Below are 1,153,433 nucleotides of genomic sequence, written 5' to 3'. Positions count from 1 at the left end.
ACCAAGGCTGATGCGAAGACATCACGGACCAGTGGTCGATGCAACGACATCAGAGACATGACGCTGAAATTCAGACATATAACGAGGAACTTGGAATCCAGACGAGACGAGAAGTAGGGAAGGTGGACATTGGCACTGTCGCTCAGGGCGCCCTACTCAGGCCACCCGCGGGACTGAGTCGCGGACCACTCTGTCCCACTGCGTGCCCTACACAGCCCTTGCAGGCTGGTCACGGACCACGAGGAGAACGGAACAGTGCAGGAAAGATCCAGGACATGACGGCTCAAGAGCGCAGGACACCAGTCCACCTGCAGGCCACTCCAACATAAGAACATAAGAAAATGCCATACTGGGTCAGACCAAGGGTCCATCAAGCCCAGCATCCTGTTTCCAACAGTGGCCAATCCAGGTCATAAGAACCTGGCAAATACCCAAAAACTAAGTCTATTCCATGTAACCATTGCTAATGGCAGTGGCTATTCTCTAAGTGAACTTAATAACAGGTAATGGACTTCTCCTCCAAGAACTTATCCAATCCTTTTTTAAACACAGCTATACTAACTGCACGAATCACATTCTCTGGCAACAAATTCCAGAGTTTAATTGTGCGTTGAGTAAAAAAGAACTTTCTCCAATTAGTTTTAAATGTGCCCCATGCTAACTTCATGGAGTGTCCCCTAGTCTTTCTACTATCCGAAAGAGTAAATAACCGATTCACATCTACCCGTTCTAGACCTCTCATGATTTTAAACACCTCTATCATATCCCCCCTCAGTCGTCTCTTCTCCAAGCTGAAAAGTCCTAACCTCTTTAGTCTTTCCTCAAAGGGGACTTGTTCCATTCCCCTTATCATTTTGGTAGCCCTTCTCTGTACCTTCTCCATCGCAATTATATCTTTTTTGAGATGCGGCAACCAGAATTGTACACAGTATTCAAGGTGCGGTCTCGTCATGGAGCGATACAGAGGCATTATGACATTTTCCGTTTTATTCATCATTCCTTTTCCAATAATTCCCAACATTCTGTTTGCTTTTTTGACTGCCGCAGCACACTGAACCGACGATTTCAATGTGTTATCCACTATGACACCTAGATCTCTTTCTTGGGTTGTAGCACCTAATGTGGAACCCAACATTGTGTAATTATAGCATGGGTTATTTTTCCCTATATGCATCACCTTGCACTTATCCACATTAAATTTCATCTGCCATTTGGATGCCCAATTTTCCAGTCTCACAAGGTCTTCCTGCAATTTATCACAATCTGCTTGTGATTTAACTACTCTGAACAATTTTGTGTCATCTGCAAATTTGATTATTTCACTCGTCGTATTTCTTTCCAGATCATTTATAAATATATTGAACAGTAAGGGTCCCAATACAGATCCCTGAGGCACTCCACTGTCCACTCCCTTCCATTGAGAAAATTGCCCATTCAGTCCTACTCTCTGTTTCCTGTCTTTTAGCCAGATTGCAATCCACGAAAGGACATCACCACCTATCCCATGACTTTTTACTTTTCCTAGAAGCCTCTCATGAGGAACTTTGTCAAACGCCTTCTGAAAATCCAAGTATACTATATCTACCGGTTCACCTTTATCCACATGTTTATTAACTCCTTCAAAAAAGTGAAGCAGATTTGTGAGGCAAGACTTGCCCTGGGTAAAGCCATGCTGACTTTGTTCCATTAAACCATGTCTTTCTATATGTTCTGTGATTTTGATGTTTAGAACACTTTCCACTATTTTTCCTGGCACTGAAGTCAGGCTAACCGGTCTGTAGTTTCCCGGATCGCCCCTGGAGCCCTTTTTAAATATTGTGGTTATATTTGCTATCCTCCAGTCTTCAGGTACAATGGATGATTTTAATGATAAGTTACAAATTTTTACTAATAGGTCTGAAATTTCATTTTTTAGTTCCTTCAGAACTCTGGGGTGTATACCATCCGGTCCAGGTGATTTACTACAACCCGGGAAAGACGTCGTCCGAGGGAGTCCAGCCCACAGGACCAGAAGGCTCAGGAGCACCAGACGAAGACACAGGAACGAACATTCAGGAAGGCAAGAACACCAGGACGTAGAAGATCATCACAAGACACCAGGACACCTGGACGAGGACCTCAGGCACGAAGACTTGACATGATACAACTGGACGAAACGAGGAGCTCCACGAAGACTAGAAGACCTTACAAAGGCTCTGGCAGGCAGGAGCCTCCAGAGCAAAGTCACCTCGATGCAAGGCCAAGAACAAACTGACAGAGCAGCCCTTTATAGGGCTGAAGCAGGAAACAGTCACAAAGGTGGGGCCAGGACATTTCCTGTGTCTGGCCCTTTAAATTCTGAAGAGAGGCACGCGCCAGCGCCTAAGGAGAGAGCAGGAACTGTGCAGGACCGCGGACAGCGGCCTGCACCGACGTCATTACGTGCAGACACCGGCAGAGCCTGAGGAGCAGGCCCTGCCATCGGCAGCTGCTCCAGCCTCTGCGGGGAGCCCCGGGGGCGGCTCCAGCCGCCGGGCCAGCCCGGGGATGTGGCCTTAGTGCCGCGAAGATGGGAGGCAGCGTCGGGGGCGGTCCCAGCCCCGAAGAAGGCCGCGGCTCTGACCGCGGAGAACAGGGGAAACACGGGCGGCCTCCGGGCCGCATGAGGATCTTCAAGCCATGGCTCCAGCTGCGTGGGAGGGCCGACGGCGGCGTCCTGCCGCGTCGGCGAAGAGATACATGCTTGGGGTGAGTGATCCTGCTCATGGGGGAACCCGCGGGCAGAGGCGATCATAACAGTTTCTTTCTTAAGATGCTTCATGAGAGACATTTGCGTTTGAAGGGACCTATGTGGTCTCAAAACCTGATGTACCATATTTTTGGATACTTTTTGTTCCAGAATCTACCAAGAATCCCATGATTGCAGTGTGATTTGCAGTATTAAATTATTGTATATTCTATGCACAGTTTAATATTTATTATAAGGATAGATGAAGAAACTTGTAATACATCACTGATTGAGTAGACATCAACACTTAGCACTGCTCTAGTTTTGTATTAACAACATAAATTCACAAAATATTTGGGGGGGGGGGGGGGGGTGTTAGGTTTTTTTTTTTGCTGGGATGGAAGTGTTAATATTCTTTTATTGTCTGTTGAGTAGTAAGGGGAAACATTCCAGTTCTGTTCTGCCCCCATTCTTAGGATAGTTTCTTAGGACTGTTGCAGATCCGGAAGTGCAGGGTTTCTGTTGAGGGGTTCTGTCCAGTTCTGTATAGTTTTGGGTTAATCATGGGGCTGCAGGCTTCACTACAATAGGCTCAAGTCCTGGGGCTTAGGACTTGTTCAGTCATGTGGGGAGATCTTGATGTAGATGCTACATCCTGCATTCCTCCAGCATGTGGTGGGAAACTGAATGATTAGACTGAAGGCACATTAGAAGAAAATGTAATTTGGATTAAGAATAAACTGTTCATCAGTAATTAATTGTCAGTGCTGTCAATCCCTTTTTGGCCAAATAGGAAGGTTGCTAGAAATTCAATCTAGTGACTCGACCGTTGTCTGCCTCAGAAACCTCAGACTCCCAGCCTGGAGATTTTTCCACCTCAGAAGATTCTCAGACCACTTTCTGCATAGGGCCAGGGCTGATGAGGAGGCCTGCGGATCTGGTTGTCAGTGAGGTGTTAGTTGTGTGTTGAGCAGCATTTGGGGCTCTGGGCCCCCGAGAAGAACTTGTGGTCTCAACGTGGCTGCTACTGCCTGCACTATTGGAGAAACTGCTGAGTTTTAAGGAAAAAAATTAGAAAACTTCCACAAAAAAAAAATGGGCATGGAATTTTTGTGATTACTTGGAAGCTGCGGATTCAACTAAATAAAGCTAAACTGAAGAAAGACTTCAAGGTACAGTAAGCAGTTAGCCTCGGTTGTATCTAAAGAACCATCAGTGACCCAATTAGATGTGTGATTTTCTAATGACGGATAATCTAACGCTTAGATGCAAGATAGAAAATTCAGAATATCTCCTGAAAAATTTTCATCTGATTATTTTCCAAGGGCTTACAATCTAAGTTTTGTATCTGAGGCAATGGAGGGTAAAGTAACTTATTCAAGGTCACAAGGAGCAACAGAAGGATTCAAACCCTTGTCTCCTGGTTCATAGCCCACTGCTCTAACCACTAGGCTATGCCCACCAGCCCTGAAAAAAAGCCTCCAGATACCCATGTAAAACCCACCACATGCACATCCTAGAAATTTTCAAAAAAGGGGTGGTATGGAGGTGGCTTGGGTGGAGCATGGGCATTTCAGGGCCTAACCAAGAGTTGTGTGCATAAATTCTTATGCATCTGAGTGCGTTCCAAAGTCCCTCACCATGTAACTTTACTTCTGCAATGGAGGATGTGTAAGTAATAAAATAAAACGATCGAGCCATTTCTGAGGGGTTTAAAGTGACTGCGGTAATTGGGTGGAGTGTAGGCTATCAAACTAGGGGGCTTGGAGAACCTAGCTGTTAACTGGGCGAACTGGTGGTTGAACTAGTTAAACTGGCAATGGGATGAATGCGCACCCCTTTTAAAAGTTCCTGACTTTAGTGGTAGAAGGATTTATGTGTCTGTGCACGTCAAATTAAAATTTGGCGCGTGGGCAGGCTATTTTATTATGTGTGCATATGTTATAAAATGATCACGTATCTTGGCATGCACCAGCATATGCATACATATATGCACCTGTGCTAGGGTGACCAACTGCCTGGTTTTCGACCAAACAGCCTGGTTTTGCATCCTGTTGTACAGCGTCCGGTAAAACCTGATCAGGCAAGGCCAGGGGCTTATCAGTGGTGGCAGCCTGGCAGTGCTCCAATCAGCTACCTGTTTTCAGGGTTTGGTTGATTCTCCTCCTCCTCTGCCTCTCCCACAGCTGTGCAGCACTTGTTTCTACTTCATGTTGTCCTCCTGGGAGACCCAGAGGAAGAGGAAAGTCGAACTGAGCCCCAAGGACAGGCGGGAAGAATCGACCCAGGAACAAATTGATGCTCGATTTAAAAGGAGAAAAGGTGGGGGGGGCAGGGTTTAGCTGTGGCCGGCCACCCCCCTATCCAAGTGTCCGGTCCTGTTCCATAGAAAAGTTGGCAGTCCTAGCCTGTGCGCCAGTTTGAAAGTTAACATCCATGGGTCCAAATTTTAATGACATATGTCAAGCTTAAGTACAAGCTCTGGCATGTACTAAGCCCCGGCAAGGCATTTCGGGCAAGAATGGTCCCCAGCGGCCGAATGCACAGACAGGAGGGAGGGACACAAACAGGGAAGGGCATGTGCTCACGGTTCTCTTTCGGGGCACCGCTGCGTTTCCTGGCTGGGAAGGACGTGAGATCTTTTGTAAATATTTCTAGCGCATGTTCTGTCGGCAACATCCCTTTGATTTACTGCAGACCGGGGAAACAATGAAACCACGAATTAAAGACCCGATGGACTGCTCATTAAATAGAGAGGCTGGGCTGGCAGTTTGCATCTTTTGACATGCACAGGGGGTGACGGGTTTGGACTGCAGCAGGACAGTGCTTTGTGAGTAGTGAACCCTACTATTGAGGGATCAACGCTGGATGTATCGTTCGCGCGCTGTTTTACCGCGTAGATTAAGCAATAAAATCGGGGGGGGGGGGGGGGCTCTTCTCTCTTAAGGTCACCTGAGTAATATTACTTCTTTGGCTTTGTAACTCCGGGCTCGGGTCCGCTCCCGCTTTTTTTTTTTTTTTTTTTGCGGCAGTCTAGTTTGATTTTCCCGCGCAGACGATGCAGACTGCATCCCCGCCTTGATTTGTCCTCGCGCGACCTTTCTCCGCGCGCTGATTGGCTCCTTTACAAATGTCGCCCCGTGGACTGACAGCCGCGCGCCCTGCGGCTGTATCCTCCCAGCTGCCTGGCGTGAACGCTGGGCTGCTGCTGGCCACTTTGGTGTCAGCTTCCATCTATTCCGCTTCAAGCCCGTCATTTTGTCGTTTTTAATTGCCAGATTGGTCCGTTTGTGTTCTGTGTTCTCACCAGCACCGATTACCAGGAAGACGCTCTCAGATCTTCCATAAAAGTGTGAGATCTGCGCTGCGAAAGGCCGGGCTCCGGCGTTCTTACTTGTCACCAGCTCACTTCGCACCAGGTCACTCACTGCATTGTTGGAAGTTCAAACTAGCGGGCTGATTTACTTGGGCTTTTCTCCCATTCTGTGGCTATGGGGAAAATGAAGCCCTAAGTTTACTTTTCATTTCTTGCATATAACGTTCTCAGCTGTACACGAGGTGTAAGATTATACCCAGTGCCATAGCGCTGGGCTATATAACGCTTTTGAGCACTTTTAAGTGATACTTTCACATTAATTGATCCGTTTACGTGAATGCACAGTTTTAAGCCTTTATGTTGTGAATATTGCTATTGGCGTGCGAGTTTAGTTCCGCTTTTTTTTTTTTTTTGCCCTGGCAGACATTACTAAAGCGTGACATCTAGTGGCCGGATTCAGGGCCCGTGTCCCCCCCCCCCCCACCCGCCACGGGAAAAAAATCCTCGGGGAGCTGGAAATGAAGGCTTATGGTGCCACATCCTGGCTCCGACTGAGCAGGAAGCCGAAAAACAGCAGGAGGAGCCTGCTAGGTCAAAGAAAAAGGCTGGGGTGCAGGCTTTAGATCTAATGTAACCACAGTCTGCGTGCAAGTTTTATATCTAACCACAAAGCATTTGTGACCTTGAAAGAATGGTACAGATAGGAAGGTGCTCCCTAACCTATTTTGCAGCAATACGATGACAACCCTGCATTTTTACCTCTCAGGGACAGACACCAGCATGTCTCCTTATAGCTATTAATATCCAGACAACGCTAGATTTACAAAGATTTACATTTCCCTTTGGTGCTTTACCAGCTGAGGAGAATGTTGGGACAAAATTAATTGCAAAGTATTACGCCGAGTATGAGAGGCTGTACATAATATATTCTTTCCCTTTTTAAAACGAAACAGAAAAAAAAAGGAACAAGTCAAGCAATCAAGACTGACTACCTGCAGGGCGCTAGAAAGCTAAACCCAAGATCTGGCCGACGGGTGAAACCCCATCACAGGCAGGGAGAACATATGCTCCCATTTGCTACTTAGACCATTTCTGTGCTTTATTCAGATCAATGTCTTTTTCTTAGATGCATGATGAAAGCAAAAGCGCTTTCTAATCTGCGAAAAGAAAAAGGCTGAACAAAACCGCAGCTGCTTAAAAACTTATCTGTTTTGATCCTGGCTGATTTATTAATAACTGAGCGAAGCCAATGATCTGGCAGCAGGGCATGAACCTGTCTCGAGGACCGAGCCTCAAGTGCAACAATCCCGGGTAAGTGGCTGCTTTGGCTCAGAGAGGAAGCTCCAACAAGATTATTATTCATCATATCAAAGACACATACCAGCCGTCAGCAGCAGAAACAGCCGACCTAAAACTGAGCTTTCAAATATCGGGACAATTCTCTGCCAGAAGACACACCAAAAAAAAAAAAATCAGCAGTGAGAAATGGAAGCCAGTTTTTATTTACCAACTGCAGGGAGTAGGAGAAGAGCCGCATTCTTGGAAAGCAAGATTTCACGTGTTCTTAGGCGGCGAGCGCGCAGCCAGCAGTGCCAGGTCTGCTTCGCCCGCCCCCCCTGCTCCCGGTCACAGTCCGGAGCCTGCACGGCCGAGGAGCCTTTTTTTTTTCTTATTCCGCAGCAGGTGCCGTTCCTGCCCGTCTTCGCAGTCACCGATGCAAGTCCCAAGACAGCTCGCCACCAACCTACCCACCGCTCAACTGGCTTGAAATGAAAGAAGTCGGGTTTTTCTTTTTAACAGCATTCGTCTTTAAGATTCCTGCGGGGCGGGTGAATTAAAAAAAAAAAAAAAAGCGCACTTCAGGTTGCCAGAAGTACAGAAAAACTCATTTGAGCAATCAAGGCATGCATGACAAGAGTGCCAGGCGATGTCAGCCGGCGGTTTGGGATATTAAAGCTACTTAGGAGGGTTCTAAGTCGGGACCGCAAAATGAAGTCTAATCGTTTCCTTCCTGAGAGGGCAGGAGTCTGCAGGGAAACCATGGTAACTGGGAGAAGGCATAGGCTGGTACCTGGCTCTCCAGTCATAAAAAAAAAAAAAGGCACAGAGAGGAGGGTAAGCGCCTAGCAACGGAGGCTTTGCCCACTGCATCTCTCTGTCGCCTGCTGCTGCCCCCTTCTTATCCCCTATACCATATATATGAGCACCTGACACCCTACATCTTCATTCCAGCTTTTGTTAAGCAGCACAAAACAGAGCCCAGTATTTCCCAGGGACAATGCTTTGAAGTGCAAAGCTCAAGTCCCCCTGCCTGTAGAGCCCTTGCCTGCAAGATGACTCATCTCTATGCAAACAGGGATATTCACTTTATTCAGGTGTATATCAGGGGCCGGGGGCAAATAACTGCCTGCCGCTCACCGGGGAGCCAAACGAAACCCTTCTTCAGTGAGTCAACTTAGGAGAATGTCAGGACAAATATTATGTGGAGTCTGAAGCATGAAGCATGTGGATACTTGGAAAGCGCAACTGGAGACCTCGGAAGAAGTCGAGGGGCTTCAGTAACACATACCTTCCCAATTACAGGATAAATCCTGCACGTGCTATTGAGGATTTCCAGCCATTACTTGTGTTTGACCCTCAGCAACCAATGGAAACAGCCAGTGGTGACTTTCTGCCAGGTTGCCAACCCTGACCCTGTTTTAGCTTGTTTCCATTTTCCCCCATTTCAGCTGGGGGAAGAAGGCGGAGACCACCGGCCCTGACCCTGTACCCTTGTGTTTTATCTAAGCAAAATATCACTGAGAGTAGCCTCATCCTTGCATGGAGAGCTGAACCTGATAAAACAGTTGCTGAACAAGCTGGAGCGGTCCAGTCCCAGAAGGGAGTGCACGGAGAGGCGCCGGCGTTCTTTCCTTGCCAAGACTTTCGGATGCTACCATACCAGAGCCAAGCAGCACAACTGGCCTACCTGGTACACCAATCTTAGCTCACAGCGCCTCCTATGCAGCAGCCGATAGATCTGCGCAGGATCATGAGCAGAGAATCAGGACCTGAACATAAGGTGCTTTTTTTTTTTTTAATACTTTCAAGTAAAGAATGCTTAAAAACGTGTAGCAGATTGTTTTGCATCGTAATGTTCCAGCCTTTCACTCTATGCATCTCACTGAGTGCAATTTAAGCAGATAAGACTAGCTAGATATTCATCCTATGAAATGTGAGAAATGCAGATCTTTTATCAATATCCGGCAAAAAAAAACAAAAAACCCTAAACATCTCAAGAAAGATCTCAAACTCATGTATGGCATCCTTGGATAACTTATGTTGATATGAACCATAAAAAGATAGCTCGTTCTTGCAAAGGAGCCAGCTTTTTCCTGGATCGATACATCTAGCAATAGAGGCAGACAAAATATTTTGTGTTCCCGTATACAGAACGCAGGTCCGCCCCAAAGTACACCTGTATCTGAGAAAAAAAGCAGAAGTACCAACTCAACAGGATAGCACCGCAGCACTACACACACTCAATAGGATGCTCGCTCCAGACTTGTAAATCTCGCTATTGCAAGCTTTAAGAAGCCCATATAGACCAATTCGGCCATCCTCTTCCTTCTGGCCCACCCGGGATGAGTATCTGTGGGGTGACCTTTAACTGGGTGGCAAAGGAAGTGCAATCCATTTTGTGTGTGGTGGGGGGGGGGGGGGTGGAGAGGTATTCGCCAGCCCTTATCCCACCCCTACCCCTACCCACGGGACATTGCCTGGATGGTGAATTGCCTGAAAGCTGGTCGGGGTTGGGAAGTTCTGGACAGGAGGAGAAGAAGCTGAAAGAGGTGGGGGGTAATGATGGCAAAGATTTTATTTTACTTTGAGTTACTAACGGATTTTAATTTCCAGCAACACCAGTTCAGAGCTGATAAAGACAAGGATTGGATTGATTCTGTTTGAGTAGCTTGGGGGGTGGGGGAGAAAAAAAATCACACTCTCTCTCTCTCTGCAGGATTTCATTTGGTGAGCAGTATTTCCTCTAGCTGTTGGGGTAGGGGTAGGGATTACCATTTTTCAAAAGCTGATGCAATTCAGACCTAGCTTTGGGGAAGGAATATAGATCACATAAGGGGATCCCAAGCCTCCAAGTGAACATCTGGGAGCCAGCAATGGGAAGAGGATGTTTTAGGTACGAATTACCCTGCCTGAAAACTGCTCTCCTCAAATGCCTCCAGAGCATGTGAACTTCCAGCCGCATTAAAAAAACAGGGATGTTTCTATGGGCAGCTTTAGCTGAAGGGAGGAAAACAGCATGTACACCTTTCATTTTTTTTTTTTTTTTTTTTTTTTTTTTTTTTATTATTTATTTATTCAATTTTACAACTTATACACAAAAGCCCTTTGCATTCAAACAGGAGGATGAATCATAAGAAAAAAATATTACACCACATTAATTGTAATATACAATTATTTTTAAACGAAAATATTTATCCCCTTTTTTCTAAGTAACATGGGAAAGGAACAGAAAAAAGAAAAGGAGTAAATAAGAAAAAATTTAAACTAGCACTCTGCTAACATCCCATTCATTTATAAATTAGAACCAGATCTTTTTAGGTTATAGGGGGTTCCTTTCTGGCATCTATGAAGCCCCTTAACTGTTCTGGGTTAAAGAAAACATAAGTGTTCCCAGAGTACTTTACTACGCATCTTGCAGGGTACCGTAGAAGAAAATTTGCACCAAGAGCTATAACTTCAGGGCGCATAGTTATAAATAATTTTCTGCGTAGTTGTGTAACCCTGGAAAGGTCAGGGAAAATACGGATTAATCCACCCAAATAGGTTGTATTAATTGCTTTAAAGTAGTGTTTCATTATCATGGCTCTATCATACTCTGAAAACAGAGAAACAAAAAGTACAGTTCTTTCAGATATTTCAAGTCCAGAACTTTCCAAATACTGAGATAAGTTGTTAAAGTTCCCTGTATCCCCAACTGGGGATATCTGTATTTGGCTCTGTCCTTGTCTTAAAAATAAAATCTTTTTTACAGATGGTATCTGTTCTTCTGGGATCTGTAGGATTTCCTTCAGATATCTCTTAAAAGTTAGTAATGGGATTTCCCCCACCACTTTCGGGAAATTCAAAACCCTTAAGTTTAATTGTCTGAGATAATTTTCTACTGATTCTAGTCGTCTTGTTAGAACCCCCTGGTCTTTCACGCATATAGCATTTATGTCAGACATTTGTTTTAACTCTGATTTTACTTGCTGTAATTCTTGTAATTGTTCTGTTCCCCTCAGATGTAACTGTTTATCAATAGAGTCCATTTTGAGTGAGATTTCCTCCGTTTTTTGGGCTTGCTCATTAAATGCCGTGGTTAACCCCGCAACCAGGTCCCATAGGGACTCTATTGTGATTTCCGTCGGTCTTTTCACCTCTATGGGACCTCTTACTAGACCACCCGTTCCCTCTCGTCCACCCACAGCTGTTTTAAATCTCTGCAGCATATCCTCATTTCGGTACTCACTCCTTGCTGCAGCTTCAAGGGGGCTCGAGGCATCGGGTGATCCCTCCACTTTCGCGGGACTTCCTGGCAGTCCACCCAATGAAGTCGCTCCTGTGATAGTTTGCACTGGCGACACAACTTGCCCAGTTGTCCACGCTGAGGTAGCATTCGGCGGTAATCGTGGTTCTGGTGGGGACAGCGATATATCCCCAAGCGGGGAAGGGACTCCTCTTCCCTCACCGCTAGCGGGGCTCGCTGTCCCTAGTGGAATGGGTGACGCAAAGTCAGTAATTACCCGCTGTCCTGTGGTTGGTGGGGGGTCGGGTGGATAAACCCTCACCTTCCCCTTTCTTTTATGTGGCATTGTTAAGAAATTCTATTTAGAATAAAGGAAGACAGGAGGGCTGAAATTGCGTCACAGCAGGATTTCCAATCTGTGGCGACTCGCGCCGGTCCGGCGACACGCGCCGAGGGAGACCAGCTTTTGTACTGCCAGTCCCAAGCTGATGACGTCGGCGTCGTCGATTCGTGGGCGGGGCCCCAGGGGCCGGGGAAAAGCGTCTCCTCTACCCCAGCAAAAAGGTAATCCGGCTCGGCTAGTCAGAAAGTTCTTTCTAAGGAAATCTCCTCTGCTCCGTCCCCACCTTTCATTTTTAAATGCACGCGTGTTGCTTTGCCCCAACCCCCAGCCTCTGCCCCACCCATAAATAGCAGGCAAAAAGCGTGCAAATGCTTTGAATACATGCACTCTGCACCTAGCAATTCTCAAGGAGAGGAGAAGTGGCGTGGTTTGTTTTCTTAGAAACCGCTATATGGGCCAGTGGTGTACCTTAAGTATTTGGCACCCAGGGTGGATACTTCCCTCTCCCCTAGTGATCTCTGGTTTACTCTCCCTCTCACAGGCTCCCTCTCTCTCTTGCACATACTCAGACACACCCTTGCACACAGGTTCCCTCCATTTCTTTCTCCCTCACACATACATACCCCTTCACACAGTTTCCTTCTCTCACACACACACCCTCACTTCCATACACACACACACACACTCCCAGTCTCTTACTTATGTAAGCCAGAAGCTTAAGATATTGTTCTTTCTCTGACTAGCAAAGGTGAATTAAATTGAAAAGGGGAGAACTCTTGTTCACTCTCTGTTTGAAGTAAAAAAAATACTAGAGAAGAATAGTAAAGGCAAATGGTGACATGTAAATTACTTGGCAGTACCTTTGTTGGCTGAGACAGAAAGGGGCCATTGCAATTTCTTTAATTTGAAGCCTACAGAAGTCCTTCTCACCTATGCAAATGTTAAATTACCCTCTGGCTCCACCACAAGGGGGAGGGGCTTCCATGGCTGGAAGCCAGTAGTATTATCCCCTGAACTGCAGTGATACCAAGTGAAACTGATATTTCACCAGAAGGAAAATTTTGAGTTTAATGAACCTATGTCAGTTCTTGGAATCAACCTGGGGTGTAATCCCGGACCAGAGCCAATGAGGAACAGGGTATCAATTGCTGTTACATAACGGGTGTTATAGTGTGCCCTTGGGCCTCGACCCGACCCCAGACGGATCCAGGACCGAACCGAGGGTTGGTGACGTGTCCCAGGATGGCAGAGACATGGTCTTACCCTCTGCCGGGCCTGCAAGCTCCCAGCGCCAACAACATGATGATGTTGGTAGGAGAACGGTCCTCTGACCGTTCCGAGCCCTTTCGGACCTGCCGCTTGGATCGGCATGGAGCAGCAGGCCGGCCTGAGGATGAGGGCAGACATAAGCCTTGACACGAAGACATGACACCAAGGTTGATGCGACGGCATCAGAAACGAGACGAGGAACTTGACAACGTCCAGACGAGACGAGAAGCTGGGCAGGTAGACATTGGCACTGTCTTTCAGGGCGCCCTACTCAGCCCACCTTCACGGGTGGACCCAACGGGCTGGTCGTGGACCACCCTGTCCCACTGCGCGCCCTACACAGCCCAAAGAGGCTGGTCACGGACCACGCGGAGAGCGGGACAAGAGCAGGGAAGAATCCAGCCGAGGCAGAACTTCGACGACGGAGCCAGATGTCATCCGGAGCTCCACAAGGGCTGGCAGGACAAGACGGCTCAGGAGCACAGGACACCAGTCTACTGCCACCATCTCCCATGACGGCCACCCCTCACCTGGAGATCCACGGCCAGCAGAACAGAAGGCACCGGAGCAAGCACGAACACCAAGGAGGACTAGAACACCAGGAAGCGAGACATCAGGAGATGAGACACCAGGACACCTGGACGAGGACCTCAGGCAATGAATACATGGCATGACGAGACGAGGAGCTCCACGAAGAAGACAGAAGACCTGATGGAGCTCTGGCAGCAGGAGCCTCCAGGACTGAAGACACTCCGATGCAAGGCAACGAGGAAATGCAGCAACAGCCCTTTAACAGGGCTAGGACAGGAAACAGTCACAAAGGTGGGGCCCAGGCCATATCCAGCCATGAGCCCTTTAAATGTAGAAGAGAGGCGTGGCCACGCGCCTAGAAGGCAAGAAACAGGAACTGTGCAGGACCGTGGACAGCGGTCCTGCAACAACGTCTGCATGTAGCAGCAGGGCTGGGCCTGGAGACAGGCCCCGATGATGGGAGCGGTTCCAGCCGCTGCAGGAGGCCCCGGGGGCGGCTCCAGCCGCCAATCCAGGCCGGGGCTTGCGGCTTCCAGCCGCAAAGAGGACGGCAACGTCGGCGGCAGCTCCATGCCACGAAGATGATGCTGAAAGTCCGCGGCTCTGGCCGCAGTGAAGACAGAACAGGATGGGCGGCCTCTGGGCTGCGAAGGAAATTGAGTCCGCGGCTCCTGCCGCACAGGAAGGCCCGACTTCGGCAGCGTACAGCCGCGTCGGGCACGGCAGCATGGGGGGAAGGTGAGTGGTTGCTCGCAGGGATTACCTCCGCGGGCAGTGTTCCTAACAATTGCTAATAAACTTTTTCAATTAGGTATAAAAGAGAGCTTGTCTTTTGTGTTCAGTCAGACAGGCAGAGCGAGGAAAAGACAGAAGGACATAGCAATGAGGTGAGGTTCTTATCCCAGCCACATGGCTGCTACCACAAAGGAAAGAGCAGTTTCAGATAGATGGAAGCATTCCTCATAGTCAAGCCTGTAGAATAGTAATTATACAGCAGTGCTGAGAAATTAGTGGTTTGTTATTTTGTAGTGAGGGAAAAGTGTGAGTTTCAAGTATTTTCTGGCCTTTTGTTTCATTTATAACTAGAAGGACAGTATTAGAATAGTATCTGCATATATTCAGTATCAGGTTGACTTAGTTGCAGGGAAATTCGGAAGATTTGTCATGATTTTATATAGAGTAGAGAGTGACTTTATATTTTATTTTTTGTGAGAACTGGAACTTCCAATCTCCTGCAGCTGAACTGAGCACAGGATCTCAAGCATCTGCATTGGCTTCATCAAGCATACAGTGGAGCAGCTTGTCTAAAGAAAAGGAAAACAGAACTCACAAGAAATTTATGTTATTATTCTGGCCAGAATTTAGGTGGGAGTTTGAAGTATTTTGTAAGGGAACTGAACTGAGATACAGAGTAGGGCTAGTGATTTTTCTTTTATATCATACAACCTGATTTTCCTCACTTTTCAATGTTAATAAAATCTTCTTTCTTTTTTTTACTTTAATGCCAATTGTCTGTGTTTGCTATAAAGTTTAAGAATCATAATATGCTGTGTAATTGTGCATGCACTGATTTTATATGCAATACTTACTTTAGCTACATAAGGTGGGTTTTATGTTATCATATATTGTTCTATTCTCTGCTCCAGCCTCTCCTCCCCATCCCTGGGAGACCCTTTAGTTGTGTGGGTGCATTACATGTGTCTGTCCCTAAACACACAGCTGAGAGGTAGAGTTATTTTTGTGGCCCCTCCCACAATAGGGGAAAGGTTTACAATTGGCGTCACAAGAACAGAATCAATTCTTATCCAATCAGATCCATTCCTGTACTCAAAACCTGTCATAGATTAGTCAGTGGATATTTCTGTACCTGTTACAAAATATTTTTTTAGTATGCATCTTTACTTTGGAGGGGTGTCATCTGAGAATAGCTTGTTTACCCCACCATAGTTCAGTCTTACTTCCCAGATATGAAAGAATTGAAGGCCCAGTTCAAATCACTGATAAAGAAATTGGATGACCAGGAGGCCAGGTTTGAGGAACAAGCTGAAGCTCTACGACTGGCAAGGGAGGAGCAGAAAGAAGCACTGTCCTTGGCCAAGAATGTAATGGAAACTGATAGAGTCACAAAAAGTACCCTTTCATTATAGTTTCCTGATACAAGAAGATACCAGATTTCAGTGGAGTGCCTGTGGGGCCTGAGGACCTAACTGTAGAAGAATGGATCACTCAGACCAAAGAGACCCTGAAGATTCTGCACATTCCAGAAGGAGATCAATTGGTGATGGTCAAGGACCATTTGAAAGGCCAAGCTAAGAACACTGCACCTGCCTCAGAATAGAAATCTGTAGAAGATATTTTCTCACTATTGCTCTGAGTATATGGAGACAAGGCACCAATTAGTGAGAAGCTGAAGGAATTCTATGCCCAGAAACAACTGCCTGGGGAAAGTATTAGAGATTATGCCTACAACCTACAGGAAAAGGCTACAAAGGTGATCACTAGAGATGCTACCTGCATGGGAGACCATGAGGCCAGGGTCAAAGAGAAATTTGTCTCCAGATTAAAGAAAGACAACCTGCAAAGGGGGTTGAAACAGAGGTGCCTAGAGAATTCCAATATGACATTCCCTGAGCTATTACAGGCCACTGTGGGATGGGCTGAAGAAGATGAAGTGATCCAACAGACTGAAAACAGGAGCACCACTCAGATCCTGACAAGGCCCAGAACTAAAGTGGCAATGAGGGCAACCTTAGCTCCAACTGATCCCACAGCAATAGCTATAGCTTCCTTGAAGCAGATTAAGCTCATCCTGCAGCAAGAGAAGTTTTTCTCCCAACAGGGAGAATCAACTTGAACTTCACCCGAACACTTCAGAAAGACCAAGAGGAGTACACCAGGTCTGAGGTCTACTCTGATAAGGACCCAGCTTGGTGAGCTGATATGCTACCGTTGTCAGGAGCCTGAAACTGTTTGAGTGAAAGGAAGATGACAGACTGTAGACAAGAGTTGCGGCCTAGTGCTGGTGGAGAAGACATGAAAAGGCAGAGGGACATGGCATCTATATCAGAGGAAGCTGGATCCGAGTATACCACTCCTGCAGTACGACCCCAATCAGTTGGTATGACGGAGGGATACTGGGAGGATAAGAAGAGAAAAGTCTTTGGAAAATCACCCATACTAGATGTGGTCATCGGAAGTATTAACACCCGCTGTTACATAGACACAGGATCAGATGTAACTACGATCACTGAGAGTCATTTTCAACAGAACTTGCAAGCATCTGGTAAATTTGAAAATGCCAGTTTGGTGACCTTGAAGACAGCCAATGGCATGGAGTTGCCAGTAGTTGGCTGTCTGGAAGCAAAGATCGCAGAGATTACATGTATGGGACAGACATTATCCCCTAGGTGTGTGTTCATCATCCGAGGTAATGACACCCCAGATGACGTACCTAAGATACTCGGGATGAATGTTCTCCAAGGATACCACTTTGACCAAAGGACAGCAGAGAAGAGGCAGGGTGGCCAAGATTTGGGCTGACATCAAACAGTTTCATAACTATGAGAAGGCACCAGAAAAGTTGGATTTTGTCATACTAATGGGGACAAAGGGGTAACTATTCCCCCTCTCACTGAGAATTAATAGTGGGGAAAGTGTTTCAACTTGCACTCGATTCCAGCTTGTCCAGTGCTGGTCACGCCAACCAAAACTGCAACATTTCCTGATGCTTTCATGGTGGCTCAAGTATTGGCCCAGTCAAACAAGGGTTGAGTTCCAGTACGTTTTCTGAATGCAGGAGAATGAAGTATTAGGTTACCCCTTCAAGTGAGCGTGGCTGAACTGATAAAGCCCGAAAAAATTAAATCTCGTGTGGACTTAAGGTTAGACAGTGAAAGAGGGCAAGTAAGAATAATATAAGCTGGAGAAAAGACCACTGCACCAGAAGTAGGGGATAGCCATGAAAACCATATCCCAGTGACAATAGATTGGAATCAGCTCTCAGACAGTCAAAGAGTTGAATTACAAAATCTACTGCAGAAGCACAAGCCTGTATTTTCAATCAATGATTTTAACATTGGATACACTGATATCATCCAGCACACCATTCCTACAGCAAATGTTAGTCCAATTAAACAAGCCTACCGGAGAGTCTCACCCCATGTCTTCAATGAATTCAAGCAGCATGTGCAAGGCCTGGTGAACCAGGGCATTCTGAGGAAAAGTAATGGCCCCTGGGCCTCACCGGCTGTAGTTATCCACAAGAAAGATGGGAGTGTGAGATTTTGTTGTGACTACTGAAACCTAAACAGTGTGACAGTTAAAGATGCTTATGCACTACCAAGAATTGAGGAGTCCCTTGATGCACAAGGCCAAGCCTCATTTTTTACATCTCTTGATTTGACATCAGGTTCTTTTCAAATGGCCATGCAAGGAGATGACATTCTGAAAACAGCTGTGCAGTGCTCCAGCTAGTTTTCAAAGACTCATGGAGTCTGGGCTGAGTACATCTATGACATCCTGCTCCAGTATCTTGATGATATCTTGTTTTTTTCAAAAGACTTTGAAAGTCACATACAACTTACTGTATGTGACTTTCATACAAGTAACTTCAAGCCGCTATCAGTAAGTCCAGCAACTTACTGATAGCGGCTTGAAGTTAAAGCCTTCCAAGTGTCACTTGCTGTGCAAAGAGGTAGACTTGTTAGGTCATGTGATTTCAAATGACGGAGTGTCAGTAGACCCTGGCAAAATCTCTGCTGTGAAAGACTAGCAAGTAGCCTCATCAGTGACAGAGACAAGACAGTTCCTGGGCTTTGCCAGCTATTATCGCCATTTTGTGGCTGGGTTTTCAAGAATAGCTGCCCCTCTTCATGCTGTCACAGGGAGGCCCAAGAAATATAAAAAGCTAGAGCCATTCATCTGGAGTGCAGAGTGTCAAGCCACCTTTGATACCTTGAAAACCAAGCTTAGTACTGCTCCAGGATTGGCATTCTCCATCTTTGAACTGCCTTTCACATTAACAACTGATGCAAGCTTTCATGGATTGGGGGCAGTTCTCAGCCAGGTGCAGGATGGACAGCGTAGCTTATGCCATCAGGGGTCTATGAAAGTCTGAGAGTAATGATAAAAACTACAGTGCATTTAAGCTGAAGCTTTTGGCACTGAAGTAGGTAAATACTGAAAAGTTCCGTGAATACTTGATCTACAAGAAATTTACTGTAAGGACTGATCATAACCCCTTGCAGTAATTAATAAATGCTAATATACAGGCTGTGGAACAATGCTGGCTAGCTCAACTAGAAGAGCTGCAGTTTGAAATCTGTTACAAGCCCGGCAAAACCAATGTCAATGCGGAGATGCTTTTGAGACTTCCAAAAAGAGAAGAGCCAGAAGTTGAAGATAATGGGAAAGATTTCCTCTCAATTCAAACAGGAAGTTTGAGAATGGTTATTGCCAAGTAAAAAGTTTGGAGCAAAGTACATGCATTAAGATGTAGGACTAAGGCAAACAGTATGAAGTACTCTAATGAATTTCTAAAGGAGGCTCAACGAGATGATGATGAACTGAATATTACCATCACAACATTAGAGAAAGTGCACAATCTAGAAATTGCTAATTGGAGTCCTACCTGCCAGAAATTGTGGAAACAGAGAAACAGACTGTTTCTTAAGAGAGGGCTGTTATACCGAAAAATAAGTGACCCCCTTGACTCCTCCGATGTGTTTCAGTTCATGGTCCCACAGACTCTTCAAAGGGAAGTGTTCGCAGATAAGCCTGATCGAGGTGGACATTTTGAAGCAGAAACCACCTTGAAGGACCTAAAAAAGTTGTACTATTGGGTCACAATGTCTATTGATATACCTGAGTGTTTGGGTATTTGCTAGGTACTTGTGACTTGGATTGGCCACCATTGGAAACAGGATGCTGGGCTTGATGGATCCTTGATCTGACCTAGTATGCAATTCTTATATTCTTATGAATGGGTTAAGACCTGCAAAAGATGTGTTCTTGCGAAGGATATATTCCCCAAAGTACGCACATTCCTCCAGTGTATCAATGTCTTGTATCTACTTGAAGTACTAGCAATCGATTATACCATGCTAGATTCCACTGGAATGGAAAATGTTCTTGAGCTGACAGACATGTTTACTCGAAATCAGACAGCAAAACCCACAGCAAAGATGATAGTGCAACAGTGGAAAGTCCATTATGGCTGCCCTTCTCACCTACACTCTGATCAAGGGAGGAACTTTGAATCTGCTACTATACAAGAACTTTGTAAGTTGTATAGTATGGAGAAGTGCAGAACAACTCCCTATCATCCTGAAGGGAATGGCAGGTGTGAGCAGTTCAATCGGCCAATACATGACATGCTCAAGACACTGACCATTGAGAAGAAGAGAAAGTGGACATAGCATCTTCCAAAGTTAGTGATGGCTTATAATGGGAATGTGCACAGTTCAATCGGGTACTCCCCACATTACCTACTGTATGGTCATGACTCACAATAACCATGGGATGAAATCTCTGCACCATTCACTGAAGAAGAAGAGTATGAGATGCTAGATGACTGGGTATTGTCTCACTGAAATAGGCTAAATACAGCCTGTGCAATAGCAGAGGAGACATTAAGGTGAAGTGGAGAGATTCAGAAGAGACAATATGACCCAAGGTCCAGAGGTGCACTGATAGGTGTGGTTGATAAGGTTCTCCTCAGACGACATAACTTCCAGGATAGGCATAAGATGCAAGATGTCTGGGAATCTGCTCCTTATGAAGTGATAAAATTGTTTGAACTCAATGAGAATACATTCAGATTATTTTCAAATTTCTAGGGAGGCGAAAGTTGTACACTGAAACCAAATTAAACTGTATACTCTGGAGGATGAACACAATATAATGGTTAGGAATACTATAAACGCACCTGAGGATGCAATTTAGCAAATGCAAAATTCTGAGATGTTAGGGGAAGATGACTCAGATTCTGAACAAATCTGGTTAGTAGTAAAAGACTCAGGAGCTCCAGATGACAAGCCAGGAACTGTACTTGATAGTGCTGATGACTTAGAACCTGAAGGTAATCAGGGAAACAGGATGTCAGTATTTCTATAACAAACAGTTTTTTATGTGATGGAAATTATCTCAAATAAATATTGACTTGTTTCCACATCAGCAAGCAAGACAGTGTGCCCTGCATTGCACAGGCCACTTGGGCAGCTCATTCATACGTGGAAAACAGTGGCAAAATTTTTGCTCAACATAATTTTTTAAAATTTTTATATGGATTGGAATTTAAAAATTGAATCTGATTCTTAAAGGACAATAGTCCTGCAGCATTAAATATCCAAGCCCAACAATGGCTAGTGTTTCACAATGAGCTTCATCAGTAGATATGCATGACTTAATGTGAATCCTCACTTCATTAGAGTGGACTAATGTCTATAAAAACACAAACATTACTTAATCAGTATTAATTCAAAAATATACAGATTGTTAATACTCATCTTATGGTATATTGGTTCATTCACTTGGATGAGCATGTCTCTCAGCAGAATCACAGAAGGAAACCGCAGGGAAAAATGCTGGGTATAAAATGTCGACAAGTCAATCAGCATGCTGACGTCAAAAACAACGTGAGAAATCAGAGCAGAAAGCTTCAAACAATGTGGTAACGTTGGCCTAAGCATCATCCCACTGATGTAGGTAATGACGTAATCCAGAGAATTAAATAGATTCAAATAGCATACAACATGGTAATTCTATCATCTCCAGAAAAAATAATGGAAGATTGGTCTGTGGTGCCATATCGGATGCCTAATTGTCTTAAAAGTCTACTTTTTAACATAAGATCTATCCCATAGGCTCCAAATCATCACTAAAGAAAATAATTATAAATTGAATATCTATTTTACCAAAAAAACACTGAAATCAACTTTGAGATTTAAACCAAATAGTGTCATGGTATTCAATCTATAAATCCATTTTTGTTCTAAACATAACAACTTTTGATAAAAATCACCTCCTCGTCAACTTGTGGTAGGTTGTTGTAAAACACAGAAACGAAGATCATTGAATGTATGTGCAAACTCGAGACAATGAGGAACTAAAGGTGCATTCAAACATTGAGTAGAGAGACTAGAACGATGTTCAATAATGTGTGTTTTTATTTTATGCTTTGTTTTGCCGATGTAAAATTTGTCACATGGACTCCTTATGGCATAGATAACTCCCAAAGACAGACAAGACGTTTACTGATGGAGTGAAACCATGATATTCGCAAGGCCACATATAAAATGGTGATATTCATGGACACTTCACAAACCTCACAAGAGTGTCCTATGTTTCTTTTTGGTCCCTCGAGGAAGGTAATACTGTAACAGTTCACGTAAGAACATTGACAAACACAGGCAGAGGTTCTACCCATTATGCATGTTAAGTAAAGTTCACACTGAAAATTATCCCACCAAATTTCTCTGCACATAATTACAACCGCTATTGATGGTGTGGAAAGCTTTTAGGAAAATGTACACATATTTCTTTTCAAATACAAAAATAAGTAAGGAAGTGCAAACCCCTCCCTGACACCCCCCCCCCCCCCCCCCGGGAACGCCTCTGCTCAGTTTGAGTAATGAAGACGCACATATGTAAGTGTATCTGCGTATCGGATGGGCCATTGTATAACAAGCCATTCCATGAGTAAAGCGCTGTTTTATCCCCTGGAAAACCACTTAGGTGGGTAAATGACCCAGGTTAAAGGACTTTTTGAAAACCACCTTTCTTCTCTTCCCCGGGTAAAGTAACACACACACATTTACCTACATTGAGTGGAGGTATTCCTGGGAGGAGTGCAGGCAGTCCCAGGGAAGGGAACACAACAATGCATGAGGTTTGCATTTTCAAAACTCTTTTTGGAAAGGGGAAAAAAGTCCCCTGCAAAAAAAATTGGAGGCACAAATCCCCATGGGTACATTTTCCACAGGGCAGGATTTCAAAGAGAAAAGTACATGTGGAGACCCCCTGCGGTCTCCACTAGCTGACCCTAGTCCCAGCCCTTGGGTAGTCAGCTGCAGAGGGACAAACAATTCATTACAGCATCTCCCTATGACTACTACTACCACTACTACTACGTAAAATTTCTGTAGTGCTACATGACCGCAGTGCTGTACAAACATACAAAAAGACAGTCCCTGCTCAATAGAGCTTACAATCTAATAAGACAAACATACAGAACAAGAGACTTGGGGTATTTCATAAAGCATGACAATGATTAAAAAGAAAAGAAAGTTAGTTAAGACTAAAATCAGACAATCGGGCATAAGATTTAAAAGCAGATCAAAAGGGTGGGTCTTTAGATGGCATTTAAACATGGCATGAGAGGGAGCATGACACACCAGTTCAGGAAGACTATTCGAAGCTCACGGCGCAGACAGGTGGAAAGCACGGAGTCGGGAATTGGCAGTAGTGGAGAAGGGCACGGATACGAGTGACTTATCCGACGAGTGGAGTGCACGAAGAGGGGTGTAGAGAGAGATAAGAGAGGAGAGGCAGTGAGGTGCTACAGAGTGAAGGTGAGAAAGAGGAGCTTGAACTGAATGTGGGAGCAGATAGGGAGCCTTTGCAGTGACTTCAGAAGAGGGGCTATGTGAGTGCAGCGACTCTGGTGAAAGATAAGTTGTGCAGCTGAATTTAGGACAGATTGCAATGGAGAGAGATGGTTTGCCATGAGATCTGTGAGAAGCAGGTTGCAATAGTCTAAGTGGGAGGAGATGAGAGAGTAGATAAGGATTCTGGTAGTGTGCTCAGAAAGGAAGGGGCGGATTTTGGCAAGTTTATAAAGAAACAGCACATTTTAGCAGAGTTTTGGAAATGCGTCGAGAAGGACAGAGAGGAGTCGAAGAGGAATCCAAAGTTATGGACTGATGGGACTGGGATGATGACCGTGTTACCCACAGAAACAGAGAAAGGAGGAAGAGAGGAAGTGGGCTTTGGAGGAAAGATAAGGAGCTCCGTCTTGACTATGTTGAGTTTAAGGTGGCAGTGGAACATCCAGGCAGCAATGTCCAGAATTTGTCTGAAATTGACGACACTTAGGCACAAGGGGGGGGGGGGGGGGGGGCTAGTTTAGGTAAGATTAGGGCAGATGTAGTATGCTTTCAGAAGAGAAAGATGTGTATCCTTACAGGCAGGGACAGTGCCATTCAACGCTGTCCTGGGGATGCGCACGTTGGCAGCCGGCTGGCACGTGGAATCTACTGCTGTGCCAGAGGAGCAAGAAGGTAAGAAATAAAAAGAAAATTAAGAGTTAGGTAGGGGGTAGGAGTCGGGCAGGAGAGAGGAAGGGTAGGGCTAGGCATAGGAAAGTTCCCTCCCAGTCTGCTCCTTAATTGGCGTGGACTGGGAGGGAACTGGGGGAGGTCCAATTGCATCGACTCATGTGGATTTTTAAAATTCCCCCCCCCCACACACACACACACACACATGCGGAGGAGGCCATCCGCCCACACATGCGCACGTGGATGTTAAAATCTGCCACGCATATGCATGCAGATATTGTATTTTATAACACGCATGCGTGTTATAAAATAGCCGCATCCATGTGCGCGCCGGGAACCACATGCACATAGTCGGTTTCTCGCTTCTTTGAAAATCAACCCCATTGTTTTGCATCTGTTGATTTTTTAAAGAGGAATTACAGTAAACTTTAATTTGAACAGTGAGTCCTACCCGGTTTATAAGTGTACCTGTCCAGAAGAGCTATGGTAACACACACACACACACACACATGGGAGAACACTACTGCCTGGGCCAAGAAGGTTAGCCTTCACCCCCACAGAAAGAACCCACATCTTGGGAACTCAGGAAAGGAGAATGAGACGTGTGAGGATGTCCCCAGTTATAAATTCTTTTGTGTGTTCTTATGTTCTTCCCTTTGTCGACTGGTGCAAAGTCTGTGACTTTGCAACCAGCCGCATGCTTTTGAATATTGCTCCCCTTAAAGATTACAACCCAAAGATTCCAGGTTTCCTGAAAGGAATGAACCATCTCGTCGTTCTGGGGCGTGCTGCCATACTCGAGCTGAGTAATTATCCCCTTCGCTGGCACAGCTCCATGCTTAGTAAAACTTCAGTGTTGTTGGGTAACATAAGTACGAAACTGAATTTGAAATGCATTCTTTTCTGAGAGGAAAACCAGTTCAAATAATAAAAGTACCATGAAATAAGAACAAGTCAGAGAGGGAAGGCATAGGAAAGTTCCCACCCACAGTACAGTCAATTTATGCCAAGTAGCCTCCTTGAGAAATTCTTCTGAATAATCCGTATCGAATAGCAGTGTTTCTTTAGGATGTTCAAAGCATTTTGCATAATTCTAATTTTTTTTTTCTTGTTCCCTTCACAGCGACACTTAATTATATGCATATAGCCCTGAATGCGTGGGCTCAGATGTCTTAAAACCATCTCCGTTCCTGTTTTACTGTTCCTGTCCCTTTGGTGATTATAAATTTGCTCAAATGGCTTAGGCAATTAAACCTTTGAAGGCATTTTGTGATAGGTGTAGCAGGCGGTTCTTTGTCATGTCAGATGCTTTTGAACTATAATGTTCTGCAGGCTGGATACACTGAATAAAGCCAGCAAAATGCTGATGATTCAACTGATTATTTTTGTGGTTTTGCATGAAGTTGTATAGCATTTTTAATCCAAATATATAACTGTTGACTGCTGTTGGCCTTTAATCAAAATCTGTCATTGTTACACTGCTGTTGGCCTTTAATATTTAATGTGGATTTGTATTTTTATCTTTTACTTAGTTTTATTTGTATCTTGTTATTTTATTTTTCTTTTTTCTTTGTCTAAATGTTTAGCTATGAAGCTGGCTGATACAGAAAAACGCGTGGGAGAGTTGGCGAGCGCCCGTTCTCCCGGCACGCACACAGGCCACTCTCCTGGGCGTGCAATTCAGGAGGGTGGAATTCCTTAGGAGGGAGGTCCGAAGGTTCTCCCGTCGGGTGGCGAGGCGGAGAAGATGTGACCAGCTGACCCTTGGCACTGGAGACTGTGGCGACGGTGGAAGCGGAGGAAGAGTCGAGAAGAGGAGCTGTGTCTTCACCCCTGGAAGTCTGCAGTTCCCCCAGGAGGAGCCCATAGGAACACAGACCGCTGGGACTTAGGTGAACCTTGGAGAGGTCAGTGCAAGGGCTAACTGGAGCTTCACCCTGGAAGCCCGCGGTCCCCCTGGGAGGAGCCCGTAGGGACCCGGGCCGCTGGGACTTAGGTGGCCCTTGGAGATGATGGTCAAGAGGAGATCCAAGGTTGAGTGCCAGAGGGTTGTCGCTTACCAGTCCAAAGTCACACACCGAGGGATCACCACTTGCAGGCCAAAGTCACACACCAGAGAATCACCGCTATTCCGTCAACTACTTTTTAGACTCATGATAAACTAAGTTGCGATGGTTCAAAAAGCACATATTTAGCTTAGTTTAATTTCAATATATCTTTACAAAGATAACAGAGAACATAAGAAATTGCCATGCTGGGTCAGACCAAGGGTCCATCAAGCCCAGGATCCTGTTTCCAACAGAGGTCAAACTAGGCCACAAGAACCTGGCAATTACCCAAACACTAAGAAGATCCCATGCTACTGATGCAATTAATAGCAGTGGCTATTCCCTAAGAAAACTTGATTAATAGCCATTAATGGACTTCTCCTCCAATAACTTATCCAAACCTTTTTTGAACCCAGCTACACTAATTGCACTAACCACATCCTCTGGCAACAAATTCCAGAGCTTTATTTGCGTTGAGTGAAAAAGAATTTTCTCCGATTAGTCTTAAATGTGCTACTTGCTAACTTCATGCAGCCCCCTAGTCATTCAATTATTTGAGAGTGTAAATAACCGATTCACATCTACTCATTCAAGACCTCTCATGATCTTAAAGACCTGTATCATATCCCCATTCAGCCGTCTCTTCTCCAAGCTGAACAGCCCTAACCTCTTCAGCCTTTCCTCGTAGGGGAGCTGTTCCATCCCCTTTTTCATTTTTGTTGCCCTTCTCTGTACCTTCTCCATTGCAACTATATCTTTTTTGAGATACGGCGACCAGAATTGTACACAGTATTCAAGGTGTGGTCTCACCATGGAGCGATATAGAGGCATTATGACATTTTACGTTTTACGTTTTATTAACCATTCCCTTCCTAATAATCCCTAACATTCTGTTTGCTCTTTTGACTGCTGCAGCACACTGAGCCGACAATTTTAAAGTATTATCCACTATGATGCCTAGATCTTTTTCCTGGGTGGTAGCTCCTAATATGGAACCTAACATCGTGTAACTACAGCAAGGGTTATTTTTCTCTATATGCAACACCTTGCACTTGTCCACATTAAATTTCATCTGCCATTTCGATGCCCAATCTGCCAGTCTTGCAAGGTCCACCTGTAAAGTATCAGAATCCGCTTGTGATTTAACTACTCTGAATAATTTTGTATCATCCGCAAATTTGATAACCTCACTCGCCATTTATATATATATATTGAAAAGCACCGGTCCAAGTACAGATCCCTGAGGCACTCCACTGTTTACCCTTTTCCACTGAGAAAATTGACCATTTAATCCTACTCTCTGTTTCCTGTCTTTTAACCAGTTTGTAATCCACGAAAGGACATCGCCTCCTATCCCATGACTTTTTAGTTTTCCTAGAAGCCTCTCATGAGGGACTCTGTCAAACGCCTTCTGAAAATCCAAATACACTACATCTACCGGTTCACCTTTATCCACATGTTTATTAACCCCTTCAAAAAAATGAAGCAGATTTGTTAGGCAACACTTACCTTGGGTAAATCTATGTTGATTTTGTTCCATTAACCCATATCTTTCTATATGCTCTACGATTTTGATCTTGAGAATAGTTTCCACTATTTTTCCCAGCACTGAAGTCAGGCTCACTGGTCTATAGTTACCCGGATTGCCCCTGGAGCCTTTTTTAAATATTGGGGTTACATTGGCCACTCTCCAGTCTTCAGGTACAATGGATGATTTTAATGATAGGTTACACATTTTAACTAATAGATCAGAAATTTCATTTTAGAGTTCCTTCAGTACCCTAGGATGCATACCATCCGGTCCAGGTGATTTGCTACTCTTTAGTTTGTCAATCTGGCCTACTACATCTTCCAGGTTCACAGTGATTTTGTTCAGTTTGTCTGAATCATCACCCCTGAAAACCATCTCCGGAACTGGTATCTCCCCAACATCCTCATTAGTAAACACGGAAGCAAAGAATTCATTTAGACTTTCTGCAATGGTCTTATCTTCCTAAGAGCCCCTTTACCCTTTCGGTCATCTAATGGTCCAACTGACTCCCTCACAGGTTTCCTGCTTCGGATATATTTTAAAAAGTTTTTATTATGAGTTTTTGCCTCTGTGGCCAACATCATTTCAAATTCTCTCTTCGCCTGTCTTATCAATGTTTTACACTTAACTTGACAATGCTTATGTTTTATCCTATGGGGTAGATTTTCAGAGCCCTGCTCGCCTAAATCCGCCCAAAACCGGGCGGATTTAGGCGAGCAGGGCCCTGCGCGCCGGGAAGCCTATTTTACATAGGCCTCCCGGCGCGCGCAGAGCCCCGGGACTCGCGTACGTCCGGGGGTTTTCGGAGGGGGGCGTGTCGGGGGCGTGTCGGGGGGGCGGGCCCGGTCGACGCGGCGTTTCGGGGGCGTGTCGGCCGCGTTTTGGGGGCGGGGACGGGGCGTGGCTACGGCCCGGGGGCGTGGCCGCGCCCTCCGTACCCGCCCCCAGGTCGCGGCCCGGCGCGCAGCAGGCCCGCTGGCGCGCGGGGATTTACGTCTCCCTCCGGGAGGCGTAAATCCCCCGACAACGGTAAGGGGGGGGTGTAGACAGGGCCGGGTGGGTGGGTTAGGTAGGGGAAGGGAGGGTAAGGTGAGGGGAGGGCAAAGGAAAGTTCCCTCCGAGGCCGCTCCGATTTCGGAGCGGCCTTGGAGGGAACGGGGGGAGGCAGCGCGGCTCGGCGCGCGCAGGCTATACAAAATCGATAGCCTTGCGCGCGCCGATCCCGGATTTTAGTGGATACGCGCGGCTCCGCGCGTATCTACTAAAATCCAGCGTACTTTTGCTTGAGTCTGATGCGCAAGCAAAAGTAGGCTGTTCGCGCGCCTCTTAAAATCTACCCCTATATCTTCAGATGGATCCTTCTTCCAATTTTTGAAGGATGTTTTTTTGGTTAAAATAGCCTCTTTCACCTCACCTTTTAACCATGACGGTAATCGTTTTTCCTTCCTTCCACCTTTCTTAATGTGTGGAATACATATTGTGATGCAGTACGACCTGGCCAGGGGCAGAAACAGCCGGGACACAGAAAAGCAGAAGCTGGCAGTACCAAATCTAGCCACCGGAGGGCGCTGAGGAAGGTAGCAAAGACTACACTTCCCAGGTTCCCTGAACCGACACCTGACCCCTGGCTGGAGAGTGAGCAGGAACAGGTGGAGGAAATTGGGACTGATCCCTATGACTCAGCAGAGTCTATGGAAGCTGAGGAAGAGGGTGTGCCGCTGTGCTGGAGCTGGCCACAAAAGCCCGGCTCCTCAGAGTCTCTAGAGGAGGAGATGGAGGTAAGCTGGGGAGAGGAAAGCTCCAGCTGTTCCTCTATGGAGGTGGAATAACCAGGAGGTTGGGGGATGGTAAATCCTGGGTTTATACAAGGATGTTGAAGAGAGGTTAGAAGGAAATTATGGTTTGAATGCGGTTTAACTCTGAGCTTGCTAAAGAGAACCTAAGCAGTTAGGCTCGGGGTTTGTAAGGTCAACCAGGCATTGTTGCAGCTGCAGCCGGTGAGGCTACAGGACTACATTAAACCCTTTTTGTGATAAAGGCCTTTTTCTCTGTGTACTGTTTGGGAGTGCCAGGACTAGGCCTGGCACTCTGACTAGAGGCCGGGAGGAGTCCATAGCAGCGCTGTGCATGAGCTGTGCAAGTGGACGGGACGTGGTATATGAGCGAAGCCGGAGGCCTTTTCACAGCACTTCAAAGTGGATTACATTCAGGTACTGTAGGTATTTTCCTATCCCTAGAGGGCTTACAATCTAAATTTATACCTGAGCAATTGAGGGTAAAGTGACTTGCCCAAGGTCACAAGGAGTGACAATAGGACTTGACCCCTGGTCACCTGGTTCATAGCCCACTGCTCTAACCACTAGGCTACTCCTCCCCTAATTGTAATTACTTATTACTGAATATGAATTCTGTAAAAAGAAGTTTCAAGGGTCCTGTTACTGGTTAGACTCTTGATTTTGCTGCTGCTCAATGCCCAGTCTTGAAAAATGCAGATCCATAAGTCAGCTGAAATCTAACGTTTTTAATGCCAGAGCTAGGAAGGGAAGAAAGAAGAAAAATAATACATATTTCAACCTTGCTTCCTTGGGAAGGATTAAAAATCAATAAATATGATATTTTACTGGGACCTGAGGTGCTGTACATGCAGCTTTTGTTTTTTTCAAATGACTAATCTTGCAATCTTTTATTGATGGCTTTCCAGGAGATACTTGAAGGGCTCTGCTGACATCTGCCACAAAAGAAAAGCTATAGTGGTTTTCTGAAATGTCATCAGAAGCCCGCAACACAATTATTTCCGGGGAGGGGAGGAGGAGAGGATGGAGGTCTATCCAAAGAAATCATTTTATAATACTGTTTAACTCATAGAATTATGTAAAAGGAATCAATGTCTGTGTGCAGGCACAATAACTCTCCAAAAAAGGAAAGGAAATTCATCGTTTGCCAGGAAGTAAGAAAGTGTGAATATTTTTGTTGAGCTTGAAAACCAGAAACATCAGATCAGTCTGTTCTAAGAACCTGTTAGCAAGATACAGGTATTCTGCAACCTGTGGAGACAGCCCACTTTACACCCTTCTCTGGTTTCTCTTTGTCTCTTTATCTCCCTTATATGTGATACGAATAGCCCAGGAAAGGACACCTGTTTGTCTGAGAATCAGATGGATTTATTTTCAGGCATTTCAGATTTATCACTTAGAACAAAATAACATCTTATGTTAGGCAAGAAACTTATAATAAATCACTAGCATAGAATATGCTTCTGATAATTAGCTTAGCCGATATGAATAAATAAGAAGAAATATAATACATCACCTTGGCTGCAACTTGCTCATACTTTAAAACACTCCTAACTTGCTAGCCCATAGACAATAAGCCAGGAATTAACCCCCTTCTTACCACTTGGAAGATCCCTGGTCTCAGAGCCATGAGGCGAGTGACAGTACTGGCCGTCGCTTCTGTCTCTGAGGCAATCGAAGGAGAGCAGAGGACTTGCTTAGTTCTTTGGGAAGACCCCGGCAAGTGTGACTCTGGATACAATAGCAGGGCTGGAGAGCTCTTCCATACAGCACTTCAGGACCTTGGAGCTGGTCAGTTAGTGATATCTTCTCACTGGTGAATGATTATAAGAATAAAAGAACATGCCATACTGGGTCAGACCAAGGGTCCATCAAGCCCAGCATCCTATTTCTAACAGTGGCCAATCCAGGCCATAAGAACCTGGCAAGTACCCAAAAACTAAGTCTATTCCGTTACTGTTGCTAGTAATAGCAGTGGCTATTTTCTAAGTCAACTTAATTAATAGCAGGTAATGGACTTCTCCTCCAAGAACTTATCCAATCCTTTTTTAAACACAGCTATACTAACTGCACTAACCACATCCTCTGGCAACAAATTCCAGAGTTTAATTGTGGTTGAGTGAAAAAGAACTTTCTCCGATTAGTTGTAAATGTGCCACTTGCTAACTTCATGGAGTGCCCCCTAGTCTTTCTATTATCTGAAAGAGTAAATAACCAATTCACATCTACCCGTTCTAGACCTCTCATGATTATAATCCCAGGGATTTTAAAAGCCAGTGTATGCATATTCAGAAGCTTAATGCATACTAATTTAGTAACATGAATCCGATTCTGATTGGATTCTTCTTCACGTATATTTCTTGGGAAACTCCCCCCCCCAGCTAAACCATCAAGCAAGCAAATGTGACAGAGAGCTGACCAGGTCTTGAGACAGGGCTGACCTGACTGACAAAGCTCCTCTGTGATTGGAGGGTCCTGTCTCCAGGCAAGAGTGATAGACCCAAAAAACAGCAAGGAAGATGGTCTATCAAAGCTGTGAGGAAAGTAACAAAAAGAGATACATCCGGAAGTCCTTAAAGCCTTTTACTGAATGTTGATAAAGATGCTATAAAATTGCTCGACTCTGGCCTCAGTCTGCTTTTGCTGCGTGAGACGCTATGTTGATATAAGTGTAGAAATCCAACACAGGAAAAGGAGATACTCTGCTCTCCAAACATTAGCCACACATGAAGGTAGAGAGCAGGAAATATTAGACAGTCCAAACACTTTTGAATTGATGCAAAAGTTCTTTGTTTAATTATAACTCTTTCCAAGCGGCAACTCCAAAAGCTCTAATACAATACCTACATTTTCACTTCAATTTTCAGGAAACCAACAGACCGTAATACTCTTCTTAAATTTGATAGTCACCACCCCACACATCTCAGAAGGAACATACCCACTGGACAATTATTATGCCTTCGGCTCTGCTCTATGTGAACAGAGTTCATCAAACAAGCTAAGCAGATGATCTCACCATTCCAAGAGAGAGGGTACCCTCGTAAGATTTTACGAAAAGCTTTTAAGCGTGCGCTCTATGTTAACTGTGATTTATTATTTTTACCACAATCCCGGTCGTCGGATGGTTACATTAACTGCGTTTTACCCTTTTCTACCCACACTCAGGACATTACAAATATCATTAAACATCATTGGCACATACTGTCTTTACATGGCTGCTTTAATTTTCCTTTAAGGTTTTCTTTTCGACAAGGCCGTAACCTGAGGGATATGTTGGTACACTCGCAATTTACTAGCTTGGTACCTTGTAATTCTCCTAATACTGGTTTCAACCCATGTGGACATTGTTCAGTTTGTCCCCACACTATTGCTGGTAATACCTTTGTTCATCCTGTCACTCATCAGCTATATGATCTTAAGCTGTCAGTTACATGCGCTTCGCGGGGGGTTGTCTATGTGGTGATGTGCCCTTGCCCTAAGTTATATGTTAGCAAAACCATAAGACCCATTCGTACCAGGATCATTGAACACCGATACAATATACACACCAATCGAGAAATGGCTCCTTTGGTTTCTCACTGGTCCTCTCATGGGCATTCTGAATCAGATCTAAAATTTTTCATTATTGATATTATTTCTCCCCCCTCACGAGGAGGGAATTTTGCTGAGATTCTGACACGTAGGGAACAGAAGTGGATCTTTCGATTGAACTGCTTAGCCCGATGGGACTGAACAATGAAATCGAATGGTTTCACTTTCTCTGACTGTAGGGATACTCCTTTGACTGGTTGACGTCATTGGCGCTGACGTCATCGGTGTTGCTGTTCACCGATTGGCTTCCTGGTTCGCGCCATTTTACAGCTCTTTAAATGAACGGTTCTGTAAGGTGTGCTCGCGCTCCGTTTAACCTATTATTGGACCTGAGTTAAGGTATGTGTCCCGGTTTATAGAGTTAACTTTGCCCTTGTACAGACCTCAGTTTGCTAATGTATAAATTTTATCTTTTTGTAGTGGTTGAAACTATACACTGTACTCAGTCCCTCCCGACGCAGCTCTTAGCGAAACACGGTCCGTGTCGGGGGACCTGGTTGAAAACTACTGTATCGTATTAGAGCTTTTGGAGTTGCGGCTTGGAAAGCGTTATAATTAAACAAAGAACTTTTGCAACAATTCAAAAGTGTTTGGACTGTCTAATATTTCCTGCTCTCTACCTTCATGTGTGGATATAAGAGTGTAGACTTTGCATTCCCATAAAGTTGTAAGTGCTGTGATAATAAAAGATTTACAGTAAAGAGTCATGGAATGTGCCTGTCTTCAAAGTTAGTTAGTTTCCCAGGACTCTTTGGAATGTCAGATGTAAGCAAATGTTTCTTTTCACCTTGTGACCTTAAATCAAAGAAGTGTTGTTTTAATTACTAGGGCAAAACTGTATTTAAGACTAGCCAATCAAATATCCAACCAAGTCAGTTTCTCCAACTTGGGAGCTGACTTCCTTATGCGCATAAGTAATAAAGGCTATTGTTCATGAGAAATGCACTGTCTCTGTTTTTCCTGTTGTCCTTTAGTAAACTTTTTTTTAACAATGCCGCATTACCAGGTATTGATTTAATCAATGTTAAATCACCTGATATCTCAGATATGCATTAACGAATTTCGTGCAGGCATTTAGAAGCAAGAATATTTACATTCATTCCCACAAAGCTATAAGTGCCTATACCGATGTATTACCGGATATTTATGTAACTTATCCCCTGAAGCAGCCCTATGTATGAGGGCGAAACTCAGGCCAGAGTCGGGCAATTTTATAGCATCTTTATCAACATTCAATAAAAGGTTTTAAGGACTTCTGGATCTATCTCTTTTTGTTACTTTCCTCCAGGCAAAAGTGAGCCATGCTGACAGATTTGGATCTGTTTATACTCATACACATAGGGCCGGTGCAAGGGGATTAGGCACCCTAGGCACCTTCTGCCTTGTGCTGCCCCCCCCCCCCCCCCACCTCCGGTCATGCCGACACTCACCTCGCCCTGCCCCACCCCCAGTCACAGTCCCAACTTCTACCTCCAGGGGTGGCTCAAGGCAATGTGCCACCTAAGGCGGGGACCACATGCCACTGCTCTCCCACCTTCTGCGCCATCCCCCCCAAATTTAAATAAAATAACCTTCCCATTCTCCAGACCTCCCCTAAGACTCATGAAAACCTCTTTTGGTCCAGTGAGGGACCCGGGAGCGATCTGCCACTCCTGGGCTGTCAGCTGCCACTAACCAAAATGGCAACGGTGGCCTTTAGCCCCTACCATGTGACAGGGGCTGGCCAATGGCACTGGCAGCCCCTGTCACATAGTAAGAGCTAAAGGACACTGGCGCCATTTTGGTTAGTGACAGCTGATGGCCCGGAAATGGCAGATCGCTCCCAGGCCCCCCGCTGGACCACCAAGGGTTTTCGTGAGTCTTGGGGGGGTCAGGAGGGTGGCGCAATGGGGGGAAATGCATGGTGAGGCAGGGGCTGGGCATAATTTTGAAGGGGCACTTTTTGCCACTTCAAAATCCTGCTGCCTGTAGCAGCTGCCTCACCCTGCCTCATTGGCTCGCAAGCGGTGTCTGTGGCACCCCCTAATGGTCGCGCCCTAGGCCCAGGCCCAGCTCACCTAGTGCTACTGCCGGCCCTGTATACAAACCTGGCCTGTAGTGTCTTTCTGATCCCCTTTTTGAAGGACTCAGCAAGTAGGCACAGACTTGCTTGTGCTCTCTGCTGTGATTGCTAAGACATGACTCCTGTTGTTATCAGCAGCCTATGTAAACAGTTCCTGCTTGGCAATCAGATAATTCAAACACTTCAACTAGTTAAAAATTCAGCATTTCTGTGCCTCTCTGAAATACAGTTCACCTCTCCATGAAGTCAGAGAATCCATTTTGCTGCATGTAAGTAGTAAAGTTGGGGTTTTTATTCTAACATTTCCCCTCCCTTATTAAAGAGTGATGTGTGGCAAGGGGCGCATCACTACCTAAACCTAACTACTAGACTACTGTGCAAGTCTTTGCCAAAATGACATGTATGATCAATTATGATATCATTATGAAGGAATAATAATAATAATAATAATGCAACAATAATAGAGTAATAATACTGATAAAGAATCAAAGCTTTCCAGAAAGAGAAGGGAGAATAGAAGCCAGGGATGGGCAAAGCACGAACAATTAAACAACCATACACATTGCAGAAATTCACTAAGTGTGTAGTTTTTAAGATATAGCGCACCATTACTAATAGATAAGTTACATTTGTAAAATTAGTTCTGTACTTAAAACTGAGAAGGAAAGACATGGACATGATTAATCACATTTAACAACGAACATTGATAACAAACTATGTTACCGAACCTTATGGCACCTATGTAAATGGACAAATTGTAGTATCATTACTTTTATGTGCCTTAATGTAAACTGTTGTGACGGTCCCCACCAAACGACGGTATAGAAAAAAACGTAAAATAAATAAATAAATAATAATAATAATAATAATAAATGGAATAATAATTAATATAATAATAATAGTAATAATGGAAAGTAATTGAATAATAATTGATAATTGAAATGATAATTGTAAATGCAGAAATATAAAAGTATAAGATAATAAAGAAATATTGTAGTTCTCACACAGTGTGCATACTATAGGCATATGAGGTAGTGACATCAGTCTTAGATTTGAGGTAGAATATGTTTATGCAAATCTACTTCTAATTTAAATGTGAAAAAGTATAATCACTAAGATTAATTCTATAACTCATATCCCTAATTAATTACTTTCATAGTAATATGTAAGGATGCTAAGCCAAGCTACAGTTCTAGAGTCTCGGGCAGTGGGAAGTCAAGCAGGCACATGGCCTTACGGTGAGATTTTCTGTGTATATCTGATGAGGGCCATTATTCTTCTAAAAAGGAGGATAGAATATATCAGGTGAACAACTGATATTGTGGCTAGGACATGTAAAGGATAAGTCAGTACAGAGTCAGTTTGCAAAATATTTTCATCTCTGAAACCATAATTGTAGTCAGTAATTTCTGCTGTGTCATGGTTCACAGACAGTTCAACAGTGTGAGCATCTTTATAGTCTAAAATATATATCAGGTTTTCATCAAAGTTGATTTCATTGCCCCGAAACACATCCAGGATCTCTACCTCTTTGGGAACATGTTCTGGTTCTAGGTAATATAAGGACACCTCCTCTACAATGAAAATAGAGTTCTTAGGTGCTGTGACTAAAGAAACATTACTGGGTAAGGGAACTTTTCTGATGACATCATGCTTGTTAGAGATAGTGATCTCTTTGAATGGGTTGATAATTAACCAAACATAATTTACAACAGCAATCCTGATTTCAGAGAATTCATTATATTTTGTCATGGTAATCTTAATTTCTCTCGGACATCATCAGAGGACAAACCATACAGAGTAGAATCCTTCAGGAAGAGTAGAATCCTTCAGAAAAGTCTTACTGGGACACAACCAATGAATGTATGTATGTCCTTTGTTTGTTAGCATAGACCTAAATTGGGGAACTGAATATTGCTGTGGGTTGTCACTTTGATATGCCAGAATGGCAGGTGTATCTACACACAGGTATAAATTGTCTTCCAAGTACCTACATTAATTGCTTTTTTCAATTGGTAAACGTTCTCAGATAAAATAAAAGGCAAATTTAAAACATAAGCAATTTCCATATTCTCAACATCCACATACAGAGGTATAGCATTATCCATATGATAAGTAATCTGGATCTGGATAGACTAAGTACTACTTCAGGTAGCTTTAGCAAAAGCATTTGTAATGATATTTGGGGAAACCAAATTGTTGAAATCAGTCCTTTCATTAAGTTACTAATACTGTTATCCAACTCTCTAAACAAGTCTTTAGTGAGCACCTGAATGGGCTAGCTAAAGGTACGGTCCTCACTCAGCACTGTTTAGATGGTGGTGATGTCCTCTCGGTTATGCTCAATCGCTTGAGAATGTAGATTAACCAAGGTGACAGTGTTACTTAGAGTTTTACCCTGAGAAGGTAACTGTTCTTGCTGATGTCGTATCTGTTTAGAGATACTTTTCATATCATCCTGCAACTCGTTATCAGTGTTCCACAAGACTTTTGCCAAAACTGCATTTGCAATGGACATGGATGCACCAAAGAGGGAACTCAGGGCAGAAAAGATAGTGGATCCAGGAATAAGTCCAATAAACCTCTTGGGTCGGTCTAAGTCTTTTCTAATGGACTGCATCATAATTTTGTCCAATTGGCTCAGAATGTTCTGAACGTTCTGGGTAACATACTTCAGGAGATCATCCATGCATAACTTTGTTCGAGTATATTCAGCGGGAGACATGTGCACCTATGTTCTGCTGAATATCCATGAAATATTACACATAACTTTCCCCAGATAAACTTGCCACTTAGCGGCTCACTGAATATTGATCTCTTAGAGTTTGGCAGAGTGCAAGGCTGCATGTCTGTGGCCTGGAGTAGTAATGAAAATGTGAGGTGGTTTCCCTCCAGTGCAAATCTGGGTTCTGAATATAACATTCAGTAAATGCAACACCCTCCTCATGCTCTGCTAGCAAAGTTCATGAAGGATTATATTGCAGCTAGTGAAAGGGCCCATCAAAAAGGATAGGGGGGGGGGGGGGGAAGGCATTGACACAACTTGAGTCACTCCACCCTACCTCCTTCTGCCATCGGATACTCCCCTTTTCTTCGCTACAGATAGAAAGTGGGCACGCTATTTGGAATGGGTAAAAGTATGAGCACTATTACACTGCATGTGTGCTTTTACCCACAAAGAGGCCAGACAACGTTCTGAAATGCATATTCCATGCATATGCATGTATGCATTGGAGGGGAAGTGTAGAAAATTGCCATCTTTACACGTCCCATGAGAAACATGATTTTGTTGTATAGTGTGTTTACTGAAGGTTGTTAAGGGACAATGTTTGGTGGGATAGAAAGAGTGGATCCTAAGGAAAATCCATCACTAAATCTCCCAAACATGCAGCACAAAGTTGGGTTTTGGAGTGTGACGCGGAGAATGACCCGCGAACAAACATAGCAAATTATATAAAGAGACATTGGTGTGTTTCCCCCAGTGTTTGCAATCAGAATAAAACTCAGCCTCATGGGTGTGCACATTTGTGCAGCTTGCTTGAGCCAGAGCTTTTCTCTTTTGAGACCTTACATGTTAAATAGAAATAAAAAAAAATATCTACTACATGATCAACTGCTGCGTTTTTCCATATAAAATTTCCTGTCTAATTTCTGGTCAGATCAGCCACTACAGTCATCCCTTGCCAGGTGAAAGACATTCGCTTCTGCAGTTTTATTTACATAGATAGAAACTCATTTTCCCATGGACTCCTGTTATAAATCCGAAGATGCATTCCTATAGCTAAAAAGACAGATGAGCGTTAATGAAAACAAAGTTTTATTTTTGTTTTCTTTATTTTAGAAATGTATCAAATCCTAATCTGTGTTCATCTTCTTCTCTCTCATCTTCACTATTATCTGCCTGTTTTTTGGATCATAATCATCCTTCTGTGGATCAGGGGTCCCCTAACTTTCAAGAGAAGGGCCACATAGAGGTTGAACATCACCACTTTCTGTAATTTTTTTTTTATATATTTTATTCAATTTCATCTAAAATTTTTAAATAGAAATAACTGAAAGTAGTACAGAAATCCAATATATATACCAAACATCATATTATCCATATAATCATATCTCTGCAGTACATAACCCATAATTAAGGGGGAGAAACCATCATAATTATACATATAAATTTTCATCGGATTTGTGGAGAGAATTTATTTTTCTTCTTGATCATCAATCTTTCCCTCTTCTAAACTTTTATCCTGTAAGACGGTCTCCAAATGCAAAGGGTCTGAGAAACTATATTTATTCCCATGATAGGTTATGTAACACAGACAAGGATATTTTAGGAAAAAACTAGCTCCAATTGCTAGTAACTTAACCTTCAGGGATAAGAAATGTCTCCTTTTGGCTTGTGTAGCACGGGAGACATCTGGAAACATTTGAATTCTCTGACCACAAAAACTTAGCTCTTTATTTCTAAAGAATTCTCTAAATAATTTATTTCTATCAGCTTCTAATTGTAATGAGAAAAAGAGTGTGGATCTTTTATGAATTATATCAATGGATTCTTGTAAAAATATGGAAACTCCAATAGTTTCCCCTTCCTGATTGTCATCTTTCTTATCCATCTTTCTAAGAAAATAAAAGATTTTAGAGACCTTTGGCATATCTTTATCTTCGTACTGCATTATTTCCCTAAGATATTTTTTAAACATTTCCAAAGGGGACACTTTCTGTAAATTTAAATCTAACTTGGATCATTGATTTGCCCAAGTTCATGACATAGCAGACCTTGAGAAACTGCTCTGCCCTGAAGAGCCAGCATTCTAAAAGGAACAAGTTTGGGGTTGTTACTGCTACTTAACACTTCTTTAGCACTGCTTGACATGTGCAGCAGCACTATACAAAAAAAACCAAAACATATAAGAGACAGTCCCTGCTCAGTTGACTTTACAATCTAATCAAGATAAACATAGGGGGTCATTTATCAAAGTGCTATATGGCGTTTTTGCATGCAGAAAATGCTTTATAAGAAAAAGGGGTGTGAAAGAGAGAGAGAGAGAACCTAGCTGTAACACCCTCAGGCTAGATAGGTATTTATATCTTTATGGGAGGCCCACCTAGTAACTCGAGGTGAGGTTTAGGTATTAGTGTAGAGGGTTAGGGGCCACTTTGACATTCAAAGTGAGACATACGAAAAGAACAGTGCTGTCTTGTGAAGATTTGATGACCTTCGGAGTGAGGAAACTCACCCAAAGATGAGATTTGTGCAATATTCTCTCAACTTAGCTTGATGGACTCTTTGGGTGAGTTTCCTCACTCCAAAGGTCATCAAATCTTCATAAGAGAGCACTGTTCTGTTCATACATCTCACTTTGAATGTCAAAGTGGCCCCTACACTGATACCTAAACCTCACCTCGAGTTACTAGGTGGGCCTCCCATGGAGATATAAATACCTATCTAGCGTGAGGGCATTATGGCTAGGTTCTCTCTCTCTCTTTCTTTCTCTCTCTCTCCTTCCCCCCAGTGGTTGTATGTAGGAAATACTTATTAGTACAATAAACTGCCTATTACCATAAAACACACCCCTTTTCCTATCACATACAATATTTATTGCATTTTGATAAATCCAGGCCATAGAGAGTAAAAGAGACTTGGGGAATTTAATTTATTAAGACATCTTTTGTAACATTCTTAATGCAATGGTCTTAAAAAAACAACTTTCATTCATGCATTTTATGTATGGGTTGGTAAAAAGGTTTAGGGAATGCCCGTTTTGGATGTTTTAAGGGCTGCAGTAGGGCAAGGGGAGTTTGAAGGAGGATGGGTAGGGTAGGAGGATTGAGGAAAAAGCTTTTTTTTTTTAAGTAGTCAGAAAGCAACTTTGGAACTGGACGCCAAAAACGAAACCTAGGAAGAATCATATTCAGGCCCAGATTTAGGCAAAGGCAATTACCTCCAGCACCAAATTTTATGGGCTAGCTTGAACTATCTGCATTTGTTCTATGCTCCCTCCTGTGCTGGATAAATTGTATTGTTGAGAAAGTGTTGTGATATCATATGTTGCATATGCCTAAAAATGTATTAAAGAGTTAGAAAAAGCGAAGGGCCATATAGGACATTTCAAATCCCGAGAGGGCTGGGTGGGGAGCGAGGAATGGAGAGAGACTCTCAAAGTTATTTGCTGAGAAGGGTTTTGAAAGAAGGGAACCATGTCTGGCCTTTTCGGTGATTTGAAACGTTGGAGAAGGGGGGGGGGGGGGGGGGGGGGCAGGATTTCCAAGGGTGTAGGGGTGAGGTGGATAGAGCGTCAGTAATATTTCTAGATTTCACCTAACTTGGCAGGTCCCCCAGTGACCTTAGCCCTCTGTCTTTCCCCTTCCCCAGTATCCCACCCACCCCTAGGGAAGTAGGGGGTAGGGAGGGTGAAGGGTGGATGGTGGGTTGGGCTGTTTGTGTGTGTGTGAGTCTATAAAGCTCTGTCTCTCACTCCCAGCCCCCCATGGACTTTTGCTTTCTCTCTACTTCCTTCCCATTTCTCATCTTTTCCCCACCCCTTTTCCTCTCCTCTCACTTTCTTGCAACATGCCAGATTCATGGTATGAGCAAGACAACGACCTCTGGAGACCCTAATCCAGGGAGAGACACTTAGACCTGTAATAATGAGGATTTCTGCACCCTGTGCCTCCAAAGCCTCCATCCATAGGGTATGATGACCATGCCCCCTCCACACAGCTCTAAAGAGATGGCAGCACAGTTGGGAGCTCCAGAAACCACTCTGCTCACCTGGCTTTCCCTGGCAGCCCCACAGAAAACATGGCTCAGTACCGCCAGTGCCCATCTCCCTGTGGCCTGCACTGCCTGCCAGAGAAGCTAAAAACTCTTTATGGCTGTGCTGTAGCCTCTCTCCCTGTCTTTGTCCCAAGAGACTTCACCTAAACTTGGAACACTAATGCTAGCAATGCATAATCCAGTCAATCAGTGGTGGCCTTGCACTGTTCTGACATGCTGTCATTTACAATTCCGACTTCAAGTATCTGAGCTGGCAGTAATGTCAGAATGTGTTCCTACCACCACCAGTGCAGGCCATATCAAGCTCTTTCTGTTGACGCTGCTGCGGGTAGGATCAAGTTACTTCTGCTTTTGCTTCCGGGGGCCAGATGAAATTCAGCCAAGGGCCACATCCGACCCTCAGGCCTCTTGATCATCTTTCTCATGCTGTAGATCTTGTACTGGAGCTTTCGTTACAAAAAATTGCATTCAAACACAGCTGCGTTGAATATTTCTTCTTCTCCATGTGCAGCACCCTATAGCAACTGAACATATTGTTTACTTCTTTGGAAACGTTAAGACTGTGTTCACAATTGAGATCATTGTCTGTCAGGATCTGCAGGTTGGCCGAAAAGTGCGTAAAGACTTCAGACATTTGCTTTGTGTTCAAGTGCCATGGGATGACCAGAGCTTCTACATTCACCTCCTCCTCTGCTTGCACTTGGTTCTAGCTGTATCAAATCCTCACTGAACAAATCTGCTCCACAATCACAACCACTTCTGACTCTATGAAGTCTTCCGATATGACATTATTAGCGAAGGTCACTATGATTTGTTGAATTTGTGGAATGGTTTCCATGTCTGATGAACCCTGGACAGCATATGATTACAAACTCTGGCCATATCTTCTTCCACACTCCATTGAAAGTAAATGGTTTGAATTCCTCCCAGGACTCAGCATTGCTGTCAATGACATTCATGATGTTGTAGTTTCACCAGAACTTACTGTTAGCTTATCCTTCCTATGTTATGCTTGGTCGGCTGCGGGGTAGGCTCACAACTGGTCACACTCTCCAACTCACCCCAGCAACCTCTTGGTGTGGCAGGAATGATGCCGCATACCAAAAGGTCCCAGCTCCCAACGTAGTTCCAATGCCGCCAGAACGCCACCATGCTCCTGCCTCTTTCCGGGGTCTCTATAGTTGTGTATGTGCAACATGCATTGTCTCTTAAAGAGCCCATGGTGCCATTTGATGATATCAGTTAGACCTAACTATATAAGGGTTCCTTGGACTGTCTAACACTGTCTCAGCAATGGGTCTCCTGCTTAGAGCAGTGCATGATGCTCCTGCGTTCCTGTAGTTCTGTGTTCCAGTCTTTCCTTTTCAAGCCCGTCTTATCCAGCCTTGCCTTGTCTTGTCTGTCTTATTCAGCCTTGCCTTGTTCAGCCTGTCTCAACCAGCCTTGCCTTGCCCAGCTCATCTCATCCAGTGTTTTCTCTCCTGTCCTCAACCATCCTTTGGCCTGATCTCCTGGTACTGACTTCTTGCCTTGAACCTGACCACGCTTGCCTGCCATCCCGACCTGACCATTGCCTTGGACCCGACTACACTTGCTTGCCACCTGGGCCTGACCATTGCCTTGGATCTGATTATGCTTGCTTTCTTCCTGCCCCGACCATTGGCCTGTTCCTTGTATCTCCAGTCTTCTGTCTGCCCTGACCCCTGCATGTTCCTGGACTCTTACCCATCCCACCTCCCTAGAGATCCACCTAAGTCCTGCTGGCCTCCAGAACCCAAGGGTTCAACCTGCAGAGGAAGCAACTGGTATACGTGAAGCTCAAGTCTATCCCACTTCAGGGTGTGTTCGCCAGCTGTCAGCATAGGCTTATCTACACAGCACTAAAGGCTCACTCCCATACCACCTATCACACCCCTTCAGTTCATTTTATCAATTGCTGAAAGGTTTGCCTTGGATCAGAAGCCTTGAATATGGTTGTTGCTCCTTGATTCCCAGGATCAAAGCTATTGTGTTCATGGGGAGGTTCTTGACCCTGGTATTGTCAGACAGATCCCCTAGATTAACTAGATGGCTTGGGGTATTGTTTATGAAGATATGGAGCCATTGTGAGGACACTCTGAGGAGCTGGAGTTCCCATTGTCTTGAAAACCTCAACCAGCGATCACATGACAAAGCCTCCCAAAATCGAGGGCTTTTACCCTTGCTTGATCAGCTGCCTCACATTTAGTAAAGTCATCTGACTACCAAAGATCTCTTAAAACAGTATATGAAAGAAAAGCACAGGTACAGTGCGCATAACTTATGTGGCTAACTCCGCTCCTCCCTGGAATGTGTCCAACTTATGCGGCTAAATTCTAGCTGTATATGGCTTTTAATATCGCTAATTATCCTTTTAGACAGATAACTTTTCAGTTATCTGTCTAAAAGGCTTTCAAATATCGACCTCGAGAGTTTTAGCTCTCAAAAGCTAGACAAGAAATGTCCAATTAAAAAGGTATACATGAAAAATTTTTTTTAAATTTTTGTTAATTTATTTCTGTTTAAAATTTTGGGTCCATTTTTCAACAGACTCACAGTGTCTAATTTTACATCCGAGGTAAAGCTTTTTCTGTCTCTTTTGGTACTTCTGCCTTGCCCTCCAGACAATGGATGCCACACAGACATTTCCACTTCCTTTTACTTCCCACAGGCTGAGGGAAGATCTGAAGGGAGGCTATGGGTTTGTGGCAGGAGTTTTTGTCCCAGGCTCTCCTCTCCTAAAATGCATCTGCAGCTTTATGTTTCAGATTTTCTTTTCCTGAAACTTAGGCCTGGATTTTCCATTCTCGCAGAGAATGGTGAATACCGGCGGTAGCAGGGGGTCGGGGGGCAGGCCTGCGAAAGCCGGCAGCAATCGCACCACAGCAGTGTTATCGCTGCCGGCTTTCGCACCTAATAGCGCCACCGTGAAAGGTGGTGCTATTGGGTGCACTACTGGCGGCGATAACGTGGCTTACCTTTTTTTTTTTTTAAGTTGTAAAAGGTTTTATTGTTTTAAAGAAGCAGTACACCAAAAATGGGTCAATAGAGGTGTTACTCTGAACCTGCATTGGCCCTCCATTAAGACATAATTCAAATCATCCAGAAATCAACACACCCCTCCCTCCCTTCCCCCCTTCCCCCCCCCCCCCCCTATTTTTTCCCAAACCAAACATAAGAATAACCAACAAGGTCATGCTGTGAGTTAGAACTTAGAGGGTACTCCCATCCGGAGTTCCAAAGTCACGTATTTCAAAGGTAAGTAACAAGTCAATCATTAAGAATTAAATTCCTGGACCGGTGTGGCAAAGCCTGAAGGTAAGTGTCCAACGTGGCTTACCTTATCACCGCTAGCGAAGATACTGCCATGTCCGCCTCCTCGCCGCCCCGACTCCTCCCCTCTCCACCCCGACTCCACCCCCCGCTTGCTATCACACGCGAAAGGGACTTTTCGCATGTGATACGGATAGAAAATAACCCCCTTAGGGCGCTTTTTAGAATGACTCCATATAAGGAGGAATTGCTGTGTGTGCTAGGAGATATAAAGTAAAAGCCTTTCCTTCTGCAGGGTTTGGCGTATGCTCATGGGTCTTACTTGGGGGAGTAGGATAACTCCTACCCTTCCCCTTCTGCAGAAGAAAAGATTTGCACTACCCTTTGCTACCAGCTGAGTACTGATAGCAGTTCTGCTCTGAAACACGTTGTTGTGGGAAGTCTGAGGCTGCAAATCTGAGCTCTCTAGTGCCCTGCTCCCAAGCTACAGCCCTAGCCTTCCTGAACCAACTGCTTCACGGCAGTGTATGATCAGCCAGCAGGGAAACATACAGAGTAAATATTTCACCATCTGATTTACTAAACCTTTTTCCCATAGACCACAGAATGGGTGAAAATGATTCTTAGTGTGACAGGGTAGGGGTAGGGTTAAAACATAAGAACATAAGATAAGCCATACTGGGTCAGACCAAAGGTCCATCAAACCCAACATCCTGTTTCCAACAGTGGCCAATCCAAGTCACAAGTACCTGGCAAGTATCCAAACATTACATAAGATATCAAGCTACTGTTCCTTCTTGATTAATAGCAGTTTATGGATTTTTCCTCTAGGAACTTATCCAAACCTTTTTTAAACACAGTTACACTAAATGCCATAACTACATCCTCTGACAATGAATTCCATGCTAACTAAAAAAGAATTTACTTCAATTTGTTTTAAATGAGCTACTTGCTAACTTTATGGAGTGCTCCCTAGTCCTTATATTATCTGAGAGAGTAAATAACCAATTTACATTTACCTATTCAAATCCTTTCATGATTTTGTAGACTTCTTTCATATCCTCCCCTCAGCTGTCTCTTCTCCAGACTGAAAAGCCCTAACTTCTTTAGCCTTTCCTCATAGAGCAGCCGTTCCATGCCCCCTTATCATTTTGGTCACCCTTCTCTGCACTTTTTCCAGGGCAACTATATCTTTTCTGAGATGCGGCAACCAGAATTGCACACGGTATTCAAGGTGCGGTCTCACTTTGGAGCGATACAGAGGCATTATGACATTGTTGTGCTTGGTGGTTTGCGGGCTATCCCTGCGGAACGCCGCTCTCACCTCATCCCCGGTTCGACTGGCTCTGCGACATTCCGGAGCAGTGGGATCTGCTGTGTATGCTGCGCTGCTATCCCTGGCACAAGCGCCGCCTCCCAGCTTGGTCCCAGGCTGCCAGATCTCATGGCGGGGATGTCACTGATTGGGACCTCAAGCGGTGCGTCCTTTCTAGGCACGCGTCTCTGCTGGTGAGTTAAAGGAACCGCGGCGAGAAAAGCCCCGCAGCTCCTTCTGATGACATCACTGCCGTGGGCCTTAAAAGGCCACGTCCCTCATTGCTCTTCACCTCAACAATAGGTATTTTTCCCTTGAAGAGTGCTTGCCACAACATTCCAGTCTTCTGTGTTCCTGTGCCCAGTCTTTGGTCACCTGGTATCTTTTGTTCCTCGGTCCTGTTTCTAGTCTCCTTGCTGTACTCCATCTTCCTCCATGTTTTCGTGGATTCCTGGTTTAAGCCCCAGCTCCAGATCTGACGCTGCTGACTTCCATCTGCTTCTACCACTGCCTGTACCATGACATCGCTTGACCTCCTCCTGCCCTGACCGCTGCCCGACCTGACTTTGTCCTCTTGTGCTGGTCTGCCAAGTCTTTCTAGCAACGGATCACCAGAGGAAGGTCTTGTCAGACAAATCTGATTTTTTTGATTGGGCAACTAGAGAATTGGATCAAGGAAAAGAACTCAATGTCATCTACTTGGATTTCAGCAAAGCTTTTAATACCATCCCACATAGGAGGCTTGTGAATAAAATGAGAAGCTTCGGAGTGAGCACCAAGGTGGTGGAGTGGATTACAAACTGGTTGACTGATAGGAGACAGCATGTAAAGGTAAATGGAACCTACTCTGAAGAGAGAGCTGTGTTAAGTGGAGTGCCACAGAGATTGGTATTGGGACTAGTTCTGTTCAATATCTTTGTGAGCGACATTGTGGAAGGGATAGAAGGTAAAGTTTGTCTATTTGCAGATGATACCAAGATCTGCAACAGAGTGGATATGCCTGAAGGAGTAGAGAGAATGAAAAGTGATTTACAAAACTTGAAGAGTGGTTGAAGACTTAGCAGCTGGGATTCAATGCAAAGAAGTGTAGATTCATGCATCTGGGATGTGGGGGGAAGGGAAAGGCTGATGCCACAGACCAGAAGCAGGATCTTGGGGATGATATGGTTTAATATCACTAAAAGAATATGGAAAAGAAGCACAAAGACCCGAGTTTTACAGTTCAAAAACACGGACTTTGAAGAAATGGGGAAATACCTAGAGGAAGAACTAAAAGGCTGGGAGAACAAGAGCGATGTGGATCAGCAGTGGACCAATCTAAAAGGAGCAATTACCAAGGCAACTACTCTATATGTTAGAAGTGTAAAGAAAAGAAAAATGAAACCTATCTGGTTCTCAAAGGAGGTGGCTGACAAAATTAAGGCTAAAAGAACAGCATTCAAGAAATATAAAAGATCCCAAAGGGAGGAGCACAAAGAACAATATTTGATTCAACTGAGGGAGACAAAGAAATTAATCAAGTCGGAAAAAAGTCAAGCGGAAGAGAGGATTGCCAAGGAGATAAAGAATGGTAGCAAAACATTTTTCAGATACATCAGTGAAAAGAGAAAAGTTCAAAACGGTATAGTGAAATTGAAAGGTGGAAATGATCAATGCGTGGAGAGAGACGAAGAAATGGCAGATATATTAAACGAATACTTCAGTTCTGTGTTCACTAAAGAAGACCCTGGAGAAGGACCATCTCTACACAACGAGAAACTGGAAGGAAGTGGAATAGACGAAAACCCTTTTACAGTAGAAAATGTATGGGAAGAGCTAAAGAATCTGAAAGTGGACAAAGCCATGGGACCTGATGGGATTCATCCAAGGATACTGAGGGAGCTCAGAGATGTGCTGGCGGGTCCGCTGTGTGACCTGTTCAATAGATCCCTAGAAACGGGAGTGGTGCCGAGTGATTGTAGAAGAGCGGTGGTGGTTCCGCTTCACAAGAGTGGGAACAGAGAGGAGGCTGGTAACTACAGACTGGTTAGCCTCACTTCGGTGGTGGGAAAAGTAATGGAGCCACTGTTGAAAGAGAGAATAGTGAACTATCTACAGTCCGGAGAATTACTGGACCTGAGGCAGCATGGATTCACCAGGGGAAGATCCTGTCAGACAAATCTGATTGACTTTTTTGACTGGGTAACCAAGGAATTGGATCGAGGAAGAGCGCTCGATGTCATCTACTTAGATTTCAGCAAAGCTTTTGATACGGTTCCGCATAGGAGACTGGTGAATAAAACGAGAAGCTTAGGAGTGAGTGCCGAGGTGGTGGCCTGGATTGCAAACTGGTTGACGGACAGAAGACAATGTGTGATGGTAAATGGAACTTTCTCTGAAGAGAGAGCGGTTTTAAGTGGTGTACCGCAAGGATCGGTGTTGGGACCGGTCCTGTTCAATATCTATGTGAGTGACATTGCGGACGGGATAGAAGGTAAGATTTGTCTTTTTGCGGATGACACTAAGATCTGCAACAGAGTGGACACGCCGGAAGGAGTAGAGAGAATGAGACGGGATTTAAGGAAACTGGAAGAGTGGTCGAAGATATGGCAGCTGAGATTCAATGCCAAGAAGTGCAAAGTCATGCATATGGGGAGTGGAAATCCTAATGAACTGTATTCGATGGTGGGGGGGGGGGGGGGGGGGAAAGCTGATGTGCACTGAGCAGGAGAGAGACCTTGGGGTTATAGTGTCTAATGATATGAAGTCTGTGAAACAATGCGACAAGGCGATAGCAAAAGCCAGAAGAATGCTAGGCTGCATAGAGAGAGGAATATTGCGTAAGAAAAGGGAAGTGATTATCCCCTTGTACAGGTCCTTGGTGAGGCCTCACCTGGAGTACTGTGTTCAGTTCTGGAGACCGTATCTACAAAGAGACAGAGACAAGATTGAAGCGGTGCAGAGAAGGGCGACCAGAAAGGTGGAGGGTCTTCATCGGATGTCATACGAGGAGAGATTGAAGAATCTAAATATGTACACCCTGGAGGAAAGGAGGAGCAGGGGTGATATGATTCAGACTTTCAGATACTTGAAAAACTTTAACGATCCAAAGACAATGACAAACCTTTTCCGTCAGAAAAAAATCAGCAGAACCAGAGGTCACGAGCTGAGGCTCCAAGGAGGAAGACTAAGAACCAATGTCAGGAAGTATTTCTTCACGGAGAGAGTGGTGGATGTCTGGAATGCCCTTCCAGAGGAAGTGGTGAAGTCCAAAACTGCGAAGGACTTCAAAGGGGCGTGGGATAAACACTGTGGATCCATCAGGTCTAGAGGAAGCGTATAAAGAGGAGGCAGCAAAACACTGTACGGAGCGGCAGTAGCCACAGAGGCATTCACGGAGCGGGATGCCAGTGGCCAGTGGTTGGTGTTCCACCTTCATGGAGCAGAAGGATGGAGGGCTGCCATCTCCAAATTAAAAAAAGAAAAAAAAACCAACAAAAAAAACAGGGATGGGTTCATGGGCTATAGGTATTACCAATTATTAGGCTTATTCAATTACCAATTATTAGGCATTTCAATATTAGATGATAGTTAATGTGACTTTCAAGGCATACTTCACTTTCAATGCATATCCAGCATAGCTCTCTGCTACAACGACAGGGGAGAAGAAAAACTAATACTTCACGCATATCCAGCATTGCTCTCTGCTTCAACGGCAGAGAGCTATGCTGCCGCTTAACCAACTAATCAAACTTAATATTTCACTTGGAAGCAGCTCCATCACTGCTCTCTACATTATTGGTGGGGGTGAAAGGGAAATAGAACCTAAGGTTAATAAGAGCCAAGAGAAACAGATAAGTATGAGAGAAAAGAAGTGTGAAGCTTGCTGGGCAGACTGGATGGACCGATTGGTCTTCTTCTGCCGTCATTTTCTATGTTTCTATGATAGTCTCTGGTGATCTGAAGATGGCGAAGCAATGTGACAAGGCAATATCTAAAACTAGAAGAATGCTGGGCTGCATAGAGAGGAATAACTATTAAGAAAATGGAGGTGGTAATGCCTTTGAACAAGTCCTTGATGAGGCCTCACCTGGAGTACTGTGCTCAGTTCTAGAATCCTTATCTCAAAAGGGATAGTGACAGGATAGAGGCAGTCCAGAGAAGGGCAATTAAAATGGTGTGGGGTCAGTATCAGAAAACCTTTGAGGAGGACTGAAGAATATGAATATGTATACCCTAGAAGAGAGGAGGCGCAGGAGTGATATGATACAAACTTTCAGATACCTGAAAGTTTTTAATGATGTACAAACATCAAATTTTTTCCATTGGAAAGAAATCAGTAGAACTAGGAGTCACAAAATGAAACTCCAGGGAGGATATCTCAGAACCAACATCTGAAAATATTTCCTCACGGAGAGGGTGGTGGGTGCTTGGAATGCCCTGCCGGAGGAGGTGGTGGTGAAAACCAAAACAGTTAAAGAATTCAAAAGGGCATGGGATAAATACTGTGGATCCCTAAAGGCTAAAGAATAGAAATGAAGAAAAGATTGCTGGTGCAGCAGTTACTACCCTTAACCAATAAGCCTTGATACTATTGATGCAACTCCATCATTGCTCTCTGCTTCAATGGCAGGGGGGAAAAGGATAACTGGATTCGAACAGCAACCAACGAGGGTCCTAACTTTTACGGTCTGGGGAATCAAGTACGGGGGTAACTTGCTGATGTGGCAGTTAACTACCCTTAACCAATAAGATTGATACTTATTTTATTTATTTATTTATTTAAGGTTTTTTTTATACCGGCATTCAAGAACTCGTTCTCATCATGTCGGTTTACAGAAAACGGGGGTGCGGATAATACAACCAAAAAACATAGATAAACATGGAGAAGAGAAGCAGTTACAATTAACAAGGGTTCATGAACTGGGACTATAAGAAATAAAAGAGATAGATGAGGATAATTATATACAAGTGTACAATGTAAATAAGGAGTCCTCTATAAATACAAGAGAACAAAATAAATATGGATGTAACTCCAACATTGCTCTCTGCTTCAACAGCAAGGCATAACGGGGAATTGGATTCAAACAGCAACCAACGAGGGCCCTGACTTTTACAATGTGGAAAAATGATAAGCATGGGGTAACCTACATGGCGCAACAGATATTACCATAACCTTACTGTGCAGACTGCATGGACCATTGGTCATAAGAACATCAGAAATTGCCACACTGGGTCAGACCAAGGGTCCACCAAGCCCAGCATCCTGTTTCCAACAGTGGCCAATCCAGGCTACAAGTACCTGGCAAGTACCCAAAAACTAAGTCTATCCCATGCTACTGATGCCAGTAATAGCAGTGGCTATTTTCTAAGTCAATTTAATTAATAGCAGGTAATGGACTTTTCCTCCAAGAACTTATCAAAACCTTTTCTGCTGTCATTTCTATGTTTCTATGATATGTAAAGTGACGTGACAAAATAATTTTCAGATATATTGGAGAAAAGAAGAGAGGCCAGAAGTGGTATAGTGAAATTGAAGGGTGACAAGGAACAATGTGTGGAGAGAAATGAAGAAATGGCAGAAATATTAAACAAATATTTCAGTTTGGTGTTCACTAAAGAAGCCCCTGTTGAAGGACAGTTGCAGGTTAAGAAGACCTGTGTAAGGATACTTTTAGGCAAGCTAGTTAGCTCTCCGGAAGACTTGCGAATAGCCAGCTATGGATCAGAACAGACTCCAACGATTGATATGTATGAATCAATATAGTGCATATAATTTAAGTACAAAGATTGCATAAAGCCATGACACTATCACCATTTGTTCCCTCATTCCTGAGACTTCCTGGCACCAATATGCTAATAAAGAGCTGGGATGGCCCCAAGGAACATTAGGTGTCCCTGGGAAAATCAAATACTAAAGATTAATACAGATACCAATGAGCTGATAATGAGTTAAACAACTGATGTTTTTTATGAAATGGGAGATCAAAGGACTGGTACTGAAATGTCTTTGAAACATCTAACTTGCAGAGGGATATATAAAACATAGCATTTGCTTATTTTAGTTGGATGAGCTGAAAAGACCAGAGCGTGTATCTTTTTTCAGGATCCCTGAGCTTGTAAAGTCCTCCAGATTTCTATGAACACTGGCTTATATAGATGAGGGCATATAAGAGAGGTGTTCTTTTTATTCTTTATTGTTCTTTGATTAATGTTCTATCTTTATTTCTACAAGATTACAAAAAATGGCAAATATATAAAGAATATATCACACACTCTAGTACAACATATCATATATAGTGACATATAAATTCATTAGAAAATTTTATTGTTGTATACAAAACATTTTATCAAAAATCTTCAAAAACATTTAATTACTATTCATCGTTGGATACATAGAGTAAACTACAAATATTCACCATAAAAGCACATTCATACATTCAAGCATACTATTAAAAAAAAAATTCTTTTTAGAAAATCTATATAATGCAGTTGTTCCACTCCCTCTTTACACCATTGTATTGTATTTCTTCCGTAGTTCAAATTCACAAATTCATACTCCCAACATGTTTCGCCGGGCAATCGGCTTCTTCAGGGGAGCATAATGCACAGATCTTCAAAAGTTTCCTCCACGGAATCACCCAAATGTATCCACACTCAATTTTCACAGTATCTTACTCTTGCCACATACAGACAAACCAAATTTATTGGCCCCACAGTTTCACCTTTATCTCTTTTATAACAGTAAAGGTATTTTGAAGATGTGGACTCTCTGAAAAATGGGAGTGTCGGGATGTGCGCTTTGACGATTATAAAAGAGATAAAGGTGAAACTATGGGGCCAATAAATTTGGTTTGTCTGTATGCGGCAAGAGTAAGATACTGTGAAAATTGAGTGTGGATACATTTGGGTGATTCCATGGAGGAAACTTTTGAAGATCTGTGTATTATGCTCCCCTGAAGAAGCCGATTGCACGGCAAAACATGTTGGGAGTATGAATTTGTGAATTTGAACTACGGAAGAAATACAATACAATGGTGTAAAGAGAGAGTATAGCTGTGTTTAAAAAAGGATTGGATAAGTTCTTGGAGGAGAAGTCCATTACCTGCTATTAGGTTCACTTAGAGAATAGCCACTGCCATTAGCAATGGTTACATGGAATAGACTTAGTTTTTGGGTACTTGCCAGGTTCTTATGGCCTGGATTGGCCACTGTTGGAAACAGGATGCTGGGCTTGATGGACCCTTGGTCTGACCCAGTATGGCATTTTCTTATGTTCTTATGTTCTTATGTTCTAATACAATGGTGTAAAGAGGGAGTGGAACAACTGCATTATATAGATTTTCTAAAAAGAATTTTTTTTTAATAGTATGCTTGAGTGTATGAATGTGCTTTTATGGTGAATATTTGTTATTTACTCTCTGTATCCAACGATGAATAGTAATTAAATGTTTTTGAAGATTTTTGATATAATGTTTTGTATACAACAATAAAATTTTTTCTAATTAATTTATATGTTACTATATATGATATGCTATCTTTATTTCTGTTTGTCTCCTATTTACCTGTATTGATTTATGTATAGCTTACAGTGATACTGTATTCAATGTTGATATTACTTTGCTGATTATTATCCATATATTTACAACATTTAGTAAACTACTTTTTTTTTTTTGCAATATTTGTTTCTGCGTATTCTATGACATAATATACCTCTCACAACTACCATGCACAAGACCAGACCGTAGATGGGAATGGGGTAGACAGAATTCTGTTTATGGAACAGATTGTATGGGAAGAGCTAGGCAAACTGATAGTGGACAATGTCATGGACACAGATGAAATACATCCCAGGATACTGAGGGAGCTCAGAGATGTGCTGGTGGGTCCACTGAAGGACTTATTCAATAGATCTCTGGAAATAGGAGTGGTGCTGTGGGATTGGAGAAGAGCATAGTGGTCCTGCTTCACATGAGTGGTAGCAGAGAGGAAGCTGGAAACTACAGGCTGTTTGGCCTCTCCTCAGTGGTTGGAAAATTAATGGAGACTCTGCTGAAGGAAAGAATAGTGAACTATCTACAATTTGGTGGATTGCTGGACCCGAGGCAGCATGGATTCACCAGGTGAAGGTCTTGTCAGACAAATTTGATTGATATTTTGATGTCCCGGATAGGAGATGTATGAGTAAAATGAGAGGTTTGGAAGTATGCACCAAGGTGGTGATGTGGACTGCAAACTGTATGACTAATAGGAGACAATGTGCAATGGTAAATGGAGCTTACTTTGAAGAGAGAACCATGTTAAGTGGAGTGCCACAGGAATCAGTGTTTGGATCGGTTCTTTTCAATATCTTTGTGAGTGACATTGCAGAAGGGTTAGAAGGTAAAGTTTGACTATTTGCAGATGATACTAAGATCTGCAACAGAGTGGACAACCTGAGACAACCTGAAGGAGTTGCAAGAAAGAAAAGTGGTTTAAGAAAGCTTGATGAGTGGTTGAAGACTTAGCAGCTGGGATTCAATGCCAAGAAGTGCAGAGTCATGCATCTGGGATGCGGTAATCCAAAAGAACTGTATATGATGGGGGGTGAAAAATGGATATGCATGGGCCTAGAGAGGGATCTTGGATGTAATAGTGTCTGGTGATCTGAAGATAGTGAAGCAATGTGACAAGGCGATAGCTCAAGCCAGAAGAATGCTGGGCTGCATAGGGAGAGGAATAACCAATAAGAAAAATGAGATGATAATTCCCTTGTACAGGTCCTTGGTGAGGCCTCACTTGGAGTACTGTGTTCAGCTCTGGAGACCATTTCTCAAAAAGGATAGAGACAGGGTGGAGATGGCCCAGAGAAGTGCAACCAAAATGGTGTGAGGTCAGTATTGGAAGACTTATGGGGAGAGGCTAAAGGAACTAAATATGTATATGCTGGAAGAAAGGAGGTATAGGGGATATATGATATAGACCTTGAGATACCTGAAAGGTTTTAATAATATATGAACTTCAAACTTTTTATGCTGAAAAGAAATCAGTAGAACTAGTGGTCATGAAATGAAATTCCGGGGGGATGACTCAGAACCAACATCAGGAAATATTTCTTCATGGAGAAGGTGGTGGATTGCTGGAATGCCCTTCTGGAGGAGATGAAGATGAAAACAGTTAAAAAATTCAAGGGAGCAAGGGATAAACATTGTGGATCCCTAAAGGCTAAAGGATGGAAATGAAGAAAAGGGTGTTTGGGGGTAAGTTGCTGGTATGGTGGTTTCTACCCTTAACCAAAGTACGGGGATTACTACCCTTAACAAATAGGTCTTGATGCTTTGATGGAACTGCAACATTGCTCTCTGCTTCTATGGCAAGGGAAAAAGGGAATTGGATTCAGACAACAACCAATGAGGGCTCTGACTTTTACGGTCTGTGGAACTGATAAGTATGGAGGTAACCTACATGGAGCTGCAGTTACTACCTTAACAAAAGGCATGGGATTACTACCTTTAAGTAATAAGCCTTGATGTCTTTGACGCAACTGCAACATCGCTCACCACCTTGATGGTGGAGGGGGCGGGGAGAGGTATTGGATTCAGACGACAGCGAACATGGACCCTGACTTTTATAGTCTGGGGTACTGATACACAGACATAAGGGAAAAAGCACAGGACTGTTTCTACAGCCAAGTCCGTAAGCAAAGCATGTCAAGCAGCATTGTCTGAATTTCCAAAAAGGATCATCATCCAGTTAAAGAGAAACATTGGGGTAACCTGCTTAGTGTTGCAGATACTACTTTAAGATGCTTGCTGAGCAGACTGAATGGACCATTTGGTCCTCTTCTGCTGTCATTATTATGTTACTTGTTACTTTAGGTAACTATGGTAGAATCTGTATGTACACAGCAGAGTGGTCTTTATATTAGACAGGGACCGACAATGTGAAAAATCTCAGTGTTATGGGGCCAGGACCAGTTAGGCCCCCAAAGAATTGAACCACTGACTGAGCTGTATAAATTGTGAATATATACATTCAAGATTTGTTAAGCCTTTTGGCTTCTCTTTTCTGTTAAACTCACTGTCTTCTCTGGAAAACCGAACCACTGTATTTTGTGTGCTAGTGATGAGTCTCTGAGGCCCTCAGGAAACCTATAGGTCTCATTCTACCTACCTTTTTGAGCCAACACCTGGTGTTGTGATCATTTTTCCTCTCTTTTTCCCCACAGTGTTTTCGTTTAAGAGAGAGGACAAACAAATAAAAAAATGTATTTCAGGTAGGAATGAAAGCGATTATCTGGTTCCCGATAGCTAATTGCCTTGCGAAAACAAATGTATTGGCAGAGTCCTGGAATAAAGAATTAGACAAAAGAAAAATAGTTTGCCCCTTCCGCTTGCAATTACAGACTGTTTATCATGTTTAAAACCTGTACATTCTGTGCGAGCTTGCTGGTTGCCTCTTTTGGTTTGTGAAAGGCCTTGTAATGAAGAGGATGAGGCATTAAAGTACTCTGCCTTCCCGGAGAAAGAGAATGCTGAATTGTTAGCTATTTTGCAAGATAAGAATGTTTTGGATGGCATAGCAATTGAGCAATAGAATATAGCCCAAAGCCAATGCAGGACAGCTAGGGAAAAACGTGCTTGTGAGCCGCTCCAAAGCATTGTGTGTCTGGCTCGGGCAGGAACCAAAGCAATAGCTACCCTAGCTGGCTCAGTTATTACTCGCATTAAGGGAGCAGGCTCTAAATCTTTTCAGGAATTGCTAGAGTTCCTTACCACCCGGGTTGATTTACAGGGAGACACTGGTGAGCCTCCTACTAGGGTGAAAGCAGTGCAGAGGTGTTGCCCCCACCTCCACCTTATGCAGAAGAGGATCAGATTAAAAATAAGGGAATAGAAAAGAAGAGGGGAACAGATGGGCACAAAAGGGCACCTTTAGCGTGCTTCACTTACAAAAGGGGTACGGGTAGAGGAGACTGAGGTATAAAGCCCGGGGTTTCTGGAGCAAAACTCCTTGAAGTGCAGATGGGAGGGGCCCCTGTAACCCCTTCAACTCCACCTGACTCCGGGATTGGGCAGTTGGGGAATAGTTGAATCTCCCTACCACCAACAGAGAGAACAGCTTAACCCCACGTTGACTCACAATGCGGGTACTGCCCATGGACAATGGGGTGCAGACCAAGCCCCCATGTCCCTTCTTCCCCTTCAGACAGATTTAAGATCCTAAGACTGTGCTCGTTACAATCTGGTGGAAGGGGAGAAATAAACAACAATCAGGCCGATACAGTAAAGGGTGGAGCGCACTGTTAGCCCGCGTTTGGCCGCGCGTTTTCGACGCTCTATTTTTACCCCTTATACATTAAGGGGTAATAGCGCGTCGAAAACATGCAGCCAACCCCCCCCTGAAACTAATAGCGCCCGCAACATGCAAATGCATGTTGATGGCCCTATTAGTCATTCCTGCGCAATACAGAAAGCAAAATGTGCAGCGAAGCCACACATTTTACTTTCAGAAATTAACGCCTGCCCAAAGGCAAGCGTTAATTTTGGCCAGCACCAGGAAAGTGTACAGAAAAGCAGAAAAAACTGCTTTTCTGTACATCCTCCGACTTAATATCATAGCGATATTAAGTCAGAGGCCCCAAAAGTAAAAAAAAATTAAAAATTAAAATTAAAAAAATTTTTAAATCTGCCCGCGGCCTGCAGGTTGGAAGATGGACGCTCAATTTAGCCAGCGTCCGTTTTCCAAATACGTGGCTGTCAGCGGGTTCAAGAACTGACGTCGGTAAAATTGAGCGTCGGCTGTCAAACCCGCTGACAGCCGCCGCTTCTGTCAAAAAGGAGGCGCCAGGGACGCGCTAGTGTCTCTAGTGCCTCCTTTTACCGCGGGCCCTCATTTACATATTTTTCCTTATTGAATCGAGCGCCCAGGAGAGTGGCCTGGGCGCGCGTCAGGAGAGCGGGTGCTCACCATCTCTCCCGCGGGTTTTTCTGTATTGGCCTGAATGTATGTCAGAGGTCACAATTTTGCGGGGCAATCCACCTTGATTCAAGGGGCGCATGCTGTCCCTCCAAGGATATGGAGGTCAAGTTACCCCTGTGGTGGAAACAGAAGTCACTTTGCAAATAGGAGAGGGAACTGGAGCTCGGTTCTGCCACAAAGATTTTATTTTGGGTATTTGTGTGTTATGTCTTAATCGGTTTTAATCTCTCTCTCTCTGTCTTGTGTTTAGCGCAGCTGCTAATAAGGTATTTTCTCTTTATATACATTAATGTACAAGTCTGTAGAAAAGCCTTGAACGGAGACTGAATCTACAAAGTTTGTTTTTTCTCATTTTGTTCTGTTGCTCATGTGCTGTGTCCTTATTTAGAAAAAGAAATAATATTAATGCACTGCTCTACTTTCCCTCAGTGCCTCTGAAACAAATCTCGTGCTCTCCCTCTTGTTTGTTTTGGTCTCCGTGAGCAAACACGTTTTTTTTCCTCTCTCTCTCTTTGCTAAGCTGAGCTTTGATTGAATGAGTTAGAAGGAGGAGCTTTCTATATTTGCCTTACCTGCCTCTTGCTCAATATCAGACTAACTTAACTAACAGAAAACGGTCCGACCCTGACTTCATTTGAAATTGAATTAACCTCTCTTTCTCCATTGTGAAGTATCCGTGTTTACAGGAAATAAAGATGGCATTCCTTCTAGAGCAGCAGGAATAAAGAGACCCCCTTTGTACCTTTTTCTTTGGGTTTTTTTTGCTCTTCTGAACAGAAGTTTTTCCTTTGACCCTGTCATTTTTTTTGTTTTTTCCAAATAATTTTGCATGTTTTGGACCTTTTGAATTTTTGTCCCCTTATTTAAGACCTGGATTTAAGTCTTATTTAAGACCTGGATATTTATTAATCAAAACACGACACAAGTTGAGGTAAAGGCAATACATTTGTTGTTTTGGTTTAATGATGTGCCTTATGTATATGGTTTTTAATGTAAGTTTATTACATTCCGCATTTTATATGTTACATCACATTTATTTATGTTACCATTTTATTTGTATGTTTCAGTCATGTTTTTATGATTTTTATTATTTAAGAGTATGTGTTATTTATTGTATGTTTTAGCCCCTGATGTAGCCCCATTGAAAGAGGGCGAAACTCGGCCAGAGTCGGGCTTGTTTACATATTCGTGTTACTGCTCAATAAAGAAATCCAGTTTGGACATCTGGCTGCTAATCCTGTTTTGCTTCCTTCATGGTGGGCCACCAGTAGTACTTCTGAAGTTTTGCCAGAGTTCTGCATTGACCTGGGTGCCCATCCAGTTTAGAGTCATGAGTCCATGCTAATAACTTTTTTCTTAGGTTCTTGGGTACAATGGTCTTACCCGCAGGTACTGGGTGAGTAGTTGACAAGATAACTCTTTTCGGGTCGATGATATGTTGAGGTTCATCAGGTACATCCTCGGAGAGGAATGAGCAAGATAGGGCATCTGCTCTGATGTTCTTATCTCCAGGGTGATATTTCAGCACAAAGTCAAATCTGTTGAAGAACAGGGACCCTATTGCCTGCCTATGGTTTAGGCGCTGTGTGTGGTGGAGGTACTCCAGATTTTTATGATCTGTAAAGACTGTGATCTGATGTTGTGCACCTTCAAGCCAGGGGTGCCACTCCTCGAATGCCATCTTGATTGCCAGGAGTTATTTATCTCCTATTCCGTAGTTCTTCTCCACTGGCGAGAAGCAACGGGAGAAAAATGAGCATGGGTGTAAGGTCTTAGAGTCACCAGCCTGGCTTAGCACGGCCCATACGCCTACGTCTGAGGCATCGACCTCTACGATGAAGGGCATGGTTGGATCCGGATGTCAGAGGCATGGCTTGCTTGAGAAGGCGTTTTTCAGTTTTTGGAATGCTGATACAGCCTCCTTAGACCAATTGGCGACGTTGGCACCTTGCTTAGTCATAGCTGTAAGCGGAACAGTGAGTGAGGAGTAGTTCTTGATGAATGTTCTGTAATAGTTGATAAATCCCAGAAATCGTCTAAGAGCCTTTAGACCTTTGGGTTGTGTCCATTTCTTAATGCTCTCCAGCTTCTGTGGGTCCATCTGGAAACCTTGATTGGAAACAATGTACCCTAAGAAAGGCACTGATTCTTTATGGAACTCGCACTTAGACAACTTGGTGTATAGATGATTCTCACGGAGTCTTTGCAGCACTCTTTTGACATCCTCCAGATGAGTGTTCATGTCTTGGGAGAATATCAAGATGTCATCTAGATACACAATAACACATTTGTAGAGTAGATCACGCAGAATGTCATTCATCATGTTTTGGAAGACAGCCGGGGCGTTGCACAGGCCAAAGGCATCACTAGATATTCAAAGTACCCATCCCGGGTGTTGAAGGCTGTGTTCCATTCATCGCCAGAGAGGATGCGAACTAGGTTATAGGCTCCCTTGAGATCAAGCTTGGAGAATATCTTGGTTCCCTGTAGTCTGTCAAATAGCTCTGAGATGAGTGGTAAGGGATAGTGGTCTTTCACAATGATGTCATTTAGACCTCGATAGTCAATACATGGACGCAATGTCCCATCCTTCTTCCCCACAAAGAAAAAGCCTGTGCCAGCAGGAGACTTGGAGGGTCTTATGAAGCCTTTCTGAAGGTTCTCCTGTATGTATTCAGACATGGCTTTATTTTCTACCACGGAGAGAGGGTAAACCCTTCCTTTGGTGGTTCAGTGTTAGGCTTCAAATTGATGGCACAGTCATAGGATCTGTGTGGAGGGAGTACCTCTGCAGCTTCCTTGGAAAATACATCTTGAAAAGATACATACTGAGGCGGCAACCCAGGCAGCAATGGGGTAGTAGGCATGCAGGGTAAAGGAGCGACCTCCATCAGACATTTACCATGGCAATCTGGACCCCAACATGAAAGTTCCAGAGTGGCCCAATTGAATTGAGGCATATGCTGTTGCAGCCACGGTAACCCCAATACTATAGGGTGCATGGCCTTCTCTAGGACAAAGAAGGAGATAGTCTCTGAATGGAGAGCACCAGTCCGTAAACTCACAGGTTCAGTGAGCTGAGTTACTTCTTCCGGTAAAGGTTCTCCATGAATTGAAGACAGGAGTAGTGGAGACGTCATGGTGGTGGTGGGGATCCGCAAGTGCTCCACTAATCTTTTCAAAATAAAATTGCCTCCTGCCCCTGAGTCCACTAGGGCAAGAGTCTGGTATTCTATAGGTCCACAGATCAAGGATACAGTAAGAGAGAGTGGAGGAGAGGGTGCAGTTAGACCTAAGAAGAGCCCTCCCGCAGAATTTAGGTCTGCCAGTTTCCCAGACATATAGGGCAGTTTGTATGGCATGGCCAGCTTGTCCACAATACATACAGAGGCCCAACCTCGTCTGCGTTCTTCTCTCTTTTGATGTCAGGTGGCTGCGGCTAGTTGCATAGGGTCTTCTTCGCCAGCAACTGGACCCGAGGGGGTGTAGTCTTAACTCGAGTTTCACCCAGAAGGGGTCTTCTGGGAGTCTTGGTCTCTCGAACCTTGTCACGAAGTCGGCGATCAATCCTTGTTGCCAACTTCACCAGTTCCGCCAAGGTCTCAGGCATCTCACGAGCTGCCAGCTCGTCTTTTAAACGAGAATTCAACCCCTCAAAGAAGAGGGTTCTCAGGCATTTAGGATCCCAATGTAATTCAGACGCCAGTGTCTTGAATTCTATGGCGAAGTCTGATAAAGGTTTACTACCTTGCTTCAGATGAATCAACGAAGATCCTGCATTAGTATACCGGGCAGGGTCATCAAAAACTGACCTGAACAGTTCAAGGAACCCAGCAAGGTCATCTAGAATAGAGTCATCGCGTTCCCACAGCGAAGAGGCCCAAGCCAGTGCTCTTCCGTCCAGATAAGAGAAGATGTAGGTGGTCTTGGCATATGCTGTAGGAAAATGATTAGGTTACAGGGAAAAGTGCATGCAACATTGGTTGATGAATCCTCTACATTTCCACATTTCCCCTGAGAAGCATGTTGGAGCAGATAGAGGTACAATTGTCTTGACCGTCACTACTGGCAGTATAACTTCTTTACCTGTGGTGGTTGGTATGTTCATCTGTGTGTGCAGCTGGTTAAATGCAGCAGTCAAATTCTCCAGAGTGTTCTGCTGTTCGGAGATTTGCTGGGCCAGGCCTGGAATGGCCTGCAATGCGGTGAGCTGAGCCAAATCCATGGAGTTAGCAATCTGTTATGGTTTAGCGGTGTTTGGGTGGATTCCTGGGTACTGTGGCAGATGATCATGCCCACAGGGAGGAACCCCATGGGGAGCCACAGTACTGGGCTAGACTCGGGACGCACAAACACAGAGTTAGATTTTTATTATACAGCTTGTAGTATACCACCAGATGTGGCAGTAGTGAGGTGATCCAGAGGTAGCAGGGGACCCGTCTCACCAAGCTGGTATAGGGAGATTCCGGTGTAGGTTTCCCAGCACGGCAAAGCTGAGGGTGAGATAGGCTGAGAATGAGATTACTCACCAGATGGTAGCTGTAAGGTTGGCGATTCCACCAGGTTGAAGTAGTTGGTAACAGGCACCGATGCAAGGAGAGCAGGCCCTCTAGGAGCGAGTACCTGATCCCAGTAAGGCACCTGAAAGGAAAACAGAGGGCCCCCGAGGAGTGGGTACCCAGGTTAGAGAATACCCCGAAGGGTAATGTAGAGCTTCCAGCGGCAGCAGGAAGCGGCAGAGTAGCGTAGACCGGACGCATCCAATCCTTGCTAACTCAACAAGCTAGCAAAGAAGAGAAAGCTAAATACCCGGATGGTGGTGACATCACTCGAGGGCGATGCCCCCGAGGTTCACGCCATAGCTGGAATAAAGACATGGGTAGCACGCGCGCGCACCCTAGGAGGCACTTGTGAGGAACATGGCGGGAGGCAATGCCATAGCCGTTCCGGGGACACCGGAGAGAATGGCTTGCAGATGCGGTGGTAGCCATCTTCCCAAGGCTAGCGGGGAGAGCAGAGAAAAAGGTGAGGCACAAGGGTCGAAGCCGTCTGAGACCGACGGACACAACAGCAAAACTGGACAAGTGTTTATTTGAGAGGTCAAATTTACCAATCCTTGGCTACATAATCTCTCCACAAGGCTTTTCCATGGACCCAGATAAATTGAGGGCAATCCGGGATTGGCCACAACCAGTGGGACTTAAAGCACTCCAGTGCTTCTTGGGATTCCTTAATTATTATCACCACTTTATCCCGCGTTATTCCACACTGGCTGCTCCTCTGATGGCCCTGACCCGGAAGGGCCAAAATACACGGAATTGGCCGCCCGAGGTCGTTACCGCTTTTCATCGTTTGAAAGAAGCCTTCGAAAAGGGATCCTGCTTATGTCACCCTGACCCAACTTGTCCATTTTTAGTCGAGGTGGATGCTTCCACCATTGGGGCTGGAGCTGTTCTAAGTCAGTGCACTGCTTCTGGTACCACAGCTCCATGCTCATTCTTTTCTCGAAAATTTTCATCGGCAGAGGAGAACTACAGTATTGGCGACCGCGAACTGCTCGCCATTAAATTTGCTCTTGAAGAGTGGCGCCTGTGGCTCGAGGGCGCACAACATAAATTCACGGTGTTCACTGATCACAAAAACTTAGAACATCTAAGTCACGCTCAGTGCCTCAATGCCCATCAAGCTCGATGGGCCTTATTTTTCTCAAGGTTCAATTTCGAGCTCCGCTACCGCCCTGCGGATAAGAATCTCCGGGCAGATGCTTTATCCTTGTCTGCTACCCATCCAGTTCCTACCAGGAAAACCGTGGTGCCCCGACAACTCTGGGAAAGAGTTCTTCGCTGAGCACACGATTCCAAATTTGCCAGCCATCCAGGACGTGTGCGAACCGTGGCACTGCTCCAGAGGTTTTTCTGGTGGCCTACTTTGGTCTCTGACGCTAAGGCATACATCGAATCCTGTAATGTGTGTGCACAACAAAAACCCCCGGTTGGGCGACCTTGGGGATTTTTATAACCACTTCCAGCACCCGAGGAACCGTGGACTCACTTATCTACGGATTTCGTCGTGGATCTGCTCCTTTCTAAGGCTAATACCGTGATATGGGTCACCATAGACCATTTTTCAAAAATGGCCCATTTTGTACCTCTTCTGGGCCTACCATCTGCACCAGAGCTAGCATGTCCTTTTTTCATCATATTTTCAGACTGCGTGGCCTACCAGTGAATATTGTTTCCGATCGAGATCCTCAATTCGTCGCCAGATGTTGACGCTCCCTTTGCTGAAAGTTCGGTATTAACATCAGCCTCACAACCGCCCATCACCCCCAAGCCAATGGGCAAGCTGAACGGATGAACCGCTCCCTGAAGGCATTCCTGTGGGCCTATATCAATGACTAACAAGACAACTGGTCGAACCTCTTATCCTGGGCAGAGTTTTCCCACAACTCTCACATCGCCACAGCTACTGAAACATCACCATTCTCTATAGTCTATGGGAAACAACCTTGACCACCACTACTCATACCTCTCTCCGTGCCTCTCCTGTGGCACAGGCTACTGCGGATACCCTTAAAATATTGTGGGAACAGACGAATCTTCGCCTGCGCCAGACCGCTTCCTGGGCCAAGAAAACTGCTGACAGTCATCGCCACGCAGCTCCTGAATTCCTTCCTGGCCAGAAAGTCTGGTTGAGTACCAAGTATATTAGACTCCGAATTCCTTCGCAGAGATTTGCTCCAAGCTTCATTGGACCGTTCCTGATTACCCGATGCATCGGATCTGTGGCTTACCAGCTCCAATTGCCTCCTTCCTTGGGTATACATATTTCACGTTTCATTGCTTAAGCAGGTAGTGTTGTTCTGGCCTACCTGGAAGGTCCCTGAGCCATTTGCTTTGGTGGCAGAGACTGATACCACGTATAAGGTCCATAAAGTGCTGGACATCTGCTGTAGGGGTCGCCGATGGGAGTACCTCCTTTCTTGGGAGGGTTATGGACCCAAGGAAAATTCGTGGGAGCCTGCTCGCAACATCTTGGACAAGACCCTCCTCTCGAGTTTCTATCATGCCCATCTGGGCAAACCCCGACCTCCAGGAGGGAGGTGTAAAGGGGGGGGGGGGTACTGTTACACTTGCCGCCCATGGTAGCCCCACAGTGCGGCCCTCTCACTTCTCTACACAAGCTTCAGGCTCCAACTCCTCGTCGCTGGCGGTGGAGGGTTGCCAGTCTCGATCTCAGACTTCCACCAGCTCCTCCGGTCCTGCTCCGTGGGGTTTGTGGAGAGACGCCGCTGGCAGTGCCATGCCCCTCCCTAGGCGCGCGCGCACACCAGTGAAACCTTTAAAGGGCCCGCGGTGGGAACCTGCCGCAGACCCGGATGTTGACATCAGTTCCCTCAACATATAAAAGCTCAGGCAGTGCTCCTCAGCGTTGCCTTTGCAACAGGTCGCCTTAGACTCCTGTTCCAGTTTCCGAGTTCTAGTTGCCTTGCTCTTGTCTTGTTCCTTTGATTCCTGATTCCTGTTCCTTGTGTTCGTCTCATCTGTCTACTGGATCGACTACCTGGTTCTGACCTCTGCTACGCCTGACCTCGCCTGCCTTCTTCAAGCCTGACCTCTGCTACGCCTGATCTCGCCTGCCTTCTTCAAGCCTGACCACTGCTACGCCTGACCTCGCCTGCCTTCTTCAAGCCTGACCTCTGCTACGCCTGATCTCGCCTGCCTTCTCCAAGCCTGACCACTGCTATGCCTGACCTCGCCTGCCTTCTCCAAGCCTGACCTCTGCTACGCCTGACCTCACCTGCCTTCTCTAAGCCTGACCTCTGCTACACCTGAGCTCGCCTGCCTTCTCCAAGCCTGACCTTTGCTACATCTGACCACACCTGCCTTCTCCATGCCTTCTCCATGCCTTGACCATTGCTATGTCTGACTATGCTTGCCTTCTCTGTGACTCGACCATTACTCCGTCTGACCATGCCTGCCTTCTCCGTGCCTTGACCATTGCTACGTCTGACCACACCTGCCTTCTCTGTACCTTGACCATTGCTACGAATTAATTTGCCTCAGACTTTCTTGAGTCCAGAGTTCCACGTTGCTTGCTACACCTTCCACGTGCCGCCAGCTTCCATTCAACCTTGACAGTGACGCCTCTGTCCCTATCCTCTGGACGCGGACTATTAAGGCTTCGGCCTTCCTTTGCTCAGGCACCTTTAGTTCCTTCTTGTCCCTTAGTGCTTGAGTTCCTGTTCCACATCCCGTCCTGGATAGGACCACGCCCCCTGCTGGCTACTATTTCTGGGCTGAACCATCTCCTACCTATACTCAACCTTGAGGCTCGCCTAAGTCCTGCTGGCCCCAGCACCCGAAGGCTCAACCCAAGGGGAACGTAGGCTGGTATAGGTAAAGCTCCAGTGGCCTCCAACTTCAGCCCACTCTGCCTGCTGATATTGGGGACCTGTAGACCCTCGCCTACGGGTTGCGTCAACCCCACCTCAGCCCAAGGATCCACCTCCTACGCAACACTATGTTTATATACCTCTCTTTCTTCCTCAGCTCCTCCAGGTCTGCCACTCTAGCCTCCAGAGATTTTACTCTTCTCAGAGAGATTGGAGCTCTTTGCATCAGATGCACATGTACAATTTCTAACGCTTAATGCAAAAAACTGGGAGGCCCCCTCTTGCTGCTGGACTGCTGCCTTCAACTTAAATTTGTTCAGTTCCTAGTTAAGTTTTAGGTTGCTATGGGAGTAGGACTGCATACAATTAGGGTCCTTTAAATGTATTAGTGTATAGAGATGTGAATCGTGTCCTCGATCGTCTTAACGATCGATTTCGGCTGGGAGGGGGAGGGAATCGTATTGTTGCCGTTTGGGTTTTAAAAATATTGTGAAAAATCGTTAAAATCGTGAGCCAACCCCCTAAAACCCACCCCCGACCCTTTAAATTAAATCCCCCACCCTCCCGAACCCCCCCCAAATGCTTTAAATTACCTGGGGATCCAGCGGTGGTCCAGAACGGCGGCAGTCCGGAACGGCCCCCTCAATTGAATCCTTTTGTCTTCAGCCGGCGCCATTTTGCAAAATGGCCGCCGCAAAATGGCGGCGGCCATAGACAAAAACGATTCGACGCAGGAGGTCGTTCCGGACCCCCGCTGGACTTTTGGCAAGTCTTGTGGGGGTCAGGAGGCCCCCCCAAGCTGGCCAAAAGTTTCTGGGAGTCCAGCGGGGTTCAGGAAGCGATTTCTTGCCGCGAATCATTTTCCGTACGGAAAATGGCGCCGGCAGGAGATCGACTGCAGGAGGTCGTTCAGCGGGGGTTCCGGACCGCCGCTTAACGACCTCCTGCAGTCGATCTCCTGCCGGCGCCATTTTCCGTACGGAAAACGATTCGCGGCAAGAAATCGCTTCCTGAACCCCGCTGGACTCCCAGAAACTTTTGGCCAGCTTGGGAGGGCCTCCTGACCCCCACAAGACTTGCCAAAAGTCCAGCGGGGGTCCGGAACGACCTCCTGCATCGAATCGTTTTTGTCTATGGCCACCGCCATTTTGCGGCGGCCATTTTGCAAAATGGCGCCGGCTGAAGACAAAAGGATTCAATTGAGGGGGCCGTTCCGGACCGCCGCCGTTCTGGACCACCGCTGGATCCCCAGGTAATTTAAAGCATTTGGGGGGGGGTTCGGGAGGGTGGGGGATTTAATTTAAAGGGTCGGGGGTGGGTTTTAGGGGGTTTTAGTGTGCCGTTTTCCTGCCCTCCCCCTTCCCCCGATTTACGATTTTTTAACGATAAATCGAGGGAATTGGTATTGTATCGTGGCCCTAACGATTTTTGACGATTTAAAATATATCGGACGATATTTTAAATCGTCAAAAAACGATTCACATCCCTATTAGTGTATTCACTATATATCTGGTAGTGACCTACAAGGGAATGATTAAACTATTGATAAGGTGTGAGGAATTTCTGAATTTAAGTTAAAAGGCTGATACATTTTTTTATTTTTATTTTTTTTAGTGTGAAAGTGTCACATGTCTATAAATTAAAGGATGAGCTAAGGGTGGATGGGAGAGGGGCGGGAAGGTTGGGAAATACAAACACACAAACTTCTGTTTTTGCCTGCCTTTCTGACTACCTATTTAATACAGTCACATAAACACACTAAATAATATACCCCAATAGTTTACTTCTCCCCAGTACTTTAAAGTTTTGAAAATTTCCCCAAGCAGTACTTTCTAATTCTTTTCAGCCACTAGCAAGGCGATCCTCTCCTCTCAGTGCTCCCACTACATTTGGGGGTTTTTTTGGAAGAGGGCAATAGAAAACATATTATCATACTCTCTTGCCCTACAGAGATAGTCATGGTTAAGAAATAGATTTTACTTGATGAGATAACAATTTAAAAACATCTATGCAGATATTTGCATATACTTACTACACAATTTAGAAACATTTTTATTTTGCTCAGCAATTGGTTTTGCATTTCTGACCTATTTTATAATGAAATTGAAAATTGTGTTTCTTTTCTTGTACATCATTGCCTTCCTTGTGCTACTGGTTAGATCAAAGGGATCTTGACATGTTAAACTGCCTTACATTCTTTTTTTTGGTAATTAAGTGAAATTGATATTATTCTATGTTAACCTTGGATCTCCACAACTAGTATATAAGTAATATTATAGGCAGTATGATTGACTAGTATTGTTTGGTATTAAGAATATTATTTCTATTAGTAAAAGTAAATATGTATTCAAAAAGTATATATTGTTTATTATGTTGATATACATTCTGCCTATATTGTTAGGCACTTGAATTGAGGTCTGTGAATTTTGAAAAATTTGTAAAATAAAAAATTTAAAAAAAAAAAAGAGATCTTGATATCTGAATGTTATTACCTTTAACACATAGCATCAGGATGTCGAGAGGGTAAATTTAGGGGGAGGTAGATAGATGGTACACCTGAGTTTAATTGTTTCAGATACATACAAAATATAATAAAGCAGAATGTGCATCCCGTGGTGTTGTGCGCCCCGTCCGTGCTTGGCCCACGCACGGACCTGCTCACCTCACCAACTCCTCTGCAGGTCTCAGGTCGGCCTCTCCAGCAACAGCCACAAGCTCCTCCAGGCCTCGGTGTCCTGCAGCGGCAGTCACCAGGCATTCCTCAGCACACCAAGCCTCACGGCGGGGCTCAGCGTCCTCCGAGGTGTCAGCCTCCCAGACCCTTATAGGGCCAGGGGCGGGTCCAAGCTCCACGGCATGCCCTGATTGAACTCTGTAGCAAAGGAAGTGCCTGCCTGCACTTTCTTGCCTTGGCAATCAGGTCGACACCGTGTGTGTACTAGTTTGCCTCCATGTCTCATCGCCTGTTCCAGTCTCATTCCAGTCTTGTTCCAGTCCTGTTCCAGCGTCCTCCTGTTCCAGTGTCTTCCTGTTCCTGCGATCCCCCAGGTAGTATCTCTTGGACTGACTCTCTGGTACTAACTGCTGCCTGTTCTTGACTATGCTGATCGCTGCCTGGATACTGACCACTGCCTGTTCTTAACTACACTGATCGCTGCCCGGATACTGACCTCTGCCTGCCTGCTCGACCATGTCTGACCCCTGGAAACTCACCCCTGCTTTGGCTGACTACTCTCAGACTGACCTTTGGAACTTGACCTCTGCTATCACTGACCACGTCTCCTTGATTCTGGCCTTGCTCCTAGCCTTGTCATCACAGACACTCTTCTGGCCTTCTCTGATCTGTCAGGCCTCTAGCCTAGACATCAACCGTGCACCCTTGATCCTGGTGGGCACACCTTTGAACTTCCTTTCTCGGAGACCCTGCAAGGCCCACCTAAGTTCAAGCGGCCTGGGTCCCCAAGGGCTCCACCCGGGGGGGACCGCAGGCTTCCAGTGGTGAAGCTCCAGCTAGCCTCTGTCTCCTCCTGTGCTCCACCTCCTGGTGGCAGATGCTTCCTGTGCCCAACCAGGGAGCCGTCCTATACTGCTCCAGGACAAGGGTCCACCTCCAAGTGCAATACGTGGGAGCAGCTGGCCCGAGACCAGAATTCAGCACAGCATGGGGAGACACTGCAATGTATAATGCAGGAGAGAATTGTGAATTTTGCTAAACAGACCATGATGAGCAAAGTGATCCTGATGATGAACAGCTAATGAGAATCTGACTATGAACTGAATAGATTTGCACCAGAATTGAGATTGTAATGAATGACAGGAGATGCTGAGAACTGCCACAGAAACATCTGGCTGTGTGGAGGCAAACCTTGCTAAAGATTTTAATTCAGCAAGACTTCTGGGGCAGCTAAACTTTAGGTGAAAAGCTTAGATGGGGGCTAGATACTCCTGTTTGAGAGTTTAACTGACCAGTTACATTCGGTAAGCAATGAACTCATGAAATTGTCCTTTTTGGCAACCATGATAGTTGCTCTGGTCTTAGAGGAGACTTTTCAACCACCAGGTGTCAATGTGTGTTCTCTGAGTCCAGGGGGTGACTTTAACCTGAGTTTGATTATTAATGAGCTCAGAGCCACACACAGACAAAATATACTTGTTACGCCCGTCGGTCGCAGATGGCTGTGATTACTGTTGCTCACCTCCTTTTTTGCAGCTTTGACTCAGTTGGAAAGACTTGTGGCCTCCGCCAGCTATCACCGGCCTGCCTACCGTTTCCGAGCCTCCCTGGATGCTGCGGATGCTGCCGACCGACATCTTGCCCTCGGAATCCCCTAGGCGTGCCCGCCAGTCTTAAGCATGTCATGGCAGGAACCTCGGGATGTCCCCTCCAGATGACATCATCCTTCCAGGACATTTAAGCCAGCTGGCCCTGCCTACCTGTGACTTGGCAACGAGTTCCCTCATTGCTGAATCCGCTTCGTTCACTATGGACTTCCCGTTCCAGTTCCTGCTACTTTGGCATGAGACGCTCTGGGTACCCACTCCTCGGGGGCCCTTCCTCATCCCTGGCTATCCGCTCCTTGGAGGGCCTTCACCTTGGACTACTGCTTGCCCCATTCCCCAGGGCTTCTCCTGGAACCTTCACTACTGTGAGTACCTCCGCTCTATGGACCACTACCATACCATCTCTAGTGAGGAACCCTCATCGGTGTACCCTGCACTGCGGACCACTACCGTATCATCTCTACTGAGGAGCCTCATTGATGTACCCTGCTCCGTGGACCATTGCTATAACTTCACTACAGAGGTATTCCCCTCAGGTATACCCTATCACAAAGACTCTGTGTCTTTCTCCTGCACTCCCCACTTCACGGGCAGTGCCTCTCTATCTCTCTTATAAAGACTCTATTCCACAGCTGTGTCTGACATCCACTGAGACCTCACAGGGATCCTCCCTGTGGGGGGGGGGGGGGGGGGGGGTACCATCTCTCACCTCGGCCCAGGGCTCACATACCTACAAATCCTAACAATACTGAAGCATGTAGATACATGACCGTAATGATATTTGACAGATAAAAAGGATGCAGACTCTGTCCCTGCAGACATAAGAACTCTTTGCTAAATTTTACAATAACATGAAAGTTATAGTATATTAATGTCTGCCATTCTTTTGACTTGTCTTGTTTTAATATGCTTCCTTATAATGTTCTCTAATTTTTATTGAAATCCTTAAGTGATGATAATTGTACTTCATCCTTGTCCCTTAGCTTTAAACATAGTCTAGGAATACCTAAACCTTTCAACACCACGTTGTGGTTCAATTCTCTGACATGGAGGGAAATGGAATGTATTAGACAGTGACTGACAGTGTGAAAAAGCTCAGTATTAAGGGCACAGGGCCAGTTAGGCCCCTGAAGAATTGAACAACTGACTGAGCTGTATAAATTGTGAATATATACATTTATGATTTTTTAAGCCTTTTGGCTTCTCTATTCTGTTAAACTCTTTGTCTTCTCTGGAAAACTAAACCACTGAATTTTGTGTGCTAGTGATGAGTCTCTAAGGCCTTCAGGAAACTTATAGGTCACACATTCCACTGAAATGTTTGAGCCATCACCTGGCAGGGCTCCTCTGCCCTAGGGCCAGAATGCATGGGAAAGGAAAGGGTACACAGTATGATTTATGGCTGGATATTGGCAGGAAAAAATCAGATAAAGAACAAGATATTCTATATAAACCGCCTTACAAGATCAACGTCTTAGTATTGGTGGTAACGCAAGATGTTCAATGACATGCCATATTCCAGTGCACTGAGTCCTAAGGGTTAAGGACTGCTCTATTGCTGAGATTCATGGGATGACCTCAGGGAAGTGAGCAGATTTGGTTTTACATTATAAATATATATATATATATATATATATATATATATATATATATATATATATATTTATCAAAAAAAACCCAACGTGATACCATTGGAGACAACTAGCACTTTTTACATATACTCAACCAACTTATAAAACCCCACAATATTTTTTAAAAAAATTATTAATTTTTTATTAGTGTATTAACACTCACTTTACATATATATTAATACAAAATTACAAAATTATATCAAATACATGATTATTACACACATTAAAAAATCCTATGAGTCCAACAATTATTAACCCTCAATTTTCTCCTAACTACTAAACTCAATCTCACCCTCAGTGGACTTACATATACTCTATGATGTTGTACTTGGTCTTCTGTAACAAATCAACCACTAAACTATTGAACATTTTATCTGCATAGCTCAATTGCTATGCCCATCAATCTTAACACAATTTAGTGGTATGTTCTATTTTGAAGATTCCATCTTCCATCCCGACAAGGGCCTTGTTTCGCCAATGCTGGCTTCTTCAGGGGACTACTTGTATAGAGACCAAACATCAACAAAACCAATGTCTTCTATTTCATATATCTGAAAATCACACAACTATGTTAAAACAAATCTATTACCCACAATAATCCTCCCACCCCTCCATAATCATATAATTACCCAATCCTCAACAATATTCAAACATCTTCTTTACCCCTATTTTATCAACAATATTCAAAAATACTTCGTGATGTTTCATTAATAATTACAATAGAAACCATGATATTTGAAAATTCTAACCTGATACCCACTCCTGCCTAAACTGAAAGGAGTGGATTCAGACCAACACATCCAATTCACTCCGGCTGAATAGCTCCAGATTTTAATTATGAAACTCCCGAATATGAATGTGATCCTACAAAGCATTTTCAAAGGAATATTCTTTTATTCAATTAGATCCTCATCTTTAAAACCATCTTCAAAAATAAATAGTTTCTAAAAATTATCTCGATGTTTCTTTTAATCTGGCATCGTCTTCTGATGTTCCCCCAAAAAGACTAATAGAACCTTACCTTTATCTCTTCACCAACTCGTCTCTACCGGCGTCTACCAAGGATACAAACTTTCAAAGAGTGTTAACTGGTTCTCATCACCTATGGACATTACAAAGTACAATTTTCTATTAATGTAACACCTGTGAGACAAGACCAGTAACGCTCCCTCACATTATTCTTATGTCTATTTAAATTGTAAAAATTACCTTTTCCTCCACAGTGAAACTACTATTCACAATAATGTTGCAGTTTCAAACTCTTCTCTCAATTTTCGAAATATTTCCGAAACAACTACACGCCACCGCTGTTCAAGCTCTTCTCTCAATTTTCAAAATATTTCCAAAGCAACTGCACGCTACCGCTGTTCAGTTCATTCTCATTTGACTTCAAAGTTATTCCCGGTAATTCTCAACCACCTTCAATTTCTATAAATTTAAAATCAAGACAATAACAACCCCAAACCGTTCTTAGTCAACTTCCTCCTTTACAATGATTCATCATACTCACCTTCCTCAGCATGTAGCCGTGCATCAGCTGCAAAGATTTTTCCACAATGAGGATCCTCCTTTCAAAACCACCCTTATATACTTCTCCACGTTTTCTATAACAATATTTCGAAAATTGAGAGAAGAGTTTGAAACTGCAACATTATTGTGAATAGTAGTTTCACTGTGGAGGAAAAGGTAATTTTTACAATTTAAATAGACATAAGAATAATGTGAGGGAGCGTTACTGGTCTTGTCTCACAGGTGTTACATTAATAGAAAATTGTACTTTGTAATGTCCATAGGTGATGAGAACCAGTTAACACTCTTTGAAAGTTTGTATCCTTGGTAGACGCCGGTAGAGACGAGTTGGTGAAGAGATAAAGGTAAGGTTCTATTAGTCTTTTTGGGGGAACATCAGAAGACGATGCCAGATTAAAAGAAACATCGAGATAATTTTTAGAAACTATTTATTTTTGAAGATGGTTTTAAAGATGAGGATCTAATTGAATAAAAGAATATTCCTTTGAAAATACTTTGTAGGATCACATTCATATTCGGGAGTTTCATAATTAAAATCTGGAGCTATTCAGCCGGAGTGAATTGGATGTGTTGGTCTGAATCCACTCCTTTCAGTTTAGGCAGGAGTGGGTATCAGGTTAGAATTTTCAAATATCATGGTTTCTATTGTAATTATTAATGAAACATCACGAAGTATTTTTGAATATTGTTGATAAAATAGGGGTAAAGAAGATGTTTGAATATTGTTGAGGATTGGGTAATTATATGATTATGGAGGGGTGGGAGGATTATTGTGGGTAATAGATTTGTTTTAACATAGTTGTGTGATTTTCAGATATATGAAATAGAAGACATTGGTTTTGTTGATGTTTGGTCTCTATACAAGTAGTCCCCTGAAGAAGCCAGCACTGGCGAAACAAGGCCCTTGTCGGGATGGAAGATGGAATCTTCAAAATAGAACATACCACTAAATTGTGTTAAGACTGATGGGCATAGCAATTGAGCTATGCAGATAAAATGTTCAATAGTTTAGTGGTTGATTTGTTACAGAAGACCAAGTACAACATCATAGAGTATATGTAAGTCCACTGAGGGTGAGATTGAGTTTAGTAGTTAGGAGAAAATTGAGGGTTAATAATTGTTGGACTCATAGGATTTTTTAATGTGTGTAATAATCATGTATTTGATATAATTTTGTAATTTTGTATTAATATATATGTAAAGTGAGTGTTAATACACTAATAAAAAATTAATAATTTTTTTAAAAAATATTGTGGGGTTTTATAAGTTGGTTGAGTATATGTAAAAAGTGCTAGTTGTCTCCAATGGTATCACGTTGGGGTTTTTTTGATAAATAGATAAGCAGATAGCACTGGAGGAGACGATAGTGCCAAAAAAATTTTTGTTTGCTATATATATATATATATATTCTAGTTTTGATTTACTTATTCTATGCATATATTTTCTTGTATCTTATCTTCTATTACATTTGTATTTATCTATTTATTTAGGATCGTTTATATACCGAGGTATAGCAAGCTGCCTTCACTCCAGTTTACAGTTTAACAACTTTTTACAGATGAACAAATTTAACCGAGAACTTCTTGAACTTACTAAGTTAAGAGGAATATCGAGTAAGAAAAGGGAAGTGATTATCCCCTTGTACAGGTCCTTTGTGAGGCCTCACCTAGAGTACTGTGTTCAGTTCTGGAGACCGTATCTCCGAAGGGACAGAGACAGGATGGAGGTGGTCCAGAAAAGGACGACCAAAAAGGTGGAGGGTCTTCATCAAATGACTTATGAGGAGAGATTGAAGAATCTAAATATGTACAACCTGGAGGAAAGGAGGAGTAGGGGTGATATGATACAGACTTTCAGATACTTGAAAGATTTTAATGATCCAAAAACAACGACAAATCTTTTCCGTTGCAAAAAAATCAGCAGAACCAGGGGTCACAATTTAAAACTCCAGGAAGGAAGACTCAGAACCAATGTCAGGAAGTATTTCTTCACGGAGAGCGTGGTGGATACCTGGAACGCCCTTCCGGAGGAAGTGGTGAAGACCAAAATGAAGGATTTCAAAGGGGCGTGGGATAAATACTGTGGATCCATAAAATCTAGAGGATGTGAATGAAGAGAAGAGTCATGGGGGTGGCTTGAGGGAATGATGGCTACTCCTGGTGATGAATATCCTTATTCAATAATGCGACTCCAACATTGCTCTATGCTTCAATGGCAAGAGGAAATGTGGAAAAAAGGATTTGCAACCACATAAAAGCAGAGGAGTAGCTTGCTTGTTATGGCGGTTACTACCCCAAACCAAAAAAAATACCTGATACTTCACTTTCAACGCAAATCCAGCATAACTCTCTGCTTCAACGGCAGGGAAGGAAGTTTGACACGTCACATATATCCAGCATAGCTCTCTGCTTCAACGGCAGGGGAGGAAGTTTGACACTTCACACATATCCAGCATAGCTCTCTGCTTCAATGGCAGGGGAGGAAGTTTGACACTTTACGCATACACAGCATAGCCCTCTGCTTCAACGGTAGGGGAGCAAGACTGATACTTCACTTTCAATGCATAGCCAGCATGGCTCTCTGCTTCAACGGCAGGGGGGAATGAAGAAAGGTGGATCTATATTCAGGCAACAATCAACAAGGACTGAATTACATAGTCTAAATAAACAGATAAGCATGGGTGTAGCTTGCTTATTGCGGTGGTTAATACCCCTAACTAAATTAAGCTATTTCACTTAGGTGCAGTTCCAACACTGCTCTCTACATTAATGGCGGGGGTGGAAGGGAAATAGAATAAAAAAAGGTTACTAAGAGCCAAGAGAAACAGATAAGTATGTGAGAGAAAAAAAAATTTGCAAAAGCTTGCTGGGCAGACTGGATGGGCCGTTTGGTCTTCTTCTGCCGTCATTTCTATGTTTCTATGTTTCTATACCTTATTCTTATGTGCATTGCAATTATTATTAGTCTTAGATTAATATATATACTCAATTTACTCAATAAATGTGAAAATCAGCTAAGTACAGTGTGAAGATGTTTTCTGTTTGTCAGTGGGAATTAAGAAAGAGCCACCTAGCGATCTTAATCACTTCCTTGCCATTATAGTTTTGCAGGCACATCAGATATAATATTTACAGAGAGCACATCAAGGTGTGCTTGAAATTTCTTTTTTAATCAGGCTAGTGGTGCCCAAGACAATTGGGACTTACATAGTAACATAGTAAATTATCACTGATAAAGACTGAAATGGTCCACCTAGTCTTCCCAGCAAATGTTTAGAGTTGTAATTGTCACGCCATGTAGGGGTTTTTTTTGGTTTTTTTTTATTTTACCTTTCATAACTGGTCTGCCACTTCAAAGCAGATTACATTCAGGGACTGGAGGTATTTACAAGTCCCCAAGGTTTACAATCTCAGGGCCTGACTTACTAAGCACTTTTTCCATAGACATAGAATGGGAGAAATCCTTTAGTAAATGAACCCCTAAATTTATACCTGAGGCAATGAAGGTTAAAGGAATTTGCCCAAATTCACAAGGAGTCTCAGCAGGATTTGAATTGTAGTTTCTCTGATTTACAACCTGCTGCTTTAACCATTAGATTACTAATCTGCACAGGTTCTGTTTGGGGTTGTAAATGTTGCTTTTTGCAGGTTGCCCTACCTCCCTATGCAAAAATGTTGCATCAAAAGTTACTACAGATTCTTGGTTTTTCATTTCCATCTTCTAGCCATTAGGTTTATCCCACACTCTTAAGAAGAGCATTGATTAGAAGTAAGTTTGAGAAATTGCAATTTTACTTAACATCCACCTTGGCTTGAATGAAATCACATTTCTGCAGTTGTTAAATCTTCTTTCTTTAAGCTCTGCTTGTTAAAGCAATTGAAGCTTTTGTCAGAACCACCAGATTTCCATTCAGTGTTGCAATTGTTAGTCCTGAATCATCTCAATTATTGTAACTCTTTATATCTTGGTCTCCCCGCAAATGCCATCCGTCCATTACAAATTGTGCAAAATACTGCAGTGAGGATTTTAACTGGAGCTAGACTTAGACGGTTTTTGTTTTTATCAAACCTGAAAGTGTTTTATTTATGTTGTTCACTTTGTAAACCACCTCATGCTTATAGTAAAGTTCAGGTTATAAATATTTTAAAATAAATGAATACATAATAAATAAACAAAACACAAAACAAGCCTATTTGTAGACATTTCTCCACACAAAGGGGTCTTTTATTAAAGCACATAAGAAATACAAATTCATGCAGCACGATCAAGATGGTATTCACTATCTTTAATGGATACCACATTAAAAGCCATGTTACCACAGCCTGCTGATAACATGCTTATGTTACTAGTGGTGGTAATGCCAATGCCCTCCCCCACCCCCAACTATGCCTATAGGGCATCTGCAGCTCAATATCTCCCCATAAAGAACCTATTGCTGGCTGAATGGTTGCCCCCCCCATCCCGAGAGCTCTGTATTCACCCTTCTGTCTCCCCCCAGCATGATATAAGGTTCTCTATGCCCCAAGAACCCTCCTTCCACTCCCACCCCTGAAACCATCTACTGCCATAGAAAGGGTATTTGGGGCAGGAGTGAGCCCCACCTTCTCCTCCCCCATTGGCTCTGAAGATGATAACAGTACTGGTTGACTTAATGCTCTCCCTTGCTCTGCATGTATTCCCTACTTCATAGTGAGGAGAAGGGGTGGGAGAGGGTCTGTTATATCTGTGGACCCTTAGGCTGAGGCAGGATTGGCTCTACCTGCAGGGCTCCCCCCTGCAGGTTCCCACCATCAGATGATGGATCCAAGCAAAGCAGAAACCCATTAGGACCTTCATGTATACTTGCCTACGTTCCCCTCAGGTTGAGCCTTTAAGTGCTGGGGCTAGCAGGACTTAAGTGGGGGTCTCTGCTGATGGTAGAATAGAAAGTCTATAGTAGTTAGGGTGATAAGCAGGTGGCAGTCAAGCATATCCGAGGTCCAGGCAATGGCTAGAAGCAGGCACTGGTCAGGTATATCCAAGGTCCAGGCAGTAGTTAGGGGAAGGCAGTGGTCAAGTATATCTGAGGTCCAAGTTGAGATCAAAACCAGATATCCATCCGAGGGAGATGAAGAGGGATGGATAGGCAGAGTGAAGAGGCTAGGACAAGAACAAGTAAGCAGTATGGTATAGATTGGAACGAAGATAGAGGACAACCGAAGACAGCAGGATGAAGTCTAAGGCAAGCTGGATGAGGACTGAAGGCAAGGCTGGAACAAAGGTAGAATGCTGGGAAGCAACACAATCTCTTAAGAAGTAGCTGGACCTGTTGCTGAGGTGAGTTGTGCTGGGAAATTCCTTTTTATAGGGCTGCACTGGTGATGTCATCTCTAGGGGCCCCAGGAGCTTTCCTGTTGCAGTCTCTTTAAAAACTGCAGAGTGACATTCGTGCTCCTGCTCAAGATTAGCCCCACATTTACTTTCTGTTGCTTCCTGCTGCTTTTTGCAATGCAGCCTTTGTGCGAGCATACTCTTTCTGCTTTCTAGTCCCCGCACTGCCTCACGGTGAAAAGGGGAATGGAACGAGGGTGGCAACCCTTTGCATTTCCATGATGACAGAATTTACTGGGGGCATTTTCAGGCTTAAGCAGACTTCCACCCTTCGGTTGTGCAGGAAAGCAGAGGCTGATCATGAATTTGTGGGGAGGGAGGCACGAGAGAAAGAGAGAGAAAGCCAGTAATTGAAACTGAATTTCTACTGTGGTACATGGCTTCTCCTGCTGCTTGTGTAGAGGAGGAGGGCAGGCAGGGCTGTTGTTCCTCCACTACTGCACATGGCACTAACCTGATTCTGGTTTGAGATGCCACCCCCATAGAGTTGCCACCCCATGCAAATGCACAGTTTGTACACCCTGTAGCACCGGTCCTGGGTCCCACTTCACAAGAGTGGTAGCAGAGAGGAGGCTGGAAACTACAGGCTGATTAGCCTCACCTCAGTGGTGAGAAAATAAGTGGAGACTCTGATGAAGGAAAGGATAGTGAACTATCTACAATTCGGTGGGTTGCTCGCCCGAGGCAGCATGAATTCACCAGGGAAAGGTTCTGTCAGATAAATCTGATTGATTTTTTTGAGTGGGTGACTAGAGAATTGGATTAGGGAAGAGTGTTCGATGTGATTTACTTGGATTTTAGTAAAGCTTTTGATACGGTCCCACACAGTAGACTGGTGAACAAAATGAGAGACTTGGGAGTGGGTGCCAAGGTAGTAGCATGGATTGCAAACTGGCTGACTGACAGGACACAGCATATAATAGTAAATGGAACCTACTCTGAAGAAAGAATGGTTTTAAGTGGAGTGCCACAGGGATTGGTTTTGGGACAAGTTCTTTTCAATATCTTTGTAAACGAACTGGGGGAAGGGATAGAAGGTAAAGTTTGACTGTTGATGGATGATACTAAGATCTGCAACAGCGGGGACATGCCTGAAGGAGTAGAAAGAATGAAAAGTGATTTCAAAATGCTTGAAGAGTGATTGAAGATTTGGCAGCAGGGATTCAATGCCAAGAAGTGCAGAGACATGCATCAGGGGTGCAGTAATCAAAAAAAAAAATTTTGTGATGGGCGGTGACAGATTAATGCACATGGGCTGGGAGAAAGACCTTGGTGTAATAGTGTCTGATGATCTGAAGATGGCGAAACAATGTGACAAGGCGATAGCTAAAGCAAAGATAGAGGAATAATCAGTAAGTAAAAAAAAGAGGTGATGATGCCCTTGTACAGGTCTTGGTGAGGCCTCACCTGGAGTACTGTGTTCTGTATTCGTATCCATATCTCAAAAAGGATAAAGACAGAATAGAGGCAGTCCAAAGAAGAGCGACCAAAATGGTGAGGGATCAGCACTGGAAGACATGAGGTGAGGCTGATAGATCTGAATATGTATACCCTGGAAGAGAGGAGGTGCAGGGGAGATATGATACAGACCTTTAGATACCTTTCCCGGACTCAGAGGTGTTATGGTCCAATCATCATTTCATTTGTTTTTCTTTTGAGGTCCTTGGAGTCTGTCAGGAGTCAGCGGGTTGATGGCAAAAAAATATCCCAATGTAAAATTGCTGTGGATATGTTTTATTCAGAATGGAGCAAGGAAAACGTATTATTGAAGAACAAAAAGGTGGAGGACTTGGTGGTACAATGGAATTCTTCCATTGTGAAAGTTTTAGACAGGAAGTGAGGTTACATAAAAAGTTGGCCTCTATGCCTTGGTTTTCTCCAGAGTCAAATAAGAAAAGACAAGAAGCATGGAAACTGGAAAAGATTTGGATAAAATCCCATTGATGGGATGATAAGCTGAACTTGCGTAAATTTGCAAATAGATATATATTTGAAGTTAGACATGCGAAAACAATGTTTTTGAAAGATAAGATAGAGAAAGCAGATAATAATGCACAAGAAATTTTTAGGATTACTTGGTCTTTGTTGGGGAGAAATTGTCTTCCTCTGTCCGAGATCCCAGATATGATAAATGGGGATAGTTTTGTTAGTTATTGGTGTAAAAAATTCAGGAGAGTCGAGGACAGACTTTATGATCTATGATTGTAATTCAAGATATTTTATTTTTTTTTTATTTTTTTTTTTTTATTTTTTTTTCTTTTTTATTTTTTTTTTAATCCTTTATTTATCATTTTCAATATATACAAACAAATGTTTGCAATGGGAAATACATGATCTGATTGCGGTACATAAATAATAAAGAAAATCTATAATGGTAATTTCAATGGGCTCTTATCTCCATTGTAAAGCACTACTAACATTTTACCACAGCCAGTTTCATTCAGTATTAATCACATTTGAGGGGACATTGCACTACATACAGAAATCATTGGGAGTATTTTTACTTCAATATATAAACAAAAGGGCCCATAATACCTGCCTGTTTTATATTCCTTTATTCCTTAATTCATTATTGGGGATGAGGCTGGAATTTTCCTCTGTTCTAAGAAATCTTTAAGTTGGTCAGGGGAGAAAAAAATAAATACATCATTTTGTTTTCTCAGGACACACTTACACGGAAATCTTAAGGTGAAAATAAATCCCATATCAGTTACCTCCTGGCGTAAAGCCAGGAAGGCTTTCCTACGTAATTGTGTTGAGAAAGCAAGATCAGGGAATATCTTTATCTGTTTTCCCATATAGTTGACCGGATATTTTTGGAAATAATTTTTCATTATCAAGCTTATATCCTCTAATATGGAGAAATTGGCCAAAAGAGTCCCCCAATCAATTACCTGGTTACTAGACTCAAGAAAATTTGTTAGATCACCCTGAAAGGGTTGTTCTAATCTATCTTCTGGAATTCTTTTTTTTGGTATAAAATACTAATTAAGTACAATTATTTTATCTCCAGCAACAGAGCCAAGTATTTCCTTAAGCAAATTTTTTAAAGTAATATGGGGTATTTCCCCAATTACTCTGGGAAAATTCATGATTCTCAAATTATATTTCTTGGCTGTGTTTTCTAGAGATTCAAGCCTTCTAGAAATTATTTCTCTGTCTTTGACAACAGCTACTTGGAATTCTATATTTTTCTTTTGGGAATTCTCCAACTCTTTGGTCCTGTCAACCAACTCTTTAATTTGTTTCTGTGTTTGTAGCGTGTCCTGTTGAGTTCCTGTTATTAAACTATCCACTTTCTTTTCTAACCCTTTAATATTCAAAAGCATTCCTTCCATCATCCTCCAAAGTGAATCTAGGGTTACCACTGCTGGGCGAGTAGGGAGGTCAATAATACTGATATCTCGGAGCTTTTGATCTAAATTCCCTCCCTCAGGGTTTTCCAACCTCAGGTCTCCTATTCCACTTCCTGAAGTTGAGTCCAAGATAGCAGCCGCCCCCTCTACGATGTTCTCTACAATACCCTCCTGGGTACTGTCCGCCAGTCTTTGTGCAGGGGGCATGCCGATGTTAGGGCTTAATGAAGCCTCGTTTGTAGGCCCACTCAGCCCTCCCTGACTGAGAGGCACATCAAAGTCTTTGGACTTCATCTCATTCAGCGCAGGTGAAAGGAGAAATCTGCTTATCTCCTGCTGAATTGGAGACGGCAAGGGAAGTGGTGGAAACACTCGCACCTTGCCCTTCCTTTTTGGAGGCATTTTGCTTTAGTAATAGCAGATTCACACAGTTTATGACGCCAAACTTTGTGTGCAATTGTTGGTAAGCAGAGAAGATACTATTTTAACAAGCAAAACAAACGAAAAACAGTACCTGGTTACACCCAACAGATGTTTGCCGTCGTCCGGCGATTCCGGGCGAAGCCGGGCAAAGCTGTCTCGCTGTGCGCCCCTTTAGCGCGCGCGGCTTCAGCAGCGCGCCGGCTCTGCTGTGCGCCGCTGCTAAGCTCCCCTAAAAGGGTAACTTCCGGGATCCGCCTCAGGGTCCGCCCCTCACGTCGCGGCGTCGGCGGGTCAGCTGGAGCTCACGGCCGGCAAGGGGATTCCCTGCCCCGTTCTCAACAGCCTCAGGTGGCTGGTCTATTCTTTTCTCTGCGCCCTCCTCAAGATATTTTAATTGGATAGAAGTCATATGCTAAGGGAATGCAGTCCAGCATCTTAACCTATGGTAGCCATGTGATACATTAGTATATTTGTTTTGCTAAGTAGGAGGGTGGAATCTTTTTTGTTCAGTTCAAAAATAAATCATCACCACTCCTCATAAAACATCAAATAAAATCAAGAAATATAAAACATAATTAGTTGGGTGGATGGGCAGGCTTAATAGGCCATATTGTCTTTTTCTGCTGTCATGTCTCTATGTCTCTAATAGTAAAACCATACATATTTCAAAACAGCCAACAAATAGAACATCCAATAATGAAAAACTCACAGAAATTTGTTTTACTATTTCCCCAAACTCCAATAAATTATTTCAAAACAGCAGACACATCAAATAACACCCTAACAACAAAACTAATAAGGATTAAAAAATCTCCTGCTGTCCTGGGATCTTTTGATTTTTTGAGCCACTCTGAGATTGTTGTGGATTGGGGGCAGGGGGGCCACACAGACGTTTTACACATAAACAAGCGCTCTCTTCCTCATTCACACACATGCTCACAGACTCTCCCTCGCTCTTCCGCACACACACACACACATGCAGGTTCTCTCCCTCTCATACACACACTCACACACAAACACAAAGGCACTCTCACACTCACTCAAGCACACACCTTCTCAGGGACTGGTCTTTGGCCACCACTCAATGGGCTCTGTGGAGGCCCCCCCGTCTTCAGCCGTTGCTAGATTTCCTCTGCGGCGGCCTGTCAGGATTCTTCTTTAGCTGCCATGGGATGGGATCTGCAGTGGCCCCGCCAGATGTCATCTTCAGCCGCCATCGGACAGGCTTCATGGTAGCCTGGGCTTCTTCCTCAGCCAATGCAGGATGGGCTCTGTGGCAATCCCACAGACCTCATCTTCAGCCAGCATGGGATAGGGTCCGCTGGCAGCTGTCACTTGGGAAAGAAGCGGTTGTGAAGGCAGGCAGATCCTGCACACTGCAATCTTTCCCCTTCTCAGTAGCCAATTCACAAGCAAAAGTTTTAAATTTATGGCTTCCACCCACAAGCTGGCTGCAGAGAAGGGAGAGGATTACAGTAGGCAGAGGAGATGGTCGGCAGAAGGCAGATTTCTCTCATGAACTGCAGTTGGTGCTCCAAAAAGCCACCTAATTTGCCATAATTTCTTCTAAGTGCATGACAATCAAATTTTGTTTAACTTTTGGACAGTTGTTCTGTCAAGGCTCCTGCACCTTCTATCATCTCATGCAATCTTTAATTTAAAATTGGGTTCTTCCATCTAGTCCTCAATGCTCACTTTCACCACACCTCTCCTCCACAGCTCCCACTGCTCATTTTCACTTTCTCTACCCCCAGCCTACACTCTCTTGCTCACAACCGTCTCCCCCTTCCCATCTCCATCACTCCCTGTCACCGGCGTTCCTGCTCTATGCCTCGCAGTCACTTTGAACCGTGTGGCGCCCGTAATCTCGGGCTCCTCAGCTCTCATCCCGAGAACAGCGCTGAGAGTGCAGGTATCGTGCACCGATCAAGACGTTTGAGCCACATGGTACCCGTACTTTCAGCACTGTCCTTGCCATGAGGCAGAGAAGCCCGAGCATGCAGGCGCCACGTAGCACAGAATCGCAGGGAATGGGGCTGCAACCCAGTTCCTGGGCTGCGACTTCAAGTTTGACAAATGGAGGATGAAATTTAATGTGGATAAGTGCAAGGTGATGCATATAGGGAAAAATAACCCACGCTGTAGTTACACAATGTTAGGTTCCATATTAGGTGCTACAACCCAAGAAAGAGATCTAGGCGTCATAGTGGATAACACATTGAAATCGTCGGTACAGTGTGCTGCGGCAGTCAAAAAAGCAAACAGAATGTTGGGAATTATTAGAAAGGGAATGGTGAATAAAATGGAAAATGTCATAAAGCCTCTGTATCGCTCCATGGTGAGACCGCACCTTGAATACTGTGTACAATTCTGGTCGCCGCATCTCAAAAAAGATATAGTTGTGATGGAGAAGGTACAGAGAAGGGCAACCAAAATGATAAAGAGGATGGAACAGTTCCCCTATGAGGAAAGAGTAAAGAGGTTAGGACTTTTCAGCTTGGAGAAGAGACGACTGAGGGGGATATGATAGAGGTCTTTAAAATCATGAGAGATCTAGAATGAGTAAATGTGAATTGTTATTTACTCTTTTGGATAATAGAAGGACTAGGGGGCACTCCATGAAGTTAGCATGTGGCACATTTAAAACTAATCGGAGAAAGTTCTTTTTTACTCAACACACAATTAAACTCTGGAATTTGTTGCCAGAGGATGTGGTTAGTGCAGTTAGTATAGCTGGGTTTAAAAAAGGATTGGATAAGTTCTTGGAGGAGAAGTCAATTACCTGCTATTAATTAAGTTGACTTAGAAAATAGCCACTGCTATTAATAGCAACGGTAACATGGAATAGACTTAGTTTTTGGGTACTTGCCAGGTTCTTATGGCCTGGATTGGCCACTGTTGGAAACAGGATGCTGGGCTTGATGGACCCTTGGTCTGACCCAGTATGGCATGTTCTTATGTTCTTATGGTGAATCAATCCATTCATACTTTTAGACATGAATCCAAGGATGGCAGGCTGGAGCTGCAGCACTGATGATGTAACTGTTCCTCACTGTTTGCAATGGGTGGCAGAATTACCAGATGGCCAGCAAACCACTTAGCAGCTTGCTCTTCCTCTAGCTTTTATATATTTGTAGGGAAAAAAACCCATGCCTTTCTTTCACAGGTAACGGCTTTCAAACAGCTTCTTTGCCATTTGTGAGTTTACCTTGGGGTTCTTTACACTCACTATATTTTTTAGGTCATTAAGCTAGAATTAAGCAGCATCATAAATACAATCCATACCTCCTGTATTGACTATAAATCTCACTTTTTGGAGAGCAATCAAATAAGCAGACAACACAAAATTATTAAAAGCTGTTAAAATAGGAGCAGATTGCAAGGAACTGCAGAAGATTGGGGGACTGGGCATCTGAATGGCAGATGAAATTTAATATGAAAAAGTGCAAAGTGACGCACATAGGGAAAAATAACCCCAACTACAGGTACAGGTATTGTTGTGTTCTGTATTGGGAATCCAGGAAGTAATGGTCAGTATATACTGAGCGTTTGCGCTGAAAGTTTTGTGCTGTGGGGAAGGAACCGGTAATGGTCAGTAAAACGAGTAAGTACCGTTGTGTTGAGCATCTCATGTCTAATAATGTTTGAAAGGAATTTTATTGAAATGGAAACAGTAAAGTTGTTGAAGAAAAGGGGGAGGTTTAAAAATAAGGAAGTGGTGGTGAATGTATATTCACCACCACTTCCTGCGCTGTAAGTTTTGCGCTAAAAAAAAAAAACTGGCAATGGATAGTAAAGAGATGTGCGTTCTATGTTTAATAGTACAATGTTTGCAAAAAATATCAGTAAATGTGAATAGTGTACTAATGAAAATGGTATTTCATATCCTCTTATTAGGAGGAATCCCCTGAAGCAAGCGAGCTGTGCCGCCGAAACATTGCAATGTCGGGAGGGTAGAATTTTAGCAGTCACACACACACATATTGGTTGATAGCACTGCCTGTCAGGCAGTTGATTTGGATATTTACGGGACAAGTTCACACAACGGTGCGGAGAGGTTGTCATGAATTTGGCAAGATAAGTAAAAAAATTTTAAAACGATTAAAAAGTTAAAAATTGGCATATATAATAAAAAGAGTACATTAGTGAAATTGGTAAATGAAGTTACTATCCTAGTACCATTGCCATCATAAAAGAGCCTAAGCGATTGAGCACGCAGTCTGATACCAATTTCTGAAGGTGAAAAACAAACGGATGAAATGTTAAGACATAATTAATCCTCACATATTGTGTATGTTTGACTGTATTGGGAATCACCATGCAGGAATAGGACTTTCGGGTCCTTGTGGATAGTACATTGAAATCCTCAGTTCAGCGTGCAGCAACAGTCAAAAAAAGGAAATAGAACATTAAAAATGATCCAAAAAGAAATGGAGAATAAAACAGAAAACAGTATATTTATTGCCTCCGTACTGATCCATGGTGCGGCAACGCCTTGAGTATTGTGTGCAGTTTAGGTCGCCCCAACTCAAAAAAGACATAGCGGATCTAGAAAAGGTGCAGAGGAAGGAGACAAATGTTAAAGGGGATGGAACAATAGAAGGGATAAATATTCCCAGTGGACTTACAATACCCTATGATGAGAGGCTCCGCAGGCCAGGGCTCTTCAGCTTGGAAAAGAGATGGCTGAGAGGGGATGTGAGAGAAGTTTTATAAAATCATGAGTGGGGTGAAATGGGTACATAAAGGAGGGGTATTTGTCCTTTCAAATAATACTAAAATAAGGGCACTGTTACAGAAGGGGGAGCGCTGGGGGGGGGGGCAATCCCATCTTCAAATGCTCTTTAGTGTACATATTTATTCAATCATATATACATATTTTGTCAAGATCTCAAGGTAGTGAAACGGTGTGATCAGGTAGTGGCCAGAGCCAGGAGGATGCTTAGATGCCTAGGGAGAGGCACAATCGGTAGAAACAGAGAGTTAATAATGCCTTTTTGCAGGTCACGGGTGAGGCCTGGAGTACTGTGTTCAGTTCTGGAGGCCGTAAGTTAGAAAAGATATAGAGAGAGACAGCGCAGAAAAAGGCAACCAGAATGCAGCACTGTTTGTACCAAAAGCCCTATGAATTGAGACTGAAGGAATTCAATATGTGTGCCCTAGAAGAGAGGTGAGATGGGGAATATGATGCAGTCATTTAAATAATGAAAAGTATTAATGCACAGGGAGCCGATCTTTTTGCAGTGGGCAGGAATCTATAGAACTAGGGGGGTTCATAATATGAAGCTCCAAGAGGAGTAGATTCAGGATCAATGTCAGGACATATTTTTTTCACAGAGAGGGTAGTGGATGCTAAGAATGCTCTGCCGGAGGTGGTGGTGATGGTGGCCAGGACAAGGACATACTTCAAGAAAAGTTGGAATGAACCCAGAGGATCCCTAGTGGCAAGAGAATGGCAAGAGAAGTACTGACTGAGTAACCTTCAGTGAGTGACAGTTGCAGCCCAGGACAGCAGTGAATTGGCTGCGGGGTGCTTCCTGGAAGGCATGGGGTAACCTACACAGAGCAGCAGTTGCAGCCATAACGTGGACACAGTGGGATTGGGGATAGGGAAAAATCAACAGCACCTGAATGTAATCCGCTTTGAAGTGCTGAAAAAAAGAGTGAAAAGCGGAATATACAAATCTAAATAAATACAATTTGATCTCTATAAAATCACTGCAGGGCAGACTAAATGGGCCTTTTTGTTCTGTATCTGCTGTCATTTACCTTGTTAATATATTAGAGTTCTGGATAGTAAATATTAACCATTTGCTTGCTGTCTCTGGGAAACATCGGCAGGACAATGATGCTGATACCCCCCATCCCTGGTCAGTAGGCTCATTCCAACTCACTGCCTGACCTGAGGACTCTCATTCCTTCCCCCCAGCCTGACCCAAGCACTCGTTCCCTCTCTCCAGCTCCAGAGCTGTTCTGCCTCCACCGGGCCTATCGGCCTCAGTATCTCTCTGGTTCCACCCCCTCCCTCCTGCGGCCTTGCAAACTATTGAACACATCACCCCTTCACGGCCAGAGTTGTACCAGCATGGTGCCTGACAGACAGAAACCATATTCAGTGAGCCAAGTATATCATAGATATAGATCATTTAAAGGGTGTGGACAACTGGATCCCAATTCACTTTATGTTTCACTATTTCATTAATCAAATCATAATAAAAGGAAACTCCAACAACCAACAGATTATTGATAGTCCTATTAAACAAACAATTAAATTTCGGACAGTATGAGCTTATTAAATGATATGACACGCATCAGCAAGCCTGACGGCGTGCCCTTACACATACGGGCCGCCCGGACCGCTACATCATTTGCGTTATGTGAAGAAATTCATTTTATAGTCTTTTTTTTTCTTTGGAATTAAAAATTCATCAGTTATATATCTGAGTTATATTGATAATGATCCTGGCTCAACACAGGCCGATGTTTCGCATTAAACATCTTTTGTAAATACGGTATTGGCTCTGTATCCTGCCCCCAGCCCGCTGCCAACTGCCACCCAGCTATTTTCTTTGACAAAATGCAAACTACTGTAGCTTGATGGTTGACGTTGCACCCTGCCGTCAAGGCACTTTGCAGCCCCAGTTGTGCAACAGGGCCAGACAGGGTTAGCACTGGGGTTGAGAGTGGGGTGACCCCTTGGTAATATCAAATAATGTCACCGAGTCTGAGTTTCAGGGAATTTGAAAATGGCTGGGTTCATTCTTTAATTTGTACTCTGGGCCCCAGGGCCAGATGCGATAAGCATTCCCTGTTAGCGACACAATACGACATAAGAATATACTGGGTCAGACCAAGGGTCCATGAAGCCCAGCATCCTGTTTCCAACAGTGGCCAATCAGGTCACAAGTACATGGCAGGATTGCAAGCTGCTTATGCCAAGAATAAGCAGTGGATATCTATATCTCCTCCTTAATAATGGTTTATGGACTTTTCTTCCAGGAACTTGTCCAAACCTTTTTTAATCAAAGCTACACTAATAGCTTTCACCACATCCTCTGGCAATGAATTCTAGAGCTTAATTATGCAAAATACTCAGAAGGATAGAGGTCCACCCAGGAAGAGTGATTCTGGTGACTCTTATTAGTTTTAAATGTATTACCCAGTAACTTTATTGTGTGTCCTCTGGTCCTTGTAATTTTTGAAAGATTAAACAACTGATTAAAGTTTACTCATTCCATTCCACTCATTATTTTATAAACCTCTATCATATCTCTCCTCAGCCATCTCCACCACAAGCTGAAGTGTCCTAACCTTTTTAGCCTTTCTTCATAGGAGAATCATTTCATCCTCATTATCATTTTGATCGCCCTTCTCTGTACCTTTTCTAATTCTGCTGTATCTTTCTTGAGATATGGTGACCAGAACTGAACACAATACTCAAGATGCGGTTGCACCATGGAGTAATACAGAGGACTTATGATATTCTCTGTTTTATTCTCCATTCATGTTCTAATAGGGATGGGCATTCAGGAGACATGAAATAGGGAATGAAACAATATTTTCTATTTCGTTTCATTTCAGTCTGAAAGTGAAACAATTGAAAATATGATGAAATTTTGTTGGTTTTCACGTTTTGTTTTGAAATAAAACAAATTGATCCATAAGGCCTAGGCCCAGGGCTGAAGCCAGGGCCTCATTTAGAGAACAGGCTGGCCTACACTCGAGCGCTCTGCAAGTGCAGTTAGTGTAGTTGGGTTTAAAAAAGGTTTGGATAAGTTCTTGGAGAAGTCCATTAACTGCTACTATTAATCAAGTTGACTTAGGGAATGGCCTCTGCTACTACTGGCATCAGTAGCATGGGATCTTCCTGGTGTTTGGGTACTTGCCAGGTTCTTGTAGCTTGTATTGGTCTCTGCTTGAAACAGGATGCTGGGCTTGATGGACCCCTGGTATGACCCAGCATGGCAATTTCTTATGTTCTTATATAAGAATTTAGGATGATGGCATGCCTAAAGGGGTTTAAAAGTGCCTTAAAAACATTATTATTCAAGCAAGCATTTTGTTAATGAAGATCTAAAGGTGCTGTGCAAGTTGACCACTGTTGTTTTTTTTTTAATTAGTTGTTTTTAATTCTGTCGTATTTTTCATCTGCAGTTTTATAACATATATTTAACGTTTTCTATTCTTCGTTTTATTATGTATGTTTTTACTGTAAGCTGCTTCAGGCTTTTGCATTAACGGCATATAAATACCAATAAATAAATTAAAAGTGGCTCTTTGCGCAGCTGCCAAGCCTAGCTCACTTAATAAGTACAATACAGTACCAGCAGAAACGACTGCGTAATGCAGCTTAAATACTTAGAAATCTATTAGCACTGCCTTATTCTGCTCACGAGCAGGATGTGTTCATAAAGTTCAACCTCTTTCTATTGAGAATGCATCATCTTTTCCTTATAATCTGGAGGATATTCATGGAAGTGCTGCTTTGTAAAGCAGTCAGGAAAAAGAAATTTAGCCAGATGGAGCAGGATAAAAGCTGCAGAGCTTGAGAGAGGAGGTGAATAAGTGTATGAACGTTCTGGCTCACAGATACGGCATTTCAGTTAAATACACTTGGATACTTATTAAACCTTGTGCATAGTATGACAGATTAGCATTGATGCTATGTCGCAGAAATTTAAATGGTTCCTCTATAAAACCAAACCATCAGGGAGACAATGAATTTGCTTCCTATAACGGTCTTCTCCTAAGGGAACTGCATGCCATAGCATTTAACATTCCACACAAAACATTTTTAAATTCTGCAGATGTTTGCATAGTTTGTTTGTCATAATAACACACTATGGTCTAGCTTTGAGCAATGGCTAATTTAAAATACAATATGGAAGTTTTAGTTTGGTGCAAAATTCCCCGAGAACAGAACTGCCAGCAGGGAACATAAGAACATAAGAACTTGCCATGCTGGGTCAGAACAAGGGTCCATCAAGCCCAGCATCCTGTTTCCAACAGAGGCCAAACCAGGCCACAAGAACCGACAACTATCCAAACACCAAGAAGATCCCATGCTACTGATGCCAGTAATAGCAGTGGCTATTCCCTAAGTAAACTTAATTAATAGCAGTTAATGGACTTCTCCTCCAAGAACTTATCTAAACCTTTTTTGAACCCAGCTACACTAACTGCACTAACTACATCCTCTGGCAACAAATGCCAGACCTTTATTGTGCGTTGAGTGAAAAAGAATTTTCTCCGATTAGTCTTAAATGTGCTACTTGCTAACTTCATGGAATACCCCCTAGTCCTTCTATTATTCGAAAGTGTAAATAACAGATTCACATCTACTCGTTCAAGACCTCTCATGATCTTAAAGACTTTATCATATCCCCCTCAGCCGTCTCTTCTCCAAGCTGAACAGCCCTAACCTCTCAGCCTTTCCTCATAGGGGAGGCTGTTCCATCCCCTTTATCATTTTGGTTGCCCATTCTCTGTACCTTCTCCATCACACACTATATCTTTTTTGAGATGTGGCGACCAGAATTGTACACAGTATTCCAGGTGCGGTCTCACCATGGAGCATTATAGAGGGCATTATGACATTTCCGTTGTATTAACCATTCCCTTCCTAATAATTCCTAACATTCTATTGCTTTTTTGACTGCTGCAGCACACTGAGCTGACGATTTTAAAGTATAATCCACTATGATGCCTAGATCTCTTTCCTGGGTGGTAGCTCCTTAATATGGAACCTACCATCGTATAACTACAGCAAGGGGTTCTTTTTCCCTATATGCAAAACCTTACACTGTCCCATTAAATTTCATCTGTCATTTGGATGCCCAATCTTCCAGTCTTGCAAGGTCTTCCTGTAATGTATCACAGTCCGCTTGTGATTTAACTATTCTGAATAATTTTGTATCATCCGCAAATTTGATAACCTCACTTGTCGTATTCCTTTCCAGATCATTTATATATATATTGAAAAGTACCGGTCCAAGTACAGATCCCTGAGGCACTCCACTGTTTACCCTTTCCACTGAGAAAATTGACCATTTAATGCTATTCTCTGTTTCCCTGTCTTTTAACCAGTTTGTAATCCACGAAAGGACATCGCCTCCTATCCCATGATTTTTTAGTGTTCTTAGAAGGCTCTCATGAGGGACTTTGTCAAACGCCTTCTGAAAATCCAAATACACTACATCTACCAGTTCACCTTTATCCACATGTTTATTAACCCCTTCAAAAAATGAAACAGATTTGTTAGGCAAGACTTCCCTTGGGTAAATCCATGTTGACTGTGTTCCATTAAACCATGTCTTTCTATATGCTCTATGATTTTTATCTTGAGAATAGTTTCCACCATTTTTCCCGGCACTGAAGTCAGGCTCACTGTATAGTTAACCCGGACCGCCCCTGGAGCCTTTTTTAAATATTGGGGTTACATTGGCCACCCTCCAGTCTTCAGGTAAAATGGATGATTTTAATGATAGGTACACATTTTAACTAATAGATCAGAAATTCATTTTTGAGTTCCTTCAGTACCCTAGGATGCATACCATCCGGTCCAGGTGAGTTGCTACATCTTCCAGGTTCACAGTGATTTCGTTCAGTTCGTCTGACTCATCACCCCAGAAAACCATCTCCGGAACTGTTATCTCCCCAGCATCCTCATTAGTAAACACGGAAGCAAAGAATTCATTTAGTCTTTCCTGCAATGGCCTTATCTTCCCTAAGAGCCCCTTTAACCCCTCTGTCATCTAATGGTCCAACCAACTCCCTCACAGGTTTCTTGCTTCGGATATATTTTAAAAAGTTTTTATGATGATTTTTTGCCTCTATGGCCAACTTCATTGTCAAATTCTCTCTTCGCCTGTCTTATCAATGTTTTACACTTAACTTGACAATGCTTATGCTTTATCCGATTTTCTTCAGATGGATCCTTCTTCCAATTTTTGAAGGATGTTTTTTTGGCTAAAATAGCCTCTTTCACCTCACCTTTTAACCATGACGGTAATCGTTTTGCCTTCCTTCCACCTTTCTTAATGTGTGGAAAACATATGGACTGCACCTCTAGGATTGTATTTTTAAACAATGTCCATGCCTGTTGAAAACTTTTAACCTTTGCAGCTGCACCTTTCAGTTTTTTTCTATTTTCCTCATTTTATCAGTTTCCCTTTTGAAAGTTTAGAGCTGCAGATTTACTTATTGTCCCCCTTCCAGTTATTAGTTTAAATTTGATCATGTTATGATCACTGTTGCCAAGTGGCCCCACCACCGTTACCTCTCTCACCAACTCCTGCGTTCCACTAAGAATTAAATCTAAAATAGCTCCCTCTCTTGTTGGTTCCTGAACCAATTGCTCCCTGAAGCAGTCATTTATTACATCCAGGAACTTTATGTCTCTAGCAAGTCCTCATGTTACATTTACTCAGTCAATATTGGGGTAATTGAAATCTCCCATTATTATTGCACTGCCAAATTGGTTAGCTTCCCTGATTTCTCTTAGCATTTCATCATCTGTCTGACCATTTTGTCCAGGTGGACGGTAGTATACTCCTATCACTATACTCTTCCCCAACACACATGGGATTTCTACCCATATAGATTCTACTGAGCATTTAGTCTCTTGTATGATCTTTATCCTGTTGGACTCTATACCCTCCAGGACATAAAGTGCCACATCCCCACCAAGTTGATGCTCCCTATCATTGCAATAAAATTTTTTCCCTGATATAGCACTGTCCCATTGGTTATCCTCCTTCCACCAGGTCTCTGTGATGCCAATTATGCCAATCTCATCATTTGCTGCTATACACTCTAACTCTCCCATCTTACTTCTTAGACTTAGACTTAGTCCTTCTTAGACATCTACTCGTTCAAGACCTCTCATGATTTTAAACACCTCTATCATATCACCCTCAGTCATCTCTTCTCCAAGCTGAACAGCCCTAACCTCTTCAGCCTTTCCTCATAGGAGAGCTGTTCCATCCCATCATTTTGGTTGCCCTTTTCTGGAGGAGAGGTGGGGGGAAGTGCAGGAGGGGCTCAAAGGGCCCCGCTCTCCTCCATTTATTTTACAATAGGAGTGAGTGGGGGAGGAGATTTGGCAGGAGGGCAGAGAGGGGGGGGGGTGAGTGAATGAACTGAGGATCCTGGAGGAGGGGAGGGAAGGGAGAAGTGAATGGAATGGGGATCACTGGGGGGATGGAGGGAGGCAATGAGCCAGGGATCGTCATGGGTGAGAGAATGAACCTGGGTTCGTGGGGTGGAGGGAGAAGAGCATGGTGAATGAGGGGTGGGCTGGGGGGAGAGGGAGCGAGCCAAGGTTGGTGAAGGGTATGGGAGGGAACCAGGATTTTGTAGGACTATGGGAATGGGAGAAAGTGAATGAGGGAGAGTGAGGGGATTGGTGGGAAGGAAATAGAAAAGGGAGAGTGAGGGGATCAAAAGGGTTTTTGAAGGGGAGTAAAGAAAGAGGGAATGGGGTGTGATGGGGAGCCTGTGGTTTCCTTCCTTCTTCACCCCTCTCAATCTTTTCTCCTTCTCCTCCACCCATCCCATCTTCCCTCCTTTTTCCTCTTCATCTGTCTTCCCTCTTCTCTTCCACCCCATCCCCAATACTCCTTTCTTCCTCCCCTCCCCCTCACTCCCTCCTCTGCCTTCATTCTCTTTCCTTATCCTCCCTGAATCCACCATCCCCTCCTCCCTCTATGCCTTTGTCCTCCTCCATCCTTTATCCTTCAGCCCCTACTGCCTAAGACTCCTTCTTCATTTCCCACTTTTGTGATCTCCCCTCCTTCCATTCCCAGGTCCCCTCCACCTCTTCCTCCCCAGACCCAATGAATAAGATTCCTTTTCTTTCTAATAAAGAACCAAATAAATTAACTGGGCACAGAAATGTCAGAAAAGGACTTTATTTTTAAAAAGTAAAAAAAAACCAACAAACTTTATTTTACATTGCAAATATATGCAAAATTATGAAAATTTGACACATAATTGCTGCAGAATTTTGAAATTTATGCCTCAGAATTTGCCAACTCTTGCCACAGAATCTTGAAAAATCTGCCGCAGGAAACCAGGGGCTCTGATCATAAGGTCATTGATGCAGTGTCCTGGGTCCGAAAAGTGATCCCCACCCACGGAGGCGTCGGCCTGATCTTCCCTGATCTTGAGTCTAGGTGAAGTGTGGCCTGCCTTTAACGTCTTGCCTGTCTCGGCATTGCAGCATGCGTCTTCACATTTCCAGGACTATATTAGAGGAGGAGAATGAGTAGCATCCCATTCCTTTGAGTGTCTTTCCCCATGAGTGAAGGTGGGGGTCCTGTGATGGCATAGATAGCAGAGTGTGGTGCATTGCAGGATGTGTGCCATATGCTTGTTTCTGTTGGAAGCTTGCTTTTTTTTTACTCATTTCTGCTTCATATTAAGTGGCTGCCTGCAGGCTGACTGGCAGATGCAATTACCCTTCTCTGTTGCAGTTTCCACCCTTGACAGGTGGCACTCCTCTGATGTTAGCCACTAGATGCGGCTAGCATCCCATTAGTCAGCTAGAAAGTATATTGCAGGTCAGCACCTCCTCTGGAAGCTGCTTGAGTGAGTGGACCTTGCCTATAGGGGCTAAGACAGAAAGAGGCGTGGCATTTGAGTTCAGCTTTTGAGGAGGGAGGAGCTCTAGTAGATTCGTTTCAGAATGAGGCCTATCCCCTCACAGAGTACATGTAGTATTTTTGGAGGTTATTTCCTCTCTGAGCTTTTCCTCTTGCCGACTTTTGCTGTTTTTCAAGAGAAGATCACTGAGGTGGGAGCCTGGTCATTTTGGTGATGGATGCCAGGACACTGAAGGCCCAACAGAACCCTGTCTAGAGAGAGAGAGATCGAGATCTGCAGGGCAGTGATTCCCCGTCAGAGAAGATGTGTGGCTGTAAGAGATTTATACTATTTTGGTTTGGCAGGAGTTTTTTTCTTGTCCCCACCCCCGCTTGCCTGGAGCTGGGCTGGAAGGTGCAGCTCTGAACTTTACCATCTGACCCCTCCTTCTGAGAGGTCCATGAACTATAAGGAAGGTGGTGACGAAATCTGGAGACCCTCAACGGCATCTTCAGCCCCAGGGACACAGGCACATGCGGAGTGAAAGGATGAAACATCTGTGTGCTCGGGTAAAAGTTTTTTTCTGTGTTTTACGGGGACCCCTGCACAGAGCAGGATGTTTCCCACTTTCTGGACTGTTATACACTCCGAGCAGGAGTAGTAGGATTGTCTTAAGGAACCTGAGCCAGGGACACTTACACAGCAGAAAGACAGTCAGCTGCAATTTCATTTATTCAGAATTGGACACATTGATTTAACTTTTGGAAGAATCAATGAACTATTATTTGAACACCCAGTTCTGGATCCAGTGCATTTGTCCCTGCAGCACTCCAGCACCATGGACTACAGAGGGAATTACACACAAGATTCTTAGAAAAGGCAAGCCACCACCCGGGCGTGAGCATCGGCTTCCCCCAACAGAAGGGATCCACACCTTGGGATAAAGGAGGGGAGTGAAGAAAATCAGTATAGACAGTCCCAGAACTATAAATTACTTTGTGTGCCCTTGAAGAAACGTGCCACTTCCAAGAAAAGGGTTAGATACGTGTGTGTATATATATAAAAATAAATAAATAAATAAATAAATGTCCATTATACGCAGACATAGTAATAATTTAGTAACACAGTATTGATGGAAGAAAAGGAGCAAATGGCCCATCCAGCTTGCCCAGCAAGTTTCTTATGGTAAAACCTGCCGCTCCATGTAGGTTACCCCTATTTTTCCCTTACAGGCAGTAACTGCTGTTCCATGCCACTCCAAGCCTTATGATTAGGGTAGTAATATTTACAATAAAAAAAAAAAATCAACTGTCAAATCCCTAAAAAATTACTGCTAGCAACAGTTTTACTGGGTGAGGAGCCTCTTGAAAATTCAGACAGTGCTGCCTGATGTGCTTAGCATTTGGACTTGGCCGTGGAAGCAGTCCTGTGCTTTTTTTTCCTTATGTCTGCGTATCAGTACCCCAGAATATAAAAATCGAGGTACACGTTGGTTGTCATCTGAATCCAGCGTCCCTTTCTCCCCCTGCCCCCTCACCGCCATCAAAGCAGAGAGCAATGTTGCAGTTGTGTCAAAAGCATCAAGGCTAATTGGTTAAGGGTAGTAATCCCCACACCTTCTATTAAGGGTAGTAACTGCCACACTGTGCAAGTTACTCCCATGCACCTTTTTCTTCATTTGCATCCTCTAGCCCATGCCCCTTTGAATTCTTTGACTCTTTTTGTCTTCACCACCTCCTCCGGAAGGGCATTCCAGGCATCCACCACCCTCGCTGTGCAGAAATATTTCCTGATGTTAGTTTTGAGTTGTCCCCTCTGGAGTTTCATTTCATGAGCCCCAGTTGTATTGTTTCCTTTCTGATGGAAAAGGTTTGAAGTTTGTGCATCATTAAAACGTTTCAGCTATCTGAAGGTCTGTATCATATGTCCCCTGCATCTCCTCTCTTCCTGGGTGTACATATTCAGATCCTTCAGCCTCTCCTCATAGGTCTTCTGATGGCGAGCCCACACCATTTTGATTACCCTTCTATGGACTGCCTCTCTTCTTTTTTGGATCACAGCCGCATATGCTGTGATCCAAAAGACAGGGATGAACGGAAGCCCACTTCTGGGATTTAAAACCTCAAGGTCCCGAATGAATCCTTCAAAGAAAAAAAGACTGCACCCCTAATATCATCTCCAGGAAGGTTACTCTTCACTTACAACATCCAGAACAAATCTACTGCAATACAAAGAAAGAAACACAGAGAGTACTCCATGTGGTTACATACAACCTAGAGCTGAAAAAAACTAATAAAAATCATTAAAAAAAACCTACAGCCACTCCTCCTGGAGGATGAGTAAATATTATTTCTCAACTGGTAATTGCCTTCAGAGAGCCACCTAATTTGAAGCAGAAATTAGTAAATACAAGCTTCTAACAGAAATCCAGAAAGAAGAAAATGGTACATAATCCTGCAATGCACCACTCTGCTAACTATGCCAGCGTATATCACAGGACCCCACAATCTCCCACATGGGAAACAAATTCAGTCCTGCTGCTCCTCTAATGTAGTATATGTTATTCAGTGCGTAAAATGTGAAGAAGCACACTACATGTTGTTGAGACGGATCAGGCATTAACGGCCAGAGACAATTCCCACAGACACAGGAGCAAGCACCACAGGGAAGACGAAGGAGGCACCTCCATGGGGGAGCACTTTTTAGAACAATCAATGACCTTATGATCAGGATAATCAAAGGAAAATTTAAAGCAATCCAGCACAAGACTTTTGAAGTTAAAATAATTAGATGCCTTGGAACTGACAAAAAAAAAAAAGACTTGGCAAAGACCTAGGTTTATTAACAAATTAACCCCTAGATTAATCAAAATGCTATAATAACATATGCGCTAAAAAAAAGGGCATGTTTATAGAAATTTTAGAATTACCACACCACATCAGTAGTATTGCAGTAAATAAGAGAGAGTGAGAGACTGACTAGCTATAAGGCCTTCATAGTAGACAAGTATTTATATACCTTCAGGAGGGTCATTTAATAGCTTGAGGTGAGGTGTTGGTGGTGGTTTAGGGGCCAGTTTATCATGCAGAGTGAGATGTATGAACAGCACAGTACACCTCAGTGAAGATTAGACTTCATTTGGAGTGAGGAAAGTCTCACAAAGATGCCATTTCTACTATGTTCGCTCACCCTAGCTTGATGGTACACCGTTATAGAGTCCATCAAGCTAGGGTGAGAGAACAGTTGGACCAAAACAGTACGTTTGACGCGCTAGCGTTACCCCTTATTCAGTAAGGGGGTCGAAAACGCGCGTCCAACCCCCCACCCCCAATAGCACCCGCATGCAAATGCATGCTGATGGCCCTGTTAGGTATTCCTGCGCGATTCAGAAAGGAAAATGTGCAGCCAAGCCGCACATTTTACTTTCAGAAATTAGCGCCTACCCAAAGGTAGAAAGACATGGTTTAATGGAACACAGTCAACATGGATTTACCCAAGGGAAGTCTTGCCTAACAAATCTGCTTCATTGTTTTGAAGGGGTTAATAAACATGTGGATAAAGGTGAACTGGTAGATGTAGTGTATTTGGATTTTCAGAAGGCGTTTGACAAAGTCCTTCATGAGAGGCTTCTACAAAAACTAAAAAGTCACGGGATAGGAGGCGATGTCTTTTCATGGATTTCAAACTGGTTAAAAGACAGGAAACAGAGAGTAGGATTAAATGGTCAATTTTCTCAGTGGAAAAGGGTAAACAGTGGAGTGCCTCAGGGATCTGTACTTGGACAGGTGCTTTCCAATATATTTATAAATGATCTGGAAAGGAATACGACGAGTGAGGTTATCAAATTTGCAGATGATACAAAATTATTCAGAGTAGTTAAATCACAAGCGGACTGTGATACATTACAGGAAGACCTTGCAAGACTGGAAGATTGGGCATCCAAATGACAGATGAAATTTAATGTGGACAAGTGTAAGGTTTTGCATATAGGGAAAAAGAACCCTTGCTGTAGTTACATGATGTTAGGTTCCATATTAGAAGCTACCACACAGGAAAAAGATCTCTGCATCATAATGGACAATACTTTGAAATCGTCGGCTCAGTGTGCTGCAGCAGTCAAAAAAGCAAACAGAAGGTTAGGAATTATTAGGAAAGGAATGGTTAAAAGAATGGAAAATGTCACAATGCCTCTATCACTCCCTGGTGAGACCGCACCTTGAATACTGTGTACAATTCTGGTCGCCACATCTCAAAAAAAATATAGTTGCAATGGAGAAGGTACAGAAAAGGGCAACCAAAATGATAAAGGGGATGGAACAGCTCCCCTATGAGGAAAGGCTGAAGAGATTAGGGCTGTTCAGCTTGGAGAAGAGACGGCTGAGGGGGATATGATAGAGGTCTTTAAAATCATGAGAGGTCTTGAACGAGTAGATGTGAATTGGTTATTTACGCTTTTGGATAATAGAAGGACTAGGAGGCACTCCATGAAGTTTGCAAGTAGCACATTTAAGACTAATCAAAGAAAATTTTTTTTCACAACTCACAATTAAGCTCTGGAATTTGTTGCCAGAGGATGTGGTTAGTGCAGTTAGTGTAGCTGGGTTCAAAAAAGGTTTGGATAACTTCTTGGAGGAGAAGTCCATTAACTGCTATTAATCAAGTTGACTTAGGGAATGGTCTCTGCTATTACTGGCATCAGTAGCATGGGATCTTCTTGGTGTTTGGGTACTTGCCAGGTTCGGCCTCTGTTGGAAACAGGATGCTGGGCTTCATGGACCCTTGGAATGACCCAGCATGGCAATTTCTTATGTTCTTAAGATAGCCAACTATGGCTGCATTTTTTAATATGCCTCCCAAGTTAGCAGGGTAAATTTACTTGGCTAACTTTACTTTCCAGACTGTCAGACTATAGTGCTCCAGAACACTTAGGACTTTACATATAAATAAATCAGATAAGCACCAATCTTGCTTAAAGCTACTATTGTTTTAACTTTACCTGCTTTACTGTAATGTAACAAACAAGAGATACAAACAGTCAACTATCTCTCAGCAACATGTGAACACTCTTACTTCAGATACTTCTATTCAGGCAAGTAGATATGGATCTTGATCTGCTTTGTCTATACTCTGTGTGCTCCTCTTTATTTCATTATCTGTCCCTTTTTTTTTCCTTCTTTACTTGCTTTTTTACTTTCTGTATGTTCAGGCCTGTTACTGTTGTTGGTGTACATATCTCATGGCTTGAGTTCAAATCTAGAGTGTGCGCCGGCTGGAGATCTTGAACATGAGGATCTATACTCTCTCTTCTACCTTGTCTCTACAAAATCAACAAGAGATGCTGTCATCCTTTCACTGAGAAATCTTCTGGTTGGCAAACTGTTTCCTAAAGCATCTTTCACATCCATGAACCAATAAAACAATGGTGCAGGCAAACAAAAATATTTGTTCAAAAGCAAGAATCAATGAAAGATAAACTTCAATTAAAAAAAGGGCACATCCTCACTGCTTTCAACACCTCTGCTAGTACAAGGTACTGCAACTTATAGCGACTGCTTTTCACACTCATCTATCTGCACAGTACCCACTGCAGGGAAACAGAAATGTAAAGAGAGAGAGTGGCTGCCAGTGGAGAAAAATCTGATAAAAGGTTCTCTCTTCCCCATCCCATTAAGCCTCACATTTTTTGAACCCTAATGATTCAGCATCTTTGGAAGGAGGACATAATAGAGCACACCCCAGCGGTATTTTATGAATACTCAGGATATTCATCTTTAGTGGGGGCAAAACCTACTTCTTCTCTACAATAAGCAGCATGGAAACCAATGAATTTGTTTTGTTAGACTTTCTATGCCCATTGCCCTTAAAAGTTAACCTCCCCTTAACACACACACACACACATTGTCTCCTTAGAAAGGGAGAATGAATATGAAACAAAGTACTCCAAAATTAAATACACACAAATGGAGACTGAGCTTGTGTTTTAATTGCTTGCTTTTAAAGACCTTAAAATGTAATATGAGACCTCTAGTGGTGAAACCGGAATAGGTATCTTATAATTATCAATAACTGATGTGGTTTTTTTCTTCTTCCAAAATAATGTTTTGCATATATACTGCAACTTTCCACAGATCCAAGGATTATGTTTATATTCTCCTTGTTTTCAGTCGGCTCGTGTCAGATGCGTCCTGGATCGCCTCAACATGCCAACTGCAGAGTGTGATTGCCAGCTTCAGAATTACACCAAACAAAATGCTATTTTTACAAAAAAGGCCCGTGGCAATTCATAAATACAAAAACACAAGAGGAAAATAAAAAAAACGCCAGCACAATGTCACTCAGGTGGTGGGGCTTGCCTCTCCTCATGTGGATTTTATCTGCTTTGTGTCTTCTGGGGGAATGATTTTCACTTCAAATGGGATGAAGAATTCTAACAGAGACCTAGTGTCCTTCAGGTCCAGGCTGTATTCCTCCGCTATTTTCTCTGCGGTCCATTCTGTCGGCGAGCGCTTGTGGTTGCTCAGAGCAGTCAGTGCCTCGATGACCGAAAGTTTGCCCTTGGGGATGCTGGGAGGATCCAAAGCTTGCAAGGAGGCAAGCTTGAAGGTCACTTTTGGGAGCCTGGACTCCATTTGCTTATCCAAGATGCTTTGGTTCTTCACCTAGGAGGAGGAGAAAACAATATCATTTACTGTTCAAAACGGCATCAAATCCTTTTCAGTGCATTTATTTTATTGGATTTATATCCCGCCCTATTGAAAATCGCTCAAAGTGAGTTACAGCAAAGAAGTATAATCTATATAGCATCTACAAATGAACAAAGACAAATTCAAATTAAATAATAAAACGATACAAAACTTCAAAAATACAAAATGGCATGAGTCATAAAATCATAAAGAACATTTAAAAGTCATAAGAACTGAAAGACAAAGGCTATCCTAAAATAGAAACAAAATTCAAGGGGGCTGATGCAATAAAGTGCGCCCAAACAAATGCGTAGCCGATAGCGCTCATCACATGTACATTCCATGTAGATGAGGTTATTAGATATTACCCCTCGATGCAAAAAATAAATAAATAAATACATCACTGGGCACCCAACGCACACTTTTTAATGCGGCAAATTTAACTCCAGCCCTGGAACTGCCATTGTCAATCCACGAGTCAAGGGCACATGAGAAATGAATACTGCCCTCTGTGGTTCCTCCAACTTAGTATTGTTGCGACGTTTAAATCTACTAGCTGTAATGTTTAAAGATAAAGGTATAATGGAATGGCTTGATGTAATAAAAAAAAAGTGTTGCATGCAAAATATACACGCAGAGTAACAAGGGGCAAAAATCGGCCTGAAGCAGGATAAGCGGATGCACACCCGATGCATTTGCATGCTAGGGACGCACAATTCTTCCCTAGCGCATCTTTTTTTTTTTTTTACACACAGTCCCTTATTTACATATTGCATCGAGTGCCCAAGGGATGCGGCTGTGCGCACGCAAGGAAAATGGAAGCTCGCTACGAGTGCCCATTTTAACACGCATCTTATTGCATCGGCCTGTCTGCGATCACAATTAGAGAACTGGTGAGCAAGCAAGTTATCTGAGTGAAAGTTATGCACACATAACTTTATCTGAACAAATCTGCCGCTGAATATACCCGGGTAAAATTATGCACAGTATTTTACCCGGATAACATGAGGAATTCTATTTTTCCAACCATAACTGTGGCCGGAGCGTGCTAAATCTGTGCATGCACCGGCTAAAGTTTAGCCCCACCTCCAAAATGGCTCCGATGCCTTTTTAAATCTGCATACAGTTTGTGCACACAAAATGTATGCAGTCTTGGTTTTTGTGCGAGCAACTTCATAAGCTTACCTGCACAAAAAGTCTTTGAATATCATGAAGAAAGGCATCAGCCAATTATTTCTTAATTTTTCTATACCGATGTTGGTAAATACCTTCACACCGGTTTACAATATTTCTTTAAAATAAAATAACACATAAAAACTCACCTACAGATCAACATACACTAATGAAACAGAAGTTTAAAAAAAATAAAAATAAAAAGCTTGTGGCCAGACTACAAAATTGCTGAACTGGTTATCCTTCCATCTATACTTACATTTACTCTAAACATGATGCATATTTTTCCTGCCCAAAACATTTGCTCTTTATATTATCTATTAGCAGGCCCCATATTATGGAACACAATGCCTCCTGAGATCAGACTACAAAGCGATCTCAAAACCTTTAAGAAAAACTTTAAAACATGGCTCTTTAAACAAGCCTTTTCTAAAAGAGACCGGAGAATAGAGAACATACAAGAACATGCAAAAAAGCACAAGCACACAGCAAGTCTCATAACATACATGACATTACTTTATTAAAGCTCATAAACAAATATTACTGATGTACAGTACCGATGGTACACCTAGACAAAACTTACTCTACCCAACTATTATGCCCCTTTTATGATATATTGTAACCGCACCTTTTGGCACCTGTTAGAATGTACTATAGAACACATTCACTTACCTTTTTTATGTGCCTATATGTAAACCGTTGCGATGGTATATATCTCAGCGACGGTATAGAAAAGATTTTAAATAAATAAATAAATAAATAAATATTATTTATAATCCCCACCCACACCCACCTCGGTTCATCACAATCCTCCTGTCTCATACTTCTACCATGCACAAAATGATCCCTATTTTCTGAAACCACTTTTGAAATAGTTACCAAAACATGGCCATTTTTTTTTTTTTTTAAACAAGAAGCATTTTGTCTTTTCCAGTTGCTAGTAGCATAAGCTCCGTGACGCACCAAACAAGACTGAAATGGAATGAGCTCTTAAATTTGCAGGATCTTAATGAGCTCCTGCAACAAATACAATTGCTGATTTTTTTCCCATGGGTTTTCAAATCACAGCAATGATGCGCAAGTGTAAGTGCTTGATTTTGGATTTCAAAAGGTGTCCATCAAGTTTGGCTCTTCTTGCTATCCAGCTGGCGAAACAGTTCCTCTGCCCCCTTATTTCAGAGGCTGCATATAACAAAAGATGCACGCTGGCGGGGGGGACGGACACGATCTCAGTGGCAAACTGCCATGCACAGGACGTGGGTTCAATTCCCTGAACTGTCTTCTGCCCTCTGGTTTAGCCAGGGCTGGGGATGCTGTGGAAGTCCCAGTCATCATGCAACAGCAACATCTAGTGGCCAGTGAGGATCCATAATTAGAGGCTTCCAGAGAAAGCCCTTGTGTGGCCCAGCGATTGGGGGGGGGGGGGGGGGGGGGGGCGCGGAGAGAGAGGATACAGATAAGGGGAAAATCCCTTAAGTTGCAAAAGAAGGTTCATGGAGTTGTAGCCCAGCAGAGGCTATTTCAGATTCTACAGAAAGCAAGAGGAGACTGCCACCCCAAAAGAAATTAACAAGCTCTCACTGGGGCGCCTTTCCTTGCTGCTGTCTGGCCCTTGAAATGCTGTGAGACTCTCATGAGAAAAAGCCAAGGAAATAAATCCTTAGCCAGGGAGAATTAAAAAAACAAACAAAAAAAAACAAACCAGCAGGGCTTGGCCACCTGGATCCTCAGGGACACCTTCAGATCTGGTATAATGAGAAAGTGATAATCATCTCCACTTCTGTCTCAACAGTATGTGCCGGTCGGGGGTGGGCATGAAGATTTCTAGAGAACAGGGCTTTACCTCTAGATTGGCGAGGAGCTGCCTGGGGTGCTAAAATTATGGAAAGCTGGTCTCAGCAGAGAGAGACTGAACAAATCAATTCCAATATAGTTTGCTTCAGGTTTAAACAGGTGGCATCTTGCCTGCAAAGTTGGCAGCGGTAAGCAACTCTTATTCCAAAATCTTATTCCAGGGATCCTTGGGATACCTTCCACTTGAATGTAAAGAAATTGCATTAACCTGCTGTTATACTGATCTGGGAACGAAGTGCCAATCTAAGACTGCCACCTGGACAGTCTGCTGTTTCACCTACTGAACTGACCTCTTGTGTCGGGAAAGCTTGGGGAAAAGTTTTAGTTCTTGCCACAAAAAGACTGCTTTACCTCGATGCCCTCCAGGGATTACTGTTGGATGGACTGTCAGGAAAAATGTGCATTTTGTGAAGTCTGATCAGGCTTTGGATTTGCAAGTAAAATACAAAGTCCTTGGGAATAACCGTGCTTTTTGGTGTCTTGATCTGACATGCTCCCCACCAGCAGCGCTATTGTTCTCCACCCCCGTATGAGAAAAGGGACCTTACAAAGCCAGTCCATGGTTATGGAAACTACACTATTACATTTTATACACAAACGTTAGTGAAACCTTCTATATATTACTTCTGAAAATGTATGCACGCATTACATAACATAAGAAAATAAGATATGCCATTCTGGGTCAGACCAAGTATCCATCAAGCACAGCATCCTGTTTCCTACAGTGGCCAATCCAAGTCACAAGTACATGGCAAGTACCCAAACATTAAATAAATCTCAACCTACTATTGCTTATTAATTATCATCATAGTTTATGGATTTATCCTCTAGGAACTTATCCAAACCTTTTTCAAACCCAGTTACACTAATTGCTGTAACCACATCCTCTGGCAATGAATTCCAGAGCTTAACTATGCGCTGAGTGAAAACTTTTCTTCGATTTGTTTTAAATGAGCTACATGCTAACTTCATGGAGTGCCCCCCTGGTCCTTCTATTATCTGAGAGAGTAAATAACCGATTTACATTAATCTGTTCAAGTCCTTACATGATTTTAAAGACCTCTATCATATCCTGCCTCAGTCATCTCTTCTCCAAACTGAACAGCCCTAACTTCCTTACCTTAACTCAAAGGACAGCCGTTCCATACCCCTTACCATTATGACATCCATCACTTTATTTGCCATTCCCTTCCTAATAATTCATAACATTCTGTTTGTTTTTTGATCGCCACAGCAAACTGAGCCGATTTCAATGTCTTATCTACTATGACGTCTAGATCTCTTTCCTGGGTGGTAACTCCTAAGACAGAGCCTAACATTGTGTAACTACAGCAAAGGTTATTTTTCCCTATATGCATCACTTTGCACTTGTCCACATTAAATTTCATCTGCCATTTGGAAGCCCAATCTTCCAGTCTCACAAGGTTTTAAACTACTCTGCATAATTTTGTGTCATCCACAAATTTGATGACCTCACTCGTCATACCCTTTCCAGATCATTTATAAATATATTAAAAAGCACTGGTCCAAGTATAGAGCCCTGCGGCACTCCACTGTGAAAACTGACCATTTAATCCTACTCTCTGTTTCCTCTCTTTTAACCAGCTTGTAATCCACAAAAGGACATTGCCTCCTATCCTAAAACTTTTTAGCTTTCTTAGAAGTCTCTCATGCAGGACTTTGGTCGAACACCATCTACCAGTTCACCTTTGTCCACGTTTATTCACCCCTTCAAAAAAAAAAAAAAAATGTAGATTTGTGAGGCAAGACTTCCCTTGGGTAAATCCATGCTGTGTCCCATTAAACCATGTCTATCTAAATGTTTTGTAATTTTATTTAGTTTCCATGATTTTTCCCAGCACTGAAGTCAGGCTCACCAGTCTATAGTTTCCCAGATCACCCCTGGATCCCTTTTTAAATAAAGGGTTACACTGGCCATCTTCCAGTCTTCAGGTACAATGGGTGATTTTAATGATAGGTTACAAATTAATTGAAATAGGTCTGAAATTAAATTTCAGAACTCTGGCGTGTATACCATCCGGTCCAGGTGTTTTACTACTCTTCAGTTTGTCAATCTGGCCTACCACATCTTCCATGTTCACCATGGTTTGGTTCATCTGAATCATCATCCTTGAACGGAACGGGTATCTCCCCAACATCCTCATAAGAACATAAGAAATTGCCATGCTGGGTCAGACCAAGGGTCCCATCAAGCCCAGCATCCTGTTTCCAACAGAGGCCAAAACCAGGCCACAAGAACCTGGCAATTACCCAAACACTAAGAAGATCCCATGCTACTGATGCAATTAATAGCAGTGGCTATTCCCTAAGTAAAATTGATTAATAGCCATTAATGGACTTCTCTTCCAAGAACTTATCCAAACCTTTTTTGAACCCAGCTACACTAACTGCACTAACCACATCCTCTGGCAACAAATTCCAGAGCTTTATTGTGCGTTGAGTGAAAAAGAATTTTCTCCGATTAGTCTTAAATGTGCTACTTGCTAACTTCATGGAATGCCCCCTAGTCCTTCTATTATTCGAAAGTGAAAATAACCGAGTCACATCTACTCGTTCAAGACCTCTCATGATCTTAAAGACTTCTATCATATCCCCCCTCAGCCGTCTCTTCTCCAAGCTGAACAGCCCTAACCTCTTCAGCCTTTCGTCATAGGGAAGCTGTTCCATCCCCTTTATCATTTTGGTTGCCCTTCTCTGTACCTTCTCCATCGCAACTATATCTTTTTTGAGATGCGGCGACCAGAATTGTACACAGTATTCAAGGTATGGTCTCACCATGGAGCGATATAGAGGCATTATGACATTTTCCGTTCTATTAACCATTCCCTTCTTAATAATTCCTAACATTCTATTCGCTTTTTTGACTGCTGCAGCACACTGAGCTGACGATTTTAAAGTATTATCCACTATGATGCCTAGATCTTTTTCCTGGGTGGTAGCTCCTAATATGGAACCTAACATCGTGTAACTACAGCAAGGGTTATTTTTCTCTATATGCAAAACCTTGCACTTGTCCACATTAAATTTCATCTGCCATTTGGATGCCCAATCTTCAAGTCTTGCAAGGTCCTCCTACAATGTATCACAGTCTGCTTGTGATTTAACTATTCTGAATAATTTTGTATCATCTGCAAATTTGATAACCTCACTCGTGGTATTCCTTTCCAGATCATTTATATATATATTGAAAAGCACCGGTCCAAGTACAGATCCCTGAGGCACTCCACTGTTTACCCATTTCCACTGAGAAAATTGACCATTTAATCCTACTCTCTGTTTCCTGTCTTTTAACCAGTTTGTAATCCACGAAAGGACATCGCCTCCTATCCTATGACTTTTTAGTTTTCGTAGAAGCCTCTCATGAGGGACTTTGTCAAACGCCTTCTGAAAATCCAAATAAACTACATCTACCGGTTCACCTTTATCCACATGTTATTAACCCCTTCAAAAAAATGAAGCAGATTTGTTAGGCAAGACTTCCCTTGGGTAAATCCATGTTGACTATGTTCCATTAAATCATATATCTTTCTCTATGCTTTACAATTTTGTTCTTGAGAATAGTTTCCACTATTTTTCCCGGCACTGAAGTCAGGCTCACTGGTCTATAGGGATCGCCCCTGGAGCCTTTTTTAAATATTGGGGTTACATTGGCCACCCTCCAGTCTTCAGGTACAATGGATGATTTTAATGATAGGTTACAAATTTTAACTAATAGATCAGAAATTTCATTTTTGAATTCCTTCAGAACCCTAGGATGCATACCATCCGGTCCAGGTGATTTGCTACTCTTTAGTTTGTCAATCTGGCCTACTACATCTTCCAGGTTCACAGTGATTTCGTTCAGTTCGTCTGACTCATCACCCCTGAATACCATCTCCAGAACTGGTATCTCCCCAATATCTTCATTAGTAAACACGGAGGCAAAGAATTCATTTAGTCTTTCTGCAATGGCCTTATCTTCTCTAAGAGCCCCTTTAACCCCTCTGTCATCTAATGGTCCAACCGACTCCATCACAGGTTTCTTGCTTTGGATATATTTAAAAAAGTTTTTATGAGTTTTTGCCTCTATGGCCATTTCAAATTCTCTCTTCGCCTGTCTTATCAATGTTTTACACTTAGCTTGACAATGCTTATGTTTTATCCTATTTTCTTCAGATGGATCCTTCTTCCAATTTTTGAAGGATGTTTTTTTTGGCTAAAATAGCCTCTTTCACCTCACCTTTTAACCATGATGGTAATCGTTTTGCCTTCCTTCCACCTTTCTTAATGCGCGGAATACATATGGACTGCGCCTCTAGGATTGTATTTTTAAACAATGTCCATGCCTGTTGAACACTTAACCTTTGCAGCTGCACCTTTCAGTTTTTTTCTAACTATTTTTCTCATTCCCTTTTTAAAATTTAGTGTTAGAGCTGCAGATTTACTTATTGTCCCCCTTCCAGTTATTATTTATGATCACTGTGCCAAGTGGCCCCACCACCGTTACTTCTTAGCATTTCATCATCTGTCTGACCATTTTGTCCAGGTGGACGGTAGTATACTCCTATCATTATACTCTTACCCAACACACATGGGATTTCTACCCATATAGATTGTACTGAGCATTTAGTCTCTTGTATGATCTTTATCCTGTTTCAGAAAATATTTACAACTGAAACCTGCCCGACATCATGAAAGAAAGCATTTATCTTAAACTTGTTGCAGTTTTTTCTTTTTTTCAACAAGTCTGTGCCGCATGTCACCGCCAAAAGCGGCTCAGCCCGAACATTCAAAGGCCGAGAGAGGAACAACCCGCCCTGAGGAAGCATTAGGCGAAACGTTAACGTTGGCGGTGACATGCGGCACAGACTTTACTATTAAGGGTGCACAAAATACAAATCAGACCAAGAATATCTGTGCCATTGGTTATGACCACTTGCCATCGCAGCAGAGTCTGTCAGACTCTACAAAAGGGTCATCTACTGCAGTTAATACTTCGGCTTTAATGGATAAACTGTCTAGGCTATACCCAGATTTGACATCAAAGAAGGTGAAACCTAAGGCAGGGAGAATATATCTCAAGGGACAAACTGAGGCAGATTTAGTCTGTGTTGCAGCTGATTTAAAAGATAAGTTGCAGACTAATCAGTGATGATGAGGAGGATTCCTCTCGGGAAGGGTCATATAAAGATGAATCCCTTATTTCCTCTATGAAAAACGAAAGAGCTATACCAGATAAGGAATTTTTGGACCAGTCCCTGCACGATATTGAAGTGCATTTAAATCAAGTGCAGCATGCTTTAGAGAAGCAGCATTCTGACAGAGTGGATAAGAGTGTGACACAATCGCAGACACGTTTACAGGAAGACAGCAGGCATACAATTCGAGGAGGGCTCTCCCCTATTATGTCTAGACAGCCCCCAAGGGAGATAGTGGCAGAAGGAGAGGGGTCTCATGACTATGTGTATTTGTGGATTGATAACTTAGCTGGATGGACGGAAGGGATACCACAGATTATTCCATACCCCCGGGAGGGTTCTTTCGAGCATGTACACACGAACGCAGCCTGCCAGTGTATTACTGGTAAAGCTGGAGATCCAAGATGGAATTATAAAATATATAAAAGAAGGGTTACGAGTCTGGGAAAAGTATAAGCATCAGGGATAGGAAGAACATCTATTTCCTTTAACTCAAACAGGCTATGCACACAAGTATATGCCCTGGATTTTTGCAGATATGCATTCTATTTTAGAAAAATTACCCCCCATTCACAAGGGTGGCAACCTGTGAGTTTGTGAATTTGAAAAGTTGACACAGGGTTGGGGAACATTAAAGCAATTTTTGGGGAAGTTACCCGGAGTAGACTTAGATAAAGTGTTTGCTAAAGCAGGCTTTCATGCTGTTACTAGTGTAAATTCAGCTTACGATGGAAATGAGTTCAATCCATTCATTTGGGAAGCCCTTAGGAGTATGTTTCCCACCCAGAAATACTTTGCTGCTCTCACAGCCAGTCGATGGGACCCTGTTAAGAAGAAGATAAGAGGATTTCTTAACCAAATTCCAGGATGCTTGTTTGCGGGAAACAGATACTAAATTTAATTAAGATAGTCAACTACCATTATTTTATCAGATATTAAAGTCAACTTTCCCTGCCATAGTACAGAAAGGGTTGGAAGGAATTGTGAGTTTAGAAGTTGAGCCATGGCCAAAAATGATGATGCATATTTTGCATTTCTGCCAGAAATATGAACAAGATCAGATGAAACCTGAAACTGATCTCAGGAAATTGAAGTCTAAATTTTATGCCATGCAAGTAAATGATCCTAAAATTGAGAATCAAAAGAAGGGAACAGGAGGTGTTGGTGAAGGGAGGAGTGCAGATGCAGGTGGTTTTGGTGATTGTGAATGTCGAGACAGAGACATGTGGTGTCCTCCCTCTTATTTACAGTGCAATTTAAACATGTGCTGAGGCACTAAAAAATTCTATTCTCATGCACCGGATGTTAAGGCATTGTTCCAAAATCCTCAGCTTACCTTTACCAATGCTCTTATAGGGAAGTACGCAGCCCTGTTGCTGAGATCAGGTGTCACAGTTGTAGTTTTGCAGAATAAAGATCCTCACATAACGATGCTCCAGGCAGCATTAGGTCAGTCCACAGATTGAGTACCCCATGTATGTGTAATAACAGTTTTGCCCTTGCCCAAAGATATCCAAATTTTTACTTCTGAGATACAAGATTCACACACGTGGTTTATGGATGGGTCTTGTAAAAATGGTATTACAGCCTTTGCTGCTGTTCTATTCTCAGATGAAGAGGAAGTAGCATTTGTTTGCTCAACAGGAACGTCTGCTCAATATGCAAAACTCGCAGCTGTTCTAGTCATGTTTGCAGCAAACATATAAGTCACAATTTAACAGTATTTACTGATTCTGATTACGTCCTCTCATCTATACATCATCACCTCAGGAAATGGAACAAGAGGGGTTTTATAATCACACCACAACTTGTGGCAGTGCCCCCTAGAGGCCTTACAGGAGAGACCAAGAGAGGAGCTTTATGAAGGCACATTAGAATGACAGGTTAGCCCAGGAGAGGGTTGAAAATACTGTTCAATCATCTAAATTGCAAGCACAACAGGGTATTTATTTTACACAGACTAGAGCCACAAATGTTAATAACTAGTAGACAGCACTGATATCCACGTTTGTCCTTGAAACTATTAATCCTTCATTGATGCTGGTATTCCCGAGCCATAGTCCAGTCCGGCGTTTGCAGATGTTCCAAAGAGAGGGGAGAAGGTGAAATACACCTCCACCTCTCCCCACAGGAAAGATGTCGGATGCAAAGTTTATTCTCTTTCCCATTCAGTTCAATGAAACTGAAATCTTTGGAGTGTGAGTCTAGAAATATACATAGCTGAGAGGGTTCAAAAAACATATTTGACATTCTGAAATTTAAGTAAACACTTGCCCGGGTATCTGAAACTAAAACTTGCACCTCGAGAAACAACTTCTGGTTTCATTGATGGGAATTTCTTCCTTCGTTCCTGAGTGCTCCTCGTAATGTCAGGAAAGATCCAAACTTTCGGACTGTGGAAAAGCTGTGACTGATTTTGAAAATGGAACCTCAGTGCGGAGTCCCTTTCTGATATAAATGCAAAGGTAACAAATAATGTTCCTCTTGTCAGGATGTCTGTATCCTGAGAAAGTTCCAAAATATCAGATATATGCAAAGAAGTATCTTGTGCTTGATTTCCTGAATTTCCATCTTTAGATGGGAGGAGATGATATATCTTCATTATAACAGGAATTGCTTCATTAGGGAGTTTGAGAATACGCATAAGGTAGTTCCTGAATAAATCCTTAGGGGAAATCAATTTTAAATAGGGGAAATTCAAAACCTGTAGATTCAGCTTTCTTAGCGAGTTTTCCAAATTCTCTAATTTCCTTGAATAAACACAGTCCGATCGAACCAAGTTACTCTGAACATCTTCGGAATGAGATAATCTTGTATCAAAGTCCCACAAATGGGAATCAATAGATGCAATTTGAGATCCCATGGTTAAGGACTTAGAACTAGCTTCTTTCAAAACTTCAGTTAATGAACAAATGGCTTTTTCCATCGATGTCAGAGCATTCCAGATAGAATCTATGATAATGACCGGAAGTCTAGCTAATGGAAGTTGTAAAGTCAATCGTACCTTCTTCTGTGGGGTTTCCATTGTCAATCTCTACTGGGGACATTTGTAACACTCCCGGAGGGCCCTTGGAGTCTAAAAAACAGACTCTCCAAAGGTGAAGTCAAAATGGCATCCCTTCTCGGGGCATCAGATTTTGGTATTTAATCAGATGGCATAGAAGGTGGCAATGGGGTCGACGGCACACCGGGACTTAAAGATGTTTCTTCGGCCAAGGAGATTGGTGTTTTTTTCACCGCCGAACTCCCCAGCAGCTCTTCTATCCGGTGATATCGGCAGAGGCGACGCAAAGAGCGCATTTATCCGTTGCTGGCGTGTATCAAGTATCGGAGAAGAAGTCGCGACTTCTCTTACTCTTGCTTTTCTTTTAGTATGCGGCATTTGTAATGAATAAAGTAGGAAAAACTTGAATCCATGGAGAGAGCGTCTATACGTGCTCACTAGACGGCGGCCATCTTGGTCTCCTTCTTTCATTTTTAACAGATGTTTTAATTCTGACTTTTTCTTTGAATCCAAATTCTTTTTTAAGCCTATCCCTTTTTTTTAGCTTAAATGTTTGCTACTTGTTTAATGTTCTGTGTTTGTTAGTATTTATTTTTGTGTCACTTGTGAATTTGTGTGTCCATCAGTCCACTGACATACATGTTATATGTTGTGTTGCTTTTTTGAATGTTGTGTGATACCTTATAGAAAAAAGTGACCTCATAGCTTGAAATCATCTCACCCTTTGTCACAGAAGCTATCTAGAATCTTTAGTCCATGGACTATTACTGGTACCTAGTTAAATACTGACATGCGGATGTTACTATTTTGATTCTCACTTTAATGCTACTTACACAGTTTGCAAACTGAACAATGATAATTCCCCATATATAGACAGAGTATCTAAGGGAGTGCCAGGATTTTTCTTAGCCCTTTTTGTATATGGGCCCCATTTTGTTAATTTCTCTGCCAATGTTATATTTGTTAATAATTTTACCCAATTACATTACTGGTTGTGCCAAGGTCAGGTATTCAAATTCTTACCTAAAAGTTATTATTTCTGTATTTTAGTTACTTTTAATTATTTTTCCAAGATTGTGCCCTTATAGACAGCATCCCATCACCAAAGTTGCATGCCTAGGAGTGTTCCTGCAGCTATACCTGAGGATGAAGTGATTGAGAGGTCCCTTGAATATATAAATCCTACATAACCCCTGACTAAAGTTTCATTGGACTCACTATCATGGACTTCTTGGATTCCAATATTTCAAGCTCCTGCAGTGACAGCTGAACTTGGCATGGCCATACAGCGATTGCAATCTTTGCTACACGTAATGATTCGTGAACTGAATAAAGCAGTACAGGCCCTGCAACTGTAAATTGGTCATAGTTTCCAAATACAATAGACAAGGACTTGAATACATTTTTGCTAAAGAAGGAGGATTATGTACATTATGTAGTGAATGCTGTACTGTTGTAATTATTCATTCAGAAACTGTGAGAAATGCTATGAAATAAATTGTTTCTTTGGCTAAGTTACATGTAATTTTTTTTAAAGGAGGAATTGATACTTCCTCTTGGAGTTAGTGGTACACTTTTACTGATTGGTTCAGAAATTTAGGAGGACTTCAAGGCATTTTAGGATTTTTGACTACTTTTTTCCTTTTATTGTTAGGAATTTGTCTTCCTTGCATTTGTTCTCTAAGACAATGAATGTGTACTAAAGTCACCTCTTTTCAAGCAAATTTCACCCAAGCATCAGAATGATGTGCTGATTTGCTTCAGCAAGAAGCAGCTGACTATTCTGAGCTTTCTGGCTCCCAGGAAGAGACGGGTAACAGGTTGGAGATAGGGACTACGGCACTGATCCTATCTGCCCGGCCGAACCCAAGACAGGGGCTTCTCGCCTGGGATATGTATAGTGACAAGAGTTCATGATGAAACCTCTTGACAGCGTTACACGCGAGGTTTCAAAGAGGGGAATGTGAGCATGGTGGAAAACTCTAGAAGGCCATACTCTTGCCCATGTGTCAGGTGGCGTGCAAGAACCCAGCACTGGGGCAGGCATGCGCTCAAGACTGTATAATGTCAGCATGCATAGAGAGCTACGATTACCATAAAATGCATTCAGGATGTAATGGGTGGATAGCAAAGAAAGATATAAAATAGTAGTAAAAGAGGAAATAAAACGACTGGCATCTTTTCTCTGCTACTTTACAGGCAGCTGGTAGAGATCTGATTCCAGTACCTCAGAAAAATGATTGTGCACTGTTTTAAATGTACTTTTCTGAGTTTCTTTTCCTTTACTCCTCTCGATAATAACGTTCTTTAATTGTGAGAAGACTGCCTAAATTGTTCTTTAAGAAAAAACGGATTAACAGCAGCCAGATAACGGGAACAAGCAAAGAAAATGAAAAACTTCATACAATACAGGAGTGGCTTCCAGAAGCAAGCACTAAACTTTTATAAAATCAATAAGAACATGCCATACTGGGTCAGACCAAGGGTCCATCAGGCCCAGCATCCTGTTTCCAACAGTGGCCAATCCAGGCTACAAGTACCTGGCAAGTACCCAAACATTAAATAGATCTCATGCTACTGATGCCAGTAATAGCAGTGGCTATTCTCTAAGTCAACTTGATTAATAGCAGTGATGTCAGATCTGCTGACATTGTGAAGCTGAACAGCAGCTGTGCTCGTTCACCTGCTCTTCATGGTGCACTAAGGCAGCAAGTGCTTACCTCCACGGGCAGATCCATCGAATCAACATAAACCTCTTTCAGTAATGAGAGAAGGTGGTCGTCTTTTTTATAAATCTTCTCCAGTACTTCTGGATGTTCTGGAAGCAAAAGAAACATCTGAAAAATAAGAACCATGTCATACAAACGAAGAGAGCAAAACACCTATGCTATATCATTTGGAGGGATATATATATACTAGATTAGCACGCAAAACATAAACCTCACCTAATAATTGCAATAAATTTTAAAGAAAGGAGGAAAAGACCTCGGAAAAAACAGGTGCTATGGCTGTCAAAAGCTCAAAAAAGCATCACCTTTTTCAAATCAGTCATATAAACATCCAACTTCTATATTTTTTTAACTTCTCTTATTTATATTTTATTTTTATACCATTTAATTTTTCTTATTTTTGTATATATGTAAAATGTAAGAGACCAATTACATGACTGCAATCACTTGAGCAGACAAAGTTTTGTCCAACATTTCACTGCTTCAATACAATTGAAAAAACTAATCTGCTGTTGAATGCAGTGGCGCTTCTCATATCCGCTTGAGCAACATCAGCATTAGTGGTTAAATTGCCAAAGCAATGGTGGAAAATTCCCAAGTGACCAGGTCAGTACAGAAGAGAGCCACCTTCACTGCCTGGGTGGAGCGATGGCGCCTGGGGCAGCTCCCTGCTTGCCAAGAAGAGAAGTTAGAAGGTAGAAAAGGAATTAACACACCACAATCAAAAAAATCCCCTCAAATAAGAAAAGCCCTGCGCCTTGTTGTGGGAGGGGGGGGAGAGAGGACTGGCAATCCCCGATGCCAGAGCATAGGAGAACCATCCACTTCAAATGGTACCTGTCATTTCACATGACATTTGAAATGACAGGTACCAGCGCACCCAGGATACTGTATAGGCGCTGTATAGCGCTCTATACAGTAAAATGGATTGCGCTTCATGGACGCGGCTTGCATTTGCGTCTAATTTAAATACTGTATCGAGCGGTATATGATCTGAACTGTGCACGCGGCAAACGAGCAGGCGCCTGGCACTGCCGCACTTTTTCTTACGCGCCCTTACTGTATCGGCCTGTTAATAAGTTAAAACTTGCAATTGGTTTTCCCTCTCCTCTATATGTTTTGGATTACTTAAAGACTGTCATGTAAATTGTGTTATTTTGACCAATATAAACTTTGCAGAATTTTAAGTTTTTGTACGCAGAATTTTAAAATGTTTTGCACAGAACTCCCCCAGGAGTAAAAAAAACCCCAATGCAGCAGTACAGCATAGGGGATGTAATAATTATTTGCCCAAAATAAGAATTAAATCTGAGGATGATCATATCTGATGATCTCATGATGGCAAAGACTGGAAGATAAGGAAATGGCAAAAGCCAAAAAGATGCTTGGGTGCATAGAGAGTGGAATGGTCTGCAGGAAAAAAAAAAAAAAAAAAAAGGAGGTGATATTGCCCTGGTGAGTTCTCATTTGAAATACTGTGTACAGTTCTAGAGGCAGCATCTTCCAAACCATATAATCCAGATGGAGTCAGTCCAGAGCAGTGGTTCTCAACCAGTGTGTTGCCAAGAACATGCAGGTGTGTCGCCACACTTTCCGGTCCTCCGCTGACCCAGCTGCTCCCCAGTCCTCCTCCGCCCGGGCTTAAAATGCTGTCAACCCGGGCGGAAAGCGGCAGGACAGCTGGAGTCAGCGGCACCGGCATGGTCTCTTCTTCGCCCCCTCCCCCACGGCCCGGAAGAGGAAGTGGTGAGCATCGGGTGCGTGCGCGGGAAGAAGAGACCATGCTAGTGTGGTCAGAATCGGCCCGAAGAACAGAAGAGAGGCGCGGTCTGAAGAATATGCAGCGCGGCTCGGAGGAAAATGAAGAAGAACGTCAATCCTGCGGCCAATGGGACTCCTTTCTCTGCGCGAGGGCTGAAAATGAAGGTTAGGGTTGGGAGGAGGCTGCTGCTGCCGCTAGTTCTGGAGAGGGAGGGAAGGAAGGAGAGAGAGTGAATGAGCAAGCAAGCATGTGTGTTTGAGATCCTGAGTGTGTGAGTGAGAGCCTGTATATGTGAAAGAGAGTATGTCTGTGATTGAAAGCCTGCCTGTGAGAGAGAGAGCATGAATGTAAGTTTACGATTGGGAACCTGTATGTGTAAGTTTGTGATTGAAAACCTGTTTGTGTGAAAGAGTATGTGTGTATGATTGAGATCCTTTGCGTGTGAGAGAGATCATGTGTATGCATGATTAAGAGCCTGTGTGTATAAGTAAGAGAGAGAGCATGTGTGTCTGTGTGTGATTGAGAGATGGTTTAGGTGAGGGAGCATGTGAGTATGTGATTGAGAGCCTGTGTGTAAACGAGAGAGCATGTTTGTAAGCATGTGAATGAGAGACTGTGTGTGAGAGAAAAAGACAGCATGTATGTGTGTGATTGAAAGCCTGTGTGTGTAAGCGTGAAAAGATAGACAGCATGTGTGTAAATGCGTAATTAAGAGCCTATATAAGTGAGAGAAAAAGCACGTGTATATGTGAGTGACTGAGCATGTGTGTATAGGTATGTAATTGAGAGCCAGTGTGAGAGAGCGCTGGTATGTGACTGAGAGGAGAAAGTTCCAAGCAAACCACCCCTCCTCCTGCTAATTCAAAACAATCTCAGGACACCTGGATATCAAACGTTTCCAGGTATGCAGAGCAAAAACATTTTTGTATCCTTATTTTTCATTACTGGGTCTTTGTGTCTGCTATTTTGAAATATTTTATTGGTATCTAGAAATTTTTTATGAGTTTTTAATTATTGGATATTCACTCATCAGCTATTTCAAAATAATCTGTTCTTTTTGTTAGTATGGTTTTACTGCTACTGATTTTATATTTCTTGATTTGTTTTATAAGGATGGGTGATGTTTCTTTTTTCCTTTATTACACTGCATACAGAGACTCTGGTTTGTTGCAGTTTCCGATTCAGTTTTTTCTGCATGCTTCTAGTTATGCGTTTTGGTCTCTTTATTCTTTGTTAGGTGAGGGTCAGCACATGTGATTCAGGTGAGGTTTTCTGCTGGCGTGTAGTTTCTGTGTAGGGCTCTATAGCAGCCTGACTTAGTCCGTTTTCCTAATAGGAGATGTATTGGTGTCTTAAGGCCTGGTGTAATATTTTCAGTGTTGCCTTTTCTTAGGTAAGCTGGTTACAGTTTAAGTACTGGAAATTGGTGCTGTTTTGGTGTGGGATGTTTACTATTTATGCAATTTCTGTTCAGACAGAATATGTATCTTTTCCTCGTGTCATTTTAAACAATAAAAATAATTACCGGACCTTTACTTTTTATTTCCACCGTAAATTGTAATGAGCAGTGTGTCACACATGTGAGCATGGCCTGTCAGGTGTGTCACGATGGGAAAAAGGTTGAGAACCACTGGTCCAGAGGGTGGCTACTAAAATGGTCAGTGATCTTCATTATAAAGTACATGGGGACAGAATTAAATATATATACCTTAGAGGATTTGGGAAAACGAGATAGGGGAGATATGATAGAGACATTTAGATACCTCCAAAATATCATGGCACAAGCGGCAGGTCATTTCAATGGAAAGGGGACTTTCAGAACGGGTCATGGGATCAGGGTGAAAGGGGGTAGACTCAGGAGCAATATAAACAAATATTTCTTTTCAGAGAGGGTGGCAGATGCATGGAACAGCTTCTCAATGGAAGTGGTGGACAAAAGGACAGTATCTGCATTCAAGAAAGCATTGGATCTCTGAGAGTGGTGCAGTTTGTAGAGCTTTCCAGTTGGTGTGGATCGGCAGACAAGCTAGGCCATACGGTCTATTTCTGCCGTCAGATTTTTATGGTATGTTCCAGAGCAACTAAAGGGCCCAGTTTCTATAGGGAAACAAGTCCCGCTTTTTTGGCCTTATAGCCTACAGCGTGCCCCCGGATTTGAAATCAGCACTACATGTAGCACAATGCAGCAAGGGAAAGTGATATGGAAAGTAGCAGGCCTGCTCTTAACACCACCTTCCATCGACTGGGTGCAAGCAGGACCTCTTATTACGTAAGACAATCTATGCCCTCTGAGGCGCGGGACCTAGAGCTCTTCAAGGACGGGCAAATCACGCCCTGACCTCCCTGCGCCGCTACTGCAATATCAGAAGGGGAAGACAGGTGCATACTCACTCAGCGGGACACTGGAAGGGTGGCGCGGAGCTAATGCCGGTTTCTGCAGCCCGACCTCCCGGTGCGCCCGGTTCTCCAAGTTAAAGTTCCGCAGCGCGCGGCTCACTCGGGCGCCCATTCCCAGCGCACGCACGTACAGTATGCCGGCAGCCGCACGGAGCATGCGCAGAACCTCCGAAAAGCCGCGGCCGAGCGTACGCCAGGTCCTGGGAGTGGCGCGCGGTGTGCAGAATGCCGGCGTTTGATTGGTTAGGTTCTCCAGGGGGCGAGGGCAGAGTGCTGAACGTCGCGATCCGATAGGTCGGCGCCTGGCGCGTGACGAGGGAGCCCGTATCGCCTTCGGGAGCTTGAACGGTGGCGGGAGTGATAACTTCGCTTGGTGTTGTCTCCTAGCCGGCCTGTAGGTGGCCGGGTCTCTCGATTTTGGTTCGAGGGAAGCCCGGGACTGAGAACCAGCAGGCTGCTTCTCTTCCCCAATCTGTGAGCGCCCCACGAGGAAGGGGATAGAGCGCTTCCCTCATGAAGAAAGGCTGAAGAGGTTAGGTCTGTTTAGTTTGGAGAAGAGGAGACAGAGGGGATACGAGAGAGCTTTATAAAATCATGGGTGATGTGGAAAAAGTTGATAGTGAAGTGTTAAATAAACAGTTGGAGACATCACATAAAAGTAAGGGTAGCAGGTTTCAGACAATGCCTTAAACGTGTTTAAACTGTTACCAGATAATGTAGCCAAGTCTTCTAGCATAGCTAGGTTTAAAAAAAAAAAAAAGGTTTGGACAAGTTTCTGGTGAGCAGGTCCATTAATAATTATTGACCACTGAAGTGTGAGGATTGGAATAAGGAATGGATCTTCTGTGTGTTTCCAGTTATTTATTTATTTATTTAGACATTTTATATACTATCGTTCCATGTAAAGATCACAACGGTTTACAGAGTCAGCAATTAAAGGTGGCTTATTGGGTCGTATTCATAAGCAGGCATTAAACTAAATGTTCATTCTACATTAACTAAGTATCTAGAACATAGGTGTGAAGTACATACATCAATTAATATTACAGAGTATGTTATGCAGAGTTCTTGTGTATTTATTAGATATATTCTTCATTCTTGCATTCATATCTTTTGTCATTCTTATTACTATGGTTCTTTACTTTCTGTTGTTTTTAAGTTAGGTTATTTGTGTTTTTGAATAGCCATATTTTTAGCTTCCTTTTACATCTCTTTCTATCTGGTATCAAATGTAACATCTCTGGTAGTGAATTCCAGAGTTTTGGGCTTGCTATGGAGAACCTGTGATTGCTTATTTGCAACATATTTGTGCTCTGTATTGTGGGTACAGGCAGTAGTCCTTTATTTTGGGATCTTAGTGTTTGCTGAGGCTATATGGTTGTAGTGTCACTCCTATCATACAGGTGTTATTGGAATGAATGATTTTGAATATTAGTGTTAATATCTTAAAATAGATTTGAGTTTGTACTGATAGCTAGTGTTTAATTTGTAGATAAAAAGGGAATGGAACTGGAGAAGGGAGGAACTTTTTCATTGTATCTCATTTGTACACTGTCTTTGGAGAGAAGGACTGAGAGGAAGATTGAAGGGGCCCCTCTTTCTACTCTGGTGGTCCTCTGTCTTCAGCTGTCTCCTTATCCCCTCCCTCTTGATTCCCCCAATGGTCTTTTGACCCCTCAAGTCTCACTCCTTCCCATCCCAGGGGCGGTGAAAGTACTAGGTGGATGTCTAGATAGTACCAAAGGTTTGGGGCATCACCAAGTGTTTTCACCAGCAATGCTCAGATCTAGAAATGGAACATTCCAGAATGAATTCTTCTTGGTGGCAAGATTGTGGTGATTGGGCCTCCTCCTTCAGTGGGCAGAAAGAAAAGTGTGTTGTGGACTTGCTCAGGTGGAAAGGAAGCCCAATTGCACCAGAAGGAGAAGAAGACATAGGCCCCAGGAGGCCTGAAGAAAGCAGTAGGCCTTTGAGGCCTCATTAGAACAGCAAAGGCTAAGGCCCAAGAAAGGAGCTGGTACAGCAACCATGCCTCTGCCTTCAAAGGGGAGCAGCGGCTGGGTCCTTTTCACAAAAGGCAAAGAGAGCATATGGGGGTGAAAGAACATTTGTGCGGCACCATCCCTTTCCCCCTCCCCACCTCACTAATCTACGACAGTCTCAGAGTGACTGAAAATTAAAATCTCCCCAGTATGGAGAGTTGTGGATTTAAACAAAATAGGTGTTTGTCTGCTGTTTTGAAATATTGTATTGGTGTTTGGGAAATTTGTACAAATTTATATTAGTTTTTAATTATTGGATGTTATTCTATTTGTCACCTTTTTAAAAATATTTATTATTTTTAGTAGTATGGTTCTACCATTATGATTGTTTTAATTTCTTGATTTTATTGCTTGATGTTTTATGAGGAGTGGTAATGTTTGTTTTTCCATGATTGTATACATAGTTTTGTTTGCAGTTTTCAGTTCAGTTTTTGTCTGTGTTTATACTTTTGTCTTCTATTTATGCTTTATGGTCTGTTTATTCTGTATTTGGTGACTGTCTGTCTATATTCTGAATTTGTGACCAAGGTGACTTATTCCAGTTGTGTGGAGTTTTTGTGTGTAGGGATCTATAGCAGCTTGGCTTGTTTTTCCTAATAGGTGTATTGCTGTTTTAGGTCTCTGAAATATTTGCAGTGTGCTTTTCATAGGTAGGGTTGTTATTGTTTTATGTGCTGACAGTACTGTTTTGGTATGGGAGGTTTTCTATATTGTAATTTCAAGCATCTAGCCAGATGGATTCAGGACCAATAGGTTATGCTCCCCTGCCAGCAGATGAAGACTTAGTCAGGCTGCAAAGCTGACATCATAGTACATGTGCCCCTGCAGTGACCTCAGCTCTCCAGTATTCACTGTCTCCAGCAGATGATGGATGTACCTCTCCCTATGAGGATTGCCTTACTTTTTTGGAAGGAGAAATTCTACAATTTAAATTGGAGAAAATTGAGCCCTGCTCTCCTGCAGTGATACCTAAAGATCCCTCCCCCATTGAGAAATCCAAGGTGATTTCTGAGATCCCTCGGGAGGTCCCTTGGTCCAGTAGCCGGTTCCCGGTGTGGACTTTGCAGCTTAGGCAGCTGAAAGGCAGCGGGTACAGGAAGCCGAGCATGGTGATGATGGCCAAAGCCCTTTCCCCCCCGCAGCCGGAGACTGTCTGTACTCAGTCGGTAAGTGCTGAGCCCAGGTAAATTAAAAATTAAAAAACAACCTTCAATTCAGAGACAGAGGGATTTTTGATGGGATTCTCCCTGGTGTCCATGCTCGGTGTTCAATGCTGCTCCTCCAAGGGGAGGAGCTAGCAATTTATAATACTCTGTAGGCGGAGCTAATGGCCTGTAGTGGGTTGGCTCCCACAGAGTGGCGATCTGAAGGATACTACTCGTAGTGGAATTGGTGAATCCCTGAGCCGAGGGCAGATGACAGCGCCCCCAGGAGGAGATCCTGAGAAGGACCACCGGCTAGGCTGGAATATAGACAACACACAGATAGATCTTTATTAGTCTGGCAGTTGAACCACCAGAGGTGGCAGTAGTGAGACGATGTGTCAGTCCTTCTGATACTAGAATGTAATCTCTGGGTCGCTGAGCTGTAAAGAGAGACTAGAAGTAGTGAGTAGACAGGGTATACTGGATACAAGATGGTACACTCTCACAATAGTAGATGTCTGCAGTGGTCTCTATGCCACAGAGAGTCTTCAGTATATTCAGGAACAGGAGCCGTAGGCGAGCACTGGTTCCTATAAACAGTCTGTAATAAGAACTCACAATAGCTGTATATGAAATGGCTTCTAGAATAGAAGAGAGTCTGTAAAGGATTCTAGGAACTTGGGCCCTCGTGGAGCAAGTACCAGTTCCTATCTGCAATCTTGCCAATATAACTCTCGATCTCCGTACCTGCGATAACGTCTTGGACAGAAGGGAGTCTTCAGAGATATAGGAATGTAGGCCCTCGTGGAGTGAGTACCGATTCCTATCTACAATAGAACTCACTGTGTTCACATCTGCGATTGCTTCCAGGCAATGAGGAGTCTTCTGAGTATTCAGGGATGTAGGCCCTCGAGGAGCGAGTATCGGAATCCGTCTTGGCAATCTGAAATCAAGAAGAGAGAGTGGAGCCCCCATGGAGTGGGTACTCCTGGTAAGTAGAAAAGCAGAGCAGCTTGGTGAATCGTAACCAAGAAGTAAGATTCGAGTCCTTGCTAACTTGTTAGAGGTTAGCAAACAAAGACCTTTTAAAGTGAAAATGGATGACATCATTACGGGGGACGCCCCCGAGGTTCGCGCCCTTGAATATACAAGTCTGGAGCGCGTGCACCCTTACGTCATCAGGAACATGGCAGATTGGTAGCGTCAAGCCAGCCCGGGGATGCCAGAGAAACGCAGCAGGGAGCTGCTGTAGCCGCAAGCTGTCATTCAGGCCCAGAGGGAGTCGCCACAGAGGTAGAGAGGGTGGAGCGAGGGCGTAGAGTAGGCACGAATGCAACACTCAGCATGCCGTACCAATGTTTTCTCGCTCCCATTGGGGTAAGGGGAATTGGACTTCCAAGCGGGTTGAGCAGCCCCCAGTGGGCTAGGCCCCACTATAGGCTTGGTCGGCACATTGAGTGGAAGGCCACGGTGGCGCCATCTTGCGTGCATTTCTTGTGAGTGCCGTATTGCCCTTCATAGGAAGTCAGTGTGCACGGTGCATCTGCTCTGTGCACATACTGTGCACTTAACATCGGGCGCGTCCCTGCACATACAACTTCGAAAGCAAGCCACACAGGAAGGCTGAGCACAGACTGTTCGTGCGCCTCGCTGTGCTTAGATACTCAAATTGTGCGCATTAATCTTTAAGCACGAGTCGATTGAACGCTCGGCCACCACCCGCCAATAGCGCCAGCAACTGAGAAACCTAAGCGCCTTGCTCTCTGCATTGCTTGTCATATTAGGGCTTCACAGCCTGACCTGGACTCCAACTTATGTCAGCACTATGAGGAAGCCCAAGGTGAGTTGGCATCCTTGGACTTTACTAAACCAGGCTCTTCCCATTCAGATGATGGGTTGGTCATAGTCTTAACTGGCAGTATGCCGGGCCTGAGTACATCCTTGATTGGGTCATCTGTGGGAGAGGGAAATTCAGCTGAGCCTACCCCAGTACTTCCTGGACTAGGCATGAATCCAGCTGTCATCTCTTGGGTGGAGTTTTTCCAGGGGCTACAAGCCTTCGTACAGGTGAAGTCTGCTGCCTCTCTGGCCCCTGTCCAGACAGCACCTCAGCCAGTGACCCCCTCCTTCTCCATTCCTATCAGCAGACCCCGAGACATGCATTGCCTTACCAAGGGTATCCCTGGTAGGGCCCCAATGGCACAGACAAAGAAGACCCAGATTTCTTGGAAGATGGGGAAATTCCCCTTGGGTTGGAACCTTATCTGACCATGTTTTGGCTCTTTCACAGAGATGAATTGTCGGTCCTGGTTTCCCAAACCCTGAAGATGCTGGGAGTTCCTGGGGCAGATTCTATGACTGAACCAAAGAAGAATCCCATTCTGATCTCCCTGCAGAAAGCTTCTAGCTACTTTCCAGTGATGGATGCCATCCAGGAGTTGATTGATCTGGTACGGGATGCCTCAAAAGCAAGTTTTAAAAGGGGCTGAGCGTTGGAAGCTCTGGACCTGGTGGTGAGAGAACGTTTGCAATTCCCTAAAGTAGACACCCTGGTCTGTGCTGTCTCTAAGCAAACAACTATCCCAGTAGAGGAAGGAACGGCCTTAAATGATGCACATGGTAGACAGATTGAGTCTATCCTTAAGCCTTTGTTGCAGTAGCAATGACCTTATAGATTGCTTCTTGATGCACTCTGGTGGCTTGTTTATGTCTACTTCTCTCTCAGGAGGTAGATGACTCATGGGTGAATTCTAGAGCGGTTATGGAACCCGCTGCCGCCTTTTTTAGCAGACGCTGTCTCTGATTTAATCCATATTTTGGCCAGAGGAGTGGCCTCGGTGGTGGCAGCCAGACGACAGCTATGGCTGCAGAATTGGTCAGCTGACAACCTCCAAAGCTAATCTTAGAAAGATGCCCTTTAAAGGATCACTCCTATTTGGGAGCGAGTTGGAAAAGCTGGCCAGTAAATGGGATGAATCTCCAGTTCCCCGGCTACAGGAAGATGAGGAAGCAGTTACAGTGCCCCTTGCCAGTGAGGGGTCGTTCCAGGGGTTCTCAGCGTTTTCACCCCTACCAAATATTGACATTTCAGAGGTCTCTACCCCTTGGGAGGTCTCAGTCCTTTCATATTTGGCTGCTCAAGAGGGGCAGGTTCGGGTTAGGTTTGTCCTGAACCCCCCAATGAAATTTAATGACCCACCTTCGGGACAAGGAGATAGGGGGTCGTCTGTCTCTCTTTTACCAACGGTGGATCGAGATCACTTCGGACAAATGGGTACTGGAAGTCCTGTAAGAAGGATATGCTGATCCAGGCCAAGTCCGTGGAAGAGAGCCTCCTGGCAATCAACAAGGTGACCTCCTTAGTACGGGAACTTGGTTGGGTAGTAAACCTGGCCAAGAGCAGCCTCAAACCTTCCCAGTCCTTGGAATATCTGGGAGTCCGATTTTGACACCAGGTGGGGCAAGGATTTTCTTCCAACCACACAGATACAGAAGTTGATGTACCAGGTGCGTCAGTTGGTGAACCTGGTATGCACAATGGTGTGGAGCTATCTCCAAGTCCTCAGTTTGATGGCTGCAACCCCGGAAATAGTGTCTGGGTGAGGGCACACTTGCATCCATTTCAACACTCTCTGCTATCAAGATTATGTGGTTTGTCTCCGCTTACCAATGGAAATCTGTTCTTGCCTCCAGTGGTAGTTGCAGGAAGTTCATATAAGCAGGGGCATGTTCCTGTCCTCACTGAATTGGCTGGTTCTCACAACTGATATGAGTCTTCGGGGCTGGGGAGCTCACTATCAGGAGCCCAGGGACGTTGGACGGAAGAACAGGCCCTCTGGAACATAAATCGCTTAGAAGCCCAAGCAGTCAGATTGTGGCTGAACTGTAAACATGCCAGACTTCAGGGTCAAGCAGTCCATGTGATGTAGGACAACGTAACGACGGTAGCCTACATCAACCGCTAGGGAGAAACCAAGAGCCAGTATGTGTCACAAGAGACAGACCTCCTTTTGGAGTGGGAAAAAGGACATCTACAGGTGATCCAAGCCTCTCACATCGCAGGAAAAGACAACATCGGAGCAGACTTTATAAGCAGGGAGAGTCTGGACCCAGGAGAGTGGGGGTTGTTGACCAAGACACTTCAACTGATAGTAGATTGCTGGGGCCTCCCATCAGTCGACCTGATAACCGTATCTCACAGTCCAAAGGTCCTTTGATTTCTTCAGTCTCAGAAGAGATCCAGGATCCTTGGGAATCGATGCTCTCACCAAGATCTGGCTGGAAGACGAGTTGCTATACGCCTTCCCTCCATGGCCCCTACTGGGCAGGGTCATCGACAGAATTGAACACCATAGGGGACTAATACTACTAGTAGCTCCAGACTGGCCCAGGCATCTGTGGTATGCAGACATTCCTGGTAGAGAACCCTCTGTGCCTCCCACCACACAGTGACCTGTTGCAGTAGAGACTGGTCCTTCACGAGGATCAGACTCTATTCTGTCTTATGGTCTGGCTCTTGAGAGGTCTTGTCTGACGAAGTGGGGATATTCTGCAGCGGTAATTATCAACTTACTTCACGCTCAAATTCTCCATATCCCTAATGTATGTACGGGTCTGGAGAGTATTTGAGGCCTGGCGCGAAGAATGCGGTGACCTCCCACAGACGGTCAAAATCCCTCTTATTCTGGAGTTTTTGCAGGATGGCTTGAATAAAGGTTTGGCCCTTAATTCCTTGAAGGTACAGGTAGTGGCTCTCTCTTGTTTCAGGGGTGAGGTAAATGGGGCCTCCCTGTCGGCTTATCCTAACGTAACCTGTTTTCTGAAGGGAGTGAAGCACCTTCGACCTCCCTTATGGTTGCCGGTTCCCTTGTGGAATCTTAATTTAGTACTGAATTTTTTGGCAGGTTCTTCCTTTCGACCGCTGCGCAGTCTTTCCTTGTGATTATTGACTCTGAAAACGGTGTACAGGCCCGAGAGGACACAGCCTTTGCTCGGGCGGTGTTGACCGGATTGCAGGCAGCCTCTCACCCCGATCGGGAGTAGCTTTTGTACATCCTGAGTCCATCTGGCTACATGCTAGGAAATGGGGTTTGGTATGAGCGCTACATTTCATTCTGTGTTGCCTTGTTTCCTTCCATTTCCCTCTCTTCTGACTGGACCTCCTTGGAAGAGGAATAAAAAAAAGAAAGACAGGAAAGAAACCTGGGTTAGTTTCGGATTCTCTCTCTGCCTTGTTCATTTTCATCAAGTTAAAGAAAGCAAGATGTCTGCATAGGTCAGTATTTCCTTTTGGGAGGCTCAGTGTTGTTCAACAGTGCTTCAGATACAATTGCAGTGAGATAAAAAAAAAAAAAAAGCAAGCCTCTCTTTTACACATACTGTGACTTTGCTTTGTTTTATGGGGTAAAAGAGGTATATCCTCTCCTAGTGCAGCATGGAAGAAAGCCTCTGTATTCAGTAAGCTTCTCAGCAGCAGATGATGGGAGGTGTGTCTGAGTCATGGCTGTGCAGAGAGAGGATTTCAGGGAGCAGAAGGAGAAATCTGCTTTGGAGGGGACCATATGGTTGGGCTGGTACTGTAGTTGGTTCCCGCTGGCGGTTGGTCTGCCGTGGCTGGTCCAGCAGCCATTTTGTATGTGCAGCAAGAGGTTTGAACTAGGCCTTGATCCTGGGTGCAGGACTCTTATGGCCTGTTCCTTCAGGACTGCATTAACTGCTGTTTTCTATATTGGCAGTTTGTTTCCTGATGTACACTCTGAAAAAGTCCTCTAAGTCAGCGACTCTCCTTAGCCTCAAGTGGTTTGAAGAAGAGTGCCGGTGGGGGAGAGTTGGAGGATGCAGAGTGTTCCTCTGAAGGGGAAGAGAGCTCTGCTCTGGTCAGACTGCTTTAGGAAGAAGAGCAGTTCTTAATTTCCTATTCCTTATGAGTGTAAAACATTTCTAAGGGAACAATGGAGGAAGGTTCTGAGATCTCAGAAGATTCCATTTTCACTAATATTCGGACACCAGTGAGGGTTTTCTGTTGCTTGGGTCAGTTAAGGATTTTTTGGTTGTTTTGGAATGGCATTCGCTTGAAACCAGTTTTAAAGGGATTTTCTCACTTATGAAAACATAAAGGCGAGATCGTCTTCCCTTTTCTTCCACAAAAGTGGGAAACACGTTTTCCTGAGGTGGATGCATTGGCTTGTGTGGTGATGAGAATCACAGGGTGGTGTGGCCCTCTAAGATGCACAGGATGGAATAAAATAGAGGCAGTTCTCAAGCAGACCTTTGAGATGACTATTATGGCTCTTCAGGTGGCAGCAGGTGGTTGTGTTTGATTAAGCTTGTTTGTGCTTGTCTCGTTGTATGCAGGTGACTTTGCAGGAAAGGCAGCATAACTGGATCTGGGGAGCAGTCTTTGGACAGGTGCATATTTGATTAGCTCATTCGTTGGCTAGAAGCATGGCTTTTATTATAGCAGCCAGGCATTTGTGTGGCTGTGGAATTGGTCTGAGGGTTTGACTTCTATGAGTCAGCTGACTAAGCTTTCCTTCAGGGGCAGGCTTCTATTACGCTGCATTAAACCGCCATGCTGCTGACTATGGCCAGAGTTTAACAATACTGCTGCTTCAAGGTGTTTTTCCATGACTTCAGGACTGTCCTCCAAGCCACACTCTTTGCCAAGATTGACTACTGCAACACACTTCTTCTGGGGCTTCCACTCTCATCCACAAAACCATTGCAGATGCTCCAGAATGCAGCAGCTAGAGTCTTGTCCAATACAAACCGCAGAGATCACATCTCCCCCATCTTAAAGAACCTACATTGGCTGCCAATAAACTATCGTATCTTACACAAATCCCTTACCATAATCCACAAAACGATCCACAAACAACACCCGTTGGACCTCCAATTCCCCCTCAAACTTCATTCCTCATCCAGACCCATCAGAGAATCATACAAAGGATCTCTCCATGTACCTCCTAACAAAACTTCACGCCACACCGCAACCAAAGAAAGCATTCTCGATAGCAGGTCCCACTATTTGGAACAATTTACCTCCAGACCTCAGACAGGAACCCTGCCTACAAACATTTCGAAAAAAAACTTAAAACCTGGCTATTTAGCCAAGCTTTCCCTTAATCTATTCACTTTCGGAACTCCACATCTCAAGCCTACTGGACAACTTATATAGTGATACCCTTTTATCACAATGGTTATCCCTCTGTCCTTCTCTTTCTTCTATTCCCAAGTTCGATCTCCTTGTTATATGTAACTTTTTTACCTCCTCTGATTATTTTACTGTTAAATGATTGATAAGAATGTTTTTACCCCTTGTTCCATGTAAACCGATTTGATATGACACCTGTCATGAAGGTCGGTATATAAAAGAATTAAATAAATAAAATAAAAATAAATATACTATAAGGCAGATTTATATAAGAATTTCAGCATTAGTCTTTTTCAAAGCCATACACTCTCTTGTAGTAATGTTTTATTGAAAACTTTCAAAATAATTTTTGCAGTTATAAAATATAGGTTGGTTTTGGAGGATGTTTGGGTTTGTTTTTTTTTTAGACCCATGATTAAAATGTCCGTAGCAAATTACAAGAACAAAAAATGTTTCTTGTCGGGTTCTGAGGTCTTTTCCTCCTTTAAAAAAAACTTTTTCAGCAAGACATGTATAAGTTTACCTTAAGAGACTTGTAAGGGGAGTTTCTTTGGACTTTGTGTAATTCACATATCTGTCCTTTTGCCTATTTAGTATGGAGCTTTTATGGTTTCTCCTTGTCTTTCCTCTCTTCGGGTTGTGCTCAATCTGCTAGACATTGGAGGAGTAGTTTTCATGCCTCTAGCAAAATAAGGTCAATGTCAGTATTCCTTATATTAACTGGTTTAAAAAAAAAAAAAAAGAATTTTTCAACCTGTTTTGGATTTGATGCAAGCCAACAAAGTTTGAGGGTTCCTCACTTCAGAATGGGGGCCCTCTAGATCTATTATAGTAGAGCCGCTGGGTGGTTCGGAGACAAAACTCCTGCCTCTTTCCCTAGCATGCCACTGGATCAAGACCAGTTCAAGCACTTTTTAATGGTGAGATGGGACACATTTTTTAGTGTCTATAGGTTTGATGAAAGTACCTTGGCATATTCCCTTTTGAGAGGGCCTTCAGAAGTTTCTCCATTCTTCAGTGCTGGGGGATTCGTTTTCAGGTCCTCCTCTTTACTTGTCCACTGCCCCTGGAACTTTCTTATATCATAAAGGTCTCATGGTTCATCCTTATGTGGACGATTAATTAATCCAGGTCAAAGTCAGCCCAAGAGAACTAGTTAGCTAGCAGTAAGGTTTAGTTGATCTTGGGGCTCATTTTGACATTAATTGGGACTGAGTGTTGACAGTACAGAGGATTTGTAGGCCACAAGCACAGTTGCATTCCTTGAGGTGCATTAGGAGATCCTCTGTATGGAGTTATTTTCAGGTGTTGAAGACCACGGAGCTGGTTCAGTGCGCAAGAGCTGTTATGAGGCCCTTGCAGAGGATATTGAGGCAATGAAGACACATCAGGCAGGATTCATGGCAGGCAGAAAAAGGACTGACCACTCCCGTGGGTCCCCTTTTTATTGTACATACATCCAATAGCATACAATGTGTCATCACATCATTGGCTCCTCTCCCCATAGCATACAGACGTGTCACTACACCATTGGCTTGGCTCAGGGGGTGTGTACGGATCATTTCATTGGCTGCTGAATCCTATACCATTATGTGTCTGTCTTTATCCTGCATCTGACTACATGGCAACTAGCTATCCTTTCAGGCAATCAGGGTTAATTATAAGCTAGAGAAATACGTGACAGTCAGGTATCCTCTCCTTAGGCAGAGAGGTTTAAGCACTAGTGTTGCTTCATTCAGTGCAAAGGTCAGGGAGAAGGGAAGTTAGTGTTAAACCCTGACATGGCCTGCCGGCAAAGCTCATAATTCCCCACAGAGAAGCCTTGCTTCCAAGTCCTTGGTCACAAAATTGTGTGATTGGGTTCTCTCCCAGATCAGGTAGGAGCAGATTTCAATTGGTGACTTGATCCTGTGAGTTGGAGAAATGAGTAGATCTGAAGCCCCCTTAAGTGGTAGTGATAACAGATATCGAGCTCTTTGGTTGGGGAGTGTTTTGTCCAGATCTTTATTGTTTGCAGAAAACTTAGTAGTAGAGGCCAGGTAGCTAATCTGGTTGGTTATTTATTTATTTATTTATTTAGAATTTTTATATACCGACATTCTTGAAAAAAAATCAAATCATATCGGTTTCCATAATAACAGAACAATCGTGGCTATGGCGTTACATTAAACAGTTGGATGTAGTGTTCATTGGATAAAGATCTAGCTCTGGTTAGTAACCAGAGCTAGATCTTTATCCAATCTCCTTGCAAAAAACTGTCTAATGGAAGGTATCAAATTCCTTCTAGAAAAAAAAACCTGCTTAGCAGCACACTAGTCTTCACAAATCCACCAAACCCTGATATATACCAGGGATGTAGATCTTTCCTGGGAAGGCATAAAGGTATCCGCTGTCCTTGTATATACAGAGTATTCTATTGTGGAATTAAGATCATGAATGGTTTTAGGGGATTGCATCATCTCTTGGTTCTCCATGATGGGTCATTTAAGAGGGATGTGGCTATGAAAGCTTCATTGATTGGTGTGCTGATTTAAGAAATTTAAGAAAACGATCTATGTAGTTGGTGAACTGCCATTCCCAAACAGGATGAAAGCAGTTTCTTGTGTCAAGCTTTGGCTGTTTCTCCACTGAAAAGTTACAAAACAGCAACCTGGTATAAGATCCGTGGACCTTTGCTTATGTGGTGAGATTGGCTCAGCCTATGGGGTAGGCCCCTTAGGCCTTCTCCAACAACTGGCAGAGTTACGCTAGGAAGAGACTGACTAAGAGTTTCCACCTATACCAACCCCTTTCCCCTTGGGTTGGGCTCTTTGGGCCGGCAGGTCTTAGGCGATAGTCTTTTTTTGACAGTAGCATAGGTGATCCAGGGACAGGCTAGGGTCGGAGGCAAATGAGTGGTCAATGTCCAGGCGAGGGTCAGCCCGAAGGAAGATAAGATTGGGTTGGAGAGACTAGGCAGGATTGCAGACAGGAATAGCAACACACACTACATGCTTCCGATATAGAAGACCAGTTGCTGAGGCGAAGAGGAAGCGTCCAAGGAGTCCTTTTACAGGGCAGCTGTAAGTGATGTCATCCAAGGGCGTTGCAGCCTTTTCCCTCCACAGGCCCTTTAAATGTTGCAGGGTTGGGTGCATGTACCTAAGGAAGCTGATGGTGGTTTCAAGCGGCATCCTGCCACATGCAGCAGCTGTCGCAAGAGAGGGGCCTGAGCACAGTCATCCTGTGAGTATGGCGGCTTGCAGGAACGCCCTGCAACCCATCAAACGTAACACTGACTTCCTTGTGTACTTTTGCAATACTTTAGCATTTCAACTTTCGAACCAGAGAGGAAGCATCCTTTGATTCAAATGTCTTGAGTGAGTTTGACAATGTTCTGCCCATGTGTTTGGACTGGTCTGGTTGGATGAAGAGAAGATAAATTAGTTCTTACTGATGACTTTCTTTCCTTGAGTCTAGCCAAACCAGTCCAGATCTCTCCCTTAAATGTGTGGTATTTTATAGCTATTTCTTTTCAAAAAGGGTTGGTATAATTTTAATCAAACCTTCAGTGGATAAGGTAAGGGGATATTAATCTATTTGGTTTATTCTAATTGTAGTGTTTTATTGATATGTTTGTTATTCTTCCTTGGAAATCCCTATTTGGGGGGAGGTGAAATGTTTGTGATTAGTATGTTCTTAGCTTGTTATAGGATATTGGCAGGCTGAAGGCTGCATGGGAGCCTATGTAAGGTGACATCAGCAAGCCTGATGGCTGGTGGATATAACTCGTGTGTTTGGACGCAAGAAAAGGAAATTATCATATAAGAACTAATGTCTTCTTTTAATAGGTATGCAATTTTGTACCACCTAGAACTGAAGATAGAGCAGGTTAGAAATGAATAAGACTGAGTTTTAGTGTAAGAGTAGGGGTTGTGGAGTCCAAGGGAGCAGAACCTTGGGCTCTGGCTATATCCCTTGGGGCCTGCTGATTCTTCTAGTCCCAACAGCACTTCTCCTTTTTCATGGATGTTACAAAGATCTGATTTTTAAGGCATGGTTTGACTAGCCTCTTAACTAGAGCCCTAGGAGGATTTATGGGCATAGATATCTAAAGAACAATTTCCTGATAGCAAGAATCCAATGTAAATGGACTCAGGGCTATTGGTGAGTACTACCTGGTTATATCATGGGGGTCAAAGCTGAAACCTTGTTGTTATTGTTAATATCCTGGAACCAAGGCAAGCCCTAATTGTGTTTGGCTGCTGTCAAGGTTTAGAATCTGTATATACAAGTCCTGTCTATTAAGATTTCTGTAGTTTGGATCTTGTGACGCATTCCCATCTTTTTTTATTTATTATCATACTGCCTTTCTAATTAAAATCAATGCAGTTTACAGTCAAGTTCTGGTCGCTGCATCTCAAAAAAGATATAGTTGCAATGGAGAAGGTACAGAGAAGGGTGACTAAAATGATAAAGGGAATGGAACACCTCCCCTATGAGGAAAGACTAAAGAGGTTAGGACTTTTCAGCTTGGAGAAGAGACGGCTGAGGAGGGATATGATAGAGGTGTTTAAAATCATGAGAGGTCTAGAATGTGAATCGGTTATTTACTCTTTCGGAAAATAGAAAGACTAAGGGGCATTCCATGAAGTTAGCATGTAGCACATTTAAAACTAATGGGAGAAAGTTCTTTTTCACTCAACGCACAATTAAACTCTGGAATTTGTTGCAGGAGGATGTGGTTAGTGCAATTAGTGTAGCTGTGTTTACAAGGGGATTGGATGAGTTCTTGGAGGAGAAGTCCATTACCTGCTATTAATTAAGTTGACATAGAAAATAGCCACTGCTATTACTAGCATTAGTAGCATGGGATAGACTTAGTTTTTGGGTACTTGCCAGGTTCTTATGGCCTGGATTGGCCACTGTTGGAAACAGGATGCTGGGCTTGATGGACCCTTGGTCTGACCCAGTGTGGCTTGTTCTTAAGTTTTGCTTTTTTTTTTTTTTTAAACTTCTGGCATCCCAGAAGAGTAATTAAGTTTGAACCATAAATCCATTACCTGATATTTTGTTGCATCCCAGGATGAGGGTTTAATAAGGAAGTCCATTGAAGGCCTGTCTGAGAAGAGGGCAAAAGTTCCACTTTGAGGGAGCAGTTAGATTGTTACAGAGGGGGAAAAGTGTTTTGTTTTTGTGTTTTTGTTTTTTTTTTGTTTGTTTTCTTTTCCCTGTCCTGCAGAGTTAATACTCCTTTGCCCTGCCCAATCCAACATCTTACACAATCATTTTTGTGAATCCAGGACAGAAAACCCTCAGTATCAGTACTCTTTGTTTTGTATGTCCCTGTCAGGGATTACAAATGGATGAAAGGATTGTATATTCATTGACCAGTGAATTTTTAAAGGAGTTGTGCATGTAAATTAAATATTCTATATCGTAGCAATTTTCAAAAGCCACTTGTGCGAACAATCCTATGGAGAATTCAATGGCATATATTGTAGCAGTTTTCAAAAGTGCATTTACAGGTGTAAAAGCTTTTAAAATCAGGCCCTTAGTTTTCATCTGTAGGTGTTAACCCCTTCTAAGCCCAGTTTCTGGCAACCAGCTGTCAGGCCAATACAGTAAAGGTCGCGGGAGAGCGGGCGAGCCCCTGCTCTCCCGACGCGTGCACAGGCCACTCTCCTGTGCGTGTGATTCGGGGGGACAAATATGCAAATTAGGGCCCACGGTAAAAAGAAGCGCTAGGGTCACTAGCGCGTCCGTAGCGTCTTTTTTTGATGGAAGTGGTGGCTGTCAGCTCAATTTTGCCGGCGGCGGTTCTCAAGCTGACAGCCACGGGTTCGGAAACCGGATGCTTGCAAAATTGAGAGTCCGGTTTTCGAGCCGCGGGCCAATTTTAAACTTTTTTTTTTTTTTAATTATTTTAAACTTTTAGGACCTCCGACTTAATATCACCATTTGCACAGAAAAGCAGTTTTTATTGCTTTTCTGTGCACTTCCCCGGCACCGGCAAAAATTAACACCTACCTTTGGGTAGGTACTAATTTCTGAAAGCAAAATGTGCGGCTTGGCTGCACATTTTACTTAGTGAATCGCGCGGGAATAACTAATAGGGCCATCAGCATGCATTTGCATGTTGTGGGCGCTATTAGTTTCGGGGGGGGGGGGGGGTTGGACGCACGTTTTCGACGCGCTATATAAGGGGGTAGAGCTAGCACGTCGTACACACATCCAAACGTGGGGTAACAGTGCGCTCCACCAGAGCGCACTGTACTGTATCAGCCCATGTGTAGGGAAGATTGTGTTCTGCTGCTTCCCATATTTATTTAGGGCTGCAAAAGGACTAGTAATAGGAACATTTTGCCAACCTTGACTGTCCCTTAAAAATGTAACAATGGAAAGTAGCCCTACTTTAGTGACCAATTCTGTATGGCATATTGTAGTAACAATTCAGAGTCATAGATTTTATGCATTTCAAATGGTCAAATTAAGTTCTATATGGCATAAATAGTCTTTTTCATTGAAAGCTATTCAAGGTTTTAGCTAAGAATGAAGAAGAATTGCTGAAATTGAAAGCCTTTTCTTGTTTTGTTTCCTTATCTTGATCTTTTTCATCTGTCTGCCTTGGTCTGAACTTCAGTCTCACAATGTTAGTGGTATTCCAATGATGTCATAAAAAGAAATGAGCTTTTATCTAAAGCAGTTTTCTTGTAGGAGCTGGGCAAACACAGGAAGGAATGAAATAAAAGCAGCAAATACCATTATGTAACAGGTAGGGGTTGCTTCTTAGAAGTCAGGACCTCATATGGGCTTCTACTTGTGCTTAGACGCTTACATTAAATCATTTTCAATAGAGCCAGCCCAATGGCTCAGCAGCACTGCTATGCACTGCTAGACAGAGGACCCTGATTCAAATCCTCAGACAAATACTCTCTGGACTATCAGAGGCAGGATGATTTGCAGCCCCAGAGGATGGAAAGCCTTGGCCATCGCACAATAGTGACACATAGTAGCTCGATGGGGACACCACATATGTACATACCAAAGTGAGCATGATTGTGAGGACTGTTCTGGACTTTGGTTAATCTAAAGAGAGACCTATAAAATTTGGGGTAAAATACTCCAGGTAGTCGCAGATGATAACTTATAGCATCTGATCCCAAACTTGATTCTGATTGAACTGGAAGTATAAAGGAGTAGGAAAAAAACTGAGTAAAAAAAAACAAATTATTCAGATATTTTCCTGTCGATAGCAGGGCTGAATTAGCCATGCTGTCATGGGAACTGTCCATCAGGCTCGGGAGGCGGAGCTTCAAAGTGATGTCAGAGCTTTGCTCTGAGGCTGCGCGTGAGTTCCCGCACTGGAATCAACTCTCCTCAGTCTGTTTTTCCGCGCGCGGGATCGCACACGGAGCTTCAGACCTTCTCAGCATCCCCTTCTTCTGAAGGGAAAAAAGTTCAAAAACAGAATAAAAACGACAAAAATTGAAAGAATACGGTAGGAAAGAAGGGGCCAGACCTTCTGAGTTCAAACCGTGCCTCTGTGGAAAGGTCATGTCCATTACGGATGGATATGACCGTTATCGGTGTCTGGGCCCAGACCATCCGATGGAGACCTGCCCGCCGTATGGAAAAATGTCCCCAAGAGCGCGCCGACAGAGGGGGAAAAAAATGCTAGCGTTAAAAGGAGCGCGGAAGGACTCCTATGCCCCTTCTTCCCCGGGGCCTTCCACCCCCGTGCCACCGCTGAAGCATTGGGCGTCCTTGGTGGAACCTGCTACCTTCTGGCCGGGAGGTGAACGCTGAAGAAAAACTAGGCCGGAGATCCCCCGTGGTCGGGACCCCAACCGCGCAGAACGGCAGGAGTAGGGAACCCTCCTTCACCCGCTCCACTCCTCCTTACATCTGACAGCTTGGTGATTGAACGGATCCTTTTATCAGAACAAGGGTTTTCCATCACAGTCCAGGATATAATGTTAGAATCCAGAAAACCATCCACTTGAAGAAACTATCAGTTCAAGTGGAAAAAGTATGCAGCATGGTGCGGGTCCCAGGGCATTGACCCACTCACATGTGCACCAGACAGGTTGCTAGATTATTTATACACCTTATATGTTGCAGGTTTGGCCACAGCTTCGGTCCGGGTTCACCTCAGTGCAATAGCTGCTTTCCATAGACTGCACAATGGTCAACAGATTTCAATCCATCCATTGGTTTCTCGTTGTATCCGGGGACTAACACATCTTCGACCCCCGATCTCCAAGCCTCCAGTCCCATGGAATTTTAATCTAGTTCTGGAACAACTCATGTTATCACTGTTTGAACCGATGGACTCAGCACACATTAAATTGCTTACCTGGAAAGTAGTGTTCCTGACAGCAATTACTTCGGCTCAACAGGTGAGCGAATTACAGGCGTTGGTACACTATAGCTCGTATCTCCAATTTTATCACCATAAGATGCTCCTACGTACTCACCCAACCTTTTTATTGAAGGTAATCTCCCAATTCCACCTCAACCAGTCAATTGAACTTCCCACGTTTTGTCCAAAGCCACATCAAAACTACCAGGAGAAGCTTTTGCATACCTTAGACTGCAAGCACCGAACTCAATCGCCTACCAGAGCGTCACAGCTCTTTGTATTTTTTAACCCGAATGCTTCCAGTAACTAAACATACAATCTCTAGCTGGATCACTCAATGTATTCAATACTGCTACGAAAAACGTCAGTCCAAACTGCCTTCTCAACCCAATGCGCATCAAACGCGAGCAGTGGCAACCTCACTGACTCATCTTAATCAAGTTCCATCATTGGAAATCTGCAAAGCGGCCACGTGGGAATCTCTTCATACCTTCACTTCCCATTACTGCTTAGATCAGCAAACTACAGAAGACACAAAATTGGGGAGAACACTTTTACAATCCTTATCCACTGATTCAACAAGGTCGACTGTCACTTAACATTCATCACGCTTCAGTCATACAAGAGACAGATACTGACCTTTGCGTGATGTGGAGCTTAGGACTCCCATGACAGCATGGCTAATTCAGCCCTGCTATCGACGGGGAAAAAGCAAGTTTGCTTACCTTAAACAGTGTTTCCGCAGATAGCAGGATGAATTAGCCATGTGGACCCACCCACCTCCCTGAACAGTCTATTTCACCTTCACGACCATGCTTGCTTTATCACAGACTGAGGAGAGTCGATTCCAGCATGGGAACTCATGCGCAGCCTCAGAGCAAAGCTCTGACATCACTTTGAAGCACCTCCCGGGCCTGATGGACAGTTCTCATGACAGCATGGCTAATTCATCCTGCTATCTACAGAAACACAGTTTACTGTAAGCAAACTTGCTTTTCTAGTTGTTTGAATCATACCTGGTAGCATTTTGATACTTTGATGTTCTATAATAGTATAAGAAATGCCAGACTGGGCCAGACCAATTGCTCTCACTGATCTCAGTATCTTGTCTCTGATAGTGACCAATCTGGTTGCTTGGAAGAAGAACTCAACAGATTCTAATGGGTAGATGCATTTTCTATTGTTCACGCCCAGTTCCCAACGGTTTTATCTTAGATATGATAACACTTCTACTAGCTTTATTCTCTCATGCTGCTTAGAAATGAAAACAGATGAAATTAGAAGCATGCAGTGTTTTTTGTCCACTATTTGTCTGTTTTTGGAAGACTGCCAAGTGATATTGCTTTTTCTGCTTTGGCTTCTACAGCTTCAAATGTAGAGCATGTGGTGTTTTATGCTGTCAAAGTAAAATTGAATTTCATTCCACACAGCTATAATTGCTTTATGGTGTTAAAGCATTTTAGCTGACATTGATACAAAGCAGAAGTTAGAGAACAATAGCAGACTGGCTTGGCACTGTTAGCCTCCCCACATGTGCAGCCCTAAAATAGAAATGCATTCTTGATCCTGTATGGCAATATGAGAGAGGGACACCTTTTAGAAAAAATCTGAACCCTTCCAGTCTGAGAGTGATTGAGTTTTTACAGTCTGAAAACAATTCAGAAGGGGTGAATGGCCCTAGTTTTGATCCAGAGTAGAAGTGTGTAGGCTGAAAACTTTAATTTTGTTTCTGATGGAGTGGGGGTTCCCAGATGGTGGGAGGGAAGGTACTTTTTCATTTTTCTTTTTCAGTTCTTTGTTTTGGAAAGTTGTGTGTACCAGTGCCCGAAACACAAGAAACAAAAAAATCATCTGAATTTTGGCATATTTTTTTTTTAATTTGCAAATGAAATGCAATGAGAGTGTTTTTTGTTTCATTTTGTTTGCAAATGTACATATCTAGTCCAGGGATTAGATTATTTCTAGTTTATGGAGAAATACTATTAAAAGGAGTTAGTTTTTACTATGTTTTGGCCTCCACAGACTCTGAACATGCTCTATCTGTTTTTCACCACCAGAGTTGCAATCAGGAGAGGAAAGTGCACTCTGAGAAAGGTAGGCAGGTAGAGAGGTGTTGGGTAACGTCCAAAGAACCCATGGATGAGAATCTTCATTTTTTTTTTTTTTTTTAATCCTGTATCCCTTCAGTATCCTTCCTCCTAGTTCCCCCGTCTCCTCCTCCCCAAACTAGCATATATCCAACAAATATTGAACCTCAAACCACATATGTCATACAAGAGATCTGTATCTATGCAATATATAAGGAAACAATATTTTTATATCACACACTGGGTCCCACAGGTCCTTCACCTGTTCATATATACCTCTAACTCTTCCTGTCAAGATTTCTAATTCCATCATGGTTCCCAAGGCTTTATACCAGTCTTGTATCAAAGGTGCTTGGCTACTCCTCCATTTAGTCAAAATAACCTTCTGCCTACCAAGTGAAGTTTCATAATAAGAATACAAGTCCTATCCCCTTCAATTGCATCGAATGAATAAAAACAAGTATACAAGTAGTTGGGGATCCTCTGGAATTTGAATTGAGGTAATTGTTCTTATTACTTGCTTGGATCTCTGACCAACAGGAAGTGAGTACATGACATGTGTATAGAACACAAATGAGATGCCCAGTTGTCCCATAGTCTTTCCAACAGAGTTCAGAAACTGTCTTATTGATTGCATGCATTCTAATTGAAGTTAAGTATACCCTCTGAAGGATTTGATATTGTTGTTCTATTATATTAGCTGAGAGAGAACATTTCTATACGCCCACTGTCACCTCCACTCAAGCATCCTCACAAGAGGTAACTTGCAGCTCCCTCTCCCACGCTTTGAGAACAGGTATAATGGCTTCATACCCTCCGATTTCCCCCTAATAGCCTGATAAATTTGACTAACTCTACCTCTAGGGGACCTCACCCAACAGGCTGAGTATATTGAAAACTGAGAGGCAGTTTTCAATATATTCAGCCTGTTTTCCCTATCTAATACAAAGGCTCTAAGTTGAAAGAACTCATATATAGGAAAGCCGAACAAGCTAAACTTCTCCCTGAAGTCAGCCCATGAACTAAAAGCCATATTCACAAAGACCTGTCCTAATGTCCGCAGAGAGGACTGCACTATCATATTTCACCTTTTGGGGCAAAAGGTTAGTTAATTTAGAACAGGACAAGATGGGAGTATATCCTGACAAACGTTCATATCCCCATCTAGAATGGTATGCCTACCGTTTCTTGGCCACTATGGATAATCCATAAGGTAATCATTCATCTCCTAGTATCAAGGAGCGGTCATGTGCTGGGTCCCACCAGGTCCCAGCTCAAACTCCAACCAATGCGTGGGGCGTGGGTGATAGCTTTGCCCCAAGTAACTAAATAACAGCTAAATAGTAATCCCAAAAATTAGGTAAACCCGCCCCACCATCCAATTTTGACAACTGTAGCATTCTAAACTTAATTCGACCATGTTTATGACAAAAATCCTTAACAATTCTGTCTGAAGTATGAAAAACATCTGGAGGTAGGGATATAGGAACCATTGCAAACAAATGCAGAAGTCGAGGTAGCCAAATCATACGCACTGCATGCTTCTAGCCTAACCAAAAAACATAAAGGCCTCTCCATCTTTTATCTTTCTCTTCAATTTAGATAAAAGAACCATATAGTTCTTTATCATATAATTCTACTTTAGGGGCTAGATAAATCCCTAAATACTTAATCCCCTTTTTTGAGCATTGTAACGGGCACTCTACCCTAGCCCGCAATGCCCCAGGAGTCTTCTCTCAGGACCATAATTCCGGACTTGAATAACATTCACCTTGTAACCTGAGAGTACACTGAACTTGCTCAAGATGTTCAATATATGTGATAATGAGTTTGCTTGTTTGTTTTTTTAGCTCTGTGACATAATTCACATACAAGGCTATTTTCTGTTCCGTTCCCCCTACACTAATGCCCTTAATCCCTACCGACCTCAGTATATGAACTGCTAATGACTCAGTGATTTAAATGAACAAGAGAGAAGATAGAGGGCATACTTGTCGAGTTGCCCGCTACAGTTGGAAGGGCCGAGACGCAACTCCATTAACCCACACAACAGCCCTGGGGCTCTGATACATAGCACTAAAACATAGTCTCATATTCACCCCAACACCTACTCTCTATAAGACTGCATGCAAAAAAACTCCATTCTACCCTGTCAAATGCCTTTTCAGTATCTAAGGCAATAAGGGCACCATCTTGCTTCTCTCTCTCTCCATCACATAAATTACCCCCAGCATTTGCAACAGATTATTCTAGAGTGTCTCCTGGAGATAAATCCTACTTGGCCCTATGTATAAATTTAGGAAGAACAGGATACAGCTTTTTTAATAAGATTTTCTCCAAAATTTTAAAGTCAGCTTCAGCAAGGAGATAGGGCACAATCCATGCTGATTTTACCCTCTTAAGATTACCACAATAGATGCATCATACATAGTGTTTGGAAGATCTTGATGATCTAGCACCCCCTGAAAGACTCTAGCCAAAACAGGGGCTAGGTGTCCGTGCAAATAGTTTATAAAAACCAATGCCAAAGCCATCCAGCCCATAAGCGTTACCAACCTTTAACTCCTTAATCACCTGTCTCACTTTCATACTACAAATAGCTGCATCGAAGTGTTCCTTATCCCCACTCCTCTAGGTGGGGCATCTTGGCTGTATCCAGAATGCTGTAACCTGTGCTACATCTGCCTATTCCTGAGATGTCTAGAGACCCTCATAAAATCTGAAAGCTCTCTGCTATCTCAGAAGGAGTAACAGCTTTTTGGCCTCTATTACGTATTTCTTTGATAGTGGCATTTTACCCTCCCTCTTAATTGCCTCAGGCCAGCAGACCCTCAGGCCTGTTTCCTTTCTCAAAGTAGACTTGCATAGTCATTTTCATAAATCTTTCTATCCTATCCTGCAATAAGGTATTCAACTGACTTTTAGCCTTGCACAAATCTGTAAAACACTGTGCATTGCCAGTACACACATGCTCCCTTTCTAACTTTTGTATTTCTGTCTCCAAATCACCTATCCTAGCCTCTTTGCCTCTGCTTATAGGAGGCTACCAAGGTAAGATGGCCTCTTAAAGTAGCCTTTGCAGCCTCCCAGAGTGTTGCTGATTGAACTTCTGACTTATTAAATTGTGGATACTCCTCCTACTTCTTGACGAGTCCCTTCCACACTATTGAATCCTTCAGAAGCGATTCATTCACCTTTGTGTCCCATGTGTATCTGCTGCAACCACGGCCTATGGATCCTGATGCAGGCACGGCCGCTAGCTCATGGAAGAGCGTGAGCCCCTGAACCACGGCACAACTCGAGGAGGAGCCCCAAGGCCCACTGTGGGAGGTGAGAGCATGCAAGCACGGGCTGAGCAAGAACAAGCAGGACTGAAACTGAGGCAAGGAACAGGAACCAGGCAGGATCAGCCCTCCGCTGGACCTACACGCACCAATGAGACCCAGCAACGCAATGCTGGTCTCAGGAGTAACCCTCCGGCCACTCAAAAAAACCCCTTCCGGACCCGCCACTTGGGAACGACGAGTGCGTGAGGCCCAGACAAAGGCTGAGGGCAGGAACAAGACGAGGACTTGGAACTTGGAAGGTATAGCACTGTCCCTCAGGGTGCCCTACACAGCCCATCATGGGCTGGTCACGGACCACCCTGTCCACTTGCGCACCCTACACAATCTAGGAAGGCTTGTCGTGGACCATGTGGAAGCAAGACAATCGCCAGAAAGGGATCCAACCAAACAAGGCTTCAATGACCGGAAACAGGAACCGGATCTATACAGATTTACCCTCGGGGTGGCCATCTGGAGGACTTTAAGAGCTGGAAGACTCGGAACACAGGATCATTAGGACTTCAGAATGACAGGACATATGGAACATCAGGGCTAGGCAACGAAGGAGCTCAGATGAGGAACGAGACCAGGAATATCAAAACACAGAATGAAGAACCATCTCGGACACATGAAGACCACGGAGGACCTGGACCGGCAAGGAAGAACATGGACAACCATGAAGTCCACTCCAAAGGCCTCGAGGAACTGAATGTGAGCCCTTAAATAGGGCTGAGGCAGGAAATGAAGCGAAGAGGACTTCCGGTGGGGCCATGGGCTTTTCTCGCCGCTGGCCCTTTAAATGCAGTGAAGAGGCGCGGCCACGCGCCTAGAGGAGGACCCAGGGAGTGAAGCAGGACCACGGACAGCGGCGGCCTCCAGGCCACGAAGGTGAAAAGCAGGCAGTGGGCATTAGTGCTAGGCGGTGGGCCTGGCTCAAGGCCTCAGAGTTATGCCCGGAGGTGCAGGACAAACTTGCAGATTTCCCCTGTACAGGAGAAAACCTATTTGAGGATAAGATCCAAGATGCAGTGGCCCAGTTAAGACCATCATGAGACCTTGCGTCAACTTTCAACTGTCATCTTAGAGGCACCCTCCATAGCCCGCAGGGCTCTGTGCAGGGACACCAGGAAACAATTTTATAGACCATGTAGGTATTATCGTCCCGTGCTTGACCAGCTCGAGCCCCTCAGAGGACAGCACGTCAAGCGAGGACACCTAGAGCGCAGCTAGCTCCACAAGCTGGTCCTGCGACTGGATTTTGACTTCTTTCCAGAGAGCAACAGCCATCTCCCCTTGATCCCAGTGGGAGGCCGCCTTTGCCGCTTTGGCACCCAATTACCACAGATCAGTGGGTACTGTCCATCATAACCCACGGCTACCATCTAAATTTTTCAACTATACCCCCGGATGCCCCACCCACTGCAGCGTGGAGCCGGGACGATCACACACTTCTCGAGTCAGAACTCTCAACCCTTCAGTATGCAAGAGCCGTACAACCGGTTCCCTTGACCCAGCAGGGGAAAGGATTCTACTCCAGGAATTTCCTAATTCCAAAAAAGAACGGCAGCCTCCGGCCTATTCTGGACCTCCATGCCTTAAATAAGTTTCTTTGCAAGCAACGGTTCAGGATGGTGTCCCTGGGCACCATGCTACATCAAACCGATTGGCTCTGTTCTCTGGACCTTCAGGACGCACATGACCATATTGCAATCTTCCCTCCTCACTGCAAGTACCTGCGATTCGTGGTGGGTCACAGGCATTATCAATACAGAGTACTGCCATTCGGCCTCCCCTCGGCACCCCGAGTGTTTACGAAGTGTCTGGCAGTAGTGGCTGCACATTTATGCTGCAAAGGCGTACACATCTTTCCATATCTGGACAACTGGCTCATAAAAAATAAGTCCAGACAAGGGGCCCTCGACTCCCTTGATCTCACTATATGGCTCCTGCACTCATTGGGATTTCTGATCAACTACCTGAAATCCTACTTGACACCGTCTCACCATCTCTCCTTTATAGGAGCAGACCTATACACCACAGTATCCAAAGGGTTCTTACCCGATGACCGTGCAACCATGCTGTCCAACCTCGCCAGCCCTACTCACACTCGAAAAACAGCCTCGGCTCGCAAACTTCTCAAGTTGCTTGGCCACATGGCATTAACAGTCCATGTCACCCCAATGGCACGCTTAGCCATGAGACTGACACAATGGACTTTAAAGTATCAGTGGCATCAAGCCATTCAGCAACTTACGTCCCTTGTCTACATAGCAATTCAACTTCATTTGTCCCTTACTTGGTGGACGCACAAGGCCAACTTACAACAGGCCTACCCTTCCAGCAACCAGCTCCTCAGGTGACCTTAACCATGGACGCCTCCAACCTAGATTGGGGAGCCCATGTCGAAGGCCTTCAAACCCAAGGGACTTGGACAAACACCGAAGCGATTTGTCAGATCAGCTACCTGGAGCTTCAGGTGATGTGGTACACCCTTTATGTATTCAGAGACTGCCTATCCAACAAGATAGTCTTGATTCAAACAGACAATCAAGTAGCAATGTGGTACCTGAACAAACAGGGGGGCACGGGATCTTATCTGCTCTGCCAAGAGGTGACGACAGATTTGGGCCTGGGCCCTGTTGCATTCAATACAACTGCGAGCCACTTATCTGGCAGGCACACAGAATGCAGTAGCGGACCGCCTCAGCCAGTTTCCAGCCCCATGAGTGGTCTCTGGGTCCCTCTGTTGAGAGCAGAATCTTCCACTGATATGGTCAACCGACCATCTACCTCTTTGCGTCTGAACAGAACCGCAAAGTGGAATGCTACTTCTCCCTACACAGGGACCGAAGAGCACCAACCATGGATGCCTTCACCCGCCCCTGGAACACAGGCCTGCTGTATGCGTGCCCTCCAATTACGCTAATCAGCAAGACTCTCATGAAGCTACAACAGGACCAAGGCTTAATGATACTCATAGCCCCGTATTGGCCATGCCTAGTCTGGTTTCCCAAACATCTTGACCTCTCTGTCCAGGAACCCATTCGCCTAGGCACAGCACCCAACGTCATAACACAGAATCACGGTAAGTTACGCCATCCAAACGTCCAGACCCTATCTTTGACAGCCTGGATGTTGAAAGGCTGATACTACAACCCCTCAACCTTTCTACAAGCATATCTCGAGTCCTTGTAGCTTCATGTAAGCCTTCCACATGGAAATTTTACCACTCTAAATGGAAAAAGTTTACAGGGTGGTGCACACAAAAGGACATTAACCCCTTTTCTTGCCCCACACCAGCAGTCTTGGATTATCTCTGGCACCTCTCGGAATCTGGACTACAGACTTCCTTCATACCTCAGTGCCATCTCTGCTTACCATCAAGGAGTAGGGGATGCGCCCATAACTGCTCAACCCCTGGTGAGTAGATTTATGAGAGGCTTAATACAGCTTAAGCCACTTCTACGACCACCGGTTGTGGAATGGGACCTCAACGTGGTACTTGCACAGCTCATGCATTCTCCTTTTGAGCCACTGCACTCCTGCGAACTCAGATATCTTACATGGAAAGTAATTTTCCTAGTAGCAATCACATCTGCTCGCAGGGTAAGTGAGTTACAGGCCCTTATGACCTACTCACCTTACACAAGTCTCCTCCATGACCGGATGGTTCTCCAAACTCACCCTAAATTCCTTCCTAAGGTGGTAACAGATTTTCACTTAAATCAGTCGATAGGCTTGCCCACTTTCTTTCCAAGGCCTCACGCTCATCCAAGTGAGCGAGCTCTACACACCTTGGACTGCAAGCGTGCGCTAGCATTTTATTTAGACCGCACTACTACCCACAGGAAGTTCACCCAACTCTTTGTTTCTTTTGATAAAAACAAACTTGGAGTTACGGTGGGCAAGCAAACTCTCTCCGACTGGTTGGCAGATTGTATTGAATTCTGCTACCAACAAGCAGGCCTTCCACTTCAGGGACGAGTGACAGCGCACTCGGGGCAATGGCAACGTTCAGTACCGATTGCCAACATCTGCAGGGCTGCGACATGGAGCTCTCTCCACACTTTCGCAGCTCACTATTGTCTAGACAAGGCTGAACGACAAGACTGTCTTTGGCAGTCTGTCCTAAGGAATTTATTCCCAGTGTAGAAACCCAACTTGTCCTACCTCGACCTGCTGTGTATTTCAGTCTGCCTCATCCTTGCCAACAGCACCCCAGTTGTTGTGCCTGTTGCACATGTTGTGTGCTGCTTGGCCTCATTTGTATGACTCAGCCTGTAGCTTGCTATTCACCCATATGTGAGGACTACCATCCTGCTTGTCCTGGGAGAAAGCAGAGGTGCTTACCTGTAACAGGTGTTCTCCCAGGATAGCAGGATGTTAGTCCTCACGAAACCCACCCCGCCACCCTGCGGAGTTGGTTTCGATAATGTTTTCTTATTTTATTTTTTGCTTGTACTTTTGTTACAAATGAGACTGAAGGGGGACCCCCTAGTGGCTACAGCGTTAGTGGCATGCTCAGTATGCCAGTCAAAGTTCTAGAAACTTTGACAAAAATATTCCGTGACGGGGCTCCATCTGATGATGCCACCCATATGTGAGGACTAACATCCTGCTGTCCTGGGAGAACACCTGTTGCAGGTAAGCAACTCTGTTTCTCCCATCTTTCTCCTTTCTCACATCACCATAGTCCACTTACCCCAATTTTCTGACAGGGAGGAGGATTCAACCTCGGAGTGGGGGGCCCAATACACAGTCTTTCAGTCTCACTCTGGTTGCTCTCTCAGGTGTGCCCACTATTCCAGTGTCCTTGCTTTAGGGCTCCTTTGACTCTCAGTGAAGATGATGGACACACTAATGGAGTGTTCAACAAAATTTTACTGCAACCACTTGAAGTCCAATTCATAACAAAACTTCTCCAATTTTATCTCCTTACAAAAACAGTCTAAGGGTGCCTCTTATCTCAGTTCTATTAGCTGAGTCAGTGTCCCCTTAGATGGCAGGCACTAGGGAAAGACCCATCACTCCTGAGTAATAACATTCTCTTTCATGTTATCAGCTGGACCACTCGTGGAAGAAAGCCCCAAAAGTGTTCAAAATCCCAAATCTCTTCTCAATGGGCAGGAACTGGTGGCAAAATAATTCCTCCCGAAAACTTAAGGAGAAAACTACGCACATACATTTTTTTTCCTGTCCCTCCTTAGCTGGGCAGCAGGGAATAATAGTACTTTATCCTGACTTCCCACAAGCAGGGCTGGCAATCCTCCTGGGGAGGACCAGGCTCCCTAAAAAGCAAAAATCTCAGGAAAACAGCGCTCTCAAAAACTCCTCTTCCGTGTTTCCAATCTCTTCCAAATCTTGGAAGTTCCTGGCCAGGGCAGAGTCTCTTCCCCCTGGATCAGGCTGTGGGGCCTAAAATGGGGACCACTACTGCTAGCTTCCTCTTCCAAATCACTTCTCCTTATACAAACCCTGCTTTTATAGAGCACAGAGGTGCCTGCAAGGATGGTCAGCAGACTACAAAAGCCTAGCTTGGGGTGAATGTTTAAATACCCTACGTGTTCCAAAGCTGAGAGAGATGCACAGAAATCAGGCTGCCCGCTTAGGTGAGCATCTCGCAGTACGTGCACAAATAAGTTGAAAAAGTGGGCATGGGCAGGACATGGGTGTTCCAGGACTTGAACATGAAATGTTCATGTGGAGGGGTTCCCGGCCCTGTAAGTGATAAAATAAAAAAAAAAAATAGGCTAGTCAGCGGGGTTTTAAGGATTGGTGCTAACAGGGTAAAAAGGAGGTTATTTAACTAGGGGGGGGTTAGGAAGTCCTATCCATTACCTGGGCGAACTGGGAAAACTGATAATTGCATCGGCTTGCATCCCTTATAAAATTCCCCCCACTTACGCAGTAGAGGCTGCATTTGCATGCAGATGCGTGTGTCAATATGAAATTGTGTGTACGTGTACACATGCTCTACCTATTTTATTATACCAAAAAATAATTTTGAGGGAAACTGTACAATACAGTAATAATTATGCTCTTAAAATCCCAGGAATCGGTATCAGAATGCTCAGTGCTTCAGTCTCATGGGCTCTTGTCCACAAAGGGCTGCAACCCCTCTCCTTTGTTTGCACTTTTTTTCACGTCATCTACTTTTTTCCGTTCAATATTTTTTCTTTTTTTTATAGTGAATGAAATTACTTCAAAAATTACCCGTTTCAAACACCCTTTTAAAGTATCCTACAGTGATTCTCTTAATCGTCTCGGACAATTTTATCTCTCTTCACCATGTTAAGGCTATTTGTTGCATTTTAACTCTTATAATTCTCAAATAATTTTATAACTTATCTTTTCTGCTGTCGCCACCTTCTTAGCTGTTCCTTATTACCATGCATGTTTATATATTGTCTGTCTTAGATAAATGAGCCATATTTTATTTTTATACAGAAGATTCCTTTTGAAAGTGTCCTTTTATAAAAGGCATATTTTGTATGCTTTCTATATAAGCTGGCATTGAGCAGATAGGAATTCCAGAATCACAAGAACAAATTGAACCCCATTATAGGGCCTACTGCAGGTCCATAGTTTGTGATTATCTGTCCCTGCTCAAAACCATATAGATGTCAAAACACAGGAGCTGCCATTAGAATGGATGGGTAGTAGCTTTGCAGAGGATTCTGTGACTTTCAGGACTCCCTTGCAGAGGATTCTCCTTGAGTTAAATTTCATCACGTTTTTGATGACACATGATTGTTTATTGATTGCATTAACCAGGGGTGGAAAGGTGGAGACCAAGTCAAGAGTGTGAGATTAAAACAAAAATGGATTTTCAAATGGAACACTTTAAAGCCCCTGTGCTTTAAATACTGAAGATTTATCTCTATTTCTTTGATTTGTGGCCAGCATATGATTTCCAGGGTGCCTCTGTTTAAGAGGAACAGACTGGATTTATCATCTTTTCACTCGTTTTTTCCCATCTTGGTGTATGATCATAATCATGACAGCCTAGTACAGTTGGAAACAGTTGATTGTCAGTGCAGACCCACAGCATGTACCAATTGGATCATGTTATTGGTCTTCCAGCAATCTTTTGTTTTGTTGTTTGTTTTTTTAAGCGCAGTGTCTTACCATGCAACATGAACACTGTTGAAACATTGGAACGAGATGGATGTGGACATTTTTTAATGTAGTTGTGGAATTTTTGATCTGTGTTTTCCCTGAGGCAGGCAAAAGTCAAAACATCATCCGATGCTGGGATTTCCCGATCGCATCATGCCCGTTGGGCTCTGTGGGATTCAATGACCTGTTGTGCAGCAAGCACCTGGAGACTGCATGGACATAGCTGCAAACTCTCTGGATTTCACCAAGAGACTCCAGGAATTTGTATCAATTTCTGTGACTCTTGGCCTCTGTCTATTGCTCCAGCCGCTCCTCTTCAAGAACCTTGCAGGGAAAAGGAAGGGAAAGGGTTGGAGAAAGGAGCAGAGCAATTGTTTTCTGCTTTGCAGTGCTTGCTCCTCTCCCCTTCCTCAGAAAGCCTGCAGGGATCTGGAGGAGAAGGCTGAACCTGGAACAGAAACAGCAGGCAGTAGGGGAGGGCTGGAACAACACTCAGCCTGCAGTTGTGTTTCCAGGATTTGAGATTGATCTGAAGGTAGAGTGATGGAGCACAAGTCAGAAAGGTGAGGGAAGGAAAGTGCTGGGGTCATTCCTGGAGGGACTAACAGGGTGGGAGATAGAGAGCTTGAGTAAAAGAGAAGAAACTGATATGCATTCCCTTCCTTCCTCCCCCCCCCCCCCCCCCCCCTGCTAATCAACAGCAATCTGAAGGTGATCACAAAACAAAAGTTCTCAGGTATTTTAATCCTGGGGGAATTCTGTGCTACTGTGGAGTGCAGAATATGCACAGAATTTCCCTCTTGTGCAGAATTGCCAAATTCTGTGCAGAAAATAGCAGAGGAGATCCGGCATGCTGCAGAGTAAGCACCTTTCGCGACAAAGAGGAAGGTCCCGGTGCACCATTCGCGGTGAAGAGGAAGGCCCTGCTGCTCTATGAACAGAGAGCGTGCATCGTTTGCGGTGAAGAGGAAGGCCGCCACAGGATGTGCTCCATTTGCAAAGAAGAGGAAGACCCCGGTGAGAGTGAATGTGTGTAGAGAGGGGGTGAGAGAGCAGGGGGGATGAGAAGGAGTGTTTGAGGGGGAGGGGTGAGAGAGCAGAGGGGGCGTGAGAGAAACCAGGGAGGGTAAGCAGGGAGGGTACTTGAATGTGGGTGCCAGAGAGAGGGAGCCTTTATGAGCAGATTGTGAAGGAGTGTGTATGTGTGTGAGAGATTGGGAGCTTGTGTGGGTGTTTATGCAAGAGAGAGGGCCCTGTATGAGGGGATGGGTGTGTGAGGGAACCTGTATGAGGATGTTTGTATGTACACTAGAGAGAGGGAGCATGTGTGTGAGAGAGGGAGGGAGGGACAAAGGGGAGCCTGTGTGAGGGGCAGTACTGAGAATGGGGTCAAACTCTGGAAGTGGAAGGGGTTGAACCTAGAGGTGGAGGGGGAAGAGATACTGACAGGTGGAGGAGTTGGGCCCTGAGAGGGCAAAGTGGCCAGGGGAGTAGGAGAGCAACTGGATGGGACACTCTTACAGTGAATTTCTAGGGAAATTCTGCTCAAAATATTTAAAATTCTGCATCTTTAAATAATTTTTCTGTATTAATTTAAAGTGTAATTACTTACAAACTGTCATGTAAATTGTGTTATTTTGGCCAATATAAAGTTTGCAGAATTTTAAGTTTTTGTGCGCAGAATTCCCCCAGGAGTAGTATTTGCATGGCATGAATGTACCGTGGCAGTAAGGGAGGCATTACTTGTGAATATCAGCAGCAATGTACTTTGCGTATGATGTTTTAGATTGGGACACAAGGCTTTAGCACAAAAATTTAGAGATGTGTTGGACCCACATGTTTGACAGTTTATAAAAGTAGACTGTACTAAGTGATAATTATAGAAGCATGTGGCTCCAGCAAAGAGCCCTTCATCAGTGTGCAGTCACCTCACTGCCAGCCCTGTTCATGTATTTGGATATTTGTTGATGCATGTAATCAATAAACAGATTTAAACATAATAAATTAAAAATTCACTTGAAACATTTTGTTTCATATTGAGTTGTTTTTTTTTTGGGGGGGGGGGGGGGGTTTAGATGCAGTTAAGTACATATATTTATAGATTGTCTAACTAAATGATATTGCAGTCTACAAGCATTCTAGATAGATGGCTCTGAGGAGAAGAAATTCATAGTAATTCAGTCATAAATATGGATATGTTAACTTGGTGAACTCTGGGATTCTGGAGTAGGAGTGATGGCATTTATTCTGGGGTTGGGTTGTTTGGGATCTGTGTTTTATTTGCATTATATCGATTATTCTATAATATATATGTTTGTAATTGTATTTGGAACCCATCCTATGTGTTTGGCTAATGTGGACTTTGTAACTTGGCATGAGCTATACTTTGTGGGTTTGGCATGTAATGAAATTGAAATAAATATCTTTTAATGTATTCCCTGGCATGAATTACAACATATCTGATGCATGTATCTAATTTGAGATGATATTATCCTTGAATTAATATACATTAATCTAAATAAGAACATTACATATCAGAGCCATTGTAAATATATTTCAATGGAGCAAATAGCTGTGCATGAAATATTTTGTTGCGACTGGGTGTGGAGGAGCAGGGAGGTGGCTGTGCAATTAATAGTAATTAATCACACAGAGTGGGAGCTCTGGAGGGGGAATTTATAACCCTAGAAGTCTACTACTACTAATTATTTCTAAAGCACTACCAGACACAGACAGTGTAGTATAGATAATCATGAGAGACAGCCTGTGTTCCATGGAGCTTACAGTCTAGAGAAACATACCTGACAGGAATCTACAGAAAATATATTTATTATATTGAAATGTGTTAAGATTTAAAGCACCCTCAATAATCTCTTGTAACCAGGTAAGGCATAAGAACTGTAATAAAAAAAAAATGTGTTTTAAAAGTATATGAACTCACTTTGTAAGAGTCTTTTTCATTAAGCCACTGCAAAAGATGAGATTAAGGAGCATCGAGCACACACAAGTGAAAGAAAGTTTAGCTTTCTTTTGATTGACAGAAAGGAGCCTGCTCTGTTTGAAATTCCACAATAGATACTTTGAGGTCCCCATAATCAGCTGCTGTGTGGCTTGGTTACTGAATATATCCGGCTATCTTAAAGTTAGTCAGATACTTTTATCTGGCTAACTTTAGGTCAGGTATATGGGCCAACCTGAGTTAGCCAGATAAGTTATCCAGCGAGCTCAGCTCCTCTATAATGCCCCTAAGTTATCTGGCCAAATTTTAGTCAAAACGTTATCCAGCTAGAATTTAGTCAGATAAGTGCCCGCATTTTCATTTAGCCAGATAACCTCTGAGTTATCTGGCGAAATGCTTCAGAGTATGGACTTTGAAGTCAGGTGAACCAGTGATTTGGAGGAGTCTCTCTGATAACTTTCATATCATATTCATATTCAGAACTTTCATATTCATATTTTCATACTACTTATGTAAATAATTATTACTAATCATGCTCACAGGTATATTCTATTGTATATAGTAATTTATGTTTGTTCTCCCCCTCTTTTTTTCATTCTCCCAGTTAGGGCACCCCTGTTATAATGTAACTTTTCGCTCCTTTAAATTGTCACTTGTTGATTGTTTGGTTATAATCTATGCTTAGTTCAATGTAAACCGAGTTGATTTGATTTGTATCAAGAAAGTCGGTATATAAAAGCCTTAAATAAATAAAGTACTGTGATTCAAAGATGCTGGGAAGTCTGAGGTGCTCAGCAGCATAAATGGCTGAGTGGCAGAATCCCATGTGAGCCAGCAACATTCAAGGCCTTGTCAAATAGATTCAGGACCTGGGCCCATGCCTAGCAATGCCCCTGGGACTGGGGAACTTAGAGGAGCACAGGGAGCAAGTTCCTGCTTACGTATGTGGCACCCTTAGTCTGGTTTACAACAGAGATTGTGGTGTCTGGGTCTTGGGGATCCAGGCCACCCTGTTGAGGCCAGCTAATAGAAATAACTGTATTTTAGATCTTAGTAACTGGGAAGTTTCTGAACTTTAATCCTACCTAAAAGTAAATTACTGGTGATTGATGTCTTTGTCACCCTTCAGTTCAGCAACTTACAGTGGTCACTACTTCTAATAAGAGCTTGGGTGTTTACGATACTGCGACTCTCTCCCATGAAGTGTTTCCTAGGAGCGCGTCCGTGCAGAGTCCTTTGTGTTAAAGAATATTATCATTATTCATAATGAGTCTTCATCTCTGAAATCTTCTTTTATTTGTTTAATAATTTTTTTATATACTGTCATTTGAGGACCATCACAACGGTTTACATAAATTTTGTAAAACAAGGAGAATAAAAAACATTACAATTAAAATAAAAAATACTAACAGAAACAAACTGTATCATTTTTGTAAATGTTAAAACAATATTCTATCAAATAAAACTGTAAAACGAGGATGATTATATAAATAAAAGAACAGAAGGCATGCGGAGTTCAAAGGAAAATCAAGGCAGACTGGAGAGTAAGAGGAGAGCGTTATAAAATTATGTTGCATCCTGATAGGCATTCATAAATAACCAGTGGAATTGCTTTAGAGGCAAAAGACTGTTTGCTTCTGCATTTAGCAACAGTAGTTCAGGCAGAACCCTAAGGAGCTAAGCAAGGCTAGTCTGCGGGCTTGAGTGCAGAATCCTGTCTCCACCACTGAATTCCCATTGTTGCACTACCTTAGTCTTGAGAGTGTCTGCAAGGAACTTTAGATTATTTCAATAACAGACCAGAGAAAGAAACTGCTACCTAGATTCTAAGAAAACCATTTCACTGAAATTTCTGCATGTGATTGAATTCAGAGTTTGCCTACTCTGGTTAGGTAGTCCGATGGCTTTTGACTTCCCTAAGGGTTGTGGTCTCAGAGCCTTTTTCTCCTGTGCATCATCTGAAAGCCCAGGGAAAATTACAGACTCCAGGACTGAGCTATTTGGATTCTGTGTTCAAGCCTCATAATCAGGCCGATACAGTACAGTGTGCTCCGGTGGAGCGCACTATTAACCCACAATTGGACGCACGTTTTCGACGCGCTAGCTTTACCCCTTATTCAGTAAGGGGTAATAGAGCGTCGAAAACACGCGTCCAAACCCCCCCCCCCCCCCAAACCAAATAGCGCCTGCAATGTGCAAATGCATGTTGATGGCCCTATTAGGTATTCCCGCGCGATACAGTAAGTAAAATGTGCAGCCAAGCCGCACATTTTACTTTAAATTAGCACCTACCCAAAGGTAGGCGTTAATTTCTGCCGGCGCCGGGGAAGTGCACAGAAAAGCAGTAAAAACTGCTTTTCTGTGCACCCTCTGACTTAATATCATGGCGATATTAAGTCGGAGGCCCCAAAAGTTAAAAAAAAAAAAAAAAAGTAAAAAAATAAAAAAAAAATTTTAAATGGGCCCGCGGGTTTAAAACCAGATGCTCAGTTTTGCCGGCGTCCAGTTTCCAAACCCGTGGCTGTCGGTGGGCTTGAGAACCGAGGCCAGCAAAATTGAGCATCGGCTGTCAAACTCGCTGACAGCTGCTGCTCCTGTCCAAAAAGAGGCGCTAGGGACGCGCTAGTGTCCCTAGCGCCTCTTTTTGCCACGGACCCTAATTTAAATTAATTTACTGTATAGCGCGCACAGGAGAGTGTCCTGTGCACGCACCGGGAGAGTGGGCGCTTGCCCGCTCTCCCACGATATTTACTGTATCGGCCCGAATGTTGGTTAACTGAACTGCTGGGTGTAGAACCTGAAACAGCCAAGAGAAACACTTGGGAATTGAGCCAGAAGAGCCTCCTGCAGGGAAAGACCTATGTGTTTTCCCCTCTTCTTCCCTAAATTTAGGTTTGATGAAAGTAGGCGTCAGTGATCCCTAGTGGTGAAAAAGGATTGTGCATGTTGCAGTGTTTTAATCTGTGAAGTATCACCTGATTCTGTTTCTCTGTGCCTCGTTGTTAAAGCGTATATTTACATTACTATTGGTTTTTAAGAGTAGTTTTCTCTCTAGGGTAGGTAACCATTTATCCTTGCACTGAGGTCAATGTGATTTATATTCTGTGAGTTTCCTCCTGAGCTACCCCCTCCACACACACATTACTTTTGCTGGGAAGCAGCAAGGAAGTGGGAGAAATGGTTGGTGCTATAAAGAATATTAACTGAAGAAACCGATGTCATTATCAGAAGCAACAAGGACCCACACCAAACTAAAGACCTGTGGCACTACCTGAGAGGAGTGATGAGGCTAACTTTGATAGGGGACAGGAGGGCTACAGCATTCCTTGTATATAAAGATAAATGCTGAATAGCATGCAACGAGCAATTAAGAGTGAAATAGATAAGGTAATGTTGGCCTTTGCATGTCTGCTATATCCTGAAGATGCTGAAGCAGTTTCTTGGCAATAGAACACATTTATAACTGGCATGTCATGGCTTAACTTAACCTCCATAAAGAAATTACCGGTACTGTGTTATTTTCCACACTGCTTTGCTTCATTTATAATTTTTTTTTTTAACAAATGCTCAGGCTATATAGATGTGCTATAAACAGAGTTATTTGCAGTACCGAAACAGAAGACGCTGCAAATGGCATCAGCCTTGCTTGCAGTCTGTTACTCAATGGACAACTGTGTGACCTGAAGAACAAAAGCAGCAGGTGTGTAAATGAACAAAAAGATGTACCACTTTTATTATTTTTGCTGAGAAGTCAGTCAGGTTCTCATAAGAACATAATTTATTTTTGTAAAAACGTTTAATCCACAATTTCTACGACACAAATCAGTCCAGTGCAGACTGATTGCCATACAGGGTCAGCCTGAGGGAATATCAAGTCTAGCATCCTATTTCCAACAGTGGCTAATCCAGGTCACAGGTACTGTCAAGATTTCAGACAGTAAATACATCCCATACTGCTATCGCAGTATAAGTAAAAGCTATAAGTAGTGGCTAATCCTTAAGTCTGCGTGGTTAATAATTTATGGACTTCTCCTCCAGGAACTTAGCTAAAAAGGTTTTGTCAACAGCCTTAACCACATCCTCTGGCAATGAATTCTAGAGCTTAATTGTGCATTGAGTGAAAAACAATTTTCTCCTTTTTGATTTGAATGTACTAATTATTAACTTCATGGAGTTTCCCCTACTCTTTTTGTATTTTTTTTTTATTTTTGAAAAAATAAATAACGGATTTACATTTAGCCATTCTGTTCCACTCAAGTTGTTATAGACCTCTATCATATTCCCCTCAGCTGTCTCTTCTCCAAGCTGAAAAGCTCTAACCTCTTTAGTCTTTCCTCATAGGGGAGCCATTTTATCCCTTTTATCATTTTGGTAACCCTTCTCTGTACCTTTTCAATGCAAATATTTTTTTTTTTTTTAGATGCAGTGACCAGAACTGCACACAATCCTCCAGGTGCGGCTTCTCCATGAAGCAATATAGAGGCATTATGGCATTTTCCATTTTATTCTCCATTCATTTCCTAATAATTTCTAACATTCTGTTTGCTTTTATGACCACCTCCTCACACTGAGCCGAGAATTTCAAAATATTGTCCACTATGACACACAGATGCTTTTCCTGGGTGCTGATTCCTAATATAGACTCTAATACCATGTAACTACAGTGTGGGTTACTTTTCCCCGTGTGCATCTCTTTGCATGTGTCCATATTACGGTACATTTCATCTGCCATTTGGCTGCCCAGTTTTCTAGTCTTGCAAGGTCCTTCTACAATTTTTCACAATCTGCTTGTGATTTAACAACTCAAAATAATTTTGTGTTGTCTATAAACTTGATCACCTCACTGGTTCCTATTTCCAGATCATGTATAAATATATGAAAGAGCACTGGTCCCAGTACAGATCCCTAAGGCACTCCACAGTTTAGTCTTCTCCACTAAGAAAACTGACCATTTAGTCCTACTGTTGTGCGCCCCGTCCGGCCCACGCACGGGCCTGCTCACCTCTCTGGCGCCTCTGCAGGTCCCGGGTTGGCCTCCCCAGTGGCAACCGCAAGCACCTCCAGGCCTCGGCGTCCCGTGGCGGCGGTCACCGGGCCTTCCACTGCGCATCAGGCCTCACGCCGGAGTTCAGTGTCCCCCGTGGCGTTGGCCACGCCCCTATGCGCACATGCACGCAGACTCCGCAGCGCGCCCTGATTGAAGGAACTACTTAAGGAAGTCCCTGCCTGCACTTCCTTGCCTTGGCAATGGGGTCGGCATTGTATTCTGTGCTAGATTGTCACTGCGTCCTAAGTCTTGTTCCAGGATCCTACTGTTCCAGCCTTGTTCCTGCATCCTCCTGTTCCAGCATCCTTCTGTTCCTGCGTCTGTCCGTTCGTCTCCCCAGGTAGTACCCTCGGACTTGTCTCTTGGTACTGAGCTCGGCCTGTTCCTTGACGTTCCTGTCTGCTGCCTGCATCCTGACCTCTGCCTGCCTTGTGACCTCATCTGACCTCCGGAACCTGACCTCTGCCTTGCCTGACTACTCCTTGGACTGACCCCTGCCAATTGACACTACGTCTCCTGATTCTGACTCTGTCCCTTGCCTTGTCATCGCTTACGCTGTTCTGGTCTTCCTTGCTCCATCTGAACCTGTCTCGAGTCCTACCGTGCTCCCTTGCTGTCCGTGGGCATGTCTGTGTACTACCTCTCCAGGAGACCCTGCGAGGCCCACCTAAGTCCAAGCGGCCCGGGTCCCTACGGGCTCCACTCGGGGGGACCGCAGGCTTCCAGTGGTGAAGCTTATCTTAGCCTCTGTCTCCTCCAGTGCTCTGCCCCCTGGGGGCAGGTGCTTCCTGGTCCCTACTAGGTAGCTGTTCATTGCTCCAGGACAAGGGTCCACCCCCGAGCGCAACACCTACTCTCTGATGCCTATCTTTTAACTAGTTTGCAATCCACAATAGGACATTACTTCCATGAGTTTTTAATTTTCATAGCTATCTCGCATGGGGCATTTTGTCAAACACCTTCTGAAAATTCAAATACATTATTATCCAGATGTCTATTAAACCCTTCAAAAAATGTAGCAGATTGGTGAGGCAAGATTTTCATTTGTCTAAATCCATGCTGGTTGTCTCCCATTATACCATGTTTTTCTATACATTCTGTAATTTTGTTCTTTAGAATAGTTTCCATGATTTTTCTGGCACTGAAGTCAGACTCTCTAGTCTGTGGTTTCTTGGATCACCCCTGGAACTCTGTTTAAAGATTGGGGTTACATTGGCCATACTCCATTCTTCAGGTACAATTGACTATTTTAATGACAGGTTACAAATTACTAGGAATAGATCGGCAACTTCATTTTTTATTTATTTCAGAACTCTGGAGGTGTATACATACTGGCCTGGGCTATTTGCTACTCTTTAGTTCGTCAATCTGCCTTATTACATCTTCCAGCTTCACCATAATGATCACCACTGAATACAGTTTCCAGCACGGGTATTTCCCTAACATCCTCTTCAGTAATTAATTTAGTCTATTTACAAAGGCCATATCTTACCTAAGTGCATTTTAACCCCTTGATCATTTGATGGTCCAATCAACTCCCTCAAGGCTTCTGGCGTCAGATATAGTTAAAAAAAGAATTTTTGCTTCTTGGGTCAGTTTCCTTTCAAATTATTTTAGCTTGCCTTATCAATGTTTAACATCTAACTTATTTTCTTCAGTTGGATCCTTTTTCCAATTCTAAAAAGTTCTTTTGGCTAAAATATCCTCTTTCATCTGACCTTTTAACCATGTCAGCAGTCGTTTGGCCTTCCTTCCACTTTTTTTTTTTTTTTTTTTTTAAATATGTGGAATACATCTGAACTGGGCTTCCAAGACTGTATTTTTAAAAAATGACAACACTTGATGTAAACTCTGAGAGGTAGATTTTAAAAGCCTTGTGTAAGTGGACCACATGGGTGCCACACAAATTTTAAAAAGCTGGGAAGGGCGCACGTACATTAATGGGCAGATTTTCAAAGGCTATGCGCGTAACATACACACGTAACCTGAGGAAATCTGCCCTGCGTGCGCTGAGCCTATTTTGCATAGGCTCAGTGGCGCGCGCAAGCCCCGAGACGCGCATACGTCCCGGGGCTTGCAAAAAGGGACGGCAAAAAGGGCTTGCAAAAAGGGACGGTTTGGGGGCGTGTCGAGGGGGACATGGTGTCGGCTCGGGGCGTGTTTGGGGGCATGGCGGTGGTCCGGGGCGGTCCGGGGGCGTGGCCGAGTGCCCCGACACAGCGGCCTGTGTCGGGGCCTGCCGCACCAGCAGACATTCGGCGCGCACAAGTTAAGACTGCCCGGAGGCAGGGGTAACTTCCTGGATAAAGGTTAGGATGGGGATTTAGGTAGGACTGGGGGGTGGGTTAGATAGGGGAAGGGAGGGGAAGATGGGGGGAGGTGGAGGGAACAGGCAGCGCGCGCCCCAACCTGACTCAGGATTTTAAAAGATTTGCGCGGCTACGAGCATATCTATTGAAATCCGGCATACTTTTGTTTGCGCCTGGTGCGCGAACAAAAGTACACGTTCGCACTTTTTAAAAAAATGTACCCCTAAATGTATGCACGCCCAGAAAAAGTAGGTGGGAAAGGGGCAGGGCATGGGCATTCCAGAGACGGGGCCAGCACTGACGTGTATAACCCCTAATTTTCCTCAGCCAGCATGCATATGTTAACCACGTAAATTTGCTATAGCTCCTCAGGCGTAGGAGTCTGGTGAACACTGTTGGGGGGGGGGGGGGGGGGGAGAGAGAGACTCTTTATAAGGCTCAGCCTGACACTTAATATATGAATTATTGTAAGGGGGCACTGTGATTCGGGGTGAGTTTTCAAGAGGTGGGTTGGGGTTAGGATGGGTGGTGTTACAGACACATTCAGAGGTATTCAGTGTAAAATAGGCATCATTAAAGAATTTGAGACCTTATAAGCGATAAATTCTAACAAGAGGAGTTGGTTTGTACACTGCAGTCTCTTCTAGCTACATTGTACAAATCAACTCCTTTTCATCACTTGTAAGGTCTAAAATTCTTTAATGATGTCCATTTTGCACTGAATACCTCTGAATGTGTCACTCACCCCAAATCAAAGTGCCCCTTACAATAGTCCATATATTGAGTGGTAATTTTGAATCTTTTAACTCAGGTTCTTTATTTATACTCAGGTTTATACTCAGGTTTATTTATAGTCAGGTTTATACTCAGGTTCTTTATTTATAGTCACATGGGTTACTTTTGCTTTTATTAGAACCTTTCTATCAGGATGCCCAAACTCCTCTGTTTGTTTAGTAACCCATGAAGATACATCCTCCTGAGCTAGGAGCTCCCAACCCAGTCCTCGGGACACACCTTGTCAGTTAGGTTTTCAGGCTATCCACAATGACTGTGTATAAGATGGATTTGCATACAATGAAGTTAGTGCATTCAAATCGACCTCATGCATAGTCATTGTGGATAGCCTGAAAACCCAACTAGCTAGGTGTATCCTGAGGACTGGCTTGAGAACCACTGCACTGAACCATGTGCTGCTGAGCGACTCTTGGCTTTATCGCATGTTCTAGTTTTAAAAGCTGCTCTCTCTTTTTTTTTTTTTCTTTTTTTTTTTTGAAGGTTGACACCAGCAGCTTGGTTCCATCTTGGTTAAGGTGGAGCCCATCCTTTCGGAATAAGCTCCCCCTTTCCAAAAATATTGCCCAGTTTCTAATAAAATTAAGCCCCTCTTTCCTGCACCATTGTCTCATCCATGCATTAAGACTCTGCAGCTCTGCTGGCCTCTGGGATCCTGCATGTGGAATAGGGAGTATTTCAGAGAATGCTAAGCTTCTTAATTTCAACTTTCTGCATGAGCCTAAATTTGGTTTTCTGCACCTCCCTCCCACATTTTCCTATGTCGTTGGTGCCCACATATACCACTAGTTATTGATTTGTTCAGCACTGGCTTTAATGAGTGCCTTCTATTTGTTTTTACTCCATTCAGACCACAACTGAGCTGTCACAATCTAGCCATGTGTAGAGGCAGATGTTTCTTGATTGTTGTCCCTTCTGCTATTTATGTTTACTGCAGATGTCTTAAGTCTTTTCTGAAGACTCACCTCTTTTCTCATACTGCAGCCAGGCTTGGACAAATCTTGGTGCTTTGTTGCTATCCCACTTAGAAATTTCACTGTGGTCCTTGGGATTTGTCACTGCTCAGCTGTGTCCATGTCTTTCCTAATGCAGCTTTATTCTGGCCCAATACTTCCATTCACCATCGATCTCCATCTCTTCCCTGCCCTTTCCTTCCCCTCACAATGCACCAACTCCCCCCCAATGTGCTACTTATCCTTTCTTTCATGTACAACCAAGAGAGAGCCGAACAACATACCCACCTCCTGGTAGCTGCCACTTCTACTGGTGCTGTTTAAAGCTTCATGATTTTTTTTTGTGATTTGAAATTTTAAGATTTACAAAAGCAGTAGAAAATTTGGAGTAGGGGAGTATACTGAGAGGGAAAAGGGATGTATGGCTAGCCAACCTGGTGCTTAGATGTTGGAGATGGCTTCTTGATCTCTGCCAAATTTGTCCAGGCCTGCCTACAAATGTAAACCATAGCCTGCTCTTAAACAGATATTTTATCTTTTCTGGGTATTGTAAATGATTGTGATGGTGTTGAGGGAGTGTTACACTTTATGCAAGTTGCTATATAGAATAAAATTGCACTGCATTTTATGATTTTCTGGCTTTCTGAATGTATAAACTTAACATTTACTGTATGTGTATTTGTGTTTGTCAAATAATTTGTTGGGTGTACTTTGCTGTCCAGTGATCTTAAATGCAAATTTTACTACCCTAACTCTGGTATAAACCAAAAAGATGCAGGCTGAACCAACTAATGAAAAGCATTTGTGATACAGCCAGGTGTGAAGACAAATGAGGAAAACCCTTTTAGTTTTTTTTCTTTATCTTGGGGGAATATTTCCCATCTTTTTTTTCTGAATTCTGTATCGATGGACCATGAGTCACCAGCAGATGTCACTGTTGTGTATTATATAATCAAAAAAATCCCAAAAAGCTGCTAAAAATATATAACTTATTTACTAGAACCAGCACCTTAAACATTTTAACTCACTTTATAAAAAAAAATCACTGACAACTTATCAGAGAAAAACTATCCATTGTGTAATCATAGCTCTAAGTTTCTCAAGTGTATTTTAAGTGTTCCAACGGTGAAGCTTTTTATAAATTTTTAATTAAACAAACACTTTCCTGTACTCTGAGATTGCATCTGACATACTGTTTCAAGCATCTGCTTCAGAAGTTTAGTCTTCCTATGATGGACTTTACAACCTCTATGGAACATCCCTCTTGTAAGTTTTCAAACAAGTGGAAATATGCCAGAGTTAAATATTAACTCATCTCTCTGACTTAGCCAATCATTATTCACCTCAACATGTACCGGTCCACTTGTTTGTTCGGCCCTAAGGCCGAAAAAGAACTTTTTTGGTTTCGTAAATGATTAAAGACCTGGTTACTGACCTGTAGAAATTAAATAAGAGGTAGAAGGGGATAGAAAGTGGTGATAATCTACTCAGTTTGATGGCAATATGGTGTTTTAGTTTTAGGGGTTGTATTAACCTGCTATAATTTTTATGGATTGCTTTAATGTATCAAACAAACACCACAAAGTGCTGAAATACCCATATATATGTGAACCAAAATCAAAAAGTAGGCATAAGACTATAGATGAGCTAACATGCCAAATCCAAAATTAATGTATCATTGAAAGCATCAAGCGTGGAGCTTCACCATCATGTTCTTGAGTGAAGATCTCCACCCCCATGATCATTATATGCCATCTAAAAACTTCTAAAAATCCTTTTTAGAAATATTTTTTAGGATTTTTATATGTGATGCCAAATGTATCAATCATTAATTCTCACACACATTTTTTAAATTTGTTGTGAAGCCAAAAACGTCAGCCATATATCATATTTCATTTAAAACCCTAGGTACTTATTGCCAAAAACTTCTTTGATTTATCACCAAAAGGAATTGTAATGTAAGTAGAGCCTATGTTTTGTAGATCCTTCTTCAGGAGACCTGTGACAAAACTGACCCCAGGTCTATTTTTTATTGTTTTGTTTTAATGTATTACATAACTGTTGATATCTGTACATCATTATGGGTGATTTTATTTGAGAAGTGGTTTATAAACATTATAAATTTATATAGAACAGTGGATCTTTATTTAATGTACTCAGCATATCTCCTCCTTGGCATTTGGATTGTACCTGTTCAATTACTGGTCATTGCAGTTTATTTATTTATTTGCTTTTTTATATCGACATTCGTTGGGGTACATCACATCGGTTTACATAATAACGGGTTAAAAGCATGACGGGGTCAGGCTGTTATTACATTGTAACATTAGGAACATAGTAACATTAGAACATTAGGGGATGGTAACTATAATACATGCGTATAATGCGGATAATACAAAGTAACATTAGAACAAGTATAATACATAGTAGGGGATCAAAAATGATCAAAAATGCGATAATTTTGTACACAATGATTCATTTACCATGCCTCCAATTTTTTATTTTTACTCAACTACGATGTTCTGTTAGATGCACTTTGAATTGTCTTTGTGTGCCCAAAATATCCAAGCCAACAAGGACATATGATATATCACATTCATTGAAACACAGTTTGTATAATATCTTAATCGTTCTTGGCCAGGGATTCCTTCCTATAGGAGGCCAAGATCCCAGCCCCTGCTGACCCAGAATGCAGGAATTGGGTCCATCAACTGCACCCAGATTTTATGCATATAACAGTGCCATGGATTTGTTGTAACAGTTTGCCTTCCCACCTTTACATGCATTTTACACTTTGTATAGATTCTGACAGAGTAAATTGACACTCTGGCTTTCTTCCACATGATTGCATCTCTCATATGAGAGTACAGTCTTGCAGTCACAAGAAAAGCCACAGAATAATCCACTTTGTGGTCTCTATAGAAACAGAACAAGAATGCAAAAAGTCATATTAAATCAAATCATTTATGTGACTTGACAGACATATGCTAGTGTGTATTAGTTTGTAATTTTGTCCTTTATGAGAGAGAAATAGTCATATTTATGATTTGTTTATTATGATTGCATGTCATTTTGTGTTACTGAGAAACCATTCCTGCTTCATGCTGTGCAGTCACCATCCCTTCTCCCCTGGAATATCTTACACACAATTCCCCTGCTAGTCCTCCATTCACAGTAGTCCACAGTTCGTCCCCTTCTTCGCCCACAGCCATTGCCCCCCCCTACCCCCTTTGCAGCTTCCTCCTCCCTTCATAGCTCACAGTTCCCCAGCTTCTTTGCCCATAGCCAATGGAACCCCCTTCACAGGCTCCCCCAGTAGCCTTCCCGTTCTCTAACTTGAAGTCTGCAAACTTCAATGTCATGAAGCAGATAGATACTGAGCACTTAATTAAAAGCATAAGACCAATCCTTACTTAAAGCCAGCTAATATATTGAGTTTAATCTTGACCTTGACTGGCTGTATCAGTCAAGCATAGCATAAGCCTGAAGAAAGCTGAAGCTGAAAAACACCTGGCCTATACCTAGATTAATTTCAGTAAAACTTAAGTATAGTATAGAATTGCATACAGTATTTATAGGTCCTTTTGTAGTGATTTAATAATTTTTCTATCAGAATTATATAATTGCTTTCATTTATACTAATGCAGATATTATGTTTGATTATAGATTAAGTTTAAAGAATATTTTAAGTAGTAGTTGCACAACTTTTTTGAGAAATAGAGAATATGAACAAATTGTAAGAAATTTACCATTTTAGAATGGCCCAGAATACATACGCAGTAAGTTTTATCCCAGGACAAGCAGGATGCTAGTCCTCACATATGGGTGACATCACTGATGGAGCCCTATTGCGGGAAAACTTTCTGTCAAAGTTTCTAGAAACTTTTGACTGGCCCTGTGAGGCCACTGAGCATGCCAGCATGCCATGATATTCTCTGCCACAGGGGTCTCTCTCTAGTCTTCGTTTTTCCACGCTGCTGTAAGCATCACGGATCTAGGAGCCTTGTGAGTTCTCCTCACACTACTTCTGACTGAAAAGTCAACGATTTTCTCCCATAGGAGATTTCTCTCTCTCAGTTTTCCACTGGCCGGTGAGTAAACTCAGTCTCGTTTTTACTTTTAGTAAAATCTTTTTCTCATTTTCATTCCCATTTTTTCATCGACGGCTGTCCGTTTATATAGATGCCATAAGGTTCAGTAACATAGTTTGTGATGAATGTTAAATGTTTAATGTCATGAATCATGTCCATGTCTCTCTATCTTGGTTTTGAGTACAGAACTAACTTTATAATTGTGATTTATACTTTAGTGATGATGCGCTATCTATTAAAAACTACACACTTAGTGAATACAGCAGTGTGTGTGGGTGTTTTAATTGTTCGTACTTTGCCTATCCCTGGCTTCTATTCTCCCTTCTCTTTTTGAAAAGCTTGTTTAAAGAGCCAAGTTTTTAAACTTTTTCTAAAGGTTTTGCTATCTCTTTGTAATCTTAAATCCAAGGGCATGGAGTTCCATAGTATGGGTCCTGCCAAAGATAGCACCCTCTCTCTTACTTGTGTTAGTCATGCTGTTTTGACTGATGGAATAGTTAGGAGTATTTTGTTTGCTGACCTTAGGTTTCTGTTAGGGACGTGTACTCAGAGGGCTGTGTTTAACCATTCTGCGTTTTCGTTATGTATTATTGAAAAAACGTCATCTGGAGGGATCGGGAGATCATCCATCGCCGTCGACGTCATCGATAAGGTTGGTAATCTAACATCGTCCAAAACATCGCCACCGACATCGACTCCAGCGACGCCCCTCTCCACGGAGGAATCGACCGCTAAACGGTGAAAACCACAGGAAACTCCGCTACCTTCGGTGCCAGGGCCTATACCTGCATCGATTGAACCTCCACAGGGATCTGCAGACGGGATATCGATGCCTACACCGCCACCACATAAATCTGCTCTGCCTGTACCAGCTGTATCGCAGGAATTGTTGAATTTTATTAGACAAGCAGTGTTTCAGGCCCTGAAGGAACAAACACCTACTCCGGTGCCCTCACCGATGCCGGTGCCCTCACCGATGCTGGTTATTGAACCGATACCGGTGTCGATACCGATGCCGACGATTCCGTCGATGCCGGTACCCACACCGATTCCAGTCAAGGTGACGCCGGCATGACCACCGAAGATACCGACGCCATCATCTATTCCAGCACCATCACCGTCGATGCCACTCTCTCCCGGGGACCCGGGGCACCCAGAACTGGCACTCTACCATCTTCTAATGAAGAAATTTGATGAGGTGGTCGGTGCTCTTCCTCCCAAACCTGGGAAAGAACACCTAGAAGAGTCACCCTTGGAAGATCCACAACCAGGTCCTTCAGGGATACCTAGACCACCTAGAACTTCCACAATTTCTCCACCTGAACAGGATCCATATGACACTTGGAGTGAAACACACTCAGATACCTCATCTGAAGCCTTCATGTCAGATCCTTCACCACCGGATCCAAGGAATAAATTTCCACCGGAGGAATTCACATTCACAACCTTTGTCCAGGAAATGGCTGATACCATCCCATTCACTTTGGTCACAGAGCAGGACGTCAGGCAACAAACATTGGAAGTTCTTCAGTTTGTGGACCCCCCCAAAACAAGTGGTAGCTGTACCAGTCCATGATGATGTTTTGCAATTACAACATCGGATTTGGGAACATACCTGCTCAGTGTCAGCTGTTAACAAGAGAATGGACACTATATATTTGGTGCAGTCTGCTCCTGGTTACCAAAAATCACAGCTGCTCCACCAGTCAGTAGTGGTGGATCCTGAGGGATCGCTGATAGCTGTCTTAGGGTTCCACCTACGCAGCCAATTCGTAGGCCTCAAAGGAAGGATTCTAGAAGACCTTTCTATAGACAGAGGAGGTATTACCCCCCTACATCTAGGAGCAGGTCTTCTAGGCCACAACAAAGGGTTCAGACCAGACAACCTAGACCATCCAGGCCTCAACCTCCACCACAGACTGGTCCGGCTGCTGGCTTTTGAGGCCATTTCCAGGGAACACAGCCATCTCTACAATCCTCATCCAGAGCTTCCGGTAGGAGGTTGAGTATCCTCCTTTTACAACCATTGGGTTCGAATAACAGCCGACCAATGGGTTCTGGCAATAATATCTCGAGGTTACTAACTCAATTTCCTCTCAATTCCAACAGATTCTCCTCTGAGACCTCTTTCTCTCAGTGAAAGTCACATGATTCAATTACAAGTAGAATTATCCACCCTTCTGAAAGCCAGGGCTGTGGAGCCAGTCCCTGGACTCAGCAGGGCAGAGGATTCTATTCCCGCTATTTCCTCATTCCAAAGAAAACCGGAGGCCTACGTCCCATCCTGGACCTCAGAAATCTCAACAAATTTCTAAAAGAAAAATTCAGGATGGTGTCTCTAGGCACCATGCTTCCACTTCTTCAAACAGGAGATTGGCTTTGTTCTCTGGATCTTCAAGACGCTTATGCTCACATTTCAATATTCCCTCCTCATTGCAAATATCTTCGCTTCATGGTGGGTCATCAACATTTCCAATACCTAGTACTGCCATTCGGGCTTGCCTCTGCTCCCAGAGTATTCACCAAATGTCTGGCAGTAATAGCAGCACACTTACACAAAGAAAGTGTCCATGTCTTTCCCTACTTAGACGACTGACTCATCAGACATCAATCTCAACAAGGAGCTCTGGCTTCTCTCAGTCGAACAATTACTATTCTTCACTCCATGGGCTTTCTCATCAATTATCAAAAGTCCCATCTTACTCCATCTCACCTGCTTCAATTCATTGGAGCAGAATTGAACACCATACTCTCAAAGGCTTTTCTACCCGACGATCGAGCAGAAACACTTTCCCTACTGGCAAACTCGATCCACTCAAAGAAACAAGCAAAAGCTCATCAGTTTCTAACCTTACTAGGCCACATGGCTTCCACAGTTCATGTTACTCTTATGGCAAGGCTAGCCATGAGGATAAATCAATGGACTTTAAGATCACAATGGATCCAAGCCATTCAACCACTATACTCTCCAATTCAAGTAACCCACAGACTACGTTCCTCTCTACTTTGGTGGGCAAACAGGGACAATTTGCACAAGGGCCTTCCTTTCCAGCAACCAGTCCCACAGATAACTTTAACTATAGATGCATCCACCTTGGGTTGGGGAGCTCACATAAACAATCTCCAAACCCAGGGTACTTGGACAAAACTCGAAGCAACATTTCAAATCAATTTCCTGGAACTTCGAGCTATACATAAGAACATAAGAAAATGCCATACTGGGTCAGACCAAGGGTCCATCAAGCCCAGCATCCTGTTTCCAACAGTGGCCAATCCAGGCCATAAGAACCTGGCAAGTACCCAAAAACTAAGTCTATTCCATGTTACCATTGCTAATGGCAGTGGCTATTCTCTAAGTGAACTTAATAGCAGGTAATGGACTTCTCCTCCAAGAATTTATCCAATCCTTTTTTAAACACAGCTATACTAACTGCACTAACCACATCCTCTGGCAACAAATTCCAGAGTTTAATTGTGCGTTGAGTAAAAAAGAACTTTCTCCGATTAGTTTTAAATGTGCCCCATGCTAACTTCATGGAGTGCCCCCTAGTCTTTCTACTATCCGAAAGGATAAATAACCGATTCACATCTACCCGTTCTAGACATCTCATGATTTTAAACATCTCTATCATATCCCACCTCAGCTGTCCCTCCTCCATGCTGAAAAGTCCTAACCTCTTTAGTCTTTCCTCATAGGGAAGCTGTTCCATCTCCTTATCATTTTGGTCGCCCTTCTCTGTACCTTTTCCATCGCAATTATATCTTTTTTGAGATGTGGCGACCAGAATTGTACACAGTATTCAAGGTGCAGTCTCACCATGGAGCGATACAGGGACATTTTGACATTTCTGTTTTATTCACCATTCCCTTTCTAATAATTTCCAACATTCTGTTTGCTTTTTTGACTGCCGCAGCACACTGAACCGACAATTTCAATGTGTTATCCATTATGACGCCTAGATCTCTTTCTTGGGTTGTAGCACCTAAAATGGAACCCAACATTGTGTAATTATAGCATGGGTTATTTTTCCCTATATGCATCACCTTGCACTTATCCACATTAAATTTCATCTGCCATTTGGATGTCCAATTTTCCAGTCTCACAAGGTCTTCCTGCAATTTATCTCAATCTGCTTGTGATTTAACTACTCTGAACAATTTTGTGTCATCTGCAAATTTGATTATCTCAATCGTCGTATTTCTTTCCAGATCATTTATAAATATATTGAAAAGTAAGGGTCCCAATACAGATCCCTGAGGCACTCCACTGTCCACTCCCTTCCACTGAGAAAATTGTCCATTTAATCCTACTCTCTGTTTCCTGTCTTTTAGCCAGTTTGCAATCCACGAAAGGACATCGCCACCTATCCCATGACTTTTTACTTTTCCTAGAAGCCTCTCATGAGGAACTTTGTCAAACGCCTTCTGAAAATCCAAGTATACTACACCTACCGGTTCACCTTTATCCACATGTTTATTAACTCCTTCAAAAAAGTGAAGCAGATTTGTGAGGCAAGACTTGCCCTGGGTAAAGCCATGCTGACTTTGTTTCATTAAACCATGTCTTTCTATATGTTCTGTGATTTTGATGTTTAGAACACTTTCCACTATTTTTCCTGGCACTGAAGTCAGGCTAACCAGTCTGTAGTTTCCCGGATCGCCCCTGGAGCCTTTTTTAAAAATTGGTGTTACATTTGCTATCCTCCAGTCTTCAGGTACAATGGATGATTTTAATGAAATTTTAAAATTTTTTACTAATAGGTCTGAAATTTCATGTTTTAGTTCCTTCAGAACTCTGGGGTGTATACCATCTGGTCCAGGTGATTTACTACTCTTCAGTTTGTCAATCAGGCCTACCACATCTTCTAGGTTCACCGTGATTTGATTCAGTCCATCTGAATCATTACCCATGAAAACCTTCTCCATTACGGGTACCTCCCCAACATCCTCTTCAGTAAACACCGAAGCAAAGAAATCATTTAATCTTTCTGTGATGGCCTTATCTTCTCTAAGTGCCCCTTTAACCCCTTGATCATCTAACTGTCCAACTGACTCCTTCACAGGCTTTCTGCTTCAGATACATTTTAAAAAGTTTTTACTGGGTGTAGAGGCAAAAACTCACAACTTCTTTTCAAATTCTCTCTTAGCCTGTCTTATCAATGTCTTACATTTAACTTGCCAACGTTTATGCTTTATCCTATTTTCTTCTGTTGGATCCTTTTTCCAATTTTTGATTGAAGATCTTTTGGCTAAAATAGCTTCTGTCACCTCCCCTTTTAACCATGCCGGTAATCGTTTTGCCTTCTTTCCACCTTTCTTAATGTGTGGAATACATCTAGACCAGGGGTGGGCACTTCCGGTCCTCGAGGGCCACAAACCAGTCTGGTTTTCAGGATATCCCTAATGAATATGCATGAGAGAGGTTTGCATGCACTCTGCCTCAGTTGTATGCAAATCTATGTCATGCATACTCATTAGGGATATCCTGAAAACCAGACTGGTTTGTGGCCCTCGAGGACTGGAATTGCCAACCCCTGATCTAGACTGTGCTTCTAGAATGGTATTTTTTAACAATGACCACGTCTCTTGGACATTTTTTACTTTTGTAGCTGCTCCTTTCAGTTTTTTTCTAACAATTTTTCTCATTGTATCAAAGTTTCCCTTTTGAAAGTTTAGCACGAGAGCCTTGGATTTGCACACTGTTCCTCTTCCAGTCATTAAATCAAATTTGATCATATTATGATCACTACTGCCAAGCAGCCCCACCACTGTTACCTCTCTCACCAAGTCCTGTGCTCCATTGAGAATTAGATCTAAAATTGCTCCCTCTCTCGTTGGTTCCTGAACCAATTGTTCCATAAAGCTATCATTTATTCCATCCAGGAACGTTATCTCTCTGGCATGTCCTGATGATACATTTACCCAGTCAATATTGGGGTAATTGAAGTCTAGAAATCAGCAGAAGCGACCTTGCACATAAGCAAGCACTCACATAAACATAGTGCAAGAACAAAGATACAGTTCCATCCAAACTTCACAATTATTTTTATTGTAAGTTCAGGTATTTATAGTTCATTTAAGTAAGGCAACTCCAATCGAGTGAACATAAAGAATATTTATAAAGTCCCCCGACGCGGTCCGCGTTTCGGGTGAGCTGCATCAGGAGGGACCACAGCGAAATTTTTAGTCTACAATAAAATAACATCAATCAAGAACGGAACAAAACAGGCTGCAAGTGAGAGATATAACATAGGGAATTCATACCTTTAGAGTTGACATCAGGAGCGCAAATGCCCCATACCAGTGACAGCCATTTAAATGAAAAAAGGCGCGAAAGAAAAGAGTTTCTCTCGCGAGATGCTGCAAGCGGTAAGTACACGGAACCACACATGCCAGATTAATGACCAATCAATAAAATAGATGCCATTCTATTTCCTTGTTTAGACCATTGGGTGAAACTGTGTCCAGAATAAAAATCCAACGCTGCTCCCTCCTACCTAATATCCCGGCGTAGTCTCCCCCCCGGTGAGGGTGTGGGACCACCTCCAGAACAAGGAAGGAGAGAGGTGGTCCCACACCCTCACCGGGGGGGAGACTACGCCGGGATATTAGGTAGGAGGGAGCAGCGTTGGATTTTTATTCTGGACACAGTTTCACCCAATGGTCTAAACAAGGAAATAGAATGGCATCTATTTTATTGATTGGTCATTAATCTGGCATGTGTGGTTCCGTGTACTTACCGCTTGCAGCATCTCGCGAGAGAAACTCTTTTCTTTCGCGCCTTTTTTCATTTAAATGGCTGTCACTGGTATGGGGCATTTGCGCTCCTGATGTCAACTCTAAAGGTATGAATTCCCTATGTTATATCTCTCACTTGCAGCCTGTTTTGTTCCGTTCTTGATTGATGTTATTTTATTGTAGACTAAAAATTTCGCTGTGGTCCCTCCTGATGCAGCTCACCCGAAACGCGGACCGCGTCGGGGGACTTTATAAATATTCTTTATGTTCACTCGATTGGAGTTGCCTTACTTAAATGAACTATAAATACCTGAACTTACAATAAAAATAATTGTGAAGTTTGGATGGAACTGTATCTTTGTTCTTGCACTATGTTTATGTGGGTAATTGAAGTCTCCCATTATTACTGCACTACCAATTTGGTTAGCTTCCCTATTTTCTCTGAGCATTTCACTGTCCGTCTCACCATCTTGACCAGGTGGACGGTAGTATACCCCTATCACTATAGTCTTCCCCAACACACAAGGGATTTCTACCCATAAAGATTCAATTTTATATTTAGTCTCATGCAGGATGTTTATCCTGTTGGACTCTATGCCATCCCGGACATAAAGCGCCACACCTCCTCCCGGGTGCTCCTGTCTGTCATTGTGATATAATTTGTACCCCAGTATAGCACTGTCCCATTGGTTATCCTCTTTCCACCATGTCTCTGAGATGCCAATTCACTCTGTCATCATTCACTGCTATACATTCTAATTCTCCCATCTTACTTCTTAGACTTCTGGCATTAGCATACAAACATTTCAAAGTTTGTTTTTTGTTTGTATTTTCATTCTGCTTTTTAATTGATAGGGATAAGTTAGAATTTTTTAGCTCAGGTGAGTTTTTAGTTACAGGCACTTGGACTATTTTTCTAATTATTGGAACCTCACTGTTGGGATGCCCTAATTCTAATGCATCATTAGTATCCTTTGAAGATACATCTTTCCGAATCATGTGCTGCTGAGCGACTGTCGGCTCCCACAAGACTGCCTTTCCCACAAGACTGTTCTGATCCAAACGGACAACACAGTAGCCATGTGGTACATCAACAAACAGGGAGGTATGGGCTCGTATCTCCTTTGTCAAGAAGCTGCACAAATTTGGGGCTGGGCCCTGTCACACTCAATGTTTCTCCAGGCCACTTATCTGGCAGGCATTCACAACGTAGTGGCGGAGCGACTCGGTCGCCAGTTCCAACCACACGAATGGTCCCTGGATCCCTTAGTAGCGACCAGGATATTTCAACGTTGGGGACAACAGACAATAGACCTCTTTGCGTCACATCTGAATCACAAAGTGGACAGATTCTGTTCTCTACACAAACAGAAAAACCAGCCAGCCAAGGACGCCTTTGCTCGCCCTTGGAATTCAGGCCTTCTCTATGTCTATCCTCCGATTCCGCTCGTAACCAAAACTCTAGTGAAGTTACAACAGGACAAGGGGTCCATGATAACTCATAGCCACGTATTGGCCTCAACAAGTATGGGTTCCCCACACTTCTAGACCTCTCAATCAGGGATCCCATTTGCCTGGGAGTAGCTCCCACTCTCATAACTCAGGATCAGGGTCGGTTGCACCATCCCAACCTTCAATCCCTACTCTGACAGCATGGATGTTGAAAGCTTGATTCTACAACCACTCAATCTTTCAACACATGTATCTCAAGTGCTTATAGCTTTACGTAAACCTTCAACAAGAAAGAACTATTCTTCAAAATGGAAAAAGTTTACTTTGTGGTGCATACAAAAGAGTATTGACCCTTTCTCCTGCCCCACAACTTCTCTAGTAGACCACTTATGCCATTTTTCAGACTCTGGTCTCCAGACTTCATCTGTAAGAGTACATTTAAGTGCAATCTCAGCTTACTATAACAATATGGGAGATGTACCAATATCCATACAGCCTCTTGTCAGCAGGTTTATGAGAGGTTTAACTCAACTTAAACCACCAATTCGGCCACCAGTCACAGAATGGGACCTGAATCTGGTCTTAACAAGACTCATGCGTTCTCCTTTTGAACCCATGAATTCCTGTGATCTTAAATTTCTCACATGGAAGACTATCTTCCTTATAGCCATTACATTGGCTAGAAGGGTTAGTGAGTTACAAGCACTTGTCACATACCCACCCTATACAAAATTCCTACATGACAGAGTGGTTCTCCGTACACATCCAAAATTCCTCCCCAAGGTAGTTACGGAATTCCACTTGAACCAATCCATAGTTTTACCCACATTCTTTCCAAGGCCTCATTCCCACCAAGGAGAATGGGCCTTACATACCTTGGACTGTAAGCATGCACTAGCATTTTACTTAGACCGAACTGCAGTCCACAGGAAATCCACTCAACTTTTTGTATCTTATGATCCAAACAAACCAGGTAAAGCAGTGGGAAAACATACTCTATCCAACTGGTTAGCAGATTGCATACAGTTTTGCTATGAAAAAGCAGGCCTTCCTCTCCAAGGGCGAGTAAAGGCGCATTCAGTAAAAGCAACGTCAACCTCAGTAGCACACTATTGTTCAGTGCCAATTCTTGAAAGCAGGATGTAGTCCTCACGAAATCCACCCGCCACCCCGCGGAGTTGGGTCCAATACATTTTATTATTTTATTTTTGCTAACGCATACGAGACTAGAGAGAGACCCCTGTGGCAGAGAATATCATGGCATGCTGGGCATGCTCAGTGGCCTCACAGGGCCAGTCAAAAGTTTCTAGAAACTTTGACAGAGAGTTTTCCCACAATAGGGCTCCGTCAGTGATGTCACCCATATGTGAGGACTACATCCTGCTGTCCTAGGACAACACCTATTACAAGGTAAGCAATTTTGCTTTTTCTTATTAGTAGCTTGGCAATATTTAAGGAAAGTTAAAACAAAGAAATGCCTTCTGAACATGTGTAGTCCAAAAGGTATATAACTTCAGTACACCATACAATCTATGAATTCCTGCTAGGAGCTACACAGAATAGCACGACAGGCTTGGCAGAGACTTACTAATTCCTGCACAGTCCAGCCTTCCATAAGATAACTGCTTGATTACCAACGCTGAGAAGTTTTGGAAGGCACTTTTCAGGAAGGTGGTAACTTTTGCTAGGCCTTTGTATATAATTATACTTTATTAGTTTGGGAAATTATACTTGCTTATTGTGCTGATATATTGTATATATTCTGTTTTATTTTTTTCTCAGGTGTTCTCATAAGCACCTGTTTTGCACATATGCTATACAGGAAAAAAACCCTTTTCATTATTTCACATATCATACATTGAGTGTTATTTTCTTGGTTTGTCTGTGTGTTTTAGACCACAAGGCAAATACTCCATACCAGCAGAACCTACTTCACAGTGACCATCAGTTTAAAAGTTTAGAAACTGAACTAAGTGCTCAGTGCACATTGGGAGCAATAATTTATAGGCATGCTGCATGGTTTCATTTATCTCAATTCATTTTGTTGCTCTAGTACTTTTACTATTACAGATAGGACAATTAAGAACATAAGAAATTGCCATGCTGGGTCAGACCAAGGGTCCATTAAGCCCAGCATCCTGTTTCCAACAGAGGCCAAACCAGGCCACAAGAACCTGGCAATTACCCAAACACTAAGAAGATCCCATGCTACTAATGCAATTAATAGCAGTGGCTATTCCCTAAGTAAATTTGATTAATAGCCGTTAATGGACTTCTCCTCCAAAAACTTATCCAAACCTTTTTTGAACCCAGCACTAACCACATCCTCTCGCAACAAATTCCAGAGCTTTATTATGCATTGAGTGAAAAATAATTTTCTCCAATTAGTCTTAAATGTGCTACTTGCTAACTTCATGGAATGCCCCCTAGTCATATATCTATAATAAAAATTTTCTTATTTAAGTCTCTGATCTAATCGGATCTTTGGTAAAAAGGCATAGTGGGTGAAAAAAATTTAGGACGCATTCCCTACATAAGTAGAGGTTCCACCGAGATTCAGATTTATTAGGACACAAACTGTCCTCAGAAATGGGCAATGATAGCCAGGAGAATTTGTCAGAAGATAAGGCCTACTCAAATATATGTTCAAATAGAGGATGTACACTAACATTAGGATTATTCAGAACAATTTAAAGAAAACATTTTCATCTAATGACAACAGACAGTTTCTATGTAACTACCCTGGTACCTAGAAACTAGTTACAATACCTAAGCTGGTTTTAGAAACTCTTGCAGAATATGATACAGTATTACAGATGTGAGATGTCTTATGAGACACCAACAATTTTATTCACATCCAATGAAGTGTTACAGAATGAAGCTAACCGTTTTAAAACTGAAATCCAGGGAGTCATTGAAGCTTCCTCTAATCAAGAGAGACAGAAAGCAATTATTGAAGAGGCCAATAGCCTGGTGATTAAAATAATTTCATTAGAGGAATAATTGGCTAAGAAAGGAATGCAAATTGCTGAATAGGGGAGAGAGAGCATTCACACAAACAGACTTTAAAGATAAATTACAAGAGTATCTGGAGAGAATTAATGAATTAGAGGAGCAGCACAATATTCATTTAGAAATAAATGTCCAACGTGTTGCTATGAAATCTCTGGAATCCAAATCTGACTCAGAAATTAAATATAAATGAAGCTAGTAAAACTGAAACCCAATCTTTGAAGGCACAGTTGAGCCAGCTACAGATTAAGGCTGCCTCTGTAAATAGTATATAGGCAGAAAACCATGCCTTAAGGCAAGAGTGCAGGGAAATAAAAAAGCTCTTAATTAAAGAGCAGGAACACAGACATTAGAACCTAGCCCCCTGCCCAGCAGGCTGATGAAGTTAGAAAAACAGTGCTAGCCTCTAGCTGCCCTTAATAACAATCAAAAAGTGCTGAATAAACATTGTGAGAGTTTAAAATAGAATAGCAGTGACCTGTTGTCTTTAAAGAAATCTTTCTCCAACTGAAGGCGAGAAATGGCTGATTTGTGTGATCAGCCAATAGAATCCAAAGAATAGACAGACACAGAAGCAACTAAAATCAAGGCCATATTTAGTCAGTTCAAAGAAAGTTGCAGAATGTTTCCAGCTTCATGAAGAAATTGAGAGCCAAGGTAAGTTTAATTTGCTAAGAGCACAGCTCGAAAGTAGCACATCTGAACTTGCTGCATTAATGTTAAACTTGACTGAATCTGAAAATTCCAGCACAAGTGGCTTTAGGGGTGGTGAAACCATAGAGAAATTGTAGATCAGAGATTCCCCATCCCCCTGCTCCAAGCCGAGAGCGGACAGGTGTCCATTCCCAGGCAAAGGGGGAGGACAAAATAAAGCTATTCAGCCTGTGCTGTGACATGCCAGAGTTGAGAGAAGGATTCACAGCTTTGAGGGAGAAATTGCACAGCAGGCAGGCAGCCCAAGATGCGAACAAACTACAGAAGGATCAGGCTATGAGAACCAAGGAGCCAGGAGGTCCCAAAGTAGAACCTAGTGCTTTCATCCAGAGCGCATGGGGTCTTTAAAATGGCTGTAATTTCTCTCCCGAAGGGGAGCCCTCCCTGCCCCCTCTATGGACGTGGGGTGAGGAGAGATGCAGGCCCTGCCCCTCCCTTCTGCTAAGTGGATAGGGAAAGCCTGCCCACAAAGCGGGGACAGCGTGGAGGAAAAATCCGAGGCCCCAGTCAAGGTTGCAATACCACCAACTATTGCTAGAGGGAGCTGAGATACAAAGAAATTCCTATGTCTCTCCTTTGCAGAAATTTGGCCAAACTTAAACCCTGAGGACGCTTATTCAGTCTTTTCAAAAGACTCTACACTCACAATATTCTAGCATTTATCTAAATACCATGATACCTTTGATAATTTAACATTAGTTCTGAAAAAGACAAAATATTGCTTCTGCTGTGGAGTTTTAATGATGAATCTCAGATCTTTCAAGCATGCCAGAAGAAATTAAGGGAATTTAATAACTTTTGAGGCTGCACTCCATACGCATTTTGGTGCTTATTCAATGCTTTTGTATCCAGAAGGGCAGCATATGCCATGCACTGTGGCAAAGATGAGAGCTCTAGGGCAATCAGCCACAAGATCAAACAGACCTTTTTCCATGCAGAGCCATGCCCAAACGAAGCAGCTCTTGAAACGTTGCAAAATGTTTTTTTATGAGGCCCTTCCTGATCATTATAGAGCTTTATTTGTCCACAAGAAAGTAGCCATGTGTTTTCTGATAGTTAATTAGAGAAACTCTATGAGATATATTATAAAAACAAAACCACCACCTGGGATCAATGCACAGACAAGAGGAAAGACAGGAACCAGGTATTTATTATAACTCAGAGTCCGAACTTAAACCTTGAACCTAATTCTGTCTTTTCTTGCCCACAATCTGACAGGCCTAAGACACCTCCTTCCAAGGAGCAGGCAGCTGTTTCAGCTGAGACCCTGGAGACCACCTCAGGTGATCTGCAGTTTAAAAAAGAAACCACAACTGGAGGTGTGGGCAAAATTCTGACGGTGCAGTCCTTAGAGAGTCAGCTGGCAGAAATGAAAGGCACACGCCGGAGCCTTAGTGACAAGCAGGACAGAACACTGGTGACATCTGAAAAAGTGCCCCAGAAAAATCAGCAAACGTCTAGGGGCCCTAAAAGCAGCACCACCAAGAAAGAGACAGGTTCCCCTAGGCCCTCTATTAGTGCACAAAGACTAACTGATTATGTTTCCATTCCCAGGCATCCACCCTCCATGCAAAAGACTCTCCTACCTGAACCAGCTGATGCCACTAGGGTTACCAACTGGCTCCAGAGTAGCAGGACATGTTGATCCAGTCCTAGTTTAACTTTCCCGCATGCACTTTCTGATTAGTCTTGCTTAACTTAGGGAATACAATAGGGAAATCAGAATAAATCCCAGCATGCAATGGGTTAAAACCAGGCCTGTATCATCCTGTCCTGAAAATCTGGAGCCAGTTGGCAACCCTAGATGCCACTACCTCTACAACTCTAGGTGACACTCTGCTGCATGAGAGTATTGCCCCCACTCTTAATGTAGACGCCATTAAGAAGTATTTTAGGGAAATAGAAACCTCAGGGATTCCGGTACATGATCTCTGTCAAAATACAGGATGTATTCAGTAGTGAGTGTCTTGATATCATTTCCAAGGTCACTCTAATCATTTTGGGCTTGTTCTACAAGTTCTTGGCTTCTAACCAGAGGGTAGATGAGACCATAGGCGCCTGTGGAGGAATGTCTGTGGAGATAGGGAGTAAGGTGTGGCTCACCATTCAGTTAGGAAAGATGAAAGCGAAGCACCCAGTTCTAATCACTAAAGCCCAGGAGATAAATTCCTGATAAGGAATGAACTAATGAAGCTGTCTCTCATTCTTGACTATGTAAATGAAGTCTCATAGACTCAGGTCAGGAACCCTCTTCCATATGGAAGGGTTTCCCAAGGGGGGGAGGGGGGGGGGGGGGGGCTGGTAATCAGATATGGCCACATTAAGTATTTTAAAATGATTACAGGCCAAAACACAAATATCTGGATGTGACAAACCCTTTGTGATAAAGTTGAAATGATAACCTTCAAAATTCCTTCCTATGTTTTTCTCAGTACTTGTATTATTACAAAAAAGACCCCTTATAAAAGAAAAGAGCTCTACAGAAGTATCTGTGGCCTGCATTCTGGGCAATGTTAGACTTGGGGCCCAAGTTGCTAAGCTTTTTTCCTGTAGGCATGCAGAGTGCAATTTTCAAAGCCATTTTCCAGCTTAAATCGTGAATTGTCTGGGTAAAATTGCCTGCCTTAAAATTGTCCTCCTCTGCCCACCTGAAAGTACTTGTGGGATTCCATAATTCACAAACTTTTAGCCAGGTTATAAAGAGGTGTTCCCATTGGTCGGAGAAGTAACAGTGCATGTACATTTGATTTTCAAATGTGTCCTATTTTGCTACCGCTCAACCACTTGCACAAATAGCAAGGGCAAAGTATGCATGTGTTTTTTGCCTGCGCACTTTGATGCCACTAGGGAAAAAAGGTGAGTGTTTTCTTTTTGAAAAGTGATGGCAATATGCAAACATGCATTTCAAACAGTGCAGTCTATTCAAAATTGCCCTCAAAATGAGAAAAAGTCTTAGTAATCAGGCCCTTAGTCTATATAGTGAAAGCATAGTTTACAACCAGTGAGTAGTGTAGAGGGTACTGGAAATGACTCTGCAAGCCAACATCTGCCTCTATAAGAATAATCTGAAGAAGGGATCTATGTGATCTCTAGCCTCAAAATAATGAATGACATCACGGAGGGGAAGGTGTAAATTTTAGAGGCTGCAGGCAGCTTGCAGGCTTGCGGATGTTTTGTATATCCATGGGCCGTCAAGCCAGTCTATGAAGGGAAACTTGCCATTGTATTTCCCTTTGAAAATCTGCAGCAGCCAGTGCCCACAGGGAGTCTTTAAGCTATGTACTTTGCAAGTGCCAATATAAAAGCAGGTGTGAGGATTTCAAAATGAAATCCTTAGGCTGGCTTTTATGGGCCCACCCTGATCAGCCACCTCTCCCCAGAGTTGCCTTTATATTCCCCATGGGAAAATGTATGCATGCTGTCAGCAGTGTGCATACTTTCTTCACAGAGGGCCCTGGGCAATTTTCAAAGGGGCTTTCTCCATAGGCAAACCCCTGTTTACTTGTGGAAACCCCTTTGAAAATTTCCCCTACAAAGATCTGATGGTCCATCTAATTTGCCCAGTTGTTTCTGTCTACACTGCTCCAGCAAAGGATATATCCCATCTGCGAGCCATACAAGCTTGGATATTGCTTCTTATCCAAGTCAGTTTTGCCATTTTCTATCTTTGGTCTTCTACCATTCTGGGTAGATGAGGATATAGGTTTCCATACACAATAACATAGTAGGTAATGGCAGAAAAATTCCATCTGGCTTCATCCAGTGTCTGCACTGTTAAAAAATCATCCAGCTATGAGCCACAGAGTGTGACCACCTGCTAAATTTCTTATCCACAAAAGTATTTTTTGGCTTCCTCCTTTGTACTCCAGCATTTTGGGTAGAAGAGCACACAAGATCCCAACTTAGTTCCCTCCAGCACCCACTTTTCCCATGCCTAACACCCAAGGCTCTGAAATAATCTAAATAGCAAGCAATACTACTGAACATCTGTTCTCCTTGGTTCCCCTGTGTAGCCTGCCAGACACGGCTGCCTGAGCTGCTGTGTTTCCACTAGGAATTCTAGTTATGTATATTTAACCAACACCAGGACTCTTTCTACCTTCTCATTTCTTTTACCTATTCTCTCAACCCTGGTTTTATTAGTGCCCTATATTTTTGTTGTTTGTTTTAGTATGCACGAATGTGTTGTGTGCAATTAGTAGCTGTGTTGGATGTAAAGCTACATGTATGTAGTGTGCAGCAGTGTTGTGTAATGATGACATTGAAAACTAGTGTCGTGGGTTCGTGCCACAGGCCACTCTCCCAGTTGCAATTCTCTGGCTATGTAAGAAATTGAACCACTGGATAAGCCTCTGGGAGTGCTTTTCCATGGTTCCGCTGCCCGACTCCTCCTTGCCGCTTCCCTGGTTCCACCCTTGGAGTTGCCCAAGGCTAGGTACTCCAGTCTCTGTCTCTGTTGCCTATACTTTATCCCTTTCCTTCCAGGGTACAGGTTCAAATCCTCCCAGTTCAGTTGGTGAGCTGGGCTTAAGCACGCCTAGTCCCAGGTTATCCCAGTAGTTTATAGTCTCTATAGCTTTACTTTATCAAACCACATCAGTCTCAAACTCATACAATAAGAAAGCAGCTCTTGCTTAATCCTGCACTTTGCTCACAGTTCCTTCCTGCACAGCCTAAGCTTAGCTGCGCTCCATGGACCTGATTGTTAGGGAAGCAGGCCCTACTGCCACCTCCCATCATAGTCTCCGGTTGGGGTTTGTGCTTCCCCTTTCACTATGGCTGCAACTATATTTTATTTATTTATTATTATTTATTTTATTTAAAGTTTTTTTTTATCTACCGACATTCGTGAGAACATCATGCCGGTTTACATTGAACAAAGTTAACAAAAGAGATGAAGTTACATAAAACTAGGTCGGGGAAGCAGGGGAGGAAAAGAAAGACAGGCATATCAAACATGTGTCAGTAAGTAGAAAATACAATAAGTAGTATTTGTAGAGTTTTCAACCAGTAAATACAACAAACAATAAGTAGAAGATACAATAACGAAAAATTCAATAAATAGGGTGCATGAAGGAAGTACCCACAGCAGTGTTCACTTAAAGCTCCTGACCTGTAGTCTTCATGAGTGTGTCCTCTTCTGGAGTGGTCTCTACCACTTGTCTCCCAAGTACATTAGCTCTGGCTCATCCTCAAGGCTCCTCAACACCTCCACCTCCATCGCCTCAGTCTCTTCATCTGGTTCTAGTAGAGCTCTTTCCAGTTCCTGCCCTGCCCCTCCTTCAGACAAGCTCTTGCCCTTCTCCCACCATGCCCAAGCTCTCTTGTCCTCTTGATAGGGCAAAGCCTGGAAAGTTCCTCCCCTCAGAATCCCTGTACCTCCTGGGAGTTGGAGTCCACCTCCTATTCTGATTTCTTTTATATACTGTATCACCTGCTTAGGTTTTCCTTACAGCCTGTCTTCTTATATTCACCAGGGGAATATAATGCCTATCACATAGGTTATGTAGTTGTATTTTTGATGTTCGCTGTCATAAAGAACACTTAAGACATTTCAGCCAGAATACAGTGCATTAAGATAAATTACTTTAATAAAGCACAGTAGTGATTTCCAGGAACTGCAGAATGGTTAGCATACAGTATGAGGGCAATACATCCAGTTAACATGAATCAACATGATGTGTTTACAGAATCCTCAGTGGCACTTCACAGGGTTGTATAAGTTCTTGTGGGTTACTTCCATATATCAGCACTCATCAGGGAAAGCACTTAAGAAACTCAACATGTTTACATGAAAAATATCACAAGCAATGACTGGAAAAAAGAGAAAATCTGAGAGGGTGAAGAGATCTAGAGCAGTGTTTCCCATCCTTTTCAAGGCTAAGGCATGCATACATTAACAAAAGTGTTGTGTGGCACACCAGTATCCATGGAATAGGCAGTGTGGATATGGCATTGTCTCATATGGCCAGGAGACGAGTTAGGAAAGCACTGAAAGCCCTGCCAGTCTGTCTTCCAAATTTTAAGACAAAGGGAGAGTGGAGGCAGAGACACATATGAACCTCTTATGATAGACTAGCTCCCTCTATACACAAATGCAAGATAAAAGAGAAGTTGGTGTGGTGCAGAAAGCCAGCTAAATTAGTTACCTTGGCTGCCATATGTAGCTGCCAGAACTCCTTCACTGCTGCTACTCGCAATATTCAGTAAGTCACATCCAATGCTCAGTGCATGATCGAGCCATCTCACTCACCCTGGGAATAGGACAGAAGCTGGCTACATGAATATTTGGGTACATATCTGGCTAAATCCTAGCCAGCTAATAAATTAGGTAGCTAGACTGTAGCCGGATAAGTTAGGGTGGGGGGGTTCCAGGAGTGTAACTGGGAGGAGTTGAATTAACCGGCTAATTCTAGTCAGGCCAAAATGCTGTCCTAAAGTTAGCTGGCTGTAGTTAGTGCGGCTGCACTATCGAATATGCCTTCAAAGTTAGCCGGATACGTTTATGTGGCTAACTTTGCTATCAGGACTGTATCTGAATATGGACCTCTGTATACATAAGTTTGCATATACGCACATAAGTGAGTGTGCAAAAAATTGGGATGGTAACTTTCAAAGCGGTGCACGAGCGTGTATATGCACACATTCATTAGCCCGCGCCAAGGGATGCGAGTATGTTATAAACTTGGCCACACGCACACATGCACTCAATTTTAAGTGGGTGCACGATGCCACTTGTACCACATAAGTGGGGGAAATTTTAAAAGGCATGCGCACCAACACTATTGTCAGTTTTCACAATTCATTCCCAATTCACCCAGTTAAGGGATAGAACTTCCAAACCCCTCTAGTTTAATACCCTTTCTTCTCCGCTCTTGGCCCTGACCTTTAAACCCCACTCATCTGCCTGTTTTTTTTCTTTTTTCTGTTATAACTTTCAAGTCATCCATAGCAGAAATAAAGTTATGTGGCAGGGGACACCAGTGTACATTGGATCGCGTAAGTATTTAAGCGCTAATTGCAGGTTAAAATGCTGGAATGCTCCACCCAGACCATGTCTCACTCCTTTATGGAAACTTTTCAATTGTGCGCATTTATGCACGTATCCAGGAAGCTTTTAAAATCCACTCAGTGCGCACTAGTCACTCATCCCCTGATTGCATGTTGAGGGAGTGAAAGCCCTTGTGGTTTCTCTTAATAGCCTCATTCCTAGCAGGATTAGGTTGCTATCAGGCCTATCCAGTACCGAGCGGTAGGAAGAGCTGCGTTAGTGCCTACGGCACCCGCGGTTACCGCCCGCACAGTGCAGCTCACCTACCGCTCGATCCTGAAGCCTAATTATATGTAAATGTAAGCCGCGTCCGAAAAGCCTTAGGCCCGCGCAACCCAGGATACTGGATAGAGCGCCTATACAGGATCCTGGGTGCGCGGGCCTAAGGCTTCACGCCACGCTGGTATCTGTCATTTCAAATGTCATTTGAAATGACAGATACCAGGAAGCAACGGCGGCGACAGCGCAGAAACAACGGCGAAACGACTTGTCAGTGTCCCCCCTCCTCTCGGAGCAGGGCGCGAAAAGCCGCCTTGCTCCGGGAGGAGGAGGGACACTGACAGCGGCGAAGCAACGGCGAAGACAGCAGCGAAACGACTTTTCAGTGTCCCCCCTCCTCTCGGAGCAGAGCGGAAAAGCCGCCTTGCTCCGGGAGGAGGGGGGACACTAGCAACGGTGAAGCTTTCCCCCAGCCCGGACGCCGGCAAAAAACTTACTTTTTTGCAGCCAGCCATGAGCAGGAACACGATCTGGCCTGCCTTAGCTCCTCCCGACAAGATGGCCGCCTGCACGGGGAAAGCGTGCAATTGGCCGCTCAAGACGTGATGTCGTGACGTCACGTCTTCAGCGGCCAATTGCACGCTTTCCCCGTGCAGGCGGCCATCTTGTCGGGAGGAGCTAAGGCAGGCCAGATCGTGTTCCTGCTCATGGCTGGCTGCAAAAAAGTAAGTTTTTTGCCGGCGTCCGGGCTGGGGGAAAGCTTCGCCGCTGTCATCTCTCTCCCCCCCTCCCGGAGCAAGGCTGCTTTTCGCGCCCTGCTCCGGGAGGGGGGGAGAAGAGATGACAGTGGCGAAGCAACTTACTTTTAGCTTTTAAGTTTTTTTCGCTTATTTTTTGGATTCGCCGCTGTCATCTCTTCCCCCCCCCCCCCTCCCGGAGCAAGGCAGCTTTTCGCGCCCTGCTCCGGGAGGGGGGAGAAGAGACAAGCGGCAAAACAACTTACTTGCACGGGGGAAAGCGGTCTCCGTGGCAGCCCCAGTCCTCTCCCCTCCTCCTGAAGCCAAAAAAAAAAAAAAAAGCTTTTTTTTTTTTTTTTTGGCTTCGGGAGGAGGGGAGAGGACTGGGGCTGCCACGGAGACCGGCACCCATGATCGCGGCCGGGGCAGGTGAGCGAGGGCTGGGGGAAAGCTTGCCACCTACCCTTACCCATGCCTCTACCGCCTGGGTCAGGGTAGGCGGTAAGTTTGCAGGTTAAACGCGCGACAAAACGGCAGGGAAAGGTAGCGTTAGTCGGGGCGCGGGTTACGGGATGCTAGGGGAATAGCTAATTGGCTCGTTTGCATGCAATATCGAGCTAATTCGCTCGTTTGCATGCAATATACATGCCGCGGGCGGAAGGGGTTACCCGGGGAATTTAGGACGCGGTAGGAGTAGGTTAAAGGGGATTCGGGATCGCAGGAAGGGCTAACGCGGCCGGAACGTGAGTTAAAAGCGGCTTAGGAGCAGGGTAAACGCGGCCGCACTTTACAGGATAGGCCTGTATGTGTGTGCAAACAATTGCCACCAAAACTGATGAAATATTCACCTTTATATGTGTATTTGATAGAGAAAGTAATTTTCAAAAGGATTTATGCACAGTTTATGCATGCAAATTGACTTTTTAAAATTACCTTGGGTGGGAGGATTTAGGTTATTTGTTAATTGCTGCTTTAAGAAAACTGCCCCATGTTGACTAATAACTGCAATAAAAAGGTCATGGTCAGCCCAGAGACAGAAAAACAGAGGTTGTGCAATAGTGTGGAAAATGAGACTGCAAAACAAATGTGAGATAAGAAGGTGCCTGGGAAACTACAAGAACAAAAGAACTACTGAATAAGCATGATATGTAACATCTGAGGGGCACATGAAGGAAAATTACCAGCAAATGTAAGGGATGAGAAAGAGGGGATGTACAAACCATGTTTAGCAGTGCATAAAAGACAAATTTAAAATGATGAGTAGACTGGCACTGCCCAGTGAGCAGTTAATTCTGTGATACCTTGCTCCATTTACTCCCTTAAGGAAACATAATCTTGTTTCCTTCGGTTTCTGCTATCAAGTTTTGTATGTATAAAAAACCTGCCGGCGATTATAGATCTCTATGCTACTTAAATGTTATGTTTTGAAACTGAAAGACTGTTTCATTACTGGCTTTGTGCCCTCTCTGGGGAGGAAACCAGGCAGGGTAAGTTTCAAAGTTAGTTTTAAGAGTGGGAAGCTTTTACAGGGAAAAGTACTTTTCCCTGCGCGTGCTATAGGAATTCCAGGAGGTGGAGCTGAGGCAAGTAAATCATTTACACATTCCAATTTTCTAAAGTATGCACGTAAAGGTACATGCACAGGGTCAGGAGGGTCCCCCAAGACTTGCCAAAAGCCCCTGGTGGTCCAGCGGGGGTCTGGGAGCGATCTCCTGCACTCGGGTCATTGGCTGCCAGTAATCAAAATGGCGCCGATAGCCTTTGCCCTTACTATGTCACAGGGGCTACCGGTGCCATTGGTCAGCCCCTGTCACATGGTAGGAGCATAAGATGGCGCGGGCCATCCAGTGCTCCTACCATGTGACAGGGTCCAGCCAATGGCACGGATACCCTGTCACATGGTAAGAGCAAAGGGCCATCGGTGCCATTTTGATTAGTGGCAGCCGACAGCCCGGGAGCGGGAGATCACTCCAGGGACCCCCACTAGACCACCAGGTACCTGTAAAAGGTTTTTTGGGGGGGTTGGGAGGGTGGGGGGAAGCTAAGGTATTAGCTTTAAAGGATCGGGGTGGGTTTTTTGTTTATCGGCTTGGGCGCAGCCAATAAACAAAACCGTGATCGGGCCCATTAAAAAAAAAAACACATGTGAATCGGAACCGGAATCCGAACCGATTCCGGTTCCAATTCACATCTCTAATGTAAAGAATCTGTGCAATTTTGCACCATTGGTGCACCCAATTTAACAGTTCTTAAATGTGATCGATGTTATATGAGTCTGATTGTACTGTACACTTGGTACGGCCAATATAAAGTTTGGGGCAAGGAAAGATGCAAATGGTCATCACTCTCCTCTCTATCACATATCCAGTTACAGAATCTTCCTGCTCTGATCCTACTATTGTATTATGACAAATACTGCAGTTATTTCATTGCTGATGGAAACCTGCCCCACATTTTGCTGCAAGATCTGTAAGATGGGAATGGACTACATGGTCGCTTATACTGATATCTTGTACCATGGCAATCAATGGAGGGTCTTTAAAGGCATCATGTAGTGCAAATACATGCCAGTGGGTGTTGTAGAGTCTCCAACAAGGCCCTGTTTAACCTAGAATGGCTTCCTCAGGGGGAACTCAGAAATTTGATCACAGTCAAGGGGATTCTCACCAGACCCAGGGTATCTTACAAGGTCTTTTCCACTGTATTATCTGCAGGCATTATGAGTAAGATGAATGTATGTAAATTTGCATAATATGTGTGTGATTATGCAAATGAATCATTTTATGAATTTACCATGTCTATTTAGAGGATGGAGTGGTAGTGGAGTTTCTGTTATAACAAACTGTTCATCAGCTAAAAACTTTATTTATCAATTACTTGTTGTAATAGAGTGCAGAGATACGTTGCTCGCCAGACTCATTGTTGAAATTTTGCATTGTAATACATCAGATACAATTGATCTTCATATACCACTTGTTTAATGTTATAGTTATTATGCCAGAAAAGGTTTCACATGCAAAACTCATTTTGTTTCAGAGTTGTAATGTTTTACATATGCTCATTTATTTTGATTGGAACGTGTTAATAACGTAATTTTTTAATTTTGAAATGTTCCCAGTGTATTCTGTACATTATTGCTTTTCTTCCTTTACTGGGAGTTTTTTGGTGTACTCATTGAGCACTTTACATTTGTATATACATTGCCTAAATTCTATTAGTTACTATATATATATATATTTATATCTCGCATAGGAAATTCATTGTCATTAAATATTTGCACACTTTGAAAGCATCTCTGTATCAATTAGGGATGTTTTAAATTACCTGGGGTCCAGTGGGGGGGTCCCGGTGCGATCTCCCGCTCTCTGGCCACGGCTGCGTTAAGAGAAATGGCGCCGGTGGCCCTTTGCCCTTATCATGTGACAGGACAAAGGTAGCACCGGCGCCATTTTGAATATTGGCAATACGGCCCGCGTGCAGGAGGTCGCTCCCGGACCCCGCTGGACTTTTGGCAAGTCTTGTGGGGGTCAGGAGGCCCTCCCAAACTGGCAAATGTCCCTGGGGGTCCAGCGGGGGTCCGGGAGCGATCTCCTGCACACGTGACGTCGGGAGCCAGGAACCAAAATGGCACCGGCGCTACTTTTGCCCTGTCACATGATAAGGGCAAAGGGCCACGGCTCCATTTCTCTTAACGCAGCCGTGGCCAGAGAGAGGGAGATCGCGCCGGGACCCCCCCACTGGACCCCAGGTAATTTAAAACATTTTGGGGGGGGGGGGTTTGGGAGGGTGAGGGATTTGTTTTAAAGTTTCGGGGTGGGTTTTAGGGTTGTTTTGGTGTGCCGGTTTTCCCGCCCTCCCCCGATTTACGATTTTTAACGATTTAAAAAAAAACAAAAAAAACCACGACAATCAGATTTCCCTCCCCCCCCCCCAGCCAAAATCGATCGTTAAGACGATCGATCACACGATTCACACCCCTAGTATCAATGCATTCTTTAAGTTGACCGCCTGGTCGTAGGCATGACATTCTTCATGTTCAAATATCCCTTCTATTTCTGCCTTTTCTGTTAGTGGGCTGTGCACCTTCATCCTCAAGAGGAGGTGAGACATGGGTCTTGGCTAGAATATAGAGCATTCGGCAGGTTAATAAAATGCCATAGGCCTTATTGGGACAGTATAGCAGACCACCTTCCGCTTTGTCCAGGAACCTCTAAAGTGGGTTTTGAGTTAGCCAAATGTTTTCTCTTTCATAGCCCTGATCCGCAGCTGGGGCACACTTGGGAGATTGTGAGCCAAATTTTGAGGGAATAGCCTCCTATATCCTGTGTGGGAGAGGGAGAAGAAAAGTATTAGAGAAGCAAAAAATGAAATGCTCTGTTGCTGGGTCTTGTTGAGGCTGGAATGGGCCTCCTAGTGAAGAGCTGCAAGACCTGCTAGAAGCAGAAAGATAAAAATTGAGCAATTGTTAGTTGTAAATTAGTAGTTGTGTGAGCAGCATACCTACCTAGAAGCCATCCCCAGTGATGCTGCCACACTCCAAGCTGTCATGAATGCTTGACTATGCCAGAATATAGACATTGTGTCAAGAACCAGGAAACTCAATACAACTTCAGTTATGACCTGTGGCATTGCAGATCACCTGCATGTTGAGGGAGTGAAAGCCCTTGTGGTTTCTCTTAATAGTGTTATTCCTAGCAGGTAGTCTGGTTGCTATGTGTGTGCAAACAATTGCCACCAAAACTGCTGGAAAATGAGCAATCATAAAATTGTGTCATGGTTTTCTATTGGCTATGTCAGCAGGAAAAAAAATTATAGATTTATTCTCTTCAGAAGTACTAAAAAAATTGTGAAATACAGAATGAGGTGACCGATTGGCTTATTCCTACTGTGATCCTAAGCGGGGTCTAGATGCTGCTGGTGGTGAAAAAAGCCAGGGCTGCAGTAACTCTGAGGTGAACTGGCAAAGCCAGTGGAAGGCATCAGACCCCCCCCCCCCCTTCCAACTGCTGGCAGAGACATACAATGGTTTCCTTATTAAACTTGAACTTGCAGATCACTTGCTTCTCAGACAGGCTCATAAAGTGAGTCCTGGGTTTATATATTAAATCTATGGAGCACCACCTCCTCCTGTGTTGTCTCTCCCAGTATTCACACATTCTGAATACTCATTGCAGCACTTAAAACTACCACTACCACCACCACCACCCTCACCCATCACACCAACAGCTGTCACACACTTTTGAGGTATAGACACACCCAAAGAGAGCACACAGACAGACCCTCAGACATATTGATAGAAAAGAGAAACTCTCACCAGACAAGAAATCACAGAAAGAGCACCAAAACTGCACACAAACAGATAATAACTAAAAGGCACAATTATTCAAACAAAAGCAACTGCAGACGCTCACAACGCACTCCTACCAATCTCCAGTCGTCAGCACTAGCCTCCACTCCAAGCACCAGGTCCCAAAAGACAAGCGCTGTTTAAATTCCATTGCATAAATAGCTGATGCAAAAGCGTGTACAGACACACGTTTGATGGTGTATGCATGTACTCCGCTTATAAAATACATAAATGCCCGCATACTTCCAAACACCACCACGGAATGTCTAAACCTCCCTGTTCCTTTATGTATGGAACTGTGAAAATCTGCCTTTGTGCATGCGGGAAGCAAATTTTCAAAGTCTACGTATGTATGTACATGCTGATTTTACATACAAATTTTTGAAAACTATCCCCTAAGAAGGTAGGTGGTGCAGGAAGCAAGTCTGATACCATCTAAGTCCAATAATAAGTTCGGAATTTCTTCTACTCACATTGGCTATACTGGTGCGAACATGGGTCCCAGAAAATTGGACCTGCAGCCAGTTGGAAGAGCATACTTCATAGTGAGACTCTCGTTTTTGCTCTGTGAAATAGCTCAGCCATGTAACTCTGGCAGTACCTGGTTGCTGTGGCAGTGCCATCCGATTTCTCTTGCTACTGCGAGAACAATGCAGGTACTGCAGTCGTCCTATGACTCAGACTTAACAAAAGACAGCTGCAGTGGAAGGAGAGGAGAATTGCCAGTCGCAGCATAAATCAGCACAGGAAAAAAAAGTATTAATTATTTTCTGAAAGAGATTATGATGTGGCTCCTTTAGGTCAGCAGCAGCAGCCCTGATACGGAGCCAGAGTTACAGGTTGCAATTCTTGCCTGGAAAAATAGGCTGCAGCAAGAGGAAAAGACAAACAAGAAAAGAATGCAGAGCAAATCCTAGCAATCCTTTTTCTAAATTTTGGTTTTAAGCTTTTATGTATATTTATTTGTCCTGAAATTTCAGTTGCATGGTTTGAGAGATGCATAGATAGATAAAGCAATCATGTGATTTTTTTTTTTTTAAACTCTAAAAATAAATATTTCACCTAGTCTGGTGGCTCAGTGAAAATGCTTTGCACTACCATACAGTGGGACTTGAATTTGATACTCTGCTCACATCAGTGACTTCCCGGGTCATCTGGGGCTGGGTTGCCGCAGCTGCAGCATTCTCAGCCCCCGGGGGGAGAGCTATAGTCCTTGCACGACAGCAACACCTAGTAGCCAGAGTTAGGGCTTAAATGTTTTAACGTGAGAAAATTCTTTTTCACTGAGGGATTTCCCGCAGAGATTATAGAAGCTAGAACTGTGGCAGAATTCAAGCCTGCAAAGGATAAGACACAAACGGGGCCGCTACAGTAAAATGCGCGGGAGGGCCGGCACTCCAAGGCGAGCACCTGTTCTCCCGATGCGTGCCCAGGCCACTCTCCTGGGCGCGCGATTCTGTATGCAAATGAGGGCCCACGGTAAAAAGGAGGTGCTGGGGACACTGGCGCGTCCCTAGCGCCTCCTTATTGGCAGAAGCGGCGGCTGTCAGCGGGTTTGACAGCTGACGCTTAGTTTTACCGGCATCGGTTGTCGAACCCGCTGACAGCCACGGGTTCAGAAAATGGGCACTGGCAAAATCATGCCGTGGGCTGATTTTTTTTTTTTTTTTTTTACGATTTTTTTAAATTATTTTATTTTTGGGGCCTCCAACTTAATATCGCTATGATATTAAGTCGGAGGGTGTACAGAAAAGCAGTTTTTCTGTACACCCAGTCCCGGCTGAAATGAACGCCTTTGGGCAGGCGTTAATTTCTGAGAGTAAAATGTGCGGCTTGGATGCACATTTTACTTTCTGTATGGCACGGGAATAAATAATAGACTAAGAACATAAGAACATAAGAAAATGCCATACTGGGTCAGACCAAGGGTCCATCAAGCCCTGCATCCTGTTTCCAACAGTGGCCAATCCAGGTCATAGGAACCTGGCAAGTACCACAAAACTAAGTCTATTCCATGTAACCATTGCTAATGGCAGTGGCTATTCTCTAAGTGAACTTAATAGCAGGTAATGGACTTCTCCTTCAAGAACTTATCCAATCCTTTTTTAAACACAGCTATACTAACTGCACTGACCACATCCCCTGGTAACAAATTCCAGAGTTTAATTGTGCTTTGAGTAAAAAAGAACTTTCTCCGATTAGTTTTAAATGTGCCCCATGCTAACTTCATGGAGTGCCCCCTAGGCTTTCTACTATCTGAAAGAGTAAATAACCGATTCACATCTACCCGTTCTAGACCTCTCATGATTTTAAACACCTCTATCATATCCCCCCTCAGTCGTCTCTTCTCTAAGCTGAAAAGTCCTAACCTCTTTAGTCTTTCCTCCTAGGGAAGCTGTTCCATTCCCCTTATCATTTTGGTAGCCCTTCTCTGTACCTTCTCCATCGCAATTATATCTTTTTTGAGATGCGGCGACCAGAATTGTACACAGTATTCAAGGTGCGGTCTCACCATGGAGCGATTCAGAGGCATTATGACATTTTCCGTCTTATTCACCATTCCCTTTCTAAATTTCATCTGCCATTTGGATGCCCAATTTTCCAGCCTCACAAGGTCTTCCTGCAATTTATCACAATCTGCTTGTGATTTAACTACTCTGAACAATTTTGTGTCATCTGCAAATTTGATTATCTCACTCGTCGTATTTCTTTCCAGATCATTTATAAATATATTGAAAAGTAAGGGTCCCAATACAGATCCCTGAGGCATTCCACTGTCCACTCCCTTCCACTGAGAAAATTGTCCATTTAATCCTACTCTCTGTTTCCTGTCTTTTAGCCAGTTTGCAATCCACGAAAGGACATCGCCACCTACCCCATGACTTTTTACTTTTCCTAGAAGCCTCTCATGAGGAACTTTGTCAAACGCCTTCTGAAAATCCAAGTATACTATATCTACCGGTTCACCTTTATCCACATGTTTATTAACTCCTTCATGTTGCAGGTGCTATTAAGTTTTTGGGGGGTTGGACACGTGTTTTCCTCGTGCATCGAAAATGCGCCCAGACGGGGGCTAACGGTACGCTTGGCCTGAAAGAAAGAAGACCACAGTCAGGTGAGACCTGCGACAGCACAGTATGCAGATATGCATGGTCCATCCGGTCTGCCCAGAGTCCTTTTCTGCTATATTCTTCTCTGTTTCTAGTGTGACCATGGACCCTAGGAAGCTGTGGTAACATGGGTGGGAGAGGGATTATTACCCCCAACTTGAGGACCAAGTGTGGGGAGGCCAACAGCACACCAAGGGCCCTGCGAGGGGATTTTGGAAAGGAGACTGTTCGCACAGGGCTTGGGATAATTTGCCAACCTCTAAGGCCAGCCCAGAATGTGATAAACTTTCAGATGTTATTTTATGGGACATTTTATAACAAGATCAGAGAGAGGAATTTTTCTTAAATCAGATGCTACCCATCAAAATGCCCAAAAGCCTCTATTCACTGCGTTCCTCCTCGATCCAATCTCAGCACTCACTTTCACCCTGTCCAGCTCACTTCATCACACTCTGACCCTCCTCAACTCAACTCCAGCACACACTGAACCCCCTCACCAGCCTGACCCCAGCACTCACTTTTCCCCTCATTGACCCAGCCCCCAGCACTTCTTCCTTGTGCATTCTCTCCCAGCACACTTTGACCCACCTTTCCCCAGCCAAACTAATCTCCTCCCGGCTTGATTCCAGCATTCCCATTCCCCCTCATCAGCCCAGCTCCAGCATACTCTGAACCCCCTCCCCAACACACCAACTTCCACTCATAGTCCAATCCCAGCATTCTTCTCCCTGTCCAGCTCAGCCCCAGCACAAACCCAGATCTTCTATCCCCCGTCCTCAGCCCAGACAGATCATACTCTGACTCTCTAGCACAACCCCATCTCTTTAGTCCCTCCTCCCAAGCCTGACTCCAGCACATTTCCTTCTCTCTTCCCCAGCCGACCCCAACACACTCAGCTTAGCTGGATAATGGATAATGTAGTGAAAAAAACAAATCTTTTTTACAAACACAACATTGCAGATAGGTGAAAAGGCTCTTTCCTGCCTGGGATCCACATGGTGGGCCCACTCTACCAGGGGTAGCCCAAGTTTTTCAGGAAGCTGCAACACAGTCAGCCATTGTTCCAAGAACTCACCCAATTCTGTGTCTAATAAAGTTTCAGGGAGGTCACTGAACCGCAAGTTATTCCAGCAGTTATTCCAGCTTCGTGTTCGCTGCTCTCTCGGCCCCCTCCTCTGAACAGGCACCATCTTTCATGTTTGATATGCGCTGTTCTCACGTGCTGATCCTTTGGGTAAAAGATTCCACGATTCCTGCTAGCTCATCATATTTTTCAAAAATAGCCTCAAAATTTGCATCCAACTTTACAGCCATAGCTTTTTCAACAGCCGACATCACAGTCTTGAGAAGCACGCCAGTAGCAACCACATTGGATGCCACTCCTGACTTACTGCAATCCGCCATCTTAGAGTCACCTGATTTTGGCTTCTCCTTGTCTTCCTTCACCAATCTATTGGACACGTTCCATTTTCAAAATAAGCAAATTGAAATGTGCTGACCTACCAAGAGTATATCTACTCAATGCAGAAATATTACTGCACAGATGGCCCGAAACAAGAGTGGATGGCAAGGAGGCCCCGGGAACAGAGTGGAAACGCATCTGTCTCCGTTCACAGCATAACGTGACTTCCTATAGTTCAAGCTTTTATACATTTCATGCCAACTGCTCAATTCTCTGTCTTGTGTGTTTATATCCATGTGCTGTGTCATGGTTTGGGTACAGTGCACTATTGCATGCAAAAAATGTATTTGCTCTTTATGTGCATAGAGCGAGTCCCCCATTTCAATACGTTATCCTCAATCAGGGAGGCTACGGGTCTGGATTCAAGTCTGGTTGGGGAGGAAGACTTATCTTCCGGGACCCCTGACCATTTTACACGCTAGGCTAAATATCTCCAAGAGTTGCTAAATGGTGAAAAATAAGAGCAGGGAAGCCAAATTTAATACAGCTGGGAGAAACCAAGAGTCACACAAGGGTCCATCCATCCTCTTTCACATCCAGAACTTGAGCAGTGATTCAAAGAAAAACTGCAGGGAGTCCAAAGAAGGTTTTCAAATAAAAGGTGGTCATTACAAGTTACGCAAATGCGGGAGCGAAAAACTGCACTTCAAGCATTCAATGACAGCAGAAAGGGAAATGCAGTTGACTTCAATGAGTCCCAATGAATTGAAATAAGTTTCAAAATGCACTTTTTATTGGTGGCAACTCCATTGCTTACACAAGCACATTTTAGACAGGGTCCCCCGACACGGACCCGTGTTTCGCCAAACGCGGCTGCATCGGGAGGGATTTTAAGCGGGGTTCATAAACTATAACATAGAAGAAAATTGACACAATGAAGGGACTCGCTAACAAGAAGGATCCAATAACAATCATCATATACACAACGGTTTTTCTACATAAAAAACAGCACACAATTCATTTTAATGCTGTGCTTGTTATCCTTAATTTAGAAAGAGAGAGAGGGCAGTACTAGCAAAACGCTCTGCATTTAATGAAATTTGATGTGAAATTAACCAATCGCAATACACTAAGCTGCCAAATAACTAGTGGTGATGCAAATCTCAAATGTACAGTAGGGGTAATGAAGTGAAAGGGAACATGTACTGAACCATTTACATGTGGTAAATGCAGGGCAGACCCGCCGTTGCTACTTTAAATTGACGTGTGAAGAAATTGTCTATTTCATGCCAATTGAACCGTGAAAATAAAAATGTGGAAAAATAAAATGAAGAGAAAGTGAAAGAAAAGTCTGGGACATATAAGCCAAATACATTTTCATATATATCTCAACACTGACTATGCGTCTATTAGTGAGACTTAAAGTGAACTAAATCTCATATATAAATAAATCTTGTATATAAAAAACATATCGAGTGTCCAAATGAACAAAAATTACTTACAGAGAAAAGTAATACATGCACAATAAGGTATCAAAAACGGATAAATGAGAATTTATAAATTACCATTTAGACTCGAAAGACTATCCATGTGGGAAAGGGCTCTTATAATATTTCAAAGATTATACATCAAGAAAAAATGGCCCACATACCTTATTCACGCTGTGCTTACATTTTAGAGTTGCAAGGAGAGCAGATGGAGCCGATCGGACTCAGCGTTTAAAGAGCTCAAAAATGGTGCCAAAACATTCAGCCAATCAGAAAACATCAAAATACCATGTAGCCAATGAGAATTCAGAGTTAGGAAATACAAGTAAATAATAAGGGAGTAGCATGTTTGATAGCGCTTATACTAATGCAATTTTTTTATTTTTTTATTTTTTTTTTTAAATTCTTTATTTATGAATTTTTCAAAATAATTACAAGGAATATACCTTGGCTGAAATTACAGAAAATGTTAAAAAAAGAAACATGTACATTTTCCATAATATATATACTAATGCAATTTAACATGGTAAATACAGAAGGGTACCAAACAATGGGGTAGATTTTAAAAAGCATTTACTCGAGCAAAACTGGTTTTTGCTCGAGTAAATACACTTTACTCAAGTAAGTGGGCTTTTCAAAATTGCTACAATATATGCCATTGAATTGTCCATAGGATTTACTCAAGTAAGTGCACTTTACTCGAGTAAATAGCTTTTGAAAATTGCTACGATAGTATGTCACATTTACATGCGTAACTCCTTTGAAAATGACCCCCTTTTTGTTTCACAAGAATCATATAAAGAGAAAACATTGTAATATTTATCCAATGAACTCCAGTGTATACCTTAAATACATACCGAAGGAAGATATTGTATATAGAGAAGTCAGTAAATTCAGGAAAAATATTTTATAATGAAAAATATTGTATTGAAACCCAAAAAAGGGGGGATGTGCTGAAAAAGAAAACGTATCAGAAAAAACTCATAGGAAAAAATGCCACTCAATCTCATAATTCAGTCCAAAAGGAGCCAAGCTATTTAATCTAAAAATTGACTTTTGTTCACGTCGAGTCAAGATCTCAGAGACGTTACCTCCCCAGGGTGGTGGGGCCACAATGTCAATAACAAAAAACCTTATATCACTTTCAGAGTGACCTAACATACTCCAGTGAGATACCAAGGGGGCCATCTCCCGATTGTTTCTGACATTTGAACGATGTTCTATTTTACAAGTCCTAAATGCACGGGAGGCTTTCCCTACATATAATTTCGAACAGGGACATGAAATAACATAGATGACTCCCTGGGTTTGACATGTTGATGTGAATTTTAATTCATATTTAGCATGAGAGCTAGGGTGTTAAAAAATGGACACGGAGAGTGAGAGAGGGCAAACTGAGCAATGGAGGTTCATTCAATGTTCCAATCCTTTTTTCTTTTTGTAGGGGTCGAAACTTGAAAGATCTCCTAGTTCATTCATATCTCGGGGACCATATGCAGGGTACTCCTGAACAACTCTTGGGCCATGCACCCTGTGGACATTGATCAGTTTGCCCTCTCCACGATAAACCCAAGTGGACAAAATATTCCCAAGACCAAGAAAAATATCCTAACAAGTTCCAAAATGGAAGAAACTTCAAACATATATATAGAAACATAGAAATGACGGCAGAAGAAGACCAAACGGTCCATCCAGTCTGCCCAGCAAGCTTTCACTTTTTTTTCCCCCATACTTGTCTGTTACTCTTGTCCCTTGTAAGTGACTTTTTTGTTCTATTTCCCTTCCACCCCCACTATCGATGTAGTTAGCAGTGCTGGAGCTGCATCTAAGTGAAGTATCTAGCTAATTGTTTAGGGGTAGTAACCGCCGTCATAGCAAGCTACTCCCACGCATGTTTATCCAGCCTGTGCAACTCAGTCCTTGTTGGTTGTTGTCCGAATATAAATAATCTTTTCATCATTCCCCCTGCCGTTGAAGCAGAGAGCTATGCTGGATATCATTGAAAGTGAAGTATCAGGCTTATTTGGTTTGGTAACCGCCGCATCAAGCAAGCTATTCCCCTGCTTTTTTGAGGATGCAAATCCTTTTTTTCACATTTCCTCTTGCCGTTGAAGCATAGAGCAATGTTGGAGTCGCATTAACCGTGTGTATGTTTATTGATTTAGGAAATTAATCTCTAGGTAGTAGCCGTCATTCCCGCAAACTGTCCCCATGCCTCTTCACTTCATTCATATCCTCTAGACTTTATGGATCCACAGTGTTTATCCCACGCCTCTTTGAACTCCTTCACAGTTTTGGTCTTCACCACTTTCTCTGGAAGGGCGTTCCAGCCATCCATCACCCGAAGAAATACTTCCTGACATTGGTTCTGAATCTTCTTACCTGGAGTTTTAAATCGTGACCCCGGTTCTGCTGATTTTTTTGCAACGGAAATGGTTTGTCATTGTCTTTGGATCATTAAAACCTTTCAAGTATCTGAAAGTCTGTATCATATCACCTCTGCTCTTCCAGGGCGTACATATTTAGATTCTTCAGTCTCCCCTCATAAGTCATTTGATGAAGACCATCCACCTTTTTGGTCGCCCTTCTCTGTACCGCCTCCATCCTGTCTCTGTCCAGTTATCCAAAGTTGTGGCTCTGGATTGTTCTCCAAAGTCCCAAAACTCCTCTCCACCTTTGCTTGATTGGATATTTGGGGTTGGGTGGGGGAGAGGTATCAAATCACAAACTTTAGAGAAACAGGAGGGCAATTCTTCCCTTCAGACCAGAAAATTACAAAAATCTCCAATAGCCCAAAATCTTCTCCTTAGTACAGATTTTGGATGAATCTCCAATACCTTCTTCTCTCTCCTGCTCCTTCTACTTCATTCCTTCACCAAACTTCACCCACACACTCACTCACTGGGCATGCTCCCAGGGTTTATAAACCCCAAAATCTGCCTGTCCCCCAAAAAGGTGGTGTTAAAGCAATGGGAAGAATTTCAGCACTCTAATTCCTCCTAATACCCCTAATATTAGGAAAATTACTTTGGGGAAAACATTGTAAGGGAAGAAAAGGACAAAATGGTCCATCCAGTCTGCCCAGCAAGCTTCTTATGATAGTATCTGCCACACTATGTAGGTTACCCCCATGTTTCTCTTTTACTGGGTGATGAGCCTTCTTGAAAATTCAGACAGTGCAATGCTTATAGACTTGGCCATTGAAGCAGTCTTGTGCTTTTTCCGTTATATCTGCGTATCAGTTCCCCAGACCTAAAGGTCAGGGCCTGTTTTGGTTGTCATCTGAATCCAATTCCTCTTCCCTCTGCCCCCACCATCAAAGCTGGAGCATCAAAGGTATCAAGGCATATTAGATAAGGGAAGCAATTCCATGCCTTCTATTAAGAGTAATAACTGCTGCTCCATGCAGATTACCTCCATGCTTATCAGTTCTCCAGAAAATAAAACTCTGGATCCTCATTGGTTGTTGTCTGAATCCAATTCCCCCTTTCCCCCTGCTGTTTGAAACAGAGAGCAATGTTGCAGTTGCATCAAAACATTAAAGCTTATTATTAAAGGGTAGTAATCCCCATGCCTTCAGTTAAGGGTAGTAACTAGTAACTGCCGTACCAGCAAGTTACCCCCTTGTACCCTTTTCCACATTTCCATCCTCTAGCCTTTAGGGATCCACAGTTTACCCCATGCCCCTTTGAATTCTATGACTGTTTTTGTCTTTGTCACCTCTTCCAGAAGGGCATTCTAGACATCCATCACCCTCTCCATGAAGAAATATTTCCTGACGTTGGTTCTGAGTCATCCCCCCTGGAGTTTCATTTCATGACCCTTAGCTCTAATGATTTCCTTCCAACAGAAAAGGTTTGAAGTTCTTGCATCATTAAAACCTTTCAGGTATCTGAAGGTCTGTATTATATCGCCTCTCCTCCAGGGTATACATATTTAGATCTTTCAGCCTTTCTTCATAAGTCTTCTGATGGAGACCCCACACCATTTTGGTCACCCTTCTCTGGACCACCTCCATCATGTCTCTATCTGTTTTGAGATATGGGCTCCAGAACTGAACAAAGTACTCTAGGTGAGGCCTCACCAAGGACCAGTACAAGGGCATTATCACCTTTTTCCTAATGGATATTCCTCTCTCTATGCAGCCCAACAATTTTCTGACTTTAGCTATCATCTTGTCACATTGCTTAACCATCTTCAGATTGCCAGACACTATTACCCCAAGATCCCTCTCTTGGTCCATGCACATCAGTTTTTCACTCCTCTCCCCCCATTATATACAGCTCTTTTGGATTACCGCACCCTAGATGCATGATTCTGCACTTTTTGGCATTGATTCCCAGCTGTCAAAACTTCGACCACTCTTCAAGATTTCTTAAATCACTTTTCATTCTCTTTATTCCTTCAGGCATGTCCACTCTATTGCAGATTTTAGTATTATTGCAAATAGACAAACTACGTTATATCCAGTGTTGCCATCCTTGCTTATTTCCCACGAGTTTGAGCCTTTCTTCCTAGTGATTCACTTTTTTTTTTTCAATTCGTGGGTTGCTTCTTATTGGGCGTTTTTTTCTGCCAGTCGCATTTTTTTGGGCTTGGTGGGCAGAACTTGTGCCCTACTGTTGTGATTGGCTGCTGCTGCCGATAAGGCCTGTCCATAGCAGGCCCACCCAAAATTATTGCAGCAGTATATCCAGCCAGAGCTGCAAAGCTCACAGGAGCGTGGGCAGCCCCCACATGGCAAGCAACAGCATCGGGTGACCAAGGAAGCTTTTATGCAGCACAGCAGACCTGAATGCTGAAGGGAGAGTAGCACTCAGCTGGCTACAGCCAAAGAGAAGAGGTATCAGGAGGGGAGGAATGAGTGTGCTGCGAGGGGAGAATGAGGGGACTGTAGACCTGCTTGGAGGGGATGGGGAGGGGGAAATGAGTGTGTGGGGCCAGAGATGTGCATGAAGGGGATGGTGAGGGGGGAATGAGGGTGAGGGGGCCATGGATGTACTTGGAGGGAGTGGGGAGGTGGGAATGAGAGTGAGGGGGGCTGGTGTGTTTTATTTGTTCTACACCATTTTTTATTTCATCTAAGTATTTTATTTTTTTTATTTCTTCTCCTTGCAGAAGATCACCTTTATAAGAAAACCTGTCCATACCTTTTATTTGTCATCAGCTGTTACTCTACTAAATGGTTTTGATCTACTATGGCTAAGGTAAGGAACTGGGCTAAGTACGGTAAAAGGTACTGCAAAGCATGGGAAGAGGAATGTGAACTAAAAGTGTGAATTCAGCCTGTTGTCGGCAATAAGATTAAGGCTATGTACAAATTTTGTAAATACAAAATTTGTGCACATTGTGCAGACCTTCTGCAACATGCTAAAACGGAGAAACTCGCAAAAGATTTGGCTCCTTTGTTGTCTATGTGACTCACAGACATTGGTGTTACTGCAGTAAAACAAAACATTACTGTGCAACTGAAGTATGCTTGTTTTATAGCCTGTCACTTTGAAGTATCTACTGTTGATCACCTATGCGAGTTGACAGCTGTGATGCATAACAAATATATTAGGCTTCATAGAACTAAGTGTAGAGCCTTAATTTGCAATGTGATTGCACCTTGTTTACTAGAAGAACTAGTAGATGACATCAACAAGGTGTCATACTCATTGATTATTGATGAAAGCACAGACATAAGTTCAACGAAACAACTGTGTGTCATTGTGAAATACTTTAAACAGAATTTTCTATATTCCTTGGTTTAATTGATTTGCAGAGCAAAACAACAAGATATAACCTCGTCTGAGCTGGGGTTTCTAAAAAACTGAACATTGATTTCAGCAAGTGTATTGGAATAAGTACTGATGGATGCAATGATGACTGGCACACACAACTCGGTGTACACCAACCTAAAACAAGTAAATACAGATTTACAGCTGGTTAAGTGCATCTGTCACTCACTTCAGCTGTGTGTGAGCAAAGCTGTAGAACAACTGCCTCGGCATTTAGAGTTTTTAGTTGGGCGGTCTTATTCTTGGTTTTCTCACAGTGCCCAGTGACAGAGAAATTACAAAACTTGTTCAGAACAATAAATGATGGACAAGACCTTCTTAGACTTGTTCAGCTGCCAAACACCAGATAGTTGTCCATGTATAATTGCTGCGAACGTGTTCTGTCTTAGTGGGATGAATTAAAACTTCATTTTAACGTGTGCAAATTCTAGGAGAGATGTTACGATGCTGAAATTTTGTCAAGCATGTATAACATGCTTGACAAAATTTATACTTCCATTTTTTGACCCCAGTACTGCAGCAGTTTAACAGAATTAACAATCTGGTTCAACTAGAATCTGGTAATTGCTTTGTGGTGCAAGACAACCTACTGTCATTTTTTTGCTCAATATTGTTGCGATTCGTGATCCCTGCATTTGTACCACCATCTGATGAGGATCTTATTGCTTTGAATCTTTCTGATGCATCTATCTTCCTGCCCATATCAGCAGTTAATTTTGGAGCAGTTTTCCATCTCTCACTTCAAGAGATGAAACTTGATCAAATCAAAGTGATGGACGTAAAGAATCATTGTATCTGGTTCCTGATTGAGGCCACAAAGCAAATAAAGAACAAATTCCTAGAGAACATAAAGCTGTGGCAATTGTTGACATCTTTCAGCCCTTCTGCAATACTATCTCAAGTGAAACAGCCACTTTATGCTCTGGAACTTATCAAGTTATTCAAAGGTGACATAGGGATGCTAGACATTCGGTATAAATCACTCAGTTTGGTGCACTAGAGATTGCTGATTACACAAACCTGGAAACTCTTTGGATTGAAGTTTACAACTACAGAGATGCTAGTTGTGAACATGCGTATGGGAATTTAGCATTATTTGCTCTTTCGCTTTTAGCACTGCCTCTGAGTAATGCAGATGTTGAGAGTCTTCTCTCAAGTAAATGTAATTAAGTCCAAAACAAGAAACCGTATGGCCAATGCTATTCTTTTGGCAATATTGCAAGTGCGTAATGGAATGAGACGCTGGGGTATTTGCTGTACCAATTTTCTTTGAATGCTGAAGCGATTCAAAGAAAATATGTATTGTGACAATGCTGACAACACAAAGGAAGAAGAAGTACTGGCTGTTGTCATTGATTGTCGGACCTTTTTTTTAGTTAACTATGAGAGCTGCAACATTTGATTACAATAAAGGGCCTCATTTTCCAATATCGCACGCGATACCAAAAAGGGGTGTTACTATGCCAATAAGCATGTGTATTGCGATAACAGCTATGCAACACGCTCTTAGCGCAAGTTGCGCTATTAACCCAATTTGGGCTTCATTGCCAGTATATATCGTGGTTCACGATGTTTCCGGACAGCCTGTTTGAGAGCGAGAGAGAGAGAGAGAGAGAGAGAGAGAGAGAGAGAGAGAGAGAGAGAGAGAGAGAGAGAGAGAGAGAGAGAGAGAGAGAGAGAGAGAGAGAGAGAGAGAGAGAGAGAGAGAGAGAGACTTGCTATAGTGCCTCTTCCCTAGACAGGTATTTGTATCCCTATAGGAGGCCCACCTAGTAACTCGAGGTGGGGATTAGGTATGAGTGTAGGGGGTTGGGGGCCACTTTCACATTCAACATGAGACGTACGAACAGAACAGTGGTCTCTTGTGAAGATTTGCTGGCCTTCGGAGTGAGGAAACTCACTCCAAGATGAGATTTGGGCAATGTTCTCTCCACCTAGCTTGATGGACACTCTACCTGGGCAACAACAAGCTAGGTGGAGAGAACATTGTCCAAATCTCATCTTGGACTTCCTCACTCCGAAGGCCAGCAAATCTTCACAAGAGACCACTGTTCTGTTCGTACGTCTCATGTTGAATGTGTAAGTGGCCCCCAACCCCCTACACTCATACCTAATCCCCACCTCGAGTTACTAGGTGGGCCTCCTATAGGGATACAAATACCTGTCTAGGGAAGAGGCACTATAGCAAGTCTCTCTCTCTCCTGCTGAAACAGGCTGTCTGGAAACATCGTGAACCGCGATAAACCTTTACCAGCCTCTAGCGCACAACGTACCGCAAATGAAAGAGGTGTGGCTATTGGCCACGTTGGGAGCCGCGCTAACACTGTGGCTGTTTCGCGGCACACGATAACTCTTTCCTACTTTACATATGCTCCGCCCCCTGAATACAAAATTAAAAATTTGCATTCACAAATCGCATTAACAGCTGTTAGTGCGATTTGTGGAATTATCTCCCGCGGTAACTCCTTGGAAAATGACCCCCAAAGTCAGCTGTTTTGTGTGGATTACAAAAGTATTTTAAGTGTTTTTTATGTATAAATACATTCTAATAAAAGTTTCAATATCATTTATCTTGGGCTTGTTTTTTCATAAAATAGTGCTTCTTCTTTCTTGATAACCTGGCAATCCTGGTTATATCACTTCCGCAATGTCACTCACAAAGATATTGAACAGAACTGGTCCCAATACCAATCCTTGTAGCACTCCATTTAACACAGTTCTCACTTCAGAGTAGGATCCATTTACTATTACATGTTGTCTTCTATCAATCAATCAATTTATAATCCATGTCACCTCCTTGGCGTGCACTCCAAAGCTTTTTATATAGTCTCCTATGCGGGGCATATCAAAAGCTTTGCTGAAATCCAAGTAGATCACATCAAGCGCTCTTCCTCGATTTAATTCTCTAGTCACCTAATCAAAAAAATCAATCAGATTTGTCTGACAGGACCTTCCCTGTGAATCCATGCTGCCTTGGGTCCAGCAACCTTATCATATGCAGAATAAGCATCCTTCATGATGTGGCTACAACCCATACACTTTACAACACTGCCTTTCTTTTCTCTTCTGTGGCTTCTAGCTTTTTTGTTTTAGAGTAGGGTCATAAGTGTAAGTTTCCACATTTTTCATTGTGTTTTCCTCTTATTATATAATGCTTAGGGTTTAAATTGTAGACACAAAGGAAGTGGAACTGTAGAACATGGAGTTGGGAGTGAGGGTTGTGAGCAGGCCCAGGTGTGTGATCTCTCTCACCCACACACACACACACACACACATTCTCATGGATGTATATGTGAACACACTCATCCTGTTTCTCCTTATTCCAGCAATCCTCTATCCCCAGTCCCTGCAGTGCTCAAACCCCAGTTGTCCTTTTCCCATCAGTGCTCATTAAATGGGGGTTGAGCACTGGTAGGGGCTGGGAATGGAGTATCTTCCTCCTCCTCCCTGCAGAGCCTAATTTTCCATTCCCAGCAACCCTACCGCCCCCATGAATCCCCTAGTGGTCTTTGTTCTATGGCTCCCAAGTCTCACCCCTCATCTCTGGTAGTTCTCGAGCCGGCCCCTGGAAAATGACCCTTTCAGGCAATTCTCCTCCTCTCCCTCCTTAGCCAATAAGACCCAGTACTCTTCTCTGAGCCAGAATCTGCGGCTTTCCTCTGCCTTGGGGGTGACGGTAGACTAGCATGTACATTCAGCCTCCTTGGGCTGGAGGGGGGGGGGAGGGAGGGGGCTATAATTTATTTATTGATTTAACAATTTGTATTCCATGCCATTGAAAACTGAGTGAAACCTGCTTTTTGCCTTCTCGGGACAGAGAGGCAGGAAAGGTGCATCACCACATGCTCTCCTCACTCACCTCCTTCTATCCCCTCCTCTTATTCACTCTTCCCTGACCCTCCAAACCTCACTCACAGACTGCCTCTCACTCATACCTCAGTCTCTCCTATCCCCTCACTCATTGTCTTTCTATATCCTCCAAACAACCCACAGCCCCTCCGATCTGCTCATTCTTTTGCCCTCCCACATCCATTACTCACTTGCCCTCTCTTCCTTCTGATCACCTCACTCTCCTTTCTCTCCCTTTGATCACTAACTCTCCTGCCCCAATCCCCTCACTCTTTCCCCCTCCCCCAGGGTTTTCACTAGGTGCAGAGATGTTGGAGCCCAAGAAGCGAGCACGGTAAGCAGCAGTGGGGCCAGTAAACCAACATAACAGTAGTGGCAGAAGCAGTGGGGCTGACAGGCATTCTCCCTCACAGTCTCCTTGGTTGTGCTGGGAAATTTCACAAAAGTCAATGCTATGTGGCTGTCCCATCTTATGGTAAGCAGCCCCAATACTTTCTGATCTGTTTTGCTTCCTCCAGGGGCTTAGGGGGCAGAAATGATCCATGCTGCTACTGGTTCTGCTCGGTTTCTGCGGGGAAACCAAAACTAATTTATACAGCAAGTTCTGCTCTGCTTCCTTGGGTCCCAAGAAAAAGGTAGCGGAATGCTGTTCTGGGTTGTTCCACCAGAAACAAACCCTGGATAATGGACACAAAAGGAGATTAAATTAAGTCAGCATAAGTTTGAAACTTGTGAGCAGTAGTACCATTCATCATGAAGCCTTGTCAATTAGCACGTCTGATCACAAGTTTCAAATACTAATTCAATCTCTTTTTGTGTCTTTTCTTTGCTCTGCAGTAACTGCTTCAGGATCCCCCTTCTTTCTGTTCCCTACAGAATAGGAGGGGGGGGGGGGGGGCTAGATTAGGGAGCAGAGTGGCTGTTCCTTTCTCTGTCTGCTCCAGGCTCATCCCCTGCCCTCTTCTTCCCTGCCAGCTGCCAGGATGGGAGGGGTTGGAATAGAATAACCCTTGTTAAATCTGAAAAGAAGTGGTGGAACTCTGTTTCCCCCACAGATTATGTACCGGTATGTCTTTTGTAGAGGATGCAGAGATCATGTAACTTCCCCCTCTAAAGAACCCAACTCCTCTATCTTCATATGCACTGTGGTTGACCCTGACGTGGGAGAGGCAATACAGAGAAAACAAAGGGCAGATAAAGGAAGCACAACCTAGTGATACCACAGACAACAGGTTAGCCTAGTTGGAACCAGCAGGCTATAGCTCCCTAGAAACTAAACAGGTCAATGCTAGTGAGTTGGTGATCACTGTGTATTGTCCAACCAAGTGACAAGAAGATGACGAGGGGGGGCGGGCAGATAAAAGTGTGATCTCATGATGCAGCAGGCCATGAAGTAACCAGGTTGGTACCAACAAGTTAAAATTCCTTAGAAACCAACCAGGTTGATGCTTTCAGGTTGGTGTTTGCCAGGTATCATCCAACAAGGTCATAGGATCTAGGCAGCCAGCTATTTGGGCAACAGTTCCTCTAGTTTTGGTAGCTGTTAAGAAAATTGCAAAGCTTGGTAATAATTCATGAGGGGAAGGGACTGCTGGATGTTGGATTTACTATGGAAACTTGTATGCTCACCTACCCTGGATAGTATAGAACCAAATAGGAAGGCAGCAAAATCTGACCTGAATAAGGAGTGATAGCCTACAAGCAGTGAAGCTGCTATGGCTGGCAGCTGGGATATATCCTAAGCAGTATAGACTAGAATAACTGGGCACGCAGGATGGATGAATTGGGTCTTCATCCATCATCGACTATTACTAAATTACCGCTCAGACAAAATAAGAAAATGTAATACCGTGAATAATTTTAGGTTATTTCAGGCAAAAGTACACAAAACAATAGTTGCATAAATGGAAACTTATTAATCCCCTTAAACTGTTCATGATGGAGAAATGAATAATTCAGACATCTAAAACCTGTCTTGCTGCTGGTCATCCCAAACATTTGTTTACTGATATTAAATGCAAGCAGTGGAAAGATTCCTTTAGTTGAGGTCACATCCATTTGAAAAATCATGTTTAAAAACGTTCTTTCAGTCCAAGCAGCTGCAGATTTGGCATGCTGCTTTGAATTATTTTTTAATATGATTTTTCTAATGGATGTCAACTCAATTATAAGGGCACTTGCATTCTGTGTACTTAGCAACAGGAAACATAGGTTTGGGCATTGGTTGCTCTTTTTTTTAAGTCAATGATGCTCTTTAAAAAAAAAAAAGAAATCAGAATTCTCCCTTATAGCTTATTTCTTTCCTAAAGCTAAAAAAGTTGGAAATCTGCTCTGAACTGTAAAATGAGTGTTTTCTGTTTGCATTTGTTCCTGTTTTTGCCAGGGTTTCTCAGACAGAATGATACTCCCAAATCCAGGATACTTTTGCCAATAAATAATAATTGTACTCTTACCAAGCATGAGCATCTTTGAAGACAGCCAGGAAAAATCCTAATTTTATATTTCAAAAGTCGCTTTCTTTTTCCTTTGGGAAGGTGGCAAGGCTTAGTGGTTAGAGCAATAGACTAAAAGCCAAGGAAGCCAGCATTGAAATCCCACTGGCACTTCTTGTGACCCTGCATAGATCTGAAGCTCTTTAAGGCAAGCACTTATTGTACCTGAATGATGAATAATGCACTAAGATGTCCTGTTTGGAAAGGCAGGCTAAAAATTGTTATTTGAAGACATCATTTTTTAAAATCCTGAATCTGTCAGATTCTAAAACAAAGGTTACCATAAAAGTAGCTTTCACCAGCTTTCAATACATGGTACTTGCTCAGCACCAATATGCTGGCACCAACCCATTTGCAGTCTGCCAATACCAAAATGAAAAAAACCACACAACTCTGGAAACTTTTTTTTGAAGATAGTATATAAACAAGTGGGAAAGACCTCATATACAAACAATAGGTGTTATTTTTTATGCAGTCTCTTAACCAAAACCAGAATTCACTTATTTAAGGTGAAATCATACGTTCATATGTCACCAAAGTGATTATGCACCCTATAAATATAATCATTGGGCTCCACACTTTTTTTTACTTAATGTGTGTGGTTTTTTTCGTTTTGTAATTGTTGTGTCCGTCTGTGCCAGACACCCTTTCCTCCACCCTCCTCACCTCGTTGGCGCCTCCCTCTTCATCTGCAGGAAGATTGGCTGTTGTGGTGTCCTCTTGCCGAGGTTCTCCGGCGTCCCCGGATCGGCTCCATGCTGCTAACCGCCATGTTCCTGAGAGGCCTAGGGGCGTGCGCGCAGCCCTGACAGAAGTACTGGCAAATGGCGCGAACCTCGGGGGCGTCCCCCAAAGATGACATCACCCACGATGGATATTTAAGGTCTCAGTATTTGCTAACACATCGAGTTAGCAAGGATAAGGATTCATTCTATCTGAGCTACTCTGCCTCCTTGGACTTACCAGGGGTACCCGCTCCTCGGGTGCCTCGCTCTCTTCTTGTTTTTCAAGTCAGTCTGGAACCGGTACTCGCTCCTCGAGGACCTATGTTCCCGGACTTGTTGCCGAATTCCCTTCTGCCTGGATGTCTTCACTGCCAAACTACTTCAGTGAGTTCAGAGCTTTCCCTGGAACAGGTGCTCGCTTCTCGAGGGCCTATACCTTCCAGCTCCTGGGCTTCTGTGAGTCAGTGTGTGAGTGTTACCATCTGGTTCGGTATATGAACTTTGCATACCCTGCCTACTCACTATATTTCAGTTTCTCTCCAGCTCAGCCTCCAGGGATCGCTATTCCAGTATCTGAGGGATTGCAGCCCAGCCGGGCATTCCAACTCACTACTGCCATCTCTGGTGGTTCAGTATACTGCTTAATAAAAAAACTAGTGTGTGTCTGCCTCCATACTCTAAGCCTGACCGGTGGTTCCTCTCGGGATCTTCCCTCGAGGGTGTGGTTGTCTGCCACTGGTCCAAGGATCCACCCACAAATACCTACAGACTGCTGTCTCCCAAGCAGTTTGTTCACACCGAAGATAACAGATTGCTAACTCCTGCACTCCATAGACAACAGATTGCTAACTCCCAGCTCTAACACAGAGCTTTCCTAACAGTAATGTCTGCCGATACAAGCCTGGCTATCCCATGACCTGAAGTGCTGTTTGTTTATGCTCTCTTTATCTGCCCCTTATTTTCTTCTTATCACCTTACTGGATTGTAACTGGGCACCATGAGCCTACTAACACCAACCCAGTTGGTTCTATGGTGATGCTTAATTCAAAATTCAGGCTGTCTTCCACTTCTTACCAGCAAGTTTTGCAACATATATATACAGTCACCAAAACTAGTGAGGCTATTGTCAAAAAATATCCAACTTCCCTTGCTCGTTGACAAAATTTATATTTAGCTCATGCATTTTCACTCATTGCTCAAGGTGAGTTACATTCTGGTACTGAGATATCTCCTTGTCCCCCCCAAGGGTCTATAATCTAAGGCCCTCATTTACTCAGCATTTTTTCCCATAGACACAAATGGGAGAAAGCCTTAGTAAATTAAGGTCCTAAGTTTGTATCTGAAGCAATGGAGGGTGAAGGGACTTGCCCAAGATCACAAGGAGTGTTATGATTTGAACGCTGGCTTCCCTGGTTCAGAGCCTGCTGCTCCTCCACTCCGCATCCTGCCACCTACCATCAAGTGTCACACAAACATATTTGAAATATCCCAAACTCCATGGTAACAGTAGAGAAACAGCAATATTATTTATTTATTTATTTATTGTTTTTATATACCGGAGTTCCTGTATACAATACATATCACTCCGGTTCACAGTTAACAGTAATAACTACTGCCGGGTGGCAGTTTACATGGAACAAATCTTGGAACAAAAAACAGAAAATGTGGTCTAAGTAAATAAGAAAAACAAACTAACTAGGTTCAACTATAAACATATAAATAAGGCAATTTATAATCTTGGATAAATAAGGCATAAGGATAAATACATTAGAACAAAAGGACAGGGTTTGTTTTTTCTTCTAGATCTTAGCTCTCTGGGAATGCTTGCAGGAAGAGCCAAGTCTTTAGTTTAGCCAAGTCTTTAGTTTTTTAATATCAGCTCAGACCCTCATTCCTTCACACTCTACTGTCCCCAGGGGACTTTGTGTCTTGTCTATCTCAACCACCCACTCCCACCATGATCTTAACAGTCTTATCTCAGTCTCTTTCAACCCCCAACAGCTCTATGTCTCACCCTGACCCTAGTAGTCTCATCTCAATGTCTTAGCACAATAAAAAACCCCCACCACCACCACCTCAGCTGGTCTGTTCCCAGCAGTCTCCTTTCAGGCTTTCTGAACCCCTGCAATCACACCATGTCCTCAGCAGTCTCTGTTAAACCCACCTTCCTTTCCCATGGCAGCATCTCTCTTAACTGGACCAAGAGCAGACTGGGCTGTCTCAAATACTAAGTCAAGGCCGAGTTGTCTCGAGCAGGTGTGGTGAAGCTTTAGCTACAGATTCACCCGTGGGCAGAGAGTCCATTAAAGCTTCAACTGGAGCGTCTTCTGTAGTGTCAGATATGATGTCCTGAATAGAGGCATTTGGGACTACACACCCAAACAGAAAAGCAATTCTTACAGGCACGAGATCACCAGCCAGCTTTTCTTGAAGCATGATTCATCTGTATGTAATCCACTTTGAAGTGGCTAAAAGGTGGAATATAAATCAATAAATACATACAAATACATCTTTATCAAAGTCACAGTCACTCATTTGTTTAAATACAAGCTGCAGACTGATGTCTTTGGTAACTGCAGGCTCCATAGGACGAGCTACAACAGGGACAAAGGTACCAGTCCTGTCCAGAAGTGTCTGGACGTTCTGTATCTTCTATTTCACTTGTACAATAATCCCAGCTAGGTCAGAAGTGTCCCATTCTGACTCATGGTTAGAGATGGGCTTCAAAATATCAGGAGCAGGGTCCAGCTTGTTCTCCAGCAAGGAGCATTGTGGAGTGCCTCCTATAGGTGCAAAGCTACTGGCAACAGCTGGTTTCATCTCTTCCACGGCTGAATTCCAGGCAGGCTGTCTTGGCTGAATGACTAACTGGAAATGGGGGGTTCAAACTCAGGTATGGTCACTTGACTTGGTTTCCTCTAAATTTCTCAACCAGCTTTGGTGAACCTTTAAAGTTCAGCAAGGCTGGGCAGTCTTTTAGTGGCCACCACCAGTCTAGGCTCTACCTCTAAGCGGTAGTTTGTGGACTTTGTCTTGTCCACCTCATTTCGTAAGTAGGGTGGACTATTCTAAATCCAGGTACGGCTTTGGTTAATGTATTCTTGGAGTTATTATCTGGTGCCATCAAAGAGCTCTGTACATAGTGAGATCCATATTCAGATACAGTACGGATAGCAAAGTTAGCCGGATAAACTTATCTGGCTAACTTTGGAGGTATATAGCCAGTTATCTTAAAGTTAGCCAGCTAACTATAGCTGGTTAACTTTAAGGTAGCTTTTTGGCCCAACCAGACTTAGCTGGCTAAGTCAATTCCTCCCAGTTACGCCCCCAGAATGCCCCTAACTTATCCTGTTAAATTCTACCCACCTAACTTATTAGCTGGCTAACTTCTGAGTTAGCTGTCCTAAAGCTTTTGAATATGAGCCTCTACGATTCTATGCCAGGCTTGGTAAAAGCAGTAGTGCTTTCTGCAGGTGGCACCTTCACAGCTGTAGGCAACAGTATGTGCTGGTTTCCTGCAGGCAAAAAGGCAGAGAGAAAGTTAGTAGTAGTGTATGAAGCACCTCTAACAGGCAGTGGTTCCTTTGTAGAAACTGGAGCAGAAGCTGGTTCTGTGAGGTTTCGGGTTCCCCAAATTTCTGCTTAAGGGTATCCATGAAAGCCTTAGGGTCTCTAGATGGCATAGTGCAGAGTCACTCGTAAGTCCAGTCTTGCATCCTTCTGCCAAGCAACCTACTAATGAAGCACCAGTGGTCTGATCAGTTTGACAACAGGCATAGGCAGTCTCAACAAAGTAGTAATGGCACCCATCAATAAATGCCTGCAGTCCCTTTGAGTTGCCCTAAAACTATTGGGCATGGGAGTTCAGTCTGTATGAAAATTTCACAAGAAAAACACAATCTTCTTTCTTCTTTTGCAAGTGTAAAACAAGGAGTGGATTACAAATTATTTTCAAAGCTTTAGGACAACAATTTTGCAGGGTGTGGCTCTCTGCTTATGCAGAGGACTACTGCCAAGCTGTTAATTACGGAGTGAATTTATACTTCACATTTCAAGCAATAAACTCAGAAAATACAAGCTTGAGTCTCAGCAATAATTAAACTCTATTTCCCCCCCCCCCCCCATCTTACTAACTATGAAGGAAAGCTACATTTTTTTTTTACCTCCAAAGCAAGAAAAATATACAAGAAAATTGCAGGTCAAACTTTTCTTTCCTGGTTGATCTAGGAGTATGACCCAAGCAGCTTTACTCTGGGAAGAATTAAACTCTGGAAGGCAGAATATACAGTTCCTGGAATATTACACAAGTCCCATGCTGGATCTGACCAAGATCCATCAAGCTCTGTCTCCCACAGTGACCAATCCAAGTTGAAAGAACCTGGCAGATCCCATAAAGTAGATCTCATTCCTGATATTCATGCCCTGGGATAGCAATTCTTTCTTTAGTCCATCTAATAATGTGTCATGGACTTTTCCTCCAGGAACTTCTTCAAACCTCTCTACGCTTGTTATCTTTATCGTGTCCTCTGGTAACAGATTCTTTAGGATTATCTCATGTTGATAACTACAATTGATTAAAAGAATTTAATCTGATAACCATATGATGCGAATTCATTAGTTTTAAGGGAGCAGTTCCATACTCTTTTTTTGTGAAGTAATCAGTTTTTTTGTAGCAGCATTAAGTATAAAAGGTTTAATATGGTACATATATTTCTTATTGGTTTTAGTTTGTTACAGTTTCACAGCACAAACCACTGTAGTGAAAGCCCAACTTTGCACTTAAATAATTACACAGTTGCCAAAACTAATTAACTCAGCTGAAAAGTAATTAAGCCAGTTTTCTCACCCTTAACCAGTTGGGTCAAACTCCTACAGAAGTCAGGATCTGTTTCAACACCACGGGATGAATCCAGCAAGCCGTGTGGCAGATGACATTTAGAACCCACAGACATCTCTGTGATATATATATGACAGAAGAAACAGGGTAAAGGAGCTTGCCAAAGGATAAGTTGGCAAAGCTTCTGCTTCACAGTTACAGAGCAGGTTGCTGAGTATGAAACTCAATCTTATTTGCAGGTTCACTGCAGCAGTCAAATATCCCTAAACAGATGATCTTTGGGATAATCCTCTGGGGTAATCCCTTCTGGAAAATGTTCTGGGATAATCCACAGTCTATATAATTCAGAGTCCTTTTCTCTGTTCGGAATCTCATTGCATATTCAGTTCCACAGGATCCAGTGTTGATCTTGATTGGATGTAAACACCTTCTATAGACAGGATTGGTGGAATACCAATGAAGTATGAGTGCAGAAGCATATGAATAAATATTCTCATAAAGTTCATCAGCAGACATGTGCTGAACAATATCCATCTGTTCATAGCTGGTCTTACGGCTGGATACAAAGTTTTTCACAAAGGACATATGCACAGTTCTTGTCCAAGGTTCTTCTCTCACATTGAGAAGGTGTTGACAAATGGCCAATATGGAAATAGAATCGCAGTTTCCTCTCTTCTTTGTGAATCATAGTCTCATATGAAATTGCCAAGATCATCACGTGGCTGAAGATGCCATCTTTGTGCTGCTTGGGCATGCACTTTGGTTCAGTCTGTGTGCATAGCAGCAGGCCTCAAGTTCAATGATGCACATCCTTGTTTAGGCTCAGTAGCGTTTACCCTACAATTGCACAGCTTGATAGTGCACTGAGTAAAAAAGTACTTTTCTATAATTTGTTTTGAATCTTCTGGTTGTTATCGAGTGTCCCCTTGTTTTAGTACAACTATCCTTTATTTATCCATTCCACCCCACTCATGATTTTGTAAACTTCTATCCTGTCCCCTCTCAGTCTTCTCTTTTCCAAGCTGAAGAGGCCCAGCCTACATAGCCTCTCATCATAGGAGAGATGCTGCATCCCCTTTATCATTTCTGTTGCCCTGCAGTACACACACACTGAGCATGGTTTCTAAATACTGGTTTATTATTTGATCAGGTAATAACACTTATGATGCACTGTGGTACAAAGAAACAGGTATCTTCAATCAAGTTTCAATAGCACTCATTGTTAGGGGCACAGCTTAAATCCATGTCAGTTTCCATAGTAATTCTTCTTCATGGACAAACACAGTCAAGATTTGAGGCACAACTTCTGCTTACAGACTTAACAGAGAGTTTCAATACTTTCACCTCACATTAATATACACAGGATTCCGAATTCACAGGTCTTTCAATAAGATCCCACACCATCACTTGGTCTCCAAACCACTTAAATGCTGGGAACACCTTCTAGGTGTCCCACTGTACCTTTTGAATCCGTTAGGGATCAGTCTGGATCCTCAGGGGTAGGGCCATGCACCAGGCTAGCAGTAGTCTCAGCTAGATTTCTCAGAGCTGTTCTGTGGCTTTGCACACCAGCCCTAAACTGAGCTCACTCTGGTTCAAGACTAGGTACAATGCCTTTTGCTCTAAGAGCTTGTCCCAAGAATATTTAAATTATATTATGGCTTTTGTTGCTACTACCCAATCTGTATTATCAGGTATGCATATACCTTTATGTTTTCAAAAGGTATATGCACAACTTGCATGCTAAATCAGAACTGGCCTACTGGCTAGAGCAATGGGTTGGGAACCAGGGTTCAAATACCATTTCTTCCACTGATATTCCTCGGGCAAATATAGGGCCTGATTGATTATGGTTTTTTCACCATTCTGTATCTATGGGGAAAAGCCTTATACACAGGCCCATAGTAAAATAGGAAGTGATAGCAGAAAAAGACCAAATTGGCCTATCCAGTCTGCCCAGAATCTGTTAAAATACTGATCTCTAGCAACCTCACTGGTAGGCAATTTCAGGCCTTGTCATCATCCGATATGATTCTTACAGAACCCATCACTGTTTTATTACCAAGTTTTCTAATAATTCACACAGATACCAAAAACTACTGAAAACATTGTACAAAACACCTTGCTTCCATAAGCTCATTGAAGTTTGGATTTTAATTGTAGCCACACAATACACATTACCCCAGTGTCTTCTCAGAAGCCCAATGCAGTCTTGCCGCTAGTGTTAGGAAAATAACCATTGTCCTGTGTAGGTTACCCCAATAACTTCTTGGAAGCATAATAAGTTAGGGTTGTATTCAACTCTCCTCCAACCCTGTGCAAGTTATTCTTTTGCTAACCACTATGTCCTGTGGTGCCACTAGCTCATGCTTCTGTTGTCCACATTTTACAAGTAAGGATGAGCTGAGTTTATCACATAGCTGTTAAAGTTTGTTACCATTTTAGCTTCCACTACACATTCTGAGAGGGCATTTCAGGCATCAACTACTCTTTCCTTGAAAAAAAAAAAAATTCCTGTTGTTCTTGAGTCTAACCCATGGAGCTTCATATCATGGTCTCTAGTTCTACAACCACCTTTCAATGAAAAAGGTTACTTCTTCTGCATTATTAATACCTTTCAGCAGTCAGCATGCTGAACCCTCCTAAGATATATTCAGTACCTACTTCATCCTGCAGGAATAGCAGGGCATTTGCAGAGCACACAAAACTAGGATGCTACTTCATATCACCCCAGCCTGATGCAAAAAATCCCTTCCCCACTCCTAATCCCCTGTGGCTGCTTCTGCAGGTACGATGCAGCAAATTCTGCAGGGAGAGGACACACAATATATTCTCCCTATCATGTATCCACCTCAGTTTCTCCTTCCCTAAGGTCATCAATAAAGTACAACTTAGTGCAGTGTACAATGTACAGGGAAAGTACCTTCGGTATACCCTCCACACCCTGTGCAGTGTGCCCAGTCCCTTTGCTGCCTCCCATCCTTGATGCTGCTCCTGCAGGTGATGCACATTTGTAGTGTATCCACCCCTCCCATCTGTTGCTCCTGCAGATACAGGTGGCACAGGGATATGTGCACCTGCTATGTATCCTCTCTTCCTGTTGCCGCCCTCGCTGTACTAGTTTAGCACTAAGGAGAGACACCTGTAATGTGTCCTCCCCCCACTCTTGCTTCTGGAGGTACAGTTTAACACTAGCGAGGACTTGCACAGTTTATCCTTCTCTCTCTCTGCTGCTGCTACTCTTGCAGCTGCAGTTTAACACTAGGGAGATAAACATAGTTTGTCCTCCCCTCTCTGCTGTCGCTCCTGCTGGAAAAGCATAGCTATAGGGAGGGTGTTTGCAGTGTATCTCGCTCCTCCTTACTGCTACACCTCAAACATAGCACTTGGGAAGGGCATCTGCAGTGCGCCCTCCCCTCTCTCCTCCTGCAGGTACGGTGACACCTGCAGTGCGCCCTTCCCTCTCTCCTCCTGCAGCCACGGTGACACCTGCAGAGCACCCTCCCTTCTCCGGGTACAATTCAGCACTTGGAAGACGCATCTGCAGTATGCCCTTCCCTCCTTGCCGCCGCTCTTGGAGGCACAGTGAGGAACTGGGGAGGCGCACCTGTGGCTTGCCGCCTTGCTCCTGCGGGTACAGTGCTGCATCCGCAATTTCTCCTCTTCCCTCCCTGCCGCGGCAGGTGCGGCCTGGAGCCATGCACCTGCGCCGCCCTCCCTGCAGGTCCCGTGTGCGCGCGCCTCCTCGGGGCTTCGGCGGCGGCTCCAGCTGCTGAGGCACGTGACGGAGCGGCGGGAGAGGCGCCGGCGGAGCGGGCGAGAGGGAGAGAGACGCTTCTGCACAGCGCGCGGCCCTTCCCGGCTCACCTCCCCCTATCCCGCCCGGGGAGAAAGAAAAAAAAAAAAACAACCCCTCGGAGGTGGAAGAGCAGGCTGAGGCGGCGGGTGCAGCCTCCCCTCTCTGCGCGTCTGCACGTGCCCCGGAGGTGAGCTTCTCGTCCTGCTGCTCATTCTGGGCTGGGGGGAGGGCAGCGGGGCAGGGTCGGCTCATTCTTTCCCCCAGCCCGGTTCGAATTAGCGTTTCGGATCCGGGAGGGAGGGGATGCGCTCTACTGGCGCGGTTGCCAAGGAGATTTCATTCAACAGCGGCCGAGTTCCGAGAAATCGATTCAGCGTTGCTCGTGCGGGTTTTTTTTTTTTTTTTTTTACCCCCCGCGCGCGCAGGGTTTCAGGAGCAGCGTCCAAGCCTTAAGTCCTTGCAGGGTGAGGCTCGCGGTGATCAGTCCAGCGGTTTCTCTGCATGAAAGGCACCCGCGGCTGGCTTTTTTTTTTTCCCCCCCCAGAGCCGTTTGCTTCTCGTTCAGCGATGAATGTGTTGACGAATTTTTATTTAAAAAGATAATCTATGCTGTGGCTTATTAAGCATTAATATACCAATATACTAACAAAACCTCAGAGTGGGAAACACCGAGTTGAAAAGCCGCTTCACAGTCCTGATGCAGAGGAGACTGGAGCAGTGTCGGGTTGTATGGATTTTGAATTTGTCTTGTGAATTTTACTCCACCAGGTTAAGTACCTTTCGATTTTTTTTTCACTTGCTGTCACTAAAAAAGAAGAGTTACATGACCGATGATTATATTTTGAGATGCTATTCATCTGCAAATATATATGTACAGTGGATTCTGGTACATAAAGATTATGAAATCCTGCGTCTGTTATATGATGGTCACTTTTTGGTTCAGTTCCAGATATAAGAATTGCCATACTAGGTTAGACCCAGGGTCCATCAAGCCCAGTATTCTGTTTCCAAGAATGGCCAATCCAGGTCACAAGTACCTGGCTAGATCCCAAACAGTAGATAGATCCCATGCTGCTAAAGCCACAGGAGAAGCGGTGGCTTTCTCCAAGTCTACCTGGCTAATAACGATTTATGGACTTCTCAAGGAACTTTTCCAACCCTTTTTTAAACCCAGCTACACTAACTGCCCTTAACATAACCTCTGGTAATGAATTCCAGAGCTTAATTGTTTGTTGAGAGAAAAATAATTTTCAATTTGTTTTAACTGTACTGTTTACTAACTTCATTAAGTCCATAATATAGCATTTCCTAGCGTGTAGCGGACTCAGGAGCCCATCAAATTTTGAATTGGAAACAAAAAAATATTAAGATTTACCAAGTTTAAACAACAAAGCTTGAGTTGTAAAATAACCAACACACACACTCACCTCAAAGGCAAATGAACTGATAGTAACAGAGCGCATGTCAAGATGAAAGTATATTTAAAAATTAGAGAATTAAAGTGAATCACAATGAGGTTGGCACACTTTTTTTGTTTTTCAAAACACATTAGTACATATAGTACTAGTGCAACTGATTGGTATCATAGTGTGCCAGAAATAAAGGAACTGACATATGACTGAGCACCAAGTTGAACATGTCACAGTCAGAAGTAAAATATATGTCAATCTGTGCTAGATCTTCCTAATGCCTATTTCTTCTGTGGTGCTTTTTTTCCTCCTGATGTAAAAGAATTAACCCACAGCCCAGACTACATGGTTTGCTTTGGTCTTCATTACAGAGGATGTTGTGCAAATACTCACACTAGAATCATCTTTTTAGAGATGATCCAGATAAACTGAAGCAAATTATTTTGAAACTGGAAAATTTATTAGAACAAACTGACAAACTAAACAATAGGAAATCACCAAGACCAGATGGTAGTCTCTCTAGAGTTCTGAAGGAACTCAAATATGAAATTGCAGATCTGCTACTGGTAAGCTGCACTTTATCATTATAATCTTCCTCAGTACCTGTGGAATGAATATGCCAATTTTTAAAAATGACTCCAAGGCAATCCAGGAAACAGACCAGAGAGTCTGACTTCAATGCCAGGTGAAATGGTGGAAGCTATTGTTAAGAACAGAATTACTAGGCATGTGGATAAACATAGCTAATGGGGAAGAGCCAGTATGGATACAACAAAGGGATGCCATTCCTGACTAACCTATTAGAATTCCTTGAAGGTGTGCATAAGGATGAGCCAGTTGATTTTCAGAAGGCATTTGATAAAGTCCCTCATGAGAAACTCCTCAGGAGCTTAAAAAAATTATGGGAAAGAAGGTAATGTTTTACTGTAGATTGGTAACAGGTTAAAAGATAGGAAACACAATCAGTTTTCCCAGTGGAGAGATGTGAAGATCGGAGTGTCCCAGGGATTTGCACTAGTATCAGTGTTAAACATTCATTCACTATCTGGAAAATGGAGTATGAGAGAGGTGATAAAATGTGCAGAATACACAAAATTATTCAAATTTTATTTGATAAATTTATATACCACGTAATTAGCGACAGCTCCAGAAATGGATTACAATCAAACATATATATATATAAAGTAATTAAAACTCAACCTGACTGTGAAGAATTGTAGAAGGGACCTGGCTAGATTTGAGAACTGGACATTTAAACAGTAGATGAAGTTTTAATGTGGATGTGTATAAAGTGGTGCATATAGGGACTAAAATAATTCTAACTGCATGTCCACATTTGGAATTACAGCACAGAGAAAGAGCTCCTTGGAGTCCTTATGAGTGATACATCGAAATCCTGAGCTCAAGGTGCAGCAGCGATCAAAAGAGCGAATTGAATTTTAGTGATTATTCTGCTAATAATTATTCAGAAGGGATAGAAAACAAAACTTCAGATTTCATAATGCTTCCCTGTGGAGCCATGTTGTGGCCACACCTTAAAAATTGCCTACTTTTCTGATCATCCCATCTCAAAAAAGACATAAGCAAAGCTGTACTCTTGTTTTTATTGCTATCTTTTGTTGTCTATCATGTACAATTGATTGTTGTATGATGTTCCAGAGCATAATACCAATTTAATGAAATAAAAAGACACAGCAGAACTAGAAGAGGTGCAGGGAATGGCAATAGAAATGATAAAGGTTAGGGTTTTTCATCGCGGGAAAGAAAGAGACAATTGAGAGGGGACATGATATAAAATCATGAGTGGTGGTGTTGAATGAGTGGATGGGGAACGGTTATTTACCCTTTTGAGTAATTGTAGCACAGGGAGGCAGTGCATGAAACAGACCAGCAACAGTTTGAAAGCAAATAAAAATAAAAAAAAAAAAAAGCGTTTCTTCAGTTAGTGCACAGTCAGTACGTGGCATTCACTGTCGTCAGAAATGGTGTAGGCTAGTCGGGTTTATTAAAGGCTTGTAGAAAATTCTGAAGGACAGTAGGGATGTTCAGGGAAAATATTTCATTTTGTTGTTTGGTTTTGTGTGTTAGCACACGCTAAAGTGAAAAAAACTAAAATAGAAAAGTAAACCACTTAGGCATGGAAACCGGATGACTTGGGGTGTGTCCTATGGTCCTTATGAGGGCAATTTTCCAAATGTATTTAACTGGGTAAACCAACTGGTCGAAGATCGCTCAGCTCTTCCCTGGCGCAAAAGGGAGCAACAGCACGCATACTTTTAGCTGAGTTAAAGGTAGGCAAGTCCTGGGGAAGGAAAAAAAGGCACCTCTGTTACATTTTCAAACGTAGGCATGTTATTTTCCAGGGAGAAAGTGGTCATAGGAAAAAGCAGGCGCAAAATCTCTGCGGAGTACCTTTCCCCTCAAGGCAGTTCTCAAAGAGAAGGTATATGTGTGTGTTTTCTTTTTGAAAATTGCAGGGGCTTTCCACCAAGGCAGGCGTTTTCTGAAGATTGCTCGATATATAACTGTGTCTACTGCATTGCCTTTCTGGCATCAGTAGCAGTAATGGTAGCAGTCACAATCACTGGGCTTGACGGAGTGCTTTTCATCAGGACAGGATCCAACTGTGCTTTATAGCGGGGGGGGGGGGAGGGGGACGGCACCTTGTGCAGTCACCTGAGTGGATAGCACATCTGTGACACTGAGCATGCAAGGTTGGCAGGTTGTGGTACTGGGCTCCATTGAACCAGCACGAGAAATCTTCAAAGGCATCGGTCTCGAAAGCCCTAACATGGTGGCATTTTTACATGGGTGCAGTAAGCATCCAGTCTTCTGTGGGACCAAAACGGCGACTAGCACTTTACAACCCTCGTGCATGGAATCTTCCGAGGGGGAAGGGGGAGACAGAGCTGAGTCATGTTACAAATTTGCAGATGGCAAAACTGGGGCACAGGAAAGTAAAATGACTCCTCCCCAAGTTGCAGTGCCCGTAGATGTACTGCTGTTTACAGCAGAAACGTCTGAAAAGCTTTCGCTTGAGGTTTGAACGTTACAAGCAGCTAAGGCTCTGCTTTACTAAGGCTTTCTTTCCCTCCCTTGGGAAAATAATCAAGCCCTAAAACATATCTTGCTGTTTTCTCCTCACTTCTTCCTCACTCCTCAGCATTTGTCTTCATCCTTTTTTTTGTTTATTTCTTTGTTCCCATCTTTCATTGTCTGTCTCCTTTTATGTTAGTTCCCTGCTTTTTCCATTCTGTTATCTTCATTCTGCTATTTTCTCTCTTACAGGTAGATTTTAAAAAACGTTGCTCGTGCAAAAACAGCCCCATGTGGGCCACGTACAAATTTTTAAGAAACCACGAAGTACATCCCCATGTCAAGGACAAGGGGGTGGGGCATTCCCAAGAGTCATGCGCAGAACTCCGAATTTTAGACAAGCTGGCCATGGCACGCATCGGTGTGTTATCCACATAACTTTACTGCTAGTCCTAATGAGGAGCAAGTCTAAGGGATTTGCAAGACTGCTGAACTACCATAAATATATTTAGAGAGAGTGAGAGAATATGACACTATCTATCTACCACTGTAAGAGGGGGCACGTTCATCTTAGGGTGGGTTTGAATCATAAAAACCTTATCCAAACCTTTTTTTTTAAATGCAGTTTACACTAGCTGCCGTAATCACATCCTCTGGCAATGAATTCCGGAGCTTAATTATGCATTGAATGAAAAATACATTTTTCCAATTTGTTTTAAATGAGCTACTTGCTAACTTCATGTGGCACATTTAAAACTAATCGGAGAAAGTTCTTTTTCACTCAATGCACAATTAAACTCTGGAATTTGTTGCCAGAGGTTGTGGTTAGTGCATTTAGTGTAGCTGTGTTTAAAAAAGGATTGGATAAGTTCTTGGAGGAGAAGTCCATTACCTGCTATTAAGTTCACTTAGAGAATAGCCACTGCCATTAGTAATGGTTACATGGAATAGACTTAGTTTTTGGGAACTTGCCAGGTTCTTATGGCCTGGATTGGCCACTGTTGGAAACAGGATGCTGGGCTTGATGGACCCTTGGTCTGACCCAGTAAGGCATGTTCTTATGTTCTAGTGCCCTGGTCCTCCTATTGTCTGAGAGAGTAAATTAACTGATTTATATTTACCTGTTCAAGTTCTTCATGCCCTCCCCCATGGCCAGGGTGCAAGGGTCTGTAGCGCACCAATGTAACACCGTGCCCCTCTTACAGTGGGGAGAGATATAGAATGTCACATTCTCTCCTCCAGTGTTCCCCCTCTCCCTCTCTCCAAGAAAAAACTGGTTTTCCCTTTGTGTGAGTATATGCGCACTAAAGTCCTGGTGCTAATACGCATGGGACGTTTACTCAAAAGCCACCTCTAAAGATTATGCACTGCTTGCATGCTGATACTCATGTTTATGGGTGCATGCGCATTTTTGAAAAAAATTAGCCAGTTAGGTTACTTCTCTCCCAGTCGTTTTGTATGGTCTCTCTTTTGTCTGTCTCTTTCCTTTGCCTCATATTTTATTTTTGTCTTTTTCCTTATGTGTTTCTTTTTTCCCCCATCTGTTTTATCTCCTTTTATTTCCCTGTTCTCTTTTTTTCTCCTTTACCATCTCCCATCCCCCCTCTTCCAGTCTTTGTGCCCAGTCTCTTGTCTTCTCCGACTCTCTTCCCCCGTTGCCTCCGCTCTTTCTTCTTGTGCTCTGATTTCTGTCCTTTCCCTTGTGTTCCTTCCCTCCTCTTTTTCCTACACAATCCAATCAACAGAACTGGTTGTTTTGATCCAAAGAATCTTCCCCATGCCATCATTTTCATTAATTTGTGCATGATAGATATAACATAGTAACATAGATGTCAATTTTAGAAAAATCCGGATAATAGATAACTCATCCGGCTAACTTTGGCCAGATAAATTATCGGGAATATTCAGTAGAAATGTCCCGCTGAAGTTATCTGGATAATTTAGTTAGTTGCTATCAATACTGACATAACAGTCGCTCGAACATCTTGCCTGCTTGATTACCCTGTAAAGGTGGTCTTAATTCTTTGCATTAATGGTCACGTTAATGTATGCAATTCGTTAATAGAAAATATATTGAGTTATCTGGATAAATGCCTGTTTTTAAATATCCCTAGCATTTATCTGTCTAAATTTTAGCTGAATAAGCCATTATATCTAGCTAAAAATTTAGACGTATAATGTAGGAGCATTCTGGGGGTGTTCCAGGGGAGAATTGAGATCTCCAAATAAGTTGTTTGGCTAGGTCCAGTTTAAAGTTATTCGGGAACACGTTACTTAACCCGCACTGCTGAATAACCCAGCTAAGTTAGGTGGATGAGTTTTATTTATTTTGAAGTCCATATTCAAAAGCCATTTAGACAGATAACGTAAATGGGAGTGTTCAATGGGCGGGCAGGAGTGAAGTTAGCCAGTTAAGTTAACTGGCTAACTCCGATATTTGGCTAACTTTAAGATAACAGGGTATCTTCAGTGCTGCGACTGTGCCACTGAATACGCCCTGCTAGTTAGCCTGATATGTTTATCTGGCTAACTAGCTGAGCCACACAGCGGCTGAAAATAGAATGGACCTCCTTTATTTAAAAATATCTATATCTCACACCCTCCACAGTTCAGGGTGGGTTCCAATAATAATAATAATAAAAGATTGAAAATGGACTCCTAATTGTTTGTTTGAGAAGGGCTTGTAAACTTTGTCAGTCAGTGAAATTACCCAAAGCAGAAATGGAATAATTCAATCTGTGGTGGAATGTCTCCAGAGCTGCCCCATGGTAGCCTGGAAATTGGGAGATCGTTACATTTCTGCTGCTATTGGAATCCCATTTTTGTGGAAGGAAGCACTAGTGCGAGAGCTTAATGGAGAGCTAATGCCAGCAGTTACAGTCAGAGTTTGCTCAGTTTGTTTGTAATTTGAAGGTAGTCTAAAGTCAGATACCCACGAGCCTCATTGGAAGCGGAGGCATTAATATTTTGGGTGTGCTGACGAAGCGTTGGGACGACACTGTTGTTTGGACCCTGCTATGAATTACCATAAATAGAAACAGCCACATTTAGAATTCATTACTAGTATGGCTCATATGTTTTGAAAGTAATAACAAGAGCAGGAGGCAATTGTTTCCCTGAGGACAGTGTAACTTAAGCCTTTGCCACTTGTGGTCCACTAAGTCAGCTGTTAGGACCAGCTCAAATTGAACATGCACAGCTGTACTCACACTCTCTGGGGAACAAAACTGCATAATGCTTTCTGAAGTAATAGCTGTTTTATAGAATTTTTACATTTTCTAAACATCTATTTAAAATGAGATGCTATTTTGGAGTATATGATTAGGAACCATGCTTGCAGCCAGTTTTTTGTGTCGTACCTTTGATGCTTTTGTATGACCAGCCTCACTGGTTTTTGAACCTGTTTTAAATTAATGCAAAGCTTGGTGATAAGACACTGGGGTGAGGGCTTGGTGTTGCGATTTAACTTTGGGAATTTGCATGCTCCTTTCTCCATCAACAAGCAGGGCTGAATTAGCCATGACATGTGGGTGATGTCATCCGATGGTGCCGAATGGACCCTTCCAGTTCGTAGAGCTTTTGCATGGGAGTTCATGCCTCAGTCTTTTTTCGTCTGGGCTATAGCACGGATGTGTACCCTTCTCTGTTTTTCTTTATTCCTTTCTTAACTATTTTTGGAATTCTTTTAAATGTTTCTATACTTTTGTGTTGCCTCACTGCTGTGGCAGCCCACAGAACAGCATTTTTCAGTGCTATTTGTATTTAAAATACAAAAGGAAAATATCCGGCTCCAAGAAGGCCACTCTCAGCAGATTTAAGGAATGCTTGTGTGACGGACCCTAAAGTTTCATCACCATTAAGACCTGAATGAGCCTTTAGTTCAGCTTATAGAGTGCAGGTTAGTGTGAGGGGGAGGTTACTATTTGAATATAGCCCCTCTTTTGAGGGGTCTGGAATGGCCGTCCCCCTGAGAGTCTATATAGCAGCTTCCATTAGGTTTGCACAGAGTTTGGATGTAAAGAGATGTTTTGCTTGAATTGATTTTTCAGGCCCAGACAGGGGAGCCAGGCAAACCCTTCTTGGTGGTCGGGCCGAGAAGGGTTTCTTTATCTAGTCCACTCACTGGCTGCTTAGGATTTTCCCTCTGGGCCTATTTTTCAGGTTTAAGATTTTAAGTGGTAGGAGCCTTGTGAGAGCCTGTTTACCACCTGGGACTCGGGGAACAGGGAACCCTGTGTCTGGGGCTGTGCAGGTTAGGGAAGACCTGCCCTCCAAACCCTTTTAAGAGGAAAGGGGGTGTCAGTGACCTGCTGCAAGGAGGAACTCCGGTGTTAAATTCTGTTGGGAAAGCAGACTTTGATTTCAAGATCCAGGAGGAAGTTTTGGCTGCCCGTCCTTCCTTCCTGTTTGAAGCAAAGAGAGCTGATTGCTTCAAGGGGATCCCTAACCATGAGTAAGGGAAACCCAAAGTCTCTGTGGATGCGCATCCGGTGTCTCACCACCCTGGGGAGAGAAAGGGAAGATTTACTTTGTGCCATAGACTCTTTAACATTTTTATCAGATTGGAAGGGTTTTGTTTTTTTTTGACCAGACTAAAGAGATCCTGCCCACCTGGGAGCTCCATTTAACCAAGCTCTGGAGAATGCATGTTTCCCTGGCCCTGACATGCGAATTCTTCACGGATAGCGGGAAAGAGACTGTAAGAAAACAAAAGAATTCTGTGGTGCTGCAGTTTGCTTTATTATGCCATTCATCATCACTGAACAGTGAGATTAATTTTGGACATGAACATAGTGACTCCAGAGTGTTTTATTTTGTACTCCACTGCACCTACTTTAAGGACAAGACCCCTCTCCCAAGGGGACACATAAGAAAAGGGAATGTGTAAGGAGGATACCCCTGTCACATTGGGTCCTGGAAGTAAATCTTCCCTCCCCCACTACCTACAAAGGATCTGGCCTTGGAAGTAAGAGAGATTGTGAGAGAGCTAGCCGATGAGAGGTTCCAGCCCCTAATAGAATTGACATCTTTTATGGCCCCACTCGTGCAGGGTAGGCACATTGGTAAAAAGATGTCCTTCGCCAAAGGCCACGATATCTGTTGTGGGCCTGACCATGATGTGCCTGTTACCACTGTGGCTTGTCACCTTGGATCCAGGGATCCAGAGCCGGGAAGATGGAGAAGTTTCACAGGTTTTCGCAGCCAGTCCTCTTTTCAGAGTGGAGCTTCTTTTAGCACCCTGGTTGCCAAGTTGAGCAGGAACTCCTTGAGCAGAGCTCCTCCCATTTCCACGTAGGAGTCACTCCGTGAGCCCCACCCCCATGTGCTCCTCTTCACTCCGCTTTTGGGGGTGGATACCAGAATGATATTGTTGGGTTTCTTCCCCCTATGGGGAAGGGGTAGGCCTGTATGGGCCCCTCTCATTTTGGCTTATGCTCGGTATTCCCTTCTTGGGGAAGCCTCTAGGGTATAGTCCCTTGCAGATTCATTGCTCGGGCTGGACCCTCGATTCTCATGAATCAGTACAACTCCTTGCAGGGCTTCCTAGGGGAGCTGGGATCTTGCAGAGGGAAAGGAAATGGGTGTCGACTGGACCGTTTCGCTGGCGTCCCTATACTTGGTTGCTGTGGTGGCCTTACTGTCCAACTAGGTGGCCACCAGCGACTGGTTATGTCACTGAAAAAAACCTCATAGGTTGGTGACTGTGCCCCACTCCTGTCTGGATAGTAGGGAGATTTCTGGGATCGGGATGACCTAGTTCATGTTGCACTGTCCCTTCCCTTTGAGGAAGGGTGATTATGACTATTGATTCCCTCTTGGGGAATGTTGTAATGTCAAGGGAAAAGCTGTGGTGTGAATTGAAATATCTTATTGTATTCCTTCAAAGAAAGGTATATCATCCTTTCCCTGTTTTTTGGCCAAATTCTGGCAAGTACTTCCTTTGGCTTTTTGTGCTTTGCTTGGTTGTTCAAGGGCCTGGGCTTATCCTGCTGGGTAGGAGGATATGCCTGCCAATAGAAGTGCCGTGACTGGGTGAGCTTCAGTTGCAGCTCACCATCTGTGCTTGGGGTCTCGGAGTGGCGATTCCCATTGGAGGTGCAGCCCTTCCATTCCTTCCACGCCATCTGACCTGGGGGGGTGGGGGGTTCAGATCTTTTCTTGTAGTCATTCAGCAGGTGGGGTTTGCTGCAGATCCTGTTGCTGTTTGTCGCGTCTTCTTCCAATCATCAGGTACAATTATGCAAATGCATTCTGTTCTTCCCCTTCAGATGCTAGTGAACCGTAATTTTCTTTCTGGAGGGCTCTCTAGCCCCAGATTGGTTTTCGGTTGTCTTGTGGCATCGAAGGGAAACTGTGTGGTCTCTGTCCAAGAGCCTTTTCTTTTGGTTGGTAATTAGTGCCAACTGGTGCTTGCAGGGTTAGCTGTCAGCAGATCCGACTGCATTACTTTTTGTGAGGTGAAGTGCGCTCCTCGTTCTGAGTTCACATCACACCCCTGCCTTAGGTGCTTCTGCTGCACATCACAGTTTTGTCTCTAAGTCTGTCCTATGGCTCTTTTTGGGCTCTTTTCCCTGCTAGAGCCCATTATGGGTTGCTGCCTCTCAACCAAAAGGGGGAAAGGAGGTGCCTTGAACAATGTGGACTTTCCCCTCTTTGTCCTGTTTTGGGCAGCCTGTAGCTTGGGAATCACCCATGTGTGAGGACTGCCATCCTGCTTGTTCTCAGTGAAAGCAGAGCTGCTTACCTGTAACAAGTGTTCTCCGAGGACAAGCAGGATGTCAGTCCTCATGATTTCCCTCCCACCTCTCCTGGGAGTTGGTATTAGCTATATTAACCTCTGTACTTGCGCTAGATGTTCAAGGTTTTTGCAATCTGTATAGATAGTTACTGGGTGCTTGGCCCCTTCCAACAGGTGTCACCATTCTTCCAAACCTAACTTGACCGCTAGCAGCTTGCGGTTTCCTACAGTATAATTCTTATCAGCTAGGGAGAACATTTTTTGAAAAGAAGGAGCAAGTCACAAATGCATCATTATGATTGTGCTGAAGGAAGACAGTGCCCACCCTGAGAGTTGACGCATCTACCTCCAGGATGAATAGCTTTGATGGATCTGAGTGGTATAAGCATGGATCAAGAATGAAATCCTCTTTGAGATGCTTGAAGGCTTTAATAGTATTAGCTATATCATGAGAGCTGTGCCTAGGAGGCAGGGAGATGACTACAGTTGCACATGCTCCATAGAGCATGCTGAATCTCTATAATCTCTGAGGTCTGTGACGGGCTTCATTGGATGATGTCACCCATATCTGTGGACTGACATCTTGTTGTCCTTAGAGAACACCTGTTACAGTTAGCAGAAGTATAGCAGATCTGTGTATTTCTTCATCTTTCTCCACATCTTTCTTCTTGACTTCTTTCAGTTTCACAGTGCCACCTCTGGCTTTCCTCCTTTCTTTCAATAGTCTGAAAAATGCTTTGTCACCACACTTTCTCTTTGACAATCTTTTTTTTTTTTTTCCACTCAAGCTTTTGCCACCCCGATTTCTTTTCTCATTTCCTTCAGCTTCATCAGATATTTGTACCTGTGATCCTGTTTTTGAATTCTTTTATACTTTTTTAATGCTAACCTTCTTGCTTTTCTCAGCCACCACCATATCTGTTTTCTTTCTTTTTTTTAACTTTTATTTACTATTTTTAAATAAAGGTTTGCCACCTTTGTTATAGTTCCTTTTAATTTGACTCACTGTTGTTCTACTTCACTCATCTCCTCCAAGTCTTCTAGCTCCTCGAGGTATGCTGCCATTTTACCAAAGTCTGCATTTTTGAAATCCAGGACTTTGATCTTCATGCGACTTCTCTCTTTCATTGCTGTTATATCAAACCATACCATCTGTTGATCACTGATGCCCAGGTGAGCATCTGTCCAGACATTACAGATACTATCTCCAGTTGTGAGAATCAGATCCAGTATCGCTCCTCCCTTTGTGGGTTCCAACACCATTTGTCTGAGAAGAGCTCCTTGAAGGGCATTCACAATCTCTCTCTACTTCTTGCAAATTCTGCAGCAGGGTTACTTCAATCCACATCAGACAGATTAAAATCTCCAATGAATAATACTTCTCTCTTCCTTACCACCTTTTGATTGTCTTCAACCAGATCTCTATCCAGTTCTTCAGTCTGATTTGGAGGCCTATAGACCACACCAGTGTAAATGGAAGTGTCATCATCATCTCTTTTTTTTTTTTTTTTGACAGCCCGCAATGCTTATTCCTTTCCCCATACCCCCTTCATTTCAGTTGTTCAGTTATTGTTTGTGACATAAAGAGATACTCCTCTCCTTTCTGAACAAATTGTAGCCCTGTATGGCTGTATCCCATTCATGAGAGTTTCTGCACCATATCTCCTGTAATAGCAACAATATCCAAATCTACCTCCACTTTTGGGGCCTGGAAATATGGAATTTTATTGCCCAGACTATGAGCATTTGTCCTTATAACTTGCTAGCTTTTTTTCACTTGATCTGCTGCTCTTCCTGGTCACCTTTTCTGCCCTTTTGTTTGAAAGGGGACTGTTGAGCTTGTTTTTGTTAATTTCTCCACCTACTTTCCTTATTTGTCAAGGGTGACATTCCAACTTCCTTCTGCCACCCTTATTCTCTAGTTTAAATACATTATGATGTGATCTGAGTTTGCAGATGTTTTCAGCAAACAGCGAGCAGCGGTTCTACCGCCTCATCGCTTGTACAATTGTGCCATAGACTTGGACTTTGGCAATATTCCATTCAGAATACCCATTCTTGGCTGTTGAGACTAAGGCTATGTTTAAATATATTTTTAAGAATTTGGACAGATGCTTCATTTGCCGCCCTTCATCACTGGCCGGGGCTGGATCCTTCTTCATAGGGAAGAAGGATGGGTTCTTATGTCCCTGCATTGACTACTGCGGTCTTAACTCTGTTACCAAGAGGAACTGCTATCCTCTTCCCTTGATCTCTGATCTCTTTGATCATCTTCGGAGTGCACAAATATTTACCAAGTTGGACCTCTGTCGGGGGCCTACAACCTAATCAGAATCCAAGAAGGTGATGATTGGAAGACCACCTTTAATACCTGTGATGGACACTATGAATATCTCATCATGTCCTTCAGGTTGTTCAGTGCCCTCGCAGTCTTCCAATTTATGGTCAGTGAGATATTTCGGGACCTTCTCTACTCGCATGTAGTAGTATACTTGGATGATATCCTAGTCTTCTCTAAATCTTTAGAGGAGCATCAGCGACATGTGAAACAGGTCCTTCAGAGACTCCGTGAGCACTATTTCTATGCCAAGGTACAGAAGTTTACCTTTGGACAGGAAGAACTTCCCTTCTTGAGATATATCATGTCCTGCCAAGGCCTTCGGATGAACCCAGATAAACTAAAGGATATATTGGAGTGGCCCCTGGGTTATGGGCCTCAAGGACCTGGACCAAGAATGCTATTCAAGCCTTCAAGCATCTCAAAGAGGATTTCACTCTTGATCCATGCTTATACCCAACAGATCCATTCAAGCTATTCATCCTGGAGGTAGATGCGTCAATTCTCAGGGTGGGCACTGTTCTCCTTCAGCACAATCATAATGATGCATTTGTGACTTGCTCCTTCTTTTCAAAAAAAGTTCTCCCTAGCTGATAAGAATTATAATGTAGGAGACCGCAAGGTGCTAGCGGTCAAGCTAGGTTTGGAAGAATGGTGACACCTGTTGGAAGGGGCCAAGCACCCAGTAACTATCTATACAGATTGCAAAAACCTTGAACATCTAGCGCAAGTACAGAGGTTAAATTCCAGGCAAGCCCGCTGATTGTTTTTCAATCAATTTGTCTTCAAGTTGTGGTACTATCCCACTGAGAAGAACCGCCAAGCTGATGCTCTCTCAAGTTTCTTCAATACTGAGGGTACTCTGAAAGCTCCACAGCATATCTTTGACCCTGTTAAGACTGTAATTGCAGCCACATTCATAGTTTTCCATGGGAAGTCCGTGCTGCCCTGGTCTCTAACAAAAACGCCTTCAATGAGCCTATGACTCCCGCCTAGCTGGTCATCCTGGTATCACTCGGACCTTGGAATTAATTGTGCGACACCAGTGGTGGCTCCAGATGAAGACAGACGTGAAGCATTACGTAGAGACCTGTTCCATGTGTGCCATGAATAGAAATGTGCGAGCTCAACCATAGGGGTTGTTACAGCCGCTGCGAGCCCCCTTGGAATCCTGGGCCCAGTTGGCCACTGACTTCATCACTGACCTTCCCCTCTCTGGTGGCAATACCACCATATGGGTGATAGTGGATAGGTTTTCTAAGATGGCTCATTTCATGCCCCTTCTGGGTCTCTCATCTGCATCTGAACTGGCTAAATTATTTGTCCAACTTATCTTCCACGTACAAAGAGGTTCACCTTCCTTTATAATTGGGGAGTTTAGTTCATGGCCTGGTACTGGAAGGGCTCGTGCAAGAAATTTGGAATCACTCTGGACTTTCACCTCAGTTTATCATCCCCAGAGCAATGGCCAGATAGGTCTTGAGGCTCTGATTTAGTCTTTCTTCGAGCCTGTGTGATCCAAAGACAGGATAACAGGGGTTTTCTCCTTCCGTGGGCTGAATTTTCTGATGATAAGTATGTAAATAGTTCCACAGGATATCACCCTTCTGTGTTGTGTTTGGGTGACACCCTTGTATTCGAAGACCTGTCCCAATCTATGACTCTGCCCAGCAGCAAACCTGATGGTACAGGAACTTCAAGAGCTGTGGCAGAAGACACATCAGGTTCTAGAGCAAGCAGTGAAGTATTTAAAAAAAAACAACAGCCAAAAAATGTTGCCTAATGCCTCATCTTCACCCTGGGAGCTTAGATCCAGAAATTTACATTTTAAAATGCAATCTATAAAATTTGCTCCTGGGTCCATTCCCTATTGAATGTCAGCTGGGCCCTGTGACTTATAAACTTAAATTGCCAACATCTCTGCGAATCCATCATGCACTCCACATTTCATTGTTGAAACCAGCCATTCTCTCTTGGCTAGGCAGCCCACATCTCCAGATCCCTGAAATTTCTGCAGAAGACGACATGCAATTTGAGGTCCAAGAGATTCTAGATTCCCAAAGAGTCTGAAACTAGTTGCAATACTTCATAGCCTGGAAAATTTTGGGCTGGAGGAAAATTCTTGGGAGCCAGTCTCCAATCTGCAAGCTCTACAACTACTAAAGGATCTCCATAGGAGATTCTTCAATAAGCCCAGAAGTCTGGGGAGGAGCTTTGGAGGGAGGTGGTACTGTTAAGATATGCGGCTTGCAGGTCGCCCCGCGAATTGCTCTCTTACCCTCGAAGCTGCAGTAACTTGGTCGAACCTGTCCTGCTGATGACTCTTCGTGGCTCATCTGACGCTGACTGCCGCTGTAGTGGCGAGGAACACTGCCATTCTGCCCTAACCATGGCTTCCTCTAGGCATGCACATGCGCACAGTGTACTTGCTTGAAAAGCCCCATGATGCCCTATGATAACATCAGCATACCCTTTCCATATAAGGACTCCTCAGATGCCTTGCCAGTGCCTCAGCAATGGGTCGCCTGCTTTGTGGTGCATGTTGCCAGTGTTCCCGAGTTCCTGCATCTCCAGCCTTGTCTTCTCCTGTCTCGTCCAGCCTTGCCTTGCCTTGCCTGCCTCATCCAGTCTTGACTTCTCCAGCCTTGACTGCCTCGTCTAGCCTTCCTTGTCCATCTCATCCAGTGTTTTCAGTGTGTCTCTGTCCACCCATGGCCTGACTTCTGGATTCTGACCTCTTGCCTGGACCTGACTGCTCTTGTCTGCAACCTGCCATGACCTTGACCTATCTCCAATTCCGTCTGCCTGCTACTAGCCTTGACCTCAGCCTACCTTGGACTCTCTTGCTAGGCACCGCCTAGGGACCTGCCTATGACCTGCCAGCCACCAGAACCCATAGGCTCAATTTGCAGGGAAGGTGGCTGGTAAAGGTGAAGCTCCAGTTTGTCCCGCTGCAGGGCGTGTTCATCAACTGCTGGCATAGGTCTCATAGGTTTGCCTATGAGGCTGCGTTAACTATGCCGCAGCAAAAAGGACTCACACCCATGCTACCCTTCACACAGAGATCACTGTGTAGTGCTGCAGCATCTCTTTGTTGGCACTCAAGACCCAGCCTCCTCCTCCAAGAGGTATCCAAAGAGGTGAAGTGGCCTACTTCCTCTTGAGGAGGTGCTATCCTCCACACCCTTAGTCCTGTACACAGCAGATCCCTCATGCCTCTCTTGGGGAACAGACGGTGTCTAAGTCCCAGACTGCAACTCAGTCAACACTTGGGATGAGGTTTTGACTGGATCTCAGAGAGCATAGCTAGAATCCTGGGACAGAGTGGCTGTATATGGGGCAAACCCTGATCAGGGCTGAAAGTTAACAAGTGAAAGTGACTTATGAGGGGAACAATAGGATATTTTTTTATATTATGTGAGGAATAAGGCTTTTGAATCTGTGATGGATTTAGGGTTTTGCCACCCCTAGGCACTGTTAGTGCTGTGGTGCGTGCCCCCCCCGGGGCCCATCATAAAGTCAGACTACAGGGAGCAGAAGGTCTAAGGCACAGCCCCGCGGTTTCCTGCGGCAGCTCATAGGTGGATTATGTGGCAAAAAAATAAGAAAATTCTGAAGCACATGGAAATGTTTTTCAATCTTTATATTATAAAATTGAAGTAGTTTTCCAACCTTGTTTGGGTCTGTATAGTTTTTTTTTTTTAATTAAGTGAGGAATAGAGATCTCAAGCATCAGTAGAGAGATGAGATCTCTGGGATGGAGAGAGGAGGCGGCGAGGAGGAATATCAGGAATAGGGAGAAGAGACGGTAAGAGTTACTGGGGATAGAGGGAGGAGTGTGAGAAGGAAAAAGGACCAGGGAGGAGACCAAGAGAAGACCGGGAATGAAGAGGATGGGAAATGGAGAAAACTGAGGAAAAAGGGGGCAGGAGAAATCAGGAATCTGAGATAGAGGGAGGGAGGTTCTGGGATTGAGTAAGCAGCGAAAGGAGTAAGGGATGAGAGTGGGTTCCCAGATCTGGAGAGGAAGATCTGGGGAATAGAATCAGAGGTCAAGGAAGAGAGGATGTGAATTGCATTGATAGGGGGGAAAGGGGAGCTGTCCCTGCCATGCTTCAGTCTTGATCCACCTTGTATCCCCTTTCTAATCTCCCATCCAGTTTGGCATACACACATAACTGGAGCCAATCCCTTCTCTCTGACACTGCCCCCTTCCCTTGTTCCTTTCTCTCTCACACATAGACATGTTCCCCAGCTGATCCTCTCTCCTCACCCCTCGGTGATCCACACTCAGCCACTCCTAAACTCTCCAAAAAGATCCCCTTTTACTCTATCTGCTCCAGATTTACCTCCCCTGTATCGTGTTCCCTGCAGGCTATCTGGGAGGGGATCATCTGGATCAGGAAGTGAAATGAATGAAATTCAGCACAGCTGAGAGGGAACAAATCTTCAGCTGCCTGCTCCTCCCATGTTTTTTGCTGCTCTAGGCAGAGGCCTAGTTTGCTTATTGGCAAATCCAGGCCTGTTTTGAATACAAGTTATTCACTTTGATTTGGCTGGTTCATATTTATTTATTTTTATTTAATACTTTTCTATACCGACCTTCATGGTTGAGGACCATATCAGATTGGTTTACATTGAACTGGGGAACTGTAATAATAACAATATTTAAACAGGAAGAATAAAAAATAAAAAGTTACATAAAACAAGGATAATAAAACTTGGAAGCATAGAATGCTGGAGAAACAAAAGGCCTAGGAACGCAGTAAACAAGGAGTATAACCAAAAGTATAATCAGGGGTGGGTCTTGTTAAGGACTAGACGGTAGTGCGGAGTATTACTGAGCTCCATTGTTCAGGAGGGATGCTCGGTCGTCTCGAGAAGGATGCTCAGTTGTCTCAGTCGTCTAATGTGTATCTGAGGGATCTGAGAAGGCTTGGCTGAAAAGCCAGGTCTTAAGTTTTTTCCTAAACGTTAAAAGACAGGGTTCCAGTCTAAGGACAGATGGGATGTTGTTCCAGATAGCTGGGCCTGCTGTCGAGAAGGATCAATCTTTGGTCGAGGTGAGGCGTGTGGCTTTTGTAGGTGGGGCCTGTAGGGTTCCTTTATAAACTTGTCTAGTCGGTCTGTTGGAGATATGGAGATTGAGAGGGAATTCAAGATCCAGATGCAGGTGGTTGTAGATGGATTTGTGAATTAAAGTGAGTGATTTGTGAAGGATTCTGTAGCTCACCGGGAGCCAATGTAAATTACGGAGGATGGGGGATATGTGTTCTCCACGGTTGGTGTTGGTCAGGATTCTAGCTGCAGCGTTCTGTATCAGCTGTAGAGGCTTTGTGGTAGAGCTGGGGAGACCCAGAAGTAGAGCGCTGCAGTAGTCTATTTTAGCAAATAGCAAGGCTTGTAGAACTGTCCTGAAGTCGTGGAAGAATAGAAGAGGTTTAAGTCTCTTTAGGACCTGCAGTCTATAGAAACAGTCTTTGGTTGTGGTGTTGATCATTTTCTTTAGGTTTAGGCGATTGTTGATTAGAACCCCGAGGTCTCTTACATGGGTATGCATGAGCTGGGTGTTGAAGATGGTCAGTGGGAGTGGGTTGTCTTGGTTGGAGGAGATGAGGAGGAGTTCGGTCTTAGATGCGTTAAGAACCAAATTAAGACTGTTGAGAAGGCTGGTGATCGATTTTAGGCAGTTGTTCCAGTGCGTGAGTGATTTTGCGATGGATTCTGTTATCGGAATCAGAATCTGCACGTCATCTGCATATAGGTAATGTATTAGGTTAAGGTCTGTTAGAAGCTGGCAGAGGGGGAGGAGGTAGATGTTGAAGAGCGTGGGTGATAAGGAGGATCCTTGAGGTACACCAAGAGAGGACCTTGTCAAAGGAGATTCTTTATTATTGATTTTGACTTAGACATATGGTGCATAAACCTAGTGTCAATGAAAGGGCCCGGACTAAAGGTCTGTGATTCGAATTTAAAACAAGACGGCGGGGCAGACTTGATGGGCCATATGGTCTTTTTCTGCCGTCAGTTTCTGTGTTTCTGTATAAACACAATAGGTGATGCTCATTTCCATGAAGTTCTGTGTAACATCTACAGTATGTTCTGACTTCCTTTTGCTATAAGATACTTTAAACTGGCTTTCATTGCAGTACCATATTACATGTTACTTTAACTCAAAACATCAATCAAGTTGAATAGTATAAGTAAAACATTTTCATTAAGAAGTCTCACGGTAGAATAACCTTGTAAGCAGTGCATGATTTATGACCTTTGGGTCTCTCAGAGCTAGATTCTTTTAGCCTTTGTGCTAGCTTTACTATTGAATTTATTTTCAGTGTGATGCTAAAAATGGTTAGAACAATGTGCCAGCCATCTACAAGGAAACAGATAATGAAATCAATTCTGGCCAATGCTATTATTATTATTATTTTTTTTTTAATTAGGAACCCGAGCAAAAACTTTATCTACAGACTTTCTTGTACTAGCTTGCATGAATCAAGACTGCCACTCGTGTACTACCTAATTATCTTATTCCATCAGCACTGGGCATCTTCATTCAGAGTGCATCCAAAAGCAGGGGTATATACCATTTATTATGGGGATTTATACACAGGGTAGAGGTTATAGTGCTCCTGTTAGAAAGAGGAGGAAAGACTAGAAATATAGTTTAGGGCTCAGAGCTGCAAAACATGGAGATCCAGCTCTGAATCTTGCCTCTAGTCTACCTTTGTGTGTTCTCCAGCTAATCCCTGAGCTTCCCATGGTCAGTATTTAAAATGCAAGCTCCTCAGGATGGAGCTCAGAACTGAGCATGGAAGCCAAATAGTGGCTTTACTGATGTTGAATAGTATGTCATGCATGTAATAATCCTTCGGTTTACATTACAACAGATATAATGACAGTATAAAGTGATTAGTAGCTCTGTTACCAGAACATCGGTATATAAAACTGTTAAATAAATAATAATCCTAATATATCCTGCTATGGTGATACTTTCTTTAGGACGACATTAAACTGATGATTTTTGTTCAGTTTATAGTCTACCATAAATCCCCTCCCCTTCCTCCCCCACCAAAACGTCTGCTGTGTTACCATTTAGCCCAGACCTTCCCAAACCTGTTCTGGGGACCCCACAGTCAGTCGGGTTTTTCAGGATATTCACAGTGAATTTGGATGAGATAAATTTGCATATACTGAGTCTCCATGATATGCAGATTTTATCTCCTGCATATTCATTGTGGATATCCTGAAAACCTGACTGGCTGTGGGGTCCCCAGGACAGGTTTGGGAAGCCTTAATTTAGCCAGTCATGACCCACTTTACATTAAGCATTTCTGTTTTTCCTTCCTATGTGTAGTACCTTGAATTTATCCTCTTTGAGGTCAATATTCAAAGTGCGTTCACCATTATTTAGCCAGGTAAGTGGGACTTACGTGGCTAACTAGCGGCTGCTGAATATGCACCCACGTGCAGCGCCTGCTGCTTAGCCATATAAGTCCCTTATATGGTTAAAAAGTTAGCCGCATAAGTTGTGGGCCGGCAGTGGGCGGATTGGGGCGGAGTGAGTTAGCAGTACAACTTGTGCTGCTAACTGCCGATATTCGGTCTCATAAGTTGTATGGCTAAATTAGATGTGCCATAGAGCAGATCTAACCTTAGTCGCTTAGACTTATCCGGCTAAGTGCTCAGTTATATGCATATGTTCAGCAGCATAGCTGTGCTGATGAATATACATCGAAACTTAGCCGGATAAGTTATTACTTAACCAGCCAGTTTTGAATATTAACCCCTTTGTGTCTTTCTGTTTGCTGCTGATCATTTTTTGAAAATGTCAAGATGTTTTCTTCAATTTTTATTTTTCCTTTGGGTCAACCACTACACTGATTTGGCTAATTTTAGCCAGTTTTCTGAAAGCGATGAGCTGGCTCCTATTTGATGACCTATTTATGTGAAAAATCTTTTGCTTTTGCTGGGTTCATTTTAATTTGTTGGGTCACTCCACAGCCTTTTGAATGCTTGATTGATTGACCAAATTGATGCAGCCTATTAACTATATACCTTCCACCAGTTCTGGCAGTATCATGGATATGAGCCCATTGGCAATGGTGTGGTTGAAGCAGCCTAGCAGGTGTACTTGTTAGGCTCATGCTGACAGCTAGTGGACTTGCTCTTGCTAGGACTGGAGCTGGGGCTTCATCTATAACAGCCTCGTTCCCCGCAGGTTAAGCCTTTGGGTTCCAGAGGCTGGCAGGGCTTTGGTGAGAGTCCAAAAAGAAGTGGTGAGATGAAGTTGCGACATGGGCAGAGGTCATGGCAGGAAGCGAGCAATCAGTATCTGGGTCCAGGCCAAGGTCAGGGTGGGCAGAAGTCCAAAGGAAAAGTTGGTGTCCATAGCAGGGTTCAGAACCAGAGGTCAGGCAGAGACAGATGTACACGACATGACAAGGCACAGGGGACCGAGCAAGGCGGGAGCTAGCAGAGCTAGACAAGGCAAGGAAGACGAAGAGCAAGGCAGGCACAGAAACAAGGAGATAAAGCACAGGGAAAGCAACATGCATTGCAGGGCTGAAGGAAGCTCTGTTGCTGAGGCACAGAGCAAAGCGCGGCTGGGCTTCAAATACCAACCCGTTTGACATCATCAGGATACGCTGCAGCAGGGCTTTCCCCACCACGGGGCCTTCATAGGTTGGTACTGTGGTATGCATGCATGTTCCTAGAGGTAGCACTGGTGGGAGGAGGGGAAGGCAGTGACTGGTGGCGTCCTTGCCACATGAGAGGAAACATGGCATTGGAATGGGCTGGGGTGTCCTGGGGTGAGTGTGGCCGGTCTCAGAACTTCCCCGTGACTGGCCAAAGTTTACAGGGTGATAATCATTATGCTGATGATTGGCATTCATATGTTACTAGTACCTGTTCAGGAACCATATTGTATTTGCTGTCCATGACCAGAAGATATGTAAAAGCCAAACAAAATCCAGGAGAAATTCCATGTCCATATAAGGATTTGTGGCACTCGCCTGCTCTCACACGGCAGGAATGCCCCTGGATCCAGTCATCAAGCTGCAGCGCCTGGCCTCCCTGTATGTGGGCATGTGCGCACATAAAATGCACACAGTGGTGGGAAGAACCTGAATGGTGCCTCCTGATGTCACCCGCCTGCACTACTTTAAACACAGGCTCCCCAGTAGTTACTTGCCTTAGCAATAGAGCCCCTGGTGTGCCTTTGTGTCCCAGTGCGTGTTGCTAGTTACTATTTATTTATTTATTTATTTATTTATTTATTTATTTATTTCGTAGTTTTTTATATACCGCGGCACGTTAATAACATCACCTCGGTTCACAATAAACAGTAAATCAGCAACAAGCTTTACAGTCAATATGATAACAAAATCAGGTGTACATAATAAATCAATTATAGAAACATAGAAACATAGAAATGACGGCAGAAGAAGACCAAATGGCCCATCTAGTCTGCCCAGCAAGCTTCACACATATTTTCTCTCATACTTATCTGTTTCTCTTAGCTCTTGGTTCTATTTCCCTTCCACCCCCACCTTTAATGTAGAGAGCAGTGATGGAGCTGCATCCAAGTGAAATATCTAGCTTGATTCGTTAGGGGTAGTAGCCGCCGCAATAAGCAAGCTGCACCCATGCTTATTTGTTTTACCCAGACTATGTTATTAGCCCTTATTGGTTGTTTTTCTTCTCCCCTGCCGTTGAAGCAGGGAGCTATGCTGGATATGTGTGACGTATAAGTCTTCTCCCATGCCGTTGAAGCAGAGAGCCATGCTGGATGCGCATCGAAAGTGAAGTATCAGGCACATTTGGTTTGGGGTAGTAACCGCCGTAACAAGCCAGCTACTCCCCGCTTTGTGAGTGCGAACCCTCTTTTCTTCAATTCAATTAATAACAATTTAAGAACAAAATTAAGAACTAATAATTAAATTAATGATAATCAAAATCAATCAATCAGAGATACAAGAACAAGTACTTGGCATTTCAGAAAAATGGAAAAGATCATTGAGAGTAGGCTTGTTCAAACAGCCAAGTTTTGAGGTTCTGCTTGAATTTCTTATGGCAAGGTTCTAGACGCAGGTCTGTGGGCATTTTGTTCTAGATGTTGGTTCCCGCAATAGTGAATGAGCGGTCTCTTGTAGCAACGTGTTTGATGTGTTTAAGTGAAGAAGACGCGAGTTTGGCTTGGTGTATTTTTCTTATTGGTCTCTTTGAAGTGCGGAAGATGAATTGATCGGAGAACCATTGCATATCTTGGTTATAAATCGATTTATGAACAAGGGTGAGAACTTTGAATAGAATCCTAGATGCTACAGGAAGCCAGTGAAGGTACATGAGCACTGGAGTAATGTGATCATGGCGGTGGGTATTAGTGAGTAAGCGAGCAGCAGCGTTTTGAATCATCTGTAATGGTTGTAAGGTGTTTTTAGGGAGACCTAGTAGTATGGCATTGCAGTAATCCAGTTTTGACAATATTGTTGCTTGTAATACTGTTCGGAAGTCATACTATATCTTGTTCCTTGTCTGTGTCTTGTTCCTTGCCTTGCCCCTGTCTTGTCCCTTCCTCCTCTGCTTCACTTCCTAGATTCTGACCCTGGCTTGGACCCTGACCTTCCTTGATTGCTGCTTGGACCTGATCCCTTGCTTTGGATATGACCTTGCCTTGTCTACTGCCTGCTCTGACCTTCGGTCTGGTATCTGAGTCTCCTGCCTGCCCCAACCTTCACCTGGACTTGGATTCTCACTCCTGAATAGTCCTAGGGACCCACCTAAGACTTACCAGCTGCCAAAACCCATGGGTTCAACCTGCTGGGGAGGCGGCTGGTATAAGCAAAGCTCCAGTCAGTCCTGCCCAAGGGCTTCTCCACCAGATGTCAGCGTGGGCCTAGTGGGCTTGCTCACTAGGCGCGCCAATCACATCACAGCACTAAGGGTCCACTATTCCCATGAGTTTTACAGTCCGTTATTTCTTATTGATCCCAAAGAAGCTTATTAAGATTGTTTATATGTCCAATATCCCTCTAAGCCTTAACGATTTTTTGGGCAGTTTTCCTCTTTATTATAAATTACATTTCTTTGGTGACTGGCTTAATTATATTGTCGGGAATTAATGATGAAGCACATTAATCTATTATTACCAGAATCTGATTTGTCTCTGCATAATTAATAAATAAAGCAATGAAGTCATTAGATGAGAGAGATGATTGTGAGCAGCAGTGAGACAGTTAAGAAATAGGAATGGTAACTTTCAAACTAGTGTGTGGGCGCACATGTGCGTCAGCCCACTACCAGGGCCATGGCTACTTTATAACTTGTGCTTGTATATGCGCGCATGTTATAAAATAGCCTGGCCGAGTGCACGTGTTTCTCGTTTTAAGTGGGTGTGCGCAATTGCACGCAAATGTTGCTTCTACCACATAAATCAGGTGATTTTAAAAAGAGTGCAATCCAACACCATTTCCAGTTTTATCAGTTCTTCCCCAGTTCACCCAGTTAAGATAGGTCCTCCAACCCCCATGGTTTGATAGCCTTCACTCCCCCCCCCCCCCCAGTTATCCTTGACCCTTAAAACCCTGCCTATTTATCTTTATTTTTTTTAACTTACACGTCATCCATATCAGAAGTAAAGTTATGTGGCAGGGGGCCTCTGCGAATGCCGGATGACTTAAGTATTTACGTGCACATCTCAGCTTCACGCCCTGAAATGCCCATGTCTCACCTCTTTTTGACAACTTCTGAGATGTGCATGCTGCGGCATTTACACGCGTGTCTGGGCGGCTTTTAAAATCCGCTCGGCGTGTGCGTGCCCGACATATTCGCACAACCCCTAATTAATGTGCATGTCAGGCTTTTAAAAATCATCTTTAAATATTTTAGCATTTGTTTCAATCAGTATGGTTTAGAAGAAGAAAAGGTAGTTGCTGTTGGACTTTTGTCCTCCAGCTTAATTTAAGATTCTGGCAAATGCCCCACAGTGCTTTTTACATAAACATCTGCTTGCATAGTTTTTCTTGTCTATAAATTTTTTTCCCCTTTTGTAAGCTGTAGAAAATTAAAACTTAGAGCAAATGATGCACTAGTTTATTTATATTTAACTTATGCCTTTTTCATTGGAGCTCTACTAAGTATATGTGGGAATACCTGCTTAGGTGTTGCCTCATTATCCTTCTCAGTCATTTTTTGTCCAAGCTAAAACACAGACATGTACTCTGTCTCTCCTTGTGTGTTTTCTCTATATCCAACATTCTTACTTTTTTCTCTGTTTTCTTCATTTCTTGCTGCCTTGTTGCCTCAGCAGCCCCACAAAAACAATTTTCAGTGTAAATCAAAGAAAAAAAATTACTGTTCATGGTTTTTTCTTCAAGAGGCCTTGCCTTCGTGAGATATTACAGAAGAAAGAGCCAACCCTCAGCAGTGTCAGGTGATGCATTTGTGGTAAGATAATGCCTATTACAGATGGCCATGAGCTTTGCTACATCTGCCTGGACCCGGAGCATGACTGGTAGAATTGTGATGCTCATGGATGGATGTCTCTGCACTCACAATGCTCTAGGGCATATTGTATTGAGGAGATATGTAAATCTCTAATGAGTTGCAGCAGATCCTCCTCCTGCAGTAAAGCTTCATCTGCCTCATTGGGGAAAGGCTGGAGCTGCAGCTCGTCTAAGTCTTCTCAGCCAGCGTAGGCTGAAGCCATGAAATCGAGTTCTAGCAGTCATCCTGCATTGAAGAGAAAGCACCACCAGTCCCTGGAGCCGCTAGAGCCTGCATTGAAGAAGCATATGCATTCAAAGTGCAGCACTGTGGTGCAGCAGCCATTGACACATCCAGCATTGGTGCCATCAGCGCAAGCTGCATCAAATTATATGGCACAATCTGTCTTGAAGCGTTTGATGCAAGATTCATCGATGCACTCAATGCTTTGTCCTTCAAAGCAGTTGAAACCCAGCACCTTGCCTCACTCAACACATGTGCCAACAGATCCGATGTATGATGCATTGAAGCACTCAAAGCATGAAGCATTGATGCGTTTGCCGATGGACCACTTGACGCAGACAGCTTCAACACAGTTCGGCTCAGTGCACATGTCAGGAAGCGCCGTACTGCCTCAACAAATTCCATAGCTTTAGCTTTTCAGTTGCTTGATGCATCTGGATCAATGCATTCAGGCCCCAATACAGATGCACATGGTGCAGTAGTGAGGCAGCTAGCACTTCCATTGGTGCAGCATCAATGCATTACTCCAGAATCTTTGACAAGGTCAGACTACTTGTCATCTAAGCATGACAAGTTTAAGTCTTCAGAGTCCTTGAAGAATTCTGCTCCATCCAAGTTGCTGATCCTAGCAGCTGCTCTTCCAATGTAGTTATATACAGTGCATTCCAGATCTGCAGGAAAGGGTGTAAAATTACCCTTTTCTCTTCCAATCACCAGAGTGCTAACCCCATCTCAGCTATTGGTGGAAGGGTACCATCTGTGCTTCCACTCACATTGGATCATTCACAGAACCAATCTGAAGAAGCAGTTCCTCTGAATATCTGAGTAAAGTTACTTGGATAACTTTATCCAGATAACTTTCATGCTCCTCTGTTTAGTTTTTTTTTTGGGAATCAGTGGGTGACATCTTGTAGAGCTGTAAAATTTCCTGTGAGAGACCATAGATTGCCAGGCAATTTTTTTTTCCTATGAGAATTTGAGGACTTTTAGCAACCTGCACTTCATCTCCCAGTGTGGACAAAACTAACTTCTGGCTGAAAATAAGGCCTTCTCATTTAGGCTGTATAAAAACAAAAAGCACCGTTTTACAAAACAGTGCTTAAGGGTCTTATTGCTAAGACTTTTGTTTCCCATTTTGTGTCTGGGGAGGGGGGTAGAGAGCTTAGTCTTTTGCCAGAACCAATTAGAGATTTCCCCTGCTATGAGCAGTGTATTTACAGATATACTTCAAAGGAGAACTACAGTGAACACTGGCTGTGAATGTGTGGGCAGCAGAAGGCAGGAGCAACATAAGGACATAATGAAAGCATTTTCCATTTTGAGGATTTTTATGTAACACTTTCATATGCGGTTCCATTAGCACTGAGGTCTTTGGCTTCACATTGATGACATGTAGTGTAAGACTGCTGGAAGCAGTATTGGTCTGGAAGGAAACTGGAATCTTTGCAGGTTGCAATACCTTTCACTGGATCAGCATAAGTATTATGCAAAGACTACACTGTAAGTGAGCTTTTGAGACTGTGGATGTCGCAGCTGAAAAAAAAGGGCCTATGTGGCCTTGACAGCTGATGCAGAACAACTTCTTTGGATAATCTCTTATGTCAGGGAAATTGTATCGCAACTTGCAAAAAATGCACTAATGATGTGTTGTTCAATGACGTATCATCAAGGCACAAATAGTAAAGGGAACTGAAAAGTCTCTAGGTTTTTTTTCTGTATGGAATAATAATTATCCTTATTGTGCTGGAATGTCTGACTTTCTTTCAGGCCATAGTGCCCTGGACAGAGGCTGATCTGGGTCACTTGGGGTTGGGTCATAGACAACTGTATTTGTTTTTGTGTCAACCTTAATTTTATGATGTAAGTACACAGTTGTTCCTTTCTTCTAAGTCACTTCCGCAGCAATCTCTTAAAACAGCAAGGTTTTAACCTATCTTTGTACTGTGGTGGCATGTGATGACATATTCAGGGCTTAATTTGAGGACAAAAAGGAAGCATAATTGTAGAAGGTTGTGGGGCAAAGTGGAGCCAGGATAGGGTATGACCTGTGTGTAACCCCCTGGGTGGGATGCATCCTTTAAACTGTATTCAGGGGCATATAGAAAGAGAGTGGACTCTATCTGCTGTCAGTTTCTCCGTAGATAGTTTTACAGATCTGAGTTCCAGTGTTCCCTGTGGGAGGAAGCAAAGCTTCAAGGCCCTTTAGCATTCACACCAGCACCTTGTCTCCAGGGCCGGTGGAACCACTAGGCGAGCTAGGTCTGTGCCTAGGGCGCCGAGACTTAGGGGGCGCCGCGGCAGGCAGCAGAATTTTGAAAGGGCAAAAAGTGCCCTTTCAAAATTCTGCCAGCCTTCGACTCGCCTAGATGGAGACCAAGCACCAAGACTTAGGGGGTGCCGCGGCAGGCAGCCAGCTCCCGACACCCCCCTAGTGGTCCAGCGGAGGGCCCGGGAGCGATCTGCCGCTCCCGGGACCGCGGCTGCCACTAAGTAAAATGGCGCCGTGGCCTTCAGCCCCTACCATGTGACAGGGGCTACCGGTGCCATTGGTTGACCCCTGTCACATGGTAGGGGCTGAAGGCCACCAGCGCCATTTTGCTTAGTGGCAGCCGAGGTCCTGGGAGCGGCAGATTGCTCCCGGGACCTCCGCTGGACCAGTAGCGGGGTGTCGGGAGGGTGGTACTGGCAAGAAGGCAGGGCGAGTTGGGAGCTGGCTGCCTGCCTGCCGTGGCACCCCCTAAGTCTTGGCGCCGATCTTCTTTCTGTGAGTGTGTGTGTATGTGAGAGAGGAATCTGACAGTTTAAAAAAAATGAAATATGATAATACATATACCTGAACTTTTGAAAAGTTTGGATGAAAGATAAAATTACTGAATTTTAAGCATCCCTCTTCTGGAAAATAAAATTTAACTTAAAGTGGGTAGAGACCAATACTAAAGCAAAAAAATGAAAGTATTTAAAATGGGCACCAATAAAATATCACAAATTTAAGATACTGATGCCAGGTGGGTTTTTTTTTTTTTTGAAGCATAATTTAAGCATGAAGACTAGAATCTGAAATGGTTTTGCTTTTTTTTTTTTTAAGCCTTTAGAAAATGTATTTTTTTAAATGACTAAGACTGGAATCTTCCCATTTAAAAGGGAAGCTGGCTAAGGATGTCTTTCTGTTCCATATCTCCCACATGAATAATCATACGACTGATAGTTTGAAGAAAGACACTTGCTTTATTGCTTGGAAGCGTAAAACAAGAGAAGCTGTACTGTGTGGGTGGCTGTCCCTTGGGAGGACAGAACCTGAAGGAAGGGTGTCATTTCGCCTTTTGATAGGAATGTGGTTTTCTTATTTAATGGTTGGAAGCATCACTTTCACTTTTAGTAAATGTGAAAAATGCTGCAAGTCTGAAAGCAAGGTGCTTCTGTGAGAGTGTAATATGTATGTGAGACAGGGTGCTTTGTGTATGTGAGACAAGGAGGGTGCTTCTCTATGTGTGTGGTGTATATGTGAGTCATGGAGGGTGCTTCTGTATGTGTGTGGTGTATATGTGAGTCAGGGAGGGTGTTTCTGTGGGTCAATGTGTGTGCACGAGAGAGATGGAGCATGTTTTTGGCTGGCTTGTGGCTGTGAGAGAGGGCATGTGTGTGATTGAGCCTGTTTGTAAGTGACATAGAACATGTGTGTGATTGAAAGCCTGTGTGTAAGTAAGAGAGAGCGAGAGCATGTGTGATTGAGAGAGACTGGCCAGAGAGGTGACGTGTGTGTGTGTGTGTGTGTGTGTGTGTGAGAGAGAGAGAGACTGGTTGGGGAGATGATTGGTGTGTGAGAGACAGAAACTGGTCATGAGGGTGTGACTGGTGTGTGTGTGAGAGAGAAGAGACTGGTTGTGGTCCCTAAGGAAGAGGTCTGTGAGGACAGCTTCAGCAGCTACTGCTGCTTCTGGTATGGCCTGCAAGGGAAAAGAGTAGGAGAACTGCTGGAGAGGGTAAGTAAAGGTTCATTTTTCTTGATTGACTATCATTTTAATTATTGGGTAGTATGTGATGTGTCTGCTGTTTGAAATATTTTATTGGTGTTTGATAAAGCTTTCAAAATTTGCATGTCTTTAATTATTGGATATTCTATTCATCAGCTGCTTTGAAATTATTTTATTTGTATGATTTTATAATTATGATTAATGATTTATATATCATTATTTTATTGATTTGTTTCACGAGGAATGGTGAAATTTTTGTTTTTCTATTGTTGCACTGTATAGAGTCTGGCGTGATGCATTTTACAGTTCAGTTTTTGTCTGCACATTTCTATTTATACTTTATGTGGCTTTATTCTGTATTTGGTGAGGGTCTGTGTTCCGCATGCAAAGACTGAGATGAAGCATTCTTTTAGCATGTGGTTTCTCTGTAGGGATCTGTAGTAGCTTGGCCTGTTCTGTTTTCCTGATAGGAGGTGTATTGATATTTTAGATTCTGGTGTAATATTTTTGGTATTCTTTTTCATAGGTAGGGTTGTTATTCTTTGAGTGTTGGCAGATAGTATTGTGTTGATACGGGAGGACCATGCCGAAATATATCACAATAGGTATGATGCCATATGAATTCCAAGATGCAAAGTTTTCTTGTTGGCATCACAACAGTGCATGAAATTATCACAACTTGTATATTAATTTTACCTCAGAATGTCATTTTTCATGTAAAATGTTATAAATGCATAATTTAAAATTGTGTATGGGGAGGGGGCGCCAGAATGTAAGGTTTGCCTAGGGTGCCTAATACCCTTGCACCGGCCCTGCCAGTCTCTGTAATCAGCACTAAGAATGTCCCCAGTGTAGCAGCACAAATGACACCAAGCAGCAATGTGGTTTCCAACTTCTTTACTGATAGTTGATAATATGGATTAAATTTTCTTTACAGCACTCAGATTCTTAAATAAAGACGATGAACAATAAAGTAGGAGAAAGATTAATACATTTGTGACCTCACTCTTATAGCAAAGTTGCTGAATTTAGTTTGGAAGCCAATTCTTTAACATTTAATTTCCTTCGTCTTTCAATTTCTTAAATCAGAAGAAAGTTCAGTCTTTCTTCCCACTCCCACAGTTATCCAGATTTCTCCCCCCTGTAGAATGGTTAGAATAGGGTTCCAGTTATTTATCAGAACATAAGTCCCATTTCTCATACTTTTCCAGAACCCTTCTTAAGTATTTTAGATGTCCTTCTGGAAGTACCTGTGGGTACTCTCCTCCCAAGTGCAACACACTTGAGTCAACAGCAACCACGTTATTAAACAATACCTTCAGCTCATTCCCTCCTTTGCAAATGGTAGAGATCTAGTGCTTATAGATAACGTCTCCAAACTTCAGGTTCCTTCAGTGTGAAAGATGCTTATCTCCCCAATATTAGAAACTGATTCCCTGATACCTAGGGTACTCAGTTCCAGGTGGAACAAAAATAGATCTTGACTCAAAAAGAGGAAAAACAAAACAGAGACAGGAAGGGTGGACAAACTTCCTGCCTTCCAAATGGGTGTTATAGTCACTAAAAACAGAATACTCAAAGCTGAAACTCCTGTACATTAGGTCACGGACAGGTCTATCCCTTGGAAGAGTGATAGAACACTACCAGAATCTTCCCTACCTCTTGATCTAACCTTACACAAGGATGCCCCAATCCTCCGTGAAGAGATACCAAGGCTCTCAAAGGGAATGTATCTAAAACTTGGCTTAAAAAGTAAAAATAATTTGAAGTAGGCCAATCTGAAAGGCTGAACAAAGAGGGCAAAAACAGACAAACTACTCTGCAATACGTTAGAAAAATAAACAACAGGAGATAGAAAGCTTCTGTCTTCTGAAAAGTTAACTGAAAATCCACACTCCTAAGATGGTGCCTGGTCCCCCTGTGTCTCCAACATGGAACAAAATCTACTCATGAAATCTCTATGAATCTCCTCAGCTAGTTAGTATACTTCTACTGGTAAGGAAACCAGGAGTTTTTTACATCTGTAAGGGGGAAAGACCAGGACTGGTTGTGAACTCTGTCCTAAACACACACACACACATATGTGAAAACAATTTTTCCTTCTCAACCCAGTAATTCTACATTCACAGACCCCAATAGTACTTATCTCCCAGCTATTCTTCACCCATCAGTGCTCAGTAAGCACTGGTGGGAGAAAAACAACCGTAGGTTGAACACTGTTGTGGGCTGCAGATGGAGGGTCACTAAGGCAAGGAGGAGGAGGGTAGAGAAAATGGAGTCCTTTCACTCTACCTCCTAACTGCCCTGGTGATCTTGATTCTCTTATCTCAAGATGCCCCACCACAACCCTATGATTCCTCCAGTGGTCCTAGAGCTTCCAAGTCTCACCTCCAGCCATGCTGGTTACATGACATACATAAGAAATGCCATACTGGATCAGACCAAGGGTCCATCAAGCCCAGTATCCTGTTTCCAACAGTGGCCAGTCCAAGTCACAAGTACTTGGCAAGTACCAAAACATTAGATCGCAAGCTACTATTGCTTATTAATTCTCGTAATAGCAGTTTATGGATTTTTCCTCAAGGAACTTATCCAAACCTTTTTAAACCCAGTAACACTAACTGCTGAAACCACATCCTCTGGCAATGAATTCCAGAGTGTAACTATGTGCTGAGTGAAAGAATTTTCTTCGATTTGTTTTAAATGAGCTACTAACTTCATGGCATGCCCTCTGGTCCTTCTATTATCTGAGAGAGTAAATAACTGATTTACATTAACTTGTTCAAATTCTTTCATGATTTTGTAGGCTTATATCATATCCCCACTCAATCGTTTCTTCTCCAAACTGAACAGCCCTAACTTCTTTAGCCTTTCCTCATAGGGCAGCCATTCCATGCCCCATATCATTTTTGTTGCCCTATTCTGCACTTTCTTCAGCGCAGCTATATCCTTTTTGAGATGCGGTGACCAGAACCGCACACAGTATTCAAAGTGCAGTCTCACCATGGAGCAATACAGAGGCATTATGACATCCTCCATTTTATTTTCTATTCCCTTCCTAATAATTCCTAACATTCTGTTTTGCTTTTTTGATTGCCACAGCACACTGGGCTGACAATTTCAATGTATTATCCACTGTCGCCTAGATCTCTTTCCTGGGTGGTAACGTCTAAGATAGAACCTAACATTGTGTAACTACAACAAGGGTTATTTTTTCCTATATGCATCACTTTGCACTTGTCCATGTTAAATTTCATCTGCATTTGGAAACCCAATCTTCTAGTCTCACAAGGTCTCCTGCAATTCATCACAATCCGCTTGAGATTTAACTACTCTGCATAGTTTTGCATCATCCGCAAATTGATCACCTCACTTACCCCTTTCCAGATCATTTATAAATATATTAAAAAGCACAGGTCCAAGAACAGATCTCTGAGGCACTCTACTGTTTACATTTTTTCCACTGTGAAAACTGACCATTTACTCCTGCTCTTGTTTCCTGTCTTTTAACCAACTTTCAATCCACAAAAGGATATTGCCTCTTTTCCAATGACTTTTCAGTTTTCTTGAAAACCTCTCATGTGGGACTTTGCTGAATGCCTTCTGGAAATCCAGATATACCACATCTACCGGTTCACCTTTGTCCACATGTTTATTCAACCCTTCAAAACAATGTAGATTTGTGAGGCAAGTCTTCCCTTGGGTAAATCCATATTGGCAGTGTTCCATCAAACCATGTCTATCTAAATGTTTTGTGATTTTATTCTTTATAACAGTTTCCACAATTTTTCCCAGCACTGAAGTCGGGCTCAACGGTCTATAGTTTCCTGGATCACCCCTGGATCCCTTTTTAAATATAGAGGTTACATTGGCCATTTTCCAATCTTCAGGTACAAGGGATGATTTTAATGATAGGTTACATTAATTGAAATAGGTCTGAAATTTCATTTTTCAGTTCTTTCAGAATCCTGGGGTGTATACCATCCGGTCCAGGTGACTTACTATTCTTCAGTTTGTCAATCAGGCCTACCATATCTTCCAGGTTCACTGTGATTTGGTTTAGTTGATCTGATGGGCATCTCTCCAACATCCTCCTCAGTAAACACCGAAGCAAAGAAATCGTTCAATCTTTCCACGATGGCCTTAACTTCTCTAAGTGCCCCTTTAACCCCTTGATCATCCAACTGTCCAACCGACTCCCTTGCAGGCTTTCTGCTTCGGATATATTTAGAATTTTTATTGTGAGTTTTTGCCTGTATGGCCAACTTGTTTTCAAATTTTCTCTTGCCTGTCTTATCAATGTCTTACATTTAACTTGCCAATGCTTATGCTTTATCTTATTTTCTTCTGAAAGATCCTTCTTCCAATTTTTGAATGAAGATCTTTTGGCTACAATAGCCTCTTTCACCTCACCTTTTAACCATGCTGGTAATCATTTTGCCTTTCTTCCACCTTTCTTAATGCATGGAATACATCTGGTCTGTTTTCTAGGATGTATTTTTTTTTAACAATGTCCACGCCTGTTGCACACTTAACTTTTGTAGCTGCAGCTTTCAATTTTTTTCAATTTTTCTCATTTTCCCTTTTGAAAATTTAGTGCTAGAGCCATGGATTTACATACTGCTCCCTTCCAGTCATTAATTAAAATGTGATCATATTATGATCACTATTGCCAAGCGGCCCCACCACTGTTGCCTCTCTCACCAAATTCTATGCTCCACTGAGAATTCTCGAGCCTCCCTTCCCCTGATGGTCACTAATTTCCCCTTCCTGGAAAATTATTCTCAGCAACTCTCCTTCTCTCCCTCCTTGGTCAGTAAGGTACAAGCCTCCTTTGAGCCAAAATCAGCTGGCTAAATGCTGCCTTAGAAGTGAACCAAACACAGCAATCTCCACACAGGGAATTGTCCTATATCACCCTAAAAAATTAAGCAACCCCCATGAACTACATAAACAGGTTTATGTAGTTTAGGGAGTGTTGCCTTAAAAGTGAAGGCAGATTTGCATGCACCACTTGCTCTCAGCCTCTTCAGACAGGGTGAGAGAGGGTCTGGAATTCAAATGTGCATCCTAATCTTTGCCTTCTCAGGTAAGGAAGTACGGGAACAGTACTATGTGCTCTCCTCACTCATTCTCCTCCTCCTTCCACCATACACAGCCTCTTAACCCATTTCCTCCCCCCATTCATTCCTTCCCTGCTCCCTCCAATCATTTCACTTGCAGATTGCCCCCCACTCTTATCTCATTCATACCTCACAATCCCTCTGCTTCCCTCACTCACATCCTTCAACTTTGGTTCCCTTAATCACTCTCACCCACAGATCAACCAATGCCCTCACTTTTTAGCCTCCCCACATCCCCTCATTCACTTACCTTCCCCTCCCTCTGACCTTTTCACTCACTCTTGTTCTCCCACATCTTCTCACTCACTCTCTTGCCCTTCCCCTACCCTCACTCTGCTTTCCCTTCTTTCTCTCACCAGTGCTTCACTTAGGAGCCAATGCAATACAGTGCGTGCTCACGAGCGCACTGTTTAACCTGCTGAGCTATAAATGTGCGTCTGAGACGCACATTTATAGCTCAGATATTAATGCCTGCCTGGAGCAGGTATTAATAGCTGAGCGCATGTAAAAGAAGTACAGAAAAGCAGAAAAAAACTGCTTTTCTGTACTTCAGTAAAAAAAAAAAAAAAAACCCAACCTCGGCAGACTGCTGAGTTTACCGGCGTCGGTCTTCATAACCGGCAGCCGCCGTGGGGTCGCGTTAGAAAGGAGGTGTTAAGGTCGCGCAAGCAACCCTAGCGCTAGCGTGACCCCCTAATTTGCCTATTGCATGGCACCCCCCTTGCGGTGTTAAGAAAGCGGGTGCTGAAAAGTCAGCGCCCGCTTTCCGCAAAAATTATTGCATCGGCCCCTTACTCTCTTGTCCCTTCCCCCTCCCCCCAATAAGTTCACCAGCAGGGTCTGGGAAGCCAGCATAGTAAGCAGCAACCCGACCAGAAAGACGAAAACAGCCAGCAGCGGCAGAAGGAGTAGGACTGACAGACATTCACCTCATGTCTCTTTTGAGCTTGACCATTATCCCTCAAGGCCTCCTCAACTGTGCCTGGTAATTGCACAAAAATCAAGGCTGTATGGCTGCCTCATCTTAGGGTAAACAGCTCCAACACACTCTGCTTTGTTTCCTTTGGGGTCTGGGAGTCCAGAAATGTTACATGCCCACCACAGGCTCTGCTCTGTTTCTGCAGGTGAATTGGAACTGATTTACACCGCTGGCTCTACTCCGCTTCCTTGGGTGCCAGAACAAAGGTGGCAGAATACCATTCTGAGTTGTTCCACCAAAAATTTAAACCCTGAGTAACAGACACTGAAAGAGATTGAATTAGCTCAAGTTTAAAACCCAGGGGAAGAAGCTTTGACAACTGGCTCTGCTGCTCATAAGTTTCAAGCTTATGCTAATTCAACCCCCCTTTTTGTGTCTCTTCTTTGCTCTTCAGTTTGTGCTTTAGTAACACCTTTTTCCCCACAGATAAGCAGGCTGAATAAGCTATCTGGGACATCTTCCTGGCAGCCTGATGTAGACTTTCTCAAAGTATACAGAGCTGTGCTCTGTGCCCCTGCACAGCCATTCCCACACATTTCCCCTCTTGTCAGTTTTTGTTTCTCCTGCACAACTCACAGTCGCGGCTACCTTTCTCTCGTGCCTTTCTCACTAATTTTCTTCTGTTTTTTTACTTTTTCCACACAATTTGTGTGCCCCAAATAGCACTTTTAAGTGCTAAAATGGCTCCGAAAGCACCAGGATTCAAGTTCTGCCTATGTGACAAGATTATATCCGTCACATACAAACACAGTTATTGCTACATTTGCCTTAGATCAGGCCTCCTGTCGTGACTGGGCAGGATGTCCCCCTGAGTCCAAAGATAAAGGGCTGAAAGAATGGCATGACTGAGGAGTGACCCATCAGGTCGCATCGTTCCTCAGAGTCCTTACCTGCTCAGAAAACCAAATATTGGTGCCAGGTAAGAGATCTTCGTTGGAGCCCCAACCAAAATGCAAGTGGCTTGAGGGGTACTATTTATTTATTTATTTATTTATTGTACTTGTATACTGTCATTCTGTGACCAATCACAACGGTCTACAACAAAAATAAGAGAAATAAAAAAAATATAAAAACAAAATCATAAAATTACATTAAAATAAGAAATAACATAAACATTTGGGAACAGACAAAAATCTAAATATGTATATCCTAGAAGAAAGGCAAGATGTTAAACATCCGAATGGAAAGGGTTTAGGAGATTAAATCCTCCCCCCCCCCCCCCCCCAAACACCTTAATGTGTCGCAAAAACCCACAGCGGAGTAAAAATAAATAAATTAAATAACTAACTAAATAAAATCCAAGCACGGTGCAGACCAAAGCTAAGTTCATGGATCAGAGGATCAACCAACGCATGAAGCGAGCCTGTGGACAACTTCTCTACAAGGTAACTACCATTTTACCCACCAGAAAATGAAAGGACAGAGGAAACCACCGCACACGATGTTAGTCCGGCGGACTCGAAAGGAAAACTGAATGTCCCTGCCTCTCCACCAACATCTCCTGGATCGTCTACAGGCATACCTTCAGTTCCAACAGAAGGACCGCCCAAACCGACTTCACCTCCCAAAGACTAAGATATTTGAAATTCATAGAAAAGGTAGGCTCCTTCCTAAAAATTGAAACAAAAAGCTACCGGATCCGAGAACGGAAGTACATGGAATATTAATGATCTTCAATATTTCATCAGAGCCAACGGCATGCCCTCCCCATGCAGTGTTAAAGGACATATTGGATAAATCCTGGACTTCACCTTTTTTGAGTCCTACTGTTTCCAGGAAAACATTTAAAATTTAGGATATGTAAGTCCTCCCAATATGGAGTGGTATAACTGCCCCATGCCTTGGTTGTCATTAAATCAGCAATGAAGAAAACGAAAAAGTCAAGACTGTACTTTAACACATCACCGGGTAGAGACAGTATATATCTACATGATTTTGGGGAAAAAATGTTTCAAGGGGCTATGCTGAATTCCAGGATTCAGCAATACCAGTTCTATATTATTCAGTATTTATATGAATGTTTACAAGGCTTAAAACCAGGAAGTCCCTCTAGTGCAGATGGCCAAACACAAACTCAAATAAAATCAGACAAAGAAGGCTTACGCCATCTGCTCAGAACAGTTTATGAGGCCTTTGACACTTCCACAAGAATGTCAGCAGCTGCCATAGCAGTCCATAGAATTGCTTGGCTCAGAACAAGTGCCATAAAGGATGATGTCCATGAGAAGCTTGCTGACCTTCCTTGTAAAGGGGATAATCTGTTTGGAGACAGATTGCGTGAGACAGTGTCGTATTTAAGGAACAAAGTATGGCAGTATCATCAATCACATTCCCAACAGAACAATACCTTTCTAAGTGTAGTTATCAGAACTATAAACAGCCATTCTACCAGCGGCATCAATACAGGCCATTTACTCCTTATCGCACGGCGTGCGTCATGTGCTTTCACTGCCTTGAGCGCCCAAGGCGTGTGTTCATCCACCTTCACCGGCGGGGGCTGCTGGAAGCCGCTTTCGCCGCCGGCTGCCCCCGGGAGGCAGGGGAGTCGCGGTGCGCGCCTTGGGAGGAGGGGAGAGAGGGCTGTTTGTCATTCACATTCAGCAAGTTTACTTTTGTTGCACTTTATTCACATTTGCTTTAATAACATGTCGAGTCGATTTTCGCCGTGCGCCTTGCTTCAGGAGGGGGGGAGAGAGGACTGGCAATCCCCGATGCCTGAGTGTAGGAGAACCATCCACTTCCTGGTACCTGTCATTTCAAATGACATTTGAAATGATAGGTACCAGCGCACCCAGGATACTGTATAGCGCTCTATACAGTAAAATGGATGGCTCAGGCCTTCCGCTTCATGGACGCGCTTTGGACGCGGCTTGCATTTGGGTCTAATTTAAATACTGTATCGAGCGGTATGTGATCCGAACTGTGCGTGCGGCAAACGAGGGTGCGCCCGGCACTGCCACACTCTTTCTAACGCGTCCTTACTGTATCGGCCTGAGAGATTGTAAGCCCTCTGGGGATAGGGAAATACCTACAGTCACTAAATGTAAAGAAGTGCAGAATATAAATAAAAATAAATAAAATTTGGGGCTAGCATGGGAGTTACACTTTTTAACTAAAAGGAAAGGATTGTATTTTAGAATACAAGAGAACTTTAAAGAAAGAGTGAATCATTTGCTTTCTATGCCCTATCACTAATGTCCCAGTAATACATTTCTGAAGAGAAAATAGAAAACAGATGGCCACGTTAGGCCCACTTATATGTTGGCAGAGAGAAGAGGTTCAGTGGATTAGTGCTCCATTACTGCTGTTATGTATTGTGGTAAACAAATTATCCATGGAAAAAATTTTCCTCCCTTTGAAACAAGAGGAGAACTAAAAATTTGAGTTGAAGTCTGAGGTATATAGCCCGAGTGTTGGCTGAATAGATAGCAAAGTTTCTTTTTCACCCATATGACCCACTCTTACTGGCCTCAGTCAGGATGCCCAGCCTGTATTTTATTTCTTTATGCACCCTTTAAATACCACACTGTTACAAAAAACCCATTTTGATATCTTTTTTTTTTTCTGTTTGGTCATGCTGAATTCTGATCTGGGTGGCAAGTTTTACTCTGAATCCTATGCACCAATTAAGACAGGCAGATTGCCTGACTTGTGGTGGACGATAGTCAACCAATGGAATAACATCCTTCCTGCTGTCAGAAGCAATCCATGACATCCAGCTCTACACCAAACAAGCTTAGATTTAAAGAGGCTAATTTTCAAACAGCCCACATAAGGCTAAAGCATGTGGGTAATTTTTACCCTAATTGACAACGCGGACTTGTGTGTAAATCCACTGAAAAATTATGGATGTCCCCAATATATGCCCCAACATACACAGGCTCCCAAGCAAGCATGACTTTGTGTTTGTAGATTTATGCGATGGAGAAGGTACAGAGAAGGGCAACCAAAATGATAAAGGGGATGGAACAGCTTCCCTATGAGGAAAGGCTGAAGAGGTTAGGGCTGTTCAGCTTGGAGAAGAGACGGCTGAGGGGGGGATATGATAGAGGTCTTTAAAATCATGAGAGGTGATGAATGAGTAGATGTGACTCAGTTATTTACACTTTCGAATAATAGAAGGACTAGGGGGCACTCCATGAAGTTAGCAAGTAGCACATTTAAGACTAATTGGAGAAAATTCTTTTTCACTCAACGCACAATAAAGCTCTGGAATTTGTTGCCAGAGGATGTGGTTAGTGCAGTTAGTGTAGCTGGGTTCAAAAAAGGTTTGGATAAGTTCTTGGAGGAGAAGACCATTAATGGCTATTAATCAATTATACTTGGGGAATAGCCACTGCTATTAATTGCAACAGTAGCATGGGTTCTTCTTAGTGTTTGGGTAGTTGCCAGGTTTTTGTGGCCTGGTTTTGGCCTCTGTTGGAAACAGGATGCTGGGCTTCATGGACCCTTGGTCTGACCCAGCATGGCAATTTCTTATGTTCTTATCTTCTTGTGTAAATCAAAAGTATGCATGTAAATCCTTTCCCTATCCCAACTCTGTCCACTGCAAAGTCTCTTGCGAGTATGCATAAAAATATACATGCAGTCAAATTACACGCATGCTTTTACATAATGCTGGCCTTTAGCTGATTTTGAAAAGGCAATTTATGTGCATAAACCAGGCTTTATGTTCCTATACCCTTTTAAACATTAACCCTATAAGCTGTAGCTGTTACTTCCTGTGTTACGTACATTCTTTGGAGTGCTGCTGGAGTGGCTTCTCCAAAACACAGTCTGGGTATCTGATTTTGGAAGCCTCAACTTTCCTATGCTGCAGAGTACCCCTCTCTTCCTCCCTTGTGAGAACCAATGGAAAATGATAGAGCTAGATATCTGCAGGTGTTTCCAGAATGAGGGAGGACATCCATTCTTCCACCTACTGGAATGCCACATCCTGGCTGATTGCCAACCACTGCTAAAGAGCTCAGTCTATCCTGCTATCATATAGGCCCAGGGTGAGCAAGCTTTTTGAGCCATAACCTTTGCTTCCATTCATGCAGTTGGTTGGGGCCCCAGTGGTTGGCAATCAACCAGGGTATGTATGTAGGCTGCATTATATATGGTTCTAAGAGGCTTCAGTCAAATTTTCATAGTTAAGAACAAACAAAACATAACAACCAGACAGTACTCAAGTGGTGCCCCTGGGAGACATTTTTATCAGTTCTGAAGATGTTTTCTTCTGACCCCTCAGCCCCTAAGACTTAGGCATCATCGTGGACAATATTTTGAAATCCTCAGTTCAATGTGCGGCAGTGGTCAAAAAAGCAAACACCCAGGGATAGGATAGACCTGCCCATCTGTGGTAGTAGTGACTCATTGTAAGGGGCAACTCCAGTGGTATTTCATTTTTGGGACCAGCAGAAATTGTTTTGTGAAGATCTTGGAGGAAGGGTGTTTTTTTTTTTTTACTGCCCCTCTTCCTACCCATCTAAGGACATCAGGAGCTGCTTGTTCCAGCTTTGGGATCTTAACCTACTACAAAGTAAAGAACCACTTGTGAGTAAAGAGCTTTCAAAGAACTCTGAGGAGCCCTATCAGGAGTCTTCACCTCGGGAAGAGAGAATTGAGCTCTCTGTGCAGAGACAGAACAGTTACATTTTTACTAGTTTGGAAGGGGCATCCCACCCAGCCAAGGGATTCCTTTCCTACCTGGGAACTCTATTTTTTTCTACATCTTGGAAGGTAGAAGTTACCTTTCAGGGTTTAAGATATTCCTGCACAGATAGACGAAAGAGATTGTGTAAAGGATTACATTTGAGAAATCCGTGCTGTTTTAAGTTAATTGTGTCGTAATTCAAAGGTGATTTCAACAATAAAGATTTTATTTTTGGACACTTAACTCAGTGATTCCAGATTATTTCTTTGGCACCTACTGCGCTCACCATAAAAACAAGTCCTCTCTCCTAATGGAACACCAAGGAAAAAAAGCTATGTATAAAGGACATCCCTGCTACTCTGGGCCATGAAAACTTTGCCCCCAGCAGCAAAGGATCCCAACTCTGGGGGGAAAGGGAAATACATCAGAGCTAGCCAGGAGCTAGCTTTGAATCAACAAAACACTTTCATGGCCCCACTGGGGTGAAGCAAGCTCCCTGGGGCAGGGTTACATTGAGAAAATAGTTTTTCATTGAATTCACAGTTAAGTTCTGGAATACAATGCTGGAGATTGTGGTAAAATTAATGTAGTGGGATTTTAAAAAAGATTTAAGGGTACATGTGGGGAATGAGCAGGAATTGCACATGAGTTTATCTTGCTCCCTTCATTGTCCCTCCTTCCTCTGTTATTAAACCAGATTCTCTTGTCTAAATTTGAGGAATTTTTGGTGTCTACTCTAATACCTGGACATTTGTTAGTTAAGTGGAGAGTATAAGTTGGAACAAAAGCACCGAAAAAAGATAGACAAGTGTAGCGGAAGTGGATCCTTGAGCTGAGGTGGGCTTGGTGCTACCTGCAAGGAGGAGCCCTGCAGGTCCCCACCGCCGGCAGGCAGAGTTGGCTGACACAGGGCCCAACTGGAGCTTCATCAATATCAGCTCTTGTTCCCCTTAGTATGAGCCATTGGGTGCTGGACTGGCTGGACTTAGGCGCAGGTCTCTGTGGAGATGAAGATCCGAAGAAGAAAGGACATGGCAGGCCAGCGACAAAGGCCAGGTCAGACAGGCAACAGAATCAGGAATGGGCGTAGGTCAGAGGCAGGTGGAATCCGGTCGGTATCAAGGTTGAGGCAGAATGTCAGGGCAGGCAGAGTTCAGTCGGAATCTGAGTACAGGGCAGGCAGAATTAAAGCAGCTTCAAGGTCTAATCTGAGGTCAAGCTAGAAGTCCAATCCAGGGAGGAGAGCAGGTAGAGAACCTCCAGAGGCAAGATGAGATGCTGATACAGGCACGGGAGAACTGACCATGAAGATGAGGCCTCGGAACAACCAGACTGCTAGGAACATGACATGGAGATACAGGAGCAACCTACAACAGGAGCTGCAGACAGGAACGAAGAACAGGAAGCAGGAAGCAGGAACATGGTGGCAAAGCACTTCTCAGATGAGACAACCTATTGCTGAGGTGCTGAAGGAGCAAAGGCCTTAGCTCTTTTCAGAGCAGAGCTGTTGACATCATCTGGAAGCACTATTGAGTACTTCCTGCCACTGGCCCAATAAAGGCAGGGCTGTCAGCGCAGACACACCATAAGGGGGACTGGGCTACGCAGCTTCATTGGGGTTCCGCTATATAGGAAGAGGGCGGCTTGCTGGAGTGGGGCAATGCAACCGCATGCAGGAGAGACAGCCCTGTGCCAGAGACATGCGATGGGGGCATGGAGATAGATGCTGCAACTGATTGCCTGCACAGGGAGGCCAATCACAATGCCGGGAGTGCCCTTGGTTGGGCCTGGGCTGGTGGTAAGAGCGACAGGCCACGAGATAGGTCTGTGGTCTACCAATCGCTACAGTACCTTCTTCCCTGAGGGCTTGAGTTTACTGGCGTGTATGGCGTGAAACTCTCTTAGAAGGCTTTTTGTCCAGTATATTGGAAGCCGGCTCCCATGTGATTTCTTCTGGACTGTATCCTTCCCAAGAGTTCAGGTACTCCCACCCCTTTCCACGTCGTTGGACATTCAGAACTTCCTTTACTGATAAATGACATCTTCCTCAGAGGAGACTTCCTGAGATTCCAGTGGTTTTCTGGAGGACTATGAGAGAACCAAGGACTTCAAAAGGGAGACATGGAACACATTGTGGACTGCAAAGGAGGTAGGCAATCATAACTGGTAGGTTACTGGCCCCAGCTGGCATAGGATCAGGAATGGCCCAGTGTAGTGGGGGGCAAGTCGCATGGAGAGCATCTGAAGTTGAATCTGATGGGTGCTGAGCCAGACCTTATCTCCAGGATGGAATTGCGGTTTGGGTCTGTGATGTGTGTCCATGGTTTTTTGACCTTTTTAGCTGCTCTTTGGAGTGTTTGGAGCTCCTGAGCGGTCAGCTGGGCTGCTGGAGAAGGGATGGACAATGGAATGGGCAACAGAGGAGCAGGTTGCCTACCATAAATGATCTGAAAAGGAGAGGACCCTGTAGCAGAGCAGATGTGCAAGTTATGTGAAAATTCGACCTGTGGTAAAAGGAATGCCCATTTGCTTGACTGTCATTCAAGTAGGCTCAGAGAAAGCACATCGAGGTGCAGTTGGTCCGCTCAGACTGTCCATTAGCTTGGGGATGGTATGCTGTTGTGTAGTCCAAAAAGATATTGAATTTTTTACACAAAGAGTGCCAGTATTTGGTCATAAATTGTCTCGGCTCGAGGAACTCAGTGTGCTTGGGCAAGCTGTGTAAGTGGAAGATGTGGAGTATGAACAACCAAACCAACTCCGGGGCTGTGAGAAGTCCAGGGAGTGGAATGAAATGAGCCATTTTAGAGAAACGATAGACTATGGCCCAAATAGTTGTACAGCTGTTAGAGAAAGGGAGGTCCATCACAAAGTCTGTAGACAAATGAGTCCAGGGTTCTTTGGGTGCTGGCAATGGCTGTATCAGCCCCCAGGGTCATCCCACTGGCAGTTTCTGCTGCTTGCAGGTAGGACGAATCCAAGTAGGTCCGGACATCACTTCATATCTGGAGCCACTAGTAGTACTGCTGGAGCTTTGCGAGGGTACAGGCCCATCCAGGATAGCCTTCAGCTTGGGAATCATGGGAACATTTTAGCACCTTTTCTAAGAATTTGCATGGAACAACCATTTTTTTTCTGATGGAATGGTAGTGGAGGTGGCCAAGAGAGTTCTCACTGGGTGTATGATATGTTTGGGCAGTTCTGGTTCATCCTCTGCTATGAAAGACTGGGATAGAATGTTCACTTGGATGCTCTTAATGGTTGGTCGGTATCTTACCTGACGGGCATTCAACCACTGGGCGTGATGATGGTGTTCCAATTTCTTGTGATCGGTGTATATACTAGTGCAATGCTGGGCACCCTTGAGCCAGTGATGCCATTCTTCAAGCATGAGTTTAACAGCCAGGAGTTCCCTGTTGCCAATTCCATAGTTGCTCTCTATTGGATAGAATTTTTGTGAAAAGGAGGAACATGGATGGAGGATTCCCTTGTCTGAATGCTGACTCAAGACTACCCCTACTCCCAGGGAGGACTTATCCACTTCAAGTATGAAGGGAAGAGTGGGCTTTGGGTGGTGGAGACAGGGTTTTCGAAGGAGGCATCTTTTAGGTTCTGAAAGACGGTGATGGCCTCTGACGGCTAGGCCTTAGAGTTAGCTCCTTTATGGGTGAGTGCTGTAAGCAGAGCCGCAATCGTAGAGTAGTTAGGGATGAAACAGATGTCACAATTCCAAATCATTAAATATTTGAACATGCTACACCAATACCTCTTAATCCAGATGTAACCTTAGTTTTTGAAGTCTTCACTCCTATAGAAATAACCGCCAGTTCTTATTTACTTAACCCTATTCTGTAGACGTAAACTTTTCATGAAGACTGTAATCTGTAAACACCTGTATTTATTATAAGAACTTGTATTTACTATTTATATTTATTATTTAGCTATTAACATTGTTCTATTACCACTTGGTACTATTTCTCTCCTTCACCTCTAACTCTAAGTTCCTACTAAGTTAGCCATGTTATTTATACCCAATTGTTGGATGTAATTGTATATTTGTTTAATTGTTCAATCTGTTTGATGTAATTTTCTGTTCCTTGTTCCGTGTAAACCGAAGTGGTATGCACTAGTGCATGAACTCCGGTATATAAAAGCCTTTAAATAAATAAATAAATGAAATGCCGGTAATAGTTTGTTGAAGGCTAGGAACCTTTGCAGGGCTCGTAGACTGGAGGGCTGTGGTCAATCTTGGATGTACTTGACCTTGTCTGCATCTATGTGGAAGCCCTCAGACACAATGTATCTGAGGAAGGGAAGGCTTTGTCTTTCAAAGAGACACTTCAAGGAAAGGATGTGTGTGGCTGTGGCTGTGGCGTGTGGCTGTGGCCAACATACTTGAGTTTCAAATAAAGCTTACACAATGTGAAGAGAAATTAACGATCTTGAAAATAGATCACATAGAAATAATTTGAGATTTCTTGGCATTCCTAAAAGCATAGTGGAACCTGAATTAAAAGGATTTCTGGAAACGTGATTATTAAAATAATTACATCTCAAACAATTGATTGTCTGTTTAAAGATCTTGCACACAGGCTGGATCTGAAGTGGGTCAATGCCACTAGGCCTTGAATTGCGATTGCATGATTCTTGAGTTTTGTCCACAGAACAGCAATTCTTCAGGCAGACCTGCAAGGCTCATCAGTAGACTGAGAGTTGGCTAAGCTTGCATTATTGAGGAAAGCATTTTGGCCATTCTGTTCACAATTATTTGAAAAAAGGATCTGCTTCACACTCTAGTATCCAGCCCACTTGCGTGTGTTTCATGGTAGAGAAGTTATTATACTCAGTCCCCCAGCAGAAGTTCTCAATTTACTATCAGGTCGATACAGTAAAGTGTGCTCCGTCGGAGCGCACTGTCAGCCTGCTCTGGACGCGTGTTTTCCCTTACCCCTTATTCAGTAAGGGGAGGAAAACACGCGGCCCACCCGCGGCACCTAATAGCGCCCTCAACATGCAAATGCATGTTGATGGCCCTATTAGGTATGCGCGCGCGATTCAGTAAGTAAAATGTGCAGCCAAGCCGCACATTTTACTCTAAGAAATTAGCGCCGACCCAAAGGTCGGCGCTAATTTCTTCCGGCGCCAGGAAAGTGCACAGAAAAGCAGTAAAAACTGCTTTTCTGTGCACCCTCCGACTTAATATCATGGCGATATTAAGTCGGAGGTCCCCAAAAGTAAAAAAAAGTTAAAAAAAAAAATAAATAAATTTGAATTCGGCCCCGCGGCTGTCGGGCCGAAAACCGGACGCTCAATTTTGCCGGCGTCCGGTTTCCGAGCCCGTGGCTGTCAGCGGGCTCGAGAACCGACGCCGGCAAAATTGAGCGTCGGCTGTCAAACCCGCTGACAGCCGCCACTCCTGACAAAAAGGAGGCGCTAGGGACGCGCTAGTGTCCCTAGCGCCTCCTTTTCCCCGTTTTTCCCGCGTCACCTCATTTAAATACTGAATCGCCCGCACCGGCGAGGGGCCGGTGCGCGCGCCGGGAGAGCAGGCGTTCGTCCGCTCTCCCGCGGTCTTACAGTATCGACCTGATGTAAGTTAAATAATGAACAGGGAGAAGCGAAGTAGATGTACAATTATCTTTCTTTGTCCCACTTTATAGCATTATTCTTTGTATCTCTATTCACTTATTGTATCTTTTTGCACCTTTTTTCCACCCCCCCTCTTTACTTAGTTTATTCATTAATTGTAATGCACTGGTGCTAACCTCCTGTTATTTAGTACTGCTGCAACTTTTTGTTGAATGTGAACCGATGTGAGGTTACTAAACAAATGTCGGTATATAAAAACTGCAAATAAATAATAAATAAATAAATAAATGTACTGATATTCAGTGTTTTTCCTATTTGTGCTTCATGCAACTCAACTCGACTGCTTTTCAAGCTGTTTTATGGGTTGGAGTAAACTTGTATCTTGGGAGAAGCATCAAATGAGTTTCGGAGACTTCCACTTGTTGCAGCTTTTCCTTTTTCTCTTTGTGGTCAAATCTTGAGCAAGGATCTGGAGCCAGAAGATACTTTTGATCCACATTCGTTACTTGACACTCTTGTCAATTTTGCTGAAGAATTGATTAGAATTATCAAATTTGTTTTGCTGCTATACATGGACAGGTGACAGTTTTTTGTTTTGTTTTGTAATTTTTTATTTTTTTTTTTATATAGAGGGAGCAGCTCCATTTGTACTCATTTTCATGATTGTTGGACAAATACTTCTGATCAGTACAGCAACAATCCATATTTTGAGGTTGTTTTGGTTTGTTATGGACATACAAGACTCTATGGTATGAGGGCCTCAGGTTATCTTTAAAGATGTCCATCTTAGCAGATGAAGCTTGTCTGAAATCTTTAGGAAAATATTTAAGAAGCGTCTATTACATTCTAAGTATAAACTTGTGCAGCTTTTAATTCTCTGACTATTCATAAGTTTTATGGTTTACAGATTTAGAAGTGGTTGAGTTTTATAATGACAGTGGTTTCCTGAAAGGCAGAGGGGTGGGGTGGTGTCCCACGATGTCTCAAATTTCTGGGAGTTAGTTTTGGGTATGGTGGAATCAGGGAGGGTGGGGGAGTATGGGAAGTGGGGTGGGGGATGGTGTGAGTTTGGGCTGGCAAGAGGGATATGCTGGGATAAAATGTTTTATTTGTGAGGATTAGTTGGTTTACATCAGTTTTAGGGAACAAGTATTGAAAGACTGAGGGGACAGCACTGAGGTTTAGAGTTTTAGGTTTCTTTGTTTTATTTTAAAGATGTTTTCACTTTTTTACGAGTAAAGGAAATTTAAGGTGTAAATCTTGGAATGTATCTGTGCTGAATCCTCCAGTAAGGAGGCACAAGATACTCAGAGCATTGTTTGGGCATAGACAGGGTTGTGATTTTGTTTAATAAAACATTGGGATTTACTCTGGAAAAGTGGTCGGTAATTCAGGGGGGTGTTATGTCCTGCTTCTTCAAGGAAAGTTGTTTGGGGAACGAATTATTCTGGGGAATGTTTATACTTACCCAGTAAGAAAAGGCAATATATTGGCTAAAGCAAAATTACTTGCCCCAGAGAAGTAATATGCCCAAATTATAGGGATAAGTATATAATTAATTTCAAATAGGCCTTAACACATATTATTAAAACAATTTTATTTAAACATATGTCCCAATTTTAATATAAATGTGATTTTTACATATATTTTATAGAAACACTTGAATACAAATCAACCTATATCAATCCCATACACACATTTGTATAGTACATATTCAAATGCTCAAAGACTTCTACAAAAAATATCATACAAAAAAAAAAATATATATCCACACATAACATGCATACCAGAGGACTCACCCACTTGCACTCACAATCACCTATAAAAACACTTACTACAAAAAATAAAATTGGGAACCTCAAGCACAATCACACAAAAAATCTCTGAAATAGTACTATTTCCAATTTTGCTTGCCCTTTGAAGTCTAGTAGTCATACATGAGGAAGCTGCTCTTGGAAAATGGCATTAGTTTAGTTTTTTTTGTCAAAATTCCGAAGTTAGTTAAATGTATTGCTCTGAGAGAAATGCAATTTAGATTTTTAAGGGAACATTTATAATCTCAATTCTAGGCATTTAAAGCTAAAATTGCACAGTCAGATCTTTGTTTGAAATGCGGTACATCTAGGGGTACATTGGGCCATCTCTTTTGGTCATGTCTGCATATTCTTATTGGGGAAGAGTTATCACATTTTTTGAATCGGTGTTAGGTTGCACAGTTCCACTCTGATCAGAGGGTGGTCTTTTTGATGATTCTGGGGCACTGGGAGTGAGGGGAAGTAATGTTAGATTATTTATGAGACAGGCTTTTTTGGTAGCAGAAAAGGGGATCCTGCTGGTATAGAGGGAGCATTGTCGTCGTCCTTAATGGCAGTGGAGGAATGCATTTCACAATTTAATGCAGATAGAAAAACTAGCAGCTAAAGAATCTGTGGTGGATAAAAATAAATTTCTGGTGCTGTGGGAAGATTATATTTGGACACTTTCTCATGGAGCGAGAAGTGAGATATTTAACTGTAAGTAAAGTTTTATATGAAACCCCCTCCTCGTTTGAGACTGAATAAAGACCTACTATTTTCCCAGGGTTTGTAATTCTAATATCCCAAATTTCTCACTTATCTTTTCTATTTTCATAATATTAACCAAACAAGCCTCTGGGAGGTCAGGGTTCTGCTGGCAAGGAGGAGGTATTTCATTTCATTTTCATTTTATAAAAATTTATTAATCGCTTATGTATAACCTCCAGGGCCCTCATTGCAGTAAGGGAATAGTCCAACAAAATCTCTCTCCTCATGGCCCTTACAAATAATTCATTGAATACCCCCTATGTAGAATGGTGGGCAACATTAATGAGGCCAAGAAAAGTACTGCCAGAGTCTTTTGATGGTGATAAACTTAAAACAAGTTTATTGCAGCTTGAAAAATAAAGACCAGGTCAAGATGACAAAAGTAGTGAAAAATATTATAAGAATTACAACTAAAAGAGCAGCAGTATCTTTATCCATAATAGCCTTTCTTTTTTGAGCTGAATCTGTGACTTTTTACCCTCCCTGTGAAGGGTGGGAAGCTCTGGATCTGTTTGGATCATGAGCCACCAAAAACTGAATTTTACAATTTGTCTGGTCTCTACTGTTAATTGAGCATAGAGGATCAAACAAGCTGGAATGCAGCCCCTCCTAGAAGGGGGTGATGTACCCTTCAAATAGAGATCACTCGGGCTAAAATAAAACTCCAAAGGTTCTCTCAGTGTTCAAAATTACTTCCTTAATTGGTGGACCTTGAGGCCCACCAAATACAGCAAGCTCAGGCCCTGATTGTCAGTTTGACTCCAGCTCCTCCAAAATCTGATCCCTCTGCAAAAAAATATATTGCCAACCCCTTTTTATAAGAAGACTAAAAGCTATCCCCATTAAGGATGGACCCAAGCCAGGGGGAGGCCCAAAAAATTCAAAACCTCCCATAACCCGGAGATCTGAAATGGTAAAGAGGAACAAAGAGCAGTATATAATACAAGAGAGGTTATATTTGGACAGGGTAATTGCTTGCCATTTGGGGAGAAAAGGAGCCTTTGCTAGCCAACTCTAGATGAGGAGGGATGGGTGGTGGGCTGAAGGAACCTTTTTATTTATTTTATTAATCTATTCCAAAGGTTTGTTTTTGATGGATGGAGAGGAGATGAGAGTCTGAAAATTGTGTTTATGCTTTTTGCTTGGTGAATATAAGGTGGTAACATGCATCAAGCTTTTGTTTATATTGTTTTCTTTGTATTTTAATAAAAAGTTTGAACATTAAAAAAGGTTTTGACAAGCTCTTAGAGGAAAAGTCCATAAACTGTTATTAACCAGGTAGACTTGGGGAAACCCACTGCTTATCCCTGGGCATAAGCACCATGGAATCAGTCTACTATTTGGGATCCTGCTAGATATTTGTGATCTGGATTGGCCATTGTTAGAAACAAGATACTGGGCTTGATGGACCCTTGGTCTGACCCAGTATGGCTGTATTTATGTTCATATGTTCTGTCAGCAACAGGATTCTTGTGCTTGCCCAAAACAGTAGGGGGCCCCAAAACCACAGCTAGAAACCTAAATAAACATGGGACAGGGTTCTGACTGGACTGGGGTGAGCATAGCTGGGATTCTGCTATCTGTGCCAGAGGACCTTTCTGCCAGGGGCGGGGAGTGGAGGGTAAGGCTAAGGTTTTACCGTATCAGTTGGCCCAGAATAACTTCAGCAAAATTCAAAGAGAATACAGATTAACCTGTTGGATATCCCTCTAAATTGTCCACTAAAACTTGCTTTGTTGGGATCTCAGCATCAGGAATTGCTGTAAAAGGAATTCTCCTCCCTCTTAGAGGCCAGTGCAATCTAGCCCATTCCACCAAGGGAAAGAGGGCAGGGATTTTACTTCAAGTACTTCCTGATCCCAAGGAAACAGGGTCACTACATTCCATTCCTAGACTTGAAGGCTTTGAACAAGTGAGAGTGAAGTTCAAGATGGTTAACCTAGGCATCACTTTCTCAAAAAAGGGTATTGGTTATGCTATCTAGATCTGAAGGATGCTTACACCCAGATATAGATATTTACATGTCATAGAAAATATCTGATTCATAGCAGGGAGCCACCACCTCAAATATTGCTTGTTGCCCTTTGGTCTGGCATCAGTGCCATGTGTAATCACAAAATGTTTTGCACTGGTGGTGACACATCTACACTAATTGGGGATGCAGTAATTTCCCTGCCTGGACAATTAGCTGTTAAAGAGCACATCTCAAGACTGTGCTACAGAATCAATGAGCAAAACCATCCAGGTGTTGGAGTTGCTAGGGTTCATCATAAACTACCCCAACTCCCACTTGAGCAAGTGATCTCAATTGGAATTTATAGGAGTGCTGCTAGATACTTGGGCAAGAGTTTTCCTCCCACAAGGGAGGATTATCACATTGATATCTGCAGTGGAGAGGATAAGATTCTGTCAACAGATGTCGGCATGGAGCATGTTGAGATTGTTGGGCATCATGGTATCATAAGACGAGCCCAATGGACCCTCAAATCACAGTGAAATCATAGAAACATAGAACAATGGCAGAAAAAAAAAATCATACATCTAGTTTGCACATCCACAGCAACTATTCATCTTTATAATCCCTATCACTCCCTCAGAGATCCTCTGTTTATCCCATGCTTTTTTGAATTCAGATACTGTCCTTGTCTCCATCACCTCTGCTGAGAGGCTTTACAATGCTGGGTTGCATAGAGAGAAGCATAACCAGCAGGAAAAAGGAGCTGATAATACCCCTATACAGATCCTTGGTGAGGCCTCACCTCGAGTACTGTGTTTGGTTCTAGAGACCGTATTTCATACAGGATGGAAGCGGACCAGAGAAAGCCGACCAAAATGGTATGGGGTCTGCACCAATAGACTTATGACATGAGACTGAAGGACCTACATATGTATATACTCTGGAGGAGAGGGACAGGGAGATATGATATGTACTTTTAAATACCTAAAGGGTATTAATAATGTACAAGAATTGAACCTTATCCAATGGAAAGAAAACTGTAAACCTAGTGACATTGTAAGAAGCTTTAGGAGGGTTGGACCAACATTAGGAAACATTTCTTCACAGAAAAGGTGGTAGATTTCATGGAATGACATCCCAGAAAAGGTAGTGAAGATGAGCACCGTAATGAAATTCAAAAGACTGAGGGGTAAATACAGAGGACTCCTAATGACTAAAGGATGGATATGAAGAAAAAGGGTAACCTATGTTAATCAGGTTAACCTGCACAGAGTGGCGGTTACTACTCTAGGCAACTTGCTGGGCAGATTGGATGGACCACGGGTCTTTTTTTTTGTCTTACTACATTACTACATGTGTAGTGGGTCTCCCGTTTCAGTGCTTTATCCTTAACTAGGGGTGCTATGGGTTCAGGTTTAAGTCCAGATTGGGGAGGGGGGCAGATTTCTCTTCCGGGGCCCCTGGTGCTATTGATCACAATCTCCATGACCATTTCTCACACTAGATCAAATATTTCCAGAAAGTGCCAAATAGTGAGAAATAAAAGCAGGGAAATCAAAATCAACAGTGAGAAACCAGGAATCACAAAAAGGTCCATTCATCCCTTAGTCCACACTGGGGTACACTCAAAGAAAACTCTGGAATCCGTAGTTGGTGTTAAAATAAAGTATAGTTCTTTACTGTAACTTAAAAAAACAGGATCCAGGTCAAAATTACAAAAATAAGAATCAACATACATCCAATGATCAATAAAAAGCAAATGGTTTTTCTGTTCATTCTTCTTCTGTTCATTTCCCTTCCTGCTGTTGCATCTTCATCCTGATTGAAAATATCCTCACCAGTAAGAGTGGGATAACTAGAGTGTAGTTCCAGTTCTGGCATGAAAGAAGAAAAAAAAAATCACCAAGCAAAAATACCAATTTGGGTTCCAAAATGTCAAACACTTCAACTGTAATCTAAGCTCTCAAAAATTACAAGTCTCCTGAGTTATTGTCTGAAAAGACTACATCCCTCTTTTTACCCCATATGTTAACTGGTCGAATGGACAAAAAGATCTCTGATCCAGTCCTTTGGGATACCAGGGGTATGCCCTTCCTTCAGACACTGGTCAATGAAAATCCAAAAAGTCTTTAAAAATACCCCCTCTTCCTCAAAACCTCTTCACCGAATGCTTGAATTGCCTTCTGTGATATCCTTTGGGAATCTCCAGCTCTCCAACCACCCTGCTTTGAGATCCTGGGGAAATCTCTAACTTTATAATCACCTCTTCATGAAACCCAGGAATAGTTTCAAGCTCCTCACTCTTCCTCTATCTCCTTACCACTCATCCACTGAAGCACTGGGCATGCTCCAAGGTACTTTATACCCCCAAAAAGCCTATCCCCTGAAAAGGTGGGGTTATAGCAATGGGAGGAATCAAACATTATCAAAACCCCTCCTCCTGCCCCTAGATAGCAAAAATCATATAGGGATAAAGTTAGTGGCTGGCATAGCCCCTTCACATATGTTGTTATCCTCTACCCTCTTTCTAAAGAAATATGTCCTTAGATTATTCCTGAGTCTTCTCCTTCTACACTTATCCCATGATCCCTTATTCTAGACCACCTTTATATTGAAAGAGGCTTGCCTTCTGTGCATGGAAACGTGGAGGTATTTAAATGTCTCTATCATATCTTCTCTCTCGCCTTTCCTCTAGTGTATCCATGTATAGATCTTTAAGTGTGTCTCAATATGTTTTAGAATGAAGACCCCACACCATTTTGGTCACCTCTGTCTGGACTGCTTCCATCCTATCTTTATCCTTTTTGAGATATGATCTCCAGAAAGGAACACAGTACTCCAGGTGAGGCTTCACTAAAAACCTATACAGGAACCATTGTCACCTCATTTTTCATGCTTGTTATGCCTCTCCCTATGCAGCCTACCATCCTTCTGGCTTAGCCACCATCTTATCTGAACAAACATTTGGAAAAATAGGAAAAACCAGGAAAAATTACAGTTCTCATCCCACATTTCATTCCAGTTCCCTCAACTCCAATATCTTCTTCAGTAGTCCAAGAAAAAACATTTTTCCCCAATCACAGCCTCTTCCAGTATTCACAATGTTCAGACAGCTTCAGAAATTATCACTCTAGCTGTAGGCCGAAGCCTCCTGATGTCTGCAAGCAGGCACAGATTTCCTCCTGGTCCTGGCAGTCCCCAGCTGCAGTTGTATTTCCCCACTTCTTGCACTTAACAGTTATCCAACCTAGCTCTAGGAAGACCCATTCCTTTTCTCTTGAGCAGTGAAGTCCTCCAAGCCCTGTGGAAAGCTCCAACTAGGCACAGTATGTCTCCTGTTCCACCACAGTTACAAATCATTCTCCAACTACTTTTTTTTTTTTTTTTCCAATTCACCAGATTACTTGGTCTCTTATCAGGTCTCTTGGGATGCTTTGGCAGTATCCCACCTGAACTCCCACTTCTCCCCCAACTATATTCCCGGGAGGGGGCAACAGCTACATCTTCCTTCTCCCCAGTCCCACATGTAACCAGGGGTTTTATAATCTTCTATTAACCATGCCCAAAGGGGCTGCACCAAGCTGTCAGTTACAGGGTTCCTGTCATTCCCTTTGTCCTCAGCATGAACCTTTTTCCTAGAACCTTCTCACACCCACATTAATGCAACCTTTACAGAAAGGATTTCCCTTGGTAGGAAAATTTAAAACTTTAGCATAAAATTTCCCTTTTTGTTTACTCCTCAAATACCTCTTATGGCACATAGGTGTCACATGATAATGTCCCCGATAAGTGAGGGTTGACATCCTACTCTTAAAAGTAAGCAACTGTGCCATACATATACAATGATATAATACATACATCATTATAGCAATAATAATATCCCTAATTCAAGCAAATACATCACCTTCTCTCGCTAGGGGAGTGAAAGGTCCTATCACTTACCTAAAAAATCATACTCACGTCTCTGTTCTGATGCCAACTATGTAACCCCTGGACTGGGACCTTCTTTAGGAGTCCACAGTACACATAATTGAATTCCGGGATCTAAATATTTTCAAACACTTCACCCTATTTTCTTTAATCCTGGTACAGGATTCTTCCATTGGGGTGAAGATAACCTCCTGGACCCTGGTCATGATGTTCAACTTTACTATAGCCAATGGAATGATGTTTCAATACAAGTTTATTGAAAAGCTTTTTAAAAAATGAAACATGATAGGCCCAGTATTGAAAGTTGGCCATTTAAGTAACTTTGCCAGATATAACTTAGCCAACTAAATTACACAGTATATTCAGCAGCTACATTGCTTAATATATGCGTATACATTCGCGTTTAGCTGCATAAGTTATAACCTGCTAAGTTAGACCTGCTCTATGGCAGGTCTAACATAGCCAGTTAATTTTTGCGGCTAAGTTGCTCCACCCTGACCTGCCCACTGCCCGTCCACAACTTATGCAGTTAATCTTTTAACTGTATAAGGGACTTATACAGCTACGCGGTGGCCGCTGAAGGTAGGCTCATATTCAGCAGCTGGTAGGTAGCCGCATAAGTGCCACTTATACGGCTAAATAGTGCTGAATGCACTTCGAATATTGGGCCCAATATTTTTTTACAATTCTTTTTCCTTTTTCCTCAAGGGGGTACTATGGAATGAATGGTATGCATCCCTACTCCAACTAGCTTCAACGTAACCACTAGGGCAAACTCTTTTAATAGGGATAACAATGAGGCCCTATACAAATATCTAAAATAAACAATTATAATAAAAATAAAGTTTGTAATTCGTGCTAATGTCTTTGTATGGTGTTTTATTGTTTTTTTGTTTTTTAAATGGGTGCAATTTCTGGTTTCTTCTCAGAGACTTATCTGTGGTACAACACTAGTACCATGTGGCTATGTATCTGGTGATTTCCTGTAGGCTTGGATAAGCCATGGTTTCATGTGGCTTTCTTAATGATGTTTACATTGCATTATGTTTAATTAACTTGATGCTTTGTTGTCTGTCTTTTTCTCCTTCTACCCAAAATTCATTCTGTGACCTTGCCCTATGAAGAACATCTCTGCTGTCATGGAATCATCCTCATCTTGATTCAAATGCTGACCTTCAATGGCTGTTACCAGAGAGGAGCTTCATCCAGAGTAGAGCATCATTTCCTATGCCAGGGGTAAGGACAAGTATGCTATCCCTAGAATTCTCTGCTGCTGTTGCTTATTTAAAACCAGAAATTTGCTGGTTTATAATTGCCATTCAGTGCTCACTGTTGACAAGTGCAGCAGGTATGTTGTTATGGTCCAGTGAACAAAAGAGGGGGTTCTCTTGTCTAGATGGCTATCTCATGTATCATATAACATGGTAAACACCATTGTGTTGGCTTGTTAGCCACTGAGAGTGATAATATGTAGACAGTCTCTTCCTATTATTTAAACACAGGATTCGTGCTTCTTATTATTTTTCAAAAAGATCACTTATGTTTCTCTCATTAATCGGTCTTCCGTACTGTGTTTTGCTTCTTGCCGTTGTTTCACTCCTGCTGTCTAATACGCCTGACACTGCCAGTGTTTCGACAACTGATGTCTGCTTCAAGGGCTGGGGAGTAGGTGTTGGCATTTTTCTTACTTAATGTGCCTCCATTTTGTTGTGTTGGGCAGCTTAGACAGCAGGAGTGAAATAACAGCAAGAAGCGATCACAGTAGAGAAGACCCATTAATATGGGAGAAAGAAAAGTGACCTTTTTGAAAAATATGAGAAGCATGAACCCCGCATTTAAATAATAGGGAGAGACTGTTTTTAAATGATTTAAAGTGCAAAGAAAAATATAAAAAAAAGTCTACATAATACCACTCTCAGCAAAGGTATATGATTATATTCAAGTGGTTAACAAGCTGATACAGTGGTGATTACCACGTTATATAATACCTGAGGCAGCCATCTAGGCAAGTGAGCCCCCTCTTGTTCACTGGCTTGTGTTTTTTGCTTTGTTTTGTGCTTTTTTTTTTTTTTTTTTTTAAACTATTTATAGATTTTCCAACATATACAAATAAAGCAAGAACAGAATCAAGTAGAATACACACATCAGAACATGTCTCACTGCTTAGTCAAAAATACAGCCAAAATGCTGTGACTTGGTGAGCTGAGCAGTAGTGCTGCAGCGCAGACCTAGAAACATAGATGAGGAAAAAGCATTTAATCTGCAGAACTCACTAGATATGAATGATATGGACCCTAAATTGCGTTATATTTGAACTGTTCATGTCGAACATCTTTTAAAGGCCACTCTTTAACCACTGTAACATTTATATCATTTACATACAACCATTCCCCTTCAGAGAGCCTCTGTTTCACTCTATTTGAGCTTCCTCAGGGAGTTATTACTCAAAGTTCCTCTTCCAAAATATAGCAATAGTGAAATGGGCTGCTACATGCAGATGGCCCATCAATCGTCTAAACTTCCTAGGAACTAAAGAACCATCTCACCTCTCAAGGAAACCTGTAATGGGCGCGAGATAAATGGAAACATTAATTATTTCAGCAATGACATCAGCCTCTTCGTGCCAAAATTTCCTAATACCCACACAGTGCCACCACATATGTATATAAGTGCCTCATTCGTCACAACTCTACCAACAGTACGGACTATAATCAGAAAACATGTTAGAGTAACTGACAGGCATTCTGTAGGTTTTGTGCAACAGCTGGATCATTAACTCTGCTTGGCGTTGACAGAGAGAACTGCGATGTGCATTGACCCAAATACTTTTCCACATGGGACAGTGAGAGAGGTACCCAAGTCCTTGTTCCGTTGGTGAATCAAACTTCCAGGGGTGTCTGTGCCAAATTTCCCTTGTAGAATTCCCCAGTAAATGAATGTTGTACCTTTTTGCAAATGCTTCAGGGGCAGAGAAATACCACTGCATCCCATTCAGCTCCAGGATAGGAGCAGCTAGGTCAAGTAGCCTAGAGAGTGCTGCCCATAGTTGTAGATAGTTAGCATGCATGTGTGTGTGGGGAGGTCTAAATCTGAGCTCAAGGATTCAAAAGTGGAAAACTGCCCAACTTCCCAAAGCTGTGCAAGACTAAGCCACACACACTTTCCATTCTTTTAGCCCAGGAGCAAAAGTGAGGCCCAATATTGTGGTATTACCATATACGGGGCCCATTAAGGACACTATATTCCTAGTCAAACCCAAGAATCCCACAACCTGTCCCCAAACTTTCAATGTGTGGGCTAACAAGGGGCTAATCCTAGTCACTCTCCTACAGATCAGGGAAGCAGGGGGGAACAAAGGGTAGCACAGTGAGACCCATCTCATCAGATTGGGACTGTCCTAATGACCTCCAGACTGCACCTTTATGCCTGAAGCATACCTTTAGCGGTTTTAATCAGGCTGCCAATAGTACACTAAAATTAGGAAGCATCATCCTCTTGTTTTTTAGGAAGCCACAATTGACTGAATTTGATACGTGGCCATTTATAACCCCAAATAAAATTTGAAACTAGACTACGTAGGTTGTCCAAAGACCCTGTCATATCACAGGGGACATGCTGGAAACAGTAAAGAAATTTAGGCAATATGCTCATTTTAAATAAATTTATACACCCTGCCCAAGAAATCTGTAAGTTTGCCCACTTCTGCAAATCATTGCGTACCTTGGTTCAGTAGACCTTCATAGTTATGCACAGAGGTTTCTGAGATCTCATGGAACATAAATGCCTAAATATTTGAATCCCTCATTCACTATTCAAAAGTCAGCCATACAAGTGGGGACAATGTTACGAGGATCAATAGGAAAAATTTCAGACTTGTCATAATTGACTTTATACCCAGTAAGAGCCCCAAATCGCTGAAGTACACCAAACAAAGTGGGGCCGGACCCCCGTGGGGTGGAAAGAAAAATCAAAACATCAACCACATAGAGATATATAATGTGCTCATGCCTACCAAACCAGAAGCCTGTAATTTCCTGCTGTGCCTGATCGAGGCATCCAGGGGTTCTATGGCCAGGTCAAAAAACAGCAGGGATAGGGGGCATCCTGCCGTGTACCACATTTTATAGAAAACAATGGGGATAATACCCCATTAATTAAGAGTCGTGCTCTAGGAGCCTCATACATGGCACTCACCCACTGCATAAATTTCAGGACTGAAAACAGGAATGACCGTAGATATGATCAAACATCTTTTTTGTGTCCAAAGATACGATTCCCATTTTCTCCAATTTTTTTAGAAAGACTGACAATATTAAATAAATGTCTAGTGTTAGCTGAGGAGACACATCCTTTGACAAAACCCTGTCTGATTGTATTGAACTAAGAAAGGGAGAGTACCCTTTCCAAACGAAGTTGCAAGAGTTTAGCAAGTATTGTAAGTCTGAATTTAGCAATGATTTTGGATGGTAAGATCCACAGTCGGTTGGGTCTCTACAAGATTTATAAAGGAGAGAGAGTCACATCATCCAGTCCCCCCCCAAAAGAGGAATCCACCAATCCGGCACCATTAAGCACAGACAGAAAAAAGGGGGTAATGTCCTCCAGACATTTCTTATAAAAAATCAATGTGATAACCGTCAGAACCCGGACACTTCCCCAGCCGGGAGAGCCTGGATTGCCGTCCGGATCTCCAAGAGAGTAATGGGCTCAGCTAACATCTCTTTGTGGGCCTCACCCAACTCAGGGTGGTTTATACTATTCAAAAAGGCCTGGATTGTCCCAGCATCCTGCTGAGCAGAATCGAGTATAAGACATTAGTCGCTCTAGCTTACATGGGTTCGAAGTCGTCCTACCCTCTTGGGTACGTAAGATTGTAATATGTGATTTCCCCTGACTCTCCTTCACTGCCTTAGCTTGCAGAGTCCCAGTCCTATATCCATGTTTATAATAATTAACCCTGATAAATTTAAGAGCACGCTCAATTTTGGCCATTTTCATAGAGTGAAACTCTTGTCAGGTGCGTTTTAATTTTTGTTATGTAACGTTTTTGCAGACCCTTTTATGCTGGGCTTCCAGCTTTGAAATATCATCCAGCAACAAAGCAACTCTTCTCTCTTATTTATTAAGAAAACTGGCATAGCTGGCTATTTGTCCTCTAAGATAAGCTTTGAAATTTTCCCATCGAAGAATGGGCGAATAATCGCCTTCAGGGTTGTGTTCATTAAATTCGCATACTGCCTTTTTAACCAATTCTAGGAGCTCCAGTTTGCCCAGCAAGGAAGTATCTAGCCTCCACATGGGAGTTCGAAGTCTAGTATCCAAGGGACTAAGCAAACGTTCCGCAGAACTATGATCTGAAATAGTGCAAGTGAGGATTGTGCAATATCGTGTCTTAGTGAGGACGTTAGACTTGATTATTTTTTATGTATACCTACTATAAGACTGATGTGGAGGTGAATAGAATGTGTTTATCCCTGTCCGTGACATGATAATGTCTAATAAAGGGTAAGTAAGAAACCAACTCACTGCGATCAAACCCCATGCATAATTTATCATATCCAAAAGCAACTACAATTTCCAGTAATCTTATAGAAGGCATCCTGATTGTGATTGGGGCCGAATACATTCACTAGAACAAATTTATCATCATAAAGAGAACAGTCAAGAATAATATATCTTCCTTCTGGGTCATGTATCGATTTATGCACCTGCAGTGGCAGATTTTGCTGATCAACACACAGGCTCCCCAACTTCGAGAGTTATAGGATGAGTAGTAAACACTATCCACCCAACCACTTTTCAACTTCTCATATTCTACATTGGACAAGTGAGTCTCCTGCAAAAGCAGGATATGAGCCTTATTACGACTCGCCCATTGCAATATGTGCTTCCTTTTTATGGGAGATATGTCCCTAACATTTAAGGACACAATCTTAAAAGCAGACATTAGCTTATAGTAAAAAGAACAGGCTCTGCAGGAGGCTCATTCTTAAAAACATGAGAGAAGAACACCAACAAACAAAGCTCCGCACCATACAACCACACCCATTTGAAAACATGATGGCCGAACCAGGAAGGAAGCAACTCCGACCAAGAAGCTTCAAGAAATAAACAATAGTTTAAGTGCGTAAGAGACTGAACAGTGGGATTTGTAGGGTTAGAAAACCCCCAAACCCAAAGATAAGGCAGTAAGAACACCCTAACCACTACAAGCAGTCCTGTAATCAATGTTAACCCCCCCCCACCCACCCCCAACTATCAACCAAATGATTCCAAACTACCCCACCCATAAGGGTAACCCAACTAACCCAGAAGGCACAGAGCTGGAGCCCACCCTAGTGGGAAACTAATCGGGACCAGGGGCCCAGCCTTAGTGTATCCACCCCTAACCCCAACCTCCAAAGCCAATCCCCCACAAGCCACCTAACCCTTATCAAGGAACCCGTAGCATATCCACCCGGTAGCAATAGCAAAACATCGAAAATTACAATAGACTGTTCCGATTCAAATCAGTTCAAGAGACGACAAAGTCCAAATGGGAACCTCAACACGTCTAAGGAAAACAAACAAGGCTCGAGCCAGGTTCCCAACACACTGGAAGGAGAGAAAACAACAACTTTGACACAGTTCAAAAGGTGATATGACTTCAGCAAGGACTACTAGCAAGCTGGAAAAAAGTTGTAAAAACATAAAAGAAGCATAACAAGGGTCCATTGCAGAGGGACCTGTTCTTGCAAGATGCATGTTAAAAATAAGACAAAAAGAGAGAGGGCCCAGTCTAACAACTGGTGTTAATCTTTGTGCCAAAAGCGCAAGCGAAGATCGTAAATGAGTCAGACAGTATCGTGGGGTCGCCGGGTGACCATGCCAAGTATATTTCAAAAATTATATAAAACCAATAAAGAGAGAACTCTGGTTATCAACAGTTCAGTTCAACTGAGCCTGCCAGCCTCCCATGGGGCGCAGCAGAATGGTGACCAAAAAAACCAAACCAAAACAAAAAACCCAAATCCACTGCGCTATCATGATGTATCCAGGGGGTTAGTATAGCGTTTCACTTCAGAGAGCAACTGTTCAGCCTTTTGCAAGGTAGAGAACACGACTGCCTTATTAATACTAACCTTGAGCTTGACTGGTTAGAGCATCGCATATGGGACCTCCAAATTTCCAGACTCCTGTTTTACTGCCCCAAAGGCCTGGCACTGTTTCTGTAGCTATGGTGAGAAGACAGCGAAAATCATAATCTTCACCCCTGTGTGAGCCAAGGATCCGGCTTCCCTTGCAGTTGTAAGGATGCGTTGCTTGTCTTGAAATTTATTAAGGTCCGCCACATTCCTCTTTGGGTCGGCATCGGCATGGTTATGCAGTGTGCCTGATCAATTTTAATGGCGCCATTTTTGCACTGGATGTCAAGCAGCTGGGGACGCCATTGCACTATAAAAGCGACAGCATCACTTCCCTCAGTTTTCTCCGGGAGGCCTATAATCCGAATACTATTATGCCCGATTGGTTTTGTAGATTATCAGTTTTATAAACGATGGAGGTCTGCTAATGCTCCTTTTTCTCTACCTTGGCACTCAGCGATTGTCAGCGTGTCTTCCAGATCTGAAATGTGGGTCTCTGCTTCCTCCAGCTACCCCGAGTGATGCCATACAGTGTTCATGAGCTGGGAAATGTTGTCCACCATGACACCTAGCTGGGTATCGAGGTGCGAGGTTATTTTAGTCATAAACGCCTCCATAAGGCCCTCAACTTTATCCGGGCCGTTAATGGTAGCCACAGGGGTCTCGTCCGGTTCCTCATCAAATATGGATGCCGCCAACTCTCTATCCCACTCTGGCAATTTGCCCCACGTCAGTTTTTTAGGGGGCTTCGATCTTCGCTCAGCCCAAAACGCAAGTAAAGAACCTTGGGAAGAATCCTTACTCATTGCCATAATCACTAGATTAGTAAAAGGTGAAACGATTTGAGCAAGTAAGTATGAGCAACACATCTCCGCTTCACTCAGAGCATAACCAGAAGTCCAGATTATTGTGTCTTAATAGGGGTGAACTAGTAAGGCATGTCCGTGTTTTTCTAGTTTGTACTACCATTATTATGGTAGCAGGTAAAAAGACCCTGACTTGACCTAAACAACATTGCATTACATTTGATGTAGCTGAATATTTCTGGGAGAAGGAGAAATTAGTTTAAATGTGTCAAGGGTTGTTGGTGGTATGGGGTTGGACATATATCAAATTCATATGACTTCCCGTTACTTGTACAGGTTTTTTAAAACCAGTTCTTATGCATTTGTCATGCCAATGCATACATCTTGCGTTCTTCTCTGCTACCTCAGTTAAGAAAAAGAAATGATAAAGAGAGGTTAGAAGATCTCCAGAGAAAGGAGGGGTCTGCACCAAAAACCATATGAGATGAGAATGATGGACCTAATGTATATTCTAAAAGAGAGGAGAGATGGGGGAAGGAACATGATAGAGACATTTAAATATCTGAAAGTTGATAATGCAGAAGAAGCAAACCTTTTTTTAATGGAAAAGATGTTATAGAACTCTGCGTCATGATATGAAGCACCAAATGTATAAACTCATGAACTATGTCAGAAAATGCGCTTTCATGGAAAAGGTGGGGATGCCTGGAACATACTCCCAGAAGAAGATGAAGAGAGAAAAAAAAAATGGTACCAGAGTTTAAAAAAAAAAAAAAAAGCATGGGATGTGCTCATAGAAAACAAGGAGCAGATGTGAAAGCAAGAGTTGAGCAATCTACTGACTGCCACCAGCACTGGCAATAAATATTCACACAATGATGTTATTTGTTTACTTTTCAATAACTTATTTTAACAATTTTTGTGGATGCGATAAGGGGGTCACATGTTTAATTTCAGTATGCCCATAGGCTGTTATGCCATGCCTAAGTAAAGACATATGGTGACCCTTTTAAGATCTTTTTTGATAGAATTGATCCAAGAAGATACCTTCTATCAGGGCTTGTTTTTCTTTCTTTCTTTCTTTAGTGCTTTTCAGTCTGGTCTGAAAGTGCTATAGCAGTGATTCAGTCCGTTCATCTGTCTGTCTCCCTGGTGGCAATGTAACTTCTGTAAAAGATGACCGATTGACTTTAAGTCTTGAGTGAAGGTCAACAATGGTTCTGCAATTTATGCTATTGCAGATGGGCACTATCGGACAAGTGGTACCAACATAAAATAAAAAGTGGAAAAGTGTAAAAAAAATTCCTATATATGCATGATTTGCTTTGTATATTTTGTTTTTTTCCTTGATCATATTGGACCTTTTTTTTTTTTTTTGTAATGTGAAAATAATCATTTAAACTGAACACCCCGAAAAGACCAACACACAGGCACTAACACTAAATCTCAAGTGCATTCTCTAAACATCTAACATGTTTGTTGCATCATACAGCTAAATTAAGTAAATTAATTAGGGTGCGATTTCATAGTAAACAATAAAATTACCTTGCAGGTGTGCGTTTTATTTATTCTGCAGCTGGGAATCATTAACATACTGCTGACATGGTTCACAAAGCTTTCATTACACTTGTGCTGTTTTTACTGTGACGCATGTACACCGGACTCGGAACTTGCAACAGCAGTATAAAGAATAGACACATGAGAGTGAGTTGATAATAGCAAAAATAGATAAGTAAGTTGTACTGCTGTGCAGGGGACTCAGGCCCAATTCCTGAGTTTGATTTTGTTCCTTGGCAGGCTGGAGAGGCAGCAGTTGTAGCCATGAAGGGGGGAAGGTTGCTTCTGTCATTACGCATCAGCATCACTAACTGGCTGGCTTCAGGGTGCTCTTGTGTCGGATTCAGACGGGAGCTGTAGACCTTACCTCATAGCCAGAGGGCTGTCACTGATATGGATGGATTAGATGAGATGGGGTTAAAAATGGGGAGAAAATTTCAGGGAGCCAAAAATAAAGCTTCATGATGTCTTAACTCCAGGAGGGTCTAGTTCCAACTGAGGTGGAATCTCAAATTAACAAGAGGAAGCTGTTGGACTCAAAAAAAATATAAGCTATTTGTAGACTTGCTATAGTAGAGCTGACAGTGCAGGTCTTTTGCTTGTCACCTACTCAGTGCTGTGAATATTTCAATTAACTATAATTCTTTATTTACCAGCTCATTTATTTTTATCCTGCATCTTTCATGACATGCTTCATTTTCATCATCCAGCTTTTCAAGGTATCTTTTTTTTTTATCTTTCTTATCACGAGAATAGTAGGTATATTACTTATTCTTATTGAGCCAAGGACTACAGATATTTATTCAACCACAGAGAGTCACTGCATGAGTAATGGCTGTTTCTGCCAGAGTAGTACATTCCCTATACATGCTAGAAATAGCTACAGTCAGAAGTGTACCTCAATATTCAGCATGATAATGTAGATTCCTGGTCTCCCAGTGCTCAGTTCACCAAATTATATTTGTCTTCTGGACAAAGTAGTGTGGTTGTGGGGCAACTTCTGGATTTCAAATAGCAGCAACTGCTAAATATCAGCTCTTATGACAGGGATTATTTGTTTGATATTCTGTAGAAAAAACAATATATGTTTGCCAGCACCTGAAAAATTTGGAACCTGCAGGAAATTTTAGAGTCATCTGGGCATTCCACTAGTACTCTCCACTCTAGCCATGGGCCTGCTGAGAGAGGCTGATTCATCCAAATATATACTGTAAATGGCATTTCTTTACTTCTGGGTGTTTTCATATTCACATAGATCTACTCCAGCTACAGGCAGAAATAATTCTGACTTAAAGCCACTATAAAGCTCCTGTTCATTTATATAGGCATTTTTCACACTTGTAAAAGCTTTCCCTGTTTTGGGAAAATCATCCCATTTTCATGTACCTTCATACTTAAAGCTGTCCAAAAATTGTTACCATGAAAAATTTCACAGGCTTTCCCCCTTCTAACGAGTCCTAATCTTTCACATGGAGAAGCTGCTTTTAAAGGTTTAGGGGAAGATTTTCAAAGGCCACGCGCGTAACTTGAGAAAATATGCCCTTGCGCGCGCAAGCCCCGGGACGCACGTAAGTCCCGGGGCTTTCAAAAGTGGGCGGTCCAGGGGCATGATGGCGGTCTGGGGGCGGGTCCCGAGCCCTCCTCCGTTCTGGCCGTGCCGGGGGTTCGTGTGCTGGCAGCCTGCCGGTGCGTGCAAGATATGCCTGCCTCTGGCCAGGCGTAAGAAATAAGGTGGGGGGGATTTAGGTAGGGCTGGGGGGTGGTTGGGGAAGGGAGAGGAAGGTGGGGGGGGGGGGGGCCGGAAAAAATGTTCCCTCCAAGGCCGCTCCGCTCTGACCCAGTATGGCATTTTCTTATGTTCATATGGGCCCGCGGCTGGCGGGTCGAAAACCGGACGCTCAATTTTGCCGGCGTCCAGTTTCTGAGCCCGTGGCTGTCAGCGGGCTCGAGAACAGACGCCGGTAAAATTGAGCATCGGCTGTCAAACCTCCTGACAGCCGCCTCTTCCGTCAAAAAAGAGGCGCTAGGGACACACTAGTGTCCCTAGCGCCTCTTTTTATCGCCGGCTCTAATTAAAATTAATTAAAATACTGAATCACGCGCACATGAGTGGCCTGTGCGCGCGCCGGGAGAGCAGGCACTCGCCCGCTCTCCTGCGATTTTACTGTATCAGCCCGTATGTTTGGCTTCCCCCTCTCATACATATACAGTTCTGTTCTTCTTTTCACACCGCTCAGACAAATGTCATGTAAAGTATCTAAACACCATGAAGATGGATAGCAGAACCAGGACAGGAGCAGAGAGGGTAAAAACAGAATACAAGAGTGTCAATATTCAAAGCTATTTAGCTAGATAACTCACAAGTTATCCATCTCAATGGCGAGTTTTTAATATCCCCCTTACTTATCCTGCTTAATGTTAGCCGGATAAGGCATTATCCAATTAAAAATTAGCTGAATAAAAGCAGTACATATTGGAGGTATTCCAGGGTGGGGACGAGTTTGCTGAGTAACTTATCCCGCTAACTGATATGTGGACTTAAGTGAGTAAGTTATTTGATTATTTCTAGACATGCCTAAGAGCAGTTCTAAAGTTACATGGCCTTGTGTGGTCAAATAACGAAAGGTTAACCAGTTATATTAAAAAAAAAAAAAAAAAAATGTAGCTGGTTAAGTGGAGCAGCAATTTAAAAAAAAAAAAAAAAAAGTTAATGACCTAGTGGACCTATCACTGCTACCCAGCCTACCATGATCCAGGCCTGGAGCTTCTAGAGTTGCTCCCCTATTAATGCTAGAAATGCTAGGCCTGGGTCATGATAGGCTGCTACCATGATCTGGGCTGAAAATCCTTCATTTAAAGGTACCAGGAGGGTTAGAGGGGTACGGATGGGGCCCGGGATTAAACATTTTGCTCTACTATTGATGGGAACAGGGAGCAGGCAGGGTGAGGGGAAAGGAGATCTGCACTAGCCTTTTAAAATTAGCCTTATAAAAAAGAGTTGGTATGATTGGGAGTTGTTTCAGGCCTGGCAAGCCGGGCCCTGTATTTTGAGCTTGGGTGAGCAGGGCAGCCACTAGGCTTGTAACTTTTTTATTTTTATTTTTTTTAATGCTGCCCTGCTTAACCTTTTGTTTTTGAGAAAATAAGATAAAGATATGCATGCAGTTGTATTTTAAAACATGTCTTCCAAAATGTGAAGGCAGCAGAAATCTGGTGATGTTAGAATTTTTTGATTGAGGCACAGTTTGCTCTCTTACGTGCCAAACTCTGCTTTCAGTTGTAGCTGGAATGCTTGCTTGCTGCTTCCCAAGATCCCAGAAGCCAATACCCAGAAGAGTTGACTTGGACGATGCCATCTGAGATGTGCCTCAGGTAACATGATTTTGAGCAATATCATCCATGTTTAGCCTTCAGCTCACTGAATTACTGGGTAGCTTAGTTAAGCAGGTATAAAAAGTCCATAAACTGCTATTAATGAAATTGACTTAGAGAATAGCCACTGCTTATTACCGGCCTCAGTTTGGATGTTTGGATATGTGTCAGTTGCTTGTATTCTGGATTTGCACTGTTGGAAATAGGATGCTGGGCTTGATGGACCCTCAGTCTGACCCACTATGGCAACTTCTTATGTTCCTATAAATCGAAAGCATCTTTTTCAATGCTTCTTTAAGGATTAACACTAAAGGACTTATACCTACTCTTGCCACTGTTCCTTAATATGTGCTGTACCCTTTAGCTATTTTGGCTTATCGACTAATAGGATTGCATAGTTTTTATCATTCTGTACATTAAAAAAAATGTCTTGGGAAGGAAATGGTTAGCTAGTAAGATGATTATATTCTTGATCACATTTAATTTATAAAAGGTTTAAAGTGAGAAGATGGCTTGTCTATGTGGGTGTTTTCCCTGCAAAGTTTAAAAACTAATTTAGGAGAATTTCTACATTTATTATAGGTCAAACTTTTATATGGCAGGCAGCAATGCCCTATATATATATATTGTATAGTCACACAAGGGTCAAAAGACAAACTACCTCTTTGTTACAGTAATGCAAAATGTACACAAGAAGAGGACATATTCAACAAATAAATTCGTTTATTCATGTATACCAATTACCTATCTAACATTAAAATCTCTCTAACACACTCATCCATCACACATAGGATTAACATCAGTATTTAAAAAATATTTAAAAAATTAATTATATACATTGTATAATTATAAAATTATATTTAAAAATTATATACATTGTATACAGAATACTTCATGTTCATTGCATATTGATTTTAGATGTGGGTGTATGTGTGATGGATGAGTGTGTTAGAGAGATTTTAATGTTAGATAGATAATTGGTATACATGAATAAACGAATTTATTTGTTGAATATGTCCTTCTTGTGTACATTTTGCATTACTATATATATATTGAGCAACAATGAAAATACGCACATAAGTTACACTGATTTTCAGAGGAAAAGTACACATCTATGTATATACGTGCGTGTCTGCTTTCCCTTTTGAAAATTATTTCACCAAAACTACTCATGCACAGCTACACCTGCTAAATTGCGCACAGAAAGATTTTGGGAAATCTTCTCTGCATAATTTTGAAAAAGTAAAAATATACTCTTAAGGGGAAACCCCTCCCCAGCCAGCCCCCAGGAATGCCTCTGCTCAGTTCGGGTAAACTTATGTGCAACAGGATATATGGCTATAAGTTTACTCACATATGGGCAGGCAATTTTGCAAAAGAACATTTTTGCCTGTAAAACACTGTTTTACCCTCAGAAGTCCCTTTAAAAATTACCTTCCAATCTGTGAAAATGTATTAAATAATTGTATATGTTCAATATATCAGATAACACATTTGTAAATGCTTTAATTAGGTGTGTATACAATATTTACTATGTAATTGTTTATGATTTATTTTTTAATATGGTCCTTGCACCCTTTTACCTCTTGAGACCAAGCTGAAAGCACGGGTCGAGTCCAACTGTCCTTAGGGCCGATGCAAAATGTGTGGATTAAAAGTTTGTGCTGAGAATATTTTTAACTCCTGATGCAGTAAGCTAATGGTATGCTAATGTGTTGGGATTTGCAGAAAACATGCTTTGTGTGCGCAAAGCATAGTTTCTGTGCATAAACCCCGAGAACAGGTCCTGGTATTGGAATTTCAGCTTCTTCCCATAGACTGACAGAAGAGCTGGAAACTTTACTCCACCTCTGAATAGGGGTAAGAAAACCAGAAAGTCAGTGTACCTGTCTGCATTGGAGAGTAATTGCCTTCATTTTCATGGGCTTTCCATGAGAGGGCATTAAGCAGGACGTACAGTTTACATGCATATTTTTTGTGTGCAAAACTCCTTGCTGTATATAAAAGATGTGCATACAATTGAGGATAAAATTATGTACCTTATTACATTGACTCCCTTATTTGACACAATTAAATCTTTCCTATCCTATACAAGCTTGAAAAACATACAAATTCTTCACACATGCTGTCATGCCTAGCATAAGGTTACCAACTCTGTTATCTGACAAGTTATTCCAGTCATTTATTTCATCTTCCATTACTTCATTGGACTTGCATTTCTAATTTATCTAAGCAATACTGCAAGTCTGTAGAGCAGGACTTCCCATACCTGCCCCAGTGACCCCCCATAGCCAGATGAGTTTTCAGGAAATCCACAATAAATATGCATGAAATAATCTTGCATGTACTGGGTCTCCAATGCATGCAGATTTATCTAATGTATATTCATTGTGGATATCATGAAAAACATGACTTGCTGAGTGGGGACACCAGGATTGGCTTGGGAAGCCCTGCTGTAGATGCATGGAGGGTAAAACCAGGACCAGGTCAGTTTTTCCAGATGGTTTACTCTAGCCTAATGCCTCTCTTTATGAGAAATGCCAAGAAGCAGTTGAGTTTAATCCATGAACACATCAAGATGAACCTCACTTTCACTGATGGAATCCTTTTGTTCCCTTCATGCTTGCAGTATTCAAGAAATGTTAACAGGTCAGAGGCCTTGCCAGTCAAAATCTCATAAAGATGCTGTCCTGGCAGCGCTGAACCAGCAGAGGAATGATGGGATACTCTGTGACGTCACCCTCGTCGCAGAGGAACAGAAATTCCATGCCCACAAGGCTGTCCTAGCAGCATGTAGTGACTATTTTCGGGTAAGCTGAACGTATTTTTTTCCTCTTGGTTATATTGCAAAAGCAATAATGTCATGTAATGAAAAATATTACAGTTTTGGTTACCGGCACACCTGAATTTCTTTTAAGGAGGTTGTCCATGGTCATGCATACAGTTTGTAAACTCTTATTAAAATGCAGTAGTGTAGAGGACTTGCATTCATAAATTCCATGAGTTGGACCCAATTTAGTAAGTGCTCTTCTTTCTATTTTACCAGACAGAAATCCTAAATACTACTACTATTTATCATTTATAAAGTACTACCAGCCATACTCAGTACTATACAGATACAAATAAGACACTGTCCCTGCTCCATGGAGTTTACAGTGTAATCAAGACAAACATACATGGCACACAAGAGTCTATAAGAAGTGTATTTATTGTACAGAAGTGTGTTAGATTTAAAGGCAGCTTAAAAAAAGGTGAGTTTTAAATTGGATTTGAATTCGGCCAGAGAAGGGTGCATGATGCACTGATTCAGGACTTCTATTCCAGGTACATAGTGCAGCAAGGTGCAAAGTGTGGAACTGGGAATTGGCAGTGGAGAGGGACACAGATAACAGCAACTTGTCTGAACTGAGTACATGAGGTGGGGTATAGGGAGAGAGAAAAGAAGATAGGTAATGAAGAACTGCAGAGTGAACATATTTATAAGTGAGTAAGAGAATTGTATGTGGAAGCAGACAGGAAGCCAATGTAGCAACTTGAAGAGGGAATACATGGGTCATAGTGACATTGTAGGAAGATAAGTCATGCAGCTGAATTTTGAATAGATTGCAGTGAAGAAAGATGGTTCATTGGAGGTCTGTGAAGAGCAAATTGTAGTAATCTAAGCAGGAGAATGGATGATTGTTTTGGCAGCATGCTCAGAAAGGAAGGAGCAGATTTTAATGATGTTTTAGAGGAAGAAATGACATGCTTTAGAAGTTTTTTTTGGTTTTGTGTAGAGGAGAGGGAGCCAACAAACATGTGGATCCATAAAGGCTAGAGGATGGGAATGAAGAGAAGAGCCATGGGGGTGGCTTGCTGGAATAGTGGCTGCTGCCTGGTGATTACTGCCCTTACTCAATAAGCCTTCACACGGTTAATGCAACTCCAACATTGCTCTCTGCTTCAACGGCAAGGGGAAATGTGGAAGAGAGGATTTGCATTCAGACAACAACCAACAAGAACTGAACTAAACAGTCTGGGTAAACAAATAAGCGTGGGGTAGCTTCCTTATTGCGGCGGTTACTACCCTAAACCAATTAAGCCTGATACTTCACTTTGAATGCATATCCAGTGTTGCTCTCTGCTTCAACGGCAGGGGGAAATGTGGAAAAGAGGATTTACATTCAGACAACATCCAACAAGGCATTGATCTGTGCAGTCTGGGTAAACAAGCATCGGGGTAATTTGCTTGATGCGGTGGTTACTACCCTTCACCATTAAGCCTTATGCTTCACTTTTGATGCAACTCCAACATTACTCTCTGCATCAATGGCAGGAGGTGGCAGGAAATTCAAATCAAACAGTTACCAACAAGGGCCCTGAACTTGGTGGTCGATGAAACAGATAAGTATGGGAAAATAAGTGTGGGAGCTTGCTGGGCAGACTGGATGGGCCGTTTGATCTTTTTCTGCCATCATTTCTATGTTTCTATATTTCTATATGTTTCTATGTCCCCAAGGTTATGGGCCAAGGGAATTGGGAGGATGAGAATAGCATCCACAGAGAGACAATCGAAGAGGGAAAGAGGATTTGGGATGAAAACAAAAAATTCTGTTTTGGCCATGTTAAGTTTTAAGGTGGTAGTGGGATATCCAGGTGGTGGTGATAGACAAAGCAGGCTGAAATATGGGACTGGTTTTGTGGTGAAAATTTTGTTGTATAGAATTAGATCTGGGAGTTATCGGCATAAAAGGGGTACAGAAAGCCATGGGACAAGTTCATAGCAGTGAGGGAAGAAGTGTAGAGAAAAGAGAATAGGGCCCAGGATAGAGTGTTAAGGCACAGTGAAGGAAAAATTATCAGAAGATACAGTGGGAGAAGGAAGAGGCAAACAAAGACAAAGCAGAGTCCAGAAAACCAAATGAGTTGTCAGTCAGTGGCTCGTGGGACAACCCCTCGAGCCTCCTCATTAATTCCTGAAATAGCAACAGTTTCTCCATGGCCTCATGTGACCAAGGCCGCTTCACGTGGTTCACGCATCAATGCTGCAGCTGAACACTGCCATCTTTCAGCTCCTCCGGGCCCTCCCATTAGGCAGGCGTGGTAATGCCTATATTTAAAGGGCCTGTGGCAGGAAAGGCACCACGGTGTCCAGTGATATCAGCAGGACCTCCTTATTTAAGCATGGCCTATGCTCCCTGTCATTGTCTCAACAATGGATCTCCTGCTTCAGTAGTGCATGTTACTTCTGTGTTCCATCCTGTTTCTGTGTTTGTTTGTCATGTTTGTCTAGACTTGCCTCATCCACACTGTCCCGTCCAGCCCTGTCTCATCCAGGCCTTGCTTTGTCTAGCTCTGTCTTGTTTCCTCATTCCAGTCTGGTCCAGTGTCTCTCATGTGTCATTGTTCACCCTCAGCCTGATCTCCTGGTTCTGACCTCTTGCTTTGGACCTGCCCACGCATGCCTGCCATCTGGACCTGACCTCTTGCCTTGGACCTTACCACAGTTGTCTGCTGCCTGGTCCTGATCTCTTGCCTTGGACCTAACCACACTTGTCTGCTGCCTGTCACAACCTTGGCCCATGTCTGGATTCTTTAATTGACTGCCTGTCCTAACCCGTGCCTTTGGACTCTTACACTCCTGATTACTCTAAGAACCCATCTAAGCCCTGTTGGCCACCAGAACCCAAGGTGAAGCTCCAGCCTTTCCCACTACATGACGCATTTACGAGCTGTTGGCATAGACCTCATAGGGTTCTCCTAGGAGGTAGCATCAACTACGATATAGTACCAAGGGCTCACTTCCATGCCACTCATCACAGTTTGCTGAGGCCATGAGCTTGATGGACTCATCCCAGGTTTCTGCCATAGCTGGGCTAGCACACCAATTTCAACAGCAGCAGGATCAATTGAACACAGTGGCCACTTATTTCCAGTGTATGGCTGCTTGGTCTTGTCCGGCTTCTGCTCTGGCACCCATAATATGGCCTACGTCTCCCATGCGTCACCTGCCTCCAACCCCAAGGTACGATGGTGATCCATCTAAATGTAGGAGCTTGTTGAACCAATGCTGGATATAATTTGAACTTCAGGAACCTTTCTTTCAATAGGATCGAATCAAAGTCACTTATATTCTTTCCTTATTGGGTGGTTCTGCCCTGGCCTGGGCTTCACCCCTTTGGGAGAGATGATTTAAGGCAGGAAGATCTGAATCATTCTATGAGAATTCCGTCTGATTTTTGATGAGCTAGGCCATGTGGCTTCCATGGTGTCTGAACTTCTGCAGATGAAACAAGACTTCCAGGCCATGGGTGAGTATGTGATGCATTTCTGTACCCTGGCTTCTGAATTTCAGTGGGGGATTTGATAGCCTTAATCATAATCTTTAGGCAAGGGCTCATGGAATGCATCAAGGATGAGCTGGCTGCCAGTGATCTGAAATGTTGGAAGGGATAATCAGCCTAGCCATATGCTTGGATTTCAGGTTCCAAGAACAAAGTTGTGACCCTATTCGTCTCGCCTCTAGCTTCCAGTGACCCATGGCTCCCAGGTCACCTCCTGAGCTGGGACCAGCTCTAGGGGAAGCTTTGCAAATTGACCTCCTCAAGTTGTCCACAGAAGAGAAGCAGAGGTGCTGAAGCCTCAATATGTGTCTCTATTGTGCTGCCTCTGGGCACCTTGCAAGTCGCTGCCCAGCCAAGCCAGGAAACTTCAGGACCTAGGTCTGGTGGGAGAGGCCACCCTAGGTCGACCCTATACCTTTTCTCAAATACTAGTACCAGTACGTCTCTCAGGGACATCCTTGTTGTTACTCTTGCTTTTCTTGATACTGGTGCTGGAGGTAGTTTCATTCATGAGTCTTTGGTCCATCACTATAGGATCCTGATGGTTCCCTTGGACACAGCACTCACAATCTTGTCCGTGCACAGTGAACCCTTACTTGGATGGGTCACGAGTGCTACCGCCCTGCTCACTATGCAGACAGGCATCCTGCATGGAGAGCAAATCAGCCTGTACATGCTTCCCAAAACAGTCAACGCTGTCATATGAGGCCTTCCTTAGGGTTCTCTTCAGATCGCCAAATGGAGCTCTCATTGCCATGAGTATTACCTTGCCGAAGTCTTGTCAGTTGTGCACCTTGCCAGGACAGTTACCCCAGAGCTACCGGGTCTGCCACCACAGTACACTAAATATGCAGATGTATTCAGTAAACAACAGTCGGAGGATCTGCCACCTCATCATCCCTTCGACTGTGCCATAGACTTGGTCCTAGAGAAGTTACCACCCAGGGGGAAAGTATACCCACTTTCCACTCCAGAGACAGAAGCCATGTCCAAATACAATATATCAAGGACAATTTTGACGATGCTTTATCTGCCTCTCTTCATGGCTTGTCAGGAGCAAATTTCTTTATCGTGGGGAAAAAGGATGGCTCACTACGTTCCTGCATAGACTATTGGGGTCTCAGTGCTAATACCAAGAAGAATTGTCACCCCTGACTCTTGATCAACAAGCTTTTCAACCACTTCCATGGGATACAAGTATTTACCAAGTTGGACCTATGAGGAGCATACAACCTGATTAGGATCTGCAAGGGGGGGATGAGTGGTAGACTGCTTTCAGTATCAGAGATGGACATTGAGAACCTGATAATCTCCTTCAGGTTATGCAGTGCCTCTGCATTATTTCAGTTTACGGTCATCAAGATCTTCCAGGACCTGCTCTACTCCCACGTGGTGGTATATCTGGACAATATTCTAGACTTTTCCCTACAGGAGCACCGAAGCCATGTGAAGCAAGTCCTCCAGAGACTCCATGAGCACCATCTGTTTGCAAAACTAGAGAGATGTACCTTTGAATAGGAGGAACTCCCATTCTTGGGGTATATCATCTCCCACCAAGGCCTATGTATGGACCCAGAGAAGTTGAAAGCCATCCTGGATTGGCTCCATCCCATGGACTTCAAGGCTCTGCAGCGCTTCCTGGGCTTTGCGGACTACTATAGGCAATTTATCTGTGCTTATTCTGCTTTGGCTGCTCTGACAGCCCTCACCAAGAAAGGCTCAGATACCAAGAACTGGACTATCGACGCTAATCAGACTTTTTAGCGCCTCAAGAAGGAATTCACTCATGGCTGCACCAACTGAACCCCTCCAAGCCATTCATACTGGAGGTAGATGCTTCGACCCTAGGCGTAGGCACTGTTCTCCTGCAGTACAACCACACCCTCGAGACCTGCTCCTACATCTCTTAAAAAAAAATCTCTTCTGCAGAGAAGAACTATACCATTTGATATTGTGAACTGCTAGCAGTTAAGCTAGCCTTAGAAGAATGGCGACACCTGTTGGAAGGGGCCAGACACCCAGTAACTATCTACATAGATCATAAAAATCTGGAACATCTGGTGCAAGGACAGAGGCTGAATCCCCAGCAAGCCTGTTGGTCATTGTTTTTCAGTTGACTTTGAGTTGCGGTATTGCCTCTCAGAGAAGAACCGATGAACCGATGTTCTCTCCCGCTCCTTTGATACTGAAGGCCCCCTAGAGGCCCCATGACATATCATCAGCCCTGCGAGGATTATAGTTGCTATCACATTCACAGTCCCTGTGGGGAAGACTGTTGTTTCTCAGTACTGTGTCAGAAAGTTCTTCAGTGGGCCCATGATTCTCAGATGGTGGGCCACCCGGGTATCACCCAAACCTTGGAGTTAATCTTCCAGAATTACTGGTGGTCCCAGATGAAAGTTGACATGATGCAATATGTGGAGTCCTGCCCCACGTGTGCCATGATTAAGAGTGTTCAGGCTCAACATTGGGGGTTGTTACAGGTGCTGCCAGCCCCCAAGGAACCCTGGACCCACTTGGCCATTGACTTTGTCACTGACCTTCCCCTCTCAATTGGCAACATCACAATATGAGTGGTGGTAGATTGATTTTCAAAGATGGCACATTTCACGCCCCTATTGGGCTTCCTTTGGCGCCTGAGCTGGCTAAACCCTTTGTCTAACACATCTTCTGCCTGCATGGGCTTCCCCTTCACATCTTCTTGGACCAAGGAGCGGAAAGATTCTGGAAAAGCTTGTACAAGAACTTGGGAATCACTTTAGATTTTACTTCAGCTTACCATCCACAGAGGAATGGGCAAATGGAGCAGATAAATCAGAACCTCAAGGCCTTTCAATAGCTTATGTGATCCAGTGGCAAGATAACTGGGCATCCCTACCTACTCCCATGGGCCGAGTTCTACCATAATAATCACATGATAATCAATGTTTGGGTACTTGCCAAGTACTTGTAACCTGGATTGGCCACTGTTGGAAACAGGATATTGGGCTTGATAGACCCTTGGTCTGACCCAGTATGGCATTTCTTCTGTTCTAATGAGCAGCTCCGTGGGGTCATCGCCATTCTAAGATGTGTTTGGATGTAATCCTCGCACATCTAAGCCTGTTTCATCATCCTTTTCCTATCCTGCAGAAAAATTGATGAGACATGAGCTTCAGGTTCTGAGGCAGAAAATGCACTGCATCCTGGAACAAGCGTCAGCATGTTTCAAGAAACAGGCAGACAGGAAATATTGCCCAGCACCCCTTTTCTGCCCTGGAGACTTGATGTGGCTCAGTATAACATACCTCTGCTTAAGGATGCTTTCACGAAAATTTGCACCAAGTTTTGTGGGTCCATTCCTCGTTACGAGACAGGACCAGTGGTTTATAAATTGAAGCTACCCCCATCTTTACGGGTCCATGATGTATTCAATGTATCCCTCCTGAAGCCAACAATAATATCGCGGCCTTCCAGGCTGCTTTTCAGCCTACCTAAGTGCCTATTGTAGAATATGCTCAGTATGAGGTCCAGGAGATCTTGGATTCCCCAGGGTATTTAATCTCCTGGAAAACCTTTTGGCCTGAGGAAAATTCTTGGGAGCCAGCCTCCAATTTGCAAGCCCTACGATTTTACTAAAAGACTTCCACATGAAATTCCCCCTTAAACCCAAGCCTAGAAGATGGGGGAGGGGGCTTTGGAGAGGAGTTACTGTCACAGTCAGCAGCTCACAGGATGGCCCTATGAGCCACCTTACTCACCCCTGACTTAGCTACAGCTCTTCTGTGACCAGGACACCACCTTGTGTAACTGAGATCGCTTCATGCGGCTCAGTTATCAATGCTGCAGCTGAATGCCACCACCTTCCAGCTCTTCCAGGCTCTCCCCTTAGGCAGACACATGGTATGCGCCTATATTTAAAGGACCTTTTGGTGGAAAAGGCACCACGGCTCTCAGTAATGACATCACTAGGATTTCCCTATTTAAGGGCAGCCTGCGCTCCCTGTCATTGCCTTAAAAAAGGCCTCCTGCTTCAGCAGTGTGTGTGTTGCTCTTGAATTCCAGTCTGTTCCTGAATTCCAGCTTGTCCCTATGTTCCTATCTAGCCTTACCTTGCCTTCCCAGCCCTGACTCATCCAGCCTTGCCTAGTCCTGTCTTGCCTGGTCTGTCTTACCTTGTTTCCTTGTTCCAGTCTAGTCCGGTATCTCTCGTGTGTCTTTGTCCACTCTCTGCCTAACCACGCTTGCTTGCCCACCTGGTCCTGACCTCTTGCCTTGGACCTGACCATACTTGCCTGCCGCTTGGCCCTAAGCTCCTTGCTTTGGACCTAACCATGCTTGTCTGCTGCCTGCTCAGACCATGCCCCTTGAGTATAGTGTGTCCAGTAGTAGATGGCTATTAACTGTATCAAAAGGAAGTGGATAAGACAAGGAGAATGAGGATCGAGTAAAAGCCCTTGACCATGGCCACAAAGAGGTCACTGGAGACTTTGGCAAGAGCAGTTTCTGTGGATTGTAGAGGGTGAAAACTGACTGGAGGAGATCAAGTACAGCTAGAGGCAAAAGAAAGTCAAGACAGTGGAGATGAACAGTACATTCAAGCAGTTTAGATGCAAAAGGGGAGGAAAGTGGCAGGTAAGATCCAACAAATGTTTTTTGATGAGCTGTGTGATGATAATATGTTTGAAGGAAGAGGGGGGACAGTTGTTGTTTCTAGTGATCTGCTGAGGATATGACAGATGGAGGGACAGTTGCAGGGGAGAAGAATTGAAAAATCAGCTGGGAATGAGGTCTGATGAACAAGTAGTAAGTTTGGAGAAGGAAAGAAGACAGGCAGTTTCCTCCTCTGTGATTTCAGAAAAGAAACGATGTATAGCAGGGGCTAAAGGAAAGGTCGGTAAATGAAGCGGAGGACAGAGGAGGCGGTCGGGTGGAGAATTCTTGATTTAATCCTGTTAGTCTTTTTTTCAGAAAGTATTCAGCCATAGTCTGGGCAGAGGATGAACGGGGAGGGGGGGATGGGATGTGATGTGGACTCAGTTTGAGGAGGGAGGAGAGGGTGTGGTGGAGTTGGCAGGAGCTGGAAGAAAGAATGTTTGTCAGATAAGCATAATAATAATTAGATACGAGACCACTATAATATATAAATCTAATTGAAAACAGTATCTAGAGAGCAAGAGTTCTGATGTAATGTGATATGCCTCATTGTAAATTCTACTACTACTTAACATTTCCGATTCAATGTTATGCCTCCTTGCAAATTCCTACAGCTGTGAAGGCAGAATGTGTTTCCTAGTCAGCATGTAAATCTGGTCATGAAACACTGTATTTGGAATATAAGATGCAAGCTACCTAGTTTGTTTGAACATTTCTGACCATAATTTCAGAAGGGTTTCTCCATTTTTTTTTTTAAATCTCAGATGGAAGAAAAATATTGTTGTTATTTTAAATTCATAGCTGTGGTCTCGTCTCGCCTCTCTTTAGGCATTCGTAGTTGGGTAGCCATCCCAACTTCACTCACTTTGTCGGTTGCCACTTGACCTTCTAACTGCTTTCTGTATAGAAGAAGGGTGTCCTAGCTGGCATTGTGAAAGGGATGAATAGAAAATCATAGCTCATTTCCTTTCATGGACTAATGAAAGAATTTTGTCTCTGTTCACTTCTTTTTCCCATTTCTCTTTGGAATTTCCAGTTCTGCTTTGAAAGTCAGCCAGCAGGGGCTACCAGATGGCTCAAAAAGCAGAAGCCGAAACTGGGACACAAACCTGGGCCTCTTGCAAGGCAGCATGCTGTGCTGCCATCGGCATGTTCCCTTCATTTTTCTGAATTAGTAATTCAAGACAGCAGACTTGGAGAGAGTCAAAACAGAAGTTGCTATTAAGCTGCAAAATTTGGTGTTATGCTTTGTGTTAAGAATACATTATAATGCAATTGTGCTTTGAACGTCTGATTGTGGCAGAAACTATGGACTGCTCACGGGACTGCACAAGTGTGCAATCTTTAAAAAAAAAAAAAAAAAAAAAAAAGGCAGCAAATTGGACTGGTTAGTTCTGTATTTACACTCTTATAGTAGGGATATTATTATAATAATTTATTTATTACTTTTATATTCTGCCATGTCAAATTGGTGCTCTGTTGATTACAACATATTTAAATCGATACTAGTGTTCTTTGTATACAAATGATATATATACATTAAAACAAGGCATAGATAACGGTACAACATACATAAATGAATGCAGATGTCCTTTATGCATTTTGCAGCTTATAATGATTTAGCACACATAAATTAAAGCAAGGTACATAGATCAATGAAAGCATGTAGTTTAAATCAATAAAGTGAGCAATAGGCAGTAGAGATCGATGCTAGATAGATGGGGGAGTTGATGTATGTGGCTGGTGTGCCATCCAGTGTGAGCTAGAGGTTAGTGTGAACAAAGAAGGGAGTCACTGCTTTTCAGAACAATGCTTGGAAGGCGGATTTGACTAAGTAGGGCTTTGCAATGTTTCTTGAAACCTAGTTAGTACTTAATAGATCTTAATTTCTTTTACGATGGTGTGGGGCCTAGGCAGGAGAAGGCCTTGTTATTACTGTCACTTTTGCTTCGACTATAGGTGGTATGCACATTGGATCTCTTGAGATGAGCAGAGTGTTTTTTTCTTGTGGCATATAGGGTCAGTCTGTGTCTTTTAGTTAAGTGTCTTGTAGACCAGGGAAAGAATTTTGAATTCAGCCTTGCTAGGCTACAGGTAGCCTGTGTAGGCTGTGCAGGCTGGGGGGTAATGTGACTGGACTGTTTCAAGCCTAGTGGTATTTGTGCTTCTATGTTTGACTAGCTGGGGTTGGCAGACATGATTTTTGTAGATCTGCCTATAGTGGGTAACTGTAATTCAGTCTTAAGGTGATCCAGTCATGTATCATTGTTGCCATATCTCTCGATGGGTATGATCTCAGATTTCTGATGTTGCATAGCTGTAGGAAGCATGCATTAACCATAGAGCAGATTTGTGTACATGTGATCAGATGGGAGTCAGAGATCACTCATAGGATTTTAGTTTCTTTGCAGACAGATAAGACATAGCTTGCCAGTGGGGCATGGAGGTGCCCAGATAAGAACATAAGAATTGCCATACTGGGTCAGACCAAGGGTTCATCAAGCCCAGTATCCTATTTCTAACAGTGGCCAATCCAAGTGAAAAGGACCTTACAAGTACCCAAACTTTAAATAAATCTCAAGCTACAATTGCTTATTGATTATTAGCAATTTATGGATTTTTCCTGTAGGAACTTATCCAAACCTTTTTTAAACCCATTTACACTAACTGCTGTAACCACATCCTCTGACAATTAATTCCAGAGCTTAACTATGTGCTGATTGAAAAAGAATTTTCTTCTTTTTATTTTAAATGAGCTATTTTCTAACTTCATTGAGTGCCTCCTAGTCCTTCTATTATCTGAGAGAGTAAATAACTGATTTACATTAACTCTTTCAAGTCCTTTCACGATTTTGTAGACCTTTATCATATACCCCCTCAGTCGTCTCTTCTCCCAGCTGAACAGGCCTAACTTCCTTAGTCTTTCTTCATTCCATGCCCCTTATCATTTTGGTCCCTTTCTATGCACTTTCTCCAGTGCAACTATATCATTTTTGAGATGCGGCAACCAGAATTGCACACAGAATTAAAAATGTGGTCTCGACATGAAGCGATACAGAGGCATTATGACATCCATTGTTTTATTTGCCATTCCCTTCTTAATAATTCCTAACATTCTGTTTGCTTTTTCGATTGCCACAGCATACTGAGCCGGCAATTTCAGTGTATTATACACTATGATGCCTAGATCTTTTTCCTGGGTGGTAACTCCTAAGATAGAACCTAACATTGTTTAATTACAGCATGGATTATTTTTCCCTTTAGGCATCACTTTGCATTTGTCCACATTAAATTTCATCTGGCATTTGGAAGCCCAATCTTCCAATCTTGCAAGGTCCTCCTGGAGATTTAACTACTCTGCATAATTTTGTGTCATCTGCAAATTTGATCACCTCACTTGTCGTACCCCTTTCCAGATTATTTATAAATATGTTATAAAAGCACCAATCAAAGTACATGTCCCTGAGGCACTCCACTGTTTTCCTTTTTCGACTGTGAAAACAGACCATTTAATCCTACTCTCTGTTTCCTCTCTTTTAACCAGCTTGGAATCCACAAAAGGACATTACCTCCTATCCCAAGACTTATTAGTGTTCTGAGAAGTCTCTCATACAGGACTTTGTCGAATGCCTTCTGAAAATCCAGATATACCACATCTACCGGTTCACCTTTGTCTACAGGTTTATTCACCCCTTCAAAAAATGTAGGAGATTTGTGAGGCAAGACTTCCCTTCGGTAAATCCATGTTGGCTGTGTCCCATTAAACCATGTCTATTTAAATGTTTTGTGATTTCATTCTTTGACAGTTTCCATGATTTTTCCTGGCACTGAAGTCAGGCTCACCGGTCTATAATTCCCCAGATCACCCCTGGAGCCCTTTTTAAATATTGGAGTTATATTGGCCATCTTCCAGTCTTCAGGTATAACAGATGAATATAATTATAGGTTACAAATTTATTGAAATAGGTCTGAAATTTCAATTTTTAGTTCTTTCAGAACCCTGGGGTGTTTACCATTCCGTCCATGTGATTTACTACTCTTCAGTTTATCAATCTGGCCTACCACTTCTTCCAGGTTCACCGTGATTTGGTTCAGTTTATCTGAATCATTACCCTTGAAAACCGTCTCCGGAACGGGTATCTTCCCAACATCCTCTTCAGTAAACACCGAAGCAAAGAAATCGTTTAATCTTTCTGCGATGGCCTTATCTTCCCTAAGTGCCCCTTTAACCTCTCTGTCATCTAATTGTCCAACCGACTCCCTTGCAGGCTTTCTGCTTTTGATATATTTTTTAAAGTTTTTATTGTGAGTTTTTGCCTTTACTTCCAATTTCTTTTCAAATTCTCTCTTAGCCTGTCTTATCAATATCTTACATTTAACTTACCAATGCTTATGCTTAATCCTATTTTCTTCTGATGGATCCTTTCAATTTTTGAATGAAGATCTTTTGGCTAAAATAGCCTCTTTCACATCACTTTTTAGCCATGCTGGCAATCATTTGACCTTCCTTCCACCTTTCTTAATGTGAGGAATACATATGGACTGTGCTTCTAGGATGGTTCTTTTTAACAGTGTCCATGCCTGTTGCACACTTTTTATCTTTGTAGCAGCACCTTTCAGTTTTTTTTGAAAGTTTAGTGCTACGGCTGTGGATTTACTTACTGTCCCCCTTCCAGTCATTAAATCAAATTTGATCATATTATGATCACTATTGCCAAGTGGCCCTACCACCATTACCTCTCTCACCAAATCCTGTGCTCCACTGAGAATTAGATCTAAAATTGCTCCCTCTCTTGTCAGTTCCTGAACCAATTGCTCTTAAAATTGTCATTTATTCCATCCAGGAATGTTATCTCTCTAGCATGTCCTGATGTTTCACTTACCCAGGCAATATTGGGGTAATTGAAACCTCCCATTATTACTGCAGTACCAATTTGGTTAGATTCTCTAATTTCTCTTAGCATTTCCCTGTCCATCTCACCATCTTGGCCAGATGGACGGTAGTATACTTCTGTCACTATACTCTTCTCCAACACGCAAGGGATTTTTACCCGTAAATATTCAATTGTGCATTTAGTCTCATGCAGGATCTTTATCCTGTTAGATTCTATGCCATCCCAGACCTAAAGAGCCACCTCGCCTCCAAAATGCTCCTCTCTGTCATTGCGATATAATTTGTACCTTGGTATAGCTCTATCCCATTGGTTATCCTCTTTCCACCATGTCTCTGAGATGCCAATTAAGTCTATGTCATCATTCACTGCTATACACTCTAATTCTCCCATCTTACTTGTTAGACTTTTGGGATTAGCATACAAACATTTCAAAGTGTGTTTTTTGTTTGTATTACATTCTGCTTTTCTATTGACGGAAAAATTGGAATCTTCTAGCTCAGGTTGAGTTTTTAATTATAGGCACTTGGACTACTTTTCCTATTATTGGAACCTCTCTGTTGGGATGTCCTAACTCTAATACTTCATTAGTATCCTTCGAAGATACCTTCCTCCGAACCATGTGCTGCTGAGTTGACTGTCTGCTTTCCCCTTTGATTTAGTTTAAAAGCTGCTCTAACTCTTTAAAGGTTAGCCCCAGCAGTCTGGTTCCACCCTGGTTAAGGTGGAGTCCATCCCTTCAGAAAAGACTCCCCTTTCCCTAAAAGGTTCCCCATTTCTTTACAAAACTGAATCCCTCTTCCTTGCACTAACCTTTAAAAAGGAGATAGAGCAGCTTTTAAAATATATCAAAAGGAAGGTCAACAGTCTCTTTTAGCAGTGTATGATTTGGAGGGAGGTATCTTCAAAGTATTTTAATGAAACAGAAGAGTTAGGGCAACCCAACAAAAGGGTTCCAATAAAAGCAAAAGTAATTCATGTGCCTATAAGTAAAGAATTACCTGAGCTGAAAGATTCCAAATTATCCCTGTCAGCTGAAAAGCAGGTTATTAATACAAATAAAAACACACTTTGAAATTTCGCTGTGCCAATACAAGAAGTCTTAGAATATATAGCAGTGAATGATGACATGGACATAATTGACATCTCAGAGACCTAGTGGAATGAGGAAAATCAGTGGAACAGTCTAATACCAGGGTACAAATTATATTGCAATGATAGGTTCAAATTGGGGGGGGGGGGGGGTGGCACTTAAGAACATAAGAAATTGCCATGCTGGGTCAGACCAAGGGTCCATCAAGCCCAGCATCCTGTTTCCAACAGAGGCCAAAACCAGGCCACAAGAACCTGGCAATTACCCAAACACTAAGAAGATCCCATGCTACTGATGCAATTAATAGCAGTGGCTATTCCCTAAGTAAATTTGATTAATAGTTGTTAATGGATTTCTCCTCCAAGAACTTATCCAAACCTTTTTTGAACCCAGCTACACTAACTGCACTAACCACAACCTCTGGCAACAAATTCCAGAGCTTTATTGTGCGTTGAGTGAAAAATAATTTTCTCCAATTAGTCTTAAATGTGCTACTTGCTAACTTCATGGAATGCCCCCTAGTCCTTCTATTATTCAAAAGTGTAAATAACCGATTCACATCTAATCGTTCAAGACCTCTCATGATCTTAAAGACCTCTATCATAACCCCCATCAGCCATCTCTTCTCCAGGCTGAACAGCCCTAACATCTTCAGCCTTTCCTCATAGGGGAGTTGTTCCATCCCCTTTATCATTTTGGTTGCCCTTCTCTGTACCTTCTCCATCGTAACTATATCTTGTTTGAGATGCAGTGACCAGAATTATACACAGAATTCAAGGTGCTGTCTCACCATGGAGCGATATAGAGGCATTATGACATTTTCCATTTTATTAACCATTCCCTTCCTAATAATTCCTAACATTCTGTTTGCTTTTTTTGACTGCTGCAGCACACTTAGCCGACAATTTTAAAGTATTATCCACTATGATGCCTAGATCTTTTTCCTGGGTGGTAGCTCCTAATATGGAACCTAACATCGCATAACTACAGCAAGGGTTATTTTTCCCTATATGCAACACCTTGCACTTGTCCACATTAAATTTCATCTGCCGTTTGTATGCCCAATCTTCCAGTCTTGCAAGGTCCTCTTGTAATGTATCACAATCCGCTTGTGATTTAACTACTCTGAATAATTTTGTATCATCCACAAATTTGATAACCTCACTCATTGTATTCCTTTCCAGATCATTTATATATATATTGAAAAGCACCGGTCTAAGTACAGATCCCTGAGGCACTCCACTGTTTACCCTTTTCCACTGAGAAAATTGACCATTTAATCCTACTCTCTGTTTCCTGTCTTTTAACCAGTTTGTAATCCACGAAAGGATATTGCCTCCTATCCCATGACTTTTTAGTTTTCTTAGACGCCTCTCATGAGGGACTTTGAACAACGCCTTCTGAAAATCCAAATACACTACATCTACCGGTTCACCTTTATCCACATGTTTATTACAAATTATACAATATGCAAAAAATCAGGAAACAATTTGCAATCTACACAACAATAATACATCAAATAAATCCAAAAGTAATTACTTCTAAGATGCAAATCGAATAGTCCCCTAAATCGGAGGACCTAAATAGGAAATACTTAAATAGCAAATGTTATATGATACAATAGCATTTGCTGGGCCATCATTTTAAATGCAGTTATTTAACAACTCAAACCTTTTCCTTATCTGCCAAAAATACTTCCAGATGTGTAGGATCATGAAAAATAAATTTATTTTTTTGATAAATTACCAGGCATTTACAGGGGAATTTAAGAAAATATGTTGCCCCTAGGGACAATACTCGAGGTTTCAAGGAAAGAAATTGCTTCCTCCTGTATTGTGTTGATCGTGACACATCTGGGAATACTTGGACTTTATAACCACAAAATAGAATTTCCCTATTTTTAAAGTATTTCTGCAATATATTAACCTTATCGTTCTCTTTACAAAAAGTTACTAGAAGAGTAGCTCTTTGTGGGATGTCGTCAATAGATGACTCCAGGAAGGAGGTTAAATTGGGGGACTCTTGCTGTATACTGTCCATCCCACCCTCTCCTTCCTGTCTCTTAAGCTTAGAAGTCATTACATAATAAATTTTGGATATGGATTTATCATCTACATCAAATATAGCTAAATTCTCTTTAAGATTTTTTTTAGTAACTCTATAGCAGAGAGAAGTCTCGTCATGGGAAAATTTAAGAACCTTAGGTTCTTAGCCCTGTTCTCATTTTCCAAATTTTCTATCTGTCTTTGAGTACTCAAACTATCCTTAATAAAGGAATTATTTGCTATCTGTAACTTTGTTATTTGATCTGTAGTGATCTTCCCTGTATCCTCCAGTTGTTTTAAACGGCTATCACATTTATGTAAATCATTTTTCATTTCGACATTCCCTTTATTAGTTTGTAACATAAAACCTGTCATAATCTTCTGAAGGTCATTAATAACTTTGACTGATGTGTGGAAGGCTATGTTCTGCGGGTCCATGGGTACAGAACTAAATATCTGTAGTCCTGCTTCTCCATTTAAAACCGCCTCATTTGTGCTATCTTCCCCCGAGGGGGGAGGATCGGCAATAGTTTCTATCACCTCTGAACTTGATGAATTGGGTAACTCCACTTCTATATGGGCTTGAGTTTGAGTTTGAAACTGCTGGCTGGGGCTTTCAGAGGCTCCTGAGGAAAATGATATCTCAGGTATAGTACTACGGGCTGCTTGACTTACCCGGCGTACTACATGCTGATCCATTGGTCCCCTACTTTCCATGGCAGCTGGTGAAGATGTCCACACTTTTGATTTTCGTTTCCTACCCATAAATATAGGAGAAACTACCAAGAAAAAATTTTCATCCAGGGGCGCGCCCCTTTGGCCCGCGGCTTTGGCGCGCGCCGACGGCTGCGTGCCGCAGGTGGCCCAAATTTATCGCAGTGTCCCGACCCCTTCTGATGACGTCACTCCGGGGGCGTGGTTTCGGGGCAGCGATGGAACGGCTTGAGATGTAAAAAAAGCCTCAAGAACTGCCCTCCTCTGCCGGCCTCTCGGTTGAGAGGCTTCCCAGCTGTTAGTCCTCCGAGCACACACCACAGGTGGCCCAAATTTATCGCAGCGTCCCGACCCCTTCTGATGACGTCACTCCGGGGGCGTGGTTTTGGGGCAGCGATCGAACGGCTTGAGATGTAAAAAAGCCTCAAGAACTGCCCTCCTCTGCCGGCCTCTCGGTTGAGAGGCTTCCCAGCTGTAAGTCCTCCCATCCACATGTTTATTAACCCCTTCAAACAAATGAAGCAGATTTGTTAGGCAACACTTCCCTTGGGTAAATCCTTGTTGACTGTGTTCCATTAAACCATGTCTTTCTATATGTTCTACGATTTTGATCTTGAGAATAGTTTCCACTATTTTTCCCGGCACTGAAGTCAGGCTTACTGGTCTATAGTTACCCGGATCGCCCCTGGAGCTTTTTTTTAAATATTGGGGTTACATTGGCCACCCTGCAGTCTTCAGGTACAATGGATGATTTTAATGATAGGTTACAAATTTTAACTAATAGATCAGAAATTTCATTTTTGAGTTCAGTACCCTAGGATGCATACCATCCGGTCCAGGTGATTTGCTACTCTTTAGTTTGTCAATCTGGCCTACTACATCTTCCAGATTCACAGTGATTTCGTTCAGTTCGTCTGACTCATCACCCCTGAAAACCATCTCCGGAGCTGGTATCTCCCCAACATCCTCATTAGTAAAGACGGAAGCAAAGAATTAATTTAGTCTTTCTGCAATGGTTTTATCTTCCCTTTAACCCCTCTGTCATCTAATGGTCCAACAGACTCCCTCACAGGTTTCTTGCTTTATGTCCAGGTTGGCAGCCCAACAGGATAAAGATCCAGCAAGAGACTAAATGCACAGTAGAATGTTTATGGGTAGAAATCCCATGTGTTTTGGGGAAGTGCATAACAATAGGAGTATATTACCGTCCACCTAGCCAAAATAAGATACATAATGAAATTCTAAGAGAAATTAGGGAAGCTAACCAATTTGGCAGTGCAGCAAAAATGGGAGATTTTAATTATAACTATATTGACTTGGGTAAATATAACATCAGGTCATACTAGAGAGAGAAAGTTCCTGGATGGAATAAATGACTGCTTCATGGAACAATTGGTTCAGGAAGCAATGAGAGAGGGAACTATTTTAGTTTAGCTTTGACTCGTAAGCGAGCATTCTCTGTAGCCGGTCCAATACTGTGGAACTCACTCCCAGAACATATCCGACTGACAGCTAACCGTACAGAATTTAAGAAACTATTAAAAACCCACCTTTTTACCTGTGCATACAATTTATATTAAGGTTTATCATATTACATTATGATTGTCAATATAATTGTCTATCTTAAAAGTTTTAATTTGTTTGTATTTATGTATTTGCTTAATTATGTATGTGTAATTATGTAAACCGCCTAGACTGATAGTTCCCTACCCATTGTGCGGTATATAAAACTTTTAAATAAATAAATAAATAAATCTAATTCTTAGTGGAATGCAGGATTTAGTGAGAGAGGTGGGGCCACTTGGCAATAGTGATCATAACATGATCAAATTTGAATTAATGATTGGAAGGGGGAAATATGTAAATCTACAGGTCTAGCACTAAGCTTTCAAAAGGGAAACTGGTAAAATGAGGAAAATAGAAAAAAATTGAAAGGTGCAGCTACAAAGGTTAAGAGTGTATAACAAGTATGGATATTTGAAAATATAATACAACAAAACTTTTGCATATATTAATTTGCTTCATAATGCCATCATAATAGACACTACCGGTACTACGACCGTCCTTGTCTTAAATGGCAAAGAATATAATTTTTTTCAAAACAGTTTTTTAGTACATTTATAAACTTATCTGTGCTCAGAAGTTACATGTCCCATCCCATCCTGACATGGTCCGCATTTCGAAACAAACGTTTCTGCATCGGTGGGGTGGGGGTGTGTGTCTGTTATAATCAATATTATGCTTTTTTACATTACTTAGTTGGTTCCTTTTCATGTGAACGCTGTCATTCAGTGAGTAATGTAAAAAACATAATATTGTTTATATCGCCTCCTGATGCAGAAAGTTTTGTTTTGAAATGTGGACTGCGTCGGGATGGGATTTGTATCTTTTGAGCACAGATAAGTTTTTATAAATGCACTAAAAACTGTTTTGAAAAATATTATATTCTTTGCCATGTGATTATATATAGATATTCAAAAAACTGCTTCAACCATGTGTATCACTTATTCAAAATCACACATAACACTGGTAATATGCTGGAAGGATCCAGCAAATGAATTAATGTGTAGCTTTCAACCAGACCTCATACACTTTAACCAGAGCTTTAAAACAAAATACTCTGGGTGGATACCACATATCTTGAAGGGCTTATGTGCGTTGTGGTTTTAATCATTGGTCATTGGTTGTGAAGCTCAATTGCATTGCATTCTTCATTTTTCATTTTGTTCTTTTACCTTTTTTTAATATATTTTTTATCATACTGTGGGCAGTATCTTGTTTTAAAGCTCTGGTTAAAGTGTATGAGGTCTGGTTGAAAGCTACACATTAATTCATTTGCCGGATCCTTCCAGCATATTACCAGTGTTATGTGTGATTTTGAATATGTGATTATATATGACAATGAAGGTTGAAGTACCGTTAAATGTCTATTATGATGGCATTATGAAGCAAATTAATATATGGGAAAGTTTTGTTGAAATATATTTTATAGTTTTTCCCTTTGGGCTCCATTCTATTTTCTAGCCATTGTTTAAAAATACCATCTTAGAAGTGCAGTTCAGATGTATTCCATGCATTAAGAAAGGTGGAAGGAAGACCAAACAATTGCAGGCATGGTTAAAAGTTGAGGTGAAAGAGGCTATTTTAGCCAAAAATTTCCTTTAAAAATTGGAAGAAGGATCCATCTGAAGATAGGAAAAAGCATTAGCATTGGCAAGATAAATGTAAAACCTTGATAAGACAGGCTAAGAGAGAATTTGGAAAGAAGTTGGCTGTAGAAGCAAAAACTCATAATAAAAAGTTTTTAAAATAAACATGAAGCAGGAAGCCTGCAAAGGAGTCGGTTGGAGCGTTAGATGATCGAGGGGTTAAAGGGGCACTTAGGAAAGATAAGGCCATCACAGAAAGAGGAAAGGAATTATTTGTGTTTACTAATGAGGATGTTGGGAGGATACCCATTCTGGAGACAGTTTTCAGGGATGATAATTTGAATGATCGGAACCAAGTCACGGTGAACCTGGAAGATGTCAGTCTGAAGAGTAGCAAATCACCTGGACCAGATGGTATACATCCAAGGGTTGTGAAAAAAATGAAATTTCAGACTTATTACTAGTAATTTGTAATCTATCATTAATATCATCAGTTGTACCTGAGGACTGGAGGGTGGCCAATGTAACTCAGATATTTAAAAAGGGCTCCAGAGGTGATGCAGGAAACTATAGACTGGTGAGCCTGATTTCAGTGCTGGGAAAAATTGTGGAAATTATTCTGAAGATCCAAATCACAGGGCATATAGATAGACATAGTTTAATGGGACACAGCCAGCATGGATTTATCCAAGGGAATTCTTGCCTCACAAATCTGCTACAGTTTTTTGAAGGGGTTAATAAAGTGAACCGGTAGATATAGTGTATTTGGATTTTGAGAAGGTGTTTGACAAAGTCCCTTATGAGAGGCTTCTAAGAGAACTAAAATTACATGGGATAGGAGGCGATGTCCTTCTGTGGAATGCAAACTGGATAAAAGACAGGAAAAGAGAGAAAGATTAAATGGTCAGTTTTCTCAGTGGAAAAAGGTAAACAGTGGCATGCCTAGGGATATGTACTTGGACTAGTGCTTTTTAATATATTTATAAATGATCTGGAAAGGGGTGCAGTAAGTGCGGTGATCAAATTTGCAGATGACACAAAATTATTCAGAGAAGTTAAATCACAAGTGGATTGTGATAAATTGCAGGAAGACCTCGTAAGATTGGAAGATTGGGCATCTAAATGGCATATATGCAAGGTGATGCATATATGGAAAAAAAATCCATGCTGTAGTTGCACGATTTTAGGTTTGATATTATCAGTTACCACCCAGGAAGATCTAGGCTTCATACATTGAAATCATTGGCTTTGTGTGCCATGGCAGTCAAAAAAGCAAACCGAACGTTAGGAATTAATAGGAAAGGAATGGTGATTGAAATGGAGACTGTCATAATGCTTCTGTATCGCTCCATGGTGAGATCGCATTTTGAATACTGTATGCATTTCTGGTCGTCGCATCCCAATATAGATATAGTTGCACTGGAGAAGGTACAGAGAAGGGCCACCAAATTGATAAAGAACATGGAACAGCTTTCCTATGAAGAAAGGCTAAAGAGGTTAGGGATGTTCATCTTGGAGAAGTGAAGGCTGAGGAGGGTTATGATAAAGGTTTATAAAATCGTGAAAGGACTTGAATGGGTAAATGTGAATCGGTTATTTACTCTTTCAGATAATACAAGGACTACGGGGCACTCCATGAAGTTGGCAAATAGCACATTTAAAACAAATTAGAGAAAATTCTTTTTCACGCCATGTACAATTAAACTCTGGATTTCATTGGCAGAGGATGTGGTTAAGGCTGTCAGTGTAGCTGGGTTTTAAAAAAAGGTTTGGATAAGTTCAAGGGGAAGAAATCCATTAACTGCTATTAATCATGTTGACTTAGGAAATAGGTACTGCTTATTACCAGCATCAGTAGCATGGGATATGTTTAATGTTTGGGTACTTGTCAGATATTTGTAACCTGGATTGGCCACTGTTGGAAACAGTAGCCGATGGACTTGATGGACTTGATGGACCCTCAGACTGACCCAGTAAGGCAACCTTGCATGTTCCCATGTAGTAGTTAGACAGACTAAGAGAAACTTTGAGAAAAAGCTTGCCAGTGATATAAAACGAATAATAAAAATTTTTCAAGTACATTTAAAGCAAAAAGCCTGTGAGGGAGTCAGTTGGGCCACTAAATGACCAAGGGGCAAAAGGGATAGTCTGGGAAGGCAAGAAATAGCTGAAAAACAGAATTTATTCTGTGCCTCGGATGTTATGGAGAAGGATTCCCACACTGGAAACATTTTTTAATGATGGAGAATCTGAACAATTAAAATACATTTCTGTGAGGAATGTGTAGGATTAAATAGATCAGTTTGATAAACTAAAGAGTAAAAAAATTACCAGAACCGAATGGCATCTGCCCCAAAGTTCTAAAAGAACTAAAATATGAAATCTCTAACCTTTTACTAGTAATCTGTAACCTATCATTTAAAACAGCCAAGGTTCCTGAAGACTGGAAGATGGCCCATGTGATACCGATTTTTAAAAAGGGCTCCAGTGGTGATTCAGGGAATTATAGACCGGTGAGCCTGACGTTGGTGCCAGGAAAAATGCTAGATGTCGTTCTTAAAAACAAAATCACTGGTTATATAACAGTTGACAAGAGTCAACAAGAGTCAACCTGGTTTTAGCAAGGGGAAATCTTGTCTTACCAATGTTTTATATTTTTTGAAGGTATAAATAAACATGTAGATAAAAGTGAGTTGGTTGATATTGTGTGTTTGTATTTTCATAAGGCATTTGTTAAAGTCCCCCATCAAGGACTCATTAGGAACTTACAAAGTCATGGGATGGGAGGCAGTGTTCTGTTGAGGATTAGTAACTGGTTAAAAGGCCAGAAACAGAGGATAGGACTTAATGGTCAGTTTTCCGAATGGAAAAAGGTCGTTAGTGGAGTATCACAGGGATATGGAAAAGGGAACAATGAGTGAAGTGATAAAATTTGCAGAAAACAGCAGATTGTGAGGAACAGCATATGGACCTTGTAAGACTAGGAGTCTGGGCAACTGAATGACAGGTGAGATTTAATGTGGAAAGTGCAAAGTGATGCACATACGTAAAAATAATTCCAGCTATGCGTATATGATGCTGGGTTCTGTTTTGGGAATCACTACCAAGGAAAAGGACCTTGGAGTCCTTGTGGGCAATATGATGAATTTCTCTGCTCAGTGTACTGCGGCTGTCAAAATAGCAAATAGAATGTTAGGAATGATCTGAAAAGGAATGGAGAATAAAACAAAATATCATATTGCTTCTGTATCGAGCCATGGTGTGTCTGAAACCTTGAGTATTGTATGCAGTTCTGTTTGTCCCATCTTAAGAAAGACATAGCAGAATAATAAAAGGTGCAGTGGAGGGTGACCTAACAAAGGGGGTTGGAACATCTCTCCTATGATGAGAATTTTATGCAAGCTAGGAGTCTTCAGCTTGGAAAAGAGTTGGCTGAGAATTGACATGATAGAAGTTTATAAAATCATGAGTGGGCAGGAACAAGTAAATAAAGGATGGTTATTTACCCTTTCAAATAATACTAAAACAAGGGACATGCCATGAAATTAACAATCAAGAAAAGAGGGGGAGGACACCTACAGCATTATATGACTGCTGCTTCTATCTAGCAGGTTTGCTGCCACGGAGCGCACTTACATCTGCGAGTGATTCAACTCTTTCTGCTAGCTCTGATGAACCCCCCATTCTGCACTGGGAAGAGTGGTGGCCCCATCCACTTTGTATTTTCAGCTCTGGGTGCCAGCAGGAAAAGAGGGGAAGGACGCCTACGGTGTCGTACACCTTGTCACATGCCGAAGAAGTGCGTACAAGGAGCATGCCTCTTTGTGAGCCATTTTTAATCTTTTTAAAGTAAATTTTTTATATTTGTTGTTGTTCTTTTACGATGTCTGGTAACATTCCAACTATTCTGGGGATGGGCCACTATGCCGGTCTCAGGTCCTTTGTAAAACCTAAAAATCAGAGAATTTTGGTGGCTATTGAGAAAGAAGTGTCTCATACTTATGATTTAAATATTTTGTCGATATTCCTTGTTAATGCGCAAGCTTTAAAAAAGAAAATCCTTATTGTTGATTTTCTCACCTCATTTAAACCTGATGATATTTACATTGCCGAGTCTTGCTTCAAAGATACTGGTAAGGTATTATTAAAGCAACTGGAGGTATGTTATTACCACATTTTTTCATTCTCTAGGCCTGTTAAAAGGGGAGGAGGATTATTGATAATCAAAAAATCTTTAAATATGCATTTGGTGAAAATAGATTCTGAATCCCAATTGGAAACTCTTGTTATCAAAAATGCGACTTGGGGCATCTGCTTAATATTAGCTTCATCCATGCTATTAAATACTAATCCTTTTAGTGACAAATTTCATCCAAACTTTGAATTTGGATTATAAAGAGTTTATGATTATGGGTGACTTTTAATTTGTATGCAGATGTCCAGACGCGGAGTGACTATATTTTGAATTCTATGAATGCAATCGGTTGGACACAATTAATAGCTAAACCTACCAATTGTGGTGGTCACACATTAGACCTTCTGTTTTTAAAAACTTCTTCAAATATTAGCAATTATCAAGTGGAGATCATTGATGTACCTTGGTTTGACCATTTTTTGATTAAATTATATGCTACTATGAACTTGATTGGTAAAACAAAAAACTGAGGAAAATAAACCTCCTTTAGCTTTTAAGAGTCTTCCAATTGAAATAGAAGCCTTTAAAAAAAAAAGTGGCTTCCTATGTTACGTGATATTGAAGTTTCCAATGTTGATGAAGTAGTTAACATTTGGAAAAATTCCTTACAAACCGTACTTGAACAAATTGCTCTCTTACAACAATTAAAAACCCCTAGCAACTCCACCAGAAATCTCCGCTCAACCAACACAGGCCTTCTCGCCACTCCCTCTATTAAGGAAGTGCCTCGAGTCACCACAAGAGAATGCGCCGCATCTATAGCCGGCCCGCACCTCTGGAACAACCTTCCACCTTCTCTCAGAACGGACCCCTCTATGCCATCCTTCCAAAAGAACCTCAAAACCTGGCTCTTCCAGAAAGCTTTCCCTCCAGATAAATAACTGATTCCTTATACCACCCATCCCCCAGATAAAATTCTCCCCCTCCCCCAGGCCCTGCCATCCCCTCCTCCCTGCCACTGTACATAAGTCAAATCAAAACATATTCTGTTAAAAAAGTTTTCTCAGTATATTTTACTATTAAGTTAATTCGTTAAACAAGTATAAGGTACCGAGTTAATTAATCTATTCTGTTACAATGTACTATGTTTTTATAAGGCCTGCCTTTTGACATCATGTTATATGTAAACCGATGTGATATGCCAAATCGAATGTTGGTATAGAACAGCAAATAAATAAATAAATTAATAAATAATCTTGCGGGAATTGGATCATGACTGTATCTTGAGACTTTTCTTTAAGCATAAGCAGGAATTATTCTTGAATTGTAAGGTTAGGATATTTCCTGATTATGGCTAAAACTACCCAAAAGCATAGGAGACAATTTTTTGTTACTTCATCCTAAAGTTTTGCAAATAGATATATTGTTTTTTCTCACATTTCCATGGAAATGTATTGTAAAATTTCAGAATATTTGACCCTGCTCAATTGATTCTCTCAGTGATAAGCAAGTTCCTAGTTCTGTTATGGCCTCTACCATCTGGAGTTGAGTCAGAAGATTGGGGGGCTAATTGCCCCCCCCCCCCCCTTTTGCTTACCCTCCTGCAGTTGCACTGGCAATGTGGTAGCGCAGGCTGTGTTTCATGTGGTTTCTTGCCACTTGATGATGTATCATGTGAATTCATTGTTCTTTTGAATGCTGTGTGCCGCAGAGTTGAGGACTTTTGTGTGAAGACAGAAAAGAAAAAAGTGAAAAAAGAAAGAAGACTCAGTGCAGCCGAACCTTCGCAGTAAGTCGGCCACGCCCCCTGAGAGGCAGCAGGCCAATCAGAGTCTGGCGTGAAGGGCTTTAAATTTGTACCCCTCCCTGCGGCGTCGCGCGCCCTAAGGGGCCTGCCCCTTAGCGCTCCCCTTGGAGAGCCCCAGGACCTCTCCCTTTCGTACTCTGCTTCTCCTCCAACAACCCAAACATTGCATTCTTTCAATCCTGCAAACATCCATTCAGCTTCCACCAGAAACCATCCAATATTCTCATACCTCGTCCTGCACTCATACCAACATCCTCAAACTTCCATCAATGCTTATCCGGATCTCAGCAACCATACCCCAGCACACATTAGGATCTCATCAAATAGTGCTCCGTCGCCTGCTCCACCCAGCTTCTAATAATCAACGTGGTAACATACCCAATCCAGCACACTACCAAACTGCAGCTAGCACTCCCCATACAGATTACAGCACTAACACTATCTCTCTTTCAGTAGTTGTTCAACGCATCTGCAAACCTCATCCAGTTACAACACTCCTCCTAACTGCATCCAGCAATCATCCAGTTTGCTTTAAACACTCTCCCGAGTTCCATCCAGCTCAATTCCGGACTTCTTCCAGCACTCATCTAAATCTATCTGGACTTCTTCCAGCACTCATCTAAATCTCTCCTATTACTCACCCAATTTTCATCCAGCTTTCATCTGTATTTCAACCAACAACATCTCTGATCATCTATACCACTCATACAGTTCTCATCCAGCAACCACCCAGCACGAATCTAGCTTCAACCAGCACCCACACTCTTTCGGATCTGATACTGTTCAACATCCTGCAAGACCCTCCTACATGACCCTTCCAGCGTCCCACAACACCCCCTCAGCCTCCTTTCTCTGATAATCATCTTCTTCAATCCAACCACTATCCACCAACGTCACCAAGACCTGGGAGACAATCGAGCACTCCTAGAAAGAACTATCAACACAGTAATGGATCCACTCCCCACCGCGACTCATCTGATGAGAAACAGATACCTGATTAAAATCCCACTTATGAACCACATCAAAAACCTATTTTATCTCACCTTCTTTTTGGTAAACGCCCAATCTCTAACCAAAAAATTCATGCTAATTTCAGACATAATCCAAGAAAAGAACCTAGACTTCTTCGCCATAACCGAAACATGGTTTAAAAATACCAATCAAGTTCTAACGAATTATCTAACCAACATTGCTTATGACATATTTTCAATCCCACGCAAGTCCCGCAGAGGAGGAGGACTACTCCTCCTTATAAAAAAAAACATTTCTCTATGAAGTTCATCCCTCACAACCTCCCGAAGAAATATGAAATTGCGCTATTGGACTCAGAATCCCTACAACTATGTCTAGTTTATTGCCCTCCCAAACTTCTAGACAACGAGATCTCCCCACTATTATTATTTATTATTTATTTTTATTTATTATTTTTATATACCGACATTCATCTCAATTGAGATATCACACCGGTTTACATTCAGGTACTGTAGGTATTTCTCTATCCCCAGAGGGCTTACAATCTAAGTTTTTTGTACCTGAGGCAATGGAGGGTAAAGTGACTTGCCCAAGGTCACAAGGAGTGACAGCGGGACTTGAACCTTGGTCTCCTGGTTCATAGTCCAGTGCTCTAACCACTAGGCTATTCCTCCTCCCTCTTAATAACAAACATTAGCATGAAAAAACCTTCTATAATACTCGGCGACTTCAACCTTCATACTGACGCCAACCCCAGATCACAAAATTGCCAAACCATGCTTGATATGCTTTCAAGCCTAAACCTGAACCAACTAGTGAACAAATCCCACTCACAAAGCAGGTCACACTCTGGACCTGATCTTTACCAACCACTACTTCTCCGACACAACAATATCTCACAAACCAATCCCTTGGTCTGATCACTACCTCTTACAATGCAGCTCGCAAATAAAAACCAACAACATGACAAGAACAAATGAACAACGATCATTCAAATACAGACATCCCTTCCAACCCAACATACTACAACAAGAACCAGGGAAACAACTAGCGAATCTAGACCTATCCAATATAAACAACGCTACTCAATCCTGGTTCCACCTTACAGAACAAACGGCAAATAACATAAACCCCGAGAAATTGAAACTGATAAAAAAAAACAAAAATCCAGAGGAAAAAACAACCCTTGGTTCAACTCTAACCTCAGAACTATGAAATCCAACCTCAGGAAGATGGAAAAAGAATGGCGTAAAGCCAAATGCCCAGCAACCCTACAAAGATATACCACACGCAACTTGCCGACTATAAGAAAATGATTCTGAACTCCAAACGTGACTACTATAGTCAAAAGATAAAAAACTCCACAAATAAATCCAACTCCCTCTTCAACATTGTGAGAAACCTCATACGAGAATAACAACAACACCCCCACAGCCGAAACACATAGTCTAAGCCAAGACCTTGCCATGTTCTTTACGAACAAAATAAGCAAAATAACTAGCACCATCAACAAACCCTCAATCACTGAAGCGCAATTTGACACAGCAACTATAACACCTTGGTCGAACTTCGACCCAATCTCAAATACCGAAACGGAAAAGATGCTAAGAAAAATAAACCCAGCCCGGCACAATCTTGATATAATCCCAACCCACGAGTTAAAGGAAATGGCACACATTATTGCTCCAACCATAGCAGCTACAGTTACAATACCAATCAGATTATAGTGAATATCTATACATCTGTATTAGGTTTGTTAGGGTCAAAATGGAATAATAATTGGAATAAAACCAAATAATTCTTGGAGATCTGGAAGACAATTTATTATAATGAATTGCTACAGTTACAGTACCATTCAAATTGTAGTGACTATATTTACAGAAAATCAGATATTTGAATTCGCTTGGGATCTCAGAGAAATATGTAACATAGTATGGCTCTACTAAATTATCCTGAAGTAATACAGCAGAATTTACTCTGCAGGAGTTGGCAGCTGTCAGGATGCGTTCTGTAGATTAGATAAGGTGGGAGTTCTCTGAATCTTGCAGGATTCTCAGAAATTCCTTAATCTGTCTCACCTTTATACCTTTTTTGCCACTTATCCCTGCCTTAAGCCACAGGTCATATATGTACACCCTGGACAGTCTGCAGATTCCCTCTTAGAACTGTTTTGGCTTTTCCAGGAAGACGTTTTTGGGAGAGTGGCCCTGTATGACAGTTACACGGTAAACAGATTATCTTTTGCTGAAGTCAGTGTGCCGGTCTTTGGCCTATATGTGTACATGGAACCATGTCTTTTATTTATCAGGGGCAGTACATAATGTAAGACCACAAAACTCACTGCTACAGGTTAATTTCATAAAAAGGTATTGCCTGCTAATTGCCTGATGATCTTCATTTCTAAAATTAAGTTTGATGAGTTTATTGTTATGACTGTTTTAAGTTGTTTGTTTATTAAAACTTTTATACTGTCTTTCCCACATCAAAGGCACACCTGAGACATTTTACAGAGCTGTAATAAATGATCCAAAGAATTCCATTTAGAGCAATTAAATAATTTTTATAAATCAGCTAACAGCGAAAAGTTTTTGAATTTGTTCCTTTGTAAGCTGCTTTATAAAAAAAAATAAAAAAAATAAATATATATATAATTGCTTTGAATAGAATTATTGGATCATTTACTTCACTCTCCCCCAATTATTTGCTGGCTTACAAAGTTGTACCAAAGCGCGCCATAAGTTAAAATACAATAAACATAGAAATGACGGCAGAAGAAGACCAAATGGCCCATCCAGTCTGCCTAGCAGGCTTTCACGCTTTTTTTTCCCCCTCATGCTTATCTGTTACTCTTGGCCCTTAGTAACCTTTTGGTTCTATTTCCCTTCCACCCCCGCCATTAATGTAGAGAGCAGTGCTGGAACTGCATCTAAGTGAAGTATCTAGCTTAATTGGTTAGGGGTAGTAACCGCTGCAATAAGCAAGCTACTCCCACGCTTGTTTGTTTACCCAGCCTGTGCAATTCAGTCTTTGTTTGTTGTTGTCTGAATATAAATCTACTTTTCTTCATTCCCCCCCTGCACCAAACTAAACTGTACCAAAGCACCACAAATGGAAATAAAAAATAATGAGCAGAACTTGTAACCCCAAATCTGATTGTCCCACACAGGATTCCAAGGACCACCTTTATATTTCAGGGGTTCTGCTGCTCACATTCCAAGCTGTGATATCAAGCTCCTTTGAGTCCAGAATTTCCTCTTGGGGAGGGTGGCAGGGGGAGATTATTCTACAAGGCTGTGAGTATCACTCAACAAATCTTTAACAAGTAGTGTAATAATTACGCTGGAAACTGTTGGTAGTTCCAACTTTACTAATAATTAAATTAAGTTTATAAAAGTGGTCATTTACAATTCCTTGACCACTACAGTCCATTTACACTGTTGGAATTTGTTTGTTTTTGTATTGTAGATCCCTTCCAGTTGTAACATAGTAATGAAGACAAGCCCTTTTATTGCCAGAGGAAGATTTATCCTCCTGCCTCTCGTGCCCGTCCTTAACGTGTTAGCTCTAGGGGCCGCCCCAGATCTCAGCCAGTGCCTCAGCCAAGCCCTGCTATGGGGTTTTGATTGCTTGCAGGGGAGCATAAAACAATTTGCCATACCCTCGACGCCAGGCCCTTCAGTAGGGGGCCGGCTGTGGTCTTCATGGACCGCTGGCCCAGTATCACCTTGGACCGGTGGGTTCTGTCCAATGTTTTTTTTTTTTAATTCTTTATTTATGAATTTAAGTTTACATTTCAAACTATTCATATTCGTATTCAATATACATTGAATTTTTAAGGGTCAGAAAATAAAGCCTATTTCATCATTTTTAACCATAACACTTTGGGTTCTGTCCAATGTTTGTTGAGGGTATTGGTTGAACTTCCTGGGTTTCCCCTTGGATTCTCCTCCGTATCCCTTGTGGGGGTCTCTCCTCACATCAGGAAATACTCTTGACAGAGCTCTCCAGCCTTGTAACAACCAGAGCCGTCAAACCCATTCCACTGCAGCAGCAAAGGCGGGGGTTCTACTCTCGCTATTTCCTGTTTTGGACTTGAGGGCCTTGAACAAGTTTCGCAAAAAAGAAAAGTTCAAGATGGTCTCTCTGGGCACCCTGATTCCCCTCCTGCAAAGAGGGGTCTGGCTTTACTCCCTCGATCTGAAAGAGACTTATGCCCACTTTGAGATCTTCCCCAATCACAGAAAGTATCTTCGGTTTGTCATGGGCGAGAGGCATTTCCAGTGCAGGGTGTTTCTGTTTGGCCTTGCCTCGGCCCCTTGGTCTTCAGCAAGTGTCTGGCAGTAGTGGGAGCTCACCTCCACCAACTGGGGGTGCAGGTGTTTCCCTACTTGGACGATTGGTTGGTCAAGAGTACCACCCAGGAAGGGAGTGCTTCGGTCTCTGCACTTGACCATTGGGGTGTAGGAGTCCCTGGGGTTTGTCATCCACTACCCAAAGTCCATTCTTACCTCATCGCAGCAATTGGTCTTTATCGGCCCCTAGCTGGACACGGCTCAGGCCAGAGCCTATCTTCCTTGCAAGCGGTCGCTCATGCTAGCGTCCCTTGCTGGACTGGTTCACTGGAGCCGGCAGGTCTTGGCATGCCACATAACTCTGACTTCTGGATCACATGGCTGCCACCGTCCATGTCACGCCCTTGGCTCGCTTACATATGCTCAGAGACTGTGAGTGTGAGTGTATGTGAGAATGTGTGCGCCATGTGTTGATTATTTCAGCCCTTTTTTAAATCATAGCTAATCCTCAATGTAGAACATCACGCGGTAGTTCCCATTTATGCTTTCACGCAATGTACCTTGTGCATGATGCAAAAAATGCAGTGTTGTGTGTGCATAATAAAAATGTACACCACCTAGTTTTTAAACATTTTTGTTATGTGAAAATTGCTTCTTACATATTTGCAATGTGAATATTTATATGCATATAAAGTGTGATTTTGATGAGTATATACAAGAACTATATGACAATACAAAACCATACTTTTGGCAGATTTTGGAAGCAGGAATCACTGTTTTTTAGATTGAGAATTCCCAAATAAATAAGGCCTCAGGACAAGCACATTCTAGCCATGAGGATTTTGGAGAAACATTTTCAGGGCTGAGAATTGAAAAAGTACAACAAAAGGAAACAAAAGGTGAGGCAAGGCTTTTTGTTACATCTGAGTCAAAAGTAAACAATAATCAAAAGCCGCAATCTGGAACAAAACTTTCCTGTGAGGATACTTTGGAGATTACCAGTCATACCATTTTATGGAGATCAACTCAGAGAAATCTCTGCATGAGAGAAGGGGTATCCTAATCCTTCAGAGTGGTGTGCAAGAACTAGTTGGATAACTTGAAAGCTTTGGAGCAAGATGTCTGATATGTGTGACAAAGCAGAAGAGAGAATGACATTGCAGAGAATCTTAAAAAAAAAAAGAAAAAAAAAAATTCTACATAGCAATAAGTTTTTCCATGGGATAGAGTGGAACAGTCACCCCTGAGTTCACCCAAATATATTTTTCATAGCATGAGAAAAGAAATCTAGGGCCAGATATTTGGTCATTTAGGTAGCTCCAGAATTTTTCAGAATTAAGGTCTAGTTATATAATGGAAAGTATAACAACCCCTCTTCAAAAGTGGAATTAGTGACCATCAGATCAATAGGCTAAATTCTAGTTTTAGGCACTTATCAAGAGTGAGAACAAATTTAAAACCTATATCAGGGTGGAGGGAGTGGAATCAAATCCTGAGAACTGGTAGAATCTTTTATCACACTGCAGTTGTATTAAAGAATTTGTGGTATACAATGTAATAATGCAGTATTTCAGCTTAATTGGAAAGAAACTATTATCCCCTTACTGGGACATCAATCTGGTAGGTGTTTTTTTTGTTGTTGGTTTTTTTTTTTTTAAAGCAGAGAACAAAGGAAATAAAAGACTATCCCAGTTCTTTTTATGCTCAGTGATTTTGTAATTTGTTTTAACTTCTGTATATTTAAAACATTAAAACAAAATACAGAGCAACACTATATGCAGTCCCATTAATCTAATTTAATATGAGTGGTGTACTTTGTTCTATGCAAAATAAAAGACCTGTCTTTGGTGCATGGAAGTTACAAGCATGTTTTGTATTCTAGGGTAATGTCTTTCTGTTCTTTGTCTGATTGCTAACCTAAGGATAACACAATCTGCTTTGAAATGCCGAAAAGCAAAATATAAAAATCTAAAATAAAAAAAATAAATAAGCAGGATAATGCTGAAAACTAGGTATAGTCAATGTAAGGAAAGCAGTTATAATAAAATCATTTTACCTATGTAGAACTGTTGTCCAACATATTTTATATACAAAACATACACCTGTTATTACCCAGTTTTAATTGATACTTATTTTATCTAGTCAATCATAGATGCCTTTGATAGCTGAGTCATTTTTCTGGCCTACAAAACAGATCAGCTCAGTACTATAGTACATTGCTATAATCAATGTCTTTCGATCCATGGAAGTTTGCACTTGTGAGAAAACCCTGAGTAAGCATTTCAAGGTAGTTCATTAATAGTGTTTATGTACTGTATTTGGCAAGAGCCATTGCTGAAATGAGGATGGACTGGAGAGGGGAGATGAAGTGGGTTTCAGTTTCTGTGGCTCACATTAAGAAATACTGGACCAACTCCGAACTCATTTCAAAGTGTACTAGGTCTTTGAGTTGCATTTCATAACGATTGGTTCTGTAGGTAGTTTCTCAGCTCTCTTGTACATTCATATTTATAGTTCTAGGGGCTACTTATTCTGTAGTGTCATGTCTTCATTTGTCCGTAATTACTCGTATTAATCTCCGCCCCGATGAGACCAGAAAATCTACTCTCTTGTGCCCAAAAATTAATCTCACCCTATTATGTGTTTTATAGAACAACAATTTATTAAAGAATGATTTTTTGTAAAAATAATTTGTTGCGGAATGGGGTTAGTTTCATATATCTTGACGCATGCCTCCACTGCCTTGCTTCAATTGTTGTATTATAACCATCAACTTACCACCCTCCCACTCGCTTTTTTTTAAACTTTTTTGAAATTTTAAAAATGTGATTATGTGTAAATCAATGTGTCCTCTTATCCATATCCCCAAATTCACCAAAAAAGATGTCTCCAAAAATGTTTAGAAATTTAACTCGGTTAGTCCTTACTTTTTTGTAAAAGTCAAGCTAAGGTATTCTTCGCTCTTATTCCACTTGTCTGTTGATGTTTTTCACTGTTTTCTGGTGATCTTTTTTTTTTTTTCTTTATCTATGGTTACTTTGTTTAACCCAAATACTTCTTTATTCTTTGGATACAATTAGATATTCTCTTAATCTAAAAGCTTGAATCTTATATGATTCTCAAATAAACTTTTACTGTGGCTTGAAGGGTTAGGTATATGTGAGGATCTAATATCACATAAACTTGACAGAATAAATATTCTCCTCAAACGCCAGTTGAATATTGCAAATCGCTCCCAAATGCCAGATATATAAGATATAAGTTTTAGCGGCCTGGCTGCTGCCTTCTGTGCCAGCTGTATTTTTATGAATACAGCTCCCATTCATAAAAATGCACCTTACCTTCACCACATTGTTTCTCCAAAATTATTTTATATGCAAAATGTGGCAGTTACCATCACTCCCTTCCATATCTGGATTTAAAACCTCGCGGAGAGACGGAGCCATTATGTAGATCCAGCGTTTCTCTGCCTGAGCCACAGTCGCTGCTCATGATTACCACACATCTTATATCTGATGAAATTTATTTACTTACTTATGTAACAAAGTATCAAAGGCTTCAAAGCGGTTTACAGAAAAAGAAAACACAAATACAATTAAAACATGTACAGTCATAAAAACAAATACAATCCAGTTACATCAGCCAAAGCTTCAGTATATTTTGTTTCTATCTTTTTGTTGTTTATGCATCAGAAATAGAAAGATCAGATGAGCCTTTGCAGTCTTTATCTGCTATCATTTCCTTTTTTATTTTTTGCTTGTCTGTTTTTTCCTGATCTTTTGTGCTTCCAGCTCAAGTGGAACTGGCCTTTATTGGATACAGTATTATGAGTCTTTATTCATGGCTACCAGAGGGGGAGGGGGTTTCCTTTATAACTTTCTCCTAACTCAGACCTGTCCTCAGAGTGACAGTCCTCAGCCAGGCCCCTGCCCCCTCCCCCCCTTCCCCCAAATGTGGCTTTGGGACTTAGTTATGGCCATTATGGTCACCCTTGGAGCTGATGCTTCCTCTCCTCAAGGGCTGTGAATGCTGACTCTGCAGCATCCCTGGCCAGCCTGACCCAAAAGTTCAACCCAGGTCCTCCTCCTGGCAATGCACAGCATTTGCCATTGAGCCATCGGGCCAACCCTTCACTATAATTTTCATGCAGAATATTTGGCAGATGAATTATACCTGATACTAAACCTCTGATTTATTTTGGGTTTTGTCGTGTGCAGGATGTTAGAGTTGTGACATTGATTAGTTTTTATGGATGAAACAATCCTCTTTGCAAGGCAGCGCTGCATGGCAGAAGTACAAGACAGCTCATGCTAAAATACTTCTGTTATATTTTATTTTCACCATTGAGAAATAAGCATGATAAACTGACAATGTGGTCTCTTTCATGCACTGATATGTGTTTAAAGACTTACTCATTGCACACGTTTACTGAGTTAGGGCTTATAAAAAGAAGTGCTTCATTAAGCAAGGTTTACATTTGCCTGCCACTTGCTTCTGGTGTCCCACATAACACATATTTCAGGTTATTATCATCTGTGACAGCTAATTTATTCCCTTATGTCCTTAAAAATGCTTCTGTTATTTCAGAGGCTTTGTATACAGCTAGACTAGCCACCTGCTTCTTTGTCTAGATAAAGATAATTAAATCTTATTTATTGCAGCATTTTAATCATTTTCTACACCTGGGGAGATTTTAAGATTTTGGGGGGTCATTTTCAAAATCATTTATGTGCGGCCCATGTTTGTATCTGACTCCCTTGTGCGCTTTCCTTGCAGCACATGCTTTAACAGCTTCCAAAAGTATGCCAAGCTGACCCTTTAGACGTACATTATGTGACCTGGAACCTGGCAAAATTGAGCCAAAAAATCTCCAAAATAAAATTTTACATTTTTCCAAAATAATTAAGAAGTAGAGCAGTCCCCCTTCTATCTATGCAATTGGTTCAGCCTCTACAAGTTTGGTTACATCATGTATTCTGGATTCAGGCCTGGCGCGACCAGGTGTGCAAACAGTGCAATTGCACGGGGTGGCACACCTGGTAGGGCGGCAGCTGAGATGGAAGGGTGCCCAGGAAAGAGATCAGTGAAAGGCCTGAGTAGCCACTGGTGGACCCCCATCCCACCGGCAGCGGAAGAATACAGAGCCCGTGCAGTCACCGGAGGCAGCAGCAGAAGAAAACAGGGAGCTCGTTTTGTGATTCCTCCTCTTGTGCTGGCCGGCCCAGCGGTACTCAAAAATTGTGGTGCTACTACTTCCTGTATCATCATCTCGCGATGCACGAGATGAACATACAGGAAGTGCTAGCACTGCCAGTATTGAGTACCACGGACCAGCCTGCACACATGGAAGAGCAACAGGAAGAATGCTTACAGCTCTGATACAATGAATCCTTCTCTCTTCCAAGGCATGAGGCATTGGGTGGCAGCAGTGGCAAGAAAGACCTGTGGACCCTGCCTGCATAGAGAATAGAGACTGTGTGAAAATGAAGTCTGCTTGGTGGGGGGATAGGGGTGTGTGTGTGAGAATGGGAACCTGCCTGGAGGTATGGGTTTGTGTGTATGTAAATGGGAACCTAACTGAGGGGATGGGTGGATATGTGTGTGTGTGAATGGGAACCTGCCTGGGGGGGGGTTTCTATGTGTGTATGAATGGGAACCTGCCTGGGGGAATGGGGGGGGATGTGTGTGTGTGAATGGGAACCTGCCTGGGAGGGATGGGTTTGTGTGTGTGTGAGCGAGTAGGAACCTGCCTGAGGGGGATGGAGGGATGTGTGTATATGTGAATGAAAGCCTGCCTGGAATGAGTGCTTGTGAATTGGAGCCTACATGGGAGGGGGGGAGAAGCTGGTCATGAATGGGAGCCTGTCTGGGATGGGTGGATGTGAATGAGAGTCTGCCTGGGGGGCATGGGTGTGTTTGTGTGTGAATGGGAGCCTGCCTTGGGGAGGGGTGAAACATTTTTGCCACCCCCACTAATCCATAACAAGCTCAAGGTGAGTGAAAATCAAAAGTTATCAGGTATGGGAAGCTAAGTATTTTTCCCTTCTTGTTTTAATTATTAGGTGTTTGATGTGTCTGGTATTTTGAAATATTTTATTGCATTTTGGAAATTTTAAAAACATTTTATATGGGTTCTTAATTTTTGGATGCTATTCTGTTTGTCATCTTTTTGGCAATATTCATTTTATTAATATGGCTTATTATGATTGATTTATATTTCTTGATTTTATTGTTTGATTTATAACAATTGGTGATGTTTTTGTTTTTCCATTGCTTCATAATATACAGAGTCTAGTGTGTTTGAATTTCTAGTTCAGTTTCCGTCTAAACACTTGTGTTTATATTTATGGTCTCTTTCTGTCTGTATTCTGCATGGGTAAGCGAGGTGAGATATTTTGCTAGAATGTATAGTTTCTATGTAGGAATTTAGAGCAGACTGGTTTGTTTTGCTTTCATAATAGGAGGTGTTAGGGCCTGGTGTAATATTTGCATTTTCATAGATAGGGTTGTTCCTGTTTGAGTGCTTGCAGTTAGTACTGTTTTTGTATGGGAGTTTTACTATATTGTTGGCTGTCCAAGGGCCAAACCCACACCTCTGACGCATTCCAATAGGCCCAGAATTATATGGGTTTCAAGTATCTTTTTTTGCAGTGTTTTCTGGTTGGCACCACAGCAGTGCATGTTTTTCTGTACAACAAACTAGTGCTGGCTACAGGGCCCAGCCAGCATCAGTTTTATGTGCCGGTAGGTGGGGATCATTCCTTCACAATTTAGAAATTATGGACCTGTGGATAAGGTACATAAGAAATTGCCGTACTAGGTCAGACCAAGAGTCCATCAAGCCCAGCATCCTGTTTCCAACAGTGGCCAATCCAGGCTACAAGTATCTGGCAAGTACCCAAACACTAAGTAGATCCCATGCTGCTGATGCCAGTAATAGCAGTGGCTATTCTCTAAGACAACTGATTAATAGCATTAAAGGATTTCTCCATGTACTTATCCAAACCTTTTTTTAAACCCAGCTACACTAACTGTACTAACCACATCTTCTGGCAACAAATTCCAGAGCTTAATTGTGCATTGAGTGAAAAAGAATTTTATCTGATTAGTTTTAAATGTGCTATTTGCTAACTTCATGGAGTGCCCCCTAGTCCTTCTATTATCTGAAAGAGTAAATAACCAATTCACATTTACCTGTTCTAGACTCTGTCATATCCCTCTTCAGCCATCTCTTCTCCAAGCTAAACAGCCTAACCTCTTCAGCCTTTCCTTATAGGGGAGCTGTTCCATCCCCTTTATCATTTTGGTCACCCTTCTCTGTACCTTCTCCATCGTAACTAAATCTTTTTGATATGCGGCGACCAGAATTATACACAATACTCATGGTGCGGTCTCACCATGGAGCAATACAGAGGCATTATGACATTTTCCGTTTTATTCACTATTCCCTTCCTAACATTCTGTTTACTTTTTTGACTGCTGCAGCACACTGAGTCGATAGTTTCAATGATCTAGGCATCTATTATGATGCCTAGATCATTTTCCTGGGTGGTAGCTCCTAATATGGAACCTAAAATTGTGTAACTACAGCATTGATTATTTTTCCCTATGTGCATGGATTATTTTTCACCTTGCACTTGTCCACACAAAATTTCTTCTGCCATTTGGATGCCCAGTCTTCCAGTCTTGCAAGGTCCTCCTGCAATTTCTCACAATCAGGTAAGTGTGTTAATTTTTTTTTTATTCTTTATAATTTTCAAAATAAATTACAAAGATTCAATTTTGTACAGAAATATGATTGAAATTAGTAATAAAATTACTATACATCTAATAAAATACTAGAAAAATATAACCAATCGTATATTGACCACAATAATAAAGATAACAGAGGGACAGAAAATTTAAGGAGATATACCTAAAGAAATAGGGTTAAATTAAATTGAAAAAAGTAATAGCGTGAATAATCTGTGATCCATTCTTGAAGTCATTCAAATTACAGACGGAACAATGTTACTAGAAGCCATATTTTTCCTAGAGCTCACAAACGTTTGTAATTGCTCAGGGGCCAAAAATATGTAACTTCCCCACCCAATTTAATAAAGCATTCACAAGGAAATCTAAATACAAAAGTAGCCCCCTAATGATTGAACTTCCTGGCAGAAAGCTAAGAAAGCCCTTCTTTCCTGAGTAATATGCGATAAATCTGGAAAAATCCATACGACCGACTCCATAAAGGAATCCCCTATGTATTTGAAGAAACTTTTCATAATGAAGCTAACATCGGACTCTGAGATAGAGTTACTCTTATTGTTACCTTTATCAATAATCTTCAAATTAGAAGATTCCAGGAAAGCTGTTAAGTCCAAGGCCTCAACCTGTGCTGAACTGTGGGAAGACAGACGAAAATAAACTTTATTAAGAGCGGGAATTGTCTCTTCAGAGATCTTCAAGGTTTCAAGAAAATATCGACGTAATTTCACTCTAGGGGCTCTCCGACCACCCTTTGAAAATTGATAAACCTTAAATTAAGATGACATGATTTGTTTTCCAACATTTTTCAATCTTTGAAAACTATTCCGTACCTTAATAAATGTGTCTAAGGATTCTTAACCACAGTAACCTCCTGCTCCAGAAGCAATATTCTCTCTTGAGATTGATTTTGAACAGTATTGCAAGCAGATATGAGTATCAAGATGAGAGGAAACATTTTCAGCCTTAGCCATATAGTTAGCATAGGTTTGGCCAATGGAGGCGACTAGGTCTCACAAAGCATCCATAGTCATTACCACCGGTTTCAGGGGACCAAAATAGAGGAAATTATATTTGAAACCCAATCTGACTCACCATCAGGCTCCACTGGAATCTCAGATGAAACAGCAAGTCTACCTGATAAGGATCTTGCACAACAGCAGCGAACACTTCCGGCCCCAGAATCACCCCTCGAAGCAGCGATAGATGTGACACAAACATTCAGCGATATTGCTACATCCAGGGTCATCTTGTGCTGTGCTAGTGAGAGGTGAATGTTGAGAGGGCTGTGGGAAACCTCATCCTCAGCTGAACCCGGCTCTCCCAGACCAGGTCCGGCAATGGGAAAGCCCACCTCAATAGCCGCAGAGTCCATGAAATCCGTGATTGTACATTGCCCAACAGGTAAGACTAGTTCCGAGGGGAAAGCTCTGGTCTTGCATTTGCGTTTAGAAGGCATTCCAACAAGGTAATGCAGGAAACGAGGAAAAAAACAGTCTGGCCGGCAATCTGGATGCTTCACACTCATGTTAATTTTCATAGTTTTGTTTGCCAGATGGAGCAGGGCTTTTTTTTGGCAGCAGAAGGGGGAATGGGACAGAGGTGACAGTTTCTCTTGTGTGCTAAAATGACAGAAGTCGGATGGCACCTTATAGAATAATCAATTTATTAAAGCATGAGCTTTCAAGGATAGTTCATTTCATCAAATGCATTGTATGTTGGTTACTGGGGAAAATAACAAAAATTGTGTTAAAAAAAACCAAAACAGCGGGAGAGAGGGCAGCTCAGCAATTTTTCGCACAGGGCAGCAAAAATGCTAACACCAGCCCTTTTTGATTCTTGGTCTGGTGTTAAAATCTCTTGCCAACCAATCAGCTCTTGAATTAGCTGCCAAGTAACGAGACAGCTACTACTCCGGGGGGAATTCTGTGCTACTGCGGAATGCAGAATTTCTGCAGATTTCCCCCTTTGCACAGATTTTAATTTACCTTGCAGAATTTGATGCATCCAGGCCTCACCATTGCTCTGATCTCAAACTGTTGTGCTGGTGGACCCTTGGACTGAGGGGGAGTTGATATTACCTGTGGGGAGGAGCCCCACAGGGCCCCACCATCGGTAGTTGAGGCTAGTGGAAGCAGAGGCCCAGCTGGAGCTTCACCACTACCAGCTCACGTTCCCCTTAGGTTGAGCTCTTGGGTGCTGCAATGAAGGAAATCTGGGTGAAGAGATGCAGCTGGTTCACAGGTCGGAGATGGGAGGAGACGGTAGCACAGGAGTGTAGGACAGGCAGCGGTCGAGGCAGGTGGCGAAGCTCGTGGTCAATTACCAAGCAGGGGTTGTGGCAGACGGTGTAACCTGTCGATTACCAGAACGAGGTCAAAACCACAATCGGGACGAGGAATGCAGGAAGCAGGAAGACAGGAGTGCTGGAACAAGAACTCAGGGACTCGGGAACACAGGAATCCAGACACAGGAATGGAAAACTACTACTCTTAGCGAGGAGACCTATTGCTAAGGCAAGGAGCATAGTCAGGGACTTGCTTTAAATAATTACAGGGCAGTGAGGTCATCAATAGGGGCTGCTGGTACTTTCCTTCCACAGGCTCTTTAAATGTAGAGGAGGGCGCGCATGCACATGCCTAGGGAGGAGAAGGAAGAAGTAGTGTTGGGACAACTGTGGCAGGGCCGTGGGTCGATGGTGGCAGCTCCTTGCCACAACCAGAAGGCCCGGAGCTGACCCGAAGCTGTGTCGAATGAGTGAGGCTGGTCGCGGGTTCCCACAACTGGCAAGCATAACAGTATCCCTTCCTCTAAGCCCCCTTCCTGCGGGTTTGGGCTTCCGGGGACGAGAGGCATGGAACTGTTTGATCAAGCCCTTATCCAATATGTTAGAGGCCGGTTCCCAGATGTTTTCCTCCAGGCAATAACCTCCCACGAGAGGAGGTAGTCCCGCTTTCGGCCACATCTTGTCACGTCTAGGACCTCCTGTGCTCGATACTTGGATTCGGTCTCTAAAGCAATCTCCTGCTCCTGGGGTGTCTTCCGAGAGGGCCATGAAAGTATCAGTAGCTTGAGGAGGTAGACGTGGAAGACGTTATGAATTCCTAAAGAGCTAAGTAAGCGTAGCTGGTAGGTTATGGGCCCCACCTGTTTGATAAGGGGAAAAGGTCCAATGTATCTGAGTGCTAGGTGCATGGATGGTAGCCTAAGGCAGATGTGGCGTGTACTGAGCCAAACTTTGTGTCCAGGTCTAAATTGGGTGCCGTTCTCCAATGGGCATCCACTGATCTCTTGAACTGATTAGCCGCCTCTCATAACAACTCAGAATTGCGAATCCATAGTTTCTGAAGTTCCATAGTCATTAATTGAGCCACTGTAAATGGAACGTTGAGAGGAATTTGTAGTGGAGGTAGGGACTTCTTCTCGTGTACAATTTGAAACTGTAAAGATCCAGTAGTGGTGCAGTAATGGAAGCTATGTGAGAACTCTGCCCAGGGTAAAAGGTTGACCTAGTTATCCTGCTGGTCATTGGTGTAAGCCCTGAGGAAAGTCTTTAATGAGCGGTTGGTTCGTTCGGCTTCACCGTTGGCCTGCAGATGATATGCAGTTGTAAAGTCTAGAGTTATATTGAACTTTTAACACAAAGATCGCCAAAAGCGGACCATGAACTGAGAGCCTCTGTCAGAGATCAAATGCTGGGGCAACCCATGAAGACGGAACATTTGCTAAAAGAAGAGTCGGGAGCTGTAGGGAGGATTGGTAATAGGACAAAATAGGCCATTTTAGAGAAGCAGTCGATCACGACTAAAATAAGAGTTGCCATTAGAGAGAGGGAGGTCCACCACAAAATCGGGTTCCCTGGGGATTGGCAATGGCTGTAACAGCCCCCAGGGTCATCCTGCCAACAGTTTCTGCTGTGCACAGGTGGGACGAATCCACATAGGCTTGGACATTGTGTTGCATTTGGGGCCATCAATAGTAGCGTTGAAGAAGAGTGAATGTCCGAGCCCGACCAGGGTGACCTGCCACATGGGAGTCATGGGACCATTCCAAAACCTTTTTGACGGAGCCTGCGGGGCATGACTGTTTTTCCCTGGGGGAGCAGTCAAGGAAACTGGCAAGAGGATTCGTGTGGGACCTATGATGTGCTGTGATTGTTCAGGAAGATCTTCTGGCAGAAAAGAGCATGATAGTGCATCAACCCAAGCATTCTTGATGGCTGGCCAGTACCTCAGGTCGAAATTGAAGTGGGTGAAGAAGAGGGACCAGCGGGCCTGCTGGGTATTCAGGTGTTGAGCGTATTGAAGGTGTTCGAGGCTCTTGTGACCAGGATATATCGCGAGCTGATGTTGCGTGCCCTCCAGCCATTGGTGCCATTCCTCGAGGGCTAGCTTGATAGTGAGGAATTCCCTGTTGCCTATCCCGTAATTGCGTTCAGCAGAAGAGAACATCCGGGAAAAGAAGGAACATGGATGTAGAGTGCCTTTAGGAAAGTACTGGCTTAAGGCGGCCCCAACCCCCACCTAGGATGCCTCCACCTCTAGGATGAAGGGGCGAGTAGGGTCTGGATGATGCAAGCAGGGTTCAATCAAGGCGAGAAAGAATAAAGGTAACCTTGGTGGTGGTGTCCAGAAATAGAGCCGGCTGGAGAGAGAAGTGCATAGAGCATTGATTTATAAACCCCCGACACTGTTTAGGATCTCCACTATACTGCGGGGGCACCAGCAAAGGTATCGAAGAATGCAGATCAGCGGAATTGCCGCCGGCAGTGACAGTGAGGTGAGGTTTGCCATAGTATCTAGCCGGGCGTTGAGGCATTCAATGAAAGTTGCCAGAGCCTCTAGGAACCACTGCTGTTCCTATATCTTATGAGCGAGACCTGGAATGGCCTGAAGTGCAGAAGCCTCTGCCGAGTCCATGGCCTTGGCAATCTGTTGTGCTGATGGACCCTTGGACTGAGGGGGAGTTGACACTACCTGTGGGGAGGAGCCCCACAGGGCCCCCACCATTGGTAGGTGAGGTTAGCGGAAGCAGAGGCCCAGCTGGAGCTTCACCACTTCCGGTCCACGCTCCCCTTAGGTTGAGCCCTTGGGTGCCAGGGCCGGCTGGACTTAGGTGGGGCCTCTGTAATAAAGGAAGTCCAGGTGAAGAGATGCAGCCGGTGCACAGGTTGAGACGGGAGCAGGCAGTAGCGCAAGAATGTAGGACCGGCAGCATTCGAGGCAGGCGGCGAAGCTCGTGGTCAATTACCAGGCAGGGGTCGTGGCAGGTGGTGTAGCTCATGGTCAGTTTACTGGGCGAAGATTGTGGTAGGTGGCGTAGCTCGTGTCTATTACCAGTCAGAGGTTAAAACCATAATCTGTCTGAGGGATGAAGAAGCAGGAAGTCAGGAATGCTGGAACAGGAATGCAGAGACATGGGAACACAGGAATCCAGAGACACAGGAATGGCAACTACTCTTAGCGAGGAGACCTGTTATCAAGGCAAGGAGTGTAGGCAGGGACTTTGCTTTAAATAGTCCCAGGGCCGTGAGGTCATCGGAAGGGGCTGCTGGTACTTTCTCGCCCATGGGCTCTTTAAATGTAGAGGAGGGGCGCACGCGCTCGCCTAGGGAGGATAAGGAAGAAGCAGTGTTGGTGGCAGCGGCGGCAGCTCCAGAGGAGGAAGCAGCATCGGGTCGATGGCGATAGGTGCCCGCTGCAACCAGGAGGCCCGGAGCTGACCCGAAGCCACATCAGCTGAATGAGGCTGGTTGCAGGTTCCTGCAACCGGAGTGGAGCAGTAGCCTAGTGGTCAGAGCATTGGGCCCTAAACCAGGAAAGCCAGGGTTCAATTCCCACTTAGGGGATTACTAAAGGCAATTTGCCTCTCCCACTGGCAAAAATAAATGTGGTGATTAACCTTTTTTGAATGCATATCCAGCGCAGCTCACTGCTTCAACGGCAGGGGGTGGGAAATGAAGAAATAGGATTTACATCCAGACAGCGTCTAACAAGGCATTGATCTGAGCAGTATGAGTATACAAACATCGGGGTAACTTGCTTGATACGACGGTTACTACCCTCAAACATTAAGCCTTATACTTCACTTTGATGCAGCTCCAACACTCCTCTCCGCATCGATGGTGGGGGTGGAAGGAAATTAGAATCAAAAAGTTACCAATAAGGGCCCTGAACTCAGGGGTCGAAGTAACAGATAAGTATGAGAAAATAAGTGTGAAAGCTTGCTGGGCAGTCTGGATGGGCCTATTGGTCTTTTTCTGCCGTCATTTCTATGTTTCTAAGTGTAACAGAAACGCAGGCAGGATCGTGGCAATAATGGATCCACAAACCTGCTGAAAGAGGAGGGGTTTTAACTGCAGGACTGCACAGTTCCCAGAAGTATAGGCCAGGCTTGCGGCTGCAAGCCTGTCTGAAGAGTTGGATCAGGTATTTGGCGAATGTGGCACCATCAGGTAGCTTGAAGATTGGGGAACAAACGGTGGAGTACAATCAGTGCATATTATTTTTCCACTGTGAGCAAGAGGTAAATAAATGGCTGTAAATGTATGTGATGGGAGAAGGCAAATGATGAGGGAGGAGGAAAGAGGGAGGATAGGAGGAGGGGGATTAAGGAAGAGGGAGGGAGGGGAGAAGGGGGTAGGAGCTGGCAGCAGGAATCGCATTCAAATGTTATCTCTGCTGCTGCGGGGCCAGTCTTGCAGCTCTTATCACAAGACTGGCCTCATGGCAGCAGGAGATGAGGTTTGGTTAAACTTGACTCCTGTTGCTGATCGCACGCCATGATCTGAGAGCCCACCACAGCGAAGGAGAGAGAGGACCAGGGACCGCCAGCGAACCTCATCCTGCTGTGGTGGCTAAAGAAGAGGCCCAGGCCCTGAGAAAGAGTTTATGCATGAGCCCATGTGTTGTGAACCTTTGTGGGTGGGTGGGTAGGTAGGTATCTGCCTGGAAACCTGTGTGTGTATGATTGCATATTGTGGGAGAAAGAGTGAGTGTGTGTATATGAGATTGCATGTGAGACAGAGAGAGATTGATTCTCAAATGAAGGTATACATTTTCTGTACAATTTGATACTTTCTGCCAGAAGGAAATCATTCAAGTGAGAAAAATGTGAAGGCTCTTTGATTTCTGTACTATTATGCATCTGGTTGATTTCCTGCTGTATTTTCTCCATTTTTTAAATTATTTTTATCATGTTTCCATTTTAGTTCTCTTCCTTATCCTGCCTCTTTTCTCTTACTTAATATTACTGTATCCCCTTTTCCTTTCTGCTCTTTCCTTCTCTTCTGCCGTATCTCCTGCATTATGCTGGAATGTTATGCTGTAAGACTCGCAGACTAAGGTAGCACACAAAAGGAACCCGGAAAATAAAACCTTGAGAATTGAAAACTGCTCAGGAGGTGCTCGATAGAAAGCTTCTGAGACCAGTAAAAGTTTGGGAGCACGGTTAAAACTAGGGGTCAAAGAGTGAAAAAATAATCTACTGTGGTATCAGAGCCTCAGTTATTTCTGCCTCAGCATTGGGAAGCTCATAAATAAAGAAGTCCAACAGCCAGAAGGCCCAAGAGCTATATGAACTCTATCCTATTAAATTCAGCTCTACTAGACATTTATCCCAGCAGCCTATGTTTGGCAGCTGTAGTCTGAATTCTGCTGAATCTTAGAATAAGCAAGTTGTAATGTGTAGGTCTAATGTGGCATGATGGCACGTTTCCCCTTCCTCTGGCAGCTCCCAACAACACCTCCTGCACCGTTGCATGCCTGGAACAGGAATGTATGTTGTAAGCCTCATGCACCTTTACAGTCCCACACTACTGCTGCCATCGGGCCTTGGATCATCCACTTCTTTAGTAAGCTTATGTCTGTGCTGCAGGGAAAAGTGGCAGACGGGGGTCTTTTGAGGATCACTGTCACTGCTTGACTTTTCCTTTAGGCGGCAGGACCTAGGCTCATCACCACCCCTTCAGCTCCCGTCTCCTGCCTGCCTGCTCTCTGTGTCTGTCTGGCTGAGCATGCCAAACAAACATGCATGCAGACACGGATAGATAGAGCCTCAACAATAGGTTCTCTTGCTTTTCTGTGAAACACATCTAAAAAAAGAGACTTCTAAAGATCTACTTCACTGTATAATACCAGAGTGAAAACTGGGAATGAGCCTTCTAGGATAGGGTTGCCACATTAGCCAGGCCTATCCGAATAGGCTGATACAGTCCTGGTTTTGCCCATTGCATGCGATTTCCCAAAGAAAATTAGGACTACATTTCCATGCATACGATGAGGCATACCTGGGACTGGATCAGCTTTTTCAGGTTGAGCTGTGAGAAGTAACACTCCTATTCAAGGATTCCACAGTCCTGCAGCGGTTATTTAGTAGTTACTCGGTGTAGTATGGTCGTCAGGTCCAGAAGCCTCAGAAATACAGTGGTGTGCTAACAGCTTAGGTTAATTTCTTCCAGAACCATGCCAGCTGCTCAGGTTTTCCCCCATGCAAGAAAACTCTACAGCTACAAGAATGTAGACTTAACAAAAAAAAAAAGGTACTTTCCTAGTGAAATATGAAAACAGACCTGTTTATTCTCTGAGTGGAATGTTTTCACGGACTGGATAGGCACAAAATACAGGATTTAAAATACATTGCTAAGTAGCTCTGAAAGACTTGGACAAAGACCATATATTTCTCGAATGATATTATTGTATAGTATGAGTAGACCTATTGGTCCTTGAGAGAGCTGTGATCGTTGTAGACTGTGACATTTTAAAGAGACAATAAAAAAGATATAATCCTTGAGCTTTCAAGACCTTGCAGGCATCCAACTTCACAGTTCCGATATTTGAAGATGAGAGGTTGCCGCACGACACTTCATTTTTTTCAGTTTTATTCATTTGATTATCATGTGTAGAGGGGTGGGGTGGGCAGAGGTCTCACAAGATCCCCCTGGGGGGACTTTCATATTTTAGTGGGGGCTATTGCAGGCATCATGGCCCTATTAGCACCAGCCTGGGAGCATTGTATTATTTTATTAGCATAAAATGACCTAATAATCAGCTGCTTAGCATGTATTTGCAGAACTTATGCAGTTCATTACCATTACCATTATTTTGGGTTAAATAATGCACAGTATTTAAAATAGCCCGCATTATTGCTGCATGATAAACGCCTAATGCAGCTTAGTAAATAAACCCCCAAGTTTTTATCTGAGTCAATGGAGGGTGAACTGCCTTGCCCAAGATCACAAGGAGTATCAACGGGATTTGAACTCTGGCTTCCCTGGTTAACAACTCTAATCAATAAGCTAGTCTTCTACGCCTATAATGCCCAACTAGGGTTTCAGAAAATTGATGGAACTGAACCTTTGTTAGTGTCAGTGCTTGATTTTTTTGTATGGGGAAATGGATAAGTAATTCAATATTGTTAGTACAGTTGGATATATCTGCTGCATAGGATTCAGTGAATTATGAGCTGCTATTAGAGCAATTGCAAGGGTTAGGAATCTCTGCTATGGTATTGAGATGGTTTACTTCTTTCTTGACTAATAGAACTCGGAGTACAAAGATTAGGGATAAGGTTTCCTTGCGACGATTGATAAAATGAGGGCTACCACAAGGGTCTGCCTTGTCCTCCTTTCTTTTTAACATTTATTTGAACATGACTGGTAAACCTTTTCAGAAATTGGAAGTTAGATATTTTATTAATGTGAATGATTTACAGTTTTGTTTATCTTACGATCCAAATGAAGTATTACCAGAGAAGAAATTTAAGTAATGTTTGGAAGAGGTACAATTGTGGTTAAATAATCAGATGTTAGTTTTAAAAGTAAGTAGATATGGTAGTGAAGATGTAAGGCAAGAAATATGTGTTGGGGGAGTGACTATTCCAATAGTACAAGAGGCTCGTAATTTAGAGAGAGTCCTCGGCTCTAGGAGCCCAATATTCACTGCTTCTTGTATAAGTAACTTTAGCCAATATACCTTATCTGGCTAAGATACAAGGGATATTCAGTGGCATGTCTATGCTGCTGAATATTTGCGTATATCTTCTTACTTAGCCAGATAGGTTACATCCAGCTAAGTTAGACAAGCTCTATGGCTGGTGGTCTCTTAGGAGGCAATTTTCAAAACTGCAAACAGGTGCAGAGTCCGCTGTTACCTTAACTACGGGTTTGCAGCGGTTCTGAAAGAGAAAGTATGCGCATCCTTTTCCTTTGAAAAGTGCCCATGGAAAAAGGTACCTGCAGAGATTTACACAAACTTTTATTGCGGATATGTTTTCCGTCCAAAACAACGCGCGTACCCAGGATGGTAAGTCTAGGTTAGAGGCCTTTCTTTCCCCTTAAGTTTGGAATGGTTATCGACGGTCAGGAAGAAGTTGATATCCTTGGGAAGGCTTAAGTAAACAAATAACTGCTTAGGTCACTGTGGAGTTGATACTCAAAAGATTTACCTGGCTAAAATCGAGTTTTAGCTGAGTGTGTGTGTGTGTATATATATATATATATATATATATATACACACACACACACAATTAATAAGATAAATTTGTAAGGTTAAAACATTTCAAGCTGTATGAATTTAGATAGGTACAAAGGGGCCAGGCCAGAGGTGTTCCTGGGGTGGCCTTTCAAATTTAGGGCCTCACTTACTAAGCATGTTCCCATTAGTGAGCTGGACGATATTCACTGCTAATGAGCTAAGTTTAGTCCGATAAACCCAGCAGTGCCTGCTCAAATTCCAAGCAGGTAGATTTAGTTAGATATTCAGCCGCACAATAGCCGGGTAGGTGTGCCTGAATATCCATGTAAAGATAACTGGATAAATTAACCATATTGTTTTACCCACTCAACTGAGTTTTGGAGCCAGTTCTCAGCTGCAGCCGAAAGTACCCACGATCACTGGCTAAAACTTAGCTGGCGATCTCAAGCACATTGTCAGCCACAAGAATTAGCGGCAGAAAATTCACCTTCTGTAAATCTAGCTGCCCTAAATTGGACTGGCTAGCTATGAGCCTGCTGCTGGTGTTGGCTGCATAAATATAGCGGGCTAAATGAAAATCAGTGCTAAGTCAGCTAAGTCGTGAGCCTGCTCCTGTAATGTCTCTGGAGCCACCCTTTTTTTTTTAAGTGGCTAATTTTGTTTTCCAATGAATTTGTAGGTGGCTAAATTTAGTCACTGAGCAGATGAAAATTTTCATCCCTTGGGATCTAGCCACTTATCTCTATAGTTAGGCAGCTAGATCCCTTTGGAAATCCATCTCCATGTAATATTCTAACATAAAAAAATGTTTTTTTTTTTCTGTTTTCACAGGCAATGTTCAGTCTGTGTATGGTTGAAAGTGGAGCAGATGAGGTCAACCTGCATGGTGTTACCAGCCTTGGCTTGAAACAGGCCCTGGACTTTGCCTACACTGGGCAGGTACAGTATAATTTGTCATTTCCAAGGGCGATCAGGAAGTGCTGACCAAGGGTGAATTAACAAAGGCAAAAAACCACTCCAGAATAAAGATTTTTCTTAGATGTGAGTCATTTAGTAATTTTTATACATGAGAAATCTGTTTGCCAGTCTATAAGCGAAATTTCTAAGTGTTTCCTGACTATTACTCTGCAGCCACTACACCAAATATCATAAAATGAGATAACATTTGAAAACCTGCAGTGCCTACATTCCAGTCTATAGGTGAGGTCATGAGAAAAGGGTGAAATTGTTGCAGCATCACATCTGCCTTTGCAGTTGCTATGGAACTTTTTAAAGCTGAATCCATGCACTGTGTGAATATTGCAGAATTTCATGTTTGGGCTGGATTTGGGGAAGTGTGCTCAAATGTGGAGCTTACTGTTCTTGCATTCCAAAGTTCAGGGTATATTTCCATCTTCTGTACTTTTAGCCACATTTGTTGGAGGTATTCTTGGAGTGTGTTTTGAGTGGTATCAGAAAATAATACTCGTAGATTGTATTTTCACATGTCTATTCTTTATTTACCATAAATATTCTACCCACACAAAAAGTTGCAAAAGTCTATATTGGTATTTTCGACTGGGAGCAAATTTCAAAGGTAAATTTGGTGCAAAATTAATGGATTTCATTCTTTCTCCCAGGACAAGCAGAATGGTAGTCCTCACATATGGGTGACATCATCAGGATGGAGCCCAATCACGGAACACTTTTGTCAAAGTTTCTAGAATTTGACTGGCACGCTGAGCATGCCCAGCATGCCACTAACCCTGCATCCAGCAGGGGTCCCCTTTCAGTCTCTTTTTTTTTCCACGCAGCAATAGTCTCGCGGTTCTCAGGAGCTCTGTGAGAATTCCTCACGGAACTTTCTTTAAACTTCCAAACCTTTTTCCCCATCCCGGGGTCCACCATCAATCTCTGCCGATGCCGGTAAGTTTTTACATCATTCTTTGCGGTCGGTTCCCGGCGGTACTTTCATTGGTGCCTGTCTGCCACCAATTATGCGCCGCCCTTCTTTTTTGAAAAATGGCAACCAGTTTTCGAAAGTGCCCTGAGTGTACGAGGACTATGTCCATTACGGACTCTCATGAAGTTTGTGTCTTGTGCTTGGGGCCTACCCACGACATCCAACGGTGCACTAGCTGTGCCCAGATGACTCCAAAAGGCCGCCGGGCCCGCTTAGATAAGATGGAACACCTATTCAAGCGTGTGTCTCTGCCTAATCCAGCCAAGAGTACATCAGGTCGAAAGCCTTCATCTTCATCGACTCAGTCGCCATCGACGTTTCAGCTCCATCGAAACACTGGTGACCGCCCGTCACCAGCATCCATGTCTATCCATATCTAGAAGATTGGCTGCTCAGAGGTCCATCCAAGGAAGTAGTACTTCATTCCCTCCATTTTACCATCAGCCTACTACAATCCTTGGGGTTTCTCATAAACTATCCCAAGTCACATCTGACTCATCACACACCCTCTCGTTCATCGGAGCAGATCTAAACACCATCCAAGCCAAAGAGTTCCTCCCACAGGACCGAGCACGCACATTATCAACCTTGGCCAAAGCAGTACAGACTCGCCGAACCACCACAGCTTGTCACCTGCTAACTTTGCTAGATCACATGGCGTCCATGGTTCATGTTACCCCAATGGTTCGACTAGCCATGAGAGTAACACAATGGACTTTAAAGTCCCAGTGGTCCCAATCACATCAATATATGTCCCACATTGTCCACGTCACCAGCCAGCTTTGTCTCTCAATAGCTTGATGGACACAGGAGTCCAATCTTCAGATAGGACTACCCTTCCAACCTCCGGAACCTCAAATTACACTAACAGATGCCTCCAACCTGGGTTGGGGAGCCCATGTCAACAACCTCCAAACCCAGGAAACCTGGACCATGGCGGAAGCAAAGCACCAGATAAATTTTCTGGAGCTCAGGGCAATTCGTTATGCCCTCTTCGCTTTTCAGGATTGCCTGTCCAACAAGGTAATCCTAATACAAACAGATAACCAGGTAGCGATGTGGTACCTCAACAAGCAAGGGGGCACAGGCTCTTACCTGCTATGCCAGGAGGCAGCGCAGATCTGGGCCTGGGCTCTGTCCCATTCCATGCTACTGAGAGCAACTTACTTGGCGGGCGTGGACAATGTGATGGTGAACAATCTCAGCTGGAACTTTCATCCCCACGAATGGTCCCTAGATCCCACTGTAGTGAACCGAATTTTCCACCAGTGGGGCCGTCCGCACATAATCCTCTTTGCATCAATTTACAACCACAAAGTGGACAATTTGTACTCTATACCACAGCCACAAGATACCAAGGGATGCCTTCGCCCACTAGTGGACAATGGGTCTTCTATATATCTACTCTCCACTTCCACTCATCAGCAAGACTCTCGTGAAGTTGTGGCAGGACCGGGGCACAATGATCCGCATAGCCCCTCACTGACCGTGGCAGGTTTGGTTTCTCATCCTGCGTGACCTCTCAGTACAGCAACCAATTCGCTTGTGCACAGATCCAACTCTAATAATGCAGAACAACGGACTGTTGTGTTAGCCGAACTTCTACTCCCTGTCTCTGACAGCATTTATGTTGAAAGGTTGATACTACAATCCCTTAACCTTTCTGACAATGTGTCCCAGGTCCTCGTAACTTCAAGAAAGCCTTCTTCTAGGAAATCTTATCACTTCAAATGGAAAAGATTCTCCTTGTGGTGCACAGCAAAGGAAATAGATCCCTTTTCCTGCCCCACAACAAGGTTCCTGGACTACCTCTGGTAACCTCTCGGAGCTGGCATACAAACTTCCTCCATCCAACTGCATGTCAGTGCCATAGCCGCTTACCACAAAGATATAGGAGATGCCCCGATCTTGGCGCAACCACTTGTAGGGAGCTTTATGAGAGGCTTGCTACAACTGAAGGCCTCTACTGCATCCTCCGGTTCCGGCATGGGACCTCAATGTTGTGCTAGCACGGCTCATGCGACCTCCATTCGAGCCCCTGCACTCCTGCGAGCTACGTCATCTCACTTGGAAAGTGATCCTTCTAGTTGCTATAACATCAGCTCGCAGAGTCAGTGAGCTACAGGCACTGGTAACATACCCACCTTATACCAAATTTCTTCACGATCATGTGGTACTCCGCACTCACCCTAAATTCATGCCAAAGGTAGTTTCTGATTTCCACTTAAATCAGTCCATAATACTTCCTACCATTTTTCCAAGACCTCACTCACACCCAGGCCTCACTCACACCCAGGGCTGGTTCAAGGGTATTAGGCGCCCTAGGCGAAACGTCAGCTATGCCGCCCCCCCCCCGCCTCCACACACAATTAACTTACATTGTGCATTAATGAAAATAACGAAGTCTGTATTTATAACAGAACACTTATTTGACATTTTTATGCCATGTAAACCATTGAGATGATTTGTCTTATCGACGGTATAGAAACTCTTTTATAAATAAATAAATAAAAATAAATAAAATAAACATAAACCAAAGCTATACTTGTTGCTCAAACAAAAAAAGCAGACACATCACATAATATTAAATAATTAAAATGGCAGTCAATCAAGAAAAATAAACTTAAAAAGCCATCTTTACTTACCCCCTCCAGCAGCTCTCTTACTCCTCTTCCATGCAGGCTGTAGTACACACCAGAAGGAGCAGTAGTGGCTAAGCTCTATACTCATGGTCCTCTTCCTTAGGGCCCATGTCTCTCACACACACACACTATCAGTCATGCCCCCATGACCAGTTTCTGTCTCTCACACACCAATCACCTCCCAAACAGTCTTTGACAAACACACCAGTCACCTTCCTGAACAGTTTCTCTCATGCCATACACACACAGGCTTCCCACGCCCGTGTTCCACTTACATATATGGGCTTCTCACTCTCATAATCACTTTCTCTTTCTCACACACACTCACCAGTCTCTCACTCCCATGCTTGTTCTCTCCACATGCACAGGCTTCTCATTCCCATAATCACTTTCTCTTTCTCACACACATACCCAGAGTTCTCACTTCCATGCTTTTTCTCTCTTTCACACTCACACACACACACACACACACACACACACACACACACCAGTCATCTCTCTGAGCAGTCACTTTCATTGTCTCTCACATATACACATACATCAGCTCTCTGACCAGTTTCTCTCAATCACACCCACATGCTCTCGATCAAATACATTCTCTCACTTACACACAGGCTCTCAATCACACACAGGCTAGCTGGCTGCTTCTCTCTCTTTCTCTCACTCACTCCCCCCCCCCCCCCCCCCCCCCCGAGAACAAATGGTAGCTGCCGCAGCCTCCTCCAGCCCCCACAGGCCAAGAAGGAAGAATCCCATCGGCCGCAGGAGGCTCGTGCTGCTGACTCCTTTCCCGATTACCAGCTGCTTCAATTGCTCAGGGGCCGATGCTGCTGTCGCCGCTGTTTTTTTCATGCGGCATGGCTCTTTCTCCTTCCCGCCAGTGGCGTAGCCAGAATTGATTTTTTGGGTGGGCACAAGGTTAACATGGGTGGGCTGTAGGCATGCAGGTCTACTAGTTGTTTTTTTACTGATAAATAATGCCAAATTATGCAGCATAGCATTCACATCTTCGCCTAAGTATGAGGTTTACTTAATGATACAAACATAATTCACGGTGATTTGTGGTACTTTAGCCTTCTTATTATTACGATTTTATACACGGCTCCTACCTGTCCATAAATTTTGAGAGAGCGGTTGTATTGCTTATATTTAAATTGCTAACATCTCAAAATATAGATATATATTTTTACCTTTGTTGTCTGATCTTTGTATTTTTCTAATCAGTTGGTCCTGGTCTCTTTTTCCCATTTTTTCCCTTATAGCTCATTTCCTAATTCCTTTTCAGTGTCTTTCTTCTATTACTGTCTTCTTCCCTTTCACACACACACACACACACACACACACACACACACACACACACACACACACACACACACATACACACTTTCTCTCACAGACTCCCTCTCACACACTCAAGCTGTCACTCTCATATGCTCTCCCCCCCCCCCCCCCCCACAAGCTCACATTCAAGTTCTCACTTTCTCACCCCTCCCCAGGCTTATATTCTTATGCACACACAGACGCACATCCAGGCACCCATTCTCACCCACACACATAAACCCAGACTCCCATTCTCACCCACAAACCCATGCTCCCATTCTCACCCACACATATTCAAGCTCCCATTCTCATCCATACATATACACATTTAAGGTACTATTCTCATCCACACATACACACATACACATTCAAGCACGTGCACAGCTTCCGCTTTCTCCCCCAGAGCAGGAAGATCAGCTGCCTCTCCTGCTGCCACCGGCCTCCTGCTATCTTCGGGCGTCGGGCCATACTGCCCGCCGAACTTCCTGTCGGGGGGGGGGGGGAGCGGAAGCGCAGCGCACAACGTCCGCTTCCTCCCTCCCCCCCCCCCCAAGCAGGAAGATCGGCGGGCAGTACAGCCCGACGCCCGAAGATAGCAGGAGGCCGGTGGCAGCAGGAGAGGCAGCTGATCTTCCTGCATTGGGGGAGGAAGCGGAAGCTGCGCGCGGCGCTTCCGCTCCCCCCCCCCCCCCCCCGAACAGGAAGACCAGTTGGCCATACGGCCGCAGCAGCGCTTCCCCATGTGTGCCGTGATGGCGCGTGAGGCGTGGGTTCTCTTGTTCGCTGTCGCGGGGATGGGATCCCGCGACAGCCTTGCAGTTCCAGTGCCAGTTGGGTGGGCCTGGGTCTAAGTTGGGTGGGCACCTGCCCACCCAGGCCCACCTGTGGCTATGCCATTGCTTCCCGCGCATCACTTCCTATTCCGGGTCAGGGGGGGGCGGGAAGAAGAAAAGGGCAGCCGCGGATGCAACAGCTTTTTTTTTTTTTTTTTTTTGCACCGCGGGGCAGGGGCGGGCTGCCGGCAGCGGCTCTTATTTTATTAGGGGGGGGGCGGCGGCTTAATGCAGCTCTTTTATTTTTACCGGGGCAGGCTACGGCTCTCTTAATTTTACCGGGGCAGTGCCGCCCCCGGGAAGCTGGCGCCCTAGGCGACCGCCTAGTTCGCCTAGTGCTTCCGCCGGCCCTGCTCACACCTCACTCACACCCAGGCCTCACTCACACCCAGGTGTGAGTGAGGCCCTGCATTCCCTTGACTATAAACGTGTGCTAGCCTTTTATTTGGACCGCACTGCAGCCCAGAGGAAGTCCACCCAACTGTTTGTCTCCTTCGATTAAAACCAAACAGGGAGTTCTGGTGGGCAAGCAGACCCTGTCCACCTGGCTGGCGGACTGTATTTCCTGCTGCTACCAACAAGCAGGCCTTCCGCTACAAGGATGCGTGAAAGCGCATTCAGTAAGAGCCATGGCAACGTCAGTAGCGCACCTCTGTTCTGTACCTATTACTGACATCTGCAAAGCTGCCACATGGAGCTCTCACCACACCTTTGCAGCTCATTATTGTCTCGACAAGGCTGGCAGGCAGGATTCCATCTTTGGCCAGTCTGTCCTTCGTAATTTCCAGTTTAATAACCCAACTTCCTTCCTGCGACCCACTGGAAAACTCTGCTCTACCCAAAGCCACCTCGTTGTTGTGCCTGTTGCACGTCATTGGGTGCTTTTGGTTCACGCTAGTCGGGCATTCTGTAGCTCGCTATTCACCCATATGTGAGTACTACCATCCTGCTTGTCCTGGGAGAAAGCAGAATTGCTTACCTGTAACAGGTGTTCTCCCAGGACAGCAGGTTGTTAGTCCTCATGAAACCCGCCCGCCAACCCGCGGAGTTGGGTTTGCTTACGTATTATTATTTTATTTTTCGCTCGTACTTCTGCTACAAACGAGACTGAAGGGGGACCCCTGCTGGATGCAGTGTTGGTACCATGCTGGGCATGCTCAGTGTGCCAGTCAAAGTTCTAGAAACTTTGACAAAAGTGTTCCGTGATTGGGCTCCATCCTGATGATGTAACCCATATGTGAGGACTAACATCGTGCTGTCCTGGGAGAACACCTGTTACAGGTAAGCAACTCTGCTTTCTCTTAGACATTTTAAAGGGTAAATCATGTAATATTGCTTTTCAGACTTTGGGCCTCTGCAAACTTTCCATGTATGCATGTGAATAAACTTTAACATGAATGTCAGTAATGCTTGATATGAGCAGACAGAAAGAAGTTCTCCTGTCTGCTTGCTTTGCATTTGAGTGAGAGTTGGACAGTGGATGGGGTTATTTTTGAGTTGGGAGGTCAGCAATTGATTTTTTTGTCATTTCAGTGGGAAGGGAGAGGGGGGCGGCTTAATTTTAATTGGGAATAGGAGGGAGGGGTCTTCTTCATGTGAATTGGTCCCAGGGAGAGAAGTAGGTGATTGGGGGTCTTAAAAAAATGTTGTTTACTTGCTTAGGAAGGGTCAGCCCTCTGTAGTTAGACCTGCTATTGCAACACCTAGATTTGGCTAGCCAACAGGCCGATACAGTAAAGCGCGACCGCGGTTACCCTGCTTCTAACCCGCTTCTAACTCACAATTTGGCCGCGTAAGTCCAACCCGTGATTCACTACCCCTTTAAACTCATCCTTACCGCTTCTTTAAATCAACCGGTAACCCTCTCCGCCCGCAGCATGTAAATGAGATGTAAACGCTTCGATTAGCTATTCCCTCCCATACAGCAATGTGCGCCCCGATTATCTCCTTTTTAACCTGTAGTTTTGCCGCGCGTTTAACCTGCTAACTTACCACCTACCCTTACCCCTGCGTTAGTGTGGAGCGTCGGGTCAGAGAGATGAAATTTCATGGGCTAACGACCCCCTCACCCCCCGGGACCCTTACCCTGGCGTTAGTGTGGTGTGACAGCAATAGGCAGGCTCCGGTCAAAATCCCCCCCCCCCCCCCCCCTCGAAGCAAGGTGCAGGGCGAAAATCGACATGTCATTAAAACAAAAGTAAACAAAGTATAATAAAAGTAAACTTACTGCATGTGAATTTTCCTTGAACAGTCCTCTCTCTCTCTTCTCCTCCCGAGGCGCGTACTGCGGCTCCCCTGCCTCCCGGGGGCAGCCGGCGGCGAAAGCGGTGGGCGGGCGAAAGCGAATGAATGCACGCCCGTACGCGGCGGGAGCCGGCGGGCGTGCATTCATCCAGCGGAGGGAGCCGGCGGCGAAAGCTGCTTCCAGCAGCCCCCGCCGGCAAAGGTGAATGAATGCGCACCTGTGTGTGCAATTTGGTCGTTCAAGGCATGACGTCACGACGTTTGGCATCACGGCGTGTGACGTCGGCGTTCGCTAATGCACTGCCTTGAGCGCCCAAATTGCATTCATTCACCTTCGCCGGTGGGGGCTGCTGGAAGCCGCTTTCGCCGCTGGCTCCCTCCGCTGGATGGATGCATGCACGCCCGCAGGCGAAGGTGAATGAATGCACGCCTGTGTGTGCAATTTGGGCGCTCAAGGCAGTGCATTAGCGAACGCTGACGTCACACGCCGTGACATCACGCCTTGAGCTCCCAAATTGCACGCACAGGCGTGCATTCATTCACCGCCAGCGGGGGCTGCTGGAAGCTGCTTTCGCCGCCGGCTCCCTCCGCTGGATGAATGCACGCCTGCCGGCGAAGGTGAGTGAATGAATGCACGCCCGCCGGCTCCCGCTGCGTACGGGCGTGCATTCATTCACTTTCGCCCTTACGCTTTCGCCCGCCCGGGAGGAGGAGAGAGAGGACTGTTCAAAGAAAATTCACATGCAGTAAGTTTACTTTTATTACTCTTATTACACTTTATTCACTTTTGTTTTAATTTTCGCGCTGCCTTGCTTCGGGAGGGGAGGGAGAGGACTCGCAATCCCCCCTGGTACCTGTCATTTCAAACGTCATTTGAAATGACGTTTGAAATGACAGGTACCAACACACCCAGGATACTGTATAGGCGCTGTATAGCGCTCTATACAGTAAAATGGATTTCGCGGGCCTAACGCTTCACGGACGTTTCTTGGACGCGGCTTGCATTTGCATGCTATTTAAATACAGTATCGAGCGGTAGGTGATCTGAACTGTGCGTGCGGCAAATGCGGGTGCGCCCGGCCATAACGCACCTCTTCCTACCGCATCGGCCTGCAAGTTAGGTGGCTAGTACTACAAATCTGCATGAGCTGCCTATCTTTCTCTCCTTCCCTTGACCTTACCTCACCCCTGGACCTGCCTTAAATTTGACCAGCTTAAGTTAGCCGCCTAGTGAAACCAGGGAAGGATTTGATCTAACCGACTAAGTGCTTATTTAGCTGGCTATATCCCTTAGAAATTGACCTCTGTGTTACTGTGCGACCATGATAAATCTTTTTGCATGACTCATTAAGTGGCCTTTTCATGAGCTTGTTAAATGTTTTTTGCAAGCCCTTGCTAAAATTGGTTTTATTGCAAAAGCCTCTTTACTGGATTATACAGGGAAGTTTGCAGGCCTTCTCCTATGTTAGTTTCTAGAAGATGTGAATCTTGTGCCCTCCAATGGAGATGTTAAGAATTGCTTGTAATACCTGCATTAGCAGTGCTTTTGCATCAGAACAGCTTCAGTACAGGTTTCAGCATCTCATATTGCAATGGATGCTGAAACCATTGCAATATGAGAGTACATGTAGGGCAATTCAGAAAAAGGTCAGAGGCAGAATTTAACAGTAAAGCATTTTTATTACATCAGATGCATATATGGTTAAACAAAGGTATTTGCAAGTTATTTTTGGTATATGAAAAGTATTCACACCTCTGTGTGCATCCAAATAAAATAAGGGTTGGGTGACAATAGTAAAAAAAAAAAAAATAAGAAGAGGGCAATTTTTAAAGGGATTCTGCCTGGATAAAGGAGAAAGAACCCTTTGAAAATTGCCCTACCCTATTTGTAGGGAAGAGGAGTAGAACTGAGAAGGGGACCCCGATGTGGTGCTTAACCTGCATATTTTGCACTTGTGAAGTATGTGGTTTAAAGGGTTCCCTGCAGCACTGCAGCCCATGGGATTTTTAAAGGCAGTCTCTGCAGGGAGTTTCCCTTTAGAAAAAGCTGGCAAGTCCCTGAGGAGGAGAATTGTAAAAGCTTTTTCCTCAGGTTAAACAAATCTTCATTCATTCATTCATTCATTCATTCATTTATTTATTTAGCGGCTTTTCTATACCGACATTAGTGGGAACATTATGTCGGTTTACATCAAACTATAGGTAGAAAATACAATGAACAGGGGAGGGAAATGGGATTACAGAGAACAATAACTAGAATAATGGGTTACATAGTAGAGGAGTGAAAGACAAGTGCAAGAAACAGGTTAACAATAACGTAACAGTTTAAACTAGAAGGCATGGGAATGGGCTTTTTGAAATTTGCATGCTCTATATGCAGATTAAATATGTGTGTAGGGCTTTGCACACATAAATGGACTTTTGAAAATTGCTATTTTTACATGCATAATTCCTTTGAAAATTCACTCCATAGGGCTGAATTTTCAAAAGGTTTTACATGTGTAAATGGGCTTTTCAAAATTGCTACATTATAATTAAATATGCTACTTTTACACTGTAACTCCTTAGGTTGTATGTGAAGTAATGGAGTGTAAAATGACTTGCCCAAGCTCAGAAAGAGTATCAGCAAGATTTGAATCCAGGTTTCACTGGTTCTTTGCCTATTGCTCTAAGCACTAGGCTCCTTCTTCACTTAATAAAGTGGTGCCGCCTACAGCTTGTTTTCTGACCTTTATTTCTATGCATTCAGATGGACTAAAAGCAAGCACACTATTTTATTCTGTCCAGAAGCTATGATTTGATGTAACTGAAAAAAATCCTGAAAAGATCATTAAACCACAGCACAATTTAAGTTAGAATTGGAGATTATTGAAAGATTATTGCCAAACCCCAAAACCCTTTCATTAGTTGCTTCAGTTTGTCCAGTAACAGATTCAGTAACAGCGAACATCCAGAATTCCAGTTCCAGTCTGGCTCAGATAGCAAACATCCAGAATGCCAGTTCCAGTCCAGCTCTGAAGCCTGCAGTTGTTATCTAGGAGCATAGGAAATTGCCATACGGGGTCAGCCTGAGGTCCATGAAGATCAGCATCCTGCCTCCAACAGTAGCCAATCCAGGTTATGAGTACCCAAACATTAAATAGATCCCCATGCTACTAATGCCAGTAATAACAGTGGCTATTCCCTAAACCTGATTAATAGCAGTTTATGGACTTCTCATCCAGGAACTTATCCAAACTTTTTTAAAACCCAGCTACACTAACTACTTTAATCACATCCTCTGGCAATGAATTCCAGAGCATAATTATGCGTTGAGTGAAGTAATTTTCTCTGATTTGTTTTAAATGTGCTGCTTGCTAAATTCATGGAGTGCCCCCTAGTCCTATTATCTGAGAGAGTAAATAACGTTTCATATTTGCCCGTTTTAGTCCTGTCATGATTTTATAGACCTCTGTCATACCCCCCCCCCCCCCCCCAAAAGCCGTCTCTTCTCCAAGTCCTAATTTCTTTAGCCTTTCCTCATAGGGGAGCAGTTCCATCCCCTTTATCAAATTGGTCACCCTTTTCTGTGCCTTCTCCAGTGCAACTATATCGTTTTTGAGATCCAGCTACCAGAATTGCACATAGTACTCAAGGTGCGGTTTCACCATGGAGCGACACAGAGGCATTATGATATTCTCCATTTTATTCCCCATTCCCTTTCTAATAAATCCTAACATTCTGTTTACTTTTTTGACTGCCGCAGCATACTGAGCTGTCAATTTCAATATATTCACTATGACGCCTAGATCTTTTTCCTGGGTGGTAATTCCTAAAATGGTACCTAACATCATGTAACTACAGCATGTGTTATTTTTCCTAATATGCATTACCTTGCACTTGCTCACATTACATTTCATCTGCCATTTGGATGCCCAGTCTTTCAGTCTTGCAAGGTGGTCCTGCAATTTATCACAACCCACATGTGATTTAACTATGAATAATTTTGTGTTGTCTGCAAATTTGTTCACCTCACTTGTCATATCCCTTTCCAGATCATTTATAAATATATTGAAAAGCACCGGTCCAAGTACAGATCCCTGAGGCACTCCACTGTTTACCCTTTTCCACTGAGAAAATTGTCCATTTAATCCTACTCTCTGTTTCCTGTCTTTTAACCAGTTTGTAATTCACAAAAGGACATTGCCTCCTATCCCATGACTTTTTAGTTTTCTTAGAAGCCTCTCATGAGGGACTTTGTCAAATGCCTTCTGAAAATCCAAATAAACTACATCTACCGGTTCACCTTTATCTACATGTCTATTAACCCCTTCAAAAAATGTAGTAGATTTGAGAGGCAAGAGTTCCCTTGGGTAAATCCATGCTGTCTGTGTGCCTTTAAACCATGTCTTTCTATATGTTCTGTGATTTTATTCTTTAGAATAGTTTCCACTCTTTTTCCCAGTACTGGTCAGGCTCACTGGTCTATAGTTTCCCGGATCAACACTCGAGCTCTTTTTAAATATCAGGATTACATTGGCCACCTTCCAGTCTTCAGGTATAATGAACGATTTTAATGATAGGTTACACATTTTTACTAATAGATCTGAAATTTCATTTTTGAAAGAATAACTACTCTATGACTCTCTTGTTAATTTCTTCCAAACCTTCCTGCATACAGGAAGAGATTCATCAGCCAGGCTTTGTGCAATTATGAAAAATTTATTTTATACAGCTTGTGGCACAACACATGAGCAATCAAAGCTTTTCTCCAGTGCTTTATTTACAGTGTAGCAAATACTAATAGTCTGTTTACTTTAGTAACACCCTTCAAATGACAACATTTCCACATTCACAGTCTTCCCTTCTTACTCATGGTTAGGACAGAAATGTTACAGAAGCTGCCTTCTCTTGGCATCCCTGGGGTCTGACTTGCTCCTGAGCCTGGGCTATATTTCTGCTCGGGGGAGCCACCCTGCACCCAGAATGACTTGTCTTAAGGTGGAACGGGACCAGATGGTTGGGATTGATCCTTTACACTGTTGTTTCTCAGATATGCTCCTTCACACAGCTACATGTAACTCCATGTCCGGGTGATGACTAACTACCCATGGGGGCCATAAAATAATTTATATATCTTGGAGCTGGCTCCATTTCCACTGTCTCTCTCATAGGTCTCTTGTCCCATGGCCGGGTTCTTTTACTGGCAGGGGGAAGGAATTTCTCCTTCAAGGCCCTGGGTGGCAAGAGTGCTGCTTTTTCTTGTACCTCTAAACAGGATTTGGAATCTCTGGAAGTGACATCACTAGGATTAAATTTTCATTTCTGTGGTGTTTATGAAGGTAAGTCTTCTTTCTGATTGAAACATTTAGAAGCCTATTCACTGAACAGGATTAATAAATTAATGCAGGGGCAGAGATTGGAGGGGGGAGGGGGTAACCAAGCTCCACCCTAGCTCTATTACCCTATTCTGTCACAAGCTCCACTCGCGTTCCCACTGCCTATTTTTTACATTACTTTTACAGTTAATGTCTTTGTATCTTACCTATAGTTTTCACATTAATCATGGGAGTGTTATTGTTTCCCAGACCAATTAAATGCTTGATGCTAGAAAACTATACATAGTGTTAAGAGGCAACAACAACGTTAGTAATAGAAATGTAAGTATTAAGTGACTATTTGTGATCAAAGTCCACACCCAACACACAGAGCCCTCTATCAATGGGGGCAGAGCAGGATATTTTCCCCTACACTTCACCACAGAAAAAAGTTCTGGTTTCATCTAAGTAATAGAAACACAAATTTCCTCCAATACCTGGTACATTGTGAAAATACAAAATCCTGGTAAAAAAAAAAAACAAACCAAAAACCACTCGGCATATATGTAGCAAACCTGCCATAATACAGTAGCACTAACTCACAAGACTCCAAAAGTAACAACTCTACCTATGATTTGGCAACATTGCAAATATTACACTGGGCCCAAGAACACCAATACACTTCCTGTTGGAAAAACACAGTGAGCAAGACCACTATGGATCCCTACACAGAAATGACATGCTAGCAGAATACTTCACCTTAGTCACATGCAAAATGACCCTCAACAGAAATACCATCAGGTACAAATATACGTGCAATACCTCTGTCTGTTATATAACACTATAAATATGCCAGAGGACAATAGGCTAATTCTCAAGCCCACCAACTCCTTAATTTATTGTGTATACAAAAACATTTATAAATTATACAATATAGTCAAGTGTGAGGCATCTATACATTTAGAATGGATTCTAAAATATGATCAATACAATTTATTGATCCCCAATCATACTCCATAGATACCATTCATTCATAAAAACCAAAATGCATATATATCATCCATAATACTACATTGCACATCTAAACAAACCTGTGTAACATATATACAGTTATACTGAGACCCATTAACAACTATTCAACTGTTCCTACGAGATTTCTCGTTTCGCCTGCGTATCCAGGCTTCTTCAGGGAACCTCTAGATTTTATAAATACGGGTCAAATATCATTTACAAAAATGAATTTACAACAAATTCTTCAATTAAACATGTATAGTATGTATTAAATTTACAACAAATCTTTTAGTTAAACAGGTAGTATGTTCTCAAATTTTCACTCCATCTAGTAGTCTTCTCATGACGATATTATGTATCTCTCCCCACTCCAATTGTTGTCCTCACACAGCTATTGACTGGAATATATCAAAAATAAATAAATCAACTCACTTAAATATCACACAACAACCTTAAATCTAAAAAGTGCCCTAATATACTCTTACCCACATTCACGAACGTATAATTATTAAACGACCAGACTCTGCTGCCCTCCTTTATCTTCCGGGTAAAACTGTTGTATCATTTACAAACTCAGAAAATAACGCCGGCTGCCTTCAACAGGCAGTATGTCTTTGAAAACCTATAACATATATAATAAATTACAACCATTCTACTATTACTGCTATCAAATAAAGTCACTTCCTTAACACTTACTACTGCATCGTTTCTTTGCACTTACCAAAATTTAAACCTCCATAAACTCTCAATCTCAAGATCTTGAACTCGCCACCTTCATTTGGCATAAAGTGCTTTCAAACATTGTTACTAACCCGGCCGGTTACTTAGTTGCTCCCTTCTTTCCAAATGCTGTTACCTAACTGTGCGGAGCGCCATCCTTTTAAATTACATGTATCCTATCCGATACAACGTTACTGGCGTCCCAGACTACGTCATGACGTCTGCAACGTAGTTTTCTCGGATTTCATAATAATTAATTAAATATTTCATCCGCGCAAATACAAAATAAATTGATGCCCATATACTATTATTACCAAGTCCAATGTGCGTTACTTCCATACATAAATACCTAACTTTAATCCACACCATCCTTTCAATGCATGCATATGTGCATGCATATGTGCATGCATATGTGACCACATGCATATGTGACCACATCTCAACGTACCTGGGGTCACTATGAATTTACCCGATCTCTCATTATCAACTCCGTGTATCAAAATTCAACAGAAATATGCAGACAAAAACTAGAATGGTAACCTCATGAGATGCCAATTGGCTACCACTGTGCTAGCAGAATACCTCAAACTTGCAGAACACAGAGCCTCACCAAATGGAGAACAAAAAAAGAGACCACAAAGTAGAAATAGAAATGTGCAGACAAAAGTTAAACTGGAAACCGCAACAAGGCCGACTCTATTATGCAGTGGAACAATGGAAAAATCACCATCACCATGCCTCATAAAACATCAAATAAAATCTAGAAAAATAAAACATTCAAATTAGTAAAACCATACTAATAAAAGTTCAATGTTAAATGTTACAAAGCTCAATGTAAAATGTTACAAAGTTCAACCTAAAATGTTACAATGTTTCAATGTAAAACAAGAAGTCTACATTAATAGGCTCCTCCGTTACGCTGTAAACCAGTGTGATATGTCCGATGAACATCGGTATAGAAAGAAAAATAAATAAAAATAAATAAATATTTCAGAATAGTCAACGAATAGAGCCTCCAATAATTTACAAACTCACATAACTGTTTAATATTTCCTCAAAAACAAAATATTTAAAAACAGCAGACACATCAAATAACACTCCAAAATTAAAACTAGTAAAGATTTAAAAATCTCCCATTCTCTATAGCTGGGATCTTTTGATGGCCAGTCACCCTGAGAATGTTATGGATTGAGGGAGAGGGTGGCCACACAAATTTTATCCTTTCTGACTCTCACACTCACACTTACATATTTATTTATTTATTTATTTATTTAGAGATTTTTATATACCGCAGTACGTAAAGATATACATCACCGCGGTTTACATTTAACAATAACTTAGCAATAGGCTTTACAATTGACATTATTAATAAGTATTAATTAGAATTAATTACAAATAACAGGATTGACGGAAAACAGGCTGTATAGACCGTGGACCATCCATTAGTGTTTAACATACAAATGAAATTGAAGTAACTAAAAAATATTTACGAACCAACACTAAAACCATAGGGGCGGATTTTCAGAGCCCTGCTCGCGTAAATCCGCCCAAAACCGGGCGGATTTACGCGAGCAGGGCCCTGCGCGCCGGGAAGCCTATTTTACATAGGCCTCCCGGCGCGCGCAGAGCCCCGGGACTCGCGTACGTCCCGGGGTTCTCGGAGGGGGGCGTGTCGGGGGGCGGGGCCGGAGCGCGCGGCGTTGCGGGGGCGTGTCGGCAGCGTTTTGGGGGCGGGTACGGGGCGTGGCTACGGCCCGGGGGCGTGGCCGCGCCCTCCGTACCCGCCCCCAGGTCGCGGCCCGGCGCGCAGCAGGCCCGCTGGCGCGCGGGGATTTACGTCTCCCTCCGGGAGGCGTAAATCCCCCGACAAAGGTAAGGGGGGGGTGTAGACAGGGCCGGGTGGGTGGGTTAGGTAGGGGAAGGGAGGGTAAGGTGAGGGGAGGGCAAAGGAAAGTTCCCTCCGAGGCCGCTCCGATTTCGGAGCGGCCTTGGAGGGAACGGGGGGAGGCAGCGCGGCTCGGCGCGCGCAGGCTATACAAAATCGATAGCCTTGCGCGCGCCGATCCAGGATTTTAGTGGATACGCGCGGCTCCGCGCGTATCTACTAAAATCCAGCGTACTTTTGCTTGAGTCTGATGCGCAAGCAAAAGTAGGCTGATCGCGCTTCTTTTAAAATCTACCCCATAGAGCATATAATACAATAACGGTGCTGAGAGGGAATACAAGTTCTATATTGAACAGAGGATAGTTCTATTATATAAAACCAATTAAAATATCATAATCGGGGATAGTGCGGGCAAAAGGGAGAGGAAGAATTTTGAGGGGGGATAGTGGGTAGGAGGGACAAGGAGCAGGGGGATAAAAGGGGGGTAGCAAATTGAATGGCATTTCAGTTTAATTGGATATCATTGTGTGAAAGCTAGTTCAAATAACCACGTTTTGAGGCCTTGTTTGAATTTCTTATGGCAAGGTTCCAGATGCAGGTCAGTGGGCATCTTGTTCCATAGGTTGATTCCCGCTATGGGAATCAACACACTCAGCAGACACTTACCCACACACAAGTGTGCACACATTTCCACGCATGCAGGCACTCTCTTACACACAAGTAGGCAGGAAGGCACTCTCACACGCAGGCAGACAGGAAGGAAGGCACTCTTTCACACACAGGCAGGCACTCTCACACACCCATACACACATGCAGGCAGGCACTTTCTCACTCACACATATGCAGGCAGGCAGTCCAGGGCTTCATTTTTAGCCACTGTAGGATGGGCTCTGCGGTGGCCTGGGCTGCTTTATTTATTTATTTATTTATTTATTTAATTTCTTTTACTATACCGATGCTCAAGACTAGGTCTTATCGTACCGGTTTACAATGTAACTGAGGGGAAACCAATTAACATCAAGGTAGAAAGTGAAGTTACATTAAACAGGGAGCGTAAAACCTGGGCAATGGAAGACAGTACAGAATTTAAACTAAGAAACAATTAGAGAGAGATAAATATATAATCAACAAAAACTATGATACATAAACATAGATTTATCCTAGGCAGTTATTAGCATGGTATGTCCAGTGGGAGAAGGAAAGGGTGAGGTTGGGTGGGGGGGAAGGGGAGAGGGAGAGGGGGGGTAGGGATTAGGAAGGGGAGAGGGAGAGGGGGGGTAGGGATTAGGGAGGGGTGGGAGAATGAGAGTCAGTGATGGTTGAGGAGATCCTTCAGTGGTAGGCTTCTGCGAACAGCCAGGTTTTCAATTTCTTTCTGAATGTTGAATGGCATTGTTCTTGGCGTAAGTCTTGGGGAAGTAAATTCCAATGTAGTGGACCTGCTGTTGAAAGAGCTCGCTTGTGAATAGAGTTGTGGACCGATGATTTGTTGGGGGGGGGCCTTGAGCGAACCTTTGTAGGCAGTTCTGATCGGTCTTGCGGAAGTATGTAATTCGAGTGGGAAGGTGAGTTGGAGAGTGGATTGCTGGTAGACGGATTTGTGGATGATGGTGAGAGCTTTGGCTGCCATAGGATGGTGCAGCAGCCTAGGTTGCTTCTTTGGCTGCCTCAGGTCTCAGGCTCTTAGATGGCCCCGCCAGATCTTTTTTTGGAGGATCGAGGCCTTGCTATGCGAGCCACTTCTTCCTCCTTGGCTGTCAGTGCCTGATGATGTCATTCAGGCACCAGCAGTTGAGAAGGAGGAAGCAGCCCAAATCACTACAAGGCCATGATCCTCCAATTTGTTAGGACCAGGAAGGGTGAGTGAGAGGATCACGGCAACACCAGGGGGAGGGGGCTGGTGAAAAGGACGTGTTGTCCCACCTGCCACCTATAGGGCTTCTTCCATTGCTGGTGGAAACTTTGGGGGAGGGGCATGGCCTCTGCAGTCTCCCGTTCTGATGCCTATGCATTAATGCATCTTAAATGCTTATGTTAGTGATAAAATTTAAAATTTAAGCTAATTGGCTCATTGTTATCAATGCAAATGTCATTACTGCATAAATCCACATTTGTCACCATTGACCCAGAACTTTAACTACAGAATTATTTCAGTGCTTTAATGTGCTATTCACGTAAGGTTGTGAAAGTTGAAATGTAAGAGCTACCTCAAACCGACTGACAAAACAAAATAGGATGGTTGACCTTGGACATGGAAGAAGAGGTAGGGTTTCTTTTGGAGGAAAAAACAACTGCTTCAACTTCCTTATAAATATGAACACATCAGTGCGTGTTACAAAGGCATCATGAATGACGAGAAGGATGAAAGAGAATTCCTTATATAAAACCAATGCAGCATCCTCCTTAAAAACTTTGATTGACAAGGTCATAATAGGGCATGTGTCTTAGTTGAGACCTCATCCTTTGGAGGTGGGAGCTTCAGAAATCTTATTTGTTTCCCCCGACCCCTCAGATTGCCTCTCATATCTGATTCTATATGGGTTTAAATCTAAAAATTTCAGATGATCACTTTACAGCCACACTTCTATGTTATCTCCTGATGTCTTTTTCACCTGCAAATGCATTTGTAACCTGCACTCCCTTTATCTTCATTAGGGCCAGATGTATCTTGCAGCAGATCTCGGGTATTCTCCCTCTCCATGTCAACTGTATGCTTCACATAAATCTATGCAATTCAATAACTCACATAGGACACCCCATTTGAATCCAAACCATCTTGTTTATTGTTTATGGCCCGGCGCCATCTCCTCTTCAGCTTAGCCACGATCGGGGAAGGCCTGCGCAACCGGCGCCGAGCCCCGCCGGGGGAAGGTCTGGGCTTCTCTCTCCCCACCCGGGGGATCTCGACGTCGATAGCGCGGCGAAAAAGCTAAGTTAAGCCGTCTCTTGGGAAAACAAAAAACTTTAACAAAAACCGCGCCGACAACGGGAGCCCCGCCCCCGATCCAGCTCCACCAATAGGAGCCAGCCCTGAGGGGCTTTAAATCAGGACTCGGACCGGCGCCGCGCGCCAAGCGCCTCGCTCCTTCGTACAGCCCCGAGGAAGCCCCGAGCCATACCCGCGTAAGGATTTACTGTTACATATATCATTTCGGCGGCCTTCTTCCCGGCACCCACCCGCACCCAACCACCTACTCCTCCTCTCTGCTGAGGCGTGCGTGATCAGCGCGGCCCATCTGGGGCAAAAACCTGCTCAACAGACACTCCAGATGAGCCGTGCAGGAGCCGTGCAGGAGAGACGGTAGGCAAAAGACAAAAATACCCAAAACAAAACTTATACTTATTAACCACTCCAGAGCTGAGAACCAGGCCCGCAGGACACAATGTGGTGAGTGAGCCGCGCCCCTAAGCAGGCTTCAGGCCTATCAGAGGGCGGCCAGATCAGAGACTCATCCAGCACACATCCAGTCTCCAGCAGCACTCATCCAGTCTCCAGCAGCTCATCTAGCAGCACTCATCCAGTCTCCAGCAGCTCATCTAGCAGCACTCATCCAGTCTCCAGCAGCACACATCCAGTCTCCAGCAGCACACATCCAGTCTCCAGCAGCTCATCTAGCAGCACTCATCCAGTCTCCAGCAGCTCATCCAGCAGCACTCATCCAGTCTCCAGCAGCACACATCCAGTCTCCAGCAGCACTCATCCAGCAGCACTCATCCAGTCTCCAGCAGCACACATCCAGTCTCCAGCAGCTCATCTAGCAGCACACATCCAGTCTCCAGCAGCACACATCCAGTCTCCAGCAGCTCATCTAGCAACACTCATCCAGTCTCCAGCAGCACCCATTCAGTCTCCAGCAGCACTCATCCAGTCTCCAGCAGCACTCATCCAGACTCCAGCAGCACTCATCCAGACTCCAGTAGCTCATCTAGCAGCACATCCAGCGTCTAACAACACTCTTCCAGCACCGATCCAACCTTATCCAATTATGCATTACCGCCCACGCACCTACAAATCACTCATCCCAATCATGATCTCCCCCACTACACAGTTCCTAGGTCTCACTCTATTCACCATCATCCTTTTCAACGCTCAATCGCTCACCAACAAAACCCTTATACTAAACGACATACTGCAGGACTCAACCCCAGACTTTTGTGCCATAACAGAAACATGGCTCAAATCCACAGATATAACCCTCATTAACCAACTACCAACACAGACGTACGATTTCTTCTCCATCCCAAGACAAAAAAAAAGAGGAGGGGGTATCTTCTTAGCTGCTAAAAAATCCTTAAGGTTCACACACCACCACATCAGCACAGCTACCAAACTAGAAGTAGGACTGTTCAAATCAGAACATCTCCAAATCCTTCTAGTCTATGCCCCTCCAGGATTACTAGAGTCAGACGCCTCACCTATTATTGAAACCATAACTTTACATCTCAATCTGGACTCTCCTGCTATAATCCTGGGCGACTTCAACTTACATGTTGACAAAGTCCCTCTTTCAACAAACTGTGAAGCTTTCCTCACCGCAATGTCAGCAATGGGTTTCAAACAACAAATCAACAAACCCACTCACAAAGCAGGCCATACACTCGATCTCTTCTTTATAAACTCCGGTATTTCTCTTGCAAATCAACCAAATTGCAAAAAAGTCCCATGGTCTGACCATTCGCTAATCTCCACCAGCTTCTCTTTACCAAGATCAGACTACAATCTAAACTCAAGACCCTCTTTCTTATACAGAAAACCTTGTTCCTCGGAACACCTCAGCAACCTTCTTACCTCAGATCTACCACTCATTGATGTCTCTACGCCCAATTCGGCCCTCCAATCCTGGTCCAAAATAACTAAATCTATAGCAAACACTCTCTGCCCACTGACAACCAAAACAAGGTCTTCTAGTGTATCCAAAAGACAACCCTGGTTTAATGATGAACTGCGAAAGCTCAAACAACTACTTCGGCAGAAAGAAAGAAAATGGCGTAAAGCCCCCTCACCGGCCTCACTATCTGAATACAAACGCTCACTCCATTTATACAAAAGTACCACGCTGAAAACAAAAAGAGACTATTACGCCCGGAAAGTTCATCATCTAATCTTTGATTCAAAAGCCCTATTCACCTTTGTCTCCAGCCTCACTAAACCCATCATTCCAGTAATCCCACCAGAGTTAGCCCAGACTAAAGCAGATGAATTGGCTCTTCATTTCAATAAAAAAATATCGGATCTCCTCAATCAGCTGATTACAAACACTACTGTTCCAGATACCACATATCTCCCCCAAGACAAAAACATCCAGCTTAACGCTTTCGAACCCATCACAATCACAGAGATACATTCGGTGTTAAAGAGAATGAAACCGTCATCACACCCATTTGATCAAATCCCTTCCAAATTGCTTCTTCTCATCCCTGATACTATAGCAAAAACACTGGCAGAAATCATAAATTGCTCCCTATCACATGGGATCTACCCAGATGACCTAAAAACAGCCTCAATCAAGCCACTGCTAAAAAAACCAAATCTAAATGCTTGTGATCCCAACAACTTCCGCCCGATTTCCAACCTCCCATTCATAGCTAAAATCATGGAAAAATTGGTAAACACCCAACTATCCAACTACTTAGAGGACCACAGTATTCTGTCCCCAAACCAATATGGTTTCCGTAAAGCTGCAAGCACTGAAACCCTACTACTCTCTCTCATGGACTTCCTCATTTCTGGAATTGATAAAGGCCAAACATTTTTACTAATCCTCCTTGACTTCTCGGCGGCCTTCGACACCGTCAATCACACCCTACTCCTAAAACAACTGGCAAATATTGGATTGACAGGTTCTACACTAAACTGGTTCAAAACATTCCTAGAAAACAGAGGATATAGAGTCAAAATCCACAATAAAGAATCCCAATACCACCCTTCTAACAGAGGAGTGCCGCAAGGTTCATCACTTTCACCCACGCTCTTTAATGTCTACCTGTTACCACTATGTCAACTTCTTACAAAATTAAACCTGAAACACTTCCTTTTCGCAGACGACGTACAGATCGTGATTCCCATAAAAGAAACAATCTCAAAAACAATGGAACACTGGGACAGTTGCTTATTAGAAATTAAACCCCTCCTCACCAGCCTAAACCTCGTACTTAACGCTTCAAAAACGGAATTTCTGCTCATATCACCGGAAAACAATAACACACTTCCAAAACCAACCGCACTCCTTCAATCTACCCATGTAAGAGATCTAGGAGCTATCTTAGACAATCGTCTCAACCTTAAAACATTCATTAACCAAACCATCAAAGATTGCTTCTACAAATTACACATTCTGAAAAGAATCAAACCACTTTTCCACACTATGGACTTTAGAACAATCTTGCAAGCAATAATTTTTTCAAAACTAGATTATTGCAACTCTTTACTATTAGGCCTCCCAGCTTCTTACATCAAACCCCTACAAATGGTTCAGAACTCCGCAGCCAGAGTCCTTTCAAATTCCAGGAAAATGGACCACATCTCCCCTATCCTCCAAAAACTTCATTGGCTACCAATCCACTATAGAATCATGTATAAATCCATCAACATCATATACAAGACCATCAACCAACTCACGCAACTAGATCTTCAAATACCATTTAAAAAATACACTTCTGCCAGACCTATTAGGGAATACTACAAAGAGTCACTCCAAATTCCAAATGCCAAAACCTATCAACATAAATCTTTGAGTCTCAGAGCCTTCTCTACAGCAGGTCCAGTTCTGTGGAACTCTATACCACCTGATCTAAGACAAGAGCCATGCGCTCTAACATTTAGGAAAAGACTAAAAACTTGGCTTTTCAAAAAAGCATTTCCAAGCCTTGAATAAAATACACTCATCAACACAAACTGCCATGTAACCTCTGGATCCAAATAAGAATCCACCTATCATAATCTTATCACTATTACGTTTTGAGTTTTATCATATCATCACCATACTCTACTGTGTCATATTGATTCTCTTGTTTATATTACCGCTCATATTTATGTACCGTCACATTCATGCAAATAGGCTTATTTACTTACTCTGCTGCACTATCACTTTAATTGTGTTAAATGTAAATATTGCATTGTTTAACCTCTCCCCTCTTCCAGTTCCAAGTTAATTTTCCCTGTTATATTGTAACTTTCTCACACCTTTTAATTGATTCTCTGTATTTAAAGTTCAAATTTGTATTGGAAATATTTATTACGTTACGCTATACTTTGCACACATTGTTATTTGTAAACCGGGTTGATGTGATCCCTATCATGAAACTCGGTATAACAAAAATAATAAATAAATAAATAAATAAATAAATTGTCTAGCATCTAAATGTAACATCACACAATGAAAGCATGGAAAATTGATGATTTTCATTAAGTTAACAAATTCTGTACAGGCGATGCACTAATTAGATGGTACTTAGTACCTGGGCTTAAATTCTACTTGACTCAGACATTCTGCTCCCATATGTGCAGATTTACCATTAAATGTTGCATTATACAGTCATGTTACTTATTGCAGTTGTTTTGAGTGAAATTCCCAAATGGAAGGTGAAAAATTCCATTCATATTTATTCATAAAATCTCTCTGGCGTTTACTTATGCTTTGAATGGTGTTAGCTCCATTGAGGCTGCATATTGTTAACTGTCAGGATCATCAGGGAATTTCCTGACTTGGCAGTGATGAGGCACTGGAGATTGGGACCCCATCTTGGCTTATTGTTGGTTAGGTGCCTGCTATCAGTAAGCAGGACACAGTTCAAGGTTTTATTGCAGTGTTGATTTAATAGGAAGAGTATCTCTTTACAAATCCACAAGGCAGAAACAAAATCTAGGATCAAGCTGAAGTCAGAAACCAAGAAATCAGGTCAGACAAGGCACAGGCAAGGAAACCAGGACACAAAAATACTAGAGGCTGGAAGAAGGCGGTGAAAATTTCTGGTGCGGGAACAGGAAACAGCAAGACCGTAATTGTCATTAGCAATGAATCAATGAGGAGAACAGCTAGAGGCAGGACATTAATATCCCAGCCAATCTGACCAGCCCTCACTGGGCCAGTCAGAGCACAGGTGCACCTGATCATGTATAGAGAACACAGCCAGCAGTAACTATGTGAATAGTTCCTCATGGAGGAGCAGTACCCTAGAAACTCCAGGACACCAGTTCAAGAGCTGCCCATGCTCAGTCCACGCATCCTCCACTTCTTGCTACAACTAGAGAAAAATCCATTGGCAGGGACATGCTCAAACCACATGGGCTTGAGCCATTGTTGATTTCAGCATAAGGATTTATGCCCCCACCAAGCCATCTTGTGTGGATGCATAACTATTGTATGTAACTATGGATACACATTCACTGCGCAGCTATGCATTACTTATGTTCTCTCTCCCACACCCTGAACTCAGTTCATCAGGTACGTTGCTCTTATCTGTGCTCTTCTACTCTTTTGTGAACTCCCGACTCTGCACTTCCTACCTTGCTGATTTGTGCATCACACTCCCTCTCTGGTCATATTCAACTACAGTCTAAAATCTCACATTCAGAGCCTGCTTTTAATTCATAACCACTATTAACCATGGGCTCTTGTTTATCATGTGTATTTGTTTTGACTTGATTGCAAGTTCCATGGAGCAGGGACTGTCTGTTATGTGTATCTGTGCAGAGGTGCCTACATCTAGTAGTGCTATAGAAATAGTAGTAGTAATAGTAGTAACCTCGGATGTAGCATGTCTGGCCCTGGCGATTTATTTGGGCTGATTTACTGCAGAATTTCTCTGGTAGTCTCTTCCCAAGTACTTTATCATCCATTGCATTCCCAGATTGCTCTCCAGCCGAATTGATATAGGAACTCTTATCTTCTGTATCATCCTTTGTGAAGACTATACAGACATACTCAACCTGGGATCTATTCTGCAAGATTCCTAAGACATAGAATTGACAGAGTACTTGAAGATATTCCACTCGTGGCATTCTTTCTTATGTAGCAAAATTATGTTTGGTTTGGAGAAGGTAGCAATGCCCTTCTTAAGAATTTTTTTGTTTTGCTTGCTCTCACCCCCCATATTATTCTTAAGGAAGTCAATATTTAGTCCCACTTAGTCAGATATGTAAGGACTTATCTGGCTAAGTGGCAGTAGCTGAATATCTGGTCAGTTTATTGGCTGCCACTTAGCCAGCTAAGTACTTAGCTGGCTAAGTGGTGAGCGGGAAATGGGTGATTCAGGGAGGAACTACTTAACCGGTTAACTTAGCGAAGTAGTGATATTTAAACTTAACTAAACAGATAAGTTAGACTTGTTCAATAATGGGTCTAAAATTAACCGGAAACTAGTGATTTTTACAGGGATATTCCGCAGCATAGCCCTGCTGCGGAATATCCCTTGTATGTTTTCCGGATAAGTAGTACCTGCTAACTTAAACATTTATCTTTCAATATCTATCTCAAGATGTATTTCTCAGCATTTGTAGGATCATTTATCAAAATGCGTTATGGCGTTAACGCACACAATAATGCGTTAATGACATAACACATGCGAAAAGTATAGTAGCGCATGGCGCGAATGCTAATTTTTGAGGGATCAGGGGAGGAGTTTGGGCAGGTTTTAGTAAAATTAGGGGCCATATCACGCTGTGCGATAGCCTGGATTTGTGGCCTGGTATTATAGAAACATAGAAACATAGAAATGACGGCAGAAGAAGACCAAATGGCCCATCCAGTCTGCCCAGCAAGCTTCCCTCATTTCTTCTCCCATACTTATCTGTTTCTCTTAGCTCTTGGTTCTAATTCCCTTCCACCCCCGCCATTAATGTAGAGAGCGGTGATGGAGCTGCATCCAAGTGAAATATCTAGCTTGATTAGTTAGAGGTAGTAGGGGTAGTAACCGCCGCAATAAGCAAGCTACACCCATGCTTATTTGTTTTTACCCAGATTATGTTATACAGCCCTTATTGGTTGTTTATCTTCTCCCCTGCCGTTGAAGCAGGGAGCTATGCTGGATATGCGTGAGGTATCAGTTTTTTTCTTCTCCCCTGCCATTGAAGCAGAGAGCTATGCTGGATATGCATCGAAAGTGAAGTATCAGGCACATTTGGTTTGGGGTAGTAACCGCCGTAACAAGCCAGCTACTCCCCGCTTTGTGAGTGTGAATCCTTTTTTCTTCTCCCCTGCCGTTGAAGTTATGCTGGATATGCGTGAAGTATCAGTTTTTCTTTTCCCCTGCCGTTGAAGCAGAGAGCTATGCTGGAAATTCGTGATGTATCAGTCTTTCTCCCATGCCGTTGAAGCAGAGAGCCATGCTGGATATGCGTCGAGAGTGAAGTATCAGGTACATTTGGTTTGGGGTAGTAACCGCCGTAACAAGCCAGCTACTCCCCGCTTTGTGAGTGCGAACCCTTTTTTCTTCTCCCCTGCCGTTTAAGCAGAGAGCTCTGCTGGATGTGTGAAGTAACAGTTTTTCTTTTCCCCTGCTGTTGAAGCAGAGAACTATGCTGGATATGCCAAGTATTGCCAACCAACCTTCTCTTGATCCAGTTGCCAAGCAATGAGGCAACTCCACTGCAACCAGTGGCTCAGACCCACACATACTTTTTCTCTCACAGACATGTGTATATATATATATATATATATATATATATATATATATATATATATATATATATATATATATATATATATATATATATATATATATATATATATATAGACCTGGTATTGAAGAGGACTCACACACACTCACACACACTTACACACACACACTCTGCCTACCTACTTTAGGGGAGGGAGGACCAGAACCATTCCATGCTGCTGGCTTCTTCTAGAGTTGAAAAAAGAAAATTTGGCCATAGCTGAGACTGCATACATCACTGCTGCAACTAAAATTGGGGACATCCACTGACCCAAAGCAGCACAGTTTGAGATGGAATCCTGCTTTCTTACATGAAGCCAATGTAGCCAGGGACAATGCATGAATATAAGGCACCCTAGGTGAACCTTGCAGCCTTGCACCCTCCCCAAACACAATTATAGATTGTTTAGCAGATTCTACAGGAAAAAGACATTCAAAGAACAGTCTTCTGAAGTAAAAATATCATTTACAGCAACATGTATTTAAAATATTTACAAGACACTTGGAGCCCATATGGTATTAGGCCTATTGTTACGCATGTTGGGTGTGGGCTTGGCCCTTGGAAAGTCTTGAGTAAACTGAATTACAATTGCAATATAGTATACCTCCCATATCAAAATAGCACTAACTGCCAGCACTCAAACAGTAACAACCCTACCTATGAAAAGTCAACATTGCAAATATTACATCAGGTCCTAAAACACCAATATATTTCCTATTAGGAAAACAGAAGATAGGGATCTATAGCAATCTACACAGAAACTATGTGCTAGCAGAATACCTCATATCAGTCACATGTGCGGAACACAGACAGACCCTAACCAAACACAGAATAAAGAGACTATAAAGTATAAATAGACATGTACAGACCAAAACTGAACTGGAAACCGCAACAAGCCATACTCTGTATACAGTGCAACAGTGGAAAAACAGATTAGCCACCATTCCTCTTAAAACATCAAACAAAATTAAGAAATATCAATCAAAACTGTAAATCCCTACTAATAAAAAGAATACTTATTTCAGTACAGTTGAATAAAATATCAAACTCAAACTTTTTTTTTTAATTTCCCAAACCAGAATAAAATATTTCAAAACAGCAGACACATCAAACACCCAATAATTAAAACTAATAAGGATAAACAAATCCCCTGCTCTCCCCTGGGAACTTTGGATTCCAAACTCCTTGAGATTGTTGGGGGTTGCATAGATTCTCCTTTTGCTTTCATATACATGCATTCTCTAACCCACATGCTCACTGACATACAGAGTTACACATACACTCACAAATTGACACACATAGGATCACATATATACGCTGACAATGACACACTCATTCACACATTCACGCTGTCACAATCAGTCACACATATATTCTCACATGCTCATACACACATGATCATATATTCTTATATGCTCACTGACATAGAATCAGTCAAATGCTCTCACACACCCACACACACGAACATGATCAGTCACACATACAAAACTTACATTGACTGCTCACACAAATGCCCAGTCATTCATGCACTCTCTCTTCTCTCTCTCCTTCAGAGTTTAAAGTTGCAGGAGCTCCTGGTTAGGGGGTCCATGCAAAGCCCTGGGATAAAGGTGTCTCTATGGGCTGCTTGTTGCTGCGGGTGATTGTGCCTCTTGCCATGGGAAACGTGGGCTGCAAGACCTTAGTACTCTACTTTTTATTCTTTTTTCTATTTCCTGGGCCTGCAGCAGAGTTGGCAGAGATATGAGGCGCAGTTCCCTATCCTCTCATGGGTGTCTTGGATCCTATCCCCCACCTTCAGCCATCTCTCCTCCCCGGCTCTGCCTCCTGGCCACCTTCTGCTGAAAGGCAGATCCGGGGAGGAGAGGCAACTGAAGGTGGGGAAGAGGATCCAAGAGAGCCGCGAGAATAGGGAACTGAGCGAAAAATACGCAGACAGTGGAGGGGAATAAGTGCTGCTGTAATCACGCTTCTGACCATCAGGTTTCTTGCCAGCTCTGGGATGCCACAGCACCCACTGCAATGCAGCGGATTGGATCATAATCACCAGCCAGATCCGAGCTCTCAATGCTAACCACGTGATGACTTTCTGCAAAAAGTCACGCGTGCCTGTAGTATAAGAAAGTGAAAGACTTTTCTGATAGCCTAAATTTCCCTGTACGTACAGGATCAGTCCAGACGGTGGGTTATGTCCCCCGTCCAGCAGATGGAGTCAGAGTAAACTTTCGAGGGTGCTGGTATATAAGCTGGTGCACCCTCTTAGATCCTCAGTATCTCTCTGACTCCAGCAGATGTGAGGAGGGGATCTCGGTGTTTCCCCTAATTAGTGGTTATTACACTATATATATTTTATTCTTCTGTCTTTCTTTGATGGATCAAGTTATGTAAAAAAAAAAAAAAAAAAAGAATTTTGTTCCTGTCAGAAGGGAGCGGGGTTTTTTCTTGACTCCCCTGATCATCCTGCCATCAGGACTGCCTCTTACCTCTTTTATGTTGCCTCACTCTCCTTGTGCTCTGCAGGGGTAAGCTTGGGGTAGTTTTATTTGCTTGTGTTTCTTCTCTTTCAGCGCAGGTTTGGCGCTTTCAGAGGTGGATGCTGGTGGGGCCAGCCTCTCCCCTCCTTCCCTTTGCGGCGTCTCACCTCCCCCGCGGCCCTGCGACGCTTCATTCCCCGGGGCCGCAGGCGGCACGGAGGTCCCATTCCCCTGCCGCCCCTGGGGTTGAGGGTGTTTGGGCGGGTGTTTGAGGGCACGGCGAGCCTGCTCTTCCCGCGCCGCAATCTCCGGCTTCGAGACTCTCGGCGTGCTGCGCCCGATTTCGGCCTCTCGCGATGCAACGCGCGCGCTGTCCGTCCTGCGGCGGCCCGGGCCAGGGCACCTCGAGGGACGGTCCATGCGGCCGTTGTCTCCCCAGGGGGGAGACGAGCGCCGCCCCGCCGACAATCTCGCCGCCGCGCTCGGAGCGCCGCGGGCCTCGAGGGGTAGCCCCGCCCCCGTCTTTGGCGGGAGCGGCGGCCATCTTAGAACTGGAATGCAGCATGGGTTCGGACACGGAGGAGCCGACTGAAGATTTCTTGCCGTCCACACCCCCGATCTCGGATTCGGAGCCTCTGCCTTCCACGTCCGGGCTCCCCAGAGACCCCCTGCCCCCCCCCTCGGCGGGTCCGCTCAGTTTTTCAGCGGACTTCGTGGTGCTTATGCACCAGGCTTATTTGCAGAGCCTGAGTCCTCAGGGGGGGGGCAGTTCTTTCTCCTCCCCCCGCCAAGGCCCCCAGGCCCTCGGGCGCTACGACTGCGGTACCGGGGACCATAGGGGGCGGCGCCAGGTTGCCCCTGAGTATACCTCTCTCCCTAGGGGGCCCGTCACCCTCGCCGAACCTGGGGGGCGACCCAGTGTCACAGGTGGATGACGATTTGGGCTTAACAGCGCACCTGGAATGCGATGATCCGCGGGTCCTTCGCATCTTTCGCAAAGAAGAATTGGCGGATCTCATTCCCCACGTTCTTAAGGAATTGGACCTCGACCCTCCCATTGAACCCCTGGGACCCCCGGCTCCTTCCGTAGCCTCTGCTACCTCCAAGGGTGACCCTGTCTTGGCAGGCCTGCGCCCCATAGCGAAGACTTTTCCCATTCACGATTCATTTCTCCATCTTCTGGTGAGAGAGTGGGATAACCCGGAGGCGTCCCTTCGGGTCGGCAGGGCGATGGACAAGCTCTATCCTCTACCGGGGGACTTCCTGGACCTTCTGAAGGTCCCCAAGGTTGATTCAGCGGTGTCCGCCGTCACGAAGAGAACTACCATCCCGGTCACAGGGGGCACCGCGCTGCGAGATATACAGGATAGAAAGCTGGAGGTCGCCCTCAAGAAAATCTTCGAAGTCTCGGCGCTGGGTGTCCGGGCGGCTATCTGCGGTTCTCTGACCCAGAGAGCCGGGCTTCGATGGGTTCAACAGCTCCTCACCTCTCAACAGTTACCGCCCGAGGAGGCAGCCCAGGCAGACCGTCTGGAGGCGGTCATCGCTTATGGGGCAGATACTCTGCACGACCTGCTGCGGGTCCTGGCAAGGACCATGGCCTTGGCTGTTTCTGCCAGGCGACTTCTGTGGCTCAGGAACTGGGCGGCGGACGCCTCCTCTAAGGCGAGTCTGGGAGCTCTGCCCTTCAAGGGCAGGTTTCTCTTTGGAGAAGACCTCGATCAGATCATCAAGACCCTGGGGGAAAATTCGGTCTACAGGTTGCCTGAGGACCGGCAGCGTGGTTTTCGTTCGTTCTCTGGAACTTCCAGGAATCGCTACCGCGCCCAGAGGCGTTACCGAGGCTCCAGGACGCAGGGCCCTAGGACACCTTCCACCAGGTCGCAAACGTGGACGCGGCCCTTTCGGGGTCGCAGACCTGCCAGGGACTCCTCGGCACAGGGAGCCTCAGGCAAGCCTTCACAATGATGCCAGGTCAGTCCACTCCTCGCTGCCCCGGATTGGAGGTCGCATCGCTTTGTTTCGCGAGGAATGGACCAACATCACCACGGACCAATGGGTCCTAGATATCCTAAGAGACGGTTACGCGTTGGAATTTGTTCGGCCTCCCAGGGACCGGTTCATCTTCTCTCCCTGCGGGTCAAGTCTCAAGCGCCTGGGGGTGCAACACACGCTGGACAGGCTGCTGACCCTGGGAGCCATCTCGCCCGTCCCCTTAGGAGAGGTGGGCTCGGGGCATTATTCGATTTACTTCGTGGTTCCCAAAAAGGACGGATCCTTTCGTCCCATACTGGACCTCAAGGAAATCAACAAGGTGCTCCGGGTCTCCAAGTTTCGCATGGAAACACTCCGCTCTGTCATTGCGGCGGTGCATCAAGGGGAGTTCTTAGCTTCCCTCGACCTCACGGAAGCTTATCTGCATATTCCGATCCATCCGGCCCATCACAGATTCCTTCGTTTCAAAATCTTGGGCCAACATTTTCAGTTCCAGGCGCTGCCCTTCGGCCTGGCGACCGCGCCCAGAACCTTCACCAAGATTATGGTGGTGGTAGTGGCCGCGCTCCGGAAGGAAGGTATTCTGGTTCACCCTTACTTGGACGACTGGCTTATTCGTGCGAAGTCTCTGTCGCAGGGACGGACGGCGGTCGACAGGGTGGTGTCCTTCCTGCAGTCCCTTGGCTGGGTGGTGAACTTCAGCAAGAGCAGCCTGCGGCCAGCCCAACAGTTGGATTTCCTGGGAGCGCGGTTCGACACGGCTCTGGGCAAGGTCTTCCTGCGTCCGGACAAGGCTCAATCTCTGCGGGATCAAATCATCCGGTTTGCTTCTCTTCAGACACACACGGCGTGGGATTATCTCCAAGTCCTGGGTTCCATGGCGTTCGCGATCAGCTTGGTGCCCTGGGCCTTTGCACACCTGCGGCCTCTGCAAATGTCCTTGCTCTCGAGGTGGAAACCAGTCTCTCAGGACTACCAGGCGATTCTCCCGCTTCCCCCGGCCGCCAGGTCCAGCTTGAGGTGGTGGCTGGATCCTAGAAACCTAGCTCAAGGCTGCTCCCTGGAAACGCCGGACTGGGTAGTGGTCACTACCGATGCCAGTCTGTCCGGTTGGGGAGCAGTGTGTCTCAGGAGCTCGGCTCAGGGCCGCTGGACCAGGGATCAGTCTACCTGGTCAATCAACCGCCTGGAGACCAGGGCGGTTCGTCTGGCTCTCGTGCAGTTTCTGCCTCTGATCAGGGGGCGAGCGGTTCGAGTCCTCTCAGACAATGCGACGACGGTGGCGTACATCAACCGACAATGGGGCACCAGGAGCCGCCTTGTCGCGTGGGAGGCCGCGCGCCTGATGGCGTGGGCGGAGCGTTTCCTGGATCAACTGGCGGCATCCCACATTGCCGGGGTGGACAACATTCAAGCAGACTTTCTGAGTCGTCAGGTGTTGGATCCGGGGGAGTGGCCTCTCTCTGACGAGGCGATGTTGCTCATCTACCGCCGGTGGGGGACGCCGGCGATGGATCTCATGGCGTCCGCCGCCAACGCAAAAGCTCCTCGCTTCTTCAGCCGCAGACGGGAGCGCGGCGCGGAAGGCGTCGATGCTCTGGCTCTCCCCTGGCCCACTCAGATTCTACTTTATTTCTTTCCCCCCTGGCCACTGGTGGGAAAGGTGATACGGAGGGTGGAGCGGCACCACGGTCAGGTCATCTTAGTGGCTCCGGAATGGCCGCGGCGTCCATGGTTCGCGGATCTGTTCGGCGTGTCGGTGGACGGTCCACTTCGACTCGCGCATCTTCCACGTCTTCTTCATCAGGGCCCAATATTTTTGGAGCAGGCGGAACCCTTCTGTCTTGCGGCGTGGCTTTTGAGAGGAGGTTGTCTCCTGAACAAAGGCTACGCTATTCCCGTGGTGGACATACTCCTCAAGGCGCGTAAGACTTCAACATCGGTCGCCTATGTGAGGGTCTGGAAGGTCTTTGAAGTTTGGTGCTCGGCGCGGGGTGCCCTCGCGACCGCAGCTTCCCGCCATCACATCCTGGCGTTTTTGCAGGACGGGCTGGAAAAGGGTCTTTTCTACAATTCGCTCCGAGTGCAGATGTCAGCTCTCGCGTCCTTGGCTCGCGCCTCAGGCAGGCCGGACCCGTCATCTCATCCGGACATATCCCGGTTCCTCAGGGGGGTTAAGCACTTGCGGCCGCCGGTGCGTCCCCTCTGCTCCTCCTGGAATCTCAACCTGGTGCTGCGTGCCCTGGGAGGGCTCCCCTTCGAGCCTTTGCGTCACGCTTCCATCAAGGACGTCACCTTAAAGACGATTTTCCTGGTTGCAATAGCCTCGGCAAGGCGTATCTCAGAGCTACAGGCGCTGTCGTGCAGGGAGCCCTTCCTGCGGTTCACGGACTCCGGGGTTTCTCTGCGGACGGTTCCCTCGTTTTTGCCTAAGGTGGTCTCCTCGTTTCACATGAACCAGGTGGTGGAACTTCCAGCCTGCCCAGGGGACGCCCCTGCGGCGCTTCGGTGCCTGGATGTTAAACGGGCGCTTCTTCGCTATTTGGAGGTGACGAATGAATTTCGAATATCCGATCATCTCTTTGTCCTCTGGTCTGGTGCTAGAAAGGGCCAACAGGCGTCCAAGACTACCATCGCGCGCTGGCTCAAGGAGGCGGTGGCTGCTGCTTACATTGGTTCCGGGAAGGATCCTCCGGCGGGCATCAAGGCGCATTCTTTGCGAGCCCAGGCCACTTCCCATGCAGAGTCTCAGCTCGTCTCCATACAAGAAATCTGCCGGGCAGCGACTTGGAAGTCTCTCCACACTTTTTCCAGACACTACAGACTCCATGTACCGGTAGCGGAGTCTGGTTCTTTTGGGGACAGGGTACTTCGAGCAGGGTTCTCAGGGACCCACCCGGTTTAGGGAAGCTTTGGTACATCCCACCGTCTGGACTGATCCTGTACGTACAGGGAAAAGAAAATTACTTCTTACCTGCTAATTTTCGTTCCTGTAGTACTAGGATCAGTCCAGATGCCCACCCGGTGTGAACCTGCTCGACTATTCTCTACTGTCCTTCTGTCCTCTGCTCTTCCCCTTCGGGGGTAGTTGTCTGTTTTTGTGTATTGTTCTGTTCGACAGTTCTCATTGCACGTTGCATAAATTTGTTCGCAGTTTAAACCTTTTGGTTGCTCTTATGCTTGATCCATCATCCTTGCTCTGTCCAGTACTCTGGCTTGGCTTTGATATTCTCGATACTGAGGATCTAAGAGGGTGCATCAGCTTATATACCAGCACCCTCGAAAGTTTACTCTGACTCCATCTGCTGGACGGGGGACATAACCCACCGTCTGGACTGATCCTAGTACTACAGGAACGAAAATTAGCAGGTAAGAAGTAATTTTCTTATAAATATATAGTGAACAAGAGGCTCTTACTGTGCAAGAAATGCTGGGGACCTGGTATTGATAGCAGCAGCTCTGCAGGCATGGGGCCGCTGTGACCAACACCAACCACGTGATTGGGTGGACCGGCCCACCGGGGCATGCCCAAAGCCCCAATAGGCCATTCTGCCCCTGAACAGAGGCATGCATTCACCACCTTCTGCTTAAAGAAAAAATTCCTTATAATACTCCTAAAAGTACTCCCTTTTATGCTCATCCTATGACTCCCCATTCCAGAGTTTCCTTTCTATTCAAAGAGGCCTGCCCCCTATGAATTTATTTCTTGGAGAAATTTAAATGCCTCTATCATATCACCCCTTTCCTGCCTTTCCTCTAGGTTATATATGTTTAGATCGGTAAGTTTTTTATAATGAAGAGCACTGACCATTATAGTAGTCACACTCTGGACACTCCATCCAGTTTATATCCATTTGAAGGAGCAGACTTCAGCACTGAAGACAGTATTCCAAATGAGGTCTCACCAAGGGGCAATATATCTTCCGTTATTCTGCTGACAGTTCCTCTCCCTATGCATCCAAGATATTATTGTTGCCTTACTTAGATGTTTGGCCACTTTAAGATCATGATATACTATCACCCTCTGATCCCACACTTGTTGTATGAAAATTGTCATCCCGTATTCTGGGCTACTCCCTTGGATTTTGCAGCCCAAGTGCATGACTATGCATTTTTTTTAGCATAAATCTTAGCTACCAGACTCTACACTTTTACTCAAGTTTTATTAGATCCTTCCTCATGCTGTCCAAACTGTACTGGATGGTTACACTGTTGCAGATTTTCATATCATCTGCAAAAAAAAACAAACCTTCCCGTATAAATGCTTATGAAAATGTGAAAAGGAACCGGTCCATGATTGATTCCTGTGGCACACCACTAGTAATTTCCCTCTTTCCTCAGAGCAAATTCCATTTATTGCTACCCTTTGTCGCCTCCCAAACAGTTTCTAACCCAGTCAGTAGCATTAGGGGCCCATACCAAGCGCTTTAGTTTATAAATTACCTGCAGAACCATGTCAAAGGCCTTACTTAAATCTATAAGTATAAACCTATTGCTTTCCCCTTAGCCAACTGGGGGCTGTACTGCAGTCAACATCCCATACATCAAGGGTTTGAGTACTGTTGCGGGTGTGGACCCTTAGCCAACTGGGGTTTGAGTACTGTTGCGGGTGTGGACCCTTGGACCGAGGTGGAGTTGGCGCAATCTGCAGGGCTCCACACTGCAGGTCCCTACTATCGGCTGGCAGAATTGAATGAGGCAGAGGCCCAGCTGGAGCTTCACCTATACTAGCCAGTGTTCTCCTTGGGTTGAGCCTTTGGGTACCGGGGCCAGAAGACCTGACAAAGAGTCTGAGACGTTCAGTCGAAGTCAGAGGCAGGCTGGGGTCAATGGCAGGTGGCGTTTAGGGATGTCCAGAAGGCAAGCACAGGTCAGAGGCTGGCAGCGTTCAAGGATGTTTAGGAGCCAAGCATAGGTGGTGCTCAAGTAACTCCAGTGGTCAGTGGCAGACAGCGTTCAGGGAAATCCAGAAGTCAGTCCAAATCAATACTGGTTATCCGTCTGAGGGAAAGCCGGGACGGAGATGCAGGGTAGAAAGACGAGGAGCAACACAGGACGCAAGGCACACTGAAGAACTGATGTCTGACCACGGGAACTGACGAACGAGACAAGGACCATATGAACTGAAGAATGAAGATGCTGGAACTGAAGATAGGAAAGAAGACTAGGAACAGAAGATAGAAACACAGGAACTAGAGAACGCAGGCAGGGAATGCTGAGGCAACTCCTACTACAAAGGACTGTAGGAGCCCTACTGCCAAGGCAAGGAAGGGGTGCTCCAGAGGGCCTTTTATAGGCCTTTCAAAGTCATCAAAGGGCACCACTGGCCTTATCCCCCTGAGGGCCCTTTAAAAGCGAGGACATCAGATGCGCTCATGCCTTAGGGAAATCCCAGGGAGCATCAATGGCATCCTTGCTGCGAGGAGCATCGGCCTCATCCTGCCACACTGAGGCATGGTGTCCCTATGCACCGGGAAGAGGAGCAGCTTGACAGTGTCAGATCACAGCGGCTGGAACCTGGCCCGGTACATAAGAGCAGCAGTTCGTGTGAGGAGCCCGCGGACCACCAAATGCAACAAGTACAGCATGGACCCAGCAGCCTGATCATCTGATGTAACCCTGAAGTTCTCCCTCACCAACTCAGTAGTTTTATAGGCCTAGCGCCTAGGATTTCCTATGGGCATGCCCTGATGATGATATCACTACTCTCCTATAAAAAAAGAATCTAAGTTCTCTTAGCCAATGCCTGAGCAACAAGATTTGGGTCTGTATGTTCCTGTGCGTTGCTGTTCTTTTTACTGCCTTTCATCTGTGTCCCAGCCTGATCCCTGATTCTGCTTTGTCTGCTTGCCTCTTGACGTCGCATGGTACTCTGCTTGCCTCGACCCTGCCTGTCTGACCTCACTTTTGTCTCCTGATTCGGTTCTGGTGTTTTGATCCTGACTGTTAGTTGCTGTGAGTCAGCTTTCTAGTCTGTGATAATCAGATTTGTCTGACAAGACCTACCGGTGGTAAAACTATGTTGCCTCAGATCTTGAAATTCATTGGATTCTAAAAATTGCTGTATCTTCTTTTTTTTTTTTTTTTTTATAGCTGTGATTACATTAATTTACTTAGCACCAAGGTCATACTAACTGGCCTGTAGTTCCCATTCTCCTCCTTACTTTAAAATTACTCCCAGCTCTAATGGAGCATTGAAAAAATCAGCCAGTGGAGTTGCCAGAACTTCTGTAAATTCCCTTAATAACACTAGCAGTCTCCTGTTCGGCCCAATCAATTTATCTACTTTTAGTTTAGCTTGTCCTCACAAACACAGAGTTCTGAAAATTGAGGTTTACCTCACTTCCAATCCTATTTGTGAGGGTTTTCTATGCTCCTACTCCTGGCCCTTTCTTAGTAAATGCCAAACAGAAATATTTGTCAAGAAATTTCATGTTTTCCTTATCAGCCTCTACATATTCCTCCACTACATCTGAGTCTTGCTATGTCACTTTTGCACATCCTCCTATCACTAACATATCTAAGAAAAAAAATAGTTCTCCTGTTTTTCCATAGTAGCTATTTTTTCAATTTGCATCTTCACTCTCCTGACTACTTTCCTAGCTTCTCTTAGTTTTTCCAGCTATTGTCACCTGTCTTCCTCTTTCTGCAGGCTCTTATATTTTATGAAACGCTAACCTTTTTTCCTTACCTTTTCAGCTACTACTTTAGAAAACAATATGGGACTCTTTTTTTTTTTTTTTTCCTCTTTCCTTTATTTACTTTCCTAACAAAAAGGTAAGTTGTCCTTGTAATATATTTTTTAGTTTTGCCCTTCTACTCCCTCTAGATTTTCTACTCCCTCTTCTACTCCCTCTAGATTTTCCCATCCAGCTAATGACTCCTTGAGGTGTTCCACCATTTTAACAAAGTTAGTTATCCTGAAGTCTAGGACCCTCGCCTTTGAACGAACCATCACTCCCTGAGCTCTGATACTGAACCACACCATCTGGTGATCATTGGATCCAAGATGATCGACCACTACGACATCAGAAACATTCTTCCCATTGGTAAGCACCAGGTCCAGAATTGCCCCCTTCCTTGTTCCATTTCTAGTTGATGGAACAGTTCTCCCTACAAGGGAATCCAGGAATTTCCTGCTTCTAGAAGACATCACAGTTGGGATTTCTGATCAACATCTGGCAGATTGAAATCAGTTAGCAATAGCACCTCCCTTTTTATTCAATTTTGTGAATATCCTCCATTAGATCTTTATCCATTTCTTCTGCCTACGATGGAGGTCTGCATAAGATACCAGTTTAAATAGATATTTCATTCTCTTTATATATTTATTTTAATAAATTGAACTTCAATGAGGAGTTTTTTTTTTGTTTTGTTTTTTTAAATAAAAGCTTGGCTAGCTCTCTAGTACACCCCACCCTCCCATCCTTACATCTTAGGTGGATGTTTACCTCTGTCTTTGTACCAAACATGAATTCCAGTTTTGACTTCTGAAATACAGCAGGCCATAGGTAAGAAAAGCGTTGTCAATTTATGTGGCTTATTTTGCAGAGTTTAATGGGATTGTATAGAAGAGAATGAGAAGATTGTGTTTGCAGGCAGTAGGTATGCAAAAGAGCCAATCAAAAGCTTATGCATGAGAGACTTATTGGGACTTCCAGATAGAGGCTTAACAGTAGGAAATACTAAACTGGCTACCTGAGCTGTCAAAGTATGATAACTTTTGACTCAGTGTTAAACTTTGCAACAGTAGTATTTTGTTGTGATTAACAATTTTTTAGCAGTTTTGTAATGCAGTCTGTACTGGTATATACTTACAGCAGCCATTTATAAATGTTAACAACAGATTTGCTTTTCTGGTTCTGCGTAGATTCTTTTGGAGCCAGGTGTGATCCAGGATGTGTTAGCAGCAGGGAGTCATTTACAGCTGCTGGAGCTCCTCAGTTTATGTTCTCACTATCTCATCCAGGTAAGTTTTAAACTTTCTAGTGTGTAATGAGCCCCCTCTAGTGGTAAGAGGGGAGACTTGCAGTTACGGAAAACCTTTTATGTAGGAGGAAGACCCTCATTTGGCTAATTGTTAGAGATATTGTCATTAGATAAACAGGACACAATAGCAGCTAACTGTGTCTTGTTATATGTTGACCTTCAGATGACCATATAGCCAGTCGTAAAGTTTAGAAAAAGACTACATGTGTCAACATGGTTATGTCCATATTTGTACATTTAGGAATATGTTTACTTTCAAGTATGTTTTCAAACTAAAGATTTCAAGTTGACTTTAAAACTGGGAGACTTAAAAAAAATATTGGAAGATGATCTGAGATGGCACTGGAGATATGAGGCACTTCACCTCAGCTCTATACTCTGTGATTTTTGTTTACTTATATAAATTACTGTTTATTTTTGATGGTGAAGAGGGAAGGGAAGATGATGGGGTCATCCCCCTGAGACCCTACCTCCTTCCCAGATGACTATACTGTAGTTCATGAGTTTGATGAGTAAGCATACAAACTCAAGGATTCCCTTTGCCGCCAGAGTTGGAATGGGAACTTCATCCATCCCTGAGAGCCATGTACCTCCACTGACTCCAGGTCCTGGAGATCTGAAGGCAGCTGCGGGAACATCAGTGATATTGTATGGTGATCCTTCTGGAAATCCCACAATGGAGTCAGGAGGGGAAGTACTGACTATGCTCAGGGAAATAAAAAGTGGCTGCAGTGGGAGGTGCTGGCTCTGGGAGTGGAGAGTGGGAAACTGAACTAAGGCATTCTGCCCCATTGATGACATATCTGTAGAGACTTACAGCTAAAAACCTAGAGACCATCTGACAGGCCATTGTGACCCTTGAAAGAACTGTGAGTACCAAGATGAGTAGCATGGAAGCCTCTCTTGATGCTGTTAATGAACAAATGGCTAGATTAGAGGGGTTGATGGTGGATGATGCTAGGAAAATTGAGGTCCTGCAACTTCATTGCTCTTCAGTGCAAAGTTTCACAGGAACATGCATTGTTACATCACATGTTGGGACAGTTGGAAAACAGAGAATTTGAACATAAGAGCTATTAACTTTACTCAAATTTCTGCTATTAGCCAGAGAGAAATGTTTAGAAATTACCTGACATTTAGGCAGATGCAATATAGTGCGCTGAGCCGAGCATATGGCTTTATATGTGCTTGACCACGCGTTTTCGATGCACATCCAAAACCCCTTATGTAATAAAGGGATTAGTGCATCAAAATGTGTGTCCAAACCAGTGTGTAGCTAATAGTGCTATCACATGTAAATTCATGTTGATGAAGCTATTACCCACCTATGCAAAAAAAATAAAATGTGCGAGTCAGGTGATATTAAGTCGGAGGAACCGAAAAAATGAGTAAAGGGGGAAAAAAATGATTTTTAAAAAAAAATCAACAGAGGTCGGGTTAGGAAAACGGATGCTCGTTAATTGAGTGTCCATTTTCCCAACATGCACTGATAGCCACCTCTCCTGGGCACCTGATGCCGAGAAGGTGCTAGGAGCATACAGTTTCCCCTAGCGCCTCCTTTTTACTGCAGCAGCCCATTTAAATATCAGATCAGGCACCTGGGAGAGGTGGATCTGCGCGTGTTAGGAGAGCTTTTAAATAATAGAGGCTGCTTCTCTCCTGCCCTGCTGACAGGTTCGGGTCCCGTAAGTTACACTCTTTAGTTCTCTTTTGTTTAAAAGAATTTTGCCGGTTTGACCGCTTTCTGTTTGAACAGTTTTTATTATGTTGCATAGTTTCCTGCATCAGGTTGGAGGAGACGCAACATGGGCAATCCATCGCAAAAGCTTTAAATTTGAAATCGCTAGCAAAAACTTCATTTGTAATGAATAAGTTCCATTACAACATTCGGGTGATCCCTGTATACATTAGTGGATTCCCAAGCACAGTGTTTCAATTAAGCAGAGCTTTGTGCAAGATTTGGATGTAAGGTCTGCAACATATGCAACCTATAATAAATGCTCTATAAACTTGAAATTGCTAGCGTAAAACTCATTTATAATTAATGAATTCTTCTATAATATTTGGGTGATACCAATTCACATCAGTGGATTTTCATGTGCAATGTTCCATTTAAGCAGAGCCACAGGCTTGTGTCTTTTATCAAGTGACGTCAACTTTCATGCGGTCTGATTCGAGATTAACTGGGCTGCTATTATCATTAATATTATCTTTCTTTCAATGGGTTTAATAATGATTTCTGAACAGTGTGGTGTATAGTGATAGCACTTGGGTCTGTTTTTTGTTTATTTATGATGTTTAGAAATCCCCCTGAAGAAGCTATTCTTTTATAGCGAAACAGGGATCTCTGTAGGGGTTTCTTTAAGGATAACTGGTTTTATGGTGTGTTTGGTTGGATGTGAGTAAGACTGTATAGTTTGTATGCATGGATAAGGGTTTAGGTATGGCTGAAATGAAGTGGATTTAATCATTTTTAAATAATTATTAATGTGTGTGGTGACCCTGGGCTAATAATTCTTATTATAGAACTTTGTATAAATATTGTACAAACAAGTAATACTTACAAATTTATTATTAATAAAATTATAAAAATATATTTTGTTCCCTCTTTTCCATTGTATCTATGTGCATTTAGTTTGGAGGGTCTGTATTGTACATATACCTTCTCTTCATTACCTATATTTAGGCAGTACCATATGTTTTTGTTTAGAATTGCAAAGCTCATATGACTACCTAGCCTATAATACCTTTTGAACTGGAGTAAATATGCATAACTACAGCACTTTTCAGTAATAATGATCCCATGCTATTAATGCAACTGCTTTTTGCTGGCATTAGTAGCATGGGAGATCTGTTTAATGTTTTGGGTACTTGTGACTTGGATTGGCCACTATTGGAAACAGCTTGATGGACCCTTGGTCTGACCCAGTATGGCAAGTTCTTATGTGTAACCCCTCCTCAATCAGGGAACAGAAAACGATAAGAAGCACGGACCTTGGGTGAAAGAGGTCAGACTCCCAAATTCATTTAGTGGTTCAAAATGATGTATCCTGCAGATGTTGAAGTGGACCCATAATAGAGAGAGTGGGGGTAGTTCACATTCTCTTAACTGATCAGGGAGAATACCAACATCCTTCCCTTTAGTGGTGGCATCAAAACAGAGTCATCTCATATTGATAAATCCAAACCATCAGCTTTATTTCTGGTTTTAGCAGCCAGTCACTATCTATAGGAAGAGAATCGGAGAGACATTTAAAAACTGAAACTTCAGAATGCATGAGTTACCATAGTCAGAGGAATGACACAGTATTCCAAAGGTTGAGAATCTTTTTTTCTTCACTTGAACATCAATTAGATCTCCCAGTTCTCCACAGCAACAATTTACTGGAATATATGTCTTATATCCCATGCAGTTACAGAACTTAAATTCTCCCTCCATTAAGAACACATCCTTTCACATCCTGACTCAACCCTAACAGGACAGGCACACTACTCCCAGATTCCTCTTCCCTTTAAACACCAGACTCAAGTCCCTGTGGGAAATGAGGATCACTCCCTTAGGATTTACTCGCAAGTCTCTCATCTCTCGACATTCTATTCAGATCTCTTCAGTTCTCCCCTTCTGCAAAATGCAGGTGTCCCCAGTATCCTCCATGCTCTGGGTCTCTCATGGGGCAATCCCCCTATCAGAAACTCTGTACTCCTTCCTCTTGGCCATTTCCTTGAGGGGAGGAAGCACTTCTTCTCCATACTCCGTCTCGGGCCTTTTTCCTTGAGGGAAAGCCCCTGCAGGACTCCACTCTATACTAGGGTAGTCCTCGGGCCCACCAGTCTTCAGACTGGCCACTCCAGATCCACTACATCCTGGAGGTCCCCTTCTTCTCTCATGACACCATACTGGCAGAAAGGGGAACTCCTGCCACAATGACCCGAGATTTGATTCTCCCTGGGATACCTTCCAACCAATCAAAACCTTATTAAATTTAATGGGATACCAAACCACCATCACTCTGTTATCTTTCGCACTACCTGTACCCAAACTACACCAGTAGCCATTTTGAAGAATGCAGAGTCAACATCCAAACATTTTGCAGAACATTTCAAGCAATAACACCCAAATCATCTGTTACTACTAGACTTAAAAAAAAAAAAAAAAGGCACAAATGTGTGTGTGGGGGTCTCCCTACAGATGCTTCAGTTCCAGAGGAATTATAAGCAAACTTTTCAGGAGAGAAACTTGTCATCCTTCTGTGAAACTTGGTTTTGGCTGCTTTCAGGAAATATACCCTGTAACAGGAATGCTTTTTTCTTCAGATATGGTGTTCATAGGAGTCCTAGATGGCTGATCATGCAGCCTACGTCTTACCCTCTAGTTTCTGTGAATGCAGAGTGATAAACTAACACAATTTGTATTTTTCTGGAACAGCATAAAATGTGTCTCAAATATATTTTTTACTCACAGACCTATGCTCTTCAATTGGTATGAATATTTGGCATGATAGTTCTTTTCAGTAATATTACTAAGGTCCATATTCAGTAGCATTTAGACGAATAACTCAGACGTTATTCAGATAAATGATTATTTGGGCACTTAGCCAGCTAAGTTTGGGCATTCCGGGGGCATAACTGGGAGGAGGTGCGTTAGCTGGCTAAGTTATCTGGCTAACTCCGGTTAATGTTAGCTGTCTATATTCAATAGTTTATCCGGCTAACTTTACTATCCAGACAGTGACTGAATATGGACCTCACTGCAGTTTTTGAGGCATTGTGTATATCACAAAACTTGACAGATGAAAGAGCTGTTGTCAGTTCCTGAAAATGCTTCTTTGGCTTAGTTTTGTCTTGTGTCAGAATATGATATGGTTCAGAAAAAGTATGGAGGGCATTTCAGCTCTTTGAGTAGCCTGTCTGAGAGGCTTCCCCATTTTCCCTCTAAAATTCATATTTGAAAAGGAAAATATGTTGACCCAAGTTATATTTGCTCACAGGGATTATTTAATAACAACAAATTTGTATAGCGATTGCTGCTACACAAAAATAATTTTGCATAGCAATAAATGAAAATTGTATAGCAAATTTTAACATTTTGTAGTATAGCTTTCTGTGTGATGATTTTCTCCTCTCTTTGGGGGTCCTCCTTGTCTGTTTTGTTTATTTATTCTTGTGTAACCCTTAGCAGGGTGTTTAATCCCAAGGGCACACAAACTTATTTATTTATCTTCAGGTGCTGCTCCGGCTAGCCTAGTGCTCCTCTCTTGGCTTGCATGCTCTATCGCAGAGGTAGATCCTTTTTAAGTGGGGAAGCTCTCGCTTAAGGCCCAGGCAGTAGAGTGTGTGGATAGCTACAGCATCCCAAGGTAGGAGATGCTGGGACAAACCAGGCAGGACAGTGCACTGGGTATTAAATTATAAGTTTACTGATTTGATAAACGCTCAAATTAAAGTCCATTTTTTTATCTGAATGTAGTACGGATAGGGGTGTCTCTCCTGCGTAGGTGTCCTTTACTTCAGCAATCTGGGCAGAGCTTCCCATGGTGATGTTTAAGTGCATGAAAGCTCTCCCCATGGCCTGTCAGAAATCCTAATGGAGTGGTGCCTTTGAACACAGAAAAACAGTCCTACCTGAGTCTTCAGCTCATTCGTCAACATCCAGCCCTATGTCCTGGTCCCATATAGGTGGGGATCCGGATGGGAGTCTCTACGTCTTACTTTGTCTCCTTAGTCATTTTAAATGGTGACTCCTTGTGCTGAAAAGTCTTAGGATCAGGAACCTGCTGTATCAGCTTGGCTCCCAGTGAGAAGGGGTGGTTAAAAAAAAACCTCCTCGCAACAAAGGAGAAAAATACTTCCTTAATTCAAAATCTTTCTTGACTGGTGTTTTACTGTCGCAGGTGCTTGCCACATTCAAGGAATGAACGGGTTCACTAATCTTCAGCTCCTGCCCTCTGTGCCCGGCCAGCGAGGGTGACCTTCTCCAAAGGAGCAACGTTTAAACACCGTCCCTTATTCAAAAATAGATATTTTCAGGCCATTCAGCATCTCATGCTACCAAGTCTGTCACAGGTGCTTGCCATATTCAGGGAGTGAATGGGGCTCACTGATCTTCAGACCTGGGACAGGAGTCCCAAAAGGATTCCAGCAAACAGTCTCTCTTACTGCAACTAACAGCAAAGGGACCCTCTGGCAGGGAGTGCCCAGTGTAGGCCCTTTTCAAAAAGCAGATGCTTGATGAGGCAGGGAATCCTCAGTAGGAGGGAGAAACCAGGCATCTTTCTAGCCACACCCCTGAAAAAAAATGGCAAGGTTAAATAGGGTTGAGGCATCCAACCAAAGCCCTCCAGGTGGGGAGGGACTGATGGGGGTGGGGGGGGGGGGGGTGTAGATGGCTCATTGATAGTATTGAAATATCTAGACTGGAACATAGGGACATTTAGTGGCGGACTGGAGGGTCCAGCCACGCTTGTTTCTCTTAAATCCTCTAGCTTTGTTCTTGTTTAACTATCTCCTGTTAAATCAATCCATTTTTCCTCTTGTATTTCCATAGAGTTTTCTCTTCACTTGTCTTCTTTAACATTCGCTTTCTAGCCCCCTCTGCCTGCAACCTTTTTGCCTTTCATTCCATTCTCCACAGTCTCTCTTCTATGCTACCATTGTATCTCCCCTGCAATCTCTTATCTCTTCCCTGCAGTGGCTTCAACCTTATATCTCTGCCTTACTTCCTCTCCACCCCAAAGCTGACACTCATTCCCTTCTCCCCGAGTCCCCACCTCTAGCCTCACCCCACTCTTTCACCATCAAACCCCTACGGTAAAGCTCTGACCCGGCAGAATCGATCCTGATGCTGCTGTAGAGAGCTTTGTCTCTCCCGCCCCCCCCCAGCCAGGTCTTCTCCACACCCCGGCCTAGCCTGCCCCACTGCACTTCCCACCGTGCAACAGCCTGCTTCACTGCTTCCCACTCCACTATGGCCCTCCCACTCGGCTCCGCTCTGACCTACCCTGCTTCCCAGTCTCCCCCTTTACTGCTACTGTTACTTATTACTTTTGTAGCGATACCTGATGTATGCAGCATTGTACAACAACACATGAGACACAGTCCCTGCTCAATAAAGCTTACAATCTAATCAAGACAAACATACAGGGCAAAAGAGGTTCTGGGGATTTTATTTTATTAAGAAAATGGTTAAAATCAATAAGGTTGTGTATGGGGTAATCGGGGATTAAGATTTAAAAGCAGCCTGAAAAAGGTGGCTTTTTTTTTTTTTTTTTTAATAACCCCTCTTTCCTTTCCTGGCTGTCTTCATCCCTCCACCATTCCCTTCCCAGTTGTCCTGTTCTCACTTAGATCTCTTTAACCCTCCCTTCAGCTACCCTCATCAGCTGTCCTTGCCCACTGTGGCGTTCCTTACCTGTTACCTTGATTCATCTCTTCCCGGCTCCTCTCAGCTCTGTTCTCTTGCCTGGCCAAAGGCTGGAAGGGATTGTCCTTCAAGGCTGACCTCTTTGGTGTCTCCTCTTTTTAGCATAGGTCATTTGTTTATCTGCAAAATGTATATGCTGCCTTAATCCACAGCTGAAAGTGGCTCGCAGAAATAAAACATGTATAAATTCAAATAGAACACACAACATGCTACAGCCACATCATGATTACAAAATGACATAGTTCATTCAGCCTCCCAGATGCTTCATCCTAACTAAATGCCTGCTGAAATAAAAATGTCTCTAATGTTTTCTGGAAAGATTTTATATAAGACATAAAGTGCAACTCTTCTAGCCACAGAAAAGGCCCTTACATGAGTCTCAACCAGTTTAGCGTATCAAACTGAAGAGACATCACGTAGCCTTTTCTGCGAGGATCTTAGCGTATGTGTCGGATTGTAAATGCGTAACACTGAGTTAATCCATGGAAATGCAGTCTTACTCAACATCTTCTGTACAGTTTTGGGAAGTTTAATGATGGAAGGGGTTGGGCATCTATCCTATGTGTGATCAATGTATAAATCACTGGTCAAGCCCATTTGGAGAACAGGATGGCAAACTATGTATGCATACCAATGGTAGTATACATTCACTCTGACATTTTGCACGCTCTGGCACAAATTCAGTTTCTAGGATAATATATATAAAGTCATTTATTGCTGATTTGTATAGGTAAATATGTCTATTTTCAAGATCAATTTCCCATACCATATGATATGCAGATATGCTAACCAGTGTCTTCTATATGCCCAGTTTCCTCCCTCTCTTATTTACGAAGTAAGGTGTCCTGTAACATGGCCAGGGATTCTGGACTTCCCTGGATGCCTCTCCAAGCTGGAGGTCCACCTTTGCACGGTCTGGTCTGGTCTCCTTCTAGTTACATCTGCATTAGGGGCTGGTTGTGTTTCCAAGTTCTGGTCACATCTGCATTGGGGCTGGTTGGTTGGCGGTCTCAGCCAGAGTTTTTTTTTTTTTTTAATAGAGAATTTCATATGTAACATTGCATGTTTCTCAATTTATTGGTTGGATCTGTTTGATTTTATCCACCCCTTAGAGTGTCAGGGCATTCAGGTCAGAATGTCCTGGTCACAGTGGTTCTAACATCACATGCTGTATAGCTCTTCTCATGTTGTAGAGGAGGGGGGAAAAGGGCTCTGGATATGAGGCTGTTCCTGATTCAATGCTTCCATACATAGGTTGAACACACAGGATGCTTTCAACTTCTGTAAAAGCATAATTCATGCAATTTCAACAGATCAACGTTGGGCAGTGCTGAAACTCCAGGATCATTTCAAGTCATGTTCTCAGTCTGTGGCAGTAATTCCTAAATTCCATAAAGCATGCAAGATCCACTCTGCAGGCGAAACTGTCTTTAATGTATCGCAAAATATTATTTTAGCGGAAAATACCAAATTCTGGAACAGTCACTGGGCCTTTACCTGTGTTAGCTTAATTCAGCATACTCTGGTTTTATGATTTGATTTATGTTTATTTAAATGTCTATCATCCTTTAATACAAGAGGCTTATGGTAAACAAATAGGACATACTTCAGGAGTTTTTCCTAATCTTCCTATACACTATGTATAATTTTCCCACCCCCACCCCAGCAATAATCACAACAGTACTAGCATGGCAGTCTTGTATTTGAAAGTGCTATCGGAACTTGATAAATACTATATGAGATCACAGAGCAGCATTGTTACAAAATCCAGAAACTAATATCAGAGCCCCGAATCTGTGATTTTGTGGCACACTGTTAGGCTATCACTACAGAACTGCCACAGGAGACCAGGTGCTAGTTCATGCAGTAGTAGCAGTCGTGGCATCAGCACATTCTTCTCTCCCCCCTCTCCACTGGCTGCCAATCTGGGTTTGGTAATCTGAGGATAGCAGTGCTGGCACCTCTGGCAATTTTCTCTGCCCCTGCTGCGTGGGACAGTATGTCCCACGCAGCAGGGGCATGCTTTTAAGCATGCAGTACAAAACATGATAATCCAAAACATGATAATCTGACTCCAGGCAACAGGAGAACAGTCTGCTTACCTGAGGCACTGCTGCCTTACATCACCAAGTCTGAGTCAGCAGAGGAGCAAAGGAATGAGAGAGAGCACTGGCAGTGGTGTTAGGAGGGGATTGGTGGAGAGGAGGTATTTAAAGTGTATGAGTGAGGGAGTCGGAGGAAATGTTGGGTATGCGAGTATCTGAAGGGATTGGAAGGGCTGTGGGGTAGTAAGTGAGGGATCAGAAGAAGGGTGGAGTGTGAATGTATGAGTGAGAAGGAAGTGGGAACAGGGGTGTGAAACAGTGGATCCTTCCTCTTTCTCCTTTTCCCTCCTGCTCCTGGATCCATCTTTCTCTGCCCTGTCTGTCCCCCTTTCCTCATCCCTCTTCCCTCTTCTCTCTATCTCTGCTCCTTCCCCAGCCTCACCATTCTCCCTCCATCTCCTGTCCCTCTGTCATTTTCCCCCAGATCCCTTCTTCATCTCCCTCCTCTATCTCCCTCCTCTGAGCTCCCCTCTTTTTCTCCCCATCCCACAGATCCCCTCTACTATACCTATTCTCTATCCCCCCTTTCTCAGTACCGATCACTAAGATCCCTTTCCACCTAAAAAAAAGAACAAAATTAATTTCCTAGTGTTGTAGACAGATGGATTCAGGACCAGTGGGTTATGTTCCCCTGCTAGCAGATGGAGACTGAGCAAGCTTACATCACAGTATATATACTCCTGCGGTGACCCCAGCCTACTAGTATTCTCTGTCTCCAGCAGATGGTGGACGTGCATCTCCCTATGGGGATTGCTGAGAATTTTGAAAGAATTTTATATAGAGAAAACAAAAGCCCCACTCTCCTGTGGTGATGCCTAATGGTCCCTCCCCTAGTTGAGAATTCCGGAAGTGATTTCCGTGGTCCCTCAGAGGTGAGCCTTGATCCGGTAGCTGGTTCCCAATGTGGACTTCAGCTGTTTGTAAAGCTGAAAGGCAGCAGGTGCAGAAGGCTGAGCATGGAGGTGATGGCAGATGCCTTCTCCCCCCACAGCTGGAGAAGGTTTCTGTGCTCGGCCAGTAAGAGACAGTTAGGAATTTTTAGCCCTTCCTTCGGTCTCCATGCTTGGCACACTGTCCTGATGTCGTTTCTGCTCCCGATGTTGGGGTTAGGGTAACTGGGCAGCCTGGCAGGTTGAGCAGCCCAGGTGGGATAGGCCCCATGGTAAGCTTTTCTTGGCATGTTGCATGATAGGCCGCGGTGGCATTTTCATGCACCTGTGTGTGCTTTCTGCCCTCTTCAGGATGTCTGTGTGCAGCGCACCAGATCTGCGTACAAATTGTGAACACCACGCTAGGCACGACATTTGTTCTTAACATTTTTGAGAGTGGTAATACGCTCTAACAGGGCACACTAGTAGTGTATGTGCCATGCCGCGCTTACTATAATATGTGCGTGTAACTTTTTTGAGGGCGAACCGTTTATCGGCACCATGAGCAGTTACCGCCACTCATGGTGCGGATAAACAAGAAGCTTAAGCGCCTTTCTGTTTGTGTTGCCTTTCAAAAGGCAAAGGGAAAATAGAAAAAAACTGAAAGGTGCAGCTGCACACTCCATGCCTACACACATGTCCATGCCTGTTGAACACTCAGTTAAAAGTGTTCAACAGGCATGGACATTGTTTAAAAATACAATCCTAGAGGCACAGTCCATATGTATTCCACACATTAAGAAAGGTGGAAGGAAGGCAAAACGATTACCATCATGGTTAAAAGGTGAGGTGAAAGAGGCTATTTTAGCCAAAAAAAAATCCTTCAAAAATTGGAAGAAGGATCCATCTGAAGAAAATAGGATAAAACATAAGCATTGTCAAGTTAAGTGTAAAACATTGATAAGACTGGCGAAGAGAGAATTTGAAATAAAGTTGGCCATAGAGGCAAAAACTCATAATAAAACCTTTTTTAAATATATCCAAAGCAAGAAACCTGTGAGGGAGTCGGCTGGACCATTAGATGACAGAGGGGTTAAAGGGAATCTTAGGGAAGATAAGGCCATTGCAGAAAGAATAAATGAATTCTTTGCTTCCGTGTTTACTAAAGAGCATGTTGGGGAGATACCAGTTCTAGAGATGGTTTTCAGGGGTGATGAGTCAGACGAACTGAACCAAATCACTGTGAACCTGGAAGATGTAGTAGGCCAGATTGACAAACTAAAGAGTATCAAATCACTTGGACCGGATGGTATGCATCCTAGGGTACTGAAGGAACTAAAAAATAAAATTTCTGTTCCCTGTACGTACAGGATCAGTCCAGACGGTGGGTTATGTCCCCCGTCCAGCAGATGGAGTCAGAGTAAAACTTCGAGGGTGCTGGTATATAAACTGGTGCACCCTCCTAGATCCCCAGTATCTCTCTGACTCCAGCAGATGTGAGGAGGGGATCTCGTTGTTTCCCCAAATTTAGGGTTTATTACTCTATATATATATTATTCTTTCTTTTGTTGATGGATCAAGTTCTTTGAAAAAAAAAAAAAAAAAAGTATTTTGTTTCGGTCAGCAGGGAGCCGGGGTTTCTGGGCTCCCCTGATCAGCCTGCCATCAGGACTGCCTCTTACCTCGTTTATTCTTCTCTTCTTGGGATCTGCAGGGGTAAGCTTGGGGGTAGTTTTTATTGTCTTGTGTTCCTTTTTCTTTCAGCGCAGGTTTGGGCGCGTTTTGAGGTGGATGCTGGTAGGGCCAGCCTCTCCCCTCCTTACCGTTGCGGCGTCTCACCTCCCCCGCGGCCCTGCGACGCTTCATTCCCCAGGGCCGCAGACGGCACGGAGGTCCCATTCCCTTGCCGTCCCCGGGGTTGAGGGTGTTTGGGCGGGTGTGGGCAGGCACAGCGAGCCCGCTCTTCCCGCGCCGCGATCTCAGGCTTTCCCGGGGGGGGGGGCTTCTCCCGGCGTGCGGCACTCGGAGGCGTCCCTTCGGCGCGATGCAACGCGCGCGCTGTCCGTCCTGCGGCGGCCCGGGTCAGGGCGCCTCGAGGGACGGGCCATGCGGTCGTTGTCTCCCCGGGGGGGAGACGAGCGGCGCCCCGCCGACAGTTTCGCCGCCGCGCCAGGAGCGCCGCGGGCCTCGAGGGCTAGCCCCGCCCCCGTCTTTGGCGGGAGCGGCGGCCATCTTGGACCTAGAATGCAGCGCGGACTCGGACACGGAGGAGCCCGCTGAAGATTTTTTGCCGTCCGCCCCCCCGACCTCGGATTCGGGGCCTCTGCCTTCCACATCTGGACTCCCCAGGGACCCGCTGCCCTCTCCCTCGACGGGCCCGCTCAGTTTTTCAGCGGACTTTGTGGTGCTTATGCACCAGGCGTATTTGCAGAGCCTGAGCCCTCAGGGGGGGACAGCTTTCTCTCCTCCTCCCGCCAAGGTCCCCAGGCCCTCGGGTGTTGCGGCTGCGCTACCGGGGACCGGAGGGGGCGGCACCAGGTTGCCCCTGAGTATACCACTCTCCCTGGGGGGCCCGTCACCCGCCCCGAACCTGGGGGGCGATCCAGTGGCACAAGTGGATGACGATTTGGCCCTAGCAGCGCACCTGGAATGCGATGATCCGCGGGTCCTTCGCATCTTTCGCAAGGAAGAATTGGCGGAGCTCATTCCCCACGTTCTCAAGGAGTTGGACCTCGACCCTCCCGTGGAACCCCCGGGACCCCCGGCTCCCTCCGTAGCCTCAGCTACCTCCAAGGGTGACCCTGTCTTAGCAGGTCTGCGTCCCGTAGCGAAGACCTTTCCCATTCATGATTCCTTTCTCCATCTTCTGGTGCGGGAGTGGGATAACCCGGAGGCGTCCCTTCGGGTTGGCAGGGCGATGGACAAGCTCTACCCTCTTCCGGGGGACTTTCTGGACCTACTCAGGGTCCCCAAGGTTGATTCAGCGGTGTCCGCCGTCACCAAGAGAACTACCATCCCGGTCACAGGGGGCACCGCGCTGCGAGATATTTCGGATAGAAAGCTGGAGGTCGCCCTCAAGAAGATCTTCGAAGTCTCGGCGCTGGGGGTCCGGGCGGCTATCTGCGGTTCGCTGACTCAGAGAGCCGGGCTTAGATGGGTTCAACAGCTCCTCACCTCTCAACAGTTACCGCCCGAGGAGGCAGCCCAGGCTGACCGCCTGGAGGCGGTCATTGCTTACGGGGCGGATTCTCTGCACGACCTGCTGAGGGTCCTGGCAAGGACCATGGCATCAGCCGTCTCTGCCAGAAGACTCCTGTGGCTCAGGAATTGGGCGGCGGACGCCTCCTCTAAGGCGAGTCTGGGAGCTCTGCCCTTCAAGGGCAGGTTTCTCTTTGGTGAAGACCTTGATCAGATCATCAAGACCCTGGGGGAAAATTCGGTCCACAGGTTGCCTGAGGACCGGCAGCGTGGTTTTCGTTTGTACACTGGAACTTCCAGGAACCGCTACCGCCCCCAGAGGCGTTACCGAGGCTCCAGAACACAGAGCCCTAGGACACCTTCCACCAGGTCGCAAATGTGGACGCGGCCCTTTCGAGGTCGCAGACCGGCCAGGGACTCCTCGGCTCAGGGAGCCTCAGGCAAGCCTTCCCAATGATGTCAGGCCAGTCCACTCCTCGCTGCCCCGGATTGGAGGTCGCATCGCTTTGTTTCGCGAGGAATGGACCAACATCACCACGGACCAATGGGTCCTGGATATTGTAAGAGAAGGTTACGCGTTGGAATTTGTGTGGGCCCCCAGGGATCGGTTCGTCTTCTCCCCCTGCGGGTCAAGTATCAAGAGACAGGGAGTGCAGCACACTCTGGACAGGCTGCTGACCCTGGGAGCCATCTCGCCCGTCCCCTTCGGAGAGGTGGGCTCGGGGCATTATTCGATTTACTTCGTGGTCCCCAAGAAGGACGGAGCCTTTCATCCCATTCTGGACCTCAAGGAAATCAACAAGGTGCTCCGTGTCTCCAAGTTTCACATGGAAACACTCCGCTCGGTCATTGCGGCGGTTCATCAAGGGGAGTTCTTAGCTTCCCTCGACCTCACGGAAGCATATCTACATATCCCTATTCATCCGGCCCATCACAGATTCCTTCGTTTCAAAATCTTGGGTCAACATTTTCAGTTTCAGGCGCTGCCTTTCGGCCTGGCGACCACACCCAGAACCTTCACGAAGATTATGGTGGTGGTAGCGGCCGCGCTCCGGAAAGAAGGCGTCCTGGTTCACCCGTACTTGGACGACTGGCTCATTCATGCGAAGTCTCTGTCGCAGGGACGGGCGGCGGTCGACAGGGTGGTGTCTTTCCTTCAGTCCCTTGGCTGGGTGGTGAACTTCAGCAAGAGCAGCCTGAAGCCAGCCCAACAGTTGGATTTTCTGGGAGCGCGGTTCGACACGGCTCTGGGCAAGGTATTCCTGCGTCCGGACAAGGCTCAAGCGCTGCGGGATCTAATCGTCCGGTTTGCGTCTCTTCAGACACACACGGCGTGGGACTATCTCCAAGTTCTGGGTTCCATGGCGTTTGCGATCAGCTTGGTGCCCTGGGCCTTTGCACACCTGCGGCCTCTGCAAATGTCCTTGCTATCGAGATGGAAACCAGTTTCCCAGGACTACCAGGCGATTCTCCCTCTTCCCCCGGCCGCCCGGTCCAGTCTGAGGTGGTGGCTGGACCCCAGGAACCTAGCTCAAGGATGTTCCCTGGAAACGCCGGACTGGGTAGTGGTCACTACCGATGCAAGCTTGTCCGGTTGGGGGGCAGTGTGTCTCCGGAGCTCGGCTCAGGGCAGGTGGACGGTGGAGCAGTCTACCTGGTCAATCAACCGCCTGGAGACAAGGGCGGTTCGGCTAGCCCTGGTACAGTTCCTGCCTCTGATCAGGGGACGAGCGGTTCGGGTCCTCTCGGACAATGCGACGACGGTGGCATACATCAACCGGCAGGGGGGCACCAGGAGTCGTCTTGTCGCAGGGGAGGCCGCGCGCCTGATGGCGTGGGCGGAACGTTTCCTGGACCAGCTGGCGGCATCCCACATTGCTGGGGTGGACAACATTCAAGCAGACTTTCTGAGTCGTCAAGCGTTGGATCCGGGGGAGTGGTCTCTCTCCGACGAGGCGATGTTGCTGATCTCCCGCAGGTGGGGGACGCTGGCGATGGATCTCATGGCGTCCGCCGCCAACGCAAAAGCTCCTCGGTTCTTCAGCCGAAGACGAGAGCGAGGCGCGGAAGGCGTCGATGCTCTGGCTCTCCCCTGGCCCACTCAGATTCTACTGTATGTTTTTCCCCCCTGGCCACTGGTGGGAAAGGTGATTCGGAGGGTGGAACGGCACCACGGCCAGGTCATCATAGTGGCTCCGGAATGGCCGCGGCGTCCGTGGTTTGCGGATCTGCTCGGCGTGTCGGTGGACGGGCCCCTCCGACTCGTGCACCTTCCACGGCTCCTGCATCAGGGCCCAGTATTTTTGGAACAGGCGGAACCCTTCTGTCTTGCGGCGTGGCTTTTGAGAGGAGGGCGCTTCTGAACAGGGGCTATGCTGTTTCTGTGGTGGACACCCTCCTCAAGGCGCGTAAGGCTTCAACGTCGATCGCCTACGTAAGGGTCTGGAAGGTCTTTGAGGTCTGGTGCTCGGCGCGGGGGGCCCTCGCGACCGCAGCTTCCCGCCATCACATCTTGGCGTTTTTGCAGGATGGGCTGGAAAAGGGTCTTTCCTACAATTCGCTCCGAGTACAGATGTCGGCCCTCGCGTCCTTGGCTCGCGCCTCCGGTAGACCGGACCCATCGTCTCATCCGGATATATCCCGGTTCCTTAGGGGAGTTAAGCACTTGCGGCCGCCGGTGCGTCCTCTTTGTTCCTCCTGGAATCTCAACTTGGTGCTGAGAGCCCTGGGGGGGCTCCCCTTCGAGCCCTTGCGTCACGCTTCCATCAAAGACGTCACCCTAAAGACGATTTTCCTGGTTGCAATAGCTTCGGCAAGGCGTATCTCGGAACTACAGGCGCTGTCGTGCAGGGAGCCCTTCCTGCGGTTCACGGACTCCGGGGTTTCCCTGCGGACGGTTCCTTCGTTCTTGCCTAAGGTGGTCTCATCGTTTCACATGAACCAGGTGGTGGAACTTCCAGCCTTCCCAGGGGACGCCCTGGCGGCGCTTCGGTGCCTGGACGTCAAACGAGCGCTTCTTCGCTATTTGGAGGTGACGAATGACTTTCGACTCTCCGACCATCTCTTTGTACTCTGGTCGGGTGCTAGAAAGGGCCGGCAGGCGTCCAAGACTACCATCGCACGCTGGCTTAAAGAGGCGGTGGCTGCTGCTTACATTGGTTCCGGGAAGGATCCTCCGGTGGGTATCAAGGCGCATTCGTTGCGAGCTCAGGCAACTTCCCATGCAGAGTCTCAGCTCGTCTCCATACAAGAAATCTGCCGGGCGGCGACTTGGAAGTCTCTCCACACTTTTGCCAGACACTACCGTCTCCACGTACCGATGACGGAGTCTGGTTCATTTGGGGACAGGGTACTTCGAGCAGGGTTCTCAGGGACCCACCCGGTGTAGGGAAGCTTTGGTACATCCCACCGTCTGGACTGATCCTGTACGTACAGGGAAAAGAAAATTACTTCTTACCTGCTAATTTTCGTTCCTGTAGTACTAGGATCAGTCCAGACGCCCACCCGGTATGAACCTGCTCGACTATTCTCTACTGTCCTTCTGCTCGCTGCTCCTTCCCTCTCGGGGGTAGTGGTCTTCTGTGTGTTGTTATGTTTAACAGTTCTTATTGCATGTTGCATAAATTTGTTCACAGTTTCAATCTTTGGTTGAGTTTATGCTTGATCCATCATCCTTGGTCTGTCCAGTTTTCTGGCTTGGCTTTGATATTCTCGATACTGAGGATCTAGGAGGGTGCACCAGTTTATATACCAGCACCCTCGAAGTTTTACTCTGACTCCATCTGCTGGACGGGGGACATAACCCACCGTCTGGACTGATCCTAGTACTACAGGAACGAAAATTAGCAGGTAAGAAGTAATTTTCTTATCTATTAGTTAAAATTTGTGACCTATCATTAAAATCATCCATTGTACCTGAAGACTGGAGGGTGGCCAATGTAACCCCAATATTTAAAAAAAGCTCCAGAGGCGATCCGGGTAACTATAGACCAGTGAGCCTGACTTCAGTGCCGGGAAAAATAGTGGAAACTATTCTCAAGATCAAAATCGTAGAGCATATAGAAAGACATGGTTTAATGGAACACAGTCAACATGGATTTACCCAAGGGAAGTCTTGCCTAACAAATCTGCTTCTTTTTTTTGAAGGGGTTAATAAACATGTGGATAAAGGTGACCGGTAGATGTAGTGTATTTGGATTTTCAGAAGGCGTTTGACAAAGTCCCTCATGAGAGGTTTCTAAGAAAACTAAAAAGTCATGGGATAGGAAGCGATGTCCTTTCGTGGATTACAAACTGGTTAAAAGACAGGAAACAGAGAGTAGGATTAAATGGTCAATTTTCTCAATGGAAAAGGGTAAATAGCAGAGGGCCTCAGGGATCTGTACTTGGACCGGTGCTTTTCAATATATATATAAATGATCTGGAAAAGAATACGAGTGAGGTTATCAAATTTGCGGATGATACAAAATTATTCAGATTAGTTAAATCACAAGCAGATTGTGATAAATTACAGGAGGACCTTGCAAGACTGGAAGATTGGGCATCCAAATGGCAGATGAAATTTAATGTGGACAAGTGCAAGATGTTGCATATAGGGAAAAATATCCCTTGCTATAGTTACACGATGTTAGGTTCCATTTTAGGAGCTAAGACCCAGGAAAAAGATCTAGGCATCATAGTGGATAATACTTTAAAATCGTCGGCTCAGTGTGCTGCAGCATTCAAAAAAACAAACAGAATGTTAGGAATTATTAGGAAGGGAATGGTTAATAAAACAAAAAATGTCATAATGCCTCTATATCGCTCCATGGTGAAGACCACACCTGGAATACTGTTACGATTCTGGTCACCGCATCTCAAAAAAGATATAGTTGCGATGGAGAAGGTACAGAGAAGGGCAACCAAAATGATAAAGGGGATGGAACAGCTCCCCTATGAGGAAAGGCTGAAGAGGTTAGGGCTGTTCAGCTTGGAGAAGAGACGACTGAGGGGGGGATATGATAGAGGTCTTTAAGATCATGAGAGGTCTTGAATGAGTAGATGTGAATCAGTTATTTACACTTTTGAATAATGGAAGGACTAGGGGGCATTCCTTGAAGTTAGCAAGTAGCACATTTAAGACTAATTGTAGAAAATTCTTTTTCACTCAACGCACAATAAAGCTCTGGAATTTGTTGCCAGAGGATGTGGCTAGTGCAGTTAGTATAGCTAGGTTCAAAAAAGGTTTGGATAAGTTCTTGGAGGAGAAGTCCATTAATGGCTATTAATTAAATGTACTTAGGGAATAGCCACTGCTATTAATTGCATCAGTGGCATGGGTTCTTCTTAGTGTTTGTGGTAATTGCCGGGTTCTTGTGGCCTGGTTTGGCCTCTGTTGGAAGCAGGATGCTGGGCTTGATGGACCCTTGGTCTGACCCAGAATGGCAATTTCTTATGTTCTTCATACGTGGTATACATCTGGACTGTGCCTCTAGGATTGTATTTTTAAACAATGTCCATGCCTGTTGAACACTTTTAACCTTTGCAGCTGCACCTTTCAGTTTTTTTCTAACTATTTTTCTCATTTTATCAAAGTTTCCCTTTTGAAAGTTTAGTGTTAGAGCTGTAGATTTACTTATTGTACCCCTTCCCATTATTAGTTTATACTGGTAATTCTAATAACCCCTTGCACATTTTATAATCGCTACCATGACCCACCAGATCCCGGGATCTTTTGTGTTCTGTACCCCTGCACCTCTTTTGTATAATTTATACTCTTGTACTTTGTATAATCATGTGTTACCGTTCCTCTTGCTTCTCTCCTCCTCTTTAATTGTTGGGGTCCCCCTCTTTCGACCCCTGGTTTCTTAGTTCTCCCTGTCCCCTCCCCCTGTTATTTGTATTTTCCACCTTTTATTATTATGTAAACAGATATGATGTGTACTTTAATGTCGGTATAGAAAAGCTGTTAAATATAAATAAATAAAATTAGTTTAAATTTGATCATGTTATGATCACTATTGCCATGTGGCCCCACCACCATTACCTCTCTCACCAATCCTGCATTCCACTAAGAATTAAATGTAAAATAGCTCCCTCTCTTGTTGGTTCCAGAACGAATTGCTCCATGAAGCAATCATTTATTACATCCAGGAACTTTATGTCTCTAGCAAGTCCTGATGTTACATTTACCTAGTCAATATTGGGGTAATTGAAATCTCCCATTATTATTGTACTGCCAAATTGGTTAGCTTCCCTGATTTCTCTTAGCATTTCATCATCTGTCTGACCATTTTGTCCAGGTGGACGGTAGTATACTCCTATCACTACAGATTACTTCTTGTTGCGCTCTTGTGGCTCGTTCATGTCTGCTTCTCTCTCAAGAGTTAGATGATTCAGGGGTGAATTCCAGAGCTGTTATGGAACCCACTGCCGCCTTTTTGGCAGTCACGGGCTGTGATTTGGTCTGTACCTCGTCCAGAGGAGTGACTTCGGTAGTGGCAGCCAGATGTCAGTCATGGTTGTGGAATTGGTCAGCTGACGCAGCCTCCAAGGCTAATCTTATAAAAATACCCTCTAAAGGTTCACTCTTGTTTGGGAGTGATTGGAAAAGCTGGCCTTTAAGTGGGGCGAATCTCCAGTTCCCCGGTTACTGGAGGACAAGAAGCAATTACAGTGTCTCCTTTCTATGAGGGGTCTTCTCAGGGGTTCCAAGCATTTTTGACCCTATAGAAACCCGACCTTTCAGAGGACTTAGCCTTTTAGTAGGTCTTAGTCCTTTCGGCCCTGATAGTCCAAGAGAGGAGCAGGCTCAGGTGGTGGCCCGTCCTGAGCTTCCCAATGAAGGTTTGCTGACCCATCTTTGGAAGGAGGAGATGGGGGGATGCCTATCTCTTTTATCAGAGGTGGGTCAAGATCACATCGGATCAGTGGGTCCTGGAAATGATACGGGAAGGAATTTCACAGCATTCTCGGGACGTATTCATGGTGTTTCCTTGCCAGAGGAGCTTTTGAGGCTCCTCTGGTTGAGGGCTGTGGTTCCCATGCCTATGTCTCAGGAAATTATGGGGCGCTATTCCATTTATTTTGTTGTACCCAAGAAGGAAGGTTCCTTTCGTCTCATCCTGGACTTCAAGACTGTCAACCATCATCTGTGGGTGACTCATTTTTGCATGGCAACCTTATGATCTGTGATAATGGTCGTACAATCAAGGGAGTTTCTGACCTCCCTGGATCTGACCAAGGCTTACCTTGATATTCCCATCTGTTTGGAGTACCAACGCTTTCTATGCTTTGCGGTGCTGGATTACCATGATCAGTTTTGAGCGCTGCCTTTTGGTCTGGCCACCTCCCCTGGATCTTCTTCCAAGATTATGGTGGTCATAGCAGCGGGGTTGAGAAAAGATGGGATCCTGGCACACCCATACTTGAACGACTGCCTGATTCGGGCCAGGTCTTTGGCAGAGAGCAGTTTGGTGCCCAACAAGGAAATTTCCCTGCTGCTGGAGCTCAGTTGGTTGTTGAACCCGGCCAAGAGCATTCTTCAGCCTTCTCAGTCGTTGGAGTATCTGGGAGTTCACTTCAACATGAGGCTGGGCAAAGTTTTCCTGCCAGACGTTCGCATTCAGAAATTGATACAGGTGCTTGGATTTATGGCAGCAACACCGGAAGAGGTGCCGTGGGTGAGGGGTGCTTATGCGTCCTCTTCAGCACTTACTGCTGTCTCATTGGAACTTGCAGTCTCAGGACTAATTGGTTTGGGTCTGCTTGCCAATGGAAAACTGCTCTCGAATCTAGTGGTAGTTGCAGGAGGCTTGTCTGAGGGAATTTCCTTATCCTCCCAGAACTGGTTGGTGCTCACAACAGATGCGAGTCTCCAAGGTTGGGGAGTTCATTGTCAGGAACTGATGGCCCAGGGATGTTGGACGGCCAAAGAGGCTCTCTGAAACATCAATCGTCTGGAAACCCGGTCGGTCAGGTTGGGGTGCTTGCAGATCAGCCTTAGTCTACTGGGTTGAGCGGTCTGTGTGATGTTGGACAACGCAACGACTGTAGCCTCTTTGTATGTCTCTTCTTTTGAAGAATTAACTGTGTATAAGTCCCCTTTCAAAGAACAAATTGCCTATTGGGCTTGATTCATTGATGACATTTTTTTTTCTGTAGAGTGGTTCTCCCTCATCCCTAGACCAATTTTTTGAGTGGATAAATACACAAGACCCTCATTTGCAGTTTACTTTTAACCATCATGCTCATCGGATTTCATTTTTGAATCTTTGGATTTTTAAACAACACATTGAGCACCTCTATTTTTACGAAACCCACGGACAGAAATACTCTCCTTCATTACCAGAGTTTTCATCCTCAGAATTTAAGATCAAACATTTTTGTCAGTCAGTTCTTAAGCTTAAGACGCCTGTGTATAACTATTGATGATTGCAAGGATCAATCCCAGCATATGTATCAGAATTTTTTTGATAGAGGTTATCCACGAAAGACCATGCGTAGGGCATATAAACGGGCCCTGTATGTTGATAGGTCTTTACTGTTACATAAGCAGCCACGGCTGTCACAAGACCGTCTGATTTTGGTATTACCTTATACACATCTTTCTAATCAAATACAAAATATAGTACAGTCTCATTGGCATATTTTACAAATGAGACCCGATTTTTGCTTTTCACCATTATCATTCTAAAGCTTCTATCTCAGCTCCAATTGTTTCCTTTAGACTATTGAGCTTCCAGACAGAACTTATCACAGCTGTGACAGTCTCTCCTTTCTTTCTGGCTACTCTTGATGCCTTCTCATTCCTTGACTGTTGAACTGTTCACCATTCAAATAAATATTGTTTGGTATTCAAGACTGAGTTTTTTCTAGTATTTGAAGCTGGTTTAACTGACTGTCTAGGTACTGAAGCTAACAGATAGAGAGCTGAGCACAGTACATCTAGACCTAGACTATAAAACCAAAGTATGACAAAAAATATAAAAATTGTACAGGCTAGACAAAAATCTCTTCCAAGTGCTCTGAAATGGACAGGGTTTCTATGATATGTAACCCCTACCTGGGCTGTCCTTAAGGTGAGGTGCTCACACTCAATACCAAGGCTTAGTCTTGACTTCTTCCTACCAACCCTGGTACAGACTCTCTTATTGAGGAATGGAGTCACCTTCAGTGCCCAAAGTGCTAACTGTGTCTTTATCTGTGGCATTCCCCAAAATATTCGGACTCCTTGTTGGTATTCCAGCATTTTAATTTATTGATTAAATTCTTCAACAGAAATAATCTCGCACATTATACATTTCTTTCTGATTGAATCCATAATGTGTACCTGAATCGTTAAATACAGCTGTATGTTCCTTTGATTCTCTAACTTTGGGTTCTGGACTTCATGACCATCCCTATGGTAGCTGGCAGGGATCTTCACTTGTACAGAGATTGCCTGGGATCCACTGCTTGATTTTGAAACTTTATGCCTCTCCCTTTTTTATATATATTGTGGGCCTCTCCTCTCTGTCTTCATTGGGTGAGAACTGAATTGATAACTTGATGGTTCTCCTCTCTTCCCAATGTGGTACTAGATTGGCACTCACTCCTTCAAACAATTTCTGCCATATAGGCATTGAGTTTGTCAGACTGACACAAGGATGAACTGAAAGTTTTCTTAAAATGCAAGGCAGCTTCCAGCCTCTAATAACAAAATTCCTTGCTTGCTTCTTGTGACTTCATTGCCTCAGATACAAATTTAGGGAGAGTTTATTAAGCCGCGAAAAGGCTATAATGTGTGTAAAACAGCATTTATTGTAGCATAAACGCTGTTTGTTGTGCGAAATAGCATATCACAGCGATATTGCACAATATTTGGTATATCACGCAGGTTTTTTTTTTTTTTAATTTCCACCTCTTATTAAAATTAGCTGCATGCATAAAAGTAATGTATGCAAATCATCTAATACATAGTTAATCTTATGGAAATAAAATAACGCTGCTGACTTAGAAAAAAATAAGCCCCATTTTAGTGTGTTTGAAGGAGCTGTAGGTATTTTTTTCTGTGGACTTCGGGATTGAATGTGCATTACAATGTCCCTATGAGACCTCTTAAAGTGACAGGCCCCCCCGGCTGCGATAAAATCTCCCGGGGGGCCCTTGCAAGATCCCTGCCCACCTCACCCACTTGCCTAACAAGGCAGTGGTGACCCAAAAAGTGTAAAAAATAAAATAAATGTCACGCGGTGATGCCCTGCCCCATCCCACCACTTTTCCATACCCCTCCCCTTTGTAGCAAATTTCCCCCTGCCCCTACCAACCCCCCCCCAATCAAAACCCCCAAGTATCATATCCCCCAATGGATCCCCAAAATACAAGATCATCCCTGAGGTCTAGTAGGCCTACCCACCACCACCACTCCTTACATCAAAAATAGACCCTGGTAGTCTGAGGGCCCTTGGAGTTCCCCCACCCTATGGCCCTCCTACCTAAAGCTGCATCATTAGTGGTGGCTCAGAACACCCCCCCCCCCTTTAGCTCTGGCCCCAGTAAACATCATCTTTCAAAATGGCACTTACAGGCCATTGCCCCATCACGTGATAGTGGGCAATTGCCAATTGGTGCCATTTTGGCAAATGGCGTCAACTGGGCCCAGAGCTAGATAAGGGGGAGGGTGTCCTAGGGCCTACCATAGACTACCAGAGCCTTTTTTTTTTTAAATGTAGAGGGGGTGGTGGAGGTGATGGGGAACCCCAGGGATGATCTTGTATTTTGGAGAAAGGGGACCAAGGGGTTGTCTGATAGGGGAGGTTGGAAGAGGTGGTGGTGGGTGGGGGGGACATTTTCTATAAAGGAAAGCGTAAGAGAAGGGGGTTGAAGCATCACCATGTTTCAATTTTTTATAATTTTTGGGTTGGCACCATCTTGATAGGTGGCGGGTGGGGGTCTTGGGAGACCCTGGAAGGATTTTTACACTTTGGGGGGACTAATTTTGGTTCTTAGGGCCCTTTAAAACTATGGTGGCCACTTGGGAAGTGGGCTGCCATTGTGCATTTTTTTGGGCCCTGCCTTGCTATTTTTTCTCACAAGAATCTCACAAGAATTTTTCCACAATAAAAAATAACCCAGTGATACCACCATGATATTTTCCCAGAGAGAGGCAAATTGTTGCAGGAATCCCCCATCCCCCTTCCCCATAGTACTTAAATGTAAATCCATTCTGAAGTGCCAAAAAGCAGAATATAAATCAAATCAAATAAAGTACAAAAAATACTTCCAGACCCTGTCCTGTAAGGGACAAGATCCTCAGAAAACCAGAGGTTTTTTTCTAGGACTTTGGCAACTTCTTTCTTCTAAAAAGGGAAGAATGGATGAAAACCTCCTTCAAAATCAAAAATTACAAAATGAAAAAAACAGTTCACAAGCCACTGGATGTGCATTAGCAGCAAATCTTTCAGGCACCACCTAGGCTTTAGGCCTACAAATGAAATATGGAAGAGCAGGAGGTAAAAACTTCCTCCTCTCTCAAAAGTTCCCAATGTGCCCTTATATATGTATAAATGTGCCCAGTTGGGGGCACATAAAATAGAGTCCTGATGCTGGTTTTTTGAGATGCTGGCACTAGCGCTGTGAATTCACAAAACAATGGATAGGTAAAATAGTGGAATGAATGTAGCTCGGAGGCTTAAGGTAATAAAAATCTCTTGCTGGATAGGGAAACTTCAAATCTTCCTTTTACTAGGGATATGCATTAATTTTAAATAATTGAGCAAAACGCAATAATTGAGCAAAACACGATGATTGAGGCCATTTTTGGTTCGTATGAATGATACAAACTGAAAATTAGCCTTAAATGAAAATACCTGAAAATTATTGGGTATTTTCACAGTCATGCATTTAAAAAAAAAAAAAAAAGGTTCTCTGGTGGGACCAGGCTTTGGCCTAGTCCCATCTGTGGGACCAGCTCAAGGCAGAGACCAATCATCGAGGCCCAGGCTTAGGCCCAGATCCGACACCAGATCCAATACCTGGTCCCATTGCTGAGACCTGGGCTTGACACTAGGTTCTGTCACCACGGCCTAGGCCTGGGTCTGAAGGCTAGGTCTGGTCAAATTTGGATCCCATCGCTGAGGCCAGGGCCTAGGCTTAAGCCTGATTTGCAAGGCCTGGCCTAAGGCCAGGATCTGTTGCTTAGGCCCTGGCTTAGGCCTAAGTCAGAGCCCAGACCTGAGGCCTAGACCCAGAGCCTTCCACAGGTTTTCTTTCTTCTTCTGTTAATGAAAAATTATGCTGTCCAGTGGAAGGACATGCCTTGATGGCATCATTGGCGTACCTTCCTCCTGAGCAGAGACCACCATATTGATACAGATCTTCCATTTGTAGTTAGTGTCCAAGCCTCCTCCCAGGTGCCACTGTGCTAATGTTTACAAGTATTTATTTGGCCCCTAATCTACAATGTAATAAAAAGAAATTTGCAGAACTCCACATCTAACTCCCCACAAAACTCTCCAAGGATCTCCTCAGAATCACCTACTCCCACTCGGAGCTCAAATTTATAAACATAGTGCATACATTTCTTAGAAGTTATTTCTCCATATACTTAGAGGAATATGCAAGCAATGCCACCGTAGTCCACAAAACAATCACCCCAGTGTAAGAAAAGTGGAATATAAATTAAATAAGAAAAGGTAGAGGATAAGAGAGAATTTTGGAGTGGAAGGAGTAGCCTAGTGGTTAGAGCAGCGGGCTATGAACTGGGGAGACCAGCGTTAAAGTCCCTCTGTTGCTCCTTGTGACGTTGGGCAAGTCACTTTCCCCTCCATTGCCTCAGGTAAAAGCTTATAGGGTCATTTTCCAACTTGCATTAAGGCATTTTCGCATGCGAAAAGCACCATTCTCACAGGACAAGCAGGATGGTAGTCCTTACATATGGGTGACATCATCAGGATGGAGCCCAATCACGGAACACTTTTGTCAAAGTTTCTATAACTTTGACTGGCACCTACTGGGCATGCCTAGCATGGCACTAACCCTGCATCCAGCAGGGGTCCCCCTTCAGTCTCTTTTTTTCCACGCAGCAGTAGCCACACGAGTTAAGGAGCTCTCTAGAGCTTCCTGACAGGAATTTTCCTCACGGAACTTCTTTAAAAATTTTCAAAAAATTCTACCCCATAGGGGTCCCCCTATCAATATCTGTACTCCGCGGTCGAAAGGTAAGGCTTTACCCTTATTTGCGGTTGATTCCCGTCGAGTTTTCCTTTCGGGGCCTACTGGCCATCGACCACACCGTGGCTAAATTTTTGTCGAAGCCATGGCGTCGGGTTTTCGGCGGTGCCCTGATTGTCCTCGGACAATGTCCATCACAGACCCACATAGAGTTTGTGTATTGTGCTTGGGGTCCGACCATGATACCCTAACTTGCACCAAATGAGCCCAAATGACGCTGAAGGGCCATAAGGCCCGCTTAGAGAAGATGGAGTTTCTTTTTCATTCAAAACCCCCGACTCCATCGACCGCTTCGACTTCGTCTGAGCCGGTGCCATCGACCTCTCGCCAGCAGCGGGACACTGGTGCTGCCTGACCGGCATTGATTAAAGGTGTCGACTTCTTCCTCATCACCTCAGGAGAAGGACCGAGGAGAACATCGTGAAAAGCGTCGACACTGGCATTGGAAGGCTCAGTCCGCTGATCCAGGCAAGCCCTCTGCATCAGCGTCGACAGAACCACCGACAAAGAAATCCCGTCCAGAGAAGGCCCCATCCTCCTCTGTGACCGGATCACCGAGGCGTTCCCCACCTTCATCGGTGCAGGGAGCTGCGACTCCACTTTTACTGGTGGACCCCTCCGGCTATGCCTATATTGCCTCCTACTCCGGAGCTGGGGTTACATGCACAGGCTTCTGCAAGGAATTGGAATGGATGATCCAAGAGGCCATCGCTAAGGCACTTCAGGGCTTCCAACCTCCATTGGTACCGATGCCAGCCCCAGTCATCAACTCGATGCCCACGGTGCTTGCACCGCTTCTTGGCAGACTGGATGTGCTGATCAGTGCTCTTCCACTGGTGGAACTGAGAGTACCGGTATGTCCACCGCCTTCTACGCCGATACCTTTGTCATCGGAAGATGAGGAAATATGGATACCCATACCGCCGTCTGGAAACTTGCCACCGACACATCTGTCTATGTCGCCGGTTCCATCTGTGCCTTTACTGCCATCGATACCGCATCGTCCTCCATCGGTGCCGCCGTCGGTGCCTCCTCCGTTACCATCTATGCCTAGGCCTGATCCTTCAGGATTAACACCATTTCTTCCCTCTGGTGATCCTATGGGATCTGGGGATCAACCTTACGATCCTTGGACCGATGACTCTTCCCAGGATTCTAATGATTTGCCTTCAGAGCCCTGTCCCCGTGAGAAAAGATGACGCTCTCCTCCTGAGGATCTCTTCTTTATTAATTTCATAAAGGAAATGACTGAACCGATTCCATTTCAGCTTCAGACAGAAGAGGACTCGAGGCACAAGATGCTGGAAGTACTCCAGTTTCTTGATTCCCCAAAAGAAATCGTCTATCCCTATTCATGAAATCCTAATTGACCTGCTGAAAAGGAATTGGGAGCACCCAGGCTCGGTGTCAACCGAAAGACAGATGCCACCTACTTTGTCCAGACAGCCCCTGGCTTTCAAAGAACACAGCTGGATCACCATTCTGTGGTTGTGGACTCGGCCCAGAAGAAGGCACGACGTTCTAAACCTTATTCCTCCATACCTCTAGGGAAAGATCAGAAGTCCCTGGATGCTTTTGGTAGGCATGTCTTCCATGGCTCAATGATCATTTCTCGCATTGCTTCCTACCAGTTATACATGACCCAGTATAACAGGGACCTGTTCAAGAAGATCCAAGATTTCTCTGAATCTTTACTAGAACAATTCCAGGATCCACTCAATGCTCTGGCTCAAAAAGGTCTAGATTCTGGCAAGCACGAGGTCCACGCTGCCTATGATATTTTTGACACTGCCTCCAGAGTGTCTGCAGCAGGGATTAGTGCAAGAAGGTGGGCCTGGCTGAAGTCCTCAGACCTACGAACAGAAGTGCAGGACCGGTTAGCAGACCTACCCTGTGCTGGAGATAACCTCTTCAGGGACAAAATTCAGGAAACAGTGGCACAGCTAAAGGACCACCATGAAACACTGTGTCAGCTTTCCTCAGTACCCTCTGATTTCACGTCCACTTCTAAGAGGACTTTCCGAAGGGACTCTAAGCGACAGTCTTTCAAGCCACAGAGATGTTATCCTCCTGCCGCTCGAGGTCGTCCTTCCAGGTCTTACCAGTAGGGTCAACCCAGGCAAACCCAACCTCAGAAGACCCAGCAAGCCCCTCAACTGGGCCCAGCTGCTGGATTTTAACTCCTCGCTGGAGAGCATAAGCCAGCCTCCTCTACCGTCCATACCAGTCGGCGGTCGACTGTGCCATTTCACCAACATATGGCATCACTTCAGACCAGTGGGTACTTGCTGTACTGACCCACGGCTACCTCCTCAACTTCCTATCGGTACCAGCAGACTCCCCACCTCGGCTGATGTGGGGTTCAGCCGACCACTCCTCTCTTCTGTAAGAGGAGGTGTCAACCCTCCTGAAATCCCGGGCAATAGAACCAGTGCCCCTCTTGCAGCAAGGGCAGGGGTTTTATCCAGGTATTTCCTCATCCCAAAAAAGTCAGGCGGTATTCGTCCAATACTGGACCTGCGTGCCTTAAACAAATATCTACAGAGGGAAAAGTTCAGGAAGGTGACCTTGGGTTCTCTACTGCCTCTTCTACAAAGAGGAGAATGGCTTTGCTCTCTAGATCTTCAGGATGCGTATACACACATCTCAATCACTCCATCCCTCTGCAAATTCCTTCATTTCCTGGTCGGCCCCTGGCATTTTCAGTACCGGGTACTACCGTTCGGCCTATCATCCGCTCCTTGAGTCTTCACCAAGTGCCTCGTAGTCGTGGTGGCCTACCTGAGATGTCAGGGCGTCCATGTCTACCCTTATCTTGATGATTAGCTGATAAGGGCTCAGATTCAGATGCATGCATTAGCCTCCTTACGTCTCACTATCCATACATTGCTGTCTCTCGGGTTCCTGATCAACTACCCCAAGTCCAGCCTAGTTTCATCTCAAACCCTATCCTACATAGGAGCCGACCTGGACACCATGCAGGCAAGCGCATTCCTCCCTCAGGACCAAGCTCGTACTCTGATATCCCTCGCACAATGCCTTCAGAATTGGCATTATTCGACAGCTTGTTATTTTCTCATTTTGCTGGGTCACATGGCATCTGCTGTACATGTCACTCCAATGACACACATCACCATGAGTGTCATGCAGTGGACTCTAAAGTCCCAGTGGACTCAGGCTTACCAGCCAATGTCCAGCATTGTCCATGTTACCAAGCATCTCCGCCTGTCGCTGGCCTGGTGGATGCAGCTCTCCAACCTCCGTCAAGGCCTTCCCTTTCAGGTTCCAGAGCCTCAAGTTATCCTAACGACAGACACCTCCAATCTAGGTTGGGGTGCTCATGTCAGCGACCTACAGACTCAGGGTCCCTGGTCTCCAGAGGAAGCCAAACATCAGATACATTTCCTGGAACTTTGCACAATCAGATATGCCCTCAGAGTCTTTCAGGATTGCCTCTCAAACAAGACCATTCTGATTCAAACCGACAACCAGGTAGCGATGTGGTACATCAACAAGCAAGGGGGAACGGGCTCCTATCTTCTGTGTCAGGAAGCTGCACAGATATGGGCATGGGCTCTTTCCCACTCGATGTACCTCAGAGCGACCTACTTGGCAGGCGTGGACAATGTTCTGGCAGACAGGTTGAGTCAGGCCTTCCATCCGCACGAATGGTCTCTCAACCCTGCGGTGGCGGACACAATCTTCCAACATTGGGGGTATCCACATATAAACCTCTTTGTGTCCATCCACAACCGCAAAGTAGAGAACTTCTGCTCCCTCACTCGCAGCCGCCACTCACAACCGAGAGACGCTTTCGCCCTCTCGTGGTCCAGCGGTCTCCTCTATGAGTACCCGCCACTTTCACTCATATCAAAGACTCTCGTGCAGTTACGAAGGGACAAGGGCTTAATGATTCTGATAGCCCCTCACTGGCCATGCCAAGTCTGGTTCCCAATTCTCGAGGATCTATCAGTTCTCCAGCGCATCCCTCTAGGGAAAGATCTGCTTCTGATAACGCAGAGCAACGGGCGCCTGCGCCACCCCAATCTCCAGGCCTTGTCACAGATGACCTGGATGTTGAAAGGTTAATACTTCAACCCCTTAACCTTTTGGAGTCAGTATCCCGAGTCCTGGTAGCTTCACGAAAGCCTTCCATGAGATGCTCTTATCCTTCCAAGTGGAAAAGGTTTACCGTCTGGTGCACATCCATGTCCATAGGCCCCTTCACTTGTTCCACTCCGAAGTTTCTGGACTATCTCTGGCATCTGACAGAATCAGGTCTGAAAACTTCCTCTATAAGAGTGCATGTCAGTGCGGTAGCCGCCTTCCACAATGGAATAGGAGATGTTTCTATTTCAACACAGCCCTTAGTCACACGCTTCATGAGAGGTTTGCTCCACCTGAAATCTCCATTGCGCCCTCCGGCTCCCGCTTGGGACCTTAACGTGGTCGTAGGGCAGCTCATGAAACCTCAATTTGAGCCTCTCCACTCCTATGAGCTCCACTTTCTCACCTGGAGAATAATTTTTCTTCTCGCTATAACAGCCACTCGTAGAGTTAGTGAGTTACAGGCATTAGTCACCTACCCGCCTTACACTAAAATTCTACATGACAGAGTATCTGTGTGCATGTATATGAGAGTTCACGTCTGGATGTGCATGTATGTGAGAGAAAGCATGTGTGTACATATGAGAGGATAAAGTTTATAAGTAAAAACTCCTCTCCTCTCCCCCTGCTAATCCACAACAATCTCTGCGCATCTGGAATTCAAAAGATCCCAGGTATGGACTGCAGGGGATTTTTTAAATCTTATTAATTTTAGTTATTAAGTGCTGTCTGATATGTCTGTTTTTAAATAGTTTATTGGTATTTGGAAAATTTGTATAACTTTTAACTACTGGATGATGTTCAGCTGTTATGAAATATTTATTCTTCTTGTTAGTATGGTTTACTCTATTGATAATTTATATTTCTTGATTTTGTTTGTTTAATGAAGAATTTTTTTGTTTTTCCATTGTTGCGCTGCAAAGAGTCTGGCTTCTTGTGGTTTCCAGTTCAGCTTTTGTCTACAAGTTTCTGTTTATAGTGTCTTTATTCTGTATTTGGTGACGATCTGTCTGTCTTCTGCATGTATGACTAAAGTGAAGTACTCTGCTAGCTTGTAGTTTCTGTATAGGGATCTATAGAAACCTGGCTTGTTCTATTTTCCTAATTGGAGGTGTATTGATATTTAGGGTCTTGTGTAATATTTAAGGTGTTGCTTTTTCATAGGTAGAGTTATTACTGTTTGGGTACTGGTAATTAGTACTGTTTTGGTATGGGAGGTTCACAATAATCATAATCCAGTTTCTTCTAGGACAAGCAGGATAGTAGTCCTCACATGTGGGTGACATCATCCGATGAGCAATCCCAGCATGCCACTATCCACACATCCACGCAGGTCTCTCTTCAATCCTTTTCTTTTCCATGAAGCTACTGCTTGTGGCAGTGGAGCTCATGCTCTCTTTCTCAGGAAACTTTTAAAAAAGTGAGTTTTTTCACTTTTTTCTTCCTGCGCTGGGTCTCTCCCCACCTCCCCGCAGAGTTGGGTTCTCCTGGTTTGTTTTATTTTTTCGCGATCTACTTAAGAGACTGAAGAGAGATGTGTGGATAGTGGCATGCTGGGCATGCTCAATGTGCCAGTCAAAGTTTCTAGAAACTTAGACTGGCACACTTTGACATAAGTTTTCTGTGCTGGGCTCCATTGGATGATGTCACCCACATGTGAGAATTAACATCTTGCTGTCTTAGGAGAGCACCTGTTACAGCTAAGCAACTTTGCTTTTATTCATGACTTTATGAGGGCCAAGCCCACACCGAACAAACATTACAATAGGCCTAATATCAATTCCAAGTGTCCTTTTTACATTTTTTCTGCAGGTTTTTCAGGTTGGAACCACAGCAATGCATGTAAATATAACATATATGTTATAAGTGATATTTTTACTTGGAAGACTGTACTTTGAATGCCTTTTTATATTATTTATTTATTTAGAAACTTTTATATACCGGTATTAGTGGGGACATCATATCGGTTCACATATTAACAGAAGGCTTGGAAAATACATTGCAACAGGGAAGGCGAACTGGGCAGGGGGTTAACATAAGGCAGTATGCAAGATAGATTAAGCAACAATAAATCAACAAGAGGTCATAACAAGAAAATAACAATATACAATGTAATTAATTCCTTAATATAAGGAAAAGGGCGGTCACCTAGGGGGAAGGGAGGAGCTATTCTGGGTAGACGGTTGAATTATTATAAATCACACAAGGAGGGCGGAGTAAACAGCACACACATGTAGAGAACATACAACGAAAAGTAATGTGTGGCAAACAATATACTGATCAATATCTCTTAACAATATGGAAATTTTAATTGTTCATACAATCACCAATGTGGTACATATTTCTAAATACACAGTCACAGATAACATAAAACACACAAGGGCCCCATGCATACTTGTGTGTCGGGGGGGGGGGGGGGGGGAGGTCAGCAGGCTGTAAGTTTCGCCTAGGGTGCCTAATAATCTTGCACAGGTCCTGCCACTAGCCATGAGTTGTTCGTGTCCCAGGTTTTAGTGCCACATGCAATTCTTTCTGGTGTGTGTTATCTTCAACCTCACAGTCCCTTTCCTCATTGCCTGCATGATCACCAGGGGTGTCTTCAAGGTCGCATAATGTTCCCAGCTCTGGGCTAGATATGATTTTAACACCAGACCACGCTATGGTTCTAGCACAAGGGCCAGCAGATGTTATCTACACATTCGGCTGGAACACCTAAATTATCCAGCGAACTTTTATCCGTCTAAACATTGACGGGCCGATACAGTAAAAACCGCGGGAGAGCAGGCAAGCGACCACTCTCCCGGCACGCGCACAGGACACTCTCCTGTGCGTGTGATACAGTAAATTAATTTATTTAAATTAGGGTCCGCGGCAAAAAGAGGCACTAGGGACACTAGCGCGTCCCTAGCGCCTCTTTTTGGATAGGAGTGGCGGCTGTCAGCGAGTTTGACAGCCGACGCTCAATTTTGCCGGCGTCTGTTCTCGAGCCCGCTGACAGCCACGTGTTTAGAAACCGGATGCCGGCAAAATTGAGCGTCCAGTTTTTAACCAGTGAGCTGCGGGCCCATTTTACTTTTTTTAACTTTTGGGGCCTCTGACTTAATATCGCCATGATATTAAGTTGGATGGTGCACAGAAAAGCAGCCTGTTAGATAAGTCTGAGACAGAGTGGTAGGAAATTTAAAACCTATGATTTGTTCCTAATTTAGGGTGACAAACCATCTGAATATTACTCCCCCCCCCCCCCCGCCCCCCAATTTTTAGCCTCCTACATAGAAGTGCCTAGTGACACACACCGCACCATTGAATAGTGTCTTCCTTGTGTAACATATGCATGATTCATAAAAATAAGCCCTTCCCATATATCACAAAGAAGTCACTTAGTGCAAGCCATTCTGCACTTATAATCTCCTTTTGGATTTCTGTTCTTGCAGTCACTTCCCATAATTAAGACAGCTTCTTTGAGAAATGTTTATAGTTTTTTATATTCATATTGCTTCATCCGAAAAGAAGAAGCCTTCCTGCTGGAGGGGGATGGAACGTCTCATGGCATGAGGAGAGGAATCTGTTTAGGAACCAGTACATCAGAGGGAAGGAATGATTTGCTGGAGCCTGGGTATCACATGACAGGCGAGTGGGAAATATACACCCCCCCCTCACACACACACACACACATTCTTGTTTCTCCTGGTAATTAGAAGGCTTTTTGTGGACATCCCTGCCTCTCAGCAGCCTTGCTAAAGCCTGGTCTGTCTTTCTCTCACCTGTTAATTAGCCAACTCTCTCTGAAACATCATCATCTTTGTAGAGAAGAAAGTGGATTTCAGAAGAATGAATGCTAATGTCTGGCTTCCCACAGCCGGGTATGCAAATTAGATTAAAAGCTAGGGATTTGTCCCATTTTAAATCAGTTGGAGGCTGTGATTTGGGGGGGGGGGGGGGGGGAGAGAGGAGAGTCAGTCAGGTAACTGCAAGGTGAGGAGAGACGGGTGGATCTCAAGTTAACACATGTGGGATGATAGACAAAATGCATTCTGCAGTTCTTCATTACTGGGTTGTCCCTTCCTAAATTACTACTTCTGTATTTTAGAAATCTCTTATATATAGTTTCCCAATAAGTTCTGCAAGATGTTTTAATTTTGTTGTTTTCACTGATTATCTTTTTCAGCAATGTTTTATTTTTTTATAGCAAATAATTAAATCCAAGTTTAATTAAAAAAGATCTGGTCTAGGGATCAATAATTCATTTACTGTCACACTGCGATTGGTGTTGTGCTTTGCTCAGGTCTCATGGGCCATGCCTCTTCTTTCTTTTTAAGGTGTTCCATGTTGTCACTGCATGTTTTTTTTTTTTTTCTTTTAACATACACAAGCCAATGCAGAAAGGTGTGTTCAATCAAATGCACCTTTCTGCCTGCACTTGAACATGTATTTTCTGTGCGCAAAACTTCTGCATGCAGAAAATATGCTACTTAAGCAACTTTGTATGGAAGCCCCATGCAACTGAGAGCATTAAGTAATACACCCCCATTGCAGATAGTCTGTGTTTGGCCAGCAAACCATTATTTTTAACTGCTGGGTCAGAGATGGAGTTAAGTTTCCAATGCTACTAAAAAAAATTGGACGAATTTAGGTTAAGAAAAGAAGAAAAAATCAGAAATACTCCAGGTAAGTGCTGGCAGCTACCACTACTTAACCAGATAAGTACTGTCTTATCCATGCAAGTGGTGGTGGCTGCCACTTAGCTGGATATATACTAATTTATCCGGTTATATGGCAGTGGATCACAGCTACTTAGGCAAATAAGTACTTTATCTGGCAAAGCGATGGCAATGGCTGCCATGAATTATCTGGATAATGCCTTGTCAGTGATTCCGCACCCCCCCCCCCCTTTCCCAAGTTAAAATATGCATTTGACCTATGCAGAATGCTCATTTTAAAGTTTGTGTGTTTTTTAATTCCGGATGCATTTGCATAGCAGTAGCTTACTGCATCGAGTGTTAAAAAATATTTTAAGCTGAGTGTTAAAACCATTCGCTGAAATCAAGTGCAGAATGTTCTAATGCTCAGCTACCTGCATCAGCCTGACAATTTGCAGACTGATATAATACAGTAATACAGTGCGCTCAGACACGCGTTGTGGATGCGTGTCCACAGCTCCTTATGCGATAAGGGGATTAGCGCGTCCACAGTGTGCGTCCAACGCGCAGCGAAACTAATAGCCCTCATCACATGCAAATGCATGTTGATGAGGCTATTAGCTATGCTCCCCAGATGCAAAAAATGAATGTATGCTGGACCCGCACATTTTTAAGCTCAGAAATTAACGCTGCTGAGAGCAGGCGTTAATTTCTGAGCAATACAAAAAGTTGTACAGAAAAGCAGAAAATACTGCTTTTCTGTATATCCTCTGACTTAATATTGTGAAGATATTAAGTCAGAGGAACGAAAAGTTTAAAAGATTTAAACCAAAAAAAATAAAATAAATAAAAGTGCTGGCGGTCAGGTTAGGGAAATGGACGCTCAATGAGTGTCCATTTTCCCAACCCGTGGCTGTGTGTCGGTTAGGAAAACGGACAGTGATAAATTCAGCGTCCGTTTTCTCAACCTGCTGACAGCCGACCTCTCCTGGGCGCTCGCTACCAAGGAGATGCTAGGGGAGCACAATTGACCCTAGCGCCTCCTTGACACAGCGCAAACCCTAATTTAAATATTGCATGGTGCCCACAGGAGAGGTGCCTGGGTGTGCGTTGGGAAAGCGGGCTCTGAACACTGCTCACTTTTGGCGCATTTTTATTGCATTGGCCCCTTGGTGTTTAAAACTTATTTTACAGTGTCTATATAGAGAAATCTTGGTTGTGATGCTCCACATTCTCGGGCTGATTCAGTATGGTGTGCTCGGCCAAGCGCACCTTTAGCTCTGGTTTGGCCTTGCGTTTTCGACGCGCTATTTTTACTCCTTATACAGTAAGGGGTAATAGCGCGTCGAAAACACGCGGCCAAGCCTCCGGAAACTAATAGCACCCGCAACATGCAAATGCCTCTGACTTAATATCATAGCGATATTAAGTCGGAGGCTCCAAAATTAAAAAAAAAATTTTAAATCTGCCCGTGGGTTGGAAGACGGACCCTCAATTTAGCCGGCGTCCGTTTTCCAAACCCATGGCTGTCAGCGGGTTCGAGAACCGATGCTGGTAAAATTGAGCGTCGGCTGTCAAACCCGCTGACAGCCGCCACTTCTGTCAAAAAGGAGGCGCTAGGGACGCGCTAGTGTCCCTAGCGCCTCCTTTTACCGCGGGCCCTCATGTAAATACTCGATCGCGTGCCCAGGAGAGTGGCCCCTCGCCTCGGAGTGCTGGCTCTCCCGCAGTTTTTACTGTATCGGCCCGTCAGTTCTGTGGAACAACATCACTTTGGGCAGCTGGAGGCTGGTCACTAGAAGAAAAGGTCAGATTTCTGAAGCAGGCGGGGTTAGGGGTTAGACCTTGTGCTGCAAATTTACACTAGGGGAAATCTGGCATTAAGAGGCTGCAGCTTTGCTAATCCATACTACATGTTTTTTGGAGAGAATAGGGCTGACCCCCTCCCCTCCCACCCCAACACACTCATAGTCACACGTGAGTGACATTGAAGATTTGATTCCGCTGGCCAACAGGATGTGTCATTAGTAAAGAGGCCCCATTGTAAATAATGGGAGCCACAGCAAATAATGTGCATCTGCATTGCACCTTGAGAAAAAGACCCCATTTGTTATATGTAGTACAAATATGTTTTAAAGTGGCTTTGCCTCACAGTGACTTAAAAAAATATAGCTGGTGTGAGGGATGCTTGCCGTACAGAAAGTAAAGGAAATGTTAATAACATTCTGACTGTAACTCTCGGTTCAGGTCCCTAATGCAGGGGGCTACAGCAGAGTCCTAGGGCTGTCTTTGTTTTCCCGGACCTCTGTCACTCTCAAACACAAACTTCAGCCCTGGGGGGGGGGCAAGATTCTCCACGGGGAGGAGGCCTGAGCCTCCGGGGTCCTAGGAGCTGTGGTGGGATAACCGCACAGTCACTCTCACTATTAGCTCGATATTCACAGAGGGGTGTTTGGTCATTCCAAAAGGACACACTTGAAGGAAAAATTCAGAGTCCAAGGTTGGTGTTGAAATCATAAAAGGGTTTACTTAAGCTTGAAAAATAATATCCAGGCCATAGTCCCAAAAATCATAAACCAGATGAGGAAAATACAACTAAAAAAGAAATAGGCACTATGGACAAAGAAACCTTTCTTGATGAGCCTCCTTCTATTAGCTGTGTCCAAGTGCAAAATACTCTCTTCAATAAGGTTAGGTAAGTCCCCCTCCAATTCTAACATACACATGGGATGATAACAAAAATACCCTAGTGTCAAGAATAGATGGATACTCCAAAATACTTTTCAAACTTCTCCAGATAAAATCCAATCTGTCTTCCATCTTGTTTACTGAGAACAAGGTGTAGAAGAGGGATCCTGCCCTTCCTTCCATAGGATTCCCCTTTTCCATCAGGAGCTGATCCAAAATCACTTTTCCAATCTTTAAAAAAAAAAACAAAACAAAAAAACCCCAAATCTGAATTACAAAAAAAAACTCAGAAGACTAGGCCTTGAGGTCTTATTCATACTCTCCTCTTCACAAAACTCCTCTGCACACTGAGATCCTGGATTGACCTCTTCTCTTCACCACTACCCTACTCCACTAAATCTCTGTGATTTATAGCCCTGAGACCCATCCCTAAAAATAGATGGCCCAAATGCTGGGAAGATGCAGAATATGCAAAAAGACACATCAGAAATCCCAAGGTGTACCATGGGAAAACATTTGTGCGGGTTCCAATTCCCGCTTTATGACTCAGGCTGGTCCAGTGATCAGAGTGTTTTGCATTTGTTTCAGTTAACACAGAGCCCAAGTCATTTCTCAGCTGGATCAAATTCAGCTATAAATGACTCTGTGCATCCCCAGCCTTGGTATTGATTTAGAACTGGATTCTTAGGGGCGGATTTTCAAAGGCCGGCGCGCGTAAAGCCCCAGGACGCGCGTAAGTCCTGGGGCTTCCTGTCGGGGGCGTGTCGAGATGACGCGCCGTTTAGGGGGCTGGGTGTGGCGTTTCGGGGGCGGTGACATGGGCGTGGTTTCAGCCCGGGGGCGTTCTGGGGGCGTGGCCGCGGCCTCCGGAACAGCCCCCGGGACTGGACCACGGAGCGGGGCACCCGGCCGACGCGCGCAAAGTTACGCCTGCTTTCAGCAGGCGTAACTTTGCCGACAAAGGTAAGGGGGAGGGTTTAGATAGGGCCGGGGGGGTGGGTTAGGTAGGGGAAGGGAGGGGAATGTGCGGGGAGGGCGAAGGAAAGTTCCCTCCGAGGCCGCTCCGAAATCGGAGCGGCCTCGGAGGGAACGGAGGCAGGCTGCGTGGCTCGGCGCGCGCAGGCTGCCAATTTTGCACAGCCTTGCGCGCGCCGACCCCAGATTTTATAAGATACGCGCGGCTATGCGCGTATCTTATAAAATCAGGCGTACTTTTGTTCGCGCTCGCGCAACTTTTTAAAATCTGCCCCTTAATGAATTTCCACACTGCATTTTGGTTAATGATTTTGGTGGCTTAGAATAGTGTTTTCTCAAGCTAGTCCTGGAGTATCCGTCTAGCTAGTTGTGGTTTTTAGGATATTCACTTTGAATATGCATGAGATAGATTTGCATACAATGGGTGTCCTTAAAACCATACTGGCTCGGGGGTACTCAGTATTGGCTTGAGAAATGTATCCAGTGAGCTGACAGTCGAGTACTGAAAATCTAATCTTAGCCAAAGCTGGGGTGGATTTTTGTTCAAAAATTTTTATTTATTATTTTTTTAAATGATTGTCCCCTTTAGTAAAGGACTTGAGCATTGCTCATTGTCTTTAATCTCAGAGACCCTTGCTGTTAGCTCAGGAGATTGTGTATATGAACTGTTAACAAGTAGCTCCTCCTGTTTAAAGGGACCATTGTTTAAATGATACATAGTTGGCAGCAGTAGTTTTACTTAGTTATGGTTTGTAGGTCAGGTTGGATCAGAATTTCAATGTATGAATATTTTAATACTAAACAGTAGAAGATTATACAGTGTGTTAGAAAGGCACACACAGAAGGAAGCAAAACCATTTCTAATTACGAATTAAAGTACAATTAATCCCAGATGTTTTTGTATATTTTTTGTCCACAGGTTTCCAGCACATGCTATAGTTCATATTAAAATGTTATGATTGCTGGCAAGACTATCTTCCTAGCTTGTAGAATTAGCAAATATTTCAATCCACTCTTAATCTTGAACATCTAGCCTTCCATATGGGGTCTGTTTGTGTTATGACCTGCACCATTTAATGTCCTTTGCGCTTCCGTGCAAGTTTTATATCATGTAGGCCTGGTTTTCCCTGGTGTTGGTATTCATGGGAGCTAGTGGAAGGTGAGTATCTAGATCTTATCACAGGAGTAACTTCTCCCATCGGCTGAAGATGGGTGCCATGCACGAGTGCTAGTATCTGCAACATTACAGCGTTGAACAGGGGAGTGGAAGTGAACACTAATGCCTGCTCATTTCTACTTCTCTAATAAAGATGGGTTTTCCAACAGTCTGCACTGATTCTCAAAGTGAAGAGTAGGTGTATGCTTGTGCTTGGAAACTTGCCACAGGTGCAGGGTACACACAGTCATGTAGTGAAATATGGCAGATAGCATTTGTATAGCTCGTGACATGGGAGGGCCTTCAGTGGTCAGGCAGCGCCTGCTCAGTGTTGTTTATGATTCGACTTAGGTATTTTATCACCAGACTGTAGGAGGCAGGCAGTGCCTACTATCTCTAAGGATGCTATGAGATTGAACCTGAGCCGGGCCATGCTAGGCAGAATTACTTATACACTTGCTTACCATATACTATTAAAGTGCGAGGTCCACGTAGCCTCTTTGGATTTCATCCAGGATTTGGATTCATGGCTGCTGCCTGGGTCTGGGATTCGGTGGGGTCCCCAACAAAAGTCTGGAAGGGGCATGAGCACTGTTATTGAGCTTCTCTCTGATCTGTTAAGCTTTGGTCCACCACTGCTGCCTAATACATCACAGGTGTTTCTTAAGTTACACTTTAGGTCCATCACATATGACTATTGCTAATAGGTCACATGTGATTCTTATTTAGTGACAAGCTTGTTGTTATCTCACTGTCTGTATAATTGTTACTGTCTTTCATTATTTATTTAGTAAAGCTGTCTCATATATTCCTCACTGCTGTGCTGTCTTTTCATTTCTCTCTTTGTTACTTGGCAAAGTCTGCCTTAGACACTTCGGCACATGGCAGGCCACATGGCATCTGCTTTTTCTGCAGGTAAATGTCATCAGAAGATCAAGCATACTAAGCTTAAAATGCCATCCGTGCACGTGCTTTTCCTCCCCACATCTAAACGCGCTGCCAGGAAAGCCTCCTCTCATTTCAGCTAAAAGGGAACCGTGCGCAAACTTTTAGTCATTTTGACAGAAGGCAATTTTCAGACAGTGGGTTAAAGCTGGGAAAATGATTTTTACACACACAGATTGCTTTGAAAATTGTCCTCACCGAAATATTGAAGACAACTGGAGTTCAATTTTTCACTGGTGGATTTACTCTGTCATGTAGCCTACCTCACTGTTGCCCTGCTACAGCCCAGAAATCATTTCTGTGGCTCTTTCTGTGTCACAAGATATGCAAAACTGCACAAGCAATGTGCAACCCGTATTCACATCTTGATATGTGGGTCTACAAAAGTCACAAACATCATTTTTTTAGATCCTTCTTGGATTGGTTTGATATTGCAATGCCAAGAAGAATTTTTTTTTCATGGAGAGAGGAGGTTGATGGTCTGGAAATGCCCTTTCAGAGCAGGTGGTGGAAGCAAAAACAGTAACACAATTCAGAAAAACAGTGGTATAAACACAGAATATCCCTGGAGGCAGAGGATGGAACAGGAGCACTGGGTGACCTGCACTGAGCAATGCTTCAACCCATAACAGCATGGTGTGACTGCTTTGTGCTCCTAGGAGTACACTGGGATAATGCACACGGTTACAACCCTACACAGCCCTGGGCAGAATGGATGGACCATCTTGATCTTTTTCTGCCATAATTTACCACGTTACAATGGCATAACAATCTGCAAAGAATCCAAGATACTACACTGAAAGTTAGCTTACTGTGGGTGTACTTCTATCCCAGGAACCAAGAATGGGGCCGATGCAAAACAGTTCACTCAGCTGAGCGCACCGTTTAACCCATGGTTGGACGCACATTTTGGACGCACGTCCACAGCCCCTTATGCTATAAGGGGATTAGAGCTTCCAAAATGCACGACCAACCCCCAGAGAAACTAATAGCGCTCATCACATGCAAAGTCATGTTGATGAGGCTATTAGTTATTCTCCCAAGATCTGAAAAAAAAAAATGCACCCATCCCGCACATTTTTACCCTCAGAAATTAATGCCTGACAAGAGCAGGCGTTAATTTCTGAGCAGCCCAAAAAGGTGTACAGAATTTTCTGCTTTTTCCTTACATCCTCCAACTTAATATCATGGCAATATTAAGTTGGAGGAAGCAAAAGGTTTAAAAAAAAAAAAAAAAAAGTGCCGGCGGTCAAGTTAGGGAATCAGGCTCAATTAACAAACATCCATTTTCCTAACCTGCTGACAGCCACCTCTCCTGAGCGTGCGCTGCCAAGGAAGCGCTAGGGGCGCACATTTGTCCTTATCCACCTCTTTGGCAGCGCGACCCCTCATTTGAATATTGAATCGCGCACCCAGGAGAGCTGCTTAGGGAAAGCAGGCGCTCAACACCGAGTGTCCGTTTTCCGTGCTTATTTATTGCATCAGCCACATTGTGTGATGAATCTTTATTACCATAACTCAAAACTCCCTTTTCCCAGGGATTAATCAAACGGATGATTGAAAGAGTGAGGGCATTTCAGGTACCTGAATGAGCGAGTGGGGGTGACCTCCGCTCCGTCGCCAGGGTTGTTGTACGGGCTTGAGCCAAACCAGCTGAGGGAAAACAGGCTTCTCCTCACCACGCACACACACACAGCTTGTCTGCTGCTTTAATGCAAGGAAAAAAGTGAGATGCCGAAGAACAAACTGCCAAATTAGAACTCGAAACACCACTGTCCACCAGTAGCCAGCAGATGGCAGTGTGCATCCACGAGCATTGAAACTGACCGATTTGAAAACAAAACTACAGAAGGGGAGAAAAAATGGAAAGAGAAATTATTTATTTTGTTCATTATTAGTCTTCTAACCTAATCAGTAGAAAATAGTCATTACTTGCAAGTTGGGCAGTGTGCATTGTAATTTTTTGCAGATACGCAGAAGCAGGGAATGTTTTCACAGAAAAATACAAGTGGCTTTGTGCTGCAGTGGTCATTTATCACCGCACTTTGAGAAATCACTCATTTGTTCTAATTTGAATGTAAATGACTCCAAGGTTTTACAAATAAGGTGACAGGCTCACATAAATGTAATTGCAGGGTTCATCTCCCTCTTTTTATATATCACTCATTAGGTTATGAATTAAATACATTGTATTGAGCTAGGGGCATGTCCAAAGATGATATTGTAATGGCAAATTACCCTGCGCTATTAGAGGTATATTTTTTATTCATGGACATTAATTTGTCATTAAGTGGCATTAGTTTAGCACTTTTATGTGAAAGACGTGACCTGAAAGAGGAGACTTGCTGCTGTAATGTGCAGGGAAAGGAGAACAAGCGAGAACACCATAAGGGATTTTTTTTTTTTAAAACCATTTTGTTTTCCCTTAAAATAAATGAGGAACTTTTCAGGAACCAAGTGATAAAGTCATGGTATATCTATCAAGTGATTCATAGAACATTCAGGCCAAAGGCAGCAAATATAGCTAGGTCAAAAGTGATTACACCTGTTCTATCAATAAAGGGCCTATCACTTATGATAGTGGTTCGGTAGCTACACCATGGTTAAGAACATAAGAAATTGCCATACTCTGTCAGACTAAGGGTCCATCAAGCACAGCGTTTGTTTCCAACATTGGCCAATCCAGGTATAAGTACCTGTCAAGTATCCAAACACTAAGTAGATCCTATGCTACTGATGCCAGTAATAGCAGTGGCTAATCCCTAAGGCAACTTGATTAATAGTAGTTAATGGACTTCTCCTCCAAGAACTTATCCAAACCTTTTTTAAACCCCGCAACACGGACTGCACTAACCACATCCTCTGGCAACAAATTCTAGAGCTTAATTGTGCGTTGAGTGAAAATGAATTTTATCAGATTAGTTTTAAATGTGCTACTTGCTAACTTTATGGAGTGCCCCCTAGTCCTTCTGTTATCCGAAAGAGTAAATAACCAATTCACATTTACCCGTTCTAGACCTCTCATGTTTTTAAAGACCTCTATCATATCTCCCCTCAGCCATCTCTTCTCCAAGCTGAACAGCCCTAATCTCTTCAGCCTTTCCTCATAGGGGTGCTGTTCCATCCCCTTTATCATTTTGGTTGCCCTTCTCTGAACCTTCTCCAGTACAACTATATCTTTTTTGAGATGTGATGACCAGAATTGTACAAGGTACTCAAGGTGCGGTCTTAGCATGGAGTGATACAGAGGCATTATGACATTTTATTCACCATTCCCTTCCTAATAATTCCTAACATTTTGTTTGCTTTTTTGACTGCCATAGCACACTGAATTCAATATTTCAATGTATTATCCACTATTTATTTATTTAACATTTTTTTATACCGGGATTCATGTAAATTTTACATATCGTCTCGTTTACATTGTAACTGAAAAACAGGCATGTGAAATGCAATTACAAAGAACAAGGCATAAAACTTGGCTCAGGTTACATGGGGAGAAACTTGGCACATAATTAAAAGGGGGGAGAACAAACGCATATTAAAATTACAAGGCACTTAATATAATATAAGAGGAATAAAGCTATGTGTTAGGCTGAAGAAGAGTAAGGTTATTAAATTGTAAGGGTGCCTAGATCTTTTTCCTGGTTGATAGCTCCTAATATGGAGCCTAACATCATGTAACTACAGCATTTTATTTTTCCCTATATGCACTTTCACTAAATCACTAATTTTTACTTACAACTTTGCTAAGAAAATTCATTTTTTCGCCTCTGAGGATTGGCATGCTCATCTTTCCCAAGCTCAAGTCTGTGTACCGGATTTTTGGTAGTCCTGAATTCCAATAGCTGTATTAGTCCTGGAAAAGACTGGATTTTTAGCCCGTTTTGATAACTATTATTGGACCAGTGAAATAATTGTCCAAAAATGAGCTTTCAGGATGCCACAGGTCCTTTTTCCACTTCAACTGGAAGAAGAAACTTGTGTGGTTGGAAGGTCAGGCAGACACCAAGAGACCTTAGTGGCATGGGAAAGGATGGATGAAATCACAGATGAAATAAAACATGTGTCAGCACGATAGGCAGGCACAAATGGACACATTTGATGGCCTTTATCTTTTGGCTTCTTCAATATTTCTGTTTTTCAATAGAGAATTTGCATATCATTCAGTAAAATGCATTGCCACTTGCAAAGAATTCAGACATCCAGAACTTAAATTTGTTTTCTTAGCATTTAGACAGGTGGATCCAGAACCAAGTGGGTTATGCACATCTACCAGCAGATGGAAATGGAGCAAAGCTGACATCCCAGTATATTTACCCCTGCAGTGACATCCATCTCCAGCAAATGGTGGATGTGCATCTCACTATTGGAGATTACTTAAAGTTTTCAGGAGAAAAAAAAAAAGAAAATGAATTTGCCTTGCTCTCCTATGGTGATACCATATAGTCCCTCCCTCAGTTGAGAATTCATGAGGTGATTATAAGACAGCTTGAAAGGCAAGCGGGTGCAGGAAGCAGAGTGCAGCGGTGACTGTATTTGCCCTCTCCCCCCGCAGCCAGAGCCCAACTCTGTACTCAGCCTGGATGGGCTGAGCTCAGGTAAAGCAAAAAAAAAAAAAAAGAATAGAGAATGAGGGATTTTTGTAGAGATTCCTCCTTCCCCCGGTCTCTGTGCTTGACACACCATTCCAACGTTCATTCCCAATTCTGAGGAAGTTCAGGGACCGTGGGCAGCCTGACGGGTTGAGCAGCCTTTTTGGGCTAGGGCCCGTTCGTAGGCTTTTTACTGTGCATCGCGTAGTGGACTATGGCGGTGTTTTCTTGCACATTGGGCTGCCCTCTTCAAGACAGTCGGTTCGTGTGAGTGCGTCTGGCTGTGTGTCCAGTTGTACGCCCAGTTTTTGAACACTTAGTTGGTCGTTTGCTTGGGCATCCAGTCAGTAGCAGCGTCTAATTGAGGCGCACGCTTACCTATATGCACAATCTGAGCAACATAGAGGGCGCTCAGTTTTTGGGCACTCATAGAGGCACAGAGTTGTATGCTTAAATTTTGGACTTCTAAATTTTGGATGCCTATTTTTTGCAGTGCAGATACAGCTGGTCGTACCCCTTTCAGTCTCTTGTTAAGCATACTGACAGACTGATGGCACCTATAGCTAAGAAATCTAAGCACCTTACCTTACCTTCTGTGCTGCTTGTCATATTTGACCGTCTCAGCCTAGCATTCTCTCTAACTTGTGCCAGCGCTGCTTGAAAGCTCAGGGAGAATTGCCTTTATCTGATTTTACTAAGCCTGGTTCTTCCCAGCCTAATGCGGGCCTGGGTAAAGATATTTCAGAAGGGGAGCCTGACTTTGGAACTCCCTTAGCAGGTTCATTATCTGGTTCGTTTGTTCAGTGGGCACAGGACAGGTGCCTCCTGGTTTTGGCATGGATTTGTCTGCCTTTTCTTGGGTGGAATTTTTTCAAGGATTGTAGTTCTTTCTTCAGGTGCCAACCAATCTTGCCAGGTAAGGGTCTCAGGTGGTGACCTCCCACACGCCTGGTGCTGCGGATAAGCATCGAAGTACACCTAGATCAGTAGCTGGTCCTCCCAATAGGGACCCAGATGGCACGGATGATGAAGCTGATCCTTACTTTCTGGAGGATGGGGAAATTCCTTTGGGGTTGTAACCATATAGAACTGTGTTGCAGTTCTTTCATAGAGATAAGTTACCAGCTCTGATTTCCCAGACTGGGGCTGAATCCATGTCTGAGCCAAAGAAAGATCCCATTTTGATTTCTTTGCTTAAAGCCTCTTGTTTTTTTCCCTGTTATGGAGGCCATTCAAAAATTGATTGGTCTTGAGTGGGGAGCCCCCGGAAGATAATTTCAAAGGGGGATGAGTCTTGGAAGGACTGGATCCAGCGGCAAGAAAGCAGTTACGTTTTACGAAAGTGGTTGCACTTGTGTGTGCCATCACTAAGTGGACGACTATCCCTGTAGAGGGAGGAGTGGCCTTGAAGGATGTGCACGATAGGCGGATTAAGGCCATCCTTAAGCAAGCATTTGAAGCAGTGGCAATGACTGCAGATAGTTTCGTGTTCCCTGGTAGCTCGCTCCTGTTTACTTCTCTCTCAGGAGGTCGATGATTCTGATGTGAATTCCAGGGCAGTGATGGAACCAGCAGCTGCCATTTTGGGTGGCTTTGATAATAGTGGCCAGGTGTCAGTTATGGCTTAGAAACTGGTCGGCTGATGCGACCTCCAAGTCTAACCTTACGAAGTTGCCTTTTAAAGGCTAGCTCTTGTTTGGAGGCAAGTTGGAGAAATTGGCCAATAAGTGGGGCGCGACCCTGGTTCCTCAGTTATTGGAGGATAAGAAGCAGATGTCGTGCTCCTTTTGCATGAGAGGTCATGCTAGGGGATCCAAGCACTTTTGACCCTACAGAAGAGTAGCCTTTCAGTAGGTCTCAGTCCTTTCGTCCCAGATTGGGGTGCAGTCTTGGGTAATAGAATCCCCCAAGTCTCCCAATGAAGGTGTGTCGACCCACCCCCAGGAACAAGAGATAGGGGTCGTCTCTCTCTTTTATCAGAAGTGGGTCGAAATCATGTCCGACCAGTGGGTCCTGGAGGTGATACAAAATGGATATGTGCTGGTGTTTCACAGTGTTACTTGGGACATGTTCATGGTATCTCCCTGCCACTCCCCTCAGAAGAGGCAGACAGTGGAGTGTACAATGTCACAGCTCCTCGGTCTGAGGGCTGTGGTTTTAATGCCCATGTTTCAAGAAAATATGGGCCGATACTCCATTTATTTTGTTGTGCCCAAGAAGAAGGGCTTTTTTCGTCCCATCCTGGATCTCAAAGGATCATTTGCGGGTACTTATTTTCATATGGAAACCTTGCGGTCAGTGATAATGGCTGTGTAATCAGGGGAGTTTCTGACATCCTTGGATCTGTCTGAGGTGTACCTGCATATTCCCATCTGGCTATAGCACCAACGTTTTTTGTGATTCATGATTTTAGGATGTCATTATCATTGTTGAGCGCTGCCTTTTGGTCTGGCCACCGCGCCCAGAACTTTTTCCATGGTTATGATGGTGATGGTGGCAGAGTTGAGAAGTATGGAATTCTGGTACACTCATACTTGAATGACTGGCTGATTCGGGCTAAGACTCTGGAAGAGAACCTCCTGGTTTCACGCAAGGTGATCTTGCTGCAAGCGCTCTGTTGGGTGGTGAACCTGGCCAAGAGCAGTCTTCCGACATCTCAGTCACTAGAGTATCTTGGTGTTCATTTCGACACGAAGTAGGGCAGGATTTTCCTTCCGGAGGGTCATATTCAGAAGTTGATGGCGCAGGTGCGTCTGATAAACACAATTCTCCCAATAGTGTGATCCTAAGTACAGGTGCTTGGATTGATGTGGTAACCCTGGAAGTGGTGCCGTGGGTGAGGGCGCATATGCAACCTTTTCAGCGCTCCCTGCTGTTTCTTTGGAGCCCACAGTCTCAAGACTATTTAATTCAGTTTCACCTGCTGATGGAGGTCTACACTCACCTGCAGTGGTGGTTAAAGAAGGATCATCTGAGAAAGGAGGTTTCCCTAACCTCACTATCCTGGCTGGTACTCATGACAGATGTGAGCCTCCATAGTTGGGGGGAGCTGACAGCGCAAGGACACTGGAGTCCAGAAGAGTCTCTTTGGAGTATCAATTGGCTGGAGGCCCATGCGGTCCAGTTGGCATGCTTACGGTTTGGCAACAGATTGCAGGGTTGAGTGGTCCGAATTCTGTTGGACAATGCAAAGATAGTGGCTTACATCAACCAGCAGGGAGGAACCAAGAGCCAGCAAATATCGTAGGAAATAGTACAGCTTATAGAATGGGTGGAAGGACTTCTACAGATGATCTCGGCCTCTCACATAGCAGGAAAAGACAATGTAAGAGCAGATTTTCTCACAGGACAGCAGGATGATAGTCCTCACATGTGGGTGACATCATCAGGATGGAGCCCAATCACAGAATACTTTTGTCAAAGTTTCTAAAACGTTGACTGGCACCACTGAGCATGCCCAGCATGATACCAATCCTGCATCCAGCAGGGGTCCCCCTTCAGTCTCTTTTTTTTCCACGCAGCAGTAGCCCCGCCGATCTTGGAGCTCTGTGAGTTTACCTCACAAACCTTCCTCATGGAAATTAAACTTAATTTTGTATTTTCCCCTATCCCAGGGGTCCCCCATCGACCGCTGACCATTGTCGACGCCGGTAAGTTTCTTCCCATCATTTTTTGGTCGGATCCAGGACATTTTTCTCTCACGGTGTTTGGTCATCAACCGTGCGACCGTTTATTTTTCAAAAAATCATGGCCACCGGGTTCCGTAAGTGTCCTGAGTGCCCAAGAACTATATCTATCACAGACCTGCACGACGTGTGCGTACTCAGTCTTGGACCTGTTTATAACGTGCAACAGTGTACAAGCTGTTCACAAATGACTCCAAAAGGCCGGAGGGCCCGTTTGGAGAAGATGGAACTCCTTTTTAAGGTCTCTCCATCGACTTCTACTAAACCAGCATCGAGTCAAAACCCTCTATCCTCGAAGACTCCGTCGCCACTGAAGCCTAAACGGCAAAAATCCACCGGTGATGTCCCCTCACCTTCTTCTTCCTGGTCCAAAGCATCGATGTCTTCGTCATCGATGCCAGACAAACAGTGGGCCGATCATCGAGAGAAGCATCGACACCGTCATCGACGAAGTGTTTCCTCTGATGTAGGAATCGGATAGCCATCGACATCAGTGACGGAGCCACCGACCAAAAAGCCCCAAGGAGACGAGGCCCCATCCCCGTCTGGACTCGGGGCACCGAGGCGTTCCCCTCCGGTATTGGTGCCGGAATCCGGAACTTCACCGCCATCAGTGGAGCCTCCGGCTACGCCTTCTGAGCCTCCACCCCCAGTAGCCATGCCCCCCATGCCGGCTTCTCGGGTCCTGTCCTCTTGGACAGGATTGTCCAAGAGGCGATGCTTCAGGCTTTACGATCATTTCAGTCTCCACCGGAGGGCCGATGCCCGAGCCAACACCAGGAACATCGGCCGTCGTACCATCGCACTGGCTTTCAAAAACACTGATGCCATCGATGCTCTTACCATCTTCGGTGCATCCATTGATGCCACCTCGACTTCCATTGGTGCCCCCTTGAATTCCATGGGAGCCACCTCTAGATCCGGCTGGATTTCTACCTCCGCACCAGCCTCAAGCTCCTGGAGGTGCTGGTGACCATCCTGATAATCCATGGGGAGTTGATTCTTCTGACACTGATGGTTCAGATGATCTTCCTTCACAACCTTCACCTCCAGGTGAATGTCGATGTTCTCCACCTGAAGACTTGACTTTTGCAAATTTTATTAAGGAAATGTTCGAGACAATTCCCTTTGATTTGCAAACAGAAGAGGATGCAAGGCATAAAATGCTTGAAGTACTACAATTCGTTGATGCATCCAAGGAAGTCATGGGAGTTCCTGTTCATGAAGTACTACTGGACCTTTTAAACCGTAACTGGGAGCATCCTGGCTCAGTTCTTCCTGTGAATAGGAAAGCTGATATCATCTATTTAGTGCAATCAGCCCCAGGTTTCCAAAAATCTCAACTACCTCACCAGTCAGTAGTTGTGGAGTCTGCCCAAAAGAAATCTGAAAAGGCCAGACCTCCTTCATCAGCACCTCCAGGTAAGGAACAAATCCTTAGACGCCTTTGGAAGAAGGGTCTTCCATAGCTCAATGCTTATTGCTCGCATTGCAGCATACCAGCTATATATGACTCAGTACTCCAAGAATCTCTGGAAGAGAGTACAAGAGTATTCTGAATCTTTAGCTGATGAATACCAGGAAGGACTTAACAACATTCTCCTCAAGGGTTTAGATGCTGATAAGCATGAGATAAGAGCAGTCAACAATATCTTTGACACCGCCTCCAGGGTTTCTGCAGCAGGCATCAGTGCACGACGTTGGGCATGGCTTAAGTCCTCTGACTTGTGACAAGAGGTTCAGGATCGTCTTGCAGACCTGCCATGTACTGGTGACAACTTATTTGGTACCAACATCCAAGAAAACAGTTGCACAGTTAAAAGACCACTACGACACCCTTCGTCAACTATCTGCTCTTCCTCCAGATTATCCTTCCACTACAAAGTGATCTTTCAGACGAGATCCTCGACGGTTTCAATATAAAACCAGAAGGTATTATCCACCACAATCTCGTCCTCGACAGTCTAAACCTCTTTAGCAGGTCCAAAACTATGGAATTCCACACCAGTAGAATTGAGAGCTGAGGCAAATCCATTGACTTTTAAAAAGAAACTAAATACCTGGCTATTTCAGCAAGCTTTTCCTGATTGAATAATGCCTTTCTTTTCTTTTTAATATTTTACTGAGTTATGATTATTGTTTTCATATTTCTAATATATTAACTATGTTGTATCTCCTTTTTTAGTTTTTTAATTGATGTATTTTATTTCACTGGTTATTTTTTACTTTTTAATTTTGTAAACTGATATGTATTCTCGAATACTGGTATATAAAAACAAATAAATAAAAATAAATCCATTAAAAATGTTGCTAGCAGAAATTTTTTATGAGTTATCATAAGGCTTTGGGATAACTGCACGGAACAGCAGTTACTATCCTTAAGAGAAACATGGAGGTAACCTGCATGGCACGGATGATACTACTACCATAAGAAGCTTGCTGGGCAGACTAGATAGACCAATTGGTCCTTTTCTGCCATCATTAATATGTTACTACGTAATTTTTCCTGACTTTTCCATGTTTATTTTAGAGCCATAGTTAAGCCTACCATATGTTTTGTTAATGAATTTAAATTTAAGTTGTAAATGTAGAAAAGTGACAGGAAGAATGGCACATTAAAAGAAACAAAATAAAATGCAGGAAAAATAACACCTTGAATTTGTAAATCTTTGTCTGGTACGTGTCTTATAAAAAAAAAACTGAGAGGTCAATTTAAAAAAAAAACCAAAACACAAAAAACACGCGTGTGACCATACGTGTGTGTTGGCACACGAACAAGGATAGGCTACAATTTTTAATCATGCACACACTTACGGGGCTTATGTTTTAAAATGCCTCCACTGCACATAAGTATGATTCTAATTTTAAGAGGTTACTTGAGCACAGCTAGCTAGCATGCATGTGTCTTCACTGGCACCATGTTGGCTTTATGTACTTACGTCAGCAAAATTTAAAACATGCTCGTGCAAGAGATGACCCATTTTTTCCAATTAGTCCACCAGTTTAGCCAGTTAATATCAAGGTCTTTCAGACCCCTCTGATTCTTCATCCTGCATGCTCCCCAGTTTACCCAGACCCCTCACCCTATCCTATAAGCCCTAAAACTAAAGATCTACACACTTGGTCCTCATATAGAGCAGCAGTAAAGTTACGCAGATAAGCCGAAACGCAGCATGGTCTCTGGTTTTAAAATTTCTCATGTAACTCTTTTGCATTGTTTGCAAGAATTAGGTAAGAACATAAGAACATGCCATACTGGGTCAGACCAAGGGTCCATCAAACCAGCATCCTGTTTCCAACAGTGGCCAATCTAGGCCATAAGTACCTGGCAAGTATCCAAAAACTAAGTCTATTTCATCTAACCGTTGCTAGTAATAGCAGTGGCTATTTTCTAAGTCAACTTAATTAATAGCAGGTAATGGACTTCTCCTCCAAAAACTTATCCAATCCTTTTTTAAACACAGCTATACTAACTGCACTAACCACATCCTCTGGCAACAAATTCCAGAGTTTAATTGTGCATTGAGTAAAAAATAACTTTCTCCGATTAGTTTTAAATGTGCCACATGCTAACTTCATGGAGTGCCCCCTAGTCTTTCTATTATCCGAAAGAGTAAATAACAACATAAGAATATGCCATACTGGGTCAGACCAAGGGTCCATCAAGCCCAGCATCCTGTTTCCAACAGTGGCCAATCCAGGCCATAAGAACCTGGCAAGTACCCGATTCACATCTACCCGTTCTAGCCGTCTCTTCTCCAAGCTGAAAAGTCCTAACCTCTTTAGTCTTTCCTCATAGGGGAGCTGTTCCATTCGCCTTATCATTTTGGTAGCCCTTCTCTGTACCTTCTCCATCGCAGTTATATCTTTTTTGAGATGCGGCGACCAGAATTGTACACAGTATTCAAGGTGCAGTCTCACCATGGAGCGATACAGAGGCATTATGACATTTTCCGTTTTATTCACCATTCCCTTTCTAATAATTCCCAACATTCTGTTAGCTTTTTTGACTGCCACAGCACACTGAACCAACGATTTCAATGTGTTATCCACTATGACGCCTAGATCTCTTTCATGGGTTGTAGCACCTAATATGGAACCTAACATTGTGTAACTATAGCATGGGTTATTTTTCCCTATATGCATCACCTTGCACTTATCCACATTAAATTTAATTTGCCATTTTGATGCCCAATTTTCCAGTCTCACAAGGTCTTCCTGCAATTTATCACAATCTGCTTGTGATTTAACTACTCTGAACAATTTTGTATTTTTTGCAAATTTGATTATCTCACTCATCATAATTCTTTCCAGATCATTTATAAATATACTAGCTGGTTAAGTTGAAAACAACAGAACAGAGCAGTAAAGGTTAAAGTTTGTGTGTTGTTTTTTTTTTTACCCCACATGATCAGCACCCGCAAAGAATAGTTTAAATATGCAAGCACACCTTCCTGGCCCCCCCCCAACCCGGCGAAATAGAGGAACCCACGCTACAGCCCCCCTCTCGGGAGATGAGGAGAATGAGTGGCCCCCCCCTGTGAAAAACGTGCGGCGGAAAATAAGAACGGTCCCCCACCGTGCTCCTCCCCGGCTACCTGTGTAAACTGCCAGCCGGTGGCGAGGGTGTGTGCTAGGGTTTGTTCCGCCGGCTGCCATGTCGCAAAACTTCACCGGTTAAAGTGGTGCGTCAGGATTCCTGACCTAGTAAGGGCAAATGTCCGCTGAGGATATGGCGCCGACGGGCTCTTGCCCTTACTATGTCACATGGTGTACCGACGTCATTGTTGTCTCCGTATAGCATAGTAAGGGCAAGGTCCGCCTGCGCCATTTTGGTTGCTGGCATCCGACGGCCCTAATGAATGCGATGTGTCCCCGGACCGTTCCTGTGGTGCCGGCGGAGAAGTACAGACATGTTTCAGCTGTAGTGTGTGATCGGAGTGCAGTGCGTGGGTGGGTGGAAGAGGGTACTTTAAATTAAAATCGGAGGGTGTGTTAAATGCGTGGCTTCCCAATGTAGCAGCCAGGAATTCGTGTTTTGGTGTGTTTTGGGAGGGTGGGTGAAGTAAGTGACATTGGCAGGCGTGGGGGTGTGTGGTGTGATGAGTGTGGATTTCTGTGTGTTATGAGGGAGTGTGAATGAAAGACAATAGCCCTGTGTGGGGGTGTGGTGTGTGAGTGTGTGTGAAAGGTGTAAGAGGTTGCGCTTGCGCTGATGGCCACCAGATGTCGCTGTTTTGTGTAAGCAATTTTTAAACTTGTATTACCTGTCACAGGTGTGACCTATATGTAATGTAAGTGTATAAGATCCTTCCCGTATGGGAAGTGAATGTTGTGTGCAAATTTGAACGCATTCGGTTAAGCGGTTGGCGAGATTAGCGACGACGTACAAACTATTTAACATTTTTATTTAGATTGAAAAATAAGGGTCCCAATACAGATCCCTGAGGCACTCCACTGACCACTCCCTTCCACTGAGAAAATTGTCCATTTAATCCTACTCTTTGTTTCCTGTCTTTTAGCCAGTTTGCAATCCACAAAAGGACATCGCCACCTATCCCATGACTTTTTACTTTCCCTAGAAGCCTTTCATGGGGAACTTTGCCAAACACCTTCTGAAAATTCAAGTATACTACATCTACCGGTTCACCTTTATCCACATGTTTATTAACGCCTTCAAAAAAGTGAAGCAGATTTGTGAGGCAAGACTTGCCTTGGGTAAAGCCATGCTGACTTTGTTCCATTAAACCATGCCTTTCTATATGTTCTGTGATTTTGATGTTTCGCACCCTTTCCACTATTTTTCCTGGCACTGAAGTCAGGCTAACCGGTCTGTAGTTTCCTGGATCACCCCTGGAGCCCTTTTTAAATATTGGGGTTACATTAGCTATCCTCCAGTCTTCAGGTACAATGGATGATTTTAATGATAGGTTACAAATTTTTACTAATAGGTCTGAAATTTCATTTTTTAGTTCCTTCAGAACTCTGGGGTGTATACCATCTGGTCCAGGTGATTTACTACTCTTCAGTTTGTCAATCAGGTCTACCACATCTTCTAGGTTCACCGTGATTTGGTTCAGTCCATCTGAATCATTACCCATGAAAACCTTCTCCAGTACGGGTACCTCCCCAACATCCTCTTCAGTAAACACCGAAGCAAAGAAATCATTTAATCTTTCCGCGATGGCCTTATCTTCTCTATGTGCCCCTTTAACCCCTCGATCATCAAACGGTCCAACTGACTCCCTCACAGGCTTTCTACTTCGGATATATTTTAAAAAAGTTTTTACTGTGAGTGTTTGCCTCTACGGACAACTTCTTTTCAAATTCTCTCTTAGCCTGTCTTATCAATGTCTTACATTTAACTTGCCAACGTTTATGCATTATCCTATTTTCTTCTGTTGGATCCTTCTTCCAATTTTTGAATGAAGATCTTTTGGCTGCTACTTTCACCTCCCCTTTTAACCATGCCGGTAATCGTTTTGCCTTCTTTCCACCTTTCTTAATGTGTGGAATACATTTGGACTGTGCTTCTAGAATGGTATTTTTTAACAATGACCACACCTCTTGCACACTTTTTACTTTTGTAGCTGCTCCTTTCAGTTTTTTTCTCACAATTTTTCTCATTTTATCAAAGTTTCCCTTTTGAAAGTTTAGCACAAGAGCCATGGCTTTGCATACTTATTCCTCTTCCGGTCATTAATTCAAATTTGATCATATTATGATCACTATTGCCAAGCGGTCCCACCACCGTTACCTCTCTCACCAAATCCTGTTCTCCACTGAGAATTAGATCTAAAATTGCTCCCTCTCTCATCGGTTCCTGAACCAATTGCTCCATAAAGCTATCATTTATTCCATCCAGGAACGTTATCTCTCTAGTGTGTCCCGATGATACATTTAACCAGTCAATATTGGGTAATTGAAGTCTCCTATTATTACCGCACTATCAATTTGGTTAGCTTCCCTAATTTCTCTTAGCATTTCACTGTCCGTCTTACCATCTTGACCAGGTGGACGGTAGTATACTCCTATCACTATAGTCTTCCCCGACACACAAGGGATTTCTACCCATAAAGATTCAATTTTGTATTTAGTCTCATGCAGGATGTTTATCCTGTTGGACTCTATGCCATCCCGGATATAAAGCGCCACACTGCCTCCCGAGTGCTCCTCTCTGTCATTGCGATATAATTTGTACCCCGTATAGCACTGTCCCATTGGTTGTCCTCCTTCCACCATGTCTCTGAGGTGCCAATTAAGTCTATGTCATCATTCACTGCTATACATTATAATTCTCCCATTTTACTTCTTAGACTTCTGGCATTAGCTTACAAACATTTCAAAGTTTGTTTTTTGTTTGTATTTTCATTCTGCTTTTTAATTGATAGGGATAAGTTAGAATTTTTTTAGCTCAGGTGAGTTTTTAGTTACAGGCACTTGCACTACTTTTCTTATTATTGGAACCTCACTGTCAGGATGCCCTAATTCTAATGCATCATTAGTATCCTTTGAAGATACCTCTCTCCGAACTATGCACTGCTGAGCGACTATCTGCTTTCCCCTTTGTTCTAGTTTAAAAGCTGCTCTATCTCCTTTTTAAAGGTTAGCGCTAGCAGTCTGGTTCCATCCTGGTTAAGGTGGAGCCCATCCCATCGGAAGAGACTCCCCCCTTCCCTAAAAGGTTCCCCAGTTCCTAACAAAACTGAATCCCTCTTCCTTGCACCATCGTCTCATCCATGCATTGAGACTCTGGAGCTCTGCCTACCTCTGGTGACCTGCACGTGGAACAGGGGGCATTTCAGAGAATGCTACCCTGGAGGTTCTGGATTTAAGCTTTTTACCTAAGATCCTAAATTTGGCTTCCAGAACCTCCCTCTCACATTTTCTTATGTCGTTGGTGCCCACATGTACCACGACAGCCGGCTCCTCCCCAGCATTGTCTAAAATCTTATCTAGGTGACGCATGAGGTCCGCCACCTTCGCACCAGGTAGGCATGTTACCAGGCAATCCTCACGCCCACCAGCCACCCAGCTATCTACATTCCTAATAATCGAATCACCAACTATGACGGCCGACCTAACACTTCCCTCCTGGGCAGTAGGCCTTGGGGAGATATCCTCTGTGCGAAAGGACAATGCATCACCTGGAGATCAGTTCCTTGCTACAGGATCCTTTCCTGCTGCACCCGGTTGATGCTCTGCAATCATGAGACCTTCTTCCTCCAAGGCAGCACCGGGGCTGCCAGTCTGAAGTTGGGACTTGGCTACTATGTCCCTGAAGGTCTCATCCATATACCTCTCTGTCTGCCTCAGCTCCCCCAGGTCTGCCACTCTAGCCTCCAGAGATTAGACTCGTTCTCTGAGAGCCAGGAGCTCTTTGCATCGCATGCACATGTACAACTTCTCACCGGCGGGTAAAAAATCATACATGTGACAATCGATGCAAAAGACTGGGAAGCCCCCCTCTTGCTGCTGGGCTGCTGCCTTCATCTCAATTTTGTTCAGTTCCTAGTTAAATTTTAGGTTGCGATGGGAGTAGGAATGTGTCTAACTAACGTCCTTTAAATGTATTAGTGAATTCACTATATGTCTGGTAGTGGCCTACAAGAGACTGTTCAAACTCTCAAAGTTTTTGTTGTTTTTGTGTTTTGTTTTGTTTTTTTTAAAGTGGCACCTGCCTATAAATTAAATAATGAGCTGGGGTGGGTGGGTGAGGGGTGAGAGGGTTAGGAAATCCAAACAGTCTAAACAGTTAGTCAGCCAGAGTGACTCACTGCTCTCTTGATTATCAAAGGTTGGTACCTAATGAAACCAAATCACACTGTCTCAACACCTTTCCAAGGTGAGTAACTGAACTGAACTTTTCAATCTTTTTACTTAGGTATACACTGCTCCTAGCTTATTTCTAGCTTCTGGATAATTTTTTTTAATTTTTTTAAATACAAACACTCAGTTCTGTTTACAAGTTGCCTTACAGACTTTTAAAAATAAACACACTAACTACTGCTTACTAGCTGCCTTACTGACTGACCATTTAAAAATACAGTCTTAACTTGTTTGTTCGCTGCCTTACTGACTATTAAAAGCACAAACACACTAACACACTAAATAATTTTCCCAAATAGTTAACTTTTCCCCAATACGTTTGAAAAAGACAATGTCCCAAGCAAAAACTTACTGATTTCCTTTCAGCCACCAGCAAGGTGATCCTCTCCTTTCAGTGCTCCCAAGATAAAGTGTTATCCTGGTTTTCAGCGAGTTTGCATTAATGGCTCTATGTCCAAATGTTTTGTAATACCTTCTGGGCTTTCCTAAGGCTCGATTTTATCCACTGCACTTTTTAATATGTACATGCATCCACTGTGTTTTTTATTGGAATCCCTTGGTGTTCAATTCAGAATGTTTGCTGACGATATACAGATATTTTTCCCATTACCGAAAATGTTACCCCTACATTTGCATTTGCTGAAGAGATCCTTACTAAGATTAATTTCTGGATGTTTAGTAACCAGTTAAAATTGAACCCTAATAAGACTAAAGTCCTTTGTTTTTCCCATTCTAGGACATATTTTATTGATCATAACCTTTCCACATTTTCAGTCCTTGGAACTCTCATCCCATTTAAAGAATCCATCTGAAATATAGGAATATTCTTTGATGGCACTTTATCATTTAAAGCTCAGTTATAACAGTTTCTTAGAGGGGGTATTATAAACTGAGATTATTAAGGCATGTTACATTTACTCTTGATCCAGAAGATTTTTGCACTGTTTTTCAGGCTTATATTTTAACATGCATTGATTATAGTAGTTTGTTATATTATGGATTACCTAATTCAAGTATAAAAGTGTTGCAGATTTTACAGACTTCCACAACCTGTCTTATCACTAATAGGTGGCGGAATGAACACATTACCCCTGTTTTGAAGCACCTTCACTGGTTGCTGGTCTTGTGAAAAATTACATTTAAGGTCTTAGCTATATTTTTTAAAGTTTTCAAACACAACAAGCCCCCATATTGACTCTTTAACGCCTTGTTGGTTACTACATTCCAGTGAGAAAAAGCTTTTGTCGGTCCTTTCCACCATAGCTAGTCATTTGGTTAGCACACATCGTTGGGCTTTTTATGTGTTTGCACCTATTTGCTGGAATGCTTTGTCTGATGAGATGAGAGAGATTGAAGATATAGTAAAGTTTAGAAAGCAGCTCAAATCTTTACTCTTTCAGGAAGCTTTTAATTAATGTTTTCATTTTAATATTTTATGTTTTTGTTTTGATTGTATTACATATTTTGTCACAATGGTAATGTTGAGCCTGGGATCATTAGACAAGGGGGGGGAGGGTGGGAGGAGATAAGTAGAAGTTCGGTTTTGTTGGTGTTAAGTGCAAGGTGGAGGTTGGTGAGCAGTGAGTTGATAGCTGATAGGCAGTTCTCCCAAATGCAAAGCACTGATAAGAAGGCAAATAGAAAAATTGAAAAGAAGCTTGCTATAGAATCAAAAATTCATAAAAACGTTTTCAGGTACATTTGAGGTACAAAGCCTGTGAGGGAGACAGCTGGACCATTAGATGATCAAGGGGTAAAAGGAGCACTTAGGGATGACAAAGCCATAACAGAGAGACTAAATGAATTCTTTGCTTCGGTATTCACTGAGGAAGATCTGAGACATACCATTGCAAGAAATGATACTCAAAAGGTGATGATTCAGAAGAGCTGAAACAAATCGCAATGAACCTGGAAGATGTACTAGGGCAAACTGACAAACTAAAGAGTAGCAAATCACCTGGACCAAATGGTATACATCCCAGAGTGCTGAAGGAACTGAGAAATGAAATTGCGGACCTGCTATTGGAAAATTGCAAATTATCAGTAACATCATCTATGGTCCCTGAAAACTGAAGGGTTGCTAATGTAACACCAGCTACTGAGCTTCATTAAGACCTTATGTGAGTTTTGTCATCCAGTTCTGGCTATGTACACCGCATACCCTGTCTACTCACTATCTATAGTTTCTCTACAGCTCAGCAACCCTGGGATCGCTGTTCTAGTACCTAAGGGACTTCAGCCCTGCCGGGCTTATCAGCTCACTACTGCCACCTCTGGTGGTTCTACTAACCTGTCTAATAAATCTGTCTGTCTCCATATCCAAGCCTAGCCGGTGGTCTCTCTCAGGATATCCTCCTGGGGGCGCAGTCATCTGCCATCGGCCCAAGGACCCACCTATCTACTTTCCTCTACAGCTGAGCGTCCTCTCCAAGCACTCCACTGATAACAGATTGCTACTCCTTTCTCATCAGGAGTCTTCAGCTACAGATTCATATCAGATTGCTACCTCCGCTTAACAAATTGTTTACTACTCCCTCTACAGGAGCTGAGCATCTCAGATGGCTAACTCCTCCTTCCACAGGAACCAGTTCATAACAGATTACTAACTCCTCCTTCTACAGGAGCAAACGTAACAGATTGCTAGCTCATCCCTTCTTTAGGAGCTTTCCTAACAGATTGCTAACTTCCTAGCAGATCCGTAACAGATTGCTACTCCATATCTGATTGCTCCGCCCATCTGGCATCAGATTTATAACAATGAGATAGAAGAGTATCCCTTTCTAGGTCTCCCTGCCCTTCTTGTGATAGATTTCTCTGCACAGTCAGTTCTGAGCTTTCAAGTCATTCTGCCCTGGGAAGTATAGAGTAGAGACTGAAACTTCTGAGTAGTAAAAAGCAGGCATGTATCTGTAAAGAGATTGTTCTTGCTTAATATCCAGTACCTATGATGAAGCAGTGAGTATACAAAGTAAATGAGGCATTTAATTTTCTTTTGATAGGATTTCTGTATATATTTAGGTCTTCCCTAATTCCTGTATAGCATTTGCTTTATCTTTCTTGCAACTATAACAGTTCTTTTCCACCAAGAATAAAATATTTCTGATTTTATATATTTTTTTCCTTTTTACAGTTAATTCCTATGGAGCTGAAATGTGTAATTGTATGTGGGATTTTTTTTGTTTTTTTTTAGCACATTTAAATGAGATGCTGTGGTAACTTAAGTATGCACCAGAGTTTTTGGCTTCTTGTCCTCTTGTTTGGGATGACATCACAGTCATGCTTAGTGGACTTCTTCCACACAATGCCAAATTTTGTTGACTTGAGAGTGCCTCTGCATGTTTCTAATAAATTACCGGAGTTAGTCTATAAGGTGCACCTGACTCTGTCATATTTGTAACATAGTAGATGATGGCAGAAAATGCCCAATTGTCAACCAGTCTGCCCAGTTAGTCCAGTGGGAAAGAAGCAGGAATAAGATGTAAATCTCAGAGCTAGGACAGTAAATGGAATCTAATTGAACCCAGGGATCTGGTTACATAATTATGTCAATCAGTAGGAAACAAGCTATATAAGAAATGCAGAGCTAAGGGGGTGTGAGGATGGGAGAGATGTCAGGGAGGCAATATGATGGGACAGTTAAGGTTAAGTGAGGTTGTGAGTGGGGAGTAGCCTAGTGGTTAGAGCAGCAGGTTGTGAACCAGGGAAACCAGTGTTCAAATCCCATTGCTGCTTCCTGTGTCTTTCGCAAGTCACTTCACTTTCCATTGCCTCAGGTACAGACATGGATTGTAAGTCCTCTGGGGACAGCAAAATACCTACAGTACTTGAATGTAATCTGCTTAAGTGCCAAAAAGCAGAATATAAATAAAATACTGTAAATATGCATCTGATAATGTTCTGCATGATTCTCAAGTCAATGGCAGTGTAAAAAAAACCTGCATTAAGCTGGCTTATTTGCTTTTTATGAGATATGCAGAGGCCTCCGATCTGTGCTTTTTTTTTTTCTTTTTCTAGTTAGGTTGTAATATTTTTAGTCACTGAATTCATTAAAATTCTTTCTGCCAGAAATTTTCTGAGTCATCAATTTGGGTGAATCAAGGCCTTAGCACTAACTTCACCACATTTGGCCAGCATTTACTTGAGGCATAGCTGTTTATTGCTATAAGAGTTTTTTCTTTATGATTTTTCTTTATTATGCTGCCCCATTCCAGACATCTGCCAATGGAGCCACATCCAGAAGGCAGTCTTCAATGTTCCATACGGAGATGGGCAGGTCTGTCAGTACTTTGAGCCTGTCGGCCTGCAAGCACATTTTTCCCTTTGAAAATATGGGAGGTGGCCAGCAGGGAACACAGGTGTTTGTGCACCTCCGTGCTTTGCATGTGCAAAGATGTTCTTTACTTCCCCCATTCCCTTCCCTGCCTGCCCTCCTGCGCCTGGTCCCACCTCTTTTTGGCTTGGCTAAAAGAATGCACCCTGCCATACAGCACATGGACATTTAGTCACATGTACAGGGAGTAGTTTTCAAAAGGAGTTTTTATACTGATAAACCTGTGTAACAACATAAAAGATTTGGAAACTTGTCCTCTCCTAATTCTACCGTATCCAGCTACTACTACTTCCAAGTTCTTATGTAGTCATTTTTCCCTTCTGATTCCCCATTAGGTAGGACTGTATACAGTTGTGCTCAAAAGTTGAAATACCCCTATCAGAATTTGTAAGATGTGTAGCATTTTAAGAAAACATGAGTGATCAGACAAAACACATCTTTTATTTTGAATGTGCATAATGGCAGCATGTAAATGTTGAATAGGGTAGTCTATAGTGCTGATCCCTGGGGGACACCTGAATCGATTAGGAAAGGGTCTGATATGTGATTGCTTAGTTTTACTCTGTTTGTTATGAAGGATGAGAACTATTTGATAACAGTTCCGTCTATTCCAATTTCTCTCAGCTTGTGGCATAGCAGGGTGTGGTCTATGGTGTCAAAGGCTGCTGTTAAGTCAATTAGTACCAGGATATAGGATTCATCATTATCAAACCCTTGAAGAATAGGGTCAGTTAGTGAAATGAGAAGGATTTCTGAAGAGAGATCTTTTCTGAAGCCGAATTAGTTTGGGTATAGAATATTGTTGTCTTCTAGGTAGCTATCTAGTTGTGATAACACTGCTTTTTCTAGGATTTTAGCTATGAAAGGCAGGTTGGAAATTGGTCGATAGTTGTCCCTGTCATCACTTCTGCCAGATTTATTTTTAAAGATGGATTTAATCACACCTTGTTTTGCTTTATCGGGGACCCATACTTCTGTTAGCGTGTAGTTGATCATGGTTGTGATTGTTGGCATAATTACGCTGAGTATTATTTTCAGTGAACTTGCAAGGATTGGGTCTAGTGGGTGTATAGCAGGCTTGATTTTTGTGATGATTTGGTTGATTTTGAGTTTCAATACCATGTAGAATGAATTCCATTTTGCTTTACCATGTTTTTCTTCATGTTCATTTGTAGGTAGGCAGGCGGAGAATTGTGTTTTTAACCTATTGATTTTATTTATCAAAAAAGTGACTTGTTCATTGCATGAACTCTTTGAAAAGTTGTAGTTGTTCGAGATTGAGGACGATGAGTCCGTAAGTTTTTGACATTTTTGAAGAGTAGTTTGGAGTTAAATATTATACCATAAATTTGTTTAGCATAGTAGTCTTTTTTTTTTTTTTTTTTGCGTTATTGATTTGTTCCCAGTATTTTGTTAAATGGGATTTGTATATTTATTTATTTATTTATTTATTTATTTATTTATTTATTTTTAGTTTTTATATACCGATGTTCCTGTATAATATACATATCACACCGGTTTACATGGAAATAAAACTGATGCCTCGGAGAGGCAGTTTACATCGAAACATTTTAACAGAATAACCAAAGGGGCAGGGGAAATGGAGGAGGTTACAGTGGTTAAAACATTCATTCTCATTGGTATTTCAAATCTTTGGATATATATATTTTTTTAACATATTTATTTCTTAAATTTTCAAGTATGAACAAGAATAACAAAAACGTGACATGTATGAACATACAAATATTTCTAGTAATTTCGTAGATTGACATTTCCGCCATTGCTTTTCAGATTTTCTCAGGGTTTGTTTAGTGAGTCTTAGCTCTTCACAGTACCAGGGTTTCTTTTTTTTTTTTTTTGGTAGATGTGTTGGGTTCATTCAGGTATGCTTTTTCCTGGATTGGGCATAGGTTATCAGCTATATCATAGATTATTTTTTTTCCCAGGAGTCAAATGCTGAGGAGGCATTATCAAATTTAAAATCAGAAATTTTGTTTTTAATGGTCTCTTCAAGTATTCCTTCTCTTGCAGCCACTGAAGGGTCAACATGGCCCTATGTTTTGGATCATTGTCATGTTGGAAAGTCCAGGTGCACCCCATGTGCAGCTTTCCTGTTGATGAATGCAAATTATCCTCCAGCATTTTCTGATAAAATGCTGCATTCATCCTGCCATCAGTTTTGACTAAATTTCTTCTGCCATTGTAACTCACACACCCTCAAAACAGTGGAGATCCACCTTCATGTTTCATAGCAGGTATGGTATGCTTCTCTTCATAGGCCTTGTTGACAACGCTCCAAACAGCATTTATGGTTGTGACCATAAAGTTCAATTTTGGTCTCATCACTCCAAATTATTTTGTTCCAGAAGTTTTTGAGGCTTCTCTAGGTGCTGTTTGGTGTATTGTAAGCGAGCTGTTTTACGGTGTTGGCGCAACATTGGGTTTTTTTTGGCAGCTCTACCATGCAGACCATTTTTGTTCAAGTATCTCCTTATTGTGCATGCTGAAACACCCATACCACTTTGTTTTAGAGAAGCCTGTCTTTCAGTAGAAGTTGTGGGTTTGTCTTTGCATCCCGACAAATTTTCCTAGCAGTAGTGTCTGAAAACTGTCTTGGTCTGCCTGACCGTGGTTTGGTATTTACAAAACGCATAATTTTCCATTTCTTGATCAGAGTTTAAACATTGCTGATTGGTATTTCAAATCTTTGGATATATATATATTTTTTAACATATTTATTTCTTAAATTTTCAAGTATGAACAAGAATAACAAAAACGTGACATATGTATGAACATACAAATATACCCCCATGAGGATAAGGATGGGTAGCACTGGTGATAGTGGACTAAGATGCCAGAAATCAGCCCAACATAAAGACAAAAAGACAAAACTGAGGTACATAGAAACTTACAGATGCTTTCTTCCGCCCTCTCCCCTTCCCCCCCTCCCCAATCCCAATTTCACAGTCCACAGGTTAGGGGTTAGAGTTTATAGTGGTCACTAATAGTTCAAGTATCCTGTTCGTGGCTCATGGAGTATAAAGGTGTACTCTTATCCTGTGCAGGTGTATTAGGCACTAGTCCGTTGGAGCCATGAGATCCATAGGGTTGCAATATGACTGATGAGGGATCTGTAACATTGAGGGCCATAAATACCACTGTGCCCAATGATAAGGAGGAATGACGAAAGAGGAGTGAACCCCCAGCTATTGCACGGCTCATAGCCTAGACTTAATATCATGCTCAAGTCCTGGAGGTTGAGTAGGGCCTGGGATCATGTTAAGTCTAGAATTTTGCTTCTGGCCCGAGGATTGAGGGATAATAGGTATGGGTTCCAAGTGTCCAGGAACAGATCTTATCTTTTTACAGAATGTGAAGTCCTCGCCGATAGATGTTCATATACAGCCAATCTGTGTAGTTTCAGTCTCCATTGTAGTAATGTCGGCGGTTCTCGAACCAGCCACTGCGCTAGGATTGTTTGTTTGGCTAACAAGAGAGCCTTCCAAAGAAAGCTGCGGTGTGCCTGACGGCAAAGTCCCAGAACCACTTCTCGATTTAAGTGTAGGAGACATAAGCTCGGATCTCTCGGTAAGTCCAATACGAGAAGTCGACTGAGTCTAAAATCTTGACCCAAAATCGTTGAATGGCATCGCAGTTCCAGAAGTTATGACACAGGGTTGCAATATCAGCTTTACATTTCAGACAGGACGCTGAACCTGTTAGTTTCCATTTATAGGCTACTGCTGGGGCGATGTAAGTTCTGTGTAGTAACTTATATTGGGTTTCTTGTAGTTGAACATTGTCCACGTTTTTAGCTATGTCCTTGAAGCATCCCGTCAGGATGGCTGCAGTGATGGGTCTAGCCACATCCTGGGTCCATTGGCAGGCTAGTGTCTCTAATCTGTCAGATTTTTTCAGTGGCAAGAGTGTTTTTACCATAACAGCGCAAGATATCCGCTGCTTGCTAGGCGTGAAGAATTTCCCCAGGGTGTTTTGATTGGTTACTGTCATTGGGTGACCTTCCCACGCTTGTAGAAAATGTCTTATTTGTAGATATGCAAAAAAACTTCTGCGCGAAATCCCAAAGGTGACCTGCAAGTTGGTGAAAGAACAAAGCTGAGTTCCCGAGGCATCCAGTAGCTGAGAGACGTGGGTTAGGCCTGCTTCCTTCCAGTGGATGAATGCCGGATTTTCCCAGCTGGGGGAGAAAGTCAGAAGTCCCACAATAGGTACAAAGGTCAGGGTCCACCATGATATATGCAATTGGGAACAGAGGCACTTCCACGCAGTACGACAGGCTATAAAATATGGAAAGTCCCGAATGTGGACTGGTAGTAAAGACCTCAGGGCCACTAAAAGATTGTCCAAGTCCAATGGGGTGCACCAGTCTCATAGTAGATTTTTCTGAATTAAAACATCCGTAGTGCCCAGCCAGTCTCTGATGTGGCATAACAGGTGGGCTACATTATACTGATGAACGTTGGGACACGTTAATCCTCCGTCAGGGAGCGGGCACATCAATGTTGCAATTCTGGCTTTTTTACTGCGCCATAAAAATCTGCGAAGGGCCTTGTGCAGTTCTGTGATATGTGGACCGGCTATCCAGACCGGTAGCATATGCATAATGTACAACCATTTCGGCAGTTCAATCATTTTAAAAAGTTGTATTCTCCCCAATAAGGATAGCGGTAAAGTTGCCCAGTCTTGCAATTTCTTTTTGTTTTAGTAAGTAGCGGGAGAATGTTAACAGCATAAAGATTACCAATATCAATAAGAATGTGGATACCCAAGTACTTCATCGTGGAGGTAACCTAGCGTAGGGGAAATACGCCAGGCCAGTTCTGGCACACATGACCCATAACGTCTATAGCCTCTGAGTTATCTTTATTAATTTTCAAACCAGAAAAGACACCAAATTGTGCTTGTAGTTCCAAGACTCCAGGCAATGAGGTAATCGGGTCTACCACAAATACAAGCACATCATCAGCAAAGGCTGCAATGTTAAACTGTGTTGGGCCCACCTGTAAGCCTGTTATGTATTTACTCGCATCAATGGCTCGCAAAAGGGGATCTAAGGATAAAATATATAAAAGGAGAGACAGTGGGCACCCTTGTCTTAACACCTCTACGAATCTCAAAAGGGGCCGACATTAATCCATTAGCTACAGTTATCGACTGCGGGTATTGGTATAGTTTCATGATGTTCTGTAGTATAGGTCCCTGGAACCCAAATTTTTGTAAGACAGAAAATAAGTATTCCCAAGCCACCCTGTCGAAGGCTTTTTCCGCATCAAATCCGACCGCCATAGCCGGAATGTTGCGCAGTTGGTAGTGTATCATAGCCACCCAAAGACTGAGAAGATGTCTGCTAGCCTTCCTACCTTGTACAAAGCCGACCTGGTGGTCGGATATGAGGGAAGGTAGAATCCCACTCATTCTCGTGGTAGAATTCTCGCAAACAGTTTACATCATAATTTAACAATGATATGGGTCGGTAAGAGGCCAGATTCAAAGGGTCTTTACCACTTTTCGGGAGGACGGTAATACATGCTGTAGTGGTTGCTTTTGTAAACCCTTCCTGCAACACTTTGAAAAGTATAACTGTAAGGTCTCCCCTATGTCATCCCGTAAAAGTTTATAATAATCTGCGTTTAATCCATCAGGGCCTGGCGCTTTGTGGGACTGACTTGATCCTATACTCTCCCAAATTTCCTTGGTGGTAATTGGGGCATTCAATATATTTAACTGCTCTGCATTAAGTGTGGGTAAAGAGAGATTGCTAAAGAAATGGTTTTCGGATTGTACAGCTTGAGTCTGAGGTTCTGCAGCGTACAGGTGTGCATAAAATTGCCTGAACAGCTCACAAATTTGTGGGCCTGAGGTGTGTCGCGTTCCCTGATTGTCCTTGAGTGCGGCTATGAACCAAATCTGGTTCGCCAGAAGTTTACCCATTTTGTTTCCATATCTGTATAGTTTATCGGAATAGTATAATATGTCTTGTTGTGTTCGCCTATGAATATAACAATTCAAGGTATACAGTAAATCACGATATGTTTGCTTGTTTTGGTGAGTGGGTTGGGCGATTAGCCTTCTCTTGGCTTTTTGAACCTCAAGTCCCATATCTGAGTTGTTTGCTTGCCATTTTCTTCTGCCGAATGACATATGCTATGATGTCCCCTAGTATTGTGGCCTTTCTAGCCTCCCAGAAGAGGGTCGGGTTATCTTTGTGTTCCGAATTATGGAAAATGTACTCTTTCCATTTGTCCTGAAGATAGGCCCGAAAACCTTTGTCTTCAGAAAGATGTGCTGGGAATCGCCATCGAGGCTGAGTCTGTCTGGGGCCCCCCAGGCTGGCTTCCACCCAAATCATAGCATGGTCCGAACACTCCTCTGGCCCTATTGCTGCTGTCCCATGGATATCTTTTTATATTCTTTTCCTGGTTTATAAAGTTGAACTACTTTTTCTTGCAGATCCTTTGACAGTTCTTTTGCTTCCTCATGTTTCAGTAACCACCAAAGTCAGTGCACCCCTGTTTGAAATGCACAAGTGTTTCTCAAGAGCTAGGAAACTCATTGTCTATTTATACACAGACACTAATTACAATGCACAGGCGTGGATACCTATCCTTCATAGCCATCTCAACCTGTGTGTATTAGCCCAAACATTCAAGGGTATGAAAACTTTAGAACAGGACCATTTTATTACTTTCTTTATTGCTATGGTTTGTTTAATGATTGCACTATTCTGTCATGCATAAGAGTTTAATTTGAAACACATTAAAAATAACAGACACATGTTTTGTCTAATCACTTATGTTTTCTTAAAATGCTACACATCTTATAAATTCTGCCAAGGGTGTGTAAACTTACGATCACAACTGTATATAACTGATATTAACATATTAGTAAAGAGCAAATGAGTTATTAATGTCAAACATTTTAGGGCATATGCAAGAAAAATATGCAGTAAAATAAAAAATACGTGCGAGTAAGGGTGAGGGGACCCATTATGGCTCAATCATTCCATGCTCATGCCCTGCTAGGGTCAGCTTTGGAAGAAAGCAGGCATAAATAGTAGAAGTTGCATAGGAGTTGTAGCCCTAGAGATTCTTTTCATTAAAAGATCTGACTTCTCAGCTTGGATTCTGTTCTGTCTTTAAAGTATCAGCACTAATACATTCGGGGAATCCCTGTAGAAAATTACTCCCAAAATATTTGCTTTTAAAACAATTGCTCCATTTGCATGGGCTGCAGGAAAGCTTTGCTACTTGGGGGTCTGGATCCCAAGGGATCTTGGTTTATTTTATGATAAATATTTCTGAAATAATTACCAAAGTACAGATGCAGCTAATTGCATGGAGCTCTCTCCCACTTTCTCTCTTTGGCAGGCGTGCTCTCTTGAAAATGCTACTCGTCCCTAAACTTCTTTGTGTCATGCACATGATTCCTTGCTGGTTAACAGTCAGACCTACAACATCTGCACTCCTGCTTCTCAAAGTTTCTGTGGAGGGGCAAGAATGCGCATATAAAATATACTACTCTTGAGCACCCTAGGGATATGGGGGGCTATGGATTGCCAGATTTTAGGCTATACAATGTTGCCTGCCAATTGAGATTTGTGGGAGAGTGGCTTACTGATACCTATTATTGTTGTGAGGTGGGGTTGCTGAGTAGAATGACTGCCCCATGGTCACCCCTCCATCTTCTTCAATTACGACCCTTGCTGTTGCATACTATGGACTTTCCAAGACAGTTGCTGTATCCTTGTATACGTGCTTGGAGGTGGCTGAGGAAGCTCCGTGGCTTGACAGGCATGTCATCCTTGCTGCTACCGCTTCTGGACAATTCAAACTTCTTACCAGGTTGTGATTACAGTGGCATTTTTCAAAGCTGGGCTAGAAGTGGGGTAGTGTTTCTTCCACCTGTACGTTCTGGAGTCCCATGTCATCCTGGACTTTAAACGCTGTCTAGGCCTTACCGTTTGTCACCCTACCACTTCTTTGCCTATCTACAAGTCCATTACCTGCAGTATCTCCAGTGGACACCGGATGAATTGGCAGCGGAAACTGTTTTTGCGACAAAAGTCTTGGATACGGCATGCCTCACCAATTCCATAGCTGGCTGGAAACAGTTGGGCCAGACGTTTAAAGCCCAGGATTACTTGAAGTCACTGGCACAATAGTGGTCTACTATTTTGGATGTGGAAGTTACTACGGATCACATGCTGAAATATTTTAAGGCAAAACATGTTCATAATCCATGTGGGGCCCCGAGAATTGCAATTTTGAATTCTTCATCTGACTTATTATGATGAAGTTCGCCGCTTTCGAATGGGCGTTACAGATTCCCCGTTATGTATCAAGTGTGGCGTGGAGGAGGGTACTTTCATACACTGCCTCCTACAATGTCAGACCCTCAAATTGTTTTGGACTACTGTGTTGGGAACTCATTGTACAGGTATTGCCACACAAGACATCAGGAAGCATTTTAATGACATACCCCCTCACTAGTACAACACCATGTAATCTTTCTAAGGCAAAATTTGGGTGACTGGCCACTTTGTTGGCGTGCCGCACCATTTTGTCGGTTTGGGTGGAACCTGCGACCTCACCTTCTGTTGTTGCATGGTTTCACAGGATGGCATTGCTTATGCAAATGGAGCAGCTGGATTGTCTTTCCGGAAGCCGAAAGAGAGATAAACCAAACGAGGAATACTGGCGTGCCTGTTTTGCGTTGTTGCCCTTGGATGTACAGGCTGGAATGTTAAGTGTTGGTTATAACAAAGTTTGGGAGTGAATTCCCTGGACTCGGGGGAGTGGGGGGGGGGGGTGGGGGGGGAGCTCTGCATGAGGATCTGTGATTGGGTAGATATGGAAATGACGAATGGTTGAGTGTGGAAGAGCTGTGAGGCTATAAGAGTGGGAGTGAATGTTGCAGATGTATACCTGGGATAAGTGGAAGATTGTGTGCGAGGGGAAAGAAAAGAGAAAAGGAGGGGATGGCAAAATCTCAAGACTCTGTTGATAATCGTTGTACTTTTGTTAATGTTTGGTACATCATGTTAACAGACGTTGGACTTTGTCGGGTCTAACTGTACTTCACTGGTATGTTTGATGCGAAGGTTTGGTCATCCCACTGTTAATAAAAATTATTTTTGAAAAAAAAAAAAGTGCTGGACAGGTGTGCCTTTCTCCTTCTCCAGTCATATTCAACTCCTACTTAAAGGCTCACTTCTCTGCGATAGCTTTTAAATCCCCAAACCCCAACTTTCCCTGATCTTAGCATTTTCATCTTAGAGATGTTTTTTGTTATGATTTTGTCTGCTGTGCAGCCTCATCGTACCTTTTTTCTGACTACTATGACACCTCCCCACCTGCAGAGGCCTCTAGTGAGCTCTCTTCAGAGCCATCTAAGCCATCTCCTCAATGGCCTCCTGACTCAGCCTGTCTTGCAGCCTCCGCTCCACCAGGAGCCTTAGCAAGCTTGACCTCCAGCCTTGCCAAGCTCCTTCTCACTACTTGCATCACACTCAAGCTCCTGCCTTATATAACCCAGCCCTAGCATTGTATCCTTGCCTCTTCATGAAGTCATGTTTGGCTCTTTGGCCTGGCTGTTGTTCTCTGTTTTATGCCTTGTGGCCTTCGGGCGTTATTGCTCTTAGCCTTGCCTTGTGGCCTCTGGCCCTTTTAGCTCCTTGCCTTGTTTTGCAGCCTCTGGACCTTCTTGCTTCTTGTCTTGTGGCTTATCCAGGCCTTGCCTTGCATTTTGGTCTCTGGGCTCTCTTGCTCCTTGCCTTGTGGTCCTCAGACCTTCTTCTATCTTGCACCCTGTCCTGGGGCCTTTGGGCCTGTTCTCACTTCTTACCTTGCCCTGTGACCTACTCTAGGCTTTTCCTTGCCCTATGGCCATCGGACCTGACCTTGTATCTTGCTCTGTGGCTATTTAGGCCTCTACTTGCTTACTGACTTCTGGGTATTATGCCTAGCAGCCTACGGGCCTTTTATATCTCTGCATTCATGCCTTTATGTTCTTTGTTCTGTGTTGTCTTGCCAAGTCCTTTCTTGTCTACTTCTTGTCTGGTCCTGTACTTGTCTGCCCTGTTTAGTCTTGTCCTGCCCAGTTTTAGTCTTAATATCCTTTCCCTGTTGTGCCTATGTATTGTCTGGTCTCAGTCTGTTCCTAGTTCTAGACCCTGCCCAGTTTCTACTTGTCTATATCTCTGTTCAGTCCCAGCTCTGTGTCCGGTACCTCCTACCCATTTTTAAGGCTCAGCCTTGCTCCAGATTACCTAGCCTATTCAGGCCTTGCTACCATCCTGTCTAGCCTTGTTCCAGTCTCACCAGCCTTGCTCCCGCCTACATAGACTCACCATAATGTACTGCTGCAGTAAAGACCTACTGGCCCCCAGAACGTAAGGACTCAGCCTGTGGGGGAGGGGTATGGATAGGCAAAAGACCAGCTTTAGTCCTGCCCAGCATTCAGCCTTACCACTCCAGGGGTGATGTACCAAGTCCAGAAATGCTGACTGAATGAAGAGGCCAGCCAGTTCACACTGATGTGCATCAGGACCCACAGTCCAGTCAGTAAGAGATTGACTTTGGCAATGTAAATGTGACCAACACTGTCTCTAGATGGCCCTAGGTCCCTTACCATCTGGAATAGTAATATCATGGGATGTCCATTCTCTTTGTCTCTCCACTGAGCTGACTGTGATTGGCTATCCCAGCGGCATAAGGAGGAATTAGAGAAGTATAGAGTATGCTGAGTTAGAGGTTGAGGAGTAAGGAGCGTTTTTTGTTTTTGCCCTGCTGTGTTGGGCCCACAAACCCAGCTTGTGGGCCCAACACAGCAGGGAGAGGGTCTGCCTTCCTTTTGCAGAGAGTGAAAGTTTTTGGTAGGTTTTGATAAGTTTTTTTCTTATTCTGGGAAGCATCCTGTACCTTGGGAAAGGCGCAGCCCCCTCTAATCCTGAGAGCAGGGACTGGAGACCTGTGAGCGACCCCCTCTACTCCCTAGAGGAAGCAAGACCCAGTGACAGCACTTCCCAGCATGAGACTTTTAGATAGAGACCTTTGGATTTCTCCCCTTTTTGTTCACGTGGAGGGTTTTTCCCCCCACCCCTCTGCACAACCTGGTGAAGGCGGCAGAGATCTGTGAGCTGAGCTGGAACGTCTGGCCTCTCTCCCAGAGAGGTTCATCAAGGTTGAACCATCAAGCCTTGGGAGACTCCCAATCAGATCGCCATCCCCAAAGGGATCAGGACACAGGCTGTGGGCGTGAGACCGAACTTTGGACTCAGGGAGGATCTTTTTGTGGTGTGAGGCCCCCCAGTAGGATTCTCCCTCTACTGGGCTGTTGCACAGATGAGTAGGCAGTGTCAAGCTGCCTCCCAGGAGCTGGAGAGATGGACATCAGCATCCCAGCAGAGACCCCCCCAGTAAATAGTTCAATTGTACAGCTTGATTTGCTAAATGTTTATGGGACAGTGACTGACCTTTTGGAAATAATCAGCAAATAGGATTTGAACACCCAGTCCGAGTCTAGCCCGAAAGATACACACATCATAGAAGGGACTCTCCCTCACCAGGGCCACAGAGGTTTTCCTCTTCCCCCACAGAAAGAGCTCACTCCCTGGGAAGGAGGGGAAGGATGGCAAGAGCAGCCCTGACTTATAAATACTTTTATGGCCCTAGGGGAACCAGCACAACTGCATCAAAGGGTTGCATAAACGTTCACAGTGATATTTTTGCCTCTTCACTACAAGGTATGAAAGATAATGTATTTTTTTGTTTTTTTTTATCAATGTCCTGTTTTCCAAAAATGAAGCTACTCTAGATTCCCCAAATGGTCCTGCTTTGGGGGAGAGCTTGGCTAGCCTACCCTACTGAAACCAGACACTGCTAAGGGAACAAGTAAGAAATTGCAGGGGGAAACTTATCCTAAAACCAGGAAAATCTCTAGTATTTTCAGACCCCACAGCTACATCAAGTACCTCTTGTCAGCTTGCAGCCACAGCTAAGGTGAAAAATTACAACTGCCTTGCAGAAACCTGCCTTCCTTGTGTGGCTCCCAAGACAGCTGCTAAGCAATCATTGTCCATTCCTGATGATATGATTCCGGGATCTGTGAAACAATCCTCAGACATAGACTATAAAGAAGCTGCCAAGAAGGTGTGTACCCTTCTTGGAAAACAGCATCACTAATTGTCACACTGCTGGTCCTGCAAAAAATGCTTTCCCAGCCACAATCTCCAGTGTCTACCAACAAACTACTTATTTATGTATTTATTTATTTTTAATTTTTATATACCGATGTTCCTGTATACAATACATATTGCACCGGTTTACATGGAACTGAACTGTCGCCTCTGGGGCGGAATACATTGGAACAAGGTGAATAGAACTTACAGGGAAAAAAATGGACTACAATCAAAAACACGATTAGCTGAGATAAAGTACAAACTCAAAACATATGTACAAGTAGGATAGATGGATCGGAGTCTATACCGTCTATCTAATCGTCGGGTCTTAGCTCTTAGGGAAGGCTTGGGTGAATAGCCAAGTCTTTACCTTCTTTTTGAATGTCAAAAGGCAAGGTTCTTGGCGGAGGTCCGGAGGGAGCGAGTTCCAAAGAGGGGGACCAACAGTGGAGAGGGCACGTTTCCTCAGTGAGGTTTTGGCCGGCTGGGTGAGTAGCATGTTCTTGTACGCACTTCTGATCAGTCTCTTAGAAATGTGCTGCTGCAGTTGAAAAGCTAGGTTGAGGGGGGAGATGTTGTGTAGGGCCTTGTGTATCATCATGAGGGCTTTAAAGTGTATCCTGAATTTAATAGGGAGCTAGTGAAGGTTGTGGAGGATGGGGGTGATCTGTTCCCTTTTGTTGGTGTTAGGATTCTAGCTGTCGCGTTCTGAACCATCTGAAGTGGTTTGATGGTGCTAACGGGAAGGCCCAGAAGGAGTGAGTTGCAGTAATCCAGTTTCGGGAGGATGATAGATTGTAGTACCAGGCGGAAGTCTCGGAAGTTGCTGAAATTGAGTTGGTTGTCTAGTAGCACACCAAGGTCTCTTACTTGCGATGTGTGTTCGATTGATGTGAGGGTGAGTTGGGAAGAAATTGGAGGGTTGAGCGGGATGAAGTTGTCTGAGACTATTAGGAGGATTTCGGTTTTGTTGGTGTTTAGTACGAGGTTGAGGCTGGTGAGCAGGTTGTTGATTGCTGTGAGGCAGCTGTTCCAATAAGACCAGGTTTTGTGGAGAGATTCAGCTATAGGGATGAGGATCTGTATGTCATCCGCGTATAGGAAGTGTGTTAGCTTGAGGTTGGTTAGAAGATGGCAAAGTGGGAGGAGGTAAATATTGAATAGTGTGGGTGAAAGGGATGATCCTTGGGGTACCCCCAGCTTTGAACTGATAGGGTGTGACTCTTTGTTGTTAATCTTAACCTTGTAGAACCTGTTTTCAAGGAAGGATTTGAACCAGTTGAACGCCGCTTCTGTGATGCCGATGTCTGCTAGACGCTGAAGGAGGCACGAGTGGTTCACGGTGTCAAACGCTGAGGAGAGATCCAGTAGTGGGAGTAGGAAAGGTTGACCTTTTTCCAGATTAAGGAGGATGGTGTCAGAGAGTGAGGCTAATAATGATTCGGTGTTCAAAGCCTTTCGGAATTCGAATTGGTTTGAGGTGAGGATGTCGTTTTCTTCTAAGAATTCAGATAGTTGTCTGTTTACAACCTTCTCCATGATTTTAGTGATCATAACCTTCTCCATGATTTTGGTGATCATTGGAAGGTTAGCTACGGGTCTGAAGTTGGCTGGGTCTGTGGGAGGTAGGTTGGGTTTTTTGAGGAGAGGCTTGAGCATAGCAAGCTTGAATTGGTTGGGGACTAGGCCTTGTGACAGTGAGCAGTTTGATGTCTGCTACAGGTTTGGCGATGATTTTAGGAATGGAGAGCAGCAGATTGGATGGGATGTGGTCTAAAGTATGGGATGAAGGTTTCATCTTCTTGATGTTTTCTATTTCTAAAGCAGATGTCAGCTCGAGGGTGGCAAGAGAAGCTGGGGTTGGATTTTGTTGCTGGGGGCTTGAGTGCGAGAGTTGGGAACCGGTGGTGGATGAATAATTAGGTTGAGGAGAGGGCCCCTTGAGGGTGGCGATTTTTCTCTCGAAGTAGACCGCCAGTTCATTGGCTTTGTTAGTAGCTTGAGGGGCTAGCTGGTTCTGTGAGGGCTGATACGTAGGAGAATAGAGCTCTTGAGTCAAAGATAAAGTGGTGGATCTTTTTAGAGAAGAATTCTTTCTTGGTTCTGTTGATGACATTTCTGTATGAGTTTAGGTAGGATTTATAGGCCAAGAGGGTTGTTGTGGAAGGGTTTTTACGCCACCTGTGTTCCTTACATCTGAGCTCCTGTTTGAGTGACTTCAGCTCAGGGGTGAACCAGGGTTTCCTGTTGTCCTTGTCCGGATGGAGTGTTTTGGTGGTCATGGGGTACACTTGACCTCCAACCTTGTAGGTAATGTTAATTCACGATGTCATGGCAGTGTTGACGTCTGAAAGGTCAAGGTGAACTAGTTCCTTGGATAGATGCGAGCTGAGGAGTTCTCTAGTGCAAGGTTTCCTGACGGATACTGAGGTTAAATGTGTTGCTTGAGGAGGGTGTTCCTTGATCTCTAGAGCCGTGGAGATGATTCGGTGGTCCATCCATGGGACTGGTAGGCATGTTGGGTTGGTATGAGGTGATATTCCTTCATTTATGAAAATAAGGTCTAACATGTGACCTGCTTTGTGGGTGGGACCGTTGACAATTTTTCTGAAACCCATGTGGCTGAGTGAGGAGAGTAGGGTTTCGCAGTTGGTGGAGCGAGGTTGAACGTCCACGTGAAGGTTAAAGTCTCCCATAAGGATGGCTGGTTTTCCGGAATTAAGGTGTTTTGCGACGAGTTTGATGATGGGGGATGGGTCTGCCTCGAGTGTTCCTGGGGGGGGGGCGTAAATTAATCCGATTAGGAGGTATTTTGATTTGAAGAGGGCGAATTCCAGGTTGGCTGAGGTATTCGTGGCCTGTAGGGTCAGGCCTAGCCCTTTTTTGGCTGCTAGGAGCAGCCCTCCTCCTCTTTGTTAAAGAAAAACACCACCCAAAGCTTCAGAAACCCACAGCATCTAATGACTTTTAAAAAAACTACTTGTCAAAGTAAACCAAGCTTTGTTTTACCTGTAGGCATTAACTTTGCCTCCATTTGCAGCAATTCTTACGAGTTTCTTTTACAGCACCAGTTAACAGAAGCTTGCAAATCAAAGGAAGTAATTAAGCTTGCTCCTGGTCATACTCTCTGCACACTAAAGATTTGCTACCAAAGAAACTGGGTGACCCTGCCCTTCTATTGCCATCATCTGCAAACATCAAGCAATTAATGAGCTCAACCCTGTCTCCTAGGAGATAAGCCCACAACTTTCTCAGCCTCCTTGCTTCTACATCTCTCTTAAGTAAACACATTTTAAAGATCTGCTTCACTCCTGCAGTGTCCCAACTTCTTGGCTCCATCCTAGCTACAGTCCTATCACCTGGGAAGTCCCTGGAGGAGTTCATCTCATCTACTCCACTCCAGGAGAGAAATAAACCAGCAGAACTTTTATTGGGAACCTCCAATCCAGCTGATCCATGTCTGGCGATGTATACCAGCTGCTTCAGGAAGAACCCACAGCCACTGCCTTACTCCTGAGGGAGTTTGCCTGACCAGCCACACTTTTGAGGGATTTCAGTCCTCTGGACCAGCACCAATGAGAGAGGCACTATCCATCACTCCCAGCAACCAGACGGGAGGCACTGTTCATTATTCCCAGCACCCAGAGGGAGAATCAGTCCATAACTCGCACCTCCCTCCGAGTGGTGCTGTCTACCTCTTCCAACACACAAAGGGAGGCACTGTCCATGACTTCCAGTGCCCAGAGGGAGGCACCATCCACGACTACCTATGTCCAGAAGGAAGCACTGTCCATGACTACCAGCATCCTGGGGGTGGGGGGGGGGGTGCTGTCCACAACACTTCATGCCAGGAAGGAGGCATTGCTCTAGCTGTCAAGTACCATAGACGAGATGCTGTTCTTGACACCCAGCCTCAAGTGAACCATGTGCTGGTGGTCCAGCTTTCAAAAGATCCTGAGCCAGTGGTTTCACTAACATGCTTTGAACCAGGGGCCCAGCCATCCAGCTGCCCTGAACCAGGGCCCAATGATTCAGATGCCTTGAACCAGGGTTTCAGTTACCCAATGATGCAGTACGCCCAGAAGAGAGCACCTTTCAGAATGCAGTGTGCCCAGAAGAGCCTTTCCAGACATCCAGCTTTTCAGCCAAGTCTCACTTTGTTCCTTCAGTCAAGTCTCATCTTGTCTACCCAGCTATAGGCCCCATGGAAAATGTGACCCAGAAGGAGGGGGTCTTAAAGGGGGGGGGGGAAGCGTTACAATTGTGCAGCCTCATTGTACCCTGATTCTGACTACTATGACATCTCCCCACCTGCAGAGGCCTCTCGAGTAAGATCTGTTCAGAGCTATCTGAACCATTTCCTCCTCATTCAGCCTGTCATACAGCCTCCACTCCACCAGGAGCCCTCAGCGAGCTTGGCCTCCAGCCTTGCCAAGCTCATTCACTGCTCGCACCACACCCAAGCTCCTGCCCTATCTTACCCAGCCCTGCCATTATATCCTTGCCTCTTCATGGAGACACCCTTGGCTCTTTGACCTGGCCGCTGTTCCTTCTTTTATGCTTTGTGGCCACCTTGCTCTTTGTCTTGCCTTGTGACCTCTGGGCCTTCTTGCTCATTTCTCCTTGCCTTGTGGTTCTTGGACCTTCTGCTATCTTGCACCCTGTTCTGTGGCCTCCGTGCCTGCTCTCACTTTTTGTTTGCCTTGCTCTGTGACCTACTCTAGGCTTGCCATGGTGAGACCACACCTTGAATACTGTGTGCAGTTCTGGTCACCACATCTCAAAATAGATATAGTTGCACTGGAGAAAGTATAGAGAAGGGCAATCAAAATGATAAAGGGAATGGAGCAGCTCCCTTATGAGGAAAGGCTAAAGAGGCTAGAGCTGTTCAGCCTGGAAAAGAGATGCTTGAGGGGGAGTATGATAGAGGTCTACAAAATCATGAAAGGACTTGAACGGGTAAATGTGAATTGGTTATTTACTCTTTTGGATAATACAAGGACTAGGGTGCACTCCGTGAAGTTAGCAAGTAGCTCATTTAAAACAAATTGGAGAAAATTCTTTTTTCTCAACATATAATTAAGCTCTGGAATTCATTGCCAGAGGATATGGTTACAGCAGTTAATGTAACGGAGTTTAAAAAAGGTTTGGATAAGTTCCTAGAGCAGAAGTCCATAAACTGCTATTAATTAATAAGGATTGGTAGCTTGGCATCAATTCATTTAATGTTTGGGTACTTGTGAATTGGTTGACCACTCTTGGACACAGGATAATGTGCTTGATGGACCCTTGGTTTAACCCAGTATGGCATATCTTATGTTCTTATATTGCCTTGCCTTAGAGACTCATCTTGCTTCTTGCTCCTTGGCCTCTATAGGCCTCTCCTTGCTTTCTCGCCTACGGGCCTTATGCCTAGCTTCCTATGGGTCTTCTATATTGCTGCCTTCGGGCTTTTGTGCTCTTTGTTCTGTGAGGTCTTGTCTAGTCCTTGTCCAGTCCTGTTCTTGTCTGCCTTGACTAGTTCTATCTTGCCCATTCCTAGTCTTAGTATCCTTTCCCTATCTTGCCTCTAAACTGTCTGGTCTCTAGTCTGTACCTAGTTCTAGTCCCAGCACAATTCCTGCTTGTCTGTGTTGCTGTTCAGCCCCAGTCCCAGCTCTGGGTCTGGCCCCTTACCCATTACTCAGGCTTAGTCCTGTGCCAGACTATCCAGCCTGTCCAAGCCTTGCTCCAGACTACCAGCCTGTGCAGCATTGTTCCATTCTGACCAGCCTTGCTCCCGCCTGCATAGACTCATCTTGATGTACTGCCGCAGCAAGACATACTGGCCCCCAGAGCCCAAGGGCTCAACCTGCAGGAGATGAGGCTGGTTAGGTGGAAGATTGGCCCTAGCCCTGCCCAGCATCCAGCCTTGGGTCCAGAAATCCTGATATTTTTCTATACTAGTTAAGTGATTAATAGAAAGCAATTTGTCTTTTTGTGTGGAAGCTTCATGGAGCAGGGACACTCTTTTTTGCATCTGTATAGTGTTGTATATGCCTAGTACCGTAGCACTATAGAAATATTTATTAATAGTAGTAGAGGTGGTAGAATGAGAAAAGGGCCACTCTAAACGTTTTCATGCTGTAGTGGGGTGAATGACCCTTACTACATGTGATCTTGGAGGGAAGAAGTGAAAGCTATTACCACATACTGCTTATGATTTCTATAGCACTGCATATGCACAGCAGTCTGTACTTGCTGCCAGAGGTACAACTATATTGTGCAATGAAGGTGTAAAAACATACCTCTGAAACTTCCTTTTCCCCTGCCCCTTGCTTTTTTTGTGGCATTTCGTCCAAGTTTTGTCTTTTCATCTTTGTGTTTCCAAATGTCAGCAATGCCTCAAAATAAAAACACTTTTGTCACTTGATGCATTCTGGAGCAGAATGGAAGAGGGTGTGTGTGTGTGTGTGTGTGTGTGTGAGAGAGAGACAGCAGTAACTCTAACGTGCATGCAAATAGCATGCATTCATGCATTTACTTAGATTTTTCCCTCAGCCCTAATTCTATGGGGAAAAAAAATCAGGTGCTAAGTGTAATGGAGATTAACTAGTGGCACATTAATGCATGTTTAATGCGGATGTTAATGCTAACATGTATTTGTGCATAACGCATAATCTAAGTAAATAGGAAGTTCTCGCATTTTCTGTGCTAGAGATTTTGCTAGCAACTCATCAGGAAAACAGTACATGATTGTTGCTGAAATGTGTATATATATCACTGGTATGCAATTGCTTAGAATTTAAGATCTCATTCATACTGTTTGGCACTGATGGGTATTGGTTTTGACAGTGTTCATAGGAAGCAGCAGACTTGGCCTCTGGTATGTATTTCTAGACATTTCTTCACTCTCTAATACTGCTACGTTTTTGTCTTCTATCTGTGATTGCCATGTGCTGGGGAGAAAAATACCAAGGTGGCATGCTTTTCAGTGGCACAGTTGCATGTAGGCATATAATTCACTGATTTATAATAACTACCGGTTAGTTTTAAGCCAAAGAAAAAACAGCTGGAGTATGACGCTTGGATATTGATGGCTTAGCTCAGCAGTGGAATTTCTAAAGTCATCCACACTTATTTCCTGCCTTAATTATGCATTCATTAAATGCTTTTATACCCAACAGAATAAAGTAAATATTTTCTTGATCTCTGTAGTGTTCTCCCAGACTGTAGATTTGCACAGCAGGGTCTTGATAATCTGAATAAATTGTATTTCCCCAAGGATTTTATCTTTCAAATAAGGTAATAAAGAAATTCAGTTTCTTTCATTGGCGTGGTTTCCCTTGTGTTTCTCTGCTCTTTGTAATACAGAGTGTTGAGATTCAGACGAGCACTGGAAAGTAAACTTGGTTATGAACAAGTCCAGTTTATCAATTTGTTTCTTTTCTGTGGTTTGTACAATATGATAAATATATTCAAAAGCATAGATAAAATCAGGAAATCTATAAAAGAAATCTGAGTGAATACAGTATGCAAACCTGACTATAGTTATTTCATGGTATGCTGAGGAGATGTTTACTATTTTGCCTTAGATTATTTTTTGCTTTTACTAATTCCAATGCGCTTTATAATTGGAATCCCCTTGTCTGCAAGGAGGTAACATGCACAGAGCGGCAGGGATAATCTGCATGAACCAGGAAGTTACTACTCTTAAAAGAATGCATGGGGTAACTTGCATGGAGCGGCAGTTACTGCCCTTAACAGAGCGCATGGAGTAACCTGCATAGAAAAGCAGTTACTATCCTTAACAGAGTGCATGGGGATATTTATTTTATTTATTTAAAAGGTTTTTCTATACCACTATGCAATACATCACAGCGGTTTACAAGAAAACCATACAAAATAAAAGTACAAAACAGTTAAAACAAAAGATACAAATGAACAATGTGAATGATACCTGCACAGAGTGGCAGTTACTACCCTTAAGAAATCGCATGGGGTAACCTGCATGGAGTGGCAGTTACTACCCTTAGGAGAAGGCAAGGGGGGTAACCTCTACGGAAAGGCAGTTACTACTCATAATAGAATGCATAGAGGTAATCTGCACAGAGCAGCAGTTACTACCTTTAATAGATGGCATGAGGTAGCCTGCACGAAGCAGCAGCAACTACCCTTAACAGAAGGCATGGGGGTGACCTGCATGGAGTGGCAGTTACTACCATAAGCAAATTGCTGGGCAGACTGGATGGACAATTTGGTTTTTATCTGCTGTCATTACTATGTTACTATGTATGTTTCTATGTATTTCTTTAGCATTATAAAAAGAAATTGCTTTTAAAAAATGAGGGCTGGCCTGCGGCCATGCAGGAAAATCCCAGGTTCAGTTCCTGGACCTGGGTCCTGCTCCTGTTCCTTGGGACAGCAGGGACTGGACCTGAGGTAGAGTAACCTTTCAGAGACCTAAGAGAGAGGGAGCCCTAGCTATCATTCACGGACTTGAGGCAACATGTGCTGGGATTTGGGGGATACTGTGATCCATGTCTCAGTCAAAAGACATTCTGCCAGGTACTTGTGACCTGGATTGGCCACTGTTGGAAACAGGATGCTGGGCTTGATGGACCCTTGGTCTGACCCAGTATGGCATTTTCTTATGTTCTTAGGGGCCAATGCAATACAGTGCGCTCAGCCGAGCACACTGTTTAAACCACTGTCGGACACGGGTTAAATAGCCACTAATCCACCCCCTAATGCAATAGGGGGATTAGCGCCTATTTAACGTGCGTCCGACGCGGAGTGAATGAGTTAGCGCTCATCACATGCAAATGCCTCTGGTCTGGAAACCTCCAAACTGGACTTTTGTCAGTAGTTACTTTTGGTGCTTTGCTTCTTTAAGGGAGAGACTTCATGCAACACAGGAATTCCATGCAAATGCATGTGAATGAGGCTCATTCACTCCAAATGCAAAAAAATAAATGTGCGTCTCAGATGCACGTTTATCGCTCAGCTATTAACGCCTGCCTGGAGCAGATGTTAATAGCTGAGCGCACTGAAAAAAAGTACAGAAAAGCAGAAAAAACTGCTTTTCTGTACTTTTTTAAAAGTAAAAAGAAAAAAAATCTCTGCTGGCCGCTTTGAAGACCGACGCCGATATGCTTGGCGTCTGTGTTCATAACCGGCAGACTGCCGGTAACTGCACGACCCCCTAATTTGTGTATTGCACGGCGGCCCCCTTGCGGGAGCCATGCGTGCGTTAAGAAAGCGGGCGCTGAAAAGTCAGTGCCTGCTTTCTGTGAATAATATTGCATCGGCCCCTTAGTGTTTGCTGGTTGGTTCAGAGCAAGCCATAGTCATCCATTGGAATGATTTCTAGGTAGCTGCCTCTGGTCTGGAAATCTCCAAACTGGACTCTTGTCAGTAGTTACTTTTGGTTTGGTTCTTTAAGGGAGAGACTTCATGCAACACAGGAATTCCAACTCTTAGTTTCAGAATCTTTGATCAGGCTGTCTTTAACTGTACCACTAGTCAGCTACATTTATGCAGCCACATGTTAAAGAGGTTTTCTATTTCTTACAAACACAAACATTCTATTCTCCTCTTCCAATGCTTCTAATTTATCTGTGCTGAATGTATTTAGGAATTTGCCAACTAAGCATTTTAAACAAACAATTTCGATCAGGTTCAAGTTAACTGCTTATGGGGAATGAACTCAACTTGTTACTTCATAGCCATATAGGTGTTGTGTTAGTTTCCTGGCCATCTTCAGACAAACACTGGAAGGTGGAAGCTTGTCTTCTTTATTGGTCAAGATGTGCTCCCTCTCTCAGATCTGGAGCATTGTTACCTCACTGGCTATAGTGGGGGAGGGGAGGGAAGATAGAAATGCTGACCTGAAATCCTCCTTCCTTCTCTGAGCTTGCCCAGCTACCTCAAAAGTCACATTCCCTTTTATTTATTTACAATATCTTTATTAAAAAAAAACAAGCAACACTGCATTTGTCAGTACAGTAACACCAACAAGAAATAACACAATAGAATAATTATGTAACATAGTTGTTGGAATAATCCTTATGAGATGCAGCTCATCGCCCATATTGTGCAATCACAAAGTTTTTTTCCCATTAAATTCCCTCCCTTCTTCCCTGTGCATCCTGTCTTTCATTAGTCCTTTATATTGTTGGGTGGCGAGAGTGGGCGCAATGTTCTTGTGCCCTCAATCTCTCCCCAAAATACTAAAACGGGGGCGCAGTGGGGAAGACTTACCCTGATAACCCTAATGTGTGGCTAGAGTCTGGTGTGATAACTATTTTCTCCTATAAAGTATTTAGGATGGAGCTTCATATTCTACTGGAGAGGCTTTGTATATACGGATCCCAAATTTCCAGGAACCTGTTCTTGGCATTGGGGGAAGAGCGAGCTGCCATTGACTCCATAAACATCATACTATGTATACCATTGCCAGTAATAAGGGGGCACTGTGTCTTTCCGTACCAACAAAATGGAGCATTTCCCCTGAGCTAGTAATTTCCTTACTAATAATTTTCCCCCAATCTTCCTCACCTATATAGGTAGATCCACTTCAAACAACAAAGGGAATATTTACCCCTGTTGATGATTGCCAATGTACTGGACCAAAAGCACAAAACTATGGGGCAACTCCAAAATAAATGAGTTAATGAACCAATGTCCAGGTTACATTTCACACACTGGGCAGTGAAAGCTATATGGGCCTTAAATGCCACTTGCTGAGATATAAATGCCCTATGTAGAAATTTGAACTGCACCTCCTTAAAACATTTGGAAAGGTTGTTACTCTGCAGAGCGAAATTGCTCTCCTCGACCCATCACTCATGTAATCTTGGGATACATGCACTCTGGGACAATTTCTGTAGTTCCTTGTGGAGAAGAGAAAAGCGATGCTTTCCTACATTCTGCGTGGAAAAAAGTATCTACCTTATCTGTCACCTGCCCCATTAGATCCGTAGCATTTAAGGAATGAATATAGTGTCTCAATTGTAGATAGGGGAACAAATCTGTCTCTTATAATTCAAAGCATATTTTGAGTTCTTGAAAAGATAGAATGACACAGTCTCTTGTCAACACATGATGGCGCTGTGTCACACCCTTCTCTTTCCAGATCTGAAAGGGACTGGAGGAGATACCCGGCTGGAAACCCAAATTACTTCGAATAGGAAGAAATGGGGAGTAGCTAGCTGAAAGTTGCAACTGTTTCATTAGTGATTCCCAGGCCCAACACATAGGAAATATTAAAAGATGTGATGCCAGATCTAGAGGTAGACTGACCTTTGGAGCTTGCACTATATATCTCACATCTAGATTGCCTAGAATTGTTTCGTCCACCTCTGGGGAGGTAAAGGTGGACCCATCATATAGCCAATCCCGAACAGTCCGCAGTAGGCTGGCCAGATTATATGTCTCCAGATCTGGCAATCCCAGCCCACCCTGCCCCCAGCTATTTTTCAACCGAGCCAATGCTATTTGGGGTTTTCTCCCTGCCCAAAGAAAGCGAAGAAGCATTTTATCTAAAGTCCGGAGATCTCGGTGTAGAAGCCGGATGGGTAAGACTTGTAATACATATAGCCATTTGGGAAATATTACCATTTTAAAAAGATTAGCTCCCCCCCCTAAAGATAAAGATAAATACTTAAAAGATCCTTCTGCCCACTTTAATGGAAAAGTTCCATCCCAATCCGTTTTAAGGGTCTTTGGATATATCAATGCTTCCGACTTGTCTTGGTTAAGTTTATATCCGGAGAATCTCCCATGCTCTTGGATCAACTTTAGTACCTGCATTAACAAGGCTAGGGGATCAAGATGGAAGACTAATAAATCTTCGGCAAAGGCCGCATATTTAAAGTAAGGGTTCCCACAGGACACCATGTATTGGGGGAGATTGGTGTAATGCTCTCAAGGAGGGGCTCCAAGGATAGCAAAAACAACAATGGGGACAATGGGCAGCCTTGCCTCGTTCCCCTGAGAATTGAAAAAGCTTTAGAAAATTCCCCATTGATTGTTACTTCAGCAACTGGATTACTGTATAGCAGACCTAGTCCTTGTAAAAATAATCCTTGCAATCCCATGTGGTGGAAGAGTGTGAATAGGAACTGCCAATCCACTCGGTTGAATGCCTTTTTGGCATTGAAGCTAACCACCATGAATGGTACAGCCTTCTGGGAACAAGAAGACATGGCAGTCAGTAAGCGTTGAACGTTGGCCATTGTCTATCGGCCTCATACAAACCCAACTTGATTCGTCCCCACATAATCAGGCAATATATGGGCCATGATTTTTGCTAGTAATTTTTGATCCAAATTCAATAAGAATATAGGTCTGTAGGATGTGACCAGAGTGGGATTTTTCCCCGGCTTGGGGAACACAGTGATAATGGCTTTATCATCTGATGGGTAATGGCCTAGCTCTAAGAGTGCAGCAAATGTCTTTTGAAGCAAGGGGGAAATTTGATCAGCAAGTATCTTGTAAAACTCTGCACTGAATCTGTCCAGCCCAGGTGACTTTAACAATTTAGTGGCATGAATACTCAAAAGAAACTCCCCCATAGTAATAGGTTTGTTCAATATCTGTAGATGTTTGTCAGAAATATGAGGGGAGGTTAAATCTGTTCAGAAATTCCTGACATTGGTTGGGGTCAAACCCTTTGGAGGAGTATAATTGGGAATAGTAATCAGCAAAAGCTTGAAGGATGTCCCCAGTGGAGGAGATCACTTTCCCTCCTGCCCCCCGCAAATGAGATACGAGCTTAGCCCCTAGGTCCGCTTTTATAAGGCGGGTTAAGAGTCTCCCTGTTTTTGTTGGCCTGATGGTACAGCTTAAATTTATAGTATAGGATAATCTTTTTGGCTCACTGATGTAAAAGTGTATTCAATGCAACTTGAGCTGCCATACACGCTTCTCTATGACTTACTGTATTAGAGTGCAGTAGATTGGTCTTACGTTTAGTTAGTTGATTATTTAAAACTAAATTTGATAGAGTTAGCCAGATTGGGGCTTGATATGATATTGTGATATGCCCAATGCCTGAGGCTTCACCCATGGCAAGCCTGATTCTGAGAGTAGAAAATAATCTAATCTAGAATAAGTTGCGTGCCCTCTGGACAGGTGAGTAAAGTCCTTCTCTAAGGGGTGTAAGATATGCCAGGAATCTATAAAGTTTAGTTCTGAAAGAAAAAAGGCCATGCCTTTCCCAGTCCAGAGTTTTAAGGTTTTTGGGGTATGAGATTTGTCCAATTCTGGGTCGCAGATAAGATTAAAATCTCCCCCCACTAAGAGCAATCCTTCCAGATTAGACATTAACTGTTGAATTGCCTAAGAAAGGCATGGTCATATTTGTTGGGAGCCTAGAGATTGCAGAGAGTCACCTGTTTCCCTCCTAAATCCCCAGTTGGATAATATAGCGCCCTTGTGGATCCTTCAGTTCCCGCATCACCTGCAGTGATTTAATTTTGTGGATTAAAATAGCCACTCCTGCGGATTTTGTCATTCCAGAGGCATGGTGTATCTGTCCAACCCAGTCTCTCTTAAATTTTAAGTGTTCAGAAGCTGTTAAATGGGTCTCCTAAATGAGCGCTGTATCCGCCCCCAGTTCCTTTAAGGCAGTCAAAATCTTCTTCCTTTTTATTGGTGTATTCCACGAAATAAACTTCACTGAGGTTTTACCTATGGTTGAAACTAAGTCCGATATACCATATGATAAACATTTGCTGATTGAGGTTTGTAACCCCCTCAGCTAGGGTGCTCCTCCCACATTAACTTTCCCCACTGCATCCTTCTCCAGAAACAGCTATGCCACCAGACCAGATACGTAATCCTAATAAGTCTTGTATTCCCAAATCCCTCCCAGCCTCCCCATCCCTTCTTCCCTAGTCCCCCCTCCGTTCTATTCACCAAACTACAAAAGGTGTAAGGTCACTCTCCTTGCACCTCCCATCACCTCCGCCTTCCTCTGACCCCATGAACCTCCCTTCCCCCCCCCCCCCCCAAGCCTCTATGTATACAAAACTGATAATAACCTTTTTGAAAAGTTTCAAAGTTGTCCATATACTGTCAAAATGGTAAGGAAAAAAAAGGCCCTGTGTTCCTGGTACAAGGCCTTGAACCTCCTGATGGGCTATCACACTCCCTTTTAAGCCAAAAGGCTAGGGCAGGGAGAGGAATGGTTGGAGTTCTGGCCTTCTCACTTCACAGAACACCAACCCAGGGACACTTCTTGCTTTTGAGATGAGCTTTTCCAGCTGCTTGATGGTTTTCCTTGGCTCTAAATCAGAGCAGTTACCACGAGTTTGACAGCCTTTTGTGGCCTGCTTTCCATTTTCTTCTGCAGGATGTACACCTGTCATACCTAGATAACTGCAGTAGAAGGCAGATTGCACCCCAGCCTGGAAGCCAAAAAGAGCAAGGGCATAAATACAACATGAAAATGCAATGTTTTTGTATGAAGTTTGGGTATCATTTCTTGGCTTCATCCCATTTTTCTCATTTGGTATCAGAGTCTATGCATGCTCAAGATGGACCATCTACCTTTATTGCATGATGTCATTCAAGAATAAGATATATTGGAAAAGGGGAGCTGGTGGGCAGAACAATGTAAATGAGGCTGATAGTGTATTTTGCTGGGTTATACATGGAACTTCCAAGATACAAACCCAATATAACCAGCAATTTATTTTTAAACATACAAAGGTGAATATTCTGCTCCATTTAGCCAGTTAAGTTCTGACTTAGCCAGCTAAGTGGTACTGTTTCAATATTCAGCTGCAGTCAGTGGCTGCCACTTAGCCAGATAACTTTTTTTATTTGTCTTACTAGTTATCTGGATAAGTGAGGGTTGGACAGGGGGGCATTCTGGGACAGAGCTACTTATCAGGCTAACTTATAGGGTTATTTTTCAAGTTGCGAGAGAGTATAATGCATGTTAAACAAAGTGTTTTGCACGATAAACACTGTATATCGTGTGACATAGCCCTATTTTGGCGATATCCTGTACTATTCAAGATATCGTGTGATGTTTGGGCCTGAAATACACCCCTATCAGGCCCGGTGCAAGTATTAGGTGGGACTAGGTGATTACCTAGGGTGCTGGAAGTGGGCAGGGTGAACTAGGTGGATGCAAAGGTGCCATTTTTCAATGCATGCAGGAGGAATGAGAGTCGCAAAGGCACGCCAATGAAGGTCGAGCGGGAGAGAAGAAGATATCAGGCGGCAGAGATGGAAGTGTGCAATTTGGTGGTTCGAGGTGGGGTAGAGGAGAGAGAGAGAGAGACAGAGAGAACCACATGATATGGTGATGTCACCGCCTAGGGAGGCAGCAGCCCCTCACACCAGCACTGACCCTTATTACAAAGAGCTGCTTTGCATGGTATTTGCATGCATGAATTTGCTAATTCATACCTAATCCTATGTAAATAAAGTAATGCAGTTAATTTAGACATTTTTAAGCCATATTATTTTATCTACACATTTGCCTAACACGTTGTTCTACTGTGGGAGCATCAAAATCATAATGCAGGTTCCAGTGCTTTCATGGTAGAATTAAAGGGACATGCAGCACAACACAATCCCCTGCCCTCAAAGTAGACCAAAAGCCATTAGGGGGTCTAATTAGACCCCCTACCCTCCCCAAGGCCACCACAAAAATTTTAAAAATAGAAGATATCCACCCTTTGGTGATGACCCGAACCCCTCCCCATTCAAGCAAACCCTCTCAGTCCAATAGTTTATGTCTCCTCCCTTAGGCATAACTCCACCCCCCCCCCTGGCCCTCCCTTTCAATAAATGTTAAGGCTGGAAGGAAGAGGGATTCAGTGTTTTAAGGAACTGGGGAACCTTTTGGGGAAGGGGGAGCCTTTTCTGAAGGGATGGGCTCCACCTTAACCAGGGTGAAGTTAGGCTGCTGGTGCTAACTTTAAAAAGGAGATAGAGCAGCTTTTAAACTAGAACAAAGGGGAAAGCCGACAGTCGCTCAGCAGTGCATGGTTCAGAGAGAGGTATCTTCGAAGGATACTAATGAAGCATTAGAGTTAGGGCATCCCGACAGTGAGGTTCCAATAATATGAAAAGTATTCCATGTGGCTATAAGTAAAGAATCACCTGAGCTAAAAGATGCCGTGCCAGGAGCAGGTATAACTCTATGCGGAGAAGTCTGCATACTTTCTGAGAATTTTCAAGATAAAATTACATGTGTGCTTTGATATGTAGATTGCAGCTAAAAAAAACCCCCGCAAATGTTCTTAATATGTTTGCATTTTTAAATGTTTATCCTGCAGTATTTTTGTACGCAGAAGTAGGTTTATGCTTCTGGACTTTCTTACAGTAATTCAGATCATGATTTAAAATGCCAATAAACATAATGCTTTATCATTGTCAGTGAAATAGGAGGATTATATATAATATTGCCTTCCATTCTACAGGATAACCAATGTTCTTTAGAATAATGTGTCTTAGAATGTTGAACGATTCTGGGATGGGGAGGTGACAGTGGCTTTTCAGTACAAGGACACTGCATTATAACTTCTGAGCTAAAGAAAGAAAATGTTATTTCACTATATCGTGTAGTACAGCATGTATATCGACCTGCCCAAGGTCACACAGTCAAAGGGAGATTCAGGAGTTCCTGATCCCTCATCCTGCTAGACCCAAGCCTTTTGTTCTCCCTGAGAAAACTAAAGGCACAAGCTCTTAGAGCAAAAATGGCAGGCAGTTATGATGACTCTGTGAAATTCCATTTTAACATCAAGTACAGGTGTCTACCCAATATTTTTGAAATGAGATTAGTTAGGGCTTACTGCTTCATTTATAAAAAGGGTTAGTCATCCCTAATTACTAATAGGATAGTAATATTTTATATCAAAGGATATTTGTCATTAAAACACTCTTTTACTATTTTATCTGCATTGTTTCTGGAATTTTTTTCTCACCCGTCCAGGAATTAAATAGCTTTAATTACTTGGACCTGTACAAACTCGCTGACCTCTTTAACCTCACGTTGCTGGAGACGGCCGTAGTGGAGTTTTTAGTAAAGCACCTGTCAGAATTGCTGAAGGTTCACCCAGAGGAAGTCCTGGCACTCCCGTATCGGCTTCTTCGAGAAGTCCTGAAGAGTGATCAGCTGACTTCGTTGAGTGAGGAGCAAATTTGGCAGGTAAGGAATTCAATTAAGCAGTGTAGAGTGCAATAATCACTTTATACTTCAGCCTCACTACTACTGCTACTAGTGCTACTAATAACTACTAATATTGTTATTAATATTTTAATTTGGCATAATTGCCTATGTGCATATATTTACATACATCACCACAGGAATTCACTGAAAATTAAGATAAGTCATATGGATAAATAAGTAAATCTGCCTTCCACAACAAGCTATTTCTGTAAGAAGAAAGAACTGACTGATTGATTGAAGAGATGATGGGATTTCTGTAGAAAGCTTGGGTATACTGTATCCTTTTTTTTTTTTCCCCCAGTGTTGGCCTCATCAGACTTGAATTTTCCATAGTAGAAAATTCAATTGGAGGATATGTGTTTGAGAGGAACATCTTGTTCTTTTCTTTTTAATAGTTGGTTAACAGGGGTACCTCAGGCCTTAGAGCAGTTAAAATCTACCCTGTCATATCTGAACCAAATGATTCTCCTTTTTCTCACCATCATTCTTGTTCACTTGCTGATGCTGTTACTTAAACAATTTAGTTTGAGGTCAATATTCAAAGGTGTTTTTCTGGGTAACTTCGAGAGTTGTCCAGACAACATTTAAAACCCTGATAAGAAGGGGCAGGGTTGGAGGTGCTCCTTGGGCACGGCAAAACCTTTTAGCCGGAAAGCACTGATATTCAGCACTACTTGGCTAAAGTTAGCCAGATAAGTCTGGTTGGAAAAATACTTGACCTAAAGTTACCCAGATAACTTTATCTGGCTAACTTGTAGCCAGATATATTCAGCAACAGACTTATCTATCTAAAGTTATAGGCTGCCTATACACATCTATAGGAGGCTTACAACAATTTACATCCCTAAATTTAAACAAAACAAAGATTACATCAAACACATCCAAGGCCCTGGGAAACTTACCAGTCCACTGAAGTGAATATCTACCCCTCACTGCCCAGGAAGAGACAGAGATAGTTATCCCAGGACAAGCAGGATGCTAGTCCTCACATATGAGTGACATCAGTAATGGAGCCCTATAGGGAAAAACTTCTGTCAAAGTTTCTAGAAACGTTTGACTGGCACAGTGTGCCTACTGAGCATGCTCAGCATGCCATGATATTCCTGGCCACAGGGGTCTCCCTTCAGTCTTCTTTTTTCAGCGGAGCCATTAGCCTCGCGGGTATTAGGAGTCCTCTGAGGTAAAATTTACCTCATAAAAAAGATTGTAAAAACTTAGGAAAACATTAGAACCGCAGGGGTCTCCCGTGTTAACATTGCGCTAAGTTTTTCTATCCATTTTTTGCCGGTTCTGTACCGTCTTTTTGGCCTTCAAGTCATCGACAGCTGTCCGACTTAACTATGGCCTTGGGTTTCAAAAAATGCCTGATCTGCCATAATATGTCCATCACAGACTCGCACTTAGAATGTGTGTTGTGTCTTGGAGAAAAGCACGACATCTTAACTTGTGTAAAGTGTGCCAAAATGACGCCAAAAGGGAGAAAACTCCGGATGGAGAAAATGGAGCACTTGTTCCGTTTACAATTGCTGCCTTCGACGTCAACATCCACTCAATTGTCTCCGGCTGGATCGATTCGCAAGGTCGTGGTAAAAAAGCGAGTACCTGATGAGGCAGGTGATAGGGCATCGCCAACCCCATCTACATCGTCGTTCAGGTAGGTATCGATCATCGAAAAGACCGCCGAAAGTAAGCAGAAGCATCGGCATTGGAGGATGCACTATCCGGACATCGACCAGGTGATCCATCAAGGGTTCCTGGGTCGCAATCTAAGAAACCTCGCAAAGACGAAACGTCACAGAGGCCTTCTAAGCCAAGGCGATCCCCACCGATATTGGTGCCGGGAACCGTACTTCCTCAGGGCCCTGGGGAAGTACCGGAATCGCCCTCACTGCCTCCCCCCATAGCTGCTCTGGTCTCACCAGCTATGCGGGCGGAACTGGATGACTATATTCGCCAGGCAGTAAAGGATGCGCTCCTAGCTACAATGCCACCTCAGCCATCGCCATCGCTGACACCACCGATGCCATCGACTCCGGTTCCCATGAACCTGACGATACCGTCGACGATTCCATTGATGCCAGTGCCCATAACCTTGCCGATACCATCGCCGATACCACTGGCGCCATCGCCCTCAATGCCGTCGATGCCAATGCCTGATTTGTCGGTTTTTGCACCGATTCTGGCAAAACTAGACACTATTATCGGTGCCATTCCAATATTATCTCCAGAACCAACAGTACCACCACCCACTGGAGAGGATATTCCAAAGGAACTTACACCTTCAGAGCCAATCCCCGGTCCATCAGGGCTTCCACGTCCTCATCCACCAATATCACTATTACTTCCATCTAAACTGCTGGAACGTCCAACCAGGCCAAGGGAGCATACACCTTCTACTCCACTTCATCCTCGTACACCGAACACTTGGCAAGATACAGATACGGACACATTCTCAGAGGACGTCCTCTCTGAGCCATCACCTCCAGAAGAGAGAAGATGTTCTCCTCCGGAGGATCTCTCATTTTCCAATTTTGTCAAGGAGATGGCAGATGCCATCCCTTCTCAATTACACACTGAGGATGATTCCAGACAAAAGACACTAGAAATTCTACAATTTGTGGACCCACCCAAGAAAGGTTTGGCAGTTCCAGTCCACGAAGTCCTGGTAGAGTTATTGCACAGGTTATGGGAACATCCCTGCTCCATACCCCCCCCCAGTCAACAAAAGAGTGGATGCTTTGTACTTAGTCCAACACATCCCGGGGTTTCAAAAGACTCAATTACCTCACCAATCAGTGGTGGTTGAGTCAGCACAGAAAAAGTCAAAAAGAGTAAAAACTCACTCTTCAACCCCACCAGGCAAAGATAACAGGTTCCTAGACAACCTTGGTAGGAAAATGTTTCAAGGTTCTATGTTGGTATCCAGGATTGCTGCCTACCAATTATATATGACTCAGTACCAGCGAAACCTATGGAAACAGATACAGGAACTCTCTGAGGATCTCCCTCGGCAACTTCAAGAATCCTTTTCAACCATTATTCATAAAGGCCTAGAAGCAGGCAAACAATGAGGTTCGTGCAGCGTACAACTCATTTGAAACTGCATCCAGAATGTCGGCCACTGGTATCAATGCTCGACGATGGGCCTGGCTTAAGGCATCTGACCTAAGGCTCGAAATACAAGACAGACTAGCAGATCTCCCTTGTGTAGGAGAGAACTTATTTGGCGATAAAGTTAAGGAAGCAGTTTCTCTATTGAAAGAACATTCCGAAACTCTAAAACAATTGTCATCTATGCCTCAAGAGTCTCAATCATCAAAGAGACTTCCAAGGAAGGAGCCTAAGCGTCCTTATTACAGGCTGCGAAGATATTATCCTCCTCCTACACGTGGGCGTACATCTAGACCACCTCAACGGTCACAACCTAGGCAGTCAAGAACGACCAGACTTCAACCCCCTCCACAGACAGCATCCACGTCGGGGTTTTGAAGTGATTCCAGGGAACAGCAGCCGCTCTACCAATCCGGCACCACACATACCAGTGGGTGGTCAGATCACATTCTTCCATCACAATTGGGCATTCATAACCACAGACCAGTGGGTATTTTCCATCACATCTCAGGGGGGGATACTTGGATTTTCTCACTATACCAAACGACGCTCCTCCCACTTCGTTTTGGACAATAAAAGACCAATCCACAATTCTGCAAACAGAATTATCCATCCTTCTGAGAGCCAGGGCCGTGGAACCAGTTCCCCGACCTCAGCAGGGCAGAGGATTCTACTCCCTTTATTTCCTCATTCCAAAGAAAACCGGAGGCTTGCGTCCAATCCTAGACCTCAGAAATCTCAACAAATACCTGAGAAAAGAAAAATTCAGGATGGTTTCTCTAGGCACCATGTTACCACTACTTCAAAAGGGAGATTGGCTCTGTTCTCTGGATCTTCAAGACGCTTACGCTCACATTCCCATATTCCCCCCTCATCGCAAGTATCTACGATTCCTCGTGGGTACTCATTTCCAATACAAGGTAATACCCTTCGGCCTTGACTCAGCACCTCAAGTGTTCACAAAGTGTCTAGCAGTGGCGGCGGCTCACTTGCACTAGCAGGGCGTGCACGTCTTTCCCTATCTAGACGATTGGCTCATCAGGAGTCCAGCACAACAAGGAGCTCTCAATTCTCTCCAGCTCACAGTAAATCTACTCCATTCCTTGGGATTCCTCATCAACTACCAGAAATCCCACTTTACACCGTCTCACAGGTTGCAGTTCATCGGAGCAGACTTAAACACTATAACAGCAAAAGCCTTCCTACCAAAGGACCATGCACAGACACTAGCCTCGTTAACCGACTGTCTTCGAGCACGCACACAAATAACAGCACATCAATGTCTCACCCTCTTGGGTCACATGGCCTCCACAGTCCACATCACTCCTATGGCCAAATTGGCTATGAGACTCACTCAATGGATGCTCAAGAGTCAATGGATACAGGCCATTCAACCACTGTCTTCCCCTATCCGAGTAACTCACGAACTACACTCCTCGCTCCTCTGGTGGACAAACACGGACAACTTGCTCAAAGGCCTACCTTTCCAACAACCAATTGTGCAAGTAACATTGACTACAGATGCATCCACCTCAGGCTGGGGAGCACACATTGGCCATCTACAGACTCAAGGTACTTGGATGAAACTCGAAGCAACTTTTCAGATAAATTTCCTAGAGCTTCGAGCTATATGTTATGCGCTATATGCGTTCAAGGACTGCCTTTCACACAAGACTGTTCTCATACAGACAACACAGTTGCCATGTGGTACATCAACAAACAGGAAGGTACGGGCTCGTATCTCCTTTGTCAAGAAACTGCACAGATTTGGGACTGGGTCCTAACACACTCAATGTTTCTCCGGGCCACTTATCTGGCAGGCATTCAAAATGTGATAGCGGATCGACTCAGCCGTCAATTCCAGCCACACGAATGGTCCCTGGATCCCTCAGAAGCGACCAGGATTTTTCAGCGTTGGGGTCAACCAACAATAGACCTCTTTGCGTCACATCTGAATCACAAAGTGGACAGATTCTGTTCCCTACACAAACAGAAAAACCAGCCAGCCAAGGACGCCTTTGCTCGCCCTTGGACCTCAGGCCTATACGCGTATCCTCCGATACCGCTCATAACCAAAACCCTAGTGAAGCTGCAACAGGACAAGGGGTCCATGATACTCATAGCCCCATATTGGCCTCAACAGGTATGGTTTCCCACACTTCTAGACCTCTCGATCAGGGATCCCATTCGCCTGGGAATAGCTCCTACTCTCATAACTCAGGATCAGGGTCAGTTGCGCCATCCCAACCTTCAATCCCTATCCCTGACAGCATGGATGTTGAAAGCTTGATCTTACAACCACTCAATCTTTCAACCAATGTATCTCAAGTGCTTTTAGCTTCACGTAAACCTTCAACACGTAAGAACTATTCTTCCAAATGGAAAAGGTTTACCTTCTGGTACAGGTGGAAAAGTATTGATCCTTTCTCCTGCTCCATAACTTCGCTACTAGAATACTTATACCATCTTTCAGACTCTGGTCTCCAAACTTCGTCTGTAAGGGTACACTTAAGTACAATCTCAGCTTACCATAACAAGATAGGAGATGCACCAATTTCCACGCATCCTCTCGTCAACAGATTTATGAGAGGTTTAACGCACCTAAAACTACCAATTCGGCCACCAGTCACAGAATGGGACCTGAATCTGGTTTTAACAAGGCTCATGTGTTCTCCTTTTGAACCCATAGATTCATGTGAACTCAAATATCTCACCTGGAAAACTTTCTTTTTTATAGCCATTACATCGGCTAGAAGGGTTAGTGAGTTACAAGCACTTGTCACGTATTCACCCTACACGAAATTCCTACATAACAGAGTGGTTCTCCGTACACATCCAAAATTCCTTCCCAAGGTAGTTACGGAATTCCACTTAAACCAGTCCATAGTTTTACCCACATTCTTTCCAAGGCCTCATTCTCACCAAGGAGAAACAGCCTTACATACCTTGGACTGTAAGCGTGCATTAGCATTTTACATAAACCGCACTACAGTCCACAGGAAATCCACTCAACTCTTTGTATCTTACAATCCAAACAAACCAGGTAAAGCAGTGGATAAACAAACTTTATCCAATTGGTTAGCAGATTGCATACAGTTTTGCTATGAAAAAGCAGGCCTTCCTCTCCAAGGGTGAGTAAAGGCCCATTCAGTAAGGGCAATGTCAACCTCAGTAGCACACTATCGTTCAGTGCCAATCCTTGACATATGTAAAGCGACAACATAGAGTTCTCTTCACACCTTTGCGGCCCACTACTGTCTCGACAAGGAAGGACCACAAGATTCAGCCTATGGACAATCTGTCTTAAAGGACTTGTTTCCAGCATAATCCAACTCCTTCCACATCCAACCTTTCGTGATTTCAGGCTGCCTCATTTTTCCCAACAGTACGCCAGTTGTTGTGCCTGTTGCACAAGTTGTACACTGTTGGTCCAATACAAGGATGACTCAGCCTGTAGCTTGCTAATCACCCATATGTGAGGACTAGCATCCTGCTTGTCCTGGGATAAAGCAAAATTGCTTACCTTGTAATAGGTGTTATCCCAGGACAGCAGAATGTAGTCCTCATGAAACCCACCCGCCACCCTGCGGAGTTGGGTCCGATATGTTTTATTTTATTTTTGGCTAATGCTCATTGCTACAAACGAGACTGAAGGGAGACCCCTGTGGCCAGGAATATCATGGCATTCTGAGCATGCTCAGTGGGCACACTGTGCCAGTCAAAAGTTTCTAGAAACTTTGACAGAAGTTTTTCCATATAGGGCTCCATTACTGATGTCACCCATATGTGAGGACTACATCCTGCTGTCCTGGGATATAACACCTATTACAAGGTAAGCAATTTTGCTTAGCTTTAAAACACGCTTGCAGGCACCCATACAAGCACCTGTGGACGCATGAGCAGACATTCGCTGAATTTTAAATCATGATTGCAGTTGCTCGCGTATGAATTAAAAATGCCTTCCACACTTATGTGTGCATCTAATTTTAAGACGATGCTTGAGTAAACATACTTTGTGTATCTTCCTTAGGGTTTTGTCTGCTTTAACAAATGCAGGTAAGCAGATTTTAAAACATTTTCGCGTGATGGACATTCCCAGTTTTAACAAGTAGTCCACCAGTGTACCTAGTCTCACTTGAGGTCATCCAGACCCCTCTGGCTCTTACTCTTCACCCTGTGTTAGGGCCTAAAAAGCAGTTCCTGCAGACTTACATCTCATCAAGAGCAGCAATAAATATATGCGGCTAAGAAGCTGCCGGGTGCTGTGTCCGTCGATTTTAGAATTCAGGTTTCCACACAGAACTGTTGGCCCCATGCCAGAACACCCATGCCCACCCTCCTTTTTATTTTACTCTAGCATGCGCATATTCGCATCTAATTAGCGGCTTTTAAATATGCATTGCTCATGGGTGGCCCGGATACTTGCTCCTATGGGCCTTTTAATGTGAGCAACGCTTTTAAAATTCACCCCATATAACAGTTTCCTCCAGTGTTACATTTAATTCCCCTCTCCAATAATTAAAATTTTGTAATTATTTTTCCAGTGCACTCAGTTCTTTCTCATGTCAACAAACTTCTCCATACTACAATATATTTTTTTTATTTTTCTATACCGCCTATCGTCAATCTAGGCGGTTTACAAATTTTACATACATTTTAAAATAAAATACAACAATGCAAAATAATATAAAACCATGCAACTTGAATAAGCGACTCTTGACCTTCCCCTCTATGTCCTCTTGCTGCTTAACTTTTCAGGCCTGTATTTTTTCCTTTAGATATGATAAGCCTCCTTAAAAAGCCAGGTTTTTAGCATTTCCCTAATTTGCTTATGTTTTCTCATTAGCCGTAACTCCTCTGGCAGTGAATTCCAGAGTACCAGTCTTGCCACTATAATCGCTCATTCACGTACCATGTTCAAGCAAGCTTCATTCACTGAGGCGGTCACTAGAAGACCTTTATTCACAGAATGTAATTCCCTTTGCAGCAAATACCACTTTAACCTGGATGTCGGCCATCAATTTTCCAGTTTATAGAGTAGCTTATGTATTATTACTAACACTTTAAATAAAATCCTAAAAGATACTGGCAAGACAAGAATTCCAGAAGCCTGGGAAATGGGTGTGGCAAAGCCTTTCTGGAAACCGGGTCTGCACATGTCACCCAGTCAGGCTTGGTATTATTTTCTCAGTGCCATTTATAATGCTGTACTTCTGGAGTTCTAATTCGTTGAACTTCTAACCTTGTCTTGTTATTTGGCATAGACAGGCACAAAGGGTTTTTGTCCACTCAAGGGGATAATACAGTTTAAGACCCTTTTTGGTGGAAACACACACACACAGTCTTTGAACTCCAGGTGCTATATAAAAGAATAAGATGTGGCACATAGGATTGTTGTTCTCCAAAGAAGATCCTTTGAATTGAAAGTATAAAATAGTATTTATAATAGGACATATATAGTTTCTCTGTTCCTCTAAGTTAAAGCATTAATAACTTGTGCAATTATGTACATAATTCTTCTCCCTTTTCTGTCCCTCTTAATAAGGTGCAGACTCTTTCACAGCTGTTGCTTTTGCAAGCCTCTCAGCTATGAGTTACTATTTTGGGGTTAGAGCAAAGTCCACACAGGGACTGAAACAGTCAGAAGATTCCAGATATGTGTTGCTGTCAGGCAACTCATCCATTTCCCTAACACTCTTATTACTTTTCCAGCTGAGATTCAATGCCAAGAAGTGCAGAATCATGCACATTGGGTGTGGAAATCCGAAAAAAACTGTATTTGATGGGGGGTGAAGGGCTGATGTGCATGGAGCAGGAGAGAGACCTTGAGGTGAAAGTGTCTAACGATCTAAAGTCAGTAAAACAGTGTGATAAAGCTATAGCTAAAGCCAGAAGAATGCTTGGGCTGCATAGAGAGAAGAATATCTAGTAAGAGAAAGGAAGTGATGATCCCCTTGTACAGGGCCTTGGTGAGGCCTCACCTGGAGTACTGTGTTTAGTTCTGGAGACCGTATGTCCAAAGGGACAGACAGGATGGAGGCAGTCCAGAGAAGGGTGACCAAAAAGGTGGTTGGTCTTCATAAAATGACTTATGAGGAGAGATTGAAGAACCTAAATATGTATACCCTGGAGGAGAGGAGAAGCAGGGGTGATATGATACAGACTTTCACATACTTGAAAGGTTTTAATGATCCATGGTCAACAATAAACCTTTTACATTGGAAAAAAATCAGTAGAACTATGGGTCATGATTTGAAACTCCAGGGAGGAAGACTCAGAACCAATGTCAGGAAGTATTTCTTCAAGGAGAAGGTGGTGGATGCCTGGAATGCCCTTCCTGAGGAAGTGGTGAAGACAAACTGTGAAGGATTTCAAAGGGGCATGGGATAAACACTGTGGATCCATAAAGGCTAGAGGATGGGAATGAAGAGAAGTGTTACGAGCGCGGCCTTCGGCTACTGTTACGAACCAAGGGCTTGGAAGCTTTTGGCTACTGTTATGAGCGGGGAGGCATGGTCATTTCTGGAACAGGAGATGTGAGCCCTTGGACCACAGCATGACTCAGGGAGGAGAGCCCCAAGACAACACCGCAGGAGGTGAGCTGGTGCGAGCACGTGTAGCAAGGAGCAAGACAAGGCTGGAGCGAAGACAAGGAAATGAAAAGGTCTGACCCTCTACCGGACCTGCATGCCCCAGGATGACCAACAAGGCAATGTTGATCAATGAACAGTCCTGTGACTGTTCCAAGCCCTTTCGGACCTGCCGCTGGGTAACGGCAAAAGGTGGCAGGCCGGACAGAGGACGAGGGCAGACGGAGTCCTTAGAACACAGAAGACTTTGGACGAAGACTCAAGCGAGGACACTGTAGATGATGACTCAGGCGAGGACACTGTAGACGTAGGATCAAGGGTCAAAGTGCTGGGTCGAGACTGTGACGCAGTGCACCCTACTCAGTCCACCTGCGGGACTGGTCACGGACCACGCTGGGCTCGAAGCAGACTCTAGGAGAGATAATGGAAGCCGATACTGGAACATGACGAAGATACTGAAGAGGCCTGCACCGGGGCGCGGGTCTGGTCGTGGACCACACTGGAGCGGAGCAGGTTCAAACAGAGTCTTTGGCATGGACAGATGCAAATGCAAGGAACTCCGAAGACCGGGACACGATTCAAGTACAGGATACAAGATTCTCAAGGATTCAAAGACAACTCAGGATTCAAGACTAAGGTTCAAGCAGAAGTCTTCTGGAGGCTTGCACTGCGCAGGAGAAGATGGCCTTGTACCTGAGGCGCCCTACACAGCCCACCATGGGCTGGTCGCAGACCACAACAACGGCACGCCAGGAAGGTGGACATCAAGGAACCAAGGCATGGAGGCAGAGGCGAAGACAAAAGCATCAGGAAGTACATCGGACATCAGGAGGTACGAAGGAAGAACATCAGAAACATGCAGACGAAGCCGACAAAGCAGGAGAAGACCACAGAGGACCTGGACCGGAGAGAAGACACAGACATCTGTGGAACCCAATCCGAAGGCCAGGAGTTACTGAAGATGAGGACCTTAAATAGGGCTGAAGCAGGAAACGAGGACCAGCTTGGATTCCGGTGGGGCCAGGAGCACTTCCTGCTACTGGCCCTTTAAATACATTAGAGGCGCGCGCCGGCGCCTAAGGAAGGCCTGGAGAAGAAGTAGCACCGCGGATAGCGGCAACCAGCTGCACAGGAAGAAAAAGAGCAGGGAGGAGCAGGCAGGCTTCAGGACAGCCTCCTGCCGTCCGACGAGGACCCCAGCAATGGCGTTGCGGCTCCATGCCGCAGAGAGGAGCCGGCTGGTGCGGCCTCCCACGGGACTCGGCGGCAGATGAGGGCCGCAACAAAGATGGTGCTGGCGGCGGCCCTGCCGGCGGGTCCCGGTATGGGCGTCAGCAGAAGCGGCACTAGGCCGCGCAAAAGGAAATCCCAGCGGGGCTCTCCCCTCCGCAAGGGCGGCATCAGCAGTGGCGGCTCCTGCTGCTAAGCAGGGAGTCAGCTGCGACGGCTGCAGTCCAGGCACTGGTGGTGAGTAGGTGGAGAGGCCTGCTTGTGGAGAGTAGCTCCGTGGGCAGGAATCGTAACAAGATGAGCCATGGGGGGTGGCTTACTGGAATGGAGGCTACTGCCTGCTGATTTCTACCCTTACTCAATAAGCCTTCGCATGGTTAATGCAACTCCAACATTGCTCTCTGCTTCAACGGCAAGGGGAAATGTGGAAAAGAGGATTTGCATTCAGATAACAACCAACAAGGACTGAACTTCACAATCTGGGTAAACAAATAAGCGTGGGGGTAGCTTGCTTATTACGGCGGTTACTACCCTAAACCAGTTAAGCCTGATACATCATTTTGAATGCATATACAGCGTTGCTCTGTACTTAAACGGCAGGGATAAATGTGGAAAAGAGGATTTACATTCAGACAACATCCAACAAGGCATTGATCTGTGCAGTCTGGATAAACAAGCATTGGGGTAACTTGCTTGATGTGGCGGTTACTACCCTTAACTATTAAGCCTTATGCTCACCTTTGATGCAACTCCAACATTACTCTCTGCATCAATGGCAGGGGATGGCAGGAAATTTGAATCAAACAGTTACCAACAAGGGCCCTGAACCTGGTGGTTGGTGAAACAGATAAGTAAGGGAAAATAAATGTGGATGCTTGCTGGGCAGACTGGATGGGCCGATTCGTCTTTTTCTGCCGTCAATTCTATGTTTCTGTTTTCCCAGTTTAAGCACTATGTTAGGAGTTTCATTAGGGCAAAGCAGAAACATTTTTCTTGTAAACCCTGGGCCGGGTAGTCCTGGATAGGGGCCCAGGGGCCACATCTCGAGTTCAGATATTCACTGCTCAGTTCTCAAAAAAAGTTGGTCAGATTACTCTGAGTGTCCAGAACTCCCTGAGCAGGGGATGATTATCTTCTCCCAGGACAAGCAGGATGGTAGTCCTCACATATGGGTGACATCATCAGGATGGAGCCCAAACACGGAACACTGATCATGCCCAGCATGCCACTGACCCTGAATCCAGCAGGGGTCCCCATTCACTCTCTTTTTTTCCGCGCAGCAGTTGCCTCACGGTTCTCAGGAGTTCTGTGAGAATTCCTCACAAACTTTCCTCACAGAACTTTTCTTAACATTTCAAAACTTTTTCCCCGTCCTGGGGACTGCCGACGCCGGTATGTTTTTACCTCGTTCTTTACGGTTGGTTCCTGATGGTGCTTCCATCGATGCCCGACGACCACCGACCTCGCGCCACCCTTCTTTTTTGAAAAATGGCGAACGGTTTTCGAAAGTGCCCTGAATGTCCGAGGACTATGTCCATTATGGACCCTCATGACATTTGTGTCTTATGCTTGGGGCCTGCCCACAATGTCCAACGGTGCACTAGCTGTGCCCAGATGACTCCAAAAGGCCGACGGGCCCGCTTAGATAAGATGGAACACCTATTCAAATCTAAACGCGTGTCTCCATCCACTCCGGCCAAAAGTACAACCGGGGCGAAAACCTTCATCTTCATCGACTCCGTCACCATCAATGTCTCAATGACATCGAGACACCGGTGACCGGCCGTCAGACATCTTCACGATCGAAGGCATTGACATCTTTGTCTTCGGTGCCGGAGAAGGACCGGACCGAGCATCGGGAAAAGCACAGTCATCAACATCGATGTGAGCCTTCTTCCGATGCCTCCACCAAAAAACCTTCGACATCGACTGAGCTACCAGCCAAGAAGTCCCGGGGAGAGGAGACACCATCCTCCTCTGGACCCGGGACACCGAGGCGTTCCCCACTTGCACCGGTGCCGGGAGCCGAGACTCAACAGATTCATGTAGACCCTCCGGCAATGCCTACAGAGCCTCCAACCCCGGCTGCTGTGTTACCAACACCAGCCTTCCAGGAGGAATTGGACCGGATGGCCCAAGATGCAGTACTTCAGGCACTTTGAGAATTCCAGTCACCATCGGCGCCGACTCCCATTTGGTGCCTACCATGCTGGCTCCACTCCTTGAGCGATTGGATACCCTGATCGGTGCACTTCCATCTGTGCCTGTTCCTTCGAAGCCATTGGTGCCTCCGAAGCCACTGACACCGATCCCGATTCCCTTGTCCTTGGATGAGGAACAATTTTTACCGATGTCGGAGCCGGTTCCAGGACCATTGGGTCTACTACCACCCCAACGTCCATCGAAAACGCCGGTGCCATCGCCATCCTCTATGCCGGTTCCTCCTGTTTCAGTGCCTCCATCCTTCCCATCGGTGCCACCTCCAGATCCGGCTGGATTTGGACCTCTCCCTCCATCTGAATACTCGCAGGGTGGAGGAGACCCACCATATGATCCCTGGGGTGATGATTCCTCTGACAGTCAAGACTCCAAGGAACTACTGTCAGAGCCTTCACCCCCAGGAGAATGCCGCCGCTCCCCTCCTGAAGACCTCACATTTGCCAACTTCATTAAAGAGATGTCTGAAACCATCCCTTTTAAATTATAAACGGAGGAGGATGCCAGGCATAAAATGTTAGAGGTACTGCAGTTTGTTGATGCCCCCAAGGAAGTGATGGCAGTTCCAGTGCACGAAGTGCTCCTCGACTTGTTACATCGTACATGGGAACACCCTGGTACAGTTCCACCAGTGCACAAGAAGACTGACGCCACGTATCTAGTTCAGTCAGCAACAGGGTTTCAGAAAAGCCAGCTGCCCCACCACTCTGTAGTTGTTGAGTCCACCCAGAAGAAAGCCAAGAGATCCCGGCCTCATTCTTCTGCCCCTCCAGGTAAAAAGCAGAAGTCCTTGGATGCCTTCGGCCGAAGAGTATTCCAGGGATCTATGCTTATGGCACATATAGCAGCCTACCAGCTATACATGACTCAATACTTGAGAAATCTTTGGAAGCAAGTCCAAGACTTCTCCGAGACCCTATCGGAGGAATTTCAAGAGGGACTCACTGCGATCCTCCAAAAAGGACTTGATGCTGGAAAGCATGAAGTCAGGGCAGCATATGACATCTTTGAAACTGTCTCCAGAGTCTCAGCGGCGGGCATAAGCACCAGACGCTGGGCATGGCTCAAATCCTCTGACCTATGTCAGCAAGTCCAGGAAAGGTTGGCAGAACTTCCATGCACAGGGGACAATTTGTTTGGCGACAAAATTCAAGAAACAGTGGCGCAACTCAAAGACCACCATGAGACCTTGCGCCAGCTGTCCACTGTTCCCTCGGACTTCTCGTCTACCACCAAGAGGTCATTTAGATGGGAACCTAGGAGGCTATCCTATAAACCACGTAGGTATTACCCTCCTCCATCCCGTGCTCGACAGCCTAGACCCTCTCAAAGAGGTCAGCCTCGACAACACAGGGCCCCAAAAGCCCAACCAGCTCCGCAGACTGGTCCGGCATCGGGGTTTTGACTCCCTTCTAGAGAGCAGCAGTCAACCCCAGCCTTCAACACCCATTCCTGTGGGAGACCGCCTGTGCCATTTTACCAGCAAATGGCACACAATCACCACCGATCAATGGGTTCTTTCTGTGATTGCCCACGGTTACATTTCTAAACTTCATTACAATACCACCGGACTCTCCACCAAGTCTGGCGTGGAGTCTAACCGACCGTACTCCTCTTCTCGAAGCAGAACTCTCGATCCTCCTGTGCTCCAACACCGTGGAACCTGTTTTCCCGACTGCAGCGAGGAAAAGGGTTCTACTCTCGATATTTTCTGATTCCAAAAAAGTCAGGCGGCAAACGTCCTATCCTGGACCTCCGCAAGGAAAAGTTCAGAATGGTAAACTTGGGCACCATGCCCCCTCTCCTACAAAAGGGTGATTGGCTCTGCTCTCTAGATCTTCAGGAGGCTTATGCCCACATAGCCATATGCCCTCCTCATCGGAAATACCTCAGGTTCATAGTAGGCAGCAATCATTTCCAATAACGAGTGCTGCCATTCGGCCTAGCCTCAGCACCCCGTGTATTTACGAAATGCCTAGCAGTAGTAGCAGCTTACTTGCTACAACACAGTATCCACGTCTGTCCGTATCTAGACGATTGGCTACTCAGAGGTCCATCCAAGGAGGTAGTACTTCACTCCCTCCATTTTACCATCAGCCTACTACAATCCCTGGAATTTCTCATAAACTATCCCAAGTCACATCTGACTCCGACACAAACCCTCTCGTTCATCGGAGCAGATCTAAACACCTTTCACACCAAAGCATTCCTTCTGAAGGACCAAGCATGTACATTATCAACCTTAGCCAAAGCGGTGCAGACTCGCCGAATCACCACAGCTCGTCACCTGTTAACCTTGCTAGGTCACATGGCATCCACAGTTCACGTTACCCCAATGGCTCGACTAGCTATGAGAGTGACACAGTGGACTTTAAAGTCCCAGTGGTCTCAATCACATCAAGATCTATCCCACATTATCCATGTCACCAACCAGCTTCAACTCTCACTAGCTTGGTGGATACAGGAGTCCAATCTTCAGATAGGACTACCTTTTCAACCTCCAGAACCTGGGTTGGGGAGCCCATGTCAACAACCTGCAAACCCAGGCAATCTGGACCACAGCAGAAGCACAGCACCAGATACATTTTCTGGAGCTCAGGGCAATACGATACGCCCTCTTCACTTTTCAGGATTGCATATCCAACAAAGTAATCCTAGTCCAAACAGACAACCAGGTATTGATGTGGTACCTCAACAAACAAGGAGGCACAGACTTTTACCTGCTATGCCAGGAGGCAGCGCAGATATGGGCCTGGGCTCTCTCCCATTCCATGCTACGGAGAGCAACCTACCTGGCAGGCGTGGACAATGTGATGGCGGACTATCTCAGCCGGATTTTGTCATCCCCACGAATGGTCCCTAAATACCACTGTAGCAAACCAAATTTTCCACCAGTGGGGTCACCCGCACATAGACCTCTTTGCGTCGATTCACAACCGCAAAGTAGACAACTTTTATTCTCTACATCGCAGCCACAACGCACCACCGAGGGATGCTTTTGCTCACTCATGGACAACAGATCTTCCTTATGCCTATTCTCCACTTCCACTCATCAGCAAAACTCTTGTGAAGTTGTGACAGGACCGGGGCATAATGATCCTCATAGCTCCTCCCTGGCCACGACAGGTTTGGTTTCCCATCCTACGCGACCTCTCAGTCCTACAACCAATTCGCCTGGGTACAGATCCAACTCTAATAACGCAGAACAACGGACTGTTGCGTCATCCAAACCTCCACTCCTTGTCTCTGACAGCATGGATGTTGAAAGGTTGATACTACAATCCCTTAACCTTTCTGACAATGTATCCCAGGTACTCGTAGTTTCACAAAAGCCTTCTACTAGGAAATCTTATCGTTCCAAATGGAAAAGATTCTCCTTGTGGTGCACGGCAAAGGAAATAGATCCCTTTTCCTGCCCTACAACAAGATTCCTGGACTAGCTCTGCTACCTCTCGGAGTCTGGCCTACAAACCTCCTCCATCTGAGTGCATGTCAGTGCCATTGCCACTTACCACAGAGGTGTAGGAAATGCCTCGATCTCGGCGCAACCCCTTGTAAGGCGCTTTATGAGAGGCTTGCTACAACTGAAGCCTCCACTGCGTTCTCTGGTTCCAGCATGGGACCTCAATGTGGTACTAGCATGGCTCATGTGACCTCCATTGGAGCCTCTGCATTCCTGCGAGCTACGTCATATCACTTGGAAAGTGCTTTTTCTACTTGCTTTAACATTGGCTCACAGAGTCAGTGAGCTACAGGCGCTGGTAACATACCCACCTTACACAAAATTTCTCCACGATCGTGTGGTACTCCGTACTCGCCCTAAATTTTTACCAAAGGTAGTGTCTGATTTCCATTTAAATCAATCCATAGTACTACCCACATTTTTTCTGAAACCTCACTCACACTCAGGTGAGCAGGCCCTGCATTCCTTGGACTGTAAACGTGCGCTTTCCTGTCGTGTAGCCAGATGGACTCAGAACAAATGGGTATAGTATGCTCGTGCTAGCAGTTAGAGACGGATCTGACGTCAGCATGGGTGTATATATACCCCCACAGGAAGCGTAGCAACTTAGTAATTTCCGTCTCCAGAGCAGTTTGGAGAGCCTGCACGCTCGCTGAGCGTGTTTCCAAATCTACTTTCTACTTTCTTTTTACTAAAACTTCTACAGCACCATCGAGCCCCGCACTCCTGCAGTGATACCCTAAGGTCCCTCCCCTAGTTGAGTTTCCCGGGGTGATTTCCGTGATCCCCCGGAGGTTTAAGTCCTCGGTCCGGTGGCCGAATCGCGGCAGGGACGTAGCCCCCGGGCGAGGTTCGGGTGAGGGCATACGAGGCGCCTTGGTCCCGGCGTGGACGAGGCAGCGGGTGCATTTCCTCAAAGCGCGGCGGTGAAGGTACTTGCCCTCTCCCCCCGTAGCCGGAGACCGCCCGGGTTCCAGCCGGGAAGCGCCGAGGATCAGGTAAGGCGTACATCTCTTACTCTTTGGTCTCCGAGGAACGAGGATCGGCGGCGTGGCCTGTGGGCGGCACGCCGTGGAAGGGCGCCATTTTGTTGGCCTTACTCAGGTATTTGGGCGCCCATGATAGGCGCAGGTCTATGACTAAGCCGCATATTGCTGGGAGCATATTGCATATCATTGAGCGTATATTGCTAGGCCGCATATTGCTGAGAGCACATTGCATATTGTTCAGCGTACATTGCTAAGTCGCATATTGCTGAGAGCACATTATTGAGCGTATATTGCTAGCTGCATATTGCTGAGAGCATATTGCATATCATTGAGTGTATATTGCTAGCCGCTTATTGCTGAGAGCATATTGGATATCATTGAGCATATATTACTGCCGCATATTATTAAGCGCCTGTTGTATTAAGTGTCTGTTGCTGCCGCATATTATTGAGCGCCTGTTGTATTGAGCGCCTGTTTTATTAAGCGTATATTGCTGCCGCTTATTATTAAGCGCATATTTTTCAATGGAACAGAATGCCTCAGCGGCTTCAGCAGGGGCACCTCTTGCCTCCGGCATTAAAGCCCTCGGCCTCTGCTCTGCATGCCAGCTTAGAGCCACGCACAGTGAAGAGCCAGATTCCCTATGTGCCCAATGTGAGGAGGCTGTGGGAGCCTCGGGTCAGGACCAGTCTCAGCCACGATTCACTGCCAGTTCCCCAGGGGCTACCCCGGATTTAGCGGGCTGTCTCGATCAACCTGGAATCCCGGGGGATCTCGTACCCCGGCGATTAGAGACCGCCTCCATTTCCTGGGTGGATATCTTTAAGGGGATTCATGCCTTTGTACAGATGCAAACAGCTTCCCGTCCAGGCCCTGCTGTTCCGGCTGTTTCTGCTGGTCCGGCTGCGGCTGCTGCTGCGGTTACGGCTCCAGCGGATCCTGTTCCGGGACCTTCACGCCCTTATCGTGTGCCGGACCTCCCGCCTCCAGACAGTCCAGATCAGTCGGACCCGGATGTTTCACCGGATGAGTCCGAACTCCCGGATGAAGGGGAACTTCCCTCAGGGATTGAGCCATATAGAACCATGAGGCGGTTCTTCCCTAAAGAGGATCTCTCCGACCTGGTGTCTCAATGCCTGGCGGAGTTGGATATTACGGGTCCCAGTGCTTCGGTACCCTCAGCGCAGAACCCCCTGCTTGGAAGGTCTTCGTCCTACAGCCCGCCATTTTCCATTCTTGCAAGCGGCACAACAACTGATAGATTTAGAATGGGCTGCACCAGCGGCCTCATTCAAAGGGGGTTGGGCCCTGACAGCATGTACCCATTGGCACCGGCTATCCAGGAGCTGCTGGCGTGCCCTCAGGTGGACGCCTTGATTAGCGCTGTGGTCAAGCGCACTACCATTCCAGTTGAAGGGGGGGGCGGCCCTCAAGGAGCCTCATGACCGGCGATTGGACGCCATTCTGAAACAGACTTTTGAGGTGGCAGCTCTATCTTTGCGGATTGCAACCTGCTGCACAGTGGTGACGCGTTCCTGTTTGTCACAGGTCAGGAACAATGCGCCAGCAGCAGATATGGAGTCAGCTCTTTCGTTCCTTACGGATGCTGTATCAGACCTAGTCCGGACAACAGCCAAGGGGATTTCATCCTCTGTAGCCGCCAGGAGGCAGCTATGGATCCGGAAATGGTCGGCCGATGCTCCTTCAAAGACACGCCTCACCAGATTGCCCTTTAAGGGCTCTTTCCTGTTTGGTAGCGACCTTGATAGACTGGCCAGCACATGGGGCGCCTCGCCAGTACCTCGACTGCCGGAAGATCGGTTCAGAAGGAACCAGCGCGCCTTTCCAAGGCCCTCCAGGGGCAGAAGCTCACAGCGCTTCACTCCCTACAGGAGTCGCTACCAGGCGCCGCGTCCTCAGGCCCGGAATCACTCCTTTCGGACCAAGCAGCGCAAGAGGGGAGCAGGCCCGGGCTCAGGTCCCGGCCGTGCCTCACAATGAGAATCCGCCGATTCATCTGGGGGACGGAGCCATAGGGGGCAGGTTAACCCTCTTCTACCCCAGATGGGTCGAGATTACGTCGGACCAGTGGGTCCTCGCCATTATCCGAGAGGGATATTATCTGGACTTTCATCATCTCCCTCCGGACAAGTTTGTGGAATCTTCATGTCCCATACACAAGAAGGCAGCATTGGAAGCTACCCTGGCGAGGCTCCTGTCCTTGAAGGCCATCATCCCAGTACCTGCCTGGGAAGTGAATTCTGGACACTATTCCATTTATTTCATGGAACCCAAGAAAGGGGGCACCTTTCGGCCCGTACTGGACCTCAAGTCAGTCAATCGATACTTAAGGGTCCCGAGGTTTCGCATGGAAACTCTGCGCTCCGTCAAGACCGCAGTACAGCCAGGAGAATTCCTCATGGCCTTAGACTTGTCAGAAGCCTACCTGCATATCCCGATCCATCCGCCCCTTGTAGTCTATTGTAAACAGCACTGATGATATCATAAAGTAGACAGCAGCAATAATTACACTTGAAGCAGGTATGGTTTCCAACTCAGTTTTACTGATAATTAATGGAAATGGCTGATAAAAAAGTTCTTTACAGCTCTTGATGTTTACAGTCCAGTTGATTTACATGTTAAATCCTAAATAAATTTGTGGCCTCAACCTTCAGCAAATCTCTTCCAATGACAAAGCTAGCCTTTCTAGTGTGTAGACAGATGGACTCAGGACCAGTGGGTTTATGCTCCCCTGTCAGCAGATGGAGACTGAGCAAGCTGATGTCACTAGTATATATAACCCTACAGTGACCCCAGCCTGCCATTATTCTCCATCTTCAGCAGAAGGTGGACATGCATCTCCTTATGGGGATTGCTTTGAGCTTCTTGAAAGAGAAATTTGAAATTCTAAATTCAGGAAAAGAAAGCCCCACTCTCCTGTGGTGATTCATAAAGGTCCCTCTCCCAGTTGAGAATTCCTGAGACAATTTCCGTGGTCCCTCAGAGGTGTGCCTTGGTCCTGTAGCTGGGTATCCCGCTGTGGACTTAGCTGCTAGTTCTGCTGAAAGGCAGCGGGTGCAGGAGGCCGAGTGTGGCAGTGATGGAAGATGCCTTCTCCCCCTGCAGCTGAAGACTATCTCTATACTCAGCCAGTAAGCACTGATATTTAATCTCCGTTCACAATTCTCAATAAGAGTTAGCAAGGAATCCTTCATGCTGATCTCTCTTCGCTACCAGACGCTTCTGCTCTGGGTACTCTCGCTCCAGGACGACAGGTACCTGCTCCTCGGGGGCCTTGCCTTGCTCCTATACACCCTCTGGGATTATCTGCTACCAACCAGGATGCTTAAGGTATCTGCTCCTTGAGGGCCTTGCCTCGCTCCTTTCGCCCTCTGGGGTTGTCTATCTCCTACAAAGACGCCTAAGGTACCCGCTCCTCTGGGCCCTTGCCTTGCTCCTGTCTACCCTCCGGGGTTGTCCATCTCCTACAAGGACGCCTAAGGTACCCGCTCCTTGGGGGCCTTATTTCGTCCCGGACCTCTGCTCCTCAGGGGTTCTCTCCTACTACTGCTACCAGCATCAGAGTGAGTACTACTGCTTCAGTTCTGTCTCTGTATTGTCTCATCACTCTCTCCATAGATCCTCGGCCTACCCCGCACCGCGGACCACTACCGGATCTACTCTCACTGGCCTTTCCATCTGGGCCTGGGTTCTCAGCCTACCCCGCTTCGCGGACCATTACCGGACCCATCTCCCTTTTGGGACCTGGTGTGCTGCCTTTCCACTCTACAGTCTTCAGATGGGACATTACCAATCTATGTTGCAGTATAATAAAGACTCACTTTCTCTGTGTCCATCTCTGTTTAAGAGCTAGCCTATTGCTGCAAGTCCTCGCAGGGCTCTGCCCTGTGGGAGGTGCATCTCTTGCAGCGACCAAGAGCCCACGCCTCAATGTCCAAAACAAAGAGCAACAAAGCTGCTTCTTCTCTGTCCACTTGCTAACCCCTCCAGTATGAGCCAGAGAAACAAACCTTTTACAATTATAGTATTGTGGAATTTATTTGTTAGAATAAACAAACAAAAAAACACACAAAAAAAACCAATGACTAAATAAATTCTTATCACTTCCTGTTTTAAAGCTTACAACCTACTGATTCTATCTAAATATCTTAAACTAGTATCATACAAAGTGATAAATCACCATAAACTCTGGCTATGTTTCACCAGCTCTAATCATATGCCAGTGTATAAGGATACTTATACAGTCCTTTATTTATATACAGTCTAAGAAGATAGCCTACATTTTTAAATATTGTTTTGCTTATTACAAAACTTTCAAAAATCCATTTCTTTGAAGGTCATATAACAATGTCTCTGCTCACTGACTTAACTTCAAACATCTGTGCTCTAATAACCATTCGATTAGATAATTGCAATACGCTACTTAATAGTATCTCCAAGACCAACATATGATGTTTATAACTTGTGCAAAACATCGCAGCCAAACTTTTGGTAGGCACCAAAACCTCAGACTATATAAGAACCATCCTATATGATCTACACTGGCTCCCCATGGAAGCCAGGATAAAATTCAAAGTTCTCTGCCTCACCTTCATATGTGTGAACAGACTCGCCCTAGAATACCTCTCACAGCTTCTTGCACTTAACATCACTTCCAGAGAACTCTGTTCTTCACAAATGACCCTTCTTGTCTCCACATCCTTGACTGCTGCACACCTATCCTGCACGAGACATAGAGCTTTTAGCTGCTATGTTCCCAGACTCTGGGATGAGATTCCACAGCCTATTCGCCTTGAATCACACTACCTTACCTTCTGGAAGATAGCTAAGGCTTGGTCAGACCAACCCGCAGTCTGATCTGCTATAAAATCATTCTATCTGCTTGAACCCTTGAAATGCCCAGTTCTTCTTCACTCCAATTATAGATTGACATCAATCTTCTAATTATGACTCCATTGTTTAAAATTAGTCTTTTCTCTCTCCACTACCAGTAATCTCATTCACTGAGAAGACATCCAGCCACCTCAACTACACTACATCCTTCTTGCGGCGGCCTGACACAGGGGATGACAAGCCAATATCATCTGAAAATATAAATAAAAGGCTCCAGAACTTAGGTGGCTGCCTACTTGGTCATAGTCACCATCATCTGGTCGTTACTTCAAGACCACTTTAATTGTATAATGTGTTTCTCACAGGACAAGCAGGATGGTTGTCCTCACAAATGGGTGACATCGAGGATGGAGCCCACCACGGAAAACTTCTGTCAAAGTTTAAACAGAACTTTGACTGGCCCCTAGTGGGCATGCCCAGCAAGGCACTGACCCTGCAGCCAGCAGGGGTCTCCCTTCAGTCTTCTTTTTTCCGCGCAGCAGTTGCCACGCGGTGAAAGGAGCTCTCTAACCACGTTCCTGACAGGAATTTGGAAGTTAATTTCCTAAGAAAATTTGCCCCTCAGGGGTCTCCCTTCGACAAATTTTTAGTCATCTTACGGAACCCGGTAAGTTTTTTGCCTTTTTCCATCGACTACCGTCGAATTTGGCCCTTGAGGCCTGTTGGCACTTACCGATCCCCAGCCTAAATTTTGGCTTCAGGCCATGGCAACGGGGTTCCGCCGTTGTCCGGATTGTACCCGGACTATGTCCATCACAGACCCCCACAGGGTTTGTGTGATGTGTTTGGGTAGTGAGCATGATGTCCTGACTTGCACCAAATGTGCCTTAATGACACCCAAGGGTCGCAAAGCCAGGATGGAGAAGATGGGGCTCCTCTTCCATGCACCCACCCCAACGCCATCGATAGCATCGACGTCATCGGAACCGGCACCGTCGAAGTTGTACCATCATCGTCAACCCTCCGGTGACCGTCCGCCATCGATCACTTCTCGGCCGCCGACTCCCGTCCCTTCCCCGGATGGGCGAGGGGATCGGAAGGAAAAGCACCGCTATCGACGGCACAAATCTCGGCCTGTCGAGGATCCACAGCCATCAACCTCTGCTCAAGCCGAGCCACCGACAAAGAAGCCGCGAACAGACCGGACACCCTCCACATCTCGTTCGCAGGCATCGAGGAAACCCTCACCCTCCCGGGGTGCGGGGGCCGTGATCCCACCGGTTACGGTGGTCCCTCCGGCCCTGCCTCAGCCTCCCTCTCCCGTCGAGCCGGGTATGGTTACCCCTGGTCTCCGGGCAGAACTGGACCGGCTGGTCCAGGAGGCCATCGAGAAAGCGATGAAGAAATTGCAACCTCCATCGGCACCGTCTCTGGCACCGGTTCCAGTGCCGCCCCCGGCACCGACACCGGCACCGGCTTCGCCACCGAGGAGGGAACCGACCACCGAGCCGTTGATACAAGCGCTAGCACCGCTACTGAGCCGCATGGAGGCGCTCATGACGGCCCTTCCATCGGTGATTCCAGTGCCATCGACAACACCACCGTCTCCGACTGGATTTTCATCGGCAGGAGAAACACCGTTCCGGATTTCCCCTTCCGGGGTGGTTCCATCGGTGCCTTCTGGTATATCTCCACCGATATATCCTTCGGTTCCATCCATTCCACGCCAGGCACCGATTCCATCGACAGCACCGAAGCCATCGATGCCATTTCTGGTTCCACCTACGGCACCGATTCCACCTCGGTTTCCATCGATGCCTTTAGAGCCTCAGCCAGGTCCATCAGGGTTACAAACCCCACTTGATCCCTACGATACCTGGGGTGATGATGATGATACATCTTCTGACACGGATTTGCCTTCGCCTCCATCTCCTACAGAGAGTAGAAAAAGATCTCCTCCTGAGGATCTATCTTTCATTAACTTTGTGAAAGAGATGTCAGAAGTTGTACCTTTTCAACTACAATCTGAAGCTGATGACAGACACCAGATGATGGAACTCCTTCAATTTCTGGATGCTCCAAAATCATCGCTTCCATCCCTATACACCAGGTGTTTTTGGATCTGCTCAAGAAAAACTGGGAATCTCCTTCATCAGTGTCCCCAGTTAACAAAAAAGCTGACTCCACCTACCTTGTCCAGTCAGCACCAGGTTTCCAAAAACCTCAACTGGATCATCGCTCTGTTGTGGTTGAGTCCGCGCAGAAGAAGGCCAAGCGTCTTAAGCCACACTCTTCTACCCCACCTACCAGGGACAACAAGTTCCTAGATAGTGTTGGACGGAAAGTCTATCATGGAGCTATGTTGATTTCACGCATAGCTTCATATCAACTTTATATGACTCAGTACAACAGAGCCATCCTTAAGCAGATGCAAGACTATGCTGACACGTTACCAGACCAATACCAACCGCAGCTTCAAGCCCTTCTTCACAAGGGATTTGAGGCAGGGAAGCACGAGATTAGGACTGCCTACGACATATTCGATGCTTCCACAAAAGTTTCAGCCACAGCCATCTCAGCCAGACGTTGGGCTTGGTTAAAATCATCCAACCTTCGCCCAGAGGTTCAGGATCGTCTTGCTGATTTACCCTGCTTAGGCGATAATTTGTTTGGAGAGCAAATTCAGCAGATTGTGGCGGAGTTGAAAGACCACCATGAGACGTTGAAACAACTCTCATCTCTCCCACCTGAGCTGACCTCCAAGCAACCGCAAAAGAAAGACTCTAAGAAGTCATTCTTTCGACCACGCCGTTATTACCCTCCATCGGCCAGGCCTCGTCCAGCTCGATCCTCTACTAGGCCTCAGCCGCGTCAGCCTAGGAAACAAAGGCCTACTGTAGCCCCTCCTCCTGGGCCTGCGGCTGGCCTTTGACTCCCGTGTAGGAAACACATGCCAAACCCCTCTTCCGGACATCCCTGTAGGAGGTCGACTGTACCATTTTCTACAACCTTGGTTGCAGATCACCTCAGATCAGTGGGTGCTAACAATTATCGCACAGGGTTACCACCTCAACTTCATAACTCTTCCGGCAGACTCCCCGCCTCTTCAAGCGTGGAGTCTATCCACCCATTTGGCTCAATTACAACAGGAAGTATCCCTTCTTCTGCAATCAAATGCTATAGAACCTGTTCCTCCCTCTCAACGAGGCAAGGGATTCTATTCCAGATACTTCCTCATACCAAAGAAATCGGGGGGACTACGTCCCATTTTGGACCTTCGAGCCCTCAACAAATACCTTCAAAAAGAGAAGTTCAAAATGGTAACCCTAGGCGCGCTGCTCCCTCTGCTACAAAGAGGGGATTGGCTGTGCTCTCTCGACCTCAAGGACGCTTATACCCACATTGCGATCACCCAATCCCATCGCAAATATCTGCGGTTTCTAGTTGGCCACGACCATTATCAATACCGTGTCCTCCCTTTCGGTCTAGCTTCTGCCCCACGAGTCTTTACCAAATGTCTCGTAGTGGTAGCAGCATTCCTCAGGAAGGAAGGTGTCCACGTCTACCCATACCTGGACGATTGGCTAATCAGGGCCTCCACCCAACAGATAGCTCAATCCTCCCTAAAATTGACAATTCAAACACTTCTTTCCTTAGGGTTTCTCGTCAATTATGAGAAATCTTGCTTAGTCCCGTCTCAAACCTTATCCTTCATTGGGGCAGACTTGGACACCTTACAGGCAAAGGCTTACCTTCCTCTTCAGAGGGTCCACACGCTAATGTCCCTGGCTCGCCAGCTCCAGTCTCAAAACACTGCCACGGCTCGCCAGTTCCTCATTCTCCTAGGACACATGGCATCCTCGGTTCAAGTCACTCCCATGACCCGACTAGCCATGAGAGTAACACAATGGACTCTACGACACCAATGGATTCAAGCTTTTCAGCCTCTGTCCTCCATAGTCACAGTCACAAAAGCGCTGCGCCTATCCTTAACCTGGTGGACGACTCAGGTCAACCTCCTTCAGGGCTTACCCTTTCTTCCACCGGATCCGCAAGTAATCCTAACCACCGACGCTTCTCACATCGGTTGGGGAGCCCATGTGGACGACTTTCAAACCCAAGGGTTATGGTCCAAAGAGGAAGCCGAACACCAGATCAATTTCCTGGAACTTCGAGCAATCCGCTATGCGCTCCGCACTTTCAAAGATCATCTCTTTCATCAGATAATCTTAATCCAGACGGACAACCAAGTGGCCATGTGGTACATAAACAAGCAGGGAGGCACAGGCTCCTTCCTTCTGTGTCAGGAAGCTGCGCAGATCTGGGCGGAAGCCCTCTCCCACTCCATGTACCTCAGGGCCACTTACCTGCCGGGAGTAGACAATGTATTGGCAGACCAGCTGAGCCGTGTCTTCCAACCGCACGAGTGGTCACTCGATCCTCTGGTAGCGACCTCTCTGTTTCACAAGTGGGGTTCTCCCCGCATAGACCTCTTTGCGTCCCCTCAGAACCACAAAGTGGACGATTACTGCTCTCTCATTCGGAGCCGGCACTCTCGGCCGAGGGATGCATTCTTCCTCAAGTGGACAACCGGTCTGCTCTATGCATTCCCTCCACTTCCTCTTGTGTCAAAGACTCTCGTGAAGCTACGCCAGGACGGGGGAACCATGATCCTGATAGCACCTTACTGGCCACGCCAAGTATGGTTTCCAATACTCCAGGATCTCTCCATCCGCAGGCACATTCCTCTGGGAAAGGACCCGCATCTGCTCACTCAAAACGACGGATGCCTCCTCCATCCCAACCTCCAAGCCTTGTCCCTGACGGCATGGATGTTGAAAGGTTAGTCCTTCAGCCTTTCAACCTTTCAGATTCCGTTTCTCGGGTCCTGATAGCTTCACGAAAGCCTTCCACAAGAAAGTCTTACTCATACAAATGGAAAAGGTACACATCATGGTGCACTTCTCAGTCCCTTGATCCCCTTTCCTGTCCAATCTCCAAATTCTTGGACTATTTATGGCATCTCTCTGAATCAGGTCTTAAAACCTCTTCTATCAGAATGCATGTCAGTGCGGTAGCCGCCTTCCATAAGGGTATTGGGGGTAATCCTATTTCAGTACAACCCCTAGTAACACGCTTTCTTAAGGGCTTGCTCCATCTAAAGCCGCCCTTGCGTCCTCCAGCCCCATCCTGGGACCTTAACCTGGTTCTTGGTCGTCTTATGAAACCTCCTTTCGAACCTCTGCACTCTTGTGACTTTAAATATCTCACTTGGAAAGTGTTATTCCTTTTGGCTATTACTTCAGCTCGCAGGGTTAGTGAATTACAGGCCCTAGTTACCTATCCGCCTTACCCTAAGCTCCTGCAGGACCGGGCGGTACTCCGCACTCACCCTAAATTTTTACCTAAGGTAGTTTCTGAGTTTCATATCAATCAATCCATCATACTACCTATCTTTTTTCCCAGGCCCCACTCCAACTCTGGAGAGCAGACCCTGCATACCCTGGACTGTAAACGAGCTCTAGCTTTTTACCTAGACCGTACAGTTTCCCATAGGAAGAGCACTCAATTATTCGTCTCTTTCCATCCTAATAAGTTGGGACAACCTGTGGGTAAGCAGGCTCTTTCTTCCTGGTTGGCGGACTGCATTTCTTTTTGCTATGAGCAAGCTGGCATTCCTTTTCAAGACCGTGTTAAAGCACACTCTGTGAGGGCCATGGCGACGTCAGTGGCACACCTTCGATCGGTGCCGCTTCCTGACATCTGCAAAGCTGCAACCTGGAGTTCTCTCCATACCTTTGCAGCCCATTATTGTTTGGACAAGGCTGGAAGACAGGACTCCATCTTCGGCCAGTCTGTCTTGCGTAACCTTTTTCCAACCTGATGTACCAACACCCTTCCACCTACCCGGTTGGGTGCGGATGCCCTTTCCCAAATTTCTCCTCACTTATTGTGCCTGCTGCACACCGTTGGGTACATTTGGTGCAAGTCGGGACATCCTCAGCTCGGTACTCACCCATTTGTGAGGACAACCATCCTGCTTGTCCTGTGAGAAAGCAAATGTTGCTTACCTGATGTAACAGGTGTTCTCACAGGACAGCAGGATGTTAGTCCTCACGAAACCCGCCCGCCTCCCCGCGGTGTTGGGTTCGTTTTATTTTTACTTTCTAGGCACTGCCTGTAGCTTTGAAAATCAGACTGAAGGGAGACCCCTGCTGGCTGCAGGGTCAGTGCCTTGCTGGGCATGCCCAGTAGGGGCCAGTCAAAGTTCTGTTTAAACTTTGACAGAAGTTTTCCGTGGTGGGCTCCATCCTCGATGTCACCCATTTGTGAGGACTAACATCCTGCTGTCCTGTGAGAACACCTGTTACATCAGGTAAGCAACATTTGCTATGTTCCTGGTTCTATCTCTTGTTTTTTGATTCTTTGAGTAGTTCCGATTCATTGTTTGATGTCCAGTTCTGTTTATGGTACATCGCTTTGAGAGATTTGCGTTAATCTGTAAGGTAATCCATAAGTGTCCCTAAATAAATAAATGTTAGACTTGTTCTATGGTACATCTAACTTAGCGCATAATTTATGCGGCTAAGACTAAATATCAGTTGTTAACTGCTTAACTGATATGGCTAATTCTGCCCTGATCCACCCACTTTGTGCCCACAAGTTATGTGGCTAACTTTTTAGGAGGAGATAATTGAATATTCATCATTTTTGTGTGTTTTATTTCTCTATTTATTGAACAGGTGATAGGCTTCAAGTTTGTTAAGAGTAGTTTAAAAAACAAACAAATAAAAAAACTCGGGTCTCTAAATTCAGTGATACACATCAGACAGAATCATTTGTGCACAGAATAAAAACGAAAGCTTCTCTTGTGATTATTTATTAGGATTCCCAAAAACTTCTCAACATCCCTTTCATTCTCAAAGTCCTTGTCTTGATACTTCTGTTGACATCTTGACAATCTGATTCTTGGAGTAATCCTCCTTCTCCTTGAATCACTACTGATTCTACTGTGTCTACTTTTCTGGTTTGTGAATGTGCTGCATCTCCAAGTTCTCAGCCAGAATGAATTGAGGCCCCACATAATGAATTTGTAATACAGCATTCATATTTCTTACACACACACACTCACACATTCACACACATTTTCCGTCACAGCAGCACTCACTTCCCCTTGATTGAGACTACCATTGACTGCATATGAACAGACCAAATTCTGCCTTCAAACAAAATTAATACTCCAACAATAATCTGGAATGATAGTAGTTAATTGAGTTCTCTGAGATTTTAGTCAATCCACAGGCCTGCAGCTGACCTAGCACCTACTCTCAGGTCTGCTAGCTCTCTCTTCAGGGTCCCAGCAGGACTGAAAGCTAATCCCACCCTTCAGTGGACTATGAGCAGTCTCCATAAGCAATATGTCTGTTCTCTGGATGTGTAGTGTGGGTATCCATGTGAAAAATTCTAATTTTCCATTGTTGGAAGATAGGATATTTGTGATTGCAAATGGACATGAGTGGGAAAAGAATGATTTATGAAATACAACATTGATTTAATGAAAGTTTAGTGATATTGTGGCTAGATATCATAGATATACATGTTATGGGATTTTATATGGGTATATGGGAAGGCTCATTCGTGTGAATGAACCAGTTTGAGTGTGATATGTTTGAGGGAGTTATGTGTCTGTTATAGGGTAACTTTTGTAACTAGAGTTTGAATGGAAATATATAAAACATTTGTATAACTAAAACAGTGTTATGGAAAGTGCAGTAGATGATTCTTGTTTAAAAATTGCTTGTACATGTTTTTCTTTTTGTATTTGAGGAAGCAATAGATGTTTTCTGTAATAAGATGTTAAATACAGTTGTAATATATACTATGATATACACTCTTACAGTGATGCCACTATGTTCTGGCAGCTCCCTCCATCCTTAACTTGCAGCACTGACACTCAAAAGCATAGTCATTTCTTCTCTCCTGATTGGGCAGCCAGTGTGCCTCCTTTCAGGTTGTTCATGCCCCCAGTTTTCTCACTTCTTCTCTAAAGAGTACATCTTTAGCTCCTTAAATCTCTCTGAGGCCAATACTGAAACACTACTTAGCTGGATAAGTAGAATTTATCCAGCTAAGTGGCAGCTGCTGAATATCCAGCTATGTTCATGGGCCACCATTTAGCCGGTTAATTCACTTATCCGGCTAAGTAGATAACTGGATAGTAAATGGGCGGGGAACTGGCGGATCGAGACAGTGCTAGTTATCCAGTTAACTTAACTGGATAAGTATCAATATTCAGCCTTAACCAGTTAAGTTAATCAGATAAGTTAGACCTGTCATAGAGCTGGTCTAATATAGCTGGATTTAACTTATCCAACCAAATAGAGACTTCTGCTCAGATTCAGTGGCATAGCCATGCTGCTGAATATTCCATTTAAATGAATCAGATAACTCTTATCCGGTTAAATTAAATGTTTAGTTTTGAATATTGGGTCCTCTCTGTATTGCTTTTAGGGTGGGCCATGCACCATTTTAATGATCTTCCTTTGTGTTGTCTTCACCTTGTCAATGTCCTTTTGTAGATGTGGGCTGTAGAAATGGACACTGTACTTAAGGTGAGGGTCTCACCAGAGACATAGTGCAGAAATTGCAATATACAGCAGTGGCACAGTGCTGCTTTTTGAGTGACTGATATTTCTATACTGTCTACTTAAGTGTTATCATAATTGCCTCTCTTAAGGTTACTAATACTGTTATGAAGTTTTCTGCTTCAGGCTATATAGTTTTTTCGTGCCTGGACTTTGAGAATGAATTAAAAGCATACATAAATATTTACCAATTTAGGCATTCAGCAGGCAATAAGAAACTGTTTGGCCTTATCTTAGTAAATAAGTTATTCCCCTCATAGTCAACTCAGTAGAGCCAAATCAAATAAGATTTGCTGTATTGCCTCAAGTGTAGTTAAGTTCATCATTTTTAGTAAGGCTATACTGGTAATGCAATATACTATGGAAAAATCTAATATTCAGCCAAGGGTGAAGATTGAGTAGGCCAGAGGATTAGTGTCAGAGTTCTTTATAGAAGCAAAACTTGATGGACAGGCTGGAGACAGATCAAGGGAATCTCATTAAATTGCTGAATTGTTCATTACTGAGCACTCTCACTGTAATAAAGTGCTCATTGACTTTGACAAATCCCTATCCCAGTGCCTTAAGGAAGAACAGCAAAAAACAAGAAGTGTCAGGAAGCAAAGGGAAATTGGCACAAAGAGGCAGAGGTAATAGAAGCACAAATGAGAGATGCAACAGCTCCATTAATACTGTACACACTACCAGATACCCTTGTGGCCTTGCAGTACTGAGGTATCCATGCACTCACACGTGCACAGTCAACTTGGTACTTAGGAAGATCTATAAACGTGACTACATGGCTTGAAATAATAATTTCCAGTTTCTTTCAAGCAGCCCCTCCTCTAGCAGGCTAGCGTGACTTGCTTGTGCTTACATACAGTACATATATCCTGAAACATGGATCTCCTGTTTGCTTTTAACGAGAGAGCTCATTAATATGATCTTCCAGTCCTAGTCAGGGGATGTTCCCACTTCCTTCAAACAAGCATTTGGGGATGACCAAGCTGAGGAAAGAGGTGCTGAAATTTGTGTCTTGTAAATTAAGATTCATTATTGTGGGTGCTTTATGAAATAATAGCTTAGGAAGATTACATTGTACTGTTATGAGATGACAATTTGCTTAGTAAAGCAATGGTTAATTGTACCCTGCATCAGTAAGCATGCTTAAATGTTTGGAGACAGAATTGCTAGAGTTTATTTTTCTCTCTCTTCAAATGTGAGATAAACAACTAAATAGTTTCCCTTCATTTAACACAAAGGTATTAATTAGATTTCTCAGAATGTATGCATTTTTTACTTTACCTCATCCTCTTAGGGTTATATTTTTACCTCTCTTTTAATATTTTATGTTAATATATTTTATCAGCTCTGTTTTTTTTGTTTGTTTTTTTAAATAAAGCAATGTATGTCCCTATTTTTAAAAAAGTCTTCCTAGAGTCCAGCCTTCACATGGTTGAACTATGCCTCTATTCTGTGATGAATATGAGGTTCTGATATGGACTGGCACAAAAGCATTCAAATTTACATGGATTTATAACAATGAGAGGAGCTTTCAATTTCTTTGTCTTGGGAATGATTCAAAGTCAGAATGAAAAGTGGGAATATTAATGACTGACAACTGAGTTATCTAAATAGTCTTTTTTTTTTTTTTGTTTGTTTGAAAGGAATGCTGCTGTAAAGTGTGAGGCCTTTTCTGAAGTGTACAGGGTACATCAGGCTAATTTTGGCATCTGCCACTCTTTAAAATTCTGCACTTCTGCATGCATATAGGAAATTCTCCTGTGATAACCCCAAGAGAGCCAATTGTTCTAACTGATGGAGAGAGTCCAACAGGAAACATGCTTGTTCTTTCTTTCAAATGTACTTTCATTTAGGAAAAGATAGTCTAAAAAAACCACTAGGACATCTGCCAATTTATATGAGACAATTTTGCATGACTATTTGCTGTATTACTCAATGAACTATAATGTGCTCCCTAGCAACCTCAAAACTGCGAGTATCATACAATTCTAGCTGCTGCTTCAAAAAAGCTGTTCATTTAATGGGCCTACAGTATGCATAAGTTGCAAGTTCACTTTTGATTCCTTATCCATGGCTTTCTTTTTTGCAGTTCTTTTTTCTTGATTTGCCAAATGATATCATCCTTAAGGTCCAGGATGTTATTTTCCATACCCTGTTGCCATCCTGGATCACAGTGCCATCCATTACACTATTAGAGTGGATGTTTATCTATTGGAAAGCATTTAGAAGGATGTAGTATTGATGATGTCATTCTGAGTTAAATAGTAGCCCAAATGATACCAGCAATCTTTTTTTTTTTCCTACTGTTGTGTAAATTCTTGAACTTTTCTTGCTTTTTTTATCTCTTAGGATAATACCATTATACTGTGAATAGACACGAGAAGCCCCATTCCCTGAAAATTAGTGGTGTACTATTTCTAGCTCTTTTAACCAGTGCATGCGAGTTAACATGCACTGAAATACATGAATGTGAATTTTTTTTTTTTTTTAAGTATCCTCTTATTGAGTTTGGAAGTTTACAACAGAACAGGACAGAAGCCGAGAAAATGGCAGAACTGCAAGGCCCATCTGGTCTGACTAATACTGAAGCACTAATCACAGAGCCTAAGCCTTTTCAGACTTCATTCTCCCATTCTAGGAATCCTCTATGCTTCACTTAGATGCATTTGGGTAGATTTCCAGCCAAATTTAGGGTCCTAATTTTTTTTGGCTGAAATATTTCCTGAATTTAGACACCTAAAAAATAAATGTAATACTATAGTTCATCTACCTAGATTTAGGAGCTGTAGGGATCCTATTTACTCATCCACAATAACAGAGCAGGTTTCCGTTCTGCTTTACCATGAGAAAATTCTCATGCAGTAACTGGGTACCACAGTTAACAAATTTTGTGGGAATTTTATTTGCTCTACTGTGGCCAGGAAAATTGCCCAGTCCTTGGGGCTGCCATCTTAAAGGGGCCATAAGTCCCTGTTGATCCCCCCCCCCCCATACCCCTACCCTTCCATGACCAAATCGGTTTTGGTAGCACAGGGAGCCATATTCCCCTTTTCCCTTTTACCCAATATCAACTTGGCCAACAAATGAATATGCATTAGCTGGAGCCCCAGCAATTAACCCCACCCACCGCACCCCCCAGATTTCCCTCTGACTAACCTTCCTTCCAAAACGTAAATATGGTGCTGCTGGGTCCACAAGGGAAGAAGTAATCCCTACACACTCCTGCTTCTCTGGTGCCAAAATTTTAAAATAGCACCTGCTGACACGAGGCTGCCCTTTGCTGTTAATGGCCGGGGCTCTCGCTAAGGCATATTCATGTACTAGCCGCAAAATTATGCATGTAAGTTTAGATGCCCCATAGGGTAGGTCTAAACTTAGCTGGCTACGTACGTATATGTACGCGTTATATTCAGCGTCTTTGCCGTGCAGCTGAATATACATCATAACTAAGCTGGATAAGTTCTAATCGGCTAAATTACTTACATGGCCAGTTTTGAATATCCACCCCTGCATGTATAGTGCTATCTAAGTGGGACACAATGATTAGAAACCACTCTCCATTTTGAAATTATGTTTTAATCCAGGGAGCCTTTCATATGTTAGAGCCACTAGAAAAGTGATTCCATATCACACATTATTTTTGGGTTTTCAGTGGTACTATGTTGTATTGAGCACTTATTGAAAGTGATTATTTATGTTTGTTCACTTGAGTGGTACGTTTTTTTCAACTTGGAAGCATCGCCAGGCACCTTAGCCTGCTGCTACCCTTAGAGGAAAGTTAGCTACACTTCAAGAGGGTATAAATTAACTTAAACCTCTTGAAATATAGCAAACTGTCCCGGATTAGTGCACTGTTAACTTTTCTTCCCAAGTTGCACTACATGTGATCTTAGTAATTAGCTCCTTTGTGTGCATTTACATGTAATGCATCTCATTACCTTTTAGCTTGTTATTACACCTGATTTTCTTTTTTTTCCCCTAAGTTTTGAAGTCCTCAGATAGCACATATTAGTAGTCCATAACATGCCTTAATTGGGAAATAGCATGCATTATTGGCTGATAATGCGCATTACTGTGATTTTGCAGTTTAGTAAATAGATTTCTAAGTTTGGTGCCTAACTTTTTTATTCTGCACCAGAAGCCTGCCCCCAAATTATCAGGCACCTAAATTTAGGTGCCTACTTGAAAATAGGTCCCGAAATTTAGGGATGTTACCCTAATCAGTTTTGAAAAGGCTGATTTAGTCACTTAACTCCCATTGCATGAATTTGTGCAAAGGCAAATAAAATCCACAAAGTTCGTTTCAGGATCATGGCACTGAACGGACATCAAGAATGCTTCCTGGCATAGCTTGGGAGTACAATAGTGCCTTCTGCTCCAAAGTACTTCAATGGGCCAAACAGCGTCAGTAAAGCATTTTAATAGATATTGGGTAGCTGAAGGGGATCAGCCTTCTCTCTAGTTTTAAAAGACATTGTGGTGGAAAGAGTTGGAGTGAGAGGAGATTGGGAAGGACCCACAAAATAGTACGGTAAGCGGTCTAGAAAAGCCACGGATGTGAAAAAACAAATCAAGACTGGAGCCTTGGAAAGAAGATGTATTAATTGATTATAAAAGACATTGTGGCGGAAAGAGATGGAGTGAGAGGAGATTGGCCTCTAGCTTTATTGTTATAGTTATTCAGCTATCTTTAGGACAATGATTTTTCTGACCAGAATTATCTGGATAACTTTATTTGGCTAGCATTGAATATCATTGGTAACTGGATAAATTTTAGCCACAAATTATCCAGCCAAAGGTTAAATATTGAGCTCAAAGTGAACATTGGTTTTACAATCTCTTTAAATGATTAAAATGTACTGTCACCCAGTATTTATAAAAACTGACAACTGAAATGTGTAGTTACAGTAGGCTTTATGTATGGTATGTGCTGATGAATGTGATTTACTGTGGGATACTGGGTCATTAGAACAGGAACAATAGAATGTATTAATCATGGATAAGGGTTTAATTATGACCGTAAATTTTAAGCTAAAGTTCAGTGTAACTGTAATATCCATTGTTAAAGGATTTGTAGAGTTTTTAGTTTTGCTCTTTCTAATTTTGTTAAATGTGATAAAATGTAATCACTATAGTAGTCCTTAATTTTCAGCTAATGCAAAATCTACAATTAAATTTATATCTTGCTACTAAATACAAAAGTACTATATACATCAAAGGATAATCATACATTAAATCTTGGGATGGAAATAGGAGAGAAATAAAACCAATGTCTAGTGCATTGTTTAGGAATATGATTATACAAGGCTCTGTTTCACCTACTCTATTAAAACAGAAGATCGGCTCTAGTCTGCCACTTTTTGAGACAAAAAAGACGACCAATTCAAAGGAATAGGAAGTGATTAATAAAGAACCCCCAGAGTATTGTCACAGCATCTTGCGTTTTCCATTCATGATTTATCATGCCCCTCTTCTCCTTCTCTGAGCTTTCACCCTCCCTTCTGAGGTGTGTGTAATCTTTCTTGACTGTGTAGCACATGGAATACTAGCAGTTTGGGAAGACATCCAAGGGAGCAGTACAGATTGAGGGTGAGATCCTGATTGTAGCACACAGGAAAAAGATCTTAGAGTGATCATATCTGATGATTTCAAGGCAGCAAAACAGTGCAACAAAGTTGTGGCTAGAACCAGCGGACTACTAGAGTGCATAGGGAGAAGTTTAACAAGTGGAAAAGTGATAATGCCACTGTGCATGTTGTCAGTGAGATCTCACCTGCAGGACTGTATCCAGTTCTCAGAAAGAACATAGATATAGAGGAGGAGTTGCAAAAAAAAGGCCTACCAAATAGTGAAAGATCTACATGAAAAGTCCTATAAGATGAGACTTAAGGACTTAATTATGTAACAGAGACCGTTGTTCTAAAGCAATTGACAGAGCTTCTGCCACTTGATATTTCAGCAGCGTTTTTCCTCTGTAAACCATCAGATTTTATTAGAATATCTAAAATCCATAGGGATAGCACATAAGGGGCTCTGCTGGTACCAGCAAATACAAGCTGGCCCTTGGTACTCCTGATACTCTATGAATACTGGTATCCCACAGGGGATACTATTATTTGCTACCCTTTTTAATATCAATTTGGCACCAGTTTTCAGGGTCCTAGGAGTGATGGAAGTCGAATATAAAATCTATGCTGATGACATCCAATTTTTCACCCCAGGATCATTAATATGGTTGAAAATGGTACTATTGCAGCAGAAATGTTTGAAGGTGATGAAACTCTGGTTATTTAACAACAAGCTTACAGTTAATGAGGTCCATATTCAGCCACTGTCTGGATAGCAAAGATAGCCGTATAAATTTATCTGGCTAATTTTGGAGGTATATTTAATTGTGCAGCCGCACTGTTGAATATAGCAGCTAGCTTATTAACCTGCTAACTTTAGGACAGCTTTTTGGCCTGACTAGATATAGTTTGAATATTGGAGTTAGCTAACTCCGCTCTTCCCAGTTATGCATGCGCCTCTAACTTATTGGGTGATGCATCAAGCCGCATTAGTGCTCTAAAGTGCGTTATCGCTGAATCACTAGGAAAATATAAATCTTTCCTCTCAAAATACTGAACCCTAACCAATAAAGTAAAAAAAGAATACTATGCTAAACAAATTCACAGAGTTATATTTAATTCAAAACTGCTCTTTGAGACTGTAAAAAATCAGATTCCGAAAGACTACCTTGAGAGGGAGAAGAAACAATGAGAACTGAAGAAACAATTTGATCTTTTTGCAAATGCTCCAGAAGGGGCAATTTCCGAGGTGGTCTAGTGTTTGTTTTTTTTTTGTTTTATCTGTTCCAGGCTAGAGGTTGGCAGTTAAGTTTTTGGGTTCCAACCCTCTTCGCCTTTTTAAATAAAGTTTGGTTGTTTAGGCTTGGGTACAGGTCAATATTGAGGGGGCTGCAGGTGTCACTCTCGTTAAGTAGCAGTGCCCAAAGTTCTGTATTCCCTGACTCCATCTGTATTCCCTGACCATCCCTGACTCCATCCAGCTTCCCAAGTTTTTTACTCCTTGTTAAATGTAACTTTGCCTTATTCACTTCTCTTGTTAATTACTTTTATTTATTGCTTCAGTTATACCCTTGTTTTATGTAAACCGATCCGATATGATTATTACTATGAAGGTCGGTATAAAAAAGTGTTAAATAAATAATAAATAAATAAATAAATAAAATCTGCTGGTAGGAATGCACAACCCCCACTGGTCTGGACTGATCTGTGGTATTACAGGAATGAAAATTAGCAGGTAAGAACCAGTTTTCCTGGAAGGCTGACCTTACAGGTATCCACCAGATCCCAAGGGCAGCCCACTATAGGCATGGCAGGCATCCTGTGCTGTGCACCTGTGCAGATTCTGTAGCATACAGTAGTCATTCACTCCTCCACCCTATTTGTCACACAGCAGCTGACACAGTGTTGCAAGAAACACCAACTACAGTGGGACAGAATGTTAGATAATATTACAAGTGAAGCTCCTACAGTGTTTATGAAATGGTGGCACCCCTCCCTTTGTAGGCACCACATTGAGCTTTGCACAGAAAAGGTATTGTTGTTAATATGATAGAAAGACGGTAGGCGTACCATTCCTGCGTCAACACAGCACAGAGGGAATGATAACAAAGGGGTGCTGGTGTGGCAAGCAGTATGTCAACTGTGCATGATGTGAAATAATGAGAGGTTCTAACAAATGACTGTGCCACAAAAATGGGACTCTGTAATAGGATGTTCCCAATGCCTGTGTGACATGTCAAGGCAAACGCCAGCTACCACACACCCCCACACACAGAAACCCATGCACCTGGTCTCTCTGTACATGGAGCGTGTAAAGCTGCATGATGGTAAGCTCTCATCTGCATCCTCTCTATAAGCATACCATTACATATTCCTTTACAGTGCCTGTTCCATGCATCACATCATTCCCACATTCACTGGGCAGTTTCTTAAGCAGCACAACCTCCCTCCATGACTTCCAAAGGGTCGGTGCCAGGCCTAGTTGTGGGTAGCCAGCACAACTCATAAAAACTGCATTATTCGGCCTACTCCAATTAGTTGCTGGTAAAACCTCGGTGTGGTGGGGAGTCCATGGTGAGAAACACAGCCAAATGTTCAGTATAACAATCAAGTTGTACAGCATATTGGACGTGTCACCAAGGCCACCTGCATACCTCTGCCCCTCAGTAAACACTACATATAAACTGTGAATGTAGTTGGTGAAAATGAGCAGTTAAAAGTGTAAGACCATTCCTACCGCTGTCCATATGCTGCCCTGTCAGAGGCACACCTTCTCCAGAGGGCAACCACTCCATCAAAGCTATGCAAAAGGTGTGTGTGCCAAATTTAGGACCACACTGCCTGTTAGGCAGTATTGGAATGCAGGCCCAAGGGAGCAACCTCCGAAAGCAATACCACCCTCACACACCGAATGAGCAAGTCACGCACAAGCACGTCAGTCACGAGTCTCACAATCACTTATGTTAGCATGGAAACCTCTCTTCAAGTCCATCAAGTCTGCCTGTCCCGAGGAAATTTAATGTATTGATTAATTCGGTCAGTGACTGCTTCAGTGATCTGGTCCAGACAGCGAGAGAATGTGGTTTGGGACATTCCCCCCCACGACCCCTACTGTGGTTTGGAAGGAACCGCTTCCCGTGAAATGGAGGGGCAGCCAAGAGTTTGGTGAGGCCGAGAACAGCTTAGGACCTTGCGGTGACTGGATACAGATCCCCTCGGATGTCTTCATATAATTCCAGGAAAGCTGAGGCAATACCTGCTAACCACAAAGTCATCAGGCATGCCCAGCAAGGATGTTTGTGGAAGAAAGATACGCTCCCTGTATCTCCCGTGCTGTGGCTGCCCACGTACCGGCTGCTGGGCAGGGGCTTCAGGCAGTGGAGCCTTTGTCTGTGCTGCTGATACTTCTCTTGGACAACTTTGGAGTGGCATCGGCTGTGGTTCTGGTGGTTGTTCTTCCATGTGTTGTCTGCGGTGAGCCTGGTGAGGCATTAAGTATGCATGTACAAGTACACTTGACACTCATAAAATGCTTTTAGGAAGGTTGACCTGATAAAGACAGTATTTTTTATTGGTCCAGGAATGCTTGGTAGGTGTGTCGGTAATGTTTGGATTTTTTATTGCGTGCGATACGCACTGCGATAATAGCACGGTCCATGATACTGCACACAAAAAACACTTTTTGGACCGTACCGCCCAAAAAAAAAAGGTGTAGCTATTACCCGCGTTGCTGACCTGCGATAACATGCGATACCTATTGCACATGGCGCTACCATCTTCTACTTTACATTTATCCCGCCTCAATTCCTCCCACTTTAATATAAATTTTAGAATTTGCATATGCAATTTGCGATAGGCTGTTATCACGCTCGTTATGGTGTTACCGTGTGCGATACCGGCATATCGCAATTTGATGAATGACCCACATAACTTCTGAGTTATCCATCGGTTTAAATACATAATATACAATACATGGATAAAATATTTAACATGCTGACATCTGCACAATTACAACAACTGGAGGTTGGTATACTTGGAGAGAGATTGGGTCTGAGGAAACCTACAGCCAGTTTGGGATAAAATATTCTATGTTAGACTTGACATCTCCTTCAGTGTACGTAAAAGAGGAGAGTCAAAAGCAGAACTACAGATGCATACATCAAAGACAAATCCCATTTTAGTCAGGTAAAGTGAGAAAAAAAGTCAGATTACATATTCTGTCCTTCTTATATACTGTAGTGTGACCAAGTGTTATAGGTGGATGACACCCTTGACCCTAAAACTATGCAGACAAGCAGAAAAGAAAACCAAAGAGATCTAACCTGTACATCACTCTGGAGAGCCAGGTAATTCACACATTTTATTCCAGGATTTCTTCAGTGTGTCTGGACAGCTGTCTGCTGCAGTCCTTCTGACTTTTTTTTCTCTTTCTTTCAACCCCTAGGGTACTTGTAAGAACAGCTTCCTTTTTTTGCTGCCACCTGATATTGGGTGCCATGGATTCCTGCTCAGGGGCAGTTCTTTCAGGAGGCAAGTTGAGGCAGCTACCTCAGGCAGCAAAATTTTGGGAATGGCAAATGCGCCCCCCAAAACACTCCTGTGGCAGCATGTTAGGTAAATATTGTTATAATTATTTTTTTTTGCTGATTAAGCTTGCTGTGATGTTTTCATTATATTAGTGTCTTAGGGATGTAATTATGAAAGGTTTTCTCCTATTCTGTGTTTATGGAAAAAAATGCTTAGAAAATGACCCTCTTAATTTAACATGGGGGAAGGGGATTTGTAAGAAATTTATAAATTGTTTTAGATTTTTTCTTTTTCTTTTTGCTGATTTAGCTGTTGTGATGTTTTTTATTATATGGTCTTGACTGAAATGTCTATTTTTTGTTTTTATTGAATAATATTTTTGCTTATATTTTGTTGGTCACCACACTGTAGCCTATTTGGGAGGAGCAATCTACAAATATGAATAATAAATCATGAATAAATAAGTTGCATGTTTATTAACTTACGTATTTCTGCATTTTTGTTTTATAGCAAGAGGAGGGTGCAGCAGACATCCTGTTCTTTATACAGGAAAATTACCAGAAGGAGGATCATCCTGACCCAAGGGTGCTCAGTATCTGAATGGGTACCTCACCTCGAAGGACCAATTTTGGCGCTTGCTCTTCACTTGGGCAGCATAGAAACTGATATGCATCTGCCCTATATGACTGAAAGAACCTAGCATGATCGCCTAACTACAGTGTTTGTTTTATGTATATAAACTGTCAACGGTTTTTTATGATTAATTTGGCCACAAGGCTGTTAGATTTTGGTCCTTGTGAGAGCAATTTTAAAGCCGTTTACCTGGGTAAACAGAGTAGGAGTAACCTAGTGGTTAGAACAGTGGACTATGAATGAGCAAAACCAGAATTCAGATGCTACTGCCATGTTTTGTGACCTTGTGCAAGTCACATCACGCTCCATTGTCTCAGGTACAAACTTAGATTTTGAACCCACTAGGGATAGGGAAGTACCTGAATGTAATCCGCTTTGAAGTGCCTGAAAAGCAGAATATAAATAAAAATTTTAAAAATTTACTTGGATAAAGCAGCTCAGATGAAAATTGTTTTCCTCTGCCTTGCTACAAGCATGCATGGACTCTCTAACTTGCAGCACATATAGCCACATTAAAAAAAGGCATTCCTGTGAGCATGTTTGGGTTGGCAGAGTAGAACCCCCAAACCCTTGCCATTTTCAAAAGTGTTCTATTTGCCCCATCCACCTGCACAAATAGGTGCAATGTATTTGAGCTAAAAGTGCCCTCATACATTTAAAAACAATATGGGAGTAACACCTTAGGATACATAAAATGATGGCAGGGTTTTCCCTGTTAAAGGCAGGACCATCTCCCAAATTTATTTAGTGGGTTTCAAATTATGGGTCATACAGATGGTGACGTGGACTGGGTAAGAAGTCAGCAGGAGTAGCTGAACACTTGACTGATCAGGGAGAGTCACTTCCTTCCTCTCCTCCCTGATTTAATGTGGGTAGCACTATCTCCTAGTGCTACCCACATTAAAGCATTAAGCAGAGTCACATTTTTAGATAAATACAACTCTTAACTTTATTTCCGGGTAAAAAACAGCTACTGTTTATAGGAATAGAATGGGATAGAAATATAAATACTGAATACTCAGAATTCATGGAATGCAAACAGAGCGAATCTTCCCCAAGATATGCCATATGGTACTCCAGAGGAATTAGTCCCTTAACTTTTACTTGAACATCAACTAGATCTCCCAACTCCACCTTCCAAACATTTTTAGGAAAGTAAAGATTACATTCCCTTCATACAATTCCCGCATTTCCACCATTAAATACTTTTGCTTCTCAATATTTCCACTGAACCCCAACCACAATGGAGAGGAACCATACTCCCAGATTCTTCTTCAAGTTTAACCCCAATAAAGCCCTCTGTAGAAGGCAAGGTTCACCCCTTATAATTTACTTATGACTCCTTCTTTAATTGACCCTTCACTTTCTCTATTTCTCCATTCCAGCTCTGTGTGGGTCTCTCCTGTATTCCTGCATGCCCTGGTCTTCAAGAGACACTCCTTCTCATATAACATTCCTTTTTCTTCTTCCTATAGGCTTTTTTTTTTCTCAAGGGGAGGAAGTGCCTTTTCTTCATCATCATTCCTAAGCAATTCCTTATGGGGAGAAAACTCTTCTTCCAGTCTATGTCCTTGGGCCTCTTCCCTTAAGGGGAAGAGCCCCTGCAAGGCTCTACTGCATATTGGGGTAGTCCCTGGTCCCAACAGACCACAGGCTTCTATTCAAGGCCACTGTGTCCTAGAGGTCTTTTTCGCAGCAATTCCAAACTGCCGCTAAACACTCCCATTTTTATATCTCCCGCTAAACTATCTTCCACCAATCACATAAATGCACAATGTTAAGGGGAATAACAATCCACCCTTAATCCAACAGCATTTATACATTCCCTTACTCAGCTCTCATAAAATGCCATCTAGTGGTCATTCAACATTATTACAAGCGCAACAGATACTATGACCACGGATATCCCCATCCATGTGCTACTAGACTAGATCATAATACACAATAAGGGGATTCCCTCTACATTCTCCCCCACCTAAACATGGTCCTTTTCTTTCAGACCACCTGGTTCAGGATCATGTATTTAACATTCATGATCAACCACTATCTTCAAATATACATAGTATTTTGACTATAGATGTCTGGTTTGGAATGCACAAACCAGAACACTCATGAGATCATGTATACTCCTAGGTTAAGCTAGCAAGAATTCTTATTGTGTCTCTTCTTTTTTTCAGGAGCCTGGAAAAGGCCATTCACGTACACACTTCTTATACATAGCAATTACCATAATCATACAGTTACATTTCCACATTAAGAAGGTGGAAGGATACCCTAAATTCCTATGAAGATGCTAGTTTCTGAATACTGCAGAGGCAAGATATTGTTCCAGAGGCTAGGCTAGGCTACAAGCTCAGTTCAAACCCATCCTGCATCTTTACAAACATGAAAAGAAAACACAAGCCATAGTTTTTACAGGCGGTAGCCCAACTGAAGAAGCTAGCATCATTCAGATTTATTCTATCAGGACCCACTAAGCATGTATTCCTAAGGGTCTCCATCCAGAGCAAAGCACTAAACCACATACATACCTCACAGGAAGGTAACCAAACTTGAACAAACCTTGCTCAGTCTTGTAGGCTCAGTCAGTCATAATGATCTGTGTTAGCATCACCTGATGCTGAATGTCTGCAGGTCACCCATAAACCTCTTCTCAGATGGAGGTACAAACACCAAATTAAGGTCTGCTTCTGCTTTATGGAGTTTCAGCATCATTACTGATTGTATAGGGGCAGTTGCAATGAGTTCTGCTATCTTCCTTACATCTACTAGTCCACACATTTGATATGAACATCTACTGGACTGTGTCACCCCTCCAACTCTTGTAGCACCAAGCTAGAAAACAATAATAGTGTAAATACCTCCAATTCCCTTGGGTCATGGGACACCTGTAGGATGTAAATAGATAAACACATGAAATTTAAACACAGAGAACTGAATGAACACAAAAAACAAATGGCACCTTCCTTGTCCATCACTAACGCTGCTTTCTTCTTTTTTTCTGAGACAAAAGAGAACTATCAGGATAGAAAAGAATGGATGTAATCCCAAGATGTTAAACTCAAAAGAATTGAGTTCACATGAGTCCATCTCTGGGAACCAATTAGAACGCAAAGGGCTATAACTCGGCCAAAAGGGACCGTCAGTGAAAAATAAAGGTAGAAGAAGAAGCCCTAATTGATACACAATATCTGATATGCAATATTTGATATACAATATTTACCCACTGTACATTGCACATGTGCAATATGATCAATAAGACAATGATAAAATATAAAAAAGATACTCACAGGTTGGTTATGTTGGTTTGGTTAAATACTTACATATAGATCTGTCTTTCACTTAAAACTGTGGTGCGAGTGCATCTTCAAGTCTTTCTTTTTCGTCGTCTGTCTCCGGATATAACTTCTCAATAGATAGATATCCAGAACACTTTATCTGGATGACTTCCTTCGGACAAGAAGCCAATTGATGTCCGAGTACCAGTGTTAGGTATGAGCCTGTCCAGCAGATTCAGACACAAGACTGTGCAATGCAAAATGGACTCAGCTGCCACTGTGTCCTGTCACGGTTGCCAAATGTTAAGCACCAATCACACTTAAAAGGCACTTCTCCATGGACACAAGGATACCACAGCAAAATTTTGTAGAAACAAATCTCAATTTCCTAGCGTGTAGCAGATGGACAGAACAAATGGGTATAGTGTGCTCGTGCTAGCAGTTGGAGACGGATCTGACGTCAGCACGGGGTACATATACCCCCGCAGGAAGTGCAGCAACTCAGTAATTTCCGTCTCCAAAGCAGTTTGGAGCTACCTCACGCTCGCTGAGTGTTTTTCCAAATTCTAACGACTAAATTCATAGAAGAATCCTACCTGAAGACGAGCCCCGCACTCCTGCGGTGATACCCTCGGGTCCCTCCCCCAGTTGAGTTTCCCGAGGTGATTTCCGTGGTCCCTCGGAGGTAAGAGCCTCGGTCCGGTGGCCGACTCGCGGCAGGGACCTAACCCCCGAGTGAGAAGGGCTCTGGCGCGGCATAGAGGCAGCCTCGGTCCCGGTGAGGACTTGGCCCCTGAGCGAGACGAGTTCGGGGCGCGGCCTAGAGGCAGCGGGTGCACTTCCTCAAGCGCGGCGGTGATGGTAATCACCTTCTCCCCCCGCAGCCGGAGACCGCCTGGGTCACAGACTCACAGCACCAATCCACATACCGCTAAAATCCCCATCATTTTGGATTTCCTGCAAGATGGACTTCAGAAGGGTCTGTCCCTCAATTCAATCAAGGTTCAGGTGGCAGCGCTATCCTGCTACGGTCCCAGGAGTGACGGCAACAGCATTGCCACACACCCAGACGTTTCCCGTTTCCTGAAAGGAGTCAAACACATTCGCCCGCCACTGAAGTGGCCAGTACCCCTGTGGAACCTCAACCTAGTTTTGGATTTCCTAGCGGGACCCGCCTTCAGACCCCTCCGAGGCCTGTCCCTCCGTTTGTTAACCTTGAAGATGGTGTTCTTGCTGGCCGCATGCTCAGCGCACCGCATCTCAGAGCTACAAGCGCTGTCCTGCCGCGATCCGTTTCTCAGAATCACTCCAGGGGCTTTCCATCTTCGCACGGTTCCTTCCTTCTTACCCAAAGTAGTCTCACACTTCCACCTCAACCAAACCATATCCTTGCCAACCACGGAAGGTTTGAAGAAGTCGGAAGACGGTCGAATACTGCGCCATCTCGACATCAGCAGACTGCTGTCCAGATACCTGGAAATGTCAGAAGCAGTACGAAAGACGGACCATCTGTTCGTCCTTCACAGCGGGAAGAAGCAAGGGGAAGCGGCCTCACGGGCAACGATCGCCCGCTGGATCAAAGAAGTTATCAAGGCGGCCTACGTAGAAGCGGGAAAACCACCACCTCTACGGGTCAAGGCTCACTCTACCAGAGCGCAGGCGGCCTCCTGGGCAGAAGCTAGGATGCTGTCGCCGGCAGAGATATGTAGAGCGGCAACGTGGTCCTCCCTCCATACCTTCTCCAGATTCTACCGTCTGGACGTCCAGGCCAGGGAGGACACAGCATTTGCAAGGGCAATCCTAAACGGACCTCGGGCAGCCTCCCACCCAGTCCGGGAGTAGCTTTTGTACATCCCATTTGTTCTGAGTCCATCTGCTACACGCTAGGAAATGGAGAGATTACTTACCTGATAATCTCGTTTTCCTTAGTGTATGCAGATGGACTCAGCATCCCGCCTGGCTGCCAGTCTACATGGGGATTCACCGACTCACGGTAAGCCATGTTTCCTTATATAGGGCATCCACCCTGCCGGGTGTCGACGCCTTCCGGTTGAGAACACTGGCGGTCTCCAGCTACTATCAATCGGTCAGGTTAATCATGTTCATTTAATCGATCGGTCAGTCACACATATATCCATAAAGCTTTTGCAAGGAAGATTACTGAGTTGCTGCACTTCCTGCGGGGGTATATGTACCCCGTGCTGACGTCAGATCCATCTCCAACTGCTAGCACGAGCACACTATACCCATTTGTTCTGAGTCTATCTACATACACTAAGGAAAACGAGTTTATCAGGTAAGTAATCTCTCCATTTGTTTATTGTACATCAGTAAGCATTATAGGTATCTCTGGGAGATACACCTCTAACCACTGGCTAGGGCTTCCACCAGCTTGATGTCTAGTATATTTAATGCGAAGGTGACTCCCAGCAGCCCCTTTTATCAGTGGGGGATCCTAAGGCTCGCAGATCTGGTGTAGGGTATTCAGTTACTGTCACCAGCATTTTTCCTTGCATCTCCTTTTCTTGTACATCATCATCTCGGGTATCCACATCTCAGCCACTTTAACTCTATGAAGCCCAGTCAACTGACACCACCACGACTCCAACAGATGCTCATGCCATCTTCAGTCCAGCCATCTGAATCTCTGTCATCAACAGCTCCTGAAATGCAGTTCATTCCATCATCTAGTAGGTACCACAATTGTTCTGCCTCTGCGGCATATTTAAATGTATATGTATACATGTTTCTTTATTACATTAGCTTCCTGAATCAATTGTCATTGCTTAGCCTTGGTTCTCTTCATTTTATAGAGCTAACCTTCCTTATTGGTTATTATTTAAATGTTGCTGTTTGGTCCTCCTCTGTCTATGTTCTCTTGCTTCTTCCTATTGGTCTTTTGCCCTTAGAATCCCTGGGAGACCCTAATTCCTGCTGAGAGTTCAGTTTGGAATTGACTTTCGATGAGATTGCAGCTCTTCTAGAGGATCCTCTGCATGTTCCTAGAAGCATCACTCTTTTCCCGCCTGCTGCTGGTTTCTGCTATCTGCTGATAGTCAAAACTTCTATGACTGCAGTCATCTGCCTTTGACTGAGTTCTCAGAACATAAGAACATAAGATATGCCATACTGGGTCAGACCAAGGGTCCATCAAACCCATTATCCTGTTTCCAACAGTGGCCAATCAGTCACAAGTACCTGGCAAGTACCCAAACATTAAGAAGTTCCCAAGGTACTAATGCTGGTATCAAGCCGTGGCTATTTCTTATTGATTAACAGCAGTTTATAAATTTCTCCTCGAGGAACTTATCCAAACCTTTTCTAAACCCAGCTGTACCAACTGCCTTAATCATGACCTCTGGCAATGAATTCCTGAGCTTAATTGTGTGTTAAGTGAAAAAGAATTTTCTCTTATTTGTTTTAAATATGCTATTTGCTAACTTCATAGAGTGCTCCCTAGTCTTTTTATTACCTGAAAGAGTAAATAACTGATTCACATTTACCCGTTCAAGTCCTTTCATGGTTTTGTAGACCTCAGCCATCTCTTCTCCAAGCTTAACAGCCTAACCTCTTTTTAGCCTTTCCTCATAAGGGAGCTATTCCATGCACTTTATCATTTTGGTCGCCCTTCTCCTCATCAAAACTGTATCAGTTCTGCTGTCTATGCGGTTATCTTCAATACCATAGAAACAGAGAAATGTGGCAGAAAAGGACCAAACAGTCCATCCAGTCTGCCTAGCCAAGCTTATGGTAGTATCTGCCGCACTAAACAAGTCGCTCCCATACTTATCAGTTTCCCAGACCATCAAAGTCATGGCTCTTGTTGGTTGCTGTTTGTGTCTAATTCCCTGTCACCTCTTGCCGTTGAAGCAGAGAACAATGTTGGAGTTGCAACAAAAGTTTTCAGGCTTATTGGTTATACAATTCACGGTGAGTGTCAAACAGTTTATCATTCAACAAATGTTTTGGTATTAGGATCTGAGTTTACCCTGACTTTAGAAGCTAAAAAAAGAAGAGGTTTAACTTTCTGTATAGGCTCCCAAGGTACAACTTTCGGAGCTAAGGACAAAACATCAGTAGTCGGGCAGAACCATGTCATAACATAAAACAATGATTAAAATGATGCCTATAGTCCATGGCAGTGCATCGATCTGCTCAACTTCAGGGGGTCCATCTTCCCTCACTTCTTCAGTCCCTGCTCCCACCATAGGAGACAGTAGTCACCCTGAGATCCAATGGATCTATAATGGGTTCCCTAGAATCACAGACATCTGTAATATTTAAACTGGTCCCACCAATTTGTCCTCTATATCCTTGGCCAACTCTCCTGCTCCAGCAACACCCAAATCCCCTTCTGCACCCTTGGCCATCTCTTCCAAGGTGATCACTGGAAATGCCCCTGCTCTAGGCAGCTTCTCCAACTTGCTCTGATGGCACCTGCTCCATATGTCAGCCCCAGTTATTCTGCCTCTGGGTACACACCAGGTCTGATGTAGGACTCACCTGCTGTAACCCTGTGGGAGGGAGCACTAGGGAACGCTCCCGATTCTGGGGAGATGTGTGTCCTAGGACCATGACGCAACTGCAGAGACGAGCTCCCTTGGAAGCGCCATGGCAGGCAAGTACGTGTCCCAAGCATGGGAGGAAACAGGCTGGCCACGGAGCCCTAACCTCTTCTGGCCGAACCTGCACGCACTGGTAGAGACCCAACAACGCAATGCTGGTCTCTGGGGTAGCCCTCCGGCCACTCGATAGCCCTTTCAGACCTGCAACTGGGGAGCGGCAGATGCAGCAGGACGGACAGAGGTCGAGGACAGGCGATGGTACTGGAACTTGGAACAAGACGGGACCTCGGTCTTGGACTAGGCTTGAGGACTTGAACAAGATGAGGGAAGCTCGGAGGGCTCAGATGAAAACGAAGACGTGGAGCTTGGGACTCAGACGAGACAAGGACACTTAAAGACTTGGACGAGACGAGGACATGAGGAAACTTGGAACTTAGAACTCAGATGAGACGAGAACATAAGGTAACTTGGAACTCAGACGAGAAAAGGACATGAGGTGGCTTGGAACTCAGACATGACACTCAGACGTGGATGAAGATCAAAGGTGGATTCTAGAGAGTCAGGTGAGGATCTGGATACTCTGATGAGGACTTGGAACTTGGGAAGACTCAGGCAAGGATAAAGACTCAGGATACTGGGAGACGTAGGCAGGTACTATCCCTCAGGGCGCCCTGAGGGATAGTACCTGCCTACTTACCAGCTGACGTGGGATGGTCACGGACCACCCTGTCCCATGGCGCGCCCTACACAACCTGAGAGGCTGGTCGCGGATCACGCGGAGAGCAGAATAAGCACAGGACTGAGGCTCAGGACAAAGAAGGAATCCGGGCAGTGCTTGAAGACAGATCCAACTGGAAGAGGGCTCCAGCCACCAAACTCAGACACCAGATAGATACGGATTTACTCCCAGGAAGGTCAGCTGAAGTCGAGGACCGGGGCGAGGCAAAGCTGAACCCGGAGCTTGAGGACTGACGGTACTTCAGAATTAGGACTCTAACATCAGGGCTGGAACGTAGAACATCGGATACGAAAGGACACCGGTACCAGTCAGGACATCTAAGGCATCTGGACATCAGGAACCTCTAGAGAGGAGGATTTCAGGAACATCTGGAACATGACGGATGAAGTCATCAGAAGACTAAGACTTCTGGACATCCGAAGACAAGGGGACATCAGGACATCTGGAGATAGGGAGACGTCTGAACATGGAGACAAAGAGACATCAGGACGGGATCCGTCGAGAGATCAGAACATGGAATGAAGACCAAGACGAAGGTTCAAGAACCAAGGATGAAGACAAGGAGGACCAACGAGGAACAGAGTGCCTTGAAGAAGTGAAGAGGGATCACGGAGGACTCCTGGAAGGAAGAGCTGGAACTGAAGATCCAGGAGAGGTCCGACTCCATGACCAACTCCTTGCGAAGGCGAAGAAGAACTGAAGGCTGAACCCTATTATAGGGCTAAAGAGGAAATGCCTATGATGACATCATTAGGAGGAGCCATGAGGACTGGCCCTTTAAATAGGCTGAAGAGGCGCAGCCCTGCGCTTAAGGAGGCAGGAACTTGAAGTGCGATGTCTTGCAGTGAAGAAGAAGCAAGGCCTTGACGATGGCGGCTCTCTGCCGTGAAGAAAGAAGAGTGATGGCAGCTCCCTGGAGGGACGGCCTCCTGACCGTGCTACAGGAAAGGTAAGAGGCTGCTTATGAGCTAGTCTCACAAGCAGAATCGCAACATCACCTCCACTGATGCTAAGTGGTCCTCCAGTTTCAATTCCTCATAGGTCATGCATGCTTCCTCATAAGGCAGGGGCCTCTCTGCTGCTCCAGTGCATCTCCAGCTGCTCTCAACCAATGTACCTTCAGTGTTTTGCGAATCCTGTTGTTCAGCCTCTTGGACATGCGGTTCATTGCATTGTTTGCAAGTGAACCTAAGGCTGGGAGGGGCACTGCAGTGCAAGCCCCTCCTTCATCGCTACCTGCCCTTTTTCATCACTGAGCACCAGCTTACTCCACAGCTCCAGTTCCATGTTCCACTCTTTCTAAACTCATCTACAGCTGATTTAGGAATCTGGGCCTCAAACTCATCTTGCCTAACTCTCCGATCTTCATGGAAGCAGATATTCACAGTGGAAAACCTGCGACTTTCAACTTCTTTTTTCTAACTCCAGAGGCAACTCTCCAAAAAAGAGCTTTCTTTGGAAACCTCCATACTGCGCACAATGGGAACCTTCCTGCCCCAGTCACCAATACCCCTCATTGCACACACACCAATACCCAGCTCAACGTGAACAAATTGGCATTCCCCTCCTTTTAGGATGGTTTTCATTCCTCATTCTGCTGACCAGTTGGATTGGATACCAACAGCCACATCTCCCTGGTGATGTCTTCAGCAAGGTTGACAAAGAAGCTCCTCCTTTACTTCCTTCCACCATGCCGCCGATCCATGTAAACTCAGTTCTTTGACTCTTCTTCTGGCACGAAAGTCTTCAACATCCAACATACCAGCCACCACTTTGCTTCACTTTTCCTCAGTGGGAGCTCACACTTCCATGGTGCAAAAAATAACACTTACGCGCCAAACTTCTGAACACCTCAAATCACTTCCATTTAAGTACCCCTCTAGCCATACCATCTCCATTTCCCCACGTTGGGCATCAATTTTATGTAACCCTTCTCCACTCCCTCCTTAGAGCAGTGCTTCTCAACCTTTTTTTGTTCAGGACAGATGATTCTCGCATGCGTGACACACTGAACACATGACTATCATGGGGCTAAATGTAAACATCCACAGGAACCCCCTCGACATCCCAACAATGGGTGTAGAGCAGAACTAGGCTATTCACTGTACAGTTCACCATAGAAATAGATATTCTGGTTTTGGTATCATCTTAGTAACAGCGAAATAATCTCCATCTAATTCCAGGTGCAATAGTCTTCCTTATGAAAAGACAGAAATTTACCACCAATGCATGTCCTATTGAGAAAGTGCAACAAATAAGATTAATACAAATTCCTACATGCTAATAAAATACTTCACCTCTGTTATATACAAAACCGACCTTCACCAATTACAAAAAGACCACAAATTAAAAATATGGAGACAGAAACTGGAATGGAAACCCAAAAAGCCATTCCGCATGCAATGCAAAACTGGTGAAATGGAAAGAGAAATATAGCACCTAACACACAAAGTTACATCTGCATTATGGAACACACTTAGACAGTAACAACCATATCTATCCCACACATACACACCATTCACCTACCAGACCAGTCTCTATCTCCCTCACTCACACACCAGTCACCTCTCTGACCAGTCTCTGTAACCCTCACACACCCCAGTCACCTCTCTGACCACTCTCTGTCTCCCTCACACACACCAGTCACCTTTCTGATTAGTCTCTGTCTCCCTCATACACATACCAGTCACCTCTTTGACCAGTCTGTCTCCCTCACACAACTAGCCACCTCCTTGACAGCCTCTGTCTCCTCACAGTACACCAGTCACCTCCTTGACCAGTCTGTCTTTTTCTCACACAAAACACGATCCTCCCCGACTTGACTCTCTCTTTCACACACATGCGCTCTCTCTCTTGCTTACACACATGCGGTCATCAGTCACACATATCTATAAATCACTTAGACACATACTATCAATCACACTTGCACAACATGCTCTCTCTTACATACAGTCACACATGCTCTCTCTCCCCCTCTGGCTCAGTATCACTCACTACCTCCCCCCCCACCCCCAGCACAAATGGCAGCTGCAGTAGCCTCCTTCTCTAGCCCCTGTGGCCCGAGAAGGAAGAATCCTATCGGTTGCATGGGCTATCTCCTCTTCCTCCCATTGCTGATTGCCAGCTGTGCTTCATTTTGGTCTGGGCCTGTGCTTCTGCTGCTACTTTATGCAGCATGGTCTTCTCTTCTTCCCACACGCCCCACTGTACATCACTTCGTGTTCCTGGCCATAGGGAAGGAAAGGGCCATGTGGCTGATGTTACCCAGCTTCACTAACACTCCTGCCATTCCTTCCTGGATGAACAGCAGCATTGTTAGTGGAAGAATGTGTGCGTCTCACTGCAATGAAGGAGAGAGAGGGAAGCGCAACCAAGGCAGCGAGTTACTGGGGAAGCTGTGACCCACCTGCAGGTGCCTTGGCGACACACTGATTGAGAATTGCTGCCTTAGAGCATATAAAATGATAGAATTTTTACCTGTTAAGGACAGATGCATCTCCCAAATTTATTTAGTGGGTTCCAAATTATGGGGTCATACATATGGTGATGTGGACTGAGTAAGAAGTCAGCAGGAGTAGTTGACCTCTTGACTGATCAGGGAGAGTCACTCTTCCTTCCTCCCTCCCTTCCATGAACTCTTGCTTCCAAAAGTACCCCCTATTGCAGGCATTCACCAGTCACACCACTTTAGATAAACCCAACTTTTTATTTATGGATAAAAACCAGCCACTATGTACAGGAGTAGAATAGGGTAGAATTATAAATATTGAATACTTAGAATTCTGGGATAACAACAGTCAGAGTGATCTTCCCCAAGTTATGCCAAATAGTACTCCATAGGAATTAAGGTACCACTCCCACAGCTTTCACTTGAACATCACTAGATCTCCGCAACTCCACTTTCCAAACATTTTCAGGCATAAAGGATTACATTCCCACCATAACAGTTCCCACATTCCAGCATTGAATACTTTTCCTTCTCAGTATCTCCACCCAGGGCCATTGTAAGTGTAGTAGAGGCCCTAGGTGACTTTTGCCTTGCGCCTGCCCCGCCCCCCCCCCCCCCCCCCCCCCCCCCCCCCCGCTGGTCTCAGGCCCGACTCCTACCTCGTTTGTGCCCACTGTATGCTTCTCAGGGCCGCGAACAGTGCGTGCTACTCGCAGCCCGACAAATCTCTGCTCCTCTTTGCCACAAGTGGCTCTGCTCACGGTACCACCTGGCTGCTCTTCGACATCCCCTAAGGGTCGGTGCCATAGGTGGCCACCTAAGTTCGCCTCATGGACACGCCGGTCCTGTCGCCACCAAACCCCAATCACAATAGACAGGTACCATACTCCCAGATTTTTCTTCAGGTTTAACTTCAGTCTAAAAAAGCTCTATAGGGCACAAGGTTCACCCCCTTAGAATTTACTCACAACTCCTACTTCACTCGACCCTTCACTCCAATTTCTATACTCCTGCATTCCAGCCACATGCAGATCTTCATGGTATTCCCGCATGCCCTGGTCCTTCAAGGGACACTCTTTATCATATAGCACTCCTTTTTCTCCTATCCATTAAGCTTTTTTCCTCAATGGGAGAAAGCGCCTCTTCTCCACCATCACTCCTAGACATTTCCTTATGGGGAGGAGACCCTTCTTCCAGTTCATGTCCTCAGGTCTCTATCTTTGAGGGGAAGAGCCCCATGCAGGGCCTACTCCGTACTGGGCTGATTCCCAGACTCATCAGCTCACATGCTAGCTACTCCAGGTCACTGCATCCTGGAGGACCCTTTCACACCAACTTCAATCTGCTGTATTATTATATGTTCTGTACCTCTCGCCTTATGTCCTACGTCGTTAGTTAATATATAGAACAATTCAGTTGATGCCTGTTTATGAATACTACCTCTGTAACTCGTCTCTATGGTATATAAAATATCTAAATAAATAAATAATAAACCTGGGAAAAGGACAAACTGCTGCCAAATCCTTCCATTTTTATACCTCCCACTAAACCATCTTCCACCAATCACATAAACCCATAATCTAAAGGAACTAACACACCACCCCTCAACCCAACAGTATTTACCCATACCTTATTCAGCTCTCACAAAATGCCATCCAGTGGCCATTCAACATTATTACAAGGGCAACATCTAATATGTTATATAAGAACAATAATCTCCTTGGATTTCCCCCCACTCAAACAGTCATGTGCAGCTAGATTAGATCATAGTACACTTTAAAAGTGTTCCACCCTCACAGGCTATTCCAAATTGTCTCCTATATGTATATTTTTCATGTATTATTCTGAGGGGAGGTGGGGTTGTTATTTATGCTAGTCAGTGTTGTACACCTTCTTGTTGTTTGCATAGTAAAATCTGCTTTTTTTTGCTCTGTTTTTACACTGTCAGATGTATAGCCATCTCTTGGTTAGTCTTTTGATGTGGCTCTGTGTATTCCTTTTATAGCAGGTCAGACAGATACTACAGTGGAGCTCAGGTGGCAGAAAATTACAACTGACAGCTTCCTCAAGGAGAAGCTCTATATCAGAGTTGCCCTACTCATCCAGGAAGGCAAGTCATGCTGCAGTGTTGCTCCAGACTTTGGCTGGTTTTATTTACACTTTTCTTAAAAGGATTACTTTGTATAGTACTTATCAGACTACCTCCAACTGGTAACCCTTGAAACTGTTTGACAGTGTTCTCAAAAGAATCCTCCTTCAGTGCTTTCTTTCAGAAGAAATATCTTCCTCACTGGCAACTGACTTTAAGGATACTGCTTCCACTGTTACACCCTAAAACTCTGGGTCTCTCTCACTGACTTCCCCTGGACCCAACACATGGATTATCTCTGCAGGGGTGTTCCCAGGACACACCATTGTTTAACCACAGTGTTACAGACGTGATTGGTTACGATCTTGTCATATTTTCTGATTTCTCTCTCTCTCTCTTTGTTTTGTCTTGTTGCTTTAGCTCAGCCATTTCCTTTTTCTGTAAGTGTGGTTTAGATGTCCTTATTACATTTATCTCATAGAGTTTATCAGACATCTTATGTTGCTTCTCTTCTTTTATAGCCCCACCACCATATGCTGCTCCTTTGGCTGGCAGAACAGTGGTGGAGGAGGAACAGGGGCCTCCTAACCTTAGAGGAAGCAGTGGCTACGTTATCTTCCACAATACCAGACACAACATCACCCAGGAGGAGGAACCAGCTGTAAAGCAGCCATATGTTATGTTATTTTTTTATGCTCTATAAATAAACCTTTTCTATTATGTATATTTCTCATGCCTGTTGTTACTTCCTCTGTCAAAAACAAAAAGTGACCATATTATTATTAGCTATGTAATATTTCTAATAAGGGGCCCTCATAAAATTATAGCCTGGTGTCAATCCATATGTCTGTAATCTTCATCCTCAAATTTTAAAGTTTATTTCAGAAAATGTAAACAGTTTTATAACCATACACGAGTTAAACAAATTATGATCAATACTGGTGATGCTGCACCTCCCTCTCCTGAATGCAACCTCCAGGCTGCTGCATTTCGGTGACCAGTCTGCCTCCAAGGGAAATTCTTCAGCTGAAAGTTTTACATAAACTGGGCGATTATAGCTGTTTTGCAAGAAATAGCTTCTTTGACATGCTTTAAATAGTCTCAAAGTCCACTTCACTGAGAAAAAAGCGATAATCCAGTGAGTCTGAGTCATTTCTGCTTTTACTACAGAACTGGTTACAGATAAGTTTATTTTCGCCTTCCTCTAGGTTACCATGTCAAGGGGGCCGGTGATCTAAAAAAAACATGTTACAGTTAATGCGCATGCTAACTGCTCTAAAAGGTGAATTTTAAAAACCCGGTGCACGCAACAGGGGATTCGCGAACAAGTTGGGCTTACACACACTGACCCTATTTTAAAATGTGCCTAGATACGTGCGTAAAAGCCTCTGCACGCACATTGCAAAGTTTCCAAAAAAGGGGTAGGGTATTTCGGGGCCTGGCCAAGAGATGTGCATGTAAATACTTATGCTCTGCGGTACGTGCCGAGGTCCCCTGCCGTGTAACTTTCTTTCTGCTATAGAGGACGTCTAAATAATAAACTAAAACAATTGAGCCATTTCTGAGGGGTTTTTTTTGTAATTTATATTTATTGAGTTTTTCCAGCATACAATGAATGAATTAAAGAATGGACTACTATGTCCGCATAGAACCATATACAATAAATATGCCCAACTTTGACATAACAACTGAAGATTCCTACTCATACAAGGTCAATCCATTCTTACATTGAGAAAGTTACAACACTTTAGTTTCCCTAACCCCTCCCACTCCTCTTCCCGCCCCTCTTTCCCCTTTTTTTCACCCCCAAACATCTGTTATGACAAGTTTGTGTGCTTGCTTTGTGAAAGTGAAGGTGAAAGATGGGAAGTTTTGTGGAACTATGCAATCCTGAGGTCGAATGGAACTGTTTATCCTTGAGGTCCTGCCGGACCCTGAAGCAAGATGTATGCCAGCATGCCTACTCATATGGGATGATTTGCTGTGTGTCTGGGATTACCTAAGAGAAGGGTAGTAGCCAAACATACCTAATAATGAGTCAGCGTAGCTCACCCCCTGCTTGTCCAAGGTTCCTTGTGACCAGAGTTATTTATACATTAATGGTAGGCGAGAGAAAACTGTTGAATTTATCTCAGATAGAATGTTTAGCTTGGGAGCGTTTCACAGAGGAGAGCTTGACTGTCAGAAACTCAAAAGTGTACATTTTAACCATAAGGCGAAACCAGTGGTCTAGATGCGGTATCGAGGCACCTACCCAGTTTACTAAAATAACTTTTTTCCCCACCAAACTTGCTTTTTGAATGAATTTCAGTGTTTGTGGATCCAGGACCATTGAAGCAGACGTTAAGATCCCAAACAACCAGAGATTGGGATCGGCAGGGAGAGACATATCGAGAATCTGACTATAACTATCTCATACTCCTTCCCAAAATGTTTTAATCTTTGAGCAGACCCAGAAGCTATGGAACTAGGAGGCACAGGGATGTAAACACTTAGGGCAGCTAGGCAAGGGGGCTATTTTTGCTAGGAAAGCTTTAGCAGGGGATAAGTAGAATTGTCTCAAAAATTTGAGTTGCAGTTCTTGGTAGATATCCTCAAAACAGTCGACAAAGTCTTGAAAAGATTGAGGGTTGTCTCTCTCCGCCATATCCCAAACATCTTTTGTAAATCACCCCATTCTGGTGAAGCACGCAGAGCCTTGGCAAAACGGGCAATCGATGGTTTCTGTTTCCCCATCTCCTAATACCGTATTTTGTAAGGCCAATGTTTGAGGGCTAGGTTTTAGGGACAGCACATGAGGTGTGAGGAAGTGTCTTAGTTGCATATATGTGTACGCATCAGAGGCCGGTAGGGAGAACTGTGTTTACAGCTCTCCAAAGCTGTACAATTCTCCTGTTTTCTGGGAGATGAATTGATAGACATATCGTAGTCCTTGTTCCCGCCATCTGTGAAAAGGGGAGTAGCCCTGGGCCGGAGGGAATAGCTTGTTATCACATACATTCAGTAGAGGTGTAAAATGTGGAGAGAGATTAAAAGCATGACACAGATATGACCAGGCCTTCCTTCCCGAAGAGACCAGTATTTGGAAGCTGCAATTGGGAGGGAGTTTTGCGTGAGCCGCATGTAGTAAGTAGTTGAGCAAGGGAGCTTCTAGCCAGGCTCCCATCTGCCGATATGGGGTGAAATAGGAAGTACTATTTAACCAGTCATATAGAAACCTCAGCATAGAGGCGAGATTATATTGCCTTAGATTGGGACAGCTTGGCCTCCCCCCCTTGGTTAAATGGCTTCATTATTTATTTATTTATTTTATTTATTTAACATGTTTTGTATACCGGCATTCGTTTTCGCCATCATAACGGTTTACATAATCATAATAGGTAGACAAAGTAACATTAGTATTTTCAAGGAGATCCTTGCCTTCCTTCCATTCCAGAAAATGCTTTGGAGCATTTTGGGAATATCCATGCCCATAGGGTTTTTGTTTGTCCTCCAACGTCCAAGGCCTCAGATTTATCCTGATTTATCCTTAACCCTGCAAAGTGGCCATATTCCTGCTGCATCCGGAGAAGAGGATCTAGGGACTTTATTGGATCTGTTAAAAAGATAAGGATGTCATCCGCAAAGGTGGCCACTATGAATGAGCAGTTGTTCTTTTGGAAGCCCTGAATAGTAGAATCAGATTTGATTCTCCTTATTAGGGGGTCTGTGGCTAATATATAAAGCAGCGGAGATAGTGGGCATCCCTGCCGGACCCCCCCGACGAATGTTTACATCCGCAGATCTGCAACCATTTACTATAATTTGTGAGATTGGGCTAGAATAGAGAAACCTTATATAGGATAAAATGTTGCCTTGGAACACAAATCTCTGAAGGGCTGAAAAGAGATACGGCCACGATACTCTATCAAAAGCTTTTTCTGAGTCGAATCCGACCGCCAGCTATTACTGCTCTGTGCCTTGGGTCTCGCTCCTTCTGCGGGCTCAGCCGGTGCGCCCTTTCAATCTGGAGGACCAGCTGAGGGGTTGGTAAATATGGCGCTTCTGGTAGCCATGATTCCAAAAAAGTCCTGAGATTTTGGTCAGCTATTTCTTCTGGGATGCCCGTAAAGCATAAGTTTGACCGACACGCTCAATTCTCCAGATCATCCAATTTAGAGGCCTGCGCCTCCACTGTCTTTTCGAGCGCCACGGGTTTAACAGTGGCTGCTAATTGGTCATCCTCCAGTACTGCTACACGGCCCTCAATTTGCTCGAATCTCGAGTTTATGTCTGCCAGAGCTATTTGTACCTCTGAAATCTGCGAAGAGATGACCGCCAGCTTAGTGTCCAGGGCCTCCAGCACCGTTGCTTTAAGATCCTCTGCAATAGAGTGGCTCGTGTTCTGGCTGCCTAGGGTTTCCAGCAGGGCCGCCATTTTATGGTCTGTCTGCTTCGGTTTTTCTTTATCCTTCTTACCGGTCCATATAGGCATACCGGAGGGAGACTTGTGCATATATGAAGCGATCGACATATACACTGCGTGGGCCTTAGATTTTGCACTGTAAGGTGGATTGGAACAGCGAAGAAATGGTATTTCGGAAGGCGTGGCACCCAGAGCTCCCCAACACACGTCCGTCTCTGCTCACCGCATCACGTGACCCCCATTTCTGACTGTTTTAAAGGGTCGAGGGTAACTGGGGGAGGGGGGCGTAGGCCATCAAACCAGGAGAGTTTAGAGGACCTAGCTGTTAATTGGGTGAACCAGTGGACAAACTGGTGAAACTGGCAATGACATAAACACACACCCCTTTTAAAATTCTCTGACTTACATGGTAGAAGCGGTATTTGTGTGCCCATGCGCATGTCCGCTTAAAATTTGGCGCACGTCTGTGTGCTGCCAGGCTGTTTTATAACAGCGCACAAATACGCAAGTTATAAAATGGCCATGTCCCTGGGTGTGCACCAACGCGTAAGTGTGCCCCCAGATGCTGATTTGAAAGTTAGCGACTTAGGAGTAGATTTTAAAAGGTGCATGCGGGCGTACATGTGCACACTATACCCAGCGCGCACACATGTACGCCCGATTTTATAACATGTGCGCGCAGGCACGCACATGTTATAATATCCGGGGTCAGTGCACAATTGTGCACCTTGCATGTGCCGAGCCCGCTCCGATCCGCGCTGCCTTCCCCCGTTCCCTACCTCCCCTGCCCTTTCCCCCTAACTTTTTTGTCTTCTTTTTTTGTTTCAAAACTTACTTCAGCCCTGGGGCTGAAGTAAGTTGCACGCGATTCCTGGCACAGCACCCGCCCCGCCCTTTTAGTAAAGCCCCGGGACTTACACGCATCCCCGGGGCTTTAGGGGCGTCACCGGGCCTTTTGAAAATAGACCCCGCGTAACCCTTTGAAAATCCGGCCCTTAGTGTGCAAGTTAATTTACTTGCTATATACTAAGCCCATTAATGCAGGGTAAAGTGTCCACTATTTAGCACAGATGCAGGTGCTTTAAATTTTAATGCAGCTGCATATGCTAAACATACAGGAGGCATTGTTCAATAGTTTGCCAAACTATGTATCCACTTGTTTTCTAAAGAAGCTAGCCAGGCAATTTCTCTTTGAAAATTAGCAAGCATGTAAAGGACACATGTATTAAAGGTGTGAGTATTTTGCATTTGCTATTCATGCAGATGGCCAAGCAAAAAATGGAATATATCTGTGCTGGTCCCCCCCCGCACCTACCTCCGTCCTAAGAAACACTCCTGGAAACGCCTTTTTTAAGATCAGCTAAAAAGAAATACATGCTGCAGAAGCCCACTTTTACTTTTAACCAGGCAGAGGAGGATGATATTCAGACAGGCCAATTTACCTGGGGAAATCACCTATTTATGCGAGTAAATAGCTTTGAAAATTGCCCTCTTAAATTGCATGCTAATGGCTTCATTAGTCATTGGCATGCTTACAGTGCCAATGATATTTTTGCAAAAAGAGGAAGCATGACAAAATATTAAAAGAAACAGTTATATTTCAGCATAGTGGACCCCATGCAGTCTTTTGGCTATGTAACAAAAATCAGAGCCAGAACTGTATATAAGTGACGTCATTGATAAGAAGTTTTGCTATCCCACAAGGAAAGTTCTTAGTTCTGAGGCACTAAGTAAACTAGTCAGTGCACTTTAGTGCTTTTCTTTTGTACAACTAAAAAATAAAAAGAAAAGGAAAGTAATAGCAATTAGAGTTAGGAAACACATGCCAAAAGATTATTGCCTGCTGTTTTGGGCGCTGAGTCTAAGCAGAACTTAAAGAACATGAACATTAAAAAAAAAAACCCCCAAAAAAACCTGACTTCTGATGTAGTTGCAGGTACAGAAAGTGAAACCGGCTGAAAGCACATATCGTTAGTGTGTTAACTTGCCTGTCCTCATCAGTATTAACTCCTGTGGTGCTTGTGCTTACAGTGCCAATCCACCAGGAGCTTACAATGTCATCCAAATGGACTTTAGCAATCAGAGGCCAGTAATCAAGGCACTGAAGAGAAGCTGAAAATAAGAGGGACATCATGGATGAAATCTTTGCTGTGTCCAGGATCAAAATCCTACATAGCTAACCCAGCAATTTTTATTCCCTAAAAATGCAGACAAAATAAAAAGTATCATTCATGGTTTATGATAGCACCATGAATTATATTATGAAGCATGTTTCCTCTTGGTCTATGGTCATCTTTGCCTCATTGCTGAAAGAGGATCTCAAATAGAATAAGATTGAAGTACTATGCAGATGGTTATTAGTTTTATTGAAATAGGTGACCTGGAATTTTTAACAGGGAGGGCAATTTTTAAAGGCATTTATGTGGTTAAAAAACCTATATGGACAGAATGGCAGTTTTGAAAATTGCACCACTCCTCCATTCCAAATGCAGCCAGAAATATGCATGCCATTTCATAATGTGTGTACTTTTAGCTGCATTTAGAGGAGCATTACTTGGGGAGGGGTTGGGCAGTATTGGAAGATAAAATGCATAGACTGAATTTTCAGATCAATGGGAGTAATTTTCAAAAGGATTTATGTGCATAATAGCACATTTCTAAAGCCCATTTATGCAGTTACAGCTGAATTTTAAAAGGCGTTATAAGTATAAATATAACACACTATTGTAGCAGTTTTATAAATCTGTGCACGTAAAGTGCACTTACACATGTATAACCTATGGACAATTCAATGGCATATATTGTAGCAATTTTCAAAAGCCCACTCACATGGTTAAAAGTGCATTTACATATGTAAAACCCATTTTCAAACATGTAAAAGCTTTTTAAAATCAGGAACCTTAAAGGATAACTTTCAAAACTGCTTGCATCCACCCATTTATGCATGTTCATGAATACATGTAAAGTTGCTATTGTATTTTATAACCAGTGTCGAAAGGTTATAAAATACAGAGTACATATGTGCGCAGAAATACATATATAAAAACCATGAGCTATGCAAGTTCAGACTCATCCAGATAAATGCTTATTTAACTGGCTAAGTAGCGGCCCGTTGTTGGATAAGTAACACTTTTCAGTCTTATCCAGTTACATAGACCTGCTGCTACTTAACTGGATAATTTGGAATATAGCGGATGAGTGCTACTGCATATCCAAATAAGTTCACATTTGTCTGTCAAAGTAGCAGGAAAGGTGGAGAAGTGTGCACAAGTCATATACCCACGTATTTGTACTTCCAGTTTTACAAGGATATGCGTGTAGATTTTTATTGTGTTAATTTGACACTTTTACCCCCCCCCCCCACAAGTTGGGGTAAATTAGAGTACTTGATAACGTGTGTAGCAATGAAATAACCAGTTTTGACATTGTCTACCTCTTCTCCCAGTCCATCTGCAGCTCATGAAGACCCCCCTGGATCTTCAGCCTGACATCCCCACATTGTACCAAGACCCTCCCCCAGTCTTTTTTTTTTTTTCACTTTAACGATGTTTACGATCACTTACATCAGATATTGAGCAGAAAGAAAAATATGCAAGTAAAAGACATACGTGCATCACTTTGGCAGGTTTTAAAATAACATTTGCATAAATGTTGACCCCACCCTGAAATGTCCCTGGCACACCCCTTTTTTTTACACGTGCTAAGTTACTTGCAGACCCCAATTTGAATGTATGTTCAAGTTTTGAAAATAGCATGTATTCATGTATGTGCTGTTTTATGTGTGCACGTGCTAATATACTGAAAGGAGCAATAATCAAACCAATAGTAAAGAAAAAACCCATGGACCCCCTGACACTAACTAACTACAGACCAGTTTCCAACCTACCATTAATTGCAAAATTAATAGAAAAGATAGTTCAAAAACAACTATCAGAGCATTTAGAAAATAACAACATCCTGTATCCATCACAACATGGATTCTGGAAACATTACAGCACCGAAACACTTTTACTTGCACTGACAGACAATATACTAAGAGGATTTGACAGCGGAAAACATTACATTCTTGTATTACTTGATCTATCTTCAGCATTCGACACAGTAAATCACGAAATGCTAATCAAAAGACTAGAAGAAATAGGACTACACAATTACATGGTTTAGATCATATCTTAATAACCGAATGTTTCAAGTACAAATCAATAACACCTTATCCAAAAATAAAAAACCCACTAAAAACAGGAGTACCACAAGGATCCGCACTATCAGCAACACTCTAACATTTATCTACTACCACTATGCCATCTCCTAGCAGGTCTAGGAATCATACACTATGTTTACGCTGATGACATTCAATTAATCCTACCAATTGAAGACACCATTGAAAAAACACTAAGCTTAGCCAATATGTATCTTGACATAATCAAACAGCTTTTAAACCAAATGGAATTGGTAATTAACATTGGCAAAACTGAATTCTTACACTTAGAATATAAACATAATACAAACTCCAATAATGCTCAAAAACAATAAAAAAAATTGTTCTAGCCGAGAAGGTGTGCAACTTAGGTGTCATAGTAGACATTGAGCTGAACCTCAAACAGCACATATCACTAAAAGTTAAAGAAGGGTATGCTAAACTAATGGTACTAAGGAAATTAAAGCCATTACTGACATTATCAAACTTTCGCACAGTGCTCCAAGCACTAATATTTGCGAGCATGGATTACTGTAACGCACTACTGTTAAGATTACCTTATACATCAATAAGACCACTGCAATTTTACAAAACTCAGCGGCTAGAATTCTCACAGGCAAAAGAAAAAGAGATCACATTACAGATACACTAGCAAAATTACATTGGCTACCTATCGAACAAAGAGTTCAATTCAAAGCACTTTGCACAATACATAAACTGATCCATGATGAAAAAGCAGAATGGCTGAACACAGCACTTCGAGTACATGTACCACATAGAAATTTAAGATCAGCTAACAAAGCTCTCTTAACCATTCCATCAGTAAAAACAGCTAGACTAACCCAGGCCAGAGAGTGTGCATATCACTGGCTAGTCCCATATTATGGAACTCTATGCCCCTAGAACTAAGACTACAGAGAAATTTCAAAATGTTTAAAACAAATCTCAGAGCATGGCTTTTCAAACAGGCTTTTTACAAAGAGAACGGTGAAAGTATGTAAGGATAAGACTGCACAGAGCACCCAGCACATAATCTCCAAGTGACTACCTGGAAATTATCTTTATCCCAATGAATACGTAAATAACAATTAAATGCTGAGAATAAACCGCATGTAATCACCCAAGAGACATGTATAAAAGAACAATTTAAGTCAGAAATCAAATAGTCTATAATGAATTATTTGTTACCGGTTATTAATGGCACCTTTGTAAAGTTTAAGCTATTTATTACTATATGTGCCTTTTTGTAAACTGTTATGATGGTAAATAACTTAATGACGGTATAGAAAAACTTTTAAATAAAAAATAAAATAATAATTTTTACATGCACATTTGAAAATTCACCCCTTAAAGTGCAATAATGTGTAAAACTATTTAAAATTCAATAGCATATGTAGTAGCAATTTTCAAAACCCACTTATGCAGGTAAATTGTATTTACATGCGTAAAAGACAGTTTTAATCATATAAATCCTTTTGAAAAATATCCCTAAGCATTTCATTTTCCAGGGAAATTTTGCCCGTACATGCCTTCCTTTTGAAAATTAGGTATAAGGTTTAATGGTACACAGTAATTCTGGACTTTAAAGTACGTCTAGGTGGGCTATTTGAAAATTGCTCCCAGGGATGGGTAAAAAGCATTTTAACTGTGTAAATTGGATGTCTGAAAATTGACCATCCTGTGTACAGGTAATATTATATATTATTAATTACGTTTGGCGGGTGATGGAAAGCTTCTGTGAGCCGCCGCCGCACTCTATCCTGTGCTTTGTCGCAGGTTGGACACCACCTGCCATTGACTGCCACGGAGAGAGAAGCCTGGAATGCCGTCGCCCTGTGCTATCTGCTGCTCTTCCTAGGTGCACGTGCGCACCCGAGTTACCAACATTTAAAGGACCAGCGGCAGAAAAAGCCTGTGGCACTTTGAGATAACGTCAGCAAGTTTGCCGTACCTAAGGGCTTTCTGGACTTCCCTACCTTGCCATAGCCACAGGCCCTCCTACCTCGGTAGTGAGTGTTGCTTCTGTTCCTGCTTGTCTTGTCTAGCCATGTAGTTCCTGTCTGCCCCGTCTCTCCAGCCTGCCCAGCGTCGTCTTTCCATCCATCCTTGCCTTGTTGTATCCAGCTTTTCCTGCCTCCCAGCCCATCTTGCCGTGTCAGTCCCTCCTGCCTCATCCTTGTCTTCTCTACAGACTGATTCCTGGATGTCTTTTGCCTGTTTGCCGCCTGCCACTGACCCTTTGCCTGGACTCGCACTTTTCTTGTTTATCACCTGCCACTGACCCTTTGCCTGGATTCGCACTTTTCTTGTTTATCACCTGCCACTGACGCCTTGCCTGGACATTGAACTTTCTTGCTTGCCACCTACCTCAGACCCTTGCCTGGCCCTGGATCACCACCTATGCCATTCTCAGAGATTCGCCTAAGTCCTGCTGGCCCCTGGAAACCAAGGGCTCAATCTGCGGGGAAGGGGCTGGCATAAGTGAAGCCCTAGACCAGTTTCTCACCAGCGAACCTTCGCCAGCTGTCCGTAAGGGCCTACGGGATTCACCCCACAGGCTACTTCAACCTCATCACAGTAGCAAGGGTCCACACCCATTGCACTGTTGTCCAGGAAAGCTCATGCTTCCATAAATCAGTGTCACCAACCTCTTTCTTGTTTTATCCAAAGACCTAGTTGCCTGAAGAGAACCAATAGGACTTTTTATATCAAGACCTTTAAGTCTTGAAAATGAAAACTGTTCCCTCTTCTTAAATGTGAATTATCGGAATGATTTTCTGCTTTTACAGCCTGGTAGCTGTTCTTTAACTCTGGCCTATATTTTCCTTACGCTAGTCAGATGGACACTGGGCATGCTCTTTTCAGGCATTAAGTGGGGAATTTCATACTGCATGCATTACTGCAAAGTCTGTAGGTACATCTAACCTGCGCGGTCTTTGTACCAGTTCAATCAGAGAAAGTATGCACGAAAACTGCAGAAGGAAAAAGGACCCCATAGAGAGATTTGTAATTGCTTTTTCCTGTGGATGCTTTTCCTGACCAAAACCCAGACAAGCAGTTTTGAAAATCCCAAACTATGTGTGTTGTTTTCTCTCCTGACCTAATCCCACTCCAGGAAGGCCTCCAATGCAATGTGGGTAAAAGTAGTGTCTGGTCGTGGAACACTGCATAACAATTTTCAGACAGTTGATTTTTGCAAGTAAAACACTCTTTGAATCTTGGAAATTGCTATGAAAATTGCCCTGTAAGGGGGTAATTGTGCAGTGGCCTACACTGGTGTAAAATCTGCAGGCAGTTGCATGATGTGTGGATGAAACGGACTTCTGACGAAGGTGGTAGAGGTAAGGATGGTAACAGAATTCAAGAAAGCCCGAGAAAAGCACAGAGGATCCTTAGTATTGAAAGAGTAAATTGAAAACCAGAGATCAACTGAGGTTTATGGCATTGTATCAAGAAGTACATAGAATAGACTAGATGGGTCTTACATTCCTTACCTGCCATTATATTCTATTTTTCTGTGTTTAGGAAAGTAAAATGTAATGATTTTCAAAACGAAAATTACCCACCAAAATATACCCACACACATTTTCCCATGTACATTCTCTTTTAAAATTATCCCACCAAAGCTGCCCATGTACTTTCCCTTTGAAGATTATTCCACCAGACAGGCACACATTCACCCCTGCTAAGGTGTGTGCATAGCCTTTTCAGGGGAAAATATGTGCATATGTTTGAAAATGTGAAAGTATGCACACAATTCCAAACCCCAACCCAACCCTGTCCACAAAAACATTTTACAAACCTTGGGAAAACGTACATGCCTATAGGACACTGTGTGCAAAAGTTTACCTACATATCTGGCAGACAGTTCTGTAAAGGCACTATGTTACCCTGAGAAATGTCTTTGAAAATTACCTTCCCTGTATCTTTAAACATAAAGAGATAATTTTCAAAAAGGATTTGCACGCTTAAAACTGAATTTTATGGGGCAGATTTTCAAAGGGGTACGCGCGTAAGATACGCGTGTACCCCCCGAAAACCTGCCCCAAGCTCCCCCTGCGCGCGCTGAGCCTATGTTGCATAGGCTGCCAGCGCACGCAAAGCCCCGGGACGCGCGTAAGTCCTGGGGATTTCCTGGGGGGGACGTGTCGGCGTGTCGCGGCCAGCGCGTCATCGGGGGTGTTGTGGGGGCGGGGCCATGGGCGTGGTTCCAGCCCGAGGGCATGGCCGCGGCCTCCGGACCAGCCTCTGGACCGGAACATGGTGCGCCGGCAGCCGGCCCGGCATGCACAAGTTACGCCTGCCTCAGGCAGGCGTAACTTTTGTAATAAAGGTAGGGGGGGGTGAATTAGTTAGGGCCGGGGGGTGGGTTAGGTAGGGGAAGGGAGGGGAATGTCGGGGGAGGCTGAAGGAAAGTTCCCTCCAAGGCCGAAATCGGAGCGGCCTCGGAGGGAATGGAGGCAGGCTGCACGGATCGGCGTGCGCAGGCTGCCGATTTTGCGCAGCCATGCGCACGCCGACCCCGGATTTTAAAAGAATTGTGCAGCTACGTGCGTATCTATTAAAATCCGGCGTACTTTTGTTTGCGCCGGTCGCACGAACAAAAGTACGCGTGGGCGTACTTTTTAAAAATCTGCTCCTACATGTGTAAATGCACTTTACGCATGTAGGTGGGCTTTTGATAATTGCTACGGTATATGCCATTGAATTGTCAATAGGTTTTAAGCATGTAAATGGGCTTGTAGTAGTATGCTACATTTATGCACGGAACTCCTTTGAAAATCACCTCCAAATGCTTAAACTAATCTTTGATGCAACCTGATATGGAGCACAGCTTCTGGGGTGGAGAACTTTCAAACCTGTTTGAGGCAGAACATTTATGCACCTACATGGACGTGCAGAGATTTGCCCTAGTATTTCATAAATTCTGTGGCAGCAGCTGCATAGCTTTATAAAATACTGCTTAGTTCTGCTTTTGAAAGTACATATGTATGTTTCAGTACATGCAAATATTTGCAATGCAATGAAAGCACTGAAACAAGTATATTTTACACATAAAACCCTGATTTACACGCAGGTATATTTTAAAATATGCGCATGTACTTGAAATCACCCAGTTTGCCCATACCTCCTCCAGTTCACACAGAGTCTCTTGAGCTTTTCATCCTGAACTCCCTCCAGTTCATCTAGACGTCCCTCCCCCCAAATATCAGAGAACACGTGTCCAGTTTCACTTAGCCTATATCAATTAGCCCGAATCACTTGGCTAATGTATTCCCATAAAGGTCTTATAAAATTGCAAGTACCTCTTGAATCCACCCTAAACTGCCCCATTTTTTTGCACCAGTAAATGTGTGCACAAAACTGAAAATACTCGCATACTCTCATGGTTTATAAAATAGCATATACGCAGATACAGGCTACTTATGCTCTGTATATGCTAATTTTCTGCATGTAACCCCATTGAAAATGTATATATTAGAGAGTCGATTCATAGTTTTGTTGGAGAACATTTTGCAGGTATTCACCTATCTACCTGCACGGAAAGGCAGCAACACATAAAAGGCAATTATCAAGGCTTGAAAGATACTTTGGTACCACTTTTGAAACAGTAAGCAATCATTATAGATTTATTGGGCAGGTCGCAGTAATCACTTTGATAATAAAGATTATGTTTGCTATTAATATGCATGTGAACTCTAATTACATGGAAAGTGTATTACAATTCAGCTTTAATTAATGGGCAGTTACATTAAAGTCATTAGCAGCTGGTGACATTAGTGAGCCTGGAAATGGTAGCACAAATGTATCTGCCTCCCCTGTTGTGTTCTAAGTAGATAGATATAGAAATATGCAATTGTTTTTCAAAGGGAGAGAACGTTCAGTCAAAGATTCTAGAGAAAGCGTGCAGGATATGAGGCTCAAAGGGGGTAGATTCAGGATGGATGATGTGCAGATGGAACGACCTCCCAGAAAAAGTGGTGGAGGCAAGAATGGTAACAGAATTCAGAAAAGCCTGGGATAAGCATAGAGAGGATCCTTAGAATAGGAGTGAGTGAAAACCAGATATCAACTGGGGTCTATTAGGAACTAAATTGAACAAACTAGATGGGCCTTGAATTCCTTATCTGCCATGATACTCTATCTTTCTGTGTTTAAGAAGGTAAAATGTTACCTGATGCTTCACTTTTCATTCATAACATCTTCTAGGTGAGTGATTCTCAGCTTTTACCATATCCAATCCCCACTATCAACTTCACTTAGGCTCCAAGCACTTCTTCCCTGCCCCCTTCCCCCAAAATTAATTTTTATATAATACAATGTAATTATTTCAACCTGCTTAATTAGCTAATCATACCCAACAAAAGCTGGATAAATTGTGACTTATCCAGCTAAGTGGGGGCTGCTGAATATCTGGCTACGAGCAGCAGTCACCACTTAGGGCTATGTAGTTAGCCGGATAACTATTGGGCAGGCAATTGGCAGATCAGGAGGTGCTACATATCTGGCTTATTTAGCTGGATAAGTAGCGATATTTGTACTTATCCGTTTGAGTTAATAGGATAAGTTAGACCTGCTGTATGAAAAACAAAACCATATTTGTCATGGGAAGTGAGCATATCTGACTGTAGCGGGAGTGATGCAGCCTCACAAGTGAACTTTCTACGCCCATGCTTTCAGCAAGCGGACACACTCAGATAGGGACAGAATTGAGTTTCAACTATACCAACCCCATTACCCATGGATTGAGCCTTTGGGTTCAGGGGACAATAGGACTTAGGTGTTGGTCCTGTAAAGAGTGGTCAGACGAAGTCAGGAAGTACGCCAAGGGCAGGCAGAATCTAAGCGGCGTCAAGTTCTGGACAATGGTCAGAGCATAGGAAAGCAATCCGAGGAGGAAGCCGAGTAAGAGCTGGCAGAAGAAGGCAAGGCAGGCTGGATGAAGTAGGGCAGGACTAGCAATACACTGCAAGGCAGGAGGACATGTTGCTGAGGCACCGGGCTGCAGTTTCACTGCTGCTTAAATAGGGCCAGTGTGTGACCTCATCACAGGGTACCACGCAGCTTTTCCCACCACAGGCTCATTAAGCTTCAGCACATGCCATGCACATGCAGCTAAAGAGGCCCAGGAGGAAGAGAAGACATGGTGGTGTCCCTGCCGTGAGGAGTCAGCATCGGGGTGAGTGAGGCCGGCTGGCCAAATGTAGAATATTATAAAATATTTAAAAAAAATAAACATATGCAATTATGTGTTGAGACTTTTCTTTGCATCTTAGGCCTGCTTGGAGGTATACAGGTTGCCATAGGTGGCTGTATTTTGCTGACAGTCACTCAGAGGTCATTTCAAACATTTAGTTAGGTTCATTCTTGGGGTTTATGATAATACATTTAAGGGAACCATTCTTTGATATTATTGTGAATGCCAGCAGCCCTTCACTCTGATTCCTTTCTCTTGTGGTGATGGTGAGACAGGTGGCTTTCCTTCTTTGTGGCCTCAGTCTTATTTTTGGCAGGTAACCCCTTTCCTCTCTAGCTTCTCTCTCATTTGGTGGTGGTGGGACAGCTGGCTTTTTTTTCCTTTTGCTTCTTTCTCTTTAAGTGGTGGTCAGATGACTCCTCTCCTCTCTGGCAAGTGTTGAGGAAGATGACTTCCCTCCTTTCTCTTACAATAGGCAGAGGGGAAAATAACAAGAGTCAGGTGGCACCTTATAGACTAACCAGTTTATTGAAGCATATATCTATAAGATGCCACCTGACTCCTGTCATTTTTTCTACACTGGACTAATATGGCTATCTTTCTGAAGATTTTTCACCAATAGGCAAGGAAATCAGATGGCCTTGATCATCCCCAGCACCTCTATCCTTAGGTGAGTGGGTGGAAAAAAACACCCTAGCCTTTCTCTCCAGTAGCTGGACATAAACTAGAGGTACTTGTCCATACTCATTTCCTGTTCCTCTCTCCTGCAGTCCATGGGTGGGGTGGAGGAAGATGGCAGCAATTTTTTGTTCTCGGGTGATGGGGTAGAGGAAGTGGAAGCATCCTGTTTCAGCCATAGGTCGTTCTGTGGCTGACAGATTCCCTAGCCACACTGGTACTCACGGGTAGGACTTCTGGCTTAAGGCAGAGGGAAGAATTCTGGTGTGCTGATGCTGGAAACCAGAGCTAGAACGAAGAAGAAACTAGAGCCTGGCTGGAACATGGAGCTAGGACTTGGAGCTGAACCCAGAGCTCAGAACAGGAGCTGAAGGCTGAAACTTGAATGTGAAACTGGGATTCGAGCCTGGAGTGGTGCCTGGAACTAACGCTTCAAGCAGAGGCTGGAACTGGAGGCTTGGAGGAGTGGCTGGAATTGAAGCTCCCAGGAGAGACTCAAACTGGAAGCTTGGAGCAGTGATTGAGGGACTTGGCACTGAGAACCAGAGTTGGATTCACCTGAGCTGGAACTCAGCATGGAGAACAGAACTTCGGCTTGATACAAAGGCTGGAGCTGCAGTTTGGCATTTGGCAGATTGGAAAAAGGCAGGAACTGGAACTTCAAGCAAATAGCAGAGCTTCGCTGTGGAAGGAAGGAGTTTACCTTACTAGAAAACTTGGCTAGCCTTCTTGTTTCTGTGAACAACTTCTTGTTCCCAGCAACCCTCTTTTAGCTTGGATTTGGCCAATCCAGACCCCTACAGGGAGTGGCCATCTTCTCCATTCTTGGTCTCTGATGACTTCTGTCTCTGCTTACTTCCAATTCTCTGGTTGGCTTTATTGCTAAGGATCTGACCCTTCACCTGCCAGTTGCTATTGGTTTGAATCTTGCTGGCACCTTTCCCAGACAGCAACCCGAATGTTTGGCGGGATAAAAATCCCTCTGAATATCCTCGAATAAAGTTATTCAGGAGAGCCTACCTGGATAACATTGCAACCTAATCGACCAGATTTTAATATCGCTGGTTAAGTTCTCAGATAACTTAAACTTAACCAGTGATATTTAAAGAGTATCACCAGTTAAGCTCTTGAAAAAAAAGCTGGTATGAGGACCTTACGGCCTGATCAGCTGATTTCCACCCCCCTCCAAAGATCCCCTAGTATCCCTCAAAAGTAAAACTATTGCGAGACTCTAGACCCAATCAGCCTTCTGACCTGCTTCCCCCCAAAATATTGACCCCAAAATTTATAAATGAAAAGTATTGTTTGCCACAGCTTTTCAAATCCCTCCTCCTCTCCCACCCCCATTAGGGGTGTCTATTCCTGTTTCCCCCCCCCCCCCCCCAAAAAAAAAGTCTTCAAATCAATCCGGAAACTTGGATAACTTAAACCTCCTGCTTCTGACATCTGGACACATCCGAATAACTAATTTGGATAATTCCAAATACTGGAGTTAGTCAAATAAGAGTCAACTGTGCTCCTCCCCAGATCACCCCTAAAATTTAGATGGATAATTGCGTATGATATTCAAAAGTCAGCATTTATCCAGATAACTCTAAAATTGAATAATCGAGCTCTCAGTGCCTGATATTAAAAGCGTGTTTAATGCTGTATAGCCAGATAAGCAGATATCTGGCGGTCATCTGAAAATCAGCGGCTGCTAGATAGCTAGTTAAGTCACTTAACCGGCTATCTTTTATCTGGCCAATTTGTGGGAAGGTAGTGGGTGGATCTCAGTGGCGCTACATATCCGGTTAAATTAACTGGATAAGTAGCCATATTCATTCTTATCCAGTTTATTTATTTAGCATTTTTTAAATACCGATATCCGTTTGCACATCATATCGGTTTACATGAAACTTAGAGAGCATCACCATAATAGTAGGTGATGCTTTTACAAGGAACATGGAACAACAAGGTGCTTATATGGAACAACAATGTGATTATATAGAACAACAAATTGATTATAAAAGAATGACGTTATTTTACAGTCTACGTTGATTAGGCATAGATGAAAAGAGTGAAATTTTGAGGTGGAAGTATGGTTAATGTTGTAGTAATAATTTTTGAGTGGAAAGAAAGAAGTAACAAATTGATTAACAGGCTAAATATAAGGGACAGAAACTGAACAAATAGGGAGGAAATTACACGAAACACGAACATAAGTGGTATCGAGGTAGGTACAGTTCTGCGTATTTACAATTCTTGGCATTAACGATTTGGAAATTAAGTTTCACAGTATTATGATAACCAGCATCATGATTCTTAACGTTGTTAAAATTAGTGGGGGGAAATTGCGGGATAGGTCTGTAAAAAACAGCCAAGTTTTTAGTTTGTTTTTTTTTAATATAGGGGTAGATGTTTCGGTTCGTAATTCAGGAGGCATGGATTTCCATAGCGTGGGGCCTGCGAGAGAGAATGCTCTTTTTGTTGTGGAGGTGAGTCTGGTAGCTTTGATTGATGGGGGGGCGAAGCGATCCTTGATGGGTGGACCGAATTGGTCTTGCGGACATATGAGATATAAATGGTGGGTTGATCCAGTGGAGGTTATCGTTTATAATGCTTTTATGAATGATGGATAAGGTTTTGTATAGAATTCTTGATTTAATTGGTAGCCACTGTAAATCTATAAGCGCTGGTGTAATATGATCTCTCTTTTTAGAATTAGTAAGGATACGTGCTGAGGCATTTTGTAAAAGTTGCAAAGGTTTGATGTGGGAGGATGGGAGGCCAAGGAAAAGAGAGTTACAATAATCAATTTTAGAAAAAATAATAGCCTGTAGAACAGTATAGAAATCAGTGAAGTAGAGCAGAGGTCTGAGTTTTTTGATTGTTTGCAGCTTGAAGTAGCAGTCACTTAGGATAGATTTAATAAATGGTTTAAGGTTGAGTTGGTTGTCAATCATGATGCCCAGGCTACGAGTGTGGTTGGGGAAGGTAGAGGAGGAGTAGGATAGGGGGATGGAGGGTGAAGGATGTTTGTTGGAAATGATGAGTAGCTCAGTTTTTTGAGGGTTGAGAGCCAGGTACATGTTAGTGAGAAGTTGGTTGATCGAGGTGAGGCTTGAATCCCACTTTAGAAGGGCAGATTGTAGGGTGTCTGTAAAAGGGAGAAGAATTTGCACATCATCTGTGTAAATGAAGCGCTTGATGCTAAGATTGGAAAGGAGATTGGTTAGAGGGAGCATGTATATGTTAAATAACGTTGAGGAAAGGGAGGAGCCTTGGGGACACCTCGATCCAGGCTAATTGGATCAGATTCATTGTTATCCATGCTTACTGTGTAGTGCCGATAAGTTCGATCAGCCATAGAGCTGCTGATCTAACTTAGCTGAATTTAACTTATCCGGCTAAGTAGCACCTTGACCATGGATATTAAGCGGCATAGACTATGCCGCTTAATATCCCTTGTAACTAAGCCGGATAAGTTATGTCTGGCTAAGTTTCTTTCCCATCCAGTGCTGAATATCGGGCCCTCAATGTTTTGGACATGGTTCAGAGAAAAGGCTGCTGTCTTCCAATCAAGGACTTGATCCTTTGCGTTTTCTTTTGACCTTTAGCAGCCAAATTGCGGGAATATTTGGGTTTTGCTATGTAGCAACTGTCATAAAATAGGATATTCATGAAACTTATGGAATAAAAATAATTAGGATTGGCCTGAAAAAAAATATTTTGAGCACGCAGGAGGAGGAGAAATTCCCTTGACTGCATTACTGCTTTCCCCTTGCCTATAAATTTCAATTGTTGGTTATAACTTTTAAACTTCTTCGGGAAGATACCCCATGTGGTGGTCGGAAAAAGTTAGAATGGTATTATCCAGCTCGGTCCCTTTGTTTGGAGACCCAGTCACTACTGCGAATACCATATACTAAGGATTACAATTGACAACAATGGAGAAATTGAGCATTTGCCTATGTAGTGCCCACTGAACTTAAAGCAAGAGGGGGATGTTAAAAAGTTTAGGAAAGGCATTAAGACCATGCTTTTCCAGAAGGCACTTGGATGTTGCAGTTGGATGTTAGCCCCCTTAAATGTTATCTCACAAACTCATGTTAATTGTGTATAATATATTGTTTTATTTTATTGCTTTAGATGATATGTACTATATTGTGATGTTTTACGAATGTCGTCCATGTAAACCGCACTGAATATAGTTTTTAAGGAAGTTTGTGGAATACCAAGATTTTTAAATAAATAAATATTCTTCTCTGGACATGAGAAAATAAACATTTTCTCATGTCCAGGCTGATTTAAGCCTGGTTGGGAGCATTGCCTTAATCCTGCAGTTATCTTGACTTCCTATGAGATCAGTTTTTGATAAATTAAAAAAATATATATTATGCTTGGGAAAAAAATAGGAAAATTAGCAGCTACAAACCTGTTTCTTTTACTGTAACATATAACAGAGCCTCTAAAATGTAAACACCCTTCAAAAAACCTTTAGAATACATAAAGCTTCACTTGCCAAAAAGTATTTTTAAAGGGACCGTACCTCTTTTCTTACCAAATATGGTGACCCTAATGTTTATAAAAATTGCTTTGGCCTACCCTAATGACTAGGTCAGAACTTCATATTAGCCATATTTTGTCATAATCTAAACCTAGTTTTCTAACATCTTTATTGTATTCTCTCTCACACTCATTCACTCATACTTCACACATTCACACAGGTTCTCTTCTCATATTAATGAAATTAATTTTCAAAGCCATTAAGTACGTAAAGCATGGGTTTATGCATGCAAATGGCTTACTCTAAAATTACATGGGGGAGGGGGATTTACATGCATAAATGTATATGTGTAACCTGATCGTGGGTATATTGTTAGACACACAAAAAATTAGGTGTTCCAGAGGCAGAGTCGGGTGGAGTGTGGATTTACACACATACTTTGCTTTGAAATTTGACTTAATTTATGCACTTTGTCAACACATAAGTTATATGGGATGTTATTAAATTACCACTCTTTATGTGGGTTAAGCCAATATAAAGCAATTACTCATATGCTGATAAATAGTGGAGAATCTGATATATGTACTCAGTAACTTAGGTAACACAAACACTACAATCTACACTTAGGGTCTGATTTTAAAAAGCATATACATGCTTAAAACTGGGTTTTACACGTGTAAATACACTTTACCCATGTAAGTGGGCTTTTGAAATTGCCAATAGATTTTACGCACGTTAAATGCACTTAGCGCAGTTAAATGACTTTTGAAAATTGCTACAATAGTATATTACATTTACACGCGTAATTCCTGTGAAAATTCACCCGTATGGGGATGCGTTTGCGATATCTCACATAGGAAAGTCAGCAACGATGTGCATAAGTCCACTTTGAAAATTATCCCACCAAATCTGTCTGCTCAAGTTACACCTGATAAATTATATGTTACGATTCCTCCTGTAGCTGTGCCACAGGAGGCCTCTCACCTTTTCTCTGGAGGCCACTCCAAAGCTGGGGCCTTGCCTGGATAGTTTATCCCGGTTTTGCTCCATGACCTGGGAGGCCTTCGTTGCCATCTGGGCCTGCCTGAGGCCTGCTCTGCTTCCTCCTGGACTCTCTGGTTTGGGCCTCACCCTTCTTCCTAAGGGGCCGGCCTGAAGCTCTTCTCTCTAGTTATAGGGCCAGCCAGGTGTGGCCCATCTAAACTCCTCCCAGGGAGTTGCCTCCTTCCTGCACTATAAAAGGACTTCTCTTTCAGTTCTGCTTTGCCTTGCATTGGAGTTATATGCTCCTGGTTGTCTCACCTTCCAGCACGCCGTCAGGCCTTTGTTCTTCGTTGGAGCTCCATGTCTCGTCTTGATGTCCGTCGCCTGTTCCTGATGTCTGTGATCTAGTCCTGATGTTCCTCGCCTGTTCCTGATGTCCTGTACCCCAGGTTCCTCGTCGCCTCCTTTCCTGGCGTGCCATGTTGTGGTCCGCGACCAGCCCATGGGTAGTGGCTGTGTGGGCGCTCATTGTACAAGGCCATCTTCACCTGCACAAGCCTCCGGAAGACTTCTGCTTCCATCCTGGTCTTTGGAGTTCCTTGCACTACGTCCGTCCATGCCTAAGACTCTGACTGAACCTGTGCCATTCCAGCGTGGTCCGCGACCAACCTAGGATGGGCTGTGTAGGGCGCGCCTTGGTACAGGCTTCTACCGAATCTTTGCCATGTTCCAGCTTCAGCTATTCCACACCTCGTCTAGAGCCTGCTTCGCATGCAAGCATGGTCCACGACCAGCCCATGGGTAGTGGCTGTGTCGGGCGCGCTGCGTCGCAGTCTCAACCCAGTCCTTGATCCTGCTTCTGAATACCTTACCTGCAATACCTCGTTCCTGAGTCTTCGTCTGTACCTCCAAGTTCCTCATCTACATCTAGAGTCTCTATGTTCCAGAGCCTTCATCTGCCCTCGTCCGTAGTCCGGCCTGCTGCTTCTTGTCATTCCTTGTGGCAGGTCCGAAAGGGCTGGGAACAGTCGGAGGACTGTTCAATAACCAACACCATTGTGTTGGCTCCAGAAGCATGCAGGTCCAGCAGAGGGTCAGACCGTCCATCTCCACCCATGCTGGGACACACCTCACCAACCCTCGGTGCTGCCTTGGAGTTCTCTGGGGTCATAACGAGGCCCAAGGGCACACAATTCCCTGAAGATGGGATCGCTCTCCTAGCGCTCCCCCTTCTGTAACATTATATGCACAATTTTTTAAAATTTATCTGTATACTTTTTAAAATCCCAAAAGATACATGCAAGTCTGAACCCCTTCCCAATTCTGCCCCTAGGAATGCCTTCACTCAGTTCTGATAAACATATGCATAAATATGATACACAAGTGGAAATTAACTCACATATTGTGTGGGTAATTTTGTCAAAGACTATTACTGTGCATAAAATAGTGCTTTACCCACAGAAGTCCTTTGGAAAATTACTCTCTAAATGTTTAGTGTGTGCTAAAATGAAATGACACAAAACAAAATGAAACATCTCAAATGAATGTTTTTCATCTGTGCACCTCTCAAGATTTCCTTCACAAGTAATATAAAAAAAGCTGCTTAGTTCTGTGGTTGGAATTAGCCTGCGAGGGTCATATTCCTCGTTGCAGTGCTGACCTGAAAGGATGAGCTGCAAGAAGTGGGGATTAGCTTGTAGTGCAGGTGCTGCAAACTTCACCATAGTCAACCAAGCAGTGTGAAAAACCATGCGATGGGTGTGTTTTATAGCCCTGTAACTGACCACAAGGGTGATACAAATGAGCCATTGGCTGTGGCCTTGAAGACTACACACCAGTTCACATAACTGTTTGGTCATCAGGGTCATACTGACTGGAAGGAAGAATGTCAGTATAAGAAGTACTGTATTGGACTATCGTCTGCATCCTCATTGACTTAATTTGGCGAAATTAAATGTTCATAAACACATATGTGGTCCTGTTTCCCTGTTCCCTTACACTTCCAGTGCTAGATTGCTCAGTATTGTAGCTGTGTAGACTTATCAGTGCATATTACCCTGAGATAGATTTAATGGACAATAATGTTGAGATTTGTTCTTTGTGTTAGAATTGAACTTCTTTGATGTACAATACTGCCCATAAGTGAGGCCAAGGCAGAGTATACAGAATAAAGAATTTGAGATAGCTATTTTTCACTTTTTACATATATGTGAGCCTTTCTTAATTCCTAATCATTGTTTCTTCTGTTCTCATTCATTCCATTGTAGTGTGGGGACTGAAGTTTGGTAGGGGTCTGCTTGGGGAAGGGGGAAGAAAAAAAGGATTCAGTCTATAGCCAATGCTGAGCCCCAATTTTTACAGTCCGGGGGGAATGATACGCTGATATTAGGGATAAAGCAAAGTCCAAAAGCAAAGCACATTCAAGCAGTAGCATTATCTGAATTATCAGGAAGGCTGCTCACCACATAAAAATGTTGCTAGCAGTATTTTGTTATGGGTTTGACATTTGCTTGGTTTTGATTGTAAACATTAGTTCCCTTAACATAAGATTTAGGGGTAACCTGCACGGAGCGGCAGTTACTACCCTTAACAGAAACATGAGGATAATCTGCACGGAGCGGCAGTTACTACCCTTAACAGAAACATGAGGATAATCTGCACGGAGCGGCAGTTACTATGCTTAACAGAAACATGGTGGTAACCTGCACGGAGCGGCAGTTACTACCCTTAACAGAAACATGAGGATAACCTGCACGGTGCGTCAGTTACTATTCTTAACAGAAACATGGTGGTAACCTGCACGGAGCGGCAGTTACTACCCTTAACAGAAACATGAGGATAATCTGCACGGAGCGGCAGTTACTATCCTTAACAGAAACATGGTGGTAACCTGCACGGAGTGGCAGTTACTACCCTTAACAGAAACATGAGGATAATCTGCACGGAGCGGCAGTTACTATCCTTAACAGAAACATGAGGATAACCTGCACGGTGCGTCAGTTACTATCCTTAACAGAAACATGGTGGTAACCTGCACAGAGCAGCAGTTACTACCCTTAACAGAAACATGAGGATAATCTGCACGGTGCATCAGTTACTATCCTTAACAAAAACATGAGGATAACCTGCACGGTGCAGCAGTTATTACCCTTAACAGAAACATGAGGATAACCTGCACGGAGCAGCAGTTACTACCCTTAACAGAAACATGAGGATAACCTGCACGGAGCAGCAGTTACTACCCTTAACAGAAACATGAGGATAACCTGCACGGAGCAGCAGTTACTACCCTTAACAGAAACATGAGGATAACCTGCACGGAGCGGCAGTTATTACCCTTAACAGAAACATGAGGATAACCTGCACGGTGCGGCAGTTACTACCCTTAACAGAAACATGGGGGTGGGGGGTGTCCTGCACAGAGGGGCAGTTACTACCATAAGAAACTTGCCAGGCAAACTGGATGGACCATTTGGTCCTTTTTTCCATCATTACTATGTTACTATGTATGTTAGTGGTCTTTTGCTTCTTTCCCATTCATTCAAGCAGACATTGCAGTCATTGCACTTCCAGATGTTGTGTGATATCAGGAGAGCAGCTCTTTATCAGGAAAAGGATAATGTATAGTATAATCAGAAAGTATTTCTTCACAGGAAGGTTGGTGGATAATGGAATGGACTTGTAAGGGAGGTGGTAGAGATGGAAACAGTAACTGAGTTCAGTAAAGCCTGGGATAAGCATAGAGGATCCCTAAATGCAAAGAAGTGACGGGAAAGCCAGAGATCAACTGGATGGGCTTTACAGTTCTTATCTGCTGTCATTTTTTGCTGTATGTTTCACACATTTCCAAAGGGCTGCCAACCTAAAATGCTAAATAAGGGGATTTAGGCAGTTTCCCCAAGATACGCAGGGCTTCTGAGCTGCATTTAAGGCTGAGATTATTTTTATTCTCCAAAGATGCAGAATATCTTTTGGTCATACTTTTGAGTAAATCAAACCTATAGTGGATTTTTCATGAAGAACGTGAATCCACTTCAGGAGAGTTCCACTATACTTTCTTTTAAACACAGGCTTTTTGTAGGCATGAAATGATAAGAATTTACTAATGTTTATTTTTTTAAATTTATATTCCATCGTTCATGACACTTTAAAGTGGATTACGCTTACTGTGATGGGTTGGTTAGACCCCCAAACATTTCAAAGGCCAGAAATGTTGGCTCTGGAGTTTGCAACCTGGTGAACCTGAGAAGGAAACTATTTATTTATTTGTATGTGATGCTTTTCGGCTGTGTGTGGGTATGGCTGTTCCTGCCAGGCTGTTTTCAAAGCTGAGTTTTCTTTAGTCAGGGGCTAGGAAACAGAGGATCAGAAACTGGAAAGTGAGAGCCAAGCTGGGGCATCAAGGCTTCAGACCTGGAAAACAAAGGGATTATGCGATATCCCTGTTTATAATGTTTATTTTATTTTATTTTTTTTAAATTTATTCTTTATTCAATTTTCATTCAAAAACAATTTTCAAACAAAAATATACCATAAGTAATAGTGATACAATAAAATTAACTTATAATAAAATTATACATTTACATAAACAAAGTTTTGTATCTCAAATTACACCCAATAATTGGGGGAAAAAAACAAATATTTAATCCATATCATAATCAAAATCAAGAGAAGAGAGAGCAATTCACTTACTTATGGACCATCTAAATTTCCACCTTCTGTATTTTTATCTTGTAAGAACGTCTCCAAATGTAATGGGTGAGTAAAACTAAATCTATTTCCCTGAAATGTAACATAACATATACTAGGATATTTTAGGAAAAAACTAGCACCAATTGCTAGCAATTTACTTTTCAGGGAGAGGAAATGTCTCCTTTTAGCCTGAGTGGCTCTAGAGACATCAGGAAATATATATATTTTCTGACCACAAAAACTAAGATCTTTATGTTTAAGAAAATCCTTAAACAACCTGTCTTTGTCAGACTCCAACTGCAAGGACACAAATAGGGTTGCTCTTTTCTGAATAAGATCTATAGATTCCTCTAAAAACGTTGAGACTCCTATAGTTGAAGTCTCCGTTTTCTCCCCTCTCTGTTCCCCTACTTTATCCAGAAAATAAAAGATCTTAAAAACTAAAGGAAGATCTTTATCTTCATATTGTAGTATATCTCTCATATACTTTTTAAACATTTCCATTGGGGATAGTAATCTAGTCTGAGGGAAATTGTTTATCCGTAAATTTTTAAATCTCATCATATTTTCCAATTTTTCCATCTCCCTATGTACAGATAGACTATCTTTTATATGCGCTGTTTCTGTATCCTCCAATAACCTAATTTTAGAGGTTACCTTAACTAAATCTTCCTTTAAACAGGATATACCCTGTTTTTGTTCACTTATTTGCATTTTATTAGAATTCACAATGGGTGACAGAGACATATTCATTTGGGTAACATTTTCATTCATTTTTGCCATCATTTTCCATATATCCTTTAATGTAACATCTTCAGGTGGATCGGTGGGCCATTGATATGGCTCTTTTGCCCCTCCTTCCGAATTGTATAAAGTTTCAACATCACAAGAAACTGCACAGTCCGTCCTTTTAGGTAGACTAGCTGAATCTAAGTGTAAAAACCCTTCTGGTAATGGTGGCAAAGGTTGAAGGGGGGATGATGGTCCCCTGGCGATTTTAAGGCCGACACTCGTCAGTGACGTCACTAGCTCCGCCCCTCCAAAGCGGGGCTCAGCTGTTTCCTCGGCGCAGCAGATGGAAAAAAAGACCGATTCACAGTCCTGAAATACTGGGGACCTCTCCCTCTCTCCTCTACAGAGGTTCCACAGTTGAAACGCCGCAGTCCTGGCGATTTTAAGGCTGACACTCGTCAGTGACGTCACTAGCTCCGCCCCTCCAAAACGGGGCTCAGCTGTTTCCTCGGCGCAGCAGATGGAAAAAAGACCGATTCACAGTGCTGAAACACTGGGGACCTCTCCCTCTCTCCTCTACAGAGGTTCCCCTATAATGTTTATAATCTTTTACTTTGGGTTGTCGTTGCACTAAGAGGTTTCTTTTACCGTGTTTGAATTCTTGTTAAATGTGTGAGAGAGAGAGAGAAAGAGTTAAGAGGCATTCTTGGGCATCTCGAGACTTGCTTTGTCTGCTAGACCTCCATTCATTGTGCCCAGTTTGCTGCTCATCTTCCCAGCCCTGTGAAGGTGAGTGATATTTTGGAGAGTCATGTACTGCTACACTGGCTGTTTCCCCAAGGTGCTTTATTTTTGCTCCTGATGGCCGCCTGGCTAACATGTCATACTTATACCGAATGCACATGTGTGCATTCTAAGGCTGTGGGATTGTGGACTTCTGGAGGATGCATTTTGCCACGATAGTCAGTAAACCCATTTACACTAATATATACCAATTTGCCGGGTAAAATGCCTTCCAGAAAATTCTTCTCCCTTAATCCAGCTAAAGGATAGCACAGGGTCCCACAGCACTCCAGGATATGAGAGAATAGAAGACATACTTGCATTTTCAAATGTGTGTGTACTATTTCTCAGGTAAATTTAGCCTGCACAAAAAGCAGGGGACAACTATACCTATGGGCAGTATTAAAAAGGGAAAGTATGCCCAAACTTTCCCTTTGAGAATGTGTACGAAGTCCAGTGCATAGTGTTTACAGACTTTGCAGCTGGGTGGGCTGATTTGAAAATTTCACCCCTTAAAAGCTGCCAGGGAATTCCATTTCTCCCAGTATATAAAGACTCTGGAATCCCCTGTATTTCTCAATACGATTGCTTCCTGTCCACATGCCCGAGTAATACCTACTCTGCTGCTGCTATCATTGTAGAAGGGGGGAAAACCACGTTTTTGCATGACCATGACATTCTTAATATTGTGAAGGGCGATCAGCAGTGGAGAAGACATGGAGCGTTGCTTTGAAGAAAGAATTTGAGGGGCTTTGTTATCCACTGATTTTACTGAATCTTATCATGCAGCCTGCAGACAGTGATTAGATGCTCTGCTAATCAGACTGTGCTGCAAAGGTTAGGTCACTGAAAACCTTAAGTCCTGTGCTTTTCCAAGGTGTGAGTTAGTTAAAATTCTGCCAAATTACTATTTAAGAGCTTCAGCTGACAGCGTTACATGTGTTTTAATAGCTCTGTGGTGCCGAAACTCACAAGTCAAACATTCTTTCACTGGTACTCAGAAGATGGAAGAAATGGCCCCCGCCCCATATAAATTTAAGAGTAATTTCAGATTGTAAATGAAAAAGAAAGGCAGGACTGTTCATTTGCACCAATCATGCCTTCCTTTCATCTGCTCTGATTAGGCCTGGTGTGGTTTCATCACACTACTCCATCACCGAGCTGTCACTCCAGCCGTCTGTTGATTGAAAACAATCAGTGCTCTGATGGCACAATTATTCTGACCCTTTAACTGGAGGCTGCTGTGATAATGGAAGGTTGATTATGATAGTTTGTGCCTCTTTCAGTTTGCCAAGAAGGTTAATTTGGGCATCAGGCGGATGTTTAATGGGCGCTAGCTGGCTACACTGAAGTAAATGAGAACGTGCCGTCTTCAATATTGCATGGATATAGTTTGGCTGTCAATCATGGTCATTTGGAGTTTGTGCCTCACACTCTGGAAATCGCTTTTTTTTTTTCCTTGAGATTTAATTTATTCTCTGCCCTGAGGAAGTTCTTTCACTCTGTGACCTTCACTGTAGCTCTTTTTCTTTCTTTCTTTTTTTTTTTTTATCAAAAAAGCAGAAAAGAACACATCTAAAGGAACAATTTTTCTTTAATTTTTTTTTTGCTAAAAAGAGGGAACCTTAAAATCCTGTTTATCCCATGTCTCTCATTAAATGGCCATCTTAGTTGATTATTAAAGGCATCCAGTAAATGAGGGAAGCTTTTTCGCCTACTTCCTCAGTGGCGTGCAGCCTTCTGGGTAAATGCATTTGTAAAACTGACAAGCAAGTAATTTAAAAATGAGTAGCAGAGCATGTGGGCAAGGGAGAGGGGATTAATTTTTCCTTCCAGCTCAATAGGCTAAAAAGTGTTTGAAAACAGTCCTGTTTAGGCTTTACACCCTGGACTGGGGAGAGTTTAGTTCCCTGGTGGAATGATGGGCGAGGGTGTTGTCAACGTGGGAGACTGATAGGCTCAGCCATACCAGTGAACGGCTTAAAAATGCATTATTTGTTTTAGCAGCTACCAACAAAAGCAACAGTGTGGGATAAAAGTGAGGGAGAGAGGATGGTGGAGGAGGGGATCAGAGGGGGAGGTGGAGAGTATGTATGATGAGAGTGAGAAGGGTGTGAGGTGAAAGAGAAAAGGATCATCGAGAGGACGGATGTGAGCAAGGAACATTCCTCCCTTCCTCTCCCTCTCTTGATCCAGGACCATCCTCTTTCTCCTTCCCTTGTATGATCCCTGCTTCCTTTCCTCCCCTCAAGTCCCCCTTCCCTCTGCTCCTGATTTCCCCCTCAATTACCTATCCTTCTACCTCTTCCCTTGAGATCTCTGCGTCATCTCCCTCCAAGATGCCCTCCTCTAGCCTTATTTTCTATCCCCACTCCTCCCTTCCCAGCACTGATTACTAAATAAACTACCTTTCCCCAAAAAAGAGAAGAAAATAAATTATCTGGACCCAAAACACGTCAGAAAACAACTTTATTTTTTATAAATTATAATTCAGGTTTATATGATTTAATATGCAAACCTATGCAGATGTGCCCCATAATTGCCATAGAATTTACCCTTTAGCTGCTGCAGAAAATTGGGGTCACTGCCTATATTCCATTCATGGTTTTGTATTTCTGTTTACACTTAATATCTCTCCCTTTCATAGAAACATAGAAATGACGGCAGAAGAAGACCAAACGGCCCATCCAGTCTGCCCAGCAAGTTCTGCTTTTTTTTTTTTTCTCATACTTATCTGTTACTCTTGGCTCTTAGTAACCTTTTGATTCTATTTCCCTTCTACCCCCACCATTAATGTAGAGAGCAGTGAAATATCTAGCTTAATTAGTTAGGGGTAGTAACCGCCGCAATAAGCAAGCTATACCCATGTTTATTTGTTTACCAAGACTAAATAATTCAGACCTTGTTGGTTGTTTTCTGTATATAGATCTACTTTTCTTCATTCCTCCTGCCGTTGAAGCAGAGAGTTATGCTGAATATGCATTAAAAGTGAAGTATCTGACTTTCTCCCCTGCAGTGAAAACATTTTAAAATACAATATATAAACAATAAGAAGCAAAAATGCATATACATAAATGCAATATTAACATGTAACATATAGTAATGAATGCAATATAATAATCATGTTAACAATTATCCCTAATGTTCCAAATTTCCTCAACCGACACCCTTCTCACTAAGACCCTGGGTAAGAGAAATATCCCTCTCTCCCAACAACCCATTTAAATACATTAATTAATGAACTGAGCAACCTGACCTGTGTGGCACATCTCTGTGACTGCCACTATATCCAAGTCAGCCTCTTCCATGACTGCCCCTAGATCTGGAACTTTATTTCCCATACCAGGAACATTAATATAATTAGCTTTCCAGATGTTGCCCCTTTTTTCCCCCCATTTCTGTGTTTAAAGATTTACTTTACATATCTTAGAGCTTTGCCCACATATTCCTGATAAGTAAGCATGCCTATTTCTTCTTTATCAGGCCAGCCTGGAGCCTTTAAGAGTAAAGAGCCTTAGGAGTGCCTCATTTTCTGATCTTAGCATGTGAGAGGGTTTGTAAGGAGGCAGGCAGTCCTTCAGATAACTTGGGCCCTGGTTGATCAGCGACTTGAAGGCAATGCACAGGGCTTTAAACTGAGCCCTGTAGAGGACCGGTAGTCAATCCAGAGGATTGGGCTAGTGTGGTCTTTGTAGCTGGAGTCAAATAATGATCATGCTGTAGCATTCTGCATTAGCTGTAGATTTTTTAGGAGGTTTTGAGGGAGGCCTACATAACAATGCATTGCAGTAATCTAGTCAGGGCAGGACAAATGCATATATCAGGGTGGCTAGGTTGTCTCTGTACACTTATGGCTTTATTTGCTTTAGTCGCTGAAGGTAAAAGAAAGTGTTCTTTGCAACTGAAGTGATTTGAAATGTTCCCGATAAATACCAATCTTTAGGGCATTGCTAGCTATGGACTCAAGGGGCCCATGTCCCAAGTCTCTGTTGTCCCTGGAATATAAAGGGTTTTTTTGTATCTTCTCCTTGCTTTTTTTCATCCCCTCACCTCCCTCCTTCATCCCCTGATGTGCTTGTAAGGGAGTTGCTTCTTCTTCCTGCTGGCGCGATTCAATGACAAGTTATTTGAACCGCGGGGGCTCCCATATATACAGAGCCCTTTTGTTCAAACAATTTGTCGTTGAACCATACTGGCACTAGCAGCAGTAGCAGGGAGCAGTAGAAGTGGCTCTAATAGAAGTGCCTGTCAGGGAATAAAAGAGGGAGGTGAGAGGAAGCAAAAAAAACCACAGGAGAGGCCACAAAAAACATCTTAAAGTTCCGGGAAGGTGGAAGTCCCCCAGCACAGAGTTTTAAAAAGAGCTCCAGACTCAGCTTGTGCTTCATCAGAGGCATTGAGCAGCCTCCTGCTGCTTTCTGGCTCTGCCTGCTCCGGGACCCAGGGCTGAAATTTAACATTTTAAAGACAAGCTGCCTTGCTGCTTTAGCATGACAGAATTAACAGAAGAGAAGGAGCGTAGGCTTGAACCTGCTGCTTATGAAAGACTAGTCCATAAAAACTATAAGGGGGAGCATTGTTCTCCCCCCCCCCTCCCAAATGCAGCTCACCTACTGACACTGCCATAGAAGAGACCTGACAGAGCTGCTATGGACCTCATTCCATGGAAGCTGAAGAAGAGGGACCAGTAGGGTCACCACATACTCCATCCTGTGGTTGCTGAAGAAGAGGCCTGGCGAGGCCACTATAGACCCCATCCTGGGGTGGCAGAAGAAAGGAGCCAGCAGTTGCCAAAGAAAAGGCCCAGAGGAAAGGGAGAAGCCCTGAGAGAGAGACAAAGTGTGTATATGTGAGAGAGCCTTTGAGTGTGTGAGGGAGAGAGCATGTCAGTGAGTGTGAGAGAGTGTGTATTTGAGGAGAGAGAGCCAGAGAGTGTAAGAGAAGCCTGTGTGTGTGTGTGAGGGAGAGAGAGCCACTGAGTTTGTATGTGAAGGAGAGAGGGCCAGTAAGTGTGAGAGAGCATGTGTGGTGTATGTGGGCATGTTGCGTCCGTTGGTCTAAGACGGCTTCGACCCTTGTGCCTCACCTTTTTCTCTGCTCTCGCCGCTAGCCTTGGGAAGATGGCTACCGCCGCGTCTGTAAGCTGCGCTCTCCGGCGTCCCCAGAATGGCTATGGCAAAGCCTCATGCCATGTTTCTCCTAAGGGCCTCCTAGGGTGCACGCAAGCCACCCACGTCTTTATCCACGTCATGGTGGGAACCTCGGGGCGTCCCCCTCGAGTGACGTCACACCATCCGGGTATTTAGCCTACGCTTGTTTGCTAGCTCATCGAGATAGCAAGGATTGGACTCGTCCAGTCTAAGCTACTCTGCCGCTTTCGTGCTGCCGCTGGAAGCTTTCTCTGCCCTTCGGGGTATTCTCTAACCTGGGTACCCGCTCCTCGGGGGCCCTCTGCTTTCTTTCAGGTGCCTTTCTGGGATCAGGTACTCGCTCTTCGAGGGCCTGCTCTCCCTGCCTCAGTGCCTGTAACCATCTACTTCAGCCTGGTGGAATCGTCAACCTTACAGCTACCATCTAGTGGGTAATCTAATTCTCAGTCTGTCTCATCTACAGCTTTGCCGTTCTGGGAAACCTACACCTGGATCTCCCTATACCAACTTGGTGAGATGGGTTCCCTCTGCCGAGGGGCCCTGGACTGCTACCTCTGGATCATCTCACTACTGCCACCTCTGGTTGTATACATCAGCTGTACAATAAAAGACATAACTCTGTGTTTGTGTGTCCTGAGTCTAGCCCAGTACTGTGGCTCCCCATGGGGCTCCTCCCCGTGGGCGTGGTCATCTGCCACAGTACCCAAGAATCCACCCAAACACTGCTAAACCATAACACATATGTGTGAGAGAGGAAGAATAGATGAGTGAACATGTGGGAGTGTGTGTCTGTGAGAGACAATGAATATGTGTGTGGTAGAGAGTGTGTATGTATATGAAAGAGAGGATGAAGTTTGAGCACCCTATTCCTCCCCCAACTAATCCATGATAATCTCACAGTTACTGGAAATAAAAAGTTCCCAGGTATGGAGAGCTAGGAATTTCTATTCGTCAGCTGTTTTGAAAACATTTGTTTTTTATTAGTATGTATTTACCATTATGATTGAAGTTTTGTTAACTAACTTTCTTTTCTTTTTAAACATTGTCTTGCTTTATACCCCAAGTCTCTTGTCCTGTTTGTTTGTCTTATTAGACTGTAAACTCTATTGAGCCAGGGACTGGCTTTTTGTATGCTTGTATAGCGTTGCGTATGTTGTGTAGCGCTATAGTAATGTTAGGTAGTAGTAGTATTGTTTTATATTTCTTGACTTTATTTGATGTTTTATGAAGAATGCTGATATGTAATGCCTACAGGAATAGTGGACCCTTGGTGCTATGGTGTTATTGACGTTATCTAGCAAACAAGCCCACTAGGCCCACACTACCAGCTGGTGGTTAAGCCCTGTGACGGGACTGGCTAGAGCTTTGCCTATACCAGCCACCTTCCCCACCGGGTTCTGGTGGCTGGAAGATCTTAGGTGTGTCCCTAGGGCGATCCAAGAACGAAAGTCCAAAGCCAGGTGATGGTTGGGGCAGGCAGCAGACAAGCAGGGTCATGCCCAAAGCAGAAGGTCAGGTCCAAGCAGCAATCAGGGAAGGTCCAAGCCAGGAGCACAATTCAGGTAATCAAGCCAAGGTCGATGGGACAAGGCAGGGACCAAGAACAAGACAACGGACAGCACAAGACACTGACAAGGCAAGGGTAAGACACAGAAAAGGCAGAAGCACAATGAAGACTGGAATGTCGGAGAATAGCAACACATACTGAGGCATAAGGCACACTGGAGACCTGATGCTGAGGCGTCGGAGGAGCATCCAGGCCAGCCTTAATTAGGGGGTGGATTGTTGATGTCGTCAAAAGGTGCCAAGGGGACTTTCATGCCACAGCCCCTTTCAGAACCTGAACGTCAGGCACACATGCACCTTAGAGGGAGCCTGGATGGTGGCTATGCTGCGCTTGGCGGTGTTCCTGCCGTGAGGATGTCAGGGCCAGTTATCTGTGCCAGGGTGAGTACAGTGGCTCATGGGAACATCCCACAAGCCACCAAGTGTAACAGTACCCCCCTTCCAAAGCCCCCTCTCCAGTCTTCCTTGGGAAGCTCTGGTGAAATTCATGCACTAGTTGGGGGCCTGGAGGTTGGAGGTGGCTTCCAGGAGTTTTCTTTGGGGCCATAATTTTTCCATGCGATAATGTACTTTAGTTTCCCTCTGACCCTTCTGGAGTCCAGTACTACTTCTACCTCATACTATGTGTCATCCTTGAGATTTATGCCAGTGGGCTCGATATCTCCATGGCCAAGACTGAATGGCGGGTTTCAAAAGCGAAACATGTAACATCGTGAATTTTCAATAAGGCTGGCAATTTGACCTTGTATGCCACTGAGCCAAGTTATTGCTCGATGGGAAAAGGCCTCACAAATCAAGGTGCAAACTTCATGGATGGCATCCCAAGCTGGCGGTTCCTGGTACTGAGCCAGAAAATGGTTCCTGTGTATAATGATGATACTGGGCGATGATTTTTATCTGCTTGGTTTTTTTTTAACATCTCGCTGCTTGTTCCAAGAGCAGGTGGTCCTTTGCCATAATTCTTGGAGTTCTCATTCCTTCAGATTACTGCTGGGCAAGTATCTGGGTCAGGAATAAGTCTGGGTATGCAGGGATGGCATCCAAAGACTATGTAGAAGGGTGATGACCCATGGATCTGTTCAAGTGATTATTGTGGGTGAATTTGGCCCCTGGAAGCAAGGAGGCCCAATAATCCTGTCTTTGATTTACATAGGCACATAGACCATGGAAGCAAGGAGGCCCAAAAATCCTGGTCTTTGATTTACATAGGCACATAGAAAGGTATTGAGGCTTTGATTCACTTGCTCAATTTGACCATTGCTTTGGGGGTGATTAGCAGAGGTGAGATCTAAAGTTATTCCAAATCTTCGACACAGACCCTTCCAATAACGGGCGGTAAACTGAATACCTCAGTTTGAGAGGATACGGTGTGGTAGCCCATGCAGACAAAAGATGTGATGTATGAAGAGCTTGGCTAATTCAGGCACATATGAGAGGCTCAGGAGAGGAATGAACTCGGCCATTTTTGAGAATCTATCCACAACTACCCATATGGTGGTGTTGCTGCCAGAGAGAGTAAGGTTACAGACAAAATTTGTGGCCACATGAGTCCATGGTCCAGCTGGCAGCAGCTGTAACAACCCCCACAGTTGTGCTCTGCTACTTTTATACATGGCACGTGTAGGGCAGGATTCCACTTAATGTTGAACTTTGGTCTTCATCTGAGGCCACTAGTAATGTCCTATGATTAATTCCAATGTCCAGATGATGCCAGGATGACCAGATATATGGGAATCATGTCCCCATTCAAGAACCTTTTTGTCATAGGTGCTCAGGTACCACCATCTTCCCAGGAGGGACTGTGAAGTAGGCTGCCACCCCAATTTGTAATGTGCTGTGGAGGCTTCAGGGTCCCTTCCATTTTGAAGGGCTGGGAGAGAATGTCAGCTCGATGATTCTTGTCAGTGGATCAATACCGCAACTCGAAGTCAAAATGATTAAAAAATAAGGATCAACGACTTGCTTGGGGTTTAATCTCTAAGCTTGTGCCAGATGCTTGAGGTTTTTTGGTCCGTATAGATGGTCACTGGGTACTTGGCTTCTTCCAGCAGATGTCGCCACTCTTCCAAGCCAACTTGACTGCTAGCAGCTCAAGGTCTCCTGTGGTGTAGTTTTTCTCTGCTGGGAGGAACTTCCTTGAAAAGTAGGGATATGTTATGAGTACCATTGTGATTATGCTGCAGGACAGTGCCTACCCCATGGGTCGATGCATCTACCTCAAGGATGAAGGGCGTGGAGGGGTCTGGGTGGTGTAAGCATGGATCCCAGGTGAATTCCTCTCTTGAGTCCATTGAAGACTTGAATGGTATCTGTAGTCCAGTTTTTGCTATCCGATCCTTTCTTAGTCAGGACTGTAAGTGGAGTTGACAAGGAGGAGTAGTAATGGCTAAATTGCCTACAGTAATTAACAAACCCCAGGAAATATTGCAGGGCCTTGATACCCATGGGTCTGCGCCAATCCACGATGGCTTTTAACTTGTCAGGATCCATAGAGAGGCCTTGGAGAGAGAATATGCATCCCAAAAATGGAAGTTCTGCCTGTTCAAAGGAACACTTTTCTAAAGTAGTGTAGAGATGGTATTTGTGGAGACTCTGGAGGATCTGTTTCATGTGATCCCAGTGTTCTGTCAGTGACTTGGAGACGTCTAGGATGTCATCCAGATAGACTACTACATGGAAGTAGATAAGGTCCTGGAAGATCTTATTGACCATGAATTGAAATACCGTGAGAGCTTTACACAACCTGAAGGACATCACAAGATATTCATAGCATCCATCACGGGTGTTGAAGGCGGTTTTCTATTCCTCACCTTCTCAAATTCTAATTAGATTGTATGCCCCTTGAGGATCCAACTTAGTAAATACCTGTGTGCCCCGTAGGAAGTCAAAGAGCTCGGAAATCAAGAGGAGTGGATTACTGTTAGTAACATTTTTACTGGGTGAGGAGCCTTCTTGATAATTCAGACAATGCTGCTTGATGTTTTTTGCTTTGGGACTTGGCCATAGAAGCCTTTCTGTGCTTTTTCCCTTATATCTGGGTGTCAGTACCACATACCATAAAAGTCAGGACCCATTTTGGTTGTTGTCTGTATCCAGTTCCCTTTAATTCCCCCTACCCCACACTCCACCCATGATGGCATAAAAAGACTGTATGGTCCATCTAGTGTGCTTATCCATTCAATTAATTTAGTTTTATAATTCCCATCACTTCCTTGGAGATCCCCTGTATTTGTCCCATGCTTTCTTGAATTCAGATACTGTTTTTGTTTCTACCACCTCCACTGGGAGGCCAATTCTTGCATCCACCACCTTCTCTGTAAAGAAATATTTCTTAAGATTATTCCTGAGTCTACCCCTTTCACCTCATCCCATGACTCCTCGTTCTAGAGCCTCCTTTCTGTTAAATTAGGCATGCCCCCTGAACATGGAAACGTTTGAGATATTTAAATATCTCTATCATGTCTCCCCTATTTCTCCTTTCCTCTAGGGTGTACATGTTTATATCTTAAGTCTGTTCCCACATACTTTAGAACAAAGATGACTGAACATTTTAGTATGAACTTCAAATTTACCAAAGTAGGGATATAGAAGTTTTGGTCCAAACTGTATCGGAGATCATATGCCCCACAAAATGCCAATACAAATCCGTGAATTATCCTCAAAATTTCAGACGCTATAGCCAATACATAAACAATGTCTTTATGTCATGACCATCATAATAGGCTTCATCGTGAAGCTAATTTTTCTCTCTCCCCAGGGTAGTGGAAACACCAAATGGGTGTCGCTGTGATCTTAAAGTTCTCTTTACGCACAGTTAGTTGGTCTTCTGGATCTCTTTAGTTATGACACAGTCTTTTTTTTTGTTCTGATGGGGGCAGGGGAGGGGAATTCCCTTGAAGCAACCAGCTCTCTTGCCTTAAACAGGAAGAAAGGGAATCCAAAACTTCATCCTGGATCTTGAAATCAAAGTCTTTCCTTTCAACTAAAGTTAGCACAGGATTTCCTCCTTACTGTAGGTCATTGACACCTACTTCTTCATGAAGGATTTGGATGGCAGGTCTTCCCTAACCCGTACAGCCCCAGATACAGGCTTCCCTGTTCCCCGAGCCCCAGGTGGTGTACAGGCTCTCAAAAGGCTCCTACCACTTAAAATCTTGAAACCTGAAAAATAGACCCAGAAGGAAAATCCTAACCAGTCAGTGAGTGCACTGGATAAGGAAACCCCTCTTGACCCTGGTCAGGACCACCAGGCAGAGTTTGCCTGGCTCCTCTGACTAGGCCTGAAAAACATCTTAAGCAAAACTCCTTTCTACCTCCTAACTTCTAGCAAACCTAAAGGGACTGCCTCCTGAGCTTTCTGTAGGGAGTTGCTATAAAACCTTCCAAGGGGAGCAGCCATTCCGGACCCCTCAGAGGGAGGGGCTCATTTAATAAGTATTTTCCCTTGCAACTATCCTGCACTGAACTAGCTGACACAGGAGAACCCAGGACTTACTGGTAGCATGACTGTAGGATCTGCTACATTAGTATGGACTTTTTGAGTGTAGTGGATAGTAGGATAGTTCCATTAAAGAAGGAGGTACTTGACTTGGGTGTTATTAGTGGATGAACATTTGTTGATGTGAATAAAATTCTGTTCAGTGGGAAGAGCCTGTTTTGGTCAGCTTAGGCCTATCAGTGATTTAGACCTTATTTAGAATGGAGTGATGTGATTAAGTTAGTCCATGCTTTGCTGTCATCAAGGCTAGACTATTGCAGTGCTCTGTTAGAAGGACTGCCAAAACATTCTGTACATCCTTTGCATTTAGTGAAAAATTATGCTGCTTGTGTTGATGCTCGGATGACGCCAGCTTTGAAACCAGTAGATTGCTGGATTCAATTTTAGACTGTGTATCTTGTGTTTAAATCTTATTGAGATAAGTGTGTGACCTATAGTTTACAGAAATTAGAATGGTGTGCTCCTTGTCACAGTTTGCATTCATCTCGGGGGGCTTTGTTAACAGAACCCACAAGGAAGGAGGTTTCTTGGTAGCCACCCAGCAAAGAACTTTTAGATGCACTATGCACAGTTGTGGAACAGGCTTCCAAAGCTGATGTCCTATGATTCAGTCTGCCTGTATAATGTGCCCTTTAGTATGACTCTCAGTTGCACACTTAGACAGTAACTTTAAAACCAGGACACAGGTGCACTTTGACGTGTGTGCTTTGCCTCGCGCCCAGATACATGGACATTTTATATAGCCTGGTTATGCGGAAATGTGCGCCCTATTTTAAGTGGGCATGCAGATTCCGGTTCTACAGCATAATTCAGGGTATTTTATAATGATCGTGCATCCAGTCCATTTTCATTTTCACCAGTTTGTCCACCAGTTCACCCAGTTAAGAGCTTGGTCCTCCAAACCCCTCTGGTTTGATAACCTGCACTCCCCCCAGTTACCTCTAAACCTTGCAGAAAAGGATAATTTCTTTTATTTTTTAAGTTACATCTCCTCCATAGCAGAACTAAAGTTATGCAGCAGTGAACCTGGGCATTCACTGGGGCACGTAAATATTTACATGCACATCTCTTGGCCATGCCTGAAATGCCCATGCCCCACTCAGACTACACCCCTTTTTGAGATCAAGTGAGAAATGTGCATAACGGGAGATACATGTGAATCTGGTCGGCTTTTAAAATTTGGTGGTCATGCACAAGCTTGACTTGTGCATGCATCTCCCAATTTTGGTGTGCACTGGACTTTTAAAATTCACCTTTAAGATGGTAATTTTCAAAGAGGCGCCCGGGCGCATATTGATGCATGTAGCGTCGGTGCACATCCAGGGACAAGATGATTTTATAACACACCCGCACATAGCCTTGACACACGAATGTGTGCTCCTAGGTTTGCAAGTCAGCATGCCCAACCATGTAAACCAGGTTTCAGCTGCATAAGTCAGGGAATTTTATAACTGGAGCCTGTCCATGCCAAGACCAGTTTCACAAGGTCATCCACCAGTTCACCCAGTTTAGAGCTAGGTCCTCTAAACCCCCTCTGGTTTAATACCCTGCACTGCCCCATTATCCCAGAACCTTTAAACCCCTCAGAAATGGCTTTTTTTTTTGTTTTTTTAAACTTATATCTCCTCTTTATAGCAGAACTAAAATTATGTGGCACTAGACCTGGGCGTAGATATTTCCGTGCACATCCCTTGGCTCCGCCTTGGAACACCCATGCCCTGCTCACACTAAGCACAAACCGTTTCCCTTTTTGAATCTGAGTGAGTTGTACGAGCAGCAGGAGATACATCCGCATGTAGGCGGCTTTTAAAATACCCTGGGCACGCGTAAGCAGGCGTGCACCGGGCTTTTAAAATTCACCTTTAAGGGCATGCCCTTCTGTTGCATGCCGCCTCTGACACTGCTCCTTCTGTGTAGGCAGCACTGGCCGCTGTAGATAAGATCAGTGATGTGGGAGGACACTGGCGAGGGGGACCCAGGAAGACCAAGCTGACGGTATTGCTGCCCTCCTGTCTCTTCAGACATCTCTGGGGCAGCCGCTGAACATGATGCCAGCACAGGGGGTGGTGTGGGTAGTTCCTGGGACAAACCACCTGCATGCCAGCAAAGGGGGATCCCTGAAAACCAGGCTGATGGTATTGCTGTCCCCTGCCTTTCATCCACTTCGGGCGTGACTCTTTCTGCTCCAGCGGCTCTGGTTCTTGTTGGAAAAAGAAATTACTGGTGTTAATTACAATTAATGTATAGAAGAGTATGTGCTTGTTTCACATACTAGCATCCTGGCTCTGGCTGCCAAAAGTAATCTAATTGTTTAAGCTGGGGAAATGAACGTCATGTATCCCTCCACTGTTTAGCACTTTAAGAAAATTGGACCATGAGAAAAACACATTATACTGTGCCACATATCCTCTGATATTATTGATAGTTTTTTATAAACTTGTTTTCGTGCACATGTCTTTAATGAATAAATTGCTGCAAATGAATCTATAAATGCTAAAATGAACAGTATTTCGTTGAGTCCTGGTGAAATCCATTTTATTCTCATCCTTTATATATTACTTTTGAAGGTCTATATCTTTATAGGTACAATGAAATTAACTGCCTGCAGACTGCACTAAAAATACAAAGGCTGTCTCTTCCTACCACTTATATTTTGTACTTATTATCAGGTCTCTTTTGCAAGTTGAGGCATTTAGCTAGTTGCTTAAATCAACTATTTCAATTTAGTTTTATTAGGCACCAGATATAAAAGTTGCCCAAAATGTTTGGACTGTTGTGTTTTGCATCTTTTAACATGTTCAGTTGATATGGGTGATTTATTTTTCACCTACAGTAGGCTGTATCGAAATTAAATATGTTAAATGATTTGCAAATATATTTACATAATTTTTGCACAGGTTTAAAAGCATTTTAATTTTAAATAATTTTTTTTTGTACAAGTCTTACATTTGGTAAAAGTTCCAAAAAGAATATATATGCAAAATACTCATTATTTTGCAAGCGATTTGCCATTTTCTTCCACCAGTCTTCCATTTTCTTCCACCAGTCTATAAATCTGGTCCTATACACAAAATCTGTCTCAGGTAGCAAAAAAACATCTCAGCCAGGTTTCCCAGCTTTGCTATGGACGAGCAATCAGCATTGTACACTAAAAGGTGAATTTTAAAAGCTCGGCTGTTATGTTTGCCAGCTCACAGGACATCCCCGCGAGCTGGTGCACTCGCCCCTGAGCACCACAACAGCAGGCCTTACTCATGTGTCACAGATTCTCACACTGGCCCCGCTCTCCTTAGGAGCACATGTGCACTGACTGCCCAGACTTAAAGGGCCCACAGCAGGAAACAGGCCACAGTGCCCTTGGATGACATCATAGGTTTCAGCTCTTAAAAGGGCCTTTCGGACATCCAGACCTCACCTCAGCAATGGATCTCCTGCAATCCCTGCAGCGCATGTTGCCAGTGTTCCTGTTCCTTATTCTTTCCAGCCTTGCCTCGTCTTCCAGCCTTGCCTTGCCTAGTCCAGCCTTGATTTGTCTTCCAGCCCAGCTTTGTCTTGTCACCCTGTCCAGCCTCATCCGGTCTGTCTTCCTTGTTCCCATCTTCAGGGTCTCCCATATGTCCATGTCTCCCTCAGCTTGCTGCTCCAGACTTGACCTCTTGCCTGGACCTGACCATGTTTGCTTGCCGCCTGGACTTGACCGCTAGCCTGGACTCAACTATTCTTGCTCGCTGCTTGCCCCGACCTTGACTCTCCTATGACTTCCATAAGCCTTTTGTCTACCTTGTCTCTGGTGTGTCTCTGGACTCTAGCCACCACTGCTGCCCTAGGGACCCACCTAAGTCCTGCCGGCTGACAGAATCAAAGAGCCCAACCTGCGGAGGCGGCGGTTGGTAATTGTGACGGCCCTTACTATGCAGCTACAGAGCACGTTCTCCAGCTGCCAGCGGGCGCTGCAGCACTAGGGACTCACATAATCCATATCCATTACACTGGCGCATGCATCAATTGGGGGATGTGCACACAAGTCGGGCTGGCGTGCCCTGACCCTATTTTAAAAAGCACCTAGATACATGTGTAAAACCAACTGCGTGCACATCATAAGAACATAAGAACATGCCATACTGGGTCAGACCAAGGGTCCATCAAGCCCAGCATCCTGTTTCCAACAGTGGCCAATCCAGGCCATAAGAACCTGGCAAGTACCCCAAAAACTAAGTCTATTCCATGTTACATTTGCTAGTAATAGCGGTGGTTATTATCGAAGTCAACTTATCCAATCCTTTTTTAAACACAGCTATACTAACTGCACTAACCACATCTTCTGGCAACAAATTCCAGTTTAATTGTGCGTTGAGTGAAAAAGAACTTTCCTCGATTAGTTTTAAATGTGCCACATGCTAACTTCATGGAGTGCCCCCTAGTCTTTCTATTATCCGAAAGAGTAAAAAACCGATTCACATCTACCCGTTCTAGACCTCTCCTGATTTTAAGCACCTCTATCATATCCCCCCTCAGCCGTCTCTTCTCCAAGCTAAAAAGTCCTAACCTCTTTAGTCTTTCCTCATAGGGGAACTGTTCCATTCCCCTTATCATTTTGGTAGCCCTTCTCTGTACCTTCTCCATCGCAATTATATCTTTTTTGAGATGTGGCGACCAGAATTGTACACAGTATTCAAGGTGTGGTCTCACCATGGAGCGATACAGAGGCATTATGACATTTTCCGTTTTATTCACCATTCCCTTTCTAATAATTCCCAACATTCTGTTTGCTTTTTTGACTGCTGCAGCACACTGAACCGACGATTTCAATGTGTTATCCTCTATGACGCCTAGATCTCTTTCTTGGGTAGTAGCACCTAATATGGAACCTAACATTGTGTAACTATAGCATGGGTTATTTTTCCCTATTTGCATCACCTTGCATTTAGAAGTATACAAAAAGGCAGGGCATGGTCTGGGCTGGGCATTGTTGTTTTGGGGCCTGGCCTAGAGATGTGTACATAAATACACGATTGGGCACATGCCCAAGTCCAGTGGCTCGTAAGTTTATTTCTGTTAGGGAAGAAATGTAAGTTAAAAAATAAAACAATCAAGCCATTTCTGAGAGGTTTAAAAGGTCTGGGGTAACTGGGGGGTGTAGGGCTATCAAACCAGGGAATATTGTTGGACCTAGCAAAAATGGCCAGATATGCGAAAGTGGGCCACATGGGAGCTAATCTCTAATTTTCCTTAGTCGGCAGGAGTCTGGTAGAGAGAGAGAGAGAGAAAACCTCTTTATGGGGCTCAGCCTGATACTCTATATATGGACCATTGTAAGGGGGCACTTTGATTTGGGGTGAATTTTCGTGAGGTGGGTTCGGGTTAGGGGGTGTTGTTACAGACACATTCTGAGGTATCCATTGTAAAATTGACCTCATTAAAGAATTTGTGATCTTATAATTGGGTTTTCGATCTTATAAGTGAGTTTTCGGGAGATGAGTTGGGGTTGGGGGTTGTTGTTACAGACACATTCAGAGGTATCCATTGTAAGTGATGAAAAACTGGACCATTGTAAGGGGGCACTTTGATTCAGAAAGCAAGACTGCAAGAAAGATATAGGTTTGTTTAAACAATTACCCTCAGCTTCAAAAGCAATTAGCACAACAATCCGTGTCATCTGACTAATATATTAATCTACTGTCTACACCCTAGAACATGGAAAGCTATTCAGAATATTCAGAAGAGGTGAGAAGGAGGATAGGAAACTTGCAGTAGTCCTAGCATGGGATGTAAGAGAAAGAAGCCGGGACCAACAGCAGGACCCACTCTTATCTTCCCACTGGCCTCTTCACCTACCATTCCATGCTAACCGCTGAGACCATGGCTCTGTGATTGGGTGTTAATCCCAGCCAGTTGCATAGGTGTTAGTACAGGTAGCGCAGTGCCACCCATTTAGCTGCATGCAAGCTACTAGTTAGGTTGTCACTGTTGGTTTTACTAACTATCAAACTAGCATCCCAGGAGTTAGACATCTGCAAAAAATAGACAATAGTTGCAATACAATAAAGTATAAACAAAATGATAAACCTTTGGTTATTGTGAAACTTAATCTCTCTAGGGGGGAAATTTCAGAGCTAGTGGTCAAACTAAAGCAAGTCTGTGCCATCATGCCACCTCCCCATCTGTAGTAAGGTGTTGCACAGGATAACAATCAAACTCTCTCCTACTATTCTTACCCATGATAGTGAAGTACAATGATTAATTCTTGTATATGGTGAGTGGATACCATACAGGATCTTTAATGTTCCCCATAAACCTTTGCTGATATATATATTGTGAGGTGTGTGCAGTGAGGTACGGGCAAAGTAGACCAACTGCTGGACACAGAAGCTACCTTCTTTGAAATGGCCATCATTTTTACAGCACATAGATGGCAAAACTTAATCACAGACTCATCCAGGTTAAGTTGTTGGTCAAAATTGACTCTCAGGGGCCAATGTGTTAGCCAAAGTGTGCTAACACTATCACAAGAGTTAATGAGCATTTAAAACTCTGTGTTAACAACGTTAAACACATTAATTAGCTTGTGACAGATTTAACATGAATTGTATTCTGAGGTAATGAGAGATAAAACTATGTAAAATAACTCATTACCTGTTAACACAGCAAACACATACATGCACAAACTGCTTCATAGACACAACAGAATAAAACTTAGCTGCACCCTGAGGAGGTATCCTTAAAGGTGAATTTAAAAGAGATGTTCACGCCAAAAAACGCAGTTGTGCGTGCATCTAGCACGTGCACATGCCTGACCTATTTTATAAATCTTGCACATACGCGCGCAAGTATCGATGTGTGAAGATCTCGCGTCGAGTAAAAAAGGGGTGGAATTGGGGGTGAGTCATGAGTATTCTAGGGTGGGGCCAAGAGATATGCACGTATGTAGCAAAGCAAATCGGTTCACATCTGGTTCATTTCTGTGCAAACTTACTTCTGCTATAGATCAGGACTATGTCAGGAGAAAACTAATTTTAGCCACATATGAAGTGCTTGAGGGGTCTGGATAAACTGAGGGGGAGTACAGGATAAAGAACCAGTGCCGTCTTGATGACCTAGATAGAGACTGGGCAAACTGGTGGACGAACTGGTTAAACTGGCTAATTCCTTCACGCGCACATAGTTTCCTCACTTGTGCATGTAAATGCCGACAATTCCCAGCTTTTTCTTGTAAATGCTTAAAATTAGGATCACACATACACGTGCAAAGCCTATTTTATAACATGTGCACGTACTTTCACGCAGGATATAAGATTTCAACATATATATATGGGCTTTGTGCGCACTCATTTTAAAGTTACTGTCCTTAATTTTTTAGATACTGTCCATAGGTAGATATATGTGTAACCCCGCTGTACTCCTGGGGTCACCTTCCCAGCCTCGGGGAGCATTAGGGTCACTATCCCGAGGTGGGTAATCTAGTCTCCGGTGCTGTGAGCTAGGGGAAGGATAACCTGCATGGCCAGTACCAGGCTGAGAACACGCCATACAAACAAACTGCTTTGCAGACTCAACTTGTGCTGCAAAAAATAAATAGTTTACTGTAGAATTTTATTTCGGCTTGATGTCCAGTAGAAGTTGTATGCAATTATAATTCTCACTTGCAAAAGAAAGTGTTTTATCCTTTATTTTTTAGAGTGTGTATATTAATTCAGTAAGGGTTATAGGGCAATTGCAATTGATGTAATATGCAAGCCTTGTTCCAGTTATGTCATATACACGGTTTAAAATCTGATGGATACGGCAGGCGATATTACTAATAATGCTTCCCAGTAATACTTGATGTAATGTATTTGCTCTCACACATACACATTCTCACAGGGATATAAAAATTAATTATAAGCAGTAGATAAATCTCACTTAGGAATGATTTATGATTTAAAAAATATACTTCCTATATACAGGCCTTTTGGGAATTTGGAGACTGATCCTCTAAAACTATCATCACTTCCTGGATTTAGCATCTCATGAAGTTAAATGGATAAATATATATTTCTGCATATAAAGCCTGATTTTCAGAGTCATTTATAAGCATAAAGTGTGGTTGTATGGGAGTAAACAGGGCTTAGTGCATGTAAAATAATGCTCATAACCTGATTTCATGCATATAGGGAAAAATAACCCATGCTATAGTTACACAATGTTAGATTCCATATTAGGTGCTACTACCCAAGAAAGAGATCTAGGCGTCATAGTGGATAACACATTGAAATTGTCGGTTCAGTGTGCTGCAGCAGTCAAAAAAGCAAACAGAATGTTAGGAATTATTAGAAAGGGAATGGTGAATAAAACGGAAAATGTCATAATGCCTCTGTATCGCTCCATGGTGAGACCGCACCTTGAATACTGTGTACAATTCTGGTCGCCGCATCTCAAAAAAGATATAGTTGTGATGGAGAAGGTACAGAGAAGGGCAACCAAAATGATGAAGGGGATGGAACAGCTCCACAATGAGGAAAGACTAAAGAGGTTAGGGCTGGTCAGCTTGGAGAAGAGACGGCTGAGGGGGGATATGATAGAGGTGTTTAAAATCATGAGAGGTCTAGAATGGGTAGATGTGAATTGGTTATTTACTCTTTCGGATAATAGAAAGACTAGGGGGCACTCCATGAAGTTAGCATGGGGCACATTTAAAACTAATCGGAGAAAGTTCTTTTTCACTCAACCCACAATTAAACTCTGGAATTTGTTGCCAGAGGATGTGGTTAGTGCAGTTAGTGTAGCTGTGTTTAAAAAAGGATTGGATAAGTTCTTGGAGGAGAAGTCCATTACCTGCTATTAATTAAGTTGACTTAGATAATAACCACCGCTATTACTAGCAACGGTAACATGGAATAGACTTAGTTTTTGGGTACTTGCCAGGTACTTGTAGCTTGGATTGGCCACTGTTGGAAACAGGATGCTGGGCTTGATGGACCCTTGGTCTGACCCAGTATGGCATGTTCTTATGTTCTTATCTTTTAATGTGCAATGGCGATAGATAGAGGGGCGGAGTTGGGATTGATGCATATAGTTTTTGATTTTCAAAGGTGTGCATGGAAGTTTACCTGCACAAGCTATGCCCTCCAAAGAGCAAGCAGTGAAGGACACTTACTTGAGCATTTTCAAAGTTTGCGCATGTTTGTTTTGAAAATGTGGGGTAAATCCTGCGTCAAAAGTTACCCACAGACTTTACTCCTACTCGCCAAGTTAAAAATTTACCTGCATAATGAGTACATTTTACTTTTTGCCTTTGGCTGGATTCCCCCGCGCCCCCCCCCCCCCCCCCATAGATTGAAAAGTAGGGGGGTGTTGGGTCAGAGCGCCACAGTGGCGCCAGTGCACAGCCCTAAACGAGTGGGAGCAGGCTCCGCTTCGGCCTGGCTGTTTGGCACCCTAGGCAATTGCCTATGTTCTGTGCCTAAACCCAGTCCTAACTTTTTCCTGTGAGAAAAATAAAAATATGAAATGGGCATTCACGATTTACTTTGGGTTTAAGGTTCTGGCTTCCCAATTCCATTTGGATCCCGGAATCCCATTCTTCCCCTGCTCCCCTCGTTCCATGCCTTGAATTGAGATCTGTTGCACAAGAAAAGTTATGTTCTGTTTATTGAACATCATCACCGGCTCAGAGTTGAGGCATATGGTTAGTGAAGAGGATTGCCTAGATGGTGACAAGTTGGTTTATGCTGCCTTCCCACTCCTTAAAACTCCAGGAATGTTATCTTGGACAGGTTGCACATGCCATTTGACCACTTTGCACATGTGATTGTCATCAGTACAGTGGTCCTTAAATTCAAAGAAGTCAAATTGTGTCTACACTGTGACAACCCCACCATAAGGGCAGGAAATTTGTCAGGGGTTAGAAAGCGAAAAATTACCCTGCTCGTGTTTCCTGTGTGAGTATCTTTTTGGCTCATAACAACACGTAATTTTGTATAATCAAGATTGTGCATTTTGTTCACTTGCCCACCCCTGGGACCACCGCTGCCAGTCTGTTGGTAAAAGTACATGCCTTGTTAAACAACACACATGCTTTTACTCACAGTTAGATCAGGCAATCTTTAAAGCCCCGATTTCCATGGATAAAAATGCTGTTGTACCCATGGAAAGGGCTTTGTATGTTGCCTTTGAAATATCACGAGTAGAAATAATTCAGAGCAAAAAAGAAACCTGACCTTATGAGAGAGCAGCACAGACAAAATCATAGTTCTTTCTACAGAAAATAGCAAAAAGGCATGCACATAAACTACCCACCACACCGCTCTTTCACAAGATCAAACAGAGCATGAAAATAAAGAAGCATCTGCACACCGAGCCCTGCTAAAAATCAACAAAGAATATAAGGAAGGTATTTGCAAAGGAGCCAAGTCAGGAAAGTTCGTTACCACTTAGTTGACCATAACTAGTGGGCTAGTGACACAACAGTTTATGGCACACAAAACTCCATGTTAAATTTGGCATATGTGAGCTAAAAATTAGCATGCACACACATGCAAAAGCTTCAAATAGGGCTGTTATTAATTATTATCATGCTGTTTAGTACAGCTTACTAAATTTACAAAGGCTGCTAAGCCCTGGTAACTTTAGCATCTGCTGAAAGTTGGGGTTAATTGTTAATGTGTTACAAAATATTTACCAGGATATAAATATGTGCACATAAAGAGATTAATTTTCAAAGTGACTTCTGTGGGTGAAGCAGTGTTTTATGTGCAGAAATGGCCTTTTAAAAAAATTGCCCAGCCAGTTTGCGGGTAATCCTTTGTGAGTATGTCATGTTCGGGCATAAGTTTACTCAGACGGAGCAGAGGCATTCCTAGAGGTGAAGTTGGAATGAAGTTTGGACTTATGCATACACATTATAAAATTCGGCCGTATGCTTGTAAAATTTCAGAAACATTTTGTGCACATCAAATAGCAGGTGTAACTTGTGCAGGATAGATTTGGTGGAATAATTATGAGCATAAATCTGATATGAAGATTGGTGTAACTTATGTGTGCATTTGCAGCATGAATTTGTGCGGGATGTTTGAAAATTACCCTTAAAGGTAGCAGAAAGATGCTTCTTGCAGGTGTGTCAGAGAGCCCATTTTGTGTCACAGTACTGGGCCAAAATGTATTTATTTATTTATTTAAAAGGTTTTATATACCGACATTCATCAATGATATCACATCGGTTCACAGCGTAACATAAAACTAGTGCCTGTAGCGGCGCTTTATATCGAACAAGTTTAACATAATACAATTAAAACATATTGAAACATAATAACTAGAGAGTAAAGGAAAGGTGGGGGAAATAAAGATTTAAACTAAAATGGTAGAAGTGTGGAAGGACTTTGTGGTACAGGTGCTGTAGCCTCTTGCATGATCAATTAAGCAATGCAGAGAACCGCATGATGACTGTGCCTTAGAGCCCAGTAGCAGGTTATGTGTAACATTTGTATTTACAGTAGCAAATGTCTTGTAACGAGACTGAAATGTTGACCCCCAGTGACTTGTGTTTCCAAATAAATATCTGTATCTAATATATTGCAATGCCTGATCCTTCTTTACATAGTCTGAAGAGTATTTTTGTTTTTCGATGAGTACACTACTACTACTATTATTACTACTTATTTTTAAAATGCTACTAGACATACACAGCGCTATGCAGATACATATAAAAGACAATTCCTGCTCCATAGAGCTTACAGTCTAGTCAAAACAAACACACGTCACATTCTTGTGTGTTGAAGAGGGGTACTTTCCTACTGAGCCCTCCATTCTCTTTCATGCCTCTTTCTACCACCCTGGCAGTCATAGTAACATAGTAATGACAGCAGAAAAAGACCAAATGGTCTAACCAGTCTGCCCGGCAAGTTTCTTTTGGTAGTATCTGCTGTACCATGCCATGTTTCTCTGTTAAAGGTAGTAACTGCCACTTCATGCCGGTTACCCCCAAGCTTTATGTTAAGGGTAAAAATATTTACATTCAAAAGCAAGCAAAGGCCAAACTCCTAACAAAATTACTGCTAGCAAAGTTTTTATGGGGTGAACAGCCTTCTTGATAATTCAGAGAATTCTGCTCCAATGTGCTTTGCTTTTGAAATTGGCCATAGAAGCAGTCCTGTACTTTTTCCCTGATGTCTATGTATTAGTACCCCAGACCATACAAGTCAGGGCCCAACACTGGTTGTCTCTGAATCCTTTTTCCTCCCTCCCCCCCACCCCATCATCATAATGGAGAGCAATGTTACCTTCTGTTAAGGGAAGTAGCAGCAACTGCTGCTCCATGCAGGACACCCCTGACCTATATGTAAACTATATGGGGTAGATTTTCAAAAGTAGCACGCGCGCGCTACCCGGTGTGCGCATATGGATGCCTGATTTTATAACATGCGGGCACTAGTGCGCGCATGTTATAAAATCGAGGGTCGTCGCGCACAAGGAGGTGCACAATTGTTCAACTTGTGTGCGCCGATGCCCGCAGCCTTCCCCTGTTCCCTCCCAGGCCGCTCCAATTTTGGAGCGGCCTGGGAGGGAACTTCCCAACCCCCTAACCTAACCTCCCTTCCCCTTCTTCTAACCCTTCCTTGCCCTTCTTCTAACCCTTCCTTCCCCTAGCCCTAATCTAGTCCCCCTGCCGGACCTTTGTCCTACCTGTTGTGCCTGCCGGCACCCGCTCGGCACACAATCCTCTGACACAGCGGCAAATGGCGTCCTGGAGCTTTATGCATGTTGCCGAGCCTTTGTAAAATAGGCCCGTAGCATGTAGGGCTTTTCAAATCTACCCCTATGTATAGCAGAAAAGTCACCTTGATTCTTCATTTCTATTCTCAAGCCACACCCTTTGAATTCCATTACTATTCTTCACCGCCTCTTCTGGAAGGGCATTGCATGCATCCACCACCCTTTCCATAAAGAAATATTTCTGACATTGCTCCTGAGTCTTCTCCCTTGCAATTTCATATCATGACCTCTAGGTTTACAGCTTCCTTTCCATTGGAAGAGTTTTGTTTTTTGCGCATCATTAATTCCTTTCAGATATTTGAAGATCTGTATCATATCTCCCCTGTCTCTCCTCTCTTCCAGGGAATACATATTAAAATCCTTCAGTCTCATCTCAAATCCCTTTCCATGCAGACCCCACACCATTTTGGTCACCTTTCTCTGTACAGCTTCCATTCAGTCCTTATCATTTTTGAGATGAGGTCTGCAGAACTGAACTTAGTGCTCCAGGTGAGGCCTCACCAAAGATCTATACAGAAGCATTATCACCTCCTTTTTCCTGCTGGTTATGCCTCTTTCTATGCAGCTCAGCATCACTCTGGCCTTAGCCATCACCTTATCATATTGCTTTGTTGTCATTCCAAGGTCTCTTTCCTAGTGCATGCGCATCAGTCTTTCACCACCCAAATTACCATGCCCCAAATGCATGACTCTGTAGTTTTGGGTTTGAATCCCAACTGCCAAATCTTTGTCCATTTCTTGAGTTCTCCAAAGTCACTTCTCATTCTCTCTACTCCTTCAAGTGTGTCCACTCTGTTGCAGATCTTAGTGTTATCCAAAAAAGTCAAATTTTACCTTCTAATCCCACTCACAAACAGAACCAGTCCTAGAACTGATGGTTGAGGAGCTCCACTTATCACTCTTCTTTCTTCAGAGTAGGTTCCATTTACCACTACTCACTGGCATCTGTCAGCCAATTTATAATCCATTCCACCACCTTGGGACCTACTCCCAGGCTTCTCATTTTACTTACGAGCCTCCTATGTGTTACTATATCAAAAGCCTTGCTGAAATCCAAGTAAACCACATTAAGCACTCTTCCTTGATCCAATTCTGTAGTCCACCCAATTAAAAACATCAATTAGATTTGTTTGACAGGAACTTCCGATGGTAAAACCATGTTATCTCGGATCCTGTAACCCACTGGATTGCAGATAGCTCACTATTCTTTCCTTAAGCAGGCTCTCCATTAATTTTCTCACCACTGGGCTAAGGCTAACAGGCCTGTAGTTTCCAGCCTCCTCTCAATGTTGCCACCTAAGTAGCCAAATAAGTAGCTCCTCCCATTTATGCCCCCAGGATGCTTCCTTTTTATCCAACTAAATTTTCAGGGGATAAGAAGCTGAATATTCCAAAACTTGCCTTTTGGATGGATAACGTTAAACTATCTGTCTAAATGGCTTTTGAATATTTTGCCTCTGAGTGTATTTTTCAAAATAATTTTTCTTTTTTTAAATCAAATGCTGTTTAGTTAGATTTTTTTGTCTGCATTTATGCAACAAATCTATATTTCTATATACTATTTCAAGGCAGTAAATGAAATTTCAGACGTGCCCATACAAAAACAGTGAGGTGAGTTACAAAGATACTTCTAGATTCTATAGAAAATAATGTCCACTTTGATATGTAGAAAATATAGGTCAATAACAGTGGCGTGCAGTGACTTTTATAGCAGGGGATTCAGTCTCGCTCCCTCAGTCCCCTTTCCCCTCCCACATGAGCTGCCCATCTGCCCTGTTACCCAGTTAGAGAGTCCATCAAGCTAGGTTGAGAGAACATTGCACAAATCTCATCTTTGAGTGAGTTTCCTCACTCCGAAGGTCATCAAATCTTCACAAGAGAGCACTGTTCTGTTCTTACATCTCACTTTGAATGTCAAATTGGCCCCTAACCCCCTACACTAATACCTAAACCTTACCTCGAGTTACTAGGTGGGCCTCCCATAGAGATATAAATACCTATCTAGTGTGAGGCCATTATGGCTAGTCTCTCTCTCTCTTGTTGTGGATTGGGAGATGGAGAGCTGTACAGACTTTTACACACACACTCACATTCACACACACACACTCACATTCACACTCACACACACACACACACACACACACTAACACATCCACCCTCACACACACACACACACACACACACACACATCCACCCTCACACACACACACACGCATGTTCTCACCCCCTCTACACACAGGCTGTTGCCCACTCACCCCTCCCCCCTACACACAGGCTCTCAACCTCCCACACATATACACACACAGACTCTCACTGACAAACATGCACCCAGGCTCTCACCCACCCATCCAGGTAGTCATCCATACACACAAACACAGCCTCTCACCCACCCATTCAAAAGTAGTCACCCACAGAAGCAGTCACCCACCCACCCCTACACACACACAACCACACAGCCTCTCACCCACACATACACAGATCTCATCCACCCAAAAACACACACCCAGGCTGTCACGCACTCACCCAGGTAGTCATTCACACACACACACACATTCACCCAGCCACATTCACCCATCCACCCACTGGCATCCACCCACACAGGATGTCACCCCTCCACACACTCACAGAAGCAGTCTCCCAGCCACACCACATAACACACTCACACACATAGGACCTAGGCCTCTTCTTCAGGGGCCAGCAGGATAGGGTCCATTGGCGGCCATTATTCCTCCTTCTCTCTTTGGCTGTCAGCGGGATGAGGTCTACTGTTGACTACTGCGTCGTTCTTCTCTCTTCAGCTGCCAGTGGGATGGGGTCCGCTGGCAGCCACTGCGTGCATTCTCTCTCTTTAGCTGACAGAGGGATGGGATCTGCTGGTGGCCACTGCGTCTTACTCCTCTCTTTGGCTGCCAGTGGGATAAGGTCCACTGGTGGCCATGGCGTCCTATCTCTCTCTTCAGCCATCACAGGAAAGGCTCTGTGGTGGCCTGCTGAGAAGTGGTGTGGGCAGCCGGAATCACGTTTACTGAATTGTCATCTCCTGCTTCTGTGGGGCTGGTCTCACAGTAAGAGCTGCGAGATTGGCCCCGCGGTAGCAGGAGATGACTTTTGGATAAACGCGACTCCTGCTGTCCATTTGGGGGGCGGGGGGGAGGTATAGCTAAAAATGATGCTATTGATCAGATCAAATGGGGTTTTGGTTTATCCCTGCCGATCTGATGTATAAATTTGGGGTGGCACTTACCACACTGTAGTGACGCCTATGGGCTGGGGATTCACTGAATCCCTCGAAAGCCTTGGCTGCACACCACTAGTCAATAAACAAGTTATAAGTGGTACCTTTATACTGGGCTAACAGTACATTTTTGACTAGCTTTCAAGAACACTAATTCCTTTATCAGGTTAGTGCAGAATGAGCTAAGAATGATCTTGCCTGAATATACAAGTAAATTACAGGTTGCACGAACTATTTGGGGGTAAATTTTCACTATGTCACTCAGCGGTGAGTCAGATGGCTATATTGTAGCCAGCTTTTAGGTGAATTTTCAACTACAGTTAGCCAACTAGGTCATCACCAAAATTTATCTTAACTAAGGGCTTGATTCACTAAAGCTTTTCTCCCATTCTGTATCTATGGGAAAAGACTTAGATGAATTAGGCCCTAAGCTGGGTAATAGTAAACCACATATGGGCTACAGATGATCTACATGATTAAGTTCCACCCTAGCAGCCCAATCTTAAAAATAAATTCTTACCCTCAGCCCAGAGCTAATGAACACCCCCCTTCCCACCCTGGCATCCTAGACATTAAAAGAAACCCCCCATTCCAAAGCCAGCAATCTCCCCTCTCCCACCTCAGCAACCAGATCTTAATAAGAAACTCTCCCCACACCCCAGAGCAATGATCAACTGCATCCTAGCTGCCACTGAGGTATTGTTAGCTTTCTTGCCTTAAGTGGCCACATTAATAGTTTTATAGATATAAATACGGAATAATAGACCACAGTTAGTACCTAAAGAGACCATTAACATTTTTTTCCTGATATGCATTCATGTTAGCATTACTGTCGGAGAACTGGAGGTATTACTAACGTGTGCAAATAGTGAGTGTTAATGCGCATACTACATTGGTGTTAGCTAATGCCCACATTAATACTAATATGTATTAGTATACAGGGCCAAAAGAGTTTAATAGGGACATTGGTTTCCTCACTGATTGCCAGATACAATCCTCTTATAGCTGTGAATGCTACTGTTTGTCTTCACAGTTTCCTCACTCCTCTACAAACACATCACCTCTGCCCCATCATTTTAAAATTCTTTGTGCTCAGTGAATTGTATCACTGCACAAAAATACAATATTGTTGAAACATGCCTATGCATTCTAAATATTTATGCTTCCTTCCCTCAGCTGGCGGTGAGATGGTTGGAACACAACTGCCGCTACCAATACATCGATGAACTTCTCCAGTATGTCCGCTTTGGCCTCATGGATGTGGATGCACTTAATACAGTTGCCTTGTCTAATCCCCTAATCCAAGCTAGCGAAACGGCCACAGCGCTGATTAATGAGGCCTTAGCATATCACCAGAGCATCTATGCACAGCCAGTGTGGCAGACCATAAGGACAAAACCCCGCTTCCAGTCCAACACTCTGTACATTATTGGTGGCAAGAAACGGGAGATCTGCAAAGTACGGGAACTCCGCTACTTCAATCCTGTGGATCAGGAAAATGTGCACATAGCAGGAATGGCAAATTGGAGTGATCTGGCCCCCATGCCCGTGGGGAGGAGTCATCACTGTGCAGCTGTCATGGGCGATTTTTTATTTGTAGTTGGCGGTGAAGCTGAGCATGCCACAGGCCGCATCTGTGCGGTAAGGACCGCCTGTCGATATGACCCACGCAGTAACGCTTGGGTAGAGATTGCTTCCATGAAAAACTGCCGGGAGCACTTTGTTCTAGGAGCTGTGGATGAATATCTCTATGCAGTTGGGGGCCGGAATGAACTGCGGCAGGTCCTACCTACAGTGGAGCAGTATTGCCCCAAGAAGAACAAATGGACCTTTGTTCAGTCATTTGACACATCCCTCTCCTGCCATGCTGGATGTATAGCAGATGGCCTACTTTGGATATCAGGTAGAAAACATTTCACAAAATTTAAGGTATTTGAAAAAAAATATTTTCACGATAACAATGGGGTCAGTATTAGATGGTCTGTCCAGCTAAATTAAAGACTTAGCTGGATACACTGTAGGTTTCAAATTTCCCACCGGGTGATTTGCTCTGATAATTCTGGCTAGCTGTTTTTAGCAAGATACAAGTTAGCCGGCTACATAGTAGGAATTCCAGGGGCATTCTGGGATGGAGATAGGTTAGAGCAGGGGTGGGCAGTTCCGGTCCTCGAGGGCCACAAACCAGTCTGGTTTTCAGGATATCCCTAATGAATATGCATGGCATAGATTTGCATACAACTGAGGTAGAGTGCATGCAAATCTCTCTCATGCATATTCATTAGGGATATCCTGAAAACCAGACTGGTTTGTGGCCCTCGAGGACCGGAACTGCCCACCCCTGGGTTAGAGGGATAATTTTGCCAACTAATTCTGGTATTTAGACTGAGCTGGATAATTTATCCAGCTACTTCTTTTTGTGCCAGAAAGTAGTCCTAAACTTAGCCAGCTAAGCTAGGATTTTACCCAGCTATATTCAGTGGAGTCCCTAACTAGCAATGTTCCACTGTTTAGTCATTACAATTTAGCCTGTTAACTGTAGCCACCTAAATTGTCTGGACGTTGCGCTGCTGTCTATTGACCTGAATGTGACAACTCTGGCATATGCTTCATTGAAATGTGTCCTTATAGGGTTGTAAATATGCAGTGTGCTATTTCCAAGAATATTACAATATATATGTATACACATTTTAAGTTGTTTTTATTTGAGAGGTTGTAATGATGTGTGATACATGGATACCTTTATAAAGTGTAGTTCGGTAGACTGCAGAGTACCCATTCAATAAGCCATGGACTGCAGCATTAGTCTGAAGATTCATTTTGAAATACAGGTTTTGCTCTGATCCTTGCCCTGTGGAAAATGCTTTTACAAAATTGCGCCTTTTTTTGCATGAGTATTTTATTAAGGCCGTCGTATGTGGGTAATTTGGATTATTCAAAACTATCTGTGTAAGCGCTTCCCTGATCAAATCCCAGCTTGGGAATGCTTCCTAAAGTTCATGGGTACTGAAGGGTACTTTTACCTGTGTCTAGAGAGGGCAATAATGAAAAAAACATTTATACGGATAAAACAGTGTTTCAGCCTCTTTAGTAAAAGGTCCCTATATCTGTTAGTTATAGTCAGTGCACACATGTGTAAATGCCATTGGTCTAATTTCTTTTTATTATTGCTTACTTCTTGTCTTAAAATAAAATTTGCTGAGTAAAGGTGGATCCTTTGACTTGCTGGTGTGAGCTTGCTCTGTGACTTCCCACTTGGGTCCTACTTAACTTACTGATAACAATAAATAAATAGTGGTTGCGGCAGGGAGAAAATGGAATATAGAATTCAGGATGTGCTGCTTCTGTAGCTCATTTCCTTATGTGCTTGGATTGGGAAATGTTATTGTCTTTTGATGAGAAGCAAAACTGTTTGATGACATCAGCTACAGAAAACATATATCCTGGACCCTGTGATCTATTTTTTAAGGGATTTATCAATTATAAAGGGAGGAGATATGGGGTTGAAAGCCCAGAGCAGCCACACTTAATCAAGCACCAGGGGGGAGGGGATTGGGGGCCAAAGCTGGTAGAATAGCACCAGGTTATAATTCTCTGTGACACTCGTCGCAACTTCAGCTGTTGACTATCCAGAGATGTAGCGTTATAGTGACTTGCTGCAACCAGAAGGACTGCCATGAATCCATCGGGGATGAACTTTCTGAAAAGCACAAAATGCAGGTTGGTGGTTGTCATGGTCTCATTACACTTGGCATTTTCTTGCAGTTTTATAAAATACTTTAGGTTGCAATGTATTGGAAAGATGTGGTACGACACTTTTCATTTCTTTCTGTCCAGCAGGTTTTCTTTCCAACAGGGCCGGGTGACTTCGGATGAACTTGCCTATCATGGTTGTCTTTTGTTTTTCCTCAAAATAATATTTCATGTTATCTAACCAACAGATGTTTGTAAAATCCTATCATATGTTCAGAAATAATAAAAATGTATTATTGTATTATTGTAGCCTGGTCTCTCGAGGAGGAAGGTAGCCAGAGCTGCAGCACTGTGAGAACTCAGATGCAAAATTTCTGGATGCTGGAAAGAATGACCACTTTCTTTGGCCATCTACCTGTGCTTTGTATTCCTGCGTAGTGGAGTTCCTGTTTCTCCCCCCCCCCCCCACCACATATCAGCTTGGGGGAGGGGAGTGTGTGTCCCGGGACTGGGTGCAGAAATATACAGTGGTGAGATTCACCATTCCTTGTGGTGTTGTGGCAGGCCTATCACAATGGTGTACAGCTGTGAGCCCAATAATGATGTCCAGCCATACACCATAGTAAGAAACAGTGCCATCCCTAGCCATGGTGCTGCCAGGAACGTTATAAAATTGTTATGCACGTTTTCGTCTGCCAGAGAAAAAAATGGAAGTATGGTAATGAATTATTATTATACATTTGTATAGAACTTTTATTGAAAACTCTGTAGGTTTTGATAAAAGACAGATCAAAAATGGGACATTGATTTTTTGAGTTTACTTTTAATTCAAGGGAGAGATTTTTTTTGTAGCCCCATTATACAGGGTGGCCCATGGAAACGTAGCCCACCTCCAATACCAGTGCATTGGAGTCAGGCTACTTTTCCATCGGCTACCCTGTATAATGAGTAGGAATTTGTCCTGGATGCTAGGATCTACAGCTGAAATCTTGCAAAAGTGTGGCGATATCTGTATTATTAGTTACACTAAACCTCAGGCTTAATGTCTGGTCTGAAAGAGGACATATTGCAGCACAATGTCCTTTAATATCACACTGTAGCAATTGCACTGAAATGGAAGAGGAAAGCAACATTACTTCCCATGGGACCTAGTGTCCTTGTGTGCCTCCCTCCCAAATACTGATATGAAGCTGAGTGGTCATGGTATGAGGATAACAGAAGGTTGACTCAGGCGTAATGTCAGGAAATATTTCTTCATGGAAAGAGTGGTGGATGCATGCAACAACCTTCTGTAGAAGTGCTGGAGGCAAAAAATATGCATGCCAAAATCATTGCTTTGACTAGGTTATTGGTACAATTTATGCTAAATTGCTCTTAGTGAGATTGATTCCAGTGGTATTATTGTGCACAACACTATTTTTTAGGAACAGAAAAAGCTATTATGTTTCTTAATTCATTTTTAAATCAGGGTAGTTAATCATTGGAGAAATATGATGTTCATCTAATTCCTCCCTGCTTGTTTTCGAGCTGTTAAAGTTTGTCAGTGTTTCTTTAAAAGCTGAAGAGATGGGCAAGGAGTCAGTAAAGCAAACTCCATGGATAACTCCAGGAGCAAAGAATTTGCTATTTTGTGAGAGGTGGAATTTGCATGCCTCCAGGTAAATTTAACACCATAACTTAATGTACAAGCTAGTGTAAGATACCAATACCCAAAGTCTAAGAAATTGCTCTGAAAAAAGTCATGCAGAGTCTCATAAAAGTATAAGTAAGTAAAAAGTTGGAACTTTTAACCTTTGTTAAAACTGTCATACATAGCACTGGTGCCTATTAAAAGGGATAGAACCACATCCATCAATGTAAGCAGAAAAACAATTAAAACAGGCACACGTTTCTATATTATCCTATATCATTTAAACAGATAGAAAGTGAAAGCAATCAGCTCTGTGGATTAATCTGGAAAGAGGAATGGAACATCTGTTTATATTGATGTAATAGACAGATAGACCAGGACAAAGAAGGAAAGGTGGAAAACCAGACCAGCACAGTCACAATTAAATGACTGTCCAAAATAAATTGTAATAATCCACAAGGAAGTGACAAACCAGATTTAATGGTGTGGATTATAAAGCACTATGGTTTGTCACTTCTTTGTAGAATATAAAAATTTATTTTGGAAAGTTTAAATTATTTTTGTTGGATAATGGCATACCCACGATTTAAATTTCCAAAATAAATTGGATACCATTCCTCTTTGACATTTAATTGTAATATATAGACCTCCATCACAGACAGAAGAAATGGATAGAGATTTAATGGAGAATATTCACAAAATTGCAATGAAAGGGGAGATGTTATTGCTAGGGAATTTCAATTTGCCAGATGTTGATTGGGACATCCCAGCTGCAGTGTATTCTAGAAGCAGGGAGATCTTGGATTTTCTGCAGGGAGAACTGTTCTGTCAGCTGGTAACTGAACCCAGATGGGAGGGGGCAATACTAGGCATGGTGCTTACCAATGGGGACAATATGTCCGATGTTGTAGTGGATGATCATCTGGAATCCAGTGATCACTGGAATGTCTGATTCAGTAGTAGGGCGCGGGAGATGATTCATTCAAAGGCGAGGGTTCTAGACTTCAGGAAAACTAATTTTCTCAAAATGGGGGAGTACATCAAGGAATCATTAGCTGGGTGGGAACATCTAGGGGAAGTAGAAGAGCAGTGGGCAAAACTAAAAGGAGATATAAGGGCAACTAATATTTTTATTAGAATTGTAAATAAACGGAAGAGGAAAAAGAGACTGCTACTGTTTTCTAAAGAAGCAGCTGAAAAGGTAAGAGAGAAAAGGTTAGCATTCACAAACTACAAGAGATCGCAGAAAGATGAAGACAGGCAACAATATCTGGAAAAGGTAAGAGAAGCTGGGAAAGTAGCCAGAAGTTCAAACATTCAAATGGAAGAAAAAATAGCAAAAACAGTAAAATGGGGTGGGAACAAGACTTTTTTAAAAATTTGTTAGTGATAGAAGGAGGTGCAAAAGTGTCATTGTGAGACTCAGAGGTGAAGGGGATTTACAGAGGCTGAAGAGGAAAAAGCAAAAGGGCCTAGAGCAGGGCCACATAAAATAAACATAAATAAGATTGTAAGTGAGGAAAACCTCAATCAATTTTTGGAACAGTGTATTCATGAGGAGCTAACTAAAAAAGACGGTAACTTTTAAACAGGTGCGTTCATCAGCCCGTGCCGAGGGATGTGACCATTTTCTAACACATGCGTATATGCGCGCATGCTATAAAATAGCCTGACCGCATGCACAATTGTAAGTGGACACGTGCCTATGTGCACAAATGCTGCTTCTACAGTGTAAGTAGGGGGATTTTAAAAGACACTTGCACTAATGCCATTACCAGTTCGTTCCCAGTTCATCCAGGTAAGGTATAGGACTTCCAAACCCCCTAGTTTAATAGCCTCCCTTCTCCCCTATTAGCCCCAACCCTTAAAATCCCACCGATCTATTTGTCTTTATTTTATAACTTGTACATCATCCATAGCAGAAGTTATGTGGCAGGGGATCCCGGTGCAGACCTGTGCATGTGAGTATTTATGCGCAGATTTCAATGTGAAATCATGGAATGCCCATGCCCTGCCCCTTTTTTAGAACTTTTCATTTGGGCGCTTAGTGGCAAGTATGTGCATACTCGGGCAGCTTTTAAAATCTGCTTGACATGCACTGGCCTGATTTGTGCGCATATCGCCCCGTTTTGGCGCATGCCAGGCTTTTAAAATTCACGATAATGTGAATAAAGTGATGGGATTGGATGGGATACATCCGAGGCTACTAACGGAACTTAGAGATGTCCTGGCAGCTCTGCTGGCTCACCTTTTCAATGCTTCTTTAGAGCCGGGAGTAGTTCTGGCGGCAGGTGGATGTGGTTTATATTCATAAAAGTGGAAATAAGGAGGATACTGGGAACTATGGATTGGTTAGTCAGACTTCTGTGGTGAGCAAATTAATGGAATTGCTGCTAAAACAGAGGATAGTGTAGTTTTTGGAATCCAATGGAGGCAGTATGGTTTTACCAGAGATAAATCTTGTCAGACGAACCTGATCAATTTCTTTGACTGGGTGACCAGAGAGTTGGATCAAGGGAGAGCGCTAGATGTAGTGTACTTTGATTTCAGTAAGGCCTTTGACACAGTTCCACATAGGAAACTACTTTTAAATAAATTGAACGCCCTTGGTATGAGACCTAGAGTGACTGACTGGATTAGAAACTGTAGGAGGCAACAAAGGATAGTGGTAAATGGAGTTTTCTTTGTGGAGGGGGATGTTACCAGCAGTATGCCTCAGGGTTTGGTTCTTGGACCAGTTCTTTTTAACATTTTTCTGAGCAATATAGCAGAAGGATTGTCAGGAAAGGTTTGTCTTTTTGCCAGTGATACCAAAATCTACAGGGTGGACAGCCAGGAAGGTGTGGAAAATATGAAGAAGGATCTAGTGAAGTTCAAGGAATGATCTAGGGTCTAACAGCTAAGATTTACTGCTAAAAAATGGATCATAATACATTTAGGATGCAAAAATCCAAGGGAGAGCTACAGTATTGAATGTGAAATTCTTCTAAGCATGAAGGAAGAGCGGGATCTGGGGGTCATTGTATCTGCTGATATTCCTCACCCTATGGCTGCATAGGATGAGGAATATCAGCAACAAAAGGGAAGTGATGTTGGTCCTCGTATTGGTCTCTGGTGAGACTTCACTTGGAATACTGTGTACAGTATATCAAAAGGATATAAGCAGGATGGAGTCAGTTCAGAGAGCAGCTACTAAAATTGTCAGTGGTTTTCATTCTAAAGCATATGGGGATAGACTTAAAGATCTAAACATTTATACCCTAGAGGAAAGGCAAGATAGGAGAGATATGATAGAGACATTTGTAACCTTTTTTCTTTGGAGGGGATTTCTCCAGTCCAAGGGCACAAAAAAATCAATTTATATAGCTGGAGCTGTCTTCCTCGCCACTTATCCCCTCCTGTTGGTTAAACCCCAGGGGTGAGTCCTTTCTATGGGGGTGGAAAAGCTGTTGTTTTTTGGCCAGGTGGGTGGTGTGCTTCCTTTATCAGTGTGTATCGGTGGTTTGCTTCCTTTATCAGTGTGTATCGGTTTAACTGAAGACTGGAGGAAGGCTAATGTAACCCCAATATTTAAAAAGGGTTCCATGGGCAATCCGGGAAAATACAAACCAGTTAGCCTGATTTCAGTGCCAGGAAAAATAGTGGAAAGTGTTCTAAAGATCAAAATCACAGAACATATAGAAAAACATGGTTTAATGGAACAAAGTCAGCATGGCTTTACCCAAGGCAAGTCTTGCCTCACAAATCTGCTTCACTTTTTTGAAGGAGTTAATAAACATGTCGATAAAGGTGAACCGGTAGATGTAATGTATTTGGATTTTCAGAAGGCGTTTGACAAAGTTCCTCATGAGAGGCTTCTAAGAAAAGTAAAAAGTCATGGGATAGGTGGTGATGTCCTTTTGTGGATTACAAACTGATTAAAAGACAAAAAAGAGAGAGTAGGATTAAATAGACAATTTTCTCAGTGGAGGGGGTGGGCAGTGGAGTGCCTCAGGGATCTGTACTGGGACCCATGCTTAAAAGTTATAAATGATCTGGAAAGAAATACGACGAGTGAGGTAATCAATTTGCAGATGATAGAAAATTATTCAGAGGAGTTAAATCACAGATTGTGATAAATTGCAGGAGGACCTTGTTAGACTGGAAAATTGGGCATCCAAATGGCAGATGAAATTTAATGTGGATAAGAACAAGGTGATGCATATAGGGAAAAATAACCTATGCTGTAGTTACACGATGTTAGGTTCCATATTAGGAGCTACCACCCAGGAAAGAGATCTAGGCTTCATAGTGGATAATACATTGAAATTGTCAGCTCAGTGTGCTGCAGCAGTCAATAAAGCAAACAGAATGTTAGGAATTATTAGGAAGGGAATGGTGAATAAAACGGAAAATGTCATAATGCCTCTGTATCGCTCCATGGTGACACCGCACCTTGAATACTGTGTACAATTCTGGTCGCGGCATCTCAAAAAAGATATAGTTGCGATGGAAAAGGTTCAGAGAAGGGTGACCAAAATAATCAAGGGGATGGAACAGCTCCCCTACGAGGAAAGACTAAAGAGGTTAGGGCTGTTCAGCTTGGAGAAGAGACAGCTGAGAGGGGATGTGATAGAGGTGTTTAAAATCATGAGAGGTCTAGAAGGGGTAAATGTGAATCAGTTATTTTGGATAATAGAAGGACTAGGGGGCACTCCATGAAGTTAGCATGTAGCACATGTAAAACTAATCGGAGAAAATTATTTTTCACTCAACACACAATTAAAGTCTGGAATTTGTTGCCAGAGGATATGGTTAGTGCAGTTAGTATAGCTGTGTTTAAAAAAGGTTTAGATACATTCTTGGAGAAGTCCATTACTTGCTATTAATCAAGTTGACTTAGAAAATAGCCACTGTTATTACTGGCATCAGTAGCATGGGATCTGCTTAGTGTTTGTGTACTTGCCTGGTTCTTGTGGCCTGGTTTGGCCTCTGTTGGAAACAGGATGCTGGGCTTGATGGACCCTTGGTCTGACCCAGCATGCAATTTCTTATGTTCTTGAAATGGTGCTGTGATAATGATTTTCTGAAACAAATGAAACAGGTTACAGGACTGTTTGTTCAAATAAAAACTTTTACTGATTGATTCAAAAGTTAATCAGTGACCACAGTGTAATAAATGAAAATACAGATGAAGGTCCTTTCATTCTGTGTACGTGCAGCTGACTCAGTTTCCTTGATGGGTTCCTAAGTCATCTTCACTGACTGTCTAGGAAACCCAAACTCTGGAAAGTCCTATTCTGAACATGTCCCCTTAGAGCACAAAATAGTCCTACTTGAGTCCTCGTTTGATCTGAAGTGTTTGCCCAGCCTGCCCCTGAGTCCCAGGAGATGAAGATTCTGTGTAGGGTCTTCCAATGTTTTCATTCACTTCTTTGTGACCATCCAGGGAGAAGGTCTGTCGATGCTAGGGATCAGGCACTTCTGCCCAGTCTGCAAGTGAGAGGAGGGTGACAAAACCTCTTAAAAAAAAAAGAGAAAAATATTTTACTCAACTGTCCTGAAAACTCTTCTGGCAGTGCTGCTGTCACTGCAGCCTTCTGTGGCCTAGCAGGAAGCTGACATCTTCAGTGTTTTGGCCTTCAGATATGGGGAATGGACATCTCCAAAAGAAACCAGGCTGCACTCCAAGAAAACAATTCTCTGCATAAAAGATCTTCTTAATTAAAGACTCTGTCGTCTTGAGGTAGTCTCTTAATAAGCACCACTGGGTGTTCAAACCGTGCAATTGCACAGGGTGGCACACCTGGGGGGGGTGGGGGGATGGGTAGCGTCGAGATCAGGGAGAGGCATGTTCTGCCACCGGTAGACCCAATTCCACGGAAGTGGAAGAAGCAGGAAGCTTGTATGGCCACCAGTAGACACCATTGCACTGGCGGCAGAAGAAGCAGGAGATTAGGGCAAAAGATGAAGGGTATCCTGCAGCTCCTCCTTATGTCTGGCCCCGCGATATTCAACACTCGTGGTGCTAGCACTTTCTGAATCCTCATCTTGCGATGTACGAGGATGTGCTAGCACCGTGAGTGTTGAATTATAGCAGGGCCAGCATGCAGGAAGAGCCGCAGAATGGCTGCTCTCCCCAAAGAAGAAGGTACAGGTTGGTAGCAGTAGCAGCGGAGGAGGAATGATCCATGAACCATGACTGCCTGGATTGCATGTGTGTGTGAGTGAATGGGAGGCTGCCTGTGATGGATATCTGTGTGAATGGGAGCCTGTCTGAGATGAGTGGGTGTGTAGATGAGACCCTGCCTAGGATGGATAGAGGTATGAATGGGAGCCTGCCTGGGTTGCATATATGTGTGTGTGTGTGTGTGTGTGTGTATGTATGTGTGAATGGGAACCTGTCTGGGATGGATGCATGTGTGTGATTGGGAGCCTGCCTGGGATGGGTGTATGTATGACTGGGAGCCTGCCTGAGATAGGTATGTGTTTCTTTTTATGTGAATGGGAGCCTGCCTGATATGGGTGTGTGTGTGTGTGTTTCTTTTTATGTGAATTGGGAGACTGCCTGGGATGGATCGGTGGGTGGGTGTGAATGAGAGCCTGCCTGAGATGGGTGGGGTATGCAGGTGTGCTTGTGGGCCCATACTTGCATGGGAGCCTTCATGGAATGGGCAGGGTGTGTGAATGTGTGTGAGAATGGGAGCCTGCCTGGGGTGTGTGAGAGAGATAGAGAGCTTTCCTGGGTTATGTGTGTGTGAGAGAGAGACAGAAACAGAGAGAATGAGAGCCACCTGAGTTGTATGTGTGTATTTGAGAGAGAAAAAATAGGGCTTGCAGGTGGAGCCCAACCTGACAGCAGGTGAAATGAAGAGGATGGCCCAGGGCTGCAGGCAGATCCCAACCAAAGAAGAGCTGGAGATGCCTGGGGGTTTGTCCGAAAGGGAGTGTATGTGTGACTGAGCGTGTGTGTATGTATATATTTAAGAGAGGAGAAAATTTGTGCATCCCACTTCCACTAATTGACAACAATCTCAGAGTGATTGGAAATCAAAAGTTTACAGGTATGGAGAGTGTGAATTTTTAAAATCCTTTTTAGTTTTATTTTTCAGGTGTTGTTTGATGTGTCTGCTGTTTTGAAATATTTTATTGGTGTTTAGGACATTTAAAAACACTTGTATATGAGTTTTAATTATTTGATCTTTTATTCATTAGCTGTTTTTAAAATGATATTAATAAATTTATACTATTATGATTATGTATTTATTTTATTTCTTTATTTTATTGTTTGATGTTTGAGGAATGGTGATGGTTCTACATTTTCATTGTTACACTGCATAGACTGTCTGGCTTCTTGCAGTTTCCAGTTCAGTTTTTGTCTGCACATTTATATTTCTATTTTATGGTTGCTCCGTTCTGTATTTGGTGAGGGTCTGTTTGTTCCGCATGTGTGACTAAAATTAGGTATACTCCTAATAGGACTTCTATTAGTGTATTTGGGCTTTTGGAGGAATCCCACACCCAACACACATCACAATAGGCCAAATACCATATGGGTTCCGTGTCTTTTTTGCACGGATTTCTGGTTGGCATCACAGCAGTGAATGTACATATAATGTAAGTGATATTTTTTACCTCAGAATACTGTACTTTGTTATTTTTCATGTAAAATGATATTATAAATGCATAACTCTTTAACTGTGTGTATTAAAGGGGGGGGGGGTCAATGTGCAAGGCTATAAGGTTCACCTAGGACACCTAATACCCTTGCACAAGCCATAGGTTCTGAGGGGGGAGGAGAGTGGTAGTGTAAGTTTTTAAAGTTTGTCTCACTGGAGGGAGCTGGGCTTTTTTTTTTTTTTTTTGTGAGCCCGGGAAAGAGAATGAATGAAGGGGGGGGCAGCAAAACAGCTAGCACCACCCTGAGTATTACTCAAAAGGATTTCCCTCCAAAAATGTACCATGTGAGGGAGTAGGCCTCACTCTAAAAGAACAAACTCTGAGAGATCCTCTCAACAAAATTCTAATGCAAATGCCACACCTCTCCCAACTCCTACTTATAGGACTCAGGCCACCATTAATGGAGCTGAAATGTGGTATTCCTGCAAGCTGGTTCATGGGCCATTAGGGACATCTAATGGCTAACGCAGAAAGGTGCCACACATTTAAATATCTCAAAGGTTTCCATGCACAGGAGGCGAGTCTCTTTCAATGGAAAGAATGCTCTTGAACCAGGGGTCATGGGATGAGGGTGAAAGGGTGTAGACTCAAGAATAATCTTAGGAAGTATTTCATTACAGAGAGGGTGTTAGATGTATGGAACAGCCTCCCGGTGGAGGTGGATGAGGCATAAAAAAGTATCTGAATTTAAGAAAGAATGGGATAAATTCAAGGGATTGATGGGAATTATAAAGCTAAATTAACTAGGTGGATGGGCAGACTAGATGGGCCATACAGTCGTTTTCTGCCATCATGTTTCTATGTGCACAGCAATTTTTAGAACTGAAATAGTGTGTTTGTTGGGGGGTGGGGGCAGTGTTCACTATGTAGTTATTAAAATGCTACAAGACAATACAACATAGAGGCTCCTAGTTTGCTGGGTTTTCCATAAATGTACAAATGCCTGGCATTTCACATTGAAGTGATCACTTTCCATGATGCATTCAGATTTGTTTTGTACCTCTAACGGAAGTGGACCCTTGAGCTGATATGGAGTTAGCGCTACCTGCAGCAAGGAGTCCTGCAGGTTCCTACTGTCGGCAGGCGGAGCTGGCTGATACAGGGGCCCAATCAGAGCTTCACCAATACTAGCCCTCATTCCCCTTAGGTTGAGCCCTCTGGTGCCGGGGCCAGCTAGGCTTAGGTGCAGGCTCCTGTAGAGGTGAAGATCTGAAGAAGTGAGGACGTGACAAGCCAACAATGAAAAGCGAGACAGGTCAGACCAGCAGCAAGCAACAGTGTCAGAGACAGGCAAGGGTTGGAAGCAGGGGGAATCCAGTCAGACTCAAGATCCAGGCAGAAAGTCAAGGCAGACAGAGTTCAATCAAGTCGATATCCAAGCAGTGGTCAGTGGCAGGTGGAGTTCAAGAGCAGTGACCGTGTCCAGGCTGAGGTAAAAACCAGAAATCTGTCTGCAGGGCAATAAAGGGCAGAGAGGATGATGGAGGGTGAGGAGGAGCGCAAACAGGAACAAAGAGATTAAAGACAAGGACCGAAGGTTACGCAGAGAACAGGACCTCAAGGAGATGAACCACAGGAACCAGGAAGAACTCAGGAATACCAGACAGAAGCAAAACCAGGAACCAGACCATGTAAAGGGAAAGCACTACTTCGAAGAAGCTGACCTATTGCCGAGGCCCGGAGCAACTGCAGAAGTGGCCTAATATTGGCCTATGCTGTGAGATCATTAAAAAGGGCTGTGGGGCCCCTCCCGCTGCGATCCCTTTAACTTCAGTGCAGAGACATGCACGTGCTAAGGAGGCCATGTCTTGAAAGCTGTGATGTTCAGCTGCAAGATAGTTGCTGGGGAGATCCTGCCACAAGCAGCAGCATGGCGCTTCAGAGAGGCCTCATCGCACCAGAACGTGGTGCTTTTAATGAGACTGGGGCAGAGGTAAGAGCAGCGGTCCTCGAGATTAGCCTGTGGACTGCCGAGTGTAACAGTATCATCCTCTTAAGCCCCCCTCCTGAGGCCTTGAGTCTCTGGGGTACCAGCCATGAAGAGTCATTCAGACCCTTATGGGTCCCTTGGTTCGAGAGAAAGGTTCCACAACCAAATGATTGGTTTTATCCCCTAGTTCATGCAATTCCAGGGACTGAACCTTTGCCCCAGGTGAAGGCATGGTCACCCCTGGGTTCCTTTGACAGAGAATAGACCCCACTATTGGGGTGAGGATAACTTTTCCCTTCACAGGATCCAGACAGGCAGGATCAAATAGAAGTGAAAATTTCCTTTCCCTCTCCTATTGCAGAAGGGCTTACAGGGTTTGTATTACTTAATCTTTCTTGGTAACTAATGATGTAAATCTTTTCATAGCCTGGTTGTGTTCCTTTTCCAGGTTTTTGTGTTCCAATCTGTCTTGAGCCAATTGGTCTTTCAGTTGTTCAAAAACTATCTTAAGAGTATTCTCCCGGAGGGAGCATGGGATGGTTGAGTTTCTCGAGACTCCCTACCAGGGGTGAGAAGGTTCAGAAGTGCGGCAGCCATGATCAGTGAGCTGTGGGGCTCCTCAGACCTCAAATAAGATCCTATACACCCTCGTCTCCAATAGGTGAGCTCCATCGTGGACCAGTCAAATTTTGGTTAGTGTTTCCACAGCCATGGTAGACCCAGGATGACTGGATTCACGGCTCTTGGAAGAACATGGAAGGCGATGAGTTTCGTATGTGCAGGTCCTACTCTTAGCATGAGCGGTAGAGTGGTATGAGTCACCAAACCAGGAAGGGGTTCTCCATGGAAGGAGGAAAGCGGCAAAGGTGGTGTCAAGGGAATTGTGGGAATTCAGTACCAATCAACAAGCTCCCGTTGCACAAAATTCCCCATGCGCCAGAATCCATCAAGGCCTGGGTGATGAAGCATATAGCGGGTTGTTCCAGGGAGGCAGACAACAGGAACTGGGGATATGGCGTAGCCAGGCTGAGGGTCACTTGCACTGGTTCCTCATGGCGTAGGACAGTTCCCTTTCTCTCTGGGCACTGGGCCAATAGGTGTTCAGAAGTTCCACAATAAAGGGAGAGGCCTAGTTGACAGTGTTGAGTCTTCTCTTCATTTGAGAGATGGGAATAGCCCAGTTACATGGGCTCCTCTGGTGAAACCCCCCACCCCCCCAATGGCTTGATGGTGTCAACTGTATAAGGAAGCGAGACTCTGGAGGAACTCTTTGGAGATGAGCGGATCTCTCAAGCTCGCTTCTGGAGCCATCTGTCCCAAGAGAGAAGGTACTCCCATTTTTCCCCTCATTTTCGCACATCGAGGACATCTCGCACTTGGTACACTACATCTGCTTCGGAAGACAGTGGTTGTGGTTCGGGCGACTTCTTGGAAAATCTGGATAATACCGAGGGCTGTAATAAAGATCATGAAAGATGTTGTGGATCTTGAGAGAAGGTGAAAGCCGGAGCTTGTAAGTGACTGAGCCCACCCGGTGGAGCATCGGAAAAGGGCCGATGTATCTGGGTGCGAAACGTGAAGATGGGAGTTTAAGGCAGATAAATCGGGTGCTCAATCACACCTTGTCTCCGGGTTTGAACTGAGGGCCTACACGATGATGGGCGTCAAAGATCTTTTTGGCCCTTTGGGTGGCTCTTTGAAGCATTTGTCGAGTGCTATTCCAGAGTTGGTGTAATTCTTGGGCGGAAGCCTGAGCCGCAGGAGAAGGGTCGGATAATGGTAATGAAAGTGGTAGAAGAGGTTGTCATCCATAAACTACCTGGAAAGGTGATGAACCAGTGGATGGAGGGATGAGAATTCAATGCAAACTCCGCCCAGGGAAGGAGGTCTGCCCAATCATTTTGCCGGAGGTTGACATAGGCCCGAAGGAACTGTTTGAGCATTCTATTGGTTCTCTTTGCCTGTCCATTGACCTGAGGGTGATATATGGATGTGAAGTCCAGAGAGACATTGAATTTCTTACAAAGGGACCTCCGGAAACGGGCTGTTACTGAACTCCACGGTCAGACATGATGTGTTTAGGAAGACCATGGAGCCGGAACACATGGCGGATGAATAGCTGAGCAAGTTGAGGGGCCGATGGAAGGCCAGGCTGAGCAACAAAGTGGGCCATTTTAGAAAAACAGTCCACAATGACCCAAATGGTGGTGTTGCCACAGAGAGTGGAAGTGGTTTTGGTAATGACATCAGGGAAGTAAGCTGGTTGCAAGCAGAAATGCATATTACATTGATTTAGAAATCCCCTGCACAACAGGGGGTTCCCAGAGAATCGAGGCGGTGCCGGTAAAGGAACCTTCGGCCGTGTAACTGGCATGGAGGCCGAGGTGTTGGTTCTGGGAGACAGCGTGGTCACGGCTGCTGTGGCGTCCAATTGATTACTTAAATTCTCTACTGCAGCCGCTAAGGTCTCCAGGATCTTTTGCTGTTCAATGATCTTTTGTGCCAGGCCAGGAATGACCTGAATTGCCAAGGCCTCCGCCGGGTCCATGGACTTGGCAAACTGTTAGGAATTGTGGACCCTTGGCCCGAGGTGGGGTTGTTGATATCTGAGGAGTTGAGCCCCACAGTCCTCACCGTCGGGAAGTGAGGCTGGCCGGGAACAGAGGCACATAGGAACTTCACCTGTGCCAACCCTTGCTCCCCGCAGGTTGAACCCTTGAATGCCGGGGCTGGCAGGACTTAGGAGTGCCCCTGTGTGGCTGGTATCAGTGAGGGTAGGCGAGTGAGTGCAGAGGGTGTCAGAGAGATAAAGCACAGTTTGAGATAGGAGCATTCTGGGAGGAATGAGGAGAACGTAACTTAGTGAGTGTGCAAGACCACTGCAGCTCTGAAGGGAATGGAGCCAAACCAGGTGGGAGTGGCCCTCAAGGAGAGGAGATGCTGATGTGGAGACACGAACCGTAGCCCGTAGGATAAGGGCGAGAGCGGGGATTCCGCTGTAGCAGGTGCCTGGAAAGTAGCAGTGCAGGGGTACTGCCTGGGACGGCAAGCTGGTGCCTAGGGCCTTCTGTCGTAGTGGTGCAGATGGGTGCCTCGAGGAGTGAGGCGCTGAGACAGTCTGGTGAAGTGCTACGTTGAGCCAGCTCCTGAAGAGGAAGGCACTGTAGCAAGGTTCTCAATGAGAAACGCCATGGAGGTTCCAAGCATCAGCGGGCACTCTGGTTGGGACTCAAAAGTAGAGTAGCACTGAGTCTGACCCCAAGGAGCGGGGGCTGCTGAGAGAAAGTCCAGGTAGCATTGAGCTGGGCCTGGCCCTGAGGAGCGGGAAGCGCTGGGAGAGAGTCCCCGATGGAGTAGCGCTGAGCCAGGGCCCGCAGAGAAGGAAGCACTGAAGCCTCTTTTTGAGGGAAGGGTAGAAAAATTGCCATCTATCCTTGTTGCGGGTACAGCCTTTTCTTTTCCCAGGCCTGTTGATAATTGTAAGAGCAAGGCCAGCTAAGAGTATATGGGGATAAAAAAAAACAAAACTCTAGAGGGAGCATTCAGAGAGAGAAGGAGGAAAAAACTCCACAACCTCTTCCCAGAGTCAAGCAACAAACGCACCTCATTCACATGTCTACAGCACTGCTGTAAATTAACCCTCCTTCAGCAAGAACCAAAACAAAAGGAAAAGAGACACAGACTTTGCACATTTATTTGACTTATTGAAACAGCAGAGTCTTTCAAACATCCAGAGCACTACTGCTAATTAACCCCTTCCTGATGGATCCAAAGCAAAGAAGAACAGGGCAGTCTTTTCACACTTGTCCGACTTGTTGAAACAGCAGTCCAGAACGCTGCTGCAAATTAACCTCTTTTTAACAAGGTCTAACCACCCCCCCCCCCCCCCCCAAAATGTATTTTAACAGAGCCAAACAGAGATTCCCCACACTTCTCACTGAACCCAGCTGAGATGCACACAAAAAGCGAAAATTCTCTGACAGCTTTGATATTTCCAAAGCTTAGGCTTCAGGTCTCAGACCTTAGGGCTCATCTTCCTTCCTATTCAGTCTGCAATATCCATAAGTTCAATATTTTCCTCTGTTTCTGTGGCTTGCTCCACTTCATCAGCTATGCTTATTCCCTGTGCTCTCCTCCTCCTGCCTCCTGCAACTGAGCCCCACCCCAATTAATGTCACCTAGGTTACTACTGGGAATCCTAGACTCAGCCCCCTCCTGGCTGGTTGCTTTCAGTTTAGGATCCCAGATCCCCTAAGTGAGCTAGGCCACCTGAGAAATGTAGTCTTAGGAGGGGTTAGGCATTTTCTGGAACTCCTAGCTTTTCCTCATGCCCTGCTGTACACTCCGGGGGTTTAATGTGGGTGTTAAATGTCACCTGAGTTGCTACCTCCTGTCTGTCCTGAACCTATTCATTACATATCCCCCCTTTAAAGACTTTAGGAGTCCTTCGTATCTTAGCTACCTTGACTTCTTGTCTAGAAGGGGTATCTGCAATCAGGTGTTCTTTTCCAGCCCTTTGTACTACATTGAAATCATATGCAGATACCATTGGGTGAGGCGGTTATTGGTATTCTTCATTTGTTGGAGCCATTTTAATGGGACTTGGTCTGTCACTAACCAGAAGCGACATCCTAGCAAATAGTAGTGGAGAGCTTCAAGGGCCCACTTAACCGCTAAGCACTCTGTCTCTTTTGTAGCATCATTACATTCATGGTCCAACAACTTTCAGCTTAGATACATAACTGGATTCTCTTTATTATCATGTTCTGGAGACAACATTGTGCCCAGCCCCATCCCAATGCATCTGTTGTAGAATCAATTCTCTCTGGAAATCTTATCCTTTATAGCACCAGATCCTGGCACAAGGCCTGTTTTAAATCTAGGAATGCCTTTTCTTTTTCTGTTCCCCACTGAACCCTGTTTGGCCTATCCTTTTTAAGTAGGTTTGTAAGCGTGCTAGCGTGGTCAGAGAAGTGGGGCTTAGAACAATAGTAATAACTGATAAGCCCTAGAAAGTCTGTTCATTTTGTTATTGACAGGGTGGGGATAATCCTTGATCCTAGCTATTTTATCTTGGACTGTCTTAATGACCCCGATCCACCATGTGCCCTAACTGCACCTCCCTTTCAGCTAAGGTACATTTTTTGGGGTTGGTCGTGAGTCCAGCCTTCATAGAGACTAATATAGCTTCCACTCTGGGAAGATGTGTCACCCAATTTGAGTGGATGATGACATCATTTAGGTAAGCCACCGCATAGAACAATGGCATAGAACAATGTCAGTTATCCTTTGGAAGATAGCAGCAGCTCCACGTAATCCAAATGGTATACATGTACACTGATATAATCCTTGGGTTGTGGCAAAGGCAGTCTTCTCTTTTGGTTCTGGTTCCAGAGGGATATGCCAGTAGCCTTATGTAAGGTCAAGGGTGGGAATGTATTGGGCCCAACCTAATCATTCTACCAGTTCCTCTATTCGGAGCATGAAATAGGCATCAAATTGTAAGATGGCATTGACGTGTCAGAAGTCAGTGTAGAACCTTACGGTTCTGTTAGCTTTTGGGACCAATACAATAGGACTAGACAAGAGCTAGAGGATTCCTCGATCACTCCCAAATGTAGCATTTCTGCTACCTATTGCTGGACTTCCTTCTGTTTTGCCACTGGTAGTCTACAGGGGCTTTGCTGGACCACTTTCCCAGGGAGGGTAATAATATCATGGGAAATTAGATGTGTATGTCCTGGATTTGGGGAGAAGGCATCCCTATTTCAGGAGACTATATTTTGGGTCAAGTGTCATTGTTCCCTAGAGAGTCCCACTGTTTTCCATTCTAACCTCACTCCCTTGGTGCATGTCCATGATTTGGAGGCCCATATCCACCTCCTCATCCTGGCTGGTGGTGACTGGAGTCTCTCTTTCCAGCCATGGCTTGAGCATATTTATATGATATGTTTGGGTGTGTACCTGGGTCTCAGTCTCACCCGGTAGTCCATGGGGCCCAGTTGTTTCATTACTGGTCTCCTCCATTTGGCCAATAATTTATTGGGAGAGGTGGATAGTAGAACCAGAAACTTGTTCTCTTCCTTAAAGTGCCATCCATGAGCCATACGGTCATAGTAGACACATTTTTCTTGGGGCCTCCTCAGGTAGTCTGCTGCCAACCTGCGCACTTGTTCTCTCCTGTTCTGAAGTTCGGTCAAGTAATATAAAGTGTCTGTTGACTCTGGAGGTTCCCCTTCTCAGTTCTCCCGTATTACATCTAAAGGCCCTTAGGGTTACCTCCCAAACATAAGCCCAAAGGGAGCAAAGCCCCTGGAGGTTCATGGAACTTCACATGATGCAAATAGCAGGAAGGGTATTAACAAGTCCCAGTCTTAAGGGATTCATGTAAGACATTACATATCATCTCGGTTTACATTATAACGGAAGAACAACGCATGTAAGAATGCGATTATATAGAACAGGGCATAGAACTTGGATAAGATAAAATGGGGGGCAACGAAAAAAATAACGAATTGAATAAAATGATTGAGCCAAGTCTAGTCTGGCTGAGGATCAAGGTACGTATTGGAATTAATTTAAGGTCCGGGTACACTGAGTAAGCTTGGCAAGATCGACTATAGAGTTGGGTTGCTAAATTATGGATAGTCTGAGTAGATAGTTTGGAAAGATTAGCTTGTTGACTGGTAACGGAGATGATGGAGATACGTCATTAATATAAATGGAATGCTTGTTCGAATAGCCAAGTTTTTAGTCTTTTTTTAAAAGTGATCGGGCATTGTTCCAACCGTAGTTCTGGAGGAAGAGAGTTCCATTGTGCAGGACCTGCTGTGGACATAGCTCGTTTACTTAGAGAGGTTTTGGAGTGTGGGACAAGAAGAGTGTCTCTATGTGCTGCTCTTATCAGTCTGGTGGGTAAATGTGGTCATAGTGGGATGTTTAGTTCCAGAGGAATGAGATTGTGGATGGTTTTGTGAATGATCGTTAGTGCTTTGTATATGATTCTGAACTTGATTGGGAGCCAATGTAGGTTCCTCAAGATAGGGGTAATATGGTCTCTTTTGTTGGTCTTAGTTAGAATCCTGGCTCAGGCGTTTTGTAGCATTTGAAGGGGTTTAATGGTGTTAGCTGGGAGTCCGAGTAAAAGAGAATTGCAGTAATCTGCATAGTTTGCAGTAATCTGCATAGATTTTAAGATCTTGTTGACATGTTTAATGAGACCGCCTGTTTGTGGGTGGTATGCAGATGTGTGTACATGCTTGATTCCAAAGGCATTCCAAAACTGGTGTAAAATGTGGCACATGAAGTTAATCCCCTGGTTGGTGAGGACTTCTTTTGGGAATCCGACCGCATTGAAGATCTTTATTAGCTCCCATGCAATTGTCTGGACAGTGGCCCTACAGAGGTGTATGGCCCACTGGTATCAAGTCGTATAATCTAGAATGACTAGAATATACTGGTAGCCATGTCTGCTCTTGTCTAAATTCTCCATTATATCTATGGCTATATGTGCCATAGGTTCCTCCACTATTGGTAAGAGAACCAGGGCGCTCAGGAAAGAACTTGGGGGGAGACCTGCTGACACTCAGGACATGACAAACAGAAGGCTCTTACGTCCCTGTAGATGCCTGGCCAGTAAAAATGCTGTTTTATGCGGACCAGTGTATTATGTATTCTCTGATAGCTAGCCAGGAGAGAATCATGCACTTCTCTCTTGATTTATTCCTGAAAGCTAAGCAGGACTAACATTTGTCTTCGGGGTTGTTGGATCTGGAAATCCCTATCCACTGTGTACAATAAACCAGGCATATGCATGAAATAAAGGCAACTCATCTTTCCTGGTTCATTGATAGTCCTCCCTTCATTTATTACAACTTGTTCCATAACAAACTTCAGCATGTCATCCTGCCCCTGTGCTTGACGGAACCGAGGATCCTCTTCCACTTGTAGGGCATTACCCCCCCCCCCATCCTGTTCTACTCCTTGTGTCAGTAGAGGGGGGGGGCACCCCCTCTTCTTATCCTCTCTTCTTTTAGCCCAGGGCTGTCTACCTCTGCCTGGACCAGTAAGCAGGTCATCATCTTCAAAGGGCAAGATTTCCAGGGTTGAGGGGTTCTCCCTTAGGCATGTGGTAGTTTGAGTGCTCGTGAGAACCAAGTATTCAGGACCCCTTAAGAGCTGTGACATACCTGGCCATAGCACAATCTCAAACGGAAGCCCCTTCACCACTACTATCCATAATATCTTCTTTCCCTGTGGAGTCTCTACCACTACTTCATGGGTAGGGTAGTGTAGGGGGTGTCCATGTATGCAGCGTACCCATACTCTCTGACTGAAACTTATTCTCCTGTATACCAGGTCTGAGGCAGTGGCTGAATTTCTCCAACATCAGGGGTTGATTAGTGCCGGTATCTATCAGGGCTCGAGTCAGCTGGCTCTCTACCCATATGTTCTGCATAAAGGGGCCAGTCACCTGGTCCCTGGCATTCTCCATAATCCATTGAGAAAGAGCAAGTGGGACTTGGACAATTCCTTCTTAGGTGCCCCACGTTGCCATATCCATAACACTTAACTGGGGCTTTATCGTGGCCTCCCCTTTTCTCTCCTTGAAAATTCAGACTGGGTGCTTCACCTCCCAAGGGGTATCCCCTTTGGTGTTTCTCTAATGGAGGTGGTAGGCTATGACTCTTGCTGTCTTCCCCTTCTGATGGTCTCTCAAGGTGACAAGAGCACCCTAGTGGCCTGGGTGTAGAGTCTACTCACAGGGTGGCTTCAGCCTCTTAAAATAGTTTGGATAAGGAGATGGCTGTCTGTAGCGTGAGGGCCCCTTGTTTAATAACCCAATCTTTCATCCTTGGTGGGAGGGCAAACATGTACTGCTCTAATACCACTATCGCTACTATCGCCACAGGGTTTTTTTTTCTCTCCAGTTCAATCCACCGATGAGCCAGATCCCTAAGCTGCTGGGCAAACGCTCACAGCATGTCTTTGGGTCCCATGTGTGCGGCATGGAAGCACTGCCTGTAAATCTCCTTAACAAGCCTAGACTATCTTTAATAGTGGCTTTCACCATTTCATAATTGAAGGCCTGATCCACACTTAATGCCTTGTATGCTGACAGGGCGTTCCCTGTTAAATACGGAGCAAGGCGGGTGGCTCATTATGTCTGTTGCCACTCTTCTAGTACCCTATTCTTTCAAAGGTAGTAAGAAATATTTCAGGGTCATCTCCTTCCACCATACGGGCTAACCCCAGTCCTTTGTATGGTGCAATGTCCCCAGTCTTTTGAGTTTTTGACTTTTGAGACTAACATACCTCCGGCCAGTTCAGCATGGTGGGCTAACAGTTCTCCTGTAGTCTGCAGTTGTTCTTCCAGTAGCTGGCAGTATGAGCTGCTGTTGCTGTTGCTGCTCTGTAATGGTTGTTGGGGGACGCGCTGCATGTTCTCCTGTTGCTGCATCATCTGTTCTGTTAACCACTTCAGGATGTCCTCTGATGCCATCTTGAACCTGTATAGGAGGGAACTGTGGATCACAGTGCCCTCATCCGTCCACCCTCCTCTTGTCTCCTATTCTTCTCCCCCTTTTGGTTAGGATGCTTACCAGAGGATCACCCTTTAACAACTGGCATAAGTTGCGCGCACCGGCAGCCCGATCCCCCGGCAAATGGCTGCTGTACCGGCGGCCTCCAGCTCTACCCCTCCCCGCCCCCGGGACCGTCCCTTGTTAGAGGCCTGGCTCTTGTGCACGTAATGGGGGTTATGCGTGCGGCTGGGCCTCTTCTAAAATGCGTGCAGCGCACGCGAGGCCCGGCCACGTGCGTAACTCCCATTTTCCCCACGCAGAGGGGATTTAAAATTTAGCTGTAAGTGTATATGGGGATAAAAAAAACCAACTCTGGAGGGAGCATTCAGAGAGAGAGAGAGAGAGGGAAAAAACCCACAACCTCTCCCCAGAGTCAACAACAAACACTCCTTTTCCCCATACTTGTTTGGCTTATTAAAACAGCAGGATCATTCATACGATTACAGCACTGTTGCAAATTAATCCTCCTTCAGCAAGAACCAAAGCAAAAGAAAAAAAGACACAGACTTATTTAGCTTATGGAAACAGCAGGGTCCTTCAAGGCTGCAACAAATTAATCCTTCTTCAGCAAGATCCATGAAAAAAAATGGCAGTCTTTGCCCCCTTATCTGGCTTATGGAAACCTCAGGGTCTTTCAAACATCCAGAGCACTGCTGCTAATTAACCCTTTCCTCATGGTTCCAAAGCAAAGAAAAACAGGGCCGTCTTTTCACACTTGTCTGGCTTGTTGAAACTGCAGGATCATTCAAACATCCCGAACACTGCTGCAAGTTAACCTCTTTTTAACAAGGTCCAGAACCAAATAAATAAATAAATAATATAGTCTTTTAACAGAGCCAAACTGAGATCCCTGTTGGGTTCAACCTCCCAACACTTCCCACTAAACTCAAATGAGAATGATACAAAAAAAAAATTTCTCAGAGGTTTTTGAGGTTTCCAAAACCTTAGGGCTCATCTGCCTTCCTGATCAGTCTGAGGTATCCATGAGTTCAATATTTTCCTCTGTTTCTGTGGCTTGCTCTACTTCCATCAGCTCTGCTTATTACCAGGGCTCTCCTCCTCCTCCTGCCTCCAGCAACTGAGCCCCACCCCAATTAATGTTACCTATGTTACTTCTGGGAATCCCAGGCTCAGCCCCCTCCTGGCTGGTTGCTTCCTGTTTCGGATCCCAGATCCCATGGGTGGAGCTAGGCCACCTGGGAAATATAGTCTCAGGAGGGTGTAGGGGTTTTCTGGCCGTCCAGAAAAACATGTTTTCTTCCCTCTGATATTTATTGCTCTACTGCTCAGCCTTTTGATCTAGAGGAAAGAGAATTCATAATAAATACTTTTGATTATTCCATTGTTGGCATGTGTCATCTTGGGAGGCTTGGGGTGGGGTTATGTTGTTTTTTTTGTATTGCATTAAAAATACCACCAACCAAGTGAAAAACTGCTATACACAAATTCGAAAACAACTCAATATGTGAGCTCTTCACTCCAAAAGAGAAAACAATATTGAGGAAAGGGGAATATACTTGTTCTTGACTGCTGTTAAATTTCCTATGGTGCCATTATCTCATCATTGTACCATTCCTCCCTCATTCACCTAAAAATGTCACTTTTTATATATTTTTTAATGCAAATAAAATTCTTTTATATGTTGTCAACTTATCTGAAATGGCAGCATAATTTCCAAATTCTGAAATAAACAACCACCTGACATGGGCGCATTTCAAAGTTATATCTTCATCAGGGATATACTGTGCTTGCAAACAATGCTATCAGCAAATCCTTCTGGTCACCTAATGGCACATAAAATCTTGAAACTTAGATCTAACTTCAAAAACATCTAATCATTGACTGCAAACAGAAACGGAAAACAGAAGCAATCAGGATACACATCCCATTATAACAATAATACACAGAACCAGCCTAATGCAGAATACATTTATATCCATCAGCGTTATATCCAAATCAAACCAATGTATGCCATTCCAGAGCCTTATTTAATCCACTTGGTGCCACAGTTTTCAGGGTGAAAATCCAGTACTGTTCCGGACAACGTATATAAGAATTTTATTTACATCAAAAATATATATTAAAAGTGACATTTTTAGATGAATGAGGGAGGAGAGGTACGATGATAAGATTATGGCACCATAAGAAATGAAATGGTGGCCACATATGAATATAATCACCTCTCCTAAATATTTTTTGCTTTATGGAGTGAAGTGGTCACATATTGAGTGATTTTTGAATTTGTGTGGAGCAGGGCTTTTTTGTATTTTCATGGAATTTTATTGCTGACCTTTTAAGGTTATATACCAACTTGTTTGTCCTTTTGAGTTTGGAAAGGTGGTCTAAGTGATTAAATTACATTGAATTACTACTACTCATCAGTTCCATAGTACAAATACACATAAGAGACAGTACCATCTCTGTAGAGCTTATGATCTAATGAAGACAACCATACAGGATGAAAGAGACTTTGGGAATTTCATTTATGAAGAAAATGGTTAAAACTAATAGGACTGAGTGGGACTATCAGGGATGAAGATTTAAAAGCTGGATTTGAATACAGCCAGAGGGGGAGCATTATGCACCAGCTCAGGAAGCTGTTCCAAGTTCAGAACCTACCTGCCAAAGGGATGCGCTACCTGGCGAATGACACTGAAAGGCAACTCATTTAGGAGGAAATACTAGGTGATTAATGTAATGTTTAAGTAAGGATTCCTACAAATATAATCTATTATTGTCTTTCTCTAAAGTCAACGTTAACTATCTAGTTTCTCCTCCTATTCTAATTAACTGAATTGCCTTTCTCTCTGCTTTCCCCCTCTGTTAGTGAAGACTAAAAGAAAGGTGTATCATGATCCAGGTATAGTATACCTGGGGCATCTTACAGCTGTAGATTAACAGCATATGGCCAAGTATAGTTAATACCTTACCTTCTGCAGCTAGACTTTAATTCATGGTTTGTAGTAGGTTATCAACAGGGGATCCCTTTTTCTTTCTGACCATCATTAATTTCCTCATCATAGAGCTAACACACACAACATGTTTGTTCCCATTGCCATAACTCATCATCTCTCATTTGTCTGTATTAAATTTATTTATTTTATTTATTTATTTAACAGCTTTTAATATACCGGTGTTCGTGCGGGCACATCACACCGGTTTACAGTAAAACTTGCGAAAGGAGGAAAGTTACAAAAAACAGGGCGCGGGTGTGGGAGCAGGCTAGAAAAAAGGGGGCGGGAGTGGAGGGGTGAAGAAAGAGGAGGAAAGGATAGCAGCCGGGAATGTAGAGGAACGTAGCCATCGAAATGGTGGAGGTATTTCCAGGAGGATGTATTTACAGCAGAAGGACTGCAGAGGTGTGATGACTTAGATAGGGTTATACATTATAACTTATTTACATTATACATTCTATACATAGTAACTTATTTACAGCAGTGTGCGAATACAATTAACTTACGTCAGAACAATTTCAGGCGGCATGATAAAGATAAATCCAAGGGGGCGTGCAGGGATTGCGGTGGGAGGGGGGAGTTGACTTCAGGGGGAAATGTCTACGGGGGGTTGGTTTCAGGGTAGGCCTGTCTGAAAAGCCAGGTCTTGATGCCTTTTTTGAAATTGGACAGGGAGGGTTCAAGACTGAGGTGTGTCGGGAGGGAGTTCCAGAGGGCAGGGCCTGCGATGGTGAAGGCTCTTTCCCTGGTGGTGGAGAGATGTGCTGTCTTTAGGGGGGGGGGGTGTGTGTAGGGTGCCTGTATGGGAGGATCTTGTGGGGCGACGGGAACTGTGAAAGTGGGGCATTTTCTTGAGCCAGGCGGAGTTGCTTTTGTAGAGAGTGTTGTGAAGTATGGTTAGGGTTTTATATTGAGAGCGGAATTGGATGGGCAGCCAATGTAGGTCTACAAGAATGGGTGTAATATGCTCTCTTTTGCGTGTGTTAGTTAGGATTCTTGCCATGGCGTTCTGTAACGTTTGTAGTGGTTTGATGGTGGAGTACGGGAGGCCTAGCAATAGGGCGTTGCAATAGTCCACTTTGGAAAATATGGTGGACTGTAGGACTAGACGGAAGTCTTGTGTATGGAGTAGTGGTCTGAGTTTTTTTAGGATCTGGAGTTTGTAGAAACCTGCTTTAAGCAGGGACTTGATGTGTGGCTTGAAGTTAAATGTATCATTCAAACACATTTTGAGGTGTATAATAATTTAACTTTTGATCCCTTCTGAAAGGGGAGAAAAATGCCAATATTAAAGTGGGTGTGCTAAAATGTAAGGATTGCTGTGATATTACATCACACGAAGAAAGGTGCATTGTTACAGAAAGGGAGTTAGACGTATGAATACCCTTGGCTCAACTGTTTTAAGCAATACGATTTCCTTTTCGTTTTCACTTAGGAACAGGGTACCACTACCCCTATGACTTGAATCCTGTTATCTGTCTCTCAGGGAAAAAGCCAAGGCATGGCTCTTCAGCCAGGCCTTCCTTGCAGAGACCCTGTGCACCCTGTTCTAACTCCTCGTTCCGATTAAGGACTACAAATTATATACCCTGTACTCCCAATGCTTTTCCAACTGTAAGTTTATCTCGATTGCAATTCATCTGTTCCTAAATTTGATTGTAATGTGCCTGAAGGCTATTCTTGGTAAAAGGCAGAATATAACATTTCTATAAATAAATAATGTTTAGTTTAGTTTTTTTTGTTGGACTTGTGATATATGATAAAGTAGCTTATTATAGCTGAATAGGCCTATACTTTCTGTGTGTACACGTTTAATGAATTATAGTATGTAAATTAGTGGCATCACACTTAATAAAGGTGCAAAATTACCTCTGTAGGAACGCTCCAGGGGAAATGTTAGGGTATCACATCAATGTGCCTGATCTCATCTTTTATAACAAATTTCTGTTTGGTATAGATTTTTCCTTGCATTTTGGCTAATCATATTGGCTAGTGGGATGCGTTTTTTTTTCTTACAAATACAAGGCTAAGGAACTGGATCTATTTATAGAGCTTGACAGTGAGAGTGCAGCCTTCCTCATATACTTTCTTTTCTTGTTTCGTATGTTTTAAAGATTCCAGTTGCTCCCCATTTTCTTTAAAAAAAAATTTTTTTTTTTTAAAGATTTCAGCAGATGTAATTTTTAAACAAGCATCCAACCTGAACAAACACAATAAGCTACTTAATTCAGTATTTCGGTAGAAAATTGTTAGAAACTTCTGTTATCGCACTTCAAAGCTAAATGGAGGAAGTTGTAGGATTTTTTTTTTTTTCAAAACTGATGGCGATATAAGATGGCATATTTAATGACAGATGTATCTATAGAAAAGCTCTTAAGATGCAGATTATCTCCCTGGGGAGGGAGATCAAACCTGCCAATCTATAAAATACACTTGTTAGGGGAAGGCATAGAATCGGAGCGAGAGCGCTTTGATTGCAGGGGACAGTCTAGCAGCATGTGGTATCACAACCATAAGAGCAGAGAAATCAGCTTGATGACTTTCAAAGCTGAGAATACCGCTACAGGCAAGGGTACTCCACTCTGGGAGAAATTAAAACATATAGAGTGTTATTAATTCCATATCTATTTTTGTGTAGTCAAATCTGTATGCAAATCCTCTGCATCTCATTTCGGTTCAGCAGATTAATCTGAAAATGAAGAGAGGGGTATGTGAAGTGAATGCAATTATAAAGCACCACATGTGAGCAACAGTGCAGAGGAGGAAAAGAGCTGTCTGCTGCGGAACTTGCGATCTGTTGCCAATCAAGTTATCTACTACCAGTATATTTCTTTGTTATTTTACTCATTCCCCTAACAAATAATTATAATAGCCAAGATATTCTTGTAGAATGATGTCAGAGGACGAGTAAAGAGGACCAAGGTTTCTATAACTCCATGTTGGTGAAAGAAAATAAAATAGCAGAAGGAAACTTGCTAATTATTATTTTGGTCTTTTTAAAGTTATTAATAAAATCATTATAATCGGGTCTGGTTAATCTGTTCTTGGTTTGTCCAGATTTCTGGGCATACCTAAATCACAGTTTAATATGTGTATAACATTATTTGTTTCATAGTCCAGTTAAAAAGAAATTATTACAATATGTACCATTAACAAGGCCTGACTTCATTGTAATTAATACCATCATCAGTAAGATTAGGCATTTCTTTAATTTATTTTAGACAAGGATACTGTATGAAAACAGTAATTGAACTATTGATATTTAAAAAAAACAAAAACATAGTAACTAATAAAATGAGAGCTCTCCTTTACAAAATATTGATGTGAAATCTAATATCTGTAACACTGAATGAATGGAAAGAAGCATCTTTCCTGAAAGCAAGAAAGACAAAATAATAATAAAAAAAAAAAGAATGGAAGTCCAAAATAGCTAAAAGAAGAATTGAATCTCAGCAGAGAGAAACACTGATATGGTTTCAAATATAAAGAGCTGAGTTGGTTTTATTCTGCCAACATTATCATCCATAGGACTGCAAATCAAATTAAATTGAATTTAAATAGGTATTTCTATCCCACTTTTTACAAGGATTTTCCATGTTCCAGGCGAATCACAGGCATCAGCAAACATATTACTTACAAAAACATGCTTTGTCCAAAATTATTTACAAACATTGTTAAAATGCATCATTTACAAAAACGTTTCCTCATCAGACAAGCTACAGACCTCATTAAAATACATCAGGTACACCCCAGAAATATATGATGCTAAACAAAATGACCTGGGGGCCAAAAACAGAACCCAAACAAAACTGGATGAGTGAATGCAAAAGTTAAAATTATGACCAGGCCAGTAACACTTTAGGAGACTCTTTCACCTATATACCAGGACTGTTGAACTCCAGTCCTCAAGGTCCACAAACTGGCCTTGTTTTCAGGACATCCCTAATGAATATGCACGAGCTAGATTTGCATACAGTTGAAGCAGCACACATGCAAATTTATCTTGTGCATATTCATTAGGACTATCCTGAAAACCAGATTAGTACATGGCCCTCAAAGACTGGAGTTGGACAGCCATGCTAAAACAGTTTAATATAGCCTCAAGAACCAATATATCTTTAGCTGCATTAACAACAAAGTCATGTTATAGAACCAAAAAAGTTATTTAAAGGGGCAAGAGTAACAGAAAAGTATGAAAAAAAAAGTGTGAAGACTTGCTGGGCAGACTGGATGGACCATTTGGTCGTCTTCTGCCGTCATTTCTGTGTTTCTATGTTCTGTAATTCTCAGGATTTAGCTTTAAAACTGAACTGCATAATAATGGGACAATTTTTAATCAGATAAAAAACAAAATTAGCACTTAATCGGGAAAGACTTTTGAATATCTTTGAATCTCAATTAAGACCTAGATTCATAATTTTGCAATAAATATCATTAGAATAGTGCCTGCGATAAAAAAAAAAAAAAAAAAAGGGGCGTGGGCATTTTGGGGCTGCTGGTGAGAGAGAGAGATCGCCTCTGGGGAGGCACACATATTAGTCAGGAAAATAGGTGTAGTTAAATCCCACAATAGCATGCCTTATGCTATCGCACGCAACGTTAAATACCCCTCATTTTCATAAACTCCTCCCTTGTGGATGAATTTTGAAAATTTGCATACGCATCTCATGATGCATTATTTATCGCATGAGTTATGGCATTATCGTGGGCATTAGGGCGCAAAAGATTTGTTAAATAACCAAGTTTTCAATTTTTTGCAAAAAGATAAGTAGCTTGACTCAAGTCTCAATTTGAGTGGTAGCAAGTTCCACAACTGTGGAGCCCTGACAGTGAATGGTCTTTCCTGTGAACTGGAGAGTCTCAAGTTTTAAACAAATGGTATAGAAAGGGCCACAAAATCTGTCCCTTCCTGCAGAATGTGCCAGTTCCCCCCAGAACTGCTGCTGGAAACCAGGGGGCCCAGCTGGGTTGTGGTGGCTGAGACCCAGTAAACACTCTTGCCCCCTCTCCAGCTGATTCCCTACCTCGCACACTGATATGGAGCAGGAAGAGGAGTGGGGAGCAGCAGCACGGTGGGCCACATCCTTCTTTTCTGCTGCCAAGACCTGACTGCTGATTTGAACCAAGCGGTTCGGGAGTAGGAGAGTTGCCCAACGTGCTGCCACTCTTTTACTCCTCTTCCTGCTGCTCAATCAGCTGGGGAGGAAATTGTATAAAAGGCTGGAGCTGAATGAGACTCTTTATCTCAATGGGTGATATGAAAATGGTTTGTGAAGAAGATCCTTGCTGGAAGAAGTTATGAGCTGAAGGATCCTGGAAGATACTGAATGAGGGAGAGAGAGAGTATGACAGAGAAACATTATCTGTGGAAATAGGAGAGATTTAGGCAGAGTCCAATGACAGACAATTCATTGTTCTTTCCTTAAATGTAATTATTCCTAATTCATCTAGTCACCAACATGTTCAGTTTCCAATAAAAAATTAAATGTAAAAGAATGAAGAATGGGTGGGATGAGGTTGTGATTGAAGGATTGGGGAATATGAAAGAGAGAGAGAAGGGTGGATATTATGAAAAAAGTTAGGAGGAGAGTAGAGGGGTGTTCCAACTTTTAGCCATTTCAAAACAGATTGGATCAGATTTTAGAAGCTATGAGAGGGCGTAGATTTGTGCACGCAACCCAGCATGCACAAATCTACGCCCGATTTTATAACATGCGCGTGCAGGTTATGAAATCCGGGGTTGGCACACACAAGAGGGTGCACACTTACGCACCTTGCACGCGCCGAGCTCTAGGGGAGCCCCGATGGCTTTCCCCGTTCCCTCCGAGGCCGCTCCGAAATTGGAGCGGCCTCGGAGGGAACTTTCCTTTCACCCCCCACCTTCCCCTCCCTTCTCCTACCTAACCTGCCCCCCAGCCCTATCTAACCCCCCCCCCCCCCCCGACCTTTGTTGAATAAGTTGTGCCTGCCTCTGGGCAGGCATAGGTTGCACGCGCCGTCCGAGTGCCGGCGCACGATCCCCTGGTATGGCCGCTGTGTCGGAGGTCTTGGTCCCGCCCTGCCCACTCCCCACCCCTTTTTTCAAGCTATGGGACATACGCGCGTCCCGGGGCTTGCGCGCGTCGCCAGGCCTATGCAAAATAGGTTCGGCGCGCGAAGGAGCAGGTTTTCACGGTTATGCCCGTAACCCTTTTAAAATCTGCCCCATTATATTCAGGTACTTCCTGCTCTACTTTTGCCCTATTCCAATCTTCCTTCCTACTCCCCTTCTCTCTCTTCCCTCTCATTCCTGTTTCTTGTTCCTGGTCTCTCGTTGGTTCTTTGTCCAAGTCTTCAGAGTCTCCAGCTCGTCCAAGTCTTCTGTGTCTTCACTTGTTTCTGGTGTTCCTTCTTCTGAATCTGCAATCAAGTTCCTGATGTTCCTGTCTTTGTCCCAAGGTCTATCTTCCAGATCCTCTCTCATCCCTCCTCCAGGCATGCTAGCGATGTGGTCCGTGACCAGCCCGTGGCAGGTTGTGTGGGGCGCTCCTGGCACAAGGCCTGTTTCCAAGTCTGTCTTTGCTATTTCAAGTCCTCGAAGTCCTTCCTTTTTTTGAAGTTCCAAGTTAGATGTTTCAAGTTAAGAACATAAGAAATGCCATAATGGGTCAGACCAAGGGTCCATCAAGTCCAGTATCCTGTTTCCAACAGTGGCCAATCCAAGTCATAAGTACCTGGTAAGTACCCAAAGATTAGACAGATCACAAGCTACTATTGCATATTGATTACCATAATAGCAGTTTATGGATTTCCGAGTTCAAAGTTCTTAGTCATGTTCCTTGTTCTGGTCTCATGGAGCTTGTTCAGCCAATGGATCTCCTTACTCCTCGTTCCAAGCAATGCTCCTCATTCCAAGCCGTGTTCCTCGTTCCAAGCCATGTTTCTTATCTCAGGTCATGTTCCAAGTGATGTCTGGCTTTCGTCCATGTCAGAGTCCCAGTCTAGAACCTTCCTCACCCACAGCATGGTGCGCATCCAGCCAGTGGCAGTTGGGTAGGGCGCGCAATGGGACGGCATGGTCCATGACCAACCCTTGGGCTGTGTAGAATGTGCTGCGGCACAGATTTCGATTGAGCCTGACCCCGAACCCAAACCTGAACCTAAGTCTTCGTCCAAGTTCCAAGTCTTTGTCCAAGTTCCACATCATGCCATGTCTTGTCATCAGCCTTCATTTGACCTGTCGCACTTGCTGTTCCAAGTGGCAGGTCCGAAAGGGTATCGAGTGGCCAAAGGGCTACCTCTGAGATCAGTATTGCATTTCTGGGTCTCATTGCTGTGCGTGCAGGTTCAGCGGAGACTTGAGTGCCTCACTTCTCCAAGTGTCCAAGAGTCTCTATGTTTTGGTCCAGCCCATGCCCAGACGCGTTCGCCTCCCATGGTACATACCTTGGAGCTTTGCCCTGGGAATGTACAGTGGTCCAAGGGCTCACTCGCTTAACAAGCGACCGCACTCACCTGTGCTTGCAACACCACTTAACTACGAACCTTTTGATATGAAGAAACCCTAACATTACCCAACTATTGGCAGCAGGCAACCCTGACTTACCCATCCACAGCAATTTAATTTTGTCTGGACTAAGTTTTAGCCTACTTGTTTGAATGCTGCTGCTGCTAATTATCAAGAAGGATTCATTCAAATCTTGATATGTCCTTTATAAAGAAATACTCAAGGCCCTGATATTGAAAACATGGTTACTGCTAGATTGCTAGATAAGTAGGACTTATCCAGATAAGTGGTGGCCACTGAATATCCAGCTATGCTCAGTGGCCACTACTTAACCGGCTAAGTTGATAACCGGATAGTCAATGGGCAGGAAATGGGAGATCAGGGCAGTGCTAATTATCCGGTTATCTTAACCGGATAAGTGCTTATATTCAGCCTCATCTGGTTAAAATAACAAAATAAGGCCTGGATTTATCAAAATGCGAAAAATATCGCATGCAATAGGAAAAGGGGCGTGTTTTATGGTAATAGGCAGTTTATCACAAAGTGCACTTATACCTATGTGAAACGCTAACCTTTTCACACTTTGCAATACATTTTAGAATTGTTGTATTTCCTGCATACAACCACTGGGTGGACCATTTTTAGTAGTTTTGAAGCTCCCGGAGAGAGAGAGAGAGACCACACCTCTTGCACACTTTTAACTTTTGTAGCTGTTCCTTTCAGTTTTTTTCTAACAATTTTTCTCATTTTATCAAAGTTTCCCTTTTGAAAGTTTAGCACAAGAGCCATGGATTTGCTTACTGTCCCCCTTCCAGTCATTAATTCAAATTTGATCATATTATGATCACTATTGCCAAGCGGCCCCACCACCGTTACCTCTCTCACCAAATCCTGTGCTTCACTGAGAATTAGATCTAAAATTGCTCCCTCTCTTGTCTGTTCCTGAACCAATTGCTCCATACAGTTGTCATTTTTTCCATCTAGGAACTTTATCCCTCTAGCATGTCCCGATGATACATTTACCCAGTCAATATTGGGGTAATTGAAATCTCAAAATCCCAGCGTGCAAGAAACAGGTAACTAAGTCCATCAACAAGCTTATAGTCAATTTTTTATTGAGATAATACTTTTAACAATCATTCCTGGCAACTCCATAAATCTTCAAACATGCAAGTAAACAGTCCCCTGACACGGTCCGTGTTTCGCGGTAGCTGCATCGGGAGGGACCCACGGTTAATGTTATCTATGGTATAAAGAACAATAAATGATGGACCTTATAGAAAGGGCTATTAAACTTATACAGGTTTTCAAAAAAACAAAAACATACCTTATATATTCATCGTGGAGCGCACCGGCTCGTACAACAAGTGAACAATTTAAAGAGGCAGTTTTGGCGCCAAAGACAGAAAATACCGCGAGAGACTCGCAACTAAACTCCTCCCCCACAGAAGTGTCAACTAAACAAGATTACAACTCAGGCTATGTGTACAAATGGATGTCCAAAAAGCCGCAAAAGAAAGTCACTTTTGCCGAGGGCTCTTCAACATCATCCTCGGAAGAATCTGGAAGCGAGCATATACCTCGGGGTCGCGGGCAAGGACGCAAGACCCGCGGGACCCCTGCTTTTTCCAATGCTCCTGGTCCCATGCAAGGACCTTTGGACAGTACACAACCCTATACTTCTGCCTCTTCACGATACTCTTCAATAGCGGCTTCTTTTTTAGATTCCGGTCAGCCCCCCAGGGAAACGCGCGTCACACGGTCCCGCACAGGTACAAACCAGGCGGGACAGAAAACGACTCGAACACCTCGCCCTCCATCACGTCTTCCGGATGCCTGGCAGTAAGTTCTGAGACTGTATTCAATCTATCCACCCGTCAGTTGTCTGATGTGGACAAGAGAACTTTACAGAAGGGTTTGTCTTTTGTACCTACGACTCGGTGCGACCCATTCGATTTACAAGTTCACCTTTACAGATTCTTCCGGATTCTGAAATTGAAACTTTTCTTTACTGATTCCCCGTCCACTATAGACAACTCAGTGATCTCAAAGAAGTCCAGATGGACCCCTCCGGGCCCTATAAACCCTCTATTAGGGGCCTTTGAGCGTCTAGTAAGTCAGGATGCTCAGGCACTTGCCACTAGAAAACAGTTTGTACATTATAATTTGTCCCAAAAGGAGGCCACAGCAATAAGGGATTTGTCTAGAGATTCATCCATTGTAATTAAACCGGCTGACAAGGGTGGAGGGATAGTGGTGTGGGGCAAAGCAGACTACGAAATGGAGGTGTTGCGCCAACTTAGCGACATTTCTTTTTATAGACTGCTCTCAGAGGACCCCACACCAGACTTGTTAAACATTATCAAAGACTTAGTTCAGGAGGCCCTTGATTGTAGAATGCTCACGACTAGGGAGGCGAAATTTCTGGTGAATTCCGCCCCGGTCATGCCTCTATTTTACGTTTTGCCTAAAATTCATAAAACCTTGGTGGCCCCGCCAGGCCGCCCTATTGTATCAGGTATTAACTCCTTGCTGGAGCCATTATCGCAGTTTATTGATATTTTTCTAAAACCATTTGTGTCCCAGATTCAGTCGTATGTTAAAGACACTGCACATTTGATCATGAAACTGTCTAACTCTACTGTTCCTGCGGGGGGTTTCTTCTTTGTAACTCTCGATGTCATCTCACTATATTCAAACATTCCTCAGCCAGAAGCACTACAACTGATTGAAAATATTTTGAATCAACGACCGGCCCCACAGCGGCTGCCTACTTCATTTCTGTTACAATTGGCCACTTTAGCTTTGACCAAAAATTTTTTTATGTTCGACCATAAGTACTATCAACAGATTAAAGGGACAGCCATGGGGGCCACTATGGCCCCCTCATTGGCTTGTCTCTACATGGATGACTATGAAACTTCTCTGGTTTACCCCTCTGATTGGTTCTCTCATGTGGCCCTTTGGCTACGGTACATTGATGACATTCTGCTCATCTGGACAGGGACTGACATCCAATTCTTTGTTTTCTTTGACTGGTTAAATTCCCTCAACCCACACATACAATTTAACTTCTGCATTCACGCTTCACAAATCGCGTTTCTGGATGTTACTATCTCTGTAGAACAGGACCGATATATTACCACACTGTTTAGGAAGGAAACTGACAGGAACACTCTTTTGGCATACTCCAGCTGTCATCCGAAACCTCTGAGAGACAACATTCCTACGGGACAATTTTTAAGATTAAAACGTCTGTGCTCTTCTAGGAGTGATTTTTTGAATCAATCCCAGGTGTTGTCTCAGCGGTTTTTGGACAGGGGGTATCCCATACGGGTGGTCAAAAAAGCTTTTAAGAGGGCGTTATACTCTGACCGTGACTGGCTGTTCCTCCCCTCATCAGACAATGCAGGCCAATGCTTTAATTGTATTTTGCCTTTTTCTATTGCCAGTAAAGCGATTGCAGCTATGATCCGGAGACATTGGGAGAATTTATCCCTTTCATCGCTTTTTCAGGGACCATTGCGGTTCACATTTCGGAGAGGTAGTAATCTCCGGGACCAGCTAGTCCACGCAAATTTTAATAGGCAACCGAGGGAGAGTGGAGCTGGCCAGCATGGTCCCTGTGGGCATTGCACAGTATGTAGTCATACCACCCTGTCAAATTCCTTCACTCATCCTGACACTGGACTTTTTTACCAACTCCGATATAGGTCGGATTGCACCACGAGGGGCGTGGTTTATGTCATCCAATGCCCGTGCCCTCTACTGTACGTGGGTAAGACATCTAGGATGGTTAAGACTCGAATCATAGAACACTGCTCGAACATCCGTCTACTCAGGATGGACGAACCCCTAGTCACACATTGGGTTCAACATCATCACACCATTGCTGATTTACAATTTTCAATTTTAGAGGTGGTGGTACCCCCGTTTCGGGGAGGGGACTATTCTGAAATCCTGGGTAGACGTGAACAAAAGTGGATCTTTAAATTATCTACTGTCCATCCAAAAGGTCTTAACAAAGACATTGAATGGTTCTTGTTTAGTTGACACTTCTGTGGGGGAGGAGTTTAGTTGCGAGTCTCTCGCGGTATTTTCTGTCTTTGGCGCCAAAACTGCCTCTTTAAATTGTTCACTTGTTGTACGAGCCGGTGCGCTCCACGATGAATATATAAGGTATGTTTTTGTTTTTTTGAAAACCTGTATAAGTTTAATAGCCCTTTCTATAAGGTCCATCATTTATTGTTCTTTATACCATAGATAACATTAACCGTGGGTCCCTCCCGATGCAGCTACCGCGAAACACGGACCGTGTCGGGGGACTGTTTACTTGCATGTTTGAAGATTTATGGAGTTGCCAGGAATGATTGTTAAAAGTATTATCTCAATAAAAAATTGACTATAAGCTTGTTGATGGACTTGGTTACCTGTTTCTTGCACGCTGGGATTTTGTGATTTGATTGATGTGCAAGACGCCTCTGCTTCATATTTCTGCTTGGTAATTGAAATCTCCCATTATTACCGCACTACCAATTTGGATAGCTTCCCTAATTTCTCTAAGCATTTCACTGTCCGTCTCACCATCTTGACCAGGTGGATGGTAGTATACTCCTATCACTATAGTCTTCCCCAACACACAAGGGATTTCTACCCATAAAGACTTGATTGTGCATTTAGTCTCATGCAGGATGTTTATCCTGTTGGACTCTATGCCATCCCGGATGTTCCTGTCTGTCATTGCAATATAATTTGTACCCCGGTATAGCTGTGTCCCATTGGTTATCCTCCTTCCACCATGTCTATGGAATTTGTTGCCAGAGGATGTGGTTAGTGCAGTTAGTGTAGCTGAGTTTAGAAAAGGATTGGATAAGTTCTTGGAGGAGAAGTCCATTACCTGCTATTAATTAAGTTGACTTTGAAAATAGCCACTGCTATTACTAGCAACAGTAGCATGGAATAGACTTAGTTTTTGGGTACTTGCCAGGTTCTTATAGCCTGGATTGGCCACTGTGGTAACAGGATGCTGGGCTTGATGGACCCTTGGTCTGACCCAGTATGGCATGTTCTTATGTTCTTCTTATGCCAATTAAGTCTATGTCATCATTCACTGCTATACATTCTAATTCTCCCATCTTACTTCTTAGACCTCTGGCATTATCATACAAATATTTCAAAGTTTGTTTTTTGTTTGTATTTTCATTCTGCTTTTTAATTGATAGGGATGTTAGAATTTTTTAGCTCAGGTGAGTTTTTAGTTACAGGCATTTGCACTACTTTTCTTATTATTGGAACCTCATTGTCAGGATGCCATAATTCTAATGCATAATTAGTATCCTTTGAAGATACCTCCCTCCGAACCATGCACTGCTGAGCGACTGTCGGCTTTCCCCTTTGTTCTAGTTTAAAAGCTGCTCTATCTCATTTTTAAAGGTTAGCGCCAGCAGTCTGGTTCTGCCCTGGTTAAGGTGGAACCCATCCCTTTGGAAGAGACTCCCCATTCCCCAAAAGGTTCACCAATTCCTTACAAAACTGAATCCCTCTTCCTTGCACCATCGTCTCATCCATGCATTGAGACTCCGGAGCTCTGCCTGCCTCTGGGGACCTGCGCGTGGAACATGGAGCATTTCAGAGAATGCTACCCTGGAGGTTCTGGATTTAAGCTTTCTACCTAAGAGCCTAAATTTGGCTTCCAGAACCTCCCTCCCACATTTTCCTTTGTCAGTGCCCACATGTACCACGACAGCCGGCTTCTCCTCAGCACTGTTTAAAATCCTAGCTAGGTGACGCGTGAGGTCCGCCACCTTCGCACCAGGTAGGCATGTTACCAGGCAATCCTCACGCCCACCAGCCACCCAACTGTCTACATTCCTAATAATCAAATCACCAACTATGACGGCTGACCTAACCCTTCCCTCTTGGTTAGTAGGCTTTGGAGACACATCTTCAGTGCGAAAGGACAATGCACCACCTGGAGAGCAGGTCCTTGCTACAGGATCCTTTCTTGCTGCACCAGGTTGATGCTCTCTGATCATGAGACCTTCTTCCTCCAAGGCAGCACCAGGGCTGCCAGTCTGAAGTTGGGACTTGACTACTATGTCCCTGAAGGTCTCATCTATATACCTCTCTGTCTGCCTCAGCTCCTCCAGGTCTGCCACTCTAGCCTTCAGAGATCGGACTCATTCTCTGAGAGACAGGAGCTCTTTGCATCGCATGCACATATACAATTTCTCACAGTGGGTAAAAAATCATACATGAGACACTCGATGCAAAAGACTGGGAAGCTCCCCTCTTGCTGCTGGATTGCTGCCTTCATCTCAAATTTGTTCAGTTCCTAGTTAAGTTTTAGGTTGCTATGGGAGTAGGAATGTGTCTAATTAACGTCCTTTAAATGTATTATTGAATTCACTATATGTCTGGTAGTGGCCTACAGGGGAATGATCAAACTCTCAATAAGGTTGGTTTTTTTTTTTTTTTTTTTTTTGTGAAAGTGGCACCTGCCTTTAAAGTAAAGGATGAGCTAGGGGTGGGTGGGTGAGCATTGGGTGGGTTGGGAAATTCAAACAGTCTAACTTCAGTTAGTCAGCCAGAGTGACTCACTGCTCTCTTGATTAACAAATGTTGGTACCTAATCAAACAAAATCACACTACCTCAACACCTTTCCAAGGTGAGTAACTGAACTGAACTTTTCAACCTTTTTACTTAGGTATACACTGCTCCTAGCTTATTTCTAGCTTTTGGCTACTTTTTTTTTGTTTTGTTTTTAATATACAAACACTCTAACTTCTGCTTATTAGCTGCCTTACAGATTATTAAAATATACACACTACCTACCGCTTATTTGCTGCCTTACTGACTATTAAAAGCACAGACACACACAAACACACTAAATAATTATCCCAAATAGTTAACTTCGTCCCAATACTTTTAAAAAAGAAAATTTCCCAAGCAAAACTTACTGATTCCTTTCAGCCACCAGCAAGGTGACCCTCTCCTCTCAGTGCTTCCACTGAGAGCAGAATTTGTGCAGAATTCCCCCCCCCCAGTGCAGAATTGCCAAATTCTGTGCAGAAAATGTCAGAGGACACCCCGGCATGTTGCGGAGAATGCCATTCGCAGCAAAGATGAAGGCCCCCGGTGTGCCATTCGCGCCAAAGATGAAGGACCCTGGCGCGCCATTCACAGCAAAGATGAAGGCCCCCATGTGCCTTGGGACCTACTTCACTGGCGGCAATAATGAAGGGCCGGGTGAGAGTGATTTTGTGTAGAGAGGTGTGTTTGTGTGTGTGTGAGGAGGGGGGGAGTGAGAGAGGGAAAGGGAGGATGAGAGAGAGGGAGGGGAGGACAGGGGAAGAGAGAGGGGTAGGGAAGTTCCCTCCTAGTCTGCTCTTTAATTGACCTTTATGCACGTGGCCGGGCCTCTTGGAGGATTCACCCGGAGCGTAAGGCCCGGCCACGCACATAAAGGCCAGGATTTACGTGCTCAGGGCTTTAAAAATCTCCCCTATAACTGGGCCATTTTTAAATACAAGTTGCTCACAGTTGGCAACTCTTTTAAAATTCACTCTTAAGTAGGTAATTTTCATAAGGATGTATGTGCATAAAACACACAGTTTTATGCACATAAATGGGTTTTGAAAATTGCAACTTTTGGGGTAGATTTTCAAACCGCGCGATTTGGCGTACTTTTGCTGGCGCATCAGGCGCAAGCAAAAGTATGCGGGATTTTAGTAGATACGCGCGTAGCCGCGGAAATCCTGGATCGGCGCGCACAAGGCTATCAATTCCGTATAGCCGGCGCGCGCTGAGCTGCGCAGCCTACCCCCGTTCCCTCCGAGGCCGCTCCGAAATCAGAGCGGCCTCGGAGGGAACTTTCTTTTGCCCTCCCCTCACCTTCCCCTCCCTTCCCCTACCTAACCCACCCGCCAGCCCTGTCTAAACCCCCCCCTTACCTTTGTCGGGGGGATTTACCGCCTCCCGGAGGGAGACATAAATCCCCGCACGCCAGCGGGCCGCTAGCGCGCCGGGACGCGACCTGGGGGCGGGTCCGGAGGGCGCGGCCACGCCCTTGGACCACCCCGGGCCGTAGCCACGCCCCCGGGCCCGCCCCCGGAATGCTCCCGACACGCCCCGAAAACGCCGCACGGTTCGGGCCCGCCCCCCGACACGCCCCCCTCAGAAAACCCCAGGACTTACGCGAGTCCCGGGGCTCTGCGCTCGCCGGTAGGCCTATGTAAAATAGGCTCACCGGCGCACAGGGCCCTGCTCGAGTAAATCCGCCCGGATTTGGGCGGATTTAGGCGAGCAGGGCTCTTAAAATCCGCCCCTTTATGTGCATAATTCCTTTGAAAAATTTACTCTATCCACTTAGCCAAAAAACATCCTTCAAAAAATTGGAAGAAGGATCCATTTGAAGAAAATAGGATAAAACATAAGCATTGTCAAGTTAAGTGTAAAACATTGATAAGACAGGCGAAGAGAGAATTTGAAATGAAGTTGGCCATAGAGGCAAAAACTCATAATAAAAACTTTTTAAAATATATCCAAAGCAAGAAACCTGTGAGGGAGTCGGTTGGACCATTAGATGACCGAGGGGTTAAAGGGGCTCTTAGGGAAGATAAGGCCATTGCAGAAAAAGTAAATGAATTATTTGCTTCCGTGTTTACTAATGAGGATGTTGGGGAGATACCAGTTCCGGTGATGAGTCAGATGAACTGAACGAAATCACTGTGAACTTGGAAGATGTAGTAGGCCAGATTGACAAACTAAAGAGTAGCAAATCACCTGGACCGGATGGTATGCATCCTAGGGTACTGAAGGAACTAAAAAATGAAATTTCTGATCTATTAGTTAAAATTTGTAACCTATCATTAAAATCATCCATTGTAGCTGAAGACTGGAGGGTGGCCAATGTAACCCCAATATTTAAAAAGGGCTCCAGGGGCGATCCGGGTAACTATAGACCAGTGAGCCTAACTTCAGTGCCAGGAAAAATAGTGGAAACTATTCTCAAGATCAAAATCATAGAGCATATAGAAAGACATGATTTAATGGGACACAGTCAACATGGATTTACCCAAGGGAAGTCTTGCCTAACAAATCTGCTTCATTTTTTTGAAGGGGTTAATAAACATGTGGATAAAGGTGAACCGGTAGATATAGTGTATTTGGATTTTCAGAAGGCGTTTGACAATGTCCCTCATGAGAGGCTTCTACGAAAACTAAAAAGTCATGGGATAGGAGGCGATGTCCTTTCGTGGATTACAAACTGGTTAAAAGATAGGAAACAGGGAGTAGGATTAAATGGTCAATTTTCTCAGTGGAAAAGGGTAAACAGTGGGAGTGCCTCAGGGATCTGTACTTGGACAGTGCTTTTCAATATATGTATAAATGATCTGGAAAGGAATATGACGAGTGAGGTTGTCAAATTTGTGGATGATACAAAATTATTCAGAGTAGTTAAATCACAAGCAGACTGTGATACATTACAGGAGGACCTTGCAAAACTGGAAGATTGGGCATCCAAATGGCAGATGAAATTTAATGTGGACAAGTGCAAGGTGTTGCATATAGGGAAAAATATCCCTTGCTGTAGTTATACGATGTTAGGTTTTATATTAGGAGCTACCACCCAGGAAAAAGATCTAGGCATCATAGTGGATAATACTTTAAAATCGTCGGCTCAGTGTGCTGCAGCAGTCAAAAAAGCAAACAGATGTTTAGGAATTATTAGGAAGGGAATGGTTAATAAAACGGAAAATTTCATAATGCCTCTATATCGCTCCATGGTGAGACCATACCTTGAATACTGTGTACAATTCTGGTCGCATCTCAAAAAAGATATAGTTGCGATGGAGAAGGTACAGAGAAGGGAAACCAAAATGATAAAGGGGATGGAACAGCACCCCTACAAGGAAAGGCTGAAGAGGTTAGGGCTGTTCAGCTTGGAGAAAAGAAGGCTGAGGGTGGATTTGATAGAGGTCTTTAAGATCATGAGAGGTCTTGAACGAGTAGATGTGACTCAGTTATTTACAGTTTCGAATAATAGAAGGACTAGGGGGCATTCCATGAAATTAGCAAGTAGCACATTTAAGACTAATCAGAGAAAATTCTTTTTCACTCAACGCACAATAAAGCTCTGGAATTTGTTGCCAGAGGATGTGGTTAGTGCAGTTAGTGTAGCTGGGTTCAAAAAAGGTTTGGATAAGTTCTTGAAGGAGAAGTCCATTAACGCCTATTAATCAAGTTTACTTAGGGAATAGCCACTGCTATTAATTGCATCAGTAGCATGGGATCTTCTTAGCGGTTGGATAATTGCCAGGTTCTTGTGGCCTGGTTTGGCCTCTGTTGGAAACAGGATGCTGGGCTTGATGGACCCTTGGTCTGACCCAGCATGGCAATTTCTTATGTTCTTATGTTCTTAAGCAAGTCTACCTTGAGAAGAAATTTTAGCAGAGGTTTGGCAAAAATAATTTAGGGGTGAATTTCCAAAGTGACTTATGCTCATAAGTGGCGCTTTGAAAATCAAATTGTTCGAGGGGAGAGGGGGTTATACAATTTTGCACTTGGGGCAGGTGTCCCAGGGAAAAGGGAAGGGAGGGCAGAATTGTGGTGTGGAAAGGATTTGCCCACATATTTCAATATTCTGAGTAAACACGTAAGACTATGTACAGAAATATACACCTGCTGCAAGCAGGGTAATACTTTCTGTGTGTTGGGAATGGCAACAGGAGTGAGAATCCATGTCCTGCAACCGTACCCAGAGTCTCCTACGGCAACGACAGATTTACGGCATCAATCATAGCATTGTCACTTGAAGATCTGGCTTCCAAAACACTGCATCTTATAAGACTGTATAAGCTAGCCTCACCTTTGCCTCAGCCTTAAAGGCCAATTTGCCTAGCCTAAGTGCATGTCACATTGTTCTTGGCCAGTATATGTGCAGGATAGCAGTGGCCAAAAGCAGCTCTGCTCTTCTGGCCAATAAATCGAATCTGGGGATTCCAACAATTGCATGCCATTACAATCCAGCTAAGACTACTGGTGTGTAGCAGTCAACCCACCTTGAAGCGATACCTAAGAGCAGCCATACCTATCGAGGCTGAATAAATGGTACTTCATGGTATGATTGCGAAAGTCTCTGCCTGCTCTGTAGTATGTCCTTCAAAGAAACCCATTTGTGAGCCTGGACACAGGGACGATGTCAGGCCCCCAACATGCACAGAACACTGCTGGTTCAGCTGTGTGAGGGTCAAGAAAAACTGTGGCTGACATTCTGGATGACGCATCACTAACAGGCCACACATGATTGTGCACTACCAGTAGTGTGGACACTTCAAGCTTGTGAATAACCAGTGAGATTTAAATTGCACCCAATGGGGCAATAGGAACAGGGCAATTTTGAAATTGAACACATTGAAAGTGTATAGTGCCTGCTCGCACACCAAGCTTTAGGGCAACTGCATTGTTTGCCCTCACAAGATTAGCAGGCCTCTGCAGCATGAGGAGAAAAAGGCAGACCCTGGGGCAATGACTTGCAGATATAAGTGTGAAAACCACTTGTCATGGCAGCGATGCTGTTACAACCCCCACAACCACCCCCCATGTCCGTGCCGTTTGCCACAAGCACACATTATCCAGAGACGGAACAGAGAAAGAGGTGTTTGTCTAACATTTGAGCCAATCATCACTGTACAGGCCATCCTCAGAATTTTTACACAGGCCCGATTGCCTGTATAAAGAAATCATGCGCAGCTCCCAGCTACCTGGCCACACATCGAGGATAAGAACATAAGAAATTGCCATGCTGGGTCAGACCAAGGGTCCATCCAGCCCAGCATCTTGTTTCCAACAGAGGGCAAACTAGGCCACAAGAACCTGGCAATTACCCAAAAACCAAGAAGATCCCATGCTACTGATGCAATTAATAGCAGTGGCTATTTCCTAAGTAAACTTGATTAATAGCAGTTAATGGACTTCTCCTCCAAAAAAGAAAACGACACAATCTTAAAGTAGGCAGGCAAACAAACAATTTAAATGTAACTCAACCCTCCACCAGCGATAAGTCCACCCCACTAGCCAATTATCTTCTATAATTCGAGTGTCACAGACCACTTGCACATTGATGGAGTAGAAGAGCTTTCTGTTGCAGTATATCTCCTCCCTGTCATGGAGTGGAATGATGGCTATGTGAGTCTATAGCTCCCAGAACATTGGGAAAGTTTGTGAAGGCATAAAATCCATCAAGTCCTGCCTGTCCCAAGAAAATGCTATGTAACGATTATTGCAGTCAGAGACAGTTGTTATGACCTGGTCCAGACAGTGGGAAAAAGTGGTTTGGGACATTCCACCCATGACTCCTGCTGTCATTTGGAAGGAGCTGGTTGCCATAAAATGCAGGATGGCCAACAGTTTGAGGCCAGGCATAGCGTGGGACATTTCGGTGACTGGATCCAGATCCCCTCGGATTTCTTCATATAATTCCAGGTTAGCGCGAGAGCTGAGGTGATACCTGCAAACCACATAGTCCTCTGGCATGCCCAGCAAGGATGTTCATGGAGGAAAGATGCGCTCCCTGAATCTCCTCCGCTGTGGCCACCTGTGTGCCAGGTGCTGAGCTGGGCTTCAACCCTGTGGGGGCCCGTGGCTCAGCCTCCAGTGCAGGGACTTCCCTAGGAGGGCTTGGAACAGGCCTTGCCTGTTCTTGAGGTGGTTGTTATTCCGTTTGTTGTCATCTGCGGCGAGCCTCTCGAAGTATCCAGTATCCCCCAACAATTAAACTCGCCACAAACATTATGGCTTTAGGAACCTGGGCCAGGTAAGAACAGATGTTTTTATTGGTCCACGAAGGCCTGGTAGGTGTGACTGTTATAATTCCTCTTTTTATTGTATGCAATAATTGCTATGGTAATACCTGTGATCCGCGATATCGACCGTAGGAGTGTAATAAATAGTTTTTTTACCGTACCACACAAAAAAAGGTGTAGTTATTTCTGGCGTTAAATCCCACAATAGTGTGCTTTACTTTATCGCATTCCATGCTACCAGACCCTCATTTCCATTTACTCCGCCCTAACTCCTCCCACTTGAATACTCAATGATTAATTTGCAAACACATTTTGCATTGCGTTATTTATCGCGTGCATTACAGTGTTATCGCGCGCAATAAGGCTCTAACGAAATGATAAATGACCCTGTTAGATCCCAATTTTACGTGAATAATGACATTGCAGAATAATGTTAGAATAAGATGAGGCAACAATGCAAGCTCAGGATTCATGTGCTTCTCAATTGCAGAATGGTTTCTAATTTCTCCCTCTGCAAGCATTATTTCTATCATAGTATCCCAGATTGTAGCCAGTGTGAATTCTGTCAAATTTTGGTAGATGCAAGATCATTAGAAAAATCTCCAAAGAATAAAAGAGACACACCTTGTCCCATCTCCATATTTTGTGCCAATGTTAAAAAGAGGAATGGAAGGGGGAAAAATTAAAGCCATAAAGGAAAAGTTTGATAAATGTTTTCTGCCTTTATTTAGCATTGCAAATTAACCTGGGTAAGCCCTTTCAGAAAACTTCATTTACATTATCAAAATGTATGCTGAAGTGTAAATATTGCTAATGTATGGTCAGTTTATTAATAATCAATTGCACATCATCTGTTTTGTTAAAAGCTTGTGTGAAACGAAATCCACATTGAGCATACATTGAATTCCAAACCTAGGGGGTTCCAAAACTTGTCCTGTTGAGCCCTCAGCCAGTTTGGTATTATGGATGCCCACAATGAATACGCATTAAATAAATTTACCTGGCGAGAATAATTTTCAAAACTTTTTTTATGTGGGTAAACAGATATTTACCCACTGAAAAAGGGTCTTGTAAAAAGTGGGAGTTTCTCTTAGAAAATTAGCTTGAAGATCCATGGGTACAATATACCTCTGCATGCCCTGCAGCCAGTCTCAGAATATTCCCCATAATTGACAAATATTTTTCATGCATATTTAATGTGGGTATCCTGAAAATGTGATTGGTTTTTGGGGTCAATAGGGCGGGTTTGGGAACTGCTGGTTCAGTCTATAAGTATGCCATAAAATATGCACAACTAAATAAAACAAGTTTATGACATCACTACATGCACAGCCATAAGTTTCATAAAGCATAGAAATGCAGAATAGGCCAGCTAGTTAGCTCAATGTGCGGCAGGACCTTAGTTTGATTCCTGACTCACGTCTTCTGCTTCTTGTGTTGCCTGGAGCTGGGATTGCTGCAAAAGCAGTATTCACAGCCCATGGGGGTGGGGGATGGCAGTCATAGTATTTGCACTATAGTGACTACTAGTTGCAAAAATTTAGAGCCTATGATTGCAGGGCTCTGGCTGAGGGCTGTTGCCACAATGACTAGACTAAATTAAGCTGAAAGGAATATAAAAGAGAGGAAAAATCCCCAAGAAGCTATGCTGCTGAATATCCCTCTCAAAATCGCTACTTTGTCAGATAAGTTAACTGGATAAATACGAATATTGCTATTTATCCAGCTAAGTTAACTGGATAAGTAATGCCACCCTGATCTGCCCAATGCTAGCTCATGATTGACTGTTAGAATGAAAGTATATAAAAGTTTTTAAATAAATAAAATAAAATTAACTTCTTAGCCGAATAAGTGACTTATCTAGCTAAGTGGTGACCGCTGAACATAGCCGCATATTCAGCGGCTGTTGCTGCTAGGCAGGTGGATCCCTTGCCCGAGGTAGAGTTGATGCAACCTGTGGAGGAAACCTCCCCAGGTCCCACCGTCGGAAGGCGAGGCCGGGCTGGATCAGAGACCCCGCTGGAGCTTCACCACTACCACCCCTCGTTCCCCTCAGGTTGAGCCCTTGGGTACCGGGGTCAGCTGGACTTTCATGGGGTCTCTGAAGGCTGAGGAGACGAAGCTGGAAGGAATTCAGGAAAGAGTCCAGGGGTTGGACAGGCCGCAGCACTTGAGGAAGAAGGCCAGGTGTAGGATAGGTCAGGAGGTGGATCTCGGAGTCGGGTTTCCAGGCGTAAGTCAGGGCAGGTGACAGATCTCATAGACGGATTTCTAGGCGTAAGTCAGGGCAGGTGACAGATCTCATAGACAGATTTCCAGGCATAAGTCAGGGCAGGCGGCAGATCTCATAGACGGATTTCCAGGCGTAGGTCAGGACAGGCGGCAAATCTCGTAGTCGGGTTTCCAAGTGAAAGTCAGGAGAGGCGGCAGGTCTCGTAGTCAGGTTTCCAAGTGAAAGTCAGGACAGGCGGCAGGACTCGTAGTCAGGTTTCCAATGAAAGTCAGGACAGGCGGCAGGTCTCGTAGTCGGGTTTCCAAGTGAAAGTCAGGAGAGGCGGCAGGTCTCGTAGTCAGGTTTCCAGGCGAAGGTCGAAATCCGGAAGGTCGAAGAGCAGGAACAAGGCTAAGGTGCAATCCTCCGCAGAGGAACAGGAAACAGGACCTGAGCAGAAGCCAAGGCAAGGTCTGAGAGCCAGACCTTGCCTTAAGTAGCAAAAGACTGGGCAGGGCAAAGGGGAGGAACCACGGCAATTTCCTGCCACGGTCCCTTTAAGTCAAGAGCAGGAATGCGCGCGCGGGCCTAGGAAGGCCCAGAGGAGGCGGGGCCCACGCCAGGGATGGCAGCACGTTGGGAAGGCCTGGGCGTATGGGCCTGCCGGCGCAGGGGACGAGAGAGGTAGCGCCCCGAGAGTGGCTGGCCGCTGCAGCAGGCGACCCAGAGCTGGAGGATGCCGCTCCGGTAAAGAAGGGTGACCGGGGTCGGGAAGCTGCGGCCAGTGACCCTAACAGCGACCTCCAGTTACCCAGATAAGTTGCTACTTATCCAGCTAAGTAACACTGAATATCGGGCTCCAAGTAATTGTAAATGAAGGCAAATGACAGCAGATCCCAACCCTGGCTCCAACTGACTTGCAAGCCCAAAGGAGAAGAAGAAAACTGCCTGGAGAAAAATACAAAACAAGCACCAAACTAGAAATTAGGCATGTGTACTTAGCTATTCTCTTGTCTGGCAGGGATCATGAATGAATTGCCCTCTCTAACCGTTTGCATATCTAATGCTTCATCTCAGTTTTGCCTATATCCTAACTCACTTTCCTTTTAATGTTAAACTTAGCTGCTGAAAATGTGTCTTTTCATGATGATTGCATCTTTGGGATGGGTTTCATGCCTGAAGAAAGCATGGCATTTTTAAATCTGGAATTTGGCAGAATTTTCTTTGTAACCAATATTAGCAAAACCAAAATGAATCAACTAGTTTTCACTTGTAGTCTGCCTTATGCATGCATATGGGGTAACAGCATCGCCAAGGTGAATGGAATAGTTGAATTCGATGCAATGTTTCCGTCTTTCTAGATTCCCCCCTCTTTTACTGTCTGTCTTTTAGCTGATGGCCCTGTGCTGTTTCTCTTGCACAGAGGAACCCAGGATTGCTGTAAGGATTCTGTTCTTTCTTTTTTTCTGATTGCTCTTTGCACCAGTGTGATCCCAGTAGCGACAGAGAATTATTGCGACATGAGTCACTGCCTGCAAAGTCCGTCTCCTCATTGCCCCTGTCATTGTGCTCTGAGATGTGAAACCTTGTAAGCTTCCTAACAAAAGTACAAATCTAATGCTAATGTTACATCTGGTTTCCCAAATGTCTGTTTTTATTCTTCATTTGCGACAGATCAGTTTCTGCAACGTTCACGGAAACTTGAACTCATTTCTCTTGCAGGTGGCGTGACTAATACTGCCCAGTATCAGAACAGGCTTATGGTGTACGATCCTAAGCAGGTACGTTTACAGAGGAGGAGGAGTTGTCATTTGTATTCATTGTGATGGTAATGGCAATGATAATTACTAGTTTTTGGAAGATTTGGTCATCAAATGTTGTGATTCTGGAAACAGAAGGGCTAGAAAGCATTGACAAGCAATTGAAAATAAAATGTGTATGTGTATACAGCTAGTGCATCAAACTAGGTCAAGAGTACAATGTACAAATCTCATCTTTGTGTACCTTTCCTCACTCCAAATCACATCAAATCTTCACTGATGTGTACTACGCTGTTCCTACATCTGACTATGCTTGTAAAACTGCCTCCAAAAACCTAGGCCACCACCCAAGCCTCACCTCCAGTTACTAGTTGCCCCTCCTACAGTGGTATAAATAGTTGGCTAATATGTGTGTCTCCCCAGAGGTGCTCTCTCTCCCTCCCCCCCCTTCTCTCCCTCCTCCACTCCACTCTCCCTGAAATGGGATTTGCAATTTTTAGCATGAATACTTTACAGATAAAAATTTTTCAGCATCCAGTTTTATTATTACTTATAGATCGAGAGGGCACTTTGACTGTAAATCTGCCCAAGCTGTGTATGTGATTATATGCCCCTGTCAGAAAATATATATAGGATACAGGACACATGAAGTTGCTTATTAAGACAAGGATCATCCAACATAAGAGCTGCATTAGGACAGGTAAAATGGACTCCCCGTTGGTCATACACTAGTTAGAAATTAAACACACAGTGGAAGACTTAAAATTTTTTATAATTCAACAACTAGATAATGCAAGAGGGGAGGATATCACATCACAACTCCGACGGAGGGAACAATCCTTTATTTATACATGGCACACCAAGGCCTCGGAGGCTTTAAATCTTAACATAGAATGGGAGGCATTTCTATAATAACTTGTTTCTACAGGCAAAGTTTTTAGAGCTATTAAATACCTATGCCTGGACAAGTTCTTGTTTACAGCTGGCCACTGACGTTAGTGGAGATAATGAATTACATTTACTATAGTTTCATTGCAGCAGCTAAATTACAGGTGGTGCTGGGTGTCATAAGTGGGTGAGAGAGAGGTCTCATTGTGACAGTGAGTTGCATGGAGTGCTGAATGGCAGTGTCTAGGGTAAGGGAGTCTCTTTTTGGCAGTAAGCCGCAGGAAGTGCTAGATAGCAGTATATTAGGGTAGTTGGCATCATCATGGCAGTGAGTCGTGTGGAGTGCTGAATGGCAGTGGCTAGGGTTAGGAAGTCTTATTTTGTCAGTAAGCCGCAAGAAGTGCTGGGTAGCAGTATATTGGGGTAGTCTGCACTGAATGACAGTGTCTAGGTTAAAGGGAGTCTCATTTTGGCAGTAAGCTGCAGGGTGTGCTGGATAACAGTGTGTAGGATAAGGAGCTGTCATCGTGGCAGTAAGTTTCAGGGAGTACTGGATGGCAGTGTGTAGGGCTAGGTGGTCTCTTAGTTACATAGTAAATTATGGCAGAAAAAAAGATAAAATTGGCCTGTCCATTCTGCCTAGTTTCAATTGTTCCACTTTCGATAAATGGGCATATAAATTCCCAAACTCATTTGAACACCAGCAATTTATCCCCCATGTCTTTTTTCCTGCGCTTCCTACCACTATCCTCCATATTAGTCCCACTCATACCCAGAATCTGTTAAAGTACCGGCCACTACCATCTCCACTAGTAGGCCTTTTCAGGCCTTGTTATCTTCCTATATAATTCTTAACAAGACCAATGTTAAAGGCAACACCCAGGTCTCCTTCAGTGCCTTACTACCAATTTTTCTATCACACAGCTACCAAAACTAGGAAAGCCATTGTTCAAAATATCTGATCTTCCCATGCTCATTAAATATAGAAACATAGAAAATGATGGCTCATCCACATCTCCCATTCAGCTTTGTAGTCCCTTCCTCTTCCTCAGAGATCCTCTATGCTTGTCCCATGTTTTCTTGAATTCTGATATGGTCCTCGTCTCCACTACCTCCAGAGGAAAGTAGTTCCTTGAGTCTACTAGCCTGTCTATAAAGAATTATTTCCTTAATTACTCTTAAGCTGACCCCCTTTCACTGTCATCCCATGACCCCTTGTTCCAGAACCTCCTTTCCTTTCAAAGAGGCCTTCCTCCTGTGCATTTTTCCTAAAGCATCTAAATGTCTCTATCATATCTCCCCTTTCCCGCCTTTCCTCTAGGATTTACATATCTAGATGTTTAAGTTTATTTCTCCTAATGCTTTATGACAAAGACCGTTAACCATTTTAGTAGCTGCCCTCTAGACCAACTCTGGTTGATATCCTTTTGAAGGTGCAGTCTCCAGAATATAGTATACAGTACTCCAAATGAGGTCTCACCAGTTATATATACATATACACAGGCATTATCACCTTCTTTTTTTCCTGCTGGCTCTTCTCCTCCCGGTTTATCAAAGTATCCTCCCTGTTTTTGCCATTTTATTTATTTTATTTTCTGCTATCACCTTATCTATCTGCCAGCATAAGATCATTAGATACTTTGAATCTGTTGGTGAGGTAAAGCTCCTCGTTCTGTGTTTTTTTTTTTTTGGCTTTAGCTCTACAATGTCTACACAGGGTGAGGAAACTGTTACTATCATTTGATGAACTGTATTACACTTGTACTTGTTATGACTTGTTACTTGTTATGACACCCTATTACCATATATATGGGCCATAAGAACCTCCAGTATTTTCAGCAGGCACAGCAGCTAAACCTGCAACAGGCCAGGTGGTCCTTGTTCTTTAATTGCTTTGACTTCAATCTCAAGTATCAGCATGCAGAGAAGAACCACACGCAAATGCTCTCCCCCAGTCTTTTGAAGCCTCTGATACTCAGGAACCACCCTATCATATTATTGACCCTGCAAGGATACTGACTGCAGCCATGATTATAGCTCCTCCAGGGAAAATGGAGGTTCCTAGATGACTCAGAGAGAGGGTTCTCCATTGGGCATATGATTCCTGCCTAGCTGATCATCCAGCTATCAAGAATACTTTGGAACTACTCTCTTATTATTGGTGGCCCCAAGTGACACAAGATGTCCTTCACTATGTTGAATCCTGCCCTAATTGCGTGGTCAACAAGCCAACTCACACCCGGCACTGAGGTCTGTTACAACTGTTGCCAGTCCCCAAGAAACCATGGTCTCACTTAGCCATGGATTTCATCATGGATCTCCCTCCCTCCAATGGCTGTACTGTAATATGGGTGGTAGTGGACCACCTCTTGAAAATGGCTCAATTTGTGCCTATTGCTGGTTTGCCATCTACTCCAGAGCTGACTTAACTCCTTTCACAATTAATTCCATTTCTATAGCCTACCTGAACACGTGCTTTCAGATTGTGCTTTCAGTTTATTGCTTAATTCAGTCTCCTTAGATTTTTCATTCACTTACCATCTGCAGACCAATGGCTAGACAAAGCAGAGTAACCAGATTCTTAAGGCTTTCCTAAGAGCACACGTGAATGACCCACAAGATGATTGGGCTTCTCTACTGCCGTGAGAAGAATTTTGCCACAACAACCATGCTGGCGAATATGCAGGCACCTCGAGTCCCACTTTCGGTCCCTCTGACTGTCCCATGCCCCATAGCAAATACCTTAACCCAGGATCTTGGAAAGCTTTGGCAGAAGACCCAACAGCACCTTGTCTCGACCATTAAAAAGATACAAGAGACAGGCTGATAAGAGATGACACCTGGCGTGACTATTCAAACTGGGGGACAGAGTATGGCTTAACACTTGAAATCTCCGCCTGAAAACAAAATCTGCCTCGTGTTTCATCAGTCCCTTTCCCATCACTCGCCATTTGGGTCCTGTCACCTATCAAGTTCACCTGCCTCCCACTCTAAGAATTCACAATACCTTCCATATTTCCTTACTGAATCCTCTGCTATTGTCTTGGCAATCTCGCTCCATACCTAAACCTACTAATGGCGATATCTGAAGTGGATACCGAATATGAAGTGCAGGCCCTTGAGGAGCGAGTACCGGTTCCAGACTGCGACCTGAAAAATAAGAGAGAGAGCGAGGCCCCCGAGGAGCGGGTACCCCTGGTAAGGTCCGAGGAGGCAGAGTAGCAAGGTATGCAGAGAGCGAATCCCATCCGCAGTGATACCTGGAGGAAGCTAAGAAAACCTTTGCTAACACGAATAGCTAGCAAAAACAAAGACCTTAAGTATCCGATGAGGATGATGTCATCTCAGAGGGACGCCCATGAGGTTCGCGCCACAGGTGGTACTTGAGTCGGGGCCGCGCCGCATGCCCTTATGCCCCAGGAGAACATGGTGGAAGGCAGCGTCTAGCCGGTCCGGGGACACCGGAGGAGGTCGGCAAGATGACACCGCGGTAGCCAAACTTACATCAACCAAAGAGGGAGTCGCCAAAGAGGTAAGGAGGGCAGAGTGGAGATGTTGAGCAGTGATGGTCGCAACATCAGGAGAGATTCAGAGAACCAGGGGCTTTCTAAACCAGTGCTACATGCATTTTGCATTACAGCCGTCTCACTTCCCCACAGCTTTTGCCAAGACTACTTACATTCCATCTTATCTTGATGGAAGGGCCTTGTCTTGGGCCTCTACACTGTGGGAATGCAAGGATCCTATTTTGCAGGATATTGACGGATTTCTGGACTTATTTAAATCCGTTTTTGGCAATCCTGCCTGAGTGACCGTTGCCGGTTCTGGTCTGGTGGACCTGAAGCAAGGCAACCGACCACTGGCTGATTTTGCGATAGAGTTCAAGACTCTTGCTACAGAACTCTACTGGACGCCAAATGCCTGAAAACTCTCTTCTTCAGAGGCCTGGATACTCGCTTGAAAGACGAACTGGCCGCTTGTGAAACACCTGACTCGCTGGATGAACTAGTGGCTTTGGCTACTGGGATCGACCATCGGCTTCGTGATAAGGTGAAAGAACTCCGGCCTAATAGAGGACCAGGTCAGAAGGAGGCTAGTGCTAAACCTGCACCTCGGATGGTTCCAGTAATTCCTGTTGCCAGTAGAGATGAACCGATGCAACTTGGTCGCAGTCATTTGACTTCTAAAGAGAGAAGACTTCGGAAGAGGCATGGTCAGTGTATGTATTGTGGACAGGCTGGTCACAATGTCCCAACATGCCCAATTCATCCAGGAAACGGACGGGCCTAAGTCCTGTAGGAGGACTGTTCTTAGGCCTTACTACACCCTCTCCTCCGCTCTCTCTCCCAGTGTCCTTGATCTGCGGACCATCTGAGTTTCAAACTCTTGCCCTTGTGGATTCAGGGGCAGGAGGCAACTTCATTCTTTGACGCCTAGTGGAACATTTGAGGATTCCCCTCGTCACTTTGAAGGTTCCTCTACTCCTATCTTCCAACCATGGGGAGCCCTTACCAGATGACGTGACTTGCCAAACGGAACTGGTAACCCTTTGCACCGGAGCTCTCCATACAGAGTCAATTCCCTTCTTTGTGTTAGAGAAGGCCATGCACCCTATCGTCCTGGGGTTACCCTGGTTGTAGTCGCACCAACCCAAATTCGACTGGGCTTCCTTGGAACTCTCCCGCTGGGGCCCAGGTTGTCATGGAAAGTGCCTTAAGGAGATTGCTCCTGTCATCTGCATGCCTACAACTCCAGCGATGCCTGAACTGCCGCCTCAATATGCATCTTTTAGTAATGTGTTTTCCAAAGAAGCTGCTGACATTCTTCCTCCACATAGGTCCTATGACTGTGCCATAAGACTGAAACCCAATACTGAACTTCCTAAAGGATGTGTCTATCCACTCTCAGTGATTGAGAACAAGGCTATGTCTGAATACATGAAGGAGAATTTACAGAAGGGGTTTATTAGACCATTGAAGTCTCCAGCCGGCGCAGTCTTCTTCTTTGTGGGGAAGAAGGACGGTACCTTACGTCCTTGTATCGATTACCGAGGTCTGAACGAGATCATGATTAAAGACCGCTACCCCCTGCCTTTAATCTCGGAGCTGTTTGACTGGCTTCAGGGGGCCAAAATATTCTCTAAACTTGACCTGAAGGGGGCCTACAACTTAGTTCACATTTGCAGTGGCAACGAATGGAAAACAGCCTTCAACACTCGAGACGGCCATTTTGAGTACTTAGTAATGCCCTTTGGCCTGTGCAATGCACCCGCTGTATTTCAGAACATGATGAACGACATCTTGCGGGACCTGTTGTACAAGAGTGTCGTGGTATACCTGGACGATATCCTGATATTTTCTCAGGATTTGCCCACTCATCTAGAGGATATCAAGCAAGTACTACACCGACTCCATGAACACCGGCTCTACGACAAACTATCCAAGTGCGAATTTCATAAAGACTCTGTGTCTTTTCTTGGCTATATAGTGTCTAAAGATGGCTTCCAGATGGACCCTCTAAAACTAGAGAGTATTAAAAATTGGTACCAACCTACCAACCTGAAGGCCCTGAGACGATTTTTGGGGTTTACCAACTATTATAGAAGCTTTATAAAGAACTACTCTTCTTTAACTGTGCCCTTGACCGCAATGACCCGCAAGGGTGCCAACGCTTCAAAATGGTCTGCGGAGGCCATTTCCGCTTTTGAGAAATTAAAGACTGCCTTTTCCATGGAACCATGCTTGCATCATCCTGACCCCAACAAACCATTCATCGTAGAAGTTGATGCTTAGGATGTTGGTGTGGGGGCTGTATTGAGCCAAACTGGAGACTCCAAATCCTTATGTCCCTGCTCTTTCTTCTCATGACGTTTCTCCCCGCAGAGAAGAACAATGGGATCGGAGATAAAGAGCTCTTGGCTATTAAGCTAGCATTCGAGGAATGGCGGCCTTGGCTTGAAGGGGCTCAACATCAAATAACCGTATTCACGGACCATAAAAATCTAGAGTATCTCCGCCATGCACAATGTCTAAACCACAGACAAGCTAGATGGTCCTTATTCTTCAATCGCTTTGACTTTGTGCATAAATATCGCCCCAGAGACAGAAATACCAGAGCCGATGCTTTGTCATGCTCCTTTCTCAGCATATAATTGACCCGAAGAAAGAGATCTAGGTGTCATAGTGGATAACACATTGAAATCGTCGGTTCAGTGTGCTGCGGCAGTCAAAAAAGCAAACAGAATGTTGGGAATTATTAGAAAGGGAATGGTGAATAAAACAGAAAATGTCATAATGCCTCTGTATCGCTCCATGGTGAGACCGCACCTTGAATACTGTGTACAATTCTGGTCGCCGCATCTCAAAAAAGATATAATTGCGATGGAGAAGGTACAGAGAAGGGCTACAAAAATGATAAGGGGAATGGAACAGCTCCCCTATGAGGAAAGACTAAAGAGGTTAGGACTTTTCAGCTTGGAGAAGAGATGACTGAGGAGGGATATGATAGATGTGTTTAAAATCATGAGAGGTCTAGAACGGGTAGATGTGAATTGGTTATTTACTCTTTCGGATAGTAGAAAGACTAGGGGGCACTCCATGAAGTTAGCATGGGGCACATTTAAAACTAATCAGAGAAAGTTCTTTTTTACTCAATGCACAATTTAAACTCTGGAATTTGTTGCCAGAGGATGTGGTTAGTGCAGTTAGTATAGCTGTGTTTTAAAAAAGGATTGGATAAGTTCTTGGAGGAGAAGTCCATTACCTGCTATTAAGTTCACCTAGAGAATAGCCACTGCCATTAGCAATGGTAACATGGAATAGACTTAGTTTTTGGGTACTTGCCAGGTTCTTGTGGCCTGGATTGGCCACTGTTGGAAGCAGGATGCTGGGCTTGATGGACCCTTGGTCTGACCCAGTATGGCATTTTCTTATGTTCTTATGTTCTGTACCCGCTGGTAAAACCATCGTGCCTAAACACCTCAGGAAGAAAGTGCTCTTTTGGGCACACGATTCCAAGCTGGTTGGCCATCCTGGTCAACGCCACACCCTGCTCAAGATCCAGAAGTTCTATTGGTGGCCTACTATCAAAAAAGATACACTATCCTACGTGGCATCTTGTACCAACTGTGCCAAAAATAAACCTGCTTCTGGCCAACCGTTGGGATTGCTGCAACCGCTGCCAGCTCTGGAACAGCCCTGGTCACACATAGCTACTGACTTTACAGTCGATTTACCCCTTTCTGGAGGAATGAATACCATCTGGGTAACAGTTGATCACTTCAGCAAGATCGCCCATTTCGTGGCGCTGCCTGACTTACCTTCAGTCTTGGAGCTTGCGAAGCTCTTCATATCGCACATTTTTCGCCTTCACGGCCTATCAAAACACATAGTCTCAGACCGAGGATCCCAATTCACGGCTAGCTATTCGATATCTCTCTAGACTACACTTCAGCCTATCATCCGCAATCAAATGGCCAAACAGAACGGATGAATAGAACCTTAAAACAGTTCATTTGAGCCTACGTGAGTTGCCGTCAGAATAACTGGGCTGAACTATTACCTTGGGCTGAATTCACCATCAATTCTCATCCAGCAACATCAACTGGATCAACACCTTTTGAAGTGGTATATGGACGTTCACCAACACCGCCACTTCCACTGAAGCTCTCAGTGATGTCCCCAGCAGCTCAATTTACTGCTGATGAAATCCATAATCTGTGGACTCAGACGAAAGACATGCTAGTTAAAGTGAGTGACTGTGCTAAGAAGTTTTATGATGCTCACCATTCTCAAGCGGCTGTCTTCAAACCTGGTGACAAAGTCTAGTTATCCACCAAAAATCTCAGACTGAAGTTACCCTCCACTCGATTTGCTCCTCGCTACGTTGGACCATTTCCAATCTTCCGACGTCTTGGCAACATCACTTACAGTCTGAAGCTACCACTTGGACTAAACATCCACATTGCTTTTCACGTTTCATTCTTGAAACCTCTCATACTCAGTGAATTGTCTTCCAAGACTCAGGAACCACCTGCTATCAATGCAGAAGATGACCTAGAATATAAGGTCGAAGCTATTCTTGATGTCTGAAGACGAGGCAAAACATTTGAATACCTTCTTTCTTGGGAAGGTTTCGGCCCCGAAGAAAACTCTTGGGAGCATCAGGCTAACATCCTTGATAAAGAGATGCTCCATCAATTTCATCTCGCGTATCCTTTGAAGCCAAAACCTGGTACCCGCAGAGGAGACCACCCTTTGAAGGGGGGTACTGTTACGATTGTCACGGCCCGACGTCTCCACTCCGCCCACCTTACCTTTTTCGCGACTCCTCCCATGGTTGATGGACGTCTGGCTGCCCCGGCGTCTGCCTGCCGTCCTCTCCGGCGTCCCTGGTCCGGCTTGAGCGCTACATCCCACCATGTTGTCTGGGTTCCATAAGGCACACGCGCCGAGTGGCCCTGCTTCTTATTCTCTCTTTGGCGCGAACCTCAGGGGCGTCCCCCTGTGATGACATCACGCATCCCGGATACAAAAGCCTACTCTTTTTGCTAGCTAATCGAGTTAGCAAGGAAACTCCTTACAGATCGGATTCGCTCTCGGTACCTAGCTACTCTGCCTCTCCAACTTTTGGACTTTATCCTATCGGGGTACCGGCTCCTCGGGGGCCTCTCTCATTTCTTTCAAGTCGCTATCAGAAACCGGTACTCGCTCCTCGAGGGCCCATGTTCCCTGATTTGCTGCCTGAACCTTTCGCTTCTGCTTAGAAGAAACCACTGCCTACATCATCAGTGAGTTACCAACTTTATTTCCTCAGAGCTGTTCCCTGGAACCAGGTACTCGCTCCTCGAGGGCCTGCCTCTATTCCAGCTTCTGTGTTACCTTCCAGGCGAAACCGCTGTGTGAGTAACTTTACCAGTGAGGCTCTATACCAGAACTCTGTGTATGCTTCACTGTACTCACTATCTCAGTTTTCTCCACTACAGCACAGACATAGAGGGAATCGCTGTTCCAGTATCCTGACAAACAATAACACTTAACAGTAACCTTACAAACAATAACACTTAACTCTCCTTCTTTTTATAATTTAAACTTTATTAGAAACTTCAGGTGTGCATACATTTATGTGCCAATATTCAACCTCAGCAATTATATAACCCAAATGCTATTAACAAAATGCCAACTGTTGGACTCAATTCCCGTTCCACCATACATGGAGTGATACAGGTGTCTAAATTGTTCTATCCAACCTGAAAATATGTCTGCTTATTTGAAGACTATATCTTTGTATAAGAATCAACCATACAATTGTTAATTACAATATTTCACAATAAAACATAACACTGATTAGTCTCTCATTTTATTATTAATCCCTTCTTACCCTCCCCACAACCTCCCCCCTCCCCCCTAACATTCCTTATAATAAAAAAAAGAAAGGAACCATGACACTTGTTTAGGCTTATGATTAATAAGCACCGCCTATCCTAGAGGAAGACCCCAAAAGACATATTACGATTGTGCTGATCTCCAAGTCAAATAAGGGGACCAAATCTTTTTAAATGTTCCTACCCGTTTATGCTTGTATGCTGTTATCTTATTTAATCGGTAAAGTTCTTCTGTTCGTAGCTGTACAGAAGCATGGGAAGGGACAATCCGGTCCCTCCATACTCGGGCCAGTTCACATCTAGCAGCAGTGGCAATTAGTTTAATTAGTTTTTGCTGATAATGGTTTACCAGGGCAATGGGGTCATTTAGTAAGGCAGATTTTGGAGTTAGAACAATTTCCTTATGAAGAATCGTATCCAACCATTCAGAGGTTGTGAGCCAGTACTTTGTAATCAAAGTGCAAGTCCACCAGAGGTGAAAAAAGGTACCACATTCACCGCTGCGTTCCATCATTTATCAGAGATACGAGGATAGAGCTTGTGGAGCTTATATGGCATGTAATACCACCGGTATAAGAGTTTGTATCCATTTTCAGTTAACAAAGCTGATGTTAAATCTTTACCAGATGACTGATAGATTTTATCCCAGAAATCTTCCCCTTGTTCTCCTTCCAAATCAGTCTCCCAGGCCTGGACATATGCAGGCTTCCTTTTACTTTCCTGGTTTAGTAGTTTATATATTTTGGACATTGGTTTCTGTGTTTTATCTGCCACTTTACAAAAGTTTTCAAATAGGGAGACCTTTTTTGTAAGTTCCTGTTTCACTTTAGTGGATTGCAAAAAATGATGTAATTGCATATAATGAAGGTATTCTGATGATGGTAAATTGTATCTTGACTGAATACTGTTGAGGTTTAGCATTCCTTGTGATTCTCAAATCTGGTCACATTTGTATATACCTTTCTTAATCTAGCTCGAAAATGTTTGATATGCCACTCCGCCTAAAAAATCTTTATGGTAAAAAAGGCAAGTATTGATCGAGAGCGATTTAAGACCATTGAGAATAGATTTCCAACTCTCCCATGTTTGTAGTGTGTGTTGGAAAAGGCTGGTTGAGTGGCCAAGTCTTTTTAGGTTGCCATGGCAGCGCCTGAATAGGCACATGGCCAATAATCGCTTGTTCCATTAGGGCCCAAGGTTTACATGGATCTATCTTATGCCAATCAATGATTGCTTTTAATTGTGCTGCCGCATGGTAGCACAGAAGATTTGGCACTGCCAGTCCACCTTGAGATTTCGTTTGAAACAGTATCTTCTGGGCTATTCTAGGGTTTTTCCCTTTCCAAATAAATTTCATTATTCTATGTTGCCATTTTTTAAGTGTAGCTGATGGAATATCATAGGGTATAGTTTGAACGAGGTAACTAAGCCTGAGTCATGATATGTGATAATGGTCCCATTTTTCGAGTTTTCAATAGATATGTGCAAGTAAGGGCGGGTAATTAAGTTGAAATATATCTTTATTGGCTCCAATATAGATTCCCAGGTATTTGATTTTTTTCCCTGGCCCACCAGAATGGGAAGCTTTGTTTAAGCTTCTTTTCCTGATCGGCTGCAAGCATAATATTCAATATCTCTGATTTATCCCAGGTTATAGCGAAGCCTGAAACCGAGCTAAATTGGGCGATAACCTTAACTAACTCTGGTAGTGAGGTCATTGGGTCTGTTACCGTAAGTAGGACATCGTCTGCAAACATTGATAATTTTGATAAGTAGTCCCCTACTTGGATTCCCGAGATTATAGAATTTTGGCTTATCTTTTGAGCCAGGGTTTCTATAAATAGGACAAAAGGTATTGGTGATAGTGGGCAGCCCTGATATGTCCCACAATCCACTGGAAAGGATTTGTAATATCCCCTGTTCACCATGATACAGGCCCTGGGAGAGTCATAGAGCTTTAAGAGCCACTCACGGAAGAGGGGGCCAAATCTCATTTTCCGGAAAATTTGAGATAGGGCAATGTACCAGATCAAATGCCTTTTTTGGCATCCATGGCCACTAACAAGAATGGAGTCTGTTTTTGCCTTGCCCACCATATGGAGTCCAAAATTTTGTGGACGTTATCTGAGGCCATACATCCTGGGATGAACCCAGCTTGATCCGAGTGTAAAATATGAGCAATGAAGCTGTTAAGTCTGTTAGCTAGAATTTTAGCAAGCAATTTTAAGTCTATATTGAGAAGAGAGATAGGGCGGTACAAGCCGCAAATCGTAGTGCCTCTTCCAGGTTTAGCAATAACTGAAATCCCACCAGATTTGAATTCTGCCCCCAGAGAACTCCCACATCGTAGCTTATTATACATTATAGTCAGAGGGGCATTTAGTTCATGCTTAAAGCACTGATAAAACATGCCGTGAAGCCATCCAAGCCTGGCAATTTGTTTGGCTTTAGCTGTTTAATTGCCATCTCTACTTCCTGGGGGGAGATGTCCTTTTCCAAAAATAGACATTGAGCTTCAGTCAAAACCGGGAGGTTAATGTCTTCTTAGAACTGATCTATAGCATCCAGTTTAATGTTCGAATTAGCTTTATATAGTTCTGAGTAGAAGCGAAGGAAGCGTTGCCGTATATCATTATTAACTGTCAGGATTGCTCCTGTTTCATCTTTAATTTTAGTTATTATATTTTGTGAGCGCTTCACTTTTAATTTATTGGCTGGGAGGCAAGGAGATTATTACCTTTATATGAGGCGTGCAGCCCTATTCCTTCAACCTGCTTGAACTGCCTTTGCCTTAATCTTGAGTATTTACTAAAAACAACTTCCGGGGGTAGGCAGGAGCCTGCCCTGACGGCGTTTACTGGCAACCAATCGGAGTGGACCTTGTCATCGGGGAGGGGCCGGAGGAGATCTTAAATCGGCCCTCCTACGACGCGCAGTTGTCGAGGTGCGTGACTCTGACTGGCTCCAACTGGGTCCAATTGGGTCTTTAGTGATTATTGGATATTTAAATTATATACTGGATTATTTTCTCTGCTTTTTCTGCTCAGGTAGGCAATAACAGTTATATGGTTTTTATTGCTTGGAATTCTCCTTAACCCTCCATTAGGGAAGTATTGTAGATATTAGTAGAGACAATTCAGTCACCTCTGTTCATAGCTCTTTTTTTCTTATAGCATTAATGCCTCATACTAAGCGGAAGGCAAAATTAAGGCCTTCCGCAAGTACCCCGACATTGGAGCAAGGACAGAGAAAAGTGGCGGATTGGTTGAGTTCCCCACAAATAACTCCTGTAGAGGAGGCCGCTATAGGGACAGATATGGAGCTAAATCTGTCCCTATTGGCCGATAATATCTCTTTGAGTCCAGGAGCTCCAGATATCCCACTACCTCCTGGTAAGGAAGGGGTTTTACCCCTTAACTCACCAGAAAGTCCCCAGGATGTATTAGATAAATGAGAAGAAATCAGTGAAGATATACAAGGAAAGAAAAACGTTTTTGATGAAAAATCTCTTCCTCCAATTACTATTATACAAGAAGCTGAAGGGAGATCGGTTGCATCTTTAAGTTTACCTAAGGGAAATCAGAAACAGATAGAAGGGAAAAGCATTCAAGAAATAATAGTAAAACCCACATCTATAACATTGGATATTGACAAAATTAGACCTTTCTATTAAAAATTTAACCATAGCAGTAAATGAAACAAATAAAACTGTAAAAAGTAATTCAGAGGTTTTGATAAATTTGCAAAAACAAACTAATACTTTAGATCAACGCCTGTCCCAGGTGGAGAAGATACAAGTCCAACAAATTAAGGCAGAAGCTGAAATACAAAGGAAGATTGAGAATATGCTAAATAAATAAATAAATAAATCTAGAAGGCTGTCGTTTAGTCTCTAGAAGTGGTGGCCCATATCATATTTCGGAAAGGACAATTCTAACCACACAGGAGCATGGTCTGACCAGGTTATTGGCTCTATAGTCTCTATAGTCACCTTTTTTAGCCAGCATGCTATTTCTCTATCCACAAGTAGTAGGTCTATCCTAGAGTAGGTATTATGTGGTTTAGAATAGAAAGTGTAGTCTTTTTATTTGGGGATAGAAGAACTGCCAGGCATCTATCACATTGCTTTGGGAAAAAAATTTCTTAAATTGGGTCCATTTTTTCTTAGAAACTGAACCACAGCCTGTGGAATTGTCCATCGATGGGTTTAATGTTATATTACAGTCTCCAGCTATAATAATATGGCCTTCTGCTTGGTGCGTGAGAAGATCCCCTAGGGCAGAGAAGAAAACCCTTTGTTGTATATTAGGTGCATACAAATTAAGCAAAGTATACTTTTCCCCCGCAATGGTAATAACCACTAAAATGAACCTTTCTTCAGAGTCTCAACAACAGGATACCAAATCGAATGTAAAATCTGTTTTAAAGAGGATCCCAACCCCTGTATATTTAGCTACCTTTGAGCTTGCAGACCACATTTGTATAGGGTACTAGTCTGAACGCATTACATGTTCGTATCTTCTTTTCAGGTGGGTCTCCTGTATCATCGCTATTGCAGTGTTTAATCTGTGGAGATCAGAAAATAGAAGCTTCCGTTTTCTGGGGGAGTTTAGCCCTTTTACGTTTAATGATAATATTTTAAAAGAAGCCATGATCAACTAAACAAAATAGTATACTAAGTACAAATTGGTGACTTTTGCTTTTGTATAATATATACCCATTATTAAATCTTCTCCTTGAGCAAACCCGCATGCCTTTCGGTCTTCCCTCTCAACCTCGAGCATCCTTTGGTTAATCCTTTCATAACACATAATAATATATCCATGCCCCTTAGATACCCAGCCCCCTTCCCCCCTTGTGGAACCTAGAATAGAGTAAGGTCCCAATGTGGTCATCTGGGAGGAGATGGTCATCGGAGGATCCCAGGTCGTCCTCCCACCGAGCTGTCCATCAGCTTATGCATATGTTATCTAATTTGTTCAAGACATTTCCAACAATATCTCTTAATCTCTAAAGACAAGATGAATGAAAGCTTTGAGGTATTTCTGAGGCTCACATGATGTAGTTCTGTGAGTGATTAAGCAGCAATGATTGTGTCCTTATGATTAAATTTTATCAGTGTCTGAAGCTTGATTCTCTGAATTTCTGTGAAGCCTTCTGCTCCTCTTCCCCACCCTTTGCCACCAGGGTGCGTCTTCTTTCTACAGTGACGAGGTAGGTGAACCTCTTGAACAGTAAAAGTGGCCTCTTTTAGGATCTTGGAGGCCTCCCTCAGTGACTGTGCACGATGTGACTCTCCTTTAATTGAAAACCAGATCCCAAAGGGATATAGTCAGCGATAGCGAATGTTCTCAGCATGTAGGACTGTTGTTATAGGCCTCATTTTCACTCGTTTCTTAAGGGTGATGGGTGATATGTCCTCAAAAATTTGTATGTCGTGATTCTCCATTTGTAGCACAGAACCTTTCCTCGCCATGTTGAAGATGCGTTCTTTCACTACGAACTCATGAAAACATGCAATAATGTCGCGGGGCCTGTTGACTGGTTTAGGTCCTAAAGCCTAATGAGCCCTTTCAATTTTAATCCGTATCTCAGGGCTGGGAGCAGTCGTATCATCTCTGTTTTCCTGGCTTATGATTTCCTTGCAAATCCGGGTTACCACCATCATGCAGTCAAAGTACTCTGGGGTTTCCGGAATACCTCGGAAACGTAGATTGACTCTACGATTTCTATTTTCCATGTCCTCCATTTTCCAATTAAGCTGGTTCATTTCTGCTAACATGGTTTTATTCTCATTTTGTAGAATGTTCAGCTTTTTGGTCTGCGCTTCTATCATTGTTTCGTATTCAAAGAGGCGTCTGCCCATTTCACTCACCTTCTCCTTGATTTCTCCCACCAGGTCCATGATTTCATTCTTATATTTTTTTTATATCTTGTTGCAAGTCTCAGAACCAGATTCTAAATTCACTCCGAGTCGGAACTTTGCATCGGAGACAAGGGGTGCTTTGTCCATGGTCTCTTTGGAGTCGGCCCCAGTTTCCTCCACCATCTTGTCCTGATCGGCTGTCGGGCCTATATCTGATTTTTTATATAAAATCTTGCGAAAATCAACAGTTTTTCACCGAACTGACATCTGTAAGGAGTCTGCTTTCAGGTAGTTTGAGTTGGAAAATGTCAGTGGATGCTTATGATATCTGCTCGTTTATTTCGGCAGTGTGCAGAGCCCAGGGATTACGCATCCCATTGCTCCGATGATGTCATTTCCTCTCCACTTAACTCTCCTTCTAATGTGACCCCTATCTCAGACCTGCCCAGAATTTTGGCTGGTTAATGTTATCTGCCTAGTGATACTTAGGTAGCTAAGTTTAGTTGCTCAGCCCAGGAAATTTTCAAAAGCTTTATCTAACCTGTCAAGTTCTTAGTTAGCTAGCCAAATCCTTCTGAAAATTGACCTCTTAGCATTTACAATTTTTTTTGGTTAGAGACATCAGAACTACAACTCCATGCCTGTATTGCGGGGGGGGGGGGGTGGTAAGACCAGGACTGAATCACTCTTAACATTGATGGAGTACTCATCCCATCAATAGAGTACTCATTTCATACTTATAAGAGACTACCTGTTGTGATCCGTGGCTGCAGACAGCCGCAGTCGCGGCCCCCTACCTGAACTCTGACAGCAGGCCGCCACGACAGCGTTGGTGGAAGCTGCAGGAGTCTAGTGACCGTCGTTCCCGTGGGCCTCTGCGGTGGCCGCTGGGCTGGGAGCCGTCCCTGCTCCTCCCTTGCAGCGTCGGGCAGCCTTCCTCCGCAGCCGGGAATCCAAGATGACCACCGCCATCTTAGGCACGAGGCCGCGCCTCCTTGTTGAATTTAAAGGGACCTTGTCCCTTTAATTGCCTGCACCTGTTTCCAATGCACCAGACCAGGGGAAGTATTTAAGGAGACTTCCTCTGCTCATTCCTTGACTTGGCAATAACCTTGCTCAAGTCTGCTTGCTTCAGTGAGTCTTCTTGGGCTTTGGATCCTTGCTTCCTGGTTCCTGACTTCGGATTGGCAAGTGGTGATTCCTGGCGTGTGACTTCGGATTGGCAAGGGGTGATTCCTGGCGTATGACTTCGGATTGGCAAGCGGTGATTCTTGGTGTGTGGCTTCGGACTGGCTAGCGGCGATCCCTCGCTGTGTGACCTCGGACTGGTAAGTGACGACCCTCTGGCACTCGACCTTGGACTTCTTCTGGACCATCGTCTCCAAGGGCCCACCTAAGTCCCAGCGGTCTGGGTCCCTACAGGCTCCTCCTGAGGGGACCGCGGGCTTCCAGTGGCGAAGAACCAGTTGGCTTCTCCGACATCTTGACTCTTCGCCTTCTCCACAGTCACCTCAGTCTTCAGTGCCGAGGGTCAGCCGGTCACATCTTCTGTTCCGCCTCGCCTCCCGATGGGGAAACCTCAGGACCTACCTCCTAAGGTATACCATCCTCCCGTCGGTCCAAGGGTTCACAAGCCTGATCATAACAGATTGCCAAGTCCATGAACCCGGCGGAGGCATCTGCCCACCAGGCCATTCCGGGAATGGCCCAGCGTTAGATGGACCAGCAAAAGATCCTGGATGCCCTTGTCTCTGCAGTGGAGGGCCTGAACCAAAGCTTCGAGGCGTTAGGGCCCATGAACCCCACTCTGCCATCCCCGCCTGTGGCTTCCGAGGGCCGCTCAGTAATCCGCCTGCCTACACCGCCACATTTCTCTGGGGAACCCCGGACCTGCAGGGGTTTCATTAACCAGTGCAATATGCACTTCCGCCTGCAGTCGGCCCTTTTTCCCGACGACGCTACCAAGACCACTTTCATTCTCTCTCTCCTCGAAGGGAAGGCCCTAGAGTGGGCTTCCCCCCTGTGGGAACGGGATGACCCCGTTCTGAGTAAATTGAGATAGTTCTGGGAGCTCTTCCGGATGAGCTTCGGTGATCCCACTCAGGAGGTTTCCGCCGGGCCCAAACTGCTTCAACTACGCCATGGTTCAAGGACGATGGCCGAATACGCTTTCTTCGGAGCTCGGCTGGGGCCCCGACTGCCTATGAACCATCTTCCTTCAGAGGCTTAGCCCCAGAATCAAGGACGAGCTCGCGGGCCAGGAACTACCTAGGTCCTTGAACGCCCTTATCGACCTGGCAGGGCGTATTGATAGGTGCCATCTAGAATGCCACCAAGAGGCCCAAACAACCAATAAAGCCTCAACTCCTTCAAGATGCCCTCGATGCTCGCCTTCTCCCAAAGGGGAATTGGGACCCTCCCGAACATCGGTTGAAGAGCCCATGCAATTGGGCCATGGGAAACTTTCCACACAAGAGCACCGGCAGCGAATTAGAGAAGGACTCTGCTTCTACTGCGGCGCGGTGAGCCATCAAGTAGCCACATGCTCGGTGCGGCCAGGAAACTCCCGGGCCTAGGACCTGAAGGAAGTCTCTTCCTGGGCCTAACCTGCACCTCCATTAACTCTACCAGTTGCACTAACATCCGCAGACGGTGAGTTCCACACGTTAGCTCTGGTAGACTCCGGGGCCGGTGGCAATTTTATTATGAAGAGTCTGGTGGAACACTTGAAGATTCCAAAGGTCCGTGTTCCAGCTCCATTGGTCATCTCATCGATTCAAGGCAAGCCCCTCCCGGGACGAGTGACGCACATCATGGAACCCGTCCGGTTGAGGGTTGGGCTCCTTCATCGTGAGCGGATGCCCTTCCACATCCTGGAGCATTCCATACATCCTGTCGTCCTGGGACTTCCTTGGCTTCAAGAACACTGTCCCCAGTTTGACTGGAGAACTTTACAATTAGCCCAATGGGGGCCAAATTGCCATGACAACTGCCTTCAACCGGTAGTCCCAGTTCAATGCTCCACCGCTCTCGCCAGTCCTCAAGGCCTGCCAGCCTCCTATGCCAAGTAAGCGGACGTCTTTTCCAAGCAAAAGGCCGAGATACTTCCGCCTCACTGACCATTCGACTGTGCCATCAACCTCCTCCCTGGCATGGAACTTCCTTGGGGGCGCACCTATGCCCTTTCACCTGTGGAGATGCAATCCATGACCCAATACATCAAAGAGAATCTGGAGAGGGGCTTTATCCGCAAATGAACATCCCCAGCGGGGGCTGGGTTCTTCTTTGTTGCGAAGAAGGACGGAACTCTTCGCCCTTGCATCGACTACCGGGCCTGAACGCCATAACGGTCAAGGACTGGTACCCCTTGCCCCTCATCTCTGAGCTCTTCGATCATCTGCAAGGTGCGAAAATTTTTACCAAGTTGGATCTCCGAGGGGCCTATAATCTCATCCACATTAAGGAGGGAGATGAATGGAAAACGGCCTTCAATACCCAAGACGGCCATTACGAGTATCTCGTGATGCCATTTGGGCTCTGTAATACCCCAGCGGTGTTTCAGAACACCATGAACGAAATACTTCGTGACCTCTTGCATCGGTGTGTGGTTGTGTACCTTGACGACATTTTGATTTTCTCTGATTTCCTCGCCAATCACCATCAGCACGTCGTTCAGGTACTTTAACGTTTGAGAGAAAACAGACTTTACGCCAAACTAGAAAAGTGACTCTTCGAGCGGGAGTCCCTTCCCTTCTTGGGGTATATTGTCTCCAGTAAGGGATTCCGCATGGACCCCCAGAAACTAAAAGCCATTTGGGAATGGCTGCAACCATCCGGACTGAAGGCACTCCAATGGTTTTTGGGTTTTGCCAACTACTATCGCTCCTTTATTCCCCATTATGTGTCCATTGTTGCTCCAATGACGGCCTTGACTCGAAAAGGCGTAGACCCCAAGAACTGGCCTCCGGGAGCAGAGGCCGCCTTCCTCCGACTCAAAGAGTCATTCCTTCAACAGCCGTGCCTTCACCATCCTGATCCGCAACGGCTGTTCGTCATAGAAGTGGACACATCCTCAGAAGGCGTGGGGGCCATCCTGAGCCAGACTTTGAACCACCACAAGCTACACCCTTGTGTCTTCCTCTCTCACCAGTTCTCCCCTGCAGAGCGGAACTACACCATTGGTGATAAAGAACTCCTAGCCATTAAAGTGGCCTTAGAAGAATGGCATCCTTGGTTGGAGGGGGCACAACATCAGGTTACGGTCTACACGGACCATAAAAATCTTGAGTAGCTGCATCGGGCACAGCCACTCAATCCTCGACAGGCACGATGGGTGTTATTCTTCACCCGCTTCAATTTCGTCTTACGCTATAGACCGGCCGGGAAGAATCTTAAGGACGACGCCTTGTCTTTGAGATACAGAAACTTCAGACGAACCCCAGTTTATCATCGAGTCATCACGTGTCCTGCTGTCTGCCACCACGACCATCCCTCCCGGGAAAACTCTTGTTCCACCGCACCTGCAGAAACAAGTTCTGGCATGGGCTCATGACTCCCGTTGCTCCGGTCATCCGGGACAGCATCAGACTTTACAGACCCTTCACTGTTACTATTGGTGGCCCAAGGTCAACAAGGATGTCCGATCCTATGCGGAATCCTGCCAGTCATGTGCCTGCCATAAGAGGATTCCAGGTTCGACCTCAGACTTGCTTCAGCCATTACCAGCACCCACGGAACCCTGGACTCATATCGCAAAGGACTTCATGGTCGATCTACCTTGATCCAGTGGGAACACTGTCATATGGGTGGTCATCGATCGATTTAGCAAAATGGCACACTTAGTGCCCCTCCCAGGGTTGCCGTCCACACCATAGTTAGCCCAGCTGTTCGTCCGGCACATTTTTAGACTGCATGGTCTGCCCAGAAGCATCCTCTCAGACCGAGGCCCCCAATTTACCGCCAGATTCTGGAGGGCCCTCTGCCAGACGTTCGACGTCACTTTGTTCTATACTTCTGCTTACCATCCACAAATCAACGGTCTAGCAGAGAGGATGAATCAAACCCTTAAGCAGTTCCTTCGCATCTATGTGAATGAGAAGCAGGACGACTGGGCAAGTTTACTTCCATGGGCGGAATTCGCACTCAGTTCACACCTTTCTACGGCCACCGGATCCTCGCTGTTTCAGATAGTCTATGGGAAGCAGCCATGCCCGCCACTGTCGGTTCCCATTTCCATCATGTCCCCGGTGGCCCAACTCTCAGCTGATGAGCTGCACCGTCTTTGGGTCTCCATACGGCATGCACTGCTTAAAGCCAGTCAGGTGGCAAAAAGGTTTGCAGATCAGCGACGGAGACCTTACCCGCCTCTGAGACCTGGTCAAAAGGTATGGCTGAGCACTCAGTTTATCTGATTGAAATTGCCTTCAGCACGACTGGCTCCTCGATTCATTGGACCATTTCCCATTCTCCGTCGCATTGGTGCAGTGTCGTATCAGCTTCGACTACCGCCATCTCTCAAGATTCATAACACACTGCATGCCTCCCTTTTAAAGCCTCTGGTGCTATCTTGGCCTTCTAGTATGCCTCCGACTCCCCAGCCTATCGCCTCTGAAGACGACCTCACCTATCAGATCCGAGAGGTGTTGGACGTGCGAAAGCATAGAAAGAAATGGGAGTATCTGCTAGCCTGGGAGGGGTTCGGTCCTGAAGAAAACACCTGGGAACCGTTGGCCAACATCCTAGACCGAGACTTGCTTGATCAGTTCCATAGAGACCATCCATCTAAACCCAAGCCTCCGGGGAGGCGCCCTAAAGAGGGGGGTACTGTTGTGTTCCGCGGACGGCCACGGTCACGGCTCCCTACCTGAACTCAGACGGTGGGCTGCCATGGCAGCTTCAGGGGAAGCTGCATGAGTCTGGTGCCCTTCGTTCCCGCGTGCCGGCGCGGGCCTCCGGGGTGGCCACCAGGCTGGGAGCTGTCCCTGCTCCTCCCTTGCAGCATCGGGCAGCCTTCCTCCATGGCCGGGAATCCAAGATGGCCACCGCCATCTTAGGCGTGAGGCCGCGCCACCTTGCTGAATTTAAAGGGACCTCGTCCCTTTAATTGTCTGCACCTGTTTCCAATGCACCAGACCAGGGGAATTATTTAAGGAGACTTCCTCTGCTCATTCCTTGACTTGGCAGTAACCTTGCTCAAGTCTGCTTGCTTCGGTGAGTCTTCTTGTGCTTTGGATCCTTGCTTCCTGGTTCCTGACTTCAGATTGGCAAGCGGTGATTCCTGGCGTGTGACTTCGGATTGGAAAGCGGTGATTCCTGGCGTGTGACTTCGGATTGGAAAGCGGTGATTCCTGGCGTGTGACTTCGGATTGGCAAGCGGTGATTCTTGGTGTGTGACTTCAGACTGGCTAGCAGCGATCCCTCGGTGTGTGACCTTGGACTAGTAAGCGACGACCCTCTGGCACTCGACCTTGGACTTCTTCTGGATCATCGTCTCCAAGGGTCCACCTAAGTCCCAGCGGTCCGGGTCCCTACGGGCTCCTCCCGGGGGGACCGCAGGCTTCCAGTGGCGAAGCTCCAGTTAGTCCTTGCACCGACCTCACAATTCCTTGACCTCTCAAAGGTCCATCTAAGTCCCAGCGGCTCGGGTCCCTACGGGCTCCTCCCTGGGGGACCAAGGGCTTCCAGTGGCGAAGAACCAGTTGGCTTCTCCGACGTCTCGACTCTTCACCTTCTCCACAGTCGCCTCAGTCTTCAGTGCCGAGGGTCAGCCGGTCACATCTTCTGTTCTGCCTCACCTCCCGACGGGGAAATCTCGGGACCCATCTCCTAAGGTATACTATCCTCCCGTCGGTTCAAGGGTTCACAAGCCTGATCATAACACTACCATCTCTGCATAATCTATAAAATCTCAGGAAAAAGGGCTGCTAAACAAATAAAGATGAAAATCAGCCATAGCTTATTCCTTGATTTACAGGACATGTTGATAGCATATCAAGAAAAAGACCTGAAGTATAAAATTGTTTTAGACAGTGCCTTTACTTCTTCTGGGACATCTGATAAAATAGCAATATTATAATCAATCTTTCCTATGCTATAAATTAGTTTTTTTCTAGTTTTCCTAATGCCCCCTGATTTCTTAAACTTTCAGTCCAATTGGAACCTGTCCCAACCTATGCACTGACTTTGTGAAAGGGATCATCTGAGGTTGAGATGCTATGAGCCTTTGTTCAAGACTGCCAAGGATGAATTTTGTTTCTTGACTGGCCTCAGCCATCTCACTCTTTAGCTGCTAAACATGGATGCCTTTAGAATATGATTCAAGTGCATCACAGGGAAGGCCAGTAGGTGTTTGTTGAGTGTTTTTGCTGCCTCCTCAATGACACCAATCACAGCTGGCATGAGCAAGAATCAGATCTTAGAACTGAATTCATATTTCAAGTGTGTGTGCTACTACTTGGTCGATGGGCATCCATTTTTTGTTTCAGTTCTGTCAGGCAGCAAATAAGTAGTAGTAGTAGTACTGTATCTCTGTTTGTTTATCTGCACTTCTAGTATTGGATTCTTCTGCACGTAGGGATATGCACCTCTTGAGCTGACCTGGGCAGCATTTGTTTCTGTGCTGTAACAAGTCCAGTGCCAACAGAGGTCTACCATAATATCATGATGGGTTAGTATCACCTATAACCTAACTTAAAATCATCTGAACACAGAGCATACACCCTCAAGGACAAAGTCATTAAGAACTTATCTTCTGAACTAAATACCTTATCCCAAGTATGTGTCAATTAAAAAACAAATAAAATACAAAAAAAAACATAGAACCCCCTGGTACACCTCAGAAGTTAAAATAATGAAACATTCCCTTAGGAACGCAGAAAAAAATGGCGGAATAATCCTACCCCAACATCGCTGAGTAACTATAGGATCCTGCTCACCAAATTTAAATCTAGCACTAAGAAGTCTAAGCGAGATTATTACTCAAACAAAATTCATGACTACCAATATAATCCGAGAACATTATTTTCCTATGTAGCGGACTTAATTAATCCTTGCCCAAACACAATACCCCATGAAAATACTGAAAGTAAGTGCAATGAGATTGAAAATTTCTTTAGAGATAAAACATTAAATTTTTTAAAAAATATTCACATACATGACACCTCCAAGATAACACTACCAACAAATTTAGAGATTGCATGGTCCACTTTTGATAATATTTCCTCAACTGAAATCGAGAACCTTATAAAAAAAATGAACCCGCCAGTCACCCCGTAGATGCCATACCCATCAAATCGCTAACGTTGATACCTAATTTAATTGCGAAACCCTTAGCTGACATTATTAATCTCTCCCTAAACCAAGCTAGCGTTCCTGATATTTTAAAATGTGCTATAGTTAAACTAATTGTAAAAAAACCTCAGGCAAACTCATTGGACCCATCTAATTTTAGGCCCATTTCCAACTTGCCATTTCTTTCCAAAATTTTGGAAAAAGTTGTCAACAAACAGCTTACAGAGCATTTAGAAACTCTCAGTGTTCTCCATCCTTCTCAATTTGGATTTCGAAAATTCTTTAACACAGAAACTCTACTGGTCTCCCTCTTGGACACTGTCCTGAGAGGCTTAGACATTGGTCGAACGTACCTATTAGTAATGCTTGATATATCTGCAGCGTTCGACACAGTTTATCATAACACCTTGCTTGACAGATTAAGGGAAAAAGGCTTAATAGATATCACAATTCGGTGGTTTGAATCATATTTGGCAAACAGATCATACAAGGTCAAAATAAATGACAAAGAATCAGAACAAATCAATTTAGTGCATGGTGTCCCCCAAGGATCTTCATTATTGTTACTTTCTGTGTCTCTTGAACTAGTAGTGGGCCCTTGGGTCATGGCGCGTGTAGACTCCGCCCACAGGGAGGAGCCCTTTGGGCCCTTACCACAACAGGCAAGGTCTCAGCAGTGATGGACAACAGAGGAAACAACTTTATTATTCAGCCAATGGTAATCCAAGGAGCGGATTGCTAGAGTCAGTCCCGAGAGGTGACCTGCAGCTGGTCAGTCTGAGTAGTAATCCTCAGCATGGAGTACTCCGGTGAATACCTTTTCTAGACGTAGCTTGTGCTGGCAACTCTGGTAGTGGTCCGCAGTGCAGGGTAGGCCGGAAGCCAATGGGAAGTTGCATAAGACTGGAGGGATTTGGTAGTGGCCCGCAAGCGGGGTAACCCGAGGATCCATGCCACAAAGGTAGAAGAGCAGGTTCTGTACTCACGCCTGTACTGTGGAAGTAGATGGAGGATCAGGCACCGAGGAGGTCCAAACAAGTACAGCCAGGGTCGTCTGAGGATGATGCAGGAACTCACTGGAACAGAGAAGCAGAAAGTAATGGCTCTCCAAGGAGCGGATAGCCCTTAGTGTGGCAAGGCCCCCGAGGAGTGGGTACCTAGGTCACCCAGTAGGATAGCGAGACGGAATCCCAGTGCGGCGGAAATAGCAGGACAGAAATCCTTGCTAACTCGTCTAGCAAGAAGTCAGCTGAGTTTAAGTATGGTGAGCGGATGACGTCATGTGGTGGGGACGCCCCCGAGGTTCCTGCCATGACGTGTTTAAGAAGGAGGCAGGCACGCGCGTGCCTTAGATAACACTGGATGTAAGATGGCTGCCAGGAGCGCCCACGCCATCCCGGGCACACCATGAGGGTCAGTATGTGGAAGCGGAGGCTGCCATTCTCCCCAAACTCGGAGCTGCATAGAGAAAGGAGGTGAGTAGCAAAGGTCGCAGTCGCCTGCGACCGATGGGCACAACAATTATCCTCAACCCTTTTTAATATTTATATGCTTCCATTATGCAAGCTTTTAGCAGGTCTTGGACTAACTCATTTTATCTATGCAGATGATGTACAGATTTTAATTCTGATTACAAAGTGTATCGAATCCACTTTAAAACTCTGAGAAATTAATATTTCCGCAATAAACCAATTATTAGCACAAATGAGCCTATCTCTTAATTCAAAAAAACAGAACTTCTCATAATCTGCCACAAAATGAACAAACAAATTGAGGTAGAAGTATTGATATCCCATCTCATACGAAGTCAAAGATCTTGGAATCCTGCTTGATAGTGAAATGAACTTAAAAAGGTGGCTAAACAATATAATCAAAGATGGCTATTTTGAACTAAATGTTTTAAAAAGATTAAAACCCCTCCTACATAAACAAGATTTCAGAACAGTGCTGCAAGCTCTCATCTTCTCAAAAACTGACTACTGCAATGCCTTATTATTAGGCCTATCTGCTTCTTCCATCAGACCACTCCAACTTCTACAGACCTCAGCAGCCAGAATTCTAACCAACACTAGGAAAACTGAACATATAACTGATTTTAAAAGAATTACACTGGCTACCAATCATTTATCATATTCAGTTTAAAACATTATCATTAATCCATAAGACACTTTATAATGACAAAGTTGAATGGCTTACCGTCACTTTACATTTCCATACCCCTCAAAGAGCCACTAGATCAGCGAATAATGGGACATTACCAATTCCATCCCCTAAATCAGCACACTTAAGCACAGTTAGAGAAAGAGCATTATCCATTGCTGGGCCATAATTATGGAACTCCCTACTGTAAAACGTAAGACTTGAAACAAACACTAGAACCTTCAAGAAAGGAATCAAAACTTGGCTATTTCTACAAGCTTTCCCTTAACTATATAGTTCAAGTTCCTGTTTTAACATCTTAATTTTCTTATTAATTTTAGATGGTTTTTTAAAGAATTTTATATGCTTTTGTTCAGTTTAAATGTTTATCCAGAATTGTATATATTTTATGACTATGATTTATGTTTGGAAATTCAAATGTTTTTAATTGTGCATTTGATAACGAGTTGTTAACCGATGTGATGTTTCCTACGAACATCGGTATAAAAAAAGCAAAAAACCAAAAAATAAATAATATGTATGTTGTTTGACCTCATTAAATCAATTTAATTGTTGATGTATATTATGTACATCATGTAAACCGTTGCGATCTTTATTTGGAACGACGGTATATAAAATGGCTAAATAAATAAATATAGTTGATGTCTGTCAAAAACAAGCTTACACATTAAATATCTTTGTGATAGCAGTATATGGGCTGCATGATTTCATTCTTTGGAAACTTAACTCAGAATTTTTAGAGGAGCCGGTGTTTTACTTTTACCATGCATAGCACAAGGTAGAGGTCCATCTAAGTAGACCCATGTTCCCAAATGATCACTTTTGATGTTGCTGTACTTTGTGTTTGATTGAGATTCATACTAGGAACATTTCGTAATCTCCTGAAGATGGTACAGATAAACAATCACTCCTCCCCTCTCAGAGACTTACCACTTCCTTACCTAGGGACAATTTAGATCTGTGTGGGAGACATGAACTTGGCAGAGAAAGAGTTAAACAGCAAGGCATTGCCACTATTTGTCCGATAAGGTTTGCTTCATGTTTGTACACATACACACATTCATTTTTTTTAAATTCTGCTGGCATAGTGTTTACGGTGGGTAGTGGCAAACTTCACATCTGCTTGCATCTCGCATGGAATCTCAATAACTCCATCAGTGGGTGCTTGGCACTCAACTCTGTGTTAGAGCTTTGTAGAGAGTCAATAATGTCTGCCATCTGCCACAGAGCACATAGCTACCTGCTAACAGGCAGGCTAGGGTGACCTCTGCTTCCCCATCACTGATTAGTATTCACACACTGGCTTATTAGGACTGACCCATCAGGCCCCTCTGGTTCTTTCCCTGTGCACTAGCTGGCGGCTCACCTAGCAGTAGCTGCAGCAGAGACAAAAAAAAAAAAAGGATGTGGTTGGGGATGTAGCCAGGCTTTGCAAACCAGATGGTGTCTGCAGGCCCAAGTCAGAGGACTTGACTGCTGATGCAAACATTAATTCCTAATACTCAGCTCCTGCACAAGGCAGTGTTCTAAACCATAAATTATTAAGGAGCCTGAAAAACCACGATTGGAAGCTATCGATTTATGCTGTCATAGCCAAAGTGAGGAACTTGTTTCTGCAAACACTTTTAAGACATAGGTTTTCTGTTATATCACTGATGACGTTAGTGTTCAGATGCTTTCTATTTTCTTGGTAAAATGACGATTGGAATACGTTGGGGGTTTTTTGATCTGGTAGTTATTTCTTTTGCAGTTAATTGGGGATTTTCCCCTTATTTTTAATAAACTCTCCTTCCCACTGTTCCTAGTCTGGTTATTGCAACAATGGTCCTGAGGCTGGGAACTATATACCGGGACTCCATTCAGAACCTTGTATCATGGGATCTGAATTTGGCCACTGAGTGTTACCCTTATTGGGCATGACCGTGTTGCTCTGGGGGCTATGAATGCTGCCTCTGCTGATCTAAAAGCACAGTATCTTGATGCATGAATCAAACCAGGGACTCCTTGCATGGCAACACACAGTTTTGCCATTGAGTCATTAGATCCATCCTGTACTATGTTTATGCAGAGGAAAACGTGACAAACATGATAATGAAAGTAATTTTTTTTTTCAGTTTCCCATTTTAACTTGGGCTGAGCTGAAGACAGCAGCTTGAAAGAGTATATCATTTTGTTCACCAGAAATGTCCCGATTTCTTTTTTCATATATGTATTATATAATATACTGTGGGGTAGATATTCGAAGCTGGCCATGTAAGTTACTTAGCCAGTCAGAACTAATCCAGCTAAGTTACAATGTATATTCAGCGGCATGGCAAAGCCACTGAATATATGCATGTATATACTGAATATCGGTAGTTAGCCGTATGTTATACAGCTAACTCGCTCCACCCCATTCCACCCAGTACACACCTACGTTTTGTGTGTGTAACTTTTAGCCATATAAGAGACTTATACTGCTAAGTGGTGGCCACTGAACTTAGGAGCATATTTAGTGGCCGCTACTTAGCCGCATAAGTACCGCTTATCTGGCTAAATAGCGCTGAATGCGCTTTTAATATTTTTCCCTATGTGTAGTCTGCTTAAACTGATTTAGATTATTACTCAAGGGGTTATCTTTTTATTCTGTCATTTCAGTACAATTATTATGGGAGTCAACACACAAATACTACTACGCAACCACTTGTTTCAATAACTTAAAAATAAGCAAGCTGTCTGCCCAGCAAAATATCTAATAAGGAAAAAGTCCTTTTTTATTTTTAGAACGAAAGATGAAAATGCTGAGTGTTACCCATCACTCTCACCTGCACTCTGGAAAAGATAATAATGAAATACTTGCTTACATTATCAGAATGCAAGGAAGTTACAATGTAGCACTGACTGGTCGTAGCTGATACCTGATCAGACCCTGTAGAAGCTCTAGTCATGCACCTTTCCTGTGTTTACAGAAAGCTGGAAGACCCAGTCCGGTGCCTTTTCTGATATCCTTCTAGACCTCTGGCAGCTGTAGTTTTGGATATTTACTGGCATGTCTTTGTCCTCCAAGCAGCCTTGGTCATACATATTTCTTGGTGTGCTTTTGTATTTTGGGCAGTACTAATCATGTCCATGTCCTGGTTTGTCTTTGTAATCTACCTTGGGCAGTACTTGTCATGTCTGTTTCCAGGTATGTCTCAGTGTACCATCACAGGCAGCAGAAATTGTGTCCTTTTTCTGGAATATCTTTGTACAATCAGTGTTACTCGTATCCTTTTCCTAGTATATCTCTCTACTTCAAGTAGTCCTAAACATGCCAATTTCCAGCGCAGTGCTTGTACTTTACACAGTTTAATCTATACCCTTAGAGCCAGATTTTCTAACTTGCGCGCATGCGTAGATTTGTGAGCGCAACCCAGCGCGCACAAATCTATGCCCGAATTTATAACATAAATGCACAGCCGCGTGCATGTTATAAAATCCTGGGTTGGCGGGTGCAAAGGGGTGCACACTTGTGCACCTTGCGCACCTTGCTCGCGCCGAGCCCTAGGGGATCCCCGATGGCTTTTCCCGTTCCCTCCAACCCCCACTTCCCCTCCCTTTCCCTACCTAACCTGCCCCCCAGCCCTATCTAAAAACCCCCCTTACCTTTGTAAAATAAGTTGCACCTGCCTCCGGCCAGGTGTAGGTTGCGCGCACCGGCCTAGAGGGCCTTCGGAGCACTCTGGCCACGCCCCGCCCCGCTCTGGGTCGCCCACGCCCTGCCCCTTTTCCCGAGCCCTGGGACATACGCGCGACCTGGGGCTTGCGCGCGTCCCCGAGCCTATGCAAAATAGGCTCGGCGCGCGCAGGTGCGGGTTTTCGGGGTTGCGTGCGTAATATACGCACGTAACCCTTTGAAAATCCGCCCCTTAAGGTTTGTCAAACGTTTTTGTAGTCAGTATAGACCTGATTTTAAAAAGCTTTTTTTTTTTTTTAAAAACGCACTTTACCTGTGTAAGTGAGTTTTTGAAAATTGCTACACAATATGCCATTGAATTGTCCATAGGATTTACTCGTGTAAGTGCACTTTACTCAAGTTAATGACTTTTGAAAATTGCTATGATAGTTACATTTACCCCCATGTGTGCATTTGGATTTGCTTGTAATAACCTGCAAATATGTCCAGATTTAGGGACCAGTGTACTGAACTGAGTTAGCATTGGCCCTTAATGTGTGCTTTACAATCATACTAATGTCTGAGGTTAATGAGAAGCATTACTCCATGGTGAGACCGCACCTTGAATACTGTGTACAATTCTGGTCGCCGATCTCAAAAAAGATATAATTGTGATGGAGAAGGTACAGAGAAGGGCTACCAAAATGATAAGGGGAATGGAACAGTTCCCCTATGAGGAAAGACTAAAGAGGTTAGGACTTTTCAGCATGGAGAAGAGACGGCTGAGGGGGGGATATGATAGAGGTGTTTAAAATCATGAGAGGTCTAGAACAGGTAGATGTGAATTGGTTATTTACTCTTTCGGATAGTAGAAAGACTAGGGGGCACTCCATGAAGTTAGCATGGGGCACATTTAAAACTAATCGGAGAAAGTTCTTTTTTACTCAATGCACAATTAAACTCTGGAATTTGTTGCCAGAGGATGTGGTTAGTGCAGTTAGTATAGCTGTGTTTAAAAAAGGATTGGATAAGTTCTTGGAGGAGAAGTCCATTACCTGCTATTAAGTTCACTTAGAGAATAGCCACTGCCATTAGCAATGGTAACATGGAATAGACTTAGTTTTTGGGTACTTGCCAGGTTCTTATGGCCTGGATTGGCCACTGTTGGAAACAGGATGCTGGGCTTGATGGACCCTTGGTCTGACCCAGTATGGCATTTTCTTATGTTCTTATATAAAGTACACATGTAAATGTGGACAGTGTGTGATTTTGCATCTGTGTTACATTTTGTATATTTTAATGCATGTAATTTTGTGATATACTAGTAGGTAATGAGCTATTTTGCATAGTTTTGAATTTCATTAGTATAGATTTTGCATTACATTAATGTAAGCTAACACATGTTAACCGAGCGATAGATAAAGCAGCACTACAGTACCAATGATATGCTTTAGTACATAGATACCTAATGTCCCCATTTACTTGTAAGTTGAGGCATGCATGTTTTATAGTACGTGAGGGTTGATCCATTTGCCTGTAGGTATCAGTGAAAGGGTTAAACATGAATGCCAATGAACTACTCACCTTTCCTTTGTTAATCTTCATGCATTTTATATTTTTATATTTCTTCATTTTATATTTTTCTTTTATTTAAACTTTATTCCAATTCTTTACCTTTTCTTTTCGCTTGTTAATAATTTTAATTAGAAATGTTCTTTGTATTAGACTATGGAAATTTATTTCCTGCTATTCTGTTTAATGTAAACCGGTATGATTTACATCGGATGTAAGAATGTTGGTATATAAAAATTAAAAATAAATAAATAAATGATAGTGATACTTATGAGGATGCATGCATTATGGCCATATATCCGAATATACAAATAACATTTTCTGGAGTAAGGCTATGATTATTCTACCATTCTTTCATTTTCTTTTTTTGAAAGCAAACTAAAATACAAGAACTATGTACAGGCTAATAGTTCTGTGCTCTACTTTTTTCTGTCTCTTGGGTGCAGTGGTGAACCTGGAGTCACCTAATCCCCAATGCAGTTCTTAAGGCAAACAAAGAAACCTGAATTCTGTGTATTATTCTCATTGAGAAAATTGGCAAGTGGTGATTGTGAATTTAGTTGGTGCTCTTTACCTTAAAGTATTGCTGATTTCTCCCTGATTCTTCCTTTTGTGTGCCCTAGAATAAATGGATAAGTCGCAGCCCTATGCTGCAGCGGAGAGTGTACCATGCCATGGCGGCTGTCCAAAGAAAGCTTTATGTTTTAGGTGGGAATGACCTGGACTACAATAATGATCGGATTCTGGTACGGCACATAGACTCTTACGATATCGACATGGATCAGTGGACGCGGTGCACTTTCAACCTGCTGACAGGCAAGTCTCTGGCTCTCTGTAAAACGTACACTGAAAGTAAAGCTGCTGCATGGAGAAGCAGATGAATTAAATAAAACATGCTTTAGCTATGCTAGGAAGACAGTTGTGGGTCAGTTCCACTGCTGGAGATGCACTGACCTGATACTGTATCTCACTGTGATGCCCATTTAAAGAATTTTCACATTTGGAAGATGACAAAGTTGAGAACTTAACTTCTTTATCTTCCTTCCAATCTGAAGATATCTTCCTGTGGAAACTACTGCTTTTCTTGTAACTGCTCATAATATGTGAGGTTTGATATGCTCCAGCATAGTTTACTGGTATAGTCCTGTGCTGTAGTAGAATTTGATTTAAATCAGAGTTGGGTTCTTTAGTATGGGCCCCGTATGCTAAATTTTACGGTATCAGATATTGACATGACTCAAGGGGATCATCTTTAATGCTGTCATTTCTGAGCATTCTGGAAAATGTTTTTGTTTCATTGTAAGCAAAGTATTGTGGTTTCCATGTTAGTCCACTTGAATATGTAGAAATAAGGATCAACAAAGAAGCTGTAGGTGAGACCTTTTTATTGGATTAACTGTGACAAGTTTTCGAGAGCTATGCTTCCTTCCTCAGGTAAGTGATGAAACAGCACAGTGACGCTGGCTTTAAATAACGCAAAGCCAGCTAGGCAAGAGGTGGTCTACAAAAGCCATTCTTCAGAAAACTGTGTCTAAAGGTGCATGTCTACAACCGTGCCTAGCTGCCTTTGTACTGTTTAAACTAGGGCTTCCCAAACCTGTTCTGGGGACCCCACAGCCAGTCACGGTTTCAGGATATCCACAGATTCTCAGTCTATGCAAATGTAACATGTACATATTCATTGATTCAATGATATCCTGAGCAGCCGGCTGGCTGTGGGGTTCCTGGAACAGGATTGGGAAGGCCTGATTTAAACAATGCTGACCGGATGATGAGAGCAGAGCTCTCGACATCAAGTCATGGGAGTACTGAGTTAGTGAAAACAAAAATGTACAAAATTCTTTAAAACACTGTACAACGAATCATGTGAACCACAGAAAAGACGTTGTAGCAAACGTTTGACTAATTAGGTATCAATACTTAGACTGTAATATTCACTTTGGTGTAACAAATTTATAGATTAGGGACCTTCATAACATCCACGGTGCTGCAAGTTAATACTTGTCTTTTGCACCTTTGTGGTTCATATTTAATCATTGGTCCATTAGTCCATTGAAGAGACACAAAGTTATATGCATTTTGAGACTTTCGTCTTATATTTTTCAATTTTTAGTTAATGTAAAATTGGCGGGAGTACTTCCCTGTTTTGCACTCAGTTCTTGCCGGAGTCAGGGGTCCGACGCGCGAGTTTCGCGTTCCGCTGCTTCAGGGATGGTTCTGGCTGACTTGTGTTGCCTGGCGCACTATGCCACAGTGCTGCTGCGGGTACAAGCTGCACTTTAAAGATTCACAGGGGTCCCGTTATTTATGTTCAATTTTTCTGATAGCTCATCAGGCAGTGATGATGAGCATCAGTCGGGGGACTACACATGCTCAGCACAATACAGAGGAGAAAACACGAGAGGCAGAAGGAGAGGCAACAGGAACTATCAGAATACAGAGTGGAGCCGTCCCAGGATAAGATCCCAATATGCGACCAACAATTACTCCACTCAAGGAGGACAGAAGGATTGGACATAGAGTCTGCAGTTATCAACATATCGGGCAGTCCTTTAACAGAATTAGAACACAGAATTCTGAACAAAGGACTTAATTATGTCCCATCACAAAAGAATGACCCATTTCAATTTAGATGTGACTTCACTAAATTCATTAGACAGTTACAATGTAAAATATATCTTTCCCAAAGCCCTTTTGAGTCTCCAACTAATACATCACTGGTCAAATTAAAATCCAAGTGGAACCCTCCTCCACCAGGTGACCCTGCCATTAATACTTTTCAGAAACTAGTCCTGCGTGATGTTGAACAACTAGAGACTACCAAAAGGCACATGTAATTATAATTTGACTAAAGAAGTATCGCAGGCTTTACATCAATTACTGCATAGAGATGACATCATTATTAAGCCTGCTGATAAAGGTGGAGCAGTTGTGGTCATGAGTAAGACTTTATATGTACATGAAGTTTACCGTCAATTGGTTAATGACACCTTCTATCAACTACTGAGTGAAGATCCCACCAAGGAGATTGCAAGAGAAGTAAAAGAAGTGGTAGAAAGAGGTTTTGATTTGGGATATTTGACAAGCTCCGAACAAAAATTTTTGATTCAATCAAATCCACAGATACCCGTGTTGTATATTCTACCTAAGATACATAAGGCATTAACTAACCCTCCGGGGAGACCCATTGTATCGGCTAACGAATCCATTTTAGAACCTATTTCCATATTTTTGGATAAGATTCTACAGCCACATATTCCCACAGCGGCATCTTACATTAAGGACAGTACAAGTATTCTGAAGTTTTTGGATACCGTACAATTAAATGAAGATTGCCTTCTGGTCACCTTAGCTATTGAATCTCTGTATACAGTCATCCCGAAAGACCAGGCCTTGTTGGCTGTCACCAAAACCTTGGAAACTTGTTTGCATCTGAAAAGGATTCCGATCAGTTACATCATTGAATTATTGGAATTGGCATTAAGCAAGAATTATTTCATGTTCGAAGATAAATTTTATCTCCAAGTTCGAGGTACAGCGATGGGCGCAGCGATGGCCCCAGATGTGGCAAACATTTTTGTAGCCGGCTTTGAGACACAATGGGGCGGATTTTCAGAGCCCTGCTCGCGTAAATCCGCCCAAAACCGGGCGGATTTACGCGAGCAGGGCCCTGCGCGCCGGGAAGCCTATTTTACATAGGCCTCCCGGCGCACACAGAGCCCCGGGACTCGCGTAAGTCCCGGGGTTCTCCGAGGGGGGCGTGTCGGGGGGCGGGCCCAGTCGTCGCGGCGTTTCGGGGGCGTGTCGGCAGCGTTTTGGGGGCGGGTACGGGGCGTGGCTATGGCCCGGGGCGGTCCGGGGGCGTGGCCGCGCCCTCCGTACCCGCCCCCAGGTCGCGGCCCGGCGCGCAGGAGGCCCGCTGGCGCGCGGGGATTTACGCCTCCCAGAGGGAGGCGTAAATCCCCCGACAAAGGTAAGGGGGGGTTTAGACAGGGCCGGGCGGGTGGGTTAGGTAGGGGAAGGGAGGGGAAGGTGAGGGGAGGGCAAAGGAAAGTTCCCTCCGAGGCCGCTCCGATTTCGGAGCGGCCTTGGAGGGAACGGGGGTAGGCTGCGCGGCTCGGCGCGCGCTGGCTATACGTAATTGATAGCCTTGCGCGCGCCGATCCAGGATTTTAGCAGATACGCGCGGCTCCGCGCGTATCTACTAAAATCCAGCGTACTTTTGTTTGCGCCTGGAGCGCAAACAAAAGTAGGCTATTCGCGCGCCTTTTAAAATCCGCCCCAATATATTCATGGATGTCAGTGGTCTACATACTTGAAATGTTGGAAAAGATATATTGATGATATCTTTGTCATCTGGGAAGGCTCTATAGCAAGTTTACAATAATTTCACACTTGGCTAAACTCTTTGGATTCCTGTTTGAAATTTACAATGAATTTTCATTCACATCAAATTTCATACCTGGACATTTTGATTTCTAAAAATGGTTCAGTTATTAACACAAGCATCTTTCAGAAACCTCATGATTGTAATAACCTGTTACACTTTGACAGTTTTCATCCTGTCACTTTCAAAACCAACTTACCTGTGGGCCAATTTCTACGCTTAAGGAGACTATACTCTGACCGCAATGAGTTTAAAGTTCAAGCTAAACACATGGCCACTCGTTTTTTGCAGCGAGGATATCCATTACAATGTGTAAAATCAGCATATCGAAGAGCCCTGTATTCCAACAGAGATTATTTTTATCAAAAACAACACCTGCACAGGATTCGAACCCGCAGACTGTGGGTTTTGAGACACACATCGATGTCAGCTCCAATTAGTAGAGCCATGAGGAGTATTGGGCAATCCTCCAATGAATTCACCCTCTATTCAATCAATCGCTAAGAATCGCATATTCATGAGGTAAGAACATTAGAGATCACATAGTCCGCGCCAGCTGCTATAACCCTGTTGATAAGCCTGAATTGATGAAACCATGCACTAAATGCATGTACTGCCCTCTAAAAGCCACACAGAATACCATCACTACAGCCTCAGGCAAAGTGTTTACATTACCAAATTTTACTTGTCATTCTACTTTTGTGATATATGCGATTTTTTGCCCATGTCCGCTTACATATGCGGGCATGACCAAACGACAAATTAAAACTCACTTAACTGAGAACAAGTGTTGTTTAAACACAGATAGACTCGAAGGAACCCTTAATTGCCCACTTCAAGGAATATAATCATGAGTTCAAAGATATCAAGTGGACAATCCTGGAAATAGTCAAATCACATTGGAGGGGCGGTGACAGAATTTTACAGCTTCGGCAGTGTGAACAAAAGTGAATTTTTCTATTACAGTGACCCCAGGTGGACTAAATAAGGAAATCGAGTGGCATCACTTTATGTGATTTCATGGTAAAATCATGGTCAATTCATTAAATCAGGTGAGATCAGGAAATCTATCTATAAAGTAAGCTATTTCAGCTGTATCTCTCGCTGATATGCCGAAACCGAATGAGAAGGCAAGTCCGGTAAGTTCTGGCGTTTTTTTTCCCACTGAGAGCGATGTGTCCATTCATAAAAAAATTTGATGTTTGAGTTCAGTGTTTAAGTTTTTTAAGATGTTTTACCTTCAAAGTGTTTCATTTTCGAAAAATAATTAACGGGACCCCTGTGAATCTTTTTTTTTTTTTATTATTATTTATTTATTCATTTTCAAATCATTACAAACATCCAAAATAGTTGTAACATGAAATTATTACATCTCAGTACAAACCATTCTTCTGCTATATTCTTTTAAGAAGCAACAAGGACCCATAGAATTTCTTCAGAGCAAATAAATCAGGTAATTTCTAAATTTAACAAGGAATTTTTCAATTTCTCTTTATATTATACCTCAATCTAATTGGATGTTACCTACCTCAATCTTACATTTATCTAAAAAAGCTCTTAAGTGTGTAGGTTCAAAATAGACATAATTATTGTCCTTATACTTAAATGTACACTTACATGGATATTTGATAACTATCTGGATTCCCAAAGCCTTAGCTTCTGGTAACATCTCTACAAATTTTTTCCTTCTAGTTTGAGTATCCTTTGTGAGATCGGGATAGATCCATATCTTTTGACCGAAGAATGTTTTATCACGGTTTTGTAAAAAAGTTTTAAAAATCATGTCTCTATCCCTTTCATTCACAAAGGACACTAATAATGTGCCTCTAAATTCGATTTGCTCCTCAGAGGGTGTTTCCAAAAAAGCAGTCAAATCTGTTTCCAAATTTACTTCTAATAATCTAGGTTCATTTCTAATTCCTATATTAGGTAGAAAATAGATTTTTGAGATATCTAGCATTTTGTCCTGTGTTATTAATAAGACATTCATCAAATATTTTTTGAATTGTTCTTTAGGCGAAATTAATTTCGCATTTGGGAAGTTTAATATCCTCAAGTTTAGATACCTCATCTTATTTTCAATCTTTTCATAATTTCTTTTCATTTGATCATCTGATTTGATCAAATTGATTTGAACATCTTTCATAGACGTTAATTGTGCAGAAATCTCATTGATCTTAATTTCATGTGTATTTACCACAGGTTCAATTACATTCATTTTACATTGAGACACATTTATAGATTTAGTTAACGATGTTATTGAATTTTCTAGAGTCATTAAAGCTTTCCAAATCGAATCCAGGGTGATCACTTCTGGCTGTACTATTTTCTGAATATTGAGGTTTAGTAACATCTCTCCTTCCTGGGATACCTCTGAAATCTTTGAGATTTCCGTAACCAGGTTTTCATCACCTTGCTCAGATGTTAGATTTACCCCTGCCAGTCCACCTTCCATTTCCTCCTCTGAGATAATGGGTTTACAGACTAATAGCTGATTCCCATAATCTAATTTTGAAAGGGGTCCCGGGGTTGGACGCAAGGGAACTTGAGGTGCTCCGGGGCTTAAAGAAGTCTGAATGTCCAGGAGGGTTAGGTTTTGCTCTAAACCTTTACCCTCATCGGACTTAGCTCCCGGTGTTGAAATTGCAACCGGTGTGAAGAAACCTTCTATTGCTTGCTGCGTAAGGCTAGGTTGCACAGGTACAGAGGAGTCCGTGCGCAAACGCCCCTTACGTTTTGTATGTGGCATTATAGGGTAGACAATATATAAAATGTTCCTACCACACCAAATTCCTTCCGACAGTTTCCTTGGTCCTCTGGGAGGCCCGGAGAGTCCAGCACCAAACAGAATTGAAGTATTATTTATATTCCGTCTCCAGCCGTCGAACGTAAGTCGGAAATAAGTCGCGCGCCCCTTTGACGTCGCGCCGGCGGACGCTGCGCGCCGCAGCAGCGTCAATTTTATAGCGGTAAAGGTGCAGGTAAATGACGTCAGCTGGATGGAGGAGGGTAACGCAGGGCCGGGAACCTCACCCCGCTTCAGCAGGTCTTTGCTCCTCTCCTTCCTCCTGCTCCTCTCCTTCCTCCTGTGAATCTTTAAAGTGCAGCTTGTACCTGCGCAGCACTGTGGCATAGTGCGCCGGGCAACACAAGTCAGCCAGAACCATCCCTGAAGCAGCGGACCGCGAAACACGCGCGTCGGACCCCTGACTCCGGCAAGAACTGAGTGCAAAACAGGGAAGTACTCCTGCCAATTTTACATTAACTAAAAATTGAAAAATATAAGACGAAAGTCTCAAAACGCATATAACTTTGTGTCTCTTCAATGGACTAATGGACCAATAATTAAATATGATCCACAAAGGTGCAAAAGACAAGTATTAACTTGCAGCACCGTGGATGTTATGAAGGTCCCTAATCTATAAATTTGTTACACCAAAGTGAATATTACAGTCTAAGTACTGAGTTAGTCCAATAAAAAGATCTCACCTGAACCTTGTTTGCTGACCTTTATTTTTGTATGTTCCATGTGCTAGCCCTGACCCCTTAGCTTCCAGTGCCAGAATCTGCGAGCTTGTGCTGGCAGCAGAAAAATATTTTGCTGTGAAGGAGTGTTACTCTCTGCGCTTTTTACATTTTTTAATTTGTTCACAGCTGGTTCAACTTGAAGTGTTGTTCCTTACAAAGCAGACCAAGAAACTGTTTAAAAAGTGTTCTTGCTGGTTTTTCTTTTATTTTTAGCTAGCAAGAAAAAAACCAATCACCAGTATGTTTGTCTGTGTAATCTAATGTCTACATTGCCATTTGCTGAAATATAGCAGGTACCCACAAGAAAGCAAAGGCATCCATAGTGGCACTATTAATTGCCATCATGGCTACCTACATAAGTACTTCCACATGTTTTGTCTGCTTGTCCTGCTGTTTTTGTTAACACTGAAAGGGAATATTGCTATTCAGCTGACACAAAATATATCTAGTAATGAAAAGTACTATCCTCAATCCCCTCTTACTTAGAAAAAAATTCATTATAGTTTAGCTTTTCTGAAAGGCTGATATGAAGAAAGGGGGGCAACCAAACCATTAAAATGTATTTCCTGGGAAGCAGCTACAGTAGTGTTTAAAATAGGTCACAGATCAAAGACAAGAAATAGGTTAGGCCGAGTTCTCTCCTAACCCAATATTAAACGTGGACATATGGGGGCAGATTTTCAAAGGGGTACGTGTGTAAGATATGCGTGTACCCCCCACCCACCGAAAACCTGCCCCAAGCTCCCCCTGCGTGCGCCGAGCCTATGTTGAATAGGGTCGGCAGCACGCGCAAGTCCCGGGGCTTTGCCAAGGGGGCGTGTCGGGGGCGGCGCGACGTTCTGAGTTCGGGGGGGGCGTGTCGGGGGCGTGGTGCCGGCCCGGGGCGTTCCGGGGGCATGGCCGAGGCCTCCGGACCAGCCCCCAGGTCGGGTGATGGTGCGCCAGCAGCCCACCGGCGCGCAAGTTACACCTGCCTCGGGCAGGCGTAACTTTTCAAACAAAGGTGGGGGGGTTAGATAGGGCTGGGGGGTAGGTTAGGTAGGGGAAGGGAGGGGAAGATACGGGGAGGGTGGAAGGAAAGAACCCTCTGAGGCCGTTTCGATTTCGGAGCGGCCTCGGAGGGAACGGAGGCAGGCTGCATGGCTCGGTGCGCGCAGGCTGCTGATTTTGTACAGCCTTGCACGTGCCAACCCCAGAATTTAAAAGATATGCGCGGCTACACGAATATCTATAAAATCCGGTGTACTCTTGTTTGCGCCGGTCGCGCGAACAAAAGTACGCGTGAGCGTACTTTTTTAAAATCTTCCCCTCGGTGAGGAGTGGAATTCTTTTCTCCGGAGGCAAGTGATAATACTGGATCCTCTCTCATGCCCTGGACATTTGCTCAGGTGCTTTCACCTTTTCAGTGTTACACAAGAAAAAACAAATAGCAAACATTTGGCATGTATCGTATTGTGTTCGTTCAGCCTTTCACCTATAAAATTTTTGGTTTTCCAACATGGGGTTAATTAACATTTGGGGTATCTTAACACGGCAAGTGAGCACAGTTATACTTAAGGAAAGCCAAGCTTGTTGCTGGCTAAGTCTAAACCCCTGCTAGACCATATTCAGAGCTGGGTAGGAGATATGTCGAAAGTGAACGAAAGATCTGATCCTGTCTCATGAAGAGCAAGAGGATAAAACAACAAGAGTGAAAAGCAGTATAATCTCCAAGCACAAAAGAAACTTCTGCTCAGGGAAGGAGATGAAAACTTAGGGGTCGATTTTTAAAGAAGTGCGCTCAGGGTATATTTGTGCGCGCTACCCGTCGCGCACAAATGTACACCCGATTTTATAACATGCGCGTGCTACCGCTCACATGTTATAAAATCCAGGGTCAGCGCGCGCAAAGGGGTGCATACTTGTGCACCTTGTGCGTGCCGAGCCCTAAGGGAGCCCCGATGGCTTTCCTCGTTCCCTCCAAGGCCGCTCCGAAATCAAAGCAGCCTCGGAGGGAACTTTTCTTTTGCTCCCCCCACCTTCCCCTCCCTTCCCCTATCTAACCCGCCCCCCAGCCTTACCTAAATCCCCCCCCCCCCCCCGCTACCTTATTTCAAGTTTTTATGCCTGCCTCTGGCAGGCATATCTTGCGCGCGCCAGCCAGCTGCTGGTGCTCCATCCCCCAGCACAGCCACTGTGCTGGAGACCTCGGTTCCGCCCCCAGACCTGCACCACGCCCCCGCCCCTTTTTCAAAGCCCCGGGACATATGCGCGTCCCGGGGCTTGTGCGCGCTGCCGAGCCTAGGCAAAATAGGCTCAGCGCACGCAGGAGGGTTTTTAAAGGGTAACGCGCGTATATTACGCACGTAACCCTTTGAAATCTACCCCTTAATCCCTAACCCAAAAATATAAAATTAAACCTATTTTCCTCTGATTCAGGACAGATTTAAGACTTGGCCAAAAATTGTAAATCCACCTCCAGCATCTAAATGAAAATAACTGTAGCTACAATGAGGTCAATAATCAGTGGATTTGTCCAAGTAAGATTTGCAACTTCCCAGACAGACCCCCAAGATATGAATTTCCTGCCCTTGTCACAGCAACATTTTACCCAGGTAAGTCATTCCCTGGCTAAAATGTAGCTGAATGCAAAGAGGCAGGGTAAGGTCGTTCCAGGGAAATTACTAAACTTTATCCAGCTACTATTGCTATTCAACACAAACTCAGCTGGGTAAGACTGGCTGGAAAATCACTAGAGTAACATTACTCTGGTAACACTTACCTAGGTATGCTCTGCTGAATACTCAGGAAAAGTTATTAGTTAACTGGGTCATTTTTCCACTCCGCTGGCTTACTTTATAAGGATCTCAATTTTAAATATAATACCAAATTTTTAGGTATGTGGAAATAAACGTTTTTCCTTATGACAATTCTTAGAGACAGTTTTCCATATGTCTCAAGCATATTATCTGGAATTTTTATTATTTTTGTGACATTTTCACCTCTAAAATGTGGAAATAAAAGTGACTTCACCACTTTTTAGTGTAAACCTGTAAATCAATTAAAACACAATTGCCCTAATTTAGATCCATGGGGGGAGGGGGTTATTAGTATTTACATGTTTAGTCATATAACACCTCCCAAAATATTTTGGGCCTATTTTGAAACACTGTCTAAGCCATCCCTAAGATACTTTTAGATGGCCAGTGTTGCTTTTTTCATTAGGAATTCTGACTCACCTTTTTAAATTAACTTTTATCTGCTCTATCCCCTTCATTAGCCTATGCAACAATCATATCTTTTTTATTTAAATAAATTTTTTTCTTTCACTAACAACTTTTCATCTGCTTTCATAGTCATTCTATCACATTTTACTTACATCCACATGCACGCTATACACTTTCTATCGATGCATCCAAACCTGTTCTAGTACATACAGCTCTTATTTTATCTAACACACAACATTCATCCATCCTAACAGTTTGTCTGTGGCCATGAAAGTTCAGATCACTCTGCTTTATTTGTCTCCTTTCAGAGGGTGATGGGAGACATATCTGGTATCAGTCAGTCCCTTGTCTTCACATGCGTCAACTCCTTTATGGATCCCATGATTGTGTATGTGCAATTGTGCATGACTACATCCAGTACCAACTTACTAAACAGGAGACGGGAGAGGTACAAAGAAGTTTCTATGAGATTGTTTTCTTCTCCAGTCTGATTAGGCTTGATTTCTCCATATACTGGGAATCCATATACCAGAATTGAATGCATCATCATAGCCTGAACTTGCAGATATGCTATGACTGGTGGTGGATATGGTGGCCAAGATTCCTGGTTTTGCTATGATGCACATATATTAAAGCAAAGTCCTTTACATTTATTTATTTATTAACAAATTTTTTATGTGCCTCCTTCCTTGAAAACTGTCCAAAGCATTTTACAATCTAGCCAACAACTAGCATTAAAACATCATAAAAATATAGAACAAAACAGATCAGCAAACCACACATTATAAATAAACACTCAAATACAGCCAAGCAACATCGAGACCAATTACTTTCCATTCCCACAGATACACATACTTAGGAAGCTTCAGTTTCACTTTTTATTTTATTTTTCTTGGGAATTAATCAATGTTAATGACAAAAAGAACAAAACAGGAGAAATCAGTGGAAAAAGATGACTTGTTTCCAGATAAATATCATTTTTGTTCTTGTTGTAATAAACACTTATAAATTCCAGGGAAAATTAAAATATAAACTGAAAATAAAGGTGTCTACCTGTACTCAATTTCCCCATATCACAATTTCAATAAATTTTATCAGAAATGAAACAAACATTCAAAAATAGCAGCCAAACACATTAAAAGCCTACGTTTTTCTGCACCCTCAGAGGCACTATACTCAGTTGCCTTATATAGTAATATCAACAGATAGTATCACAATCCACTCTGAAGTTCCAAAAAGTAGAATATCAATAAAACATATAAATAAATAAATAAATAAAAACCTAATCTCCTAAATAAATAAGCCTCCATTAACACTCCAGAAACACAGTATAATAATCTGAATCATTCCTAACTTTCTATATGTTTTATTGACTACTTTTTCACACTGAGCTGAAGATTTCTACATATTGTCCAGAATGACTCCAAGGTCATTTTCCTGGGTGGTAACTCCTAATATGGAACTTAGCATTGTGTACATATACGGGCAGATTTTAAAAGCCTTGCTCGCGTAAATCCGCCTGGATTTACGCAAACAGGGCCTTGCGCACCGGCGCGCCTATTTTCCATAGGCCGCCGGCGCGCACAGAGCCCCGGGACGCGCGTAGGTCCCGGGGTTTTCGGAAGGGGGCATGCCGGGGGTGTGTTGGGGGCGGGGCCGAATGACGTGGCGTTTTGGGGGCGGGACACGGTGTTTCGGGGGCGGGCCTGGGGGCGTGGTTTAGGCCCAGGGCGTTCCGGGGGCGTGGCCGTGCCCTCCGGAACCGCCCCCGGGTTGGGTCTCGGCTCGCGTGGATTTACGTCTCCCTCCGGGAGGCGTAAATCCATGGATAAAGGTAGGGGGGGGGGGGTTTAGATAGGGCCGGGAGGGTGGGTTAGGTAGAGGAAGGGAGGGGAAGGTGAGGGGAGGGCGAAAGAGAGTTCCCTCCGAGGCCGCTCCGATTTCGGAGCGGCCTCGGAGGGAATGGAGGCAGGCTGCGCGGCTCGGCGCGCGCCGGCTGCCCAAAATCGACAGCCTTGCACGCGCCGATCCAGGATTTTAGAGGATACGCGCGGCTATGCGCGTATCTTATAAAATCCAGCGTACTTTTGTTTGCACCTGCTGCGCAAACAAAAGTACGCAATCACACAGTTTTTAAAAATCTACCCCATAGTTAGGATTACTATTTCCCATCTGCATTACTTTGTACTTGTCCACATTAAATTTCATCTGTCATTTAGATGCCCAGTTCCATAGTCTGACAATGTCCTCCTACAATTTCTCATAGTCTGTGTTTTAACTGCATTGAATAATTTAGTTTCATCTTCAAATTTGATTACCTCACTTTTCACTCATTGCTCCCTTATCCAGTTCATTAATAAATAGGTTTTGATCCCATTTCTATTGGGAAAACATATTCTGTTTCGTTTTTTCGAAACAGTTACCAGTCCAAAATAGGACATTGCTTCCTATCCCCTATCTTTTTAATTTCCTCAGGTGTATCTCATTAGGGACTTTATCAAATATATTCTCAAAATCCAGATACACTACATCAACTGGCTCACCCTTATCTTTTTGCCAGAAATATTTCAAAGTCCATAATTTGGGTGAAAATTCATGTTCTTCATGTTTGTAACTTGTTATAGTGTTTCTGTGTTAAATAGTACATATAAAGGGCAATAACCAAAGATGTGCCCGCATGTAAAAAAGTGTTTTAACTGCAGAAAAGAGCTCTTTGAATATTGCCCGCCTGGTATATTTGTAAAAGTGTTGTTCAACAACATGAGTACTTTTGCCCACATACCATATTGCAGAGGCATTCTTGGGGGCAAGGAGTGGACAGGCTACACAACAGCACTTGTAACGTTGTGTAATTTAAAATTATATGTGTTGTATCCAATGGAAAAATTATCCATAGAGAAAGCAGGTTCAGACCTCTGGGAAATATTTCCAGGGGCATTGATCAAAGCAGCGTAGTTATACTTTGATAGTTGGTGTAAAACTTGAAGGTAAAAAAAGTACCTGAGAAGTTTGCACCAATGCAGGTAGTTTGATTATTGCCTCCATTATGCTTAAATTCCTAAAGCCCTTCAAATATGATAGCCTGAAGTTGTTGCTTTGGAGGTGGACCCTTGGGCTGAGGTGGGGTTGACGCAACCTGTAGGCAGGGTCCTACGGGTCCCCACTGTCAGCAGGTGGAGTGGCCTGAAGCTAGAGGCCGCTGGAGCTTCACCTATACCAGCCCTCATTCCCCTTGGGTTCAGCCTTTGGGTGCCAGGGCCAGCAGGATAGCAAAATTGCTTACCTTGTAATAGGTGTTATCCCAGGACAGCAGGATTTAGTCCTCACATATGGGTGACATCAGTAATGGAGCCCTATCACGGAAAACTTTCTGTCAAAGTTTCTTAAAAGCTTTGACTGACACTGGCACACTGAGTGCACTGAGCATGCCCAGCATGCTATGATCCCTGCGTCCACAGGAGTCTCCCTTCAGTCTTGTTTGTAGCATTATGCGTAAGCGAAAATATAAAAGAAAATAATAAAACGTATCGGACCCAACTCCGCGGGGTGGCGGGTGGGTTCTGTGAGGACTACATCCTGCTGTCCTGAGATAACACCTATTACAAGGTAAGCAATTTTGCTTTATCCCAGGACAAGCAGGATGCTAGTCCTCACATATGGGTGATTAGCAAGCTATAGGCTGAGTCATTTTGTAATAAATCAACATTGCAGTATTGTTGGTAAACATGAGGCAGCCAAAATCACAGCAGGTTGGATGTAGAAGGAGTTGGGAATATATTGGAAATAAGTTCTGCAAGACAGATTGTCTAAAGGCTGAATCTTGTCGTTCTTCTTTGCCCAAGCAATAATGAGCTGCAAAGGTGTGAAGGGAACTCCACGTTGCAGCTTTACATATGGTAATAATGGGCACTGAACGATAGTGTACTACTGATGTAGACATAGACGTTACTACGTGTGCTTTTACTCGCCCTTGGAGAGGAACTTTTGCTTTTTCATAACAGATTTCGATACAGTCTGTTAGGCAGTTGGAGAGAGTCCGTTTTACTACCACGACTCTTGGTTTATTTTTTGTGAAAAGAAACAAAGAGTTGGTAGGATGTCCTATGGAACGCCGTGCGGTTCAGGTAAAAAGCTAGTGCACGTTTTCAGTCTAATGTGTATAAGACTCTCTCTCCTTGGCTAGAGAGAGGTCTTGAAAAGAAAGTAGGCAAGACTATTGACTGATTAAGTGAAAATCTGTAGGAATTTGGGGTGAGTGCAAAGGACTACTCTTCATGCAGGAACCTTATGTAGGGTGAGTATGTGACGAGAGGTTGCGACTCACTGACCCTCCTAGCTGATGTAATGGCTACTAAGAAAATTATTTTCCATGTAAGAAATTTCTTGCCACAGGAATGTAGTATACTTAGGTTCCATTTAATGACCAGTGGTCGAATGGGAGGCTTAAGGTGAAGTAAGATTCTCATAACCCGACTTACTAGGGGTTACGCTGTTATTGGCATATCCCCTATTTGCTTGTGGTATGCCGCTATGGCATTTAGGTGTACCCTTACAGAGGATGTCTGGAGACCAGAATCTGAAAGGTGATATAGGTAATCTAGTACAGAAGGAGTGGGGCAAGAAAAAAGGTGAAAAACCTGTTTGTATGCACCACTTGGTAAATCTAGTCCACTAAAAGTGGTAAGGTTTACGTGCAGAAAGCTTTCAAGAAGCTACGAGAACTTTAGAGACTTGTGTTGAAAGATTAAGTGGTTGCAGAATTTCAACATTCAAGCTGTCAGGGCAAGAGTTGTTAGGTTGGGATTACGCAACTTATACTGATTCCGAGTTACGAGAGTGGGCGCTGTGCCCAGGCGAATTGGTCTCTGATCTAGAGGTCAAAGAATATGGGAAAACATACTTGTCAAGGCAGTATAGGGCTAAGAGGACTATTGTTGCTCTGTCCTGTTGTGAGTTCACGAGAGTTTTGGGTATGAAGTATGGAAAGCATACTGGTCTCGGGCAGGACGTGGGCCTGAGGAACAGTGAACTCCGTCCTGGTTCAGCATTATAAGAGTGCTGGCTATGAGAGGTAGTGGAAGATACACATTTAGGAGGCCCTTGATGGAAGAAAGGCGTCTATGGGAACGCAGTGAAACCATGTGTAGGTAGTAGAATCTGTGCACCGTATGGTTCGATTCAGAAGCAGAGGGCAAGTTTGGTTGACCTCCGCGCTAGAAGATTTCTCTCGCTACACATGTCCAAGACCATTCGAAAGGATGGACCTAACTGGAGACGGTCTGCTAGTGCATTCAGTAAGTGTCTGAGATCAGTGGCCCGAGGATGCATAGAATGAGCAAGGGCTAAGGATAAACCTGTGCAGCTTCATTGCAGAGCAGCTAAGATGTTGTGCATGCATGTATGTTGGAAAGCACATTGTCCCTGTGCTGCCTGTCTGTATGCACAAAGAATTGTTGCAGAGGCAGTATTGGAAGGCATAAGGGTATAACGCATGGTACAAGATCCAGGAAGTTTATGTGGAACTGCTTGGAGCGGAATAGACGCATATTGGGTTGAGAAGATTTGTGGTCAAGCTTACAACCTGAAGTAAATGCAAACATGAGCAGGATCAGACTAGGATTTTAGTTCTAAATCCGTGATATAGAGAGGGACGAAAGCGGTTGAATAGCTTAGACCCACTGATAATGGAATTTCACTGAATCTAACTCATAGCAGTTTTGGTCTATGAGGAAAGTGCATAGTGAAAAAACCTCAGAGCCCAATAATATACAATTTTTGGGGGCTAAGATTAAGGAATATGCGTGCAGGGACATGTAGGAATGTATTAGAATATCTGCGCAGATGCTGGACAGGAAGGTCATTGTGACTGTGGTGTCCAGAAGTGTCTAAGGGAATTATAGCAGTGACAGTAATCTCAGATAGTGGACTGCCTGTGGTTATGTAGCTGTCCAAGCAAGGAAAGCGTGAATGATGTTGGACTCCGTAGAGAAACAGCAGTCACCGATATTGATTCAATGAAATACCCCAGTTGCCGAAGGTGGTGCCACCGGCAGAGCTTGGAATTGTAATATTGTTGACTCATCATGAGGCACATAGAAAGAATAAAGGTAATGTACTTACTGCGTTTTGGAAGCATGGTAACGAGAGATACCATTTTACCTGTGCCTTCTGAAGAAAGTTGGTATTTCTGAGGTCCAGGATGGGCGGAGAGTAACTACTTTCTGTTGAAAGAAAGAATAATGTAATTAAACTCCCCAACCCCCCTCTTCCCCCCTCTGCGTTTTGAAGCGTGTAGGGGAGTGTACCGGCAACTTTGGTACAAGGTGGGGGTGGCTCCTCTGATATCCGGCCAGTTGGAAAACCGGGAGGTGTCCAACTGGAGGGGTTGATGTAATCTGGATATCATGTAAGCTCCCACAGGAGTGAGAGCGGTAAAGTCTTACCCGCATTTCTGAGTGCTGTACAAAGAGACATCGAGACCTGTCAGGCTTCGAGGTGGACTTGTAGTTGAGGCAGCATGTGCTGGATCTCGTGTTTAGCAGAACAGTGAATGCACCTGGAACTTTGGTACCGAAACAGGAACCAAAAGCTAGAACATTAATCAGTACAGAGCCACATTGCTGAAAAAGGGAGGAAGCCCTGATGCAATCCCAAAGAAAAGAAAGAGAGGTTCTCCTGGTATTATAGCTGGCATAGCGATATGTGACACTAATACAGTTCTTGGAAAGTACATGACCTAGAACGTTTCGAACCATGTGGCCCGAATTAGAGAACACATCTCAATGGGAATGCCGCAGAAGTGGGTACTTACCATCCAACGTGAACCGCCGAAGGACGAGCTGGTGAAGATTGCTGGCTCTGTGGATTTCCGGAGTCCTCGAGGGGTAGTCTGTGGACGTCAACGTCCATCTCAACTCTGATACCTGGTATGGTGGCGCAGGTATAGAGGAGACAAGGCTGGGCGTGACTGACGCTTAGACCATAATGAGCGGATGGCCAGAATCCTGCACCGATGTCAGTGGGGCACGCCTGGGAACAGGGGAGCCGATTAACGAACTCATGAACCCAACCATTGTCGCAGCAGCTTGATGTCTTTTGATGCCAGTGCAGAATTCTGCGGACCTCGATCCAGTTTTTCTGGAGCAGGAAGGACTGCCAAAACTGTGTGGAACAGTGCCGATGGCAGTGGTGATGTTGCTCGGCCCGAGCATTGTCCAGCATCGAGAAGGTTAGCAGCAATGTGTTGGATGGTGTCGGTGGCGGACGGTCATCGTGTCGGTGACGATGAATGCCACGGTGCTCGACCTGGTCATTCTCCAGCGCCGAGATGGAAGCCCTCGCTGTCCTGGATGGCAATCGATGACGGACTGTCAGCATGCCTGCTCTGCTCCTGATACGGGGCTTTAATAAGGACCCAAAGCATGGAGCACTGTGTTCAGGCGAGGGCATTATGTGGCGGTGTTATGTCGGCATTGACGGTGTCGATGGCGGCCAAAATGGCCTCGAGAGTAACGTAAAAATATATATGAAAAACGTTGATGACTCGTTCAACAATGTTGACAGTGACGGAGCACTGACGATATCGGCGTAGGTATCTATGGGAACGATGTGGCATCGAATAATCGAAAAACATCGCTGGTTTCAGAAAAAATGATACCGGCATTGACGGAGTCAATGACCGCATCCATAAAAACGTTGAAGATGCCGATGGGAATGACGTGGGTGTCGAGATCATCGATGTATGGAGGCAGGCGCTGATAATATCTGTGGTATGGCCACGGGCATCAACGGTAATGATTGGATCGACTTGGGCAATAATTACGTCCATGGCATTTATGCCACAGACATGGGCATTGATGGCACTGACATGGGCACCAATGGAATCGATGTTGGCATGGATTTCATTGATGGAATGGACATTGGTATAAGTGGAATCCACTTTGGCATCAATGTTATCTATGGAGTTGGCATTGGCATCGATGCCATGCATGTAAATGGCATTGGCATGGATGCCCATCGATGGAAAACAGCCTGGGCATCAATTTCCATCAATGGAAAACAGCCTGGGCATCGATGGCCATCGATGGAAAACAGCCTGGCATCGATGGCCATTGATGGAATCCATCTGGGCAATGATAGCACTGTAAAAGCTAAGGAAATAAATCAGTGCCATGGATGAAACATAGATGGCACTGATAGAAACGATGTAGGGAAGATGGTATCAGGGTACCGCAGGGGGAAGGGGTACCTGTACTCACCGAACGTCGAATTAAACCAATGCGGAAGGAGACCCGTGCAGGGAAAAGTGTTTGTGAAGTAAAAATGTAAATCTTTCCGTGAGGAAAAAAGTGTTAGAATTTCTCACAGAGCTCCTAATCGCTATGCTTACTGCAGAGCGGAAAAAAGAAGACTGAAGGGAGACCCCTGTGGACGCAGGGATCATAGCTTGCTGGGCATGCTCAGTGCACTCAATGTGCCAGCGTCAGTCAAAACCTTTTAGAAACTTTGACAGAAAGTTTTCCGTGATAGGGCTCCATTACTGATGTCACCCATATGTGAGGACTAGCATCCTGCTTGTCCTGGGATAATTAGGTGGGCCTCAGAGTTAGCTAGAGATGGAAGGTGGTTCAGCCCAGAGACAGCAGCCGGTAGATGGCGTAGTCCTATCCTGGACAGGATTTGGTACTGGAACTCGGGCGCCAAAGAAACAGTAAGTAGCTGGAGGCGCCCAAGCAAGGAAGACCTAAGCCTTATAAGTCCACATCCAGAGAGCAGGCAAGGAGAGGCGTCACTGACAAGCGAGGATCGGAGCTGGCACCAAGTAGAAGTTGTGGCAAGCAGTATAGAACTCTGGACACAGAGGAGTCTGTAGCGTAGTCATTCAAAGTAAGGGTCAGGGCATGGAGATGGCAGGCATAGTCAATCAAAGCAATGGTCAGGGCACAGGAAAGGCAAGTGTGGTCAGGCGAAGGTCTGGGGCTGAAGAGAAGCTGAAGAGTAGTCAGTTGTAGTAATGGTCAAATCCAAGAGTCAGTCCAACACATAGACTAACAGGAACAAGGAGAACAGGAACCGGGAACCATAGGGAACAGGAACACCACGAAGACACAATTCTGGAATCAGCAACGAGTACTCGGAATACGAGGAGACCTGGTGCAAAGACAACGCTATGGAGCGAGGACTGAGCTTTTATACACTGAAGAGTCTGATGTCAGCATCCAGGTCCAAGGCCAGGTTCCCTCTGCGGGCCCTTTAAAAGAGCTAGTGATGCGCGCGTGCCTAGGAAGGGGCGCGGCACTGATGGTAGCGTATCCGCGGGCCACATGGAGAGGCCCGACGAGCAGAGACATCTTTGCTGGCAACACTGGGTAGCAAGGCAGGACCAGAGGCACTGGAGGGAACCCGAAGTTGGAGCTGGTGGCCCACCGCCACCAGAGAAGAGGAGCCAGGCCCTGGAATCTGTCTGAGAAAGAAGAGAGGGCCGCGCCGCAGGGCTGCCATGGGCAGCACGCATAACAGAAGTAAAATATTGTAATTTGCTGTTGAAATGTTATTTGGCTTTAAAAAAACAAACAAAAGCTTTTTTATTTTTTGAATGCCAAAAATATAAGAATTCTTCCAAACGTGAATGCAAGGGAGTTTATTTGACTTTCAAAAATTACACTTCACCTAAACATTAGCTTTATTGCCAAATAATGTCCTTAAGTTTATATGCATTTCCTAGACATAGAAGGGGTAATTTTCAAAAGGATTTATGCACTTAAAACTGGGTTTTATGTTCATAAATGCATTTAAGGACAGTACCTTGCAAACTGATGTGCGGGCTGACATATACATATGTGTGCATTTTATAAAATAGCCTTGGTGCACGTATATGTGCACCTAATTTTAGCATAAGTCAGCTTATGGATGCGCAAGTGAAAGCATTTTATAATAGATGCATGTCCAGCCGATGACCAGTTTCATCAGTTCATCCACCAGTTTGCACAGTGGTCAGCTAGGTCCTCCACACCCTCCTGGTTCTTTAGCCTGAATTCTCCTCAGTTACCCAGACCCCTCAAACACTTCACAGATGCTTGTAAATTTAATTTTTCAGACTTAACACCTCATCCATAGCAGAAGTAAAGTTACACGGCACTGGATTTGAACATGCGTCCAGGTGTATAGCTACTTGAGTACAATTCTCCTGACCTTGCCCTGAAATGCCCATTCCTTTTTTAGCTGATGCATGATATTCACACATCGGCACTTGTGCGCACATCTAGCCGCCTTATAAAATCGAGTGGACACATGCAAGTACTAGATGCGTGCCCAACTCCCGATTTAGGAATGCATCCAGTCTTTAAAATTCACCATTTAGCATATAAATGGCCTTTTGAAAATTGCTACGATATATGCTACATATATGCTACTTTTATGGCCTTTTGAAAATTACCCCTTAAGAGCGTCACTATTATTTGGGACTGTAAGAACTGACTATTAATGGATGTTGTTGGTTCAGGCTGGATGAACAATCATTGTTGTTGGAATCTTATAAATTACTTTCATTGTGGTAGAAAGTTAATCTGAAAACCTTCAGTCTGATACCTCTCGCCACCCACTGTCTTGTGAAGTCTGTCAAGTTGATATAGCTGCTGCTATGAAAAAAATGTTTTTTTTCCATAATGTGCCAGAAATTCTAACTAATACCAGTTAAATTGAATTTTGCAAGAGCTCTTGATGTTTTTTCTTTTCATATAAATACTCAAGAGGTCTTCTTTTAAAACCCTTTTAGCTCGTTAACTCATTGCTGGGGGAAATATAGTGCCATACAACATTTCTAGAGAAAAACTGCAGAAGTATTGGGGGATTTTCTCTTGAAAGCAAATTGCTTTAACTTCCCTCACTATTATGGGTTAACAGAGAAAAAATACCTTCATGAATAAATTTCATAGACAATTTTTGGATGAATCTTGCTTAATTGCTTGATGATGCATTTTAACCAAATGACTTGACAAGAAAATTCCAGAAACATATATGTAGCACCTCTTCTAGCTTGTGCTATGATGGCAGGGGTCACATTCAGCCCCAAGGCTAAGTCCTCACACAGCCCCAGAGATGGATTCTCCAGTAGGGGAGAAGATTAGATTGCCAGAGTCCAAGGCACAGGATGAAAATATTTTCATTGGCCGTACACCCAGTTTCTTAAATGTTACACTGTCTCAGTGCCAACTAATCAAGCAGGACACTCAAGTAGGATATTCCAAAATAAATGTTTTCTGTAATAGGTTTTCAATGATTATAAGCTGGCACCAAGTACACCTCTTTAGTTACATAAGTGATTAATCCAAAATCTCAATTCTGCTTTGTCTATATAAATATACCTGAGTGTTGCAGGCTCTGCGATATCCTTCCTTCCAGATATTAGGAAGAAGGTTTCTAGTATGGAATGAGGTCCCTTAACTACAATTTGGATCTCCATTCAGGAAGCAGAAAAAATACCTGAGGTTACAGATGTTCTCTGACTCCACTTCTAGTCCTTTCTGTTCCAGGTTAAACATTCTGATGGGGGGTCTCCAGCTGAAATCCTTTGCACTCCCAACTCCCACATTCCAACCACTGGATGTAAGATGGACAAACTGGGTTTCTTTCTTTTAGCCTTTCCAGAGCAAGGGGTTTATTCTTCAATGGTTGGAACTAGGGGATCCTTGGAAAAATCTCAAGAATAAAGTTCAGAAAACCTTAAAATAATCTAAAACATTGAGACTCACTTATTAGCTAGGTTGTGGACTGGAAAGGTGCTGTCTCATTTTTGTTCTGTATATCCAGGGGTGTAGGGCCTAGCCAAACTGGAACAAGGAAACAAGAAAAATAGATACATCTCTTTCAAAAGCCAAATTAAAAGGCCACCCTGCTCTTGAGCAGGCATGAACCTGCCATTGCAGCAACCTCACAAGGGGTGCAATAGCAAGTCATATGCTCCTCTAACACACAAAAAGCTTTATATATATATATATAGAGAGAGAGAGAGAGAGAGAAATTACTACTTACCTGATATTTTCCTTTTCTCTAGTAAGAGCAGGTCAATCCCAATGAGTGGGTTATGCACCTCTGCCAGCAGATGGAAATAGAGCAAAAGCTCACATCATGGCCATATAGTTCCACCTCAACCACAGCCTGTCAGTATTCTCTGGAAAAGCCAAACTGTGGCCAAAACTGATTTTACTTGAACATTATTATCAACAATCAACCTCTCATGCTTCCAAACCAACAGGAGCATTGAACTCAGCCAAAAGAAAGAACATATCTAGTAAACTAAGAGCTAGAGAAGCCAGTTACCAGTATTCCATGAAGTGCAGGAATTATAGTCTGCAAAGCTCCCCGAAGAAGGATAACCGCAAATTTAAACATTGGCAACCAAAGAAGGGATTGACCTGCCCTTACTAGAGGAAAGGAAATTATCAGGTAAGTAATAATTTCTCCTTCTTCAGCACTCGGGTAGGTCAATCCCAATGAGTGGGATGTACCAAAACTAATCTGGAAAAAGAGTGGGAGGTTGCCAGTGGTCCAGTCAACACTGCCCGTGCAAATGCGGCATGCTCCCTAGCCCTAACATCCAAGTGGTAATGCTTGGAGAAGGTGCACAAAGATGACCATTCGGCAAATTTCAGCCCGTGATAACAAATGAAGCTCTGCACACGATACCACCTGAGCCCTCGTGGAGTACGGTCTAATTTATTTTGGCAAGGCAACCACATAGGCTGCCGAAATGACTTCTTAACCCAATGGTCTATCATTGCCCTCATCGCCCATGCTCCGTTTATCTCCACCATGGAGCACAAACAGGTGATCAGACTTCCGAACAGCTTTAGTCATCTCCAGGTACCGCAGTAAATGATGCTTGATGTCCAAGTAATGCAAAAGATGGTACTCAGCTTCATCTCTGTCCCTCCCCAAGATGGGCAGAGAAATGGACTGATTCATAGTCTGAAGTTGAAACACACCCAAAGTCATACAGAGAAAAGGCCTATGGCAGGAAAGAGCCTATAGCTCAGAGACCCAACGTGCTGAACAGTTTGCTACCAGAAAAGCTGTCTTCAAGGTAAGCAGCCTCAAGGAAAGACAAGTTGGACCTGCCAAAAACTTGAGGACCAATTAAGGTCTCACAGAGGCACCCTGCAACGGAGGGCAAAGATGCTTTTTACTCCCTACAAGAAATGGGACACGTCCGGATGGGAAAACAAAGGCTCTCCATTGACTTTTCCCCCTATAACAAGCCAGAGCTGCAACTTGAACCTTCAAATTGTTAAGGGCCAAACCCTTAAACAAGCTATCCTGTAAAAATTCCTAAAACAAAGGAATATCCACATTGAGCGGTTGAGTACCTTGCTCAGAACAACAGGCCTCAAAGACCCTCCAAACTAACAAAGCTTAGAGAAGTATTTTATATATTTATCTATTTATTTATTTAAAATAATTTATGTATCACTTAACAAAACAAATATCTTCCTAAGTGATTTACAACATATAATTATACAATTTATTCCAACAAATATAAAAAAGAAAATTATAATAAAATAAAAACAAAGTCAAAAATATGAAGAAGTCAAAAATCAAAACTATTAAGTAAATTCTTTCATAAACAGGTTTTTAAAGCTTTTCTAAATTTAAGTACATCCGTCTCTTCTCTCACAAATGGTGGTAACTCATTCCAAAATTTTGGGATCATTCCTGAAAAAGATTTTACTTTGAGAGTGTCTAAACATTTTGATATCCTGAACGTTCAGAAAATGGCCTGACATTGATCTCAAAGATCGATTGTGCTTAAAACAAGTTAGACGATTATGTAACTGTGGGGAACCTACTCTGGGCCTGAAGAAGAGTGGAAATAAGAGCAGGTGAAAACCCCCACTTCAACAACCAAGCCCTTTCAATAGCCAAACAGTACGACAGATTCGACCCGGATCCTCATGCAGAATGGACCCCTGACCATTCTGACTGAGATGGAAGCTGAGGGGACTGCCCACCAGAAGTCTCTGGAGATCAGTATACCACAGCCTTTGAGCCCAGTCCAGAGCCACTAAAATGAAAGCATTGATCTGACTTGCAATCTTCTGGACCAGCTGCCTACCAGAGGCCAGGGTGGAAACACATACAGAAGGGTGCTGCATGGCCACTCCTGAACAAGAGCATTGATGCCCATTGCTTTTGGGTCCTGCCTGCGACTGAATAAATGTAGAACTTCTGCATTGTTGAAAGTCGCCGCCAACAGATCTAAATCCGGTAGGCCCCAGCATTTCACCAGGAGCTGAAGGGCCTCGTCTGCCAGCTCCCATTCTTCTGGATCCAAGTTTCTCCTGCTGAGGAAATCGGCTCTGATATTGTCCTTTCTGGCATTGTGCAAGGCAGATATGCTAAGGAGATGCTGCTCTAGCTGCTTGGCGAACTGCAGGCATGCCAACCGAATTACTCATGCCTCTAGTTTGTTGATGTTCCACTGCCACTTTGCTGCGTTCCAGTGCTCTTGTACCACTAACTGCTGACAGTGAGCACCTCAGTCCCAGAGGTTCTCATCTGACATGAGTACCAACCAATCTGGGGTCATCAGGGAAATTACCTTCCTGAGATGATCTGCCTGTAACCACCAGTCCAACTGGGATCTCACCTCTAATGGGAGGAGCAGCCTCACCACATAGTTCTGCGACTATGGACTCCATCAGGAGAGCAATGTGCTCTGAAAAGGGTGCATATGTGCCCTCACCCAGGGAACCATTTCTAATGTGGCAGCCATGAACCCCAGGACCTGCAGATAAGATAACATCAGTTGGACAAACAGAGTTCTGTAGGGATCAAACTCGCAGCATCAATATGTGGATCTGAGACTCTGGCAGAAATACTCTGCCCTGTCTTATATCGAATTGAACTGCAGGATACTTCAGGGTCTGAGACAGCTGCAAATTGCTCTTGGCCAGTTTCACCACCCAGCCTAGTTCCAGTAACAAGGAAACCACCAACGATCTTGGCTCAAATCAACCAGTCGTCCAGATAGGGGTGAACTAGAATGCAGTCCTTGCGGAGAGCCGTCGCTACCACCACCATGACCTTGGAAAAAGTCCCTGGGCACCATAGCTAGCCTGATAGGCAAGGCTTGAAACTAGTAATGACGATCCAGAATAGCATATCAGAGGAACCATTGATGTTCCTGACAGATGGGAATATGCAGATATGCCTCTATCAGATCCAGACACATGAGGTACTCCCCTGCTTGAACTTGAACTGCCATTATGACAGTGCACAGTTTCCACCTGGAAAGCATGACTCGTAAATGTCAGTTGATGCCCTTGAGATCCAATATAAGCCGCAGTGACCCTTCCTTCTTGGGCATGACAAAATAAATGGAATAATGGCACATATTTCTCTGCAATTAGGGAACAGGAATCACCATTCAGGTTCAACAGCTGTTGTAATGGCGCTTCCACTTCTACGCTTTTCTGAGGGGAGTTGCATGGAGAGACGGTAAAGACATCCAGAGAAATGTGAAGAAATTCTAGAGCCTACCAGTCCCGAATCACTTCGAGAACCCATTGATCTGCAGTAATCTGGACCCACCTGTGATAAAAACAGGATAGGCAACCACCTGTCTCCTGCAAAAATAGGGGAGCTTGCAAACCTTCATTGGGAAGACTGAGGAGCTCCACCTCTGGAGCCTGCATCCTTTTGAGGTCCTCTGGGGCAAAATGACTGAGACCTGTGGGAGGGACTGGACCTCCGGGAAGAACCTTCCCTTAAAAAGCCAAAAACGCAAGTAGTCTTGTGAGCGGCCACTCACCTGAAAAGACCAGGCAATTGGATTTTTTGTCCTCTGGCAATTGAGGGACCTGGGTCTCTCCCCATTTACTTGCCATTTTTTCACAATTCACTGCCAAAGGTGAGCCCTTGAAGGGCAGCTTGGTAAGATTGGATTTTGAAATAGTATCCGCCGACCAGTTGCACAGCTACAGCTGCTGCTTGGTTGCAATAACTGAAGCCGCTCGTTTGGTGGCTGTGCAAACCAAGTCACAGCCCAATCAGCTAAGAAGGCAGCTCCCAGTTCTACCATAGGTCCAAGTTTAGACCTGGTGTCACCAGATTCTTGACAAGACTCAAGGTAGTCCAAGCTACCAAGGCTCAGTAAGAAGTAATTTGCAAGTTCATTGTCACTGCCTCAACGGATTGCTTTAGGATAGCCTCAATCCTCCTATTTTGAACATCCTTCAGTGCTGCACCTACCTCTATCGGGATGGTGGTACGTTGTGTGTCAGAACACACCAAGGCATCCACCCTAGGGAAATGCAACTGCTCTCTGGCCTGCGGATCCAAGGAGTATAAACCTGCCAAGACGTGTCCTTCTTTAAAAGATGCCTCTAGCACACTCCATTCCAGATCAATCAACTCCTGGATTTCATCCAGGAGGGGATAGAAGCAAGAAGCCTTGCATTTGGGGACCAAAATAGGATCCTTTTTCTGCATCCTCAAAGAGTCAAGCACAACCACTCCAAGGGTCTTCAAGGTCTGAAAAGTCAAACTCAGCAACTCATCTCTATGAAGGAAACAGAGAAGAGTTAGATATGGCTCCAAATCTGGGGGAATGTCCGCTTCCTATCAAGAGAGTCACCATCATCAGTACCATCCTCATCCACCTGTATTCGAGCTTAGGCCACAATGTGCCAAGGCACTTGAACATGGAGACAGATGGAAGAGCACTTGGAACACACAGACCTACATTAGTAGGCACTGCCAATTCAGAAGACCAGCCCTGTAGAAACGTCTGCAATCTCTGGAAACAGTTTACCCAGGAAAAGGAGGGTGGGTCCGTTCCAGGCCCCATAGGCCTGAACCTGATATCCTGAGAGCTAGTTGCTCATGACAACTTGGTCCGTGGATCAGTCAAGGGAGGAGACACCCCCTTCGTGTCTCCCTTGGTCTCATTCCCCTCAGACTGAGGAGATGGACCATCGACAGCAAAATCAGAAAGGGGTAAATCTCCCCGAGCAGCCAGGCAGTGCTGACATAGGCTTACGGAAAGCTCCAGCTGAATGGCCCTGATGTGGCATGCAGCACAAATAAATAAGCACTTAGGCTTCTTCACTCTGGGTGCCATAGTTGTAAGCGTGTAGAACAGTAAAAGCTTGTGCCTAGATTATGCTTGCATAAAACCTGCATCCAAAATGGATGTGCACAAAAAATGTGTGGCAAGTATACATGCCTAGGCCGCACATCCAACTAGGCACCCAAACTGGGCGCCCAGTACCAACACCAATAAAGATGCCTAAGTAGGATGCACAAGACATTTATTTATTTAATAATTTTTATTATACCGACTTCATGCAAGCATATCAAATCGGTTTACAGTAGTTAGCAAATATTCATTTAAAAATATTTGCCTTTCCAAAGAAGAAAGGAAGTAAATATATTGTTTCATAATATAAAAAATTAACATAGCAAACTAAATAGTAGGCTAAATAATCAAAATTTAAACACTTAGAGAGGTAGTATAGTAAGAGTAGAGATAGTATAATAAAAATAAAAATATACATTACCTTGGTGCATCCAGAAGGAAGAACGTCCAAATTGGATGCACAGGCGAGAATGGATGCACAAATGGGCGTGCAGGCACACATTGACGGCCCACAGCACAAAACGAGCAAAAAAAGGAGAAGCCTGCGAGTGGGGCCTAGCCAAACGGCTGCTGAACCCACCATGCCTGCACTACCTCCTCACCTCACAGAACGTCCTAGAGATGTGAGGGGGACAGCCAAAACATAGAAACATAGACATGATGGCAGAAAATGACCAATTGTTCATCTAGTCTGCCCAGCAAACTTCCCATGGTAGTATTTGCCACATCATGCAGGTTACACCCATGTATCCCTCAGTTTTGCTTGACGTGCTTTGCTTGTGTACTTGGCCATAGAAACAGTCCTGTCTTTTTTCCTTAATGTCTGAGCATCAGTACCCCAGACTGAAAAAAGCAATGGCTCATGTTGGTTGTCCCTGAATCTAAATTTCTCTTTCCTTTCAGCCCCCATCCCCTCCTTCAAAACAGAGAGTGATGTTGTAGTTGCATCAAAAGCATCAAGGCTTATTGGTTAAGGGTAATAATCCCATGCCTTCTCTTAAGAATAGTAACTGCTGTTCTGTGCTGGTTATCCCTATGCTCAACAGTTCTGCAGACTGTAAAAGTTGGGGTCCTCACTGGTTGCTGTGTAAATCCAATTCCCCTTTTCCCCTGCCATTGAAGCAGAGAGCAATGTTGGAGTTGCATCAAAGAATCAAGATTTATTGGTTAAGGGTAGTAACCACCACACCAGCAACTTACCCCCATGCATGCTTTCTTCATTTCCTTTAGGACTTGGCCATAGAAGCAATTCTTTGATTTTTCCCTTATGTCCACGTAACAGTATCCCAGATCATGGACGTCTGGGCCCTCGGTTGTCGACTGAATCCAGTTCCTTTTATCCCCCTGCCATCTAAGCAGGGAGCAATATTGCAGTTGCATTAAAAGCATCAAAGCATATTGGTTAAAGTTAGTAATCTCCATGCCTTCTGCTAAGATAGTAACTGCTGTATGAGCAAGTTACCCCCCCCCCCCCCCGCACACATCTCATTTCTGTCCTCTAGTCTTTAGAGATCCACAGCCTCTTTGAATTCTTTGACTGTTTTCTTTTTTGCCACCTCCTCCGGAAGGGCATTCCAGACCTTCAACACCCTTTCCATGAAGAAAGTTTTCCTGACGTTGGTTCTGAGTTCCCCCCTGGAGTTTCATTTTGTGACCCCCTAGTTCTATTGTTTTCTTTCCAACAGAAAATGTTTGAAGTTGATACATCATCGAAACCTTTTAGTATCTGAAGATCTGTATCATATCTTCCCTGCACTTCCTCTCTTCCAGGGTATACATTTTCAGATCCTTCAGCCTATCCTCATAGGTCTTCCAATACAGACCTCACACCATTTTTGTTGCCCTTCTCTGGACCGCCTCTATTCTGTCTCTGTTTGAGATATGGGCTCCAGAACTGAACACAATACTCCAAGTAAAGCCTCAACAATGACCTGTACAAGGGTATCATCACCTCCTTTTTCTTACTGGTTATTCCTCTCTCTCTCTCTGTGCAGCCTATCATTCTTCTGGCGTTACCTATTGCCTTGTCACATTGCTTCACCATCTTCAGATCTCCTGACACTGTCACCCCAAGATCCCTCTTTCATCGCCCATCACATACAGTTCTTTTGGATTACTGCATCCCAGATGCATTGCTCTGCAATTACTGGCATTGAATCCCAGCTTCCAAATCTTCAACCACTCTTCCAGCTTTCTTAAATCACTTTTCATTCTCTCTGCTCATTCAGGTGTGTCCACTCTGTTTCAGAGTTTAGTATCATCTGCAGACACACTTTACCTTCTATCGCTTCCGCAATGTTGCTCACAAAGATATTTAACAGAACCAGTCCCAAAACCGATCCCTGTGGCACTCCGCTTAACACGGCTTTCTGTTCAGAGTAGATTCCATTTACCATTACATGCTGTCTCCTATCGGTCAACCAGTTTGTAATCTATGCCAGCACCTTTGCGCTCGCTCTCAAGCTTCTCATTTTATTCACAAGCCTCCTATGCAGGACCGTATCAAAAGCTTTCCTGAAATCCAAGTAGATCACATTGAGCACTTCCTCAATCCAATTGCCTAGTCAACCAATCAAAAAAATCAATTAGATTTGTCTGGCAGGACCTTTCCCTGGTGAAGCCATGCTGCCTCAGATCCAGCAACCCACCAGATTGTAGATAGTTCATTGTTCATTATCCTTTCCTTCAGCAGCATCTCTATTATTTTTCCCACCACTGATGTGAGGCTAACTGGTCAGACCCTTTCTCCTGCTTACTTTCTTCTCTGCTCTGTTTTTCTTTTCTCTTTTTTTTTTTTGAAGTAAGAAAAAAGTTTACCTGAGCTCACCCCTTTCAGTCTCTTTCCCTCTATCTGTGCAAAGATGTCCTTTACCAGGCCGGAGATAATCTCTACCCTCTGAGTCTTGCATAAGTGGAGTCCCCAGGTGAGTAGGGTATCCTTGGATGGGCATGAAAACCCCTTCCATACCAGCAAAAATATAACTCACTATCTCTTCACAAGAGCCTACATCTCTCTCTCCCCAGGGTGAAGACTCCTGATGGAGGTCCTCACTGATCTTATGTTTCTCTTTACAGTTAGTAGATACTTTTCCCTCTCTCTTTTTTCTCATTCTCTTTCGAACCCCTGATGGGGATGGATCCAAACTGGAACAGCAGCTCCAAATGTCATTAGTATGGGTAGGAAGAGGGGCAGCCAAAGCTTCCTCCCAGATTTTCCAAAACAATTTCTTATCTTTAAAACGAGGCAAAACACTGGAAAGTCCTGGACTTGGGTCACCACCTTCCTCCGTCCTCATTGAGGGGCAGGTCTTCCCTAACCTACATAGTCCCCAAAACAGGGTTCCCCATTCCCCGTGTCCAGGTTGTACGCAGGGTTTCATCAGGCATCCTACCACTTAAAATCTTTAAAAATCCCCCAAAATTCCCGAGACTCTGACCCTACCCTCCAGGGAGTGGAATAAGCAGGGCAGGATCCTGACCTATCTCACAGGCTCCCAGCAGGGTTTGCTGGAGTCCCAAAGAAGGCCCAAAAATCAATAGGAAAAGGCTCCAAACTTCTCCACTAACTTGAAAAATCAATCCATACTTCTCCAGAGCTCTCAGTGGAGAGCTGCTATATAAACTCTCAAAGGGGATGGCTATTCCAGCACCCTCAAAGGGAGGGGCCATGTATGAATGGTGCCTCCCCCTCATTACTAATCTGTTCTGCACTATCTAACCTATGAATTACCCAGGGCTTAGTGGTAACGTGACTATAGTATCCATTACACAAATATATATCCATGTGTGTGTGTGTGTAAAGCAAAATTATTTGAATGTGTGCACATGGTGCTCAATATTTAGCAGTACAGAGTGTGGAGAAGTTATTTGGCTAAAGTTAGTCATATAACTTGTCCAGGATATTCAGTGGAGCACTACCAATTAAGCACTCTGCTGAATATACCTGGATAAAGCCCTAGTTAGCCAGATAAACATATCCAGATAACTTTAGGATTTCTCTCCTAAAGTTCAGATATGTTATCTGGCTAACTTAACTCCACAGATGAATAGTTATCCTGGTGCTTATATAAATTATTAAAAAAAAATTTATATATATATATATATATATATATATATATATATATATATATATATATATATATATATATATATATATATATATTTATTTATTTATTTAACAGTTTTATATACCGAAGTTCTGGTAACAAAGTTACTAATCACTTCGGTTTACATTACAACAATAGATTGACAGTATAAAGAATAATGTCTTACAATGAACAGGGTAAATAGAACTTGGAAAAAATAAATAATAATAACTTAATGGGAGTAATTATATATATGTATATATAATTATATATATATATAATTATATATATATAATTATATATATATATATATATATATATGTAGAACCATTCTTTTAAACAGCCTAAATAATATATATCTTAGGCTATAAACATCTCAATGTGCATATTAATATACTTTTTTGTGTGATTTTTGTCTATTCATGTAAAATAAATGACCAGCAAATTTGTAAACAGTCATAAATAATGTAAAATTTATCTCTAAATTATATCCCCATTACCAAAAGATCCCAGGAGGTATTTTCACTGTTCCATGTCTCTTAACTCCACCCCAGAATGCTAACTACTTAGCTGAATAACTTGGAGACCACAGAAACATAGGGAAAGCCATATTAGTCTGGTGTAGTCAAAAAGATAGGAATCGAGTGCCACCTTATAGACAAACTAATTTAATAAAGCATGAGCTTTCAAGGACAGAGTCTACGTTGTTAGATGCACTTCTGTCCTCGAAAGCTCATGCTTTAATACATTCATTTATAAATTCACCCTTGACTCCTGCCTTTTTTTGCAACATAGACTACACGGCTATTCCTCTAAATATTTTTCACCACATGGAAAGCACCCTGCATCTGACAAAGTGGATTCTGTCCTCAAAAGCTGCACTTCTCTGACTTTCGCACGGTACTTCAATCTATCATCTTTTCCAAAATCGATTACTGTAATGCTCTCCTCCTCGGCCTCCCCTCCAACCACACCAAACCTTTACAACTCCTACAGAACGCTGCTGCACGTATCCTTACTAACACTAGAAAAAGAGATCACATCACTCCTACCCTCATTGAACTCCACTGCCTACCAATCCAATCACGTATCCTGTTCAAAACTCTGTCCCTCATTCACAAAAGTATCACCAATGAAAACTTCAATTGGCTCTGCCCCCCCCCCCCCCTTCCTCGCTCCTCCACTAGATCCACACGTCCTGCCCTCCAAGGAACACTCCGTTCCCCTTCTATCAAACCCTACAAGCTAATCTATACAATGAATAGAGCATTCTCCCTCGTCGCCCCCACCCTTTGGAACTCCCTCCCTCCAGATCTCCGCACAGAAACATCCACCCCAAAATTCAAAAAGAAACTAAAAACATTGCTCTTTCAACAAGCCTACCCTCCCTCTACTCCCTCCACATGATGTATGAAAACCATTTGTCCATATGACTGTTGACTCTCTTGTAAATATATTGTACATTAGTTCACAATTATTATTAATTTGTTTACTTTGTCTCTTGTAATACCTGTTAACTTTAATTTTATAGTTACTGTTCCATGTAAAGGCTCCGCCTATTAGTTCTGAGTTAAATGTACACCGATACGATGTGCAAACGGTTGTCGGTATATAAAAAAATGTTAAATAAATAAATAAATAAAATATTTTAATAAATGAGTTAGTTTATAAGGTGCCACTCGCCTCCTGTCTTTTTTTTCATAGAAACTTAGAAACATGATGGCAGAAAAAGAATGTAGGGCCCATCTAGTCTGTCCATCCACCCAATTAATTTAGCTTTATAATTCCTATCACTTCCTTAGAGATCCCCTATATTTATCCTATGCTTTCTTGAATTCAGATAATGTTTTTGTCTCTACCACTTGGGAGCCTGTTCCATGCATCCACCACTCTCTCTGTGAAGAAATATTTCCTAAGATTACTCCTGAGTCTATCCTCTTTCACTCTCATCACATGATCCTTCGTTTTAGAGCCTTCTTTCCATTGAAAGAGGTTTTCCTCCTGTGCATGGAAATCTTTGAGATATTTAAATATCTCTATAATATCTCCCCTACCTTGCCTTTCCTCTTGGGTGTATATGTTTAGATCTTTAAGTCTATCCCCATATGCTTTAGAACGAAGACCATTTCAGTAGCTACCATCTGGATCAACTCCATCCTGTTTATATCCTTCTGAAGGTGCGATCTCCAGAATTGTACACAAAATTCCAAGTGATGTCTCACGAGGGACCTATATAGGAGCAGTATTACTACTCTTTTTTTGCTGACTTTTCTTTTTCCTGGGCAGCCAAGCATCTTTCTGGCTTTTATCATTGCTTTATCCACATGTCTGGCTATATTAAGATCATCAGATAAAATCACCCTCAGATCCTGCTCTTCCAGTATGCTTAAAAGAATTTCACCTCCATTACAGTACTTCTCCCTCAGGTTTTTGCATCCTAAATGCATTACTCTGCGTTTTTTAGCATTAAATAATAGCGCCAGACAGTATACCATTCCTTGAGTTTGCTGGATCCCTTCTCATGTTTTCCACACCTTCCTGGTTGTCCAACCTGTTACAGATTTTGGTATCATGGCCAAAAAGACAAACCTTTCCTGACAATCTTTCCATTATGCCACTCATGAAAATGTTGAAAAGAATTGGTCCAAGGACTGATCCTTGAGGCACACCACTAGTAACACCCCTCTTGTCAGAGAAATCTCCATTTACCACTACCCTTTGTCACCTCCCATCACCCAGTTTTTAACTCAGTCATTCACTCTAGGTCCCATACCAAATGAATTCAATTTATTTGTGTCTCCTGTGTGGAACCATGTGAAAGGTCTTACTGAAATCCAAGTACACTACATCTAGCGCTCTCCCTTGATCCATCTCTTTGGTCAGCCAAACAAGTTCATCAAATTCCTCTGAGAAAATTTACCTCTGGTAAAACTATGCGTGTAAAACATTGGATTCCAAAAACTGCACTATCCTCTATTTTAGCAGCAATTCTATTTATTTGCTCACCACAGAGGTCAGACTAACTGGTCTGTTCCCAGCCTCCTTACTTCAACTTTTCTGAATAGGAACCCCATCTTCTTGTCTCCAGTCCTCTAGAACTACCCCTGACTCTAAAGAAGCATTGAAAATGTCAGCTCGCAGAGCTACCAGCACACCTCTAAGTTCATTAGTATTTTTGGAATGTATCCCATCCAGCCCCATCGCTTGATCTACTTTAAGTTTAGTTAGCTCCTCATGAACACACTGTTCTGAAAATTGCTGCTCAGCAATCCTTGAAATATCATCAGAGCACAGGAACTATAAAAATCTCTAGTTTGTCTGGCTGAGTGCTGAATTTATCTGGACAAATCATTTGAATATTGGCCCCATGGAGTGTAGATCAGTTAAATTGAAGGTTTTTGAAACTTATCTTGTTTTCTTCCTGATATGGAGGCCATATATTTCTACGTTATCTGAAGATTTACAGAAAATGTTTGTAATCTAACTTCTGTTTTGATGAATTTTTTTTTTTGGCCATGTAATGAATCATAACAGTTTCTAATCTAAGGCTTTGTCTAAATGTATAATCTGTGTTAAGATCCAGCCATTCCTAATGATCCTATCTCCTCTGTTTTAACTTTTTGCTGTATGTGATGGGGGAGGGGAGGGAGGAGGATTTATGTAAGTATTCTGTTTTGCTGTATTATAGTCATATTTGTCAACTTCAGTAAAATGATTAATCTTTTCTTGGTAGGTCAAAATGAATCTGGGGTTGGTGTCCACAACGGAAGGATATATTTAGTTGGAGGCTATTCAATTTGGACAAATGAACCATTAGCATGCATACAGGTGAGTAGTTGATCTCCATTCAAAAATATCTCGGTGCCTTTTGAGCACTAGCATGCAGCAAGAAAAATCTATGTGTTGCCAGTAGAAGAACTGGGATCGTTTTTTTCTATATTTGAATGGAGGAGACACAACCCTTTAGACCACATTCAGGAACATCTTTATTACTATAACTCCTTCTGTGGCCTCACCTTTCGATAAGGGGTTCACGCTCAGTAATAGGTTTGAGTCCCTGACTCAATCACTTCCAACCCTGGTGAGCATTCTCCCTTGGTGGGGGGGGGGGGGGCGGCAGTGTTGTGGGGGTTAGAGGGGGTGAGGTTTACCTCCAAGGCTCAAGGTGTTAAGTGTGCTTTTATCTTCTAAGTACAAAATAACTAGTCAGGACTCCTTGCTGGTATTGGTATAAACCGGTATAGAAAAATAAATAAATAAATAAAAATTTACTGACTAAAATGGCACTTTATATAATTCTAATAGCATGCATTATGCAAACTCAAAACTGCAAATTAGTGAATCTGTGTTCCCTTGATCTTGGATCAAGGGAACACAGATCACTGCTTGATCTTGAATTCAACTATACTTTTCTTCTCTACTTGTTATGCCTGGTGGGCACCTATTCTGTTTTCTCTGAAGGGTGAGCACCAGATGGGTATTCCTTCTCCTTTTCTTTCTTCCCAATTTTGGCACCAAATGGGTATCCACTTAAGGGCAGATTTTAATTCCCCGGCATGCGTAAATCCCGGTCTTTATGAGCGTGGACGGGCCTTACTCACGCAGGGTGAATCTTCCAAGAGGCTCGGCCATGTGTGTAAAGACCGGGACATGCTCAAGTGCCAGGCTTCTTGGAAGGGGCGGGCCAGAGGGCGTGTTTTGGGTGGGGAGGAGCAGAGTGGGGCGGGCCGGGACAGTGCCATTGTTCACTGTCCTGGAGCCTCATATGCCAGCTGACTGCCGGTGCGCGCAAGTTACTTCAGGTCGGGCCCTGAAGTAACTTGAAAAATAAAAGGTAAAAAATTTCAAAATGGTTTTTAGAAGGTGGGGAGGAGAGGGGAAGGGGAAGGGAAGTTAGGGTAGAGGGTAGGAAAGTTCCCTCCCATTCCGCTTTTAAATTGGAGCAGACTGGGAGGGAACTGGGGAAGGCCCCGATGTGTCGCCGCGCAAATATTGACCAAATCGACCCCCCTTGTGTGCACCGCCACCGATTTTATAACATGAGCGCACTGGTGTACAGGTGTACAGGCCTCTGCAGAAGAGTGTCTTCAGACATCTGGGGTCCCAGTGAAGTTCCACTGCAAGAGTTTTAAATTCAATGGCAAATTCCGCCAGAGGTCTGTTGCCTTGCTAAAGGTCCACCAAAGCAAATCCAGCAACAGTCATACGAACAGAGTCATCAAAAACAGATTTAAACAAGTCCATAGATCCTTCTATGTCCTGCAAGATAGGGTCCTTGCGTTCCCACAAGGTAGATGCCCATGATAAGGCTCTCCCATCCAAATAAGACAGAATGTAGCTGGTCTTAGAGAGGCCTGTGGGAAACAATGAAGGTTGTAAAGTGAAATGTAAGCTGCACTGGTTCAAGAAGCCGCAAGTCTTTTGGAGTTCTCCAGAGAATCGAATAGGCGCAGCCAGTGGAACAGCTGATTTCAAAGTTACCTCTGGTAACAGTCCTTCTTGTACAGAAGCTGTGCCTTGAGCCTTCTGTGTGTGAAGTTGGTGGAAAGCTGCAGTAAGTTTCTCCAAGGTTTCTTGCTGTTCTGAGAGACGTTGAGCCAGGCCTGGAATAGCCTGCAAGGCAGAAAGGTGAGCCGGGTCCATGGGCTACAGACATCAAATACCTTTAGCTGAATCCCCAGGAGTACTGCTTCTCCAAATAATTTTCTTGAAAGCTGAATTCACTGTAGTTAGTGTTCTCCAATTCTTTAGCCAGATTCAGTGGAGTTACTGTTTCTCCAATTCTTCTTCAGTACTTTTAGCTGGATTCATGGAGTTAGCAATCTGATGTAGATTTGCTCCTCCAGAGGGGAGGAGTTGGCAATCTGTTATAATTCTGCTGCTCGGAGTTAGCAATCTGTTATTGAGCTCCTCTTGTAGGGGGAGGAGTAGTAGTCTGTTATGGATCTCCTCCTGGAGAGGGAGGAGTTAACAATCTGTTATCAATCCCTGCTGCTAGGAGTGGCAATCTACTATAAGTCCGCCAGAGGGTTAGCAATCTGTTATGGATCACCCTGCCAAGGGGAAGAGCTAACAATTGTAATACTCCGTAAGCGAAGTTAATGATCTGTGCTGGATTGGCTTCCCACAGAGTGGCAGTTGTATAATACCGCTCTAGTAGTGTAAGGGATGACACTTGAGGTAAATTGGTGAATCCCTAGGCCGATGGCAGATGACAGCGCCCTCAGGAGGATATCCTGAGAGGGACCACCGGCTAGGCTGGAGTATGGAGACAAACACAGATAGTTCTTTATTAGACAGGAAGTAGAACCACCAGCGGTGGCAGTAGTGAGCTGATGTGCCCGGCAGGGCTGAAGTCCCTTCGATACTGGAATTGTGGTCTCTGGGTTGCTGAGCTGTAGAGAGAGACTATAAGTAATGAGTAGACAGGGTATGCTGGATACATAACCAGTAGTAGATGATACACTCACACTTGTAGATACCTATAATGGCTTCTATGCACCAGAGTCTTCAGTATATTCAGGAACAGGAGCCGCAGGCGAGTGCTGGTTCCTATATGCAGTCTGCAATGAGAACTCACAATATCTGTGTATGAGATGACTTATAGAATAGAAGAGAGTCTTTGGAGAGTTTTAGGAACATAGGCCCTCGTGGAGCGAGTACCGGTTCCTATCTGCAATCTATACCAGTAATGCACCACATAAAGGTTTATAATAGCTTCTAATATAGAAGAGAGTTGAGAAGGGATTTAGGAACATGGGCCCTCGTGGAGCGAGTACCGGTTCCTATCTGCAATCTACAATAATGACTCACGATCTCCGTACCTGCGATAATGTCTTAGACAGAAGGGAGTCTTCGGAGATTAGGAACATAGGCCCTCGTGGAGCGAGTACCGGTTCCTATCTGGAATAGAACTCACTGTGTTCACGTCTGCGATCGCTTCCAGGTAGTAAGGAGTCTTCTGAGCATTCGGGGACGTAGGCTCTCGTGGAGCGAGTACCGGATCCCGTCTTAGCAATCTGAAATCAAGAAGAGAGAGAGGGGCCCCCGAGGAGCGGATACCCCTGGGTAAGGTGGTGGAGGCAGAGCAGTGGAGAAAGTATTCCCCTTGCTAACTCGATTCGAAGTAGCAAGCAAAGATCTTTTAAGGTGGACGTGGATGACGTCACTACGGGGGGACGCCCCCGAGATTTGCGCCCTTGTCGGTACAAACTCTGGAGCGCGTGCGCCCTTACGTCATCAGGAACATGGCGGATCCGCAGCATCAGGCCAGCCCGAGGATTCCAGGAAGTACGGCGAGGAGAAACTGTGGCAGCATCTGTCCATCAGACCCGAAGGGAGTCGCCACTAAGGTAGAGAGGGTGGAGCGAGGGCGAGAACAGGCACGAACGCAACAGGGCACTACCATTTTTCCAGAAGGAACTGGATGGGTGGCAGACAAAGAGATAGAAGCTGAGTTGATTTAATGGGTTGGCTCTTCCGGAATGTCTTCAGGCTCATCGAGCTAGGCGGGCATTGAGACGTTGTGCTTTTCTCAAATGTTCCAGATTCTTATGATCAGTGAACACTGTAAATTTATGTTGTGTGCCCTCTAGCCACGGGCGCCATTCTTCAAGAGCCAACTTTATGGCGAGCAATTCACGGTCCCCAATGCTGTCATTTTGCTCTGCCGATGAGAATTTATGGGAGTAAAAGGAACAAGGAACTACAGTACCAGAGGTGGTGCGTTGACTTAGGACGGCCCCAGCCCCTATGGCGGAGTCGTCAACTTCAACTAGAAATGAGCGAGTGGGATCTGGGTGGTGCAGACAGGACCTCTTCTGGAAGGCTTCTTTCAAATGATGGAAGGCGGAAATGGCCTCAGGCGGCCAGTTTCGTGTGTTTTTGCCTTTTCTGGTCCTGGTTGTCAGAGGAGCAGCCAGTGTCGAATAATGTGGGATAAAGTGATAGTAGTTGAGAAATCCCAAAAAGCGCTGGAGCGCTTTGAGTCCCACTGGCTGCGGCCAATCCCGGATTCCTTTTAATTTAGCTGGGTTCATGGAGAAGCCTTGCTGGGAGATTATATAGCCAAGGAAAGGCAAACTGGACTTTTCAAACAGGCATTTGTCAATTTCGCAAACAGATGGTTTTCACGAAGACGCTGGAGGACAGTTCGTACGTCAGCACGATGAGTGTCGAGATCTCTGGAAAAGATGAGGATATCATCCAGATAAGCCATGACTTTGGTGTACAATACATCTAAAAAAATTTCATTCATCATTCATTGGAATACTGCAGGTGCATTACAGAGGCCAAAAGGCATCACCAAGTATTCGTAGTGACCATCCCTGGTGTTAAAAGCAGTTTTCCAAATGTCATTGGGGCGGATTCTCACCAGGTTATACGCCCCACGTAAATCCAGCATCATGAAGATGGAGGCACCTTGAAGGCGGTCGAACAATTCAGAAATCAGTGGTAAGGGATATTTATCCTTACGAGTGATAGCGTGTATGCCGCGGTAATCAATGCACGGTCTAAGTGACCCATCTTTTTTGGTCACAAAAAAGAATCCCGCCCCAGCGGGTGATGTAGATGGGCGAGAAATCCTTTTGCAAGATTCTCCTGAATATATGCAGTCATTTCCTTTGTCTCAGGTAATGACAAAGGATAGGTGTGTCCACAAGGAGGCGTGGTTCCAGGAAGGAGATTGATTGGACAATCAAACCTTCGGAGAGGCGGAAGGAGGTCGGCCTTCTATTTAGAGAACATGTCCTCATAGGCAGCATACGGAGCAGGTACGCCAGAGGACATAGTAGCCAGGGGAACCACAGGGGATGGTATCACTTTCTGGAGACAGGACTGATGGCAGGCAGAGCCCTACTCTACCAATTGCAATGAGGCCCAGTTGAATTGGGGGGAATGCTTCTGTAGCCAGGGGAGCCCAAGTACTATATTTATTTATTTATTTATTTTAAGTTTTTCTATACCGGCATTCGCAATAGATATCGCATCATGTCGGTTTACAATTAACAAGTGGATAGGTAACAAACAAGGTAAAAAACTAACATTTATCTTAATAATAATAATAATAATAGTTGTAGTAATAATAATGATAAAAAAAAAACTATAGGATGGATAGACTTATCCAATACTAGTAATTCAAGTTCCTTGATATGTAAGGCTCCAGTACGTAACTGGACAGGTTCCGTAGTCAAGGAGATTCGGCCGGGTAGCAGCTCTCCGTAGGTAGAAGCAATGCATAATGACGTATCGCGCGAACGGGTTTTTATACCCAAAAGCTGCACAAGGAATTTAAGGATAAAATTACCTCCTACTCCGGAATCTACCAGAGTAAGAACCAGGAAGGCCCGAGAGTCCCAGATTAGAGTAACTGGTACTGATAATTGAGGGGCCGGAGAGGTTGCACCCAAGTTCAGGACCCCTACTGAACTCGGGCCAAGGAGTTTCCCGGATGGATTGGGCAAGTCTGTAGATGGTGGCAGGTGCTCCACAATACAGACACAGGCCAGTTTGTCTTCGCTGGAGGTGCTCTTCCGGTGTCAGCCGCCCGTGACCCAACTGCATAGGTGGTTCTGCCTTGACCACTCTAGTGTCGCTGCAAGATGCAGGGTTGGTAACTGGTGGTGAACGGGAGCGAACCCACGAAGGCTTCATGGGCATCCGACTCTCCCGGTGACGCTCTTGAAGACAATGGTTGATTCAGCCTGCCGAATCTATAAGGTCCTCCAGAGAGGAAGGGAGCTCCCGTGCAGTGAACTCACCTTTTAGCTGCAGAGAGAGTCCGTCCAGATAGGTAGCTCAGAGGCAGTCTTCCTGCCAAGCGAGCTTGGTAGCCAAAGTCCAAAACTCAATGGTACAATCAAAAAGACTTCTTTGTCCTTGACAGAGGTGTAGTAAACTGGTGCTTGCCATGGCATGTCACCCAGGATCATCAAAGGTCCATCTGAAAACAGCCACAAACTGAGCCAGTTCCTTCGGGGTTGGAGAGAAGCTGAAGAATAGTCAAGTGTAGTGGAGGTCTGGGGCTGTAGAGAAGCTGAAGGGTATTCAGGCGTAGCGGTGGTCAAATCCAAAGAGTCAGTCCAACACATAGACAAAACAGGAACAAGGAGAACAGGAACCAGAACCACAGGAAACAGGAACACAACAAAGAGACGATTCTCGGATCAGCAACAAGTACTCAGAGTACGAGAAGACCTGTTGCAAATGCAACGCTATGGAGCTAGGCCTGAGCTTATATATGCTGAAGAGTCTGACATCAGCATCCAGGTCCATACCAGGTTCCCGCCGCAGGCCCTTTAAAAGAACTAATGATGTGCGCATGCCTAGGAAGGAGCATGGCGCTGATGGCAGCGTCTCTCCATGGGCCACGCGGAGAGGCCCGACGAACAGGGACATCTTGGATGGCAACACTGGGTAGTGTGGCAGGGCTGGAGGCACTGGAAGGAACCCGAGGTTGGAGCTGGTGGGCCACCACCGCCAGTGAAGAGGAGCCAGGAGCTGGAGTATGTCTGAAAAGGTGAGAGGGCTGATCTACGGGGCTGCCGCAGGCGGCACACGTAACAACATCCTTACAGGTGAATTTTCAAAAGCTGTGCGCACAAAGAATAACACACTAGTTTAAAAACTGAAACATACGCACATATATTGGGGACCATGAGTCAAATTGTGCATATAAAAAAGAGGTGGGACCTGGATAATATTCCGGGGAAGGGGCCAACAGTTATGCACATAAGTTGCAACCTGCCAAAGTGACACATGTATATTTACTCCTGCTCAATATCTGGTGTAAGTGATCGTAAACATTTCAAAAGTGAAAAAATGGGTGGAGGGTCTGGCTGAAATGGGGGGACTTTAGGCTGAACAACCAGGAGGGTCTTCATGAGCTGCAGATGGACTGGGTGAACTAGTAGACTAATTGGTAAAACAGGTAATTTCATTGCCACCCACATGTTGTAAAATCCCTTGACTTGTGTGTAAAAGCCGACTTACAGGGAGTAAATGCATCTAAGTGCACCTTTGCCGCTACTTAGATGGACAACTTTGAACTTATTCCGATAAATCACACTTTTGTTTTAGACTTATCCGGCTTTCTTACATAACTAGATACGGTAAGTTGAAAAAGTACTAATTAGATGACGAAGTAGCACTTTTCAGACTTATCCAGCTAAGTGCTGCTACATAGCCACATAAATCAGAACATATCTGGATAAGTGCTGCTACTTTTCCAGATAAAGTCTGAACTTGCCCGGCTCACAGGTTTTACATATGTATGTGTGCATGCATATGTATTTGTATTTTATAATCCGTGCATATCATTTGTGCACAGGTTGTAATATCCAATAGTAAATTCACGTGCACCCATATACATGCATATATGTATGTATACTGGGTCAGACCAAAGGTCTATCAAGCCCACTATCCTGTTTCCAAAAGTGGCCAATCCAGGTCACAAGTACCTTGCATGGATAAGCAGTGAATTTCCCTTAATAATGGTTTTTGGACTTTTCTTCCAAAAACTTGTGCAAACCTTTTTTAAACCTGGCTACATCAACAGCTTTTACCACAGCCTCTGGCTTCAAATTCTAGAGTCCAATTATGTGTTGAGTAAAAAAATAATTTCTCCTATGTGTCTTAAATGTATTACCTGGTAACTTCATTGTGTGTACCCTAGTTTTTGTACTTTTTGTAAGAGAAAACAAATGAATTGCATGTATCCATTCGACTCCACTCTTTATTTTATAGTCCTCTATCATATCCCCCTCGACCATCTTTCTCCAAGCTGTTAGTGAAAGGAACTCCACCATTTCAAAAACTCTCGACACACTTGCTCCTCTCAAATGTGCTTCAGTTTGCCATAAACCTTCTGCACCTTGGTTTTCCTCTGCCTTAAAAACTTTAAAATGCAAGGTACACCAGCAAGAACGACGCTGGCACAAAAATCCGATTTCAGATTAGAAAAATGCTTTTTATGCATGCATACGTGTTGCACTGGAGGTGGACCCTTGGCCTGGCACAGGATTGGTACGGCCCTCTGAGGGATCCCAAAGGGCACCTGCCGCCAGAAGACGAAGCACACGAGGAGACTGGGGCTGACAGGAACTTCACCAATAACGGTCCAGGGGCTCCGCGATTTGAGCCCTTGGATTCCCGGACTGCCTGGGCTTAGGTGGGCCTCTGGGGGTCTCCCAGAGAGATGATGCAGAAGTGTGCCCACCAAGAGAAGGGGTGCGTGGCTTTCGGTGAACAGGCAAGCTAGACTGGAATCGAGAATACCGGAGACCACGGGAGAAAGGCAGGAACTGAAGGTCCTCCGGGAAGGATAGGCAGCGTGTAGTGGTTCAGCTCGAAGAAGGCCGTGGGCGGTGTTGAAGCAGGTGGTCCTGGTGGTCGCAGGAGGAGCAAAGAGAGTGTCCGAGTGGAGCGCAAGGGGCAAAGCCAGGGTATCCGTCCGAGGGTGGTCAGCCAAAGCAGGGGTCGGTTCTAAGTATCAGTCCAAGCGTAGTCAAAGGCAAGCAGAGGTCAATTCCAGGTATCAGTCCAAGCGTAGTCAAAGGCAAGCAGAGGTCAGGTCCCAGGTATCAGTATGAGCGTGGTCAAGATGAGGAAAGGTCAATTCCAGGTATCAATCCGAGCGTTGTCAAGGGCAGGCCAAGGTCAGTACCTGGTATCAGTCCGAGAAGGTACTATCGGCGTAGCAAGATGAGGAACAGGTCTCAGGAACGAAGGAACTCTGGAACAGACACAGGAACACTGGAACAAGCACAGGAACAAGGAACGGCAACTAGTTACACACGAGGGTGTCGACCTGATTGCCAAGGCGAGGGACTGAGGAGCAGGCCTTCGCTTAAATACTGAGTCAAGTAACGTCATCAGTACGTGCCACGGAGGAGTTTCCCGCCCTTGGCCCTTTAAAGGGCTGGGCAATCCGTATATGCGTGCCTAGGGGCAGAGTCAAGACAGCGGAGGACACTGAGCCCCTACTTGGGGCGAGGAGTGAGGCCTGGGACGCCGAAGCACTGGAGGCAGCCGTGGATGCTGCTGTCCTGAGCCGGGGGATGCAGCCGACTAGCTGCGGCAGTGAGGGAGGAAGGGCCGGGACCTGCGGAGCTTGGGACAAGGTGAGCAGGCCTGGGTGCGGTGCCAGCGCGACCAGGACGCACAACAATATGCTCTTACAGAAAACAAATTTCCCTTGCCAAAAAATCATTCTTCTCCAGAAAAATCCAAGCTGCTAACGTCAATTGCTCCGTTCTGTTCAGTATTGTTAAATATATCACCAAAATCAAAACTACAGTTTGTGACTCCTTTGACAATAATTTTTGCACCAAAATTGCTCAACATTTCCAGACAAAAGACATAAACATTTCCAATGAATTTTCCCATTTATCCATTCTGAACGCAAACTTGTCATTTACCTCCTGCTCCTGGTCCACATTTGACAATATAGATCCTACAACTATCACAAAAATGTTATCTAAATTAAAGCTTTTACACAGTCCCTTCAAGCCATGTTTAGGCTTCCTTCTGCAAGCCTCTCGCGACTATCTTTCTACATACCTAGGCTATTTGGTTAATCTTTCACTCAAATCTGGATCTTTTCCTGATGCACTAAAAAGCCAATTCCTAAGAAAATCAACTCTGATATATCTGATTTAAACAATTATCGTCCTATCGCTTCCCTAACTTCTCTTGCAAAAATTATCCTTCATCAGCTATCAGACTATATTTCAGATAAGTAAGTTCTCCACCCTATCCAACATGGATTCTGAAAGGGTCATAGTACCTGTTCTCCAAGTGATGTATTGTTCTTTCGCACTGAGGACAAGTCTCCCAGGGCTGCTGCCCAGGAGGGAAGGGTTAGGCCGGCCATCATAGTTGGTGATTCAATTATCAGAAATGTAGATAGCAGGGTGGCTGGTGGATGTGAGGACTGCCTGGTAACTTGCCTGCCTGGAGCGAAGGTGGCAGACCTCACGCGTCACCTAGATAGGATTATAGACAGTGCTGGGGAGGAACCAGCTGTTGTGTTACATGTGGGCACCAACGACATAGGAAAATGTGGGAGAGAAATTCTGGAAGCCAAATTTAGGATTTTACGTAGAAAGCTGAAATCCAGAACCTCCAGGGTGGCATTCTCTGAAATGCATCCTGTTCCACATGCAGGTCCCCAGAGGCCGGCAGAGCTCTGGAGTTTCAATGCGTGGATGAGATGATGGTGCAGGGAAGAGGATTCAATTTTATAAGGAACTAGGGAAACGTTTGGGGAAGGGGAAGACTTTTCCAAAAGGATGGGCTCTACCTTAACCAGAGTGGAACCAAGCTGCTGGCACTAACTTTTAAAAAAGAGAGAGAGCAGCTTTTAAACTAGAACAAGAGGGAAAGCCAACAATCACTCAGCAGGGCATGGTTCAGAGGAATGTATCCTTGAAGGATACTAATGAAACAGGAGAGTTAGGGCATCCCAACAGAGAGGTTCCAATAAAAGCAAACTTGGTCCATGTGCCTATGTGTAAAAAATCACCTGAGCTAAAGATTTCCAAATTATCTCTATCAGCTGAAAAGCAGGTTGTTAATACAAACAAAAACACACAGAGACCTGGTGAAAGGAAGATAACCAATGGGAAAGTGCTATATCAGGGTACAAATTATATCACAATGATAGGGAGGATCAAATTGGTGGGGGTGTGGCACTTTATGTCTGGGAGGGTATAGAGTCCAACAGGATAAAGATCATACAAGAGACTAAATGCTCAGTAGAATCTATATGGGTAGAAATCCCATGTGTGTTGGGTAAGAGTATAGTGAAAGGAGTATACTTCGTCCACCTGGACAAATTGGTCATACAGATGATGAAATGTTAAGAGAAATCAGGGAAGCTAACCAATTTGGCAGTGCAGTAATAATGGGAGATTTCAATTATCCCAATATTGAAAGGGTAAATGTAACATCAGGACATGCTAGAGACATAAAGTTCCTGGATGTAATAAACGATTGCTTCTTGGAGCAATTGGTTCAGGAGCCAATAAGAGAGGGAGCTATTTTAGATTTAATTCTTAGTGGAACGCAGGATTTGGTGAGAGAGGTAATGGTGGTAGGGCCAGTTGGCAATAGTGATCATAACATGATCAAATTTATACTAATAACTGGAAGGGGACAATAAGTAAATCTACAGCTCTAACATTACATTTTCAGAAAGGAAACTTTGATAAAATGAGGAAAATAGTTAAAAAAAAAACCTGAAAGGTGCAGCTGCAAAGGTTAAAAGTGTTCAACAGGCATGGACATGGTTTAAAAATACAATCCGAGATGCGCAGTCCAGATGTATTTCATGCATTAAGAAAGGTGGAAAGAAGGCAAAACGATTACCAGCATGGTTAAAAGGTAAGGTGAAAGAGGCTATTTTAGCCAAAAAAAAAATCCTTCAAAAATTGGAAGAAGGATCCATTTGAAGAAAATAGGAAAAAGTATAAGTTGTCAAGTTAAGTGTAAAACATTGATAAGACAGGCAAAGAGACAATTTGAAATGAAGTTGGCAGTAGAGGTAAAAACTCAGAATAAAATCTTTTTAAAATATAACCAAAGCAAGAAACCGGTGAGGGAGTCGTTTGGTCCTTTAGATGGCTGAGGGGTTAAAGGGGCTGTTAGAGAAGATAAGACCATTGCAAAAAGAATAAATTAATTCTTTGTTTCTGTGTTTACTAATGAGGATGTTGGGGAGATGCCAGTTCCAGAGATGGTTTTCAAGGGTGATGAGTTAGATGAACTGAACCAAATCACTGTGAACCTGGAAGATGTAGTAGGCAAGATTAACAAACTAAAGAGTAGCAAATCACCTGGACTGGATGGTATGCATCCTAGGGTTCTGAAGGAACACAAAAATGAAATTTCAGATCTATTAGTTAAAATTTGTAACCTACAATTAAAATCATCCATTGTACCTGAAGACTGCAGGGTGGCCAATATAACACCAATATTTAAAAAGGGCTCCAGGGGCAATCCGGGAAACTATAGACCCAGTGAGCCTGACTTCAGTGCCGGGAAAAATAATGAAAACTATTCTAAAGATCAAAATCATAGAGCATATAGAAAGACATGGTTTAATGGAACCAGTAAACATGGATTTACCCAAGGGAAGTCTTGCCTCACAAATCTGCTTCATTTTTTTGAAGGGGTTAATAAACATGTGGATAAAGGTGAACCGGTAGATGTAGTGTATTTGGATTTTCAGAAGGCGTTTGACAAAGTCCCTCATGAGAGGCTTCTAAGAAAACTAAAAAGTCATGGGATAGGAGGCAATGGCCTTTCATGGATTACAAACTGGTTAAAAGACAGGAAACAGAGAGTAGGATTAAATGGTCAATTTTCTCAGTGGAAAAGGGTAAACAGTGGAGTGCATCAGGGATCTGTACTTGGAGTGGTACTTTTCAATATATTTATACATGATCTGGAAAGGAATACGATGAGTGAGGTTTTCAAATTTGCAGATGATACAAAATTATTCAGAGTATTTAAATCACAAGCAGATTGTGATAACTTGCAGGAGGACCTTGTGAGACTGGAAGACTGGGCATCAAAATGGCAGATGAAATTTAATGTGGACAAGTGCAAGGAGTTGCATATAGGGAAAAATAACTCTTGCTGTAGTTACACGATGTTAGGTTCCATATTAGGAGCTACCACCCAGGAAAAAGATCTAGGCATCACAGTGTAGGACTTTTCCAGTCATAGTTCTGTAATTTAGGATTTTGCTATCCTTTGATTTAGTGATATTTCACTGTAAGTTACCAACAGTAGTCTAGGCTGTGATATGAAAATCCCCTACCTGAGTCTCTGACTCATCTATTCAATGGTCATTTAAGCACCTTCACAGTAAGCAGTCTGGCAACCTCATTCTGGGTTTCCTGGGCTGACAGCTCATGTTACATAACTGCATTGTCCTCTTTTTTTCTCTGCTGCATTTCACTTAAATGGTAGCATGCTCTTTAACCTCCATCTCCCTTGGGAGGTAGGTTCCATATATAATAAAAACAGCTTATAAAAATAAAAGATCACAAAAATCAACTTAAAAACTCATACAAACAAAAACAACAGAATTAGTAAGAGAACTGAAGAAAGCATGGGATATTTATTTAGATATTTTATATACTGTCGTTACATAAAAAGATCACAATGGTTTACAAAAGTTACATTCATACTATGTAAATCAATGAATAATGACTGTTTTCAAAGGTCGTATACTTAAACAGTATTTAATATAAATCTAATGAGATGTTTTAATACATATTAACTGAAGATCTAGGACATCAGGCGATTAGTACAGGAATTCTAATATAACAATTTTCACATAATAGTACGTTGTCTTGGGGCTGAAAGAGAGAGTGAAAGAGGTAGGAGGACGTTTTCACCTCTTATCCGGGAGCGAAAAATCCTGCTTCAACAGGCCCAGCCGCAGACAGTCTGAAGCCAGCGAGTGACATCATCTTTGGGGCCTCAGAGGACGCTTAAAAAGTGGCCCTTAGCGGAATAAGATCAGGCTGAAAGCGAGAGTGAAAGAGGTAGGAGGACGTTTTCACCTCTTATCCGGGAGCGAAAAATCCTGCTTCAACGGGCCCAGCCGCAGACAGCCTGAAGCCAGCAAGTGACGTCATCTGTCGGGGCTCCAGAGGACGCTTAAAAAGCGGCCCTTAGTGGCACGCAGCCGCCGCCGGCGCGTCGCCAAAGCCACGTGCGCCAAAGGGGCGCGTGGCTTTGTTCTGTCTTAAACTGGATTAAGAACTTACAGTTTTTTAAACATCTTTCGGCTGGAATTAAAGGGGTTTGAATCCCCCCTGCAACTCTTGCGATCTTATTGGAAGGAAGGAAACTCTTCATCGTACTCCTGTGACTGTTTGACCCGGGTAAGCTTTTACAATATTTCCTTTTTAAAGTTTACCTCTGGATATGCCCTCCAAACAAAAAGGGAAAGTCAGAGTATTTCCCTCTACATCTGACAACCCTCCGGGTCAACGTACCATCCCACAGTACACAGGTTCCTACTCAAATACTGAGGTGGCAAAAGTCCCCGCTGGTGAGATAGGAGAAGGAGCCTCCTTCTCACCTGGGGAGGTCTCTCTTAGGCCCCCAAACCCGAGGATAGCCTCGTTGACGCCTTCACAGTCTTCCGAAAGCAAGGTGGTTGTTATTACTGAGCCAAAGAGCACATTAATAACTACAGAGGGTACACCTATGGAACCTGTGAATTTAATAACAGCAACGAGTGAGGAGAATAAAGCCTCTACAGCTACAGGAGTTATTCCTCAAAATACTATGGATATTCAATTGAAACCGTCTGTAGTCACTTTAGACTCATCGTGGGAGTTAATGGCTCAGCTTAGGTCTGAAGTTCAGAAGTGTTCCCAACAAATAGAAGCAAGTGCAACAAAATTGGATACTTTTTCAGCAGAAAGTAATACTCAGTTTGAAGATTATAAACTTCGGATACAGACGCTGTGAGACAAAAAAAAAGGCTGGAAATGCAGTCTATTATTATCCAGGATCAATCATCTTTGAATAGAAAGCTGGAGTATATGGAAAATCGATTGAGGCGTTTAAACCTTAGACTTGAATTTTCCTAAAATAATAGGCGAACAGCCCAGAGTCACACTTAGGAGATATCTGACTGAGGTATTGAAAATTATGCCAGAGAGTCATCCATCATTTAATAGGGTGTATTTTCTCCCATTTAGAAGTTCAGGGGGAAGGAGTGAACAACAGTTGCCCCAATTAAATTTGGGGAACTTAACAGAATTTCTTGAATCCTCCGCAGTAGAAATAATAGAAAGAGCTACCCTATTAATATCCTGTGTATATGAGCAAGATATCTCTTTAATTATGCGTAGTTACTTTCAAAATTTAAGGGTAAATTTTCATGGGTATTTTATACAAGTTTTTCCAGACCTAGCAAAGCTCACTCAGGAGAGGAGGAAAGGGTTTCTTGCCTTACGGCAAGAAGCCCCATCAATGGGAGCATCTTTCCAATTGAAGTTTCCTTGCAAGTGTATACTGAAATTAAATAATGAAGTATATGTATATTTTTTGCCTGAGCATTTAAAGGTGTTTCTTGAATCCTGGAAATGAGCTCTTCAAACCTCCTCTCCGTTATTAAGTCCCATAACATAGGTATATATAATAGAGGGTAGGATGCATGAAAAAAATTTCAGAAAATGTTATTTCCTCTTTTTTTGTTTTAGCTCCTAATTTCCTGATTCTTCCATATCCAAATTTCAGCCTCTTAGTGGTCTAAGTTAAAAAGAATGATTGTTAATGGATATGTATAGTTAATTGTTAAAAACAAAATTCTTTATTTCTGTACAAAGTTTATTGCTTTGTAATTCATTGGAAAGTGAATAAAAAATAAATTAAAAAAAAAAAGTACATTGTCTTAAGATTCTTACATTCTCTAGTCAATTTATTCCTCATGCTTCAGTTAATATCTCTTGCCTTCTAGTTATTGTAGTTCTCTGCATTCTGATGTTTTTAAGTTAGGTTATATGGATTTTTGAATAGCCATGTTTTTAGCTCACATTTAAATTTCTTTCTATCTGGTATCAAACATAACATTTCAGGTATAGAATTCCAAAGCTTTGGACCCACTATGGAAGGCACACAGTAGATGCGAATAAGCAAGGGGAAAGGCAGAACTGGGATCTAGGGCAGTAGTTCTCATCCCAGTCCTTGGGACACACCCTGTCAGGTTGCTTTTTAGGAAATTCACAGTGAATATACATAAGATTGATTTGCATACAATGGAGGAAGTATATGCAAATCTATCTCATGCCTATACATTGTGAATATCCTGAAATCCTAACTGGTTAAGTGTTTCCCAAGGGCTGGATTGAGAACCTCCTTCTAAGGCATTGCACCAAAATTGGGCAAATTGGATCGGCCTGTCATCATCTGTCCTATTCTGTTTATATGCAATGTGGAAAAACCAGGACTGGATCAGCCACTTTGAGCTGACTTGTGTGAGGTGGCAAGCCTATAAATCTTCAGTGAGCCTCATATGGTGCCACTGACAACTGTGTAGGTTTAGCTGTGCAGCATTTAGATACTTTAGCAGTGAGTGCTCCTTAAGGGGCTGATTCAAACTATTTGTGTGAATTGTTATAAGGCCTTACATCTTGGCTGTTCACTTGAAGCTCCTCAAACAACTAATCAGATTAGTCAATTCAGTCTTACTTGTTGAACACTACAGGATGTTTTGCCATTTTTAGAAAGCAAAGATAGTTTCATTTCTCTTGCTCAACAAATTAAGAATTGTCATGAATCATTGCACAATGAAATTAACAGAAACTGAGGTTACATAGTTACGTGGCTAGTTAGATTGAAAGTACAGCAGGGGTCCATTGAGTCCAACCTTCTTCTAATTGTCTAATAGCTCTCTCTTCATGGTGTTTGTCTGATCTTATAGGTGCTTGATGTTAGCAGAGAAGGGAACGAAGAAGTGTTCTATGGACCCACACTTCCTTTTGCATCCAATGGAATAGCTGCATGCTTCCTGCCTGCCCCTTACTTCACAAGCCCCAACCTCCAGACCCTGCAGGTGCCTCACCACAGAATGGGCACTCTTTGACTGAAGAATTGCACTTGTGTCATGCCATCTGGAATGAAAGACAAAACACATAGCTGGATTTTGGCCTTAATAAATATACTGGAAAAATCAGCACTGAAAGCTATCATGCTTCTCATCTGTCTTAAATTCATAAAATGTTAAGAAAAAAGAGGAACAAATTATATACTATCAATCTGATCCACTGAACTTTCTTCAACTTGAAATCCATTTAAGAGAGGTTATTTTTCATCACTGTTTTAGTAATGTATGTGAAAACTCATTTCTTGCCTGTACAGTAAATCTTTAAATGTCTTTAAAGTACATTGTAGGAGTATGCATACTGATTTCAAGGAGCATTTCTCTTATGGGTTTGTGCATGAACTAGCTCACCAGTGCTAATCTCCAAGGGCAACATAACACAATGCTATGTTATTGAAATATTTGTTATTAAACTTCTTCATACCTGTGCTCAAATGATAGAAAGAAATGTATTTGCCTTGTACCTCACATTAAAACGCCTGCTAAAATTATAGTGCACCACACCCTGAGATACTTTGAAATGTCATGTCACATGGTAAAATACGTACTTGCTTTGAGATTTCTAAATACTCTATCAATTTTCTGTCACCTAAAAAGCAAAGAAGCTAATTAAAATGGAAGAAATACATAGTAAATTAATGTTGCTGGCTGGGCTGAAGCGCAAATGTATTTGGCGTTTAATTATGTTATAAAAATGAATCATTCTTGATTTAAAAAGAATGGCAGCAATACGAACTGAGGCTATCATGTTAATTGTGAGTAGTCAACTGCTTTGCTTACAGTATTACAGATTATTTCAGACCTTCATGCTACCTTTGGTCCATTGGTGTACTCAGTTTTCTGGATAATGAACATAGGGATACTGCTGGGTGTAATCAGATACCGTTTTATCTCCAAATGCATAACAATTCACAAACAGGTAGACGCAATGAATGGAATAATTCATAAGCTTAGTCCTCTTGAAAGGGATACTTTTGTACGATAAATGAAAGTGAGGAAGATATTGAAAGCTAAATGGCTATAAGTTAGCCGGATAAGACTTATCCGTCTAATTTACAAGAGATATTCAGCAGCACAGCTGTGCTGCTGAATATCTTTAAAAAAAATGCTAGTTATCTGGATAAGTCTTATCCAGCTAACTTAAATAGAGCAGGTCTAACTTATCTGCCTAACATAGCCAAATAAATTTAAATATCGCTGCTTATCCAGTTATGATAGCCAGATAAGTAGCTTCTCCTTGAAACGACTGCCCACCACTTAGCCAGATAAGTACTTATACAGCTAAGTATTTATCCAGATAAATGACGGCCACTAAATATAGCTAGATAGCTACCATCACTTAGCCAGATAAGTCCTTACTTAGCCAGCTAAGTGGTATTGAATAACGACCTCTTTGTGCTAGTCAGCCAAATTTGGTTTGTATTTATTTTGTCCAAAAGAATAAGATTTCATAGAACTCTTCCAAACAAAACCTCTTTCTGTCTAACATCGTCAAATTCCATTCATCTATCAAGTCTTCCGTAAAAACTCCAGTAAGAGACTTGGAAATGTATTGCTCCTTCCCGAAGACATAGCATGACCTAACACTTGGAGGGGTTGAGGGATTAAATGATAATGAGTGTGTGATGCTAAGTGGTCTGGACTAGCCAGAGAACAGACTCCAGGCTGGACTCTGGCAAAAAACTTAATATGCACCTTTATTGATGAACAATAATAAACAAACAACTTAGCTGATTTGTGCAGTTCAACAAATCAATTGTAACTTACAGTTTGTTATCTTGAGGCTTCCATCTCTCTCTGGAGCCCTCCTTATCCCTTGGGACCTGGCCTTCTATCTTGGCTTGCAGTGATCCACCCTAGCCCAGAATCCCTTGCTGGGTTAGGAGGTAAAGAGGACCGATACAGATAGTGTAGCCGGTCCTTTAAGGTGTTCTTGTTGAGTGCGTGGACCCTTGGCCCGAGGTGGTGTTGGTGCCACCTATGGGGGAAACCCCCACAGGTCCCCACCTTTGGGTGGCAAGGCCGGATGAGAAGCAGAGGCCAGAAGGAGCTTCACCACTACCAGCCTACGTTCCCCGCAGGTTGAGCCCTTGGGTACCGTGGCTGGCTGGTCTTAAGTGGGCCTCTGTGTGGATGATCTCAGGGAGTTGGTGAGGGAGCACTGTGGCAACCAGGAGAGAGAGAGGCCCAAGGCCAAAGCCAAGAGTGTTATCAGATCCAGTCCAGTGGGCCAGCCGAGAGGCGGAGAGCGTGGCCAGGCCTGGTCCAGGAAGTCAGAGGCACGAGGTGTAGTCAGGTCCGGTCCAGATGTCAGAGGCAGGCAGCAGATTGCGTGGTAACGTCCGGTCCAGAGGTCAGAGGCAGGCAGCAGAATACGTGGTCAAGTCCGGTCCAGAGGTCAGAGGTGGGTACAGGAACAGAAGCGCAGGAACTGGAACAGCAACTCAGGAACTCAAGCAAACGAGAGCGAGGAGACCCATTGCCAAGACAAAGCTCTGACTGTCAGAGCTTGCCTTATATACTCGGACTGGCAACGTCATCACTAGGGGCCGCGGGAACTTTTCCCGCCGCGGCCCCTTTAAATTCTGACTGGCAGCGCATGCACCTAAGAGCAGGGACCGAGCAAGGTGGCTGCATCGGCAAGGGCAGCATAGCGTCATTCTTTGGAGGTCGAGGTGGCGGCACCCCTCCGCTGCAGAGGGGGAGGTGAGCAGTCTTGAGCCGGGAAGCAGCAGGATTGCGGCGGCGGAGATAGGAACAGGCTTCTTGAGACTGGGAATTGTAACAGTTCTGAGGGAGTTACTTATATGCTCTATCACAGACTGAAAGAACTAAAGTTTCTAAACAAGAGACTAAATTTGTTTCTTCTAGTCTCAACATCAGTTTCAGAATAAAACTATGCCTATCCATCACAACCTTCAGGGTCCTACTTTAAATGCCACAGACAAGCCACTTGCTACTGCCCGCTGGACAATTTGTACTTTAAGAATAGCATGCTTGATCATTGCTGATATGATTGTTACTAGACTTGCAAAGTTAATAGAAAGAAATGGGAAACTGGCCAATCACCAAGTCTGTGTATAATGGAATTTTGGATTGCGAAGTGACAGTTCCAGCAGTTCAGGAGAGGTTTTGGACAGGTAGCTAAATCCACGACTTTCTTGGAAGTGCTACTTGCATAAAACAGGGCGAAAGACAGAATCGCCCTAACAAAGAACTTCAGAATATAACTGCTTAAGTCTAAAGTTATTTGACCACACAAGGCTGGATAACTTTAAACCTACCCGGCCATATTCAAAGATAGCCAGTTATGTTTAACGTTATCCAGCTATAGTTAGTGGGGATATTCAGTGAGAATTTATCCCATTGAATATCCAGGGCAAGTTATCCAGCTAACTATACATATAGTATAAGGACAAAGCTAATTTTCATAGGTTGCTTATCCTGAAAACAAGACTTGTTTGAAACCAGAAGTCTAGTCATTATTGTATAGTGTGTTTCAATAGTAGAGGCAGACCTGAATAGAACAATACTTGGAAAATGTTCTGGATTTAAGGAGGCCTGTCTTCAAAATCATATGTGAGAGTGTTAAGGAAGTCAGAAATTTAGTATCTGAAGGGCACAGAGAAGGGGGCATTTATTAGTGTAGCTCCATTTTAAAAAGGTTTGGACTAGATCCTGGAGGAAAAATCCATAAAACATTATTAAGGTGAAATTGCAAAAATCCACTTCTTAACCCTGGGATAAGCAGCTTGGAATCTATCTTCCACTTGGGATCCTTCCAGGTAATTGTGACCTGGATTGGCCACTGTTGGAAACAGAATTCCGGACTTGGTGGATTTTGGTCTGACCCAGTATGGAAAATCTTATGTATTTATTTACTTAAAAGATACCAACATGGTTTTTAAGAAGTTCACAGAAATGGTAATCAAACAGACTGACATTCAGAAATTACAAAGGACACATGAGAATGAAAACAAGCAATTGACCTCATTAAAGAAGTTTTGACCTTGTAAGTGATGAAAAGGAGTTGATTTGTACAATGCGTCTAGCGGTAAAAAATTCTTTAATTAGGTCCATTTTACAATGGATATCTCTGAATGTATCTGTAATAACACCCACTAACTCCAAACTACCTCCCGAAAACTCACCCTGAATCAATAGTTCCCCCTGACAATGGTCCATATATATAGAGTATCAGGCTCTCTCTCTCTCTCAGGTTCTCCTGCGCCTATCAGAGAGCAGTAGCAAAGTGGTGCATGCATGTATGTATGTATGTGCATACAACTCCAGACATGCACTTGTGGAGAGTATTTTATAACTTATGCGAGGACACTATAAAAAAGCATGCATTTTTGTGCACGATGAGATACGCACGTTTATGGGTATGCACGCGGCCCTTTTAAAATCTACTTTTTTAGGGGTAGAGTAAAGATATAATGGGGAAAATAAGTTAAGAGTGGAGGTGGACCAGCAGAAGGCAGAAATCTTTAAAATAATATTTTTCTCACTACATAAAAAAGAAGTGGAGGGCCATGTACCGTACCCAGGACCCAATATATGGGCATAAATGGTTATGAAATAATTGCAAACCCATTTAGAGAGGAGGAAGTACTAGACGTACACAAGTGAGAGTAGATAAGGCAATAAAACTTGATGGAGTACACCCAAGAATATTGATAAGGCTCAGTATTGGCTTTATCCCTCACTGCTCTGCTCACTTTGTCTTTGAGAGAAGATCTGACGGACTGGAGGAAAGCAGGAATAGCCCCACTTACACAATAATGGGAACAAGTAAAACACAGTTAACTACAAATCTGTCAGTCAAACTTTAGTAGTGAACAAAACTATAAGAGCACTGTTAAAGAAAAGGATAGTGTAGTACCTTGAAACAAGTAGATTATAGGACTCTAAACAACATGAGTCCACAAAAAGGAATATATTGAGGTTCATATTCAAAGAGCCAGTGAGCAGGTAAGCTATCTGAATAGATATCTGGACAGCTTTATCCCAATATTGAGTGGAACTTATCTGGATAAGTCTGCTGCTGAATACAGCTGGATAACTTTAGGACAGCTCTTTTCCCTGACCAGACTTCCCCTTACAGCTTTAGCTGGATAGCACTGAAAATCAAACACATTTAAGGCATTCTTTACATCACATTGCCTTTACACTGTAAGATGAACCCTTTGTAGCACAGGGTGCCATAAGATAACCGATTTCCACCTTTAAACTAAGGAAGACTGAACAATGTATCTAAGGTGTATGGAAAGTCTGGGATCAGTCATGGATCAGCTAGATATGCTGGCAGGCTGACTGTTTAATTACATGTCTTGTTATTACATAGCCTGCTTAATGTGTACAAGGGGGAAAAGAACAGTAAGAAGATTAATTAATTTCTTCCAAACTCAAAGGTTGCCATTGCTATGTTATACATTTGTTAATTTAGCTCAAGACCTGGATTTGAAATAATCAGTCTTCTTCCCAAAGAGATAGATGGTGGAATGTTCTTCCTGTGCAGACGTCTTATGATAGTGTCACTTAAGCTCATGCTTCTACACTTGCTGTGTGTGGCCCATTTAGAGAATCAAAAGTGTAATAATCTTTCCTAGACCCCCTGCTGCTCTGCTACCAGCTAAGAATTCAGGAGAAAGATTTCTAAAAATGCGCAAATGCACTTTGCTGGGCTCTAATACTAGGAAAGATTTGTCAAATACAGAACAAAGAAGAACTTGTGGGTAACCAAATTGTAATCAAGTTATGAACTGCACACCTACAATAATAAAGACAACATTCATTTGAAGCTGCTGTGTCTTCTGTGAGTATATCCTCATGCTTACATAATTTTTTTAAATCTCGGAGCTGTTCAGCCTCAATACATTCACTCCTGCCTGGGACTTTATCTCTAGAAAGGCCCTTGCCACTGCTACAAAGCTCCTATTCTAGTCCATGGGAGTGATTTTTGTCACTTTTAGGGGTAGAGAGAGTGCTGACTACAGAACTTTCATCTACTGGTGGTAAGTTGGACTTGCTGGGAAAGAACACCTAAAATCTACAAAAACAAAATTTCTTAGCATTCAGACAGGTTAATCCACACCAGTGGGTAATGCATCTCTACCAGCAGATGGAGACGGAGCAAAGCTGACGTCACAGTATATATACCCCTGCAGTGACATCAGCCCACCAGTATTCTCCATCTCCAGCAGATGATGGACATCCATCTCCCTACTGGGGATCACTTAAAAAAATTGTAGAAGAAAAGGAGGAAATTAATTTGCCCTGCTCTCATCTGGTGATACTTTATGGTCTCTCCCTCAATCGAGTTTTCCTGAGGTGATATCTGTGGATCCCTCCCAGAGAAGAGTGCCTCAGTCCGGTAGCTGTTCTTCCGGTGTGGACTTAGCTCTCAAGAGACAAACAGCTGAGAGGCTAGCGGGTGCAGGAAGCTGTGTGCAGCAGTAAAGGCCTTTGTACTCTCCCCTCGCAGCCAGAGACCGACTCTGTACTTGGCAGGGATGGGCTGAGCTCAGGTAAAGAGTATATAAAAAAAAAGAGAAGAGTTAATTTTAGGGATTTCATCCCCCTTCTGGTCTCCAAGCTCGGCACACCGATCCGACATCCTGTTAGGTTTCGTGGACCCTTGGCCCGAGGTGGAGGTTGATGCTAGCTGAGGGGTAGGACCCCACAGGTTCCCACCGTCGGGAGGCAAGGTCAGCTGCAGCAGGGACACGACTGTAGTTCAATAGACATCCTGCATCACTGATGTGTGTTAGAAATCTGATGTCGGATGGGCAGAGCAATCAAATAGGAGTTAGAAATGTTAGGTTAAACTCCTGTAGAGGGGAGGAGTTAGCAATCTGTATAAGCTGGCTCCTGTGGAAGGAGTAGATAACAATCTGTAAAGGTATAGACTGCGGAGGTAGCAATCTAATATGAATCTGTAGCTGAAGACTCCTGATGGAAAGGAGTAGCAATCTGTTATCAGCGGAGTGCTTGGAGAGGACACTCAGCTGTAGAGGAATGTAGATAGGTGGGTCCTTGGGCCGATGGCAGATGGCAGATGACAGCACCCCAGGAGGATATCCTGAGAGGGACCACTGGCTAGGCTTGGGTATGGAGACAGGCACAGATAATTCTTTTATTAGACAGGTTAGTAGAACCACCAGAGGTGGCAGTAGTGAGATGATATGCCCGGCAGGGCTGAAGTCCCTCAGGTACTGGAACAATGATCCCAGGGTTGCTGAGCTGTAGAGAAACTATAGATAGTGAGTAGACAGGGTATGCAGTGTGCATAGCCAGAACTAGATGACAACTCACATAAGGTCTTAATGAAGCTCAGTAACTGGAAAGGGTTAGGCCCTCGAGGAGCGAGTACTTGGTTCCAGAGAAAGCTCCGAGAGCACGATGGTAATTCACAATTGTCTGTATCTGCGATAGTTTCCAGGCAGTAGAGATTCTTCAGTGTATTCAGGAACATAGGCCCTCGAGGAGCGAGTACCGGTTCCTATCTGCAATCTGAAATAAAGAAAAGAGAGCGAGGCCCCCGAGGAGCGGGTACCCCTGGTAAGTCTGAGGAGGCAGAGTAGCTTGGACGAATCCTTGCGAGTCCGTTCCTTGCTAACTTGATATGTTAGCGAATACTGCAACCTTTTATGTTGGAAGCAAATGACGTCATCTCGGGGAACGCCCCCGAGGTTCTCGCCCTTGCTGGTACATCAATGGGAGCATGCGCGTGCCCTACGTCATCAGGAACATGGTGGATCCACAGCGTTGTGCCGGTCCGGGGACTCCGGAAGAAGGCGCCCTGGCAGCTAGCCATCCATCAGGCCCGGAGGGAGTTGCCACAGAGGTAAGGAGGGCGGAGTGAGGGCGTCGAGCAGCGACGGATGCAACAATGTGATCGCAGGTGCCTGCACTGAGATATACTGCGAGGCGCCCTGAGGAGCGGGACAGAGAGGCACAGTTCAGAGGAGTCGCAGTACTTGGCAGGCTTGGAGATATGATGTAGCAGAGAAGGAACCTCCAATACAGAGGTACACTAGGCAGGCCCCAGGGAGCCCAGAGAGAGTAACTCTGAAAGAGTAATATAGAGACTGTTGCGACCGTTGCTGCTCGACGTCTTCACTCTGCCCTCTTTACCTCTGTGGTGACTCCCTCCAGGTCTGATGGACGGCTGGCTGCTGCGGCGTATCCATGCCGTCTCCTTCCGGCATCCCTGGACCGGCTCGACACTGCAACTCCGCCATTTTGTCCTGATGCCTAGGACGCGCGTGCGCGTCCCAACTCTTGTACGAGCAAGGGCACGAACCTCAGGGGCGTCCCCCTGAGATGACATCATCTGCTTCCAATATTTAAAGGTCTTTGAAATCGCTAACAAACTGAGTTAGCAAGGAAGGGATAAGGTTACGGACAAGGTTTCCCTATCCAAGCTACTCTGCCTCCTCGGACTTACCAGAGGTACCCGCTCCTCGGGGGCCTCGCTCTTTTCTTTATTTTCAGATTACAGATAGGAACCGGTTCTCGCTCCTCAAGGGCCCATGTCCCTGAACACTCTGAAGATTCTCTACTGCCTGGAAGCTATCACTGCTACAAACAAATGTTAGTTACCATCGCTCTCTCAGAGCTTTCCCTGGAACCAGGTACTCGCTCCTCGAGGGCCTAATCCTTTCCAGCTCCTGAGCTTACTTGAGACCATACGTGAGTTTTGTCATCTAGTTCTGTTCATGAACTCTGCCTACTCACTTTCTACAGTTTCTCAACAGCTCAGCCATCCTGGGATCGTTGTTCCAGTACCTGAGGGACTACAGCCCTGCCAGGCATATCAACTCACTACTGCCACCTCTGGTGGTTTCTAATAACCTGTTTAATAAAAGAACTATGTGTGTCTGTCTCCATACTCAAGCCTAGCCAGTGGTCCCTCTCGGGGTATCCTCCCGGGGGCGAAGTCATCTGCCATCGGCCCAGGGATCCACCCACTACTATATCAGATTCATTACAGATTGCTACTCCTTAGCAAGACGATATCTGAGGCACTACAAGATTGCTGACTCCTCCCTCTCCAGGAGCCCACTACACAGAGCCTTCTCTACAGATTGCTCCTCCTATCTGACTGCTCCTCCCATCAAGCATCAGATTGCTAACTCCGCAGTCTAACTAACATCAGAGATATAACAGATTGCTAACTCGAGCAGCAGATCCACAACAGATTGCTAAATCCCTGGCAAATTCCTAACACTGTCCCAAGGGGTGGGACAGCATAGCAACAGAGTCTCTGGTGAGGTGACGAAGGGGCAGCCCTGAGGAGCGGGGAAGTGCAGTCAAGTCTCTGATGTGACATAGACTGCCCCGAGGAGCGGGGAAGTGTAAAGTCACTGGTGTAGTGACATAGACTGCCCCGAGGAGTGGGGAAGTGTAGAGTAAAGTCACTGGTGTTGTGACATAGGCTGCCCTGAGGACTGGGGAAGTGTAGAGTAAAACCACTGATGTAGTGACGTAGAAACTGCTCCGAGGAGCGGGAAAGCGTAGAGTTAAAAGTCTCCAATGAACTGATGTAGAGGCTGCCCTGAGGAGCAGGGAAGCGTAGAGTCAAAGTCTCTGGTGAAATGATGTAGATGCTGCCCCGAGGAGCAGGGAAGCATAGATACAAAGTCTCCGGTGTGGTAAGGTAGAGGCTGCCCCGAGGAGCGGGGTGGCGTAGAGATGGGATCTCTGATAGGCAGTGCTGAGGCTACCTCGAGGAGTGGGGAAGTGAGCCGACAGGATCTCTGGTGAGGAGTGTAAGGGCTAGCCCAAGGAGCAGGGAAGCCTGGAGACCAGGATTCATGAAAGGAAGCGCAAGCAGGCCCCCGAGAAGCGGGTACCCGAGCCAGAGTCCAGATCAGAGTGTGGAGATCCAACGGGTCTAGAGAGAAAGGAACAAGCACCAGAGAGGTAACGGAACTCGTTGCCAAGTCAGTTTGCATAGGCCAAAGGAGGTGCTTAAATATCTCAAGGTAATGATGTTATCAGTAGGGGATGGCCCAGGAGTTCCCGCCATTGGCCCTTTAAATAGAGAACAGATGGCGCGTGTGCCTAGGAAAGCCCGGAGTTGGAGCATGGACCGGCGGCGTCCCAGCCGCCATGTGGAGCAGGGAGGACCAGGACCAGCGTGGCGACAGTGGCTGGCCAGAACTGTGAGTTCACCTGGAGTGGAAGGCCAGGCAAGGCAGGATGTGAGTTGGGCTGGCTGTGGCCACCTGCTGCCGACAGTCATAACACATCCATCCCCATCTCTGGGGGAGCCTGGGGAGTTGTGGCAGCTTGGCGGGTTGAGCAGTCTTTTTGGCTAGGCCGCACTTTCAGGCTTTGCTTCGATGTCATGTGGTAGGCCATGGTGGTGGTTTCATGCTTTTCTGTGCACAAGGTTGCCGCAGTTCAGTGCTTGATGTCGGTTCACGCTTGCATGCCTAGGAGAGCGCTTAAAGGGGTTGCTCAGATGGGTGCTCAGATGGGCACCTACCTGAACCGCGTATTGGGAGCCTACAGTTTGGGCATCCATAGTGTACGCTTATTGGGCAGAGCTTGTTTTTGAGCACCCTGTCCAGGCGGCCGCACAGCTAGGGGCACAATTATCAGGCACTTTTGGGAGCATACTAATAACAGGTGTTTATCCATGGTGCCAGTAGCAAAGAAGCCTAAGTGCTTTACCCTTTGTGCTGCTTGCCATATTTGGGCATCACAGCCTGGCATCCCCTCTAACTTAAGTCAGCACTGCTTGGAGGATCAGGGACAGTTGTCTTCCACTGATTTTGCTTAGCCAGGTCCTTCCCAGCATGATGCGGGAATGGAACAGGAAGGGGAACTGCCAGAGGTTTCACCTGGTTTTGGGGCTCCCCTAACTGGTCCGTCAGCAGGGGTTGGTAGCTCAGTGGACGCAGGACCAATGCCCCCTGGTTTTAATATGGATCCTTCTGCCTTTCCTTTGGTGGAATTTTTTCAAGGGCTGCAGTCTTTTCTTCAGGTGCAGTCGGTGGCACCGGCCAAACCTTACAGTTCAGCATCGCAAGCTGCAGATTCCCACATGCCTGGTGCCGCAGTAAGTGTCGTAGCACACCTAGACCTGCTGCGGATCACACTGATAGGGACCCAGATGGCACAGATGGAAGAAAGGGAAATCCCTCTGGGATTGGAGCTGTATAGAACAATGTTGCATTTCTTTCGTAGAGATGAGTTGCTGGCTCTGATCTCCCAGACATTGAAGATGCTGGGGATGCTGGGTGCTGATTCCATGTCTGAGCCAAAGAAAATCCCATTTTAATTTCTTTGCATAAAGCATCATGTTTCTTCCCCATTATGGATGCTATTCAAGAATATATTGATCTTGAATGGGCGCCCCAGAAGCTATTTTTAAAGGGGGACAAGCTTTGGAAGCACTGTAACCCCCTGGATCTGGCTGTGAGAGAGCAGTTGCGCTTTCCGAAAGTGGATGCGCTGGTGTGTGCTATCACCAATTGAACAACTATCCCTGTAGAAGAGGGAGCGGCATTGAAGGATGTGCAAGATAGAACTAAGGTTATCCTTAAGCAGGCCTTTGAAGCGATGGCAATGAATTTTCAGATAGATTCAATCCAGATTCATTCTAGATTGAATTCCAGGGCAGTGATGGAACCAGCAGCTGCCTTTTTTGGCAGCTGCAGGCTGCAATCTGGTCCGCACTTCTGCCAGAGGGGTGGCTTTGGTGATAGCGGCCAGGCATTAGCTATGGCTGAGGAATTGGTCGGCTGATACAATTTCAAAGTCAAATCTTATGAAATTGCCCTTTAAAGGATCACTCTTCTTTGGGGAGTGAGTTGGAAAAAATGGCCAATAAGTGGGGGAGTCCCAAGTTCCTCAGTTACCAGAGGATAAGATGCAAACGCTATGCTCCTTCGGCATAAGAAGTTGTGCTAGGGGTTTCAAATGTTTTCAACCCTACAGAGGAGCGGCTTCTCAGAAGGCTCAACCTTTGGGTAGTTCTCAGTCCTTTCATCCCAGGCAGCCCAGATGGGGTGCAGACTCGAATGGCAGTACCCTCCCAAACCTCTCAATGAAAGTATGCTGACCCATCCCCGGGAACAGGAGATAGGGGGTCGCCTCTCTCTCTTTTTTATTGGAGGTGGGTCAAGATTATGTCATACCAGAGGGTTCTGGAGGTGATAAGAGATGGCTATGCTCTGGAGTTTCTCAGCATTCCTTGGGATGTTTTCATGGTATCTCCCTGCAGCTCTCTGCAGAAGATGTAGGCAGTGGAGTATACGTTGTCAAGACTCCTCAGCCTGTGGACTGTAGTCCCAGTGCTTATGTCACAAGAAGATATGGGCTGATATTCCATTTATTTCATTGTGCCCAAGGAGGGTCCTTTTGCCCCATCCTGGATCTCAAGGAAGTCAACCGACATTTGCGGGTGCCTCATTTCTGCATGGAAACTTTACACTTAGTGATAATGGCAGTACAGTCAGGGGAGTTTCTTACATCTCTGGATTTGTCAGAGGCATACCTACATATTCCCATCTGGCTGGAGCATCAACGGTTTCTGTATTTCACTGTTATGAGATGGTATTTTCAGTTTCAAGTGCTATCCTTTGGCTTGGCTATCATGCCTAGAACCTCCTCCAAGGTTATGGTAGTGATAGTGGTGGAGTTGAGAAAGGAACATAAAAAATTGCCATACTGAGTCAGACCAAGGGTCCATCAAGCCCAGCATCCTGTTTCCAATAGTGGCCAATCCAGGCTACAAGTACCTGGCAAATACCCCAAAACTAAGAAAATCCCATGCTACTGATGCCAGTAATAGCAGTGGCTATTCCTAAGTTTACTTGATTAATAACATTCTGGTCCACCTGTTCTTAGATGATTGGCTAATTTGGGCCAAGAGTATGAAAGAGAGTCTTCAGGTTTCACACAAGGTGATCTCGTTGCTTCAGGAACTAGGTTGAGTGGTGAACTTGACCAAGAGCAATCTGCAGCCATCCAAATCACTGGAGTATCTCGGTGTTTGTTTCAACACAAAGCAAGGCAGGGTGTTCTTGCTGGAGATCCGCATTCAGAAAAAGGTGGAGTTGCATCAACAGTATGTAGGCTTATTGGTTATGGGTAGTAACCACCACACCAGCAAGTTACCCCAATGCACTCTTTTCTTTAACCATCCTCTAGCATTTTGGGATCCACAGTGTTATCCCATGCCCCTTTGAAATCTTTCACTGTTTTTGTCTTCAAAACCTCTTCTGGAAGGGCATTCAAGGCATCGACCACCCTCTCCATGAAGAAATATTTCCTGATGTTGGTTCTGAGTCATCCTCTCTGGAGTTTCATTACATGATCCCTAGTTCTACTGATTTCTTTCCAACGGAAAAGGTTTGTCAATTGTGCATCATTAAAACCTTTCAGATATCTGAAGGTCTGTATCATATCTCTCCCACACCTCCTCTCCTCCAGGGTATACATATTTAGGTCCTTCAACCTCTCCTCATAAGTCATTTGATGGAAACACCCACCACCACCACCATTTTTTTCGCCTTTTTCTGGACTGCTTTGATCCTGTCTCTGTCCCTTTTGAGAACTGAACACAGTACTCCAGGTGAGGCCTCACCAAGGACCTGTACAAGGGAATTATCACCTCTTTTTTTTTTTTTGACTGGTTATTCCTCTCTCTATGCAGCCCAGCATTCTTCTGGCTTTAGCTATTGCCTTGTCACATTGCTTTGCCGTCTTCAGATTGCTAGACACTATCACCCCAAGATCCCTCTCTTGCTCCATGCACAACAACCCTTCACCCCCCCCCCCCCCCTCATCACATACAACTCTTTTGGGTTACCGCATCTCAGATGCATGACTCTGCACTTCTTGGCACTGAATCCCAGCTGCCATATCTTTGACCACTGCTCAAGCTTCTTTAAATCATGTCTCATTCTCTCTTCTCCTTCCAGCGTGTCCACTCTTTTGCAGATCTTAGTATCATCCACAAATAGACAAACTTTATCTTCTATCCCTTCCGCAATGTCGCTCACAAAGACATTGAACAGAACCAGTCCAAGCACTGATCCTTGTGGCACTCCACTTAACACTGTTCACTCTTCTCTCTTTTATCTGTCAACCAGTATGTAATCCACGCCACCACCTTGGTGTTCACTCCCAAGCTTCTTATTTTATTCACAAGCCTCCTATGCGGGACCGTATAAAAAGCTTTGCTGAAATCCATGTAGATCACATCGAGCATTCTTCCTCGATCCAATTCTTTCGTCACCCAATCAAAAAAATCTATCAGATTTATGACAGGACCTTCCCTTGGTGAATCCATGCTGCCTTGGGTCCAGCAATCCTCCTGACTGTAGATATTAATTCTATCCTTTCCATCAGCAGAGACTCCATTAATTTTCCTACCACCGAGGTAAGACTTTCCAGCCTGTAGTTTCCAGCCTCCTCGCAGCTCCCACTCTTGTGAAGCGGGACCACTACCTCTCTTCTCCAATCAATTGGCACCACTTCCATTTCCAGGGATCTAAGTCATGCAGTGGATCTGCAAGCACATCTCTGAGTTCCCACAGTATCCTGGAATGAAACTCATCACTTGTTCACTTTCAGTTTTTCTAGCTCTTCCCATACATTCTCTTCTGTAAACAGAGTTTCATCTATCCCATCTCCATCTACGGTCTTGTCAACCAGCAACGGTCCTTCTCCAGGGTCATCTTTAGTGAACACTGAACTGAAATATTTGTTTAATATTTCTGCCATTTCTTCATCGCTCTCTACACAGTGCTCTTTGTCACCTTTCAATTTCACTATACCAGTTAGGGCCTGCCTTCTTTCTCTGATATATGTGAAAAATGTTTTGTCTCCTCTCTTTACCTCTTTGGCAAATGTTTCTTCCACTTGACTTTTTGCTTTCCTGATTTATTTCTTTGTCTCCCTCATTTTTAACAGATATTCTTCCTTGTGTTCCTTTTTTGAGATCCTTTATAGACCAATTTAATGTGAATATCTTGGGTTTATTATATGGATGTAAAATTTTTCCTTATATGGCCCCCATTTTGTGGTCTATGGCTTCCAATGTTTCCTTATAGTTTTTTTCTTCTCTTTTCCTTAATTTTCAAGAATTTGAAAGTCAATTTGTTTGATTGTTTAAAACAAAATGTGGAAGTAAGGACAGACAACTCCTAGCATTGTTAAAAGGTGATGTGAAAGAGGCTAATCTAGTCAAAAGAACATCTTTCAAAAAAAATGGAAAAGGGGTTCCAAATAAAAACAGCAAACAGCATAAGCTCTGGCAAGTTAGATGCAAAGCATTGATAAGGAAGGCAAAGACAGAATTTGAAAAGAAGCTTGCTGTGGAAACAAAAACTCATAATAAAAACATTTCTGGTACATTCCAAGCAGAAGCCTGCGAGGGAGTCAGCTGGACCATTAGATGGTCGAGGTGTAAAAGGGGCACCAAGAGAGGAGAAGGCCATAGCAGAGAGATTAAATAAATTCTTTACTTCGGTATTTACGGAGGAAGGTGTAAGGGAGATGCCCATGCCAGAAATGATATTTAAAGGTGATGATACAGAGGAACTGAAATAAATCTCAGTGAACCTGGAAGATGTATGAGGGGAAAATTGACAAACTAAAGAGTAGCAAATCACCTGCCTGCACCAGAATGCTGAAAGAGCTGAAAAATGAAATTGCAAACCTAATGTTAGTAATCTGAAAACTGTAATTAAAATCAGTTACGGTACCTGAAGACTGAAGAATGGCTAATGTAACAATGGTTTTTAAAAAGGGTTCCAGGGGTGATCCAGGAAACTACAGACTGGTAAGCCTGATGTCAGTGCCAGGAAAAATGGTTGAAACCATTCTAAAGAACAAAATTACTGAACATATAGATAGACATGGTTTAATGGGTCAAAGTCAACATGGATTTAGCCAAGAGAAGTTTTGCCTCACCAATTTGCTATATTTTGTTATAACTCATACCCGCGGCCGGCCACGGCTAGCCCCTCCTACCTCTCCTGCCTGCTCCCGGGCTGCCGTCGGCGTCGGCGTGCGGGTAAGGGGAGCCCCCCTGGCCTCCTCTGCGGTGCCGACCACCGGTCCTGGGCCACGCCCTGACGGTGTTCCCAGCAGGGGGGACATTCCCCGGCCTCTTCGCAGCATGGCAGCGCTGCTGCGCTTCCAGCGGCATCCTTGGCCTGCCCTCTCCTAGGCGTGCGGCCCCACCTCCTGCCTGCTCTTAAAGGGCCATGATGACCAATTGCCTGCAGCTGCCTAAATTGAGGTGGAGAACCTGGGAGTATATAGGGAGACTTCCTCTTCCTTTCCTTTGACTTGGCAACGAGTCTGCTCACTTCGATGAGTTCCCTGGTGCCTTGCATTCCTGGTTCCTTCATCTTCTTGAATGATTCTTCGGTGTGTGACTTCGGACTGGCAAGCGGTGATTCTTTGGTGTGTGACTTCGATCTGGCAAGCGGCAACTCTCTGGTACTTGACCTTGCACTTCTTCGGACCATCCACCTTCAAAGGCCCACCAAAGTCCCAGCGGCCCGGGTCCCTATGGTCTCCTGGGGGGGCTGCAGGCTTCCAGTGGCGAAGACCCAACTGGCCCTTGCACTGACTCCACGCCTCTTCGAACTCTCAAAGGTCCACCTAAGTCCCAGCGGCCCGGGTCCCTACGGGCTCCTCCCGGGGGGACCGCAGGCTTCCAGCGGCGAAGAACCGGCCAGCTCCTACTTCGATTCCGTCTTGCCACCCGACGGGGGAACCTGAGGAGCCATCTCCTCAGGTGGTACCAACTCCCCCTCGGTCCAAGGGTTCACATCTCTCCAGGTCATAACAGATTGCCAAGTCCATGAACCCAGCAGAGGCTTCTGCCCGCCAGGTCATCCCCGGGATGGCCCAACGTATGATGGACCAGCAAAAAACCCTGGATGCTCTTGTCTCCGCATTGGAGAACCTGAACCAACGCTTTGAGGCCTTAGGACCCATGAACCCTACCTTGCCATCTCATCTATGGCTCCCGAGGCCCGCTCGGTGATTCGTTTGCTAACACCGCCACGCTTTTCTGGGGAACCCCGGTCTTGTAGGGGTTTCATCAACCAGTGCAATATGCACTTCCGTCTGCAGCCAACCCTCTTTCCCGATGACACTATGAAAACAACATTCATTCTCTCTCTCCTCAAAGGGAAGGCCCTAGAATGGGCGTCCCCCTTGTGGGAACGGCATGACCCTGTGCTAGGTAATTTGAGAGAGATCTGGGAGCTCTTCCGAGTGAGTTTCAGCGATCCCACTCGGGAGGTATCTACTGGGCCAAACTCCTCCAACTACACCAGGGCTCGAGCACGCTTGCTGAGTATGCCATTGAGTTCCGGACCCTGTCTTCAGAGCTTGGTTGGGACCCTGACTGCTTAAGAACCATCTTCTTACAGAGACTCAGTCCAAGGATTAAAGATGAACTCGCGGGCTGAGAGCTACCTAGGTCCTTGAATTCCCTCATTGACCTGGTGGGGTGCATCGATAGACGCCACCAAGAATGCTCCCAAGAGGTTCAGATGGCCAAGAAAACGTCACCTTTAGACGCCCTCGACGCTCACCTTCTCCCAAAAGCGAACCAGGAACTTCTCGCGCGCCGGCTGAAGAACCAATACAGCTGAGCTGAGGAAAACTCTCTACTCAGGAGCATCAAAGACGAATGAGGGATGGTCTCTGTCTCTACTGCGGCACTGCGGGTCACTGACTAGCCACAGGAAGACTCTTCCTGGGCCTAACATCACTTGCACCTCCACTAACTCTACCAGTCGCACTGACATCAGGGGACGCGAATTCCATACTTTAGCCCTGGTGGACTCGGGAGCCGGGGGAAACTTTATCATGAGGAGTTTAGTGGACCATTTAAAAATTCCACACCTTCGCGCCCAGGCTCCATTGGTCCTTTCGTCCATCCAGGGTGAGCCCCTCCCGTGGCGGGTGACACACCTCACAGAAGCCGTCCACGTTCGTACTGGACTTCTTCACATCGAACGGATTTCCTTTCACATTCTGGAATGTTCTATACACCCCTTCGTCCTGGGGCTCCCCTGGCTTCAAAAACATTGTCCCCAGTTTGACTGGAAAACCTTACAACTGGCCCAATGGGGGCCGACTTGTCAAGGCATTTGTCTCCGACCAGTAGTTCCAGTGCAATGCTCGACCACAATCGCTAGTCTCCAGGGCTTGCCGACACCCTATGCAACTTATGCGGATGTCTTTTCCAAGCGAAGGGCAGAGATGCTCCCGCCTCATTGGCCCTTTGACTGTGCCATTAAACTCCTTCCCGGCGCAGAACCCCCTCGGGGATGCACCTATGCCCTCTCACCCTCAGAGACTCAAGCCATGTCTTGCTATATCAAGGAAAATCTGAATAGGGGATTCATCCACAAATCAACATCCCCAGCGGGGGCTGGCTTCTTCTTCATAGTGAAGAAGGACGGAAACCTCCGTCCTTGCATTGACTACCAGGGCCTGAATGCCATAACGGTTAAGGACCGGTATCCACTTCCCCTAATCTCCAAGCTTTTTGACCGCCTTCAAGTTGCTAGCATCTTTACCAAATTGGACCTCAGGGGAGCCTACAACCTAATCCGTATCAAGGAGGGGGACGAATGGAAGACGGCCTTCAATACCAGAGATGGCCACTACGAGTACCTTGTGATGCCATTTGGGGTTTGCAATGCCCCAGCAGTGTTTCAAAATACCATGAACGAGATTCTCTGAGACTTGCTATACCACTGTGTAGTCATGTACTTCGACGATATCTTAATATTCTCTAAATCCCTCTCTGCTCACCGTCAACACGTCACCCAGGTACTACAACGATTAAGAGAAAACCAACTCTATGCCAAGCTCGAGAAGTGCCTCTTCGAGCGGGAGGATCTCCCATTCTTGGGATACATCGTCTCCAGCAAGGGATTCAGCATGGTCCCCCAGAAATTGAGGGCTATTCGAGAATGGCCCCAACCATCTGGCTTAAAACCACTTCAGCGATTTTTGGGTTTCACTAATTATTACCGTTCATTCATCTCCAACTATACCTCTGTTGTCGCACCCCTAACAGCCTTAACCCGGAAAGGCGCTGACTCCAAGCACTGGCCACCCGGAGCTGTAGCCACCTTCCTCCATCTTAAAGAGGCGTTCCTTCGCCAGCCTTTCCTTCATCAACCTGACCCTCAACGTCCGTTCATTATTGAGGTGGATGCATCCTCCGAAGGCATAGGAGCCATCCTTAGTCAGAACTCAGCCTGTCACACGTTACACCCTTGCTCCTTCCTCTCTCGCCAATTCTCCCCTGCAGAACGAAATTACGCCATCGGTGATAAGAAACTCCTGGCCATCAAAATGGCCTTCGAAGAATGCCGCCCTTGGTTGGAGGGAGCCCAACATCTGATCATGGTCTATACAGACCATAAAAATCTAGAAGATCTGCATCGGGCACAACGCCTCAACCCCCAACAGGCTCGATGGGCACTATTCTTTACTAGATTCAATTTTGTCCTGCGTTATCAGTCGGCCACCAAGAACCTAAAGGCCGATGCACTGTCTCGAGTCTTCGAGACCACGGATACTCCTGACTCCTCCCAATTCATAATCGAACCATCACGAGTCCTGCTATCCGCTACCATGACCATTCCTCCTGGAAAAACCTTTGTGCTACCTCATCTGCGGAAGCAGGTTCTGGCATGGGCCCATGACTCCCACTGATCGTGTCATCCAGGACAACATCGGACTTTGCACACCCTTCGCCGATACTATTGGTGGACCAAAGTCAATAACGATGTTCGATCATATGTGGAATCATGTCACATGTGTGCCCATCACAAGAGAGCCCCAGGGTCATCACCAGGCTTGCTCCAGCCCCTGCCGGTGCCTACCGAACCCTGGACTCACATCTCGACGGATTTCGTGGTCGACCTACCCTCGCCCTGTGGCAACACCGTCATCTGGGTAATCGTCAACTGATTCAGCAAAATGGCACATTTTCTACTACTCCCAGGGTTGCCTTCTGCACCCCAGCTAGCCCAGTTATTTGTCCGGCATATTTTCAAACTCCATGGATTACCCAAAGGCATCCTGTCCGACTGAGGACCCCAATTTACTGCGAGGTTCTGGAGAGCACTCTGCCAGAAATTTGATGTTACCTTGGATTACACATCCGCATACCACCCGCAAACCAATGGTCTGGCGGAGAGTACAAATCAAACGCTCAAGCAGTTCCTTCACATCTATGTTAATAATAAACAAGATGACTGAGCAAACCTGCTCCCGTGGGCTGTTTGCCCTCAACTCGCATCCTTCCACTGCCACTGGTTCATCCCCATTCCAGTTGGTCTTTGGGAAGCAATCTCGATCGCCACTGCCTATTCCTATTACCGTGACATCTCCGGTGGCCCAACTCTCCGCGGGTGAACTACATCAACTCTGGATCTCCACCCAACACGCCCTGCTCAAAGCCAATCAAATGGCGAAGAAATATTCTGACTGTTGACGAAGACCTTGTCCTCCTCTGCGACCCGGTCAGAAGGTATGGCTGAGTACACAATTCATCCGGCTAAAATTACCATCGGCGTGACTTGCCCCTCGGTTCATTGGCCATTTCCCATCTTCCGTCGGATTGGGGCGTCGCTCAAAATCCATAACACCTTCCATGCCTCCCTCTTGAAGCCCTTGGTGCTGTCCTGGCCTTCTAGCACGCCTCCAACACCCCAACCCATCGCTTCAGAAGACGACACCACCTACCAGGGCCGAGAGGTGCTGGATGTTTGGAAACATAGGAAGAGATGGGAATATTTGCTAGCCTGGGAGGGGTTCGGCCCTGAAGAAAATACGTGGGAACCTCTGGCCAAAATACTAGATCATAACCTTCTTGCTCAATTCCACACCGACCATCTGTCCAAACCCTGACCCCCCGGGAGGCGCTATTTTGCCTCTCCTTCATACTATTACCTTCAACCCTTAAAACTATGCTAACTAGCATATTTTTTTTGTTCCATGACTTATACGCCATCCATAGCAGAAGTAAAGCTACGTGGTAGGGGACCCTGGCATGCACTTGTGCGTGTAAATACTTATGCGCTGAATTCATGCTACAAATGCAGCCGCCCATGCCATGCCCAAACCATGCCCACGCCCCGTTCTTTTTTGACAAAAAGATTTTTTGTGCACATAACGGGAGATACACATGCTCCTGGTTTTGGCATGTATAGGGCTTTTAAAATCGACCAGCAAGTTCATAAACTTCATGTGTACTTAGAGGGTAATTTTCAATAGTGGGCATAACTGAGCTCATACATGCATACGTTGATGTGCCTAAAGTTACTTCTGTATTTTATAAACTGTGCAGTGGGAGCTGCACAGTTTATAAAATATCATGTATCACCACCTCCAAAGCATATGTATATGTTTCAGTACATGTACAGCTTTTTAATGCTGGGATCCACATAGTGTATATACCTATTTTATAAAAGTCAATGCATATATTTAATTTGTTAAGGGATTAATTTTCTAAATTATTTATGTGCATAAAATGTGTCATCTTGTGATAAAGACTGGAGGGTTGAGAGTAAGAGTGAGGTTTTCTGACATTTTTGTTAAGTTCTGAGAGATTTTTTTTTATCTGGGAGACCTATGCTTTCTGGGAGGCAGAAATCCCCTCTCCAGAAGTGCAGGAGGGATCTCTACACCCCTTTGTCCCATCAAGAGGAGGTTGCAGAGACCAACAAGTTAAGACCTAGTACTGTGCTTTCCAGTTTTATATTTTTCCATCTTAGTGGGAAAAAAGTAATTTTTCTGCCCCCTTCTTTACTCAGAGCCAGAAGCTTTGAGAATTGTTTCCAGTGAAGAACGTTTTCTCTTGGAAGGTCCTCAACTTGTGTGTGAAGAGGACTGAAGAGCATCTAGAGACCCACAACAAAGGGCAACAGGGTAAATAACAACTAGAAGAAAGCCCTGAAATTATCCAAAAAAAAAAACCCATAGACAAATGCAGATAAGGATCATAAGGCCCATCTAATCCACCCATTCCTGATACGACTCTGCAGAGCCTACCTGATCTCAGACCTTATGGTCACATCTTCACATCTAAGGATCCTCTGTGATTATCTCATACATCTTGAATTATGTTACTGTTCTGCAGAAAGTACTGGTGTATTTACAAGTTACTGTCTCCTTCTGAAACCGTGAAGCATTATATTTTACAGCTACTGCATTCAACTGCACTTCAATATAGCCAACTTTTTGAGTCTGCTAAGTTGAAATCTCTATTTAGGCAGAGAGATTACTGCACATGATTGAAGAGTTTGTACTCCTATTGTTTTATCAGTTTTCAGAACATCCAAACCTTTAGCTCAGGAAGCAGTAATATAATGGTCAGAAATTTATTATTTATTTATGTATTTATTTATTTGAAGACATTTATAACCTGCCCTTCCTACGTTCAGAGCGGAAAACAATAAGAGCATACATAAACAGAAATAAAAGGGGGAACAGACCTTACATATATCATCCAGGAATAGCATCAGTCATTACAATAATACATGATCATCGGGAAGGATAGATCTAAAACATCTGGAGGGAAGTTCATACATTTGAGGAAGCTGAGTTCTGCCCTTGCTTCTGGCCCTGGGTGACCTCCCCTAAGGGGTAACATGTTGGGAATAGACTCTTACATTTTAAGCTTGAGAAAGCTTTTTTGAAAATCAAGGATTTGAGGGCTTTTTTAAAGAAAGTTCTGATTTGGAGGCATCTTAGTTCTTTGGGTAGGGTGTTCCAAAGGAGAGGTCCTGAGGAGAAGAAGGCGCATTCTCTGGTTCTCTTGAGGTGTGTGAGCCTAGGGGATGGGACATCTAAAAGTATGAGCTTGGACGATCTGAGGTGCCCGGAGGGGGTGTGTGGATTTTTATTAAAGAGGAAATCCAGGGTGAGTGCAAGCTATGAATCGAGGAGTGTATAATCATGGCAAGCTTGTACTGTACCTGGAAAGGGATTGGGAGCCATCGTAGGGATTTGAGAACAGGAGAGATATGAGCGTGTATTAGAGTGTTCATAAGGAGCCTTGCTGCCGAATTTTGAATGATCTGTAGCGTATGGGTCGCATATAAAGGTAGACCTGTCAGGGAGTTGCAATAGTCTATGCTAGAGGATATTAGGGATTGAAGGACAGTCCTAAAGTCGGAGAGTTCAAGAAGGGGTTTAAGGTGACGGAGTAGGTGTAAATTGTGGAAGGAGGAGTTGGTAATAGTTCTTATATGCTGGTGCACAGAAAGCGATGAGTCAATGGTGTTTCCCAGGTTTCTTAAATTTTGTGAGATGACAATTGATTGGGAGAAAGAACATGCCTCACATTTCTAAGGCAGCATTCCCTATCAATCTCAACTACTGAGTCAGAAATCAAAAGATATATTCTATATATGTATATGTTTTAAAACCTTTTCCCTGCACAAGTCCCTTGAGACAGATAAAACTCCTCCCAGGTGCTGAAGCTAATGAGTTACAGCAGCAAGTTCAGTAAGTCACTTTCAAAATGAAAAGAATTTCTGTGTTCTGCACTATTAAGTAGCATAAAGAGGTTTTTAGTTACAGCATTTTACCTGAAGTAATGATAGCTGATGGAGGGAAGAGATAAGCTGTTATTAGTTGATAAGAGTTGTAAAGTGACAGATGCAGCATTGAGCAGGCTATGTTTAAAATGGAAATGTAGTTCAATAACAGTGCTTGATGCTGCTATGTGGGAAACTGGGGTCCAGATATCAGAGCAGAATTCTGCTTCTCAGGTCAGCTGGAGATGCTGTAGAGGTAACTCTCACAGTTCTTGGTGGGGAGAGGGGTCTTAGCCATCACACAGTGATCATGGCTATTGGTCAGACCCAGGGGGTACACATATTCAGGCCGATGCAATAAAGTGAGCATAAAAAACGTGCATCCAAACTGGGGGCACGTTTTCTAATGTGAACACATCCACCTCTCCTGGGCACCCAATGCAATATGTAAATGAGCTGCCACACTAAAACAGACGCTCTAGGGATAAATTATGCATCCCTAGCGCGTCCATGGTATCTGGCGCCCAGGAGACGTGGCTGTGTGCAGGTTAGGAAAACGGACGCTCAATTTATGAGCATCCGTTTTTTTTCCCAAGGCAGCTATTTTACCAGCACAATATGCATGCACAAAATACACAGCCCAGAGCGTGTATATTGTGTGTCCTGAAATGTTTTTTTAGGTCAATAATCTTTTTAGCATGGTGCTGCTTTCTGTGGTTCTTCCTACTTAGTATCGCATGATACCAAGTAGAAGGAACCAAAGAAAAGCAGTTTGTTTTTGTTTTTAAGTTGAGCTCTTGACATGCAGGAAGACTTTACACCTGCTCCAGAGCAGGCATAAAATTTTACAGTTTAAAACGTGCCTTCAGCGCACAGGGATTTTTTGCATTGCAGGATAATAGCTAATAGGGATGTGAATCGTTTTAGGACGATTAAAATTATCGTCCGATAATTTTAATATCGTCTTAAACCGTTATGGAACACAATACAATACAGATTCTAACGATTTATCGTTATAAATCGTTAGAATCGTGAGCCGGCACACTAAAACCCCCTAAAACCCACCCCCGACCCTTTAAATTAAATCCCCCACCCTCCCGAACCCCCCCCCAAATAACTTAAATAACCTGCGGGTCCAGCGGCGGTCCGGAACGGCAGCGGTCCGGAACGGGCTCCTGCTCCTGCATCTTGTCGTCTTCGGCCGGCGCCATTTTCCAAAATGGCGCCGAAAAATGGCGGCGGCCATAGACGAAAAAGATTGGACGGCAGGAGGTCCTTCCGGACCCCCGCTGGACTTTTGGCAAGTCTCGTGGGGGTCAGGAGGCCCCCCACAAGCTGGCCAAAAGTTCCTGGAGGTCCAGCGGGGGTCAGGGAGCGATTTCCCGCCGCGAATCGTTTTCGTACGGAAAATGGCGCCGGCAGGAGATCGACTGCAGGAGGTCGTTCAGCGAGGGTTCCGGCGCCTCGCTGAACGACCTCCTGCAGTCGATCTCCTGCCGGCGCCATTTTCCGTACGAAAACGATTCGCGGCGGGAAATCGCTCCCTGACCCCCGCTGGACCTCCAGGAACTTTTGGCCAGCTTGTGGGGGGCCTCCTGACCCCCACGAGACTTGCCAAAAGTCCAGCGGGGGTCCGGAAGGACCTCCTGCCGTCCAATCTTTTTCGTCTATGGCCGCCGCCATTTTTCGGCGCCATTTTGGAAAATGGCGCCGGCCGAAGACGACAAGATGCAGGAGCAGGAGCCCGTTCCGGACCGCTGCCGTTCCGGACCGCCGCTGGACCCGCAGGTTATTTAAGTTATTTGGGGGTGGGGGATTTAATTTAAAGGGTTGGGGGTGGGTTTTAGGGGGTTTTAATGTGCCGGTTTTTCGATTTTTCGATTTTTTCGATTTTTTAACGATTTTTTCACGATATTTTACCCCCCCAAACGGCAACAATACGATTCCCTCCCCCTCCCAGCCGAAATCGATCGTTAAGACGATCGAGGACACGATTCACATCCCTAATAGCTAATAGCCTCACCTTAGTGGCACTTACACATGATGAGCTGTATTAGCTACGCCTTTGGACACAATATTTTGGAAGCACTGATCCCCTTATTGCATCGGGGGTTATGGATGTGCGTCCAAAATGCATGTCCAACCGCTCGATAAGCTGGACGCCAGACTGGGCGCACTTTATTGCTTCGGCCCCAAAGTGTTCCAGAGGGAGCCATGATTTGTAGCCAATGTCGCTACAATAATTGGGCTAGAGAGGAAGAAGAATTAAAATCAGGCACACCTTCCCCATGCCCCTCCCCCACCGATGGGTAGTTGTGGGGGAGGGTGCAGAGGGCACCAGTAGCAGCTCATTCTGAGTGAGCTGAAAACCCAAATGAGAAAGTACAAATTGCTAGGGCAGATATAACAGTATACATATGTCTACAAGAAGAATACATCATAATCAACAACACATCAAAGCATGTAAAGCGATGCATGCAATAAACATTACATTAATAAAAAAAAAAAAATTGCTAGTGCACACCCCCCCCCCCCCCCTCCCCATAAGGGCTGTGCCCATGTCTCCAAACTTCAAGGCTAAAGTCTAAACAGCTTCAAAAGCAGATCCCTGTGGTCCTCTCTAATGCCGTACAGATCCAGACTTCTCTTGGGAATGAGACATAGCATTCTAGAACTTACATATAGTTCATTAACTTCAGACAAAAACAACCAGGCACTGGATTCCATTTCTTTTTCCAACCAGAAAATTCTTCTAATGCCATCACATGCCATAAGAGTGCTACTGGACATGATAGAATTTTGCATTACCTATTTATTAAAGTTTGTTAAAAATAGGCATTAATACCTGATTTTAACAATTATGTTCTTTCTGGTTTTAACATCCTAGATTTACTAAAGGCTTTAATAGATCTTGCATTAAAACTGGAAATGAAGTGGAAACCTCATCTCTGCAAGTAACAGCAAGGGCTCCCCCACTGGCCTGATTTCCCCAAACCCCATGGATGGGAGAAGTGAGAGGAGAGGCACTGGGAGGGGGGCAGGAAGTAAGGCTTGAATCTCAGGGGGATGGGAACTCAGGGATGGGGGAGAGAGCAAGAAATTTGTGACTGGGTGGGAGACCACGAACTCAAGGATTGGGTCAGATTAGTTAGGGAGGGAGAGTAGGGATGCAAAATTTGGGTGAGAATTGGAAGGAAAGCAGGGAAAGAGATTGAGAGGAAAAGCATGATCTCAGGGAAGGGGGAGAGCGCACACTTAGTGAGTGGGTTGAGATTAAATGGAGGGACAGAGGGGGTTGGAAGGAGAATAAGGACAGAGCTTGGGTTGGAGAGACTCAGAGATTGAAAGAGAGTGGGGACGAAGAGATGGAGCATAGACTCTGTAATTGAGTAATGGTATGAATAGGAGGTGTTAGGCTGGTGGTGTTAGATGGAGTACAGATGGAAAAGGAAGGGCTGGGGAGAGGTAGAGGAAAGGTACCAGTCTGTGAGGGAGATGAGAAAAGGTAGATAAAGGGGGAGCTGAGGAGGAAATAAAAGAGGGGGGAATGGGAGGCTGAGTAAAGGTTAAGAGATAGAGGAAAGGGGCTGGAGTCCGGGAAGAGGATGAGTGACTGGGAGGAACCAGGGGGTTGTGAGGGAAGGAGAGTCAGAGGAACGAATATGAGGACTGGGGAGGGAGGTGGGTATAGAGGAAGGAAATGGGAGATGGGAGAGAGAGAAAAACAGGCTAGGGAAGGTGTCAGGGGAAAGGGAGGAGTAGAGAAGGATGCGCAATTGAGAGATGTGAAGCTAGTCAGGAGATGAGAAGTGAAAAGAGGAATACTGAGGACTGAAGGTGAGAGAAGTGGAGAAGGTTTGACAAAATATAATTATGTGTAGATAGAGAGGCAGAGAAGAGAGAAAGAACAAGGAAAATGAGATGAAAGGGAATGATCAATGTTAGAGACAGATGTAGGGAGAAAGTGAAGAACTCAGAAGAAGAGAAAATATTTTTTTGGTGGGGTGAGTTCAGTTCTCTGGCAGTTATAGTTTTAGTGCCTCTAAGCACTAATTCTTTTACATGAATCTGGGACTTGGTTGGCCATGAGAAGTTTGTCTTTGGGAATTTCCTGTGTCTGGATGGCTGAAATTTGCTATACTCTTATCTCTCATGATGCAGATAAGCCTGAAATATCAGCTAGTGCTGGGAGCTACTCCCAGCTATTCTCTGCTGGTTGGACCTAGGGTCTCTAGATTTGATGCCATACAGGGCCGGTGTTTCCATTAGACAAACTAGGCAATCGCCTAAAGCACCAAAATTTTGGGAGCAGCAAAATCCCACCAGCACAAGGCCCAGAGACATGCTATGCCAGAGCCAATACTGCCAAAGAAGGGAGCACGGTGCTGGAGACACTGCTGCCAGTCAGAGGGAGGGTTATGCTAGAACTCCTACTAATTGGTAAGGTGTGGGAGGGAGATGCATTACCGAAGGTTTTCCCTAGGGCATGAAATACTCTTGCACCAGTCCTGACTCCAAGGATGTTTGAGAGAAGATCATGCAAGGTTTTTCTGGAAATGTTTAGATGAAAAATTTATGATGTGGATTAAAGAGAAGTACAAATTATCCTTTTATGGCATTTTCCCTTTGATTTTCCCTTTTTGATATTTTACATGCATTTGAAAAACTCTATAAAAACATTTTTGGGCATAAATGATTATAAATGTAAGCTTTTCCCTTTATGGGGAGATTATTTGATAATACTCTTATTGACATTTCAGTTTTTCTTTTTTTTTTCTTTTTTCTTGACCTACTTTTAATAGACATCAGATAGGGATTTGATTTTGAAACTTTTTTCAGAAATAGTCATTTCCTCTTTCACGGTCACAAAAAAAGTGGTGGCTAAGGCTAGATGGATGCTGAACTGTAATGAAAGAGGCATAATAAGTAGAAAAAGGAGGTGATAATGTCACTGTAAAGATCCTTGGTGAGGCCTCACCTGAAATATTGTGTTAAGTTCTGGAGAACTCGTCTCAAAAAGGATAAACACAGGATGGAAATGGTCCAAAGGAAGGTCACCAAAATAATGTGGGCTCTATATAGAAAGCCATATGTGATGAAACTGAAGGACTTATATATGCAAACCCTGGAAGAGAGAAGAGGCAGGGGAGATATGTTACAGACCTTCAAATACTTGAAAGGAATGAATGATGCACAAAAATCAAATTTTTTCCAATGGAAATGAAGCTGCAAAACTAGGGGTCATGATATGAAATTCCAAGGGGGAAGACTCAAGAACAATGTCAGGGAATATTTCTTCATGGAAAGTTATTGGTGGCATTAAAAGTGGAACCAATCATTGAAATATTTATTTCTTAAATATTGATTATCTGCCATAAAATGTTGAGTTCCATATTCAGCCACTGGTTAGCTAGAAAAGTTAGCAAGATAAACTGATTCATCTAACTTAGCCGGCATATTCAGTATCATGGATACACCACTGAATTTACCAGATATCTTAAAGTTAGCTAGATAAAATTGTCTGGCTTACTTTAGGACTGCTCTTCAGCTGTCCTAAAATTATCCAGCTACCTCAGCCAGATAAGATTAAAAATCGGGGTTATCCAGCTAACTTAGGGCCGGATTTTCTAAACTACCGTGGTTTCCTGAATCCCGGCGCTAACGGGGGGGGGGGGGGGGGGGAGGCGGGCCTACCGAAGGCCGGCAGCGATCGCACCTCTGCGGTGCGATCGCTGCCGGCTTTCGCACCCAATAGCGCCACCGTGAAAGGTGGTGCTATTGGGCGCGCTACTGGCGGCGATAAGGGTTCTTACCTTTTCACCTTCAGTGAAGTTTCCGCAGCGTCCGCCCTGATGCCGTCCCTACTCCTCCTCTTCCGGTGCCGACGCCGCCCTGACTCTGCCCCGATTTAGCTATCGCAGGCGAAATGTCCCTTTTCGCGTGCGATATCAATAGAAAATGACCCCTTTAGCTGGACCACTGTGCTCTCTGCCTCTGAACACGATTGGACTGCCACTGATACAGCTAGATACCAAGTTACAGGTGTGAATCACAGGAACACCAGCATTAGATTAGGATAGAAGAGATGGAATTAATTTTGTCTAGAATATTTTAAGTCAGGGAAGTGAAAAATACTTTTTAAAAAGCAAAAACCATGATGCTGCACAGAAAAAGCTATGCTAACCATTTAAAACTATTTTTTTCATGGGAAAGTTTCTGAAAGGTGGAAAAATAGGAGCAGTATTTTCAAAATAAATAAATAAATAAATAATGGGGTAGATTTTCAAAGGGTTGTGTGTATAACGCGCGCAACACCCGAAAACCTCCCCCTGCCTCCCTCTGCACGCGCTGAGCCTATCTTGCATAGGCTCAGCGGCGCGCGCAAACCCCTGGATGAGCGTATGTCCCGGGGCTTGCAAAAAGGGGCGGGGCCTAACCTGAGCCTCCAGGCACAGCGGCCATTTGCCACTGTGCCTGGGATCGTGGGCCGGCCATCGGCCGGCGTGCGTAACTTCTTCAACAAAGGTAAGGGGAGGGTTCTAGGTAGGGCTGGGGGGTGGGTTAGGTAGGGGAAGGGAGGGGAAGGTGTGGGGGGCGGATGGAACGGAGGCAGCTGAGCCGCACAGGCTCGGCATGCGCAAGTTGCACATTTGTGCACCCCCTTACACGCGCCGACCCTCGATTTTATAATATGGGAACGGCTGCGCACGCATGTTATAAAATCAGGCGTAGATTTGTTCGCACCGGGTTGCGCGAACAAATCTGCGCCTGCGCGCAGGTTTTAAAATCTGCCCCAATATGATTTTTTGGGTTAGAGTGAAAGATGATTTTTCTCCAAGCTAGGAAAGTTTTTAATGTTAGGTAGCTGACAGCTGTAGGAAACCTCTGACACAAACGTACTTCTGCTTTGGGTATGAATAACTATATCAAGTCTGACAATTCCCAAAAGTATGAATTTTGATGAATGTTTATTTGTAAAAATCTCTGGAAGCAGCTGAGGTGCTAGGAATTCTTCCTGTGCACCCAAATCTTATTTAGTCATAACATTGCAAGATAAATCTGTTTTTATGCTGATTGCTAATCAATCTATTTTCCTTTTCAACCATCCAGAAACTACATTTCTTTTGGATGAAGTGAGATCTAAATGATTGATGCTATAGGCTCATTGCACAGAAATTACCTAATTGAAAATCAATGAATCTCAGCTTTCCAATAATGTTATAAAATTCTAAAAAAATTGCATATTTTATGAATATTTACTTATGAAACAATTCTTGCAAGGTAATGATTTTAAGTTCTTGCTACATTGTATGAAAATATACTAATAGATGAATTTTAAAAGCCCAGCGCATGCCAAAACCAGGATATATGCGAGTATCTCCAGTCGGTGCATGTGAGCAAACTTTAAAAGGCACCCATTGGGATCACATGATACTGTGAGAGAGGGCAGACACATCTCTGACTTCTCCAAGGGTCCTCTCCCCTATGACCAGCTTTTGTGGCAACATTGCTCTCCTGCTCTGCCCATCTTTTGTTAGTACTACTTAAAAAAGACCCAATATAAATAGCAGGAAATCAAAAATCAATAAGAAAACAAACGTGCTATGTAAGAGAATTTCTAAGTATGATCAAGAATGTACCTTCATACGTAGCTGTGTAATTATAGCTATCGTGTCTATAAGCCAGGGAGTGCAAGGCTTTAAAAATCATTAGGTACCTTGATCATTGTAATTATTGATCATTTTAGTTGATCTTTGTCGCACAAATAGCGGTTATTGAACTTGTTGAATTTGCACTTGCTTACATTTCATATGTCACAAACTCATATGTCACAATCATGCCACTTATCTTATGATGAAATAGATGTGTTTAGACTCTGGTGAAAATTATATAGCCGACATCCAGATGTTTCGGAGCAACAAGCTCCTTCTTCACGGGCTTGTAACTGCCAGGGTATCCGGCAGCCAATGCTGCTCTATAGCGTGACCAAAGTGACTGTAAATCTGTGCAACAAAATCAAGTGGTGAAAAAATTCCCTTAGTTATTGAAAATCACTTAACAATTGGTAACATTGAGTGGAAATGGATACATACTTGCTACTTGACACGGCAGCGAGAAGCTGCTCTTCAAAATGATGCGTGGGAGACTGCACTGCGGTGCGCTTGAAGAAAACCCCCGTTATTCTTTATTGAGGGAGTTTAAAGCGGTGGTAACATTGCCACTCATAGAGGCTGTAAAAGATTTGTGTACAACAATATATGAGGAAAATAAGTGACTTAAAAAAGAATTGCCAAACCTGTTCATCCTTGTTTTGTGAATCCGGAGATACTCACTGTGTATATACGGGACAGCACTCGACGGTAACAAAGTTGTGATACCTTTAACGGGCGCTGGGAACGCTGACAGTGGCACCATATTTAAAGGGAATTCCTCTGTGTCAAAAATGGTGACATCTGCGTGACGTCAGAAATCTGAATATCGCTGAAGAATAACTGAAAAATAATACACCTTAAATCAGGGAGAACCATTCGATTTTATCATTTAAACCAAAGGGTTCCAGGGTGTTGAAACGGTGTATCCAGGCATTTTCTTTGTAATTTAATAGACTGACTCTATCTCCTCCTCGCCATGATGTTTGTATGTGTTCAATGATTGCCCATTTAAAATCACTGAATGTGTGTCCATGATCTATACAATGTTTGACTGTTGGAGCCTTGAGATCTTGATTATTGATCCTACATTTGTGTTCAGTAAGGCGTATCCTAATCTTGCGTTTGGTCCTCCCGATGTACACCTTCGGGCAGGGACAATGGAGGGCGTAAATAACGAAGTCAGTATTGCAGTTGACATTGCATGTAAGCTTGACTTGAAACCCCGTGGAGGGATCATTCCAAATGGTGCCTTGATGTGCTTGTGCACAAAATGAACATTTCCCACATGGAGTTTGGCCAGAAGTGACGGGTGGTCTTAATTCTGGGTTTGACGCTCGGATAACTCGTTGTCTGATGTTCTGGATTCTAATATCACCTCCTGGGCTGCAACTGAGATTCCTTGTTCCGATAAAAGGAGCCGTTCAACCTCCACACTGTTAAATGAAGGGATGAATGAAGAGGGTGGTGGAGCGTTCCCTCCTGCTGTACGAGCAGATCCGGTCGTTTCGGCAAGGTTATCGGGTCTTTGATCAAGAGTTGCAACAGGTAGCTGTACCATGGATGTCTGGACCATGCTGTAGCGATTAGTATGAGTTGAGCTGAGTCTGCAATATTTTGTTTTATCATCCTTGTTATGAGAGGAATGGGTGGAAAAGCATACATCAAGTCCTCTGTCCAATTTATCAAAAAAGCGTCCTATGCTATTCTTTTTTGACTGGGCCACACTGAGCAGAAGCATGGAACTTGCGTGTTTGCTTCCATGACAAATAGATCCATGGTTGGAATTCCACATTTGCTGAATATGCCCTGAGCTACTTGTTGATTGAGTGACCACTTGTGAGGATTGAATATTCGGCTCAGTCTGTCCACTCTGGTGTTCATCACCCCGGGAAGGTAAGTTGCCTGCAGTTGAATTGAATGTTGATGTGCATGTTGAAAAATCTGAAGAGTTTCCTTGCAGAGGGACCATGAACCGGACCCTCCTTGTTTGTTTATGTAATACGTGGCCACTTGATTGTCCGTGTAGATCATTAGCCGTCGGCCCCGTAGGTGACTTTGGAATGTTCTCAGAGCAAGTCAGATCGCTCTGAGTTCTAGTAAGTTTATTTGTAAGTTCTGTTCTTGTGGAGACCACAGTCCTTGTGTTTCTAAGAAGTCCAGATGCATCCCCCTAACTCTTGCGAGAGGCATCTGAGGTGAGGACCACATTGTGTGAGGGAAGACTGAACAACATTCCTCTGGTTAGAATGGAGTCATTGAGCCACCAATTGACATCTTTTGTCATATCAGAGGTGAGCAAAAGGCATGTTGTTAATGGTTGCAAATGTTGCTTCCATTGCCGATTTAGTCCCCATTGCAGTCGTCGCATGTGTAGTCTGGTATTGGGGACGGTAAAGATGGCCGCCACCACATGACCCAATATTCTGAGTATGTGTCGTGCTGTTGGCCTGTGTATAGTTTTCAGCTCTCGAAGGAGCTTTTGCATTTCTTGTTTTCTTTCTTCCTGAAGGAACGCTCTGCAGCAAATAGTGTCCAATCGCGCTCCTATGAATTGTAGAATCTGTGTCGGATTTAACATTGACTTTTGAAAATGTATTACTAGGCCCAATTTGTTCAAGCTGATGAAGGTGATCTATTAGTGTAGCGGGGATTGAGGCTACTATGAGCCAGTTGTCCAGGTATGGAAAGATACGTATGCCCTTCTTTCTGAGATATGCCACCACCACCACCATGCATTTGGTGAAAACTCTCGGGGCTGCCGATAGGCCGAAAGGAAGAACCTTGTATTGATATCCCTGTTTCTTGTACTGGAAACACAGGTATCGCCACAAAGATGGATGGATAGGAATGTGTGTGTAGGCATCCTTCAAATCTATTGAGCACATCCAATTGTTCCATTGTAGGAGTGGCAGGATTGATTTGAGGGATACCATTTTGAACTTTTCTTTGCTGAGACATTTGTTGAGCTTGCAAAGATCTAGGATCGGACGAAGGCCACCGGATTTCTTTGGAATGAGGAAATATGGAGAGTAGAAGCCCCTGTTGCTGGCTCTTTGTGAAATATGACGGATCTCTCCCTGTTGTTTGAGTGAGAGGATCTCTTTTTCGAGTTGGGGTGAGACATTTTTATTGTCTGTTCCGGTGGGTGAGGCAGTGAGGGGGTAGTTATGAACTGAAATTGATACTCTCTTTTTACAATGTCCAGGACCCAGCAATCTGATGTTATCTCTGTCCATGCCTGAAAACAAGCTGTGATTCATCCTGGGGGGGGGGGGGGGGGGGGGGGGGGCTTGAAGTGGAGGTGGTGGCAAAAAACTTAAAAAGACTGCAAAGTTTTTGCTGTTGTTGTTGACTGTTGAGATTGTGGAAATTGAGCCCGTGGTTTTCCCTGTCTGTTCAACTGTTGCTGTTGCTGTTGAGGGCATTGGTACGGTTGGTAATTAGTGGTTCTGTATGATTGATAAGATCGGTATGGTTGGCATGGGTATTAGAGTCGACGCGAGGGCCCGAAATTGCACCTTGAGGCTAAGTATTGAGATGGGCCCGTAAGAGATTGAACAGCAACTGCTTGATCTTTTAGTTTTGTTACTGTGTCTTGGAAACGTTTGCCAAAAAGCTGCTATCCGTGCATGGCAGATTGGCAAGTTTCTCGTGAAGATTTTCTCGTATGGCACTGGCTCTGAGCCATGCCATACGTCTGGCTGCAATTGCCGTAGCTGAGGCCATCTATGCTGTTTCGAATCCTTCATAAATGGAACGAAGCAGATGTCTGGTACATTCCTCCATGTCCTCAAGAGGGCATGGAATGGAGACTGCCGCGGACACCAGCATACCTTTGATTGCTTGGATGCACTCATAGAAGTATTGTACCATGTAAAACTGGTGGTGTTGTACTCGACAATTGAGCATGGCGTTCTGATAAACCTTTTTCGCAAAGTCATCTAAGCACCGATTGTCTCGACCAGGTGGCGCAGATGCATGTAGTTTGGACTTTTAGCTCGTTGCATTGCCGATTCTACCACGATAGATGTGTGAGGTAATTGTGGTATAGAATAACAAGATGTTTTCTGCATTTTGTATTTGATATCTGTCTTCCTGGCCACTGCTGGTATGGAAAAGGGGGTTTCCCATGATTTCTCCAGCACTTTGTCAAGTACTGCTTGCGGAGGGAGTGATGTTGGTTTGGTTGGAGCATCAAAACTTTTTAGGAGACCCAAAGTCTCCGCTCTTGGATCAGGGATTTTTTGGGTCTCTAAATGTAGAATCACTCCCATTTTATCCAAAAACTTGGGGTATGACAGATCTTCAGGTGGTGGGTACAGCTCCTGAGGTTGATCCAGTGGATCAGAGGGAAACCCCGTAGAGGAAGACGGTGATGAAGATGGCGAGTCTGTTTTCTGTGGTGAATCGGGTTTGTCGACAGGTATAGGAGAGTGATGTGAACTAGGAGACCTTGAGGGGGTCAGAGATGGTTCTTTGGTAGGCTGCGGGGATTCTGGAGAAGTGAAAGGCGATTCAGGTGGTAATGTGAAAGTTGTCTGTAGGGTTTCGAAAAAACCCGATAGCGCTTGAGATAGTTGAAAAAAGGCTTCCCGTGTCAGAGGTGGCATAGCCGGATGACTAGGAGGAAGAATTGGTTCCTGTGAAGGTATGTCTTTCTATAGGTGAGATGGACTTTTGTTTCTTTTTGCTACTTTATCTCATTTTTCTAGAGAGACTGGTTGCTGGTCTTGAGCAAACCGTGAGTGAGATCTTAAGGAACTGCTGGATGAAGGAGAAGTTGGCAATTGGATCACGTCCCCCTCTGAAGACGAGCTGGATGTGTCAGTTTGTCTTGTTCCCGAGTAAGGAGGACGAGCCTGTACATCAACTATAGACTCCTTTGCTCTGTGTCCATGGGAAATGTGAGCCTTTATACTCTTTGGACACGGTTCTGATACTAATAATGTACTTTGTAGAGCAGTAGAACCTATGTGCGTCAAAGATAAAGTAGTTTACCTAGGCTGTGGAGGTGATGACCCCTGATGCGTCATGTGTTTTCTTTTATGAGTCAAGTGTTTTGACTGCAGCGTCAAAAGGGTCGACAAAGATGCCTGGTGAGCTTCTTCTGACATACATTGCGTTGGCTTCGACGTGGAATGCACCAGTCTCGACGCAAGATGCGTCGGTCTCAAGGTCGAATGCATCGATCTCGACTCTTTATGCATCAGTCTCGGCTCCCACGTCGATCTCGACTCCTTCTGCATCGGTCTTGGCACATGCATCGACCTCGACTCCTTCTGCGTTGAATGCATCGTTATCGACGCTTCATGTGTCCGTTTCGAAGCACCATGCATCGTCTTCGATTTGTGCGTCGGAGTTGAGTATCTTGATTTCGGCACAGAATGCTTCCAATCCCCTTGAGTTTGCTTCGTCTTCAGAGGTAGTGTCAATACATCCGATGCTGCTTCAACAGCCTTTGAATCTGAAGGCCCCAGCGCAGGTATGGGGATTGATTTGTCTCTGTGTCGAGGGGTTCGGATGTATGTCTTGCGCTCATTGTAAACGGGTTTCTTGTAATTGCCTCACCTTTTCTCCAGGCCTGGAGAGGCTGGGTTCTACTGAGCCCACTCTTTTCGCCGATGGGGCCTGCTTTTTCGATGGTCCTGGCGAAGATTGTGTATCTGATGGGGGGGGGGGGGGGGGGGGGGGGGGGGGGGTGCGTAAGTGCCCTTGTTCCCTGACTTCAATTCTTGAATCTTTTGGGCCCACTGCTGCTGGGCCCTCGGCGACATCCGTCCACAATGTGGGTAGTCGCTTTGAATATGATTGGGTCCTAGGCATCTGAAGCACAAATCACGTCCATCTGTAATGGACAAGATTTTGCCACATACACAGGGTTTAAATCCCGGCTGCCTACTCTGCTTTTTAGACATTGTTCCGTTTTGAAGAAAACTTTTCTGAGGAGAAAAGATGCTCCGCGTGCGATCCCGTGCGCGGAAAAAATAGACTGAAGAGAATCTGTTACTTTCCTGTGCAGGAACCCCCGCGCAGCTGCAGAGGACAAAACTCTGGCCTCTGCTTGGGGAAGCTCTGCCTCCCGGGACCTGAAGACAGCTCCCATGACAGCATGGCTAATTCAGCCTGCTATCGACGGGAAAAAAATGTTTCCTTTGTTCAAACCATATTATACTCCAAATATGCTGTGGATGAATATCTAATAGCTAAACATAGGTGAAAATCCTTTCATTGGCTGTTCATGTAATATATTGTCAACAGCTAATTAAAAGACTAAATAGTCCATCTAGTCTACCCCAGCAAGCTTAAGGTAGTAATTGCCACTCTGTGCAGGTTACTCCCATGTTTCTCTTAAGGGTAGCAACTGCCGCTCCATGCAGTTATCCCCAAGCCTTATGATAACCCATAAAAATTGCAGCTAGTAACATTTTTTACTGGGTGATGAGCTTTCTTGAAAATTCAGACATTCTTTGCTTATGGATTTGGTCGAAGAAGCAGTCCTGTGCTTTTTCCCTTATGTCTGTGTATCAGCACCCAGTCTAGAGAAGGCAGGAACCTCTTGGTTGTTGTCTGAATCCAATTCCTCCTTTTTCCCTGCCGTCGAAGCGGGGAGCAGCGTTGCAGTTGCATTAAAAGCATCAAGGCTTATTGGTTAAGGGTAGAAACTGCCACACTAGCAAGTTACCCCCATGCACGCTTTCTTCATTTCCTTTAGGACTAGGCCATAGAAGCAGTCCTGTGCTTTTTTCCCTTATGTCTGCGCATCAGTATCAGACCAAAGAAGTCAGGGTCCTTGGTTGTTGTTTGAATCTAGTTTCTCTTTTTCCCCCTGCTGTCTAAGCGGGGAGTAATGTTGCAGCTTGCTGGGCAGACTAGATGGACCATTTGGTCCTTTTCTGCTATTATTACTATGTTACAGGTACCTTGCTGCCCACAACCCTTTTACCCTGGGACCCTGGAAAAATAAAACTAAGCTTTTGCCTTCATATTTATTTATTTGAAAACATTTATAATCCGCAAACTACTGCTCAATTCAACACAGCTTACAAAAATGCATACATAATTAAAAACACAGACAATATAATCAAAACATAATTAAAAGCTTAGACAATATAACACAAAAAAATACCTAAGGTGTTGGCCTGTATAATTTATGATAAAGGCCAGGTAAAAAAAAAAATTCAAGACTCAAATGCCTTTTTCTAAAAGTCTTAGGAGGCAAATTGCAACAGTGGACTCTAGGAGTTTGTATTGAATGCCAGTCAACTTATTTAAAAATAAATTATTTATGTATGACCACATGACAATCTCGTTCTCTCTAGTGTTTATATTTTACATAGATGCATACTTACACTATTACTTACACACATTCTATGATTTAGCTGCTGGGCTACATATACAGTAGGAGAAAACCATTTTAAACAGTGATCCTCCTCAGCAGCTCTACAAAGACATCATCCTTTTAAATAATTTTTATGCCACTGCCTGCTGAATGCGTTGGGCCCCAATTTATTACTGCTTACTTAGGATTTAGAGTAATCGATGATGGCTTACATGTAAGCTGGTCTGAATTGGCCGCTGCACATAAATGCATCAGAGAGCACTCTCGCTGTGAAGAAAAAAAACAGGACACGTCGAACGTGAGAAAAGAGAAAGAGAGATAGATAGAGAGAGAGAGAGAGAGAATCAGTCAGTATAGACCTGCAGCTGTGTCTGCAAGCTAAGGGCTAGGAATTTGAAACTCATTCCGGAGATGGAAAGAATCTCTCCAGAGAAGTAGTAACAGCTAGGTGGCAACCTTTAGCCAAAAAACATAGCCATTGTGTGCAGAGCTATTTTCTCTAGCTTCAAGGCTTGTGCATCTCACAAACAGAAACCAAAATATTGCTCACACTCAGTAAATGGAAACAGAGATCAGTTGAATATAAGTTTATGATTGTAAAAAAAAAATTATTTTTATTTTAATTATAAAAGGTCATTTTTGTATAATTACATAGTAACATAGTAGATGATGGTAGATAAGGACCATCTAGTCTGCCTAGTTCCAAAACCTTTGTGCCCCAGCACTATACATATACTGCTTGCTTGATGGATGAATGATGGCATATATAAAGCATCTAAAGTTAATGCTAATTATTGATATTATAAACAATCTCACTAAATTCCAGTGGTAAATTTTTAAAGAATAATATTGGAAACCACTGTGCCAAATTTTTACATTACACATTCCTATTTTTTCTCTTTTGGTTAATATTTAATATGTAAGTTTTAAATGTTACTCCATCAATACATACAACTAACCATCATCAAAATTCTTCCTTGAAGCCATACCTCCTTATGTTTTCTTCTCAATGATTCTAAAAATACAGAGGGAATCACAGTGAATTATATATATATTAATACCTAATTTATCAAAAGGCTTCAAAAAACTAAAAACGTTTTTTAAAAAATGGGGAATAAAATCTCAGACAGCACCAAAAAAAGTCCAAGACTTCTCAGGTTTTATTCAGCATTTAGCTTCCATCATGGGGAAACAAAATCCCATTGCAAAGCCAAATCTTATTGGCAACATCTTTAATTTTTTCAAGCATTTATTCATAAAATCCAGACCATCTGCTCTTTGCGTTCACTTTGCTACTTCTCTTCAGATGAATTTCCAATCACCATGCTTAGTTAACTTTATAAATCTCTATTGTACAACTGTCTGATTCAGAGTTCTTGAAAATAGGTACTTAGTTTCAAGAAATTCGCCGACATGGCCATGTTTTGCTTGAAACACTGCTTCAGGGCTAAAGCTAATTCTGCTCTCTCTTTAGCTGCTCATGTCGGCAGTAGTTTTTGCCATTACTGATATTAACCATTACTTATTTGCTTTTTAATATGTAATATCTAAATGAAAACTATGCTGATTGCCACTAATACATCTCATATTTGCTAGCACAATAAACAGACATGCTTGCAAATATTACTCTGGAATGGATATAGATTTTTAATTTTAATTTGGAAGCAAGAAGATCAGCACATGGTGGGGGAGAGCATTCACAAAAGAAATTGCATTATTTTTCAAATGTTAGTAATTATTTGGAAAGGAACAGAGATTAAAATTGAGAATATCATGTTGCCTTGTGCAAATCTATAGAATGACTGCATTGTGTGCTGTTCTGGTCATTGCATCTCATAAAAGATATAGCAGAACTAAAAAAAAGGTGCAGAGAAGGGTGAGCAAATTGATAGAGGGAATGGAATGGCTCCCCTATGAGGAACTTCTTAACTGGGTGGTGGTCTTCAGCTTGGAGAAGAGATGACAGAGAGGATATGATAGAGGGTTATCAAATTATGAGTAGAGTGGAACAAGAGAATAGAAAATTACTATTTGCCCTTTACATAGAAACATAGAAATGACGGCAGAAGAAGACCAAACGGCCTATCCAGTCTGCTCAGCAAGCTTTGAATTTATTTTTCCCATACTTCTGTTAGTCTTGGCTCTTAGGGCCTTATTTTCCAGACGGATCGCACGTGATAAGGGACGTTTCGCACGCAAAAAGTCCCTTATCGCATGCGATACCAAGATGGGGGCAGAGTCGGCCCCGGAAGAGGAGGAGTCGGGGCGTCACCGGGGCCGACTCCGCGAAGACGCCGCGGATGACAAAAAGGTAAGGCCCTTTTTGCGTCCTAGTTCGCACCCAATAGCTACACCTTCTATGGTGGCGCTATTGGGTGCGAAACCGACAGCGATCTCACCATGGCGGTGCAATCGCTGCCGGCTAGCGCAGGACCGCCCCCCGTTTTGGCCCCCCACCCCTCATTACCTAAAGTATCGCAGGCTTGCGATACTTTAGAAAATGAGGCCCTTAGTAACCTTTTGGTTCTATTTCCCTTCCACCCCCACCATTAATGCAGAGAGCAGTGTTGGAACTGCATCTAAGTGAATATCTAGCTTAATTAGTCAGGGGTAGTAACCGCCGCAATAAGCAAGCTACACCCATGCCTATCCGCTTACCCAGGGAATACTCCATGAAACTGAGAGCAGATTTAAAACAAATTTAGGGAAATATCTGTTCAGTCTTCACAATTAAGTTGTGGAGTTTGTTGTTGGAGGATGTAATCAAGATTAATAGTACAATTGTTATTAAAAAAAAGGTTTGGACAAGTTTTAGGAAGATAGTCCATTAATAATTATTGGCTAGGTAAATGTGAGGATTGCCATCTCTTTTTCTAAATATTTATTTATTAATTTTCATCACATAAATTGTGTAATCAGACAGAGGCAATGAAGGGAATTACATGTATACATAGGCAAAAATTGCATACATTCTAATATCACATGTCCATATCTAAAAATGGGGCAAAAAATGGGGAGTACAAAGAAATGAACATAGAAGAAATATAACACAGCCAATAATATTTAGATGTACAAGTGGTACCATGTAAACCCTAGCACATTAACTGACCTGCTCCTTATCCTCTAGGAAAGGCCCTAAGTGAAAGGGGTCGACAAAAATAAATTTGTTCTTACTATAAGAACATAAGAACATGCCATACTGGGTCAGACCAAGGGTCCATCAAGCCCAGCATCCTGTTTCCAACAGTGGCCAATCCAGGCCATAAGAACCTGGCAAGTACCCAAAAACTAAGTCTATTCCATGTTACTGTTGCTAGTAATAGCAGTGGCCATTTTCTAAGTCAACTTAATTAATAGCAGGTAATGGACTTCTCCTCCAAGAACTTATCCAATCCTTTTTTAAACACAGCTACACTAACTGCACTAACCACATCCTCTGGCAACAAATTCTAGAGTTTAATTGTGCGTTGAGTGAAAAAGAACTTTCTCCGATTAGTTTTAAATGTGCCCCATGCTAACTTCAAGGAGTGCCCCCTAGTCTTTCTATTATCCAAAAGAGTAAATAACCGATTCACATTTACCCATTCTAGACCTCTCATGATTTTAAACACCTCTATCATATCCCCCCTCTATCATATCCCCCCTCAGCCAAGCTGAAAAGTCCTAACCTCTTTAGTCTTTTCTCATAGGGGAGCTGTTCTATTCCCTTTATCATTTTGGTTGCCTTTCTCTGTACCTTCTCCATCGCAACTATATCTTTTTTGAGATGCGGTGACCAGAATTGTACACCGTATTCAAGGTGCGGTCTCACCATGGAGCGATATAGATTACCTCACACTTACAGGGAAATCTCAGGAAGAAGGTAGCCCCAATCTTTAAAACATTGGCTTAAGTTGGAAAATAAACTTCCTTCTCTCCTGTGTTTCCCTATAGATGTCTGGAAAATTTTGAATCTTCTGTCCACAAAAACAAATGAAGCAAACTTATGACCTACTGGCACGCACACATGGACACACAGATTTTATAACAAGTATGCTTATATGTGCGTATATTCATGCATGTTATAAAATTGGCTATTTGCGCGTACATGCACACACGATTTTATATTGATGTACACATGTGCACGCGAATGCCGTCTCGTGTGCATAAGTGGGAGAAAAATTTGAGGAGAATGTAAAAAACGGGGATCACTGGAAATTCTACTGACAAAAAATTAGCCTCATGTGTCATTATGTATTTACGTGTCACAGCATCTTGAACAAGTGAAGATATTTTAGATTTTAAAACTACTGTGGGAACAGAATTTATAGGAAGGTAAAAAGTTATATCATTCAGGTGACGTAATACCTCCACCATATAATCATTTTGATTCATAATGACAATCTCTCCACCCTTATCTGCTGATTTTATTACTATGTTAGGATCATTTACCAAAGACTTGACAGATGCATTCTCATTCTTAGTCAAATTATAGTGAATATAGTTTCTCCCAGACAGTAGTATATTGATATCAGCCCATACCAATTTTTCAAATACTGTTAAAGAAGGGACCCACCTAGATTTTGCATATACCAAAGATCCATCTTGTACTGTTGGACAGTCAGAGAAAAACAACTTCAATTTTAAAGACCTGAAAAATCGATACAAATGAATTTGTAAATCAAACTCATTACATCTCACCATCAGCACAAATGATAAGCCTTTTTCAAGAATGTTCAACTCATCCATTGATAAAGTTCGAGAGGATAGGTTAAATATAACATTAGACCTTATTGCCATGGATCTAACTGCTGGTGAGTGGCTCGCGTTGATCGTTGGGTCTGAGACGAATAAGGGCGACCCAGAGACCGGGTGCCACAACTGTTGCGCTGTGGCTGTCCCGAGTCTAAAAAAGGTGTAGCAATAGACGAATAAGATGCAGAAAGTGGAGCAACATTTGAAACATTTGAAACGCCGGGAGAGCGGGCGTTTGTCCGCTCTCCCGCATTTTTACTGAATCGGCCCGATAGTAATAAAATCGGCAGATAAGGGTGGAGGGATTGTCATTATGAATTGAAATGATTACGTGGAGGTATTACGTCAACTGAATGATGTAACTTTTTACCTTCCCTTAAATTCTGATCCCACAGTAGTTTTAAAATCTAAAATATCTTCACTTGTTCAAGATGCTGTGACACGTAAATACATAAAGACACGTGAGGCTAATTTTTTGTCAGTAGAATTTCCAATGATCCCCGTTTTTTACATTCTCCCAAAAATTCATAAGACTTTAATAAATCCTCCCGGCCGACTGATAGTTTCAGGAATTGGCTCAATTTTGGAACCCCCATCTCAATTCGTAGATATTTTCTTGAAACCCTTTGTCTCTCTAATCAAATCTTAAATACGTGATTCTTCACATCTGATTACCATATTGAATGATTTGAGCTTGCCACTGGCCCCATGTTATCTGATCACACTAGATATAGTTTCCCTATATTCTAATATTCCTCAGGGGGAAGCTTTACAAGTTATTGAGGAGATATTGAACTCACGCCTGGGACCTGAGCGAGAGTACCTACTTCATTTTTGATGGAGCTAACTAAATTGGCCTTGACACAAAATTATTTTTGATTTGAGACAACTTACTATCAACAAGTAAAAGGCACTGCCATGGGTGCCACCATGGCCCCTAGTCTAGCATGCCTTTATGTGGCAAAATTTGAGGAGACATAGATTTACCCTTCTGAATGGTATAATTTCTTGCAGTTATGGCTTAGATTCATTGTACTTTGTTAGATTCATTGATGACATTTTTTTAATTTGGCTTGGAACAGATGTGCAATTCTACATGTTTTTTGACTGGCTAAATCAGTGCAACACTAATTTACAGTTTAGCTTCAATATTCATCCCTTTCAAATAGCTTTTTTGGATATCCTAATATTAATTGACAATTCCAAATTTTCAACTACCATCTTTAGAAAAGATACTGATCGCAACACTTTACTTAGATTTGACAGCTGTCATCCAAGAGCCCTTAAGAGGAATATACCCACAGGTCAATTTCTGCAATTACGCCGGCTTTGCTCTTCAAAGCCTGATTTCATTTTTAAAGCTAAGGAGATGATGTCTCAGTTTCAAGCGAGGGAGTACCCGAGTAAAGTGTTAAAGCAAGCTTTTAAACGAGCCTTATATGTCAACAGGGACCTATTGTTTTGGCCACAAAATCAGAGTACAGACATTACAATGAATTGTATATTACCTTTTTCTCCTTTGAGTAGTTCTGTAACTCATATCATATACAAACATTGGCAATCGTTATCTCTTCAGGACATATTTCAGGGTGCATTACGTTTCACATACCAGAGAGGCACTAACTTGCGGGACATGGTGACACACTCTGATTTGAGTTCAACATGTACATGCCATCAGGTTATTGGAGAACATAAACCCTGTGGACAGTGTTCTGTATGTTTGTACACAAACGTGTCATATCATTTTTTGAACATCCAATATCTGGTAAAAAATATACATTAAGGTATGTTTTTGGTTTGTAATTCAGAAGGGGTCATTTATATAATTCAATGCCTGTGTTGAAAACTGTAAGTGGGGGAAAACTGTAAGAAAAATAAAAACCAGGATCATTAAACATAGATCTAACATTAAGCATTTACGTGAAAATGCACCACTGGTTTGCCATTGGGTCCAGTTCTCACATACTGTATCTGATTTGTATTTTTTTGTTTTAGAAGTAGTTACTTGCCCAAATCGAGGGGGTAATTTCTCAGAACATTTGATTCGTAAAGAACAGAAATGGATATACATGTTGAACACTGTCATACCTCACGGACTCAATAAGGAACTAGAATGGACTTATTTTACCTGATTTTGATTGGTTACACTTTGTTTGAATTCTGATTGGATGTTCCCCTGTATAAGCTGATTGGTCTGTTGTTTTTGGCGCCTTTTTTTGACACTGTTTAAAACCCCTTTGCACCACTTATATATGCGCTCCCTGTCAAACATAATCAAGAGACATCACGGTATGTAAAATGTTTAAAACTTTTGAAGCTAAAAAGCATGTTGGTATGTAGTCCATTTATTAACATAGTCCGTTTTATGTTTTATTTTTAGACCTGTTGATAAAAATTATCTGTCCCTCCCGAAGCAGCCTCGGCGAAACATGGGTCTGTGTTGGGGGACCCCTTGGAAAACATTAATGATAACAGTGGAGTTGCCATATGTATATTTATTTATTATTATTTATTTATTTATTTATTTATTTATTTATTTAAGGGTTTTTTATATACCGAGGCACGTTTGCAAAACATCACCTCGGTTCACAATGTAACATAACTTAGCAACAAGCTTTACAATAATAACATTAACAGGGAGAGGGTTAACAAAGGCAGGGGATGATAATACGAGAATTATATACATATGTACATGTTGGTTTTAACAAGTGAGTTAAAAGATTAATTTGAATATCTAAATGGACTATGTAACATTTTTCTGCACTTATTGTGTTTGAACTATCATTTTTGAGTGCAGCTTTTGCTCTAGTGCTCTTTTAAATGTGTGAATTTAGCCAGAATTGTAAGTATGTTAATAAAAAAGCCATGGTCATACACATTTGGAGCATAGATACTGCAAATTACCAGAAATTGATTATAAAGTGTGCCCTCTACAACCCAAATTTCCCTGTGGATCTTCTGATACCTGAGAAGTCCGGAAAGGGACAGACTTGCCAATCAATATGGCCATGCCCACCTTCCATGTACTAGATTGTAATGAAACAACTTCTCACTCCCATTGCCATTTCAATTTCTGATGTTCACTCTTATCTAATCAAGTTTCCTATAATAATCCAATTTGAGTCTTATGCTTCTGCATAGCTTGGAAATTTTGTAACATTTAAATACAGATCCAATTCCTGATATCTTTGCAGGATTTACCGTCTTTTAACATAAACATAGCTAACAATAAAGAATATTTTATTCTATTTCTGAAAAGCCAAGCTTCCCAGCCTAGGCCCAGGTTCTCTTTCAGCATGTGTCCCATCTTTCATGCAAAGATTATACAGTACTCTCATATGTTCCCATTGATTTTTCTTGTCCTCCTTAATCCCACCTCATCTACCAAAACACCCCTTCCTCAATCCCAACCACTCCTCCTTCCCATCACTCAAACATTCCCCATCATAGTATTCAGTCTAACATACATCACTACTCCTGAAGTATAAGGATCATTAACAGGCATGAGCTCCATATCCCTGTCTGCCAAATGTTAACGGTTTGTGATTAAAAAAAAAAAATCCTCAGAAGTAACTCTCTCTCCATAGAATTGAAATATAGTAAAAAAAATCATCCAATTTAAAAAAGATTACTTCCTTCTCTACTTCCAACCATCCGTGGAATGCTGGTAATTATCATCTGTTGGTTGTCTTTGCATATACCACATGCAGCAATGGCTTCCAGTATTCTCAAAATGTAAATATTTGGGCCATTAACAATGTAGACACAAGTACAAACAGCTATCCACCAAATAACTGTTCTGACCGAGCAAACCTTTCAATTTCTTTTTCAGTTACTTACTGCGCCACTGACAAAAGCCAAAGACCCCATCTCATCATGCTGAGGAGCTCTATTCACTGGCTGAGGCACCTGAATTTGCTTTAAAAAATTCTTGCACTTTCCAACAGTATCAAAAAACATGTACTTTCTTCGCATATGTGAGACAAAGTTTCACGGGAAATATCTGTACTGCTGGTTATCGTATATACCTGTTATCTGTAAAGCCTGTTGCTAATTTTTGTTAATTGTAAACCACGGTGATGTATCTTTTTATGTACTGCAGTATATAAAAACCTCTAAATAAATAAATAAATAAATAAATAAATAAAATAAATAAATAAATAACAATACAAAAGGGATGTGCATCTCCACCAACTGTGAGCACACTGGCGAAAAAATCTTCCTCTGGGCAGCCACCATAGCAGAGAAATCTTGAAACAGGAGCACTGCATTACCCTCAAATTGTATTCCTCATTGTTTATGATACAGTTGTAAAACCTCTTCTTTTTGAGCAAATCTGGCAATGACTGGTCTAGGACAGCCTCTTGCTGTTGTTTAATTCCCAAACGATGTGCTCATTCAAATATAATGGCGCCTTACTTGGATTGCAAATTAAAGGCACATGGCAGCCATTGAGCCAACTTTTCAGTTAGTTCTTTATCTGGCACACTCTCTGAAATTCCCATGAATCGGAGGTTCTTTCTCTGAGATTAATTCTCTAAATCCTCCAATTTCAAAGATTGCTGATCTCGGGCAGTTCCAGAGATGCCATGTGGTCTTTCACTCTTGATAAAAGCCAGTGGCATAGCCATGGGTGGGCTACTTTGGACTCAGGCCCACTCAATCAGGGCTATATGACACCAAACAAGACCCAGCCACCACTGACTCCATCATTGCAGTGGCTGAAGAAGAAGAAGGCCCCGTTGAAGCAAAGCCACCACAGGAGCTCATTCCTGTGACGGCAAAGAGGAAGTCTGGCCCTACAGAAACAAGGCCACCACATGAACTCATCTTCGTGGCAGCAAAGAGGAAGTCCGGCCCCGCAGAAGTAAGGCCTCCATAGGAGCCCATCCTTGTGTTGGTGAAGAAGGCTCACTGGAGTAAAGCCACGACGGGAGCTCATCCCTGTGGCGGCAGAAGAAGAGGTTTGGAGGTGAGACCTGGTGCATGCATGTGAGATTGGGAGCCTGAGTGTGGGTGTCTGTGTGAAAGAATGTTTGTGTGTGAAAGAATGGGAGCCTGAGTGTGGGTGTTTGTGTGTTAAAGAATGGGAGCCTGAGTGCGGGTATTTGTGTATGAAAGAATGGGAGCCTGAGTGCGTCAGTGAGAGCTTGTGTGTGTGGTAGAAGATGTGAGAGAGCTTGTGTATGTAAGGGAGTCTGTGAGAGAAAGCATGAGCCATGTGTGTGTGAGAGAGAGAGGGAGGAAGTGAAGAAGATAGAGAAGAAATGGAAAGAGAAGAGTGACTCTGGAGAAAGAATTAGGAAAAGTGGTACAAGGGGAAAGTGGAAAAAAGAGACCAGAATCAACTGATTAGAAAAATAAAAAGATCAGACAACAAACGAAAAATATATATATATATATATATTTTTTTTTTTTTTTTGAGATTTTAGCAATTGGAATATGTCATCTTTGAGTATATGCATTTCTTATAATTTTGCATTTTGCTCTTTAGCGTTCCTCTGTTCAGAGCCTGGTTTCTCAGGCTTTCTATTTCGGTTTTGTTTGCATGTTTCAGTTTCTAAATTGTAGTCCCTTATTTCTGAATTAAGTAAGGGTCAGTCTGTGTTCTGCCTGTGTGACTGAGGCGCAATATCAATGGTAGTGTGTAGTTTCTCTGTAGGAATTTGTAGCAGTCTGGCTTATTCTGTTATCCCAGAAGATGGTGTATTAATGTTCTAGGGCCTGGTGTAGTATTTGCAAAGCTTCTTTTTCATAAAGTTGCTGTTATTTGAGTCCTAAGAGTCAGTGCTGTTATGATATGGTAAGGGAAGGTTCTAAGTGCTTTTTTTTTTTGCAGGGGTTTGTGCTACTTCACAAAATTTTTAGCAGTGGAGGGAATCTTTTTCTGGCTTAGGTGACTCCAGACTTTGTATATAGTTTTTATTCATGTTGGGTTGTTATGTGAACTGTCTTAGTTTTGCTCTGCGATCAATCTCATGAGTAATGCTATTTTATTGTAGTTATGATGATCTCTGTTTTTCTGGAAAGAGGATTCATGAAAGAGTGCATTGATATTTGTTTTATGACATGATTGATTGGATCTGAAGTTTGTGCTCTTTACTTTTTACCTGAAATTCTTGTGTGTTTATACATTGCAATACATAAAAAATAAAATAATATAGATTAATAAGGAATTTTTAATGTTGGTAAGTGCTTGAAATGAGTTAAAATATTCTAAAAAGATTCACTCATGATGCATAAGGGCTGTTGTAGACTTCCTAGGGACCTATTGGAGTACAACTAGTAGGGTTAGGACTGTATGCCTACAGACCACCCTTGTTAACCTTGGGTCCACCCAAAAAATCAGTTCTGGCTATGCCACTGATGTACGTGTCTCCAGCTCTCGCAGCTGTTTTGTAATGATAATAAGTTAATCATGCATTTTATCACATTTATTATAGAGCTTTTAAAATTTGTTTTCCAATATTTATTTATTTATTTGTATATACCGACATTCGATTTGGCATATCACATCGGTTTACAGACAACGTAGATGGTACTGGAAACTTGAATGTTTTCCTATTGTTTTATACATTAAAACTTAGAATTAACTAAGTTGATCAAAGGTAAAACTTTATCTGAACAAAACAAGTTAACAGGAAATTAAAAGGTGATAGTGGGACCTTAAAATGAAATTAACATAGGCTAAGGAACTTTTGTCATTATAGGATTAATCATAAGATATCAGAAGGGAGACATCATCGCTTTTTTACAGGAAAGGACTATATTCATTTTCAGTGTTTGTGACTGTTGGGCGGTTTTGATTGGCGTCAACTTATTGATGCAAAGGCTTTTTGGAACAGCCATGTTTGTCATTGACCCTGCCCGCGTGTCCCCCCGCAAGCAGGCCCTGCTCACCTTTGCCTTTTTCTTTGCGGCACGATGCCGCCGATGTTGGCCCCCCCCCCCCCCCGCGTGGAGCCGGAGCCGCAGACTGGACATCCCCTGCGGCCCGGAGGCCGCCCATCGAGGCTTCTCTTCACCACGGCTGGAGCCGCGGACTTTGCCGCCGTCTATCGTGGCCGGAAGCCGCCGACATCACCGTCTTCCCCTGGGGCTGCAGGCCGCATCCCTGGGCTTGATTGGCGGCAGGAGCCGCCCCCGGTGCTTCCTGCAGTGGCTGGAGCCGCTGCTGTCTTCGGGCCTGCCTCCAGGCCCAGCCCTGCGTCTCTGGCGTCTGACTTCGGTGCAGACCGCTGTCCGTGGTCCTGCACAGCTTCTTCCTGCTTCCTTAGGCGCCGTCGCGCACCTCTCTGCTGGATTTAAAGGGCCAGACACAGGAAGTGTGCTGGCCCCACCTAGGGAGTGGACTTTCTGCTCCAGCCCTATAAAGGGCTGCTCTGTCACTTCAGTCTTCGCCTTGCATCGGAGTTACTTCACTCTGGAGGCTCCTGCCTGCCAGAGCTCCGTCAGGTTTTCTATCTTCTCCATGGAGTTCCTCGTCTCGTCTGTTCCTCGTCATGCCATGTCTTCATGCCTGAGGTTCTCGTCCAGGTGTCCTGGTGTTCGTCTCCTGGTGTTTCGCCTCTTGGTGTCCTGCCCTCTTTGGTGTTCATGTTAACGCTCCTGAGCCTTCTGGTCCTGTTGGTCCTGCTCCCTCGGACGACGTCTTTCCCGGGTTGGATAGGCCTGCAGGTGGACTGGTGTCCTGAGCTCCTGAGCAGTCTCGTTCTGCCAGCCGTGTTGGTGCTTCGGATGACATCGGCTTCGTCGTCAGAGTCCCACCTCGACTGGATCCTTCCCTGCGCTTGTCCCGTTCTCAGCGTGGTCCGTGACCAGCCTCCTCGGGCTGTGTAGGGCGCGCAGTGGGACAGGGTGGTCCGCGACCAGTCCCGCGGGTGGACTGAGTAGGGCGCCCTGAGAGACAGTGCCAATGTCCTCCTGCCTTGCGTCTTGTCTTGTTTGGATTTCAAGTTCCTCGTCATGTCTGCACTTCAGAGTCTTGTCCCTGATGCCGTTGCATCGACCACCCGGTCCATGATGTCTTCGCATCAGCCCTGATATTATGTCTTCCATAGTGTTGGTGTCATGTCTTCAAGAGCCCTGGTGTCACGTCTTCACTTTCATCATAGTGTCACATCTTCATGTCAAGGCCCGTCTGCCCTCATCCTCAGGCCAGCCTGCTGCTCCATGCCGATTCATGCAGCAGGTCTGAAAGGGCTCGGAACAGTTGGAGGACCGTTCTCCTTCCAACATCATCCTGTTGTTGGCCTTGGGAGCTTGCAGGCCTGGTGGAGGGTAAGACCGTCTGCCATGGTGGAACACGCCGTCAACCCTTGGTGCGGTCCTGGATCCATCTGGGGTCGGGCTGAGGCCCAAGGGCACACTAAAACACCCCCGCATCTAACAGAATGCAAGGCCTTTCGAGGCCCGTTACCTAACAGAATGCAAGGCCTTTTGAGGCCCATTATGTGACACATGTCTTTAGCTTTTTCTTGAAAGTTTGGGACATTGGTTGTTGCCATCACAGCAGTCTCTTCTACAGCTAGATCCCACTTCTCTGGAGAGGGGGACCCACTTTTTTCCCATCTAAGGCTTTGTTTTTTTCCTTCTCTTTACATTGTGGTTTTGATGACAACAGTCACTCGAACACTCACCAAATTGGCTTAACTGCAGCAGTACTGTTTGCCACATTGCAAGAAATTATTCAAACTATTGGCTAAACCACGGGGCCCCAAATGAAAACAAAACAGGAGAATGGGTTCCAGTGCATAACAGAACAAGTCCTACTCCTCACATCCCATCAGGTAATCTCTTTCAAAACTTTTTTAAACCCAGCTAATGTATCTGCCTTACCCACATCCTCTGGCAATGAATTCTAGAGCTTAATTGTGCATTGAGTGAAAAAGAATTTTCTCCAATTTTTTTTAATGTGCTACTTGCTAACTTCATGAAGTTGTCCCTAGTCCTTCTATTATATGAAAGAGTAAACAATTGATTCACATTTACCCATTCTAGTCCTCTCATGATTTTGCAGACCTCCATCATATTCTCCCATGGCCATCTCTTCTCCAAGACGAAGAGCCCTCACTTCTTTACTCTTTCCTACTAGGGAAGCCATTCCATGCCCTTTAACATTTTGGATGTACCTTCTCCACTGCATCTATATCGTTTTTGAGATGTGGTGACCAAAACTGAATACAGTACGCATGGTGCAGTCTCACCATGGAGCGATACAAAGACATAAGATTCTCCGTTTTATTCACCATCCCCTTCCTAATAATTCCTAACATTCTGTTTGCTTTTTCGACTGCCACAGTACACTGAGCCGACGATTTAAATGTACTATTCACTATGATGTCTAGATCTTTTTCCAGGGTGTTAACTCCTAACATGAAACATAACATTGCACAAATAGAGAATGGGTTATTTTTCCCTATATGCATCACCTTGCAGTTGTCTACATTAAATTTCATTTGCCAAATGGATGCCCAATTTTCCAGTCTTGCAAGATCCTCTTGCAATTTATCACTATCCACCAGTGAATAATTTTGTGTCATCTGCAAATGTGATCACCTCACTCATCGTCCCCTTTCCAGAATATTTATAAATATACTAAAAAGCACCAGTCCAAGTATAGATCCCTGAGGCACACCACTGTTTAGCTCTTCCACTGAGAAAACTGATCATTTAATCTTACTTTCTGTTTCCTGTCTTTTAACCAGTTTGCAATCCACAAAAGGATATTATATCCTGTCCCATGACTTTTTAATTTTCTTAGAAGCCTCTCATGCGGGACTTTGTCAAACATATTCTGACAATGCAAATACATTATATCTACCAGCTCATCTTTATCCATATGTTTATTAACCCCTTCAAAAAAAATGTAGCAGATTTGTGAGGCAAAACCTCTCTTGGGTAAATCAATGCTGCTGTGTCCCATTAAATCATGCCTATCTATATGTTCTGTGATTTTGTTCTTTAGGATATTTTTCACTATTTTTCCCAGCACTGAAGTCAGGCTCACTGGTCTATAGTTTTTTGGATCATCCCGGATCCCTTTTTAAATATCGGGCTTACATTGGCCACCTTCCAGTCTTCAGTCACAGTGGACGATTTTAATGATAGGGTACAAATGACTAGTAATAGATCTGAAATTTCATTTTGAAGTTCTTTCAAAACCCTGGGTGTATACCATCTGGTCCAAGTAATCTGCTACTCTTCAGTTTGTCAATCTGGCTGACTAACATTTCAGATTCACTGTGATTTGGTTCAGTTTATCTGAATCATCGTCCTTGAAAACCATTGCTTGATCTGGTATTTCCCCAACATCTTAATTTGTAAACACCGAAGCAAATAATTCATTTAGTCTTTTCATAATGGCCTTATCTTTCATGAGTGCCCCTTTAACCCCTTGATCATCCAACAGTCCAACTGATTCCCTCGCAGGCTTCCTGCTTCAAATATGTTTTTAATAGTTTTTATTATGAGTTTTTGCATCTGTGGCCAGCTTCTGTTAGCCTGTCTTATCAATGTTTTACATTTAACTTGCCAATGCTTATGCTTTTTCCTATTTTCTTCAGATGGATCCTTCTTCCAATATTTGAAGGAAGTTGTTTTTGGCTAAAATAGCTTCTTTCATCTCACTTTTTAATCAGTGACAGTGGTTTGCATTCCTTCCACCTTAATGCATGGAATACATCTGGACTGAGTTGCTAAGATGGTATTTTTAAATAATGTCCAAGCCTGTTGTACACTCTTAACCTTTGTAGTTGCACCTTTCAGTTTTTTTCTATCTTCCTCATTTTATCACAGTCTCCCTTTGGAAAGTTTAGTTTTAGAGCTGTAGATTTACTTATTTTCCCCTTACCATTCATTAATTCTAATTTGATCGTTATGATCACTATTGCCAAGTGGCCCCCACCACCGTTACCTCTCTCACTAAATCCTGCATATATTGCAGTGAGGTCTCCGAAGAAGCTTTTTGCTGCATTCAGCAAGGCCTCATTCTCTTACATCTAAAATAGCTACCTCTCTGAATATAAAACACCACCCCGCCCCCAAGTTGATCCACCCCATCATTGCAGTATAATTTGTACCCTGGTATAGCACTGTCCTATTGGTTATTCTCCTTCCATCAGGACTCTGAGATGCCAATTATGTCTACCTCTTCATTTTGTGCTATACAAACTTATTCTCCCATCTTACTTCTGTCATTGGCATACAGTTATTTCAAAGTATGTTGTTAATTTGTATTAACAACCTGATTTTTAGTAGACAGGGATAATTTGGAATATTTTAACTCTGGTAGTTCTTTACTTATAGGTACATGAACTTCCTTTACTTTTATTGGAACCTCTCTGTTGGGGTGCCCTAACTCTCCTGTTTGTCCTTCAAAGATCTCTCCCTTCAAACCATGTACTGCTGAGCGAGTGTCGGCTTTCCCCCTTGTTCTAGTTTAAAAGCAGCTCTATCACTTTTTTAAAGGTTAATGCTAGCAGTCTGGTTCTACCCTTGTTAAAGTGGAGCCTGTACTTTCAGAAAAAACTCCCCCATCCCCAAAAGGTTAGCCAGTTTCATACAAAACTGAAATCCCTCTTCCCTGCACCATCATCTCATCCATGCATTGAGAGTCCAGAGCCTCTGGGTGTGAGGAACAGGGAGCATCTCTGAGAATGCTATCCTGGAGGTTCTGGATTTTAATTTTCTACCTAAAAACCTAAATTAGACTTTCAGAACCTCACTCCCATACCTTCCTAGTCATTAGTGCTCACATAGGGGTAGATTTTTTTTTAAATTCTTTATTTATCCATTTTCAAACTAAATAAACAAAATAACATTTGCTTATACAGAAATACTGTGGGAGCTTAATTCTTATACTCCTTTCCAACAATCATCATTTATGTAACTTATAGGAAAATATTTAACAAATAATGGAAACATATCTTAGTTGGAATTGCTTAATATCCATAAACTCAAAGATTTTAAACAATTTTGATACCCCAAACCTAGCAGAATACAGTGAGGAGGAGATTTAAATTCTTAGGGACCTATAAAGGAAAATAATTATCTACAAACTAAAGCACATTACGGCACAATCCCATTCGTTACTGGGTTAGAATGTTTAACTTTCTAGCGTCTATAAACTCTTTCAATTGATCAGAGGTAAAGAAAACATAACGATCAACTCCTTTAGTTATATAACACTTACAAGGAAACAAAATTTTAAAGGTATAACCCAGACCAACTACCTCTTGTCTTAGGTTTAAAAACCATGACGCCTGGCTTGTGTGGCTGGGGCAAGATCAGGAAATATTTTTACAAAAGCCTCATGAAAATTAATAGGATATTTCCTAAAACAGGATTTCATAACCATGTTGATGCCCTTAGTAGTTATAAACGAAACCAGAAGTGTTCCTCTATTAATCACTTCTAAGGTAGAGTTCTCTAAGAAATGTGTCAGATTTCCTTGAAAGGAAACATCACTGGTATTCACTGATCTTCTTGATGGGGGAGGAAGAAACATGAGTTAATTGATGGAAAATTTTCTTCATTTAATTCCAGCTTTTTGAGAAAATTTTTTTTTAATGTAGTATAGGGTATATACTGTATATAAATTAGTATAGGGTATATACGGCGAGAATTTTGACGAATACCAATCGGAGAGCGCATATCTCTCCCATTCTAAAAGATCTTCACTGACTCCCAGTACACTTCAGGATTCTTCATAAATCACTTACAATTATCCACAAATATATTCACCATCAGACCCCCCTTGATCTGCTACACCCCCTCAAACTGCACTCGATGGCCAGACCTTTAAGGGATGCCTAAAAGGGATCCTTACATGTACCTCTTATTAAAGCTGTACAACACTCAAACATCAGAGACTGGACATTCTCCATCACAGGTCCCTCCATCTGGAACGCCATGCCTCCGGACCTCAGGCAGGAATCTTGTCTACTAACTTTTAAAAAGAAACTAAAGACATGGCTGTTCTGCCGAGCCTTCCCCGCCACTAGTCCGACTTAGAATTGTCCCAGCAATCATATAAATAAACAAGCGCTAAATCATGTATATAAGTTATCATAAGGACGCTTACAAGTTATCATGAGGATGGCTCCTTGCCTCCCTCATATACTCCCTTGTATATTATACTCAATCTTCGTTCCCCTTCTTATTTCCTACTCCAAGTTAACGCATCCTTGTTACAATGTAACTTTATACTCTTTCAAATTGTCTCTTGTTATTGGTTGGTTATAGTTACTGCTTGTTCAATGTAAACCGAGTTGATTTGATTTGTATCAAGAAAGTCGGTATATAAAAGCCCTTTAATAAAATAAAATAAATAAATATATCCCCAGCTATCCTAGGAAAATTTATAAAGCGCAGGTTTAAATGTCTCAATTTATTTTCCAAAAATTCCATGCGTCTTGATAAGACCTCATGGTCTTTAATTATGGCTATCTTGAAATGCTGGAAATCTTTCCCCTTCTCCTCCAATCCAGTAACTTTTTTTTTTAAGGAGTCAACTTGGTTTTGTAAATTAGTTGTTTTTTGTAAACATTGTGTACTGGAGTGATCCATTTTCTCATTTAAAGAGTTTATAGCCGTAGCCATCCCAGCCATAAAGTCCCATAGCGTATCAAGCGTCACTTGCTTGGGGCAAGTTGGAATTGTAATTATCTCTCTGCTGCGAGCCCTTTCGGCATTCATACTTCCTTCCAGCTGCTCGATAATGTCTGGTGTCCCCGCAGACAATTATCCTTCCACCGGACTCGATGTAGATGGTCCTGGCTCTATACCAGCAGGAGTCCATGGAGATTCTTCTGAATTCAGACCGGCTTGAAACACTACCGGTTCAACACTCAGCGTCTCCACGTCTGCCCTCTGAGCCGGCGGTTGCCTCTGCTCGGGGCTTAGAGACACCTTCCCTGCAGGTGAAATCGGCTCTCCCATGCCAACCCACGCATCAGTTTCTTCGGTTCTCTGCATCTGTGCTGATTGCTTCATGAAGTTGGTAATCTCGGGCTGAAAACTTGTTGAGGGGATCATCATGGATGGGTAAGTCTGAACTTTTCCCTTCCTCTTAGCTGGCATTTCACAGGAAAAACAAAATTCTTCAGAGAGCTACCGACTCATGGATCACTCCATGTGGCCATCTTGACTCCTCCAGGGGTAGATTTTAAAAGAAGCAAGAGCGGCGTACATGTGCGCGTGTTATCCGGCGCGCACGCACATGTACGCCTGATTTTATAACTTGTGCACGCAAGTTATAAAATCAGGGGTCGGCGCATGCAAAGGGGTGCACAATTGTGCACCTTGTGCGCACCAAGCTGCGCTGCCTTCCCCCGTTCCCTCCCAGGCCGCTCCGAAATTGGAGTGGCCTGGAAGGGAACTTCCTTTCCCCCTAACCTGACCTTACCACCTTTTCCCCTAACCTTCCCCCCCTAGCCATACTCTAACCCCCACCAAAATTTGTATCTTACCTATTGCACCTGCTTCCAGGTAGGCGCAAGTGGCGCGCGCCGGCAGCCTGCCGGCATGCGATCCTCTGACAAAGCAGCAATGGCCGCTCTGTCAGAGGCCTCTGGCCCTGCCCCCACCCCACCCCATTCCCGCCCTGCCCCTTTAGTAAAGCCCCGAGACTTACATGCGCCCCGGGGCTTTATGCACGTCACCTGGCCTTTTTAAAATAGGCCCGGCGTGCGTAACCTTTTTAAAGTCCGTCCCATATACCATGACAGCCAGTTCCTCCCCTGCACTGTCTAAAATCCTATATAGATGATGCATGAAGTCTGCCACCTTCATACTAGGCAGGAATGTTACCAGGGGATACTGATATCCTCCAGTCACCCAGCTATCTACCTTCCTAATAATTGAATCACCAACTATGACAGCTGACCTAACCTGTCTCTTCTGGGCAGTAGTCCTGGAAGACTTGAACTCGATGCGAAAGGAGAATGCATCAACTGTAGAGCAGGTCCTTGCTTCAGAATCACTTCCTGCTACACCGGTGTGATGATCTTCAACCAAGTGACCTTCCTCTGGCTCTTCCAAGGCAGCACAAGGGCTGCCAGACTGGAGTTGGAACTTGGCTATTGTCCCTGAAGGGCTTCTCTATATATCCCTCTGTCTGCCTTCAGGTCTGCTACTCTAGCCTTCAGAGATTGGATTTGTTCCCTGAGAGCTAGGAGCTCTTTGTTCTGGGTGCACACATACAACTTTTCACTAATGGTTACAAAGTCATACATGTGGCAATCAATGCCAAAGGCAGGAAGGCCCCCTCTTGCTGCTGGACTGTTTCCTTCAATGGACCATTAATCTGACCCAGCATGGCACTTCTTATGCTCTTCTTTTATTATTATTCTATGCATTTCTGCGATGGGATATATTAAGAGGCTGAAGAGGCACAGAGTCTTCTAATGTAAAGAAGTATTTCTGCCCAGGAATGTTGGAAGATATATACAACAGTTTCCACTGAAGATGGTGGGGAAATAACTGGTGATGAAATTCAAGAACGGATGGGCTAAACACAGAGGGGTAGATTTTCAAAAACAGCGCGTTGGCGTACTTTTGTTGGCGCTCCAGGCGCAAACAAAAGTACGCGGGATTTTAGTAGATACGCGTGTAGCCGCTCGTATCCACGCGTATCCGCTAAAATCCTGGATCGGCGCGCGCAAGGCTGCCAATTTCGTATAGCCGGCGCGTGCCGAGCCGCGCAGCCTACCTCCGTTCCCTCCGAGGCCGCTCCGAAATCGGAGCGGCCTCGGAGGGAATTCCCTTTAGCCCTCCCCTCACCTTCCCCTCCCTTCCTCTATCTAACCCACCCCCCCGGCCCTATCTAGACCCCCCCCTACCTTTGTTGGGGGATTTACGCCTCCCGGAGGGAAAAGTAAATCCCTGCACGCCAGCGGGCCGCTAGCGCGCCGGGACGCGACCTGGGGGCGGTTCCAGAGGGTGCGGCCACGCCCCCGAGCCGAAACCATGCCCCCGGGCCCGCCCCCGACACGCCACATCCCGCCCCCAAAACGTTGCGCCGATCGGCCCCGCCCCGACACGCCCCCGACACGCCCCCTCGAAAAACCCTGGGACTTACGCGAGTCCCGGGGCTCTGTGCGCGCCGGTAGGCCTATTGAACATAGGCGCACCGGCGCACAGGGCCCTGCTCGAGTAAATCCGGGCGGATTTACTCGAGCAGGGCTCTTAAAATCCGCCCCAGAGGGTCCTTAGTGGTATGGAAGCAAGATAAAGTTGGACATCAGTTAGGGTCTGCAGTAATGTAATAGGCAATTAAGTAGAAAATTTTAGAATATTTTTAGAAATTTCTAAAAAAATAGAAATGTGTAATTTCTAGTAAGCAATAAAGTATGGAATTTCATAAAAAAAAGAGTATAATGGCAGTTAAAAATTCATCCAGTCTACTCAATGCTTCCTTTTGCAATTCCTTAAACCACAGTCAATCTCTGCTTTCACTTCATTTCTTCACAACTAAGGACCCTCTGTGCTTACCTCAGATGATCTTCATGAATTCTGTTACTGCTTTTGCCTGTACCACCTCTAATGGGGGGCTGTTCCATGCACCCATACCCTTTCTATGAATAAATATTTTCTAATGTTACTGCTGAATACTTCCTTTCATCCCCATATCAAGACCTCCTGCTCTAGAACATACTTTGCACCGAAAAACATTTGTTTCTTGTGCATTATAAACCTGTCTCTATCATACCTCTATTCTTCCTCCTCTTCTCTAGGGTATACATATTTAAATCCTTAATCTCATTTCCTCGGTCTTCCTGTGAAGAGATTACATCATTTGGTAGCTCTTCTCTGGAGTAAATCTTTTCTATTTTCTTTAACAGATATAACTTCTAGACTTAAACACAATGCTCCAGATGGGGGTCTCACAATGACTTGTTCAGAGGCATTAATACCTATTTTGTACTGATAATGCCTCTTCCTTTGTCTCCAGCCACTACCTTGCTGCTCTGGAGGTCTTTATCTACAGTCTTTGTCTCTGTTTCTGGATGACTTTGTATGAAACCTTGATAAGTACAAACTAAAGATGCATGGTTTTCTTTAATGCACTGTAGGCAATTTGATTTGACAGCTGTGCCTGTACCTTTTTATTAGGACAGTGAGGACAGGAGTTGCCAGTGCACCATAGCTCTCTCTTCTTGAGACAATGTGGCATGGATTCAATAACACACTCAATTTTCTTTTGATTCCCCTAGTACTGTTCTTGCTACTTAATCTAATTTGGAAGTTGTGAGTTTCTAGGGGTTTAATAGAGATATGTCTGCAGGGAATCAATGTTCCCAGAGAAAGGAAAGGAAAAAAAAAAGGCATTAACAAATTTGTCTAGCAGAGTGGGAGAGAAGGCATTGCTGCAGCAGGCTGATCAACTAAATAACATGCTTATTAAAAACAATCTGTAAGAACGCACCATCGTTCCTCTTTTCATTTATCTTCTGGTCAACTCAATTGAGATTGTGCATTAAAGCGCAGGCAGCCTTATTACATTTGCTTTATTAAATTCTATAAACAGCACTGTAAAGTCACAGTGTAGATGTTTATCAGATAAGCAGTCAGCTAATACAGTGACCTGCCTGCACACAGAAGTCCGGAAACTGCTGCACAGCATTCGGAAAAAAAAAGAAAACACCGGTCACAGCAGAAAGTGTCACAGATCCTTGTTTGAGCTGCAACCACCCTATTTGATTGTGATTTTCTTCTGCTGGGGGAGGGTTAGGGAGAGTCCTTAAAGTAGTGGAATGCATTAGTTCCAGTAGTAGAGAGTTTGTGCATTTCTCAGAATTCAGGGGACATGTAATTTCCCAGAGTCCTGAGGGGCGGATTTTAAAAGCCCTGCGCACGTAAATCCTTCTGGATTTACGCGCGCAGGGCCCTCGCACGCCGGCGTGCCTATTTTGCATAGGCCGCCGGCGCACGTAAAGCCCCGGGACGCGCGTAAGTCCCGGGGCTTTCGAAAAGGGGCGGGAGGGGGCGTGTCCGGGGGCGTTCCCAAAACGACGCGGCGTTTTGGGGGTGTGCCGCGGCGTTTCGAGGGTGGGCCCGGGGGCGAGGTGCCGGCCCGGGGGCGTGGTCGAGGCCTCCGGACCAGCCCCCGGGACCGGAGGACGGAGCGGGGCTGCCGGCCGACGCGCGCAAAGTTAGGAGGGGGGTTAGATAGGGCCAGGGGGGTGGGTTAGGTAGGGGAAGGTGGGGGGAGGGCGAAGGAAAGTTCTCTCCGAGGCCCCCACGAAATCGGAGCGGCCTCGGAGGGAACAGGCAGTTCGCACTGGGCTCGGCGCGTGCAGGTTGCACAAATGTGCACCCCCTTGCGCGCGCCGACCCCGGATTTTATAAGATATGCGCGTATCTTATAAAATCCGGATCGTGTACTTTTGTTCGCGCCTGGTGCGCGAACAAAAGTACAAGATCGCGTATTTTTTAAAGATCTACCCCTATATTTGTTGGGTTTTGATGTGCTAGGAGATTTGGCCTTCTTAGTGCTATTAGCAGTCCTACAGCACCAGCTTGGGCACTTGTAATCTACTGCATCAGGACACTTTAAGCTCTAATAATTGTTCTGTATAAATATTCCACCTGGTTACAAGGTCAGTTCCATCATGAAAAAGAGCTCCAGCAGATACTGGCTAACATGCTGGTCAAATAACATAGCTCAGAGACACTTTTTCTAATGGGCATCAGAGTCTGAAACCCAAGCTTCTCTGCATGCTTTAGAACAGTGGTATTCACACCCAGCCATCCAGGGTCACAAATAGGGCAGGTTTTCAGGCTATCTCTAATGAACATGCATGAGATAGATTTGCATGCACACTGCCTCCATTGTGTGCAAACGTATCTCGCGCATATTCATTAGGGTTATCCTGAAAACCCAACCTGTTTATGGCCCTTGAGGGCTAGGAGTGAATACCACGACTTTAGAGCTAGGGATATAATATGCAGCACAAACTGAGAGCACGCAGGAGTAACCCAAGGAAATATTATATTAATTCACAGAAAGGGTGCTGAATGCATTGAACTGCCTCCCATGAGAGATAGTTAAAACAAAATTAGTAAGCCTGGGTAAGAACATAGAGTGAGGGTCCCAGGTACAAGGATGTGAGAGTAAGTCCGGAAATCGGCTAGGCTCTGCGGTATTGCATCAGAAATGGGCAGAGTAGATGGGCCTTGTGAAACTTACCTGCTTTCATTTCCTCTGTTTCTATGTACTGTTTTGGCAAGATCTGTAAATATGTACAAAAAATGAAACTGCTGTGGCAAAGAGCACCCCCCCCCCCCCAGAAAAGCAGGTATTGGAGAGTATGAGAGATGTCCCTGGCCTTTTCCCTCCTGGTCCACCTTCAAGGCCAGGCCCCACTAGCAGCACCCAGCATCCAGAGAGGAAGAGGAGATCCCACAAGACATTTGAGCTGTCAAGACAACTTAGAGTTTGAGAGAGCCGGCTTTTTACAGAATTCATTCACTGATGTAATGCCAGCCATGGAGGAAAGATACTGGGTCATATTACAAACTGTGACATCCAACATCACTTAAAAAAAATAACACCCATTAGTGTTGGTTTCAGGTAAGGCTGCCAGTACTGGGATCACATCTACCACTCAAAGCAGTAGCAGCGGGAAAGTCAGAGAAAAAGGGAGATCTGTCTCCCAAGCTGATCACTCTGCCTCTTCCTCCAGTGAGGTAACAAGTAAGCAGCTCCCAACCCCACACCAGCTGCACGCCATCATTAAGCAGATGGGGTGTTTTATCACATCTCATGGTAAGAGGTAAGCAACAGCAAAGGTGGTAACACGGCGCATCAGGAAATGATTGACCTGGATGACCAGCCCCTGGAGATTATGGAGAACATGGGATTTAAATGGTTGCTGCACCTCTTAGCTCCCAATTACAAAGTGCTCTCCTAGAGCTCTCCTTGTCTGCTCTGTATACTCAGTGCTATGCTTGCATGAAGGCACAGCTGACCAAGGTGGAGAGGATTAGCATCCATTTCACTAGTGATATCTGGACCAGCCAGAAAGCTGCAGATGCCTACCTTTCCCTGACATCACATGGGTGGCAGGAAGATGAGGCAGAGGCAGGGGCAGGTAGCAGCTTTAATGGGTCGGATCAGCAGGGTATAGGTTGGCTGTGCCGCATACCCAGGTGATGGATATTAGCCATACCTCAGTCACAAGCTTTGTAACAATAAGGAAAACGATGGACGGCTGGCAGTGTGACTGAGAAACAGGACTGTTCCTGGGTTTTGTTTTTTGTTTTTGGTTCAGCACTGGTGCTAATATGAAAAAGGCAGTGGAAAATGAAAGCTATGAGGGCATCTGTTGCTTTGCACTCTTGCTGCATCTGGGAGTAAAAGATAACCTGGGGGCCGAGGAGGAAGACATCTGTTTAGTCCTGAAGGAACTGATAGAGAGTTGTAGGAAAATAGGGAATTTTCACTGGAGCTTGAAAAGTAGGCAGCAACTTCATGAGAAATAGAAAGCAGTAGTGGTGCTTCTGCATTGGCTCTTTCAGGTTGTAAGCGCAGGTGGAATTTCCCCTATCTAATAGTACAGAGGTTAGTGGAGTGATGGACAGACCTTAATGACTTGTCTCTGGAAAGTGTGATGTGTGTGGATCACCCTATGGGCCATCAGAATTGGTTAAACATGATGCAGGTGATATGAGTCCCGAAGCTCTTCAAGAATGCCATGGATGATCTCAGTTTCACAAGAGTCACCCTGGGTGAGCTCATCCCCACAGTCCACATCTGGAGGAGAAGTTAGAGGGTTTCTAGAAGGAACAGGGATGGGCAAAAGAGGTGTTGCTCTGCATGGGCTCCTTGCTGCAACAGCTGCAAGACAGGATGAAACCCCTAATCGGCAAGGATACTTGCACGTTACCATTCTGTGTGACCCACAGGTGAAAACTCATGGGAATTAATTGAGCGGGAATGTGAACATCTTTTGCAATCTTAGTGTGTTTGTTTATCTTGTTAATGCACTGTTTTTAATTTGCTGTGTATCTTATTTTGTACCCCGCCCCAAACTTAGAAGAGTATGGATAAGAAATATTTTAAATAAATAAATAAAGACATGCAGCATCATCCATTCCAGTTCACTGGAAGGAGATGCTGGTTACACACATGGGAGTGTCAGAAGCAGAGTTATGATGGGGATGCAGCACAGGAAAGAGTGGGTTACTCCTTCCTCACCCATCTTTTTCCAGCCCCCCCACCCAGGCCACTGCAGAACAACCTCCCCTGACACAGGCCATAGCTACAGTACTTGGCTTTAGAGATTATCTTCCGCCCAGCACAAATTTCAGTCACCTGCTACCTCACAGAGCCTACAGGTTACAGATCTATTGGTATATTGGGGAGCACAAGCCTGTGGCATGACCAGAACTTTTCAAGGTGGCCCATCAGCCAGCATGCCCGGTGAGCGGGTATTCTCAATGTCAGAGGTCATTCTGAGCCCACATCATTCATGCCTGCACCAGAGTTGGTGGCACATTTCATCTTCCTAAAAATAAAACTCCCTCTCTTGGGTTTCCTAGAATTTTCATTGAGTGGCAGGAGAACCGGGTATTTAGTTACAGTGAACCAAGGCCCCCAGTTTTCTCCCTCAGCACCTTGCGGTGTTATTGCAACTCCTTTTGCAGCTGTCTAGCTTACTCTGCACGCCCTGCCTCTCTCCTGATTCAGCTCCTTGCTGTGTTGTTCTGCCTCTGTTACTGCCCACCCTGCCCTTGGACCTTTCACTGGAGGTGCTGCTTTGCTCCTTTTTTTTTGGTGCTTTTGGGTCTTCAGGTCATTGTTGTTGGTGGTCTTTGCCCCTCTTTTGGAGCTTTGGGGGTGTTCTTGCCACTCTTGGTGCTGCTTTGCTCCTCTTACAGTGCCTGGGGATATTGACATCTCGTTTTGGGCTTCTTTTCCCTGACACAGTGCCTTAGGCTATTCGTGCCACTCTTGGTGTCGCTTTGCCCCACTTTTGGTGTCTTGGAGTGCTCGTCACTCTGCTGCTGATGCCTGACTGAAAACTTCACTAAACTTGAAAAAAACCCTAAAACTTGAGCCTTTGGGGTGAATTTTCGTAGAGTAACGTGTAAAAATGAGCATATTCACATGTTAAGAAGCCTGAACTTGCATAATCGGTATTTTATAAAAGTTGAAAATATGTGAGCGCTTTACATTTTGCGCACACACATTTGCACATAAAAAGAAGGGGCAGTCTAGGGGGCATTCCGGGATGGAGTCAACAATTACACACGTATGTTGCTATTGACACTTAAAGTGCATGCGTACATTTGGCAACTTACTAACGTAATTTTATATCTGCTAATTATCTGGCATAATCGACATTAGACTTATTTATTGTGTGTGTTTGGCTGGGAGGGAGGTCTGAGTGAACTGGGGCTGAAGAAACCAGGAGGGCCTCGATGATCTGGAGAAGGACCAGGCTCACTGGTGTAGCACTTAGTAAATAGGTCAATTCCAAATACAGTGCATGTTTTAAAATATGCTGACTTGCGCCCGGAAATTGGGTTTTACACAAGGAAGTCCTATTTTATTTACATGTATAAAACATGCGCGCGTATATTTTTAAGGTAGGTAGGAAAAGTCTGTGTGTTCAATATACACTGAAATACTCCCTTTCAATACACTGCACACATTCGTGTGTAAGCATACATATGCAAGTATGTTCCGGGGTAAAGATATGTGCATTTTATAACATGCACGATTATAAAATACTATTGTTGATCTACATACGGCCATCTATGTCTGTATATGCTGCCAAGTGTAGTTGTTTGAAAGTTTCCCTCCCTGTTTTTAATGAGAAATGAATGACATGAGAAAAACAAATACTTTTTTTGGCTCTGATCCAAATGGAACAAATCACTGAGCCAACAAACCAAATGAATGAACTGAACAGAATATGTTCTCTGTGTACATCCCTCCTAGGTGCCTAGATAAATCATAATGATAATGGGGTTGATATAATTATATTATAAACCAGGATGACACATTCACATTTCATTTCCTTTATTTTTAAAGAATATATTTTTTGTAGTCAGCAACCTTCCTACATTAATTGGCACTCATCCCACTGCATAAGTGAAACGGTAGGTCTGATTTTCCCAAGAAAAGTACAACTACAGTTCCTAAAGGCAATGAGACAAAACCAGGACTGATTCATCCCCTGTCCCTGATTGCTTGGAGTCACTGGCTATCTATAAATAACGCCCTTCAATCCATTGCAACAAACTAAACCACCCTGCAATGTACATAAAGCAGTTTAAGGTCAATATTCAAAAGTTTTATGTGGGTAAATGCATGCTTATCTGTGTGGAAACATGGTTTAAATATGGCCCTCCCTTATGTGGTTAGTGCAGTTAGTATAGCTGTGTTTAAAAAAGGATTGGATAAGTTCTTGGAGGAGAAGTCCATTACCTGCTATTAAGTTCACTTAGAGAATAGCCACTGCCATTAGCAATGGTTACATGGAATAGACTTAGTTTTTGGGTACTTGCCAGGTTCTTATGGCCTGGATTGGTCACTGTTGGAAACAGGATGCTGGGCTTGATGGACCCTTGTTCTGACCCAGTATGGCATTTTCTTATGTTCTTATAAGTTTGACCTGGCCTTACCTGTCACCAAGATTCTCTTACGGGTAGGGGTTTTGCATTTTTGAGCACTTCATTTAACCCCACCTTTTTGTGGCCCGGAGGTATAAGTGCCCTGGGATTATTCTCAGACGCCAGAGGGCAGGCGGTATTGGAAGACATAAGGAGCTACTGTGCTGGACTGAGCAGGAGGAGAAGAGGTTTTCTCTGCTTTACAGAGGTGATCAAGAGGAGAAGATTTCTGAAGGAATTTGATCTTTTTGGATTTTTTAATCTGAGTCAATTTCTGACGAAAGGGAGCCCCCCCGGATGTCTGGAAGGGCTGGGCTTTGAAGTTTTTTTGCCTCTGCTAAGAGACTGAAGGAAAGCTTTGAGATTATGAGACATTCCAGCCAGAGCCATTGCAGTGAGTTCACTCTGAAGACTAGTTTTGGCTATACAAAGGGATGGTAACTTTCAAACCAGCGCACTTGTGCCCCTGTGCGTGCGTTCATTGGCCAGCGCCCAGGGACAAGGCTATTTTATAACTTGCACATGTATCTATATGCATGTTATAAAATAGCCTGGCCATGCTCACGTGAGCCAAATTTTAAATGGGTGCACGCAAGTGGGCACAAATGCTGCTTCTACTGCTTAAATCGGGGGATTTTAAAAGGGGTGCTTGCTGACACCATCTCCACTTTTACCAGTTCGTCCCCAGTTTGACCAGTTTAAAGATAAGTCTTCCAAACCTGGTTTAATAGCCTTCACGCCCCCCAGCTATTCCCAACCCTTAAAACTCTGTCAATCTGCCTATTTATCTTTATTTTATGACTTACATTGTCATCCATAGCAGAAGTAAAGTTATGCAGCAAGGTGCCTCAACACGTGCCAGAGCATGTAAACATTTATGCGCACATCTCAGGTTCACATCCTGAAATGCCCACACCCAGCCTCTTTTTGAAAACCTCCGAGATCTGCACGCTGTAGCACTTACGTGCATATCTAGGTGGCTTTTAAAATCTGCTCGGCGCACGCAAGCCCAACATATTCATGCATCCCCTAATTAATACACACACCGGGCTTTTAAAATTCATCTTTTAGAGTTTTGGACATTGGATTTTGAAGGTTAATCTTTGAACAGGGGAATTTTTGTCACTTTTCCCCAGCAGTTTGTTTGCTGGAACTAGAACAGGAATATCAATCCCTTCAGGAGGAAGGACTTTTGGACATGGATGCTGGTGCAGGGGAGAAAAGAAAAGTAAGGAGAAGAGGCACAGATAAGGAGACTATGGTTTTACTAACACTGATTTTTTTGATGCTATTTTTTATTTTTTCAATATTTGCCTGGATTTTGATTTTTAAACTGAAGTAAATATTTTCTTTTGAACTCCATCTTGGACTCAGAGTCTCCTTATTTCAGTTGGATTATAACCCAGTGAGTGAGTGAGCAGTGCTCTGGGCTTTCTGTTAGCTTGCCTTGTGTTCCCTTTGACCCTCCTGCAGAACCCCAGGCATAGCAGTTGGGACCAGTGGATTGAGAGGCGACTTTGATGACCACAGGCATGTGTTTGCCAAGGGCCCAGGAAGTTGATCTCCAACCCCCACCCTCCCACTGGATGAACCCCGGCATTGTAGCACCCCGGATACAGTTCACCACCCAAAAGGGGATACTGCTGCACAAGTATGGTATGTGTGATAGATGGCTTTATGTAGCTCAGCCAGCAGCACTTTACATATGCAGGCCAGTCTTCAGTAGAAGTCAGCAGGATTTTATTAGTTCATCATCTGGTCAGAAATCAGAAGAAACTTCTTAATAACTGACATCCAGTGGTGATTTTCTGCCAGGTCATGCCAGGTCTCCAACCCAGAACCTTTTTGAACTTATTTCCTTTTTTCCACTCTGGAAAAAGTGGGAGGAAGAAGTGATGGTGGACCTGACCCAGTACTTTCTTTTTTTTTGTTTTTGTTTTTGTTTAAGAAAATTACCATTGCTGACTTCAAATTATACAGGAAAAGACAGCAAGTGATCATGTAGTGGATTTTTTTTAAACCTTTGGAGTCAATATTCAGATCGTTTGCTTCAGCTAAGATCAGGACTTAGTTGAACAAATCGCAGGTTTTTAATTTCCCGTTGCTCTGACTGCCTTCCATTTATCCTGCTAACTTTAGCTGGACAGAGGCATTCCGGGAGCAGTCCAGGTCAGTGTTAACTCAGCCGGATAAGTTATCTGGTAACTCCAATATTCAGTTAGCTAGATAAGTTGTCTGGCCAAAACTGGTTGTGCTAAAGGCCAGGGCACTCCTATAATTATCTGGATAAGTTTATTTGGCTAACTGGGACTTTATTTGGCAATATTCAGCAAAGTGCCTAAGCAGCAGCACTCTGCTGGATGATTTATCTGGCTAACTTTAGCCAGATAAATTGTCTGGTTGCTGTTCTGCTGAATATGACCCCATAAAGTAAATCTAAATAATATATCAATAAACAAAAGGGAGACAAAATGCAATACATTTCCCCTGCTAATCAAGCCACAGAAATGCAGCCTGCTAAAATACTGTGCTCCCTGACTTACTTCCCCATCCAGACAGAATTTAATGTCAGCAGACTTAGGAAGGAAGGGAAAAAACTCCATTTCTCATGTTCAGTGGTGTGTGATGACATTTATAGTTGGGGATTCAGTCTTGCTTCCTCAGTTCCCCTCTTCACTCCCACACCTGAAGTCCCCAGCAGTCTCACTCTCTCAGCCCTCTCTCCTCTCCCATATCCTCCCCCAGGTGTCCAGCAGACTTGCTCCCTCAGCCCCCTCTCCCTACTCACATATCACCCCCCCCCCCCCCATGTCTCCAGCAGTCTTGGCCCCTTAACTCCCTCTCCCCAAGAAATAACGACAATTGGAACACGTATGGCATTAGGCCTGTTATCAGGTGCACACACTGGGTGAAATAGAACCACTTTCTCTACCTATATTGTAATCACACCAATTTATAAGAGAAAAGCACAACATTTTATTATCTCAAATTTTTGAATAATTTAGGAAATGTGTCCTAAAATACAAACACTCACACACATTCATACTCTAAAAACATTGCACCAAATACAAGGGATAGTAAGCCACATGACCCAAAGGCCCATACAACAATGTTTTTCATTATCCTAATACAATGTCATACACATGGATCCCTGTGGTTTTAACCACTTACAATCTATACCTGGCTTTTGCCCATTTTCACCATGTTAAGACATAATCCTATAATAATATACACCACATTTATATAACCTCAATTTGTCTTCATCCAGCTAACTTCCTTGTATTGGTCTCTTCCCTTCTGGGCAACCCTCCTTCATAATGTTGATTGCATGTTATCAATGTGGTCTGACCCCAACAAGCGGCCCCTGTTTCACATCTGTCTGCTTCCTCAGGGGGACGACAACCACTGAGAAAACAAACCTAAATTAGTTTTCATCTAGAACTAGCGACTAAGACACATTTACCTTAAAAAGTTTATAATAAACTTTACCACAAAGCATCTGTAATTCAACTTTTTCCCAGGCTGTCCATATACGTCAAATCTGCCACCAAATTTATCCCACTTCTTCCGAAGCCAATATACCTCAGGATGCAGAAAATTGTCTTCACTATTGATATTCATAAACCTAAAAAACACCAAACGCACAAACTAAGCACGTATATGGACAGCCTGGGAAAAAGTTGAATTACAGATGCTTTGTGGTAAAGTTTATTATACATTTTTTAAGGTAAATCTGTCTTAGTCGCTAGTTCTAGATGAAAACTAATTTAGGTTTGTTTTCTCAATGGTTGTCGTCCCCCTGAGGAAGCAGACAGATGTGAAACAGGGGCCGCTTGTTGGGGTCAGACCACATTGATAACAAGCAATCAGCATTATGAAGGAGGGTTGGCCAGAAGGGAAGAGACCAATACAAGGAAGTTAGCTGGATGAAGACAAATTGAGGATATATAAAAGTGGTGTATATTATTATAGGATTATGTCTTAACATGATGAAAATGGGCGAAAGCCAGGTATAGATTGTAAGTGGTTAAAACCACATGGAATCTATGTGTATGACATTGTATTAGGATAATGAAAAACATTGTTGTATGGGCCTTTGGGTCATGTGGCTTACTATCCCTTGTATTTGGTGCAATGTTTTTAGAGTATGAATGAGTGTGTGTGAGTGTTTGTATTTTAGGACACATTTCCTAAATTATTCAAAAATTTGCGACAATAAAATTGTGTGCTTTTCTCTTATAAATTGGTGTGATTAGGCCTGTTATAACATGTAAGGGATGTGGGCTTGGCCCTCAGAAAGCCATGAATAAGCAATTAAATATAGTAAATCTACCATACCAAAACAGCACCAAACGTCTGCCAAAATTCAAACAGTAGCAAACCTACCTATGAAAAGGTAACTGCAAATATTACATTAGGCCTTAAACCACAAATACACCTCCTTTTAGGAAACAGATCAAGCTGGGTTGCCTGCAATTAATTATCAGTACAATAAAAAATGCTTGAAGCTAAAAATACTGTAAAAAAGCTTTTAAAACTACATGGATGCCTTCTTCAGATGTCAGATCAGAGACATTCACAACTGAAGATGGATCCTATATTTTCTCAATAGCTTACATACAATATTTCTGTATAATACATAGATACAATAATAGCTATCACAACCTGCCAAGAACACAGTTTATCCCAATTTGTCTCATATCCCAAGAGACAAATCTGTTGTATCAAAACAACACTGACTGCCAGGCCTCAAAAAGCAATAACCCCACTCAGAAAAGAGCAGCACTGCAAATATTACAGCAGGCCCTCGAAGATAATTACAACTCCTATTGAAAACAGAACAAGACAGATTGCTAGAGAGCCCTACACAGAAACTATACACTAGCAGAATCCCTCACCTCAGTCACACATACAGAACACAGACAGATTCCTACTAAATACATAATAAGAGATCAGAATAGAACTATGCAAACAAAATCTAAACTGGAAATCCTAAGGTCAGACTGTAGTGCAGCACTGAAATTCAGTGCTGCACTACAGTCTGAAATTCAGTGCTGCACTGCCAATTCAGAGTGAATGTTTTGGCAGCAGAAGAAGGCAACACACTCTCCTTTGGACAGGCCACTCGGCCCATGCCATGGACATGATGACAGTTGGAGGTGGCCATTTTTCAGGCCGGGCCTGCCACGGGCATAATGGCAGTTGGAGGCAGCTCTTCTCAGATTGGCAGATCAGATGGCAGAGGACTTGAAGGGCCCTGACCTCAGCGGTCAGAGTAACAGATAAGTATGAGAAAAATAACTGTGAAAGCTTGCTGGGCAGACTGGATGGGCCGTTTGGTCTTCTTCTGCCATCATGTCTATGTCTCTATGTTTTAGGCTGTGCCACCAAATGGAGGGAGGAGGCAGAGATGGAAACAGAGATAGTAGCGTCAGTGGCTCCTTGAAGATTAAACTGCTGCTGCAGGCACCTCTCTCCTGCCTTCATTCTGTGTCAGTGCAGCGAGAGTTGGCTTAGGAGCCATATGGGCCAGTTGGAGGCAGCAGTGTTCATTTGTTTCCAATGCTTGTCCAGAACTACAGTGTCTGGTTATAACAGTAACCAGACTCTGTGCAAAAAAGAGGAAAAAATGGACAGTTGGCAACCTACTGGCAATCAGGGGCACCCGAGCACAGGCTGCTACTTCCATTAGCCCTGTAGGGCACATTTACTGAGAAGCAACTGAATCTGAAAAAAAATCACAACAAAAGGAAATCACTTGAAGGCCCTGATCACATACTACTGCTAGTGTTCTTAAGGAAACATACTTTCCCCAGTCAGAAGTCAGAAGGAACCCATTTAATGGTATCTGACCCAGGCAGCTTGAGAAGGAGGAGAGAAAAAAGGAGGGGAGCACAGGGAGGAAGGATTTTCCCCAACAATTTACTCATGTCCAAAACGGACTTTCAACACATCACCAAATAATTATGGTGCCTCTATTATTACAACCTTCATATTAAGAATCAGAAATGTACAAAGAAATAAGGACCTCTGGTTGTTCATGGAAATAAAATAGTAACAGCAGCAGAACTCCGCTGAACTTTAAACATTGGAAGGGTCCAGCAGTCCTCACTGATCGTGAAAATATGAAAAACAGAACAAAAGCAACCCAAAGAAAATGTACTCCAAATTAGAAATCAGGAAAAATTGCAGTATACAGTTAATAAGAAAATGTTTTCATATTATTTTTACATCTGCTACATATGCAAACTGTTTCACAGTGCAAATGCTTTTACCCGAGTTAGAAAGTGAGCAAGATTGCAGGGGGAAGAAAAGCATGCTTGGTAATTTCATTTTTTAATTTTTTTTTGTTCTTTTGGGCATGTACTTTGCATTTGCTTCAGTGCAAATGCAAAGTCCGCAACTACTGTGGACCTGTGTTGTGTATGTTGTGTTCGATTTTTAAAGCGAAATTTCACTGCACCTGGGCTCACTTTGGAAAAAGCATTAGACGTGGCAGACACCTTCCACCAGGCCCAATTAATGTCTGATATGTGAGGTACTTGACGTGAGCCGACTCTAGTGGTTCAAACGGTGAATTCATTAGTTGCTCCAAAACCAAGTTTAGATTCCAAGGAACCGGAAGTTTAGAAATTGGAGGACGAAGATGTGAAAGGCCCCGGAGGAAACGGAAAACCATCGGGTGTAAGGAAATAGGCTGTCCGTCCTGAAGCCTGTGGAAGGCAGCAATCGCACTCGGGTGGACACGAACTGAAGCCGTGGCCAGCCCTGCCTGGTATAAGGTATGAAGATAATCAAGGAGACGTGTCGGAGGACACAACAATGGGTCAAGCCGTTCGGATGCACACCAGGTCGCGTAACATTTCCATTTGAATTGATAGTTATGGCATGTAGATGGTTTCCGTGATGCAAGGATCACTTCCTGAACTGTGAGGGAGAGTCCCTGCTCTGAGAGAAGGAGCCGTTTAACCTACAAGCTGTTAGATGTAGGGAGGAGTGAAGTGGATGAAGTAGGGTGCCGTGATCTTGTGAGAGAAGATCTGCACGAGGTGGCAATCGAAACGTGGTTCTGTGGACAACTGGAGGATATATGTGTACCACAGTTGACGGGGCCATGCTGGTGCTATCAATACGAGCTGCATTGCGTCTAACATGCAAATTTGCAATGTGCTTGTGATCAGTGGAATGGGAGGGAAGGCATACATTAACGGTTCCGTCCATGGTATGAGGAATGCATCCTGGGCTTGGCGCAGTGGGCTGGGCCACATTGAACAAAAACGAGTCACCTTCCTGTTACATTCGGTGGCAAACAAGTCGATTGTCAGTCGCCCCCATTTGCAGAATATAGTTTCTGCCACTTCTAGCTGAAGAGCCCACTCGTGTGGGTGAAACACGCGACTCAACCTGTCTGCTCGAGTGTTGGCAATCCCTGGGATGTATGTGGCTTGCAAGTGAATGGAGTGGCTGCATGCCCACATCCAGATTAGGGCTTCTCGGCATAGGGCCCAGGATCCTGAGCCCTCTTGTTTGTTGATGTAAAACATGGCCACTTGGTTGTCAGTGTAGACCATTACCCTGAGACCTAGAAGATGGGATAGAAAGGTGTGTAGCACGTAACGTATCGCCCGTAACTCTAGAAGATTGATTTGGAAGCATTGTTCCTGCTGAGTCCATAGACCTTGGGTCTGAAAGTGATCGAGGTGAGCCCCCCCCATCCTTTGCAGGAGGCGTCCGTGGTGAGGACTGCATTGTGCGGTAGGAGCGTGAAAGGTGCCCCTTTTGTCAAAGTCAAGTTCTGAGGCCATGGCTTTTGTTAGCGAGACCTTCCAGGTGAGTGGTTGCGTATGTTGTTTCCACTGGTGTTTCAGGTTCCACTGCAGGGTTCGCATGTGTAGGCACGTGTGTGAGACTGCATGGATGGAGGCCGCCATGTGACCCAGAGCAATCAAGACTTGGCGGGCGGAGGGAGTACGGGTCGTCTGTAAGTGGCAGAAGACTTGGCGCATGGTTTGTCTTCTGTCCTGTGGAAGGAAGACTCTGTGTTTTGTAGTGTCCAGTAAGGCTCCAATGAATTGAATTACTTGTGTGGGTTGCAGTTGGGATTTTTGGTAGTTGACTATCAGACCCAAACGATTGAGACAATGGATTGTGTCGTGGAGATGTTGTCGAAGGGTAATGGGATTGGACGCTACCAGTAGCCAATCATCCAGGTAGGGAAATAGGATGATCCCTGCTGCCGGAGGAATGCCACCACCATTGCCATGCACTTGATGAACACTCTGGGTGCTGTCGAGAGCCCAAAGGGAAGTACTTTGTATTGAAAGTGCTGGCCGTTGACTTGAAAATAGAGGTATTGCCAGGAGGAAGGATGCATTGGAAGAGACTTCAGGAAGAGACTTCAGGAAGAGACTTCAGGAAGAGACTTAAGACCTGGCTGTTTAAAAAAGCTTTCCCGGACACCGATTAATTCTATTCAGCCAGATTCTACCACTTCCACATGTAAAAATGTTATTACTAATGTAAATACCTATACCTAATGTTATTCTCTCCCTTTTCTTCTCTCCTCCCAGTTCTTTTACCTTGTTATTTGTAACTGCTTCCTTCTACACAAATAGGTTATTGAATTGTTCACTGTACACCCCTGTTATATGTAAACCGGCATGATGTGTTTGCAACATGAATGCCGGTATATAAAAATTTTAAATAAATAAATAAATAAATAAATATGAGTGTATGCATCCTTGAGATCTATGGAGCACATCCATGCTTTCTGTTGGATTAGGGGCAAGATGGATTTGAGGAATACCATCTTGAACTTTTCCTTGATTATAAATTTGTTGAGGTCCCGGAGGTCCAGGATTGAGTGGAGGTCCCCGGATTTCTTGGGAATTAGGAAATATGGGGAATAAAAGCCCGTGTTCTGTGAGGACGATGGAAGGTGGCGGATCGCTTTCTGTTGTAATAAGGCGGTCACTTCCTCTTCCAGTCGGGCAAGGTTGGATCGGGTTCCCCTGATTGGTAAGTGAGGGAGGGGTGGGGGGCTTTGGAATGGAATTCAGTACCCCCGGCGTACCACTTCCAGGACCTATTGGTCTGATGTGATGGATTCCCATTGTTGGAGGTGGGATGTGATTCCCCCTGCAAATACCTTTGGTGATGGTGGCATAGGTAGCTCTAAAAAGACTGACTGTTTGTTAGAGGATTGTTGTTGTTGGTTTTGAGGATGCTGTGGGCATGGTCAGCCACGCCGGTTCTGGTTTTGCGTTCGTTGTTGGCATGGTGGAGGCTGGTATGGTGGTGGACGGTAGGACGCATAAGGACGGAATGACCTCCGTTGGAAAAGTTGTCGCTTATACGGTGCATAGAACCTACGAGAAGAAGCATAAGAATGTGGTGTGGTGAGTGACTGCACCACCACCGATTGCTCCTTGAGCTGAGCCACCGTTTCCTGTAACTTGGAGCCGAACAAATTGTCTCCCCGGCAGGGCAGGTTGGCCAATTTATCATGGACATCATCCCTTATGGAACTGGCTCTGAGCCATGCCAGTCTGCGTGCCGCAATTGCACTTGCTGAGACTCTGGAAGAAGTTTCAAATCCTTCGTAGATGGTATGTAGTAAATGTCTGATGGCCTCTTCGATGTCTTGTAGTGGATGGGAGTTGTGGATCGTCCTTGAGGAGTTGCACGCACTTGAACAGGTATTGTACCAAATAGAATTGGTGGTGGTTAATCCGGGCGCCAAGCATGGACGCCTGATAGGCTCGCTTAGCAAACTCGTCCAGAGCGCGAAGGTCTTTCCCCGGGGGCGAAGCGGAATACAGTTTAGTTTTCTTCACTTTCCCCATTGCGGACTCTACAACCAAGGACGCATGTGGCAGTTGAGGGTTTGTGTAGTATGGAGATTTTTGCATTTTATATTTTAAATCAATCTTCCGGGACACTGCTGGGAGCGTGAATGGGGTATTCCAAGATTTTTCGAGGACCAAATCCAAAACAGCGTGCGGTGGAAGAGCTGTGGGTTCGGCCGGGAGGTCGAAGATTTTTAGTAAATCCAGAGTGTCAGATCTGGGGTCTGGAACTTTTTGAATGGGAAGGTTGAGGACTTTCCCTATCCTCCAAAAATTTTGGATATGTGAGGTCCTCTGGCGGGGAATAAGGCTCTGCTGGGCCCTCCGCCGGGTCAGATGGATACCCCGTGGAGGATTCTGGGGAGGTATCGTGAAACTCCTGAGGAACTATCCGAGGTGGGTCATCCTTTGGCTGTAACACCGGGGTAGGATCTGGTGGCAGAGCAGGAGGTGAAGGAGATCGGGGTCGTATCGGTGATGATTGTACCGATGACTGAGGGGACGCCGCCCCACTGGGAGGGTTGGAGCCGGCAATTGGAAGGATGCCTGCATGACCTCAAAAAATCCGGACAGCACCAGGGAAAGGTTAACAAATGCATCCTTCGTCTGCAGAGGCATAGCGGGCTTTTGACCTGTGGGTGGAGATTTTACAGGAACCGCCACTAAGAGGATATCCGCATCTGGTCTCCTACCGGGAGAATGAGGAGTATGGGTTTCGTCTGGCAACCATCATTTTTTGGATAGTGGTTCCTGCAAGGGACTGGCTTCTGAGCGTCGATGAGAGGCCAAGATAAATCTGAATAGACTGACTGAAGAGGAAGAGGATGATGGAGAGTGAGATGAGAGTGTCGGAGCCCCTTCTCCTTCAGAAGCTGAGAAAGCCAATGTAAACAGTGGCCCTAGCGTTCCCGATGTGTGTCTCCGTTTCTGTAGGCGGGACTATTCTTTCAGCAGTTCGTTGCTCCTGTGGCTGAGGAGGCCGTGAGTGCGGCAATAGTAGGCCCGAGGTCGGCTCCAGTGTTGATCGATGGGCTATATGCGTCAGAGATTTGTGGGAGGAAGGACCTTTATGTGGCCAGTCGACTCCCTTTTTTAGCTGCGTCGAGTGCACTGTTGATGCTTGTGTCGTCTTCGACGCATGCATCAAGTGGTGTTTTCTGATCGGCTCGCCTGGCACCTTCTTCTTCTTCGGTGCCGAATCTTGCGTTAAACGTGAGTGCGTCGGGACCAGTGCTGTCCGCGTCGAGTCGCTCCGTGGCGCCACGTCGCCTCGATCGAGTAGAGCGCCGGGTGCCCTGGCGACGTTGCCCTCCACTCCGCTCGACGCTTCCGGGTGCGGATGGGATCGGGACACCAACGCTTCCGACGCATCGTGGGCTCGATGCTTGGAACGGACCGGATCGCGGCCTCGAAGCAAGTCGGCCTTACTTCTCTTCTTCTTCTCGAGGCCCAACCTCGCAGTAGTGGGTTTGACCGACGACGCCCGACGCTTCGGTGGGGGTGTCGGAGCGGGCCTTGGAGGGGGGTGTGTACGAACCTCCTCGGGCTGCCTTGTACGCTTCCATCTTCTCAGCGCATTGCCTCCGGGCTCTCGGGGACATCCGTCCGCATAGGTGGCAGGATTGCATTGGGTGGTCTGGGCCCAGACACCGATAGCAGCATTCGTGCCCGTCGGTGATCGACATCACCTTACCGCACTTGTAGGGCTTGAAGCCCAATGGTCGGGGACCCTCCTTCCTGCCGCGGTCCGACATTTGGAGTGAAATCTCTATTTTTTCTCTGTGCTAACTGAGGAGGTCTGAAGCTCCATGTGCGATCCCGCATGAGGAAAAACAGACCTAGGAGAGTCATTTTCCAGTGCGGGAAACCACGCGCAGCCTCCGAGCAAAGCTCTAACATCACTAGTGAAGCTCCCCCTCCCGGGCCTGGTGGACAGTTCCCATGGCAGCATGGCTAATTCAGCCCTGCTATTGATGGGAAAAGGTCAGTTTTCCAAATGGAGAAAGGTCAATAGTGGAGTGCCTTAGCATTGCTGTCACAGTAACACTGGAAGTCATGGGGATTGTGATACACTTGCTGGGATCCCAGCGGCGCACAGGGTTTTGAAGAGTGCTGGGTGGAGTGGGATGGTTAGGTTTGGGGTGGCAGTGGAGAGGGAGAGCGTATAAGAGGAGTGGGCTGAAGTAAGGATTTTCTTATTGCTAAATTGGGGTGGATGGGGGAGGGGCAGTAATCTGCCACTTTCTACATTGACTTCTAAATTCTTTGCAAGGCCTTGTGGAAAGGGAAGATCGGGCTGGCAGGCCCAACATTTAGCTTACTTAGGTGGGGGGCTGGGAGATTAGGTAGCACCGGCGCCATTTTGAAGATTGGCAATACGGCCCGCGTGCAGGAGGTCACTCCCGGACCCCCGCTGGACTTTTGGCAAGTCTTGTGGGGGTCAGGAGGCCCCCCCAAGCTGGCCAAAAGTCCCTGGGGGTCCGGGAGCGATCTCCTGCACGCGTGACGTCGGGAGCCAGGAACCAAAATGGCGCCGGCGCTACCTTTGCCCTGACACATGATAAGGGCAAAGGGCCATTGGCGCCATTTCTCAAGGCAGCCGTGGCCAGAGAGCTGGAGATCGCGTCGGGACCCCCCCACTGGACCCCAGGTAATTTAAAACATTTTGGGGGGGTTCGGGAGGGTGGGGGATTTGTTTTAAAGGTTCGGGTGGGTTTTAGGGTTTTTTTGGTGTGCCGGTTTTCCCGCGCCCTATTTAACGATACAATACAAATGCCCCTGACAATAAATCGGGGGCATTTGTATTGTATCGTGCACTCTAACGATTTTGGACGATTTTAAAATTATCTGACGATAATTTTAATCGTTCAAAAACGATTCACATCCCTAGCTATTATACTTTTTTTTAATGAGCATATACTGATTGTTTAGTCTCTTGGTAAGAGAGGGGGGTTGACCAGGTCTTTTGGTGGTTGGAAAACTGGCAATGTATTGCTTTTATACTTTGCATTTATTAAGTAGTATGTTTTTAAATATATTTGATTATGTATTAGATTATGTACTATATATTTAGGATGTATATGATTATGTATTTGATTTTTATGCATTAAATTATGTATAATGTATCATATACCTGATTATTTTATTTATTTTTTGGTTATAAACTATACTGGGTGGTTCTTTGCTGGACCCGAAAGGTTGCATATAAACTCTAGATTAATTAGATTAGATGATGGTGATTGAGCCCATGTAGTGTTCTCTTACAACAAGCATACAGGGGTCCTAAAATCGGTTTATAAAAGTTTGCTAATACTTAATATTTATTTATCAAGAATATACTGTATTTACAGGATACAATGCTATTTTTGATCCATGGTAAATCATTAGCTGCACACACACATATAGAAACATAGAATCATAGAACATAATAGCAGATAAAGCCCATAGAGCCCATACAATCTGCCCACTACATTTCTTGCTCAGCTTTATAGTCTCTTCTCTCCCTCAGAGATCCTCTATGCTTGTTCCATGTTTTCTTGAATTCTGACATGGTCCTTGTCTCCACTCCCTTCACAGAAAGGCTATTTCATGCATCCACTGCCCTTTCTGTAAAGAAATATTTTCTCAGATTACTCCTGAGTCTACCCACTTTCACTCTGATCCCAGGACCCCGTCGTTACAGAGCCTCTATTCTACTGAAAGTGGTGATTCCTCGGAGATATTTAAATGTCTGTATTATATATCTTCCTTTCCCTCCTTTCCTCCAAGGTGTGCATGTTTAGATCATTATATAAGTGAATAATGAAAGGAAAACCACTCCCAAAAATTATAGGGTAGAGTCAGTTACCACCATGAATAGGGTTGGTGCAGAGGTTTAATTTCCAGCCTAAAAAACTGAAACATTGCACATCATGCTTACGTAAATAGCACAATGAGGGAGCATTGCTAGTACGACTCTCCATATTTCCAGGGAGTGAGTCCTTATGAGGCATTGTTACCCTGTTTAGGATTTCTCCTAGGCATTTGTGATTTATGTGGTTTCTTGCTATCAGTCGGGAAGAATTGCAGTTGGTGGAACTTTTTTCATTGTTGCCTTTGATGCACAGTAAGGATCACTGTTAGACCCAATAGTGTTATTTGATAGGAGTTACCATCAACCATGTCAGCGCTGCTTGGTCACGATAACCGGAAAATGTTTTATGAGTTCTACTGCTGGGCATCAATTTCACTTCCAGCACCAGCTACGCTGTAAGCTCATAAAACGAAATTCATTTGGTGACCTGCATGTGTGGGGAAGTAATATGTAGACAGAATGTCTCACAGTCTAATAAAATGCTTTGATCTGTACCATCCGGATGATTGTACAAAAGAGTTTAAACAATTGTTGCCAATAACCTTTGTCACAATGCACTTAGAAATTGTATTTCTGTATCAGCAACCTACTACTCAGAAGCCTGGTTTGATGGACTGAAATTGATTGGGTAAATATTACATTTTCAGCTTATACACAGATATTCTGTTGGTCAAACTCAATGTTTAAGATGAAAATCAATTTTAGCTGATTCCATAGTCTCCCCATTTAGACTGCCTCCATGTGTAACCATAGTAACAGATTTTAAATTATATGTAGCTGAGTTTACATAGTCATTCTCAATGGCATGAGGTTGAAAGAAACAGTAGATGAACGAAAATAAAAGCCTCTCAAACTAGTATTGCACTCTTGGAGAAGATTGTAATGGTTTGGAATGTTGAATATAGTATTTAGTTCTATCATGCAGATGGTTAATATTTGGCATGTAGGTGTCCACCTCTGGCAGACACAAAGAAAACACCTAAACCTATAAGACACTGTCAGATGTGCAACAGGGTTGGGTTGAGCTTGTGATATAAATGATAATATCAGAAATCTTTAGCAGTCTTACCCACAGATTTCAAGAAGAAGGGGTTTGAAATAAAGTGTAGTGTAGGGTTCATTTTTATAATTGCAGGTCTAAACGTAAAACTGCTAGCTGTTGCTTATTAAAACTTGTCATAAACACATATAAGGATAGATTTTAAAAGGAGCGCGCGCGGTGTACACAGGGCCGGTGCAAGGGGATTAGGCGCCCTAGGCGAACCTTCTCACCATCCCCCAGCCTTGGCCCCGATTCCTACTCATTCACGCCCACTGACTGTGTGGTTTTCTGGGTCGCAAGCAGGTTGGGCACTGCTTGCGGCCTGCCAAATCTCCACTCCTCTTTGCCCTCGCTTGCGGCCCCATATGGCTCGCACCCAGTGGTGCACCAAGGATCTCCGGTGCCCGGGGGCCAATGCATTTGTGTGCCTCTCCAGCATCCCCCCGTAATCCTTCTTGTACTAATGCTTAAGGTCACAGAAAATCTGTGATGTCTCTAGACAGAAGAATTTTGTTTTGGGGGGGGGGGGGGGGAGCCAAAATGACATTTCCTCATCACACCCACCTCTGTAGCATGGATCCTGCTTTAAAACTGGTTATAAAAAAAAGTGTTAATAAAAAAGTCCAAAGGGTCTTCTGCGTAATTTTAAAAAGCTGGCCAGTTTCACACTTCTAGTATACTATAAAATTATTTTGATAGCCTCATTCAACTAATTCTATATGGCTATGAAAATGAAGTCTGGAATATATAGGAAGGGACAGAATGTCAATACAAATCCTGCACCTCCAGTTCTGTAACTCTGTGCATCAACTGAAATTCCCCCAAACAATGGAGCTTGGATGTTTCCCTTACAGCTCATCATACTAAAAGATATTTTCAAATTCTGGTGTCACCTCACAGTAACAGCAGCACAAACACCTTCCACTGCCAGACACATTGTGAACTAACACAAAACCCCGGAAAAAGACACTCAAAATCTATACTGCAATCCCATCGTAACATAACAGTAATAACACCAAGGACTCAAACAACAACAACCCTACCTGTGAATAAGCAAGGGTAAATATTACACTGGGACTTAGAATACCAATACACCACCTACTGAGGAAACAAAACAAACCCGATTGCTATAGATCCCTATACAGACACTACATGCTAGCAGAATCTCTCATCATGGTCACATACACAGAGCAGAGACAGACCTCTCATCAAATACAGAATACAAAATAAAGGAGCACAAATTAGAAAAAACTGAAATGGAAACCCCAAGAAGCCAGACTCTGTGTATTAATAATGGAAAAACAGAACCACCATTCCTCATCAAACAATAAAATCAAGAAACATAAAGCATCAGTTATAATAGTAAAACCATACTAATAAAAGAATATTTTAAAACTACTGATAAATAGAATTTCTATTAATTAAAATCATATACATTTTTTACAATTTCCCAAACACCAATAAAATATTTCAAAACAGCACATATATCAAATAACACCCAATAATTAAAACTATTAAGGATTTTAAAAAGCCCCTGCTGTCCATGCATGGGAGCTCTTGATTTCCAGTCACCCTGATGTTGTCGAGGATTAGGAGGTTATCCTCTCTCTCACACATATTCACATGTCCATTCTCTCTCACACATACACTGTCACATACATATATATTCATGCTCTTATACCCACCATAACATCTCGCTCTCACAGACACTGACACACTCTCAGGGTGTAAGACACTCTCTCCCCAACACCCCCCCCCCCCACACACACACTCTTACTCCCCTGGATTTTCTCATACACACTCATGCTCTCACTCTCACTGGCTCCCTCACATACACACACAAACACACACTCCCAGGCAAGCTCCCAATCATTCTCACACAAACACAAACACATAGGCAAGCTCCCAGTCATTCTCACACTGACCCTCAGGCAGGCTCCCATTCATTTTCACACCACACCCTCCCCATCCCCCAGGCATGCACACATTCATTCTCACACACACTGGCCCTGGCTGACCCCATCAAACCCAGGGGCAGCAAATATTGTTGTGACAGAGGATTCCAACGGGACAACAAGGCTCTCTGCAGAGGCCTCAAATGAGCAAACGTCCAGGACACCAGTTCCAATGTGGACGCCATCGAGCCCAGGACCTGTAAGTAATACCAGACCTTCGGCACCTGTGCTATCTGCCCCTGAATTTTGTTTACCCTGTCGTCTATAAGAAACACTCTGTTCCGCTGGGTGTCGAAACGGGCTCTCAAGTATTCGAGGGAATGGGAAGGGACCAGATGGCTCTTCTGCACATTGATAACCCAGCCTAGAAATTCCAGGAGTGACCAAACTTGGTCCAAGTACGGGTGCACCAGCAATCCCTCCTGTCGCAGCACCGCCGCCACTACCACCATCACCTTTGTAAAGGTCCACGGGGTGGTGGCCAGCCTGAAAGGCAGTGCTTGAAACTGATAGTGCTGTCCCAGAACCATGAATCTGAGAAACTTCTGGTGTTCCTGATGGTTGGGGATATGCAGATAAGCCTCGGTGAGATCCAGAGATGCCAAAAACTCTCCTCCCCGTACCGCCGCAATTACGGTGCACAATGTCTCCATCAGAAAACGTGGTACCTTCAAACTCTGGTTGAATTTCTTCAAGTCTAGGATAGGTCGGAACGTGCCTTCCTTCTTGGGCACCACGAAATAGATGGAATATCTGCCTTGTCCCTGTTCGGACACTGGCACCGGTACAACCGCCTCCAGACTTAACAACCGCTGAAGCATTTCCTGGACCACTGCCCACTTGCTTCGGGAAAGACAACGCGACTCCAGAAAGACCGATCGCAGTGGGTGAGAAAATTCTAAGGCATAGCCGTTTCTCACCATGCTCAACACCCACCGGTCGGAAGTGATCTTGGTCCACTCCCCATAGAATCGGGCCAGCCTGCTCCCGATTACCAGAGACTAGGAGTGGACCTGCCGGATCTCATTGTGAGGACTTATTGCCACCGGCACCCTGGGTGGATCCGCCTCTAGATGACCTTCCAGCCCCTCGAAAGGACTGTTGCCTATGAGAGGACTGTCTTGGGGCTGAGGCCGCCGAGGACCTCGTCTGACGAAAACGTCTGGACTCCCGAAAGCAAGGCCGAGAAGAGAAAGGTTTTCGGCCAGACTTTCGATCCTCTGGCAGCCTATTGCCCTTTGTCTTTCCCAGCAACTTCATCAGATGATCGAGGTCCTCACCAAACAGCAGTTTCCCCTGAAAGGGCAGATTACAGAGCTGTGCTTTTGATGACAGACCCGCTGACCAGTTGCGTAGCCACAAGTGTCGCCTGGACGCCACTACCAACACCATAGCTCAGGCCGTGATTCTCACCAGGTCATACAAGGCATCCGTGCCATAGGCAACCCCTGCCTCCAGGCGGGCCGCCTGGACTGGGGAAAGAGCCCCGGAGGCAGACTGTTCCTGCGGCTTCCGGATCCAACATAAATAGGCCTGCTGCATCAGACTTGCACATACTGCCGGCCGCAGGCCGAGCCCCAGGACCTCAAAAGCTCGCTTGAGATGCACTTTCAACTTCCGATCCTGAACATCCTTCAGAGCGGAAGCTCCAGCCACTGGAATAGTGGTCTTCTTAGTGACTGCCGAAATTGCTGCTTCCACCTTCGGGACCTTGAGAACGTCCAGATGGTCCTGCAGAAGCGGATAAAGCTTGGACATCTCTCTGCCAACTCGCAGACCCGAGTCGGGGGAATCCCACTCTCGATTGATCGATTTCTGGATTTTCTTCGAGATTGGAAAAATGCTGGGGGGTCTCCGTAGGCCATCCAGAACCGGATTAACCCCTTCAGCATCTGAATCCTCCAGGGTGAGCTTAATTCCCAGATCCTCCAACACCTGAGGTATAAGCAGGCAAAGCTCCTCTCTCCTGAAAAGCCGGATCACCCACGGATCATTGCCTTAGCCTCCGGACCCTCCAAAGTCTCCTATTCAGTTTTAGAGTCCCCTGGGTCCAGAGGGGGACCCCCAATCGGGTCCCCATCCTGACTGGCCTCCGAGGAGACCTCATCCTCCTGCTTAGACTCGTCCGAATCTTCCGAGTCCGATTCCAATTGCGCTAGCCATCCCTCGGGAGGCAGAGTTCACGGAGGGACCTTCTCCTGCTTTGCCGAACCCGTCGGGCCTTCTGTGACACCGCACATACTTGCCTGCCTAGCCAGGAAGGCCTCGTGCAGAAAAAGTACGAATTTGGGCAAAAGCCCCCAAGGAGCCCCCAAAGGGCACTTGGGGCTGCTAGGGCCCGAGAATCCGGATCTTTTTCCCCAGGTAGAACCATGGGAGATAGGAGCGGCGGGGACCCCCGGACCCCTGGGAAGAAGCTCCCCTATCCAGCTCCGTTTCTGCGGCCATAGCCACTCCCTCCTGTGATCCCAGCACTACCGCCACGGTCCGCGAATGCCTCTGCGGCTTTGCTTGCCTTTCAGACCCTCCCTCCCCCCTCCAGCACACTCGGTGGAGAGGAGGAGGTCATTCAGGTCAACTGACGGGCTACCACAGGCCCTGTAGGTCTCTCTAAGCTGCTTGTCTGTCATAAAAAGCACCAAGAAATAAAGCAAGGCAAAATAAAAATCCAAACAGGCAATCCTTTGCTTGCCGCGCTTTCCCGCGGTCTGGATCGCGAGGGGGAGGGGCGCACCACAAGGCAGCTGTCAAACCCTGAAGAGGGCACACTGCCCCAAGAATGTCCCGCGGCACGGTGAACTGGCTGCTGCCGCGAATGAAAACCGTGCAGCTCGTTCAGGAGTACAGCCAGCCCCCACTGGAGTGAATCTGTCCTGACCGGGACCACCCTCCTCCGAATGATCCCCCAATCAGCCCACTTACTGACTGGCCTGCACCTGACGATCTCGCCGAGGATTTCAGCCTGCTAGGCCGCACAGCCTGCCACATGCTTCTGCTGTTGCATTCAGCCTGCTAGGCCGCACAGCCTGCCACATGTTTCTGCTGGTGACTTTTTTTTTTTTTTTTTTACAACGATTTAAAGGCCCAGACACACAGGAAAGCACAAAAATAAAAGTAAGGGTACTTACCTGTCCTGGGCAGGCGGAGGGGCTTCGGGCCCACCGAGGGAACCAGACCACTGGCTGTCAGGGGTCCCGGAGTCGCGGACTGAAGCTGGCCAGGGGCATCCAACCCCCCTGTTCGCCCGGCTCAACCCGAGGGATGACCCCTTCTGCAGGAGCCTGTCACCTCTGGGCGCAATTTTCCTTAAAATATCCAGTCAGTCAGTACTGCAGGGTTAGCACCTCTACCATCTGCTGGAGGTAGAGAAATCCTGAGGGACTGCAGGTGGCACTCTCGTATATGTGGCAGTGCCCAAAGTTTTGTTCTCTACCTCCATCTGCTGGTAGGGATGAATAAATCCTGCTTGTCTGGATTGATCTGGGTATGTTCAGGAACTTACCTTTTGCACCTATCTCTGGCAGGCACAAGTTGCGCAAGCTAGCAGCCTGCCGGCACGCGATCCTTCAACACAGCGGCAATGGCCGATGTGTCAGAGGCCTCTGGCCCTGCCCGCTCCCCGCACATGGACTGCCCCACCCCGCCCCCTAGACCACCCCTTTAGTAAAGCCCCATGACTTACACACATGCCGGAGCTTTATGCGCGTCACCGGGCTTTTTTAAAATAGGCCCAGCGCACGTAGGGCTTTTAAAATCCGGCCCTTAAGGTTTATAAGTGCCATTCATCGTGTCATTGTGGAAAGACTCACCAGTGCAAGGCATCGCTCTTAACTTTTATCTGCATCTTCAACTTCATCCAATAGGAAAAGTATTCATTCCACTGCAGTGTCTTGGAATGTCCGTGGCTGAATTCACCTGTAAAATGTATAAGAATTTTTAATAAGTTATCCATAATCAGAACTAACATGGCCTCCTTTGTTTATTTATAGGACTCACAAGTGCTTAATTGTGAGTTACATAAACTTAAAAGGCTCTAGGTGGGACTGATTGACTTCTTCTCTCCAGACTCCTATCCTAGAGGGGTAGTAGTCCCACTGAATAAGTGAATGGATTTTTGGTTAAATCATCTTTATAAGAATCAGAGAGTTGGGATAGTTATTTTACATAGGTATTTGAGTGTCAATAGATTACTTTTGTGGATATGTATGAGCCGGATGAGGAGAATGCTGTATTAAAATGGAGCGAAGGAGTGGCCTAGTTGCTAGACAGTCAGCTGAGAACCAAGGAAAGTAAGTCTTGCTTCTCCCACTGATGCCCCTTGTGACCACAGGCAAGCAACTTTGCCCTTCATTGCCCCAAGTACCAACTTAGAGCCTCATTTATTAAGCATTTTTCCCATAGACAGAGAATAGGAGCAAAGTCTTAGTAAATCAGGCCCTTAGATTGTAAATCTTCTTTGGGGCAGGGAACTATTTACTGTACCTGAATTGCAACTTTGTTGAGCACACATACAGAAAGAATAATTAAATCCAAATCCAAGTGCATTAACCACATGTTTAATGATAGAAGAGGCTGCGTTTTATATACAATTAGAAGTTTGGGTCCTTGGAATCGTTTTAGATTCTGATATTCCCTTTAAGAACCATAATGCAAATGTTGGGCATTCCTATCTTAGGCAACTCCATACGATCCCTAACCTGAGCCCCTATCTTCCAAAAATTTATTTAATGACTATGATTCATACACTGGTTAATAATCACCTGGATAATTGAAATTCATTGTATGTGGGGCTTAAATCTTCACTACTAGGTAAAATGAAGGTTATTCAGAATACAGCTGCCAGAGTACTTTGCAATTTAAAACTGCATGATCACATTTCATCAACTTTTCTTCATATTTATTTCACACATCCACAATCAAGGAAAATGTATAATTTATCTTCATCTACCACATGTGAATCTCGACAAGTAATATATGTGATGGCCCACATTTGTCTGTAGCAGGAAGGAGGATGCTAAATGAGAAAGTCAGATTATATATTATCAGATATTTAAACTAAATTATGGATGTGGCAGGAAATGACCAATGAAATTGACATGTCACCCCCAAGCAATACAGGAAATGGGAGGAGAAAATAACAAAATCAATCAGCTCAAAAAAACAGAAAAGGTGTCTAGGAAGTGGAACAAATCAAGAGAGAAAAATTGGAAAGCAATGACTACAAATGATCACAGTTTTGGCAATAAAATCCCAGACTTGCAGGCCCTAATGGTGGAAGCGGACTTGGACATTGTTGCAGTCACAGAGACATTGTTCACAGATTCTCATGTTTGGGATATGGCCATACTGGGCTATAACTTGTTAAGGAAGAACAGAGAGGTCAGAAAAAACAATAGGGATGTGAATCGTGTCCTCGATCGTCTTAACGATCGATTTCGGCTGGGAGGGGGAGGGAATCGTATTGTTGCCGTTTGGGGGGGTAAAATATCGTGAAAAATCGTGAAAAATCATGAAAAATCGAAAAATCGAAAAAGCGCAAAACCGGCACATTAAAACCCCCTAAAACCCACCCCCGACCCTTTAAATTAAATCCCCCACCCTCCCGAACCCCCCCCAAATGACTTAAATAACCTGCGGGTCCAGCGGCGGTCCGGAACGGCAGCAGTCCGGAACGGGCTCCTGCTCCTGAATCTTGTTGTCTTCAGCCGGCGCCATTTTCCAAAATGGCGCCGAAAAATGGCGGCGGCCATAGACGAACACGATTGGACGGCAGGAGGTCCTTCCGGACCCCCGCTGGACTTTTGGCAAGTCTCGTGGGGGTCAGGAGGCCCCCCACAAGCTGGCCAAAAGTTCCTGGAGGTCCAGCGGGGGTCAGGGAGCGATTTCGCGCCGCGAATCGTTTTCGTACGGAAAATGGCGCCATTTTCCGTACGGAAAATGGCGCCGGCAGGAGATCGACTGCAGGAGGTTGTTCAGCGAGGCGCCGGAACCCTCGCTGAACGACCTCCTGCAGTCGATCTCCTGCCGGCGCCATTTTCCGTACGAAAACGATTCGCGGCGGGAAATCGCTCCCTGACCCCCGCTGGACCTCCAGGAACTTTTGGCCAGCTTGTGGGGGGCCTCCTGACCCCCACGAGACTTGCCAAAAGTCCAGCGGGGGTCCGGAAGGACCTCCTGCCGTCCAATCGTGTTCGTCTATGGCCGCCGCCATTTTTCGGCGCCATTTTGGAAAATGGCGCCGGCTGAAGACAACAAGATTCAGGAGCAGGAGCCCGTTCCGGACCGCTGCCGTTCCGGACCGCCGCTGGACCCGCAGGTTATTTAAGTCATTTGGGGGGGGTTCGGGAGGGTGGGGGATTTAATTTAAAGGGTCGGGGGTGGGTTTTAGGGGGTTTTAGTGTGCCGGCTCACGATTCTAACGATTTATAACGATAAATCGTTAGAATCTCTATTGTATTGTGTTCCATAACGGTTTAAGACGATATTAAAATTATCGGACGATAATTTTAATCGTCCTAAAACGATTCACATCCCTAAAAAACAATATCTAAGCAACTAAACTGCAAGGAATGTGGGGGAGAGAAGAAGCACTATGGGCCATCCTAAAAAAAGATGATGGTACATCCATTTTTACTGGAGTCATTTACAGGTCTCTGAATCAAACAGAAGAACTAGTCAGAAATCTGGTAGAAGACATCCAGAAGGTGGGAAAGAAGTGAGAAGTGTTGATTGTTGGAGATTTTAATCTTCTGGATGCAGACTGGAGAATCCCTTCTGCGGAATCTACCAGAAGTAGAGAGATAGTGGATGCCCTGCAAGGGGCTCAGTTCAGACAAATGGTAATGGAACCCATGAGGTAAGATGCGATACTTGACTTAGCGCTCACTAATGTGGATAATGTCTCTAATGTCCGGGTGGGTGCCCACCTCAGCACTAGTGATCATCAAATGATATGGTTTGATATCACTAATAGAATGCAGAAAAGTCACATGAAGACCCAAGTTCTGAATTTAAAAAATATGGACTTTATCGAAATGGGGGCGGATCTGGAGGTAGAACTAGAAGACTGGGAGAAAATGGGAGAGATGGAGCCAACAGTGGGCCAGACTAAAAGGAGCAATTACAAAGGCAACAAATCTATATGTTAGAAAAGTAAACAAAAGTAAGAGAAATAAGAAACCGATTTGGTTCTCAAAGGAGGTGGCTGATAAAATATAAGCAAAAAAAAAAAAAAAGGATCCCAAAATGAGGAACACAGGAAAGAATATCTGGTGAAACTGAGGAAGATGAAGGACTCAAACAACAAGGCAAAAGGTAATGGGGAATTTGGACTCAAACAGCAACCAACAAGGGCCCTGATTTTGATGGCCTGGGAAACTGATAAGTTATGGGGGGTGACTTGTAAGGCGTGGCAGAAACTACCATAAGCTTGCTGAGCAGACTGGAAGGACCGTTGGTCCTTTTCTGCCATTATTTCTATGGAACATATTTATGTGGAAAAAACTATTCACGCTGTAAAAATCAAAATATCAGAGCATCACAGTGCATTACGACATAATCGCATAGAAGCCCCACTCACCACACATTGGTTAGACAGTGGACATTCCACTGATGATATGCATTTCTTTGTTTTACAACAAATTAAATCCACATATGAAGGCAATATTGATAGAGTTCTTTTATGTAGGGAACAGAAGTGGATCTTTGAACTATGCTTGCTAAGTCCATTTGGTCTTAATAAAAGAATAGAATGGGGAGTGTTCTTATGAGATTGGAAAACTGAGATATTTTCCTTTAAGGTTTTTGAGTATCCAATTGAGGGTAGTATATTTCTTTGATTATTTATCTGCCTACATTTGTGAATTGGATCCCTTTTTTCCTAAACTGATTGGCTGGTTTGAATCTGCGTATATGTCTTATTAAGAACGTTGACAATACTGCTGTGATTCTTTGCATATGTTTGAAGTACACCAAGAATGCATTTTATCTATGCCATTGTGTTCACGCTACCCTAGATGTTGTAATGGTAAAGTTGATTCCTTTGTAATAAATAGATTGTTTTCTATGTTATTGGTAAGGTTATATTTGCTTTTTGTTGTAACTTTATTGGGGGTAAGGATTTGGGGTTTTAGATGCATAATTAAGTGCCATAATTTTTCTTTTACCTTTAGTAATAGTAATAACTTTAAAATGTTGATAATACTGCAGGAGGCTCTTGATATACTATGCCCCTGAAGAAGCTGAAATAATGAAATATGTTGGGCTACATTTGTTATGTTCATGGACCCTTGGGCCAGCTGAGACTGCAGGTGTCATGCTGTGGATACCCACAGTGGGCACCGCAGCTGGAAGGCGGCGCTGAGGAGAGACTTCGAAGACGGCTTCACCACTGGAAGCCCGAGGTCCCCCCAGGAGGAGCCCGTATGGACCCGGGCCTCTTGATCTTAGGTGGATCCTAGGCGACCAAGAGGTCAGGAGAGACTTCACCCTTGGAAGCCCGCGGTCCCCCCGGGAGGAGCCCCTGAGGACCCGAGCCACTGGGGCTTAGGAGAACCCTCTGGGCGGGGATGAACAAGTACCTGCGGCAGTGGGAAGAGACGAAACCGAAGTCCAGGAACAAGCCAAGATCGGGAGCCAAAAGTCAGATATCGGATGCCAAAACCAGAGACAGAAGCAGGAGCTGGAGTCGAAGAACGAAGCAAGGTCAAGAGCCAGGAATCAGACGTCGGATGCCAAAACCAGGGACAGAAGCAGAAGCCGGAGTCAAAGAACAAAGCAAGGTCAGGAGCCATGAATCAGACATCAGGAACAAGCAGGAACCGGGAAGCAGCAAGCACAACTAGCTACTAGGGATGTGCAGAGCAAAGGTTTATGTTCATAAGTCCATAAGTCGAAAGGGGGTCCCATTTGCGGTCAATATGGACATATGGAGAATTCCATAAGTTGAGTCTATGTCCATACGTGCAAATAAAAATTTAAACCCCTCACCCTCCTTAATCCCCCCCCAAGACTTACCAAAACTCCCTGGTGGTACAGCAGGGAGTCAGGACGCCATTTCTGAACTCCTTTGTGAGGTCAGGAGGCCCCCCCAAGCTGGCCAAAAGTTCCTTTTGGGTGCAACGAGGGTCCCGGAGCGATCGTGCGGGGAATCACATGACGCCGCATCACTCCGACGTGACGCCGACGTCACGTGCTCCTCGCAAAGGAGTTCAGAAATGGCATCCTGACTCCCTGCTGTACCACCAGGGAGTTTTGGTAAGTCCTTGGGGGGGGGGATTAAGGAGGGTGAGGGGTTTAAATTTTTATTTAGGATCAACAATCGTGATTTCCAACTTATTCAACATAGCTATGTTGAATAAGTTGGAAATCCGATCGTTTTCGCCTCATCACTTTTTTAAGTTAAAAAAAAAAAAAAAAGTTGCGTTTTACATTTAAGTTCAAAACGAATGCACACCCCTACTAGCTACTCCGAAGAGTCAACCTCGTTGCAAGGCACTGGCTAGCTGTGGCTGCCGGGTTTAAATAACCCGGCAGTGTCTGACGTCAGCAGGGAGGCGTCCTCTGTTTTCCCGCACTGGCCCCTTTAAATAGAGAGCCCCTGGCCTAGGGGGTGGGGCCAGCAGTGGATCGCCAGCGGAGCCTCCTTCACAGGGGGGACGCCACAGTAGGCCACGTCTCAGGCCTGGGCAGCCGCGTCTTGGGTTCAGCGGGCCGGAGGGGGCTCCCGCGGACAGAGCGGACCGGGTGGTGAGTGGAGATCCTGGGGCACGACTCAGGATCGCAACAACATTCCTTAACATATATTGTTGCTTCTTTGATAACTTCTGTCAACTTTGTGTATTCTGGACTAAAACACTGCTCCACTTCTATTGAATAGGACACTAGATGTTATTGGTCTTGTTTGGACAAGGTGTTTTAGGACTTTCTCTATTGGAACATTTTCATCAAAGATCTGAAGCCCCAGTTGAGGACAACATCTGCCATGAGCCACTGCTGTAATGTGCACAATATAAATTTTAAATAAATGAAATGAAATGGAAACATTAGTGGGAGCACTGAGAGAAGAGGCAGGCAGAGATCCGGAGTTTCAATGCATGGATGAGTCAATGGTGCAAGGAAGAGGGATTCAGTTTTGTAAAGGAACTGGGGAACCTTTTGGGGAAGGGGGAGTCTTTTCCAAAGGAATGGACTCTACCTTAACCAGGTTGGAGCCAGGTTGCTGGCGCTAACTTTTAAAAAGGAGATAGAGCAGCTTTTAAACTAAATCAAAGGGGAAAGCCGATAGTCACTCAGCAGCGATGGTTCAGAGGGATGTATCTTATTTATTTATTTAAGGTTTTTATATATCGATAACCGTTTGCACATCGTATCGGTTTACATGGAACAGGTAACGTTTACAATTAACATTGAAATATAACGTAAATAAACATAAATAAAAGATGTAGGACAATCCATAAAAGGACTCAATTCTACAAGATTTCTGATCTGAAAACTGGGAAAGCCTCAAATTAAGTGAAATCCAGGAGGTATGTGAAAGATGACACATATGCATAAAATCTCCAGAGTGTAAAGCTAAATACACCCATCTCCATCCCCAACCTCTCAAACTACAATGGATTAATATTATGTGACTACATATCGGCCTTTCCTATAGTGTAAGTCGTGTGATATTTTTAATATTCTACAAATATCACTGGTGTGATAACTTTCAAATTCTGCTCAACTTCAGTCTCAATCAATGGCCAAAGTGCCACCAGAATACAAATGAGGAGAACAAAAACGTAATAATTTGTTTAAATTTTTATTCGGCTTTAAAGCAGGGAGTTTCTATAAAAGGTTCCTTTACGGTGCTGAGAGCCATCATAACAGCAAGCATAGGTTAGTACCGAAGGAGATTATTGCTCTTTGTGGAGCCAACGTTATCTGCAGGAGGGTTTGACTGCTACATGTTTCAGGCAGAGGAAGTATCTTCTGGCTGACACTCCTGCTTTAGCAGCTTGTAAATTTGTTCCCAAGGAATAATAAGCATTTAAAAGTTGCAAGTGAGAATCTTAGCCAGTTCTGGTGCTTCATGAAATGCACAGTTTTCCAGGTCATTCGTTGGATTATCACACATAGTCCGAGCAATCTTAGCCTGGAGATAGTATTCAATTCCAGCCACAATCTGGCTCTGGGCCCCAAACGCCTCGACCACGTTACTGGCATACTTGTTGTTATTGCCTTGGTTGTATTTCCTTATGGCGAAGCTCAGTGCCTTCTGCACGCCTTCTTACTTTACGCTAGCCTCCCTTAAGCCTCCTGGCATGGAGACTTGGCTTCTATCGAGGACCAACGCCCCGGTGACTACCAGGAGCAGGACGAGCAAAGGATACTAATAAAGCATTAGAGTTAGGGCATCCCAACAGAGAGGTTCCAATAATAAGAAAAGTAGGTCCAAGTGCCTATAATTAAAAACTCACCTGAGTTAAAAGATTCCAATTTATCACTGTCAAATGAAAAGCAGAATGTTAATACAAACAAAAACACACTTTGAAATGTTTGTATGCTAATGCCAGAAGTCTAAGAAGTAAGATGTGAGAATCAGAGTGTATAGCAGCTGGAATCTTAGAGACATGGTGGAAAGAGCATAACCAATGGGATAGTGCAATACCAGGGTACAAATTATATCAAAATGTCAGAGGAGCATCTTGGTGGCAATGTAGCGCTTTATATTTGGGATGGCATAGAGTCTAACAGGATAGAGATCCTGCATGAGACTAAGGGGCGGATTTTAAGAGCCCTGCTCGCCTAAATCCGCCCAAATCCGGGCGGATTTAGGCGAGCAGGGCCCTGCGTGCCGGTGAGCCTATTTTACATAGGCTCACCGGCGCGCGCAGACCCTGGGACTCGCGTAAGTCCCGGGGTTCTCCGAGGGGGGCGTGTCGGGGGCGGGCCCGGTCGTTGCGGCGTTTAGGGGGCGTGTCGGCAGCGTTTTGGGGGCGGGTCCGGGGGCGTGGCCGCGCCCTCCGTACCCGCCCCCAGGTCGCGTCCCGGCGCGCTAGCGGCCCGCTGGTGTGCGGGGATTTACGCCTCCCGGAGGGAGGCGTAAATCCCCCGACAAAGGTAAGGATGGGGTTTAGACAGGGCCGGGCGGGTGGGTTAGGTAGGGGAAGGGAGGGGAAGGTGAGGGGAGGGCAAAAGAAAGTTCCCTCCGAGGCCGCTCTGATTTTGGAGCGGCCTCGGAGGGAACGGAGGTAGGCTGCGCGGCTCGGCGCGCGCCGGCTATACAGAATCCATAGCCTTGCGCGCGCCGATCCCGGATTTTAGCGGATACGCGCGGCTCCGCGCGTATCTACTAAAATCCAGCGTACTTTTGCTTGCGCCTGATGCACCAGCAAAAGCAGGCCAAATCGCACGGTTTGAAAATCTACCCCTAAATGCACAATCAAATCTTTATGGGTAGAAATCCCTTGTGTGTTGGGGAAGAGTATAGGGATAGGAGTATACTACCATCCACTTGGCCAAGATGGTGAGACAGACAGTGAAATGCTAAGAGAAATTAGAGAAGCTGACCAAATTGGTAGTGCAGTAATAATGGGAGATTTCAATAACCCCGATATTAACTGGGTAAGTGAAACATCAGGATATGCTAGAGAGATAAAGTTCCTGGATGGACTAAATGACAGTTTTATGGAGCAACTGGTTCAGGAACCGATGAGAGAGGGAGAAATTTTAGATCTAATTCTCAGTGGAGCGCAGGATTTGGTGAGAGAGGTAATGGTGGCGGTGCCACTTGGCAATAGTTATCATAATATGATCAAATTTGAATTAATAACTAGAAGGAGGACAGTAAGTAAATCCACGGCTATGGCACTAAACTTTCAAAAGGGAAACTTTGATAAAATGAGAAAAATAGGTAAAAAATACATTGAAAGGTGCAGCTACAAAGGTAAAAAGTGTGCAACAGATGTGGACATTGTTAAAAAAAATACTATCCTAGAAACACAGTCCATATGTATTCATCGCATTAAGAATGGTGGAAGGAAAGCAAAATGATTGCCAGCATAGCTAAAAAGTGAGGTGAAAGAGGAATTTTTAGCCAAAAGATCTTCATTCAAAAATTGGAAGAAGGATCCATCAGAAGAAAACAGAATTAAGCATAAGCATTGGCAAGTTAAATGTAAGACATTGATAAAAGAGGCTAAGAGAGAATTTGAAAAGAAATTGTCTGTAGAAGCAAAAACTCACAATAAAAACTTTTAAAAATATATCTGAAGCATAAAGCCTGAGAGGGAGTCTGTTCGACTGTTAGATGATTGAAGGTTTAAAGGGGCACTTAGGGAAGATAAGGCCATCATGGGAAGATTAAACGACTTCTTTGCTTCGGTGTTTTCTGAAGAGGACTTTGGGGAGATGCCTGCTCCGGAGATGGTTTTCAAGGGTGATGATTCAGATGAACTGAACCAAATAACGGTGAACCTGGAAGATATGGTAGGCCAGGTTGACAAACTGAAGAGTAGTAAATCACCTGGACTAGATGGCATACACCCCAGGGTTCTGAAAGAACTAAACAATGAAATTTCAGACCTATTTCAATTAATTTGTAACTTGTTATTAAAATTACACATTGTACCAAAAGATTGGAAAATGGCCAATGTAACCCTGATATTTAAAAATGGCTCCAGTGGTGATCCAGGAAACTATAGAACAACGAGCCTGACTTCAGTGCTGGGAAAATCATGGAAACTGTTATAAAGAATAAAATCACAAAACATTTAGATAAACATGATTTAATGGGACACAGCCAGCATGGATTTACCCAAGGGAAGTCTTGCCTCACAAATCTCCTACATTAATTGAATAAACATGTGGACAAAAGTGAACCAGTAGATATGGTGTATTTGAATTTTCAGAAGGCATTCGATAAAGTCACGCATGAGAAGCTTCTAAGAAAACTAAAAAGTTATGGGATAGGAGATGATGTCCTTTTGTGGATTGCAAGCTGGTTAAAAGTCAGGAAACAGACTACGATTAAATGGTCTGTTTTCACAGTGGAAAAAGGTAAACAGTGGAGTGCCTCGGGGATCTGTACTGGGACCAGTGCTTTTTAATATATTTATAAATGATCTGGAAAGGGTACGATGAGTGAGGTGATCAAATTTGCCGATGTCACAAAATTATGCAGAGTAGTTAAATCTCAAGCGGATTGTGATAAATTGCAGAAAGACCTTGCCAGACTGGAAAATCGGGCTTCCAAATGACAGATGAAATTTATCTTAGGAGTTAAAATGCAGGGAAGAGATCTAGGCATCATAGTGGATAATACATTGAAATTATTGGCTCAGTGTACTGTGGCAATCAAAAAAGCAAACAGGTTAGGAATTATTAAGCAGGGAATGTCAAAGAAAATGATGGATGTCCTAAATCCTCTGTATCGGTCTATGGTGAGACTGCTTCTTGAATACTGTGTGCAACTGTGGTTGCCGCATCTCAAAAGTGATATAGTTGCACTGGAGAAAGTGCAGAGAAGGGTGACCAAAATGATAAGTGGCATGGAACAGCTGCCCTATGAGGTAAGGGTAAGGAAGTTAGGGCTGTACAGATTGGAGAAGAGACGACTGAGGGGGGGATACGATAGAGGTCTACAAAATCATGAAAGGACTTCAAAAATTTAATGTAAATCAGTTATTTAATCTCTCAGGTAATAGAAGGACCAGGTGGAACTCCATGAAGTTAGCATGTAGCACATTTAAAACAAATTGAAGAAAATTCTTTTTCACACAGCACATAGTTAAGCTCTGGAATTCATTGCCAGAGGATGTGGTTACAGCAGTTAGCGCAACTGGGTTTTAAAAAGGTTTGGATAAGTTCTTAGAGGAAAAATCCATAAACTGTTATTAATTAATAAGCAATAGTAGCTTGAGATTTATTTAATGTCTGGGTATTTGCCAGGTACTTGTGACTTGGATTTGTCACTGTTGGAAACAGGACCCTGGGCTTTATGGACCCTTGGTCTGACCCAGTATGGAAATTCTTGTGTTCTTATGTGCCAGCATTTATTGTATGAAGATAATTCTGGAAATATTGAGGTTGATATTCATCAAAGTGCCTAGTTAAGCTAGCCGAAATGTAGCTGCAAATATTTACGGCAGGTTGGTACAAGTGTAGGGCAGCAGGAGGACTAGGTGCACTAGGCAATCACCTAGGGCGCTGGAAATGGGAGAGGTGTCGGGGAGGTACGAAGGGTGGCATTTTTAAATGTGGTTGAGTGATTTTGCGAGGTGGCCTGCAGAACGGGGATTTGTGGTTGTCTCTGGTCACAGAATGTTTGCACAGTTGGTGTTTGGGTCGTTGGCCGTAGCGTTTGTTGAGGAGAGAGAGAGAGGGATAAGCACGTGATGCTCTGACATTATAGGCTAGGGTGACAGCAGATCCTAGCACCAACCCTGGGTGGGAGGAAGCATTTCTAGGAGGAGTGGAGTTAGCCACTTAACTTATGCGGCTAACTCTGGTCACGCCCTAGGGCTGTCCTAAAGCCAGATACATCTATCCAGCTAACTTAACCAGGATATTCTGTGCCACTGAATATAGCCAGCTATCTTAAAGTATATCTGACTAACTTTAGGACAGTCCTATGGTGCGACCAGAGTTAGCCGCATAAAGTTAAGCACCTAAGTCCACTCCTCCTGGAAATATTTCTTGCCCACATCCGGCCCACTTCCGACTGATGCGGCTATATTCTAGAATGCGCACATGGATGTCCGATTTTATAACATGCGTGATTTGGTATGCGCATGTTATAAAATCGGGGGTCGGCGCATGCAAGGGGGTGCACATTAGTGTAACTTACACGTGCCAACACCCGCGGCCTTCCCCCATTCTGTCCCAGGCCACTCTGATTTAGGAGCAGCCTGGAAGGGAACTTCCCAACCCCCTAATCTAACCTTCCTACCCCCCCCCCCCCCGACCTTTATCTTACCTTCTGCGCCTGCCACGGGGCAGGCACAGGTTGTGTGTGCCAACAGCTTGCCGGCATGCAATGCCCCGGCACAGCAGCAAATGGCAGCTGTGCCGGGAGCCTCTGACCCCGCCCCACCCCCTGACTGCCCAGCCCTGCCCCTGCCCCGCCCGCCCCTTTTTCGAAGCCCCAGGACATACGCGTGTCCTGGGGCTTTATGCGCATGACCAGGCCTTTTTAAAATACGCACAAGGGGCTTTTGAAATCCGGGCCATAACTTTTAAGATATCCGTTTAAGTGGCTTTTGAATATTGACCTCATTATATAGCACTGAATTCTAATAGATGTGTGTTTCTTTATATTAGGTGGCCAAAAAATGCAATTTTTTGACATAATTGATAAAAAGTTTGTAGAGATTCATTGAGAAAGAATGTATTGCACTTTAGATAAGAAGTTTGGTATAAGAAAATTGAAAACATATTTCATATTGCTAATTGGTAGATCATTTGTTATATATCGTTTTTGATGGTTTCTTTTTTTTTTTTTTACAATTGCTGATGAGGTTCATTGTTAATTGATCCAGTCTGAGATAGCACCACTAATTGTTAGGTTAGAAAAAGCTTCAAAAGCTTTGAATGTACAGTATACATTTATTTGTATATATATGTTTCTTATGGGAGTTTTATGATTTGCCCAAGTTGCATATTGTTTCATGTTCCCAGTGGAGTTGGAACAGCAGGGCGTTTAATCCTTTCCCTTTGCCCCATCCCCCACATTGTACAGGATCTCAATCTCAGTTACAAAGACCGAATATGTGAGCATCCTTAGCTCATGGCTCAGACCTTATGTGGCACCTGGGTCAGGTTTCAGTTGGCCGATGTTCTTACAGGGTTCGCTCTCAGGCACACAAAATAATTTTAGATTTTGTCCCAACAGTCAGCCAGTGTCCCAAGAGAACTTTCCGCATGCTCAGTGCAGTTTTAAATCAGCCTAAGGTCACGGTGTTTGCAAGACAGGCGAATTCTTTCAATGCAACTCAGAGGCGCGCGCATTTCCCCACTTACAATTTAAGTTTCCCGCGTGTCTGCTCGGTTTGTGGGCTTGATTTTCAATGTGGCTTTTGCGATTGAAATCCTGTTTTCTGGGAGTAAGTAATGGCTTTGAAAATCTATTAGGGGGTTGTGAATGTAAATGTAGGTGCAAAACTCCACTTTGCATGTACCTTTACCTGCACTAGGTAGAGGCATTCCTGGGTAGGGGGAGGGAGCAGGTGGCGAAGTCCAGACTGAGAAGGCATTTGCATGCATATATTTTTAAAAAATGTAATTCTCTTGCCCTTTCCAGAAAGGTCTATTTTATCTTTCACATTTCCAATCTGTTTTTATCTTTAAATGTATTCTCCGAGGGAAAAACTCATCCGCACGTTTGGTCTTTTACTTAAAACTGTGATTCAGGACCGGGGACAGCTTCCTGCCCATGTCCGCCTCTTCGTTACACAGCTGCTAATAAAGTTCAGATAGTTTCTATTAAAAAAAAAAAAAAAAAAAAACCCAAAACAAAAAAAACCCCCTTCATATTAACTGACACGAGCGGCAGCTAAACTTCGCTGCCACTGTGCCCCTCACAGTCTGCTCCTCAACGGCTTCCCGCAAGCGTCCACACCAACCGGCCCTCGCGGGGCTCGAGCCGCCTCGAGCTTCCCGAGGCGCCGCGCGTGCTGATGGGCCCCTTTTTAATCCTTCCCCTTGGCCGCGGAACCTTCGGCGCGGGCCTCCGTCCCCTGCTCGGGGCACTGAAATGTTCCCTTTTCCCCGCAGCGGCCGACTGCTGCGAGTGAATGAAACTCCTCTCTCCCACCCTGCCGCACTTTGCAGCAACAGCAACGGGGGGAGCGTGATGCTCTTCAATGCTTCTTCATCCCCCGGAGCTGTACTGCAGCGGCAGGCTTCAGCGGCACTGCAACCTCGACCCCCTCCCTACTTCTTGCTAAAGTGGGCGGAGGTTGGGGGAGCGCGCTCAGCAGCTGAAGCTTATGCACCTGGAATGCAACGGACTGCCTGAGCAGTGGGAGCCGATAGGAGAGGCAATGCTGCTGCTGCGTTCTGCCTCCAGCCCGATTCTGCAGGCTGATTGGGCTCCCACAGAGATTTAAAAAAAACAAAACAAAACTCCGGGGCAAGTTTCCATCCCTTTACCTCAGCAGGTAACAAAGCCATGGCAATGCACCCGAGACTCCCACCCAGTGCTCTGGACCACCAAGGGGCATGATCTGTCACTCCTAACACCACGCATCACCAAGGGATACCATCTCTCTAACTTTCAGGTAGACAAAAAAAAAAACTTTGTTCCCTGTACTTGTCACACTAAAGGAGGAGAGGTCAAATCTTCTGGGTGATGCCTAATCCTAATGCACTTGGTGGTGGGGGGAATGCCTATCTGAAGGTGCAGTGGAAGTTTGTAATGCCTGTTGGATGCTTATTAGGAGGGGGAGTGGCGGTGTCTGGTGGTGCGCTTGATGCCTTTGGAGGCCTTAAAAGGGAATTTTCAAAGGCTTGCTTGCAATCTGATTTTTAAAAAGGGGTCACATATCTGTGTATATGTGCATGCACCAGTAAAAGTATACACACAGGAATGGTTCGTGTCAGGGCACTTGCTTGCTAACCCTGCCCTAAAGTACTGTATTTTAAAAGCAATGTAGGTGCGAATGTCAGCACAAATACGCATATGCATTTGCTATTGCTTATTATTTATGCACAAAAGTCCTAACTTTCATTTTGATTTTGTACTTGGCGATTTGCATTGGTTTATTGTTTCTGGGAGATTGGATACAGAAACAGACTCAGAGGTGGGAAGGAAGGTACCTGGGACAGACTGGGACCTACTGGATGGTAATTAGGATATACCAGTTTATACTAGGGGTTACTTGAACAGATTGGGGAGAGAACAGGGAAATGCAGGGCATTAAAGGAGGGTGGGAGGGTGTGTTGCAGATACATACTGGGGTGTATAAATCAGTGATGAAGAGTTCCATTTCAGTATGACTCTAATTTCCTATGTATATTCAGGTCACTATGGCTGAGGAGGGAGAGAGAACAGAGCAGGAGGAGGAAGAGGAAGAGATGGTATCCATTACACAGAGTACACAGGATTAGGAAATGGTTTTTGAATTTGTCCGAGGAGCAAGTCAAGTGCAGGTTCAGTTTTGACAGGAATCCGTACTGTACCTATGCCAACAGTTAGAGCAGGATTTGCAACCTACCACCCAAAGGGGCCATGTCTAGCCAATGCACATCAAGGTCACTACTGCCTTGGCATTTTTTGCCACGGGCACCTTCCAGTCAGTTGTAGGAGTCACACCTGGAATCAACAGTCTGCCATCTCTATGTGTATATCAGGTCCTGACTGCATTGTTCAGGAAAACGCAACACTATATGTCATTCCCTTGAAGAAGATAGCAACAACATCAAATAATGACTGGTCTCTATCAAATAGCATGTTTCCCCTCTGTCTTGGGTGGTATCGATTGCACTCACATTCCTATAAGGGCATCATTAGGAGACAAGGCCACCTACTGCAATCGCAAGGGCTTCTACTCCTTTATATGCAGGTGGTCTGCGATGCCAAGGGTATCATCCAGGATATCATGCCCAGGTTTCCAAGATCCACTCATGATGCCTACATCCTCTCACAGTCAGGAATTCATGACTGCTTCCAGAAAGGCCGCATCACCAAGGGGATGGCTTCCAGGTAGAAATGCACTTATCACTACAGCCATACACGAACCAACCTCTTCTTATTGTCTCCATCATGTCTAGGTGGACTGACAGCTTGGCCCCAGAAGGACTGCTCTAATGTTGTCCTGTGAACTGCCCACTGGCCTACCCTGTGGCATATATATAACTCTGCTCTTCTCTGCCTTCTCCCCTACAGGTGACAGAGGATGTCCATGCAAAACCTGGCTCATGATCCCAGTGGCAACCCCACAGAGTGCTGTGGAGGTTCAATACAGCAGGGCCCACAGGCAGACCAGGGCAGTCATCGAGAGAACGTTTTGCCTACTCAAAACACATTTCCGCTGTCTGGACAGATCTTGGGGATGCCTTTTCTACAACCACCTAAAGTCTATATGCTACATAACTTGGTCAAAACCTGACACATGCCTGGATGAAGAGCCTCAATCTGAGGGGCTGGTGTTGATTGCAGCAGCTCCGTTCCTGTGGAGCCAGTGCGACCAACACCATACCCCCCACGACAGCTTCCCTGCTTGATTTTACTTAGTCTCTCTCTGCTGTAGCAGGAGCTCCCTGGGCTTGCTGCCTTAGCACCCCTCCCCCCCCACATACCTGGGAACTCTCCAGGTTTGGCCTGGAGACTTCAGAATTCTGCAGAGTTTGCCAGGTCTCCTGGCCAACATCCGAAAACTCTGGGTGCGCCTTCCTGTAGAGGCAGGACCTGGAAAATGATTGCAGGAGCCACGGGGGCAGGAATTACGAAGCATGTCCCTGTACTGAGAAAGTTGGACAGCATCTCTGAGGCCATGGGATAGGCTGTGGTTCACCCATTTAGCCCTCTAAGGTGTCCAAAGAAACGGCCCTGTAGCAGGGCTGCCACAGATCCCATCCCTTGGCAGTCCAGAAGAGGAGGCCCAAACTGGAATTGGGACTTGGCTACTATGTCCCTGAAGGTCTCATCAATGTACCTCTTTGTCTGCAGATGAGTCTTCTGGTCCTCTTCTACTGCAAAGGATGTAGGGCCCCTGGAAACTGGGACTGTGGAGTTCGAAGCCTGGTTCACTCACTGTGACCTCTGGAGTCCTCTCCAGGGGGATGCTGTGGACAGTATGCAGATGAGTAATCCGGTCCTTTTCTACTGGAAAGAGTGCAGGGACTCTGGAAGCTGGGACTGTGGAGTTCAAAACCTGGATTGCTCGCTGTGACCTCTGGTGTCCATTCCCGGGGGATGCTAGGAACTGTATGCAGATGAGCCTTCTGGTGGTCTTCTACTGCAAAGGGTGCAGGGCCTCTGGAAGATGGGGCTGTGGAGTTTGAAGCCTGCATTGCTTGCTGTGACCTCTGGAATCCTCTCCTGGGGGATGCTGGGAAAAAGAAACACTGTTTTTAAGGTCAGTAACCTCAAAGAAAGGTTATACATTGATTGAATTGATCCTGTAGTAAGGACCTGCTCTCCAGGTGTTGCATTGTCCTCTCATATTGAGGAGAAGTCTCCCAAGGCTACTGCCCAGGAGGGAACGATTAGGTCGACCATCATAGTTGGTGATTGTAATTATTAGAATTGTGGCTAGAGTGGCTGGTGGACGTGAGGACTGCGTGGTAAATTGCCTGCCTGGTGCGAAGGTGGCGGACCTCGTGCGTCACCTAGATAGGATTATAGACAGTGCTGGGAAGGAATTGGCTGTCGTGGTACATGTTGGCACCAACAACATAGTAAAATGTGGGAGGGAAATTCTGGAAGCAAAATTTAGGATTTTAGGTAGAAAGCTGAAATCCAGAACCTACAAGGTAGCATTCTCTGAAATGATTGTATCTTTGAAGGATAGTAATGAAACAAGAAAGTTAGGGCATCCCAACAGAGAGGTTCCAATCAAAGCAAAAGTAGCTCATTTACTTATAAAGAATCACCTGAGCTAAAGAATTCCAAATTATTCCTATCAACTGAAAAGCAGGCTGTTAATACAAACCAAACACACTTTTAAAAATCTGTATGCCAATGCCAGAAGTCTAAGAAGCAAGATGGGAGAGTTAGAGTGTATAACATTGATGATGAGAGTGACATAATTGGGATCTCAAAGACCTGGTGCAAGGAGGATAACCAATGGGACAGTGCTATATCAGGGTACAAATTATATCACAATGATAGGGAGGATCAACTTGGTGGGGGAGTGGCACTTTATATCCGGGAGGGTATATGTATGGGAGAGTATAGAGTTCAAGCAACAACAAGGACAAGCAGTCCAACCAAAAATAATCAGTTATAAAGGACATTAATAATTTTGTTGTCCTTCCTTATTGGATTCTTCATAGGGTATCGAGTTCAACAGAATAAAGATCATACAAGAGACTAAATGGTCAGTAGAATCTATATGGTTAGAAATCCTATGTGTGTTAGGTAAGAGTATAGTGATAGGTATATACTACCATCTACCTGGCAAAAATGATCAGAGATGATGAAATGCTAAGAGAAAAATCAGGGAAGCTAATCAATTTGGCAGAGCAGTAATAATGGGAGATTTCAGTTATCCCAATATTGACTGTAAAATGTAACATCAGGACATGCTAGAGACATAAAGTTCCTGGATGGAATAAACCACTTCTTCATGGAGCAATTGCTTCAGGAACCAAAGAGAGAGGGAGCTAGTTTCAATTTAATTCATAGTGAATTTGCCTCTAGTAAGACACAGAATTTGGTGAGAGAGGTAACAGTAGTGGTGCCACATGGCAATAGTGATCATAGCATGATCAAATTTGAAATAATAACTGGAAGGGGGACGATATGCAAATCTACAACTCTACTAAATTTTCAAAAAGAAACTTTGATAAAATGAGAATAATAGAAAAAAACTGAAAGGTGCAGCTGCAAAGGTTAAAAGTGTACAACAGGCGTGGACATTGTTTAAAAATAAAATCTTAGAAGCACAGACTAGATGTATTCTATGCATTAAGAAAAGTGGAAGGAAGGCAAAACCATTACAGGCATATAAATTATTAGACAAGTACTGACACAACTAAAACTAATTTTAAACCTAGATAAAACTGTTTTTATTATTTTAGACCGGAAAAGGATATATGATGAACCAAAGTTAAGTTTGACCACAGATAATAAAAATATGAAGATAGAAAATGTAACAAGAAATCTAGGCTTCCATATTGATACTGAATTTAATTGTCAAGCACATATTTCTAAGAAAGTTAAGGAAGGCTATAGTAAGCTAATGATGTTGAGACGTCTCAAACCATTGTTATCCCAAGAAAATTTTAGAATGGTATTGCAAACAATGATATTTACAGGATTGGACTATTGTAATGTAATGTTTCTTGGCCTACCAAAAGTCGCACTCAGACCCATGCAGATTTTACAGAATACCGCGGCACGTATACTGACAGATATTAGAAGGAGAGATCACATAACTCCAGTCTTGAAAGATTTGCACTGGCTGCCAATTGAACAGAGGATAATTTTTAAGGTTTTATGCATCATCCACAAAATCTTACATGGGGATATGACTGATTGGTTAAATACTGCAATAAGATTGCACGTACCGCAACGCGACCTGAGATCGTCAAATAAAGGATTTCTCACAATTCCGAACATCAAATCAGCCCACTTGTGCGAAGTAAGAGAGCGAGCTATATCAATTGCGGGTCCTAAACATTGGAATTAAATGCCACTAGATTTGAGAGTACAACAAGATAAGAAACAATTTCAGAAAGAACTAAAAACCTGGCTGTTTCGGCAAGCATATGCAGACGAGTAAAAGGAATATAGGAGTCTCTAGGCATGTTTTTTTTAGCAGGTTTTAAATTTTTTAACCTTTTTACTTATTTTGCTTTTGCTTTTTAGCTTTTGGTAATTTTATAGTTTTAAATCTAGTTTTTTAGAGATATTTATAATATAATAATTGTATTTTTTCTATTTTCTTTTCTTTTTATTGTGACAAATTTGTGAACCGTTGAGATGGATTCGTCCACACAACGGTATATAAAACTGTTTAAATAAAATAAATAAATAGTTAAAAGGTGAGGTGAGAGTCTATTTTAGCTAAAAAAATCGCCTTTCAAAAATTGGAAGAAGGATCCATCTGAAGAAAATAGAAAAAGGATAAGCATTGTCAAGTTAAGTGTAAAACATTGATAAAGCAGGCTAAGAGAGAATTTGAAATGAAGTTGGCGGTAGAGGCAAATCTATATAAATAAAAATATAAATATTCGTTTGTTCAAAATCTTATATCTCCGAAAGTTCTTCACCGATTGCTTTCAAGTTTTCACACAATGTTGCATTCGATTTCGTGCATGTTTTTATATACCTATATTATATAGATGTCACACCTGGGACAGGTAAAAACATGCTTTTCGGGAAAAACAGCACCATCTGTTGGACGTAAAAGCGACACATGCTATCTCTGACCGATGGACCGCAAATGCGCAGCAGAGAGCAGCTCTACCATGCATGTGCGGACCATAGAGCTCTGCGCTACGTGCTGGGTGTCACGGAGGGGAGAAGAAAAGGGCAGACGAGTCGCCGCTCCGAGAAACGGCTCAGCTCGTTCCTCTGCCGCTGGGGAAGGGGGGAGGGAGTAGGGACTGCCGGACAGTTACACACAGGAGGAGGAAAGGATAAAAGAGTCGCCAAGCCAGTCCGTCCACCACCGGGGAAGGGGGGGAGGGAGTTGGGACGGCCGGAGCAGAGCTAATGCGCATTATGAAATTAAACCAGACTGAGCCACGGAAACGCGTGGCCGGGTACAGTTAGTACTCATATTAAAAACTTTAAAAAATATATCTGAAGCAAGAAACCTATGAGGGAGTTGGTTGGACCGTTAGATGACCGAGGGGTTAAAGGGGCTCTTAGGGAAAATAAGGCCATTGCAGAAAGACTAAATGAATTCTTTGCTTCTGTGTTTACTAATGAGAATGTTGGGGAGATACCGGTTCCGGAGATGGTTTTCAAGGGTGATAAGCCAGATGAACTGAAATCAAATCACTGTGGACCTGGAAGATGTAGTAGACCAGATTGCCAAACTAAAGAGTAGCATATCACATGGACAGGATGGTATGCACCCCAGAGTTCTGAAGGAACTAAAAAATTAAATTTCAGATCTATTATTTAAAATTTGTAACCTATCATTAAAATCATCCATTGTACCTGGAGACTGGAGGATGGTCAATGTAACCCCAATATTTAAAAAGGGCTCCAGGGGTGATCTGGGAAACTATAGACCCATGAGCCTGACTTCAGTGGCTGGAAAAATATTGGAAACTATTCTAAAGATCAAAATCACAGAGCATATAGAAGGACATGGTTTAATGGAACACAGTCAACATGGATTTACCCAAAGGAAGTTGGGCCTCACAAATATGCTTAATTTTTTGAAGGAGTTAATAAAAATGTGGATAAAGGTAAACTGGTAGATGTAGTGTATTTGGATTTTCAGAAGTTATCTGACAAAATCCCTCATGAGAGGCTTCTAAGAAAACTAAAATGTCATGGGATAGGAGGCGATATCCTTTTGTCAATTTCAAACTGGTTAAAAGACAGGAAACAGAGAGTAGAATTAAATGGTCATTTTTCTCAGTGGAAAAGGGTAAACAGTGGAGTGCCTCAGGGATCTCTACTTGGACCGGTGCTTTTAAATATATTTATAAATAATCTGGAAAGGAATAAAACGAGTGAGGTAATCAAATTTGCGGATGGCACAAAATTATGCAGAGTAGCTAAATCTCGTGGATTGTTATAAATTGCAGGAGGACCTTGCGAGACTGGAAGATTGGGCATTCAAAGGCAGATGAAATTTAATGTGGACAAATGCAAGGTGATGCATATAGGGAAAAATAACCCATGTTGTAGTTACATGATGTTGGGTTCCATTAGGAGCTACCACCCAGGAAAAAGATCTAGGCATCATAGTGTATAATACATTAAAATATTTAGCTCAATGTGCTGCGGCAGTCAAAAAAGCAAAGGAATTATTAGGAAGGGAATGGTGAATAAAATGTCGAATTGCCTCTGTATCGCTCCATGGTGAAACTGCAACTTGAGTATTTTGTACGATTCTGGTCGCCACATCTCAAAAAAAGATATAGTTGCACTGGAGAAGGTACAGAGAAGGGTGAGCAAAATGATAAAGGTGATGGAACAGCTCCCCTATGAGGAAAGGCTAAAGAGGTTAGGGCTGTTCAGCTGGGAGAAGAGATGACTGCGGTGGGATATGATAGAGGTCTTTAAAATCATGAGAAGTCTAGAATGGCTAAATATGAATCGGTTATTTACCCTTTCAGATAATAGAAGGACTAGGGGGCACTCTATGAAGTTAGAAAGGAGCACACTTAAAACTAATCAGAGAAAATTCTTTTTCATTCAATGCACAATTAAGCTCTGAAATTTGTTGCCAGAGGATGTGGTTCATGCCGTTAGTGTAGCTTGGCTTAAAAAAGGTTTGAATAAGTTCTTGGAGGGAGATATCCATTAACTGCTATTAATCAAGTTGACTTAAGGAATAGCCACTGCTATTACTGGCATCAGTAGCATGGGATCTATTTAATATTTGGGTACTTGCCAGGTACTTGTATCCTGGATTGGCCACTGTTGGAAACAGGATGCTGGGCTTGATGGACCTTTGGTCTGACACAGTATGGCAATTTCTTATGCTCTTAATTTGTTCTGCTCATCAAGTATTTGAGCTACAGGCATTGTCTTGCCGGGAGCCATTTCTCTGAGTCACTCCAGCTGCAATACAGCTGCATACCATTCCTTCTTTTTTTCCTGAAAGTGGTCTAGGATTTTCACTTGAATCAGTCTATTTCCCTGCCGTCTCTGGACAGATGCGGAGGAATATCACCTGTTACAGCTCTTGGATGTCAAGAGGCATATCTTGAGGTTATTTAGACTTTTCTGAACCTTTCAGGAAGACGAACCGGTTGTTGATACTCCTTGATGGGAGTAAGTAGGGTGAGCTGGCATCGCGGGCTATAGTAGCCCCCTGGATTAAGGAGGTAGTTACGGCTTCATGTGTGGATGCTGAGCAGCCGATGAATTGTCATGTTAAGGCTCATTCCACTAGGGCTCTGGCAGTGTCATGGGCAGAGGTTAAATTGTTGTCTTCTGTTGACATTTGCCAAGCTGTAACGTTGTCCTCTTTACACACCTTTTCCAGGCATTATTGCCTGGATGTGCAGGCCTGGGGGGATGCAGCCTTCACAAATGTGGTTTTGACTAGACCACGGGCAGCTTCCTGTCCTATTCGGGAGTAGCTTTGGTACATCCCACTGATTTTGGATTCATCTGTCTGTTCGCTAAGAAAGGAGAACTTATTACTTACCTGATAATTACTTGCCTGAAGAAAGAAAAAGAATGGCGAAAAAATAAAGGTACACTAACTCTGGAAAGATATTGCACACACCTAGCAACTTATAAAATGCTGATAAACAAAACGAAACAAGATTACTATGGCAAAAAATTCCAAAACTCCACAAATAACACAAAATCACTATTCAATATAGTAGACAACCTAATATCAGACAATAACAACAATCCATCACCCCAAACCAAAAACCTAAGCCAAGAACTCGCCATTTTCTTCAAAAACAAAATCAGCAAAATAACAGAATATAAACAAAACCCCTTACCAAAATGCGCAGCTAAATATCAAAGATATAACACCATGGACCACATTCGACCCCATATCGACTACTGAAATGGAGACACTATTAAAAACCCTAAATCCGGCCTGCCACGAACTTTACATAATCCCGATACAAGCCTTAAAGGAAATATCTCAAACCATCACTCCAACCATCACGGCAATTATAAATAAATCGCTAGAAGAAGGTGAATTACCAGACAAACTAAAAATTGCCACAATTAAACCCATAATAAAAAAAAAAAGAACCTCAATCCAGATGAACTTAACAACTACCACCCAATCTCAAACTTACCTCTCCTCACCAAACTGATGGAAAAGGCAGCACTTAAACAACTCAATGATCATCTCGAAACAAACAATATCTTGCACCCCACCCAACACGGATTCAGAAAATTCATAGCACAGAAACCTTACTCCTCAATCTATCAAACACAATCATAAGAGGCTTCGACAATGGACAAAGATACATCCTCATCCTACTCAACCTCTCCGCTGCCTTCGACACAGTCGAACATAAAATCTAATTTCCAGACTAGCTGAAATCGGGCTATCAGGTAAAACTTTAGACTGGTTTACCTCTTTCCTTATAAACAGACAAGCCGTAAAGCCCGTTAAAACGGGCTACATCCCTCTGTCTCTCACCTCCCCCTCATTCTCTCTCCCCTCACTCTTCACCACCCCCCTCCCCCACCCACTCCTCTCCACCCTCCCTCTCCTCTCACTCAGTCCCCCCTCTCCCTCACTCCCTCCCACTCACTCAGTCCCCCTCTCCCTCCCTCCCTCCCACTCACTCAGTCCCCCTCTCCCTCCCTCCCTCCCACTCACTCAGTCCCCCTCTCCCTCCCTCCCTCCCTTCACCCACCTCCACTTTCCTCCGGCGCCGTAAGCGCGACTTCCCGCAACCCTCACCCGGCTCCAATTAACTCCTCCCGCTCCTGCCGGCAGATCTCGGGGGGGGGTCACTCCCGCGCGCGCGGCAGTGACCCCCCCGAGATCTGCCGGCAGATCTGGGGAGGAGAAGTAGCGGCACCGCGCGAGCGCGGTGCCGCTACTTCTCCTCCCGCTCCTGCCGGCAGATCTCGGTGGGGGGGGCGCGGGAGTGACACCCCCCCCCCGAGATCTGCCGGCAGATCTCGGTGGGGGGGGGCGCGGGAGTGACACCCCCCCCCCCCGAGATCTGCCGGCAGATCTGGGGAGGAGAAGCAGCGGCACCGCGCGCAGCGCGGTGCCGCTGCTTCTCCTCCCGCTCCTGCGGCCCCCACCGCCATTTTTTTTTCTGATCGACATCCTTGCCCGCACATGCGCAGTAGAGCTGCGCTCTACTGCGCATTTGCGGGCCGTCGGTCACAGGCCATTTATAAGGTAGATCTTTCAAGGTAAACATCAACAACCACTCCTCAGATGCCATACCACTAGAAACTGGAGTCCCCCAAGGATCTGCACTTTCAGCCACTCTGTTTAATATATACCTCCTGCCTTTATGCCAGTTACTCTCGAGTCTCGGCGTCACATATTTCATGTATGCCGACGATATCCAGCTAATCATACCTGTAACAAACACCCTGAAAAACGCAATGAAACTCTCAGCCACATACCTTATTACTATAAAAAACATGCTAAACCAAATGAAACTCTGCCTTAATATGGAAAAAATGAATGTATTCTGCTTGAAAGAAAAAACTCCAGAGATTACCAGAAATATGCTATCCAAATTGACAACACGCTCATCAAATTAAAAGAAAACGTGAAAGATCTAGGAATATGGATTGACCCAGAGCTGAATTACAAAAAACACATTGCAATGAAAATCAAAGAAGGCTTCCACAAATTACAAATTCTCAAACACCTAAGACCACTCCTGAACCAACCTGAATTCAGAACCATTCTCCAATCACTAATTTTTATAAGCTTTGATTATTGCAACCCACTCCTGATAGGCCTACCCAAATCAACCATCCAACCACTCCAAATACCACAGAATGCCACAGCCAGAATCCTCACCGGCCGCAAAAAAAACGGACCACATCACTCCTGTGCTAAAAGTATTACACTGGCTACCTGTAGAAAAAAGAATCAAATACAAAACTCTAACCATTTTCCACAATGCAATACACAACAGTGAAAGCACATGCCTAAACACCATTATACAACGACTCAATTCTCAACGCAACACTACCGTAAGAAAAAGAGCTATATCAATAGCAGGACCTCGCCTCTGGAATTCCCTACCAGAAAACCTAAGACTACAGAGCAACACAAAAATATTTAGAAAACTGCTCAAAACCTGCTTTTCAGACAAGCCTGCAAAGAAGGGATAGGCTAATTGATTACTCTGCCACACACAAGAATCTCATTTCCCCGTTAAGCACTTTACTAACCACAAACACCACCCAGCTTGTAAACCGGCATCATACCCATACGTCCAACTGATGTTCCTCTATTGTAAATTATAAAAATCACGAGATATCACCATGCGATGCAACCACTAACGCTAGATGACATAAATACCATAACAATACCCGGCTGCATTAACATACACAGTTTGTTGATTCATCTGTCTCTGGTTTTAATACCTCCCACAGTTACTTTCTAATCCGCATGTCTGTTCTTATAAACCTATGTTCTCTTAATTGTTCTTCGAAGTGATCTTTTTTGTAAACTGATGTTATACCTGTTGTTGTTATACCTGTAAATTGTTGTTATACTGTAAACCGGAGTGAAGGCCTTTCGCTAAACTGGTATATAAAAGCATACAAATAAATAAATATATAAAAGCATACAAATAATTTCTTCTTCCATAGTACAGACAGGTGAATCCAACTTCCCACCCTTGGCTGCCTAAAGGTTGTGCTATGTTCTCTTGCATGGCTGTGGGTTCCAGGGAGTACTGGTAAGTGTCAATTCAGTCCCTAGATTAGTGTTATTACACTCTTTGTTTGAGTTCAGTGTTTTCCTGTTGATTGAATGCTGGAATGGTTATCAGTTAATAATCAAGTTTTATTAGTTTGTCCACAGTTGGCTTTTGCAGAGAATACTGGTGGGATGATGTCACTGCAGGGGTATACATAAGAACATAAGAAAATGCCATACTGGGTCAGACCAAGGGTCCATCAAGCCCAGCATCCTGTTTCCAACAGTGGCCAATCCAGGCCAAAAGAACCTGGCAAGTACCCAAAAACTAAGTCTATTCCATGTTACCATTGCTAATGGCAATGGCTATTCTCTAAGTGAACTTAATAGCAGGTAATGGACTTCTCCTCCAAGAACTTATCCAATCCTTTTTTAAACACAGCTATACTAACTTCACTAACCACATCCTCTGGCAACAAATTCCGAGTTTAATTGTGCGTTGAGTAAAAAAGAACTTTCTCCGATTAGTTTTAAATGTGCCCCATGCTAACTTCATGGAGTGCCCCCTAGTCTTTCTACTATCCAAAAGAGTAAATAACCGAGTCACATCTACCCATTCTAGACCTCTCATGATTTTAAACACCTCTATCATATCCCTCCTCAGTTGTCTCTTCTCCAAGCTGAAAAGTCCTAACCTCTTTAGTCTTTCCTCATAGGGGAGTTGTTCCATTCCCCTTATCATTTTGGTAGCCCTTCTCTGTACCTTCTCCATCGCAATTATATCTTTTTTGAGATGCGGCGACCAGAATTGTACACAGTATTCAAGGTGCGGTCTCATATACTGTGATGTCAGCTTTGTTCCATCTCCATCTGCTGGTAGAGGTGCATAACCCACTGGTTTTGGATTCACCTGTCTGTACTAAGGAAAAGGAAATTATCAGGTAAGTAGTAATTCCTCCATATGTTGACAAAATTGGTGACCAATCTCTGCACAGAGTAGGAAAATTTGTGAAAGCAGCAAGACCAGCTGATTTGCCAGATGTAACACAGGAGATGCTGTGTCAGAGGGAATGAGGTTGCAGAGACTTAGTTCCAGTAAGACGTTGAATTATGGTTCACTACTCTATGGAGCAAAGACTAGTGTTAACCGAGAGAAGGCAAGTCTCATTAAGAAACTAACAGGACAGTATATATGTTATGTCAGGAGCCGGGGCACATCACCAGACACTGTAGGTCCAAGAGACCTCCTCAGCCAATTAGAGACCAAGATCTCAACAAGCTGCACAGGCAAAAGTACAGAGGTACCAAGCACCAGAACAGCACAGTTGCAACAAACTGTACAGCAGCAACTACAAGAGTGTTAAGGCCAGCAAAGTACAATCCTAGAAGAGCCAGTTATCAATTGCATAAAAGAAGGCGGCTTTCGGTAAAAGTCTGATATTAGAAGTGTTAATCAAGGATACTAATTTGAGATGTTGCATTTAGGCAGAGGATTGGACATTTCCACCATAACTGAATCCTTCAAGAACATTTTGAGAGTGCTGATCTAGTTGACTCAAGCTCGGTGAGGTTGATTGATTGTATTTAATGGTGTATGGAGGCTGATGTTACCTGCCTGGGCCAGATAGTCAAGCAAAAGTGTATTTTAGTATCTGATCACAACTGGATGCATTATGAAACTGAAAAAAGAATACCAGGGATAGTTGGAATGAATATCATTCAAGATCTAGGAGTCATTTTTAAGAAGCTTTCTCAACTGACAGGAGAAGACTACAAGTAAAGCAGAATATATAAGATTTGGGCAAAAATACAACATTCAGAACCAGACAGAGATGAATAAGTCAAGCTGATTGGGAATAACTAGGAGTTCTCTCCAAACCTTAACTGAGACATTGATAGAAGGAAGATGTTTTAAAATCCAAGCAATGGCATCAACTCCTTTAATTATCTCTGCAACAGATTTGGTGACATTACTAGTGGAAGTTCTGATGGCTAACATTTTAGTGAATCCCATTGAGAGAAAAGTCCGAATCAGATTACTGAACGCTGGTCAATGTGAAATTCATATAACTCCTAGAGCGAGAATAGCCAAACTTTTATGCCCTGCAGCATTGCATGTTCCGGCACATTTTAGCATTATACAGAAATGATTGCTGGTGTCTGAATATCCAACATCTAATGATCCCAGGTTAAAGAAGAAATACAAGCTATCAGAGAAAAGCTACTCATTAAAATACATTGGGATAATCTTATGCCAGAGCAGACTGAAGCTTTGGAACATTTCTTGTGGTGGCACAAACAATCTCCACCATTGATTCAGATATAGGCTATACAGAGCTGGTGAAGCACATCATATACATCAGAGATCATGTTCTAGTTAAGCAGAGGTATAGAAGAGTTTCCCCTCACATTTAAGAAGAGTTTAAAAAGCACATACAAGATCTAGTGGCACAAGAGATATTACAGAAGAGTTACAGTCCATGGGCATCACCACAGTTATAGTCAGAAAGATGGAATCATCCGTTTTTTCTGTAACTGCAGGAAAATAAATCAAATTACTGTAAATGATGCATACCCTCTTTCCCAATTTGATGAATCACTTGATGCATTGAGCCAAGCCTCTTGGTTCTCTTCACTTGTCTTTATGTCAGGGTATTTTCAAGTGGCTCTAGAAGAGAAGGATAAGCTAAAGGCAGCACTGGCAACACCATTCAGATTGAATGGACAAGAATGCCATTTGGACTTAGTAATGCTACAGCTATGTTTTAAAGATTGATGGAACTTACCCTTAGCAACTATGACGGTAACCTTTTTATTTTTTAAGTTTTGAAGCATACAAAGAAAACAAACATTCTGCAGGAAACATCATATTTATGGCTCCAAGCAAAACAAAAAGAACGAGGCATATATAGTCCTTCAGCTCAAAAGCTGGACAAAGGCTACACAAATATACTTGACAGCATAAATGATGGTAACTTTTAAACAGGCGTGCAGGTGCACATGTGCGTGCAGGTGCACATGTGCGTGCATTTTTGGCCGATGCCCAGTTATGTGGTCATTTTATAACATATGCATGTATATGCATGCATGTTATAAAATAGCCTGAACGTGCGCACATGTGCATATAATTTTAAGGGGACTTACACTCATGCACATAATGCCGCTTTCACTGCATAAGTGGGGGGATTTTAAAAGGCATGTGCCCCAATTCAATTACCAGTTTGTTCCCAGTTTGCCCAGGTAAGGAATAGTACTTCCAAACCCCCTTATAAACTCTTATCTCTCCTATTAGCCCTGACCCTTAAAACCTTGTCAATCTGGCTTATTTATCTTTATTTTATAACTTGCACATCATCCATAGCAGATGTAAAGTTACGTGTCAGGGGACCCCGACCCGCACCTATGCATGTAAGTGTTTATGCGCTAATTTCAGTGTGAAATCCAGGAATGTCAATGCCCTATCCAGACCACGCCCACGCTTCGCCCTTTTTTTTGGAGCTTTTCATTTGTGTATGTAGCGGCAAGCATGCTTGTACTCGGGCAGCTTTAAAAATCTGCTCATTGCACATCGGCCCGACTTGTACGCGTATCTCCTGGTTTTAGTGCGAGCCAGACTTTTAAAATTCACCTTTATATATTTAGTATATTACTATATTTAGATGATTTTCTAATTTTTACAAAAGATTTTGACACACATTTGCTATGGTTAGAACAAGTCAAGTGTAAATTACTAGGTAGAGAGGTTAACTATCTGGGACACATAGTAACAGAAAAAGGAGTATCGGTAGACACCTCCAAAATACACTCAAAAGTGGACCATTCCTACCTGCCTGAAAGACATTTGTAGATTTATAGTTTTTGCGAGCTATTTCCGGAGATTCATCCCAGCCTTTCCATAAATTGCCACTCCACTATACAAACTAATGGGTAAAAGTAAGAAAAACCACACCTCAGAAATCTTCACATGGACACCAGGCTGCCAAGAGTCTTTTACGCAGCTTATTGAAAAGTTAACTTCAGCTCCAGTACTAGCCTTTCCAGTTTTTGACTTGCCATTTATTCTTACAATGGATGCAAGTTTTAGAGGATTAGGAGCTATGCTGTGTCAAGTTCAGCAAGGTAAAGAAAGCATAATTGCGTATGTAAGTCGGTGATTAAGATAGTTTGAGCGAAATATACAGCAATTACAGTGCATTTAAATGAGAACGTCTTGCATTAAAATGGACGGCAATGGAGAAATATAAAAATGATTTAATATACAAAAAGTTTATAGTGAGATCAGATCACAACCTGCTTAGATATTTGGACACATCCAATGTGCAAGAGGTGGAACAATAATGGCTAGCGCAACTAGCTGAGCTTTCATTTGAAATAAATTACAAACCTGTCAGACAAAACACCATAGCAAGTGCTTTATCGTGAATATCTGAGAAGGAAGAACCAGAGAGGATGAAGAAAAAGATTTTGTAAAAATAGAACCTGAAGATGTTAAAAACTTTCTATGGGGCAAGGAAAAGCAAACCAAAGCAATGGTATTTATTATAAAAACTGCTGTAAAGGCATTGCTGGATTATACGAAAAATATGTTAAAGTTGTTACCAACTTACAGATATGGATTTAAACTTATTTATACATGCAAAGGCTGAAGAAGAAATTCTGGACTGTTCAAAATGGACCTCCTCACAAAAGAAATTATGGACTCAAAGAAACAAGCTGCTGTTCAAAGAAGGATTATGGTATAGAAAAATAAAAGACCCAAGAGATCAGGTGGAATGTTTACAATTTATAGTCCCATCGAGTCTGACAGAAAAATGTGTTCAAAGTCAAATATACAAATGCCGGACATTTTGCGGAAGATGCTACCTTGAAAACTGTAAGGAGAGAATATTATTGGCCGAGTATGAACAATGATATCCACAAATGGATAAATATGAAAGAAGCATAATGGCAAAGGAAATGGTACCCCAAGAAAAAGCAGAATTAGATCATTGTAGAGCTATTTACATCATTTTAGAACTAATTCCCCATCAGAAATTATAGCTGTCAACTACAGAGTACTAGAATCTAGCTCCAGTACTCACAGATATTTTCACACATATTTCACTCTAGCAGTTCCCACCAGAGATCCGACTGCTCTAACCACAGCCAAAGCCATTGTGTATCAATGGATAGTTCACTATAGCTGTCTGTCTAGCATACATGTAGACCAAGGTCTTAACTAAAGAACTTTATAGATTGCATGGCATTACAAAAAACCATACCACTCCATATCACCCAGAGGGCAGTGTATTCTGTGAAAGGTTCAATTGCACCATGCATGGTATGCTGAAAACGTTAGAGAAAGAGAAAAGGAGAAAATGGACAGAATACTTACCAGAGTTAGTACTTGCCTCTAATAATAACCAAAATAGTTTGAAAGATATACACTATACTATTTATTGCTTGGAAGAGACACTAAACTTTTGCACGATTTCCAGTTGAGCCTGGGATAAAATAATTTAAATTTGAATGGATCAAGTAACTGGCCTTAGCCATCACCTTATCAATTTGCTTCACTACCTTCAGATTACAGACCACCACCATACTTGGCACTGAATCCCAGCTGCCAAATCTTCATCCACTCCTTGAGCTTTCTTAGATCACTTTACATTTTCTCTACTCCTTCAAGAGTGTCCACTCTGTTGCAGATCTTAGTGACATCTGCAAAAAGACAAACTTTACCTTCTAGTCCCCCTGCAATATTGCTCACAATATTGCTCCCAGAACTTATCCCTAAGGCACTCCACTAATCACTCTTTTCTCCTCAGAGGGAATTCTATTTACCACTACTGTTTGACATTTGTAATCCATTGCACTATTTTGAACCCACTCCCAGGCTTCTCATTTTCTTCATGAGCCTCCATACCAACCAGTATATTTTGTTAGGAAATTATTTAACTAGTCTACAATATTTAACTAAAGAAACACAGCTTTAAAACATGTTTTTCCCTGTCTGTTCTGATTTTCAAAATTCAAAAAGCAGAAATTCCCACTTGAGTGGAGTGGAATGGGTTAACTGTAGCTCTTGTAAGATTTTAGGTCAGATTTACCTCTTGTTCACAATAGGAATGGTTTATTGGTTTTGTTCTGTCTTTAACTCAAGTAGAAATCAATATGGGACAAGACAGGGCTCTCAGGGACCCGGCTACACGATTCTGTTTTTTGGCTCATGCACAGTCCTCCAGCATTGCACAGCCTGGGCAGGATTAGACTGCATTTGTGGAGTAAACCCATGATACTTCATAAACAATCTCTGTTGCAAACCCCTTAGGATGTGCAAAGCCACACTGGTTGACATTAAACCAGATAAACTGTGGAACCAGCTGTAATCTCATTTGCACCTGAACTGATTCACCCTCCCTCCCTCCCACCCCCTACTTTGTCCTTTCATTTCCACAGGATCAAAGCAAGCCACCACAGGGGCAGCAACATTAGGGCAAAAGTACTTGCTGGCCATAGCTAGCATTTCATAAATTCCTCTTCTTGAAACAATCTGGCCAGAGCTGGGATGCTCAATGGTGTTCTGAATTCATTAACCTCATAATTATGTCAGTATAACATGTTCCTTTTATATTGTAATGTCCAGGGTAGCCACTGCCATCCAACATTACAAACAGCTCCAAAAGCTAACCATTTGTATCTTTTATGCTTTTGCATTTCTGCTGTGCAAGAGAATGAAAACTTTGCTTTAAATTACTTCAGCATTGGTATTTTTAAAGCCTGGGAATAAAACCAATTCACATATATCTAACTAGAGAGCACTAACCTATACATAATTCTTGCTGGGATAATTACTTGCTACCAGCTCTGTGCTACCATGCATCACCACACTGGCTTGACGTTTTCCAGGCTCAGTGTGAAGGGAGCTACTGAGGCTATATATAAATATATATACATTTTTAGAAACTAGAATGATCATTCCAGTAGCAGTACAAAGAAATGATTAAAATGAGGGATATGAAGAGCAACTGGGCTGGATCCAACATGAAATAAATATTTTGATAGCTACCCACTCCTCTGCAACAGGGAAATGTGTGATGAATACATTAGTAACAACATTTTTTTTCATAGTGCCATCACTGCAAGAGAGAGCCTGTGGATACATGAAAACATAGTAACCCAATACATGGCATTAGAAAAAGACCAGTTGGCCCATCCATTCTGCCCTGTTGTTCCCAGTACAGTTCTCTGTATAACTAACATGTTCAGGTTTTAAATAGCTTTCACCCACTAAGAACAGGCAAAGTAAGTTCACATGCCATTAACTATTATTATCGCAGACCCACCAGAACTCCTAGTCCAGCAATGGAATGGTGAATTCATGACAGACAGTGAGGCTCTAGCCTCTTTCAAACCCAACCTTACCAGATCTCCCCAAAACTCCATGGATTCCACATAGGTCTTCTCCTCAAACAGTCCCATTAAATTGAATGGGCATGAAAAACACAAAATGGATACGAACCTGCTTTTCTGCAAGGAACATTACAAAAATATAAAGCATCTATTCAACAAGCAAAAAAAGATTACATCTCCAAACAACTGGATCTCTCTATGAATCATCTAGGTAAACTCTTTGAACTTGTACAGAAACGTTCCAGGCCTGAATCCAAAGCACCTTCTATCGCCACTGATGACCACACAATAAAAGACTTTGCTTAATTCTTCATGGAAAAAAATCCAAACTATTCTTTCCATTTTTGATGGAAAACTCTGCCTCGTTCACCTCAGGCCCAAGCTGCCCCACTAATATGATTTTTTTTTTTAAATTTATCATTTTCATTTGAAATATTTTACAATATGGGGCACATTTTCAAAGGGTTATGCGCGTAACCCCCGAAAAGCTGCCCCTGCACGTGCCGAGCTATCTTGCATAGGCTCGGCAGCGCGCCAAGCCCCGGGACGCGCATAAGTCCCATGGCTTTGAAAAAGGGGCGTTCCAGGGGCAGGGCCGTGGGCGGGATGCCGGCCTGGGGGTGTTCTAGGGGCTGGACCGAGGCCTCCGGAACAGCCACCGTGCCAGGGGATGGCGCGCCGGCAGCCAGCCGGCGCATGTATCTTTCCCGATAAAGGTAAGGAGGGGGTTTTAGATAGGGCTGGGGGGGCAGGTTAGATAGGGGAAGGGAGGGGAAGGTGCAGCGGGGTGGAAGGAAAGTTCCCTCTGAGGCCGCTCCGATTTCAGAGCGGCCTCGGAGGGAACGGAGGAAGGCTGCACGGTTCGGCGCGCGCAAGTTGCACAATGGTCCACCCCCTTGCGGGCGCCGACCCTGGATTTTATAACATGCATGCTGCAGCGTGCGCATGTTATAAAATTGGGCATAGATTTGTTTGCGCCGGGTTGCGCGAACAAATCTATGCCCACACACAGGTTTAAAGATCTGCTCCTATCCTTTTCCACAATGGATTATCATAATACATAATTTTCTATATAACATAGGGTTATATCATTTCATCTAAACTATATACATAATCCATCTATTCTCATTTCCAGAATTCAATCATATAATAAGGACATATCCAAAATATCCTTTAAAGAAAATAGAAAGAGGGAGACAAGTACATTAACCAGGAGATTTAAGGATACTTATTAGGCATGAGCTATGCATAGAATTTGAGCGGTATTATTTTTTTATATACCTCCTTCTTCTTGAGTATTGGGAGATGACGTTACAGGTTTATGAGCATCTATAAACTGACGTAACTGTTCAATTTGAAAAAACACAAATATCTCTTCCCCCCCCTTTTTAAAATACATTTACAGGGATAGCTTAGTGATAAAGAAAACCCAAGAGCAGTAACAGTTTGCATATATGAAAAAAATTCCTTTCTCCTAAGCTGCGTTACTGGAGCCATGTCAGGATATATTCTGACTTCCTGATCATAAAAAAATACTGGAAATTTTTTAAAATAGTTACGCATTACACTATTAACATCTTGGGTTGCAATAAAGGAAGCTAATAACACATTTCTTTTTATCACGTCCATATTGGAATTTTCAAGGAAACTAGTCAGGTTTACTGGTATATTAACATCAGCATTTACATTTCTATCAGTTGCTCTACTAGACAGAAATCTACATGAATTTATTGAGGGAATGTTCTCTTCAGAAAAACCAAGTGCTCCTGTTAAAAATCTTTTTAGAGTAGTGTATGGGATTTCTCCCATAATTTTGGGGAAATTTAGGATTCTTACATTAAGCTGGCTCAAACCATTTTCTAGCATTTCTAATCGTCTTGAAGAAGACAGTTCTTTTATAACTGCAGCATTGACTATTGAAATAGTTTTGACCTTTTTTTCAATAGCAATTACCCTGTTTACCATTGCAGTCTCTTGCTACATATTTCCCAATATTTTTCCTTGGAGATTATAGTTATGAGAATCCATTTTCTTCTCAAGCCATTTTAAAGAGAGCCCATAACCTGCTATTAGGTCCCAATGGACTCAAGAGTCACTGCCTCCAGCCTTGTTGGCATCAACGCCATCTCACCTGAAGCATCCATCAATTCCAAATCCTCTCCGGCCCTGGAAACCCCATCCTCCACATTCGCCAAAGGTTCCTCCAATGTACCGGGCACCTCTCTCCAAATGCCAGGTTCCGAATTTGCTGGTCTCATCCTTTCCTCTCCTCATGCTCCTCCAGACTGTGCCCCCTTCACCTCAGATGCACCAGACACATCATCAGATTGCGACTGAGATGTTCCCCTGCTGTGATTGTGATGCGCTGGGGCGGACGGAGGTCAGGACTGAGGGACGCCTCCTCTAGCGATGCACTCTGCTCTCCTGTAGCAGTGCTCGCAGCGGATTCCTTGGTTCCCTCCAAAGCCGCCACTTGAGACAGGAATCACTCTGGAGGGAAAATCCTCACATTTCCCTTCCTCTTCGAAGGCATGTTAATTGAGAAAGCTTAGAGACAGCTGGTGATCCACAGCCTCACTATTCCGCCATCTTGTCTCTCTCTAATATAATTTATTCTTTCTTAAACATTGGCCAAATCAACTGAACTCCCAACCATATCCCATTATCTGACTTTGGGACAATTTCCCCACAAGAAGTGGAGAAGATCCTCCAAAGAATCAGTTGATCCATGAGCCCTTTAAACCCTTTCCCCCAAAGATTAATCTGTAACCTAAAATATGATCTAGTTCCCTGGTTAACCATCATATTTAATGGCATTCTTACCTCCCTTACTGAAAAGGAGGCTATCAAGCCCATCTTGAAGAAAACAAGCTCTGATCCAAAAAAACCCCTGACAACTATCAACTAGTCTCCAGTCTTCCCTTCCTGTCCAAACTAGTGGAAAAAGTGGTTTATTTCCATCTTTTTTATTTCCTAGAAGAGGACAACATCCTGCATCATCTCCAGTTCAGCTTCAGTAAAGGCCATGGAACAGAATCCATCCTAATGACCATGAGTAACAATATCCTCCTGTATGCAGACCAAAGTGGCAACTCCCTCCTTGTCTTTCTAGATCTTTCTGCTGTCTTTGACGCTGTCGACTCTTGATTCAACGTGTAAAAGACATTGACATTGAAGGCACTGCCCTCAAATGGTTGAAATCATTCCTATCTAACTGAATACAATCTGTTACATGGGCCAACAAACCATCTAATCTCAGAAGTCTCACCAGTGGAGTGCCCAACATGTACATTCAACATGTACATTCGCTCAATCTGCAGTATTATTCAGTCCTTCAACTTGAATGTGATTTATTTGCCAGTAACATCCAACTCTGCATAAAAATTGGAATAGATCAAACCTCAATCATTGCTAATCTCAGTGATTGTCTTAGGGCAGTAGCACAATAACTTAGCAACCACAGACTCAAATTAAACCCTATCAAATACAAACTCATCTGGCTTTCATAGAGAAAATGGAAGCAACCAGGATTGCACTTGAGAACTGTGATCCTGGCAGAGGGGCTGTCATAAGGCACTGGGTGGGAGAGAGGGGCTGGGGTTTGGTACACATTAGGGGATGGTGAATGAGAGTAATAAGAGTGTCCAAAACAGAGGAGAATACCATGTTATAAGAAGATACTGCCTCATCATAAAAATAAGAGTGCTGAAACAGTAGTGAAGAGTATGCAAGGGTTAATAGCCTGGTAGAGCATAGCTGCAAGTCAAATGAGGAGATTAAAGCAAGGAGCTTTCTGACAGAGTCAGAGGGGTCATCAGTATGGAGGTTGAAGTCTTCAAGAATGAGGGAAGAGGATGGTTTAAGGAGGAAGGAAAGCCAATAGTCGAAGTTGATGAGAAAGGAGGATGGGAGACTTATCAGAAGATCAATAAATGATAGGTATCTGGAGAGGTAATGAAGTTAATAGACAGTTGGAGTGAACCTCAAAGGAAGAAAAGGAGTGGAATTGATGTGGAAGAAGAGATTGAAATGTACAAGAGAGGGATAGTAGCAGTCTAATACTGCCACCAAAGCCAAATGAGCGAGTTGTGTGAGTGAAAATGTAACTTCATTGACAGAGAGTAGCAACTGAGGCAGATTCCTTAGGGAAAAGCAAAGTCTCAATCAAAGTAAGATGGAGAGTGAGAGATAAATAAGTTATGAATGTAGACAAATTTGTTGCAGATAGAGCAGACATTCCACAGGGAGCATAAGAAAGAGAGAGAATAGGGAAGAAGGAGGGGTATAGGGATAAGATTGGAAGGTTAAACATTTGATGTGCACAGATGAGGTGAGAGCTGCTGTGGAAGGCTAGGATTGAGGTTGATATCCCCAGCTTAGAGGAAGAGAAGGAACAGGAGAACTGAGATGTGATGACAGTCACGAGGATGAGATGCTCTTAGGGGAAATGAAGATGACTGGATGAGAAGAAAAAAATATTGAAGCTGAAGAGCGGTGGACAGTGGCGAAGATAGAATGGCTGTTGAGGTGAAGATTGTAGAGAATGGGGACAGTGGACTTGATGCTGGTAGCTGATTGTGATAAATAAGAATGGGGAGCATCAGAAAGAGAAGGTATAGTGGAGCCATAGGAAACAGAGAAAGAAAAATCTACTGACCTGAGATGATGGTTTGGTATGGCATGCACCTTCTGGCAAGAGGCTGGAAGGAGTATAGGATGACAGAAGCTCAAGGCCAGGTGGGTTGTGGTGGACCTGGGAGTCCATCAACGAAACATTTGTGAGAAGTATGCAAATTGGCCCACCATTACTCTTAACTCTGTAACACTGGTCTCTGTTCTCTCCATACGGGAAGCAGCAGTGGAACAATGCCAAAGTTCTGTGACTGCTCCTTCCCCCTCTTGTCGACATCATCACCTGGCCTTTAATGATGTCATCAGTAGGATGAAATTGCAGAAATACAGAATCATTATTTCCCCCACTGCTACTTGTAACCCAACGTGCCCCAAGATTGCTGCCACAACCTTTTGCTTTGAATTGGAATGCTCTGAGACTTCCCCTGACTCATGGTGCAGGCAAAAGTCTCTAATGTGGCCTTATATATAAAAAAAAAAAAGTTCGCCCACCTCCGATTTAGACACTGCAGGTATGGGAAATGTCACTAAAAGGGAGACGACTTTTTTTTGCCTTGTAACATTGTACAAGAGCAAACAGATAACATGAATCTTTGGAATCGAGTGCCTACCGGGGTGAGAAGCCTCATTTTCAGATTTCACATTGATCTATTTTGAAATCGGGCAGCTAACCCCAGCATGCACGGAGCAGTATTTTCATATTGTGATCATATATGTGAACAGTGCACAAAAAATTGTATAAGTTTGTAAATATATTTGCCATAGACTTAAATGGAACAATTTCTGCATCAAAATGGAAGTTAGCAAAGAGCCAGCAGTGCTTCTGCCTGAGATTTAGAGCTAATTTCACCTTTTGTATCTGTTTAATTAAAACGTAGTATATACATGTATATATAGGGCTTTTTTTTTTCAGGAGGTATGTGCTGGTACTGAATCTTTTCCTCCACTTACTTGAATTGCCCTGTGTTTCCTTCCTCCTCCCCCCATAAAAAAGTGGTGCTTCATTTGCTTTCCCTCCCTGCACAGAGAAAGGATGTGGGGAAGAGAGACTGCTGCCTGAGAAAGGAAGCAGGGGAGAGAAGAGAACTGATGCTTGACCCCTGGGGAAAGAGAGGGGATTCAGTCAGCCTGCTGGGAGGAGGGAGGTGAGAAACAGAGAGAACTCCAAATGGGGCGAGGAAGAGGGCAAAGTAGAACGAGGAAGGTAAGAAGTGTTATATTAGGGCCTCTGAGCCTCATCATTGTTCGTGTGTGTGTATGTCACCATCATTGTCCATCTGTATATGTGGGAGTCTTATGTTGGAGCTGCTGAGCCCCCGTTATTCTTGTGTGTGTGTGTATGTTGGGGGGGGGGGGGGGGGCGGGAGTTAGGGTCCAAAATGTCTAAAAACCAAAGGTAGAAAAAAAGTTTTTTCTTTGATTTAGTGATTCAGATATGTCAGCTTTGGGAATGTGAATGTGCAGCATCTCTAATAGCTCTGGGGCAGATCTTAAAACCTGCGCGCGGGTGTAGATTTGTTTGCGCAATCTGATGCAAACAAATCTATGCCCGATTTTATAACATGTGTGCGCAGCCGCGCGCATGTTATAAAATCCAGGTTCGGCGCGTGCAAGGGGGTGCACAATTGTGCAACTTGCGTGCGCCAAGCCGCGCAGCCTTCCTCCAAGGCCACTCCAAAATTGGAGCGGCCTCTAAGGGAACTTTCCTTCCGCCTCCCCCCACTTTCCCCTCCCTTCCCCTATCTAACCCTCCCCCCTGCTCTACCTAAATCTCCCCCCCACCTTTTGTTGTCAAAGTTACGCCTGCTGGTTGACTGTCGGCGCGCGAACCTCCGGCACAGCGGCTGTGCCGGAGGACTCGGGAACGCCCCCAGCCCGCCTCGGACCGGCACCCTGCCCCCGGCCCGCCCATTTAGAAAAATGATATTCGAATTACAATCTTTTGGGGTAAAATATCTTGTAACATGTAAATTGCATTTACATGCACTGCTGGCATGTCAACTTGAAATCCCTGAAAAAAAAGCAAAAATGAAACATCCATGTAGTATACGGCCTGTTGTAATGCATGCTAGGAATGGGCTTGGTCCTCAGAAAGCCATTAACAAACTGAATTACATCTACAATACAATAAACCTCCCATACTAAAATAACACTAACTGCCAGCACTCAGACAGTAACAACCCTACAAATATGCACCAGTTCCTAAAACACCAATACACCTTTTAGGAAAAAAAAACAAGCCAAACTGCTACAAAGCCCTACACTGACACTACATGCTAGCACAGTACTTTACCTCTTTCATACATGCAGAATATAGACAGACACTCACCAAATATAGAACAGAGGCTTGGATTTATCAAAATGCGGTAAGTACCGCATGCGATAGCAAAAGGGGCGTGTTTTATGCTAATATAGCATTTATCGCAATTTGCGCTAATTACCTGTGCGAAGAGCTAAGTTAGTGCAAATTGCGATACCCTTTTCAGATTCTGTGATAAGTGCCAACCTGTTGTATTTCCTGCATTCAACCACTGTTCTTAATGGTCCCAGACACGGGGGGGGGGGAGAGAGAGGGAGGGAGAGAGAGAGCCTGGCCATAATGTCATGGCCCATAGGTAGGTATTTGTATCCCTATGGTAGGCCCACCTAGTAACTCGAGGTGGGGATTAGGGAAGAGTAGCTTGATGTTACCCAGGTAGAGAGTCCATCAAGCTAGGTTGAGAGAACATTGCCCAAATCTCATCATGGAGTGAGTTTCCTCACTCCAAAGGTCATCAAATCTTCATGAGACCACTGTTCTGTTCGTAGGTGTCATGTACAATGTCAAAGTGGCCCCTAACCCCCTACACTCTTACCTAATCCCCACCTCGAGTTACTAGGTGGGCCTATCATAGGGATACAAATACCTACCTATGGGAATGACATTATGGCCAGTCTCTCTCTCTCTCTCTCTCTCTCTCTCTCTCTCTCTCTCTCGCACTGGACCCATCAATTCACCTGAAATAGGCCTTACAGGAGACATCGCAAAGGGCGATGAAACCTTACTGCACGGTCATGGCAGCTAACGCAATACAAAGAGGTGTAGTTAAAATCAGCATTACAGCTGTGTGATAGCTCTTCGCAGACAGGCTAACCCAGCCCACTCTCTGCCCCTAACTCCTCCTATTTTCTGAATTTGCATCGCACCATACAATATGGTGCGATCGCATGCGTTAAACACATTTTCGCATGCGATAAGCCCTTAACGCATGCGAAAACGCCCTTTCTCATAAAACATGAAACAATAAAATCAATATAAAGCATTAATCATAAATGTAAAACCATAGCAATAACAAGAATAGGGATCTGCAGAGAGTAAATTGTCATTTAATTTCCCGTTTAGTTTATTTAGCATTGTGGTGTGTTTTTCTTTTTTTTCAATTTTTTTTTTTGGTTCAGAAAATCATGTGTGTATTTGTAAATAGTGCACACTATTAAAAAATAGAGATTACAACTTGTAAATAGTGTGTGCTATTCTCCTAAAGCTAAAACAAACAAACAAAAAAAGGTAAAAAAAACAGCCTCGGACTCTGGGGTCTCTGGAAAGCCTCTGTCTCACCCCCTGCTGCACCTGGAGGCAATCCTTTCCCCAGAAAATGTAATATTTATTTTTAAAAATCCCCCACAACTCTTGGTCACAGGTCCTGACCTCAACCCTTCCCCTTTATTAAAAGATAGCCACTCCCTGAGAGCCCCCCCCCCCCCCCCACCACCCTAGTCCACCCTTCCAATTCCCCTGGACTCACAAAATCCTCCCTGGTGGTCTAGAAGGGGGCCCATAGTAACCCGTAGGGTGCCATTTTATAAAATGGCACTGACTGACCCTTTGCCCCTGTCATGTGACGGGCTACTAATGCCCGGCTGGGTTTGGGAGCAGAGAGATTCCTCCAGGCTACTATTAAACCATCAGAGAAGATTCCAGGAGTCCGGGAAGGGGGTAGAGGGGGTTGGGAGGATGATTAAGGTGGATGTTGGGGAGGCCAGAGCTAAAATGGTCAATGATGTTCATTCTAAAGCATATAGTCATAGACTTAAAGATCTAAACATGTATACCCTAGAGGAAAGGTGGGATGGGGAGATGTGATAGAGACATTTAAATGCTTCTAAGGTAAGAATTCACAAGAGATAGGCCTCTTTCAGCAGAAAGGAGGCTCTGGAATGAACAGTCATGGGACGAGAATGAAAGGGGGTAGACTCAGGAGTAATCTTAGCAAATATCTTTTTACAGAAAGGGTGGTGGATGCATGGAATAGCCTCCCAGTGGAGGTGGTGGAAAATAGGACAATATGTGAATTCAGTGAAGCATGGGATAAGTACAGGGGATCTTTGAGGGAAAGGTGTGGATTGTAAAGATTATTAGTTGTTGTGGATGGCCAGACAAGATAGGCCATATGCTTTTTTTTCTGCTGTCACATTTCTGATTCTATGTATTTTTCTATTCTGTTTCTATAGAAAAAAATATTAGTAAACAGGCCCTTATATTCTTTTGCGATTATGGGTTTGATTTGGTTTTATACTATTTATTTATTAAACTTTCATTTAATAAATTCAAGAATACTGCTTGCATGGAAAATATCAAGAAATAAAATATAAAAAGAGAAGGAAAAAAATAAAAGTAATACAGTATATTGATACAACAACCAGTCCACGACTGGGAACATTTCCAACCCAGATCCCATGATCATCACAAAAGTTCATTTTTATAGTATTGCACCAGTATTAACATGCACAATTCAAAGTAGGAAGTATCAGCAAGCCAATGAGGCGTATGGTATTCTTGAGCCACTATTGGTCTAATCAGTCATTTACCTCCCAGAAAATGTCTTTTTAAAAAATGTTTTTCACATAGCACATAGAAACTGTTGTGAACACTTTGCTACTACTGATAACCCACGCCCAAAATCCAAATCACTATGGAGTGAATTTTCAAAGAATTACGTGCTTAAAAATTAGCATATACATGTATAAGTAGCATCTACTGACATGCATGCTATGTTATAAACATCAAACATACACCCATAATTTTGCTTTTGCATGCACATATACGTGTGGAAAAAGGGGGCAATCTAGGGCAATTCCCTGCAGGGCCAACATTTATGTGCGTAATTTGCTATTTTAAAAGACGCATCTGTAGAGTTGCCAACTTATTTGTGTAACTTTATACCTTCTAATTATCTTGCGGAAATGATAGTAAACGTGTTTATTATGTATTATTGCCTGGGTGGGAAGTCTGGGTCAACTGAGGAAAGTTCAGACCGAAGAGCCTTGATTATCCCAGGACAAGCAGGATGGTAGTCCTCACATATGGGTGACATCAGTGGATGGAGCCCTATCGCAGAAAACTTTCTGTCAAAGTTTCTAGAAACTTTTGACTGGCACACTGAGCCTATTGAGCATGCCCAGCATGCCATGATCCCTGCAGCCACAGGGGTCTCCCTTCAGTCTCTTTTTTCCATGTTGCTGTTAGCCTTGCATTTCAGGAGCAAAGGCTGAATAGACTGAGAAGATGTGAGGACAGGTCTCGGGTGCAGGCGCCTCCTGCTGGTCAGAACATGCCAAGACCTGAGGTGATGTAATGGTACACTTCGAAGACAGGTACACCCTGAAGCATGAAGATTCCTGCTCGCGGAGACTAGCTCCGCAGGCAGGAATCGTAGCAACGTGGTACTTACAAGACTCATGCGGTCCCTGTTTGAGCCTTTGCATTCCCGTGATGTAAAATTTCTTACATGGAAAGTCCTTTTCCTAGTAGCCATTACTTCTGCTAGGAGGATCAGTGAGTTACAAGCCCTTGTCACATACTCACCCTACATAACAGATTTCCACCTTAACCAATCCAGGGTCTTGCCCACTTTTTTCCCCAAGGTCTCATTCTCACCAGGGAGAAAGAGTTTTACACACTTTGGACTGTAAACGTGCACTTGCGTTTTACCTAGAACGCACTGCAGTCCATAGAAAGTCCACCCAACTCTTCGTTTCTTTTGACAAAAACAAGCCAGGAGTTGCAGTGGGCAAACAAACTCTCTCCAACTGGTGAGCAAACTGTATCAAATTCTGCTATGAAAAACAGGCCTTCCTCTCCAGGGGCGAGTAAGAGCACACTCAGTAAGGGCTATGTCAACATCCAGAGCACACTACCGTTCAGTACCTATTGCTGACATCTGCAAAGCTGCGACTTGGAGTTCTCTGCATACATTTGCAGCTCATTACTGCCTGGACAAGGAAGGACATCAAGACTCTGCCTTTGGTCGATCTGTCTCGAGAAACCTATTTCCAGTATGATACCCAACTCCTTCCACAACCACCTGCTGAGATTCAGGCTGCCTCATCTTAGTTAATGACACCCCTGTTTTGTGCCTGTTGCACTTGTTGGGTGCCACTGACCTATTAAAGCATGAGTGAGCCTGTAGCTTGCTAACCACCCATATGTGAGGATTACCATCTTGCTTGTCCTGGGATAAAGCAGAGTTGCTTACCTGTAAGAGGTGTTATCCCAGGACAGCAGGATGTAGTCCTCACAGAACCCACCCGCCACCCCGCGGAGTTGGGTCCGTTGCCGTTTTTATTGTTTTATTTTTTCGCTTGCATTTATTGCTACAAACAAGACTGAAGGGAGACCCCTGTGGCTGCAGGGATCATGGCATGCTGGGCATGCTCAGTAGGCTCAGTGTGCCAGTCAAAAGTTTCTAGAAACTTTGACAGAAAGTTTTCCGTGATAGGGCTCCATCCAGTGATGTTACCCATATGTGATGACTACATCCTGCTGTCCTGGGATAACACCTGTTACAGGTAAGCAACTCTGCTGTGTCTTGATGACCTGGAGAAGGACTGGGCAAACTAGTGGTGGAGTAGTTGGTAAAATTGGTAATTTCAATTATGTGCACATGTTTAAAAATATACCAACTTACATGCATAAATCGGGATTTATGCAAGTCCTGCTTTTAGTGCTTAAAATATGTGCATAGGGCCTGATTTTAAAAAGCATTTACACGAGTAAAATTGTATGTTACATGTGTAAATGCATGTTACCCACTTAAATGAGCTTTTGAAAATTGCTGCAATATATGCCATTGAATTGTCCATAGGATTTACTCATGTAAGTGCACTTTATGCATGTAAATGGCTTTTGAAAATTCCTACAATAGTAGTTACATTTACACATAAGAACAATAGATATGCCATACTGGGTCAGACCAAGGGTCCATCAAGCTCAGTATCCTGTCTCCAGCAGTGATCAGTCCAAGTCACAAGTACCTGGCAATTACCCAAACATTAACCAGATCCCATGCTACTAATGCTGGCAACAAGCAGTGGCTATTCCTTATTGATTATCAGCAGTCTATGGATTTCTCCTCCAGGAGCTTATTCAAACCTTTTTTAGATCCAGCTACACTAGCTGCCTTAACCATATCCTCTAGCAATGAATTCCAAAGCTTATTTGTGCATTGGGTGAAAAATAATTTTCTCAGATATTTTAAAATGTGCTAGTTGCTAACTTCATGGAGTCGTCGTCCCCCCCCCACACACACACACATACACACAGCCTTATATTATCCGAAAGAGTAAATAACGATTTCACATTTACCTGTTCAAGTCCTTTCATGATTTTGACCTCTATTATATCCCCCCCTCAGCCATCTCTTCTCCAAGTTGTACAGCCCTAACCTCTTTAGCCTTTCATCATAGGGGATTTACATGTGTAAATCCTTTTGAAAATTACCCCCATATATTTTTAAAATAAGTGGGAAAAGAACACACCTTCAGTGCATTCAAAATACTTGCTTTCAGGGGGAGAGTTGCAAAGACAAGAAGAGAGAGGGAGTGTTGTACTACCTGCCCGGAGACTTTGAGAGCTGTGGCCTGCTGGTGTGGATATCGTACCTCTCCGGGGCCCCTCCCACCTCACATCGTGACATCATTAGCTGGAGCTGGCTCAACATATAAGTGTGGCTGATCAGTTACAGCCCTACTTATCCAGGCTGTCCATTCCCTCAATGCCTCTTCATTAAGTCATCTCAGCTCCTTGACCTGGCTATCTTTGCCTTGTTATTCTGCCTTGACTTGGGGCTTTCCTAGGCCTTCTGTCTTGCCTTGTGGCCTACCCAGATCTTTTACTTTGCCTTGTTCCCTACCCTAGCCACCTACCTTGCCTTTCCGTCTACCTTAGCCTCCTGCCTTTCTCTGTGCCTTTCCAGGCCTTCTGGCCTTCCTCTGCAGCCTTTCAGGCATACCTCTCTTGTTCAGTGCCCTCTTGGGCTTTCCTACCTTATGGCCTTCATGCCTAGCCTACCTTATGGCCTTCATGCCTAGCCTACCTTATGGCCTTCGTGCCTAGCCAGCCTTATGGCCTTCATGCCTTTGTGCCTAGCCTACTTTATGGCCTTCGTGCCTAGCCAGCCTTATGCCCTATTGAGCTTTCCTGTTTATTGTTGCCTGTTCTGTCTAGTCCTTGTCTAGCCCTGGCCATGTCCACTTCTTCTGTGGTCCTATTTGTCTGGTTCTTGTCTGGTCCTATCCTTTTTTGCCCTGTCCAGTCTAAGCCCTTGTATGTCTTCCCAGGCCTTGCCTTTGTCTCTGGTCCTAGCCTGGACCGTGTTCTAACTCCCAGCCTGTTCCATGTTCCAACCCAGACTATATCCAGTTTCTGTCTGCCCTCAGTACTAGCCCAGTCTCCAGTATTGCCTGTATCCAACTCCTGCCTATCATTAGTACCATCCTTGCCTCCAATCTTGCTTGTATACCACTCTCTGCCTGTGTCTGGATCCTGCCCCAAACTTGATATTCTCGAGAAGGCAAGTCCTACCAGCTCCCAGAACCCAGGAGCTCAACCTGTGGAGAAGGGGGCGTGCTAGGCAGAAGACCACCTTCAGTCTTGCCCTCAACCCTGTGCTGCTTCTGCAGGGGTGATCCTTGACTTCAGTCCACTGAACCATGAAGGAACAATCTGCATCTCCGACTCACCACCACTCCTTCAACCGCAGCTCTTTCAAGGACACAGTTCCAAAACCTAATGGGAAAGGGGATTTTGCTGCATGTGCATCCATTGGGTCTGGCAGATTCCCCACTTCAGGGTCCTCAAGGAAGATCCAAGATTTACTCTTCTGCTTGACCGTCGGTCCAGCACAGCAGCAGTCCCAGTGACACACAAAGAACTCAGAGCCTCATGTCTGCCATTTTGGACATGCCCCCAATCCTTTAGCATTGCTGAGTAACTCCTATTTCTTCAGTATCCCTCCTGAAATAACTTTGGTTTTAATTGTTTTATGCATTACCTTGAATTCAATACATTATTTTAAGATCTTATAAGAGATAATATTATTTATATATGTGATTCTTGATTATTTTATATGTATTTTGTTCTATGCCTTGAGCACTTTTGTGGTAAGTTTTGTGATAATACATTATTATTATCTATAATATTTTTGTGGTCCAATTACGTACACTTGGCAGTGAGCCTGTAAGCACAGGTATAGCTCCTCTCTGCCTCAAATGCAAATCTGAGGAATGATCCTCCATTTCTGTGCTTAATCACTCCCAAGCCATCGTCTGACATACCTAATGATTCACCTCTTTCAGAATTCATTCTGGAAACCTAAAAAGGGTTCCATTTAACATAATCACTTAATAGCAGCAAAAGTGATGGGTATCAGATCCCTAATTCTTCTAATATTTGCAAAATCCAGCTTTTTGTCATCATAACAACACCAGGAGAGAAAAACTGCAAAACTGGGGTAATTATACTTTAATTGTATTGTGAAGCATGCATTAATCACAAAGTTTAAGCAGCAAGGATGGAATTATAATAATTCTGTAAAACAAATTTAAACTGGCTAAGTAGGTCGGCCCCACGAACAAGCAACAGGAGACCCTTGGGAATTTATCAGTTAATGGCTATTTATGTGCAAATGAGTGCCCTCCAACCTTCCAAAATCCTGTATGGCTGAAGGGTATTTCTGTTAACCAGGAGCGCTGCTTAACTGCTTAGGCATAAATTAAACCATTTTCTCAGAATACATTTTAAAGTCTGTCTGTCTCTTGCTCCCCCCCCCCCCCCCCAAACACCTTATTTCCTTTGCAAGCCACACAATTTGCAGTGTTAAATCACATATGGGGGAAGGGACTGGGGGACAGTTTTCCTGCCCAGATTGTATGCAGCAATGTTTGGCGACGGTCATTAATTCCTGGGGTGACCGTGTAATTCCATGTCAAAAGGGTTTTTGTCGACTGCACGCGCGAGTGTACCGTGCTGCTTGTTTTTTGGGGACATTAAAACTACAAGAGCTTTTTCCCCTGCAGCCCCCTCTCTATAGAATGCTTTCCCCCTCCAAATTAAGTCTTGAAAAGGACTTGAAGTCCTTTCACAAAAAGTTGAAGAGTTTTTATTTTAAAGAAGCATTTAAGTATTTTGTTTTGGTTTCATGTTGTGTGTTAGGTGTATGAAAATTGTGTTTATTATGCTTGTTTTACTGTAAACTGTGGTGAACCACCTTTTGGAAATGTAGCAAATAAAACAAACAAGTCCATGCATGCAATGGGGGTGAAGGCAGGATTTATTTGTTTTGCTAAAATGCAACCAACAGATCACCCTAGCCAGTTGACAACCCTAAATGAAAGCATAACACTAGTCCGTAATAATCACCGTGAGAAGAATTATCTTTATTTTCGCATTTTGCAGTTAAAGGAATGTGAGTTATTTTTATTCTCCAGCAAAGCAATTTATAGGCAGACTGGACCAGAGTCATAAGAACATAACATTTGACATTCTGGATCAGACTAAAGGTCCTTCGATCACAGCATCCTGTTTCCAACAGAGACCAATCCAGGTCACAAGTACCTGGCAGGATCCTTAAAGATCAACAGATTCCATGCTGCTTATCCCAGGTATAAGCAGTGGATTTCCCCAAGTTCACCTTAATGATGATTTATAGACTTTTCCTCCAAGAACTTGTCTAAACATTTTTTAAATGCAGCTACACTAACAGCTTTCATCACATCCTCTGGCAATGAATTCCAGAGCTTAATTATGCTTTGAGTAAAAAAACATTTTTTCCCTTCATTGTGTCCCCCTTAGTCTTTGTATTTTTTGACCTCTATAGTCTATAAAATAATGAGGCTGCAGCAGGGGTTGCTTGCACTGCTGCAGCTCCGGGAACAGTCAGGGTCTTCCAGGGTTCCCCAGCAGGGACCAATTCAGTCTCTGGGGGGCCCAAGGGAAGATTTATTATATCTCAAAGAAGGTCAAGATCCACACCAGGTCTTGGTTCCAAAAGAGGAAAAGTATTTAAAGGTCAAAGTTGAAATAATTCTTCTTCACAGGAGAAATCTTCAGTTGAATCACAGGGTGCAGTCCAAAAAATCTCAAACAGGATCAGCAGAAACCTTCTTCTTCAAATACCTTTCTTTGAGGACCAAATCACCCAAATTCCCACTTAGCCACAAGGTCTCCTGGGCAGCAGGGGCCAATTTCTTTCCTGGAGCTTCCCCAGCAAAGATAGAACCCCTTCGACTTCAGGAAGTCGAAGGGGTTCCTACAGCCATCCAGAAGGGTCCTCCTTCTGGATGGCTGTAGGAATCTTTACAAGAGCTTCCCAAAACAGTAATGATGCCTTCTGTCTCAGGAGCCCTTACACTCCCAAGTCCAACTCCATTTCTCCCCTAAGAGGCCTGGAAACCCATCTTAAATAACCTTCCATCAAATACCCATCCCCCCCCTTAGAGGGCATGCACCTCCTCTTAGTTATACCTTATCTCAAAAGCCATTACCTCATCCCTCTGCAAACACCATCTCCTGAATCCCCCTTCCCCCTACTTAATAGGAAGGACCCTTACAAAGTGCACAAACCTGCAACCTTCAGGAGCTCTGCAGTACCAGAACTCTCTGGCCTCTAGATAATCCTTTAGAGAGCAGGAACCATCTGAGCACATTCCTTAATGAGCCTGAACAAAATGCTGGAGCCCTCCGGAAATTTCTACCACAGTGCTTAGTGACCCTAGTCAGGGTTACAGAAATATCACTAAACCTCTGATTTTCTCCCTCGTTCTGCTCTACCTATCTATATAATTCTTCCCCTCTCTTTCCTTTTTCAGTTGTGTACTGCGTCTTTGTGTAATGTGCACAGGGACGGTAACTTTCAAACCGGCGCAGGGGCACACATTTATGCATTTGCATCGGCTTGTGCCCAGGGATGCAGCTATTTTATAAAATAGGCTGGCCGTGTGCCAAATTTTTAAGTGGGCACGCAAATCCCATTTCTTCTACTTAAGTCAGGAGATTTTAAAAGGGATATGTGCCCATGCCATTCCCAGTTTAGCAGTTCATCTACAGGTTCGTCTAGTTAACGGCTAGGTCCTCTACCCCCCCGGTTTGATATCATACTTACCCACGCCATCTATAGCAGAAGTAAAGTTATGCGGCAGGGGACCTCAGTGCGCCCTGGGGCACATACGTATTTATGCATGCATCTCTTGGATGGGCACCGATATGCCCACACCCTGACCCTTTTTGGGAAATGTTTTAGATGTACGCCCAGTGGGTTTTACATGCGTATCTGGATGCTTTTTAAAATACAGTTGGCACGTGCGAGCCCGACTTATTTGCACCTTCCCGGATTGATGCGCATGCCGGGCTTTTAAAATTCACCTTTAAGAGTTCAGTTCAGGGTCTGGATTGTTTTCATTTTCTCTTTTGTAATCCCAAGCTTTCTCTGGGAAAAGCCAGAGGGAGGGGAGAAACGGTTATTTTGTTTTAGCCAAAGATATACAGTAACTTTATGTAACTTACCTTGAAAATTAGCTTCTTCATCAATCATGAAAATAACAATAAATCAAGTATTCATTAAAAAAAAAATGCAATTATATCTTTCTGACTTTTGTAACAGGAAAAAGAAACACAATTTCCCAATTTTCCAGTCCTTTTCCTCGGTGCTCATACTTTTTCTTACTTGCAATTTTCCTCCTCCTTCTTCTTCAGGCGTATTCTTCTGGCTCGACTTCTAGTCAGAGTCCTTCTGACTGGAAAGTTTCCAAAACTCGAGTCCTGCTACTCCTCCAGATTTTAACTGGCCTCTGGCCTACAGCTATCCTGTTGATTGTACAGATTTGCTGTCTCCTCTGGGGTCTGTGCAGGACTAAGAAAAGCCCGTTATAAAGTTTTAGCAAAATGTTTACAGTCTGTTAACTTTCATCGTCACAATATTACAATCCAAATCACCTCACATATACTATACTATATTACCTTTGCAGTAGTATAACATTATCCGCAAGTAAAATAGTTACCATCAGTTGTGCTTCTCAATAAAATACTTTATCATTAACCTGAAAGGAAAGTTTCCATAGCTTGAGTCTTTCTACCCATTCAGATTTTCACTGGCCTCCCTCCTACAGCTGGTAATACAGATTTGCCATCTCCTCCAGGGTCGGTTCAGGACCGAAATGAATCTCGCCCTTCTGCTGGCAGAGTACAGTTGATAAATTTAGGGCACATCTGTTGACCCCGGTCTCCTCGGGGAGCTGGAGCAAAGCTATTCACATTATAAAGATTAAAGCTTCATGTCTCCAGGCATGAATAAGGTTAGCATCCAGTTAAGCAAGAGCACCACCTCGGCTGTACTGCAGTTCCAAAAGAGGAAGAAAACAACCCATAACAGTAAAACAAGAGCGGTGACAGATATGGTTATAGACACACACAAAAAAAGGGAAGGTTGAAGAAGGCGGAAGGCCGGACATCGCTGTTTTTCTACTGCTGAGAAAAAAAATAAAAGGGTCCACCAGTTAAAAAGAACACTTCTTAAAATGGTTTACCCATGGACAACATTTATGTGTAATAATTCTTGCACCTTTCTTTTAAATGTCGCATTTACTTCATTTTCTAATGAACGTAGTGGCTGTGGGAGGCGCTGGGCTGGCAGCATTGGCTAGCCAAGGCTTCAGTTTACACACCGAGCGGGTGTAGCGCAGCGAGCGGCGGTCTGAGCTTCACCCACGCCGCCGAGCCAACCTGCTCTGGAGGGACCACCACTAGGGGTAAGAGGGTAATGCAGTGCAAGCTTGCTGACACCTTATTTTGATATTTATTATATGTCAACTGACCCGCTTCTTTTTGAATACACATTCTGGTTCCTTTTACCTTTGCAGTCATTTATTGCGGGTTACCTATCGGCTCTTTTTGTTTCTAATTTGGGTTTGATTAGTGACCGGACTGTGTCCCCCTAGTCCTTCCCCATATGCAACCAGCTGATCACTGGCAATCCAACCCAAATTTGAATGATTGACCTGGGGTTCAAAGGCTCTGTAATCTCAAACTAAGTCGCTGAGCCATCCAGTCTCTCTCTCTCTCTCCCAATCCCTGCCACGACTGCAAGTTTTAAGTGCATAAAACCTGTCCTGTAAAATGAGACAGATTTACTATGTTGATAGACATAGATGCTCTCATAAAATGTTGCTGACATGTTATATACCTTGCTCAGAATTTACAGAATAAATTATTACTGCTGTAGGCTGAGGACCATGCTGAAAAGGTCAGTGTTTTCTGAGGGTCTCAGTGCCTACTTACCAAGGAGCTTGGTTTTGCTGAAACTTAACCATGATGAGCATGTTGCAAAGTTTGCTCAAGCCGCTGCTGGAGCTGTACTCCAAGCAGGAATTATATTCCTTATAACTCCCATAATTTCCCTGGAGAGGGAAGAGCTGCTTCTGCTCGGACTTTCTGTGGATTTACTTCACCAAGGAGAATAACTTTCAAAGATCTGCACTTACCAAAGCTGTGAATTACAGAGCGAAATCCATAATGATTTCTGTAATGCCAGAACATGTGTTCCACCTACGTCTCACTTCTCCAGAGGGGAAATGAATTGTGTGTGTGTGTGGGGGGGGGGGGGGGTGGGGGTGGAAAAAGCAGATACCGAGCCACCATAATTCTCCTTATCAAAATGCAGACAGACAATTATTGAAAAAAATATTATTATTATTATTCCTGCACAACTTTCCCCTGTACCAAACTTAAATCTCTTTCTTATTTGACTCATTCCAAGGTGTCACTCCTTCCGTCTGAATGCTGAATCAATCAAGAGCTCTGTAAATCTGAGCAGACACCGCAGGCAGGGCACGATTCAAGGACAGTACTAATGAGTTCTCTTCAAATTTCAGAGCTGCCCCTTGCCACTCGACACTCTCCCCCCCCCCCCCCCACCCCTCACACTTCTCTGTCGTGTTGCATGCACACCCTGTTCCATACCTTGCCCCCCCTTCCGTGCAGTCAGAGCCCCTATCCCTATCCATCACATCCTTTTTTGTTGTTGTTGTTTTCTCTGATCCATCACGTTTTTCAGGATTGTAAAGATTTCCATCAGGAGGAGTTTAGAGACTTTTGGTTCCTAGCTTTCCGAGAGCCTTCACTTAATAATAATAATAATAATAATAATAATAATAATAATACATATCATTTTTTATAGTGTTACTGGATTTATGCAGCACTGTACAATGGTGAAACGTATTCAGATATGATGTCCATGCACCAAAGAGCTCACCTTCCAGATGCATACCAGAAGAAACAGGAGATAAAGAAAGCAATAATAAAGCCAATCATTCCATTGGTAAAATACTGTTTACCCCTCCCCCCATAAATAGGCTTTCTGATTATAGCCCTCCCTGTAAGCAGGTAAAAGTACTCACATGCGGCATCAACACAGGAGGCATTCCAGGGCCAGGATTTGGCCAGAGGGGGGCACTTATGCAGGTAGTTTTGAATAATCAAAACTATTCATGTAAGCTGGCCTTCAAAAAGTACCTGTACAAAAAGCCGATTCAGCTTGGTGCAAGTATTTTTTTCTGTAAGCAACAATCAAAGCCAAAGCTCCCACATCATTTTACTTAGATTATTCCAGTAAGCTCCCATGTGTACAAACTACTAGGGGTGTGCATTCGTTTTGAACGCATATGTAAAACGCAACTTATATTTTTAAAAGAGAAAAAAAAGGTTTGAGGAGAAACGCATCGCGAGTTCCAACGTATTCAACATAGCTATGTTGAGTACGTTGAACCTAAATAAACACTTAAATCCCCCACCCTCCTGACCCCCCCAAGACTTACCAAAACTCCCTGGTGGTCCAGCGGGGAGTCAGGAAGCGAGGAGCACGTGACGTCGGCGTCACGTCGAGTGATGCCGACGTCACGTGCTCCTCCGCGCCTCCGCTCCCGGACCCCCGTTGGACCCAACCGGAACTTTTGGCCAGCTTGTCACGTGGTAGGAGCACAAGATGGCACCGGTGACCATGTGACAGGGGCTGAGCAATGGCACGGCAGCCCCTGTGACACAGGCTATCGGCGCCATGAGGAAATCGCAGACGAGTGCAGGGATGGCTTCCTAACTCCCCGCTGGACCACCAGGGAGTTTTGGTAAGTCTTGGGGGGGATTAAGGAGGGTGAGGGGTTTAAATTTTTATTTAGGGAACTGGTGAACATATGGACAGACCCTCAACTTATGGAATTCTCCATATGTCCATATTGAACGAAATCGACACCCCACGAAAACTTATCAACGAGTCAACGAAAACATTTTGCCTGCACATCCCTACAAACTACCTAGGGGATTTGCCAAAATGATGGAAGTATATCTATTCCAAAGTGACTTGCACATGGCAGTGGGAGAAGCAGGATTTGAACCCTTGTTCCCTAGTTTACAGCACAGGGCTAACCACTAAGCCACTTATATTCCTCCTGCTAGATGCACGTTGGGGGGGGGGGGGGGGGGGGGGTTGTGTTACGTTCCAGGAGTCACAAACTAATTTATTACATTTCAAGGCTGCTCCAGCTTGCCAATTCCAACCTATACTTGCCTCGATCTCTGGAGGGTGGGAGGGGGTGTCTGTTTATGAGGAGAGACTTATCTATGGCCCAGAAAGTGGTGTGATAATTTCTGTGTGTGTTGATAGCTGTGGCAACTGGCAACCCCTGGAGGGAGTTGCTGTAACAAAACAGGCAGGACCAGGCACTGAGTGTTAAATAATATACTGATTGGTTAAAGTCAAATTAAAGTCCATCTTTAAATAAGTGTGCAGTTACAGTTGATTTTATTAGTCAGGGTATAGGTGTCCTTTTCCTTCAGCAAACTGGTTGAACTTCCCATGGTGGAATAGAATGTACTCTAAACCTCTCCCAGCAGCTTACTCGAGATTCCTTTGACAGGGAAAAACCATCCTACCTCAAGCTCCAGTTCAAATCTGATCACCCAGCCCTGGGTCCTGGTCCATGTAGGTGGAGATCCAGATGGCGGGCTCCAGATATTGCTTTCTATAGTCAAAAATCTTCCTAGACTGGTGTTCTGCTGTCACAGGTGCTTGCCACATTCATGGAATGAATGGGCTCACTGGTCTTCAGCCCCTGTCCAGCCAGCGAGGATGACCTTCTTCAAAAGAGCAGAGTTAAACACAGTCCCTTCCAAAAATAGGTACTTTCTGGCCTACAAACACCTCATGCTGCCAAACAGGTGCTTGCCTCATTCAGGGAGTGAATGAGCTCACTGGTCTTCAGACCTGGAACGAGAGCCCTGCAGGGTTTCCAGCACAAAGAGGTCCTTACTGTAACTAAACCCCAAGGGACCCGCTGGCAGGGTGTGCACAGAGGAGACTCCCCTCAAAAAACCTATGAGGCAGGGAGGCCTCACCAGGGAAGGAAAAACATGTATCTTTACTCTTTAGTGTCTAACTTGATCTGATTCTAGTCACACCTTATCTTACAAAATGGCCAGGTTATAAAGCAAGGAGCAACCAATCCCAGCTCTCCTAGGTTGGAAGAGAGCAAAGGGGATTGAAAGCTCAACAGGTGTTAAATATCTAGAATGGAACTGGGTGGTCTGTCACATGTACAAGCTCAGTTACTCACCCTGTTTGCTCTGCGCTGTGGCCTTCCTGATATTTTTTCCATCCACAAATTATAATTGTCTGTTTGGCCTAGCCTTTCCCCTAGATTCCAAGGCAGAGACTCTTCCTTTACTACCTGATTGCCAGAACCTCCTGATCATGAGCCTGGACTACTCCCTCCTTAATTTATTCTTACTTCCTTGGAACAAAGTGCTTGCCTTTTTACAGTCAATATGCATCTTTATTCTTGTACCCAGCTTTATTTTCTTGCTATCCATTTCACCCACTGAATCCTTTGTTGTCTACTGCGAGGTCAATATTCAAAAGCCATTTCATCGGGTAACTCAAAAGTTATCCGTCTAAATGGAACAATAGGCATATCCAGTCACTTATCTGGCTAAATTAAAGCCGGATAAGTAGTTATCCGGCTATAATTTATCAGAATAAAAAGGAAGCATGCTAGGGGCATTCCGGGGAGGGGTTGAGCTATGCAGCCAACTTAGCTGAATATCACATATATGCAGCTAACTTAGCCAGATAACTTTAGCCCTGCTGCAGAGCAGGTCTAAAGTTGTGTGGCTGGATAACTTTACACGTAACCAGCTATATTCAAAAGAACATAGCCAGTTAAGTTAGGTTCCTTTAAAAAAAAAAGAAAAAAAAATTATATATATATATATATATCTTGGGCCTACAGGCTAACCAAGGCTTCTGTTTACACACCGAACGAGTGTAGCGCAGCAAGTGGCGGTCTGAGCTTCACCCACGCGGCCGAGCCAACCTGCTCTAGAGGGACCACCACTAGGGGTAAGAGGGTAATGGAGTGCAAGCTTGCTGACACTGCTAAAAAAAAGTTCTTTGGCCACGGAGTCCCCCACCCACCTCACCACCTGGTCTCACGACCTCTTTTATTTTATGCGCTATAGTAGCTGTTCTGGATTGCAGTAGCCCCCTACTGCAATCCAGCCCCCTACTGCAATTTAGGCCTGGTATTTCCATCGTAGTAGTAGTAGTAGTAGTAGTATGCTTCTGCCGTTGCTAGGCTACTATGATGGAAGCATACTGTAGTAGCCTAGCAACAGCAGAAACGTACTACTCTGGTGGGAGAGAAGCAGGGGGCACGTTTGGGCCTGTAGGCCTGCGATACATATATATATATTTTTTACAAGGAACCTAACTTAACTAGCTATGTTCTTTTCAATATATCTGGTTCAGACTAACCATAGCCGAATAACTTTATACATAATCGGTGACATTCAAAAGAATAAGAACAAAAGAAATTGCCATGCTGGGTCAGACCAAGGGTCCATCAAGCCCAGCATCCTGTTTCCAACAGAGGCCAAAACCAGGCCACAAGAATCTGGCAATTACCCAAACACCAAGAAGATCCCATGCTACTGATGCAATTAATAGCAGTGGCTGTTCCCCTAGTAAACTTGATTAATAGCAGTTAATGGACTTCTCCGCCAAGAACTTATCCAAACCTTTTTTGAACCCAGCTGTACTAACTGCACTAACCACATCCTCTGGCAACAAATTCCAGAGCTTTATTGTGCTTTGAGTGAAAAAGAATTTTCTCTGATTAGTCTTAAATGTGATACTTGCTAACTTCATGGAATGCCCCCTAGTCCTTCTATTATTCGAAAGTGTAAATAACCGATTCACATCTACTTGTTCAAGACCTCTCATGATCTTAAAGACCTCTATCATATCCCCCCTCAGTCGTCTCTTCTCCAAGCTGAACAGCCCTAACCTCTTCAGCCTTTCCTCATAGGGGAGCTGCTCCATCCCCTTTATCATTTTGTTTGCCCTTCTCTGTATCTTCTCCATCGCAATTATATCTTTTTTGAGATGCGGTGACCAGAATTGTACATAGTATTCAAGGTGCGGTCTCACCATGTCTCGATACAGAGGCATTATGACATTTTCCGTTTTATTAACCATTCCCTTCCTAATAATTCCTAACATTCTGTTATGTTATGTTTAAAGTTATATGGGTATGATTAATTGGATAACTTTAATCGGGGTATTCGGTGGGACGTTTATCCCATTGAATATCCAGGACTAGTTACCTAGCTAATTTTAGCCGGATAACTTATCCATTAAACGGCCAACTGAATATTGGCCTCCAAATGTTCTGTTTCAACCTAGATGACGTCTTACAGTCTACCTCATGTCTTTAGCCATACTTGCATAATGCTCTGAGCACATGTTTAGTGTCTTCGATTTCATTGATTGCAATTTGGAATGCAATTTTAATTACAATCCACTTAGAGGTTGATATTTTTCTGGCTAAATAATCAGCTAAGTTGTGGCAGGAGGGGGGACTTACAGGGTGGAGTTACTTATCCAGCTAATTTAGGCCTAGATTCTTCAAATTGGTATATTTATTGCAGGAATATGGTGCATTAGTGGGCGTGTTAAAAAGGGGCATGGTTATGCTAATGTTTGACATTCCATAATGCGTAGGTAAAAATCTTAACTCATGATCATTTTTTGTGTTGCGGGACACAGTATCGTGGTGTGCAGTGCATTAGCGCATCATGTACCCAAACTGGCATATAGTTGCACAAGTCGGCTGACTTGTGCAACTATATGCCAGTTCATGCAGAACGAGTTTTAAAGCTGCCTGAGTTCTCACATATCTCCCACTGTGTACACACGTGAGAAGTAGCAAAAAAAAGGGGTGGGGAACTGCCGTGTGGGGAGAGACCAATAGATGTGAATGTATATATGAAATAGGGTGCATATATAGGCGCTTTCATCCTAGGGGATATCATTCATGCACATATGCGTGCATGATAATACAATAGCTGCAGCCATCTTAGGTGTATATATGCGTGCATGGTATCCAATAGGCTGAAAGCGCCTACATGTGCATCCTTTTTGATATGAATGTGCACATGTGTGCGTAAATCCCACTTCCATCATGTAAATGGGCCAGTGAGGCAGCCATTTTCCCTACTATTACACAGGGCAGGTAAAAAAAAAAAAAAGTATTCTTTTTGGGCCCAGCAGGACTGTGTAGCTGTGTCTGAGAAAAGTCCTCCATTTCGTGCTCCTGATATTAGTGGCCATCCTCAATAACAGCACCTATCCCGCGATAAAAACAATTTTTCCATTCTAGCACATAAAAAAAAGATGTTGTTATTTCTGACTTTAAATCTCTTGTTAGTGTGCAATAAATTTTTGAGACAGGCTGTAGGAGTCCCTCATTTACATACAAATCTATCTTTTGCAAACTCTTCAATTTTGCATACAAACGCACATTGGGTTAAAGATCATGGACTGGATTTTAAAAAGGTTACGTGTCGTCGGGCCTATTTTAAAAAGGCCCGACGACGCGCATAAAGCCCCGGGACGCGTGTAAGTCCCGGGGCTTTACTAAAGGGGCGGTCCGGGGGTGGGGCGGTCCGAGGCAGGGGCGGGGCCAGAGGCCTGCAACACAGCGGCCACTGCCGCTGTGTTAAAGGATCGTATGCCGGCGCGTGCAACTTGCGCCTTCACAGAGGTAGGCGCAAAAGGTAAAATAAAAAAATTTTTTTGGGGGGGGGGGGTTAGAGTGGGGTTAGGGGAAGGAAAGGTTAGGGGAAGGGGTGGGAAGGTCAGGTTAGGGGGAAGGGAAGTTCCCTTCCAGGCCGTTCCGGGAGGGAACGGGGGAAGGCAGGGCGGCTTGGTGTGGCTCGGTACACACAAGGTGCACAATTGTGCACCCCCTTGCGCGCGCCAAAACCGGGTGTACTGTGTGTGCGCCAGGTACACCCCTCTTATCGTGCATTGAGGCCGTAATGCAATTTGATGAATGACCCAGTTAGCAAAATAAGTGCTGATTTTCAGCCTTATCCAGCTGAGTTAGCCAGATAAATTAGACCTGCTATCGAGTAGGTCTAAAGTTTGCCAGATAAACCTAAACAGCTAATAGATAGCTGGATATATTCAGCAGCACACAGGCGTTCCACTGAATATCTTGGCCAAGTTAGCCGATATGTTTATTCAATTACAGGTAGATTTTCAGAAAGTTGCGTGCGTGAAAAACAGGGGTTACGTGCGTGGCCGGGCCTTGTGTGCGCCGCGTTCATTTTCAAAGGGGCCCGGCCACGCGCGGAACTCCCGTGACGTGCAGAAGTGCCGGGCCAAAGGAAAGGGGCGATCCGGTGGTGGGGAGGGGCAGGGCTGGAGGCGGTGCTGCTGTACCAGGAAAGGGACTGCCAGGGCGCGCAAGTTCCTACTGCTCCGTTGGAGCAGTAAGCAACAAAATAAAAAAAAAAAACTAAAGGTAGGAGAAAGGGTTTAAGGGATGGGGAGGAGAGATTAGGTACGGGGGATATGGAGTGGACTGGGAGGGAACTGGGAGAGGCCCAATCTCGTCACCGCGCGTATGTAATAGGCTCCCTGCGCGTGCCGCCAGCACATGCGCACATGGATTATAAAACCCGGCACGCATGTGTGCGCAGCCCCCGTATTTTATAACATGTGTCCAACTTAGGAAAAGGCAGAATATCCAATTTTTATAAATAAATTGGCTTTGATTGAAGTGCAACACTTTGGAAACCTGTGGTGTTGTATGAAAATAAAATAGAGCCCCCTCCTTCCTCCTCCCCAAAAAACAAACAAAAAAAAACCCAGTAAGATGTGTGAATCTCTTCTTCCCCTGGAGTACGAAACGGCATCATTTTGGGGAGGGAGACATGGAAGAACCCAGTTACAAAGAGCCCGTCTTTCTACCTGTCCCTGTTCATATCAGCCAAGAGCCCTCTAGCAAAGCAGCCAGTAGGGCGCAGCAGCTACCCCCCCCTGACAGCTTGACAGCTCCGGCCCTCTGCTGCAGAGCACTTAGCAGCCGGCTTTGCTCCTCTGCCATTAACAGGAGCGAGACGACACCGCTGCCGCCGTTCTCTAATCCAGCCAGAGCTGATAAGCACCATCAGACCTGTCACTTCCTACATTTCAGATTCCTCCGTTGCATCATCAAAAGAGTTTTTACATTTCGATTTCTTTTGCTGGCAGCGGTCGGTAGCCTCTCGTGCTCCCACGGTGTTCTAATGCAGCATTTGCACTCCGGGGTTACTCCCAGCCTGAATAGCAGGTCATCCCCTCCTCACTGAGCTCATCTGCAGCTCCTGCGCCAGGCAATTTGGATCCAATCAGTCCTTATTTAGCTGAAGAGTAATGAGCAGCATAGTGACACAGACTTAAGCCTGACCCTCAGGACACTGCTCATCAAATAGCAAAACTGTGACAAAATCATTTGTCTCCTACCCGCTGGCAAGAAATAATACCCACACTCACTGTATTACTTTTCAAGATATGAAGGGGGAGGAGAGAAGAAAGTCCTGAATTTTCATGATGTGAGACATTAATTTGAAGGAAGCTGAATGTCCTTAAACCCCCCACTGCTCTGAGCTCACCGGGGGAAATAGGCCTTAGGAGACTGGAATGGAAGAAAGAAAATTGCTTTGGCTTTCTTTTCATTTTAAGTAAGCCTTATAACTGACAAGGGATGCCTTCTGAAAAAAAAAATAAAAAATAATCCATAGATAGAGAAGGTAAGCACATAAATAAAAGCCCTGCTCGGTTTCAGTTGGATTGGGTTGGGTTCTAGCCTAATTTTAGGGGCAAGAGCAGCGGGGGTGGGATGGGATGGAGAACATCTGGCTCCAGCAAGCTTTGTTTCATGCACAAAAGAAATAAAAGATTTCTATAAATTTGTGATTATCAATTGGTTTTTTGTTAACCAGGGTATTATAGAGGAATTCCAGGAAGGTATGAATGTTTGCTGATGGGTCGCAAGATGCTGCTGCAGCAGAAACTGTAAATGTATAATTTATTGTATGCTTATATGAAATATTTTATATACATATGTTGCATCTCTCTCTTTTTCTATATGTATGTGTGTGTGTGTGCGTGTATATATACATACGTGGAAAGGAAATTTTGTGTTTGTATATGTATGTATATATATATATGTATGTATATATACTTATGTATGTGCCTCTCTCTCTATGTATATATATATATATATATATATATATATATATATATATATATATATATATAGGCACATACAAGTCCCAGGTCCAATTCTCTTGAACCTTATCATCCTTTGTCTAGAATTTTCTATGTGTTTGTGTATATGTATACACATATGCACATACATGAAAATAAAATTGTAGATAAAGGGGGTGATGAGGTTAAGCAGGAATAGACTCAGAAATAAAAGAAAATATTTTTTAACAAAAAAAGTAGTGAATGTAAGGACAGTGGTGGTAGTATGTTAAAAAATGGTATTGGATTTTAAGGAAGTATTTGCAAACAGAGTGGATCCTAGGTCATGGGAAAGCTAGGGTAATACCAAAGATCAGACAGGAAAATGGGAAGGTCAGAAGGATCTAGAGATGCTTCGCTGCTTTCAGTTTTTCTGCTTCTGTACACATGTGTGTGCATCAGACAGTGCTGGTGGAAGGGTGTACAGCCACTCTAGGTAGTGATGTCATCACGTCCTCTCTCTCTCAAATCGCACACAACAAATGACCCCAGCTCCTCTAAGAAACATATACCCCAAATTGGAAAACGCCCTCCAGCTCCATGCCCCACCCAGTGACATCTCATCTCATCTGTCCTTTCAAAATTGCCGCCCTTATCGGCTATTCTACCGTCCCGTTTACTTCCGGGAGCAATACTAAATTAGTTACAAATGCAATACTGGCATAAGCACTAATCCTGAACTCTCTCATTGGTTTAAGCTACATGTTGGCACACTTTTCCATTTAAATTTGTACACAGCTTTCATTTTTGCTGTCTCAGTGAATCAAGAAACCATGTAAAAGCTATATCATAATTTGTATGTTAGCCCCATGGGTTTCCCTAAAACAAATGTTGCACATTTTGGGGTAGATTTTCAAAGGGGTACGCGCGTACCCCCCGAAAACCTACCCCAAACCCCCCTGCGTGCGCTGAGCCTATTTTGCAAAGGCTCAGCGGCGCGCGCAAGCCCCGGGACGCGCGTAAGTCCCAGGGCTTGCATGGAGGGGCGTGTTGGGGGGGCGTGCCGGGAGTGACGCAGCGTTTCGGGGGCATGTCCGGGGGCGTGGTTCCGTCCCGAGGGCGTTCCGGGGGCGTGACAGCGGCCCCTGGACCAGCCCCCAGACCGGAACATGGAGCGCGGCAGCCGGCCCGGCGCGCGCAAAGTTACGCCTGCTTCGAGCAGGTGTAACTTTCGTGATAGAGGTAGGGGGGAAGTTTAGATAGGGCCGGGGGGGGGGTGGGTTAGGTAGGGGAAGGGAGGGGAAGGTGGGGGGAGGGCGAAGGAAAGTTCCCTCCGAGGGATCTGTTGGGTAGGCTGCAAGCACAATAACAACTAAAAGTGCTAGGTAAACACGGGAGCTGATGTAGCTGGGTCTGCCTGGCAGGATATGCACTCCTTCTGTTGATGGGTTGGTGACATGGGGTGCAATCTGGAAACATCACGGGGACCTTGGAGGCCAGATGTTTGGGTAACAGATACTCCACTCTCTCTCTCTCCCCCAGGAGCTTCCACAACTTAACACTACTGAAAAAGGTGTAGCTAAACCACACACAAATGAGTTGGAAACAAAGCTTCACCAGTGTCATCCTATTTCTCAGTTTCAAAATTTCAGGGAAGAATACTTGCATTTACTGTTGAGAAGTTTTAGTGCATTTGAAAATTCTATGAAATAAAATTATTAAAATGTATTTCATTGCACCTTGCATTCTGGGACCAATTTTAATCTTGGGGTTTTGGTCTTTGCCTTGATCAGACAATGTTTATAAGTGCCCCATTTTTTTTTAATATCTAATATATCATAAAATGTAGTCCTCGACTTGAGGCATTTAGAAGTATAGTGATTCAGAGTTATAATGTTTCTGCATTGACACCCATTATTCAATGTACAATACATGTTTCAACTTTAAGATGCTTGAGCATCTCTCAGCAGGCACTCATTGGTGCACTGATGATCATGAAACCTGGCAAGGTGACATCAATAGAATGAGTACCAGGAACTTCCTGTTCTCAAATCTGTGTTATTGCAAAGTCCTGGAAGCATGCCTTGGCAGTTTCCTTTTCAGACAAAAAAGTAATGCTTTAAAATTTGTCTGCTTATTTTCAGTACTATATATTAGTAAATTCTAGGGTACTTTGATGAAAATAGGTAGACGTGCATTCATTTGAAACAAATGGATAAAATGCGATGAATGAGTTCATTTTAATTTCACTCATGGACCCCCAAAATGAATGGCATGTGCCCAGGAATTTAAACACACATTTTCATTTTATTCATTTACATTTTCCATTCAGATGGATGGCCATGCTAAGCAAACCAACAACAACAACAACAAAAAAAATTCCCAGTGATCAAAATATCCCCAAAATTAAAAATAAACCCAAAACACTGGTGCCAAAATTTTAAATCTTCATAACAATTCTTTTTATCTTTAAAAAAAAGCTTTATTATTAAACTCTACTTATATTAATGCACAACAGAGCCAAAGGTACTGCAAAAAATATAAAATAGAAAGGGAAAAAAGCCTCAGACAGCCCATCAAACCAATGATATTCAGAACTCAAAAACTGCCATCACTGGAAAAAGCCCTTTCTTATTTTGCAATTCTTTCACAAATCCTTTCAAAGAAGGCAAAAAAAATACTTCCCACACAAAACCTCATAGTGCAGTACTTATCTCAAACACCACTACAGTTCAGTTTCATAATGCAGTACTTACCTGAAACACCAACTTGGGCCATGTTTCTCCAGTGCTGCTTCAGGGCGACTAATACAATGTTCTGCACTATTTCAAAAAAGCAACTTAATCAATAGCCTGCTCCAAAATGTTTAAAAAAGCCTTAAAGATCTACTTTGTCACATAGGCTTTTCAGAATTGGATCTCTTAAGTGAAGTAAGTGAGCAAGGGATTATCATTTGTATGACAAGTATTTGTTTGACTTGTTTTTGTGACTTTTAATTTTAGTCTTTTAATGTATTTATTTATGTATGTTCATTAGTGATCTGATTTGAACATGTTATGAGGTACATTTTAAAAGACAGCGCACACGCGTACTTTTGTTCGCGCCTGATGCGCGAACAAAAGTACGCTGGATTTTATAAGATATGCGCGTAGCCACGCATATCTTATAAAATCCGGGGTTGGCGCACGCAAGGGGATGCACATTTGTGCAACTTGAATGCGCCGAGCCCTGTGCGAGCTGCCCGTTCCCTCCACCCCCCCGCACCTTCCCCTCCCTTCCCCTACCTAACCCACCCTACCGGCCCTATCTAGATCCCCCTACCTTTATCTGAAAAGTTACTACTGCCTCCGGGCAGTAGTAATTTACATGCGCCGGCGCGGCAGGCCCCTACACAGGCCGCTGTGTCGGGGCACTCGGCCACACCCCTGGACCGCCCACACGCCCCCGATCCAAAACCACACCCCCTGGCCACGCCCCGACCGCCCCTTTTTGCAAGCCCTGGGACTTACGCATGTCCCGGGGCTTGCGCGTGCCACCGAGCCTATGCAAAATAGGCTCGGCGCGAGCAGGGGGGTTTTAAAAGGGTTACGCACTATGTGAAAGTACTGAGTGCAATAAAGAAGTAAATGCTAACTGGTTGCAGACTTCTGAATCTTAAAGAGATTTTAAAGTCTGCAAGTGGAGGCGCATTACGTTTTGACAGTTTGAGGACCAAGTTCGTGGATTATCCAATTGCAGTTTTAAGCAGAGTGCATGGGGCATGCCAGCAGTGAGACAGACACCTTCTTCTGGAGAGGACAGACAGCCATTGAAGGGTGAATGTGAGTAGGCAGACAGTGCGAGAACTACAAGAATATGACTCCTACACTGATTTTCTTCCAGTGAGAGTACACTGTTTATATTTCCGTTCTCATACTAAGGGAAAGAGAAAAACTACAAGTAATAATCTCATTTTAAATAAAAAACAGATATACAACTTCACAGTTAAGGGTTTCTTAGAAGGTGAAGTATGACCTGGTGTCTTCTTCTGGTTCACACCCTGCTAAAAGCCAGGAAGCTTCTGGCTGTGTAATAGTGACTTTTATTTACAGTGAGAAGTGATTTTCAACCCAAAATGGCATCCAGCCTTCACTTCCGTATAACAGTGCACTTTAAAGTAACCCAAGACTGAATAGTTCCCAGTTCAAGAAAGAAACACACTCAAGTCGAAATAGTCCTTACATATGTTCACCCACTTCACAGTAACAGGTCGGGCATATGGGAACGTTTTCTCTCCTCCCAGGGGTTCCAGTAAGCTGTTTATGCCCTTAGGATTTATAATCCAGGGCTGGGTTCCTCCTTTCTCCCTTAATCCCTTGGGGCACCTCAGCTTAAGGAGGACTGGGCGGGTTACCTGAGCCTGGTCCATTAAGATAGAATGAGGGAGTTGTCTATGCACTCCCTTACATATCCTCCCCCTCAGCTCAGCCTTGTCGGGATGAGAGTTCCTTTGTCCAAGGGACAACCTCTTGATAGGGATCCCATTCTGGAGTATTGTTCTTTCTGAGACCTTAGCTCCTGGCTAATATATGCCCATGGACGTTTTTGTCCAAACGTGAGCAACTCCAAGTTCCTCACCTCCTCGTGGGCTTTACAGGCCTTTTATGGTGTTTCTTTTAGCCATAGCCATCTGCGAGATTCCACTTTATTCTGTGGGAGCGGCACCCGGGTAACCACCTCAGGTTTTCTGATTCTGTGGACGGACCTTACACAATGCCAGGGTGTAGATGTCCTGATAACATTGCCACCAGTGCTTACAAGACTCTGTTGCATATGGACCCAAAAGGGCCTTGAAATTCGGGCAATCCTGCCCAGTGACCATGGGATAGGACAAGCTAGGTAGTACTCCGACCTTCATCATCCCTTAGTCAGTGTCTTTAGGTATTGGTGGAACATTGTTGATGGTCCCCATGAATACATGTCACATGTCACTTCATCTGGCTATGAATTGGCCACTAACTGCTCGGCCATACTACATATGGTGTGAAAAGTGGGATTAGTTGGCTGTGCTTTCCGCTTAGTCAAGTAATCTCACTTCTCATACCATATGTGGTATGGCTGGGTGGTTAGTGGCTAGTTCACAGCCAGAAGAAGACACCAGGAAGCTTTGGTTTACTTGGTACTAAAAAGAAAGCTGGCCTGGTTTCAGTCTCTTACAGAAAAACTACAGTCCACCAGTTTCTCTTTCCCAGCCCTATCTCATGTGGCTGTACCTGCCAGCAAGGGTTTATGCTTGATTTTGGCTGAAAGGCTGAAGCAAATAAGATGAGATACTGAATTTGTGACAAAAGACATTAAGTATAAGATTGCAACTATCACCTTTAATCTTATCTCTTCTGACACTTCACCTTCGAGCAACGCTCTTTTACAGCTTTATTGTCTATCTCTTCAGCTTCACTCCACAATACAAGGCCTGCTAGATGTGCCCTCACCATTGCATGCCAGACTTAATGTTACCAGAGACAGTGGCTGTCCTGGTTATCTGGAACTCTTTTCCCGAAGCTCTATGTATGTCAGACAGTGTTTAGACTTTTAAGACCCTGCTAAAAACATGGCTATTTAGACAAGCATTTACTAAGTCTGCAGAAAGTTCCTGTATGTTCGAGTTTTATTGTTGCTGGGAATTCTGATTTTGGTGTGTATTTATTGAAATGCTATGATTCTTCCTATGTACTTTGCACAGTAAATGAATGTTTAATAAATTCAAATAAAAGATAAAAGAAATAAACCTTCTCCTTCATATGGCTAAAATACTCACTGTGCAATGTTTAGATTACTTAACTCACTCTCTTAAGAGGGTGATTCAACCATGAGCTCCTGGGCCTGGATATCTCTAGAAAGGAAGTTTCTTGGTTTCTCAGCTCCTGGCTCCTCTGTCCCTTGTTGAGATTTTACCTGTAGTTCAGCTAAGAAACAAGAACATTTGTCTGTCTCTCTATTTCCTCAGAACTCATTCTTCTGTCTTTCCCTCTTGATAATTAGCTCTTCAGGAGAAAAACTGATTGCAGGGCTGCCAGATGCACGTCTCTGTTCCTGGCTTGTGGAGCCAACTCCTGGTCACCCCATCCCCCCTACACACTTACAAACAGACAGAGGCAGCCAAATTGTGCCTTTTCTATATTAAATGGACTCCCAGCATTCCTCTGGTTTCCTTCTCTGCTGGCTATGTTCTCTGGGCAGGCTAAATAGTACAGCCCTTTCCCCAACTTGTTAACACTGTGAGTGCTGGATGCTGGTTCTTGATTCACAGGAGAGAACACAGGGCTTTTGATGTATTTTTATATTCCTTCATAAGAACATAAAAAGTTGCCATATTGGGTCAGACAGCGGGTCCATCAAGCCCAGCATCCTGTTTCCAACAGTGGCCAAACCAGGTTACAAGTACCTGGCAAGTACCAAAACATTAATTAGATCCCATGCTACTAATGCCAGTAATAGCAGTGTCTATTCCCAGGTATGGTAACTTTGAAACAGCCACATGGGTGCACATGTGCACAGGTTTGCCGGCTTCTGCCCAGGGAAAAGGCCATTTTATCACATATGTGTGTATTTGCCTACGTTATAAAATAGGCTGAACTTGAACACATGTGTGCACAATTTTATATGGATGCACACATGTGCACACAAATGCCGCCTCTACCATGAAAGTGGGGGACTTTTATAAGGGACGTGCACTGACGCCATAGGTTGTTTTCCCAGCTCGTTTACAGTTCACCCAGTTAAGGAATAGGACTTCCAAAGCCCCTTAGTTTATTAGCCTCCCTTTCACCCTTTTAGCCCCAACTCTTAAAACCCCCGCTGACCAGCATAGATGTTGATTCTTAATTTTGTCATCTTTACCTGGATCCTCTTCTTAAGTTACAGTAAGGACTAACTTTCATTTGAACACTATGGTGTTTTCTTTGAATATTATCAGTGTGGACTTAATAAGGGATGGCTGGACCCTTTTGTGTTTCCTGATTTCTCCCTATTTCGTACATTTTGGTTTCCCTGCTGTTATTTTTCCACAATCTGGCACTTTCTGGAAAAATTTGATCTAGAGTATGAAGTGGTCACTGAGATTGTGATTGGCAGCACCAGGGGCCCCCGGAAGAGAAATCTTCCTCCTCATACGGACTTGAACCCAGACCCGTAGCACCCCTAGTCTAGGATAAAGCACCAAAGCGGGGGAACTGCTACAGCTGTCATTAGGAAAATCATGTTTTAAAACAGACACTTTTGTCTTGTTTACCTTTACTTCTATTTTACTCAGTTACTATATTTTCTGGGCTTTTATATTGTTGTTCTCCATCTTGACTCTAACTGGAAAGACAAATGAGAAATCTAAAAACAAAAAATAAACTGATCCATACAAAGGACACCGTGGAACATATGACCGGCCTGCTGGAAGCCATCTGCACCACAAAGTGGCAAAACATGACATCTAGGAGACTTGAATGAATCAACACAAAGGCATTGCATGGATAGCCAAACAGAGCAGCTTACCCACAAGGATATTCCTGCAGTTGAAGGGCCTGGGCGGGTACAGACCCTGCCCAAGGGTCTGCACAGCAGAAGAGACATACTTTCATCTGTTCTGGGACCTACCCTTTCCCATTTCCACTGGATGTACTGAAAGTCATGGACACCCATCGCCAAGAGTCACCTCATGCTCCACAGGAAAGTGGTGTCCATCCAGGCCTGTCACCAGCTGATCCACAGCTAACTCCATGATTACACCAATAGTGATGGGCTTGGAAAGGACAAAGAAAGAAGACTTCAACAATAAGTGATCTAATCTAGGGAAACCGCAGACCACAGGGTAGCAAGGATGATGCCAACAGATTCTAACAAGTCGGTTCTAGCAAGGTGGTGGTGGCATCCTGGTACCATCTAAGTTAATATACTAATCGACAATGGGAATAATTTTTATAACAGTCCGCCTAATTTACACCATTTCTCAAAACCTACTTATATGCTTAGATTCACTTTGAAAATTGTTCCAGAAATACTTACCTCTCACAAAATAGCAAGTGTCACATAAAGGTGAATTTTAAAAGCTGGACGTGAGCCTAACTTGGGACATGGGCACGCATCTAGCATTTGCGCATGTCCACCCGATTTTTTTAAGGCAGCTAGATACGCACAGACGTGCCAATGCAGGAATAACTCACATCAGAGAGAAAGGGTGCTCGGTGTGGGCATTCTGGTGCGGAGCAAAGAGATGTGCACACAAGTACCTGCATGCCTGGGCGCAGGCCCAGGTCCAGTGCCACATAACTTTACTTCTGCTATGGAGGGGGTGTAAGTTTAAAAAAAAAATTATGGGCATCTGTAAGGTGTTGGAGGCGTAGGGGTTTGGGGTAACTTGAGGCTAAAGAACCAGAGAGGTTGGGAGGACCTAACAGAATGCTGAGCAAACTGGTGGACGAACTGGTGCAACTGGTTGTTGCGTCCGTCGAAGCTAGACGGATTCGTCCCATTTGCCGCACCTTGTTCATGGCTTCTCCCACTTCCCTTGGGAAAACGGCTGCCGCTGCATCTACAAGCTTATACACGCACCTAGACTATATGATAACGTGCACGCATGTGAGCGCATGATGTAAAATTGCTGCGTCTCTGGGCGCGCGCAGGCACACACAGGTATATGTGCGCCCGTGTGCCTGTTTGAAAGTTACCGTCTTTGGTGAAAATGTTTGGGGGAAATTTCTGGGCATACTTTTAAAAATTGGAAAGCCTGCGCGTAAATGCAAACCATGTCTAGACATGTTCCCTGGGCAATTTTCAAAAGGGTCCTTTCTGTGAGATTAAGCACTGTTTGACCCACAGATGTCCCTTTGAAAATTACCCTCCCTGTCAGGGTTAGATTGCAGGAAAATATCAGCCTGGAGGATTTTTTCACATCCAGCCTATTGGGTATTTGTCTGACTGGCTCGTGTGCTTTTCCTGCAACGCGTGTTTCAACAGCTCCCAAAGCACTGGAGCCTGGCAGAATTAAGTCTAACAATCTCTGACATAAATTTCATTTTTTTCTAAGTAATTAATTAGTAGAGCACACCCTAAATCAGCAAACTGAGCTGCAGTCTCCCTTCCATCCATGCAATCGGTTGGGCCTCCCACAAGTTTGCTTATATTTCTCATTTATATGTATATCCTGGATTCTTTGTCTGGTATTAAAAGTCTCTTGCCAACTAATCAGCTCATGAATCAGTTGCCAAGTAATGATCCAACCACACTGCCAGGCACGCTCTTTTTTTTTTTTTTTTTTTAATTTAATATTTATTAATTTTTCAATATTCACATAAAGCAAACATTATACATTGCGTAGGTTAATATTCACCAAACAATTTTAATACAGAAAACCTTTCATTTCTTACTTGGTTTCTCAAGTTTTCACCTACTATTCCAAGTAAAGCGGGGGAGATTAAACATGGCGGATTACAAGAAATCATAACACAAGGTCATTAAACTTAAAGCATTAAGGTCGTCATATGAGTGCGCAGAATATTTATATAATGCTACGACTACTCCAGGTTTGGGGGGTTACTAGGCCCTAGAAACTTCTGCAGTTGAGCCGGTTCAAAGAAGATATACTTTGCATCCAGGTGTTTGATAACGCACTTACTAGGATACCTCAAACTAAAACTGGAGCCCTTGGCCACAACTTCAGACCTTAGAGATAGAAATTTTTTACGTCTCTCCTGTGTAACTCGAGAGATATCTGGATAAATCCAGATTTTCCCACCGTAATACGCCTCCTCTCTATTCCTCATAAATCTCTTTAAAATCAAATCTCTGTCTGAAGAAAAAGTACATGAAAGAAAGAGAGTCATTCTTTTCTTAACCTCTGAATCCACCGATAGTTCCAAGATCTGGGTTAAGTTCAGCAAATTCTCTTCATCTTTTTGTGCCGCGTCCTTTACTTTCTCCTCTTTACTCGGTATATAATATATTTTTGATATCACCGGTATTCCTTCTAGAGGAATCTTCAATATCTTTAACATATAATCCTTAAACATCTCATAAGCGGATATCTCCTTTATATAGGGAAAGTTCAGTACTCGGAGATTTAAATACTTTGTCTGATTTTCCAAGTTCTCTAGTTTTTTGAGATTTATATTTTCCACTCTCAACATCTCAACATGAACTTTTTCCACTTTGCTCAATCTTTGTTCCATCTCCTGCAAACTGTCCGTGTGCTCAGCCAGGTTTTTCTCAATTTTCAAGATCTTATTATTGGCTTCCAGAGTAATATTTGTCAAATTAATCACAGCTTTCTCCAGGCCCTTCATTGCATGCCAAAGGGACTCCATAGTTATAACATTCGGCGTCTCAATCGGTGTATAGCTTTCCAGCATAGGTCTCTGAGCTTGTTCTCCCCCCCCTGGGGCTTTCTCTCTCACAACCTCCCGGATAGCTCTATCCTCCTCTTCTCTGCTGGCTCCGTGTAAGTCCTTTATATTAGAGGCATCATTTTCAATATTTTCCGAAGTAAAATGTAATTCCAAAGGACTTACCCCAGCGAGCACAGCTTCAGGGGGAACCGGTGAAGGGGGGGGGGGGGGGTCGTCGGAGCGCCGGGACTTAGTGTAACATCCTCAGCCAGCAATGCCGAGATCTGCCCGAGGTCGGCTTTTGCAGCGGCTGCTTCTTTTTTGGCAAAATAGTTTTTTATTGAGTCAAGAGCAACGATCAGGCCACAAAACAAACAAAACAGTTCCACACCAGCCTCAGAGGTACAAGGGAAAATACCAAGCATAATCAAACACCTCTCAAAACAACATTTTCCCAGGAATTGTAAACAGTTTACAGACATTAACGTACCGACCGCTGACCCGTGACCCCTCTACCGGCAATCTTCCTGCAGTTTCAGCGGCGAAAAACGTCTCTATCCGCGTTTGGCCCGCCTCAGAGATTGGCGACGAAGAAGCCGCCGCTTCTCTGAGTTTGGCTTTTCGTTTTGTGTGCAGCATTTCTTGATAAGAAAATATATTGAAGGAAAAACGAGGAGAGAGTGTTTCACCAGCTTCTCACATGGCGGCCATCTTGAAACTCCCCCGCCAGGCACGCTCTTAAGCTCGCACACACATACACACTCTCTCTCTCTCAGACAAAAAGACACACATCTTCTCTCATTGTCAGTGTGTGGGTAAGAACAAGAGAGTGTGTCTGTGTGAGAGAGAAAGACACCCACATACAGAATCTCTGACATAAAGTGTGTGTGTGGGTGAGAAGAGTCACTGACCCAAAGCAGCACAGCTCCAGATTGAATCCTGCTTTCCCTCATGCATCCAGGGCTGGTGCAAGGATATTAGGAACCATAGGCAAACTCCCCAGCTCCGCCATCCCCAAGCACAATTAAAAAGTAGAGGCAGGAAGGAGAGCCTTGGGGGAGGCCCCCTCTGTAAGTGGAAAATGCTGTAGGCCTGGTGTTGGTTGTAACTACTCCTTAGGCATAAGGTTGCTGCAATCAGCACTTAAGTAAATGATAGGCCTGAACAGCTCACCAAGGCGTGCCTGAAAAGTTGATAGGCCAATCCGACCTCCGCCCTATGTTAATATTTTGTCTTACCTGTCACACAACACCAGACATGCAATTGATTGCCTTTACCTGCAAAGTAGATGATTTTGTGATTCTGAATGCTAACAGTTGCTTACATTTTAGTTCATCTGTTAATTATGTAAATGCTTTATGTACACTGCCAATTATAATAGTAATTGATCTTTTTGTAATTGCAATATACCTGATGCTGCATAAATGATCAGCATTGAAAATATATATTTTTGTAATGAATAAAGTTTATTTTTATTTAAAATAAATTCTGAAACTTTGGAATAATTTGTGTGGTCTTCTGTTCAGTATGCTCTTTAGATAAATCCAGACCATAAATCTTCACATTCTTTTTTTTTAATTATTATTTTTATTTGCATTTCTCAAAACTATATCAGGCATCTTGAGAAGAAAAGCATAGGTACGATTTACACGATATTTTAAAAAACAAAACCGCGAGGATAAGATTCCCTCCCCCCCCAGCCGAAATCGATCGTTAAGACGATCAATCACACGATTCACATCTCTAATCATCATCTAACTGTCCAACGAACTCCTTTCGTTTATATTTTAAAACATTTTTAGTATGAGTTTTTGCCTTTAAGGCCAGTTCTTTTCAAATTATTTTTTAACCTGCCTTATCAGTGTTTTATATCTAACTTGCCAATGCTTATGCTTTTTCATATTTCCTCAGATGGATTCTTTTTCCTATTTTTGAAAGATGTTCATTAGGATAAAATAGCCTATTTCTCCTTACCTTTTAACCATGTCAACAGTTGTTTGGCCTTTGTTTCACTTTTTTTACTGCATGGATACACCCGGACTGAGCTTCTAAAATGGTATTTTTAAACAATGACCATGCCTGTTGTAAACTTTTAAACTTTGTAGCTGCGCCTTTCAGTTTTTTCTAACTATTTTCCTCATTTTATCAAAGTCATCCTTTTGAAAGTTTAATGTTTTAGCTGTAGATTTATTTAACTTTCTCCCAGTCATTAAGTCAAATCTGATTGCAATATGATCACTGTTTCCAAGAGGCCCCTCCACCATTACCTCTTGCACCAAATCTTGCATTTCACTAAGAATTGGTTCTAAAATGGCTCCCCCTCTCATTGGTTCCCAGACCAACTACTCCATGCAGTAGTCACTTATTTTATCTAGAAACTTTACCTCCCTAGCATGTCCTGATATGAAAATTACCCAATCAATATTGGGGTAATTGAAATCTAATTTTTACTTTTTGCTTCTTTTAACTTTTTAAGGGACCATCATAACACCTGTGGGCATACTGACTCATTTGTTATCATATATAGCCTCTTTGGGTCATAATTAATCATAGGTCCATGTCCATGTCCTTTATTACTAAACACATTTATCTTCGTTTTATCTTATTTTTTCTTATTTTATCTTATTTTTTCAAAACTTATTTTATCTTGTTTTTTCAAAACTTTTTTTCAAAACTTTTTTCTGAAGCAGTGGTCCTACATTCTCAACAAATGCTCTATGGATCTCATGCTGCTCATTGTTATACAAACGCATAAAATTACTCAAGAGCTTCAGGAGCAGTCTCAGGTAATGATGGAATCACTCAAACAAGATGCTGCCCTTGACATTTTTGACAATGCACTTCAAGAGTTCCAGTGCAACATGGATAAATTCAAGGCAGAAACTAAACTTGCCAAGATTAATAAATTTAGAAGAGACGAAGGGGACTACAAGGAAGGTTCCATTTATCCTTGGCTTCATCGGGAATCTAAGCCCAAGCAAGTCACTTTTAACATGTCGGATCACTCTTCAGGAAGTGATGAGGATGCACCATCGGGGGAAGGTCGCACACCAGCTCCACAAAGGGGACAAACCACCAGAGGAAGAAGACGGGGGTCTCGCAACTATCAAAATATAAATTGGAACCGTCCCAAAACCAGGTCACAACAACAATCTTACAACCCTCCACATCAATCGGGACAGAAAGGAGGCCGTGAATTCAGCTGTCATTAACATATCTGGATGTCCGATCTCAATAATGGAAGAACAAGTTTTGAACAAAGGCTTAAATTTCGTACCCACACAAAAACATGACCCTTTCCAATTTCGTTGCGAATTTTTCAAATTCATTAGACAACTGCAGCGAAGAGTTTTTCTAGCTCAGAATCCTTTCGAGCCCCCTCCAACGGCAGTCATGCCAATAGTAAAAAATAAATCCAAATGGAGCCCGCCACCTCTGGGAGACGCAGCGATTAACACCTTTCAAGCTCTGGTATTGCGTGACGTGGAAAATATTGAAAAAACAAAAAGTCATTCATTTTACAATTTATCCCGCGAAGAATCACAAGCCCTGTCTGGTTTACGTGACCGACAAGATATAGTAATTAAACCTGCGGACAAAGGGGGAGCCGTGGTAGTGATGAATTCCACAGCATACCAGGAAGAAATTGACCAACAATTACATAATACTCAGTTTTACCAAGAATTGCACGTGGATCCCACTGATGAAATCTTAGCAGAGGTGACACAAATTGTAGAACATGGCTTTGAATATGGATTTCTTACCAGTACTGAAAAAGATTTCCTAATCAATAAACACCCAAGGATTCCAGTGATGTACATAGTCCCCAAAATACATAAGAATCTTCAAAAACCTCCGGGGAGACCGATTGTTTCGGCTAAAGAATCAGTACTTGAGCCTATTTCTATATTCCTTGATAAGATCTTACAGCCGTTTGTCTCAAAAGCTCCATCATACGTCAAAGACACCTCTGAGATGCTACAATTTCTATCAACCATTACCTTAACTAAGGACAGTATACTAGTAACCATGGACATTGAGTCTTTATATATGGTGATCCCTCAAGATGAACTCCTCACGGTCATATCTATGGTATTAAATACCCGCCCACCACCGCAACGCATCCCTACATCTTTCCTCATCCAATTATTACATTTAGCATTAAGCAAAAATTATTTTGCTTTTCAAGAGAAGTTCTTTTTACAAGTACGTGGCACAGCCATGGGAGCCGCCATGGCTCCCGATGTTACCAAACTATTTGTTACCGCATTTGAACATCAGTACATTTATCAAAACCAGTGGACTGCACACCTAAAATATTGGAGAAGATACATAGACGATATTTTTGTCATGTGGCAAGGGTCTCAATCATCATTGTTGCTCAAGTTTGAAATTCACTGTGCAGTTCAATCTCCATCAGGTGGCATATTTAGATATTCTGATCAGAAGATGTGGCAACACAGTAGCTACTACTTTATATTGTAAACCTAATGAAAGAAACAACTTGTTACGATATGATAGCTTCCATCCCAGCACTTTCAAATCCAACCTTCCCGTGGGACAATTCTTGCGGATACGGCGCATCTGCACTGACAACTCAGAATTCAAATTACAAGCTGAACAATTGGTCCAACGTTTTCTACAATGCGGATACCCAGTTTCCAGCATCAAAAAAGCATATCGAAGAGCGCTGTTTTCTAATAGAGACTATCTATTTATTCAGAAAAAAGTGGAGGATTTGAACCCACAGACCCTAGTCATCAAGCATACTCTGGTTATTCTGCTAATCAGTAGAGCCATTAGAAGGTATTGGACAATTCTGCAAGAATTACATCCTTTATTTCAAGAGCCTCTTCGTATTGCCTATTCGTGTGGCAGGAACATAAAAGATCAAATTGTCCACTCTAGTAATTGCCAGTCTATCACCCCGTCAATGAATACCAGTGAATGTACCAAGTGTTCCATGTGCAGTCTAAAGTCCACCCAGACCACAATCAGCACTTCGTTAGGACGTACAGTCTCGTTACCCCAGGCAACATGTAAAACTTCATTTGTCATTTATGCCATTTATTGTCCATGCCAATTGATATATGTCGGCATGACTAAACGTGCAGTTCGCACTAGACTTACATAGTACAAATGTTGTATCAACACAAAAAGAACAGAGGAACCATTGGTAGCTCATTTTGTGGCAAAAAATCATTCTTTTGCTGAAATCCGCTGGACTATCTTAGAGATTGTACCAATGCATTGGAGATGAGGTAATAGAATTCAGCGCCTCAGGCAGAGTGAGCAACACTGGATTTTTCAATTAAACACTGTAATCCCACACGGCCTGAACAAAGAAATAGAATGGATTCACTTCATGTGAACTAATTTACTTAGTCAAATTGCACACACAGCTGTAGTATGACATATGACATAAAAGCACTAGGACTCTCGCGATAATCTCGCCTAAATGCCGACAAGTGAGGAAAAGGCGGTAAGGTCTGGTAAGTCAGCACTGGATTCCCATTCACCCATGATAACTCATAGTATGTGCCTATCTCTAGTTGAAAGTATGTGCGGTAAAAAATTCAAACTGAATAATGTTGATGTTTGTCCACAAAACACTTTTTAGCAGTAAAGCAGAGTAAGTGGATTCGAGGAGCAGGACCTTTCAATGAGCAGTTCGGAAGAACTTACGTTGACCACAGCCCCTGAAGCAGCATTCAGGGAAACGTACGTCGGGCTGGAGCGGGGCTAATCACCCTCCGAGAGAAAAATAATCTCTGTATCATCTTCCGAATAAAAAGTGTTGAGTGTGGTTGCACCAAGTAAAAATTGAAGCATCTTCATAAAAGGAAGGTACCATCTCACTCTAATTTTTAAAGAAAATTTTGTTTAAAAAGTTTTGAAAAAATAAGATAAAACGAAGATAAATGTGTTTAGTAATAAAGGACGTGGACATGGACCTATGATTAATTATGACCCGAAGAGGCTATACATGATAACAAATGAGTCAGTATGCCCACGGGTGTTATGATGGTCCCTTAAAAAGTTAAAAGAAGCAAAACGTAAAAATTATATTGCACATTGAAAAGTAAAATAAGTGAGTTTCATAATGTTTTCTAGTTGGATATTGTACTCGTTGTGACAAAAATTAACTGTTTATCTTTTTGGTAATTGAAATCTCCCATTATCACTGTGCTGCCAAATTTATTAGCATCCATAATCTCTGTTACCATTTCATTGTCCTTCTGTTCATTTTTGACAAGTGGGCAGTAGATTAACCCCACCACAACACTCTTCTCCATCACACATGGAATTTCCATCCATAAGGATTCAAATCTACAATTAGTGTACTGCGCCCCTGCCCTTTTCCTCTCCCCACCAAGTTGATCCACACTATCATTATGATATAATTTGTACCATGGTATAGTATTGCCCCAATGATTATCCTCCTTCCACCAGGTCTTCTGAGATGCCAATTAGGTCTACCAATTCATTCAGTGCAATTTGTTCTATCTCTCCCATTTTGCTTTTTAGACATCTGGCATTAACATACAGATGTTTCAAAGTATGTTTTTTGTTGTTATTAATAAAGCAAATGTTGCTTACCTGTAACAGGTGTTCTCACAGGACAGCAGGATGGTAGTCCTCACATATGGGTGACATCACAGGATGGAGCCCAATCACGGAACACTTCTGTCAAAGTTTCCAGAACTTTGACTGGCCCCTACTGGGTATACCCAGCATGGCACTAACCCTGCAGCCAGCAGGGGTCCCCCTTCAGTCTTGTTAAAAAGCTACAGGTAGTGCCGAAAATAAAATAAGAAAACGTTACGAACCCAACACCGCGGGGCGGAGGGTGGGTTTCGTGAGGACTAACATCCTGCTGTCCTGTGAGAACACCTGTTACAGGTAAGAAACATTTGCTTTCTCACAGGACAAGAAGGATGGTAGTCCTCACATATGGGTGAGTACTGAGCTGAGGATGTCCGAGCATGCACCAAATGTACTCATGCGTGCAAGGCACTAGGCCTGGGATGAAATTTGTCCAAGGGCATCCTGAACCCCACTGGGCAGGTGGAAGGGTGTTGGTACGTCACGTTGTAAATAGGTTGCGCAAGACAGACTGGCCGAAGATGGAATCTTGTCTTCCGGCTTTGTCTAAGCAATAATGGGCTATAAAGGTATGGAGAGAACTCCAGGTGGCAGCCCTGTAAATGTCAGGAAGTGGCACCAAGCGTAGGTGTGCTCCTGAAGTCGCCATGGCCCTCACAGAGTGTGCTTTAACACAGTCTTGAAGTGGAATGCCCGCTTGCTGATAGCAAAAGGATATGCAGTCCGCCAATCAGGAGGAGAGAGTCTGCTTACCCACAGGCTGCCCCAATTTGAGAGGATGGAAAGAGACAAACAGTTGAGTGCTTTTCCTTTGGGCAGCTGTACGGTCTAGGTAGAACGCTAGAGCCCGTTTGCAGTCAAGGCTATGCAGAACCTGCTCTCCTGGATTGGAATGGGGCCTGGGAAAAAAGGTAGGTAGTATAATGGACTGATTGAGATGAAACTCCAAAACTACCTTAGGGTGAGTGCGGAGTACCGCCCGGTCCTGAAGATGTTTAGTGTAAGGCGGATAGGTAACTAGAGCCTGTAATTCATTAACTCTGTGAGCAGAAGTGATTGCCAAAAGGAAAATCATTTTCCATGTGAGATATTGAAGGTCACAGGATTGAAGAGGCTCGAATGGTGGTTTCATGAGCCGACTTAAAACCAGGTTGAGGTCCCAAGAAGGGGACGGAGAGGAGGCTTGAGGTGAAGCAAGCCCTTCAAAAAACATGTTACAAGGGGTTGTACTGATATGGGACCAATCCAACATCTTTATGGAAGGCGGCTACCACACTGACATGCATCCTGATGGAGGAAGTTTTTAGACCTGACTCTGACAAGTGCCAGAGATAGTCCAGAAACTTCATGATTGGCTCAATTTTTTCATGGCCATGGCATCAGGGTTCCGCCGGTGCCTGGACTGTAATTGCACCATGTCCATCACAGACCCTCACAAAGTCTGTGTATGTGTAATGTGTCTCAGATGTGAGCACGATGTCTGCACCAAAAGTGCCCTTATGACACCAAAAGGTCGCAAAACTACAATGGAGAAGATGGAACTTCTCTTCCGTGCTCAAACCCCGACGCCGTCTATTGCATCGACGTCGTCAGAACCGGCACTGTCAACTTCGTGCCAGCATCGACCTCCAGCTGGTGACCATCTGGCATTACCTCTCGGCCTTTGACACCCTCTACTCCCCCTCAGGATCGAGGGGATCGTAGAGATAAACATCACCACCGGCATCGAAAGTCTCAGACCATCAAGGGAGCGAAATCATCGACCTCGCTATCGTCCGAGCCACCATCGAAGAAACCCCGTCCAGAAAAGACACCGACCATTTCGTCAACCGGGTCACTGAGGCAACCCTCCCCCTCAGGGTATCGGGAGCTGCGACTTTTTTTTTTTTTTTTTTTAAATCAAGGCACATGCACAAAAGAGGATGAGCCATTCAAAGCTTGAACCAAGCTTTTAGGGCAATCAAAGACTTATATTTTCCTAGATCCAAGAAAGGAGCTGAGACTACACCCAAACTATTCACACAGGGGCAGATTTTCGAATCAACAAAACAGGCTCGGCGCACGCAGGGGCAGATTTTCGGGGTTACACGTGTAACCCTTTGAAAATCTACCCCACAGTATTTAGCAGTAAGGACTTCATTATGCAACCTAAAGCAAAATATTAAGTATATTCCTCTGACTGATGAAAATAAAAATCATTTTTGTTTTGGAGCCATTAAGAATTAACCTGCTTGTTCTCATCCAGCTCAAAAATACAGAGTCTGCCATATCATGATCAGACAGGTAATATATTTGTAGATTATCAATATAACAGTGCAAGCTAAGATCAAATGATCTGATGACATACAACAGAAAGTGCAGATAAATGTTAAATAATATGGGTGACAAAATTGTCCCCTCTGGGATTCCATAACCTTTAGGGTTAAAGATCCTGTTCTTATCCCATGTCTTCTTGAATTCTGTTGCTGATTTTGCCTTCACCACCTCCCCTGGGAGACTGTTCCTTGCATCTACCACCACAAAGAAATGTTTTCTAATGTTGATCCCGAGTTTGCCTAATTGGGCTTCACATCATGACTTCTTTTTTCTAAAACTTCCTTTTCACTGAAAAATATTTGCCTCCTGTGCATTATTTATGCCTTATGGGAAAAAAAGATTTGCATTCAGTAACCTGAGTTTATGTGCATACATTGGCTTTTGAAAATCATCAAGGGGGATTGTGCAGAGGAAAGCATGCATTGCACATAAGTCAATCAGGCATGTGCTTTTTGCACACTGAAAGTTAAAACTGTTCAGTACCAGGTGAAACTTTCTGTATGGATGTTCATTCATGCAGCAGCACCGCCTTGGAATTTTCAAAGCAGACACATGCACATAAGCTCACTTTGGAAATCCATTGCTGCATATTTTAGCATAATTTGCAAGATGACAAATCTTCCCTAATAATCTTTCTGCATACCACTCATGCTGAGCTATTTCTTCATGGTTTCTGTTTGTGAACAGCAAAAGAGTTCTTGTAAGCCAAGAATGACCATTCTCTGACTATTGTTCTTTACCTATATTCAAGGCTCTAGGAAGTATCCAAAACCAAGTACTGTTTGCATCCCTCAAAGGAAAATCTGATGAAGAATGCTTTTTGCATGCTATTATTAGGTGGTCAGGAAGCAGAATACACTATATTTGTATCTCTTCTGCAGACAACTCTGGCCAGGCTCGGGTAAGTTAACCTATGTGTTCTTTTGTACTTGGAAAGCAAGCATGAGATGGACTTGAGCAGTTTTTGGATTTAAATATTGTTGTTTTGGTCAGGTGTCAGTATCTATATGGCAATGCACTCAAGTCATCATGGATCACAATAATATGGCCAAGAAAACCTGTCATTCTCAGCATATTAGAAATTAAGACAAAGATTTTTTGCAAAAGAATATCCTTCATTTAAGAATGCACAAAAGGGCTTAACGCCATTATACCTCAAGAACTAAACAATTTTCACATTAAAAATCTGTGTCTTCCCTGACTTTGAATGTGGAAGTGCTGATGCTGCATTTCTGGACCTGTTTTCATTAACATTTTGTAGTTCACAATACTAAAGTACCTTTAGCAGCAAATATTGCCCTTTCATTTCAGACTAAGGTTTGTATGCATTCATTTACACTTTAAAAAAACTGGATAATTACACAATGGTTTATCTCTAAACAATTGTTTTCCATCCTTCAGAAATGATATTTTATCTACCCTTTCCCACTTAATATAATTGAAAAAGTACTGTATGCTCCAACTATAAAAAAAGAAAAACCCTGTGTAGAACTTAGGGTTGCCAACTGGCTCCAGATTTTCAGGACAGGTTGATCAAGTCCTGGATTTACCCCATTGTATGTTGGGACTTATTCTGATTTCCCTATTGCATTCCCTAAGAAAAGCAAGACTATAAGTACCGGCATGCAGGGGAGTAAAACCAGGACTGAATCAACCTGTCCTGAAAACCTGGAGCCAGCTGGCAATCCTAGTAGGTCTCCATTTTGGAATTCACACAAAATCAATTGTATCATCAAGCTTCCCAATAAACCTGAGTATCAAATTACCTATTATTATTCCTGACTTGACCCTGAGACAACACTGGGAAATATATAGCAATCATTTTGCTCTCATTCAAATGAAAAATCCTAGCTGAAAAAGCCATAAATCTCTCAAGATAAAAACTTAGATGTACTCCAAACAGGGGTTAAGTTAGCACAATGAGCAGTACTGTCAATAATCAAGGCTTCGGTCCTAGATACTGTATACATCTCTAATGGGCATATACAGTACAACTGTCTTAAAAATATATATATATGCCTGGCTGTAATTACACAGAGTATTATATAAGGACCCATAGGATCCTTAGCAGAAATATATGTCTCTCGTAGAATGGACTTGTGAGTAGTAGGGTAGGGATGTGGATTGAACCGTTTGCTAATCCTTCTCGTATGGAATGTGCCACAGTGGTTCATTCCTGTCTTAACATGGTAAAACCAAGAGAGTTCTAAAGGCAGAGTGCAGAACTGATAGACAGAGTATTGTTGGAGTGCAAGAAGAAACAGTTGTGTTTTCTTCTCTCTCCTGCATTTCTACAGGGTAGCAATGCGTCAGCTGTGGAGCACTGAAAAGACCTCTTTCCAGTAGAAAAAGGCATTATAGGTATTCCTTTTTTTCTGCCAGAAGTGGCGAGTTTCCTCTTTCCCTAATGAAAGATAGCTTATCCCTCCTTAAATGTGTTTCCAGTGGAAGGAAACCCCAAGATAGAGTGCTTTTCTTGCCCATTAGTTCTCTAGAACAGTGTTTTCCAAACCTCTCCTACAGGCACCTCTAACCAATTGGGTTTACACAATATCCATAATGAATATACATGAGATATATTTTCATATATTGGAGACCTGGAGTATCAAATCTATTTATCCATATTCATTGTGGAAATCCTAAAATCCCAACTGGCTAAGTGTGCCTCTAGGAGAGGAGTAGGAACATTGCTCTAGAAGTGTTTTAGAAACCTGTAGCATTTACTACTAGTGGAATTCTGTACAAACAAATTAACAATTCTGCACACAATTTTAAAAAATGCTGCATTTTATTTGTCAAAATAACATAACATAATCACTGCCTTTGAGTAATAATTATTTGCAATGCAAATGATACTGAAAGGTATAGAATTTAGATCCTCATGTGCTTTAGAATGAAGACCACTGCTGATTTTAGTAGCCACCCTCTGGATCAACTCCATCCTGCTTATATCCTTTTGAAGATGCGGCCTCCAGAATTGTACACAATATTACAAATAAGGTCTCATCAGAGACCCATACAGCAGCATAATCACCTCCCCTGTTTTGCTATCTATTCCTCTCCTTATGCAGTCAAACATCTTTCTCGCTTTTACCATTTCTTTTATCCACCTGCTTGATCACCTTAACATCATCAGATACAATCAACCCCAGATCCCACTCTTCCTTTGTGTTTAGAAGAATTTCACCTCCAATACTGTTCCTTTCCCTTGGATTTTTGCATCCTAAATTCTACATTTTACATTCTACATTTTTTAGCATTAAATCTTTGCTGACATACCTTAGACCATTCCTTGAACTTTGCTAGATCCCTTCCTCATGTTTTCTACACCTTCCTGACTTCCACCCTGTTTCAAATTTTGGTATTATCAGCAAAAAGACAAACTTTTCCCAACAATCCTTCCGTTATGTCGCTCACAAAATGTTGAAAAGAAACAGTCCAAGGACCTTTCCCTGAGGCAAACCACTAGTAACAACCCCCTCCTCAAAGAAAACTCCATTTACCACTTCCCTTCATTGCCTCCCACTCAGCCAGTTTCTAACCCAGTCAGTCACTCTAGGAAGATGCACAATTTATTTATAAGTCTTCTGTGCGGAACTGTGTCAAAGGCCTTGCTGAAATACAAGTGCACTACATCTAGTGCTCTCCCTTGATCCAACTCTCTTGTCACCCAGTCAAACAAATTGATCAGATTCATCTGACATGATTTACTTCTGGTAAACATCTTGTCCATAAAGGCCCTGAAGCTATTATTTATTTTGTTTGCATTTTTTTTTAATTTAGTGCTTGCCATTTCAACAGTTGTCCATGGTGAGGAAATAATATAAGCATAAAACAATGCAATTGGCAAGATTGATGTACATAATCGCTACATTACATTCATAATTAACATTTTTTTAAAAGACTGCATAGAGGCTGAAGTCTGTGGGTAATTTTTACCTGAGAACTTCAGCCTTCATTTTCAAAGCCGATTTAACGTGCATTAAGTCGGCTTTGAAAATAAGCAGTTCCACGCCCACCTTAGTGCAGCATAGGCCCACATAGAGAGCAGGGGGAAAGGCCCCTGTGAAGGCTGATGTGCAGACTTTTGAAAATCGAACGTATGTGTGGAAATTATTTCCCTGCCCCTTGCCCTGCCCCCACCCCCTGGGAGCCCCTTTTTGCAATTCACTGAAAAAGTATGAGCGAAATCGCTTCTGCTCATACTTTTCCGTATACAACCCCTGGCTTATTTTTTCAAAAAGCCCATTTATGTGCATGAAACCACATTTTACACAAGGAAATGTTTTTTAAAAATTTCCCCCTATAAAAACTGGTAGGTCAATTTTGAGTATCCTGGTGAGTGGTAAATTACCCGAATAACTGGATAACTTTAGATGGTATATTCATTTACACAAGTCTCTGTGAGGATTGTGAGCCCTTGTGCTGTGGCATGGTTGACACTGCCTCATGAGTGAGCTCACTAGGCCTACGCTGACAGCGAGTGAACCAGCACTGATCTGGGACAGACTGGAGCTTTGCCTAATTCAGACCCGTTCTCTGCAGGTTGAACTTTTGGGATCTGGAGCTTGGGGGGGGGGGGGGGGTCCTGAGGGTGATCTAAGAGAGAGATCAGGGACGAGGCAAGAGTCAGAACAGGCAGCAGACGGGGCATAGTCAGATTAAGCAGCAAGTTAGGAAGTAATTAAAGTCCAAAACAGAGGTCAGAGCCAGAGAATCAGGCCAGGACAGACAAGACACAGAGGGACAAGACAGACAAGGTAAGACAAGACAAGGACAAGGTAGGGAAATTAGGCAAGACAACAGACACAGGACAAGGGCTTGAACAGAACACTAAAGGGGAGAACAAGGAAACACTGGATGAGGTTGGGCTAGGTTAGGGGCAAGGTGACCGGCAGCTGGACAGGGGTTCTTCATGGACAGAGGAAATGGTGCATGCTGTGGTCAAGGTGGTGGTGGGCCAGTCATACTGACATACAGTGACTCCTGAATGAAATTTGACCCAACTCTGGTATCAAGTAAGGCCTCAGTCTGACCAGTGTGTTCCCCATAAGGCGAGACACAGAGGGGGTGGGTGACTTAGGACTGACTTCCCAGCTAAGCCCCCATTTTGAAGTTTACTTGCCTTCTCGGGGCAGTGGGTAATAAAATGCCCCTACACAGCACAGTAGAAACAGGTTATGCTGTCTTCACCTTTGTTTTTCTTCCTCTGAGAGCTGAGATTGATACAACTGCATGTGTTCTTCAGAAGTGGTAGCCATCATGGGGTCCGTGACAGGCTTTAGGGGCTACTGGAAGTCAGAGGTCAAATTTTGTGAAGGCCATGAGGGGACAGTTTAGTAGGATGTCTTCTTCTCCTGAGCTTGTTCCTAGAAACTTAAATCCATACTGATAGCCAGGGGAATGTGTGCTTCCAGAGAGGGTGGAAGATCCTGGCCTGCCAACTCATTTGTTCTCCTGGCCTGCCAACTCATTTATTCTCCCAGTCAAGCTCAGAGGCCAGGGTGCGAAATTCTACCGTATATTCGCCCATGATGCAAGTGTCTTGACGAATACATAACAACTCAGTGGCTACAGTTGAGACACGACCAGGCTTATAAAAAATCAGGCGAAACCAATATACAAAGTTGTCAAAACTCCCAAGGAGTGGATCATATCGTTCCCATATGGGAGAGGCCCAGGCCAGAGCAGGGCCAAACAATAAGGAGAATATGTATGTCACCTTGATACGGTCTGATGGAAAATGAGCTGCCTGAAGTTCACAGTGCATCTTAAATACATTGAGGAACCCTCTGCATCCCATGGGGTCACCACCATACCTGGCAGGTTGCAGGTTGCAGAAGATGCAGCATGGATTCAGAGGATCGAATGGGCACAGGCAGAAAGTTAACTGTTTTTGGTGATGGGGCAGGTAGTTGAACCTGTATGGCATCCAATCATTGGCAAAACCCCAAAGTAATCCAGTTACATGGTCAAGCTGCTGCTGGGCTTGCCGAGTTAAAATTTGGAGAAGTTTAGCCAGGGAATTTAATTGGTCTTGGTGCTGCTGCACTTGGAGGGCCAATCTGGCAATGGCCTGGGATGTAACATGTTCATGGAGCTCATAGCCTTCACAAACTGTGAGGATTGTGAGCCCTTGTGCTATAGCACTGCTGACACTGCCTTGTAAGTAAGCCCATTAGGTCCACACCAACAACGGGTGAACCTGCACTGATCTGGGACACGATGGAGCTTCACCTAAACCAGCCCCATTCTCCACAGGTTGAGATCTTGGTTTCCAAGAGCCAGCAGGACTTAGTTGGGTCCTGAAGGTGATCCAAGAGAGAGTTCAGGAATGAGCTGAGAGTCAGGGCATGCAGCAGACAGCATGTAGTCAGGATATGAGGCAAGGTCAGGTCTGGTGGCAAGCAAGGGAGTGATCAAAGTCTGAAGCAGAGATCAGAACTGGAGAATCAGGCCAAGACAGACAAGGCACAGAGGGATAAGATAGGCAAGGCAAGACAAGGACAAGGCAGGAGATTAGGCAAGACAACAGAGAGAGGGCAAGAGCAGGAACAGAATACCGCAGGGGAGAACAAGGCAAGGCTGGATGAGGCAAGACTGGCCGAGGTAAGCTGGTCGAAGCAAGGAGCAAGCTGGAACAGAGCAGGAACAGGAACTAGATCGCAAAACACTCTGCAAAAGAGTAGTAGCACCTTTGTGAAGGCAAAAATGTCCTCAGAGACACGCCGGCTAAACTTCTCACGATGGGGCCCTCAAATAGCATATGTGTGTGCATGCGTGCACCTAAGGCAGCCTAGGTGCAAAGAGAGAGTCTGTCAGCGGCATCCAAGAGCTAATGGCATCGTTGGAGTGAATGCGGTCGGCCGTGGCATTCCCGCAGCCATCCAAACGTGACAGCCTCCCACTGAATAATGTCGCCTAAAGTTACCTTGATAAAGTCATCTGGGTTACTGAATATCGTAAAAATAGAAAAAGAAAACTAGCGGCAGAGCAACAGCTGACACACCCGCTCCATAGTGTAATAAATAGTTGAGTGGGCCTCATGCCCCTCAAGAAACCATAAAAAAAACGCCACAGTGACCAGTGGCCCGATTCTCCTCCCTCCCCATACCCTACCTGTAAAGATTTGTGTCTGCAAATCACTGCCCCTCTACCCGTAAATCCTCAAACGTTTCCCCCATACAAAGCAGTAGAAGAGGCTCTTACCACCTCCAGTTCCACTTAATACTAAGTATTGATATCTCTACTAGCATTTAGTATTAATTTATTCACTGTACTCGGGCAATGATTGCTCCCTTCCCTTCACTGGCAGTTGTCAGTGAAGGAACCCATCCCCATTCAGAATTAAGCCATGTAGCTAAACATAGTAGCATAGTAAATTTGGCAGATAAACACCAAAGATCCATCTAGTCTGCCCAGCAAGTTGCTTTTGCTAGTATCTGATGTACCATGCAGTTTATTCCCTTGCCTATTGTTAAGGATAATAAATGTCACTCTGTGAAGGTTACCTCCATGCAGAAGTGTTAAACTCTTATAGTTAATACAAGTTAATCCCCCAATTTTCTTATTTCCATCCTCTAGCCAATGGTCAAATGTTCTTTACTGAAGGCAGGCTTGAGTTGGAATATGAGAAGAAGATTAAAAATTTCATTCTCAGCGTTCTTGATCACTTGGGAGTTTAAACTGAGTTGGGAGTCAATTATGACCCCCAAGGTTACTAGCCTTTTGTTGTATTTAATTTAATACACTCTTAAGGCTTCTCTTTTCCAGCTGATCCAGCTTCCAAGTTCAAGGTCCTTGTTATTATGTAACTTTTGCTTCTCTGCTTTTGTCTCCGCTAATTATAAAAACGTTGTTCCTCATGTTACGTTATGTTATACTGTTCTACCCCTGTTCGATGTAAACCGACCTGATATGGTATTCAACCTTGAAGGTCGGTATAGAAAAATGTTAAATAAATAAATAAATAAATAAATAAATAAATAAATAACATACAGCCATTTATAAGGATCTAGTGAGTCCATTTGCTTGAGGACAGAATGGACCAGGTACAGGATGTCCATCTTATCAGAACAAAGTCTGAATTTATTAGCTGACTCCCAATTTCACACAGTAAATAAACAGGAATTAATATTATCAACAGGATCTTTAGCCCTTGGGAATGGATCTGGGGCAGTATATACTGTAGCTGCTTGCTGACTGCTGTGAGATGAAATTGCATGTCAAAATGTCTAATGACTTCTCCCAGTAGTTTCATATAGAATAAAATGGACATTATTGTCCCCTGGAGGATGCATATGACAAAACTCTAGGTAACGAGCAAATATTTTCCATCTCTTCTTGCTGAGACCACCCTGTTATGAAGGAGTTGAAACAGTTAAGAACAGATGCTGAAAACCCTGTTTCTATTAGGCAGTTCTACAAAATGGTTCACCTCCTCTTCAGAGTGAAACAACCAGAGCAGCATCAAGTGGTGTCAGACCTCAGCAGTCTCCAGAGCGACTCCCTTTCCATAGTGAGGAGGACACAGGAAAGGGTTATCAGTACAGGGACATGTATTGTATGCTATCACATGTCCAATATATGTGCACATATTTTTCTGTTTGATCAGAAACAAAAAGCAGAGAGGGACTAAAGATACATCAGCCAGCTGCACTTAGGCCGCGGCAACCTCTCCTAGTCCGTTTCTAGAGCACCCTCCACCCCATACCCCTTTCCAAGCCATTCATAAGACACTCAACTACATATAAATTGGAACAACATGGCTGCAACTTTATTACCAAATGTATATAATACATAACATTTAACATCAAATAATACAAATGAAAACCAATAAAACTCAATGGGTGACAGCGCAGAGCAAACTATATCATTTACATTGTTCTTCCTTAAGTCCTTTGGGGAGGATTATTCTCATTCTGCCTGCTAGGCATCCTCCCCTGTTTCAATATGGGTGCCCTTCCAACCAGTTTTCAAAGCTTGAGGTTGGACATTTCTCTCTTGTCACAGTTCGAGCAGCCCCCACCACCAGCACCTCCACCACTCTCCCAGCCATCACAGCTCAGAGGCAGTGCCACTTCTCTTCGGAGGGAGCCCCATCACTCATCATAAATGCCCATGATGGGAGCACATCCCCTATTCATATTTTTCTGAGAAGCTTCAGCACCCCAGCTATCCAAGCTTGGAGATGAGCACGCATCCCCAATTCTTACTACCCATGTGGATATTAACTTTCTAAAATTCAGCCGTGACCGCCCTAATTGTCCCTCCTTGCTAGACCTTTGGCAAAAATTCACAACATCCCATCCCAGAAGGAGGATTTAGGTGGATCTTTGATTGCTGGCCAGGAAAGGAAAGTTGCGCACTTCCAGGCCAGCTTTTTTGCCACCTGCATCCACTCCTCCCCATAACTAGTAGACGGGAATTCCTGCCTTTGTGATTGTGTGGAGCTAGCACAGAGAAGGAGAGGTTCTGTCTGGTTAACCGAAGGACGTGTTAAATAAATCTTTATTGCACTTTACATACTGACAAATGCATAATTAGCTCATTATTCTTAATTACCATGCCCGTTACCATATTTACATAGGTAATCGTGATAAATGTTATAGCATTTACGATAACCCCCATTTATCATTTCTAACCAAACCTGATTAACGTTTAAGGCTGGTATTGTAAAAGAGCTGAGAAGTCCATATTCAGTAGTAAGGATAGCAGCAAGTTACCTGGCTTAGCTGACATATTCAGTGGGAAACAAATCCCACTGAATATTAGGGATGTGCATTTGGTTTGAAATGAAAAAGTCTATTTTTGGTTCGTTTCAAATGTTTGTGATATGCTTTTATGATTTTAAGTTGATGTTTGTATGTTCTTGTTTTATGTTGCTGTATTTTAACATTGCAGTCTTCACTGAATGCTTTCTGTCTCTCTGGAAGCTGCAGGATATAAGATTTTAAATAAATAAATGGAATGAACTGAAAGTCGACATACCAGAAAATATATGAAAATGTTTAGATATTTTCATTTCATTAACAAAAATTGTGATAAGTGCATACGTTGAAATATGGCTAGCTAGTGCCAGTTTAAGTCAGACAGGCAGGGCCAGGAGCCTGGCATGGGGGAGGGCGCTTCAGGCCCCACTAGGCCATCAGGGATATTAAGTTAAGACTGGGAAATGTTGGGCTGAAGTGGGGGGGTCTGTGTGTCTGGAGATTTGGAGACTGGGGAGGACATTTGTTTCAAAGGAGTAGGATTCGTAAGAGTGGACTCAGGCCTTCACCATACAATTTTAATGTTTGAATTTTAGTGCCTTTGGGCCACCTCTAGAAGCAATAAGCATTTGGGATGGGCGTCTCACAAGATCCCAGGGAGGGAGTTCTACACATTAGGGGGAGGGGAATTGTCTGGGCATCTCTGGCCCTTCAACTACAGCTCTGAGAGCATCAGGGCCCGCATTAGCATCCCAGTGTTCCCGATGCTCCCAAGTGTTAGTAACGACTCTTGAGTTGAGGACACATCTCTGCATCCAGTTCAGGATTTACCAGTTCAAAGCAGACTGAGTGAGTGCTGTCTCACCAGAATTCCATAGCAATTCTTCCCTGTCAACCATGTGGCCTGCATCAGTTGAGCTGCAGAGACAAACCTCATGGTATGGTCAGCAGGGTTAATTTCAGTGGAAATGTAATACCACTGCTTTGCCAGGATTGCTTTTCTGACTCCTTCAACCCTGTTGTCATATATATACATAAAGCATTTTACTCTGATTATGTATGTAACCCAGTACCACTTTACTGTCAGTTGCAAGTCTGTGTCATAGTGCGCCAGTTCAGCAACTTCCACTGCTATCATTGCCCCACACAATTCAAGTTTTGGAATGGTGTGGCTTCTGGCTAGTCTGTAGAGCTAATTTAGCATTAATAAGCATAAACCCACATGGGGTTTACATTCATTGTCTAATATTTTCAAGAAGACCAATTCAGCTATGGCTTTCACCGAGGCATCTGGAATGCAGAGATGTCCCTGTATTGGCTGTAGTGAGAGCTATACATACAAAGAATCTTGAACTGATTGTAGGGATACTCTCCATGCCTCCTCCTCCACTTTCTTGCTTAGGAGCCGTGGGGTATCCCATTCTCATGTCTCTGCTGAAAGCGCCTTTAGCAAACATTTCCCATGGATAGTGCCTGCAGCTAAAAATTCAAGTGGATCATATAAGTCTATTCACCATTGATAGGATCCCAAGTCTGGAATGTTTTTTATTCTGGACTGATACCTGAAAGGTAAATACATCGATCTTGAGATCACAGCTGAGATCAAGGCTGTGCTGAATTGATGGTGTGACAGCTCTTAGGTTCAGGTCTTTTACATCCTTTGCATGGACCTCCATAGAGAATGCCTTCATTACCTTTGCACTATTGAAAGTTAATTTGTGAAGTCTTCATTTAGCATCAGTTAGTGTCTGTTGTGTCCTTTTCAGCAGGTCAATAGCCTCTTCCTCTGTAGGCACAGACTTGAGTCCACATAAAAGTCCTTTCCCACTAACTCTCTGGCGTCTGTACCATACTCCATTTCTCCTTCTTGTGCTGATCTTGAGTCCATAGGCAGCTACCACTGGAGATGGACTGTTGCCAAAGACATGCCCTCTCATTTGGTACTTGATGATGTCATTGCTGATGTTATTGTCACGATACCATAAGAATCATAAGTAATTCCTATTATATTCTCAATGGATGTCAATGGTTACAACAACAGGCTCATTTCTGATGTGGCGCAACACTCCTGTTGTTAACACTGGTCCAGTAAGAAACACATCATTCAGAGAAACTCCCTGAAACTGAGCACTTGAATCAAATACAATACTGATTTGACCAGGTTTCTGAAGATGTATGGCAAAGCTAGGAAGATACCAACACTCTTCACCTTACTTCAGTGGCAGAGCTGGCTCTGTATGACCATTATCAAATATATTTTTCATGAAGGCCACAAAATTATCCTTTATCTCTGTTTTTTTCTTCAGGGTCCAATGCAAGGAAGCAAGATGGGACAGAGACTGCCATAACCACATCCTCTGGCAATGAATTCCAGAGCTTAACTATGTGGTGAGAAAAAAAGAATTTTCTTTGATTTGTTTTAAATGAGCTACATGCTAACTTCATGGAGTGTCCCCTAGTCCTATTATCTGAGAGAATAAATTACCAATTTACATTAACCCGTGTGTAAAGCACTACTTGCAGGATGCTTTTTTAAGTTATATGACTGTGTTGATCACCTGGCATGTTAGCTTTGAATACTAGGGCAAGATTGATCAGGTGTACTCTGATCATTTGAAGAGCATGTGTCAAGTATCTTTGGTGGAGGCAAACTTGCAGCCATATCATGATTCCAATTCATATGGGATAGTTGAGGGTGGGCATGAGATAGTGTATATCTCTTTGCAGGTGCACCTGCATCTGGAGCCAGTGGTGGTGCTATCCGTGGTAGAGTTTGCATTGTGGTGATCTTTGTCAGGAGTGATATCTGCTTCATGAGAAGATTGTATTGCATCAACATTTGACACCTCTTTATCAATTTGGGAGAGTGAGCTGGAATGCTTGGCAGAATGGCTCCGTACACTGGGTTGGATCCTCTGAGGCAATTTGACTAATCCAATTTTTCCTGCCGTCCTGTCCAGCAGCCATTTCAAGGATCTCAGCCTTGGCCTTAGCTGCAGATGATTCTTTTTCTTGTTGCAATACTTCTAGGTTAGCTTCCAACTCAGCTTTCTTGTGTGCAGCAGCTATGGCACCTATAGTGGTGGCAGTAATCCACTCCTGCTCCTCCACTTTAACTTTTTCTAGTTGTAAGGCTGCCTCTTTCCTGCTTTAAGATACATGTACCTGTGCAGTTGCCACTTCAGTACATGTTCTGGTGGGTAGCTGCGCTTGTTGTAGACAGGTTTGAGTGCACTAATTTAGAGTATTTTGTGGTGTGTCTAGAAGACTTGGAACATTGAGATGCAGTTTTTTTTTAACATTCCACTTGAGAATCTATTTTCGCCTTAATATCTCTGACCAAACTGTTACGGCCCTAATCAATAGTTCGCTGAAGATCTTATTCCTACAAACTTTCTTTGGAATTGATTCATGTTAGGAAAGTGAGATATTCTTGTGACAGGATTTGGTAGCTTCTGTAAGCAGACTTGAGCTGGCTCACAGTTTGCTTACTTGCTATGCTTGTAATATTACACATCTCACTCTCACTCTCAGTCTTTTTTCAGGCTTTGTCCAATTTCTCATGATACTGATCTCCGATAATTTCATAGTTTTCTTTGACTTTCTGTTTGAGAATCACAATCTGCTTAGGCCTTCCACTTTACTGAATTTGCTGAGATGGAATTTCAGCCTCTGTGGTTTCTGGAAATAGGGTAGTGCTCTATAGGGGATAGCTTTTGCCATGATGCACTATTTATGAGTCTGTAGCACTGGTAACAAACTTGCAGCAAGGATGAAAGCTGACACAGTTCAGATGGCAATGGTTATTAGCAACCTCTTGTGAATCAGCTGAATACTGAGAGGTCGCCGCATGCCTGGAGCCTGCACTCTGCTCCTGGATTTGACTGTATGTCTGAAGTATGGCCATGAGGAGAGCCCTGGCTGTAGAGATGTAGTCAGAGGAATGAAGCTGCTGTGGGAGACACTGGGATGCTGCTTCATTACTCACCTCATGGTTTAGTCCTCTTTTCTGTCTTTGGTACCCGTTTCCTATGTGTAACTGTTAGGGTTGTGGACCCTTGGGCCAGCTGAGACTGCAGGTGTTGTACCGTGGGGACCAACAGTGGGCGTCGCAGCCGGGAGGCGGTGCTGAAGAGGGGTTCCGAAGAAGGCTTCACCACTGGAAACCCGAGGTCCCCCCAGGAGGAGCCCGTAAGGACCCAGGCCTCTTGGACTTAGGTGTGACCCTATGCGACCAAGGATCAAGGAAATGGCTGAAGAGATGGTCGATGGGAGCGGTTGAGCTCCGGAGGCCAGAAGAGTCTTCACCCTTGGAAGCCCGCAGCTCCCCCAGGAGGAGCCCGTGAAAGCCCGAGCTGCTGGGACTTAGGAGAATCCTCCTGGCAAGTGAGAACTGGATATCTGAAGATGATGAGGGAGCTGAAGTCGGAGTCAATGGACGAAGCAAGGTCAGAAGCCAAAAGTCAGAAGTTCGAAGTCAAGGCAGACGGGAGTCCAGGAACAGCAACTAGCAGCTCCGAAGAGCTAACCTTGTTGCAAGGCACCAAGGAGTCACGCTGCAGGGCTTAAGTAGGCCTGCAGCGTCTGACATCATTGGGGGCAGTGCCTGTCATTTTCCCACGCTGGACCCTTTAAGTCCCGAGCCCCTGCACGCGTGCGCATCTAGGGGGCGGGGCCAGACGCAAGGGATTGCCGGCATCTCCCTCGCAGAGGGAGCGCCACAGCTGAGGCTGGGACAGGCCTTGTTGGCTTCGCAGCGGCCCGGGCTGGCTTTGAGGTGAGTGGAGGACCCAGGGCGCGGCTTGGGGCTGTAACAGTAACTCAAGCAGAAAACTTAACTCAGTCTTCATTTCATAGACAGAAGACACCACTTCTTCCATTCCAAATGCTATTGAAAATTAAAACAAATAAGCAGAGTCTTTACTGTGAATAAACTGGAGAAAACAGCAACCATAGCAGTCTAGTCACAGACAACAGAAGACAAAATGAGGATTATTCTGCAGGGCTAGGCTAGATTAGCTGCTAAAGCACACAGGCCAAGATAAGCTGACTGAACACATGAGAAAAAACACCTAAGATTCCCTGCTTCCAAGTCAGAAGTTAGCCCTTTATGCTGTATCCAGAGCTCACTACACTGAATACCGCATAAGTAGTGAACATGCAGTCTGACCACCAGCTGGCAGTAAAATGGACAATAAAGAAGTGTATGTAAACTAAAAGCATGAACAACAGCATTAGCAAACAAAACAGAAAGGCTACTTGGAACCAGGAAACTGTGACAATTACAGCCTCCACAGCCAGCTAACTTTAGGACAGCTCTTTGACCCAACCAGACTTAGCCGGCTAAGACATCCAGCTAACTCTGATACTGGAGTAGACCAGCTAACTTAGGCCTGGATTTTCTAAGGTCACAGACCTTAGCGAATCCGGCGGTAATGGGGGGCGAAGTGGGGGGGGGGGGCGGGCCTGCGAAAGCCAGCAGCGATCGCACCATCGCGGTGTTATCGCTGCCGGCTTTCGCACCCAATAGGGCCATCGTAAAAGGTGGTGCTATTGGGCGCGCTACTGGCACCGATAAGGGTTCTTACCTTTTTGCAGCGAGCGATGTTTTCACCACGTCCGCCCCGGTGCCACCCCGACTCCTCCTCTTCCGGTGCCGACGCCGCCCTGACTCCGCTATCCCGTTAGAAAATGACCCCCTTAGCCGGCTAACTCAATTCCTCTCAGTTATACCCCTGGACCGCCCCTAACTTATCTGGCTAAATTCTAACCGCCTAACTTATTAGCCAGCAAGAATGTAGCTGGATAAAGGCTGACTATAAATATTACGTTATCCATCTAAATGGCTTTTGAATATGGACCTTCTTGTGTTCTTAAAAATGAAAAGTCCCACTGAAGTAATTTGTTGTGTTGATGCTGAAGTACAGATGAAATAAGTTCCATGCCTTTCTGACTGTATCAATAAATAAGTTATGCAGTAGCAGCAACCAACACGTCTGTTTAAGCACACATTTCCTTGCAAAGATGTATTTTTTTTTCTTTTCATTATACTGCACGATCCAGAGAACAGTATCATAGCCAGCGATCCATGCCTTCACTACCTGTGAAGTCACTCATAAAGTGAAAAGTTGTTCCCCTAGGGCAGATAGCAAATAACTACCTGCCGCCTTCTCCACCAACCCAGGCTCAGAGCATTCTTTATCGCTGATTAAATATCATTATGAAAAGAACCAGCTTGGTTATGGTTAACTATACGTGTGCAGACTCAGAGCACAGCAGCAGAAATGCCCAGGTGTTTTAGATGCTGAGTGCCAGAGAGTTTAGGCAGTTCCCTTTAGCATATAACATAATGGCTCCGGAATCACATTTCCAGATCACCACATCACTTTTATTTGAGGTTACTTGATGGGGGAGATCCTGGCAATCTTTCACTTACGGAATCAGGTGTAGCCAGGGGCTGTTCTTTAATACTTATATTGTTAGGAACAATGGGGCAGTTCTCATCTCTCCTGCAGGGATGGTAAATCCAGACAGCAAATAGTACTCCTCCTCAGTATGGAACTGTCAGGTTCTTCCATCAGGCTGCAATTTAAGCTCCAATCCTGTGATCTCCATTTGATTAGATGCACAGATCCCATGCAAATGGCACAGTTTCACCAGGGAATGACTGCAGACCAGCACTATCAGGCTCTTTTATTGTAAAAAGAGTTTACTTTTCATGCTTTGCTCTACTGTATTTTCTAGGTGAAAGTTGCTTTGCACATACCATAAATACGTAAAGATTGACACACTAAGACAAATTTGAAAAATCTTACCATTTGGCAACAATTGTGACATAATGTCGCCATGGAATGTGTTTCCCCCTCTCTTCCCCAATCCCACTGAATTTAGTACTCATCCAGATGGAGGTGCTTTGCAGTTAGGAGCAATAGGGCCAAGAACCAGGAAAACCAGGGTTCCAATCCCACTGACAGTCCTTGGGCAAGTCACTGTTTCTCCTGTTGCATCAGGTACCCACTTAGATTTCAAGCTCCTTGAGACAGGGATGTATTGTACCTGAATGCTAATAATGCTATAAGCCAGCTGGAGAAAGCAGAAATCTTATCCACAGAACGAGTGCAGCACAGACAGCAGCAGTGCAAATTTCCCCCACCGATGTGCATGAACCCTGCTCTGAAGGAGGAGTTAGCCTGGGTTTGTTTCTTATTCTCTTCACACTACGGAACTAGGCTAAGATTAATGTGGTATTGTTTCTATTTCTGTTCAGGACCTAGCCCTGAAGTTAACTACAGTACTGCATTCACATACCTGTAACACAGCATTAGCAGTGTCCTTAGGCTTTACACAATTCTGCAGGCTCTGGAAGAAACTGCATAATTAGCCTGTCGCAGCATAGTTTACAGACTGCCAAACATTCAACAAACCTGAAGCTCCCCCACCTCCTAATTCAGTTATCTGCCTTCCGTCTCAGGTCTCTCTCTCTCCCCCTCTCTCTGCCGCTTGTTCCAGCCCTTCTACTCACAAGCAGCCTGCAGGGAACAGGAGAAGAATGAGTGAGGCTGAGGCTAGGGCAGACAGAGAAGAGGCATTCTGCTTGCTAATCCAACCTTTTCCCTTCTTGTTTTATTCTGTGTCCTTTCCCCCTCCCCCAAACTCACCTGTCCTAAAGGGAACAAGAGAGGAGAGGTGAGGTAAGATTGGAGTGAATAGAGAAAGCAGTCAGAATGTTTAATCCCTCAAAGATCATTAAAATCAAACCAAAGATGATTTTGATATAGCTCTTGGATGGAATGGTGAAATTCTTCTAATGGGGCATCTTTATACAAAAGTTCTTGTACCTGCATATGTAGCCAACCATATACCAGCTAAAAAGACAAGGATGTGTTTTGGAAGTGTGCAACTGCTGGTGTCCCATAGGTGGCAGAGATGCCAAGGGCATTAAGTTAAATTCATAGAAGCCTTGCCAATTGGCACTATTGTGCACAGGTTTCAAACTCATGCTAATTCAACCTCTTTTTTGTGTCTGGTACCATGTGTCCAATATATGCACACTTCTTTTTCTGTGTAATTAACAGCATGATAATTTGCTGATGCTGACTTGCCGAGCACATTTTTAGCATACGTGAGCTCAAAAACTAGGAAAGAAGATGAGGACCTTCTCAAGAAAACATAAACAGGATGGTTACAGAATATTTCAAATGAAAAAGAAAGTGACATTTCAGAGACATTTGATACTTATGTCTTTGCTCTATAAATTGTTGAGTTTTCTACTTCGTAAATTTTCTAATTGTACATAGTTCAAATATTTAAAAATATTGTGAAAAGCTTTCAGCAAATATTGACATTTTTTGCATAGTGAGAGATGTGAACCTTTATGCAAAATTATTCAAATTTGCCACAGAATTGCCACAGAATTTTGAAAAATCTGCCATAGAATTTGCTAACTCTTGCTACAGAATCCTGAAAAATCTGCAGCAGGGAGCTATGGGTAATAGTATTAGTGATTCCTAGAATAACTCATTGAAAAGGGAAACTACCTCCCAGAGTAGGATTAATTAATATGGCATCAATGTGCACTCGCTCCCTGCTCACTTCAAAGAGTGAAGGCAACCAGGAAGTGAATCAAGTGCCAGGCTACACTCAGACTTGAATTGACAGCATTTGTTAAAAACAGGCTTAGTGCCATATTGTAATGTATACCAAAAGTCAGAGCAAGATCATCAATCAAACTTAAAAAAGACACTAAATAACTTTTAGTTGGCAATATTTTAGTTGGCAGGACTATATACCTAAAGTATTATTAATAATATAATAAAATATTTTGAAAATAGACAGTTGTGGGTACTTACAGTTCTTTCAGGAAAAAATTAACCATCGTGACAATATAAACCCTGAAAGAGATTAGAGCAGGAAAAAAAAACACATAAGGAGGGTAATTTCCACTGCTAAAATGGGTGCTTTTACTCCCAGAAATGGCTCGTTACAAAACTGACTGCTGATATGCAGGTAAATGTGTATGTGCAGGGGACATATGCATGCACATTTACCTGCATATCAGCCGAGGCATTCCTGGGGACAGGTTGGGAGAGATGTTTGCACTCACGTGCAGACTTTGGCCTTTTTTTTTTAGAAAAGTATGTGCCTAAAATTTCCCAAAACATTTTTTGTATATATGACAGCAGGTGTGATTGTGTGCAGTAGATTTGGTGGGATAATATTTCAAATCAGCATACAGGTATAATTTTGCCTTGAAAATTTGATGTAACTCTTGCGCATTTTTGCCATAAGTTAAACAATTGCCCCCATAAATTTTAAGCCAGACAGAAACTCTGGTCAAGTTTGCTTCATTTATGTGGTTTGCCTAGTTCACTGTATTCAACTGGGATTCCACGGAACTTTCCAACAAATGGACAGGTCAGGGTTTAATTTAGGGTGATATCCAACCATAGGCCTGGAATTTAACCTGTTGCAAATAACCTCAGCCTAATGAGGTTGAATTCTTTTTCAATAGGGTCACATTGCAAAATCCTGGAAAACTCATACATATGCATGATTTTCACTTCCTTTGTTGATGATTTTTTTTTTTAGCTTCTACTAAACTGACACTTTAAAACCCAAAGAAAAGTTAAATAGATGCTCCACGACTCAGCTAATGTCCAGGGCAGAATGAGTTTGGTGGTCTCAGCCATCTGGGGCCTTCTGTCTTTACTATAAAAACCATTAAATGCTGTCATAGTTGGCAGTATCTCCTCAGGGGAGACACAGAGCAAAGCTGAGCCCTGTTTGCTTCTAAAAGCTACATGCAAGGTCTGAAGTTATTGCTCGAGCAGCTTCATGAATGAACATTTGGTACAGAAATTTGCACGCTGTTATGAGAACATTCATTGTATCAGTTTCTCTGGAATAAGAATATCATTGAACAGTTTTGAGACAGTGAAAACTAATGTGCAGTCAGAGAGTGTGGGTTTTCCAGATCTGTGTAAAGAAACAGGAGAAGAGAGAGACTTTTCTTTCAGTGTGACAGGAGATAGATCTCTTGGGGCAGATGTGTTTTTATGGACACCCCTGTAACTGTATAATTAAGTTTGAAAATGTAAAATATGGCTTTTTTTTATCCTAGCCATTTTAGATGTTTCCTGGACTCTAAAAAGATGCAGCAGTAATGAGTTGAGGAATGGTTCTCTGTTAAGATTTTTTTTTAACTCATAAGCCAACTTTGTATACAATTTTCTACAATATATTTTTTGTCTAATCCTATCTTGGCTCCCCTAGGTTTGTGGACTGTATGTGAGGTCATGATAAAATATTTTGTTTCTTCTTGTTCACAGGGTTTTTTGTATATTGGTGTGTTGTGTATTACCTGGGGTCCAGAGCGGGGATCCCGGTGTGATCTTTTACTCTCGGGCCTGCGGTGCGTTGTAGAAATGGCGCCGGCGCTACCTTTGCCCTGTCATATGACAGGGCAAAGGTAGCGCCGGCACCATTTTGTTTTTTGTCCCCCGACGTCAGGAGCGTAGGAGATCGCTCCCGGACCCCTGCTGGACCCCCAGGGACTTTTGGCCAGCTTGGGGGGGCCTCCTGACCCCCACAAGACTTGCCAAAAGTCCAGCGGGGGTCCGGGAACGACCTCCTAAACTCGAATTGTTTTGCTGTACAAAATGGCGCCGGCCATACACCGTATGGCCGGCGCCATTTTGCCGTACGATTTGCCGTACGATTTTTGACGATAAATCGGGGGAATTTCTATTGTATCGCGCTTCTAACGATTTTTGACGATTTAAAATATATCGGACGATATTTTAAATCGTCAAAAAACGATTCACATCCCTAATGATGATCAAGGGCTTAAAGAGATACATAGGGAAGATAAGGCCATTATGGAAAGACAGAATAAATTCTTTGCTTTGGTGTTTACTGAAGAGAATGTTGGTGAGATATCTGTGCCAGAAGCTCTATTCAATGGTGATAATTCAGAAGAACTGATGCAAATCACTGTGAACCTGGAAGATGTAATAAGGCAGATTGACAAACTTGAGTAGCAAATCACCATGAATCAGATGGTATGCACCCCTGAGCTCTAAATATAGCAGAAATAGCACCTGCAATAAAAAAGGGGCATGGTTAGGCTAATTACCCTTCTTCTGCGTTGCATAGACAATTTCCGCAAGGTACAATAAATTTATCACACCTGTGCTATGTTTTGCTTCACAGGAAGGAGAGTGAGAGAGAGAGAGAGAGAAAGAAAGAGAGCACTTTTGTATAGTCAGTCTGACACTCTCTATATATGTACCACTGCAGAGGGGCACTTAGAATCGGGGTGAGTTTCAGAAGGTGGGGTGAAGTTTTGGGGGGTGTTGTAACAGAAACATACTTTTCATCCATTATAATGACTACAAATGTTTAGTGATGTCAATTATCAAGCCCTTAAGTTCCAACAATGATAAAATAAACTCTTCTAGAAAATCCTGCTGTAAATCCTCTCCCCCATTACAGAACTAACACCTTCTTTATCAAAACTAATTGCATGCTGCTTAGTCTCCTGTGTGGTCCTAGCTGCTTCAACTGATACACTTTTATTCAGAAAAAAGTAACTAACATTTCACAACCTGGAATATTCACAAATGACAGAGAATCATTTGCATCCTTCCCCAATAATGACTGCACCACTCTAAACATAGCCCTTGGATTATTATCCGCTCTTTGAATAACACTAGAATAATAACTTTTCTTAATCACCACAATCTTTTCAAATAAACTGTCACTGCCTTTCGTTAAGAGTGCCCATCTTTGAATCTCCCAGTTTTTCTCCATTTTCGATCCAAATTATGCAGCTCGTTTGCAATCCTCTAGCTCTCCAGTAAACCATGGAAAAGCTATCATATTTTTTTAAATAAATTTTATATCCCTTTCTGAAATCATTTAGCTCACAGGCTTAAGATAACATTTGATTACAACCCTCAAGGACACTTTAAGAATATAAGAAGTTGCCTTACTATGTCAGGCCGAAGTCCATCAAACCCAGCATCCTGTTTCCAACAGTGGCCAATCCAGGTCACAAATACCTGGCAAGTACCCAAACATTAAATAGATAATACCCAAACATTAAATAGATAATACCCAAACAGGGGATTGAGGTTCCTTTATATTGGTTGCATGCCTTTTTCTGGGATCTACTTTGAAAAGTAACGTCTTGGGAGGTTTGTAAGCGGCCATCCATTGCACACTATAAATGTTTCCTCCAAAACCTACTGCCCAATTTTCTTACAAAATACTTTTTCCTTATTCAAAGACTGAACCTCTTCACCTGCATTGGGAAACTTAAAACTAAACTGGACAAACAAATGATCAGTTCTTTGAAACTGCAACCAAACCCCCAAATTTCAAGTTTCCCAATTCTCTGGCCACCTTAGACCCAAAATGAAATCAAGGCTGTACCTTCTCTCATGTGTAGGATCGTGAACAATCTGTGTTAACACATTTGTTGCAAATACAAAAATAAAATGATTGGGTAAATCATTAGCTTCTCTATCCACATAAAGATTAAAATCACCCATTGCCAAAAAAGAAGAGTAATTCAAAGAGTATACCAAAATAGTCTCTAACACTAGTTCCATAACTACTCATTGTAGAGACTACTGAACTACTGAGAGGAAAACACCGCAATAAAATCACAATAGGGGTTTTTACCCCTAATTTTACTAAAATACCCTCACAACCCAACACCTGCTCCAGATATAATCTCTTAAGGGGAAAACTTTCCCAACAAATAATAGCAACCCCTCCACCCCACTTACCATTCCTATTCTGTAAAATAATCTTATACCCTGAAGGGCAAACCTGAGAAATAGCAGTGATTTATCAGTACTTATACTTAACCAAGTTTCCATAAATCATACTAAATCCACATTATACTCCAGGATCACATCATAAACATATAACCAGTTTTTCTGAAATGAACGAGCATTACTTAAAATATAATGCAAGTTCCGCCTACCCTCCTTCTTCGTACTCATTTAGGAACTAACAACAGACTGAATCCTTTCTCCAGACCTACCCTTAAAATCCCAAGCATATCTCCCCTTACATACCACTAACGATGTCATACAAATAATAAAAATTCCTAAGAGACTCATTATGAGCTCCCCAAGAGAACATTTATTATTTTAAATTCAAACTCTGGACAATCGTTGGCTGTCAAGTGCCATTATATTGGTGGCATGCCGTTTGCTGGGATGTACTTTTGTGTGTGGATGAGCCTCCCTTGTGGATTGAGCAATGTAATTTGTCATTTTGCACATATCCATAAGACAAAATATAGCATAATTAATTATTCTGTGTCCCTGGGTCATTCCTTCTATCTTAAAGTGATGTCCTGGAGTTTTGTACATTGTAAGAAAAATCACTTTTGTACATGGTAACCAGTTTCATGAGAACAGATGGCCTACAGTGAACTGTGAGTACCAGAAGTAGTGACACTGAGAGATTTCATTGCTGACATAAGAGCTCCCTCCCCCCTCCCCAGTAAATGTCATCCAAATTCTAAGATGGAACTGTTTACTATGCACATATTTTATTTATGCAAGAATGGCACTGAGCAGTATTCGACTTCCACACTCTGTTACCCTTGGACTTCTTTTTCTTTGCAAATAAAAAAAATGTGAAATGTGCAACATCTTCATGCTGATAACTTCTTCTTTACTAAAAATCTACTCAGCATTAATAGTTGTTGAAGGCCATAAGTAATATATTCTGAAATTGATTCAGTATTATGAGTTTGGTTTTCAAACAGCCTGCATAGTTGCGAAGCGTGTGGGGACTTTTTACTGTGAGTTATAGCTGATTTTGGAAAAGAACATACTAGGGTACCGTTTCTCTTTGCAACTGTGCTAGGATAAGCATGCACACCAAAAACGTCCATGCAATTTGCAGCTGCTAAAAGGTTGGCATGCTTGCTAGTGGAAGATAGGCCACAGAGTAGCAATAGCTCATGCTCGTGATGGGTATTTAGAGCCTTGATGCTATTTTGAGCACAAACAAAGCTTCTCCCCCTCTGATCAAAATCATAACATAGAGGCTAACACATGCTCTGGCTAGAGGAGGTCTCTATTATAGGGGGAAGAGCAACTGAATCAGGTGTGGAGGCACGCAACGAGGTGACGGAGAAGTTATGGGAAACCTGCTCTGTGTGTAGTGTCCTGTGCTTCTTGTTTCTGCTACCAAGTCTTCCTATTGTTTGTGTTGCTGTTTGTCCCAAGAAATAAGCAAACGTGCATGAGAGTGGAGAGACTGGAATATAAGTGATATTGCAGGCAGCTTAGAAGGAGAAGTTTGTCTTTTTTCTGGATGACACAAAGATATGCAATAGAGTGGACATGTCTGAGGAAGTAGAGAGAATGAAAAGTGACCTAAGAAAGCTTGAGGAATGGTCAAAGGTTTAGCAGTTAAAATTCAATACAAAAAACATGCAGAGTCATGCATCTGGGATGCAAAAAATGAAGAAGCTGTACACACTGGGTGGGGGTGGAGAGGAGAGTTGCTGATGTGGAACTCAGGATGAAAATATCTGATGATCTCAAGGTGATGAAACAGCGTCACAAGGCAGTGGCTAGAGCCAGAGTGACGCAGGGCTGCTTAGTGGCATAACTGGTAGTAAAAAGGAGGTGATAATGCCCCTGTGCAGGACAGAGTGCTGTGTTCATTTTTGGAGTAGCTGTCTCAAAAAAGAGAGAGAAGCTAGAAGCGGTTTAGAGACAGGCAACCAAAATGTTGTAGGGATTTCACCAAAAGCCATATGAAATGAGACGTCAGGCCCTGACTATGTACAACCTAGGTTAAGGAAGAGATGGGGAGGAGGAGGGAATATGATGCACAATTAAACCTTTTCCAATAGAAAGAAAATTGTAAAACTAGGGGTCACAGTTTGAAGCTACAAGGAGGCAGACTTAGGAAGAAAATCAGAAAATATTTCTTCTCAGAAAGGGTGGTGGATGCATGGAATGATTTCCCGGAAGAGGTAGTGAAGACAAAGACAGTAGTAGAATTCAAGAAAGCTTGGGATAAATGCAGAAGATCCCTTACTGCTGAGAAGATGCACACAAAACACTGGGATAATATGCTTGAAATAGTGGCTTGAACCAAAATCTTATTGAAAAGATTGTATTTCGCTTCCAAAAGGCACATCTGCACAGAGCCATAGTATAGACCTAAACAGAAGGCATGGGTGTAGCTACAACCCTATATGGAAGGCAGAGAGGTAACCTGCATGGAGTGGCAGTTACAACTCTAATCACTTTGCTGGGCAGACTGGATGGCTGTTACACTCGGTGTCCCCACAAGCTGCTGCACTTAGCCCCGATGTGGCCGGATTCACCATACGCCCAGCGCTTGACCTCCTGCCTTGAACACAGCATAAGCGGCTGGAGTCGTCACCACATGTCACCCCAGCTGCCCTCTCATATGCGCGTGCAGTGCACCTGGAGCCTTAAAGAGGTCATGGTGGGAAATTTCCTCAGCGTACTATGATGACATTGGTAGCACCTCTCTATAAAAGGTTTTGTTGGACTTCCCCTCTCTGCCTCGGCAACAGGTCTCCTGTTTTCCTTGAGTCCCAGTTCATGTTGCAATCTGTGTATTATCCTTGCCTTGTTCCTTGTTTATTGTCTTGTTCCTTGCCTTGTCCTCACCTTCTCTGAGCCCCACTCCTGTTCCTTGCCTGGCCTGTTCCTGCCCTCGCCTTTTTTATGCCCCGGTCTCGTCTGTCTCTCTGCTCTTCTTCGGCTTCACTCCCTCGTTCTGACCCCGGCTTGGAGCTCGTCTCTGCTGTCTGCTACCATCCCCGACCTTCGGCCTGTCTCCTGGATCTTCACTTGCCTTATGCCTGCCCTGACATTTTCAAGGACAGAATCTTGCCTGGCCACTACCCCAGGGACCCTCCTAAGACCTGCCGGCCATCAGAACCAATGAGTTCATTTTGCATTCTGCATTCTCCAGCCTATCCCACTTGGGGTATGACTGCCAGCTGACAGAGTGAATAGGATGAGCTTGCTCATTTGGTAGCATCAATCACACTACACCACAAGGGTCCACATCCCTAACAATGGGTCATGTCAGTCTTTTTCTGTCATCATTTACTATAGTACTATGTATGGCAAAGTGTACACAATTATGTGGATGTATGAGTGTGCTAAAAACATGGCTGCTTAGAGTATATTTAGAATGCAAGATGAGAGGGGTTGGACAAATGTGAGATCACAAGTCATGGCAGTGAGGAAGAACAGTGGCAAAGAGTTTTTTGCTGGAAAGAGAGGAGATAGTGGAGGGGGAGGTGAAGGTGGAGAAGGAAAGTAGTGAGGTCATGGAGCTGGAAAAGGGAGGGGAACGTTCAGTGTTAAGGCCCAGTAGGCACAGGGAGGAGAAGAACAGGAGAGAACAGGAGGGAGAGGAGGTGATAATTTTGAAGGATATGGGATGAGACAGCAGAGAAGGCTTGACAGAACTGACCAGTAAAGCCAAAGCAAAAGTAGGAACTAGAGGAGGCAAGTGTGAGCAATAGTACTGGTAAGGCAAGGGCACATTTCTGAAAAGAGAGAATGCCATGATCCCAGAATGCATTCTAAAGAAATACAGTATCCTGTTTGGTAAAGATTCAACATGGAAGTTCCTGGCTCAGAAGGAGCACATCTGGAAAGCTATAGCAGCAAAAATGAGTAGTTTAGGAGTGACACCTAGGACCATCAAGTAGACCAAATATTGATACCAGAATTACAAACACACCGTCCAGAAGAACTCAACCGGGATATGGTGAAAGCAAATTAAGATGGGAGATGATGGACATTTTTCATATTGAATGGAAGAAAGATTCAGTGCCACCACAGGATCAGAAGTCATCTTCAAGATTATGGAGGGCTTGGATACCAATGCAGCGCTGAATAATAAGTAGCTTTCTATCCTAAAACAAGGTCTACATTCAGAGGCAGCACCCATCTCTAAACAAAGTGGTTAGGCTGCTTTTGGGCAGATCATTTCTACATGGGGAGGGCAGAGGTGGAGATCCTATTCCCAGGAGGGTAGCAGCCTTGGAAGTATGGTACATGTTATTCAAACAAGTGGCATACATGCAGATGCCACAACATCTATACTTATCTACATTTTCTGGTTTTAACAGGTGCTACTGATGTTTAGAGAACGCACACCCCACCAGACAGAGACAGGTCTACATGAGGAAAGGAGGCTGAATTCTGCCACCCTGGGGAATCAGAAAAGACCAAATCTCATGCTCGTGAAATGGTGCCAGCAAGCCCCTCAATCTCCATACCAGCTTGGGACTTAGTTGATAATTTTGAGCTAGGGATACCATTTGAGTTTCTTCTGCCATCAGATTCATCCCCCCGAACTTCTTAGAGCTAGCGCGATCGATACATGGGCAGGATCTTCCTGCACTGAGTATCCATGGTCATACCATCACAATCTCCCCATTACTAGTCACCCAATAGTGTTGGGACAACAACCCCTGGACAATATAGTTCTTTGGATACAGTTATTGCTGAAGTCTGTGACAAAGGCAGTCAATGAACAATCTGACCAACAGCAAAGGTGCCTGGACAAACTGACAATCACGGTCTCTGACTTCAACTTAACCATTTGGCAAGTCACTGAGAATGGGCAAACAGCGAACCACATCCACTGAGTTCACACCACCAACATAGCAAAAGCATGACCTCGTGGCACATAATTAAAGATCCAACAATTCAACAAGTGGTGGGGCTGCCTGAATAAATAGCAAAAATGTTAATATGAAATGTTAGAAGTCCTAAAAGGAATGTAGGCAATCACAAAGCCAGATCTGCCTGGAGGGCTGTAATGGTAGATTAACTAGTAGATGGTTCTGGCTCACAGTCTGCAGGTACAGTTATTACTACAGGTCCTAGCAGAAAAGCAGATGCTCACATAGTTAAGGTCAATCTGGCAGGCTACAGAAGGGATCTAGGAGGAAAGATGTTGAGGCAACATCATTGGTGGCTATTTTCGATTACTACAAGCTTTTTGGTTATACATGGGAAGGAAGGTATGCTGAATAGTAAGTGCAGGATCTAGCAGCATAGGTGCCTGGACAGATTGACAAACACAGTCTCTGACTTCAACTTGACCATCTCGTAGGTCACTGAGAATGGACAAACAACATGACAAAAACTGTCCTGGATAAGAAGATATATCATACAGTCACACTTTATGACTGATGCTGAGGTATATTTTTGCAGTGTGTGCAGGAGAAAATGAGTAGACTGGATGGAAAGGTTTGTCTTTTTCTTCTGTTGTCTACTATGTTAGTCCTGTAATTACTCTGCCACTGAGAGTGCAGTTATTGTCAGGACACCCGAGATATCATGGTGTCTCTACTCTATAATGATAACAATCACCCTATAAACAAACACCTCTTTACAGTGTTAAAACTTACACTACAAATGTTTTCCCTTGATGTATGGGAGAGAGATTGTAATGTGAAGATTAAAATGAAATAAATTACCTTAAAGAAATTAGTAGTAAAATTTAAAAGAAAACTAATTCAATAATTAAAGAAAATAGTTTTCCAGATCTTACTCTTTCTTTCCTATTTCTGCATAAGTGTTTAACGTTTTATTTACTTGAGGGTTTATATTTAACCAAGAGCTTGTTTCACCTATCCCAAATGATGTTAGTTTAAAGGTCTCCTCAGAAGGTTTGTCAGTCTGTTCTGGAAGAACGTTTGCCCCTTCTTCAATAGATTGATACCATCTCTGCTCAGTAGTTGTTGGAATACCATCCCTTGGTTCAGGAGTCTGAAATGCTCTCGTCAACACCATATACACCACCATTCATTAACCTCCAGAATGCAAGCTTCTCTACCTATATCCTTGACTGAGAAAGCTGAGGAAAAAACCACTTGCGCACCTATCTGTTTCACCCTTTCTCCCAGAGCCATGAAGTCAATTTTGACATGTTCCTGGGGAAACCTAACATTATGATTCATACCAACATGGATGAGAAGCATCGTATAATAATCAGTAGGCTTGATGATTCTCGGCAATCTCTCTTTAAGGTCTTGGATTTTGGCATCCTGCAGAGAGCACACTTCCTGGGACAGCATGTCTAGTTCGCAGATGGATGCCTTAGTTCCCCTTGGAAGCGAGTCACCTACCTCTACTACCCTTCGCTTCCTAGACATGGTGTTTACTGATAATGTAGCTTTGGGGATCCTGAATTGTTGGTTCTCCTCAATCTGGGATGGTTTCTCCACTACCAGGGCTGTATACCAGTTCTTCAGTTTGAGTGAACTTGGGATCAGGGTGAGGATTCTACTGACTTTGGAATCTGTGTCCAGCTAACATCTTGCATTGCAGTTTCTCCTTCCCCGCTGCTGGAGTTTTCCATCTTCAATGTCTCAAGAAACATTTCATCAGTGTAATCCTTGTCGTTGCAGATGCTTCTAAGCCTCACCATCTCCTCTCACAGGTCCATCATTTGTTTCCTGAGTAAGTCGATCTGCAGGCATCTTTCACAGTGAGTTTGTTCCTCGTTATGGATCAGGACATCTTACTGGAAAGAAGCAGAAGTATTAACTGTGGTGGCAACTTTGTTGACAAATGTTCTTCAATCATCCTTCTGCTCTTCTTAGGAACTTTGGTACCTGTTGAAAGAAAAGATCTTACCAAAGTCCCTACCTTTACCTCAGCTGATCTGCAAGAATAATCAACTGGCCTCCTTTCTGTGGAATCTAACACCTCCATACTCTGAGTCCTAGTGTGTAGCCCTGTGTCAGATTGCTATCCACAGGATATAAAACACATATCTTCTTAGTCAATGCAGGGTTTATCCAAAGCAAAACAGGCAACGGGTTCTCTTCACCTTCCTAACCATATAACAACTTCACAGTACTCGCAATTGGTCCAGTCAGGGTCAGAAGATTCCAGTTAACAATACTTCCAGCAGGGTTGCTTCACAGATAATCAGGGTTACTAATCTTCCTCAGCCAGGATTCATAGCACAGCCAACAATCCTCAAGCTGCCCCCAAAAAACAGGATGTCCCCAGCGATCCTTATGAAACTTTAAGGACCAAGCTGTGTTCTTTGGGATGGGGTTGCAAGTCTTGGTGAAAGCAGGTAAGCAAGCCTTCTCGGCTTGTTTGGTTGCAAATAAGCAGACCCGCCATGTTGCCCATGGGTAGAGCACAAACCTTCCAACAGGGCAGACCCTGGCTCAAGACTAGGTCTGATCTTTTTTTCCCTTACACCCTATTTGCTTGTTCACATATAATTATGAGTCATGGAGTGATGTATTTTATTATTTAGGATTATAGAATGTACTTTTGTATTTGCCTGATGTGCAGTCTAAAATGAATCCTGTTGCTTTTGATACAAAAAGGTCAGACCAACTAAAATTAATTGCCTGAAGGATCTAATATGGTTTTAATAATTAAGCTCTCCCTGATCTTAAGTGTTGTGTTTTCACTGAAATGACTAACAACTGACAATCCTGGATTTGTCAAAAGGCACTCATTATGTCTGTGGCTAGGCTGTCAAACATTTAGGGAGAACATTTGCTGTCTTCCATCTCCTCTGCTATCCTGTAGCAGACTCTTACAGAAGATGGGGGGAGGGGGGAGGTGTGTAAGCACCCAAAGTCCCTAGAGGCAGCAAAATCCTAAATCCGTTCCTGACATCTCATCCAAAATATTTCTTTATGTTCCTCTGTCAAGTTATTCTGTGTAATCCAACCCCCTAATTAGTGAATCCGTCTACATAGTAAGAATGGAAGGTGGGGTGGGTGGATGGGAATTTGGGAATTCAGGAGGAAGCTAAAATTTTAAAAATAGAAATACTATAAGAGCAAAACAGCCCTTTACCTCCTAAATTTCTCTCTCTCTCTCTCCCTCTCTTTTTTTTTTTTTTTTTTTTAAATCTTTCACAGCATTTGAATCAAAAGCCAGAAAAATACCTCTGCTTGAATTGAGCCCATCCCCCATTGGTAACCTCTCCTGCATCCTATTAACTGAGCCCTTTAAAGAGGAGATGAGCAAACACGTTAACATCCTGTCCAAAGTTGGTGATACATTTTAGGCATGGAGGAGGAGGTCATTAGACATCCTTCCCTTTGTTGCTAGGAAGGAACATCTGCCAGCTTTGACTGGAGGACACTGGCATCCCATCATCCCACTGCCATGAGAACCCTGTAGTAATGGGGTCAGGTCCAGTGTTTGGTTGACTAGTGCTGGAAGGTCAATCCAAGGTCAACTATAGGAAAAGTTCCCCATCCAACTGAGGGTGACCCCCCCCCTCCCCTCCCAGGCCTCTTGTTAGCCATGGCGGGATGGGATCCACCATGGCCATGCCACCACAGGATTGGTGATGCGGGCGGTGCCCAGGTTGCCCCTCAGCTCACGGTACCCCGGGCAACTGCCCAGCACTCCCTAACCAAACACTGGCTCTAGTTTAATCTGAAGATATAGGTGATGGTGGGGGGGGGGGGGAGGGGGCAGAAGGGGAGTCCTGTCGCAGCCCCCCTAAAGGCTACAACGGCAGGGGAGAGGAGGAGATGAATTGCAGGTGGAGTCCCAGGTGATGGTTTGCAGCTGCTTTAGAGACAACATACTGTATGTGCTTTCTTCAGGTGCTTTCTCTTATTAAATGACTAAACTTTAATAACGTTTCCCCACCTTAGAAAATCACACATCATTTTGTAGGGAACTTTAAAATTCCCCCATTGACACTGTCATTAGGGAACAAGGCTCTTTCTGTTATTATTATTCACATCTTTCTGGTATAATATCAGCTTTGCTCTGATTTCATACCATTTAGAGTCATATTCCCCTCCCCTCCCCCCATCACCAGATCCCAACCAACTATACTTGTACCATTTTTATGCTGTTCCATTACATGCATTATAATTTCAACTATGCAACTCCAGGAAAACAATACAAGGTTTTCCACATCATGCATTTAAAATGCGATGATTTGAGTGTATTTAAAGGCACTTTAGCAGGACGAGTCTGACCTCTGGGCCATGAAGTGCTGCATTAACAACTTGGTGGCAAGAAAAATGATAAGTTGCAAAATGAGGTCCTCAGAGCCTTATCAGTAAGTGCCTGCAAGATAAATGGCTCGGGAAAAGGCAAATCGCCTTCCTGCTCTGATGAGGACGTAGCAGCAGGGGCGCAGTGAAGATTCAGTCACATCTCTCCTTGTCCTCCTGTCTCCCAGTCTCAATCAACTTCACCGCAGAATGCAGGCTTGTGAAATAAATCCAGGCACTCACCTCCTCACCGGGTGGTATTTCACTCCAACAGAGCACATATAACAACGCAGTAGCCACATTTCTCCTTTAAGAGAGAATCTGTTTCAAAGCACACCCATTTCAATCCGTTCACAGCCAAAGGCGTTTCCCACCTATATCATTAAAGGAATTTGAGTGGTGTGGGACTCTAAATCCATAATGACATTTTCAAATTCCAGTAATGTATTTCTTACTTTTTGTGCACTGAAGAGGTCATTATTGGGTGTGAAAATAATGTGCACATCCAAATACCTGAGTATCTTTCATTACCTAGAATAGCACAGATCCCCAGTCCTATTTTTAGATTTTGTTACAGCTTACCAGGCTGTGATGACAGACTCTTGTTTTATTTTTCTTTTTAAATTATTGCCCACCCTCTACATGGGTCAAAGTACCCGCTTATATTTGGAGGCACTCCCAGAGTGCAGTTTGATCTGGGGGGGGGGGGGGCAGTTAAATAGGTAGTTTGGAACAAGCAAACAATAAACAGATAGAACTGTGGATATTTTTCTGTAGGCAATGATCAAAGCAAAACTATTAGCCGGGTTTGCTGAAATACAAATGAAGGCATAGATAATGAAACTTAATTGTATATGGAAAGGGGTGTGTTTAAGGGAGCAAAGGATATGGGGTAGTTAATGTGGGGGAGTGGTGTACATGGATGTGGATGGGGATGGGGATAGGGATATGTTTCGGGTTATGTAGCAGGTATTTAAGGGAAGTGTGTGTTTGTGTGTGGGGAGAGGATTTGGGATGGCCTGAGGGTTGTGGTGGAGTGTGTTTGGGGAGCTTGTGTGGGGAGTGCACTGTCTGTATTTATTAGCTATGTAGGTGTGCGAGGTACATGGGTGTGAGTGAGCAGAGACGAGGATAGATGTTTATCTGATCCCCAAATGGCATCCATTGTTGCTCTGAGAACAGCATATGTTGCCTCTTTGCCCAAATTTAGAGTGTGGCTGGAGGGAGGATCTCAAGGGGGCTGTCAGCCCCTCTGCTCCTTGCTTAAAAGTGCTGGGACGGAGGAAGGTTCCAGGTAGGGCTGTTGAAATTTTGAATGCAGCAGCAGGAAGGGAAGTGTGCCAGAGAGAGGGAAGATGGGGGATGAGGAAGCCTTAATTTTATTAGGAGAGGGGGAGAATATTTAATCAGCTAGCTCTGACTTTTAGAGCTAGACAACTAAATCTAGGTGGCCATCTTTGAGTGATCTAAATTTAGTTGGCTAACTTAGATTTAAGATGATTTTCAAATAAGATGATAATTAGCTTAACATAGCCAAATTTTGACTTTCTAAGATAAGTATGCTGCAATATTTTTTTAATTGACCCCCTGCAGACCAATGATCAACCAAGACAGCATGCATGATTTAGGTAGCCAAGTTTTGTCTACTTAGACTTGGGAAATTTTCAGCAAAACCTAGTTCCTTAGATTTAGGCCCCTCAGCATTATCTGAAAATGGATGCGTTCCCCCTCACTGAGCCACAATACCCAACCCCACACTGCATTGCAAAGTTGAGTGGAAATGATAGCACCTCCACAGGGTCCTCCTCCATCCTATTGCACTTCAAAGTCCAGTAAGGGGGCTCAAAGCCCCCTGCAATCCCCTTAGTGCCCAGCTGTACTCCAAAGTTGATCCAGGGAAGCTAACAGCCATCCTACCTAGCAAGCACCCACCCTCCTGCTTCCTTTAAAAAACAAAAAAATCCCCTTATGAAGCCCCAGCCTCTGATTCTTCACCCCCAGCCTTCAAAAGGCCTCCTAAATCCTCATGATACAGAATTGGGGAGGAGGATAAAGCTTTACCTCCTTCCAGCCTGGCATTCAGCATTGCTCAGACAATGATACGTCTTAGAATATTGGGGTAGAGCATTTTCATGTGATGCTCAGCCAACCTTCCTCTTTTGATCACACTGTCATTAATATAATTCCTCAGTAGGCTGAAACAATTCACCCGGCATGCCTACCTTTTCAGGATGCAGTGTTGAGAGACATCAAGCTGCTGCTCTGTCAAAAAGCACCTGGTCAGGGCACTCCTGCCAATCAAACAAGTACATTTTAAAAGGAGCTAGCATGCGTCCTTAGACACGCATACCATTTAAAGTATCCCTACTGTGCGTTTGAAAACGAGAGAGAGAGAGAGATAGAGAGAGAGAGATAGAGAGAGAGAATCTTTTAGACAGAAGCCATGCCTTTTTAGCTATTGATGGAGGGGGATGCCAGGAACAAAATGCTTAGGATCCTCCAGTTCATGAAGCCTCCTAAGGAGATCGTGGTGGTCCTGGTACACATGATCTTTAAGGAGTTCCTGCTGAGGATATGGGAACACCCCCTCATAGTGCCTCCCATCAATAAGAAGGCAGATGGTGTTTACCTCGTCCTGAAGGCTGCCAGATTTGATAAGCATCAGCTGCCCCACCAGTTGGTGGTATCGAATCTGACCTCAAGAGGGCCAGGAGTTCTTGGACTCATTTTTTCAACTCAGGGTGGTTTTTTCTTTGGGGGGGGGGGGCATTATTACAACAGTCTACAGACCCTTGCGCCTAGGCAGACTAATGTAACACTGCCTCCCCCAAAACCCACCTTGAGTTGAAATCGCCACTCTTACAGTATAGCTGACTGTACGCTTAGTCTTTCTGCCACTCACATGGAAATTCCGGGAAACCCAACCAAGGGAGATCTGTTTTCATGAAGATCAACTTTTCAACCAATTCTGATGCCAGCTATAAGCAATATGGACTCATGATCCCTGCCATTAAAAATACCTTTTCATTAGTCATGCTGATTGATGGGCAGGAGAAATAATACTTGGTTTCCTTTAAAAGGTCTGGACAGATCACAACCTTATGTATCCAATATGCTAATATAGCAGTGGAATACCCTCAATGGGGTCTGCGAGGTAGCATGTAACTGACATTTGTACTGGGGTCTCCTTTGCTGTGGGATGATAATCTCTACTGCTGCCAATTGCAGTAGCTATGGCCTATGTCAGAAGAGCCCATTCTGTGGTGGCCATGGTGGGGGTGGATGGGGAAAAACAGATAAATGTGAGGGAGGAATTTGTAGCTGACAGGGTGCTGCTTATGCTGACAATACTGTATGAGGTGCTCATTCTTTCTTGTACTGCATCCCCACTGTCCATTTGCCTATGGCACTCCCATTCACATATCCCCTTCCAGGGAATTATACATTTGGACCAGAGAGTCATATTCCCTTTCACCCATGGTCACCCAGCATGGCTAGCATGTACTGTAAGTATCCTTCTTGGTGTGGGGTTTGAGCCTATGTTGAAGTTGCTGCTGCAAGGAATCCAGGAACAGCAATGACTTTGGTGCACATCCCTGTTCCTACCAGAACCCTCCAGTTTCTCCCCTAGAATATTGACTAAGGGGATGATCTTACCCAAAGTGGCCTTTCTGGAACTGAGATCCTCCATGGAATCCTTGAAGGCCTTCAGATTTGTATCATATGTGTGATTCTGATCGCTGCATCTCAAAATAGATATAGTTGCGATGGAGAAGGTACAGGGAAGGGCAACCAAAATGAGAAAGGGGATGGAACAGCTCCCCTATGAGGAAAGGCTGAAGAGATTAGGGCTGTTCAGCTTGGAGAAGAGACGGCTGAGGGGGGATGTGATAGAGGTCTTTAAGATCATGAGAGGTCTTGAATGAGTAGATGTGACTCGGTTATTTACACTTTCGAATAATAGAAGGACTAGGGGGCATTCCATGAAGTTAGCAAGTAGCACATTTAAGACTAATCGGAGAAAATTCTTTTTCACTCAACGCACAATAAAGCTCTGGAATTTGTTGTCAGAGGATGTGGTTAGTGCAGTTAGTGTAGTTGGGTTCAAAAAAGGTTTGGATAAGTTCTTGGAGGATAAGTCCATTAACGGCTATTAATCAAGTTTACTTAGGGAATAGCCACTGCTATTAATTGCATCAGTAGCATGGGATCTTCTTAGTGTTTGGATAATTGCCAGATTCTTGTGGCTTGGTTTGGCCTCTGTTGGAAACAGGATGCTGGGCTTGATGGACCCTTGGTCTGACCCAGCATGACAATTTCTTATGTTCTTATGTTCTTATATAGCGAATCCAATACACATCTATCTCACTTTCTAGAAATAGGTCATGGAGAGCTATCTGTTGCTCCATTAACATCTGCAGCATTAGATAGATAGGTGGAATTTTACCTGGTGCTTCCATCCTGAAAGAGTTGTTGCAGACACACCCTATCCTAATGTTACGCCAATTGGTCGCAGATGACTGCAAAATCTGTTGCTCACCTCCTTCTTTGAAGCGTTGACTCCGTTTGGAAGACTTGCAGCCTCCACCAGCTGCCACTGGCCTGCCTGCCATTCCCAGGCCTCTCTGGATGCCACGGACACTGACGACCACCATCTTGCTCTCGGAATCCCCTAGGCGCACGCGCGCACACAGGCCGGTCTTAAGCACCTCATGGCGGGAACCTCGGGGGCGTCCCCTCTGGATGACATCATCCTTCCAGTACATTTAAGCCGGCTGTCCCTGCCTTCCTACGACTTGGCATCGAGTTCCCTCATTGCTGAATCTGCTTCGCTCACTTTGAACTTCCCGTTCCTATTCCTGCTTCTTTGGCACAAGACGCTCTGGGTACCTGCTCCTCGGGGGCCCTTCCTCGTCAATCCGCTCCTTGGAGGGCCTTCTGCCTTGGGCTACTGCTTACCCCGCTTCCTGGGGCTTCTCCTGGAACCTGCACTACTGTGAGTACCTCTGCTCTATGGACCACTACTGTACCACCTCTAGCGTGGAACCTTCATCGGTGTACCCCGCGCTGCAGACCACTACCGTACCATCTCTAGTGTGCAGCCTTCATCTATGTACCCCGTGCTGCGAGCCACTACCGTATCATCACTACTAGAAGCCTCATCGGTGTACCCCGCTCTGCGGACCATTGCCGTATCTTCACTACAGAGGTATTCCCCCTGGGTATATCCCACCGCACAGACTCTGTGTCTTTCTCCTGCACTCTCCGCTTCATGGGCAGTGCCTCTCTATCTCTCTAATAAAGACTCTATTCCACAACTGTGTCTGATGTCCGCTGATTCCTCACCTCCTGATGGGCTCCTCCCTGTGTGCGGTATCATCTCTCACCTAGGCCCAGGACCCACATACCTACAAATCCTAACACCTAAGCTGCTAGAAGTTTAGTCATAAGAACATAGGAACATAAAGAACATAAGATATGTCATACTGGGTCAGATCAAGGCTCTATAAAGCCCAGTATCTTGTCTCTAACAATGGCCAATCCAAGAACCTGGCAAGTACCCAAACATTAAATAGATCAAATGTACTAATGCTGGCAACAAGCAGTGCCTATTCCCTATCGATTAATAGCAGTTTATGGACTTCTCCTCCAGGAATGTATCCAAAGCTTTTTTTAAACCCAGCTACATTAAATATCTTAACCACATCCTCTGGCAATGAATTCCAGAGCTTGATTGTGTGATGAATGAAAAATAATTTTCTCTGATTCATTTTAAATGTGTTACTTGCTAACTTCATGGAGTGCCCCCCAGTACTTGTATTATCTAAAAGAGTAAATAACCATTTCACATTTACCCATTCAAGTTCTTTCATGATTTTGTAGACCTCTATCATATCCCCCTTCAGCTGTCTCTTCTTTAAGATGAACAGCCCTAACCATTTTAACATTGCAGTGTGAGTGAGCTCACTTTGGCTGTTTTATGGCCTTGTGGAAATCTTCATTTTACTCTCATTTTTGGGGGTTTTTTTTCTCATTGTTCCATCACCAGGTCCCTATCAGTACCTTCCCATATTGTCTCCTAGTCAGGGTTTTTGGCGATTTGGATAAGTTTCCTTTCATAGTCAATTCTCCCATAGCAGCAATGCATCAGTATCCACCGATCTCTTGCTGCCCCTCTGCTATTGTCTGTGTTAGGTCCCTTTTGCTTTGTCCATCATGGCCACATTCAGTTTTTGGCGATGCCCCCGGAGCCCAATGATGATGTCCATTACAGATCTGCATGAGACATGCGTCCTTTGCCTAGAAGCATCGTATAATGTCCGGAGTTGCCACTTATGCGCACAGATGACCCTGAAAGGATGTCAACTTCGACTCGACAAAATGGAGCAACACTTTGTGTGAAAGAAGTCTGAACCATCTGCATCAGCATCAGTGGCATTGGCATCGAAGGACCAAGGGCTGCACCAATGGACACCGAGCCATCGACATTGACGAGACTGTCAATTCCATCGATGTCGCCAAAGGACAGGGGCGCTGGAGATTGACCATTGTCTGATCTCCTCCAGGCTGAGGATGTTGGGTTCCTAGTCACCGGCCTCGTCACTAGGGAAGGACTTGGCAGGGCATCAAGGGAAGCCGAAGAAACATCAGCACTGGTCTCCATTGATACATGGTGCTGGGCTCGGGGAGGCACCAGCTTTTCCCGTGATGCCCCCAAAGTGACCCCGTGGCGAGTAGTGCCAATCCTCCATTGCTGCTGGGGATCTGTGATGGTCTCCACCAGTCCAGATGCCAGTCACAAATCCACCTCGAGGGTCCAAGGAAGATCTGACTACCCCTCCTTCCTCCCAATCAATCTTGGCATTAGCAACGTTTGAGGAGGAGCTGGAGCATCAAATTCATCTAGCCATAGACCGGGAGCTGTAGGGTTTTGGTCCTGTGGTACTGACGGCACCAGACCTGGTAACGCCTATCCTCGTGCCACTTCTGGAAGAGCTTAACATGCTCATCGGCACATTACTGTCCTAGCTGGCATTGGTTCCCAGGCCAGCATCGGTGCCCAGCAAGCTCCTCCTCTGAGGAAGCTCCACAGAGGCTGGCAGAGATGCCGAAGTCTGGTGCCCCCCTTTAGTTCTACCAGTGCCTGAACCTCTGTACGTAGACTGTCGTCTTCAGTGAGGTTGAAGAACCTTATGACACCTGGGGTTAAGATGCTTCAGAGACCTCCTACAAGGGCCTTCCTACAGACTCTTCTCCTCCAGAGGAGTGAAGGAAGTCTTTGCCTGAGGACTTGACCTTCGCAGAGTTTGTGAGGGTGATGATGGAAGCCATGCCTTTTCAGTTATTGATGGAGGGGGGGGGGGGGGGGGGGGAAGCCAGGGACAAAATGCTTAGGATCCTCCAGTTCATGGAGCCTCCTAAGGAGATCATGGTGGTCCTGATACACATGATATTTAAGGAGTTGCTGCTGAGGATATGGGAACATCCCCTCACAGTGCCTCCCATCAATAAGAAGGCAGATGGTGTTTACCTCGTCCTGAAGGCTGCCAGATTTGATAAGCATCAGCTGCCCCACCAGTTGGTGGTATCGAATCTGACCTCAAGAGGGCCAGGTGTTCTTGGACTCATTCTTTGGTGCCCTGGGGAAGGATTATAGAGTGATGGACACTCTTGGGAGGAAGGTATTTCAAGGCACCATGCTTATTGTTCACATTGCCACCTACCAGCTCTACATGAGCCATTACTTGCTGGACATCTGGAAGCAGGTGCAGGAGGTGGCTGAGCAGCTGCCTCAACAGCAGAAAGACACCTTCATGTCGCTAGTGCATAAGAGCCTGGAGTGAAGAAAACATGAGGTCCATGCGACCTATGATGTTTTCCAGAGGGCATCGAGAGTCTCTGCAGTGGGAATTGGCACCCGCAGAATGGCATGGCTGTGAACCTCGGATCTCTGACCAGAGGTATAGGAACAACTTGCTGATGTGGCGTGCACTAGAGAGAATCTCTTTGGAGATAGGGTGAGGGATGCTGTGGCCCAACTTTGGGGCCACCACAAAACTCTTCAACAACTCTCCGCCAGTACTCTGGACCTGTCCTCCTCATCCAGGAGGCCAGCAAGATTGGGGCCAAGGAAGACTTCCTTTCATCAAAGTAAGTACTATCCTCTGCCTCCTCACTCCCGTCAACCCCATCAGGGCTCCTGCGGCCAACCCAGGCAGCAGAGAGCTCCCGAGCCCCAACTGGCTCTTCAGTCAACTCTGGATATGGGGTTTTGACTGGACCATAGGGAGCGTTAATCAGTTGCCTGTATCCCCTGTATCAGTTGGGGCAACTGATCCCTGTATCAATTGACTGTCCCCCTGTACCCTCTAGTCTGTGGTTCTTTGCAAACTGGTGCCCCAGTATAACCTCGGACCAGTATGTTCTGTCCTTCATCTATCAGGGGTACCAATTAAACTTATTTGGTGTCCCGCCAAATTGCCCTCTTTGCCCATTTTGGGGGCTGGTGGTGCCTCAGGAGGTATTACTAGTGGAGCTCTCCTCCCTCTTAATGGCCAGAGTGTAGAGATGTGAATCGTGTTCTCGATCGTCTTAACGATCGATTTCGGCTGGGAAGGGGAGGGAATCGTATTGTTGCCGCTTGGGTGTGTAAAGTATCGTGAAAATCATTAAAATCGTGAGCCGGCACACTAAAACACCCTAAAACCCACCCCCGACCCTTTAAATTAAATCCCCCACCCTCCCGAACCCCCCCCCAAATGCCTTAAATTACCTGGGGGTCCAGCGGCACACTAAAACACGGCACACTAAAACCCCCTAAAACCCACCCCGACCCTTTAAATTAAATCCCCCACCCTCCCGAACCCCCCCCAAATGCCTTAAATTACCTGGGGGTCCGTAGCGGTGGTCCGTAGCTTAAATTACCTCCGTAGCCTTAAATTACCTCCGTAGCGGCGGTCCATAGCTAAATCGGGGGAAGGGGGAGAGCAGGAAACCGGCACACTAAATCGTGTAGTCTTCAGCCGGCGCCATTTTGCAAAATGGCCGCCGCAAAATGGCGGTGGCCATAGACCAAAACAATTCGACGCAGGAGGTCGTTCCAGACCCCCGCTGGACTTTTGGCAAGTCTTGTGGGGGTCAGGAGGCCCCCCCAAGCTGGCCAAAAGTTCCTGGGGGTCCAGCGGGGGTCCGGGAGCGATCTCCTGCCGCGAATCGTTTTCCGTACGGAAAATGGCGCCGGCAGGAGATAGACTGCAGGAGGTCGTTCAGCGGGGGTCCGGAACCCCATTGAGGTGTTGATGGTGCACCCATCTCTGTACATCCTATAGTTGTTCATTTCATGTGGGGCCTGCTTCAATTGAAGCCTCCCCTAAGGCCTCCCGCTTTGTCTTGGGACCTCAACGTGGTGTTAGCTCAGCTGATGAAAGCTCCTTTTGAGTCACTGCACACCTGTGACCTGAAGTACCTGACCTGGAAGGTCATATTTTTGGTAGCGGTCACTTCAGCGTACAAGTTCAGCAAGTTCCAGGCTTTAGTGACTTATCTACTTTATGCTACGTTTTTTCATGACAGGGTGGTCTTGCGTAAGCACCCTAAGTTCTCGCCTAAGGTAATGAAGGATTTCCATCTTAACCAGTCAATTGTCATGCCAGTATTCTTTCCCATTCCCCATTTTCACCATGGGGAATGAGCACTGCAAGTTTGGACTGCAAGTGAGCCTTAGCCTTCTATCTGGAGTGGACAAAAGTCCAAGATAGTCCACCCAAATTTTTATTTCTTTTGACAAGAATAGGTTAGGCATTGCCGTTGTCAAACAGACACTATCCAATTGGCTAGCAGATTGCATCTCCTTCTGTTATGCCCAGGCGGCACTGCATCTTGGGGTCATGTCAAGGCTTATTCTATCAGAGCCATGGCAGAGTTGGTGGTCCACTTGCGAGCAGTTTCTTTGGAGGAGATCTGCATGGTTGTGATGTGGAATTCTCTCCACACATTCACATCTCATTACTGTCTTGATAGGGATGGCCGACGTGACAGTAGGTTCAGCCAGTCTGTCCTTTGGAACCTATGTGAGGTGTAAAACCTAACTCTCCCACCTAGTGCCTATTGTTTGGGTTCAGGCTGTCTCCCCCTCTTTTACCAACAGCACTGGTGTTGTTGTGCTCGTTGGCACCTGGTTAGGTGTCTGTTGGTCCCCTTTTGTGTTGGGGTTCAGCCTGTAGCTAGGGATTCACCCTACTACGATTGTACTTTTACTCAGAGAAAGCAGAGTTGCTTACCTGTAACAGGTGTTCTCTGAGGACAGCAGGATGTTAGTCCTCACAAAACCCGTGGAGTTGGGTTTCTTCTATTTTTATTTTAATTATAATTCTATGTTACAAAACTGGAGAGGGACCCTGTGTGTTCACGTGATATAGGGCATGCTGGGTATGCTCTGTGTGCTTAGTCAAAGTTCTAGAAACGTTGACATATGTTTTCCACATCAGGGCTCTATCTGATGATGTCACCCATGTGTGAGGATTAACATCCTGCTGTCCTCGAAGAACACCTGTTAGAGGTAAGCAACTTTGCTTTCTTTATCTATTGAATATTTACACATATTTACTCCTGCTCTTCCTGTGGTATTCTTTGATTGAAGTTGATTTGCCTCTGTTTGCTGTTCTTCCATCTTGAGACTGACAATATTAATTTACATTAAAAAATGGAGAAATTAGAAAGGGTAGTGAGACATCGTACGCTACATTTTATTAATTTTTCAAAAAATATTAGTAATCACACATTTGGATATTATTAAGATATATATATTTTTTAAATTTCAGAACTTTTAAAACAAATCCAGAAAATTCCTGCCTTCAACATCCAGAGTTCATTATTTACTACCAATTAAGAAAAATGAAGATGTGTGTGGTCCTTCACAGGTGCCCCAATTATCTGTTGAGTCCCTGGATCTAATTAGTGCTCTGGATGAAACTGGGGTGAAAATAACTTTACCTGCATTGTTACTTGTGGACTTAATGCTCTATCTGCATAGGGACTGTGTGCTTAGATTATTTTTTCGTAAGAGAGAAGTGATGTTTATATAGTATAAATTTAGAGTTTATTCAGATGTTTAGAAAAATAGAAAGCACTTTCTTTATTATGAGGCCTAGAGTTTTATAATTGGGTGGACAAGTTTGACTTAATTTTCCTTCTAAGGGTGTTAAAGTATATATATTTTTGAGCAGTTGACCATGTGTTTGAGCTCAAGGACAGTTGATTACCCTTTTTGTTTCATTGCCACTTCTTCATATATATTTATTTTGAGAGATGTTTGTGACTGTATCCTTTAGAAATAGTGATGGCTTTATCTGCTAAACATGTTATAGGTCTATATTCAGACACAGTCCAGATAGCAACATTAACCAGTTAAACTTCTCCAGCTAACTTTGGAGGCATATTTAACAGTGCAACCACACTGTTGGATATAGCTGGATACCTTAATTAGTTAGCCAGCTAATTATAGCCAACTAACTTTAGGGCAGCTCTTTGACTTGACCAGACTTAACCGGCTAAGTCATCCGCTAACTCTGAATATCAGAGTAAGCCAATTAACTTAGCAGGCTAGTTCAGCTCCTCCCAGATACACCCCTCGATCGCCTATAACTTATCTGGCTAAATTCTAGCTTCCTAACTTATTAGCCGGCTAGAATTTAGCTGATAAAAAGCTGAATATAGATGGGTAAGCCATTTAGATGGATAACTATTATGTTTTCCATCTAAATGGCTTTTGAACGCGGACCTCGTTATGAATTGTATCTTCCCCTTAATTTGAGGACTGAGTTGCATTGGAATTCTATATTTTCTTGGTTAATTTCTAAGACAGTAAAGTTCACAGCAGCATGCAGGCAGCACATGTGCATGTTCTAAAAAAGCCTGACTGCATGCACATATATACGCAATTTTTAGTAGATGTGCACCTATGTGCACAAATGCTACTTCTTCCGCATAAGTGGGGGGATTTTAAAAGACATGTGCACCAACACCAATGCCAGTTTTCCCAGTTTGTTCCCAGTTAATACAGTTAAGGGATAGGGCTTCCAATTTCCCTAAATACCTTTCTTCTCCCCATAAGACCTAACCCTTAAAAGCCCCACTGATCTGTCTAGATTTTTTTGTTTTATAAGTTACACGTCAACCGTAACAGAAGTAAAGTTATGCGGCAGGGGGACCCGAGTGCATGCCAGTGTGTGTAAGTATTTTCCCGCTATTTTCAAGTTTAAATCCAGGAACGCCCATGCTCCGCCCAGACCACGCCCATGCCCTGCCCCCTTTTTGGAACTCTTCATTTGTGTGCGCAGCGGCAAGTATGCACATATCCAGGCGGCTTTTAAACTCCGCCTGGCACCCACCGGCCCAACATATTCACGCATCCCCTAATTTTGGCGCATCAGGATTTTAAAATTCCCCTTTCAATGTGTATTCCATTTTATTGCCGTTGTTTGGCAAGAATTATTTCTGGAAAAATTGCTAAAATTCAGTAAGTAAGTAAATAAATAAAATAATAGTGATAATAAAAAGCCTCCAAAGTTCAAACTAATTGTATTTACTCAAGACACACATATGAATCTTCTTTCCATTTGTAATGTAATGTAATAATAACTATTGTATAGTATTGTTTACTTACCTCCAGGAAGAGACAGAGAGAGCATAGCTCATCCAGGGAATATGTAACAGCCATGCATGCTCTCAGTAGCATGCAGCCAAAGAAAAAGATTATGTTACCAAAAGATGTAAGGCCTAGAGAAAAGAGAAGAGCTATATGAATCTAGTTATTTTCTCATTTTATGTCTATGGAAACAGTGCTTAGAATATGGGCCCCTTCTAGTACAGCATAAGAAAGAGGCACATAGCCCATGAAAAAAGAATCACTAAGCAGGATTCTGCATAAGCTACATATTCAGAATCAAGAGTACATGGAGGGTCAGCAATACATTGAGGAGGGGGCAATAATCAGAATAAACAGAACCAGTTTAATTAGATAAGGTCAATAGATATTGATTACTTTTCGTGTTAGCGTAATTCTAAAAGCGGAGAGACACAGCAGGAAGGATTAGCCAGAGGCAGACTGAATGTTTGGTAACAAAGAACGCAGGCTGATAGAACTATGGCTGACGGGTCCAGGACCACTCGGGGTGCTAGAACTCTGCACTTTCCTGAATAACTAAAATTAAATTTCACTTCAGGAGTGGGGGGAGGTGTTTTTTTTTAATAAGCTCAGCGAAAGCAGAGCGCTGGGTTTGCTCTCACCTAAATATACAGGAGAAGTGCTTCATTTGAAAATAGCTGCAACATACATCTTGAAATATGTAAAATAATCCATGGGGATATATAAATTCCCAGAGATGGCCAGACGAATGATCAGATTTCCCAGTCTTGAAAATCCCTTTCGGTCTGTAGAGGGTCTAATTGTTAAGGAATCTGCTGCATTGTAAATGTACATGTGAATTTTTCTATATACTTGCCTATCTTTGAAGATAAAAGTGTATGTTTGGGGGCAAAGATACACATATTTTATAATTGTGTGCCTGGTGCTACACAGTATATAAAATACTCATATAAGTTTGTTTCTCTACACTCACTTATGTGCATCTGTGCCAAGTAATGCACACTTTTGAAACTTACTCTCCATAATGCATCCATTTACTAAGCTGCACTGAGGATTCACCATACGGACAAGTTAATGCAGTGATAAAATGCAGAAAACCGTGAGTATTTATGTGACCTGATTTGCATGCAAACCATAGAAATTCATGCAAATTAGGTCATACATATGGAAATCAAATATTGCGACGCAGGGAATTTAGAAAGTTGATATATTTGATGGAAAATTAGCTACACCTCAGGAGGTGGAGCCAACATTCCCCAGGAACATCATGATGATATTGCATATCCCAGTGATCCCAGGTCTTCTCTTAATGGGGCCAGAGTGACCTGAGGATTCTTCCCACCTCCAAAGAGTTAAAATCCCTGGGGATCTCATGAGACATTCTCTCTCATTCTCCCTGTCACAGGATTTCACGCCTGAAGTATATAAAGAAATTTAAACTGGGCTGGAGGCAGCACTGCTCTTCCATCCCCAAGCCCCTTACTATGGTTAAATAAAAAGTATCCAAGCTCCCCAGCCCTCTTCTCTTCCCCCTAGATATGCCAGACGCTTACTTTTAAGCTAGGTGGTCTAGCATATTTGGTTGCAGCACCCCATATGCCTCTGTGGCCAGTGAAGATACTTTCAAAATGGTGCTGGCCTTCCTCAGGCATCTCTTTGCCCTATTCCATGATAAAGTCAAGGAGTGCCTGAGGCCAGCTGGTGCCATTTTGAAAATGGCATCACTGGTCCTCGCAGCTATCATGGATATGTGCCCTTGAGCTGTAGAATGGTGGACACAGCCTAGCAGGTGAATCTACTAGGCCCATGCCAATAGCAGATGGGCTCGCTCTTACAAGGACTGGGTCTAGGATTTCACTTATACCCCTGCAGGGTTCCAGGGCCAGCAGGGCTTAGGTGAGAGTTCTGTAAGGAGCAGTGAGATGAAGTTGAGTAGTGGACTGAGGTCAGGGCAGATAGCGAGCAAATGGGGTCCAGTTCAGGCCGAGTTCGGGGCAGGCAGAGATCAGGCAGTGTCAAGGTCCAGGCTAAGGACAGGGCAAGCAGCAGTCCAAGGCATAGTCAAGGTCCAAAGCAGAGTCAAAACCAGGAGTTAGGCAGAGATGGACAGACAGACAAGGACAAGGGATCAAGACATAGAAAACAATAAGGCAAAGCAGGGTAAGGAACACAGAGACAGCAAGACTAGGCATGGAGAAAGACAAGGCAAGGCAAACATGAGATACAACACACACTGCAGGAGCAGGAGGATCTGCTGCTGAGGTGACTGCTGTAGCATGGTTAAGGCTTAAGAACCCAGCCACGAGATGTCATTACAGGGTGCCAGCAGAAGAGTTTCCTGCTGTGGGGCTGTTAAAGTGTGCCGCATGTAAGGAGGCCCAGGACAGGAGAAGCATGATGATGACCCTGCCATATTGGTAGCACTTGGGCTGGTCGAGGAACCTTCCTGTGGTCAGTCAAATATTACAGTACTCCTTCCTAAACCCCCTCTCCAAGGCCCTGGGCCTAGGCTTACATGGGAAGAGGCGGTAGAATTGCCAGGTAAGACAAGGACCTTGGATGGTAGAAGCCTGTACCCAAGAGTTATCTTTGGGGTCGAATCCCTTCCAAGAGATGAGGTAGTGAAGATTGTTTTGGATTAGCTTGGAGTCAAGGATCTCCTGGAATTCGTACTCTGTGTCCTCCTCTGAGATCACCTCTATTGGTTTAGGAAGGGATCGTGAGAGCCAAGACAGAAGTAGCAGCTTGAGGAGAGACACATGGAAAATACTGTGGACCTTGAGGGTAGGTGGCAGTTTCAATTGATATGCTACTGGCCTGATCTGCCGAGTGACTGGAAATGTACCAACGAAATGAGGTGAAAACTTCGTAGATGGATTTTTTTTGTTGCAGATTGCGGGTATTTAACCATAAGAATCATTGGGTTTGAAATGAGGTATCGGTCCGTGTCTTTTTCATCTTGTTTTTTGTATATTTTAGCAACCAAGGAGAGAAGTTGGTGGGTCCTTTGCAACAACTCTTCCAGATCTTAGTCCACAATGTCTGTTAACCGCACAATTGGGATAGAACTCCATGTAGCATCACACATCATGCCTCACTTGAGGCCACTAATAGTGGCAAAGGAGCAGTTCCGTTGTTTTGGCTATCTCAGGGTGATCTGCCAAGTGGGAATCATGGACCTACTTAAGCATTTTCTCCTGGAGGCGTTTGTGATCCACCATCTTCCCTGGTGGGATTGGAACTCAATGGCTACTACAATTCTTGTAGGATCGATAATGCAGTGGGGAGGTTCTGTTGGATTTTCTGTTTCGAAGGACCATGAAAGGACTTCATACCACTGGTTCTTTTCCACCAGTTGGTATCAGAATTCAAAGTCGAAGTGGTTAAAATATAAAGACCATCGAGCCTTACGTAGATTTAACTACTGAGCTTGCTGGAGGTACTGCTGGTTTTCACTGCTGGTGAAGATCGTGACCGGGTGTCTAGTTCCCTCCAGGAAGTGGTGCCATTCCTCCAAGGCCATTTTCACCACCAGAAGTTCTCTGTCTCCAGTGGTGTAATTCCTTTCTGTGGGCATAAAGTTTTTGGAAAGAAGAAGCAAGACTTGAGAACAGCCCCAACCCTAGTGACAGAGGCATCTACCTCCACGATAAAGGGCCTAGACGGGTCCAGGTGCTGAAGACAGGAATCCTTGAGAAATGCTGCTTGAGGCAATGGAAGGCTTGGACCATATCTTCAGACCAATTCCAGGTATCAGCACCTTTCTTTGTAAGAGCAGTAAGGAGTACCCATGTACAAATTTCTATTAGTAACTGACGAAGCCTAGAAACCTTTGCTGGGCCTTGAGACCCATTGAATACCATCTTCTATTCCTCCCCTTCCCAAATCCAGATGAGGTTATAGGCTCCTCTGAGATACAGCTTGGAATATATTTGTGCTCCATGCAGGCAGTCCATAATGGGTAGGTATCTATTCTTGTGGGCTAGAACATAAGATATGCCATACTGGGTCAGACCAATGGTCCATCAAGCCCAGCATCCTGTTTCCAACAGAGGCTAATCTAAGTAATAAGTACCTGGCAAATACCCAAATGTTAAATAGATCTCAAGCTCCTATTGCTTATTAATTAATAGCAGTTTATGGATTTCTCCTCTAGAAGCTTATCCAAACCTTTTTTAAACCAAGTTACACTAACTGGGTTGAGACCCCTATAGTCAATGCATGGCATGAGTTGCTGTCCTTCTTTCTGATAAAGAAGAAGCCTGCCCCTGCTGGAGAGGACAAATGGTGGATAAATCCTCACTCCAGGTTTTCTTTGATTTAGCTTGTCATGGCTGCCATCTCAGGAGTGGATAGTGGGTAGCCATTGCCCCTATGGAGTATTTTCCCAGGGAGCAGGTTGATCGGACAGTCATAGGACTGGTGGGGTGGAAGTATCTCTGTGTGCTTCTTGCTGACAATGTCTGCAAATACTGCATATTGAGGAGGAAGACCCAGAAAGACTGGGATCAGGGTCTGGGCTACTAGCACTGGTGGAGAGACCAAATGAGACATAGTTGCGGACTGGAGAGCCTGCAGTGGGCAATTTGCAGAGCCTACCAATCTATAGTGGGATTGTGTAGCATCAGCAAGGGTAAGCCAAGTATAATTGGGTTGACTGCCTTGACTAACACAGAGATGTTCTCCCTGTGCAGAAGTACTGTCTGTAGAGTGAATGGCAGGGTAATCAAGGATAGCCAGCCAGGGAAGGGTTCACCAGAAGCTGAGGAGATGGTAACTGGCTTCTTCAGAGTTACTGTGGAGAGACTGAACTAGCATACCAGTGCTTCATCGATGAAATTGCCTCTGGTGCCAGAGTCCAGGAATGCCTCTATATGCACCTCTGTATCATGGGAGGTGAGGCAGATTGGCACAAGTAATTGAGGAGAGGATGAAGGCCAGCCTAGGGTTGCCTCTCTAACCAACTCTAGGATCGGAAATTTCCCACCTTCTTAGGACAATGGCCAGCAAAGTGCCCCTGAGCCGCACAACAGCGGCAGAGATTGAGCTGCTGGCATCTCTGCTTCTATTCTCTGTGAATCAGGTCCTGCCAAGTTGCATAGGCTCTTCAGATGAGAAGGCAGGAGTGGTGTTCGTGGTAGGGATCAGAGTTCCTGAAATGTGGGTGCCAACCTCAAATGCTGTCGAAAAGCTCTGTCTCCTGGGCCCGCTCAGGACCACATGAATGGCAGGTAAGAACATAAGAACATAAGAAAATGCCATACTGGGTCAGACCAAGGGTCCATCAAGCCCAGCATCCTGTTTCCAACAGTGGCCAATCCAGGCCATGAGAACCTGGCAAGTACCCAAAAACTTAGTCTATTCCATGTAACCATTGCTAATGGCAGTGGCTATTCTCTAAGTGAACTTAATAGCAGGTAATGGACTTCTCCTCCAAGAACTTATCCAATCCTTTTTTAAACACAGCTATACTAACTGCACGAACCACATTCTCTGGCAACAAATTCCAGAGTTTAATTGTGCGTTGAGTAAAAAAGAACTTTCTCCGATTAGTTTTAAATGTGCCCCATGCTAACTTCATGGAGTGTCCCCTAGTCCTTCTACTATCCGAAAGAGTAAATAACCGATTCACATCTACCCGTTCTAGACCTCTCATGATTTTAAACACCTCTATCATATCCCCCCTCAGTCGTCTCTTCTCCAAGCTGAAAAGTCCTAACCTCTTTAGTCTTTCCTCATAGGGGAGTTGTTCCATTCCCCTTATCATTTTGGTAGCCCTTCTCTGTACCTTCTCCATCGCAATTATATCTTTTTTGAGATGCGGCGACCAGAATTGTACACAGTATTCAAGGTGCGGTCTCACCATGGAGCGATACAGAGGCATTATGACATTTTCCGTTTTATTCATCATTCCTTTTCTAATAATTCCCAACATTCTGTTTGCTTTTTTGACTGCCGCAGCACACTGAACCGACGATTTCAATGTGTTATCCACTATGACACCTAGATCTCTTTCTTGGGTTGTAGCACCTAATATGGAACCCAACATCGTGTAATTATAGCATGGGTTATTTTTCCCTATATGCATCACCTTGCACTTATCCACATTAAATTTCATCTGCCATTTGGATGCCCAATTTTCCAGTCTCACAAGGTCTGATGAGATCCTCCAATTTGGGCAACAGGCCCTTGCCAGCTAGCTCATCCTTGCTGAGCTCCACAAGGCTCTGCCATAAGATGATGGTTAGATTGTCTTCACCCCAATAAAGTTCCAAGGCCAACATCCGGAATTGGATGGCGCAATTGCCAAACATGTGGATACCTTGCTTAATGTAGAGTATCTCAGTGGCAGTTGAGGAGGACCGACCAGGCTTGTCGAAATTTTGCCAGAACTGCTTATGGAAGATGTCTAGATTTCCTACAAGGGGATCATTCCATTCCCACAATGGTGAAGCCTAGGCTAGAGCAGAACTAGCCAGGAGAGAGAGAATAAATGTCACCTTGGTCTGGTTCAAAGGGAAGCTGGTGGCCTGTAGCTCAAATTGCATAATGCACTGTTTAATAAAGCCTCTCTAGGTCTTAGAATCTCCGTCATACCTGGGCAGTGGTGGTAAATGTGGCATGAGTTCCAGATGCCGTACCGGTGCAGCTGGAGGAGGTGCCAGTGCAAGTGCGAGTAAGTGGAACTGCATGGAGTCCATTTGGACAGCAAGACCTTGGAGAATGCTGGTCATATGGTTGAGCTGGTCTTGCTGTTGCTGGACTTGGAGAGCCAATCCTGAGATAGCATGAGCCGGAGATGAGTGCACTCAGCTCATGGCCTCAACAATCTGTCATGGATGTGAGACTTTGGGCTGTGGCATGGTTGACGCACCCTAGCAGGCAAATCCACTTGCTCACACTGACAGAAGGCAGACTTGCTCTTATAAGAATTGGGTCTAGGGTTTCACCTAGATACTGAAATTTCATGAGATACTGAAATTTGTGTGACAATGATAGGTTATTGCTTTATGTAGATCAATTTTTAATCTATAGATATTTTTTTTTATCTGGTGTTTCTTAGTGCCATATGTTATGTTTTTGAACTGTTTTGCTGTATTATGTCCTCAATAGTATTTGATGACAATTTGTTTCAATGTAAACCGATGTGATATTTTGAATTGAATGTCAGTATAAAAAAAGCAAATAAATAAATAAATAAACTAGCTCCATTCCTCACAGGTTGAGCCCTTAGATTCCAGGGGAGGCAGGGTTTAAGTGAGGGTCCTATTAGGAGTGGGCATAATGAAGTTGTATAGCGAGCAGAGGGCAGGGAAGGCAGTGAGCAAAAGGTGTCGAGGTCTAGGGTGAGGTCAGGGCAGGCAGAGATCAGGTAGTTTTGAAGTCTAGGCTAAGGTCAGGGCAGGCAACAGTCCAAGGTGTACTCAAGGACCAAAGTAGGGTCAAAACCAGGAGTCAAGCAGAGATGGACAAGCAGAAAAGGACAAGGGACCAAGAAAAGGCAAACAATAAGGCAAGTCAGAGAAAGGAACACAGAGGCAGACAAAAGATAGCAAGGCTAGGCAAGGAGAAGGACAAGGCAAGGCAAACACGAGATAGCAACACACACTGCAGGAGCAAGAGGACCTGTTGCTGAGGTAACTGCTGTAGCTCAGCTGAAGCTAAAGAACCCAGCCATGTGATGTCATCACTGGACGCTGGCAGAAGAGTTTCCTGCTGGAGGGGGCCTTTTAAATGAGGCACGCATTGCATGCATGCATGTAAGGAGGCTCTGGGACAGGAGCAGCATGGTGGCATCCCCACTGTGTAGGGAGCACTCAGGGGTAAGTGCGGCCTGAATGGGTGGTGGGCCAGAAGTAGGCTGGGGGGCCCAGATCCTATTTTCCTAACCAAGGAGAAGTGTTGGGAATGGAGAGCAGGGCTATCTCCGGCCCAATATGTGGGATTTATTAAACTGCAGTACCAAATATTGTAACTTAGTGAATCCTGAGGTAACTTTCTCTCTGAAATAAATTCTGCAGGTTAATAAATGATCCCCTAAGTTCTCTGGCAGTATTTCAAAGAAGGCTTTCCAAATCTCAACAACTTAATGCATATGTAATTAGCCATCGAATGCTATGCTTTCTTTATTTCGCCAGTGCAAAATGGGCTACGGATGATGTTGCCAAAATATACAAGTAAATTACAAGCTTCAGCAGAATGGTAGCACAGTTGTATTTGATTTCAAAACTGTAAAGAATTGTCTAATAAAAGGATAGGGGAAGGGGAATATGTTTATAGAGGAGTTAGAAAACAGGGAGAAAAATAGCAGAATTTGCAGTCACTGGAGGACTGTGGCTGGTGATGGGTGAGGAAATATCCCTAATACACATTATATTACCTCGTATTGATTCCAATGTACACATCCACTGTACATTTCACAACTTTATTTCTTAACATATATCATCAGAAAAATCAATTTTTCATTACATACATTAATCACATTACATCAGGGGTGGGCAATTCTGGTCCTCGAGGGCTGCAAACCAGTCGGGTTTTCAGGATATCCTTAATGAATATGCATGAGAGAGACCTGCATACACACTGCCTCAGTTGTATGCAAATCTATTTCATGCATAATCATTACCTGACTGGTTTGCAGCCCTCGAGGACTGGACTTGCCCACCCCTGCATTACATCATATCAAAATTTGTCTGTTGGACATGCCAGTATTACTCAAAAACATTTTAAAAAACATAGCCCACATGCTTTCTTCCCCCATTCATACAAAACACACACTCAACCGACCCACCTACAAGCACCTAAAGTGTAACCATTTTATTATTCCAGGAGACTCAGTCCTGTTGTATATCCCTAAGTAGTTTCAAATAATTTAATGTCCCACTCTTATCTCCACTTGTTCAGATGACTTAATTCCTCTTCTCAATATCTGAAATCTTCTATCCATGCTTGCTTCAAATAGTACAGATCCTCTTCATACTAACTAAAACCCTTTATCAGTGTTCCCTACAAGGATCCTTGTTTTGCATAAGCTTCCTCAGGGGATAACTTGCACTCCGAGACCACATCTGAACTGACTTCTCCAAACTCCCTGAAACACCTCAATATACAAAAACAATTTTATTAAAACATATTAAAAAACCTATAAGTTATTCAATATCTATCTCCCCACCTCACTATTAACTCACTTACTTTGACAGTTAATGTCTGTTCATGTCCACCACCACTAAATTATGGTAACCCTACAATGAAAATTAATAATCTTTTTAAACATCTTATTTAAACACTTCAACCTTCTCAAATAATATATCATCCATCTTACTCATAAATTTCCTCCAGACTTGAAATTCCTCACACTGTCTTTCCCACTATCTCCAAACAATGGATACTCCGCATGACACTAACAACCGTTAATGCCAGATTCACATGTGCCTATTCAAAAGAAGGCACACACATATACCGTCAGAAAATCAACTTCATTTTATTCATTTCCTACATGTCTCTAGCTAACATAACTCAATATTGATGACTCATCTTACTTTCAATAGCATATCACCGCTCATAGAAATTTTCATACCTACTCAAGGCATCCCATACCACGCAGTTGTTAATGGCACCATACCCCAGGCATAGTCCTACCCCTTAAATTGGCATCCCGCATAACTCGACTCACAACCCCACCTCATCACGTAACTGACACAAGCCAATCACCAAAACGTATTCACTGAAAACGTCATCACGACACCACCACCATTTATTTATTTTTTATTTAAAAACTTTTCTATACCGTCGTTTAGTAGTATACCATCACAACGGTTTACAGATAGGCACATAAATAAGTCTGGTTAGGATTATAAATTAGCTAGTAGGTGCTAATAAAGTTTTGGTTACATGATTCAAATAATATACGCTATTTGGATTGTGGATTGGAAATTCCATTTATATGAATAATAGGATATCCATATACGATAATACTGTACTCTTAAATTAATCTTTAGGTATGAGAAAAAATAATAAAGGAGGGATAACTGCTATTTGTTGGCTTTTAACAGTGTGCCCGTACCACAATCTAACAAACTTTATGCATGCCATATCCCCAAGATTCATACGTCTTTAGTTGAACCTCCTGGGAGGCCTATTGTGTCGGGCATTGGCTCAATTTTTGAGTCTATTGCTAAGTTCGTGGACAGTTTTTTGCAAGATAGGGTGATTGAGATAAGGTCCTATATACGAGATTCTATAGAGTGCAAGGACTGGGAGAGGGACCTTGGGTATTAGTGTCTGCCAATCTGACAATGTGACAAGGCGATAGCTAAATCCAGAAGAATGCTGGGATACATCGAGAGAGGAATAACCAGTATGAAAAAGGAGGTAGTGATGTCCTTGTACAGGTCCTTGGTGAGGCCTCACCTGGAGTACTGTGTTCAGTACTGGAACCTGTATCTCAAAAAGGATAGAGACAGGATGGAGGCGGTCCAAAGAAGGGCAACCAAAATGATGTGGGGTCTGTATTGGAAGAGTTATGAGGAAAGGCTGAAGGATCTGAATATGTACACCCTGGAAGAGAGGAGGTACAGGAGGGGATATGATAGAGACCTTCAGATACCTGAAAGGATTTAATGATGCACAAATTTTGAACCTTTTCCATTGGAAAGGAAACAGCAGAACTAGGGGTCACAAAATGAAAATCCAGGGGGAAAAGAACCAAGATCAGGAAATATTTTTTTACAGAGAGGGTGGTGGATGCCTGGAATGACCTTCCAGAAGAGGTAGTGAGAACAAAAACAGTAAACAAATTAAAAAGGGCATGGGATAAGCACCGTGGATAACTAAAGACTTGAGGACGATAATGAAGAAAAAGGTACATGATGTTAACCTGCATGGAGTGGCAGTTGTTGCCATGGGAAGCTTGCTGGACAGACCATCTGACTATTTGATCTTTTTCTGCCAACAATACTATGTTACTATATTATTTATCTGATTTCATCAAGCCCAGTATCCTGTCTCCAAAAGTGACCAATTCAATTCACAAGTACCTGGCAAGTACCCAAACATTAAATAGATCCCATGTTACTAATTTCGGCAACAAGGAGTTTATTGACTTCTCCTCTAGGAACTTATTCAAACCTTTTGTAATCCTAGCTATAGTAGAGGCCTTAACCCCCATCATCTGGCAGTGAATTCCAGAGCTTAATTGTGTATTGAGTGAAAAAGTATTTTCTCTGATTTGTTTTAAATGTGCTACTTGCTAAATTCATGGAGTGCCCACAAATCCTTGTATTATCTAAAAGAGTAAATAACCATTTCACATTTACCCATTCAAGTCATTTCATAATTTTGTAAACTTCTATCATATTCCCCCCTCAGCCAGCTCTTGTCCAAGCTGAACAGCCCGAATCTGTTTAGCCTTTCCTCATAAGGAAGTCATTACATGCTCTTTATCATTTTGGTTGACCTTGTCTATACTTTCACCAGAGCAACTATCTTTTTTTAGATGTGGCGACCAGAATTGCACACAATATTCAAGGTGCAGTCTAACCATTGAGCGATACAGAGGCATTATGACCTCCTCCATTTTAGATGACTGCAATAGCACACTGAGCCAAAGATCTCAATGTAATATCAACTATGACACTCTGATCTTTTTCCTGAGTGGTAACTCCTAAAATGTAACCTAACATCGTGTAGCTACAGTCTGGGTTATTTTTCCCAATAAATTATGCATCATCTTGCACTTGTCCACATTAGATTTCATATGCCATTGGGACACCCAATCTTCCAGTTTCATAAGGTCCTCCTATAATTTATCACAATCCGCTTGTGATTTAATTACTCTGAATAATTTTGTGTCATCTGCAAATTTGATCACTTCACTCATCATACCTCTTTCCAGATCATTTATAAATATATTAAAAAGCACTGGTCCAAGTACAGATCTCTGAGGCAATCCACTGTTTACCTTTGTCCACTGTAAACGAAGACAATTTAATCCTACTATCTGTTTCCTGTCTTTTAACCAGTTTGCAATCTATAAATGGATTGGACATTGCCTCCTATCCATGACTTTTTAGTTTTCTTAGAAACCTCTCATTATGGACTTTGTTAAATGCCTTCTGAAAATCCAAATACACCACATCTACACATACACCACATCACCTTTAACCACTTGCTTCTTCACCCCTTCAAAAAAATGTAGCAGATTTATGAGGCAAGACTTCCCTTGGATAAATCCATGCTGGCCGTGTCCTATTAAATCATGTCTATCTATATGTTCTGTGATTTTATTCTTTATAAATGTTTCTATGATGTTTCCTAGCATCGAGGTCAGGCTCACTGGTCTATAGTTTCCCGGATCACATCTGGAGCCCTTTTTATACATTGGAATTACACTGACCACCTTCCAGTCTTCAGGTACAACAAATTATTTTAATGATAGGTTAGAAATTACTTTTAATAGGTCTGAAATTTATTTTTTTGTTCTTTCAGAACCCTGGGATGTATACCATCTGGTCCAGGTGATTTGCTTCTCTTTAATTTCTCAATCTGGCCTATCACATCTTCCAGGTTCATTGTGATTTGGGTCAGTTCATCTGAATCATAACCCTTGAAAATCCATTCCAGAATGGATATTTCCCAACATCCTCCTCAGTAAACACCGAAGCAAAGAATTCATGTAGTATTTCTGCAATGACCTTATATTCCCTACGTGCCCCTTTAACCCCTCGATCATCTAATAGTCCAATCGACTCACTCAGAGGCTTCCTGCTTCAGATATATTTTAAAAAGTTTTTATTATGAGTTTTTGCCACTATAGCCAACTTTTTTTCAAATTCTCTTTTAGCCTGGCTAATCAATATTTTACATTTCACTTGCCAATGCTTATGCTTTTACCTTTTTCTTCAGATGGATCTTTCTTCCAATTTTTGAATGAAGATCTTTTAGATAAAATAGCCTTTTTCACCTCACCTTTTAACCATGCCAGCAATCGTTTGACCTTCCTGCCACTTTTCTTCATGCATGGAATACATCTGGACTGCACTTCTAAGGTGGTATTTTCTAACAATGTCCAAACCTGTTGTATACTCGTAACCTTTGTAGCTGCACCCTTCAGTTTTTTCAAACTATTTTTCTCATTTTATCAAAATTTCCTTTTTGAATGTTTAGAGCTAGAACCATGATTTACTTACTGTCCCCCTTTCAGTCATTAATTCAAATTTGATCATGTTATGATCACTATTGCCAAGCAGTACCACTATCGTTACCTCTCTCATCAATTCTCTCACCAAATCGCTACTAAGAATTTGTTCTAAAATAGATTCCTCTCCTGAACCAATTGCTCCATAAAGCTGTCATTTATTCCATCTAGGAACTTTATCTCACTAGCATGTCCTGATGTTACATTTACCTAGTTAATATTGGGGTAATTGAAGTCTAAATCCAAAAGTGCAGAGTATAAACTTTTGTATGTCCTGATCAAAGGAGAATTCCAAACATTTTATGTGAATGCAATTTATAATTTTATTGCGGCAACTCCACTGCATAATACTATCACGGCAAAATAATTTTCAAGGTACCCCAACACGGTCCCGTGTTTCGCCGGTGGCTGCATCGGGGGGACCAACAAGGAATTCATACAATCTGTAATTCAAAAAGGATTAAAAATCAGGACAATAACAATGGACTAAAGCCGATGTACATTTTTAAAGACAGTAAACAATACACATACCTTGGTGCAGAAAATTCAAAAAATGGCAGGGAGTGCGTTTTCCCTTAGTACAACCAGGTATTTGAAAGCAGAATTTGGGCGCCAAACTACAGGTGAATTGATCACCTTTCTCAAGGGAACCAATCAGCGGTTCCCAAGATGCTCAGCGCCCCGCAGGTACACAGACGGACAACAGCAGCAGTCTAATCAGTGAGCAAAACTAAGAGAACAAGTGCCATTCAATCTCACGATTTAAACCTTTTGGGGAGACTGTGTCCAAGGTGAAAATCCATTTTTGCTCTTGTCTGCCCAAATGTTCTAAATAGTTACCTCCCCGGAATGGCTTGGGAACTACCTCAATGACAGCAAACCATAGGTCTGCAATATTATGAGACAAACTTATCCAGTGAGAGACCAGAGGTTCTTGGTCACGAGATGTGCGAATATTTGAACAATGTTCAAAAATTCTGGTTTTAATTTTCCGGGAGGTTTTACCAACATATAACATGGGGCAGGGACATTTGATGACGTAAATGACACCCTGTGACGTGCAATCTGAATTAGATTTTAAATAAAAAGTTTTGTGAGAGATAGGATGTTGAATGAATGAAAGGGACTCCGTATGGTGGCACGCAGTACAATGACCACAGGGCTGATGTAGGTATTCTCCGGTAGAGGTCGCATCAACCCGACCCTGGAATGCATGTACCAATCTATCTCTAAGATTGCGCCCTCTGCGGAAAGTAAACCGCAGGGAACCCTGGAACAGCTGATGTAAGGATAAAGAATTCCAGTGTGTGCGGATAATTTTAGTGACTTCCCGACTCAAAGGCGAGAAGGGAAGAATACAATTGTTAGAAGGCTCAGATGAAGATGACTGGGGTAAAAAAAGTAAATCATGATTGACATGAAATGCTCGTTTAAAAGCATTCCGAATGACTTTATTAGGGTACCCTCTAGCCAAAAAACGAGCTGTCATCACTTGTGCCTGTTTTAAAAATTCTTCACGACTTGAACACAAGCGACGTAATCTTAAAAATTGACCGGTTGGAATATTTCTGCGAAGATTTCTCGGATGGCAGCTGTCAAAGGCTAATAGGGTATTACGGTCAGTGTCTTTCCGAAAAATTGTAGTGTGAAATGTGTTATTTTGAACTGAAACCAAAATATCCAAAAAAGGGAGTGACAACGAATCTATGGAAAAATTAAACTGAAGATGTGAATTGAGAGAGTTTAACCAATCAAAAAACATCAGAAACTGGACATCGGTGCCCCGCCATACAATAAAGCTGTCATCAATAAAACGTACCCATAATGCTATGTGATTTGACCAGTGTGAAGAATGAATATGAACCTCTTCGAATTGTGCCACATAAAGGCACGCAAGACTGGGGGCCATAGTGGCCCCCATCGCCGTGCCCTTTATTTGTTGGTAAAATTGACCCTCAAAACAGAAGAAATTTTTTGTAAGTGCAATTTCGGCTAGTTTTAAGATAAAAGATGTTGAAATACGGCAAGGGGCAGGTCGAGAGTCCAGGGCTGCTTCAATAACTGTTAACGCTTCAGTCTGGGGGATGTTCGAGTAAAGGGATACTACATCCAATGTTGCAAGAAAAAACTGATCCGGGGGTAAAGATAAAGATTCCAAAATAGAAATGAAATGGGATGAGTCCCGAATATATGATTTAATATTGGGTACCAACGGTTTGAGAAAAAGGTCCACGAATTTTGAAAGTGGCTCAAGTATGGAGCCGATCCCGGCAACTATTGGGCGACCAGGAGGGCTCTCTGTATTTTTGTGGATTTTAGGGAGAGTGTACAGAGTAGGAATAATAGGGTACTCTACTAGCAGGAATTTGCCTTCTCTTGGTGTTAACATTTTCATATCTAAAGCTTGTTGAACAACAGGTTCAATCACTGACCTTAGATCGGTAGTAGGATCACCAACGAGAGGTAAATAGAATTCAGTGTCACTAAGTTGACGATATACCTCAGAGTCATACTGATCTTTATTCTGTATGACAATACCCCCACCCTTGTCCGCTGGTTTTATAACAATGTTGAAATCACCTTCTAAACTCTTCACAGCCCGTGATTCATCCTTCGATAAATTAAAGTATGTAAAACGATTAGTTGTAACAAGTGTTTTCACATCCTGATTCACTAACTTTTCAAAGGCCAGAATCAGGGGATCAATCGGGCCGGGAGGGGTCCAACGAGATTTTGCATAGACCAAGGATTCATCACGACTGGGGGGGTATTCAGCAAAAAAAGATTTTAAACGAAGTGACCTATAAAAACGTTGTAAATGAACTTGCAAATCAAATGAATTACAGTTTGCTGTAGGCACAAAAGACAAACCCTTACGCAAAATTTCTAACTCAGTATCTGACAATATATGCGACGATAAATTGAACACTGCAGCGGATTCTACTGCCAGAGGTCCGCAGGGGTCCGTGTGGCCTTGGCCGGTCGCTGTGATTGAGTCTGACCTCGCGTGCGAGGTCTGGTGGTATACTCTGCTCGGGACGGTTGAATGGGGTCTGGAGGTTTTTGACCTGAATCCAAAAAAGAAGCAGAGACTGAAGCATAACGTGTAGAAGCAGGCGGTGGTAAATCTGACGTGGTAGGAACGGAGGGTTGATGTCTGGAGCGTTGTTGATTTCCTTCTTCCCCTGATGAATCGCCAGACGAGTCGTGAGCAAATGATACTTTCTTTGGGTAAGTCTGACGGGATTTTGACATCCATTGATAAACAAAGCCCGACCAGTAATCTGTCTCGTCTCTCAAAAACTTCTTATATTTTCCAGTTTTTAAATCGGTTTTAAACTTAGACAGATTATCCTGAAATTCACGGTATTGTTGATCAAATTCTTCTACTACAGTAGAACTCTTAATGATATCTAACTGGTTTGTAAGTTCCTCTTGCAAAGCTACTTGTGTCTGCTTGGTAGTTTCAATAATCAATACCATTAAGTCAAATGAGCATTTGTTTAAAATCTGAGTCCAGCGGGTAAGAAAAGCTGGGTTCTCAGTGTGTAACCGCGGCTCCTTTTGGATACGTAAACCTCTTGGGATCCGACGAACCCTGCAGTACTCAATTAAAGTGGCTGCATGAAGTTCTGCACGGGTATAACGCTTTTGGAGGTTTATAACATCAGGCCAGGTCACTGTAGGTATATCCACAGGTGGAGAATCAGAAAAGAAGGAAGTGTCCGTCAAGACCGCATTAAATTCTGCATCAGTATAACTGAAGATCTGATCATCGGCGGCCATTTAAACGCTTAAATCAGCGGGAGAAATCCAAAAAACCAGAAGCAGGGTTCTGCACTACAGAGAAATCCAAATCCAAAAGTGCAGAGTATAAACTTTTGTATGTCCTGATCAAAGGAGAATTCCAAACATTTTATGTGAATGCAATTTATAATTTTATTGCGGCAACTCCACTGCATAATACTATCACGGCAAAATAATTTTCAAGGTACCCCAACACGGTCCCGTGTTTCGCCGGTGGCTGCATCGGGGGGACCAACAAGGAATTCATACAATCTGTAATTCAAAAAGGATTAAAAATCAGGACAATAACAATGGACTAAAGCCGATGTACATTTTTAAAGACAGTAAACAATACACATACCTTGGTGCAGAAAATTCAAAAAATGGCAGGGAGTGCGTTTTCCCTTAGTACAACCAGGTATTTGAAAGCAGAATTTGGGCGCCAAACTACAGGTGAATTGATCACCTTTCTCAAGGGAACCAATCAGCGGTTCCCAAGATGCTCAGCGCCCCGCAGGTACACAGACGGACAACAGCAGCAGTCTAATCAGTGAGCAAAACTAAGAGAACAAGTGCCAGTCATCTTCATCTGAGCCTTCTAACAATTGTATTCTTCCCTTCTCGCCTTTGAGTCGGGAAGTCACTAAAATTATCCGCACACACTGGAATTCTTTATCCTTACATCAGCTGTTCCAGGGTTCCCTGCGGTTTACTTTCCGCAGAGGGCGCAATCTTAGAGATAGATTGGTACATGCATTCCAGGGTCGGGTTGATGCGACCTCTACCGGAGAATACCTACATCAGCCCTGTGGTCATTGTACTGCGTGCCACCATACGGAGTCCCTTTCATTCATTCAACATCCTATCTCTCACAAAACTTTTTATTTAAAATCTAATTCAGATTGCACGTCACAGGGTGTCATTTACGTCATCAAATGTCCCTGCCCCATGTTATATGTTGGTAAAACCTCCCGGAAAATTAAAACCAGAATTTTTGAACATTGTTCAAATATTCGCACATCTCGTGACCAAGAACCTCTGGTCTCTCACTGGATAAGTTTGTCTCATAATATTGCAGACCTATGGTTTGCTGTCATTGAGGAAGTTCCCAAGCCATTCCGGGGAGGTAACTATTTAGAACATTTGGGCAGACAAGAGCAAAAATGGATTTTCACCTTGGACACAGTCTCCCCAAAAGGTTTAAATCGTGAGATTGAATGGCACTTGTTCTCTTAGTTTTGCTCACTGATTAGACTGCTGCTGTTGTCCGTCTGTGTACCTGCGGGGCGCTGAGCATCTTGGGAACCGCTGATTGGTTCCCTTGAGAAAGGTGATCAATTCACCTGTAGTTTGGCGCCCACATTCTGCTTTCAAATACCTGGTTGTACTAAGGGAAAACGCACTCCCTGCCATTTTTTGAATTTTCTGCACCAAGGTATGTGTATTGTTTACTGTCTTTAAAAATGTACATCGGCTTTAGTCCATTGTTATTGTCCTGATTTTTAATCCTTTTTGAATTACAGATTGTATGAATTCCTTGTTGGTCCCCCCGATGCAGCCACCGGCGAAACACGGGACCGTGTTGGGGTACCTTGAAAATTATTTTGCCGTGATAGTATTATGCAGTGGAGTTGTCGCAATAAAATTATAAATTGCATTCACATAAAATGTTTGGAATTCTCCTTTGATCAGGACATACAAAAGTTTATACTCTGCACTTTTGGATTTGGATTTCTCTGTAGTGCAGAACCCTGCTTCTGGTTTTTTGGGTAATTGAAGTCTCCCATTATTACTGTACTGCCAATTTGGTCAGCTTCCCTAATTTCTCAGCATTTCATCGTCTGTCTCATCATTTTGGCCAGATGGACGGAAGTATACTCTTGTCATTATTCTCTTACCCAGCACACGTGGGATTTCTACCCATAAAGATTCTATTGTGCCTTTAGTCTCTTGCAAGATCCTTATCCTGTTGGACTCTTTTTTTTTTTAAATTTTATATTTCTTCATTTTACAATACAATTCAAGCATAACTCATCTTAAATTTATCACAGGTTGCAAAATTCAAAATAAAATATACAAAATAACATGCATTAATTCTTCAATTATAGGAAGTGTTTTCATCCCCCTTTCACTTAAATCAAGTACTACACTTTCCCCTTATTCCACATATTAGTTTCAATATAAGCTTTAGATGACATATTAATCAAACAATTAATAGCTCAAAATTCTATGTTCCTTAATTTATTTTAAGATTTAATTAATTGTAACCTGTGCTTAGCCCACAATTGAATCCAAGGTACATAATTCCAATACATTATCTACTTTAATCAAACTAATTTCTTAACTAACTGGGGTTACATTTGTATAAATTAGGATAGATCACTTCACATCTTATAGAACTGTGTTAAGTGGGTTTCGGGGTAGAGCTGATGGTAGATTTCATTTTATTTCGAATAAAATTGTGTTAACTGCTCCGGTTGTAAGAATACATAAGTATTGCCTTCGCTCTTTATCAGACATTTACAAGGATATTTCAAGATAAAAAACATTCCCATTTGTAGTATTTGAGACTTCAATGAAAGAAACTGCTTTCTACGTCTCTATGAAGAAGGTGCTAAATCAGGAAATAATTGTACCTTACACTCCATAAATTCTTTAAATCTGTTTAAAAAGAATTTCTTAAAAATCCAATCTTTATCGGATTCTAACATAAAAGATATTATTAATGTTGATGGTACAACTGATTCTCCATCTGTTTGCTCAAGTAGTTCTGATACATTCAAAACCTTTTCTTGAGAGGGAGTTTTATGAAGTAATTCCTCTATTTTTAAGTTACCGATATCTCTAACAACTATTGATTTTTTCATTGGGGGGTAAATAAAACAACTTAGATATTATGGGTAAAGTTGCTTCTGAAATATTTAAATTTTCCATTAAATATTTTCTCCATAAAAATAATGGAGTCAAAGTAGATGATTTAGGAAAATTTATACACCGTATATTCCTTACCCTAGCAGCATTCTCTAATTTTTTTATTTTAAGTTGTAATACCAGGTTTTCCTTCATCATCATAGTTTGTACTTCTCTAGACTTTCCCATTTCCTCCTTAACTTTTATTAATTCATTTTTCACAATTTTATTTTTAATTTCTATATCCTCCACTTTCCTCTGTGTTAACAATACAGTATTTAATATTGCCGACATTTGATCACCCATATTTTTATTGACTTCATTTATAGCATCCCATATATTTTCAAGAGGAAAATCTTCAGGTTTAACTAAGGGTTTAAACTGAATTATAAAATCCCCATCCTCTCTTACCCCGTTGCCTTCTTCTACAGTCTCGACTGAAGCTTGACCGGATCCCGAGATGTTACTTAATGCTGAAAAGTTATCCAGCTGACCTCCTTGCCTCGAGGGGGAACTTCCCCTTACCCCTTCGGTTGGGTATAGTTCTCTTGGGGTTTGCTGCAATTTTTCAGCTGTGTTCACCGGGGGAAACCTCTCACTTGGGGAGAGTGATGTTGAAAGATCAAGAGATGCGGAGGGCTCCTCTTTCCCATCCTAACATTCAGTGATCCCTCATCCCCTTTCTGTATCCCACGCCGTACATGCAAATCCATCGGTCCTACTTTAGAGATGGACTCAGTTACGTCCGAGGCCTGACGTTCTCTGGCCCTTCTTTTTCGTGCTGAATGAGACATTTAAGGAAAAACCCTTATTTGGATAGTGTACGTTCTAGTTAGTAAATATATCTTGGTTCCAACTTAAAATGGAGGCACTAGTACCCAAGAGAAGACTCTTTTCTTTCACCAACAGTTTAGCAGGTAGAAATCCACAGAATCTGAAGAAGTGAAAAAGCTGCACGCGCCTCTTTGGCAGCGCACCAGTGTCAGCTGCGTGCTGCAAAGTTGCTGTTTTTAAGCACCTTCTGCCCCACAGTGATGATGTCTAATAGTGGGCTCAGCTGCACTCTTGCTGAACTCTTGGAGACAGAAAGCCTCAGGGACATTGGGGTTTTATCCCACCTGCTGCAGAGTGAGTGAAAGATAACTACAGCAGGTTTGGGGATAGAGTTAGCAGCTATAAATTAAGGATGGAAGTAGGGTTGCCAACTTTCAAATGTAAAAATTCCTAACACTTGGACACACGGAGTAAAATTTTCACCTTTGTCTTAGCACACAACTATTTATTTTAAACTTTTATTACTTGCCTTATTACTAGAAAGCGGTGCACAAATCAAGGTATGATCCCAAATATAAAAATACCAATAACATTCTATTAGAACAGTCAGGAAAACCACAATTACTTAGCAATTGCCACCCTCATCATTAGGAAAACATGCATTTGATTTGAAGAATCACAAACACTTGTCATTTTCAGGTTGCACAAACTTTCTAATAACTCATTAAATCTATTTTGTCCCATTACTGTTTCTTATCTCTTAAACCAGCGATCAGTCTCATGGTAAGATACAGATGATGGCAAATGAAGCCCAAATTGGTCCATCTAGTCTGCCCAGTTGAGATTCCTCTGCTCCAAGAAGATGAGCATACATATTCCCACATGCAACCAAACACCAGCTTCTTCTCACTATCTTATTTATTTATTTAAAATCTAATATGCTATCCCTTTACCCACTACTGCCATCACAGGGTTGCTGCAAGGGTATGAAGTACCTCAGGCAAAGTTTACAGCCTTCCGTGACTCCCTCTCTCACACATAAGTTAAAAATATGCAGTTATTGTTGAGGTCCCAGTCGCGGCAGCCGCGACTAGGCCCTTACCTCCTTGGTCCCGGCCCGTCTCCGAGGGTCTGCGACCTGTTTCGCGGCATCCCCGAGGGGGGGACGCCGCCGAGAAGCCCTGCCTGGATGCCTTTTCCCTAGGCGCACGCGTGTGCGCTCGCAATTCGCGCTTATGAAGGCCGTTTCCCGCCACTGAAAGCTCCACCCTATCCATGATGTCAGATGCCGTGGCCTATGTAAGGCCGCCGTGGAGCCCAGGACTTTGCTTTGCAACGGGGTTTCTTGCGGTTCTCAGTTGCTCCGTGCCCCGGAGTGTGCTATTGTGTTAGCGACTCCGTTCCTGCCTGAGACTTGTTTCGCTCCATGCCCAAGTCTTGCTTTTGTCTGGCTTGCTTGCAGTAACCTGTTCTGCTTCAGTTCCAGCTTGGTTCCAGGTTCCTGTAACCAGTCCTGCTTCAGCTCCTGTCTGGATCCAGTAGCCAGTCCTGCTTCAGTTCCTGTCTGGTTCCAGTAGCCAGTTCTGCTTCAGTTCCTGCTGGCTTCAGTCCTAGTCTGCTTCAGTTCCTGCCTGTCTCCTGATCCCTGCCTGCCTGCTCCAGCTCCAGCTTCCGTGATCTCCTAAGTCCCAGCGGCCGGGCTCCTATGGGCTCCTCCCGGGGGAGTACCGGCTTCCAGGGTGAATCACCTAAGTCCCAGCGGCTGGGCTCCTACGGGCTCCTCCCGGGGGAGTACCGGCTTCCAGGGCGAAGCTCACGTCCAGCTCCTGCCTGGTATCCGCCTCCTGACCTGTCACTCACCAGAGACTATAGTACACCTCTCCCCAGTCTCTCACAGGTCGGCCCAAGGGTCCACTAAACAGTTCACTCACAACAGTTATAACAGAGTTTACATGGAAAATGACATTCAAAGTACAGTCTTCTGAGGTAAAAATATGACTTACAACATGTATATTAAAGTTGTATGCACTGCTGTGGTGCCAAACAGAAAATCCTGCAAATAAAGATACTTGCAACCCATATGGTTTTAGGCCTATTATAATGTGTGTTTGGTGTGGGCTTAGCCAGCAGTATAGTAACTTCCCAAAAGAAAACAGCACTAACTGCCAGCACTCAAAAAGTAAAAATCCTATCTAAGAAAAGACAACACTTAAAATATTACATCAGGCCCTAAAACAACAGTACATCTCCTATTAGGAAACAGAACAATGCAGGCAGCTATAAATCCCTACACAGAAACTACACACTAGCAGAATATCTCACCTAGGTCACACAGGCAGAATAACAGATCCTCACCAAATAAAGAGACCATAAAGTATAAACAGAAATGTGCAGTTGGAAACCACAAGCTAGACTTCTTATATAGTGCAAGAATGGAAAAAAAAGAAACCACCATTCCTCACAAAACAATAAAGCCAAGCCATATGAAACATCTTAATAGTTAAACCATATTTCAATATGGTTCATAAATATTTCTAAAGAGCCGATAAAGAGAATAACATCCAATAACTAATAACTCATATTACACATTAAAAAATTTTACCAAACACCAATAAAATGTTTCAAAACAATAGATATATCAAATAAATTCCAGAATTCAAACAAATTAGGTAAGAAATATTCTAAGACTCCATACCTGGGAACCTTTGATTTCCAGTCATCTTAGATCATCACAGATTAGTGGGGGAGAGGGAGGGTGCACACTTTATCCTCTCTTTCTCACATACACACACACACACACACTCATTCTCTCTCTCACAAACACACTCACATATGCACACCCCCTCTCTCTCTAGCACACACAATCACACAAAAACATACAGGCACTCACAAGCCCTTTCTTACATGCTCACTTTCTTTCTTTTACTCATACTGGCTCTTTGTCACTCACCTACTGAAACAAAACTCTGGCTGTCACTCACATAGGCTCTCCCACACTCACTGGCTCTCTCCCCCTTATATACACATACACACACACAGATTCTCTCAAACTCACTTACTTTCTCCCCCTCACACACAAGCTCTCTCTCACACTCACTGACTCTCATTCCCACACACACACATATAGGATCTCTCACACTCACTGACCCTCATACACATACATACAGGCTCTCACACTCACTGATTCTCTCCCTCCCTCACACCTTCCCCCCAGGATCTTTCTCTCACACTCACTGACTCACTATCATTGATACACACAGGCTATCACACTAACTGACACACACACACACACACACATGATCTCTGATCACTCACTGACTCATTCTACCTCACATACACACCCAGGATCTCATACACTCACTGACTCTTTCTCCATTCCACAGCCACATACAGGCTCTCTCACACTCACTGATGTTCTCTCCCTCTTCTCACTCTTTCACACACACTGTCTCTTTCTCTCACTTACACACATGCAAACACTGACTCTCTTCCTCACACATATAGGCTCTCACTCTCACACATTCTTCTGGCCTCTGCTTCAGCACACTTATGTCCCCCTGGGTCTCTTGGGAGACGAGGTGCCAGTGACCTTTAATGTATTGCCCCTGGGAAGGAGAAGAGGTACTGGTAGCCTCGCTTCCTGTTGTGCTGCGGCCAGAAGGAAAGGTGCTGTGGGTGGGAGGTGAGTTGCCCCGGGTGACAGCCAAGAAGGGTAGTGACAGTGTCCCTGCTGGTGCTGGTTGTTCCACTTTGTGTTGTACTGTGGCCGGGAGGAGAGGGTGCCACGGGCAGGAGGTGAGTCGTTGGCAGCTGCTTTTCGTGTTTTGCCACAGGCAGGAGCCAGGAGGGGTATGCCAGCGGCCCCGCAGGGACTTTTATTGTAGGTCCATGGGTGGGAGGGTAAGTGTGGGGGGGGGGGGGGGAGGGGGGCTCTGCTTAACCTATTGGGCCACGGGCAGGAGGGAAGTTGCCAACAGCTGAGATTGTAGCAGGGAGGGGGGGGGGGGGTGGGGTGGTGCGTGCATGCATGGGCAACTTCCTGGAGGTTGTATAGCACCACCGTTGGCTGTGGAGTTAAACCACAGTTCCTTCAGGCTGGTTGAGGAGATGCAGGTATTGAATGCTGCTATGCTCGAATGGAAAGTTAAAATCCAGACCATTTCCAGACATTTTAGCCCTCTATCTAGCTTTCGGACAGTGCTTTCAAATTCTGTGCTGTCTGGAGAAAATCCAGACAGTTGGCAACCCTAGAAGGAGGTCGTAGTGAGACAGCTGATTGGGAGGTGGAGGCAGGCATGCAGGCGACAGGCAAGAGTTAAATTTCAGGCAATTTTATTTGTACTTTTTAAATCATTGTTAATTTGCTAGTTGTAATAACTGACACTAGATGAGTGGCAGTTCTTTGCCTTTGTTTGTTCTGTGGACTGTAGTATTTACCAAGTGCTTTTTAAATGCGTTTTTCCATTTATAAACTTGAAGGGGGTATTGCTATACTCTTAACTTCTTCTTCTTTTCTCCATCCTACCTGCCCCACCACATCACTCCCACCTTTCTGAAGCTCTGAATTCAAACTTGGGTAGTCTATAACAACTTTGGCACTCCAACCTCTTCAATAGTCCATACTGCTCTCTTTCTCCTGACAGAAAAAAAAGTGCATATCTCTTGAAGGCTTGCTCATCACTTTCAAAATGGCACTGGCTCAGCACTACTGTATGTTTTGACCCACATGTAGTCAAAGTGGGAAGCAGTGCAATTTTGGAGTGGAGGAGGAGCCAGTGGTTAGAGCAGTGGGCTATGAACAGGGAAGCTCCTTGCGACCTTGGCAAGTCCCGTCACCTTCCATCGCCTCAGGTACAAGCAGACTGTGTGAGCTCATTGTGAACAGGGAAATATCTACAGTACCTGAACGTAATCCGCTTTGAAGTTTCTGAAAGGCAGAATGTAAAAATCAAATCAATAAATAGATTTTGACAGTGATAGGCAAGATAAAAGAGGTAAATACCTCTTTTTTGGCCTATGGAAGGGTTTGGGGTATCAGGGAGACCTTGAAAAGTGTCTCTTTGTGCATGGGTGTGTGTGGGGGGGGGGAGAGGGGGAAGGAGGGGTTGGCAGTAAGTGGACTTTTGAGAATTCTGGGCAGACTTGTATCAGGGTCCAAGCAGGCATGTTGTGTTGTGTTGTCAGGTGGAGATGCAGGAGCAGATTGGGATCTGGGTGACTTTCTTTTTCTGTTCAGAAGATGGTGGAAGCAGGGGTTGCTAAAGATGCTAGCTCCCTGATCTTGTGATGCTAGATTAATGACCTAGCATTTTTCATCCCTCTTTGTGCCATCAAGTTTCTCATAACTATATAGCCAATGAATGTAAAACAATAGAGAGGATGAGAGACTTTCAGAGAAAGCTTGCCAGCGACGCAAGAACTACTACTAATAATTTTTTCGAGTACATTTGAAGCAAAAAGCTTGTGAGGGAGTCAGCTGGGCTGCTAGATGATCCAGGGTCAAAGAGGTACTCAGGGATGACAAGGAAATAGCAGGCAAATTGAATGAATTATTTGCCTCAGTCTTTATAATGGAGGATGATAAGAACATACCCGAACCTGACACTTTATTTAATGATGACGATTCTGAACATCTAAAACAAATATCTGTATCAATGAAGGATGAAATAGATAAGATTGACAAACTAAAGAGCAACAAATCCACTAGGATCAGATGACATCCACTCCAGAGTTCTAAAAGAATTAAAACATGAAATTTCTAACCTGTTACCAGCAACCTGTATCCCTTCATTTAAAACAGCCACTATTCCTGAAGACTGGAAAGTGGCCAATGTGACACCGATTTTTAAAAAAGGGCTATATGGATAATCTGGGAAACAGTAAACTGGTGAGCCTGATGTTGATGCCAGGCAAAATGGTAGAAACCATTCATAAAACATTTGCCCTTCTCCATTTCCATAGGACCACTTCTTTCTCTAAAGAGCCTTTGAATAGATAAGAACATAAGATATGACATACTGGGTCAGACCAAGGGTCCATCCAACAGTGGCCAATCCAAGTCACAAGTATCTGACAAGTACCCAAACATTAGATAAATCACAAGCTACTGTTGCTTAATAATTACAGTAACAGCAGTTTATGGATTTTTTCCTCTAGGAACTTATCCAAACCTTTTTTAAACCCAACTACACTAACTGCTGTAACCACATCCTCTGGCAATGAATTCCAGAGCTTAACTATGCGCTGAGTGAAAAATAATTTTCTTTGATTTGTTTTAAATGAGCTACTTGCTATCTTCCTGGAGTGCCCTTGGTCCTTTTATTATTTGAGAGAGTAAATAACCAATTTACATTAACTTTTTCAAGTCCTTTCATGATTTTGTTGACTTCTATCGAATCCCCCCTCAGTCGTCTCTTCTCCAAGCTGCACTAACTTCTTTAGCCTTTCCTCATAGGGCAGCCATTACATGCCCCTTATCATTTTGGTCACCCTTCTCTGCACTTTCTCCAGTGCAGTTATATACTTTTTGAGATGCAGTGACCAGAATTGCACACAGTATTCAAGGTGCAGTCTCACCATGGAGCGATATGTAAGGCATTATGACATCCTCCTTTTTATTTGCCTTCCCTTCCTAATAATTCCTAACATTCTGTTTGCTTTTTTAATCACCACTGCACACTGAGTCGACGATTTCAATGTATTATCCACTATGACGCCTAGATCTCTTTCCTGGGTGGTAACTCCTAAGATAGAACCTAACATTGTGTAACTACAGCATGGGTTATTTTTCCCTATATGCATCACTTTGCACTTGTCTATGTTAAATTTCATCTGCCATTTGGATGCCCAATCTTCCAGTCTCGCAAGGTCCTCCTGCAATTCATCACAATCCGCTTGAGATTTAACTACTCTGCCTAATTTTGTGTCATGTGCAAATTTGATCACCTCGCTCATCATACCCCTTTCCAGATCATTTATAAATATATTAAAAAGCACTGGTCCCAGTATAGATCCCTCAGGCACTCCACTGTTTACCTTTTTCCATTGTGAAAACTGACCATTTAATCCTACTCTCTATTTCCTGTCTTTTAACCAGCTTGCAATCCACAAAAGGACATCGCCTCCTATCCCATGACTTTTTTGTTTTCTTAGAAGTCTCGTATGCAGGACTTTGTTGAACACCTTCTGAAAATCCAAATACATCACATCTACCATTTCACCTTTGTCCACATTTGTTCATCCCCTTCAAAAAAATGTAGGAGATATGTGAGGCAAGACTTTCCTTGGGTAAATCCATGTTGGCTGTGACCCATCAAACCATATAGATCTAAATGTTTTGTGATTTTATTCTTTATAACAGTTTCCACAATGTTTCCCAGCACCGAACTCAGACTCACCGGTCTATAGTTTCCTGAATCACCCTTGGATCCCTTTTTAAATATAGGGGTTACATTGACCATCTTTCAATCTTCAGGTACATTGGATGATGTTAATGACAGTTTACAAATTAATTGAAATAGGTCTGAAATTTCATTTTTCAGTTCTTTTATTACTCTGGGGTGTATACCATCCAGTCCAGGTGATTTACTATTCTTCAGTTTGTCAATCAGGCCTACAACATCTTCCAGGTTCACTGTGATTTGGTTCAGTTGTTGTGAATTATCACCCATGAAAACCTTCTCCGGAACAGGTATCTCTCCAGCATCCTCTTCAGTAATCACCTAAGTAAAGAAATTGTTTAATCTTTCCATGATGGTCTTATCTTCTCTAAGTGCCCCTTTAATCCTTGATCATCCAATGGTCCAACTGAATCCCTTGCAAGCTTTCTGCTTTGGATATATTGAAAAAAGTTTTTATTGTGAGTTTTAGTCTCTATGGCCAGCTTCTTTTCAAATTCTCTCTTAGCCTGTCTTATCAATGACTTGTCAATGCTTATGCATTATCCTATTTTCTTCTGATGCATCCTTCTTCCAATTTTTTAATGAAGATCTTTTGGCTAAAATAGCCTCTTTCACCTCGCCTTTTAACCATGCCAGTAATCATTTTGCCTTCCACCTTTCTTAATGCGTGGAATACATCTGGATTGTGCTTGTGGATGGTATTTTTTAACAATGTCCATGCCTGTTGCACACGTTTTACCTTTGTAGCTGCACCTTTTAGTTCTTTTCTATTTTTCTCATTTTATCAAAGTTTCCCTTTTGAAAGTTTAGCGCTAGAGCCGTGGTTTACTTACAGTCCCCCTTTCATTCATTAACTCAAATTTGATCATATTATGATCATTATTGCCAAGCGGCCCCACCACCATTAACTCTCTCACAAAATCCTGCTCTCCACTGAGAATTAGATCTAAAATTGCTCCCTCTTATGTCAGTTCCTGAACCAATTGCTCCATAAAATTGTCATTTATTCCATTTAGGAACTTTATCTCTCTAGCATGCCCTGAGGTTTCACTTACCCAGTCAATATTGGAATAATTGAAATCTCACAAAACACGTTGCAAACAAATTTGAAATTTCGTGTGCTTAAGAATTTATCTCACGATGTGGACCATCATACCACCCTTGGTTAGTTTAGGCAGTAAGCCCCACTTTCAACCATAACGGGTCATGTTTAATCATCGGTCCTGAATAGTCTTTAAATTTTCTTTCTTCTTTATTAAATTTTTTTATCGTTTTTTGTTCATTTATAGTAAAATATTTTTAACGGAGTAAAGAGCGGACTTGCCTTATTTGTGCGGAGCGCCTCCACGCTTCCAGGATAGTGCCTTCACTCACTTGTGCAGAGCGCCACCGCGCTTCTAGGACTTTATCTTCAATGCTGCCGTGCTTCACTTGTGCAGAGCGCCACCGCGCTTCTAGGACTTTATCTTCAATGCTGCCGTGCTTAGTGCTTAAAAGGCAACAAATTCCGATCGAGGGTGCTCGTATGACTTAGAGCTCCTATAGTCCGACGTACGTTTCGCAGTTGTGCTGCTTCAGGGACTCTGTCCTAATCGGAAGATTTAGGCTTAAGAAGAACACAGGGTTAGTTCCCGCCAAACTCTTTCAATATGTTAAATGCCTTCATATTTGCTTCCGTCTAAATTCATTATAATGCCTATAAAAAGATGACAATAGATATGAGGCCACTTATATTTTTAGCACTAATGTTTCTCAACATAGATTATGCACTCCCAAAAGGATTATGAACTAGAACACATCTGTAGACTTCTCTTACCGCGTTCAGTCGCCTAAAGCTCTTACCGGCATTCTGCTGAATTGCCGCGAGATCTAGGCTGATTTTATAGAATCACCCAGCTACACCTGTGATCTGATTTGACGGAAGAGTGGATTCACATGAAGTGAATCCACTCAATTTCCTTGTTGAGGCCGCCAGGGGTCACTGTGTGTAAATCAAAAATCCATCGTTGTTCACACTGTTGCAGTCTTTTGATTCGGTCTCCCTTTCTCCAATGTGGGTGAACAATTTCTAAAATAGTCCATTTAATATCAGAAAATTCATGGTTATGGTCTCTGAAGTGTGTCACCAACGGTTCTTCTATTCGTCCTGTATTAATACAGCATTTGTGTTCAGTTAATCTAGTTCTGAACTGACGTTTGGTCATGCCCACATATGTAAGTGGGCATGGGCAAAAGATGGCATACACAACGAATGAGGTTTTACATGTCGCTGAAGGTAAGGAGACTGCCCGTCCTGATGGTAAAGTGATGGTAGTCTGTGGTGATTTTAAAGTGCAGTGGGCACAGCTGTTACAATTCATAATTGGATCCTCAATGTTCCGGGACTGCTGGAGGCTACTCTGTATCGCAAACCCAGTGATCGTAATAATCTTTTACGATTCGATAGCTTTCACCCAACCACCTTTAAATTGAACCTACCTGTTGGCCAGTTTATGCGTATACGGCGATTGTGTACAGACGATTCGGAATTCAAGAAACAGTCTCAAATCATGGCAGAAAGATTTTTGCAACGAGGATATCCCCTGTCATGTGTTAAAAAAGCCTACCGACGAGCCCTTTACTCCAATAGGGAATTCATGTTTTTGCCAAGGCAGCATGAGGATTCGAACCCACAGACCATGGTGATGAGGCACACTCTGGCCACTCCAATGATCAGCAGAGCCATCCGGAGACATTGGGCAATACTTCAAGAAATCCACCCTTCATTTAAGGAACCACTTAGAATTGCATATTCCCGAGGCAGAAATATTAAAGATCAAGTAGTTCATTCTAGCCTCCAGCAGTCCCGGAACATTGAGGATCCAATTATGAATTGTAACAGCTGTGCCCACTGCACTTTAAATCACCACAGACTACCATCACTTTACCATCAGGACGGGCAGTCTCCTTACCTTCAGCGACATGTAAAACCTCATTCGTTGTGTATGCCATCTTTTGCCCATGCCCACTTACATATGTGGGCATGACCAAACGTCAGTTCAGAACTAGATTAACTGAACACAAATGCTGTATTAATACAGGACGAATAGAAGAACCGTTGGTGACACACTTCAGAGACCATAACCATGAATTTTCTGATATTAAATGGACTATTTTAGAAATTGTTCACCCACATTGGAGAAAGGGAGACCGAATCAAAAGACTGCAACAGTGTGAACAACGATGGATTTTTGATTTACACACAATGACCCCTGGCGGCCTCAACAAGGAAATTGAGTGGATTCACTTCATGTGAATCCACTCTTCCGTCAAATCAGATCACAGGTGTAGCTGGGTGATTCTATAAAATCAGCCTAGATCTCGCGGCAATTCAGCAGAATGCCGGTAAGAGCTTTAGGCGACTGAACGCGGTAAGAGAAGTCTACAGATGTGTTCTAGTTCATAATCCTTTTGGGAGTGCATAATCTATGTTGAGAAACATTAGTGCTAAAAATATAAGTGGCCTCATATCTATTGTCATCTTTTTATAGGCATTATAATGAATTTAGACGGAAGCAAATATGAAGGCATTTAACATATTGAAAGAGTTTGGCGGGAACTAACCCTGTGTTCTTCTTAAGCCTAAATCTTCCGATTAGGACAGAGTCCCTGAAGCAGCACAACTGCGAAACGTACGTCGGACTATAGGAGCTCTAAGTCATACGAGCACCCTCGATCGGAATTTGTTGCCTTTTAAGCACTAAGCACGGCAGCATTGAAGATAAAGTCCTAGAAGCGCGGTGGCGCTCTGCACAAGTGAAGCACGGCAGCATTGAAGATAAAGTCCTAGAAGCGCGGTGGCGCTCTGCACAAGTGAGTGAAGGCACTATCCTGGAAGCGTGGAGGCGCTCCGCACAAATAAGGCAAGTCCGCTCTTTACTCCGTTAAAAATATTTTACTATAAATGAACAAAAAACGATAAAAAAAGTGAATTTAATAAAGAAGAAAGAAAATTTAAAGACTATTCAGGACCGATGATTAAACATGACCCGTTATGGTTGAAAGTGGGGCTTACTGCCTAAACTAACCAAGGGTGGTATGATGGTCCACATCGTGAGATAAATTCTTAAGCACACGAAATTTCAAATTTGTTTGCAACGTGTTTTGTGAGATAAGTGTGGTTCGTTGCACGTTTTCTATTAACTGTTTCTGTATAATAATTGAAATCTCCCATTATTACTGTACTACAGGTTTGTTTAGCTTCTCTAATTTCTCTTAGCATTTCACTGTCCGTCTCACCATTTTGGCCAGGTGGACAGTAGTATACTCCTATCACTTTACTCCTCCCTCCCTCCTCCTAAAGCTCTGTTGTTAAAGCTGAGAGATAGCAATCTGTTATAAACGGAGTTGCTGGAGATAGCAATCTGTTAATATTTAGAATAGTTGTGGGTGGATCCTTGGACCAGTGGCAGGTGACAACACCCTCGGGGGAGCTCCCGAGAGGGAACACTGGTCAGGCTTAGTGTAGGAGACAGACACACACTAGTTCTTTTATTAGACAATATATTAAACCACCAGAGGTGTCAGTAGTGAGATGGAAGCGCCCGGCTGGGCTGTAGTCCCTCAGGTATTGGAACAGTGATCCCAAGGTGGTTGAGCTGTAGAGTAACTAAGAAAGTGAGTAGATAGGATATGCAGAGTTCTGGAACAAGTCCTTGGTGATAACACTCTCACCATAGTCTCTTGAGGCAGCCCAGGAGTTGGAATGCAGTAGGCCCTCGAGGAGCGAGTACCTGGTCCCAGGGAAAGCTCTGAGAGATAGATGGAAACTCACTAATGTTGTAAGCAGCGATGACTTCTTAGCAGAAGTGGTATCCAGGAGCAAGTCCGGGACGTGGGCCCTCGAGGAGCGAGTACCGGTTCTGGACTGTGACCTGAAAAGAAAAAGAGAGAACGAGGCCCCCGAGGAGCGGGTACCTCTAGTGAAGTCCGAGAAGGCAGAGTAGCTAGGTTTGTGGAGAGCGAATCCCATCCGCAGTGACCTGGAGGAAGCAAACCCATACCTTGCTAACTCCTCTTGTTAGCGAAAACTGAGACCTTAAATATCTGAGCTGATAACGTCATCTCATGGGGATGCCCCTGAGGTTCACACCAATGCTGGTACATCAGTTGGGCTGTGCGCGCACCCTTAGGCATCTGGTCAACATGGCAGCTTCCAGTGTCGAGCCAGTCCGGGTTCGCCGGAGGAGGACGGCCAGGAGACGCCGCAGCAGCTAGCCTTCCATCAACCCTGAAGGGAGTCGCCAAGGAGGTAAGGTAGGCGGAGCAGAGATGTCGGACAGCGACAGACAAAACATTTCTACCCATAAAGATTTGATTGTGCATTTAGTCTCATGCAGGATCTTTATCCTGTTGGACTCTATGCCATCCCGGACATAAAGCATCACCCCACCACCAAGATGCTCCTCTCTGTCATTGCAATATTATTTGTAACCTGGCATAGCACTATCCCATTGGCTATCTTCTTTCCACAATGTCTCTGAGATGCCAATTAAGTCTATGTCATCATTCACTGCTACACACTCTAATTCTCACATCTTACTTCTTAGACTTCTTGCATTAGCATATAAACATTTCAAAGTGTGTTTTTTGTTTGTATTACATTCTGCTTTTCAGTTGACAGGGATAAAATGGAATCTTTAAGTTCAGGTGAGTTTTCAATTATAGGCACTTGGACTACTTTCCTTATTATTGGAACCTCTCTGTTGGGATGCCCTAACTCTAATGCTTTATTAGTATCCTTTGAAGATACCTCTCTCTGAACCATGTGCTGCTGAGCAATTGTTGGCTTTCCCCTTTGTTCTAGTTTAAAAGCTGCTCTATCTCCTTTTTAAAGGTTAGCACCAGCAGCCTGGTTCCACCCTGGTTAAGATGGAACCCATTCCTTTGAAAAGACTACCCTTCTCAAAAAGGTTCCCCAGTTCCTTACAAAACTGAATCCCTCTTCCTTGCATTATCATCTCATCCTTGCATTGAGACTCCGGAGCTCTGCCTGCCTCTGAGGTCCTGCGCGTGGAACAGGGAGCATTTCAGAGAATGCTATCCTGGAGGTTCTAGATTTCAGCTTTCTACCTAAGAGCCTACATTTGGCTTCCAGAACATTCCTCCCATATTTTCCTATGTCGTTGGTGCCCATATGTACCAACCGGCTCCTCCCCAGCAATGTCTAAAATCATATCTAGGTGATGTTTGAGGTCCACCACCTTCAAACCAGGCAGGCATGTTACCCGGTGATCCTCATGTCCACAAGCCATTCAGCTGTCTACATTTCTAATAATCAAATCACCAAAATGACGGCGAACCTAACCCTTTGCTCTTGGGCAGTAGCCCTGGGACACACATAAGAGCATAATAATTTGCCATACTGGGTCAGACCAAGGGTCCATCAAGGCCAGTATCCTCTTTCCAACAGTGGCCAAACCAGGCTTCAAGAACCTGGCAAGTACCCAAACACTAAGAAGATCCCATGATACTGATGGCAGTAGTAGCAGAAGTCATTCCCTAAATCAACTTGATTATTAGCAGTTAATGGACTTCTCCAAGAACTTATTCAAATCTTTTTTAAACCCAGCTACACCAACTGCACTAACCATATCCTCTGGCAATAAATTCCAGAGTTAATTTTGCGTTGAGTGAAAAAGAATTTTCTCCGATTAGTTTTAAATGTGCTACTTGCTAACTTCATGGAGTGCCCCCTAGTCCTTCTATTATCCGAAAGCATAAATAACTGATTTACATCTACCCATTCTAGACCTCTCATGATTTTAAAGACCTCTATCATATCCCCCATCAGCTGTCTCTTCTCCAAGCTGTACAGCACTAACCTCTTTAGCCTTTCCTCATAGGGGAGCTGTTCCATCCCCTTTATCATACGTTCTCCAGTGCAACTATATCTTTTTTGAGATACGATAACCAGAACTGTCACAGTATTCAAGGTGTGGTCTCACCATGGAGCGATACAGAGGCATTATGACATTTTTCATTTTATTCACCATTCCATTTCTAATAATTCCTAACATTCTGTTTGCTTTTTTGACTGCTGCAGCACACTGAGCTGACAATTTCAATGTATTATCCACTATGATGCCTAGATCTCTTTCCTGGGTGGTAGCTCCTAATATGGAACCTAACATCGATTAACTTCTGCATAGGTTATTTTTCCCTATATGCAACACCTTGCACTTGTCCACATTAAATTTCATCTGCCATTTGGTTGCCTAATCTTCCAGTCTCTCAAGGTCCTCCTGCAATTTCTCACAATCCACTTGTGATTTAACTACTCTGAATAATTTTGTATCATCTGCAAATTTGATAACCTCATTCGTATTCCTTTCCAGATCATTTATAAATATATTGAAAAGCACGGGTCCCAGTACAGATCCATGAGGCACTCTATTGCCCAGTCCCCTTCACTGAGAAAATTGTCCATTTAATCCTACTCTCTGTTTCCTGTCTTTATAATTTATGTTTTATTGATTTTCAATATTAGACAGGTAAACATTGTTATTACACCATAACTGTTATTTCTACAATTAAAGTCATAATTGCATAAGTAACATATAATCAATCTAATTATGACATAACCAAATGAAATTTTGATAGCCAGCATCTGGTTCCAGAGGCAAGGGAAATTAAAAGGGAGAAAAACAAAGAAAAAAGAAATCTACAACTGAAATTTACAACATTGCAACCCTGCATAAATTCTTAAACTTCACTGGTCTGATTAGGTATTGTAGCCAATCTTTTTTGCTCAACAAAATTTTTTAAATCAACAGGGCTAAAGAATATATATGTATCCTGTTGTTTTTTTACGACACATTTACAAGGATATCGCAAGGTAAATGAATATCCTAATGCCAATAATTCCTGTCTGTAGACCAGAAACTCTCTTCTTCTTGACTGAGTGGCAATAGATAAATCTGGGAAAATTTTTACCAAATTTTCATGGAATGTTATAGGATACTTACTGAAGTATTGCTTCATAACTTTGTTCAAATCCAACAAATTTATAAAGGAAACAACCAGTAATCCCCTATCTATTACTTGGTTATTCGTACTCTCCAAGAAATTTGTGAGGTCGCCTTGAAAAGGCATCTCCTCTGTATTTAAATTTGGATTTTTTTTAGGAAAAAAGTAGCAATAGCTTATTAAGGGTAATTCGTTTTCTGGAAAATGCAAAACTTCAACAAGAAACTTTTTCAGCATTTCCATCGGAACCTGGCCAACTATCCTAGGGAAGTTGAGCAGGCGTAGATTCAAACGTTTACTATTATTTTCAAATAATTCAATAATTTCAATAATTCAAGATAGGGATTCTTAGATAAAGAATCCCTATCTTTAGCTATTATTGACTGGAATTCTAAATTCTTTTTATCCTTTTCTTCTAGTAATTTAATTTTAACTTCAGAGTTTTTAACACAATCTCGGATTTCCATTAATTCCTGTTGATTATTCCTTGTCCCAACATCCACCTTTTTCTCTAGCTGTTTAATATCTACGGACATTTTGGCTATCAAATCCCATATCAGTTCCAATGTAACCACCGCAGGGCGCTTTAAAGTCTCTATGTGGTCACCTCCTGAGGCCTGTTCTCTTGCCTCGAGTATTGTCCCTTCTCTTCCTCCGATGGATCTACTCACCAAACAAGGCTCGAGAGAATTAGGATCCTCTGGGGAGCCACGTAAGAGGCCTTCAGCCGCCCTGATCGTTGGTGGAATATCAAGATGAGGGCTCAGAGACGCCTCCTCTAAGGATTCAGCCCTGTCTCCCAACAGTGTTGAATCAGCAGTGTCCTTAGCTCCTGGATTGAGTGCAGGTGCGGACAGAAAACGCACGATTTCTTGTTGTATAGGGGACGGTGGGGGTAGGGAAGGGAAAACCCTTATTCTCCCCTTCCACTTAGGAGGCATCTTGTAAAAGTAAACTTTCTCAACTTATACAACAGTTAATCGTTGCCGCGGCAATGTTGAAATTACTTGCCTCTGTGGCGATGACTTCTCCGGTAGAGTTTCCCCTCGAACCTCTCTAACCGAGCTAAGCTGCCAAAGCCACGCGCGCCTAAGGGGCGCGCGCGGCTTTGGCGGAACGCCAGCGGCAGTGGCATGCCTAGATGACGCAATTCTTATGGCGTCTCCTCGGCCCCTCCCGATGACGTTGGGCCTCGCAGCAGAGAGAGAGTTCGGGAAATTACGGGCTCACCGGGTGTTCCCCTCAAACGGATGTCACAGCGAGGTAGGTCAGCTCCGACGCAGCTCTTATGGCGTCTCCTCGGCCCCTCCCAATGACGTTGGGCCTCGCAGCAGAGAGAGAGTTCGGGAAATTACGGGCTCACCGGGTGTTCCCCTCAAACGGATGTCACAGCCTGTTTCCTGCCTTTTATCCAGTTTGTAATCCACAAAAGGACATTGCCTCCTATCCCATGATTTTTTACTTTCTTAGTAGCCTCTCATGAGGGACTTTGTCAAATGCCTTCTGAAAATCCAAATACACTACATCTACTGGTTCACCTTTATCCACATGTTTATTAACCCCTTCAAAAAAATGAAGAGCTTTGTTAGGCAAGACTTCCCTTGGCTAAATCCATGTTGACTGTGTTCCATTAATCCATGTCTTTCTATATGCTCTGTGATTTTGATCTTTAGAATAGTTTCCACTAGGGATGTGCATTTGTTTTGAACGAATGCACAATCTGCAACATATAGGTCCCTATTCGTTGCATTCGTGGGTCTACGAAACGTATAGCGAACCCCCACGAATGCATTGTATCATTAACGAATAAAATCCCCACTCTCCTGTCCCCCCCAAGACTTTCCAAAAGTCCCTGGTGGTCCAGTGGGGGTCCTGGAGTGATCTTCTGCACTTAGGCCGTCGGCTGCCAGTATTCAAAATGGCTCCGATAGCCTTTGCCCTTACTATGTCACAGGGGCTACCGGTGCCATTGGTCGGCCCCTGTCACATGGTAGGAGCAATGGATGACCGGTGCCATCTGCTATGATCTCAAGAAGTCTACTTAACTAGCAAGATGAATAAATCTTGGTTAACTTATATTAAAAATCCAAGATGGCTTTCATGAAAAAATATGCATGGCAGTGTAATGAGAAAATATAGTCGATTTCTAAGAATATGGACTTTGGGGTGAGCCAGGATGCAAGTCCAGTTATATCTAAATTGTATTACAGCTAGTTCATAGACCCTTACTCTGAAAATTAGTTCTGGGTGGATGTGGTTATTATCTTATTTTGTAATACTGAAATACATTTAAAAAAATGATATTTCATGCATGTGTGAGACAAAGTGCTGCAACAACATCACTAAATTGCTAATTTGTGATTTCAGAAATCATACAAGCAGTCGCCCTGGGGATGAGTACCTTGGAGAGTAGCCTAGCACATCACAGTGGGTAACACTCAAGGGGAGCAGACAAGTTATCCATCTAAAGATAGCCGGAGAAGTTTAGTTTGCCTGTATATTCAGTGGGATAAAAGTCCCTCTGAATATCCCCGATTAAAGTTATCCGGCTAGTCATTGCTGGATAACTTAAATCATAATTGGATATTGTTTTGAATATTGCTGGTTAGGAATAAAGTTATCTGGCTATTGTTAGCTTGATAATTTTAGACTTAACAGGCTATAATAAAAAGAACATAGCTAGTTAGGTGGCAATGTCCTAAGTTTTAAAAAAAAATGATCGTTTTCCTACTAGCCCGAACACAGGTACCCTCCTCCTTCCTAGTCTAGCTCCAAAGGCTGGGCCCTGCTGGGCTGAGCCTGGATTATCCTCCATAAGATTCCTTCCATATATTATTTCAAAATTACATGGGTTGGTACCATTCTTGTCCCCTTCCCTGATCCCCTGCTCCTAGGTCCAGTATACATTTAACACATTTTCTCTCTCCAGGGCTCCCCTTCCTTCCCACCACCCCCAACCCATACCCTTCCACCTCCCCGGTACCTTATTTTAAAGTAAAGTTTTGGGCCAGATTGCTGCGGCAGTCTACCATGACCCAGGTCTGTTGCTAGGCACAAATGCTGGACACGCAGTCTTCCAGCGTGGTGCATCTCAACTAAGCCGGACGCCTGTGCTTCCAGCATATCTGCCTAGAGATGGCCGAAGCGCCAGGTCTGGCTCACAGTAAGCTGCGACTGCAATCTGAGCTGAAGATTAACTTTAAAAAAAGGTACCAGGAGGGTGGGAAGGCAAGGGCTGTGGTGGTGGAGGCGGGGAAGGGGGAGCCCTGGAGAAGTAAGATTTATTAAGTTTATACTGAATCCGGGAGTGGGGATGGGGAGGGGCAAAGAATGGTACTAGCCCATATATTTTTTTAAATATTGCAGGGTTTTTTTTATGGAGGAACCTTTGGAGCTGGAGTGGGAGTAAGGAGGGTAGCTGTGTTCAGGCCAGTAGGCCCACTATCTTTTTTTTTTTTTTTTTTAACCTAGCATATTGCCACTTAACTGGTACACCTAGAGTTAACCTAATAATGTCTCTGGCTATTTCCAAATATCAGAGGTATCCAGATAAGTTATGCGGTAAACTCAGCCCCCGCCCCTGAACACTCCCAACACGCCCTTGCTTATTCAGCTAAATCTTAGCCAGATAGTGACTTAACCAGCTAACTTTCAGCAGGAATAAGCAATAAATAAATGATTCAAAACTAGCCATTTAGATGGATAACTTGTGAGTTAATCTGACTAAATGACCTGGAATATTGACCTCATAGTTAATAACAGGTAATTAATAGCCTGATGAAGCCCTCTCACCCTCTATAGACACAGAATTGAAAACAAGTCTTAAATAAAGCAGGATATAAGACTGACAAAAAACCTCCACAAATTGTAGTAACTTTAGGGTTTCTGAGGAGTTGCCCTATTTTGATAGTAGCATCAAAACATCAGAGATGTTAGAATGAAAGTGTGTGTGTGTGTGTGTGTGCGTATAAAGATGAAAGTTTCAGTATTAGGAAAGGTCTCCTCATACTCCTGGACAAATCACCAAGAGGGCAAGCAAGTTGTCATATTAAGTTAGCTATCTAGTGACTCCTGTCTATTTCTAGCTGCCTGTTAGTGTTACTGCAATTTGGCTGTAAGAGTCTGTCTATTCCCCTCATTCTTTCTAGGCTAGGTTCCTGTCTAATTATTTTTAAAAAATCATCATAGTTAAATAAAACTGCATTCAGGATGACGCTGATTTCCATATGTAGATTAATCTGCCCTGACAGTCGCCCCCTCCCTTCTCTCTCTGTCTCCCTATTGAATTGTGTGTGCATTCAATAACCACTTTCACTCCTTTGCACATACACGCAAACACACACACACACACACACATACAATAAAATATATCTAAACAGAGATGGAAGGAAATGATTACAGATTCTGTCTTTTAGCCCCTTTTCTTCACCGCACACACCCACACACACACACACACAAAATCACATTTTCTATACACTCTTGTATTCCCCCCTCCCCTCCCCCCAAATGAACTTCCTCAACCTGTGGATACAAGTCGGGAAATGAAGGGACTACAGCATGCAGCACCCAGCAGATGTTCTTGCCTCAGTCCTTTGAACTGTGTGGTGAAAGGGATTAAGAAAAAAAAACTGCATTCTGAGACAGAATGATTATTTTCATTTAACATGGCAGCGTGCATGGCTTGCACCAGCTCAGCCTGTTTTACTCCGGACTTCTTCCTGACTAGGATGCATAGAGATATATTATCCTCACAAATAAGGAACCCGAGGTAAGAAACCTGCATTCATTCCTTTATTGAGAAATAAGATTCTGAGGGTATTTATTCTATTTTATTAGAAAAAAAACCAAAGCTTTTTCTTTTTTTTTAGTTTTACTGCTTTGATCCAGCAATATCAGTGGGACAAAGCATTCCTGCTGCATTTAACAGAAACCCCCCCCCGTCAGAAGAGCTGCATCAGAAAGGGGTCTGTTCTCAGGGTTAAATGGTTTTGGTTGGTCTCATTTACTTTATGGCACTATATTCACTATGGAAGCATTCTTTACAGACCTCTGCTGATAAAACTGATGCATGGACTTCTAAAAAATAATAATAAAAGAACAAAACCCCAAACTTTACAATAAGAGATGAAATTAGCACTGCCTATGCTGTATTTTTAAGCAGCACATGAGTACCAGAACTCCGTTAAAACCACACTGTTTTTAGCACAGAGGCAAATTAACCTTGCAGAATTAAGTACAGTATTTAATTTGGCTGTTGTGGCGCCAAAGAATAAGGGTAATAATTTTTTATTGTACTATTCAGTCTCAAGATGTTCTCCATATTAATTGGGTTAAAAAAAATTGCCGTGCTTCTTGGAAATTCTAATTTCACAACGCAGCACCGACAATAAGCTCAGCCAGTGAATTATTCACATTTTTAATTTGCTCACTTAATGACAGTGTGCTGTAATCAGAGTGCAGAGTCTGCTTCCCATGCATTATGTATGATGGTAGGACTTAAATGCAGGACATTATGTGGCTCTCAGTGGTTTAGTAATTAGTTTTCCGCAAGCCAGTACTTAGATGTTAAAGTACTGGAACGCATATTTCAAACAAACTGTACACTGTAACTAATGATATTTTGCTCCCCCCTCCAGACAACCCTGTTGCAATAATGTTTAGAAGAAACATCAGTTGATAAACTATGATTCTTTAAAATAAATAAAAAGGTTAAACGATACACTGAGTAAAAAAAAAAAGAAGAAGCTTTTGGAATCCATTTTTTTCCTGTAACAGTTTCAAGTAGGTCATGAGAAACTTGCAAAGACTAAGACAATGGCTGTAGAGTAGCCAGATATTTTCTCTTATGCCACCATATCATTGGTCAACTTTTTAACTAGTTTGCTCAATTTGATTGCAACTCCAATCAATGTGGTCTAGAAAAATACACATTAGTACATTACACACAGCTTGTAAATATGCCCCTTAGGTTTGCTTTGATTGCATTTACCTTGATTTCAGGTAATGAAGGTAGGTATGTGATAAAGCTGCTCAACACTCTTATAGCAGTCTCTAGTAGTAAAAGAAATGTTAATAGTTAACTTATTTATCCACACTGAATTTCAGTGTCCTGTCTAGGATTAAATAAACTCACAGCTCTGTATCTTGTCTAGTTACTATAACTGTCTGTGCTTCCAATGTATTACTATCTGTGACATGGTTAGTAGGCCAAAGGTTGGTGAATGTGGAAAAGAAGGTAAGTGATAATAGATTGTGCTCATCAGCAAGAGTTTTGATGTACATCCAAGTTAGACAAAAGTTGGGACAACCTGTTTATTGCACAGGCTGCTTTTGCTCCACTTTTGGAAAAATCATTGTTAAATTGGTCCTAAGTGTTTTTTAGATAACACAAAATAATGCAGATTTTCAGCACTTACCCGAAGTAACAAAACCTTAGGGGTAGATTTTAAGAGGCGCGCGAACAGCCTACTTTTGCTTGCGCATCAGACTCAAGCAAAAGTACGCTGGATTTTAGTAGATACGCGCGGAGCCGCGCGTATCCACTAAAATCCGGGATCGGCGCGCGCAAGGCTATCGATTTTGTATAGCCTGCGCGCGCCGAGCCGCGCTGCCTCCCCCCGTTCCCTCCAAGGCCGCTCCGAAATCGGAGCGGCCTCGGAGGGAACTTTCCTTTGCCCTCCCCTCACCTTACCCTCCCTTCCCCTACCTAACCCACCCACCCGGCCCTGTCTACACCCCCCCCCTTACCTTTGTCGGGGGATTTACGCCTCCCGGAGGGAGACGTAAATCCCCGCGCGCCAGCGGGCCTGCTGTGCGCCGGGCCGCGACCTGGGGGCGGGTACGGAGGGCGCGGCCACGCCCCCGGGCCGTAGCCACGCCCCGTACCCGCCCCCAAAACGCTGCCGACACGCCCCCGCAACGCCGCGCGCTCCGGCCCCGCCCCCCGACACGCCCCCCTCCGAGAACCCCGGGACGTACGCGAGTCCCGGGGCTCTGCGCGCGCCGGGAAGCCTATGTAAAATAGGCTTCCCGGCGCGCAGGGCCCTGCTCGCCTAAATCCGCCCGGTTTTGGGCGGATTTAGGCGAGCAGGGCTCTGAAAATCTACCCCTTAATGTTAAACAATACCAGCCCTAATCAAATTTAAATACTTTAGATTTTAAAAGGCAATTACTATTAGATTTAAAACCTCTTAGATTTAAATAGACCCACTCCTTTAACAGCTTTAAAAACTTTAACAAAAATTAAGATGCAGTTAGAAGTCCAGTCGTGAGATGGGGCTATCCAGTCTCTTGTATTGAGTAACACATGTATGATTATCAACCTGTTGGTGAGAGGTTGTATGTGTGCACCTGGTGCAAAGAGCTCATAACTCTCAGAGAACAAATCCATTCTCTGGAGACCAGAGTGGCAGACTTGAAGATATTGGTACAGATAGAGAGATTATAGAGACGGCCTTCTGTAACATAGTAGAGTGTTGCTAACTCTAATCTAGCAGTCTTTGTGCTGCTTTGGAGGATCAAGATCACCTAAAGGGGACCATCACCTCGGTGTGGAAGAAGGTGACTCTAGAGCTAGGACCTGCCCTCCAAGTGAAGCCTTGTCCTTTCACATCGAGAATGTGTCTCCAGTGATATGTGTCTCAGGAGGTTGGCTTAGGACTCCCATTATAGTTGGTGATTCAATTATTAGGCATGTAGATAGCTGGGTGGCCTCTTCATAATCTATTTCTGGAAACAAGAGGTAGGTATGGTTCATCTCCCTGGGGATCATGATTGGGTAGTAATAAGGAAGCTGATAGAAATACAGAAGCCCTTCAAGGATGCCATGGTGGATCTGATTTCCTGAAGCACCACTCTTGGAGGAGTCACCCCATAGTAAATATTCTGGAAGAAACTTTAAAGGGTTTCTGTGAGCAAGAGGGACTGGAAGCATAGGTGTTGCAGTTTCTGGACTCCTTGCAGCAGTAGGTGCAAATTAGACAAACTTCTGAGAGAAAACAATATTTACATGCTTGCCACACTTTGTGATGCATGGGTGAAAGGGAGGCTCACCCACCAGTGTATCACATTCATTAAGGAGATGCTGGTAGCTAGGGTCTGTAAACAGGAGTGACAGAGGCATAGTGTTGATGTAGTACAGGAAAGAGTGTCTATCTCAGAGAGTAGTGCAAGCACTAGCAGCACCCTGTCAGCTACCACTTCCTTCACTTCAATATGTCAAAGTCACTTTGCATGCAAAGAACCATCTCTCCTGACACAGGCCATAGCTAAAGCAGCTAGCAAGAGAGAACATCATCCCACCCCAGCAAATGAGACCTCAAGAGAAAGCTCTCTTAACCATTCCCTCAGTCAAGAAGCACGACTAACCCAGGTAAGAGAAAGGGCATTATCTTTAGCAGGAGCCACACTCTGGAACACAATGCCTTTGGAGACCAGATTACAGAGAGACCCCAGAGAGAACCTCATAACTTTCTCCAGTCACTCTACATTTACATTTATATTTACAACCACTTGTAAATTTCCCATCAACACTATGTAATTAATTTCAACACTATGTAATTAATTTAATTTATTCTTTTTTTAATTGTTATTGCCTAAATTAGTCTTGCTACTCTTCTTCCTCTCCAAGTTCTAACTTCCATTGTTTTATTGTAACTTTCTTCTCTACCTATAAACACCAGTTTTTCGTTCAATGTTATCACTCCCCTGTTTCCTGTAAACCAGCATGATGTGATTTTATCATGAATGCCGGTATAAAAAAGCTTTAAATAAATAAATAAAATAAATTCAAGAGAAGTCTAAAGACATGGCTTTTTAAACAAGCCTTTTATAAAGAGACTGGAGAATAGAAAATATACTGGAATTAACAGAAGAACACCGGCACACAGCACTATTTTCAAAAATGTGCATTACAATATTTTAACAAATTTAGCACACAACGAATGTAATAATAAAACACAGGAAATGAGATTTTTTATCTGTAAAATACCTTCCAGGTACACCTGGCCAGAACCTACATCACTAAACATTTATGCGTATTTTGATGATTTAATGTAACTGAAACTTAATGGCACCTGTTAGAATGTACTATAGTATGCTTACTCCAACATTACTTATGTGCCTACATGAAAACTGTTGTGATGGTATATATCTTAGCGACGGTATAGAAAAGTCTTTAAATAAATAAATAAATAAATCAACAAATTTCTGTGACATGCTATCTCACAAAGCTGCTCTACCTGTTATACTCCGTAGGTGGAGTTAGCAATCTGTTGTGTTCTAGCTCCTCAAGAGAGGAGGAGTTAGCAATCTGTTAGGAACTGGCTCCTGTGGGAGGAGGAGTTAACAATCTTGTTGATCTACTCTCAAGAAGGGAGGAGTTAGCAATCTATTAGGTATTGGACTGCGGAGTAGCAATCTGATATGAGTCTGTTGCTGAAGACTCCTGATGGAGAAGGAGTAGCAATCTGTTACCAGCGGAGTGCTTGGAGAGGACACTCAGCTGTAGAGGAATGTAGATAGGTGGATCCTTGGGCTGATGGCAGATGACTGCGCCCCCAGGAGGATATCCTGAGAGGGACCACCGGCTAGGCTTGGGTATAGAGACAGACACAGATAGTTCTTTAGTAGAACCACCAGAGGTGGCATTAGTAAGCTGATATGCCCAGCAGGACTGAAGTCCCTCAGGTACTGGAACAGCGATCCCAGGGTTGCTGAGCTGTAGAGAACCTATAGATAGTGAGTAGACAGGGTATGCTGTGTTCATAGCCAGAACTGGATGACAAAACTCACATAAGGTCTTTAGGAAGCTCAGTAGCTGGAAAGGGTTAGGCCCTCGAGGATCGAATACCTGGTTCCAGGGAAAGCTCTGAGAGCTTTCCCTGGAACAAATGTCTATATCTGCAGATACTCACAAATGTCTGTATCTGCGATAGCTTCCAGGCAGTAAAGAATCTTCAGAGTTTTCAGGAACATGGGCCCTTGAGGAGCGAGTACCGGTTCCTATCGGCAATCTGAAATAAAGATAACTCACAAATGTCTGTATATGCGATAGCTTCCTAGAAGTAGAGAATCTTCAGAGTGTTCAGGAACATGGGCCCTTGAGGAGCGAGTACCGGTTCCTATCGGCAATCTGAAATAAAGATAACTCACAAATGTCTGTATATGCGATAGCTTCCTAGAAGTAGAGAATCTTCAGAGTGTTCAGGAACATGGGCCCTCGAGGAGTGAGTACCGGTTCCTATCGGCAATCTGAAATAAAGAAAAGAGAGCGAGGTCCCCGAGGAGCGAGTACCCCTGGTAAGTCCGAGGAGGCAGAGTAGCTTGGATGAATCCTTGCTAACTCGATTAGTTAGCGAATACTAGGACATTTTATATTGGAAGCGGATGACGTCATCACAGGGGACGCGCCCATGCTGGTACATCAATCGGAGTGCGCGTGCATGCACGCCCTATGTCATCAGGAAACATGGCAGATCCACAGCATCGTGCCGGTCCGGGGATGCCGGAGAGAGATGGCATGAAGACACCGCGGCAGCTAACCGTCCATCAGACCCGAGGGAGTCACCACAGAGGTAAATGGGGCGGCGTGAGGGCATCGAGCAGCGATGGACGCAATACTACCTACCTGCCATGCCCCAGCTATATCACCATAAAGGTCTTACTGCTTCTCTGCTTATCTGCCATGCCGCAAATACTATCTTAGAAGTCTTACTGCCATTACCTTTCTGCCAGGTCCCAGATATACCACTTAAGGAGTTTTATTGCTACTATATCTACCTGCCATGCCCCATATATACCACCTCAGGGGTCTTTATGCCATATGCCTACCTGTCATGCCTTTTATATACCAACTCAGGGGTTTTCTTGCCACATGCAAACCTATTCTCCAGATATACCACCTTAGGGTCTTGCTACTTCTTTGCCTACCTACCATGCCCTAGATGTACCACTTTAGGAGTCTTATTGCTAATCTGTCTACCTGGCATGTCATACCTTAGGTGTCATGCTGTTAATATGTCTAACAGCCATGTCTATGATGTGCCAGCATGGGAGTTCTCATGTTTCTGTATTGTTTGTTGTTTGGATTTCAGCCTAGCTCTCCAATACTGCTTATTTGTTGGTTATGCTGGGGTTTTATGTCCATAGAAAAATATTGTAGAAAGAAAAAACACAAATTTCTCATCCTACCCTCCTCTTTTCTGTTTCTTTGATTTGTTCTACCCATCTATGATCTAAGACTAGTTCTTCCACACCGTGTCTTTGTTGATTATACTGGGGTGTTTTGTTTTCAGAAAAGCAAAATTGAAAAAAGAAAATAAAATACAAGTTTCTCCTCCCAACCCCACTTCTTTTCTGGTTTTCTATCATGCTATCAAGGCCTATCTATGCTTTGTGTTGTTATGATTGACCGCACTCCATGTCTTGGGGGTTATGACACATTTATGATGTTTATGATTGAGCACACTCCATGCCTTTGGGGTTTAAACACTTTTGTGCTGTTTCAGATGGGCCACACTCCATGTCTTGTGGGTTTAGACACCTTTGTGTTGTTTGCAATAAACTTCACTACATCATTTGGGGATTTAGACACTTTATATTGTTTGCAATTCCTTGCACTCCATGCTTTGGGGTTTAGATATCTTTGTGATTTTTGCAATTTACTGTACTGTATGCTTTGGGTGTTTTGACAACTTTATGCTGTTTGCAATTCCTTGCACTATATGCCATGGGGAATTTTGATGACTTTGTACTGTTTGTGATTACAGGCACTACATCTTGCAGGGTCAGTGCTAGTCAGCATGTATTAGCTCTACAAGCATCAAAGTTATTCAAGTAGCAGAAGGAACCATGACTGATTTAATGATCCATTCACAATCCCTAACATATTCATGGTTCCATCTTTACAGTTTGACAGAAGCATATGCTACAGGTAGGATCAACCACATTCCATCTACTGAGACAGCATCTCCCACTATTCTGCTCCCAGCAGTGTGAACACATTTGTATTTATTTACTGTGTATTGAACTGTGTCCAATACTGCAGTACCGCTTTACAACTGTGAAAATAGTATTGTGGGTAACTTAGTATTTTACAAACTGCAGCTAACCTTACTAATGTACATACTGTGCCCTGTGAGCCTTTGTCTGCAAGGCACACCTCCTTTCCCCTCATGTAGGCTTAATCATTGACTCCTTGACTTAGGTCCTCCAGATATGTTTCCCAGTTCAAAGACTACCTGGATGAACCCCATGTCACATGGGTCTTAGGTCATACCATTGGTTACACCTTTGACTCCTGCCCCTTGAGGAGGCTGGTTACCTGCTTCCTCTGACCATGAGGCATTTCCTCCATGCTTGCCTGCATATAACAGGGCTTTTTATTATCCCCTGAAGTGAACTGGCTTTTCACCTTTCCTCTTTCCATTAAATCAGCCTCATTCTCCTGATAAGTATTCTCATTTAATCTCCTCACCTCTGCAATAAAAATTTCTCCATGAATCCTCCACCCACCTTCTTCAGCCCGCATCTCCAAATCAAAAGATTCTTGTCCTGGGGGTATTACTTCTGAAGTGCAACAATTGTAAGTAACCGATTACTTGTACAATAAATAATTTCAGAAATAAAGAATCTTTTTGTAAGTCTGATTGGGAGGAAGGTTTAGCTATCTGGATATTAAAACATGAATGTTTTATGTAGGCCAGAACACCCACTCTGACTGTCTTTGAAGTTCTTTTCAAATCCCCTTTTTCTATAGTACTTGCCAACTCTTGGTCTTGCCCTAGCTATCCAGTGCTTTACACAGGCCTTATTCATCCAGTCATTTTTAATAGTGTCATGTCTTCTTAGATATTTTCTTCAAACTCTGTTCCCTTAAGGTTCTTCGAATTTTTTATTCCATCTGGTATTTAGCCTTTGCTGGATTATACTACAGCAAAGTTAAGAATTTTCAGAAGTGCAGGACCCAGAACCAGGAACATGGTGCTCTATGATTACTGCTTCAGAATTAATGGAGGCAGTATTTGCAAAAAATGATTCTGAAGAAGAATTGAGTTCTTGATTCCCTGAATACGGGATATTAAATGGCTAGTGGCTAAAGAGCATTCACTGCCTATAGTCAGTAGCATCTTAGCCTCCACTGAAGACCAACTCCAAGCTCTATCAGCTCCTTTATCTAATGAAGCTATACAGAATGACAGCCTCCTCCAGGCATTTCCTCTGGCTTTCTCTGTCCTAGGACTTTCTACTAATTTGGTTGGTTCCCTTTGCTGCTTATTTGGAAACTTGGGGAGTTCTTGCCACTTTAGGTGCCTATTTGTACCTCTCATGATGTTTTGGGAGTCTTCATGTCACCCCAGATACTTTGACCCTCTATAACTGCCTCTTTTGTTTTCTGTCTTTTTTGGTGCTGTTTCCCCTACATGGTGCCTTGAGCTCTTCATGCCATACTTGGTCTTGCTTTTCTCTTCTAATACAGCCTTGGAGAGTTCATGTCACTACTGTTGGTGCCCTTTACTTTACTTCTTCAGCCTTGGAGTGATCTGGCTACTCTTGCTGCTGTTTTGCTCCTCTGAAGGTGCCTTGGCGAACTCCTGCTACTGCTGGTACTGTTTTGCCACATAGTGGGTCCTTGGGCTCCCCATGCATTTTTTGTTCCATGTTGACATAGTTTTAATGCATGGGCATGCCTTCACCCTTCTGACAATGTCTACCCACCAGTTTCACTAGAAATTATTAGAAAATCCCAATTTGGAAGCAAAAAAATAGGCTGTATTGCTTCACCCATTGACTATAATGGTAACCAAATGAATGAATAAAAAACATGCAAATGAAAATTTGTTTTCATTTGAAACAAACCTAACAGACGACTGTAACCTACAAAACAAATGAATGATCCAAAACAAATGTTTTGACTAAGCCATGCCTAATAATTTATTTTCAATATAATCAGCAAGATAATGGATAACCAATGTAAATAGTTTAGTTTAGTTTATTGAGTTTTATATACAGTCATATCAGATATACCATCACAATGGTTTACAATATTATAAGAAGAATGAAATACAATTACAGGTATAAAATCAATAAAAACTCAGATATAAAGTGGCTATATAAAAACACTGTTATAAAGCAACAATATTTTATTTTTATTTTATGTATTTATTTAGAACTTTTATATACCAACATTCAAATGAATATCACATCGGTTTACATACAACTGTGGTTAAAAATTTAACAGAAAGAAAGGAAAATAATAGTTACATCTAACAGGGATATCATGAGGAACAGGGGAGAGAGAGAAGAGGTCAGGGAGACCTAGAGAGAGAGAAGGTGGAATAATTATATAACGAATATAAAATAAAAGTAGTGACAAATAAATGGAGACTAATAAATTTTAAGCAGTAAAATAATAAAAAATTAAAAGACACCTTAAACAGTAATATCAGTAGTTAGGCTGGGCTGTTCTCAATTGGGTTCTGCATAAGCACAGCTGAATAACCATGTTTTAAGCTCTTTCTTGAATTTTTTTGTATTGGCTTTTAGGGATGTGAATCGTGTGCCATATCGTCTTAACGATTGAAATCGTGTGGCAGGAGAAGAAAATCGTGTTTGGCACGATTATTTCGTTGAAAAATCGTTAAAAATCGTTTTTTCCGATTAGTGCGCACTAACGGGAGTTAGTGCGCACTAACAGAAATTGATACAATTTGACACTTTTCAGGTCAGTTAAGGTCAGTTTAGGAATGAATATGTATTCCTATTGGCTGCCCTCTTATTTATTCATGTTACCAAGGTTCCCACTGACAGTATATGGGGGATGGGAAATGGAAACAGTTGGTAGCTTGACAAAAAAAGTAATGTGATCAGTCAATGTGACTAGAACTTGTGCCCTAACCCTGATACCAGGGGTGTTGTGATCTTCCTGCACACAGTGCCCTAACCCTGGCACCAGGGGTGTTGTGATCTCCATGTACACACAGTGCCCTATCCCTATTAATACCAGGAGTGTTGTGATCTTCCTGCACACAGTGCCCTAACTATGGCACCAGGGGTGTTGTGATCTTCATGCACACAGTGCCCTATCCCTATTAATACCAGGAGTGTTGTGATCTTCCTGCACACAGTGCCCTAACTATGGCACCAGGGGTGTGATCTTCATGCACACAGTGCCCTAACCCTGGCACCAGGGGTGTTGTGATCTTCCTGTACACAGTGCCCTAACCCTGGCACCAGGGGTGTTGTGATCTTCCTGTACACAGTGCCCTATCCCTATTAATACCAGGAGTGTTGTGATCTTCCTGCACACAGTGCCCTAACCCTGATACCAGGGGTGTTGTGATCTTCCTGCACACAGTGCCCTAACCCTGATACCAGTGGTGTTGTGATCTTCCTGCACACAGTGCCCTACCCCTGGCACCAGGGGTGTTGTGATCTTCATGTACACACAGTGCCCTATCCCTATTAATACCAGCAGTGTTGTGATCTTCCTGCACACAGTGCCCTAACCCTGGCACCAGGGGTGTTGTGATCTTCCTGCACACAGTGCCCTATCCCTATTAATACCAGGAGTGTTGTGATCTTCCTGCACACAGTGCCCTAACCCTGATACCAGGGGTGTTGTGATCTTCCTGCACACAGTGCCCTAACCCTGATACCAGTGGTGTTGTGATCTTCCTGCACACAGTGCCCTAACCCTGGCACCAGGGGTGTTGTGATCTTCATGTACACACAGTGCCCTATCCCTATTAATACCAGGAGTGTTGTGATCTTCCTGCACACAGTGCCCTAACCCTGGCACCAGGGGTGTTGTGATCTTCCTGCACACAGTGCCCTATCCCTATTAATACCAGGAGTGTTGTGATCTTCCTGCACACAGTGCACTAACCCTGATACCAGGGGTGTTGTGATCTTCCTGCACATAGTGCCCTATCCCTATCAATACCAGGAGTGTTGTGATCTTCCTGCACACAGTGCCCTATCCCTATTAATACCAGGGGTGTTGTGATCTCCAGACTGGCTGGGAGCAGGGATGCAGCTCTGCATGGATTACTGGGACAGGCAGCCCCAGACTGGCTGGGAGCAGGGATGCAGCTCTGCATGGATTACTGGGACAGGCAGCCCCAGACTGGCTGGGAGCAGGGATGCAGCTCTGCATGGATTACAGGGACAGACAGCCCCAGACTGGCTGGGAGCAGGGATACAGCTCTGCATGGATGACTGGGACAGGCAGCCCCAGACTGGATGGGAGCAGGGAAGCAGCTCTGCATGGATTACTGGGACAGGCAGCCCCAGACTGGCTGGGAGTAGGGATGCAGCTCTGCATGGATTACAGGGACAGGCAGCCCCAGACTGGCTGGGAGCAGGGATGCAGCTCTGCATGGATTACTGGGACAGGCAGCCCCAGACTGGCTGGGAGCAGGGATGCAGCTCTGCATGGATTACAGGGACAGACAGCCCCAGACTGGCTGGGAGCAGGGATACACCTCTGCATGGATGACTGGGACAGGCAGCCCCAGACTGGATGGGAGCAGGGAAGCAGCTCTGCATGGATTACTGGGACAGGCAGCCCCAGACTGGCTGGGAGCAGGGATGCAGCACTGCATGGATTACAGGGACAGGCAGCCCCAGACTGGCTGGGAGCAGGGCTGCAGCCCTCCATGGATGACTGGGACAGGCAGCCCCAGACTGGCTGGGAGCAGGGATGCAGCTCTCCATGATCCGTGATCTGGTGGCCAGTGTGGCTACTTAAAAAATACACTTACCAACAATCAATTACCACATATATTTGAACTGTGTAGTTCCAGCCAGGACCACCTTTCTAAAATGCACAGTGATTGGCAAATTCAACATGCACTAGCATTTCACATGCCTGCTAACATAATAAACAAACAAGTTCTAGTACATGAGTGATGATCATCACGTTACTTTTTTTGTCAAGCTTCCAACTGTTTCCATTTCACATCCCCCCAACCATTACCTCAGTGGGAACCTTGGTAACATCAATAGATAAGAGCACAGCCAGCCAATAGGAATACATATTCATTCCTAACTGACCTTTACTGACCTGGGAAGTGTCAACAATTTGTATCATTTTCTGTTGGTGTTCGTGAGTTTCCAGTTCCATTTCCCATCCCCCCAACCATCACCTCAGTGTGAACCTTGGTAACATCAATAGATAAGAGGGCAGCCAGCCAATAGGAATACATATTCATTCCTAACTGACCTTCAGTGACCTGGAAAGTGTCAATTTGTATCATTTTCTGTTAGTGCGCACTAACTCCCGTTAGTGCGCACTAACACGATTTAACGATTTTTAACGATAAATCGTTAGAATTTCTATTGTATTGTGTTCTATAACGATTTAAGACGATATTAACATTATCGGATGATAATTTTAATCGTTGAAAAACGATTCACATCCCTATAATGGCTTTTAGTCTCAGATCTACCGGTAATGTGTTCCAAAATTTGGGGCCTGCTATAGAGATTTCTCATTCTCTCACTTGACTTAGATTTGCTGAATTCACAGAGAGAATCGTTAACAGGCCCTTGCTGGCCGACATAAGGTTTCTCTGGGGGGCATGCAATCGAATAGCCGCATTTAACCAGTCGGTTTGTTTGCCATAAATAATTCTATGTAGGATACAGGCTGTTTTGTATTGTATACGATATTTGACAGGTAACTAGTGTAACGAAATAAAAATGGGCGTAATATGGTCACATTTTTTGCTGCCTGTTAAAACTCTAGCGGCTGCATTCTGTAGGACTTGTAGAGGATGAATTGTGGATAAAGGAAGGCCAAATAGAAGGGAATTACAGTAGTCCATACTGGAGAAAATCAGCAACTGTAGCACTGATCTAAAATCCTTTTGTTCAAGCAGAGGTTTCAGTCGTTGAAGAGTGAGAAGTTTATAATAGCCTACTTTCAATTTGATTGATATATGTTTTTTAAAACTCAAATCAGTGTCGACTATGATTCTGAGGTCACGAACATGATCAGTTGGTTTTATCTTTATATTGTTATTTAATGGGATTGGTGAAATTTCTTTGTTTCTACATTTCCTTTCCAGTAAAGTGATTTTGGTTTTATCCATATTTAATACAAGTCTCATAAGGGACAGAAGCTGATTTATAATATTGAGGTAAACTGCTGAAAGCGGGCACTGGGTATTCAGCACCTGCTTTCATAATGCGCCCCCAGGCACCTCTCTTGGGAATGCGATGCAATATTTAAATTAGGGCATGCACTGTCGAGGAGGCGCTAGGGGTGATTGCACACCCCTAGCACCTCTTTGACAGTGCAAGCCGGAGAGAGGTCTGCTGTCGGTGGCTGTCCGCCTGTTAAGAAAATGGTTGCTGAATTTATCAGCATCTCGTTTTCCTAACCAGCGCACATGCAGGGGTTAGGAAAATTCTCCAAACCTGACTACCGGCACCAGAAGGAGTGTATAAAATCAATATTAAAGTGTCCGACACTCCTTCACTTTTTGTGGATTTGTCCCTTTACTGTCACATGTCAGTGAAAGGACCAATCTCCTTTCAGAAGGCTGTCCTGAAAGGGAATTGGTCCTTTCACTGACAAATATCAGTGAAAAGGACCAATGGGCAATATGTGAAGGAGTGACACTTTAATATTGATTTGTATACTCCTTCTGGTGCTGGCAGTCAGGTTCAGAGAATGGAAGCTGAATTAACCAGCATCCATTTTCCAAGCCCTTGTCGCGCTTTTTTAAAACTTTTTTTAAAATTACTTTTTTAAAGAGTTGTTACACTTAATATCCCAAGGATATTAAGTAATATCCCAAGGATATTAAGTAGGAGGCAGTACAGAAAAGCAGATTTTTCTGCTTTTCTGAACTAGTTTCAGTAGCACTCAGCAATTATCGCCTGCTCCGGGCAGGCGTTAATTTCTGATCGCTAAAATGTGTGTCCTAGATGCACATTTTGTTTTTGCATAGGGAGTGAATAGCTAATAGCCTCATTCACATGCATTTGCACGTGATGAGTGCTATTAGTTTCACTACTCATTGGATGTGCATTGTTGAGGCGCTAATCCCTTTATTGCATAAGAGGATTAGTTAGCACCTCTACAACCCACGTCCAATAGTGTGCTGGGCTCAGCGCACTGTATTGCATTGGCCCCAGTGAGTGCACAGAGAGAAGTACTATAGGAATTTGGCTTGCAGACTCACAGCAGTAGTCAGGCTGAGGCTTCCAGTGTTTTATCTGGAGTTTCAGTTTTTGTGCACATAGAGCAGACTCAGTTGTAATGTACAGTGTGTCTGTGTGTGTGTGTGATTTTCCACACTCACATATATTGGTACAGTGGTGTTCAGTACATTACAACAAATAAAGAAATAATCCTTTTAATCCAAATCCCCAGTAGGCAATGACAATAATATCCATGATGTCAGGGAAAGGTACAGGTCGAGTGATTGGCACTGGCAGAGGAGGCACTTCAAGAGGCAGTCACCCATTAAAGTTAAAAAGGGACCTGCTCCAATCCAAAATCTCTGGAGGGGCAGGCAGTTCCAGCCAGAAAAAAACTTAAATTTAAAGATGATGTGCTGCCACCATCTGTTTCTGACCCTGTTTTGGAGGTGAGGGAAGGGGAGGCTGAGCCATCCAAGGCAGTTGGGGCAATGGAGAAAGCAAAAGAACGAGACCCAAAAGCAGCAGTGCCACAGCATACTCTAGTTAGCACTGACGATGTAGCACAGTCACTGTTTGCTTCTGATTCCGATGAAGAATCATCTTGTATGGGATTCCCTTCATCAGAAATGGAAGACACAATAGCTGAAGAAGGTTTAGGAGGATTAGTTAGTTCCATCTTAGCCTCCACTTCAGTGCTGGTGGAGAGAGATGAAACTGGTGATGATGATGATGAGGAAGAGCAGCCAGCGTAGGCAGAGAGTATGACTGATGCCCCTGGCAGTGCTTCTCAGGGTCCACCCACTACTTTAACTCCAGTGCCAGCATCTACCCCGAAGGCTATAGAGAAAGGATCATGAAAGAAATCTGTGATCTGGAGCCACTTTAAAGTGAGGGAACACCCGCGTTTTGCTCACTGAATTACTGTGCCAGGGATATTAGCAGAGGCAAGCAAGTGGGCCATCTAACCAATTCTGGAATGATGCATCATATGCAGAAGCAAAACCCAACAGTACTGACATCTGGGGATGGTGGCAGTACCAGTCAGGGGACCCTTTTTCCAGGCAGCGTAAAGTGCTTGAATAGGAGCAGAGTCATCCCATGCCATCAGCCCCTTCCAGCAGTCAGGTGGCAGGCCAGCAGCCGCCTGCCATGTGTCAGAAGCAACAACTCACCATAGAGGAAATGGGATAGTGTTCAGTAGCGCTATCCCGGGGAAGGAGGCAGGCAGCCTCAAAAGTTGTAACCAGGAGCGTCGGGGAAATGATTGCCCTTGATGACCAGCCCCTGCAGTTAGTGGAGAATGTGGGTTTCAAGCGTTTGCTGCAGGTCTTAGCTCCAAATTACAAAGTCCCCTCCAAAACCACATTTAGCAGAAAGGTCATCCCCAGCCTGTACAACCAGTGTCACAGTTGCATCCAGGCGCTGCTAGCTAAGGCAGAGGGGTGTGTGCATTTCACCTGCGATATCTGGACCACCATGAATGCTTCACACTCTTATCTCTCCCTGACAGCACACTGGTGGGACCTGGTTGAGGCAGGGGCAGGCAGCAACTCTATTAGTGACCAGGTATCAGGGTGCAGGTGGGCTTTACTGCACACCCACCTGACTGACAAGGCCCATACCTTAGCCAATATTCTATCATGCATCAGAGACATGCTGGAGGGCTGGCAGCTATACCAGAGAGCCAGGAATCTTCAGGCAGGGTTCTTTGTCACAGACAATGGTGCAAACATGGTAAAGGCAATATCCGACAGGGGCTTTCAGAACATCTGATGTTTTGCACACACTCTGCACCTGGTAGTGAAGTCAGCTCTGGGGTTGGATTCCAAGCACCAAGACAATACTTGCAGACATTAATATAGGAGTGCAGGAACATAGCAGGGTACTTCCACAGAAGTGTGAAGGCGGGGCAGGTTCTCCGTCAAAAGCAGACTGATTTGGGGATGCCTCACAAGCATCTCATTCAAGACATTGGCACCCGGTGGAATTCCACCTATATGATGCTGCAGAGGTTAGTGGAGCAGCAGACACCTCTTCATGATCTTTCTCTGGAAATGGAGATAGTCCCCTATCGAAATGTGCATAGTCCCCCAGGGCACCATGATTGGTTAGTCATGAGTCAGCTGGTAAAAATTCTGAAGCCCTTCAAGGATGCCACGGAGGAGCTGAGTTCCAGAAGTGCCACCTTGGGTGACATCATCCCTATAGTTAATATTCTGGAGGCAAATTTGGAGGGCTTTAAACAGGAAGAGGGAATGACAGCAGAGGTGCTGCGTTGTCTGGACTTTTTGTAGAAGTAGGTGCAAGAGAGATTAGGACCTTTAACAAAACAGGACACAGACATGCTCGCCACAGTCTGTGATCCCTGTGTAAAAGGGAAACTCACCCTACAGTCCGATTATCTCACATTTGTGAAGAACCTGTTGTTAGAAAAGGTCTGTGAACAGGAGTGCCATAGGCAGAGACAGATTAGGCATGAAGCAGAGGAAGAAACAGTGGGCACTTCAGAGATTAGTGCAAGCCCAAGCAGGAGCAGAACTCTGTCAGTGACAGCTAGTACTTCCTCCTCTACTTCAGTACGCCAAAGCCATGTTGCCCCTAACAAATCATCTCTTCTGGCTCAGGCTAGAGTGAAAGCAGCTGGCAAGAATGACTGGATGGCCTGCGCCATTTTTAAAGATGGTGCTGGCCGTCCATTACTCCTACCATGTGACAGGGCCTGGCCAATGGCACGGATACCCTGTCACATGGTAAGGGCAAAGGGCCATCTGCGCCATTTTTATTAGTGTCAGCCGACGGCCCCAAGAGCGGGAGATCGCTCCCGGGACTTCCACTGGACCACCAGGTACTTGTAAAAAGTTTGTGGGGGGTTCGGGAGGGTGGGGAAAGCTAAGGGAACAGTTTTAAAGGGTCGGGTGGGTTTTTTTGTTTATCGGCTCGGGCGCAGCCAATAAACAAACTGTGATTGGGCCGCACAAAAAAAAATTAACGATTCCGGTTCCGATTCACATCTCTAATATATACTGTTGTGTTGATTTTAAAAGCATTTCTCATACAAAAATGGCCATATTCTAGCGTATACAGGTTTTATGCGAGCAACATGCATTTTAAGAAGCCGTGAAGTAAGTTCATACATACCTGTGCATGAGTCAAGAAGAAAGGGCAGAAAAGGGGTGGGGCATGAGCATTCCAGGGTGGGACCAAGAATTATTCCCCTAAGTCCACATTTTAAAAAAAGTTGACAATGGTGCACATTTGCTTTTATCCATGTAACTTCTGGTCCTAATGAGAAGCAATTCTGGAGATCTAGAGTTTCAGGGTATTAGCACAGTATGAGGCTTTGGGGTCAAGTGAGGGGCTTAAAGGATGAAGAACAAGAAGGGTCTTGAAGATCTCAATATGAACTGGACAAACTGGTGGACTACTTGAAAAAACTGTTTTTTCCCTCATGTGAGCATGTTTTAAAATCTACCTCCATACGCGCATAAAAGCCAAAAAAGCCCTAGCCAAAATATGCATGGAAGGGGCACTTTAAATGATGTATGCATACTTGCAAGCACAATTTTAAATTGCAGCGACTCTCCACTCAAGTGGCGATATGCCCGTTTATTGGCACACACATGTTGCTTTTAAAATTACCCTGTTTGTTTCTATTAAATTTTGGCTTTCTAAGCTTAAAGATGGAATCCATTTCATAGAGTTAGGCAATTAACTTATGCCCATCAAATCTATCCTGTAAGATAGGAATATGCACAGAGGCATTTCCTAGCTCAGAAGTTAGAAACAAAAGAAGGAAACTGAATGGAAGGGATATAATAAGTCAGTAAGGTAGATCTAAGTTTAACTGTTCCAGATATCACATAAAAAAATATTATAGCAGGGTGTGACTTTCCAGCATGAAATAAACAAGGACTTGAGACCTGTACCATATTTCAGCACAGCATGGGAAGAAGTCCAAATAAGTAATTTCAGATATAAAATTCAAGACATTTGTTAAACGGGCCATGATTACCAATTATGGTCTAACATTGACAACCTTGCCATCCAATCAGATTTGCAATGAACTCTAACTAATTGATACAACTTGCTGGCATTGCAGAGTGTCCCTCTGATTGTCATAAGCCTCAGTCAAACCTGGAAGGCCAATTATTCAATGTCTATGAACTGGCTAACCAATTGAAGAGGCCTAGAACCAGATACCAGCCATTGATACGCCAGATATTGATGATGACAAGCTAAGCTCTGCTATGATAACTGCTTGCAAAACCATCAGTACAGAAGTTTAAACCAAGAATATAAGAACAGACAATAGGAAGTGCTAGGAGCATAACATTTTGCAAAGGGCCCTGGAAGCACAGAGGCATGCCTGGCTAAAGACTTAAATTTGGCCAGATTTATGAAGCAGCTAAATTTCAAGTGATATATATCTTTGATGGGGCTTAGATTTTTCTGTTGAGTCTCACATGAAAACATAGAAAATGACGGCAGAAAAGGACCAAACTGTCCATCCAATCTGCCCAGCAAGCCCATGGCAGCATCCACTGCACCATACAGGACACCCCCATACTCAGTTACCCAGACTGTCCAAGTCAGGGCCCTTGTTGGTTGCTGTCTGAGTCCAATTCCCCGCTATCTCTTGCGGTTGAAGCAGAGAGCAATGTTGGAGTTGCATAAAAGTATCAGGCTTATTGGTTAAGGGCAATAACAGCTGCCTCTGCAAGTTATCCCATGCTTATTTATTTTTCAATGTCCTTGTTGGTTGCTGTCTGAATCTAATTCCCCTTTTCTTCTTTTCCCCCTGTTGTAAAAGCAGAGAGCAATAATGGAGTTGCATCAACAGTATGAAAGCTTATTGTTAAGGACAGAAACTGCCAAACCAGCAAGTTACCCCCATGCACTCTTTTCTTCATTTCCATCCTCTAGCCTTTAGGGATCCACAGGGTTTATCCCATGCCTTTTTTATATCTTTCACCATTTTTGTCTTTATCATCTCCTCCGGAAGGGCATTTTAGGCATCCACCACCCTCTCCATGAAGAAATATTTCCTGACGTTGGTTCTGAATTATCCTCCCTAGAGTTTCATTACATGACCCCTAGTTCTACAGCTTTCTTTCCAACAGAAAAAGTTTGTTGATTGTTCATCATTAAAACCTTTCAGGTATCTGAAGATCTATATCATATCTCCCCTGCACCTCCTCTCCTCCAGGGTATACATAATTAGATCCTTCAACATCTCCACATAAGTCATTTGATGGAGACCCCACCACCATTTTTTTGCCCTTCTCTGAACCGCTTCCAATCTGTCTCTGTCCATTTTGAGATACGGTTTGTAGAACTGAACACAATACTCCAGGTAAGACCTCACCAAGGACCTGTACAAGGGGATTATCACCTTCTTTTTCTTACTGGTTATTCCTCTTTCTGTGCAGCCCAGCATTCTTTTGGCTTTAGCTATTGCCTTGTCACATTGCTTTGCCGTCTTCATATCATTATACACTATCATCCCAAGGTCCCTCTCTTGCTCTGTGCATAACAGCCCTTCACCCCCCATCACATATAAGTCTTTTGGATTACCACACCCCAGATGCATGACTCTGCATTTCTTGGCATTAAATCCCAGCTGACAAATCTTTGACCACTGTTCAAGCTTCCTTAAATTATGTCTCATTCTCTCTACTCCTTGTGGTGTGTCCACTCTGTTGCAAATCTTAGAATCATCCACAAATAGACAAACTTTACCTTCAATCCTTTCTGCAATATCACTCACGAAGATATTGAACAGGACCAGTCCCAACACTGATCCTTGTGGCACTCCACTTACCACCATTCTCTTTTTAGAGTAGGTTCACAGGGTAGAGAATGGTGGTAAGTGGAGTGCCACAAGGATCAGTGTTGGGTAGGGATGTGAATCGTTTTAGGACGATTAAAATTATCGTCCGATAATTTTAATATCGTCTTAAACCGTTATGGAACACAATACAATACAGATTCTAACGATTTATCGTTATAAATCGTTAGAATCGTGAGCCGGCACACTAAAACCCCCTAAAACCCACCCCCGACCCTTTAAATTAAATCCCCCACCCCCAATAACTTAAATAACCTGCGGGTCCAGCGGCGGTCCGGAACGGCAGCGGTCCGGAACGGGCTCCTGCTCCTGAATCTTGTCGTCTTCAGCCGGCGCCATTTTCCAAAATGGCGCCGAAAAATGGCGGCGGCCATAGACGAAAAAGATTGGACGGCAGGAGGTCCTTCCGGACCCCCGCTGGACTTTTGGCAAGTCTCGTGGGGGTCAGGAGGCCCCCCACAAGCTGGCCAAAAGTTCCTGGAGGTCCAGCGGGGGTCAGGGAGCGATTTCCCGCCGCGAATCGTTTTCGTACGGAAAATGGCGCCGGCAGGAGATCGACTGCAGGAGGTCGTTCAGCGAGGCGCCGGAACCCTCGCTGAACGACCTCCTGCAGTCGATCTCCTGCCGGCGCCATTTTCCGTACGAAAACGATTCGCGGCGGGAAATCGCTCCCTGACCCCCGCTGGACCTCCAGGAACTTTTGGCCAGCTTGTGGGGGGCCTCCTGACCCCCACGAGACTTGCCAAAAGTCCAGCGGGGGTCCGGAAGGACCTCCTGCCGTCCAATCTTTTTCGTCTATGGCCGCCGCCATTTTTCGGCGCCATTTTGGAAAATGGCGCCGGCTGAAGACGACAAGATTCAGGAGCAGGAGCCCGTTCCGGACCGCTGCCATTCCGGACCGCCGCTGGACCCGCAGGTTATTTAAGTTATTTGGGGTGGGGGATTTAATTTAAAGGGTCGGGGGTGGGTTTTAGGGGGTTTTAATGTGCCGGTTTTTCGATTTTTCGATTTTTCGATTTTTAACGATTTTTAACGATTTTTCACGATATTTTACCCCCCCAAACGGCAACAATACGATTCCCTCCCCCTCCCAGCCGAAATCGATCGTTAAGACGATCGAGGACACGATTCACATCCCTAGTGTTGGGACTGGTCCTGTTCAATATGTTATTAAATTTTGAGTGAATTCCTATTTTAAATGATAGCCTGGAGCCAGTGGAGTTATTGGAAAAGGTGGTGTCACTCCGCTTGTAATTTGATTCTACTTGATTACAATGCCTGGGAGATGGAGGGAGTGCTTCAGGAATCTGTACTTGGATCAGTGTTTTTTAATATATTTATAAATGATCTGGAAAGAGGTACGCTGAGTGAGGTGATCAAATCTGCAGATGACACTAAATTATTCAAAGTTGTTAAATCAGAAGTGGATTGTGATAAAATGCAGGAGGAACTTGCAAGCCTGGAAGACTGGGTATCCATATGGCACATGACATTTAATGTGGAGAAATGCAAGGAGATGTATATATGGAAAAATAACCCATGCTGTAGGTACATGATGTTAGGTTCCACATTAGGAATTTCCACTCAGGAAAAAGATCTGGGCATCAAAGTTGATATTAGATTGAAATTGTCGGCTCAGTGTGCTTTGGCGGTCAAGAAAGCAAACAGGAATTATTAGGAAGGGATTGGCAAATAAAACAGAGGATGTCATATTGCCTTTGTATCACTCCATGGTGAGACCTCACATTGAATACTATGTGCAAGGACCAGCTCTCCTATGAGGAAAGGCTAAAGAGGTTAGGGCTCTTCAGCTTGGGGAAGAGATGGCTGAGGGGGGACATGGTAGTGGTCTACAAAATCATGAAAGCACTTGAATGGGTAAATTTTAATTGGTTATTTACTCTATCGGATAATACAAGGACTAGGAGACACTCCATGAAATTAGCAAGTAGCACATGTAAAACAAATCGGAGAAAATTCTTTTTCACTTATTGCACAATTAAGCTCTGGCATTCACATTATCAGAGGTTATGGTTAAAGCAATTAGGGGTAGATTTTATCATTTTGTGCGAGCGCATACTTTTGTTCGCGCACCAGGCGCGAACAAGAGTACGCGGGATTTCAATAGATACGTGCGTAGCCGTGCGTATCCATTAAAATCCGGGATCGGCGCACGCAAGGGTGCCGATTTTGGGCAGCCTGTGCGCGCCGAGCCACGCAGCCTGCCTCCGTTCCCTCCGAGGCCGCTCCGAAATTGGAGCGGCCTCGGAGGGAACTTTCTTTTGCCCTCCCCTCACCTTCCCCTCCCTTCCACTACCTAACCCACCCCCCGGCCCTATCTAAACCCCCCCTACCTTTATCGCCGGATTTACGCCTGCCGGAGGCAGACGTAAATCTGCGCACGCCAGCGGGCTGCTGGCGCACCATCACCCGACCCGGGGGATGTTCCGGAGGGCGCGGCCACGCCCCCGGAACACCCCCGGGCCGAAACTATGCCCGCGGCACCGCCCCCGAAACATCGCATCACCCGCACCACGCCCCCGAAACACAGCATCACGACCACTACGCCCCCCGACATGCCCCCCGGCACGCCTCTCCATGCAAGCCCCGGGACTTACGCGCGTCCCGGGGCTTGCGCGCGCTGCCGAGCCTATGCAAAATAGGCTCGGCGCACGCAGGGGGGGTTTGGGGTAGGTTTTCAGGGCGTATCCTACACGCGTATCCCTTTGAAAATCTACCCCTTAGTATAGTTGTTTAAAAAAGGTTTGGATACGTTCCTAGATGAAGTCCATAAACTACTATTAATCAATAGGGAATAGCCATTGCTTGTTGATGGTGTTAGTATCATAGGATCTATTTAAAGTTTGGAAACTTGCTAGGTACTTGTAACTTGGATTGGCCATTTGGAAACAGGATACTGGGCTTGTTGGACCTTTAGTCTAACACAGTATGCATGACTTATGTTCTTATGATATTGTGTTTCCTGTTGAATTTGTATAATAAGGTGGGCATCTCAGGATTTATTCTCTAGTTTACATATTCTTCTAATGTGCTAATAATAATATAATGCATTTGCAGATTTAGTTTTTCACTACATACGCTCGGCTTCAATTAACATATATTTAGCCTTTTCGCAAGTTCAGAGTAAGCCATGGAGCTTTCCTGTTTTTATAAATAATAGTGCATTTTTATTATTTGCGAATGTTTTTTACTGCATTGACATGTTGTTTATTATTGTCTTGATATGGATTTTTAACTACATTTTACTTACTGTATGTATGATAATTTTGTTATGAATCTTTGTTGTTCACCACTTAGAAATGTTGATACGGCAGTTTATACATTTTATAAATAAATAAAGGAACAATTGTATCTAAAGCACTCTACAATTTGTCTGTCCTCTGACAGCAGAATTGGCATTTGAAATCACTACATCTTTAAGCCTAGGAAGTCTTACAGAATACAGCTGTCCAACTTCAACCACATTTATAAGTTTTATAAGGAGAAGATCTAGCTTTTTCCCAACTCATATGGGACTGTCACCTTCATTTGTATAAGGAAATGATCAGACCATGGAATTTCTGTACAAGTATATCCAGAGCAATTGACTGCTGGAAGTTCTCACTCAGAAACTCTAAATCAAGTGTTTGGCTGAGTTTACGTACAGGTTGATGAACTTTCTGTACTCAAACTAAAGCTTGCATAAAATTCAAGAAATCTTAACTATTGTTTGTTAGAGGGAGAACATCAATATGTAAATTGAAATCACCTAAAAGCAGAAAAATTGATTTGTGTCCGCTTTTAGTGTAACATCAATAAATGTGGAAAGATATGTGGTCAGAAATCCTGGAGGACTATAGAGTGTTTGCCAACTCTCTCCTGGAGGCACACTTCACTTAAGCAGTCAGGTTTTTAGGATTTCCACAATGAATATTCATGGGATAGATATGCATACCTTGGATCTTCAATCTATGCAAATGTATCTCATGCATATTCATTATGGATATCCTGAGAACTAGTCTGGTTGAGTGTTTCTCCAGGAAAGGACTGGGAAACATTCAACTATAGAGTAAACAAACTCCCCATGAAGGAGAAGTAAGCACAAACATCTTGAGATGGGGAATAAATTACAAAAGGACACCTACTACCTGCAAAGCTTCCTTAAGTAAAATCTATAATCCTACACCCCTTCCATTGGGACATGGTTGTGAAAAAGGTATAAAAAGGCACACAAAGCTGATTCACTAAAATAGTATCATTATCCAGATCCAGCTTTGTATGAAACTTAATAAATCAAGCTTACTGTCTTCAAGAAAACCACTGATAACTGGGAGGTTCTTACTTACACTATGATATATATCTTTGTCTTTATTATTCGCATGCGATACATAGCAGAAGTAAAGTTATGCAGCAGGGGACCCCGACGTGCACCTGTGTATGTAAATATTTACTCGCTTATTTAATTGTGAAATCCAGAATGACCATGCCCTGCCTATGCACTGCCTATGCACCACCCTTTTTTGGGAACTTTTCATTTGTGCATGTAGCAGGTAATACACGAGTACTTAGGTGGCTCTTAAAATCCGTTTGGTTTGCACCGGCCTGACTTGTGTTCTTATCTTCCAGTTTTGGTGTGTACCGGGCTTTTAAAATTCACCTTTTAAGTTTTAGATAAAGTAGTATTAAAACAACTGTCTACATTTACTGATTAACAATCATTACTTGATATTTATCAATTTGATTTTAGCACAGCACATAAAATGGAAACTTTATTTATTTCCCTCTTCAATGTATTTATTTATTTATTTAATGGCTTTTATATACCGACGAACGTTGGGAACATCTCATCGGTTTACAGATAACAAAAATTTAGCAACAGGCTTTACAATTATTGCATGATTATATGAGGAACAGTTAAACCATTAGTTTTTACATATAACAAATTAGTCTTTACAAGTAACAAATATCTAAGGAGGTTACGTAATTAAGGTTAGCTAAACTAGGAGGAGCAGAGAATTCTGAAAATAGGTAGGGATATCTACATTTAGAGGAGGTAAATATACACGTGTGTGAGATTATAATGTCCTTATGTACACTTATAATGTCCTTATATACACTTATAATGTCCTTAAATACACTTAGAGGAGGGATACGTATACTTTGAAGGGAAACCGTGAATAAACTTAGTAGAGAAATGAAGTTTTAGGAGCTTATGAGGCAGATATGCAGCGGATTGCAAGAGGGAAATGGGATAGTGTTAAATATAAGTGGAGTAAATGGAGAGAGTGAGGGAGTGGGGAGGAGGAGGAGAGAGGGAAGGGATTGGAGACGGGGTGCGGGAGGTTGGGTGTAGGTTAGGTGTATGAGAGCTTGAAGAACCATGTCTTGAGGTTTTGCCTGAATATTTTTGGGCAGGTTTCTTGGCGGAGAGAGGTGGGTAGTTTATTCCAGAGAAAAGGACCTGCTAGGGAGAGGGCCCTTTCGCTTGTTGTGCAGAGCTTAGTGAGCTTGGGTGAGGGGGTATGTAGTGTGGCCAGGTATTGTTTTCTAGTGGGTCTGTTATTGTTGTGAAAGGAGAAATGTTCATTGTACCAATGCATGTCCTGGTTGTGAAGAGATTTGTGTATTAGTGTGAGGGCTTTGAAGGTGATTCTGTATGCTACGGGTAACCAATGCAGATGTTTGAGTACCAGGGTTATGTGATCATTTTTGTGGGTGTTGGTGAGTATCCGGGCAGCTGAATTTTGGAGGAGTTGCAGTGGCTGTATGGTGCTTTTAGGCAGGCCTAGGAGCAAGGAGTTGCAGTAATCTATTTTCGATAGTATTTTCGATGTAATTTTCGATGTAATCCATCTATTTTCGATGTAATCCATCATGGCTTGGATCAGCCTAGCAACGTTTTCTCAGTCATACTTGATCTTTCCTCAACTTTCAATATGATTGCTCATTCAGTTTTGTTACAACGACTACAACAATCTGGACTAGCTATAGTAGTGCTAAACTGGTTTGATTCTTTTGTGCTCAAAGAGTTGTGTGTGGAGGTGTGAAATCCTCTGATTTTCCTCCGGCTACAGAGTTCCCACAGGGATCGGCTTTATCTGCCACATTATTCAATACGTACATTTTTCCTTTTTTTATCAATTAATAGATCATCTTGATGTTAAATATAATCTGTATGCTGATGATATAGTTTTTGCACCCAGTCTCTTCTCTCTCAGGTGCTCTAAACAGAATAACCCACTGTCTGGAAGTAAAGAAATGGATGATTGAGAACAGGTTTGGTTAATATAATTGAGATATTGTACTACATAGCAAGATTTCCAGTCACTGACATTCCGAATTCTCTTCATTTTGATGGGTTACAGATTCCTATTGCTTGACAAATTCTCAATCTTGAAGTTATTATGGATTCTTCATTATCCTTAATTCTGCAAGTTCAGAAGATTGTAAAGTCATCCTTTTTATATTGTAGATGATTTACCAACTAAAACTTTTCTTATCAGTAACTAATCTTAGCACTGTTGTTCAGGCATTAGTGAAGTCTACTATTGATTACTGTAATGGTCTTTATATTGGATTACTTCAGTCAACAATATGTAAGCTGCAAATTGTGCAAACTTCAGCAGCATGGGTAGTTACTGGGGCTCAGAATCAATCTCACATCACACCTATTCTGTGAGACTTACATTGGCTACCCATGAATCAGACACACATTTTCAAAATGTTATTAGTATATAATGCAGGGCTTCCCAACTATTTAGCTAATGTGACCCCGTTATAGCACTTGGAAATTCACATGACCCCCAAAGGATAATCAAAACAAATTAGTAGAAATGCCATCTCCCTACAATGATCACTCTACTCTCACCTAGCCTACAGTCCAGCTGATCCCCTCTCAATGTTCACCCCATACTGAAGATCTCCTCTCAGTTCCCTTCCATCCAGTGGACTCTTCTAAATCTCCACCGCTCTTCCATTCTTCAGCAAATTTCATCTCCCCAACCAATCCCCTCTCTCTCACCTCTCCAACATTTTTCATATCCTCTCACCCCTAGCTCTTCTTATAACCCCCAACTAATCCTCTTTCATCCTCTCCTGCTCACCCCCATTTCCTCCTCTCTCACCTCCTGCTCCTCTTTTATATCTCCCATTCAACCTATCATTCCCCTTGTGTCACCCTCCATAGCCAATCTCACTCCACTTGATCAAGACCTCTAACTTCTCTTTTATCTGATCCTTAATTTCAAATAGCTCCTCCTTCAAACATCCTCTTGGCCAGGGTCAGTGGCAACATTTTCCTTTGGGCATGAGAGGGCAGGCTGATGACAGAAGCAACATTTTTCTCTTTGGTAAGTTCAGTGGCGAGTGAGGAGAGATGAGCAGTGACAATCTCCAATGGCCCATGCACACTCACCTCTCCTCTCTCCTTGCCTCCCCTCCCCTCATGGCTGATTTCAAGCAAGACAGTGATCTGCAAGCAGCAACAGCATTAGCAATGAAAGTCAGCACAAGACCTGTGAGCTAATGTAAGTTCACAGGCCCTGCAGTAGCCTTGACCTCTCCTTATTCAGGGCTACCTGTTACCACAGAAACTCATGCAAGGGCAGTGCAATGCAGGACCTGTGAACATGTACCGGCTCACAGGCCTTCCACTAGCTTCCACTACTAATGCTGTTGCTGGCATCTAAAGAGTGGTGCCATTTGAGGCACTTGTGACCCCAACTGAAGATTTGGTGACCCCCATTTGGGGTGCCAACCCACAGTTTGGGAAGTCCTGATATAAGGCCAGCCATGGCCTGGCTCCTTGTTATTTCAACACTATTCTTAACATTTAGCAGCCAGTCAGACCTTTAAGACTGGCAACAGAATTTGCAGTTCAGCTTATCTGAGTCCCAGAAATGCCTCTTTTGCATAGATGGACCTAATCTATGGAACAATCTTGTAAATGAACCTGAGATAAAATTGTCTTTGCCAAGGTTTAGAAAGCTGCTTAAAACATATCTTTATAAGCAAATCTCTGAAGAAGTTATTTTTAAATGAGGTAGCTTCTATTTTTCTCTTTTTAGTCATTTCAAAGTGGAGGTATTTGCTGTCCCCGGAGGGCTCATTATCTAAGTAATTAGCCCAATGTCACAAGAAGCAGCAGTGTGATTTGAACCTTGGTTTCCCTGGTTTATAGCCCACTGCTCTAACTACTAAGCTATATCAGTTAACTTGTCCAGCTAATTTCAATATATTAGTTAATTTTGCGCAGATTAATTTGATGCGTATTTATTTTTTATGTTGTTTTATTTGTTGCTTTTTATTCTAATTTGTTATTATTGTTATTTATTAAGTATTTTGGTTGAATTTTTTATAGAGTCACTCTCTCACTCTTTCTCTCTCTCTCCTGCAGTAGGAAAGTTATGCAGGAAACATGTGCATCAGTCTTGGACCTGCCCCTTTTCTGCCTTCATTTACTAGGCATGTGTACGTGCGCCCTTCCTGGCTTCTTAAAATTCATGTACGGTCCACATATGCATGTATGTGGCCGTTTTGCATAAGCAACACTTTCAAAATCTAACTCTAAGGTTTTTAGGGTTGTAACTGCTGCTCCATGCAGGTTAACCTAAAGGTGACTAGGCCCCATCCCAGCCTTAAAAGATAGGAAGCTAGAGTTATATAACCCATCCTATATGCTCAAATATATACAGGAGGTTGTCTTAAACTTATCATCATTGAAAGAAGTAAGACTGATTCAGACATGGGAATGAACATTTCTTATGCTGCTCCCTGATTGTAGAATAGGATTTTGAAGGAGATTCACCATATGCCTGCAATGTTTAGGCGACATCTTTACACATTTTTTGGACAAGCTTTTTTAACTTTACTTTATTTGAGATCAGATAGGGTGATATAAGAACTATAATTCTCCAAGGACAAGCAGCATGGTAGTCCTCACAAATGGGTGATATCAACAGATACAGCCCGGCATGGAACTTGGATCTAAAAGAATGTAGCTTTCAAATATGCCCTACTGAGCATGTGCAGCTGTAGTCATCAACCTGCCCCCTACGCATAGCCCCTTGGTCTCATTTTTTCTGTGGAGCCGTGTGGTTGCTAGAGTCGTATGTCTCATGGTATTCAACTTTGCTTTCTCCTCACAGGTTTATGAAAGTGATTTTTTCTAGAGCTGCAGATGTTTTTCCTTTACCTTATGGTGGTTTATTTCTTTTCCTTTTTCTTCTTTTCTCTGTCTGCCAGCTGCATCGCGGGCCTTAGTTGATGTGCAGTCTGGCAGAGTCTATTACTATCCTTATTATCTGAAATATTTTTATTAACACCATAACAATCACATAAACAATATAAATGAGGAAAAAGGTGAACCTTTTTGCAACCATCTGTGCCTGCTATAAAGAAAATGCTCATTCCAACTAATAGGCCTGATGTCGTACTCTGGTACATCAAACCCTAACAAAGCAAAGTAGGGGTACTTCTCCTCAGATCCTTCAAATGTTCCACACCCCCCTCCCCCTCCCAACCCCTATCAAAATGGGCACATCAATACATACAGAACAACATATAGTAAGTCTCCTATAAAGTATTCAAAATATGACTTCTTGCTCTACTAGAAAGACTGTACAAGTATAAATCCCAAACTTTTAGGACTTTGTTTTAGCAGGAAAAGAGGAACGAGCAGCTAAAGATTCCATAGCCATCATATTTTGAATGGCATTTCTCCACTGCCAAAAAGATGGTGTATGGGACTCCTTCCAAACTAACAATAAAGAACGTATACCTTGAAGAAGAAATTTCTTAACCAGTAGCCTCTCACTATCATTCCGTACATATTTAGGTAGATCCACTTGAAATAAAATGAGTTCTGGCATGGGAGGAAGGGTGCCACCTAACAAATTATTAATATTTATTTATTTATTTATTTATTTATTTATTTAACGTTTCTTCTATACCGATGGCCGTTCACACATCGCATCGGTTTACAGTGAACACAAAACCATTGGGCAAGGCCCTTACATAAAACAGATAATATATTGAACATATATTGAATATATAAACAAGAATCCTCTGCCCAAACTGAGAAATGATTGAGCAATACCAAAAAACATGAGCAAAAGAACCCCTTTCTGAAGAACATTTTAAACATAGATCCATAGATGCAAGCTCAGCTTTAAAAACTATTTGGGAAAAAAAATATTCTATGGAAGAACTTAAATTGCATTTTCTGCAAATAACTACTAGCAGACACTTGCTTCACTCCCCCAAAAGAGGAAAGTAAAGATTTTCAGGTCAACGTAAACCCACTATCTGAGCGCCATCTGTCCAAGAGGACAGGGACCCAATCATGTTGCTCCAAACATTGCCATTCCTTCTGAATCTGAGAAAGGGATAATTTACAATGCTCACAATGAAAAAGATCATCCAATCTATTTACCACAGCTAAAGCCAAGTCCTCTGTACATAAGGACTGAATTATAATAACACAGCTGTGCATATGAAAAAAATCAGAAGCCCTCAACCCAAACTGGGTTTGTAATTCCGAAAATGACAGAATAGTACCACCTCCACTTGAAACTTGTTGGAGATGAGTAATGCCCCGCTCAAACCAAAAAGAGAAATATTTGGACTGGGAACCAGGCTGAAAATCTAAATTCCCCTTAATGGGTAAAAAAGGCGTGCAAGAAGCAGATAACTGTAATCTTTTCATCAAAGTCTTCCACGCCCATCTAGTAGGAAATACCAACAGATCGGAAGCTAGAGCAGAAGGAAGGCAGTTGGAAGAAGCATGTAAAACATAATACAAATCGAGATTATGGACAACCATCTTATCACTGTCAATAGCAGTTAAAAGGGAGCCCTATATAACCAATCCCTCACTAGCCTTAAAAGCATGCCAGGTTATATCCTCCCAGATCAGGAAGGCCCATTCCCCCTTGCGACCAAAGTGCTTTCAGTCATGTTAATGCAATTCTAGCTTTTTTACCCACACATAAAAAAAAACACAAAAGCAGCTTTTCTAAATCACAAATATCTTTCCCCATAAAACAAAGAGGCAACATCTGCAAAACATGATATGCCGGGGGCACCCTTGATGCAAATGGGGTGTGTGGCCGCCCTTTAAGCCTTAAGGGCTGTTGCGTCCGTCAGTCGCAGGCGGCTGCAACATCTTCTGCTCACCTCCTTCCTATATGTAGCTCTGAGTCTAGGGAGAATGGCAGCCTTCGGTTCCACATGCCGACCCTCATGGCATGCCTGGGACGGTGCGGGCGCTCCCAGTGGCCATCTTACATCCAGGGTTACCTAAGGCACGCGCGCGCGTGCCTGCCCTTTCTTGAACTTGTCATGGCGAGAACCTCGGGGGCAGGCACGCGTGCGCGTGTCTGCCCCTTCTTGAACTTGTCATGGCGAGAACCTCGGGGGCGTCCCCACCACATGATGTCATCCGCTTACCATACTTAAGCTCAGCTGACTTCTTGCAATATGAGTAAGCAAGGAATCTCATCCTGCTAGTTCTGCCTCTCTGGGACTTCACCTCACTGACTTCTGGTTGACCTCCTCAGAGGCCTTGCCACAGTCAGGGCTATCCGCTCCTCGGAGAGCCATTCTCTGTCTTTCTATTTCAGTGAGTTCCTGCATCGTCCTCAGGCGACTCCGGCTGTTCCTGTTCTAGTCAACCTCGGTGCCTGATCTTCCATCTGCTTCTACAATACCGGAGTGAGTATGCTACCTTCGTGGCATGGATTCTCGGGTTACCCTGCTTGCAGGCCACTACCCGATTCCTCCTGTCTTGTGTAACCATACCAGCGGCTTCCGGCCTACCCTGCGCTGTGGACCACTACCGGGATTGCCAGCACAAGCTAAGCCTAGAGAAGGTATTCACCGGACTACTCTGCGCTGCGGATTGCTACTGGACTGACCAGCTACAATACTGACTCTTTTGCTCCGCTCTTCAGATCTACATTGCTGTATAATAAAGTTATTTCCTCTGTTGTCCATCACTGCTGAGACCACGCCTGTTGTGGTGAGTGCCCGCAGGGCTCCTCCCTTTCGGTGGAGTCTTCACTCCCCACGACCCAAGGGCCCACTACTAGGTCAAGACACACAGAACATAACAAGGGCCTTCTGTGCCATAAGCATCTGAGGATGTGAAGTCTTAATGCACCAGAGTCATCAAGCACCTTGGGCCTCAATGTAACACAGTAGCGGCACCGATCTCTAGTGTCAGGGACCAGGTCTGCCATCAAGCACCATGGGCCCCCTCGATGCCATCAGAGCCGCCCTCAATGTTGATGCTCTCAATGCCCTCAATGTTGATGCTCTCGATGCCATCAATGCTCTCAATGCCTCAGTGCCATCGATGCCCTCTGTGCCATCAATACCCTTGATCCCATCGAGGTGCGTGAGTGGCCACCCTCGATGCCGTAAAGCTACATGGCATTAATACTGCAGCAGCCCTTGATGCTATTGAGATGTGTGGCCTCGATACAGTGGTCGCCCTCGGGGCCATCACGATACGTGGCCTCAATGCCATTGCGGTGTAGAGCTGCCCTGATAGAATTGATGCCCTTGATGCCATTGAGATGAGGGGCCGCCATGGAGGCCTTTGGGCATGTTGGCCACTGATGCCTTTCATTGTTGCTCTTGACAATGTCGAGCACCAACAATGAGGCACTGGGATCACCCTTGAGCACCCTGGTCATCCCCGAGGGACAGGGATTTTGGCCTTGAATGAATCAAGTACCGGGGTTGCCAATTACTCAAGGCACCCTGGTACACCGAGGCATCCAGGTGCAGTGGTCTGGTGCTCTTGAAGCTCCTTGTCGGTGTTCCGATGGGCACTGAAGGTAATTGTGTTGTCCCATTACTGGCCTATGGCTATTGGGCATCATAGATGCCGATGATCTTGGGGGTCCTAAGCTGTTGGGATCTGGGGCATTGGCGGCCACACCTAGATTTGTGCACCATCGGTATTAATGAGCACTATCAAGGCTATCATCAGCCATAGCTGCTGGTGAGGGATGCCATCAAGCTCTTAGCATCAATATCCTTGAATGAATAGGTGAGCCAAAGCAAACAGTCGATGGCGCTAGCAGTCATCGGTTCCTCTGGGCACTGATGGGGCATGTCGGGGCTGTGTGGGGGCTGAAGAACCCCTTCCTGGAGGCGCCCCGGCTTCCGTGGTACCACGATCCATTGATGCCTTCAGGAAATGTGGTCTCTTTCAGTGCCACTGGACTGTTGAGGTCCGCTGGCTCCTGTGGCATGGAGATGGCGCTATATACTGTTGAATTGATCAAGATTCGGTCAAGCACCATTGAAGCTCTGAGTGCAGTGTCGCTTGGTTCCTTTGATGTGATCCATCATTAGTGAGCGTGAAAGCGATATGAGTCGAATGGGCACTGTCACCACTGTGGGCACCAGTGAACATGGTCAGATGCCGTAGGACATGACTGCAAAGCACTATGATCTCCATGGACTTCGCTACTATCGTTCCATGAGGGAAATGGTGGTGAGCCAATCCCGATGTAGTTTCAAGGGCTGTGCCCAGCCTTTTGGAGAGTTATCAGGTTCTAGAGGGGGAAACACCATAGAATGCCACCCACCACCATGCCATACCCAAAGCCCCAGTGGTACTGGGGATGTCATCGTCACACTGTTCCTATGCACTCCACTGGGAGTTACTGTGACAGTGAAGCACAGCATACACAGTCGTGTACAGCAAGGCAGCTACTCCAAGTGCCTTGGGCGATGGCAGGTGGCATTCTCGTTGTCTGTGCAGATCTCAGCCATGCCAGGGTTCTGCCATCATCGCGTCAATCTCTCAGCCTCCTCGTTCTGCACCACAAAGTGCTGGGGAGCACTGGTGAGGAAGGCATCATCACACACTCTGTGATTTGCCTTTTGGCAGCATACAGCCACCAACTCTAGCAAGTGGTTTCAGTCCTTCTTGTGCCATGGGATTCTACCTACAAGCATGGTGAGTAGAGTCATAGGTGTGCCGCCATCCTTAGGATGGGATACCACTGCAAGGAGTGTCCCTCATACTCCATTTCCCAAAGAAGACATGTCACTGCTTATGACTGGGTGGTTGGTCTCAGTTCCTCCTGGGATCTGAGAGCTGGTCGAGCAGTAGTGCTCTCCTTAGGTCATCCTCAGACACAGCAGGTCTATTTCATGAGGGAGCCTTTCCATAATAGCTACCCAGTGAAGATTAGGGGTTTCTCCCATCCAGAAGTCATTCACCCCCAATGCCACTGAGCTTTGCTACCACCTCTTTGCGGCACTGAGTCTTCCAGTACACCCCTGATACTGCTGCGCTCTGCACTGCCGGGATCCACCACTGAGGCCATCTTCACAGCCTGGACACTGCCGACTCCATCGCACCTCTCCCACTGGTGTCTTCCTCCTCAGTGAGCCTTGAAGATAGAATAGATAAAAAAATAAATAATAAAAAGACTAATTCAGCAAAAATGGAGCACTAGTTGATGGTGTGCGGCCTCTCCTGCAGATTTAAAGAGCCCATGGCGGAAAATGTTCCGCAGCCCTTCCTAATGATGTCAGCCTTCTTGTCCTATAAAAGGGCTCTTCACTTTGTGTTCTGGGCCTTCACAAGACGTTCCCACACTCCTGGCATTCCTGTACCATCTCTGCACTTTTGGAGTTATCCTGCTCCTGGAATCCTGTTCCAGCTTTCCCTCTAGGAGTCTTTGGTGTTTCAGTCCTCGCTTCTTCAAGGTCTTCATGTTCTTCATTTGGAGCTCCACCATGTTCTTTTTTCTTTGTTCCTGGTCTCTCGAAGTTTCCTGTGACTTCTGTTCCTGATGTCAAGTCCTCATCTTCAAGTCCTGTCTTCCAGGTCTTCTTTCTTATCAACTCCTCCAAGCGTGCCAGTGACATGGTTCATGACCATCCCAGGAGTTGTATAGGGCGCCTTGTGGCATAAGGTCTGTCTTCTTTTCTGGTCAAGTCTCCAGAAGTCCCTTGTTTTTAAATGCTGGGTGTTATGATTCTGCTCACAGTTGGCCCATAAGCAGCCTCTCACCTCTTTGCTTCCTTACCCGACGCCGTCTTCTCGCAGCCCAGAAGCCGCCAACGGTGCCACTCAGCGACCTGGAGCCACCGCCATCACCTGACCTTTGCGGCAGGAGCCGCCGATGTTTTCTTCCTCTTCTGCGGCCGAGAGGATGCCCCGGAGCTCCTCTTTGTGGCCTGGAGGCTGCTGCTGGTTTTTCCATGTGGCTGGAGCCACCTCCAGCCTCTCTTCTTGCGGCAGGAAGCCGCCTCCGACTCTAGGCCCTGCTTCATGGCCTAGTGCCGCTCTTGCTCTAACTTGCGGCAGGGACACTGCTCTCCAGGGTCCTTCCTCCTACCTCCTTAGGCGTGGTGCCACGCCTCTCTTCAGGATTTAAAGGGCCAGTCCTCCTGGTTCATCCTCATGATGTCATCTTGGGTGTTCCTCTTCAGCCCTACAAAAGGGCTCAGGCTTCAGTTCCTCTTTGCCTTCGCAAGGAGTTAGTCATGGAGTTGGACTGGATCCTCCATTCCAGTTCTTCGGTCCAGGTGTCCCTGATGTCCAGCTCCAATTCTTCAAGGCACTCTGTTCTTCATGGGAATTCCTTTGTCTTCCTTTGTGGTTCCTGATCCTTCGTCTCATCTTCATTCCATGTTTGGTCTCTCGCCGGATCCTAAGTCCTTGTCTTCAGATGTCTTCATCGTCCGACCCTCCTGATGTCTTCACCTTCAGATCTTCCTGAAGTCCTCAACTTCCGATGTCCTGTCCTTCCTGAAGTCCGTCATCCTGTTGTTCTGCCTCTTGGAACCTCCTTGATGCCCTTGGCTGGGTGACCTGGGAGTCCGAAGTCCTGATGTCCAGATGTCTCAGATGTCTTGTTATTCAGTTCACTCAACACCTCCTGGATGCTCTTGACTGAGTGTCTTGGGGGTTGAAGTCCAGATGTCCTGATGTGCCTGACGTCTTCATGTCAAGTTGTCTTCATCTTCAGAATCCTTTGACGTCTCAGTCTTCATTCCTTTTTGCTGTCAAGCATTCAGACCCTTTTGGCTCCTACATTTAGGAAGCCTTCTGACTCTTTGGCGCCCTCGTCAGGGTAGCCTCCTTCTCAGACATTGTGGTTCTGGAGCTACTTCCTTGTGGGCTGTCCTGTCTTTTATCTTCAACTGACCTTCTGATTCATCTTCTGCGTTGGGTCGGAAGCCGCCGCTTTCCTTGGTTGACCATGCTGATCATGCTGGGACCCCGAAGCCTCAGTTTAGGATGGGTGCTGCTACGAGTCATGGCCAGATACCTTCATACTGAGTTTTAACTCTTCTGTCATCTTTCTACTCAGCAAGTGTCTTAATCAATGTCCTTGATGTTCTTCTCTTCAGTCTTGCCTCATCCTTATCCAGTATCATTTGATCCTCATCTTCAAGTATCGTCTGATCGTCTTCAGTCTTCAAGTCTCGTCTTGTTCCAGTTCCATTGTCTGCCTTCGACCTCTGTCCATCCTGGTGCATTTGCCATTCCCATACGGCAGGTCTGAGAGGGCTACCCCAGAGACCAGCATTGCATTGTTGGGTCTCTACTGATGTGTCAGGTTAGGCAGAGGTGCGAGTCCCTGGTCTTCTGCCTGTCCACCTATGCTGGGATACGTCTCACCTGCCTTGGCACTTCTAAGCAGCTCATCTCTTCAGTCGCGTCATGGTCCAAGGGCACACCACTTTCCCTGACAGCGGGATCGCTCCCTAGCGCTCCCGCAAAAAAGTCTTCAGTGCCTTTGTCTAAATTCTTGTCTCCAGAATCATCTCCTGTCCTCAACCTCTGTATGTACTGGTGCACATGCCTTTCCCAAGCGGCAGGTGTAAAAGGGCTTTCGAGCGGCCGGAGGGCTACCCCAGAAATCAGCATTGTGTTGCTGCATCTCATTTATGTTTGTGCAGGCTCAGTGGAGTCTCTGATTTTTCCAAGTCTCCAAGTGTTCCAAGTTCTAAGTCTCTGAGTCCAAGTGTTTCAAATCTCCTAGTTTCCAAGTGCTTCCGAGCTTCTGTCCAGCCCGTGCTTGTCTATGCTCGCCTCCCTCAGCATATACTTTGGAGTCTCGCCCTGAGGATTGAGTCTCGAGCCTGCTTGCAATACAACCTATCACCATATCCATGGCTGTAGGAGTTGAGGGATGAGGAACCTCGGAACAGAGGTGCTGCTCTTTGGTTGCAGTGGCTTGCAAGCTATACTTCCCCATTTTAGGGATAACCCTGTCTGCAGACAGGGAGTCATGGTTCTTGTAATGATTGTTCCATTTACTGGACTGCAAGCTTCCTTGGGGGAAGTATATGCTATCATGGCTGAGATATTAATACCTAAGTCAGGTTTGGGGTAATCTGTTCTGCCCTGGTACCCTTAGAGTTTCCAGGCCGGTGAAGAAATCCTGTTCGACAGGAGTTTGCACTTGCGGCACTCCAGCTTCCTGTCTCTTAGTGGAGTGTTTACCTGTGGAATTTGCTCTCAGTTTCACCTGTTCCAAGCAGGCTGAGGGCTCTATCTCAGTGGGTAACTCCCCACTGGACTCAGCAATGAGTTTTTCACTTGGGGTTGAGTTTTACAACCTAGCAACTTGTGCTTACCCCGGCAGTCCAGACGTCTTTCTCCTTGTGTTCTTTGCTCCTTCCGACTTCCAGTTGGAATTTTTTTTTTGGGGGGGGGGGGAAAGATAAGGTATTCATGATATATATTAGTATATACCTGCAGGGAAAGATACTCCACTTTTTCTTTATATTTTCACCAAGCTCTGGCCAATACTGCCTTTAGCTTTTCTCACTTCACTAGGTTGCCCAGAGTGTCTTCCTGCTCACCTAAACTATCCTGTAGACAGAATGGATAGCCCTGCCGTTGACAGGGTGCAGTGGGGTGAGCTCTAGGCCTAATGTATCTCCCTGCTTGGGGGTTTGGGCTTGTGATCCCCTTCAGGGATTGCCTTTCATCCCCTGAAACTCTTGATGCTCTCCTGCTAGTCAGCTATGTCTAGAGCTTTGGCCGTTGTCTGGAGCTTTGGCCGTTGTTGCTGATTATTCTTCCAAGCGTTGCTTAGGTTTTCTGCCCATTGTGCTTATCAGCCAAACCTGGGTATACTGCTGCAGATCGCAATTTTATTCATATATTTTCACAAAATGGTTATAAAGAATGTGTCCATCAATTAAAAACATATACACTCACACACATTCACTCGTTAAAATACTAGCAAGAAGGATACACAAAAGGCCAGCATATACCCGTATTAACAATGTCTTCTATTACCTTATGTCTTCTATTACCTTGGATAGACTTACAGTCTATCCAAAAATTACATATGTTTATACATATCCTCAAAAGCTGGTATCTCCTGTGTTACCCCCCTCGTAGAAATTTCCAATTTTGAAGTTGATTGCATCCACGTGGTCAAACCCGACAAGCGGCCCTTGTTTCACACACGTTTGCTTCCTCAGGGGGACTGCAACCACTGAATAAGTTTTTGTAATGATAGCTCACCAGGCCAACACCATTAAATATATGTGCTCCGGGTATATGTTCACGGGATTTCCAAATAAGATCCTTTTACAATAATGGCGCAACGTCTTCATGAAACACCAATATAACTTCTCTTCACCCGTACACTTCTCGCACCAACTGATTGCAACATCTCTGTTTAAACATCAACTTGTAACTGCGCCATGAATTTGCTTACAAGGGCCGCTTGTCGGGTTTGACCACGTGGATGCAATCAACTTCAAAATTGGAAATTTCTATGAGGGAGGTAACACAGGAGATACCAGCTTTTGAGGATATGTATAAACATATGTAATTTTTGGATAGACTGTAAGTGGAGGTTTCCACAGGGAATCATGTTTATAAGGTAATAGAAGACATTGTTAATACAGGTATATGCTGGCCTTTTGTGTATCCTTCTTGCTAGTATTTTAACGAGTGAATGAGTGTGAGTGTATATGTTTTTAATTGATGGACACATTCTTTATAACCATTTTGAGAAAATATATGAATAAAATTGCATTCTTTTCTCTTATGTTGTGTGATGTAAGGCTATATAGAGAAAATTGTACTATTTACCCAGTGTATGTACCTTATACTGCTGCAGAGACATTCTGTTCTTCAGACAGTGGACCACAATTTCTTTTTGGGGAGTTCTCGAGCCCCAGTTGGTTTTCTGGTTGTCTTGTAACTCCAAAGAAAACTGTGCAGACTTGGTCTAAAAGTCCTTCTCTTGTTTACTTCTCTAAATTTGTTTCCTGTATCCAGGAGGTTCTAGACATACTGTCATTGTCAGGGTTTCCTGATCTGAAACCCTGCTTGTAATGTTTTCCGTGATGCGGAGTATGTTTTTTCTTGACACTCACATCACTCCCCTGTCTTAGGCACCTCTGCTACATATCAGAGTTTTGTGTCTCAGTCTTTTCTATGATATTCTTTTTGTAGAACCCAACTCTTTTCCTGCCTAGACCCTTTTGTGGGTCGGCTGCCTCATAGACAAAAGACAGAGAGGTGATGTTTTCAGCAGGGTGCAGTTTCCCACTTTGTCCTGCTCGGACAGCCTATAGCTTGGGATTCACCCATGTGTGAGGATTACCATCTTGCTTGTCCTTGGATAAAACATCTTGCTTGTCCTTGGATAAAACAGAGTTGCTTACCTGTAGCAGGTGTTCTCCGAGGACAGCAGGATGTTAATCCTCATGAAACCCACCCTCCTCCCCTGGAAGCTGGTTTCTCCATGTATTAGCTATTTTATGGACTAAGGAACTCTGTCTAGCAGACAGGGTGATGACTACAGCTGCACATGCTCAATAGGGTATGTTTGAAAGTTCTAGATTATTTGAAATCAAAGTTCCATGCCAGGCTCTATCCAATGATGTCACCCATGTGTGAGGGCTAACATCCTGCTGTCCTCGGAGAACACCTGTTACAAATAAGCAATTCTGCTTTCTGCATTTATTGTTACTGGTATTTTTAGGATTCCCTGTCTTTTGAGTGGGAATTAGGAGGGTGGAGGAGGAGCCAATGTAAAGGGGATGCAATAAGATTTTAAGGATTGGGTAGGGATTATTTATGGTTGAGGTTCTGGGTTGGGATGGTGGCATTCTTTTATGCTATTGTATGTGTTGTGTTTAGTTGGTTTTAATGTATTGTTATTTATACTGTTATCTGTTAGCTTAATTATTCGAAGCTGCATTTTATGTGCTGCATTTTAATGGATTTCCATGTTTATTTGATGCTGTATTTGTATGTGTTTTTACTGTAATCTACCTTGGGTAACCTGTACCGAGGTAGGGGGAATGTGACTTAATAAATACATAAATAATAAATGTAACCCTCTCACATGAATTCAGACATTGGCATTTTGCAAATTCTAGACACATCAAATCCAATTACTGGCAGTTCAAAACTACCTTTGCTTGTGACTGCAAGGAACACTGAACTAATTTCTGTGAGGTGACTGACCCTTACCCTGAATTTCCCTCCAGCTGCCTCATCAAACAGGATCGGAGTCGCTGTCACTGCTGAGAGGTTAATAGCATATCTGGGTATTAATCTAGTCCCAAGGAAACTGTCTTTTAAAAAAATGAAGCAGTAATGCTCATTTTTTGTTTCAGTATGTCAAATAAAATTGACTCTGCTTGTTCAAAGACTTTGTTGCTACAGGTAATAACCATGCTAGGTTTTGATTCTTTGTAGTGGGTTACATGCCAAAAGTCAGTGAGGTTATTATTCTTAGAGGACAACCATTGTTTTTTTATGTTAAATGAGCTCTTCACTTTTTGCATTCAGTTTATCTATAGTCTTTCAAAAAGGAGGAATCTGTTTTTCTTTTTTCTTTTATTCTTTTAGATTTATGCAATTTACAAACAATAATTTCAAGAACAACTTGAAGCAATAAGAGCATATATAATAAAACCAATGCAATCATTTAGGAAATCAATCATTCTCCATCAGTAAAAAAGGAAAAAAATCATTTTCATTATGCATCTTTCTAAGCAGACCTGGAAAAAGATGAGAGGAATCTAACAGTAAATAAAGGAGCCAAAAAAACCAATAAGAAAAGACATAAAGAAAGGCCAACTTGCCTGCAGTGTTACACATAGCACTGAGTTCCTTTCAGGAAGTCATACGATCCTCCACCCCCTTTCCTGAAGACACTCTGCTCTCAAGAAAAATACGATGGTTTGGAATCTAGTTCCTACGATTTGCTGTACTGAATCATAGGAAAGAGATCTACTACCACCATATTTTGTTTGGCAGTAAAAAAAGTGTGCTAACCATTACAAAAAGAAAGCCACTATACTGTTCAAAAACTATCTACCCTCCAACTAAAAGGAACAGTAAAAAAACAAAACACTATTTGAATTCCACTCGTATAATAAACATTACATCCTCTGTATCGCTAATATCCTGACAGATGAACAAACAACGCAAAGGAACTGTGGCCAAAGATCACACTATCTAAACGCACATCAGTAAGTTTTGTTAGAGCTGTACAAACCCTTTCTTCCTTAGATGGTGTGGGATCTACCCCCAACATTCGATGGGCCTGTTCCAAACCATTCTTCAGCAAAATCTGAGCAAAGTTATTTGTAGTGCCCTTCTGCTTTCCCTCTGTCATCCTCCTTTTACGTAAGAAATGATCTGCGAAGCCAAAGATCCATTCAGCCCAGCAATCCAACCGGGGTCAGTCCAGGTCACCTTTCTTCTAATTCCGCCTTTGCACATTCTCCTTTCCCTGACATTCTTGAAAACAGTCTTGTCACCTTGTTTTACCATCTTAGCTATCCCCATCTATGCTGGCTCCTTTCTCTGTTTCTTTCATCTTTACTAGATGTTCTTCTCTGCGCTCTTCTTTTTTAGATTGCAAATAATTTTGCCCTTACTTTTTCCACCACCTCATTAGAAACCCATACTGGTTTCTTTTTCCTCTTACTTTTAACAAATAAAATTAACCACTATTAGCTAATGATTAAAGATTAACTATTAATAGGAACCTTCATTTTCAGTTTTTACTTTATTTTTTTCCTGGGAATTTCAATGTTATAACAAAAAAATAAATGGAAAAATGACTGTTCCACTGATTTTTCTCCTGTTTATTAAAACAAAGTCATTTCTCCACTGATTTTTTTGTTTTTTTGTTATAACATTGAAATTCCCAGTTAAAATGAAATAAAAACAAAAACTCCCATTAACTAACTAGCTACCTAGGTAATCTTAAGAGATATGCCATGCTGGGTCACGACAAGGTCCATTGCGGCTAGCATCCTGTCTGACAGTGGCCAGTCTGGGTCACAAATACATTTCAGTCCAACAGATTCCATAAAGGAGAATGTTGCAGTTGGGCTTGAGTAGTGACTAGGGAGAGAGCTAAGGTCAGGCTGGACAGGAGCTGAGCAACACAGCAAGAAGAGTGGCATTGACACCAAAATGCAAAAAACAAAACAAAAAAACAAAGAGCGGCAGTAGAACTAGTGGTTATTAGAGCAGCGGGCTACAAGCCATCAAATCCTGATGTCACTCTTTGTGACCTTGGGCAAGTCCCTTTACCCTCCGTTGCCTCGGGTACAAAATTAGATTGTGAGCCCTCTGGGGATGGGGAAATAACTCTAGTGCCTGAATGTAATCTGCTCTGAAGTGTGAGAAAAGCAGAATATAAACAAAAAATGTATTATATAGATTACTGTAAGCAGCATTAAAAGTGAAAAGTTGCCAGCTGGAGACCAAAGATTATTTTCTTCTTCTATTACATGGGACTATGATGTGTGCATTTTGTTTCACATTTTACATTTTTGGTTAGCGGTGGCTTGCTTTTACTTCATCCTTTGGGAGGCTTTACCAAACTTCTCACAGACGGGGGGGATAAGCTAGGAGGTAAAATGTTGGTGACACAATATGCATGATTGAAGTCTTTAAAAAAAAACAAAAAAATACTGGGAAAGAGTAAATGAGGTGATCGTGAGTGCCATATACATGAAAGTGGTTGCAGCCCTTTGTGGGCAAGAGCCAGACGACTGTAAGAGCACATTATTTTCTGATACGATTTCCCATAAATATTTTAATATTATTGAAATGAAGAGAGTGTGAGAGATTGGTTCCTCTAATACTGTGGTTTGTTTTCAATATCTTATCTTATCCAGTGTATTGATATTTGTATGTCCCTTTAGCCCATACTGCTTGCAGCTGGGTCTTTAACTCAGGACTTTGAAAAAATCTAAAACTATAGCGAGATCCATCCGAGTTCAACTCTGCTATCATCATTCAGAAGAAGCATCACTCGACTGGTAACCAGTGACAGACAGGGGAGTTGTGTTTAGGAAGGGCTACACAGCATTCTGGGGTTGTATCATGAGTTAATGGGAAGCCAGTCTCGCCCCACAATTGGAGGAAGTGTTTTCAGAGAGGGAGAAGTCACGCAGCATCAACTAACATGTGTGTGCATGCGTATGCAAGCAAAGGTGAGACCCAGTGTTTTAGCAGGGTTAGAATTCCTCTCTGATGAACCCAGGCTACTACTGGAATCTGGTAGTGAAGAGGCAGAAAACCTTGACTAGGCAAGAGGAAGGAGTGAAGTGGAGTGGGGTGAAAGCTCTCTCCCTGCTGTGCCTAGTTGGTGAGTTAAGACCTCGCTGGCTGTTCATGTACCCAATAAGGTGAAAACAGACCAACACATAAAACCAAAGCCAGTTACAGAATAACAGACTGACTCATACAGCTCCATGCTTTCTACCCCATTTATTGCTGCAAGAGGAGAGATTGCACCCGAACATACATTTTAGTTAGAAAGAAACGTGATTTCTGCTCCACACACCTCCCTCTCCCTCCTCCTGCCATCAAGGATAGTGACTATATTTTGGGAGGACACATCCAAGAGAGGTTCATCTGTGCTGGGTCCTAAGCTGCCATGTCCAGCTGTGTTATTTTCTGAAGATTTGTTTTTGGGACAGGCTTCTCATCGTTCTAAAGAGCTGAACAGTTTTCGTTTTTACATTTTTGCATTCTCCATATTACTTCAGCTGCGTTGCAGCTCTCTTTGATGGCTGAAATCTGTGTTATCATTTTATGCCTTAACTGTTGTAATTTTTTATCTTTTTTTGGGTGTAGGTTTCGGATTTTGTACCGTATCACAGATTAGGTGCTTTGGACCCATCAATTTTATTCCAGGTGCTGAGCTCTGGGTGGGCTCTTTGGAGCACAGGGTCTTGAAGGATCTTGTCCTTTTCCCCTGTGATAAAGAACAATCATTCATACACATTTTGGCTGTGAAGAATATGCAGTGTATAATAATAGCACATTGTATAATGTATTCTATATCGACTATCAGGCCCATTGCAGGGGGTGGGCTAGGGTGCTAAGCTGGTGAGTGGCGGGGAGAACGTCACACTGCCCTTTTAAGTCAGTCTGTGAGTCTGCAAGCTCAGGGAAGGAGGGGGTGCTGAACGCAACCTTTGTCCCGGGCACCATTTTGTCTAGTGATTGCCCTGGTTGCTGTGTTAGTCTATGTGAATTTGGAGGGGAAGAAAAAGATCAACCAAAAAAATGTAAGGTGAATACCTTTTTATTGGACTAACTCCCAAAAGCTAGTAAAGAAATATATTAGTTAATGCAATAAAAAGGTATCTGCCTTATATTTTTTGTGATCTTTATTTCCTCATCATCAGGAAAAAAAGATCACAAGGATGGTGATTTACATAAAAATAGCATTAGATCTCAAGGACTCCTCTCCTTCCAGTTTTGCCCAGAAGCCTCTTTATTATTTGCTCCATTAAAAGGAAGACATAGGGTGTATTTAGAAAAGTCCTGAGAATGGTAGCTCGCAGTTCAGGTGTGGATGGAATAAGCAGCTTGGCCTTGCACTCCATTTGTTTTATTCCAAATGCACCTTGGAGTGCAGACAGCAGAGAGAGTCTCTGAACCTCAGGGCCTTGCCAAAAGAGAGTTTGCTGGGGCTGTACCTAAACTGATAAAAGTACAGCAACAAAATACGAAGATGAGATGAAACAAAATAACGTTTGTAGAACCGAGCAGAAAACACGGTAAGGCACATGAGATCCACAGTGATATTGCTCCTAGGGCAGAATCAAGGTCGTAGAACCTAGCAATAAGGCGTAAAACAGTTAGACGAGTTGGAAAAGAGCCATCGCAATATTTATGAAAGTAGAAAACACAGGTCAATACAAATTGATCTAGGGAAGGAAGAGAAATGTAAGATCAGCAAAAAGACAAGCACAGCTAGCAGCTATAACATGCGGTACTCCTCTGTTCGATACAGTGCTGACATCCTTTAGGCTAGGGCATGATTACCTCTCCTAGGGTTGGTGACACAATATGCATGACTGAAGTCTTTTAAAAAAAACAAAAAAATACTGGGAAAGAGTAAATGAGGTGATCGTGAGTGCCATATATACGAAAGTGGTTGCAGCCCTTTGTGGGCAAGAGCCAGACGACTGTAAGAGCACATTATTTTCTGATACGATTTCCCATAAATATTTTAATATTATTTAAATGAAGAGGGTGTGAGAGATTGGTTCCTCTAATACTGTGGTTTGTTTTCTGTATGTTTACATAGAGAGGATTTATAAGCCTGAGGAGAGAAATATTTTTTGAGTTCATCTATTTATTTATTTATTTTAAGTTTTTCTATACCGGCATTCGCGATGAGTATCGCATCATGCCGGTTTACAATTAACAAGGGGTAAGATAAGATATTGCCATACTGGGTCAGACCAAGGGTCCATCAAGCCCAGCATCCTGTTTCCAACAGTGGCCAATCCAGGCCACAAGAACCTGGCAAGTACCCAAAAACTAAGTATATCCCATGCTACTGATGCTAGTAATAGCAGAGGCCATTTTCTAAGTCAACTTGATTAATAGCTGTTAATGGACTTCTCTTCCAAGAACTTATTCAAACCTCTTTTAAATGCACATACACTAATTGTACTAACCACATCCTCTGGCAAAATATTCCAGAGCTTAATTGTGCGTTAAGTGAAAAAGAATTTTTTCTGAGGAAATCATTGAGGAAAGGAACTTCATGGAGTGCCCCTTAGTTCTTCTATTATCCGAAAGAGTAAATAACCGATTTACATTTACCCGTTCTAGACCTCTCATGATTTTAAATACCTCTATCATATCCCCCCTCTTCTTCAAGCTGAACAGCCCTTACCTCTTGGGATGTGCATTCGTCCTGGTTCGGGGACCCCGAAACCTGAACACATTTTTCACAAAATTTCAGGAAAAATTTGGTTTCGGATTAGTGTGAACTAACTCCTGTTAGTGTGTGCTAACATTAAAATGTTAGTGCGCACTAACCCCCATTAGTGTGCACTAACCTGAAATTCGGGCCCCCCTGAATTTTAAAGGCCTGAACCGCGGGAAATATGATATTTCCTGCAGCTGGCCGAAAACAAAGCCTTTCCTCATAGGGCAGCTGTTCCATCCCTTTTATCATTTTGGTCGCCCTTCTCTGTACCTTTTCCAGTGCAACTATATCTTTTTTTAAATGTGGCAACCAGAATTGTACACAGTATTCCAGGTGCGGTCTCACCATGGAGCGATACAGAGGCATTATGACATTTTCCGATTTATTCCACATTCCTTTCCTAATAATTGCTAACATTCTGTTTGCTTTTTTGACTGCCGCAGCACATTGAGCTGATGATTTCAATGTAAAAAGGTTATTCACTGCATTTATTTTTGCCAGAGGTAATTTACCTTTAGCAATCCCTGAGGGGGAACTGACCCCTGGTTTCCATGATTCAGGGACCATTTCTCTGACCACTAGGCTACTACTCTACTGGGCTTGGAATAAAGAGCAAACTTCACTTACACTAGAACCCCCAACAGTAGCAAGGGTTATACAGGACGATGGGAAATAATTAAGGAGAATAGGGAGGAAGACCCACTGCGCTACTTTAACTAAAGTCATTAAAGCACAGTTTATTTTAAATATCTTGAGGCCAAAGCACTATGGAGTAGTAAATCACACTGTTCCACATTTCTCCAAACCTTGCAAGCCTTACTAGTTTTGCTTTGATTATTGCTTATGGGAAAGCACCTGCACAAAGGTGTGCCTGCATTTTGTGGAGGCAATTTCTTAAAGGCAATCTTTTGTGACCAGACCCCCCCCCCCCCCCCCCCCCCGATCCATCACGATATGCCTTAGTTCCATTTCTCTTTGCTTAAACATCTGGAGCTATCCATCCCCTCTTGCCCTCCTCTCACCTAGGAGAGCTGGGATTGGTTGCTCATGCCCTTTTTAAGCAGCCATTTTGTAGTAAGAGGTGTGGCTAGAGTCAGATCAGAGCAGACACAGATCAAGAAAGATATAGATTTTGTCCCCTCCCTGGTGAGGCCTCCCTGCCTCATCAGTGTCCTTTTTTGGAGGGGGTTTCGCTTTGCACAATCTGCCAGTGGATCCTAGGTATTTTAGTTGCAGTAAAGATGTAATTTTGGCCTGAATCCATTTGGATCTTGCACTTCTTAACTGAAGACCAGTGAGCTCACTCACTCCCTGAATGAGGAAAGCACCTGTGACAGCCTTGGCTGTGTGAGAAGCTCGAAGGCTGGAAGAACTCTACCTCAGAAGGGACTGTGTTTCACCCTGCTTCCTTGGTGAAGGTCATCCTTGCTGGCTGTACTCAGAGCACAGGGGCTGAAGACCAGTGAGTCTATTCACATTATGAACGTGGCAAGCACCTGTGACAGCAGAATACCAGTCTAAGGAAGGTTTTGTAGAAGAAAGTATGTCTCTTTTGTTGTCAGGAGTTTTTTGTCCACCCCTCATCACTGCAAGCTTGGCTGGATCAGCAGGTTCCTAATCATAGACTTTTCAACCCAAAGAGTCACTTTTGCAGAAGAACTACAAGGAGTTAATTATGATCAAAGAGACCCCATCCAGATCTCCACAATTATGGGACCAGAACACAGGACTGGGTGGATGGGAAGATGCTGGAGCATCAGGTAGGATTTTGCTATGGTAGAAGGGGACCCCTGACCATAGGAATCCCAGATAAGCTGCTGGGAGAGCTTTGAGTACACAGTTTATGTCACCATTGGAAGCTCAACCAGTTTGCTGGAGGAAAGGCCACCTACCCAGATTGAGACACCCTACATATAATGGAAACAGCAGGTAACTACACAAATAATTCAAGATGGACTTTAATTTGCCTCTAAACAATTAGTAAATTATTATTTAACACCCAGTACTTATTAGTCCTGCCTGTTTATTCTCTGCAACTCCCTTCAGGGGTTGTCACCACAACTATCAACACACACACACAGGATCACACACCACTATCTGGGCCACAGACGAGAGTCTCCCCCATAAAAAGAATCACCCCTAGGGATCAAGAGTCGAGTCGGGATGGAATCAGCTAGCTGGAGCAGCCTCGAAGGAATAAATTGGTTGTGTGCCCTGAAAGAAGTTACTACTTTTAAAAAAGGGGTTACATTTGCATGGGTAGTCTTGATTATTCAAAACTTCCTGCGTAATTGTCTTCCCCAACCAAGCAAGCCCCACTCCCAGGAACACCTCCAAACATATGTAGATAAAAGCACCTGTGTTTCTGGCAAATGCAGGGAATTTTACCCAAGTATAGGATGAGCAGTAATGAAAAAAGGCCATTTATGCAAGTAGAACAGCATTTTTAAGCATAGAAAGGGCTTTGAATATTGTTCTTTTAAAGTTAGTGTGGATGCTAAGGGGTAGATTTTCAAAAACGGCGCGTTCGTGTACTTTTGTTGGCGCTCCAGGCGCAAACAGAAATACGCGGGATTTTAGTAGATTCGCGCGTAGCCGCGCGTATCTGCTAAAATCCTGGATCGGCACGCGCAAGGCTACCTATTCCGTGTAGCCGGCGCGCGCCGAGCCGCGCAGCCTGCCGCCGTTCCCTCCAAGGCCGCTCCGAAATCGGAGCGGCCTCGGAGGGAATTCGCTAACGCCCTCCCCTCACCTTCCCCTCCCTTCCTCTACCTAACCCACCCCCCCGGCCCTGTCTAACCCCCCCCTACCTTTGTTGGGGGATTTACGCCTCCCAGAGGGAGAAGTAAATCCCCGCGCGCCAGCGGGCCGCTGGCGTGCCTAGACGCGACCCGGGGGCGGTTCCGGAGGGCGCGGCCACGCCCCCGGACCGCCCGGTCCGAAACCACGCCCCCGGGCCCGCCCCCAAAACGCCGCGTCCCGCCCGAAAACGGCGCGCCGCTCGGCCCCGCCCCGGCACGCCCCCGACATGCCCCCTCGGAAAACCCTGAGACTTACGCGAGTCCCGGGGCTCTGTGCGCGCCGGTAGGCCTATTGAACATAGGCGACCGGCGCGCAGGGCTCTTAAAATCCACCCCTAAGGATATTTGACATGAAAAAAAATTAGTGTTTTATATGCTAAATGCCTAGCATGCACACATGCTAAATCAGGGTCAGAAGACAGAGGGTATGTGCTAAAATTAGCACCAACCACATGTAATGGCGGAAGATCATGTACAAATTAGGTATAACCCCTTCTCAGATGAGGAACATAAAATATGAAAGGGTTCAGCATTTGAATGAGCTGAGTGCCAGTCTCTCAGTAGGTTCAGTGAGAATATGGGTCAAGCACATGGTGTAGTGGACTCAGGTCCATAGGCAAGGAGAGAATGCAACAGGCCTGAGTTGGATAAGTATCTCAGCTTAAAATAATCCCCTCTGACTCCTATTTCCCTTGCTCAAATCTCACCACACCAGAAAGATGGAGCTCACTGTATAAATATATTCAAACTTTTGTTTTCTGGTGGTATCAGCCATCACAGTGTGATAACATTGATAAAATCAGAGTATACAGGCTTGTTCATCTAGACTGAAGTGGTTACAATACAACATAGAAAAGGTTAAACATGGTAAGTTGTTATATGTCTATATATTTGTATAGATGCAGTATATATAAACAGGCTCTATATATGTTTCCCCAGTTAGGAGAACTTAGTTACGATTACTTTCTGCCACTACATGAACTCCCATGCTTCACCAGCACCCTCCGTAAACACAGCTTCCAATCCTTTTTTCCTCAAAAGACTCTGGTTATCACAGTCTTAATAACACAGATACCACTGAAACACATCATTACTCTCTTCTGGACACAGTTTAACTCTCCTTCAGATTTAATTGCTTTACAGCCCCCAATAGAAGTAAATAGCCAGGCACATTCCCTGCTGTCCCTGACTCTTACTCTGAATTCAAGTCAAGCCCACACTGATGGAACCTCCCAAATCTCCGCCATCTCTTGGGTCTCCATCACCTTTATCATTTTGGTTACCCTTCTCTGTACATTCTCAATCACAACTATATCTTGTTTGAGATGCAGCAACCAGGATTCAGATGGACTGAATCAAATCACGGTGAACCTAGAAGATGTGGTAGGCCTGATTGACAAACTGAAGAGTAGTAAATCACCTGGACCGGATGGTATACACCCCAGAGTTCTGAAGGAACTAAAAAATGAAATTTCAGACATATTAGTAAAAATTTGTAACTTATCATTAAAATCATCCATTGTACCTGAAGACTGGAGGATAGCAAATGTAACCCCAATATTTAAAAAGGGCTCAAGGGGCGATCCGGGAAACTACAGACCGGTTAGCCTGACTTCAGTGCCAGGAAAAATAGTGGAAAGTGTTCTAAACATCAAAATCACAGAACATATAGAAAGACATGGTTTAATGGAACAAAGTCAGCATGGCTTTACCCAGGGCAAGTCTTGCCTCACAAATCTGCTTCACTTTTTTGAAGGAGTTAATAAACATGTGGATAAAGGTGAACCGGTAGATATAGTATACTTGGATTTTCAGAAGGCGTTTGACAAAGTTCCTCATGAGAGGCTTCTAGGTAAAGTAAAAAGTCATGGGATAGGTGGCGATGTCCTTTCGTGGATTGCAAACTGGCTAAAAGACAGGAAACAGAGAGTAGGATTGAATGGGCAATTTTCTCAGTGGAAGGGAGTGGACAGTGGAGTGCCTCAGGGAGCTGTATTGGGACCCTTACTGTTCAATATATTTATAAATGATCTGGAAAGAAATACAACAAGTGAGATAATCAAATTTGCAGATGACACAAAATTGTTCAGAGTAGTTAAATCACAAGCAGATTGTGATAAATTGCAGGAAGACCTTGTGAGACTGGAAAATTGGGCATCCAAATGGCAGATGAAATTTAATGTGGATAAGTGCAAGGTGATGCATATAGGGAAAAATAACCCATGCTATAATTACACAATGTTGGGTTCCATATTAGATGCTACAACCCAAGAAAGAGATCTAGGTATCATAGTGGATAACACATTGAAATCGTCGGTGCAGTGTGCTGCAGCAGTCAAAAAAGCAAACAGAATGTTGGGAATTATTAGAAAAGGAATGATGAATAAAACGGAAAATGTCATAATGCCTCTGTATCGCTCCATGGTGAGACCGCACCTTGAATACTGTGTACAATTCTGGTTGCCGCATCTCAAAAAAGATATAATTGCGATGGAGAAGGTACAGAGAAGGGCTTCCAAAATGATAAGGGGAATGGAACAACTCCCCTATGAGGAAAGACTAAAGAGGTTAGGACTTTTCAGCTTGGAGAAGAGACGACTGAGGGGGGATATGATAGAGGTGTTTAAAATCATGAGAGGTCTAGAACGAGTAGATGTGAATCGGTTATTTACTCTTTCGGATAGTAGAAAGACTAGGGGGCACTCCTTGAAGTTAGCATGGGGCACATTTAAAACTAATCGGAGAAAGTTCTTTTTTACTCAACGCACAATTAAACTCTGGAATTTGTTGCCAGAGAATGTGGTTCGTGCAGTTAGTATAGCTGTGTTTTAAAAAGGATTGGATAAGTTCTTGGAGGAGAAGTCCATTAACTGTTATTAATCAAGTTACTTAAAGAATAGCCACTGCTATTACTGGCATCAGTAGCATGGGATCTGCATAGTGTTTGGGTACTTGTCAGGTTCTTATGGCCTGGATTGGCCACTGTTAGAAACAGGATGTTGGAGGAGTGAGAGAGAGAGGCTCTTACCGGGTCTGCATTTGTTCCTGGAAGGGAGGGTGAGCCCGGCCCCGAAGCCACGGTGGTGAGGTTCCCTGGCCCTGACGACGCTGCCGGACACGCCCACCTGTGACGTCACGGAGAGACGCCAAGGCCCATAAAATCGGCCTCCCAGCAGAACATTGCGAGGAGTGAGAGAGAGAGGCTCTTACCGGGTCTGCATTTGTTCCTGGAGGGGAGGGTGAGCCCGGCCCCGAAGCCACGGTGGTGAGGTTCCCTGGCCCTGACGACGCTGCCGGACACGCCCACCTGTGATGTCACGGAGAGACGCCGAGGCCCATAAAATCGGCCTCCCAGCAGAACATAGCGAGGAGTGAGAAAGAGAGGCTCTTACCGGGTCTGCATTTGTTCCTGGAGGGGAGGGTGAGCCCGGCCCCGAAGCCATGGTTGTGAGGTTCCCTGGCCCTGACGACGCTGCCGGACATGCCCACCTGTGACGTCACGGAGAGACGCCAAGGCCCATAAAATCAGCCCCCCTGCGGCGCTAGTCGCCGCCGGCGCGTCTCCTAAGCTGCACGCTCCAAAGGGGCGCACGGCTTAGTTCGGCTTTGTTCGGAATTGGAGGACTGGAGGCCATAGTTTGCCAGAACTGTAAGTAAATCCTCTAACTCTTATCTCCTCCGCTAAGGAGCCAACTGTTTGAAATACAATATTTAGGGGGTCATTTTCAAAGGAGTTACGCATGTAAATGTGACATACTATCGTAGCAATTTTCAAAAGCTATTTACTCGAGTAAAGTGCACTTACTTGAGTAAATCCTATGGACAATTCAATGGCATATATTGTAGCAATTCTGAAAAGCCCAATGTATAAAAAGAAAGAACAAAAGTTAGATCAGGATGGAGTACAGGTAATGGATGTATTAGAAGGTATATCGGATGTATCCAAATTGTTGGAAACCTCTGATAGTGAATTGGCACAGACTGCCACGTTATTAGTCACATTTGTTTTTGAGACAGACAGAGACTGGGTTTTTTGCCTTTTCTTTAAACATAGATTGGAGAAATTCTTAAAATTATCTATAAGAGTGTACCCAGACTATTCAAAGATTACACAAAAAAAGAGGAGAGAATTTCTTTTGTTAAAAATGAAGGTTCTCCAGATAGGAGGAACCTTTTTCCTTAAATATCCATGCAAATGTTGTGTTGGATATAAAGGTAATTCTTACATGTTTTATATTCCCTCCCAATTGAAAAATTTTCTGAGTGATAAAACAAATGTGGCTGGTTCTGGAGAAAGACTTCAATTAGATACCATTCAATCAGTGAGCCCTATTAAAGAATAATTGTACGTTGGGTAGTATATTGAGTTAAGTAAATGTTGTGAAATGTTTTTTTTTCCCTTTATTGACTCCTTATGACTGTGGACTAAAGTATATTGACAAGTAAATTGTTTGAATTCCTAATATAAATTAATTTATATGTATATTTAGATACTTTTCTTGTTCAAGAAGTATTCTTGTATGTTATAATTAAAAAAAAAAAAAAAGAAACAGGATGTTGGGCTTGATGGACCCTTGGTCTGACCCAGTAAGGCAGTTTCTTATGTTATGTTACCTACTTTTAAAAAAGGGCTTAAGACTTGGCTATTTAGACAAGCCTTCCCAGATCCGAATTGAATGATAGCAACTTTTATAAGAGATAGCAAATTTTATAAGAGACTTCACAATATAATGTAAATAATTTAATCCTAACTTCTCGGTTTTCTTATTCTAATTCTCTCCCCAGTTACAAGACCCTTGTTGTAATGTAACTTTTGATCTCTTTACACTTGTTTATGTTCCGTTTTTTGTTCACACCCCCTCGTTGTATGTAAACCGGCATGATGTGGTTTCTAATCACGAATGCCGGTATAGAAAAACTCTAAATAAATAAATAAATGTTCTTATGGTCTCAGAGGTACAAGAGATGACATTGTAAATGTTTACCCCTAGTCCCTTGAAGCATAACACATCTTCACATACTTTTCTTCAGAAATGAAGAGTCCAACATACATTTTTTTGGAATTTCTTACACAAATCCACATTTATTCCTACCACAAAAATGGCTTCTGAAACAAAAGGGTAATCTGGTGTACATGCACGCAAGTACGCACATATGATTATAAATACCCCTACCGCGCATATGTGTGCTTCTAATTTTAAGCGGTTACTCGAGCAAACTAAAGCACATATCTTTCTTACGGATTTGTCGGCTTTAACGTGTGTGTGTAGGGAAGTTTATTTTAAAACATGCTGGTGTGAAGGCCATTCCCAGTTTTACCGATTAGTCCACCACTTTGCCCAGTCCGTCTCGGGGTCATTCAGACCCTGCTCGTTCTTCATCCTGCATGCTGCCCCCCAGTTGACCCACAACCCTCTCCCAGTCGATCTTGGCCTAAAAAGTGATTTCTGCAGACTTGCACTCCATCAGGAGCAGCAGTAAATTTATGCTGCAAGGAAGCCACCACGTGCTGTGGCCTCCGTTTTTAAATTGTGGCTTTTCTTCGTGTAACTGTTTGCTCTGCCCTGGAATGCCCAGGCCCCGCCCCCTTTTCTGACCTCTTTTTTTTTTGCTCACAAACGTGCGGATATGCATGTAATTAATTATCGGCTTTTAAAATTCACGTCGCTCATTACATTTCTGGCCTTATTCTGACCACTTGGTATCGCTGCTGTTTGATGGCTGCTGTTTCCTCCCACTCTCCCCAGTTTCTGTGAATGCTGCTTCCACTGCATCCCCAGCCCAGGCTGGCCCAAGGCTCAGAAGCTGGGCTCAGGAGCCACCTGAGCATTATTGCTAATGAGTTTCAAAGTTGCACTAATAAAAACCTTTTTATTAGCCAAAATAACTTTCAGAAAGTTTTATTGGGATATTAGAAAGTTGTATTGGGATTTCCAGTCTTGAAATGTTGATAAAGAACCTGTGCTTGATACAAAATCTTAAAAATATGTATGCGTACTGTACGTCTGTGCACATTTGTATGTGAGGCCCTAGATAGGTGCTTATGGGTGGCAGTTAGATGCTGCCAGACAGTGGCAAGTTCTCCATTTCAAAAGCTCATGTCTCATCCCCCAGCAGCTTGACCCAAGGGAAAACTGAAGCAATGCCTTCCAAGTGCTCAGTTGGCACAAAAGATTCTGGTGTAAATCCAAACTTCAAACAGCAAGCAAGGAGGAGTGGGCTTGTACATGAGATGTACGTGTGTGGAAGGGTCTGCATGTGAGGGTTTGTGTGAGGAGATGTCTGTGGCGGATATGGAAGGAAGTATGTGTGCTATGTGGGGGTATGTGTATGTAGAGGAGAGTGTGAGCAGGGAACGTGTGTCTCTATATGTGTATATGTATGGTATGTGCATCTACTTTGAACATTGAGGAATTGCAGAATAGAAGTTTGAATAAATAAATAAACCTCTGTGAGGTACTGGGTATATATGGGCATGAAAGATTGTGAGTGGTGTGTGAGTGGAAATGTGTTTGAAGGTTTATGGGTGTTTGTGCATATGTGTGGTGGACTGCATGTGGTGGGGGCAGTGTGTAGGGTGTGTGGGAGGAGGGATGCTTGGGTGAGAAGCTGTGAATTTGGGAAGGCAATGTGTAGAGTATATGTGGGGTTGACTTGGGGTGTGCGGGAAAAACGTGTGTGCAGTTTGTATGTAGGGCGTGTGGGTGAGGTGTGTGCTTTATGGAAGGTTTGTTTGTGTGTGGGTGTGCATGTATTTAGGGACAGGGAGTGTGCAGGGGTACAGTTTGTGTGTGTGTGGAGCTGTGGAGGGTTTGTGTGTGCGTGGAGCGGGGTAGATACAGGGTAGTGTGTGTATATGCTGGGGGAAGAGGCTAGTTGGCAAGTGGAGAGGGAGCTGCTTCTATATTCCACATCCACTGACTGCCCCTTCCCCCGTGGTAAAGTAATGGAGATTTTTGGAAGGGTTCATTTTCTGCAAATACTGAGCTGATATTTCTGGTGTTCTGACCCATCCGAGATATTCACATGTTCTCTCAGCAAGCCAAGGGTCTCATTTACTAACCTTTTCCCCCATAGATACAGAATGGCAGGAAAGCCTTAGTAAATCAGGCTCTAAATTTGGTGACTTTCCGTCTCTTCTTTGGAGAGTTATTTTGTCTCCAGATGGACAGACAGACAAGGAGTTCTTTTACATAATCTTTCCAACTTTCTCTAAGTTGGAAAGCATAACAAAGTAAAAAAAAAAAAAGTTACGTAAGTGCAAGTAGTAATTTAACTGCTTGCATCTGAATCAGATTCTTTTTTCATTATCCCTGATAATCAAATCCCCAAGCCCGACCTTAGTCTTGACTGTTCCTCTAATTGGTGGTGGATTTGCAGCAGGTACTCATCAGCGTCCACCGGGGTGGAGATGGGGGGGGTGGGGGTGGGGGGTTTGCAGGCCACCTCTTGGCACCCACATCCCCTCTTCAGTGTAAACTGCTGGAGATGGTGACTCACTGCTCGGTTTCCCTGACCGGAACGCCGTGGATTTCACTTCGTTTCAAAGGTCAGCGCATATTTAAACTGGCTTCATTATTGACCTCCCCTCCTTTATATCTGAGATTTTCATTTCATTAAAAAAAAAAAAATCAGTTTGTCTCTCCCTTCCTTTCCTAGGCAGGGAGATGAAAGTGCTGACTTCCATTGTCACCTGGGGGATATGAAGCTCTTTATCAAATTATAGAGGTGGCGTTTCAGAATATTTCATATCTGATCAGAGAGGGGGGAAGAGACTCTACAAATAATTTTCTCTTTTACTCACAGCTTTCTCAGCTCCTCGGACTCTTTTATTTAATTTCTTAATATGGCACTCTAGTCAATCATTTTGAAGAGAAGCTAGACGTTGGTTAGGTTTTTTTTTTTTTTTTCCTTTCTTCAAAATGTCTTTGAGAGACAATGAAATCATTAATACAGAGAAGCGTGATTTAGTATTTTTGTTATTCAGAAAACCATAATGCATCTGTTTTCATTCCACAAAGCTTGGGTGTACGTTTACGCATGGTCCATGACAGCATCATAAAAACATAAGACACGCCAGGCTGGGTGTGATCAGTGGTCCATCGAGTCCAGCAGTGTCAAGTCTAACAGCTTTCAGTCCAGGTCTCTTGGATGTACCCGTCAGATCCCTAGTAGGAAAACCCCATTTCTCATTGCTGACCCCCAGAACTGGGAGGTGAAGACACTTAAGGCTATCTGGCTAAACAAAGGTTAATGGACCTGCCAAGTGGTCAGGACTAGCCAGAGGACAGGCTGAACTCTGGCAAAATTATTTATATACTTCTCTAATGGTGAAAAATAACAAACAAACCAAACTGCCTATTTCATGCAGTTCAGCAAAACAAAGGTGGCAATACAACTCACAGTTCAGTTTTGTTCACTTTCTCGAAGCTTCTATCTCCTGGGGCCCTCTCATCCCTCTGGGCCCTGATCTCTTAACCCAGACTGAGGGATCCACCCAAGGCCAGAATCCCTTCCTGAGTCTGAAATTAAGGAGGACCGGTGCAGATAGCTGTGGCCGGTCCTTTAAGTTGTTCTGAGAGGGTTTCTTATATACTTCCTCACACTGCCCTCTAGAAATGTAGCCAAACCTTTCTTAAACTCATCTAAATTACAAGCCTTAATCACTTTTTCTGACAAGCCATTCCAAAATTTAATTATGCATTGACTGAAAAATACTTTCTAGAATTCATTTTAAATCTGTCACTGGTTAGTTTCATGGTGTGTCCTGTATTGGAAAGAATAAGTAACCATTCCCTATCAAATTCTTCCACACCACTCATGGTTTTATAAACTTCTTTTAGATGCTACAACTTTAAAACATGTGGGGGCAAAAGGGAGGAGGGGGAGCCCTCTGCATTAACATTTGCTAATAAGTATTGCAGGGTAGTAAAGAGATTTACCACGTGTCATATACTTCACCCCATTTATCAACTATGAATTCCCTGTAAGCACAGTACATGCTATTGTGATGGAAAGTGTTAAGGAGAGTGCGTATTCACTCATGATAGTCACTAACACTTTCTCCTATATTTTCCATCATTGAGAGATTTTGCATTTTGGGGTGCTCTCCTTGCTTTATCTCCACCTTTTTGTGGATTGTGGCTCTGGGGTATATCTTGCCCTTGGAGCATGTGCATAGGGTCATTGTCTCTCCCCAGGAGGATTGATCAAGAGGTGGTCTTTGCTACTTGATAGTGGTCTGACCGAGAGTGGGGAGCTGCAGAATAAAAGAATTGAAGATTTTTGGAGGAGTTTGCTACTTTTGGAGTGTGAGCAAAGTTCCTGAGAGAAGGGCAAACACCGGTATCTCTAAGGGCTTGGTTCTAAATTGTTTGCCTTTGCCTCCAGTAGAGGTTGAAGATTATGAAGAATTTTGGAGTTTTTTTCAGAGACTATTTGAGTTATTTATTTATTATTTTTATATACCAACATTTGATCTGGGATATCACATTGGTTTATATTCAGGTACTATAGGTATTTCCCTATCCCCAGAGGGCTTACAATCTAAGGTTTTTTTGTACCTGAGGCAATAGAGAGTAAAGTGACTTGCCCAAGGTTACAAGGAGTGACAGCAGGACTTGAACCCTGGTTTCCTGGTTTGTAGCCCACCACTAGGCTATTCCTCCCACTCCTCCTCTGTTTTTGAAGAGCTTTTTTGCACAAATAGTTTTATCACCTCTTTTTAGCCTTGTCATTATAAGACTATTTTGAGCATGAATAATTTGTTGGGGAATTTTCTCTATCTCTCCCTTTTGCTTCTGTTTTTTCCCCTCCTCCTCTCTCCCTCCTCTTGCTGCCTGGGTCAGAGGTCACTAAGAAAGGTTCTTCAGACTTTTCATCTGTTAAAATGTTAATTAACTTCTCTGTTCTCTTAAGCATGAAGAATATTAGAAATGGAGTCTTTCTTCAGCCTAAGTCTGGCTCGCATTTACTTCTGGCTGGATGGGGACGTAAGTCAGGGAGCTCAGGATACAATATTTTAGCAGGCAGTAGTGATAACTCCTTTATTAGTGAATCCTTCTTTTGCAAGGTGAAAGGCAAAATGGAACTGGCTGCAGTGAAGCAAAATAATACACTGGTGGAGAAACATGGACAAGAAACTAAGTTACAAGTGGGAGCCTGTAACTTAGCATATAAGATAGGAGATAAAATCTTCAAACACAATTTCTCTATAATCAGGGGTTTAGATTTGCCGATGTATCTGGACTCAGACTCTCTCTCTAGGAGCCTATGTCGACCTGGTGAATGATGTTGCCTAGAGCAGATTGGAAGGTAATATTATGAGCAGCCCTGATATTCACAGATCCCTTAGGTCTGGCCAGGCAATCCCACAGATATGCGAAGTGGTGAGCAGCACTGCAGAAGCACATATTCCCAGCAGTGTACAGAATTATCCCCTCAAAGTTAGAATAGCCAAGGGCCAACAAATATTAGACAAGTTGGATTTCTTCTCCACGATCACCAGATTTCTAGAATCTGGGTTGTCTCTGGGGGCCACACCTTGCATGGAGGTGTCAGACACAGTACTTTACCTGTTAGTGAGAAATACTAGCACAGGTCGAATCACACTGAGAAGAACCTTTAAGTTCTTTAATTGGTGAATCATTCCCTGATCTGGAACTGAATCTTCCAGTCGTAGGTAAATTACCTATGAACACCAATGTATACTCTAGATAAGATCTACCCGAGTGTTGCAAAACACTTCCTAAAGGTCTTATTAACTTATAGTTTATCTGGCCTATGATAATTAGGCTTCAAAAGTTCAACTGGAAAATGATTGTCTTCTGTTGTCAAGGTAGCTTGACGTAAGCGAGACAGATGAGATCTAGATTGAAGACGTCTGAACTGTTAGCACAGTTCAGTCTTGCTCCATCTCAGATGAGATAGAAGAGCAGGTAGATACTGCTATGAAAGAATCCTTCCTGGGGTTCAAGGAGATGGCAAACAATCAGCTCATGGAAGTGGATGCTTACATGAGTGAGGCAAAGATATCAGTTTAAAGAATTGTTAAACTAATATAAAGATGTTTTTGCCATTGATGCTTGTGATTGCCGTCTGACTGACATCCATATCACTCAAGTGCCCACAGATCCAAAGAGCAAGTCAATTTTTGTACGCTAGTACAAAATACCACTGGCTTCTTATGAGTCCTTGCGAGAAATCCTAAACACACTAGAAGAGAGAGGAATTGTTAGACAGTATAACAGTTCCTTTAACAGCCCCATATGGCCTATCTTGAAAAAGAATGGCCCATGGAGACTGGCTATAGACTACAGGAAACTGAAAAAAATTGTGTCTTTGTCCAAGTGGTCCATGGCTCACCTGGAGTTGAATTTGACTATAAATCAGGGAGCCAAGTATTTTACCAGCTTTGATTTAGCCTCAGGGTTCTGGGTTGTTCCTGTAGACCCTAAAGACCTATATAAAGTGGCTTTTGTCTTCTGGAAGAAACAATATGCCTGGAGTAGAACCTCCTTTGGATATCTGAATTCTCCAACTGATTTCAACATTTTTTTGTACAAGGCATTACCCGTTGTGGATACTAGGGGCACCTTTGTGTACATGGGTGATATCCTAATTAAGAATACTAATTCTTAGGGGCACCTGAGAGAGATTGATCATGTTTTGGCATAGCTGTAGGCAGCTGGAGCTAAACTGTCTTTCTCTAAAGGTCAGTGGTGTAGGAAGTCACTTAATTACTTCCTGAATGTCCACCCTGTTACAGATTTTGGTATCATCAACAAAAAGACAAACCTTTCCTGATAACCCTTCCATTATGTTGCTCACAAAAATATTGAAAAGAATTAGTCCAAGAACCGATGCCTGAGGCACACTACTAGTAACAACCCCCTTCTCAGAGAAAATTCCATTTACCACTACCATTTATCACCTCCCACTCAGCCAGTTTCTAACCCAGTTAGTCATTCTAGGATCCCTACCAAGGGCGCACAATTTATTTATAAGTCTTCTGTGCGGAACTGTGTCAAAGGCCTTGCTGAAATCCAAGTACACTACGTCTAGAGTTCTCCTTTAATCCAACTCTCTGGTCACACAATCAAAGAAATTGATCAGATTCTTCTGATAAGATTTACCTCTGGTAAACCATGCTGCCTCAGATCTTGCAATCCATTGGATTTCAAAAATTGTACTACCCTCTGTTTTAGCAGCGATGCCATTAATTTTCTCATCACAGACTAACTGGTCTGCAGTTCCCAGCTTCCTCCTTATTTCCACTTTTATGAATCAGAGCTACATCTGCCTTTCTCTAGAACTACTTCAGACTCTAAGGAAGCATTCATAGGTCAGCCAGCGAAGCTACTAGGACATCTCTAAATTCCCTTATTAACCTTGGAGGCATCCCATCCGGCCCCATTGCCTTATCTACTTTAAGTTTAGTTAGCTCTTCACGAATACACTGCTCTGAAATTTGAGGTTTACCTCACTTCCAATCTTATTTGTTTTTGTTTTATGTGGTCCTGCTCCTGTCCTTCCACAGTGAACACCAAACAAATATTTGTTAAGCAATTTTGCTTTTTTCCACATCATTCTCTACATGTTTCTTCCCTTCCCATTTAAGTCTCACAATGCCACTTTTGCATTTCCTTCTATCACTAACATATCTAACAAAAAGTTTTGTCCCCCTGTTTTACCATATTTTCTATTCTTTCTTCTATTTGAATTTTCGCATTCCTGATTGTTTTCTCAGCTTCTCTTAATTTTTCCAGATATTGTCGCCTCGCTTCCTTTTTTGTGATTTATTGTAGTTTATGAATGCTAAATATTTCTCTCTTACCTTTTCAGCTACTTTTTTAGAAAACCATAACAGTCTCTTTTTCCTCTTATTTACATTCCTAACAAAGATTTGTTGCCCTTCTGATATCTCCTTGTAGTTTTGTCCACCTCCCTTCTACTTCCCCTAGATTTTCCCATCCAGCTGATGACTCCTTGAGATAATCTCCTCCATTTTGAGAAAGTTAGTTTTCCTGAAGTCTAGGAACCTCACCTTAGAATGAACCTTCATCTCTTCCATCCTAGTACTGAACCACACCATCTAATGGTTACTGGTTCTCAGATGATCATCCATTACAACATCAGAAATACTGTCCCTTTTGGTAAGCACCAGGACCAGTATCACCCCCTCTCATGTGGGATCCATTACCAGTTGACTGAACAGTTCTCTTGCCTTCTTGTTTAGGGTGGTAACTGCTGCTCTGTGAAGGTGACCTCCTTGCCTTCTTATTTAGAGTGGTCTCTCCCGTTCTGTGCAGATGAATCCTTCACCGCCTTGTTTAGAGTTGTATCTGCCACTCCTTGGAGGTTATCCCTTCTTGTTTAGGACTATAAGTTTGTATATTTCTATATGAAGAAACATGGTGCTATTTTGTAAAAGCACTTGATATGCAAAATAAACCACACATAGAAGTTGTAAGGTCACAACTGCCACAAGGAATGTATGGTTAAGCAAAGTGCAAGTCCTAAGAAAAATAATGTTAAACACATATTTGAGAATACCGAAAGGGAAAGTAATTTGAAGAGAAGCTTCTTACTCCCAGACTTTGAAATTAATTTGGGAAAGAGCGAAAAAAATGGGAGACCCAATGGAAATATTAAAAGTTTGAAAAAAAGGCCAATCTGTCAGGCTCGCATTCTGTTGTACAAACCATTCACATGTGCCATGCTCCCTCTGGCTATAATAGTCATTGGATTTGGTGAGAGAAGTTCAGTGTACAGGTGTGCCTGTTGTAATAAGCTTGCACTCCACATTTTTTAGAACCAATACCAGACCCTGGGGGCTGTTTCCTTCTTATGTTACATTTGGAGGTGGCGCTGATATGTCATCTCTAGAAATTACATTAGCACAGTTGTCTGCGTTTCTGCTCATTCAGCCAGAATACTGGGTCTAACTTAGAGGTCTTCTTCCATTCTGATCCTATAGCAACATCTACATCAAATGGAAGAGATGAATATTTAACCTAATGTATGACATTATTTCATGTTATCTTTGAAAGTATTTGGTAGCATTTATGCTGTTTATTCTATTGCTCCTTATTCATTCCAGGTTTATTGAATATTATTCATGATATCTTTGTATGTTTGTTTTATTGATTCTTGCTGTACCACACCTGGGAGTCATAAATTGAATAATGATAAGAAACAGAGCTCATAGACTGTGGGTTCCAATGGCAGTAGGTTGGGATAATTTTGCATGTTTTTACTGTCATTACTGTCCTTTGAATACTAACCATCACAAAGTCGACTCAGAGCTCTTCTCAAGCACTCAGCAGTTTGCTCTCTATCCTTTTTCCATTCTAAACCTGGCACTGAGAGCTTTTTTTTTTTTTTAAGTCAGGTTGCCTCTAGTATTGAAATGAGAAATCTGCACAAGCTGCCTTGTTTTTCTCTCTCTATCGGTTTCTCTCGCCCTTCAAAATGATGTTCTTGTTGCCGAAAGGTAGGGAATGAGACTGAATGTGGAAGGAGATGTTCTTAGAAAAATCTCTGTATATTTCCTGACTTTCTGTCCTTTCTTCTGTAAGTAGAAGCTCCAGAGCCTTCCTTAGCCTTTGCATTTTGGATGTGTGTTTAGTATACTAAGCTTATGACTTATGGTCTGAAAGTCATGAGGTGAATCTCTGGTAGTCTTAAAGAGCCTGACACGATGGGCTTAATATGTTTTTTAACATTTGGGGCTGGCTTTTAGTAAGTTTATGTGGTATAAGACCTGAGATTGCTAAACTGGCATGCATCTGAAAAAAACTCAAAGAAGAGGGAGGCAGAAAGTCTGCACTCGGTAGTGCATATCTGCAAAATAAAACTAACTTTCTATTATAATTACAGCAGACTGAGGGGAAAAAAACAACCATGCTAGTAGTGAATGTGTGCTAATGGAAATTCCTTGAGTCAAGATTAAATTCCTGATTAAGCTAACCTCTCATTGACATATGGAGGTCAGGATGAAGGAACAGACAAAATTAGGTAAAAAAAAACCAGACAATTTTCAAAATGGGTTTAGCTGGGTAACTAAGAAGACATCTAGCTAGATCCACCAGGGTGAAAATTATTTAGCTCAGAGTAGCCGAGAAAGTATGTGCAGGCTTTCACAATGTGTGCACTTTTAGCAGAATTAAAATGTTTAGGATCCTGAGGGGGAGGAGTTGGGTTTGGACCTCATAGTACAAGGTCAATTTAGCATGGGGAGTCTCCCCCTTTCACCTCCCCTGAACATCCAAGTAGGTCATTTTGAATTCAGCAACAATGTTGAGAGAAGGTGGATGGATTCCCTCATGCTGGCAGTGGGATGGAGCCCGGGGGTCCAGCTTAAAATGGAGTAAGGAGTGAGAGGAAGTCATGGGTGGGTCTGGAGTTCATTTTCCTGGTTGAGGGAGGAGGGATCAGAGGACCTAGAGGCATATTTGGTTGTTCGGAGGAGGGGGGGTTAAAGGGGATGTGCTCCTCGGTATATTATATTATATTATATTATTGATAATATAATTGCATTTTCAAATGTATGCATGTTGTTTTTACCCTCACTGCTTTGCTGGTTACAGAAACAGCAAGGGCATTCTGTGCATACCTTAAGCGCTTTCAAAGCGAGATTACCTGGGCAATTTCCTTTTGAAACTTAATTTCAAGATATGCTCTTAATAAAAAGCCTATGTACCTTGCAGCTAGGCAGTTTAGAAAAAAATGTCCCCAAAATGTGCAAAACGTCAGAAAGCCAGATAGCATGCCCAGTCTTGAAATAGTCCATCTTTCACCCAAGAAACTGTTCTCCTATAACTTCTGAAAAATTGCATGGGAAAAAACAGTGCAGGAAACAAATGTGTGTTAAAAGGGCTTAGAACCCAAAGTGCTAAATTTTAGGATTCTGCAAAAAATCCCACAAAGCACAGGTTTTGGCTTTTTCAAATGTTCCTTTGGAATTTTATGTTCCCTTCCAGAAGCTTGCAAGAATTTAAATCCTTAGACAAAAGATATGCTGTTTCAAATCTGTACAAGCAAACTGATTAGCAGACTTTTCGCATTATGTTATTGCCCCTCATTTTTGAATCCTTAAATCTTTTCCATAGTATGATGGTTAATATGTTCCTCAGAGCTGCTGATGGAAAATTAGCTAATTTGGGACTGGGAAGGGGGAGGATATGATAGAGGAAAGCAGAGAGCTGTATGATCAACTTTTGGAAACATGGGCCATGCACCATAGTTGCCAACCTTCATATCAAAGATGGCATTCAATGATTACATGCTTTGCAGCTTTAATAGTGTTGCTACTACCAATAATTAATATGCATTCATCATCTTTCATACTCAAAGCTAGAAATAATGCATATGTAGTTGGTCCCCCACTTTGGTGCTTTATCTTAGATTAGCAGTGCTAGGATCTGGGTTTAGATCCGGACTGGGAGGAAGACTTCTCTTTCGGGGTCCTTGGCACCATCTATCACTATCTCTGTGACCACTTTACACTCTATATCAAATAGTTCCAGGAGGTGCCAGATAATGAAAACTAAGAAGAAGGAAGCCAAAATTACTACCACATGAAAAAATAGGAATCACAAAAGGTTCCATCCATTCCACAGGAAGTCCATATGGGTAAAACACAAGGAAAACACTGGTTTGTAGTTGGTGTTCAAATAAATGATCATCTTTCACTAACTTAAAGAAGAGGATCCAGGTCAAGATGACAAAAATAAGAACATACATCCAATGATCAATAAAAAAAACCAAATGATTTCTCTGTCCATTCTTACTCTGCTCACTTCCCTTCCAGCTCTTGCACCTCAATCCTGATTGAAAATATCCTCACCAGTGAGAGTGGGATAACTAGAGTGTAGTTCCTGTTCTGGCACGAACTGGACTGAAAGAAGAAAAATATCCCCAAGCAAAATATCCAAACTGAGTTACAAAAGTCAAACTCTTCAACTGTAATCCAAACTTTCAAAAAAATACAAGTCTCCAGTTATTGGCTCAAAAGTCTACATCCAATCTGTTAACTGGTCGAATGAGTCAAAAGTTCACCGATTCCCGTCCTTTGGGATACCGGGGTTATGCCCTTCCCTCAGGCACTGGTCAGTCAAAACCCAAAAAGAATCTTCTCAAAACTTCTTCCTCGATAACTTTTTGCCAAATGCTTAAATTGCTTTCTGTCAGATCCAGGGGGAATCTCCAGCTCTCCAACCACCTTGCTGTGTGATCTTTTGGAAATCTTGCTCTTCAAGTCTCTCTCTCCTGAAACCCTGGGAAACGTTTCAGTTCCTCCCCCTCCTATCTCTTGTCCTATTGCCTTGAGATCCTGGAGGAATCTCTAGCCTCCTTCTTTCACCTTAGCTCCTGACCCATTGAAGCCCTGGGCATGCTCCAACATTCTATATGCCTCCAGAAAGGTGGGAAACAGCACTGGGTTAAATAAAAAAAATATTAAAACCCCTCCTACTGCCCTTAGATAGAAAAAGATCACATAGGGATAATGTTAGTGACTGGCGTAGCCCCGTCACACGTGATTTCTGTTATCTACTGCCTGTATCACTTATGACATCTGCAATTGCTCTTTAACAATTCTCTTCTTTAGAATATTTATTAGGTACATTTAAGAGAAGGCACTTTGGGTTGTTGAGTAGAATTCACTTGCACTTTATAGTTTATACCTACTGTTTGTAGTACTTACATCATCTGAAGAAGTTCCTGTTTCTCAGAATTCTTATTGTATATATTTAAGAGAAAATAGCCTTGGGTTTTTAACTGGAATTATCTCCTGTCTTCATCATGTACATTATTTGCAAATCTGATGATTACTGTTGTCAGGAAATCATCTCCAACCTATCCAGTACAGCAGGTTTTAACTCGTTTGTGTTGATGTTTTTTTTTTCTTTATTAATTTGAAGCAGGATTTGAATCCAGTGAAGAATGGAACACAGTGATACATTTCAGCAAGCTCCCACATTATTCATATTCTTTTACATTTAAATAAATTGAAGAGCAGTCAAGTGAGTGACAGCTAGCATTTAATAAAAGAAGCAAAGAATCATGAATTTGAAAACACAGAGACACAGAAAGCAGTACATGATTGGGTACTGATGACCACCAGATGGGAGAAGAATCTGCTGATGAACATATCTGATGACCGCCAGTTAGCGAAACAGTGTGGCGAAGCAGTGGGAAAACCAGGGAGATAGTCAGATTTATATGGAGATAGAATAAAAAGGAGAACCTAATATTGCTGCATAAATCATTAGTGAGATCTCTAACTCTACTACTTAACACTTCTATAGTGATACTCGACGTACGCAGAGCTGTACACAAACATATGAAGCAGTTCCTGTTCTATCGATCTTACAGTCTAATCAAGACAAACATATAGGGAAAAAGAGACTTTAGGAACTTTAATTTATTAAGGAAATGGTTAAAAATTAATTAGGCTGTAAGTGGGATAATCAGGGATTAAGATTTAAAAGCAGCATCAAAAAGTAGAGTTTTAGATGGGATTTAAATAAGGCAAGAGAGGGAGCATGATGCACCAGCTCAAGAAGTCTATTCCAAGCATATGGTGCAGCAGGCATGGAGTTGGAAATTGGCAGAAGAAGAGATGGGAACAGATAGGAATCACTTGCCTGATAAGTGGAGTGCACGAGCAGGAGTGTAGAGAGAGATAAGAGAGAAGAGTAGTAAATCACCTGGACTGGATGGTATACACCCCAGAGTTCTGAAGGAACTAAAAAATGAAATTTCAGACCTATTAGTAAAAAATTGTAACCTATCATTAAAATCATCCATTGTACCTGAAGACTGGAGGGTGGCTAATGTAACCCCAATATTTAAAAAGGGGTCCATGGGCGATCCAGGAAACTACAGACCAGTTAGCCTGACTTCAGTGCCAGGAAAAATAGTGGAAAGTGTTCTAAATATCAAAATCACAGAACATATAGAAAGACATGGTTTAATGGAGCAAAGTCAGCATGGCTTTACCCAAGGCAAGTCTTGCCTCACAAATCTGCTTCACTTTTTAGAAGGAGTTCATAAACATGTAGATAAAGGTGAACCGGTAGATGTAGTATACTTGGATTTTCAGAAGGCGTTTGATAAAGTTCCTCATGAGAGGCTTCTAGGAAAAGTAAAAAGTCATGGGATAGGTGGCGATGTCCTTTCGTGGATTGCAAACTGGCTAAAAGACAGGAAACAGAGAGTAGGATTAAATGGACAATTTTCTCAGTGGAAGGGAGTGGGCAGTGGAGTGGAGTGCCTCAGGGATCTGTATTGGGACCCTTACTTTTCAATTACCTCACTCATATTTCTTTCCAGATCATTTATAAATATATTGAAAGGTATGGATACCAGTACAGATATATTACATGATATATTAAAGGAGGACCTTGTAAGACTGGAAGATTGGGCATCCAAATGGCAGATGAAATTTAATATGGACAAGTGCAAGGTGTTGCACATAGGGAAAAATAACCCTTGCTGTACTTACACGATGTAGGGTTCCATATTAGGAACTATCACCCAGGAAAAAGAACTAGGCATCATAGTGGATAATACTTTAAAATCGTCGGTTCAGTGTGCTGCAGCAGTCAAAAAAGCAAACAGAATGTTAGGAATTAATAGGAAGGGAGTGGATAATAAAATGGAAAATGTCATAATGCCTCTGTATCGCTCCATGGTGAGACCGCGCCTTGAATACTGTGTACAATTCTGGTCACCGCATCTCAAAAAAGATATAGTTGCGATGGAGAAGGTACAGAGAAGGGCAACCAAAATGATAAAGGGGATAGAACAGCTCCACTATAAGGAAAGGCTGAAGAGGTTAGGGCTTTTCAGCTTGGAGAAGGTCCGGCTGAGGGGGGATATGATAGAGGTCTTTAAGATCATGAGAGGTCTTGAATGAGTAGATGTGAATCGGTTATTTACACTTTCGGATAGTAGGACTAGGGGGCATTCCATGAAATTAGCAAGTAGCACATTTAAGTCTAATCGGAGAAAATTCTTTTTCACTCAACACACAATTAAGCTCTGGAATTTGTTGCCAGAGGATATGGTTAGTGCAGTTAGTGTAGCTGGGTTAAAAAAAGGTTTGGATAAGTTCTTGGAGGAGAAGTCCATTAACTGCTATTAATCAAGTTTACTTAGGGAATAGTTACTGCTATTAATTGCATCAGTAGCTTGGGATCTTCTTGGTGCTTGGGTAATTGCCAGGTTCTTGTGGCCTGGTTTGGCCTCTGTTGGAAACAGGATGCTGGGCTTGATGGACCCTTGGTCTGACCCAGCATGGCAATTTCTTATTTCACTGTCGGTCTCACCATCTTGGCCAGGTGGATGGTAGTATACTCCTATCACTATAGTCTTCTCCAACACACAAGGGATTTCTACCCATAAAAATTCGATTGTGCATTTAATCTCATGCAGAATGTTTATCCTGTTGGACTCTATGCCACACCGCCTCCCAGGTGCTCCTCTCTGTCATTGCGATATAATTTGTACCCCAGTATAGCACTGTCCCATTGGTTATCCTTCTTTCACCATGTCTCTGAGATGCCAATTAAATCCATGTCATCATTCACTGCTATACATTCTAATTCTCCCATCTTATTTCTTAGACATCTGGCATTAGCAATCAAACATTTCAAAGTTTGTTTTTTGTTTGTATTTTCAATCTGCTTTTCAATTGATAGGAATAAGTTAGAATTTTTTAGCTCAGATGAGTTTTTAGTTACAGGCACTTGGACTACTTTTCTTATTATTGGAACCTCACTGTCGGGATGCCCTAATTCTATTGCATCATTAGTATCCTTTAAAGATACCTCTCTCCGAACCATGCGCTGCTGAGCGGCTGTCGGCTTTCCCCTTTGTTCTAGTTTAAAAGCTGCTCTATCTCCTTTTTAAAGGTTAGCGCCAGCAGTCTGGTTCCACCCTGGTTAAGGTGGAGCCCATCCCTTCGGAAGAGACTCCCCCTTCCCCAAAAGGTTCCCCAGATCCTTACAAAATTGAATCTCTCTTCCTTGCACCATCGTCTCATCCACGCATTGAGACTCCGGAGCTCTGTCTGCCTCTGGGGACCTGCGTGTGGAACAGGGAGCATTTCATAGAATGCTACCCTGGAGGTTCTAGATTTTAGTTTTCTACCTAAGATCCTAAATTTGGCTTCCAGAACCTCCCTCCTACATTTTCCTATGTCGTTGGTGCCCACATGTACCACGACAACCGGCTCCTCCCGAGCACTGTCTAAAATCCTATCTAGGTGATGTGTGAGGTCCGTCATCTTCGCACCAGGTAGGCATATTACCAGGTGATCCTCACGCCCACCAGCCACCCGGCTGTCTACATTCCTAATAATCTAATCACCAACTATGATGGCTAACCTAACCCTTCCCTCATGGGCAGTAGGCCTTGGAGACACATCCTTGGTGCAAAAGGACAATGCACCACCTGGAGAGCAGGTCCTTGCTACAGGATCCTTTCCTGCTGCACCCTGTTAATGCTTTCCAATCATGAGACCTTCTTCCTCCAAGGCAGCACCAGGACTTGGCTACTATGTCCCTGAAGGTCTCATCTATATTTATTTATTTATTTATTTATTTATTTATTTAACAGCTTTTCTATACTGACATTAGAATGCACATCATATCGGTTTACATCTCAACAGTAGGTGGAAATTACAATGAACAGGGGTGGGAGAGGGACAACAGTAGAAACCCGAGGGCAGGAGGCTCTAGGGGGAGCCTGAAAATTGAACTAGAGAAGTAACAATAACTCGAGAGGTTACATATTTACATATTTACATGATGCAAATTACTTGGAGCGAGTCAAAGATAACAGAGAAGCAGGAGAAGAGGTTGAGAGAGGTACGTGGAGTTAGTCTGGAAATGCCTGGTGGAAGAGCCAAGTCTTTAGCATTTTCCTGAATTTAAAAGGGCATGGCTCCAGGCAGAGGTTTGTGGGTAGGGCATTCCAGTGAGTTGGGCCAGCAATTGAGAGAGCACGGTCCCTTGTTGCTGTGAGTCGGGCCTTCTTGAGGGGTGGGACTTGTAGGATGCCTTTGAGATTTGTTCTAGTGGGGTGGGTGGATTGTGTGGATTGGAGCGGTTCGCTGAGCCAAGAGGAATTATTTATGTGGGTGGATTTGTGTATGATAGTGAGAGTTTTGAATAGGATGCGTGATGGGATGGGGAGCCAGTGGAGGTCTTTGAGGATGGGGGTTATGTGGTCTGATTTGCGTGCGTTCATGATTATCCTTGCAGTGCCATTCTGTAGTATTTGGAGGGGTTTGATGGTGGAGTAGGAAAGGCCAAAGGACAAGGAATTGCAGTAATCCAGCTTGGATGAAAGGGTGGATTGGATGACAGTTCTGAGATCGTGTGTGTGGAGGAGTGGCTTGAGCTTTTTTATAACATTGAGCTTGTAAAAGCCTTCTTTTAGGACGGAGTTAATGTGTTTTTTTAGGTTTAGATGTGGATCAATTAGAACACCAAGGTTTCGTACAGGAGGCTGTGAAGTGAGGGAGGTGGCTGTAGGGTCGTTGGGAGGAGAGAGCTTAAGGATTTGGTGGTTGTGGATGAGGAAAAGCTCAGTTTTTGAGGAATTGAGGGCAAGTTGTAGGGAAGGTGAGTAGTGAGTTTATGGGTACAAGGCATTTCTCCCAGAAAATTAGTGTTGTAGATAATGATTCACGGATAGGGATGACTCTCTGTCAGCCTCAGCTCTTCCAGGTCTGTCACTCTAGCCTCCAGAGATTGGACTCATTCTCTGAGAGCCAGGAGCTCTTTGCATCGCATGGACATGTACAATTTCTCACCAGTGGGTAAAAAATCATACATGTGACACTCGATGCAAAAGACTGGGGAGCCCCCCTCTTGCTACTAGACTGCTGCCTTCATCTCAAATTTGTTCAGTTCCTACTTACGTTTTAGGTTGCTATGGGAGTAAGAATGTGTCTAATTAACGTCCTTTAAATGTATTAGTGAATTTACTATATGTCTGGTAGTGGCCTACAGGGGAATGATCAAACTCTCAATAAGGCTGGGTTTTTTTTTTTTTTTGGGGGGGGGGGGGGTTGTGTGAAAGTGGCACCTGCCTATAAATTAAAGGATGAGCTCGGGGTGGGTGGGTGAGGGGTTGGGAGGTGTTGTGTGTCCCGTCTGTGCTCGGCCTGCTCACCTGTCGGGTCCGACCCCACGGGTCCCGGGTCAGCCTCCCCAGCAGTGGCAGCGAATCCAGCCAGGCCTCAGCGTCTCGCGGCGGTGGTCGCCAGGCCTTCCTCTTCCAGCCAGGCCTCACGGCGGGGCTCGGCATCCTCCATGGCATTGGCCCTGCCCTTAGGTGCTCGCGAATGGACTAACAAGCCCCTTAAAGGGCCAGGGGCGGATCCCAGCTCCACGGCGCGCCCTGATTAGTCTCAGCATAAAAGGAAGTTCCTGCCATCACTTCCTTGCCTTGGCAATCAGGTCAATCACATTGTGATTTCTAGTTTGCCTCTACATTTCTAGTCTGTGTTCCAGTCTCGTTCCAGCTTTGTTCCAGTCCTGTTCCAGTCTCATTCCAGTCCTGTTCCAGCGTTCTTCTGTTCCAGCGTCCTTCTGTTCTAGCATCCTCCTGTTGCAGCATCCTTCTGTTCCAGCGTCCTTCTGTCTCCTCGTCTTCCCAGGTAGTACCTCTCGGACTGTCTTCTCGGTACTGACCTCGGCCTGTTCTTGACTATGTTGATCGCTGCCTGCCTCTGACCTTCTGCCTGTTTCTACAACCACGTCTACTCGCTGCCTGAAACTGACCTCTGCCTGAACTCGACCACGTCTGTCTGCTTCCTGGAACGTATCCTCTGTTTTGGCTGACTACCCATGGACTGACTACTGGTATTTGACTTCTGCTTTGGCTGACTATCCACGGACTGATCTCTGGCACTCACCCTTGCATTGTTTGACCACGTTACCTTGACTATGGCCTTGATCCTTGCCATACATTCAGAGACTCTCTTTTGGCCTTCTCAGGCACCCCGGACTTCTGGCCTGAACATCGACCGCACACCCTTGATCGTGGTGGGCACACCTCTGAACTTTCTCTCAAGTTGATCCTGCGAGGCCCTCCTAAGACCAGGCGGCCCGTGTAACCAAGGGCTCAACCCGAGGGAACCCCAGGTTGCTAGTGGTGAAGCTCCAGCTAGCCTCTGTCTCCTCCTTTGCGCCACCTTCTGGTGGCAGGAACTCTCTGGGTCCGACCAGGGAGCCTACCAAACTGCACTAGGCTAAGGGTCCACCTCCCGGCACAACAGGAGGGTTGGGAAATTCAAACAGTCTAACTTCTGTTAGCCAGAGTGACTCACTGCTCTCTTGATTAACAAATGTTGGTACCTAATCAAACCAAATCACACTACCTTAACACCTTTCCAAGATGAGTAACTGAACTGAACTTTTCAACCTTTTTAATTAGGTATACACTGCTCCTATCTTATTTCTAGTTTCTGGCTACCTTTTTTTATATATACAAACACTAACTTCTGCTTATTAGCTGCCTTACTGACTATTTAAAAATAGAGTCTAACTTCAGTTTATTCGCTGCCTTACTGACTATTAAAAGCACAAGCACACAAACACACTAAATAATAATCCCCAGTAATTAACTTTGCCCCAATACTTTAAAAAAAGAAAATTTCCAAAGGAAAAACTTACTGATTCCTTTCAGCCACCAGCAAGATGATCCTTTCCTCTCAGTGGATAAAGATCCTGATAGTATGTTCAGAAAGGAAGGGACAGATTTTGGTTATTACAGAGAAAGAAATGGCACATTTTAGCAGTGTTTTGGATACGCGTGGGGAAGAAGAGAAAGGAGTCGAAGATGACTTCAAGGTTACAGTCTGAGGGGACTAGGAGGATTAGAGCGTTATCTACAGAACTAGAAAAAAGAGGATGAAGGGATGTGGGTTTGGGGGGAAGATAAGGAGCTCAATCTTGGGCATGTTGATGTTAAGGTGGTGGTGCGACATCCAGGCAGCAATGTCAGACAAGCAGGCTGAGATCTGAGACTGGATCCCTGATTAAATTTATGCTGTAGAGAGGTAAATCTGGGAATTGTCAGCATAAAGATGGTATTGGAAGCCATGAGAGGAAATCAGAGCACCAAGGGAATTAGTATAGAGAGAGAAGAAAAGAGGGCCTAGGACAGAATCCTGAGTCACACCAATTGATAATGGGATGGCAGTAGAGGAGGCTCCACTATAGGAAATGCTAAAAGTGTGATGGAAGAGGTAAGAAGAGAACCATGACAGGACAGAATCCCGAAATCTAAGTGAGGACAGAGAATGAAGGAGTATGCAGGGCCGGTGGAAGCACTAGGCAGACTAAGCGACCGCCTAGGGTGTCACCAGTCGGGGGACAGCATCGGCATTAGGGATGTGAATCGTGTGCCCGATCGTTTTAACGATCGGGTTTGGCTGGGGGGGGGGGGGGGGGAATCTGATCGTTAGAGATGTGAATTGGGATCGGTTCCGATTCCAATTCACATCATTATTTTTTTTTAGTGAGGCCCGCGCCGATAAAAAAAACCCCACCCGACCCTTTAAAATTACCCCCTTAGCCCTCCCCACTCTCCTGACCCCCCCAAAACTTTTTACACATACCTGGTGGTCCAGGGGGGCCATGGGGAGCGATCTCCCGTTCCCAGGCCATCAGTTGTGCTAAAAAAAAATGGCGCTGATGGCCCTTTGCCCTTACCATGTGACAGGGGCCGGCCAATGGCACGGATACCCTGTCACATGGTAAGGGCAAAGGGCCATCAGTGCCATCTTTATGAGTGGCAGCTGATGGCCCAAGAGCGGGAGATCGCTCCCCGTGCCCCCCCTGGACCACCAGGTAATTTTAAAAGGTTTGGGGGGGGGGGGTCGTGAGGGTGGGGGAGGCTAAGGGGGTCGGTTTAAAGGGTTGGGTAGGGTTTTTTTTATCGGGCCATCGGCGCCATTTATATTAGTGGCAGCCAAAATGGCGCAGATGGCCCGAGAGAGGGAGATCGCGCCGGGACCCCCCCACTGGACCACCAGGTAATTTAACATTGGGGGGGGGGGGGTTCAGGAGGGTGGGGGAGGGTAAGGGATTGGTTTTAAAGGGTCGGGGTGGGTTTAGGGGTTGTTTTGGTGTGCCGGTTTTCCCGCCCTCCCCCCAAATAATTCCTGTGCCTGATTTAACGATTTTTGACGATAAATCGGGGGAATTTGTATTGTATCACGCACTCTAATGATTTTTGACGATTTAAAAAATATCGACGATTTTTTTAAATTGTCAAAAAACGATTCACATCCCTAATTGGCATGGTCTCTCCCTCTTTCTGCCTGTGCCATGGCACATTCTCTTCCAGCCACGTGGGTGGGAAGAGGAGAGACCATGCCGATGTCAACATAGTGGGAAGAAGAAGAGTGTGTCCTTGCCACAAGAAGATGTGGTACTGGCCTGGGCCATGCTGCAATGAAGAACAGGAAGAGCAGCAGCAGCGAGCAGTGTGGCCACGCCCACTCAGGAAGCCATAACGTTGAACTCGGTTTCTGCCCATCTGTAGGAAGCTGCGCAGGAAACAGAGAAATGTCAGCCCCCCGCAGGCCTGAAGAAAAAGTAAGAGCTCCATGGTTTGCGGGGGCTGAAGGATGAGGCTGTTGGTGTTGGCCTTGTGCTGCTGCGGGAGGGGAAGTGAGTGACAGAGTTTATTTCTGTGTGTGTGTATGAGAGGGCATGTCCGTGTGTGTGTGTATGTATGAGAGAGAGAGGTCATGTCGGTATGTATGTGTGCATGTATGAGAGAGAAAGCATGTCTGTGTGTGTGTGTGTGTGTACGCACATGTATGAGAGGGCATATCTGTGTGTATGCATGTATGAGAGGGCATATGTTGTATGTATGACAGAGCAATAATGTGTATACATATGAGAGAGAGAGAATAAAGTTTATGAGCAACAACCCCTCTCCTTTGCCCCTACTAGTCCACAATAATCTCAGGGCATCTGGAATTCGAAAGATCCCTTGTATGGACAGCAGAAGATATTTTTTTATCTTTATTCATTTATTGGGTGCTCTCTGATGTAGCTGTTGTTTTTAAATGTTTGCTGGTATTTGGAAAATTTGTATAAATTTTAAATTACTGGATGTTGTTCTATTTCTCAGCTGATATAAAATATGTATTTGTTTTACTAGTATGGTTTTACTTTATTGATAATTTATATTTCTTAATTTTGTTTATGTAAAATAATTATAAATGCATAATTTTATTTGTGTGTAGGGAGGGTGTGATTAGAAGGGGGGAGCAGGCTGTAAGTTTCACCTAGGAAGCCTAATAACCTTGCACCAGCCCTGGGAGTATGAAGTGATCAATTATGTAAAAAATAGTAGATAGGTCAAGGAGGATAAGGACTGAGCAAAGGCCTTTGGTTTTAGCCATAAACAGGTCATTGGAGACTTTGGCAAGGGCTGTTTCTGTGGAACGAAGAGAGTGAAAACCAGACTGGTAATGAAAGAAAGTCAGGATAGTGGCAGTGAGTTTGGAAGCAAAAAGTGAGAAGGGAGATGGGATGATAGGTGGCAGGGCAGGTAGGGTCCAGTGAGTGCTTTTTAAGGAGTAGTATGTTCACAGCATGTTTGAAGGCAGCAGAAACAGTAGCAGTAGAAAGTGATAGATTGAAGATGTGACAGATGAAGTAGAAAAAGAGCTGAGGAACTGGGTAGGAATGTAATCAGAAGAAGAAATAGTGAGTTTGAAGGAGGAGAGAAGATGGGCAATTTCCTCCACTATGACTTCAGAAAAGGAGGACAGAGTGGTGGAGGCCAGGGGAAGGGGTAAAGGTGACCTGGTTGAAAACTCAAGACTAGTTTTGTGAATCTTGTCATGGAAGTAGTCAGCCATAGTCTGGGCAGAGAGTGGAAGGTGGTCTCTCTCTCTGCCAGGTAAAAAGGTGTAGTTAAATCCCGTGATAGTGTGTGTTACGCCATCGCAAGCAACATTAAGCACCCTTCATTTTCATAAACTCCTCCCATTTGACTAAATTTGCATGGGGTAGATTTTAAAAAATAGCGCGATCGCGTACTTTTGTTGGCGCACCAGGCGCAAACAAAAGTACACTGGATTTTATAAGATACGCGCGTAGCCGCGCGTATCTTATAAAATCCGGGATCGGCGCACGCAAGGCTGCCGATTTTGGGCAGCCTGCGCACACCGAGCCACGCAGCTTGCCTCCGTTCCCTCCGAGGCCGCTCCAAAATCGGAGTGGCCTCGGAGGGAACTTTCTTTCGCCCTCCCCTCACCTTCCCCTCCCTTCCCCTACCTAACCCATCCCCCGGCCCTATCTAAACCCCCCCCCTACATTTATCCATGGATTTACGCCTGCCGGAGGCAGACGTAAATCCGTGCACACCAGCGGGCTGCTGGCACGCCAAGACCCGACCCGGGGGCTGTTCCGGAGGGCGTGGTCACGCCCCCGGAATGCCCCCAGGCCGAAACCACGCCCCGGGCCTGCCCCCCAAACGCTGCGTCACGCCCCCGAAACGCCGCATCATTTGGCGACACCCCCGACACGCCCCCGACACGCCCCCTTTAAAAAGCCCCGGAACTTACGCGCGTCCCGGGGCTCTGCGCGCGCCGGCGGCCTATGCAAAATAGGCGCGCCGGCGCGCGAGGGCCCTGCTCGCGTAAATCCGGGCGGATTTACGCGAGCAGGGCATTTAAAATCCGCTCGGCATATGTGCAAGATGCATTACTTATGGCAGGCATTAGGGCCCTAATGCCCACGATAAAGCCCTAATGTGATTTGATGAATGACCCCCCTAAGTTAAATGGATATACCTATCATGCTAACTTAATCAGGATATTCAGCGGTGTGGCTGCACCGCTGAATATACCTGGCTATCTTAAGTTAGATAAGTATATCTGGCTATGTTTAGGACAGTCTTATGGTGAACATACTTTCCCTATAAAAAATATCCTACTGTAGCGGTCCCTATGGTCAGGCTACCAGTAAGCCCTGGATGTTATGTGTCAGCTAGAGTAAATGGTTTAGTGAGGAGGGTCCATTCAAATACAGCCCCTCCTTCTGTGGGGTCTGGAATGGTCGTGCCCCTGGCTAGAATATGTAACAGATGACTAAAACTCTGTTTTCCTAGGATTTTATCAGTTAAAACCTTAGGGGCGGATTTTAAGAGCCCTGCTCGCGTAAATCTGCCCGGATTTACATGAGCAGGGCCCTGCGCGCCGGTGCGCCTATTTTACATAGGCCTACCGGCGCGCGCAGAGCCCCGGGACTGGCGTAAGTCCCGGGGTTTTCCGAGGGGGGCGTGTCGGGGGCGGGCCCGATCCGCGCGGCGTTTTCGAGGCGGGACGTAGCGTTTCGGGGGCGGGTCCGGGGGCGTGGTTACGGCCTGGGGCGGTCCGGGGGCGTGGTCGCGCCCTCCGGACCCGCCCCCAGGTCACGTCCCGGCGCGCTAGCGGCCCGCTGGCGCGCGGGGATTTACGTCTCCCTCCGGGAGGCGTAAATCCCCCAACAAAGGTAAGGGGGGGGGTTTAGACAGGGCCGGGGGGGGGGTGGGTTAGGTAGGGGAAGGGAGGGGAAGGTGTGGGGAGGGAACGGAGGTAGGCTGCGTGGCTCGGCGCTCGCCGGCTATAGGGAATCGGTAGCCTTGCGCGCGCCGATCCAGGATTTTAGCGGATACGCGCGGCTACGTGCGTATCTACTAAAATCCAGCGTACTTTTGTTTGCGCCTGATGCGCCAACAAAAGTACGCCAAATCGCGCTTTTTGAAAATCTACCCCTTAATTGTTAATTTGCTGTTAGTTAAGTTAAGCTGTTAAATGCCACAAAATATGTTCTCTGTTATACCATTTTCTTGTTCACCTGTTACCATAATGTACTAAGTTGTTATATCTGTAAACCGGAATGAAGGCTTATAGCTAAATTTCGGTATAAAAAAAGCGAATAAATAAAATAAAATAAATAACAGCTCCCTTGCTACAGCTTGAGAGTCAGACCGTTTTGTTTAGTACACAGTACAAAGGTAGAGAAGGGTTTAGCCATTTTTTGTTTTCCAGGCTCAGTCAGAGGAGCCGAGAAAGCCCTTTTTGGTGGTCCTGACCAGGGTTGGGAGGGTTTTTTTTCCTTTTCAGTCCACTCGCTGGCTGGTCTGTATTTTTCCCTCTGGGTTCATTTTTTGGAATTTATCATTTTAAGTGGTAGGAGCCTTACTGGAGCCTGTTCAGCTTCTGGGCCCAGGGAAGGGGGAACCCTGGGTCTGGGCCTGGGCAGATTAGGGAAGACCTGCCCTCCATGAGGAAGGGGGAGTCAGTGACCTGCTCTAAGGGTGCACTCCGGGGTTATCTTCAGTTTTTGGAAAGATTAATTTTAAGATCCAGGAGGGAGTACTGACTGCCCTCACCTCCTGCCTGGAGCACAGGGAATCCTGCTTCAGGGGATCCCTCCCATTAGGGATCACAACAGCTCCATTGACTTTTTTTTGGCACTTCCAACACACACAAGGATTGTTATTACCTCACCCTGGGAAGTCAGGAGAGGAGACTCAGCCACCCCATACTGGGACCCGAGAGGACTCCTTTCTTCCCTCAAATTGAAAGAACCTACACCTTGGGAAATAAGGGGGTTTGGAGAGCTAGCCAGGGTCCATGCCCCAAAGAGTCTAAATTATTTTATGTCCCCACTCATTGGGGTGGGGTTACCCTACCAAAATTACTTGAACACATTTGCTCCTGCTAATTTATGTGCAGGTTTCTTGGGGAAAGAAAATGTCAAGTAAATTTTAAAAGGTGTCCACATGCATAAAAATACACTCAATTTTGTATCGTACGTGCAAACCATTTAAAATATCCCTACCGCATGTATGTGTTGGAGGAGAGAGAGAGAAAGAGAGATTCTTTTAAAGGGCCAATCTGACACTCTCTATATATCCCATTTAAGGGGGGTACTTTCAACTCTGGGTGGGTTTTGGGGAAGGCAGTGTTACATTGGTCTGCCTAGAGCACAAGGGTCTGTAGACCCTTGTAACACCAAGGGTCTCTTTATTTCTTACAATCCCAGTTCATTAGCCCTTGTTAATTGTAACTGCTTCTTTTCATCACGTTTATTATGTTTTTTGGTTGTATTCTTCGCACCCCTGTTTTCTGTAAACCGACATGATGTGAACGAGTTCATGAATGCCGGTATAAAAAAACCTTAAATAAATAAATAAATAAACACCACCAGCCCCCCAAAACTCACCCTGACTTGAAAGTCCCCCTTACAGTGGAATATATAGAAAGAGTCAGATTGGCCCTTTAAAAGAGTCTCTCTTTCTCTCTCTCTTTCTCTCCACCTACTTTCCGACTTCTTAAAATTTGCATGTATGGGGCTGTTTTTGCGTGAGCAACGCTTTTAAAATCTACCTGTGTATGCGCATACTTTTAAAAATGTAAAAACCATGCACATAAGTGCAAACCCTCCATAACCCCAGCCCAGCCCTGGCCATGCCTCTGCTCACTGTGGGTAAATGTACGCCCATTGTAGGCCCTTTGCTCATATTTTCACTCTTGTATCAGGCGAGCGATGCTACAACAGGACATTTCTGTGAGTAAAACCCTGTTTTATGCAAAGGAAATGACTTTGTCGACTATCCTCTTGATCAAGAGTAGGCAGCTTGGGTCTCTATTGGCACAAGCTGGTTGGGGAGAAAGACTGATACTTCACTCACATCCAGCATAGCTCTCTGCTTCAATGGCAGGGGAGAAAGTCTGATACTTCACTTTCAATGCATATCCAACATAGCTCTCTGCTTCAACAGCAGGGGAGAAAGTCTGATACGTTACTTTCAATGCATATCCAGCATAGCTCTCTGCTTCAATTGCAGGGGGGATGAAGAAAAGTGGATCTATATACAGACAACAACCAACAAGGGCTGAATTACATAGTCTGGGTAAACAAATAAGCATGGGTGTAGCTTGCTTATTGCGGCAGTTAGTACCCCTAACTAATTAAGCTAGATATTTCACTTAGATGCAGTTCCAACACTGCTTTCTACATTAATGGCTGGGGTGGAAGGGAAATAGAACCAAAAGGTTACTAAGGGCCAAGAGTAACAGATAAGTATGAGAATAAAAAAAAAAAGAGTGCGAAAGCTTGCTGGGCAGACTGGATGGGCCGTTTAGTCTTCTGCCATCATTTCTATGTTTATGTTTCTATATGAGGTTTCCTTAGAATATCCATAACGACTATGCATGAGATGAATCTGCATGCCATTAAGGCAGTGCATGCAAATGCATCTCATGAATATTCAATGCAACTTCTTTGAAAACCCGAAAGCTTATGGCACTCGAGGACTGTAGTTGCTTACCCCTGTTCTCAGTGTTTAGCAGCCGGTTTTCCCTCCCCCACACTTTCAATTTCATCCTTTATCTGCCTTAAGTCTTTTCTCTTCCTTCTAATGTTGTTTTTTTATTATTACTTATAAATAAGTCTCAGGCTTAATTCATTTCGGTTCATAGTATCAATCTTTTGGGTTTTTTTAAACTGTTTCAATCTTTGTCTCTCATAGAGGGAGCCGACATAGTCTGCAACAGCCTTTGCAGTTTTTATTCAATCCTGAAGCATAATTTTATTGATTCACACCATGCCTGTTTTAAATCTGTGGAGAGTAAATTCAAGAATGCATGGGGTTTTGCACACCATATGGAAATTAATTTGGTAAATTAAAATTTGGCCTCAGGAATCGACCATTTTTTAAGCAGTTAAATTTAGCTATTGTTGGCGGGGGCGAGGAACCAAGGTATTCCTCCCCTCACCCCGCTCAATGTAATCAGCTTTATCTCTAGTTAGGCACCTAGATCCTGCTGAAAATCGGTTACATATGGAAGTTTTTTTGTTAGTGTGAGGGTTTACATAATGAAGCAGGTACTCAAACAAGGCACTGATAGCCTGGACTCTCCTAGAACCTATGCTGTTTCCAGCACACACTTCATCTCACACTCCTTTTTTCCTCAGTACATGTAACTTTACATCTTAGTGGCTGCAGCTTAATTATACCTTATAATAAACAAATATTACACAGACAATTAAACATTCAAAGATCAGAACTGGTTCAGTTGAGTTCACAAAAAAATATGACAGTTGTAATTATTGTTCAAGCCTCTTGGCAGCCTATTAGTCAGAGCTCCACCCTGGCTCTCTGGACCTAAATGATTAGTTTCTTTAATCGCTGCCTATTCCTGCTAGTCTGCACTCAGATGATCGGCATGTATGACATGAGAGGGGGTATGTTAATCAGATCCCAATCACCCCCATTGGTCCTCTCCATCAGGACCTGCATGATGTTATCTCTGTAAGGTAATTGTCAACTCAACCTGAGTGCAGCCTCATTCAGGTGCTGATGGATAAAAGGCCAAACAGTGATCACAATTGCTTCCTGAAAATACCAAAGATAGCAACTCATTTTTTCGTGCTCTCCCCTAATCATCAGCCCCTTCCCTCTGCATTTCTGCAACCACAGTGCTCAGCTCTGGAAGTATTTGGAAAGGAAATTGTTCCCTGTGTTTGACAGGTGAACTCCATTGGGCTTTCACAGCCCTAGGCAATCATGCATGATTAAATCTTGATGCACTACTAATTACTCAATTCAAGGTAAAAACTTGCTGATTTCCAAATTCACATGCTTCCTAGTCTTGTTCATTGCCCTATGGTCATCCAAGCCCTTCCATACTACCCTGGGAATGATGCCTGACCAAACAAACCACATGCCACTGAACCACAATTTCAGTTGGCTGATGTCCCTTTTGATTTTCTTGACCAGTTTCATACCCTTCATCCTGCCCAGGCCATTGCCTACCCGATGGATTAGGATGATCTCCAGGAAGGAGACAGTTCAGCGGGCAAGGAGTAAGGTGGAAATCAGTTGGTTTCATTCCTTGGGATCTTTATCATCTCTGCACCTCCTTGTGGTGATAAACTTAGGTGGTTCCCAAAGATCTCTCCAAAGCTCTTTTCTTGACCCATGAGTGACCTAAGATCCAAGTGTGTTTCAGTTTTCCTATTAAAATAAAAGAGGGGGAAGGTGAAGGTGAAGCGACATAAGGAAATGCTGATCATTAACTATCAGCCTTAGACTCTTATTGTTCAAACCCCACCTCATGCTCTGGCTCTGAGACTGTAGGGAGAGGTGTACAGACATGGCTTACTCATCTCCTCCAAGGGCCCTTTCTACTTGAGACACTACTACTTTCTACTTGAGACACTACTTTCTACTTGAGACACTACTACTCATCCTCCGTCGTCACGTGGCAGCTGATCAATCAAGGATCTGTCCCAGACTCGTTAAGAATTGCTTCCCTGAAACCCCTGCTAAAAAAACCCAATCTGGACCTATTTAACCTGGTAAATTTCCGCCCCATTGCAAACCTACCTTTTATAGCCAAGCTAATGGAAAAGCTGGTCAACATCCGACTCACAGACTACCTGGACTCTCACAATATTCTCTACCCTTCTCAATTCGGTTTCAGGAAACACCTTAACACAGAATCCCTTCTTCTCTCTTTAACGGACAACATCTTGATGGGCCTTGACAAAGGATAATCATACCTGCTAGCCTTACTCGACATCTCCGCGGCATTCAACACGGTTAACCATTCTATTCTCATCAACCGTCTAAAGGAAATAGGCATCTCTGGCTCTGCAGTGCTCTGGTTCAAATCTTTTCTAAACAACAGGCACTACAAAGTTAAAATTAATGACAAAGAATCCCACCCCATACCACAGGGCTCTTCACTTTCCCCTACCCTGTTCAATATATATCTAATCCCTCTATGCCAGCTTCTAAACAGCCTCAACCTTACCCACTTTATATACGTGGACGATGTGCAAATCATAATCCCCATCTTGGATACCATCTCATCTACTCTAAATTTCTGGAACAGCTGCCTACACGCCATCAACCTTCTTCTCTCGAGTCTCAACCTGGTCCTTAATACCTCCAAAACAGAACTCCTGATTATCTCCCCTAACAATGACAACCCCTCCGCCAATAATACAATTATTCCGCTAGCTAGCCAGGTTAGAGACCTTGGGGCCACCCTGGACTCTAGAATGAATTTCAAAAAGTTCATTAACACTACTACTAAAGAATGCTTCTTCAAGCTACAGGTCCTGAAGAAGCTAAGACCGCTCTTACACTTCCAGGATTTCCGTTCAGTGCTGCAAGCCATACTGTTTTCAAAGATTGACTATTGCAACGCTCTACTACTTGGTCTTCCCGCCTCCTCTACTAAACCTCTACAGATGCTGCAAAACGCAGCAGCCAGGATCCTTACAAACACACATCGTAAGGACCACATCACACCTATCCTAAAAATCCTTCATTGGCTACCCATCCATTACAGAATACTATTCAAGACTCTCACCATCATCCACAAATCGGTATACCAGCAATCCACACTCCAACTCTCCATCCCTCTCGAACTACATACTTCCGCAAGACCGATCAGATCCACCTACAAAGGTTCTCTCAAGGCCCCCCCTAACAAATCCTCGGTCCACAACTCCATTCATAAGCGAGCACTTTCGACAGCAGGCCCGCTCCATTGGAATTCGCTTCCCCTGGATATACGCCAGGAACATTGCCATCTCTCCTTCAGAAAGAAACTGAAAACCTGGCTGTTCACTCAAGCTTACGGTTGAAGGAACACTTTATCAAACACATTGTCTCTCACCCTTGACTGCCTCCCTTCTCCCCCTCCCCCATCCCAGCCCTCCTACTCCCCCCTGCTTACCCTCATGCTTCCCCCGTCCACAAGATTTATGAATAATTGTGAATAATTACCCAAGATTAACCCACAGCCGAGTTTAATCTAGCTGATTTTGTATCGCTGTCTTTGGTTTTCTTGGTTTTTCAATGACTATTTTAGCACTCTTCAGTTGATATCGTTTTAAAATATCTCTCCATAGTTTTAAAATATCTTCCCTGTCCTCCAGCTCCCAAGTTTTTCGCTCCCTGTTTGATGTAACTTTTACCTTCTACATAGTTGTTAATTGGTTTCCCCTGTTCTATTGTAAACCGGTACGATAAAACCGCGTCTTGAGTATCGGTATAGTAAAAGAATTTAAATAAATAAATAAAATAAATACTAGATGGGGCTTAATATAACTGGCAAACCTCTGCCCTAGTTTTTTGATCACTTTTTTGACCAACCCCTACATTAATGTGCCTATCCAGAATAAAAGCTTATCATTTATCCAAAGGTGACCTAAGTTAGTCTTTAGGAAGCCTGGCAAATGGTATCCCACGAGGGTCTGGCAGTCCTTATATTTTAAGAAGTCAGCTCCCTTTTCGGGCCTAATCTGCAGAAAAGCCTGGGTGTTTTTTCTGAGGGGTAGATGTCTGATTTTCCCTCAAACTTATCCAAACCCTCTTCTCAAACTGATCCATTTTTTTACCTCTTTAATTTAAGTCTCACCCACTCTTTGGTAACAGTGCTTAGCCTGACCACTTCTTGGGAGTCCCTGGAGGCTGTCAGCACTTCTTTTACTCTGATGACTGCAAGGAAAGTTATGGAAATTGCAATCCAAAAAGGGCCACCTCATAAGGTGATGCATAAACTATCTCCCACCATTCCCCAAAGGCCTACTAGGATGGTGGGTGTGATAAGATACCTTTTATGTCAGCAGTTCCCTTGTGTAATTTTCATGGCTCGCCCTTGCACTAGCTTTGTAACCAAAAGGATCCTGGATCCTGAGATCCCCTCAGTTTCAGAAAGAATGCAATGCTTGTCCTTTCTGAATTCACTGCTGCTACTGCTGTTTGGGACCAGGCAGGCTGGCACAGACTGCCTACCACTCCTGTACTGCCCTGGCTGGTGGATCTGTCTAATCCCTGTTATCTCATCCTTAGCTAACAGGTATAGCCTGTATAGGGGTGGCAGCTGATCTGTGCCAGTCTTCCTGGTCCCAAACATCAACAGCAGCAGCCAGCCTGCAGACCATCTGCTCTTCATATTGGCCATTCTGTACATGACACAACTCCCTCACTCATCCTCCGTCGTCACGTGGCAGATGGCACAATTTTATAACAGCATGCAAACTGATGGCCTATTTGGTGTAGTATGAACTATAAAAAGGGATGAGTACACATAGCATTTTAACTGTACTGAGGACAGAAGTAAGGGGGCCCAAGGTAAAGTAACACCACACAAGCTTGACATGTTCACAATGTACTCTCTGGCCCTGGCCCCTGCAGCTGCACCTTTCAGCTCACTACTGATGAACCAAATCTCAGAGTTTAGTAACTGTTCAAGTAGGCCTCTGAGAAAAGAGGGCTGTCATGAGAGCATTTAGGCCCAGAGCCAGAGAGAAGGGCCATTGTTAGGTCATAGGTGATATATCTTGACAATGGAAGAGGGCAATTATTTCTTGTAGCTGCACTATGATGGGTGCATAGCTCCACCACCAATTGGGCCCCCACAGAGTGAAGACATAGCTACTGCAGCCAAATATTTTGACACCAATTGTACACGACAGCGTATGGAGCTGAACACTAGCTACCAAGCCACCATCTCACATACAGGCCCATGCACCCAATGCTTATCTAACAGTATGCTGAGTGAAGAAGGCAACAGGAGCCAAGAGTGAAGTTCCACAGTAAGGAGCTTCAGGTTTAGCTCTTGCTGTCCTCCCTAGGAGCATACACTGAGCTTTTAGTTGTATAGCCATATGGTATTGCCTGCCAGATAAGTGCCTAGTTGAAATGTGTAAGGGTACAGTAGCATGTAAGGACATGTGGAGGCCACACCTTTGACCACCTCAATGGTTAAGACAAAACCACACAAAGACGAGACACAACCAGAAAATGTAAATTTCTAACCTGTGACCAGTTTATTACTGAACAAATCTAGTCAACAGATTAAAAGCAAGTCTAGGTCTCTTTGGTAATCACATTGTGCAAGGACAAGATAGTAAATAGCACAACTATGTGCTGTTAACATAAAGGCCCTATGTTGAAAGAGTGCACTCAAGAAGACAGCCAAAGGGACAAGGCAGCAGAGCACAGCATGGAGAAAGGAGACCCAGGAGAGCACACAGCAGCATGGAGGCAGCGGCAGGCTGAGATGAGATGAGATGATACACTAGCAGCTGGTGAGACATGTTGAGGCAGCGGCAGGCTGAGATGAGATGAGACACCAGCATCAGGAGCAGCAGATAAAACAAGAAGAGACACAGCAGCAGCTGAACCGAGACTGGAGATGACCTCAAGGAGGCTGGAGTATGGGCAGAGCAAAGAGGAGGGTGTTAGAAGCAGTCTGCAGGACTACAGTGGCATGTATTAGACCATCACCATCATCAAGTGGTTACAGGAACTCTGAAGGGAGGACAGGCCCAGCAGGCTTCTTCCATTTAGCTGGCACAGGAACTGAAGTCAGCATGGGCCCAGCAGGCTCCAGGGGCAATCCGGGAACCTACAGATCAGTTAGCCTGACTTCAGTGCCAGGAAAACTAGTGGAAAGTGTTCTAAAGATCAAAATCATAGAACATAAGAAAGACATGGTTTAATGGAATAAAGTCAACATTGCTTTACCCAAGGCAAGTCTTGCCTCACAAATCTGCTTCACTATTTTGAAGGGGTTAACTGGTAGATATAGTGTATTTGGATTTTCAGAAGGCATTTGATAAAGTTCCGCATGAGAGGCTTCTAGTAAAAGTAAAAAGTCATGGGATAGTGGCGATGTCCTTTCGTGGATTACAAACTGGTTAAAAGACAGGAATCAGAGAGTAGGATTAAATGGACAATTTTCTCAGTGGAAAAGGGTATACAGTAGAGTACCTCAAGGATCTGTACTAGGACCTGTTCTTTTCATTATATTTATAAATGATCTGTAAAGGAATACGATGAATGAGGTAATCAAATTTGCAGATGATACAAAATTATTCAGAGTAGTTAAATCACAAGCAGATTGTGATAAATTGCAGGAGGACCTTGTGAGACTGGAAAATTGGGCATCCAAATAGCAGATAAAATTTAATGTGGATAAGTGCAAGGTGATGCATATAGTAGTCCTGGGGGAATTCTGTGTTACTGTGGAGCACAGAATTTGTGCAGAATTGCCCCCCTGCGCAGAATTGCCATTTTCTGCGCAGAATTGCCAAATTCTGCACAGAAAATAGCAGAGGAGACCCCGGCATGCTGCAAACGGAGTGCTCCTGCATGTGCTGCGGGACGCACTCTGTTCGCGGCAAAGATGTAAGGCCCCCGTGTGACGCAAACGGAGTGTGCTCCACTCGTGATGAAGATGGAAGGCTCCGGTGAGAGAGAATGTGTGTGTGTGTGTGTGTGTGTATGTGTGTGTGTGTGTGTGTGTATGAGAGAGAGGAGAAGGGGAGGGGAGGGTGAGAGAGAGCTGGAGGGTGTGAGAGATAGTGGGGGGGATGCTTGAGTGTGGGTTTCAGAGAGAGGAAGCCTATATGAGGGGAGGTTGAGAGAGAGCAGGACGGTATGAGAGAGAGCATGGGAGGTAATAGAGGGGGATACTTGAGTGTGGGTTTCAGGGAGAGGGAGACAATATGAGGGTAGGTGGTGTGGGGGAGGGGAGAGTGAGAGAGAGCAGGAGGATGTGAGAGAGAGCATGGGAGGTAAGAGAGGGGGGAATGCTTGAGTGTGGATTTCAGAGAGAGGGAGCCTATATGAGGGGAGGGGGTGTGGGGGAGGGGAGCAGGAGAGTGTGAAAGAGAGAGAGCATGGGAGGTAAGGGGGGATGCTTGAGTATGGTTTCAGAGAGAGGGAGCCTATATGAGGGGATGGGGTGTGGGGGAGGGGAGAGTGAGAGAGAGAAGCAGGAGGATGTGAATGAGAGCATGGGGGGTAAGAGAGAGGGATGCTTGAGTGTGGGTTTTAGAGAGAGAGAGCCTATATGAGGAGATTGTGAAGGAGTGTGTATGTGTGTGAGAGATTGGTAGCTGGTATGTATGAAAAAGGGATTGTGTGTATTTGAGGGTGCTAGCCTGTGTGAAAGGATTGTGTATGTGTGAGACAGCCTGTGTGAAGGGGTGCTTGAGAGAGACATAGGTAGCCTGTGTGAGGATGTATGTGTGAGAGAAAAAGGGAGCTTATGTGGGTGTGTATGCAAGAAAGAGGGCCCTGTATGAGGGGATGTGTGTGTGTGTGTGTGTGAGAGAGTGAGGGAGCCTTTATGAGAGTGTGTTTATGTATATTAGAGAAAGGGTGATTGTGTGTAAGAGAGGGACGGACAGAGGGAACCTGTGTGAGGGGCAATACTGAGAATGTGGTCAAACTCTGGGACTGGCAATAGAGTGGAAGGGGTTGAGCCTAGAGATAGAGTGGAGAGATACTGGCAGGTGGAGGAGTTGGGGCCTGAGAGGGCAAAGTGGCCAGGGGAGTAGGGAGAGCGAGTGGAAGAGAAACTCTTACAGTGAATTTCTAGGGAAATTCTGCCTAAAATATTTAAAATTCTGCATCTTTAAGTAATAACTTTTTTCAGTATTAATTTAAAATGTAATTACTTAAAGACTGTCATGTAAATAGTGTTATTTTGACTAATATAAAATGTACTGAATTTTGCAGAATTTTAATTTTTTGTGTGCAGAATTCCTGTTGCGCCCTTGCCGCACTTCATGCGGACAGGGCCTTACCTCCGTGGCCTTGTGCCGCCGCTGACATTGCTGGTTCCAGGGAATAGTGAAGGAGTGTGTATATGTGTGTGAGAGATTGGGAGCTGCCGAAGCCGCCGCTCCTCGCAGCTTGGAGCCGCTGCTGGTCGCTGCTCCTCTTTGCGGCCTGGAGGCCGCTGCTGACACCTCTATTCTTCACGGCATGGGACGCCGCCCATGCCTGTCCTTTGTGGCCTGGAAGCCGCTGCTGAAGCCACTCCCAAGGTCCTCCTTCAGTGGTAGGACGCCGCATTGCTCCACCTCCCACGTTGGAGCCTGCACGGCCCAGTTCTGGCTCCTCCCTGCTTCAGCATCTGCAGGGCCGCTGTCCAGGGTCCTGCAGACTTCCTATGACTGCTCCTCCTAAGGGGCAGGCCCGCAGCTTTCCCCCATTCTTATGGGGCCAGCCAGGGGTGGACCACCTTGTAGCTCTTCCCAGGGAGTTGCCTCTCAGCCCTACTTAAGGGCTCGTCCGTCACTTCACCTTTGTCTTCGCATCTATCCAGATGCTCCTAAAGACGTCTCTTCAGTCCTGATGCTGTTCCAAGTCCGGATGTCTGTGAGTCCAGATCCTGATGCTGTTCCGAGTCCGGATGTCCATGAGTCTAGATTCTGGTCCATGATCCAACATATTCCATGATCCAAGATGTTCCATGTTCCAAGAAGTCCCATGTTCTGAGATGTTCCATGTTCCAAGATGTTTCAGGATCCAAGTATTATGACTGTCGCTGCCCGACGTCTCCACTCCACCCTCCTTACCTCTCTGGCTACTCCTCCTGTGGTTCACGGATGTTTGGCTGCCACAGCGTCTGCCTGCCATCCTCTCGGCATCCCCGGACCAGCTTGGGCGTTGCCTCCCGCCATGCTGTTCAGCTGCCTTAGGGCGCGCGCACCACGTGGCCCTGCTTCAAGTACCTTCAGTGGCGCGAACCTCAGGGGCATCCCCCTGTGATGACGTCATGCATCCAGGATATAAAAGGTCTACGCGATTGCTAGCTAATCGAGTTAGCAAAGGTTTCTACAGGTTTACGAACCAGGTTTCCAACGGATGGGATTTACTCTCCATACCTTGCAACTCTGCCTCCTTCGGACCTACTCTATTTGGGGTACCCGCTCCTCGGGGGGCCTCTCTCTCTTTATCTTTCAGGTCGCAGTCTGGAACCGGTACTTGATCCTCGAGGGCCCATGTTCCTGGACTCGCTACTTGGACTCCACTTCTGCCAGGAAGTCACTGCTGCCTATAACATCTGTGAGTTACCATCTCTGCCTCAGAGCTATTCCCTGGAACTAGGTACTCGCTCCTCGAGGGCCTGCCTTTACTCCAGCTCCTGTGCTCCACACTGAGAGACCGCTGCGTGAGTACATTACCAACGAGGCTCTATTCCTGAACTCTGCATATCCTGCTGCTACTCACAATCTCGGTTCTCTCTATTACAGCACAGTCATTGGGATTCCAGAGCCTGAGGGACTACAAATCCAACCGGGCTACTTCCAGCTCACTACTGCCACCTCTGGTGGTTCACCAATCCTGTTTAATAAAAGAACTAGTGTGTGTGTGTCTCCTACGCTGAGCCTGACCTGTGGCCCCTCACAGGACTCCTCCCCCCCGTGGGAGTGGTCAACTGCCACAGGTCCAGGGATCCACCCAAAACCCTTACAAATAATAACACCAAGAGGTCCCATGTTCCAAGATGTTCCATGTTACAAGATGTTCCATGATCCAAGGTGTTCCATGTTCCAAGATGTTCCTAGTCCCCTTCCTGATGTTGTCCCGGTCCTGTTGCTCCAGGTCCTGAAGAACCCATTCCTCCGGAGAGTCCTTGTTTTTAAAGTCCGAGGTTCGGTCCTCAAGTGCTAAGTGCCAAGTTTATCTCTTTGTATCCAGTCCTGACTCCGGAGGCCCCGAGGGGTTGCTTCGCTCCTGTGCTATGAAACTTCCTGAGCTTGCCCCGCTCCCCTCGTGGTCCGTGACCAGCCTCACGGCTGTGTAGGGTGCATAGGGGACAGTGTGGTCCACGACCAACCCCACGTGCTGTGTAGGGCACCTGAGGGTCTTGCTCATCCCTGCCTATGTCTTTGTTCTTTGCCTGAGTCTTCAGTGTGGTCCGCGACCAACCCCATGTGCTGTGTAGGGAGCCTGAGGGTCTCGCCTTCCTCGTCCAAGTCTACGTTCCAAGTCTACATTCCAAATCTACGTTTCAAGCTCCATGTCATACTCCTCAAGAGTCCCAAGCTCCACTTCAGACTCAAGAGTCACAAGCTCCACGTCAGACTCCTCAGTCTCAAGTTCCAAGCCCCTAGTCCTTGCCCGAGACTTGTCTTAGCCTTGTCTTCCTAGATCCGTCCAGCTCTTTTCCAGTGCCACCCATTCCCACACACATACCTCCCCATGGGTGCGACTCATGTCCCGAACTGAGCCGCCCTGTGGCCCAAGGGTTCCGCTCTCCCATGAGCTAAGTGATGCGTGCCGAGCCCACACCATTGGTCCCTGAAGGCTGTGCTTGCTACAATTCCCCCAGGAGTAATATAGGGAAAAATAATTCATGCTGTAGTTACACGATGTTAGGTTCCATATTAGGAGCTACCACCCAGGAAAGAAACATAAGCATCATAGTAGATAATACCTTGAAATTGTTGGCTCAGTGTGCTGCGGAAGTCAGAAAAGCAAACAGAATGTTAGTAATTATTAGGAAGGAAATGGTGAATAAAACGGAAAATGTCATAATGCCTCTGTATCGATCCATGGTGAGACCGCACCTTGAATACCATGTGCAATTCTGGTCGCCGCAGCTCAAAAAAGATATAGTTGCAATGGATAAGGTACAGAGAAGGGGGACCAAAATGATAAAGGGGATGGAACTGCTCCCCTATGAGGAAAGACTAAAGCGGTTAGGACTTTTCAGCTTGGAGAAGAGATGACTGAGGGGGGATATGACAGAGGTCTTTAAAATCATGAGAGTCTAGAATGGGTAAATGTGAATCGGTTATTTACTCTTTTGGATAATAGAAGGACTAGGGAGCACTCCAAAAAGTTGCCATGTAGTACTTTTCAAACTAATCGGGGAAAATTCTTTTTCACTCAATGCACAATTAAACTCTGGAATTTGTTGCCAGGGGATGTGGTTAGTGCAGTGAGTGTAGGTGGGTTTAAAAAAGGGTTGAATAATTTCTTGGAGGAGAAGTCCATTACCTACTATTAATCAAGTTGACTTAAAAAATAGCCCCTGCTAGCATCAGTAGCATGGGATATACTTAGATTTTTGGGTACTTGTCAGGTACTTTTAGTCTGGAAACAGGATACTGGGCTTGTTGGACCCTTGGTTTGACCCAGTATGGCAATTTCTTATGTTCTTATGTTCTTGTTTTGTTTTTCTGTAGTGGATTCCGTAGACCAGGGGTTCTCAACCCAGTCCTCGAGACACACTTAGCCAATCAGGGTTTTCAGGAGCTCTATAATGAGATAAATTTGCCTACAATGGAGGCACTGCATGCAAATCTATGTCATGCATATCCATTGTGGATATCCTATAAAACCTGACAGGCTAGGTATGTCCTGAAGACTGGCTTGAGAATCATTGCTGTAGACTGCAGCTGATAGATACAAATCAACTGCTTTAACTCCAGGTTTTCAAAACTCTTTGATTCTTTTTCCCTGGTGCCAAGGGCAGTTAGCAGCTGAACACTTCCAAACTTAGTTAAAGAAATCTGAAGCACTACCCAAAAAGCCCAGTTGGCTTCCTGTCCAAGTTCCAAGTCCTGGTATTACATACGTTCAGGGAGAAAGGGAGGCACTTACGAGAACCGGGTCACACGTAATTGATGCCAAATCTTATCAGAACCCAAAGTCATCAATTCCAGAATCTCCAATGATCCCAAGCCCATCTAAAACAGAGTTTAAATTTTTGAAAAGTCGTCTGATATGGAAATAAAGACACGAGCTACATTAATTGTGCAATTTGTATTTATATCCGAGAGAGATTCTGCTCTTAGACTTTATTTAAAATATCAAAACTTCAAATTTCATGGTCAGTTAATCAGGATTTTCCCTGATATTTCCCGCAATACACAGTTAAGAAGAAAGGAGTTTTTATCTATGAGAGATAAGGTTACTCAACCGGGGGAGGGGGGGGGGGCTAAATTTCTTTTACGATTCCCATGCTGTTGTATAATTTTATATCAAAATATGAGGTATGTGTTTAATCAACCTAATCAACTTCTTTCATACCTTGAATCCTAATCCTAGATCCTCCTTAGTAATTAATTTGGGGAAAATAGTTAAATATGGTTTTGACACAAATGTTGGTGTTGAATTTCTTTGTATATCTGCTCTTTTCTTTTATCCCCCAGACCCTATAATTTCTTATAATCCAATTTCCAAGGTTTTCACAGAATGTATGTGTAAAAATATTAGATACTGGCTGTTTCTTATTAATAATATGGTGGATACAAGCTGTGTATTATCTTTTTGAAACTAAAAAGTTAATACAAATAAAATTAACCCCCCCCCCCCAAAAAAAAACCAGAGTTTAAATTCAACAATTCCAAAACCCCAACTAATAGCAAACCCATCATGCAGAATCCAAATCTATCCTTTCCATCCTCACTTACGATAAGCACATCTGAGCAGCACCCAAAACAGTGATCCCAGGGCCCTCCCTAAGCCCAATGTCTAACAGAGAGCTAAAAGCCCCTGATTCCAGAACCTTTACTGATCAGAAGCCAATACGATACAGAACAGAACATTTCTTCTAAACCGAAAATGAAACTGGACCCAAGCCCAAGAACTCTAGAAACTGGCCTGTGAAATGAGGAGTTTCTTCTGCTTAGAATATATGTTGAATGCACAGATGGTTTCTTACTGTTCCTAATGGTCTTATGGTAATAATCACACCACATAATATGACAAGTGCACTTAGAGAAATTCCAAGCAAAGGAGTGAAGCCTCTGTGGGAGGCTACTGTCAAAATTACTCTAAACCACTACCTGTCTCCTGTGACAACAGGAAAGTCCTTTAATTGAAATGATCCATTTTTTTAAAAAATTATTATTTGAAAAGAGCACTTTAAAAAAAAAAATCCCCCTGTATGATTTTCTCATCTTATAAAAAGTGCACCTTACCTTTTGTGCATAAGTTAATTCATTCCTGAAGACAAAGACTGAAATTTGTCACTGACATTTAACTGCAGCCGGAGGCAATGAATAAAACAAGCCAGTTTAGAAACTTAACCACTAAAAAAAAAACCCACCAACCAAAAAATCACAGCCAGGGTTGGAATGAACAATTTTCCGCTATCAAAGCAAATGGATAACCTTTTTTTTTTTTTTTTTAAGGGAATTTTTTTATTTTCCAAGCCCAGTAGCCTCCTCAAAAAGAGAAATAATAATAATAATAAAAATAATAATAATAATAAAAGTCAGGCTAACATTTTTCCAGGGCCTTAAATCTTTCTTTCAGCCTATTCTTTTAATGGCTTCCAGTAAATTGCTATCCAGAGGATAATTAGGCACTGTGCTGTCACATCGTGTCAGGTCACAGCTGGATTTAGTCAGCATTAACCTTTGGGGAGAATTGGAATATCAGTATCATTTAAAATTAAAGACGCGTAAGCAGGCATTTCTGGAGATGTTAGAAAAGTAATTGTCTGTAAATTGTTTGACCTTGAGATTTAATTGCATGCACAACACACAGCCTAGAAAGAACGCTAGGCTGTCTTCCGTCTCCCTTACCACACAGCCCGGGCAACCCATTAAGCTACCTGTGGATTTTTCTGTGAAATATTAAGCATTATTCTCGCTCTTTCTCTCTTTCTCTCTCTCTCTCTCTCTCTCCATCTCTCTCTCTCTATGCTTTGAAACACAGTTGTTAGTACAATGAAATAATGCATCTCTTTCAAAAAGGTGAATAATTTGAAAAAAAATGTGTTTGTGTGTGTGTATACATAAATACTATTAAACATTATTAACTTGGGTGCATGTCTATATCAATATTTCTATCTATGTGTGTGTGTGTATCTATATTGATCTATCTAAATCTATATGTATATATAGTATATAACTATCTTAACAATATTTAATTTAATACATTTTATATAACCTTTCAGGATTTATATATGTATACAGTCTAAAATATATCGTAATTATATTGCACACAAATCATCATAAAATAAAAGTATTGCCTAAACAAGCTTTCATAGAAGCCTCTTGAAATAATTTCTTTACACAAACACCCCAGTTTTGAACTTTTCTAGCAATGTGTTGTGTTTTATGTCTTAGTCCTTCTTTTCCCTAATGAGGCAGTCCTATGTTTTCCAAGACCTCAAGTTAATCGCGCCACAGTTAAACATGAAATGCTGCTGTTCTCCAAAATTCCCAAGTGCAGAGTTGAGCAGTGAGAAGGGTGGTGACAGCTTTGTTGGTAGGCTAAGCCTTTGGGTACCTGCTATGTTATTTGCCTGAGAACTTTCTTGCTTTTGTAGGTTGTATCATTAATATTTAACCAGAGGTTCAAAGTGCACTGGGAACAATGGTTGGCACTAGGGATGTACATTCGTTTTAAACGAAATAGACATTGGCAACAAAATTGTCTATTTCATCTTGTTTCAGGAATTCCACAAATCAAAATAAAAAATGACATTTCATAAAAATTGGTATTTCGTCTTAGTGCACACTAAGACCAGTTAGTGCGCATTAAATCCAAAATTAGAGAAATCTGAAATAAACATCCTTGAACCATTTTAAAAACGAAATCAGACAGAAATAATCCAAAATGAAAATGACAAGAAAAGAAAAAGAAAGCAGACCCCTAGTTGGCAGTGAAAAAAAAAGTGTAATTAAAAATAAGAGTATCAGTGGTATTTTCTAAAAACAAATAGAAGAAAAGGTACCGGTTCAAAGCCAATGAGGACCTCCACCTTCCACTTTTTCCCAGTGGGAAATAGGATGCATATTAAAAAAGATTCTGTGTTGGTGGCCTGGCAGAAAATCACTACTAGTCAACGATGACCTACCAAAGCTGTTTAAAATGCCTTCCATTTGAGTTAATGATCTTGAAACCTAAACAGAAATTTTTTTTTTCAAGGTCACTTGGGAAAACGTTAAATAGAAGGTAATAATCAAAGCTATTTCCATGGGTAAAAATGTTGTTTTTATCCACACAAATAGGGTCTCTGAATATTACCCACCTATACAGGTAAAAATTCTGTGCACTGTAGAACAACACACATACTATGCTTGTCTTGCATGGAAAATTTGCCTGCAGGAGAAAACAGGTACAAACTCTCTGCTGGTACTCTTTTCTTGGGCAATAATCGAAGCAAAAGTAAACATGTGCTTTAGCTTAGATTATCGACACCAGCTTCACGGGTAAATGGCAATTTGCACAGTTTGCACCAATACAGGTAGTTTGATGATTGTCCTACAAGGATTTTTGTGAGAGTGTGTATGTATAAATGTATAAATACACATACACTCTCTCTCTCCTAACTGTACTTATAGGGACAATAATCAAACTACTCACACTGGTGCAAACTTCATGGGTACATATCTATCTAGCTCTCTAAGACCTAGATTCATCATTTTGCTATAAATTTCACATGAACATTGCAGAGAGAGAGAGAAAGGGAGAGAGTAAGGCAGAGAGAGAGAGAGAGACTGTTTATAAGACTCTTATATTAGGAAACTATTGATACCACTGTAGGAGGGGCAACTAGTAACTTAAGGTGAGGTTTTGTGGTGGACTAGGGTTTGGGGGGGAAGGTTTACATGCACAATCAGAGGTACGAACAGCACAGTACACATCAGTGAAGATTTGATGTGATTTGGCGTGAGGAAAGGTACACAAAGATAAGATTTGTACAATATACTCTCGACCTAGCTTGATCACATCAAATCTTCACTGATGTGTACTGTGCTGTTTGTACCTCTGAATGTAGATGTAAACCTAGCCCCCAAACCCTAGACCACCAATAAAACCTCACCTCGAGTTACTAGTTGCCCCTCCTACAGTGGTATAAATAGTTGACTAATTGTTGCGCCTGTCGGTCACAGATGGCTGTGACCTCTCTTGCTCACCTTTTTTTCCCTTGCACCATCAATCATGGGAAGAATGGCAGCCTCCGCCAGGCAATGCTGACCTCCCTGGTGTCCCCAGGACGCCGTGGGCGCTGCCGACCGCCATCTTACTTCTGGAATCACCTAGGTGCATGCGTGCGAGCAGGACTCCTTTTGTATACATCATGGCGGGAACCTCGGGGGCGTCCTCACCCGATGACGTCAACCGCTGGTATACTTAAGCTGACCGGTCCGCTGCTAAGACGAATTAGCAAGGAGTTCTCTCATTGTTAAATCTGCTCTATGTTTGTATCTTCTGTTCCAGTTTCTCCTTGTGGCATTTGGATGCACTGGGTAACTGCTCCACTGGGGCCCTTCCGCGTCTTGACTATCCGCTTCTCGGAGGGCCTTCCTGCCTTGGACTTTACTTGATCTGCTCCTCGGGTCTCTCGCCTGGAACTTCCTTGTGTGAGTACTATTTCCAGTTTCCTAAGATACCAACAATGCTGAAGTCTCCACGGTATACCCCGTGCCTCGGGCCACTACCGTTCTTCAGCATTATTGCTTCTACATATCCTGAGCTTCAGGGTATTGCTGCAGCTACTCAAGATCCTCTGCTTGGTTCCTGTATCTCAGACCTCATCTACCACATCACCTACAGTACAGTCATCTTCGGCATATCCCGTGCTGCGGGCCATTACCGGATCTGCACATCTGAGGTATCACTACCAGCCTGCAGGAACTTCCTGGTATAACCTGCACTGCGGGCCACTACTGGACCTCCTCATCTGCAGTACCACCTTGGGTATATCTCATTGCTCAAGAACTGTGTTTATTGCATTTCCCGCTCCTCGGGTTATGCCTTATCTTTTCTAGCTAATAAAGTCTCTCTCACAGCTGTGTCCTACGTCGCTGAGAGCACGCCCACCGACGGTGAGGCCCATGGGGCTCCTCCCTGTGGGAGGACACATCTCTCACCTCGCATGGGGTTCACAATTTCCTACAAAACCATAACACTAATATGTGTGCTTCCTCTCTCTCACTCACTCATTTACTCTCTCCCTCTCCTCCACTCGCTTTCCTGCCTGAAATGGGATATTGTGCTAAATATCACAAATCCTGGTTTGGACATTTTCATAAACTCCTCCCTTTTGACTAAATGTGACAGATTTCATGCTGTTTATCCCAGGGATAAGCAGTAGATTTCTCCAAGTCCACGTTAATAATAGTTTATGGAATTTTCCTCCAGGAATGTATCCAAAACGTTTTTAAACCCAGCTACACTAACAACTTTTACTACATCCTCTGGCAACAAATTCTAGGGTTTAATTATGCATTGAGTAAAAAAAAATGTTTATCTTATTTGTTTTAAGTAATTTACCTAGTAACTTCATTGTGTGTTCCCTAGTCTTTGTACTATTTGAAAGTGTACACTCCAGTCATTATTTTATAGACCTCTATCTTGTCTCCCCTTAGCCATCTCTTTGTTGCGATGCTGCTTGCATGCCTAGCCGCAAACAGCCTTTTACCTCTGGCGTGGCCTCACTGCTGCTGCCGCTGACCAGGTCCCATGTGGCCTGGAAGCCGCCGCCATCGCCGCTGCCTTCTATGTGGCCTGGGTGCCGCCCCCTCCTGCTCTTCGCGGCTAGGCCACCGCCGACGTTCCTCCTTCATGAGGTCTGGAGGCTGCTGTCGACTAGGTCCTCTTCTGTGGCCTGGATGCCGTTGCGGAGCTCCTCTTCTCATGGCAGGGAGCCTCCATCAATCTTCTTTCTTCACGGCAGGGAGCCGCTGACTTCTGGGCTTTGCTTCGCGGCATGGACGCTGTCACGGTCGCCACTGTCCATGGTCCTGCCCCTCTCCTAGGTGCGCGGCTGCGCCTCTCTTCTTCATTTAAAGGGCCCGTGGTGGGCAGTCCTCTGTTGCTCCACCTGATGATGTTTCCAAGGCATCTCCTCTTCAGCCTATAAGAAGGGCCTCTCATCAGTCTGTCTTCACCTTTGCAAGGAGCTAGTCAGCAACTTGATTCTCCGTTGTTCCAGCTCTTCGATCCAGGAGGCTTCCGTGATCCATCTTCGCTTCTTCAAGACACTCTGTTCCTCTGTGGTTCCTGGTCCTTTGTCTCCATCTTTGTTTGTACTTCCTGGTCTCTCAATGGATCCTGTGTCCTCATTCGTCCTGTCTTCAGATGTTCCTAGTCCTGATGTTCCCAGTCCAGAAGTACCTGATGTTCCATGCTCCGTGTTTCAAACGTCCCTGATGTCCTTGTCTCCAGAGGTCCCTGATGTCCTAGATGTCCAGATACCCTGATGTCCTGGTGTCCAGAGGTCCCGGTGTCCTGATGCACCTGATGTCCTATGTTCCAGTCCTGATCCTGATGTCCTCTTTGCCAGCTCTTCATCCAGCTTCCAGGTTCCTTTCATCCATCCTTTCTGGCATGCCCTGTTGTGGTCTGTGACCAGCCGATGAGGGCTGCAAAGGGCACTTCATGGCACAAGGCCTACCTTCACGTCTGCAGCACAATCCTCCGGAAGACCCTTGCTTTTAATGTTCCTGAATCCAAGTTCCAAGTTCTAAGTCTTGAATCCTGAGTCTTGGTCTTCGGAGTACCTCGTGCCTGCTTCTGTCCATGACCTAGACTAGCCAGATCCTGCTCCACTTCAGCGAGGTCCGCGACCAGCCATGGTGGCTGTGTAGGGTGCGCTTCGGTGCAGGCTTCTCATGAATCTCTGCCATGTTTCCACATCCAAGTCTTCACTTCACTGGAGTCTGCTTCGCTTCCGGCGTGGTCTGTGACCAGCCATGAGTGGCTGTGTAGGGCTCACTGTGGTGCAGTACTCAACCTGCACTAATACCTGTATCCTGAGACCTTGTCTGACTATCCTGAGTCCTCGTCTGACTATCCTGAATTCACGTCTGAGCATCCTGTATCTCCATCCACGTCTGAGCATCCTGAATCCTTGTCCAAGTTCTAATCCTCATCTCGTCCAAATATCCTCATCTTGTCCAAGTCTCCTAGTACCCTCGTCTCATCCAAGTCTCCACTTGTCCTCATCTTATCCAAATTTTCAAGTATCCTCGTCTTGTTCCAGTTCCAGTACCATCGCCTGTCCTTGACCTCTGTCCATCCTGTCGCATCTGCCGTTCCCGAGTGGCAGGTCCGAAAGGGCTATCAAGTAGCTGGAGGGCTACCCCAGAGACCAGCATTGAATTGCTGGGTCTCTTCTGGTGTGTTCAGGTTTGGCAGAGGTCAGGACTCTTGGTCTTCAGCCTGGCAACCCATGCTTGGAGACGTCTTGCCTGCCTCGGCGCTTCCACAGAGCTCCTCTGCAGTCATGCCATGGTCCAAGGGCATACCAATCTCCCTGGAATCGGGACCACTCTCTAGTGCTCCCTCAACACTCTTCTCCAAGCTGAAGAGTCCTAACCTCTTTAGCCTTTCCTCATAGGGGAATCGTTCCATCCCTTTTATCATTTTGGTCACCCTTCTCTATACTTTTTCTAATTCTGCTATATCTTTTTTGAGATGAGCAACCAGAACTGCAAACAGTATTCAAGATGAGGTCACACCATAGGGTGATACAAAGGAACTATGATAATCCCTGTTTTATTCTTCATTCTTTTCTTAATTCCTAGCATTCTATTTGCTTTCTTGGCACGATGTTGCTTAGATCCTTTTCCTGAATGGTGACTCCTAATGTAGAACCTTGCATTGTGTAAATATAATTTGGGCTGCTCTTCCCTAAGTGCATCACTTTTCACTTGACCACATTAAATGTCATCTGCCATTTGGATGCTCATTCTCCCAGTCTCACAAGGTCCTCTTGCAATTTCTCACAAAACTCTTGTGATTTAGCAACATTGAATAATTTTGTATCATCATCAAACTTGATCACCTCACTCATTGTTTCCATCTCTAAGCCATTTATAAATATGTTAAAAAGCAGTGGTCCCAGTACAGATCCCTGGTGTACTCCACTATTCAACTTTCTTCACTGAAAAAAACTATTTAATCCTACTCTCTGTTTCCTATCTTTTAACCAGTTCTCAGTTCACAATAGAACATTGCCTCCTATTTCATGACTTTTTAATTTCCTCAAGAGTCTCTCGGGAGATGCTTTGTCAAACACTTTCTGAAAATCCAGATACAGTATATCAGTTGGCTCACCTTTATCCACATGTTTACTCGTGCCTTCATACAAATGTAGGAGTTTGCTGAGGTAAGACTTGCCTCAGCTCAATCCATGTTTTGCATTGCCTCATTAAACTATGACTATCTATAAGTTTACTAATCTTGTTGTTTAGAATAGTTCAACCATCATTTACTTTAAGCTGCTCTATTTCTATAGAATATCAATTAAACAAAAGATTATGCAGAATACTATAACTCTACAAACACACACATTGGGACATATTTACAATATAGGCAACAGTGAACAGTCTCAAGTTCCAGTAAAGCCCTGTAAAAAGAAGCTCACAATAAGCCATAGAGTGACCCCCCACTCATGGTATAATAATAGCCCAGAATCCTTAGAATAAACACTTCCAGTGAACCGCCAAGGCACCTGTGAGAGAGGATACCGAGAAAGTGATCCAGTTCATCCCTTGCTCCCCTCTGGACTTAGCTGTCAGCAGCCCAAGACTAGTGGGTTGATTGAGGGGGTGGATTAAGTTCACTGATATCATTTTAAACCCCATTGGGATTTATCATTTTACCCTGGGGACCTGCCAATGAACTACCGAGGTGAATGTAGCTGGGTTTAAAAAAGGTTTGGACAAGTTCCTGAAGAAAAGTCCATAAATCATTAGGTGGACTTGGGGAAATCCACTGCTTATCCCTGGGATAAGCAGCATGGAATTATTGAATACAGGAATCCTGCCATGCACTTGTGACATAGAGTGGCTATTGTTGAAAACAGGATGCTGGGCTTGATGGACCTTTGGTCTGACCCATCATGGCAAAACTTATATTGTTATGTTCTTATCCCTTCAGGTGGTCTGTTCAATTTTCTAGAGAGATTTAACAGGTCTCTCTAGCAGACTGGCAAAGCCCCAAGGACAGGTAACAAACTGGGGATACCCATCTTGAGCTCCCACCAGATGTTTTACACGCTAAAGAATTTTCTAAAAATTCACAGTACACTCCCTCAGTGCCTCATGGAAGGCACTTTAATATTTAATTCCAAACCTATCCCCTTTAGGGGAAGGAACCTTCCATCCATCATTCCTTTAGCTCACACCTCCTGAACTTCCCCTGAACTTCTCTCTACTGGAAGGGTCTATATTTTACTGAATGGCACCTTTTTACTGAATGACCTGAGATAATATTAGATGAAGGGACGTTTGGAAAACGAAGGGGGGGGGGGATGACTTTAATCTACAAAGAAAGTTTTAAATTACAGAGCTGTGCTGTTCCTCAACCTGGACAGTATGTCTATGGTTAACTTCAAAGGGGCAACAAAATTAGACTTTTTCTAGCCTGTAGTGCCCTAGGATTTCATTGCATGTATGTATTGTTGTAAATTGTGGCTGTGGTGGCTCTTGAGTCTAAATCCCTTTTGGTGCTTGGAAATTTTAATCTACAGTTTGATGATCATTGTTCAACTTATGCTACAGATCTTTTGGTACAATGACTTCTTTGGGCCTCCATCAGTGGGTAGTGGGCCCTAGTCATGTGAACAGTCATACCTTTGTGGATTTAGTTTTTCTCTCCTTGGATATGGGTGCTATCTTTCAGATAAAGCTTTTCTAGCTTTATCTTTCTACTGGAAAGATTTTTATTTTTTTTAATCAAATTCCATCTGTCTTTCCCTGGTCCTATTGTGTGACAAGGTCTGATTCTGAAGACAACTTGCAGCTTTAGAATGCTCTCTCCAGAGTCTTCCCTGGAAAATATTGTGCTTCCCATGATGGATTTGGAGGTCCTGGCTCTGCAGTCAACTGTTGATCTGTGGAATAGTCACCTTAAGAAGAGCCATACTTAGACCAAGATTCAATCAAGCCCAGAATCCTGTATCTGACAGTGGCCAATCCATATCTCTAGGATATATTAGTATATCTGAAAGTGTAGATCCATTTCTTGTTGCCCACTCCCAGGGATAAACAGTGACTTTCTCCAAGTCTACTTGGATAATAATTGTTTATGGACTTTTCTTCCAGGAACTTGTCCAAATCGTTTTAAAACTCAACTATGCTAGATGCCTTGATCACATCCTCTGGCAACAAATTCCACAGCTTAATTGTGCATTGAGGGAAAAAAAATACTTTCTCCAATTTGTTTAAATCTGCTACCTATTATTTGCATGAAATGTCCTCTGGTCCTTGTACTATTTGAAAAAGAACATAATCATTCCCAATTTATCTGTTCTACCCCCAATCATGATTTTATAAAGTTCTTTCATATCCCTTCTCAGTCATCTCTTATCCAAACTGAAGAACCCTAATCTGTTTAGTCTTCTTCAATGGGAGCTATTCATCCCCTTTCTGATTTTTGTTGCTCAATAACTTCTCTAGTCCTGCTACATCTTTTTTGAGATGGGGCTACTAGAACTGATCACAGTCACACCACAGATTTATACAGAAGCATTTACCATATTCTCAGTTTTGCTTTCCATCTCTTTCTGAATCGTTCCTACCATTGTATTTGCTTTTTTGACCACCCCCGCACAGTGAACTGAGGACTGCATTCTGTCTTCTTTTTGTTTTCAGCTTTTTATTTTATTTTATATATGTTGGAATTCAAAATGTCTTTATGATACATAAACTAAATATAAAGAAGTTTCTCCATGTTTGATTTCTGAATGTAATTGGTGTATAATAACAGCACCATCTATTTGTCTTTCAAGTACGTCCATGTGCTTGCAATACCGGAAGAAAACATGTTTAAAGCAGAAAATAAAATTTTAAATGGCTTTGCATAAATATTCAGTAATTCAAAAAAATAAATGGAAGAGAAATATATATGAGAGGAAGTGTTATTTGAAGAAGGGACCCATGTGATCTCCAAAGCTTATGCTTGGCATTGTCTTTACATAATTTTCTTGTGTTGTTGCCACATCTTCCAAAGAATTGAGCTCTTTGATTTTTTTCATATTTTTGGTTTTTCCCCCCATTTTGTCCTCTTGTCTCCCCAGATGATACAGGCTCCCTTTTGCTGGTATGGACTGGATGGGAAGTGTTCTCGGACACCAGACCCATCAACACTGCTCTTTCAAAAGCAAGGGTCATCCTTTTTCACCCTGCAGCCTGTGCATATCGCCACCTTCCTGTACCTACATACTGCTAGTCCTGGCAGATAGAGGCTCAAGCAGACAAGCACAGGATGATCCACAAATGTTTTTTTTTTGTTTAATTCAATTATTGAGTGTTTCAAACATTGTAGTCAGATGTGGAACACTACTCAACAATCAGATTTATTTTGCTGGACTGAACTGGACCTTGTTTGACTGAAATTATACCAGTATTCCTTTCTTGTCTGCCAATTATTGACTAAACTGAAATGTACCTCAAATATACAACATTATACAGCACTGCACATTTTACCAAAGAAAATATAATTCTCTGTAACTTTCTGGACCACTTCTGGGTTGACACATTTCCTGCTGGCACTCATCAAGGAGCTGCTTAGGGAGTCCAGACCAGTAAGAGTTAATTTGTTGTTTTAAAACTGACAGCACTTTTAATCACAGTGCTCCAAAAACAATGCCAGGAAAACACATAAAAACCTAGTCATTATACAGGTAGGCAATTATTCAGAAGCATCCTAAGAAAATAAGGAATGCTATTCTGGGTCAGACCAAAGATCCTTCAAGGCCAGCATCCTATTTCTGTCAATGACCAATTAAAGTCACAAGTACCCTGGCAGGATCCAAAAGAATAACACCAATCCTTCTTGCTCATAACCAGGGATAAGCAGTCTACATGGCTAATAATGGTTTATGGACTTGTCTAAACCCTTTTGAATCCCAGCTATGCTAAGCTAACTGCTTGCACCACATCCTCTGGTAACAAATTACAGAGTTTAATTGTATGTTGAGGAAAATTTGATTTGTTTTAAATGTACTACCTATTAGTTCCAGGAGTGTTCCCTAGTCCTAGTATTATTGGAAAGAATAAATAACCATGCTCTAGTTGCTCGTTCCATTCCACTCATGATTTTATAAACCTCTATCATATCTCCTCTGAGCCTTCTCTTCTCCTCACTGAAGAGCGCAATCCCATTTAGCCTTTCCTCATAGAGAAGCCATTCCATCCCCTTTATCATTTTGGTCAGCCTTCTCTGTACTTTTTCTTGTTCTGCTATATCTTTTCTGAGATAGGGCGACCAAGGAATTGCAAAAGTGTAGGGGGAAAGAGATGTAGAAAGGGGTTTTGTAAAAAGTAAAGAACTGAAAGAGAGAGAAGAAATATATGAAATAAAGGGAATCAAGGTGAAAGAGCTACCCGGGAATGGCCCAAGATCCTTAAAACAGTGGTTCTCAGAATGGGCCTCAGCAATCACCCAGTCAATCTGGTCCTCAAGGTATTCGCAAGAGATTCATTTGCATACATTAGAGAAATTATGTGTATAAGATACCGATGGGTTCCTTACGAGGTAGTGTGCCCTGTAGATGGGACATACAAAGTAGAGTATTTAGGCAGGGAATCACCATCTTGCTCAACACTCCCACAATAGGTGTTGACATGCATGATTCCCAGCTTTCAGAGACCCCCTATTGTGGCAGACCCTCCTGGTCTGGCCACTATATGCCACTATCCCTGTCCTTAAAATACATTTACAAGTAAATTTTAAAAGGTGCATGCATTCTCCCTTAAACATGCGTATTGGGCATGTGAGCAAAAATATACTCAATTTTATATCATGTGTGAAAGTACATTTATGCCATTTAAAATATCCCAACTATGTACATGCATACCATTTAAGATATCCCTACTGTGCAAATGTGTGGGAGCCTTTACATGCATACTCACAAATGAGACAGAGAGTGAGAAAGCGAGAGAGAATCTTTTAAAGAGACAATCTGACACTTTATATATCTCCCACTGTAAAAGGGGCATTTTCAACTCAGGTTGGATTTAAAGGGGGGAGGGCTGTGTTACAAGGGTCTACAGACCCTTGTACCCTAGGCAGACCAATGTAACACTGGCCTCCCAAAGCGCACTGTGAGTTGAGAGTGCCCCTCTTACGGTGGGATATATATAGAGTGGCAGATTGTCTCTTTAAAAGAGGCTCTCTCTCTCTCTCCCTCATAGAAACATAGACATGACAGCAGAAGAAGAACAAATGGCCCATCCAGTCTGCCCAGCAAGCTTTCACACTTATTTTTCTCATACTTATCCGTTACTCTGACCGCTGAGGTCAGGGCCCTTATTGATAACTTTTTGGTTCTAATTTCCTTCCACCCCACCATTGATGTAGAGAGCAGTGCTGGAGCTGCATCAAAGTGAAGTAACAAGCCTAATTGGTTTGGGGTAATAACCGCCGCAACAAGCAAGCTACTCCCACGCTTTTTTGTGAATGCAAATCCTTTTTCCCACATTTCCTCTTGCCGTTGAAACATAGAGCAATGTTGGAGTTGCATTAATCTCCAGACTTGTGCCTCATCAGGACTAGTAGTTAAGTTACACAGGTAACATGGCATGCATTGCCATGGTCAGCCTTGCAAAATTCAGGGGTTGCACACATACATCATGGCCCCACCCCAAAACACCCATTCCCCACCCTTTTTTTCTGCCTCCTTATTCTTGACCCGCACGCAGGTATGTGCACACATACTTCCTGGCTTCTTAAAATTCATGTTGCTCATGCACAGCCCACATACATATGTATGGGGGCCATTTTTGCACGAGCAATGCTTTTAAAATCTACCTGTTAGTAGGAGCCATCCATCCCTTCAGTCCCTCCCACCAGGAGGCTTTGGATTGGATGACTCAGGTTATTTATCTCAGCCATGTTAACAGTAAGGGGGTTCAGTTAGAGTAAGCAGTCAGAGAGTAAAGATGTATTTTTTTCCACACTCTGGTAGAGCCTCCCAGCCTTGCCCTAAGGAGTTTCTTTTCAGAGGGGATACCTCACCATGCACTCCCTGCCAGAGGATCCTTCATACTTTGAGATACAGAAAGATGGAGTGTTGAGTCTGATACCCTTTAGCCATCTCATCCCTCGCATCAGACAGCAAATTGCCTTCAGCAGCCCCTGGTTACATGTAGTACATAAGAAGCAGAGGAAAGGTGAGAAATTCCTAGTTTATCTCTGTTCTCTGGGAACAAAGAGGCAATAAATTATAATTAAATAATCCCTGCTAAACCATCTCCTCCATGGCACCTTATCTCAATTCATACTTAAGATATTTTTACTTTTATATTTATTTATGTATATATCTCATCGATTACAAGATCACTGTGACAGTCAATAAAGAACACATTCTTGCCATATTACGCTTACAGAATGGTTAGCATAAAAATCTTAAAAAAGGACAAATCCTAATAAAATCCTTCAAAATATAAACATTAATTGGTTTGATAAGACACTATTAAACCAAAAGGCTAAACCTATACAAACAGAACAAAAATATCAGGTCTTGACGGCCTTGCGGAAAGCTTGGTATTGATCCAGAAGACAAAGGGGCCGATGCAATACAGTGCGCTCAGTTGAGCGCACTGCTTAACCCGCAGTTGGACGCGGGATAAACAGGCGTTAATCCACCCCCTAATGCAATAGGGGGATTGACGCCTATTTAACACGCGTCCGACATGGAGTGAATGAGATAGCGCTCATCACATGCAAATGCATGTGAATCAGCTTATTACTCATTCACTCCGAATGCAAAAAGATAAATGTGCGTCTCAGATGCACATTTTTCACTCAGATATTAATGCCTGCCTGGAGCAGGCGTTAATAGCTGAGCGCATTGAAAAGAAGTACAGAAAAGCAGAAAAAAAAGCTTTTCTGTGCTTCTTTTTTAAAGTAAAAAAAATAAAATAAAATAACTCGGCAGACCGCCGAGTTATTCTTCATAACCGGCAGCCGTGGTGGGTCGCGTTAGGAAGGAGGTGCTAAGGTCGCGCAAGCGACCCCTAGCGCCTCCTTCCTAGCACAACCCCTAATTTCCATATTGCATGGTGCCCCCCCTTGTGGGCGTCATGCGTGAGTTAAAAAAGCGGGCGCTGAAAAGTTAGTGCCCGCTTTCAGCGCACATAATTGCATCGGCCCCAAAGGTCCCATGGCACTGAATACCATAACTTGGGACCAACAAATCATAAAGTTTGTCTCTTGGTTTTCTCCAGCTTACAGTCCTTGAAAGGAGGAAATAGAAGGAACACTTCCTGAGCTGATCGTAATGATCTGCATGGAATATAAGAAGTTGCCTTTTTGAGTCAAACCAAGGGTTCATCAAGCCCAGCAACCAGTTTCCAGCAGTGGCTAATTCAGGTTACTTGTATAGATCCACTCGGGGCCATATACATGCAAACATATCGCCATGGTGCATTTGTTTGAAAGCTATCTGCCCTCTGCGGTTACAATAAAACATAATACACTCATAATTAATACATAATAATCATAAAAACAGTGAAAATAAAACTTCATAATTCTACTGGTCCATCCTGTCCATCACTCCTAACCTCCATCCTCTAAACTAGGGATTTTCAACTAGTGTGTCACGACACATCACTGTGTCGCAAAGCACAAGCTGGTGTCTCTTCATTTCCATGGCCAGAATACCGCGCTCCTTGGCCTCCCTCCCCCTCCTCTGCTCCAGCGGAATGCAGAGATCTCCTTCTCTGCTGCTCGAGCTGTCAGCATTTTCAAGCCTGGGCAGATTGCTAGCAGCAGAACTGATTACAGCACTAAGCAGTCATCTAGAAAACACCAGGGAGGTGGGGGTGGGAGGCTCCACGCATGGTATAGCCTCCTTATCGGCATGACCCAAAAGAGGAAGTGAGGTGGACCCACACGGAAATGAGGAGTAGCACTGTGAGCCAAAATTGAAGACACAGCGTCAGCCTCCACAGCCCCAAGAAAAAGAATGCATACCTTTGGCCACAGGAGCTGGAGGAGGTCAGGCTGAAGCTGCTGCTGCTGTTACTTGTGCTTCCAGGAGGAGAGAAACAGTGTCTTGTGTGCCTGTGTAAGACTGAGCATGTGAGAATAAGAGACTCCCTGTGGGTGTATTTGCCTGTGTGAAACAGAGCACATGAAAGTGTGACAGCTTATGTGTGCCTGCGTATGCGTGCCCGTGTATGTGTGTGTGTGTGTATGCCTGTGTGAGGCTGAGCATATGTATGAGAGACATCTCTGTGATGCTGAGCATGTGAAAGTGAGAGATAACCTGTGTGTGTTTGCCTGAGAGAGATTGAGCATATGAGATTGAGAGACAGCCTGTATGTGCGTGTGCCTGTATGAGACTGAACATGAGAGTAAGAGACAGCCTGTGTGTGCATGCCTGTGTGAGGCTGAGCATGTGAAAGGGAGAGACAGCCTGCGTGTGTGTGTGTGCGCATGCAAAACTGAGTAAGAGGCAGTGAGCGACAGCCTGTGTGTTTGTGTAGGTGAGATTGAGCATGTGAGAGTGAAGGAGAAAGTATGTGCATATATGAGAGAGGACAAAGTTTGAGTAACAACCCCTCTCCTCTCCTCTTGCTAGTCCAAGACAATCTCAGGGCACCCAGAAATCACAAGTTCCCAGTTATAGAGAGCAGGGGATTTTTTTTTTTATCCTTATTAGTTTTAATTATTGGATGTTTGTGTCTGCTGTTTTGAAATGTTTTATTTACGTTTGGAACATTTTTATAAGTTTTTAGTTGTTGGATGTTATTCTATTCTTCAGCTGTTTTGAAACATGTATTCTTTTTATTAGTATGATTTGTATTACTATTAATTTTATATATTTGGTTTGTTTTATGAGGAATGGTGATTGTTTTTCCAATGTGGTTTCCAGTTCAGTTTTTGTCTGTATATTTCTATTTATATCTAGAGTATGCTCTTTTTATTCTGTATTTGATGAAGGTCTGTCTATGTTCTTCTGCATGTATGACCGAGGTGAGGTATTCTGCCAATGTGTAGTTTCTGTGTAGGGATCTATAGCAGTCTATTGTTCTATTTCCCTAATTTGAGGGGTATTGGTATTTTAGGGCCTGGTGTAATATTAGCACTTCTACCTTTTCATAAGTAGGGTTGTTACTGTTTGCATGTTAACAGTGTTGTTTTAGTATGAAGGTTTTACTAAATTGTTATAATTCTTTTACTCATGACTTTCTGAGTGCTAAGCTCACATAACCCGTCACACTAGGCCTATTGCCTATTGAGTTCCAAGTATCTTTTTTTTACTTTTTTGCAGGGTTTTCTGCTTGGCACCACAATAGTACTTGTAAATATAATATACATGTGACATTTTTTTGCCTTAGATTGAACTTTTAATGTCATTTTTCATATTAAATCTATTTTCAATGCATAATATTTGTGTGGGGAGGTGAAGGTGCGCAAGGCTGAACGGTTCACAAGGCAGACTTCTTCATCCACTAGGCCCAGTAGGGCAAGGCTCTTGTCCTCCATTCCTGCTGGAGCCCTGTGAGAAATGTTAATTCTCTTTCTCTTCCAGGCTAGTGATAACTGATTCTATCTACCCCTGCTGGGCCCGAGAGTGACAGTAGAAGAGAAACGGTTGGTGACCCTATGGGCAGCAGAGAATGCAGCTTGTACAAAAATCTATGTTATTTCTGTTCAGAGAGAATACGTTTATCTTTCCCTTGTGTCATTCTTCACAATAAAAGTAATAGTGAGGGGTTGTTTTTTTTTAAATTTAGCTGTGGATTGTGAGTGGTGTGTCACACAAGTGCGCACTGTCCATCAGGTATGTCATGACGGGAAAAAGGTTGATAACCTCCGCCGCTCTAAACCAGAGTCTCTAAAAAAGAGTCACTAGAAAATTATTAAACATATTACTCCTAATCAAAATCCTACAAAACCAGTCACATTCCCCTCCCCCCCCCCTTTTGTGGAACCTCACATAATCCATCTCTTCAGGAAAAAAAAATGTGTCAATACAATTTAGAAAAATGTATTTTGAAAATCATTTTTAAAAATTAAAATGATTTTCAAAACAATTTTCAACTGCAAAAACTCACTCTAAATGAAATCCTTTAAAATAATTATTGTCCTCACTATACTGTTCTCTGCTTTCATCCTGTATCTTCTGATTCATTTTCCTTATTCTCCATTCCATCTGATTCCAAGACCCTCTCCATGCTTTCCTTCCCTTCCTCTGTCCTTCTGACTGATTCTTTCATGTCTTCAGCTTTGTCTATGCCTTTCTCGCTTCTTCCCATCACAGTCTCTCTGCCTCACCTTTCCTTCCAGGTTTCCACATCTTTTATCGCTTCCCGCCCACCCCTCCATCTCTGACCTTATTCTTCCATCTCCCACTTTCAGACTGATCCCTGCAAGTGTCTGCCTCCCTCCTCCTTTTGCTCTTGTGGTGCTTCATCTTTAATCCGGACACATACCACAGGGAGGAGGAGGAGGAGGTTAGGCACCTGAGAGGAGAGTGAACATTCAACCATTCCTGTCCCTGCGGCACCTGTGGCCACTGATTCCGCCTGATCGGGGGCCCATGGTTGCAGAGTGCCGGAAAGCCTGTGGAAGGAGGCATAAGCAGGGGCAGATGGCCTGAGAGTTTCCCAGACAATATGGGAGACTCTGGTTTCCTGACACTTTTGCACTGATGCTACAGAGTTTGGAACTCAGGAAATATTTTACTTCAGGAAATGTATTACATTTGAAAAGCTAGGGGTTTTTTTTTTACATTTCATCTTTAAAATCTTCATGAGGAGCCTGGTTTTTACAAATCATTTTTCTGTGGGCGGTAGACCAGGATAAATCTGTCCAAGTTTAAAACATTTCAAGATGCGGGCATAACCTTCAAGATACGAGGCGTACTGTATGCAGTGCTTTGCTGTACCAAAGATTTTGTTCTGTTTTTATCCTGTGCATCGTTTGAAGGTTTTGTTACTATTCATGGATGGAGTCACAGGAGCAAAAGCTGTAGAACAAATTAACATTGGACGACAGTAATCAATAAGATGGTTGCAGAGCGCTCCTGGTGAATGGGGGCTGTTTTCTAGAAAAGGATAATGAGACAGAGCAGTAAAGGCAGCCTCTGGAAGAGGAGCCCTGGCACTCGGATTCTTCGGTGGAGCTCTTTCTGGCTGCTAATTAATAAACAGGATTTGAGCCCTAAGAGGACATCTTACCTCACTAATGCTCTGTGTCCTGTTCTACTTATCCCTTCCTGTATGGGTCTCTGCCTAGACTGGACATTTCTTGATGAGTGAAGTAGGCAACGGAAATATAATAAACCCAAAATAGCAAAAGCATATCCTACATTTCTTGTGATATCTATATCTGTCCTGCAGTTATGGTCAACGTGGATAAGTGATATTTTTAAAACTATATTTTATGAGTTGTAGCATGTGGTAGAGTAGTTTGATAAAGTGATTGTTTTGCAGAGCATATCCACAGTTTGAATTTTTTTGTATTTTATTTCACTCCTCTTTGGAAGTTTGAGCAGTGCCGTTCAGAATGAGGCAATTTGGATTGCTGGGAGAGGCTGATGAGACAGAATACCTCACCCCAGACCTACTGTTTGCATTTGTAAACAGACTTGCCGTGTGCTTGCAGGCCCCTCCCCCACCTGCCTTTCCCCGCCCACTATTTATTTATTTATTTATTTATTTAAATTTATATAGCGGTATTTGGTTAAGTACCATCATATTGGTTTACATAATCATATAAAAACATATAAACTAAAATCAAAATCAAACTTAATAGCCTAACAGAAAGATCTTCCAAAACAAAAACATTTAACAATTTGACCAACTCAACAGCGAAACACAGCAGTACAATGCAATCTGCCCAGCATTTTACGAAGGCGCGGAACATAAATTGGCTAAATAAATAAATAAATACATAAATAAAAGAGGGAGCACTGGTAACTAGCCCTGCATATAGCAATGCGTCTTTGTTTTCTCTTTCTTGGCAAAAGGCCTTGGAGACTGCAAGAAAATTTTCTTGGCAAAAGGCCTTGGAGACTGCAAGAAAATTTCATTTTCTTGATGCGAGCGCCCCATGTCCACCCCGATCATTCAGCTCAGCGGATCAATCTTCACCAAGTTTTACCTGCTAAAGACCTCAAATGGGCTACAGCAGAGATTTGTCAAATCTTTACCTGTTTATACATTTTATTCATGTGCACAGATTTATTCTTTTTTACCTCTTGGTAGTCAAATGTATTCATTTAGAGGTGAATTTTAAAAGAGCTGCCCATGTTGACAGGCCATATACGTGAGCATACGAGCTGAGCGCGCACAACTCTTATTTTAAAAGCGTCAAATTATGCGCATGTATGCGCATGCGCAAGCAGTAGAACGCAAGTAAAAAAAAGGGGTAGATTTGGAGTGGGTCGGGGCATTCCGGAGCAGAGCCGACATTTACGTGCACAAATCCCTATTTTAATACCGGCGAACGCAGCGCGCATAGGGCTGTTACCTGCGCGTATTTACTTCTGCTCTTTATCAGGTGTAAGTCTGAATTAAACTCGTTATAGTCAAAAACTGACTGGGTGAGGGGTCTGGGTAAACTGGGGGGAGTGTAGGCTGAAGAACCGGAGGGGTCTTGATGACTAGCGATAGACTGGGCAAACTGGTGGACTACTTGGTCAAACTGGTCATTTTGTTCACGCGTGCATGTTTTAAAATGTGCTCATGTGTGTGTGTAAAAGCCGACAAGACGTAAGGAAACATATTCGAATAACATTTCCTCATGCAACAGCTTAAAATTAGGAGCACGCAGACACGCACAAGACGTATTATATATGATACATGCGCACTTACGGGATTTAAAATTCCAGTGCATGTATGCTGTTGCCCATGTACGCACCTTGATGGGTGCGCACACGCTCGTTTTAAAGTTACCGTCTTATTTTTTTATGTAAATGGATTTGCTCCGTTTTTTTTTTAACCAGGTTTTAAACAATTAGTGGTAGATTTTATAAATTTGCGCGAGGGCGTACTTATATTCTCGCACCAGGCGCGAACAAAAGTATGCTGGATTTTGTAAGATACGTGCGTAGCCACGCGTATCTTATAAAATCGGGGGTTGGTGCGCGCAAGGGGGTGCACATTTGTGCAACCTGCGCGCGCCGAGCCCAGCGCACGTTGCCTGTTCCCTCCAAGGCCGCTCCGAAATCGGAGCGGCCTCGGAGGGAACTTTCCTTCGCCCTCCCCCCACCTTCCCCTCCCTTCCCCTACCTAACCCACCCCCCCGGCCCTATCTAAACCCCCCCTCTACCTTTGTTGCCAGATTTACGCCTGCTGAAAGCAGACGTAAATCTGCGCGCGCCAGCGGATTGCTGGCACGCCATCACCCGACCCAGGGACTGGTCCGGAGGCCTCAACCAAGCCCCCGGGCCGGCACCACACCCCCGGTCCCGCCCCAAACTGCCCCTGACCCTGGTCCCGCCCCGGACACGCCCCCTCCCTGCCCCTTTTACGAAGCCCCGGGACTTAAGCGCATCCTGGGGCTGTGTGCGTGCCGGCGTGCAGGGCATTTAAAATCCGGCCCTTAAAGTTTTAATTTTGACAATATTTTCGGAACAAGGGCTCCTTTTATTTAATGAAGAATCAAGGCTGGGCTATTCTATTTTTATTGGGTGCTCTTTAAAAAAGCAAAAAAAACAAAACAAAACCCTTCTCTTCCCCCTAGCAGCGTGGCATTCATGCTTCCCCCCCCCCCCCCTTTCCTTAGAACTGTCAGTCTCTGCTCCCCTGAGTTTAACTGCTCATTGTTCACTGAGAGAGGGAGGTGGGAGGAGCAGAATCTGATGGGGGGGGGGGGGGAATTAAGTCACCTGAGAATTTTAGAGACAAAAAAAAAAGAAAAAGCATCCCTTGTGAAATTCCTGGCTGGCAGACAAGCTTTGACTGCACTCTGCTGATTTTTCTGCACCAGCAGGTAGAAAGCAAAAGTGAAGAATTAATGCCACTGTCTACAGACAGGGTGAATGAAATCCTTAACGCCTTCAGTGCTGGACAGAAAGGAGCATTCCAAAAAAATTAAAATTCCAGAAGGTAGTCATAGGAAGTCTCCTTCTTCCAAATTTCCTCTACACACTGGACTCTATGCCCTCTGTGTCCTTATATAATATTGATATATTTTCCATATACCATTTGCTCATGGACTTGGGTATTGGGTACAGATTTTATGCCGATGACATTCAGTTTTGAGCTCTGGTTTGTTTTAATATCAACAAGGCTCTTTTTTTAGATTTCTAGGCATCCTGCTGCAATATTTTATTTATTTATGCGTGACTGGATGGCTGACCACAGATTAGTTCTAAAAGTCAAGAAGACAGAGATTCTTTATCTTGCTAGGTTCCCCTCGCTTGACATTCCATCTGAGCTTGCCTTTGGTTATGTGAGGGTCCCGTTCTCAAAGCAAGTGCATGATTTAAGAGTTCCTGCTTGACTCTGCTCTTTCTTTTCACCTGAAGGTAAGAAATGTGGTAAAAAAAAAAAATCCTTTTATAAGCTTTGCATGCTTAGCCAATTTAAACTGATCTTATCAGAGGTTGATCTTAAAACAGTCATAAGAACATAAGAACATAAGATATGCCATACTTGGTCAGACCAAGGGTCCATCAAGCCCAGTATTCTGTTTCCAACAGTGGCCAATCCAAGTCACAAGTACCTAGCAAGTACCCAAACATTAGATAAATCACAAGCTACTATTGCTTATTAATTACCGTAATAGCAGTTTATGGATTTTTCTTCTAGGAACTTATCCAAACCTTTTTTAAACCCAGTTACACTAACTGCTATAAACACATCCTCTGGCAATGAATTCCAGAGCTTAACTATGCGACTACTTACTAACTTCATTGAGTGCCCCCTGGTCCTTCTATTATCTGAGAGAGTAAATAACCGATTTACATTAACTTGTTCAAGCCCTTTCATGATTTTGGAGACTTCTATCATATCTCCACTCAGTCTTCTCTTCTCCAAACTGAACAGCCCTAACTTCCTTAGCCTTACCTCATAGGGCAGCTGTTCCATGCCACTTATCATTTTGGTTGCCCTTCTCTGCACTTTCTCCAGTGCAGCTATATCCTTTTTGAGATGCAGTGACCAGAATTGCACACAGTATTCAAGGTGTGGTCTCACTATGGAGCGATACAGAGGCATTATGACATCGTTAGTTTTATTTGCCATTCTCTTTTAATAATTCCTAAAATTCTGTTTGCTTTTTGATCGCCATAGCACACTGAGCCTACGATTTCAATGTATTATCCACTATGATGCCTAGATCTCTTTTTCTAACATTGTGTAATTACAGCAAGGGTTATTTTTCCCTATATGCATTACTTTGCAGTTGTCCATGTTAAATTGCATCTGCCATTTGGAAGCCCAATCTTCCAGTCTTGCAAGATCCTCCTCCAATTCATCACAATTTTATTTTATTTTATCCGCAAATTTGATCACCTCACTCATCATATCCCATTCCAGATCATTTATAAATATATTAAAAAGCACCGGTACAAGTATAGATCCCTGAGGCATTCCATTGTTTACCTTTTTCCACTGTGAAAACAGACCATTTGATCTTAACCTCTGTTTCCTGTCTTTTAATCAGCTTGCAATCCACAAAAGAACATCACCTCCTATCACATGACTTTTTAGTTTTCTTAGAAGCCTCTCATGCAGGACTTTGTCGAATGCATTCTGAAAATCGAAATTCACCACATCTACCAGTTCAACTTTGTCCACATGTTTATTCATTCCTTCAGAAAAATGTAGATTTGTGAGGCAAGACTTCCCTTGGGTAAATCCATGTTGGCTGTGTCCCATCAAACCATGTCTATCTATCTATGTCATGCATGCATTGGTAACTCCTTCCCTTGATTACTGTAACTATTTTGGTTTACTATACTACATGATAAGAACCTTGCAGATTATTCAAAATGTGACTGCATGAATAATATCCGGTGTGTGGATCTGTGACCATATTTCACCTGTCCTATTTACGTTACACTAGTTACCCATTTGCTGGAAAGTGAGTTCAAGTTTATAATGCTTGTATTTAAGGCTATTCATGGTAAGGCACCCAAATGTTTCAACACTGTGTTAAAGATCTATAAGGCTGTGCGTGTATTGAGATTCTCCTGTCAAAATGTACTGGAGGTACCTTCTATAAGGCAGGCTCACCTTGCTGAACCTAGAAAGAGGTTATTCACTGGGGCTGCTCCAGGTTTATAAAATTCTTTTCCTGGGGAATTCAAATCTGAAGCATCTATCCTAAAGTTTCAGAAGCTCCTAAAAGCTTTATTTGTGCAGGCCTTCAAGGAGCCATCCTAAACAGATAGTGGTGGGAATCGTAGTTAGGGCCAAGATGGCGGTTTTTAAATTTTGCTGAGTTTTGACAGGCTAGTTATCATTTTGTTGATTGAGTTAAGTTTTCTCAAGTTTTGTCTTGTTGTCTGAGGTATTGTTTGGATTTTAATTGTTATTTGCTTGTAACCATTTAGAATCGAAGATAATGCAGGCAATAAGCCTTTTAAATAAATAAATAATTCCTGGGCCCGTCAATGCAAAATCAGCATTTGAATCCATGTCTTCCATCTTCTAACTCTGCATACAGAATGGGCTCTGTTTTGTGAAATTTATAAGCCTGTAAAAATACACTCATGAGTAAGTATCTATGCCAGAGCTTAATACATCCTGGGCTAGGAAATAACCAGACAACAGATTCTTCACAGATAGCACAACCAAAATATTATTATAGAGAAATATCATGTCACCATGTCTTTTAAATTAGAAAGGGTACTCATATCAGCTTAATGCAGCTCTAAGTGAAATTTCAGGCCCTAGCACATTTTAATCATCGTGCCCCAAAGAATCCTTATGTCAATGTTTTTCTTTGCTTAGAAGTGTCGTAAAAACCTGACAAACACTCACACGTGCACTACAGTGGAATAATTCTCCAGTTCAATATCTTTTTTTAAATTATATCTTTATTAATTATATCATTTACAAACAATGAAATGAAACAATATGTATATAAAGAAATGAAAAATAAGTAATATGGAAATATATCGAAAAGTACCCCAAATTTATAATTATTAGTAGATCAAGTTCAATGTCAAGTACTGTATATAATACTTAGGGGTGAATTTTCAAAGAGATATGCACATAAAAAGTAGCATATAAGCAATTAAGAAGCCTATACTCATATAATGGGTATTCTATAAAAGTTGAAAGTACACATATACTTTATGTTTTGTGCACACATATACGTGTATAAAAAAGCAGGGGGTCCACAGTTACGTGGGTAAATTGCTATTTTTAAAGGCACTTATGCCCATCTGTTTGGCAAGTTACTTGCATAATTTTATGCTTTCTAAAAATCTGGTATGATTGATACCATTCTGGTTAATTGGGTATTATTGGTTGGGTGTGAGGTCTGCGTGAACTGGAGGTAGTTTAGGCTGAAGAACCAGGAGGGTATCGATGATCTGAAGAAGGACTGGTTGAATGGGTGGAGTAAAAGGTAACCTGGTTAATTTCAGTTACACGTACATGTTTTAAAATATGCTGATTCACATGCATAAATTGGCTTATGCGCAAGTATGTCCTCTGTTTTCACAAGTAAAATGTATGTGCCTATATTTTTTAAATAGATTGGAAAAGTACACGTGTTCAATGCATTGAAATACTCATTTTCAATGCATTGCATGTATTTGCATGTAAGCATACATATGCACATTTTTTCCAGGGTAAAGATATTTTAAAATACTATCATAGATATGCTGCCATGCGGAGTGGTTTAAAAGTTACCCTCCCAGCTTTTTGTCAAAATTGCAAACATTCAAATATGCAAAACAAAATATTCCCAGACAAGGGCTTTATTTCAAGAAGTCATCTGCTTCAGTGGGACGCATCACAAGTATATCAATACTATCATTAGAAGCACTTCGAATTCTCATAATGTCGCATAACTTCTCCTGTCCTGAGATAACCTGAATTTCATTTTTGAAACCTAGGTAAAAAGAAACACCACAAATTGAATATATATTTGGCCAGTGAAGTGATTCAGGAATTTGGCAGACTGAAATGTTCACTGAAACTTGAAAAGTAAAGACACTACATAGCAGGAGTTGGATCTGACTTTTGAGTGTAATTTTCAAAAACATTATCTGTGGAAATAGATATTTCACTGGGTAAAATGGCCAGACTGAAAATTGCCTTCCACCAGGATTCCATAGTGGGTTTAATTTTAGCCAGAGGTAAAAAACAAAGGCTACTCCTGTGGGTGTTTATGTCAAGGGAGGAAAAAAGTGCACAAGCATTCAGTATTTTAAATGTATGCATGTATCCACGCCTCTCTGTCACTTGTGCAAATACCAGGTGCAAATTACGTGTCTGCTTTCAGTGTATAGTGCTTCCGTGTGCTAATTTTCAAAGGGAAACAAATGGCCCGCACTATTAACTTGTGTCCCCTTGCATTCTAGGACCTCTGTTTCCATATTTCTTAGGAAGTTTTCACTACTGCATTGTCATAATCTAGGGGTGCAATGAAGGACTTTGCTTTCAACATGATTTTTATTCCCTCAGTTTCTGCCTTATTATAAATTCCTTAAAAATTGACTCACTTGTTCCAAAGAACTAAAAACTATCTGCTAAACACTGAAGGAAGAGGGTAGGAGGTTGAATTGGGCTTCAAAAATCAATTAGCTTGCCTCCCAGGGGAGTTCTGACTGTTGAAAATGAAATTGATTTTGATAGCCATTCAGCTATTACTGATTCTTCACTAATTCTGCGACTGTAATGCCATTTATGTGTTGCAGTGTGCAATATCAGAAAAGCAGGTGGTTATAATCGTGTTGCCTGCCCGCAATATAAATGGAAGCAGAGCTATGATCACTGATTCAGAAATTGATAGACTTGTCATAGGCCAAGATATGTACTGTAAATATATATACATATATATACTGTATAATATATAATTTGCCAGTACATCTACTGTAGTTTACCAGAAATGGAATCATGATTCACTGATATTCGGGATTGGGAGATGAAAGCATCAGGGTACACTCTCAAAAAAGGAGAAAAGTTGGGGTGCAATGCATCTGGTATCAATAATTTGAATACATTTAAGTTAAAATGAAATACTTTATCACTGAATTACATTATTTTTATACTTTTCACAAATGAAACCTTCTTTGCTGTCTTTCAGAAAACGCTCACAGCTTGTTAAAGGAGTGGCTGTTTACAGGGGGTCAGTCTCCTAGCAGCTATGAGCAGAGTGGTGGTGACTGGATGAAGCTGTGTGGGGAGGATATTTAAGTGTGAAAGTTATCAGATGACTGACTGAAAAGAAAAGAACTGAGATGGAGAATTCTAAGAGGCAGCAGTTTAAGGGCTAGGCAGTTTCTATGCTGTTGAATAGAGGCAACAGAGCAGAAATGAAGGTCAAATTTATATGTTATGGAAGCAGCCATGCTGGTGAGTAGGAGTGGCAGAGCAGAGTTGAAGGTCAAAAGGTCGAAAGGGGAGGTTAAGACAGAAAGAGTGTGTTGTGTTCACAGAGGAAAATGTGGACCCCTTGCCCGAGGAGGAGTTGGTGCTTCCTGTGAGGGTAAACCCCCACAGGTCCCTACTGTCGGGAGGCGAGGCAGAACTGATGCAGGGGCCGGCTAGAGCTTCGCCAATACCAACTCCGTTCCCTTGGGTGCATGGGGCTGGCTGGTCTTAGGTGAACCCCTGTGAAGATGGTGGAATCACAGCTGGAAGAAATGACAATAGTCAGCCCAAGGTCGGAAGTCAGAGAGTGCCCGATAGCCAGTCCGTGGTCAGAAGCCAGAAGGTCGCCGATAGTCAGTCCAGGGTCCGAAGCCAGAAGAGTCACCGAAGCCAGTCCAAGGTCATAATCCAGAAGATCCATCCTAAGGAACTAGAGGATGGGAACAGGAGCAAGAACAGGACTCATGGTACCAACGAAGCACATAAGACCTCACCGAAGTGAAGCAGACTCATTGTCAAGTCGAGGAATAGGAAGAGGAGGCTCCTATAAGTAGTTCATGACCCCTGACGTCATCCAGGAAGCTGAGTGGCAATAATTGGTGCTGGTCTTTTAAGAATGTGCAGGAGATGCGGCTGAGCGCCTAGGGATGGCCCTGCCTGACGTGGGCTGCAGGAAGCATTGGCCTGTGGCCTGATGCCAGAAGAGTAGGCCTGAGGTCGTCTCTCCCATCTCGGAGCGCAGCACTGGTTTGGCAGCAGGAGCTACGAAGAAGGAGGAGGCCAGAGGCTTGCGCCAGGGACGTCTCACTGCCGCCGCGCGGATGCCGACTGCAGACCCGGCACTTGGGGAGGCAGTAAGAGGAGCTGGCCACAGGGGGCCATGGCCGGGGAATCTAACAGTACCCCCCTTTCTAGGGTGCCTCCCCGGGAGTTTTGGTTTGGAAGGGTGGTCTTCATGGAACGAGAGGCTCCCAACTACTTTCTTCGGGGCTAAACCCTCCCGGGCTAGCAGGTACTCCCACTTCCTCCTGCGTTTCCTAACATCAAGAACTTCCCGTACCTGATAGGTGGAGTCGTCCTCAGAGGAAAGTGGCTGTGGTTCGGGGTTTTTTTTGGATGATCATGTCAACACCACTGGCTTCAGGAGAGACACGTGGAAGGTGTTGTGGAATCTAAGAGAGAGTGGGAGTTGGAGCTCGTAAGACACAGGGCCCATGTGGCGGAGTATCAAAAAAGGGCCAATGAAATGAGGGGCGAGGCGCATAGATGGCAATTTCACGTGGATGAACCGTGTACTCAACCATACTCTCTGGCCAGGTCTAAGAACATAAGAACATAAGAAAATGCCATACTGGGTCAGACCAAGGGTCTATCAAGCCCAGCATCCTGTTTCCAACAGTGGCCAATCCAGGCCATAAGAACCTGGCAAGTACCCAAAAACTAAGTCTATTCCATGTTACCATTGCTAATGGCAGTGGCTATTCTCTAAGTGAACTTAATAGCAGGTAATGGACTTCTCCTCCAAGAACTTATCCAATCCTTTTTTAAACACAGCTATACTAACTGCACTAACCACATCCTCTGGCAACAAATTCCAGAGTTTAATTGTGCGTTGAGTAAAAAAGAACTTTCTCCGATTAGTTTTAAATGTGCCCCATGCTAACTTCATGGAGTGCCCCCTAGTCTTTCTACTATCCGAAAGAGTAAATAACCGATTCACATCTACCCGTTCTAGACCTCTCATGATTTTAAACACCTCTATCATATCCCCCCTCAGTCGTCTCTTCTCCAAGCTGAAAAGTCCTAACCTCTTTAGTCTTTCCTCATAGGGGAGTTGTTCCATTCCCCTTATCATTTTGGTAGCCCTTCTCTGTACCTTCTCCATCTCAATTATATCTTTTTTGAGATGCGACGACCAGAATTGTACACAGTATTCAAGGTGCGGTCTCACCATGGAGCGATACAGAGGCATTATGACATTTTACGTTTTATTCATCAGGTGGACTAGATCTTCAATGGAGGTCTGAGAATTTTTTGACAGCCTGGCTGGCCTTGAGCAAGGTTTGTTGGGTAGAGGTCCAAAGTCGATATAATTTCCTAGCGGACAGCTGAGTAGCTGGTGAAGGGACGGTCACAGGAACGGGCAGAGGTGGGAGAGGTTGCTTGCCATAAACCACTTGGAAGGGTGAAGAGCCAGTGGCGGCTGATTGGTGGGAGTTGAGGGTGAATTCAGCCCACAGAAGTAGGTCCGCCCAATCATCCTGTTTGTTATTAATGTAAGTCCATAGAAATTGATTGAGGGTCCGGTTTGTTCTTTCTGCTTGGCTGTGGGTTTGAGGATAATAAGCCAAGGTAAATTCCAGGGTGACATCAAACTTTTGACAAAGGAATCTCTAAAATTTAGATGTGAACTGAGGTCCACGATCTAATAAGATGGCTTTGTGGTAGACCGTGAAGCTGGAAGATGTGGTGGATGAATAACCGGGCTAATTGGGATGCAGAAGGTAATCCCGGTAATGCCACAAAATGGGCCATTTTCGAGAAACGGTCAACAATGACCCAGATAGCAGTGTTACCTTTAGAGGGTGGTAAGTCAACGATAAAGTCCATCGAAATGTGTATCCATGGTTCACTGGGAATAGGCAGTGGGTGGAGTAGACTCTGTGGTAAACCTGTGGGATTCTTGTGACAGGCACACGTGTGGCAAGACTTAATATAAGACCGGGTATCCTTAGTCATCCCGGGCCACCAGTAGAACCGACGGAGAGCGACCAAGGTTCGGTGTTGTCCTGGATGGCTTGAGCTACGAGAGTCATGGGCCCATGTCAACACCCAGTTCTGGTGACGTGGCAGGATGAAGGTTTTTCCTGGAGGAACTGGTATGGTAGCAGCCAGTAGGACCTGAGATGGGTCAATGATGAAGCTGGGAGGTTCTGGCATGTCCATGGTATCGAAGGCTCAAGTGGGTGTGTCTGCCCTCTGATTCTTGGCAGCTGGATGATATCATAGAATAAAATCAAATCTTGCGAAGAATAAGACCCAACGGGCTTGCCGGGGATTGAGAAGTTGGGCCTGATGCAAATATTCTAGGTTCTTGTGGTCTGTGTAGACCATAATTTGGTGCTGTGCCCGTTCCAACCAAGGGCGCCATTCCTCAAAAGCTATTTTGATGGCGAGGAGTTCTTTATTGCCAATGGCGTAGTTATATTCCACTGCAGAGAATTGGTGAGAAAGGAAGGAGCAGGGATGTAGGATGTGAGTGGCCAAGTATTGGCTGAGGACAGCCCCAACTCCTTCGGTGGAAACATCCACCTCGATGATAAAAGAGTATCGAGGATCTGGGTGTCTGAGGCAGGATTCACGGAAGAATGCTTCTTTCAAGCAGAGAAAGGGGGAAACCGCATCAGGTGGCCAGTGCTTTGGATCAGCCCCCTTATGAGTCAGTGCCATCAGTGGGGGTAACCAGGGAGGTGTAATTGAAGATAAATGAACGATAATAGTTTGCAAACCCCAAGAATTGTTGTAGAGGTCATAATCTGGATGGCTGAGGCTAGTCTTGAATGGCTTTAAACTTCGCAGGATCCATGCAAAACCCCAAGAACGGAAGAGCTTCTTGCTTGAAGATGCATTTTTCAAGCTTGGCGAAGAGCCGGTTCTCCCAAAGGCGTTGGAGGACCCGGGAGATGTCCTGGCGGTGGGCAGTCAGAGACTTGGAGAAGATTAAGATGTCGTCCAGGTCGATGATGACACATTGATACAGTAGGTCCTGAAAGATTTCATTCATAAGGTTTTGGAAGACAGCCAGGGTGTTATAAATACCGAAGGGCATGACTAGGTACTCATAGTGCCCATCCTGGGTATTAGGGGCCATCTTCCACTCGTCGCCTTCCTTAATATGGATTAAATTGTAGCCTTCCCTAAGGTCCAGCTTGGTGAAGACCCACACCCCCTGAAGATGATTGAAGAGCTCCGAAATTAAGGGAAGTGGGTAGCAATCCTTAAGTGTTATAGCGTTCAATCCCCGGTAGTCTATGCAGGGGCGAAGTGTCCCGTCCTTCTTGCCCAAGAAGAAGAACCTGGCACTGGCTGGGGAGGTGGACCTGTGGATGAATCCTCGGTCCAGGTTTTCTTGGTTGCAGTGGGACATGGCCTGGATCTCAGTTGGTGAGAGAGGATAAGTGCACCCCCAGGGTGGCTCGGTACCAGGTAGCAAATTGATCGCGCAGACAAAGGAGCGATGGGGTGGTAGGGTCTTGGCCTTCTTCTTGGAAAAGACAGCTGTGTAGGCGACATATTATGGCAGCAGACCAAGTGGAAGGGCTGTAGCAGTCAAGCATCATAAAGGAGAAACGGATTCAAGGTAAGTGCTTTGACAGGCCTGCCCCCAGTGGACCAATTGCAGCATCTTCCAGTCGAATTTGGGTGAGTGCAATTGTAGCCAGGGGAGTCCCAACACAATGGGATGTATGGCCCGACTCAGAACGTGAAAGGTAAGGTGTTCCACATGCAGCAGTCCAGTGTGGATCTGGATGGGAGCGGTAATGTGGGTGACTCGACTCAGAAGGGGTTCGCCCTGAACAGATGAGAGAACCAACGGGACTGGGGAGTGGTGAAGCGGAAGATGGAGATGTTCCACCAAATTCTTCATGATAAAGTTATCCCCGGCTCCCGAGTCCACCAGGGCCAGGATATGGAAGTTGTGGGTTCCCATCGTCAGGGTGACTGGTAATGTCAATGGAGGCATGGGTGAGGCAAGGCCTAGGAAGAGTCCTCCTTCAGGTCCTAGGCCTGGAAGTTTCCTGGACGCACTGGGCAGGATGCTAGTACATGTCCTGCTCCACTGCAGTAGAGACAGAGGCCGCATTGCCATTGTCTGAGATGTTCCTGAGGGGTTAACTTACCCCAACCCAATTGCATGGGCTCCTCTGCCACAATCCCTGGGGTGCCCGAATGGGCCTTTGGGGAAGGTGAACGCTGAGGGTGTTGGGAACCGGCGGAGTGTTTTCTTGAAAATTGGACCTCCCGGGAGCATTCTTGGAGATGCTGGTCAATACGCCCTGTCAAGTTGATCAATGCGTCTAGTGATCCTGGTAGCTCACGGCTGCGAGTTCGTCTTTTATTCTGGGATTTAAGCCCTCCAGAAAAATGGCCCTCAGACAACCAGTGTCCCAGTGGAGCTTGATGGATAGAGTTCGAAACTCAATGACATACTCAGACAGTGTCCGAGAACCCTGGCGTAAGTGGAGAAGGGTTGCCCCAGATGCCGCCTACCGAGTGGGGTCTTCAAACACAGTGCAGAAGAGTGTCAGGAAACCAATCAAATCCCGCAGGACAGTGTCCACACGATCCCATAGAGGAGACGCCCAGGCCAGGGTTTTCCCATCAGGAAGAGACAAAATATAAGTTGTCTTATTGATGTCCTCGGGGAAGAGGGCCAGTTGTAGGCTGAAGTGCATACTGCACTGATTAATGAAGTCCCTGTAAGACTGTGGATTTCCCGAGAAGTGGGGCGGAGCAGGTAGAGGAATCACCGGACGAGCTCCTGGGACCAAAGGAGAGGCGATAAATCGGTGGGATGGCGGTGACCGTAGAAGCAGTGGAGTCCAATTGCCGGATTAGGTTCTCTACAGCAGAGGCAAGTGTCTCTAGGGCCTTCTGCTGCTCCAGGATCCTTTGAGCTAGGCCTGGAATGGCTTGGAGGGCAGAAGCCTCTGCCAGGTTCATGGACTTGGCAATCTGTTGTGTTCACGGAGGAAAATGTGGACCCCTTGTCCGAGGAGGAGTTGGCGCTACCTGTGAGGGTAAACCCCTACAGGTCCCTACTGCTGGGAGGCGAGGCTGAACTAATGCAGGGGCCGGCTGGAGCTTCACCAATACCAACCCCGGTCCCCGCAGGTTGAGCCCTTGGGTGTGTGGGGCCGGCTGGTCTTAGGTGAACCCCTGTGAAGATGGTGGAATTGCAGCTGGAAGTAATGATGATAGTCAGCCCAAGGTTGGAAGCCAGAGAGTCGCTGATAGCCAGTTCAGAGTCAGAAGCCAGAGAGTAACCGATAGCCAGTCCGAGGTCAGAAGCCAGAAGATCCGTCCAAAGGAAACAGAGGATGGGAACAGGAGCAGGAACAGGACTCAGAAGGCAGGAACAGGACTCACGGTACCAACGAAGCACAGAAGACCTCACCGAAGCGAAGCAGACTCGTTGCCAAGTTGAGGAATAGGAAGAGGAGGCTCCTATAAGTAGTTCCTGACCCCTGACGTCATACAGGAAGTTGAGTGGCAATAATCGGTGCTGGCCCTTTAAGAATGTGCAGGAGACGCTGCTGCGCACCTAGGGATGGCCCTGCCCGAAGTGGGCTGCAATAAGCGTTGGCCTGAGTCATGATTCGGCGAAGAGTAGGCCGGAGGTCATCTCTTCCGCCGCGGAGCGTGGCATTGGTTTGGCAGCAGGAGCTGTGAAGAAGGAGGAAGCCAGAGGCTTGTGCCGGAGACGTCTCCCTGCCACTACGCAGATGCCGACGGCAGACCTAGCGCTTGGGGAGGCAGTAAGAGGAGATGGCCACAGCCCCTCTTGGCCGGGGAATCTAACAGAGTGTACCTGGTGAATAGAGGCAATAGAGCAGAGATGAAGGACAAAGTTATATGCTTCTTATTGTTTTTAACTGTGTTAAAGATAAAACCTTCCACAGATCCTTAAGGAATCCCTCTCCGCTCCTATACCACTTCCTGTCCACCCGTACGGCTCCTGCACACCGCTGCTATGGACTCCTCCACGCCTCCATTCAGAGTGCCCGGCCTAACCCCGGCACTCCCAAACTCCATCTCCTCCTTTGACTCTGAGTAGCTGGGCTTTTGTGGCCAACGCCACCACGCTGGCACGTCCTCTTCCTCTAGTTCCATGGACTCTGCTGAGTCATAGTCATCAGCCCCTGTTTCCCCCACCTGTTCCTGCTCACTCTCCGGCCAGGGGTCAGGTGCCAGTTCAGGGAACCTGGGAACTGTAGTTCCTGCTGCCCTCCTATTCGCCCTCTGGTGTCTATGTTTGGTACTACCTGCGTCTGTTTTCCTATATCCAAGCTGTTTCTGCCCCGGGTCAGGTTGTACTGCATCACAATATCTGGGATTGGTTCGCACATAACCACTATCATATGTTTGTTATCATGTGTTTATTTCTACATCTGGTTGCACATGTCAGAAATGTCTATATGAACTACATGGCTTGCAATCACAAAGCAACCCAGCCTGTATTTTCTCAGAATTTGAAAACATTCTTTTTGCACTGTGTAGGTGCTCTGCATGTGGTCTGTATTTTAAAAAACTCAAGGCTTGTCTTATTCACTTTTTGCTTATCTGAGTTTTTAGCCCCCACACTCAATGCTATTAATTATTCTTTTAGTATACTACAAAAGATCTGCTCAAATTTCACACTGAATGTCTGCCGGGCAGGGTCACTGGGCACTGAGGGGAAGGAGGGAAGGGGGGAAAGCGAGCCAGAGTTTCCTGCTACATCACAGCTAGTAAAATTTCACTTTATATGGCATCCAGGCAGGCTATTTGAGCATGCATACTTACCCTGAGGGAAGGAGGAGAGGGGGAAAGAGATGGAGAGAGAGAGAGAGCTTCCTGCTACATCACAGCTAGTAACTTTTAAATCCGGGGTCAGAAAGATCTGTGTTCGGCTCTGTCACCACCCTTAGTAGCAACTAATTGGACTTCCGAGGAGGTCATGAAAAAGCAGACAGGGTACATTAATTTTGTCATCATGTTCTAGGGAGCGTATTTTTGGGGGGTGGGGGTGGGTTGGACTTTCGGTGATGTCATCAAAAGGCAGTCAAGGGTCATTTCTGGTGACATCATAGAGTGTGGTTTGGGGATGGGAGCATGGTTTGGGGGTGGGAGGGGGTGTGGTTTGGGGGGGGGGGCTACACCATCCACTTCTATGGGATGGGAGGGGCATGGGTGGAGTTTGGGGCAGGATTGAGTGAAGCTTTGACCGGAAGTGAATGCTGATTGGCTGCTGTCATCCATAATCTCACCTGACAATAAGTTTGTCCAGTACACTTTATGCCATACATTTTTTTGTTGTGATTTCTCTATATGTGTGTGTTGTTCACTCCGCCCTCCTTTTGTAATAAGTTTGATTGACCATGTACCTATTATACTACTGAGTCCTAAAATATGTAAACTTTAGCACCTAAATCGCAGGGGGTACGATGTTCTGGTAGCCTTATTGGTCCTAGAGAAAACTATATGTGCAGGTTGTGATGCCTTTTCCTGGATCAACATATATAACCTCTTGGGATGTTGGTACCAAGGCCATATCTCCAGTACAGTTTCAAGTAGTAAACTTTCCATCCTTTTACAGTGTCTTACTTTAGATCTCCCTGAGCGGGGGATGGAGGAGGGGAGATAACTTTCAAGGCCCTGTGCATTGCAGCTCTCGTAAATCCCAGTTCACAGTTATAGTACATAGCAATGATGAACTCAGCACAAAGGAGCGTTGAAGTCACTAGGTAGTAAAAAGCATACTGGAAGCTGATTTGGTTTACAACATTACTTTTACTGAAATGTTGTGAAATGATGAAGGCGTTCTTATGTAGTTCACTTACTGATGTTACAAGTGCTTGGGTGAAATATTATTTCCTACATTTATTTCCTACCCCTCCATGCTGTCCTCTCACACTCTTTAGTCTCACCAAAGTACCTGAAGGGCACCAGTTATTCTCCTCTTCTCCCTTTTAGTATCAGAGTGATTGGGCTGTTACTCCTCTTCTCCCAAAATCTCCAGCAGATATTCTTGGGCCCTATAGGGGGTCCATCACAACTCTTTCTTCCCCTCTTTCCTTCCTCTCCTCTGCATGGCTACAAGTCATCCCTCCTCTCGACACTGACGATCCTCGGGTTCCTTCTTAGTGAAGGGACCCCTCCCTTTTGTTGTTAGAACAGGAAAAACCGAATGTAGCCGAGCCCCTAGTTATTGGGTGCTCAAAATTAAATAATCAATTTTAAAATAGGAAAAGGATAGGGAAGGTGGAAAGAAACTCCCATCCAAATAAAAGGCTCACTGAAGGCATTACGACTTAAACAATGGAGACATAAGGGACAACCATGGCCATGCTGCCGCTGGAAAAAGGAAACTGAGAAAATCCACACTCTAAAATGGTGGTCAGAGTTATTTATATGACAAACTCACCATGTGCTCTCTTCCACATGGGGGGGGAAGCTACCTACCTACATTTTTACTGTTTCCTCCCTACACAAACAAACTATTCTGTCTTGTTCCTGTTAGGGATCCAACAGAATCTCTACACATATCTACCCCAAAATGCTGTAAATGACCATATAGGCACTTTGGCCAGATATCACTTTTTCATAGGTGAAGAAGGGGTGTATGTAGCTCTCAAAAACTCATGTGGAACCACATAGGATAATTCTTATGTTGGTCCAAGAGAACATAGCACAGCCTGAGAAGAAGCTTGGACATAGGTTTTACTTCTTCTAGCTAATAGAGAGATGCGTGTAGGGTGTCATTGTTACAGGTTTGTAGAGGTTCATTTAAGCAATAACTTAGCCCTTCAACTAAAACTAACGCACACAGACTGCACAGTTCAGTTCTTTTTGCCCCTGGTCTTAATTTTTCTGGTTTAATGAATTAGTGCCTAGAAAGTCTGACTATGGAAGGCGTTTGCTGAGGCTGGCACAGACGCAGGTGGCCAGCTGCAGGTGGGTACAGGCTGCTTGACTGCACAATTGCCAAAGCAGATTAGCATCTAAGTTGACTTGTTTGCCGCAAAAAGGTGGCTATTAATACAGAATCACTGTAACAAACAAAAACAAAGTGATTTTAATTTGTCTAGAGATCATCTCTAGTCATGCATTAGCTTGGCGACGGAAAAGCATCAAATAACAGCAATGCAGTTTATGTCTCGTGTACCTTATGCTCCTTGTTAGATTGGCAGGTGTGTTTTGTTGCCAGTGCACTCAATCTAGTATTTCAAAATCAGTCTGTGAACTGAGCCGGAAACCAGAGCTAACAGACTGTCTAATAGCAGCTTATAAGATCAATAAAAATGAATGAATGTTAAAAAGGCAATCACATTGTCCCAATGGGACTTCTCATCACCCAGCAGAGAGAGTTGAATCATGGAACAACTGTAGTGGTCTGTGTCACCATGACTGATGGCGCACCACACTCTAATGCTTCAGTGCTGGGATAGACAGTAGGGGACTCCCACTCCTGCAACTGAAGCAGCTGAGCTGGAGAGAGTGGAAGGATTTTCAGTTTACACTGATTTATTTTTTCGGTCTCGCCAGCAATACCAGTCACCTTGGGCCACGTGAACCGCATATGAATTTCTACAGCAGGCGAGGACGCGGTGAGCTCTGCTATCCTTTCACGCTCGGCATTTGCTGGTATATTGTACTGATAGCGGGAATAAGGCAAAAAGTAAAAGTTCTAACTTTGGTTCTCTAAGTTATTTAAAAAAAAAAAAAAAAAAAGTCTTTCCCATGGCATCAGCTATAGACTTTCCCATCTAGGAGCCATTGTCTGCTATCTGCCACTCAATATTCAGATCTTGTCTACCCCCGTTAGGATGTTTGTAGAAACTGCAGCTTTCAGTTAGGTGCCTCGCTCTTTGTTAATACCCCAGTTACACAAAAGACTGTCCGAAGCGTTTGTCAGATGGAGTATGGCTTTGAAGACACCTTTATAAATGCAACAAGAAGAGGGGAACCTTTTTAAAAATGATGTCAAAATAGCTATGAGCTGCAACCGTGATGTTTAATTAATAGGGTTTTCAAACAAAAAAAAGTGCCGCTTGAGCTGCTGGGTTTACAGTAATCATCTGCCCTGGGAGAAAAACTAGCTTTATTAACGCTTCAAAAGAATAAAACGGATCTTATTTAAAAATCTAGAAAGACCTCAACCAAACATCTCGATCCTTTTAAAAAGAGCAAGAACAAATGCAAAGGGCTGCCGGTCACGAGTAATCCCAATAGCAGCCATTGTTTCGGAACACAACGTTCCTGCCTCAGGGGCAATACATCTATTAAGCAGTACCTAATAATGCTTCAAAAAGTATGTGTCAATTTCAGGAGCCATTTATCCAGGTAAATGGGATGACTTCACTGTCTGAAAACTGAGCAGCCCTTACCTGGCTAAAGGTAAGTGTGGAGAAAGACAGCGCGCACAGTTTTAGGTGGATAAAAAGGAAATGGACCCGGGGCATGGAAAATAAACTACATAGATTCAATTTTCAAATCTTCGGGCATTATATATTTTCAAGGGAAAAAGAGTGCCCACGGAAATAGCAGGTGCAAATCTCTGCAGCTACATTTCAGCAGGGGCAATTTTCAAAGGGAAGGTATGCTAATGTTTTCCCTTTGAAAATTGGTGCCAGGAGTGCTGGTAAAATTTTACATTGATGCAGCCACTTTAAAAAATTGCAAATTTTCAAAGAGACATCTGCGCATAAATAGCCTTTTAGGAAACTGTGCGACCGATACATGCGTATTATCACCTGCATGCACGCTGCATGCCCACACTTTTATGTGCAGGGGGGAGAGGAGTTCCAGGGAGTGGAGTCTGAGCAGTGTGGGAACTTAGCCACCTACTGTTTTTGATTTTAAAAGTATGCATGTGACTTTTCTCGGCAAAGCTACACGTGACAAATAGCAGGTGTCATGGTGTGCTCATAGTTTTGTCAGGATAATTTTCATAGTGAGCTTACATGCTTACATTTTCTTTGAAAATTGTTGTAACAGTGCATGACACCCTGTAAATATATATGGGGCTGTTGTACAATTACCCTGTAAGAGACCAACCATTTCACAGCATTGAAATAGTAGAGAAAGTCTTATCCAAACAACACACCGAGTATCTGTTCATTTTTCCAGATCAAGATCATCCCACGGGGGCTCCACGTTCTTTCCAGGACTGCAATGCCTGTTTGGATTTCCAATATCTCTTCACAGACTTTTAAAAAATGTCAATTTTCAAACCTCCCAATAAGGCAGCATCCAATAATAAATAAACAAATATTTATGAAACCAAACTATAAATGCTATCTCAACTGCATGAAAACTATATGATCAAAAGTAAATCTTAATATTGTTATAGGTATTATATTTAGCCAGATCTGTCTGTCAGGCTAAGCAGGGGATCCAGTAATGGCATTTATTTAGTTATTTATTTCCAGCTTTTTTTAAACCATGCACACAGCAAATGCTGAGCAGTAGATTGTGGTTAGACAGGGTGTGTGTGTGTGCATTTGTGTGTCTGTGTGTGTGTGTGTGTGTAGGGGATATTGCATGCTCATCTACCCAAGATGCAGCTCGATACAGTAAAGTGGGGCCGCGGTTACCCTTCTCCTAACCCGCTTTCTACTCACTTTTCAGCCGCGTTAGTCCAACCCGCGATACACTATCCCCTTTAACCCATTCTTACCGCCTCTTTAAATCCCCGGGTAACCCCTTCCGCACGCGGCATGTATATCAGATGTAAACGATCAAATTAGCTATTCCCTCCCATACAGTAAAGCGCGCCCCGACTATCGCTATTTTACCCTGCCGTTTTGCTGTGCGTTTAACCTGCTAACTTACCGCCTACCCTTACCCCTGCGTTAGAGGCAGGGGTAATGGTAGACGGCAAACTTTCCCCCAAAAGAAACCGAAAATCCCCTCCTCCCGAAGCGGCTCGACATGTGGCAACTTACCTTTTGTTGCTTTTCAGCCCCTTCCCTTCTCTGCCGCCCTCCGGAGGGGGCAGCCGGCGGCGAAAGCGGCTCGCAGCGGTCCCCCCCGCGCAGGTCCCGGTTCTCCTGGCTCGGCAACAGCTAGGGCTCCATCGGCCCGTCGATTTGGGCGCTCCAGCCTAACCTCTGCACAGCTCCCAGACTTTGCCAAAAGATGGCACCCAACTTGCCTCCCCTCCCCTTACAGCGTCCATAAAATTTATCTAGCACGAGTCTGGAAACCCATCTTACTAGCCCTCCCCCCCTACACAGCACCTAGAAATCTGGTAAGGGCAAAGGCTATCAGGTAGGAGCACTTGTGCTCCTACCATGTGACAGGGGCCGACCAATGGCACCGGTAGCCCCTGTGACATAGTAAGGGCAAAGGCTATCGGCACCATTTTGATTACTGGCAGCCGACGGTCCGAGTGCAGGAGATCACTCCAGGACCCCCGCTGGACCACCAGGGACTTTTGGCAAGTCTTGGGGGGGGGGGGGGGGTCAGGAGGGTGGGGGGTTGTAGTTAATTAAATTTAAAGGGTTGGGATGGGATTTTTTTTGGGAAATGAAATACATATGTAACTAATGAATGGATCGGGGTCCCCCGAGAACGGATGCAACGGATTCGGGTCCCAACGAATACAAATACCGAATGGGACAAATCCGTCCCTGCTGCACATCCCTAATAGGTTCTGCAATGTCCTAATGCAGTTAGAGATATAACTAGGGGAGTATCCATTCATGGACAGCTCTCCCTTGGACAAAGCTGTAACGGTTACCCCTGGTCCTGAGGTTTTATAGCAGAGCTCTGACATAGGCTCTGGGAGCAGTATTATTTGGAAGTCAAAGAGAGAAGTTGTATTTTTCCGAAGTTGGATTTGGGTCTACCTGGAGCCTCCAAGACCCCTCCAGGACAGGCCAAAGGGGTCTCCACTCCTGTACTCTCCTCATGAGATGCAGAGTGGCTGCATTTATTTAGAGGAGCCCTGATGGAGGCCTGGGCCTTTCTGAGGCCAGGGATTGGGGAACCCTGAGCTGAAGACACCCAGTGTTTAGGGAAGATCTGCCAAACAAAGGTAATGACCCGCTGCAGATGATTTCCTGATTATCTAAATTGGGGAAAGGTTTGTTTTTCCAACATCTGGAAGGAAGTGTTTTTCTGCCCCTCTTCCTGCCCATCAAGGGGACTGGCAAATCCTGCAGTCTGCAAGGGTTCCTACTACCTGGGATCCCACCAGAAGATTAATGTACTAACTGTGAGTATAAGATCCACATTCAAGGGACGACACCCATCCAGTGTCTACCAAAGCCCTGAGGGATAGAGACATTAAATTCTATGCCAAAATAGATTTTTGTGCTATTGGGAGGGTATTTCCATCCAGTCAAGGGTCCCATGCCCAGAGTGACCAGAAGTGTGGATGGATCCTTGGCTTAATAAAGACTAATGCACAGATAGAGGAGAAAAGAGCTGTCATTGGAAAAAGTGCAGCAGAGACTGTGGTGTGTGATTTGCTATATTTAACTGTGCTATTCAACGAAACTGTGTCGATAAAGATTTATTTTGGACAATGCCTACATGGTCTGAGTGTGGTTTGTTTGGCACACAAATCACAGCTCACAGTACAATGAGGGAAAATCAGCTAAACACTCCAGCCACCCTGTACTGGGAATGGAGAGGACTTCTTTCCACCCCTAGTCCAAAGGACCTACACCTTGGGATGGGAAGAGAAGAAAAAAAATAGCCAGGGTCCTTGCCCCAAAGAACTTACAAATAACTTTATGTCCCTCTTTGTACCTAACTTGAAACTAAGGAGGGGTTACATAAATCCTACAGTACTTGAATGTAATCCTCTTTGCACTGCCAAAAAGAGGAATATACATAAATAAATAATGTAGTTGTAAGGTTTATCATACAAGTTCATCACATTCATTGCTTACCCTTCAAAAGTGGTCAGAGAAATATCTAATCCCCATCTAAGACTTGTATTACCTGAAATTTAGTTATATCAGAAGTCTTTTAACCAACTAGGAAGAAAAGTGTTTGGCAGGACATGGCTCTTTGCTGCTGGAACCCTCTGCAATGTCTCAGGACTTCTTGTTGCCTGTTGCAATTTTCCTAGTCTTCTTCTTTGTCTTCCCAGTTTGGGCTTCCATGCTGGTGCTTTGATATGTGGTCATCATGAGCAGAGTTTAGCTTGTCATCATTCATATCTAGTTCATGATTTGGCTACCCTTTGGGTGCTAGGCAGCTCTGGACAGTTCATATAGTCACATGATTGGTTTTTCTGACTCCAGGGGACGCCTGCCTCTGTCAGGATGCATTGTCAAGCTCTGACTGGCCCAGATCATGAGATTCTGCCAGGTATTTGTGACCTGGACTGGCCACTGTTGGGCTTGGTGGACCCTTGGTCTGACCCAGTATGGCAAGTCTTATGTTCTTGTGATCCAATATCTTGATCTGTTCTGCAGTGGTGCTTTTCTAGATATGCTGAATTCTCTTTTGACCTTTTCATCAGTGGTTCTTTCCAAACATCACTGCCACAGTTCTGTCCACAGCACATCCTGCTCAATTTGGTATGACCTTCTGAACTGACTAAGCTTGGATTTAATTCTGCTGTGTTCTTTTTCTTCCCTCACCCCTGTCTGTTTGTGATTTTGGGTACAAAACCTACCTTCTCTATGCAAATAGTAGACAGGAAATGCTTGGTGGTTGCACAGGAGTCATAAAAAATTTGTCTAACTTGACTTTTAGAGTCTCCTTCTATATCTATGTAAAATAACTAAAAGTGAACACTACGGACCATATCGAACTGCAAAACAATTGTGAAGCTTTGTGATGGGGTTTTACCAGGATATAACAGACTGATGCAATGAGGAATTGCTGCATCTCAGGACATTACTTTCTGGGGAGAGTAAGTTACTTTCAGGCCGATACAGTAAGGCGCGGCCGCAGTTACCCCGTTTCTAACCCGCTGTGTACTCACAATTTCGCCGCGTAAGTCTAACCCGCGATTCACTATTTGTTTTTACCGATCCTTACCGCTTTAATAGGAATATAGAGTAAGGATTGTGAAGGACCATCTCGTCTCCCAACTTTATTTCCTGTAATAACGAAACAGACTCCAGATTGTCTCTTGACTTTCTCTTTCCTTCTGCAGAACTAAGCATCTTCTTTGCTTATTCTGTGATTTCTTGAATCCTTGTTAATGTGTTTAACCCCTACCACCTCCACTTCAAGGTTGTGACATAAGATAGAATCAAAACAATGTTGGTGGTCTTGGTGATACAGTGCCTTGCAAAAGCCTTCACATCCTGTTACATTTTTCACATTCTGCTGTCTAACATATTATAAATCAAAATGCATTAAATTGGGGGTTTGTTTCACTGATCTACACAACCTACTCTACACTTTCCTTATGAAAGAACAATTATATAAATATTTCCAAAAGTAATTAAGGTAAAAAAACCCCCAAAAGCCATGATTACATAAGTCTTCACACCTCTTGACTCAGTACTTGGTGGAGGCCCCTTTTGCAGCAATAACAGCCATGAGTTGGTTAGGGCAAATGTCATTAACTGTGCATACACAGTGAGATGATAACAGTTTTTTTCCCGATTCTTCTCAGGCTCTTTCAAGTTTTTGGGGGGATCATCTGTGGACCATGGTCTTGAAGCCTATTGGATTCAGATCTGGGCTTTGATTAGGCCACTTAAGAATGTTCACTTTTACTTCCTGAGTCACTCCACTGTTGATTTTGCTTTGTGCTTAGGATCATTGTCCTGCTGAAAGGTGATTCTTCTTTCCAATCCCAGGCCTATGGCAAACTGGAACAGGTTTTCCTAATTTCCTCCAGGATCTACCTGTATTTTGCACCATCCATCTTTGTCTCAATCTTCACAAGCCTCCCTGTTCCCACTGCTGTCATCACCATACTTCAAAATAGGGATGATGTTAGCGTGTTTTACACCACACATATCACTTAGCATTGTGACAAAAAAATTCCACGTTAGTCTCATCAGACTACCTCCCACGTGCTTGCAGTGTCGCCTGTTTCTTTGCAAACATTATGCAGCACTTCATTTGGCTCTTCCTCAGCTTTGGGTTTCTTTCTTGTCACCCTCCCATATAGGCCGTATTTGCGCAGTAATCTTGAAATTGTTGAACAGTCAAAATTTTCCGCAGTGGCTTTTGAAAAACAGTTATGTCCTCAGCTGTGTTCTTTGTTTAACTATTTACAAACTCCAGGTGCTAGAATGGGAATCTTTACAGAGGCAAAAATAGTACTGATTCCTAAGGCTGCTAATGATCTGATGGAGTGCGCCTTGTACAGGCCTATTTCACTTATCAACACAGATATGAAGATCCTGGCAAAAATTTTACAATATCATCTAGAGGAGGTCATGCCTCACTTGGTCCATCTCGATCAGGCAGGGTTCATAAAGGGTGCTCCTCCAGAAATAATAGGCGGTAGATACTCAATATGCTTCACTGAGCTTCAAAAAAAGCAATTGCGGGAGCTGTAATCTCAATGGATGCCCACAAGGCCTTCGACTGGGTATCCTGACCTTATCTGCTCTATATTTTACAGCATTTTGGCCTCCTGGAACATATATTGCTTGGTTGAGAGCCTTGTATGCTGTTGGTGGCAAGGGTAGAATCTAATGGTATAATTTCTGCCTCTTTCTTAATAAGAACATAAGAACATGCCATACTGGGTCAGACCAAGGACCCATTAAGCCCAGCATTCTATTTTCAACAGAGGCCAAACCAGGCCACAAGTACCTAGCAAGTACCCAAACACTAAGAAGATCCCATGCTACTAATGCCAATAACAGCAGTGGCTATTCCCTAAGGGGCAGATCTTAAAACATACGCGTGGGTGTAGATTTGTTTGCGCAACCCGGCGCAAACAAATCTACGCCTGATTTTATAACATGCTTGCGCTGCCATGCGCATGTTATAAAATCCAGGGTCGGCGCGCACAAGTGGGTGCACACATATGCACCTTGCGCACGCCGAGCTGAGGGGAGCCCCGAAGGCTTTCCCCGTTCCCTTCAAGGCCGCTCCGAAATCAGAGCGGCCTTGAAGGGAACTGTTTTTCCGGTGCCCCCCGGCTTCCCCTCCCTTCCCCTATCTAACCCACCCCCCATCCCTAACTAAATCCCCCCCTACCTTTGTCGAAAAAGTTACACCTGCCCGAGGCAGGCGTAACTTGGCTGTCGGCGCACCATTCCCCGGCCCGGGGGCTGCTTCTGAGGCTTCGGCCACGCTCTCGGAATGCCCCGGGCTGGCACCACGCCCATAGCCGCACCCCTGGAATGCCCCCGAATGCCGTGCCACCCCTGACATGCCCAAGACACGCCCCCCAAGCAAAGCCCCGGAACTTACGCCCGTCCCGGGGCTTTGTGTGCGCCGGCGGCCTATGCAGCATAGGTGCGCTGGCGCGCAGGGCTTTTAAAATTTACCCCTAAGTCAACTTGATTAATAGCAGTTAATGGACTTCTCCTCCAAGAACTTATCCAATCTTTTTTTAAACCCAGCTACACTAACTGCACTAACCACATCCTCTGGCAACAAATTTCAGAGCTCAATTGTGCGCTGAGTGAAAAAGAGTTTTCTCTAATTAGTTTTATTGACATTATTGGCAGACTCTGTCACCCCAGTAATTCATATACGCTTCTGCTTCCCACAAATTTCTAAATCCACCAAATAATCCCTACTATTCTCAGCCCCAACTTTCATATCAACTGTTATTTCATCTCTGCGTTCCTTCCATTCTGTGCTCCACTTTCACTAACTGGTTACCAATTTCATTATTCTCAACTTTGAGGGCATCAGGGAAATTTCATGTTTAAATCCTGAGATTTCTGTTTTTAGATCTTTCATCTATACACATATCTTTCCTAATATTTGGTACTTTCGACTCCGAACTGCTAATTAGGGATGTGCAGGCAAAAGGTTTTCAGTGAAACGTTGATACGTTGAAGGTGAGGGTCGATTCTGTTCAATATGGAAGTATGGAGAAATCCATAAGTTGTGGATCTGTCCATACGTTTCCCGTGTCCCATCGGCATGACGTCGGTGTCACGTGCTCCTCCGCGCCTCCGCTCCCGGACCCCCGTTGGACCCAACTGGAACTTTTGGCCAGCTTGGGGGGGTCAGGAGGCCCCCCCAAGCTGGCCAAAAGTTCCGGTTGGGTCCAACGGGGGTCCCGGAGCGACCTCCTGCCACATGACCTACCTGTCACATGGTAGGAGCACAAGATGGCGCCGTGACCATGTGAGAGGGGCTGTCCAATGGCAGCCCCTGTGTCACAGGCTATCGGCGCCGTGAGGAAATCGCAAAGGAGTGCAGGGATGGCTTCCTGGCTCCCCGCTGGACCACCAGGGAGTTTTGGTAAGTCTTGGAGGGGGGGAGGGGTCAGGAGGGTGGGGGGTTTAAGTGTTTATTTAGGTTCAACGTATTCAACATAGCTATGTTGAATAAGTTGGAACTCACGATGCGTTTCTCCTTAAACCTTTTTTTTCTCTTTTAAAAATATGTTGCGTTTTACATATGCGTTCAAAACGAATGCACGCCCCTACTGCTAATGCTCATTGCCCTCAGGTGAAGCAGCATGGCAGCAATATGTGCAGAGCCCTGATCAGCTGATTTCAAGCGCTCTTTCAGATTGGGATTCTTATTGCAATAGCTTTTTCATGTTAGAGCTTTCCAATATGGATGCTCACAGCAATACTGGACACTTTCTAAACGTAGTACTCTCCTACCTTGCTCTGTGTGCCTGTTGCAGAGTAACAGCCAAAGCACTGGTGATTCACTGATGCTGAGGCCAAGGCAGACTTTCTCAACATGGCTGCTTTGGAGAGAGGGACGAGGCAGGGACTGCCCCTGTCCCCTCTCCTGGTTGATCCTGCAGTCGAGCCATTGGCCCAGGCAATTCGGCGATCAGAAGACATTGAGGGTTTTTGTTACAATGAATTCAATCATAAAATGTCATTATATGCGGATGATACACTATTGTGTGTGACAGGTCTAACAAAATCGCTGCCAGCGCTGATGGAGCTTACAGATAGATTTGGAGAAATTCCAGGGTCTGTTATTTATTAATTATTCTAAATCAGAACTGATGTTGGTGGGCCCAAACAGGAAAATTCCTAGAGAGGTTAAGAAATTTCACAAAGCTGAAACGGATTCAAGTATTTAGGTATCTGGATTTCCAAAAATTATTTATGAACATATAAAGAAAATTATAGTCCCATTATCACTCAAATTAAGACGGATTTGAAGAATTGGTCCTCCTTGCCTATTTCGTCGTTAGGTAGAATAAATCTGGTAAAAATGGTTATGATGCCGAAACTGATATACTCTTTCATGCATTTTCCGTGCCATGTCCCTGTAACAGTGTTGCATGCATTAAGAGGAGCAGTGCTATGTTTTATATGGAACGTTTTATATGGAACTGCCCAGGTTAAAATATATTTTGATTAAGACAAGGGAGGCGGGGGAGGGGGGAGGCTTGGCCTCTTGAATTTCTAATGGAACTATTGGGTGTACAGACTAACCTGTCTACGTGAATGGCTGGGGAAAGATCCATTACAATCGTGGGTCTCCCTGCAGGAGGGTTAGATCAGGGGATATTATTTGGCATCACTACTACATATGCCAAGGGTGACTTAAATGGTGCGGTTAATTGCCTGGAACCACCCGATTACTGGACACATACTCCTATGGTCGCTATAGCTGACTCTTTGGAAGAGAGTGAGGGGAAAGAGGGAGCACTTAGTTGTAAGGTCAGAGCACGCCATTTGATTTCACTGCTTTATAAAACATGTAGAGCTAACCTATGTGAAAAACGTACTTCAAACAAATTGATTTGTATGTGGAATCTGGACCTGGGTTGTGATTATTATAAAAACGTATGGAAATCAATATGAAGAATGACTAGAAATATTACAACTTGTAGTAAAGGTCAAGAGCTGCTGTATAAGTTATTGCATGGAATGCACCATACTCTGTTTTATTTTGCTAAATTTAGTAATATAAGTAGAAACTGCTGGCAAGGGTGTAGGTAGATCGGGATGTACATACACATGTGGTGGGGCTGAAGTGACTGATCGTATCTCTTACATCTGTGGCCAACGGCTAGAAGAGAATTCAGAGCTATATCTTTTGGGTCAGTGGCCCAAGAGATGGTCGATGAAGGGACACAGGAAGCTGGTCGGTCATCACTTCCATGCTGCATGATTGACAATTGCGCACCAATGGAAATGTATTCCCGACCTGAGAGGATGGGAGACTATGGTAGCTGAGATTGCCATCATGGGAAAACTGACCTACATGCTACGAAACCCGACAGACAGCTATGAAATAATTTGGGGTCCTTATTGGTCATGGAGGGGGAGCAGTTTGGACATTTAAAAATGTACTAATGTAGGCGAGATATGGGAATGGCTAAAGGTAGGAGACAATGGAGTACATATATAGTGTATTTTGATAATCGTGTCAGGTTTTTGCCCTTGAAATGTTATCAGTTGGGCTATTTCAGAAATATGCACAATATTGGTTATTGTTATGGTCTCTTGACAAAAAATAAAAAGTCAAAAAATAAAATGTCCACAGTCTTAGCCAGAGATCTTTGTAGTTCTTTTAAAGTAATCTTAGGGTTCATAGTGTTCTTCTGCGGCAATTTACGTAATCCATGGCAGCTATTTTTTAAAAGATGGCCTCATTGTGGCAGTGTCTTGGTGGTGCCAGACTGTTTTCACTTCACAGTAATGGACCTGAAAGTGCCCCAAGGGTTATTCAGACATATTGAAATTTTCTTTTAGCTTTTCCCCAGTCTGTGCCTCTGGAATAAACTTATCTCAGAGTTCTTTTGGCTGCTCCTCGTTTGGCTTGTTTTGACCTTTGCTTCAGATTCACTTCATGCAACAGAACAGGCTTGATTCTTCATCCAGGCTTTATTTGAATCAGCTCTGTTATTGTGACTGGACACAGCTGGTCTCTATTTAACTTATTATGGGCCTTGTCCATGGGTGATATTTGTCTGCTTACTTTGAGGTGGCGCGGGGCTAGGGAGATCATATTGGCGGAGGGAGAGGAGGCAGATTCATCACTAGCACATGGAGCATGGGGGGGCATTACTGCCTCTCCCTCCCATGCTTCTACAAATTGCACGTACGGCCTTGTTAAGGCAATGTTTTGAAATGGAGCTAATTTGGGTTTGCTATGACAAGGGGGTGTGAAGACTTACGCAATCAAGATTTCTATTTTTTTTCCCTCAAAGGAATTGTAGAATATGTTCCGTAGATCAATGAAACAAACTTGTACTTAAGTACATTGTTTCTTTTTAGACAACAGAATGTGAAGACTTTTGCAAAATACACTATCATGACCTAGACATTTGCCATGTTTGGGGGCAGGAAGGAATTATATTTTTGTATTGCTTCAGAGCAGGCTTACTGATGCACAATATTTCCTCCAAACTGCATCCCCGCCCTCACCCCCAACACACATGAGTTACAATACAGGGAGAGTTTGTAGGCAATCAGAAGACAGTCAAAACTGATGAAACTCTGACTTCTTTCGCTCTTACCAAGTATAGGGCATTATTTTTTAAAGGGATTTTCTCTCCGTAGGCCTCATGCACTAAGTATTTCTCCCAAAAAACTGGGGAAAACCTTTTAGAACATCTGGCCTTGGAATTAAGGCTTAGTGCCTCTCGCCCTTGGGGTTGGGGAGGGCAATAATTCAGACCCCATGTGTAGGTTTATTCCCGCAGGCCTGCAAGAAATTTTTCAAAGCGAGTTTCCCCTTGAAAATTCAGGTGGCACACATACACCACAGGAACCTTTTGGAAGCAGGTGCAAAGTATGCGCCAGAAGGTATGTGCAGTGATTTCAAAATGAAATCACCACGCCTATTTTCTCTCCCGCGACCAGTTGTCTTCTCTTGCTGCCCACACCAAGTACGTGTATATGTGTGTTTTGTGTGTACAGGAAGTGGAGGTGCAGTTAGTATATGAACTATATGTTTCTGCTAGTAAACAGTTTTTAACCCATATAAAAGGATTTTAATATTGCTCCCCCCCACCCCACCACAAGTATTCTGCATTAAGTAGTTGGTTTATGCATGCACTACCATATCTTGTCCCAGGGCACTCTGAAAGTAAGAGATTCGGGTTGGATTATATGCCCCAGACCTGGTCACTCGCACACGCGCAACTCCCCCTTCCCACTGTTACTGCCAACCGATGCCACTCTTGGAGGTTTGGGGGCCTGTAATATCCTGCTATTATGCTGCGGTGCGACTTCTGTCCAGTATTTAATAAACTGTAACGCAGAGGGCAGAATTCTCCTTCAGGAGCTCCTCCCGTGTTTTATTCTGCACCTCAATGAAACCAGCAAAAGGGGAGGGGGGGGGGGGGGCGGGGGCCGAGAGAGCCCACATAATCTTGAATATGCATCACAGGTTCCAAAAAATGAAAAGAAATTGGATTGGGATAGCACTTACTCAATAGACAGATATGATACATGGTAAGAAGGTGCACTGTCTGCCCTGTGATAGATTAAACTACTTTGTAGGAAAATTACTATGAGTCAGTCTCCAACACCACCGTGGCTAAATCTTTAATAAAATTCTCTTCCATATGCAGGAGCGAGCTACGAAGTACACAATAAAGCAGTGAGGGAAGTCGAGTGTCATTTATCAAACCCTCCCCCAGTAAGGTCTGTAATCTTGTGCCGGATCCTTCTTGTTTGTTTTTTTTTTTAATACTGGATTTGCCTTTATTTTAACAAGGACGTACGTTTACTTGGGGAACCGGGCAGACAGTCCCTCCCCCACCCCCCCACCCGTACCGGCTCCTTCACTCGGATGAGACGCCGGCGCTGTCACTCTGTAAATGTCATTTGTTTTCTTCCTTCTGGGTGGTCCTGGGCTTCCCTTTCCACCTTATTTTTCTTACTGCTGCATAGAAGGGGGACACAGGAGCTGCTGGGAGAATCCAGGGTTCTGCGGGGAGATGAAAGGCTGGTGGGGGGGGAAAGGAAGCTAAGGCCCTCCCGGGACAAGGCGCAGAGCGGCTCTGAGAGGGGCTTTCTTGGCAAGCCAGCGAAGCGGAGCCATGTTGGCACACGGCCCCTAGGTGGCACTGCTCGGCCAGAGCTGATGCCAAACACGACGACAGCAGCAGCAGCAGCAGCAGCAATAAAAAGAGATGAAATCATTCTTATGCAAGTAACTTGCTCCTTTAAAAAAAAAAAAAAAAAAAAAGATGGAAACTAACATTTTGGTTAATTGAGATAAGGCTTTCTTAAATGTAATGACCATGTAACTACTACTACTACTACTACTACTACTACTGATCCCGTGCCTGCACTGTATCCCACGCAAGAGATTGGCTGCATGGGAAGCACAAGATGAGATCTGAATCTCCCCTAAAGCCTTGGAGATATTAAGCGCAGATGCAGTCGCTGGAGCCAGAGGGTAGAAGTGCGGGGCTGTAGGGACTGTAACTGGCAGTCCTCTGCTTATTTTGTGTTCTACTTCCTCCATCCCCTTTTTCCCTTTTCTGAATAGAGGTTTTATGGAAAAAAAAATTAATATTCAACCTTGGCTTTGCATTTGACTGAAAGGAAGCCACCCCTGAGAGTGATAAGGCACGAGTGGCAGTGATAAGATGCTGGAGCAAAGGGCTTGAGACAATCCCCCAAACGCAGCCTGCCTCGCAGCTGCCACAGCACCTCAAGGCACCATTCCTCTCGCTGCCATGATTTAGATTTTGCGGTGCGCGCGCGTGTGAGCCAAAATGTATGCTGCAGCTCTGGGTGGGAGAGAGGAAAAAAAAAAAAGAAACAGTTTTGGATAGAACATTTCTCATGCTGAATTTTTTTGAAAATGTATCATCTTGGAATGCACCATTGAACGTAAGGGCAGATTTCTGAGCCAGCTCGTTTTCATCTTGCAGTCCTGTGACTTCCCTAGAGCTCCCGCGGGTTCACCTTTCATGGAAAGTGCATTACCACCTACCAAGAGAGAGAGAGAGAGGGAAAGGGGGAAGAGAGAAAGGGGGGGGAGGAGGGAATAAAAGCATGCTTTATATCATAACCTAATTCAAGTGAGTTAGCGAGGTCATTCAGCTCAACCAGTGCAAACGATGCCCATATATTTTAAGGATTTATCAGGAGACTGCTGTTGTACGAGTATTCCATTTACAAATACTTACACAAATGAGAAAGGAAAGTGTCACGGGACCCCGGGGATAGTAAAAACAGCTCAAGAATGCACTGTCTGCATTCTTTGCAGCTCTGTTCAACGTGCCCTTGAAGACTGGGGGCGATTCTGAGGGTCTGAAGGAGAGCAGGTGTAGGCCAGCTTCACCAAAGCAGGGTCAGGGAGGATGCCGTCAACTCCAGGCCTGCTAGCCTAACTTCACTAGTGGGCAAAACTATGGAAACAGCAATAAATAAAAAGTTAGCAAAGCACCTTAAAACGAGCAGATTACAGGACTCTGGGCAGCATGGGTTCACAAAGGGAAGATCCTATCAGACAAACTTGACTGAGTTCTTTAATGTGGGGATAAAAATGGTGTATCGGGGTGGTTCAGTAGATGTAACCTATTGACGCTTAGTAAGGCTTTCGACACCATTCTGTTTAGAGGACGGGTAAACAAGTTGGATGGTATGGGAATAGAATAGAACATTCAGGCCGCTGACAGCCACCACTTCTGCCAATATGGAGTTGCTAGGGATGAGCCAAACAGAGTGGAAAAAACTGAAAGGGGGGCTTGAATAAAGAGGAAGAATGGTCAAGGGTTTGGAAAATGAATATCTAAGCTTAGGTGTAGAATCAAGCATTTCAGACACAACAAGCTCTTTGTAAAATTTATAATAAGAATTGGAAACTGGAGGAGTGGCCTAGTGGTTAGATCAATGGATTAAAAAGCAGAGAAACAAGGGTTTGACTTCTATTTCCCCCCACTGACATTCCTTGAGACCTTACATAAATCACTTTGAGCCCGATATTAAAATAACAAACTAAGGCCTGGATTTTCTATCATTGCACAGTTTACTGAATTCCGCGGTAACAAGGGGGGGGGGGGGCAAAGCGAGGGGTGGGCCTGTGAAATCTGGCAGCGATTGCACCACTGTGGTGTTATTGCTGCTGGCCTTCACACCCAATAGCGCCACCGTGAAAGGTGGTGCTATTGGGCACGTGACTGGCGGCGATAACGGGTCTTACCTTATCGCCGCCAGCGAAGTTACCGCCGCGTCCGCCCCGATGCCTCCCCGAATCCTCCTCTTCTGGTCCTCTTCTGGTCCCCCTAAGTTGGACTTATCCAGCTAATTGCTGCTGCTGAATATCCAGCTACAGTCTGCGGGCACCTTTCAGCTGGATTAAGTGACTTATCTGCTAAGTACGTAGCTGGATAACTCAGGGTCGGGGAATGGGCAGATCGGGGAGGAGTCAGGTTAGCTGGATAACGTTACCCAGTAAACTCCAATATTCAGAATTAGCCTGTTAATTTTTCTGGCTAACTCTGGTTGGGCCACAGGGGTGTCTTAAGAGTTAAGGTAGCTGGGTATTATTTAGTGGTGCTGCTGCTGTGCTGCTGAATATACAATGCTATTTAGCCAGATAAGTGTATCCGGCTAACTAGCAGAGCCGCACAGCAGCTGAATGTGGAGCAATTCATCTTCCATTACCTCAGGTTGTAAGCACCTAGACTGGAAGTTGCCTTGAGCATCATTTGGAAGTACTTTTTATCCCCATAACCATCCGATCTTCAAACATGTGGGCTGCAAGTATGCATACATTTTGTCTGGTAGGTATCTCATTGAAAATGTACTGTAAAAATACTTGACAGACTTCTCATTAAGTATAGAAAAAGTGAGGTTTTTCATAGAAAAGGAAATTCAAGAATTGGGGGAGGGTTAAGAGGAAATGTGAGAAAAACATTTACTAAAAGGATGGTAGAAACCTGGAATAACCTATCAGCAGAGGTAGCAGCAACCAAGTAGAAAAATAAAGAGGAACTGGAAAGGAGCATTTAAGATGTTTGCTCAGTCATACTGAAGTTTGGAGGCCCAAAGGGGAGAATATAAGATGTGCAGTGAACGGCAGTATGGCTACTTTAAGTTTCCAATGGCCATTTATGTTTTGCTGAATAGAAATGTGTTCATATTGGCTTCAAAAAAGGCAAACATTTTCGTTGGTAGTTTTGGAAAACAGCATGCATGATTTGCAAATAATGCATACTGTTTTCTAAAATTAATATAAATACAAATCCAAACCTTCGAAAAAAGGAGCCATTAACGAATATAAGAAAACTGAACCGAAAATTTTGACCATGCATATTCCTTAGCCAGACAGCAAAAGAGGTGGTGCAGGGTATTTCTGGGGACTGGGCTTAAATTTAGCTAGGTAGCACTGATCCATAACAGCATAAGTCCACAACTTTAAAAAAATTTTTTTACGAATGTGGATGGAGGGGCTTGCAAGATTGAGTGTTATGTAGGGATATGCAGGGGTAAAACATTTTTGCCCCACAAATTTCAATTCATTAATGTTTATTTTCATTTCTTTAGTTTTAAAATAACAAAAATAAACATTGAAAAAAACAAACTAAAAAATGGGAACAAAAGAAATGGGGCTATCTGAGGCTCACTGCCCACACCACCCATCCCTCCCATCTGGAAAAATGGTGGGTCAGGGATCTTCCCCATCCCAACTTACCCAGTCTTGGGGAAGGCATCCACTGGCAAAGACAAGGCCCAGGCTGAAGCCTCGCTTTGCGTAGGCCTAGGCCACGGTAGCTCACTGTGTCCTTGGCCTAAGTGCTATGCAAGGCCCTGGCTTGAAGGCCTGGTCCTGACATTTTAGCCTAGGCCTGATGCAGGGATCTAGGCAGGATACCAGAGCCTCAGCCTCAGCCCAGGCTCAGGCCTGACACTGGGGCTCAGTCCGGAGGCTCAGTCCTAATACCTGAGTCATGTCCTAGGCCAGATGTCAGATCTAGGCCTGACGCCGGGACTTGGAGGCAGTGTACTGATGCTTGAGGCTCAACTTAGGCCAGAGCCCAGGACCAGGTCCAATGCTGAAGTCCAGGTCCCGATGCCTGAGCGCATGACTCCAAGACCCAGCACAGACCTAAGGCTGGTAACTGGCCCCAGCCCAGAGAGTGTGTCCGAATGCCAGGGCCTCAGCTCAGGGTCAGGCCCAAATCTGGAAGCCCAGGCCTCATAGAAGTCTTTGTTCTTCTTCTTTTTTCAGTCATCTTTCTTCAAATGATGCCATCCGAAGGAGATGCACTGGAGTAAATTAACTCTGCAAATCCTACTCAGTGGAGGGCAGCCATACAGGAAAATTGCCCCCCCCCCCCCCCCCCGCCAAGGAGGATGCACCGAAGAGTCCCTAGGATGAGACCCTGGCATTGGGCCCAGACCCGCAGTGTGGTGCTTGGGCATAGGCTGCGGACCCTATGGGCCGGATTTTAAAAGCCCTGCACGCGTAAATCCGGCCGGATTTATGCGCACAGGGCACTCGCGCGCCGGCGCGTGCATAGTCCCGGGACGCACGTAAGTCCCAAGGTTTTGTAAAAAGGGCGGGAGGGGGCATGTCTGGGGGCGTGTTGGGGGTCAGGGGGCGGTTTGGGGCGGGTCCAGGGGCGTGGCCAAGGCCCCGGGGGCGTGGCCGAGGCCTCCGGACCAGCCCTCGGGTCGGGAGATGGCGCGCCAGCAGCCCGCTGGCGCGCGCAGATTTACACCTGCCTCGGGTAGGCGTAAATCTACCAACAACGGTAGGGGGAGGGTTTGATAGGACTGGGGGGGTGGGTTAGGTAGGGGAAGGGAGGGGAAGGTGAGGGGAGGCGGAAGGAAAGTTCCCCCTTGCACATGCCAACCCCGGATTTTATAAGATACGTGCAGCTACGCACGTATCTTATAAAATCCAGCGTACTTTTGATCGCGCCCGCGCTGTTTTTGAAAATGTACCCCTATGTCTGGCCGTATCCTAAGCCTAGAGAAATCCGCAGCATCAGGCCTAGGCCGAGGCATCAGCATGGTACTCAGGCATAGGCTACAGTCCCTGCTTTGTGCCTTGGTGTATTCCTTAGGTAAGGCTCTGGCCTCGTGCCTAAGACCAATGGGAGATTTTTTTAAACAAAGGAAATGAATAGGATTTGTTTGATTCGGGGGGGGGGGGGGACCATCAATTTGTTTTTGGCCCCTCAAAATAAACAAATTGGCCCTTTTTGTTTCATTTTTCAAACTCAGATTATCCGAATGCCCATCCATAAGGCTATGCCCCCATACGTTTTAATTCTTTTGGGGTGGAAGGATAGTAAAGGATTGGACCTGCTGCCAGAGGATTGGTTTTTTTTTTTGCTTAACTTAACTGGCTGTGTACTGTTAAGTTCCGCGTTATCTGGGTAAACCTATCCAGATAACTTTAGCCAGCTATATTCAGTGGGATATTTGTCCTGCTAAATATCCATGACAAGTTATCCGACTAACTTGTCCACTCCCCAGCTTACGAAATGTGTATCTCATAGTACCATTGTAGCGTGGTAACCATGCAACACTGTAGAAGACGGCAGAAAAAAAAACCCCCAATTGTCTAAGCCAAGTTGCACAGTTATTCCTATCTGCACTGGCAACAACACACCCCAGCTGCCTGCCATATAGCTCGCCCGCTTGTAAGATATTACTCCTTATATTCAAGACAGCTTTTGCCATCTTAATCAATTGTTCTACACCTTTCTGCCTAGCAGAGCATGACGATTTCCTTCTTAGTTCATGCCCAGCCCCCTCCCATCCCTTCTCATGTCAAACCGCAGTGTCTCACAATAATCCAAAGAGCCACCAACTCTAGCAGCTGTCTCCCAGGTCCCTGTGGCTTTTCTGGATGGTGTCCAACTAACAGTGAGCCCCGCAATTTTTCTTACAGCATGAGGTGTGTGTATATCCTGTTAGACAGACGCAGCTGCATGAAGACCTGCGTTCCCGTTAGGACTGCCCGGTTTCACTGCTTTTGCAGACCTGCCAGACAGACCCAGCTGTTAATTAATTCTATCGCTGCAGCCTGCCAGAAGGAGCAATCTACATGATTACCTTTATTTCCACCAAGGCTTTTTACTAGTTGTTACTGTACTTGCAGCCTGCCAGACAGACAGTGGCATAGCAATGGTCCTCACTCCGTTGATGAGAATTCAGGGGGGGGGGGGCTATCCTTCTCTGATGTCAGATGTCAATTTCTAGGGGAGAGGGGCCTGACAGATTCAGCCAATCCAAGGGGGCCGATGCAATAATCTTCGCGGAAAGCAGGCGCTGACTTTTCAGCGCCCGCTTTCTTAACGCACGCATGGCACCTGCAAGGGGGGGCGCCATGCAATATGTAAATTAGGGGGGTCGTGCTAGGAAGGAGGCGCTAGGGCCTGCGCGACCTTAGCGCCTCCTTGCTAACGCGACCCGCCGCGGCTGCCGGTTATGGAGACCGACGCCGGTAAACTCGGCCTCGGTTTTTATAACCTGCCTGTCTGCCAGTAATGAAAACGGCCGCCGAGTTTATCCAGATAGACCAACCTGCTAATTCTTTAATCACAGCTTACCAGACAGACCCAGTCACCTGAGCAGCCACATTTCGACTAGAATTTTCAGTTTAAAGAAAAAAAAAAGTTGGTTGCCTCTGGGTCTGGTGACTCACAAGGCACTGCAGCGGTTCATTAAGAAGTAGTACATATAGAAATAACAATAATTGTTCAGATGCTTCTCCAGAGGCACACAAACCTGAGCTTGTGGCCAGAGAAGTTTAATTTTTAACTTGTTAGCCATAATGTAGACTGATTTCTTGCTGACATTGTCCTATTATCTGCTATATTTCCTCTCTTGCTGCATGTGTTTTTTAGAAATTTGGCTGGCGGGCGTAGAAATAACTGTGTTTGTAATTAATAGAGCAAAGGCTGGAATCTGCAGCCTAGACTTACACCTCATCAGGCGCAGCAGCAAATGTGTGCAGCTAAAAAGCCGTCATGCGCTGCGGCCTTCGCTTTTAAAATATGGATTTTACGCGCGCACCTGTTGGCCTCGCCCTGGAATGCCCCATGTCTCATCCAAGCACCGCCCCCTTTTCCATCCCCCCCCCCCCCTTTCTTTAGCTTGTGCACGCGCATCTGTGCACCCGAATTAGCAGCTTTTAAAATTTGTGGAGGGTGCTGAGCCAGACCTTCTCGCTCGCCTTAAACTGGTGGGCAGGTCTTCGGTATGTATACATGGTTCTCTTGGCTCTCTCCACTGCTTTTAGGATAAGAATGTAGGTGCGGGTCCAAAGGTCCTGCAGTTACTCGCTTACAGGGGCCTTTTAGCACGTGCACCGTGCCTGAATGCGGGTCTCCCTATTTATTTATTTATTTGAATAATTTACTGTATATACTGTGCCATCAAAAAATGATCAACTTAATTAATAGCGGGTAAGGGACTTCTCCTCCAAGAACTTATCCAATCCTTTTTTTAAACCCAGCTACACTAACTGCACTAACTACATCCTCTGGCAACAAATTCCAGAGTTTAATTGTGCGTTGAGTGAAAAAGAACTTTCTCCTGTTAGTTTTAAATGTGCCACATGCTGACTTCATGGAGTGCCCCCTAGTCCTTATATTATCTGAAAGAATAAATAACCGATTCACATTTATCTCTTCTAAACCTCTCATGATTTTAAACCCTTCTATTATATCCCCCCTCAGCCATCTCTTCTCCAAGCTGAAAAGTCCTAACCTCTTTATTCTTTCCTCATGGTTTCCCTTCTCTGTTCCTTCTCCATCGCAACTATATCTTTTTTGAGATGGGGCGACCAGAATTGTACACAGTATCCAAGGTGCGGTCTCACCATGGAGCGATACAGAGGCATTATGATATTTTCCGTTTTATTCACCATTCCCTTTCTAATAATTCCCAACATTCTGTTTGCTTTTTTGACTGCCATAGCACACTGAACCGACAATTTCAATGTGTTATCCACTATGACGCCTAGATCTCTTTCTTGGGTGGTAGCTCCTAATATGGAACCTAACATTGTAGCATGGGTTATGTTTCCCTATATGCATCATCTTGCACTTATCCACATTAAATTTCATCTGCCATTTGGATGCCCAATTTTCCAGTCTCACAAGGTCTTCCTGCAATTTATCACAATCCGCTTGTGATTTAACTACTCTGAATAATTTTGTATCATCTGCAAATTTGATTACCTCACTCGTCGTATTCCTTTCCAGATCATTTATAAATATATTGAAAAGCACCGGTCCAAATACAGATCCCTGAGGCACTCCACTGCCCACTCCCCTCCACTGAGAAAATTGTCCATTTAATCCTACTCTCTGTTTCCTGTCTTTTAGCCAGTTTGTAATCCACGAAAGGACATTGCCACCTATCCCATGATTTTTACTTTTCCTAGAAGCCTCTCATGAGGAACTTTGTCAAATGCCTTCTTAAAATCCAAACACACTACATCTACCGGTTCATCTTTATCTATATGTTTATTAACCTCTTCAAAAAAGTGAAGCAGATTTGTGAGGCAGACTTGCCTTGGGTAAAGCCATGCTGACTTTGTTCCATTAAACCATGTCTTTCTATATGTTCTATGATTTTGATCTTTAGAACACTTTCCACTATTTTTCCTGGCACTGAAGTCAGGCTAACTGGTCGGTAGTTTCCTGGATCACCCCTGGAGCCCTTTTTAAATATTGGGGTTACATTAGCCACCCTCCAGTCTTCAGGTACAATAGATGATCTTAATGATAGATTACAAATGTAGACAAACTTAGAAAAAAAAGTAAAAGACATGAAACAACACAAGAGCAGATATTATCAAATCTTAATTGATTTATAAATGTGTTTTGTGACAACAACCGGAAAACTTAATTCAACACATGGCCATTCAGCTCCAAGACTGTGGGTTTAAAATGGTGAACAGTTACCCCTAATTGACAGAGGCCTTGTAAAGACAGTGAGGAATCAAATGCAGTCACCACATACCTCTAGTGCAGCATTAGTTAAAAGCATCACAGTCACTGGATGAGTCATTTTAGAAAGGATTCATCTTGTTCTTGGTGGAGATGTTGCCTTTTTTCTCTCTTGTTGAGAACAGTGTTTTATTTATGAGTGGCGGACTATGCATCTTTTTGGGAGATTAAATGGCAAGCATTTCTACTATAAGCATTTTGCAACTACAATTGGTATGGATATTATATTATACATTAATATCATAGGATTTATATAAAATCCCTTGCTCATGTTTGAAGCTTCCCGCGATGAATTTGCATTGGTAGAGCCAATTAAATGTTATGATTGGATAGTTTACAACTGTGGGGTAACGTGCCATAACCGTAAGCTGTTGTACTAAAATATTTATAAACTTGTGGATTACAGGACCTTTATACCTTCAGTAATACTTACCTGTCCTGCTCTGATAATTGTGCCTGTTATACTATCTTGTAAAAACATCAGGGCATGGACAAGAATCATGACACTGATATTTTGGGAGGGATACATATGTTCCATGAATTCATCCACACACCTAATTCATTTTTGATTGGTTTTCATTGTGATCACTATCATATTTTCAGGGCAGGTCAGGAGGGACATGAGGATTCTAACAGGGGTATTTTTTTATCAGATTCATATATTCCATGAATTTGCATGCCTAAACACATGGGGGTAGATTTTAAAACCCCTATGCGCGTAAATCCAGGAGGATTTACGCGCGCAGGGCACTCGTGCGCCGGCGCACCTATTTTTCATAGGCCGCCGGCATGCGCAAAGCCCCGGGACTCGTGTAAGTCCCGGGGCTTCGTAAAAGGGGCGGGAGGGGTGTGTCCAGGGCGTGTCCGGGGCGTGTCCGGAGCAGGGGGAGGTCCGGGGCGGGTCCAGGGGCGTGACGACGGTTCGGGGGCGGGCCAGTAGGGCAGTCCCGAGTCCCCCGGCACTGCGGCCTGTGCCGGGGGATGCCGGGGCGGCGTGCGCAAGTTACGCCTGCCTCAAGCAGGCGTAACTTGCCCAACAAAGGTAAGTGGGGGGATTTAGGTAGGGCTGGGGGGTGGGGTAGATAGGGGAAGGGAGGGGAAGGTGGGGGGACGCAGAAGGAAAGTTCCCTCCGAGGCCACTCCGATTTTGGAGCGGCCTCGGAGGGAACGGAGGCAGGCTGCGCGGCTCGGCGCGCAGGCTGCCGATTTTGTGCAGCCTTGTGCGCGCTGACCCCGGATTTTCTAAGATATGCGCGGCTACGCACGTATCTTATAAAATCTGGTGTACTTTTGTTTGCGCCACCGGCGCGAACAAAAGTACATGCACGTCTATGTTTTTAAAATCTACCTCATGGCCTAATAACTTTTTGTTTTGCAGTTGTTCCACAATAAGGGGTCCATTTTAAGACCCATGTGCATCCATGTGCGCATGGTTCCCGATGTGGGCACATGGACATGTCAATTTTATAACATGCGTGCGTCACCGTGCGCATGTTATAAAATATGATGCCCACATGCTCATAGGTGCTGGATTTTAACATCCATGTGCACATGTGTAGGCGGCCTGCGACTCGCGTACAGGGTGGGGATTTTCAAATTATGTGTGGTGACGCAATCGCCCTTTTTCCCAGTTCCCTCCAAGTCCACTCCAATTAAGGAACTTCCCTAACCCTAGCCCTATCCTTCCTCCCTCTTCCCCTCTCCTCCCCGACCCCTAACTTAACCCTACCTAGCCCCATTTTTTTTTATTTTTATACTTACTGCTCCTCGGGAGCAGAACTAAACCCCATGTGCCGACACATGCTTCCCCAGAATAGCATCTAATGGCGCTGTCCCGGCCAGCCTCCTGTCCTGCTCATACCTCACCCCCATCCTACCCCTTTTGAAAGGTCCGGCACTGCGGCACGTAACTCCTGTAATTCAAGTACACAGGGCTTTTAAAATTTACTTGTTAATATTCAGGAGATACCAGGCAGTCAACGAGGATCATGACTGTTTTTTTAAAATTGCATTTTTGCTTATTCGATGAATATCTATGCATAATTATACTACCTAATATATTTTTTGTTTTTTTATCGGATGGACACCAAATTTTCAGGACATGTCAGTGTTACGGTCCCGGGCCGTGCCCTGGTCCCTCCACCTACCTCGGGGGCGGCCCGGGCCGTTTCGGGGCTTCTTCAGGCCTGCAGGCCCTCCAGCACGTCTCTCCCTCCTCGGGAGAGACGCCGACAGTCCGGCACGGCTGGCCCCGCCCCCTGACGCGCACGCGCAGGGAGGAGCTCCTCTTAAAGGGGCCAGCACGGGAAAACCCTCTGTTCTGCTGTGGATGACATCAGACGCCCTCAGGGTATAAGTACCCTGCATCTAGATCACTCCAGTGCCTTGCAACGAGGTTCCTCAGGTTCCTGATCTCGAGTTGCTGCGTTCTCCTGGATTGCTCTCTGTTCTTGACCCGACTTGACTCCTGACTTGTTCTCCATCTTCGTCCATTGGCTCTGGTATCTGCTTCTGACCTCTGGTTCCGACCCGGCTTCGTCCACGACTTCTCCTCTAGCTTCTGTCCCTGGCTTGGCTTGCTCTGACCTCTGGCTTCGACCCGGCTCCGTCCATGACTCCGCCTTCTGCCTCATCCTTGGCTTGGTTTCTCTTCCGACTCTCGGCTTCCGACTCAGCTTGCTTCCTGGTCTTCGCTGGCCCAGAAGATTCACCTAAGTCCCAGCGGCCGGGCCCCTACGGGCGCCTCCTGGGGGGGCTCCGGCTTCCAGGGTGAATCTCCAAAAGTCCCAGTGGCTGGACTCCTACGGGCTCCTCCTGGGGGAGTACCGGCTTCCAGGGTGAAGACTCGTCAGTCACCAGGGCCCAACGTCGTCCGTCCTTTCAGCCTTTGCGAGTCCTTGGTCGCATAGGACTCCACCGTGTCTCAGTGTCGAAGCCTTCTCTGAGGCCTCCAAGCCGCCTCCCAGTTGGGACGCTTGCCGTGGTCCTCCACAGCGAACCATCTTCTGTTCCAACCGGCCCAAGGGTCCACAATTGTAACAGTCAGAGGGTATACAAGGATCATGAAAGGAGATTTTTTGGGGATTTCCACGTATTCCATGAACACGTATTTAATTATGCCACCTAATATGTCACTCTGGTTTTGCATCCAATCCACACCACATTTTCAGAAGATGTCAAGAGAGTCGTGGTCAGGGGCAATGAGGGGTTAGACAACGGTATCGTCGGTACAGTGTGCTGCGGCAGTCAAAATAGCAAACAGAATGTTGGGAATTATTAGAAAGGGAATGGTGAATAAAAGGGAAAATGTCATAATGCCTCTGTATCGCTCCATGGTGAGACCGCACCTTGAATACTGTGTACAATTCTGGTTGCCGCATCTCAAAAAAGATATAATTGCGATGGAGAAGGTACAGAGAAGGGCTACCAAAATGATAAGGGGAATGGAACAACTCCCCTATGAGGAAAGACTAAAGAGGTTAGGACTTTTCAGCTTGGAGAAGAGACAACTGAGGGGGGATATGATAGAGGTGTTTAAAATCATGAGAGGTCTAGAACGGGTAGATATGACTCGGTTATTTGCTCTTTCGGATAGTAGAAAGACTAGGGGGCACTCCTTGAAGTTAGCATGGGGCACATTTAAAACTAATCGGAGAAAGTTCTTTTTTACTCAACGCACAATTAAACTCTGGAATTTGTTGCCAGAGGATGTGGTTAGTAGGGATGTGCAGAGCAAAAGTTTAAGTTAATATGTCCATATGTCCAAAGGGGGTCCCATTTGCGGTCAATATGGACATAAACAGAATTCAATGAGTTGAGTATATGTCCATATGTGCAAATAAAAATTTAAACCCCTCACCCTCCTTAATCCCCCCCCCCCCAAGACTTACCACAACTCCCTGGTGGTCCAGCGGGGTCAGGACGCCATTTCTGACCAACTTTGCAAGGAGCACGTGACGTCGGCGTCACGTCGGAGTGACGCGGCGTCACGTGATTCCCCGCGGGTTCGCGCCGGAATGCTCGTTCGGCCCAAAAGGAACTTTTGGCCAGCTTGGGGGGGCCTCCCAAGCTGGCCAAAAGTTCCTTTTGGGCCGAACGAGCGTTCCGGCGCGAACCCGCGGGGAATCACATGACGCCACGTCATGCTGACGTGGCGCCGACGTCACTTGCTCCTCGGAAAGGCTTTCAGAAATGGCGTCCTCACTCCTCGCTGGATCACCAGGGAGTTGTGGTAAGTCTTTTGGGGGGGATTAAGGAAGGTGAGGGGTTTAAATTTTTATTTTGGATCAACAATCGCGATTTCCAACTTATTCAACATAGCTATGTTGAATAAGTTGGAAATCCGATCGTTTATGTCTTATCACTTTTTTAAGTTAAAAAAAAAAAAAAAGTAGCTTTTTACATTTATGTTCAATACGAATGCACATCCCTAGTGGTTAGTGCAGTTAGTATAGCTGTGTTTAAAAAAGGATTGGATAAGTTCTTGGAGGAGAAGTCCATTACCTGCTATTAAGTTCACTTAGGGGCGAATTTTAAAACGCCTGCACGCTGGCGCGCCTATTTTGCTTAGGCCGCCGGCGCGTGCAGAGCTCCGGGATGCGCGTAAGTCCCGGGGCTTCTTGTCGGGGGCGTGTCGGGACGACGCGGTGTTTAGGGGGCGGGGCGTGGCATTTCGGGGGTGGCAATGTGGGCGTGGTTTCAGCCCAGGGGCGTTCTGGGGGCGTGGCTGCGGCCTCCGGAACAGCCCCCGGGACCGGACCACGGAGCGGGCCAGCCGGCCGACGCGCGCAAAGTTTGCCGACAAAGGTAAGGGGGCGTTTAGATAGGGCCGGGGGGGGAGTGGGTTAGGTAGGGGAAGGGAGGGGAGGGGAAGGTGGGGGGAGGGCGAAGGAAAGTTCCCTCCGAGGCCGCTCCGAAATCGGAGCGGCCTCGGAGGGAACAGGCAGTGCGCGCTGGGCTTGGCGCGCGCAGGTTGCACAAATGTGCACCGCCTTGCTGCGCCGACCCCGGATTTTATAAGATATGCGCGCTTACGCGCGTATCTTATAAAATGCAGCGTACTTTTGTTCGCGCCTGCTGCGCGAACAAAAGTACGTGCTCGCGCAAGTATTTAAAATCCGCCCCTTAGAGAATAGCCACTTCCATTAGCAATAACATGGAATAGACTTAGTTTTTGGGTACTTGCCAGGTTCTTATGGCCTGGATTGGCCACTGTTGGAGACAGGATGCTGGGCTTGATGGACCCTTGGTCTGACCCAGTATGGCATTTTCTTATGTTCTTATGGTATTATTCCATGGGTTCACTCATAAGTGTGCACTAGGAATGTTGTAACTTCTTGTAAAAATGAATGGTAAAATGTAACAAATGAGTTGATTTTCAGTTCAGTTTATTTCAAACATACCAAAACATTGACCCATCCAAAAAATTTGAAATTTATTTGGATCATTCATTTCCAGCAGACAGTGGACCCCCTTTGCTAATAATATTAAAAATTCTAAATAAACAAAAAAAAATAGATCCACCTTTATCCCACTTACCCCTTCTTCATGGATCTCTGTTAAAGAAAGGGACAGGAGAGATCTCCAGTTGCTCCTGCCCCACTGGCTTCCACTTTTAAAATGGTGTCTTCTGGTCCTGAGACCAGCACCTTTGTTTTATGGCTGTAAAATTATCACTTCATGCGAATCTGGATAAATTCTTCAATTCACACATCACTTATCTTAAAATTGTTGTGTAATCATGCCTTGATGATAGAAGCCTTCTACTACGAAGTAACTCTGCCCGACACGGGACCATGTTTCGGATTAACGATCCTTTTTCAAGGACTTAAATCATATTGCAATAGTCACTGTTCAAATATGGCATGATGGCATTCCATTTTTGGTATCAGTCCTAAGAAGTAACTGCCCGACAAGGAACCATGTTTCGGATTAACGATCAGCTGATACCGGAAATGGAAGTGATGTGTGAATTGAAGAATTTATCCAGATTTGCATGAAGTGATAATTTTTGTGCGTAGCGCATGTGATATAGTACACAGTACAGCCTATTTTCACAAACAAGGAGAAGTGGCTTAATTTTAAAAAAATCTTTAAAAAATGAACATTCAGTGACCGATGAATGATTACATATAAGGCTGAGTTCTAAAGTTATTCTTGAAAACTATACAATGAAGCCTATTATGAAGGTCATTTATAGCTAACACAGGTTCGTTGATTATAAAATACAAGAACGTTGGATTGATTGGTACCTTTTACACATTACTACTTCACATCTACATCTGCATCCTTCCAGACCCACCCCATACCCTATCCTCCAAAACTCTAGTAATATACCCCCACCCAAGCCCATCCTGAGCCCACACCCTCAGATTCCCTATATATACATCTTAAAATACTGTACCTCAACCAGTAAACCCCCAACTGATCTGGAAGAGCTTGAACAAACAATCAGCTCTTAAGATTCTTTTTAAACAGGCATAATCTTGTTCAGAGATATTAGGCAATTTATTCCATGAACCTTTGCCACATAGACGTTCTTATTTCTAATCCTGGATTGACCAGCCTCTTTAATTGATGGAACCATTAACCATGCTTCTGACACTGATCTTAGTGTTGGGGGATTGAGTTGGAGAGCAGGAATGTTGGTAATGGAGGGAATGAAGGAAGAGTCAGGATTGGGTGCTGGGATGGGGTGAGAAAGATGCCTGTGGAGGAGCAAGTGGAGACTCTTGAATTGAGTTGGAAGGGGGAAGAAAGAGGCACTGGGTGGAGAGGGGAGAGTAAGAAATCAGATTGGGTGTGGGTGGGGGGTGAGTGGGAATTTGGGGACTGGGTGGAGACTTGAGAGAGCAGGGATTCAGGCAGTGGGTGGAGGGGACTAGACTGATGAGGAAAGTGGTTAAAAGAGAACATGACCAATGTGTTTGGGAAAATAAAGTATCCAGATAACAAAGTAGAGATTTAATGATTGGAATATTTTAATTTTTATGTTTGTATTTTGCACACTGTAAAAGGAAATGTTACTCCTGGGAAAACATAAAATTCTGCACCCAAGCCAGATTCTCCGCTGCTCACCCAGGCCTGACCCGGGGCTCTTTCTCTCCCTGACTCCCTTTTCCTCTTTCCTCTCTCCTCTCTCAGGCTGTCTCTTCTTCCTCCTCCTGTTCTGACCCATCCACTCTCTCTCTCTCCCTCCCTTCTTCATCTCTATTCTCTCTCTTCTTTCTCCTGCAGGTCTGAACCTTCTGCTTTCTCCCTCTCACCTCCCCAGGCCCACTCCCTCCACTTTTTCTCTCTCCTTTAGGTTATTATGAGCTCCATTTTAGCGTGCATGGGCGGCTGCAGAGTCAGCCTCATGTCTTAATTCTGGCCCGCATGGGCTACAGCAATGTGCTAATGCTTCCCTCCAGCCTGCACATACCATGCCGTCTTCACTATCGCCCAGCCATAGTTGACAATTCTGTGCAGAATTTTAGAAATCTGTGCAGGAGAGAATTCTGCCAAATTCTGCATTGCACAGTTGCACAGAACTCCCTCAGGAGTGAAATGTGTTTCTGTTTCTCCAGTGCATGCAGAGTCTGGCTTCTCGTGGTTTCCATTTCAGGTTTTGTACTCAGGTTTCTAATTTCTAATTTGCAGACACATATATTGCATGGGGTGAGGGTCTGTCTCTTTGTGATGCATGCGTGACCAAGGTGAAGTACTCTGCTATACAGCAATTCAACTTGTTCTGTTTTCCAGAAGGAGGTGTATTTGTGATCTAGCTCCAGCTGCAATATTTTTCATGGATAGTATTTTTCATGGGAGCTAGTGTCAGGTTTTTTTTTTTTTGCATAGTTCAGAGCATCTATTTCACAGGCTTTTCAATATATGGTCTGTTGACACCGCAGCAGTGCATACAAATATAATATGCATATCATAGTAAGTGACAGCTTTAGCTCAGAAGATGCAATTTGAATGTTTCTTTATTCATGTGCTCTGCAGTAAAATATCCTGTTTATCTGTAAAAAATATATATTTGGTACAAAATGTAAATTTTTCAGTTGATGTCATGTGACATCATGGCAGATAGAAAAAAATTGTAAACAGAGGGCTGCCAAGGAAAAAGATCAGGCGAGGCAAGAAGATTCCTTGTGGAAATATTTTCATCCACAGCATTGAGATGCAGGAAGTTAAAGTAATCTGCCTGATACTGAAGCAGAAATGACAGTTTTATCTACAGTTTCATAATACAAAATAGAGTTTGAGGAACATAAGAATGTAGAAGATGAACCGAGTAAGGTCCAACAGCATCAAGCTTAGAGAGGCTGTGAAGAAGAAAGTGCAGTTTCAACTATGGTGACCCTGCTACTTGAGTCAATTTGCCACCCAAATGAGAAGGTAGTGTGCGACAAATCTTGGTGGAACATGGACCAGAACAAGTTCTCCATTTTGATTTCCCTAAGGATGGTAATCAAAGAAAATTCTCAACAAGTCACTACAAAAGGAAACTTGCCAATGGAGAAGAAATGCACCGTCAGTGGCCCAGTACTTTGTGTCAAAGGACTCTGTGTTTTGCTTCTGGTTTCATGCTGTTTACCAGTAACATGATTGCTGCATCATCTCATTCTACATAAGAACATGCCATACTAGGTCAGACCATCAAGCCCAGCATCCTGTGGCCAATTCAGACCATAAGAACCTGGCAAGTACCCAAAAACTAAGTCTATTCCATATATTACTGTTGCTAGTAATAGCAGTGGCACTACCCACATCCTCTGGCAACAAATTCCAGAGTTTAATTGTACTTTGAGTGAAAAACAACTTTCTCCGATTAGTTTTAAATGTGCCACATGCTAACTTCATGGAGTGTCCCCAGTCCTTCTATTATCGAAAGAGTAAATAACCAATTCACATTTACCCGTTCTAGACCTCTCATGATTTTAAACACCTCTATCATATCCCTCCTCAGCCGTCTCTTCTCCAAGCTGAAAAGTCCTAACCTCTTTAGTCTTTCCTCATAGGGGAGCTGTTCCAGTGGTTGGAAGGGGACCAGCACCCGGTGATTGTGTATACGGACCACAAGAATATCTGTGCCGCGCCCAGCGCCTTAATCCCCGGCAGGCCTGGTGGTCCCTCTTCTTCAGCAGCTTCGACTTCTTCCTCCGCTACCGGCCTGCAGACAAGAACACCTGGATGGATGCCCTTTCCTGTACAGCAGAAATGGAGGTCACCCCTAACCCACCACAGTACATCCTTGACCCAGCCAAAGTGCTCCTTGCAGCCTCTGACGTGGCCCCGATGGGGAAGATGGTGGTGCCACTCCGCCTTCGAAAAAAGGTCTTCTCTTGGGCCCACGACTCCCTGACCGCCAGTCACCCAGGAGTAGCTAGAACCCAGGAGTTACTCTCCGAGTTCTACTGGTGGCCTCAGTTTAAGAAGGATGTCCATCTCTATGTTGGCTCCTGCCTGACCTGTGCCCAGCAGAAGACTCCTACTGGCTGCCCCTGGGGTCTCCTTCAGCCTCTGCCTGTGCCTACTGAGCCATGGACTCATTTGTCCACGGATTTTATCATAGATCTACCCGCTTCAGAAGGGAAAACAGTGATCTGGGTTACCACTGACAGGTTCTCCAAGATAGATCACTTTGTTCCTCTCTCTAAGTTGCCCACAGCACCAGAACTTGTGAACCTGTTTACCCGCCACATCTTCCGCTTTCATGGACTTCCCCAACACATCGCCTCAGACAGGGGCTCCCAATTAATGGTGAAGTATTGGAGGGCGCTCTGTAAAATGTTTGGGGTCCAGCTAGACTTCACGACCGCCTTCCATCCCCAAGCTAACAGTCAAGTGGAACGTACAAACCGGACATTGAAAACGTTCCTCCGGTCCTTCATAGGAGATCTGCAGAATGATTGGGTGTCCCTATTCCCATGGGCGAAGTTCTCATACAACCACCACAAGCACTCCGCCACCGGTAGCCAAAACCAAATTATGAAAAAAATGGGACCAGTTAAACAGAGGCAGAGGAAGAGGTCGAGGGAGAGGGAAAGGCAGAGGGTTTAACCACCCATATTAAAATCTAGTAAGGATCACCTCAATAGAGTAATCAATATTTCTAGTAGAGTTCTAAATGAAGATGAGCTCTCTGGCCTTAATAAAGGGTTGTCATTTGTTCCCACACCCGCATACAATGTTTTCAATACATGCATAGATTTGTTCAAATTCACGAGGAAGTTGAAAATTATGGACACTTTCTCAAATAGCACATGGAATACACAAGATATGTCAATTATTAAACCCAATAGTAAGTGGATACCAAATGGACCAGTCAATCCAGTTATACATACCTATGAAGCACTTGTACTTAAAGACATAGAAGAAAAGGAGAATAAAATCAAATTTAAGAATAATTTGACTAAGAATGAGAAACTTGCCGTCAAATCACTTAGCAATGATAGAAGTATTATTATCAAATTTGCAGATAAGGATGGGGCAGTAGTGGTTCTTGATAGACAGAAATATATTCAAGAGATCGAGCGGCAACTTGCACATAGAAAATTTTATAGTAAATCAGCTGTAGCTCCGACAGTAAAAGTTAAACAATCAATTGACAATTTACTTTCTATAGCTTGTGCTTCTGGGTATTTAACTAAAAAGGAGTCAAGTTATCTCCAAGTAGATTATCCAGTGATGCCCACCATCTATGTGCTACCCAAAATACACAAATCCCTCACTGACCCTCCGGGGAGACCAATAATTTCAGGGAATAGTTCCCTTTTTGGAACCCATTTCTAAATTCATTGATCTTTTTCTCAGACTGGCTGTACCACTTATACCATCATATGTACGGGACTCCTCACACATAATTACCATGTTACAAGCATTACCTAAGTTTAGTAATAACATTATTCTGGTAACATTAGATGTTGAATCACTATACACCAACATCCCATTAGAAGGAGCTTTAAAAATCATTGAAGATCAATTGGTTAATAGGAAATCACACAAAAGGATACCTACTCAGTTCATCATTGATCTTGCCACAATTGCTTTATTCAACAACTTCTTTGCCTTCAATAAGCATTACTATATTCAAACTAAAGGAGTTGCCATGGGCTCCTCTATGACACCTTCAATTGTCAATTTATACATGGCTAAATTTGAGGAAATGTATTTGAACACTCATAAGTTTCAGGATCAAATAATAATTTGGAAAAGGTATATAGATGACATATTTATGTTATGGGCGGGGGATGAAGAACAATTGTTTGCAATCAAAGATTGGCTTAATGATTTGGATAAAAATCTTAAATTCAACATGGTCTATAGTTCAAGTAGCATTCCATTTTTAGATATTCTAATCACACATACTAAAGAAGGCTTCTTAACTGACATTTTTAGGAAACCCACAGATACGAACAAATTGTTAAGATTTGACAGCTGCCACAATAGGCCGTTGGTTAAGAACTTGCCCTACACACAGTTTTTAAGACTCAAGAGACTTTGCACAAAAGATGACACTTTTTTTGAAAGATTTGTAGAGATGAAACAGAGGTTTATGGCACGAGGTTATCCAGAAACCTGTGTTAATGATGGTTTCCAACGGGCAGCCAGTTGCAATCGTTTGACACTTTTAACTCCAAAAACAAAAAATAATTAAAAAAAACAAAAGTTGTCTGCCCCATTACATTCACAGGCATGACCAACGACATTAGTAAAATTTTAAAGAAGCACTGGCACATTCTACAGATTTTACCAGCTTTTAAAGACAAAGAAGTGATGATTGCAAACAAGCATGACAAAAATCTGAAAGATATTTTGTCACCTTCCTCATTACCAATTGCTAGACCGCAAGACATAAGACCAGCAGGCCACAGACCTTGTGGAAAATGTAGTGTATGCAATGTTAATTTGAAAACCACAAGTATCAAAATAGGCACAACAGATAAAGAGTATGTTTTGAAATGTTTCACCAACTGTAAAAGCGATGGAGTAATATATGCGGCTATCTGTCCGTGTAAAAAGATGTACATAGGCAAGACCATTAGACCTCTTCATAAACGTATAATAGAACATAAGAGTGCAGTAAATAGAAAGATTGATGGAAAACCATTAGTAGCACATAGTATTGAAGCAGGACATCAATTTGATGAATATAGATTTTGTGTCATTAAAAAATTGAATAAAAATTGGCGAGGAGGCAATTTTGACCAGTATCTTCTAAGGATAGAACAACAATTTATTTTTTTATTTCAATACTATGGGCCTCATTTTCTAAAGTATCACAGGCCTGCGATTCTTTAGAAAATTGCGCTACTCTGGGGCGGGGGGTTGGGCGGGGGGGCGGTCCTGCTCTAGCCGGCAGCGATTGCACCGCCGCGGTGCGATCACTGCCGGCATCTCGCCCAATAACTACACCATAGAAGGTGTAGTTATTGGGCGCGAAATAGCGAGCGAAAAGGGCCTTACCTTTTCTCTCGGCGCGCCGTCCTCGCGGAGTCGGCCCCGGTGACTCCCCCGACTCCTCCTCTTCCATGGCCGACTCCGCCCCAATTTCAGTAGCACAGGCCTGTGCTACGTTCACTAGCTATCGCAGGCTTGCGCTAACTTTGTACCAGCAAGGGCACGAACCTCAGGATGGTATCCCCGTAGTGACATCATCCATCTGCACTTTAAAAGGTCTTTGTTTGCTAACCTCTAACGAGTTAGCAAGGAACTCCAATGGGACTTGCTTCGGCAGTCCACGATACTTGCACCAACGATCCGAGTCAACCGGGGAACCCGTCCCCACTCCTCGGCCTTTTCAAACTTACCAGGAGTACCCACTCCCTGGGGCTCCGCTCTCTGTTCTTGATTTCAGCTTGCCAGAACACTCTGAAGACTCCTCATTTCCTGGAAGCGTTCGCGGACGTGAACACAGTGAGTTCTATTACATAGGAATCGGTACTCACTCCACGAGGGCCTACATTCCTATTGCTCTGAAGACTCCCTTCCGTCCAAGATGTTATCGCAGGTACAGAGATCAAGAGTTATATTGGCAAGATTACAGATAGGAACCAGTACTCGCTCCACGAGGGCCCATTTTCCTAGAATCTTATACAGACTCTCTTCTACTCTAGAAGCCATTTCATATACAGCAATTGTGAGTTCTTATTACAGACTGTTTGTGGGAACCAGTGCGGCCTAAGGCTCCTGTTCATGAGTGTACTGAAGACTCTTTGTGGCATAGAGACCATTGCAGACATCTACTATTGTGAGTGTACCATCTTGTATCCAGTATACCCTGTCTACTCACTACTTCTAGTCTCTCTCTACAGCTCAGCAACCCAGAGATTATATTCCAGTATCAGGACTTCAGCCTTGCCGGACACAGCGACTCACTACTTCCACCTCTGTTGGTCCAGCTTCCAGTCTAATAAAGAACTATTGTGTTTATCTCATATTCTAGCCTAGCTGGTGGTTCCTCTCAGGATCTCCTCCTGGGGGCTTTGTCAACTGCCATCGGCCCATGGATTCACCATTCCCTCCAAGTGGTTATTCCTTTCACTATTGTCACCTTGTGGGAGCCAACCACTACAGACCACTGACTCCGCTCACGGAAGTATTATATAGACACTCAGCGACTCCTCTTTCTCTGAGACTTGCCAGCAGCTTATATATATATATATACAGATTGCTACTCCATAGCGGGGTGCATGATAGATTGCTATCTCATAGAGAAGTACTATATACCTATTGCCAACTCCTCTTCCTTGGAGAGTTGATCCATAACTGATTGCTACTCCTTAGCAGATTGATACAGTTTGATACTTCCTTTCCTTACAGGAGTATCTAACAGCAGTTCGCTAACAGAATTACAGATAGCTAACTCCTCCCCTCTGGAGGAGCAGGTCATGTCATATCGCTACTCCTTCCCCTTTCAGGAGCACAGCAGAACAGCTTGCCAACTCCACCCTCCTGGCAGAGTGAGCTACAGCAGATTTCTAACTCCTCCCCTCTGGAGGAGGTGAGCGTAACAGATTGCTAGCTCCTCCTCTTTAGAGAAGGAGACCGTAACAGATATGTTTTATTAATTGCTTTTTTGTTCTTTTTATTTTTTTAAAAAGTGAATTTTTTGCATTGCTTTTTTGTTTCCTGGACTTTTTTCTACTTAGCATTAGGAAGAAAGAGTAAAAGGAAGAGCCCTCTTACCCTGCATCCCTACATTCAATTCTAACTTTATAGGCTAACCCACTAATTAGGGGGTTGGACTATACAGAATAGCCTGACATTGGTTGGCAGAGTATAACAAGCAAGTAATTTAGATAAATGTTGTCATTTGTGGAATAAAACACTTATGTAACGTTCAGGGAGAATGTAATTAGTAATACCATAGTATAGTCCATAAACTGCTATTAGTCATGTTGATTTAGGAAATAGCATTAGCCACTGCTTATTACCGGCATTCGTGGCATAGGATCTGTTAATGTTTGGGTACTTGCCAGGTACTTATAACCTAGATTGGCCACTGTTAGAAACAGGATGCTGCTGGGCTTGATGGACCCTTGGTCTGTCCCAGTATGGCACTTCTTATGTTCTTATATTTCAGGTAATTACTTTTCAGGATAAATTACTAGTCATCAATGCTTGGTAAAAGAAAGAGGAGGGATAGCAAGTGAATTAGGCCATTTTGTGTTTTCTGCAAATAGAACATAAGTACATTTCTTGTGAGCTAATTGGTAGCATCATATTAGATCATATGGCAATAATGATTTCTAGTTGCTCTGTTTAATTTTATATCCTCAGCAACAAGAGTCTTAAAAGGGAACAACCCAAAAATACATACCTGTAGTCTGAAAGAATATGATAAAACACTTCATACTTACATACATCAATTAATCAAGTGAAAATGACCATAAGCAGATATTCTGAGTGGAGAGATGGAAGTTAGATTCCACAGGCTAAATAATTTTACTTGCAGATCAGATGAGGAAAAGGCAGGGTCTTTGGCAGGTATTTCTCATTTTTTTCAACAGATACCAGAATCTACTAGTAACAGTCACGGATGTGAGCCCTTGCACTGTGGTGTGGTTGACACAGCCTAGTAGGCGGACCCACTAGGCCCACTGATAAGAAACATTGCCCTGCGCCTCAGCTTCGCCCATGAAGACTAGTCTGGTTCAGTACCAGGAATCTATGATTAAAAATGCTCTTATGAAGTTTGCTCCACGATTCATGGGACCAGTCCTCATTGAACGACAACTAGGCTCTGTGGTTTACAAACTTAAACTACTGGCATCATGGTGAATCCACGATGATTTCCACATCTCATTATTGAAACCTGCCTTTCTTGGCCAGGCAGACCACCTCTCCAGACGCTTGAAATTGCCACAGAAGAGGACATGCAATTCGAGGTGCAAGAGATTTTGGACTCCCATATACTATGGAACCAGTTGCAATACCTCATAGCCTATAAAAACTATGGACCAGAGGAAAATTCCTGGGAGCCATTCTTCAAGCACCAGGCTCCCAAACTTGTTCAGGAGTTTCATCAGAGATTCCCCAGGATAACCAAGCCCAGAAGAATGTGGAGGGAGCTTTGGAGGGGGGTACTGTTAGAAGTTGAAGCACTCACCCCAGTCAGCTGCCAACACTAATGGACCCATCTTTATGGCAGAGCCTCCACTGTGCTGCCCTGCCATAACTTTCCTTAGGGGCATCGCCTTTTGTGGGGTCTGCAGTGGGAATCCTCAGCACCTCCTAATGACATCACCGAGGTTCCTATTTAAGCCTTGGTGTTGCGGCAGAATAGACGCATCAGCAACAGGTCTCCTGTTTGCAGTAAATGTTGCTACTTCCTGCATTCCTTGTTCCTGACTTCCAGCCTTGCCTCGTCTAGCCTTGCCTTCCAGCCTTAACTTGTCCAGTTTTGCCTCATCCAGCCTTGCCTTGCCCAGCCTTCTCTTCCAACCTTGTCTTGTCCAACCTTGTCTCATCCTGCCTGGCCTTGCCTCCCTTACTCACCTCTTCAGTGTGTCTTTGTCCACCCCTGGCTTGCCTCTCTGGATCTTGACCCCTTGACTGGACTTGACCATGTTTGCCTGCCACCTGAATCTGACCCCTTGCCTGGCACTGACTGTTCTTGCTAGCTGCCTGCCCTGACCTTGGCCCATTTCTGACTCAGTTAGCCTGCTGCCTGCCCTGATTCTTATGTGTCTCTGGACCTCTAGTTATCACTACTGCCCTAGGGACTGACCTAAGACCTGCTGGCTGCCAGACCCCAAGGGCTCAATCTGTGGTGGAGGTGTCTGATAAAGTTGAAGCTGCAGATTGTCCCGCTGCAGGGCACATTCGCTAACTGCCGACATAGGCCTGGGGTTCACTTTCAAAGCTGCGTCAACTACACTGCAGCACTAAGGGCTCACACACCTGCTACCCTTCACATCTTTTAAAGCATAGGCTGGCAGACCAGTATAAATCAAGTTACAATAATGCAAAAGCTGAAAAATCATGGCTTGAACAACAGTTCTAAAATCAGGTACATATAGAAGAGGTCTTTAACTATGCAATAATCGGAACCAAAAGAACCCATTCCTAACTAAGTTTATCTGCATATGAATGACAAATCAGAGTCGATAAGAACACTGAGGTTTTTTTTTACATGTGACAGTATAGGGACCTTGATATTCTCAACAACAGAGTTCTCTGCAATTAAGCATTGCAAAACAATAACTTTGGTCTTAGGTTAAACAATAATTTATTTTTCCTTAACAAATGCTCTGTAAAATGGAGACCAATTGAGTGATGAAAAATGTTGACAATAACTAAGCAAAAAGAGCTGCTGAATGTCTCTGTTTTGAACGAGATGTCTTACAAACTTTCTCACTTTTCTGTAAAGCTCTCCCTAGGCCCTGAAGCAGATATCTGTCAAAATGCTGGCAGTGTCAGGCAGCAGAGATAGCGAGAACAATAGAACGGATATTGAAGAAAATTATAACAGAAGATTCTCATATTCATAAGAAAGATAAGTGATTTCTATTGGGTACAATAAGAATAAACCCTGTGACAAAGTAATTGGGAGAGAAAATTTTAAATGATTTTATATGTAAAGAAAAAATAGAAAAAAGTGAAAACAAAAAGAAGTTGTTCTACAGCGGTATATGATTATATTTAAATGGTAAACAGCCAACACTGTGGCAAATTCCAAGATATGTGATACCAGAGACAGCCCTTTGATTGTTCATGAATTCCTTATCCCGTACCTGATAGAAAATAAACATATTGAAATCCTCTCAGCAGTAGTAGACCAGGCAGGACACAGCAGAAAAAGAACTGAATATCAACAGCATAAATCCTGTATCCTACACAGAGACCAGCCAGTATCTTACAAATCGGAGCGAGATAGATGTTGAATAAAACAGCTAACATGGCTGATCCCTGGAGGACACCAATTCAGATGGAATACCAAGCTGGCTAGATGGACCTGCTGAGACCACTCAGACAGAAAGGAAGAGAACCACTGCAAGACAACTCCAGCAATTCCACACTTTCTAAGTTGGTAAATGAGAATCTGGTGGCTGAGGAAATGTCCAAGAGTACTAGGGTGTAACTTTAACCGGAATCAAGCTCCCTCTTGATAGTATCCAAAGCAGATAATAGTATTGTGTCTGTACTCAAGGACTTCCTAAAGCCAAATTGATACCACTCTAAGACTTGATTATCATTGATAAATGTATTAAGTTGGTACAGTGCTAAAAATTGTATGATCTTTGAAACAAAGGACAGGGAAGAAATTGGCGTATAATTAGCCAAATCAATAGGGTCATGCCCAGATTTTTTTTAAAATAAAGGTATGACCAGAGCTTGCTTTAAATCTTGGGGACCATACCACTTGTAGAAGAAAGATTTCAATGTCCCTCAGCAAAGGAGCAATGGTATCTTTCAACAATTTTAAAAGCATAACATTAGAGAGATTTAGAGCACAAAAAGAATTTACAGAAGAAATTGCATGAGTAACCTCAGTTACGGACACTTCCTCAAACTACAAACATTCAACGATATAGTCTGGGGGAGGGGGGAATAAAAATCACGGAGCAACATTTGAAAACAACTCAGAAACCTTTACAACCTTAGAGGAAAAATAAAATCCATAAAATATCACAACTGGGAAGGCTGGAAAAATCCTGAAAAGCACATGTATCTGGAGAGGAGGCCAAGCGTTTAACCGCTCTAAAAAGTTCCTTCCAGCTCCTCCTAGCACTATCAATAAGGGAGCCATAGAAGGCTTTTTAGCATTATCCACAGAGGACTTATAAAGACAGAGCTTCTTTGTATAACTCTAAAGATCTTCAGCTGACCGACTATGATACCATCTTTGTTGAAGTTTGTGAAGAGCATGCCTTGTTTCATAAAGGTCATTATTGAATCGGGCTTCTCCCCCCCACCCCCCACACCCCACACTTATGCCATGGCTAAAAGACCTAAACAGAAGCAACATCATCTAGTTCACTCTTCAGTGCATTATCCCATAAATATATCGCCAAGTCAATATCATTAATGTGAGTGTCCCGTGTTTTATAAAATTCTGATGCAGTTCTTTTCTCCACCACATCCACAGGGAGACTGTTCCATGCATCCACTACCCTTTCAGTAAAAAAAACAATTTCCTTAGATTACTCTTGAATCCACCCCATTTCACTCTCCTCATTATCCCTTGTTTCAGAGCCTCTTTTGCATTGAAAGTGACCCACCTCCTGTGCATTTATTCCTTGGATGTATTTAAATGTCTCTATCATATCTTTCCTTTTTCTTCTTGTCTCCAGGGAATACATGTTTAGATCTTTGTGTCTGTTCCCATATGCTTTATTATGAAGGCCAATGACCATTTTAATGGCTGCCCTCTGGACCTACTCTATTTGGTTTATATACTTTTGAAGGTGCAATTTCCAGGATAGTATACAGTATCCCCAAATGAGGTTTCACCAGAAACTTATTATTGCCTCATTTTTCCTGCTGATTATTCCTCTCCCTGTGCACTCAAGAAACTTTCTGGCTTTTTATGTCACCTTGTTTACCTGTTTGGCCACCTCAAGATCATCAGATACAATCAACCCCAGATGCCGCTCTTATATTATGTGCAGAAGAACTTCACCCACTATACTTTACTGCTCACTTGGGTTTTTGCAACCCAAATGCATAACCCTGCATCTTTTTGCATTACATTTTTTTAATTATGCAATTATTATAATATTTACAGAAGAAATATATATTCACAGAAATGACTTCTTTCCAGAGCATATTATAAACTTCATCATAACACAAAATTAATGTGGAAAGAGAAAATTAAGTCCACAACACGAGGAAGAGAGGGAGGAGAGAAACAGAAATAAGGAAATACAGATCAAATAGAAAATCAGGATGGGCAATCAAATATAGAATTTAAACACAACCCTCCACCAGTACATTACCAACCTTCCATAGGCCTCTGGAGTTGAGCAGGATCATAAAACAGATATGTGCCCTCCCCCCCCTGAAGCTTTACTAAACATTTAACAGGATATTTCAAAAAGAAATCAGCTCCCAACCCAATAGCAGATTGAGTCTTCCAACTAAACTTTATGCTTATCCTGAGTTTGCTTTCTAAGATCTGGAAAAACCCTAATCTTTACATTGAAGAACTCAGCCTCTCTGTTCTGAAAGAAAGACGTCAAAGCTCAGTCCCAATCAGATTTTAGGGCAAACGATGCCAGAAAAAGCTGCTCTTGTCATAGGAAGCTCTGAAGATAATTCCAGAAATAGAAACATAGAAACATAGAAATGATGGCAGAAGAAGACCAAACGGCCCATCCAGTCTGCCCAGCAAGCTTCACATTTTTTTTTCTCATACTTATCTGTTTCTCTTAGCTCTTTGGTTCTATTTCCCTTCCACCCCCACCATTAATGTAGAGAGCAGTGATGGAGCTGCAACCAAGTGAAATATCAAGCTTGATTAGTTATGGGTAGTAGGGGAAGTAACCGCTGCAATAAGCAAGCTACACCCATGCTTATTTGTTTTACCCAGACTGTGTTATTCAGCCCTTATTGGTTGTTTTTCTTCTCCCCTGCCGTTGAAGCAGGGAGCTATGCTGGATATGCGTGTAGTATCAGTTTTTCTTCTCCCCTGCCGTTGAAGCAGAGAGCTATGCTGGATATGCGTGAAGTATCAGTTTTTCTTCTCCCCTGCCGTTGAAGCAGGATATGCATTGAAAGTGAATTCATTCATTATCAATATTTAAATTCCTCCCAAAGGTCTCACTCGCCTGAGTCTTTCTCTTCCTACTAGGGAGATAGTAACCCTGAGCTATCAAAGGAAAAGCTTTAGAGAGATTCTTAAAAACATCAATATTTTCTTAACATATCCATTGCGGAAACAATAGAAGTCTGAGGAAAATTAATGAAATGTAAATTCTTCCTCCTGATCTGTTTTTCCCTAATCTCCAAATTATTATGCAAATTTTAATGGTCCTGAATAAGAGTTGAATTAGACGCCACCAAAATTTCAATATTTTCCTCACACTTCCTAAGGCCTTCACCTTGCTTAGTCAGAATTCTATTCTCAGAGGACTTTTTTTCTGAAGCCGACTTGGAGAAATCACATAAATGTGAAACATATCTTGTTAATGAGGACTCCATATCTGGAAAAGTGCCCAAATGTCCCCGTGTGATACATCTGAAGGAGGTTGAGGTAAAATGGCCAAAATAAATTGTATCTACATAAGAACAGGAGGTAGAGATGCCATAACCACAGTCAGGAACTCTTCCCTTCCTTCTTCATTGTTAAAATTAACAGCACCTACCTGCTGAAAAACTGACCTGGCCTAATATCTCACCCGAGACCAAGCTTGAGGAATCCACAAAAGCAACAATTTCAGAGCCTGTGGCTCCAGCAATGATGGCCTCTTCTGCCGCCAGCTGCACTGTATCATCAACATGCTATGGTGTTCCCTGGGACAATGTACAGGCCACAACACCTTGCAGATGAGAAGGGGGGACAGCTCCTGAAGAATTTCTATATAAAATCTGGCCATTATGAAATTCCTTATCAGGCCCAAGCTCTTAGCTCTGTATTACACTGTCTGAATTTGTACAAAAAATGCTTTGAAAAACAAGAATCAGA

The 1,153,433-nt window shown here is 43.8% G+C and overlaps 2 protein-coding genes across 6 annotated transcripts; one reads left to right on the top strand and one right to left on the bottom strand.

Moving 5' to 3' along the window:
• Positions 1–101,875: 101,875 nt before the first annotated feature.
• On the bottom strand, positions 101,876–121,864 carry NDUFAF4 (NADH:ubiquinone oxidoreductase complex assembly factor 4). Its single transcript, XM_029595395.1, has 3 exons — positions 121,660–121,864; positions 117,498–117,595; positions 101,876–103,524 (listed from the first exon to the last, which is right to left on the bottom strand). Exons 1-3 carry the CDS (start codon positions 121,820–121,822, stop codon positions 103,225–103,227), a joined length of 561 nt encoding a protein of 186 aa, XP_029451255.1. The 5' UTR covers positions 121,823–121,864; the 3' UTR covers positions 101,876–103,224.
• A 99,719-nt stretch (positions 121,865–221,583) lies between these two features.
• On the top strand, positions 221,584–724,464 carry KLHL32 (kelch like family member 32). Of its 5 annotated transcripts, XM_029595390.1 has the most exons (13): positions 221,584–221,973; positions 222,444–222,554; positions 278,916–279,027; positions 290,556–290,650; positions 293,280–293,460; positions 343,760–343,867; positions 383,819–383,917; positions 475,810–476,025; positions 588,526–589,252; positions 639,024–639,082; positions 671,476–671,668; positions 706,929–707,023; positions 723,648–724,464. In XM_029595390.1, exons 4-13 carry the CDS (start codon positions 290,628–290,630, stop codon positions 723,807–723,809), a joined length of 1,863 nt encoding a protein of 620 aa, XP_029451250.1. In that variant the 5' UTR covers positions 221,584–221,973; positions 222,444–222,554; positions 278,916–279,027; positions 290,556–290,627; the 3' UTR covers positions 723,810–724,464. The 5 variants fall into 5 exon arrangements, with proteins under 5 accessions (XP_029451250.1, XP_029451251.1, XP_029451252.1 ...); XM_029595391.1 differs by lacking the exon at positions 222,444–222,554; XM_029595392.1 differs by lacking the exons at positions 221,584–221,973; positions 588,526–589,252; positions 639,024–639,082; ... (1 more) ...; positions 706,929–707,023; positions 723,648–724,464 and adding exons at positions 517,160–517,329; positions 517,753–517,846; positions 531,911–532,015; positions 532,516–532,720 and having other exon boundaries at positions 222,294–222,554.
• The last annotated feature ends 428,969 nt before the right edge of the window (positions 724,465–1,153,433 follow it).

Source organism: Rhinatrema bivittatum, chromosome 3 (assembly GCF_901001135.1).
Source record: "Rhinatrema bivittatum chromosome 3, aRhiBiv1.1, whole genome shotgun sequence".
In the NCBI taxonomy this organism is placed as follows: domain Eukaryota; kingdom Metazoa; phylum Chordata; class Amphibia; order Gymnophiona; family Rhinatrematidae; genus Rhinatrema; species Rhinatrema bivittatum.
The sequence above is the reverse complement of the archived record's forward strand: the minus strand, read 5'-3'. Positions and strand labels throughout refer to the sequence as shown.

What these genes read in the sequence shown, in the direction of transcription:
- NDUFAF4 (XM_029595395.1), bottom strand. Translation starts at nt 121,822, where the DNA reads ATGCTCCGTGCGGCTGCCGGCATACTGTACGTGCGTGCGCTGGGAATG. An exon ending in CCCTTCCAGTGTCCCGCTGA is followed by an intron (nt 117,596 to 121,659) that starts GTGAGTATGCAC and finishes TTTTGCTTCCAG; the next exon opens with AACATCCAGAAGTACTGGAG. An exon ending in CGATGGATCTGCCCGTGGAG is followed by an intron (nt 103,525 to 117,497) that starts GTAAGCACTTGC and finishes TCCTCCTCCTAG; the next exon opens with GTGAAGAACCAAAGCATCTT.
- KLHL32 (XM_029595391.1), top strand. Translation starts at nt 290,628, where the DNA reads ATGCCATCTGAGATGTGCCTCAG. An exon ending in TGGCCTACTTTGGATATCAG is followed by an intron (nt 589,253 to 639,023) that starts GTAGAAAACATT and finishes TTTCTCTTGCAG; the next exon opens with GTGGCGTGACTAATACTGCC. An exon ending in CACTTTCAACCTGCTGACAG is followed by an intron (nt 671,669 to 706,928) that starts GCAAGTCTCTGG and finishes TTTTCTTGGTAG; the next exon opens with GTCAAAATGAATCTGGGGTT.